General features: G+C 41.9%; 5 protein-coding genes across 14 annotated transcripts; 2 read left to right on the top strand and 3 right to left on the bottom strand.

Annotated features, from left to right (window-relative positions):
- Nucleotides 1-25,829: 25,829 nt before the first annotated feature.
- Nucleotides 25,830-41,093, bottom strand: PTP4A1 (protein tyrosine phosphatase 4A1). Of its 2 annotated transcripts, none has more exons than XM_077487867.1 (5): nt 40,639-41,093; nt 39,547-39,639; nt 36,503-36,633; nt 35,522-35,596; nt 25,830-27,079 (listed from the first exon to the last, which is right to left on the bottom strand). In XM_077487867.1, the coding sequence occupies exons 1-5, from the start codon at nt 40,741-40,743 to the stop codon at nt 26,962-26,964; spliced, it is 522 nt and encodes a 173-aa protein (XP_077343993.1). In that variant the 5' UTR covers nt 40,744-41,093; the 3' UTR covers nt 25,830-26,961. The 2 variants fall into 2 exon arrangements, with proteins under 2 accessions (XP_077343993.1, XP_077343994.1); XM_077487868.1 differs by having other exon boundaries at nt 25,830-27,075; nt 40,639-40,938.
- LOC143988355 (uncharacterized) lies at nt 41,091-50,720 on the bottom strand. The gene is made up of 2 exons (XM_077487869.1): nt 50,514-50,720; nt 41,091-41,199 (listed from the first exon to the last, which is right to left on the bottom strand). The coding sequence occupies exons 1-2, from the start codon at nt 50,550-50,552 to the stop codon at nt 41,104-41,106; spliced, it is 135 nt and encodes a 44-aa protein (XP_077343995.1). The 5' UTR covers nt 50,553-50,720; the 3' UTR covers nt 41,091-41,103.
- A 39,512-nt stretch (nt 50,721-90,232) lies between these two features.
- LGSN (lengsin, lens protein with glutamine synthetase domain) lies at nt 90,233-168,658 on the top strand. 2 transcript variants are annotated; one of them, XM_077487866.1, is made up of 5 exons: nt 90,257-90,385; nt 108,558-108,701; nt 136,862-137,690; nt 141,268-141,458; nt 166,886-168,658. In XM_077487866.1, the coding sequence occupies exons 3-5, from the start codon at nt 137,066-137,068 to the stop codon at nt 168,083-168,085; spliced, it is 2,016 nt and encodes a 671-aa protein (XP_077343992.1). In that variant the 5' UTR covers nt 90,257-90,385; nt 108,558-108,701; nt 136,862-137,065; the 3' UTR covers nt 168,086-168,658. The 2 variants fall into 2 exon arrangements, with proteins under 2 accessions (XP_077343991.1, XP_077343992.1); XM_077487865.1 differs by lacking the exon at nt 108,558-108,701 and having other exon boundaries at nt 90,233-90,385.
- Nucleotides 168,659-257,640: 88,982 nt separating this feature from the next.
- Nucleotides 257,641-343,082, bottom strand: LOC143988351 (isoaspartyl peptidase/L-asparaginase-like). 3 transcript variants are annotated; one of them, XM_077487864.1, is made up of 7 exons: nt 342,979-343,082; nt 326,883-327,089; nt 311,497-311,639; nt 289,393-289,556; nt 269,198-269,316; nt 263,529-263,639; nt 257,641-258,557 (listed from the first exon to the last, which is right to left on the bottom strand). In XM_077487864.1, exons 2-7 carry the CDS (start codon nt 327,073-327,075, stop codon nt 258,352-258,354), a joined length of 936 nt encoding a protein of 311 aa, XP_077343990.1. In that variant the 5' UTR covers nt 327,076-327,089; nt 342,979-343,082; the 3' UTR covers nt 257,641-258,351. The 3 variants fall into 3 exon arrangements, with proteins under 3 accessions (XP_077343990.1, XP_077343989.1, XP_077343988.1); XM_077487863.1 differs by lacking the exon at nt 342,979-343,082 and adding an exon at nt 342,393-342,534; XM_077487862.1 differs by lacking the exon at nt 342,979-343,082 and adding an exon at nt 340,993-341,014.
- Nucleotides 343,083-525,037: 181,955 nt separating this feature from the next.
- KHDRBS2 (KH RNA binding domain containing, signal transduction associated 2) lies at nt 525,038-1,050,740 on the top strand. 6 transcript variants are annotated; one of them, XR_013276825.1, is made up of 16 exons: nt 525,038-525,355; nt 627,628-627,755; nt 687,587-687,703; nt 760,283-760,429; nt 814,712-814,839; nt 818,523-818,715; nt 901,623-901,705; nt 927,448-927,506; nt 936,243-936,332; nt 938,318-938,360; nt 940,018-940,122; nt 946,525-946,598; nt 1,034,379-1,034,540; nt 1,035,878-1,035,976; nt 1,038,439-1,038,546; nt 1,050,516-1,050,740. XR_013276825.1 is itself a non-coding variant. In XM_077487861.1 (9 exons), exons 1-9 carry the CDS (start codon nt 525,265-525,267, stop codon nt 936,341-936,343), a joined length of 1,047 nt encoding a protein of 348 aa, XP_077343987.1. In that variant the 5' UTR covers nt 525,040-525,264; the 3' UTR covers nt 936,344-937,030. The 6 variants fall into 6 exon arrangements, 1 of the variants encoding a protein (XP_077343987.1); XR_013276829.1 differs by having other exon boundaries at nt 525,040-525,355; nt 936,243-936,417; XR_013276827.1 differs by lacking the exon at nt 1,034,379-1,034,540.
- The last annotated feature ends 102,693 nt before the right edge of the window (nt 1,050,741-1,153,433 follow it).

The following is a 1,153,433-nucleotide window of genomic DNA, read 5'->3' as shown; positions in this document are numbered from 1 at the left end:
GTTGTTGTTAAAATATATGTGACATCTGAGTGGGACTTGAATATGTGCCTTACTAAGATAAGATTCACTTTGGCTTGAAACCGTAACCGCCTTTACTAGGGTTAAATCATGTTCCAAGTGCTGAGTTTATTGTTTATGCTATGGTAGTTGGTCTCTTATCATTTCATATATCAGAACATCAAACTCACAGGTAACATCCAACTCTTTCAAAGCTGCTATAAATTCTAATGTGGATTTTCCAATAATGCTGCCCGCCTTGCAGGAATTGATATCATTCTGCAACCGTGTTTACTTAAGCCACAAAGAAGTTCTTTAATGCAATGAAAGCTGTATATAAGAGTCATCTGCTGCTGCAGTATAAAAAAATATATGCGCTCATTTTGCTCCCAGGCAGTAGCTAAGGAAAGCACGCTTTCCAGAAGAAGGTACATCTGTGGACAAATTTGTTGGCACCATTATAGCTCATTAAAACAATGCTTCAATTCTCCTGAAAAGTAATGATATGCATATTGACCAACCATGGTGCGTCTGGGAGAATGTCCTTTGACAGCTGAGACAAAACTGGAACTTTTTGGCAAGTCATATCAGCTGTATGTTCATTTCACAGATGAAAAAATAAGCTTTGAACAATGTACTGTACTTGTGAAACTGAAACACAGAAGAAGTGGTTATGTTTTGAGCCTGCTTTTCTGCATCTGGCACAAGGTATCGTGAATCTGTACTAGTGAAACATGGGAGTGCACCACTCCAAAGCAGAACATCTGTCTCCGCAATCAGGCAGGGTGCTGGCTCTGTTTGCAACAGAGATAATGGAAAAATAGAACGTGGGATAGCCGCACTCCAAAAAAGTTCACCTTTGTTAAAAAATTAATATCAAAGCATCACAGGTCAATACAGACTAACTGCACAACTCCTGACGCAGTTCACACCAGCTATGGTGCTTAGTCATGAATCTGCGAGGGGTAATGAAATTTCAAGACTATCAAGGAATTATCGAGCAAAACACACTGCCTAGTGTCAGAAAACGTTGTCTCAGTTGCAGCTCAGAGTCATGGGTCCTCCAACAGATAATTAAAAGCATACGGGAATGGCTAAGAACAAAACATTGAGCTACTCTGAAATGTTCTTCAATAAAACCTGGCCTGAACCCGCCCTCCCCCCCCGTCCCATTGCAGAGATTTCCCTTCACTTCCTGCCCCTTAGCCAAATAGGAAGTGAGAGGAAATCTATGCACATTCAGGGAAGGGAATCCATTGCCCCCCCCCCCCCCCCCCCCCGGCCCTCCATTGCCCTCCATTGTCCATTGCCCTCCATTGGGGGCAATGTATTTATTCCCTTAATGTGCATATATTTCCTCTCACTTCCTGTTTGGCTAAGGGGCAGGAAGTGAAGGGAAATCTCTGCAATGGGATAGGGATGGTAAAAAATAAACTGACAGGGGTTAAAACCCTCCCTTACTCTATCCAAAAAAAAGTGAAAAAAAAAGTGAAAAAAAAAGTGCTGCCTATAGTTCTACTTTAAGCACAAATTTCTGATAATTTTATGGAGAGGACTAAGACGATATAACCATAGCCAATGGTGCAGCAGAAAACGTAGAACAGTGAGGAAGGTTTGTGGTCCAGGATGAGAGGACAATCAAAATTAGAAGCGGCGCCCCCCCCCCCAGTTGCGGAATGCCAGCAGCCCGCATACCAGAAGCAGCGAGGCCGCTTTCATTTATTTAATTTGCCCCCTAGCCCAGTCTGCCCCATAAGGTTGGTTCTACACTAACAGTGTAGTGCAAGCTGGTGGGGACTCTTTCTGTGTTGCCCCCCTGCAAAGTGCTGCCCTAGGCCTGGACCTTGTTGGCCTAGGCCAGAATACAGCGTTGGCTGCACTAATGGGCACTGATGAGGCGGCACTTATGGGCACTGATGAGAAGGTACTAATGTGCCACTGATAGGTGGCACTGATAGGTGGCACTGATGGGTGGCACTGATGGGTAGTAATGATGGGCAGTAATGATAGGCAGCACTGATAGCCAGCACTGACTGGCATCACTAATGGGCACTGTTTGGTGGCACTTGTGGGCACTGATTGCTGGCACTGGTGACATTATTGTTATCAGGGCACTGATGACCAGTGCCCTGATTAGATGTATTGATGTCCCCTGGGAGAAGATGGCACTGATTGGCTTTCTTCACCACACACTCTGTCAGTGTGAGACGATGAGAGCCGATTACAGGCATCTCCATTTTTATATGTGACAGGTTGTGATTGAACACATCTGATCACATGGTTAAAGAACCACAGCTCTTTACAGAGATCGGGGGCACGCTGTGCCCTAGCAACACAACTTGGCCGTGATTGCCGGACTGCATGCCCCCACGGTTGTGCGACAATGCCTGTTTTGGGACAATGTCATCCCAGAATGAGAGCCGCACCACCCCTCGGTCATTGTATGTGGGTGGACGGCAAGCAGGGTTCGGTTATAAAAAGATAACCAAACCTTTGTATATCTCACGGAGCACTGTTCAATCCATCATCCAAAAATGGAGAGTATGAGAGTATGGCACAACTGCAAACCTACCAAGACATGGCCATCCACCTAAACTGACAGGCCAGGCAAGGAGGACATTAATCAGAGAAGCAGCAGAGAGGTCCATGATAACTCTGGAGGAGATGCAGAGATCCACAGCTCAAGTGTGAGAATCTGTCCACAGAACAACTATTAGTCATGCACTCCACAGATCTGGCCTTTTTGGAAGAGTGGCAAGAAGAAAGCCATTGTTAAATGAAAGCCATAAGAAGTTCAGTTTGCAGTTTGCGGGAAGCCATGTGGGGGACACAGCAAACATGTGGAAGAAGGTGCTCTGGTCAGATGAGACCAAAGTTTAACTTTTTGGCCTAAAAGCAAATCGCTATGTGTGGAGCAAAACTAACACTGCACATCACCTTGAACACATCATCCCCACAATGAAACATGGTGATGGCAGCATCATGTTGTAAGGATGCTTTTCTTCAGTGGGGACAGGGAAGCTGGTCAGAGTTGATGGGAAGATGGATGGAGCCAAATACAGAGCAATCTTAGAAGAAAAACTGTTAGGCCGCGTACACACGCGGGGACTGTTCACTCAACTTTGTCCGTCAAACAGTTTCAGCAAACAGTCCGCTCAAAATTAGCATGGACGGACTTGCCCACACACGACGAACGAACAGTTTGCTGAAACCGTGCGCGATGACGTGAACGGCACGTACGACGGGACGGAAAATACGACGTCCTATATACTGCATTACAACTTTCGGCGTGTAAATCCTTTCTGAGCATGCGCGGAACTTAGTTTGACGAACAAGCCTACACACGAGGGGACTGTTCGCTGAAACCAAGTTTCAGCGGACAGTTTTTCGGAATTTCCGAAAAACTTTGTTCAGCAGACTGTTCGCTGAAACTGTCCGCTGAAAGCCCACACACGGGCGGACTGTCCGCCGAAACACTGTTCAGCGGACAAAGTTGGGCGAACAGTCCCCGCGTGTGTACGCGGCCTAAGAGTCTTCAAAAAACTTGAGACTGGGGCAAAGGTTTGCCTTCCAGCAGGACAATGACCCAAAACATACAGCCAGAGCTACAATGAGATGGTTTAGAGCAAAGCATATTCATGTGTTAGAATGGTCCATCAAAGTCCAGACCTAAATCCAATTGAGAATCTTGGACAAGACTTGAAAATTGCTGTTCACAGACGCTCTCCATCCAATCTGACAGAGCTTGAGCTATTTTGCAAAGAAGAATGGGCAAAAATCTCACTCTCTAGATGCGCAAAGCTGGAAGAGACAGACTCAAAAAGACTTGCATCTGTAATTGCAGTGAAAGGTGGTTTACAAAGTATTGACTCAGGAGGGCTGAATACAAATGCACACCACACTTTTCACATATTTATTTGTAAAAAAAATGATGAAAACCATTTATAATTTTCCTTCCACTTCACAATCATGTGCCACTTTGTGTTGGTCTATCACATAAAATGGTAATAGAATACATTTACCTTTTTGGTTGTAACGTGCCAAAATGTGGAAATTTTCAAGGAGTTTATATACTTTTTCAAGGAACTGTATTCAGGTGGGAAAGAACGTCTACCGCTGATTTTGGGGACTCAGATCCCAAAAGAGTTAAAGTATAACTAAAGTCAAAACTTTTTTTTTTAGTTTTGGATAAAGTGGAGAGGGATTAGAATCCCTGTCAGTTTTTTATTGCTATCTTTGCCCCCGTTAAAGAGATTCGTCCTCTCTGTCCTTAATACCATTATCATTGTAAGTGAAAGTAAAGAAAAACACACATTTTGGGTTGTCCCCAGAAAAGTAATGGAGGGGAAATCTTCCAATTAATTTGCAGGGATTTCCTCCTACTTCCTGTTTGGCTATGGGACAGGAAGTGAAGGTAAATCTCCAAAATGGGACACAGATAGCAAAAAAAAAAAAATCTGACAGGGGTTATAACCTCCCTTGCTCTATCCAAAATGGAAAAAAAAGGTTTGCCTATAGTTGTACTTTAAGCTTACCTCTTGAGAGCAGCACTTAAAGTGTATTTTCAGTCAAAACCAAGTCAAAGCTAAGCTAAAATCTCCTCCCACTCCTCTCCTAAGCCTATTCTATCTATCCTGTAAAAAGACAGATAGCTATACTTACCTATTCTGAAGCTACTCTGATCCGGTCACATGACTGGCTTCCAATGCTGGCTTCAGTGTAGAGGAGGTTCGGCTGATGATGGCTTCACCATAGTAAGCCTTTGGGTGACGTCATCGTCCAGGCTCTGCAACTGTTCACTATTTCTCTCCTCTACACTGATGCCAGCGCTGGGACCCAAGTGACTTCAGAATAGGTAAGTATAGGCATTTTTCTTTTACAGGATGGATAGAATAGTTTTAGATCGGGGGTGGGAGTAGATTTGGCCTTAGGATTTGATTGGAATTCCCCTTTAAAGACAGGAAGCTCCTAGAGCAGATGTGGAGTAGTAAGGAATTGGAGAGCATACTATTGTCTAAAATGCCACATGTCTATACTGAAAAGGCTCAGACTGGACTTTTCTTTTGCGGATAAAACTCTTGTGTGACTGTTAAGTCAGCCATAGACAGTTTGAACCTCAGCCAGTTCAGCAGGGACTGTCTAATATTTGAACCATGTATGGGCAGGCTATCTGTACCCAAGTTGATGAAGTCATCAACTTAGGTATAACTAGCCTGTTGGATTTTACATGCGATTATTGCCAGCGGCTATAGCCGCTAGTATTAGTCACTGTGTGTTCTCTGGGCCGCAGGGAGAACACAATACCTCCATGGGTGGGATTACGCCATAAACACTGACTGTGTTGATCGGGGAATCAAGCAATTTCCTTTTTCTGTAACCCATGGTTGCGGGAAAGAAAATCACACTGTCTATGGCCAGCTTTACACTATAACTTTTACCTTGTGCTAAAGATAAGTGGACTTTTGTTTTCTCATTTTGCGGGAGCTAAGCTATTTCTGTTTGCTGCAGAAAGCACTGTTTCATGTACCTTGTGGGAAAATAAAGACTTTTATGTTTGTGAAAAATGGCTTTGCGTGTGACCCTAGCGCACTGCCACAACAGCTATCCTTCCTGAACTTTACAGTATATATAATTCCCAATTTTTTAGTATGTCAGTCCATTTGAGACAGTTTTTATCTTTTCACAATACATAACAATAGTATTGCAATCTCAATTGTCTCCCAGTATCCATTCGCCTTGTAAACCGCTACAGTTTGTAAAGTGACCCTGACTCTCTGTGAATAAAGAATAGTATTCTGCAGTGCTACCCAAAAATGTAACTAATATTCCACTTCTAGTGAATCCACCCAGCCCCTATTGTATAGATAAAGCAATGTTTTATAATACACATGGATTAAAGAGGAAGTAAACCCTGATGAGTTTACTTCCTCTTTCATTCCATGCAAAGGCAAAGCATAATGGACTACTATGCATCGCATAGTAGTCCATTATGTGTCACTTACCTGACACAGGAGCCAGCGAAGTCGCCGCTGTCCCCTGTAGTCCGCCGCATCCATCTTCTTGGTGGGGTCTCGCAGCTCCGCCGCCGTCATTCGGTGAAGCCGCGATGACGTCACTCCCACTTAATCTAGGCTTACCTGTAGGTCAAAGTGGTTTGTAAGGGTTTACAACCACTTTAACTTTATGTTTATAATATGAATTAACATAATTTATATTATTAACATGAATTAATACAATTTTAAATTACAACATACTCTGAAATATGAATAGAAAGCATATGGCATTGCAATTTTGAGTCCTTCTGGCTTATATATAAACATAGAAAGTTACTTGTCAGGAACACAGATGTGAGTAAGCTCCTTCATATGTTCTTAATATATGAGAAATTTATGCAGTAGGAATAAAAAATATATGTATATAAAATTCCCAAACTTTTTTAATGTCAGTCTGTCTCAGACAGCTTTTGTCTTTCCACAATGCCCCGCAATAGTATTGTAATACTAAATAATATTAGGTGATCGCCAGCTTAGTTATGTGTACAATATGAAGATCTTGGTACTAAAATATAACCCCCACCATGAAGTCCCACAGCCCAATTCAACAGAAATATGAGACCTTGAGTTTCCTGTACGGTAAAAAATCAAAACCACAGCATTAATGTTGAAAGGCACAGCAAACTTCCCAGCTTGGGAGCTGCGTTTGATCAACAAATTCTCGCACTATAATCCCTTGTTGTTCACAGATGTGATAATTAAGTCAATGGAGACTGAGCACAATGTCATTTAGAAGTATGTATCATGTCCAAAGGGAAATATTTGCAATATGTATTGTATGTAATAAAGCACACGTTGAAAAACTGCCCTCCTGCTGCAACTCCAACATAAATGATGCAATCAATGTCAGAATGTAGTACAATGCTGTGGCCAGAAACATGCACTCAATCTCTCAATATGTCTCCTTCAAAACATGTGCTTAATGTATGCTTGAAACAATGTAGTCAACCATGTGCGGAAAAAAAAAAGGTATGATCTCACACATGCAGTTAGTAAAGCATAAGGAGAATCAATGTTTGCTGTGCCTACAGAGAGCTATGGTGGTGCAAAGTGAGGGGCTCGGGAGAACTGGCGCCATGTGTACCCTATACATGTTTTTACCACGGTTTTCCTAAGAGATGTGTGGTTCCTCTATACACCTAGGCCGGGACTCTGTTTCGGCATGCACTTTTAAGCCATGCCTATTATTCAGCACAATGTAGCCAAGTCTATTTTTTCACCATGTGTTCCCCTTTTCCAAGTGTCTAAAGCCCCATACACACTATTTGATTTTCTGCAGATTTTTGTCTTCGGATTTACCAAAACCATGTAGTGTAAGGGCCTGCCTGATTGCATACAAATTAAAACTCCTAAGGTTTGACCTCATATTATATGGTTTTGGTAAATCTGATGACAAACATCTGCAGAAAATCTAATAGTGTGTATGGGGCTTAAAGAGGAGGGCCGGTTTAAAAAAATAAAAATAAAAGTCAGCAGCTGCAAACGCTGTAGCTGCTGACTTAATAAGCACACTTACCTGTCCAGGCCTCCCGCAATGTCGGCCGCCCGAGGGCGACCCGTCCCTCGGCTCTCGGGTCCCGGCGCCACCATTCTATCTAAGGGAAACAGGCAGTGGAGCCTTGCGGCTTCCCTGCCCGTTTCCTACTGCGCATGCACGAGTCGCGCAGCGCTTTGTGAATGGGGTGCGCTGTGTTCTGGGACACACAGTTCCCAGAACACAGCGCGACCCATTACCCAGAAGACGCCGCACGGAGGAGAGAAGAAAGAAGATCTCCGCGGAGGAGGAAGAGGCAGATTAGGATGATGTGCCTAGCAACAGGCATTTCTGGTAAGTTTAAAAAAAAAATCATTTTTTTTAAAATGATTTTTGTCTAATTTTTAATGTACTTTTTTTTCAGGGTGGCCCTCCACTTTAACCACTTTCAGACCGGACCATTTTGCTGGTAAATGACCAGAGGTCTTTTTACACTTTGGCACTGCGCTGCTTTAACTGGTAATTGCGCGGTCATGCAATGTTGTACCCAAACAAAATTTGCGTCCTTTTCTTCCCACAAATAGAGCTTTCTTTTGATGGTATTTGATTGCCTCTGCGATTTTTATTTTTTGCGATATAAACGTAAAAAGACCGCAAATTTTGAAAAAAAATGATATTTTCTACTTTTTGTTATTAGAAAAATCCAATAAACTCAATTTTAGTCATACATTTAGGCCAAAATGTATTCAGCCACATGTCTTTGGTAAAAAAAAAGTCAATAATTGTATATTTATTGGTTTGCGCAAAAGTTGTCACATCTACAAACTAAGGTACGTTTTCTGCAATTTACGCAGCTTTTAGTTTACGACTGCCTATCTCATTTCTTGAGGTGCTAAAATGGCAGGGCAGTACAAAACCCCCCCAAATGACCCCATTTTGGAAAGTAGACCCCCTAAGGAAATTGATAAGAGGCATGTTGAGCCCATTGAATATTTTATTTTTTTGCCTCAAGCGATTGAATAATGACAAAAAAAAAAATTTTTTTTTTTTTACACAAAGTTGTCACTAAATGATATATTGCTCACACATGCTATGGGCGTATGTGAAATAACACCCCAAAATAAATTCTGCTGCTTCTCCTGAGTACGGGGATACCACATATGTGGGACTTTTTGGGAGCCTAGCCGCGTACGGGGCCCCGAAAACCAAGCACCGCCTTCAGGCTTTCTAAGGGCGTAAATTTTTGAGTTCACTTCTCACTACCTATTACAGTTTTGAAGGCCATAAAATGCCAAGATGGCACAAAACCCCCACAAATGACCCCATTTTAGAAAGTAGACACCCCAAGCTATTTGCTGAGAGGCATGTTGAGTTCATGGAATATTTTATATTTTGCCACAAGTTGCGGGAAAATTACAAACTTTTTTTTTTTTTTTTTTTTTTTCACAAAGTTGTCACTAAATGATATATTGCTCACACATGCCATGGGCATATGTGAAATGACACCCCAAAATAAATTCTGCTGCTTCTCCTGAGTACGGGGATACCACATATGTGGGACTTTTTGGGAGCCTAGCCGCGTACGGGGCCCCGAAAACCAAGCACCGCCTTCAGGCTTTCTAAGGGCGTAAATTTTTGAGTTCACTTCTCACTACCTATTACAGTTTTGAAGGCCATAAAATGCCAAGATGGCACAAAACCCCCACAAATGACCCCATTTTAGAAAGTAGACACCCCAAGCTATTTGCTGAGAGGCATGTTGAGTCCATGGAATATTTTATATTTTGCCACAAGTTGCGGGAAAATTACAAACTTTTTTTTTTTTTTTTCACAAAGTTGTCACTAAATGATATATTGCTCACGCATGCCATGGGCATATGTGAAATGACACCCCAAAATAAATTCTGCTGCTTCTCCTGAGTACGGGGATACCACATATGTGGGACTTTTTGGGAGCCTAGCCGCGTACGGGGCCCCGAAAACCAAGCACCGCCTTCAGGCTTTCTAAGGGCGTTACAGTTTTGAAGGCCATAAAATGCCAAGATGGCACAAACCCCCCCCAAATGACCCCATTTTGGAAAGTATACACCCCTAAATTTAGGGGTACACTAGTGAGACTAGGTAATAAATGGCGGGTGCCCTGAAACTATAAAAAAATAACTAACCAACCAGCGTCACCTGTAACAGTTATATGGTGATCACTGGTGAAAGGGTTAACTAGGGGGCAATCAGGGGGCTTTATGCGGTAGTATATGGGGGTCCCTGGCGCTATAAAAAGCTGCGGCGAACCTAAATACCTACCTGCCTAACTAGCGTCACCTGTGACACTAATACAGCGATCAGAAAAACGATCGCTTATTAGGCTGGGTTCACACTGGAGCGATGCGGGAACGCCACGAATGCGCGGCGGGTTCCCGCATCGCATGCCTCCCGGCGGCAGTTCACACTGCCCTATGCGAACTGCTGGGAGTGTCAGTGAAATGTTACTGACACCCCCAGATCAGTTCGCATATCGCAGTGCGATCTGCAAACTCGGATCGCATGGTGTGAACACCCATGCGATCCGATTCTGCTGCGGGCCAAAAAAAGGGTCCCGTGCGAATTTGCGGCGGGTGCGGCGGGTGTGGCGGGTGCGGCGAATGGCTGAACTCGAATCGCACAGAGATCGGATGTGATTTGCACTGCAGTGCGGTGCGAATCACATCCGTTCTCATAAACCGCTGCAATGTGAACCCAGCCTTAGTGACACTGGCGACGGGGGGTGATCACGGGGTTAAACCTTTATTGGGGGGGTTAGGGGGGTACCTTAGAACTAAAGGGGGCTAACCCTAACTGCCCTAACAGTTATTAGTCACAAATGACACCCGCCGGGTGATCAGGGGGTTAAACCTTTATTAGGTAATAAATGGCGGGTGCCCTGAAACTATAAAAAATAACTAACCAACCAGCGTCACCTGTAACAGTTATATGGTGATCACTGGTGAAAGGGTTAACTAGGGGGCAATCAGGGGGCTTTATGCGGTAGTATATGGGGGTCCCTGGCGCTATAAAAAGCTGCGGCGAACCTAAATACCTACCTGCCTAACTAGCGTCACCTGTGACACTAATACGGCGATCAGAAAAATGATCGCTTATTAGGCTGGGTTCACACTGGAGCGATGCGGAAACGCCGCAAATCCGCGGCGGGTTCCCGCATCGCATGCCTCCCGGCGGCAGTTCACACTGCCCTATGCGAACTGCTGGGAGTGTCAGTGAAATGTTACTGACACCCCCAGATCAGTTCGCATATCGCAGTGCGATCTGCAAACTCGGATCGCATGGTGTGAACACCCATGCGATCCGATTCTGCTGCGGGCCAAAAAAAGGGTCCCGTGCGAATTTGCGGTGGGTGCGGCGGGTGTGGCGGGTGCGGCGGGTGCGGCGAATGGCTGAACTCGAATCGCACAGAGATCGGATGTGATTTGCACTGCAGTGCGGTGCGAATCACATTCGTTCTCATAAACCGCTGCAATGTGAACCCAGCCTTAGTGACACTGGCGACGGGGGGTGATCACGGGGTTAAACCTTTATTGGGGGGGTTAGGGGGGTACATTAGAACTAAAGGGGGCTAACTCTAACTGCCCTAACAGTTATTACAGTCACAAATGACACCAATGCAAAAAAAAAAAAAAAAAAAATGACATTGGTGTCACTGTGACTGGGGGGCAGGGGTAATTGGGGGGGGTGATCGGGGGGTAAAGGGGGGGTGTGAGTGTGCCTGGCATGTTCTACTGTGTGTGTAGAGTGTTGGTGCAACTCACCGATCCGCTCTCCTCCGTGTCGGAACGAAAAATACCGACACGGAGGAGAGAATACATCACTTCCTCTCCTGTGTTTACATTACAGGAGAGGAAGTGATGTCACGGGGGATTCCTATTCGTCGGGAGCGATCGCGAGGGGGTGGCCATGAACGAATGGCCGTCCCCTCGTCCGGGATCGCTCCCGCACGAATACCGACCGCCGTAGGCACCGGGCGGGGGCCCGATCGGGCCCCCGACCCGCGGGAGGCAAGGGACGTACATGTACGCCAATATGCCTGCCCGTGCCATGCTATCGACGTACATCGTCGTGCGGCGGTCGGCAACTGGTTAAAGAGGAAGTAAACCCTGATGGGTTTACTTCCTCTTTGATTCCCTGTGTCTCCTCGTACTGCTAGACCTAAGTGCAGCGTTTGACACAGTAGATCACAATACTCTACTCGTCCGCCTCACAGAAGTAGCCGGAGTCCAAGACATAGATCTCCATTGGTTCGCGTCCTTCCTAGGAAATCGGTCACAGACAGTGAAACTAGGAAAATTCCTCTCCGAAACTCGGGCAGTCACCTGCGGAGTCCCTCAAGGCTCTCCATTGTCACCCGTTCTCTTCAACATTTACATTCGCCCACTCCTTCAAATCATCAGATGCTCAGATCTCTGCTTCCACTCTTACGCTGACGATACACAACTTTATTTCCGGATCAATGGAAAAAAAGATCACCAACAACAACTTGAAAACTGCCTCAAATCAATAGAGGACTGGATGACCACCAACTCCCTCCAGCTGAACCAATCAAAGACAGAGCTTCTTATCTTACACCCAAATCATAAGCCCGCAACCAAAACCTCCTGGTCTCCACCAACCGTCTTTGGGCAGACTATCTCCCCAAAGACCAAAGCGAAGAGTCTCGGGGTTATTTTAGACGCACAAATGTCAATGGATGCGCAAATAGGATCTGTAGTCAGTCGATCTCACCATCTACTGCGCATGCTTCGCAGACTCATCCCTTTTATCCCAAAGAATGACAAAGCAGTGGTAGTTGGAACAATCATTAATTCAGGACTGGACTACGCAAACTCGCTTTACATAGGATTACCACAATATCAACTTGCGCGATTACAACTGATCCAAAACACGGCGGCAAGGCTGATAACAGGAAAAAAACCCTGGGAATCCATTTCTCCTTCACTGAGGAGCTTACATTGGCTAACCGTAAAAAATCGGATCACGTTCAAGACCCTTTGCCTCACCCACAAATGCGTGCATAGAGAAGCTCCGCAATACCTAATGGAGAAAATAAATCATTACACACCAAACCGCAGTCTTCGATCAGCCAACAAAAACCTCCTCCTCGTGCCCAAAGCCCGGTATAAATCCAAGGGTGATCGGAGATTCGCTGTCCAAGGGCCTCTGCTATGGAATGCTCTACCAATCAACATCCGCCTGGAAGAAAATCACCTGGCTTTTAGGAAAAAACTCAAGACCCTCCTCTTTTAGCAGATGATCAAAGCTCGCCACAGCGCCTAGAGGCGATTCAGTTCGCATTGTGCGCTATATAAGTATTTCATTCATTCATTCATTCAAAGGTAAAGCATAATGGACTACTATGCATCGCATAGTAGTCCATTATGTGTCACTTACCTGACACAGGAGCCAGCGAAGTTACCACGGTCCCCTGTAGTCTGGAGCATCCATCTTCTCGGTGGGTCTCGCTGCTCCGCCGCTGTCATTCGGCGAAGCCACAATGACGTCACCCCCACGCATGTGCACAGGAACCGCCACTCGCGGCATATCACCGTTGACAGCGGCGCACTCAGTGCGCCTGACTGCCGCTGTCTACGTGCCTGTCTTTCACCAAATATCTCCTAAACCGTGTAGGTTTAGGGGATATTTCTTGGACCTACAGGTAAGCCTTAATCTAGGCTTACCTGTAGGTCAAAGTGGTTTGTAAGGGTTTACAACCAATTTAAGTGTAGTTTCCAAGAGTCCAGAACATTGCATGACAGACCCAACGTTTCATTGGACTTCAATCTGGTCCTATCAGCTATTCAGGGCCCACACAATGAGCTTCTGCATAAGGAACCTTCCAATATTCTATCTCATAAAGCAGCATTTCTAATTGCTATTAATTTGAGGAGAGAAGTTTTTAAAATGACAGATGTCTCCTACAATTCGTTTTCCTGCACTTTGGAAGAACAAGCTAATCATTCAGAGTTACATAGTCAGTCAGGCTGAAAAAGACACAAGTCCATCTAGTCCCACCAAAAAAAAACACAAAAATAAATAAATAAATAGAAATCCCATATACACAATCCTTCACCCACAGTTGTTCCAGAGGAAGGTGAAAAACCCCAGCAAAGCATGATTCAATTTGCTACAGGAGGGGGAAAAATCAGATTTTCCCTGGATCAATTTTACCTATAAATGTTAGTACCCAGTTATACAGTATTATGTACATTTAAGAAAGAATCCAGGTCTTTTTTTAAGGCAATCTACTGAGCTGACCAGAACCACCTCTAGAGGGAGTCTATTCCACATTTTCACAGCTCTGTGAATAAACCTTTTGTTATTTGGAAATATCTTTTCCTCTAGACGTAAAGCGTGCCCCTGTGATGACCTTAAAGTGAATAACTCAACACCAAGTTTACTATATGGATCACTTATGTATTTGTACATGTTGATCATATCCCCACTTAATCTCCTCTTCTCAAGAGGGATCAGATTCTTTCCTCATAGCTGAGCTCCTCCATGCCTCTTATCAGTTTGGTTGCCCTTCTCTGCACTTTCTTCAGTTCCCCGATATCCTTTTTGAGAACTGGTGCCCAAAACTGAACTGCATATTCCAGAAGAGGTCTTACTAATGATCTGTATAAGAGTAAAATGATATCTCTCTCTCTGGAGTCCATACCTCTCTTAATACAAGAAAGGACTTTGCTCGCTTTGGAAACCGCAGCTTGGCATTGCATGCTATTATATGAGCTTATGATCTACAAAAAAATACAGATTCTTCTCCACTATGGATTCCCCCAGTTGTACTCCACCTAGTATGTATGATGCATGCATATTCTTAGCCCCCAAGTGCAGAACTTTACATTTATCAACATTAAAACTCATTTGCCACTTAGTTGCCCAATTAGACAGTGCATTGAGGTCAGCTTGTAAATTAGAGACAATCTGTAAGGACGTTTTTCCACTGCATAGCTTAGTGTCATCTGCAAAGACAGAAATTGGTACTTTTAATCCCAGACCTTATATCATTTATAAAGATATTAAAAAGTAAGGGTCCCAGCACTGAACCTTGGGGTACACCACTGATAACCTTAGACCATTCAGAGTAATGCCCCGTACACACAATCACATTTTCCGTCAACAAATGTTACAAGTGAGCTTACTGGCTGAAAGTCCGACCATGTGTATGCTCCATCGAACATTTGTTGTCGGACTTTCCGCCAACAAATGTTGGCTAGCAGTTTCTCAAATTTTCTGCCAACAAAACGTTGTTGTCGGAATTTCCGATCGTGTGTACACAAGTCCGACGCACAAAAGTTCACACATGCTCAAAATCAAGCAGAAGGAGCGGCACTGGCTATTGAACTTCCTTTTTTTCGTCTCATCGTACGTCTTGTACGTCACCCCGTTCCCACATTCATAATTGTTGGTCAACATTTGTGTGACCGTGTGTATGCAAGATAAGTTGGAGCCAACATCCTTGAAACAAAAATCCACGGTACTGTTGTCGGAAAGTCAGATCGTGTGCACGGGGCATTAGAGTCATTAAAAGAGAAGTATGTTTTTGTTTTTTGATATTCATACTTACCTAGGGGAATGCAGAATCAGACCAATGCTGCAGCTGTCCCCCGGCATGTCTGCACTGAGAACCGAGCCACCGAACATTGCCGATGGCTCGGTTCTCACTCCTCCCCGAGCGGAGAAATGCTGCCTGTCAGTCAGCATCTCTTCTGCTCTGCTGCTCCAAGCTCATTGGAGCTCTGAGCTGTGGAGGGACAAGGAGCGGCCATCTCAGCGGCACACTGAGATGCTGAGACTGCCATCAGTCAAGGCAGCTGGCGGATCCAGACTTCAGAAGTTGGGATGACATGCTGCCTCGACTGATGGCAGTGACATCAGAGGGGAGCGGACTTTGGACCGCTCTCCACTGAAAGTGGGTCACAGGAGTGCGAAACGAATTGCACTCCTGTGACCTATAGGAGAAGCCCAGTCTAAAAAGCTCAGGCTGGACTTCTCCTTTAACCACTACTCTCTGAATTCAGTCTTTTAGTCAGTTTTCTATCCATTTACAAATTGATCTTTCTAACCTTGTAGACTTTACCTTACACATGAGCCGTGTGTGGGGAACTGTGTCAAACGCTTCTGCAAAATCCAAGTATACCAGGTCCACCGCCACCCCTCTGCCCAAGGTTTTACTTACCTCCTCATAAAAAGAAATCAGGTTTGACAACTTCTGTCTTTCATGAATCCATGTTGTCTGTTGCTTAAAATATTTTTTTCCAGAAAGAACATCCAGTATCTTCCTGACTATAGAAGTTAAAGTGTTACTATACCCAGTAACAGTAATATGAAAATAGTTCATCCGCCGCCCCCCACAGTACCCACAGCTTATAAATCTTCTTTTTACATTAAAATACTGCCACTACCTTTTGCATGATCTGTTTACCACGGTTACATGATAAATTGCAGTTTCTCCAGTGCTGAGCGTTCAGGTAGGAAGAAATTTCCACTATAACCTGTATACACGCCCACATGTGTGATGTCAATATCATGTGGCCTGGCTAGCTCTGAGAACAAGTAAATGTTCTCTACAGCATAACAGACTCAACTGAGCATGTGCAGGTCAGCTACCCTGCCTGTGTTAGGTGGCCTGGTCTGCTCATTCTCCCCCTTGCTCTCCTCCTGTGTGTGTTCTGCGGGAAGTCAAGTGTGAAGCTAACGAGTTCACACTTCCCGCAGAGCACACACAGGAGGAGAGCGGCGGGAGGGAGAAAATGAGCAAACTGGCTGTCTCCTCTTTCATCTCGTGCAAGAGAGGATGGAGGAGGGAGGGAGGGAGGACAGGAGGCAGTATTCCATAGAACATCAGCTCTGAGCTGTATGAGAAAGATGCTCTCAGCTCAGAGCCTTGCTGAGGAGACAGACGGAATACATGAGCATTGATAGGCAGCACTGATGAGCGCTGGTGGGCACTGATAGGTGGGATTGATGAGTACTGATAGGCAGCACTGATAGGTGGCACTGATCGTTGGCCTTAATGAGCACTGATAGGCTGCACTGATGAGGAGGCACTGATAGACAGCATAGATAAGCTTCACTGGCGGCAATGATAGGTGGCACTGATAGGCAGCACTGATGGGCACTACTGGTAGGCGGCATTTATGAGCAATGATATGTGCCACTGATAGCCAGCATTGAGCACTGATAGGCAGTACTGATGAGCACTCATAGGCTGCACTGGTTGGCGGCATTGCTAAGCACTGATAGGAGACACTGATGGGCGGCATTGATGAGCACTGAAAGGAGGTACTGATAGGTCACACTGATAGACACCATTGAGAAGGCACAGATGAGAACTGAAGGGCACTGATAGGCAGAATTGATGAGTAATGGTAGGTGGCACTGATAGGCGGAATTGAAGGGCACTGATGGGTGGCATTAATGAGCACTGGTAGGCGGCATTAATGAGCACTGATGATTAAGGCACTAATTATCAGTGTAAACAATTTACTGACATTGTTGCCTCTCCTTTCCCCACATAGACACTGCGTGGGAGTAAGTCTCACACATGTGGTATAGCCATACTCAGGATGAGTAGCAGAATGTATTTTGGGGTGTAATTTTTGCTATGTGCATGCTATGTGTTAGAAATATCTTATGCATTGACAACTTAGTGTAAAAAAATATGTTTTCATTTTCTTTCCATATTTTCGGAAAACTTGTGGAAAGACAAATGACACGTTGAATAGTCTCATTATGCCTCATAGAATAGAACATTCAAAAGTGTAATAGGTCGTTAGGAAATTAGATGTGTAATTTATGCTCCTAGAACGCCGATGATGCTCCCTGCATGTTGGGCCTCTGTATGTGACCAGGCTGTGAAAAAGCCTCACACATGTGGTATTGCCATACTCAAGAGTAGCAGAATGTATTTTGGGGTGTAATTGGAAGTATGCATATGCTGTGTGTGAGAAATACCTTGTTATTATGACAATTTTATCTAAAAAAAAATTATAATAATTTCTTAATTTTCCAAAGAATTGTGGGAAAAAATTCCAAATTCAAAAAACTCGCCATGACTCTTACTAAATACCTTGGACTGTCTACTTTCCCAAAGGGGTCATTTAGGGGGTATTTGTACTGTCCTGACATTTCAGGGCCTCAAGAAATTAGATCAGGCCATCAGTGCATCAAGCTTGACCAGTTTTTCAATGATTTGCACCATAGCTTATAGACTCACACAGACTAAATGATATACACTAATTTGGGTTACTTTTACAAAGAAATGTAGCAGTATATATTTATGGCCCAAGTTTGTGAACAAAAATGACTTATTTACAAAATAATTTCTAAATTTTCGCTTTTTTTTCACTTATATCACAAAAAATAAAAAACCCAGTGGTGATTAAATACCACCAAAAAGATAGAGACCCTGGGGCAGAAATTCAAGGAGGCCTTCCCTTCAATCTCACTTTTAAAAGAAAAATGTGTGCTACAGGATCAAAAAATTGAGGTCTTGCTTTGTCAACTGGACGATTTTGAAAATGGCAGCAGACAAGCAAATATATACGCATCCAAGACCTGCCCGAATATAGAGCACCAAAGGACATTGTCCATACTCTGTGTGATATATTTTACATGATCCTGGAGTTACCTGCCTCTACCCCAATTGAGATGGATAGTTCTCCCAGGGCACTGCGCCCTCCTTCAGAAGACCCCAAAAACCCTAGGGATGTCATATGCAAGCTCCACAAGTACAAGCTGAAAGATCGCATCATGCAAAGGATGCATAAGAAACCATATTTTGACTGATGTTGCTTATCTGTTCTTTTACCAGGATTTATCCTGATGCACTCTAATGCAACACAGGGCATTACACCCCTATTGGCAGCCCTCCAGACAGCAGGATTGACCTACAAGTGGGGATTCCCCTTTAGTCTACAGGTCACCAAAGATGGCCAACAAGTCGCCTTGAGAACAGAAGATGACCTTGTGCATTTTCTCTCCTTGTTGGGCCTGGATCCAGTCGACTTTTGCTTATTGGCGCTGCAATCAGGATATCTCAGCGTCTCCCCCTTATGCAGCCTTTGCAGCCAGTGCAATGCAAGGATTGATCCTGAGGTCAAAAGCGTCAGTCATTCGGCTCTCTAACTGGGACCACTTCTGCAAGAGAATGACCCTGTCTTACTCACGGCCTTTTATTGATCTCCCTGCATCCTAAACTGGCTCTCCTTTTAGCTCGGAGTGCCTTGTTTTCTTGGTTTTTATTGAGCCCTTCAGAGGAATGTACCTAGAGTCAGTCTGGATATGAGTGGGGAGGCAGGGATGTCCCCATGTGATCATGGGGACCCCACATTCACTACCCCCGTTTCATTGTTTGTGTGGTTCTGTTTATATTGCCACATTCTCTGGACATGTTTAGGCTCATCCATAAATGTATTTTATGCATACTTTTTTTTTTTTAAATGCTTTATCTATTTGTTTTCCCTCTATTTTCCCTTTTTTTAGGATTCCTTCTGAACAACATCCTTACATCGAGTATGCTGGTACCAACTTGCTACTCGTCCGCTACATATGCTGGATATGGCTACTTTGAAGGTAATCTCTTATAACATTCGGGGTCTGTGCTCTCTCTATAAACACAGTAAATTATTGCTTGAGCTGAAACAGTTGGGGGCTCAAGTACTATTTTTGCAAGAAACCCATTTTACTCATAATTCCACACCCAAATTGCCTACACATCTCTTCACTCACTGGTATCTTAGCTCCTCCCCTATTGCAAAATCATGGGAAATGACTACAGTAACTCAAAAGTCCTGTCCTTTTCAGCCCCTTGAACATTATACGTCTTCGTAAAAGGGACCATTGCAGATCAGAAAAACACATTTGTTACGCTATATGCCCCGAACGCAAACCAACTGCCATTTATAGATACAGTAAAATAAAGGTTAATCGCTGCGCTATAACAATTATGAAGCAGTTGACATAAATTGTTGGCAACAATGAAAATACAGAAGGGTAGGTATATGCAGCGCTAAAACATGAAAATATGTAAATAAAAAAAGTCCACTATAATGTGACATAAAGAGTCCGTGTTCAGAACATACTGAAACCACCCACGGTGTATATAGGACAAAATAAGGTGACTTAAATATATACTCCACCAAACAACAGCACACCAGGCCTCTTACCACAGATAATGGACCACTAAATTATCGGTGGTCAGATGAGCATAATATATCCATAATATCACGACTCCACTTCACTTGGATAAGATAGCTGGATCTTGTGTGATCTCAACACATGATGAATCCACAGGTTCATGCATTAAAATAAAAGAAAGCAACGCCTCATGGTGTAGCATGTAAAATCAGGGTGAATTTATTCCATATAAAACAGTCAAAATACTCACATTTGATCAATAAAAGGCAGACATATCAGGAACTAAAATCAATCCCAAGGTTCAATTGTTTCCAACCATAAAGATGGCCATGGTCAGCATGTGTAGAAATGCCTCTTCCACCTTGCCTTCTAAGCTTCATTCTCATTCGTCGTAAGAGGAAAAGCATAACTGCCAGATGTTTACAACATGGCTGAGACGTATACAGAGAAGACCACCCATGGCAGCCATATCTAGGGAGACCAGATATAGAGATACTACTTATTACACTATTCTGGTTTCTGAGACAGGGTTGGAATAAAGAACCGGGCCAACTGGAAACAAGGATAGTGTATACAAATTAAAAGCTAGTTAGAACATATAAGAATATTAAAAACAAACTAGACTCAACAAAGGGATATATACTATGAGCATGGCAACAAGTGCAGGCAGATATTGGCCAGTGCTCTCCAGATATGTAGAGCCATGGCTTACTTGCACAAACTAAGGGCCCCGATGGAGAGTGTGTCACCGACACCTCTAGGATTGCCTCTCCATTTTGTGACTACTATTCTGATTTGTACAACCTGGATGCCTCACTTTCTTTGAAAGCACGGGCCTCCAAGTTAGAGCGCATCCGTGAATGCTTGACTTCTGCGTGACTGTCTTTGATGAAGGAACAGCAGGCAACCCTGGAATCTCATCACCAGTACGAAGGTTGAAGCTATAGTCAAATCATTGCCCAATGGCAAGAGCCCTGGTCCTGATGGGTACACTAAGGCCCCTTACACTATATCATCTCTGCTATCTCCGATGTGCAGATAATTCAATTTGATCGCATACGGTACTTTGATTCCTCCTGAGGCTTTATTAGCCCATATTATAGTACTTCCAAAAGAGGGTAAAGACCATACTCTTCCTCAAAGTTACTGCCCAATCTCCTTGCTGAATGCAGATCTGAAAATATTTGCAAAAATCATTGCGAGCAGGTTGAGGTATCTTCTCCCATTGGTGATTCACTCAGATAAGACAGTCTTTAAACTAGGTAGGGAGGCTATGGGTAACTCTTTTCAGGCCATTCAGCCGATTCACTGGGCTCGCACTTGTACAACCCCCTTGCCCTACCGCATTCTATCTACTGAAGCCGAGAAGACATTTGACCGGGTGGATTGGTCATATCTTACTATGGTATTAGAACATTTAGGTCTGGACCCACATATGTTTATGTGGATATACATTTCCTCGTGCTCAGGTATACATTAACGGTAGGCTTTCTCAGCGATTCTCGATTAGGAATGGCACGAGACAGGGATGTCCGCTTTCACCCCTTCTTTTCACCTTCGCGGTGGAACCTTTGCTCAGGGTCATTAGAGCAAATCTGAACATTAAGGGAGTGACTGTAGGCACAATGGAGCATAAGCTCTCGGCCTACATGCATTATATTCTATCTCAAGGACCCCCTTGTCTCGTTGCCTAACCTGGTGGAAGAACTGCAGCTTTTTGGCTCAGTTTCTAATTTCAAGATTAATTACACAAAGTCTGAGATACTGCCCATTACCCTTCCTTCCACCCTAACTTACAACAGGCCTTTCCATTCACCTGCGCGCAATCATCCCTGAAATACTTGGGTGTCATTTACAGACCAGGCAGAGACACTATACACACAGAATTTTACTCCCGTGACATTAAACAGTATTATCGTGCGATGATCCTTCAGAGAATTCTCAGTTGACGGCATTGTACCACCAAGTTGTGGCTCCCTCTTGAGAAATTTATGGCGGGACATAATCTGTCGCATTCCCCAATGATCACAGAGGCCTATCAGATTCAGTGCCACCTTTGATGACTTACATTCTGAGGGTCTGGGACGGTATTAACCGCCAACTCTCCTTGGCACCCTCTGTATCACCGCTGGGACACTTTCTTTGGTTCTCGCCAGAACACATGGCTTTTTCTGGGCCAAGGGATTCAGATGGCAAGACCTGCTGTGGTAAGGAGACTTTTTCGCCTGCAGACTCTGCGGGAACAATACCAAAACTTTCCCATGGACTTCTGGAGGTATAAACAACTCCACCACTTTTTCTCGACTTGCGGATGCCTGTTACGAGAGATTACTACAGTTACCTGGTTTGAGCTTCTGTTTGTCACTGATGAACCCATACCTCACAATTTCAGTTGTATAAAATGCTAATTTTGTCTTCCCCCACAGTTAAACCTGCTCTTCTCCGAGAGTGGGAACGTGATCTGGATTGTGGGTTCGCAGAGGACCAGTTAGTCCAAATCTATCAGCTGACCCACACAAGTGCTATAGCCTCAGGAAACCAATTACAAGATCTTGACACATTGGTACCATGATTTGGTTACTCCAGCACATATTTATTCCTCTGTCTCAGATATCCGTTGGCGGGCATGTGGTCCACCTGGTACATTATTGCATATATTGTAGAAATGGCCCAAGATCCAGGTTTTCTGTAAGTTTAAAAGGCACAGATACTGTAGCAGGAATCCTAGCTAGACATTCCTCTCTCTGGTCCACTTTCTCCTCCATGTGGCTATGGTTCCACTCAGCCATTATAACCTAAGCGCTTTAATGCATTTCTTAAATACTGGCAAGCGCTCAATACCAGCATACTGGAAGCGACCTCAGGTTCCAGGTGGTGCGGAATGGACCGAGACCATGAAATTAAGTTATGGAAGCTGAGGACTGGGATTTCTAACTGTAAAAGGGATGGCCAACATGCCACTCAGGTAGCATGGCAGAAACACAGCAGCTGCAGACTGTCTCATCCAGCCTTGATGTGGCCTCACTAAAATTAGCAGACCCCCAACTTCGTGTTACCCACCTGATTTGGTACTAATACATTTATCCAAATGAAAAATTCCGTGAGACCACTCACATTGATGTAAGGTGCATAATGCATCTGCTTAAACCCCACCCCTTTTCTCATCCGTTTCCCTTTTATTTAAACATTTTTTTAAGTATGCAATGTTTAACTACTTGCCTACAGGGCATTTTCACCACCTTCCTTACCAGGCCAATTTTCAGTGCTATCCCACTTAATGGCACGGTCATACTACACTAACTATGTGAAATTATAATTTTCTTCACACAAATGGCTTTGGTGATTTTTATTTTTTAAACACACACACACACCTTTTCAAAAAGTTTGAGTAAATTTTGTAAATCATTTTTCTCCCTTACTGATGAGGTAGCACCAATGCCACACATAGGTGGCAGTGAAGGGCAGCACTTGTGGGCACTTATGATCAGTGCCCTGATTACATGTCTGGATGTCCCCTGTGAGGACCTGCCGCTGATAAGCTGTCCTTATCACACAGTCAGTGTGAGGTGATGACATGGCTCTTTAGAGAGACTGGTGTTACACCATCTCCTAGCAACACAGCTCATTGTCTGGGTGCACAGGCATGACTTCCACTCAGAACAAGAGCTGCACTGCACTTGAGGGATTTGGTGCTTGAAGGCCTTAGATGTTAATTCACTAGACAACTTAGCATTTTTTTTTTGTGGCCGGGTGGACTTAGTCGCCTCCCAGATCCTGTAGGCTAGGGCTCAGCCCCCTCCTTCTGCTGGAGGGTATCTGAACTATGATTTCCCTGGATACTGCTGTTGGAGCTCCACTAGTGTGGGTTCTACAATGTACCAGGGTGAACAAGCCTTAAAACATTCTTTGTTAGGTCTTGTAATGTCAAATTGTGTGATGCTGCATGAATTCAAACATGCTTTAAATCTATTGGGGGGGGGGGGGGTGATGACATTGTTTGGGTAGTGTTGCATGACTCAGCAAGTGGCATTCAAAGTGCAAGAGCACTGAAAAACTGGTCGGGGCAGGAAGGGGATACAAGTGCCTTGTATTGAAGTGGTTAAACTGACAGCCAATTGTAGTCAATTGAGACTGAAACAATAAAATTAAATACAAGTATTGCAGATCCAACTTCTGAACGTTACATTGTTTTTTACAGAGCTTTTACAGCTGCTGCTATCTACAGTGGAGAAAATAATTCTATCCCCTACAGATTTTGTATGTTTGCCCACACAAATAAATGAAGAGTCTGTTTTAAATGAGCCCAAAAAAAAAAAAAAAATAAATAAAATAAAAAACACCCCACACACACACACAAACACCCAACAAACTATGAAATTAAGAATTTCAGTGAGTAAAATAAGCATTCAAGCCACAAGCAAAAACATGGCTTAGTACTTGGTGGATAAACCCTTGCTGGCAAGCAGAGGCAAGACATTTCTTGTAGTTGGTTACCAGGTTCACACACATCTCAGAAGGTATTTTGGTCCACTCTTTACAGCTCTTCTCTAAATCTGTAAGGTTTCTTGGGAACATGAAGTTTCAGCTCCCTCTACACATTTTCTATAGGATTATGGTCTGGGGACTGACTAAACCCCATCATAATGTATTCACATTCTATCTTTATAATTTTTATCATGGGTGTATTTTAAATGATAAATCCTTCATTTCTTGTAAGTGGGCAAACGTCCAAAATCTGCAGGGGGATCAAATAATTATTTCCCCCGCTGCATCTTACTGATTACCTGTATACATGATCCCATACTTACCGATTACGCCCAATAGCCAACTGACATTTAGTAGGGTGTATAAACCTAGGGCTAGCTTGTAACAAAACTTTACCCTAGATTCCATTTAAACCATCTACCGACCCAACACCTCAGTTTCTCCACCCTGCTCTATAGTGGGCCCCAGAAAGCAATTGATGGGTGAAGTCTCAACTCGTAAAGATAACGCTCCATAGTGTTGCTAGTCAATTCGCTAGAGCCAGAAACTGGGCTTTCAAAACAAGCATCTCTCAGCCTGCACAACATTCACCCTTGGAACAGCTTAAAAACACTTACATAGCACTGCATTCATCAGCCCCAGAAGGAATTAAACCGTTATAACAACTGAATGGAGATATTCAGTGTCCATATGTTGCAATCTGAAACCACGCTATAAATTTAAATCTTGGCAGAGCTCTTGTTCTACTGCTCTTGTGCCCTTGGCATTGGAACTATGCACTGAACTCAGCATATACTTTACAAAGCAAACCACTCAACTAAGGACTTGTTTGCACTGCAAATATGTAACATGATTTTTTTGCCTGCTGAAGTTAAGATTTAGGCCGGGTTCACATGTTTGCAGTGGCAGGTGCATGCCTGTGTGAGAGAATCACCGCTCCAGGTAAGTCCACAAATCCAAGAAACCAACCCCTCCAGGAATGGAGAAACCCAGGTGCAGGCACGGCATATACTTGTTGCAAATAATTGAAGAACTCTGGATGGCTGCACCCCAAGATAAATTCAAATGCCTTTTATTTGTGAAGCAGAATCACACAAAAGTGGGTCACAGCAAAGCACAAATTGTAACGCGTTTCACACTACCAAGAGTGCTTACTTATAGCTAAATGGGTGCATACCTGTGGATTGGAGTACATGTTCACCAGTTCAGTTGCAATTCAGATTTACAATTTTGCCTGAATTCACACCTGAACATGCACTGGACCCTTTTTCAATCTAGACCACAGCTGTCCCAGATGTTTGAACTGGCTCCATTGAGAGCCAGGCACACTTGCCTGTCATGCCAATTGGATGTGGGGAACCCACATCTAGTTTGCATATGTGTGAACCCAGCCTCACAATGAAGTAGGTGGTCAGTCACACTGCTCTTCTGGAATAGTAAACTCCATGAATGATGGCAACACAAAATCTAATTGAACTGGTTCCCATGGTTGGATCTCTGCTGGAGCAGGGACCAGAAAAGTGCAAAATAAAGTGAAATTCAGATACTTTACACATCTCGCACTAGTATATTAAACCTAACAGTGAAAAACCAAAGCTGCATTCAGAAGAAAATTCAACCCAACACCAAGAACAGCAGCTTTAATATCCTTCTTTATTTAGAGGTTTTTGCTTTCATACTACATTTTACAAGCTGGTGAACACTGGTAACTTTCTCCCACAGTACTAACACCACACATTCCCAAGACGGTATAAATATATGGTTGAGCTAACATTAATACAGAACACTTTTTTAATAATCAATTACATATTAAAACAAATAAAGTATCCAAATATTAAGTTACACAGCTCAAAAGGCATACAAAATATTACAGACATTAAGCTCTGCCTTGGCAAAAGCAGAACCCTAGGGAAGGGCAAAATTAAAGTCAAAGCAAATGTCAGAAAACTGTCTGAATGTACAGTAAAAGAAAGGACCTTTAAGAATCCAGCAACGTTAAAGCATCTACATTTTAAAAATATTTAAGGAAGAAAAAAGAAAAAAGGGCATATTCTATACTTCCTGCACAAGACAAAGGCAACATTTTACTAGAAATAAAAACCACACTATAAAGGTCCTCCAATATCAAGATGCACCACAAGGTGCTCACATTAAATTCAAACAGTAAGGCTTTGTCTGGAGAATTACTATGTTGTCTGTGTGCTTCTATAGAACAGAAAGATGGAGGGAAAAAAATAAAATATATATACCAAGATGTATATGGCATGAAGCCTACTTAATGTCTGAATGATTGGCAATTTAGGAAAGGAAAAAAAAATAAATTCACCTGTACACCATAAGTGTGTGCAAGTCCTGACATTGTGAAAGATGTAAACATACAGTGAGCAGCCAGCAAATACTGAAACCCCTTTCTTTTAAATCTTGCCAGAAACTACATCTGACAAATTGCACAGGAAATTGAAGTTGTGAGATGTGCTAAATCTTTTGGCATTATCAGCTGACACTAGCCTTAGGAAACCAAAATGACAATTTTTGAACTGCATGATTATACAGAATTAGGGACATTAAAAAACCACAACAAATACGCAAATTCAAGCTCAGTTACATGATTATTTGACATCAGCAGTTTTTCAACTGCTATGGGCAGTGTCCTACACATTTTCCAAAGCATTACTTGACCTACAAAACATTAAACTAGATGTTAGCATTGGATTTTGCCCAGGTTTGAATTTCTCATTCAGTTTTTCTGCAGCCAGAAGTTAACTTCTACTGAATGCAACAGTTATTCCGATGACCATTGGAATCTTTAAAACGTAGCCGCATCTTCGGACGATACTTCTCCAGATAGAGCAGCTGCTTGCTATTAAATGCTCCACGACGCTTTCTGTTAAATCAGAAAAACAAACATTGCTAAAACAAAAAACAGAGTGTAAATATTATACCATTAAGCGATATGCATTATGACTAAGTGCAACAGCTGCAAGAACCAGGGTTGTAGACAATTTAAAACATCCAGTAATCATGTTTCAGCACCTATCGGCATGAGTACGATACCAAGATTCCATAAAATTCTCAGTACACCGTTTTAAATACAAATTATATTAACAAGAGTGGCCATTTCTAGTGTTCACATTATATATCTCCCCTCATGTCCGGGGCTTAGCATCAGAAGAATACCTCCTACACTGCTGCAGATCTTGCCATCTGCAGTTCTGCCTTCTGGCAGGAGGTCTTGCTGCAGACTTCTTCAACCCAATGCAGATTGATCTGCTGCCCTGTCACTCGATGCAGCACCTACTGCTTCCTTAACTCAGGGCTGTGTATAGGCAAGCAGTACAATGTTCAGCCTGGAATAAATTGTTCTCTTTAGCAAGTATTGTAACATGCATGCAGAGGTGTACAGTGATGGGGTGAGCTGACATCTTAAGGTACAGGAACTGGGGTGCTCTGTGGTCTAACCCAACGAAGTTGCTGTGTGCATCAGTTAAAATGTTTCTTTCCATTCTCTATGGCAATGGAGTGCAAACATTTAAACTATACAACCACAGCATGCCATTGCTCACTGGCATGCAGGTTGTCTAATGCTTTTAAAAAATGACTCACTGCAGAAAAGGTTGCTGATCCCTGAACAAAAAACTGCAATAAGAAAAAAAACTTGAATTAACACACAATCAGAAGATCTAGAAATATAGAGCTGAAGTGATATGCAATTTGGCAACACTTGATGCAGCTCATTCCTGTAACTCCCAACCAGTCAGGTCAATTAAGACAATCACACTAAAATGTGGGCTTGTGAGGCAGATATACTTGACCATTACGGGGGGGGGGGGGGGGGGGGGTGGTGGAATGCATATACCTTAATCTCATTTACTGAACAATGACATGTGTCTAGTGAAGTTGCACTCCATTTATGCATTTGTTTGGGCTGCTTGGACAACAGGTAAAAAGGAAAATTGAAAAGTCAGCTAAAGCACGTGGCAGCAACTTGATAAACCAGTGCTGTGCAATATCACAAGCAGAATGAATTCCACCACAAGAATGTCAAAAGGGTGAACGCTTAGTGTATTCAGTAAATTATAGGTAGCTGGCAAAGCTGAGAAGAGAGGGGGGGGGGGGGGGGGGGAATAAAACCACCACACAGTTTAGGCTTTCAATCTGTACAAGAAAACAAAGATTTTCCAGGTAAGAATCTTAGTCGGTGGTATATCAATTGCTACATTCTTTTTTGAGTACATCATTGAACAGTTAGGCTAACATTCTTTACCTGCTGTACATTACTTCATCTCCAGATGAATGGACACTGGTAGACCAATGTTTTTTTAGAGAGGAAGTGATCCCCTATATAATCTCTCCCATACATGAAGTACTTCAAGTGGTTGTAAACCCTTACACACTTTGACCTACAGGTAAACCTAGATTAAGGCTTACCTGTAGGTCCAAGAAATCTCCTAAACCTACACGGTTTAGGAGATATTTGCCTAAACATATTTGCCGTAGACAGCAGGCAGGCACACCGAGCGCGCCAACGGTGATATGTAGCGCATGCGCGGGAGTGACATCACGGCTTTGCCGAATGACAGCGGCGGAGCAGCGAGACCCACCGAGAAGATGGATGCGCCGGCCTACAGGGGACAGCGGTGACTTCGCTGGCTCCTGTGTCAGGTAAGCGACACATAATGGACTACATTATGCTTTACCTTTGCAGGGAATCAAAGAGGAAGTAAACTCATCAGGGTTTACTTACTCTGTTTTGTAGCAAGCATGGAATCCTCAAAAAAGGGGACGGGACCTGTCCCATCTGAGGATTTTACATGCAAGCATGATAAAATAGGATTTTTGTACTCACCCTAAACCTTCTGATGTTCATTGATGGACACAGCACTTAAATCTTGACCTTAGGGTTATATCACCACCTTCAGGAGAGAACTAGGCAGAACATAAACAGCACCACCCAGGGGGGCAGTCCCACTGGCTATAACCCCTCACTCTGCTTCCAGCAGCCTCAGTTTGTAAAAAAGCAGTACAAATAGGAGGAGGGGTGGGTGCTGTGTCAGTCAATAAACAAAAAATAGGATTTTTGTACTCGCTGTAAAATCCTATTTTTTGTTCATTGACAGCACTTAAATCTTGACCTTAGGGACGTCCCCAAGCAGTGTCATAAACGAGGGGTGGGTATAGAAAGAACCCCACCCATAAAAGAACCTCAGAGTCGCCGCAACCTCAAACTGCCTACAAAACATTGCAGCCGAAGCACGCATCTGAAGGTGCGCCCACATCAACCTTGTAAAATGAAGTCAAAGTGTGAACAGATGACCAAGTTGCTGCCCAACACACCTGGGAAATGGACGCTTGATGTCAGAAAGCCCAAGAGGCACCAATTGCTGTGGTAGAATGTGCCGTGACAGGAAAAGGGGGCGCCTGCCCCCTTATGGCACAAGCCTGAACCACGATCTGTCTGATGCACAGAGAAATGGTGGCAGACGATACAGCCAGGCCCTTCTTCAGACCAAACGATACAAAACGGAGTCAGACTTCCAGAAAGGAGCCATAGCAGACACACCCGCAGAGCTTGGACCACATCAAAAGAATGTAAAGTCACCTCCTTGGGATGCAACATCCGAGGACATGAGGATGGAATCACAATGTCCTCATTTAGGATGAAAGGTTGAAACAACCTTTGGAAGAAAAAGCTGCAAACACCTTATCCTTGTGGAGGATCAAGTAGGGAGACTTGCATGGCAAGGCCACCAACTCAGAAACCCACCTTGCAGATGTAATAGCCACTAGAAAGACTACCTGAGAGTGTCAAAGGGCCCTCCCTAATGTTATCAAATGCCGGTTTCTGAAGCACCAAGAGCACCAGATTCAAATACCAGGGCAGCGGCGGTAGTACCAGAGGAGTCACATGCCGAGCCCCGTGAACAAACGTGCGCACCAATGCGTCAGTTGCCAACAGTAGCTGAAAAAAAAAAAAAAAAAGCCAGCCAAAGCCAATCCCTGCCCCTTAATGGCGTTCAAAGCAAGTTTCTGATCCACTCCTTGCTGCAAAAACAGCAGGATCCTGGAAAAAAAAATGTATATGTACGTGGACGCCACCCCATCTAACAAAATGGAAATTTAGGCCTTCCATGCGAAATAAGTCTTCCGGGAAGACTTCCGTGTCCCCAGCATAGTGGAAATCACTGAAGTTGACAGTCCTCAGCACCTGGCTTTCAACAGCCATGCTGTTAAAACCAGCAACGGTAAAGCAGAATGAAGCATCGGACCTTGCGATAGCAGGTCCTCCCACACCGGCAGCCGCCAAGGAACATCCACAACCATTCTTACCAAGTCGGCATACCAACAATGTCAAGGCCAATCAGAATCACCGGAGTTCCCCCTCGGCCTCCACTCTGCGTAGAGTCTGAGCAAGGGAAAGGCATAAATCATCCGAGAACGCCTCCGCCCAGGGATCATTTGACCTGGCCACAAACCTCTACCTTCCACTTGAGCTGAGAGGCTAAGAGATTCGGCTCATTTGTCCAAGGTGGGGCATGCCGGATGCGATACCCCTCCGGATGCAGTGACCCCTAGTCCAGCAGCTGACTGAGGTAGTCCGCCTGCCAATTTCCTATGCCCAGAATGTATATGGCCGACAGAGCCGGCATGCGCTGCTCTGCCCACTGTAGGATACAAGACCTCCAGTGCTGCAGCTGAGCTCCTTGTCCCTCCTTGATTGACATACGCCAACTCAGTGGCGATGTTCGACTGGATCCTGACCAGTCGCCCCACCCCTGCAGACTCTGCGACCATGTGGTTAGACACCGCCTAATCGCCCGCAGCTCCAGCACATTGATCGGCAGGCAGGATTCTTCCAGCGACCCTGGGCCAACTGGATGCCCCAACCCCCCCCAGCCAGTCAGGCTGGCATCCGTCATGATCACCGTCCAATGAAGAGGAAGGAACGAATGACTTCCCAGACCGAAGGTTCAGAGACCTCAGCCACCAAAGAAGCAAAGTCCCGACTAGCTGGCTCACCCAAATTTGACAATCCAGGGATTGTCAGAGATTAGTCCCATTTGGACAGGATCTTTTTCTGCAAGACTCAAGTGTGGAATTGAGCATACAGTACTGCCTGGAAAGTGGCTACCATGAGACCCAGAACTCACATGCAGAAATGCAGAGACAACCACCTGCAGGACATCAGTAACTGCACCGCAGATTCAAGAGTCTGCAGCTTGTCTGAAGGGAGAAAAAGACTCAGAGGAGTCCAGAATCAACCTCAAGTACTCCAGTCGTTGAGTCGGCACCAACACCGACTTCTGAGGTTCAAAACCCAAACTCCTGCAGAGTCTGTATGGCGATTGCCACATCCTCCCTTAATTCTGAGGCAAAAGCTGCTCTCAGGAGGCGGCCGTCCACGTAACCCACGATTGTGATCCCTTGTTGTCTCAGCAACGCCAGAATTGGGGCCAGCACTTTGGTGAAGAACTGTGGTGCCGTCGCTAGGCCAAAGGGAAGAGCTACAAATTGTTAGCTCTTTGGACCGCAAATCGCAGAAATCTCTGGTGTGATGCATATGGGGACATGCAAGTATGCAAAAACGCCAAGAAATCCCCTTGATGAAGTGCAGCGACCATGGAACGAACAGATTCCATCCTAAACCGCACCTTCACAAAGCAAATGAGGACCTTCAGATACAGGCCTGGACAGACCCCTTCCTTCTTCTGGTCTACAGATCGGAGTAGAATCACTGCAACCTTTCCGATGTCAGTACAGCCACTATCGCCCCACGCAGTAGTAAGTCCTGTACTAGGCACCCCCAGACTTGAGGACCTAGACTGCTGGCTGCTGCACCCAAAGGCAATCTCCTCAGGTCTTTTTTCACTAAGTTTTTCAGGTGGATGTATGTACTGAAGACCAAGTTACGGCCTTACAGATCTAAGCCATGGAGGCCTGGTGACACTGCCCAAGAAGCACCAACTGCCCAGGTAAAGAGCACTTTGACTTGAAAAGGTGGAATCTTACCACTTAAATCATAAGCCTGAATTATAACTTGCCAAATCCACTTCGCAACAGTGGATTTCAATGCTACCTGTCCTTAGGAACCCCTTGCATAAAACACTGGACTAAAGAAAGTGAAGCAAGCGCTCTTTGAAATAAGACCAATAAAGCTGAGAATTAGCCCTCAATAGTAATTTCAAGGCAAACTTCATCTCTACCCCTAATTGAAGAAAGGCAAGTATTCTGCCCGATACCTCCAAGGGTGCCAATCCTTGGATTCACACCAGGAAACATGAGCCCTCCAGACCAATTGTGGGCTGGCTTCCTTGCATCAATCAAGGTAGCTATAACTGACCGAGAAAGCCCACGTTTCTTCAGAATGTGGGTTTCGATAGCCAAGCTGTAAATTTAGAGTTTGTGAGGTAGGATGGAATATTGGGCCCTGTGGAGTAGGTCTGGCCGTAGTGTAAGGGACCATGGATCCTCCATCTTTATGATTTCTGCATACCAGGATCTTCTGGGCCATGCTGGGGCTAACAATTACAGCTTTCTCTCTGGCTTGATCCTGTTAAAGAAGTTGTGGCAGCAACTGAATAAGGGGAAATGCTAAATCAGTGTGGATCCCTCATCCTAGACAAAGTTTACCAACTTCATGTTGAACCTGGACACCAGAAGATCTACATCTGGACCACCTTGGCCCCAGTGGCACTTTGGATGGATCTGGTCTGGGGAGGCCATTTAAATCCAGCAAGGATCCCTCCTGGAGCTCCTTAGAGCACATCTTCACTCATGACCACCACATTAGACACTGGCAAAAAAAAAAAAAAAAAAAAAAAAAAAAGAGATACTCCTGGGAGGAGGGGGTTATATAGGGAGTGAACTTCCTGTTTTTTTGTTATACCAGTGTCAATCACTTGAAGGTGCCTATATGCGCACATAGCGATTACTATATGGCTGTGTCCTGTGATGTACGATAAAGGAAGAAGCCTTTAACAACTCCAATTTCTGGTCAACTGGGCCTTTCAAGCCCTGTGCATCAACTACTGTACAAGTCAAGTTTCTTTTTAAGGAAGAGACTGCTGCATCTACGGCTGGCATGCTCCACTTAAACTTTTCATCCATGGGATATAAAAAAGGGAAAACCTCTTAGGAGGAAAAAAAAAAAATCCGGTCAGGATGTTCCCAATCAGCATACACCACCTGTTCCAACAGAAAGGAACAGGGTGCAAGAGGAAAGCCTGTGTAGCCTGAAGAGGCCTCAGGGATCTTAGAGGACCAGGGAGGTTTAAGTAACCTCTGCAAGAGGAAACTTAAAATGCAGACTAAACCATTTCGGTAAGAGTCAGCATCAAAAGGCAGAGACCAACTGGTTATCTTGTCCAGACTGCTGGTGAGGCCATCATACAGGTGGAACAGACAGAGGAGGAAAGAAAAAAAAAACAAAAAAAAAAAAAAAAAACCCACACACCCTTTAAGTACTTCCAGTATGGGAGGGGTTATATAGGGGATCACTTCCTGTCTAAAGACCTCTCCCCTCACAGATAAAAGTGATATTGCGGCAAATCCGCTGCACTTTTAAAAGAAATGCACGCAGTTTTCGAAAATACAGCCAACTGCTGCCATAAAACCTGGTATTTAGCGTCAATGTACAGAGATTTGCATGAAGCGGTTAAAGCCTCAAGAATTTAGTCACTTGGTCAGAGGAGAAGGAATGGATGTTTTGTCTGCAGAACACCTGGACTCTCTGGTGGAATAAGGGAGCCTTGGAACAGTGATGGTGGGAGGGGCCCCCCACCACACAAAAATAAAAAGCTGTAGAGCCACTGGGATCATTTATGGGAAAGCCAGCTGCAAATTTTCTTGAAAGGAACGTGTAAATACACACACTTACATCAGCCAGCAAGTGGTTAGCCTTTACCTTCAAAGAAGGGTGGGATTAGAGAAAACGATGTGTTTTAACAGGGTAGTTGGTGGATGGGTGCCAGGGGAATGACAGAGACCCACTGTAGAAGGTCTAACGAGAGGCAATTTCTCACTAAACTCATGAGCCTTGAAACCCAGTGAAGTATGCCTTACATGTTTACAGAATACTTTTTTTTCCTTCTGAAAACTAATAAGGCTCAAATCAGACTTGTCCCTGAAAACCTGGGCTTCAAGAACCATGCTGTTAAAGCCAGAGACTCGATGTACAATGGGTCCTTGGGACAGCAAATCTGTAGAGCACATTTTCCTGGCCCAGCCCTGAGCAATGGAGGTTCACTTGTATTGCCTCTGTCATGAGGAGAGGAAATTTCAAGGAGGAAACGCATAGACCAGGGGTTCTAATGCCCACATAATCAGCATTCACTGCTTTCATTACAGGATGCCTGTACATGGAGATAAATCTGGCTCGGTTGCTGGTTCCTTGTACTGGAGGTCATCCAGATAGCCCACGCTGGGGCTGCCACAAGAACTCAGTAGGGCCAGCAGCTTTGAATACCATATGTGCAGACAAGGGGCTGAAGGGCCGGTCCTTTATAGCCAAGTGTAGAAACCCCTGATGTGCAGGTAAGCATCTTTGTTATCCACAGAAGCCAGAAAATCTCCAATTTGAGGGCAGCCCTGTCAACACCACCCAGCTCAAAGTTTGGATTTTAAGAGACAGGAGGGGGAAAAAAAAAAAAAAAAAAAATAAAAAAAAAATTGTTGAACAGCGACTAGTCAGATACAGTCACTGTTCTGATATTCTAACAGCCACAGCAGCTGTTAGAAAATAGCTGACAGGGCAACTTCTGTCATCTACTTCTTAGCATGGATAGAGGAATCTAATTCTTAATCTCATTCTGTATGCAGGGCTGAACAAAAGAAATTCTAGCAATATGCATCACTAGCTTTACACTGCAGAGAAAAAAAAATAAATAAATAAAGACAGCCACCCTAGGACACACACACACACACACACCCCCCCCCCCCCCCCCAAACCCACCAACCATGAGGAATGCCGGTAGTGGGAGAGTTATCCTTGGCAGCCTACAAACTTGTCTGCCTGTGTCCAGTCACCGATTTGTTAATTGCGATACATTCACAAGATGTATGAATGCCTACACATTTAACATACAAATTACCAAAGTAGTTAGCATTTTGTAATGCAAATAAGACATTTTATCAAAATGCTTAGCAAATATGTTTACTGTACAGCCTGACAAATATGAGCATTAGTGGAAGAATAAAAATATGATAAAAACTGGACATCAAGAATGACTTTCAAACATGGCATTAGGTCTGAAAAAGTGCACAACTACAGGGACCTTGCACTTTTGCTTGAGCAATTGGCTTACAGCCATGCAGAGCACCACAAACTTACTGTCTTATAAATTGAACCGCATCTTCATATTTCATCCCACATTCAATGAGTGCCAGGGCGACAAGTACTGGAGCTCTGGAAAAAAAAGTACACCACAGAAAATTTCAGCACAAGAATATAAAATGGACAGATACCTAAAATGATAATACTAGCAGTGCAAATTAGTAAATGTTCTATACATAAACCAGACAGCCAATTGTGCCAGTAGCATTTTACTTCAAGACAGACATAAGACATTTTAAATAATAGTCTGCCTCTTCATAGCACTGGCATTAAGAGCACAAATATGGTTACTTCACCTCCTATAAAGCAAAGCCAAAGCTTTAGGCTGCAAACTAAAAAGTGTGCCAGTGTAAAAAACTCCTCAAAGATTTTAGCCCAAGGATTGATTCATACCCGACACATTTGAATGGTCTTAAGCTGCACCAAAAGTGGTACAGGCACACATTTTCAAAAACACACTGCACCACGTGGCACTGCGTTAGTCTGGATTTCAGATATCGTTAGGATTCTATTCTCACCAACAGAACCCCGCCCACACACAAACTATAGTTTTACAGTAAAATTTAAGCAAGGCCATTAGCATGGGAGTTTCCACGAGAGGCTCATTCAAAAATACTATGCTTTATGTGTAGATAAACAATTGGTGCTATATATTGACCATTATGTAGCACTCAGTATTCTAAAATGTGCCACATTGGGCCATCCGATCAGGTCTGCCCATCAGTTTCAGGCAGACCTGATTGGACCCTTCAGTCTTTTAGAGAGTGGCGGATGTCAGCAGAAACATGTCCACTGACACCATCTGATCCTGTCTTCAGCCAATAGCTGAATCTTCCATTTCTCCCATCAGTTCATCCCTCTTGTATCGTTTCCCTTAATATTTTGGATTGCTGTGCAAACTGTTGGCTCTATAGAAATCCTGTATAACGCCTTAAAGTGCTTTCATTAACACATACCAGGATTCCCCACACAGCCTACCTTCCAAGTCCAGCTACACAATGTACAGCAATACAGCAGCCAGGTTCTTCACGAAATTTAGCTTTAAGGAGGTTTAGCCAATCATCTACAATCTGACTGGATGGTGGGGCTCCGTCATCAAACGGCCAGTCCTTTGGGAAGAGAAGAAAAACTCAGATTCTCAAACATAGCATGACCAGAGTTTTATACATATAAAAAAATATTGTGCTTTATTTTATCCACAAAGAAGGCTTTTTGCATTAAAGGAGACAGTCTGTAAACATAACTTTAGTCAAATAAGCACACAAAATTACTACTACAGATTTGTTCAGATACGACTTTGTTGTTTCTTATGGGGCAGTGTCATGTAAATCTCCCCAATGGAATAAAAATGACAAAAATAAATGTTACAGGGGTTATAACCCTCTGTAGTAGTACAGACTGGTCATATACATCTTTGTTTCTTTTGGTGCAGTGTCATGCTGTAGTTAACTACAACCCCAGTCCCATAAATTTCAGACATCATTGCAGCCTAAATCCAGAGAGACTGCTGAGGTGTGGTCGGACCCATTTCAACCAGTCAGCATGTAGGATTTCCTTAGAGGCAGCAGTGCATAATGCACATGCCTGCTGTAGCATGTACCGTATATACTCGAGTATAAGCCGAGATTTTCAGCCTCTTTTTTGAGGCTGAAAGTGCCCCCTCGGCTTATACTCGAGTCGCCGCTGTCTGACTGCTCGATCAGCGTATCGAGCAGACAGACGGCGGACATTAATTTTCAAAAGCCGCGCCTCCTTCTCCGCCTGTGATAGGCGGAACACTGAATTTCCCAGCAGTCAGTGTTCCGCCTATCACGGACATCCGCTCATTCTCATACTACGGACGAGTATGAGAGGATGTCCGTGATAGGCGGAACACAGGCTGCTGGGAAATTGAGTGTTCCGCCTATCACAGGCGGAGGCGGAATTTTGAATTGTAGAATGGCCGCCGAGAAGAGCGGCGATCCATCGGCACGGGACGGAGGAGGCACGGCACGGCACGGGACGGAGGAGGCACGGCACGGAGGAGGCACGGCACGGAGGAGGCACGGCACGGGACGGAGGAGGCTCGGGACGGAGGAGGCTCGGGACACAGGTAGGCTGGACACACACACAAGGCTGCACGGACACACACACACGGATGGATGGATGGATACACACACACACACACAGGGATGGATGGATGCACACACACACACACACACACAGGGATGGATGGATACACACACAGGGATGGATGGATGGACACACACACAGGGATGGATGGACGGACACACACACAGGGATGGATGGACGGACACACACACAGGGATGGACGGACACACAGGGATGGACAGCCATGTCTCACCCTCGGCTTATACACGAGTCAATAAGTTTTCCAGTTTTTTGGGGGTAAATTGGGGGCCTCGGCTTATACTCGAGTCGCCGCTGTCTGACTGCTCGATCAGCGTATCGAGCAGACAGACGGCGGACATTAATTTTCAAAAGCCGCGCCTCCTTCTCCGCCTCCGATAGGCGGAACACTGAATTTCCCAGCAGTCAGTGTTCCGCCTATCACGGACATCCGCTCATTCTCATACTACGGACGAGTATGAGAGGATGTCCGTGATAGGCGGAACACAGGCTGCTGGGAAATTGAGTGTTCCGCCTATCACAGGCGGAGGCGGAATTTTGAATTGTAGAATGGCCGCCGAGAAGAGCGGCGATCCATCGGCACGGGACGGAGGAGGCACGGCACGGGACGGAGGAGGCACGGCACGGAGGAGGCACGGGACGGAGGAGGCACGGCACGGGACGGAGGAGGCTCGGGACGGAGGCTTGGGACACAGGTAGGCTGGACACACACACAAGGCTGCACGGACACACACACACGGATGGATGGATGGATGGATGGATACACACACACACACACACACACACACACACAGGGATGGATGGATACACACAGGGATGGATGGATGGACACACACACAGGGATGGATGGATGGACACACACACAGGGATGGATGGACGGACACACACACAGGGATGGACGGACACACAGGGATGGACAGCCATGTCTCACCCTCGGCTTATACACGAGTCAATACGTTTTCCAGTTTTTTGGGGGTAAATTGGGGGCCTCGGCTTATACTCGGGTCGGCCTATACTCGAGTATATACGGTACTTTTATAAGTAACCTGTTTTGTATTGCTTCTTATGCAAAATCCCTGGTGTTCCCGACAATCCCTCTGCTTTTCTTTTAAAATCTGACCACATTAAGCAGGAGAACACACTGGTCAGTTCTCTAGCTGTGCTCTCCAATGAGCAGGCTTGTCCTGACATGCTCCCACTGCACATTAACTGGGCAGCTCAGTGTACTGCTTCTCCTCCCCCCCAGCTTTTATGCAGCCGAGAACAGAGGTATCAAAAATAATTTTTCTATCTATACACAAAAGTTTTGGTTTCATTTTTAAACGGAATGGGTTCTTTTACATAGTAGAAACATGGTTAGTAAGGTTGAATAAAGACACCAGTTCAACCTGAGTGTGTGTCTACAATTGTCCCTATCCCTGTGCATTGCACACTCACACCAGTCCCTACCCTCAAGGAGCCCACAATCCAAGGTCCCCATCCATATACTAAGGCCAATTTTGGACAGAAACCAATTAGCCTACTTGCATGTCTTTGGAGTGTGGGAGGAAACCGGAGTACCTGGAGGAATCCCACGCAGGCATAGGGAGAACATGCAAACTCCAGGCAGGGAGTGTTGTGTGATTCAAACCAGCGACCCTTCTTACCGCTAGGTGATCGTTAACAAATCACTTTAACACCAATATTATAGACATGTATATATGGACTGCCAGTGGAATATTAAAGTCTTTACCATCCGGTAAGGGTATCAACCAACATCTGCAGAAAAGCAAAGAAATGCCAGTGGCGACAAGCCAAAATATACAGAAGACCTTGTTCCACAGTACCACTGCTCAGGGGCAAAGATTAGAAGACAGAGGACACTTCCTCAAATTATCAATTCCCAGACTTACCAAAACCTGAATTCCTTCTTTTTCCACTAAAGCAGTGTCATAAGTAGCTTCACAAACTCTCACCACCGTAGTAACACCATACTTTTTAAGTTCCTGAAATAAAAATTAAAAATAAAAGTGGCAGCAAAATAAGCCAAAAAAGCAACTAGCATTTTCAGATGTTCAGAAAAGTATTTTATTGGGAACGTTACAGGATGAACATGCCTTTTTAAACTTTCCAAGTACGTACCATAAGCTGCCATTACCTTTACTGCGCCACCCCCCCCCCCCCAACCTCTTTGTTCACTTTCTTGGTTTAGTTTCAGTCTGTCACCCATGCTTACTTCCTACAACATAGTGCCACCCAGTGAGTAAGGTGAGAATGACCAAAATCAGACAGTTCATTAACCACTTGCTGACCAGCTCACACAGATATACTGCAGCAGGTTGACTGTCCTGCAAGAACCAACATATCTGTAAATCAGTCCCTGCAAGGATAACAGATTCCTGCCCTGCTGACTCCATGTCTGCTGGAGACCCACGATCGTGGTGCGAGTCAGAATGAGGAACTGCATATGTAAAGAAGATTCTACATTATGCCAGATGACATGACAAATCTACTGTTCCCAGTGATCTGTCACGTTGCAATAAACCCATCCCTTCCTACAGTTAGAACACTTGACACCCTTGATCACTCCTGAGCGTTAACCCCTGCCTGTATCATTTTTACATTGGGGTATATTATAGCACTGACCGATAATGACACTGGTCGCCAAGTGTCATTTGGGGCGAGATTTGTCAGCAGCAATATACATTTTCATTCCACCATTACCAATTATATATATATATATATATATATATATATATATAAAGTGATCAAATACCACCAAAAGAAAGCTCCATTGGTGGGGAAAAAATAAAAAAGTCAATTTTGTTTGGGTACAGCATTGCACAACTGTCAATTAAAGTGGCACAGTGCTTTATCGCAAAAAATGGCCTGGTCATTAAGCAGCCAAATCTTCCGGGGCTGAAGTGGTTAACATGCATCACTGTATGACAGGCTAACATGCTTCAAGACAGTGTGACAACCAATAAAAAGGGGATTTAACTTACCTCTATGAATTTGTTTAAGGTTGCATTGGTGGGGTTGTGGGTAATAAGAAACCTCATGTTCTTGTAGGTTATCTCCACAGGAGCTGGGCGGTTCATTCGTGCCATTTTTATTAAAAAGGAAAAAATAAAATAAAACGTGCAATACTCAAAAGCGAACCAAAACAAAAAGTTAATATGAAAAGAAATTATGTTAAAACTGAAGTCAACTTCACTCTACTCCACATAAATTTCTCAGTGCTTGCATGGATGGAAGCAATGGATGTGAAATGAGCCTCCCCAAAAGTAGCAAATCTTCAATCCAGTAATACTGAGGCAAAAGAAATGCAGTGCACTGAGGTTTACCCCATCCAGATATCAGCCCCTTACATAAAGTGCGCTGCCAAATTAAATCCAACACTTCGTAAACAGGTTGACAACTCTTTAGGGGGGTTTCTTGGTGGAGTAGTAATGAATTTCTTCTACAGTTCACTTGTCTGCATATAGGTCATGCTGTGCCTGGCAGTAGTCTCCACTGCCCTTCAGAAACTCCATAAATGTGTGACCAAGAACACCACAGAACTGCTGTTGAAGACAAAAGAAAACAAAAACTGGAATTAGTATTAAGTTAATGTCCAGCTAAAGAAAATGATCAAAAAACAAAACAAAAAAAAACAGTACAGATAATCTAAAGCAATACCAAAACCTCAAAGACATTTAGAAAGGAACACTAAAACATTTTCATCCAAATGGTAACTCATTTAGGTCTTGTTCAGAGTAACAAACAATGGTGCGTTGCCATCAACCTGCAAGATTGTACAGTTAGGCCTCATGCACACTGGGCGTTTACACAGCTGTTTTGGATGCACACAGGCTGTTAACAGCCCAGAACTAGTGAGTTTTAATAGTTTTTTTTTATCTTTAAGAAAACCTCCAGCATTTGAGCCATGAGCTATTGCAGGAGTATAGTTTTGGAAATAAAATAAAGTGTAAAAATGCAAGTTCTAAAAAACCTTGTGTCTTACAGCATTCTATATCTAAAGCTACTGCCATATATATAAAAAAAAAAAAAATATCCAGTGTGCATGAGGCCTTAAGATTACATTTTGAGAATGAGAAGGTATGGCTGGCAACATACAAATCTTCAATAAGAAGCTGATGAGATGTCACAGATCTATTGCCAGTGGAATTTGCTTCATATCACTTGGACCTCTTTCACATTGGGGCTGTGTGCACATTAGCGCTAAAGTGCCTCTAGCACTGTTTAAGCAGCGCTTTCTGGCCGCTAGTAGGGAGCCTTTAACCCCAAGGAAGGGATTAAAAACTCCCGTGCTGTGGCGCTACCCATTCATTCCAATGGGCAGGGCATTTTTGGCACTAAATACAGTGCTCCCAAACTGCCCCAAAGATGCTGCTTGCAGGACTTTTCAGAAAATATTGCAAGCGAACCACAACAGTGTGAGAAGTCACACATGAATGGGAGGTGCTTTGCAGAGGCCATTTCCGGCGCTAAAGTGCATGAAAACCACCAGAGCCTTTTCTAGCACTTTGCTGACATGTACCAAATCAGTATTTTTTGCCAATAAATTTTGAAACACACTTGAAGCAAAAAGGCCACAGAATAAATTGGAGGGTTTTGCAATCAATGTCACCATTTGCACAGCAGTTTTCAAATTCAATCCCCCTCCCACTCAAACACTGTACCGGGATGATGGCTGCAGACATCCCAGTATAACCGCATGAAGTCTAGCAATGTGCAGTCATGTGGTTAAATCATTCATGAACAAGATATCTGAAGCCCAGACCAACAGTTCACTTTACTAAAAATCTATGACCAATTTGTCAGTTTAACTACTTGCCAACCGGCCCATAGCTGAATGACAGCTACAGGGCGGTTGGATAACTCTGGGAGGGTGTACCATGACGTCCTCCCAGAATCCCGCACCCCCTGGGAGCGTATCTGAACATCTGTGACCTCATTACGGTAAATGGCCACTGATAGTGACTGTTTACCACGTGATTGCTCTGTCAAATGAGGAAGCAAGCAGATGTAAACAAACCGGTGTCACTACGCTGGTTCCTCTCCCCCTCTGTGTACCGATCAGTACAATGAGAGGAGAGGGGGAGAGAGCGGATGGCAGCAGCGCTGTGGGCTGGATCTGTAGTGCCCACAGCACTGCTCAGTGACAATTGCAGTCACATCCAGCCATCCACGCTCTGCCGTACCTGGCCTCTAAGTGGCCAGGCTGTGAAAGTCTCACACGTGGTATTACCGTACTCAAGAGGAGTAGGAGAATCTATTTTGGGTATGTACATACTAGGTGTTAGAAATATTGTATAAATGGACAACTGTGTTAACACACTTCCCGCCAGCAGTCATAGGACATCCTTGACTTTGTGCAGGGATATCTGAATGATGCCTGCAGTTACAGGCATCATTCAATTATCAGCTTTTTCAGCTACACCATAATGATCATAGCAGCTGTTTTGCCGCTTGATCATTCTTACGGGAGGAGAGAGGGGACTCCACCTGCCCACGTGTGCTCGTATGCAGAAGCAAACGCATACGCAAGTCCTGCCCACATATGAAAACTGTTCAACCCACACGCGAGGTATCGCTGTGAATATTCGAGTGAGAGCAAAACATTTTAAAGCATCGCCTATGGGGATTTCTAAGTAGCGAAGTTTGGCGCCATTCCACGAGCGTGTGCAATTTTTAAGGACGACATGTTATGTATTTAGTCAGCACAACTTAATCTTTCACATTAAGCAAAAAGATGGGCCAACTTTACTTTGTTTTTAAAAACTGCGCAAATACTGTGTGAGATAAAGAGTTAGAACGACCATCATTGTATTCTTTGGGTCATTGTGTCTTTGCTAAACATGTTTTGGGGTTCCATTTCATTTTCTAGCAAATAAATTATTTTTATATGTAGGAGAGAAATGTCAGAATTGGCCTGGGTGCTCCAGACTGCCTGAAGGTGCTCCCTACATGTTGCCATGCTGTGTAAAAATCTCACATGTGGTATCACTATACTCGGGAGTAAGGATACTTTCACACTGGGGCCTTGCTTGCCCTGGCGGTAAAGTGGCGCTATATTTAGTTGCGCTTTACAGTCGTTTTGGCGGCGCTATGCGGCCACTAGCGGGGCAGTTTTAACCCCCGCTAGTGGCGGAAAAAGCGGTAAAACTGACAGGCTTTGCAGCGCTGCCCCGTTGTTTTTAATGGGAAGGGTCACTCTAGGAACGGCAAATACACTGCTCCTACAGCACTCCAAAGATGCAGCTTGCATGACTTTGACCGCCCTGAAAGCACACCGCTCCCGATGGAGAAAATGAAAATACAGTTAGGTGTGGGTAGGGTAGGCTTTTCAGGGATCGCCTAAAAGCTAATAAAGTAGGAGATAAGCAGACAGATTGGGGCAAGGCATTCCATAGGATTGGAGAGGCTTTGGAAAAGTCCTGGAGGCGAGCATGGGAGGAGGTGATGAGGGAGCTAGAGAGAAGGAGGTCTTGAGAGGAAGACAATGAGTAGGTTGGTATTTGGAGACCAAGCTAGTGATGTAGCTGGAAGCGAAATTGTGGATGGCTTTGTATGTAGTTAGTATTTTGAATTGAATTATTTGGCCGAGCAGAAGCCAGTGGAGAGATTGACAGAGGATTAGCAGACAGAGCGATTGGTAAGGTAGAAGAGTCTGGCAGCAGCATTCATGATGGATTGAAGAGGTGATAGATTATGTAGAGGTAGGCCAATGAGAAGGGAGTTGCAGTAGTCGAGGCGAGAGATGACCAGTGAGTGAATTAAGAGCTTTGTTGTGTCATTGGTTAGAAAGGGGCGTATTTTGGAGATGCTGGAGGTTGAGGCGGCAGGATTTGGACAGTGATTGGATGTGTTGCGCGAAGGAGAGTTCAGAGTCCAGAACTACACCTAGAGTCTTGGCATGCGCTTATGGTTGTGCCATCAATTTTGAATCAGGGGAAGGAAAAAAAAAAAAAAAAAAAACACTATAAGTTTGGTTTTGGATAGATTGAGTTTGAAGTGGTGTGACATCCAGACTGATATATCATTAGCGATACGTGAGGAGACAGGGGGAGTGAGTGGAAGGGTTGAGAAATAGATTTGGGGGTCAGCCTCCCATGGCTTCCAATACCACCTCTATGCTATCAGTTGACCCAGGGAGGAGGTGTAGATTGAAAATAGGAGCGGTCCAAGAACAGAACCTTGGGGGAACCCAATAGAGAAAGAAAGGAGGAAGTAGAGTTGTAAGAAATGCTAAAGGTGTGGTTGAATAAGTAGGAAGAGAACCAGCTAAGACTACAGTCACAGAGACCAAGGGTGATGAATTTTTCAGATATTGGCACCATAGCTTGTGGACTAACTTTCACAAAGACCAAAATATACACCAATTTGTACTCATTTTTACCAACAATATGTAGAAGTATAAATTGGCCAAAATTTATGAAGAAAAAAAACAACCGAATTTACTAAATTTTAAACAGAAGAGATTTTTTTTATTTATTTTTTTAAAACAGAAATTTTAGTCCTCTTTTATAGTACAAAAAAAATAAAAACCCAAACGGTGATTAAATACCACAAAAAAAAAAAACCCAGCGGTGATTAAATACCAAAGCTCTATTTTTCTCTTTTTTTCATACAAAAAGGACACAAATTTCATATGGGTGCAGTGTGGCATGACTGAGTAATTGTCATGCAAAATGTGAGCACCGAAAGCCGAAAATTGGTCTGTTAGGCAGGGCTTGACAAATTTGCTTGGAATCTAGGAGCCAGCTTAAAAAGTTAGGAGCCAGGTCGGTAACGGTGATCCGGACCTGTCCCTGGCCTGACATGGAGACGAGTGAGGGGAAGATAGCGCCCCTGTCTCCAAGTCATTGCCCATAGCTCTTAGACCCCTTTCACACTGGGGCGTTTTTCAGGCGCTTTAGCGTTAAAAAAGTGCCAGTAAAGCGCTTGAAAGGAGCCGCAACTGCAATCCCAATGTAAAAGCTGAGTGCTTTCACACTGGGACGTTTTTCAGGAGGTTTAGCGTTAAAGTGGTTGTAAACCCTTACAACACACTTTGACCTACAGGTAAGCCTAGATTAAGGCTTACCTGTAGGTCCAAGAAATATCTCCTAAACCTATACGGTTTAGGAGATATTTGCCCGAAGACAGGCACCGCTGTCTACGGCGCATGCGCCGTAGACAGCGGCGCGCAGGCGCACTGAGCGCGGCATTTCCAAGAATGGAGCTGCCGCGCGTGTCGGCTCCCGTGCGCATGCGCGGGAGTGACGTCATCGCGGCTTCGCCGAATGACAGCGGCGGAGCTGCGAGATCCCACAGACAACATGGATGCGCCGGACTACAGGGGACAGCAGTGACATCGCTGGCTCCCGTGTCAGGCAAGTGACACATAATGGACTACTATGTGATGCATAGTAGTCCATTATGCTTTGCCTTTGCAGGGAATGAAAGAGGAAGTAAACTTATCAGGGTTTACTTCCTCTTTAAAAAAAAAAAAAAAAAAAAAAACGCAACTGTAAAGCACCTGAAAGAAGCAGCAACTGCAATCCCAATGTAAAAGCCTGAGTGCTTTCACACCGAGGCACTGCGCTGGCAGGGCATCAAAAAAAAAAGTCCTGCAAGCAGCTTCTTTGCAGCGCTTTTGGAGCGGTGAATACAACGATCCTAAAGCGCCCCCTTCCCACTGAAATCAATGGGAAGCGTCTGTAAAACACCTGAAAAGCGCTATTGGCAGCAGCGTTTTGTGGGCACTTTTAACCCTTTATTTGGCTACTAGCAGGGGTTAAAAGCGCCCCAATAACGCTCGAAAAATGCTGGTAAAGCGCTGCTAGTTTAAGCGGCGCTTTACGAGCGTTTTTTCGGGCGCTGACATTGTGAATACAAGCAGAAGTTCCACTTTTGGGTGAAATGCCACTAAAGATGCAGCAGCCGGCTTCCCGGTCCACTGCTTAGCCACCAGCTCCCCAGCCAGCTTGTTAAATCCAGGCCAATGCGATAATTACTGCCAAATAGAAAAAATATGGCATTCGATGTTTAACAGTAAATTTTTAGTGAATTGAACGGTCAATTTACTGCATGTGCTATTTTAATGCAATCTTCTGGCCATTAGTTAACCCTTAGCAAATTGACCCCTAAGTGGGACAAACAGCAGTTTCTTCCAAACAAGATAGGATTAACAAATCTTACAATCCACTGCAATGTAAATCACCCGACTCATTCCCAACCCCCCCTCCCCCCCCAAAAGTGGGGTTTCTGTTTAACCACTTGCCGACCGCCGCACGACGATATACGTCGGCAGAATGGCACGGGCAGGCATATGGGCGTATATATAAGTCCCTGCCTTCCCGCGGGTGGGGGGCCCGATCGGGCCCCCCCCGTGCCTGCGGCGGTCGGCATTCATTCGGGAGCGATCCGGGATGAGGGGGGCGGCCATTCATTCATGGCCACCCCCTCGCGATCGCTCCCGACGAATAGAAATGCTCCGTGACATCACTTCCTCTCCTCACAGGAGAGAAAGTGATGTAATCTCTCCTCCGTGTCGGTATTTTTCGTTCCGGCACCGAGGAGAGAGGATCGGTGAGTTGCACCAACACACCACACGTACAGTAGAACATGCCAGGCACACTCACACTCCCCCTTTACCCCCCGATCACCCCCCCCAATTACCCCTGCCCCCCCCAGTCACAGTGACAACAATTGCATTTTTTTTTTTTGCATTGGTGTCATTCGTGACTGTAATAACTGTTAGGGCAGTTAGGGTTAGCCCCCTTTAGTTCTAATGTGCCCCCCTAACCCCCCCATTAAAGGTTTAACCCTGTGATCACCCCCCGTCGCCAGTGTCACTAAGGCTGGGTTCACATTGCAGCGGTTTATGAGAACGAATGTGATTCGCACCGCACTGCAAATCACATCCGATCTCTGTGCGATTTGAGTTCAGCCATACAGATAGTATGGCTGAATTCGCGCCGCACGGGACCCTTTTTTTGGTCCGCAGCAGAATCGGATCGCATGGGTGTTCACACCATGCGATCCGAGTTTGCAGATCGCACTGCGAAATGCGAACTGATCTGGGGGTGTCATTAACATTTCACTGACACTCCCAGCAGTTCGCATAGGGCAGTGTGAACTGCCGCCAGGAGGCATGCGATGCGGGAACCCGCCGCGGATTCGTGGCGTTCCCGCATCGCTCCAGTGTGAACCCAGCCTAATAAACTATCGTTTTTCTGATCGCTGTATTAGTGTCACAGGTGACGCTAGTTAGGCAGGTATTTAGGTTCGCCGCAGCTTTTTATAGCGCCAGGGACCCCCATATACTACCGCATAAAGCCCCCTGATTGCCCCCTAGTTAACCCTTTCACCAGTGATCACCATATAACTGTTACAGGTGACGCTGGTTGGTTAGTTATTTTTTTATAGTTTCAGGGCACCCGCCATTTATTACCTAGTCTCACTAGTGTACCCCTAAATTTAGGGGTGTCTACTTTCCAAAATGGGGTCATTTGGGGGGCGTTTGTGCCATCTTGGCATTTTATGGCCTTCAAAACTGTAACGCCCTTAGAAAGCCTGAAGGCGGTGCTTGGTTTTCGGGGCCCCGTACGCGGCTAGGCTCCCAAAAAGTCCCACATATGTGGTATCCCCGTACTCAGGAGAAGCAGCAGAATTTATTTTGGGGTGTCATTTCACATATGCCCATGGCATGCGTGAGCAATATATCATTTAGTGACAACTTTGTGAAAAAAATAAATAAAATAAAAAAGTTTGTAATTTTCCCGCAACTTGTGGCAAAATATTAAATATTCCATGGACTCAACATGCCTCTCAGCAAATAGCTTGGGGTGTCTACTTTCTAAAATGGGGTCATTTGTGGGGGTTTTGTGCCATCTTGGCATTTTATGGCCTTCAAAACTGTAATAGGTAGTGAGGAGTGAAGTCAAATATTTACGCCCTTAGAAAACCTGAAGGCGGTTCTTGGCTTTCGGGGCCCCGTACGCGGCTAGGCTCCCAAAAAAATCCCCCACATGTGCTATCCCCGTACTCAGGAGAAGCAGCAGAATTTATTTTGGGGTGTCATTTCACATATGCCCATAGCATGTGTGAGCAATATATCATTTAGTGACAACTTTGTGTAAAAAAAAAAAAAAAAAAAAAAAAAAATTTTTTTGTCATTATTCAATCGCTTGAGGCAAAAAAATAAAATATTCAATGGGCTCAACATGCCACTTATCAATTTCCTTAGGGGGTCTACTTTCCAAAATGGGGTCATTTGGGGGGGGGTTTTGTACTGCCCTGCCATTTTAGCACCTCAAGAAATGAGATAGGCAGTCGTTAACTAAAAGCTGCGTAAATTCCAGAAAACGTACCTTAGTTTGTAGATGTGACAACTTTTGCGCAAACCAATAAATATACAGTTATTGACTTTTTTTTTTACCAAAGACATGTGGCTGAATACATTTTGGCCTAAATGTATGACTAAAATTGAGTTTATTGGATTTTTCTAATAACAAAATGTAGAAAATATCATTTTTTTTCAAAATTTGCGGTCTTTTTCCATTTATATCGCAAAAAATAAAAATCGCAGAGGCAATCAAATACCATCAAAAGAAAGCTCTATTTGTGGGAAGAAAAGGACGCAAATTTTGTTTGGGTACAACATTGCATGACCGCGCAATTACCAGTTAAAGCAGCGCCAAATTGTAAAAAGACCTCTGGTCATTTACCAGCAAAATGGTCCGGTCTGAAAGTGGTTAAAACATACCAATTTTTCCACCCAAGCACTACTGCACAAACCCCAAACATCACACGTTTTGTATTGCCGACAGAAGTACTACTATGCAAATCCTAAATCCAACTACCTCTCCTGAGCCAAAATACCAAAACCTGAGATGCACTGAAATTCAAGCAGCTGAAAATGGCATTACCATTCTTGCTGAGAGAACACACGGTTTTACTGTGCATTTTTCATAGGCCATGCGACTCAAAATAAAAAAAATAAATAAAAAAATTTAACTTGTGTTACTGATGCATTAAAACTAAAGGAATGCATTTTTATTGAACCTCTCTTGCGCCAATAAATTAAAGATTTAAAAGTGTGTGTGTGTCCATTTGGACAAGTACATCTTGAATTTCAGCACCAAAAGCTCTTCCGCCCAAAACCTGAGCCAAAAAGCAAAATACCAAAACCCAGTTCACCGACCAAAAAGTCAGTTATCCCCACCTCCAAGCCAAATTCCAAAGCCCTCCCGCCAGCCCCAACAGGGGCACTCACAAAAAAAAATCCCAAAGACCCCCCCCCCCCCCCAGGGCAAAAAATAGATGCAAAATCCCAAAATCTGATGGCTCCCTCAGGATAATCGCAGCCTGACTACAATAATGCCTATCCTGGCAGAAGGCTCCACATCTAACAAAGGCTCCACAGAATACTCAAACAGCAGTGGAATGTGACCACTAGGAGACACGACCTTCCTATACACAATGGCGGTAATAGGTGTATGTACCATAGTGATCAGAAGAGATAAATGAAGCAACAGGCAGAAGAAAGCCGCAGCAGGCTGTAAGGGCGAGGTGCTGACCTCCAGAGGAGATCGGATTGTCCAGACAAGTCCTGCCATGTTCCAGGCACTCCATCATCCCCCATACACCGCACTGAGCTGGAATGGTTGAGCGATGTGCGCAACACCTCCTCCGACAGTCACTAGGACATGGAAATCACGACTGTCCCCCCCATCACCATGTCGCATCGCATTTGAGGAGATGTTATCAGCTGAAAATGGCCCCGGCGAGATACCAGAAAATGGCAGCGTACAGATTGCAGCACCACAACGTAACACGACCAACACACACACAGTGACTCCTGAGACCACAGCGCCGCGATACTTACAGGGCTATGCTTACTCATTGAAGATTGTATCTTAATCATACAGCCGGTCCCTAGGAAGAATCGCTGGAGCAACCAACGGGCGGTCGGTGATGTAGCATACAGCAGACGGCTGTTTCCCGTGCCTAGGGTGCGGTGTTGTGGGCTCCACAGACTGCTTGGACGCGGCCCCTACCTCCTCTCTCTGACTTCTCCTCAGTAACCAGTAAACAGCATGGGACGCAACGCACGCACACCATACAGCGACGCCGGTCTGCCTGCGTCACCCGACCTGGATTATGTAGGAGCCGTGACGTATCCAGCCCTTCTACCAATCACCTCTCAGTTCGCGGCCATAATAGAGAAGATGGGAGGGGTTACGGCGAGAGACGTGCTTCATTGACGTCAATCCGCTAGAAGCCGGTGCGAACCGGTTGAACAATCAAAGAACACAAATCGGGAGTGCTGAGGAGGCGGGGGTGGGGCGCTGCGGAGGTGGCGGATCGCATTGGGCGCGTAGCAACCACAGTGGGGCTCTTGTGACCTGTGAAAGTATTGACACGGACATACTCTTCCCTCTACCATTGGCATCCCTATTCCCTCCTCAAACTGGATGGGGCGGGAATAAGTCGGTTGGCTTCGTGGTTTGTTTATAAAGAGCAGGCTGTGAGAGGATTTTCCTTTGTCCTCAGCCTCACCTCTCAAGACCTTGTGAGGAAAGGTTCACAGGCCCAGTAGAATACATACACAATGGGTATATTTTATAGGGGGTCACCAGCCAGCTTTTATAACCCCTCGGCCAGTTCTGCAAGGGCTTGTTTACACCGCTATGGTTTGGTAATGCACTGGTGTGAATGGGAGAATTGGGCTCGTTTACACCACTATAGTTTGATAACATATTGGTGTGAATGGGAGTACCGGGCTCGTTTACACCGCTATGGTTTGCTAACACACTGGTGTGAATGGACACGTCAGGCTTACACTGCTATGGTTTAGTAACGTACTGGTGTGAATGGACGCGTCAGGCTCGTTTACACCGCTATGGTTTGGTAATGTGCTGGTGTGAATGGGACCGTCGGGCTCATTTACACCGCTATGGTTTGGTGACGTACTGGTGTAAATGGGCGCGTTGGGCTCATTTACATTGCTATGGTTTGGTAACGCATTGGTGTGAATGGGAGTGTCTGGCTTTTTTATACCGCTATGGTTTGGTAACATAATGGTGTGAATGGGAGCGTTGGCTCGTTTACACTGCTATAGTTTGGCAATCACCGGTGTGAATGGGAGCATGGGGCTTATTTACATCAATATGATTTGGTAATGCACTGGTGTGAATGGGAGCATCGGGCTTATTTACACCGATATGGTTTAGTAACACATTGGTCTGAATGGGCGCGTCGGGCTCGTTTACACCACTATGGATTTATACTGGTTTGGTAATGCACTGGTGTGGATGGGAGCGTTGGGCTCGTTTACACCGATATGGTTTGGTAATGCACTGGTGTGAATGGGCGCTTCAGGCTTGTTTATGTCCTGTTCACGCAGGCCTTAGAAACAGGTATTTGAGGCAGATTTTTTTGCTGCTCCTTAAGCCTAGGTTCACACGGAGTGTGGTTTTGAAATCGTGTGGGTTTTAATTCATGCAAATTTAGCTGAACTCTCAAAATTTCAAACCCGCATTTCAGTCTGACTTCAGGGGCCATTTGAGGGACATCTGTGTGTGTTCATTGAAATATTGAAATTGCCCCCCAAAGTTGCCATAAGTAGTGCAGAAACTACTTTTGGGAATCGGTGTGGTGCCGCAAAGTCGGCATCACAGCGTTTTGAACGGTGCAGTTGCCAGCAATAGGCTCCAATTTGGTAATTTGATCTGATCAGACTCTCCAGTTTCTTCTATGGAGTGGCTGATGTGAGCGGACACATGGGCACCCACTGTCCATCCGATTTTGTCTGCCAAAAGCAGACAGATGGTGGTCCTATTACCCATCCGTCCCGCAGATCGGAAGGAAATTAATATGTATATCTGATTTCCCCATATGCCGCATACACATGATTGCACATTCTGACAACAAAAGCCATGGGATTTTTTCCAACGGATTTTGGTTGAAACTTGTCTTGCATACACACGGTCACACAAATTTGTCGGAATTTCTGAATGTCAACACGTACAACAGCACTAGAAAGAGGAAGTTCATTTCCAAATGTGCCACCCTTTGGGCTCCTTTCGCTAATCTTGTGTTAGTAGAAGTTTGGTGACAGACGATTCGTGCTTTTCAGCCTCATGCTTTTACGATCGTTGCTGCTCTTCAGTTTGTGCTTGTGGGTTCGTATTTCTATTACGTATGTGATTTTCAGTGCATTCTTGTCCACTCGTATCTGATTTTTCAGCTCCGACCTTTTTTTTTTCAGTGCTTTCTGTTAGTTCGTTCTGACCAGTGGACCGTTTGCAAGCCATGAGGACCCTCACCCTGGACCAGAGGGTTTATAACTACCATCTGGCCAGAGCCAGAAGAGTGGTGGAGAACGCTTTTGGGATAATGGCCAGCCGGTTCTGCCTATTCCTTACACCAATCAACATGGCGGAATATAAACCTAACTGTATAATCCTTGCATGCTGCATTCTACACAACTCTTTAACTAGATGCTGACCGCCGACCGTCAAATGACGGCCAGGCGGCGCACCTATTGTGGCGGGAGGCCGTCATATGACGTCCTCCCGTTTAAACAGGGAATGCGCGCGATCGTGCGCGCGCATCCCTGTTTCTTCGGTGGCGGCGTGTCACGGAGACACCGCTCGCCACCGAAGGGGGTGAACAGCCATTCGTTATGGCTGTTTACCACGTGATCGGCCGTGATGAAGTCACGGCCGATCACAGATGGTCACACCCCGAACGTGCACGGCGCATGCGCGCTGCGCGTGCACGTCGGTGGCGGCGTGTTCCCCGGGAACACTGCTCGTCACCGACGCTGGTAAACAGCCATTGGCCGGCTGTTTACCCACGTGATCGGCTGTGATCCTTTCACAGCCGATCACTAAAATGTAAACAAACCGCGGTAACGGGATGTTACCGGGTTCTCCTCCTCACACACCGATCGTGTGTGAGGAGGAGAGTGCGGTAACATCTCCTTACCGCCTACAGTGTACACCAATCACACTGATTGCCCCCCCCCCCCCAATAAAGAGGACCTGTCACCACCCCTCGTACCTGTCAATCACAGTCCATCAGAGTACCTGTCACAGTCCATCAGAGTACCCGAGTACCTGTCCCAGCCCATCCGAGTACCTGTCCTAGCCCATCAGAGTACCCGAGTACCTGTCCCAGCCCATCAGAGTACCCGAGTACCTGTCCCAGCCCATCTGAGTACCCGAGTACCTGTCCCAGCCCATCTGAGTACCCGAGTACCTGTCCCGGCCCATCAGAGTACCCGAGTACCTGTCCCAGCCCATCAGAGTACCCCAGTACCTGTCCCGGCCCATCAGAGTACCCGAATACCTGTCCCGGCCCATCAGAGTACCCGAGTACCTGTCACGGCCCATCAGAGTACCCGAGTACCTGTCACGGCCCATCAGAGTACCCGAGTACCTGCCCCGGCCCATCAGAGTACCCGAGTACCTGTCCCGGCCCATCAGAGTACCCGAGTACCTGTCACGGCACATCAGAGTACCCGAGTACCTGTCACGGCACATCAGAGTACCGAGTACCTGTCACGGCACATCAGGGTACCCGAGTACCTGTCACGGCCCATCAGGGTACCCGAGTACCTGTCACGGCCCATCAGGGTACCCGAGTACCTGTCACGGCCCATCAGGGTACCCGAGTACCTGTCACAGTCCATTAGAGTACCGAGTACCTGTCACAGTCCATTAGAGTACCGAGTACCTGTCACAGTCCATTAGAGTACCGAGTACCTGTCACAGTCCATTAGAGTACCGAGTACCTGTCACAGTCCATCAGGGTACCCGAGTACCTGTCACAGCCCATCTGAGTACCCAAGTACCTGTCACAGTCCATCAGGGTACCCGAATACCTGTCACAGTCCATTAGAGTACCGAGTACCTGTCACAGTCCATCTGAGTACCCGAGTACCTGTCACAGTCCATCTGAGTACCCGAGTACCTGTCACAGTTCTTCTGAGTACCCGAGTACCTGTCACAGTCCATATGAGTACCTGTCACCGCCCTTCAGAGTACCCAAATACCAGTCACCAAAGCATCAGAGTACCTGTCACCAGGCCATCAGAGTACCTGAGTACTTGTCACCAGGCCATCAGAGTACCTGAGTACTTGTCACCAGGCCATCAGAGTACCCGAGTACCTGTCACCAGGCCATCAGTGTACCCGAGTACCTGTCACCAGGCCATCAGTGTACCCGAGTACCTGTCACCAGGCCATCAGTGTACCCGAGTACCTGTCACCAGGCCATCAGTGTACCCGAGTACCTGTCGCCAGGCCATCAGTGTACCCGAGTACTTGTCACCAGGCCATCAGAGTACCCGAGTACCTGTCACCAGGCCATCAAAGTACCCGAGTACCTGTCACCAGGCCATCAGAGTACCCGAGTACCTGTCACCAGGCCATCAGAGTACCCGAGTACCTGTCACCAGGCCATCAGAGTACCCGAGTACCTGTCACCAGGCCATCAGAGTACCCGAGTACCTATCTCCAGCCCATCAGAGTACCCGAGTACCTATTTGCAGCCCATGTCTCATAGAATATACGTTGGGGTGTTTGCTTTCCAAAATGGGGTCATTTTGTGGGTAATTTCACTGTCCTGGTGGTCCAGGACCTTCAAAAGTGTGATGGGTAGGAATGAAATGAGATGTGTCATTTATGCTCCTAGAACACCTGAACGTACTACTTCAATGTTCGGCCTCTCTATGTGGCCAGGCTGTGTAAAAGTCCTACACATGTGGTATCGCCATACTCGGGAGGAGTAGTAGAATGTATTTTGGGGTGTAATTTTTGCTATATACATGCTATGTGTTAGAAATATCTTATAAATTGACAATTTTGTGTAAAAAAAAATGCGTTTTAATTTTTTTCCACATATTCCAAAAACTTCTGGAAAAAAATGAACCGTTCAAAAGACTCATTATGCCTCACAGATTATACGTTGGGGTGTTTGCTTTCCAAAATGGGGTAATTTTATGGGCAATTCCATTGTCCTGGTACTCCAGGGCCTTCAAAAGTGTAATAGGTGGTTGAGAAACGAGATGCGTAATTTTTGCTCGTAGAACGTCTGAAGGTACTACATCAATGTTGGTGCTCTGTATGTGGCCAGGCTGTGTAAAAGTCTCACACATGTGGTATCACCGTACTCGGGAAGAGTAGCAGAATGTATTTTGGGGTGTCATTTTTGCTATATACATGCTATGTGTTAGAAATATCTTATAAATTGACAATTTTGTGTAAAAAAAAAAAAATGCGTTTTAATTTTTTTTCACATATTCCAAAAACTTCTGGAAAAAAATGAACCGTTCAAAAGACTCATTATGCCTCACAGATTATACGTTGGGGTGTTTGCTTTCCAAAATGGGGTAATTTTATGGGAAATTCCATTGTCCTGGTACTCCAGGGCCTTCAAAAGTGTAATAGGTGGTTGAGAAACGAGATGCGTAATTTTTGCTCGTAGAACGTCTGAAGGTACTACATCAATGTTGGTGCTCTGTATGTGGCCAGGCTGTGTAAAAGTCTCACACATGTGGTATCACCGTACTCGGGAAGAGTAGCAGAATGTATTTTGGGGTGTAATTTTTGCTATATACATGCTATGTGTTAGAAATATCTTATAAATTGACAATTTTGTGTAAAAAAAAAAAATGCGTTTTAATTTTTTTTCACATATTCCAAAAACTTCTGGAAAAAAATGAACCGTTCAAAAGACTCATTATGCCTCACAGATTATACGTTGGGGTGTTTGCTTTCCAAAATGGGGTAATTTTATGGGAAATTCCATTGTCCTGGTACTCCAGGGCCTTCAAAAGTGTAATAGGTGGTTGAGAAACGAGATGCGTAATTTTTGCTCGTAGAACGTCTGAAGGTACTACATCAATGTTGGTGCTCTGTATGTGGCCAGGCTGTGTAAAAGTCTCACACATGTGGTATCGCCGTACTCGGGAAGAGTAGCAGAATGTATTTTGGGGTGTAATTTGTTGTATACATATGCTGTGTGTGAGAAATAACCTGATAATATGAAAATTTAGTAAAAAAAAATAAAAAATCTTCATTTTACAAAGAATTGTGGGAAAAAATGACAACTTAAAAAAACTCACCATGCTACTTACTTAATACCTTGGGATGTCTACTTTGTAAAAAGGGGTCATTTGGGGGGTATTTGTACTTTCCTGACTTGTTAGCGTCTCAAGAAATGAGATACACCTGATGTACTGAAGGCCTGATCAGAAGTGATCAATTTTCAGTGATTGGCACCATAGTTTGTAGACTCTATAACTTTCACAAAGACCAAATAATATATACTAATGTGGGTTATTTTTACCAAAGATATGTAGCAGTATAAATTTTGGCCAAAATTTATGAAGAAAAATTACTAATTAGCAAAAATTTATGACAGAAACGAAGAAAAAGGCATTTTTTTCACAAAATTTACGTTTTATTTTATTTATAGCACAAAAAATAAAAAACCCACTAGTGATTAAATACCACTAAAAGAAAGCTCTATTTGTGTGGAAAAAAGGACGCAAGTTTCATATGGATACAGTGTTGGATGACTGAGTAATTGTCATTCAAACTGTGAGAGCGCTGAAAGCTGAAAATTGGTCTGGTCAGGAAGGGGGTGTAACTGCACTGTACTGAGGTGGTTAAGGAGAAATTCAATGAACTGTGGCCTCAGTTGGGCCTGAGGCTGGACTTCAACAAGAAACCCTGACGGCGCTTGAAGCTGGCCGTCCTGGCTTGCTCCCTCAAAGCGCCCGCAAATTAAGACAGAAGTATGTTGAGTACTTTGCGGGTGGGGGTGGGCATTGATATGCCAGAAACTGTTTAAGAAACATTTTATCCTAAATTTTTTAATTTAAAGTGAAAGAAGATTTCCTATGATTTACTGCTTGGGATTCTTTTAGCTGTCTCCTAGGTTCTCCAATTGGCTTTTCTTTTTGGACATTTTCTTCAATAGTGCAAATGTAATTTATTTGATACATGAGGTGACAATCTCTTCTTCAGCAAACTATTATTATGTTGTGGGTCTGCTACACACACCCCTTGTATTGGTTGTTAATGTATGCATTACTGACAAAAATATTCATAATTTCCAGCACCATGAATGAATTTTGTGGAGTCATGAAAATGGCGTGATTGTGGCAAATTAGAAAGCACTGTGGGAGTTTACTAAAGGAAATGCCACTTTGCACTCCAAGATTTGCCTTTAGTAAATAACCCCCATTGTCACTGTAAACACCAACTTACTACAAAAATTGCTATTGAGCATTGAAAGAAAAAGCCACACATTGTTGAGTAGAAAACATTTTACTCAAAGCACAGTCACATGTGCGTTAGAAAAGGATTTTGGAACAAACCAACATCTTTGGTGTATATTATTTTTTGTTTCACATTGTAAAGATCTTTTGTTTGATTAACCACTACAATACAGGGCACTTTCACCCCCTTCCTTCCCAGCCCAATTTTCAGCTTTCATCGCTCTAGCGCTTTCAATAACAATTGCGCGGTCATGCTCCACTGTACCCAAATGAAATGGTTATCATTTTGTTCGCATAAATAGAGCTTTATTTTGGTGTTATTTATTCACGACTCCGTTTTTTATTTTTTGCGATATAAGCGCAAAAAAAGCGGAAATTTGAAAAAAAAACAATATTTTCTTTTTTCTATTTGAAAAGAAATCCAATAAAATCAAATTTTGTCATAAATTTAAGCCAAAATGTATTCTGCTACATGTTTTTGGTAAAAAAAATTCCGTTAAGTGTATAATAATTGGTTTGTGTGATCAGGGACATATGTACGCAAATGATCATGTACATATGTGTGCAAGTGATCACGTACATATGTGTGCAGATAATCATTGGGACATGTGATTTTAGTGGGACATATGTGGGGGACATGTTTTTATTATTGGGGACATGTGTTTTTATTATTTGGGGACATGTGTGTTTTGGGGACATATGTGGGGACTGTGTTTGTACTGTGTGGTGTGTTGTGTGTTTACACTAGACTGATGATCAGTGAGTAAAAAGCTGTAAAAAACAGCTCATACTCACTGATCATCAGCCGGCTGCAGCGTTCTGCTCTCCTCTCCTCAGCGATGACTTCCGTGTGAGGAGAGGAGAGCCGATTGCCTAGCAACCAGCTGTTTGTTTACATCACATGACGGCCGTGATTGGACACGGCCGTCATGTGATCAGGAGGGCCAATCACAGAGCCCTCCTGCCGATCTGAGATGTGCCGTGTCCGGGTGACACGAGCACATCGGGATCGCGCCGCTGCGCGGGCACGCGCGCGCGATCCCGCTACTTCGGAAGGACGTTCCTGAACGGCCTATCAGGAGTAGACGGCTCCCACCCGGCCGTATATATGCATTGGCCGGGTGGGAAGTGGTTAAACAGGCATGGTTCAAACCATAACATACATAACTCAGGAACTTACAAAGTTCAACTTTGAAAAAGTAAAAGGCAATATCAGACATGAGTATGTCCAAACTGTGTTGATCTTGCCTTCATCAGATGTCACCCCTGTAAAAGCCAAATTTTGAAGATGCACACAAATTGGGATTCAAACTGGGGATTTCCCTCCTGATCCAATGCCTAATATCAACATGTGCTAGCTTCCATCATAGGGGATCAATGGACATGTTTTGGGGGTGCAACCCCTTCCTCTCACCTAATTGATTTGGGAGGAGGGGGTTGCACTCCCAAAACACAAACATTGATATCCCGTGATGGCAGATAGCATTGTGTGCATCTTCAAAATTTGGCTTTTAAAATACTTTAAACATTTTTTTTTAAATTCAAAAATACACAAGAAAACTGTACAATTTTTGTGTGTTTTAAATTCTGCCTAAAACATCAATGATGTTCTTCATTTTTTTTGAAAATCATTGATGATTTCTTTTATATTTTCTAAATCACGATTGCACCCCATTCTCTCCCCAATGAGGATCTGGGCACTTTCACTGGTGAAATAAGATTCTTTTTCCACAACATCCACATAAAAGAAAAAAAAACACACCATGTATTATAAATACACAGGAACAGATATCTTACCTGAAACTGTGGTCTCAGACACCTGTTGTGGTGACAATTTCGCCCACTTCATAAACCTCTCCCTCCTCATCCTCTGCATGTGGTGTGGAGATTTCACCTTCTTTAGGAGATGGGGGGGGGGGGGGGGGTCCCTGGTGTCCTCAGATGTCCCGAGTCTTTTCTCCCTCATGTGAATAAAAAATAGGTATCCTTAGCACACAGATATTGGAGGGCAGAAATAGGAATATGAAACATTGCTTGGAAGTGTCGTACAATTGTCTGTTTTGGCAGAGTTCCAAGCTGAACATTTTATTTCCTTTCTAAAGCTGGAATACTTACATTTTTTGTTAAAGTATCACACATGTAGACACCCCTATAGTATCCACTGGAGCACCTGTGTGGGACATCCCAGAAAGTTTGATTCTGTTGTCCCACACTAGTGCTCCTTCATCCAGATGTGTAAACAGCTGCTGAGTGTCCTCTCCTTACACTGAATCAAGTTTACATTTCATTCTAGTTACAAACCCATCTGGACAACAAACTTATTTTAGTACAATTAGGCATGAACAAATGTAGTTAACCTGTATCTGCCTAAAACATCTTATAAGTGGGCGAACAAACAATGTTTCCTACGACCGATTATTGTGTCCATGAACATGAAAGTTGCAATTTTACAATGTACAACAGTAAATGCATATATGAAGCAGCATGAACGTTAAGAAGAAGAATAGGAACACATGACAAAATACTGTTTTGCAGCACACTCTTGATTCTTCTGTACTGATCGTGCTCTCTCAATTTGAGTTCTGACCATTGTTTCCTCAGTTGATCCTTGGATCATCGTACCCTAAAATTCATGTACAGACTCTTTGCAACTTTAGGCATGATCTTGGCCTTTCTCACATTTGGGTTTGGGTACGGTCCATACTTCACATCATATTCAGCCCTTTCGAAGATGTCCACCATCTCTATAAAGGCTGTAATTGAGCCCTTCAATCTCCTCTGGGATCGGGAGGTTCGAGGCTCCGGCCTTTTGTCCTTGCACCTGTTGTCTTTCCGCCATGTGCTCTCCCACTGCGCTGAAAGACAAAGGGCGGGGAATAGACTAGAAATAACATCAGGGGTGGGCGGAGATTCACGCATGCGCAGTGTATATAAAGTGGAACATGCGTGCATCATATGTACAGTCTGTAAGCGAAGGACGAAGTAACATAAGCAACGATCGTTATAACGAAGGTACAATTTTAAGTTGGTGCATCAGTGGCCTATACTGCTTATAGATTGAGGCCTATATTGGGTCAAGATTAGGAGAGTTTCGTCTGACATTAGGGTTTGTCTTGTGTTGTGTCTTGCAGAGAAAATGGATCTATTCAACGATGAGGACTTTATTCCCATATTCACAAATATGTACAGGGAGCTGCCCTGTCTTTCGCCGATAAACCACCTCTTTTATAACAATAAACCAAAGAGAAAGGCAGCGCTGGATCAATTGCTGGAATTTGTGAAGCTGGTGATCCCCACAGCAAATATGCCCTATTTGAAGGCCCTATTTGGTGGCAGGAGGAGCACTTATAACAGGGAGCGCAAGAAGGTCCAGGAATCCCCTGAGATCAGGAGCAACAGGTGACATTTATGTACCCAGGCTGTGGTACTATGACAGACTGCATTTTCTGCCAGGCCAGACTGAACCCAGACCAGCACTCTCTCCAATCTTCCTTCAAGGCTTCCTACCCCCCAGCTGATATGTTAGTTTTGATACCTAATTTCTGATTTCACGAAGTGTTTTACATATCAATAGACAGTAGTGGCCAGAAATGATTGGGACAAGAATGACAAATGCTGGAGTCAGAATGATAGTCTTTTTTATTTATTAACATTCAATTTGCAACAGTCATGAGCTGAAAATTGCGTGTGATAGATGAACCAAAAACTAAAGCTATGTCCCCTTTTCATACTCAGGAAAGCCTTAACCAGGAGGAGGCCATGGAAAGTGTCAGCCAGGAGGTGGCGGGGGTAAGTGGCAGCCAGGAGGTGGCCGGGCCCAGTAGCCTGCCCAAATCGCAGGTCCCTCCCCTTGGCCGTCCACAAAAAAGTGCCAGAAAGAGGAGTAACCTGAAAGAGGCAGCAATTGGCCTATTTCTGAAGGCTACTGCAGCCCTCAGAACCCCCCCCCCCCCCCCCAGTGTTCAAGAGTACTATGCCTACATGACAGCCTGAAAAATGCTGGAAATGGAGTAAGTGATCTTGCAAGCCCTAAATAAGGGGCAAGCTCACAAACCAAAGCCACGTTTGTGAGTTCAACCATAGTCCACCACCCCCCCACAACGCCAACGCCAGAGCCATAGCCTGGAAGGAAGCGTGTAAGGAAGACCAGTGAGTGATGGCCTGGGTTCAGTCTGGTCTGGAAAAAGATGCAGGCTGTTGTATGACCACAGCCTGGGGACATGTCATCTGCTGCTGTTCCTGATCTCTTGTAGTCCTGGATCAGATTGTGCTCACTAGTATATGGACTCCTCATGCCCCCAATTTTGACTGTAAAATAGTTGATGTGTGCCCTGGGGTACAAAGCCTTTGCCAATTTCAGCAGTTTCTCCAGCGTTGCCGTCCTCTTAATTTTGTTAGGACCCTGAATAAATGGCTATTTCTTTTTCACAAATACTTGCCTATGTTTTTTACTTCAAAAAGGCCAGTTTGTTTGTGAGTAGGCAGGTACATTTCAAAAATACAAGGTCAAATTAACAAGGGACACCAACACAAACCAACCTCCTTGAGGTTAAAAAATATAAGATACTAATGGTGTTCTGGTAACTTGACACACAAAATTAGAAATAATATTATGGAGATCACTAGAAAAAAAAATGCAGATCTTGATAAAAAAAAAATATTATGGAGATCTGCTGAAAAAAAAATATTATTCATGAGATCACGAGAAATAATAAATCAATTTGTGAGAACACTGTGTGAATATGAGCAGCAAAACAACTTCATTCTTCTAGCAATGTGCTGCATTAACCACTTACCAACTGGCCCATAGCCAAGTGACGGCTACAGGGCAGTCTGATAAGTCTGCGAGGGTGTACTATAATGTCCTCCCTGAATCGTGTTACCCAGAAGACCCCGTGGATCACTGTAAATGGCCACTGGCAGTGGCAGTTTACCACATGATGGCTTTGTCAAATGACGGAACGATCACATATAAACAAACCGGCGTCATGTCCGGTTCTTCTCTCCCCTCTCCGTACAGTGTGAGCGGAGAGGGGAGAGAACAGACGCAACAGTGCTGTGGGCTGGATGTGCAGTGCCCACAGCACTGCTCAGTGACAAATCCAGCATCCATCCATCCCTTTGTATAAGCCGTATACACTCATGCACCCCGCCATCCACGCTCAGCCATCCCACCATCCACGCTGAGCCATCCCATCATCCACGCTCATCCATCCTGCTGTCCACACTCAGCCATCCACGCTCATCCATCCCACCATCCACACTCAGCAGTCCTGCCATCCACACCCAGCCATCCATGCTCATCAATCCCGCCATCCACACTCAGCCATCCCGCCATCCACCCTTAGCCATCCCGCCATCCACGCTCATCCATCCCGCCATTCACGCTCATCCATCCTGCCCTCTACTGTATGCTCATCCATCCCGCCATCCACGCTCAACCGTCCCGCCATTCATACTCATCCATCCATCCATGCTCAGACATCCCTCTGTCATACTCATCCATCCATCCATGCTCAGACATCCCTCTGTCATACTTATCCATCCATCCATGCTCAGCCATCCCATCCACCCTCAGCCATACCCAGCCTTACCCAGCCATGCTCAGCCATACTCGGCGGTACTCAGCCATGCTCAGCTGTACCCAGCTATATCGAGCTATACCCAGCCATACCGAGCTGTACTCAACCATGTTCAGCCATACTCGGCGATACCCAGCCATACTCAGCCATACCCAGCTATAGTACTCAGCTATACCGAGCTGCACCCAGCCATGCTCAGCCATACTCTGATACCCAGCCATGCTCAACCATACCCAGCTGTGCTCAGCCATACCCAGACGTACTCTGGAGAAGGTATTTCGGGGTGTCATTTTTGGTATGTACATGCTATGTGTTAAAAATATTGTATAAATGGACAACTTTGTGTTAAAAAAAATGCATTTTCATTTTCTTTCCACATTTTCCAAAAATTTGTAGAAAGATATGACATGTTCAAAAGACTCATTATGCCTCATAGATTATACGTTGGGGTGTTTACCTTCTAAAATATGGTCATTTTTGGGGCGTTTCCATTGTCCTGGTGCTCCAGGGCCTTCAAGAGGTAAGAGGTAGTCAGGAAATTAGATGTGTAATTTATGCTCCAGAACACCTGATGGTGCTCCCTGCATGTTGGGCCTCTGTGTGTAGACACGCTGTGTAAAAGTCTCACACATGTGGTATCGCCATACTCGGGTGCAATAGCACAATGTGTTTTGGGGTGTAATTTGTGGTATGCATATGCTGTGTGTGAGAAATAACCTGCTAATATGACAATTTTGTGAAAAGAAAAAAAAATCTTGATTTTGCAAAGAATTGTGGGAAAAAATGACAACTTCAAAAAACTCACCATGTCCCTTTTAAATGTAAAAATTTAATATAGGTACAGTGTTGCGTGACTGAGTAATTGTCATTCAAAATGTGAGAGCACTGAAAGCTGAAAACTGGTCTGGTTGGGAACAGGGTTTAAGTGCCCAGTGGGTAAGTGGTTAAAAGATTTCAAAATTTGTGACGTATGTGCTATCTCCATTACGAGCGCTAGTTTTACCAGACCGAGCGCTTCCATCTCGTAATTTATTCTGAGCATGTGTGGCACTTTGTGCATCACGCGATTGGAATTTATGCGAACATATTTGTTGTTGGAAAATTTGAGAACCAGATCTCAAATTTTGTTCGATGGAAACTGTCCGATGGAGCCTACACACGGTTGGAATTTCCGACAACAAGCTCCGACCACACATTTGCCACACATTTGCCACACTGCATAGTGGAGGACACCGACCTGTTGTCTGCCTGCTCAGCAGAGAGATCCCCCACTGAGCAACAGGATTCCGCTTAGCGGAGGTGCCCGTGTAAAAGGGACCTAAAGCAGGAACCTTTTCCCAGCAGTCATTCAGATGAATAGGCTGCCATCCCCACCCAAAGCATGGACCTAGAGTAAAGCAGCCTGCAATGGATAATATGGACAGCAGACGGAACTGTTTACATTTGAAGAATATGTATAGTTTGCGTGACAGTGCGCTTAAAATTAAGCTTCATGCTGGAGTATTTGCTGGGGTATTTGAAGTGTGTCACCTCCTTCTATTCAAGTCTATGGTAACATGCCTGTACTGTCTACTGCGCGTTCGGCAAGCATTACTCAAATAACAGTGAAGTGGAATTTGGGATATTGATGAGGTGGGAAAAAAATAATTTGGAGGGCGTCTTGGGTAACGCTATAGATGTGGACTTTAAAGGCACACGGGTAGACCATATAAAAGTAATTAAGGTTTTTTATTTGTAGAATAAAAGTTTTTAAAAAAGGACTATTTATACATAGATATATATAAAATTCATGAAACTGTTATTATATGACCCACACACAAATTCTGACAAACTAAGTAAACAATTATATTGATACACCCAATGGTATAGTGGTTGAAGTTCCAATGATGGTAACCAAGTGAGGATGTAAACATTGGACAGTTTGAGTCAGAGTGTGAATCCAAATACAAGATATTCGCTCTACATGTTGCGCGTAAAAGTACGCTTCTTCGGGAGCACATGGATCTATTAAACATATATGAAAAACATAAAGTAAGTATACAATTTATAACATACCATAAAATCTTAATAATCAAAAACAATTACAAAAAAGCTCTGATAGGATCAATGAGCCGCAAACATCCCCCCGGTGGGCCATCTGGAGGAATAAAGCAAAGCCCCTCAGTTGGGACGCATATATGCAAATATAGAGTACAGATAACGACACAATAAGTAGAGATTACTCTACAGTAACTTTATGTCTAGACAGAAAAATGTGTCGTTATTACCTCAAGGTTCAAGCCGTACTGTGTGATGTGTGTGCCTCCTGGTATTCAATTATGGTCTGCTAATAAATGGCAAGCTCTGTGTGTATATATGAGTCCCGACTGGAAATGCATCACCCCCAGCTGGGAAGTGACACTGTCTGGCCCAGCTGGCGAATGATTGCCGACGATGCAGCGACAAACAGCCAATGCGACGGCAGCAGTGGCAGAGCTTGAGGAGGACTGGATGTCACCCTGGATCTCCGCCAAACGCCGCACATCCGGCCATGAAAAAAGACAGGATGAGTGGCGCTATGTGGTCAAACATGATAGGCCAGAATGCCTTAATGCAAGCAAGTAGGCCAACAGGGCAGAAGCGTGACGCATCAGACTGCATCAGAGCCATCATACAATTTTAATAATGAGCATATACAAAATGATATTAAACAAATATAACAATTGGTGTTAGAATATAAACAAATAAAACATTGTCTAAAATATAACCATACCCACAGAGGTAGTCTAGAGAAATCTCAGTTATTATATATATTTTTTAGAATGGATAAGGTCAAGAATTTCGTATTTTATTTGGCTAGGGAAATATCTTTGAGAAAAAACGAGATTAACAGACTAAAGATGTCATTATAAAGTAATATTTTAACAGATATTTTAAGATAGATGGGCATAATTTAATAAACAATGCCTTATCAGCTAGATGTTTAGGCCTGTTGTTTAGACTGCGGCGGAGAAGACCGGGCCAATGCTAGCAAAAGAGCTGGAAGAAGATAGCGGATTAGTCAGGCAGAAGGCACCAGAGAGTGGGAGAAGACACCGGAGAGTGGGAGAAGAAGCCGGAGAAGTCAGAAGAGGCCCCCTGAAGTTGGGAGAAGACCCCCGGAGCTGCCTAATAAATTACTTAAAAAACCTGTGTAGTGTGTTTTTTTTTACACTTTTCTCCCAGGTGAATGAGTAGGGGTACGATGTACCCCTTACACATTTACATAGGGTGGGATCTGGGAGCCCCCTTATTAAAGGGGGCTCCCAGATTCTGATAAGCCCCCCCGCAGACCCCGACAACCAACGGCCAGGGTTGTCAGGAAGAGGCCCTTGTCCTCATCAACATGGGGACAAGGTGCTTTGGGGTGGAGGGGCTGCAGGGCACCCCCTTCCCCCAAAGCACTCACCCCCCATGTTGAGGGCATGCGGCCTGGTACGGTTCAGGAGGGGGGCTGCTCACTTGTCCCCACCCCCTTTCCTGACTGGCCGGGCTGCGTGCTTGGATAAGGGTCTAGTATGGATTTTGGGGGGACCCCCACATCATTTTTTTCTGTGTGGGGGGTTCCCCTTAAGATCCATACCAGACCGAAGGGTCTGGTATCATCTTGGGGGGGGGGCAACCTCACGCAAAAAAAAAATATTTTAAATTTTCGCGGGGTTCCCCTTCAAGATTTTCAGCATACAAGTCGGATCATCTTGATCCAACTTCTGGTACAACCTCTATTCAAATCAATGGGCTCCCATAGGGAACCATTGATTTTTAATGGAGACAGAGAAACATGGCTGAAAGCTAGCATGGCTTAACGTGCATTGAATTCAATGCAAAACGCGGAAAAAAATAGTTTTTAACGCTGCTTTTTTCCTGGCGTCTGTACTAGCTTTACAACCCGTTTTTTAAAACGTCCGTGTGCATGCAGCCTAATAGTGATAAAACCAAGTGACAGATAGATGACATAGACGGGCTCATACAATGTTAGCAACAAACATTTTGTCAAAATAATTTTTAACATTGTACTGTAGAGATTGGTTGTGATGTGTTCATAGATACTTAGGGAACTTGTGTACTAAGGCATGCTGCCCCACTCGAATTTGAATCTGGCTCATCTTTATCGAACTTTTTTTTTCAGTTAACGTCAGGAAGAGGAGCAACCACTATGCACAACGACACTGGTGCATGTAAGAGAAACTATGTTGGAGGAGACTATACACCCTATTCTAAAAAAAAGACCTGACAATCATGATATCAGACCATTTGAGAATTTACTACGTTATGGCGCTACCTCTGATAAAGGTGGTGGGAATAATTCACAGGCCAAATACATGGGACCCAATGCACAAAAAGCACTACAAATATTAAATTCACAAAGTCAGATTCAAAATACACCTTCTATAACTCATGTATCAGGGGCAGCATCCATTAGTACACAAGTTCCCTACGTATCTATGGACACATTATCACAACCAATCTTACCCAATTCACGGACTACACTTAACCTACTCCCTACAGTACAATTACAAATGTTCAAAAAACGATGCACTCTTGACCCCCATATCAACCAAATAAATACACCAGTTCTAAATTTTCCAACACTCGGGATCCAGTTACCCCAAACGTAGGATTAGATATACTAAACCTTACCCATTATCACTTTACTGAACAAGAACTTGATGTAATCAAATTTGGTTTGAGTTTCTGTCCATCACAGCAAGTAGACAGATATGAAACGATAAAAGATGTCCACATGTTCATTAGAAATCTTGTATACAAATTCTTCTTCAATAAGGAAACACTAAGAATGTGACTTCTCAGAAAGCATCAAACACTTTAAAATGGAGGACTTTAGGGCCCTCTGTGATCTGTATATCGTTGATACTAATATATCTGCTACACCCTTACCCACTGTTAACAAATTTAAGCTTAAATCAAAGAATTTTCCTGACTTGTCCACCAATCCTCAAGCCTGGGCCTTCCTACAGAATGTTGTTAGTGATATTAAATGACTAATTGTGACCCCTAAAGAGAGTAATTTAACTTGGACACAGCAACAGGCTATTTATAAATTGCAAAACCATCCTGATGTTGTCATGAACAGGTGTGACCCGATTGTGTGGACTGCAAAGAGGAAACCAAAACGCATGTAAAGTGAATAAGAATAATGTTTATTTAAGATAAGTGATATAAATAAGTAAACACCCCAAATACAAATAGTGCTCAATCAACCAACAGAAACCCACAGACAACAGATAATAGTACCGAAATCAAACATGTTAGTTAGGCCAGGGTCATACACAGGGGATCAGCAAATGAACAAGGGCAGGACAGGAGAGGGAGATAATGGATGGGATCAGGTTTACAAGGGAACAGGAATACAGGAGGGACATGATCTGGATGGGATTGGGTGCAGGCTCAGGTTACAGGGTTCAGGATACAGGTCACATGTACGGGTCAGGGCGCAAGGAAAAAAGATACAAAGACAAGCATGTGAGGGCTTGCCGGGTATTTATGGGACTGCCAGTGATTGTCCTCGTGTGACACCTGAGAGCAGGATTTAGCGACTGCCAATGGAAAAGTTTTGCACCACAGATATTAAGCCTGTATAGTCAGGCTGCAATTTCTTTTTTTTTTTCTTTTTTTTTTCAATATCTTTTATTATTATTAAATTTAAGTACAAAAAAATTACAATACAGTTTAATAACATACATTTCATCACCAGAAAACTTTCTTCTCTACAGCTAGATACAAATGACCTCTAAGCTTTTAAAACCCCTCCCCCCATCCCCGTACTATCCTCTCCTCTCCCCTCTCCTGCTCTGGAGCCAACATTTAATGTCGCTTACATCTATCTCAGTATCAGCTCCTAAACCAATCAGGCTCCTACCGTCTCAGCTAACTTCAAAGTAAGCTTAAATGAGTGCCAGTCCTTCCATTTTCTCTCAAATCCCGCCCAACCCTCCTATCCACTAAATCTCAGGTACTCCAAATTATAGATATCATCTACTCTATTACTCCAGTTCCTTAGCGTGGGGCTATATGAATCTTGCCAATGTCTGGGAATTAAACTTTTGGCTGCATTCAGGAGTGATGGAACCAGGGTTTTCAAATATTGGTTAACTGGTGTTTTCGTCCAGTGCAATAAACACTCCCACGGATCTTCTTGGACTTCCTCTTTTGTTATCTCTTTTATGTTTTGAATTATCTCTCTCCAAAATTCTCCGCACCCCCTCCAACAGCAGTGCGAGGTCTCTGTTTGAAACTTGTGGGCTTTATCTGGAGTTATATACCACCGTGCTAAACATTTAAAACTAACTTCTATCATATTGCTATCCTGTGAGGATACAAAAACCAAACTCATGATTTTTCTCATCTCTGACTCATTCACTTGTAACCCTAATTCCTCCTCCCACTTGCTGATGTATGGAGGCTTTCCCATCCCAGTTCCCTCTATTAGGATTTTATATAATACCGATATCCCCCTCCTTTTTTCTACCTCCGTACATAGTTTCTCCATCGGTAGCTGATTATCTGCTGACCTCACTGGTTGAAGGAGGGAATCAAAAAAATGTTGTAGATGGGAAAAAGGCAATTCATCTATCACCATTATATATTTTTTTTTTTTGTTTTAACTCTTGAAATGTGTATAACCTTCCCCTTACCGCCACATCTTTTAATTGTGCGTTCGGTTTTTTAATCCAATTTCCAAACAAATGACTTTTCCCCAGTGGAAAATACTCTGTGTCCTTCAGTGCAATACATGGGGAGTAGCTCCATTTTTGTTTTTTGTGTATCATATCCCACGTCTCTAAGGTTTTAAGTGTCATCTTATGTGATTTCTTTCCTAAATTCCTCAAATGCGCAGGTACCCAAATAATTTTCCCCAACTCTGTCTTACTAATTGTATTTTCCAGTTCCACCCATCTTTTATTTTTATTGTTTTTTGCCCAGTCGATAACCCGCATGCAGAGAACTGCTTTAAATCGGGGACCCCCGAGGCCCCCTGCTTTCTGTCTCTAGTTAGTACTTGTAAGCTTATTCTTGTCTTTTTCCCTTTCCAAATAAACCTAAGAAGTATTGTTTTCCAAGTTTAAAATATGCTTGTGGGAGAGGTATCAGCAGCATCTGAAATTGATCCCTGATTTTTGGCATTAGACTAATTTTAAACATATTGATTCTCCCCAGCCAAGACACATGTCTAGATGCTATCTTACTACAGTCCTTTTTCATTTCATTCAGTAAGGGCAGGAAGTTTGATTGGTAAAGCATGTCCATGGACTTTGTAATCTTGAATCCTAAATATTTTAGCTCTTTCTCTCTCCAAATAAATGGGAACTTCTCCTGATATATGTGCTTCCTGAAAAGGGATACCTATATACAGTGGTGTGAAAAAGTGTTTGCCCCCTTCCTCATTTCCTGTTCCTTTGCATGTTTGTCACACTTAAGTGTTTCGGAACATCAAACCAATTTAAACAATAGTCAAGGACAACACAAGTAAACACAAAATGCAATTTGTAAATGAAGGTGTTTATTATTAAAGGTGAAAAAAAATCCAAACCATCATGGCCCTGTGTGAAAAAGTGATTGCCCCCCTTGTTAAAACATACTATAACTGTGGTTGTCCACACCTGAGTTCAATTTCTCTAGCCACACCCAGGCCTGATTATTGCCACACCTGTTCACAATCAAGGCATCACTTAAATAGGAGCTGCTTGACACAGTAAGGTCCACCAGAAGATCCATAAAAGCTACACATCATGCCGAGACCCAAAGAAATTCAGGAACAATTGAGAAAGAAAGTAATTGAGATCTATCAGTCTGGAAAGGGTTATAAAGCCATTTCCAAAGCTTTGGGAATCCAGCGAACCACAGTGAGAGCCATTATCCACAAATGGCGAAGACATGGAACAGTGGTGGACCTTCCCAGGAGTGGCCGGCCGCCCAAAATTACCCCAAGAGCGCAGCGACGACTCATCCAAGAGGTCACAAAAGACCCCACAACAACGTCCAAGGAACTGCAGGCCTCACTTGCCTCAGTTAAGGTCAGCGTTCATGCCTCCACCATCAGGAAAAGACTGGGCAAAAATGGCCTGCATGGCAGAGTTCCAAGGAGAAAACCACTGCTGAGCAAAAAGAACATCAAAGCTCATCTCAATTTCTCCACAACACATCTTGATGATCCCCAAGACTTTTGGGACAACATTCTGTGGACCGATGAGACAAAAGTGGAACTCTTTGGAAGGTGTGTGTCCAAGTATATCTGGCGTAGAAGGAACACTGCATTTCATAAAAAGAACATTATACCAACAGTAAAATATGGTGGTGGTAGTGTGATGGTCTGGGGCTGTTTTGCTGCTTCAGGACCTGGAAGACTTGCCGTGATAAAAGGAACTATGAATTCTGCTGTCTACCAAGAGATCCTGAAGGAGAATGTCCGACCATCTGTTTGTGTACTCAAGCTGAAACGAACTTGGGTTCTGCAGCAGGACAATGATCCTAAACACACCAGCAAGTCCACCACCGAATGGCTGAAGAAAAACAAAATGAAGACTTTGGAGTGGCCTAGCCAAAGTCCTGACCTGAATCCTATTGAGATGTTGTGGTATGACCTTAAAAAGGCCGTTCATGCTCGAAAACCCTCTAATGTAACTGAATTAGGACAATTCTGCAAAGATGAGTGGGCCAAAATTCCTCCAGGACGCTGTAAAAGCCTCATTGCACGTTATCGCAAACGCTTGGTTGCAGTTGTTGCTGCTAAGGGTGGCCCAACCAGTTATTAGGTTTAGGGGGCAATCACTTTTTCACACAGGGCCATGATGGTTTGGATTTTTTTTCACCTTTAATAATAAACACCTTCATTTACAAATTGCATTTTGTGTTTACTTGTGTTGTCCTTGACTATTGTTTAAATTGGTTTGATGTTCCGAAACACTTAAGTGTGACAAACATGCAAAGGAACAGGAAATGAGGAAGGGGGCAAACACTTTTTCACACCACTGTACAGGATCTCCGACTTAACTGGGTTTATTTAAAAATTTGAACAATCACCATACGGTTTCAGTTCTTTCATCAAGTTTGGCAGAGTTATCCTGGGACATGAAACAAAAAACAATATATCATCGGCATATGCGGCCATCTTATGTTCCGCTTCTCCCACCCTGATCCCCCTAATGTCCGCATCCTGTTGTATTTTTGCCAGTAATGGTTCAAGTGACAGGACAAACAGTAGGGGGGACAGGGGGCACCCTTGTCTAGTGCCGTTATGCATTTCAAAGGGTTCCGAAATGGATCTGTTCACCCTTGCCGTGGGACAGTTGTAAAGCTCCCCTATCCACTGCATATATCTAGTACCTATGCCCATCCCCGCTAGGGTGTCCTGCATGAACCCCCAGTCTACCCTATCGAAAGATTTTTTCAGAGTCGATTGACAGGAGTAGACCGGGGGTCCCGGACTCCTTTATTTCATAAAGCATCAACAATGTCCTGATTCCATTGTCTCAGCATTCTCTATCAGGTACGAACCCTGCCTGATTGGTATGTACTAGTTTGCTCATTAAAGGTTTCAACCTTCCCGCCATTACCTTAGCAAACAGCTTAATATCATTGTTCAGCAAGGAAATTGGCCTATAACTTGAACATAAAGAAGTATCTTTCCCCTCTTTTGTTATAATGGTTATGGCCGCCTCTAAAACCTCCTTTCTTATTGCCCACTTTGTTCCAATCCCGATTATGTATGACCATAATTTAGGGATCAGGATATCTCCAAACTTTCTATAATATAACGCTGTCAGCCCATCTTGAGCTGGGCTCTTAACCAGAGGAGCCTCTCTTAGTATTTTCCTTATCTCTTCCTCTGTTACTGGTTCTTCCAACCCAGTCCTTTGTTCCTCTGAGATTTTATTTAGATCTATCTCTTCTAAGTCTGGTTTTATCCTTTCTGTTTTTTTTGTTCGGGGGATTCATTTTTATTAATCGCGTACAGTTTTGCATAATATTGTTGAAAGATTTTAGCAATCCCTGATGTGTTGTAAATCATAATACCTGTACTATCTTGTATTCTTTCTATGTGATTAACAGCTATTTTCTTTTTTAACATCCTTGACAGGGGGTTTCCTATTTTATTGCCCCACAGATACCTTTCCTTTTTGAACTTATTATAGGTCGACCGTGTATCTTGCTCGACTAGCTCTTTCAATTCTTCCCTTTTAGGAATAAGAATTGCCAGATTCTCTGCTTTTCCTATTTTTTTGTGTTGTTCTATCCTCACGATATCTTTTATCAGAGCACTCTTTTTCCTTATTCCTGCTTTTTTCCTTTCTGTTCCCATCTGGATCAGTATACCTCTAACATAAGCCTTGTGGGCTTACCATAATGTGGCTTCTGATATTGCTTCCGTATCATTAGTTTTAAAGTAGCAGTCTAATTTCTGCCTGATATTCTCTTCTGCCTCTACAGCCTGTAATAGCTCTTCATTTACCGTATTTAACGGTGTATAACACGCACTTTTTTCCCCTTAAAATCAGGGGAAAATTGTGGCTGCGTGTTATACTCCGATCCCACGCCGATTGTAAGGCTGTGGGCGGCTTTCGGGAGCTCTCGGAGGCTTCTGCCCACCTTTGGCCTTTCTCAGTGAATTTCTTGGCGGCCGAAAGCTGTCAAGAATGGGTGAGAGCGGGCGAAAGCGACCGAGAGCGGGCAAAAGTTACAGAGAACAACCGAGAGCGCCCGAAAGCTGCCGAGAGCTACAGAGCACCTCTGAGATACACAGGACATCCGGCTCTGTATCTTGGTAGCTCCATCAAACTGACAAGGCTGCAAATGACACTGACAAGGATGCAATGATGGACAAGGCTGCATGATAAAGCTGCATATGACATTGACAAGGCTGCAAATGACGGACAAGGCTGCATGAGAAGGCTACAAATGATGAACAAGGCTGAAAATGACACTGACAAGGGTACAATGATGGACAAGGCTGCATGACAAGGCTGCAAATGACACTGACAAGGGTGCTATGATGGACAAGGCTGCAAATGACACTGATGCCGCGTACACACGTAGCCGACTATCCAACGGACTTAGACTGGCGGACTTCCCGCCAGACTGTCCGTCGGACTTTCCAAACGGGCTACTTACCCACACACGGCACTTTTTCAGCGGACTAATACGGTGTACTAAGTCCGCCGTACTATCCGCCCTACTTTTGAAATGAACGGACTCGCCCACACACGCGGAGGAAAGTCCGCTCATTTCGAGCGCGTCTCCAGGTAGGCAGGGCCCGCGAAGGAGACGCCGCTGGCCCCGCCACCTGGTATGAACTTAAAGGGGAACCCCAACGCCAAAAAAAATCGGCGTGGGGGTCCCCCCTAAGTCCACAACAGACCCTTGTCCGAGCACGCTACCCGGCCGGCCAGGAAAGGAGGGGCGAGCGAGCGTCCCCCCTCCTGAGCCGTACCAGGCCGCGTGCCCTCAACATGGGGGTGCCTTGGGGAAGGGGGGCCTCGCGGCCCCCCACCCCAAAACACCTTGTCCCCATGTTGATGAGGACAAGGGCCTCTTCCCGACAACCCTGGCCGTTGGTTGTCGGGGTCTGCGGGCGAGGGGCTTATCGGAATCCGGGAGCCCCCTTTAATAAAGGGGCTCCCAGGTACCGGCCCCCCACCCTATGTGAATGAGTATGGGGTACAATGTACCCCTACCCATTCACCTGTAAAATAAAGTACAAAAAAAAACACAACACACAAGATAAAATAATTTATTGCACAGCTCCAGGGGTCTTCCGTCTTTGGGGATCTTCTCGCCGGACTCCGGCATTCTTCTTTGTCGCTGCAGCCTCTTCCGACTTCGGGGGTCTTGTCCCCCTCTTCTGTTCTTCTGCCGGGCCACCGCGCCTTCTTATAGCTCTTTTACAGGTCTTCTGTCGCCGCCTTCCGTTCTTCTTCTTCTTCTCCTTCTTCTCCTGGAGATGTTGACTCGAAGTTCTCTCCGGCCGCAATGCCAGGGACGCGCTGCGCGGCGACTTATATAGGGACAAGGGGCAGGGTCATCGGTTGATGTCACATGGTGACCCCGCCCCCTTACGATGTCACAGTCCCGGAGGATGCTGGGACTGTCGCCATGTGACATCAACCCATGTGACATCAACCCATGTGACATCAACCGATGACCCCGCCCCTTATCCCTATATAAGTCACCGCGCAGCGCGTCCCTGGCATTGCAGCCGGAGAGAGCTTCGAGTCAACATCTCCAGGAGAAGAAGAAGAAGAACGGAAGTCGGCAGCGGGGGCTCCCGGATTCCGATAAGCCCCTCGCCCGCAGACCCCGACAACCAACGGCCAGGGTTGTTGGGAAGAGGCCCTTGTCCTCATCAACATGGGGACAAGGTGCTTTGGGGTGGGGGGGCCGCGCGGCCCCCCTTCCCCAAGGCACCCCCCATGTTGAGGGCACGCGGCCTGGTACGGCTCAGGGGGGGCGCTCACTCGCCCCTCCTTTCCTGGCTGGCCGGGTAGCGTGCTCGGACAAGGGTCTGTTGTGGACTTGGGGGGGACCCCCACGCAGATTTTTTTCGGCGTTGGGGTTCCCCTTTAAGTCCATACCATGTGGCGGGGCCAGCGACGTCTTCTTCGTGGGCCCCGCCTACCTGGAGACCCGCTCGAAATGAGCGGACTTTTCTCCGGGCGGGAAAAGTCCGTTCATTTCAAAAGTACGGCGGACTGGCACACACACGGCCAGATTGTCCGCCGAAATGCGAGTCCGGCGGGAAGATTGGAGTGCAAAACTACTTTCTAAGTCCGCCGTACTTTCGGGTCAAAAAAGTATGCCGGAGGCTACACACGGGGGGATTGTCTGGTGGACTTCAGTTTGCCGGACTTTTCCACCCGCTTGTTTGATCGTGTGTACGCGGCATGACAAGGCTGCAAATGATTGACAAGGCTGCAATGATGGACAAGGCTGCAATGATGGACAAGGCTGCAAATGACACTGACAAGGGTGCAATGATTGACAAGGCTGCATATGGACACTGATAAGGCTGCATTGATGGGCATTTAAATGTTTTTTTTCCTTAAACTTCCCTCCTAAAAGTTTTTTCCCTTAAAATTCCCTCCTAAACTTGGGGTGCGTGTTATACGCCGGCGCATGTTATACACCAATAAATACTGTCTTTTCCAGTGGGTTTTTCTATTTGGCTTCTCCTCGTGCTTAATTCCCATCATTAGTGCATTATCTGAGAATGTGGCAATTTTAATGTCTACCTTAACAACTATATTGAGCAATCTATGATCTACCAGGAGAAAATGTATTCTTGAGTAAGTCCCGCAGGAATGGAATGTATAATCTCTGCAGTTTGTCTTTTGCGTTCGCCACACTTCTATCAGCTGGTTCTGTTTTAATATATTTTTTAAAGCCTTCCGCAGAACATTCCCAGTCCTCTGTGCACTTGATGTACTGTCAATACCTGGAGTCATACAAAAATTTAAATCTCCACCCAGGATGCTTTCTTAAAATCCATAAACTTTTTTATGCGGTTAATTGTATATTTTATTGGATTATTATTGGGGCAATAGATATTTGTCAGAGAGTATTCTTCCTCATTAATTTTACCCTTCAGAAACAGATATCTCCCTTCCGGGTCTGTGACTCAATCCTCTAGGGCAAACCTTACTCCAATCCCATAACAATCCCTTTGGCTCTTTGTATTGGAGAGTCCCGGTAATACCATACTGGATAGTCTCTTGATAATATTTTTGAATTTGAGTCATATGATATACAGTGCCTTGTGAAAGTATTCGGCCCCCTTGAACTTTTCAACCTTTTGCCACATTTCAGGCTTCAAACATAAAGATATCAAATTTTTATTTTTTGTGAAGAATCACCAACAAGTGGGACACAATTGTGAAGTGGAACGAAATCTATTGGATTTTTGAAACTTTTTTAACTAATAAAAAAATGAAAAGTGGGGCGTGCAAAATTATTCGGCCCCCGTGCGTTAATACTTTGTAGAGCCACCTTTTGCTGCGATTACAGCTGCAAGTCACTTGGGGTATGTCTCTATCAGTGTTGCACATTGAGAGACTGAAATTCTTGCCCATTCTTCCTTGCAAAACAGCTCAAGCTCAGTGAGGTTGGATGGAGAGCGTTTGTGAACAGCATTTTTCAGCTCATTCCACAGATTCTCGATTGGATTCAGGTCTGGACTTTGACTTGGCCATTCTAACACCTGGATATGTTTATTTGTGAACCATTCCTTTGTAGATTTTGCTGTATGTTTGGGATCATTGTCTTGTTGGAAGATAAATCTCCGTCCCAGTTTCAGGTCTTTTGCAGACTCCAACAGGTTTTCATCCAGAATGGTCCTGTATTTGGCTGCATCCATCTTCCCCTCAATTTTAACCATCTTCCCTGTCCCTGCTCAAGAAAAGCAGGCCCAAACCATGATGCTGCCACCACCATGTTTGACAGTGGGGATGGTGTGTTGAGGGTGATGAGCTGTGTTGCTTTTACGCCAAACATATCGTTTTGCATTGTGGGCAAAAAGTTAGATTTTGGTTTCATCTGACCAGAGCACCTTCTTCCACATGTTTGGTGTGTCTCCCAGGTGGCTTGTGGCAAACTTTAGACGAGACTTTTTATGGATATCTTTGAGAAATGGCTTTCTTCTTGCCACTCTTCCATAAAGGCCAGATTTGTGCAGTGTACGACTGATTGTTGTCCTATGGACAGACTCTCCCACCTCAGCTGTAGTTCTCTGCAGTTCATCCAGAGTGTTCATGGGCCTCTTGGCTGCATCTCTGATCAGTCTTCTCCTTGTCTGAGCTGAAAGTGTAGAGGGACGGCCAGGTCTTGGTAGATTTGCAGTGGTCTGATACTCCTTCCATTTCAAAATGATCGCTTGCACAGTGCTCCTGGGGACGTTTAAAGCTTGGGAAATCTTTTTGTATCCAAATCCGGCTTTAAACTTTTCCACAACAGTATTACGGACCTGCCTGGTGTGTTCCTTGGTCTTCATAATGCTCTCTGCGCTTTCAGCAGAACCCTGAGACTATCACAGAGCAGGTGCATTTATACAGAGACTTGATTACACACAGGTGGATTCTAATTATCACCATCAGTCATTTAGGACAACATTGGATCATTCAGAGATCCTCGCTGAACTTCTGGAGTGAGTTTGCTGCACTGAAAGTAAAGGGGCCGAATAATTTTGCACGCACCACTTTTCAGTTTTTTATTTGCTAAAAAAGTTTAAATTATCCAATAGATTTCGTTCCACTTCACAATTGTGTCCCACTTGTTGGTGATTCTTCACAAAAAAATTTAAATTTTATATCTTTATGTTTGAAGCCTGAAATGTGGCAAAAGGTTGAAAAGTTCAAGGGGGCCAAATACTTTCGCAAGGCACTGTACGTGTCTCTATGTCCGTTTTATAATGTTTAAGTTCTCTTATTACATTATTTCTCTTTATAGGAGTGTTTAAACCATGGACATTGTAAGTCATGAAGTTAAGGGTGGTCATCTCTGCACACTGAGCTCCGGGACATTTCTTTCCATCTCCCTCTTCCAGGAGCACAGTGGGCAGAGACCCCCCTTCCCCTCATCTAAATCTTGATACTTTCCAGGGCAGATCCCTGAGAGAGAACACCTCCTTTTTTCCCCTCTCCCTTCTACTCTCCCCCCCTCACCCCCCTTCCTTTGGGGGTAATTGGCCTTCCTGTGACCCATGGATTCAAGACCTTCCTCCTCCTCCTAGGCCCTTTGGTCCCCCCCGGAGGTTAGACTCTACCTGTGGGTCCCGTCAGACCAGCTGCCCTCCAAAAATAGGGATGACCTTTCCCCGCGTCCTCTCCCCGCAGTATTTCACTCATTTTCTTATTCTTTTTCTACCCTCTCCCTCCCCTTCCCCCCTTCTCTGTCCCTCCATCAGCACTCAGTTCTTTATTTCTCAGTTATTCTTTTTTTTCCATATGATCCGGTGCCATCTCTGTTCCTCCATGGTCGATGTGTTGTTTTGTGCTTCCCACCAGCCTGGTGTTTCGACAAGTGGTATGTCCAATCTATCACAAAAAATGGCCGTGTCTTCTTGGTATCTCAGGGTAGTTGACCATCCCTCTTTTCTCCCTATTAGGCATGCTGAAAAACCCCATGAATATTGTATATTATTAGGTTTCAGGAACTCCAGTAGGGTTTAAGTGTTCTTCTTCTGGGCAGGGTCTCGGCTGATAGGTCCGTAAATATCTGCAGGATGGACACTTCGTATTTAATTGGTTGTTTATTTTTTCAGACTTTGCCAGATCTGTTCCTTATCTTGGAAATAATGAAATCTTGCTATTATATCTCTTGGTATTTCTGCTGCCAGTGTAGCTGGCTTTCTTACCCGGTGCACCCTTTCAAACTTTATTTTTTCCGTTTCTTTTAGTTCCCAAATATTGTATAAATTTTTACCTGTAGATCTTCTCCCTGCATATCTGGTACTCATTTCGAATATTTTTCCTTATATTCCACTTTTCCTGGTCTTCTAGCCAATACATTGTATCTCTCTGGTCTCTTTGTAGTCTTACCATCTGCTCTTTCAATTCCTTTAGTGTTACTGCTTGTACATCCAGTTTCTTTTCTGTGCCTACCACCCTTCTTAAGATGTGGTTCAAATCTTCATGTAAGGTGGTCATTGCCCCTTAATGTTTCTAATTTTGCAAACATCTCTGCCATCTCTCCTTTGGTTGGCAACTGTTTTTTTTTGTCTAGGTTCAGTTGCCAGTTCTTCCTCTCTGTCCTCACAGATGCTCTCTGAGATATCTGGTGTCTCTGGGTCCTTTGGTTGTTTTCTCTGTCCGTTTTTTTGTATTTCCTCTGGGTTTTTTTTTTACTCTTAGCCCCTGTCAGTTTCCCTGGGCTCTCTGTCCCCCCATCCTGTGTCATATATTTTTTTATAGAGCCAGGGCTCACGCTCATTCTGGGTGGATTTGCACTTGCCCCCTTTATGAATTTCCCCCTCATCTTGTTTTTTATTTATATATCGAGTGTAAGTCTAATATAGTAATTTTATAAAGAAATCCGCTGCTGGCCACAAACGGGTCCGGTGAGGTGGGGGGGAGGGTGAGTAGCTGCTTAGTTAGTTTGTAACCTTATCCACTTACCCGCTGTCACACAGGTTGATACTGGTTGATATGGGGTGTTCTTGAAGGTAATTCAGTGATTCACTGTTATCAGATGCACAGAGCAATGCTTATTACAGTTCTAAGATGATGAATTCAGACACTTTTCCTTTGTTAGATACAAATATAGGAATGGGCTAAAAAGCTCGTATGTGTTAGTGAGGGGAGGATCGCACCATCCCTGCTCTTCTGATAGTTTCCCAATAATTTTTGAAGAGATGAGCTGCTGTCCACAAACGGGTCCGGTGAGGTGTAGGGGGAAGTTGGGTGACCGCTTAGTTAATATCTAACCTTATCTACCTTCCCGCTGTCACACTGGTTGTTTCTGATTCATACAGGTGTTCTTAATGGTAATTCAATGATTCACTGCTATGAGGTGAACAGCACAGTGCTTATTATCTGATGTATGAGCTGTTTTTTGTTTTACAGCTTTTTACACGATGATTACCCATCTAGTATCCCTAAACAGTGAAAAACATTAACACCTGTTGCACATCTGTCACAGTAAACATCTGTCCCACTGAACATCTGTCCGTGATCATCTGATGCACATCTGTCTGTGATCATCTGCACACATCTGTCCAGGATCATGTGCCACATATAATTCCATTGGCCTTCAAAAATGTGATAGGTACTGTGGAAATGAAATAAGTAATTTCTGCCTCTAGAAAGCCTGACTGGGTTCTTCCTGCATGTTGTGCCTCTGTATGTGGCCAGGCTGTATAAAAGTCTCACACATGTGGTATCGCACAATATATTTTAGGGGGTGATTTTTACTATGTACATGCTATGTATTAGATAATATCTTATACATTTACAACCTTGTGTAAAAAAATAAATAAAAAAAAGTTTTTATTTTCTTTTTACATTTTCCAAAAAAGGGTGGAAAAAAATTACATGTTTAAAAGACTCATTATGCCTCCTAGAATATACATTGGGGTGTTTTTTTGTGTGCATTTCTATTGTCCTGGTGCTCCAGGACCTTCAAAAATTTTATAGGTTGTCAGGAAATTATATGTGTAATTATATGTGTAATTTATGCTCTTATGTTGCGTACATATGATCGCACATTCCGACAACAAAATCCATGGGATTTTTTCAGACGAATGTTGGCTCAAACTTGTCTTGCATACACATGGTCACACAATGTTGTTGGAAATTCTGAACGTCAAGAACATGGTGACGTACAACGACACTAGAAAGAGGAAGTTCAATAGCCAGTACACCACCCTTTTGGCTCCTTCACACTTTTCAGCCTCGTGCTTTTCCGATCGTTACTGCTCTTCAGTTTGTGTTTGTGGGTTCATATTTATATTAAGTATTTGATTTTCAGTGCGTTCTTGCCCACTCATTTCTGATTTTCAGCTCCGGCCTTTCTGTTTTTCCATTGCTTTCTGTTAGTCCGTTCTGACCAGCCGACCTTTTTGAAGCCATGAGGACCCTCACCCTGGACCAGAGGGTTTATAACTATCATCTGGCCAGAGCCAGAAGAGTGGTGGAGAACGCTTTCGGGATAACGGCCAGCCGGTTCTGCCTATTACTTACGCCAATCAACATGGCAGAATAAAAACTTAACTATCTAATCCTTGTATGCTGCATTCTACACAATTTTTTAAGGAGAAATTCAATGAACTATGTTGCCTCAGTTTGGCCTGAGGCCGTACTTCAAGAAGAAACCCTGACGGTGCTTAAAGCTGGTCGCCCAAAGCGCCCAGAAAGTAAGACAGAAGTATGTTGAGTACTTTGCGGGTAGGGGGGCCATTGATATGCCAGAAACTGTTTAAGAAACATTTTATCAAAAAAAAAAAAACTGAAAGAAGATTTTCTTTGATTTACTGCATGGGTTTCTTTTAGCTGTCTCCTAGGTTCTCCAATTGGCTTTTCTTTTTGGCCATTTTCGTCAATAGTGCAAATGTAATTTATTTGAAATTATTTATTCTTCAGGGAAATATTATTATGTTGTGGGTCTGCTACACATGCCTTGTTTTTGTTGTTAATGTATATAATGCATTACTGAGAAAAATATTCATAATTTTCAGCACCATGAATGAATTTTGGGGAGTCACGAAAATTGTGTGATTGTGGCAAATTGTAAAGCACTGTGGGAGTTATTTACTAAAGGAAAATTCACTTTGCACTTCAAGTGCACTTCAAAAGTACACATGAAACTGTACTTGAAACTGCACTGAAAGTGCACCTGTAGTTCAAAGTGGATTAAGCTTTAGTAAATAACCCCCATTTCAGTGTAAACACAATCTTAGTCCAAAAATTATATTGAGCATTGAAAGAAGAAGCCACACATTGTTGAGTAGAAAACTTTTTACTCTGTGCACATTCACATGTGCGTTAGAAAAGGGTTTTTGAAACAACCAACATATATTAGTAAGAACAATTTTTTTTGACAGTACAAATAGCCTTTTTTGTGTTATAACAGGTATGTTTAAAACCATAGAACAATACACAACTCAGGAACTTCCAAAGTTCAACTTTGACAAAGTGAAGGCAATATCAGACATTAGTATGTCCAAACTGTGTTGATATTGCCTTCATCAAATGGGGTGATGTTACCCCTGTGAAAGCCAAATTTTGAAGATGCACACAAATTGACAGTGAAAATGGGGATTTCCCTCCTGATCCCATGCCTAATGTCAACATGTGCTAGCTCCCATCATGGATGATCAATGGATGTGTTTCAGGGGTGCAACCCCTTCCTCTCAGCTACCATAATTGCGAGGAAGGGGTTGCACCCCCAAAATGCATACCTTGATATCCCGTGATCACAGATAGCACATGTTGACACACCGTGTGCATCTTCAAATTTGGCTTTCAAAATTTTGGAGAAAGGTTAGTAAAGGAGAAACAATTTTAGAAATGTTGGTGTGTTTTCAATTCTGCCAAAAACATCAGTGATGTTTTCAGTGAGACTTTTTTCAACATCATTGATGTCTTCCTTGATCTTCTGTAAATCCCAAATGTACGCCATGATCTCCCCGATGAGGACGTGTGCACTTGCAGTTGTGAAATGAGATTCTTCTTCCACAACATCCACATCACCTAAAATAAAAAACACACCATGTTTTATAAATATGCAGGCATTCATCTATTACCTGAAGCTGTGGTCTCATGCACTCACCAGTCACTATTTGGCGCGCTTCATAAACCTCTCCTTCCTCCACATCCTCTGGTTGTTGTTTTTGGATTTTCCCTTCTTTAAGAGGTTGGGAGTCCCTGGTGACCTCAGACGTCCTGAGTCTTTTCTCCCCTATGTGAATAAAATAAATGTATACTTAGCACACAGATATTTGATACAAGAAATAGGAATATGAAACATTGCTAGGAAGTGTCATACAATTGTCTGTTTTGGCAGAGTTCAAAGCTGAACACATGATTTGTTCACTTTCTTCAAGATGGAATACTTACCTTTTTGAGTAAAGTTTCACACATGGAGACACCCCTAGTACCCACTGGAGCACCTGTGTGGGACACCCTAAAAAGTTTGTTCTGGTGTCCCACGCTAGTGCTCCTGCATCCAGATATGTCAACAGCTTCTGAGTGTCCTCTCCTTACACTGAATCAAGTTTACATTTCATTCTAGTTACAAATCTAGACAACAATATACTAAACTTCTTTTAAGACAAATATGCATGACCAAATGTAGTGGGCGAACAAACAATGTTTACTACGAACGATTCCTGTGCCCATGACCCTGAAACTTGCCATTTTATACTGTACAACAGTAAAGAAAAGCACATGGAGCAGCACGAACGTAATAAGAAGAATAGGAACACATAACAAAATACTTACTTTTTTGCAGCACTCTCTTGATTCTTCTGTACTGATCCTGCTCCCTCAATTTGAGGTCTGACCATTGTTTCCTCAGTTGATCCTTGCATCGCCATACCCCAAAATTCTTCTGCAGACTTTTCACAACTTTAGGCATGATCTTAGCCTTTCTCACATTTGAGTTTGGGTATGGTCCATGCTTCCCATCATAGTCGGCCCTCTTGAAGAGCTTCACCACCTCCACCATCTCTTTAAAGAACATATTTGAGGCCTTCAATATCCTCCAGGATCAGGATATTTGTGGCTCCGGGCTTTCCTCATCGTTGCTGCTACTTTCAGGCACCTGCTCTGTCTCCGCCATGTGCTCTCCCACTGCGCGGAAAGACAACGGGCAGAGAATAGACTAGAAAGAATGTCTGGGGCGGGTGGAATTTCACGCATGCACAGTGTATATAAAGCATAACACGAGTGCATCGTGCGTACGATCTGTGAGAGAAGGAAGGTGTATTGGAAGCAGCGATTGTTTGAACGAAGGTACAATTTTAACTTAAAGGCCTATATTGGGACAAGATTAGGAGAGTTTAGTCTGACATTAGGGTTTGTCTTGTGTTGTGTCTTGCAGATAAAATATATCTATTGGATGATCAACCTTCCAGCCATGAAGATGTGGAGGAGCCCAGCTTGAGCCAGGTAAAGCATTGTTCAACATATTTTTAGTCAAATCATTAATGATGTTAACTAGATGTTATTATTGATCAGTAATTTCTGATTTTATAAAGTGTTTTACCTATCAATAGACAGTAGTGGCCACGAATGATTGGGACAAGAATGAAAAATGCTGGGGTCAGAATGATAGTCTTTTCTGTTTATTAACATTCAATTAGCAACAGTCATGAATTGAAAATTGTGTGCAATTCATTAATTAAAAAAAATAAAACGATGTCCCTTTTTCATATACAGGAAAGTCTCAGCCTGGAGGAGGCCGGGCCCAGTAGCCTGCCCGAAACCCAGGTCCTTCCCCTCAGCCTTCCACAAAAAAGTCCCAGGAAGAGGAGTAACCTGGAGGAGGCAGCACTTGGCCTATTTTGGAAGCTACTGCGTCCCTCAGAACCCCTCCAATATTCTAGAGGACTATGCCTGCATGGCTGCAAAATGCTGGAAATGGAGGAGGGCCAACGTCTCTTATGTGAGGAAGTTATGTTACAACCCTAAATAAGGGGTTGAGGGGCGAACTTACAAGCCAAAGCCACGTTTGTGAGTTCAACCATGGTCCTCCTCCTTTTCCACTTCCTGCCACAACTACAACACCAGAGCCACAGCTGGAAGCAAGCCTGGAAGGAAGACGAGAGTGATGGCCTGGGTTCAGTCTGGTCTGACAAAAGACGCAGGCTGTTGTAAGACCACAGCCTGGGGACAGATATGTCACCTGCTGCTGTTCCTAATCTATTGTAGTCCTGGACCAGATTGTCCTCACTATTATAAGGACTCCTCAAGCCACCAATTTTGACTGTAAAATAATTGATGTGTGCCCTGGGGTACAATGGCTTTGCAAATTTCACCAGTTTCTCCAGCGTTGCCTTCCTCTTTATTTTCTTATGACCCAGAATAAATGGCTATTTATTTTTCACAAATACTTGCCTAGGTGTTTTACTTCAAAATGGATAGTTTGTTTGTGACTAGGCAGGTACATTTCCAAAATACAATGTCAAATTAACGAGGGACACCAACATAAACCAACCTCCTTGAGGTTAAAAAAATACAAGATAATAATGGTGTTGTGGTAACTTGACACACAAAACAAAAGAACAAATTATGGAGATCACTATAAAAAAACACTATAACCAAAAGTTCTAAACATTATTATGGAGATCTGCCGAAAAAAAAAAACTATTATTTATGAAATCAAGAGAAATAATAAAGAAATCAGTTTGTCAGAACTCTGTGTGAATATGAGCAGCAAAACAACATCATTCTAGCATTTTAAAGAAGAAGAGAATGTGCTGACCTGCAGTGGCAATCTCCCGTTCCGAGCCCCGGTATAGATTTCTAAGCCCCGGAGCCATGTGCCGGCTATAGCAGGGCTCAGAATGGGAGTTCGTCCCGCTCCAGATCAGGGAGGAATGAGGAGGGGCTCCTGTGTAAGTTCACCTTACAGATTTTTCTGTAAGGCCGCGTACACACGCGCGGACTGTTTGCCCAACCTTGTTCGGCAAACAGTTTCGGCAAACAGTCCGCTCAAAATTTGCATGAGCGGACTTGCCCACACACGAGCGGACTGTTTCAGCAAACTGTTTGCCAAACAGTTCGCTCAACTTTTGAAATGAACGGACTCGTCCACGTAAGGAGGAGGCAAATCCGCCCATTTCGAGCGCGTGTACAGGTAGGCGGGGCCCGCGAAGGAGACGTCGCGGGCTCCGCCGCCTGGAATGGGCTTAAAGGGGAACCCCAACGCCGAAAAAAAATCGGCGTGGGGGTTCCCCCAAAGTCCACACCAGACCCTTGTCCGAGCACGCTACCCGGCCGGCCAGGAAAGGGGGGCGAGCGAGCGCGCCCCCCCTCCTGAGCCGTACCAGGCCGCGTGCCCTCAACATGGGGGGGTGCCTTGGGGAAGGGGGGGGCCGCGCGGCCCCCCCACCCCAAAGCACCTTGTCCCCATGTTGATGAGGACAAGGGCCTCTTCCCGACAACCCTGGCCGTTGGTTGTCGGGGTCTGCGGGCGGGGGGCTTATCGGAATCCGGGAGCCCCCTTTAAGAAGGGGGCCCCCGGATACCGGCCCCCCACCCTATGTGAATGAGTATGGGGTACAATGTACCCCTACCCATTCACCTGTGAAATAAAGTACAAAAAAAAACACAACACAGGGAAAAAATATTTTATTGCACAGCTCCGGGGGGTCTTCCGTCTTCGGGGGTCTTCTCGCCGGACTCCTCCGCTATCTGTGTGTAGCTCTTTTACTAGTGGAGGAGTCCGGCTTTCTTCCTCCCCGCCGCCGGCCTCTTCTCCCGACTTCGGGGGTCTTGTCCCCCTCTTCGGTTCTTCTGCCGGGCCACCGCGCCTTCTTGTAGCTCTTTTGCAGGCGGTGGCCCGGTCTTCTGTCGCCGCTGCCTTCCGTTCTTCTGTCGCCGCCTTCGGTTCTTCTGCCGGGCCACCGCGCCTTCTTGTAGCTCTTTTACAGGCGGTGGCCCGGTCTTCTGTCGCCGCTGTCGCCGCTGTCGTCGCCGCCGCCTTCCGTTCTTCTTCTTCTTCTTGTTCTTCTTCTTCTTCTCCTGGAGATGTTGACTCGACGAGCTCTCCGGCCGGAATGCCGAAGCCGCGCTGTGCGGTCACTTATATAGTGACAATGGGGCGGTGTCACATGGTATATGTCACATGGGTTGGTCACATGGTGACCCCGCCCCCTTACGATGTCATAGTCCCCATGTGACATCAACCCATGTGACCAACCCATGTGACATATACCATGTGACACCGCCCCATTGTCACTATATAAGTGGCAGCGGAGCGTGTCCCTGGCATTCCGGCCGGAGAGCTCGTCGAGTCAACATCTCCAGGAGAAGAAGAAGAAGAACAAGAAGAAGAAGAAGAACGGAAGGCGGCGGCGACGACAGCGGCGACAGAAGACCGGGCCACCGCCTGTAAAAGAGCTACAAGAAGGCGCGGTGGCCCGGCAGAAGAACCGAAGGCGGCGACAGAAGAACGGAAGGCAGCGGCGACAGAAGACCGGGCCACCGCCTGCAAAAGAGCTACAAGAAGGCGCGGTGGCCCGGCAGAAGAACCGAAGAGGGGGACAAGACCCCCGAAGTCGGGAGAAGAGGCTGGCGGCGGGGAGGAAGAAAGCCGGACTCCTCCGCTAGTAAAAGAGCTACACACAGATAGCGGAGGAGTCCGGCGAGAAGACCCCCGAAGACGGAAGACCCCCCGGAGCTGTGCAATAAAATATTTTTTCCCTGTGTTGTGTTTTTTTTTGTACTTTATTTCACAGGTGAATGGGTAGGGGTACATTGTACCCCATACTCATTCACATAGGGTGGGGGGCCGGTATCCGGGGGCCCCCTTCTTAAAGGGGGCTCCCGGATTCCGATAAGCCCCCCGCCCGCAGACCCCGACAACCAACGGCCAGGGTTGTCGGGAAGAGGCCCTTGTCCTCATCAACATGGGGACAAGGTGCTTTGGGGTGGGGGGGCCGCGCGGCCCCCCCCTTCCCCAAGGCACCCCCCCATGTTGAGGGCACACGGCCTGGTACGGCTCAGGAGGGGGGGCGCGCTCGCTCGCCCCCCTTTCCTGGCCGGCCGGGTAGCGTGCTCGGACAAGGGTCTGGTGTGGACTTTGGGGGAACCCCCACGCCGATTTTTTTCGGCGTTGGGGTTCCCCTTTAAGCCCATTCCAGGCGGCGGAGCCCACGACGTCTCCTTCGCGGGCCCCGCCTACCTGTACACGCGCTCGAAATGGGCGGACTTTCCGAGCGGGAACAGTCCGCTCATTTCGAAAGTACAGCGGACAGGCCCACACACGGGCGGACTGTTCGCTCAAACACAGTTTCAGCGGACAGTTTTTCGGAATTTCCGAAAGACTTTGTCCGTCCAACTGTCCGCTGAAACTGTCCGCTGAAAGCCCACACACGAGCGGACTGTCCGCCCAAACACTGTTCAGCGGACAAGGTTGGGCGAACAGTCCGCCCGTGTGTACGCGGCCTAAAGGTGAACTTATACTTTAAAGTATAACTAAAGACAAAATTTTTTTTTAGTTTTGGATAGAGTGGGGAAGAGGGTTTAGAACAATTGTCAATCTTTATTGCAGTCTGTGCCCCAGTTAGGGAGATTTACCCTCTCCATTTCTCTATATTTGTCCTGTTTACCATTATCATTGAAAGTGAAAGTAAAAAAATCCAAATTTTTGGGTTGTCCCCAGAAAAGAAATCTTCCAATGGGGACACTAGTTCTGGTGACCTGGGGGGGGGGGGGGGGGGCAAGGAAATCCCTTAGTTTGCAGGAATTGCCTCTCACTTCCTGTTTGGCTATAGAACAGGAAGTGAAGGGAGATCTCCACAATGTGACACAGATGGCGAAAAAATCTGTCAGGGGTTATAACCCTCCTTTGCTCTATCCAAAGTGAAAAAAAAGTTTTGCCTATAGTTTTACTTTAAAGTAAGGACTAATATACACGGGCAGAAAGTCGGGCGGCCCATGTGTTCTGCTGCCGGTCTGACAAAAGCCAACTTCTGTTGGAGGGGCATGACCGAAAAAAGTCTGCCACCCGACTCACTATCAGTGCTCTCAGTCAATGCGGGGGGGGGGGGGCAAGTCAAAACACAATAGCACAGCAGGGGACATTGCTGTACCAACATTGGATTGTTAGTACAGCGACTCCTCCTTAGCTTCAGTTTTTTTTTTTCAGTTCAACCTGCGTGGTAGTAGTGTGTACTAGGCTATAGGCTGTACACATTCCTTTTTTTCTGCAGAGATACAGATTTCCTAATTCCATTTAAGTCTAGCTTATTGTCTGTAAATATGTGCCTTTGAATGTACATCTGAGTACAAGTAACATTTAGCAATCAACAATTACAGGTTCCAGAGTTTTGTAATGTTACAAAGTCTATTGTAAATGTTATTTAGCAAGTAAGCTCTTTGCTGCCTTTTGTTCTCTTTGCTAGATAGTGGCTGTAAACATAGTACAGTATCATCTGACCATTTCAACATCATTCTAGTACACTGTACTCAAGTGTTGAACATACTTGTTTTTTGTTTAACATTCACCACTTAAAACACTAGAAAAAACAAAGCTATGTTAGTTTACTCTTTCTAGATGGACAGTATTGTAGATTTAGCTATAAATATAGTTTAGATTGTATTTTTCTTTTTGGGGCTTATGAATCCTGTTCCAGATGGTGACCTGAACTGTTATAAGAGTGGAATGGACAATGACACTAACACTGCAAAGGTAAGTCACAGTTCACATTTTAAAAGACTAATTTATATATTTTATACAAAATATATTCAAATGCCTAAAAAGTTATTTTATAAGTGCATTACCATGCATTGTGTTGTGCTGAGGTCCATTGCCTTAGGCCCTTTTCATGTGGGCTTTCCGATCAGGCTCAGGTCTAAGTTTTTCAGTCAATTCTAATTGGATGCTTCATGTAAGCCTACAAATAGGTTACCTTTAAATCCGTCCAAGTCTGAAAAAAAAATTAAAGGGTCTGCACAATTTTTCATTTTTCTGGACCCAAATGTGATGAATTATAGGTAGTCAGTTGCAAACAAACAGGTCCTTTTGCATTCAGCTTCCCCTAGAACTAATGTCCTAAGGGCTGCAAGGGCTGGGACAGTGATATTAATGGGGGGACTTTAACTACCTGTAAATTGACTGGAGTAATGGCACTACAGGAACAGTTAAAGGGCAAGTATTTATAAACCTACTACAAGACAATTTTATGTCCAGTTCATAGAGGCACTGACTAGGAATGATGCTCTGCTGGACCTGGTAATCTAAAACCATGCAGAGCTTATTACTAATATTCACATAAAAGAACATCTGGGTAGCAGTGACTTTAACATGATTTAATTTGGTAGTTGTAAGCAAAAAGCTCATACTGGAAATATAGAACAGTTAACATGTGGACCGTTCATTTCATCAGTTCAGTCACATCAAAACAGATGAAGTATTCATCAGTTTTTTATCAGCTGCTCATCCGTTTCTCATCAGTTTCTTTTACATCCACTACCAAAGCAAAAATTGGTGTAAAACGGATAATTTGTCAGTTTACACATATTTTTTGTCCGATAAGTTTTTTTACTGGAAGCAAAATAGAGCTTTGATCCGTTTCAAAAAACAGATGTTGACGGATGTGGATGTAAATGGATGATCATCCATTTACATCCGTTTTAACATAGAGATGCATCAATGTCCGTTTTTCATTCGTCAACGGATGAATGAATAACGGACAAACTGTCCGCTTGTGTGAAAGGGGCCTAATGCCCTGTACACACGAGCGTATTTTCTGTCAGAAAAAACTTGGATGGTTTTTCCGGCGGAAGTCCGCTCAAGCTTGGCTTGCGTACACATGGTCACACAAAAGTTCTCTGGACTTTTGACCTTTCAAGAACGCGGTGATGTATAACACTACAATGAGCTGAGAAAATTAAGTTCAATGCTTCCACGCATGCATCAAATTATTTCCGAGCATGCATAGGAATTTTGAGCATCACAAATTGTACAGACGATTGAAATTTCCGATCGGAACTTTTTCAGACCGTAAAACAGAGAACCTGCTCTCAATCTTTTGCTGACTGGAATTCTTCTAGCAAAAGTCTGATGGAGCATACATACAGTTGGAATTTCTGACCGAAATCTCTGACTTTTGCTGGCAGAATTTCTGATTGTGTGTATGGGGCTTTAGAGAACACATTTTCCAAAGATGAGGGCTGCTCTCCAAGACTTATGCCGTGTACACACGGTCGGACTTTCTGGCAGAAAAAGTCAGATGGAATAATTTCACCGGATATTCCAATCGTATGTGGGCTTCATCTGGACCAAAAATGACGTAAGGGCAGCTATTCGCTACTGGCTATTGAACTTTCTTTTTCTAGCCCCATCGTACGTCATCGTGTAGGCAAGTCCGTTTCAGTGGACTTCGTCGGAACTCCGTCGGAAAGACTGTCAGAATTTATTCTGATGGAAAAGCCAGTAGTGTGTACATGGCTTTAGACTGGGAGGGAATATTCGCATAGATGAACACAGAACAGAAATAGGAATTCTTCAAAAAGACTGTGTGTGAACTCATTGCAAAGTATATTCCCATGGGCAAAACATTTAAAAGGCTAAAAATAAAACCTGTGGCTCATGGCCAAAGTTAAAAGAACTATAAATAATAAGAAAACATCCTTTAAAAAATATAAAAATGAAGGAACACTATCATTGTATATTTGCTAACAAAGAATATAACAGAATATGTAAAAAGGAACTCAAGGACGCAAAAATTCAAAACGAATGACAGATTGCAAAAGATAGTAGGACAAGCCCCAAAAAATGATTTATATATATTATTAGTAAAAAGGTCAAGTCTGAACATGTAGGCCCTTTACAAAATAATCTAGAGTGGGTGACAGGGGACAAAGAAAAGGCAAATGTAATAAATACTTTTTTCAGCTCTGTGTATATAAAGGAGCCTGGGGGAGCTCAAGCCCATATTGCAGATGTATTGACACAGCCCCAATGATCCACAATAGCTCAAAATTAATATGGTCCAGAAATATTTAGACAGGATAATGGTGGATGAATCACCTGGACCAGACGGCCTACACCTACAGATCCTAAAAGAATTGAGCTCTGTCATTTCAAAGCCATTGTTTCTAATTTTTAGGGACTCTTTATTATTATTATTATTCACGATTTATATAGTTTAAACAGCGCTTTACAATGTATAGGGGGAGAACACAATTACAGTACAATACAAAAGGTACAGGAGGGCTCATAAAGCTTACATTCATCCGATCCGCTCTGCAGATGGATAGAAAAATAGAATTTTCCTCTGTCTGCAGAATCGGACCATAGCGGGGACAGATGATATCGGGTGTCAGAGGATGAACATCTTATAGGATGCATGTATGTCCGTATTTCATCCAAAAATGGATGGATGAAATAGGGACATACTGTCCGGACATGTGAAAGGGGCCTTACAACAAAACAAATAAAACAAGCTTGTCTCCCAAAATGTATAGAGCGATTGTCACAAACGGCACCCAACGTAATGCGTCCCACAGGACATGTGTGTCCACCATGTCCGGTAAGCATGCCAACCTTACTATTTTTTATCATCTGTACTTCATGATAAAGTGTCACTTAAGATTCATCACTGTATCTGATCCACAAATTATGGACGTCTTTTCACATTATTCACACTGTCTGTTTATGATGGACTAATATAATACATCTGATTTATTCACTTTCACTGAAGGTTTTACTGTTTGTATAAGTATACATTTACTCATTTTTTGAGCGCTACACAATTTTTTTTATTCCCGCCATTTAAGGCCTGTGCTGTAGTCATTATTTGGCTATAGCGTGTATGGGAGGTGGTTAAAAAGGGATCAAAGTCTTTACCAAGTAACTATAGACCTGTTAGTTTAACCTCTAGTTGGGAAGATACTGGAGAGTTTAATAAAAGGCCACATAGATGAGTTATTGCTGGGAAAAAGTATTTTAAGCAACAGATAGCATGGATTCATGAAAGAAAGAAGTTGTCAGACAAACCTGATTTCTTTTTATGAGGAGGTAAGTAAAACCTTGGACAGAGGGGTGACTGTGGATGTGGTATACTTGTGTAGAACCCTGGAGTTTAGGCAGGAATGCTCCTCACAAATGTATTTGCCAGGAGTAGTTATCCTGGTTGATTGCTAGAGATTCATTGATTTCTCCCTAAGTTTGGCCTTGTTACACTTTTCTCTTCTACCACTAGGTGGCCGGGTACTTGGTGGTACTAGATATGAGAAGGGAAACCCAAGGTCAAATTCTGGGTATATGGGGTATCTCAGCCAATGGGCAGGGTTTTTTCTGAATCCCTTGGCCTGCTGGGAGAACCTATATATTAAGGTGGAGTCAGGTGATCTGGGTTCTGTACCACCTGGACAGCTGTCTGGGTGGACGTGTGTCATATTGCCTGGACTGCTAGGCCAGAGATTGGGCCTATCCCGGGCACATCTGGCTGCTAGGCTGTCTGAGGGTCTATCCAGAAGCAAGAGAGCAGCGCAGGGTTGGGATTGTGGCTGGCAATCCAACCAGAAGTGAGGGTTCAGCCGGCCGGAGAACCTGTCTTGGTCAGAGGTAGTCTCCAGTAAGGGACTATCCGCCTTATTACCAGGGACCACAGTGAGTAACTGAAACAAATATTGGAGCAGTATTCTCACCAACTGGGGATGGGGAAGAATCTGGAAACTTCAATAACTTCTTGCTGGATACCTTCCTTTGCATGGCTGTCCTCCTACTGAAGTCTCAGAGTCTTCCAATTAATCATACAACTACCTAAGGGTGTCCTGGCCCTAACCCTCTACTCCCCCAAAAATACAAAAAGGACTGTTAAGAGAACTAAAACCTCTTTTGCATCCAAGAAGTGTCTGGTGCCCAATAACTGCAACTATTCTGCACCCACTATGCCTCACAGCCCACTACATACAGAAGGATGTCAGCTATCCCTGGCCCTGGAGGTTATCATTAAACCAAAGGAGACCTGGGACCTTGCTACACTTGTATTTTACGAAAACGTTTGACACAGTTCCCCACAGACAGCTCATATGTAAAGTAAATTCTATAGGCTTGGAAAGATCAGTTTGTAAATGGATAAACAACTGGCTAAAATACAGAATTCAGAGAGTAGTGGTTCACCTTAGCCTTAGAAAATTCAGAGAATGATTTATTATAAGTGGTGTACCCTAAGGTTCAGTGTTAGGACCCTTACTTTTTAATATATGTATAAATGATATAGGATCTGCGATTAAAAGTACCATTTCAGTGTTTGTAGATGACACCAAGCTATGTAGTGAAATAACATCCAGACAAGATGTCTCCAATTGGGGCTAAGAATATGTATGCATCATACATACTAGGGGAAGTACAACTGGGGGAATCAATAGTGGAGAAAGATATGGATGTTTTTGTAGATCATAAGCTTAATAATAGCATGCAATGCCAATCTCCGGTTTCCAAAGCAAGCAAAGTCCTTTCTTGTATTAAGAGAGGTATAAACTCCAGAGAGAGATATAATTTTCCTCTTGTACAAATCATTACTAAGACCTCATCTAGAATATGCAGTTCAGTTTTGGGCACCAGTTCTCAAAAAAGGATATTGGGGAACTGAAGAAAGTGTAGAGAAGGGCAACCAAACTGATAAGAGGCACGGAGGAGCTCAGGTATGAGGAAAGATTAGAGGAAATTAATGTATTCTCTCTTGAAGAGATTAAGGGGGATATGATCAACATGTAAAAATACATACTGTAAGTGGTCCATATAGTAAACTTGGTGTTGAGTTATTCACTTTAAGGCCATCACAGAGGACAAGGGGGTACTATTTACATCTAGAGGAAAAGAGATTAAATCTCCAAATATGGAAATGTTTCTTCACAGAAGGAGCTGTGAAAATGTGGAATAGACTCCCTCAAGAGCTGGTTCTGGCTAGCTCAGTAGATTGCTTTATAAAAGGCCTGGATTCTTTCCTAAATATAGATAATATAATGGATACTAACATTTATAGGAAAAGTTGATTCAGGGAACATCCGATTGCCTCTCGGGGGAACAGGAAAACTGAAAATTGTTTCATACTTACCATAATTTTCCTTTCCTGGTGCCTATCCATGGCAGCATACCTGTGATAAGCTCCGTCCTCGGAGTCCCCCCCTTAGGATAGTTAATACCTTATAAAAATGAAAACCATACCCCCCAGCATTCTCTTATTATATCGAATACCATGTGAGGGCATGTATGCTGCCATGGATAGGCACCAGGAAAATTACGGTAAGTATGAAACAATTTTCTGTTTTCCTGGTGCCTCCATGGCAGCATACCTGTGACAAAATAAATAGCTAACACCAGGGTGGGTAATGCTTAGAAAGAAAATTTTATTTAAGGAAATGCGAGGGCTGACTCAATCGCCCTTCTTCCAAACTCCACTGAAGTGAGTACTCCTGGGTCAATTCTGTAATGACGCATTCTGTAATGACGCATATTGCAGGGTATTGGCAGAGTATGGAGGGATGGCTGTGACTGCAATTGTCATGATAACGCCGGTTCCTCTCTCTCCTCTGTGTACAGATCTGTACAATGGAGGGGAGAGATCGGATGGCAGCAGTGCTGTGGGCTGGATCTGTAGTGCCCCCAGCGCTGCTGCCATCCGATTTCTCCCCTCCACTGTACAGATCTGTACATTGAGGAGAGAGAGCAACTGGCATCATCATGACGCTGGTTTGTTTACAAGTGATCGCTCCGTCCTTTGACGGAGTGATCATACTGTTAACGGCCGACGGGTGCACTTTCCTAAGGCCGAGGCCACAAAGCACTCCGCGGATCATGGAGTGTGCTGATCCGAACAAGGTGACCCATTCGGATCACAGATCGGTGACGATCCGTTGCACCCCTAGGGACATCCCACATGCTCCCCACCCCCTTGAACTTGCATCGGTGGTAAGAATGGTCCATGAGGGACACTGAAGGAGATGAGGTTTTGAAATTATGCCTTCACCCGAGGAGACCCCTCCTCATGGAAGTCGAGATTGTCATTCTTTGACATAGTGACTTTCCCCTCCATTGCATCAAGAAACCCCATTGAAAAGTCCTCAGATGCCAATGAGCCCAGGCTAAATCATTACCTGGGTCGGGGTTAGGAAACTCTTCTCTGTATTCACCATCCATCCAAACTCTCTGAGGGTGGACAGAAAGATCTCCCTGTGTTTCAACAGTTGGTCTGGACTGGAGGCTAATAGTAGTATGTGGTCCAAAAAGTGAAAAACTCGCAGTCCTCTTTCCCTGAGAGGTGCCAGGACTGCCATTAACACCTTTAAGAATATCCTTGGAGATGTGGACAGGCTGAAAGGAAGGCACTGAAACTGGAGGTGTGTTGGACCTACTGCCACTCTTAAAAATCTTTGGAAGGCTGGCAGAATGGGAACATGGAAATAAGCATCATTTAAGTCTACCGAGATCATCCAGTCTCCTGGTTGGACCATCTGGATGATCGTCTGTAAGGATTTCATCTTGAAAGAGTCCAGATGTATAAAATTATTTAACCTTTTTAGATCCACTACTGGTCTCCATTCTCCACTCTTTTTGGTGATAAGAAAGAGAAGAGAATAGAATCTTTTGGAAGGAGGGACAGGGATTACTGCTTGCTGCGCTAGTAGTAGGTGAAGGTCTTTGCAGAGCCTCCGCTTTCTGAGGCGAAGCTGGACATTTTGTTAGAATGAACGAGTCTTATGGCGGAAGATCTCGGAATGTCCGGAAATGGCAGAAACGGACTGTAGATACCACCCAAGGGTCTTTGCACCGGCTGGACCAGATTTCTGCAAACTTTTTCAACCTGGCCCCTACTGGTGGGAGATGGAGTGGCTTTTTTTCAAAAGGTTTTCATTCCCTCCTGGGGGTTGGAGAGACTTCTCTGCTTGTTTGCTTTTAGAAAAATGGCTTGATTACTTCTCCAATTCTTCTTGGTATCCCTACTTTGTTGGAAGTGAGCGAAGTTCTTGCTTCTTGACAATTGAAACTTAGATGACACAACTCAAGAGCGCCTCACTCTTCTATCCTGGGGAAGTAATCCCGATTTTCCTCCAGTCACTCTCAAGATCGCCTTTTCCAGTCTCTCTCCAAAGAGAGCCTTCCCGTCAAAGGGCATTTTGCACCAGTTTTGTTTAGATGCTGCGTCGGCTGCCCACGGTTTCAGCCACAGCGCTTGCTTGGAAATAACTGTGTGTAACATCGCTCTGGCTGAATACCTCATTGAATCTATTGCGGCTTCCCCTATGAAATCCGCCAATAATTTGAGCTCCTCTAAAGCTTTAATAATGTCATCTTTCAGTACATCCTCCCGAATGGCTACCTCAATATTTTCAGTCCAGACCCTGACGACATTAGAGACTGAAGCTAAAATTACAGCCAGCCTGCAGGCTCCCCCCAGCTAACTGGTAGGCTTTCTTTAGGTCTGCATCTATAAGCTTATCCAGAGGGTCTTTAAAGGAGGCCAAATCCTCCATAGGTAGGGTGATATTTTTGGCTAGGTGCACCACTGCAGCATCGACTACCGGAGAAGTGTCCAGGAGGGCTGCGTCCGAATCTGCCAGAGGGTATAACTTTTGAAGTCGTTTTAAGGAGAAGTGTTTTTCCGTCTTTTTCCATTCCCCTTCTATTAGATCTTTTAACTCTTCCAAAAAGGGAAAAGATTTTTTCTTTGGAAACAGAAAGAACGACTTCGATTTTTTAGGCGGTTCCTCCGCCTCTTCCCATCCGATAGCTAACTTGACTGCAAAGACAAACGGTTGCACTAAAGAAAAGTTAAAGCCTGAGGGCTCTGATTTGTCCATAGAATCCTCTCAGTCGCCTCTGTCCCCTGCTGTTAGGGGTGGTGGGCTTGGTGCGACCGCTGCAGGGCCCGTGGTTGATGGGCCAGGAGGAGCTAATTCTGAGGTTTGCACCTGGCCACTAAGAGTGTCCAGGAGTGAGGGATATGAGTGAATTAACTCAGCTAAAGAGTCTTTGACAACTCTCTTTATTAAATCTGTGACTTGCTCCACCTCTGCTTTTCCTTGGTCCGCATAACCCTGAAAACAGTCTCTGCAGATCAGTTTATCTGCCATAGGGGTTGCACCAGCACCACATGCCCTGTATTCCCTGGTGTTTTCTGGCCTGGAAGGGCTGGCTGGCCGATGTCTTTTGGAAGTTGATCTTCCCTTAGAATGATAGTGAGAACTAGTCGAATGGCTGGGACCAGAACCTGAGCGTGAGTGTCCACTGTGGTGGCGAGAAGTCTGATTAGATATGCTCTGGTGTATAGGGCTGAAACAAGAGTAAGGCCGCGTACACACGGGCGGATTGTCTGGCCAACTAAGTTCGTCAGACAATCCGACAGACAGTCCGTTCAAAATTTGCATGAACGGACTTGACCACACACGATGAGCAGACAGTCCGCTGAAAGCGTGCGCGATGACGTGTACAGCACGTACGACAGGACTAGAAAAACGACGTCCTATACACTGCAATGCAACCTTCGGCCGTGTAAATCCTTTCTGAGCATGCGCCATACTTAGTCCGTCCAACTTGCCTACACACGAGCGGACTGTCCGCTGAAACCAAGTTTGGACGGACAAAACCAAGTTTGAACGGACTGTCTTACGGAAATTCCGTAAGACTTTGTTCGTCAGATTGTCCGCTGAAAAAGTCCGCTGAAGCCCACACACGAGCGGATTGTCCGCTGAAACACGGTTCAGCGGACTAAGTTGGACAGACAATCCGCCCGTGTGTACGCGGCCTGAGAGCGTAAAGGCACTCTTTTACTTCAAAAAAATAATTAATTAAGGTACATGCCCATACCTGAGGAAACTAGGGTCTTGATCTAATGGCAGCTGACTCATAACTGTAGGGGCAGGCAAGGGCAGAAAGGCGACTGGATAGAATACTAAAGACAAAATAAAGCAAAGAAAAACCAGATAAAGGCATTTTAAAGTTAGACTTGCCTATAAGAAAAAAAATTATGATATTTCTTTTTCCTCTCTCATTTTTTTTTCCAAAAAAATTCCATACAACCTAACTACAAAAACTCTCCACCTAACAGTTTTAATAGGCATTAAACAACAAAGCATATCTGCAAACAATTTAGAGGCTTTTTTTTTTGCACTCACTATTTGAAGTTTCCAGCAAAGGTGCAGGAGCACTCCCCTGCCACTGACAGAGCCTGCCACCTACTCAGCCTATCATATTTAAATAGGAAAGGAGGAGGTGAATTCGCCTGCCCCATTCCCCTGGCTCTGCCCCCCGCAGCAAAAGGGCCTGATTTTGCACACAAACAAGATGGCGTTGGTAGCGTCGTTCACAGCGAAAGGGCCTGAATTTGCACCTGATTTTGCCCACAAACAAGATGGTGTCGGTAGCGTCGTCCTCCCGCGCATGCGTCCAATGGCCGCGCCTACCGCTCCACCAATTGGAGCTAAACCGAGACCATAATACCTCCTCTGTCATGGCGCTCGCCGATCAGGAAAGCTGAGACACAGAACAGAAAGAGAAAAACTTAAACCGGGCAGCCAAGTAAAGAAAATAAAAAGTAGTCTGAAAGAAAAGGCTCAGAAAGACCTGCCCCACAGAAAACAGCTTAGCCTGAAGACAGGACTGTTGCTCCAAATTAGGAAGCTGCTGATGCTCCAAAAGACCCTCAGAAGGGGCTCCCCTCTTATTAGCGCTGTTAGCAACCCAAGACAGGGGACTGCATCTGGGAGAGGCCTGAACCCAGACGGAAGCTGCACAAGGCAGAGACAAGACCAGGTACTGACATTATCCATCAGGTATGAGGAAAAAAAGGAGAATGCTGGGGGGGGTATGGTTGTCATTTTTATAAGGTATTAACTATCCTGAGGGGAGGAATCCAAGGGTGGAGCCTATCACAGGTATGCTGCCATGGAGGCACCAGGAAATAATTTTTTCCCCTGCTGGAGCAAATTGGATCATGCTTTCCATTTTTTTTGCCTTCCTCTGGATCACCTGTGGGTATAACCCCCCCCCCCCCTTTTTATTGGTTGAACTAGATGGACTTGTGTCTTTTTTCAACCTAACTATGTAACTATGTAATGTAAGTTAGGAAAGCCCATGTTTTTAAATAGAGCTTAGCACTGAAGGGACACATTTGTCCCAAAAGTGACATCACTCCTGTTCTACCTGCATGAATGGTGCTTTAGTGCATTGGGGAGCCATTATTAATGGTATAGCAATGCATTAATATGTACATATTACTGAAACTGAAATGTGTGAATCCAGAATAAAGCCCAACTCTTGCGTTCCAGATGTCTTCAGATCTTCCCCAGCAGGGGATGGTCTTCAATGGTGCAGGAAACCTCATGTCAGTGCCACTCTATGCATTTTATGTGAGTGTCAGACACTGTGGGTGGCCCCATCAGGTAATTGGTCCATGATGCCTTGCTCTTATACTATGTCCTCACTCTTCTAGATTCAGTGATGTTTGGGTAAGGACATCTTGTAGCAGAAGATATGTACTGTAATGGACAGCATTATAGAGGAGGTATTGCAGCAGGTGCTGCATTTTGGTTTTAAAAACTGCTGGAGCTCTTATTTTTTTAAAGTGGAATTCCAGTCAAACCCCAACTACTCTTACAAATACTCCCTCCCCCATCCTAACATCTATTCTGAATAAGCGGTGTAAGAAAAGATCTGTATACATATTTTTAGGCCACTCCGGTCTGGTCATGTGATCATCTCCCCTCTATCAGCTGGTGTGGCTGCAGAAGAGAGGAGGGAATGGCAACAATGGATCGGCCATCATAAGTCTATGGGTAACGTCACCACTCAGGCATTACGAGCCATTGTCCAACACTCTCTTTGTTCCCCTGTAGCCGACACTGGCTGACACAGGAAAGATCATGTGACTGGACCAGAGCGGCCTGAAAATAGGTATACAGATATTTTATTACACATGTTAGTCAGAATAGGTGCTAGGAGGGGGGAAGCATTTTTATTAGTAGTTAAGGTTTGGCTGAGTTCTACGTTAAAGCGATTGTTAACCCCCCAAAAAAATGGATCCTGCTCCTTTAAAGCATGTTATATGACACAGTACTTGTCCTGTGTCATTTGGCCCCCTGTAAAAAACCTGTCTAATCCTGCCAGTTTCTCTCCACCCCTGTGTAAACTGACCACGGTGTATCATGGCTGCTGAAACCAGACACCAAGGTCAGTTTATGTGCCTCTGTCATCAGCGGCCTGCTATCTGCTCTCTTCTCTGCTACTGTGTCCTCCTCCCCTCTCCCCTCTTTGTCTGTCTGTCTGTGAACCACCCCTCCTGCTGCTCTCCTAGCACTAACCTGTATAAACCATTAGCACTGCGTCCTATTGCAGTGCCCCCCCTGTGAATTATTTATAAATATAAATGCTGTAAATACCTAATTTAAGAGCCAGGATTGCTCTCTCCTCCTCCCCTTCAGACTGACATCAGCAGAGGAATCTCAGCCCCTCCCGCTGCATCTCTCAGAGGAGAAAAGGAGAAACCTGGCCAGTCGTGATCGCAATCTCAGCAGTGAAATTAGATATTTGCAGCATTTATTTTTATAAATCACACACAGAGGGGGATACTACAATAGGAGGTGGTGCTAATGGTGTATACAGATTAGAGTGGCTTAACAACAACTTTAACAAAATAAAACATCCTAAATTGAGCAATTAATACTTTCTAAATCGCTGACCAGGCAAGCATGCAGATCAAGAAAGTTGGTGAAAGTCAGAAGCCCTTTTCTGTAAATTTGATCTCAGTCTCAGATATAAAGTATTATTACATAGTCAGTGATGTTGAAAAAAGACACAAGTCCCTCAAGTCCAACCTATGTGTGTGATTATATGTCAGTATTATATTGTATATCCCTGTATGTTGTGGTCGTTCAGGTGCTTATCTAATAGTTTTCTGAAACTATCAATGCCACCCGATGAAACCACCGCCTGTGGAAGGGAATTCCACATCCTTGCCGCTCTTACAGTAAAGAACCCTCTACGCAGTTTAAGGTTAAACTTCTTTTCTTCTAATTTTAATAAGTGGTCACGTGTCTTATTAAACTCCCTTCCGTAAAAAGTTTTATCCCTATTATGGGGTCACCACCTATATGGTTTTGTAAATTGAAATCATATCTCCTCTCAAGCGTCTCTTCTCCAGAGATAATAAGTTCAGTGCTTGCAACCTTTTTTCATAACTACTATCCTCCAGACCCTTTATTAGCTTTGTTGCCCTTCTCTGTACTCGCACCATTTCCAGCACATCCTTCCTGAGGACTGGTGCCCAGAACTGGACAGCATACTCCAGGTGAGGCCGGACCAAAGTCTTGTAGAGTGTGAGAATTATCACTTTATCCCTGCAGTTAATCCCCTTTATAATGCATGCTAATATTCTGTTTGATTTGTTAGCAGCAGCTTGCATGCCATTGCTGAGCCTATCATCTACTAGGACCCCCAGGTCCTTTTCCATCCTAGATTCCCCCAGAGGTTCACCCTCTAGTGAGTAGAATGGGGTTCATATTTTTGCTACCCAAATGCATTATTTTACATTGTTTTACATTAAACCTCATTTGCCATGTAGTTACCCACCCTATTCATGTGTTCAGATCTTCTTGCAAGGTTTCCACATCCTATGGAGAAGTTATTGCTTAGCTTAGTTTCAACCGCACATACAGAGATTGCACTGTTTACCCCATCCTCCAGGTCATTTATGAACAAATTTAACAGGATTGGTCCCAGCACAGAACCCTGGGGGACCCCCCTTTCCATCCCTGACCATTCAGAGTATTCCTGATTTATAACCACCCTCTGAACTCGCCGTAGAGCCAGTTTTCAATCCATATACTCAGCCTATGGTCCTTGCCAACAGACCTTAATTTGTACAGTAAACATTTATAGGGAACTGTGTCAAATGCTTTCGCAAAATCCAGATACTCCACATCTACGGGCCTTACTTTATCTAGATGGCAACTCGCCTCCACATAAAAGGTTAATAGATTGGTTTGGCAAGAACAATTCTCCATGAATCCATGCTGATTACTGCTAATTATACAGTTTTCATTACTAAAATCTTGTATATAGTCCCTTATCATCCCCTCAAGAGCTTGCATACTATTGATGTTAGGCTAACTGATCTGTAATTCTCAGGGATGTATTTTGGCCCTTTTTTAAATATTGGTGCTACATTGGTTTTTCTACAATCAGCTGGTACCATTCCAGCCAGTAGACTGTCAGTACAAACTAGGAACAATGGTCTGACAATTACTTGACTGAGTTTCCTAAGTACCCTCGGGTGCAAGCCATCTGGTCCTGGTGATTTAATAATGGGGTTTCCCAAGTCTATTTCTAATTCTGTCCTCTGTTAGCCATGAGGGTGTTTCCTATGATATATCATGAGGACAAACATTGAAGTTTTTGTTACTGAAGCCCCCCGGTTCCCCCCGGGAAGACTGAAGAGAAGAATAAATTCAATAACTTTGCCATCTCCCCATCCTTTGTAACCAGATGTCCTTCCTCATTCTTTATGGGGCCACTTTATTGAAGAGGGTGGGCTTAACAACGATGCAACCAGTATTTTAAAAAGCAGAGCTCTCTGGAGACAGGCTCTATGTTTTTCTCATGACAGGCTTTTTAATGGGGAACTCCAGCCCTACCTTCATTCTTGCACATTTGTACAGGCTCTTCTCATTTAATAAAATAGCTTGCTCTGATATAGAGTAGGGCCGAACACCCCCTGGTTCACGCCAGAACTCTCGAACAAAAGTTCAGACCAGAACTCTGAATCCTATTAAAGTCTATGAGACCCAAACTTGATAAATCAAAAGTACCCATTTTGAAGGCTTATATGCAAGTTATTTGCCATGAAAAGGGTATGGGGGCCTGGGTACTGCCCCGGGGGACATGTATCAATGCAAAAATGTTTTTTTAAAAAAGATTGTTTTTAATGATGCTTAAAGTGAAACAATAAAAAATGATTTAAATGTAGTGCCTGAGGCACCACTGAGGGTATATGCAATACTCTGCAGTCCCATGAGGAAACCCTGAACTCACACACTGTCATGCTACAGCAACTCATGTACCACCAAGATGACATTGAGAACCGTCACAGATGGAACAATAATTAGGATCCGGGGTATCCCTGAAACCATAGAACACAAAGACCTTGCTGGTGCAGTCACGGTCATCTTTAATCAATTACTCCAGCAACCTAAGAACACCCATATTGACTTCGAGCCTGAGGAATTCTGACTTCTCCTTAGTCTATGACACCTTATGCAGGGTCCATTTCTATAAAATTAAAGAAGACATCATGTGAGCCACCAGCACGCAGGACTCTATCAGGCTGAATGACACCCCTGTGATGCTGCTCCCAGACCTCTACTGACAAACCTGTACAGGAACACCCTGTACAAGTCTATGGGAGAAAGCTAAAGTGCTAATTTTAAAGGCTTATATGCAAGTTATTGTCATAAAAAGTGTTTGGGGACCTGGGTCCTGCCCCAGGGGACATGTATCAATGCAAAAAAAAAAGTTTTAAAAACGTCAGTTTTTTTGGGAGCAGTGATTTTAATAATGCTTAAAGTGTGTATAGTATGCCTGTAAAGCGGCTCATGTTTCCCATGCTTAGAACTGTCCCTGAACAAAGTGTAATTTCTTCTGTTCCAAAATATTTTTATTAATTTTCTTAAACTTTATACAAACAACAAAATTCATTTACATACAGAAAATACAGTCAGAATACATATTTGATACTCATTGAAGTTATAACTGCTAAATATATTTCTTTAGAAAAGAAAACCAAAACCCCCTTCTCTATATATTCTGAGCAACAAGACCACAGAGAGGGAAAAAAAAGGGGGGGGGGGGGGAGAGAAAAAAATAGATAAAATAAAATAAAATAAAATAAAAAATATAGGAAAAGGAAAGAATAATATTGTCTCACATTAACAAGATCATAGAATCTTTCTTCAACCTTTAAAGTTGTTTCAGGCAAAAATAGAGTAAATATGCTTCTACAACAATAAGTTTAGATATTAACCAAAAAATGTTGGTGAATTTTTAAATATTATTTTTATTTTAAGTGTCATTTCTGCAGGAAAAAAAGTCATTTAAAAGCATGCGTGGCTATAATGAATTGTCGGCTCCCTGTAATACAGAGAACAGTCATTGAAAGTCATTGATAAAAAAAAAAAAAAGTGCGGGGTTCCCCCAAATTCAATTACCAGGCCCTTCAGGTCTGGTATGGATATTAAGAGGAACCTTGCGTCAAATTAAAAAAAAAATGATGTGGGGTTCCCCCCAAATATCCATACCAGACAATTTTAAGGGGGACTCCACGCAAAATGTAAAAAAAAATGGTGTGGAATTCCCCCAAAAATCCATACCAGACCTTTTATCCAAGCACTCAACCTGGCAGGCTGCAGGAAAAGATGGGGAAGAGAGAGCGCCCCCCCCTCCTGAACCGCTGAACCGTACCAGGCCACATGCCCTCAACATTGGGAGGATGCTTTGGGGTCCCCCCCAAAGCACCTTGTCCCCATGTTGATGAGGACAAGGGCCTTATCCCCACAACCCTGGCCGGTGGTTGTGGGGGTCTGCGGGTGGGGGGCTTATCAGAATCTGGAAGCCCCCTTTAACAAAGGGACACCCAGATCCCAGCCCCCCCTGTTTGAAATGGTAAGGGGGTACCCCTACCATTTCACAAAGAAAGTGTAAGAAATTTTTTAAAAACACACACACACCGTTGGGAAAAGTCCCTTATTAAAAATAAAAAAAATTTAAAAAAAGATTCCAGCGGTGGTAATCCACTCTTGCTATCCAGTGATGGATGATAATTTCTCCAGGGTCCAGCGATGGGTGATCTGATCCAGTGATGGATGATCTCTCCCTCCAGCACAGTGCATCCATCCACCGAAGACACTGCGGGAATCCCGGCAGCCTGGTATGGTTCGGGGGGCGGCCCCTCTCATCCCCCCTGCTCGGATAAAGGGTCTGGTATGGTTATTTGGGGGGAACCCCACGTCATTTTAAAAAAAAATTTGACACGGGGTTCCCCTTAATATCCATACCAGACCTGAAGGGCCTGGTAATTGTATTTGGGGGAACCCCACGCTTTTTTTTTTTTATCAATGACTTCCAATGACTGTTATCTGTATTACGGGGAGCCGACAATTCATTATAGCCGCGAATGCTTTTAAATTACTTTTTTTCCTGCAGAAATGACACTTTGTGCAAGGACAGTTATAAGCACGGGAAACATGTGCCCCTTTACAGGAATACTATAGACACCCCCCAGGTACGAAATTTAAAGGAATATTATACTTTTAGTGTTTCACTTTAAGCATTATTAAAATCACTGCTCCCAAAAAAACAGCCATTTTTAAAACTTCTTTTTGCATTGATACATGTCCCCTGGGGCAGGACCCAGGTCCCCAAACACTTTTTAAGACAATAACTTGCATATTACCCTTTAAAATTAGCACTTTTGATTTTGAACGTTCGAGTCCCATAGACTTTAATAGGGTTCTAAAGTTCACACGAAGTTTAGGTCTGTTCGCAAGTTCTGGTGCGAACCTAACCGTGGGGTGTTCGGCTCATCCTTAGTCTTGAACAATCTTCCCCTGGAGCTCAGTTTGTTTCTTTAGCTCCACCACAGGGCACTTGTTTTTCAGCCCTGTTTTGCTGAACGACCCATGCGGGACAATCCACACAGGCCACACACTGGCCTTGATGCTTATTGTTGTGGAGATCCAGCCCTGCTCTACCGTTCACTTTTTTCGTTCTACTTTTTTCTCCCCACACCTCGGCTGGGCTGTTCTGCACTGACTTTTTTTTTGGCTGGATGAGTGGGAGGAATGTATTCCTTTATACCTAGATATGTGTTTTGACATGTATAGTTCTTCCTCCACACTGGGCTTAGCCTGGATCACCCTAGATGTACGAGTGGCTCCTCCGCCTGCCCCCTCCACCGTACCACAAAGCACACCCCTTACCCGTGGAGCTCCTTTGACTCACCCTCTGATGATGGTGTGGAGGAGCACATGCTTTCAGTATGATATCGATAGCGGCACCAGTTTAGCCACATATGAGACCGTTGACTCCAGTTTTGCTTTTATTGTTCTGCCTTGTGGGCCCCGGGACCGGGAGGCACTCTGTGTTCTTACCATGTTTACCCCCACTTAGGACCGATAGTGCATGTACGTGCACTGTACCATACTTAGTTTATTCTACATTTTAGTGCTACCAAGTTGTTTTACTGTTGGTATAACGTTGCCACCTAGTGGCTAAATAATTTTTCTCCTCCATTATTTGCTGGGGTAGGTACTGTCTCCCACCACTCTAATGATTTGTGACTCCACAACCTGGAGGAGGACTCTACCCACCCCCTCCTGTCTCTTCTGTACCTTTCTTTTTACTCTGTTCTACCCCCCTCCTGTTTGCTACCCTACTTCCTTTCTTTCCCCCCTGATTGAGCAGTTCCCTAGATACAGATGAATGGTTGTCAGCTGTTATGAGAAGATCTAATGCCCCCCCTTCACTACCACCATGCAACCCCTTGATCATATAGCTTTATCCTCCTATAACTGCAGGGGCTTTAATACACCAGAAAAGAGAAGCCAGATCCTGTACAATTTCCACAAAGCTAAAACCCAAATCTTGCTTTTACAGGAAACACATTTTAAGAGCTCAGCAGTCCCGACCTTTAAAAGGTCCTACTACAAGCAATGGTTTCACAGCACAAACCCACAAGCTAAGTCCAAAGGAGTATCAATAGCCTTCCACAAATCATTTCATCCGGAAGTCCTAGACTTTCTTACTGACCCTTCAGGTGGTTTTCTCTTTCTCAAATTGAAATCTAACTCCTCTATTTTTACAGTGGCTAACGTATATGGACCGAACCAAGACCAGGGGGGCTTCTTAACCATGGTCCTGAACAAATTACTCTCTTTTGGTGGCCCCTGTTTCATTCTAGGTGGAGATCTCAACGTGACCCTCTCTCCAGCCTTGGACACCTCCTCTGGTAAGTCATCCATCCCACACTCCACTCTTACACACATAAAATCACTCTTGGACTCCGCTCAACTTGTTGATGTTTGGAGAGTGCAATACCCATTTGAGAGAGACTACAGCTGTTACTCCGTTGCCCATAATTCCTGTAGCCGTAACGATTATTTCCTGGTCTCCCCACCCCTATTTGACGTTCCAATCAATTCATCCCTCGGTAACATATTATGGTCTGACCATGCCCCCACACATTTAAGCCTAGCCCACCCCCGAAATTTCGTAAATCATTTTCCTGCCGCTTAAACGATAACTTACTGAAAGACACCCCATGCGTCGCAGCTATTGCACAGACAATTCGTGACTTCATTCGAGACCACTATACACGCACTGGAACAGACTCACAAACAAAACCCAGATCCCGAAGTATATGTGGATCTCTCGAACGCCCGTAGGGAGCTACTCCGCATCCTAGATGCCCACTTCCTCATTGCCAGGGATAGGGGATGTAACCGGCATTATATCTCAGCTAACAAATGTGGACAACATCTTGCAAGGGTTCTCCACCCTCGCCCCCCATGTCGGTCCATCCCACACATCTGTACTTCCGACCAAAAGAAGATTAATAATCCCCAGGGCATAACATGCCCCTTTCAACAATATTACTCCCAACTATACAACCTACCCACATGGACTAGACAGACACCTGAGGGAGACCCACATCTATCCAACATGTGATACTACATCTAGGAAACAGCTTTACCACAAATAGACCCCAGTGAGTCCACAGACCTATATAACCCCTTAACGGGATCTGAATTCTTGTCTGCTATCAAGGGATTGAAATCTGGTAAATGCCCAGGTCCAGACGGGTTCTTCCCTAGGTTCTATAAATCATTGCAGTAGTTATTGACTGATTTCCCTGCTTAACTTGGACATTAAGCTTTTCACAAAAGTCAAACCGCTTTTCCCTTCTAAGTATTCACAAAGATCAGGTGGGGTCCGTCCCTGGCCGGAAGGCCATGGACAACACCACAAAAACCATCCACCTTATTTCCTACATTCAGCGACATAACCTGAAAGCATGCCTTTTGTCCTTTGACACAGAAAAGGTGTTTGACCAGGTCAATTGGCAGTTCTTTCTTATGCCTTTCCCTAGAACAGATAGGACTAGGCCCCGCTTTTTTATCAAGGGTTATGGCATTATACTACCACCCCTCAGCTTCTGTTTCAGTCACTGGCTCCTCATCTACTCCGTTTCACACTTCTAATAGTACCCGCCAGGGATGCCCCTTCTCCCCTCTACTTTTCGTCCTGGTGATAGAACATCTAGCATGGGCCATCAGATACGAATTTCACAGATTCAGGGAATTTAGCAATTTTAAACGAAATATGTCCAAGACAGAAGCCCTTAATATCTCCTTACTACACTTGTCCAAGTGAAGACCAACTTCTCCTTCCAATGTGGCTCCAGGGGCATTTCTTACCTGGGGATAACGATCCCATTCAATCTTTCAAACCTCTATACCCTTAACTACCTCCCCTTGCTGACTCAACTTAGGAAGGAACTAGACATCTGGAACCTAATGCCACTACCCTGGTTTGAGCGTATTAATACTATTAAAATGGACACCCTTCCCAAATTACTTTATGTTTTTCAGACTGTGCCTATCTCTGTCCCCAAATACTTCTTTAAATCTGTGCAATCCATGACCATACGCTTCATCTGGCACCAAGGAATGTCTCGTATCCACCATACGCTACTAACATACCCCAAAATTCAGGGTGGAGTGGGTCTCCCAGACTTTGAACTGTATCAAAGGGCAACAAAGCTATCTAGGATGCTGGAGTGGTTCCCCTGGCCCTTCCCCAAGGCATCCACTATGGTGGAACAAGATCTCTCCACACCCGACCTCTGGGCACTACTATGGGGATATGGGCAGAAACGACACCTTCTCTCCACCTCCTCCCTACTGACAACCGCCGCACTGCACCTATGGTACAAACATAGACTAGCATCATTGCTGTCCTCAGACCCCTCACCACTTACATCACTATTCAATCACCCTGCTCTCCCTCAAGGAATAGGAGGTAGAAAAATAGGCCCATATTTTCGGTCATCATGGCCATTGGCAAGCTCATTTGTGAAACCAACTTTGGGCACACCTGTTCTGCCAGATCTAGGCAATTGGCTCACGGACCTACGAATCTCCTCCTTTTGCTCAGATTTATTCTCCTCCTCCCAAATCCATAGATCTCTAACGGGATACGAACAGATGTGCTCTTTCTCTCAGAAACACCCAGACACCTGCTCCCCACCATCTACAAATGACAAAACGCACTGATACATGATCAACCCCCTCTTACACCAGGAGGTGGGCTACGGACCTGGGAAAGGATCTCTCAATAATTGACTGGCAAAGTCATTCCACTTCACCTATAAAACCTCAATATCATGCTATACCCAGGAGAAAATTTTTAAACTTATCTAGATAGTACAGGGATCCTCAATCTCTCAATAAAATATTCCCGTCCGTACCTCCATCATGTTGGAGATGTGGCTCTGTGGAAGGAAACTACCTCCATATCTGGTGGAATTGCACAGCCATACAGCCCCTCTGGTCTTCACCATATATAGCAGTCTATATGATCAGCCAACGATACCATCCCCAGAGATAGCATTATTTTCAATGCTCCCTGGCTCCATAGCCACCCAGAAACGTACCCTGCTACGCTTCTTCCTGTCAGCTGCCAGACAACTTATCCCCCTCTTCTGGAAGACCACCACCTATCTGCCTGGGTCTCAGCGGTCAATGACATCATTCCCATAGAGGAAATTATAGCCCTAGACAATGACACCTTTGACAGATCTGGCTTATATGGATAGAATACTCTACCTCTGACTCCCTAAAGGTGATGTTGACACCTCATAGCTAATCTGGACTCATCCCTGTACCCTATTTTCCCAGTCTGTTATGTGGGGGTCTGCTCAACCCTCCCTAACCTTCCTTCCCCCTCACTATACCTATCCCCTTCCTCCTCTCTCTCACTTTCCCTCTTTTTTTTCTCTCTCTCCTCCTTCCCCCCTCCTTCTTTCCCTATGTTCGAATGACTGCTACTCAGATGTCTGCTCCCCCATACTCTATAAATCTGTCATGCAATACATCATGGTTCTAACAGCCTTTGGTTTGAAAGATGGGTATGCTCGCATGCCATACTAAAGGGTATACGGACTTGTATTTGGTATGGATCTCGCATTGTATTGCTTAATGTACAGAACATCTGATCATCACCCATGTACTGTTGTTTTACATCTGTAAAATACAATAAAAATATACTTGACACTAAATGTAGTGCCTGGGGGGGGGGGTCCCTCAATCTGCCTGTAAAGTGGGCATTTGTACCACGTATAACACCTGCTGCAGCAAAACTGCAATTTATAAAGAAAAAAGATGACATTTAAATTTATGGCAATACAATACCATTTCCGGCAAAAGAAAAATGTTACAGAAAACAGTGTGGGGGTCCCCCCAATGGGTCTGGTATGGATTTTAAGCGGAACCCCACACCAAAATTGAAAAAAAATGGCTTTGGGTCTCCCCCAAAATCCACACCAGATCCTTATTTTCGCATGCAGCCTGGATGGCCAGGAAAGGGAGGGGGAACGAGTGTGCACCCCCCTCCCGAACCATACCAGGCCACATGCCTTCAACATGAGGGGTGCTTTGGGGTAGTAGGCTCTGACTCCCCCTACCCCAAAGCACCTTGTCCCCATGTTGATGGGGACAAAGGCCTCATCCCAACAACCCTGGGCTGTGGTTGTGGGGGTCTGTAGGCAGGGAGCTTATCAAATTCTGGTAGCCCCATCTAACAAGGGGGCCCCTGTAGCGTGACCAGATGTGCTAGAGTGAGGACATGTGTGACCTAGCTCCCACCACAGTTAAAGAAGAGATCCTGTTTGCTGATGCCAATGCTGAAACAGTGACGCAAAGACGGCCTACACTCGGGGTGATTCAGCCGCATTAGCCCAGGGGATCCTGACCATCACATGGGGATTGGAGAGAGAGGAGAGCCGATGGTGCCTTTGACGATATTCCGTCACCATTCCCAGCGTGCAGCATGTTGCACTGACAGCCAGTATTTTCTAGCCAGCAGTTGAGTAGGGTAGAGCCCATAGAGACTGTGCAGTAGCAGCCAAGAAGTGAGGGGAGAGACGTTTTTGCCAAAATGTGAGTGGATGCTGTATTAAGATGCTATTATAACTATAACTGTGAGAGGGAGTCCTGGCTTGTCCTACAGTGACATCTAGTGGACACTGATTCACCTACAGTTGAAAGGGGAAAAAAGGTTGCTACCGTGAAAACTGCATTTTTTTGCAGGTATATCTCTCTCCCCTTCTCTTTCTTATCTCGGATGAGTGAGCATTGTATGGCCTTAAGTTGGGGAGGAGGGATTGGGCTACTATAATACCCCACAAAGACAAAAGAGGGGGGAAGACCTAACACAGCAGAATGGTGTTACCGCCAGTACGCAGTTGCATCGAGCTGGAAAAGGGAATCAGGCAGGGGCCAAACTGGAGAAATGTTTGCATACCCTGGGCCAGGCACCTACAAAAGGAGGGCTACAGAAAAAGCCAAGGCCATGGCCAAGCAGCAGCAGTACTGGAGGTGAACTACATAGGAGAGAAATCTGTAGGGGAGGATATCCTGGATGCCTCAGAGTCTCCGATTAGGGCTGGAGCCCCAATAGAAGGAGAACTGTTAATAAAAGAGGTCCTGCAAGCAATTCATTCTTGTAAATTGTCTTTAAGTGAATTGACTGACTAGCTTAAAACCAATAGGGAAGAGTTATCCTTTATCAGGCATGATTTACACAAGGTTTGTGAAAGAACTACTGACTTGGAGGGGAGATTTAGCTTAGTGGAGGATGACCTGAACCCTTTAAGCGAGAGACAAGGATTGTAAGGGAACAAATAGATAATTATGAAATGAAAATGGATGACATGGAAAACAGAATGCAAAGAAAAAATTTGAGGATTGTGGGGCTCCCTGAGCGAAGCAAGAGAGCAGACCCTGTAGCATTCCTGGGAAAGCGGTTTATGTAATTAGTTGGAAAAGACACTTTCTCACCCTTTTTCGCAATGGAGAGAGCTAACAGGGTGCCCTCAAGGCCTCCACCACCAAGAGGTCATCCAAGACCTCTCCTTGCAAGATTGCTTTATTATAAGGATAGAGTATCTATACTACAGAAGGCGGGAGAGATGGGTAACATCCTTTATAACGGCACCAGGGTATATGCCTAGATTTCTCACCAGAACTGCAGAAACCAGCTAAGTTTGTGGAAAGTAATTTATGCCATGTTATACCCAGCAAGACTGCAGGTAACCGCCCTAGGGGAGACATTGTTCTTTGACACTCTGGAAGGGGTGGCGGGTGGCTGGTAACCCATGACGGAAAACTATAGATGAAACGAATAGTACTGCTTTGAAGAAACCAGGAGTATCATAGGCAACATAATTGATTTAAGGGCACAGTATATACCAAATTCAGAAAATTAAGGAGTTGGGGGGTCACATTTAGGCTACAGGGGACAATGTGCACAGGGCTCCCTTTTATAAAGGGGTTTGGGGATTTTTTTTCTTTTTATTATTTACACTGTTTTTTTTTATATGAGGGAGAGGGGGAAGGTTTGCACATGAAAGTAATAATATCTATCACTATGAACACACGGCAAGGTAACATCAGAAGCCCCCCAATATAAACCCAAAGTGGAAGAGAATGAGGTTGGAGAGAGAGATATAAATGGTATGATTGGCATGAAAGAGAGTGTATGAAAAACAAATGCACTTTATATAGGAAATATTTTGTCACTAAAATTCTACAGAAGAAATAAAGAAAAACATAAAAAGAAAAAGAGGTATTGGACACCAGAAAGATTATACAATGTTTATAGAAATTACAATTAGTTTTGGGTTGATTGAATTATTTAGCTTTTTTTGTGTGTGTCATATTAAAAGGTTAAATGGTTAATAGTACGCAGGTACAAAAGTTAACTATATGCTCCTGGGATGTTTGGGGTCTGGGAGACCCAACGAAAAAAAATGCAGTTTTCACGGTAGCAAAAATATATTGGGTGGGATTGCTCTGCCTGCAGGAGACGCACCTCACTAAGGTCTCTATACCCCAACTGGGATGGGGGTGGCTTTTCAAACTGAGTATTTTGATAAGATACGGGGGAGTTTTCTCTGACAGGCAGATTAAGATTGATGAATTGGGTCATAATATTTTTTTATATTGCACGATAGAGAATAGAACCTATGTTGGCTAACCTGTATATTCTGCCACCTTTCAATACTCTAATTCTGTACAAACTAATGGAGTTTGTTCTGGACAAGCTGGGTGTGCTGGTTATTGTGATGGGAGACTTTAATACGTTCATGGATTAAAAGGTGGATAGGTTCCCTTTGGGTACACAGATGGACATGTAGTTGATGACCGACTAGCCCTATTTTTGGGGGAAGCTGGATTAATGGACATATGGAGAGTATGGAACTCCAAAGCTTGGCAGTATTTGTGCTTCTCTAGAATACACTCCACACTCTCCAGAATTGATCTGGTTCTGGGGAATGAGAAAGCATTGCATGTGATAAAGAACATAAGTTACATGCCAAGAGGTCTTTTGGACCATTCCTCTGTGACATTGTCAGTAAAACTAAGGGAGACACGCTGTCCTGGGGAGTGGAACTTTTGTTTGGAACTAAGGGTGAGCCGGATGAGGTTTTAACAGCCTTAAGAGAAATTCTTGATCTAAATAGAAGTACTGCCTCGGTGGGGGTGGTATGGGATACCTTGAAGGCCTTTCTCCGGGGTATAATGATCCAACAAGTGTTAAAAATGTAAAAACGGACCAAGGACTGGGTAAACGGGGCTGGGGAGAGGGTTGCAATAGTGGAAGAACAATACGTGAATGACCCAACCCCTGATAGACTTAGGGCCTGGTCAGAGGAACAACAGAACTATAGGATTCTGATGATCAAGAAAGCAGAGAATAAACAACTTTTCCAGAAGCAGAGCACCTTTGGGGAGAGGGAAAGTGTTGTACGAATGCTGCCTCATTTGGTCAGGACAAATCTCCATTGATGGTCCTCACGATTAGAACAGGGGAAGGCGAGGTTTCGTCACATACCCAAGAAATAGTAGATAAGTTCAAAGAATATTATGAGGATCTGTAGAGTACTCAACAGGGGAAAATGAGGGAGGAAATGGATCTGTTTCTCAGGGGCTTAGCGATTCCAACTCTCTCTGAAATCGACAGGGAGGAACTGGATCTACCTTTAACATTAGAGGAATTACAGCGGGTCACAAGGGAGATGGTGGACCAGAAATCCCCGGGACCTGATGGTCTCCCGGTGGAGACCTAAAAGTGCTATGGGAAGGTGTTACTCTGGGAGTTGCTGAGGGTCTTGAACTGGTTGATGGCAGAGGGAGAGTTTCCCTTATCTATAATAAATCCACCATAGTAGTGCTACATAAGGAAGGTGAAGACCCACTTAAAATATCTTCATATAGACCCATTTCCCTGTTAGGCACTGATATAAAAATTCTGGCAAAGGTCTTGGCAGCTAGGTTAAACAAAATTATTCAGAAACGTGTCCACCCTGATCAGTCTGGATTTATACCTGGAAGGTCTACTAGTATAAATATAAGACGTGTATTTTTGAACCTGCTGATCCTGACCGAGGGGGAATGACCAAGGGGGTTCTGTCTTTGGATGCCTCCAAAGCCTTCGAAAGCCTTGAATGGCAATATCTGTGGAGGGTTTTGGTGGGGTTCCAATTTGGCCCGATTTTCACCAACTGGATAAAAATGCTTTATAAAACACCAAAAGTGAATAGTGAATACTCTGATAAATTTTGATTGATGAGGGGGGCAAGGCAGGAGTGCCCTTTATCGCCCCTGCTCTTCGCCCTCGCAATCGAACCCCTGGCAATAGCGATTAGGTCTTCCCCTGAGGTAAGAGGATTCAGAAGGGGAGTAGTGGAAGAAAAAGTTGCATTATATGTGGACATCGTCTACTGTTCCTTGGGGACATGCAGACCTCGCTGCTAAGGGCAATGGCCAATTCTCTGGGCTTACCATAAACTGGGGAAAATCTGTATTGCTACCTGTAGATCCTCTAGAAAACCCCATGCCTGAGGAGGTTGCCCAAATTGAAATAGTAGACAAAATTAAATATTTTGGGATGAATATTACAAGGGACCCTAAACAATATATTATAAATAATATTGTCCTGCTGCTAGCTAAATTTGGGGAAAAAATAAATATAGAACAGACTCCCATTATCCATAGCCGGATGATGTAAAATGTTATGAATGCCGAAGCTTCTGTATGCACTGCATAATTCCCCAGTTTGGGTGTATAAAAAGTGGTTTAAAAAGATAGATACTATTTTAAGGGAATTCATTTAGAAGGGTGGTCCGGCAAGAATTTGTTTGCGTACTTTACAACTACAAAGACAGGAAGGAGGGGTAGTGCTTCCTCACCCTCTGAGTTATTTCATAGTGGCACAACTACAATACATGGGAGGGTGTGATAGGTTGGAAGAGGGATATGTAGGAATGGAAATTTTGTTACAAAATACTCCGCATAGATCATTAGTGGAAACCATGGAGGCAGGTTCTTTTTTTCTTGGGTTCCCCACATTAGGTTTGATGGTAAAAGTATGGGATACAGCGAAGACACTGCTGGGTTATAGGGGATTCACAGAGTATGCCCCCCCTTTGGGGACAATTAAGGAATGGGAAAGGTGTGGAATAAACTTCATTAATCAGTTATTTGGGGATGGAGCTCTGAAATCCTTTCAGGAATTGAGAGAGCAATATGCTATACGAAATAAATCCTTCTTTAGGTACCTACAGATTAGGCATGCCTTGGGAGAACAATTTAGAGAGAGGACATTGGAATGGAGTAAGATCCCATTACTTCAAGGAGTAATTAATGCAAAAACCTCAAAAGCCCTAATCTCCAGTTTATACCCACACATATATAGGGGGAGCCTGGAAGGGATAGAAACCCCATCGAGTAGGTGGAAGTGGGAACAAGACGTGGGTACCATAACCAAAGTGCAGTGGAGTAGAATCCTGGAACTGGGCACGTTGGTCTCACTCTCTTGCACTCAGAGGATGTCACATTTGTTATACAGAGCCTATTATATCCCTCAAAAGCTTTTTATGTTTGGCCTTAGATCAGATGCCAGTTGCCCTAGGTATGGGGAGATAGAAGGGGATCTAATTCATATTTTCTGGAGATGCCCGAAGCTATTCCTGGTTTTGAAAGGAGGTATCTGGAATTATAGGCCAGGTATATGGGAGGCCCCCAAAATTGGATGTAAGGCTATGTGTGTTGGGTCTTATAGGGAGGAAACCCCTGGATTTCCTCAGATCGCAATCCTCAGATGCCTATTCCAGGGCAGGAAACTGTTATCACAAAGGTGGCATTCGTTTTTACCCCCATCTAGGGGAGAGCGAAAACATGGCATGAACAAGACAATACGAAAGGAAAAAACGGTATGTTAGACAGGGCTGTATAAATAAATATGAAGAGATCTGGAAACCTTGGTGGGATGTGAAGGGATACCCTTCTTAGATTAAGATGAAAGAGGTAAATTAGTAAGAAATCATCTGCATAGAGGAGAAAGGATAGAGTTGGAAGAGGAGATGGATAGGCCAGGGGTATTAACATCTAAAAGAGATAGAGAATAAGTATAACAATAACAATAATAAGGATAGAATGTGACATACTAAAACAGGTGGAAGGCGTGACTGAGAGTGAAAGGTGTGAGGCTGAGAGTGTTTTCGGGGTAAGGAAGTCGGAGGGTTGGGTAGAGTCAAAATGAATGGAGGTTGAAAGGGAGGAAGAAGAACCTATTCCAGAATAAACATCTGAGAAGGTCACTATGAACAGGCTCTATATCTTATTTTAGCTTTTGTATAGGTAAAATGTAGGGTGGATGGGGAGGGGATGATTGTTTGAATTATAAAGATGTTTAATGGAAATGTTTTCAATAAAGATTATGTTTAAAAAACATTTAAAAAACAATAAGGGGACCTCTAGATCCCAGCCCCGCCCTATGCGAATGAGTATGGGGTACACAATACCCTTACCTATTCACCAAAAAAGTGTCAAAAAGAAATAAAAACACACATAGTTTTTGACAATTCCTTTATTAAAAGTAAGAAAAAAAATGTCCTTTGATATATATCCATCGTCAATCACGACTGCAGGCTCCATCGTTTGACAGTTCTTACATAGTTAAGGGGTGTGGGCTACCTGGGGACGTCACCTGGTGGCACCACCCACAGGTAACATCACCGACTGGTGCATGCTGGGAGGACAAAGGCCAACTGCAGGCTCTGCCATTTTGACAGTTATTATATAGGTAAGGGGCATTGGCCACCTGGTGACGTCACCTGGTGGCACCACTCCCATGTGACATCACCAACCGGTGCATGCTGGGGGGACCCACATACTGTTTTTTTTTTTATTCTATTGCCAGCAATGTTTTCTTTCTCATTCAGCTGTCAGCCTGTTGACAGCTGATGACTCATCTACTGATGACTCATCTATTGTTAAGGACGCCGCGGCCAGCTTCCCAGCTTGCGCCTTAACAACCAGCTATTTGCTGTGCCCAAAGCTTTGCACAATCAGGGCTTAAAAAGCACTGTGCAGCACATAGTGCATTGTGGGGAGCTTGGCGATCCCCCCCTCGCAAATTCTGGTGTTTGCCAAACAGGCGACCAGGCAATGTTTGGGCCAAACTTTTACTTGGCTTGAACTGTTTGCCCAACTCTACTCTGATTTCATTGCATTCCCTTTTTTGGTCTGCACTGGAATCAGATGTGTGAACACCCATGCAATCTGATTCCTGCACCATTTCACACTGCAATCTGCGAACCGATCTGGAGGTGTGATTAACTTTACATTGATACCTGTAGCAGTCTGCAGACATCAGTGTGAACCGCCGGTGATTCAGGTGTAATGTGGGAACCTGCACAGGATTCCCAGGGTTTCCCGCATTGCACCAGTTTGAACCCAACCTTAAGGCATTTTAATATTTGCACAACTCCTCCCAAGAACACTCCCACTGTTTGCATCAGGACTGACGGCTCATGGAAGGAGTACTGAGGCAGGTTGCTGTGATGTTCTTATGAAGATATGTACATTACCCTGTCGGACCCTCCCATCAGCCACAATCTGCATGTATTGTATAGAGATGTACCAAGATGCAGGCATAATGTATCTGAGTCTGAAATAAAGTATGTCATGAAAATTGAAATTTTCTCTAAATGCCAGTAGCACGTTGACGAAGAAGGAAAGAAGGGACTATGAAAGGCAAAATCAATCAGATTAAACATCAGCTTTAATGTGTGATTGGCCAGAATGTAATAACAAATAGAATTTTCAAGAGCTTTAAAACTACCCTATGGGCATGCATGTGCTATAATCTACTTGTAAGCCAGCCATACATGGATCGGAATTCGGCTGATTCAGCAGGGACCAGCCAAGATTTGATCCATGTATGAGCAGGCTGATTGTACCCAAGTCAATCCGTCGATCGACTTGGGTACAACCAGCCTCTTGGATTTTTTACATTCGATTACTGTCGGATTTTATAGTCGCTAAAATTAATCAAGATGTTCTGCTGGCCACGACGGCTTTCTACACCCCTCCCCCCATCCCCACGGCAGAACAAAATAGCGCTGCAGGAGGCATCCTTCCATTAACACTGACTGTGTTGATAGGAGAATCAAGTGATTAATGGGCTGCTTTACATTAGACCCCTTTCACACCACACCGCACTTTGCGTCGGCGGTAAAACACCGCTATTTTTAGCGGCGTTTTACCACCGGATTTGCGGCGCATTTCGGACGCTAGCGGGGCGCTTTTACCCCCGCTAGCGGCCATGAAAGGGTTAAAACTGCCGGCAATACGCCGCAATAGCGGCTTTTTGCCGGCGGCAATACGCCACAATAGCGGCTTTTTGCCGGCGGCAATACAGCGCTGCCCCATTGATTTCAATGGGGAGCAGCGGTGGAGGAGCGGTAAACACACAGCTCCTTCACTGCTCCAAAGAAGCTGCTGGCTGGACTTTTTTCTGACGTCCTGCCAGCGCACCGCTGTAGTGTGAAAGCCCTCGGGGCTTTTACACTACACACAATAGTGCAGCTTCTTTAGGGCGGATTGCAGGCGCTATTTCTAATGCTATAGCGCCTGCAAAACGCCCTGGTGTGAAAGGGGTGTTAGTGCGTATCTTTGCAATGGCTGGAAGATCAGTAGACTATAGGCTTTCAAATATAATCCACTATGGACTTTGGTATCTTATAAACAGCTGGACTGATATATGAGTCTTTTAATATTTACAGCTTTATACTACAGGCATCAAGAACCAGTCAATACCATTTCCCATATCCCTGTATATTGCTTTTGTTAAGCACTTGCTGACCACCCTTTAGCAATCTTACTGCAGGATCACGTATATATATACCTTATCTCGCACTTCCCCCTGCAGGGGGGTGAGCGTGTGCTGCTTCTGCTGTGATAACTCACAGCAGAAGCCAATCTGCAGCTGCCGAGCACTTGATGTCCATCAGAACCCGCCAATCATTGGGCAGGGACTCAGAATGGTGCTCTACCTATGTAAACAAGGCAGAGTTTTGTTCTGACAGGGGGAAGGGATGGATTCTGTGTTACTGCAAAGCAGGGACTCAAATCCATCTCTTTACCTAGTAAAAGCAGCACCCATAGTAAACACAAACATTGACTAGGCACACCTTTAACCCTTTGATCGCCCCAGATGTTTAACCCCTTCCCAGGCAGAGTCATTAGTACAGTGACAGTGCATATTTTTAGCAAGGATCACTGTATTAGTGTCACTGGTTCCCACAAAGTGTCAGAAATATCGCAGCCCCACTATAAGTCGCTGATCCCCACCATTCCTAGTATAAAAATAAATAAATAAATAAAAATTCCAGTATATTTCCCCTAGTTTGTAGATGCTATAATGTTTGCGTTAACCAATCAATATACGCTTATTGGGATTTTTTACCAAAAAGATATATCAAATACATATTGGCCTAAATTTATAATGAAATTTTAGTTTTTTCATTTTTTTCATTGGATAAGTTTTATAGCAGAAAGTAAAAAATATATATATTTTTTTTTTTTCAAAATAGTTTTTTTTTGTTTATAGCACAAAAAAGTACCATAAAAAGAAAGTTCTGTTTGTGACATAAAGTTTATTTGGGTACAGCATTGCATGAATGAGCAATTGTCAGTTAAAGTAATGCAGTGCTGTATCACAAAAAGTGGCCTGGTCATGAATCTTCCGGAGACCAAATTAAAATGGCAATAAGATTTTTTGTGACATTATCGGCACTTCCCACTGACACCACTGATTGGCCACGTGTCTTCTTCAGCTCCCTGAAAATTAAGTTTTCTAACTATGCTAGAATCATCATTTAGTTATTTTGTTATATATCGCTATCATACCTTCTTTCAATCGTCTCTTCTCCAGGGAGAATAAATGCAATGCTTTTAGTTATTCCTCATAACTGAGGTCCTCCATTCCCCTTATTAGCTTTGTCACCCCTCTCTGAACTTTATCCAGTTACAGCTCATCCATCCTGAGGTTTTAAAGCGGGGTTCCACCCTAAAGTGGAACTTCCGCTGATCGGAACCCTCCCCCCCTCCGGTATCACAATTGGCACCTTTCAGGGGGGAGGGGGTGGAGATACCTGTCAAAGACAGGTATTTACACCCACTTCCGGGCATAGACTCCCGTGGGAGTCTATGCCTCTTCCTGTCCTGCTGCGCTGTCTGCTGGGGGACACACGGGTCCCAGAGACAGCACGGACAATTCCTATTGCGCTGCACGACTCGCGCATGCGCTTCCTGATTCCCTCACCTAGAATGGTGGCGGCAGCAGCCGAGCGATCGATCGGCCTCGGCTGCCGGCATCGCTGGACCCCGGGACAGGTGAGTGTCCATTTATTAAAAATCAGCACCTGTAGTATTTATAGCTGCTGGCTTTTAATATTTTTTTCCCCAGTACAGTCCCGCTTTAAGACCAGAGCTGGACAGCATATTCAGGTCTTGTAAAATGGTAGAATTAATGCATGCTCATATTCTGCTTGCTTTGATTGCTGCAGCTACGCATTACATGTTGAGCCTGTGATTTACTAAGACCCCCAGATCTTTTTCCATCCGGATTTCCCCAATGGTTCTCTCCCTTGTGAGTAACTTGCATTCATGTTTTTGACCAACAAGTGCATTACTTCACATTTTTCAATATTAAACCTCATTTGGTTAAAAGTTTAATGGAAGGCTATGGATGCCCCTTTGGATTTGGACTGTGGATTTGTACTGTGATACCATCTATGGTAATAGTGAGTACCGATAACAGAGATTTCCGTGCCATGGAAATGCGTCTCTTGGAGGAACAATATTTTAGATCTTGCCTTATGGAAACAAGATTAACAAGATTTGGCCCTTTTTTTTCAGAGTTGTTAAAGCCTCTGCAGTTAAAAGATGATATTGTAATATGTAATTGTAATGTAGACTTAATTTCATAAATAACTAAAGTAAGCTTTGTAGGGTATATGTGGAATTGGAGAATTGTCTTGAATATTCTTCACAGGTGGTTGAGCGTACAGAGGTTTAGTTAGTATTACCGTATTTATCGGCGTATAACACGCGCCGGCGTATAACACGCACCCCAAGTTTAGGAGGGAATTTTGTGGAAAACACTTTTAGGAGGGAAATTTAAGGAAAAAAAAACTTACATTTAAATGCCCATCAATGCAGCCTTATCAGTGTCCATCTGAAGCCTCATCAGCGTCATTTGCAGCCTTGTCATGCAGCCTGTCCTCATTGCAGCCTTGTCATGCAGCCTGTCCTCATTGCAGCCTTGTCATGCAGCCTGTCCTCATTGTAGCCTTGTCATGCAGCCTCTCATGCAGCCTGTCCTCATTGCAGCCTGTCCTCATTGCAGCCTGTCCTCATTGCAGCTTGTCCGTTTTAGTGCATTGAGCGCTTATGTTTTTAAAAATGGCGCCGCCGAGATGTCCCGTGTATCTCGGCGGCACCCGGAAGTTTTTGGCGGCTTTCGGCCACTATCGGACCTTCTCGGCGGCTTTCGGCCGCTCTCGGAACTTCTTGGTGGCTTTTGGCTGCTCTCGGAACTTCTCTGCGGCTTTCGGCCGCTCTCGGAACTTCTCGGCGGCTTTCGGCCGCTCTCGGACCTCGGCAGCTTTCCCCGAAAAGCCGCAGAGAAGTTCCGAGAGCGGCCGAAAGCTGCCGAGGTCCGAGAGTGGCCGAAAGCCGCCGAGAAGTTCCCGAGAGCGGCCGAAAGCCGCCGAGAAGTTCCGAGAGCGCCTGAAAGCCGCCGAGAAGTTACGAGAGCGGCCGAAAGCCGCCGAGAAGGCCCGAGAGCGTCTGAAAGCCGCTGAGAAGTTCAGAGAGTGTCCGAAAGCCACAGAGAAGTTCAGAGAGCGGCCGAAAGCCGCGAGAAGCCGCCCAGAGCCCAAAAAATTGTGCTGAAATCGCGGAGTATCGGCGTATAACACGCACCTGCGATTTTCCCCTGATTTTAAGGGGAAAAAAGTCGAAAAACGCCGATAAATACGGTATATATATCTTTATATGTCTATATGTATTTTTTTTCTCTTCTTCTTCTTAGTTTGGTAGTTGTAGTGACTGAGCCTGGGTATGCCCAATGGGCTCTGTATTGTTTTGTATTTACCTTGAAATTATCATAAAAACAACTTAAAAAAAAAAAAGTTGATATTGTAAGGTTGTCATGGGACATCATTGCAGTAGCATAAAGAGGAAGCTGAGTAGGGAATTATTTGCCCAAGAATACTCACATGACAAGAGTCCCTATCAGACTCACCTGGAAGAAAGAGGTAAGTAAAGAATCAAAGAGAGGAGCAAGTAAATAAAGGAAAGGAAGAAGAAAAAAGAAACCAATGAGAAAAAAATGACAGGCCACTAGGTGGCAGTAGTTGACCATGTAGAAAAAATAAAAATAGCCTACAAAATGTATAGTGCATAATGATGCACTATAGGTCCTGGGGGGGGGGGGGGGGGGGGTAGCAAGGCACAAGGAGCCCACGGGGTAATTGTGTAGGGCAGCACATAAGTAAAAAAAAATATATTTTAAACTGTATATCAAGAAGCAAACAACATTGCGCAATAAAACTTGTAAACCCAGGTCTCTTATAGGAAAACAAAGATATGGAGGGGGCAAGAGCAAGGGCAAGGGATTAGGTGGACAAACAAGATAAGGATGTACACTGATAAGTACAAAACATGAGCCTCTATAGCAGCTAACAACAGAAAATGAAAAACAATTCAATGAAAGTAACTTGAGATATCAAAGAAGCAGACCCTGAAAGGGTCACATATGCAGGGTGTAAATCCTGTGTGAGGAGGACAGATGATTGTCCTGGACTAAAAAAACAAAAACAAATATTTGATCAAAAAAAAGTTAGTGTATTGAAATGAGCCAGATTGGACTTAACCATCTGGAGGCAGCTGGGAAGAGGATCAGAATGTTTGTTCTTGCCTATCTTCTGCCACTGAAGGAGAAATGGCAGGCCAGGGGTCATAGAAAAGGGCCAATCAGGTAGGGAAACCTGAGGAAGTTCCAAAGTGCTCAAGAAATTCGGTAGGTCCCCCAGAGTATGAAATAGGGCCCTCTTACCTTCATGATGTACCTGAAGCATGAATGGGAACTGCCATTGATATTTGATGTGCTTCTCCTGCAGGAGCGATGTCAGAGGTTTTAGAGATCATCTCATAGCTAACGTTTGGCGAGAGATCCAGCAGGTGCATAACAGGGGGTCTCGTTGAACAAAGTGAAGCCCTGCATACTGGCAGTCCGCATGATTTCTTCCTTAATCTCATTGAAGTGTGCCCTGCACAGCGTATCATGAATGAAGGATGGGTCCTGGTTTCATCCTGCTGATACATAAGCTACTATAAAATGATAGTGTGAGAATTCAATGTCTGCTCATGGAATTGCAATGCTTTACCCATAGGCCATCAGTGGTACTTTCAATGTCCTCCATGCGGACCCCAAGATCTTTCTCGAGCTCAGTGATCTCCTGCCTGTAGGTTTTCTCTATACGTTGAACATAATGCTCAAAAAGTAGGCAGGGAGTGCATATAGGTGTGGAGGGATCTCATCTGAGACTCCATGTCCCATCCATCTGCTGAACACAGTGAGGCTTGTGAGGGGCTCAGAGAGTGGGGTGTGGGGTGATCAGAACTCTGCAGGGGACCAGAGCGGTCTCTGGAGCTCACCTGCTTGGCATCCATTGCTGGGCTGGAAAGTAAGATGCGGGCACCATCTTGGATGCGGCCTGGGACCCAGAGGCCGCTGAAGATTGGGTAACAAGTGGCCCAAATCTCTTATTGTGAGCCATGGGCTTGCCCTTACCCTTCTGGGTGCTGTTGGAGCTGTTTCTGTAGGATGTGGGTGATATATAGCCCGGAGGAGCCGTCACGACCGGGAGCTCCTGTGAGTCATATCCTTCAGCTCCATGCACCAAGCCACGCCCCCTTATTGTACACTTTAGCCACCCAGGTTTAACTTTAGATCTTTTAGATTTGCTGCCCATTGGAATGCACTGGCTAATACCCTTATTTATTTTTTACTGCTACCTTCAGGAGAATGGACATTTCGATCAAAAACTGTAAGGACAACCTAGTATAACCCCCTACTATTCCTATCATGCCTTAAGTTTTTGCTAGTGTCCTAGGAGACACTCCTCTCCTTGGTCACCAGAAAAGCAGAACCTTTTACTTTCCCTTTATGAACTTTCTTTTTCTTCTAGCAAACTTCTTTAGTTGCTGTAAAGCCAGAATAGGCTCATTTTGCAGCTTTACAGATTGGCCGATCCTCTGCTGCCCATGGCCCTGCAGCCTCTCATTGCTGGCATGTCCATCTGTCAGACCCTGGGTGTTTGGTCCAAGGACATGTTGCATCTTAACTGATCCTGCTGTCCTGAATCAAGTGGAACTCATTCCTGTGGCCCTGCACTACTGAGTTGATGGGCTAGTGGATATTATTTGCCAAATATCCAGGATTGTCCCCTTTTGGTACACATACAGAAGACCCTTTGGCTCAGATGTTGGTTTGAGGAGCATCAGTGCAAGGAACGTCTTTTTCATAGGCCCTTTGATGGGGAACGCCTCTTTTGGAAAATCCCTAGACAATTCTACTAAGGAAGTCACCAGAAGGAAAAGTACAGTTTGCTCCATAAAAAAAGCAGGTTAAACCTCAGTCCAAAATTCCCTCTACTTTGGCGGTTAACAAAAACTCAGAAAGGAAAAGTTTCAGGGGTTTTATTTAAACCCGTTCACCATACCCAAAGCTGAAGGGGGCATCTTCCCCATTCTGCTCAACAACTTTATCCAGGTATAGAAATTTTGCATGGAATCTGCCAAGTAGGTAATTGCTTTCCTACATCCAGGAGAGCTTCTGGTCTCTGTGGACGTCAAGAAAGCCTATATACTTGCATGTCCCCATCTTCCCGGTGTCTTGCGACCTACAGTTTGCATTGTGCAGGCAGTATTTTCAGTTTGTTACATGGTTAGTTAGGTTGAAAAAAAGCACACATTTGTCTAGTTCAATCAATAGAAAAAAAAACCCAACAAATAGAAACACTTCATATGCACAATTCTGTACTCACAATTGATCCAGAGGATGGCAAAAAAAAGCATGATTTGATTTGCTATAGTAGGGAAAAAAACATCTTCTGAGAGAACAGTCCTTTGGACTGTACAGACCTTACAGAGGTTTGGGTGGATCCTGAATTTCCAGAAGTCAGCATTGGAACCATCCCATTGCTTGAAATATCTAAGCATGGTCCAGGACAAACTCAAGCATCTATGCTCCCATGCTTGAACTCTACAATCCAGATACAAACCAGTCCTCCGCTTTTGAATGAGGACTCAATGAGATGAGCTTAATGGTTGCCTCCTTCAAGGCGGTCCCTTAGGCCGAGCCCAATATTATTCCAGACTATTTCAACTCAGCATTCTGACAGTATGGGACAAGCATGTTCAGTCTCTGGACTGCTGCATTCGCCTGACCAGGCCTGCCCTGATCTGGTGCATTATAAGTCTAGCACTGTAGTCTGTGAAATCCTCCTGGTATGGAAGGTTCTCAAAACAGCCTGCCTTTTTTTAATCAGTTTTTTTTTATTGGTATTTTCCAAATCAGGCAAAAACACAACATAACATGTCAAACAAGACAGAGAAAAAGACATATACAAGACAATACAGTTCAAGATCAGTAAAAGTCAGATTAGAGAGGAGTCCTTTATATTCTCTCAGTGCAAGGGATGTGGTCACTGGAGGAAGCTCATTAGACATGTGCAAAACCCCAAAAATCACCTTGTTTCATTTTGTTTCAATTAGTTATTTAATCGATTTTGTTTAGTTAGTGTCATGGTTATGCATTAGAGTTGTTCTCCTTACCTTTCTGCATGTGTTCATTTCTAGAGACCAGCCGAGCTTCACCTGACTGCTTTTATTTCCTTCCTCTGGAATGGCTCCACCCTAGCCCCTATCAGACTACACTATATTAACCTTTGCACTGCTAGCCTATCCTGCTGATCAACCTTTGTGTATTAGCTTCCTGTTTCCTGTCGTGTGCTCTGCTTCTGATTTCCGTTACCGACCTTGGCGTGTTCTGACCATCCCTGCTTGCCTGTGACCCTGACCTATTGGCGTGTACCCGACTATTCTGTTCTGCTTGTGGCCCCGACCTTGGCTTTGTCCCTCACCATCCCTATCCTCCTGTTACCTACTGTGGGTGTGAGCTGGGGGACCCTGGGGGTCGCGACCTGGAGCCAGTTGCAGCCAAGACCATCTTCACCACTCGAAGCTCTGGTGAACACCAGCTGGCTCTTAGACTCCGCGCCCCGGGGAGTCTTACGCTCTTACCCCAGTGGGATCTGTCCCCCGTCTGCAGCCGTCAGCCGTAGGGTCCACAGCCTTGCGGTGCATCCCCAACCCTATGGTGTGCACCTGTCACCTGGGCTCTAGGTGACCTGACAGTTTGATCAGCCATGGACCCGGCTGACGTGCCGCTCCCTGCAGTCGATCCATTGCAGGGCATAGTGCGGAGACTCGAGACCCAGGAATCTAATCAGACTCAGGTGATGCGATTCCTCCAGGATCTGGCTTCTCGCTTCGAGCAGCTACAGGCTTCCTTGGGAACCCCGAACCCGCAGCCTCAAGTACAGTCTGCGACTGCACCTATCGCACCAGTCGCATCCACGCATTCATTAGTACTGCCTGCTCCGTCCCGTTTCTCTGGGGACTCCAAGGCCTGCAGGGGCTTCCTCAGCCAATGCACCATTCATTTTGAGCTCCAGCCTCAAAACTTTCTATCCTCTCCGGTGAAGCTTTAGCCTGGGCTGCCCCCCTGTGGGAGAAAAATGATCCAGTGGTTTCCAGCCTGTCCGACTTCTTGAAGCTCTTTCGTAACATCTTTGAGGAGCCAGCTCGGGTTTCTTCTGCGGCTAGTGCCCTTTTACGCCTTCGCCAAGAATCTGGTTCAGTGGGCCAATATGCACTTCAGTCCTTACAGCGGAATTGAGCTGGAACAATGAGGCCCTGGTCGCAACCTTTTTACATGGCCTCTCAGACCGAGTGAAGGACGAATTAGCAGGAAGAGCTATCCCCGCCGGTCTAGACGAAGGCATTTCCTTATGTAATCAAATTGACATTCGCTTCCAGGAGAGGTCCTTAGAAAAAAGACGCCAGCACCCCCCAGGTTCTAGTCAGCCTGAGCTTTTTCCCCGTCGCCCTGTGGAGCATCCTCCGTCTGCTGAGGAGCCCATGCAGCTGGGCCGGACCAGACTAACCCCCGAAGAACGTGCTAGACGCAGAACTCTGGGCTTGTGTCTTTATTGTGGGGGAAAGGGTCATTTTCGTGACTCCTGCTCGCTCCGTCCGGGAAACGCTCGGGTCTAATACATTTGGAAGGTGGAGTATTGGACCCAGAAACATCACCTTCTCGTCTCCTTCTTCCGGTGTTCCTCCATGTAGGCACTTCTCCCCAATCAGTCCTAGCATATCTGGACTCCGGGGCTGCCGGCAATTTTATGGACTGGAGAACTGCCTCTTCTATGAAGCTTACCCTTTCTCCCCTCGCTACTACACTAGTAGTCTCGGCAATTGATGGCACTGTGCTCCCAGGGGGTCCTATCCGTTTCCAGACGCTACCTATTAGGATGTCGGTAGGGATACTCCACCAGGAGTGGATCTCCTTCCTCATCCTACCCAAGGCCTCTACCCCCATTGTATTGGGTCTTCCTTGGCTGCAGCTCCACTCGCCACATGTGGACTGGGTATCTGGGCAGATCCTGGCCTGGGGTCCTTCGTGTTTCTCGTCTTGTCTTTCCAAGGTGACCCCCAAGAGGAAACTTCCCATTGCTACCACATCTGTCTCGTCCGATCTTCCTGCGGCTTATAGCGATTTCCGGGATGTGTTCTGTAAGAAGTCTGCTGAGGTACTTCCTCCTCACAGATCTTTTGACTGTGCTATTGACCTTGTCCCTGGAGCAACCCTGCCCAGGGGTCGTACCTACCCTTTATCCATTCCAGAGACCCAAGCCATGTCTGAGTATGTCGCTGAGAATTTGGAGAGAGGTTTCATCTGGAAATCCTCATCGCCTGCAGGAGCAGGGTTCTTTTTCGTTGCCAAAAAGTATGGCACCCTCAGGCCCTGCATTGACTATAGAGGTTTAAACGCTGTGACTATTAAAAACCGTTACCCCTTACCTCTAATATCTGAGCTATTTGACAGGTTGAAGGGGGCTTCCATTTTCACTAAATTGGATCTCAGAGGTGCATACAATCTCATTTGAATACGAGAAGGTGACGAATGGAAGACCGCATTTAACACTAGGGACGGGCATTACGAGTACTTGGTTATGCCTTTTGGTTTGTGTAATGCTCCAGCTGTGTTCCAGAACTTTGTCAACGAAATATTCAGGGATCTACTGTACCAGTTTGTTGTCATCTATCTGGATGACATTCTCATCTTTTCCCAAAATCTGCCTGCTCACAGAAACCATGTACGCACCGTACTTCAGCGCCTTAGAGAGAACAATCTCTATGCCAAGATGGAGAAATGTTCCTTTGAATGTTCCGAGGTCCTGTTTCTGGGATGTTTTGTTTCTAGTGAGGGTCTTCGCATGGATCCCGGAAAGGTCTCTGCCATTACCAACTGGCCCCTTCCTGCTAGCCTCAAGGCCACACAGCGCTTCCTTGGCTTCACAAATTATTATAGGCAGTTCATAAGGAATTACTCTTCCATTGCTGCGCCTATTATCGCTTTGACCAAGAAGGGTGCTAATGCCAAAGACTGGTCTTCCGAGGCTGTCTCTGCGTTTCACGATCTGAAACAGGCCTTTGTCTCTGGACCGCTCTTGAGGAGACCAAATCCTGAAGACCCATTTTTTATTGAAGTAGACGCTTCTTCGATGGGGGTGGAAGCTGTGCTTCTTCAGGACTTTGAGAAGAAACGTCAACCATGTGCGTTCTTCTCCAAAAAAAATTCTCAGGCAGAGAGAAATTATGCCATTGGTGATCGGGAACTTCTCGCAATTAAATTGGCGTTGGAGGAGTGGCGTCATCTCTTGGAAGGTTCCCCTCACTCCATAACGATCTTTACTGATCATAAGAATCTACAGTACCTACAGAATGCTAAACGTCTGAACCCCAGACAGGCCAGGTGGAGTCTCTTCTTTTCTCGTTTTAAATTCACGATTACGTACAAACCTGGTTCCTGCAACGGTCGAGCTGATGCGCTCTCTAGGTCATTTGACACCTTGGACGAGGAGTCCAACCCTGATCCTGAGCCGATCATTCCTACCTCTTGCATTGTTGCCCATTCTACCACCCTGGAATCAAAGATTCCTCCTGGTAAGACCTTTGTTCCCACTGAGCTAAGAACCAAGATCCTTCGTTGGGGACATGATTCCAAGATGGCAGGTCATGCTGGGTTCCACCGATCCTTCCTGCTTATCAGTCGTCACTACTGGTGGCCTAATCTCCGCTCGGATGTTAAAGACTATGTTAAGGCTTGTCACGTCTGTGCTCAGTCTAAATCTTCCACTCAAGCCCCTGCTGGTCTTCTCATGCCCTTGCCCATTCCTAAGGAGCCCTGGTCTCATATCGCCATGGATTTTATCACTGATCTTCCACTATCGGAGAATAATACGGCCATTTGGGTAGTAATCGATCGGTTCTCCAAGATGGCTCATTTTGTTCCTCTTCCTGGTCTCCCTTCTGCCCCTGCCTTGGTTCCCATTTTTGTACGAGAGATTTTCCGCCTTCATGGTGTTCCTTCGCATGTCGTCTCGGACAGGGGTGTGCAATTTACTTCTCGTTTTTGGGGAGCCTTTTGCAAATCCCTCGACATTACCTTGGATTTTACCTCTTCTTATCATCCCCAATCCAATGGCCAGACTGAGAGAGTTAATCAGGAGTTAGAGGTCTTTCTCCGTACCTTGGTCTCTGCCCATCATGATGATTGGGCATCACTATTACCGTGGGCTGAGTTCTCCCACAATAATCATGTTAACGTCAGTTCTCAGAAAACACCCTTCCCCACTGTTTATGGAAGACATCCTCAGCTTCCCCTTCCTATGATTTGTTCTTCTGACATTCCAGCTTTGGCTACTGTTCAGGAATCATTCAATTCCATGTGGGCTGACGTTCATGATTCCCTCCAGAAAGCTGCCAACAAATTCAAGAGTTTTGCTGACCGTCGCAGGCGTAAGCCACCCTCTTTTCAGCCAGGAGACAAAGTCTGGCTCTCCACCAGGAACATCAAACTCCGGGTTCCTTCCCTAAAATTTGCCCCAAGATTCATTGGTCCATACACCATAATTTCTAAACTGAATCCGGTTTGTTTCAAGCTCCAGATTCCCAAAAGCCTCAAAATCTCTAACTCCTTCCATGTTGCCCTTCTAAAGCCGTTAGTCCTCAATAAGTTCTCTCGTCCTTCCCCTACCATAGCACCGGTCTCTGAGGATGATCAGGAATACGAGGTTAGCCAAATTTTGGATTCCCGACTCTGTAGAGGCATTCTCCAGTACCTCGTGCACTGGAAAGGTTTTGGTCCTGAGGAGAGGTCGTGGATTTCGGCTTCCGAGGTCTTTGCACCTCGTCTGTTGAGGAAGTTTCATTTGAAGTTCCCCTCTAAACCTGGTCCCAGGCGGGGGAGGGGGAGGCCTCGTAAGAGGGGGGGTACTGTCATGGTTATGCATTAGAGTTGTTCTCCTTACCTGTCTGCATGTGTTCATTTCTAGAGACCAGCCGAGCTTCACCTGACTGCTTTTATTTCCTTCCTCTGGAATGGCTCCACCCTAGCCCCTATCAGACTACACTATATTAACCTTTGCACTGCTAGCCTATCCTGCTGATCAACCTTTGTGTATTAGCTTCCTGTTTCCTGTCGTGTGCTCTGCTTCTGATTTCCGTTACCGAACTTGGCGTGTTCTGACCATCCCTGCTTGCCTGTGACCCTGACCTATTGGCGTGCACCCGACTATTCTGTTCTGCTTGTGGCCCCGACCTTGGCTTTGTCCCTCACCATCCCTATCCTCCTGTTACCTACTGTGGGTGTGAGCTGGGGGACCCTGGGGGTCGCGACCTGGAGCCAGTTGCAGCCAAGACCATCTTCACCACTCGAAGCTCTGGTGAACACCAGCTGGCTCTTAGACTCCGCGCCCCGGGGAATCTTACGCTCTTACCCCAGTGGGATCTGTCCCCCGTCTGCAGCCGTCAGCCGTAGGGTCCACAGCCTTGCGGTGCATCCCCAACCCTACGGTGTGCACCTGTCACCTGGGCTCTAGGTGACCTGACAGTTAGATTCGTTAACTTTGTTTAGTTTGTTTTTGGAATTCCTTTTGTTTATTCGTATTCGAATCCGACCGCATTTGAAAACATTTTAACTAAATTTCAAAACATTTCAACCACATTCGAAAACATTTCAACCACATTAATAAAAATTTAAACCACATTGATAAACATTTCAATTGCATTAGAAAACATTTCAATCGCATTATAAAACATTTCAACCACATTAGAAAACATTTTGAACCGCACTGGAAAACAATTCAACCACATTAGAAAACATTTAAACCTCATTAGAAAACATTTTAACCACATTAATAAACATCTCAACCATATTAATAAACATTTCAACCACATTAGAAAACAGACCACATTAGAAAACATCTAAACCAAATCTGTGTGTGACAAATGTTTTGGTGTGCCCTGGTACACACTAAGACAGATGTTGATGGGACACTAGTTGTACACTGGAACATGCCTGCCGTGACAACTGATTGGTTGCACTGGTAAACACTGAAAGATTTCATTTTGTTCTGTCTTACTCTATTCTTTTATATTCCTTTATTTTCTACTCTATTCCTTTATTTTTCTGTTCTAGTCCTTTGGAATCTATTCTTTTATAATATATTCTATTCTTTTGTATTCTACTCCTTTGCTTTCTATTCTATTTTATTGTATTCAGTAATTCTAATTTAAATCGAATTCGAAAATGATTCGAATAGAATTAGAAAACAATTTGAATTTAAAAAAGATTTGAATCAAATTTGAAAATGGTTCCAATTTGATATTTGTTATTTCGGATTAGTTTAAATCTGTTACTATTGAAATTCGGAAATTCAGATACATCCAAATTTCCAAATAACAAATAATTCATCCAAATATCAATTCAGAACGAAACACACTGCACATGTCTAAAGCTCGTCTCTTGATCAATATTCTGAAGCTCAGAGTGATGCAGTTATCCCTTCAATACTTGAATTCTTGACTGTGAGGTTACCTGCCCAAGATTAAGTCAGAGAGTACCATGACAGTGGCTTACATCAACCCTCAGGTAAGAACAGGGATTTTTGTAGCTCAAAGAGAAGTGGATATTTTTATCACTTTGGGAGAACTTCACATTCCAACCCTGTTCACCGCACACATCTCAGGTGTAAAAAATTGAAAAGCGGACCTCCTCAGTCAATGTCTGGAATTAGGAGAGTGGTCTCTTCACTCCAAGACATCTGTTATAGGTGGGGGACACCAGACATTAACCATCTGGCTTTAAAGATCAACAACAAACTGAGCAGTATAAAACAGCAAAACAATTATGCCAAAGATAAATAGTAAATGCAACAGCAGACACTATTAGAAAACCCAAGGCATAAATACACATATATATATACAAAATGAGGTGACCACCCTTCTACAATAATGGAATGTGTGGAGAGTGTACCTAAAACCATTTAATCATAACTGAAAATATTGCATCAAAACATTTATTTTCAACATCAGACAAATAAAAGTCCTCTTGTGATATAAAAAAAAACATCAAAAATGTTCATCCGTGTGATTATAATAAATACAATTTGCATAAAAAAATCATAAACATAGATCTCCTATTGTAAATTAATAAAAAAAAAAATCTTGTGATTATATAAGTGCAAAAAAGTGTGTACTATATTGAAAGTTCCTCCATAGCAAACTGAATATGCTGAACGGATACGATTCCATTGGACCGATATTGGATGGCTTATGCTGCCAATAATTTTGTTATTTCACAGCGTTTTTTTGGGTGAGTAACCAGTTTTCCTGAATAGTGGAGGACACTGGGTGCTGAACTTTGTACAATAAAGGTTTTACATGGCACATATGAACTTTATTGAGCACCTATGCACTTTTTTCATGAATTAACTTTTTTAAAATTAATTAACTCATTCAGTTCAGTTTTTATATCACAAGAGGAACTTTATTATTTGTCTGATGTGGAAAAAAAATGTGATGCTATATTTTTGCCTTACAACAAATACCTTTTCTTGGAATGGATCTTTCTATCTACTCTTACTATTGCTTTGCAACAAAACTGCATAATTAGTGTAGGAGGGGTTATACTATGCTGTCTTTACAGCTTTTGTTTGCCAATGTCCAATCTTCTGAAGACAACAGCATAACCCAATGCACCTGAATACTTCACCCAATATCCCTTAATGTACTCCAAGAAAAGGATTTGATGATTGTTTGAAAAACCTATTATTTTTCAACTTACCAGACCTTAGATATAGTGGCTGCATTAGTTTTCCTTTTTTTCAATGTACATACAGTTTATAAAAGTAGAGGAAAATAACTGTTTATCTTGACAGCATCTCAGAGATCTTGTACCATTCTGTGTATTAAACTCATATCTCAAACAATGTTGTCAGTTTTCCAGCTATGTTCTATGAACTACAGAACATCTTCTACCTATGTTATGAAGATGAGGAAAGAGGGAAAGTGGTTTGTAGTCCAGATCAGGAGAGCCGCTTTGGGGTAGCAACACTACTTCATAAATACAGTACAATTAGAGAGCATTGTCACATTAGGACAGAGAGTATATTTCTGGCAAAGTCACCAGTAACAATATAGACAAATAAACATAGAAAAATAAATAAAATTTTGCTGCCACATCCAAGACTGGTAATTTTTTTTTGTTTTGGAGTTTAGATATGCTTTATTTAATATAATTGGCCAAATGATTAGCATTGTTTACAGTATGTTTGCATGCTTTCATTACATGAACAACACGTGCTGTGCTATTCTGGAGATTTTAATTGCTTTCTTTGTAACATTAGTGAAAGAACTGTTGTCTGCATAACGTGTATTCAGACTCATTTTTTTGTTTAGAACGGAGTGGAAGTTTTAAAACAACTATCATGTTTTTATTGTTTTTTTTCTGTTCCCTCTGGAAACATTCACCCTCTCTGATTGTTCTGGTGACCATTGTCACTGGGGTAGAAAGTGAAAAGAAATCAAAAGTTTACAGTTTTCTCCCAATTGGGACACAAATTTGTATTCTGATGACAACTGTAAGAGGGGACTTCGCCTTACTTGTGTATTTTACATGTGTATTTTACTCTTACTTCTATGTCTCCAGAATAGGCAGTACGTAGAAATCCCCTCAGTAGGGACAGAAGTAAAAATTAAACTTATAAAAATTTGGGCTTGATATAAACTTTAAATGACATATGGTCTGCTTGAAAAAAATGTACCTTGGTTCTTTTAGGAGGCAAGGAACACGGAAAATGATGAAGTAGATGGAAGTGTGATATCAAGATATAGAAGAAGAAGAGGAGTCAAGGTTACTGGGAGATACATTCCTCCTTTAGAGTGGGAGAAGGTAAATGCATCCCATTCTGTGAGTTCCTTGAATAATTCCAACTTTGAAAAGGTATATGATGATCTGGAAAATTATTTTCAAGCATCTGATATGTCTACTAAGCTACTTCTCAAGAATGATGGACAAGGTTCTACGCAAACAAATCACAAAGGAGACAACACATGTAAAACAGAACAAGAAAAACAAAGAATGGAACCAGTGGCATCTACACAAGCTTTTAGGAACATGCCTCAAGAAAAGATAAATGATAAAAAAACAGATGATAAAAATGCAACAGAAAAATCTGATGAGGATGTGTTACCTTGTGGTTCTGCAATACCTAAAGAGACATTAGAAGAGCTGAAATTGTTTCTTAAGGAGAGTCCATTAATTCATCATAGAAACAAACAAAATCCAAAAATCAACACCACCGTAACTCACATACATCTTCCAAAATGCGTTGAAAGCATAAGAGAAAAGCCTGGCTTAACTTTTGAAACATTTCGGCCACATATGGAAAAAGACAACCAGAAGCAACAAGCTGCAAACGTTTTTGAGGTAAAGCAAAAAGATGAGATGCTAATTGATCCAATGTTGCCAGATCCAACACGCTCACAGAAAGATGAGAAAATTGTACATCCCATACAGACATTTAATGAAAACCAGATATTAATACCTGCTCAATTAAGTTTTGCCGCTGAATTCAAGTTTGAACCTCCAGAAACTGATTTTAAGGGTAAGGATAAATTTCAGCCCATGTATAAGAAAATGTTTGTTGCGTATAAAAATATAGTGGTCATAAAAATCACATTAGGTGAAGGCTGTTTTAAGTCTGGGCTGTATGCTATGAAATGTAAAAATGGGGTTAAAGAAAGTATTCAAAATTAATCTGTACTACATTTTTACAAAGAGAAGCACTGGCTAAGTCAAGAGAACCACAGTATACTGACTATTAACCAAAACATTTTCTCATGTGCCTCCTCTGACTTTCTTTTGATTTGTTAATAAAAATAAAACAGGGTAGGCTTTTATGGCTAGCAAATGTAATATTAGCCTTCTTGTGATGCAGCTCTTTACTTAAAAAAAAAAGATGGAGTACAAGGTCATTTTAAAGATGTAGGTCAATCTTAGATCAGTGATTGCTCCTGGCGACACATGGCCAGCAGCAATATTTATAGAGCAGATGCTTTCATTTAACCAAATAGATTTGGTTCCTCACTGGCTTGGAACATTACCAAATCTCACTCGATAGAGAGTGAACATTGAGGTACTGATATTTTGCTGGTCTGATTAGCAAAGGCATGATTCCAAAAAATCTTTTTTTGCTGCTTCTAGGATCACATTGTGAAAATCACTACAGGAAAAGTTTGGAACTAATGATTGTGTCAGGTCACCTTGAGGCGAGGTGACAGATGCACACCGTAGGGATCAGGAGTGCACCGCAAGGTTGTGGACCCTACGGCTGACTGCTGCGGATGGGAGACAGGTCCCACCGGGGTTAGAGCGTAAGATTCCCTGGGGCGCGGAGTCTAAGAGCCAGCAGGTGTTCACCAGAGCCTCGAGTGGTGAGGATGGACTTGGCTGCAACTGGCTCCAGGTCGCGACCCCCAGGGTCCCCCAGCTCACACCCACAGTAGGCAACAGGAGGATAGGGATGGTGAGGGACAAAGCCAAGGTCGGGGCCACAAGCAGACAGGAATAGTCAGGGACACGCCAAAAGGTCAGGATCACAGGCAAACAAGGATAGTCAAAGACACGCCAAAGTCGGTAACGGAATAACAGCAGAGCACACGGCAGGTAACAAGAAGCTAACACACAAAGGAATACACAATGGTTGATCAGCAGCGTTGGCCTGCAGTGCACAGGTTAATATAGAGCTCCCTGATAGGAGCTAGGGTGGAGCCATGCCAGAGGATGGATTACAAAAGCAGACAGGTGAGGGTCGGCTGGTCTCTAGATGAACACATGGGAACAGGTAAGCAGACAAACTATTGCATAACCATGACAGATTGAAGTCTATATCTGGATCGGCTAATGTTGTATGTTTCATGCTCTTTGGATCCCAAAATGTTCTGCACTTATGAAACTATAGTGTGCTTCCTTCCAACTCAGACAACATTTTACTGGACTGCAGACAGTGCCTGTACATCATAAAAAGAGGAATAATCACTTCCTAACATTTTCAAAAGTCTCTGTATACATTTACAAGCATTTCCCATACTCACACTCGGTCATTATCCCTCTGAAGTCCAGTGCCAAGTATCTAGTTATATCAAGCGTTGTTCAAATCTTTCACACAAGTTGCAAAAAATAGCATGTTTAGAACCCTAGGTAAGCCCTAGGAAGCCTAATAGAAAATAGTGTGACTAAATGCTGTAAAAGCTGCAGCCGCATTGTGATGAATGTTTTGAAACATTTAGGGTCAACCCTACTGCTCAAAATGGGCAATAAATTGTACATCACATGTCTCTAAATGAAACAGTTTGTGAATGTCATTGCTCAGTGCTAATTTTCATTATTCCCCAGTGCTTATTACTTTGACAAAAATCTTCATTGTTCTTATGAATTGCCATTTTCTTTAGTGCTTATTGTGTTTATGTCAATAATTTTACAGTGCCTTGAAATAGTATTCATACCCCTTGAAATTTTACACATTTTGTCATGTTACAAAAATGTAAATGTATTTTATTGGGATTTTAGTTGATAGAATAGCACAAAGTGGCACATAATTGTGAAGCGGAAGTAAAATTATAAATTATTTTCCAAATTTATAAAAAAAAATATTTGAAAAGTGTGGGGTGCATTTGTATTCAGCCCCCCTGAGTCAATACGTTGTAGAACCACCTTTCACTGCAAATACAGATGCAAGTCTTTTTGGGTATGTCTCTACCAGCTTTGCACATCTAGAGAGGGACATTTTTGCCCATTCTTCTTTGCAAAATAGCTCAACCTCTTTCGGATTGGATGGAGAGCACCCGTGAACAGCAATTTTCAAGTCTTGTCAAAGTTTCTCGATTGGATTTAGGTCTGGACTTTGACTGGGCCATTCTAACACATGCAAATGCTTTGATCTCAACTATTCCATTGTAGCTCTGGCTGTATGTTTAGTGTGGTTGTCCTGGTGGAAGATGAACCTCCACCCCAGTCTCAAGTCTTTTGCAGACTCTAACAGGTTTTCTTCTAAGATTGCCCTGTATTTGGCTCCATCCATTTTCCCATCAACTCTGACCAGCTTCCCTGTCCCTGCTGAAGAAAAGCATACCCACAACATGATGCTGCCACCACCGTGTTTTACAGTAGGCATGGTATGTTCAGGGTGATGTGCAGTGTTAGTTTTCTGCCAGACCTAGCGTTTTTCTTTTAGGCCAAAAAGTTAAATTTTGGTCTCATCTGACCACAGCACCTTCTTCCACATGTTTGCTGTGTCCCCCACATGGCTTCTCGCAAACTGCAAATGGGACTTCTTATGGCTTTCTTTTTGCCACTCTTCCATAAAGGCCAGATTTGTGGAGTGCACGACTAATAATTATCCTGTGGACAGATTCTCCCACCTGAGCTGTGGATCTCTGCAGCTTCTCCAGAGCTACCATGGGCCTCTTGGCTGCTTCTCTGATTAATGCTCTCTTTGTTTGGCCTGTCAGTTTAGGTAGACGGCCATATCTTGATAGGTTTGCAGTTGTGCCATACTCTTTCCATTTTGGGATGATAGATTGAACAGTGCTTTGTGAGATGTTCAAAGCTTGGAATATTATTTTATAATTTAACCCTGCTTTAAACTTCACAACAGCATTATCCCTGACCTGTCTGGTATGTTCCTTGGCCTTCATGGTGCTGTTTGTTCATGAAGGTGCTGTTTGTTCATGAAGGTTATCTAACAAACCTTGGAGGGCTTCACAGAACATCTGTATTTATACTGAGATTAAATTACACACAGGTGGACTCTCTTTAATAATTAGGTGACTTCTGAAGATAATTGGTTGCACTAGATTTTAGGTAGGGGTATCAAAATAAAGGGGGCTGAATACAAATGCATGCCACACTTTTGAGATATTTATTTGTAAAAAAAATTGAAAACCATTTATCATTTTCTTTCCACTTCACAATTATGTGCCGCTCTGTATTGGTCTATCACACAAAATCCCAATAAAATACATTTACGTTTTTGGTAACATGACAAAATGTGGAACATTTCAAGGGGTATGAATGAATACCTTTGCAAGGCACTTTAATTACCATTTTTAAATATTGACCTTTCACTATTTATTTTACCAGTTATTTTTTCAGTATAAGTGCCTTTTTTTTTTTTTTATCAGATTATCTACCTGCCAGTAGTAAAGATGCTGATCCGAGTGGCGATGGAACTGAGGATTCTTTTAGCTTAATTACCCTTGTTGAACGTATAAAGCAACAGATTGCTAGGGAAGATATACGATTTGTGCGGTTTGAAGCTACTGATCTTCATGGTGCGTCAAGGTCAAAAACCATTCCTGCACGTTTTTTCCAGGTAAATTTCATAGGTATTTGGGTGTTTTCAGATCTTCAGTCTATCAGAAAATGATCTCCTTATGCACCTTTCACATTTCACCGGTGATTTAACACACAATGAGGGATGAGCAAAGGTGTTAACCCCATCTTGCCAGCTTGTGATCTGTGTATAATATATGTACATATGTATTTATGTATGTATGTAGGTACAGTATGTATGTATCTATATATCTATCTTTCTAATCTGCTTTTTTAGTGTGCTCCATATTGGTCAGCACATTATCCTCTACTAATCACAACCCTTGGTTTGTGTGATCACGGACATCAGGGCCATCTTTAATGTTCATTGGACCCTGGGCAAAAATTTTCTTGGGGGCCCCCTCCTCCCATGCAATTTTGCTATCCACCTGCTCTGAGACATTCAATAAATATCAACTAAACTTAAAATCAGTTTACTATATCAGATCAGGCAGTGATTGCAATTGGTTGCCAGAGGTTACAGCATATCATAACCACTTACTGACTGGTTGCTAGAGGTTACAGCACACATTACGGCTCACTGATTAGTTGCTAGAGATTACAGCACATGATTTCTACTTGTTGACAGAACATCATCTCTTCACTGCAGTGGGGCATGATATACATATGAATGCCGCTGGCCTCAGCTATTTACATATGAATCCTGCTGCTATTTACATATGAATTCTCCCATTATTTACATATGTATGTAAATGATCATGTACAGATGTACGCAGGGGATCACGGACATATGTGTGCAGATAATCATTGGGAAATGTGATTTTACTGTTACATATGTGGGGGACAGATGTTTTTACTATGTGGGGACATGTGTTTTGCGGACGTGTTTTGGGGACATGTGTGTTTACTTTGTGTTTTTTACATTGTGGGGACACTAGACTGGTGATCAGTGAGTAAAAAGCTGTAAAAACAGCTCATACTCACTGATCACCAGCTATCTGCAGCGATCTGCTCTCCTCTCCTTACCGACAACTTCTGTGTGGAGAGGAAAGAAGAGCCAATTGCCTAGCAACCGGCTCTGTATTTACATCACAAGATGGCTGTGATTGGACATGGCCATCATGTGATCAGGAGGGCCAATCACAGAGCCCTCCTGCCGATCCGAGATGCGCCATGTCCGGGTGACACAAGCACATCGGGATTGCGCCACTGCTCGGGCCGCCATGCGTGTGATCCCCCTCCTTCTGAAGGACATTCCTGAATGTCCTCTCAGAAGGAGAGAGTGCCCACCCAGCGTTTATATACAGTGGCTGGGTGGAAAGTAGTTAATATGGCAGCTATTGTTGTGGTATTGTCAGAAACCATGAAATCAGACTGAGACAGAAGTACATTTAAATCACACTCGTTTAATAATAAAAGTAAAAAGAACAAATATAGTCAAAACATAGCCAAAGTTCAGTAACCAGAATGGATATTTAGCCAAGCCAGAAGTCAGGGATCAAAGTAGTGGAACAGCAAGCAGGATCTGGAGCCAGAAGGGGTGTCAGCAAAGCCAGTCTTTAAACAGGAACGCAGGAGTTTCTTGTGATGTTACCAAGGCGAAGGCAGAGCTCCTCTGAACTGGACAGCTTAAGTAGGCAGGACTGATGAGCAGGATCATCAACAGCTGAGTAACTGTGGAGAGAGGTGGGAGCTGGCAATTAGCCAACAGCTGAGTGGCCAGCTCAGAGAAAGAAGGGCTAAGCCCAGCCTGGACAGTACCCCCTCCTCAACGACCCCTCCCCCTTTGGAGGACCACCAGGCTTGAGGACAAAATGTCTCTGGAAATCCCGGAGGAGGACAGGGGCATGCATGTCCGAGACCCAAGAGCGTTCCTCCAGACCATACCCTTTCCAATGCACCAGGTACTGTATGCGCCCACATAACCTACAGGAGTCAACAATGGACTGTACTTCATACTCCTCATGGTTCTCAACCTGTACAGGGTGAAGACGTGGCACTGAGGTGGTAAAGCGATTGCAGACCAAAGGTTTTAATAAGGAGACCTAAAAAACATTTGAAATACGCATATTAGAAGGAAGGTCTAGTGCGTAAGCCACTGGGTTAATCCTGCAAAGAATACCGAAAGGCTCAATAAACTGAGGTACGAACTTCAGTGAGGGAACACGAAGTCGGAGGTTGTAAGATGACAGCCAGACCCTGTCCCCAACCTGGTAGGAAGGCACATGCAGATGCCTGCGGTCAGCATGGTGTCTCTACCTATCATTAGCAAGACACAAAGCCTCCTGGACTTGTGCCCAAGTGGAAAGAAGACCACAGAGATGCTCCTCTAACGCAGGGATACTCTACGGAAACAAAAGAGTCCGGCAACATGGACGGTTGGAAACCATAATTCACCATAAACAGGGACAATCCGGAAGCAGAATTCAAGGCACTGTTGTGAGAAAACTCTGCCCACTGTAATAGGTCTGACCAGTTGTTATGATGGTCAGAAATATAGCAACGTAGGAATTGCTCCAAGGACTGATTGGCTCGTTCTGCAGCCCCATTAGACTGCAGGTGATACGCAGAGGAGAAAGCAAGCTGAATTCCCAAAAGGTTTGCCAGAACCGGTACACAAACTGACTACCCCATCTGAGACTATCACCTTGGGTAGTCCATGTAAGTGAAAGATCTCCCGAGCAAAAATTCCTTAGAAGTGGGCAACTACTTAAGTGGAACACAATGACACACCTTTGAGAACTGGACAACCGCCATAAGGATAACAGTGTTGCCTTGGGATTTGGGTAACTCCACAATGAAATCCATAGACAGGGGGGTCCAGGGCCTCTTTTCATTGGGTATGAGTTGTAGGAGGCCCACTGGAAGGGACCGTGAAGTCTTACTCTGAGCACACTTGGAACAGGCATCTACGAAGGCAGTTACATCAGCACATAGACTAGGCCACCAGAATTGTTGGGTGTGACAGACCTAGCTGGGACCAAGGCTTTTGGAGGGGACTGAATGTGAGCCTCTTGCCCACCGATTATGGGCCCTGGCATTTGGGGGAACGGTGCTCTTTGTGAGCTGTATGCCTGGGGACCCCTGAGGTGGTGTTACTTGGATTCAGGTCCGTGCCCCCCCCCCAAGACACACAGACTCTGGATATGTATTTGCCATATTAGCAATAGTGACTGAATCATTCTGTTGGGACACAAACTGTTAGATGCTAATGTCATCAACTCCAGCCACCTATCTGTTGTGTAAATGAGTCTAGTCTAAGAGACATAAAGTCGTACCCTGAAAAGTCTATCTCTCAGACAACTAGTCTGGGTCAATGATTAGATAATTAGCTCATGCTAATTAGGTTAGGTTTTAGTCATCCTGCTGTATATATTTGTGGGAGATCTCAAATAAAAGGCTATTCCTGATGTACTCCAAGACTGGTGTTGTCTAGTTCTTGGGGGTTTCTATAGCCAGATCCATTGGACTCGTGTTCCAGGACTTAGGAAGCTGTATACTGACAGAAGCACTCAAGCGGAGTGTGGGGGATAGGTTCTGCCACATTGTTGGCAAGCAGTGGGATGCTTCCTGCAGTCTGGGACATCCAAACCTCCACCTGGATCCAAGGTCCGGATAGAAGGAGAGGAGGAGAGGTACAGATACCAGCCACCATGGAAGAGGAATTCAGAAGGAGGTTGCAAGAGATGCAGCTACAGCACAGAGGACCAGTATCAGAGCAGGTCCTGCTGGGGTGGTTTGATTCTATTCGCTGCAAACTCTGGAAGGAAGCACTAGCCCATGAGCAGCGTCACCAGGGAAAAGTCCTCCTCCCCAACCAGGAAAGGTACTGGTCACAGTATGGATTGCGGGTGCTGTTTTTGGGAGAAAAATCACACAAGGAGCTGACAGCTGAATTAAGCAAGCTGGTCTTGGCAGAGATGAATCTGGATGAGAGTTACAGAGCCCTCTGGTGGCATGTATCCCAAGCATGTCCCTGGATAGTGGATGACAGCCAATGGAAGGCTTAATCTACGGCGGCCTGGGACTGTTGTATGTGAAGCTTACAGGGGACTCTAACTTTACGAGTGATTTGGAGTGGCGATTGGATGAAATCATGGATTTCAGAAAAGGGCTACTGAATGGCTCGGAAGTGCACTGGGCACTGGAAGATAAGGAATGGGAGCTCAGGAATGGGAGCTGGAGATCACCTACAGACAGCTGCTAGACTCTGCTCAGTGCCAGGGCTGGGCTCCCTTTGCCTGGAACTATCAGGAAATACCTGTTGACAACTCTGAAATCCTGGCTGAAGAGTCGGCAATGTGGCAGAGTAACAGTGGGCTTTGCCAACCTGCCCCCGCAGCTATGAACGCGGAGGTCTTATGGAGGATGCAGCAAGTGCTGACTGACCTTGATGATCCTGTTTCTGCATGGGATGATCTTGGATGGAGGAATGTGCCTGTCCAGCAGCATGCCGGAGAATCGGCAGTGGAAAATCTGGAGATTGCCATCCCCAAAGCCGAAGTGCTGACAACAGGACAGAGCTCTGAGAACCTCTGCTCAGCACTGATAGCATCTTCTGGGTTCCACGGAGACTCTATCCCCATACACCAGTTGCAGAGACAAGGGATTTGATAGACTTTTCTGCTGAGGAAAAAGAACCTGATGAGCCTCCAGCAGAAGAGCTGGTATTAGGGCCTAACTTCACTGCGCTCTGCCAAGCACCAACAGCAGTATCTGTGGAATTACAAGGAACTTCCCCAGCTGAAACGCTGGTCACTGGACAGAGGGTCCAAGACCTCTGCCCCACACCTGTGGCAGTTCCGGAGGTTCAGGGTGAAAAGGTGGCCATCACTTCCCAGCAGCAGATACAGGGGGAGAAGGGAGAGGAGGTGTTTTTTGTCCCTCCTCAACAATCGGCCAGAGTGGAGAAAGCGATCTTTCCTCCCCAGCAAAAATCCGTGCACCTAGGAGACAGTACCATAGACGTGTCATCCCAGCAGCCAGATGAGGGAACGGAAACGGAAGCAGCCAGCTCACCTCCCCAATGGCAGCTACACAGTTTGGGAGTGAAGGAATTCAGCCTCCTGCCCCAACAGTTAGCTGAAGCAGATGATGTGGAGTCCCCAGCAGAAGTGCTGGTAATAGGGGAGAGTGCTATCAAACTCTGCCCAGCACCGGCAGCAACTGTGGAGTTCCAGGGATCTGGGGCAGTGGGCTCATCTCTCCAGCCACAGATTAGAGAATGTATGGACTTAATGGACTGTTCATCAGAGGATGTTATAGATTACGCATCACCTGCTCAAGTACTTGCAGCAGGACAGAGTACTGCAGACCCCTGCTCCACACCCATGGCAGTTTCGGAGGCCCAAGGTGAGAAGGTGATGGTTCCTATTTCCCAGTGGATTTCAGAGATGCAGGGAGGAGAAGCAGACATTTTCCCTACCCAACAAGGGTTTGCGCACCTGGGAGAAAAGACCAGCGAAAGGGAGTTCCAAAAGCAGACGGCACCCCAGAATGATGACACCAACCCAGCTGACGCGCTGGAAACCAGACAGAGTGCTACCAACCTCTGCCCAGCACTGGTAATGGCTTCAGAGTTCCAGGGAGCCAGGGCGGTCGGCCTCACCCCCCAACAGTCAGCTGGAGTGGATGATATGGGGTCCTCAGCTGAAGTGCTAACAAGGCAGAATGCTACTGGCTCCTACACACAACTGCAGCTTGAGCTGATATTGGTGGATGGAACTTCAGTCTCCACTTGTATACCCCAGGGATGCTGGGTGGTCGGCCCAGATCCCCAACAGCTTGATGGAGTGAGCCCAATCACCCTGTCTACTCTCCAGTGGCTGAAAAGACTCCAGGGAGAAGGGCCAGTCCAGGCTTCTCCCCAGCGGCGGATATGTTCTCTGAGAGAGGCAGAGGTTGGCTGGGTGAGGAATACTCTGTTTGGAACAATTTGTTTGGGGTACTGTGTGGATACCAGCATTAGAGGACTGGAACCACTGACTAACTTCAGAGTCAACCCGTCTGGGGTCTCCTCCTGTGTTAGTCTCCTGCCGAAAGGGGAGAAATGTGACAGACCTAGCCAGGACCAAGGCTTCTGGAGGGGACTAATTGCGAGCCTCTTGCCCACCGATTATGGGCCCTGGCATTTGGGGGAACGGTGCTCTTTGTGAGCTGTATGCCTGGGGACCCCTGAGGTGTTGTTACTTGGATTCAAGTCTGTGTCCCCCCCCAAGACACACAGACTCTGGATATGTATTTGCCATATTAGCAATAGTGACTGAATCATACTGTTGGGACACAAACTGTTAGATGCTAATGTCATCAACTCCAGCCAACTGTCTGTTGTGTAAATGAGTCTAGTCTGGCTTGTAAGCATATTCCACACATTGTTGTTTGTGCTAATTAACCCTGTGTTTATGTTTATGGTAATGTGTATTGAATAGTCAGTCAGTGAGCTAAGAGACATAAAGTCTTACCCTGAAAAGTCTATCTCTCAGACAACTAGTCTGGGTCAATGATTAGATAATTAGCTCATGCTAATTAGGTTAGGTTTTAGTCATCCTGCTGTATATATTTGTGGGAGATCTCAAATAAAAGGCTATTCCTGATTTACTCCAAGACTGGTGTTGTCTAGTTCTTTGGGGTTTTTATAGCCAGATCCATTGGATTCGTGTTCCAGGACTTAGGAAGCGATATACTGATGGAAGCACTCAAGCGGAGTGTGGGGGATAGGTTTCGTCACAAATGAGTTGATTATTCCCAGGGTGGCCAGCTGCCTTGGGAGAATGGTAAGTCTGGAGCACGGCAGTACGGAGACTCTCTGGGACAAAGCAGCCATCACAAGGTTTCTCAGGAGGGGCATGGACCTGAGCAGCAAGCATTTTGTTACCCAAAGTTGAAGTGAGACTGGTGCGAACCGTAGCCAGAATAGGATCAGGAGGAATCACAGTAACCGGAACCAACTCCAACTTGGAAGTGGAGGAAAATTGTCGTGACAAGGCGTCAGCCCTTACATTCTTAGTACCGGGTAAGAATGAGACAATGTAATTGAAACTTGACAAGAAAAGAGCCCATCGCGCCCTTCTGGGAGAGAGGCGTTTAGCCTCAGTCAAGAATGCAAGCTTCTTATGGTCAGTAAGGATGAGAACCGTCACAGTGGTACCTTCGAGGAGATGTCTCCATTCTTTCAGGGCTAAAATTATTGCCAACAGCTCTCTGTCACCAATCTCATAATTGTACTCTGCAGGTGACAATTTATTTGGAAAAGTAGCCACAAGGATGCATAGCGCTCTCAGAGGTAGGACGTTGAGACAGAAGGGCACCAACACCAGTCTCAGAGGCATCAACCTCAAGGATAAAAGGTAACTTAGGATCAGGATGTGCCAACACAGGAGTAGAAACAAAGGCAGCCTTGAGACTTTCAAAGGCCTTAATGGACTCCGGAGACCAACTCTGTGGTTACCGTCCTTTCTGATCATATCAGTTAGGGGCTTGACCAGAGATGAGAAGTTACGAATACATTTCGTATTAAATAGTTGGCAAAGTCCAGGAAACGCTGCAGAGGAATCGAGTGCTTCGATACAAACGCAGCATCAATGAACAGGCCTGTAGCCCCAGAATTGATTAGAGCCTGTATCTTGACGGACAACTCAGCCCAAGAAAGGTTGACCGAAATCAGAGGCTTATCCTTCTGGATAGCTGGGGATGAAACAACACCACCTAAGGTCTGTCTGTGATAGGACCTCAAGGTCCGGGCGTTCCCTGAATGGGTAGGACAGGACTTCAAAAAGTGACCTGCCTGGCCACAATAAAGGCACAATATCTCCCTTCTCCTAAAGGCTCTCTCATTCGCAGAGAGACACGTAAAACCCAAGTGCATGGGCTCACCTTCACTGTCCGACTTGGTACCAGGAGGCATGGGAGGTGAGGGAGGCACAGGTGGGACTGCAAAGCTCGAAAACAAATGTACAGGAGGCTTCCACAAGTGCTCCTTAAAAAAGTCTTTCTCTGAGTCTGGAGTCAATGAGGATGGCAAAGGTGATCAACTTCTCCAGCTCCGGGAAGTCAGGGATCAAAGTAGTGGAACAGCAAGCAGGATCTGGAGCCAGAAAGGATGTCAGCAAAGCTAGTCTTTAAACAGAAACACAGGAGATCGTTTCTTGTGATGTGACCAAGGCGAAGGCAGAGCTCCTTTGGGCTTGATGGCGTACATAGGCAGGACTGACGAGCAGGAACAATCAGAGAATTAGCCGACAGCTGAGCGGCCAGCTCAGAGAAGGAAGGGCTGAGCCCAGCCCTGACAGGTATGGTACCAGCGGAGAACAATAAACTCCTCACCCTTCCAACAGCTTCCAGAGCACTGATGGATGCCCACAGCATGCCTGGTGTAGCCTTTTCATGCCCTTTCCTACACATTTAAATGTAGTGTCCTCATCGGGATACCCTTGGCATCACACACACAATGCATGAAATATTGGGCCGTTACACTAATACTCAACACTCCATGGCAAGCATTACCTGGCTGAATAACTAGATTAATATATTGCAAGACCTACTGGTTATCCCGCAAACATCAATTACTATTTATTAGCCACTTTCCAATACTAAGGAGAATATTAAAAAGCAACACCAAGCGGTCATTCCTCAAAATACATCCCACTGCTTACAGCCATATTATGGTCTCCATATCACAAACCTAACATGCTTTATTATATCCATATTGTCAAGTGTCTGATGTGAGACCGGGTTGCTGAGAGGGTGCCCCTTGCGGCTGAGTGCAGCGTACCTCTGGGAGTGAGGCAGGGAGTAGTTGCCTGGAGAGTCTGATAGTTAGCCTGGATAGCGTTTATCCTGTCCTGAACTGCTGGAACTGAAGCTTCTGGAAAGACATTGGGTAGAAATGATGGATGAAACCCCTAGTTGGCCCAGAAGGGAGATTGGTTGGTGGTCACATGAATTGAATTATTATAAGCGAAATCTGCACACGAGACTAAGGAGTTCCAATTGTCCTGGGAAAAAGATCGTTGGACCATCTCCATTGTTTTCTTCCCTCCCAAAATGGCCAGCAAGCTGATGGTCATGCAAGGTCCTTAGGACCTGGATCCTGGTTTGCTGCCGGACAAAGATTTTATTCTGGTAATGAAGGAAACTATCCATGTTTATTAAGGAGGATGCTTCTGGTTCTGAGCAGTGGGAGGAAGTCTGTCTGAGTGAGGAGCTCAGGTCAGGGTGAATCATAAGAAAGTTCTTTGGGGACAGGATGGTGCTGGGAGCCGCCACTTCAGGAGTATCAGAGAACATTCAGGACAGAGCATCTGCCTTCCCATTCTTGGATCCGGGGTGGAAGGTTATGTGGAAATTGAATCTGGCAAAGAACAGAGCCCATCGAGCCTGTCGAGGTCTTAAACGCTTTGCAGTGCGAAGGTATTCTAGGTTCCTGTGGTCCGTAAATATCATTATGGGGTGAGAGGCACCTTCAAGGAGATATCTCCACTCCTCTAGAAAAGTCTTAATGTCCAAAAGTTCTCAATCACCCACATCATAGTTCCTTTCGGATTGAAGGCCACGGGATGCAGTAAGGATTTAGGTCCCTGGCGTTGAGACAGAACCGCCCCGGTGGCTACTTTAGAGGCGTCAACCTCCAGGATTTAAGGCAGAGCGGGATCAGGGTGTTGTAGGATAGGGGCTGAGGTAAACAGAGAATTTAGCTTGTCGAAGGCAGATTGGGCTTCTGGAGACCACATGTGAGATAATGGAAGAGAAGTTTTTAATAAGCCTTCTATAGAAATTTGCGAAGCCCACAAATCTTTGCACCCCCTTTTTGTTTGATGGAGTTGGCCAATCTAGGATTGCCTGCACTTTCTGTGGAACCATGGCTACACCACCCGTGGAGATGATTAGAAATTGTATGGATGCCTTCTTGAAGTCACACTTCTCCGCTTTCACGTAAAGTCTGTGTTTTCTTAGTGTGTGTAGCACTGTCTTTACATGTGTCCATTGAAGTTCCAGGGTAGTTAAAAATATGAGGATTTCATCCAGATAGATGATGACAAAGAAATCTAGGTATGATACTCAAAATGTCCAAAGCGTGTTCTGAACGCTGTCTGCCATTCATCGCCCTCTCGGGTGCAAACGAGATTGTAGGCCCCCCATAGGTCAAGCTTAGTGAATATCTGGGCAGTACAAAATCTCTGGAAGAGTTCGGGAATGAGAGGGAGAGGGTAGCAGTTTTTTTATGGTCATTTTGTTAAGTTCCCTGTAATCCACACATGGCCTTAGGGTTTTGGCCTTTTTTTCAACAAAAAAGATTCTGGCAATAGCAGACTGGATGATGCCTTTTTCTAAGTTTTCATCAATATATTGACGTAGAGTTCCTAATTACATCTCAGAGAGAGGAAATATATACGTACAAATGGAATTTCGGCCCCAGGGATTAATTCAATCGGACAGTCATATGGCCTATGTGGAGGTAGAATATCAGTTTTTTTCTTATTGAAGACATCCAAAAGTTCATGATAGGCTGGTGGCACATTTGGGTAACTGACAGATACAGGTTGAACTGACAGATAACTGGTAGTGTCCTTGTGGCTGGGAGCTAGGCAATGCTGCATGCAGTAGGAAGAGGGGAACACAATTTCTCTCTTGACCCAGTTGATCTGAGGGTTGTGTGCTTGGAGCCAAGGAGTACCCAGGATGACTGGGAACATGGGGAAGCTCAGGACATCAAAACATATGATCTCCTGATGGCCATCATGAGTAGTGACAAAGAGAGGAACAGTCTCCTGGGAAATGGGACCAGAACTAGGCAGGGTGCCATCAGCCAGGAGAACTTCCAGCCTACGTTTCTTGGGGATCAGGGGTAGGCCAAGTCTTTCTGCCAGGTTTAGATCCAAGAAGCAGCTGCATGCCCTGGAATCAACTATGGCCTGTAGAGGAACGTTATTTTCCGCCAACTGCAACATAATGGAAAGGACAAGGTGGGAAGTGGGAGTCCCGGAGACCTGGAAATACACTATGGTGTATTTGAGTGGCTTGCAGGGCCTAATGGGACAGTTGCACAGGAAGTGACCATCTCCTCCGCAATAAAGATATAAGTTGGCTTGACACCAACGTTGTTTCTCTCAAGGGGTCAATACAGCCTGCATCATACTAACGGGCATAGCCCCAGTCTCTGAAACAAGTTTACAGAAAGTCTGTGACCATTCGGCCTGGCACTCCCGTAGATGTCTATCCAACTGGATGGCCTGTTGAATGAGACCCTCAAGAGTGGTAGGAATACCACTTCTGGCCAGTTGATCCTTGAGGGATTAGAAAAGTCCTAAATGGAACTGGTGTTTTAAAGCAGGCTCATTCCAGCCTATGTCTGCAGACCACCAACGGTAGTCTATGGTGTAGTCCTCCACCGGCCGCTGTCCCTGCCGCAGAGAATGCAGAGTGGCTTCAGGGGTGGCTGTGAGCTGGGAGTCCACATAGAGCCATGTCATGGCTGCGAAGAAGTTGTGCGGATAACTGGGTCTTTACATTCCCACAAACTGTGGGCCCATGCCTGGGGGTCACCAGATAGTAAAGAAATAAGGAATCCAACTTTAGCAGTTTCAATGGAGAAGTGGGCAAACAGGCATTTTTAAAAGATCTGAACTTTAGTCGATCTTCTGTGAATCGCTTAGAAGTTGGTACTCATGGTTCTGGAGAGGGGATCATCACTGTAGGGGCTAGGGATGAGCCGAACACCCTATGGTTCGGTTCGCACCAGAACTTTCGAACGGACCCCAAATTCGAAAGAACTTTAGAACCCCATTGAAGTCTATGGGACTCGAACGGTCGAAATTAAAAGTGCTAATTTTAACGGCTAATATGCAAGATACTGTCCTAAAAAGGGTTTGGGGACCTGGCTCCTGCCCCAGGGGACATGGGTCAATGCCTAAAATGTTTTTAAAAATGGCCGTTTTGGCGGGAGCACTGATTTTAATGACGATTAAAGTGAAAAAAAAGTGAAATATTCCTTTAAATATGGTGCCTGGGGGGTGTCTGTAGTATGCCTGTGAAGTGCCACGTGTTTCCTGTGTTTAGAACAGTCCCTGCATAAAATGACATTAAACGGAAATAACACCATTTAAAACTGCTTGCCGTTTTAATGTTATATCTGGTTCCTGCAATATGGTTGAAAATCATTGAGAAAAATGGCATGGGTAGCCCTCCCTGCCCATTACCAGCCTATTTGGGTCTTGTACGCATATTAAGGGGAACCCTGTACCCATATTAAAAAAAGGAAATGCGTGTGGCCCCCAGGCCCTATATACTCAGAACAGCAGTATACAGGCGGTGCAAACAAGACAGGGACTGTGTAGGTTTGTTGTGTTAAGTTGAATCTGTTTGTAATTTTCAACTGGTACATTTTTAAAGTGTAGCTCCAGTCAAAAAAACTATTTTTAAGCTTTTTGGAAAACATAGGGAAGGGTTATCACCCCTGTATAATTTGTTTTGTCATCCATCTTTTTTCATCTCACTTGCTGTTGTCTCCTTCCGTTTGCAAGTAGGAAGTGTTTGTAAATTGGATGTTTGAAAGTAGGGGCCTGCCCTATATGCTCTGCAGAAATGGCGGAACAAGGTGTTGGTTTTGCCACAACATTGTAAGCCCTCAAAGTGACTCTTGGTGGGCGCTGGAGCGCCCTGCTGTGAACGATTATTTCAAGAATTGTAATTACATGCCATTGTTGAACAGTGGTAGAAAAATTGACCTTTGGTGGTTGTGGTGCTGGTGCCACAATACTATAAGTCCTCACCGTTACTCTGGGTGGGCACAGGAAGGGGCCCTCCTGTGAAATATTATATCAAGAATTGTAATTACATGTCCCTGTTAAACAGGGGCATAAAAATTTGGCCTTAGGCACTGCTGCTGGTGCCACCACACTGCAACCTCTCCCATATACTCTAGTTTTATTGCAGGAATTAGCCCTGCTGCAAAGCATTGCATCAAAAATTGTACTTAAACGCCCCTGTTAAACAGGGGCAGAAAAATTGGGCCTTAGGCACTGGTGCTGGTGCCACCACACTGCAACCTCTTCCATATACTCTAGTTTTATTGCAGGAATTAGCCCTGCTGCAAAGCATTGCATCAAAAATTGTACTTAAACGCCCCTGTTAAACAGGGGCAGAAAAATTGGGCCTTAGGCACTGGTGCTGGTGCCACCACACTGCAACCTCTTCCATATACTCTAGTTTTATTGCAGGAATTAGCCCTGCTGCAAAGCATTGCATCAAAAATTGTACTTAAACGCCCCTGTTAAACAGGGGCAGAAAAATTGGGCCTTAGGCACTGGTGCTGGTGCCACCACACTGCAACCTCTGCCATATACTCTAGTTTTATTGCAGGAATTAGCCCTGCTGCAAAGCATTGCATCAAAAATTGTAATTAAACGCCCCTGTTAAACAGGGGCATAAAAATTGGGCCTTAGGCACTGGTGCTGGTGCCACCACACTGCAACCTCTTCCATATACTCTAGTTTTATTGCAGGAATTAGCCCTGCTGCAAAGCATTGCATCAAAAATTGTACTTAAACGCCCCTGTTAAACAGGGGCAGAAAAATTGGGCCTTAGGCACTGGTGCTGGTGCCACCACACTGCAACCTCTGCCATATACTCTAGTTTTATTGCAGGAATTAGCCCTGCTGCAAAGCATTGCATCAAAAATTGTAATTAAACGCCCCTGTTAAACAGGGGCAGAAAAATTGGGCCTTAGGCACTGGTGCTGGTGCCACCACACTGCAACCTCTTCCATATACTCTAGTTTTATTGTAGGAACTAGCCCTGCTGCAAAGCATTGCATCAAAAATTGTAATTAAACGCCCCTGTTAAACAGGGGCAGAAAAATTGGGCCTTAGGCACTGGTGCTGGTGCCACCACACTGCAACCTCTCCCATATTCTCTTGTTTGATTGCAGGAATTAGCCCTGCTGCAAAGCATTGCATCAAAAATTTTACTTAAACGCCCCTGTTAAACAGGGGCAGAAAAATTGGGCTGATGGCATCAACCAGAACCAGAAATGTTCTTCCAACATATCAGCGGAGGAGGAAGAGGATAGACAATCAACATAACAGGACAGTCACTCAGCATCAGCATAGGCAGTCTTGAAGGGATGTGATATTTCAAAAAAAATTATTCTGTTACATCAGCTTCAGGTGCTTGGTAGCTGTGGGTGATCCAAGACTGATTCATCTTGATGAAGGTCAGTCGATCAACTGATTCGGTGGACAGGCGCACCCTGTGATCGGTAACAAAGCCACCAGCAGCACTGAAGGTGTGTTCCGAAAGAACGCTGGATGCAGGACAGGCCAGTAGCTCAATTGCATACTGTGCAAGCTCTGGCCAGTGATCCATCCTCAAGACCCAGTAAGCCAGAGGATTTTCGGTGGGAAAGGTGTCCAAGTCTGACCTTGCCCCTAGGTATTCCTGCACCATGTAAATCAGACGCTGGCGATGAGTGCTGGAACCGATCATACCTTGGGGCTGCGGACTAAAAAATTGTCTGAAAGCATCAGTCAGACGGCCACCTTCTCCACCGCTCCTTCTTACCGATGCCTCAGCAACACGTTGTCCAGGACCAGGAGTTTGTAACCTCCCAGTCTCTGGGAACGCGTTGTACAGACCTTTCTGCAAGGCCTCCCGGAGATGTCTCATCCTCTGCTCCCTCTGCGATGGCAAGATAAGGTCGGCAACCTTACCCTTGTACCGTGGATCAAGGAGAGTGGCCAGCCAGTAATGGTCCCTCTCCTTGATCCGAAGAATACGAGGATCCTTCCGCAGGCTTTGCAGGATCAGGGAGGCCATGCAGCGTAGGTTAGCTGAGGCATTCGGTCCAGAGTCCTCTGGGTCACTAAGGAAAACATGATCCGCAGCTACCTCCTCCCAGCCACGTACAAGTCCACCTGTTTATTGGGACTGTAAATCATCCCTACAAGACTGCTGCTGCTGCTGCTGCTGATGCTGAGTGCCAGCCTCCACCTCCATGCTGACACAATCATCCTCCTCCTCCTCTTCCTCCTCCTCATCCTCTTCCTGTGTGATGGGTGACACAGCAGGAACACTGTCTGGATAAAGGGGGCCTTGAGAGGCAAGGAAGTCCTCCTCTTCCTGCCTCTGTTCTGCCTCAAGTGCCCTGTCCATTATTCCACGCAGCGTAAGCTCCAAGAGGTGGACAAGAGGTACAGTGTTACTGATGCATGCACTGTCACTGCTCACCATCCTTGTGGCCTCCTCAAACGGTGACAGGACAGTGCATGCATCCCTGATCATGCCCCACTGGCGTGGTGAGAAAAAACCGAGCTCCCCTGACCTTGTCCTTGTGCCATAGTCGCACAGGTACTCATTTATGGCCATCTGCTGCATGTGCAGCCGCTGCAGCATGGCCAACGTTGAGTTCCATCTGGTGAGCATGTCACATATAAGGCGGTTCTTGGGCAGGTTCAACTCCTGTTGGAGCTCAGCCAGCCGAGCACAGGCATTAAATGATCGGCGGAAATGCACACAGACTTTCCTGGCCTGCTTCAGGACATCCTGTAAGCCGGGGTACCTGCCCAAGAACCGCTGCACCACCAGGTTAAGGACGTGAGCTACACAGGGCACATGGGTCAGTTGTCCCTGTCGGAGGGCGGAGAGGAGGTTGGTGCCATTGTCACAAACCACCATTCCTGGCTTAAGCTGGCGTGGCGTCAACCACCTCTCGGCCTGCCCCTGCAGAGCTGACAAAACATCCGCCCCAGTGTGGCTCCTGTCCCCCAAACAAACCAGCGCAAGCACGGCATGGCATCGTTTTGCCTGCGTACTTGCGTAGCCCCTGGAACGCCTACGAAGCACCGCTGGTTCTGAGGACAGAGCACTGGAAGAGGCCATGGAGGAAGAAGAAGAGGAGGGGGTGGAGGAGAGAGGTGTGTCACAACCAATAGTAGCATTTTGGAGGCGTGGTGGCGGAACAACCTCCAACACTACTGCACCTTGTCCTGCATCCTTCCCAGCTGCCAGAAGAGTGACCCAATGGGCCGTGAAAGACAGGTAACGTCCCTGTCCATGCCTGCTGGACCATGAGTCAGCGGTAATATGCACCTTACCGCTGACCGCCCTGTCCAGCGAGGCAAGGACATTGCCTTCCACATGCCGGTAGAGAGCCGGAATCGCCTTCCGTGAGAAAAAGTGGCGTTTGGGGACCTGCCACTGAGGAACCGCACATTGTACAAACTCACGGAAGGGGGCCGAGTCTACCAACTGAAAAGGCAGCAGTTGAAGTGCTAGCAATTTAGCCAAGCTAGCATTCAACCGCTGGGCATGTGGATGGCTGGGAGTGAACTTCTTTCGCCGGTCCAGCAGCTGGGGCAGGGGCATTTGCCTGCTATAATCGGATGTGGGTGTACCGCTAGCAGAGTTCCCGGAAGCACTTGGCTGTGACACACCTAATTCTACACCTTCATTCCTCTCAGAGCAGGTTTCAGAGAGGACTGAAGGTCTAGTGGGGTTGGAGATGCCAGCTGATGAGGAGCAAGGAGAGGTCCGCTTTGTTCTTTGGTGTGGGTCTTTGAGGTACGCCTGCCAACGAGCTGCATGGCAGGTCAACATATGTCTGGTCAAGCATGTGGTGCCCAAGCGGCTGATGTTTTGGCCACGCGAGATACGCTTGAGATATATGTTGCAAATAGCAGCGGTGCGATCTGATGCACTCATCTCAAAAAAGGCCCACACCAAAGAACTTTTAGAATAACGCGCAGAGGCAGCGCCCTGCACAGGCGGAGCTCTGCGGTGTCATTCAGTCGGTGTGCTGCCCCTAAGCTGGCCCCCGGAGGGCATCCTGCCTCGTTGGACATGTGCCTCCTCCTCCTCCTCATCCTCCTCCTCCTCTCTCCTTCCAGGCACCCACGTGGAGTCAGTGCCCTCATCATCCCCTCCCTCTTCATCGCTGTAGCAAACCTGGCAGTATGCTGCAGCTTGTGGAACATGACTGCCAGATTGCTGTCCTTCTTGAGCATCCCCTCTCTCTGCGCTCACGCTACTGCCTTCCTCTAGCTGAGTGTCATCATCAGAGCCCACAAAACACTGGGCATCCTCCTGGAGCATGTACCCAACACTGTGCTCAAAGAGTTCAGGAGACTCCTCAGGAGGACGTGGTGGGTCTAGGGAAGGAGTCACTGATGATGACATTGAGAGGAGGGAAGACGATGCGTTGGCAGCTGCTTTGCTAGTACCCTGAGACTGGGTGAGAGAGGATGAGGAGGATGAAGAGGGCTTGGTCATCCACTCTACCAAGTCGTTGGCATCTTGCGGCTCAACATGTCCAGCTGCCGAAAAGAAGGACAAGAGTGTCCCATGGCCACGTGCTGATGACAATGCACCGCGTCCACGACCAGCACTGTTGCCTCTAGACACAGAGCCTGCTTGCCCTCTTTTATCGGCTTGCGCCTGTCTGCCTCTCCTTGCTGGCCTTCCAGACATGGTAATGGCCTGAAGGGAGTTGGGTAAAAAAGCAGTTGGGTAGTGTATATTGTGCTAGAGGCACACAACACCCACTAACTCCTGCAAATGCCTTTATTATAGAACACCAGAGATAAAGGGGTATATACAGATGTATACTGTACTGTGCTGGAGGCACACACAACTTCCAATAACTCCTGCAGATGGCAAGTGGTCTCAAATAGAGAAGAGCTATGTAGGTGGATATAACTCTGGGTACAGAGCACGCAGACAGCACGCACTAGCTCCTAACACTACTGACTGCAAGCTCTATTATAAAAGATAGATCACTAGCTATATAGGTGAGGTGAATATAGCGGTGTATACTGCGGTCAGGGCACGCAGACAACAACCACTACACAACAGCAAGATCGAAAATCGTCCGAAAACGATCGGTGTGTACTGTGTTGAAGGTACACAGAACACCCACTAACTCCTGCAGATGCCTTTATTATAGAACACCAGAGATAAAGGGGTATATACAGATGTATACTGTGCTGTGCTGGAGGCACACACAACTTCCAATAACTCCTGCAGATGGCAAGTGGTCTCAAATAGAGAAGAGCTATGTAGGTGGATATAACACTGGGTACAGAGCACGCAGACAGCACGCACTAGCTCCTAACACTACTGACTGCAAGCTCTATTATAAAAGATAGATCACAAGCTATATATGGTGAGGTGAATATAGCGGTGTATACTGCGGTCAGGGCACGCAGACAACAACCACTACACAACAGCAAGATCGAAAATCGTCCGAAAACGATCGGTGTGTACTGTGTTGAAGGTACACAGAACACCCACTAACTCCTGCAGATGCCTTTATTATAGAACACCAGAGATAAAGGGGTATATACAGATGTATACTGTGCTGTGCTGGAGGCACACACAACTTCCAATAACTCCTGCAGATGGCAAGTGGGCTCAAATAGAGAACAGCTATGTAGGTGGATATAGCGGTATGTACTGGGTACAGAGCACGCAGACAGCACGCACTAGCTCCTAACACTACTGACTGCAAGCTCTATTATAAAAGATAGATCACTAGCTATATAGGTGAGGTGAATATAGCGGTGTATACTGCGGTCAGGGCTCGCAGACAACAACCACTACACAACAGCAAGATCGAAAATCGGCCAAAAACGATCGGTGTGTACTGTGTTGAAGGTACACAGAACACCCACTGCTTCAGACGCCAACACACTACACAAGGCCGCCGCGCTGGCGGCCTTATATAGTGTGGGGCGTGCACTACACAGCCTGAGCTATGATTGGCCACAGGCATCCTGCCTGTGGCCAATCATGGCTCTCCTCGCTGCTGGCGCTGCGATTGGCCAAGCATGCGGGGTCACAGTGCATGCTTGGCCAATCATGAGCCAGCAATGCACTGCGCCATCGCAGTGCATTGTGGGCCGTGAGCGCCACACGAATTTGGCGCGAATGGACCAAAATGTTCGGACTTCGCCGAACGGACGAACAGCCGATGTTCGAGTCGAACGTATGTTCGACTCGAACACGAAGCTCATCCCTAGTAGGGGCAGTTGATTCCATTAACCACTTAATAACCGCCCTATAGCCGAATGACGGCTTTAGGGCGGTTTCTTAACTGTGGGAGGCCGTCATATGACTTCCTCCCAGAATTCCGCTCTCGCGCGCCCCCTGGGGCGCGCACTCGAGAGCATCCGTGACCGCCGGGTCCACAGGACCCGGCGCATCATGGATCACAGTAAACGGCCGCTCGTCGCGGCCGTTTACCACGTGATCGCTCCGTCAAATGACGGAGTGATCACTTGTAAACAAACCTCTGCAATACCCTGCCATTACTCTGCATTACTCTGCATTACTCTGCAATACCCTGCATTACTCTGCATTACCCTGCATTACCCTGCATTACTCTGCATTACTCTGCATTACTCTGCATTACCCTGCAATACTCTGCAATAGTCTGCATTACACTGCAATACTCTGCAATACCCTGCCATTACTCTGCATTACTCTGCATTACTCTGCATTACCCTGCAATACCCTGCAATACTCTGCAATACTCTGCAATACCCTGCAATACTCTGCAATACCCTGCAATACTCTGCATTACCCTGCAATACTCTGCAATACCCTGCAACGCTCTGCAACACCCGCCAATACCCTGCAACACTCTGCAATGCTCTGCAACACTCTGCAATGCTCTGCAACACCCACCAATACCCTGCAACACTCTGCAATGCTCTGCAACACCCGCCAATACCGTGCAACACTCTGCAATGCTCTGCAACACCCTCCAATATCCTGCAATGCTCTGCAACGCAATACTCTGCAACGCCATACTCTGAGATACCCAGCCATACTCTGATATACCCAGCCATACCCAGCCATAGTCAGTGATACCCTGCAATACCCAGCCATAGACACCCCCCCCTCCCGCCGCCCTCCGGTGCTTCTACCGACTCACCAATACTATCAAATCCAGAATCTTTTTTTTTTTTTTTTTTTTCAGGCTTCCCAGCTTAGAGGTGAGATGCGGGGTCTTATTGACCCCACATCTCACTGTAAAGAGGACCTGTCATGCCATATTCCTATTACAAGGGATGTTTACATTCCTTGTAATAGGAATAAAAGTGATCAAAAAATTTATTTTTGGGGAAAAAAATGTCAAACTAAAATAAATAAAGTAAAATGAACAATAACATTTTTTTTTTTTTTTTTAAATGCCCCTGTCCCCATGTGCTCGCATGCAGAAGCGAACGCATACGTAAGTCCCGCCCACATATGAAAACGGTGTTCAAACCACACATGTGAGGTATCGCTGCGTACGTTGGAGCGAGAGCAATAATTCTAGCCCTAGACCTCCTCTGTAACTCAAAACATATAACCAGTAAAAAAAAAATTAAATCGTCGCCTATGGGGATTTTTAAGTAGCGACGTTTGGCGCCATTCCACGAGCCTGTGCAATTTTGAAGAGTGACATGTTAGGTATCGATTTACTCAGTGTAACTTCATCTTTCACATTATGCAAAAATTGGGCTAACTTTACTGTGTTTTTATTTTTTTTTAAGCACAAAACAGTTTTTTTTCCAAAAAAAAGCATTCGAAAAATTGCTGCGCAAATACCGTGCGAGATAAAAAGTTGCAACGACCACCATTGTATTCTCCAGAGTGTTTGCTAAAAAAACATATATAATGTTTTGGGATTCGATGTAATTTTCTAGCAAATAAATGATTATTTTTACATGTAGGAGAGAAATGTCAGAATTGTCCTGGGTGCTCCAGAACGCCTGATGGCGCTCCCTGCATGTTGGGCCTCTGTATGTGGCCGCACTGTGTAAAAGTCTCACACATGTGGTATCGCCGTACTCGGGAGTAATAGCAGAATGTGTTTTGGGGTGTAATTTGTGGTATGCATATGCTGTGTGAGAAATAAACTGATAATATGACAATTTTGTGAAAAAAAAAAAAAAAAGTAAAAAAAATCTTGATTTTGCAAAGAATTGTGGGAAAAAATGACAACTTCAAAAAACTCATCATGCCTCTTACTAAATACCTTGGAATGTCTTCTTTCCAAAAAGGGGTCATTTGGGGGGTATTTGTACTTTTCTGGCATGTTAGGGTCTCAAGAATTGAAATAGGCCGTCAGTACTTCAGGTGTGATCAATTTTCAGATATTGGCACCATAGCTTGTGGACTCTATAACCTTCACAAAGACCAAATAATATCCACCAATTTGTACTTATTTTTACCAAAGATATGTAGTGGTATAAATTTTGGCCAAAATTTATGAAGAAAAAATTACTAATCTGCTAAATTTTATAACAGAAATGAAGAAAAATTCATTTTTTTACAGAATTTTCTGTATTTTTTCTTTTATAGCACAAAAAATAAAAAACCCAGCTGTGATTAAATACCACCAAAAGAAAGCTCCATTTGTGTGAAAAAAAGGACAAAAATTTCATATAGGTACAGTGTTGCATGACTGAGTAATTGTCATTCAAAATGTGAGAGCACCGAAAGCTGAAAATTGGTCTGGTTATTAAGGGTGTTTAAGTGCCCAGTGGTCAAGTGGTTAATAGCTGTAGCCTACCCTCTAAATACAGGTATCCTTCCTGTAGTTTTTGAAGCACTTGAGTAAGGGTAGAAGACTGTTGGCACAAAGCCTCTACAGGGGACAAACCTCTGCCGGCCTCAGTCATGGCTGGATTATATTGTCAAGTCTCTGATGTGAGTCCGGGTTGCTGAGAGGGCGCCCCTTACGGCTTAGTGCAGCGTACCCCTGGGAGTGAGACAGGGAGTACGGTGCCCAAAGGTGCATGGGTTAACGAATGCGGTTTGCTGGGTAGCTGGGTTGCTGAGGGCAGCTGGGGTGCACTGATAGAGCAAATTGGGCAATCATGCATGGAAGGATTCCAGTGGAGCAACCAGGAACAGGATCAAGCCAGGCCAGGGGTCATACACAATAGGATCAGTCTGAGAAGAGGTACAACAGAATAATCAGAGTCGGTAGCCAGGCCAGGGGTCAAACATCGTGTGGACAAGCGGAGGTACAGGTGTACAGACAGGAGCGTAGTTGGGTCCAAGCTGGAGGTCGGTGCAGGCGGAGAGCAGGAAGAATTAGACAAGCTGAGTAGTCAACAGGAATCAAATTATCAGATATAGGCAGCAGGTACAGGGGACACAGGAAGCTGATGATAATCCAGCAACCTGCCTACATCTGCAGCAGGCTTAAATAGGCCAGAAGGTGCCAACTACTGTCATTGTGCACTGGCATAGTGCATCTGCGTGTGCCCGTCGTATTGCAGCTGCGTGCACCCGTCGTTGCGCACTTGTGTGTGCTCATGTGCCCAGGGATTTGCCTGGTGCGACCATGGTGGTTACTGGCAGGATCACCAGTTCTATAGCTATTTCCCTGACACATATACATAAAATAACTAAAAATAACAAGCATGTAAAAGGCCGATGTGGCATACTAAGTTCCTATGTACTTTGTGTATACATCTATGGAATATAAAACAGTTGATATCAATCCCCACATTTAACCCCATAGGTTTCCAACTTGTAAATAAAAAAAGTCTCACATCTGGATATTTCCCTAGCTAGATTGGAACCCCTCAAATGTTTGGGTACTCTATCTATTTCACAAAATTTCAGACCACTGATGAAGCTCCCTAAAATGTAAAGACAGACTATAAGATTTAAGACCTTTTCTATCTTTCCTAATATGCTCCCCTAAATTTAGCATCGATTTCTGCGTAGTACAACCATGTATCGTTGCCCACAGGGGGATTCAAGTATCTATGCGACATGTGTAGTGTCACATGAAATTAATTTGTCAATAAAGTATTCATGCCCATTAGCTCTAGAATTGAAATGATTTTGCCTCCTACCATGTTGACAGCTATTCCTGCATGCCTGGCATTTCCCACATGCAAATTAACCAACCCTATCCAAGAAAATAGATCCCTTATTGATGGTGGTGGTGGTGAGGGAAGTCTATCACATTAGGGTCCAATTTGTTACCTAAATTTACATTCTTTTAATAAATATACTATGTTCTGGTAATGCTTTACTCAACATTTTATCTTTAAGTAAAATAGGTCAAGGTTTATAAAAAAAAAACATCCTCAATCATTTTTTACTGTGCATTAAATACTAAATATTTTAAAGAAGCCTTGTTCTTCCTTTTTTTTTTATCTCTAGTAAAATGATTCCTTTCCAAATGTGCCACTCTCTCTATCTTCCTCTCAACTGTTCTAGGAGAATTCCTTTTCTATCTCTCCACTTGTGCATAATAGTCATTCTGAGTAGTACAATTTATTTTGATCCTAATAAAATGTCCCCTAGGTACATTCTTAATGGGCGATGTCCATGTGTGGGTATCAAGGTATTCTGGTCAGTCTCCTTAAAATATGGGCATATATACAATCTATTGTTAGATATAAATATCTCTAAATCTAACAAAAATGATAACCTGTACTTTATATTGTAATCCAAACCTAATATCCTTGTTTATCTTATACTGCTAAAAAAAAATAAAAAAATCAGAATCCTCCTGTGTCCCATACCAAATGATAAAAAAAAACCATCATCTATACTACAGACACCAGGATATCAGCTGCTCTGGAGTATTCGGAACAATATTTTCAGCCTCCCAAACAGACATAAAATCATTAGTAAGGCTGGGTGCACATTTTGTCCCCATTGTTACATCAGGCACCTGGTTCAATATGGAATCTTTGTTCTACTGTCAAACCAGACTTATCTGCTAAAATCTTTCTCATAGAGTATATGGTATCTTCATAATTGATAATAGTACACAAAGAGGACACATAAATAGCCCCTGATATATAATTCTCATTCTGTATGATAGAGAATGTCATCCAGAAGCTATGTAATATGTATCATATCCATCAGGTATGAGTTAGTGCTTTTAACAAGAGGCTGAAAAAAAGAAATCAAGGTATTAATCCCATAGGTACACAATTCAATATATGCATAGTAAGAGTTATCACTAAATGCATTAATATATTGTATAACACCTAATTAGAAATCTGCTAAATACCCTTTTTTATTCTTTTTTGGTCAGCCACATTATGTTTATGCAGTATTTCAGTAATCCCATATGAAATTTCTGGTCAGAGCATGGGATCTGTCATTATGCCTTAAAGTGATTGTAAAGTCTCGTTTTTTTTTCTCCTATAAAAATAACAAACATGTTATACTTGCCAGCCCTGTTGGAGTGGATTTGCACAGAGCAGCCTGAATCCTCCTCTTCTCTGGTCTCTCTTCTGTGATTCTAGCCCCTCTCTCCTGGTGACTGCCTCCACAGCAAGCAGCCTGCTATGGGGGCACCCAAGCTGAGTCACAGCTCCCTTGGTCCATTCAGACATGGAACCCTGCCCCGTCCCCCATTTCTGCTTGGCTAGCTGACTTTGAATGACAGCAGCGGCAGCCAGTGGTGTGTCACTGATATGTCTCAGCCAATCAAGAGGGAGAATCTCTGATGGCTGAGACACTCATGGATATCGCTGAACAGAGAGGGATCTCAGGTAAGTATTAGGGGACTAAAGGGGCTGCTGCCCACAGAAGGCTTTTTATCTTAATGCATAGAATGCATAAAGATAGAATACCTTCTGCCTTTACAATTTCTTTAATGTGAAAAACTTTTTTAAATATAATATATGCAAACAATTATAGAGTTTGTTTTTGCACACTGAATATTAAAATAACAAAAAACTTTACATTTCTTCTCAGCCACCCCACTTGACAATGCAGTGCACAGTCATTTGCTCGTATGGGGGTACCCCGAGCAGGCTCGTTCCTGAGCCACTGATCTATGTCCATTCACAAATGGTAGTGGCTTGCCCTGCCCCCACTCCCTCCTTTTTGGCTCGCTGGCTGTTATTGACAGTGGCGGGAGCCAATGGTTCCTGTAGCTGTGTCAGGGAATGAGAAGGAAGAGACCCTGGAGAGCCGCTGCTCTCTTGCACATCGCTGGATCGAGATGAGGCTCACAGAAGGGTTTCTTTTGAGCCTTTAAAACCATTTTAATTTCTGATTATGTTTTGTTTTCTTTCTTTGTTTCTACAGCAAAGTCCCTTGGCTATACTATAAATACTACTACTGTATCACTCTTTAGCACTGCCTATGCCTGATTGTTTCTGATCCTTGACATTTTTCTGACTCTTTTATAGTGCCTGGCCCAAAATTGCTACATTATTATTATTATACAGGATTTCTAAAGTGCCAACAATTTGCACAGCCCTTTACAATAAAAAAGGGAGACAATACAGCAAAAATACAATGTAATAAAAGAGGGTTAGGAGGGCCCTGCTCCTGCAAGCTCCTACAAGCAACATCATTCAGTCTTTTGATAGCTGGTCTAACCACTAGTTGTGATTTGTAATTTGTTGTGATTAGTGAAACAAATAGAGAATGTATTTTTTGATGAGCAAATTTCAATTAGATTGTAACAAAATATATATTTCTAATGTTTTGTAGGACAAAGCTTTGAATGGAGTTTGCATGCAAAGAAGTTATCTTGAACTAACTTTGGACCACAAAGGCAATGAAGTAGACCACATTAGTTCTAAACAATTTAATTGTGACATTTTGCTGAAACCAGATTTACCAACATTCCAAGTTCTACCATGGAATGAAAAAACTGCAAGAGTGATCTGTGATTCATTTACATTTTTGGGCAATCCTCTACTTACTTCACCACGTTATCTAGCTAAACATTTACTTAATCAACTACAGGAAAGAGGATTTTTGCTACATTCTGCTTTCAAATACGAATTTTGCTTATTTGGACTTGATGAAATTATAAATTCAAAGACAATTTCATTCCCTGCTGCAACATTACTGTCTGATCACCAGATGTTCATGCAAAATTTTTTAGAGGGGATGTATTACATTGGTGGGAACATTGAAAGCTTTTCACCTTCCATTTTCCCTGGACAAATGGAGGTTTCCTTTGTGCCTGAGTATGGGTTGGCCGCTGCTGACAATGCCTTCACTTTTAAAACTAGCATTAAAGAAGCAGCTAAGAAACAAGACTACATAGCAAGTTTTTATACTGACTCTGTGGGTTTTTATAATTCTGGAGTTTTATCACACAGCTTGTGGGATATTAGTGGAGCCAAAAATGTATTTCATACTGGATCTCATGAAGAAGTTCTGACAGACGTTGGTAAACAATGGTTATCAGGTCTTCTGCACCATTCAGCTGCAATCAGCTGCCTAGTTGCTCCAGGAGCAGCAAGCCGCAAACGTTTCTTGAAAGATGACAAAGACCCTCACAGTAGCATCTGTACCACTTGGGGATATAACAACAATAACTTCACCTATAATTTTAAATCTCATGGTTGCAATGGAACTTATATAGAAAACATGTTGTGTTCAGCCACAGCCAACCCTTACTTAGTTTTAGCTGCCACAGTTGCCGCAGGCCTGGATGGAATCAGGAGAGGCCTTGACTTACTGAAAGTTGATAACAACCATACTTCACTTACTGAACAGAAAGCACCCTCAATACCGTTGAAACTAGAAGATGCTCTGACTGCTTTGGAAGAGGACACATATATGAGAGCATCCTTGGGTGAACCATTCATTCACTATTTTATAGCAATGAAACGTTATGAATTAGAGACAGAAGAGGGAGACACAGAGAGAAATAAATTCTTGGAATATTTTATATAAATGAATCAGGCCACATCTTAATTTATTCATAGAGTTACACATACAACAAGGTGTAATTTACATTTAGGCAGTAAATCTGGTTTACAAACCTAATTTTGATATTCTTGAAAAACATAATGTTTAACTATTTTAACTATTTTTACTATTTTATAGCTAGTGAAATGTTTAATTAGCTTTTTTTGTGCTTTTCTGGCCCGCTGCCATTTTTACTCACACACAAGGTTTCATAGAAAGATAAAGATGAAATAAATAAATATAAAGTTATAATTGGTACGTACAGTTCAGTTGTACAGTTTATTTGTAAAGTATGTGGTATGCTTGAATTATATTGTATGTTAGTAGAGCAATACGTTAGTCAATACCTCAAACTCCTCATTTTGTTACTCAAATGACTCTTGAACTAATTTTGCAGTGTGATACGGTGTGTTAGCCTGCTGAAAGAGGCCACTGCCTTTAGAACAGGGGTGTCCAAACTTTTTTTCAAAAAGGGCCAGATTTTATGAAGTGAACATGTGTGAGGGCTGACCATTTTGTCTGACATTCTTTGAACCATTAAAATGAAATACAAATGAACTGCTCGGGCTTGTTATTTGGATATACCATATTTATCAGCGAATAACACACAGGCGTATAACAAGCACCTTCACTTTAAGAGGAAAGTTTCAGGAAAAAACTAAAATTTTAAATAATGAACCTTGAAGCAAAATAACGGTCAGAGCCCATCAATGCAGCCCGATCAGTACCCACCTGCAGCCTTACCATTGCCATGAATGAAGCCTCACCATTGCCATGAAAGCAGCCTCGCCGTTGCCATGAATGCAGCTTTACCATTGCAATCAATGCAGCCTCACCATTGCCATGAATGCAGTCTCACCAGTGCCATGAATGCAGCCTCACAAGTGCCCAATGCAGCCTCACTATTGCCATGAATGGAGCCTCACCATTGGCATGAATGCAGCCTCACCATTGCCATGAATGCAGCCTCTGAATGCAGCCTCACCATTGCCATGAATGCTGCCTCACCATTGCCATGAATGTAGCCTCTGAATGCAGACTCACCATTGCCATCAGTGCAGCCTGATCAATGCCCATCTGCACCCCCGGAGGGGATAGGGAGGGAAACGGGAAGAGTGCCAACAGATTACATACAGAAGAATCTCCTGTTTACTATGCAGCCTCTTTAATACAAAGTCCCGCTTCCTGTGATGGAAAGAACAGTCTTCCAATGCCAGCCCAGGAGATGGGACTTCCTATTACAGAGGTCGCCGAGTAAACAGGAGACTCTCCTATATGTAATCTGACAGCACTCGTCCCGGCCCCTCCCTGTCCCCTGAAAGGATGCCAGAATAATAAATATGGTATATATCTTTTGTGACCCCACAACGAATCCTTGAGTGCAGTGCAGCGCTTCACTTGGGGATTCGTTGGGGGCCACAAAAGATATATATATCCAAATTACCAGTGGGGCTGCATTAAACCAGAATGCGGGCCACAATTGGCCCGTGGGCCGGACTTTGGACATGTCTGCTTTAGAGAATACCGTTTACATGAAGGGGTGTACTTGGTCAGCAACAGCGTTTAGGTAGATGGTAAGCATCAAAGTAACATCCATATAAATGTCAGGACCCAGGCTTCCCAACATAACATTGCTGATAGCATTGCACTGTCTCCAGTGGTTTGACTTCTCTTACTGTATCCTAGTGCCATCTCTATTCCAGGTAAGTGATACACATGCACCTGACCATCCACTTCATGTAAAAGAAAACATGATTCATCAGACCAGGCCACATTTTTCCATTGCTCCAGATGCCATTAAAATGACATAATCTGTGTTATTCACTTTACCTTGCAGTGATCTTAATGTTATGGATGATTGGTGTATATTGCTGATCAAGCAATGGGGTGGTAAACAAAAAATAGAGACTGTTCATTTAGCAAAGTGACTGTTGTCTTCGAAAAGTGTGAATACCTTTTGCAAACATTACCTTGCAAACTTATTCACTTAGTAAATAAAATTAAGCTGTGTTCAATATGAAAATCCAATTATGTGCTAAGGATATAAAAAAACCCCCCCAAAAAACTGAGTTTCACTTGCCTACGATTAGGTAAAACAAGTCCTTGTAAAACAAATAAAACTTCCCCTTATTCATTAACCACTTGCTGACCGTATACTGTATATATAAGGTGGCAAGGTAGCTCTCCTGTGCAGAATCACGTACCTGTACATGACTCTGCACTTCTGGATCCGGAGCCCACGCGTGCCACCGGCGACCTGCTCCTGCTGTGATTGGATACAGTGGGAGCCAATCAGCGGGCTGGCGGACTTGATGTCTGCTGTTACCCACCAATTGATTGGGACAGAAGCAGTAAACAAGGCAGACTGCTGTTCTGTCAGTAAGGAAGGTAGTGATCCTATGTTTCTGCAAAGCAGGAACACGCACCTCTGCCTTCCTATAGTACAAGCACCTCCCCCACAGTGAGTAGGTACATTTTAGGCACACCTGTTGACCCCTTCCCTGACATATTTTTCACACTGATAACTGTATTAGTGTCATTGGTCCTCAAAAAAATGTCAAAAGCATCACTTAGTGTCTGATTTGTTTGCTGCAATGTCACAGTCCCGCTATAAGTTTTTACTAGTAAAAAAAAAAAATTCCATAACTTTATCTCATAGTTTGTGGGTGCTATAACTTTTGAGCAAACCAATCAATATACGCTTATTGGGAATTTTTTTTTCATTTATATTAATGCTTGTTTGGTATTGTGGGACATTATTTTATATGAATGCATATTTTTTTACTGTTTTGTTCACCAGCATATATTTATTGAAAAGGTATATATTGAGTTATGATATATTTTGGTTGTTTATTGCACTTTTATTGGTCTTTTCATATTTAAAGGTGACGCGTAACAGGTTTTAAGTATAAAAAATGAATTTGTTGTTTTACATTCAATCACTCAGTGCTGCTTCTGTATAACTTTGTAAGATTTTATTTTGGTTATCATCTAGAACAAATTAATGTTGTTTTTTTACACAAATTCATATTTTGTGTTTAGCCTCCAGTTTCCTCCTACAAAAAAATCACATCAAAAACATATAAAAAAATTAGCTCGAAAATGTTGCAAAAGTGCACCAAAAACTCATGACAAACATGTGCACAGGTGTGAACCTAGCCTTAACACATATCTATACCCAAAAAGAAACATTATATACATTGTAGCTTACCAGTCCTTGTAAAACGTGACTGCTATGTTTTCTTTTTAGGGCCCATTCACACAACCCTGCACACCATCCCTACACTAAACCGCAGCAGCTTAGTGCGCGGCAGCTGTCCATTTCAGCTGTACTGTTGCTGACTTTCTGTAAGAACTCATCACGTGATGTTAAGTGATAATCACATGCTGTAACATTTTACTTACATCATTATGATTTGCTTTTTTCTTTAAAGAGGAGCTCCAGCCTGTAAAAAATAAAAATAAATGTCAGCAGCTACAAACACTGTAACTGCTGACTTTAAATATCAGGACACTTACCTGTCCAGGGATCCCATGGTGTCAGCACCCCTAGCTGATTCATCAGTAGGCTTTGGGTGCAGGCGCCGGCATCTGTAGTAAGGGAAACAGGAAGTGAAGCCTGTTTCCTACTGTGCATATGCGAGTAAAGCTGCGCTTTCTGAATGGTCTCACCGACTTCTGAGACGTCTATGTGTCAGAGAAGGCAGCGGGGGGAATTGAAGGGGGAGTGCCCAGAAATGTTGTAGATCCCCGATCTGTGATCTTACCCAGAAGTGGGAGCGGGTACCTGCCAAAACCAAGTACCTGCGCCCCCCCTAAATGTAGCAGTAGAGGGGGGGAGGGTGTGATCAAGCGAAGCTTTCCCGTGAGCCCATGCTAAACCAGCTAATATAATTTTATATGTCACAAACTTACAAAAAGTTAATTGACACATTTGGTATTTCCATTTTGTGTGTATTTGTTTTTGTGTATGTGTTGGGTGTATGTTTTCATTAGAAAATTTGTGTGCAGACATTTTTTTTTCTTACTGTTGCTTTGTGAAGAATGGCTTCAGGAATATCTATAATTACGGAAGGCTTTTCAATCACAGTATAGCAGTCATGTCATTGTACATTTTTAACACTAGATGGTACTCTTATACAACTAATTAAAAGCTTGAAATTCACTTTTAAGATGTCACTCATGTAGTCGATTCATTTTCTGGATTTATTTAAAGATGGAAGTGGTAGGGAGCAACATTAATACATATAAATCAAAGAAATTGTACACAGATTTTTAAAAAAAGACAGAGCTGGTCTCCAGGAAGCTTTTGCTCCCTTAAGACACCCAATCATATGTAATGGAAAATAAAGAAGAAGAAAAGTTTTTACATGATTGAATGTTTGAAGCTAACACAGATTTGTTAAGTTCAGTTCATATTATTCTTGTACAAGCTTCAACTTGAATAAGAGCATTTGTGGAGCTTTGGGCAAGCTTTTTGAAACCTTTAGGCCTCATGCACACAGAACGATTTAACAGCTGCTTCTAGGGGATCTGGCATTTTTTTTCTGCCTCTAAAAGCCCCTCTATGTTCGCTTATGTTTCCATGCACATTAACAGTGTTATCAGTGTTTAGAGACAGGGAAAAAAAACCCCTCTGCCATAGCTTTCAGGAGCAGCAGAGTTAGGGCAGAAAAAACGCTTGATGCTACTAAAAGCTGCTAGAAGTTGCTAAACACACCTGCTAGTGCTTGGGCATTAATTAATTTCAATGGCCAGAATAAATTATTTGTTTTGACTAATAAAATGAATTAATGCCCAAGAGCTTGACACCTGCAAAAGCTCTTAAAAGCTTGTAAAAGCTTTAGACACTTTTACAAGCGTCAGGCATTTCTTTCTGAAAAAACGCTGCTGGCTTCTAGGAGAGTTAAAACAAACATCCTGTGTGCATGAGGCCTTAGGACTTTTTTGTATAATGTGACAGATGATGATACGCCGAGTAAATAGATACCTTACATATCAAAATTGTGCGCACTTGTGGTATGGCGCCAAACTTCAGTACTCAAAAATCTCCATTGCCAAAACTTTACATTTTTTTACAGATTAAATGTTTAGAGTTACAGAGGAGATCTTGGGCTAGAATTATTGCTCTTGCTCTAACGTCGGCGGTGATACCTCACACGTGTGGTTTGAATGTTTACATATGGTGGCGCAACTTACTTTTGCGTTCGCTCCTGCGCGAGAGCAGGTGGGGCAAGGGAGCGCTTTAATTTTTAAAACATTATTATTGTTTATTTTGTTTACTTCTTTTATTTTTACACTTTCCCCTTAGAAAAAAAAAAATGTCATCACTTTTGTTCCTATTACAAAGAATGTAAACATCCTTTGTAATAGAAATAGTGCGTGACAGGTTCTCCTCCAGGCAACAAAGGCTGAGATCAAAAAGAAGGATCTCAGGCTTTCCTGCCAAGTCCCCGGCTTTGTTTACTTCCACTGGCCTGGCTGTGACCTCATAACGTAATGCCTCCGAGAGTCATAGAGATTGCCGGGGACCATCTGTCCCTCGGAAATCTTTATGGCTAACTTCTGCCGGCAGGGGATTCCTTCTCCGGTTCCGGTGCTGAGCGTACAGTTGACCCGGGAGAAGCATCGGAGGGTGACGGGAGTGGGGTGTCCCCTCCAGCTGCCTGTAAGTACCATCAATCGTCTGAACAGCCGCTATGTTTGTTCTTCAGACATTATCATATTTAGATATTTAGATATTTCAGTGGTAATATCATTCAGATATTACCACTGAAAGCCCAGGACATTATTTGGCGGCCAGCGGCCAGCAAGTGAGTATCATCCAGCTCCAGCTTGGGAATATAAACAGTTCTTATTGGGAGTACTAATAGTAGTACCAGTAAAACTGTCTCTGAAATGTCCCTTACCGACATCCTTTTGGTCTAAAAATCCTGAGATTATAGCTGCCCCACCTCTCTAGTACCTTCTCAGCCAATAGAAACATGTCTGTGTATACTGTGTGATTGTATACGGTGTGTGTGTGTTTGTGTCTTCTGTGTGGCCCCATAATCTCTGATTGCCTGGGGGGCCCCATAATCTCCTATTGCCCGGGGGCCCCATGAGTTGTCAGTCCGCCCCTGGTTTATAGTCCACTTTTTAGACCATGTTTCATGTTAAACCAATATTTAGTGTGTAAAGGCTCGTACACACTATAAGAACATCAGGCGAGAATTTTCGTCCAAAAAACTTTCGTACTATTTGTTTGTGTGTACGCAACTTTTTTCAGCTAATTCCGACCTTCTGAATGAAAATTTCCGAAGGGATAAGCTCCAAAATCTTTGTTGTACAGAAGCAGAACGAACGATTCTCACCTCATGTGTACCGTTTACATACGATTTTACTCTGACAAAAATCAGAAAATGAAAGACTGCGCAAGATCAGAAACAATAAGCAAAAAAAAAAAAAAAAAATAAGCCTTTGTCGTACGAGAATTTTCGTACAAATTTTCTTTTATCAGTTCAGATTTGCTGTGAAACAATGGGAAAAATCGGACAAACGTACGCCCGATTTTCTTATAGTGCGTACCCCACCACATAACATGGTCACATAAAGATGAAACAAAAACATAAAGAAAAATGGAATAATGGCAAATCCCTCCAAGAAAATGTAAATAGGATTTAATGGTACCACACTAATAGCCCTTTTTATCAAACATTAAGAACAAATGTCTATTGCACATGATCCCAGATAGCAAGAATAACTTGCTACAAATTCGTGGCAGTGTTAAATTGTAAATCTTGTTAACTTGCTGCACATTTTTCACTGGGAAGTTTTACACTTGCAGAGCACTTGAAGCAAAAGTTCTAGCTGACACATTTACAATTTATAGCAAATGTGCATGACAGTTCTCCAGCAAGAGCAAAGTTGCAGTGGTGAGTGTACAGCAAGAGTTCTGCAAGTCACAGTGACCCCTGTAGTGGGATGACTATTACACAACATAGAACTTGCAGGAGACTTGTAAAATGTTTGAAAATAAAGTTGATTTGGAATCATGCAATGTGGACTTGCTGCAAATGTGCAACAAACTTGTGAAGCCTGGTAAGTCTAGCAATAGCTTAACCGGTTCCCGACCAGCGCACGACGATGTACGTCGACAGAATGGCACGGGCAGGCATATTGGCGTACAGGTACGTCCAATCTTCAATGCTGCCCTGCCATCGGGAGCACGCCGCCGGCGGCGCGCTCCCGCGCTGGTCGGGACCCCCGTGAGTCCGGTCGCAGAACCCAAGGACTCGATCGCCGCGGGCATCCCCGCGATCGTCTCACGGGACGGCTGAATGGAGGAAATGCCGTGTAAACAGCATTTCTCCATTCTGCCTAGCAACTAGTGACGCTGATCTCTGCTCCATGTGATTGGAGCAGAGATCAGTGTTGCCTAAATGAAAGCCCAACCCCCCCACAGTTAGTAACACACCCCTAGGAACACTTAACCCCTACACTGCCACCCACTGGTTAACCCCTTCACTGCCAGTGTCATTTACACAGGAATCACTGCATTTATATAGCAGTGATTACTGTATAAATGACAATGGTCCCAAAAATGTGTCAATAATGTCCGATGGGTCCCCCACAATGTCGCAGTCACAATAAAAATCGCTGATCGCCGCCATTACTAGTTAAAAAAAATAATAAAAAATTATTAATAAAAATGCTATACAACTATCCCTATTTTGTAAACGCTATAACTTTTGCGTAAACCAATCAATAATCACTTATTGCGATTTTATTTACCAAAAATATGTAGAAGAATACATATCGGCCTAAACTGAGGGAAAGATTTATTTTTTTATATATTTTTGGGGGATATTTATTATAACAAAAAGTAAAAAATAATGCGTTTTTTTCAAAATTGTCGCTCTATTTTTGTTTATAGCGCAAAAAATAAAAACCGCAGGGGTGATCAAATACCACCAAAAGAAAGCTCTATTTGTGGGAAAAAAAGGACGTCAATTTTGTTTGGGAGCCATGTCGCACGACCGCGCAATTGTCAGTTAAAGCGATGCAGTGCCGAATCGCAAAAAGTGGTCTGGTCTTTGGCCAGCAAAATTGTCCGGTCTGTAAGTAGTTAACAAGTTATTTTCAAACTTGCAGCACAATTGCTTGCTATCTGGGTTTTTGCTATTTCACATCTCTCATACACAGATATCACCCAGTATACACACAAGTTATTTAACCTCTTGATTATAATCAAGAAGATGGGAGATGGGATCTCCACACTCAACACATTTCAAAGGTCAATGCTTGCCTCTTCAGGAAAGACAATTTTTTTTATCCATGTCTGTAGCAAAAACAGAATATGTATGTTGTATACTCCAGTAATACTCATTATATATTCAATAACACCTCCATATTAAATGATATGAAACCTGCCCAAGATAACAGCAACATGTGCAACATATTAAAACCAAAACACTCAGGAGAGACACTTTTTATGAATAGGCAGAACCAGGAACCACTTTTTATGAATAGGCGGAACCAGGAACCGCTTTTTATGAATAGGAGGAACCAGGAACCACTTTTTATGAATAGACGGAACCAGGAACCGCTTTTTATGAATAGGCGGAACCAGGAACCACTTTTTATGAATAGGCGGAACCAGGAACCACTTTTTATGAATAGGCGGAACCAGGAACCACTTTTTATGAATAGGCGGAACCAGGAACCACTTTTTATGAATAGGCGGAACCAGGAACCACTTTTTATGAATAGGCGGAACCTGGTGTCATTTACCACTGTGTATACGCCCACATGTGTGACTCTATAGTCACATGGACTGCTTGGATGTGATAGGGAGGAAATGATCAGCATAGAAACTCACTGAAAATTGAGCATGTGTTTTTTTTTGCAGAATACAGAAAATAAATCTCATAGCGACACCATTTATTGATAGTTTTTTTAATGATGCGAGTTTAGTGACACTTTTACTTATACTATCAACAAGAAATATACTAAATAGTTCACAGTGGGCTCATATTATATATAAATAACCATATAATCAGGTGTCCCCCACAGAGATTTCAGCTGCTGGTAGTGAATAGGCAGCTACTTAAATTGGTTACACATACCTCACGTCCTCCGTCGCGTCCTAAAGCATTGTTCCCATATTTTGATTCCACATATGGCATTGAAGCATATGCGCAATAAGCTCACCACCATATACTGTATATCCCCTCATTGCCACCAGACACCTCCCCCTTCTCATAATGGTTTGGCACTCAAAATGGTGCTGACACAATAACACCACTGTGCACGAATGCGTGATGATGTCACGGCATTGCAGCGTGCTATATCATGACTCCATCATGTGTATGTTGCTCCAAGCATGCTGGGAGCGCTTATCTGGTTTCTGGGTGACCAGAGCACTCCAGCAGTTCAGGATGACAGCAAGCATGAGGCTGGGCAGGATGTAATAAACAATCCGGGTCCACCACTTCCACACTCAGCGTCCCTCCTGTGTACAATTCCAATTGACAAAAACATGGCAAACAAATACATATGTAATACATATAGTGGAAGAGAAGCCCAGACTGTGTGTGTTATATGTCCACATCCTAGCAAATCATATACAACAAAATAGAATAGAACAGAACAGAATATGTAGTCATGGACCTTGTGAGGACATATAGAAGAGAAACTGAGTACCAAAAAAAACAACAACTTTATTATGTACTTTTAAAAATGTATTACACAACATTAAAAAATGATTCTTCACATAGGGGTTCACAACATGCACAGATTGCGATTACAGTTCACATGTGGAGTCAAGGCGTTTCAGGAATCCTTCTTCAGAAGTACATGTGACAGAATCTAGGAGGTACAATTACATGTATTAAAGTGTTACTAAACTCAGGACTCTGCATTCACTATATCTGGTCTCCACAGTACATAGAACATGGAAATGCAATTATTTTAGTAAATTTTAACTGCTAAATACCTTTTCTTATCAGCTGTATATAGTAGGCTTGTGACTTCTATCAGTGTCTGGTTAAAACTTTTAGGAGCAGTTTTCATTCTCCTCTCACTGTCCTAGACGGCTGCAGAACCCCTGACCCTCTGTCTGGACAGTGCTGATTGGCCCTGTGCTGATCACACGCACCCTCCCAAGAAAAAAAAAAACAACTATCTAGCAATACACACCAAACTGAGCATGTACCAAGTGCTCCCAAGGCTCTGTTCTATCAGGGGATAGATTAGAAACAGTGGAAGAAGGGGAGGATTGCAGAAGACAGGATAAAACAGCCTTTTTTCACAATGCAGAGGATTAACCCCTTAGGTTACACTGTGAGTATAACAAGCATGCTTTACTGATTGTACTGTTGTGGGTTTAGTAACACTTTAAGTAACACATTTCTCAATTGCAAGGTTACAATGTGATACATGGATAAATACATAATATAACATACCAGTGTAGCGGCGGCTCCTGAAGAGCATGCGCTATGCATTTTTCAAAGTTAAGGTTATACCTAAACTGCAGTTTGGTTTGGGTACAATTGTCTAAATTTGGACTTCAGCATCAGTCTGACTGGACTAAGAGATGTTCCGCCTGACCACAGGGTGCACTGTCTCTTCTGGCAGGTATGCAACTATGGTTGGGTGTTACTCTCTCTCAGAGCCTGCCCAGTAGGAGTGGCGCTCTTGCTATGCTTTCTGGGAGAGGGTATTTAAGATGCGGGCATCACGTGGTTCGGGGTTCCAGCCCAGAAGGACTGAACCAGCCCCCAGGATGGCTATGGCCTGGGGTGCGGAACCACCTGATCTTGATGTCTCAGGGCTGGCTAGCCTGAGGCAAGGAAACTAAAGGAGGATTCTGAGGTGCTTGGGTGCCGTGTCCAGTTTGGGAGAGACCCAGTGACTTCACGCTATCCAGGGGAGGACTCTTCAGAAGAAGGCCATGTACGGGTTGGTTTCTTAGTAAGAGCCTGGAGGAGCTGGAGTACCCAAGAGAATCCGGTCTCATGGATATCGCCAAGCTGGCTGAAAGATCCAGGTATCCCACAAGTGTTCTTCCTACATGTTGTACAACAACGTCTGTGGCAGAGACTTGTTCCTGAGTTAAGCATCTTGTTGGCTGTTAGGCCTTGTGAGAGAGGGACTGTCCAACTTGAGTGAACATCCAGTTGTGAATGGCTATTCTCTGGATGCAGTCAAAGTAAGAAAGTTTTTCAATATCTGATTTTGACACTAAGAGAACCTGAATTTCCTTTCAAACCCTCTGATCCCAATTTAACCTCCCTGGCGGTATGGTTTTTCAGATTTTAGGTGCTGAAAGCGGTATCATTATTTTGCATGGAAATTTGGCGTTTTATATTGTAGGCCTGTAATTCTTAGAAATAATTCACTTAAATCCATCCAAACAAGAGTCTAATAAACATCCCAGGTATGATAAAATATGAAATACGAAATCAAAAATTGATATATATATATATATATATATATATATTATAATATAATATAATAAATAACTATAAATAATTATAACAAATAATAATATAATAATAATAAAAATTATTCAATAATGTAATCAAATCAAAAACACTGAAATGTGCTGAATTGCAGAATTGTTGCTGTCATTACTTTCAGTGTTTGATGATGAATTTCCCCACGTATTACTATCGCTCAATTCTGCAAGTGATTCTAATTTATTTTCGCTGTTTTCTAGCTGGTCTATAGCCACTTTTTATGTAAACTGACATTTTTTTAGTTGCTATGGACAATCTCCAGTTTCCTGGCATAAACAATAGTATTTATAATATAAAACTGCATGCAGGACACTGGACAAACCACTAGGGACAAAGAGGATGTGTAATTATTTGATACAGTACTGAAATCTGTAAGATTACAGTATACTGTATCTATACTGTGCTTTTTACCTTTTGAACTTGGAGCAAACTCCGTCCCTGTGCGGCGCAACGCTCGCAGGGAACGGAGCTCGGCACTGTCACAGATCGAGCGAGACACGGCGGCTCGCTGATCACAGCGGGGAGACATCGCTGGATCCAGGGGACAAGGTAAGTAACCCCCTACATGGATCCAGCAATGCAATCCTGAGTCTGGCTCGGGAATATCGCTTATGGCAATGAAATCTCACCCCGAGCCAGACTCGGGAATACCGCAAGGGAGGCTACGAGACTGTTCATTGTCTACGTTTTGCACATAAAATCCATTCAAGTGGATCTGTTGTCAGTCTCTCGAGTTACTGGGCCATCTACCACGGGACACCCCTAGACGTGAAGTGAGGAAGAAGAAGGTAACGGTAAATCCAAATCTAACCAGCAGCTCCTTCAGGGGTTAGTGCTACACCAGTCACTGGTGACCAGTGTTCTGGCAATATCCTGGGTTACACGGCCACTGGACTGTTTTGCTGCAAGTTGCATGATGAGGTGTAAGTTACATAATTCTTACCACTGTATGCTGGACTGTATGTTACATACCCCTTACCATACCATACATACCATGACCACTTCACTCTGTACAATGGGGCTGTATGCTATATGCTCCTGACCACAGCATCTCTGCCCAGGGGTGCCCCAGATCGTTTAACATTCTAGAAATGTCCCTGTTATCATGATGAAGCTTATTTGAAATGTTAGTGTTTGGAGTCACATGTGCATTATGACAATCCTGTGATTAATCCTTAACTGTTGTCATGATTTAGCTATCTCCATTTTTACCATAGTGAAAGCCTTTTTTTTTTTGTTAGAAAGCAGCGCTAAATAGAAATTGGGGAACTAACTTGGGACTACACTGCAGAGAAAATTACTGTTAAAATAAACATGCCAATATGTAGGGCTTACAGTACAGTAGATTACACGTTATTTCATTTTGTTTTTGAATATTTTAACATCTAAAACTGCAAAAGTGTAATAAAAATAATAATTTACAATTTTCTTTTTAGTGTTGTAAAATGTACTGGCTTCTGGTGATATGTAATGTTATATTACCACCACTAGATGCTACTATCATTTCACTATTCTTTTACCATTTCCTTCATTTTAAAGAAATGATATCAGGTTGAGATTGAAAGTTAGCAATTTAGCAGAATATTTTGTGATTGTGGTGTCTGTTTAATAAATCACAATATTGCATTTTTTTCTTTTCTATGTTGTTTTGGTGTTTCATTGCTGCCCTGAGCTGTTAAATAAACAATGAAGCTCTGTGCAGAGCTGTGATAATCAGCGGTGAGGCATCACCACGATAGACACAGAAAGAAATGCAGGGAATGTTTCACCAGCTGCATAAAGGCCATCCTTGTTGGAAAACCTATCATCCAGCCTATGGGTCAGTTCACATCAGAACAGGGTGTGGGAAACCCCCGTTCCATGCACGTTTCCCCCACTGGGTTTAAAACGCACAGGAGTTGCCACCTGCAGCGGGTAATCAATATTTTGTTAATGACATCCGAAAAGCAAGTTCCAAATGCAATAAGATGTGATGCGGTTGCAGTGATTTTCCAAAAGCAGTGCACACGCTACTTTTGATGTGGTGCGATTAGTGCCCATTCAAAATGAATGGGCTGAAATCCCTCTGCATAGAAATGCATGTGAATCGCACAGGAATGCACAGCGCATACCTCCGCAATTCCCGATGTGAACCAGCCCTAAAGGATCGTAGGTTATTCCTCTGAACTGAGTAAAGATTTTAAAAATGTTACGTTAAAGCACTTACACACCTTTATTTATATAACATAGTATACTGTACATGTATATGAAAATGTTTTTTCTATTTTTATTAACATTCCCTGCTACCTCACTCCATCCTAAAGGATCATTAGTTAATCCTCAAAACTGAGTTAAAATAGAATAAAAAAAGAAAAACACGTGCAATTCATATAAAAATTCATATGAAAAATCTCAGTACTTTTGATGATTAATGTCAAAAGTACTTCAAAATTTTGTTTGCTTAGACCGGTTCACACCCCATGCAGTCCAGTGTGTTTTTAATCTGCATCAAGAACTCATGGACAGTAGTCAATGTGGATTCCAATGGCATAGGTCACAGAGCAGTGCATTCCAGTGCGGTCAACAAAAGTAGAACATGTTGCATTTTTTGTGCATGGAACTGCACTGGAATGCGTTTTTGTCTGCGATTTCTGTTGGTTGTTAGGAACCAGCACCTGCTGGAGTCCTAACAACCAGAGACTCATCCATGAGCGATTTGTTGTTAAGAAGCAAGCACTCACCAGCTTCCTAGCAGTGATGAGTCATCCCTGCTGTCAATGGGGATTCCCTGCTGACTGCAGAATATAAAAAAAAAGAGTTGGCATTAAAACATCCTTTTGGGTCTGGTATAGATTCTGAAGGGGACCCCACGCCACATCCCCTCAGCAAAGCACCTTGTCCCCATGTTGATGAGGATAAGGTCCTTTTCCCCACAACCCTGGCTTATTGGTTGTGGGGTTGGGGGGTAGCTTATCAGCATGTGTCGTCACCAGGTGGCTCACCTGGGGGGATGGGGCCGAATCACCCAGTGATGTCACTGAGTGACCCTGCCCCCCATGACATCATGGGGCAGGACCCCAAGTGCTGTCATGGTTATGGATTCACCCAGTGATGTCACTGCCCCTTTGTTTACTTAGCGGTGGGGGAAGCTGTAATTTGGCGAGTGTCAAGTGACAGGAGCCATCATGTTCAGTGTGCAGCAGGGGATGTTGTTTCTTTTTTATTTTTTCAATAAAGGATTTGTCAAAAACTGTGTTCATGTTTTCATTTACTTTTGACTTTTTGTGTTAATGAGTAGAGGTAGTATGTACTCCATACTCATTCACATGAGAGGGTCAGGATCTGGGGGATCCTGGACCAGGGTTGTGGGGAAGAGACCCTTGTCCTCATCAATATGTGGACAAAGTGCTTTGCTGGAGGACATGTTGAGGGCATGCGGCCTAGTATTGTTCAGAAAGGTGAGGCCCTCACCCCCCTCCCCATAGGGCCTGGCATAGACTTTGGGGGGGACCTCACACTTTTTGTTGTTTTTTTTTCTGGTGTGGGGTCTCCTTTAAAATCTATATCAGACTTAATAGGCCTGGTATGAATTTTTTTTCTGTTTCAATATTTTTATTGAAAAGTTGAATAAACAGGAATAAACAAGAGACTACAATCTGCTCCTTGTGCACCCTTGCAGGGGCTACAAAGCATGAATATGAAACCAGAGGGCCAGCCATCACATTATACTTATAATAAACAGAAGAAAAGGAGGGAATATGAGTAGGGGATGGTATCGAGACTGGTTCCAGAACCAGGCAACTCGTTCCCTCGTAGTTTCCGGAGGGCAGGCCCTTCTTCCACTACCCCCTCCTACGGGGGGCAGCAGAATTTGTTAGCAATAAGAGAGATTACAAAGAAGAGTGAAGAAAGATAGGGAACAAAAGAAGAAAAGATAGAGAGACAAGAGGAGGAAGGAAGGAGGGGGAACGTTCGGGTGTGGGCGCCTCACCAAAAGGAGTTAGACCAAGCCCAGGCATGCAGCTTGGAGCGCGGGGAACTCATAGGAGATCCATGGCTCCCAGATATTTAGAAATTTAGCATGAGAATCATGAACAATACTGGATATACGTTCCTGAAGTAACATTGCAGTCATGCAGGTTTTAACACCTTGAAAATCTACCCGTTGGGACTTCCAGGCTTGGGCAATGGTCCGGTATGAATTTTTTTTCATGCCAGCTCTTTTGTTTAGATTCTACTTCTACAGTAACAACCAAAACTCAGGAAGCTTTGGCAAAAAAAGAAGTGGGGAAAAAATGCACTGGAACACATTAACCACTTATGGACCGCCCGCCGCAGTTTTATGGTGGCTGTTTGAAGGAAGATATCGTTGTTATGGCAGCAGCTAGCTGCCATAACCCCAGTATCCCCTTCTTCAGCGGTCGGTCCACTACAAGATAAAAGTGGTTCCTTCGGCGGATTCACCGTGAGATCACTTTTATCGGTGCCAGGAGAGGGGCTCCCCTCCCGCCGCGATCCGGTACCTTCCGCCACTTACCAGAGCTGTCAGCAGCGGCGATCATGTCCTGCTGCTGGCTCAGTATAGAGACAAGTGGGGGGAAGATGGTCCCCACCTGTCTCCATACAATTGCTGGGCAGAAGCGATATCAAAAAGCCATTTCTGCCCATAGCTCTTAAAGGGCCAATTTTTTTAAATGATTTTTTTAATTACAATTTTTTTTATTTTTTTTTGCATTTTAGCCTAAATATGAAATCTGAGGACTTTTTGACCTCAGATCTCATATTTAAGAGGACCTGCCATGTTTTTTTCGATTACAAGGGATGTTTACATTCCTTGTAATAGGTATAAAAGTGACAATTTTTTTTTTTTAAAACAGTGTAAAAATAAAAAAATAAAAGGTAAAATAAATAATAATAATATATATATATTTGTTTTAAATGTGCCTTTGTAACGCAAAACATGAACCTGTAGAATTTTTTAAACTTCACCTATGGAGATTTTTAAGGGTAAACTTTTGTTGCCATTCCACAAGTGGGCACAATTTTGAAGCATGACATGATGGGTATCAATTTACTCAGCGTAACATTATCTTTCACAATATAAAAAATTGTGCTCCTTTTACTGTTGTCTTATTTTTTTATTCAAAAAAGTGAATTTTTTCCAAACAAAGTGCGCTTGTAAGACCACTGCGCAAATACGGTGTGAAAAAAAGTATTGTAACAACAGCCATTTTATTCTCTAGGGTGTTAGAAAAAGAACAATATATAATGTTTGGGGGTTCTAAGTAATTTTCTAGCAAAAAAAAACTGTTTTAAACATGTAAACACCCAAATCTTAAGTGATTAAAAACACATCAAAAACTCATCAGAACAGTGCATGAAAAACACATCTGGATCACAAAGGTGTGATGTGAACATGCCCTTAACATTTGATTTTGGAACAAATGGACTTTTCCTGAATGATAACGATATACACTTTTAGAAATCTGTTAAAAAAAAACTTTCATTTGTCAGTAAAGTCAAAAACAAAAGTCCATTTGATTCAGCTAAGGATTGGAAGACTGTAAAAATTCTTACAATGGGAAATTTACCGTATATACTCGAGTATAGGCCGACCCGAATATAAGCCGAGGCCCCCAAATTACCCCCAAAAAACTGGGAAACTTATTGACTCGTGTATAAGCCGAGGGTGAGACATGCCTGTCCATCCCTGTGTGTCCGTCCATCCCTGTGTGTCCGTCCATCCCTGTGTGTCCGTCCATCCCTGTGTGTGTGTCCGTCCATCCCTGTGTGTGTGTCCATCCATCCCTGTGTGTGTGTCCATCCATCCCTGTGTGTGTGTGTCCATCCATCCCTGTGTGTGTGTCCATCCATCCCTGTGTGTGTGTCCATCCATCCCTGTGTGTGTGTCCATCCATGCCTGTGTGTGTGTCCATCCATGCCTGTGTGTGTGTCCATCCATGCCTGTGTGTGTGTCCATCCATGCCTGTGTGTGTGTCCATCCATCCATCCCTGTGTGTGTGTCCGTGCAGCCTTGTGTGTCCAGCCTACCTGTGTCCCGAGCCGAGCCTCCGTCCCGTCCCGAGCCTCCGTCCTTCTGCCATGCCAGGATCGCCGCTCTTCGTCGGCGCCTCGGCGGCCATTCCACTGTTCAAAAGCCGCGCCTCCGTCTGTGATAGGCGGAACACTCAATTTCCCAGCAGTCTGTGTTCCGCCTATCACGGACATCCTCTCATCCTCGTCCGTAGTATGAGGATGAGCGGATGTCCGTGATAGGCGGACCACTGACTGCTGGGAAATTGAGTGTTTCGCCTATCACAGACGGAGGCGCGGCTTTTGAATAGTAGAATGGCCGCCGTCTGTCTGCTCGACACGCTGATCGGGCAGGCAGACGGCGATGACTCGAGTATAAGCCGAGGGGGGCACTTTCAGCCTCAAAAAAGAGGCTGAAAATCTCGGCTTATACTCGAGTATATACGGTATACCAAAATTTGACTAATCTATTGCCAGCTTACAGTGATTGTAAGGCTTGAATTTTTTTTCAAATAACAAACTTATCATACTTACTCTGTGAAATAGTTTTTGCAAAACTATTGCACAGAGCAGCTCAGATCCCCATCTTCTCAGGTCCCCCACCGTCACTTCTAGCTCCTCCCTCCTGCCGAGTGCCCCCATAGGAAGCCACTTCCTATGGATGTATTAATGTGTGCTCAATCTGGAGTCAGGCTGTTTGCATCTATTCAAACACACAACCCGGCTCGGCCTCACCTCTTCTGTCTATTTACAGGTTTTGATTGACAGCAGCAGGAGGCTGGGGAAGCCTGCTGACAGCTAATGGCTCATCGGTTGTTAACCACTTCAGCCCTGGAAGAATTTACCCCCTGCCTGACCAGAGCACTTTTTGCGATTCGGCACTGCATCGCTTTAACTGACAATTGCGCGGTCGTGCAACGTTGTACCAAAACAAAATTGACATATTTTTTTCCCCACAAATAGAGCTTTCTTTTGGTGGTATTTTATCACCTCTGCGGTTTTTATTTTTAGTGCTATAAACAAAAGAATAGCAACAATTTTGAAAACAACGCATTATTTTTTACTTGTTGCTATAATAAATAACCCCCATAACAACTTTTTTCCTCAGTTTATGCTTCTACATATTTTTGGTAAAAAAATCGCAATAAGCGTATATTGATTGGTTTGCGCAAAAGTTATAGCATCTACAAAATAGGGGATAGATTTATAGCATTTTTGTTTTGTTTTTATTAGTAATGGTGGCGATATGCATTTTTTATCGGGACTGCGACATTATGGCGGACACATTTTTGACACTATTTTGGGACCATTGTCATTTATACAGTGATCCATGTTATTAAAATGCATTGGTTACTGTGTAAATGACACTGGCAGTGAAGGGGTTAACCACTAGGGGCAGGGAAGGGGATAAGTGTGTCCTAGGGAGTGATTCCAACTGTGAGAGGGCTGGACTTCAACACACAGAACAGTGATCACAGCTCTCGATGAGAGAGCGCTGTGATCACTGTCCTGTCACTAGGCAGAACAGGGAAATGCTTGGTTTACAAAAGCATCTCCCTGTTATTCCTCTCCGTGACATGATCACTAGGGATGGCCGAAAGGTTTGCCCGGCGGTTTGTCCACACCAGGAAACAGCATACACTAGATCCATTCAGAATCCATACATTCGTACAATTCGCTCAAAAAGAAGAAAATGGCTGCCATAGTGTAGTACATTAGATAATAACGAATAAATTTAATTAAAAGTTGCACTTACAATTCCGTAAAGCATAAAACGCATGTAAACAATATTGCCGGCCTGCATAAACGAACGGAACCTGTCCTCCTCGAACAAACAGCGTAGTGATGTCACTGCGTACCCTCCCAGATGCATTTCGTCACTAATCGGACGTTTTCAATGGGGAAAAGTTTCCTGTCATAAGCTCATCAGAGTACCCGAGTACCTGTCACCAGCTCATCAGAGTACCCGAGTACCTGCCACCTGCTCATCATAGTACCCAAGTTCCTGTCACCTGCTCATCAGAGTACCTGTCATCAGCTCATCAGAGCACCTGAGTACCTGTCACCAGCTCATCAGAGTACCCAAGTACCTGTCATAAGCTCATCAGAGTACCCGAGTACCTGTCGTCTGCTCATCAGAGTACCTGTCATCAGCTCATTAGAGCACCTGAGTACCTGTCACCAGCTCAACAGAGTACCTGAGTACCTGTCACCTACTCATCAGAGCACCTGTCACCAGATCATCAGAGTACCCAATACTTGTTTCCAGCTAATCAGTGTACCCGAGTACTTGTTACCTGCTCATCAGAGTACCCAAGTACCTGTCACCAGCTCATCAGAGTACCAGATACCTGTCTCCAGGTCATTAGAGTACCTGTCACCTGTTCATCAGAGTACTCAAGTACCTGTCACCATCTCATCAGAGCACCTGTCACAAGCCCATCAGAGTACCCGATACTTGTATTCAGCTCACCAGAGTACCTGAGTACCTGTCACCTGCTCATCAGAGTACCCAATTACCTGTCACCAGCTCATCAGAGTACCAGATACTTGTCTCCAGCTAATTAGAGTACCTGTCACCAGCTGATCAGAGTAGCTGAGTACCTGTCACCATCTCATCAGAGCACCTGTCACCAGCTCATCAGAGTACCCAATACTTGTCTCCAGCTCATCAAAGTACCTGAGTACCTTTCACCTGCTCATCAGAGTACCCAGTTACCTGTCACCAGCTCATCAGAGTACTGGATACCTGTCTCCAGCTCATTAGAGTACCTGTCACCAGCTGATAAGAGTACCTGAGTACCTGTCACCAGCACATCAGAGTACCTGATACTTGTCACCAGCCCATCAGAGTACCCAAGTACCTGTCTCCAGCTCATCAGAGTAGCAGAATGTATTTTGGTGTGTTATTTTAGCTATGTACATGCTATGTGTTAGAAATATCATATATATAGAAAACTTTGTGTAAAAAACATATTTTTATTTTCTTTCTACAATTTCCGAAAACTTGTGGAAACAAATAACATGTTTAAAAGACTCATAATGCCTTGTAGGATATATGTTGGGGTATTTGCTTTCCAAAATTGGGTCATTTTGTGGGCCTTCAAAAGTGTGATAGGTAGTCAGAAAATTATATGTGTAATTTATGCTCCTAGAACACCTGGAGGTGCTACTTGAATGTTGGGCCTCTGTATGTGGCCAGGCTGTGTAAAAGTCTCACACATGTGGTATCGCTATACTCAGGAGGAGTAGCAGAATGTATTTTGGGGTGTAATTGCAAGTATTTTCCTGGCTTGTTAGTGTCTCAAGAAATGACATAGGCACTCAGTACATCAGGTGTGATCAATTTTCAATGATTGGCACCATAGCTTGTAGACTTTATAACTTTCACACAGTCTAAATAATATCCACTAATTTGGGCTATTTTTTACCAAAAATATGTAGCTGTATAAATTTTGGCCCACATTTTTGAAGAACAATTACTTTTTTGCAAAATTTTACAATAGAAACTAAAAAAAGTGTTAAAATAAAAAAATCCAGCGATGATTAAATAAACCTCTATTTGTGAGAAAATTTTTTTTTTTTTGGGTACAGTGTAGCATGACTGAATAATTGTCATTCAAAGTGTGCACTGAAAGCTGAAAATTGGGCTGGACAGGACCAACATTTCTAGAAATTTGACATCTCTAATCACCATGCAGAGCATGTTTACATGGCTGTGTATACAGGTAGATTGAAAACAATGGGCTACATTTAGATCAGTAAAAAAAACAAAAAAAATACATGTATGCTTGAACATGAAAACTAAGCATTTTCAGGCAGCAGTGTGCAAGAGGCCAGAGAGCTATAGGTGGCCCTGTCAAAAAAGAAAGTGATTTGAAATCTCTAACAGATGCACAGACAAAAAATAATTTTTTTGGTAGAGTTAAAACTTCCAACTATGTTTTTATTGCTATCTGTGCCTTCTGTTCTGGTAGCAACTCCATTCCCTGTTTGTACATGTGTCACATTGACAGAAATAGGGTTGCCACCTGTCCAGGATTCACCCAGGCAGTCTGGGTTTGAATCATGTTTTCGGGTTTCAGGCAGACTGAAACCCGGACACATTATTGAGATTGGACTATGGCTCCCCAAGTAACCCAGATACTCACACACACATCTGTTGCCATCCAGGAGCTGTGGACAGCTGTCTGGGGACAGGTTTGGTATTACCGGGGTTCAGGGCACACAGCATCACTACTCTCCTCGGATTTGGCTTGAAGAAAAGGTGGCAACCCTAGACAGGAAGGAAAATCTCAAAGTGGACCTGGTGTGGTGTTTACTGTTGCCACTCCCCCTTGCTGAAACACTTAAAGGTATAAGCAAGACCTGCCGGGGAGGAAAAAATACAACACCCTCACCTTTCCTCCAACCACCATGGCGCATGTCATCAGGCTCCAACGAGGTCCCAAAGAAAGCAGAGTACTCCATATCTCACAAGGACAGTGAGGTCAGTGCTGGGAACATCTTTTCAGTGATATTTGGATTAATCTACATTCTCCAAATCTTGCCATAAGGGTAAAGACATAACCCTGCCTAGGTGGAGTAGGCAGAAGCCAGGGAAAAGAGGGGTTTTACCACACCTGGAACAGACAGACAGTTCTGGTATTCATACTGCCTTTAGATTAGGTAGAAGCATAAAGCTATTGGCTTTCCAAACTAGTTAAGAGCATTTCCACATTGATGGTTACAACCAAGAGAACAGTTTCTATGACAAGTATGTGGGGGTGTTCATGCGGTAACACTACAGAACAAAAGTAATTTTTTTTTTTACATTGATCTTTGATCCGTTTTCACTTTGATGTGAAATAGACTTCCCTGGTTCTACTTGTGTCATCACACGATGAGGGGGGAGGTGACCCATCATATTCTGACATGAGGAACCAGAAAAGAAAAATGATAAGAATCTATTAAGAATTTCCCATAGTTTATTACATGGTGAGTCCACATTGTAGGAGGATAAAACTTGAAAAATAACAAGGGGTGAATACAGTGAGGAAAAAAGTATTTGATCTCCTCCTGATTTTGTACGTTTGCCCTCTGACAATCTGCAAAGAGATAATTTTTTAAGATTCTCCTGTGTAGTTCTGGGCTGATTCCTTATTGGTATCATGATCATTGAAACTCCACGAGGTGAGATCTTGCATGGAGGCCCAGACCGAGGGAGATTGACAGTTATTTTGTGTTTCTTCCATTTGCGAATAATTGCACCAACTGTTGTTACCCTCTCACCAAGCTGCTTGACGATGGTCTTGTAGCCCATTGCAGCCTTGTGTAGGTCTACAATCTTGTCCCTGACATCCTCGGGTAGCTCTTTGGTCTTGGTCATGGTGGAGAGATTAGAATCTTGATTAGTGGATTGGATTGATTGCTTCTGTGGACAGGTGTATTTTTTAGAGGTAAAAAACTGAGATTAGAAGCACCCCCTTTAGGAGAGTGCTCCTAATCTCAGCTTGTTACATGTATAGAAGACCCCTGGGAGCCAGAAATCTTGCTGATTGATAGGGGATCAAATACTTATTTCACTCATTAAAATGCAAATCAATTTATAACTTTTTTGAAATGTGTTTTTCTGGATTTAATTGTTGTTATTCTGTCTCTCACTATTAAAATAAACCTACCATTAAAATTATAGACTTATAATTTCTTTGTTAGTGGGCAAACATACAAAATCAGCAGGGGCTATACCCAGCAAGCAGCCCGATGGTCACCCAGTCCTGAAATAGGATCGAGTTATTGTGACCTTCATTATATGGACGCCTTTGGTTTCAAAGTTTAATAAACACTTAACCTGAGTATTGTGACTCTCAGGAACCAGTTAAGAGCTGGATGAAAGATCCACTGTATATGCACCAGAAACAATAATAGCATTTAAAAACTGAAAAGTTGTACATGGCAACAAAAGTGTATAGTGGAAAGCCAGCTGTTTAGTCAATATACTGGAGACCTACTGCCACATCCTGGATATTTAGAAAGAAAAACAACAGAGTGCCCCTGGGACTTTGTAGGCAGTGGTTGTGACCAGATAAGAGAATAAAGCAATGGCGTGGGGGTCCCCTCAAAAATCCATATCAGACCCTTATGGATTTTTTCTGTGCAGAAATTTCAACTGGATGAACCTATCTTTGGCCACAATCATGGAGGGAATAAACAAATGCAGTCCATTACCAGGCCTTTTGGGTCTGGTATGAATATTAAGGGGAACCCCGTGCCAAAATAAAAAAAATGGTGTGGTGGCCCTCCTCAAAATCCATACCAGACCCTTAAGGTTTGGTATGTATTTAAAGGGGAACCCCATGCCAAAATTTAAAAACAATGGCGTAGGGTCCCCCCAAAAATCCATACCAGACCCTTATGGATTTTTTCTCTGCAGAAATTTCAACTGGATGAACCTATTTTTGGCCACAATCATGGAGGGAATAAACAATGAAATGCAGTCTTCCCATTCCTAATCTCCCAGAAAGGGAATATCTACTCACCATCTGTGCAGTGATTGAGTGAGTTTAATGTCATATGCCACTGTCAAATATAGGTACAGGGAGGACAAGGGTTCCTCCAGTACCCCAGAAATCAGGAAATGCTCAATTGAATCAGGTTTGAGCGTCACCTGATTAGGGAACTGGGCTCTAAGGGCATGCCTCAGCTGCCAATATCCGAATTGAAAGGATCCTGGAAGGCGATGGGTCTGTCGCAACTCCTGAAATGAAGCAATTTCACCCCTCGGCATCTCCCGCCTGAGGGCAATAATTCCTCTCATAACCCACACCACAGGGTCAAGGTTTTTTATAAAGGTGAGGAAGCAAAGGAGATTACTCCGAATGTCCAGAGTCAGAGGGAGAGTGCGCCATGTCGTGCACCACTGAGTGAGCTGTGTCAAGACTGGGTATACATTCCGTTTAAGGTAGCCAGCCACCACGTCAACCACCCTCACACCCAGGTATGTAAATTTGTCCACCATAGAGGTGTATGTGTGTCTATGCGGGGCAATGACAGGTGAAGTGGGAACAGCACCGATTTGTTCCAGTTTATATGGATACCAGAGCATCCACCAAATCAATCAAAAATGGCCAGTGCTGAATGCAGGGAGAAGGAGGCATCGGCTAGATAAAATAATGAGTTATTGGCATACAGGAAGATCTTCTCTTCTATTGTACTCGCCCATATGCTCCCAACTGTTGGGTCAGCTCTGAGGAAAATGGAAAGTGGGTCCAGTGCCAAGGCAAACAATACTGGGGAGAGTGGGCAACCCTGATGGGTCCCCCCCTAGAGTGAAGACCCCCCACAGGTTCCCGTTGGTATGGATATGAGCTCGAGGGTGGGCATACAGCATCTGCAGCCAGGACATGAACCAGGGCCTAAACCCAAATCTGAATAGGATTGCCCACAAATAGCCCCTCTCGAAGGCCTTCTCGGCATCAAGTGAGGCCACCACGCCCGGGTCATTTGAATCAGCTATGGCAATGTGGGTATGAAGTCTGCGGATATTGATGTCAGTGCTATGGTTTGGCATGAAGTCTGTTTGGTCAGGGTGTATTTAGACCGTAATGACTGTATTTAATCAGTTGGCTAGGATCTTGGAAAGTATTTTAGCATCCACGTTAAGGAAGGAAATAGGGCAATAAGAATAGCATAGATTAGGATATTTTCCTGGTTTGGGAATGACCACTATCACTGCATCATGCATGGTGTCAGGAAGTGTTGCCATTTCCAGGGGTTTAGCCAGTAAAGATGGGAGCTTAGAGGCCAGGTCTTCTGCATACATCTTATATAATTCCACTGGTATGCCTTCTGGGCCAGGGGTCTTGCCCGACTGAATCATTTTTAGTAGTGTCAATCTCCTCTACTTTAATGGGGGCATCCAGTTTATCTACATAAGTTTAAGTAAGGATCTTAGTATCTATAGCATCTAAATGTCACAAGGGGGGATGGAGCCACCAGGTGACATCACCAAGTTTCTCTGCCCCTTACTTATACAAGGACTGTTAAATGGTGGAGGGGGCATTCAGCAGTTGGCCGTCAATGAGTGCGGAACGTTTTTTTTCCTTTTTCGGGTGCGTGACAGATGATGGATTTACATCGGAGACACCGTTTTTTATTTTTTAATAAAGAATTGTCAAAAACTGTCTCTGTGTTTTTATTACTTTTTGACACTTTTTTGGTGAATGGGTAGGGGTACTATGTACCCCATATTCATTTACATAGGGGGAGGGATCTGGGGGCTTCCTTCTTAAAGGGCCCTTCCAGATTCCGATAAGCCCCCTGCCCGCAGGCCCCCACAACCACAGCCCAGGGTTGTGGGGAAGAGACCCTTGTCCCCAAAACACCCCCCCCATGTTGAAGGCATGTGGCCTGGCATGGTTCAGGAGCGGGGACACTCGCTCGACCCCCCTCTTTCCTGACCTGCCAGGCTGCATGCTTGGATAAGGGTCTGGTATAGATTTTGGGGGATACCATGCTGTTTTTTTTTTCTACATTTTCGCGTGGGGTTACCCTATGAATCCAAACCAGACCCAAATGTTCTATGCATGCTTCAAATGTGCCACTTTACAGGCAGACTTTAAATATAGTCCCCCAGGAACTATATTTAAAGGAATTTTAAATGTTTATTGTTGCAGTTTAAGCATCATTAAAATCACTGCTACTAAGGCAGGGTTCACACTACAGCACAGAGGGGCTCAAAGCAGGGGTCCAGTGCGTCCCTGTTCACCATTTCAGGTCCCATTTCAGTCTGAATTTTTGGCTGAATTTGGAGCTGAAGCAGACCATAAGACGCACAGGACTGTGCAATTTGCACCGGTGCTGTTTCAGAGATGTGTGAACCGGGTCCATAGAGAGCCGGTCACAAACTCCAGACATGCGAAGCCACATCCAATTCACAATAATGTGAACCCAGCCTAAAAAAACAATTGTTTGTAAAAACATTTTTTGCATTGATACATGTCTCCCAGGGCAGTACCTGGACCCCCATACCCCTTTTATGGCCAATTACTTGCATATAAGCCTTAAAAATTGGCACTTTTTCCTGTTCAGCTCCCATAGACTTTAATATGGTTTGCTGTTCAGGTCAGAACTTTTACCCGGCTCAGGAGTTCTGCTACAAACAGGGGGTGTTCAGCCCATCTGACAATTGTTCAATTGTGTGACACTGTACCCAAACAAAATTGATGTCCTTTGATGGCATTTCTAAAGGAAAAAAAGTAATTTAAAAGTACTAGCGGTCGCCGGACCTGCGCATCGGCTCACCCGCACGCCCACAGTGACTCGTGCACGGAACAACGTGCGGGTACGCTGTTTGACGCAATAGGGCCACCCTGGCACAGTATATATGTGGTGGGCGGTCCTTAAGTGGTTAACCAATCTTCTTTTGCACTTCGTCCAATCCCAGAACACCTTGTATTCATTAAAAACTATACAATGGACACAGGCCCTTTAACTAGTGGCCAGAAAATCTTTTTTAACAGGTTATTGATGAGCCTCAATACACACTGTTTTAACACGTTAAGACAAGATAAGTCTCTGTTTTTAGGCTGCCATTTTCAAATCTGACCCGAAAATAATGGTTACTTTTTGGAAAACAAAAAAAAGCCTTATGTGTAAATCTAGTGAATTGTATTGCAACTATAATGGTCTCCTTTTTATTTTGTAAGGCTGTGCGCAAACTGTTGCTATATATATATATATATATATATATATATATATATATATATATATATGCATAAGTATATATACACACAGTAGAGGGGACACCTTTTATGGGAATGCAGTGGCACCTAAAAATAATAATTAAAAAGCTATTAATTTATTTAAAATTATTGTATATGCATTACATACTAGGATTAGAGAGAGGGCAGACTTGAGAAATTCTTTGAACATGTACATATCTGTATGGGAGTTTGTATCATTTTTTATTTTTTATTTTAAATGTGGTTTATGTCTAACTTTGTTTTATAATTAAAGATGATATATATAATCCAGCCCTTCGAATAGATACATAATAGAAAACGGTGGAAAGGGTAAATATTACAGGTTTTCTTAAAGGGAAAGCAACTCATATAAAAAAATATAATGAAATGTTAAAATTTGGCCTTTTCAATATACTTGCAGAAATGTGAAAAGAACCCCCCTGAAGAAGACCGTAATAATTTTTTCCAAGGTTGAAATGCATTGGGGTATTGTGTATATCATATGGTCATATGAATTAAATGTTATGGGAATCTATTTGAATATAGTATAATCACTTTATAAAAGGAATTGTAAATCATGTATGTACCTTCCTCTACCAGAAACTGTTCCACACTTTGTACACCAGAGCTCATATTTTAAACATATTTTGCACCCAATGATGTTTAACTTGTGTTTTGGATAAAAAAATCAAGGAATCTTTACAAATTATTTTGTTTCTCATTGCTGCTAAAAAAAACACGGGAATTTACCAGAAGCTTGCGAACTACTGGCAAATTACTGGTTATTAGGTAAGGGAAAGTTGTTGTTAGTATAGGGAATTCTCTTCCACCTGCTCAGAGAGAAATGCTTAATTTTACGTGTAAGTGAATTTTTGTTGTGTCTTAGAATTCCAATTTAGAGTATAAGTTGTTTTTTCTTCTGAATGCAAATTAATTATTAGGTAGTTGATATGTGTCTTATGATCCTGCCAAGATGGAGAGTGTAATAAAATACATGCATGCGCTAGTACCAAATGTTTTTTTAAGGAATCTGATCAGATACACATTTTTAAGAGTAGCATTTCAATTTATGTATGGGGTGTTTTGATTATTTCAGTTAGAGTCTGACTTAAAGGACTGTTTTACTTGTAATTGCCTATCCTTACATTAAATAGATACTAAACATGTCACACTTTATAATTGCGCGCACTTGTGGATTGACGACAAAGTACAGTACCTAAAAATCTCAATAGGCGACGCTTTAAACATTTTTTACAGTTACCAGGTTAGCGTTACAGAGGAGGTCTAGTGCTAGAATTATTGCTCTCGCTCTGACGATCGCGGCGATACCTCACATGTGTGATTTGAACACCGTTTACATACGTATGCGTATGCGTTTTCTTTGCTTCGCGAGCTCGCGGGGACAGCGGGCGCTTTAAAAAAATGTTTTTATTTTTTTATTTATTTTATTTATTTTAAAATGACTAAAGTGTTTAAAATAAAAAAAATAAAAATTGATCACTTTTATTGCTGTCACAAGGAATGTAAACATCCCTTGTGACAGTAATAGGCGGTGACAGGTACTCTTTATGGAGGGATCGGGGGTCTAAAAGACCCCCTACCCCTCCTTTAGACTTCAATGTATTCAGATCGCCGAAAACGGCGATTCTGAATACCGGATATTTTTTTAAAACCGGTGCCATTGGCAGCCGAGTAAACAGGAAGTGGCGTCATGACGTCGCTTCCGTGTTTACTATGAGGAGACTGGAACTAAGCTGATTACGGCTTTGTTCCAGTTCCTCCCCAGTGGCCGGAGGCATCGGATGGCGAATCGGTGCTCCCGATCGAGCGGGAGCACCGGTAACAGCGGCGGGAGGCGGCGGAAGGGGGGGACGTCCCCTCCCGCTCCTCCGGCATAACAGCCGAGCGGCTTTTAGCCGCATCGGTTGTTATGCCTGGATAGCCAATCGCCCGCTGAACAAAACGGTACCGGCATGATGTCTGCAGGTGAGGGCATCATCCCGGTATACCCCCCGGAAGCCGAGTATGCACATCTGCGTACGCTCGGCGGGAAAGGGTTAAGCTGTATTAGCAATGATTGGGGCTTTTAAAATGTTTGATTTTAACCAAATATAAGTTTAAGAATATTATAATTGGGAAGTACATATCTATGCTATGGAAAGAGTAAGGAAGTTATGAATGTATTCCAGGTGCTACACCAGAGGAATTGTGGTTAGTAAAGAAAAAGAGAAGTAACTGTGTTGTATAATCCTATGCACTAGGGACAATATATACTTTGGGTGCAATAAGGATTTAAACTTATGAAAAAAGGTGTTTGAGGGAAAAATATGGAAAACAGTTCTGAATGGAGAATGAATGGAATGGCCAAATGAATGTGGAATGAGAAAGTGGTTGTGTTGTGGTTAGGCCCATGTTCCTGATAATATATATTTCCCTAAAAGTAAAAAAGGGTGAAACTATAAATGTTTGAACAGTTACTGATATTAACCACTTGCTTACTGGGCACTTAAACACCATTCTGCCCAGACCAATTTTCAGCTTTCGGTGCTCTCACACTTTGAATGACAATTACTCAGTCATGCAACACTGTACCCAAATTAATTTTTTGTCCTTTTTTTCCCACAAATAGAGCTTTCCTTTGGTGGTATTTGATCACCTCTGGGGTTTTTATTTTTTGCGCTATAAATGAAAAAAGACCGAAAATTTTGAAAAAAAACGCATATTTCTTTGTTTCTGTGACAGAATTATGCAAATTATTAATTTTTCTTCATAAATTTTGGCCACAATTTATACTGCTACATATCTTTGGTAAAAATAACCCAAATTAGTGGATATTATTTGGTCTTTGTGAAAGTTAGAGAGTCTACAAGCTGTGGTGCGAATCGCACAAAATTGATCACATCTGATGTACTGGTGGCCTATCTCGCTTCTTGTGACCCGAACAAGTCAGGAAAGTACAAATACCCCCCAAATGACCCCTTTTTGGAAAGTAGACATTCCAAGGTATTTAGTAAGAGGCATAGTGAGCTTTTTGATGTTGTCATATTTTTCCCACAATTCTTTGCAAAATTAAGATTTTTCATTTTTTTTTTCTCCACAAAATTGTCATTGTAATAGGTTATTTCTCTCACATGGCATGTGTATACCACAAATGACACCCCCAAGAAATTCTGCTACTCCTCCTGAGTATTACAATACCACATGTGTGGGACTTTTTCACAGCCTGGCCACATAGAGAGGCCCAACATGCAGGTAGCGCCATCATGTGTTCTAGGAACATAAATTACACATCTAACTTGTTGACTATTTATTACACTTTTGAAGCACCAGGACAATGAGACGTGACACTGATGACAGATGGCACTGATACGTGGCAATGATGACACTTATACGTGGCACTGATGACACGTGGCACTGATGACAGATGGCACTAATATGTGGCACTGATGACAGATGGCACTAATATGTGGCACTGATGACAGGTGGCACTAATATGTGGCACTGATGACACGTGGCACTAATACGTGGCACTGAAGACACGTGGCACTAATAAGTGGCACTGATGACAGATGGCACTAATACGTGGCACTAATACGTGCCACCGATGACAGATGGCACTAATACATGGCACCGATGACGCGTGACACTGATGACAGATGGCACTGATAAGTGGCATTGATGACACGTGACACTGACAACAGATGGCACGTGACACTGACAGGTGGCACTGATGACAAATGGCACTGATACGTGGCACTGATGACAGATGGCACTAATACGTGGCACTGATGACAGATGGCACTATGTGGCACTGATGACACGTGGCACTGATGACAGATGGCACTTATACGTGGCACTGATGACAGATGGCACTGGTGACAAATGGCACTGGGGGCAAGTGGCACTGGGGGCAGGTGGCACTGGGGGCAGGTAGCACTGGGGTGGATGGCACTGGGGGCAGGTAGCACTGGGATGGATGGCACTGGGGGCAGGTAGCACTGGGGTGGATGGCACTGGGGCGGATGGCACTGGGGCAGGATGGCACTGGGGCAGGATGGCACTGCTGGGGGAGGATGGATGGCACTGCTGGGGGAGGATGGATGGCACTGCTGGGGGAGGATGGCACTTTTTTTTTAACTTTTTTTTTTTTTTTTTCACAGATCGAAGCAGAACGGCTGCCGCTGCAGCCGTTCATCTCTCCCCTCTCACACTCTGTGTGAGGATGGAGAGCGGCGCTGAGAGATGATCTCATATGTTTACATATGAGATCATCTCCCATTGGACACGCCGATCACGCTGTAAACGGCCGCTGTGATTGGCCGTTTACAGCGATCTGTGGTGGCGCGCATTGCGGAAGTAAACAATAGGACGTCCAGGGACGGCCACCCGGACGAACGCGCCTGCTCTACGGCCGTCATTCGGCTATAGGGCGGGCGCGAGGTGGTTAAGCGAGCAGAACCAAGATACATTGCTGCTTATATTGTATAAAGTATTGAGGGTAAATTTTGTTTCAATAACAGTCAGAGTGACAATTCTGGATATATTTACCTTTTGAATTCCCAGAGTGTCAATCGTGAAGTGTTAATGATGTAATTTTGTTTATCCATCAATGTTTTGTTTGTTGCTGATGATGATCAGATATATTTGCAAAGTTGGGAGGCTGACTTCTGAGTCAGAATATGTGTTTTGCATAAAATGTTCTTTTCGGAGACCCTTGGATCCATTTGGGTCCCAGGGATAGAAGGAACTAAAAAGGTGTTTAAGTTTTGTTGAAGTCCTGCTGTAATACTGGATTTAAAGGAAAAAAAAACAAATGTTTAGTTCATTATATAGATTCAAATATTTACGACTGTTGCTGAGAAACATTTTTATTTTTGCATGCTTTACTTACGTTCACCTCTAGCCCCATGCACATGAAGAAATGCCCAAACCATTCAAAACCTATACCCCATTGATACCCTAACCTATACCCTATCCAGATGAAAAGATGACTACAGCTTTTACATGGAAATCTTTGTTGTTCATCTTTGTTGTTCAAATACCATGTGATGACTAAAGATGGACTCCTGATGGAAAATGTTCCTGGAAATTACACCTTGAGGGGGAGCCATATGACACAAACCCAAGGTCTACGAATTCCAGTGAGCATCACAAGAGAGAGAACCAGATATGCTAGCCCGAAGACCCACTTCTAGCCTAATGCATCACTTCCAGTCTGTCTGTGGATATCAAGGTCTATCCTTACAAAGAGAGGCAGGGTTTTTAGAGTGGAGGATCTCTGTAAAATATGGATGAGCACAGAATCGAACCAAACATTTTGGGAAAAGTTTAGGAGATTGAGAATTATAATGTGGACATTTCCTTTTCCTTCCATTTTATGAATTTGCTGGATGTTCAGAAGCCATACAAGAAACTTTTTTTAAGCTTTTCTTTGGGACTATTTTTTATTTTGCCTAAAGTCTGTCATGCCCCTCCCACTTGCTTTTTGGACTGTCACGCCCCTTCCCCCCTTGTATTTCATGGACAATTGCTATGCAGCTGAGATTATGTGTTCATTGTTCTCTATTTTTACATGCTAAGGATAATGGCAAATTTATAATAATAATGGTAAATTTGTGGGAAAGTAGTCTAGGTGAATGTTGGGGGCATATTGGGCGCAACAGGGTTTGTGATTGACAAAAGAAGGGATTGTAATAATATGCCTAAACCATTGTGACTCCAGAATGCTTAGAAAATTGCTTGCCCATGCACTGTATTCTATATATATCATTGTGGGTTGGTTTGTCCTTTCCTGTCCGGATACATGAGTTATGACACATAATCAGATGGCCTGTTGATTCTTGTAACTTCATGATACATATATTTTAGGGGTCACTGACTTGTATAACCATATATTTTATACCAATATATCATTTACTAACCATTCCCCCCCTCTTTCTATTGGTATGTTGAATCATATATAAGCTGTAATGAACCTAATAAAGGCTGACATTTTATGACTGTACAACCTGCTTCTTGTTTCATTCGGTGTCTCTAGATATCCGAGGGCCTTGTTGGTGTACCTATAAGAAGGGTGGTCATCCAGAATACCTACTATTTCCTTTCACTGAAAGGCAGTGAAGAAGTGATTGGATGCCTCCTCGCCCCCTTTTTAACCCAATTTTTGCCAACTAATGTGCTGCAACACAGGGCCTTTTGGAGCATTTCTTCAGACTTGATTGTGTAGCATTCAAATGATGCATGACTGCAAGTCGGGGTCAATTGTGCTGCGGGTGCAAAGTGAAGCATCGTGGCCGCAACATTTAAACATCCCCTCCGCTGCCTATTGCAGCTTATGGAGGGTGGTTGGCGGGCAGCGGAAAAAACGCAGCTCAATCCAAAAAAAAGAAACAAATATCAGCTTTATGGTGGCCAGATAGTCCACTACTCCCCAGCACTCTGGTTCCCTAATGCTGGCGCTTCAGCTGCTCTGCATACGTTAGTGTAAGCAAATGAGTTGGTTTGAGTTTCCATATGGCTTCTTGGCTGGTTTCTCTGGTTTCCCAGTTCTATTCACCATGACCAGACTGACTACCCTCTTCATTTTGCAGCCAGGCTTGGGACTGTCCTTGCTGAATTTTAAGCATTTGCACAGTTGAGTGTACCAACTCCAGACAGACAAATCAGTGAAAAGGTTAAAAAATAAACAGAAGCTAGTAAATTGAGACAGAAGGGATTGGGACTGTTTGTTCCTTACTTAATGTTTACAATCCACAAAGCTTCCCAGTCTTGAACAGGGTTCTTTTTCTTTCAAATTTTATATGTACAACTTCCCCATGGGTTGTTAGAGATTGCTAAAGAAACTTGGGAGAACGAGGCCTCACCATGCAAGAGCATGATAGAACACATTACACTTCTGAAACTATGAACATATTACAACTATGACTTAACTTGTCAGTGGTCATAAAATTATGACTGATAAGTTGCTGCAGAACCCACTTACCTTGCAGCCATTTCCAGGACCATCTACGTCGGTAATGTTTTTAGAGACATGGGCACTATGTAAAAATAAAAATAAAGATTTGGCTTGGGATGGACTTTAATCACTTCAGCCCCGGAAGATTTGGCTGCTCAATGATCAGGCCATTTTTTGCGATATGGCCCTATGTGCGATGCTGTACCCCAAAAAAATGGATGTCCTTTTTTCCCCAGAAATAGAGCTTTCTTTTGATGGTATTTGATCATCTCTGCGATTTTAATTTTTTTAGCTATAAACAAAAAAAGAGCGAAAATTTTGAAAAAAACTTAATATTTTGTACTTTTTGCTATAATAAATATCCCCAATTTCTTTTAAAAAAAACTAATTTTTTCATCAGTTTAGGCTGATATGTATTCTTCTACATATTTTTGGTAATACAAATTGCAATAAGGGTATATTGATTGGTTTGCGCAAAAGTTAAAGCGTCTACAAAATAGGGGAAAGATTTATGGCATTTTTATTATTATTTTTTGTTTACTAGTAATGGCGGTGATCAGGGATTTTTATCAGGGCTACAACATTATGGCAAACAAATCGGACACTTTTGACACATTTTTGGGACCATTGACATTTATATAGCGATCAGTGCTGTAAAAATGCACCGATTACTGTGTAAATCTCACTGGCAGGGAAGTGATTAACATTAGGGGGCAATCAAGGGGTCAACTGTGTCCCCTTATGTGCGTTCTAACTGTAGGGGGATGAGGCTGACTAGAGGAGATGATCATTGTTCCTAGCTAGTAGGAACACACGATCTGTCTCTCCTCTCCTCACAGAACAGGGATTTGCATGTTTACACACACGTCCCTGTTCTGGCTCTCATGCCCACGATCGTGCGTGGCCGGCAGTGGCAATGAAAAGGTACATATATAGTATAGGATAGTAGTACATGTACTGCTATCCTATACTATATGTACCTTTTATTGGCTTGACATTCAATTTATGCTTATGCATGCATGATCTTCTTTGAATAAATTCTTATCCCTTGTACACACGGTCGGACATTCTGACAACCAAATCCGTTGGATTTTGTCCGACGGATTTTGTCCGAAACTGTTGCATACACTCGGTCGGACAAAGTTGTCAGAAAATCCGATTGTACATAACTTGATGACGTTATTTCATTACGACGGGACTACGTTCAGGCTAGTAGCCAATAGCTTTGGTCTAGGAATTTGATCTGAGCTTGCGTGACACTTGTCGGAGTAGGCTACACATGATCGGAGTATGTCCGATCGGAGCATTTTGTCAGAAAATTTTACGGACAAGTTGGAAAACTTGTAGAAGAATGTACTAAAAATTATAAATGCCTGCCCAAATAGTACACCGCTCCGCGCTCTTGGAAACCAATATGCAAATATGAATGCGGTATTTAGCGGTACTCCACTTGCGTAAAATACCCACTTTAAAGCTGCTGCTTTTTAAAAAAACACAGAAATCTAAAAATACATAAAAATTGCAATTTAAAAAAGTCCACTTTTCATGTATAGCAGCGCATGCACACTTTTTTTAGAAAGTGAGTTAATCAAAATTCTGATCAGTGTCCAGAAAAGAAGGTGCTTGTTCTATCCGTTCTTATTGTGATTAAGGTGTAGCTTCCACCATGTAGTTCACCACTTGTGGGACACGAACGATCCCCTTTGGGGATGCACTCACTTTTTCAATGCTTGAACATCTTTTTATTTGGTACGCATGTATATGTTGGGTTTTCTTATATAATAAATAGTGTTAAACAATATCACGCTATGTTTGGACATTTTTGCTCTTTTATATGAGAAAACCGAATTCCAATAAGGGAGACATCTAGTGGCCAAAGAAAGATTGTGGAATGGCAGTTTAAAGGCTTTTTGATTTCGAGTGTTCGGTGAGTGCATCCCCAAAGGGGATCGTTCGTGTCCCACAAGTGGTGAACTACATGGTGGAAGCTACACCTTAATCACAATAAGAACGGATAGAACAAGCACCTTCTTTTCTGGACACTGATCAGAATTTTGATTAACTCACTTTCTAAAAAAAGTGTGCATGCGCTGCTATACATGAAAAGTGGACTTTTTTAAATTGCAATTTTTATGTATTTTTATATTTCTAAGTTGGAAAACTTGGTCCGTCGGATACTCCGACGGAAACAGTCCGATGGAAACCACACACAGTCGGATTATCCGACAAAATGGTCCGATAGGACACATTCCGTCTGAATCTCCGACCGTGTGTACAAGGGCTTAGACAGTATTTATTGCTGTTATATTTATTGGCTTAAACTGTACTCACCTCACTCAAAGTCCCAGGATGACGTTCTGTTTTGTTGTATATTTCAGGGATGGAGGTGTGTTACTGGTGACACTAGACCTTTCTCTTTTGTCTACTTTGGCTTCACACCAGCATAATTTCTTATGCCGCGTACACACGACCAGTTTTTCCATCAGAATAAACTCTGACGCTTTTTCCGTCTGTGTTCCGATGGAGTTCTGCTGAAACGGACTTGCCTACACGCAATCACACCAAAGTCCGTTCGTTTAGAACGCGGTGACGTACAACACATACGATGGGACTAGAAAAAGGAAGTTCAGTAGCCAATAGCTGCCCTTGCGTCGTTTTTGATCCGTCGGAACAGCATAAAGACAAACGATTTTCCCGATAGAAATTGATTCCGTCGGAAAGATTTAAAACATGTTCTATTTCTAAGTTCTTTCAGAATTTTCGATAAAAAAAGTCAGCTGAAGCCCACACACGATCGGAATATCTGATGAAATTAATCTATTGGACTTTTTCTGCTGGAAAGTCTGATCGTGTATACACAACATAACACTTTCATGCTTTGTACATTTGCACAAGTCAGAGATTTTTTAGGATTAGAGTCAGGTGTATGATTAATCAATTATACCAAGAAGGTGCTAATGATCAATTTCATATGTACTGTAGGGTGAAACAGTAATTACCTGGAACAGAAACAGCTTAAAACTAGGTGAGGAATAGCAAAATATGGCAACTAAAGTGAGGGTGTGGAAGGGAGTTTTCATGTCACAGGTCATAAACCATGGCAAGATTGAGCACAGCAACAAGACACAAGGTAGTTATACTGCATCAGCAAGGTCTCTCCCAGGCAAAGATTTCAAAGCAACCTGTGGTTTAGAGATGTGCTGTTCAAGCTCTTTTGAAAAAGTACAAAGAAACTGGCAATGCGGAGGACAGTTGATACAGTAGTTGGCCATGGAATCTCAATGCAGCAGATGAAAGACACATCATGCTTACTTCCTTTCAACTTCAGAAGATGTCCAGTAGTGCTAACAGCCCAAAACTGTCAGAAACCAGTGGGATCCAGGCCGAGAGTCTGGAGATGTCTGTATGGAGATGTATAGCCAAATGTGGTCTTCATGGAAGAATTGCAGGCAAAAAGCCATACCTCTGACATGGAAACAAGGCTAAGCGACCTATGCACAAAAACATAGGAACTAAGGTGCAGAAATATGGCAGCAGGTGCTCTGGACTGATGAGTTAAGATTTGAAATATTTGGATGTAGCAGGAGGCAGTTTGTTCACCGAAGGGATGGAGAGCAGTGCAATAATGTATGTCTTCAGTGAAGCATGGACTGCAATTCTGCAAATAGAGTTGGAGATTTGGTCAGGTTTAATGATGTCCTCAATGCCATACCAATGGGGAGGAGTGGCCCGAAATGTATGCTGCAGCAGGACAACGACCCCAAACATACAGCCAATGTCATTAAGAACTATCTTTAGTGTAAAGAAGAACAAGTAGTCCTGGAAGTGATGGTTTGGTCCCCACGGAGCCCTGTGGTTAGTTCCCCAAGATGTTTGGAATAACCTACCTGTAGAGTTCCTTCAAAAATGGTGTGCAAGTGTATCTAGAAGAACTGATGCTGTTTTGAAGACAAAGGGTGGTCACTTAAAGTGGAAGTAAACCCCCCTATCGTTTTCAGTCAAGGAAGCTGCCATCTTTGCCTCTTTTTAATATAAAACTACCATGATGCTGCACATGTGATCAGTCATGACACCAGCCATTGGATGGTTTAACAGTTTGATTGAGAGCACAACCAATGGGAGTGTTATATTTCTGGCATGCCCTGGAAATGAAACTGTTTTATGGATGGGTTTACTTCCGCTTTAAGATGTTCATTTGATTTGGATTTCTCTTCTGTTAATTTGCTTTCCATTTTGTTAATTGATAAAAATAAACTATTAACACTCCTATCTCTGAAAACATTATTAATTTACAGAATTTATTCACACTTGCCTAAAACTTTTGCACAGCAGTGTATATGTGACTTCAGTTTAAAGTGGAAGTAAACCCATCAATTTAAACAGTTTAAAAAAATGGCATGCCGGGAATGCTAACTGCACATTGGCTGTGCTCTCAACCATACTGTCAAACCACCCAATGGCTGGTGTCATAACAGATCACATGTGCATCACCGTGGCAGCTGAAGATTAAACAGAGGCAAAGATGGTAGCTTCCATGGATGAAAACGATAGGGGAGTTTACTTCCACTTTAAGAAGCTTTGTTGACATAATCTATATGTATATTCTATAGAGTAAATAGATATTAGATGCCATATACTTCCAACAATCATTAGCTCAGATAGCACACAAAATTGAGTTTTATAGATGAATTAGTTTGTATTCTTTAAATTCAGAATCACAGTACATAAACTATACAGTAAATAGATTCTAATAAATACACAAGTTACATGCTGAAGTTTTTGTAAGGATACAATGCATATTATAGATGTTAAGAATGTTGTGTGAGGTATGGAATTACATTTGTACTTTTACTGAGCACAGCACAAATCAAAGTAACTGCATAATCTTCAGTGAGCAAAATCACAAATATTTATTGATTCAATTAGGCTGTGTTTAAGTACCTATAAGGCTATGACATTTTAAACAGTTGTGTTGTATACTTCTTTGTGTGAGTAATGTTGAGGCAGAATCTTTGTTTATAAAGTAACTTATATAAAGTATATATACATAAAGTAACTTTTTGTACAATGATGTAACACACTAAAAACTATAATTACAAATTTAAAATTTGTGACTGTGAATATATAACATAGCAATTAGCTGCACCAGAATTGAGAACAAATATGATTAAGTTGCACATTTCTGACTATTTTAATTGGGTTGAAATTATGCTTGTAAGAACAAATGGCACTGTTATGTTTTAAATGTAGATGTTGCAGGTAATGGAATACAAAGTTATAGTTGTAAAAAAGCAATGGGGTTGATTTACTACAGTTGGAGAGTGCAAAATATGGTGCAACTCTGTATAGAAACCAACCGGCTTCCAGGATTTTTGTCAAAGCTTCATTGAACAAGCTAAAGTTAGAAGTTGTTGTCTACCATGCAAAGCTGCACCAGATTTTGCACTCTCCAGTTCTTGCTGTCTCTTCACAGTTTGTCCATCGTTGACTGTTTTTTTTTTGTTCAGGATTATCACCTGGGTGGATCCAGATGAGCTTCAACTTCAAATTATGGACCAATGGCCTGACATCCTTCTGACGAACTTTCTGATATGAAGAACAATTCATTAATATTTAATTAATTAACACAATAAAACCAACAACATAAACCAAAAAAGTAATTGGGCCATAGAAGTCTATAAAACCAACATCATAAACCAAAAAAGTAATTGACGCATAACCCACTGTCTGTAATCTACATTTCATTCCAACGTAGTATTCCCAATAGCAGACAGGTTTGACAGTCAGAGTGTCGTTACCATGGGGCAGTTCTTTAAATCAGCCCCAACCACTACATATGCATGTGGGGCTCCTTATTGATTCATTTATTCATCTATTCTCTTTTTTTTCTTTTTCCCTCTTTAATTTTTAATATAAATTTTTTATGTAATATCATTTTTATTATCAATTTATCATCATTTTTTATTTACTATTTTTCATTATTTTATATTTTTTTATTTTTATTTTATTCTCTTTTTTCTTTTCCTTTTCAATTTATTTTCTTTTTCTTTACTTTCTTTCACTTTATACACACACTCATACCAACCTTCTTTCACCATTATCTGCTTTCTTTCTTTTTCAGCCAACTGCTCATTAATGCTTTTATATTGATACACTTCCATGCTCAATTATTTTCAGCTTAATTATGTTAAGCCACACACAAGGGGTTAACCTGATCCAGCTTGTCTTTCCCCGCCCCCTCATACAACCCAATGCCTCTTATTCCTTGTGTTCCCGTATGCCGCTCCAGCTTTGAAAAAGCGCATGCACGCAAAACATGTAAGCAGGCCAGTTGGCATGGCAACTCCCCTCACTACGGAGCCTTCTACGTGATGACCAGCCGCTCGGACAAGCGGCAATACACGTTAGGCTTGTGCGTTGCACTCTAAGCCTTTCTTTACGCCAGGCAGATGCCACCTTGTATCCGACTCCGGACTACATTACCCGGCGTGCACCGCATCTCTCTTCCAGAGTTCTAACCATCACATGGATACATATCCAGGAGCAGGGCAACCCCCCCTCCTACAGGTGTAGAGCGACGGTGTCCTAGTCTTGCAGTCCATCTACTAACAGTGAGTGACTTTAGGAACATAGTTCCTTTTATCTGCACCTGACAAGTTCTGTTTTCCATCAAGTACCGTCATTTCCCCTCTCTGGGTGAGGATTGTTTGCAATCACTAATCCCCCACGTTCCAGCTGGTTGGCGGCAGTGCAGTTTTTTTGTTGCCTTAAAGTCACAAATACAGACTTCAGGGGAGATTTATCATAAAAAAATCTGTCAGTTTACATTTTGATTCTATGTTATGATCGATGGATTTTGTGCTTTTAAGATCCCAGGAGGATCAGATGTCTTTGTTATTGTTCTTTTATATTTTTATTTAATAAATGATTTTTATGTTTTATCATATCACATCATAAGTTTCTTTGCTGCGCTGTATTTTGTTGTTTGATTTTCTAAAACAAATAGGCTGTCCACTTTGCAAGGGAACTTTACCCCAGGTTTAGTGGATGTGGTGAAATTTCACTTTGCAAAGAATACCCCATCAGTGCATGGAATTTTTTTTTAAAAAGGGCATTTTTGATTGAGCCTGGAGGATGGAAGCCAGCAGAACTTTACCTAATTTACTAAGCTATGGGGAAACTTCCCTTCCAAAATGTGAACAGTCTCTTTCTTAGTAAATTAACCCCAATAAAATTAGCATGCTTTACTACTGCTACAAGGCCTGTGTGGGCTGCAATAGGGTGCTATTCAGAATGATTGATTATATATCATCATATTCCTTTCTCAGAATGAATGGCATCACAGTGTACCAACCCCTGTAACAAATTGCAACTAAGTTGTTTTTCACATGGTATAAGGCTCATGTCATCCAGTAACTGCTCTCTTTAATTTGCTCACTGGTCATCAGTGTTTCGTCAGAATCGGTGACCCGCCAAGTTAGGTAATGGAAGTGATGTTCCGTCAGCTGCGCATGTGTCCACTGCTACCTGGTTTGCTAATATGACAGAACACCTGCAGTTAGAAGAAGGCAGCAGACATCTTACTACACCCAGCTACATCTTGAATTTCTTTCAATTAATTGAGTAATTTTAGCAATAAAATGAGCGTATATAAATAAATATAGTATATTGACATCTGTGACATCTGCATTTAGCAGAATTTAGGAATGTTTCTGCTAGAAAAACACTCCAAGGAACTCTACAAAAACATTTTTTTTAACGCTATTTAGCTTCTAGGAGAAGAAAAATGCTAATAACAGCTTCTAGGAGCTTAAAAAAATGCTAGTGTACGTAAAACATATGGGTAAAGCAGGAGACGTTCTGTACTGTATAACGTGGAATGGGCAAAACTAATATTGGGGGCACCACAGGAAAAGAACTTCAAGAAGGGCTTTAAAATTTGTCATTATTGCTTTTTTTCCTCCACAAAATATTTATCTTATTGCATTCCTCTATGATTATACGGTGAGCCAAGATTTCTTTTTTTCATTCTTCTTAGAAAACATGAATAGACAACTTTTCCATGTTTCATAAAATTTGTCTTAGTGTAGAATGTAAATTACTCGTGAATTTTCCAGCTTGTGATTTTTCTAAAGTATAATTAGCTGGGAGTATTGTTACTATTGATGGGTTTGATGAAATGTAATTTATTTTACTATAACCATTCCCGATACAAATAAAAGATGGTTCCAAAACAGAGCTGCTATGTCCAATATTTAGAATTGTGATTCCAAAATAACTGCAGACATTTGATTAAATGAATACTGTCTGTAGCAAATAGAAATAAAAAAAATAAAATTTCTGTAATATATTTAGTTGGTTCCACAGCTCTTTATAGCTGAAGGCTACATTGCTCAAGAATTGGGGTATTTAAGGGCATAGCAGTAAATATTATTAAATATCTCTTTCCATTATGCTCCAATAGGCTCTTAACATTTCAAAATTCTGTTCTGAGGAAAATGTTCACATTTTTCTTGCGTCCTTGAGGAACAGTGGAAATAGTAGACTGCTTTTTCTATAGGAGCACTCTTTAGACAAATAGGATAACTGTGTAGCAGACAACTATAGTGACATGCAAAATGTTTCTTTATTTCTCGTTAGGTACTGTGGATATTTATTCCGAGTCTATGCAGCTATAACAGTGTACAATCAATAATAATAATAATAATACTGTTTACAGTGTTGATAATTTCACTGTTATACCTTGATAATTGTCATAAAAGTGAACTAGAACTCTTTTGCTGCCAAAGACGTGTCCTACATGTCATCATGGTATTGAAGGGATGTGAACAAGCTCATGCCTGCAAAGACAGCCATTACATTTTTTATGTTTTATTTTTTATTCTGGTTGCTGGTTTACAGCAAAAGGGCAGCAATGTTCTTGAACCATCATTTATTATAAACTTGAGCTGTAAAGGTTAATAAAAATGTGCCTATGGACAGTTGTGAGGCTTAATATATTGTGTGTCTAGTTACTCAACACAGCCTCATCTTCTACATTTAAAAAAAAATAATGGTAGTATTTTTTTAGTTTTACTGAAAAAATATATCCTGAATACAGATATGTACATTGTGTGAGGCATAACAATTTGCAAGTACAATATCTTTATTTTACGGATCCTCTGCTCAGGAAAATATATCATTTTGGGGGGTTTTAAACAATCTTTAGGCCAACAATGTGCATTATAACATGCATGTGCTGCGCTATTAAGCATGCTAAAATAAACCAATATATATTGGTTTATTATAGCAAAGTTATTGTTAATTTGATTATTGCCCCCAAGTGGAGTGAAAGCACTTTTTAGTGATAGCGGCTACTTATATATTTACATTTTTAAATTTTTATTCACATTTCTTTACACTTTTTATTTTAGTGCGCTGATCGATATTTGGTTTATAACATACATGAAATAATTACTCTGGCCATCACAAGGGTTAAAGTAGAACTGTGGCCAGGCTATAGACAGTCACATATTTACATATTGTTCATAATAGGCTCTTGCAGACCTTCAAAGTTACAGCTACTGTGAAGCAGTTCATAATCAAAGGTTACAAGCAGTGAACTAATTCAAGTTGGGTCTTAACACACTGGATAAATGTCAGTGACTGCAAGTGCACATAAAAAACGGTTGTTTTCTATGTGCCTCATTCACACTAACAACATAGCCAGGAGGTGTGGTGCAGCATATTTAGGCACCACACAGCAGACAATACACTGCGCTGCTGTCAGGAGACAAAAATGAAGTTACTTTGTGCACTTCAAATAAAATAAAAAAAAGAGAAAAAAATAAACAGCGTGCAGGCAGTGTAAATGAGCTCTTAGAGGCTGGCTACCAATTCACTGCTGGTAGGGTAAGCTGAGCTACAGAGACAAAGTGAAACTAGAAGTGAGAACGTACATCTGCTCGTCAGGAAAGGAAAATTACAGTAAGTATTTGAATTCAATTTTCTGTTTTTCTGACGGCTCCATGTCAGCACAGCTGGGAACTAACTAGCCAAAACAGGGGAGGGATAATGCTAATGCTACACACTCCTCAATTCTGACTAAAAAAACAGAAGCCAGGATGCCTCTGCCAAACTCAACTGTCATTAAGCCATGAATATGAATATTTTGGATAATGGATTTTGTGGGAGGCACAATCTCAAAATAACAGAAAGCATCCTGATATGGAACCCTTTACTGACTTCCTGTGTTATCATGTCCTGTCATGTCATGTCCATCTGGAAATTTGGAAAATGGTCTGTTTCACATGATATGGTTGACAGCTTCTCATTGCCAGAGCAGGTAACCTTTTCAAAGGGTGAGCAGAAAACACTCCTTTAGAGTGTATTGACAATGTGTTTATTGAATGTGACATCCTATTAGGTGTCATCCTTATACCTAGCTGTTTGAGCCAGTGGGATACATACTGCTATGCCCATCCTTGTATTCCTCTTAAAATCTGAAAGGGATGTTTTGCTTGGGAAAGCTGTGAGACTGCTCCTTACCAGAGAATTCAACGCCCTCACAGGGAAAATGGGAATAACTTAATTGAGTGTATTGGCCACTTGTTTAATAACTAAGACAACTGCTAGGTATCATCATCTTCATCTCTGGTTGCTTAATCAAAACAAAATTCACATAGTCATGTTCCCCACATCTTCCCCTTTGGAGAGTCTGAATAGGCTTATTTGCCTAGGAAGGCTATTAGACTGGTCATTGCCAGAACATATCATCATATAAAAGCAAGACTCATACAGCCATGTTCATCCACATCTTCTTTATTGAAGAGGGCTGTTTGCTTTAAGACTGGTAATTACCAATAAATAACCTTTCCACAAGGTTTTGCATGCCATTTAACAACCAACCCATAAAAATAATTAAATGCATTAAAATAGTTTTCTATTACCTTGGCCTGCCAGGAATCAAGACATAATAAAAAAGTTTGTTCAGAACAGTGACAAAAAAAGGTAGGAATTTTCAACAGAATTACAATAATATTCTGCAATGTACACAAACAAAGGGAATTTTAGACATCATAAACATCCTTCTTTCCATTAAAAAAAAAGGTGAAAAACCGGAGAGCACATAGAAATATAAAAGGATATCCCATATCTCAACAGGCCATAACTGGCTCCAGTAGTCATCCACAGGCGACTCCTCTACCTTCTCTGGAATTGCTGGTCTTTTGAGGGGGATGGCATAATGGCACAACAGTAAAACAAACATGAGAATCCACCAACAGTTTATTGCCATGTGTGAACAGACAAAGTATTACTTTGTCTACCTGTTATGCAGAGTATTCCCTGTGGAGGAGCTAAGGCTGTGCATAGAGGCTGCATTCATTTGGATAAAAAGCATTTTTCAAATTTAGCTCATCCGTCGTCCGTCATCTGACCATAAACACCAGTGCAGCGCAGGTGCGCGTGCATAGGGGAGACTCTGCCAACACCGCTGCCGATTTTACATGGACCCAGCGGACCTCAGACAAGGCTGTTAGCCCTGACAAAAGCCATCCCGAGGACCAGCAGCGAGGCTCCCTGGATTATGGGTCAATTAGCCGAGACAACAGGGACTGCGTCCAGTCTAATCCACACATGGACGGACGGCCAGCCATTTAGACCAGCCAGGTAAAGGAGCACACAGAGGCTGTAGGTGGGCTCAAATTTATATGAGTTAAGTCCTGGAGGCATGGGGGGCAGAGCCTATACCCCAGCTGTGCTGACATGGAGCCATCAGGAAAAACATGGTAGCTTCCAGCTCAGTTGTTAACAAAATATGTACATATTAAAATACACATTATAATTTAGTTGTCCCTATAGTACCATTTGTAAATCTAATTTAAGATTGAAGAACGACAGAAAACCATAATCATAGCACAGTTAAAGCATATCTTTTATTAACAGAAATGAACAAACTAAGTAAGATGTTCACACGGCAAAATTATAATTTCTGTACTGGAATCCTGACCTATATATGGCACCAGAAGATTGGAGTGTTTTAAAACTGATCAAATTATTGCATATGGCTTTAGCAGTTTATTTCTTTCTTTACTGTCTTTAACTTGTCACTATAGAGACAACCACATCTTAATTAGTGTGAATGACATAAAGTGCTTTGACTTCCCAGTCAAATATGTTTTCAACATTTTCATAGCTGGATCTGATAGATTTCAAAACAAAAATAATGAGACCTAAAAAAGAAACCTTTCCTATTGCTTTAACATGTACCTAGTTTGCATCTTTTTTTAAAAATCAAAACCTGTAGCTTATATATTGAAACCAAATAGTGCCTTCAGTTACCTTTATTTTCGTCCAAATTCCCTCCATGTGTCCTTAGGAAGCCCACTAGTCCTGGGTACATTCTAAAAAGAGGGTATTTTTTCACTAACTAAAACAATGAGAGCACCATTATTAGATGCTGAGGTACTATTTTTGTTTGTAGGCTCTGGGAAGGGGCTTGATAGAATCAAGGCCTTCATTTATTGTACACCTACGATTGAGGGTTTACCAACAGAAAGTTGAATTCTAACAAAGGCTATCAGAGGCATTTCAGTAGCAGGGTTAGGGCAAATATATTGAAACCCCTGTCAAACTATTTTTCTTGGCATCTGGGGTATTGTATATAAACAGTGTTTCATGACAACCTGCAATCTCAACTTATGATTGGAAACCAATTGGCATGAATTCCAGTCATGTGATGTTGTACACAAACCTCTTCCGGCAATAGCTCACAGTGTAATTATTTCTCTGTACACTAACTACCTCCCTGTAGGGCTAAGTCAGTTTACAAACTATTTAGGTCAGCAAAATATTAACCACTTGCTTACTGGGCACTTAAACACCCTTCATGCCCAGACCAATTTTCAGCTTTCGGTGCTCTCACACTTTGAATGACAATTACTCAGTCATGCAACACTGTACCCAAATGAATTTTTTGTCCTTTTTTTTCCACAAATAGAGCTTTCTTTTGGGGGTATTTGATCACCTCTGGGGTTTTTATTTTTTGCACTATAAATGAAATTTTTTTGAAAAAAACGCATATTTCTTTGTTTCTGTGACAGAATTATGCAAATTATTAATTTTTCTTCATAAATTTTGGCCACAATTTATACTGCTACATATCTTTGGTAAAAATAACCCAAATTAGTGGATATTATTTGGTCTTTGTGAAAGTTAGAGAGTCTACAAGCTGTGGTGCGAATCGCACAAAATTGATCACATCTGATGTACTGGTGGCCTATCTCGTTTCTTGTGACCCGAACAAGTCAGGAAAGTACAAATACCCCCCAAATGACCCCTTTTTGGAAAGTAGACATTCCAAGGTATTTAGTAAGAGGCATGGTGAGATTTTTGATGTTGTCATTTTTTTCCCACAATTCTTTGCAAAATTAAGATTTTTCATTTTTTTTTCTCTACAAAATTGTCATTGTAATAGGTTATTTCTCTCACATGGCATGTGTATACCACAAATGACACCCCCCAAGAAATTCTGCTACTCCTCCTGAGTATTACAATACCACATGTGTGGGACTTTTTCACAGCCTGGCCACATAGAGAGGCCCAACATGCAGGTAGCGCCATCATGTGTTCTAGGAACATAAATTACACATCTAACTTGTTGACTATTTATTACACTTTTGAAGCACCAGGACAATGAGACGTGACACTGATGACAGATGGCACTGATACGTGGCAATGATGACACTTATACGTGGCACTGATGACACATGGCACTGATGACAGATGTGGCACTGATGACAGATGGCACTAATATGTGGCACTGATGACACGTGGCACTTATACGTGGCACTGATGACACGTGGCACTAATACATGGCACTGAAGACACGTGGCACTAATACGTGGCACTGATGACAGATGGCACTAATACGTGGCACTAATACGTGCCACCGATGACAGATGGCACTAATACATGGCACCGATGACGCGTGACACTGATGACAGATGGCACTGATAAGTGGCATTGATGACACGTGACACTGACAACAGATGGCACGTGACACTGACAGGTGGCACTGATGACAAATGGCACTGATACGTGGCACTGATGACAGATGGCACTAATACGTGGCACTGATGACAGATTGCACTATGTGGCACTGATTACACGTGGCACTGATGACAGATGGCACTTATACGTGGCACTGATGACAGATGGCACTGGGGACAAATGGCACTGACAACAGGTGGCACTGGGGGCAGGTGGCACTGGGGGCAGGTAGCACTGGGGGCAGGTAGCACTGGGGTGGATGGCACTGGGGGCAGGTAGCACTGGGGGCAGGTAGCACTGGGGTGGATGGCACTGGGGCGGATGGCACTGGGGCTGATGGCACTGCTGGGGGAGGATGGCACTGCTGGGGGAGGATGGCACTTTTTTTTTTTTTACTTTTTTTTTTTTATCAACTCAAGGCAGAACGGCTGCCACTGTAGCCGTTCATCTCTCCCCTCTCACACTCTGTCTGTGTGAGGAGGGAGAGCGACGCTGAGAGATGATCTCATATGTTTACATATGAGATAATTTCCCATTGGACACGCCGATCACGCTGTAAACGGCCGCTGTGATTGGCCGTTTACAGCGATCTGTGTTTGCCTGTCCCCGGGGGACACGGCGAACACAGAACTTCCGCGATGCGCGCCCGCGGCGGGGCGCATTGCGGAAGTAAACTTTAGGACATCCAGGGACGGCCTCCCGGACGAACGCGCCTGCTCTACGGCCGTCATTCGGCTATAGGGCGGGCGCAAGGTGGTTAATACAGTCATCATTACATTGGCCAAAACATACTGACATGTTAAATTTGGTCTGGGCATCTCTATGTCAAAAACCTTGGGTCATGATTGGGATAATGACTACACATATCTCAACTCACTCAAAGATTATCTTCTTACTTTCATGTTTTGTTCTTCACACGGAGCCCAAAAGGAGCAGCCTGCCCCACTTTTAAGTACACAAAGGGGTTTATTTACTAAAGCTGGAAATTGCTAAATCAGGCTCACTTCTACATGGAAACCAATGAGCTTCTAACCCCAGCTTGTTTAATTAAGCTTTGGTAATAAAACCTGGAAACTCATTGGTTTCTATGCAGACGTGAGCCTGATTTTGCACTTTCCAGCTTTAGTAAATAAACCCCATTGTGTACTTAAAATTGGTGTATGCCTGTATATAAAAATTTAGCTTATAGCGACCTGCAGCTTCTTCTTTTTAGAGCAGGTGTCTCAAACTGGTGGCCCTCCAGCTGTTGCGAAACTACAAGTCCCATCATGCCTCTGCCTGAGGGAGTCATGCTTGTAACTGTCAGCCTTGCAAAGCCTCATGGGACTTGTAGTTTCGCAATAGCTGGAGGGCCGTCAGTTTGAGACCCCTGTTTTAGAGGAATAGAGATATTTTACTGCTAAAATATTGACAGGGTACTTCACCAGCACCCCAAATTTATTAATTAGAGTGAACATGTGGAAGAAAAAAAATCTTAACGTACCAGCAGGATGGGATAACTGAATCAAAAGCACTTGTTACCTGGAATGTAGGGAATTTGTATATATTTTATTTATTCACTATGGTCACAAAATGGATACATTCAACTTTGATGGTTCAGGTAATGCTGTAGTGACAAATTTGAAGGCTAAAGCCCAATTCCGAGTTTGTTTGTCCCTTTTGTCCCCTCTACCCATTGGAGCAGCTCAGCCCTTTCTAAAAGAAACCAAACTGTATGCATACCTTTTTTACAGTTGTCCTCAGTCTGGTCAGGTGGTGCCAGATATCATATCTGCCCTCTTGTTTCTCTGGCGATAAGTGGATCCTGAATCCTGCAGAGAAGGGCTTTACACAATGACAAGGGTCAAGGACCTGCTCTGGATTTATTGGAATTGGGTTGAATGATCGCTTTTGACCATGTCAGAAGTACTTTTCTGCCCATATAAATCATAGAGAAAGCAGCAGCTTAAAGCAAATTTCAACTTTTGTAGTAATAGTTGAGAAAACCCCACTATACGTGTTCCCATTCACTAAGCACATGTAAAAAAATTACTGCAATGCTTTTTAAACAATGTGAGAATGAGTCTGTCCTAGGGACAAAATTATCTCGTATAGTGGGGTTTTCTCAACTATTATTACAAAAGTTGTTCACATATAATGCAAGAAGCCAAGCTTCTAAACCTTTAACCATTTGTTAGGAAAGACAATCTTCAAGTCTAGTTACAACTGATAATGAAGATCTGCCTGCACAGTACAGATTTGGTTAATTATAACAAAAACATCTGCCCAGCCCCCTCATATACAACAGGACTAGTAGGATATCACAGTGCTGGAGGTTACAGAATAGCACATCTAAAAATGTTGAGCTGCATTTGAAATACCTTTTTTAACACTATGCTATATGTATGAGAAAATGTAACCAATGTAGGAAAGTTGGCCGTGTGTACACGGCATTAGGTAAAAGTATAAATGTGTCTTTATAAATCCTTTTATAGTGACAAGCTCAAAATAGTGAAACATAAGTTCATACTCAAAGCAGACTTTCAAACTGAAATAATCATACCAACTTGTGTACAGTGTAAATTGTATAAATACATTTTACATAGTGAAAATCATAACATCCAGTCCAATAGATTGGTGCATATGTCCATACATGCCGTGAAAGTGATCATTTATCCAATAGAAAACTTCTGTGAGATTAGTGTGCTATTCTGATAAAAAAACAAAGTGCCCTTCACTAGTCAATATGCGCTCACCTCCCAAGGGAGACCCTGTTAGGGGTCAGAACTCGCCTTCCCCTTAGGGATATAGATCCAGTGGTTTGCACATTCCCTGATGGCCCTTGGACTCTTGTTCCTGGGATGGTACGCCTCATTCACATATTGTCATATGCATAGGAAAAAATGAACATAGTGTTTAAATGTATAAAAACATGATCTTTATTAAAATAAGTAATCTCACTCACATTTAGAGGTGTACTGTATCGGTGCATGCAGGTGGCTCACTGGATACATATGGGGTATAGGATCCCCTTCTGGTCACTTAGATATTTGCAGATACTCGGCCATGTGTTCACCTGTAGCTGGCTGTTAGTTTCCTGGTAGTGCGCAATGATGTCACACGCGATGCGACCACCCACCAATACTGTATGTAAATGACCTGGCCCCTCCCACAATAAGTAGTGAAATCATTTAAGAACTGTTTCACAATTTACTTGAATCTTTCTGAGACTCAACAGCTTATATACAGAGAGTACTGGGACGCATACCAATAACTGCCAGCTGTGTGATATACACAGGGTGAATACAGATAATTTTCTATACCAGTGGTATATGTAGTGTTTTTGGCTGGCTAAGCATACTGAGATTTGTAGAGTTGCAAACTATGAAGGATGGTCTCTGTTAAAGTTGCCAATGTAGTTTATTGCTTTTGTCCAAGATGGCTTTGCTCTTCTTTTCCCTGTAATAATACCTGCTGTGAGGCTTAGTACAATCAGTTGTTTTCAGAGTACTGGGTATTTGGTATGTTTATAGATTTTGCTTTTATTTAACTTCTGGACCACTAAAAAAATAAAAAGAATAATTAATTTATTTAAAGTCTACTATACTGAATTGTAAATCGTTTTGGTGGTCCAAATGCAATAGTAGTGCCATCAATGTTCTAGGGTTCCAAAAATAGGTGCAAATATCTTCAGTTTCAGATACTCTGCAACTTTTGCTTTATGTATGTTATTGCTTTAGGCAGAGTGCATGTGCCAGCCAGCATGAGTGAACAAAAAAAATAAATAAAAAGAGAATTTACAGTATCAGTTTAAAAACTGAGAGAAGAAAAACAAAAAGTCAGATCAACTCTTAGCAAAAGTTGGAAAAATTCAGTCTTATTCTGGTGGTCCAAGCACTTCAAAATCTTCTGATGTAACTTTGATTGCAGAAGAAGGTGAATGCAGTAATGACACTGTGGCTGTTGTTAACTAGCAGTTATGCCATTGGAGATGCTGAAATGCATGAAAACACCTACAACATCTTCTGTGTCAGAATCTGGTGGAGCAGAATCTAGTTCTGGACCAGTTGGTTGCAGTGAAAATGTGACACAGCACCAATTTCTGATAGTCCATCCATGTGGATCATTAACAAACAAACTAGAGATCGTATTGCACTGCATGATGGAATACAGCAAAATATTATTGTAAACGTTAGTAAATCAAAAAGGATATATGGAGGTAATATTATTAGATAATGTACAGATTACCTTTTTAAAAGGAACTTGAAAAATTGAGAATTCAAAAATAGATATTGGCTGGTTTATTCAACAGGTAATGGTTCTATCTATTGCATGCAATGTTTACTTTTTGGTAACCAACTGAATGTATTTACAAGTTCAATGACTGGGAAAAATGCTACTGGTAGAATTCAAAGTCAGAAGTTTTCACAGCACCATAGATCATCTGTTGTTGCTATGAAAGTTAGAAGATGTGCCAATGGTAGACTAGGTTGAGCAGATGGAAGAGGAAAGGCACTAGTGGAGAAATGTTTTAAAATGTGTGTGTGTCACAGTGAAGACTCTTGCCCTACGCAGATTACCATTTTGTGGCACTGATGAACACTTAAATATTTGAAATAATGGCAAACACCTTGGTGTATTAGAACTACTTGCACAGTTTGCCCCATTTTTATTGCAATATTTGATAGAATATGGAAAGGGTTGGAGTGGTCATACATCTTACCTCTCTAAAACTGTTTATGAGGAAATAACAACTAAGTACTTTGGAATTAGCATTGATTCCGTGCCTGATATCTCCCATGTGGACCAACTGACATTTATCTTGTAGTACATTATGCCTGATGCTACAGCCATCGAGTGTTTTTAAGGGGTTGTCGTGGTCATTCTTTTTGGTTGCAAATTTTTTTATTGTGAATATTACAAAAGTAGAGAACACAAACAAAAGTATCCATGACCGCAAGCACGGCACATAACGTTGAGTACAAAAAGAAAGAGCATGGTATTCACAGTACTGTGTACAGAAAACGTCAAGCACATTACTAGCGTACTTTACATTGGAACAAGGAAACACACTGGTGCATTCAAGAGAAAGAACAGCCAGTTAGGAAGGGGAGAGAAAAAAAAAAAAAAAAAAGAACCCCCCCCCCCCCACCATCAGCAACCCAAAAATGTATAACCAGCATGAGAGGGACAGAGAAGAATGCAAGGCAAACGGGATTGCCATCTGACTAACCTTGTTCATGGTACAAAGAGTACAGGTAGACAAAATGTAGCCACAAGCTAAGAGGGGGTAAAGAAAGGGAAGGAAGATGGGAGAAAGGAACAGGCAAGAGAAAGGGGGGTAGAGAGGGAGAAACAGAGTCAGTGTCGGTAGGACCGCACAGGGTCCCCGGGGACCATCAAACACTTAGGTTTAGGGTGACCGGGATTTAGGGTACCAGGAGGTTCATGTCAAAGTCTGGGGGGAGGAAGTTATCCACCCAGGGAGTCCAAATTCGAGAGTGGTGGGGGATACGATCCAGTAAGGTCGCCTCAGTCTTGCTGTCGTGGTCATTCTTATGACAATACAAGTAATATCTATGGCACATACTCAGGTGTTCAAACTCGGATTAAGAATATTAATCCATTAGCCCAATACATGCCATATGCAGCTCATTCCCACAATCTTGTGACATTGGTTACTTGAAGAGTGCTATCACAAAACATCTTCATATTTTTCAACTTTGCAGCTGCTGTATAATTTTTTTTTACAGCGTCCACCCATCACCGAAGTGTTTTGATGTCCAGCTTGAGGCCTGCAACATCTGTTTTTAAAAGTCTATCTCAAACATGCTGGCCAGCAAGACATGTCAGTCTCTTAGAGAAGGATGGATGAATTTTTAAAAGCTCCTCTAAAAATCTCAAAAGATACTAATGAGAAAACAAAAACAAGGAATGAGGTAAGAAATCTTTTCAATATGATAAATTGATTGGAGTCTGCCATAATAGCAAATGTATGGGAAATTATTCTAAAAAGTTTTAAAGCTGTGAATAGTTGTTCAATTGTACAATTCTGTGACAGAATTAAAAGCAAACCTGCGAGACTATTTTGAACACTATGAAAACCTTACTAAGTCGATGAGTGATCTTGATGAATTTGAACATGACATTAGATAGAAGAAAAAAATACCAGATTTGATGAAAAGAAAGCTACATAATTGAAACAGGCAAAGAGATTTTTTGCATAAATATGTTTAATGTTCTCTTAGATGAACTAACCCATTGCAATCTAACCCATTGTATTTTAAAGGAAGCACTTTGTAGTGGTTATGTTGCTTAGAGTGATCCATTTACTTTGTAAGTTTACATCATATTTTTGTGGATGTTTTATATGACATTTTTTTAGTTTCTTGAACTGCATTTATTTATTTAGTTATGTTATAATTCTGTTATACAGTCTCATTTACATATTTAGAATTTTCACAAATTTGCACATTTCTTGATAGTTCTCATATTTCATTTTTTAATACTTATAATACTTATTTTATTTTTGTTCTGAGTAAAAATATTTTATTAAGAAAAAAAGTCAGTGCTTCAGAATGTTCTGCCTATAGGCTCCAGAGATGGAAATCCGGTCCCTGGACATAGATTTTAAAGTATATGTGTGGTATCTGTTTACTTGACGCAGCCTCATATTTTACCACAAAATTGAGTGATATATTGGATTTATACGCACTAACAAATAGCATTTACCACCATTTCATTCTACAGGATCTCTTCTTTCAGAAAATGTATAATGTTTTGAGAGTTTTAACTAATATTCATGCTTAAAATGTGCATTTTAACATGTATGCTGAAAATAGAAAAACAGCTCTGGCAGCAAGATAGTTAAATAAGTTTATGTGCGCAGTTAACACAAAGTATAAACTGTTGTCTAATCCAGATGTTAGTTGCTATATTGTATCACATTCATTTCATTTTTTTTCTGTCTCTTGGGTATGTATTCACCAGACATCAAAAGAACTAGTGCTACATAATGGGGTCAATTTGTACACCCGTGGCCTTCCCCTGGGGCCTATAATTGTTTTGTTTTCCTTTTCTCTGCTCAGCATTGCTTTTTTATGATACACACACTGTCAAAAACTATTTTCTTTGCGGGTTCATGTTATTACTAATTAGCTTCTGAAGAAGCACATTCACTGTCAGCTACAGGGGCTGACTTCAAATGAAAGCTGAAAGTATTTTTCCAATATTTTTTATGAGCTGCACAGTGTAATCATGCAGGATCTTGCAGGTGATCTGTTACACTCATAGCAGTAAGAACTCAAGCAGCAATGCAATATTGTAAGTTAGTAGCAATCATTGGTGACTGATGAATAAATATGTCAGTGTTTTCAGAAAATTCAGTTTTTACCTCTACCTGTCATGGTTCATTGAACACAAAGTAGACTGGTACATATTGTTATTTATTCACTAAATATAGCCCAGTTCTAGAATGTGATTTTATTGTTTTTGCTAAACCATGCATTTGAGAAATGAAAAGGATTATTAAAAATCCATACGATGGTGCATCTTAAGGGATTTGAAGATTACTTGCAGCCCTACATTCTGACTTTTTTCTTTTAAATACAAAATGAATTTATATGAAAATGATCTTATTTTTTTACAAATAATACTTGACATTTGTATAATACCATGGCTTTAATTTTCCTATTCTCTGATCTCATATGTTAGCTCTTTGAAATTATTTAAAATTGAATTATGGAAACAGTATTATGATTTTGTAGTCTGACAGATCTGCCTTACAAACACTGGCTGGGAGAATAGGATATATATGTACCTATGCATGGTTGTTTGTACTTATTAAATACAAACAAAACCTGTAGTAGATATAGATATGTTTGCATGTCTGCGTGTTTCTTTTTTTTTTTTTCTTTAAAATCCATGATAAAACAATTTTTTTTACCTTCAGCACTCTCTAACTTGTGCTAATATGGATTTTTTTTCTACTTACCTTGTGAAGCCAGATATGTTCCCTCTCCAGGTCCCTCGCTGCCACCAGTTTCAGGTGGGGTGACTACAGATACAGTACTGCAGTGCCCCTTCCCCAGTGATCTCTATTCCCCTGCCCTCTGATGATGGTGTTCTTAGTGTAACTTTAAAGTATATCTAAAGCCAAAACCTTTTTAAAAAAATTGGATAGAGTGTGTAAGTATTTTTTTTTATTGCTGTCTATATCCTAATTAGGGAGATTCACCGTCTCATTTTCCTCATATCTAATGGGCGGCATATTTTCTGGTATGGTTCATCTCTTTTGTAAATAAAGACTCATATCTAAAGTGGGAATGGCTTGAGTGTGACACCATTACACAGTAGAAGTAATTTTGGAAGGAAAGTCAACATTTGCATAGTGATGAGTTGAATAGTGAATGCTTTGGAAATCTGCTGTTAAGCTGCCCCTTGGGGAGTAAGTACAGTGCATCCATAAAGTATTCACAGTGCTTCACTTTTTCCATATTTTGTTATGTTATAGCTTTATTACAAAATTGATTAAATTCATTATTTTCCACAAAATTCAACAATACCCCATAATGACAACGTGATAGAAGCTTGTTTGAAACATTTGCAAATGTATTTAAAAAAAAAAAATCCCGTGTACATAAGCATTCACAGCCTTTGCTCAATACTTTTTTAAAATACCTTTGGCATGAATTACAGCCTCATGTCTTTTTTGAGTATGATGCTACAGGCTTGGTACACCAATTTGTGGACAGTTTCTCTCATTCTTCTTTGTAGGACCTCTCAAACTCCATCTGGTTGGATGGAGTGTCAGTGCACAGCCATTTTCAGATCTCTCCAGAGATGTTCAATCAGGTTTAAATCTAGGCTCTGGCTGGGCCGCTCAAGGAAATTCAGAGCATTGTCCTACAGCCACTCCTTTGTTATCTTGGCTGTGTGCTTAGGGTCATTGTTCTATTGGAAGATGAACGTTCATCCCAGTCTGAGGTCCAGAGTACTCTGGAGCAGGTTTTCATCAAGGATGTCTCTGTACATTGCTGCATTCATTTTTCCCTCAATCCTGACTAGTCTTCCAGTTCCAGCTGCTGAAAAACATCCCTGCAGCATGATGCTGCCACCGATATGCTTCACTGTAGGGATGGTATTGGCCAGGTGATGAGCGGTGCCTGGTTTTCTCCAAGCATGACCTTTTCCATTCAGACCAAAGAGTTCAATCTTTGTTTCATCAGACCAGAGAATTTTGTTTCTCATGGTCTGAGAGTCCTTCAGGTGCCTTTTGGCAAACTCCAGGCGGGCTGTCATGTGCCTTTTACTGAGGTGTGGCTTCCATCTGGCCACTCTACCATAGAGGCCTGATTGGTGGAGTGCTGTAGAGATGGTTGTTCTTCTGGAAGGTACTCCTCTCTCCACAGAGAAATGCTGGAGCTCTGTCAGAGTGAACATTGGGTGCTTCGTCACCTCTCTGACTAAGGCCCTTCTCCCCCCCGATCGCTCAGTTTGGCAGGATGGCCCAGTCTATGAAGAGTCCTGGTGGTTCCAAACTTCTTCCATTTACAGATGATGGAGGCCATTGTGCTCATTGCGACCTTCAATGCTGCAGACATTTTTCTGTACCCTTTCCTAAATCTGTGTCTTGATACAACCCTGTCTCAGAGGTTTACAGACAATTCCTTGGACTTCAGGCTTGGCTTTATTTGTGCTCTGACATGCACTGTTAACTGTCCTGACCTTATATAGACAGGCATGTGCCTTTCCAAATCATGTCCAATCAGCTGAATTTACCACAGTGAATCAAGTTGTAGTAACATCTCAAGGATGATCAGTGGAAACAGGATGCACCTGAGCTCAATTTTGAGTATCATGACAAAGGCTGTGATTTTTTTTTCCTTTTCTATTTTTAATAAATTTGCAACAAATTCAAACAAACAAATTTTGAGGAAAATAATGAATTTTATCTATTTTGGAATAAGGCTGTAACATAAGATGTAGAAAAAGTGAAGTGCTGTGAATACTTTCCGGATGCACTGTACATGATTTTTTCTTTACAAATGCACAGATAAAGTCTATGTATTGAGGTAGAGCACTAGGACACTTTATTTAAATGGGCATCTTAAACATATAAAAGGTTGGTGCTAACTCTCATATGTTTTTTCACCTGTGAATATAATGCATAACATATGATCACACATAAAACACACCAAAACACCAAATAGTGACATGTACTCTTAGTTGACCAAGCCGTGTTTCACCTTCACTCATGTGAGAAAATTGCAGACCAGATAAAAAGGGGATACTTCATAGACTCATGATTCAATGTAAACAAAAAACATCACATAGAGCTATATGCTTGACTGTAAATCAAACACCAGTAAGGACATAAAAGTGCTCACTCACATATTAAGGTGCTCGTGTGCTAGCACCAGCATATACAGCGATCTTTGGATGGAACAGAGATACAGTCTCTCCACATCTCAGCGTGCCTTCCACCCTAGCGAAAACTGGAACCACCCATACCGAAAATGATGTCAGCAGAACAGAGCACGCAGCCTCAATGTATTTCGTGAGGTGTGGAGGTATTTAAAAATATGGTATAGGATGATATTAAGCATTTGAAATGTCTAAAAATAAGAGGAATAAAGATAAAATGCTTGCCATTAAAGAATTAGAGAGGAAAAAGGGAATAGTGATTAGACCAGCAGGCAAAGGACCAGTATGAGGCTGAAATGCAGAGGATCCTTGGGGATAGGGAAACATAAAACATTAAAGGGAAACCTGACTTTAAAATTAAAAAAGAAACTTAATGAATGGATAGAGCAAGGAAAGGAAAATAGGATATTAAATAAAACAGAGGCTAAGTATTTGTATCAAAAAGCACTACAAGTTCCAGTGATCTATCAGTTGCCTAAATTGCATAAGGATAAGGAAAAAACACTCAGTAGACCTATCATAAGTGGAATTGATTCTTTGTACTCCCGTTTGGTAGAATATTTGGACAATTTTGTTTCAATCACTGGCATCAAAGGGGCAGGCCTTCGTCAAAGATAGCCGAAACATTATCTATCTTTTGTAGGACCAGAAGGTTGATGACTCCACGGTATTGGTAACAATTGGCGTGGAGTCATTATTTACAAATATTCGACAAAAAGATGCTATAAACACAGCAGAATGGGCCCTACATAGGTTTTCAGATATATAACAGGAACAAATTAGATTTACTTTAGAATTTTTATGAATGGCCATGTCCAACAATTATTTTTGCCACCAAGGGGAGTTTTTTAATCAAGTAAAATGTGTAGCGATGGGGGCAAGGTATGCACCAAGTATAGTCAACATCTTTTTAAATAAATGGGAGGAAGAAGTCTTCCCAGGATTCTGCCCCAAGTTGAAATGTTACCACAGATTTATAGATGACATTTCTGTCATATGGAAAGGGTTTGAGAAGAGAGGTGACTGCATTGTAAAGAGATCCATGTACTGTATACAGGGAGATGAATGCATTGTGCTATATACAGAATGACCCATGCATTGTGCTGTATACAGAGAGATCCCTTTCATGGGAAATCAGAAAAGGTGGTTACCTTTGTCAACATCTACTCATACATACATACACATGACCTTTCTAGTCTAGACATGCCTTCTATCACTGACAGTAAAGCAGAGAGAGGAGCGGAAGATTCCCCCACTACTGGTTTCCCTATTGGGCTTGGTCTATAAGTGGCTAGATGTGTCTCCTACATTGTGTGCAATGTCTACCATTTCCCTCTTATATTCTGTTAACGTCTTCTGTAGCTTTATTCCTGGCTGGCTTCTCTGCAATCTCTGTATTTATGCATCTGTAGCCCCTTAATCTGAAAACACTACGATTACCATCATGGGATGCCCTGCGTATATGTAATAATAATAATTGGTGCGCTATTTCAAGAAGCTATGCAGCAAAAATAGACAAATATGCAAGAATGACTATCCCTAATTAAAAAAAATAAAAATACAGTAATATGAGATAATATGCGATAATGTTGTGAAACAATGATAATGTGCACTAATTCAAAAAGCTAAACAGGAAAAATAGACAAATATGCATAAATGACTATCCCGAATAAAAAAAATTAATAATACGATAATATTTGAAACAGTTTGCGCAGCGCTTTGCAGCAATATGGCAGATGATGCAGTTGCAGTGCGGTTCAATACAGGAGGAGTCGGAGGGACCTGCTCGTTAGATATATTTATATATATATATATATATATATATATATATATATATATAGATATATATCTACACCTCCTCCCTGGGTCAGCTGATAGTATCCCATGGCTTCCAATACCACTTCAATGCTGACAACACCTAAATCTATTTCTCTACCCATCAGCTCACTCCCTCCGTCTCATTACGTATCACTGATTTACTATCAGATATATCAGTCTGGATGTCACACCACTTCCTCAAACTCAATCTATCCAAAACCAAACTTATAATTTTTCCTCCCCCATATGCCCCTTCCACTGATCTCTCTGTCAAAATTGACGGCACAACTATAAGCCCATCCCCACATGCCAAGGTTCTAGGTATAGTCCTGGACTCTGAACTCTCCTTTATGCACCACGTCCAATTACTGTTTAAATTCTGCCGCCTCAACCAAAATACGCCCGTTTCTAACCATTGACACAACAAAGCTCTTAATTCACTCATTGGTCATCTCTCGCCTTGACTACTGCAACTCTCTTCTCATTGGCTTACCTCTACATAGTCTATCATCTCTTCAATCCGTTATGAATGCTGCTGCCAGACTCATCCACCGTACCAATCGCTCTGTGTCTGCTACCCCTTTCTGTCAATCCCTCCACTCGGCCAAAGAATTAAATTCAAAATACTAACAACTATGTACAAAGCCATCCACAATTTATCCCCCAGCTACATCTCTAGCCTAGTCTCTAAATACCAACCTACTAATTTTCTTCGTTCCTCTGAAGACCTCCTGCTCTCTAGCTCCCTCGCCACCTCCTCCCATGCTCACCTCCAGGACTTTTCCAAAGCCTCTCCAATCCTATGGAATGCCCTACCCCAATCTGTCCGCTTATCTCCTACTCTATTAGCTTTTAGAGGATCCCTGAAAATCCTTCTCTTCAGAGAAGCCTATCCTACCCACACCTAACAACTGTACTTTCATTTTCTTCATCAGCCCACCCCCCACAGTTATTACCTTTTGTTTCCACTTGACCCTCCCTTCTGGATTGTAAGATCTAACTAGCAGGGCTCACTGATCCCTCCTGTATTGATTTGTATTGTAAGTGTACTGTCTGTTCCCATGTCATAACGTGCTGCGCAAACTGTTGGCACTATATAAATCCTGTATAATAATAATAATAAAAGTAAAGATGAATATCTGCTTTTGATTCAAGCACTTTTATCACTGTTTCACATATTATCACATTTTATTGTATTTTTTATTTTTATTTTATTTGGGATAGTCATTTATGCATGTTTGTCTATTTTTGCTGTTAAGCTTCTTGAATTAGCGCACTCCATCACTGTTCCACTTATTATCATATTTTTATATTTATTTTTTAAAATGAGGGATAGTCATTCATGCATATTTGTTTGTGGGGCAGCAGATGCATAAATACAGAGATTGCAGAGAATAGCCAGCCAGGAATAAAGCTACAGAAGACGTTAACAGAATATAAGAGGGAAATGGTAGACATTGCACACAATGTAGGAGACACATCTAGCCATTTATAGACCAAGCCCCAGAGAGAAACCAGTAGTGGGGGAACCCTTCGCTCTTCTCTCTGCTTTACTGTCAGAGATAGAAGGCATGCCTAGACCAGAAAGGTCATGGGACCTAAGACCTCTGTAGAGTGAGGTGAGCCTGGTATAGATGGTGACAAAAGTAACCACCTTTTCCTATTTCCCATCATACTTGATGTGATTGTAGCAGTATTAGTGCAATTGTGACAGAGACATTTTTCTCAATTTACTTAATTTCCCATGATAGGGATCTCTCTGTATACAGCACAATGCATGGGTCATTCTGTATACAGCACAATGAATTAGTCTCCCTGTATACAGTACATGGATCTCTTTACATCACAGTGCAGTGCAGTCATCTCTATATATACAATTCATGGCTCTCTATATCCAACCACTACAGCTGGTGGTATTCTGCATTGTTACTGTATTGCTGGGATTTGTAGTCCTCTTTGAGGTTTCTATTTCCATCTCTCCTTAAATACACATATTTTCTGCTAAAGCTCAGCATATAAACAAGGAAAAATAAAACATTCCAAATTGTGCTACACCAATGGGATAGTAGGGTTACTCGCTCCTTGATTTCTACCTCCCTGAACTCCATATCAGATCTCCTGGTTACTACTCACCTCTCTGCACACCACTCCCAAAGTGATTATATGGCTACCCCAGCACCAATTAAAGAAAAACCTTACACACAGCAGGGGGCAATGATAAAACTTCAGCCACAGTAACCCCTATGCTGGGATTACTTACACCACATAACTGAACCAGAACTTGCAGAATGTTTGTAAAGAATGTTGATCTGGAGTCATGCACTGTGGACATGCTGCAGTATAATTACTTGCTATCTGGGATTGTTTCATAAAATAAATATTTTTTGTATGATCAATTAATTATTTTATGCAATGACATAGGGTTTATCATTTTATATGATTGTTGGATTGAATGTATTTCACAAATGTACAGTAAGGGATTAGATTAATAGCAGTGTGTTCACTATCATCAGATTGTGGGATTATAGATTTATGCTGCTTGCTTCTTTTTTCTTGCCAAAAACGGAGACTTGCGAGGCTCTTGCTGTAGACTTGTGGGGCTCTTGCTGGCACTTGCAGTGCTCTTGCTATAAACTTATCACTGCAACTTTGCGCTTGCTAGAGACTTGCCACGCAAATTTGCTACAAATTGAAAATGAGTCAACTAGAACTTTTGCTTCAAGTGCTCTACAAGTGTACAACTTGCAGGGGAGATGTACAGCAAGTTGACAAGACTTACAATTCAACACTGCCACAAATGTGTGACAAGTTATCCTTGCTATCTGGGTTAATATGTGAGTGAGCACTTTTATGTCCTTATTGGTGTTTGATTTACAGTCAAACATATTGTGCTATGGGATCTTTTTCTGTTTACCTCGAGTCATATAGCCCAATGAATATAAAGAGTACCCTCCAAAAGGTCTTGAACCTATGAAGTATCCCCTTTTCATCTTGCGAGTCTGCAATTTTCTCACACGAGTGAAGGTGAAGCACGGCTTGGTCAACTAAGAGTACCTGTCACTATATGGTGTTTTGGTGTGTTTGTTTCACTTATATGAGGACTGTCCACTGTATGATATGTTTTATATGTGGTCATATTTTATGCACTATATTCACAGGTTCAAAAACATATGAGAGTTAGTGCCGACCTTTTATATATATTCAAATTTATTGATAGGTGATATATTCACTTGTTGTAGGGGGAGCTTTACTCAAATTTTCACTATATTTATGATTGTTTGGTGCCACTTCTTGTTTATTTGAACTATACCTTAGACTGGGTATACACAAGTAGAATTTTCGAATGAAAATCTGCTAGGAAGGTTCTTAAAAAAAATTTCGGTACACTCAATGGCTTGATGAATGTCGTTAAAAAATTTTTTGCATTCAGAATTCAATTTTGGAATGAATTTAATTTCCTGAATGAAAACTACATTCCCTTTTATAAAAACCTTCATCCGAGAAAATGTTTCCATCCTGCTCCTGTAAATTTTACCCTCATTATTTTCAAAAACAAATGCAGATTTCACTCCCACTAACAATTAGAAAAATAAAAACGTGCATTCTTAACCACTTCAGCCCTGGAAGATTTTACCTCCTTCCTGACCAGAGCACTTTTTACAATTTAGCACTGCATCACAATCGTGCGGTCGATGCTGTACCCAAACAAAATTTGCATACTTTTTTTCCTACAAAAGGAGTTTTCTTTTGGGAGCATTTGATCACCGCTGCGGTTTTTTTTTTTTGCAATATAAAAAAACAAAAGAGTGACAATTTTGAAAAAAAAAAAAAAAAATTTTTATTTTTTGCTATAATAAATATCCCCAAAAATGTTTTTAAAAAACACATTTCTTCATCAGTTTAGGCCAATATATATTATTCTACATATTTTTGGTAATAAAAATCGCAATAAGTGTATATTGATTGGTTTTGCGCAAAAGTTATAGTGTCTACAAATTATGGGAAAGATTTATGGCATTTTTATTATTTATTTTTTTACTAGTAATGGCAGTGATCTGCGATTTTTAGCAGTACTGCGACATTGCAACGGACAGATCAGACACTTTTGACACATTTTTGGGACCATTGACATTTATACAGTGATCAGTGCTATAAATATGCACTGATTACTGTGTAAATGTCACTGGCAGGGAAGGGGTTAATACTAGGGGGCAATCAAGGGGTTAACTGTGTGTTCCCTCATGTGTTCTAACTGTGAGGGGATTGTACTGACTAGGAGAGGAGACTGATCGTTGTTCCTACTTAGTAGGAGCACATGATCTGTCTCCTCTTCTCTGACAGGACAGGAATTTGTGTGTTTACACACACAAATCCCTGTGCTGGTTCTCGTGCATGCGATTGTGCATGGCTGGTGAAGATCACGAGCGCCGGCCATGCGCATCGGGTCCCCCTGCATGCACCCTCTGGTGGCTCTTAAAAGTAGTAACTAAAAAGCCTTGATGCATTTTGCTCTATGGCACTTAGCCAGCCAAATGTAATAGCGCAAAATGCATGAAGGCTTGTTTGCTGTTGTAAGCTGCTTTGAATTTGTGTAAAGTCTCCTAGTTCCCTACCCCAATTCATAATTTTTATTTGTGTATTTGTATCGATGTACATTTGGTGATAGCTAATAAGTCAAAAGCAAGAAAGGGAATGTATTGTAGATGCAAGTCGATCCCCTGGTGGCAGCAGGATTTATTTGTGTACATATTCTTTTTCCTCATTGTATGACACATTTATATAAAAGCCATATACAGTAAAACCTTGGTTTGAGAGTAAGTTGGTTTGAGAGGGATTTGCAAAACAAGCTAAATTTTTAAATACATTTTGTCTTGATATACAAGTAACGCTATGTCACAACTGAGTATAAAAGAGAAGAGAGGCACCTCTAAGCGTAGCAATACGGTTACATTTAAAGAAGGTACAACATTTAGCAACTCACATGGTTGATGATTAAAACAGGCACATCTAAGTATTCAGGCATCTGGGGTAAAGCTGTTTACATAGACCATCCTCTGCACTGCCATTGACATCATCTCTTCCACGCTGCACTCCACAAGTGCTTCAAGCCTCGCTTTCAGATTTCTCTACTGCAGGGTAGTCTTCCCGGTCACCATTGCAAACTGACAGCAGTGAGAGCCAGTGGTGCAGAGGATGGTCTATGTGGACAGCTTTACCCTGAATGCTTGCATACTTAGATGTGCATCTTTTAAACATGAACCATGGGAGTTGCTAAATGTTGTACCTTCATTAAATGTACCCATATTGCTACACTTAGAGACACCTCTCTTCTCTTTTATACTCTGTAGCTCCTGCTGGATTTAGCTTTTAATACCCTTGTGGAGGTGGCCATTTGTGAATGGACATTTTATGGTCACATGGCTATAATCTTTTTATATGGACTATAAATGGAAGGATTTAGGAATAAATGGTTGTGGAATAAATCATCTGAGTTTCCATTATTTCTTATGGGGAAATTCACTTTGATATACAAATTCTTTGGATTACAAGCATGTTTCTGGAACAAATTATGCTTGCAATCCAAGGTTTTACTGTATATGTGTATGGTGACAGCCCTGTAAATATGTTTTTTTATATCTTTCAAACATTTACACAACAGCTTAGGTTGTGAGGGTTTAGGGTGAATGCAGAAATTTTTGTATTTGCTTTCTATATGACTGATTTACTTAACCGCTTCCTGACCGCAGAAGGGCAAGTACATGCAGAATCACATACCTGTACATTGCCCTTCCGTGAGTGCGCCACCTGCGCGCTTGCACGCCCGCAGGGAGCTCCATGAGTCCGGTTGCAGGTCCCACAGACTCGATCACTGCAGGGATACCCGCGATCGCCTCATGGAAAGGAAGAACGGGGAGATGTTAAAGTAAACAAGCATCTTCCTGTTCTGCCTAGTAACAGTGACACTGATCTCTGCTCCCTGTGATTGGAGCAAAGATCAGTGATGTGTAAAACACAGCCACTCCCCCCACAGTTAGCAATACGCCCCAAGACACACGTAACCCCTGCACTGTCACCCAGTGGTTAACCCCTTCACTGCCAGTGCCATTTACACAGGAATCAGTGTATTTGTATAACACTGATTTCTGTATAAATGACAATGGTCCCAAAAATGTGTCAAAAATGTCCGATATGTCTGCCATAATGTTGCAGTCACAATAAAAATTGCTGATTGGCGCCATTAAAAAAAAAAATAAATAAATAAAATATATATATATATATATATATATATATATATATATAAATAAAAATGCCATAAAACTATCCCCTATTTTGTAAACGCTATAATTTTTGCGCAAACCAATCAATGGTCGCTTATTGCGATTTTTTTACCAAAAATATGTAGAAGAATGTATCAGCCTAAACTGAGAAAAAAAAAAGTTTTTTTATATATTTTTGGGGGATATTTATTATAGCAAAAAGTTAAAAAATAATGTGTTTTTTTCAAAATTGTCGCTCTTTTTTGTTTATAGCACAAAAAAATGAATACCGCAGGGGTGATCAAATACTATCAAAAGAAAGCTCTATTTGTGGGAAAAAAAGGACATCAATTTTGTTTGGGAGCCACGTCGCATGGCCGTGCAATTGTCAGTTAAAGCGACGCAGTGCCAAATTGCAAAAAGTGCTTTGGTCAGGAAGGGCGTAAATTCTTCCGGGGATGAAGTGGTTAAGGGGGTTGTAAAGGCAGAAAGTTTTTTAACTTAATGCATTCTATACATTATGATAAAAAAACCTTATGTGTGCAGCAGCCCCCCCCCCCATCAGCCTCCTAACACTTACCTGAGGTCACTCTCTGTCCAGCAATGTCCACGAGTGTCTCAGCCATTCAGATTCTCCTTCCTGATTGGCTGAGACACAGCAGCAGCACCATTGGCTCCTGCTGCTGTCAATCAAAGTCAGCTAGCCAATCAGGGGAGAGAGGGGGCAGAGCTGGGTTAGGGCTCCATGTCTGAATGGACACAGGGAGCTGTGACTCGGCTTGGGTGCCCCCATAGCAAGATGCTTGCTGTGGGGGCACTGAACAGGAGGGAGGGGCCAGGATCACAGAAGAGGGACCCGAGAAGAGGAGGATCTAGGCTGCTCTGTGCAAATCCACTGCAACAGAGCATGTTAGTATAATGCTGTGTACACATGGCCGGACTTTCCGGCAGAATAGGTCCAACGGAATAGGTCCGACGGAATCATTCTGTCGGATAGTCAGATTGTGTGTGGGATAGTCCGATTGTTTTTCTTTAAAAAATTCAGAAGAAATAGAACATGTTTCAAATCTGTCCGACTGACTCAATTCCTATTGGGAAAACCAGTCGTCTGTATGCTGGTCCGACGGACCAAATACGACGCAGGGGCAGCTATTGAACTTCCTTTTTTAGTCCCGTCGTATGTCATCACGTTCAAAACGAAAGGACTTTCGTGTGTGGGCAAGTCCATTCGTTCGGAAGTCCATCGTAACTCCATCGAAAGTCTGTCGGGAAGACCGTCGGACCTTTTGTGCCGGAAAGTCCAGTTGTGTGTACGCAGCTTTGCATGTTTGTTATTTTTATAGGAGAAAAAAAATGGAAAAACGGGCCTTTAAGCTCATTACAATCACTTTAAGCTCTTTAGAAGCCCCCCCCCCCCCCTCAAAAAAATTCAGTTATTTTTAATAAAGTTAATTTAACACAGTTACTGAAATATCTTGCAATCATTAATAAACGAATGTCATTTCGAACATAATTTTAAAAAACATATTTTTAAATCTGCAGCTCTCTTTAACCAACTTGCCATCCATTTGTGTATATAAATGGCAGGTACTTCAAGTCGGTAAAAAAAGCCATGAGCTTGATAGCTTTTTATTAAAGCTGCCCATTGAATGTTCATTCAGATCGTGCCAGGAAAGAATCAAAATCAAGTTTGAAACTATCACCATTTTATTCTACAAAGCCTTTGCTTTAAGAAATTATATAATTGTTTGGGGGTTTTAAGTAATGTTCTTGCATAAAATGCTGATTAAAAAAAATTGTTAATTAAATTAAAATTAAATTAAAAATTTAATAAAAAAAAACAAGTACTTAAAATAACACTGAATAATCTTACCACGAAGACCTTTGTTCAGGTACTTACTGTTAAAATGTGGTATCACTTCCTGCTCTACTATGTTTGTCACCAAGCCACATGTGCTTCCAGTTGAGAAAATGAGCAGCCGTACTGATGCTTATTACACATTTTCCAAAGTTGTCACCTTGAAGCGAACCTTGAACAATGACATGCAGCCCCCATTGAAGGGTGGCTGAAAGAGACTGTAGAAGCTCATCAGTACTAAAGTTCAAAATAAGGATGAATTAAAGGAAAAAACATACCAGTTGTTTATGATACACAGAAACACACATTTGCAAACTAAATGTCAGTAAGGGTTTCCATTTAAACTATTTAAGTACTAACTGTTCATCTACAATTACATTACTTTTTGTTGTGAAAAGTAAGTGACAGATGACTTAATAAAAGCAGCCAGCTGGTTTATAGGCAAAACATCACAATCAATTAAGTCTACAAATTAAAAGCACATAAAACATCTGTACTCAGCTAAGGATTTTTAATAGTTTTACATCTTGGGCACAATATCATTCACAATTTCTATAATTAAATGGACATTTTGTTGATTGAAGCTTCCAATTTATTCATTTACGGAATCAACTTTTTGAATGACTTTGTTCAATTCCCCATTTAAAGTCTTGTTTCATATTACAGAAACAGAAGCTCAACAAATTTCAAAAGCCATATTCAAGCAGGCATGAAGATTTTTTAATTTTAATAGACATTGTGTACAATGTTTAAAGTGTAACTTTAGGCAAAATGTTCAAATTTGTGAGCAGAAAGTTTTTTGTTTTTTTTATCACAAAAGAGACATATTATGTCTCTTCTACAATAAAGGAGTTTTACCTTCCTAGTCACAAACTTTTTATACACTGTACACTGAGCTGCACTTGCACAGCTCAGTGTACAATCCTGACATCTGTTGCATGAGCAGTTCAGTGTACAAAGCATCTGCCGACTACCAAGATTAATTAACTCCCGTGCACATGCATGGGGATTATGTCATCTTGGCCTGGCCAGTCAAGATGACCTAAGTCCTGAGAGAGCTCAAGGATGTTGTTGGAGCAGAGGTGAGTATAGTTCTTCTTTTTTATTATTATTGCAGGGTTTGTATAGTTTTAACAGTTTATGCAGCACTTTACAAAATGGACAGAGACAATACAGTTAATGTCCAATTCAATAAAGAAGGGTGTTAAATCAATAAAATAAACCCCTGAAAAGCAAATGTTTTATTCCCAAAAGCATTTTCCCAAGTGATATTTATGAATACATGGGTAGCGGCTGCCCAAATAATGTGTAATAAAACAATAAGAGCTGCGTTCACCCAACTACTAAGCTCATACATGTGACATGCTATATAGGGCCTCAACAACTAATCAATTAATCGTTAACGAATCAATTATGAAATTGGTTGTCAACTATGTTCATAATCGATTCATCAGCCTGCATACAGAATGCATTATTTGTTTAAATGTCAGGAAATATAGCGCAGCACACATACAGCTCAGTACTACATCCATACATGTCAGTAAGTGCCTGAGAACATGTGAATGTGTGCACAGTGCCAGGTGCCATAAAAAGTGCCAAAGTATGTGCCACAAGTCTTCTTAAATACAAGTGACCAGTGCTTCCTGACAACCCACTTCAATACATCAATTGATGCTCAGTCACCCCCATCCTTTTCTGGAACCAAACTCACCAAAAGATGTTGACCTCCTGAGTTTAAACGTTACCAATTTGTTTGCAGATATCCTAAGGATCACAGCTCACAAACACCCAGTCTTTATCTGAGAGGGTCTGCAAGAGGCTGGTCAAATTTCGTGATATTCTATGAGGTAGAGCTTTCTTTGATTTCCTTCTTTATGGGCACTTATATATGTAGTATAAGTATATGTGAGCAGATATCCTTGGGATATCGGCATACACAGAGTGGCTGTGATACAGCACATATTGACCTATCTCAGTGTAAACTCAGGAGGTCAACATCTTTTGGTGAGCTTGGTCCCAGAAGGGGATGGGGGGGATTGAGCACAGATTGGCATATTGAAGTGGATTGGCAGGGATCACTGGTCACATATATGTAAGAAGACTTGTTTTGCCATTTTTATGACACTTGGCACTTTATATTGGACTGCATTAGCACGTTTGTAATAGATTTGCACTAATAGCGGACAATATTTTGGTGCACTTATTGGTTGCAATAAAATGATCACATATATGAGCTTAGTGGTGGGTGAGTGCAGCTCTTATTATTTAACGTGTTTCACTATAGGAGGGATCAGAGAATCCTGCTCATTGGAGCTTTCAATTCAAAAGGAAGGATCAAGTGATGCAAAAGTTAATAACTCTTAGGGATGAGTTGATGGAGAAAATAAAAGTTCAGTTTAATGGTTACAGGCAAAATCTGAACAGATAAGAGAGAGAGGTGCCTCTGAGTGTAGACTGCAAAATTCTTATTTAATGCACAGGTGGTTAAAAACACTCACATTAAGTAGTACATTAACAGGTAATGTAAAGTTTCCAAACTGGAGGGAGACCCTCGATGTGTCATCTGTATGCCTTGCGCTGGGGGAGTCCTGTCGGCGTGTGTCTGCTCCTGGGGGCTGTGTTGGATGTGCAGAGCCGGCCGATGTAGAGCAGTGAGCGTTAGTCCGAGGCGTGGAACGCACAAGGAACTCCGGGCGACAGGGAGATGACGTCACAGGGGATGCGACGCGTTTCCTGAGCTGGCAAGACCGTGTATGACAGGACGGCTGCGCTCCTTTATCAAGCTGGGCGCTTGGAATCAGAGCAGGGATATAAATAGCACACAGGGTAGGGAAAGGAGGCGGGGATGCCGGAACCAATATACAGGCATAGGAACTAATAAGGCATGGACCAATGCGGGGGGGCCATAATAATGTGAGGACACAGAACTAAATACAATGGAAAAAAGAAGAAGAGGAGTAAATGGGAAAAAGAGTAGTGCAAGATATATATATGGACATGTATATATATTTAATTATATATGTGTGGTGGAGTAAGAGGAGTTAATAATGAAACTAAAGTGAAAAAATGATAATAATGAAACAAATGAGAAAAAAATGAATGAAAAAAACTGTGAGAGGGAGATGAAGGACAAAATAAATGGGAATTGATGGAAAAAAAGAAACTGAAAATAAAAATAAAAATATAAAAATGAAAATGAAAAAATGAAATCATGGATGTGGAAATAAAAATAAAAATAAAAATAAATATAGAAATAAATAAAAAAGAATAAAAATAAAAATGAAATTAAATATAAAAAATAATAATAAAAATAATAATAATAATAAATATAAAAATTAAAATAAAAAAATATGAAAAAAGAAGAAAGTGTGTGGGAATTTGTAAATATTAACAAGGTGGATGCAAAGGATATTTGACAACGGAAAATATATTATTCATTATTCATGTGAAGCGAAATATATGAGAGGGTAAATGAAAAAAAGGGGTCATAAGAAGTCCCCAAAACCACGTATTCAGATCATGGGAATAAGGAACTGATGAACGGGAACAAAGTATATATGTAAAAAAATATATATTTATAGTGAAAAAAAAAAAGAACAAAATATATATATATAAAGAAATATATACATATATAACAAAAATATAAATGAGGGAATGACCTGGATATAAAAAAATATGATAACAAGTAATAATAGAAGGAGAAGGAATCAAAGAATAGTCAAAATCTCAATACTTTCGTTAATTCCACCAGGCGCTAAGGTGTCTAGGCAGTAGATCCAGTAGGTTTCCCTGGCGCAAAGTTTTTTGAAGCGTTCAGCTGGGGGAAGGGAGCTGGGAATTTGTTCTATGACCCAAACCCTAAGGCCAGAGGTGAATTTTGCAGTCTACACTCAGAGGCGCCTCTCTCTCTTATCTTTACAGTACTAATTGGGAACCTGTTTCAGTTTCCACTGGATGGCTACCGTGTTTGGACTGTACTTTTACCCCCCTGAGAGTGATTAACCCCTTCCCTGTCGGATTTTAGCCTTAGTTAAGGAAGGGGTCCTCTCTCTACTGCCGCCCCTTTCACTTTCCATTCCCCCTCTTGTGCTGATTGCACCTACAGCATTATTACTTGCAGCATTATTATTATGCCTTTTTAAATATGTTTTTTAAATATTGTGTTTATTAAGTGTTTTTCATTTCTTGAAAAATAATGATAGGCGGGTGGGTGTTTTTATGAGCGCCATAATACTTGTATATATTTGCAAAATCTGAACAGATGGGTTTTCAGGGATCACTTTAAGATGAATAGAGTAGGAGAGGAGGTGATAAGGGAGCTAGAGGACATGGGGTCTTGGGAGGATTGAAGAAATCTGTTTGGTTGGTATTTTGAAACAAGGTTGGTCATGTAGCCGGGGGCAGAGTTGTAGATACCTTTGTACGTTGTTGTTATTACTTAAAATGTTATTGGTTGTGTGAGTGGAAGCCAATGGAAGGATTGTTAGACAGGGATAGCAGACTCCAAATTAATAGTAAGGTGGATGAGTGTAGCAACAACATTTGTGGTGGACTGAAAAAGAAATAGCCAGTGTAAAGTTAGACCAATGAGGAGGGAGTTGCAATAATCAAGATAAGAGATAACCAGGAAGTGAATTAGTAACTTTGTGGTGTCGTTGGTTACAATGAGGTGTATTTTGGAGATGTTTAGGCTGCAAGATTTGGGCAATGATTGAATGTGGTGCCAAAATGAGAGTTCAGAGCCCAGGATTACACCTAGCACCCTGATGGGAGTGACAGTTGTGCTATTGATCTCAATGGAGAATTCAGGGAGGTGGCATGGGGGAAGGAAATATTATGAGCTCAGTTTAAGAACTATTGAGTTTGAGGATGTGTTGTGACATCAGTACTATTTTGTCCATTAGTAAATCAGTGATGCACAAGGATACTGATGGGGTGAGCTGAGGAGTAGTTGGATGTGGTTGTTGTCTGCATTGAAATGGTATTGGAAGCCATGGATAGATATAAGCTGACCCAGGGATAGAGAGTAGAAGACTGAACCTTGGGGGACCTAAAAGAAAAAGAAACAGAGGAGGAGATCAAATTTTAGGTGACACTTAAGGTACAGTTAAATAGGTAAGAGGAGAACCAGCAAATAGCAAAGTCATGGAGGTCAAGGAAATAGAGTTTTTTTTTTAAAAGGAGGGGTGGTCAGCTGTATCAAAGGCAGCAAAAGGGTCTAAGAATAACAGCACAAAGTAGTGTCTATTTGTTTTAGCAGCCAGTAGGTTGTTAGTAAGTTTTAGAAGCACAGTTTCTATGGAGTGTTGTGGGCTAAATGCAGACTAAAAGGGGGCAAGAAGGCTGTTATCAGTAAGGTGGTAGCTCAGACATTTATAGACTAGTTATAGACTAGGCATTCAAAAATTTTGAAGGTAAACTGAAGCAAGGAAATGGGTGCTAGGTTGTTAGTATTGGTGGGGTCTAGCTAGGGCTTTTTAAGAATGGGGGTGATCCATACATATTTCAGAAAAGTGGTCACCAACCTTTTGGATCTCACGAACCACTAAACTTGCAACTTTAAATCCCACGAACACTAACATAAATTTAACATGCCTTATATGCTCTCTGCCCCCCCCCCCCCCCCCAGATCACATTGCTGCCTTATACACACAATGCTATGGCTCTCTGCCCCCAATGCACTCTGCATCACACTGCTGCCTTCAGATTCATCATTGAATCTCACCTCCTTATCCAGCCATGTGCTCAACCTCCATGCTCCCTCCCAGAGTCTTTGATCAGTGCTGCCATTGGAAGCCCCCTCCTTCCTCACCTCCTTCTCTCTGCACTACTGGCGGCGCCTCCCTCTGGGTTCACAGGATCTGGAACTACAGAGGAGGCATTGGTTATCAATGTGTGTTGACAGTATTGATGTCAGCACTCATTGAGAACAACACTGGAAACAACATTGGGCGGTATACACCCTCCACAATGTTGATTTGCGGCAGAACCCATGGGGTTCACCAAAATTTTCTCTTGGACCATCAGTGGTCCAAAGACCACTGATTGGCAACCTCTGTTTTAGAGGGTTAGGGAAGATGCCATAGAGAGGGAGAGATTAACGTTTTAAAGATGGGAGTTTTTTCAGGAGCAGTGATTTTAACCACTTCAGCCCTGGAAGGTTTGGCTGCTCAATGACCATTCCATTTTTTGCGACATGCGACGCTGTACCCAAACAAAATTTATGTCCTTTTTTCCCACAAATAGAGCTTTCTTTTGGTGGTATTTGATTATCTCTGCGGTTTTATTTTTTGTACTGTAAGCAAAAAAATAGCTACAATTAAAAGAAAAAAAAACACAATATTTTGTACTTTTTACTTTATAATAAATATCCCCCCTTTTTTTAAAAAAAAAAAAGCAAATTTTTTCCTCAGTTTAGGCTGATATGTATTCTTCTACATATTTTTTGGTAATAAAAATTGCAATAAGTGCATATTGAATGGTTTGTGCAAAAGTTATAGCGTCTACAAAATAGGGGATATTTTTATGGCATTTTTTTTTTTTTTTTTCTAGTAATGGCAGTGATCAGCGATTTTTATCGAGACTGGGACATTATGGCGGAAAGATCAGACGCTTTTGACACATTTTTGGGACCATTAACAATTATACAGTGATCAAAGAAAGGCGCTGCTGTGCTGTTCCCAACAAAGGGGGAAAAAAAAAGTCACTGCTAACGGTAGCAGTATATAGGCAATTCAATAGGGATAAATCAACAATGTGAATACAAAATCGTAAAATAAAATAAATGAAAAGATGAATTCCAAACAGTAGTTAGGACAGTGCAAAGTGCATAAGTAAATTGCTAATACCACTGTAAAATATACAATATGCAGTAGTGAAAAACAATGTGCAAAAATTACATTTGTGCAAAATAGCAAATGTGCAATAAAGCAATATTTGCAAATAACATATATATATATATATATATATATATATATATATATATATATATAGTGACGATCCGGGGTGATTAGGTTCAAGTGGTGCATGCACTTTTCCAGAAACGCCCCCTCCAGACGTTTTTAGGGCATGGCAGCCCACTTTTATTTAAAGGAAACAAAAAAGTTCATACAGTAATCTTCCCTCGCAGGGGGTTCCACCATCACTGTATAACCAAACGATAGCCTCCTGGCTTACTCACTGTCAGCTTCATGCTGTTTTGGTCACAGGCTACACCTGTTTGCTTCAAACGTACACACAGACTGCCACATGCAGTCTTAGACTCCAAGACCTCCTGTCTCTTTCTCCTGGAGACGTCTCCTACTGGAACCCTCCTGACCTACTGGCCAGACTAATGCAGGCCATACATGGTCGAATTTCGAACAAATTTTCTTTTCAAAATCAGAAAATTCGTTTTTTTTTGTGATCCGATGATGCCACCATTGATTTTCGAAATTCGGCCGACCAAGCCTTCAATTTCACCTCATGTTGCTACAGAAAAGAATTTTCTTGGCTGGGAATCTTCTTTTCTCTCCGTAAATTTTCTTTTATCTCCGTACATTTTCTTTTCTTATTACGTTTCTCGCACGATTCTCCCATCATTGATTAGAAAATTGTTCATTTTTCTAAAAATTTCCAACATGTCCGATTCCTCAAATTTTATTTCCGCACGAAAATCGGCTGTTGCTGCAGCCCACTAACGGTGCAAAATTCATACGAAAATTCTTAGATACGATTTTCGAAAGAAAATTCTTTCGAAATTCGAACCGTGTATGGCCGGCATTACTGTCTGCCGAGCGGAGCTGTCTCCAAGTCTGAGCATTGACTTCTTTTCCTGGAATGTTTATGAACCCAGCCCACAGGTAATTAGTATTCCTGACAAATCAGGCATATACTGCTTATATGCACCTGTGACATGGGGTCGCATCTCCACAATATATATATATACACCTGGGATAGCTGTTTCCTGGGCAAATCTGGTTAAATATTCGTCTTTAATCCTCATATAAAGGAGAGTGATAAAAAGAAGGGGGATTCCAGATAGTGTAGTATTTAAAACATAAGTAGCGTTTATTAAAACAACAGCAAAGGGGTACTCACAAACATATGTAAGCAAAGAACTTATTTCCTACGAGCGGTGAGCTCGTCTGCCCACGTCAGTCTGAGTGCCTTTCCTTCCCTACATGTGACGTCACGATCACGTGACTTCATCAGGGGCTTAAAGGGAAGGCACAGAAAGATGTCTTTAAATAGTCTCCATTATTAACTATAATGGGCAGTCATTTTCTTGTAGCTCAATGCAAAAGATGGTATAACAGTCATTTTCCCAGAGACTATGTGTGTATACGAGTGTGGCCATTTTCTTGGTTATTTATTACTATGGAGTGTGGCCATTTTCTTCGTTATTTATTCCTATGGAGAACGGCCATTTTCTTGGTTGTCAATTGTTATACAGCATGGCCAATTACTTGGTTATCACATACTCAGCGCGACCACATACCCAGAAATCTTCTATGTCAGACATGTCTTAGACATGTCTAAGACATAGCTTCCAAAAGGATGAAAAAAAGGGGGGGGGGGAAAGGGGGGGGGTAAATGCACACAACAAAGCTAGTGCATAAATATAGGTAAAAAAATCATACGTTAATTATGTTTAAAAACGGGTCGAAATAGACATCAGCACTGACGAATGCATAAAATATGATAAATAGTGCAAATGTCCAAAATACCTCACAGTATCATTAAAATATTAATAAAATATAATACATTCCTGAAAAAAAGAAATTCGTTTTTTTTAAAAAGTTTCTGAGAGAAAAAAAAAGAATGAGAAGAGAAGGAAGGGGGTGCATCTAAAATACTGAAATTAAGGGTACAAATGGAATAGCACCCTGGGAAACAAATGTGTAGATGGAAGAGAGGGGCACATCTAAAATATTGAAATTAAGGATACAAATGGAATAGCCCACTAGGAAACAAATATGTGGATAAATATGGGAAAGCATTTGAGGTCAAATTCAATATTTAAACCTCTGGGCGAGAATATTCAACGTAAAGATCCATTTAGATTTCAGCTGACTGTGAGTCCTAACCTTATGGCCACCTCGCCAGTGTTTGATATAAGGTTCTATTTCCCAGAATTTTAACTCAGTGGGCTCCTTATTGTGGCATAAAAAAAAGTGTTTACAGTGATCAGTGTTATAAAAATGCACTGATTACTGAGTAAATGTCACTGGCGGGGGAAGGGGTTAACTGTATTCCCTAGTGTGTGTTCTAACTGTAGTGGGATGGAACTGACTAGAGGAGATGACAGATCGTTGTTCCTAGCTAGTAGGAACCCACCATCTGCCTCTCCTCTCTTCTTAGAACAGGAACTTGTGTGTTTACACAACCGTTGACCATACGCATTGGCACCTCTGCAGTGCAGTGGGTACATGCAGGCACTGGTGGCTCGTGCGCACCTGCTATCCTGCTTAAACAAGCCGATGTACAGCTATGATGGTTTGAGGGATCGTGCTGACCTGCCTCAGTATAATGACAGCGGCTGGTCAGCAAGTGGTTAATAATGCTTAAAGTGAAACAATATATGTTAAATATTCCCTTAAAAATTGTGCCTGGGGGGTGTCTTTAGTGTGCCTGAAAAAGCAGCGCATTTTTCCTGTGTTTATAACAATACCACAGCAAAATTAAATTTCTAAAGCAAAAAAGTGATCTAAATCTGATTGCGGCAGTAATGTATAGAGAAAAACTGCATGGGTTCCCCTCCCAGTTCATTACCAGGCCCTTTGGGTCAGGTATGAATATTAATGGGAACCCTGCACCAATTTTTTTTTTTAAATGAGTGTTGGTCCCCCCATAAATCCATACTAGGCCATTCAGGTCTGGTATGGATATTAAGGGGAACACTGTGCCAATTTTTTTTTAAACGGTGTAGGGGTCCCCCCAAAATCCATACCAGACCTTTATCCGAACATGCAACCTGGCAGGCCACAGGAAAAGGGGGGGCGAGAGAGGTCCCCCTCTTGAACCGTTCCAGGCCACATGCCCTCAACATGGGGGAGATGTTTTGGGATCCCCCACAACCACCAGGCAATGGTGGTCTGCGGGCGGAGGGTAGATTGGAATCTGGAAGCTACACCAGATTCCGCCCCCCCATGTGAATAGGTATGGGGTAGATTGTACCCCTAACAATTCACCAAAAAAGTGTCAAAAATAGTAAAAATGACAGGAGACACTTTGGGAAAAGTCCTTTATTAAAAAATAAAAAAATAAAATTGTCCCACGATGTAAATCCATCTTCAATGACAGAATCCGATGGACCAAAAAAAGAGAAAACACCCCACAACAACTCCGCCTCAATGGGAGGCTCCCACCGACTGACTTTTCTTTGTGATGACTGCTGTTATATAGCTGAGGGCAGGGCCCCCCAGTGATTTAAACAGGTGACCCGCCACCTCTGATGCCTTGTGACATCAGAGGAAGGCGGGGCCACCAGGTGACATAAATGGGTGACCCCGCCCCCTCTGATGCCACGTGATCTCAGAGGAAGAATGGGGTCACCCATTTATGTCAGCGGGTGGCCCCGCCCTCACATATATAACAGCTGTCATTGGGAGGAAGCGTCAGTCAGCTGGAGCTACCCATGGAGGTGGTGTTGTTGCATTTTTTTTCTTTTATCAGTCCATTGGGAGCTGTTATCGTAGATGGATTTACAGCGTGGGACAATTGTATTTTTTTATTTTTTAATAAAGGACTTGTCCAAAAGTGTCTCCTGTCATTTTTACTATTTTGTGGTGAATTGGTAAGGGTACAATGTACCCCATACCCAATCAAATAGGGGGGCCAGGATCTGGGGGTCCCCTTTATTTAAAATTTGTTAAAATGTAAAAAATAATGTGTTTTTTTTTTCAAAATTGTCACGCTTTTTTGTTTATATCGCAAAAAATAAAAACCACAGGGGTGATCAAATACCACCAAAAGAAAGCTCTATTTGTGGGAAAAGAAGGACGTCAATTTTGTTTGAGAACCACGTCGCATGACTGCGCAATTGTCAGTTACAGTGATGCAGTGCCAAATCGCAAAAAGTGCTCTGGTCAAGAAGGGGGTAAAATCTTCCGGGGCGGAAGCGCTTAATGATGTTCCACGGCTTTTTGAATTTGCCATGAACACCACATAATGTTCGCTGTTCGTGAACAGGCGATCACCCAATGTTTGAGCCGAACATCGGGCTCATCCCTAGTCATTATATAGTGAGGACAACAGGGTGGATTGAAGTCCTTCTTTTCCTCAATCCAGATTTGTCTGGATTGAGGAAAAGAAGGATTGGGGAATAGGTATAATCAATGTTCAAAATAGGTAGAGGAGTTTAGGGAATACTATCATTTTGATGGTGGCTGTTCTACCCAGTAAGGAAAGTCCAGTATTACATAGAGAGAGTAGGAGGGATGGTAAGTTCAGTTCGGATATAAGGTGATTTAAATCTGGTAGTTGACCGATGCTGAGGGCTAGCTTCATATCTAAAAAAGGGATGAATTTAGTAGTCCATATTAAGGGCAAATTTGTTTTTAAATCAGCGACAGTCATAGGGGCAGTACTAGCGATTTAGAGGCATTGAGCTTGTAAAAGGATACTAGGCTGAACTGATGCAAGATTTCCTGAATCATTTGTAGGGACTTCTGGGGATTGGTGTCCAAAGGAATCACATCATCTGCAAAGAGGCTCACTTTGTGTTCTATTCCATTACAGGGAATGCCTTAGATACGTGGGTCAGATCTAATCTTATGCCGCGTACACACGAGCGGATTGTATGGCGTACTTAGTCCGTCATAAAATCCGACGGACAATCCGTGGTAGTTTCCACTGAACGGACTTGACCACACACGGATACACAAACAGTCCGTCGAAAGCTTGCGCGATGACGTGTACAGCACGTACGACGGGACTAGAAATAGGAAGTCCAAGACACAGCAAAGCACCCTTCCGCCGTGTAAATCCTTTCTGGGCATGCGCCATTCTTAGTCCGTCGAACTAGCATACTGACGACCGTATTGTCCGCTGAAACCAAAGTACGACGGACAGATTTTTGGAAAAACCGAAATTCTTAGTACTCCGGACTGCACGCTGAAAAAGTCAGCTGAAGCCCACACACGAGCGGATTGTCCGCTGAAATGTGTTTCAACGGACTAAGTACGTCAAACTGTTCGACCGTGTGTACGTGGCATTAGACGCTGGAGGTTCAATCAGCCTGGCAAAAATTATCGAGGAGAGGGGGCAACCCTGTTGTGTGCTATTGGAGATTTTAAAAGGGGGGCTCCACCTGTGAAAACTCTCGCCGAAGGGTTATAGTACAAAGATAGAATTGTGGTCTGAAACCAGCCAGTGATACCTAATTTAGTAAGAACCTCTCTAAGGAAGCCCCAGTGTACCCTCTCAAACACCTTCTTCACGTCTAGAGACAGTAGCAGAGAAGGAGTTTGACAGAAGGCAACAGAGTGTATAAGATTGATGACCCTTTTTGTAGCGTCAGGGGCTTGCCTACCAGGGATGAAACCAACCTGGTCAGGATGGATCAGGGATATGTTCTATCAGCCTGTTGGCAATCACTTTGGCAAATAACTTTATATCCATTTAAGAGCGATATAGGTCTATAGTTGGAAATCATAGTGGGGTCCTTTTCAGGTTTAGGGATGGTGGTTATCAGAGAACATAGCATATCAGTAGGAAGGGAGCATGAGGACCCAGCAGAATTGAAGAGGTCAGTCAGTTTTGGAGCTAGTATTTGAGCAAATTGTTTGTAGCAGGCGTTGGAGAATCCGTCTTTCCCAGGGTTTCTATGCAGAGGTAGGACTTTAATTGCAGTGAAAACTTCTTCAACGGTAAAGGGTTGGGATAAGGAATCTAGTTGTGTATCACTGAGAGAGGACAGAGTTACAGAAGATAGGAAATTTTGAATGGTGGCCTCAGTGGGTTGGTGAGTGTGGAGGTCGTTTTTTGAATATACAAAGAGGCATAGTAGTCGCTAAAAGCGTTAGCTATTTCTTGGGGATTTTTGTCAAAGAGGGGTGCTGGAGCGAAATTATTGTAGCTTTAGATCTTTGCGTTTTAACCTGCCAGGCTCAGGGTACCTGCCTTGTTGCCCATGGCTGATAGCCATGGGCTGATAGCTGTCTGGTGAAAAATGTTGAAAGCACAGCAAAAACATGTAAATTAAAAGGAATGTAAATTCCTTTTAAGCTGAATAAGTAGTGATGAGAAAATGTGCATATTATTTATTTTCCTGAATTTGTGCATGGCACTTTGTCCGGTTTGCAGAGAACTAATACAATTCATGACTCACATTTGGTGACCTAAATAGCATTATAAATCTACAATTATCTAAAACTGATTAGTTTAAGAATAATCACTTATACTACCGGTAGTTAAATAGCTTCATCTAAACAGGGAAATTGTCGCTGAAATAAAAGCTTTTGAATTAGAAATTGTAATTTGTAGCACTTCTATATTATTGCATAAGGAGTGTCTCATGTACAGTACCTTGGGAGCATATCAAGCATAATGAAGAATCAGTACATTAGTGGTAACTATGCCACCAAATATGAATTGCATAACAGCCATAAAAATATCCCAATTTATTTCAGTTTTCAAATTTTAAAAAGCCCAAGAAGCGATATAGATTCAAATATATAAAATAGACACATACTGAGAAGTTATCTCCTGCAATGTGGTTTGTTCCTGTCAAAACTGTCAGGAACCAGAAGATCAAATGAGTGTCACAACGTGCAATATGAAGTTAAATAGTAGAAATTTATTATGAATAGAAAAAATACAAACTACTCCACAGAGGGAGGTAAAAGTATTGACACATGCAACTAAATAACATCCAGAGATTCCTGTGTCATGCAATCTCTGAATGTGGCAACATGCAGACAAAATAACATGAAAAACGATACATACAATATAAAACAGAGCGTTCGGACACCAAGAGTCTGTATGCGGGTATCCTAATAGGCAGGGGCATCTGCATAGAGGCCCCTGGAAGGCTCAAGCCTATGAAGTGCAGGGAGAGAAGGGGTTGGGGAAGGAGGAGAGATAAACTGGCTGTGATAACCAGAGATCCTGGGGAGATGGCGTATAAAATTGCTGGTAAATCGTCCCCAAAGACACTGATGGATGTATGTCAGTGACTAGTGGCCAAAGTGTGAGGGCTGATGATGGTACAAAACTTGCATGGAATGGAAATAGATCACATGTTCAGGACGCTAGAGACATCCTTGCTAAAATTAAGGATCTAAAGATTCCCAAAGATGCATGGCTGTTTGGAGTAGATGTAGAGTCCCTCTACACCTCGATTCTGCATAAATGCGGGCTAAGGGCAGTAGAGGGATTTTTGGATCTGTATTTTCATGCCTGCGCTCATCAAAATGAGTTCATACTTGAACTCTTAAAGTATGCACTAGAGAATAGCTGTTTTCAATTTCTAAACAAATTCTATCAGCAAATTAAGGGGACATTTGGGGTTATGGGAGGAGGAATATGTATTTACCAACCATATGTATCTTGACCATGTACATACCTGGTTAAGATACATAGATGATGTCCTATTGGTATGGAGTGGCAACCTGATTGAATTACACGGATTCATGGAACAATTGAATGTCAATGATTTAAACATTCATTTAACATATATTTTTGACCAAACAAAGATTTCATTCCTGGATTTGTGGATTTCAATTTCTGGAGACACTATCACCACATGTACCTATAGGAAAGACACATCTGCAAATACTCTCCTACAAGCAAACAGCTATCATCCTAAATGACTGAAAGATAGTATACCGGTTGGACAATTCCTCCACCTCAAACGCAATTGTACAGAACCTGCAGACTACAGGAGAGAAAGCAAGGATCTTTATAGAAGATTTAGGGAACGTGGATACACACATAACCAGCTCAGAGGAGCAACAAATAAGGTAGCTACTCGTAAAAGAGAAGATCTACTAGTGACCGCGACAGGAGAAAAAGTAACAACCAAAAAACCTAATCAAACTATACAGGGCCCCGTTAGAATGATCACACAATTTGGCATCCAATGGGACACAGTCCGAGAGATACTCAAAAAACACTGGGGCATACTGACCAGCACCCTGGGATTAGCCAAAATAGTAGGCCCCTCCCCTAATATGGTAACTAGGAGAGCCAGGAACTTATGCGACCTATTAATAAGATCTGAATTCAGAAAGGAGGGGGATACAATGTAGCTGTCGGTTTTCCCAAGGAGCAGGGGCATGTTCTCATGTGGACGCTGCCAAATATGCCCATATATAGACAGAACGGACATGTTTGGAGATGCACGAGGGGAGAGAGAGTTTGAGATCAGGGATCACATCAATTGCACCTCCTCCAAAGGATAACATGCCCCTGCAGAAAAATGTACATTGGCAAGACCAAGCGTCCCCTAAGATAAAAGCGAAAGATACTGAAAAACCTCTGGCTAAGCATTTCACCCAATTTCATGATGGTAAATTGGAGGGCATGACAGTAAAAGGTATCTACATGCTGAAATTGCCCCCAAGACGAGGAGATTTCAACCGCATATTATTGCAAAAAGAAAAGTGGTGGATCTACCATTTAAAATGTTTGAGTCCACTAGGTGTGAACACTGAACTAAATCATCAGGTCTTCATGGAAACTTAGTAAACCACATAATAACTGTGTGGGGCATTATCTCTTTATTAGATATATCACCATCGTTATAGACAGATCAGAAACTAACTATATATAGACATCTAGCCTGACCTTCTGCTTGTGACAATTAGACACGCCTCAGATATGTCATTTAGACATATCCCAGAAGGAAATACGGGCTGTATCAAACAAACCAGTGAAAAATAAACGTTACATAAAATAAAATGTAGTTATTTCTGTTCTGGTTAGTGGCATACATGTATATTCATATATACATGTATAGATATATATCCTTATGCCTATGTCACGTTATGTCATGTCCCCCATTCCCCCTTTCCCGCTCCCCTTCCTCCCTTCTCACTTCAGCTCCCTTCCTCTCCCCTTTTCCTCCCCCTTCCCCGCAAAGCAAGTGTTTAGGAAAGCTTGCTAGTAGACAATACATGTTGAACACAGTGTTCCATTAACTATGAATAAGGGGCAGTTACCTTACGCAGCGACAAGCCATAACAAGGAACGACGCAAGGCCCGCCCATATGTCCAGACGAAACTACACAACTTCCTTTGCGAAATGCGTTGACGTCACCAGCGTCACTTGACGCCACTTCTCAGCTGTGTCCCGGAAGCAAGCCCACGGCGAGACTGTGGGTCGGCGAGTTGGAAAGACCGCAGTACATAATACTGGGAGCCATAGTACTGCATGTGGGCCACGAAGGAGCAGACACACCCCGCACTTGTTGAACATCACTTCTTGAAGATCGCTCACTGGATACAGCACCATCGTGGATAGGGTATCGTATGGCAAATTCCTTTTCACACATATTGCCAATATTGGCATGTTACACGGATATTATACAAGCCCAGTACCCTGTCTCACACTAGAACTATCCAGAAAACTTGGGACTATCATCCGTGTTGTGATATTATCATTACTGGATTAGCCACTCATATTCGACCACAGCATAGATCCATTTTGGATTTTCATATACTTACATCTATTTCCATTCCATGCAAGTTTTGTACCATCATCAGCCCTCACACTTTGGCCACTAGTCACTGTCATACATACATCAGTGTCTTTGGGGACATTTACCAGCAATTTTATACACCATCTCCCCAGGATCTCTGGTTATCACAGGCAGATTATCTCCTTCCCCAACTCCCTCTCTCCCTGCACTTCATAAGCTTGAGCCTTCCAGGGACCTCTATGCAGATGCCCCTGCCTATTAGCATATTTATGCCATAGAATTTTGCATGTTGACTTGACGCAGCAGACTCTTGGCGTCTGGGCGCTCTATTTTATGTTGTATGTATAGTGTTTCATATTATTTTGTCTTCATGTTGCCACATTCAGAGATTGCATGACACAGGAATCTCTGGATGTTATTTAGTTGCAGGTGTCAATACTTGTCTCCCATAGAATTTTAAAGGGTGTTCTGTGGCTTTCGAATTTGCCGCGAACACCCCAAATTGTTTGCTATCTGGCAAACAGGCGAACACCCAATGTTCGAGTCGATCTTACGTTCAAGTCGAACATCGGGCTCTTCCCTAATTGCAGTTATTGACTAATATACTATCCATGGTGACCTTGAAATAGATAAACAACTGTTGTACATTAATGACTTTTAACCCCCCTGGCAGTGTTCCCGAGTCTGGCTCGGGGTGGAAGTTTTGTACCAAAAGCGGTAACCCCGAGCCAGACTCGGGACCGCATCGCTGAATCCAGGAGGAGGTTTACTTACCTTCTCCCTTGGATCCAGCAATGTCCCCGTGTACAAGCGGCTCGTCCTCCACTCGATTAATCACGGAGCCAATCTCCGTTCCCTGCGAGCGTTGCGATGCACGGGGCGGAGATCGGCGCCAAATTCAAAAAGTGAAACACACAGTATACATACAGTATAATGTAATCTTACAGATTGCATTGCTGTATGTAATTATTTCACATCCCCTTTGTCCCTAGTGGTCTGCCCAGTGTCCTGCATGCAGTTTTATATTATAAAAACTATTCTTTATGCCTGGAAACTGGAGATTGTCCATAGCAACCAAAACTGTCCCTTTACATCAAAAATGATTTTAGACCAACTAGAAAACAGCGATAATAAATTAGAATCACTCGCAGAATTGAGCGATAGCGATTTGTGGGGAGATCCGTCATCAAATATTGAAAAGTAATGACAGTGACAATTCTGCAACTGAGCAGATTTCAGTGTTTTTGATTTGATTACATTATTGAATAATTTTTATTATTGTTATATTATTATTTGGTATAATTATTTACAGTTATTTATTATATTATAATTTATGATTTCATTTTCAAACTTTATCATACCCGGGATGTCTGCTAGACTGTGGTTTGGACAGATATAAGTGAGTTATTCCTAAGAATTACAGGACTACAATATAAAACACCAAATTTCCATGCAAAATAATTGTACTGCTTTTAGCACCTAAAATCCGAAATAATCATACCGCCAGAGAGGTTAATGAAGGGTATTCGTTATTTGAGGTTTAGAAAGTGTTTAGAATGTGCAAACCAGGAGTCCCATTTCTTATCATACAAATGATTTGTATTATGTAAAGTATGAAATATTTTTTCCATGAAACCATCTTTGAAGCATTTGTGCCTCACTTATATTTGTGCTGCACTCATTGCATCCTCCCTGAAAACCTTTTGAATAATCTGAATAGTTTCCGTGGAGGAACGTCCAAGTTTAACATAAAATTTGATGCAGATTCATTACTCTGCTTGCTTAATAATTTTGAATGTGCTGGCCACACAGTACACATTCTCACTCAACCATGTCTAGCGATCCCACTCACTAGTACAGTGAAGTCTTCATCGTCCATACATGTGCATTCCAGTACATTCTCCTTGGCTGCCAGGTTACATTGCTTTCAAGCAAACCATTTTTGTTCCATTTCTTATCATACAAATGATTTGTATTATGTAAAGTATGAAATATTTTTTCCATGAAACCATCTTTGAAGCATTTGTGCCTCACTTTTATTTGTGCTGCACTCATTGCATCCTCCCTGAAAACCTTTTGAATAATCTGAATAGTTTCCGTGGAGGAACGTCCAAGTTTAACATAAAATTTGATGCAGATTCATTACTCTGCTTGCTTAATAATTTTGAATGTGCTGGCCACACAGTACACATTCTCACTCAACCATGTCTAGCGATCCCACTCACTAGTACAGTGAAGTCTTCATCGTCCATACATGTGCATTCCAGTACATTCTCCTTGGCTGCCAGGTTACATTGCTTTCAAGCAAACCATTTTTGTTCCATTTCTTATCATACAAATGATTTGTATTATGTAAAGTATGAAATATTTTTTCCATGAAACCATCTTTGAAGCATTTGTGCCTCACTTTTATTTGTGCTGCACTCATTGCATCCTCCCTGAAAACCTTTTGAATAATCTGAATAGTTTCCGTGGAGGAACGTCCAAGTTTAACATAAAATTTGATGCAGATTCATTACTCTGCTTGCTTAATAATTTTGAATGTGCTGGCCACACAGTACACATTCTCACTCAACCATGTCTAGCGATCCCACTGACTAGTACAGTGAAGTCTTCATCGTCCATACATGTGCATTCCAGTACATTCTCCTTGGCTGCCAGGTTACATTGCTTTCAAGCAAACTATTTTTGTTATATTAACAATAGGTGGACTTTTTCCAGACAGACCTTGTACACTTTTAATTTCCCTGGCGATATTCCCGAGTCTGGCTCGGGGTAAGATTTAAATACCATAAGCGGTATTCCCGAGCCAGACTCGGGACCGCATCGCTGGATCCATGGATGGGGTTACTTACCTTGTCTCCTGGATCCAGCGATGTCCCCCCGCTGTGATCAGCGAGCCGTCCTCCTCTCGATCTGTCACATCGCCGAGCTCCGTTCCCTGCGAGCGTTGCGACGCACGGGGACGGAGTTCGGCGCAAAATTCAAAAAGTAAAAAACACAGTACGGATACAGTATACTGTAATCTTACAGATTACAGTACTGTATCAAATAATTACACATCCCCTTTGTCCCTAGTGGTTTGTCCAGTGTCCTGCATACAGTTTTATATTATAAATACTGTTCTTTATGCCTGGAAACTGCAGATTGTCCATAGCAACCAAAAAATGTCCGTTTACATCAAAAGTGCTTATAGACCAGTTAGAAAACAGCGATAATAAATTAGAATCACTCGCAGAATTGAGCGATAGTAATTTGTGGGGAAATTCATCATCAAACACTAAAAGTAATGACAGCAACAATTCTGCAACCCAGCACATTTCAGTGTTTTTGATTTGATTACTTTATTGAATCATTTTTATTATTATTATATTATTATTTGTTATAATTATTTATAGTTATTTATTTTATTTTATATATATATAATATTATAATTTATGATTTCATATTTCAAATTTTTATCATACCCGGGATGTCTATTAGACTCTTGTTTGGACAGGTTTAAGCGAATTATTTCTAAGACTTACAGGTCTACAATATAAAACGCCATATTTCCATGCAAAATAATGGTACCGCTTGCAGCACCTAAAATCTGAAATAATCGTACCGCCAGGGAGGTTAAAAAATCTGTATGCTTTTGAATTTTCCTGGATTCACAACTATCATTAAATATAAGCGTATATAGTTTGACACATGTATATTTAGACATTTTCCATTAATGAGTGAGCATAGTATATGCTTCTAAATATGGTATTGAACAAGGTTGTTCATTACCCTGTACATTTGTATCCACTTACAGCCATAATAGCAGAGAAAAAAAAGCATATTAGAGAAAAGATGGTGTATTGAACATAGTGCTGCTCATAGTGTAAGTATAATGCAATGTGTTTTAATGCAATTATGTGCTGGATCTATTGATCCTCACTTAATTACCTATGCATTTAGACACCTATTATTCAAATTCTCAAGAACATAATAAATTAAGTATGACTGAGAATTATCTGTTTGCAAGGAAAATTTTCTAATGCAATGTCTTACTTTTTCTTACAGATGCATACTATGAAACAGCTAATTTCATGGGCTGACTAACCGATACATTTCCACCCATTCACCAATTATTATAGTTATAGTTGGTTGAGCTGTCCCATTCAAACATAGCAGCATGCATCAAATGACAGACAGACAATTATGTTATGGCTTGGGAACACATTCTCCTTGGATCATTTATATCCTAATTCATGTTTTTTAATTCAGAATAGAAACAGAAACATGCTGTTTATAAAATAATCTCAATTTCTTTAACAGAAAAAAAAGGAGTGCAGTTGGTATAAATTGGCTTCTCACATACACAATGAAGTTATTTTGTTAAAATGGCCTTTTAATTATTTTTAAACATTATTTTTGTTAAATGGTAAAATTATTATTTTAATAAAGTGTCATAAAAGTACATAACATGAAAGGTGTATGTTTCTGAAATTTAGTAATATTTCATGTATATATATTTATAACTAGTAATTCATATGTAAGGGCAAAATAATGTACATTGAGATGGCTTATACAGTATGCACAAAATGATGCAACTATGACACTGTTAGAGATGCTTCTAACATTGCCACTAGATGTGAGATAAGACCAGTGCTGCTCATACATTTAATAACTAACAACGATTTAATCATAGATTTAATTATTTAAAATGATTATTTAAAAAAGTAAAGGTGAAAACCTTCCTTGGATAAAACAAAGAGACATTTGTTTGAATTTGATCCGATCTTCCGTACTAGAAGATTTAGCGCATAATTCATTAATCTAAACTTTTTATATTGAACAATCTTATCCTTTACTTGTATGGTTATTGGAACTCGTTCAACCAAAATGACCTGCAGAACAGTTTTGGTATTTACCAGGTTGTGTTTTCAAAGACAGTATAAACAAAATACTCATTGTACAATTTACAACACTTAAAAACTTAACCAATGATAAATGTACAGGCAATCAGTGTTTCTTTTTTAGCAACTTTCTATGTTATAACTATATTCTAAACTATTTACTATATTATCACTATATTCTATTAATGTATAACTTCGTGGCACATTTCTCCAGGATTGAGTCCATACGTTAATATATTGTTCTTTACACTGGCCCATGCCATTCTTTTGGTAGTAAATCTTGCTGCCCACTCTCCTGTTTTGCTCACAGTTATTAGGCCTCCTCTGCCATTCACCTTGTTTACCATATAGTCAAGAGCATTATCTGCAGCATGCTGGGGAGTTTCACCTAGTTAAAGAAATATGTATGTGTAAAATTATTTGCCCATATGTACTACAACGGATATAAATAACTCTAAACACCAGGTATATTTAAAAAAACGGCCTATAATACACCACTCAGCGCCAAGTGAGGACTATACCACAGATCCAAAAAAAAATAATATATATATATATATATATATATATATATATATATATGCCTGCATATGAGATACCAATAGAACCAAAAAAACTGAATAAAATCTGTCAGGTCTATTATGACCTAGCAGTCCAAATGATAATAGCAGCCGTTTAAAAAGTATAGTAATTATATAAACCAGTAATACAAACAATTCATCAATATAGGTCTGAGAATATCAGTATTAAAACAGCGCTCTATAAGGAGTCCACGATCTTTTCATAAATAATTGTGTATGAACTCTAAAAAGAAAGTCCTTAATGTGCAGACAGGGTGATTGTAGTGATTTAATCAACGTTGCGAGGTGATCAAAGTGCTGTTGACATCTCTTCCACCATACAGTGGGAGTGCTTCACCGCGTGCGATGCATCCCCCATAGGGGGTTAAACTCACCAGACAATGTTGATAAAACCAGCCTTAAGGAGTAGTCACTCTTTAGGTGTACCAAAATTCCTACGTCATCCCTCAGGGGTCCCGTTTTCAGCAATACTCCAAGTTTGTCATAAAACAAAGCAAAGTGTGCACATAGCATAATACCATTTTATATAAAAAAAAAGAGATTGCACAATCCAATAAAATACCCCATTTAAATATCTGGGTACATTATTAATAAAAAATCACCAGCATTAAAAATATGTGTGTTTCACCGGGTTTCCAGACACCAGAGCCGTCCACCTGTGTTCCGTTGTATACACTGTGAATGACTTCCTTGTCTTTGGCTAGCGGTGGAGCGCACACCTCACTTCCGGGAGCGTCGTGTAGGCCACGCCCTGGCGCGTTTCGTCACTTCCGACTTCAACAGAGGGCGTAGCTACACGACGCCAGCGGACAGTTTATATTACCCAGTCTCTGCCCGTGTCAGCAAATAGCGCAATCGCGCAATGTCCAGCCCAGATGACGCTGCACATCGTCATGGTAACCGGACGCCGTCAGCCTTATCCACAGTTAGGGGGAGAAATGTACAAGTGAACATACTCGATTGCCGACCAGGTAGCCTAATATTTGTCACACCGGCACAGCGATCGTTACACTAGGAACACCACATTAAACCAGGAAAATATACTATAAATTTAAAATTAAAAACTACAATTATTAACATTGTCTGGTGAGTTTAACCCCCTATGGGGGATGCATCGCACGCGGTGAAGCACTCTCATTGAATGGTGGAAGAGATGTCAACAGCACTTTGATCACCTCGCAATGTTGATTATATCACTACAATCACCCTGTCTGCACATTAAGGATATAAATAACTAAGGTGTTTGCTGGTTATTCAGTTTTTGATAATTTGTTTCAGTTTCACTGAAGTATTTCCAAAATCTTATTTACAATAATAATAGGTTTAAAAATATAAGAAAGTCATTTTTTTCTAAATATAAAAATCTCTAAAGTCAGTTGTTGGGGTAACTGTTCTTATAAGTACCACTAGAGGGAGCAAAAGGGATGAAAAGACTGACTTAGACCTAAGCATTCCTCTCTTCATCTCTCTATGGTGTAGAAAAGTGTTCATACTTCACCACCAAACTGTTTTCATGTATATAGTGAGATTGTCATCTGACAAAAGAGGTATCACATTACATAATGTACTTTGTATGCTTTTTTGGCTTCTGACAATGAACACTTAGAATTCACCCTTTATTTAGAGCAGGAGAGCTTTGTTTTTTTTATGACTTCTTGGGATTAGACCTGGCATGAGAAACCAATGGCATTGCCCAAGAAAGACATAACGCACCTAAAATATGACTACACTTTCACGAAAACTCCAGCATTTGAGCCTTTATTTAAAATAAATTACTTATATTCAGTAAAGGCTTTGGTGTTTTTTCATAGCTGCAGGAACAAAACAAATGAATCACTTTTAACTAGATTTAAACCTTCAGCTTGTTTTAGTTTAACATATCGGACACAATAAAATAAACATCTCACAGTAAACTATTTACCCAATCACTTCCAGGTTACAAACCTTTTAGTACTGCAGCTCCTGCGCTGTTACGCTTCATGTACACTAGCCTACACTGGCAGCTCATAAACATTAGTTTAGGAGCTTTTGGCGTTTGTTTGCTCAACTCAACTCAACAAAAGCATATGTGTCAATGTACAGATGCTTTTAGCAGAGTTTAGGCGCTGTCACATTTAGGTGAGCTTCAACCTCCCTCTTCTGAATGTGGAAGAATCGCGTTCAGGATAGGAACCTTTTGACTGACAGCTGTGGGAAAATGCAAAACAAGGCAAAATCAATGCAAAACTGTGGCAAATACATGCTGTGATTTTCAGCATTTTGCATTTTCCCACGCCAAGGTAAATGTAGGCTAGTGTACATGACGCTTTAGTGCTAATTTGCCTGAACTTCCAGAGTTAATAATGGACAGTGCAACATAAAGTCAGTCTGTTATCTTGGAGAAAGGAAGAGGGAGGGGAGGGGGAGGGAGAGTGCCTTGTTATCCTAGGTGTGGGGCTGTGTGTTTTTTTTTCTCTGAATAACACAGTGCAGAGAGACACAACTCTAGTCCCTGCATACAAAGGTGACTCCATAGGATGATGTAAGAGGAGGGAGCCACCATGAAACAGGAAACCTGGCACAGCAGCTTAATCATGAATATAGACAAGGATTAAAAGATGAAGAAGTGTCTAAAAAATTGAAGTTTTAATATAAATGTAAATATGTTCTGCTTTAAGATATAATATAGCTTCTAACAGAGGATTCCCTTCCAATACTGTGTTGGCTTTAGTTCTTTAAAAATACATATTTTTGGATGCTTCCATAAAGTAGAAAAGTTGGATTTTTTTAAGAAACCTGAAAATAATAATACAAGCATGGTGGTGGGAGTGTCATGGTATGGGGCTGCATGAGTGCTGCCGGCACTGAGGAGCTACAGTTAATTGAGGGAACCATGAATGCCAACATGTACTGTGATATACTGAAGCAAAGCATGATCTCCTCCCTTCAGATACTGGGCCGCAGGGCAGTATTCCAATAGGATAACGACCCCAAACACAGCTCCAAGATGACCACTGCCTTCGCTAAAGAAGCTGAGGGTAAAGGTGATGGACTGGCCAAGCATGTCTCCAGAGCTAAACCCTATTAAGCATCTGTGGGGCATCCTCAAATAGAAGGTGGAGGAAAAATAATGGTGACCATACAAAATATTGACTCTTTGGGCCCAATTTGGACATTTTCACTTAGGGGTGTACTCACTTTTGTTGCCAGCGGTTTAGACATTAATTTCTGTGTGTTGAGTTATTTTGAGGGGACAGCAAATTTACACTGTTATACAAGCTGTACACTCACAACTTTACATTGTTGTAGCAAAGTGTAATTTCATCAGTGTTGTCACATGAAAAGATATAATAAAATATTTACAAAAATGTGAGGGGTGTACTCACTTTTGTGAAATACTGTATATATAAGTGTAACTATATCAGGCTATTTCTGCTTCTAACTAAACATATTTCAATTGTGTTGATTAGATCTAGTAAATATATTTAACACTAATGAGTATATGTCAGCAGCTGATAGCTTGGATTTCTAAATCAGATCTATTTAATTGACTACCTGTCTGTCTGTGTCTAATTCTTGGATGTGCTTCCTCTGTTTCAGACATAAATTAAAGTAAATACCATCCAACAAAACATTATGCTCTCAATTTAACAATTAAGACAATATGGAAATATGTGCAAGCTGTGAAGTACATTGATTAAATAATACATAATGTATGAGTTTTGATAGTAGTATGCCTGTAGAATCACCTTGTGAGGAAATTATGTAAAAGGATTTCTATAGTTTTTATGCCTTACTAAATATATGCAATAATCACTGTATACCGAGACTAGTATTTTACCAGTTCTGGCTTGTCGGGAAAGACTGGACTTCTTCTATTCCATATTCCAAACTAGATAATATGCCCACCTTTGTACCTGCTAACACCCTGTATACCCTTAGTATGGACCCCAGTTAAAAATGCCTTACCACATGTAGCTTGTAATTAGTAGTGAATCAACTAATAAGATGATTTGCCCATTATTGATAAGTCTGAGTATTTCTGTATAATTAACGTACAACTGAGCAATTCAAAAATCCTGAATCAATTTCTGCATCACTATTAGTACGATTCTTTATTTTTTTGCTTTCAAACCCATCATTGGTTCTACCAAGCAATGTAAAAATATTAGTAATAGGAAAAGTAAAGTTCCTGGGTAACTCATGGTGAACAAAATGTGTGGTTAGAAAGCTCATTTCCAATCAGCAAAGCATCTTCTCCCTTTTCTAGCAAAAGGGGAAGTAATGTTCCAATACAATAATGGGTACTCATGGCATGCTAGCCTTTATAAAAATTGAAGATTTCTTAGATGGCATCACTCTTGTTTTGATTAACAATGAGCATGTTCCCATATGCATAGGAATTGGCCATTTCTACTGTACATGTGTTTATATTTTCATTTATATCTTTTATTGAATAGGGTTGTCATTAAGACGCATCATGGGTAAGCAGGAATGCATTTTCAAAATATTAATATCCAAGCCTGTGTTAACCCACACCGTACCAGACTGACACATCTATTAATCCACAGAGCCACTTATTCATTTAGGAAAGCCAGTTTCCATGTAGGAGGAGCCAAAAGCAATAAACTTCAAGGTATAGCTTAGTGTACACCAGAACAAGCCTAAATGGTACAGATAAAATTGGTAAACAGTCATATATAAAAAAAAAATACCATATTGTTATTCTTATAAAGATTTTGTTAACATTTTCACATCTGTCAGGGAAATTCAGTATTGATATGTCTTGTCAAAAACATTACCTTTCTCCATGTTAAAGAGTACAAGTCTTGCAAGTGTTACTTTCATTATGGATTCCCCATGTCCAGTTGTAGATACAGCACCAGTAAAATTGTCTGCATATGCTCCAGAACCTTAAAATAAACAGTAAAGTTTTTAACTGACCTTTTCTTCAAACTCATGTAAAATAACTTTTAAAAAGTATATAAATACATGCTAACATTAGACTGAATACTTTAACTGAATTAATTCATAAAAACTTTGCTTTGCAGTAGACATGAACTTTAAATCACAAAATACATGAAAAAAACTGCTGTATTATTATTTATAATTAGAAAATTAAATGTGTGTGTGTGTAGGAAAAGGTGGGCAGAGAGGGTCTTGTTTTTACGATGCAGAGAGGCTTGACAACATCATGCAATCTTTGCATGATTTATTACAGGCCATCCTCTGAAGAAATTTGGAAGAAGAGGACCCTGCTTATCATGCAGCCAGATTCTAGATATCTGGAAAAAAGTAGGTATAAAAAATATAAATTGGGAGGGGCTTTGGTGCAGGGATTGTCTGGCAGTGAGGATGAAAATTCCACAGTTGGGCTTTAACCACTTCCCACCCAAGGTACTTCATATGACGTCCTGGACTTTGAGTGGGGATAACTGAATGATGCCTGCAGCTACAAGCCTATTACATGACTGACAGGTCTTATAACAGGACTTTCCTCCTGTCTGGGAGTTTTCTCTGTAGCATTATGCTGAAAACAAATTGATAGATACCGCTGGCTCCACACCAGGCTTTCCATTACATAAATAAAACTTAACAGGGGGAACATTATTATAATATCATACAGAATTTATATAGCGTCAACAGTTTGCACAGCGCTTTACAATCTTAGGGCAGACAGAACAGTTAAAATCCAATTCAATACAAATGGAATCAGAGGGCACTGCTCGTAACATTGTGGAGTAATAAGGAGCGATTTCCTGCAAAGTGTAGAGTGTCGATACCACTGTACTTTTAAATAAGCCGTATAGTGCTCTTAGGATGTAGATTTAAATTCTAAATGACAACCAATCGGTTATTGGTAACCTGGCCTATTAATTCACAACTCTCACTAGCAAGCACAAAAGCAACATATTTATAAAGCAGTAAATGTGACATTCACAAACAAATAATTGCAAATGAGATAATAACAATAATTTAAAACATGTGCCCCTGAAATTTTCAGCAGCAAATGTTTTGGTGAATGTCACATATTTTATAAATCGACCCCTTAGACTAGGTATGGTCAAAGGGATAACTGTGCTCCTGAAGACCACATGTTTGCAAAGTACTCTTGATCTGTTGTGACTAATTTAACACTTTTATTTTTTTTTGTTCAATACGTTTTTATTGAGTTTTATCAGAGTACAAAAGTAAAGTAGCAAGTAAGGTAGAGTGGCTATGGTTGCCATTGAACATACATATTATTACACAAGCAGAGTTGTCATGATTAACATAACATATAAATCGCTCGCATAAGAGAACTTAGATATTGCTTAGTACCGTTATATATTATTAGAAGAGAACTAAAAGCAGTTGTTACTTTGAAACCACTGCTCCCGAAAAAAAGTCAGTTTTTAAAACTTTTATTGCATTGATACATGTCCCCTGGGGCAGGACCCGGGTCCCCAAACACTTTTTAGGACAGTAACTTGCATATTAGCCTTTAAAATTAGCACTTTAGATTTTGAACGTTGGAGTCCCATAGACTTTAATAGGGTTCTAAAATTCACACGAAGTATGCTATATACTAGCTCCGTCGAATCTTCTTTATACATTCAACAGACACCATAATCCTTCAAAGACAGATTCGACCGTAATTCATGTGGATTTTCGGACGAATGCAATTTTTGAATGAAAAACTAAATAAATAAAAAATGAATTTCGGGAGTAACTAAATAAATACATTTTTCGGACGAAAACTAAATTCCAAAACAAAATATTTTACTCTGCACATGTCTAGTGGTCACACATCGAAGCTGAAGGGGTAATTGTTCAATTCCTATGTTTACTAAGGCAAGTTGTGGTGATGGAGTTATTGGGGTTTTGATAACTGTACCAATGAGTGCAAAAATGTCTGCCAAGAATGCCAGTATTTTGTTACACCCAAATAGAATGTGCAGAAGATTGCTCCCCACGGTTAATCCAACAGGTAGGTGCTATAGATGGGTTATCGGTGTGCGTTTGGTTTGGGGTGATATACCATCTGAGGGTTACTTTAAATATCAGTTCCCAAAGGTTGGAAGCCCGGGTCACTTTGCAGCCAGATACCAGTGCTATTGACCATTGAGAAGGGCTTTAATATCTACCAATATCTCTTTCCCATTTTAGCTTTGTGGGTAGTTTAGTAAAGTTGTATTTGGCGTCTAGTAGGCTGTAAAATAGTATATACCTTTAGTATGCATAGAGGTGCTGGAGAGGTATTTCCATATTTTTTCATGAACAGAAATTTGTAGACGTAGAAAACAGTGTGTTATTTGGATATACTTAAAATAGTCCTATCATAGCACAGCAAATGATTTAAGTAAATCCTTAAAGTATAAATGTGAGAGGTAAACGATACCCTGATTTTGCCAGTTTTGAATAGAAAAACCTGGGATTAATTGAGGTATGGGTACTGGAATTTGGTAGGGTTTGTCACCTTTGTAGTTAAAACTTTTATTTTATAGGAATATGTCTGAAAGTGTCTTGAGGCTAAGGAGAGAGTTTTAACATATAATTCAACAATGTGGACTTGTAGGTTATTTGGCTTTTGCATAAATTGATTACCTAGTACAGTGTGCACTTTAATTCAGTACTGTATATACTAATGAGATACATAATTAGCTAGTTGAAGATTATATCTGGCAATTTTTTAAAAATATTTCTCAATATCTTGTGCACATGTAACAAACAACTGTGCAAGTAATAAAAAAAAAAAATCCAAAGTCAAACAAATAGTGTGAAAATATAAAATGCTGCAAAATTTATTGCAAATGACATAGAGATATATATTGGCATCTGTTGACAGAACATATTTTGAGGTAGCAGACAGCAATAAAATAAATAAATAAAGTACTTGCGGACATCATTTTTGTTTTGATGCTTTTCCAGAACCCTTCTACGTTTGGCAGCAGCTGAATTTAATAGTCAAAGCATTTTGGCAGTAATCAAGTTTTTAAATATGGAGATTAAATGAAGTATTTACAAGGCACTAGTGGTCTTTGCCAAATGCCAGAATCCAATATAAATATGCTTGTCTAGTGCAAAAACAACTAAAATGAAGTCCTCTCTCCTTAGAATCTATATTTAAAACTTTTGTGATATTGGAAATTCATATTATTATTATTATTTGAATTATTATTATTAATAATATCATCATCATCATCAGTAATCATAATAGTTTTATTAACACTTGTGTAGCAATAGTAGTAGTGGTGTTGACCTTTTCTACATAATATTCCTCTTGTACTGCACTGTGAAATTATAGAGATAACAAAATTATTGTGGACTAATATAACAAAATATTTTTATGTCCCCATATGTAATGTTTTTCATTATTCTTTCTTTGCAGAAATGGATACATTAAGCAAAGAAATACAGGAATCACATGAATATCCTGTTTACAAAGTTGTAGATTATGAATTTATTGGTGATTATGTATTTTACCATACAGAACTTTCAGAATGAGTCACGCTAGCCAAATATATAGAACAAAACACATAAGAAAATGTGCAACTTCACTGTGTATTGTTTACTAGTGTGAGGGTCGGGAGAGTGTTCAGGCAGAAAAGCTTTGTAATTACAATAAACTACAATTTGTGAAGCTGATGGACAGGACAGAACATTCCAACATGAAGGATCAGCACAGCAAAGTTTTCAATGTGGTTTCAAACAGCAAAATAAATGTAGAGCATGTTGGTTGCTGAGTCTTTAGCTCATGGAAAACCTCAGACTCAATCCACTAAATTTCTTGTGGTATTTGCCAGTGGTGAACCTTGTGTTCTTAGGTTCAGTGCCCAATGCAAGCATCATGGTAAATAACAACAGCAGAAGTACTTCTCCCCGACCTTCAGGTGTACTTGAAAATCCTAGATTGAAGGCCAGAGCTAGCGCTTTATCCATCTTAATACTGGGCACTTTCATTCCCTTCCTGCCCAGGCCAATTTTCAGCTTTCAGTGCTGTCACACTTTGAATGACAACTTTTTTATCATTTACTTCCGACAAATAGAGCTTTCTTTTGGTGGTATTTAATCACCGCTGGGTTTTTATTTTTTGATAAAAAACTTTTCTTAGTTTCTGTCAGAAAATGTTGTAAATAAGTAATTTTTTCTTCTTTACTGATGTGTGCTGATGGGGCTGCACTGATGAGGCAGCTCTGTGGGGAACTGATGAGGTGGCACTGATGAGGAGGCACTAATATGCAGCACTGATGGACACTGATAGGTGACACTGATATGCAGCCCTGATGAGCACTGATAGGCGGCACTGAAGGGCACTAATAGGCAACCCTGATAGGTGGCACTGATGGGCACTGATAGGCGGCACTTATGCACAATGATAGGCGGCACTGATGGGCACTGATGGGCAGCACTCATGGGCACTGATAGGCAGGCACTGATAGCCACTGAAAGGCAGCACTGATTAGCATCACTGATGAGCACAGACTGGTGTCACTGATGGGCACAGAGTGGCATCACTTATGTGCACTGTTGGGGCTGCATTGTAATCAGGGCACTGATGATCAGTGCCCTGATTACCTATACAAGTCTCCTCTGATCAGATCTCCTCTCCTCACACTCTGTCAGTGTGAGGCGATGAGTCAATAAACGGCATCTCCTTGTTTACATGTGATCAGCTGTGACTGGACACAGATGATCACATGGGTAAAGAGCTGTGGTCCAGTGGGCGCGTGATTGCAGCGAGACTGGGCGCCATCATATCCCAGAATGCTCCACCATCATTTGTCTATATGGCAGCTGGGAAGCGGTTAAAGATGGGGCAGCGCCATTCTTCCAACCATGCCACAGTGCTGCTCTGACATATAAAGCCAGTGCCCAGCAAATGAAGACAATGGGGTTGATTTACTCAAACTAGAGCGTGAAAAATCTGGTGCAGCTCTGCATGGTAGCCAATCAGCTTCTAACTTCAGCTTGTTCAATTAAAGGGGTTGTAAAGGTTTGTTTTTTATTTTCTAAATAGGTTCCTTTAAGCTAGTGCCTTGTTGGTTTTCCTTCGATTTCCCTTCAAAATTTTTTTATTTCATTGTCTGAATTTCTCACTTCCTGTTTCTCCTCAGTAAACTTCACACCATCATCCGAGCGGTGTTTAGTCAGCCAGAACAGCTCACTGAACAGCTTACTGAGGAGAAACAGGAAGTGAGAAATTCAGACAAAGAAAACAAAGAAAAAAACATTTAGAAGGGAAGTCGAAGAAAAAGGTAAGTGAACCAACAATGCACTAGCTTAAAGGAACTTATTTAGAAAATAAAAAAACGAACCTTTACAACCCCTTTAAGCTTTGACAAAGAAAAACCTGGAAGCCGATTGGTTTCTACACACAGTTGCAACAAATTTTGCACTCCCCAGCTTTAGTAAATTAACCCCAATGTTCCTCACAAAATAAAGCACAGGGGAGGACAGAGGAAAAGTTTTCATACACATATTTACATACCTATGATTGGGCAGTCTCCAACACGTCCAACCATTTTATTTGTTATTCCTCCAGTCGATGTCGCACAGGCAACATTGCCTTCATTATCAATTGCTACTGCGCCAACTGTGTCATGCATTCTAAAAAAAAGAAATAACCAAAAAAAAAAGAATAATTGTGATTTGTTAGGTACATTTACTTCAATGCATCTTGTGCTGGCATTGTCAACTTTGCATTTTTGTACACCTGACTGAAAGATAGTTGTCCGATGTCCATGATTTTGAGGCAAGGCAAAAAATTTTTTTTAAATCTTTCTGCTGACACAAATTACTTACTTACTGTTTTTAAAGGTTTTCTTAATTTTAAAAATGATTTTAACTTGTTGAGTTTGTATTCAAGTATAACACTCAGATGTCCATTGGGAATAATCTGAGTCATGGGCCACAGTTCTAATAGCAGCTGAAGTAATTGAAGTTGCCAATATGGGATCCCTCTGCCAGCGGATAAGATTGTTTTTTTATATTCTGCCTTGGTTTAGGGCTGCACACAATCCTTTGGTGCTAAGAAATATTCTGTATGGTCCTGAATTCCAAGTAGAGATTCAGGCTCCACTTAGGACCCAACATCACATATCCCAGTCCCAAATTACAGTGTATTGATCCTATAGGCCTGTGAGAGCTTAGTAAATAAGGGGAAGCTTCATTTTGCAAAGAATACCCAATCACACGCAAGCAAAATGAAAAAAAAAAAAAAATTTTTGCTTGCGCGTGATTGGATGATAGAATTCAGCAGAGCTTCCCTTCTTAATTAGTTCTGGAGAAACTGCACTTGCAGAATACAACTGCCCTTGCAAAGTGCATGGTCTAAGTACCTTTAGTAAACCCACCACTATATGTTGCATCTGTTTAGTGATAAATAACCTCCCTATTAGACTCTCTAGAGTCTAGACCAAATGTCCACGAGGAATTCTTTCTACACACCTGACATAGAAGTAATTTCATAGGAATACAATTATGTTTTCAAGAACTCTAATAAAAATGTCACTCTGTCTGGTCATTGCTAATAAATGGGAATAAAAGAATAAACTATCTTAAAACAATTTAATGAAAGATTCCTTCAATGTTAGAAATAACTATGCATGCCTCATTTTCTAGTTAAATAATCTCCTGTAGCTCCAGCATTAATTGACTCCTAAATGTTCTGTGATCAGAGGAAGATGTTTTTATTGAGGGAACATTACTCACAAAAGTGTCATCGGTAATGACGTTTTGACATAAGATGAATGATACCAAATTAGCACATTGCCAAGTAGGAAAATTCCTGGGCTATTTTTATTGTTACCCTGTAGGAAGCACCTCATTTTATTTCATCTGTTGAGGAGCTGTTCACACGTTTTCTGGCAAACTCTATCATGGTAAATTCAAGGTGACAATGAATGCATACTTTTCTAAAACTCTTTTGGCAGGTTTCCCAATGCACCTGCCGTTCTGCTTTAATCCCATTCCATATGTCTGCAATATGAATGGCATTGCAATGCAGCAATAAAGGGAAAAGATGCCAAACTTAGTCTGCAAGGTTGGTATTAATTTTTTTTACTCTATATCTGCTCATAAAGGGTACTGCAATTTTTTTTTCTTTTTTAATTCTGTTTGTGTGAGATACTTTCTCAGCAAGATAAAATGAAATGATTTCTGTTTACATTAGGTAAGATCGTTCACACTGGCCATATAAGCATTAGAAAGGCAGCAAAACAAAAATTGCCCTTATCTATAATGGGAGTTCATTAAATGTATGCACAGTACAGATATATTCATAATATTGCCTCGTAAACTGTCTTACTGCTTTAAAGCAATTCTGTCGATATACACAATATTTAAATTAAATTAAAAATAATTGATACTTACCTGCCACATTCCTGATGATGTTGACCTTTACTTTTTTTAAGGCATGTTTTCTGAAGAATGTTCAGCATCCAAAACCTTCAGGAGTTCTGAATACCTTGGCCCCTCTATGCTCTGTGGTTCCATTCGCTGCCCTCTTATACCACTACAGGTCACAATAATAGCAATGCAAGGAGAGTGGTAGAACCAGAGAGCACAGACTGGCACCTAGCGCCTGACATAGCCAAGAGCAAATGTTCTTTAGCTATTCTTATATAGCTAAGTTTATAGCCATTCAAGATATGAAATATCGGGCAAGGAACAGGTAAGGATTATTTTTTTTGCAAAAATAAAAAGTTTTTTTATTTTTTAAAATAGCAACAGTCACCTAGTACGTCATTTGACTTTAAGTGGTTGTAATGGGGTAATGCCTGCAGCTCCATATATCACCCCGGTATAATAATTTTTGACTTGACAGTCAGCTCTCTTGTAATGGCAATCAGAGTGGCTAAATAGCTGCTTGATTGCTATTACACGCAGTGGGAGGGAATCCCCCCATGGCTTGCTCAGGCTCTCCCATCCTACTGGGACTGGGAGACCCGAGCTACCAGCTGGCACATTCGCTGGCTAGTCGGACACCCAAACAAAGCTGGGATCAGCTTTAATTGGGTCTCTGCTATGGTAACCCAGAAGTGATGATGTGACATCACTTCCAGTTTACACGGATGTCAACAGCGCCATTTTAAAAAAAAATTAAGTATTCAAAAACACAGATTTTAGTGTTTTTAATGCTTTCAAGGGCAGAGGAGGGATTTGGGGTCTTATAGACATAATAATAAAAAATAATGAAAATGTAAATGCCCTCGTCCTCCTGTGCTAGTGTGTAAAGGCACACACGGGCATTGGTCCTGCATGGACACAAACAGCGATCGCCCCACACATGTGAGGTATGGCTGTGAACATCAGATCATGGTCAGTAATTCTAGCACTAGACCTTGTCTGTAAATCTAAAGTGGTAACCTGTAAAGACTTTTAAAAAGGTAATTTATGGATAGTAAAATATATGTAGTTTGTCTCCATGGGTGTGTGCAATTTTAACCACTTTCCGACTGCCTTATGCATATATACTGCGATAAAGTGGCTCGGCTGTGCAAACTGGCATACCTGTACATCGTTCCATGCATGTGATAGTGTGGGCGCTGCACTCGCGGGGGGAGTAGTAACCAGCATTCAAGGTACAGAGAGGCAGAACGGGGATCTGCCTATGTAAACAAGGCAGATCCCAGTTCTGACAGGAGACAACATGAAGATCTGCTGTTCCTAGTGATCAGGAACAGCGATCTCTGTTGTCCCAGTGAGCCCAGCCCCCACACAGTTAGAACACACCCATGGAACACAGTTAACCCTTGATTGCCCCCTAGTGTTAACCCCGGCCCGGGCCAGTGTCCTTTATACATCGATCAGTGCATTTTTTTAGAACTGATCACTGTATTGGTGTCACTGGTCCCCAAAAAATTTCACTTAGGGTCTGATTTCTCCGCCGCAGTGTCACAGTCCCGCTAAAAAATGCAAATCATGGTCATTACCAGTGTACCAATATGGACTACAAACATAAAGCACTGTATCTGCTAGCATTTTGAGGTATTGATCTAGTAATCAATGTATCCAGTGACATCATATCTGTGTGCCAAATAAAAGGATTTTGGGAGGAATAGTTCCCCCACCAGATAATTGCTTTGCACGATTGTGTGTCAGGACTACATATCCGAGGGATCATTGCTGCCATCTGAGGAATGCTGGGAGTAGCTATGAAAGCAGCAGAAGCCCGCGCAGAAGGTCTCTTCCTCCTGGGCCTGATGCAAGACAGACCTCTCTGTGCAACGAGTGGCCTGATGGACTGAATAGCCAGTGAAGATCATCAGATCTGCAATGTGAACGTTATTGCCATTACTTATATAAAGGCCCCTATATTACTCTTCTCTAGACCCGCTCTCCCTTCCTAGGATATCATGTAGACTGGCCAGGTTCCATCATTTTTAGTGTGGCAGTATAAGCAGTTAACTTAAACATCCGTATGGGGGTAACATTACATCTAAAGGAAGTGTGCATATAAGTATATAGTACTTTCATTGTTAAAATATTGTCTTGTGTCTTTTGGAGGAATTCTTTTGCTGAGTTGATGCTGTTGCCCAGAACTCAGCAGTTTTATTACCTCCCATTTATTGGTTCAAGTAAAATATTCATAGAACCTAAATACATTGAGTTGTTTGATTATTGCTACACAGTGATACCAGGATGTCTGAACCCAAAGTGTCGGGTGAGTTGGAAAGTTCCTCAGGTCATGGCTGTGCAGATTAGCAGGTAATTCTAAGCAGTCCTCTAGGGGGCCATGCTACACCAGTAAAAATAATAAAAAATAAAAGTCCCTAAATCTATCCCCTATTTTGTAGACACTATAATTTTTGTGCAAAACAATTAATATACGCTTATTGGGATTTTTTTCCAAATATATGTAGCAGAATACATATTGGTCTAAACTCATTTTCAATGCAATGTTTTACATTTTTTTTGGATATGTCGCTCTTTTTTTGTTTCTAGCGCAAAAGATACCACCAAAAGAAAGCTCTATTTGTAGGGGAAAAAAGGACATCAATTTTGTTTGGGTACAACATTGCACGACTGCTCAATTGTTAGTTAAGGTGAAGCAGTGCTGCATCACAAAAAATGTCCTGGTAATTAAGGGGGTAAATCCTTCCGGGGCTGAAGTTGTCAAAGCATGACAAATTTGGTATCTATTTACTTGGCGTAACACTGTATTTTATATTTTACAAAAAATTGTGTTATGTATTGTGCTTTTTTGCATTAAAATAAAAAAAAGTATTTTTTCCCCTAAAAATTGCGTTTGAAATAACATTGGGCAAATGCTGTGCAAAACCCACCAATTTATTCTCTAGGGCCTCTGCTTTAAAAGTATATATTGTTTGGGGGTTCTAGGTAATTTTCAAGCAAAATTTTTTTTACATGTAAATAAGTTTGAAAATAAGGATTTTTGACTCTACTCTGTCTTCTCTACATGTTTGTTTTAGGTCAACATTTCTGAAGATTCTAAAATCAGTGAAAGCCAGGCAATTCTTATCTATCTATATATACCAAGGACCCCTTTGGTTGGTAAATTTTTTTCAATTCATTTAGCACAAAGGACATAATTATTAATTGCCTTGATTTGGCTGCTGACATGATATACATGGGGAAGGATTTAAAATTGGCACCTGGGGGATGGCTGCAATAGTAATAGTAAAGGAGGACATATAGACTGTATGATGTATTTAACTGATATTCTGAAACTGTGATTTTTAGTCAAAGTTCCACTTCAAAGCATCACCTATGCTTTAAAGAACCAGGAAAATTTGGTCTGTTTTTTGTTGCTGACAAGGCACAAAATCAGCAATGGCAACCCATCTCAGTACAGGTTTCCTTTACAGGCCTGTCATAAAAAATAGAATCTAATCATAAGTAATTTCTCTTTTGAAGACAGTTATGTAAATACATTTTGTAAGGACCATTGGCTTAACTAACTATACTTATATTATATAAACGCAAGTGTATTGGTTTGTGTTCTATTAAAGGCAATGTAAGGCATTCTACAAGTCTGCCATGCAAAAATAGTTCTCATCCAGAGGTTGATATAGGTGTATTCTGCCAGAACACTGAAAGAAGCTTTCTCTAGCCATACTTTGTACTCCAGGAAACTCCAGTTGAACGCTGCACTACTCCAGTAAAAACAATTTGATTAATGTTATTAGCATATTAAAATGTATTTTGCACTAAACTTAAAATGGGTTTTATTTGGTCAACTACAGGTCACTTTGATTATTGTGGAAGATGTGCATACTGTGCACTGCTTTCATGCTAAAATACTCCAATTCAATTTATTAGCACAAGGTGCTTTTACCATGTTAGCTCTACATCCCTAATCCCTTACTATACACTACATTAGCATCAACATTTAAATCAACCGTTTTTTTTTATAAAGATTTAATTACAAAAAAAAGCAGGAGGTATTTAATAGATTTATTGCTTAACAAAGTATTTAAATTGTTGAAATATGTGCACCTAGATTATATGCAAACCTACAGTAAGCATTAAATTGATTTCCATTAGTTCAATCTCAGTGTGTGCTTCTGGTTATTAAGAATTAAACAGACTTCCAATGAATTATTATTTTGAACACAGTGAAAAATCACATGTTTTTAAATTAAGTAATGGGTTCTGCTAGGGAAGAACTTTGGCATTTAATGACTTGAGGCATTCAAGGACTTGGAGAGATTTCTAAAAGACAAAGACATATATTGCCCTCTCGCATTACCTCACATTATGTCTTGTTTTGATAAATTTGGGAGTCATACATTTATAATGCATAACCTTTTAATTAAGTTAAAACAAAAGACCCCCAATTTATCAAGAAATGGAATTGAAGAAGGAATCCAGCAGCAAATGGGATTCTTTTAACAATACAAGTTATGATTCCTTCTTGGTTTATCAGTCTCTGGCCTCCACATTATACGTACAGTATAGGATTTTTTTTTACCAGTTCAGGTTGGGAGGTGGAGGGGGCTGACATTTGGGTAGCAACAATTCTCTGAGATCTAGAGTGGAACTGAATTGCTAATCTGTTATTGCTGTGGGGCTCCACACTGTAAATAGGCAGTTCTGCCCTTAGGTCTCTACTGATTTTTTGTCAAAGCTTTTTAGCTCATCTGGATTCCATATCACTTATATGTAGATGATTCAGTCCCAAACGTTTGTTGTTATTACAGCATGTTCCTAGCTATCCATCAGCAGGCTTACCTTGTATATCAAATAGAATACATATTATACAGAACTTTTCAAACAAACAAATCAGTCTGCTTGCATGTCTAAAGCAACAATTGTGTGTTGCTAACATCCCAGCTTCCTAAATTTGCTGTTTAAGGGTAATATTTGGTTCTGTCCTATCACTTAAACCTCACGTCAATACAGTTCATCTGTCATCTTCAGTTTAAAAACATTTTCTATGTCTACACTTTCATAGGCTTGGTTCTCACTTGTGCGGGTGGTTGTGGGTACGGGACAGTGTGTACATTGCATCTGCTCTCACACCCACAACTACCAGCAGCCAAACCTTGCTGCTCTGCAGTAGATGTGTGGGGCTTCCATTCATTCTTAATGGCTCCCCCACACATATGAAACCACGGTGTGTTTTCAGTTGCGAGAAATCTCATGGTGGAAATGCACCATGTGATTCCTCTCCAGCTGCAGTTTAAAATGGTGCAGGATCCTTTTTCCTGCATGAAACACAGGCACAGCAACCCATTCATATGAATTGGCTGCCATGCCCAAGCAAACATGGCTCCCAGAGCTGTAAACCTAGCTTTAACCTAACTGGCGGTATGATTAGTTCTGATTTTAGGTGCTGAAAGCGGTACAATTATTTTGCATGGAAATTTGGCGTTTTATATTGTAGGCCTGCAATTCTTAGGAATAACTCTCTTAAATCTGTTCAAACCAGAGTCTAGCAGACATCCCGGGTATGATAAAATCTATAATATAATAAATAATAATAAAAATTATTCAATAATGTAATCAAATCCAAAAACACTGAAATTTGCTCATTTGCAGAATTGTCGCTGTCATTAGATTTAGTGTTTGATGACGAATTTCCCCACAAATCGCTATCGCTCAATTCTGCAAGTGATTCTAATTTATTATCGCTATTTTCTAGTTGGTCTAAAATCACTTTTGACATAAAGGGACACTTTTTGGTTGCTATGGACAATCTCCAAATTCCAGGCAGAAAAAACTGTATTTATAATATAAAAGTGCATGTAGGGCACTGGACAGACCACTAGGGACAAAGAGGGTGTGCCATTTTTTTTATACAGTACTGTAATCTGTAAGATTACATTACTGTGAGTGTTTTGTGTGTTTTTACTTCTTTGAATTTGGCGCCGATCTCCGCTCCCGTGTGCCGTAACGAAGCAGGGAACGAAGCTCGGTGGCACTCGGGCACTGTGTGAATCGAGTGGAGGACAGCTCGATCACACAGCGCGAAGGAAATCGCTGGATCCAGGGGACAAGGTAAGTAACCTCTCCCTGTATCCAGTGATGCGAGCCCGAGTCGGGCTTGGGGTTACCGCTTATGGTACTTAAATCCCAACCCGAGCCAGACTCGGGATCACCGCCAGGGAGGTTAAAGTGTGGCACAAAATGTTTTTCTTTTATCATAACCTGGCTTGACTACTGTCATAGCCTTCGTTAAAGCCTCCTGACATTAGCAGCACATGCGCTGTGAAGGTCTGGCAGACGTTGCCGGACCTTGCTGGAAAGAAGTCTCTCGCGTGAATGTGTAGGAGTGACAACATTGCAGCTCCGGCCACTCACAGCATGGTGCATACTAACTCATTATGGCTTTTGCCTTACAGGTTTAAAAAAAAAAAATGTGTACGAGTATACCACATATAACCGCTTTAAAGCCTATTAATATTTACAGATCCACATCTTTCCAGCCTCCCACACCTCAAATTGTCCTCCTTTGCCAGTTCCTTCTTTGCCGTTTCCTTCATTGGCTGCTATCAAAATGAAAAATTTAAGTAAAAGCTCTCTTCAACTCTACTCCACATACGTGTGTTTAAAAATTCTCAGCTACTACTGCAAATGAGTGTGATACATACAGGACCTATTACAGGTCGGAAATCCTCTGCCATTTGTTACTCTCCCACACTTTAAATGCAACTATTAAATACACCTCATTGTACAAAAAGGGTATAAATACAGGATGGAAATTAGTGAATGTGACTTTCACCAAACATTTACTAGGGCTAAATCAATCACTGTTATTTAAAACACATGCATCAAGAATTTTCACCTGCAGTGAAAGTTTGGTGAATTTCATATTAACTGCTTTTGAACTATGCCCTTTTCATAGGGCAATATGGCACCATAAAGATCAATATTAACAATACCATTAATATTACATTCAGTTATTATTGTTACAGATTGAGAGACCCTGCCTCGAGCAGAAGTGTCCCTAGTTTAAATTTAGTGTTGCAACTGTAGTAAGGCTAATCTTTTATTGTTATGTAGTATCACCTCCCCAGGAGCCGCTGGCATTTTCTTTACTGAACTGTGGAATTCCTACTTGATGTACTGAAGAATAGAATAATATCTAATATTCTTCATCTCAAGGGTGTTTCTGGATGAATAGAATTGATAGTCAGAATGACTTAAAACAAAGTGTGAGTTTATTGTCACACAGTTGGCATCATAAATACAATGTAAAAAGTATAGTAGTTCAGTTCAGTGTAGGTAAAAATATATGAAATAAAATAGTTATAAAGCTGTAATGAGCTTATAAAATCATGTGTGCTTCATGGCTGCTGCCGTCTGTCTCCATGCTGTCTCGTGTAATCAAAAAGAAGCAGTAAATGACGTTCTTAGACTGACAGCTATTCCAACTTGTCAAAGTGTATTTGTGAACATGTCAGTGTCATCTCTCCTAGTGGGTGTGTGTGTGTCTGTCTGACCTTCAATATGGTAGCGTTGGTTTTATATGTTACATGTAAACGTCATAACCTCACAAAAACGTAGAACCTTGTGTGGCACACATTCATTTCTGCTAACGTCAGCAATATGCTATATAAAAGGAGATACTAACTCAGAGTGTCATATAGAGTTTGACTGACAAACCCACATGTAACACTCTATACTGGAAGTAATGTGCTGATCATGTAATGTCATATAACCAAACATCCACTAATATGAACACATATTACCAACTACATACTAATACTTATAATATGACTGAGACTACACTAAACTAACTTAACATGATATAAACAAATATGTATTATTCCTTTAGCTACGTAGATACATGTTTATTTTTGTCTTCTCATGACATTCTATACCAAGATACCTTATATGTCATTCTCATACACCAGAAACTTCCAGCAATACTCAGCTTTAGATGAAGAATTATCTAATCAATTGATCAAGATCATTCACACATACTATATTTATTATGACTAATCATAAACCCAAATGTTTTGCAAGCTTGCCATAAATATACAGTAATATAATACCTATAAGTACCGAATTATGAATTTGGAATAATATTCTAACATACACCATGCCCTCTTGAGTAGGGATGTACCAAACACCTCCCCGGTTCGGTTCGCACCATAACACTGCAAACAGGCAAAAAATTCAAACCAAAGGGACCCCTCAACTGACGGTGTCCCTGTTGTATATCTACAAATGTGTATATACAGTGGTGTGAAAAAGTGTTTGCCCCCTTCCTCATTTCCTGTTCCTTTGCATGTTTGTCACACTTAAGTGTTTCGGAACATCAAACCAATTTAAACAATAGTCAAGGACAACACAAGTAAACACAAAATGCAATTTGTAAATGAAGGTGTTTATTATTAAAGGTGAAAAAAAATCCAAACCATCATGGCCCTGTGTGAAAAAGTGATTGCCCCCTAAACCTAATAACTGGTTGGGCCACCCTTAGCAGCAACAACTGCAACCAAGCGTTTGCGATAACGTGCAATGAGGCTTTTACAGCGTCCTGGAGGAATTTTGGCCCACTCATCTTTGCAGAATTGTCCTAATTCAGTTACATTAGAGGGTTTTCGAGCATGAACGGCCTTTTTAAGGTCATACCACAACATCTCAATAGGATTCAGGTCAGGACTTTGGCTAGGCCACTCCAAAGTCTTCATTTTGTTTTTCTTCAGCCATTCGGTGGTGGACTTGCTGGTGTGTTTAGGATCATTGTCCTGCTGCAGAACCCAAGTTCGTTTCAGCTTGAGTACACGAACAGATGGTCGGACATTCTCCTTCAGGATCTCTTGGTAGACAGCAGAATTCATAGTTCCTTTTATCACGGCAAGTCTTCCAGGTCCTGAAGCAGCAAAACAGCCCCAGACCATCACACTACCACCACCATATTTTACTGTTGGTATAATGTTCTTTTTATGAAATGCAGTGTTCCTTCTACGCCAGATATACTTGGACACACACCTTCCAAAGAGTTCCACTTTTGTCTCATCGGTCCACAGAATGTTGTCCCAAAAGTCTTGGGGATCATCAAGATGTGTTGTGGAGAAATTGAGACGAGCTTTGATGTTCTTTTTGCTCAGCAGTGGTTTTCTCCTTGGAACTCTGCCATGCAGGCCATTTTTGCCCAGTCTTTTCCTGATGGTGGAGGCATGAACGCTGACCTTAACTGAGGCACGTGAGGCCTGCAGTTCCTTGGACGTTGTTGTGGGGTCTTTTGTGACCTCTTGGATGAGTCGTCGCTGCGCTCTTGGGGTAATTTTGGGCGGCCGGCCACTCCTGGGAAGGTTCACCACTGTTCCATGTCTTCGCCATTTGTGGATAATGGCTCTCACTGTGGTTCGCTGGATTCCCAAAGCTTTGGAAATGGCTTTATAACCCTTTCCAGACTGATAGATCTCAATTACTTTCTTTCTCAATTGTTCCTGAATTTCTTTGGGTCTCGGCATGATGTGTAGCTTTTAAGGATCTTCTGGTGGACCTTACTGTGCCAAGCAGCTCCTATTTAAGTGATGCCTTGATTGTGAACAGGTGTGGCAATAATCAGGCCTGGGTGTGGCTAGAGAAATTGAACTCAGGTGTGGACAACCACAGTTATAGTATGTTTTAACAAGGGGGGCAATCACTTTTTCACACAGGGCCATGATGGTTTGGATTTTTTTTCACCTTTAATAATAAACACCTTCATTTACAAATTGCATTTTGTGTTTACTTGTGTTGTCCTTGACTATTGTTTAAATTGGTTTGATGTTCCGAAACACTTAAGTGTGACAAACATGCAATGAACAGGAAATGAGGAAGGGGGCAAACACTTTTTCACACCACTGTACATGGATACATAAAATAAGCCAACCAATGAGTGTTGAACATACTCTTTACTTATAACCCCCCCCGCCTTTTTTTTCTCTTTCTCTGTCCCCATCACATGCATGTATTATATGTGGTTCTTTTAAATTTTAAAGATCTGTTTTTCTACGTTATAGAAATACTAACATGCCATCTAATTATTGCTCTTCACCCCTGATGAAAGTTCTGTGATACCAGCAACTAGAAACGCGTCGGGTGTGGGTTAGGGGTCCCTCTGGTTTGAGTCTGTTTTTGTCTTGTAATTGTTAATAAAGCATTTTTTATGTTTTGAATTGTTGTGCGGTGTTGGTGGTCATTTTAAATCCCACTCCAATAGGGGGACTCCTTTTTCTGATGTCTATTAGGTATGGGACCACCGCACCAGAGTCCTTTGACCCACTGAGAGGCCCTCTTTACTGTTAAAGTCTATGGGACATGAACGTGAAAAATCAAAAGTGTTAATTTTAAAGGCTTATATGCAAGTTGTTGCCATAAAAAGTGTATGGGGACTCGGGTACTGCCCTAGGGGACATGTATCAATGCAAAAAAAAAGTTTTTAAAAGGGCAGTTTTTTCAGGAGCAGTGATTTTACCCACTACAATACAGGGCACTTTCGCCCCCTTCCTTCCCAGCCCAATTTTCAGCTTTTCAGCACTCTCGCACTTCCCCCCCCCCCCCACTGTTGCTTTAACTGACAAGTGCGCAGCCCTGCAACACTATACCCCCCAAAAAATTGATGTCCTTTCTTTCCCACAAATAGAGCTGTCTTTTGGCGGTATTTGATCACCTCTGCAGTTTTTATTTTTTGATCTATAAACAAAAAAATGCGATAATTAAAAAAAAAAAGAATACATATTTTTTACTTTTTGCTATCATAAATATCCCCCAATTTAAAAAAAAAACAAATGTCTTCATCAGTTTATGCCAATATGTATTCTTCTACATATTTTTGGTGAAAAATAAATAAATCGCAATAAGCGTATATTGATTGGTTTGCGCAAAAGTTACAGCATCTACAAAATAGGGGATAGATTTATGGCATTTTTATTATTATTTTTTTACTAGTAATTGGAGCCATCTGAGATTTTTAGCGGAACTGTGACATTGTGGCGGACAGATCGGACACTTTTTAATGTTACATGTATTATTATTATTTAGAACCACTACTAAACTGAAGCCAATCTCCAGCTATAAGCAGATACAGCAAACAGTTTTTTTTTCCTTTTGGGATAAAGGTTTTGCATGAATAAATAAGCGGATCATTTTAATACCCCCTGTCAGTGTTAAGTGGTTTGTTTAATCCATGTAAGCTAATATATTCTGCTGGAGAGGTTGTGCTGTAAAAAACAGCAGACTTGCTGACTGGATCATCAGATGAAAATAGAAGAAAGAACACCTATAAAGAAAACTAATACAGCCATCATATCTAAGAATTGGTAAGTGGTAATATTATAAATATTTGCTTTTGGGTTGTTACCCGTGTACTATATTTAAGATTAATATCTCACTCTCAGATAGGATTTAGGTAAAATGTGAGTTCTTTGACCAAGAGTGAAAGCTTAAATACTGCTTTAACCCTCTTTCCTGATTTTTGAGAGTTTTAATGGGGTGGCACAGTGGTGTAGTGGATAGCAGTAAGAAGCATCGCTGGTTCAAATCCCCAACACGACACTACCCGCCTGGAGTTTGCATGTTCTCCCTGTGCCTGCATGGGTTTCCTCTGGGTACTCCAGTTTCCTCCCACCCTCCAAAAACATGCTGAATGGAAGCTTAATTAGGAAGCGTAATTAGATCCTGTCTAAATTGTCCCTAATATGTATGAATGTGGGTTAGGGACCTTAGATTGTAAGCTCCTTGATGGTAAGGACTGATATGAATGTACATGACTATAGTATAACTGAGGTTTACTTCACTGCTGCACCAACCACCCAACTCCGATTCCTATCCCATTACCATTAAATGAGACCACACCTTTTTGGAGTCATTAGTGGCCGTAGCAGCCCCTTTATTAATCAAAACAAATAATAACATATCAAAACAAGACATCAATAGAATTATCATTTAAACTGATAAAACTGAACTCGTTGGTATTCTGCAGGGCATTCCCCCTCCCCACCCCATTAACATAACGAGCAACATGCACTGCGGTCGTCTTAACTGTAACTAGGCCTCAAGCTGACGTGCTAGCTCAGAGACAACCAACTCTTGCCCGCAGTGCACCCATTCACCATCTTCCATATAACCATCGTTATATGGCATCCCAGCAACGGGCCCATATCTCCAATGGGTCCCGCATCAACTTCTCAGTGGGGAGGGGTTATCTTCCTTTACCTGCACCGACCAACACCCGCCAACCGCTACGACATCCAGCAACCCTGTGAAAGCAAAAGAGGTTAGCACCTACCCAACCACAGCCCTCTGGGCCAACCAGCGCCCAAAACCCGCCATGTATTGTCTGGTTAGATAAGGGAGGGAGGGTGGGAATCTTCCTCTGCGCCGACTGACGCTGGGGCGGGATGAGAGCTCAACTCATGCTCTAAAACCCCGCCCCCTGGAACTTGCCACCAATCAGAGCGTTGCCCAGTTAACTAATTCATGCCCTCCTTTCGCCTACCCCGTGGTCCGTCTCCAGGCTGTCCTTGACTATAGTATAACTGAGGTTTACTTCACTGCTGCACCAACCACCCAACTCCGATTCCTATCCCATTACCATTAAATGAGACCACACCTTTTTGGAGTCATTAGTGGCCGTAGCAGCCCCTTTATTAATCAAAACAAATAATAACATATCAAAACAAGACATCAATAGAATTATCATTTAAACTGATAAAACTGAACTCGTTGGTATTCTGCAGGGCATTCCCCCTCCCCACCCCATTAACATAACGAGCAACATGCACTGCGGTCGTCTTAACTGTAACTAGGCCTCAAGCTGACGTGTTAGCTCAGAGACAACCAACTCTTGCCTGCAGTGCACTCATTCACCATCTTCCATATAACCATCGTTATATGGCATCCCAGCAACGGGCCCATATCTCCAATGGGTCCCGCATCAACTTCTCAGTGGGGAGGGGTTATCTTCCTTTACCTGCACCGACCAACACCCGCCACAGCAAGCAAGGATAACACCTTATCCTTGGGCGCACCTCCACACCCTCAATGCTCGCTCAATCCCATCCTGTAGCCCTAAGGCCCACAGATCAATCCCCACGTCATTAAGATGAACTCCGTCATCTCGCAGATACCGCCATGTGCCAATCTCTAACTCCGAGTGCCGAACAGCCAACCCCCCATTCCGCACGACAAAACGACTAACTTCCTGGTTCACCTTCCTCCTGGCCTTGTTAATCCGGTCCACCGACCTGGCTAGCCGCCATGTGGTCCTGGCAATCATGTCCGACCACACAATGAGCATTCCGGGAAACGCAGCCCTAAGGCGCAAGAAATCGTACTTGATGTCCCGCGTTATGTCTAACTTCGTGCGGAGGCCAAGGTCATTCCCCCCCACATGTAGAACCAACACATCGGGGGGCCTATCAAAACCCACAAAACGGTGCACCTCGTGCACCATCCTGCTCCAGAGCATGCCCGGGAAACCAAACCACTTCAAGCATGCTTCCCGCCTGGAAATGCCCAGCTGCCTACCCTCCGGCCTGGCATCACCCCTCCTGCCCCCCCAGCAGACATAAGAGTGGCCCATGATCCAGACCAACCCTGTTGGAGCACCTGAAAGAAAAGAAAAACACAAACCAAGTAACAGCAAATGCACAACAGTAACACAAACCCATGCCAACAGCCCCCGTAGCACCCCTACTACACTCCCACCAGCTCCGGCCTAACGTACGAACGAAACCTCCTCGACTCCCACCGGCCAATCCTCTTCACCGACTCCTCATCCAGCCCCCATCTGACCGCCTCCGTGGCGGCCCCGATCCTGAACGAATGGGAGGAAAACCTTTCCCCCCCAAACCCAAAGCCCTCAAACATTTACGAAAAACCCCTATAAACTGGAATCGCGACAAAAAGTCCCCATTCGCATGCATCAACAACGGGCCCGGCAACGCCGGCCGACGGTCCAAGAACTCGAGCACCACGAAAACAGGACAAAGCTTTCAATCCGGAATTGCGAACACCACAACTTCCTTGCCCAAGCCCCTTTGGTCCGTTTTCAATCTGCGCACCCGCACGCGCAAACTGTCACCCGTACAAATGACATCCTCAAACAACAACCCCCCCGCTCCCGTCTCGCCGGGCTGACCAATTCCCCGATCCGGAAAGCGCCAAAGAACGCCAGTACAAACGCAGCTCTAAACAGGATGAGTTTGTAAGTCGACAAACACACCACCGCCAGCTGCTCGCAAAGCCTGCCCAACAAATCAAAAGATACCGGTCTCCTGTCATCCTTCACCTGTCGACCCTTGCGATACCCCTTAACCGCTTGCCGCACCCAAAAATCCTTAGTGTAATCCTGTTCCCCCCGCAGCTTGAACCAGAACGCCAAGCCGGCTAACTTTTGCCCCAGGCTGGAAATAGAAATGCCATTCTCCAGTTGTCGGGACACAAAGTAAAGCACCAGCAACCTCCGATCCCGAACCTTCGCCCTCGCTTGCAACCCCAAAGCTTCCCACTCTGCCCAAATCTTCTCATAGGCTGCCCAAGTACCCGCACTCACTGATCGCCGGATCCAGTCGGACACTCTTCCAACGCAATCTTCCACAGACCCTCCGGGCACGGAACCCCTGCCACTTCCGCCGTCGGCGTCAGCTCCCGAAACCTGTCCCACTGAAAACGAGACAGCGCGTCAGCTATAACGTTTTCCACCCCCGGCAGATGCACCGCATGTATGAAGATGTTCAATTGCATACATCTCAGAACCAAATGCCGCAGCATCCTTACCACCGGCGGGGAAGATGCCGATATCCGGTTCAGAACCTGCACCACCCCCAAATTGTCAACATGAAAACGAACCTTCAGATCCCTGAAGGACTCCCCCCACAGTTCCACCGCCAGCACCACTGGAAAGAGCTCCAGGAGCACCATGTTCCTCAGAAAGCCACCCGCCCTCCAGGAATCGGGCCACGGGCCCGCACACCATTTTCCTTGGAAAAAGGCCCCAAACCCCGTCGACCCCGTCGCATCCGTATAGAGTTCCAGATCGAAGTTACTCACCGGCCCCGACATCCACAATGCTCTCCCGTTGAAACGTTCCAAGAACACATGCCAAATCCGAAGATCCTCCCGAAGCTCCCTCGACAATCTCACAAAGTGCTTCGGCGAAGACACCCCCCCTGTGCTCGCTGCCAGCCTCCTACTGAAAACCCTCCCCATGGGTATTATTCTGCAGGCAAAATTAAGCTTCCCCAGCACAGACTGAAGAGTCCTGAGCTGTACTTTACGCATGCCCACCAACCCACGTATCTCCACCTGCAACGCCTCCAGCTTGTCCGCCGGCAGCCGACACTCCATCGCCTCAGAATCCAAAACGATACCCAAAAAACTGATCACCGTAGTCGATCTTTCCGTCTTATCCGGGGCCACAGGGATACCGAAACTCTCCGCCACCCGCTCCAGCGTTGTCAACAGCACCGCGCACACCGCCGACGAAGCCGGTCCCACGCACAAGAAATCATCCAGGTAGTGTATGACGGAACTCACTGCCGCGACGTCTCTGACCACCCATTCCACAAAGGAACTGAAACGCTCAAACAACGCACACGAGACGGAGCACCACATTGGCAGACACCTATCCACATAGTACTCTTCTTGCCAACAGCAACCCAGAAGACGAAAACTATCCGGGTGTACCGGAAGCAGCCTAAACGCCGCCTCGATATCCGTTTTAGCCATCAGGGCCCCCCGGCCATAGCGCCTGACCCAGAACACCGCCGCATCGAACGACGTGTAGGACACCGCGCTCAACCGGGGGTCAATGGCATCATTGACCGACCCCCCTTTCGGGTGCGACAGGTGATGTATCAGCCGATACTTACCTGGCTCTTTCTTGGGAACCACCCCCAGCGGAGAAACCACCAGATCGGGAAGAGGCGCAACCGAAAACGGGCCCGCTATCCTACCCAAGGCCACCTCCTTCCGCAGTTTCTCCGAAACCACCGCAGGATGGAGCAACGCGGAACGTAAATTTTTCGACGCAGGCGGGACCACCCCTAGCACCGCCGGGATCCGAAACCCCTCCGCGAACCCCCGTCTCAACAGCTCAGCCGCCTCCCTATCCAGATATCGATCTAGAAAAGGCTGCATCTTTTCCAGTCTCACCAGCGTCGTCCCTCTTGTTCGCAGGCTCTCCAACCTTACCCTTTCCTTGCTCTAAACACCGAGAAACCGGGTGGGCTCCCCCACAACCGGAACACTCGTGTTTGTACTTGCAGCTCCCTGCGAATCTACAGCTCCCCTCATTATACTGCCAACAGACTCCCTTCCGTCTTGCGGCCGATTGACCGGAAGCCCCTGATCCACCGCCCCCCCCCCCCCCTGAAAAAACGGAGTTGGCATCCTCGCCGACGACATCAAGCGCATCCACAGGCTGATGTCCTTATGATCCCAGCGCAGAGCAGGTCTGATCGCCCTCCGTTGACGAAATTGCTCGTCGTATCGTAGCCACGCCAGTCCCCCGTAGACTCTATGCGCCTCACCAATCGCGTCCAGGTAGCAAAACAGCGCCGAACAATGCTCCGGGTTCCTCTCCCCTATCACGCTGGCGAGAATTGCAAAAGCCTGCAACCAGTTCTGGAACGTCCGAGGGATAAGCCGGTAGCGCCTCTTCTCCTCATCCTCCTTCTTGTTGTCCTCCGGCTTGACCCTGTCCAAATTGAACTTCTCCAACGGCAACAGCGAGAAAATCTCCACGTATTCCCCTTTCCATATCTTCTCCCTAACCTCCTGCTTCAAATGCGCCCCCAGCGGCCCTTCAAAACACACGTACACCTCGCAACGGGCCGCATCAGCTAGTCTGATCACATCCTGTTTCTTGCGTCCCCCGACGACCCGGCGTTGTCCCCCGTGGATCCAGGCGACACCGTGGACGCTGTAGCCACCACCGCACCACCGGTTCTACTTCCTGCGGCCTCAGCAGGCGCCCCCAGCGGAGGCGCCCCCGCCGTGCCCACCCCCGCCCCCCCCAAAACCACCCCCGCTGACCCCGACCGGTCCTGAAACCCCAACTGACCCCCCACCCGCTCCTCCGGCGCGATCCACGCAGCCCCCGGCGTCATGGGGCCGGAACCCCCTGTTCAAATTTTCCCATAAGCTCCCGCAGGCCCGCCAAGAACCCCCTCATCCCCCCATCCGCCGGGGCGCGATCCAGGACCCGCTGGGCCAGAGGGGGGGAGGCGGGGGAGGGACCCCCCGCCCTGAAGGACATCCGCGGCCCATTCCCCACCCCCGCTACCATACCCCCCAACCCCCTCCCCCCCAAGTACCCCAAATCCAAAGCAGACTTACCGGGCCGCCTGGAAGAACTCCCACCAGCCGCCGATCGACCCTCCACCGATGACGGAATGCCTCTCGGCAGCTCCTCCTCGGAAGATGTCAGCTCACCCTCGGACCGTTCTGGACTCTGAGCTTCTCCTCCTTGCGGCAGCCGTCCCGATGGTCCCGCCCGGACTGGCGATGAGATGCGCTTGGGCCGTCCCCTTCTCCGCCCGGCGATCGACTTGTCCGCCACTTTCCTCTGTGGTTCGCCCCCAACCGGCTCCATCCGCACTGCTGGGCCTGCTCCCGACATTCGCCTGTCCTGATCCCTGCAGTCCTCTCCATTGGAAGCAGAGGAGCCTGCAGCAGCCTCAGCGTGACTCCCGCGTTGGAGCCCTGCCCCCGCAACGACTGCGCCAGGGGCCAGGCCCAAGCCTTTTACACTCTTCATGGCAGCCCTCCGCACGCCCACCGCCGGAACGTCTTGACCTGGTCCCGTAGCCATCGCTCGCCGTTGGCCGCCGCTGCGGCCCGCAGCTGGTGCATTAGATCACCCAGGGAGGACGACATGTTCCTTCGAATCTTCCTCTGCGCCGACTGACGCTGGGGCGGGATGAGAGCTCAACTCACGCTCTAAAACCCCGCCCCCTGGAACTTGCCACCAATCAGAGCGTTGCCCAGTTAACTAATTCATGCCCTCCTTTCGCCTACCCCGTGGTCCGTCTCCAGGCTGTCCTATGTATATGTAAAACCACTGCATAAATTGATGGCACTATATAAGTAAGTAACTCTCTTACATGTTCTTTATGTGACTGGCACCCAATTTCCTTCACTGCACAAAGAATTAGGAATTCCCCTCTGCGCCTACCGAGCTGCCTGGGAGTCTTCCATCTGCCCAGGGGTTACTGGGTGCTATATGGATAAGAGGTACAACTGACATGATCAGAACCTTTACTTGGTACTTACTGCTCTGAGTTAAAAAGACAGGTGACACTTTGTTTATATTTTTGATACTGTTTCCATTCTTTTATAGCAAGCTCAGTCACCAGATCTTCTTTTGGGACTAGCTTAATGTTCATTGTTTCCGCAAACTTATTTGCTCCAGCACCCGTCAGCATGGAACAGGAAGTCTGCAAAATAATAATAAAAATAAAATAATAAGATGGTATTTTTAAAATCAGTTTAAAAAAATGAAATACCCTTTGCTCAATTTATAGATCTGGAATGTGACTGCACAGAACCTATGACACCTTATAGCCTATGTTAAGTAGGCAAGGGCATCTTAAAGTGTATGTTCACCTTATACCCTGTTTCCCAGAAAATAAGACGTAGCGTGATTGTTGGTGATAGCTGCAATATAAGCCCTACCCCCCAAATAAGCCCTAGTTAAAGGTCTCGTGGGTCTTATTTTCAGGGTAAGGCTTATTTTCGGGGAAACAGGGTAGGGCTTATTTGGGGGTGGGGCTTATATTGCAGCCATCACCGACAATCACACTAGGTCTTATTTTCGGGGAAACGGGTAATTAACTTCTCGTATTTGTTCTTTTTTGATTCGTTCCTTTTGAAAGTGTTTTGGTATAACTGCTTGATTAACTAAAAAAGTAGTCAAAAGTCAATTTCACCAGAAATGTTGTGAGCTGATAATTTCTGTGTTCTCTTCTTATACTGACTTTTATTAATTACATTGTTCTTTGAGGACTACAGGTACAAAAGGTGTGAAGTCATCAGAATTCCAAATAAATGCAATTGATGTTTTTATTGTGAAGACAGTATCACATAAGGTATAAGAGGCTAATGTTTCAGGGCCTCACCAGGTAATAGTGATATCGGGGGTTATTTACAAAAGGTAAATCCACTTTGCACTACAAGTGCACTTTGAAGTGCAGTCACTGTAGATCGGAGGGGGACATGCAAGGAAAACAAAAAAACAGCATTTTTGCTTGCACATGATTCAGTGATAAAATCAGCAGAGCCTCCACTCGTTTCACATCTACCCTTCAGATCTAAAGCGACTGCACTTCCAAGTGCACTTGCAGTGCAAAGTGGATTTGCCTTTAGTAAATCAACCCCATAGTGCTTTGAGAAAGAAATCCCACAAGGCTCTGAAACATAAGTTTTTTATGTGACAAAGAGGTAGATTTATTAAAGCCAGAGCATTTAGAATCTGGTGCAGCTGTGCATGGTAGCCAATCAGCTTCTAACCTCAACTGGTTCAGTTAGGGTTTGGCAATAAAACCTGGAAGCTGATTGGTTTCTATGCAGAAGTGAGACTGCTTTTGCACTCTCCAGCTTTAGTAAATAAACCCCACTGTCTTCACATTAATTTAATTTAGAGTGCTGTTGACTTCACATCTTTGCATTTGGTTCTGGCAAGGCACCTTCTGGTGGCATTCACTTTGTGTATGCATCATTACAAGGTCAAGTACTGTGAAGAGTGCAGCTTATATCTGGACTTTATACAGATAAAAAAGGATGGGGGAGTATTGTCCTGTTAGGACAGGGGTATTACTGACAGAATCACCAGGTGAAAATATGGAAAAAAAATGGCACCACCACATTTAAAGTATGGTAATCTGCAATACATTATATTTTTGTTTTGGGGTTTAAATACACTTTAACCACTTCAACTTCAGAAGGTTTACCCCCCTTCATGGACAGGCCATTGTTTGCGACACGGCACTGCTTTATTGTCCTTTCTTTCCCACAAATAGAGCTTTCTTTTGGTGGTATTTGATCACCTCTGTGGTTTTTATTTTTTGTGCTATATACAAAAAATAATTTTGAAAAAACAAAAAACAATATTTTGTACATTCTGCTATAAAATATTCCCAATAAAAAAAATGTAAAAAATCGAATTTCTTCATCAATTTAGGCCAATATGTATTCTGCTACATATTTTTGGTACAAAAATCCCAATACGTGTATAATGATGCACAAAAGTTACAGCGTCTACAAACTATGGTATATCTTTCTTTTTATTTTTTTTACTAGTAATGGCTGCAATCAGCAAACTTATAGCGGGACTGCGATATTATGGTGGACAAATCGGACACCTAACTGACACTATTGACACTTTTTGGGGACAAATGACAATAATACAGTAATCAGTGCTAACAAAAATATGCCCTGTTCCTGCACTAATGGCACTGGCAGGAAAGGGGTTAACATCAGGGGTGATCAAAAGGGTTAAATGTGTCCCCTGGGAGTGATTGCTAACTGTGAACTGTGGGGGAGGAGCTTTGACTGGGAGAATGTAAAGATTTGTGTTCTTGCTTAGCAGGAACATAAGATCAGCACATTCTCCACTCACAGAACGGCGATCTGCTTTGTTTACATAGGCCTTTCTCCTGAACGCATCCACCAGGCCCGCTGATTGGCTCCCGTTGTGTCCAATCACAGCGGGAGTGGGCGGCCATCAGCGTGTACTGTCAGATCCTGTACGAGTTACGTGATCTGGTGCAGAGCGGCCGCCCTGCCGCAGTAAACCTATGGTGGGCGGTGGCTAAGTGGTTAAGGCACACACCCACTGCTTAATTTGCAATTAGATTTGTATGAGAAGTGAACTAGATTACCTTGTTTCCCTGAAAATAAGACCGGTTCTTATATTAATTTTGGCTACAAAAAAAAACACTAGGGCTTATTTTCAAGGGATGTCTTATTTAGCTACAGCGTGTGAAAAAAAGTTTCTCCCCCTGTCAGCCCAGGAGTCAGCATTGTGAAATTCTGTAATTCCAAAAAATAAACCTTAGTTGAAGACCTTGTAAAATCATGTAATCCTTTCTGTAAAAAGATTGTATAATGTGCAGTGTAGCTCCTCGTGTAACATTATTGTGGAAAATACCTTATTTACAACACAGCTGGGAGATCACGTGACCCGCCAGAGCTCTTCTCCCCAACTTCAAATACTGTTGAGCGAGAGACCGAGATCCCCGCTGATGTCAGCCCCGCTCTGAGCACTGCAGTGGGAATGAACTGCATGACTTTACAAGGACTTAGGGCTTATTTTCGGGGTAGAGGTTATATTGCAGCCATCCTGGAAACTCACGATAGGTCTTATTTTCGGGGTAGGGCTTTATTTTCAGACAAAGAAGGTATTTTTAGTAAGAGTTAAACAGACACTCGTATACACGATAAAGAGTGTTTGTTTCAGCCCTAAAATCATAATTGTGGGGGACTTTATGCTGCAATCCAATGTAAGGAAAATTTCATTTTTTTGTACCTGTGTTAGCTTTCCTGAATAATGTCACATAAACTAGAGCAGCATGCTGTTTGAAATAGACTCCTGGCACAACCTACTGATAGATTCATTTTAATGTGAAGCTTATAATACCTAGGAAAATAAGCTCAGAAAACCAAATGTCTGTTGCCATAGTACTATCGTTTTCTCCACTAACACAATTAGCAGCAAAAAAATATTTTTATTTAACAAAAAAAATAGAAAATCACATTTGCGCTGGCTTTCGTAGTATTGTGTGAATAAAACAATAGAATGTACAAAATATCAGGCCAAGTCATTCTTCTTGACATTCAAATACATATACAAAAGACAATGGAATTCTATGTGTACCTACTGTATGTACGAATGACACCCCTTTGTTTATTTATCCTTTTGTGGGATAGTTTTGGTGAGCAGTTTCCTGTGCCTCATACCATAATGCAAATTAAAGTATAGGAAAAGCCAATGCTTTTAAGTAAGGTTTTATTAGTCGGATTAGGATCACCGCACATCGTGCCAACAGCAAGTAGAATAGACAGGACAGGACAGCATTTTTTTTTCTGCACATATACACCCCTTATATGCATATCTGCAGTATATACCTTTACTCTAGGCACAAAAATCATTAGATTTTTTTTCTCTTAATTTGTTTTGTCTAGAATATTCAGTGTTAATCATGACAAGTACAATGGAATTGGTCATATTCCTTAGTAACAAAATGCCTACAAGATGCCTACAGAAAATAATGATTTGCATAGTGCTTACCATATCATGCAAGACCCAGCAGGAGAATAGCATTGACTCCACAGTGTACCCTTAACAAATATGCACAATGGGGGTTATTTACGAAAGGCAAATCCGCTTTGCACTGCATTTGCTCTAAATCTAAGGGGTAGATCTGAAATGAATGGAAGCTCTGCTGATCTTATCATCCAATCATGTACAAGCTAAACTTCTGTTTTTTATTTTCCTTGCATGTCCCCTTCGGATCTACAGCAACTTTACTTCTAAGTGCACTTTCAGTGCAAAGTGATTTTTCCTTTAGTAAATAACCCCCAATGTGTATAAAAAAAGGCTAATTCTGGGAACAGTCTAGCACATCCTACAAAAATGGCAAACGTACAATTTATATTTTATTCAAAATGCTAGAAAACACAGAGAGACAAACACACAACTCTTAAAACCAAATTGGTCAACAGTGTTAAAAACCTGGCCACTGCTCTTTCAATATGGGCATTTATAGTTGTAACAACCAGAACTTAATTATCCAACTCTTAAGACAGGTATATATGTAGTAAATACTGAGACCCAGTAATATGTGAGATCAAAAGGCATAAAGAATCTCACAAAAGTGAGTACATCCCTCACATTTTTGTAAATATTTTATTATATCTTTTCATGTGACAACACTGAAGAAATTGCACTTCGCTACAATGTAAAGTAGTGAGCGTACAACTTGTATGACAGTGTAAATTTGCTGTCCCCTCAAAATAACTCAACACGCAGCCATTAATGTCCAAACCGCTGGCAACAAAAGTGAAAATGTCCAAATTGGGCCCAATTTGCCATTCTCCCTCCCCAATGTCATGTGACTAGTTAGTGTTACAATGTCTCAGGTGTGTTAAGTTTGGTGTTATCGATCTTACTGTCTCATACTGGTCACTGGAAGTTCAACATGGCACCTCATGGCAAATAACTCTCTGAGAAGGGTCTGGTGCATCTTTGGCTCAGTTTCAGGTCTGAATTCAGGCAAAAATTCTGACCTAACTAGCCTCTGAAACAGTGTACAGGGACGCACTGGACCCCTTGCTGCATGCCACTCTGCACATAGTGTGAACCCAGCCTTAAAGAGTGTGCAGATTCCAGACAAAAGCCCATTCAACTGAGGCAGTGCAGTAAAATTAGACACATGTCCAAGCATCCATAAAAGAGAGCAATGTATACTTATCAGACCAGAGCCCCAGTGTGCATCCCAAGAGCTGGAGAGGCCAGGTAAAAACTAGATAGCCTGACTGGTTTCACCGGTTAAGCTAGCTGAATCAGAGATAATTATACATTGCTTCAGCTGGAGTTTGATAATACTTCTGCCTACCATGTATACCAAATAGTGGGCGTCCTCCAGTCCAATCTTGTATTTCTCTTGGGTTTACCATGAACCCTCTATTCATAAATCAGCAAAAGGGTTAAACCACTAGGAGTGAGGTTTACACCTTGCGAGTCCGGCAGGCAATTTTAAGTCAAGATTTCTTTCTAAGTCCGGTGTACTTTTGGGAACAAAAAGTCAGCCGGAGCCCACACACTCTGGTTTGCTGGACCAAGTCCGCTGGATAATCCGAATGTTAGGTAGGACAATAGCCTCTTGTTACCTTATTTATCTATTTAACCATATCCAGTAGTCCACAGAAGTGTCTCCCATAAATCAACTAAAAGGGTAAAAACCCTGTGGATGCCTGTAATACCTCCCTTATGGCAAACAATATATGAGACAGTAAACAATCACAAACCGTCTTTTTCAGCCAGTTTCATTGAAGCATTCCATTAACCCATCCATTTGCAGCTGGGATACATGGAATCCACAAGTGCTTTTTTTTAAACAATTTACAGAGCTCCTTTATAGTCTTAGCCCCTGTACACACGGTCGGAGATTTTGCCAACCAAATCCGTCGGATTTTGTCCGTCGGATTTAGTCCGACGGATCTTGTCCGAAACTGTTGCATACACACGGTCGGGCCAAGTTGGCGAAAAATCCAATCTTTCAGAACGTGATGATGTAATTTCGTTACGATGGGACTACATTCAGACTAGTAGCCAATAGCTTTGATGTAGGAATTTGATCTGAGCATGCTTGGCACTTGGTCCGATCAAAATGCTATACACATGATCGGATTAGGTCCGTCCGGCCCAGTTGGTCGGGAAATATTTCCAACATGTTGGAAAATTGGGTCGGACGGAGATTCGGACGGAATCAGTCCAATGCATACCACACACAGTCGGATTATCTGAAGACACGGTCCGATAAGACGCATTCCGACAGATTCTCCGACCGTGTGTACAGGGGCTTAGACATAAAATGGGCTACTTTGATTGGTCAGGATCCTGGATGGGAGCCCAGTTCTTGTGAAAATGTGAAACAACTCCCGTGTGATAACCTTGGATGAAGTATTTTTGAAAGGGCTTGCCTCCGGACATGTGGTGGCATAGTGAAGATCCACTGAAATGTATTGTTTACCCCTAACTGACTTGACTAAGGCTCCCCCCCCTAAGTCCATGGATATGTGCTCAAAAGGCAGTACCAGAGGACTTCAAAAATGGGGCTTTGGGTTGGTTATTTAACAGTCTGGGGAGTACTCACAGACGTCCTTGATTTCCTGGTATACTCCAAGCTAATATAACTTTTTAAAAACCCATTTGTGAGATTTAGCCATCCTGAGATGACCCCCAAGCACAGGAGCATGGGTCAAATGTAACATTTTGCACCTAAAAGACTGAGGTACTACAGGTTGTTCGATCACTTCATCATGCTTTTTGGTTTCTCTGTACAACAAATCATGATTCACAGCAAAATGGGCGAACCGCTTATGCACCCAATTTCTGTGGCTCACCATTTAACACAGTTTTTTTTATGCACATACCACAGGTATGGTATGTGCATACAAAAAAAGCGCCACTGCCGCTTCTATTATTGGCCATTGCAGTAGGCAGCAATGGGGGGCGACATAAGTTAAATACAAGGCTAAGGATAAATCCAAGGGAAAAAGACCAAGCTTTCTTACCGACCAGCTCACAGACAGCCAAGTCAACCTGTCTAACAGTATGCGTTAAAAGCTGGGGTTTAGTCTGCATGCACTTGCAAATGCATGTGTAAGCCATAGAGCCTCGCTACTTCACCCTGGCATCTATGGTCCCTAATACTAACTTATAAGTGTCTCCACAGTGGAAGCAAACGCATTCTGATGGATAGATGAGGGCAGGTGGACTGAAGGGGAGCCCACCCCTCCTTAAAGGTACAGGAGCACACTGAGCACCCACCATGTAGTGCAATGGCTGCCAAGGTGTTATCAATTGCACCCACAATCAGTGGATCGTAGGTATAAAGCCAGGTATCTCCAGATCCTTCCTCCACCAAATTGTCCATACTAAGGTCCGGGCTTTCAGTTGGGGAAGCGTCAATGGACTACAAGTGTGGTGATCATTCTATTTAGAACTACAAGTTCATCCATCATGGAAGATAGGGCTTGTAGCTCAAACATTCATTCACAAACTTCTGTGAATGAATGACAAGGGTGTGTGGGAGGACCCAAAATATTCAAAAGTGGCAGTGGAGGCAGGGGAGAAGAACGCACGCTGTTACTGGAGGGGGGGGGGGCTTTTTAAGGGGTGGAGGAGTTGTCACTATGTTACTTGTTACACCTAAACTACAGTTGTAACATGTTGCAACCACTTCCATACCGGGCCTATTCTGGCAATCCTCTCCTACATGTTAAAATCATATTTTTTTTGCTAGAAAATTATTCAGAACCCACAAACATTACATATGTTTTTTTTTTAGCAGAGACCCTGGGGAATAAAATGGAGGTCATTGCAACTTTTTATAATGTAATCATCCCTTGTAATAGGAATAGGGCATGACAGGTCCTCTTTATTGAGAGATGTGGGGTCTCTCCTCTAGGTTGGAGATAAAATAAAATCTGCCCTTCTAGCTGAGAGCATGGCAGTGTTTACATCTGCTGAGTTGGACATGACGTCATAATGTCATGCCTAGCCTCTGAAGGTCTTATGCCCCATACACACGGTCGGAAATTCCGACAGAAAAAGTCAGATCGGAATATGTTGTCAGAAAATCCAATCGTGTGTGGACTCTATTGGACTTTTTCTGTCGGAATTTCCGATGGAAAAAGTTTGAGAGCTGGATCTAAATTGGATTTTCCGACAACAAAATCCGATCTGACTTTTTCCGATCGTGTGTAGAGAAACACACAAAGTGCCACGCATGCTCAGAAACAATTTGTAGACGGAAGCTATTGGCTACTGGCCTCTATCTAGTCCCTTCGTACATTTTGTACGTCACCTCGTTCAGAATGATCAGATTTTCCGACAACTTTGTGCGACCGTGTGTATGCAAGACAAGTTTTGGGCAAAATCCATCCAAAAAAATCCAATGGATTTTGTGGTCGGAATGTCCAACCAAGTGTATGGGGCAATAGAGACTACCAGGGATCATCAGGCCCACGGTATTCTCTATGGTAAACTTCCTCCGCCAGCGGATTCCTTCTCTGGCTCGCAAATTGCAGACGAGGGACTACCCCTCCCACTGCCTTTAAAAACAATCAAGCAGCTGAACAGCCGCTATGATTGTTCTTATGGTGCAGAAAATCGCCAGCAGAAAAAAAAGATATCTGAATGATGCCTGTAGCTGCAGGCATCATTTAGATATCTCCACTCAAAGTCCACATGTCATATGATGGCCTTGGGCTGGAAGTGGTTAAAGGCCACTTCACTATCAGCTTCTTTTCAGTGCATAACACAGTCTCAATACAGGGCAAGGTTTGTGCTTTACTTCATCACAGATTTTAAAGTTTATAACAGGCTCCACAGCCAGGAGAGAGTTCAAGACATGCACAGCTTTCAGGCAACCCAGCATACATCAGCTGTAATTTGAGATTTCATAAGGTTGCTGTTGTATTTTAATAAATTAGCTTTTATTTTATTTTAATTGATTAAAGTATTAAAATATAGGAAAGCAAAATGCATTATAAACTATATATTTGAAACAAAGAGAAATAACACTATCACAAAAGTAAGCTTTTTCTTGTTTTTTTTTTCTTTTTACATTACAAGGCTCTATACGGTTTCACAAAATGAAAAATCAATGACATTTGATTTTACTGGACAGTCCATGAATCTCTCTCTGTTATGTTATGAGATTAAAAAAATAAAATAAAAATGAGTAATTAGTTTAAAGAAAAAAGGACACAATAGTAAATTGTTCAGTACACTGAAAAGCTGCTGTCTGAGCACTGCACCCGTAATCACAGCACGCCAAGAAGGAATAAACTTTACAGATGGAAAAAAAAATAACCTGTTCCTTTTGGACACCCTGCTGTACAGCCATAAAAGAGAGACCAAATCTCAACAAGAAAGTGAATAAAAGCCTCAGCATTAAGAAAATGCTACAAAGCACAAACAATCAAAAAATTATCAAAGGAGCAGAGCTAAGCGGAAATGAAAACGAAACAATCTCAGCATGGGATTTTCTGCACTGTTTCTCCAGAACTCACAAATTAGAAGCCCATGAGATGAAGAAAAAAAAAGTGACAATCGGCATTCATTAATAGAACTCAAGGAGCACTGGAATAGATGGGAAGATCTCCTTTTAGTGGAGTGTAGTATAACAGGAAATGATATGAACCAACATAGATAAGCATATGTAAAAGAAAAGTATAACCAAAGTAATACAAATCCTGCCATTGCCGATCTGCCTCTGAAAATAATAGTGGCTGTCTCTGACCTAAAGTGGACTTTTCAGTAACTTTACAAGACTGCATAAATTCCTGACATGTCCAAAAATATTCAGTATATCACTAAAAAACATCCTTGAGCTCCAGTCACTGGCTTTACCCAGGCTGAGATGAGTCTGCTGTATTCATGAAGAAGAATTTCCTCAGTCTCATCTCACCCACTTATCAGGCTGCAAGACTGCAATGGACAAGGTGAGAGGTGACATCCGTGGTTGATCTGTGTCATACATTTGTAAATACAGCAAAGAACTGCATAGGCACAATCATTTAGTGTATTCTCTACACTCTCAGTCCAGGAAGTAAATACCGATCCTAGATTATGCCTGATCAAAATATGATTGTCTTCTTTAAGAGAAATATAGATGAAAGCATTGTCAAGAGAAGTAATGCGAGAGATAATAAATACTTTTTATGCATTATTTAGCATGTGTGCACCCAACATGAAAACATATATCCGATGACAGGTCAACTTTAAAAACTTTATGAGTCACTGACCTAGAATCAGCTAAATACTGAATACAATGGATATAAAGCTTCCCAGAAATGATTTTTTTTGTCTTTAAACTGCATATATGCTGATTGTAAAACGGTTTGCATAGAGAAATGACGACAAATATGTAATACCTGGGATGAAAGAAAATGAAAATGGGACTCATAGGAATGCCTACTCCTACATTAGGGGTTAAAGCTGTTAACATTTAAAAATAAAAATCTCTACAGCTTTAGGCCCCTTTCACATGGGGTGGATCCTTTCAGCAGGAGATGAATCCGTTGATCCCCACTGTGCCGGCGGATGACAGGTCCGTCTCTGCTCACTGTGCAGGGATGGACCTGTCAGAGCCACGCTGATCTCTATGGGAAGATCAGATGAAAACGGAAAGCATGTTAGTTTTCATCTGATCCAATCCGATCCGATCTGCTGGACAGATGGCAAATGTATCGCCATCCGTCTGTTTTCAGCGAATGTCTGATCGGACACATCTCCGCTGACATCCGCCTGCCCATACAAGTCAATGGGTGGCCCGCTGGGATGTGCCTTAAAAACGGTCAGGCGGATCCGAGTGGGTCTATCATGTGAAAGGGGCCTTAGTCACATCAATTAACTGTAATTTTGTATACCCCAATGTTGTGCAAGTACTGCCCATCCTCTTCCTGTCTCTTATCTCCAATTGTAAAAAGCTTTGGGTCTTCAGGCAGAACAGCCATACAGATGATTCGACAGAGACAATCGCCCGCCTTTAGCCCCCTCCTACAGCTTCAGCTTTAAGGGTGGAAAATGAGATGGGACAATTCATGCACAACATTTATAATGGAACTTCACTTTAAATCATGTAAATACATTCCTGTAGTTTGTTTTCTTTAGAAAGCACCCACAGCTGTAAAGGGGCTTCTATCCTGCTCAGTATGCTGTAGAGAAGGACCCTTTCTCTTTTTGTGGAAGTAGTGGTCTCTCTACAAAGGTCCAACAAACTTGGACACACCCCTGCTGAGTTAGACCTATAATTTTCCAATCAGCAAATCCCCCTGCTGATTGGAGAGCGCAAGCATGGGGTTTGAGAGACCACTGTTTTTACACAAAGAGCAAGGGTATTTATCCACAACATGATAGCAAGGTACATGTTTTTCTACTCAGGCTGTGACTGTTTTCTAAAGAAAAAACATAAAGGGGAAGCAAACAACCACCTGGGGACTTTAACGGCTGTATAGCTAAAGAGCGAGGTGAGTAAAAAAAATAGAACCATAATAAAACACCAAACAAATTTTACATTGTTAAAAAATTGATGCACATTTTTTTTCAGCGGTTGATTCCAACATGTTTTGCAGCCCACTGCTGCTTAATCAGGGTAATCACAAAAGCATCTGAAAAATAATTTGGCAACATGTTATGATACAGTTCAGTACATTCTGAATGTCAAGTGTCACCATGGAGGTATTTGAGACTTACCATCAAGAATCAGTGTCAAACTTATATTGTCCGCTGCAGTCTGAAAGTGCCACTCACACAGGTCACCACCTGACCCCTGCCAGGACAGGCAGGAGGTGGCGTTGTGGGCATTGGGCTGTCCAAGGGGGACAGAAGATTGTAACTATTTTTGAAGGGCATATCATCATCATATGAGCTCTTTTAATACAATGTAAAAAAGTTCTTGTTTTAAATTAATTTTGCTACGTTACTATTTATCTATACATCTGTTAAAGCCCCTCAGATACTTTTAAGCGTGGTTGTTGCTTCCCCCTTTATGGATGCAATGGATCGAAGAATAGCCAAAATGGCAAAGACTCAGCTAATGATCAGGGTGATCAAAAAAGGTCTAAAGTTACCTGCAAGTACCATAACAATTGGAAGATGCCTATATGAAGCCAGGCTATCGGCAAGAAGCCCCGGCAAAGTCCCATTGTTGGAAAAATGACATGTGCTGAAAAGGTTACAGTCTGCCAAAGAACACATTGACTGGCCTAAATAGAAAGGGCGCAACATTTTATGGACTGATAAAAGCAAGATTGTTCTTTTTGAGCCTAGGAGCCATCGTCAGTTTGTCAGACGAGACCCAAACACTGAATTCAAGCAACAGTACACTGTGAAGACAGTGAAGCATGGTGGCATAAGCATCGATAAATGGGGATGTTTCTCATACTATGGCGTTGGTCCTATTTATCGCATACCAGGGATCATGGATCAGTTTGAATACATCAAAGTACTTGAAGAGGTCACATTGTCTTGCCAAAGAGGAAATCCCCTTTACATGGGTGTTTCAACAAGACAACGACCCCAAACACACCTGTGACCAAGCAGCATCTTGGTTGCAGACCAACAAGATTAATGTTATGAAGTGGCCAGCCCAATCCCCAGACCTTAATCCAATAGAAAACTTGTGGGTGACATACAAAATGCTGTTTCTGAGGTAAAACCAAAAAATGCAGAGGAATTGTGGAATGTAGTGCAACCATCCTGGACTGGAATACCTGTTCACAGTTCACAAGTGCCAGAAATCGAATGACTCCGTGCAACACAAAACAGTAGTTATACAACTAAATATTAGTTCAGTGATTCACAGAAAAGCTAAATCTGCAAGCATGTTTCAGTTTATACAGTAAATGTTTGATTTTGTAAAGAAAAATGCACTGCTATTTTTTTGGAAAAGCCTAATATTCCTTATTCTATTATAATAAATTTGAGCTTTACTCACTTCTTTTTTAAACACACTGCTACTATTTTGAGCACAACTGTTCATGCTTATGCAAGCTATGACATAATGTTAAAGTGGTTGTAAACCCTTTATAACCACTTTAACCACTTCAATACAGGGCACTTTCGCCCCCTTCCCTCCCAGCCCAATTTTCAGCTTTCATCGCTCTAGCGCTTTTAGTGACAATTGTGCGGTCATGCTACATTGTACCCAAATTAAATTTTTATCATTTTGTTCGCACAAATAGAGCTTTATTTTGGTGTTATTTATTCACGACTCCGGTTTTTATTTTTTGCGATATAAGCGCAAAAAAAAGCGGAAATTTCGAAAAAAAACAATATTAAATTTTTTCCATTTTAAAAGAAATCCAATAAAATCAAATTTTGTCATAAATTTAAGCCAAAATGTATTCTGCTACATGCTTTTGGTAAAAAAAATTCCGTTAAGTGTATAATAATTGGTTTGTGTGATCACGAACATATGTACGCAAATGATCATGTACATATGTGTGCAGGTGATCACGTACATATGTGTGCAGATAATCATTGGGACATGTGATTTTAGTGGGACATATGTGGGGGACATGTTTTTATTATTAGGGACATGTGTTTTTATTATTTGGGGACATGTATGTTTTGGGGACATGTATGTTTTGGGTACATGTGTGTTTTGGGGACATATGTGGGGACTGTGTTTACACTGTGTTGTGTGTGGTGTGTTTACACTAGACTGATGATCAGTGAGTAAAAAGCTGTAAAAAACAGCTCATACTCACTGATCATCAGCCGGCTGCAGCGTTCTGCTCTCCTCTCCTCAGCGATGACTTCCGTGTGAGGAGAGAAGAGCCGATTACCTAGCAACCGGCTGTTTGTTTACATCACATGATGGCCGTGATTGGACACGGCCGTCATGTGATCAGGAGGGCCAATCACAGAGCCCTCCTGCCGATCTGAGATGTGCCGTGTCCGGGTGACACGAGCACATCGGGATCGCACCGCTGCGCGGGCACGCGCGCGCGCGCGATCCTGCTCCTTCTGAAGGACGTTCCTGAACGTCCTATCAGAAGTAGACGGCTCCCACCCTGCCAATGCATATATACGGCCGGGTGGGAGCCGTCTACTTCTGATAGGACGTTCAGGAACGTCCTTCAGAAGGAGCGGTTAAAGTGGTTAAACTACAGGCAAGCCTATAATGAGGCTTGCCTGTGGCTGCACTGGATATCTCCTATACCTGCACAGTTTAGGAGATATCCCTGTATTTCAACATCATGCGGCACATGCGCACTTAAGTCAACTGAAGCAATGTCAGTACCTGTCATTGCTTCAGTTGTACTGTGCCGTTCGCTGTGGCTCCCACGCACATGCGCGGGAGTGACGTCATTGCAGCTCCGGCCAATCACAGCGCCGGAGCTGTGATACCCGGGCCGGAATCAAGCCCCAGGGGACATATTGGCGGCCTGAGGGGGAGACTATGGGAAAGATTTATGGAATTTTTATGGCATTTTTATTATTTGCTTTTTTTTTTTACTAGTAATAATGGTGATCTGTGATTTTTAGCGGTATTGCAACACTGCAGCAGACAGATCAGACACTTTTGACACATTTTTGGGACCATTGACACTTATATAGTGATCAGTGCTATAAAAATTAAAAACTGATTACTGTGTAAATGACACTAGTAGGGAAGGGGTTAACAATAGGGGGCGATCAAGGGGTTAAATGTGTGTTCCCTCAGTGTGTTCTAACTGTATGGGGACAGGACTGAGTAGGAGAGGAGACATTTTGGTGTTCCTACTTACTAGGAACAAACGGCATGTCTCCTCTCCTCTGACAGCACAGGGATTTGTGTGTTTCCCCGCATGAAGGGTTTGGGTGCCCCCATAGCACTGAAGAGGGACTCGAGAAGAGGAGGATCTGGGCTGTTATCTGTAAATCCACTACACAGAGCAGGTAAGTATAAGATGTTTTTTATTTTTATAGGACAAAATCAAGACTTTACAATCACTTTAACCTTTGCACGGCATTATTTAGGAGGTTACTCTGTACAAAGATAAGTGAACCTCCGTTCAGTTCACCCAATTCTCATTCATCTTTCAGTTTGTGGTATGATTATCCACAGAAACTTTTATATATATTTTTTGCAACAGAGTAAAATGCTATCTATAATTGTTTAAGACACATTTCATCCCTGTGTAACCCAAACACTTATTATATGTGGCAGCACTACAGCAGCATCCTGAAATTCCAATAGCAGCAGTATCATGACCTATCATCAAAGTAAGCCAGCAATAAAGAAAAATAACAGAAAAAACACATTTTATCATAGATTTTTCTATGTGGTATGTGGCAGAAAAATGTCATCATACTATTAAAGTTAAACTCCCGGCACAAAAACAATAATTTATATATATGTGTGTGTGTGTATATATATATATATATATTTATATATATATATATATATATATATTTCTCCACAGCCACAGATTGAGATAGAAATCCATTTTGTGTACACCCCCATGCTTCAGGGGGCACAACTAAAGCAGGCGGGAGCCTCTCCTGCCTCTGCATTGCTCAGCCACGTCCTAGCAGAATACACAGTTAGATCATGACTCTCCTTGTGCAAACAGTGGCCCTCTGCTCTGATGTCAGTGTACACTTACCTGCTCTGTATTAAAAGTTTAACACCTGGGTGAACTAATAATTGCACAAAGATAATGGTCTTCTCCCTGTGTATTGTTCATCAATGAGATATCAGTTTCACAGCTCGGGTACTGCTCTGCATTTATTCATAAATGAAAACTACTATTGTAGCTTTTATTCTCGATTTACTAGTAGGTGTGCATTAAAAAAATAAAAAATAAATACGATTTTATGCAACATTTTATTCCCTTCTTAACGTTTTAAAACGGTAAAACGTTTGTCGCCTCAGGGACACGCAGGAAATAATTGTTTCTTATGTGTCCTATTCACACTACAATGCAGCCCAGTGCTGAGCTGCAGCGTGCTGCGATAAAATCCAGACATGCTACATTTTATTGCAGCACACTGGCCCAAAACGCACTGCAATGCGCCATGAAGTGTACGTTTTTTACATTTTAAATAAAGCTTGTACAAAAAAAAGGGGGAAGGTGAGGTGTGCTCAATCGTGCACCACACTGCCCCCTAGCCTGCCATGCAAAGCAGATGGAGAGCTGAATCGCTCTGGCTGCTCTACAATTTTACTTCATAACTATATTACAGTGTGATTTTCATGGTGTCCAGATGCACATAACATCAGGTAAAGCAACCTTACAAGTGAAAAAAAAAGTTTATATAAATTTTTTATATTTATATTTTATTTAAAAAAGTAATGCTTTGTTGCCATTCATGCATTTTAGAGGCTTAAAAAACAAACAAAAAAACAAAACAAAACATATTGACTAGTTATGCGTAGTGCAGAATTTTTTTTTTTTTTTTTTTACCTCCTAGGTTAACTGCCTTTATCTCTGGATCTTTTGTTTGTGTTGGCATGGATTTGGCATGGATCTAAAGATAACTCTTGTATTGTTGCATTATAAGCTTTGTTCAAACTGCTCACATTTGTAGCAAGTGTGTTTAAAAAAAAAAAAATAGTATATTGTTTATTTATTGTTTTACTTTAATTTATTCTTGTAAAAAAAAGTACAAATTTACCAAAATTTACAAACTTATGACAGGTCCCCACTCTGTGCTCTATGGTCGGGCAGGAGTAAACAGACTCTGCTGTCCGTTTACACCCGACTGCCCTCTGATCCAATCCACCAAGACAGAGGAGGACAGATCCCCTTCTTTTTCTTAGCAGACCAGATTAAACCGGAGGTAGGCAGGTGCCGTTTACACCTACCAATTCTTAGGAGTGAATGGAGGATCTGATTAGACCGTTCCTGTGGAAGGGCCTTGAGAAGTCTTATTTCCAACAACAACAACAACAACAACAACAACAGCTAGCGGACAATTCAAATATTAAAAAAACAACACACATGTTTCTGTAAGACCCACAAATTATTTAGAACACCTCTTAGGGCCGGTTCATACTATTGCGGTGCGAGAACCCTGCGAATCAGCATCGCACCCGACACGCACGGCAGTTTACACTGCCATATGCGAGCTGCTGGGGAGTGTTATTATATGTTAACGACACCCTTTCAGCTCGCATATCGCACTGCGAATTGATAGTTCGGACATGAATCGGATTGCATATGTGTGAACACACATGCAATCTGATTCTGGTCCGAATACAAAAAAGTATCCTGTGCATGTTTGGACGAATGCTGTGCGATATCGGCCATACAATCTGTATGGCTGACATCGCACCGCACAGACATTGCATGTAATGAACAGCAGTGTGCTGCGAATTACATGTAATGTCTGCCATCGCAATAGTATGAACCGGCCCTTAGATATAACTGAATTAATTAAAACAACACATTTCTACTTTGTAGAGATTTTGCCACTGGTAAAAACAAAAATGCTCTACAAGCCCATAGTTACCATGCCCCTTTGTTCACAACCAGGTTTCCACTTTCTGGGCAAAATTCGGTGTCATGTTAGTTCAACAACTCAATGCAGTTTCCCAGACTCCAAACTGTATTCTTTAGCGCAAATGAGAAAATGATATACAACTTATCTCTGGTGTGTAGAAAACGTATTGTTTTCCTTATTACCAAGTGACATAGACTATATTGTCAATAGTGGGACACCTGCCTTTACACGCACATGAACTTTTATAGCATCCCAGTCTTAGTCTGTAGGGTTCAGTACTGAGTTGGCCCACCCTTTGCAGTTATAACAGCTTCAACTCTTCTAGGAAGGCTGTCCACAAGGTTTAGGAGTGTGTCTATGGGAATATTTGACTATTCTTCCAGAAGCACATTTATGAGGTCAGGCACTGATGTTGGACAAGAAGGCCTGGCTCGCAGTCTCCTCTCTAATTCATCCCAAAGGTGTTCTATTGGGTTGAGGCCAGGACTCTGTGCAGGCAAGTCAAGTTCCTCCACCTTAAATTCCATCCATGTCTTTATGAACCTTGCTTTGTGCACTGGTCCAAATCATTTGGTGGAGGGGGGGATTCATGTGTGGGGTTGTTTTTCAGGGGTTGGACTTGGCCCCTTAGTTCCAGTGAAGGGAACTCTTAAGGCTTCAGTATACCAAAACAGTTTGGACAATTTCATGCTCCCAACTTTGTGGGAATAGTTTGGGGATGGCCCCTTCAAAATGACTGCATACCTGTGTACAAACAAGGTCCATAAAGACATGGGTGAGCAAGTTTGGGGTGAAGGAACTTGACTGGCCTGCACAGAGTCCTGATCTCAACCCGTGGGATAAGAGATTTCAGATCACAAGACCACTGAACCGATTGTGTGGGCACTGGCAGCTATATAACCTATGGAGAGAAATATAGTGGGGACCGGGGAAGGGTGTGGAGGGTGTACAATATTAGTTAACCCTTTAATATATTCGGAAAAAGTGAAGTAGCCCTTAAAGCGTAAATAAAGCATTTTTATGTTTGTTTTGCTGTTAGAGAGATTTCCTCTCCATTCTTGTCCTGGATACTACCTTTTTTTTACGAGACAGGATGTGAAGGAATCTCTCCAATTAACTTTTAATGGTAGAAAAACCTGACAGGAGTTCTAATCCTTTCTCACTCTACCAAAAACAACATAAATAAATCAGTATAGATACGCTTATTTTTCACACTGCAAAAAAAGATAGAAGTAAGGAATATACTTTCCTTTAAACTGAGGTTTGAAGATGCTCATGCTCCATTGATGGTCACAGAGTTTTTTTTTTTTAATAACAACATGTCATACTTACTTCCACTGTGCAGTTAGTTTTGCACAGAGTGGCCCCAATCCACCTCTTCTGGGGTCCCCTGGCGGTGCTATGAGCTCTTCCCTGCATCGAGAATCCACCTAGGAGAAGCACTTTCTTTGGGTGTGTGTGGGTGCCAGAATGCCTGATTCGGCCAGCCCCCCCCCCCGTGCCCACTTCAGTGGATTTGATTGACAGCAGTGGAAGCCAATGGCTGTGCTGCTATCAATCTATCCAATCGAGAGCCAAGACAATGGGCAGAGAGGTAGGAACGAACGGGCTCAGGTGAGTAAAACGGGGGGGGGGGGGTGGGGTTGGGGTGTAGTCACTGTCAGAAGTTTTTTCACCTTAATGCATAGGATGTTCATCGGTTATTGCCAAATTATTAGGTAGATTGCAGTTCTGCCAGTAGGGCATGTATCATGTGTTCCTGGTACTAGTAAAAGCACCTCCTATGTACCCCTAGTAAAAGCACCTCCCACACAGTACACAAACACTGGCTAGGCATACAATTAACCTTTTGATCGCCCCTGATATTAACCCCTTCCCAGTCAGTGTCATTAGTACAGTGACAGTGCATATTTGTTAGCACTGATCACTGTATTAATGTCACTGGTCCCCTAAAAAATGTCAAAAGTGTCAGTTGGTGTCTAATTTGCCTGCCACAATATCTCAGTCCTGATATAAGTCGCTGACAACCACCATTACTAGTAAAAAATAAATAAATGAATAAAAATTCCATAAATATATCCCATAGTTTGTAGATGCTATAACTTTTGCACAAACGAATCAATATACCTTATTTGGATTTTGTTTTACCAACAATATGTAGCAGAATACATATTGGCCTAAATTGAGGAAGAAATTCAATTTTTTACATATTTTTATTTGATATGTTTTATAGCAGTGTAGCGGCGGCTCCTGAAGAGCATGCACTATGCGTTTTTCAAAGTTAAACTGTACCTAAACTGCAGTTTGGTTTGGGTTTATTTGTCTAAATTGGACCTCTGCATCAGTCTGACTGGGCTGTGAGATGTTCAGCCTGGCCACAGGGGGCACTGTCTCTTGTGGCAAGTGTGGAACTACGGTCTGGTTGGGTGCTTAAGTTACTCTCTTTTGGAGCCAGGTCAGTGGGAGTGGCCCTCTCGTTGTACCCTCTGGGAGAGGGTATTTAAGATGCAGACATCATGTGGTTTGGGGTTCCAGTCCAGTATGATGTGCTGACTTCATGGTCCTGGTCCTCCTGACCAGCCCCCAGGAAGGCTATGGCCTGGGGTGCGGATCCACCTGACTTTAATATCTCGGGTCTGGCTAGCCCGAGGCAAGGAAACTAAAGGAGCATTCCGAGGTGGTTGGGTGCCGTCTCTGGTTCGTCAGTGACCCAGTGTACTTCGAGCATTCCAGGGGAGGACTCTTTAGAAGAACACCATGTATGGGTTGGTTTTCTTAACAAGAGCCTGGAAGGGCTGAAGTAGCCTAGAGAATCCGGTCTTGTGGATATCGCCAAGCAGGCTGAAAGATCCAGGTATCCTACAAGTGTTCTGAAGCTTAGTTTCCCTACATGTTCTGCAACAACGTCTGTGACAAAGACTTTGTTCCTGAGTAAGCACCTTGTTGGCTGCTAGGCCTTGTGAGAGAGGGACTGTCCAACCTGAGTGATCATCCAGCTGCGAATGGCTATTCTCTGGATACAGTCAAAGTAAGCAAGTTCTTTAACATTTTTGGACTTTGACATTAAGAGTACCTGAGCTTCCTTTTCCAACCCTCTGATCCCAAGTTGAAAGACTGTTCAATGGTTTGAGTTTTGCAAATAAAATCCATTCAAGTGGATCTATTGTCAGTCTCAAGTTACTGGGCCATCTACCACGGGACATCCCCCTAGATGTGCAACAAGGAGAACGGAAGGTAACGGTAAGCCCAAAAATAACCAGCAGCTCCTTCTGGGGTTAGTGCTACAGCATATATATACTTTTTTTCTAAATTGTTGGTCTTTTTTGTTTATAGTGCAAAAAATAGATCAACTACCACCAAAAGAAAACCGTGGGAAAAAAAGGACATCAATTTTATTTGGGTACAGGGTTGCATGACTGCCTGGTTGTCATCGCAATAACGCAATGCCGTACTGCAAAAAATGGCCTCGCCATGAAGGGGGGTAAATCTTCTGGAGATCAAGTGGTTAAAGTACATGTGTGCCCAGATTACGCAATTTAAATTATTTACAGTACATATGCTGATAAACCGTAAAAAAAACTCTAAAAAGAGCCCTCACTGACTAATCAGTTAAAGATCAAAGACTATAACATAGGATTTCAGTCGTTTCTAACAGCTCAGAACACTTGCTGTTTGCATACATTAAAAGTTTGGAAGGCTGCCATGCCCTTGGTGTGAGATAAACAAGGAGATAGAAGCTGTGATTTCAACGCCTTTGTTAAAGTTTTTGAGAATGATTTCCTCCACAGTGCCTGAAGTTACATAGGTCAATATTGGAGTTAGATTTTGCTCATTCTTTTGGGATCCAGATGAGCATATCAAATTTAGTTAAGGGTTTTACTAGGAACTAGCACTTCCACTCAATTTTCTATAGGCATAATATGTCTTTTGTGCCACACCAGAGATCCTCGATACCTAATTTAATTTGGAAACACGGGCAATATTTAGAAAAGACCTATAATATCTTTGAAGTTTGGTTATTACCAAAGATTTGTTACATTGGGCTCATTTCTTTTTTAAAGGTTACATTTGATTTGTTCAACTATTTGTTGAGATCAAGTGTGACTGTAACCTTTTTGTGTGCTGTAACATCGATCTATTATCTCAGTGCTAGTTATTTGAATGTAGCCCTTTGAGATCAGTGGAAGTTCTGCTTCTCTTATCAACTCAGCTGTATCTGATATCAGTCATGACTAATGATGTGCAAAACCCTGGTGCAGATTGTCACTTCCACCTCTATTAAGCCTATGTGAGGGTGAAATGCGTCAATGGGAGTGGCATATGGGAGGACACCAGCTAAAGCCGTTCTTCATATGAACTATCACAAGGGTGCCGCTTCACTCTCTTTTGCTGGTTAGTCAAGGAGGGCTTGTTCTCCATCTTTTTTCCGTTTATTAGGAAAATGTAAATGCTTCAATGTAGATAGGCTGGACACAGGTACACTTTAATGTCTTTGCATCATACCTTTATGTCTTCAGCTCAAGAGAGGCTATCTATAAAAGGTAGTTTAAAAGTGCAGTAGCAAATTCTACAATACACATAGTTCTGTTATGAAAAAGCCAGCATTGACTGTTGTCACATACGCCAATAAAAAACTTAGCCTACTGTACCTTCTCCATAACTGTGCGTGCAAACATGACAGGGTTAGCAATATTTTTGATGCAGGAAACTGCACCTACAGCAAGATTTCTGCCATCCATTATAATTGCATCAAGTTCCACATCGCCCTCTGCATTCAGCACAGCACCATGACCTGTAAAAAGCAATTCAGTTTGAAAGAAAAGAAAGCATTACTGCCCTAAAGCATTGGAAAGATATTAGAAAAACAATTTTAGAGGTATTTACTACAAATATCCTGGCAGCTATTAGACTTGATTACAGTGAAAAATATTTGCTCTTAGTGTCACAAGCTTTTAAGTAAATATAATGCTTTTGGCAACATACTAATATCATTGCACCGTTTCGGTCATAAATGTGGTGTCTTGTCTTTTACATCATAATATCTGCAGGGCACTGGATTCTTCATGTACCAGCATACATTTGTTGGCTAGTATATTTTCCACCAAATGATTTTGCAGTGAGAAGCAGGGATGACAGAACCATTCAAGCAACATTAAAGTATTCTAAAATATGAAAGATTCTGCTGCTAGCAGAACCGTAAAAATAAGAGCAAAGCTAAATTGCAAATTGCATTCTTTATTATTTTTTCATTTTTGGATTACTGTTATAAAACAAAATCACTGACCCAAATGCAACTATTCACTGTCACTGACCCAAAGCAACCAATCAGATGATATTATATTGTATTTGAGAGCAAGTCAGGAATCAAAAGTCAAATACTAAAGGTGGTCCCTTTTGGCATATCTGGGCTCGACCAAAGTTGATTTTGGATAGTCTGATAACTACGGGTATCAGCTGTTAGTACAATATCTGGCAAGGGACATATGTTCTTATGGAGCATATCTGTTAAATTTCTTTTGTTCATCTCACAGGCTCAACAAAAGATATCTATGTGTATATGACCAGCTTGTTGCTATGTTCTAAATCCCTACTTTGCATTTAGCCCAGTGCTCTAAGGCAGGGCATACACAATTCAAATTTCGGCTGGTTCCTGCTGAACTTGCCGAGATTCAAACCGTTTATGGGCAGGCTGAATGTACAAAGTTGAATACAACCAGCATGCTGGGTTTTATCTGTGATTATCACTAGCTGCAGCTATAGCCTCTAGTGATAATCACTGTCTGAAGACCGGAAGCAGACAATGGCTTGGCAGGATGGATTCCCCCATCAACACTGTCTGTGTTGATGGGGTAATCAAGCTAATTTCTTTCCTGCAAACCACTTTCCTGCCTGCTGCCTGGACTGATCCTTTGCCTGTTTGCTGATCTGTCTGAACTGAGCCCTTTGCACAACTAATGTTCCTGCGGAACCCCAGTCCCAGTCACCCCCTGCAAACAACTACACTTCTGGAACCACAGGAACTATTTTGTGCATCTTTTCTTCAGCCTGCTGTACTTCCTGTCCAGTTAAAATGGCATTCCTGGTGACACTACACTAACTAACTATATTCCCTGACCACTCTTACAGCGGTGACTATTACAGTACATTGGTTTTGATACAATTTGTTCATCTGTGTGATACACCAGATACAATCTCTGGGATAAAATCAGTCCAGATTGTGAAAAAAGTTTCACACGTGTGGTATCCCATACTTGGGAGGAGAAGTAGAATGTGTTTTGTTTGTAATTATAAGTATACATATGCTGTGTTTGAGATTATCTTGTTAAATTGTCAACTTTGTGTTAAAAAAATTTAATAATATTTTTTTTTCTATATTTTTCAAAAACTTGTGGCAGAAAAATTAAGACTTCAGAAGATTTACATCAGAAAATCAGAAAATAACTTAGGGTCATTAGGCGGGTGTTCCCACTGCCTGGGTGCCCCAGGGCCTCATAAAATATGATAGGTAGTCTGGAAATTGAATATGTAATTTAGGTACTCCTTAGATTTTGGGCCCTTCTGTGTGGCTAGACTGCAAAAAAGTCTTATGCATGTGGTATCACTATACTTGGGAGGTGTATCAGAATGCGCTTTGGGGTGTACTTCTAAGTATGTGATAACTATGTGAAGAATACATGTGATGTGTGTAAGAAATAGCTTATTAATTGGCAACTTTGTGTAAAAAAATAATTTTCTTTCCTGCATCTTCCAAAAACTTTTAGCAAAACGCAAATTTTCAAAAGACTTACTAATGCCTTTCAGAAAATATATTGCAGTGTTTTCTTTCCAAAATGGGGTCATTTTGTGGGTGTTTCCACTGTCCTGGTGCTCCAGTGGCTCCAAAAATTGAATAGGTAGTCAGGAAATTAGATTCATAACTTGTGTGTAATTTATGCTCCTTGAAAGCTCAAAGGTGTTTCTTGGATTTGGGCCTCTATGCAATTAGGCTGTGAAAAATTCACACACGTGGTAGGAGAATATGTTATGAGGTGCAATTATAAGTATGCTTATGTTGAGTGTGATAAATATCAATGACAACAAAAAGTAAAAAAAAACAGTAGTGATTAAATACCACTAAAAGAAAACTCTATGGGCTCTTTCACACAGGCATTTAAAAAAAATGGTTGGGTTGCATTTTTAACACTTCCCAAACTCCTGTCAATGCTGCTAAAAATTGTTAAAGTAGGGAGCGTTAGCATTACTTTGCGTTGCGGTGAGGCAAAAATAATGCTGCCTGCAGAGTTTGGCAGTTGGTGATGCTTTGCAACTGCCTTTATTCACTTCTATTGAAACGCACCACAAGTAAAATGGCATTTACAGTGTGTTTAAGGTACTGTTCCAAGCCTCAAAAGTTATAATTTCCCATTTTAGCTTTGTACAAAATAAAAAAAATAAAAACATCTCACAAGGCTTTTGAAGAGTGTTGCCTAATGCAACATGAATGCCTGTGCAGCACATCCAAAGGCACATTAACGCTATAGGTGTGATAATATGTTTTAAGGCTGCTTTAGAATTCAATACCTATCTGAAAGAGCCCTATCTGTTTTAGAAAAGGATAAATATGTAATTTAGATACAGTGTTACATGCCTGAGTAATTGTCATTCAAAATGTGACAGCACTGAAATCTGAAAATTGGTCTGGGCAGTGAGGGAGTTAAAGGGCAGTGAGGGAGTTAAAGTGTCTTGAGGTGCTTAAAGTGTAGTCAAGTTTCATAGTTAGTAAGGTTGAATAAAGACACCAGTCCATCCAGTTCAACCTGAGTGAGTGTCTACCCCTATCTCTGTACATCGCATGCTCACATTGGTCCCTACCCTCAAGGAGCCCACTATCCAAGGTCCCCATTCATATATTAGGGCCAATTTTGAACAGAAGCCAATTAACCTACCCGCATGTCTTTGGAGTGTGGGGGGAAACCAGAGTACCTGGAGGAAACCCACGCAGGCACAGGGAGAACATGCAAACTCCAGGCAGGTAGTGTCGTGGTTGGGATTTGAACCAGCGACCCTTTTTACTGCTAGGTGAGAGTGCTAACCACTACACCACTGTGCCGCCCACAAGTCATTCAGGATTTCTAATTCTGTCTAGTAAGTTGTATCTTTAAAAATGCAATTTTATTTTGGGGTCTCATAATTATATATTTGTAATCGGCTTTCAGTTGCTTGCTTTTCTTTGCAGACACATCTTCCCCTGTGTTGCATATGTCTTTGGTTTCATTGCCAATCCATTACAGCAAAACATTGCATTTTGTATTCCTCTTTATTAGGGATGAGCCGAACACCCCCCGGTTCGGTTCGCACCAGAACTTTCGAACGGACCCCGCGTTAGTCTATGGGACTCGAACGTTCGAAATGGAAAGTGCTAATTTTAACGGCTAATATGCAAGATACTATCCTAAAAAGGGTTTGGGGACCTGACTCCTGCCTCAGGGGACATGGGTCAATGCAAAAAAAGGTTTTAAAAACGGCCGTTTTGGCGGGAGCACTGATATTAATGACGATTAAAGTGAAAAAAAAAAGTGAAATATTCCTTTAAATATGGTGCCTGGGGGGTGTCTGTAGTATGCCTGTGAAGTGCCACGTGTTTCCCGTGTTTAGAACAGTCCCTGCACAAAATGACATTAAACGGAAATAACACCATTTAAAACTGCTTGCGGTTTTAATGTTATATCTGGTTCCTGCAATATGGTTGAAAATCATTCAGAAAAATGGCATGGGTAGCCCTCCCTGCCCATTACCAGCCTATTTGGGTCTTGTACGCATATTAAGGGGAACCACGTACCCATATTAAAAAAAGGAAATGCGTGTGGCCCCCAGGCCCTATATACTCAGAACAGCAGTATACAGGCGGTGCAAACAAGACAGGGACTGTGTAGGTTTGTTGTGTTAAGTTGAATCTGTTTGTAATTTTCAACCGGTACATTTTTAAAGTGTAGCTCCAGTCAAAAAAACGATTTTTAAGCTTTTTGGAAAACATAGGGAAGGGTTATCACCCCTGTATAATTTGTTTTGTCGTCCATCTTTTTTCATCTCACTTGCTGCTGTCTCCTTGCGTTTGCAAGTAGGAGATGTTTGTAAGTTGGATGTTTGAAAGTAGGGGCCTGCCCTATATTATAGCGGTATGTACTGGGTACAGGTATCTCACTTGCTGCTGTCTCCTTGCGTTTGCAAGTAGGAGATGTTTGTAAGTTGGATGTTTGAAAGTAGGGGCCTGCCCTATATTATAGCGGTATGTACTGGGTACAGAGCACGCAGACAGCACGCACTATCTCCTAACACTACTGACTGCAAGCTCTATTATTAACCACTTGACCACTGGGCACTTAAACACCCTTAAAGTGGAAGTAAACCCACTTTTTTAACTTTTACCTACAGGAAAGCCTATAATAAGGCTTACCTGTAGGTAAAAAAAATATCTCCTAAACCTGTACGGTTTAGGAGATATTCCCCTCGGTATGCGCCGCTGACTGCAGCGGCGCATGCGCACAAGGGGGTTCTCTCCGCGAAAATCCGGCAGCGCTCGTCCGGCCGGATTTAAATCTCCCGCGCGCATGCGCGGGAGTGACGATATCGCGGCTCCGGCCACTCACAGCGCCGGAGCCGCGATACCCGGAAGAGACGCCGAGGGAGCATGTCGGCTTCCTCGGCGTGGATCGGGCGAGATGTCGGGGCCTCGTTCTAAGGTAAGTATTTCATAATGAGCTAGTATGCGGTGCATACTAGCTCATTATGCCTTTTGCTTTGCAGGTTTAAAAAAAAAAAAATAAAAAAATGCGGGTTTACTACCGCTTTAATAACCAGACCAATTTTCAGCTTTCTGTGCCCTCACATTTTGAATGACAATTACTCAGTCATGCAACACTGGACCTATAGGAAATGTTTGTCCTTTTTTTCACACAAATAGAGCTTTCTTTTGGTGGTATTTAATCACCTCTCAGTTTTTTTTTTTTTGTGCTATAAAAGAAAAAAGACCGAAAATTCTGCGAAAAAATGAATTTTTCTTCGTTTCTGTTATAAAATTTAGCAGATTAGTAATTTTTTCTTCATAAATTTTGGCCAAAATTCATACTACTACATATCTTTGGTAAAAATAAGTACAAATTGGTGGATATTATTTGGTCTTTGTGAAAGTTATAGAGTCCACAAGCTATGGTGCCAATATCTGAAAATTGATCACACCTGAAGTACTGACGGCCTATTTCCTTTTTTTTTTTTTTTTTCCACAAAATTGTCATATTATCAGGTTATTTCACACACACAGCATATGCATACCACAAATTACACCCCAAAACACATTCTGCTATTACTCCCGAGTACGGCGATACCACATGTGTGAGACTTTTACACAGCGTGGCCACATACAGAGGCCCAACATGCAGGGAGCGCCATCAGGCGTTCTGGAGCACCCAGGCCAATTCTGACATTTCTCTCCTACATGTAAAAATCATCATTTATTTGCTAGAAATTACAGAGAACCCCAAAACATTATATATATATATTTTTTTAGCAAAGACCCTGGAGAATACAATGGTGGTCGTTGCAAATTTTTATCTCACACGGTATTTGCACAGCAATTTTTCAAACGCGTTTTTTTTTGGGGGAAAAAACAGTTTTGTGCTTAAAAAACAAACAAAAAAAACAGTAAAGTTAGCCCAATGTTTGCATAAAGTGAAAGATGAAGTTATGCTGAGTAAATAGATATCAAACATGTCACTCTTCAAAATTGCACATGCCCGTGGAATGGCGCCAAACGTCGCTACTTAAAAAATCCCCATAGGCGACACTTTAAATTTTTTTTTACTGGTTACATGTTTTGAGTTGCAGAGGAGGTCTAGGACTAGAATTATTGCTCTCGCTCTAACGTTCTCGGCGATACCTCACATGTGTGGTTTGAACACCGTTTTCATATGTGGGCGGGGCTTACGCATGCGTTCGCTTCTGCATGCGAGCACATGGGGACATGGGCGCTTTAAAAAAAAAAAATTTTTATTGTTCATTTTACTTTATTTATTTTAGTTTGACATTTTTTTCCCCAAAAATATATTTTTGATCACTTTTATTCCTATTACAAGGAATGTAAACATCCCTTGTAATAGGAATATGGGGTGACAGGTCCTCTTTACAGTGAAATCTGGGGGTCAATATGACCCCACATCTCACCTCTAGGCTGGGAAGCCTGAAATAAAAAAAAAAAAAAGATTCTGGCTTTGATCGTACTGGCGAGTTGGTAGAAGCACCGGAGGGCGGTGAGGGGTGGGGGGCGTCTATGGCTGGGTATCTCCGAGTATGGCTGGGTATGGCAATTTATGGCAGGGTATTGCAGAGTATTGGCGGGGTACTACAGAGTAATAGCAGGGTACTGCAGAGTATTGGGGGGTACTCCAGAGTAATGGCAGGGTACTGCAGAGTAATGGCAGGGTACTGCACTGCAGAGTAATGGCGGGTACTGCAGAGTATTGGGGGGTACTGCAGAGTATTGGGGGGTACTGCAGAGTAATGGCAGGGTACTGCAGAGTAATGGGGGGTACTGCAGAGTAATGGCAGAGTACTGCACTGCAGAGTAATGGCAGAGTACTGCACTGCAGAGTAATGGCGGGGTACTGCAGAGTAATGGCGGGGTACTGCAGAGTAATGGCGGGGTACTGCAGAGTAATGGCAGGGTACTGCAGAGTATGCACTGGTATTGCAGAGTATTGGCAGGGAATTGAGGGGTTAAATTCGGTGAGCAGCGATGTGGGCACTGCAGATGCAGCCCACATCGCTGCTGACACCGATCTCTTTCCCCTCCGCTGTACCGATCGGTACAGAGAGGGGAGGGAGGAACCGGCGTCATAACATGACGCCGGTTTGTTTACAAGTGATCACTCCGTCATTTGACGGAGCGATCATGTGGTAAACGGCCGCGACACAGGACCACAGGACCCGGCGGTCACGGATGCTCTCGAGTGCGTGCCCCAGGGGGCGCGCGAGAGCAGAATTCTGGGAGGCCGTTAATTAACGGCCTCTCAGAGTTAAACAACCGCCCTGAAGCCGTTAATCGGCAATGGGCAGTTGTTAAGTGGTTAAAGCTAGATCACTAGCTATATAGGTGAGGTGAATATAGTGGTGTATACTGCGGTCAGGGCACAGACAACAACCACTACACAGCAGCAAGATAGGAAATCAGCCAAAAACGATCGGTGTGTACTGTGTTGAAGGTACACAGAACACCCACTGCTTCAGATGCTAACACACTACACGAGGCCGCCTCAAAGGCGGCCTTATATAGTGTGGGGCGTGCACTACACAGCCTGAGCTATGATTGGCCACAGGCAGGATGCCTGTGGCCAATCATGGCTCTCCTCGCTGCTGGCGCTACGATTGGCCAAGCATGCGGGGTCACAGTGCATGCTTGGCCAATCATGAGCCAGCAATGCACTGCGCCACCGCAGTGCATTGTGGTCCGCGCGCGCCACTCGAATTTTGACGCGAACGGCCCAAACGTTCGGAATTCGCAGAACGGCCGAACAGCCAATGTTCGAGTCGAACGTACGTTCGACTCGAACACGAAGCTCATCCCTACTCTTTATGTGTTTGAAAAATTAACTTTGAAGATCAACATGTTGTGTAATATGTTTCATACCTTTGAAATATTTACAACTCCTCAGTTCCTGCTGGACTGTTTTATGCCACCAAACTCAGTTTTCAGGAGTTTGAAATCTCTTGAATATATCCAACATCTAACCATAACAAAGACAAGTCCCAACATAAACACATAGGACCATTATAGTGGTATGTACAGTATATAGTGATAACTTAGGGGTTCCTAACTCAAATGTAGCGCTTGCCAGTGAGTTCATTCCACACCAGATATGCCTTTTTAGTAGGGCTGCAACTAATGATTATTTTCATAATTGATTAGTTGGCCGATTATTGTTTCAATTAATCAGTTAATTGGATAATAACCTTAAAAAAGGCGTGATGCATAATTTAGTTAATATGTAAAGTAAAAAAAAAAAAAAAAAAAAAAAAAAGGGCAATTTATTCTTGAATATCTATATGCAGTGGTAAATATAAATAACCAACTATTTGGCCAAGGAGCAAAATCTCTAATCCACTCTGAGAATAACAGTCAGAAGAGATATACTGTATACATATATTAGAGATTGAATCTGGTAAATATCATCAGACTCAGAGATTAAAGAAAAAAAAAAAAAAAAGACTGTTTTGCTGATTTTCAGACAGAACTGCAATATATGCTGGCCATACAAAAACAATGTCTTCCTTCAAAAACAAATGTCATTTTAAGAACGTTCATTTGATTTTCTAACCATTAGTGGGGTCAAATTGATGTTCTTTTCAAACACAGTGATGGGAAAATTCGAAGGAGCAAAATAGAAAACTTCTTGGTCAAAGTTTCAGACCGTGTATGTGTTTTTCATTCAGAAATTACACTCATTTTAAAACTGAATGTTAAAAGTAAATTACATTTTCATGACATTCTTTCATTCAGCGAATGTACAAAGATTGTTCTTATGAATTTTCTCGTCTGAAAATCGATACGTGTGTGGCCAGCATAAAGCTTGGTTCACACCTATGCAGTTTATTTTTGATCTGTTTCCACGCTGTTTTTTGAATGTGCGATTTTGCTGCGATTTTGCTGCAATTTGCGTTTTGCATTTTTTTGTTTGGCCAATTTGTTGTTGGGCAGATTAAAAACCGGCAATTGCTGCAAAAATGCACTACATGCTTTTCTGCAGCTTCTCTTTTGAAGTCTATTGAACCAAAAAAAGCGCTGTTTTGCATTGAATAATATGCTGAAAACACATAGATATAATCGCATCCCATAGGAAAACATGTTAAATGAACTGTTGTGCGTTTCTGCAAAAAGCACCAAAACACATATAGATGTGAACCAGGTCTAAGCCCTTGTACACACGGTCGGAGATTCCGACAACCAAATCTGTCGGATTTTGTCCGTCGGATTTTGTCCGACGGATCTTGTCCGAAACTGTTGCATACACACGGTCGGACTAAGTTGTCGAAAAATCCGATCATTCAGAAAGTGATAACGTAATTTCGTTACGATGGGACTACGTTCAGGCTAGTAGCTAATAGCTTTGATGTAGGAATTTGATCTGAGCATGCGTGGCACTTTGTCCGATCGGAATTCTCTACACATGATCGGAGTATGTCCGATCAGAGCATTTTGTCGGAAAATATTTCCGGCAAGTTGGAAAATTTGGTCTGACGGATATTCCGACGGAAACAGTCCAATGCAGACCACACACAGTCGGAATATCCGACAAAACGCTCCGATCGGACACATTCCGTCGGAATCTCCGATCGCGTGTACAAGGGCTAAGACGTTTAGTAGCAGCAGCATCCTTTTTTGTTTGTTTATTTCCTGATTACCATTACCAAAATGGCTGATTAGGCACTTCCGGTTTGGTTATATTTAAGGAGTTACAAAGCGGCCAATCACAATCCCCTGAAGAAGTCACGTGATTGACGCAACACGTAGGGAGTGGCCGTACGTCGTACCGGAAGTGAAGTAGGACTGGCGGAAGACGCCATAACACCATTTTACTTCTTGTGCTGTTGTTTATTTAAATGTGAGAGTCCGATTTTTTATTTCTTCGATTACATCCTTATATTTTAACCAATTACTACACTCTCAGAGCCTTCCCTCTCTCTCCATGTTTTTCATTATATTTTTGAGCTGCACACCTCTGTGAATATCTTCCCCCGCAACTACAGTATAAGTTTACATGCATTATATGGCCCCCTTGTGGCCCGGTGTGGAGAATATCGCTTCTTAGTCTGCTGCAGTGGAGGACCCCCCTGGTGGCTGGAGACGAGAAGTGGAGTTGGTCAGCTTTTTCTGATGTGCCTGTTTTTTTATACTTGGAGGTGAGAGTTCTGAGAACCTTTAATCCTGGGATTTATATTACTGCTTTCATCTGCAACTTTTCACCATTGGTGCCTGTGAATTACACTTTATGGACTTTTAATTTGTTGCATAATATATATATATTTTTTTCATATATTTCATACATTTATATGTTTTTTATTTATTCATAGTTCATCAGCACTTAGCACTTTAAAAATACTTTTTTGATTGATTTGCGCAGGACTTTTTGTTCACTTTTATTTTTGCTGGGTAGTTTGTGTATGCTATCAGGTTCAGCTGCATTTCTTGCACCTTACATTTGCATGTGCACTTTTGTTGTTGATTATTCATATATTTTTTTTTTTATATTTACCGTATATACTCGAGTATAAGCCGAGATTTTCAGCCTCTTTTTTGAGGCTGAAAGTGCCCCCCTCGGCTTATACTCGAGTCATCGCTGTCTGCCCGCTCGATCAGCGTGTCGAGCAGACAGACAGCGGCCATTCTATGATTCAAAAGCCGCGCCTCCGGCTCCGCCTTCGCCTGTGATAGGCGGAACACTGAATTTCCCAGCAGCCTGTGTTCCGCCTATCACGGGCATCTTCTCATCCTCGTACTACGGACGAGGATGATACGACGTCCGTGATAGGCGGAACACAGGCTGCTGGGAAATTCAGTGTTCCGCCTATCACAGGCGAAGGAGGAGGCGCGGCTTTTGAATTTTACAATGGCCGCCGACGAAGAGGGCACGGGACGGAGGCAAGGCAAGGCACGGCACGGGACAGGACGGGACGGGACGGGACGGGACGGGACGAAGGCAAGGCACGACACGGGACGGAGGCTCGGGACAAAGGCTCGGGACACAGGTAGGCTGGACACACACACACACACACACACACACACACACACACACACACACACACACACACACACACACACACACGGATGGAGACACACACACACAGGGATGGATGGATGGATGGATGGAGACACACACACACAGGGATGGATGGATGGATGGATGGATGGAGACACACACACACAGGGATGGATGGATGGATGGATGGATGGAGACACACACACACAGGGATGGATGGATGGATGGATGGAGACACACACACACAGGGATGGATGGATGGATGGACACACACACACACAGGGATGGATGGACGGACACACAGGGATAGACGGACACACAGGGATGGACGGACACACAGGGATGGACGGACACACACACAGGGATGGACAGGCATGTCTCACCCTCGGCTTATACACGAGTCAATAAGTTTGCCAGTTTTTTTGGGGGTAAATTGGGGGCCTCGGCTTATATTCGGGTCGGCCTATACTCGAGTATATACGGTACTATTTTATACACTGTTTCTTTGAAGAGGTATCTTTACCTGTTTATTGTTTTTTTGATTAGTAGCGCGAAGGCCCGTTTTCATAATTTCACTGTTAGCACTTACACTAATCCTTTTTTTGCATCACCTGTCATAGTGGGGTTAAAAAAATTAAAAATAGCCCTTTATAGTACGAGCAAATAATAGCTACTATAAGGGGTTCTTTATACTGTGAAACAGTGAAAGTAATTATATATATATATATATATATATATATATATATATATATATATATATATACAGGGCTTTTTTCTCAGACAATAGGAGTAGGAACGCCCCCTTATGAGACACCCTTCGTCTCTGCCCCCCTACCCACCTCCGGGCACTGTCTCTTGGCTCCACCCCCTAACCACCTCCCAGTACCGCTCCTTTTAGAGAATACAGAACCAAGTATCATTTTGTGCTACTAAATTGTATGGAATTTGATAGACCCCATCTTAGCAGCAACAGACCCCACCACAGCAGCAATAGATTCCCCGGCAGACCTCCCCCCAGCAACAACGGACCCCCCCGCAACAAAATACTACCTCAGCAACAATAGACCCAGGCACTTACTGACATGTATGGATGTAGTACTGAGCTGTATGTGTGCTGCACTGTGTCTTCTGACAAGTATGGAAAGTATGGACAGTGTACTGAGCTGTATGTGTGCTGCACTGTATTTCCTGATATGTAAACAAATAATGCATTCTGTATGCAGGCCGATTAATCGATTATGAAAATAGTTCACTGCTATTTTCATAATCGATTAGATTATCGATTAATCGATTTGTTGTTTCGCCCCTACTTTTTAGGGCTTCAGGGGTCAAGTTGCATAACCAGTCTCTCTCACATTTGTAACAGCAACAGTCTTACCATTGCACTTGGCAGGTGTTGCAATCTTCTTTTGCACACGTTGCTTCAGGAATCATATCTCTGCGGCACTTTCCCTGGTGTATTTTTCCATGCGGCTACAGGATGAACCAACAGACTCCCAGAAATCCCAGCCCTCTTTGTGGGAAAACTGAGCAACCACTTTCCTCCATCCAGGCAAAACCTTTCCTCTCTCGTCCTCCCAACAGAACTTTGCCAGTGCTCGCCACTTGGCTGTATCGGCTCTTCTCAAACCCATCTGTCATGACTCTTGTTATGTATACCCAATAGTCCACAGACAGCCCAGACTGGCCTCCTCTGTGTTGTCATAGGCAACAACACCCATCTCCCGGGTATGGACAACCACCTGCTCTCTCCTCAATCTGAGCGATGGCTTGCTCTCATTTTTCACTTGATCTAATGCTGCCAGATGCCACTTGCACCGGTCCACAGCAGACTCAAAAACAGGCTCTTGCCTGTGTGGGGCTTGCTTGGGCAAAAATCCATTACTTTTTTTGGAGTACTGTCTTTTTAAGGGCTGCAACACACAAACTCCATTTTCAGGCACACACTGCCAAGCACAAACAGTTTCTAGCAAACTCACTGTTTTGGCATGCACAGATACATTCTTTGCCCGCATCAGAGCTCCATTTGTGATAGCTTGGGGTTGTTTAACTCAATTGTAGTGCTTACCAGTAAGTTCAGTCCATGCCAGATATACCTTTTCAGGGCCTTTCCTGCCCACTTTTATTTAGGGTACTGTCACACTGGGGCGAGGGTCCGTTAGTGGTAAAGCGCCTCTAGTTTTAGTGGCACTTTACCATTGTTTTAGCAGCGCTTTTTGGATGCTAGTGGGGCACTTTTGACCCCCGCTAGACACCAAAGAAAGGGTTAAATGCGCCCATGGTGCGGCACATCGGAATCACTTTTCAGGGGCTTTGGAAGCGATGCCCATTCATTTCAATCGGCAGGGGCGTTGTGGGAGCGGTGCTGCTTGCAGGACTTTTTTTCTTGTTATGAAAGAGCACTGTCCCAGTGTGAAAGCACTTGGGCTTTTACACTGGGGAGGCTTGAGAGATGCTTTTCAATCGCTTTACAGGCACTATTTTTAGCATTAAAATGCCTGAAAAGTGCCTCAGTGTGAAAGGGGTCTAAAAAAAAGAAAGAAAAGTTTACAGTAATCAGCTTCCTTTGCAGAGGTTTCCACCATAAATGCAAAATTAACAATATTCAGCCACCTGGCTCTCTTTAACAGCACCGTTGCTCATGCCTCGTGCCTCAGTCCTCCTGACCATCTAAGACAACATCCCAGCGCTTAGGCACAAATGCTGTACCTCTTTCAGCTCTTTGTCTCTTTTCCGACATCTCCCTGCTGCTCTGTCTCTCTCAGCTTGGACCTCTGTTTGTCCTTGTCCCGGAAAGCACTGTGCAGACATGCACACCTCTCTGTTCCCTTGTACACACATGGGTTCCTTGGGAGGGTGGAGCCCTGAACTCTAATCCTGACTCTCCTAAGAACCCAGCAGACCCCTGCAACATCAGTGTGCTTGTTTGCTACTCTATCTATCTATCTATCTATCTATCTATCTATCTATCTATCTATCTATCTATCTATATTTTTTAAGACAAACTTTCATTACATCCTGCTGTAATCGTGCTGATCCTGATGATTACAGAACAACTCTGATTGGGCAGATCCTCTGGCATCCTAATATTAAAGGACTTGGAACCTTCTTGATCCTGCCAGTGGCAGTTGGCTTAATGACTCCCTTCATTAATTAATCTCTATCATTAATGCTGGAAATTGCACTTTTATTAAGATATCCAAATTATATTTACTACAGACTCCTTATACCTTTGGCCATTACCTCCCTTATCAGAAATTTACAAATTTGGGAAGACTTAGCTTAACCACTTCAATACCAAGCACTTTTATCCCCTTCCTGCCCAGGGCCAATTTTCAGCATTCAGCGATGTCACATTTTGAATGACATTCATCATGCTATGCTGTACACATAAGAATTTTGTATAATTTTTTTTTTACACGAACAGAGCTTTCTTTGGTGAAAAAGAGCTTTATTTTTATCATTTTGGCAAGTCACAACTAGCAACAGAATTTTATACTATAGATGACATGAAAGAAAGTCATCCATTTACAACTGTCATGTGTTCTGCTGTGATTGGTCACAGTGATCACATTGTACATGGTATTGGCAGATGGCAGGTACAATGATCAGTCATCTGCTGAGTCTGTGTCCTCCCAGAACAACAGTGCTCCCGTTTGGCTGTCATTGTACTATAGGCCGGGCGGTTAGGTGTTAAACAAGCCATAGATTATGCAGTTTTCTTTCCATGTACCATGAGTTCAAGGAAAGAAAATTGTTGAATTCCCCCATCAACACAATCAGTGTCTGTTGGAGAATCCCTCCTGCTGCACTATTGTATTCTGACAGCGGAAGGTTTCCCCACTGTCAAAATACAATGATCACTGCCACCAGCAAAAAAAAAAAAGACAGGCTGGTTTTACTGAAGACAATTGATAGAGCATCTTCAGTACAACTAGCCTGCTCATCGAAAATTGTCTTTTTTTTGCTGACTGACAAAATTTGGATCGGTCTTTGGCTGGCCTTGGGCTTCAAGATAAAGACATGATAACACAATATTAAGAACATCACATTTAAAAATTTCAATAAATTCAGGCTGCAATTTGGTATTTAGAAGTCTCAATTTCTCCCAGACTTTACATTTTCCAATCGCTGGCTGATAATACAATAGCCATTTTAGAAATCAAAGTTAGTATTAAAGACCCTTTTACACATTTTCTTATTAAAACACAATAAAGAGGAAGCAATATTCACAATTCACAGAAACATACCTGCATCAAATACTGGGTTGTTTTCCAGCATTTGCACAGCACATTCCACGGCTTGAACAGCTCCTCCTCCATTTGCTAGTACAGAAAATCCACGCTTTGCTGCATATCTAACACCATCCTTGCTGCTCTCTGCCAGATCATCTGGTATTGCCCATGCTCCTCCGTGGACTACAATAACTGGCTTGATGTCCATTTTCTGTATTTGAACTGGAGAAAAACATATTTTCAGAAAAATTACATATAATATAGTATAATATATACAGTATATACACTCTCCGGCCACTTTATTAGGTACACCTGTTTAATTACTTGGTAAAACAGATTGAAGACATCATGGTAATCTGGGTCAGCCTTTTTTATATCATTTGTTGTTTACCGTACCTTCTTGCAGAGCTAACCAATACTGTTATTTTGCATACTAACACCCACCAAGTAAGTACTGTTTTATTTTTGTCCCTTGTCCCTCCCTTTTCCCACACTATCTACCCTATGTTTCTACAAGCACCCTTCTCTCCCACTCCCCCATTTGACTTTCTCTATATTCTGGTTAAATTGATTCAGGAGTGGGAATCAGTAGGTGTTCTACTGCTCTGCATGCACCCAATGCAAATAGATGATACTGAGGATCTGGTGGCTATATAACCTTTTATTTCATGTTGCACAGGTGATTCTAAATGTAATGCCCTTGTATTGTAATGGCTAGCTTTAAAACTTGTGATCATTTATCTGTCAAAGATATTGTACCCTTCTTTATTGATTATTCTGTTATGCACCTACATTGTTAAAATTCTGATTTTAGTAAATTGAGTTAGAAAATGGACTGATGGCTCCGGGTACAAAAACAGCTTATTTTGTCAAAACAAATCTATATTTTTCACAAAAAAAGGTCAGTTTAAACTGGCTATAGAAATAGATTGTAATTTCTTTGAAGGACAATAGTAAAGTATTGTGACAAACTTTTCAATTCTTTATTTATTATTGTTGGCAAGTTTGTTTGTTACTCTAAGGATGGATTGACTTGCTTAAGTGTAAGAAAACCAGCGTGAGGCATTTGTGCACGTATACATTTCTGCCAATACTGCCAACAATACTGAGTTACTGCCAGATACATATCAGCACACAGGTATGCTCATATTTGTATTTGCACGTGTGTTCAGCACTGGTATTGTCACCCAGAGGTCTATATAAATCAAAACACACTATAAGTTGCTCAGTGGTCTTTAGTTTGTTTCTGTTTACCTGATTGCTGACTCTGCCTTACCATGTATGACCCTGTATTGTGACCTGCCTTTGGACTTTTACCCCTTCACTGTGACCTTAGCCTGCCTTCTGCCTTCTCGACCTCTCTTCTTACTGTCTTCTGCCCTGTACTTTGTCGGCCGGTACTGACTTTGACTTGTTTCCTGGACCCTGTCTTTGCTTTCTAGTTGGTACTACACTGCCTGGCTGTTCCCAAACCTGGTTTGTGCCCTGACTCTGGCTTTGTCTCCTTAGTTGGTATGCTGCTGCCTGATAATGTCCACACCCACCCAGAAAGGGCCCCAACTTAGTTTCTGTAACCTGCTCTGGTACCACAGTGTTTCCACCACCTTGAAGAGTGCTTGGTAGGAGGTGCAAGATGAGCCCCCTCATAGTCTCTACTATGTATGTGATAGCTATAGTTAAATGAACCTCACATACAGCATCAATGTTTGCAAAAAGAAAGATGGTACAAAATATGTGTGTCAAATAGAGTCCATATGGCAAACTGCCATAGAACTGTTGGATGCAAGTCACATGTATACAGCCTCATTACTACTGACCATGGTTACAGATGTTGGTACTGCGTGCTGAAAAGTTTGATAAAAAATCTGTGGCTAAACAAAAAAAAAATCTATTACTATATGACCAGTTTAAAACCCAGTACATGCATACTGAAAGTTGACCAGCTCAGCAGAAGCTGGCTATTAGAGTGGTCCTGCTGGAAAACCAGCCAATGGCTGCAAGCACTGATCAGTGTATTGTGGTGGGGGGGGGCCTGGAGTTATCTTCACACTGCCCCTTGTCAGAATACAATTGCTTGGTGGAAGAGATCAATGTGTGATGCAGGGATCTGTCAATTTTTTCACTCAAACCTCTGGTTGAACAAAAAAAGTCTGCACGTGTATAACAGGCTTAAGACTTTCCTCAAGGCAAGCCATGCATTTAATATATTAGGGTCCATATAGTGAACTTGGTGTCGAGTTATTCACTTTACAGTCAACAAAGAGGACAAGGGGGCACTCTTTACGTCTAGAAGAAAAGAGATATAATCTCCAAATACAGAAAGGTTTCTTCACAGTAAGGCTCCGTTCACACAGGACGCGGCACGACTTGCAGCGCCGCGACCTCAGCGGCGACTTGCAAAACGACTTCTGTATAGAAGTCAATGCAAGTCGCCCGAAGTCGCCGTCAAAGTAGTACAGGAACCTTTTTTCTAAGTCGGAGCGACTCGAGTCGCTCCTATTAGAACGGTTCCGTAGTACAGAACGGGGGCGACTTGTCAGGCGGCGAAGTCACCTGGACAAGTCGCCCCTGTGTGAACCGAGCCTAAGAGCTGTGAAAATGTGGAATAGACTCCCTGCAGAGGTGGTTCTGGCCAGCTCAGTGGATTGCTTTAAGAAGGGCCTGGATTATTTCCTAAGTGTACATAATATAACTGGGTACTAACATTTATAAGAATGAGGAAGTGTCTAGAGGAGATAGTATGTATCGTAGGGTGACACTACGAACATACCAATATTAATGTGCCAACATCCCGATATGGGTTACGTAAGGAAAAAAGACTAATATTAGGTGGACTTTACACGGCACATGAGTATTCAATCTAAAAAGTATTAGAAATATTTTATTATTTAATTATCAAAAACGTCATACACATAAAACAATCACATAGGTACAGCAATTATTTACATAAAACATAGTGTTGCTCGACCCATTATTTTATTTTAAATTATTCTAACTTTGATTTTAACTTAAACACTGAGTGTGAAAAATAGGTCCTTAAGTGGGTAACTAATAGGAAATATTGCAACTTTAATATTTCATATTAGTTAAATGACTCTGCCTCTTAAACAATACTGAAAAGGACTGACCGATATGACATGCAGGTATCCAGAGGTCCACATTATATTGTAAAAAAAAGTCTATTTCTGGACATAAACTCATTTTTTTTATGCACCAAACGTGATACTAACATAACAGGTCTTTGGGGCTAAACAGCAATTTTTTTTTGTAAAAATTTACTTTTTAATTATTTTTTTAAATAAGTACACCTTTTCGTACACTGTTTTGGGACTAAAGCAGCAATGTATTTTGTTAAAGTTAACCCCTTCTTTTTGTAAACAGTACACTGACTTTGGAAAGAAACAGCTTGTGCGACTCAGACAGCAATTTATTAGATTAAAACAGGCCTGTTTTTTAAAGATACAATTGTTTTTTACTATACTGTTTGTATATAAATAAGCATCTCCTGGGACTAAAGAGCAAAATTGAATTGAAGAAACATGACTCTTTTTGTAAATAATTTTTCAGCTCCCGGCACTAAAGCACAAACATATTTCTGCACAATATGCTTCTGTTGTTCCCCCAAAAAAGTGCAGCTTTAGTACAGAAAGTTTGGAAAAATTGCTAGCTCTTGGGACCAGCCACTGGCTTTGAAAAAAACAGAGAACCCTGCGTGGAAAGTTGTTATGTTCATGACAGCTTCCCAGTACAAAATGCCCCCTCTCAGTACTGGCATACACCAATTCAGAGCTGTTCCTAATTATGGCCAGTTTGCTTATTTGCAAATTAATAGTTATTATTTTTTTATTTGTCATGACCATAGATACAGATTGTAAAAGTGGAGGTAATAAGAAGTACCTAAATCTGTGGCACGTATCGGAAAGCTCTGCAAAATTGTTGCAAAGCTTTCCTGAATTAGGTGCAGGACGTTTTAAAGGGGCCATACTGCCAAAAAAGGGTTGTAACTGCTTTATTGAATTCCCCCCGTGTTCAAAAATTAAAACGGTAAACCTGATTTGAATCCTTCATCAAAAAAAAGGATAGTGATGTCAGCATAGATAGAGCAATGCTAATGTACAAAGGGAAACTAAAGCTCAGTACACATGTACCAAAAGTCTACTGGTACAGCAGGAACCAGTAAACTTTTAGTACATGTGTACATTTGTCTGCTAAAGAGAAGCTGTTCTAATGACTTAGTTCTGTTGGACAGTCTTGCTAGAAAACTAGCATTTCAGTAATGCTGATCAGTATATTCTGGGGGGTGAGGGAAGTCTCCTCACCAGAATACACTAGCGCTGTGGGAGAGACCACATCACACTTTGTTGTGTTGATGCAGGGATTTGCTAGTTCCCTGCAAAAAACTGAACGTATATATCCAGCCTATATACAGCTGAACATTTAGTAGCAAAAACCACAAAAGACCTCAGAAAATAATGTGTTTTCCCCAATGCTCCCTTTTAGAGTGTTTATATGGCTGGTTGCCTTATTCTTACGAGAGGAAACAGCACAGCATTCTTCTCTCCAGTGGTAACTCTGTAGTCAAGCTTCTCCACAGCTAGGTTGAAATTCCTCTCCAGTGAAATGGGGTAGGTTGGGGGTGTTACAGTGTGCTACATAGCTGTGAAGGAGAGAAGAAGCAGAATAGCTACAACAGTGTATATTTCCCTTCCCCTTCACTCGGGTATAGGAGGGTAAATGACAGGTGAGCTCTGTGTTTGAAATTGTGCTTGCACAGTGTATTTGTCAGAACCAGGATCACCTGCTGGTGGCACTGTGCTTCCCAGAGCAGAAGGTTGTAGTTCTGGTGTCCACCAGTGGTTGCCTTCCAGCAGATCCCAGTAATCAGTTTCCACCTGATGCTGGCTGCGGGTAAGGATATTTAGGTCCTCCCCTTCTACTGCCAGTGCTTTGCTGCTGCCATATACTGTTAGCTAAATGATCCTGAACTTGCTCCTGCCTTGTGCCCTGCTGCCTTTTACCTGTTCCCCCTTGTTCTTGATCCCACTTTTGGTTCCCCCTTCCCATTTGCTCCCTGCAACTCCAGTTTTCAACTGATTTTCTGTGTTACCCATTTTGTATATACTATATCCATGTAGTTAGTTGCTAGATAGACTTTGTTTGTTAGGTTGTTTAGTTGCTGTAGGTATTCTGTCACTGGGTTTTTGGTTCACTAAAATCTTTGTTTGCTGTGTGCTGGTGCTTGAATGGATTTTGATTTACTTTAAAGAAATCTTACTTTACATTAATACAGTCTAGTCCCAGTTTCCTGAGTGTAGCTATGCAGTTTTGACAATCCTGCCGCTGATTCCTGACATAACACTGGAGCAAGAGAGACTAGTAGGGCATGACCTAAATACCCTCCCAGAAGCCAGCATCAGGTGGAAACTGATTATTTGGATCTGTTAGCTGCTGGGAGACACCTGCTGGTGGACACCAGAACTACAACATTCTGCTCTGGAAAGCACAGTGCCACCAGCAGGTGATCTAGGTCCTGACAGTATTAATCAGAGGCGGATGGATATTTTTATTAATACTGTTCTTGTCTATGGATTTTCATGGATAGGTGTAAAAAGTGCTGCTTGTTTTTACAAACAGTCCTGTAATTAATGCATGTTAGCAAGCTTGGTCTAAAGAGAGGGGGTGAGGTTTTTCGTGCACAGCTAGTAGGCGGTGAACATGTTCTGTATCCACAGGACAAAGCGGAGGTTGGCCCATCCCATTGATAGAAGGGGAATGTCTGTCTTTTCATTCTGTATGTGTGCATGCTTTACAAAAAGAACATATAGTGATATAGTGGGGTCATTGAGTGCCTTTCTCCTCCACCTCCCAGGAGCAGAGTAGTGCATTTTCCCCAGCAGCTCATAATGTACCCGTTTCTTCCTCCTCCTCCTCTAAAGATGTTCAAGCTGGCATTGAGGAGTTAGGTGAATTATTTCAGCACAACATCAGTAACCGGATACAGGTAGATGCTTAAAACATCTTATTATGGGATATTGAGGAGTAGAGCACCACCTCTCCCCCCAACTCCAAAATATTCTCCATCAGCATCCATTGCAATATCTGTAGCCTCAAGTGATAGGGAGGGAAGTCTGAAAAGGGGTTTGAGAGGCTTACTTTATGGCATATCAAGCAGGGAAGAGGTTCAGCATGGGGTCACACGGGCCAAGCGTAGACTTGAACTTCATTGTAAGTCTCCTAACCTCACCCTGCACTTTTTAGAAGCATTATTGGAAAGGATTGTTGAGGACTCTGCTCCTCAGCAAACCCAGTCATATTCAGGGTATGGTTCACTCAATGTCACAAGCCTGTACAATATGTGTGCCTTTTTATTTTGTGAAATAACAAAGTATTGTGTGTGCATTGTGAGTACATGTGTATTGTGAGTACCTGTGTATTGTGAGTATCTGAGTAGTGTGTGTGTGTATTGTGAGTACCTAAGTATGGTGAGTGACTGGCTGTGAGTGCACGTGGACTGTGAGTACATGAGGGCTGTGAGTGCACGTGGACTGTGAGTGCACGAGTGCAGTGAGTACATGAGTGCTGTGAGTGCACATGGACTGTGAGCGCACATGGGCTGTGAGTACATGAGTGCTGTGAGTGCATGTGGGTTGTAAGTGCACGTGGGCTGTGAGTGTACATGGACTGTGAGTGCACGTGTTTTGCGAGTACCTGTGTATTGTCTTGTTGAGAACCTGTGTATTGTTGAGTATTAGAGTCAGGAAGCTAGTTGTTAGTTCATTTGGACAGAGTATAACATCTAATCCCCATTAAATTCGTGGGTATGATGCCCGGCGGGTGTGGAGATGCGACTCGTTGTACATCTTGTGGCATGTATGCATTCCTTGATCATCTGATCGAGGGCGAATACTGCTGTGCAAAATGTAAGCAAATTGTTTACCTGAAAGCCCAGGTTCTGAATCTATGGGAAGCAACTGTCAACACTGAGAAGTCAATCCATACTAAAGGAGAGTTGACAGGGGCCAGCACAGAGGTGGTGGAGATAAAGAGGTGCAGGCACCAAAGCAGAGCAGATGGGTGACAGTCTGGAAGGATGAGGGGAAAGAGTCAGGGAGGCCGTTTCTGGGCTGGAGCATCCCAATAAGTACGCCCCGTTGAGTGACATTGGTGAAACCAGTCAGGGATCAGCACTGCTGGAGCTGAGTGACTCCCCTAGCTGCCAAGGGAATAACTCCTCCAGTAAGGGTGGGAGTAAAGAAAAGGGAAAGGAAAGACATGCTGGTGGTAGATAATAACACTAAAGGAGCAAGGGGGAGGTGGAATCCTTATGGGTAAAGCTGCACTGGGAGTAAACTAAGGGGAAAGTAATACAGGGAGTATGCTATAGGCCCCCTAACCAGAAGGAGAAAGTGGAGACGGACCTCCTATCATAATCTGGAGTAGCGGCAAGAATGGGGAGTGTCATTTTAATGGGGGATTTTAATTATCCAGACATAGACATGGGTGGAAGGAACTGTATATTCATCTAAGGCTCGCCAGTTCCTAATGTCTTGCAGTACAATTTCATGGGTCAGTTGGTAAATGCACCAACTAGAAACAAAGCATTACTAGACCTACCAATTACCAACAATACAGACCCAATCACGGATGTGGAAATGAGGGGCAAATTAGGAAACAGCAATCACAGGTCAATTAGTTTTAGTATAAATCACACAAATAGGAAACATAGGGGGAATACAAAGACACTGAATTTCAAAAGAGCCAACTTCCCTAAACTATGATCCTTGCTAGAATATACTAATTGGGATAAAATCTTCGGAACAAAGAGCATGGAGGAAAAATGGGTATGCTTTAATAGCATATTAAATAAGGGCATTAGTAAGTGCATCACAATGGGAAATAAATGTAAAAGATCTAATAAAAGTCCTGGGTGGCTATACGCATATAAAAGCAAAGGAGAAGGCCTTCAAAAAATACAAGGCTAAAGGATCATCATCAGCATTCCACAACTGTACAAAAGATGCAACAAGAAATGTAAGGGTGCAATCAGGACAGCTAATATAGAACATGAAAGGCACATAGCAGAGGAGAGTAAAACGAATCCCAAGAAATTCTTTAAGTACATAAATAGTAAGAAAGGGAGGTCAGATCATATTGGTCCCATAAAGAATGATGAAGGGAATCTGGTTACTAAAAGGTGGCAAAGATATTACATTTATTCTTCCCTTCAGTCTTCACAAGGGAAACGAGTAGGGGGCTTCAGTAACCAAAACTGCAATGTTTATCCTCATGACACATCACTGGAAGCACCCTCATGGCTAACGGAGTACAGAATTAGAAATAGACTTGAAAAACGTAACATTAATAAGTCACCGGGACCAGCTTGCACCCAGGGATCCCTAAGGAGCTCAGTCAAGTAATTGCGAGAACATTGTTTCTAATTTCTAATTTTTACAAACAGTCTACTGACTGGAATGGTACCAGCTGATTGGAGAAATGCCAATGTAGCACCAATATTTAAAAAAGGGCCAAGATGCATCCCTTGGAATTACAGACCAGTTAGCCTAACATCAAGTGTATGCAAGCTCTTGGAGGACATGATAAGGAACTTTATACAAGATTATAGTAATTACAACGGTATTATTAACAGTAATCGGCATGGATTCATGAAGAATCGTTTTTCCAAACCAAACTATTAACCTTCTATGAGGAGGTGAGGTGCCATTTAGATAAAGGAAGGCCCGTAGATGTGGTGTATCTGGATTTTGCAAAAGCATTTGGTACAGTTCCCCATAAACGTTTACTGTACAAAGTAAGGTCCGTTGGCATGGACCATAGGGTAATTACATGGATTGAAAAGTGGCTACAGGGGCGAGTTCAGAGGGGAGTACTCAAATGGTCCAGGGTGGAAAGTGGGGCCCCCCAGGGTTCTGTCCTGGGACCAATCCACTTAATTTATTCATAAACGAACTGGAGGATTTTATAAACAGCTCAATCTCTGTATTTGCGCTACTAAGCTAAGCAGTAAATTATAAGTAAGCAGGTAAACACTGCCTTCCACTAGTTCTTTATCACCTCAAGTCCAGACACTTTCACCCCCTTCCAGTCTCATACTTTTGAATGACAACTACTCATGCAACACTGTACCCTAATACAATTGTTATCATTTTTTTTAAAGAGATGTAATCACCACTGGGTTTTTATTTTTTCATAAATAAGCAAAAAAAAAAAAAAAGTTTCTGTTTTCAATATATATTGTTAAATTTCTTGGGTTAAAATGAGCCAAATCAGTGTATAATATTTAGTCTGTGTGAAAGTTATAGTCTGTATGTTTGAAAATTGATCAGTCCTGATGTACAGTACTAATACATTTTCTGAGGCCAGGACAGTACAAATGACCTCTTTTTGAAAAATAGACAGTCCAAGGTATTTAGTAAGAGGCATGATGAGTTTTTTAACTTTTTTTTCACAGAGTTATCATTTAAAAAAAATTATTTCTTACAAACAGTATGAGCATAATTACAATTACACTCCCAAAACACATTCTGCTATGCCTCCTGAGTATGGGGATACCACATGTGTTATACTTTTTCACAACTTGCTCTCTGCATAGAGGGTTCCAGAAACCATGGAATACCTTCAGGCATTGCAGGGGCATAAATTACATACCTAATTTCCTAACCACCTATCACAATTGTGTAGGCCCTGAAGCACCAAGACAGTGGAAACACCCACAAAATTACCACATTTTGAAAAGAAAACACTTCAAAGTGTTTTATGAAAGGCATAGTGAGTCACATTTTTTGCCACAAAAATCATTTTTTTTTTACACAAAGTTGTAAATTAATAGAATATTTCTAACACACATCATAGGCATACTTAGAAATACAGCCCAAAACACATTCTGCTACTCCTCCTAAGTGTAGCAATACCACATGCATTTTTTCACAGCCTACTCGCACAGAGGCGCCCAAAATCCAGCCTCACATTGGTCAAGCTGCACCTTGACTGCCTGTTTTAAGGCCACTGGTACATTGCCTGGTACACATTGGACTGGAGGAACACTTGCGTCAAGGTCTAAATTAACTTCCCCTGGAACATATTCTTCCGGCCCAGTAAAAACATCACTAAATTCCTGTAATAGCTGTTATTTTGTCAAATGCCTTTTGAATTGATTGTCCATCACATTGAGCTCTGTGGCGATGGAGAAATGAATCAGCCCTAGACGCTCACAGGTTGAGCCGGATAACAGTGGCTTTTGGCAGGCTTCCACAATTTCAAATTCTAGCTTGTGTGTCAGTCCATGAATGATACATTCAGTCCTAAGGAGTCCTAAAGATTTCATAATCTCATCTGAGTATAACTTCACTTTGGTGTCACTTGACATTAGACGTGCTTCAGGTGCTAACATCATGTTGTCTCTCAAGCACATTATATCAAGCTGGCAGGATTGAGCGGTGTATGGTGGTGTATGGCTTTTCCTCACATGCAGATGTGTCCTCCATGGTGTGTATTTTCCTATTGATGGCTGTTTCTTACTTGACAAATGTTAGGAAAATGATTTGCTCTTCCACAGGACCTACAAGACTACCCAGAAGCAAGACTTCTTTAGTTCTTCTTTGCACAGTCCTGCAATATTTGCATGCTATAGGGATGGCAACATTTGTGCTGGATGGGCAGCGTTGTTGCTGCTGTTTTCTCATGTGGTGTCGCTGCATTGCAATGTTTATGCTGTCAGTCTGCTATCTCTCCTGTTCCATCATAACTTTCAAATGTCTGTCAGTGAGCTCTGCTGTATGGCACATTTCAATGACTGGGTTTAAGGTTAAGTCATACTGTCTTAGAAGATGCCTGCGTGTGCTCTCACAAGCTATACCAAGAGGAATTTTGTCTCTTATGAATGTATCTTTTAGCGTACCATATTCACAAGTTCCCACCTTTTTTCTCAAGCGTATAACAAACTGATCAAGAGATTCTCTCTCTTCTTGTTTGTAGCATCCAAAAACATATCTTTCATAAATTTTCATGAATGATTTTTAGTAGGTTTGGAATAAGCTTCCAGTGCATCTATAATGGCTGCAACATTCTCTTGCTGCTCTGCCGTGAGGTTCAGATTATGCCTATACACATGCCTGCATTCTCTGCCCATGACACTTCTCAGAGTTGCTGCCTACACCGTTGCAGGTTTCTCATTCAACCCTGTGGCCAGGCAAAAATCCTAAAACTCAGCTCTGAATAATTTCCAGTTGTTGCTCTAATCCCCACTGATTGTCATCCTCTCTGGGGGAAGAATATCATTTATGGCAGCCATATAGTCGCTAAGTCTCAAAATTCTCAAATATCAGAAAATGCACGTAACTCACACAACAGAGCTATATCTCAAATCTGCTGCATTTCAAACAAGAGGCTCAGTCCCGATTCCAGTCCCTTCTGACACCATGCTTCAAGTATAGAAATTAAGACACTGCAAGCTGTTAGTTTGAGGAGTCATGTTGAACTGTATTTGTATAGTAACTCCATAACAAGCACTGGTCACTTTTAAATACATTTGATATAACAGCAGTGGTAATGCATTTGAGCCAGCAGCTAGATAAGGGGGGTGTCTTAATCATAGGAGTTGTTTGCATAATAATTTTTTGTATATGCATTTTGTTGATCCCTTGCACAATGTGGGAAAAATATAGCGTTATATTTATTTATTCACACATCAGTGCAGGTCAAGTCCATTTTTTTTATATTATACTGTGCAATGAGTCTGTAAAAAACTTCAAGCTGTTGCCTGAAATAGTAAACACTATTTTTTTAAATTCATCGCAAAAACTGCCTTGTCTCTTCCTCTTACATTGCAGTCCGATCAATTGGCTTGCATATTCTGATACTGAACTGCATGTGTGGCTATTGTATCTGAAATATTGCACTTTAATTTTTTTTTTTATTCCAGGATCAATCTGTCTCATCTGTGGAATGTGAGTTTATGAATTTGAAGTGCTTTAGTGCACTCTGTTTTGTCAATATGTTAATCTATTAAGACAATACACTCTGGTAATGTGTAAAAAAAAAGATCAACTTCAAGGGCTTTTCTAAAGCTTTAAGGATCTGTTGTGACTGCTATTATCACCACTCAATTGGGACCTATTACAGCTAAATAAAAATAATCAGTTGCTGCAGCCAAGGCGGCTAATTAAGCGGAAACCAGGAAAGTGCCACTAAAGTGTAGTAGATTGTAATATGTTTATTATGCCCCCATAATGGGCTACTCACATGATAAAAGACATGAACAGGCTCATCTGAGATGCGGTGGTGCTGGGTGTTGTGTCCTTTATCTTTCTGCAATGCTTTGGCGGCCAGGAGATGGCCTGCTGGTGCCGGGAATTGAAGGAGGAGTTCTGCTGGGGGAACACAGTGTCCAAGTGGAACACAGCGTGGCTCACGGTGTAGCATAAGCGACTTGGGTGGCAATGACTTCACGGGTCCCAGGATTCAATGTAGCGTGCTTCGCAGCATGCTCCATGCTACCTTGGAGCATGCGCATTCCTTTTTAAAGCCCTGCTAAGACTGCTATCTAAAATGCTCTTTTTTTCTAAATTGAAATTATTCTGTTAAGGGTACTGCTGCTACTGTATCTCATAGTTTCATAGTTAGTAAGGTTTAATAAAGACACTAGTCCATCCAGTTCAACCTGAGTGAGTGTCTACAATAGACCCTATCCCTGTACATTGCACACTCATATTGGTCCCTACCCTCAAGGCGCCCACAATTCAAGGTCTCCATTTATATACTAGGGCCAATTTTGGACAGAAGCTAATTAACCTACCTGCATGTGTTTGGATTGTGGGAGGAAACCGGAGTACCCGGAGAAAACCTACGCAGGCACAGGGAGAACATGCAAACTCCAGGCAGGTAGTGTCGTGGTTGGGATTTGAACCAGCAATCCTTCTTACTGCTAGGTGAGAGTGCTAACCACTACACCACTGTGCCGCTAAGGCAGGCAAACATGTAAAAGTTAATGACTCAATTACTAATTCAAATTATGTTATGCCAAAATACAGTGTTGACCTGCATCTGACTTCAGCAGCAGCTTGCAAAATGACTTCTGTATAGAAGTCAATGCAAGTCACCTGAAGTCGCCCGAAAGCAGTACAGGAACCTTTTTCTAAGTCGGAGCGACTTGTGTCGCTCCTTTTAGAACAGTTCCATTGTACAGAATGGGACGCGACTTGTCAGGCGGCTAAGTTGCCTGACGAGTCGCCCCTGTGTAAACCGGCTCTCAAGGCATCTTTCAAGCATTTCATTGGAAATAATTGTGTTTTTCTAATGTCACCCTCAAAGGAGGACCCTCTCCCCACTATATGGTGTTTTGTCTTTATTTTTTGCATTGCAAATTTCCCCTATGGCAGTGCCCAGCTCCCCATGCTCTTTCACAATCTTGTACCTATTAGAAGTGAAAATAGGCAAAACTCATTTTCAAGATTTGTTTTATATAGATTTCATTGGGGTTCAGATTTCAATTTGCAATTGTTGGACTTTGTGATGGGTTAAAAAAACACCCCAGGAGCCAAACCCAGACTGATTCGTTCATCACCAGAAAAAAGCACCACCAGTTCAAACTTGGTGAATCGTTTTAATTATTGCAAGTATTAAAGGTGAATTGGAGATCACCTGAACATAAATAGAAATCCTTTGACAAGTTTGCCTACAGGTAACCTATATAAAGAAAAAAAATACTTTTATATGTGGTTTTTCTTTCATCACCTTATACTGTTTTGATTGAGATTAGTGGCTTATTACTAGTTATTATCTTGTAGAAGATAAGACCTTTGAGCCTTGTTTCTGTTTTGTTACTTTTTACAGCAGGTTGAGCAAAGATCATTTCTGTAACCCTCTTATTTATACAGATTAAAGTTAAGAGTTTTTAGGATTCTTTATGTTGTATTATACTTGTATTAATTACATTTTCCTCTAATCCAGAATAGATAGTATAGATATATGTAAAAACTATTGTAATATTTCATCTGTTAGACTGATCTACTTTACCAGCCGTTCAGTGTTCTCTGCCCCTCTCTGCCAATCCCTCCGCAGATTTCCACTCACTCAACTAATAAAATTCAAAGTACTAACAATAACTTACAAGCCATCCACAACTCTGCCCACAGCTACATCATTAGCCTGATCTTAAAATATGAACCAAGCCACTCTCTTCGGTCCTCCAAAGACCTCCAGCTCTCTAGCTCCCTTGCCACCTCATCCCATGCTCGCTTCCAGGATTTCTCCAGAGCTTCTTCCACCCTTGAGAACTCCCTACCCCAATCCGTCTGACTGTTTCCTAATCTATCCATCTTTAGACAATCCCTGAAAACCCATTTCTGCTTGCCAATCAGTGCACGACTATGTACATCAGCACAATGGCACGGCTGCGCAAATGGGCTTACCTCTTTGTCCCCTTTAAGACGTGGTTTAGTTGGCACATGCATGCCCCCCGCATACTCCGTGAGTGTGCCCAAGGGTCCCGCAGACTCGATGTCGGCCGGGGGTCCGCAATCATGACACGGAGCGGTAGAACGGGAAGATGCCTATATAAACAAGGCATTTCCCTATTCTGCCTAGCAACATGACAGGGATCTACTGCTTTCTGTCATCGGGAGCAGTGATCTCTGTCATGTTGTAGTGAGCCCATCACCCCCACAGTTAGAATCACTCCCTAGGACACACTTAACCCCTTGATTGTCCCCAAGTGTTTAACCCCTTTCCTGCCAGTGTCATGTACACAGTAATCAGTGCATTATTATAAATCGCTGTATAAATGTCACTGGTCCCAAAATAGTGTCAAAGGTGTCCGTCGCCGTGTCGCAGTCATGATAAAAATCGCAGATCACCGCCATTACTAATAAAAAAATTTATAATACAAATGCCATAAATCTATACCCTATTTTGTAGACACTATAACTTTTGGGCAAACCAATCAATATACGCTTATTGCGATTTTTTTTTACCAAAAATATGTAGAAGAATACATATCGGCCTAAACTGAGAAAGAAATTAGTTTTTTTATATATTTTTTGGGGATATTTATAATAGCAAAAAGTTAAAAATTGTCGCTCTTTTTTTGTTTATAGCTCAAAAAATAAAAAACGCAGAGGTGATTAAATGCCACCAAAAGAAAGCTCTATTCATGGGAAAAAAAGAACGTCAAATTTGTTTCGGTGCAACGTTGCATGACCGCGCCATTGTCAGTTAAAATGGCGTGGTGCCGTATCGCAAAAAGTTTCTCTGATCAGGAAGAGGGTACATTTTTCAGGGGCTGAAGTGGTTAAAGATTCATATCCTGCATTTAATAAACTGTTTTTTACTTTCTCCATCAGCTCCATTAGTAAAGAGCTGTGCAAACTGTTGGTGCTATACAAATCCTGTATAAAAATAATAATCAGTACTTTTCTATAGCAACTGCAGTTTGTTTCAGGAACCTCATAAATAATTTGCTAATACCTCATGCTATGTATAATGCCTGATATAGTAGTAAAAGTAACTTACCTGCAGCTTCTTAGAATATTATTGTAGGATTCATTCAAAACATTTCTCCAACATCTTTCCAACAGTTACACAATGTTGCTGTTACACTAAAACATTACGCCGTGTGCATTTTTCTCGAAATCAGTCAAAACTGTTAATTATTGACTGTCAGCTTTATGTTTATCTGGCATTCCTATCGGGTTTACTTAAAGGGCTACAAGCCATATAAAACACCATTGTAAAATGAAAAATTAAAATTGTAAAATCGTTTTTTTCTGTGTAGCACAATTGTGTGTTACCCTGAGTTTTAGGTCTATTTATCCTTACCCTTCACCCTATCTTTAGAAAAATGCCACACTTTACAACTATTTTTCATTCACACTAGAGGTAACATATCAGCCATTATTCTGGGCATTAGGTATGGTGGTAGCAGAAATGCTCATGTAATAATGCAAACAGCCCCAAGGCCATCAGGTGACATTGGTTTAGTAAAGTTAGTAATGGCTTCCAGGAATACACACATACACACACACTTTAAACATTATAATACAGCTATCACACAATGTTATTATAATAAGAAACATAAAATGATGTAAGCACTTTTTACCGCAATGTTATCTAGTTTAGCACACTTGCAATTCCTGGATCCTCTTCCTACAGCAACCGGCTTAATGCACACGTGTTACAAACAGCATACTAAAATAGAAATGGAATTATAAGTACGTAATACTATAGCTAAAGTTCAAAGAGTTCAGTGTGAGCAGTATACAAATTATTTCTCATGCAGAATGCCTGAATGTTTTCAATTAATCACAGTAAGACAGTATTATAGTAAATCTATGGTAAAAAGCTTTACATTTGAACCATTAATAAGCAGATACTTAAAGTTTTTGTTTACATGATGATTTTAAATATAATTTTATTTCTAAGTATCTAATTTAGGAATTATTATAAAAGCATTTTCTATTTCTTAAAGAAGAGTTTTCATAAATTCTAGACTCAGACTGTAAGCCCACGTACACACGGTCGGAGATTTTGCCAACCAAATCCGTCGGATTTTGCCCGTCGGATTTAGTCCGACGGATTGTGTCCGAAACTGTTGCATACACACGGTCGGGCCAAGCTGGCGAAAAATCAGATCTTTCAGAACGGGATGACGTAATTTCGTTACGATGGGACTACATTCAGGCTAGTAGCCAATAGCTTTGATGTAGGAATTTGATCTGAGCATGCATGGCACTTGGTCCGATGAAAATGCTCTACACATGATCGGATTAGGTCCGTCCGGCCCAGTTGGTCGGGAAATCTTTCCAACATGTTGGAAATTTGGATCGGATGGAGATTCGGACAGAATCAGTCCGATGCATACCACACACAGTCGGATTATCTGACGACGCGGTCCGATAAGACTCATTCCGACAGATTCTCCGACCGTGTGTACAAGGGCTAAGTGGGCCATGATCTGTTTTGCACAGATTGATTTGAATACTAACACAGATATGCTCAGACACTACAATGCGCTATGCTTTAGCACTGTTGTTACCTTAGAAAAAATTTAGGTCAGTACACATTCCCTACAACTTCCCTATCATCCTTTCTAGGAGACCCTCAATATAACCTTGCACCCACAGAACATGAAAATTATACGAAGATAAAACACTTCTACGAAAAATACTATTCACTCACTCTACTTATCCCCTTTTCACAATTCAAACAGATTTGTATTTCTTCCCCACGGGACAAAGGATTAATATCCAAAATATATAAAAATCTAAACAAATTCAATTTGCCTGAAAAATCACACCCCATGCTACAATGAGAATCAGACCTAAATGTTTCATTCTCCCCTGAACAATAGGATGCAATTTTTGTAAACCTACACAAATGCACCAAAACTACCACCATCATAGAATCTGCCACCAAACTGCTTTATAGGTGGTATCTCACCCCTGCCAAACTCAACTCATTCTACCCATCAACATCCCCACTATGTTTCAGGGGCTGCCCTATACATGGGACACTACTACACACATTTTAGGATTGCTCCCATCTAAAAAAACATTTGGCACAATGCAAGTCTCATGATTGATCGAATTTCAGGCAGAAAGATCCCAATAACACCCCAAATGTGCCTTCTATTCCCCCCCCATACAAGATATTCCAATAGTCAGTTCTAGACAAATCCATACTCTATTTAGCTCTATCCACTGGACCATCGCTTTCAACTGGCGTTCATCCAACGTACCATGGCCTCAGGTTCTTAATCAAATTATCAGAGAGGATACACCACACATTATATGACAACATGCATATATACCAAAAAAATTGACCTTATGGGAAACCTCACTACTGTTATTCTACTTAAGCACATCTACAGATCCTTTCCCACAATTGTTATATAGATTTATATTCTAATATATGTATCTTCTCATTTGATATGCCTTTACTCAGATATTATGTATAATCTAAATGCCTCTCTCACTTGTACATCTTCTACCACTGTTAAAATCTTGTACTATGACCTCTTTCATAATAAAAAAACATTTGTAAACAAATAAAATAAATATATTTAGCTAGAAAAATGATGACTTGTTCAATAATTATTTTACCCGTTGTAACCTCATGGAGATCCATCTTCTACAGTTCCTTGGGTGTGCCATAACTGGAGCCTCAGACACAAATTGTTCTAATACAACAGTCACCTATGGGTGGTAGGGTAACTGAATGAACAGCTGTAACCCACCAAGGCACTGTATAATATAGAGGACCTACTGTTGCTATTCCTTGCAGACTATGAGAATAGGTACCCCCTTGTTTCCTTCATTAGTGGTTTGACACATAGTTCTGAGAATCAGTGAGAGATTTGAAGCCTGAGTCCATGAGTCAGGGAGATCTTTAAAGCATGGGTCTATGGGCCTATTCAAGCTTTAAAGCTTGGGTCCATGAGCAAGTGAAAACTTTGAAACATGGGATCATAAATCTTTGAAACATAGAACAGTGACAGCAGAAAAATGAACAAGAGGTCTGCAGATTTGAAACGTTTTGAGAGGTTTAAAGCTTGGGTCCATAAGTCAGTGAATACTGAGAAACTAGATGCAGTTTATGTATAACTAGACATGAGGTGCCCCAAGATGGCGCCACCTCAGACTACGTCCTATTATGAAATGCATAAGGCGGAGCTTGATACGCACTCACGTTACCTCCGGTTGCAAAGTTACGGCCCGAGGAACGCACGCTGGTCTGGAGCTCATGGTTTGCAACCAGGATATGCCAGCTGCTATACTTGACTGTGTCAAGTTTTGTTTTTGTTCTTAAATACCAAGGAGGAGGTGATCATTCCGGGAACTGCCAGACATTCACTATATGCACTATTCCTGCAGGGGGGTTCAGGTGAGTGGGTAACTGAGGGGGAGCACAGATGTCACTTGATCCACTGCATGCCTGTGGCCAAATCTAGGCACAAGTCATCTTGGCAAAGCACAAAAGTCACTTGAAATCTTGTCACTCATCAGCAACATTTATGAACGAACTTTATAACTTTAATTTCAAATATTTTTTGAATTTTTTGCTTCTTCACTGGACCTTCATCATTTGTTTACTACGGTATATATCTTTTGTTTTTTATTGTTTTATGATTACCTTACTTTTATATTTTTTCACAAATAAGTAACCCCTATTCACGTGGGTTATAAGCTTACCACATATGACTAGAGTAAAAGATTCCTCAGGTTGGGACTTTAAATGGGCCACAAACAGTTTTGTAGAAAAAGTATATACATTTATTTATTTATACATTGATGTCAATCACAACATAGACTACAAAATAGAATAAGAATTAAACATTTCTAATGAAATCAGATAGTATACGTGGATCGGATCATCACTATAATATTGTAAATGTATTTGTATATTTGTTTTGAGGTAAGAAATGAATCACAGGGGAATAACATTAAATAACAAAGGATCACTAATTAACACATTTTCAAAAATCACAGAGAACACTTGTGACAGACTTCTCACTTTTCAATTTGTAAGAGTGATCGCTAGATCGCTCTTCAGGTGACGGAAGTAAATATTACCCTATTGTTGCACATTCACCCGGGAAGAGTGACTCACTGTGGAGGATCACTCTTTGGGTGACGGGCAGCGCCACCGACCTTACATCCATAATATTATTTTCTGGATCCAGTTTATAAAGTGTATTTAAATGCTAATCTGAAGACATTTACCTTTAAAGCATTCTGTATCATGTACAATTTCTATTTGTTTCATAAAATACTGTCCTTACCAGTACTGCTGATCTCCAACCTCTTTGTGGTAATTACTGTCTACATGTACTTGTTCCAACATTGGCTGCACATTATTGTTCTGGACTGGCTTCCTGATGGTGACAACAGTTGATCATGCCGGCACATTGGGGCTGATTTACAAAAGGTTTGGGCCATTAGTTTCGGTGTACGACGATGCGCAATGGCCATTTTCGTATTCACAAAGCATTTGCGCCTGTAATACAGCGCAATTCCCCATTTACTAATAACATGCCGGCGCAAGGGAGGCAGCAATCGGTGCGCCGCTATAGACCTGGAGCACGCATTATTCAACTCAGAATTAAAAGAAGCTGGAAATACCAATATTATGGGGGTGATGTGGGTGATGTGAGGAAGTATAGATATGACTGTCCAAGTAACAAATATGCCCAAAATAAAATGGAAAAGTAACTTTCTCTGAACAAGCTTACTGCGCCTGCAAATACACTTGGATCTCACAAGGTAAATGTATGCACTGCTCACGCACAAGTGGCATTTGCGCATGTTCAAGTGCTCTGGTTCACTGCGTCCGCAAAATTTTAGTAAATATCAAGCCATGTAGATTCATTTGCATAAGTTGAACAGGCGCACCTCTCAACTTGCCTTTTTTTTGTTGCTCTGGTTCACTTCTATGGGATTTTTTATGGCTATTTGCACACAGGTCATGTTAGCATTAAGAAAAAAAAAAAAATTAAGAAAAAATAATGCGAAATTCCATACCAGGCCTTATCCGAGCATGCAACCTGGCAGGCCGCAGGAAAAGGGGTGGCGAAGAGAGAGCGCCCCCCCTCCTGAACCCTACCAGGCCACATGCCCTCAACATTGGTAGGTTGCTTTGGGGAACCCCCCAAAGCACCTTGTCCCCATGTTGATAAGGACATGGGTCTCATCACCACAACCCTGGCTGGTGGTTGTGGGGGTCTGCAGGCGGTGGGCTTATCGGAATCTGGAAGCCCCCTTTAACAAGGGGACCCCCAGATCCTGGCCTCCCCCCTGTGTGAAATGGTAAGGGGGTACCTACCATTTCACCAAAAACGTGACAAAAGTGTTAAAAATGACAAGAGACAAGAGTTTTTGACAAGTCTTTTATTAAAGTCTTCTTCTTTCCATCTTCTTTCTTCTGGTCTTTTTCCTTCTTCTTTCCTTCATCCTTTGGTTTCTTTCTCCTTCTTCTTATTCCTCCATCTTCTTCTTCCTCTAATCCTCTGCTTCTTGCTTTGGTGTTCTTGTCTGACATCTTCCTCCATGGTGTCTCTTCTTCCCCGCTTCGTTCTCGGGCCACTCCGCACAATGGGAGGCTCCCGCTGTGTGACGCTTCTCTTCTTCTGACACGTATATAACGGAACCATGCGTCAGAGGGGGCGGGGTCACCAGGTGGCCCTGCCCTCCATTATATAAGAACTGTCAGAAGAAGAGAAGCATCACACAGTGGGAGCCTCCCATTGCGCGGAGCAGCCCGAGAACGAAACGGGGAAGAAGAGACGCCATGGAGGAAGATGCCGGACGAGAACACTGGAGCAAGAAGCAGAGGATCGGAGGAAGAAGAAGATGGAGGAAGAAACCCAAGGATAAAGGAAAGAAGAAGACCAGAAGAAAGAAGATGGAAAGAGGAAGACTTTAATAAAGAAATTGGCAAAAACTGTCTCTTGTCTTTTTTTAACATTTTTGTCACTTTTCTGGTGAAATGGTAGGGGTACCCTCTACCATTTCACAAAGGGGGGGAGGCCGGGATCTGGGGGTCCCCTTGTTATAGGGAACCCCCTGAAGGGCCTGGTATGGATTTTGGGGGGGCCCCACTCCATTAAATTTTTTTTGTTTGCCGCGGGTTTCCCCTTACTATCCATACCAGACCTGAAGGGCCTAGTATGCTTTTGGAGGGGAAACCATGCATTTTTTTTTTAATTAAGGTCGCCTGGCCTGGGGGCGACTTAAAGTCATGTTGTAAGTCGCCCCAAGTCGTGTTGTAAGTTGCCCCAAGTCGCGCTGTGATTCCCACTAAAGTCGTGCTGGAAGTCGTGTTGCCCCTGTGTGAATGGACTGTTAAGGATACGGTGTGCGCTATTATGAATGGGAGATTATTATCGCATGCACATATTATCTGTTGCGCTTATGCGTGCGCCGGTTCATACACTCATTTAATAATTTATCTGGCGTACAAATTGAGGTATGAACCTGCGCAGCACATTCATCTTAGTAAATCAGCCCCATTGTGTTGCTGCAGGCACTTGTATTCTTCAAAACAGGCATGTAACAGTCTGTCAAGGCAGAAGCACAAATGGAGACAGTTGTCACCCCATAACAGGAAGTTCCTAGACAAGCACTTTCATGTCATGATTGCGTCCATGCCTTTTAATAAAACGAAAAAAAAAAAGGGACAGGGAAAACTGCCAAGCAGTGCATAACCCCTGAGGGATTGTTATAAAGCCCACCACAAAGCCTGTATAAAATGTAAAAATGTTAAAACAAGCTACATAACATTTCCTTGATCCTTGTCAATTGCCCTCTGAAAAATGATCCACTTTATAAAATGTGCCAAGTGTGGTGGCGATGACCTTAGTGGTATGAACAAAAGGGACTCAAGAAAATGTATGTGTGGCAATGTAGTAAACCATAAAAGACAATTGCAGAAGTTACAAAGTAAAAACTGAAAGACAAAATATATACAATGAGGCTGGTAGCCCAATTGACTATACACATTACCACTGATTACTAGCTAGAAGGCGCAGCTTGAAGCTGCCATGAGTGATTGCTGTGACACTGTGAAAACAAAAGACAAGCACAGTATTGTAGTAAACAAGGTGAACAATATTTATTATTGATTAAAAACTCACTTTCAAAAGAGGAGCTTGTGCAAAGAGGAAAAAGTCAAAGTTGCTGCCTCTGGAGATGCTATGAAATCCCCCTGCTTCCTGAGCAGGGGCAGATGAGCAAAGGCAGGAGGGAGCAAAAAACAAGGGTGCACCAGCCTAGTGCATTATCCCACAGCATGTATTTAAAATCAACAAGAATAATACTTACAAACATGTGAATTAAAATTACTCATCCAGCTAATCATCTATAGCCCAGCGGTCCTAGACTTGGCAGACTCCAGAGTGCAGGGGGACTTCACCAGGATCCTTAATGGCTTACGCGTTTTGAAGGAAACCCCTTTTTCATCAGAGCCAAACCACACGAGTTCCTTCCACTGAATTTAAACTTTCATACACAACATGAGGGGTCGGCGCACCTCCCATTGAGTGGGTGGGGACAATTAAAAAATGGGGAGGGGGGAAAGGGACAGGCCCGCTGAGAGCAAAAACAGTGTAATGGCTGACCAAAACAACCAGCAAAAGCCGAAGCTGCTGTCAAATGGAGGAGAAAGAAAAACATACATATACAGTACATATACTGTATACATATACACACTTACACACACATTAATCCAATACTACATTTACATACTCTGAATGAACAGAAGTACCCTGATGACTACAGCAGCTAGCAGAACAACTTCACATTTGCTGACAACATGAACTTTAGTGACACAATTGCTATTGTTATTGATACCTATTGTATGTTCCACACATGCTTCTGTATTCTGTGTCTGTAGGGATGGAGCTTCAAGTGTTTTTAGCGCCAGCATATAATTAGGTAGCTAGATATCCCCAAAGGGAATCCAGAATGGCATTCCAGGAATTTCTGGAACGCACGCCAGTGAAAAAATCAGGTTCTGGCTGGAAATGCATTCCAAGCCTCACTTCCAGCTGGCTATGACATTACTTCAGGTCTGGTGATGTCTTCCATATTGTGGTGGTTGAATACTAGAAGCAGAGGGAGGACAAGGATTGCCATAGTACTGATTAAGCTATATCTATATACAACTCAGAAATCTAGCATAGATGTGCAAGCAAAGAAAAATAGAAATAAAAATCTGACAGCCTCCTAACAGTAATAGTTGTTGCAGGGTCCCTCAGTGCTACCTGTGCTAAATGAAAACAATTTAGATATATAGAAATGTAGACCTAGCTGCCCAGAATCTCTGCATCAACCTAAACAATGTACGATATAACTGCTTAGTGTATTCTATGGTGTATGATGCATAGAGGCTCAGTAGTAGAATTATGAGGCTATATACACACACATGTTAGTAGCTCTTCTAGGCTTTAATGGTAGCTAATATAGCAAGGTACCATTAAAGCCTAGAAGAGCTACTAACATGTGTGTGTATCTATCTCTCTCTCTGTCTCTCTCTCTCTCTCTCTCTCTCTATATATATATATCTATCTATCTATATATATATATATATATATATATATATATATATATATATATATATATATTCATAATAAAAACATAAAATGAAAATAAATATATATTTAAATGCACATAAAAAGAGGGAGGGAGAATGCTGGGGGCTCATGGCTCTCATGTCGTGCTTATATAGAACTTTTGGCAATACTTATACAGTAGTAGTAATCCATGGGACCTGTATTATAAATAAATATACGATTCTAGTATACTAAGCCAGTACTATAATCCACAGGCTCCTAATGTACCTATTAAAATAGGTTGGTAAACTATCAATGATAAAAATGAAATAATCAATACAAATAGTTGCAGAATGCAACATGTAAGGGTTAAAAATGCATTTGAAATCCATGCAAAATGTATAACAATGCATTAAAATGCAATTGTATGCATATAGCTTTCTATGAAAGTGCAAATTTACAAACGCCTGTGTAGGGATGAGCTTCGAGTTCGAGTCGAACTCATGTTCGACTCGAACATTGCCTGTTCGCCTGTTCAGCGAACAGTGAACAATTTGGGCTGTTCGCAGCAAATTCGAAAAGCCGGAACACCCTATACAAGTCTATGGGAGAAATCTAAAGTGCTAATTTTAAAGGGTAATATGCAAGTTACTGTCCTAAAAAGTGTTTGGGGACCTGGGTCCTGCCCCAGGGGACATGGATCAATGCAAAAAAAAGTTTTAAAAACGGCTGTTTTTTCAGGAGCAGTGATTTTAATAATGATTAAAGTGAAACAATAAAAGTGTAATATTCCTTTAAATTTCGTAGCTGGGGGTATCTATAGTATGCCTGTGAAGGGGCGCATGTTTCTGGTGCTTAGAACTGTCCCTGCACAAAGTGTCATTTGTGCAGGAAAAAAAGTCTTTTAAAATCACTTGCGGCTAAATTGTCGGCTCCCGTAATACAGAGAACACTCAATGAGTGTTCTCTGTATTAGCCGACAATTTATTCATTCATTGATAAAAAAAAAAAAAAAAAAGCGTGGGGGTTCCCCTAAATTCAATTACCAGGCCCTTCAGGTCTGACATGGATATTAAGGGTAACCCCGTGTCAAATTAAAAAAAAAATTGACGTGGGGGTCCCCCTAAATATCCATACCAGACCCTTCAGGTCTGATATGGATATTAAGGGGAACCCTGCATCAAATAAAAAAAAAATTGACGTGGGGTCCCCCTAAAAATCCATACCAGACCCTTTATCCGAGCACGCAACCTGGCAGGCCGCAGGAAAAGAGGGGGGGACGAGAGAGCGGCCCCCCTCCCTCCTGAACCGTACCAGGCCACATACCCTCAACATTGGGAGGATGCTTTGGGGGTCTGTGACCCCTCAAAGCACCTTGTCCCCATGTTGATGAGGACAAGGGCCTCATCCTCACAACCCTGGCCGGTGGTTGTGAGGGTCTGCGGGCGGGGGGCTTATCAGAATCTGGAAGCCCCCTTTAACAAGGGGACCCCCAGATCCCGGCCCCCCCCTGTTTGAAATGGTAAGGGGGTACAAAAGTACCCCTACCATTTCACAAAGAAAGTGTCAAAATGGTTAAATAAGACAAACACACTTTTGAAAAATTCCTTTATTAAAAAGAAAAAAAAGTTCCAGTGGTGCTAATCCACTCTTGCTATTCAGCGACGGATCTCCGGGGTCCAGCGATGGATGATCATATCCAGCGACGGGGGATCTCTCAGTCCAGCGCTGTCCATACATCCTTCTTCTGTCTCCATTGCGGAGACACTGCGGAGATCCCAGCGCTGACGTTTCTTATATAAGGAGGGCGGGGCCACCCGTCACCTGACCCTGCCCCTCTGACGCTGGAGAGGGAAGCCAGGGGTTCCCCAGTGACGTGTGGGTGACCCCGCCCCCTCTGATGTAACGCAGGTTTCCGTTACATCAGAGGGGGCGGGGTCACCCACACGTCACTGGGGAACCCCTGGCTCCCTTCACCAGCGTCAGAGGGGGCGGGGTCAGGTGACAAGTGGCCCCGCCCTCCTAATATAAGAAACGTCAGCGCTGGGATCTCCGCAGTGTCTCCGCAATGGAGACAGAAAAAGGATATATGGACAGCGCTGGACTGAGAGATCCCCGTCGCTGGATATGATCATCCATCGCTGGACCCCGGAGATTCGTCGCTGGATAGCAAGAGTGGATTAGCACCGCTGGAATCTTTTTTTTATTTTTAATAAAGGAATTTTTCAAAAGTGTGTTTGTCTTATTTAACCATTTTGACACTTTCTTTGTGAAATGGTAGGGGTACTTTTGTACCCCCTTACCATTTCAAACAGGGGGGGGCGGGATCTGGGGGTCCCCTTGTTAAAGGGGGCTTCCAGATTCTGATAAGCCCCCCGCCCGCAGACCCTCACAACCACCGGCCAGGGTTGTGAGGATGAGGCCCTTGTCCTCATCAACATGGGAACAAGGTGCTTTGAGGGGTCACAGACCCCCAAAGCATCCTCCCAATGTTGAGGGTATGTGGCCTGGTACTGTTCAGGAGGGAGGGGGGCCGCTCTCTCGCCCCCCCTCTTTTCCTGCGGCCTGCCAGGTTGCGTGCTCGGATAAAGGGTCTGGTATGGATTTTTAGGGGGACCCCACGTCAATTTTTTTTTAAAATTTGATGTGGGGTTCCCCTTAATATCCATGTCAGACCTGAAGGGCCTGGTAATTGAATTTAGGGGAACCCGCACGCTTTTTTTAAATTTTTTTTATCAATGAATGAATGAATTGTCGGCTAATACAGAGAACACTCATTGAGTGTTCTCTGTATTACTGGAGCCGACAATTTAGCCGCAAGTGATTTTAAAAAACTTTTTTTCCTGCACAAATGACACTTTGTGCAGGGACAGTTCTAAGCACCAGAAACATGCGCCCCTTCACAGGCATACTATAGATACCCCCCAGCTACGAAATATAAAGGAATATTACACTTTTATTGTTTCACTTTAATCATTATTAAAATCACTGCTCCTGAAAAAACAGACGTTTTTAAAACTTTTTTTTGCATTGATCCATGTCCCCTGGGGCAGGACCTGGGTCCCCAAACACTTTTTAGGACAGTAACTTGCATATTACCCTTTAAAATTAGCACTTTAGATTGTGAACGTTCGAGTCCCATAGACTTTAATAGGGTTCTAAAGTTCACACGAAGTTTAGGTCTGTTCGCAGGTTCTGGTGCGAACCGAACAGGGGGGCGTTCGGCTCATCCCTGCGCCTGTGTTATTAATGACATTCACTGTGACAATGATCAAATAAAATTAGATGAGGTTGCACTACCCTGTGCACCAAATGCCACTTGTCTAAAACTTTTATTATAAATCGTAAAATGTATGTGTATGACCATCCTTTCCCCCCTCCCCTCCATTTTTATTTTTTGTTGGTTGAGATATACCTTGTGTCAATGCAGTCTTAATTAAGAGAGACATTTTTTGTGGCTATTGTGATATATGGGGGTCGCCCATCAGTGGTTATGTGTGTCCACATGGATGAGTGTACATGTATCGCATATCTGAGAGATAGACCTCACCTTACAGGCATACCTATGGTCATACACGTACCTTTTTTACGATTTACTATAAAAGTTTTAGACAAGTGGCATTTGGTGCACGGGGCAGCGCACCCCCATCTAGTTTTATTTTCTAAGAAAGTTCATGCATTTTTAAACATATGAAGAGAGAATGAACTCTCAAGGTGAAAAACCCTTTAAAAAATAATAAGATGCAAGATAAATACATGTAAAATGTAAAGACAGTATAAGATATTGCACCCATATTAAAAATGTTTTTTTTTTTTTAAACAGAAATAGTAAATGTTATCACAACTTTTTTTAATGATTCTTGCAGTGGACAGATATCATATTCTTTTATTTTAATATTTCTCACACTTTTTTGCAAAATCAATATTTTGAAAGGTTTGTTTTAACAAATCTTGAATATATTTACAGCTTGACCTTTATAAACCAGTCTTTCAACTACAAAACACACATATATAAAAAACATGAATTTGATTAACCCCTTCCCACTCAGCACATGAAAAGCTCACGGAAACCTATTTCCATTCAAATCACGTGCTTTCTTTTAAAGACAGCATTTAATAAAGAAGTATACATCTTCTTTATTAGGTTGCATATGTGTTCTAACTGTGTGTGTGTGTGGGGGGGGGGGGGGGTAGGATTGACTAGGAGAGGAGACATATCGTTTTCCCTACTTAGTAGGAACAAACAATATGTGTTTACACAAATCCCCATGCTGGCACTCATGCATGCGAATGCATGTGACTGGCGGTGATTGTGCCGGCGATGCATGCTCACCCTCTGGTGGGCGCTTTAGGAATAGATGTACCCATACGGAATTTTGCCCAGGGGAGCCATTCTGCCACAGTATATCTGCGTGAGCCAGTTGGGAACCGGTTAATTGTGTTCATACATGTTAGAATGGGAATGCCTAGATTTCCTATCTTGTGGATCTTGGACATCATGTAGTGGTCCCTAATCAGTGCTCATTCATGCCACATCAGTGCTCATCTTTGCCACATCAGTGCTCATCTTTGCCACATCAGTGCTCATCCATGCCACATCAGTGTTCATCCATGCCACATCAGTGCTCATCCATGCCACATCAGTGCTCATCCATGCCACATCAGTGCTCATCCCTGCCCCATCAGTGTTCATCCGTGCCACATCCCCGCCACATCCATGCTACATCAGTGCTCATCTGTGCCACATCCATGGCACATAAGTGCACATCCGTGCCACATCCATGCCACATCAGTGCCATTACAGTGCCCATCAGTGCTACTAGAGTGCCTCACAAAAGTGTAATAGGTAGTCAGATTAGATTCGAAATGTAGGCCCCTAGAACACCTGATGGTGCTCTCTGCATGTTGGGCCTCTGTATGTGGCCAGGCTGTTGAAAAGTCTCACACATATGGTATTGCCATATTCCAGAGGAGTAGCAAAATATATTTTGGGGGTGTCATTTTTGCTATGTACATGCAACGTTTTCAAAAAATCTTATAAATGGACAACTTTGTGTAAAAAAAAAAAAGCGTTTTTATTTTCTTTCTACATTTTCAAAAACTTGTGGAACAAATCACGTTCAAAAGACTCATTATGCCACATAGAATATACGTTGGGGTGTTTACTTTGCAAAATGGGATAATTTTTTGGGCATTTCCATTGCCCCCTGTGTTCCAGGGCCATAAATATGCATATGCCATGTGAGAGAAATAACCTTTTTATATGACAATTTTGTGAAAAAAATCTTAATTTTGCAAAGAATTGTGGGAAAAAATTACAACTTCAAAAAACTCCCCATACCTCTCACTAAACACCTTGGAACGTCTACTTTCCAAAAAGGGGTAATTTGGGGGTTATTTGTACTTTCCTGGCTTGTTAGTGTCTCAAGAAATTAGATCATTAGTACATCAGGTATGATCAATTTTCAGTGATTGGCACCATAGCTTTCTATACTCTATTGCTTTTACAAAGACAAAATAATATCCACTAGTTTGGGTTATTTTTACCAAAGAGATGTAGCAGTGTACATTTTATAACAGAAACAATGAAAAATGCATTTTTTTACTAAATTTTCTGGCTTTTTTCATTTATAGTGCAAAAAAAAAAAAAACCCAGTGGTGAATAAATAACACCTAAAGGAAGCTCCATTTGTGTGAAAAAAAGAACAAAAATATCATATAGGTACAGTGTTGCATGACTGAGTAATTGTCATTCAAAATGTGAGAGCACCGAAAGTTGAAACTGACCTATCCCATACAGAATCCTCAGTACAGACACACCCATACCCCCTATCCAACACAGAATCTTCAGTACAGACACCCCCATAACCTCCCCATCCCATACAAAATGCTCAGTGCAGACACCCTCATTCCCCCCATCTCACACGGAATCCTCAGTACAGAAATTTTGCATACCCTCCCATTGCATACAAAATCCTGTAACAAATAAAAAAAAATAGATAACCCCATACCCCATCCCATACAGAATCCTCAGAACAGACACCTCCCCATACCCCCCATCCCATACAGAATCCTCAGTACAGATACCCCCATGCCCCCCATCACATACCGAATCTAAAGACACTTTACCCATGCCACGCAAAATCCTCAGTACAGACAGCCCCTGATAAACCCTCCATCTCATACAGAATCTTTAGTACAGATACCTCCCCATCATCCCTTCCCCATTCCCCCAAGTACAGATCTCTCCCTTTCCTAAACGCTCTCACCAGACAGGGTGGGAGATCACAGTGATTGGAAGTCCCACTCTCAGCTTTCTCATCTGAGCAGATAGAGGAAGAGACTTCCTCTCATTCTGAGCTGTAGCTGTCATTGAAGCAGCAGATCAGACTCCGCTATGAGTGCTGTGGCTGGCTCACATTTCTTCATTTGATTTGCATGGGACTGTGGTGGAGGAGAGAGCATCACAGCACGGTGCAACTCAAAAAATAAATCTCAGGTTGCCACAGCACCCCCAGCTGGGCCGCACCAAACCAAATCCCCCTTAGTATGCCACTGATTCTATTTAACAAAATATTCCTAAAGGCAAATCCCTTTCTTTAGTTTTAGAGTGAAGAGCGATTAGAACACTTGTCAGGTTTGTATTGCCATCTGTGCATGCATTAGTGAGCATTATCCTCTTTGTTTGTCTTGTTTACTGTTATCAGCAAGAGTAAAAGTTGCAAGAAAATCCCGAATTTTGAGCTGCCACCAGAACGGGAATTGATAGGAATTTTTCTAATGGGGACTGGGGATGGGGTTGGGGATGAAGTTCGAAGAATCCCCTTGTGTTTCCCCTGATTTAGCCATGATTTCTATTGAATGCTGAAAAACAGGAAGTGATGGGAATCTCCCCATCCCCAGTAGGACACAAATAGCAAAAGAAAATAAAAATGGCAGGGGTTATAACTTTCCATTATTCTATTCAAAATGATAATGCCCATAATTTTATGTTAAGTGCTCCATTTTCATAAAGAATACGGGGCACGGTGGCTGCTAGAAAGGTGTAGAAACAACAGTATAGCAAAGGGAAAATATAATTTTTCTGGAATTACCATGAATCTGCAATTGCAAAAAGGGCTTGTATGACGTTGTATTTGTAAACTAGTATACCATATTTATCAATTCATGCAAAGATGCTGTCTCTAGCTTTTAATATAGATAGACTAGAAATAATCTTGACTATAATTAAGTAGCTCATGAGTGGTTGTACTGTCACCATTTAGTCAAAGAGCTAGTCTCCTACAAAAAATAAGAAAGAAAAAAAACGCATACAAACAAGCAGCATGAGAAAGGAATCAATAGAATAATTAACTCATTGATTATGCATCTTACTTAAAAGTCAAAAGGTTAAATTTGTCACTTACACATGTACACAAACATAGCAAGCAATAAAGGATTGTGAAGAGATAGATAATCAATACAACTTAACACTATGACTATTTAGCTAACTTTGAAAATGAAACGGGGCAATGCAAACACAAGAATTACTAAGGATCAGAATCTATCCTAGCAATATTGAACTTTTGTAAAGTTATTGTTTAATGATTTCTAGATTTGCTTGTAATATTTTATAGACAGGAACTCTAAATTTATACAGAGGAATAATAGAAAAAGAGAACCCAAAAAAAGTGCATATCTAAAACAAACAAAAAAAAAATGGTACATGAATCAAGAAATTAAAAAGTTTGTAAAAATTAATCTTGTAAATGTGAAAATAGTAAAGAAAATATCACTTTAGGTAACACATTTGGAAGATCAGAAAGAAATACTATCAAGGTCTGCTGATATAAACTGTGTAATACAAAGAGCATGCAACCTTGAAAATGAAAGAGAACAGGTCGCCCACTCATACTGACCAATATTTGAAATTGGAATTTGAGCTGTTAGAACTGAAGACAGCAAAAGTTCTTTGAAGCATCAATCACATCAATCTTAATATACATTGTCAGTGTCAATCCAAAATAATACTTTTTCAGTTTGGAGTTATATGTTTATACCATTCCCCATTTAAAAATTTAGAAGCAGTGTAAGAAAAAAACATTAAAACACAAAAATAACAAATATGCTAATGTCTGCATACACTGTTGTTTTTATTATTCACACTCTCAAACCCATAATTGGTAAAAGCAGTTGAAAATCCTTTCTTTAAAAATTATAGTCGGTTTCATTTCAAGCAACATAACAATCTAGCGTACTTGATATATAATGAAAAGCCATTTTCTAATTTTGAAAAGGGAAAAGGAATATAAAAGACCTTATTTTCATAGCAACTAAAATTTTGAGCTATGTAATCTACATTGTTCAATACTTTGTTTGCATAGCTAAACTCATATTTAGAACTGGAATGGAACTGTTTCACAATACACAAACTAAATCAGTCAGCCTTGAAACCTACAATTTCCATTCGGAAATAAGCAATTACTCTATTAAATATTCGGTAATACTCAAGTGCTGTATGTTTTTCATAATGCTTATTAAACAGCGATCAAGTAACTTATTATTATAAAACGTTCTGAATGCAATTATGACACTTGGGACACATTCACATGATGCCTAAAAGTCCTATGTGAGCTATCTAACATTTAATCTAAATTAATAACAGCCTACAGCAAGAAAATTGTATTGAATGCCGAAAAATGTTAGGATACAATCCTTTTCTTTGCAATGAGTATAGCTACCCATAGATAGAACACAATTGGATGTGCATGATGTCTGCAGAAATAGGTTCTGCCCTAAACAAGAAGAGTGAGAAGAGGGAGAAAGAGGTAGTGCAGGCAGTCTTAGAGCTAATTTTTCTTAAGGGGAAACAACAGTTCTTTTGTCCTTTCTAATCACTTTATAGGTCATACATTACTGTGTGAGGGTGCTGTTTATACATTAGATTTTCATTTGATGCAACTAAAACAAGACCATAAAGAGAGACTGGCACCTAATGACTATGGCCATCCTAACGTAAACATGTGCTTTGCCCATGAAGGATGTAATGGCAGTTTTATTTAACTGCTACCCTAACCATCTACGCATGCCCATCTTCCTATTGCTTCCCTACAACTCTGTATAGCCACCAAGGCTAAAGAAAAATACTCTTGTTCTTCCACATATAGGAAGCATGTGACTTGTTTTCCAGAAAACACTGGTAATTTACTACCCAGGCATCCAGAACAGTCACTGGTAGAAAGTCCTTAGCCCTTTTGAAAAAACTCCAAGTCAAGGGTTTTCTGTTTGCTTTCAGTGGGTGAATGGAGTGATGGAGAGTAACGAGAAGATAGGTAGGTGCAGATGGTGTACAACAGAAGGTAAAGTGTTACTAAACCCACAACAATAAAATCAGTCTGTATATGCAGTAAAGCAGGTTTGTTATATTCACTGTGAAACCTAAGGGGTTAATCCTCTGCATTGTGTATAATAGCTGTGTGATCATGTCTCTCTGATCCTCCTCTTCTTAAACTGTTCCCTAATTATTTCTTGATAATACAGAGCTCAGGGACAAGTTTCACAAGCTCAGTTTGGTGTGTATTGCTAGAGAGTTTTTCATTTTTTTGGGAGAATGCATGTGATCAGCACAGGGCCAATCAGCACTGTCCAGATAGAGGGTCAAGGGAGAATGAAGTCACAAGGCTGCTAGATACTGCTGATGAGAAAAGGTATTTCGCAGTTTATATCTACTAAAATAATTGCATTTCCATGTTCTGTGTACTGTGGGAGACCAGACATAGTGAATGCAGGTTCCGGATTTCGTAACACTTTATGTGAACATGCTGCTTTGCCCTGCATAGGCTAGCACAGGATCACTTTAACCAGTAGCCAACTGGCTCATGCCGATATACGGCTACAGAGTGGCACAGCTCTGTGAATCGCTGTACCCGTACAGCGCTCGCCCCTGGTCCTGGATGATTTCTGGCCTGGACCTGCTGATCGCTTCTGATGAATAAAATGCCTCCCCTGCCTGGGTAATGTAAACACAGCCAGCGGGTGTGATGTCATCTCCCCTACTGTATTCCTGACTATCACAGTGATCAGTTACTGTACAGCCCACCACTATGTGTGTTTTCTCCTCTTGAATGGAGACCAAAAATACATTATATCTTTTTCTCCTTAAAGTGTTACTAAACCCAGTAATGTGAAAATAGTTCATCCACCCCCCGCAGTGCCCACAGATTAAAAATCTTCTTTTTACATTAAAATACTGCCACTATATACCTTTTTGACTGATCTGTATACCATGGTCATGAGATAAATTGCAGGATTTGCCTGAGTGCTGAGTTTTCAGGTAGGAGGAGATTTCTACTATTGCCTGTGTCCTCATGCTTTTATGGGAGGCAGATCATCCATCAATCAAGATGTGACATCCCACCCACTGTGTTCTTTTTTAGTTACTGGGCATGGAAGAGGAGGGAGGGGCTGGGCTGTCATTTAGAATCTGTATACACACCCGCATGTTTGATGTCATGCCATGTGAGCTGAAAAGCTAAGCTCAAACAGGAAATATTCCCTTCAGCAATAGAGACCAAACTGAGCATGTGCAGCAGTACTACCCACACGGTGTCTTACCTGGCCTTGCCAGGAGAGACCCTGCTGGACGGGGAGGATCTGCCAATACAGGATCAAAGAGCCTTTTTACACAATGCAGAGGATTAACCCCTTAACTTCCACAGTGAGGCCGCGTACACACGGGCGGACTGTTGGCTCAACTTTGTCCGCTGAACAGTGTTTCAGCGGACAGTCCGCTCGTGTGTGGGGCTTCAGCGGACAGTTTCAGCGGACAGTTTGACGAACAAAGTTTTTCGGAAATTCCGAAAAACTGTCCGCTGAAACTTGGTTTGAGCGAACAGTCCGCCCGTGTGTAGGCCACTTTCGAAATTAGCAAACTGTTCCCGCTCGGAGGGAAGTCTGCTCATTTAGAGCGCGTGTGCAGGTAGGCGGGGCCCGCGACGGAGACGTCGCGGGCTCCGCCGTCTGAAATGAACTTAAAGGGGAAACCCAACGCCGAAAAAAATCGGCGTGGGGGTCCCCCCAAAGTCCACAACAGACCCTTGTCCGAGCACGCTACCCGGCCGGCCAGGAAAGGGGGGCGAGCGAGCGCGCCCCCTCCTGAGCCGTACCAGGCCGCGTGCCCTCAACATGGGGGGTGCCTTGGGGAAGGGGGGCCGCGCGGCCCCCCCACCCCAAAGCACCTTGTCCCCATGTTGATGAGGACAAGGGCCTCTTCCCGACAACCCTGGCCGTTGGTTGTCGGGGTCTGCGGGCGGGGGGCTTATCGGAATCCGGGAGCCCCCTTTAATAAGGGGGCCCCCGGATACCGGCCCCCCACCCTATGTGAATGAGTATGGGGTACAATGTACCCCTACCCATTCACCTGTAAAATAAAAGTACCCAAAAAAAACCACAACACACGAGATAAAATATTTTATTGCACAGCTCCGGGGGTCTTCCGTCTTCGGGGGTCTTCTCGCCGGACTCCTCCGCTATCTTCTTGTAGCTCTTTTGCTAGCGGAGGAGTCCGGCTTTCTTCCTCCCCGCCGCCGGCCTCTTCTCCCGACTTCGGGGGTCCTGTCCCCCTCTTCGGTTCTTCTGCCGGGCCACCGCGCCTTCTTATAGCTCTTTTGCAGGCGGTGGCCCGGTCTTCTGTCGCCGCTGTCGCCGCTGTCGCCGCTGTCGCCGCCACCTTCCGTTCTTCTTCTTCTTCTTGTTCTTCTCCAGGAGATGTTGACACGTCGCTCTCTCCGGCCGGAATGCCAGAGCCGCGCTGAGCGGCCACTTATATAGTGACAATGGGGCGGTGTCACATGGTATATGTCACATGGGTTGGTCACATGGTGACCCCGCCCCCTTACGATGTCATAGTCCCCATGTGACATCAACCCATGTGACCAACCCATGTGACATATACCATGTGACACCGCCCCATTGTCACTATATAAGTGGCCGCACAGCGCGGCTCTGGCATTCCGGCCGGAGAGAGCGACGTGTCAACATCTCCTGGAGAAGAACAAGAAGAACAAGAAGAACAAGAAGAACGGAAGGCGGCGGCGACAGCGGTGACAGAAGACCGGGCCACCGCCTGCAAAAGAGCTATAAGAAGGCGCGGTGGCCCGGCAGAAGAACCGAAGAGGGGGACAAGACCCCCGAAGTCGGGAGAAGAGGCCGGCGGCGGGGAGGAAGAAAGCCGGACTCCTCTGCTAGCAAAAGAGCTACAAGAAGATAGCGGAGGAGTCCGGCGAGAAGACCCCCGAAGACGGAAGACCCCCGGAGCTGTGCAATAAAATATTTTATCTCGTGTGTTGTGTTTTTTTTTTGGGTACTTTTATTTTACAGGTGAATGGGTAGGGGTACATTGTACCCCATACTCATTCACATAGGGTGGGGGGCCGGTATCCGGGGGCCCCCTTATTAAAGGGGGATCCCGGATTCCGATAAGCCCCCCGCCCGCAGACCCCGACAACCAACGGCCAGGGTTGTCGGGAAGAGGCCCTTGTCCTCATCAACATGGGGACAAGGTGCTTTGGGGTGGGGGGGCCGCGCGGCCCCCCCTTCCCTAAGGCACCCCCCATGTTGAGGGCACGCGGCCTGGTACGGTTCAGGAGGGGGGGGCGCGCTCGCTCGCCCCCCTTTCCTGGCCGGCCGGGTAGCGTGCTCGGACAAGGGTCTGTTGTGGACTTTGGGGGGACCCCCACGCCGATTTTTTTCGGCGTTGGGGTTCCCCTTTAAGTCCATTCCAGGCGGCCCCGCCTACCTTGACACGCGCTCGAAATGAGCGGACTGTTGCCTCGTGTGTGGGCGAGTCCGCTCATTTCAAAAGTTGCGCGGACTTAGTACGACGAACAAAGTTTGCCGTATTTGTCCGCTCAAAAAGTGCCGTGTGTGGGCGTGTTCGTTCATTCAAAAGTTTGAGCGGACTGTTTGACGAACTTAGTTTCGGCAGACAGTCCCCGCGTGTGTACGCCACCTGAGTATAACAAGCATGCTATTTTGCATATACAGATAGATTTTACTGTTGTGGGTTTTGTAACACTTTAGGTTGCATTCGCACCTGAGCATTTCAAAGTCTCACATTTTTACCAGGTTTTTGCCGCAATTTTGCGTTTTTGTACAGGTCACGAATGTAAAAAGCAGAAAAACATCTATAATCTGCCCCAAAAAAAGCTAATTTTCTTTTTTGAGCTTAGGGTGTTTTTTCAGGCATTTTGCTTCAGGTGACAAAGCGCTCAGACATGAACAGGTGCCATTGAAATTAATGGAATTTTGCTTGTTGGGCATTTTTCAGGCATTTCCTCTGGTGTTTTACAAGCGTTTTGTGAGCTGAAAATGCTCAGGTGTGAATGCAGCCTTAACCTTATCCAAGAGGACATACGTTTAATGTGTCATTAAACCCACATCATTAAAACTGTAAAAAAAATAGATGCTGTTCATACTCACTCAAGCACTTTGGGATTGATTTTCTGTTTCTGTATTCTGCAATAAAACTGGTTGATCCTGTTGTTGTCCCTCCCGTCTTATCTGTGTCCCCACTGCATCATGAGATTGTGTAGACCATTTATTGCTACATCTACTGAACATGCTGTTCTAAGCTGTTCATTTACTCCTTTTTCTTACCTGTGCAGCCAATGTGACTATAGAGTGGGTGTTTACACTCAGGATAAATGACACTCCCTTCCCTCCCTCCTCCTCTATGCCTACAGCTAAACATAATGGGGGTGGGGTATTACATGTTGATTGATGGAGGCTTCACCTCAAAAGTTATGGTGTCTAAAAAATAGGAGATAGATTTATAGCATTTTATTATTATTTTTTTTACAAGTAATGGTGGCAATCTGCAATTATTATCGGGACTGCAACATTGTGGCGGACACATCGGACACATTTCACACATTTTTGGGACCATTGGCATTTATACAGCAATCAGTGCTATAAAAATACACAAATTACTGTAAAAAAGGTCACTGGCAGGGAAGAGGCTAACACCAGGGGTGATCAAGGGGTTAACTGTGTTCCCTCTCTGTGTTCTAACTGAAGAGGGGATGTTACTGTCTAGGGGAGATGACAGATCGCTGTTCATACTTTGTAGGAACACATGATCAGTCTCTTCTCCCCTCAGAGGTTCCGGTTATCGGTGTGTCATGAGCGATAACGACCAACGGGCACTTGCATCAGCTCTGGGGGCGAGCAGCAGGCACGGCTCTAGTGGCCACAGGGCGAAGCGACGTTACATAAGGTTGCTCCGCTCAGCTGTGCTATTCTGCCACAGTAAAACTGTGGTGCCTGGTCAGCAAGGGGTTAAACAGTGTGTGTTTAGTATCACTTTGAATAAAGAAGTGTGTGTAAAAAATAATAATAATTAATAAAAAGGAAAAAATGGTTAGATCATGATTTAATCTAGGTTAGTGTCAAGGTTGTAGTTTGGGTCACAGTCAGGAGTCAGGGAGATCATGGTCAGTGTATTTTATGTAAGATAGAAAGGCATTTTTTAAATTTAGTATTAGTGTCAGCTAGTATGAAAGTGTTTTGGGTAGGATAAAAAACAAAGCAAAATGCACCCTACTATGGGTATAAACAAACACACATGTGGTATCGCTGTGATCATTTACATTTTTTTTGGTGGTAGGTTATGATAATAGTATGGAATATACAGCTAAATAAAAATAAATGATACTTTTTTTTTTTTACAGTTTTTTTACAGTTTTCTTTTGCTGATAAACAAAATTAGGAGATATCCATGACCATTTATCATCAAATAAAAGCACAATTCGTCCTGAAAAAAACAAGGTATTAATCACCTGGATACACAAGTAGTTGCAATGATACATACAGTTTTACTAGCACATGTCAAGGTTGTAAAACTGTGTTCAAGTGGTAAGATTTGTTTTACCTTCTGTCATGAAGGGGTTAATGAACCATGTTATCTCTTTGTATATCAGTTGTAAAGAGCTGACAAAGGGACTGACCGCACAGGAATACATTTCTCTCTGTCGCTAATTGAAATATTGGACCGTATCACATGAACACAGAATGCTGACAGAGAAAGATAGGGCAATTAATCATTGCCCTGACTCACTCATGTATGTTTGCTAATTTCTTCTTGAGCTTCTGAGCGCTGGACTTTCGATGAAAACAAGAAAAGAGCCTAGAAAATGTTATAATAAAAGAATAAAAGGCTCCAACTTCTGAAAGTGATGCTAAATACTATACTTTTTCTCCAAAAAAATATCCCATACTCATCCATTATTTAATGACCCTGTTATCCAGTTTATTTAAATAATTTCTTCTGGCTCTTTTTCTGGTTCTCTGTAAAGTCCTCCGTGGACTCCCAAACCTATCCTTTTTACCCTCGCTTTCGTTTGTTTGCAACAAGCAGTGCATGTTAATGTGCACTGCGCTATGCACACTACAAACCCCATAGTACATCTCAGGGACGAGCAAGAGAGCATAAGTATGTTCCTGCATACCGGAGGACCATAAACAATAAATGTAGCCATCCTCTAACAGAAAGTCAGATCACAGCAGTAAAATAAAAGAAAAGAAAGGAATTTGAAGATTTGGAGGACAATAGAAGGTCCTTTGAGGTGAGAAAACAGACTAGGATACAATTTTCTTAAACTGGAGTTTAGTTTCACTTTAATTGAAATAGAAATACTAAAGATTTATATGCAATATTGCATATTTATTTGATTAAGCAAAATAAAACTTAGTTTTATTTCTGACCATAATAAATAAAAAATGAAATACTGCAAAGCACAACATATTCCTTTCAATGTTTTTTGTTAAATGAATAACAGAGGCAAAATTTATATGTATATGTATGTAGTGTTCTAAAATTATAATGAAAAATATATGTGAACTAACAGGTTTAGGTTCATACAGTCATTTTCTCCTAAAATCTTCAGTGCACAAACATAAATATTGCTTGGTTAAAAAATCAATACATCAGTGAGCTCACAGCAGTCTGGAGCTCACTTGAAAGTTTCAATTTGCTTCAGCAGTGAACAAACAGCAAAAAAAAGATCCAAATGACTACTTTCCAGTTCACTTTAAGGCTATGTTCACCCTGATCCCACACAGAAGTCAAGCAACTTCGAATCTGACTTTGCCCTGTGACTTCAGGTCTGATACCTTAATGCGACTTTAATGAATGGGACCCAATTTTGATCTGACTTTGAGATGATTGCAACTTGTACTTTGACCAATCAAAACAATTCCTTTGGCTCTGGTACTGATGTAACCTCACGCCAAATGTATAAGAAAAAACTGCGTGGGTGCCCCCAAAATCCAGGACCCTTATACGAGCATTCAGCCCAGCAGGTCAGGAAAGCCGGAGGATGAGTGAGCATCCCCCCTCCAGGAACCATACTAGGTTACATGCTCCTAACATGTGGGGGTGGGTGCTCTGGGGCAGGAGGCTCTGCCCCTCACCCCAAAGCACCATATTCTCATATTGATAAGGACAACAGCCTCTTCCCCACAACCCTGGCCAGTGGTTGTGGGGGTCTGCAGGCAGGGGGCTTATCAGGATCTGGAAGCCCCCTTTAAGAAATCTCAGCCCCCACTTTTGTGAATGGGTATGGGGTACATTGTACCCTTACCCATTCACCAAAAAAAGCAGTGTAGTTTTACAAAAAACAAGAGATGATTTTTGACAAGTTCTTTATTAAAAATGAAGAATGTCCCCCGCCGTAGCTCCAACCTGAATAATGATGTCTTCCCTCTCCGCTTTCTCCACCGATGTCTTCTTTCTTCGCTTCCCCTGCTGATGTCTTCTTTCTCCAGTTCCTCCACCAATGTTTTCTTCTTCCGTTTCCTCCACCGATGTCTTTTCTCTCCAGTTCCTCCACCGATCTCTTCTTCCTCTGCTGCCGCCACTGCTATTGCTGATCCACTGACAATAAAAGATGCTCCAATGACAACGCTGGCTCCCACTGTTCTATGAACTCCGGTGTCTGACAGTTCTTATATAGCTATTGGGTGTGGCCATGCGATAGTGTCATACTGAGACCCTGCCACCTTGTTATGTCCCAGACATGATGGGTCCATGATGTCACAAGGGGGTGGACGGGGTCTCAGAGTGAGGTCACCGCATGGCCATGCCCCATAGCTATATAAGAACTGTCAGACACCGGAGCACACAGAATGGCGGGAGTTAGCATTGGAGGAGGAGCGTGTTTTTTTAGCGGGTCAGTGGTAGAAGGAGAAGACATTAATGGAGGAAGCAGAGACAGAAGACATTGGTGGAGGAACCAAAGGAAGAAGATATCAATGGAGGAACTGGAGAAAGAAGTCATCAGTGGAAGAATTGGAGAAAGATATCGTGATTCATGCTTACCCTCACAACAACCGACCAGGAAGAGGCCCCTGTCCCCATTGACATGGGAAAAGGTGCTTTGGGGAAGGGGGGAAGCCTCCTGTCTCAAACCACCCCCCCCCCCATGTTGAGGGCATGTGGCCTGGTATGGTTTAGGAGGGGTCTGGTATGGATTTTGGGGGCCCCATGCCATTTTTTTTTACATGGATTTACCCTCAAAATCCATACCAGACTGAAGGGTCTGTGTGATTTGGGAGGATCCCTACACCTTTTTTTTTTTTTTTTAAGCTTTGGTGTGGGGTTCCCGCTCAAGATCCATCCATACCATACATCTTATTTAAAGCTCCTTCTGGGCTTCTATGGCTATCGTATATTTTACACCATATTTTTCTCCTACCTGATTAGGCCCTCACTCTTTATCTTCTGTTTCTTTTCAGACACAACATACCCTACTATGCTCCTGTTATTGTCACCCAGTGATTTAGATGCTGGATAGCCCTAAATATGACAGACAGAACAAACAGACACTAGCTGCTTGTGGTACACTTCCATTCACACACAGGGACATATTTAGACCAGTGAAGGGTATACAATTTGTCATCTGAGGCCTACATGTGCTTATGTAAAAAACATGCAGTAGAGAATACAATATAGGGACATCAAAGCATATTTAAAGTATATCTAAAGCCAAAACATTTTTATTTTGTTTTGGATAGAGTGAACATGTATTAGAACCCCTGTCAGTTTGTATTGCTATATGTGACTCCATTAGGGAGATTCACCCTAATTCACCCTGTTTACCATTATCATCGACAGTGCAATTGAAAGAAAATCCCAAATTTTAGGTTGTCAACAAAAGAGTAATAGAGAAGAAATCTTTCAACGGGGAAGTTAGTTCTGGTGACACCTCGGGATTCCCTCACTTTGGAGGAATTTCATCTCTTTTACTATTTTGGCTATGGGAAAGGAAGTGAAGAGAAATCTCCCCAATGAGACACAGATGGCAAAAAAACTGAAAGGGTTTAAAACCCTTCATTATGCTATCCAAAATGAACATTAAAACAATTGCCTTTAGTTCTACTTTTAAAATACAGTTCAATGAGCAAGCCAGTAGCGATGGGCAAATCTGCTCTGGTTTTTTTCACTGAGTGTTCTTTACATCTAATTCAGAATTTTAGTGACCCCAAAGGTCTAAGGGGAAGGGGGATCCTGTTGTTAAATTTTGTCCATTCTGTCCATTTTCATATCTAATAGGCAAGGAATTTCCAAAGAGGGCCTTTTTAGAAAGATTAATAAATGCACATATTTTTGCAGAAAACAAAAATGTGCATTTATAATTTTTTACTGTAGGAGCCTTGGAAGAATTGTACATATGATCAGGGGTGCAATGTCAGGCTTCTGCAGACAAGCCCTGCAGTTTACAACCGATACTTCAATACAGGCTGTCAGTTTGAAAGATGCAAGACATGTGAATGAACTTCATGGGGCCAGGGCCGTCTTTAAGGCAGGGCAAAAGGGGCAGCTGCCCTGGGCCCTGTCATTGTTGTGGGGCCCAAAGCAGCTGCCTCATACTTGCCAACTATCCCAGTTTACATTCCCTTGTCCCTTGAAGTTTTAGCCCTGTGCTGCTACTAATGCTGCCCAGCTCTGCCCTATTGTTGTGTACAGATGACTCACCTGCAGACCTGTGTTTACATGTAAATACTGGCATTCATATGTAAATAGCTGAGGCCAACTGCATTGATATGTAAATAAAGGCAGCATTCATAGGTATATCATGCCCCTCTGCAGTGAGGAGAAGATGTGCTGTAACCAGTGAGCAGTATTACTGTACAGCAATCTCTAGCAGCCAATCAACAAGCAGAAATGTGCTGTAACCTCTAGCAACTAATCAGTGAGCCTTAAGGAGTGCTGTAACCTCTAGCAACCAGTCAGTAAGCAGTAATTATATGCTGTAACCTCTGGCAACCAATCGCTGCCTGACCTGATACAGTAAACTGATTTTAAGTCTAGCTGCTATTTATTGTATGTCTCAGAGAATGTGGAGAGCGAAATTGCATGGGGGGAGGGGGGCCCTAAGAATTTTTTTGCCCAGGGTCCAATCAATATTAAAGACGGCCCTGCATGGGGAGCTCATCAGCACCCTCGCAATTCAATCAGAACTACAAGTTGTCTGCCGAAGTAGTGTCTATGCCCATGCTTATTAGACCCTGGGTTGGTGGTCATGTCTAGCCTGCTATATTCCAGGGACACAGACCCATTATATTCTTCATGCTGGTGGAGGGGAAGAGATGTTTTCTGGGCAAAATAAACCCACCACTGTGGTGTAGTGCAGTCCATAATCTCATGGAAGGGGAATGATTCCACAAGCTGGAATTGGAGCATATACAAAGACAGCAGTTTTGCCAAATTGGCATGAAGATGCTGGGCATCAGGTTGATTTGAAAACATTTTATTTCCACTCCAGCAACTGTAAAGGAGACACATCCTTTGGAAGGGATGCAGCTGGAGACAGTGGGGTGGGTGCAGGAGAAATCTGTAGAGGTGCAAGCCTTTGTTTGGCCTTCTCTAATTTGAGCCGTTGACCCTTGTCCCTGCTTTGGTTGCTGTATCTTAAGACTCTGAGACCCTTTGTAATAATTTTCATTATACACTGCAAATGCTGCAGTGGAAGCAGCAGAGAAATTAGTGGGGAGGGGCAGAGAAGCAGAAAGTGTCAACTTGTCTCAATGAGGTACTGCTCCCACCAAACTCTGCGCTGTTTCATGCTGGTACTAGCCACATGGCTGAGACATTTGCAGGCAAGGGCTAAAGACCACAACAGCACTGTAAACAGAAGATGCATTACTGTGGAGCTCTGTGGACCAGCCCTGGGGATAGCAGTGTCATGAGATGGATTAGAACAGCTGCTTCCTCCTGTCCTCAGAATGCTTCCTCTGCCCCATGATAAATTCCTCCCTTGCTGCTATTATGCCTCATCCTCAGAACTTTATTTTCAATTATGCCCTGTACACGCGGTCTGACTTTCCGAAGGAAAATGTGCGATTGGATCGCGTTGTAGGAAAATCTGATCATGTGTTGGCTCCATCGCACTTTTGACTTTTTCGGAATTTCTGACACACAAAGTTTGAGATCTGGATCTAAAATTTTCAGACAACAAAATCCGATCATTTAAATTGCGATCGTGTGTAGACAAATCCGAGGCACAAAGTGCCATGCATGCTCAGAATAAATTACGAAACGAAAGCTATTGGCTACTGGCCTCTTTATAGTCCCATCGTACGTGATGTACGTCATCTCATTCTGAACGATCGGATTTTCAACTTTGTGCGACCGTGTGTATGCAAGACAAGTTTGAGCCAAAATCCATCGGAAAAAATCAGACGTATTTAGTTGTTGGAATGTCTGACCGTGTGTGCAGGGCATTAATGGGACTCACAATTGATCTACCACCTCATTAAACGGTATATCCCCTTCTCATTGCTGGAGCCCACTTTGCAGTAGGCTGCAGCTGCTGGAACATCACTCCTCCTTGATGCTCCCTGCCTGATTACATCTTAAAGATGAAGTAAAGGCAAAAAAAAAAAAAACACACCCTGTAAGGCAAAGGCATAAAGAGCTAGTATGCATAGCATACTAGCTCATTATGAATAACTTACCTGAGAACAAAGCCCCTGAAGCGGTCCTCCGTCTTCCTCTTCGCCACTGCCATGTATCCCGGAGCGACTTCCGGGTCTCGGTGCTCCGGTGCTGTGATTCGCCGGAGCCGCGATGACGTCACTCCCACGCATGCGCACGGGAGACGACACGAGCGCCATATCGCCGCAATCTGCGGCCTGCCCAGTGTGCCTGCGCGCCGCTGTCTATGGCGCATGCGCCGTAGACAGCGGTGGCTGTCTTTTTGTAAATATCTCCTAAACCGTGTAGGTTTAGGAGATATTTCTTGGACCTACAGGTAAGCCTTAATCTAGGCTTACCTGTAGGTCAAAGTGGTTTGTAAGGGTTTACAACCACTTTAACTGCTGTGTGGTCAAACCCTCTTCTTCCTCCCTGACCATGACATTACTTTCCTCATCCTCCATATCTGAAAGGAGGAATTGGTTGCATATGACCGAGATCTTTATTTTGCAGCAAGTCTATAATCATGTGATCAAATTACCCTGTCAATGCCTTATTGACAAATTGAGCTGTGACTGTATTAGCAGAAGAGTAAGAGAAGGAAAAGAGAGCTATCAACTATTTCCTGCCAGTGTGGTGCTCCATAGCACTGCCACTCTATAGAAAAGGTAGATGTTCCTTGCTACTACCGGTAGTGGTGTATCATAACCACCACTGGGTCCTGCAGAACCTGCTCGCTCCTTACCATCTCCATGCGCAGGACCTCTGCCTTTCACCTTCTTGACATTTTTTAATGGCAAGCTTATGTTATGATCACCAAAGTTAATTAATAAGCAACTAGCAACAGAAAATAAGAAAGGAAAAAAAAACCTGAAACACTTAACCCCAACCCAATATTTTTACCCTATCTGAAATTAAAAAAAAAAGTGAAATAAAAAAAATAAAACTTAACAAAAAAGCACTGCTTGGAGTAGGGGGAAGCAGCTAAACAGAAACTAGAACAGAAACAGTTGTTACTGAAACATACAAAAAGGTAGTCCTAAAAAAGATTGTTGGGTCTCTGATTTGTGAACATGGGATTGGGGAGTACACTAGAGTATGTTTTCTACCACACTGCAATCCATAGGAGTTCATCACAATATATGACAGTACCGCACTTTATAGCAAATAACCCTCCTCTTCCTATACTGCTTAAAAAACTAAGAAATGGCCACCTTTTTTATAGTGAAGGGGTCGGTACATACCAAAGCCCCCATTATTGGCCATTATGACCCTCTTATAATTCCCAGTTGAAAGATCAAGTAAGGGCCCTTTAAAACTCTCCATAAATTTACCATTCTCTGAACCTGACTGAATTCCTTTTTCTGCAGTTATAATTTACAAGCAAGCATGGTGGTACTTACAGTTATTACCCCTAGTTACCTGTCAGTTACCATTTTTGAAAAGGTGTTTTCTGAGCAATCCATTTTTAATTATCATAACAATCAGAAATATCTGTTCCATGAATTTGAGCCTTTTCTAAACACATAAGGATGACGAAAGAGGTCAGCAGCGGTAAGAGCAATATATATGCATAGCTGGTGCCTGAAGCCAGCTGACCTCGCAGTCAACTCTCAGTACAAGCAGCGATGCACATTTGCCTTTCCAAGGAAGTCCAACAGAATATATATAAGTTATGAAATCAGCGCTCTGGAAGAAGCAGAAATAATGAAATGAATGATTATTAATGTTGAATGATAATGTAGTACATACAGTATTAATTATATGATATCTAATGTTTTATGAGGAATTGATACACCAGTGGTACACATCAATAGCACAATCCTAGAAACAGGTTTTGATATCATGGACAGTTGCTAAACAGTTATACATAGAGTGCAAAATAATACAACACTCCTCAGCACCACCCATATTCCAATTCTTTCTTGCACTGTGCCGAGCAAGCTTTACTCTCTGCTTATAACTCTGTGGATTACTAATTCTCATAGACAGCTTGTTCAGTGGGAATCTGCCAGAACAAATATATGAGAGCTGTCAGCAATGACTTGCTTCTAAAGATGAACAAGGCAATAAGGTCAACCATATTCTTGTTTGACTTTTTACAAGTATGTAGATGTTAAGTGACTGTTGAAAAATAGTATTAAATAAATTATGAAAGCATAATGTACAAAAAAATACTAAACAAAATCCTAACATCAGCAGTTACACCATATGATTTGTTTGTTGGTCATAGGTGGAATGTTTTTTTTCATCTGATCCCACAAATATTTACCAGACTTATGCAACAGTCTGTTCATGTACAGTATATCTTAACAGATTGATGCCGCTCCAATATCAATTCACTACCTACTCCTATTTGGCTATAAAACATATTTTCATTATTTAACTTTTAACATTGCATTCACTCATCATACCTCTGAACTTCCTCTCCCATTCATCCTTCTCCAGTTCCCTGTGTTAGGAACACAAAAACACTCCATAACTATTTTTGATATTCAGTTTTTTGATACTTAATATACTTTTTTTCTAACTCAAAGTTTTTTTATAGAAAGGACAGGTAAGATACATCCAATATCATGTTACTATACACTCTGTTCACGAGAAAAACATTTTTTTTAGTTATACAAATGAACAATAGGATAAACAATGTCATTTGGAGCCATACTTCATAAGTCATTCATGAGTATTCAAGGAGGGTAACCCCGTACTATGGGGAAAAACTGTGCTAAAAGCTCCAAGGTACCAAGTGCAGAGCCTAGGCTAATAAATCTTTCATGGAGAATACAAAAAGAGAAATTCAAAAAGAGAAATGGAAAAGAAAACAAAATAAGGGAGATAAGGAGTGGAGGGAAAGAGGGAAGGGTTGAGGACTTCCAAAGTCCAAGAAGCACTTATCACAATAATAGCAAAGCAAGGCCGCAAAAGGTTCCTTTAGGGTTCCATCAAAGACTGATAAAAATTAGGGAGCTAAAAGTGATCAACCCAGGGTCCCCATATTTTTACGTTCAAAACGTTTTTATTAACGTAGAAGACATAGAGTACATAGGCAACAGTATTTCGTCTTGTACATAATACAGAAAGATAACAAAATGTACTCCAAATCATGACAGGTTACAATGGGATTGTCAAGTTAACAATATGAATTACAATTGCGTGAAACCTAAAATACATGAGCCTAGAGGCCAGAGCATACAGGCATAGATATGCAACATGCATATAGTCTAGGACATTATAGTACAGTAAAGTGTAAGAAACCTAGTTCCATGCATACAAAAAGCCGCAGAGCATTCGCATCTTAACTAGTGTTATCCAAAATCACCTCCAGGGTGAACGAATATCACAATTGAGTACATTAAGAGGGTGGATAGTAAAGTACAAGTCAAAAAAGCAGAAGAGAAAAAAGAGGAAAAGATGGAAAGACTAGAAAGGGGGTGGTAAGAGGGAGAGGAAGGGAAAGGGAGGAGAATAGAGAGGGGGAGGGGGAAGAAGAAAGTAGATAAGCAAGAATTTTGGTCGGCCGGCTCCCTTTAAATAGCTTTAAACCAGCTGTTAACCGCTATAACAGGGAACAATGTTATTATGGGTCTAATAATCGGTGATCGAAATGTGGGGGTAGATAATGTTCAACCCAAGGATGCCAAATTTTAGAGTGTCGGGGGACAGTGTCTTGAACGGTTGCCTCAATTTTGCTATGTATCATTGCCTGCGTAACCCTGTTCTTGGCTTCAGTCAGGCGTAGGATGGGAGTTTTCCAGGCTTTGGCTATTGTTTGTTTGGCTGCTGTGGTGACCTGCAGAGAGAGACGCATCTGTGCCTTGGTATACAAATTTGGATAAAAATTAAGGAGTGCCAGAGCCGGGTCAGGATCTATTGTGATATCAATCAAAGTGGATAAAATCAAAAAGATCTCAGACCAGAAGCGTTTCACCACTGGGCAGGTCCACCAAATGTGTAGATGTGTACCCCTCTCGTCACAGCCACGAAAGCAGTTTGGGGAATAAGATGGTAAAAATTTCGCTATTCTATCTGGCACTAAGTACCAACGCATGAGGACTTTATAGCTCGCTTCCAGGGCCACAATATTTTGCGAGGAGAGCTTAGTATGCAGCCAAATATCGGACCAGTCGTGCTCCTCCAAGTTCAGGTTCAGGTCCCTGGACCAACACTGCGCATACGTCGGGAGCGTCGAGGGTTGGGAAGTAAGATGTGCATATAGTTGTGATATGGTACCTGGGGCGTGCGGATCAGAGTTACATATGTTTTCAAATATTGTGTACGTGCCTCCACCCCTTGTCAAGCCTATAGTCTGTCTCACAAAGTGTGAAATTTGGAGATATCGGAAATATTCGCTATTTGGTAATTGTTTTTGGGCTTGCAGGGAGGAGAACGATTTAATTGAGCCACCAGCCACCAGGTCACATATACGAGTTAAGTCTGACTGCACCCATACTCGGAATGAGAAAGAAGAAGTGTAGGCAGGATGGAATTTAGGGTGACCGATGTAAGATAGTAAGGGGGAGTGTGGGGAGACCAACCAAAATGTTTTGCATAACTTATCCCACAATTTGACAGAGTCAGAGGTCAAGGGGTTGGAGATGGGGCCTCGGGCAGCAGGGGGAAGCCAAAGAAGATTAGTTAGGGATATAGGGTAGAGATCTACCGCCTCTAGACTCACCCAGATAGGAACCTCAACTGTGGCATGGTAAAGTGTTATTTGGGCAAGCTGGGCCGCGTGATAATAATGTTGGAAATTGGGTATACCTAAACCACCGGCCCTATAGTGACGGAGCAAAGTGGATCTAGAAATCCTAGGTTTTATGGGGCCCCATATATAAGTGAAAACCCGACTTTGGATGATACGATGAAAATAGGAGGGCACTGGAATGGGGAGAACTCTATATAGATAGAGAAGCTTGGGGAGCAAAGACATCTTGACGGCGGTAATACGCCCCATCCAAGAGATGCAAAGAGGACGCCAATCTTGGAGTAAAGATGAGAGGTGTTTCAGCATTGGGAGATAGTTCGCTCGAAACAGATCCGCGGGATCACTGGTAAGTTTTATGCCTAAATATGGAATAGAAAGGCTAGACCATTGGAATGGGAAATTAGTCCTAAGAAGTGCCATAGTATCGTCTGGTAGCGTCACGTTAAGGGCCTTGGACTTTGCCTGATTAACTTCTAGGCCGGATATTTTAGAAAATTTATCAAGGAGGTCGAGCAAATTGGGGATAGTAATGTGTGGGGAGGTAACAAACAGTAAAGCGTCGTCTGCGAAAAGGCACAATTTCTGGGTAGTAGAGGCTACCTCTAAACCCCTAATGTCCGGGTGAGCTCTAATAAGCGCAGCCAGGGGCTCAATTGCCAAGGCAAAGAGTTGCGGTGACAAGGGGCAACCCTGACGTGTCCCTCTACGTATTGGGAAGTTTTGGGAGCTAAACCCTGAGTATTTCACTGAGGCCTGGGGGTCAGCATATAGCGACATAATCCATTGAAGGAAATGGGGGCCAAAACCCCAGCGTTGCAAAATGAAATGTAAGTAAGGCCAGGAGACCGTGTCAAATGCCTTTCTGATATCCAGGGACAAGAGGTGCATGGGAATTGAGCGCGCTTTCGCAAAGGTGTTGCAGTAAGACGACTCGGCGTATGTTATCACTTGCCTGTCTACGGGGAATAAACCCTACCTGGTCCTTATGAATCAATTTACCTATGATCAGATTAAGGCGCAAAGCAAGGATGTCCCCATATTTTTAAATGTTTCGACACAAGGTCAAGCAAGGTAGCCTTAATTTTCAATGAATCATACATTGCATTATTCTATTTTTGGCTTCCAAGATACACAGATTAGAAGTCTTCCAGGCTTCAACAATAGTTTGCTTGGAAGCAGTGGTCACATACAGAAACAGTCTAAATTGTAAGGGGGTAAGCTCTGGGGAACATTTACTCAGTACCGCTGCAGTGGGATCAGGTTTCAAGGAGATGTTAAAAAAAACAGATAGCATCCGAAACCCTTCAGTCCCAAATGAGGACGCAGAAGGATGCCCGGACGGAGAGTGTGTGATGTCACCATGTGCCGGCGGGTTGGGAGATACCACAGCCATCATGTTTTCAGTGTGAAGCCTGATATTCACTGCTTAAATGTAAGTGGAATTAACCATTTTAATAAAAAATTTCCTGCTGTATTACGCTATGAGTCTCTACCTGCTTGCTTCAATTATGTGATCCTATTGGTGAGTGATTTAAGGATTTTACGAGAGCAGATCCTGCATGATCCAATTCAATCCTTTATGGAGCATTTTTCCAAGATGTGGTTCACATAGGGGAATCACAGTGGTGATTGAATTATTGAAGAGTTAAAGGAGAAAATGCGCTATTGTAGCACTTTATGTGACTTGATGTTTTCTATGGACAATTCATGTTGGTGATTAGGAGATTCTTTGCACAAATATTTACATTTATATGATTCTTATTCACAGTGTATATAATTTTAAAAGTATCTTTATTTACTCATCTTCAATATTATTTATTTTACCTGCTGTAATTTGTGGCAGCGCGACCATATTATATTTAATTTGCATATCATTCCTTTGCCACAATTAAGCTCAATGTGGTTAAAACATGACCTATGGGTTAGGATTTTGAGTTGAAGCCAGTTTTTCATTCACCTTACATTGGAGTTGAATACAGTGTGCTGATATACCTGCATGCTATGTACACTATATACCATACCTGGCTGATGCCCCTGAAAGCTAGAAATCGCTAAAGTAGATAACATTATTTCAGTGGTCTCCACTTTCTTTCGAGTCCCGTGCTGAGCCAGCCTTTTGCATTGTGAATACAGTAGGTAGGCCACTTAGCATGGGTGCAATTTAATGATTTGCATTTTGTGAATAAATGCAAAGTTCTCTAGATGAGGAGAATCTTCACAAACTTCATCTAAACAAAATAATTTATTCTGAAAACGCAAAGCGTTCTCAGAGTGAAGCCCACATCAAGTAGCCAACCTCCTTTATTCACAGTGCATCAGGCCAGCCACTCAGCATAGGACCAGGAAGCACGTGGAGATCGTTGAAGTTGGACCAACTTAACTGTGTAAGAATATACCGAGCTTGGAATTCTTTAAAATTGTTAAAATCACAGGCACCTAATATTAGAGCAACAGTTTAATTTAAAATCACTGATATTTGTATCAGACAAAAAAAACATATCATCTATGAGTTGATCTCTCTGTGGCATGAGAATTGTAGCAACATAGAAATCTCCACTTCCACCAAATCCTTTTTTTCAATAAGCTTTATTCCATTCTTTATTAAAAATACATCAAATGCCACCTTACCAAACCCTACATCTTCTTTTCGAACATGTTTCACAGAGGATGAGGCTTAGTCAATTTAGAAAAAAAGGATTTGGCAGAAGTAATGCTCTTCATGTTGTGTCTCTAGTTGTTCTAGGAGGGGACAAATCCCATGAGCCATAGCACCCATGGCCAGTTGTGAAGTCACAAGTCCACCTTAAGCTTTACTATGTGATATTATTTTTCTATTGCTTGTTGTGGGTGGGGATGATTTTGGCAATTTATTCTGTGCTGATAATCTTGTGCTGATGCAGTTTAGGTGCTTACTGTTAAAAAATACACAAATTCTATCAATGATTTATCATTATTTACTCCAGGTTCATTTGTTAAATATACCATTAAAATGCTTTGTTATATCTGTTTAATAAGCCAAAAAATATGTGGGTTTTCCCAAAGAACCAGTGGTTCCCTGTGTCTCATACACTCAGCAGTGTTATCTAAAGCCTTTAGGTTAGCCATGTCTATTTGACCTCTGTGAACAAACCCCTATGTTATGGAGGAGAAAGGGAGGTGTTCTACAGTTCTAACACACTTTCTGTCATAGAGTGACAATGCTGCTCAGAGATACAGTATACTAATTGTGTGTTGTTACCCTAGGACAGGAAGTGTGTTACCAGCGGGATCCCCTGACAAAATTAAAGGAGAATAAACTGAAAAGTAATGTAGCCACCACAATGAATGACTGTTGAGGTGCAATATATTGCATTTTTGATACACTATAAGAATTGATTAGCTGACTTAAGGATCCATCCACCGCATTGGCTTGAGGTTGCCACTTTAAAAAGCTGACCTCGTTATTCAAATGAAATAGGAAACTCACTATAACGATTACATACTCAGCCTCACCCTGTCCAGAGTTGTTCCTGCTCTGAGACAGCAATCTAAGCTCTGGCAAACTGAGAGTGATTGTTACTGGAACAGGCTAATTGAGCAGTTACACACGTACATGGTAGTTGCCACCACACATTTTAATGAACATATGCATCGCTTACAGCATGTGCTCTTGCAATTCTGACCTTCAAAGAAAATATCTGTTTCATTCACTGTCACGCCCAGACAGAAATGTAACATTATATTTATGGTAGCTACATCCAGAAGCAAAGTTGTTTAACTTCTAATTAGAACATTCAGATGTTCAACTTAATGATTTTTTTTATAAAAATTGTGTATTTACAGTAAATATATTACAAAACAGACATATACAACAGTTAATTAAAGGGGATAACAATGGAAAAATTACTTGTCTGAAGTCTGTTTGATCTTTGAGTAAGTTCAAGCTGATATAGAGAGTCACTGACTCTAATAAATGGCTCCTAACATTCCAGTGCTCCAAGCTGCTGGAGCAGCCATTTTTGCTTGTCCTCTTGAAGAGTGGTACAGAACTCTACCACCCAAACAAAAGATCTAAGGCGGTGATGTGGATGTTCTGGAGTGTGTTATTATGCTCCAGCAGACATGTCATGATGCAAACTATCCTAAATACACATGTATTTCCATCTCCACAATCTAAAAACCACCATATTATTTAGCAGAATGAAATTACTATTTGTTAGATATTAATTTGGATGTATTTCTGATGCATGTTCTCCTAACACATCGAATGTGTCTTATTAGCCTCCAGGAAATAGTAACTTAGAGGGGTTTGGTGCCTGACTTAATGATATATTTTCCAACCACTTTTTATGAAGGTAACTCCATCAGAGCAGGAATAATGGATTATGTATAAAGTTTGGCTCTGAAAGATCAATTTCGGGTGAAAAAATTACTCACTCACAGATATCTATTCCTGAGCTGTTCTGCAGATTGTTTACAATAAGGCCATTTATAATAGGCAACATTAGGAGCCTTTTGAAGACCATGCTAATGGAGGTATATGATACCTATTCATTTGTTCTATTTACTTGATTGCTTTATTTTGTGAAATGTGTCACCATACATGGATGCTGAACACAAACATGACGTTTAAATTTGAGCGTATTTGCTACTGTCTTGCGAATATAAGGAAATTGAAGATGACACTGTGCTTAAAATGACTCCTCCATGTTCTTTTTTTGTGGATTTTGCCAGACCTCACTATCATCACACACAAATACGCTATTAACCACTTCACATCCTGCTTATATTAAAATGATGCCCACAGATGGGATCTCCCATCCCGGGCGGGCTTCATATGATGTTCTCCACTTCTCGCCGTGATAGGGGGCACACCCGTTGCATCACTGGGGAGCCAATGCGCATGCCCAGCGGCCGTGATGGCCACCGGGCACCCATGATCATTCGTGACAGAGCAGGAACTTGTATCTGTGTGTGTGAACACACAGATCCATGTCCTGTCAGGGGAGAGGAGACCGATCGCGTGTTCCTAGTATATAGGAACACTGATTAGTCTCCTCCCCCAGTCTGTCCCAATCCCCCTGCAATTAGAACATGCAGAGGGAACACATTCAACCCCTTGATCGCCCCTTAGTGTTAACCCCTTCCCTGCTAGTGACATTTATACAGTAATCAGTGGCCATTTTATCTCTGATCACTGTGTAAATGTCAGTGGTTTAAAAAAAAATGAAAAGTGTCCATTTAATGCCTTAAATCAATAACCTATATTGTAGGCACTATAACTTTTGCACAAACCAATCAATATACGTTTATTGCATTTTTTTTTACCAACAATATGTAGAAGAATACATATCGGCCTAAACTGAGGAAAAAATGTTTTATTTTTTTTATTTGGGATATTGATTATAGCAAAAATAAAAAAATATTGTGTTTTTTTTGATAAAAATCAAATACCCCAAAAGAAAGCTCTATTTGTGAGAAAAAAAAATACATCAATTTTGTTTGGGTACAGTGTCACATGACCGTGCAATTGTCAGTTAAAGTGACGCAGTGCCGTATTGCAAAAAATGGCCCGGTCAGGAAGGGGGTAAATTCTTCCGGGGCTGAAGTGGGTAAAGATACATTTATTTTGTTCTTTCATCTGTCTTTTTTTCAAAGAACTCCAACATTTTCTAGCTTCTGCCCCTTTGCTTATTAAGTCTTCAAAACCAGAATGAAATATAGATAATTAACTCAAATTTGTTCCTGCCATAAACAGAATATAAACCTCTGTAGAAAGCAGCTCCTATAAATCTTTCATATACTCTCTTGCATTTAAAAACAAAACAGCAAATTAAAAAAAAGGCAAGAGTGATTGTTTGGTGTGGAATAAACTCCAAAACATACAGTGAAGACTTGCATACCACAGGGTAGATTAATCAATCACTTTTTTAATCATACTGGCAAAAGTGCAAGTCTATAAAAATAAAGCAAGTTGCTTTTGGCTGTGGGTGATTCATTCTGTCATTATAACGAAGGTTGCTCTTTCTGTGGCCTTTTTATTGTCTGTATTAATTTCCTCAGCAGAGAAACTTAGGTAATCTGCAAAGGATACTTTTATTCATTAGTGACTGCAAGTTTCACTCACATTTCAACAGTTACAGTGTAACTTCTCTCTATAAATGAAAGTTGTTAAAGGACATGTTTTTGCTATCTGTTATAGCTATTGTCAGAATATTTTTCTTTTGGCTTCAGCAAAAATGTGGACAGAGAATAAAAGATGGCAGATTAGAAATGCCGCTGGGCACATGCTAACCAGGTTTGTTTTGAAGTCAGATGTTGCAGCCAGGGGGAAAACTACTTTAAATCAATCCACAATACCATAAGAAGAATGGGCAGAAATGGTCCTTGGCATTCCAAGTCAGTTTTGCCACAAGGCTTTTGGTAGTGAGAACAGAAGGCTGCAGTCTCTAGGTTATTCCCACATCACCAATGTTATTCATATTTGATAAATTTGGTAGAGGAACTCCACTTTCTGTATTCTCTACTGGGGTGACTCATAATTGTGCCTTCTGCTTTGTCCCTATGTACTGAATAAAAAAGCAGATGTTGACATTTCTAGTAAATATAATGTGGGTCTACTTTATGTTTTAATAGCCATGTCTATTTCATTCATTTTTCTTGTTTAAGTACACCGTGATAAAAGACAAAAATACTGATATATACAGTACTAACGTAACTAAAACATAGTGTGTGGTAAAAATATTTGTAATGCTACAGTTGAACAGGCATGTCTAGGCAGCATTTAGCTGGCCATGTATTTGGCATTCCAGCAACCAGGCAAAAAACTATAAAACCACCGTAATGCCTCTCCTGGTTGCAGAGAACTGGAAAACTATGGCTGTAATAATGCCGCAGACGTGATTATTTTTTGGAATGATGAAAAGCCTCTGGAATTGCCAAAATTGCCAAGTGTATGGCCAGCTTTGGCATTAACTTTTGAAATCTGCTTCTGGAAAATAACTTCTGTTTTGCGTAGATTTACTGTAGAGGTTATTAACTATGGCCGTACCATTGAATAAAAACAAAGAAAAAGAAAACAAGCAGCTATTGGCACCCATGTACAATCTCCCACCTCCTCATCCACTCCCTGCTCATCACGGGAGCCCACTTCACAGTAAGCTCCAACTTCCGGAACAGTACTGCCTCTTGATGCTCCCTGCCTGATGCCCCCTGACTAATGTGTGACTGAACCCTCCTCTCCCTCTTTGGTCATGGCACTACCTTCCTTATCTGCAATATCTGAAGAAGGAATACTTACACCTACGTTCACCCTCCTGTAACAAGACAGATGATCATGTAATCAAATAATTCCACTGACTCCTCATTACCAATTTGTGAAACCTGGCGGGATTAGCAGAAGAGATGTGTAGGCCGGTGCAGTTCAGCCTCCCCTCTGTAGGTAGTGCTGTTTTGGCAAGACATTATGCAAAAGAATGAAGGTTGAGAGGAGCTTTTGTTCCTCTGCAGCCTCCCGAGGTGCCATCAGGAGAGTAGCTGTCTGATTGGATGCTGTGGTACTGAATGGCCATCTTTAGTGAGGACAATGCTAATAAATAGCACTATCCCATGGCAGTTGGCGCACATTTGCGAAGTGGCTAAGTTAGGAACAGGAACCCGCTACGAGGAACACTGTGTCTAATGCAGGAAAAGGTTCCAGTGGAGGAGGGACAGAGTAAGGACCTCATGACTAATTCCACTAACTAGTAATCTCTGTGGGATTGGAGCTAGGAACTAATATCAGCCCCCTGGATGCTATTGTCACCACATCGCCTATCAGCCACCTCCTTCATCTGTTGCTGCCTGGTATCAGAAGCTTACGCATGTGTCCGTTCCTGAATAGAGACTGTGTTCCAATAATCCTATTTGTGAAGAGCTGTTGTGCTTGAGTTGACTGTGATATTTAGGCCTTGTTCCCACATTGTTGGAACTACAAGAGAGTTATTTGCTGCTAACTACTGAATGTCATTTGTTGCTTATCTTTGTTTGAATATAATGTGCCACGTTGCATGGTCTCCGTGTGCAGTTACTCCACCTTGGGTACCAAACATCTCACCCCAGCCACAAATGGATGAGGAGAAAGAGGGCATATTAACAGCAATGGCAGACAACTGGCTGCTCTGAGCTTGGTTCTAAATGCGGTGGCTGTATAGCACAGAAAGAAAAGGCACATGTGTCCTTCTTCCAAGTTGTGCAACTTGACAACTGCTTTGTCCTGCAGAACCTTCTCTCCCTCTAATACTTCACTTAAGGCCTGCCATTTATTTATTTTAATAATGGGGGATTTGTACATTTAATGACTGCTATAGCAATAATGGAGATAAATGTCTGTTTTTTTTTTGCACATTACTTTTCTGTTTAGGTAGGCAGTGACATGCTCAACAACAAAGGGCAGCTTTGACTGTGTCAGCAACCTGTGTATGCTGTGCACTCCAAAATGAAAAATACCCTATCAACAGCAAGTAAAATATACCCCCCCCCAAAAAAAAAACTGAAATACTTAACCCCAGCTCAAACATTTTAAAACAATTGACAAACACGAATTAGAATGTTAATATTGATCAAATATTTCAGGTGGTCCACATGACTAGAGCCATAGAGAGGCATAAGCATGCAGCTACTGAATTATGGTTACAATCCTAACAGGATCAAGTGTGATACCCAATAAAAAGTTTAATGTGGCTGCCATATTTGTGGTTATCTATAGCTTCTTGACATCCCTTGGGATTGACACTCCCGACCTTGGCACAGGTCAAAAGGCTCTTCTCGAGTAGGCCCAACTCCTCCCTCTACTCTTCGATTCTCGGTCACTATTCTTTCCCTTCAGAAACTACTGATCATTGCATTCCGGCTTCTGCTACAAGTAAATAAGTTTAGAATACAAACACTTTCTACATTCTTTTGGCTGGAAAGCAGAATCCAAAATTTTGGCTCTGACAAATCCACAAATATCTTTATGGAGAGCAACTCGAATCAGACATTCTAACTTTACCTAAACCCCAAAACTTGACTGTGTCCTCAACTTTGTCTGAGCATATTTGTTTAAACTATTGTCCCCTAGACCACGCCTTGTCCTATTCATGCAAATTTCTGAACCAACCACCCACTTAACAAGTTCTATGGTTTCTTTTCAAATGGGAAAGGGATGTTGGAATTTCCCTCTGTCCTGAACAACGTGACAACATTTTCTACATTGGCTACAAATCATCTATTGTCAATAAAATTCAGGAATCTGGCTTTAAACTTCTTTCCAGATGGAACAGGGTGCTCACAACCCTTCACAAACACTTGTACTCAAAACCCTTAACAAATGCTATCTACAGGTCTCTCCAGTTTGTTAGCAGTGCAGGGTGGAAAATGGAACATTCCTACATATTTTTTAGGAATGCCACTCTCTGAAAAGCTTTTGGGAAGGAGGTACAAGCCTAAAATAAAATTATACACTTAAATCACCGATCCAGAAAGCAATATAAAAATTACGTATTGAGTCAAGAGGAATGTCTCTACTGAAGATTAGCTCAGGACTATTAAGGTGAATTGATCATATGCCTTGGGACTGGTGGATGTCCCCCTGGGATCCCACACCCCCTTTTTTTAGGTACCTCTGCCTTGGTAGAGGTGACCCAGGTCCTTCTATATAGCCCAGGTTTTTTTCCTTTCCTTTAGTACAATTTTCTAATTTTGTAAACCATAAAGGTGATTACAAATTTATCACTCCATGGTATTTGTTTTCATCACTATTGGAGCCAAATACTAATATTGGATTTAGACTTGGTTCACACTGAAGCAGCACGACTTGCAGCACGACTGCCTCAGGAGACCTGCACGAGACTTCAGCTGCGGCTTTTCAAAATGACTTCTGTATAGAAGTCAATGCAAGTCGCCTGAAGTCGCCCCAAAAGTAGTACAGGAACCTTCAGAGTGACTTGAGTCGTTCCTATTAGAACGATTCCATAGTACAGAACGGGACGCGACTTGTCAGGTGGCTAAGTTGCCTGACAAGTAGATAAAGGATGAACAAACTCTGGACAGCCACACTCCAGATCAGATGAAAAGTAAAAGGTGCCTTTATTTCTTCAAAATAAAATAAAAAACCTCACATCAAGCAAATAACAGCAGCAAAGGGAAAAATATAAAACAAAACACTGACGCGTTTCACGCTAAAGCTAGCGCTTACTGAGTAAGCGCTAGCTTTAGCGTGAAACGCGTCAGATTTGCTTTATATTTTTCCCTTTGCTGCTGTTATTTGCGTGATGTGAGTTTTTTTATTTTGAAGAAATAAAGGCACCTTTTACTTTTCATCTGATCCGGAGTGCGGCTGTCCAGAGTTTGTTCATCCTTTATCTACTTGGTTTGTGCAATCAGCCTGCACCTGGGACCCCTACTTGCCTTGAGAATGAGAAATCTCTTGGTGGACTGACCTGGAGCGGTGGATTTCCATTTCCTTTGTCGACTTTCTGGATTACTTTGCATAAGTTGCCTGACAAGTCGCCCCTGCGTGAACCGGCTCTTATGGTTAACAGTCTTTACTGTTGCTATTTTCAGTCTTTTGTTGTCAGAGTTGAACTAATTGCTCCAGGTGTATGAATACACATCTCCTCTAGTACAACTTATTTGCTCTGTTGTTTTGTATAACCACTTCAGGACCGCCGTATTGCCAATGTACGTCAGCACAATGGCACAGGCAAGCACAATCACGTACATCTACGTGATTGCCTTCCAGCGGGTGGGGGGTCCGATCGGACCCCCTCCCGCTGGTTACGGCGGTCCGATTCGGTCCAGGAGCGCTCCGTGATGAGGGGATGGCCGTTGGTTTTCGGCCACCCCCTCTGGATCGCTCCTGGCCAATGAGAAGCTTCCTCCCCTGTGTATTGTTTACACAGGAAGGAGAAAGTGATGTCATTCTCCTCGGGGCGGTCTTTTTGACCGGACTACGAGGAGAAGAGTAAAAGTAAGTGTGCACCAACACTACACTGACATGTAGGTACACACAGGCACACAAACCCCCCCCTGATCCCCCCCGATCGCCCCCCGATCCCCCCCGCCCCCCCTCCCCCCCCAGTCACAGTGTCACTGATTGCATTGATCATTTCTTTACTGATCAATGCATTCAGTGTCAGTTGTGACAGTAAAAACTGTCAGGACAGTTAGTGTTAGGTCCAGGGTAGCCCCCTATCACCCCCCAATAAAGATTTAACCCCCTGATTGCCCCTAGAGTTAACCCTTTCACCCCCTTTTGCCAGTGTCACTAAGCGATCATTTTTCTGATCGCTGCATGTGTCGCTAGGTAGCTAGTTATTTTTTTAGGTTCACCGCCAGGTTTTTATATCGCTAGGTACCCCGATATACTACCCAATAATGGTTTTAACCCCCTGATTGGCGCTAGTTAACCCTTTCACCCCCTTTTGCCAGTGTCACTAAGCGATCGTTTTTCTGATCGCTGCATTAGTGTCGCTACAGTCGCTAGGTAGCTAGTTATTTTTTTAGGTTCACCGCCAGGTTTTTATAGCGCTAGGTACCCCGATATACTACCCAATAATGGTTTTAACCCCCTGATTTCCGCTAGTTAACCCTTTCACCCCCTTTTGCCAGTGTCACTAAGCGATAATTTTTCTGAACGCTGCATCAGTGTCGCTAGTGTCGCTAGGTAGCTAGTTATTTTTTTAGGTTCACCGCCAGGTTTTTATAGCGCTAGGTACCCCGATATACTACCCAATAATGGTTTTAACCCCCTGATTGCTGCTAGTTAACCCTTTCACCCCCTTTCACCAGCGATCACAGTATAAGTGTCACTGGTGACGCTGGTTAGCCAGTTAGTTATTTAGGTTCCCCGTCAGGTTTTTATATAGCGCCAGGGACCCCCATATACTACCTAATAAAAATTTGAACCCCCTGATTGCTCCTAGTTAACCCTTTCACCACTGATCACCGTATAAGTGTTACGGGTGACTCTGGTTAGTTTGTTTTTTATAGCATCAGGGCACCCACCATTTATTACCCAATAAAGGTTTAACCCCCTGATCACCCGGCGGGTGATATCAATTAGGTTTTAGGGTCAGGGTCTGCGTCGCCCCAGGCAGCGCTAGGTTAGTGCCAGTACCGCTAACACCCACACGCAAAGCATACACCTCCCATAGTGGTATAGAATCTGAACAGATCAATATCTGATCTGATCAGATCTATACTAGCGTCCCCAGCAGTTTAGGGTTCCAAAAAAACGCATTGTTAGCGGGATCAGCCCAAATACCTGCTGGCACCTGCGTTTTGCCCCTCTGCCCAGCCCACCCAAGTGCAGTATCGATCGATCACTGTCACTTACAAAACACTAAACACATAACTGCAGCGATCGCAGAGTCAGGTCTGATCCCTGCCATCGCTAACATGTTTTTTGGTAGCATTTTATATTCAAATCCGGAAGGCAGTGCTTGGTTTTCGGGGTCCCGTACGTGGCTAGGCTCCCAAAAAGTCCCCCACATGTGGTATCCCCGTACTCGGGAGAAGCAGCAGAATTTATTTTGGGGTGTAATTTGACTTCTGCCCATAGCATGTGTGAGCAATATATCATTTAGTGACAACTTTGTGCAAAAAAAAAAAAGTTTGTAATATTCCCGCAACTTTTGGCAAAATATAAAATATTCCATGGACTCAACATGCCTCTCAGTAAATAGCTTGGGGTGTCTACTTTCCAAAATGGGGTCATTTGGGGGGGTTTTGTGCTATTTTGGCATTTTATGGACTTCGAAACTGTGATAGGTAGTGAGGAGTTAAATCAAAAATTTGCACCCTTAGAAATCCTGAAGGTGGTGATTGGTTTTCGGGGTGCCGTGCGCGACTAGACTCCCAAAAAGTCCCACACATGTGGTATCCCCGTACTCAGGAGAAGCAGCAGAATGTATTTTGGGGTGTCATTTCACATATGCCCATAGCATGTGTGAGCAATATATCATTTAGTGACAACTTGGTGCAAAAAAAAAAAAGTTTGTAATATTCCCACAACTTGTGGCAAAATATAAAATATTCCATGGACTCAACATGCCTCTCAGTAAATAGCTTGGGGTGTCTACTTTCCAAAATGGGGTCATTTTGGGGGGTTTTGTGCTATTTTGGCATTTTATGGCCTTCGAAACTGTGATAGGTAGTGAGGAGTTAAATCAAAAATTTGCACCCTTAGAAATCTTGAAGGTGGTGATTGGTTTTCGGGGTGCCGTGCGCGACCAGACTCCCAAAAAGTCCCACACATGTGGTATCCCCATACTCGGGAGAAGTAGCGGAATATATTTTGGGGTGCAATTCCACATATAACCATGGCATGTGTGAGCAATATATCATTTAGTGACAACTTTTTGTAAAAAAAATTTTTTTTATTTTTTTTTGTCATTATTCAATCCCTTAGGACAAAAAAAATAAATATTCAATGGGCTCAACATACCCATCAGCAATTTCCTTGGGGTGTCTACTTTCCAAAATGGGGTCATTTGGGGGGGATTTGTACTGCCCTGCCATTTTAGCACCTCAAGAAATGAGATCGGCAGTCATAAATTAAAAGCTGTGTAAATTCCAGAAAATGTACTCTAGTTTGTAGACGCTATAACTTTTGCGCAAACCAAAAAATATACGCTTCTTGACATTTTTTTTACTAAAGACATGTGGCTGAATAAATTTTGCCCTCAATGTATGACTAAAATTTAGTTTATTCGATTTTTCTTATAACAAAAAGAAGAAAATATCTTTTTTTTTCAAAATTTTCGCTCTTTTTCCATTTATATCGCAAAAAAAAAAAAATCGCAGAGGCAATCAAATACCATCAAAAGAAAGCTCTATTTGTGGGAAGAAAAGGACGCAAATTTCGTTTGGGTGCAATATTGCATGACCGCGCAATTACCAGTTAAAGCAGCGCAGTGCGAAATTGCAAAAAGACCTCTGGTCCTTAAGGTATTTATTGGTCCGGAGCTGAAGTGGATAATAAGGATTTTAAAAAAAAATCAATAAAACAAAATAGTTAATAGAAACGTACAGCCAGGCAACATCAAACTGTTCTAGTCAAATTAATTTATGTCTACTTGATCCTGTAATAAACATGTCTATTACATTGTTGTTTCATGTTTCAGTAGAGTAAAAGAAGGGGGGTGGAGGCGGCAACTCGGATGATTTTATCATATCATTAAGTGTTAGTGTAATATATACACATACGGGTTTGCAGGGTGGGGATGCCCAGTAAGTGTATATATTACACTAACACTTAATGCTATAATAGAATCATCAGAGTTGGCGCCTCCACCCCCCCCCCCCCCTTCTTTTACTCTCCTGAAGCCCCATACACACTATCAGTTTTTCTGCTGATTTTGGTCTTCAGATTAACCAAAACCATGTAGTGCAAGGGTCTGCGTGATTGAATACAAATTGAGACTCTGAAGATTTGATCTCATATTATATGGTTTTAGTAAATCTGAAGGAAAAAATCAACAGAAAATCTAATAGTGTGTATGGGACTTTACTGACAGAGGCAATGGACACCCTCTGAGGATGGCTGCCTCCTGATTTTATTTTTATTTTAATAAATAGTGACCGATCTAGATGTGCTATTAAAGCTGCCATTGCACCATTTTACTAAGGACATCACACTATTTGGAGTGCCGGAATCCCTCCCTTTTCATGTTTCAGTATACTGTTATGCTTTAAAAATTCAGATATACATTATCTCACATAAGTGAATACACCCCTCACTTTTTTGTAAATATTTTATTCTATCTTTTCATGTGACAACATTGAAGAAATTACACTTTGCCTCAATGTAAAGTAGTGAGTGTACAGCTTGTATAACAGTGTAAATTTGCTGTCCCCTCAAAATAACTCAACACATAGCCATTAATGTCTAAACCGCTGGCAAAAAAAGTGAGTACACCAAGTGAAAATGTCGTAATTGGGCCCAAAGTGTCAATATTTTGTGTGGACACCATTATTTTCCAGCACTGCCTTAACCCTCTTTGGCATGGAGTTTACAGGGCTTCACAGGTTGTCACTGGGGTCCTCTTCTACTCCTCCATGATGACATCACAGAGCTGGTGGATGTTGGAGACCTTGTGCTCCTCCACCTTCCATTTGAGGATGCCCCACAGATGCTCAATGGGGTTTAATTCTGGAGACATGCTTGGCCAGTCCATCACTTTTACCCTCAGCTTCTTTAGCAAGGCAGTGGTCGTCTTTGAGGTGTGTTTAAGGTCGTTATCATGTTGGAATACTGCCCTGCGGCCCAGTCTCCGAAGGGAGGGGATCATGCTCTGCTTCAGTATGTCACAGAAGATGTTTGCATTCATGGTTCCCTCAATGAACTGTAGCTCCCCAGTGACCGCAGTACTCAAGCAGCCCCAGACCATGATGTTCCCACCACCATGCTTGACTATAGGCAAGACACACTTGTCTTTGTACTCCTCACCTGGTTGCTGCCACACACGCTTGACACCATCTGAACCAAATAAGTTTATCTTGGTCTCATCAGACCACAGGACATGGTTCCAGTAATCCATGTCCTTAGTCTGCTTGTCTTGCAAACTGTTTGCGGGCTTTCTTGTGCATCATCTTTAGAAGAGGCTTCCTTCTGGGATGACAGCCCTGCAGACCAATTTGATGCAGCGTGGGGCGTATGGTCTGAACTCTGACAGGCTGAACCCCCACCCCTTCAACCTCTACAGCAATGCTGGCAGCACTCATACATCTATTTAACAAACACAACCTCTGTATTTGACGCTGAGCATGTGTACTCAACTTATTTATTTGACCATGACGAGGCCTGCTCTGAGTGGAACCTGTCCTGTTAAACCACTGCACGGTCTTGGCCACGGGGCTGCAGCTCAGTTTCATGGTCTTGCCAATCTTCTTATAGCCTAGACCATGTTTATGTAGAACAATAATTATTTTTTTCAGATCCTCAGAGAGTTCTTTGCCATGAGGTGCCATGTTGGATTTCCAGCGTCCAGTATGAGAGAGTGAAAGCAGTAACACCAAATTTAACACACCTGCTCTCCATTCACACCTAAGACCTTGTAACACTAATGAGTCACATGATAGCGGGGAAGGAAAATGGCTAATTGGGCCCGATTTGGACATTTTCACTTAGGGGTGTACTCACTTTTGTTGCCAGCGGCTTAGACATTAATGGCTGTGTGTTGATTTATTTTGAGGGGACAGCAAATTTACACTGTTATACAAGCTGTACACTCACTATTTTACATTGTAGCAAAGTGTCATTTCTTCAGTGTTGTCACATGAAAAGATAGAATAAAATATTTACAAAAATGTGAGGGTTGCACTTACTTTTGTGAGATACTGTATACTAGCATATACAATATGAAGCATAGTGCACTAAAATAGGTTTTTAAACCTAATTAATGCTTAAGTTTAACAGGACTATCCAGGAAATGTTGGTCTGGTTATGAGTTGGAAGCCTCCCAGTTTCCAACAACTACACAAAAACTATTATAACTGTAACAATGCCACTTTCTGGTTGCAGAAAACTGGGAAACAATTAACCATGGCTACCAGAATGTAGTGGACAGTTTCAACATGATTGTTCTTTTGAATGATGGAAATTGTCTGCTATTGCCACAAAATTGCCAAGAACTTTGTTATATCTGCTCTGTTTGTATAGATTTTGAATCCTATAACCATGGCTATACCATGACGTGAGTCTCATGGAATCGCATGGCAATGGAAATCTTATTATTTTCAATGGTGACCATTCACGTCAATGAAACTTAGTGCAGCACGATTCTGGAAAAGGTTCCTACACTACTTTGGTGCGATTCCAGCACAAGCTTGGCCCTATAAAACACGTAAACCATTTCAAAATAGCATCCTCGTTGCACTGCATGATTGCACTGAAAGTCGGATCAAAATCAGATCGCAGTAGTGTAAACCTAGCCTAACTGTAAACCACGGGCAGTGTGGAGTATTTATTGCAACTTCCTGTAATGTCTCTGCATGGCTCCATGACCCCTTTCCCTGCCTAAAGTGGCATAATGTATGCCTCTGAAAGACCTTCTGAGACCTCCCTATCTGTCACTAGAGGCCTTAAAGCGGGAGTCTGCTGGGAGTTCCTCCGTTTTTTTTTTTTTAAAGCCAGCAGCTACAAATACTGAAGCTGCTGACTTTTAAAATAATGACACTTACCCGCCCAGCGCGCCCGCGATGTCAGCACCCGAAGCCGATCTCTCGATCGTCTCTCGGGAGCTGCCGCCGCCATCTTGGGTATGGGAATCAGGAAGTGGAGCCTTTCGACTTCATTTCCCGGTTCCCTACTGCGCATGCGCGAGTCGCGCTGCGCAATAAGGATGGTCCCCGCTGTCTCTGGGATCCGTGTGTTTCCCAGCAGGCAGCGGGGGACTTTCGGAAAGGGGCGTAGATTCTGCGGAAAGGGGCGTACCTTCTGCAGAATATACGCCAGAAGTGGGTGCAGATACCTGTACTGTACAGGTACCTGCACCCCCTCCCCCCTGAAAGGTGCCAATTGTGGCGCCGGAGGGGGGGGGATTCCAATGAGCGGAAGGTCCACTTTAGGATGGACCTCCGCTTTAAGTATTGCAGTGGACACAGGAAGTGAGATATGAGGAAGAGGAGGAGTGTGGGGCACTTGATGGTGACTTTTCTCATTGAGCTGCTATGACATAGTGGTCACATGCAGGCAGAGGCTTCATTAGCAAAATAATCCTTCAGCCTACATATGACATTGCAGATGCTACATCAGCCTGGAAGGGGCATTGTGTATTTGTTTAATACTGCAATTATCTGTTACAGTGACAGTATTAAGAATAATAATTAAGTATTAAAACCACATTTAAAAAATTTTTATTAATCCGTCCAATATAATATTATAATAAAACGTTAATTGTAATATTATAATAAAACATTCAGAGTATAAATAAGAAAAAAAAAAAAACATACATAAAAGCCTTAGGCTGTATGTCCTTAAATATATTTAAGAATCATTTAGGTAAGCAAATTAGTGTTATTGCCAAGTTGACTGATGAATACTGATGCTTTTGCTTATAAATTTGGAATTTAGGCATCAGTGACATCTGTTTAATGTTAAACCGGTCTGGAACCCAAAACCAAAAATGCAATATATTGCAGCTTACCAATCCTTAGATGTGGTGGCTGCATTAGTATTCTTTTTTTAGTCTTTTTAGCTCCCTGGTGATCAGTCCAATAACTCACCTCCTGTATTACAGTGCCCCCAGTCTGGATTAAGGAGCACAGGGTACCTTTGGACAGTAGCATTGTGGTAATTTAGGGGAAAGAGAGTGTTAGATGTACTATCAGATTTAGATACACTATACAATTAAAGCCAAGCTTCAACTTAGGTCTCATGCACACAGGACATTTAAAAAAAAGCCAGCACTGCTGCCAGGAAAAAACAGCATTAAAAACATGCTGTTAGCCATGTTTTTGAATAACATTTATGGGCATTTTTGGGCTTTTTTCAGTAAAAACACTCCCTTTATTGTAAAAATGCCTAAAAATGCCAAATGCAGGTAAACATGGCCAACATCTTGTTATAGCGTTTAGCAGTGTTTATGGGCGTTTTAGTTTTTACTGCACCTGGGAGCACAGGCCGTAATTTTTTCTACTGCCCCTAAACGCTTATGCCTCCAAACACCTCTGACAGTTTATGTGTGCGTGGACACATAAGCCGCGTACACACGGGCGGACTGTCTGGCCAACTTAGTCCGTCGAAACACATTTCAGCGGACAGTCCGCTCGTGTGTGGGCTTCAGCTGACTTTTTCAGCGTGCAGTCTGGCGGACTAAGTATTTCGGAATTTCCGTAATATTGTCCGTCCAACTTTGGTTTCAGCGGACAGTCCGCTCGTGAGTAGGCTAGTTCGACGGACTAAGTATGGTGCATGCTCAGAAAGGATTTACACGGCGAAAGGTTGTATTGCTGTGTATTGGACTTCCTATTTCTGGTCCCGTCGTACGTGCTGTACACGTCATCGCGCAAGCTTTCGATGGACTGTTGTTCATCCGTGTGTGGTCAAGTCCGTTCATTCGAAAGTATGACGGACTGTCCGTCGGATTGTCTGACGGACTAAGTTGGCCAGACAGTCCGCCCGTGTGTACGCGGCTATAGGCTAACATGGAGGGACATTTAGAGGCAGTTAAAAAAATGTCAGACGTCCCTAATAGCAGCTTTAAAAACGTCCTGTGTGCCTGAGCCCTACACTACAGTTACCTTAGCAAACTTCTTTTTTTTCTTTTGAGATAAAAGGTTTTACATAAATAAATAAAAGCTGATTATTGTAAGCACCCCTGGTTTGTCTCAATGCTCTACTACTACATTTGCAAGAGACCTTGTTCTGTTGAGAGACAACAGACTTGCTGGTTGGATCACCAGATGAAACTAAAGCAAAAAAAGCCTATAAAAGAAAATGAATGCAACCACCACATCTAAGAATTTGTGAGCTACAATATAATCAATGTTTGCTTTTGGGTTTAAGGCCCCTTAGCCATCCCCTTGCTCAGTGGGGATCGCTCTGTTGATCCCCGCTGAGCCGACGGATGACAACTCCGTGTCAGTGCACTGTGCAGGGACAGACCTGTCCATTTTCATCCGATCTGATGAAAAATCTGACAGGCGGATCCGAACGGAGCCGGATGCCTGAAAAAACTGACAGGTGGATCTGAACGGTCTGCACATGTGAAAGAGGCCTAATGTCCTGTACGCATGGTCGGACTTTCTGATGGAAAATGTGCATTCGGAGCTTGTTGTCAGAAATTTCGACCGTGTGTAGACTCCATCTGACTTTTTCCATCGGAATTTCTGATACACAAAGTTTGAGAGCAGGATCTAAAATTTGCCGTCAACAAAATCCGATCACGTAAATTCTGATCGTGTGTAGACCAGTCCGACGCACAAAGTGCAATGCATGCCCAGAATAAATTATGAGACGGAAGTGCTCGGTCTGGTAAAACTAGCGTTCGTAATGTATATAGCACATTCGTCACGCTGCAATGTTAGAAATTGTTTCATGCAGAGCATTATCTTTTTCTTTATAATGCTAGAAGAATTAAGTTGTTTTGCTGCTCATATTCATACAGACTTTTCACAAACTTCTTTCTTTATTATTTCTCCTGATTTCATGAATATAATATTTTTATTCATCAGATCTCCCAAATCATTTTTTATTTTTATGTTTTAATTTTTTTTTTCATTTTGTGGTTGTTTTTTTAATCAAGATCTCCATAAATTTTTTTTGTTGGTGATGTCCATAATTTTTTTGTAAATACAAACTAGATGGGATTAAAAACCATAAAAACCATAAACAGAGATTCTGTTCATTCACTGGGACCTACATCAGCAATAACATCACAATACAGCCCAATATAATGGTAAGTATATAATAGCTAATTGTAACCCATGCTATTATATACTTACCATTATATTGTGCTGTATTGTGATGTTATTGCTGATGTAGGTCCCAGTGAATGAACAGAATCTCTGTTTATGGTTTTTAATCATTGTTTTGTATCTTTTTGAATAAATGTATAAAAATTAGCTCATTGTATTTTGGTTTATACTGGTGCCTTTAAAGTCCCCAAGTCCTGTCTAGTTTGTATTTGCTGTATTCATTATGGATGGTGGCACCTTCTTTTTTCTTTGAATGATTATATTGGGATATCCACTTCTTACCATGAAGTGTTGTGGCGATATCTCCTAGTCCTCTATTTATTGTTTGATCATTTAATTTGTGTATCAACTTACCACAACCCCATTATTATCTTTTTATTTTATTGTTTCATTGTCAGTTGTTTGGTGTTGGTGTCCCTTGTTAATTTGACTTTGTATTTTTGAAATGTACCTGCCTATCCACAAATAAACTGTCATTTTTTAAGTAAAACACATAGGCAAGTATTTCTTTAACAAAAAAAACTTTACTAGGGGTCATAACCAAATAAAGAGGAAGGCAACTTTGGAGAAAGTGCTGAAATTGGCAAAGCCTTTGGCCCCCAGGGCACACATCAATTATTTATAGGCAAAATTGGTGGCCTGAGGAGTCCATATATAAGGGAGTACAATCTGGTCCAGAAGTCCAAGAGATCAGGAACAGCAGCAGACATGACATCTATGTCCCCAGGCTGTGGTCATACAAGAGCCTGCATCTTTTGTCAGACCAGACTTAACCCAGGCCATCACTCTCTGGTCTTCCTTCCATGCTTCCTTCTAGGCTGTGGCTGTGGTGTTGGAGGTGTGGCAGAAGGAGGAGGAGAATGGTCCAACTCACACAAGTGGTTTTTGTTGGTGAGTTGTCCCCTCAACCCCTTATTTAGTGTGTGATAAATTAGTTCTTGACACATGAGGCATTGCCTCTCCTCCATTTTCAGCATTTTTCATGCAGCCATGGAGGCAAAGGCCTCTTGAAGATTGGGGTGGTTTTGAGGGCCGCAGAAGCCTTCCCAATCAGCGTGTTCCTCCCCTTCCTGGGCCTTTTGGTTGGAGGGCAGAGGGGAGGGACCTGGGATTCTGTGAGGCTCCTAGGCCTGCCCACCTCCTGGCTGCCACCAACCCCTGCCTCCTACTGGCTGCCACATTCCACAGCCAACTCCTCACTGCCACATTCCGCGGCCTCCTCCTGGCTGAGATTTTCTTGTGTATGAAAAAGGGACATAGTTTTAATTTTTGGTTCATCAATCACACACAATTTTCAGCTCATGACTGTTGCAAATTGAATGTTAACAAATAAATAGACTATCATTCTGAGCCCAGCATTTTTCATTCTTGTCCCAATTATTTTTGGCTACTACTGTCAATTGATATGTAAAACACTTTATTAAATCAGCAATTAGTGATCAATAATCACATCTAGTTAACTTCATTCATTTTTACAAAAAATAGATGTAGAACAATACTATACCTGGCTCAAGCTGGCCTCCTCCACTTCTTACTGGCTGGAAGTCCCAGGTTGGACATCGGAAGCCTCAGCTGGGGTGGAAGGAAGTGTGGAAGGAAGCGTGAAAGGAAGGGTTGAGAGGGATTCCCTAATTTCAGTCTGGGCTAACAGAAAATGCAATCTCTCATAGTACCACAGCTTGGGGACATAAATGTCATCTGCTGCAGCTCCAGACCTCTGGGAATCCTGGACCTTCTTGCTCTCCCTCAGATATGTGCTCCTCTGGCCACCAATTTTGGCTTTTAAATAGCTGATGGTTGCCGCGGGGGACCACCGGCTTCACCAAATCCAGTAGTTTCTCCAGCACTGCCTGCCTCTTTATTTTCTTATTGTAATGGGGGTGTTTGACCTGCCATAGGCAGGCCAGCCCCCTGTACTTGTCAATGAAGATTCGTAGAAAGCTGTGGTCTTTGAACCCATCCATTTTCTCTGCAAGACACAACACAAGACAAACCCTTATGTCAGGCTAAACTCTCCTAATCTTAACCCAATATAGGCCTCAATCTATAAGCAGTATAGGCCACTGATGCACCAAGTTTAAATTGTACCTTCGTTATAACAATCGTCGCTTCCGATACTCCGTCCTCCGCTCACAGATTGTATGTACGATGCACGCGTGTTACGTTTTATATACACTGTGCATGGGTGACACTCCGCCCGCCCCTGATATTCTTTCTAGTCTATTCCCCACCCCTTCTCTTTCGGCGCAGTAGGGAGAGCACATGGCGGAGACACAGCAGGTGCGTGCTAATTTCAGCAACAAGGAGGACAACGAAAGCCCAGAGTCAGAAACGTCCCAATCCAGGAGGAGAATTAAGGCCTCAAAAATGTCCTTTGTAGAGATGGTGGAGATGGGGAAAATTTTGAAGTGGGCTCACTATGATGGGAAGCATGGACCTTACCCAAGCCCAAATGTGAGAAAGGCCAAGATCATGACTAAAGTTGTGAAGAGTCTGCAGAAGAATTTTGGGGTACGACAATCCAAGGATCAACTGAGGAAACGCTGGTCAGATCTGAAACTGAGGGAGCATGATCAGTACAGAAAGATCAAGAGAGTTATTCAAAAACGTAAGTAGTTGTCCTGTGTTCATATTATTATTATTATTACTTGCATACTGCTCCATGTGATTTTCTTTACTATTGTACAGTTTAAAATGACAACTTTCATGGGTTCAGTTGGTCGTAAGAAACATTGTTAATTTGCCCACTAAAATATGATGTTTTGGGAAGTTGCAGTTGCAGTTAACTACATTTCTTCAGGCCGATTTCTATTCAAAGAAATTTGTTGTCTAGATGGGTTTGTAACTAGAATGAAATGCAAACATGGTGGGTTATTTGTTTATTTTTAGGTGATGTGGATGTTGTGGAAGAAGAATGTAATTTTACCAGTGAAAGTGCTCAGATCCTCATCGGGGAGATAATGGGGTGCTATTGCGATTTAGAGAATCTAAAGAAAAACATCAATGATTTTCAACAAAAAATGAAGAACATAATTGATGTTTAAGGGAGAATCAAAAACACACAGAACTAGCTAGCATCGATTTGAAATTTTAAAAAACTGTTTTGAATTTTTAGAAAAGTCATATTTTGAAGATGCACACAGTGTGTCAACATGTGCTATCTGCTATCAATCAGAGAGCCCGGGGCGAAGCGTCACGCTGGCATCACCTCGTGTTAGTGGTCGGAGGATGCAGGAAGGACGGGTTTGTCCGTGTGTGTGCTGGCTGGCACACCGGACTTGAGGCTTCTGTTTTTCTTTGTATATTGTAAGTGCACTACTGTATTTTTATATTGAAATAAATTGAAGGTTTTACACTATTGGAGCCATTATATTTTTTCCATGTTGCTCATATGCATCCATGAGTCTTGGGTTATATAAGATAAGCTGAAGATGTTCGGATATACAGTTTATATGGGGGAGATGGTGTATTAAGGAGACCAGCAGGATCGTTTTGAGAACTTGGGAAACACATTATCTATACACGCTTTCTAGGACCCTCTGTAACGGGGGCCACAGACTTGTGGTAAGAAGTGAATCTTCACATATTGGTGGTGGATCACACATAGTTCACAAGTGGAGGAATCTGCTGTTTTTCCTTTTATCAAAGGACTATTTTTGTTAAATATGCACGGGTGTAAGCTTTATTTTCGATATCACCTCTAATTGGACTTTATTTCAATGGTCATCACTTTTATAGGAATCTTTTCTGCACGTTCCCTTATATTCATTTTGATGTCATTTTGTCTTTTTCACAGATGTCATTTTTCATTTATAGAGCTTATTTGAGTTTAGATTTATTGTCTAACACACATATGGGTTTACCACAGGGTGGTTACTGTGGCATTTGCATTGCTCTGGCAATTTGATGTGGCCGGTGTGGTGTAGCACATAGATATAACACTTATCTATTAAATTTGTATGTTACCGATGTAGCGCAGCTTATTTATTTTTCAACATAATAATAATATTAGCTGAAGAAGAGACTGTCACCTCATGTCTCAAAGAAATTTGCTTTGCACTGTTGAAGAAAAAAGCCCAAAACAAATAAAAAATAAAAAAAGCTAGGAGACAGCTAAGGCCCCTTTCACACAGGACGGATCAGTAATGATCCGCTCCGTGATGATCCGCTTGCTCAGCGGGCATCGCTCCGTTGTCCCCGCTGAGCCGGCAGCAGACAGGGTGGTCTCTGCACACTGTGCAGGGACCGCCCTGTCAGCTCTCCGCTCTCCTCTATGGGGATCGGATGAGTACAAACCGTCTGTCTGTGTTCATCCAATCCGCTCTGCAGACGGATAGAAAAATAGGATTTTCCTCCGTCTGCAGAATCGGACAGTAGCGGAAGCGGACAATAGCGGGTGTCTGCGGATGTTTATCCGCAGACACCCACTATCCCATAGGAATGCATGTATGTCCGTATTTCATCCGCAAACGGATGGATGAAATACGGACATAATGTCCGCATGTGTGAAAGGGGCCTAAAAGAAACCCAAGCAGTAAAGGAAAGCAAATATTATTCCAGTTTCAAATATAAATGTATTTAAAAAATGTCTCAGACACTGTCTGGCATATCAATGCCCCCCCTACCCGCAAAGTACTTCATGTATCTTCTTCTGACCTCACGGGTGTTTTGGGGGGGCAAGCCAAGATGGCCAGCTTCAAGTGCTGTCAGGGATGTAGCATCAGGAAAGTTGGCCTCAGGCCCAACTGTGGCCAGATAGTTTGTAGTATTATTACTTAGAAAATTGGGCAAGCACTATATGGTTCTGTTTATATTCCGCCATGTGGACCGAGGTCAAAAATAGGCAGAACCGCCTGGCCATTATCCCAAAAGCGTTCTCCACCACTCTTCTGGCTCTGACCAGCTGGTAATTAAAAACCCTCTGGTTTGGGGTGAGGGTCCTCATAGGGAATGGCTAAGATGGTCCCCCCAGCACAAAGGCTTCATCAGTGACAAAGACGAAGGGGAGAACTTCCACATTGTCTTCTGGAGGTGGCAAGCCCAAGCTGCCATTCTAGAGATGCCAGTAGAACTCCATCTGGGCGATCACTCCACCATCTGACATCCGGCCATTTTTCCCCATGTCCACATAGAGGAACTCATAAGTAGCTGACACTACCGCCAACACCACTATACTATTATACCCCTTGTAATTATAATAGTATGACCCCCCGAGTTGGGGGGTGGGACGATGTGGATGTTTCCCATCAATTGCACCTCCACAGTTGGGAAAGTCCCAACGGGTGGCAAAGGGAAAGGCCACAGTCTGACATTCCTGTGGCATTGAAGGAAACTGTGGAGTCAAGCAAGAATAAAAATTTGTCATTTTGCACATAACATTGCAAGCAGATTAAACACAAACAGGCAGGTAACCAGCCTGCTGACATATGGGGTCAATTAAGGAACTTTGAAGCAAAATAAGGGTCAGAGCCCATCTGCAGCCTCACCATTGCCATCGATGCAGCCTGATCAATGCTCATCTGCAGCCTCACAAGTGCTATCAATGCAACCTCACCATTGCCATCAATGCAGCAGCCTCACCATTGACATCAATGCAGCAGCCTTGCCATCAATGCAGAAGCCTCACCATTCCCATCAGTGAAGCCTGATCGGTGCCCATCTGCAGCCTAGAGGGGACAGGGAGGGGGGTGGGATGAGTGCCGACAGATTACATACAGTGAGAATCACCTATGATAGACAGACAGTGGTCCAATGGTGGCCCAGGAGACGGGACTTCCTATTATAGAGGCCGCCAAGTAAACAGGAGATTCTCATTGTATGTAAACTGACTGCACTCGTCCCACCCCCTTCCTGTCCCCTCTGAGGCAGTTAAAATTGAAGTATTGGTTGTATAACACGTACACACTATTTGCACCCGATTTTCTTATGTCTAGAAACAATTCATTGTAATACCGTCTATGAAAAAAAATGTAGGAATATGGTATTAAAAAATGTAAATGTAATCATTTCTTTAATTACAATAACAAATTAAATGTTTATCTCCTTATTTATGTAATACTATGCACCATATTATCACTTGCACAAACATTTTTTATTTTTTAAAACTTTTTTTTTTTTTTATAGTTTTTTTGGGGGGCTTAATATTTTTTCTTTTTTTGCATACATTTATTTCAAGCAAAATACACTGCAGCAAACACATAGAGCACACCAGTCTGGACATGATTTATGGTATAGTAAATAAAGGAGTTTAACATAAATTCTAGAGGTCATTAGAAAAGGATGGATATACAGCGTAAATATTGTAATTATTCTACTTGAACTGTAATGAGAACTATACTTCAAAGTAAGAAAAACAGCAGTGTGTAACAAAAGGCATGCTGGTTTGGCACCCACTTGACAGGTATGATGTAGGAATATAACTATTGCTCACAGCATCTGCTTGCAGCTATCAGAAATCACCATAGCAACTACAAAGAATTTTGCAGTAAATGCTAGCTGCTGAAACCAATTTGCTATTTATTTTTTCAGATATGCATTTCATAGATGTCATGCTAGTAGCAAGCATTATGCTAGGAGTTAAACATTTTATTTTGGTCATTGCTTCTTACATGGTGTAGAGAAAAAAAAAAATACAAAAAAAAATACACATTTAAAAAAAAAAAAATTGCTTTGTATTTTTCCAACAAATATCACCCTATGGAAATGCTGCTGTTGTGTCTGAGACAGATTGTTATGAATTAAAAGCAGTGCCTTTTATGTTTTATTTTATGATCTAATACTTGAGTATGCTTGGTATCAAGACACCTTTTTCTTGGGAATAGGGAGGATCATATCTGTAGAATTGCCAATTCTACACTTTTTGATCCTTCTGAATATTTATATAGATCTGCATGATCTGTGATGAACAATACAGCTTGGAATTTGGGCAATCACAATTCAGGAACTGTATGATTAAACAAGTCTAAATTAACATATTTGGGAGAATATTTGGGAGAATAAAAATATTTGCAATGTGTCTGTCTTATAAACCAATTGCTGCTTGGAATCATTATTTAAAAATGCAACATCACCTTAACTAGTTAAGAACCGGAAGAATTTGCCCCCTTAATGACCAGGCCATTTTTTGCAATATGGCACTGCGTCTCTTTAACTGACAATTGCGCAGTTGTGCAAAGTTGTACCCAGACAAAATTTATGTCCTTTTTTTTCCACAAATAGAGCTTTTTTTCGGTGGTATTTGATCACCTCTGCAGTTTTTATTGCGCTATAAACAAAAAAAGACCAACAATTTTGAAAAAAATTATTCCTGTAACACAGGAAACAGCAACCAATCCATTTACATAACAATAGTAATGAGGAACAGCCTCCATTGCCCTGTCTCATGGGTAACGGTCACAACCGATACCAGCGGTGTCGGTGGGGGAGCCCTTTGCAGGCCAGAACTTGCACAAGGTAGGTGGGATGCTCGTCTACACAATCAAGGCTTGAATGTCCTGAAACTGCGGGCAGCCTGGTGTGCCCTTCAAGCCTTCAGTCATCTCCTGAAGGGGCAATCAGTGTCATTAAGAATGGACAAAACCAAATCAGTCTCCTATGTGAGTAGAAAAGGGAACAATCGGAGATCCACCTTATTCCAAGAAGTCAAGCTCATCATGTCATGGACTCAGAAAAACTTGGCCAATATCTCGGCAGTCTTCGTTCCCAGAACCCAGAATATCCAAGTGGACTTTCTGTCTCCCTTACAGTTAGACAACAACGAATGGTCCCTTCATGTGGAGATGTTCTAATGGATCCTGTCCTTGGGAGTCGTTCTCGACTTATTTGCATCCCGTGCAACTTCAAGATCGGGAAGTATTATTCTCGGAGACGTTGCAGCTAGGCCTTCAGAGTAGATGCTCTGACAGATCAGTGGAGCTTCAGCAGGGCATATGCCTTCCCCCTGTTCCCGGTCATCTTCAAGTTTCTGCAGAGACTCCAAGCAGAAGCAGTCAAAATGGTGGTGATAGTTCCTTACTGGCCAAACAGGCCATGGTTTCCCCTCTTGTCCCAGCTCAGCTTCCGGGACCCATTTCCTCTTCCCCCCAGGCCAGCAATTCTGCACCCTTGATCGGCGCTTTGGAGACTGATGGTCTGGTTCTTGAGAGGGAGAGGCTATAAACCCTCGGATGCACTTCAGGAGTAATTTCCACCCTCATGAGCTCAAGAAAGGCAAGCACTAATAAGGTCTATGGGAGAATATGGGCCAAGTTCATTGAATTCTCATCCTCTAAGGGAAGACCGTTCAGAGATCCGGGTATCCAAGACATCCTGGAATTCCTACAATCTGGATCTATCTCTGTCCATCAGCTCCCTCAGGGTCCAAGTCTCAGCCCTATCAGTTTTCTCTGGAACATCATGGTACCATGGGAACCGTTTCAGATTCTATCAAAGACGTTTTGGCAAAAATCGATTTCCTCGTGGCCATCACTTTGGCTAAAAAGGTCTCTGAGATCAGATCCTTAGGACACAAAGAACCATTCATGACTTTCTTCCCGGACCAAGTGGTCCTCATTCCTATGCTCGGTTCAAACCTGAAAGTCACGTCAGTGTTCCATGAGAACCAAGAAATTGTCCTACCTATATTCAGGGCCCCAGTGTCCACGGAGGCTCACCCACTGGATGTAGGGGAAATATTGAAGGAATACCTGCAAGTAACTTGTAGTAAGTGAGTAGGCACTCAGACTACCTGTTTATCCTACACTCCGGGAATAAAAAGAGCAAGCGAGCTCCGACTAGAACGATCACAGCTTGAATCCTCTAAACCATCCAACAGGCTTACAGGGCTAAGAGCTTGGCTCCTCCAGAGGTACAGTCCTCCAGAGGCATGGCGGCTTCTTGGCTGCCACATGGCTCCAGATGTCATCTGTAAAGCGGTCTTGTGGGCCTCCATTAATACTTTCATGTCAAATTATTGCATAGAACCTGCTTCTTTATCATCTGTAAACTTTGGTTTAAGAATCCTGTTGGTTGACAGGACAAATTAAAAGTTTATTTTTAATCAGAGTCTGTCAGCAAAACTGAAAATTTCCTATCAAATATTTACTGTAATTTTCCTTTCCTGATGGACTCCATGCAGACAGAGTTCCCACCCATTGGTCAAGAGTTGACAAGTTACGTAATGCAGTCTAGCATTGGAGAGAAGGTGGGGTTAACCCACACGTAGGCTGCCATGGAGTCCATCAGGAAAGAAAAATTACGGTATTTGATAGGAAATTTTCCGTTTTACTTACACTATAATAAATATGCAAAAAATAAAAAATAAAAGAAATTGCAATAAGCATATATTGACAAGTTTTTGGTACCAGTGACATTTATACAGCGATCAGTGCTAAAAATAACCACTGATTACTGTATAAATGTCACTGGCAGGGAAGGGGTTAACACTAGGGGGGTGATGAAGGGGAGTGTAGTGACTGGAGGAGGAGAGAGATCGCTGTTCCTAATCACTAGGAACAGCAGATCTCTCCTCCCCTGTCCGAAAGGAGATCTGTCTGTTTACATTGACAGATCCCCATTTTGTCTCTCTCAGGAGCGATCGTGGGTAGCCGGCATACATCGCGGCCGCCGCTAAGCGCATCAGCTCCGGCGTCGTGCACTCCCTAGAACTCTTAAATCGGCTGACGTACAAAGATGGCGATTCACTCGGTAGAGCCAATCTGCCACAGTACAACTGTGTCGGCTGGTCTTAAAGTGGTTAAATATACTCATAGGAGTAGGGATGAGCTCGGTGTTCGGCTTGAATGCATGTTCGACTTGAACATTGGCCGTTCGTCTGTTTGGCGAATTCAGAACTTTTTAGACCATTCGCACCAAATTTGTGTGGCACGAACGGCCCACGATGCACTACGCCATCGCAGTGCATTACTGGCTCATGATTGGCCAAGCATGCACTGTGATCCCGCATGCTTGGCCAATCACAGCGCTAGGAGCGACAAGAGCCATAATTGGCCACAGGCAGGATGCCTGTGGCCAATTATAGCTCAGGGGGTTTAGTACACGCCCCACACTATATAAGGCCGCCAGCGCGGCTGCCTTGTGTAGTGTGTTCCGGCGTGCAGGGAAAGAGCTAGATAGGCAGGGACAGCGTGTTCTTTTCTCAGGCATCTGCAGGAGTTAAAGTGGGTGTTGTGTGCCTCCAGCACAGTATACACCTGTAGCTACCCTTTTTTGCTGGTGTTCTCTAATGCAGGCATCTGCAGGAGTTAGTGGGTGTTGTGTGCCTCCAGCACAGCACAGTATACACCTGTATCTACCCTTTATTGCTGGTATTCTCTAATACAGGCATCTGCAGGAGTTAGAGTGGGTGTTGTGTGCCTTCAGCACAGTATACACCTGAAGATACCCCTTATTGCTGGTGTTGTCTGTTGCATATCTTGCATATTAGCCTTTAAAATTAGCACTTTTGATTTTGAACGTTCTAGTCCCATAGACTTTTATAGGGTACTAAAGTTCGTACAAATTTTCGGTCCGTTCAAAGGTTCTGGTGCGAACCGAACCAGGGGAGTGTTCGGATCAATCCTACATGGGAGAAATAAACTCCTCTATATGGGAGAACTATAGGACTCCTCCTATAGCACAGGTGGATACTAATAAGAGGCAAAGAGTTCTTTAGTTTTCCCATATAGAGGAGTGTATTTCTCCCATGTAGGGATGAGCCAAAGTGGGCTTAAGCACCATATAGCCATATGGTGTGATTAAATCCCCATATTTTTTGAAAATGTTCAGGTGTTTTAAATAGTCTTGTAGGAGGTAAAATATCATTTTTGCATATGTGCGCTGTAATATTTTGTTCTGTTTGTATGGTCTTATGGCTGCACCATCTTTAATGCATATTTTAGAGTGTGCCCCCCAAATCTTTGTTTATCTTTATACCTCAGTCACAGCGAAATCTTTGCAGTAAGCACTCCAATCATTTATCTGTTTAACATCATTGGCCAACAAGTATTCAACATTGTCTACAGGCCCCACCATTTCTAGTAGAAGACAACTTCTACCATCATACTAGAACTATCTATTACACAGGATTCTCAAATGCAATCTCTCTAGCTGGGTCATTATTAAAGCAATAACTGTATTCCAGTTATAACTACAGGGGATGTGCAAAAATATGGAAACACTACATGATTTGCAGGTGTAAAAGTGGCATGTTCTGTGTTGAAAGTGGAAGTGATGTAACATGGGGCGGTAGGCAGCATGAATTCCAAACATACAATACAAAGAACATTAGGCACACTAAACTGGAATAATAATGGTTGCGGCCTTGTGTATTGTTTTTCACAAGTATAAACAATTAACAATTTATCATAAGTCTTTTAATCAATAAATACTTGAAAACTGTATTCAAAATCAGTCAAAACCAACAGGGGCTTTTCAAATATCCCTCTGGTGACCGGAAAAGACCCCCCTCCGCCTCAGCCTTTGGCTATAATATGAATTCTGGGAATTTCTGTAATATTCTTGAGGGTTAGGTGACCTTAAATGACTGACCCTAGAAGACCCCCAGACCATTCCCAATCAGCTGACTTTTTTGACCACAAAACCCCCTATTGGAAACCATTAATGGGGGGCTTGAAACTCTTACCACCACCATCCCTTTTCTCTCATTCTTTTGCTTCTGTTGTGTGATAAGACAACTAGCTAACAGGGTAGAAGCCTCACTTTCATCATTCACTGCATGCACTGCTAGAGCTTACTGATTTTCAAAGAGGGAAAATTGTTGGTACCTGCTTAGCTGGTACCTCTGTGACTGAACTTGCCAATTTATTTGCGGTGTCGCAAAGCACCTATCCACCCTCTAGCGAAGTAATTAAAATTAAAGGATAGTAGATGGGATACAATAACAATAATGATAGCCCAAAGTACAAATTCTAAATATAAGTTGTTGGTATTGGTATAGGTACACTACCTGCAATTTGAGGTATCCAATAATTTGATTATGACATATTTTTGAAATGATGGTCAACAAAATATTCATGGGAAAACATTATAAATATTATATTTTAAAGGCTTAATGACTTCTTATGTGCAAATACTTTTTTCTATGTGCAAACACAGGTGTTGAAGAGGCAGAAAGTAACTAATTGAAAAAAATAAGGCACATTTAGAGGGGCTAAAGAGTTCTAAGAACTCGTTTTACTACCTCTAATATGACAAGCCTATGTTGAAAACAAGACAAAGCAGTTAGTTGGAAAATTTTAAGAATTGAATCTCACCAGCAACTCACAAGCTCAAAGCAGAGCCATTTATTGTTCACGATGTTAGCAATGTTTCTGAGCGCTAAAGCCCCATACACACTATCAGATTTTCTGCTGTTTTTTTTCTCCTTCAGATTTACCAAAACCATATAATATGAGGTCAAACCTTAGGAGTTTCAATTTGTATGCCATCAGGCAGGCCCTTGCACTACATGGTTTTGGTAAATCTGAAGACAAAAATAAGCAGAAAATCTGATAGTGTGTATGGGGCTTAAGCCCCTTTATCAGATTACTGAGATTTTATTACTTATTACTTATTATTACTTATTGAGATTACTTCAGATTCCTGACAAGCAGTATCATTCAAATTTTTTACTACAGCACTCACAGCTGTAGTAAACTTCCAGCACCTGTCATGGGAGGGATGCCTAACACAGGCATCCAGCACAGAGTAAACAGATCAATGGGCTGCACTAAAGGAATCAGTCTCAAAGGTAAATGAAAATATATATATTTATCAAGGATAAAGACACACGTGCAATCCAAACACAGCAAACAATGAACAAGCAAGAATGCAAATAATACACAGCAACCCCAAAATCCTAACCTAACCAACTAACTATATATATACACACATGGAAAGGGAACACATATATAACAAGGCAGGGATGAGAGACAAGGGGAACAGGAGGCCAGGTGGAGGAAGCAGAAGCAAGGGGAGCCAAGGCAGGAATCAGGGGACAAGTCTCAGGAACCAGGTACAGGAAACAGAGTCCAGGACAGGGCAGGAAGCAGATCAGGAACAGGTTTCTGGCAACAGATCAGATCAGGCAGGGACAAGGCTTGCAGGAAGGAATTCTGAAGCACTGAGCCTCAGTGAAGGGTGGGCTTATATACTCCCAGAAATTCCACATCAGGTGCAACTTGATCACTAGAATGTCCATTTGCTGGGAGACACCCGCTGGTGGCCACCAGAACTGCACCCTTTGATGCCGAAAGAAACAGTGACACCAGCAGGTGATCCAAGCAATAACACTGTTCCTGACAGCACCATGTGTTCCCTTTGAGACAAGTTGGAAAATTTAGGCTAATTAGGCATGGTACACCTAAGGCTAATTCTTAGCCGCAATGCACCCCTCCTGTCTAATAACAACCTATATTCATACAACTGGACGCTAGTAATATGTTGTTTATGTTCTCTGTACTTCTTTTGTCATTGTTATTGTATTATACTATGTCCTTTCATTGTATTTTTTGTTCTGTAAGGTTATGTCATAATTCATATATAATGATATCATATTATACATTATTTACGGTAACATCTGACTAATAATATCTTGCATAGATGTTTGACAAAAGTAAAATACAGGAAATGCCAAACTATTGGATTTGTTTAGATATTCTGGCCTATTTCTTTTACTCAGGACATTAGAATTATCCTTCTGTAACACCATACTTAGTGCATGTCAGGTGAGTTTTACATAGCCAGTGAAGAGTTGGCACACTTAAAGTGTATGAGTGTGACTTTTCACACTGACAATTGTTAAAGCAGAGGTTCACCCTAAAGTGGACCTTCCGCTCATCGGAACCCTCCCCCCCTCCGGCGCCACAATTGGCACCTTTCAGGGGGGAGGGGGGTGCAGATACCTGTACAGTACAGGTATCTGCACCCTCTTCTGGGATAGCTCTTTGCGGAAAGGGGCGTAGATTACGCCCCTTTCCGCAAGTGCCCGTCCCTTTCCGCAAGTGCCCCGCTGCCTGCTGGGAAACACACAGATCCCAGAGGCAGCGGGGACCGTCCTTATTGCGCAGCGCGACTCGCGCATGCGCAGTAGGGAACCGTGAAATAAAGCCGAAAGGCTCCATTTCCTGATTCCCATACCCAAGATGGTGGCGGCAGCACCCGAGAGACGATCTAGAGATCGGCTTCGGGTGCCGACATAGCGGGCGCGCTGGACAGGTAAGTGTCACTATTTTAAAAGTCAGCAGCTGCAGTATTTGTAGCTGCTGGCTTTTTTAAAAAAAAAACGCAGAGTCCCGGCGGACTCCCGCTTTAAAACAGCATCCTTCGGATGCCATTTTCCCTGCTGCAGACAAGAAGAACTAATGGAAACTCTATGGAAGGTAACTGGCAAAACTAGAGAGCAAGACATGGTTGTTACTGATCCCATTTTTTCTAAGCCTTTTTTAAGAATGTTTCCTTAACGATTTAATGGAAATTTGCATTTTTTGTCAACGTGTCAAGAAGCTCAGTCTTTCTCAAGACGTGCCTCTAAATTTTTAAATTATGGTGGCTACCCTTGGAAATATATATATATATATATATATATATATATATATGTATATAGATATAGATATAGATATAGATATATATATATATATATATATATATATATATATATATATATATATCTATATATATATATATATATATATATATATATATATATATATATCTATATCTATATCTATATATATATATATATATATCTATATCTATATCTATATCTATCTATCTATCTATCTATATATATATATATATATATATATATATATATATATATATATATATATTATCTCATAAAAGTGAGTACACCCCTCACATTTTTGTAAATATTTTATTCATGTGACAACACTGAAGAAATATGACACTTTGCTACAATGTAAAATAGTGAGTGTACAGATTGTATAACAGTGTAAATGTGCTGTCCCCTCAAAATAACTCAACACACAGCCATTAATGTCTAAACCGCTGGCAACAAAAGTGAATACACCCCTAAGTGAAAATGTCCAAATTGGGCCCAAAGTTTCAATATTTTGTGTGGCCACCATTATTTTCCAGCACTGCCCTAACCCTCTTGGGCATGGAGTTCACCAGGGCTTCACAGGTTACCACTGGAGTCCTCTTCTACTCCTCCATGATGACATCACGGAACTGCTGGGGGTTAGAGACTTTGCACTCCTCCACCTTCCATTTGAGGATGTCCCTCAGATGCTCAATAGGGTTTAGGTCTGGAGACATGCTTAGCCATTCCATCCCCCTTACCCTTAGCTTCTTTGGCAAGGGTGGTCATATTGGAGGTGTGTTTGTGGTCGTTATCATGTTGGAATATTGCCCTGCGGCCCAGTCTCCTGAGGGAGAGGATCATGCTCTGCTTCAGTATGTCACAGTACATGTTGGCATTCATGGTTCCCTGAATGAACTGTAGCTCTCCAGTGCTGGCAGCACTCATGCAGCCCCAGACCATGACACGCCCACCACTATGCTTAAATGTAGGCAAGACACACTTGTCTTTGTACTCCTCACCTTGTTGCAGCCACATATGCTTGGCACCATCTGAACCAAATACGTTTATTTTGGTCTCATCAGACCACAGGACATGGTTCCAGTAATCCATATCCTTAGCCTGCTAGTCTTCAGAAAACTGTTTGCGGGCTTTCTTGTGCATCATCTTTAGAAGAGATTTCCTTCTGGGACGACAGCCATGTAGACCAATTTGATGCAGAGTGTGGCGTATGGTCTGAGCACTGACAGGTTGACCCTTCAACCTCTGCAGCAATGCTGGCAGCAGTCATACGTCTATTTCCCAAAGACAACCTCTGGATATGATGCTGAGCATGTGCACTCAACTTCTTTGGCCGACCATGGTGAGACCTGTTCTGAGTGGAACCTGTCTTGTTAAACTGCTATATGGTCTTGGCCACCGTGCCATAGCTCAGTTTCAGGGTCTTAGCAATATTCTTATTGCCTAGCCCATCTTTATGTAGAGAAACAATTATTTTTTTCAGATCCTCAGAGTTCTTTGCCATGAGGTGCCATGTTGAACTTCCAGTGACCAGTATGAGAGAATGAGAGTGATAACACCAAATTTAACATACCTGCTTCTCATTCACACCTGAGACCTTGTAACGTGAATGAGTCACATGACACTGGGGAGGGAAAATGGCTAATTGGGCCCAATTTAGACATTTTCACTTAAGGATGTACTCACTTTTGTTGCCAGTGGTGTAGACATTAATGGCTGTGTCGAGTTATTTTGAGGGGAAAGCAAATTTACACTGTTATACAAGCTGTACACTCACTACTTTACATTGTAGCAAAGTGCCATTTCTTCAGTGTTGTCACATGAAAAGATGAATAAAATATTTACAAAAATGTTAGGGGTGTACTCACTTTTGTGAGATACTGTATATATACACTATATTACCAAAAGTATCGGGACACCTGCCTTTACATGCACAGGAGTGTTAATGGCCTCCCATTAGTCTGTAGGGTTCAGTGTTGAGTTGGGACACTTTTTGCAGCTATAACAGCTTTAACTCTTCTGGGAAGACTGTCCACAAAAAGGTTTATGAGTGTGTCTATAGGAATGTTTGACCATTCTTCCAGAGGTGCATTTGTATGGTCAGTCACTGATGTGACCGGGAAGACCTTGCTCACAGTCTCCACTCTAATTTATCCCAGAGGTGTTCTATTGGTTAGAACTATGTGCAGGCCTGTAAAGTTCCCAAACCCCAAACTCACTCATTCATGTCTTTATGGACCTTGCTTTATGGTTCAAATCATTTGGTGGAGGGGGACTATGGTGTGTGGTAGTTTTTCAGGGGTTGGGCTTGACCCCTCAGTTCCAGTCTAGGGAAATGTTAAGGCGTCAGCATACCAAGACATTTTGGACAATTGCATGCTCCCAACTTTGTGGGAACAGTTAGGGATGGCCCCTTCCTGTTCCAACATGCCTGTGCATTAGTGGACAAATAAGGTCCATAAAGCCATGGATGAGCGAGTTTGGGGTGAAGGAACTTGACTGACCTGCACATAGTCCTGAGTTCAACCCGTTATAACACCTTTGGGATGTATTAGCCCCCGTACACATGGTCGGAGATTCCGACAACCAAATCCGCCGGCGTAATTCCGATGGATTAATTCTGGAAGAGGTCCAGAAGTGATGTTGCATACACATGGTCGGACTAAGTTGTCGGAAAATCCGATTGTACATAACATGATGACGTTATTTCGTTACGACGGGATTACGTTCAGGCTAGTAGCCAATAGCTTTGGTCTAGGAATTTGATCTGAGCATGCGTGGCACTTTGTCCGTCGGAGTAGGCTACACATGATCGGATTATGTCCGATCGGAGCATTTTATCGGAAAATTTTACCGGCAAGTTGAAAAAGTTGGTCCGTCGGATATTCCGACGGAAACAGTCCGATGCAGACCACACACAGTCGGAATATCCGACAAAACGGTCCGATAGGAAACATTCCGTTGGAATCTCTGACCATGTGTACAAGGGCTCAGAGATGAGACTGCGAGCCAGGCCTTCTCATCCACATCAGTGCCTGACCTTTGGGCGGCACAGTGGTATAGTGGTTAGCACTCTCACCTAGCAGTAAAAAGGGTTGCTGGTTCAAATCCCAACCACAACACTACCTGCCTGGAGTTTGCATGTTCTCCCTGTGCCTGCGTGGGTTTCCTCCGGGTACTCCAGTTTCCTCCCACACTCCAAAGATATATGAATGGGGTCCTTGGATTGTGGGCTCCTTGAGGGTAGGGACCTATGTGAGTGTGCAATGTACAGGGATAGGGACAATTGTAGACACTCACTCAGGTTGAACTGGATGGACTGGTGTCTTTATTCAACCTTGCTAACTATGTAACTATGTAACCTCACAAATGCGCTTCTGGAAGATTTGAAGCTGTTATACCTGAAAAGGGTGAGCCAACTCAATATTGAACCCTATGGACTAAGACTGGGATGCTATTAAAGATCATGCGCGTGTAAAGAAAGGTGTCCCAATACTTTTGGTAATATACTATATATATATATATATATATATATATCCCTTCCTGTACAAATTGACAGATAATATTATTATTATTATAAAGGATTTTTATGGTACCAACAGTTTGCGCAGCACTTTACAATAAAAAGGGGGACAGGACAATTACAACACAGTTTAATACAGAAGGTATAGGGGGCCTTGGTTGAGGAGCGTGTAATCTAAAGGGAGGGGAAGGTGGTACAAAATTTAATAACTAGAGTCCGATGGAGATGACTGAAATACAGTTATTTAGGTGGAGGTGGGGTAGGCTTCCTTGAATAAATTAGTTTTTTAAGGCCAGTCTAAAGCCGGACAGGGTAGGAGCTGACTGGATATACTGGAGTAGGGAGTTCCAGAGGATGGGAGAGGTTGTAGAAAAGTCCTGGAGGCAAGCATGGAAGGTAGTAACAAAAAAGCTGTAGAGTAAGATGTCTTGGGAGGAGGGGAGAGGACTTTTTGGGTGATATCTGCATATGAGGTGGGTGATGTAGTTGGGGGCAGTGTTGTGGATGGGTTTGTACGTTGTGGTTAGTACTTTGAACTTTATACGTTGGGCTAGTGGAAGCCAGTGGAGGGATTGGCAGAGAGGGGCAGCAGTCACTAATCGATTAGTAAGATGTATAAATCTAGCAGCAGCATTCAATAGACTGAAGGGGGGATAGTCTGGGTAACGGTAGGCCAGTGAGGAAAGAGTTGCAGTAGTCAAGGCGGGAAATAACCAAGAAGTGAACAAGTTGTTTTGTGGTGTTGTTAGTCAGAAAGGGGTGAATTCTGGAAATGTTTCAAAGGTTAAAGCGACGTGATTTAGCCAGTGATTGGATGTGGGGACCAAAGAAGAGGTCAGAGTCTAGGATTACACTTAGCACCCTGGCATGTGTAGAGGGACCAATGGTTGTGTTGTTGATCTCAATGGTAATATCATAGGGTGGGTGATTGGGGAGGAGGAAATATAACAAGCTCAGTTTTAAAAAAATTGAGTTTGAGGAAATGGTGGGACATACTGTACATACTGATATGTCACTTAGTAAATTTGTGAAATGTGAGGAGGGTGAGCTGGGGAGTAGAGAGATAGATCTGGGTGTCATCGGCAAAGATGTGGTATTGAAAGCCATGGGAGGTTATCAGCTGGCTCAGGGAAGAGGTGTAGAGAGAGAATAGGAGGGACCCAAGGATGGAGTCTTGGGATACCCCAACAGAAAGAGGAGCAGAGGAGATATTAATCATTTATTAAATAATTTTTTTAAATATACAAACTCCGGTTAATAACATGTCTAGCAGAGCTTTGCAGTCTTTAGATCTGTTAAGGCATTTGACAGCATAGATTGGTGCTACATAAGGAAGTGCTTAAATGTTTCGGCTTTGGCAATACTTTTTGCAATTTATCAAGCTCTTATACACAGTACCCGAGGCCCCTAGCCTTGGGTGCCATGTATAAGAGCTTGATCCAAGAGTTGATGGGAGCCTGTCAGACTCATTTACTCTTTCCCGAGGCACTAAACAAGGGTGTCCACTATCAACCCTCTTGTTTGCAGTAGAAATAGAACCCCTTGCAGCTATGCTTAGACAAACAGCAGGGGTGAGAGGTTTTCGCAGAGGTAAATATAAAGACAAAAAAGCTCTGTATGCAGATGACATCTTGCTGAATTTAGCTGATACTCAGGCATCACTGGTTGCCGCAATGTCTGCTATAGAGAAATTTGGCACCTTTTCCAGTCTTATGCCCGGTACACACGAGCAGATTTTCTGTCGTAAAAAACTTGGATGGTTTTTCCGACAGAATTTCGCTCAAGCTTGGCTTGCATACACACGGTCACACAAAAGTTCTCTGAACTTTCGACTGTCAAGAACGCAGTGGCATACAACACTTCGACAAGCCGAGAAAATGAAGTTCAATGCTTCCGAGCATGCGTCAAATTGTTTTTGAGCATGCGTAGGAATTTTGCGCATCGAAATTTGTACAGACGATCGGAATTTCCATTCTGAACTTTTTCCGACCGAAAAATAGAGAACCTGCTCTGTCTTTTGCTGGCTGGAATTCTGCCAGCAAAAGTCCGATGGAGCATACACAGGGTCGGAATTTCTGACCAAAAGCTCACATCCGACTTTTGCTGGCAGAATTTCTGATCGTGTGTATGGGGATTTAGGATTAACTGGAATAAGCCAGTATTACTCCCATTAGACCCTCTCTGGGACTCTCTGCCCCCTGTAGTATTACAACTTGGAGTGGATGCAAATATGAAATACCGTGGGGTAGTTATCTCCGCCCATCCTAAGGAATATGTTCAACAAAACCTGCTACCATTACTTCAGAAATTTAGATTTCAAAATTAAGTTTGGTGCAGGCTGCCCAATCTCTTGAAAATTATATGGATGCCACAGTTATTGTATTTTTTACATAACTCGCTTTGCTGGATTCCACAGAAATATTTCAAGAGATTTGTCATCATATTTTGTAGCTTGATATGGAAGAACAAGCCTGCTGGAATTAAATATGAATATTTACAATACCCTAATGCTCAAGGAGGGCTGTCGGCTCCATATCCTTGGATCTATGTCCTGGCAGCCCACTTCAACATCTGGTGGGCTGGGAAAGTGGGGGCGCAGATACATCCTCCTTTGGTGTATTATGTGCTTTATTCAATAATGGTAATCCCCTACATCTTTGGATTCAACTACTTCACCCTTCAATCAATATACACATCCCACCTTCTACATGACATATAAGGTCTGGCAGTCCACTAAAACAATATTGGGTATTTTAGGTTATACTAAATATGCACTGTTATGGCCAGAGGGTTTTCTGAAATTTCCTGTTTGGAAGGATTTATGAGATGGGTACATGTGGGGATTAATACCCTGATGCAACTGTGCTTTGATGGAGTACTGAAAACTTTTCAGCATCTCTGTATGGAGTATGTTTGGGATAAAAGTCTATATGAAATTACTGTCTGAATCACTTCTCAAATTTCCAAACATGTATGAAAACCCCTGGCTCTGGAGATGTCCAAAATTGCATTGGTACTGGCAGGATGTGATAGAAGTGATACATTCTATATATGGTATTTTACAGATTTTTGATCCTGTTCTATGTCTCCTTAGGTATAAAACACTAATAATTTGGATTTCGATGAGACAGGGGCCATAATGTGAATGCTTTCTTGGCACGTAAACTAATAGCCTCACAATGGGTATCACCTAACCCTCCTACCCTTGGAAACAGGGTACAGGAAACAAATAAACATGTTCTATTTGAGACACATACTAATCTTTGACATAATGCATCTTGGAAATGTGAGAAAATATGGAATAAATGTGTAGATACCCCATGTTCCAACTTGGGCTGAAAATGGAGAGCGGGGAATATTTGCTATATGTTTTAAAAAGAAAAAAAAATATTTCTTTCTGCTTCCTGGTGTTAAAAATGGCTACCTCTCTTTTCCTTAAATTAAATATACTATTAACAAAAGGACTGTAGCGATTGCTTCAGGATACTGTACTTTAAAATTGAGAATGGGATGAGAGGAAGTGGGCAGGAGAGAGAGAGAGAGAAGTTCCCGCTTTTTTTTCTCCTTCTCCTCTTCCCCCCCCTCTCTCTCTTGAACACATTTTGAGGGAATGAATGATAAAATAAACCAGAAAATATTGTTGATGCTGACTTATTTGTTTATTTTTATTTTTTATTTTTTTTTGTTTTTCCGTTTTTGTATGTTATGTTCTTCTTTATTTTTTTTAAGTTTTTGTTCTTGTTATATAAATTTTCAAAAAATAAAATCTAATAAAAAAAATATATTAAACAAACGTTGATATATATTTATTTTATTGTTTATCGGAATATCATGTAAATCTGGGCACAAAAATGTTTTAAAAATAAAGCAGTACACTTTAGCGAGAACAGTTTCCATAACTCATTTTCTATCTTTCTGTACCTCCAGTACTTTTTATGTAGCACTCAGATAGTGAAACTACCCATGGATATACAGACTTGGACAGAAAATGTTGGAAAGACAATTTACAAATGTGCAAAGGTGTAATACATAAAAAAAATACTTTGATAGTTTTGAAAGATTATAAGCAATATACAAATAATAATATTTTTACAGTACACAAATGAAACTATCTTGCTTAAAATAACCAATTATACTATACGCTTTTATGCATACATTTAACATTTATGATTGATTCATTTGTTTTATGTTATTCACAGAAAGCTATAAAGAACTATAGTATTTCTTCCTTAGGATGGTACCCTAGCTAACTGCAGTTCATCTATTTAAAATCCAATCTTTCCTTCTGCTAAGGTAGTCAAATTTAGTCACAAATTGTTTTTCTTTTATGGCTACAAGCTGCCTTACCACAGTGTGTGTTTCAGTAAAATAGATTGCATTTTTCATGCACTTATCAAAAGATTCTATAATTATGTAAATTTTAAGCAGAAAAAAGGTAGCTTTAATTCAGTGTAACAAGATTAAAACACAACTTACAACGCTAAAATGTGCTTCTATATAATGGAAGTGTTCCTGCACATAAATAACATTTAGCATTTGTGACATTAGTGTTGCTTTTAAATAAACACTTATCCACATTCATAAGTTTTGAATTATATAGAAACATAGAATAATAATGGCAAACAAAGACCGAGTGCATCAAAGAGTTTGACTAAACTAAATTTTGCTTGGGTGTTTTGTCTAGTGACACTAGGAAGTGAAACACTTGGCAGCAGTATCACCATTGCTGAAAAATGTGACAACTTACCCTAGGGTGGCTTTTAGGAAACTGGCAGCCACTGGTATCTTAACATGACTCCTCCACACCTGGCAAATTCAGCTGTTGGCTGGGTAATTCTGACTGAAAGTGGAATGTAAACAAAAGGAAAAGTGGCTTTTCCTCCCCTGCTCCTCAATATTCACTCCGGACCTGTAAGAAAAAACAAGAAAAAAGCATCAGGTCCACCCCAGATTCACAACTGGACCGGGAAGGGTAAGGGGTTAAAAGTGCCCCCCAAAACCTTATTAGGCCACATGTCCTCAACATGGATGTACATGGGGAGTCATGGGGAGTCATGTACAAATGCGATCAATGCACTTTAACCTCTTCCCATCCGCCGGCCGTCACACTGACATAGTGTGAGGAGAGGAGAGCCAATCAGCGGCATCTCCTCACAGAGAACATCTAGGGATGTAATCAGGGCACTGACCATCAGTGTCCTGATTACAATTACATGCCACCAGAACTGTGTGCTCACCACTGCCAGCAATCAGTGCCAACCAGTGCCCACAGTTGCCACCAATCTGTGCCCACAAATGCCAGTAATCAGTTCCCACAAATGCCAGCAATCAGTGGCCATTAGTGATGCCAGTCAGTGCTGCCCATCAATGCCATCACTGCTGCCCATCAATGCTTATCACTGCTGCTCATCAATGCCACCCATCAATGCCCATCAGTGCCCATCAGTGTTGTCTATCCATGATGCCTATCTGTGCCCACCAGTGCCGCCTATCTGTACCCACCAGTGCCACCCATCAGTGCTCATCAATGCCACCTATCAGTGCCCATAAGTGTGGCATATTCATGCCTCCTCATCAGTGCCACCCAATCAGTGTCCATAAGTGCCGCCTATTCAGTGCCCATAAGTACCATCTCATCAGTGCCCATCAGTGCAGCCTATCAGTGCTCATCAGTACTGCCTCATCATCGCACATCAGTGAAGGAGAAAAAATACTTATTTACAAAATGTTATTTTTTCAAATTTGTTGGTTTGTTTTTTTCTAGGAAAAAAAAAACCCAGGAGTGATTGAATACCACCAAGAAAGCTCTATTTGTGTGAAGAAAATAATAAAAATTTCACATGGTTACAGTGTAGCATGACCGCGCAATTATCATTCAAAGTGTGACAGCGCTAAGAGCTGAAAAATGGCCTGCGCAGGAAAGATTTGTAAGTGCCTTGTATTGAGGTGGTTAAGCAGGTGCATTTAGTACAAATGTAAAGGAAATTTGTAAGTTCTGTATATAATTGTATTCTATTTTGTATGTATTGCACACTGTCCTCACTATGCACACGGCACTAATAATGTTTTCAGTACATGTTTGCATTCTTTCCAGTCCTGATTAGAATTAGTCTGCCTATGTTATACTCCTTGTTACCATAAAAGTACAATTGTGATGATAATGTGATACCTTCATAATCATGTGTATAAAAACCTTCAATTGCATCATAACAAAGCAGAACAATTATTTGGAAAGATGCGGAGTGTATCTTTTGTGTCTGTTCCCTACTGCAGTAGTTATTATTTAACCACTAATCAATATGAGGATAGGAGTTGCCTATCTATAAAATGTCATGTCAGAAGGGGAGCCAGCCAGTAGGGGATTTACAGGTGACCCTGAGAATCCAAAACAAGGAGCTTGAGATGATCCGGGAATTTCTGATAATCAGACGGCTGAGGTAAGCATTTTGCTTATTGTAATCCCACAACATCACGCAATGGTTACATAACGAGCCCCCAATACACATTACTCTGAGTGACAATATCTCCTCTAGTAGACAATAGATGAGTTCATTAGCACTCTTAATAATAGGTGAAGGGAAAACTGCCTCAGACAAGAGTAACACGAATTACTTATCCAGACAAGAGCAATGGAATGCCCATATTAGGAGTTATACTTCTTAGCCATAGACCTCACAGTGTCCAGAGGATAAAATCTTCATATTTCTTGAGAGATATTGTTAATGAATATTACTTTCCCATTTGAAGTAATCCAATCATATTCTCAGGGTTCATTCTTCTCATGATCACTCTGCGCCCAAAAGTGACTCCCGTCACACTTACATATGAGTTATCAGACTTCCTTAACTAGTTGCTGACCGCCGGCCGTCAAATGACCATCAGAGTACCTGTCAGCCCATCAGAGTACCCGAGTACCTGTCCCTGTCCATCTGAGTACCCGAGTACCTGTCCCAGTCCATCTGAGTACCCGAGTACCTGTCACGGCACATCAGAGTACCCGAGTACCTGTCACGGTCCATCATTGTACCCGAGTACCTGTCACGGTCCATCAGGGTACCCGAGTACCTGTCACAGTTTATCAGAGTACCCGAGTACCTGTCATGGTCCATCATGGTACCCGAGTGTCTGTCACGGTCCATCAGAGTACCCAAGTACCTGTCACAGCCCATCAAAGTACCCGAGTACCTGTTACAGCCCATCAAAGTACCCGAGTACCTGTCACAGCCAATCAAAGTACCCGAGTACCTGTCACGGTTCATCCGAGTACCCGAGTAGCTGTCACAACCCATAAAAGTACCCGAGTAGCTGTCACAGCCCATAAAAGTACCCGAGTATCTGTCACGGTTCATCCGAGTACCCGAGTACCTGTCACGGTTCATCCGAGTACCTGTCACAGCCCGTCTGAGTGCCCGAGTACCTGTCCCAGTCCATCTGAGTACCAGAATGCCTGTCCCAGTCCATCTGAGTACCAGAGTACCTGTCCCAGTCCATCTGAGTACCCGAGTACCTGTCCCAGTCCATCTGAGTACCCGAGTACCTGTCACAGTTCATCTGAGTACCCGAGTACCTTTCACAGTTCATCTGAGTACCTGTCACAGTTCATCTGAGTACCCGAGTACCTGTCACAGTCCATATGAGTACCTGTCACCGCCCTTCAGAGTACCCAAATACCAGTCACCAAGCCATCAGAGTACCTGTCACCAGGCCATCAGAGTACCCGAGTACCTGTCACCAGGCCATCAGAGTACCCGAGTACCTGTCACCAGGCCATCAGAGTACCCGAGTACCTGTCACCAGGCCATCAGAGTACCCGAGTACCTGTCACCAGGCCATCAGAATACCAGAGTACCTGTCACCAGGCCATCAGAGTACCCAAGTACCTGCCACCAGGCCCTCAGAGTAACCGAGTACCTGTCACCAGGCCATCAGAGTACCAGAGTACCTATCTCCAGGCCATCAGAGTACCCGAGTACCTATTTGCAGCCCATGTCTCATAGAATATACGTTGGGGTGTTTGCTTTCCAAAATGGGGTCATTTTGTGGGTAATTTCACTGGCCTGGTGGTCCAGGACCTTCAAAAGTGTGATGGGTAGGAATGAAATGAGATGTGTCATTGATGCTCCTAGAACGCCTGAACGTACTACTTCAATGTTCGGCCTCTCTATGTGACCACGCTGTGTAAAATTCCTACACATGTGGTATCGCCATACTCGGGAGGAGTAGCAGAATGTGTTTTGGGGTGTCATTTTTGCTATATACATGCTATGTGTTGGAAATATCTTATAAATTGACAATTTTGTGTAAAAAAAAATGCGTTTAAATTTTTTTCCACATATTCCAAAAACTTCTGGAAAAAAATTAACCGGTCAAAAGACTCATTATGCCTCACAGATTATACGTTGGGGTGTTTGCTTTCCAAAATGGGGTCATTTTATGGGAAATTCCATTGTCCTGGTACTCCAGGGCCTTCAAAAATGTAATAGGTGGTTGAGAAATGAGATGTGTCATTTTTGCTCGTAGAACGTCGGAAGGTACTACATCAATGTTGGTGCTCTGTATGTGGCCAGGCTGTGTAAAAGTCTCACACATGTGGTATCGCCGTACTCGGGAAGAGTAGCAGAATGTATTTTGGGGTGTAATTTGTTGTATCCATATGCTGTGTGTGAGAAATAACCTCATAATATGACAATTTTGTAAAAAATAAAAATAATAAAAAAAATCTTCATTTTGCAAAGAATTGTGGGAAAAAATTACAACTTAAAAAAACTCACCATGCTACTTACTTAATACCTTGGAATGTCTACTTTGTAAAAAGGGGTCATTTGGGGGGTGTTTGTACTTTCCTGATTTGTTAGTGTCTCAAGAAATGAGACTCACCTGATGTACTGAAGGCCTGATCAGATGTTATCAATTTTCAGCGACTGGCACCATAGTTTGTAGACTCTATAACTTTCACAAAGACCAACTAATATACACTAATGTGGGTTATTTTTACCAAAGATAGGTAACAGTATAAATTTTGGCCAAAATTTATGAAGAAAAATTACTAATTAGCAAAAATTTATGACAGAAACAAAGAAAAAGGCATTTTTTCCACAAAATTTACGTTTTATTTTATTTATAGCATAAAAAATAAAAAACCCACTAGTGATTAAATACCACTAAAAGAAAGCTCTATTTTTGTGGAAAAAAGGACGCAAGTTTCATATGGGTACAGTGTTGGATGACTGAGTAATTGTCATTCAAACTGTGAGAGCGCTGAAAGCTGAAAATTGGTCTGGTCAGGAAGGAGGAGTAAGTGCATTGTATTGATGTGGTTAATTGGTAAGGCATTTTAGGGACAAAGGGTACCTATTTTACTCCCCTTAACCAAACTGTATTGACTGGTGGTTATGTGTTATGTTTTCACTGTCTACTTTCCAACGGAGTGTTATAGATAAGAAATGGAAGAATAGTGCTGTTCACAGGTACCGTATTTTTCGCACCATAAGACGCACCTGACCATAAGACGCACCTAGGTTTTAGAGGAGGAAAACAAGAAAAAAATATTCTGAACCAAATGGTGTCCTAAAATAATTAATATTATGCTACCGACCACAGCATTGTAAATTTGACAAACGTGTCATTATCAATGTCTAGCATCTCCTCCATCCTCATAGTGTCATTCATGGTAGAAACCCAAGGCGACAGTGGAGGAGTGATCTTGTGTTTTCCAATATGAGGGTATGCGTTGCCTTGCCGAGGACATGAAAAAGCGGAGTAGGTTTTGTTTTTGCGATTTGATTGACCCGGGCAATATAGAAAGGAGGGCAATCTTTGGGGAGGTTGGTACTTTCTTATCATAAATAGAATTGTAGCATTCAAATACCTGAATACAGAAGGGGCGGATCCTCTCACAGTCCCACCAGACATGTAGGTAAGTCCTGGCAGAGACATCGCAAAGCCAACAGGTGGCCGGAGAAGACGGAAAGATTTTTTTCAGAGTGGTGGGGTCTCTGTACCACCTAGATAAGATCTTATAATTCTTTTCTTGAGAATAACAAGAGATCGTTGATTTATGAGTAAAGTGGAAAGATGTTTGCCAGTCTGGAGATGTCCTCACCCAGGTCCGCAGACCACATCCTCGTGTAACGTGGCAATTGGTCATGTGTTAAGGCCTGTAACAAACTATATAGGGACAAAAGAAGGTGCCTGGGCATTTCCCGAAGGGAACACACAAATCTTTAAAACCGGTATGTGTGCGGTGTATTTGGGAGGAAGAGTGTAGATGTTTGGTGTATGTAGACATATGTAGGGCAGTGAGCCAGTCACAGGGTCCCTCCCGAGAAACTGGGGTCCCCTGTGAGTGGTGTACAAAGGAGTAAGCTTGAGACCATTCCGAACGTTTGAAGGACCCCAGAGTCGACGCTCCAACTCCCTGTGGAAACGTGGGATTGACGAAAAGAGATGTCAAGGGACCCCGGCTCTGAAGAAAGAACGGTGTGGAGGCCCCTATTGTACCAAAGTTTAAGGGATGCTAACGTCAATGGTGAGAGGGAGGGCAGACAAGTATAGTCTTGTTTGTAACCCCAGGGAAGGGCCCAGAGGTCAACAGGGGAAAGGTCTTGCTCTATTGATACCGAAGCCTTCTGGAATGGGCGGGCAAACTGGTGGGTTGGACAATAAAGGGGATAGAATGACGAGGCGGTCTGGGGTGAACAGTCCTCGCCAAGTGTTTACCACATTTGTTTGCCAGTGAGTAATAGTGGTTGCACGCTTTATCTCTAGAAATCAGAGTGCGACTCTAGAAGTTGGAGTAGGTCTCTACGAGCATTGGAGAGTTGGATGAAAGTAGCAGAGTCCAGGTCTCGCTTATGGATAGGTTCAAGCTCTGCAACTGTGGCAAGGAGTCTGCGTATGTCGTCAGCTCTAATTTTGAGGCAAGAGCCATGCTGTATGAGAATTCCCTGTATAACGCATTTTAATGTTTCCCATTGGTTGATGGGGGAGGTCGTGTTCGATGAGTTATCAACTATGAAATTTTTAATGGCTTTAGAGACATTGGTGATGCATACAGAGTCCTGTAGTAAATTATTGTTGAGTCTCCAATTCGTCCCCTTGCGAATCGTAGGAGGGCGGGCTAAGGTCAGGTAGACTGGAGCATGGTCAGACCCAAGTATGTGACCAGTCGATGATTGGAGGGGGGTATGTAACAAAGATTGTGAAATGAGGAAGTGATCCAATCTACTATAGGAGTTGTGTGCAATAGAGTAGTAGCTGTAGTCCCTCTCTGTGGGATGCTGGACCCGCCAGACATCCACCAGATGGGAGGAATGTAACAGTGATTTTATACGTGTCAGTGTTGAGTAGGGAACAGAGGACTCACCCGAGGATGTATCTGTGGACGGGGACAATGTGACATTAAGATCTCCACCAATGATAAAGGAGGGACCCCCGAAGGAGGACAGTCTGGTGAGGACCGATGAGAGGAACAGAGCCTGGCCCACGTTAGGAAAATTGTTTAGTTTCAGCTTCAGAAATACGTAAAGACCTGCACCATTAATAAGGGAGTTTAGTACCCCCAGGTTACAAGATTTATGAAAGGCAACAGATACCCCCTTGGATTTGGCCTGAGGGTTAGTACTATGGAACCATTGTGGATAATATATATTGTGCAGGGCTGGTATAGCACCTGTACGAAAGTGTGTTTCTTGCAATAGCAACATTTTGGAACGCATTTTATGAAAATGATAGATTGTCTGGCTCTGCTTCTCAGGTGTATTAAAGCCCCTACAGTTAAAGGATGCTAGAGCTATCGGTCCGTCGTTCGCCATAGGGAGTCTAAGAGGGTGGGGGACGGCATAAGTATGGCTAATGGTTCAGGAAACAGCTTCTCTTGAGGAGAAGGACAGGGTTGATATGTATTTAAGGGGGAGACAGGGGGAGGGGGTGTAGATAAAGTGAGAAGGCAGATGAGAAATGAAAGTGAGGAGAAGGTAAAAGGACAAATGTCAGAATGACCTTATATATACAATGTGGATAATCACAGGCATGTCCACATTCCCCCACTTCAATAATCGTAGCAGCAAATAGTATGAAGTTTACATGTAGTGTCTTTGGGGAATGGGCCCAACAAGTCAAAAAGAAAAAAAAACATAAAAAAAAGGCCACTAGGTGGCTCTAAAAGATCAATAGTAAGGGATAAAAAAAAATTCTATTGAGGTGCACACCAGTGTACTCCACAGTGTCCATTATGGCACTGAAGAGAAAAAAAAATATAGAAACCCTTAAGGGGGGGGTTTGCGAGGCAGGACCACAGAACAGAGCAGCCCCCTGCACCCCGGCTCCACAGGGGAATCACAGAATTTGTCATAATAACCTTTCAGATAACAAAGTAACAGCAATATAGGATTCATCATTAAAGGTCATGAGATATATATCGTAAAACCAGCAAAATGGATTACAGATAATTGAACTTGGGATTATTGTTGCACATTAGACCTTGGAGGAGAGTTCTGACTGTATAGATTCACATATTTCAAACATTAATGAGAGCAAAATAAGAAGACCATAGTAATTGGGAGTGTGTAAAATCGAATCATTCAACACATGGACATTAAACATAGGAAATTATGAGGCCACACTCCGTCGGTAAAAAAGAGAACAAAAAGAAAAAAAAAAAAAGAGAAGGAGTAATCATTAATTAGTCAGACCCTCACAGGCCTAGGCGAGGCTCAGGTGAAGTCCCTGGTAGAGAAAAAGAAAAATAGGGCAAAATAGCCCTCTGAAGCAGTTCAATCGTTGGCATCCTGTTGCTGGGAAGGACTGGAACTACATTTGCGGCCCCGTTTCTGCCATTGTGGGGTAAAGGGCAGTCCCGGGGTGGGTGGTGAGAATGGCCAATCTGGCAATGCAACTTCAGGAAGTTCCAGTGTGCTGAGGAGAGAAGGTAGATCTCCCATCATACGAAAGATGGCGGTTTTACCTTCATGATGTACTTGAAGGTGGTACTTAACCATTGCAGGAGTTGCGTAACTGGCTTCAAAGCTTTCCTCATTGCCAATGTTTGGCGGGAGAGATCAGGAAGGAGCATAACAGGTGCGTCATTAAAAATGATCCTGTGCTGTGTACTGGCAGCCCTCATGATGTTCTCCTTTATCTTGTAAAAGTGGATCCGTCACAACGTATCACACACAAAGGAGGGATCAGGAGTGTGAGGACCTGAGGGGTCCAATTCAATTGGGTCATCCTTAGGGCATTGAAGCAATTGATTGAAAATGGCTGACACAACCACAGGTCAATTTTTGGGGTCAACTGATTCGGGGATCCCCCGTATGCGTATGTAGTTGCAATGACTGCGATTTTCGAGATTGTCCTGTTGCTAAGAAAGCTGCTGCAGCATGACTGTGTGGGTGTTAAGGATTCTGTCATGCGTTTGCACAGAGTCACACAGGCCATCTGCAATGCCCTCTATATCCTCAAAACGTGCCCCCATGTCCTTCTTTAGGTCAGAAATCTCTTTTTTTTATAGATTTTCTCAATCCTGTGCACACAGTGCTCAAAGTCTGCTTTAGTGGGCAGGGGCCTGATGTAGCTGTGGAGGAATCTAATCTGAGCCTCCATGTCCCAGCCTTCCCCTGATCCCAGGGAGGCATTAGATCGGCTTCTGGTGAGCCTGGGTGTAAAATCAGGTTCCTCAGGGTCATCAGCGAATTCCAACCACGACACTACCTGCCTGGGTACCGGGTACTCCGGTTTCCTCCCACACTCCAAAGACATGCAGGTAGGTTAATTGGCTTCTGTCTAATATTGGCTCTAGTATATGAATGGGGACCTTGGATTGTGGGCTCCTTAAGGTAGGGACCGATGTGAGTGTGCGATGTACAGGGATAAGGACAATTGTAGACACTCACTCAGGTTGAACTGGATGGACTGGTGTTTTTATTCAACCTTACTAGCTATGTAACTATGTAACCTGAGTGAGCATGCTGGGGATGGAGGGGCTGGTGCTGTGAAGTAGATCTAAAATGTCCAAAATAATCATCCAAACCGCTCAAGCAAATAGAGATTAGAATTCATGTTTTGCTTAATTTTGATGTTTTTCATTTTGTTAGTAGTTAACCTAACAAATGCGAAAACATTTGCATTTAGGCCCAATGCCAGAAATGTATCCGACTTCTTTTTGACATTTGGTAAGCAGATAGATACATTCGGTGGTGGAGTTTGATCTAACTTCTGCAAGAGGGGCTCAATATCTATACGTCAATAAGATCAGGATACGGACCGCTTTCCTCTAAGAGAGGATTAAATTGTCAATGGCTTGGAGTTTTTGAGGTTTAAGTGATTTGCCCTCCTTTATGGTCTTATTTACTGTACACACGACTGATTTTCCTGTTGGAATAAACTCTGAAGTTTTTTTCCGATGGAGTTCCGACGGAATTCCACTGTCTTGCGTATACACGATCACACCTAAGTCCAAACGTCAAGAGCGGGGTGACGAATAACACATACAATGGGACTAGAAAAAGGAAGTTCAATAGCCAGTAGCTTCCGTCTCCTACTTGCTTCAGAGCATGCATTGTTTTTGGTCTGTCAGAACAGCATACAGACCAGCGGTTTTCCTGATAGGAATTGGTTCCGTTAGAAATATTCAGAACACGTTCTATTTCTAAGTCTGTCAGAATTTTCAATGTAAAAAGTCCGATGGGGCATACACAAGGTCAGAATATACGATGAAAAGCTCCCATCTGACTTTTTCTGTCGGACATTCCGCTCGTGTGTACGCGGCATTACAGTAAAGTTGTTTAAGAATGATTTTCCTTGCAAAAAGCTGGATATCCTTTACAGCCTCAAACTTGTCAATGTCCCGATTCAGACAAAAACTTAAACCCCTCGAAAGTATGTTTGTTTTAATATCATTAAGTGGATATTTTGATATTGACCACATTACGTGAACTATCCTGTTCAGAAGATAGGCTAGATTTATTTAAGTTGGTGTGGAAGCACTCGACAAAGCCAAGAATTGCTCTTGGCCCAGTACCAAAAAAATACCTTGTGTGGAAATAGATGGTATTTAAGAGAAAGAGCAAGAATACCAGTAGATGTATTAGTATGAGAAATCATCACCATGGTTGGAATAGCGGTAAGAGGACCATCACCCTTAATGTTACCTGACCCTATATGTGTACTAGAATCACCACCATGTCTTGGATCCATTAGTCACTTTTTAGATGACTTCTCATGGGATCCACCACCCTGAGAGTTCCTTTTGGTTTTACTCGATTTTTTGAACATAGAGGATTGGTAGGAAGAAGCAGAAAGTGATGAAACAGAAGATGCATCGGAAAGATGTGGATTCACATTTTCAGATTTGTTATAATAGTTAGGTGGAGAGATCTTCTTGGGATATGTTAGAGTCCAAGTAAAGACTGTCCCCTCCATAAAGGCCATTATATTTCTTTGCATTTTTTTCTCTTTTTTAATCAGAATTTGACGGTTACATTTTTCTAAATGTTCACTCAGTTCTTTGCCAGTTGAGAATATGCTGAATGGTTTTTAATGTTGGGAAAGCGACCAGTGGCAAGAAAGCGCCCTGAGGCGATTCAGTTTGCATAGGTAGCGCTATACAAGTCATTCATTCATTCATTCATTCATTCGAATGGAGTCCAGATCTTGGTCAATCTCTCTTGATCTAATGGAATATTCATCCCTTAAAAGCAATATCATGTCTTTGGAACATAACAAAATATTTTCTTCCCAGGCCTTCTTAAAAGAAGGACTTATGTTCTCCATAGTAGGTAAGATTTGAGGATGCAGTCTAAGAGGAGCAAGATTCATATCAATATATTGCTCAAAGGTAGACAAGTCTGTGTCTTTTTTCTCCTTGAGTGAGAAATCCTTGAAAAACCCTGTCATAAGAGTTTCCCAATTTTGACCGGCATAATTGGCCATAGTCAATTAAATTACAAATCAAAAAAAGTTTTTTTTTTAAAAGCAATTAGTCACAGATATGAGGAATTGGTATTTGCTACTCTGTTGAAATGGACAGAAACAATTTGGACTAAATGATTTGGAAAAGAGAGAGGTTCAGGTCCACATCCATGGCACAATATGTTAAAGAAAATTTTCCTCAAAAGTAAAGATTATATATAAAATGGTAGACATGTATTACAAAAGATAAATAACATTATACATCAAAAACTAAAACAAATAATAACAATGAGATGATCCAGACAAAAAATTAATACATAAATGGTACTCCCTCCAGCTGAACGAATCAAAGACAGAGCTTCTTATCTTACACCCAAATCATAAGCCCGCAACCAAAACCTCCTGGTCTCCACCAACCGTCTTTGGGCAGACTATCTCCCCAAAGACCAAAGCGAAGAGTCTCGGGGTTATTTTAAACGCACAAATGTCAATGGATGCGGAAATAGGATCTGTAGCCAGTCGATCTCACCATCTGCTGCGCATGCTTCGCAGACTCATCCCTTTTATCCCAAAGAATGACAAAGCAGTGGTAGTTGGAACAATCATTAATTCACGACTGGACTACGCAAACTCGCTTTACATAGGATTACCACAATATCAACTTGCGCGATTACAACTGATCCAAAACACAGCGGCAAGGCTGATAACAGGAAAAAAAAACATCTCTCCTTCACTGAGGAGCCTACATTGGCTAACTGTAAAAAATCGGATCACGTTCAAGACCCTGTGCCTCACCCACAAATGCGTGCATAGAGAAGCTCCGCAATACCTAATGGAGAAAATAAATCATTACACACCAAACCGCAGTCTTCGATCAGCCAACAAAAACCTCCTCCTCGTGCCCAAAGCCCGGTATAAATCCAAGGGTGATCGGAGATTCGCTGTCCAAGGGCCTCGGCTATGGAATGCTCTACCAATCAACATCCGCCAGGAAGAAAATCACCTGGCTTTTAGGAAAAAACTCAAGACCTTCCTCTTTTAGCAGATGATCAAAGCTCGCCACAGCGCCTAGAGGCGATTCAGTTCGCATTGTGCGCTATACAAGTATTTCATTCATTCATTCATTCATTCAAATGGTGGAAGCAGCCCAAACTAACTGTCAAAAAGACAGATAAAGTCCAAAGCGTTTCGACATATGAGGTAAGGGTCTTCTTCGGGGAAAAAGGAATGGGCTGAAAGCTTACAGATGAATATGGACAATCTACAATATTAATATAAATATAATATTATAATCATGAATACAACAGCTGGATCAGTATAAACATCTATTGATATCAGTACTGACCTCATGTGTTAAACGTTACAAGCACTGGAGATCATATACTCAACAGAGAAGAAGGAGACAGAAGCGCCCGAAAAGGCATTGAATGAGCCACTTCATGAATGTTTGGATATATTTTTTCCCCCTACATTCTATAAATCAATATTATCATTTTTGAATTTTTGCTTCTCGCCTAGGTCCCTGCATGTTTATTCATCAAGCTAGGTAACCAATTCCCTTTTTCCTTTTTTTGTATTGGGGCAAAAACCTTGCAATTTTTAAGGTTTTCTCTTGACTCCATTTAGTGTGAAAGCACATCCGAATACTAGTGACCATCTACACTGTATGTGGGTCTCTGATAGAATGTGTGCCTTACAAGATTCCAGCAAAGAAAAAAAATCACAGCGATAGGTATGTGCATTTTGATTTATTTGATATACTGGTTAACTCGAGTTTTTCCTTCACTATATGCATTTTTTATTTTTTTTGGTATTCTATATTTTTTATTTTTTATCATTATGTCCCATATTTAGATCCATGCTTGCATATTAGCTGTGAAGGATTTGTTCCTTTTTTTCTCTGCCCCCTCCCCCTCCTTCCCTGTTTATCTCCCCGCCCCCTTTTTCAGAGGTATTCCTTTGGTGCGAGGTGCTGCACTTGAACTTGACATTTTTCCATCCCATTTTGGTTCATTCAATGTCTTTTCGGGCGCTTCTGTCTCCTTCTTCTCTGTCGAGTATATGATCTCCAGTGCTTGAAACGTTTAACACATGAGGTCAGTACTGATATCAATGGATGTTTATTTATACTGATCCAGCTGTTGTATCCATTGAATATATGATATCTTGCTATTCTATGTATAATCATGATTATATTATTATATTTATATTAATATTGTAGATTGTCTGTATTTATCTGGAAGCTTTCAGCCCATTCCTTTTTCCCCCGGAGAAGACCCTTGCCTCATATGTCGAAACACTTTGGATTCTATCTGTCTTTTTGACACTTGGTTTGGGCCACTTCCATCATTTATCTATTAATTTTTTGTCTGGATCATCTCATTGTTATTATTTGTTTTAGTTTCGATGTATAATGATATTTATCTTCTGTCATACATTTCTAACATTTTATATATAATCTTTACTTTTTGAGTGTTCATGGTCCTTCAAAGTCCCGCTTTTGAGGACATTGTCTTTTACATATTGTACAAGGGATGGGGACCTGAACCTCTCTCTTTTCAAACTGAATTAGTTCAAATAGTTTCTGTCCATAGTTTTTGATCTGGCTGAGAGCTTTCTGTACTGTCATATACAGATTGTTGGGCCTTTTGTTTTTATTTATTTTTGAAAACTTTTTCTTGTAAGTGCAGTGGTATAAGCAGAAGAATACTTTGGATTTATTGGACATCTCTGCATGACCACAGGGTATTGTTATCATTTATTATGTTATGACATCAGGAAAATAATCTCAGGTGGAAACTAAGGACTTGTGTTATCTAGCTAAAATGAACAATAGAGCAAGCAATAAGAAATTATAATATTGCCAGGAAAAAGTTGTCTTTTTGAAAAATGAAACTGGAGTTCTTACACAAACAGCATGAAAGAAAACAAACCAGTGTAATATATTTATGCAAGCTGGGCCTGGTAATGAAGGGTTCACACTGATATATCAGAGCAGTAGCTTTTTGCAAAGGTGCTATTAGACAAAGTTACAGACATTATTTTGGTCAAGTATTACATTTTTAACGAGTCCCACATTCTGCATAGCAAATATACAGCTAACTAAATGTTTGTCTAATGGAAGGTTCAAAATATGAATTTGTTTTGTTTGTTTATGTACAAATCTAACAATGAAAAATGCGTACATTTAAATCCAGCCACCTTATTGCCTCTATTGGAGGAGGCTGGAGACAAAGAAAAAACACATGTGTTAAAGTGATGATGTAGAAATCAGCTGCTGTGAGCCCAGTGCAGGACACACTTCCTGAAGACCCAGATATTTTATTTTTTGTAGATTTGAACCCGGTTTTATACTGGGAATGGCAATACTTATACTGAGTATGCAGTTTATCACCCAGCAGGACACCCTGTATTCAGAGTCATTGGATCCTTTTTCCCCAGCTCAAGAAGCAGAGCTCCATGTTTTAGCAAACCCTGTGAGTAAGGATGAGCTCAGGTGCGTTCGCATGGTCCACGTGCAGAGCCCTCCAGGAAGTCAGCGCAGCACTGCACTAATCACAGGCAGTGAGACATTGCCCCGATGCATGGCTGCAGAGATCAGGCAATGCCTCACTGCCTGTGATTAGCGCAGTGCTGCACCGACTTCCTGGCGGGCTCTGCTCGTGGACTATGCAAACACGCCTGAGCTCATCCCTACCTGTGAGCTATAAAAAGAGTATATATTTATATAGATAGTCAAGATATAGAGAATTTTGGTTCCATTTGAAGGGCCAGCAGTATGTTTTTACTTTGACAGGTAAACCAATAAAGCATGATAAGTTAATTGATTGGCTGTTTTCAGCCTTCCAGATTCTTGCTGAGGTAGATATACTAACACATGGAAGCAAACCAGGCGACTAAGGATGCTACATTACAGCCCCGGACACTTGCTGGGTCTGTGCAACTCATAGATTCCCCTCTAGTTCTGGCCCTGTATAGCTGGGATTAATAATTCAACTTTAAGGACCCAAGAATGAGAAGAACAAGTGGTCCACAGGGGGCAACTTCTTATGAAACAAGACTTTGGACTTTATGTCTGCCATCCACTCTTTTCCCTCCAGCTTGACAAATGGACAGTGTCATCAGTCATAAGCAGTTATGGCTGCCTTAGTAAATGAGTAAAACTTCTTGTTTTACCTGATACCAAAGGTGTTACCAAAAGCTGAACATCCCTTTCAGAGATTACAAAAAGATATGCCCTAGTCAGGAATTTACAAGTATGCATTTTGTCTGTATGGACATGTTTTCTGAATGTCCAGTGGCAAATGCTACTGTAAAGACCACAGTAAAAAGTGTTATCAGAAGTAGTTTGTAAGTACTGAATGCCAGAATCTACAGAGAGTAACAGAGGAAATCATTTTTATAGGAGAATCATTACTAGAAGTTTTGAGGTTTTATTTTTACACCCCCTGTGTGTTACTCGTTTGCTTTTATTTTGTCTCAGCAGCCGAAGTCCTCCATTCGGATCTCAGAGAATGTTGCTGATTTTTAAGGTTTTTGATAAAATCATTTATTTGTTTTCTCCCCAATTCCAGATCCTAACAGTTTTGAAGGATCTAAATCTAAAGCCAGATGACTTGTGGATTGTTAAAATACATTTATATATAAGGAAATGTTTGGAGACAATACAGTAGCTATTTCATATAGAGTTTTGAAGGAAAAGTCACCTGGATCCACAACAGACACTGCAAAAATGACTAGATTAAACAAATCTCTGTGTTTGATTTGTTTCCCTCTTGCGATCACAGTCTAGTGTACTATTTATTTGAATACTTTAATTGTATAATGACATTTTTTTAAATAATTTATCATTTTTTAATTTATAATTTAATTTATAATTACATTTATTATTTATTTATAATTCAATTTAATTTACAATTTTTTAATAATTTATCATTTCATTTTTTAATTGTATACTTTAATTGTAATACTTTAATTGTATATATATATGTGCGTGTGTGTATGTATATGTATGTATGTGTGTATGTATATATATGTATATATATATATTATACTGTATATAATGTGATTTGAAAAGTAGTTTAGCCAGGTTGAAGTCATATTTGTCTTTTGTACTTCTTCCATTTTATGTAGACTTGTCTGTGTTTACATATGCTGACAAGTTAGCATGCCAACAATTAAGGTAGAAGGCCATTCTGGCCACAGGAATGTACAGCCAGTACATATGCCTGTAAATATGTCTTATCAATCATTTGTTTTTCGCAATGAAAAATCATTTTGTAATGAAAAAGCTGCTCAGCTATTATATTCTCCACAATGGAGTTAAACATACAATTGTAATATTAATGTGCATCATAATAATGCAAAACAGTTATTTGGAAAGATGCGGAGTGTATCTTTTGTGTCTGTTCCCTACTGCAGTGGTTATTGGACATGTGCACACTGAAATATTTTGTTTTGGAATTTCGTTTTCGTCCGGAAAAAATAATTTAGTTAGTTACTTCCAAAATTTGTTTATATTTATTTTGTTTCATTAAAAAATGCATTATTTCCGAAAATCCAAAATAATTAAGGTTGAATCTGTCATTGAAGGCTTATGGTGTCTGTCGAATGTTCTAAGAAGATTCAACGGAGCAGCCAATCTGTACGACGCTGCAAACGTACATTTCCAGTCAAATGTTCCGCCTACAAGCTATAGTAGAATTCTAATGTTGTATGACACTAGTAATAATTATATTTATTCATTATTATTACTAGTCAACCAACATTAGAATTCTTCTATAGCCAAATGTCCACTTGTGGGGACTGCTTCATTGAATCTCTATGTTGAACAATCTTGGACTAATAGAGCTAGGTTAGGCACATTCAACCTTTTTTGCTATTGTCTCTATAATGTCGAATCTTTTCTCTCTATGTTGAATCTTTTCTCTCTATGCAGAATGATCTTGGACTGATAGAGCAAAGGTTAGGCACATTCAACCACAGGTTCAATAGACACAGATTGTTATTATCAGCATCATGTCGAATCTCCTATCTATATCGAACCGTTGTCACAACGAAAATGAAAATAAAGCATTTGTTTACGTCGGATCTTTCGGTTTTCAGATTCTGCGCGTTCATTATCGTTTGTTAAAACGATAATGTGGGGTTAATGGAACAGTTGGACGATCAGGTCTGTCCATTTTAATCCCCACATGAGTAGTGTGTTATATTGGTGGAGTATGGTGAGACACAGTAATGTGCATGCCGCTGTTTACCATCTAGCCAGTTGTGAATATTTTATCATTTATAATTCAAATTTTAACTGGCAGAAGGTGGAGTAATTGGATAGATGGACAATATTTCGGTGGTCCATGTCCATGAACTTAAAAGTCCACCAAATTTGCTCACTATGAGTTAAAGTGACAAGGAAGGGCATATTTAAGCTTTGTTGCCGTGTCACCACCCCCTGTGATGAAGTCTGAAGGGATGAAATGCATCGGGGGCCTGGCTACACATGTATAAAGGAGGGTATGAGGAGATTGCAACACTGAGTCACCTGGCATGTTTGGAATTTTAACAAGGCAATTTTGAATCTTTTATGATGTAAGTGCATTGCTTTTAATAAACCAATTACCTTAAGGTGTTTTTACACTGTTGAAGGCTCTGTCCCAATTTCTATCCCCACATGTGGAGAGTGTCCTTATTAATTTGGATGGAGATTGGCATGTACAAGCGGCTCTTCAATAACATCTAATAAGGCAATATTTGCCAGAAACGAGAGTGAATGGCAACAGCATCTGGTGAGTTTTATTCTTAAGGGAGTAGAATTGGCACACATCACCGGTTTTGGTGAATCAACAAGATTTTGTTTCACTATCTTTTCATCACTTTAAGTTGGACTGTATTACAATATTGATTTGCATATGTTGGAGCATATATATATATATATATATATTTATTTTTTTTTGGGATATACCATATGGCCACTTTTCATTATGTATGGGTGTTTTATGTTGATCATTTCACAATGCTAATATTTAGGTGATTTGTAGATTAATTTAGTGCGCTACTGTGGAATTATCTGTCTCTCTCTTTTTTACATTGACATTTGTTTCACCTCATTTGCATGTTTCATGAATATTAAGTGGCAACACAAGCAGGCGTTTTTCATTAGCGCAGTGTGCACACATATATAAAATCAGAGCGTAAAATAAGTATTCGATCCCCAAGCAAAACATGACTTAGTACTTGGAGAAACACTTGTTGGCAAGCACAGAGGTAAGACATTTCTTGTAGTTGGTGACCAGGTTTACACACATCTCAGGAGGGATTTTGGTCCACTCCTCTTTACAGATCTTGTCTAAATCCTTAGGGTTTCTTGGCTGTCTCTTGGCAATACATTTTCTATAGGATTAAGGTCTGAAGACTGGCTAGGCCACTCCATGACCTTAATGTGCAGCAGTGGTGAGTCTATCAATGTACAGTGTAGTACATTGCACCCAGGTCCACTTTGCACTGCCCCCACAAGTGTCTGGGAAGCAGCATTCATTTATTACTCATAGAGTTCCTAAATTCAGTCACTGGCTGCGATTCCATCAAATTTGAGTGCTTATATGGGTTTCATCTGACAGAGACTGTGGCTTGTGAATAAAGGTTACTTTAATATCAAACTGGTCATTAGGCATTTCTGACTATCAATACTTGGCAACTCTACACGCTCCAGACAGACTCTAACTGGGCCTGATGGATCTATTCAGCATAGATGGAACAACACTGGCTTGTTAGCCTCAAATTTTCAAGTACAAATATTCACTTTAGTAAATCTGCTGTTATTAATATCCACTGAAACTTTTTTGAGTCAAAGGAGTGAATGACGGAGTGTATAGGTGCATGTGCGTTTGCTTAATTGGTGGGACAGACAACATTGTCTTTTTTAATGATTTTATGGTTGGTAGAGGCTCAATTTATTGCCCAGAATTTTTTTGTACAACGTGTTTTTTTAAAAATAAAGCTGATTTAGTTGACTGTAGTGTGCCCTTATGTGACTTGCTTGGGATATCCCCCCCTTTTGTGCATATGGTCCATATGTTGGGTTCAGTCACGAGGACTGCACTTTATTAGTTTATTATTCTTAAGTGAAAGGTCACACAGCAGGGACAGGTATTTTAGGTGCTACTGTCTTTAAGTGGTTGATCCAGGTGTTTGCTTTTAACTTTAGGTTAAAGAGGAGTCCCGCTTGGGTAAAAAAAAAAAATAAAGTCAGCAGCTACAAATACTGCAGCTGCTGACTTTTATTATAAGGACACTTACCTGTCATGGGAGCCCGCAATGATGGCACCTGAAGCTGACCCATCCCTTGGCTCTGGGTGCAGGCACCGGCATCCTTACCAAGGGAAACCGGAAGTGAAGCCTTACAGCTTCAGAGCCTTTTTCCTACTGCACATGCATGAGTGGAATGGTCTGAATGGTCTCTGCTGACTTCTGGGACCTGTGTGTCTTCCAGAAAGCAGGAGGAGGAAAGAGGAGGGGCTGGACATTGCATAGTTCACCACACAAGATTGCTGCGATCTTTAAGAAGTGGGAGCAGATACCTGGATTTGACAGGTATCCACTCTCCTCTCCCCCCTGAAAGGTGGCAAATGGGGCACCGGAGGGGGGGGGGGAATCTCATCTGCGGAAGTTCAATTTCTGGGTGGAACTCCGCATTAACGGTTTCTCTGCCAAGTACTAAGTCATGTTTTGCTTGGGGGGTCAAATACTTTTTTTACTCACTGAACTGCAACTTAATTTATAGCATTTGTTTTATCTGGATTTTTCATTTAAAATACACCTATGATAAAAATTATAGATTCTTAATTTCTTTGTAAATGGGCAATTTTACAAAATCTGCAGGGGATAAAATAATTATTTTCCCCACTGTATATGGTAAAAAGTGAAATCCTAACTAATACATAACAAAGCAACAGCCAAGGTGCCAACCCCCTTATATTGTGCATTAATTGATAATCATTCTACAATACCTAGTGCTTTCCTTTGCTGAGCTCATGTGCAACTACAAGCAGATTACTACAAGTAGATTTTTAAAATACAATCCATTTTAGAAATAATAAGCTCATGTTTACAGGGGGCATAGGTTCAGCAAGATGTTAAAAACATTCCTCAGAGATTTTGGTCCATATTGACATGATAGCATCATGTAGTTGCTGCAGATATGTCGGCTGCACATCCATGATGTGAATCTCCCACTCAACCACATCCCAAAGGTGCTGTATTGTTTTTAAATCTGGTGACTGTGGAGTCCATTGGAGTACAGTGAACTCATTGTCATATTCAAGAAACCAGTGGTGAGATAATTTGAGCTTTGTGACATGGTGCATTATCCTGCTGGAAGTAGCCATCAGAAGATAGGTACACTGTAGTCATAAAAAGATGGACATGGTCAAAAACAATGCTCAGGTAGGCCTTGGCATTTAAACAATGTTCAATTGGTACTAAGGGACCCAAATTGTGCTAAGAACATTTCCCCCACACCAGTAGACCTTCACCGCCAGCCTGAACTGTTGATATAAGGCAGGAAGGATCCATGCTTTCATATTGTTTACGCCAAATTCTGACCCTACTATCTGAATGCTGCCGCTGAAATCAAGACCAGACAACATTTTTCCAGTCTTCTATTGTCCAATTTCAGTGAGCCTGTGCGTGTTGTAGCCTCAGTTTACTGTTTTTAGCTGACAGGAGTGGCACTGGTGTGGTCTTCTTCTGCTGTAGCCCATCTGTTTCAAGGTTGTGCATTCAGAGAGTTGCTGTTGTCTTTCTATCCTTTCAAACCAGTCTGCCCATTCTCCTCTGACCGCTGACATCAACAAGGCATTTTTGGCCACACAACTGCCACTCACTGGATATTTTATAATTTTTGGACCATTCTCTGTAAACCCTAGAGATGGTTGTGTGTGAAAATCCCAGTAGATCAGCAGTTTTTGAAATACTCAGACCAGCTCGTCTGGCACTAACAACCATGCCACACTCAAAGTCACTAAAATCTCCTTTCTTCCCAATTATGATGCTCAGTTTGAACTTCAGCGAGTTGTCTTCGTCATGTCTAGATGCCTAAATGCATTGAGTTGCTGCCATGTGATTGGCTAATTAGCGAGTTAGTGCTTGTGCACACAGTTGTTGTTCTACTGAATTTGACATTGATTTGAAAATGTATCAAAGGCAGGTCAGCAGATTCCTATACACTTCAACAGTGTAGTGTTATTGATAGTTGAAAGGCTACATTACATCATAAAAAAAGGAATTGTTCAGAAACCAGCACATAGTAAAAGTCAGACATAAAACTGATGACAACTAGCCCTGCATTAGATTGCATGCAGACTGAGAAAACTGGAGGCCTAGAGAAAACTGAAAAAAATGATAAATACGTTTGAGATAGGAATCTTAGCTGAACAGGAAATCAGATGGAAAGGAGAGAATATAAGGAAATCCGGAGAATAAGCAATATTGTTTTGTAGTACATAGGGATTATAAACCATCATTTTTTTAGTACCTGGATGATTACTGTGCCTGCACTTAGAAAATGGTCAAGGTAATACTCAGAATTTGTTTTCTGCAAGCTACAGTACGTACAATTTAACATAGTTACTAAAAATAAGGTGAAAATAATAACTACTGATTGGAATGCTTTGGCTGAGTAAGAAGAAATATTCTGACCATATAGAACTATGCAAAGAGAGTATTCTTAAAAGACAAAAATCAAGTACATTTTCCACCGGAATTGCAATGAGATCAAAAAGTACTTCAAAAAGGTTTAGATGTAGAAGATAAATGAAGACAAATTAAGAAATCAGTTGTAGAGCCTGAAAAACTGCTATAGCAAAGGCAAGGTAGAAAGATACTTGTATGATAACAAATGTCAGAATGGTAATCTACAGTAGAAGAAAAATTAAAGGAGAATGAAGATAAGTAGACCCCTGAAAGTAGTAAAAATGGTGAACTCCTAGAAGCATAGAAGCCAAACTATAGAAAGAGGGACAGAATTACTAATTAATTGTTAATTACTAACCACTATGCATATATTGTATATATGGCCTATCAGCAAGTGATTATACCAAGATCATGGATGCAGCTGAAGCTCTAAACTTGGTGTTTTTACAGGCAGCAATTGACTGTTTAATACAAGTGATCCGGTAGCTGTACAGCCACACAATCGCTTTTACTGAGCTGAGAAGGGCCGCACAGCTCTCCCACAGCTGGAATCAGTAAACACAGAGGAGATGAAGGAACATACACTCCCCAATCTCCTCTATGACTATTGAAGCCAGAAGTGATGAGGATTTCACTATTTTCAGTTTCAGAGCCGTCATTCCCTGGCTGTTATGGCCAGTAAAGCAGATATTCAGGCACAATCGGTGGTTCATTAATTGCTTTGGAGGGCAGAGGAGATATTTGGTTTCTAAATTACCCCTGATGTATCAATAAAAAGTCCCTGTCACCTGCCCAAAGGTATCACATGGGGACTTGTTAGCCCTTGTGATAGCAATAAAGTTGAATGGAAAAAAAAGTGAAAAAAAGTGTAAAAAATGAATTTCAATAAAATAAATCAAAATTAATAAAAAAAAGTAAAAGCACCCCAGGACCCCATTTCCTACCACCATGCATACATGCAAATGTGTGCCTAGGTCCCACATGCATATAAAACCTTTTAAAGCATCACCTATGAAACATTTTAGGTACCCTAGTTTGTCACTGTTTCTCAGGCGCATGCAAGTCTTAATATGTTTGGTATCTATTTACTTGCACAACATATATATTGTATGTATGACTACTAAAATTGATTTTAATGTATTTTTTAATTTTCATTTGATAAACGGCTGAGGAAATATTGTGTGGCATAAACCAAAATTTAAACAACCACCTTTTTTTCTCCAAGGCCTTTGCTTTTAGAAAATATATAATGTTCGGGGGTAGTAATTTTCTAGTAAAATGCTGATTTTACCATATGTGTGAAAATGTAAAAAAAAAAAAAAAACAGTAAGTGGTTAAAAAAAAGATAAATGGAACCGCCATCAAAGCAACATACACTGATAATGATAGAAAGTACTGTAAAAAAAAAAAGCAACAAAAGTATGAGCTTAATGAACCAACATGTGAATAGTTAAATTCAGCAAGTAAGAGAGAGATAGGAGAGATAGGACCACGGGAGTGTGGTCTTAGTTCCAATATTTAAAAATAGTACAAAACAATGTGATTGTAAATGAACAAGACTAGGGTTACACACACACAAGTGCATCTCATAAATTAGAATATTATAAAAAAAAGTATTTTTTTTCAGTAATTCAATTTAAAAAGTGATATATTATATAGATTCATTACACACAGAGTGATATATTTCAAGCATTTCTTTCTTTTAATTTTGATGCGTATGACTTACAGCGAATGACAACCCTAAATTCAGTATCTCAGAAATTTAGAATATTGCATAAGACCAATAAAAAAAAGGATTTTCAATACAGAAATGTTGGCTTACTGAAAAGTATGTCCATGTACAGTATGGTATGCACTCAATACTTGGTCATGGCTGCTTTAGCATGAATTACTGCATCAATGCAGCGTGGCATGGAGGCGATCAGCCTGTGGCACTGCTGAGGTGTTATGGAAGCCCAGGTCTCTTTGATAGTGGCTTTCAGCTCATCTGCATTGTTGGGTCTGGTTTCTCTCATATTCTTCTTGACAAAACCCCACAGATTCTCTATGGGGTTTAGGTCAGGCGAGTGTGTATATATATATATATATATATATATATATATATATATATATACACTCTGCATATTCAGTGTAGCCTATATCTACAGTGCATTCCGTGGCGTACTGTTTCTAATACACTTCAGGCGGTGTACACAGTATCTAATACAGTGCCTTGTGGTGTTGCAAAACAATATATACATCATGTATATAACTAAAAGAGGGCAAGCAGCATCTGTGTCTACAGTCAACAGTGGTGGTTGTGGACATGGTGCATCCTCTGCAGGTGGCCTTGGGACACGTTTGTCCTTTTTTTCTGCTGCTGTCCGTGTTATTGTGCCACAACATACAGAAGAGTTGGTGGAGTGGATAACTAAGCTGTCCTCATCCTCCTCATCCTCTGTCACCAAGGCTCAGAGTAGTTTTCCTTCCAATGCAGCTGCCAAAGCGACCTATTCCACCGACTCCTTGCCCCACCATCATGAATGGAGGAGTCCCCGGAATTATTCAACCACAGTGTCGGTTATATGCTGCTGGTAGGTTGCGCAGCAACCTCTGATGTCGGTTCCTAGGTTGAGGGAGGGAGTAACATGAGCCTAGAGAGAGGGGGTGCCACAGAAGGACAAGAAACGGGCAGTCATGTTTGACAGCAGGGCCCATTTCAGCACCCAACACGAGTATCTGTGAGGGGTTACAGTGATGTGGCATCACCACCCAAAGCCCAATTTTTCTGCCCCTGTTTAACTGGGGCATGTAGTTACAACTTTTAATATAATATTTCACAGCAGGGCCCGTTCCTGTGCCCAAGTAACTGTGAGGGCTTACAGTGTTCTGGTACCACCAACACCTAAGGCTCAATTTTCATTATATACTGCTGTTGAGCATTTGTTTAAAAACTTGGGTGTGGAGTGCCCCTTAATATCCATAGCAAACCTGAAGGGCCTGGTATGGATTTTATGGGGGAAAATCACACCTTTTTTTGGTATTTTTGGTATTTTTATCTATATTGCCAGGATCTGACAATGCATTACAGCCACAAGCAGTTTTGAATGACATTTTTTACTTTAGAAATGTAATATTTCTGTGGAACTGTTATAAACATGGGAAAGATGCGCTACTTTACAGGCATACTAAGGACACCCCCAGGCACGATATTTAAAGGAATATTTCATTTTTATTGTTTCACTTTAAGGATTATTAAAATCACTGCTCCCGAAAAAATGGCCCCTTTAAAAACGTATTTTTGCATTTATACAAGTCCCCCAGTAACTTGCATATAAGCCTTTAAATTTAGCACTTTTTATTTTTCACATTCGTGTTCCATGGACTTTAATGGTGTTCGTGTGTTCAAACTAATTTTTTGCCTGTGCGCGTGTTCTGCTGCGAACTGAACCGGCTACTGGAGGTACACAAATTTTTGTTCTCTTTGTATTGTAGGAGGTTTTCCCTTTGGAGTTTCAAGGCCATGTTTATGCTAGTAGTGATGGTTTTGTTCTTGTATCCTTTCTTGTGAAAATATTCTGATAGTATTCTGATATTATTTCTGTCTTCTGGGTCAGAGCATATTCAATGGTATCTAGTGTGATGGCTCATTTGATGTGTGGGGGGTCTAATCTGGAACTGTGTAGTCAGTTGCATCAGTCAGTGGGCTTACTGTATATTGAGGTGTGCCATTTTTAATCCCCGATGGATACTGTGGTGTCTAGGAAACACATTTGTGCTTGAATAGTTTATTTTTTTTTAGTTTAATTGAAGGATGAAACATATTAAATAAGTGTTTTATATATATTGTAAAGTTGTGGGTTGTTTAGCACTCGTAGTAGATGCTTTTGCCAGTGATTCAAACCAGTTAGAATCTATATTTTAGGGCTTGGCTGCCCATTTTTATTAAAAAGGCAAATAAAAGTCCATAACATAATGGTTTCCCATGCAGGGGTTCTTCTCCAGCAAATACACACAACAGAAAATGCTTTCCCACCTGGCACTCTGTAGCAGTACTTTTGCTCTTTATCCTGGTCACACAGACCCCTGTATCCTTCAGTGTGTACGGCTTTACTTTAGTGCCCAAAGCTCCGCTCTGGCCTTAGTCCTCAGGCCGTTTCACTGAGTCTTGCAGTCACACATGTTCTGGCTGCCTCCTGCAGCCCCTCTGACTCCTGGAGACCTCCTGTCTCTTGGCGTGGAGCAGTCTCCAACTGGGAGCCCTGAGGTATTCCCATAAACTCATTATAAGGGCTGTGCTCACCTGAGCACACACCCTGTTGGTCATCTACAAAATCTGGACACAGGGTTGGAGATCCCGTCCCACCCAAGACACTGTGGAAACTACAGAGCCCCATGCCAATACCAAAACCTGGAGAAAGCTGTGAAAGCAGTTTTCTCCAGTCCACATCTAGGCTCTGCAGTCTTGCACCAAGCAAATGTGCATACCCTGTGCCCCCCAAACTACCAATTTTACAGTGACAGCATCTCCTACTGTCACAATATTTATATAAACATATATATATATATATATATATATATATATATATAACTGTGAAATCGTATTTGCCCCCTTCCTGATTTTTTATTTTTGTTTTGCATATTTGTCATACTTAAATGATTCTGATCATCAAACAAATGTTATTATTACACAAAGATAACCTGAGTGACTCCAAAATGCAGTTCTTAAATGATGATTTAATTTATTAAGGGAAAAAAGCCATCCAAACTTGCCTGGCCTTATGTTAAAAAGCAATTGCCCCCCTCCATGCTGAATCATGAATGAACTGTGATTAACCACATTTTTTGGAAAGCTGCGTTGAATTTAACTTGCCTCACTCAGGCCTGATTACTAAAATATATTAAGAGGGGGTTTGCGCTATGGATAGAAACAGTATGTTAGTGGTATGAGCTGCCTCTGCCTGATATCACCACAACATGGATGGAAATATATTACATGTATAAGGAAAGAGACAGATCTGGCGCTATACATTTAAAAAAAATTTTTTTTAACAATAAAGAAATATGTGTACTTCTTTTATTTTAACCCCTTATGCTGATTTAATAAATATGTATTTAGAAGGTGTAACCAAGTGCGCCTGTCAAAACTACTTTCTAGTGTATAAATAATAAAAAATAAAAATAAATCAAATAATATCCTTGCAAAATTATACCAATCTTAAAAGGAAAAAACGAAATAATGATGACCGTGCAAAATTATACCAATGAAAAAATATATGAATCAAACAATATCCATGCTTAATTGTGCAAAAAAAGAAAGTATATATATATATATATATATATATATATATATATATATATATATATATATATATATATATATATCAATGTATACAAACCCAGTATACAATCATTACTCTAATGCGCTACTAAACTATTAATTTGTGATAATACAAACAAAAGTATCAAAGGTGCAAAACTATAAAAGTATAAAAGTCTCTCATAAATAGTTAGCAAGTCCTCAAATGCACAGGTGCAAGGAAGCACTAAAAGTTTCCACAAAAGTCCCAGAAGGTTTAAACAGACAGTTCGTGCAGGAGATGTGAAGTTAAATGCTGAGTATCATTCCAGTGTGCGTGACAGAATTTTTTTTTTGATAATGCCCTCACCAGATACCCTGCCCCTGCAGGGGTGATATAGCCTCCACAGTGTTAGCCCCTGTGCCGCTATGTGGATCTCTGGGGGTTCGTTTGTCATCCACTGTGGGTACTTCCGTATAGATTCTCAATAAAAAAGAGGAGTCTCCATAGTGTGAACCATTTCAAATGAGCAATATTTTATTCAATAACAGGGTTATACTCACATTACATATGTATCAAAACCGCCAATAGCATAAAACTCCAGCAACATAAAACATGTCCTGTTGTTGCTACAGCTGAAACTGAATGGTGCACATCCCGTGGCCACGCCCTACTAGTTTTGTCACACCAACGTCATCTGGAGCGGCCATTTTGGTGCACCCTTCACTTTATATAGGGTGCAATACTCCACTGCGCCTGCGCCAGGAGGAGCCTTGCCTTTCTCTTTGCTCTGCACGAGGCACCGCCTGAGAATGTCGCGGGAGAGAGAGGAGGAAGCTTGTACGTTGTTGCAGAAGCTAAAGTGAGAAAGATGTTTGGAGTTTCCGGGAACATCACCTGCCATGAGACCCAGAATGTCAGCTGTGGGGATCTCTGCGAGTGCAAGACTCCCAGGAGCTGTATTAACCGATACGGGGATTCATCTGGCACCTCAAGGGCGTTTCATCCTATATACTTTGGGAGACAGTGAGGCCCTCGGGATGCTGTGCGGAAAGTATGCAGGACTGGCTGCAAGTCCTCGGCCATTTGCTTGCTGTGCCGGTTGTGGAGAGTACTTGGAACAGCCCATTGTGCAACCCAAGGCATACCGCGTGGACTGGGCCACGGGCATGGTGACTAAGGAGTCTGCCATCTATACTGCCTTAGTGAGGCCTACCGCAGCCATGATGCCTATTGCTATTAGCACTCCGGAAGGAGATGTGACTACTAGCACCATTACTACTACTACTGCCATCATCGGAGGAACTACTCCGGAGGTCATGGACATTGCATCGTCTACCATAACTGCTACGACCATGCCCGCTTTGGAGAAAGTGGGGCGATCCAGGTCCTCCTGCAGCCTCAACCTGATTGGAGGAAGGAGAAGGCATCGGAAAGGTCAACCAACACCAATGGTGAGACATCTTGGGCCATTGTGTTTGGTGGGAGTGTGAGAAATTATCTCCCAGTGGAGGAGCTGAGAGACTCGGAGTTGGACTCTCCCTCTAATGCTGGAGATGATGACCTCTTCTAAACAATGTCGCAGGGGATGTTTTGGGCTAACACGGATGATGTTGCCGCAACCTGCAGCATCGCCGGTTGGCCCTAAATTCAGGGAGTGAAATGCCACGGGCGGAAACCTCCTCCCACTAGCTCCTCCGATCACGCAACTCGCTGGCTTTTTCCAACTCTGCCCTAAGCTTGAGAGCCAACAGGGGATGTCCATCATTTTGTTCACAAAATGGCTTAGTCCAAAAATTCAACCCTCTACCCTGTAGTGGCCACATGTACAGTTCTTTTGTTGCAAGACAGGTATCAGCAAATCCCGGGCTCGGGCCCCCCACATGTAGCACTAACCCCCGAAGGAGCTGCTGATTCTTTTTGGGCCTACCGTTACCTTCTTTACCTCGTGTACGTCTAGGGGTTTCCCAAGGTTGATGACCCAAGAACTGTAGAGACTGACACCAGGTCCACTTAAGGGATTTTTATTTGCAAAAAAAGAAGTAGACAAAACACAGTCTCTCAATGAGGGTTAGAGGGTTTTAGGTAGAAAGTTCAGGTACTCTTGGAACTTAGTAAAATAGGAAGTCTCTCACTTTAGAAATCCAGAGAATAGCCATTCACAACTGGATCCTCACTCTTATTGGATAGACCTCCTCACTAGGCCTAGCAGCCGATAGAGTGCTCAGGTAAAGCAAAGTCTCTGCCACAGACTTATTGTAGGACACTTGAATAAAGTCTTTGCCACAGACTTGTTGTAGAACACTTGAATAACTGAAGGATGTAGACAATTTAGAAAACCCTCATACGGTAACAGTATCTCGCAGCCGGTCCGGCGATACCATAAGAATGTAGATTTGCTTGGGGTCTTTCAACTAAGCCTCCAGGCTCTTTCTGAGAAGCCAGCCTTCCACGTGGCCTTCTCCCAAAGAGTCCTCCCCTGGTTGCTTCTTCAGTTGCTGGTCCTCTCCACAGATGAGACGGCACTGGACCTGCCCCCCCCCACATTTTCAGTAAAGTCAACATGTCAGACGCTGACAAATGTTCACATAAAAATTATATAAACACTATGAACATTCAACTATAGTATTGAGTAGATACACTATAATGTTAAATAGCTTGACCATGTCATAAAGATTGGAGAAAAACATTTTTGAATAAAATACTGGTGATAAAAGCAAAAGGAAAACCCAAAGAACAGATTAATTATTGATACATAAGAATACTTATGATAGCTGTAAGTCACAAAATGAAATCTGAGTCTAGAGCTCTTTAGGACTGTAGTGTCACATAAAGGTGAGAGCTAGAAAACACTACATAAAATGAGACAGTAAGAGGTCAGTTGGACTAGGATGAGCTAAGAGTAATGTATAAACTAATGTATAAACTACATTAACTCTATTGTCATTAATCCACCAATCTGCCCTCCCAGTGATTGTAAATTATTCCCCTAAAAAAAGACAATAGACGGTTTTTGACACTTCCTTTATTAATGCCTTCTTCTTACCCCGCTTCTTCTTCCATATTCTTCTGGTCTTCCTTCGGTGTTCTTCTTCTTCCTCCATCTTGTTCTTCCCCCCGCCTCTTCATCTATCTTCTTCACCAGGTGACCCGCCCCCCTCTGACACAACGGGCTAAGCCATAGGGAAGTCCCCGTGTGTCAGAGGGGGCGGGGTCACAAAAACCATCTATTGTCTTTTTTTAAATTTTTGACACATTTTTTGTGAAATGGTAGGGGTACATTTGTACCCCATTACCAATTCACACAGGGGGGTGGGATCTGGGGGTCCCCTTGTTAAAGGGGGCTTCCAGATTTCGATAAGCCACCCAATCCACAGACCCTCACAACCACTGGTCAAGGGTTGTGGGGATGAGGCCCTTATCCCCATCAACATGGGGACAAGGTGCTTTAGGGGGCTACCCCAAAGCAACCTCCCAATGTTAAAGGCATGTGGTCTGGTACGGTTCAGGAGGGAGGGCACTCTCTCGTCCCTCCCTTTTTTCCTGTGGCCTGCTAGGATGCGTGCTCGGATAAAGGCCTGATATGGATTTTTGGGGAGACCCCACGCCATTTCTTTTTTAAATTTTGGTTTGGGGTTCCCCTGTGAGGGAATCCCATGCCATTTTTATCAATGAACTTTTATGTGTATTGCCAGGACCGAGTAGTTTTAGTAGTTTTAACCTCCCTAGCGGTATCCCCGAGCGTGACTCGGGTTTGGTTTTTTCTTGTACTATTGGTAACCCCGAGTCACGCTCGGGGTAACATTGCAGAGCCGCGAGCGGAGATCTTACCTTCTCCCTGCGCTCCAGCGATGTTCTCCGCTGTCCTCCCCTGTGATCGCCGACGCGATCGCCGGCGAGGTCACGCCATCCTGACTTCCTGGTTCCGTTCTCTGCGAGCAGCAGCGGCGCACGGGAGCGGAACTGGGCGGGAAATTCAAAAAGTTACAAACACATAAATAGAGGTGATACATTGTAATCTGAGAGGATTACACTGTATCATCTCTATCCGACTGATAAACCATACAGTGCCCCTTGCCTCCAATAAAATAAAATCTAACATGGCATCAAAAAAGCGCCAATTCGCTACAAAATCGCCATTGGACCAGCTGAGTGACAGTGATAGCGACACGGAGTTGCTCGCAGAAATTAGCGATAGCGAGTCGTGGAGAGATTTGTCGTCTGACACTGACACGGATCTGACAAGTGACAGCGGTGATGATCCTGCACCTGACCTCAGCGATGTGCGCAATTGGTGCCCTATCGACTGCGATACAGACCAGGTAGCGCCGCCAAGATTCCCTTTCACTGGATCACCTGGGATGAAGGTAGATGTCGAACGTGACAATGCTCTGGCATACCTGCAATTATTTCTCACTGAGGATGTAATTGAAAAAATTGTCACAGAGACAAATCGCTACCAGGTACAGCAATCCGCTACGCTGCATGCCAGGTTTTCCCGAAGCAGAAAGTGGGAACCTGTGACCAAAGAGGACATCTGGCAGTTCCTGGGACTCATTGTTCTTCAGGGAGTGGTGGGGAAACCGCTCCAAAAATGGTACTGGACCACCAATAAATTACTGGCCACTCCGTTTTTTGGCACCGTGATGTCCGAATACCGTTTTTCCCTCATCATGAAATATTTCCATTTCACCAACAATGAGGAGTTTGATGAGGCCACGCATCCTGCACCCAAACTCAAAAAAATCTGGGAGGTATTGCAAATTATTGTGAGCAACTTCCAGCGGACCTACATGCCAGAAAGGGACGTCTGCGTGGACGAAAGCTTGATGGCCTACAAGGGACGCCTGAGCTGGATACAATTTATTGCATCCAAAAGAGCGAGATTTGGCATAAAGTCCTACATACTCTGCGAGTCATCCACCGGGTACATATGGAATTCGGTCATTTACACCGGTAAAGGCACGAAGTTCAACCCCAGGTACAGCGGCTATGGGATGGCCACATCATCAGTCCTCACACTGCTGGAGCCATTGCTGAACCAGGGATATTGTGTCACCATGGACAATTTTTATACGTCTCCGGAACTTTTTGATGTTTTGCTAAAAAACAAGACGGATGCGTATGGTACGGTTAGGCCCAATCGACGTGACATGCCATCTCTGTTCTCCCGGAAAAATCTAAAAACCGGAGAAATGGTTGCCTGGCAGAAGGGTAAGATGATGGCAATGCGATGGCGAGATAAGAAGGACGTGTGTCTCATGAGTACCATGCACAATACCGCCACTGCCATGGTCCACACCAAACGTGGGAAAGATGTGCTGAAGCCGCAAGTCGTCATAGACTATAATTGCACTATGGGAGGCGTGGACAGAGCCGATCAGGCAATGACATTTTATCCGGCTATGCGCAAGCAGCAAAAAAAATAATATAAAAAGATTTTCCGGCATCTTCTGGAGCAATGCCTTTGGAACGCATATGTCCTATATAGAGCACAGAGTCGCAAGCCTCTTATTCATGCTGATTTTACCTGGAAGGTGGCTGAGCAGATTTTCCTCCAACACCAGACACCATCAGGATCTGGGATCAAACCTGGACGACATGCTGTTGACGTTGTCAACCCAGAACGCCTAACAGATCGTCACTTTGTGGACTACATACCACCAACCGCAAAAAAGGCAGCACCTACCAGGATGTGCGTGGTTTGCTGCTCAAAGAGAGATAGCAGTGGGAAAAAAGTCCGAAAAGAAAGTCGGTTCTATTGTCCGGATTGTGATGTTGGACTGTGTGCTGTACCCTGCTTCAAAGTGTATCACACTCAGGATGTTTATTGAATTTTCTTTGTTTGACAAATTTCATTATTTCACATTACATTATTGAATAAAATTATATTATTTATAAGATTATAATTCATGATTTTGTGTTTCTAACTTTATCACATCTGGGATGTCTACTAGAGCCTTGTTTGGTCAGGTTTTAGTAAGTAATTACTAAGAATTACAGGCCTATGATACATAACAACAAATTTTCATGCAAAAGAATTGTACCGCTTTTGGAATAGAATTCCTGACAGAATCATACCGCCAGGGAGGTTAAATGACTTTTTTCCTTTAGAAATGTAATTTTGCTGTCAGACTGTTCTAAACACGGGAAACATGCGCCACTTTACAGGCATACTATAGACACCCCCAGGTACGAAATTTAAAGGAATATTACACTTTTATTGTTTCATTTTAAGCATTATTAAAATCATGGCTCCCGAAAAAACGTCAGTTTTTAAAACTTTTTTTTGCATTGATACTTGTCGCCTGGGGCAGGACCCAGGTCCCCCAAATACTTTTTAAGACAATAGCATGCATATAAGCCTTTAAAATTAGCACTTTTGATTTTTCATGTTCGTGTCTCATAGACTTTAACGGTGTTCGCGTGTTCGGACAAATTTTTTGCCTGTTCGCATTTGTTTTGAAGCACATGTCACGCTGAACAATAATATGGATATTTGCAGTCAATAAACAGTAGAGATGCAGAGATATGAATATGTATCATAAAATGTACCTGGGACCTGGTCATGAGTGTAGACCCCTCCAAGCAACCAACCCCTAAACAAGATGACCAGACGATTGGTCACTGGTCGCTGTCAACACCCCCTTTGATTTGACAGAAAAGAGGAGAAGCCAAGACAATGGTCAGTTCTTTTACCATCCAAGCAGGACAATCTGCCAAGCTTGAGAACCGATTACCCAGCTCATCGATCAAACTCTGATCAACCCTTGGACATTAATTGCAAGTATTCTTCCTTCCCAATTCTACCTGATTTCTTTGTGGCTGTATTTTGTCATCTCTTTGAAACATCTTGTTTCTGTAAATGTTTTATTTGTACCAACTTGACCTTTTCATAATAAACCCCTATGTTGAAAAGTGTTAACCTTGTCACTAAAGCTCTTAATGCAAACTATAAATGAACCTGCCTCTTAAAAGAGCGCTATTGTTGTAGAGTAAGGCCTCTGAGCAGACCTGTCTGTGGTGGCAGTGTGTGTTGCAGACGCTTGTTCTAAAATTATAATTGGTATTGCTAAAATTACAAGTCTCCCCCGGCTCTGTCTTTTAAAACGGGGATGGTGGCAGTTAAAGTGTTAATTGCATAATTAGCCCAGTGACAATCACTCTCAGGCTGCTCGCACCTAGATTGTGGTCCCGCAAGCTGGAAAATCTTGGTGCTGGGTGCAGCTGAGGGTGGCATTGTTACGTAAGTGAAAGCCTGGTGTGAGGTTGGCCGGTCCTTCGTCGCAAGTTAGCGAGGAGGGCAGGTATCTGACACCATGTTCATCATACTGGTAAGGAATTTCATAGGGTACTAGGGCCTGCCCACCTGCCAGAGCATAAACTGTATATGTTTATACTCCTACGGGTTGAATTTTTACTTTTATATAATAGACAGCAACAATAGGCACTGTAAGAAACCTCTTCTGGAAGAGTAAAAGACTGTCATTCCAATTTGTGTGAGCAGAGCAGTGGACTATGTCAAGGAGATGTCACCACTGAAGCACCTGAATCATATGAATCATATGGGTTGCCCATAGGGTTGTCCATTATATCCCTTTTAAGGCAAATATAATTTTCAGTGAACAGAAGTAATGCTATGCTTTACAACAATAATTGTTAATCTTGTGCAGAGTCTAAAAAGTTTTAACCTATTTTCTTGTTTTAAAAAGCGATTCATTAATTTTGTTTTGCCTAGACTGTATGTCATCAGCATCTAATCAATCTTAGCCAGTGAAAGCATGACAACAACTTTATTGATCTTTTCTATTAGATAAAATCTTGAAAGTGTTTCTTTGCTCTCAGTTAATTTAGCATGCATGATATCCTGAAATTGGGATAAGAAAGTGCTGAAGAAGCAATTAAGGTGTAAAAACATATTGTATAGCATCTCTAATATATTTTTTTCCATCCCTCATCTCATGAATACAAAAAAGTCAGATGCTGTTTTAAATATTGTAATATATATATATATATATATTTTTTTTTTTTATGATGTAATCAAAGTAACATTCCTGTTGTTATAGTCCGACAACCTAATAGCAAAAAATAGCAGTTTGAAACTGATTGGTAGCTGTTTCGAATCAAGAAAAGCTCTAATGCAAAAATTTTGATAGGTTTCCATATATTATTTCTTGCACCGTACTGTAAGTATATAAGCATCATCATCATCATTTCCATTCCTTTGATCTTAAAGAGGGTTGCTAGACAGAAATATAAACAGGGAGTCATTACCTATCTGTGAATAAGATGAAAGAAAGTAATCCCGCACTACCCATAATAAATCTTTTACTTTATTGATCCACAGAGTCATAAAAACATTCCAGCCTAGAGCCACAAATTGGCTCTCCAGTGCTTAAAACTACACTATATTGTCAAAACTTTTGGAAAGCCTGCCTTTACATGCACATGAACTTTTAATTTCATCCCAGTTATAGGTTGGCCATACATTATACAATTTTCTTATTCAATTTTCCTTTAGATTTATAAAAAAACATATAATATCAGGTCAAACCTAAACACTTTCAATGTGTATGCAGTCAGGCAGGCCCTTGCACTACATAGTTAAAGGTAAATCTAAAGAAAATGAAATAAGAAAATTGCATAGTGTATGGCCAACCTAAGTCCGTAGGGTTCAATATTGAGTTGGCCCACCCTTGGCCGCTATAGCAGCTTTAACTCTTCTGGGAAGGCTGTCCACAAGGTTTAGGAATGTGTCTCTGGGAATGTTTCACCATTCTTCCAGTGCATAAAGCAAGGTCCATAAAGACATGGATGAGCGAGTTTGGGGTGGACGAACTTGACTGGCCTGCACAGAGTCCTGACCTCAACCTGATAGAACACCTTTGGGATGATATAGAGCGGAGACTGCAAGCCGGGCCTTCTCGTCCACATCAGTGCCTGACCTCACAAATGTTCTTTTGGAAGAATGGTTAAACATTCCCAAAGACACTCCTAAACCTTGTGGATAGCCTTCCCAGACGAGTTGAAGCTGTTATAGCTGCAAAGAATAGGCCAACTCAATATTGAACCCTACGGACTGCGATGCCATTAAAGCTCATGTGAGTCTAAAGGAAGGTGCCCCAATACTTTTGACAATATAGTTTATTTCATGCCATAGCCACTTTTTTAGGCAGTAGGATTGTTGTGAATCCAAGTTTGATATTCTCCTTCTATGAAGTACTGGGTGGGGTTGACTCCTCATGAAGTCTTGTGGGTTGTGATGCAACTAGGCGGGAAGGAGTTGCGTACATCACTTTCCATTTTTGGTTGATCCCGGAAGTTCAAGGTTTCTGATGCCGTTGTAATCGATTTTAAATGTGAATGACACAATTGTTTATACAATACATTTTAATTTGAGTACTAAACAAAGAGGATTTGCTTTCTTGTATAACCATATCACCCACTGGAGGAAAGTGGATAGTGGGAGAGAGTGAGGACAGACCCACAAAGTATTGCATTGCTTGATTGGAAGACAGGATATGGTATAGCCACCCATGGAGAGGAATTGCTTACACCCTAAATGCTTTTAGACCTTTTGGTCTAGGGCAAGGATATGCAATTAGCAGACCTCCAGCTGTTGCAGAACTACAATTCCCATGAGGCATAGCAAGACTCTGACAGCCACAAGCATGACACCCAGAGGCAGAGGCATGATGGGACTTGTAGTTTTGCAACAGTTGGAGGTCCGCTAATTGCATATCCCTGGTCTAGGGGATGAGTATGCTGCTAGCACACACAGTGTGTATTGAGGTGCAAGGGAGAGTGATCACATCACTGAGGTATTTGATAACCCTTGCACAATGGATATGACTGGACACATTTTGTTCTGTAATGGACACTGTTATATGAAAATCAAGTCACTAAATTGGATTGTTTCTCACTTTATCACTGTATTGTTTAATGGTTAATCTATTTTTACATGTTTGCTAATTTTTTTGCAATTATTTGCAGCATTGGTGTTTTTGGTTGTAATACCCAGTAGGGGTATTATTTTAATGTTGGGTTGCAATAAGACATAAAAGCATTATTTTTATTTGTGTTGTTTTGCACACCTTGATGAGTAGTTTGTTGCAGCACTGGCATTTTGAGTACAAACTCAGTAGATAATTTATTATTTTTATTTACATTATTCCTTGGGAGATCAGGCACATGTAATATTACTGTGTGCAATTCTTTATGTAGTTTTATTTTTTTATTTTTTTTAAGCATAGTGCCACTTCATATTTGTAAACAATTGAAATGTAGATGTCGGGACACATTGTTAAAGTGATTGTAAGCTCATTTAAAAAATAAAATAACAAACATGTTATACTTACCTCCTCTGTGCAGTTGGTTTTGCACAGAGCAGCCCAGATCCTCCTCTTCTCAAGTCCCTCTTCGCTGCTCCTAGCCACTCCCTCATTAGAGTGCCCCTCAGCCAGCAGCTTGTTACAGGGGCACCCAAGTTGAGTCAAAATTTTGTGTATCCATTCAGACACGAATCCCTGACCTGGCTGTGCCCCCTCTCTCTTCTGATTAGCTGACTAAATTTGATTGACAGCCACGGGAGCCAATGTCACCGCTGCTCTGCCTGAGCCAATCAGGAGGAGTGTACTGGATGGCTGAGGGGATCTTGGGCATCGCTGAAGAGTGAAGGGGCTCACTTAGGTAATTAGAGGTGTGCTGAGGGGGGCTGCTACGCATAAAAGGTTTTTTATCCTAATGCATAGAGTGTCACAGTATCACATTTAGCGCGGACAGCTATTTATTATTCTCTGCAGTATAGTGTATCTGACTATTTATTGCCAGTAGCTTTTTTTTTTACCTGCCAGCACATTTTGTTTTGAGTCATAATCGACTGTCTGGCCTTCAAACCCAGTCAGCTGACTTACAAGGGCCAATAAGGAGGCTTTCGGATCCACCCTCTACCTTACTTTTAAAAGGTAAGGTCACCACATTCATATTGTCAATGTGTTTATCTATGAATGGGAAAGCATAAAGTATTATTGATGAAATAACTCACAAAGAGAAATTATTTTCTATAACAGTATACTTACATATCAACAAATAATATTGTACAGAGGTGGCATAATGTTGATTAAAAACAGATAGAACAGGTCAAACAATATGGATTTCTCTAAAAATTCGAAGGTTTCCACAGCTATATGGTCTTAGGTAGAAGCTTTGAAGTATAAATTGTATGCAGCCAAAAGGTAGGGAACCTGGTTCATTAAAGGCCCCAGAGAAAGACCCGCCAGGTGTATCTGAGAAAAGCACTGAGGCGAAATATCAGCGCCCAACCTTAAAAAGAAAAAGAGTAATAATGAGTAATGAGAAATTGAAATAATAATAATATAATGGGGTATAATAATACTGAAGTAATATTCGCTAATACTTAAAAGTCGGGGCAGCTCAATACAAAAATATATCCAAAATAATAATACCAATAAAAAGTATATTCATATGAATCTCAAGTGCTTGCAATGAAAAAAAAAATTATATATAGTATAGAGTATAGAGTATTGAGCATCACTCAAATATAAAAATATAAAAGTGTCAGGAGCAAGTAAGGAAGTGTAGTCTTAGGGCAATTGAAGAGGAATCTCCTTGACTGTCCATTCAGTGTTCCGCAGACACGGCTGTGAAGTGCTGACGGACGTGCATCTGAGTGTTTAAATAGGCCTCCCCCTCCAATCAGCCAGTGCGGACAATTTGCAACAGCTGATGGAGAGGGAGGAGAGCAGGGCCAAACGCAAGTCCGCCACCGAGTGGTGTGTGCACAGCCCCTTCCCAACCATGCATGTCAAAGGCACAGGAGTCTGAACAGGGCCCTGCCCACTCCACCCACCGACACAGCAGGCTTCCCCAGCGCATGTGCGCTGGGTTAGGAAGGTGGAGACCGGCCAGCGATGAAATGCCGGCCGGAATCTCCTGAGACGCCGCCATGGGCTGTAAGAGCCCAGGAGGCTTGGTGTGTCGGGTGACTTCCCCGTGCACACCCCGCGAGCTTAAAGGGACCAAGCAATAGGGAAAGTGATTAATCTATATGTAGAACAAATGAAGTAGCATGTATGGGAAGTAGAATGCCATAAAATACAAGTAAAAATAATGTAAAAATATATAGTAAGCCTGCAATAGAGCTATTAATACTTATAGAGGTATACTCTATAAAAACACAGTTAAAGATCGAAAAAAGTAATGAAAAGATGTCACATAGTGCACAAACAAGGTCTTTAAGATCGGTATTACCAGCTGTTATTTCCAGCAAGGCTAGTGAATAACATAAAATAGGCATTTCAAGTGATAATATGATGTTAAAGCCTATATGAGATTTCAATGGTTAAAGTGGTTGTAACCCCACTTTGTCATTTTCATACAGTGTGACCCAGTGTATGTGCCATATTAAAAAAATTCCTCTGTATACCTTACTTCCTAGCGCCACTCGACGTTCACGTTAGCGGCCGCCTCTCACATTCTGACAGCTACAGTGGGAGGGCTAACCAGTACACAGTTGACACAAATATGGTGATATAAGCGATATAAAATAATAATACAAATCTAATATATGAAGTGTCCAATGTATAAAGAAAGCTGTGTGGGTTCGAATAAACCCAAAAACCGTGAACACTAGAAAAATGTGAATCAAACCCGTGAAAAATTATGTGAGGTATAGTCCAACATAAAATTGATCATCCAACATGAGCTGGTGAAGAAATCAAAATATAGGACGCTGTCCGGTATGGAGAACATCAAATATGTAAGACATGGTGCCACTAATGGCGGATGTATGGAACTCCAAGGGGTCCAGGACCTCCAGGATGGAATCCAAGGAAGAAGTGGGAAACCTCCAAAAAGACCTCCAATCCTAGGAACATCAGAACTGGATCTAGTGGTAGGATCAACAGGACTCCGGAGCCACTTTCAGCAAGGTAGTATGTGGAAAAATAAAATGCTTCCACATAGTCCAGATAAAAAAAAGTGGTCATTTTATTTCTAAAAAAAAACAGCATACAGAGGTAATGTGGAGAGCGATAAGCCAAAAACCTACGCGTTTCGACCAATACATACAGATACCACAGGGTGTGCGTGTGTATGTAGACCATGATTGCATCACATATGTGAGCTATTACAAAGAACATCTGAGTGAGAGGAATAATTCTAGGTCCTTCATTTATGGTTAAAGCAGGCTAAAAATTATGCAATATTCTTTCCTTCAGCCACATGTTGAAGGAAAGAAAATCACTCAATTTCCACATCAACACCGTCAGTGTTGGTGGAGGAATCCCTCCCACTGGGCAATTGTATTCTGACAATTAGAGGATTTCCTGGCTTCAAAACACAATGATCCCTGTTGGTGGCTATAGCTGCTGGCAGCGATTGCACAAGAAAAACCCACCAGGCAGGTTTTACTGAAGTTGATCGTTAGAGGGACTTCAGTACAACTAGTCTGCCCACAGATGGATCAACATTTGGCTGGTTTCTGCTTGCTTGGCCTTACAAAACGAATGAGTTGCAAATGCATTTAAAGTGTTGCCTATTGATCGTTGTGGGTACCATACTTTTTTGCCCTTTTTCGTGTGCACAGTTTTGAGGCTTCACATATTTGGTAACTATTTTCTCTACACTATCTCATATTTAAATTTTTACAAAAAAATATGGAATTATATAGTGTTTGTGTGCAATAAATGAATTTAAGTGTATTTCAATCCACTCCTGTCCAGTCACATGATGCAGAAGCTCCCAGTCCATTGTGTCATGGAGAGGCAGCGGCAGGGGTGAGGAGATAGCACCAACCACAGATGGGTAGGGGAAACCTACAGGTGATGTCACAGCTTATGGAATTCAGCCCTATTGGCCAGTGCTCCATGACACAGGAGAGTCAGAGCCTCCACATAACATGACTGCACCAGAGCAAATTGAAATAAGGTATTTTTAAAGGACTTTTTTTAACCTTCATTATACAGCATAGGTATGAGCAGGGGGAAGCAGTGTTTTCTAGTTTCCACTTTCCAGTGCTAGGATACTTTGACTGAGCAATACTTGGCCAATCAATTCTGTAGGCAAATTAATTTTTATATACAATATATATATATATATATATATATATATATATATATATATATATATATATATATATATATATATATATATATCTATACACACATATATATATACAGATATATAGATATAGATATAAATATATATTAGATACATATAACTTTCCTTTGATGGTATTTATTAGCTACTGTTGTTTTTATATTTTTTACTATACATAGGAAAAGGGACTACAAACTTTGAATAAAAAAACAAAACTGTTCCTTTATTTTCTATTAAATCAAAAGTGCAAAGTCTATTGTTTTTTTTTTTTGCCAAAATGTTTTGAAAATTAGGACATGCTGATATATAGGGGGTCAAAACATGGGGCTTGATAATGGCACAATTGATACAGTGCATACAGGTCACACACAAAGTATGTCCTGTCACCATTAGAAAGCCCAACCTAAAATATGAGTTTAATATAAGATAAAGGCTATTTTATTGAAAATAAAAATGGAAATTGTTTATGACACTCAGTGCTCTAAAAAAAACATACATTTTCTTCTACCTTGAAGAGAATGTATTTTTAGTAGTTTTTGATAGAGTAGAGAAGGGTTGAAAATTCTAGTATTCAACAGTTATCACTAGAACAGGTGCTTCCAATGGAAGATATACCCTCACCCCTTGTTTTGGTGACAACTGCAAGATTTGGATTGCTCAAGACCTTCTGTCACAGTGATAATGGCCACCAGGATAAATAGAAAAAATGGATTTACCTAGTTGGAACATAGACAGCAATGAAAATAGAGGAAAATTAGGTGCTTCTGGGTGCTGGCTATAATCTTTCTTCAAGTAGACATAATAGGCTGTTCACTTGACAACCTGGAGATATCACAGCATCCTATGTGTATATGCATGAGACGAAACACGTGAAAAATGCACAACTCTGTCAAGAGGGAAACTACTTGTAAAAAAGGGCTGCACTATTCCACAGCAATCTTTATACAGTTGGAATGTTTACTGAAGACTCCAAAACCAATGTACAGATCCCCGATACACAGCTCTCAACAATATTCAATAAATATGACAACTGTATAAAGCAGTGATTCTCAACCAGGGTTGCGTAGAACCCTAGGGTTCCTCCAGAGGTTGCTAGGGGTTCCTTCAGCATTGTGCAATTTCTGCCTCTCCAACAAGTCCCCACTGACACCTTTGATCTTTTTAACTATCTGTAAGGAGCAAATTTTTTTAATGACCACAAGTGTAAGGACCATTCTTCCCAATTACCATCGCACTAATGTATCATGAGTTGTAGATTTCTAATTTTTAACAGGGGTTCCCTGAGATCAGAGAACTATTTCAAGGGTTCCTCCGTGTTGAAAAGGTTGAGAAAGGCTGGTATAAAGATTACTGAGGCATAGCACATTCCTTTGGACACAGGCTGTTTTTTTTCCCCATTTTCTTAAGTTTACCACATAAAAAAATATGTGTTTATGACAGTGGTATCCTTCAAAGTTTTTGAACCAGTTACCAAAAATACAATCCTAACAACTCTCATATACGTAACTATATACAGTATAAGCAGTGGTGTATTCACATGCATAGTATTTAGACAGGTATTCCAGGCCAACAACCTATATCTTGATTTTGTTGACTTTAAATACCTATGTTCAATTCTGTTTTTTATACATTTTCTTGATTTTGGCTGAGAATAAATAAACACCTCATGCCTATTACATTTAATTAATTTGTATTCAACATTCAGTCCTCCAAATATATCTCTAAATGTCCTGATGCTATATTTTGCTGCATAATTTTCTTTTACTTGTTATTTAATTATTATGTGGTATTGTCATTCATCCACATATGCCCTATGACTGTTGCTCAATGAAGAAACTGCCCAATTTATTCTCTGGAAAAATGAGACAATGTACTAATTTAATATATATATAGCTGTGAATGAATTATTGATTAGTAAAACTGACTGAATGGAAAATTTGATGTATTGAAATTCAGTTTAGTTTGAAAGCTGATTCCTAGAAACTGGAACAGCCATATCATGCAAACCACTGCTAGAAAATATAGCTGAAAAGATGTCAGCAATAATCATCACTGGCAAAGGTTTATTGATATTTGTTTTAAATAATGTATAAAAGGCAAACCTAATGCAGCTGAGGGACATTTCGTTTTTTGATGAAGTCATTACGCTGCATGCTTGTTTCCTGTTTCATGAATATGTTTATATTTGACTTTTACAATCTATCTTTGGTTTTTCCAGATACAACATTTTGTTCTGCTTATATGCATGAGGAAAACACTGATTTATAATACTGATATAGGCTGGATAAATTTAAAGGCAAAACTTTTAGCTGATAAATGATTTATTGAAGTCAGGGTATTATTTTGTATCATGATAATTATTTAGGGCTGTACAGCAAAATCACTTCTACAAGTTTATTGCTCTCATACATTAGGGGCACAGCACCAAAGGTATAGTATCTGTTTCTGCTTTTTCTTTTGCTTTGCGTCTACAAAATATATTCCTGTGCAAAAAGCCACTGTGCACTTAAAAGAACACCATAATGTTTTTTGGTTATTTCTATTTATTTTTTCAAGAAGAGGTTTTGTTTGATTTGTGATCAGGTATGGGATGTCCAAGGCATGCATGGCCTTTATCCAACTGTTGTATGCAGTGTGCATCACTTCCAGAAACTGGGCAGTGTACAGGGGTCTTGGGTGACATAAATACTGCATTACAGTAGAGTGCATAGTTGACAACAATTGTAAATGGTTAGGAGGGGCATTTATGAAAATGTAGGAAAATATGGTACCGGCCATTAGAAGGGAAGGGTACCAGCATTTATACACACGGTTATCTCTTTAAAATCACTTACAGTTTTCCCATTTGTATACAACACATGCATATCATACTCTCACTTTCTTTTAACACTCTTCAAAATTTCCTTGCTTAAGTTAGTTTTACCCTCAATTCTGCTTTCCTTATTTTGTTCTCTGATATCCTTTGCATCCCATGTACTGTAATCCGGTACTTAACTTACTATAGCTTCTGTGTTCAGAGGGGCAGCCGTAATGCTCATCCCATCCTCCCTTTCTGACCGCATATAAAGTAATCTGTTTTGGGCCAGGGCCAAAAATTATGTTATTCCTATACAGTATGATTCTCATTTATCTGATTTGCCTGACCATCAATTAACGCCACTACTTAACATCCCTTTATGTCTAGTGTTAATTTGTTTGTCACCTTTCATTCATCCTGCTCAAATAGATAGCTGTTCCTCTAGCTTTTTAATCTGCATCATTCTTATGCCCTGTACACACTGTCGGAAATTCTGACGGAAAAGGTCTGATCGGATTATATTGTCGGAAAATCCGATTATGTGTGGGTTCTATTGGACTTTTTCCGTCGGAAATTCTGACGGAAAAAATTTGAGAGCAGGATCTCAAATTTTCCGACAAAAAAATCCGATCAGACTTTTTCCAATCGTTTGTAGAGAATTCCGATGAGACAAAGTGCCACGCATGCTCAGATCAAATTAAAAGGCTATTGGCTACTAGCCTCAAAGTAGTCCCGTCGTAACGAATGAACATCATCACGTTCAGAACAAATTTGTCCGACCCTGTGTATGCAACACCAGTTAAGGACAAAATCCGTTGGAAAAAATCTGACGGATTTTGTTGTCGGAATGTCCGAAAGTGTGTACAAGGTATTAGTCCCTGTGGATTTGGTAATCCCGTTACCCATTGTGGATCCCTGTCCACTTTAACTGCCCCTTTGGTTCATATATTTTCTAGCGCTCCTCTTGCGCTGGGTAATTTTTTGAGGGTCTCTTACCATTCATTCCCTTACTTCATTTAATGGCCATAATGACTGGTCAGTCTTTTTCTCTTTTCTACTTGTGCTTATACCCTCTTGCCTCTAAACTACTATTACAGCAGATTTGTGCTTCATATAACCTGTTAACAGCACTATTCTTCCTTTTCTTATCCATAACACTCCGATGGATGGTAGACAGTGACGCCATAACATATAACCACCAATCCCTATGATTTGACTAAGGAGAGTTAAATAGGTACCCTTGTCATGAAAATGCCTTATCAATCAAGGAAGTCTGGTAACTCATTATTAAAAATTCCCTTATTGTCTCAAGCATCTCGTTTCGGATGTTATAGATGGGCAACTCCTATCCTCATATTAATTAGTGGTTCCAAATTAATAATAACTACTGCAGTAGGAAACAGACACAAAAGATACACTCAGAATCTGTCCAAAATAACTATTCTGTTTTATTTGATGCAATTGAAGGGTTTTATACAATTGATTACATAGGTATCACATTCATATTACAATTGTACTTTTATATTAACAAGGAGTTTGGCCAGTTTAAGCAGACCCACTGTCATATGGCAGGTGGGTCCACCTTGTCCAGTAAGAAGTATCTAACCACAACTCTCTACCAGATGAATGTCCTTGTTGTGTATATGCCACGCAGTTGAAAAACTTTTTTCGTTCACATTTGTTTTATCACTCCCTATAGAAGATTTCATCACAGTTATGTGATTGGAAACTGTTCTATGAAGTCTACTTCTATATAAAAAAAAATTTTTTGTTGTTTAGAGTGTTGGGACTTTGTCATATTTTAGGTATCATATACCCTATTGTGTTCTGTATCCTGAAGAGGTCTTTGCACATCACCATTGTATGTTATAATATTTTTATGATATTCTTCCCTGGTACACTTAGCACTACACTTTTTTGTAATTCAAAAATACATATGCTGCCTAATAAAATGAGTCTAAAATATGGGGGAAACTCCCTCTTACAGAGCCACGCCACTGATTAGGCCAATTAAAGCAGCCACCTCAATTGTCATTCATGGAGGGATAGTGGGGGCAGCACTGAGGCTGGCATGTCCTTTTGTGTCATACTGAACTCTTATGCCGTGTACACACGTCCAGACTTTCAGGCAGACTTGGTCTGGCGGACCAGAATCCGTTGGATAATTCGATCGTGTGTGTGCTCCAGCGGACTTTTTTTCCCCAAAAGTCAGACGGACCCAGTTTTAAATCTATCCGATGGACTAAAAATCGGGAAAACCGGTCGTCTGTGTGCTAGTCCGACGGACCAAATACGAGGGCAGCTGTAGTAGTCACATTTACGTCATCACGTTCAAAATAAACGGACTTTCGAACAGACTTAGTCCGGTCATGTGTGGCCAAGTCCGTTTCGTTCAGAAAGTCAGTCGGGAAGACCATCGGACCTAGTCCGTCGAAAATTCCGGTCGTGTGTATGCCGCATTAGTCCTCAGTGCATGCTCAGAGCTGTTATGCTCAGGCCAGGCTGCACTGTGCCATTGATTGTCAAGTTTCAGGTGGTCCTTGTCTGTTTACTAGCAAATAATATTTGGACAGGGGTGGCATAAATGGCCGCTTTGTGCGGTATCTGCCCCCAACATAAACCTGTTCTATTAAACTGCTGTTACTAAAACAAAATTTCAGAATTACCCTCATATGCTGTCCCAATAACAATAATCAGCAGGTAAAATAGAGTAAATCTCCCCAGCGGTACACAAACAGAAATTAATACCTGACAGGGGTTCTAACCCCTACCCACTTTATCCAAAACTATAAAGTAAAAGTAAGATTTGTCATAAGGGAGTAATTTTCAGTTTAAATATTTGACTAAGTGAGCGTTTGCAGCCTCACATTTAATTCCTGTTTAAGGCACCATGACAAAAAGAAATAATACTATATTTTAGGAATAAAAAAAATAGGTTAAAACAATACATTGTAATGTATATTGCTGTTTTTAAATATGAAAATGCTTTAAAAAGTAGTTTTTTTACTCCTTTTAAAGGAAATAACTGCTATAACAAAATAAATGAATTAGCAAATAATAAGCTTTGCCAGTTAAATCTTATCATGCTGTGTCATCACTGTGTTTCGCAGATCAAACCCATTAAAAGAACATAAATGTTTACTCGTGGGATATTTGCTATCTGGATCAGCAGACACATGCTGTTAAATGATATCACTGTATATTCAAAGGCCACAAAGTAGGATTTTTTTCTACTTTATTGCTGTGTATAGTAAACAATAAACTAGGAAATGGGCGTGAAGTTTCAAGATGTGCAGTTCTGAGTATGAATGGAGGTTATTGCAGGGAACAAGGGATGTCAGTACAGGGCCACATACCAGCCAACCAAAAATGCACTTGTGTGTCTTATTCATCTATCAATGCGGGTACCTGCACTAACAATTGGTGTGCCCCACAAAAATCTTCACACATCACAAAGATGAATAGAGCTGAGTTTTACTATTAGCCACATTAGAACAATATAAACCCCCTCATGCAGATAAACCCCCCTCCCCATTTTATTTTACTTACAGAGCCCCCCCCCCCCCCTTAATTTTTCAAAAACCTCCTTTTGATCTTTTTTGCACAAAGTATGGAAGGGGAAGTATGAAAGGGAAGAAGTGTTAGAATTTCCATCAGGTTATTTTTTTCAAACTCTTTATTTAGACAAAGTAGTATCAAACAAACCATATCCAGGCAAGGCCAATGGTAATATCATACAATGAGAAGATACAGTATGGGCAAATGCCATAAAGATCTAATGCAGATATAACAATGCACAAAGGTACAAAATGTTTAGGTAATCAGTAGAAGGATATAATTCCATAGTGCTTAGTCATTCCATGCAGGAGATACTGATGTATAAGTAGATGGCAACAAGAGTCTTCATTCATAATGTAGACCCTATTTTAATTTAAAAAAAATAGTGGGATATTAACTTCCTCATGCTACCGTACTTCCCAGAATGAGGCAGTGAGCTAGAAACCAATTTTTTTTACAAAACTTAAGTGCAGGTGAGAGCAATAGATGTAAGAAAAGAGTGAAAAAAGGAGAAAGAGCGGGGAAGAGGGGGAAAAATATAGTTAAGAATAGGGAGGGATGCTATCTTAAGCTGGCATGTGCAGGACCATGAGAGGGACAGGTAGAAGTCAATTCCCAGAACAGGTTTTCATTAGAGCTTTGCCCTCGTCAGAATACACTAACATGTTCCAATGAAGACACGTTTTTGCACATCGCTCTTGTCTATCCTGAGCAGTGAGCACTAATTAATGTCCTCTACCTTTCCATCAGGCTTTATTGCTGCCATTGCTGTTTTGTGACACAGGGATCTAAAATGTGCAGCTCAGTGTACAGTCTAAGGAAAGTTGTGAACAGGAAGGAACATTTATTTTTTGCAAAAGCGATATATCAATAAAAAGCCTGTGTAAAACTCCGCCCAAAAAAAGCTACAAGACTTGAAAGGTACCAGGTCACAAGCGAATTATATAAAACATTCAAAGTGTTTATTCTTCCATTCAAAAATCCAAGATAATGTATATTTCATATGCAAAATACAATCTTTCACCCCAGATATCCCAATACATAAGTTTAAATGTACAATTATTTCTTAATCCGTATTTCCTTAACATGGGCATATGTGTTTTTCAGGTCAACGATCCCTTTTTCAGAAAAAGATGAGGGCATAATTGTCTCCTGAAGAGAAATAAATCAATGGAGTAGAGCAGTGATTCTCAACCAGGGTTGCTATGGGTTCCTTCAGCATTGGGCAATTTCTGCCTTTAGCTAAGTTCCCACTGACACCATTGATCTATTTAGGAATATGTAAGGAGGTAATTCTTCCCAATGACCACAAGTTTAAGGACCATTCTTCCCACTGACCATCACACTAATGTATTATGAGTTGTAGATTTCTAATTTTTAGCAGGGGTTCCTCGAGACCGGAGAACTATTTCAAGGGTTCCTCTGTGTTGAAAAGGTTGAAAAAGGCTGGAGTAGAGGATATGCCAACATTAATCCATACATTATATCATCCAGATTGAATTACTGCAGCCTCCATCTACTGTGGTCTTCCTGAGAATGAACTTGAAACTGGTAGAAACTGTAGCAGCCAGGCTGCTCACCGATCAACAGCTGTCACTTCTATATCACCCAAATTCTTTGTTCCCTTCACTGACTTTCAATCAAATAGAGGTTATCAGTTAAAGGTGGTTACTCGTATGTACTCCCACAAGCTCTCTCCTTTACTCAGAGAAAGGAATATTACACATGCACAAAATTAACTTAAAATCTTTTGGATCATATGCATTCTATCTTGCAGCACCAACAATAGGAAACTTACTGCTATTCATTGTCCATTGATCTGTTCACCCAGGATTACAACAACATCTGAAAAACTCTTCTCTTCAAAAATCCCAACACCAATTAGATAAGCGTTTTGAATCCACAGAGAGGAAAGCTCTATAGAAATATTTTTCCTAATATTATTATATTTTCAAATGTCTTTATTAGGAAATGAAACTGCCAATTCACATGAAAATGGTGGAACACGATTTAGCAGAGCATACCATGAATATGAAAATTGCTTAAATGGCATGAGTATTATAGAACCATGACATGAGATTGCCTTTGTTTACTTAAAGTGCAGATTTCCAGGGTACATTTGCATTAGACTATGAATATATTATATTTTCATGATATGTTCCTGGATTATTACTTATAAACTTTAATAATATTGACTTTTATTGTAGTTTTGAATTTTTGTTGATGATGTACACTTTTATTTTTATGCTCAGTTTATTTTATTGCACCGAGAAGTTAACAAACGGGAAGGAATTGTTTATTTTGCTTCTGTGTTTGCTATATATATATATATATATATATATATATATATATATATATATATATATATACTATATTACCAATATGTAATTAGGATGCCTGCCTTTACATGCACATAAACTTTAAAGACATCCCAGTCTTAGTCCGTAGGGTTCAATATTGAGTTGGCCCACCCTTTGCAGCTATTAGCCCTTGTACACACGGTCGGAGATTCCGACGGAATGTGTCCTATCGTACTATTTTGTCGGATAATCCGGCTGTGTGTGGTCTCCATCGGACTGTTTCCATCGGAGTATCCGACGGACCAAGTTTTCCAACTTGTCCATAAAATTTTCAGACAAAATGCTCTGATCGGACATACTCCGATCATGTGTAGCCTACTCCGGCGGACAAAGTGCCACGCATGCTCAGATCAAATTCCTAGACCAAAGCTATTGGCTACTAGCCTGAACGTAGTCCCGTCGTAACGAAATAATGCCATCACATTATGTACAATCGGATTTTCCGACAACTTTGTCTGACCGTGTGTATGCAACAGTTTCGGAAAAAATCAGTCGGGCAAAATCCAACGGATTTGGTTGTCAAAATGTCCAACCGTGTGTACAAGGGCTCACAGTTTCAACTCTTCTGGGAAGGCTGTCCACAAGGTTTAGGAGTGTGTCTATGGGAATATTTGACCATTCTTCCAGAAGCCCATTTGTGAGGTCAGGCACTAACATGGACAAAAAGTCTCCACTCTAATTCATCCCAAAAGGTGTTCTATCGGGTTAGGTCAGGACTCCCTCATCCATGTTTTTATGGACCTTGTTTGTGTACTGGTGTGCAGTCATGTTGGAACAGGAAGGGGCCATCTCCAAACTGTTCCCACAAAGTTGGGAGCATGAAATTCTTGGTTTTCTGACACCTTAAGAGTTCCCTTCACTGGAACTAAGGGGTCAAGACCAACCCCTGAAATACAACCCCACACCATAATCCCCCCTCCACCAAATGATATGGAAAAGTTCAAAAAGCAAGGTTCATAAAGACATGGATGAGCGAGTTTAGGGTGGAGGAACTTGACTGGCCTGCTCAGAGTCCTGACCCCAACCCGATAGAACACCTTTAGGATGAATTAGAGCGGAGACAGCAAATCAGGCTTTCTCGCTCACATCTTTGCCTGTCCTCACAAACGAGCTTCTGGAAGAATGGTCAAACATTCCCATAGACACACTCCTAAACTTTTTGGACAGCCTTCTCAAAAGAGTTGAAGGTGTTATAGCTGCAAAGGGTCAGCCAACCCTTTGGATTAAGACTGGGATGCCACTAAAGTTCATGCATGTAAAGACAGGTGTCCCAATAATATATCCCCATCTAAAAAGGCCAATATGCACAGAATACATTATATTTGATAAAAAGGGTCCTTTTTTTAACCACTTGCCGACCCGCCATATGGCAGAATGACGATGGCAAAGTGGTTCTGTCATCCTGATTGGACATCATATGATGTGATCAGGATAACTAGCCAGTGTGCGCCTACAGGGGATTGCAGTGAGGCAGTCGGTGATGCGGTGTGTCAGTCTGACGGAGACTCTGCCACTTGATCAGCCATGTCCAATCACAGCTGATCACAGTGTAAACAGGAAAAGCAGTGTATTGTCTTTTCCTCACTCGTGTCTGTCAGATGCGAGTAGAGGAGAGCTGATCGGCTGCTCCTCTGACAGAGGGGCTGTGCTGATTGATTATTAGTGCAGTCCCCGTGCAGATGCACACCCAGGACCACCAGGGATGCCACCCATGGCCACCAGGGATGCCAATCAGTGCCCACAATGGATGCCAATCAGTGCCCATAATTGATGCCAATCAGTGCCAAACACTAATGCCTGCCAATTACAGTAGTGATGCCCATCAGTCCCATCCATCAGTGTACATCAGCACCACCCATCAGTGTCCATCTATGCCCATCTGTGCCACCTATTAGTGCCCATCTGTGCCACCTATAAGTGCCCATCAGTGCTGCCTATCAGTGCCCATCAGTGCCGCCTTTCAGTGCCACCTACGTGTGCCCATAAGTGCCCATCATCAGTGCCACCTCATCAGTGCTAACTCATTGGTCCCACCTCATTGGTGCCCATTAGTGCTGCCTTATCAATTCCTGTCAGTGCATCCCCATCAGTGCCCATCAGTAAAGGAGAAAAAATACTTATTTACAAAGTTTTGTAACAGAAACAAAAAAAAAATAAAAAATTCCAGAGATGATCAAATATGACCAAAATAAATCTCTATTTGGGGTAACAAAATGCAAAAAATTTGGTTTGGGTGCAGTATAGCATGAATGCGCAATTGTCATTCAAAGTTCTGAAAATTGGTCTGGGCAGGAATGTGTATAAGTGTCTGTTATTGAAGTGGTTAAAGACTGTCTACCAAATTACAACAGTGTGCTGTGCAGAACACGGATGTGCAAGGCGAGTACTATGTTTTTTTTTTCAGTTATGAAGTTTTTATCCTGTTTTTAACAGGGTGAGGTTAGCCTTCTCATATACTATTACTTTATTACATACCCACTTTGTATATTTATCTCACTATGGCATTTCTAGGCTATTAAAGTAGAACTTCCCCCATAAAAAACATCTTTATCCTTCTTCATTTCTCCCTCTCCCTCCTAAAGATTTAAAGACACATGAGCGGAATGTCCGACAAAAAAGTCAGGCGGAATCTTTTCATCGTATATTCAGATCATGTGTATGCCTCATCTGACTTTTTTTTTACCGAAAATTCTGATGGACCTAGAAATAGAACATGTTTTAAATCTTTCCGACAGAACCAATTCCTATCGGGAAAACTGCATGGACTGTATGCTGTTCCGACGGACCAAAAACGGTGCATGCTCTGAAGCAAGACGAGATGGAAGCTATCGGCTACTGACTATTGAACTTCCTTTTTCTAGTCCTGTCGTACATGTTGTACAGTTTCACCGGAATTCTGACGGAAGTCTGTCGAAAAACTTTTGGAGTTTATTTGGACAGCAAAATCTGTCGTGTGTACAGGGCATTAGGTGTTGTTCCCTTTTAAACAAAAAGGTTTACTGACTTTTTATGTGTAGCACTGGCACCTGCCGCCTCCTGGGATCCTCTATGTTGAGATTTTGAGCATTCACAGATGTACTACAGGTGTTTACTACTTTAGGGGACCCTATTGGTCACTACATTGAATGTTGTGCACACAGAGATTTAAGATTGTGTGCACATATGCCTTAAATTAAATATACACAGCCAAGGGTTTGTTTTTTTTGCGATGTCATTGCAGAACCATACGTGCTGCTGTTTGATTCACCTCACGTTGTATTTTTTTGAAGCCACTTCTTTCTAAGTGCTGAGAATGCTGAGAGCTATAGTTACATGATCAATTCCAATGTTGTAAAAAGTGAAAATACTTATGGAAACAGCAGTGAACCAACTATTTTAACAGGAAATGACATTTCTTGGGGAGTTCTGTACTACAACAGCATACAGAAGGGCTCCATGCAAGAAGCCATATATGCATTTTCTGCAAGTTTTAGAGAATTACAGCTAAATGCAGATCAGAGCTAGAAGGGAATGTTTTTTTTAATTTTTTTTTATTATTACTTCATTACAAAAAAGGCTTTTTAGCCACTAAAATTTGCATTTTTTAAAAATAACAAATCTTGTAGTTACCCTTTAAAATGTGTATAGGCCCGTACACATGATCAGACTTTTTGACAACAAACATGCAAATTAGCTGTTTTGGAGCAACATCGGACCGTATGTACGCTCCATCGGAAAAATTTTTTAGGTTTTCATCTGACTTTTGTTGGCTGTGCGAACAGACAAACTTTTTGACAACATAAGTCCGATGGAGCAAAGTCCGATCGTGTGTACAGAAAACCATCGGACTTTTGTACAAAGTACAAACACGCATGCTCAGAACCAATGCAAAAGATCAGACAACAATACAGAAGTTGACCAAAGGTGGCGCTGGCGTAAATGAACATCCCCTTTTGAAGTGTCGTCAGTACGTTGAAACGTCACTACATTCGTGTTTGTTGCCTAAAAAGTCTGATTGTGTGTATGCAACACAAACTTACGGCCAACGCCCTTTGTACAAAAGTCCACGGGAAGTTTGTACAAAGTCCGATCGTGTGTATGAGGCTTTAGAATAGCCAAACCTTTTTAAACATTTTAGTAGGGAAGGGTTTTGCAGACACATATAAGGATGTTGGAAGAAATCTACCAAGGTGAGAGGAATTCCCCTCTTATGCCGCGTAAACATGATCGGACATTCCGACAGCAAAATCCATGTTTTTGTTCCGACGGATGTTGGCTCAAACTTGTCTTGCATACACATGGTCACACAATGTTGTCAGAAATTCCGAACGTCAAGTACATGGTGACGTACGACAAGCCGAGAAAATTGAAATTCAATAGCCAGTGCGGCTCTTCTGCTTGATTCCGAGCATGCGTAGAACTTTGTGCTTTGGAATTGTGTACACATGATCGAAACGGATTTTGTTGTTGGAAAATTTGAGATCCAGATCTCAAATTTTGTGTGTCGGAAATTCCGATAGAAAATGTCCGATGGAGACTACACATGGTCAGAATTTCCGACAAAAAGCTCCCATCGAACATTTTCCATTGGAAAATCCAACCGTGTGTACACGGCATTAGACAGTTGTCACCTTCTTTCTTGGTGACTATGGTCACCAGGACAAATTAATGAAAGCAGGGCTGCTATTAGAAATCACAGGGCCCCATGCAGCCTACATGACAGGACCGCCCTGAAAATATTGAACCAATATTTTCATCAAAAAATACACTACAATCATTATTAGCGGACACTAACATAACTTCCAAAAATTTCTACAAAATCTAAAAGATAAAACTGTACTGAGTTAATAAAGTTCTGTCTGTAAATGAAGTCTAAGGGCATATTCACATAGGTGCTATTATTGTTTTTTTTTGTATGTGGCTTTTGCTGTCTGAAGACAGCCTATGTTATACTATGGGGATGCAGCAGCCACAGGTTCTAATTTGATAGGTGTGCGGATGCAGGTATACAGCCCAAGCACAGACAGTATGCATTCGGGGCCACTCAACCACACTTAACAAATCAGGCACTGCAGCTGTGTTCATGCAGCTTGTGTATCCCCATAAAGTCACAGGTGGCAACAAATCGCACATTCACACTGTATGGGCCAAGAAGCCCATATTAATGAGCCCTGTATTTTTTAAATGATTATTTACAATTTAAAAATATATATTTTTAACCGTTTATTTTATTTTTATTAATTTTTCAACAATTTTTTTTGCATCACTGTTGAAGGGGGGCTTTGGTGAGATATCAGGAGTCTAAACAGACCCCTGACATCTCACCTTTGAGACAAAGAGAGGGATTGAGGACACAGATTCTCCAATTCTTTTCTCTGCAGCCTTGGAATTGAAAGTGAATGAACAGGACGTAGAGGCTTGCTATTCAGGGTTTGGGCTTGTCCCCTTATTCCAGTGAAGGGAACTCTTAAGGCGTCAGCATATCAAGACATTTTGGTAAATTTTATGCTCTTCACATTGTGAGAACAGTTTGTGGATGGCCCCTTCGTGCTCCAACATGACTGCGCATCAGTGCACAAACTAACTGGTGTAAAGTTCAAAACGAATCTTAGAAAGTATTATTTTACTGAAAGGGTAGTTGATGCTTGGAATAAACTACCAGCAGAGGTAGTGAGATGGCCAACAGTAAATGCCTTCAAACATGCTTGGGACAAATATAGATCTATAGTCAGACAATATAGTTAACGAAAATAAAATGGATAGTCTTTTTCTGCACTCACGTGTCTATGTTTATATTTTTCTATGTTATGAGTGAACTGGCCTGGGTTTGGTTCGCAGGTGGATCCATAAAACCAGTCTGAAAACTGCAGATGTGCCTGAAACCGATTGACATCTTTTTCAAGGTCAATTTTAAATCTTTTGGTAAAAAACTGCATAGGTAGCTAGGCACTGTCATATTAAAAACACTGTCAATGCAAAGGAAAGAAAAACTGAAAAATACCATTCATTGATAAGGGAGTGGGTCTCTTAATGCAATGTAAAGAGTAACAATAAAATTATTTAATTGGTTTAAATAACATATTAGGGAGGTGCCTTAAACTTGCATGTGAAATGACACATCTGTACGATGTACTCCAGGAAAAACAAAATTTTCTTCACCCACCACTCTTCTAAACAAAGGGGTCAGGGGATCCCTGTGACATATGGCATTAACCAGCCAGCTGGTAAATGTAATTTGCAGTGGGTGTGCGATCAAGGATGTGTGTCATGTCCATGGATCATTGGGGCATTTCTCACCATGATTCATGATGTGTCTACATCACTAGTAACGTTATTGATGTTAAATTTACAAAGATGTTGGGGGATGTTAATAAATAAAGCTTTATTTAACAGTGTCTTATTTTGCACTGGGTCCACCTCAATATCCATACCAGAAACATATTCAGAATAAGGGTCTGGTATTGATTTTGAGGGAGGCATCAAGCTTTCTGACTGGTCAAGAATGGAGAGGGCAGCAAGGGGGCAGCAAGCCTCAGCCCAATCTTCTTTAACAATACCAAGCCACATGTCCTCAACATTGAGAGGGTACCTTACCAGATGGCCTCCCCTGGCAAGGAAATTTGTCTCCATGTTGATGGGGACAAGGGCCTCATCCCCACATCACTGGTCCAATGGATGTGGTGGCTTATCAGAATGTGGTCCTCCACCACTACCTAGATGAGTGAGGGGTGCATGGTACTTATTATTGCTCATCTGCAAAAAAACTAAAATTATATAATTAATACACTGCAAGACATCTTTTTAACCTATTGCCACCTGTGTAACACATATGTGCAGCGGTAGAGGGGTAGGCTTTAATGCCCACACACCACACATATGCGTCACTGTGTGGACAATATTTCACTGTGCACTTACAGCACAGAGACAAAGCTGTCAAAGTGAGATTTTGATCCCCACTAATGATTGGTAGCTGGCTGGACCGACTCCTTATCATGTGACCACTGTGACAGCTAATGACAGTGATCACATGATCACTGATCTTTCCTGCCCCCCGGATGTACAGACCCCATTGAAGGGATGCCAACTTGGTGTGAAGGGGTTAAAATAAACAAGTAAATATTGTCTTCCAGTGTAAATCCAATGTAAATCGTCATGATGCCAGCAAAGTTGATTAATCCTCAATCACATTCCTCAATCAAAACAAACATTAAGGTACACCTCAATGACTTGCGGACATGGTGTCCCATGCCACTATGACAAATGTTACTACTATCTAATTGTTGCTTCATACAATCATGTGAGCCTACACAGTTACATATTCTTAATAATCAGATTATTATATATGGGTATCAACATAAAGGAAGTGCCCGCACCCTTCTATTTCCCTATTTAGAAATAATTTTTGTATAATAGTAAGGGATTTGACAATTTTTTTATTCTGACTTTTCATAATTCTTTTCCTGGCCCCTGGCTGCCTTTTCAAGATGTGTCTTTTGATCTGTACACACAGATATATGTCTCTGTCTACAGAACACACTTCAACTAACCTTTATTTTTTATGGGGAGGGAGGCTTAAATTAAAGATAACCTAAATTCTAAAAACACTGAACTGTTAATGTTTTCCAAGCACTTTGATACACTAATGCAGCGTACACGCGACCGGACTTTTTGACGGACTTGTTCCTGCGGACAATCCAACAGACTTTGCAGCTTTGGTCCGCCAGGCTTTCAAACGAACGGACTTGGCCACACACGATCACTCCAAGAGTCCGACGGATTCAAACGTGATGACATAGATTAGGAAATTCATAGCCAGTAGCCAATAGCTGCCCTAGTGTCGGTTTTAGTCCATCGGACTAGCACACAGACGAACGGATTGTCCTCTAAAAGCCAAGTCCAGCGGACAAATGTGAAGCCAGTCTTACTTCTAGGTCCGCCGGACTTTTGGGAAGAAAAAGTCTGCTGGAGCCCACACACGATCGAATTGTCCGCCGGAAAGTCCAATCGTGTGGGCTTGGGTTGAGGGGCTTTGGGCTTGTGTCGGAGCTTACCTAGAAACAGAAACACTGTCCTAGAATAATGTCCCATGACAGTGTTTAGGTGTAGTGATTGACTGCCAAACCTTTTGCAGGTGATTCTAGTCAATCCAGTTGTGTGCTGTCATCTACAGATTGATGGCTATCCAGATAACAGGCATATAAACAGTTTCTATTTATTTATGTATTTATTTGTTTGAAAATATTATTTGCTTCCTTTCAAGATAAAACAAATCAGGAGAGACTTCAAGAACCTAAGTCAGGATGTAAGACGGGAAAGGAGAGACATTAACCTTTAAATATATTAAGGTTTTGAATAGGGTTCAAAAGGGCAGTATTTTCAATATGAAGTTAAAATCAAGAACATGGATATTTGACCTCAAACTTGCAAGAGGAAAGTTCAAAACTAATCTTAGAAAGTATTACACATTTTAGCTAAAATGCGTCCTATGCGGTACCTCATAGGAGCCGCTGTCGGTTAACCAGTTCTTTCCCATCCCTCAGTCTAGGGGATGTTTTTGAGGATCTTTGTTGCTTTATAAGCATGGGGACACTTCACTTCACTAGGTCTCTCTCTGAGCAGTCTCAAAGCAGAAACAAATTTTGGCAGAGACTGAGCACTTCTTAGAATCTTTCCCAGTCAAGAATATACTTGTCATCCAGCGAATACAGCATACAGTCATTAGAACCAGGAGCTCAGGTTAGTACTCACAACATCACAGGATCACAGGATGCCTCCTTCCAGTATCCACCAGTCCCTTGATTAGCTCCAAAAGGGATTCTAAAATATAGGCCCCCCAGCTCTGGCACAGCTGGGACTTTAATATATGGCAACTAAAATCAGGATAGCTACTGGCGGTGGGGTAGCCACCCCCAATCAGATGGGTGGACTCCCTCCAACAAAAGCAAGATCTTGCTGCATCATATCTCAGACTATTTATATGCCTCTCCAAAAACTTCTGGACACACCTTCCCAGAGATTGACATGAGCACAATAAATATTCTGGCTGCCCATTTGCCTTGATCAACAATCTATTTTCAGGAAACCTCTGGAATAAAATGAGAGAGCAATCAAACCTGCAGCCTTTGAGAATCAGAACAGCTAAAAGCAATCAACAACTTTTACATTGATTACAGACGAGCAGAAAAAAATGAAATTTACCTAATATTCTAGAAAACCTAACTAGGAGGGTGTTACACCCAACTCCACCAAAAATAGACCCTGTCCTCATAGGTCGTAACAAAAAAATAGCTCTGGTTGCCAAAAGTGGAGTATCACATAATAACAAAGATGGGTCTAGGGAAATAACAAAGTAACAAAATATATCTGTCATTCCCATTAATAAACCTTCTCTTAGTCAAAGCGCAAAACTTAAGTACAAAAGAAGTGTGGTAGAACATAATAGGAGACTGGCACTAGGCCAAATAAGTTGCCATCAAGTGTCAGCAAGCTTACAATAAATGTTTATACAATCATAAAGTAGGTCCCTACCACTAACTAATCATAGATGGTTGGTATGTTAAATTTAACCAAAGTGAGAATCTTCATTGCTGCTCATTCTGTAAAGGAACAGTTAGTAGAGCATTTCAAGCAGTACATTACATAGTTACATAGCAAGGTTGAATAAAGACACCAGTCCATCCAGTTCAACCTGAGTGAGTGTCTAAAATTGTCCCTATCCCGGTACATTGTATACTCACATTGGTCCCTACACCCTCAAGGAGCCCACAATCCAAGGCCCCATTGATATACTAGAACCAATTTTGGACAGAAGCCAATTAACCTACCAGCAGGTCTTTGGAGTGTGGGAGGAAACAGGAGTACCTGGAGGAAACACACACAGGCACAGGGAGAACATGCAAACTCCAGGCAGGTAGTGTCGTGGTTGGGATTCGAACCAGCAAATCTGCTAGGCGAGAGTACTAACCACTGCACCACTGTGCTGCCCACCAATTACAAGTTTGGAGCATTATCTTCTCAAGGATAATCTACTAACAGAGTCAATAATATCACACATCCTAAAATTTATTGTTGAAGTCCATAAGCTTTTGTGCATTGAATCGCCACCTGGTGGTTAAAGTGCTATTTTAACCACTTTCAGACCGGACCATTTTGCTGGCTTAAGACCAGACCACTTTTTGCGATTCGGCACTGTGTCGCTTTAACTGACAAGTGCGCGGTCGTGCGACGTGGCTCCCAAACAAAATTGGCATCCTTTTTTTCCCACAAATAGAGATTTCTTTTGGTGGTATTTGATCACCCCTGCCGTTTTTATTTTTTGCGCTATAAACAAAAATAGAGCGACAATTTTGAAAAAAAAAACGCATTATTTTTTACTTTTTGTTATAATAAATATCCACAAAAATATATAAAAAAACATTTTTTTCCCTCAGTTTAGGCCAATACGTATTCTTCTACATATTTTTGGTAAAAAAAAATCGCAATAAGCGATTATTGATTGGTTTGCGCAAAAGTTATAGTGTTATTGGCATTTTTATTAATCATTTTTTTTTTTACTAGTAATGGCAGCGATCAGAGATTTTTATTGTGACTGCGACATTATGTTGGACACATCGGACCTTTTTGACACATTTTTGGGACCATTGTCATTTATACAGCAATCAGTGCTATAGTGATACAGTGATTCCTGTGTAAATGACACTGGCAGTGAAGGGGTTAACCAGGGGTGGCAGTGTAGGGGTTAAGTGTTCCTAGGGGCTTGTTACTAACTGTGGGTGGCTGGGCTTTGTGTTAGTGAACACTGATCTCTGCTCCAATCACATGGAGCAGAGATCAGCGTCACTTATTGCTAGGCAGAACGGGGAGATGCTGTTTACAATGGCATCTCCCTGTTCAGCCGCCCTGTGAGACAATCGCGGGTATCCCCACGGCGACCTAGTCCCGACCAAAACCCGGGCACTACCCTGGCGACAAGCACGCGATGGCAAGGCGGCATATAAAAATGGACGTACCTGTACGCCAATATGCCTGCCCGTGCCATTCTGCCGACGTACATCGGCGTGCGCCGGTCGGGAACTGGTTAACACGGGTGCAATAAATCTTGATATGTCATCCTTCTTCCACAGCCCTGGAATAAAACACAGAGAGATACATCCTACATATTCTACCAAACTATGTACAATATCTGTAAGAAATGGTGAAGGAAAAAGTTGTGCTACCAATAACAAACAGCTGCTGTCATCAGCAATAAGACTAATTGCATAAGATAAAAAAACAGGAAAGATGCCGAGCTAAAGCATGTTTACACCCCAGATGAGTGTCTAGGGATGAAGATCACAGTGTAAAATGCTGTGAAAAGTGCTAAATACAACTATATGTAAGGAAAAAATCCTAAAATTGAAACAAAGAAAGTACTGTGTAAAGTACTAGGTGCATATGAAAACAAAAGGTAATCCTGAAAATACAAAATCATTCAAGATAATGCAAATTCACAAATCATGTATAGACATATAGTGGCCAAAATTGTGCATGGAGTAACTCCTGAAAAAAATGGAAACTTTGTTTGAAAAATCAGAGGATATGATACCAAATAGAAACTCTCTGGATGGTAAAATTCAAACTATCATAGTCAGTCCCTTAAGCATAGTCACAGGGTGCTGAAATATATAAAATAAGAGACCGAAGTAGAGGCATGCAGGGTGATATTCACACACGGCACCCGGGAATGTACATCCAACACCAGGGAATGGGGATGGGTACTCTCACCCTGAGTTGTGGACACACACGCCCGGCCTGCCTAACGGACTTTGCCTACCCTGCTTACAAGTGATTGACCCTCTGCCTGCCTACAAACTTGCTTATCTCCTCTTGTACCTAATCCCTTGCTGTGACCCAGATTGGACCCTCAGCCATTTCCTGAGCCTCTGCAAACCTTGGTTCAGCTCTGCAGCCTTCCTTCAGGAACTCTAATACCTGCTGGCGGCCTGTGCCTCTGTGTGCCACTCTCTCCCTGTACCACCCCAGGGGGACGGGGTGCGTGTAATTCGCAAGGGGGTGAAACACTTTCGGCATCTCGGCCCTCGGTAAGTACTCACCTGACACCAGCTCTTTTGTAAAAGTGCGTGTCTGGAATCTGGATCATTTTGCCATCTGGACTCCAGATATTAGCTGACTGGACTTGGTCCCGGTGTATGGTCTTTTTGATCACCACACAATTTTTAAAGATGAAGTGCCCCAAGTGTCACTATTTTTTTTGTCTTAAAATCTTTCCCAGAACTTACGGGAACTTTGGGCTTCTGCAGGGCTTTAGGATATTTAGGAACTCCCATATAAATTCGTCACACCACCTCTTCTTTGCTTCCACCATGACCTGACTTGGTACATAGGGTATTCATACCTATATACCAAGTCTACCTTTCTTTGTATCAGCTGCTGAAGGCGAGAAAACCAGGGCAATTCCTTGATGTTCACATTCCCTGAGTGGACCTTCACTTATGATTTCCTTGTAGGCCTGATTCTGTGATGTAGCCTATGGAGAGCCAGCATGATAAGTCAATCCGGATCTCTCCATACGTGTACCCTCCGGGTACATTTTAACAGCTGGACAACAGACTTTCTCTCTCCTACGATTTCAGGAACAGCTGTGTATCTAGCCACCACCCCAAACACTATGGGAGGCTCAGGCATCTCGGAAATCCTCCCAGTCTCACTCTGTCTCTGATGCATCTGAAGAACCCCAGTCCCCTTCTTCCTCTAAGGATTAAAACTCTGCCCTGAACTTTGCCAGGATCAGTCTCTCCCTCACTATTGCTTCCCAAGGGCTCACCTTTTGTGAATGTGGTATCTGGCTCCTTATGTGTAGGTGTGATAAGGGTAACTGCAACTGCCAGTCTCTCTGTTATATTCTACTATGAAGGTGCTACATGTGCGTTTTAGCCTTTTGGGAAGCATGTTAATGGATGATTTCAAAGTTTATAACAGCTCACCTGCCTTTAGAGCAGGTTAGGCTTATAGTTGTTTTGTTTGTGCACTTTGCAACCACAATTGAATTCCATAGTCTCTGTAATTTTAGTATGTCGCCTCTTTAAGATATAGAAGTGAGCACTGGTAACCCACAAAAAGCATCTGTTTTTGTGGAATGGGAATTATAAATTGATACAATAAGGTACAATCAGGGGAATTTATAAAGACACTCTTTAGCATTACAACATGCCTCCCCATTACAAATGTTGGTGCAGGTGATGGATTCATGCACCTGTTGTAAACAGGTACATGTATCTAGTGTATGTACAACATGTGAATACATACTGAGGCTGGAGTGCCGGACATTCCATCTTCAGTACAGTTGTGCTTCCTCCTGTTGCTGCAGCTGTCATAAGACAGCACAACAGCTGCACATTTCACAGACACTAGTTTTCTATCAGGTTTTTTTTTTTTAGATTGTCAGTGGGCAGTGGATAGATATTTAACCAACAGACAGCCTGCATTATAGAAATCACCCACTGCCTGCTATCAACCACAAGGAGAGAGCAGACTTGATGGGGAACTAGTGTCTCAGCTCCCCCATCAGTCTTCAACCAATGTGAGATGGGGAGGGGAGGCGGTAACAGTGTCAAGTATGCTCCCTGCTACTCATCATACAGAGACAGGTGCTCTGCCTGTCTTGTATGCTAACGTATATACCTCCAATTTCATCATCTACAAACTGGAGATAATTATTTTTAAATTGGATGTATTAATAACTTCACTTTTTAAAAATGGCGCTATTAAGAACTACCCGAATCTGCTGCACATGTAGGTAAAGCTAACAAAATGGGTGGCAGGGATTTTTTAATCTGGCACAGGGTATTTTAAAGGGCCACATCACCAGGAAGGCATCATTAGGGTTTTAATGAATTCCCCCATATGTGTTTCTGAGGAAGGGATGAAGAGATGAGTCAAGGAATGGCATCCATACAGTCCAGGGATGTTGTGCTAAACATGAGAAGGCAGTAATACTATAGAGACTCTGCTGGGTCATTGATTGGGAATACAGAGATTTATAGTGTGCCGCTGAGCTATGGATGGGGACAAAGAGATATTTCTAGAAACACTGGGATGTTTGATTGAAAAAATGCAGAGTAAAGAAGAGGTGTGCATATATATATTTTTTGCACATACTTCTAGTGGGTGAAACTAAAGAAACCACTTTTCAAACATACATTTTTTGGGGAATTATGGTTAAAACAATTGCAATATTATTATGCCAATGAATGTGGTTTTACTGTCATTATTTGTGAACAGACAATCAACCAAATTGTTTAACAGCTTGCAGACCAGCTGCCACGGTTGTACTGCGGCAACGTGACTCGGCTGTGCAAATCGCCATTAGGTTAGGTCACTCCCTCTGATGGGCTCTACTGGCGGTGCCCGCAGCCAGAAGCATGCTTGCAACTCACCCCCGGAGCCGATGTGAGTGCCCGGCAGTCTCGATGACCTCCTGCGATTGCGCGTAACATGGCGAGAACCGGTATCTCTGTGTTTACACACAGAGATCCCGGTTCTCTGTGGGGAGAAGTGACAGATTGTCTGTTCATACAAAGTATGAATAGCGATCTGTCACCTCCCCTAGTCAGTGCCCTCCCCCTTCAGTTAGAACACACGCTGGGGAATACAATTAACCCCTTGATTGCCACTAGTGTTAACCCCTACACTGCCAGTGAAATTTTTACAATAATCAATGCATTTTTATAGATTGTTATATTAATGCCAATGATCCCAAAAATGTGTTCACTAATAATGTCGTAGATTGCCACCATAACTAGTAAAAATAATAATAATAATAATAATAATAAAAATGCGATAAATCTGTCCCCTATTTTGTAGACGCTATCATTTTTGCAAAAACCAATCAATATACGCTTCTTGAAATTTTTTTTTACCAAAAGTATGTAGAAGAATACATATCGGCCTAATCTGAGGAAAAAAAAAAATTTTTGTATATTTTTGGGGGATATTTATTATAGCAAAAAGTAAAAAATAATGTGTTTTTTCAAAATTGTCACTCTTTTTCTATAGCGCAAAAAACAAAAACCGCAGAGGTGATCATGTACCACCGAAAGAAAGCTCTATTTGTGGGGAAAAAAAGGACGTTGATTTTGTTTGGGTGCAATGTCGCACGACCGCGCAATTGTCAGTTAAAATGACGCAGTGCCGAATCGCAAAAAAGTGCGCTGGTCAGGAAAATCTTACAGGGCTGATGCAGGTAAATAACAGAGACAGAATATCAACCAAAAATCCAGAAAAAACAAATGCTATAAATTAAGTTGCAGTCCAGTGAGTAAAAAAAGTATTTGACCCCCAAGAAAAACATGACTTAGTACTTGGCGGAGAAACTGTTAATGCGGAGTTCCACCCAGAAATTAAACTTACGCGGATCATATTCCCTCCCCCCCCCTCTGCTGCCCCATTTGCCACCTTTCAGGGGGGAGGGGGGAGCGGATACCTGTCAAATCCAGGTAATTGGTTAATAACCAATTTCCAAGGTTCAAGTCTGCTACAGGGAGATTGAAACAACAGCCCAATAAGAAGATAATATAGGGATGAAAAAACAAGAGCTGAGGTATGCTTTTGAAAGTGAAACATTTCTATCTACATGCAGTCTAAATGTTATATCATCTGGATGTCTCTAGGGCTGATGTATAAAAACAGGAGAAAAGAAAATTGCAATCAAAAAGAAAAGCTCTAGGAAAATAAACAAGAAATCTAATTGAGAAATGGTGTTACTCGTGCTACAGTTTTATTTCCTCAAATATTTATATATCAGTATCAGTGCAGCCGTACTGAGACAGATCTTCTTAGATGAGAAATCTACTATCCCTTACAAACAGTGCAGCATTATTACTGCCATTTTCAGGTACATGTGCAATGAAAAGATCATTGGGGGTTATTTACGAAAGGCAAATCCACTTTTTTTTGTTTAATTTATGTTTATGGGAAAAGAACATGAACAGAGCTTGGCACATATAATACACGGTACATGATGAGAGACATGGACTGCAATTGACGGTAAACAAGATATAGGGCACCACATCTCTAGTAACTCGACATTAGTCATCTGCTTAGGCTCTGAGCCCAAGAGTTCGTGCAGAAAGGCCATTCACCGACATACAATTTGGGCTAAAACAGTATAATTGCAGAGTCTCTCGCTACAACAATTAGCTTATATCAAACCAAGCTAAAAGAAAGCAAGTGTGGGAACGAAAGATAGAGAGAGAAGAAAGGGGAGGAAGGTCTGGGGGGTAGGGGGATTGGAGTCTGCCTCAGTCCTTTCCCAGCTGGAGAGAAGACATTTATGCTAGTTCCCTATCTCACCCATTTTGCGACATAATGTCTGTATATAAAGATGTACATTTGAAGACTAACCAGCAGGACCAAATCTTTTTCCCCAGATCCAACTTATTCCGGAGGGAGTAAGTGAGATCTTCCAAATGATATGTGCGATCCACCTCCAACAACCATTGCCATAAAGAGGGTACATTAGATTGTGTCCAACAGCGCGGGATAAGAGCTTTTGCAGCGTTGAGCAAGTGTGGAGTTAGAGATTTTTTGTATGATCCCGCTGGTGAGCCTGTACAATGAAAAAGTATGACCCATGGGTCATTGGGTATCTCAAAACCTAGAATTTCTTTCACCCAGTGTAGAATGGTTAGCCAATAGGGGTGAATGAGCGGGCAATACCACCAAATACGAGCGTGCGTGGCATGTTCCCCACATCCTCTCCAACAGAGAGGTGACGTTTGTGGAAATAACTTATGTAGGACTGCTGGGGTATAATGCCATCTCGTCAATAGTTTGTAGTTTACTTCTGCTGCTTTAGAGGCCATAGATGACACATGGGCCATAGATAAAATAGTAGATTTTTGCGTCTCAGACAACTCACTATGAAGGTCCTTTTCCCAATTGGTCAAAAAGGAGGGGTGACCATCGATCAACAACAGCTGTAGAGCGTGGTAGAAAAAGGATATTGGTCTCTCCACCGGCTGGTCCTCTGAGAAGGCCGATTCAATCGGTGAAAATTCGGCTGATGAACGTAGTGGTTTCGGGAGAGAGTGAACAAAAGCAGCCAGTTGACGATAAGTCCACTGATCCATGGGCGTTGCCCATGAGATAGGCAGAAGTTGAGACAGAGGCACAATTCCTGACTGGTTGGTATTGTGATGTAAAAGGGGGTAGTGCCCAGGTTCCAGTTATGAATTCTAGGATCTATGTTTCACGGAGGAAAATAGTTATGGCCAGTCAATGGCATAATGGGGGAGTTGTATAGCCAGTTGTGTTTTTTACAGATAGAATCCCAGATCAACAGGGTAGAATGTGTGAGAGGAGAGGAGGTGGATGCCAACGATCTATGTTTCTTGGGAATCCAGATTTGAGTAAAAAGGTCTGTACCTATGTTGTCACTTTGTTTTACTATTCGAGTTTTGACACTCGTTACTGTTGTACCGCATTTGCTGTTTTACCACCAGTCTGTTTAAAATGTTGCACACCAATATGTATTAATGTACTGTGTACTTGCACTATTGCATGTTAATAAAATATGTTAAAAGAAAAAGGTCCGTACCGCTGAGCGACAGTTCGAGTGTAACCCACAATTTAGAATCTTTGCTGTATTTCCAGTCCGATATCCTATTTAATACGGTAGCTAAAAAGTAAAGTTTAATGTTAGGTAAAGCCAAGCCCCCCAACCATTTGGGTCTGGTTAGAAGGGCTCGGGACAATCTAGGACGTTTTCTGTTCCAAAAAATATCTTCCTATCAGTGAGTCTATTAACGTGAAAAAGCCAACAGGAATACCCACTGGAAGCATCTGGAACAAAAACAGTAGCCTGGGCAGAATATTCATCTTAACCACACTAATCTTCCCCAACCACGAATGTGCCGCTTGGGACCACCTTTGTAAATCCACTCTAATTGCATTAAGAAGGGGTATGTAATTAGCACGGAAGAGAGTCATGGGTTTGGACGTGAGATATATGCCTAAATATTTCATTTTGTATTTTTGCCAGGGCAAATCCACTTTTGCACTGAAAGTGCACTTGGAAGTGCAGTCGCTCTAAATCTAAGGGGTAGATCTGAAATGAGGGGAAGCTCTGCTGATTTTATCAATGACCTGCATTTATCTTTACATGATTAGAGCAGGTCTCTGCTCTTGAGAAAACAACTGTTTTCTATGTGCCAGATTCACACCATAGCACAGATATGTGGTGTCGAAAAATGCAGAATGTATGCATTTTTTCAGCAAGAAACATGAACACATTTAAAATGCACATGAAAGCAATGCAAGTATACAGTAAGTAAAGTAATGTGATGACACATTAAATAAAGGAATGCATTGAAAAATGCATGACAATGCATATCATTGCACACATTTTTTTTTCATGAGTATTTAAGTATGTTATGGTGTTAATAAGCCCACAGTGTTATCTCCTTTCCACCCACAGTGTCCTCATTGGACAAGACAGAGACCTATAAGATCATTCCTCTGCTTGCCATTCCCTCTCATATCTGCATGTTCCCTGTCAACACATTTACATGTAGTTGATTGACTCCCTGTCTTCACAATCCCTCTCCCAGTCTGAGCGCTGCTATACGGGGGGGGGGGGTTACAAGAGGCTGCTATCATGTTGAGGTCAGGTGCTTCTGCTAATTGCATTTAAGCCTAGGTTCACATTACTGCGGGCTAGAAATCATGCTAGTTCAACTGTGCAGGTTCATGCACAAATGTCTATACAAGTCACCCCCTGAAGTACAGGAACTACTTTTGGGAATTGATGCGGCGCTGCAAAGTTGGAACCGCACCGATTTGGACAGTGCCATTGCTGGCAATAGGCACTGATTTGGCATGCGATTTGACATGTCAAATAATGCCAAATTGTACCAATGGGAACCTAGAAGAAAGAAAACAGAATTATTTTTTTTAATCACAATCAAGCTACGCCAATGCGTGCCTTGAATGTATCTATAATGTCTCCTTAGCACTCCTTGCTGTCCTTAATTCACTCCAGGGTCATTGGAATATTCTGCAATCTTTTTGCCTTTTGCTGTTCAGTAATTGTCTTTTTGTGACTTCTCTTGACCATGAATAGTAGCTGATGTGTCGGTCCCTGTCCTTATTGTCAGCCAGCTATCTGCGTCCTAGCCACTTTGTGTTCCTCGCAGCACCTCGGACAGCTCCTGGAGAAAGGCTCATCTATTTCTGTCAGTCTGAGGACGTGACGAGACAGTACAACCAATACCAGCTCACACTTACACCCAAATCTCCAATTAGTATGTAGAGAGGCGGGACCCTTGTCTTGCCACCTTTCTATAGAGCAGGCTGCTGCTGTACACTGTATAGTTGGTAGAGAAGTGGTTCCCCTCAACAAGGCATCATCGGCATCCCTTTAGATGTACAAGGTCTTTGTACCTCTCTGATGGCCACAGAGATCACAGAGGGTTATTTACCAAAACTGGAGGGTGCAAAAATCTGCTGCAACTCTGCATAGAAACCAATCAGCTTCCAGGTTTTATTGCCAAAGCTGAATTGAACAATCTGAAGTTAGAAGCTGATTGGCTACTCTGCACAGCCTACCAGATTCTGAGTGCTCCAGTTTTATTTTAGTTTTTTTAACAAGGAGTCCTCCAGTTTAAGGCTTGATTCACACTAACACGTTTTTTGATGCATTTTGCAGAAATGCAGGGAAGTTTTTTAACAAGGGTTCCTATGGAACATGTTCACATCAATACATTTTTGTGCCTCTGCATTTTTGGAAAGGGTCAGGGACATTTTTTCATGCAAAATTCAGCGTTTTGCATGTAATAGAAGTCAATGGACCTGCATCAAAAACTCAAGTACTGTGTTTTTTACTGCGTTTTTACCACGATTTTGCCATGATTTGCGTTTGAGGTTTTTTTTCCCCATTTTTTTCACTGTATATAGCTGGTTGCTAAGCAACCACAGTGTAAAAAAAAAAAAGAAAAAAAACCCAAAACGAGGCAAAATCGCGGTAAAAACATGCGCCCTACAGAGTAGCAATATCTTGTCATCTCCTTCTTAATCCTAGCTTGCTTTCTTTCCATATACAGGGCACTAATATTCACATCTTCTATAAATGTGAGGCCTTTTTCACACCAGCACTGTCAAACTTGCATTTTTATGCATGTAGAGGATATTTGTAAATGTATATAAATGCATGTATAGATTTTTCAACACATACACGTAACTAAATCTGCAGGAACATCTTTTAACAAGAAAAAATAATCTGGGAATACTTTCCAAATACTTTCTTATGTATTTAGAAAAGCTAAGCACAGGAGTACCAGGGAAAATTCTTATACTGCTGCATGTTTTGGTACCGTTACTTGACAGAGACTTCCACACCACCTGTTAACCCTTTTACTCCTGCCAGTGCAGGGGCGGACTGACCATTCAGCCTCTCGGGTACTGCCCGAGGGCCCCGGGCCACTAGGGGGCCCCATCAGGGTTGCCAGCCTCAGTGAAACCAGGAAAAGTATGTAAAAATCTGTGTTTTTTTTTACATCTGCCTCTGAAATGTCCTTTACTGACATCCTTGTGGTCTAAAAATCCAGAGATTATAGCTGCCCCACCTCTCCAGTACCTTCTCAGCCAATAGAAACATATCTGTGTATACTGTGTGTACATGTATGTGTAACCTGTGTATACTGTGTGTGTGTTTGTGTATACTGTGTGGCCCCATAATCTCTGATTACCTGGGGGCCCCATAATCTCCTATTGCCCGGGGGCCCCATGAGTTGTCAGTCTGCCCCTGTGCCAGTGTATATCAGTGGTCATCAACCCTGTCCTCAGGGCCCACTAACAGGCCAAGTTTTATGTATTACCCTGGGGAGATGCAGACTAGAATACTGCAATCACTGAGCAGCAAATTATATCACCTGTATTTCAGTTATCTTGCAAACCTGGCCTGTTAGTGGGCCCCGAGGACAGAGTTGATGACCACTGCTGTATATCTTAAGTAGTGACTTTCATGATATGGGGGGCCTCACAGTGTGTATCTGACATCATTGAGGGGCCAGACATGCACCAGGAGGTGGTAAAAGTCTATGGGCTGCTACAGGAAATTATCAGAGATGATGAGTATGCTGCAGAAGATGGTAAGAGACTGCAAACATGCTGCAGGAGATGGTCAAAGTTTGGAAACATGCTGCAGGAGATGGTCAAAGATTGGAAACATGCTGCAGGAGATGGTCAAAGTTTGGAAACATGCTGCAGAACATTGGTCAGAGATTGTGGATATGCTGTTGGAGATGGCCAGAGAATGCAAACAGGTTTCAGGAGATATTCATAGACTGGAGACACAATAGGTGAGTCTGATCAATCTTTCCAATCCAATGCTTTTATACTCCTTGTAAAAGCCAAATGTTTTCTTTAAGGATTTTGTATATTGTAGGTAAGGGTCAAAACTGCAGTTATTGTTACTGTAGTTTTTGCAATATATGTCTCATTGGGCAGATTTCCTGTTACTTTCTGTCTTCAGGGTACTACAAGAAGCAGAAAGAAATCCTTTCTGAGATCATGGTAACTAAGAAAAGTGCCCCTGTTGGATGATTTTTGGGCTCATGCACATGGGTGTACTGAGTTTTACAACTTAAAACACAGGGTCTTGCTAACAGAAAGATTCTGTGTTTTAAGTATTCCAAAATAAACTAATGCCCCATACACACGATGAGATTATCGGACGAATGATCGTCTGTTTTTTATTGCATGCTAATCTCAGATCGAATCTGATGAGTTTACTAAAGTCACGAAAATTCCCGCACGACAGAAAAAAAATTCGGAAGTGATGTCATGTGTTGTAATGCATTTGTATTGCATTTTCGAACGATAGCTGTACTGATTACACGAAAATCGTACGATCTGGCATCGTACGAAAAAAAATTCCGTGCACGTCCGATAGAATAATATCGGATGAACTGTTCGAATCGGCTCTCGAAAGCTCTGTACTAACGATCCGATTATTGTACGATCGCTTCGAAAGCGGTATTTTCCGTACGATTTTCGGATCGTGTGTACGGGGCATAACTCTACTAAAGCTGGAGAGTGCAAAATCAGGTGAAACTCTGCATATAAATTAATCAGCTTTCAGGTTTTATTGCCAAAGCTTAATTGAACAAGCTGAGCGGCTACCACACACAGCTGCACCAGATGAGCTGAGTGCATCAGTTTTAATAAATCCACCCCACTATATGCAGGGACGGGGGTGCACTGGATACCTTTGCAGCCATTTTACTCTTGCTGGGTCTCCAGTGCATCTCTGTACCTTTTAAGGAGGGGTGGGCCCCCTCCAGGCATACCTGACCTTAAACCATCTATTATTATATACGTGCTTCAACTTTAGAGACTCTCAAATTGTAGCGTTAGGACTGCAGTGCACCGGAGTGTCATTACGTGGCCGCTGCAGCTTACACATATATTTGCAAACATGTGCAAACTCAACCCCTTTTTTTTAATGTGAACTGTTAGACAGAGTCAATTTGGTTTGTTGCAGGCTGGCTAGTAAGTAAGCTGGGGTTGCCCTTCTATGTGTTCCTTGCTGCAAAGGCCAGTTATAGGTTGGGGTGGTTGCCATTTGTTTGTACTGTATACATGTAATGTTTGTGCATCATTTACATGAGCACATGTGTACGGAATGAATGAAATCTATTGGTTGCGAGGAAGCAGGCTGCCATTGCCACCTAGCATCCTTCATTGCTAGAATGCAGACGTCTCCTGTTGCATAGTGATCTTTGCTGCTAGGATGCAGGGACTGCCGAGTGTCCCTCATTGCTAGGCTGTTTTTCTGCCTAGCATCCCTCGTTTCTAGGATGTTTCTTTCTCTTGTACTCCAATAGAAAACATTTGCACTGAATGTTGTATATATAAACTGTAGAACAAATGTTTGCATGCGTACAGCATAAAATACATTATATATGTAAACCACGGATACAAACCTTCCTATTTTGATTTTATGGCTCTGAATGCAGCACAAATCTTTATGCAGCAGTGTGTGATACAGACACACCGGTTATATGATGATGATGTACCGCACTTGTGCAAGTTCACTTGTCATGCTTCTTACTAAATACATTTGGCTGTCTACTTTTCAAAAAGGGGTCTTTGGGGGTGAAGTATTTGTACTGTCCTGGCCTTTTAGGGCCTCAAGAAATTAGATACGCCATTAGTACTTCAGACTGGTGCTAGTAAGGTTTATTTTTACTAGGTTATCCAGCACAGGCAAATTTAGGCAGGCCTATGCTGTATGCTAGGCCTGTCTGTTTTGATCTGGGGACTGGAAGTGGTCAGAGTAGCAGTGGGTGTGATCACCTGCACTTCAATTCTGAGGAGCCTCCCTGCTTCCAGGGAGAATATTCTGGAAGATGGGCTGGGCCTGGAATTGGAGTGGCAGGCAGCTTGTGTGTGAGCCCTGACCAATCCCATATTGGTATTAGCAGGGGGCAGGCCTCATATATAAGCTGAGGTGATATGCCACTCGGAGAAGACAGCTGAGTGAATGGCATGTTAGAGAGCAGCAGGAGGTCATTCCCATTGAGGGGGGTGGTCCAGTCAAGTTCCACATCAAGGACTCAGGGCTGTTGGATGGTCGGTGATCACAGTGCAGGGCTGGAGGTGCCAAGGAGTCTGTGAGGGAACTCTGCTTTTACACAGTTATTAGCAGAGTCTCTATCAAACACACAGTGGATGATGGGGAGTCCTGAATCAGAGAAGAGGCTGTGGGGATCTGTGTCAAGTCGATGTGGCCTGCTGGCACATGATTTGCAAGTTGAACTGGCTGGGAACTGTGGTCCATTATCCAAAAGACTGCTTTTAACCTACTAGGCCTCTGGGGAGGGGTACTGCGGGCCTCAGGCATAGTAACAGCGAGCAAACAGAGCCTGTTTAGGGGTTTATTCAGAGTGGTTCCCTATAACTTAAAAGAAGAGGATGTGACATGTCTTTGAATTAGTAACCACACTTTTTTTTGCAGGAGGAACCAAGTCTGTACAGGAAGAAATACGTTTTGGGGAGGAGTTGAAAGAGATCTAAGACCATAATTTTTACACGGTCAAAAGTGATGTCTCTGTCCTTCACATGGTGATGGTAAGAGAACTCTTAGATGTAATAGTCTGCTGAGCTTGAGAAAAGGAGGAGCAACAGTCTGCATGAAGATGCAGGAGGAGATTTGTACCTAATTCAATTTGCATATTCAATCTTCTGGCTCTAATTTTATCAAAGTGTACTAAAATCCTAAACATATGAGTCAATGACTTATCCAAAAGCATCTCATATTCCAATCCCTATCCAAGTTGTACCCCCCAATAAAACCACAAAAACAAAACTTGCAAAAGACTGTTCGTTGTCTCTGGAAGTGATGTATGAAGTCTCACAGTGGGGTGATTTGGCAGATTGCTTGTTACTAGCTGCAACACCATGGCTACATATATATCATAGTTTGTGGAAATGTAGTAGTAGTATACGTTTTGGCCTACATTCATTAATTTTATTACAGAAATTAAGAAAAATGTATTTATTTTTTTCAAAATTATTGGTATTTTTTCATTTATTTAGCAAAAAAAACCCAGTGGTGTTTAAATAGCACCAAATGAAAGCCCTTTCTGGCTTAAAAAATGATAACTATTTCTTTTGTGAACAATGTTGCATGACTGAGTAACTGTCATTCAAAGCGTGACAGCGCTGAAAGCTGAAAATTGGCCTGGGCAGAATGAGGGTAAAAGTGTTTGGAATTTAAGTGGTCAAAGCATATGTATGGTCAAAATGTAAAATCATGTGCAGAGTAAAATATTTCGTTTTCGGAATTTCGTTTTCGTCCGAAAAAATAATTTATTTAGTTACTCCCGAAATTAGTTTTTAATTATTTCGTTTTTCGTTCAAAAATTGCATTCGTCCGACAATCCACATGAATTACGGTCGAATCTGTCTTTGAAGGCTTATGGTGTCTGTCGAATGTATAAAGATTAGACGGAGCTAGAATATAGCATACTTCGTGTGAACTTTAGAACCCTATTAAAGTCTATGGGACTCCAACGTTCAAAATCTAAAGTGCTCATTTTAAAGGCTAATATGCAAGTTACTGTCCTAAAAAGTGTTTGGGGACCCGGGTCCTGCCCCAGGGGACATGGATCAATGCAAAAAAAAGTTTTAAAAAGGCAGTTTTTTCGAGAGCAGTGATTTTAATAATGATTAAAGTGAAAAAAAAAGTGTAATATTTCTTTACATTTCGTAGGGGGGGGGGGTGTCTATAGTATGCCTGTGAAGGGGCGCATGTTTCTGGTGCTTAGAACTGTCCCTGCACAAACACTCAACACTCATTGAAAGTCATTGATAAAAAAAAAAAAAAAAGCGTGTGGGTCCCCCAAATTCAATTACCAGGCCCTTCAGGTCTGGTATGGATATTAATGGGACCCCCATGTAAAAAATTTTTTAAATTTGACGCGGGGTTCCCCTTAATATCCATACCAGACCTGAAGGGTCTGGTATGGATATTTAGCGGGAACCACACGTAAAAAATTTTTTACATTTGACGCAGGGTTCCCCTTAATATCTATACCAGACCTGAAGGGCCTGGTAATTGAATTTGGGGGACCCCCACGCTTTATTTATTTATTTTTTTATCAATGACTTTCAATGAGTGTTCTCTGTATTACGGAGCCGACAATTCATAATAGCTGCGAGTGATTTTAAAGGACTTTTTTTCCTGCATAAATGACACTTTGTGCAGGGACAGTTCTAAGCACCAAAAACATGCGCCCCTTCACAGGCATACTATAGACACCCCCCCCCCCCCCCTACAAAATTGAAAGGAATATTACACTTTTATTGTTTCACTTTAATCATTATTAAAATCACTGTTCCCGAAAAAAATGCCGTTTTTAAAACTTTTTTTTGCATTGATACATGTCCCCTGGGGCAGGACCCAGGTTCCCAAACACTTTTTAGGACAGTAACTTGCAGAATATTTTCTCTCTGTCAAACCTTTTTTCTCTGTCGAATATTTTCTCTATATAATCTTGGACTAATAGAGGTAAGGTTAGGCACATTCGACCACAGGTTCTACAGACACAGATTGTTATTGTCAGAGTCACGTCGAATCTCCTATTCGATATCAAACTGTTGTAACAACGAAAACGAAAATAAAGCATTTATTTATGTCGGATCTTTCGTTTTTCGTATTCTGTGCTTTCGTTATCGTTTGTCAAAACGAAAATAGCTGAAATTCGGACGAAAATGCATTCGGGCGAAAACGAATGCACATGTCTAATCATTTCCACATTGTATGTAGCAGTGCCCTCAGGGGTCGCTGAGTGTAGTAATTCTACCTGTCACCCTGCTCAGCCAAGCATTCACCTCCAGTCATACTTTAATAGACAATGAACAAGTCCATCAGCTTGTTTTTGTTGTTTATTGAGGGATTTAACTTGGATGGGGTAAAAGGATTATGGGTTGCCCAGATAAATTAATTCAAATAGATGAAAGATATTTGGAATCTGTACTTGCAGTCTCTAAAGCTCTATATTCCTTCAGTATATCACTTATGAGTCAACGCTGCTTTCTCTTCTGCAATGCTTAATTCCTGGCACAGCTAACACGTGGTTAGGCCCCACTCCGAAAAAAGCCCTAACAGTTCAGGATTCGCTCCTGCTCCTGTTCAGGACACCCCTCATGTGGGTTGTATGGAGAGGTTCCCTCCCGGGCTGCCGAGCTCCAGGCCCAAGATCACCCCCCTACAGAAGGGAGGCTCCCTCAAAGGCCATGACAGCCTAATACTCCATCACTCAGTTCTTTCACCCGACAACTCCTCCCCCACCAGGCTGACCCTAGTATATGACAGTAAGAAGGAAGAAAAATCCAGCTACAGTAATATGATAAGACTAAAAGAAAAATCACGTAAGTGCTGCAGTTCTATTATATACCAAAGATATAATCAATTAGGATAAATTAAAACAAAAGAACCACGCTCTTCTCAAAAGGCCCAATGAATGGTCACACACCTTCCCTCTGAGACTACGGTCTCAACCAAGAAGCTATATAAAAAAGTGCAAAGTGCAGCCAATTAAACATTTGTGACAAATGCAAATTTCAATACCTTCTTATATTAAACATATTCAATCGTGAGTTAAAATTATGAATAAAATAAAAAATGTGAGGAAAACCTGTGGAAAAAAAAAACACATAGAACAAATATTCAAATAATTTGTATATAACAGTCCTCAAAAAAAGTCCATCCGTGAAGAAAAGTTCAAAGATGTGATGCACCACGTGTCAATTAAAGTGTTCAAAGGAAATGGTTCTTTACTTCGTATTCCAATTCGTGAAGCGTGCCAAAAATCACCACCACCACAAGCCACAATGGCTCCTTACCAGATATTATGAATTCATTTGCATATCAAAAGTGAAGAAAGGCTGTATACACTCCTCAATCCTCCAATCGCCACAACTCTTCCGAATCACGGTTCAATATCATAGACTCCAATTCACATATAGTCAATGATCCACCATAAAAGAGGAAAAATGCTCCAATAGTGTGAAATCACTTATTTAATAAAAAATATATTTCTTAAAATCACACTTACAAACAAACAGCAAGGTATGGCTTTTCAAGTGGGAAGCGTCGGCTTTACGCACATCTCCACACGCCTATCCTTCTCCAAATGGTACAGATGACAGTAACCTTACAGTATATTTTTCAAGTAACCTTACAGTATATTGGATTGTATATTGGATTGTCAAATATGACTATTGTTTGTATTAATTTCACAATGCTGATGTTATAAAATGAACATGTATGCTGTCTGTGACCGTAAACTTCTTTTAATCTCTGAGCATGAGTTGAGTTGGAGCTACCAATCGCAACCCCTGGTGTATGTACAGTATGTACAGTTATACTGTACTAAAATGAGTTATGAAATATTAACTGCCGGTAACTACTGAGTGTACTGCTGGATGGTAAACTGACACAATGAACTAAATTTGAGGTTTGAAGGGGGGACCCTTGGGCAGGTTTTAACAGTGGCTACAGCAGGCACAAGCATATTATTACTTATCATAAATCCAGCCTAAGGTGTACATTAATACATGGAATTCTCTGGTGATTTATGGAAATGCATATGTAGTGTGGCATCCTACACTATTCCCTTTGATATACTTCATCCCTGGGTAGCAAAGGCAAGGACAAGCCGTAGAATATGTCATTCCAAAGATGTATGATATTTCTTGTGATTTATGTCTTCCTCTGTAATATAAAGCATCTGCCAAAAGTTCTTGCATTGCACAATATATGGCATTCCACACACATCTGCATTTTAGAAGCAGGAATGGACATATTTCCTGCCCAGACTGTTTTACTACCCAAAGAATATGAGAGCCCATTGTTTTAAATGCTTATTTACAGTACTTTCTTTTCCATTAATATTTTTTTTATTTACTTGTCTCTGAACTCGCTAGAAAACTTGACTACTTCCGGAAGAGTCAATTCCCTATCACAGCCCCCTCCATCCTTGCAATTCATAGCCTTCTCCTCTGCAGGGATTGTCTAATTGCTGTCTGTGCTGCCTTAACTCATCCGCTATTCCTCACCCAACGTGACATTTTATGTAGCAGACAGGAGTGAAGCAAAGGGAAATAATGTCACTTTAATGACAGCTGTTGGATGGCTACACAAAAGAGACTTTTACAGGTAAACAGCATACCTAAAAAAACGTTAAATGCAAAAATAGTCGTATAGGAAGGTTGTTGTTAAAATAAATAGCCTGACAACATGGTTTCTTTAAGGTGCCAACTTTAAAATTATGCTAAACTTAGGTTTAAAAGAATTATAACTCAAAAAATAATCTTCTTTCACCTCCAAATCCCCAGGTATTTTTTTTTTTTTTGCTGCTGTGATCCAACTTCAATTTAGATGGTAGTTATGTTCATTCTCCATGGTCCCACAGTAAAGTAAATATGTAGACACCCTCTTTTTTTTTTTTCACTCCCGAGATGCACTATTTGTACACTTGACTGGTCATTCCAAACAAATGTCAGGGGATAAAGGAGATGTTTACTATTTCCTTGTGATTTATGGCATCTGTGGTTGATAACTTCCTCAGTATATTGTTTTTTGTAGAAATGCCCACTCAGCTGGCAGGGACAAAGTCTGCATGGAACTTAAAGTGTAATTTTAAAGTGGTTGTAAACCTCAGTCATGAAATCTGAGCAAAGCACATATATCTGTAGTGTTTACTTATCTCTCTCCAAAGCTCTAAGTGTCGTTTGTCTCTGGTGCTTCATTCTTCTGTTATCAGCATGAGTCACTTCTGAGAAGTTTTCCTGGCACATGAGATAAAATTTGTGCGGGGGAGGGAGCTTAGCACACAACTTGTCTTTTCAGAACACAACAGCTCTGCTGTGTGAAGGGGGGGGGAGTGTATTTTTCCTCCAATCAGCTCTCACACACTGTAACTGCAGCCTCTCCACTCCATCCTCTTTGCTTCTGATAGATGGAGAAAAATGTTAACAAGATTCTGCCCTTTTGAAGGGGTGTAGGGGAAAGTGGGCAGCAGATAAACAAGTAAAACCCATGTAGGAGGATTTCTTTAATCTCTGTGTATCATCTGACATTGTTTAATTTACTGGGTATATGGGAGAATTTGCAATTACTTTAAACAAGAAAAAACATTTGGCAAACAGGCAGTATTTTCAGTGCAGATGACTTTAAATTAATGGTGTATCGAACACAGGGTGGTACTGTGGATGCAAGACATAGTGAAACATGCAACGTCCCGATATTTGAAGTTAATAGAACCGTTGTAGAATGTGATGGACTTCATAGGCATAAACACAGGTTTCTTTAAAAGAATTTATAACAAAATTTATTTACAAAAAATGGTGCAAAACATACATAAAATTGCATGAAACACGAATTGCCTCAGAGCAGAACGATTACACTGTCAATGTAGTCTATTTAAATCACAATTGGAAAAAAGACTCATACATTTCCATTTTGCTATGACAAATACATAACATAGACAAAAATAAAAGAACACCAATAATATGGACAGTGTATCATAAATGACTCAGCTCGAAATTGCCCTACATGTTACGCGTTATACAAACGCTTCATCAGGAGCTTTTGGCGTTTTTATTCCCCAATATAGGTAGAGGGATCGTGTATATGTGAGCAGGGAGTGGCAGTATAAACCTAGGCATGCAGCCAAGGGTAAAGGATACTTCATACAAGAAGAGGGAGGTAATTTTAAACTTTAAGATTTTACCCCGGAGTCCTCTAGGGGTAGAGTCCCCCAAATAACGTCAGTCCTGGGGTACCCCAGAAGGTAGGAAATCGTATAGAAATGGATGGTTACAAAAAGACCACCATAATCTTAAAGATCAAGTGATTTATATATATTTTTTTTCTCAGTGCAGATGAGACATACTATATAGCAGGGATATGCAATTAGCGGACCTCCAGCTGTTGCAGAACTACAAGTCCCATGAGGCATAGCAAGACTCTGACAGCCATAAGAAGGGCATCCAGAGGCAGAGGCATGATGGGACTTGTAGTTTTGCAACAGCTAGATGTCCGCTAATTGCATATTCCTGTACTATAGGGTTGATTTTCTAAAACTGGAGAGTGCAAAATGTGGTACAGCTGTGCATAGAAGCCAATACGCTTCCAGATTTTTTTTTAGTCAAAGCGTAATTGAACAAGCTGATTGGCTACCATGCATGGCTGCAACAGATATTGCACTCTCAAGTTGTGGTGAATCAAACCCTATGTCTCTCCTGCATTAAAGTACCATTACCTGCCTGTACGCCCTGTGAATGCACAGCTCAGTGTACACATTTCAGCAATGCAGACTTAAATGAACTCCTGGGCATGCGCAGAAGTAACATCATGTTGGCCAAGCCAATGAAAGTGGACAAAGATCGATATCCAGAAGGTGACCTGGCCAAAAATGGCAGCGGCCAGTGGTTGGTTCTGGGACACTACAACACTGGAGAGAAGGTGAGTATAGTTCCACTTTAATACTAAAATGAAATAGCATGTATCAGCTTAGTATAGGTGATGTAAAAAAGATGTATGCTATGGATATTTTGTGGCCTTTTTTGACTGCCTTACATTTGTCAGATTTTTATACTGTGGGTGACACACAGCTGTGTCATCCTTTTATGGGGAACTGTTAAGGGAAAAGCTACGAGGAACTCACAGCACTTAAAGTCCATTGTTTACTTCCTCCATGCCTATAACAGAGGATCATTACCCTCATACAGACTTGGGTCTGGAAGCAGACAACATAGGAGACTGTGTATTGCATCTACAATGCACTGATCACAGTTAAAATGCTCTGCCGGCTTCAATGCAAACATTTTATAAATGCATATTTTTTTATTATTGTATGGGTGTGTTTATTAAATTTTTTCAAAATGTTAACTATGCCTTCAATGTCACAGAATATTTTATACGATAGTAATAATGAATCCCAGTGCAAATATAATAGAACTAGAATAGACTGCATGAAAAGAGTTATCATATTGTATTCAGTAGATACAACAGTTTTGTTATGAAAGTTTTCTATTCATAAGCACGGTTATTCATAAGGTGAAAGTACATCTAAATGCTTGCTGGATAACATTTTAGTTTGCTAAAGCAATTTGTATTGTAAAAAAACGCTATGATTTCTCCATAAAATACTGTTTTCACCATTTATTCATTCCTTTTTTTTTCTATCTCGGTGGTGCTGATCTCCTCCAGCCAGAGCCAGACTCAGAATAAAAATCAGCACTGGAAATAATGTAATTATTTATTTATAGAGAGAGGGCGGAGAGGGGGGGGGGAAGAGAGGAGGGAGAGAGAGAGAGACAGGGGAGATAGAGAACAAAGGGGGTGGGGATAGGGGGGGAGAGAGAGAGAGGGGGAAGAGAGAGAGAGGGGGAAGAGAGAGAGAGGGGGAAGAGAGAGGGGAGAGGGTGGAAAGAGAGAGGAGGGAGAGGGGAGAGAGAGAGACAGGGGAGAGAGAGAGAACAAAGGGGGTGGAGAGAGGGGGAAGAGAGAGCAGAGAGAGGGGGAAGAGAGAGGAGAGAGAGAGGGGAGAGAGAGGGGGAGAGAGTGGAAAGAGAGAGGAGGGTGAGGGGGAGAGAGAGACAGGGGAGAGAGAGAACAAAGGGGGAGAGAGAGAGGGGGGAGGGGGGAGGGGGAAAGAGAGAGAAGGGATAAGGGGAGAGAGAGACAGAGGAGAGAGGGGAGAGAGAGAGAATGAAGGGGTGGGAAGAGGGGGAGAGAGGGAAAGTGAGAGAGAGAGGGGGGAGAGGGAAAGTGAGAGAGAGGGGGAGTGTCCCAGCATGTGCTGTTTGCAGTTGTTAAAAAGAGATTGAGTTTTAAACAGAGAGGGAGTGAACATTCACATAGACCCAGTATGGAACCAAGAAAGCTGTTACTACCCCTAGTACCCTTGTCAGCCAGCAAGTAGCTAACAGGAGACAGGTGCAATACTTAAATCAAGCTGAGATTTGATCTTGTATGGTAAGCATTAGGGATGAGCCGAACACCCCCCGGTTCGGTTTGCACCAGAACTTTCGAACGGACCCCAAATTCGTACGAACGTTAGAACCCCATTGAAGTCTATGGGACTCGAACGTTCGAAAAGTGCTAATTGTAACTGCTAATATGCAAGATACTGTCCTAAAAAGGGTTTGGGGACCTGGCTCCTGCCCCAGGGGACATGGGTCAATGCAAAAAAAAGTTTTAAAAACAGCCGTTTTGGGGGCAGCACTAATTTTAATGATGATAAAAGTGAAATATTCCTTTAAATATCGTGCCTGGGGGGTGTCTGTAGTATGCCTGTGAAGTGCCACGTGTTTCCCGTGTTTAGAACAGTCCCTGCACAAAATGACATTTAACTGAAATAACGTCATTTAAAACTGCTTGCGGTTTTAATGTTATATCTGGTTCCTGCAATATGGTTGAAAATCATTGAGAAAAATGGCATGGGTAGCCCTCCCTGCCCATTACCAGCCCCTTTGGGTCTTGTACAGATATTAAGGGGAACCCCGTACCCATATTAAAAAGAGGAAATACATGTGGCCCCCAGGCCCCATATACTCAGAACAGCAGTATACAGGCGGTGCAAACAAGACAGGGACTGTGTAGATTTGTTGTGTTAAGATGAATCTGTTTGTAATTTTCAACTGGCACATTTTTAAGGTGTAGCTCCAGTCAAAAAAACTTTTTTTAAGTTTTTTGGAAAACATAGGGAAGGGTTATCACCCCTGTATAATTTGTTTTGCCGTCCGTCTTTTTTCATTTCACTTGCTGTTGTCTCCTTTCATTTGCAAGTAGGAGATGTTTGTAAGTTGGATGTTTGAAATTAGAGGCCTGCCCTATATGCTCTGCAGAAATGGCGGAACAAGGTGTTGGTTTTGCCACAACATTGTAAGCCCTCAAAGTGACTCTTGGTGGGGGCGCTGGAGCGCCCTGCTGTGAACGATTATATCAAGAATTGTAATTACATGCCATTGTTGAACAGTGGTAGAAAAATTGACCTTTGGTGGTTGTGGTGCTGGTGCCACAACACTATAAGTCCTCACAGTTACTCTGGTTGGGCACAGGAACGGGCCCTCCTGTGAAATATTATATCAAGAATTGTAATTACATGTCCCTGTTAAACAGGGCTGAAAAATTGGGCTGCTGACACTGGTGCTGGTGCCACGACACTGCAACCTCTCCCATATACTCTAGTTGTAGTGCAGGAATGAGCCCTGCTGCAAAGCATTGCATCAAAAATTGTAATTAAATGCCCCTGTTAAACAGGGGCAGAAAAATTGGGCTGATGGCATCACCCAGAACCAAAAATGTTCTTCCAACATATCAGCGGAGGAGGAAGAGGATAGACAATCAACAAAACAGGACAGTCACTCAGCATCAGCATAGGCAGTCTTGAAGGGATGTGATATTTCAAAAAAAATTATTCAGTTACATCAGCTTCAGGTGCTTGGTAGCTGTGGGTGATCCAAGGCTGATTCATCTTGATGAAGGTCAGTCGATCAACTGATTCGGTGGACAGGCGCACCCTGTGATCGGTAACAAAGCCACCAGCAGCACTGAAGGTCCGTTCCGAATGAACGCTGGATGCAGGACAGGCCAGTAGCTCAATTGCATACTGTGCAAGCTCTGGTCAGTGATCCATCCTCAAGACCCAGTAAGTCAGAGGATTTTCTGTGGGAAAGGTGTCCAAGTCTGACCTTGCCCCTAGGTATTCCTGCACCATGTAAATCAGACGCTGGCGATGGTTGCTGGAACCGATCATACCTTGGGGCTGCGGACTAAAAAATTGTCTGAAAGCATCGGTCAGACGGCCACCTTCTCCACCGCTCCTTCTGACCGATGCCTCAGCAACACGTTGTCCAGGACCAGGAGTTTGTAACCTCCCAGTCTCTGGGAACGCGTTGTACAGACCTTTCTGCAAGGCCTCCCGGAGATGTCTCATCCTCTGCTCCCTCTGCGACGGCAAGATAAGGTCGGCAACCTTACCCTTGTACCGTGGATCAAGGAGAATGGCCAGCCAGTAATGGTCCCTCTCCTTGATCCGAAGAATACAAGGATCCTTCCGCAGGCTTTGCAGGATCAGGGAGGCCATGCAGCATAGGTTAGCTGAGGCATTCGGTCCGGAGTCCTCTGGGTCACTAAGGACAACATGATCCGCATCTACCTCCTCCCAGCCACGTACAAGTCCACGGGTTTCTTGGCACTGTATATCATCCCTACAAGACTTCTGCTGCTGCTGATGCTGAGTGCCAGCCTCCACCTCCATGCTGACACAATCATCCTCCTCCTCCTCCTCTTCCTCCTCCTCATCCTCTTCCTGTGTGATGGGTGGCACAGCAGGAACACTGTCTGGATTAAGGGGGCCTTGAGAGGCAAGGAAGTCCTCCTCTTCCTGCCTCTGTTCTGCCTCAAGTGCCCTGTCCATTATTCCATGCAGCGTATGCTCCAAGAGGTGGACAAGAGGTTCAGTGTCACTGATGCATGCACTGTCACTGCTCACCATCCTCGTGGCCTCCTCAAACGGTGACAGGACAGTGCATGCATCCCTGATCATGCCCCACTGGCGTGGTGAGAAAAAACCGAGCTTCCCTGACCCTGTCCAGGTGCCGTAGTTGCACAGGTACTCATTGATGGCCCTCTGCTGCGTGTGCAGCCACTGCAGCATGGCCAACGTTGAGTTCCACCTGGTGGGCATGTCACATATAAGACGGTTCTTGGGCAGGTTCAACTCCTTTTTGAAGCTCAGCCAGCCGAGCACAGGCATTAAATGATCGGCGGAAATGCACACAGACTTTCCTGGCCTGCTTCAGGACATCCTGTAAGCCCGGGTACCTGCCCAAGAACCACTGAACCACCAGGTTAAGGACGTGAGCCACACAGGGCACATGGGTCAGTTGTCCCTGTCGGAGGGCGGAGAGGAGGTTGGTGCCATTGTCGCAAACCACCATTCCTGGCTTAAGCTGGCGTGGCGTCAACCACCTCTCGGCCTGCCCCTACAGAGCTGACAAAACATCCGCCCCAGTGTGTCTCCTGTCCCCCAAACAAACCAGCGCCAGCACGGCATGGCATCGTTTTGCCTGCGTACTTGCGTAGCCCCTGGAACGCCTACGGAGCACCGCTGGTTCTGAGGACAGAGCACTGGAAGAGGCCATGGAGGAAGAAGTAGAGGAGGGGGTGGAGGAGAGAGGTGTGTCACAACCAATAGTAACATTTTGGAGGCGTGGTGGCGGAACAACCTCCAACACTACTGCACCTTGTCCTGAATCCTTCCCAGCTGCCAGAAGAGTGACCCAATGGACCGTGAAAGACAGGTAACGTCCCTGTCCATGCCTGCTGGACCAGGAGTCAGTGGTAATATGCACCTTACCGCTGACCGCCCTATCCAGCGAGGCAAGGACATTGCCTTCCACATGCCGGTAGAGAGCTGGAATCGCCTTCCGTGAGAAAAAGTGGAGTTTGGGGACCTGTCACTGAGGAACCGCACATTGTACAAACTCACGGAAGGGAGCCGAGTCTACCAACTGAAAAGGCAGCAGTTGAAGTGCTAGCAATTTAGCCAAGCTAGCATTCAACCACTGGGCATGTGGATGGCTGGGAGTGAAGTTCTTCCGCCGGTCCAGCAGCTGGGGCAGGGACATTTGCCTGCTATAATCGGACGTGGGTGTACTGCTAGCAGAGTGCCCGGAAGCACTTGGCTGTGACACACCTAATTCTACACCTTCATTCCTCTCAGAGCAGGTTTCAGAGAGGACTGAAGGTCTAGTGGGGTTGGAGATCCCAGCTGATGAGGAGCAAGGAGAGGTCCGCTTTGTTCTTTGGTGTGGGTCTTTGAGGTACGCTTGCCAACGAGCTGCATGGCAGGTCAACATATGTCTGGTCAAGCATATGGTGCCCAAGCGGCTGATGTTTTGGCCACACAAGATACACTTGAGACATATGTTGCAAATAGCAGCGGTGCGATCTGATGCACTCGTCTGAAAAAAGGCCCACACCAAAGAACTTTTAGAATAACGTGCAGAGGCAGCACCCTGCACAGGCGGAGCTCTGCAGTGTGATTCAGTCGGTGTGCTGCCCCTAAGCTGGCCCCCGGAGGGCATCCTGCCTCGTTGGACATGTGCCTCCTTCTCCTCCTCCTCCTCTCTCCTACCAGGCACCCACGTGGAGTCAGTGCCCTCATCATCCCCTCCCTCTTCATCGCTGGAGCAAACCTGGCAGTATGCTGCAGCTTGTGGAACATGACTGCCAGATTGCTATCCTTCTTGAGCATCCCCTCTCTCTGCATTCATGCTACTGCCTTTCTCTAGCTGAGTATCATCATCAGAGCCTACAAAACACTGGGCATCCTGCTGGAGCATGTACCCAACACTGTGCTCAAAGAGTTCAGGAGACTCCTCGGGAGGACGTGGTGGGTCTAGGGAAGGAGTCACTGATGATGACATTGAGAGGAGGGAAGACGATGCGTTGGCAGCTGCTTTGCTAGTACCCTGAACCTGGGTGAGAGAGGATGAGGAGGATGAAGAGGGCTTGGTCATCCACTCTACCAAGTCATTGGCATGTTGCGGCTCAACATGTCTAGCTGCCGAAAAGAAGGACAAGCGTGTCCCATGGCCACGTGCTGATGATGACGATGCACTGCTTCCACGACTAGCATTGTTGTCTCTAGACACAGAGCTTGTTTGCCTTCTTTTATCGTCTCGCGCCTGTCTGCCTCTCCTTGCTGGCCTTCCAGACATGGTAATGGCCTGAAGGGAGTTGGGAAAACCAGCAATTGGGTAGTGTATATTGTGCTGGAGGCACGCACAACACCCACTAACTCTGGCAGATGGCTCAATTAGAGAAGAGCTATGTAGGTGGATATAGCGGTGTATATTGGGTGTATATTGGGTTCAGAGCACGCAGACAGCACGCACAATCTCCTACCACTGACTGCAAGCTCTATTTAAAACGAGCAAGATAGCTAGCTATACAGATGGATATAGCGGTGTATACTGGGTTCAGAGCACACAGACAGCACGCACAATCTCCTACCACTGACTGCAAGCTCTATTTAAAACTAGCAAAATAGCTAGCTATATAGATGGATATAGCGGTGTATACTGGGTTCAGAGCACACAGACAGCACGCACAATCTCCTACCACTGACTGCAAGCTCTATTTAAAATGAGCAAGATAGCTAGCTATATAGATGGATATAGCGGTGTATACTGGGTTCAGAGCACACAGACAGCACTCACAATCTCCTACCACTGACTGCAAGCTCTATTTAAAACAAGCAAGATAGCTAGCTATATAGATGGATATAGCGGTGTATACTGGGTTCAGAGCACGCAGTCAGCACGCACAATCTCCTACCACTGACTGCAAGCTCTATTAAAAAAGAGAAATATAGCTAGCTATATAGATGGATATAGCAGTGTATACTGGGTTCAGAGCATGCAGACAGCACGCACAATCTCCTACCACTGACTGCAAGCTCTATTAAAAAAGAGAACTATAGCTAGCTATATAGGTGAATATAGCGGTGTATACTGCGGTCAGGGCACGCAGACAACAACCACTACAGAAGAGCAAGAACGAAAAATCGGCAGATAATGATCGGTGTATACTGTGTTGAAGGTACACAGAACACCCACTAACTCCTACAGACGCCAACACACTACACAAGGCCGCCGCGCTGGCGGCCTTATATAGTGTGGGGCGTGTACTACACAGCCTGAGCTATGATTGGCCACAGGCATCCTGCCTGTGGCCAATCATGGCTCTCCTCGCTGCCGGCGCTGTGATTGGCCAAGCATGCGGGGTCACAGTGCATCCTTGGCCAATCATGAGCCAGCAATGCACTGCGATGGCGCAGTGCATTGTGGGCCGTGAGCGCCACACGAATTTGGCACGAATGGCCCATAACGTTCGGAATTCGCCGAACGGGCGAACAGCCGATGTTCTAGTCGAACATATGTTCGACTCGAACACGAAGCTCATCCCTAATAAGCATGCCTTTTCCCATTGTGACACAGTTTGTTTCAAATCTATTTCCGGTGTCACTTCCTCTTAAAAGATGGTTGGGTGACGTTACCTGAGATCCTCCATTCCCAGTTGATGGCAGTTTTGTGGAAGGGCATCCGTCAGGAGAATACATGTAATGTAATTTGAACTGGTTGGATGAATGATACTGCCGTCAGTGATATTGTTCATGCTTGAATTTCTTAACTTGGATGTAAGTGTAACTTTTATCTTTTTGTAGCGGCGGGCTCCTGAAGATCCCGCGCTATGTGTTTTTTCAAAGTTAAACTTTACCTAAACTGCAGTTTGGTCTGGGTTTATTCGTCTAAATTGGACTTCGGCATCAGTCTGACTGGACTGTGAAATGTTCAGCCTGGCCACAAGGGGAACGATCTCTTCTGGCAGGCGTGGAACTATGGTCTGGCCAGGTGCTTAAATTACTCTTTTTCAGAGCCAGGTCAGTGGGAGTGGCCCTCTTGCTGTTTCCTCTGGGAGAGGGTATTTAAGATGCGGATGTCACGTGGTTCGGGGTTCCGGTCCAGTATGAAGTGCTGATTACATGGTCCTGGTCCTCCTGACCAGCCCCCAGGCTATGGCCTGGGGTGCAGATCCACCCAATTTTAATGTCTCTGGACTGGCTAGCCCGAGCCAAGGAAACTAAAGGAGGATTCTGAGGTGGTTGGGTGCCGTCTCCGGTTTGGGAGAGACCCAGTGTACTTCGAGCATTCCAGGGGAGGACTCTTTAGAAGAACACCACGTACAGGTTGGTTTTCTTAACAAGAGCCTGAAAGGGCTGAAGTAACCGAGAGAATCCAGTCTTGTGGATATCACCAAACAGGCTGAAAGATCCAGGTATCCTACAAGTGTTCTAAAGCTTAGTTTCCCTACATGTTGTACAACAACGTCTGTGACAAAGACTTTGTTCCTGAGTAGGGATGAGCTTGGAGTTCGACTCGAACACCAGCTGTTTGCCCCGTTCGGCGAATACGAAATGTCATGGGCCATTCGCGCCAAATTCGTGTGGCGCTCACGACCCACAATGCACTGCGCCATCGCAGTGCATTCCTGGCTCATGATTGGCCAAGCATGCACTGTGACCCCGCATGCTTGGCCAATCACAGCGCCGGCAGCGAGGAGAGCCATAATTGGCCACCGGCAGGATGCCTGTTGAAGGCTAGCTTGGCTAAATTTCTAGCACTTCAACTGCTGCCTTTTCAGTTGGTAGACTCGGCCCCCTTCCGTGAGTTTGTGCAATATGCGGTTCCTCAGTGGCAGGTCCCCAAACACCACTATTTCTCACAAAAGGCGATTCCGGCTCTCTACCGGCATGTGGAAGGCCATGTCCATGCCTCGCTGGACAGGGCGGTCAGCGGTAAGGTGCATATTACTGCTGACTCCTGGTCCAGCAGGCATGGACAGGGATGTTACCTATCCTTCACGGCCCATTGGGTCACTCTTCTGGCAGCTGGGAAGGATGCAGGACAAGGTGCAGTAGTGTTGGAGGTTGTTCCACCACCACGCCTCCAAAATGCTTCTACTGGTTGTGACACACCTCTCTCCTCCACCCCTTCTCTTCTTCTTCCTCCATGGCCTCTTCCAGTGCTTTGTCCTCAAAACCAGTTATGCTCCATAGGTGTTCAAGGGGCTATGCAAGTACACAGGCAAAATGATGCCATGCTGTGCTTGCGCTGGTTTGTTTGGGGGACAGGAGCCACACTGGGGCAGATATTTTGTCAGCTCTGCAGGGGCCGCGAGGTGGTTGACGCCACGCCAGCTTAAGCCAGGAATGGTGGTTTGCGACAATGGCACCAACCTCCTCTCTGCCCTCCAACAGGGACAACTGACCCATGTGCCCTGTGTGGCTCATGTCCTTAACCTGGTGGTGCAGCGGTTCTTGGGAAGGTACCCGGGCTTACAGGATGTCCTGAGGCAGGCCAGGAAAGTCTGTGTGCATTTCCGATGATCATTTAATGCCAGTACTTGGCTGGCTGAGCTCCAAAAGGAGTTGAACCTACCCAAGAACCGCCTTATATGTGACATGCCCACCAGGTGGAACTCAACGTTGGCCATGCTGCAGCGGCTGCACACGCAGCAGAGGGCCATCAATGAGTACCTGTGCGACTACGGCACCAGGACAGGGTCAGGGGAGCTCTTTTTTTTTCACCACGCCAGTGGGGCATGATCAGGGATGCATGCACTGTCCTGTCACCATTTAAGGAGGCCACGAGGATGGTGAGCAGTGACAGTGCATGCATCAGTGACACTGTACCTCTTGTCCATCTGTTGGAGCACACGCTGCATGGAATAATGGACAGGGCCCTTGAGGCAGAACAGAGGTAGGAAGAGGAGGACTTCCTTGCCTCTCAAGGCCCTCTTTATCCAGACAGTGTTCCTGCTGTCCCACCCATCACACATGAAGAGGACAAGGAGGAGGAGGGGGAGGAGGAGGAGGCTTGTGTTAGCATGGAGGTGGAGCCTGGCACTCAGCATCAGCAGCAGCAGTCTTGTAGGGATGATTTACAGTCCCAAGAAACCCGTGGACTTGTACTTGGCTGGGAGGAGGTGGCTGCGGATCATGTTGTCCTTAGTGACCCAGTGGACTCCCGACTGAATGCCTCAGCTAACCTATGCTGCATGGCCTCCCTGATCCTGCAAAGCCTGCAGAAGGATCCTTGTATTCTTCGGATCAAGGAGAGGGACCATTACTGGCTGGCCACTCTCCTTGATCCACGGTACAAGGGTAAGGTTGCGGACCTTATCTTGCCATCACAGAGGGTGCAGAGGATGAGGCATCTCCGGGAGGCCTTGCAGAAATGTCTGTGCAACGCGTTCCCAGAGACTTTGAGGTTACAAATGCCTGGTTCTGGACAAGGTGTTGCTGAGGCTTCGGTCAGTCACAGAAGGAGCGGTGGAGAAGGTGGCCGTCTGACCGATGCATTCAGACAATTTTTTAGTATGCAACCTCAAGGTATGATCGTTTCCAGCAACCATCGCCAGTGTCTGATTTACATGGTGCAGGAATACCTGGGGGCAAGGTCAGACTTGGACACCTTTCCCACCGAAAATCCTCTGACTTATTGGGTCTTGAGGATGGATTACTGGCCAGAGCTTGCACAGTATGCAATTGAGCTACTGTCCTGTCCTGCATCCAGCGTTCTTTCGGAATGCACCTTCAGTGCTGCTGGTGGCTTTGTAACTGATCACAGGGTGCACCTATCCACTGACTCGGTTGATCGACTGACCTTCATAAAGATGAATCAGTCTAGGATCACCACCAGCTACCAAGCACCTGAAGCTGATGTAACCGAATATGTTTTTTTTTTAAATATCACATCCCTTCAAGACTGCCTATGCTGATGCTGAGTGACTGTCCTGTTATGTTGACTGACTATCCTCTTCCTCCTCGAAGATCCTGCTGATAGCTTGGAAGAACATTTTTGGTTCTGGGTGACGCCACCAGCCCAATTTTTCAGCCCCTGTTTAACAGGGGCATGTAATTACAATTTTTGATGCAATGCTTTGCAGCAGAGCTCATTCCTGCACTCCAACTAGAGTATCTGGGAGAGGTTGCAGTGTCGTGGCACCAGTACCAGTGCCTAAGGCCCAATTTTTAAGCCCCTTTTTAACAGGGGCATGTAATTACAATTATTGATATAATATTTTACAGCAGGGCCCATTCCTGCGCCCACCGAGAGTAACTGTGAGGACTTATAGCATTGTGGCACCAGCACCAGCACCACCACCACCACCACAATCACCAAAGGCCCAATTTTTCTACCACTGTTCACCAATGGCATGTAATTACAATTCTTGATATAATCGTTCACAGCAGGGCGCTCCAGCACCCACCAAGAGTCACTTTGAGGGCTTACAGTGTTGTGGCAACACCAACACCTTAGGCCCCCATTTCTGCAGAGCATATAGGGCAGGCCCCTAATTTCAAACATCCAACTTACAAACGTCTCCTACTTGTAAACGGAAGAGACAACAGGAAGTGAGATGAAAAAAGACGGACGGCAAATTATACAGGGGTGATAACCCTTCCCTATGTTTTCCAAAAAGCTTAAAAATAGATGTTTTGACTGGAGCTACACTTTAAAAATGTACCAGTTCAAAATGATAAACATATTCTACTTAACAGAACAAACCTACACAGTCCCTGTCTTGTTTGCACCGCCTGTATACTGCTGTTCTGAGTATATAGGGCCTGGGGGCCCCACGCCTTTCCTTTTTTTAATTTAGGTATGGGGTTCCCCTTAATATATGTACAAGACCCAAAGGGGCTGGTAATGGGCAGGGGGGGGGGCTACCCATGCCATTTTTTTCTCAATGATTTTCATCCGTATTGCCGGAACCAGACATGACATTAAAACCGCAAGCAGTTTTAAATGACTTTTTTTTCCGTTAAATGTCATTTTTTGCAGGGACTGTTCTAAACACAGGAAACACGTGCCACTTCACAGGCATACTCTAGATGCCCCCCAGGCACGATATTTAAAGCAATATTTTTTATTACTTTTTTTTCACTTTAATTGTCATTAAAATCAGTGCTCCCGAAAAAAAACTGCAGTTTTAAAAAAAAAATTGGCATTGACCCATGTCCCCTGGGGCAAGATCCGGGTCCCCAAACCATTTTTAGGACAATATCTTGCTTAATAGCCATTAAAATTATCACTTTTTATTTTGAACGTTCGAGTCCCATAGACTTCAATGGGGTTCTAAAGTTCGCAGGAATTTTTGGTCCGTTCGAAAGTTCTGGTGCAAACGGGGGGTGTTCAGCTCATCTCTATTCCTGAGTGAGCACCTTGTTGGCTGCTAGGCCTTGTGAGAGAGGAACTGTCCAACCTGGATGTTCATCCAGCTGCGAATGGCTATTCTCTGGATGCAGTCAAAGCAAGCAAGTTCTTTAACGTTTTTGACATAAGAGTACCTGAACCTCCTTTCCAACCCTCTGATCCCAAGTTGAAAGACTGTTCAATTGTCTGAGTTTGCTAATAAAATCCATTCAAGTGGATCTATTGTCAGTCTCAAGTTACTGGGCCATCTACCACGGAACATCCTCTAGACGTGCAACAAAGGAGAACGGAAGGTAACGGTAAGCCCAGAATTAACCTTCGGGGGTTAGTGCTACATTTTTAATAAATTGTCTGGCTGTTTTACACAATGAGGCTTCTCTCTTCTCTATATATGGTCCCTGAACATATGGAGTTTATCCCTACAAGTGTTTGGATTCAACTCAAGATACACTATCAATGACCTCCCGATTAGTATATCATCACAGCGCACAAACACACCCTCCCTCCAGCTGCCACTTAAAAAGTTAAATATATCTATCAGAAGGTGAAAAGAGAGCAAATCTATCACTTGAAATGCAAAAAAACAAAAAAACACCTAGTGGCGCTATACGAAATCCACACTGTTAGATAACAGTGTGCTATAATAACCAAAGATAACCAACGTGAAAATTATAAATAATGTGCATAAATATAATCAACAATACAATAAATCGTGATGAAGTAGCAATGAAATATAATCAAAAAAATATATAATCAAAAATATATAAATCACACAAAAGTGATGCTGTGGATATGTGACAAAAGGTGAATAAAAATGAACACAATGACAAATAGTGCTCTAATGAAGGTGTGCAGTTCCAAAGTGAATTCAATTAATCTTCAATCAAATACAATTAATGAGGAGCAATAACCGTGATGATGGCAATAGTTCAAAAAATGATTAATTCAAGTAAACATTCTGTAGTCAAGTGTCCATCAAATGCAAAACCTCCACCGCACCCTTGGTGTTCGTGCCCCCCTTGTTCAAAAAACTCACCAGCAGTATTGCCCAGCACTCTCGTGTCGGGCAAAAAACGCTTATAGTGTATACAGATGATGATTATTTCTCCAAGCCACTTCTTATGAAAACTTCGCAGGCAGAGGATAATCACTTATTATCTCAGAATTACCTCAAGGAGACAAAAGAAACTTCCCATAGTGCAATAATGTAAAGCTATTTTAATAAAACGTCAAATTTAAAATCACACTCACATGGATTCAATTAAAAACAGGCACTTCAAATAGACAATCCACTGGTCAATTCAAAGGTTCTTCCCTCATAGGCATTGGTGAGTATACTGGAAGCAAGCTAGGTAGTATCACATAGCACCGTCTCTACACAAGGTATCTGTGTGGTACCTGACAACAGACAGCTCAATTTGAAAACAGCGCCAAATGGTGATATCCAGTCCTTCAACCTGTATGTTCTCCTTCCTCCGCCTTCTATCAAGTCAATTACTGTGTGTGCTGGTCGCCATATAGCCACGCCCCCGACATGTTTCGTCCAATGGACTTCCTCATGGGTTTGGCTATCCAGCTGTAACAACCCCCCTTTTATTTAAACTCACGGGCGACCAGACCCTCCCAATCCAAGTAACCACTCCCCCTTACGTCCTCCAATTGGTTGATGAAATCTTGCAATGGGTGGATCATCATTAATACCTCCCCCAACCACTAACCATCTCTATGTATAACAGGCACTCCCAACACCCCCACATATTGCTCACATGCCGATCGGGAAAATACAATCACATATAATAAGGAAGGCACATTATCCTACCCTTCTAACTAATTTCCCGATCATTCCGTAGCACTGGATGTTTTTATTATCTCGGCGCGCATGCGCGGAACATCCGGGGACGCTCGTATACTACGTGAGCTGATTGGCCCAGTCTGGGCGTCGTTGTCATCACGCATAACACCGCCTGCCTCCCCGGACCGCCCACTACACCCGCGCCATCATGCTCCACCCAGGTGTCGCTCATGAGCTGCGCACGCGTCAATAGCTATACTTAGTTATAGCGTACTACTCAAAAACCTCCCCCTTACATCCACGTACTACTCACAGCCCTCCCCCTTCACCAGCGCCATCTTATTGCACCCAAGAATCACTGCTACATCACCTACGCAAACGCCAAACACTGAGCGATATCTTGGAGAGAATAGTGATAATCTTAGTCATCTGCGCTACACTCCTGTCAAGATAACCAATAAATTCAACAGGGAAAAATGCCACAAACGATCCTGTTTCATAGCGGAATCACATAATAGATGCCATAAATGTGCACATTACTATGCCACACACAACACACTAGCGAACCCCTCACCTCCAATAAGCAAGTCCTAAAAAATGTGTATATGTAGTAGAGTACGTATGTCCACAGACTCATAACATCTTAAATGGATCCACAATAGCTATGCCATACAGTAATAAATAAATAAATAAATGTACTAAAAACCAAAGACAAAAAAAAAAAAAAAATCGGTCAGAGGAGGAGAACATACAGAGAATTTGCAAAGTATGTATATTTAACCCCACTACTTAAAATCAGGATGCTCAATGTCACCCTTATTTTTGAACACCGAGCTTGCACGACCAATGCCCAAGAGTTCACATAATAATAAGAGCAATATAAAAAAAAAATGTATATAATGTATATGTATAGGTATACCATCTCATCAAATATACACTCTTTACAAAGATGTACATAAAAAAAATGTGCATAAAAAAATCAATAAAAATGTTAGCTACCATTAATACTCATCTACTCAAAACAATCTACTCATTTCAATATGAGATACATTTCCCCACGGTAAGGATCATATCCTCCTAGTTCAAAAACAGTAAAAAACATTTAATAGGACAACCACAGGAAAGCGAGGCGGCCAACCCCCCAACAAAAATAATTTCTTGTCAGGAATTATTGATGAAACTATTGACATCCAACTCGATATTCATACCCACTGGTGCCAAACTCCTCATCAAAAAAATCCACCTCGTTTCCCTTTGTGACAGATCCCTGATTCGGTTTGAACCCCTCCAAGAATGGTGGACATGGTCAATACCGCAAAACTGCAACAGGGATGGATCCTGCTGGTGGTGCTCTTTAAAGTGCATAGACACACTATGGTACTTGTACTCCTTTCGTATATTCGCAAGGTGCTCCGAAATGCGGACCTTCAATTGCCTTTTAGTGCGTCCCACATAATAGAGTTTACATGGGCACCACAGTAGATATACTACATAAGTCGTGTTACAGGTCATGAACTCCTCTATTTGGAAGGATTCCCCAGCCCCGTTGGTCACTGTAGTAATGCCCCTATTGATCTCTAAAACCGTCCTGCAACATATGCATTTCCTGCATGAAAAGAATCCTTTTAGATCTCCAGAGATGGTGATTTTCAACGGTGGATCTAAAACCTTCTTGACGATCCTATCACCAATATTAGGAGCTCTTCTGTAGATGAACCTGGGAGCAGTTGGTAAAACCGCACCCAGATATCTATCTTTCCCCAAAATATGCCAATGCTTAGCAAAAATGGATTCTATGTCCCTATATTGGTGATGAAAACCCGACAAGAATTTAAATTGATGTTGTGTTCGATCATTGCTTTTTAGCCGGTCTTGCAGACATACATCCCTAGGTATATTCCCCACTTCCTCTATCACTTTCTCAAGGTGAGTGCAATTATACCCCTTCTGCAAAAATCTCTCCTTCAATATACCTGATTGGGACACAAAGTCCATATCTGTGGTGCAATTGCGGCGGACTCGCAAAAACTGGCCTTTCGGAACATTCCTTATCCACGAGGGGTGGTGTCCACTCCTCGTGGACAAAAAACTATTCCGATCCGTAGCCTTAAAATAAACTATCGTACTTAAGTGATCACCATCTCTAGTTATAGTAAGATCCAAAAAGTTGACGGAAATGGGACTGATATTGAAGTCCAATCTTATATCCTTTAGATTGGAGTTCAATTGTTCTGCAAATTTCTGGATAGTGGGCTCAGTACCCAACCAGATGATCAAGATATCATCAGTAAATCTCCGGTAAAAGATCAACTGATGTGGTCTATTTGAGAAGACAGCCCTATCTTCCCACTCTGCCATGAAAAGGTTGGCCAGGCTTGGGGCATACTTGGCACCCATTGCCACGCCAACCTTCTGCGAGTAGAAATCTCCCCCATACCAAAAGTAGTTGTGGGACATGCAAAAATCCAAAGCATGGCCCACAAACACCTTTTGAGCATGGGGGATATCAGTTTTTTTGGCAACAGCGGATGTGGCTAGTCTTTACACCATCATCCAACATCAGGATGCACTCCTGGCCCTCAATTGGGCTTTAAGCAGGAGGGATGATATCCCCCATGCTCAAAAGGTGTTTGTGGGCCATGCTTTGGATTTTTGCATGTCCCACAACTACTTTTGGTATGGGGGAGATTTCTACTCGCAGAAGGTTGGCGTGGCAATGGGTGCCAAGTATGCCCCAAGCCTGGCCAACCTTTTCATGGCAGAGTGGGAAGATAGGGCTGTCTTCTCAAATAGACCACATCAGTTGATCTTTTACCGGAGATTTATTGATGATATCTTGATCATCTGGTTGGGTACTGAGCCCACTATCCAGAAATTTGCAGAACAATTGAACTCCAATCTAAAGGATATAAGATTGGACTTCAATATCAGTCCCATTTCCGTCAACTTTTTGGATCTTACTATAACTAGAGATGGTGATCACTTAAGTACGATAGTTTATTTTAAGGCTACGGATCGGAATAGTTTTTTGTCCACGAGGAGTGGACACCACCCCTCGTGGATAAGGAATGTTCCGAAAGGCCAGTTTTTGCGAGTCCGCCGCAATTGCACCACAGATATGGACTTTGTGTCCCAATCAGGTATATTGAAGGAGAGATTTTTGCAGAAGGGGTATAATTGCACTCACCTTGAGAAAGTGATAGAGGAAGTGGGGAATATACCTAGGGATGTATGTCTGCAAGACCGGCTAAAAAGCAATGATCGAACACAACATCAATTTAAATTCTTGTCGGGTTTTCATCACCAATATAGGGACATAGAATCCATTTTTGCTAAGCATTGGCATATTTTGGGGAAAGATAGATATCTGGGTGCGGTTTTACCAACTGCTCCCAGGTTCATCTACAGAAGAGCTCCTAATATTGGTGATAGGATCGTCAAGAAGGTTTTAGATCCACCGTTGAAAATCACCATCTCTGGAGATCTAAAAGGATTCTTTTCATGCAGGAAATGCATATGTTGCAGGACGGTTTTAGAGATCAATAGGGGCATTACTACAGTGACCAACGGGGCTGGGGAATCCTTCCAAATAGAGGAGTTCATGACCTGTAACACGACTTATGTAGTATATCTACTGTGGTGCCCATGTAAACTCTATTATGTGGGATGCACTAAAAGGCAATTGAAGGTCCGCATTTCGGAGCACCTTGCGAATATACGAAAGGGGTACAAGTACCATAGTGTGTCTATGCACTTTAAAGAGCACCACCAGCAGGATCCATCCCTGTTGCAGTTTTGCGGTATTGACCATGTCCACCATTCTTGGAGGGGTTCAAACCGAATCAGGGATCTGTCACAAAGGGAAACGAGGTGGATTTTTTTGATGAGGAGTTTGGCACCAGTGGGTATGAATATCGAGCTGGATGTCAATAGTTTCATCAATAATTCCTGACAAGAAATTATTTTTGTTGGGGGGTTGGCCGCCTCGCTTTCCTGTGGTTGTCCTATTAAATGTTTTTTACTGTTTTTGAACTAGGAGGATATGATCCTTACCGTGGGGAAATGTATCTCATATTGAAATGAGTAGATTGTTTTGAGTAGATGAGTATTAATGGTAGCTAACATTTTTATTGATTTTTTTATGCACATTTTTTTTATGTACATCTTTGTAAAGAGTGTATATTTGATGATATGGTATACCTATACATATACATTATATACATTTTTTTTTTATATTGCTCTTATTATTATGTGAACTCTTGGGCATTGGTCGTGCAAGCTCGGTGTTCAAAAATAAGGGTGACATTGAGCATCCTGATTTTAAGTAGTGGGGTTAAATATACATACTTTGCAAATTCTCTGTATGTTCTCCTCCTCTGACCGATTTTTTATTTTTTTTTGTCTTTGGTTTTTAGTACATTTATTTATTTATTTATTACTGTATGGCATAGCTATTGTGGATCCATTTAAGATGTTATGAGTCTGTGGACATACGTACTCTACTACATATACACATTTTTTAGGACTTGCTTATTGGAGGTGAGGGGTTCGCTAGTGTGTTGTGTGTGGCATAGTAATGTGCACATTTATGGCATCTATTATGTGATTCCGCTATGAAACAGGATCGTTTGTGGCATTTTTCCCTGTTGAATTTATTGGTTATCTTGACAGGAGTGTAGCGCAGATGACTAAGATTATCACTATTCTCTCCAAGATATCGCTCAGTGTTTGGCGTTTGCGTAGGTGATGTAGCAGTGATTCTTGGGTGCAATAAGATGGCGCTGGTGAAGGGGGAGGGCTGTGAGTAGTACGTGGATGTAAGGGGGAGGTTTTTGAGTAGTACGCTATAACTAAGTATAGCTATTGACGCGTGCGCAGCTCATGAGCGACACCTGGGTGGAGCATGATGGCGCGGGTGTAGTGGGCGGTCCGGGGAGGCAGGCGGTGTTATGCGTGATGACAACGACGCCCAGACTGGGCCAATCAGCTCACGTAGTATACGAGCGTCCCCGGATGTTCCGCGCATGCGCGCCGAGATAATAAAAACATCCAGTGCTACGGAATGATCGGGAAATTAGTTAGAAGGGTAGGATAATGTGCCTTCCTTATTATATGTGATTGTATTTTCCCGATCGGCATGTGAGCAATATGTGGGGGTGTTGGGAGTGCCTGTTATACATAGAGATGGTTAGTGGTTGGGGGAGGTATTAATGATGATCCACCCATTGCAAGATTTCATCAACCAATTGGAGGACGTAAGGGGGAGTGGTTACTTGGATTGGGAGGGTCTGGTCGCCCGTGAGTTTAAATAAAAGGGGGGTTGTTACAGCTGGATAGCCAAACCCATGAGGAAGTCCATTGGACGAAACATGTCGGGGGCGTGGCTATATGGCGACCAGCACACACAGTAATTGACTTGATAGAAGGCGGAGGAAGGAGAACATACAGGTTGAAGGACTGGATATCACCATTTGGCGCTGTTTTCAAATTGAGCTGTCTGTTGTCAGGTACCACACAGATACCTTGTGTAGAGACGGTGCTATGTGATACTACCTAGCTTGCTTCCAGTATACTCACCAATGCCTATGAGGGAAGAACCTTTGAATTGACCAGTGGATTGTCTATTTGAAGTGCCTGTTTTTAATTGAATCCATGTGAGTGTGATTTTAAATTTGACGTTTTATTAAAATAGCTTTACATTATTGCACTATGGGAAGTTTCTTTTGTCTCCTTGAGGTAATTCTGAGATAATAAGTGATTATCCTCTGCCTGCGAAGTTTTCATAAGAAGTGGCTTGGAGAAATAATCATCATCTGTATACACTATAAGCGTTTTTTGCCCGACACGAGAGTGCTGGGCAATACTGCTGGTGAGTTTTTTGAACAAGGGGGGCACGAACACCAAGGGTGCGGTGGAGGTTTTGCATTTGATGGACACTTGACTACAGAATGTTTACTTGAATTAATCATTTTTTGAACTATTGCCATCATCACGGTTATTGCTCCTCATTAATTGTATTTGATTGAAGATTAATTGAATTCACTTTGGAACTGCACACCTTCATTAGAGCACTATTTGTCATTGTGTTCATTTTTATTCACCTTTTGTCACATATCCACAGCATCACTTTTGTGTGATTTATATATTTTTGATTATATATTTTTTTGATTATATTTCATTGCTACTTCATCACGATTTATTGTATTGTTGATTATATTTATGCACATTATTTATAATTTTCACGTTGGTTATCTTTGGTTATTATAGCACACTGTTATCTAACAGTGTGGATTTCGTATAGCGCCACTAGGTGTTTTTTTGTTTTTTTGCATTTCAAGTGATAGATTTGCTCTCTTTTCACCTTCTGATAGAAGTGTTTGGATACATGGCATGTGAAACATCCACACCTGTGACAACCATACCTGTGATCATTTCCTCACAAGCTGTCTTGATCTCTATAATAGAGATCCATCTTGTCTGGTAAGAGGCCATTTCTCTCAGTTAACTGAGTATTTTTACTTTGGAGCATGGGTGATCACAGCAGTGGAATATCTGATATTTACGCACCTTTAGTAATATATTAAATTTTCCAACGCATGTGGACTTGATATATGGGCATTTTCTCTACTCTTTATTGATTTGAAGTAGATTACTTTATGCACATAAACATTTACTTACAAGTGAAGTCACTATTTGCCACTATATTTAATTCATATTTAACTAATTTGGTTAATCCCATTTACTTCACCAGGTATTGTAGTACTAGATTTTTAAAAGAACCGCACACCATTTATATTTTTGTTATAGTGCAGTGATGGCGAACCTTGGCACCCCAGATGTTTTGGAATTACATTTCCCATGATGCTTATTTACACTGCAGAGTGCATGAGCATCATGGGAAATGTAGTTCCAAAACATCTGGGGTGCCAAGGTTCACTATCACTGTTATAGTGTCTTAACCAGTCCCCGACCAGCGCACACCGATGTACGTTGGCAGAATGGCACGGGCAGGCATATTGGCGTGCAGGTACATCCAATCTTTAATGCCGCCCTGCCAGCGGCGCACTCGCTTGCTGGTTGGGACCCCCGTGAGCCCGGTCGCGGGCCCCGTGGACTCGTTCGCCACGGGCATATCCGTGATTGTCTCACGGGGCGGCTGAACGGAGAGATGCCGTTGTAAACAGCATCTCCCCATTCTACCTAGCAACAAGTGACGCTGATCTCTGCTCCATGTGATTGGAGCAGAGATCAGTGTTCACTAAATGAAAGCCCAGCCCCCAACAGTTAGTAACACACCCCTAGGAACACTTAACCCCTACACTGCCACCCACTGGTTAACCCCTTCACTGCCAGTGTCATTTACATAGGAATCACTGCATTTGTATAGCAGTGATTACTGTAGAAATGACAATGGTCCCAAAAATGTGTCAAAAATGTCCGATGTGTCTGCCATAATGTCGCAGTCACAATAAAAAATGCTGATCGCCGTCATTACTGGTAAAAAAAAAATTATTAATAAAATTGCCATAAAACTATCCCCTATTTTGTAATCAATAATCGCTTATTGCGGGGTGTTTTTACCAAAAATATGTAGAAGAATACGTATCAGCCTAAACTGAGGAAAAAAATTTTTTTTTATATATTTTTGGAGGATATTTATTATAACAAAAAGTAAAAAATAATGCGTTTTTTTCAAAATTGTCTCTCTATTTTTGTTTATAGCGCAAAAAATAAAAACCGCAGGGGTGATCAAATACCACCAAAAGAAATCTCTTTTTGTGGGAAAAAAAGGACATTAAATTTGTTTGGTAGCCACGTCGCATGACCGTGCAATTGTCAGTTAAACCGACGCAGTGCCGAATCGCAAAAAGTGGTCTGGTCTTTGGCCAGCAAAATGATCCGGGGAGGAAGTGGTTAAAGCGGAGCTCCAGACTCCTTAAGAAAGAATTAAAAGTCAGCAACTACAAATACTGTAGCTGCTGACTTTTAATATTAGGACACTTACCTGTCCAGAAATCCAGCAGTGCCCTCACTCGAGCCGATTTTTCAATTTGCTCTCGGGTGCTGCTGGTGTTTCTTGGCTAAGGGAAAATGGCAGTGAAGCATTGTGACTACAAAGCCGGTTTCCTATGGCGCATGCGTGAAGGACGTTGCACTTGGTGCATGGCCTGGTGGGGGGCAAAGGAGGAGGGGGCCAAGCTTCCAGCTGAGTTCACCATGGCAAACGCACCCGGAAGTGGGAGTGGGTACCTGTCAAAACCAGGTACCCATTCCCGCCCCCCCCCAAAAGGTGCCAAATGTGACAGTGGAGGGGGAAAGGAGACAGACAAGCAGAACTTCCCTTTTGGGTGTTTGGGGTTGATTTACTGGCAAATCAACTGTGCACTTTAGCAAGTGCAGTTGCTCCAGAGCTAAGAGTAAATGAATGGGGGCACTGCTGACTTCCATCATCCAATCATGTGCAAGCGAAAAATGCTTTTTTTTATTATCTTTGCATGTGCTTGGGTGTTCTTTACAGAGTGAAGCTTTTACTCATTCTGGAGCAACTGCACTTGCAGAGTGCAACTGCTGTTGAAAAATTGCACAGTCTCTTTGCCTTTAATCCACCCCATAGAGTCTTTACTGTGCAGCCACACGTTACCCTGAATGAGCCTGATACATTGTTGTGAGGAGTTCATGTTTGTGTTGCTTTCATAATCTGTTTTGTATTATTCTGCAGTGTATACATGTAGTTTAACATTCTGACCCTGTTTTGCATTATGGTGCCACATGTTTCCCTGAATGAGCCAGAGACATTGTTGTGAAGAGTCCCTGTTTGTGCAGCTTTCATAATCTGTTTTGTATTATTCTGCAGTGTATACATGTAGTTTAACATTCTGACCCTGTTTTGCATTACCGATTCTAACGTTGCACTTTTTTAGTAAACTGCAAGTTACCTTTACTCCCTGGGCTGATAACCCATGTTGCTACAGCTACACATAGGTCAAATATCAAATTTCTGTTTCATAAAAGCAAGCATAGTCAATACCAAGGTGACTATCAGTGTTAATTTCATCTACTAAAATGACTAAAACATTTCATTCGACTAAATTAATATTATTTTAGTCTACTAAAATACGACTAAAACAACTGAGATGGCTAAAACACAACTAAAACTAAAATGTAATTTTAGTCAAAAGACTAAAATGGGACTAAAACTAAAATGCCATTTTAGCCAAAAGACTAATGCCGTATACACACGATCGGAATTTTGGCCATCAAAAGACTGATGAGAGCTTTTCATCGGAAAATGCGACAGTGTGTAGGCTCCATCGGAATTTAGCTGTCCGAATTTTCGCCAGCAAAAATTTCCTAGCATGTTCTCAATTTTCCTGATGGAAAAACTTTCTATCTGACATTCCGATCGTGTGTATGCAATTCTGATGCGCAAAAACTCACGCATGCTCAGATTGAACTACAAGATGGAAGCTATTGGCTACTAGGTATTGAACTTCCTTTTTCTAGTCCCATTGTACTTGTTGTACATCACAGCGTTCTTGCCGGTCGGAAATTTAGTGTGACCGTGTGTAGGCAAGACAGTTTGAGCAGAATTCGCTCGGGAAAACCATCAGAGCTTATTCCGACGAGAATTCCGATCATGTGTACGCTGCATTAGACTAAAACTAAACTGAAATTTGACTTCAAAATCAACATTGGTCTGTAGTGCATGTTCATACCTCAATGCCATGATAAATAACATATTAGATTTTTCACTCCAGCAGTATATAATGCGTTTGGAAATTGTAGAGAAGTGTTAACTAATGCATTGCAATTTAAATACACCTATTATGACTAAAATGAAGATGGAGATTTTAGTCGACTAAAATGTACAGGAGATTTAGTTGACTAAATTCGACTAAAACTAAACAGTTGCAGAAAACTAAAATGGGACTAAAAGTAAAATGCCATTTTAGTCCTAAGACTAAAACTAAATTGAAATTTGCTGCCAAAATGAACACAGGTGACTATGAAGCTTTTTTTTTTTTTTTTGCACTGTGATCTTGACTGGTAGAACATTAAGTGCAGGTGGCGGATCAGCAAGGACTGTACTCATCTAAAGGGATGCAGGGGATTCATTCTTTCATATAACACATTGGAAGGGGAGAAAAAACAGGAAAGTGTTAGAATTGCTCCTGAACATCGTGTGACGTTGTGTGTACAATCTGGAGTATTGTTGGTCCAAGAGTCTCAGTGCTCTGGCACTGCTTGTCCTATTTCATACAAAGCACTAGGACTTCTCATATATCAAGGGCGTTGTAACCGGCTCAGCTGAGAGCTTTGCGGTTCAGCCTAACGCTGTAGTTGTAAGCAGTGTTATGGAGCAGGAGAAATACTTGCCAGAGCTGATGGTTGAGAAAGATAGCCTGGATCCATCTTTTGTTCATGCAATGCGCCTTCTGGCTGAAGGTAAGAGGTCTACCTGTGGTGTCATCACTGCCTTGCATATCTGTGCTTAATGCAATGATACTGATAATGGTACAGATGAAAGACTTCTGCAAGAGACTAAGGAATTGTATAGAGGGATACATCATTTCTAGAGAGCTAGGTCACCAGTCTGATATAGAGAATGCAGGTAATTGAAGAGAACATGCAATCCGCATTATTAGAGACTGGCAAAGTTCTAAAAAATCCACTTGGTCATTGTTTCACAAATTGAAGCAACCCACATTTAATCCTGTTGTATCAAAAGCTCATCATCCATTCTTCTCTAGATAACCTACAAATATTTTCTTTTTTTAACTGTGTATTATCCTTTGTTTTTTACATTGTTTTTCTCTAAGAGCATGAAATATACTGTATATATTATTTTTGCCTTGTTTCTGATGTTTTCTTTTCAGGGACAGTTCAAGATTTGAAGCTTTGTTCTAAGGAATTATCTTTGCGGGATTTAAGTCTGACAAAGTACCCTTTAGGGGTTTGACTTGGATGCTGTATGGAATTGTTATTGTCTCCTCTTACTTTGCTGTAAATGATTAAGGGGCTTATAAGACACAGTTGCACAATGGTAATATTGGGGACTGTTTCAGAATAAAGGCACAGTTAGGCATGGTGTATTCATTGTGTGGCCAAGACCACAGGCACAAGCACGTCCCAGTTATTGCCTAGACATAGCATGTAAACATTCCTGTGGACCTGATAGCAGATCTCACTGCTGACACCTGTTTTTTGGGGTCCGGCATGTACACACTATTAGGTCCCCATGCAGGAAAAAAGGATGTACTCCTTTGATGTAAATGCAGCACCAAATCTTAATGGCTCATTCACACCAGAGTGCCTAGGCACACTTTCTTGCTTGCATCTCAAGCACATGGAGAGGTCTGTAATAGAATTATCAGTATTACAGGCCAGACCTATGTGCTTTGGTTATGTGCATCTTAAAAAAAAAAAAAAAAACTTAAAGGCTGCATAGGTAGGTATATACCCTTGGAGATTTGGCGACTAAGGAAACTCCATTGCAGATTACTTCCCTATTATGTTAATAACCCTTGTTCAACTTGTTGATTGGAGCGATTTAGTATTTGCAAAGTTAAAGGGTTTTAAGGAATGACCGAAGCTGCAGAAAGAAATGACTAATTATGTAGTATCCAGATAGTGTTTCAGTTTTTGTTCCAAATATTTTAGATAAGCACTTAAAAATAGTACATGTGGCAATGATTTTGTTCTTCTACTTCAGACACAAAAGTTTCATTACTTTAGAGTGTTGGTATGTTCTTATTTTTGTGCTTTGAGTATTATTTGGATCTGAAATCCTCTATGACACAACTCAAAGAGTTGATGCAACCGCAACTCAAATGATGACGCACCAAGTGAAATAACCCATTAATAATCAATAATGATCAGAATTCAAAATCCAAGGGTCAGTACTATAAATGAGGATTTCTGATTAATTGTGCTTCTGCTTATTAAATATCTGTTAGGCAATGTGCAAAGTAAAATGACTTTGTAAAGTGCATTTGTTCATAGCAAAAATCAAAGGCTTCTTTTGTTACATACTATATGTGGTTGCAGTACAATGGAATTTGATTGGTTGCCTTGTGTTACAGGCATACCCCACTTTTAAGTACACAATGGGGTTTATTTACTAAATATGGAAAGGGCAACATCAGGCTCACTTCTGCATAGAAACCAATGAGCTTCTAACCCCAGCTTGTTTAGTTAAGCTTTGGTAATAAAACCTGGAAGCTCATTGATTTCTGTGCAGAAGTGAGCCTGATTTTGTACGTTTAGTAAATAAACCCCATTGTGTACTTAAAAGTGGGGTATGCCTGTAATGTGTTTTACTTGGACCTGCTTTTTGAACATGTATATTCAACTTAACTTTTATGTAGCATATCCCACCAAAATTGTCTGTTCTTGCTAACTTATTTAATATATACTAATGTTCTATTTGAAAGTAATTTTGAAGGAAAAAGGAAAACACTCCCAACACATACATGATAGAATAAGTAAACTTCATATACATTGATAACATGATATATTTCTTTTGTATCTCATGCGTAAAAAGGGTTAAAAAGGTGTTGACTATCTGATTAGCCGCATCTGTCTGTGTTTGTATCAAGGTGGAAATTTGATCGTGTTTTTTATATTACCAGCAGGGGGAGCATGTGTTATCTGCAAACCATATACACGCACTTGTCAGTTTAGGGAGAGCGGATGATTCTATACACAAAACGTAAAGATGTAAACACTAGAAACATGAGGGGATCAGGTTTTATAATACACATAAAACAATTTTCCAGTTCAGTATGACTACATTCGTCTAAATATGTGGCTAGTAAACATTTATACATAGTTCATGTTATACCCTGTTTTACAGACAACAATAGTGCATTTGTTTTATTATGTTTCTTTTAAAATGATACTGCAATTTTTATTTAAACACGACTGTATATATACTGTTGAAAAATGCTGATTTATTGGCATATGCAGTTAGAAACTGGCAATCCTTGTGTGTCACAAGTTCCAAAAAATGGTATTATGCTACTGTTGTCTTTTGCAGCTGCTGACTGCAGTCCATACAATATTATTAAGATATCTTGATTTTCATAGATTATTCCAAGGGTGACAAATGAAAAGCATTGCTATGCATTTTTATCCCCCATTCACAACACAGAAACATACAGCCAAACATTAATAGTACAATATAGTTATAATTTACAATTTAATTATGTATTGAACAAGGTATTTAAAGGGAACGTGTCATGCAACAGGAGTTACTTATTCTGGGTTTCATGGCTTACAGTATTTCCCCCAGCAGCTTGGGTAAATCCCTACAGATAGAAAATGATATGAATAAGTAGCACTCAAAATTAACTAAAGTGCAAGGAAAATCACGTGACTCTGCAAATTGGTCTTAACAATACATAAAAGCATAAAAGAATTCAGTCCATAATCAAAAAAGTCCATAAAAAAAGTTAATACATCTTGAAAGTTCTCCCTGCATATGGGATGAAGTAAGGAGATCCGCCACCAATAGCACCCTCACACATAAGCCTCTTACTGGATTTACAGGACCATAAATTATAATGGTCATCCTGGCAAACCCAGCAAGACATCCAGGAGAGCAGCCGTCAATGGATGACAGATCGCATGAAGTGACTCTGAATAATTAAAAAATAAAAACTTCCATCGTGAAGCCCATCAAAGTATCAAAGCACTTTATTAAAACAATATTCACAATTACCTTACAAACAGAGAAAACCAGCATGTATATTGACAATGTATGATGCAGCAGGCTGTTGGCTCATGCGATAATGCTTGATGGTGGCTAGGTGTGCATGATGTCGTCACTTGTAGGCCACCACTGACGCGCTTCATCATCAAAAGCTGCCTACGGAGGTTGGGCCAATTTTCGAAGTCACACTTGCACTTTATTTTATATGTAGTTGGATTTTGATGCAACACATGATTTTCCTTGCACATTAGTTCATTTTGAGTGCTGCTTATATATATCATTTTCTATGTCATTGACTGGTGTCACAGTGGCTGCTAATATTTTTTCTCTCTTCTTTTTGAACTGAGCACATATTTTATAATTTTTGAAATCCCTATGGATATATCTTTGTGTCTGACTTACTGCCCTTTATACTGGCACCAGGCAGCTGATGTTAGAGTACAGATGAATATTGTGTGCTTATTAATAATATATATATATATATATTAACAAAGTAAACCCTTCCAAATTACCAGGTTTTCTGGAAACATGCTGATTATATATTCACTTTAAACAGGATGTAATTCAAGGCTGGCATTGAAAATCAGAGCTGTATTTGAATAGTTCAGTAATAGTTATGCTACAGGCAATCACACACTTTTCTTAACCATTTAATTTTTTTATTAAATTTTTCAAAATAACAGAAACAAAGGAAAGGGATCCGATCCAAAAGAGTTACTAGTTAGTTTCATAACAGTTAACAGTATATTTTGTGAAAATTCCCATCACACAAAGCAGCGCAAGTTTTATCCATGAATAACTTTATATTACCTGTTTGCCCCATTGGGAACAGGCAATTACACACTTTTTAATGGTACCACTGGTATGGTATCACAAGTATGACATTGCAAAGGGTATTTAAGTGGAGATACTTGTCTACTCCATTTAACTAGTGTAAAGTATTTTACTGCAAACACATTTGTCCACTATTTATTTTACACAGGCCAACAAAAATTTTGTAAGACATATAAGGGGTAGTTTATTATAGAAAGTGGAGGGTGTTCACTCTGCCACTGACATCAGACTGCATTAGTATCAGAAATGAATGTATATATATATATATATATATATATATATATATATATATATATATATATATATATATATATATATAGTACTTTTATAGTGCTGTCAACTTACACAGCACTTTTACATATACATTGTACATTTACATCAGTCCCCACCCTCAAGGAGGGTATAATATAATATATATAACTTTAGTATTTTACAATTTGTGCAATCCTATAAAATATTAAATGCCATAAAAGTGATATAAAAAGAGTACCCATCAAGTGAAAACAAGTGTTGTCTTCAGTCTCACAATAACTCCAGTGCTTCTGTGCTCCAAAAGTGCCAAAACAAAATCAAGTGCTCCAACACCTCCATACAAAGTTATTTATCGGAAACCTAGACTTCACTGTATAAGAGGTCTGACAGGTGAAACATGTCAGGCAGAGCTTAGGGGGGACATCATCACATCTGCTGGGATAAGTGTTGGTATTGTGATCTGTTGGAATCTTTCTGATCTTTGTGAGTACTGTCCTGAGTTGCTACACTATGCGGTTCCTCTTGTGCTTTCTCTGTGTGTGCCATTGAACCATATCGCAAGCTATCATTGACGTGTGAGATGAGGGAGAAATCCATCCATCAAGGATCTAAATGTTGTACACACGGTCGGACATTCCAATGGAAAATGTCCGATCGGACCGTGTTGTCGGATAATCCGACCACGTGTGGGCTACATCGGACTGTTTCCATCCGAATATCCAACCAACAAAGTTTTAGAGCTGGGCTATAAAATTTTCCGACAACATGATCCGATTGGACTTTGTCCGATCATTTGTAGAGAATTCCGATCGGACAAAGTGCCACGCATGCTCAGGTCAAATTCCTAGACCAAAGCTATTGGCTACTAGCCTGAACGTAGTTCCGTCATAACAAAATAACGTCATCACCGTGTGTATGCAACACCAGTTTCAGACAAAATCCGTCAGACAAAATCTGACGGATTTTGTTGTCAGAATGTCCAACCGTTTGTACAAGGGCTTAGACCTCCTATGTTGTGTCTAGGCTTCTGGTAAGTGGCTTTGTGTAGAGGTGTTGGAACACTTGGTTTTGTTTTGCCACTGTTGGAGCCCAGAAACACATGAGTTATTGTGACACTTAAGACAACACTTATTTTTCATTTGATGGGGCCTTTTTATGTCACACAAAATTATACATGTGCATGGTTATATTTACTTTGGATTAATGAATCATTCATTTTATTTATTAAAGAAACAGTGCAACACTTTTTTTTTATAGATACAGTAAATTTTTACTAAATGTAGTAAAAAATGAGAACCATCTGCAGAGGAATTTTTTTTCAAAAATCTGGATTTTGCCTTGATTGGATGGTGAACATTCACTTTGTCAACTGAATAATATGTGGTATTCTAGTAAATCAAACCCTTAATGTAATTATTATTATTTTTTTTGCACTACTGAGGCATTTAGGTCATTACATAACTTTACATAACTAAGGCATTTAGGTCATTACATAACTTTACATAACTGAGGCATTTAGGTCGTTACATAATTTTACATAACTGAGGCATTTAGGTCGTTACATAACAGGCGTTTAGGTTGTTACATAACTTTACATAACTGAGGCATTTAGGTGTGTTTTTTGTAATTATTTAATTATTACGTTTAGGGCTATTACAATTAATACAAAATACAGGTTTTACATTCTTCACTCCCCAGCTTGCTAGAGACAGTCAGTCCAGAAGTCAGCAGCTATTTCCTATTATAAAGTTTAAATATTCTGTGATTACAGTTTAATGGAAGTGCGGTGTAATAAATGTTTATTTTATACATGTAATTAAAACATTAAATTAAAGATAAGATTATAGACCTGAAACCATGAAAAAAAATCAAATTGACCAAAAAACATTCTAGTTTTCATTTAAAGCACACTTATAATAGTGCTTAGTAAATAAAATCTAAGTACTGATAAAATAAAGTAACTTTATTTTGCTACTTTATGAATTAGATTACTCCTACTAGTGACTCCTTAGCACTCAGTGCCACTTGCCAACATTTTGCTTTAAGTGCCAATTTTTTTTCTGTACAGGATGCTGGCTAGCATAAGCTTAGGATACTTTTGCAAAGTAATACTAAACAGAGAAGGGTTAATTGCCAAAATTCATTCACCAAAATCAAATATACCATTGCACTGAATTTTTTTTTCTTCAACCTGTTTCCGACCAGCCGCCAAAGTTTTACTGTGGCAGAATGGCATGGGTGGGCGAAACAATGTTACCTTACCCCCCCCCATAGGCGGCCGCGACGATCTGATTAATTTCAGAATTGATCAGTCTCCAGGCCCAGGCCTGGACCTGCTCATCGGTTCTGATGAATTAAATGCTTCCCCCTTCCTGTAAGTGTAAACACAGGCAGAGGAAGTAATGTCATCTCCCTCTCTGGTATTCTTTTCCATTCCAGAGAGAAGAGAGAGGACATCCAAACGTGAGTTTCACCAACACTACACTGACACAGTACACGTAGGCACACATTTCACCCCCGATTGCCCCCCCGTTAACCAATAGCGCTAACAACCATGCACGCACCATGACCTCCCTTAATAGTATAGTGTCTGAACAGATCGATATCTTTGATCTGATCAGAACTATATTAGCATCCCCATTAGTTTAGGGTTCCCGAAAAAGCAGCATTAGTGTGATCGGTCCAGATACCTGCTAGCACGTGCCTTTAACCCCTTCACCCAGCCCAGCCTCCCCAAGTGCAGTATCAATCGATCACTGTCACTTACAAAACACTAAACACATAACTGCAGCATTCGCAGAGTCAGGCCTGATCCCTGCGAATGCTAACAGTTTTTTTTGGTAGTGTTTAAGAAGTCGCTGACAGTCAGGTGCTCTTTTTTCCTGTGAGTCTCACTAGTTTTACCAGTAAATTTAGAGGCCAAAATGTCCAATTGAACATACACTAGTGAAGAGGCCTACATGTTTCTGAGCATGACAGATGAGAGTGAAGAGGAACTCACCCATCGGTGAGATTCAGGCTCAGAATACAAACCTGTAGACAGTAGCGGCACCCTGACAGATAGCGCCGACGACAGAGTAGTGGTCCCTGTCAAGGTCAGGCGTACCCGACTCCATTCTTCTGCTGTTGTTAAGGTGCAAAAACCGCAGAGCTCTTGTATGGAGCAGAGAGCCAGTGCTAGTGCTGCTCATCCTTCTGGTAAACTGGCAAGCACCAGCTGCCTAGTACATCCTGGTCGTACATCCAGCACTGCAGTAACTGCAGTAACTGCAGTAACACTTGGGGACGAGCAGATCTTGTGGTTCATGCATTTCAATGACAATGACCCTGAATACAATCGGCTCTACAACATTCAGTCCCTCGTAAACCACTTCAACCAACAGTTTGCAGCTTTGTTTACTCCTAATCAAGTTGTCTTTGTTGATGAGTCCCTGATTACATTTTCTGGCCGTTTGTCTATCAAACGTTATCTTTCCAGCAAGCGTGACAGATATGGGGTCAAGATGTATAAGCTCTGTGACAGGGCAACAGGCTATACATATAGTTTTATGATTTATGAGGGAAGAGATAGTTACGTAGATCCAGAGAACTACCTAGGCTACATAGGGAATGCTGGTAAGATTGTGTGGGACTTGGTGTCACCTTTATTCGGAAAGGGGTACCACTTGTATGTGGACAATTATTATTATTGCCATATGCAATATATTAATATTATTGCCACTTTTTAGTCACTTGTTTGATCATGGTATTGATGCATGTGACACCGTGCAATCTAATTTCTAGGGCTTACCCCAGTGGCTCGTAGATTGCCGTCTTAGGCTGGGGGAGAGAGCCTGCTTGAGTGGTAATAATTTTCTTGCTGTGAAGTGGAGGGATAACAAGAATGTTTTCGTTCTGTCCTCCCTTCACACAGACACAGCTGTCCAAATTCAAATGGTGACTGATGTTGTCCATGAATACAACCTTAACATGGACCTCAAAGACCAGTTGTTGGCGCCGTACCTAATTGTCTGTTATACCAGACGCTGGTAGAAAAAAGTGTCTGTATATTTATTCCAATCGACTCTGCTGAATGATTATGTGCTATACAAAGCTTCAGGACAAACTGGATCCTTCCCTAAATTCCAGGAAGAGATCATCACAGCCCTTCTGTTTCCAGACGGTGCTGTGGCCCAACTTCCCAATCCAAATGCAGTGAGCCGGCTGCATGAGAGGCATTTTCTGTATGTCCTCCCTGGTACCCCTACCCAAAGAAATCCCCAAAGAAGATGTTGTGTCTGCAGAAAGCCCAGATATAGGCATGACACCCGCTTTTATTGTCCCTACTGTCCTGACCAACCTGGTCTTTGCATTGGTGAATGCTTTGAACGCTACCACACACTAGTGGAGTATTAGCATAGGGTACAGCATTGCATAGTTCTAGGGCACACTTACACAGGGTCTCGAAAGATGAGATGGCCATCACATTTTGAGAGACCCTAATGTGGAACATTTACAGTTTATATAAAAGTGCAAAAAAAAACACAAAAACACAAAAAAAAACACAAAAATGGAACTTCCGCTTTAAGTGCAGGTGACCCCCTGACATGCCACATTTGGCATGTCATTTTTTTGGGAGGGTGCGGATACCCTCTTTTTAGAGGGATTCAGCTCCCCACTTCCTCCTGAGCCACTGCAGTGCTGGAAGCAAGTTCACCTCTCCCCCTTCCCTCTCGGCGATCATCTGGGGCACATCACAGGTCCCAGATGATTACCTGGACAGTCACAGTGCACAGCGCTGCTCGTGCATGCGCAGTGCATAGCTGGCTGTGAAGACACAGTCAGGCTTCCACAGTGGCAATGCCGGAACTGCAGAGAAGAGGAGGAGGAAGGAAGAGGAGTGGGGCTTCGTTCGACCACATCACTGGACCATGTGACAAGTGAATGTCTGATTACTAAAAGTCAACAGCTACACTTTTTGTAGCTGCTGACTTTTAAATGGGTAGAATTCTTAAGATTAAAAAAAGTGTTTTTTTTTCGAAAAAAATTGAGTTTTGAAATACTGTGTGTAAAAAAAAAAATTGCAACACTCACCATTTTATTATGTAGGACCCTTTCTTTAAAAAAAAATATATAACGTTTGGGGGTTCAAAGTAATTTTCTAGCAAAAGGAAAAACATTTTTTAATGTAAACAAAAAGTTTCAGAAAGGGCTTTGTCTTCAAGTGGTTAGAAGAGTGGGTGATGTGTGACATAAACTTCTAATGTTGTGTATAAAATGCCAGGACTAGTGATGGCCGAACGGTTCGCCCGGCGGTCGTTTCGCGGCGAATTTCCGACATTCGCGGTCCGCACGTTCGAACGCCTTTTTCCGTCGTTCGCCGCGGCGGACTTACGTGTTTAATGTATACAAGAACTTTAACCTTTGGTGACACGTTTATCATGTGATACAGGACAGCCAATTGAGACATGACAGCACATGGACACTTGTACATTCCCCCTAACCTATAAATACACCCGATCCGGTGGCCATTTTACATTCTTTCTTCTGTTACGATAGGGACAGGTTCCTGTGTGGAGTAGGGAGAGATAAACCACTAGCTATTTGGTACACAAAAGTTCTTTTCAGGACTGGTATAGGTGTTAGGTGTTGATAGGTTTGCTGTGCTGCTGATTCTTGCAGCAGCCTGAGTGTCTTTTGTTAGTTTAGAGAAAGGGAAAGGACGGTGTATGCTACAGGGACAGCCAGATTAGTCTTTCATCATCATCATCATCATCATCATCATTAGCTGTTACTATCAAGGTCCACAAAAGAGCTGTTCCAGTAACCACTAATCGTTCTCTTTTTTTGCCAATTTGTATAGGGACAGGAAGGAAGCAGTGTTGTCAGGCAGTGAGGGTAATTTTAAAGACTTGCTGTTATTATTAGTTCCACAAAGGTTCTTTTCAGGACTGGTATCAGTGGTACAGTAATAGGCTTGTACATGTATAATATTCTTTCTTCCAAATATAGAAAGGATATTATACTTGACTGCTGCCCTTCTGCTGCAGTCTGCTAAACATTCACAACTCACTTGTTCCACAAAAGTTCTTATAAGGACTGGTAACTTGGTATAGGGTGCTACGGTACATAGGCTTGAGTGCGGTACAGTCTGCTGTTCTGTAAGGACCGCTATCGGTCCACAATAGATAGGGTTGACGTGCACCACTGCTGACCGCTGCCCTATACTGCAGCAGTCCTTCAGCGGTATAGGGACTGACGTACAGTCTGCTAATCACTAACACACAACCTGCTTGTTCCACAAAAGTTCTTATAAGGACTGGTAACTTGGTATAGGGTGCTACGGTACATAGGCTTGAGTGCGGTACAGTCTGCTGTTCTGTAAGGACCGCTATCGGTCCACAATAGATAGGGTTGACGTGCACCACTGCTGACCGCTGCCCTATACTGCAGCAGTCCTTCAGCGGTATAGGGACTGACGTACAGTCTGCTAAACACTAATACACAACCTGCTTGTTCCACAAAAGTTCTTATAAGGACTGGTAACTTGGTATAGGGTGCTACGGTACATAGGCTTGAGTGCGGTACAGTCTGCTGTTCTGTAAGGACCGCTATCGGTCCACAATAGATAGGGTTGACGTGCACCACTGCTGACCGCTGCCCTATACTGCAGCAGTCCTTCAGCGGTATAGGGACTGACGTACAGTCTGCTAATCACTAACACACAACCTGCTTGTTCCACAAAAGTTCTTATAAGGACTGGTAACTTGGTATAGGGTGCTACGGTACATAGGCTTGAGTGCGGTACAGTCTGCTGTTCTGTAAGGACCGCTATCGGTCCACAATAGATAGGGTTGACGTGCACCACTGCTGACCGCTGCCCTATACTGCAGCAGTCCTTCAGCGGTATAGGGACTGACGTACAGTCTGCTAAACACTAATACACAACCTGCTTGGTCCACAAAAGTTCTTATAAGGACTGGTAACTTGGTATAGGGTGCTACGGTACATAGGCTTGAGTGCGGTACAGTCTGCTGTTCTGTAAGGACCGCTATCGGTCCACAATAGATAGGGTTGACGTGCACCACTGCTGACCGCTGCCCTATACTGCAGCAGTCCTTCAGCGGTATAGGGACTGACGTACAGTCTGCTAAACACGAATACACAACCTGCTTGGTCCACAAAAGTTCTTATAAGGACTGGTAACTTGGTATAGGGTGCTACGGTACATAGGCTTGAGTGCGGTACAGTCTGCTGTTCTGTAAGGACCGCTATCGGTCCACAATAGATAGGGTTGACGTGCACCACTGCTGACCGCTCACCTATACTGCAGCAGTCCTTCAGCGGTATAGGCACTGACGTACAGTCTGCTAATCACTAACACACAACCTGCTTGTTCCACAAAAGTTCTTATAAGGACTGGTAACTTGGTATAGGGTGCTACGGTACATAGGCTTGAGTGCGGTACAGTCTGCTGTTCTGTAAGGACCGCTATAGGTCCACAATAGATAGGGTTGACGTGCACCACTGCTGACCGCTCACCTATACTGCAGCAGTCCTTCAGCGGTATAGGGACTGACGTACAGTCTGCTAATCACTAACACACAACCTGCTTGTTCCACAAAAGTTCTTATAAGGACTGGTAACTTGGTATAGGGTGCTACGGTACATAGGCTTGAGTGCGGTACAGTCTGCTGTTCTGTAAGGACCGCTATCGGTCCACAATAGATAGGGTTGACGTGCACCACTGCTGACCGCTGCCCTATACTGCAGCAGTCCTTCAGCGGTATAGGGACTGACGTACAGTCTGCTAAACACTAATACACAACCTGCTTGGTCCACAAAAGTTCTTATAAGGACTGGTAACTTGGTATAGGGTGCTACGGTACATAGGCTTGAGTGCGGTACAGTCTGCTGTTCTGTAAGGACCGCTATCGGTCCACAATAGATAGGGTTGACGTGCACCACTGCTGACCGCTGCCCTATACTGCAGCAGTCCTTCAGCGGTATAGGGACTGACGTACAGTCTGCTAAACACTAATACACAACCTGCTTGGTCCACAAAAGTTCTTATAAGGACTGGTAACTTGGTATAGGGTGCTACGGTACATAGGCTTGAGTGCGGTACAGTCTGCTGTTCTGTAAGGACCGCTATCGGTCCACAATAGATAGGGTTGACGTGCACCACTGCTGACCGCTGCCCTATACTGCAGCAGTCCTTCATCGGTATAGGGACTAAGAGTTTTGTCACAGGGTCATTTAAAAAATGACAGGCAGAGGAAGAGGCAGGCCCTTCCGCAGGGGTGGTAGGGGTAGGGCAGGAGCAACAGGCTTGAGCCAAAGTGGGAAGTTGCAGAAGGTGCGTTCAATTACTTTAAAGGATGCACCAGACTTGGTTGAGTGGCTCGCTCAGCCTTACTCTTCTGCACCCTCCTCATCCTCTCGATCTGCACCCTCTTCTTCACTCTCTGCTATGTGCACCCCCAAAGACACTACCACCAACAACACGACCACCACCACCACCACCACATACCTTCCGCTTGAGTCACTGGAATTATTTTCCGATCCATATCAAGAGGACATTTCTGATGCGCAGCCACTCTTGGTATTGGATCAGGAAGAGGAGGTAGCAACAAGCGCTACTCAGCAGTCTGACGCCAGTACCCAGATCAGCCCAAGGAGGAGGTTGGTCCCCGGTGTTGCTGCCTACTCCGAGATCTCTACTTATAGCGGTGGGGAAGGTGACGTTGATGATGACGTGTCTAGTGATGTCACGTGGGTGCCCACAAGAGAGGAAGAGGAGGGGAGTTCAGAGGGAGATATGGACCAGCAGATAGGGAGGAGAAGCAGCAATGACTTACATTGCACAGCAGGGACAAAGCAGACTGCAAATGTATCAGGAGCGAGTCATCGACCATGTACGGTCACATCTGGCGCTCCCAGGACACCGGCACATGGCTCCGCAGTGTGGGCTTTTTTTAACGTGTCCGCTGCTGACAATAGCGTTGCCATCTGCAATCTTTGCAGTCAACGCGTTAGTCGCGGTAAGCCCAATACTCACCTAGGGACGACCGCCTTAAGAAGGCACATGAGCAGCCATCACCGAGCCCAGTGGGAGCAACGGAACACACAAAGCCACACTGCAGGCTCTCACCGTCCAGCCTCGTCTTCTACTTCTCCTTCTCCTCTCTCCTCACAATTGTCCTCCACTCCACCTTCCATCACGCCAAGCTCACATTTTTCTGCAAAAAGGCAGGCTTCCGTGGGCCTAATGTTTGAGCGTAAAAAAATGATGACGCCGGATAACCCTCTTGCCCAACGGTTGGCGGCTGGCTTGTCAGAACTCATAGCCCGCCAACTACTGCCATATAAACTGGTGGACTCGGAGGCCTTTCGCAAATTTGTGGCCATTGGAACACCACAATGGAAGGTCCCAGGAAGGAAGTATTTCTCAGAGAAGGGCATCCCAGAGCTATATGGCCATGTTCAGCGGCAAGTGAATGTATCTCTGGCACACAGTGTCGGTGCCAAGATACATCTGACCACAGACACGTGGTCTAGCAAACACGGGCAGGGAAGGTATATCAGTTTTACTGCCCACTGGGTGAACCTTCTGACGGCCGTCAAGCATGTAACCCGTGGCACCCGTGTAGATTTGGTTTTACCGCCACGGATTGCATGCAGGCCTGACTCTTCTTCTCCTCCTCCTACTCCATCCTCCTCCCTCTCCTCCTCAGCTGCCTCCTCCTTTTCCGCTGCTAGCGTCTCTTCCACTGCACCGCCCAAGCTCCCCAGAACCTATTCCACATGCCAGGTGAGACGTTGCCATGCCGTGCTGCGTCTGTTGTGCCTGGAAGCAAAGAGCCACACTGGCCCGGCACTCCTTTCAGCTTTGCGTTCACAGGCAGATGAGTGGCTAACACCGCTCAATTTGACAGTTGGTAAAGTGGTGTGTGACAACGGTGCCAATCTGCTTAGCGCATTGAAACAGGGCAAAATCACGCACGTGCCGTGCATGGCACACGTCTTAAACTTGGTCGTGCAGCGATTCCTTGTCAAATACCCTGGGGTCCAGGACATCTTGCGGCAGGCAAGGAAAATCTCGGCCCATTTCAGAAGATCTTACACGGCCATGGCTCGCCTTGCTGACATTCAGCGGCGACACCATCTGCCGGTCAGACGTCTTATTTGCGATTGCCCGACGCGATGGAACTCAACCTTCTATATGCTTGATAGGCTGCTCCAGCAGAAACGTGCAGTTAACGTCTACCTGTATGAACTCTGCGAAAGAAACGGTTCTGGGGAGCTGGGTTTTTTTTCACCGCGCCAGTGGCTGCTCATGCGCGACACATGCAGACTTCTGCGGCCATTTGAGGAGATCACCAAACTGGTCAGTCGCAGCCATGGCGCCATCAGTGACATGGTACCTTATGCCTTCTTTCTGGAGCGTGCATTGCGTCGTGTCATTGATCAGGCTGTGGAGGAGCAGGAGCGGGAAGATGAGGAAGTCGCAATGCTGGATGAATTCCCAGGGGGGGCTACTCTATCTGAGACAAGTCAACAACAGGAGTCTGATGAGGAGTCAGAGGAGGATGGTGCCGGGGCGGATGAGCAGGAGCAAGAAGAGCATGCTTTAAACCTTTCTGGGATCCCTGTTGTGCGAGGATGGGGAGAGGAGAATGAAGAGGACGACATTATCCTGGATGATGAGCAGGAGCCAGGCCACCACACCGCTTCCACTTTAGTGCAAATGGGGGCCTTCATGCTCCAGTGTTTTAATAGGGACCCCCGTATAAAAAGCATGAGGGTCAAGGACCAGTACTGGGTGGCAACGTACTTAGACCCCCGGTACAAACACAAAATGGCGGAAATGTTACCGCCGTCGCAGAGGGCTGTCAGAATGCAGCACTTCCAGGCCTTGCTTCGAGAAATGCTGCATTCTGCTTTTGCGTGCGCTGGCAGAGGAGCAATTCCCACTCCCAGAGAAGGATTTGCGGGTACCAATCCAACAGCGCCTGCAAGAAGAGGCCGGTTTGAAGATGTGTTGGTGACTTCGGATATGAGGTCATTCTTTCAGCCGACCCATCGACAGGTGTCATCCGGATCCAGCATCAGGGAACGCCTAGACCGTCAGGTGTCCGACTACATTGGGTTAACGGCCGATGTGGACGCTCTGAGGAGTGATGAACCCCTAGACTACTGGGTGGGCAGGCTTGACCTCTGGCCAGAGCTTGCCCAATTTGCAATCGAACTGTTGGCTTGCCCCTCATCCAGTGTCCTGTCCGAAAGGACGTTCAGCGCAGCAGGGGGGATTGTGACCGATAAGCGTACTCGCCTAGCTCACCACAGTGTTAACTACCTCACATTTCTAAAAATGAATGAGGCATGGATCTCGGAGGAATTCAACACATGTGACCAGTAGACCATGTATATGTCTATAAACTATTTTTTTAATCAAGCACACAGACCTTCTTAATTCATTTGGCTCACTTCCTTGACCCAAAAAAGCACACCGTACTATATGCCCCTACCCTCCTCTTTGAAGAGGTTGAGCGGTGTCATATTTCTACTGGGGCTGCTTATGATATCCCTGTGCTGTGCTGACTTCCTCCTGGGGGTTCTTATTATGAAGGGATCACACTATCCCTGTGCTGTGCTGACTTCCTCCTGGGGGTTCTTATTATGAGGGGATCACACCATCCCTGTGCTGTGCTGACTTCCTCCTGGGGCTGCTTACGGTGCTGCTGTCAGTGCTGTATGTCACGGTGCTGCTGTCAGCGCTGTATGTCACGGTGCTGCTGTCAGCGCTGTATGTCACGGTGCTGCTGTCAGCGCTGTATGTCACGGTGCTGCTGTCAGCGCTGTATGTCACGGTGCTGCTGTCAGCGCTGTATGTCACGGTGCTGCTGTCAGCGCTGTATGTCACGGTGCTGCTGTCAGCGCTGTATGTCACGGTGCTGCTGTCAGCGCTGTATGTCACGGTGCTGCTGTCAGCGCTGTATGTCACGGTGCTGCTGTCAGCGCTGTATGTCACGGTGCTGCTGTCAGATGCCTCTATCACGGTGCATGTGTCATTCCGGTATGTCACGCTGCTGGTGATCATCTCCTGCACCCTCTTCTTTGCCTACCCTGGTCCCTGACCTTCCCTCTCCTCCATTGCCTTCATTAGCTCCATAGTCCTGAATTGTTAGAACAATTTCCCAAATAAAATAAAAATGCTTGTAGTTATCGATCCCAAATTCACCTCATACATGTATTATGTCATTGTCCAGATGGTGGGACTACGTTTTACCCCCTAATAATTACCACGTGGCCGCAAATTCGACATGAAGGTTTGCAAAGTTCGCCTCCCATTGAAGTCAATGGGGCCCGCGGCGAACGTTCGGTTTCGCGAACGTTTGGGTCCGTTCGCATTTCGCGTTCGCGAAACGTCCCGTCGGAAGTTCGTCCATCACTAGCCAGGACAGTTCAAAACCCCCAAATGACCCCTTTTTGGAAAGTAGACACCCCAAGCTATCTGCTGATAGGCATGTTGAGACCATGGAATATTTTATATTTTGCCACAAGTTTCGGGAAAATTACAAACTTGTTTTTTTTTTGCACAAAGTTGTCACTAAATGATTCATTGCTAAAACATGCCATGGGCATATGTGGAATTACACCCAAAAATACATTCTGCTGCTTCTCCTGAGTATGGGGATACCACATGTGTGAGACTTTGTGGAAGCCTAGCCACGTACAGGACCCCAAAACCCAAGCACCGTCTTCAGGCTTTCTAAAGGCGTAAAATTATGATTTCCCTTCCTCACTACCTATCACAGTTACAGAGACCCTGAAATGTCCAGACAGCACAAAACCCCCGCAAATGACTCCATTTTGGTAAGTAGACTCCCCAAGGTATTTTCTAAGAGGCATGGTGAGTATTTTGCAGCTCTCATTTGTTTTTGAAAATGAAAAAAGAAAATAAAAATGTATTTTTTTTTCTTTTTTCAAACTTCAAAACCTTGTGACGAAAAACAAAATCTGCAAAATACTCAACATGCCTCTCAGCAAATGGCTTTGGGTGTCTACTTTCATGGCCTCCAATACTGTAATAGGCAGCGAGGAGTGAAATCAAAAATGTACGTCCTTAGAAAGCCTGAAGGCGCTGATTGGTTTTCGTTGTCCTGTACGCAATTGGAGTGGAAAAAAGTCCCACACGTGGTATTCTCATACTCAGGGGAAGCAGCAGAATGTATTTTTTGGTGTAATTCCACATGTAACCATGCCTTATTTGAACAATATACCATTTAGTGACAACTTTGTGTAAAAAAAAAAAAAAAAAAAAAAAGTCATTTTCCCGAAACTTGTGGCAAAATATAAAATATTCTATGGACTTAACACACCTCTCAACAAATAGCTTGAAGTATCTTCTTTCCAAAATGGGGTCATTTGGTGGGGGTGTTTGTGCTATCTTGACATTTCATGGCCTCTAAAACTGTGATAGGTAGTGAGGAAGTGAAATCACAATTTTACGCCCTTAGAAAGCCTGAAGGCGGTGATTGGTTTTAGGGGTCCTGTACACGGCTAGGCTCCCAAAAAGTCTCACACATTTGGTATCCCCGTACTCAGAAGAAGCAGCAGAATGTATTTTGGGGTGTCATTTCACATATGCCTTAGCATATTTGAGTAATATATAATTTAGTGACAACTTTGTGCAAAAAACAAAAAACAAAAAGTTTGTTATGTTTCCGCAACTTGTGGCAAAATATAAAATATTCCATGGACTCAAAATGCCTCTCAGCAAATAGCTTGGGGTGTCTACTATTCAAAATGGGGTAATTTGGGGGGAGGGATTGTGCTATCTTGCCATTTTATGGCCTTCAAAACTGATAGGTAGTGAGGAGTGAAAGCAAAAATTTACGCCCTTAGAAATCCTTCCCACATAATGTGCCCTGCGCTCATGTATTATGCCCTGAATCCTTGAAATGTGCCCTGCTCCCACATAAAGTTTCCTGCTCCTACGTAATGTGCCCTGCTCCCACGTAATGTGCCCTGCTCCCACGTAATGTGCCCTGCTCCCACGTAATGTGCCCTGCTCTTACGTAATGTGCCTTGCCCCCACGTAATGTGCCCTGCCCCCACGTAATGTGCCCTGCCCTCACGTAATGTGCCCTGCTCCCACGTAATGTGCCCTGCTCCTACGTAATGTGCCCTGCCCTCATGTAATGTACCCTGCTCTCATATATTATGCCCTGCCCCCTTGAAATGTGCCCTGCTCCCACGTAATGTTCCCTGCTCCTACATAATGTGCCCTGCCTTCATGTAATGTGCCCTCCCCTCACGTAATGTACCCTGCCCTCATGTAATGTACCCTGCTCTCATATAATATGTTCTGCCTCCTTGAAATGTGCCCTGCTTCCACATAATGTTCCCTGCTCCTATGTAATATGCCCTGCCCTAATGTAATGTGCCCTGCTCCCATGTAATGTGCCTTACCCCCACAAAATGTGCCCTGCCCTCACGTAATGTGCCCTGCTCCCACGTAATGTGGCTTGCCTCCATGTCAAAGTTTGCTTTAAATGTAATAGTAATGCTTTCTATTACCTCCAGTTTATCAGCCTCCACCTTCTCTGGGTTCAGATGCTGATCTTCCCTGCACAATCTTTAAACTGCTTAAGGACCACCTCCTGCACATATACGTCGGCAGAATGGCACGGCTGGGCACAATCACGTACCTGTACATGCCTCTTTAAGTGCCCAGCTGTGGGTCTCGAACGTGCTACCGCCGGCTCGCTCATGACCCAGTCCTGAGCTCCGTGACCGTGGCGCGGGACCCGCGAACCCGATCACCACTGGTGTCCCACGATCGGGTCACAGAGCTGAAGAACGAGGAGAGGTCTGTGTAAACAAACCTCTCGCCGCGCTTCCTACTGTGGCTGTCACCGATCGCCTGTTCCCTGTTATAGGGAAAGACCATCAGTGATGTCACATGCCAGGCCACGTCCCCCCTTCAATAAAAAAAACATATAACGTTACACATAACTCCTCCTCGCCCCCTAGTGGTTAACTCCTTCACTGCCAGTGTCATTTACACAGGAATCCGTGCATTTAAATAGCACTGATTGCTGTATAAATGACAATGGTCCCAAAAATGTGTCAAAAATGTCCGATGTGTCCGCCATAATGTCAAAGTCACAATAAAAATCACTGATCGCCACCATTACTAGTAAAAAAAATATTAATAAAAATACTATAAAACTATCCCCTATTTTGTAAACGCTATAACTTTTGCGCAAACCAATCAGTAATCGCTAATTGCAATTTTTTTTACCAAAAATATGTAGAAGAATTGAATCGGCCTAAACTGAGGAAAAAAAATGTTTTTTATATTATTTTGAGGGATATTTATTATAGCAAAAAGTTAAAAATATTGAATTTTTTTCAAAATTGTCGCTCTATTTTTGTTTATAGCGCAAAAAATAAAAACCGCAGATGTGATCAAATACCACCAAAAGAAATCTCTATTTGTGGGAAAAAAAGGACGCCAATTTTGTTTGGGAGCCACATCGCACGACCGCGCAATTGTCAGTTAAACCTACGCAGTGCCAAATCGCAAAAAGGGGCTTGGTCCTTTGGCTGCAAATTGGTCCGGGGCTTAAGTGGTTAAAGTATTTTTTTTTAAACAACAAACATGTTATACTTGCCTGCTCTGTGTAATGGTTTTTCACAGAGCAGCCCTGATTCTTTTCTTCTGGGGTCCCCCACCGATGCTTCTGGCTACTCCTGCCTTCAGAGTGCCCCAAAAGCAAGCTGCAAATTATAGTATAGTGTGCCCCTATAGTAAGGCAAAAAAACTGCTGCCTTGAGACCCACTCAATTCCTGCCCAGGACTACATGTTGGGTATCTACAGTTTTAAGGCTTGACAAGTTGGGTATCTACAGTGCCTTGCAAAAGTATTCACCCCATGGCATTTTTCGTGTTTTGTTGCTTCATAACCTGGAATTAACATGGATTGTTTAACTTGCAGAACATGCTCACAACTTTCAAGATTTTTCTTTTGTTGTGAAGCAAACAACAAATAGGACAAAATAACAGAAAAAGTCAATGTGTATAACTATTCACCCCCCTAAAGTCAATACTTTGTAGAGCCACCTTTTGCGGCTGTCACAGCTCCAAGTCACTTTGGATAAGTCTCTGTGAGCTTGCACATCTTACCACTGGAATTTTTGCCCATTCATCCTTATGCCGCGTACACACGATCAGACTATCTGGCGGATTTAGTCCTGCGGACAATCCGCTGAACTTTGCAGCAGAGGTCCGCCGGTCATTCCAAATGAGCGGACTTGCCCACACACGCCCAGACTTTTTTGGGGGATTATAGTCTATGGACTTTGGGGGGACCCACACGCCATTTTTTTGGCATAGGGGTTCCCCTTTAAATCCATACCAGGCGACAGGGCTCGCGAGGTGTCAATCTCGCTGATGGACATTGACTTCCTTCGCTAGTCCTGTCTACCTGGAGTCACGTTCAAAATTAATGGACATTACTCCATGTGTGGGCAAGTCCAATTATTTCAAAAGTCCAGCGGACTAGCACACAGATGGGTGGATTGGTCCGGCGGACAATTTTGAGTCAAGTCTTCTTTCTAAGTGCACCGGAGCCCACACACAGGCGAATTATCCGGCAGACCAAGTCCGCCGGATAATCCAATCATGTGTACGCGGCATTACAAAACTGCTCCAGCTCCTTCAAGTTGGATGTTTTGTGCTTGTGAACAGCAATCTTTAAGTCTGACCACAAATTTTCTATTTAGATTCAGGTCTGGGCTTTGACTAGGCCATTCCAACACATTTACACATTTCCCCTTAAACCACTCAAGTGTTGCTTTTGCAGTGTTTGGGGTAATTTTCCTGCTGGAAGGGGAACCTCCTTTCTAGCCTAAAATCAGACACACAGTGGTACAGGTTTTGCTCAAGAATATCCCTTTATTTAGCACCATCCATCTCTCCCTCAACTCTGACCAGTTTCCCAGTCCCGACTGCTGAATGGTGTTCTTTGGTTGATGTGATGTGATGTGTTGGGTTTGCGCCAGACATAGCTTTTTCTTTGATGGCCAAAAAGTTCAATCTTAGTCTTATCAGACCAGAGCACCTTCCTCCATACATTTTGAGAGTCTCCCACATGCCTTTTCGGAAGCTCAAAACGTGCCATTTTGTTTTTTGCTAAAAGTAATGGCTTTCTTCTGACCACTCTGCCATCAATCCCAACTCTATGAAGCACACGGCTTATTGTTGACCTATGTACAGATACTCCAATCTCTGCTGTGGAACTCTGCAGCTTCTCCAGGGTTACAGTACCTTAGGTTGCTGTGCTGCCTTTCTGATTAATGCCCTCCTTGCCTGGTTCGTGAGCTTTGGTGTCCAGCCATCTCTTGGCAGATTTGCTGTTGTGCCATGTTCTTTCAATTTGGTTATGATAGATTTGATGGTGCTCCTAGGGATCATCAAAGATTTGGATTTTTTTTATAACCTAACCCTGACTTGTACTTCTCAACAATATTGTCCTTTACTTGTTTGGAGAGTTCCTTGGTCTCCATGGCAGTGGTTGGTTAGTGGTGCCTCTTGCTTAGGTGTTTCAGCCCCTGGGGCCTTTCAAAAAGGTGTGTATATGTAATGACAGCTCAGGTGATGCTTAGATTGCACACAGGTGGACATCATTTCACTAATTATGTGACTTCTGAAGGTAATTGGTTGCACCAGAGCTTTTTATGGGCTTCATAACAAAGGGGTGAGTAATCTTCAGGCATAAAATGTTTTTTTTTTTTTAAACAAGTCTACAAAAAAAACCCTGGCTGTGTCAGCAAAGGGTCTTATTTATAGAAATTTCTGAATGAAGTCACAGAAATGAATCAGATTGCTTTTCCATTTTTGTAGTGTGAAACTTTTTGCAATAAGACTAGTCTTTAACCACTTCAAGAATTGACCCCCTTCCTGACCAGGTAATTTTTTGCGATACGGCACTGCGTTGCTTTAACTGACAATCGTGCGACGCTGTACCCAAACAAAATTTGTGTTCTTTTTTCCCCACAAATAGAGCTTTCTTTTGGTATTTGATCACCTCTGTGGTTTTTATTTTTTGTGCTATAAACAAAGGAAAAACTATTTTGAAAAAATACAATAGGGGTTATTTACTAAAGGAAAAGCCACTTTGCACTGCAAGTGCACTTTAAAGAGTGCTCTTAAAGTGCACTTGGAAGTAAAGTCATTGTGGGTCCTAGGGGGACATGCAAGGAAAATAAAAAACATAATTTTAGCTTGCATATGATTGGATGATAAAATCAGCAGAGCTTCTACTTATTTCAGATCTACCCCTTAGATTTAGAGCGACTGCAGTGCAAAGTGGATTTGCCTTTCGTAACTAACCCCCAATATCTTTTACTTTTTGCTATAATAAATATCCAAATAAAAAAAAAAAAAAAAACATTTTTTTTCCCTCAGTTTAGGCTAATATGTATTCTTCTACATATTTTTGGTTAAAAAGATTGCAATAAGCCTATATTGATTGGTTTTCACAAAAGTTATAGCGTCTACAAAATAGGGGATAGATTTATGGCATTTTTGTTATTATTATTTTTTTATTAGTAATGGCGACGATCAGTGATTTTTATTGGGACTGCGATATTTCGGCAGACAAATCAGACACTTTTGACACATTTTTGAGACCAGTGACATTTATACAGCGATCAGTGCTATAAAAATGCACTGATTACTGTATAAATGTCACTGGTAGGGAAGGGGCTAACACTAGGGAGCGACCTAGGGGTTAGCTGTGTTTCCTAGGTGTGTTATAACTATGGGGGGATGGGACTGACTAGGGGAGGAGAGAGATCTGTGGTCATACTTAGTATGAGCACACAATCTGTCTCCTCTCCTCTGAGAGAACCAGAATTTGTGTGTTTACACACACAGGTCCCGGTTCTCGCTCTGTTGCGCGTGGTTGCGGGTGTCCGGTGGCCGTCACGCCTGTTGGGCACTCGCATCGGCTCCGGGGACATACTTTGGGTGTGCATGCACCACCAGAGGTGTCTTAAAGAGCCGATAAACAGCTACGACGGCTTGCGCAGGGGAGCCAACCTGCCGCAGTATAACTGCGATGGCTGGTCCGGAAGCAGTTAATATGTATTTTCCAAGTTAAAACTAAAAGGCATTTGATACCTTTTATTATAGTATTTAGGCCAAAGGTGAAAATTAAATTTTAAACTAGCCACAGGAAATTATGATAATTTAGTAAAATGTCATGAGATGTCATTTACTGGCTGATGGTAGCACTGATTAGAAGTGCTGGTTGTGCTCTGCAACCTTTTGATTCACAATACTGTACCAGAGATCATATCTTCATCAAATGATTGCTGGTACACAAGGTCAGACAGATTCCTCTTATAACTTCTGCTTCAGCATCCACCCACATAAACACTTGCCTACAGTGGATCTGATGCATTTATTATTCTCTTTATTTCCCTGTGCTGACATTTCTTTCTTATGTGGTTTCCTAGTAATTGATTTCTTTATTTCCTAAGTGAAATATGTTGGTCTATGAATTACATAGTGTAAATTCTTAATTAAACGACGAGAAGGTGGTATGTCTCACTGAATTATTGTGTTTAAAAGAATTATGCCCTGTACACACGGTCAGACATTCTGACGACAAAATCCATCTGATTTTTTCCAACAGATTTTGGCCCAAACTTGTCTTGCACACACACGGTTGCACAAAGTTGTCGGAAAATATGATCGTTCACAACGCGGTGACGTAGGGCACGCATGATGGGAGTATAAAGAGCACAGTAGCCAATAGCTTTCATCTCATAATTTATTCTGGCACTTTGTCTTTCAGAATTGTCTACATACGATCGGAATTTAAACAATCGGATTTTGTTGTTGGAAAATATTAGATCCTGCTCTCAAACTTGGTGTGTCAGAATTTCTGACGGAAAAAGTCCTATGGAGCCCACATACGATCTAATTTTCCAACAACAAGATCCAATCGCACATTTTCCGTCGGAAAGTCCGACCGTGTGTACAGGGCATTAGTGTGTATCTATGGAATGTAAAATCATATATTTATTTGCACATTGTTCAGTATTTCAAATATTTTGTAGCCTAATTCTATTAAAGTAATTGTAAAGTCTCAACAGTAAACTCACATTATACTTCCTCTTTTAGGGTAATAGTAATAGTTCTGTCTTTTTTTTTCCCAATAATGTTGCTAAACACCTTTATGGGGGACAGGAGTGGCAGGGACTCGTCTTGCACTTGCAGGAATGGTGGATTAGGTATGTATATCTCTGCTATCTGAACCCCTAGACAAAAGTGAGCAGTTAACCCATGCAGTGCAGGCACAGCCCCACAGCATGGGAAAACAAATTTCCCCCAGAATTCTTCTTTAAAAATACAGTAATTACAGTGAAAGTAGGGAGAAAAACTGTCAGAAATCATGAAATCAGACCAAGACAGAAGTACAGTTAAATCACACTTGTTTAATAATAAAAGTAAATAGAACAAATATAGTGAAAACATAGCCAGAGTTCAGGAACCGGAAGGGATAGTCAGACAAGCCAAATGTCAGGGAGCCAGAGATGAGCGTATTAAAACAGCAAGCAGGATCTGGCGGTAGAAGGGATGTCAGCCAAGCAAGTCTTTTAACAGGAAAGCAGGAGAGCGTCTCTGTGATGTTGACTAAGGCAAAGGTCATGCTCCTCTGGACTAGATGGCTTAAGTAAGCAGGACAGACGAGCAAGATATCAGCAACAGCTGAGTAACTGTAGAGACATAGGAGCTGACAATTAGGCGACAGCTTCGCGGCAGGCTCAGAGAAGGAAGGGCTAAACCCAGCACTGACAGTACCCACTCCTCAACGACCCCTCCCCTTTGGAGGATCACCAGGCATGAGGGGAAAACCTTTATGGAAATCACGGAGGAGGACAGGGGCATGTACGTCCGAGGATGAGAACTAAGAGCGTTCCTCTGGACTATACCCTTTTCAATGCACCAGATACTGCATGCACCCACAGAATCTATAGAGGTCAACAATGGACTGTACTTCATACTCCTAATGGTTCTCAACCTGTACAGCATGTGGACGTGGCACCGAGGTGAAAAAATCGGTTGCAGACCAAAGGTTTTAATAATGAGACATGAAATACGTATATTAGAAGGAAGGTCTAATGCATAAGCCACTGGGTTAATCCTGCAAAAAATATGGAAAGGCCCAATAAACCAAGGTGCAAACTTTAGTGAGGGAATACGAAATCGGAGGTTGAGCGATGACAGCCAGACCCTGTCTCCAACCTGGTAGGAAGGTGCAGGCAGGCATCTGCGGTCAGCATGGAGTCTGTACCTATTATTAGCATGACGCAAAGCCTCCTGGACTTGTGCCCAAGTGGAACAAAGATCACAGAGATGCTCCTCTAATGCACAAATGACAGACAACATGGTATGCCTGGCAATATGGTTGGAAACCATAAGTCACCATAAATGGGGACAATAGGGAAGCAGAATTCAAGACACTGTTGTGAGCAAACTCTGCCCACGGTGAGAGGTCTGACCGATTGTTATGATGATCAGAAATATAGCAACGTAGGAATTGCTCCAAGAACTGGTTGGCTCGTTCTGCAGCCCCATTAGACTGTGGGTGATAGAGGAAAAAGCAAGCTGAATTCCCAACTGTGCACAAAAGGCTCACCAGAACCGGGACACAAACTGACTACCCCTGTCCCAGACAATGACCTTGGGTAGCCCATGTAAGCGAAAGATCTCCTGAGCAAAAATGGAAGCCAGTTCCTTAGAAGTGAACAACTTCTTAAGTGGAATACAATGACACATCTTTGAGAGCTGGTCAACCACCATAAGGATAACTGTGTTGCCCTTGGAGTTGGGTAACTCCACAATTAAATCCATAGACAGGTGGGTCCAGGGCCTCTCTCCATTGGGTATGCATTGTAGGTGGCCCACTGGGAAGTGTCGTGGAGTCTTACTCTGAGCGCACATAGAAAAGGCAGTTACATCAGCACAGCACCAGAATTTTTGGGAAATGGCCCAAACGAGTTGATTCTTCCCAGGGCAGCAAGCAGCCTTGGGAGAATGGTAAGTCTGCAGCATGGCAGAACAAAGGCTCTCTGGGACAAAGCAGCAGTCACAAGGTTTCTCAGGAGGAGCATGGACCTGAGCAGAAAGAATTTTGTCACCCAAAGAAGAAGTAAGACTGGTACCATGTAATCCAGTTGCACTGTGTTTACAAAAGTAGTGCATTAAATTTGAGCCTATTTAAAATTAATAGGGTCAAACCGCAGTGCACTGAATCGCTTGTGCGCATTCCTGGGCAATTTATAGTGTGCAGGGTTATGACTTTTTTTAAAATAAAGGTGGCTACAGGAGTGCAACTGTACAGCCTAATAACACTCAGTTTACTGACACCCAAATGTCTTTCCTTTAAACATGTTGACAGTAAGCTGCTGCACTGCTTTACTGCATGCACTTCATCAGCTTGTCTGTTTTCTCCCCGCATCAGAGCTGCTCCATTGCGCATGACACTAAACACAAGATGCCTGTGGGATGAAGATTTGAGCAGCTCACTTAACCATTGGATGTGGAGGCAGTGGCACCACCCCCTGCTGCCTTCTCAGCCAATGGGTATCTCTTTCATAAGTCTCCTCCTCCTCACATCACAGAATTTTGCCTGAGTCCTGGCCTGTTTGTTTACTATGTGGAACACAGGAGGATGGCAAAATCTATATATGCCAGGCTGCTCTGCCTATCAGCAGTGTGGAGGAGACAGGCTGGTGTATGGCAGAGTCGCTTCTGCAGCTGAAATGCTACACTAGCCATGCTGCTTTGGTGTTGATTTATGCTCTGGGGGGGTTGAACCCCCGTGAGCCCCCCTTATCTATGCCCCTTGGCATAGATGTATTGAACAAATATTTTTTTTTTCTTTTAAGGCATATGCAAATACATTTTACACCCTTAACAACCTTATATTTTGCTGAAAGGATTCAGTTGTCAAGAGAAATTGGTTATGTCAATTAGTTACAGTGATTAAAGTGTGAAAAGATAGAGCTAGAAAGAGAGAATGCAGGCGATAAAGCACAACAAAGAGCAGAATAAAATAATCATATATACGTTGTAGCAGGAATGTTGCTTTCCACCCTATAGGTGATGTAATGGGGTAGATTTACTAGGTTAAAGAGAGGGGTTGATTTACTAAAGGCCATAGACTGTGAATGCTGCAAGTGCACACATTTTCCCTAGAGTTTAGTAAATGTGGTAAAGCACTGCTGATTTCTATCATCCAATCATGTGCAAGCAAAAATGCTGTTTTTTTAAAATGTATTTTCCTTGCACCTGACTGGGTATTCTTTACAATGTGAACCTTCACCTACATTTACTAAGGGAAATATGTGCAACTGCACTTACAAAGTGCACAGTCTATTTGCCTTTAGTAAATCAGCCCCATAGTGTCATCAATTCAAATGTATGGAACTATTCTCAAGGATATTGTTCAGCGTGAAGCAGAGACATGAGTACTAACAAAAGCAAAGGCATTTGAGAATGATGTATTGATAGAAGCTGTTAAAGGATAAAAAATAAGGACTGATAAAGAATTATAAAGAATTACAGCATGTATTATGTTTTATATAGCTTAACAATGTGATGAGGACAGTAGAAGGAATCTTGAAAGAAATATGTGAGAGAAATCTAGAAAGAAAAGATAAAGACCAAAGAAGTGATGGAACAAATATGTGAAGGGCAAGACCCCAGAGAGCTGCAAATCAGATGTAGAAGATTGAGAACAAAGAATATATTATAATGGGCTACAACTGTGCAGAAAATATTACAGTGACAAAGAACTTACTGAAAGATAAAATATGGTATTACTGGTTATTGCATATCATTTGTTCCATGAACCACAACTGGGATAGATGTAAACATTTTAACACTTTTGCTGACACAAATCTGAAAAGCAAAGTGCTATATGCTATTTTTCAGACCGTGCATACAGTGCATACAGAATTAAAAAGATAAATACATCTAAGAAGCCAAGAGGTCTCATGCACACTGGACGTTTAGCCCCAGTGCATAAAACTCCTATGTTTAGGTGCAGTTGAAAGGCACAGGTGCACCATCCAGCCCCTGCTGCTGGTAGCCTGTACACTGTATGAGATGCTGAGTACTCCTGCAACTGGATTGGGCTGGACAGCTAACTAAGTGCTAATAAAGTATATATATATCTTTAGTGAAGTCTCATTTAAAATACTATGTCTAGTTCTGGAGACCTCACTTACAAAAAAGATATTGATATGTTAGAATGAGTCCAGAGACAGATGACAAAAATGGTGAAGGGTGTGGGGGATAAAATATATTGAGAGCGACTTCGGGAACTTAATAAGCACAGTCTGGTGGAAAGAAGGGAAAGGGGAGACTTGACTGAAACCTTTAGCTACCTCAAGAGGGTGAATAAGGTTCAGGAGGGCAGTTTTTTCCATATGAAACCCAAATTAAGAACACTTGGACATGAATTCAAACTAACTGGAGGAAAATTCAAAACTAATTTTAGAAAATATTATTTTACTGAAAGGGTAGTTGATTCTTGTAATAAATTCCCAGCAGAAGTAGTGGGACAGTAAATTGCTTCAAACATGCTTGGGACAAACATAGATATATACTCAAAAAGTTCAAAAGCTAAAAAAAAAACCCCAAAAAAACAAACAAAAAAACTAATAAAATGGGCAGACTCAATGGATTACTCAGTCTTTTTCTGCTGCCACTTTTCTATGTTTCTTAGTGTAGCACTAACCCCCAAAGGAGCTGCTGAATTTTTCTGGGCTTACCGATTACCTCCACCAGCTTGCACTCATTGTTCTTGTCTAGGGGTTCCCAGGGTTGATGACCCAGTAATTGTAGAGAACGACACTTGAATTCCTTGTTAGGATTTTTATTTTGCATAAAACAGTTGAACAAACTCAGTCTCTAAGTTGGGAATTGAGGGTATCAGGCTAAAGTTTAGCTCAGGGGCTTGGAACTGCTGACTTCAATAAAAGTCTCACTCTCTGTACACAATCCAGGGAATAGCCACTCGTAACTGGATTCTTTAACTGTTGGATAAATCCTTAAGTTTGGGTTTAGCAGCCAACAGGTAATTCTAGCTTTTCAAAGTTTCTCACACAGACTTGGTTGGAAACTTAGTTATAACTGGAAGGATAGAAGTAGGAACCTTTCTTACTGTACCAGAATCTTTCAGCCGGTCCAGCGATACTGTTAGAATTGTGGATTCAGTCAATGTCCATGGCAGCTCAGCTTCCAGGCTCTTACCGAGCAGCCAGCCTTGTGCGTGGCTCTCTTACTGAAGATTCCTCACCAGGTCCATGCTTCTTCCAGTTACTGCACCTCGAACTAGCCAATTTCAAGGCTCGGAAATGGATGGATCCACACCCCAGGCCATGAGGGCCCCTGGGGGCTGGTCAGGAGGACCAGGACCACAGAGTCAGCAACAACTTCTCGACTGGAACCCCGAACCACGTGACTTGGGCATCTTAAGTACCCTCTCCTGGATTACACAGTGAGACAAATGAGCCCACTGACTGGCTCAGAGATGAAGATTGGTACCCAATGCGTCCAACCAGACTGCGTTCTAAAGCCTCCCACAGGTGTACAACCCCTCCTATGACCAGGCAGAACTGGCGCTACATTCGTTTCTAAAGTTTAAGGTGGTATGCACCCAGGGACAATTGTGAGGAGTGCCGACTGCTTGCAATCTAAGCATTTGTCTCTGGGTGCATATTGCCTTAACCATTAGTAGCACTCAATGTGCTGTCCAGCCTAATCTAGCCCTTGCAGATTTCAGCTTCTTATAGATTTTACAGGTTGCCAGTAGCAAAGCTGGATGGTGCACTTGTGCATTTCACCTGTACCTCAAGGCTTGAGTCCCAAGCACCAGGGCTAAATACACACTGTGCAAGAAACCCTATATTTTTTGGGTTCTGTGTCTTACATGTAATCGTTCCTTAAATAGTTCCCTTGTTGTTATCTCAGTAAAACAATAGATGACAGTCACATACTGTAGCTTCATGACTCCTTTTTCTATTGTACACATCTAAATTCAAGATGAAGACACAAAAATATAGAAATATGTATATTTCTTCTCTTTTGATAGTTGGGCAGCTTTGCGTCTTCTTAGAACTGATGTGGTAGAGGTGTGATCTTGCAAGTCCTGTAAGTTATAAATAGAGTAACTAGAAGAAAAGGGCATGCCTATCAGAGCGATAATTGAGGCACTGTAGGAAATGACTGGAAAACTGAGGGAGCTGCTTTAAATAAGGTTATTAATGCTGGTACTTTCAACATTTTAACAAAACGTGGCCCAGGATCTGTCAAAGAACATTTTAATAATTGAAAAGACCATTCAGCTGAGGGGAGGGAGGTTTAAATCTCTTTTGCATTATTTTGTATGTTACCAGAGACATATGCCTGAATGCTAAGATAATGCCATACATCCTCTGACATATATAACCTACCACCCACGGCTTATCTCAAAGTATATATTTCACATTCTTTTTTCACATCAATTACCTGAAAACTTAGGCATATCATGCACATTTTTCAAGTAACAGCTCCTTTTTACATTTGTGAACATTCTGATCCTTGTATTTCTATTCTAACACAATGGCCGAGGGGCCTTTTGTCAAAGAACAGTATGTTAATCACAGTGGAAGACTAATTAAGAATTGCCATGCGACTACAAATGTCTTTCTCAATAGCCCTTATGTGATCATGGGATTTTTTTTTACAAATGTGAACCTTGAAAAGCTGACAGATAGCTTTAGAAATTTCAAATGATTATCATTTTTCATTTAGGCATTTGCCTAGCCGAAACTGGTTATATGATATACTGTTCCTAATCGGGTTACATGTGTAATTTCTTATTAGGTGTTTGTAGAAATATTAAGCACTGGAGGGAATGATAGGGAAATGGAGTTGTCATCCATGGTAGCCAATTGTTTTGAGCACATATTATTTACTCATTCATGCAAAGACACAGATACATACCATCTCAGTTTATTATAGCTGAACACATATGAGTGCTAAAACAGCACAAAAGTTCATATCAGCCAATTTTATACAGGCTTTGTAATATTTTACAATAGAGAAAGTCCACAAATTAAAATATCAAAAGTCATATTATAGGGAATACAATTATTTTTTTTTACCTGTTCAAGAATGTTTTTCAGCAGATAAATTGTCAAAAATGATATTCATGTACAAAAACTGAGCCATCATAAAAGCATATATTGTGAGGTGTGTTGACATAAAATGCTGGCCACACATGAATAGAAATTAAATTTCATGCACTGATGTATGCTTATTCTTTAAAGGATAAGTTCAACTTTTAGAACATGTTGCATGTTACACCCTAAATATGGATGTTCCAGCACCCCTCACCCCCTGAGTCCCCCTTTTAACAATGGACAGGGGTTCCTCTCTGTAGCAGATGGCTTGTAGTTCTCAATGGACTACAAGTGTGCTGATCAGTGCACCCATAGTCCATTCACTCTTCCTCCAGTCTTCTAACTGAAAGCTTGTATAGAGGTGACATTGTACTTGCAATCTGCTATTTTTTTTTTCTTTCAAAATATGCATTTATTATTTTTTGTCTAAAGGTAAAGTGTTGAAGACAAACCACAGTTGGTTTCTTTCCCTCATTTTTTATTACAACCGTTTTATTGTCTAGGGAACCTTTGTAGAATGTTATGATTGTATGCCTCATTGCCTCTTATTATTACCTTTAGATATAATGATTATTGTGTATGATGCATGAACCTACCTCAACCAAAAAAAATCTATCCAAGTTCTGTAGGTTTTAGATGCCTGACAGATGCCTATAATTTAGGATTGAATGACCAACAGAGTTTTTGTTGGGAATTGCAAATCTCCGCAAACAGTTTTGAGAGTTTTTTACTGTCACAAGACCACCCACTAATACCATATCCAGGAGTCTTTGCAAGGTTCATAATTAAGTGTTCTTGCACAGCAAGACCACTTACTGCTTTTAATATTGTATTTTCAGCATGAAATAGATAGAAAACCATATTTACTAACTATTGGTTCCACAAACCAATGCATATTCATGCCATTTTTCAATGCAGTCCATTTACTATTTTAGAGCAAATAAAGTTATATTTTTCAACTGTATTATAGGTCATTGCATAAATAAGGTTCATTATCGCCTTACACGTTTTGTTGCCATTGGGGTTTGTGGTAAAAGAATCCAGTCCACTTTTGTATGCAGTAGAAATAAAATCAAGTTTAAAAAAAAAAGTTTAATAAAGGATAACACCATTTAGTGGAAAAGAAATATATAGCAAACACAAAAAATAATATAACTTATACAACTGCTACATATGTAATTTATTGTTATTAAAATTACATTCCTTTTTCAATATGCTGTAAAATTCAATGCAATAGGGAAACCTGGAGGTGTTCTGTACACCATTTGTGTAAAAAAAAAAAAAAAAAAAAAAAAAGCGTCCAAAAATATAATTTCCTGCTTGTGTGATTGGCTCACTGGTTTTCCTAGAAGTGCACTAAGATACAGGTCAGATTTTAGGCACTCCTATAATAGAAATATAAGATTTGGTGGGATACTCCCTAGGAGTTAATTACTTCTAAAGCCCCATACATACTATCAGATGTTCTGCTGATTTCTGTCTTCAGATTTACCAAAATCATGTAGTGCAATGGCCTGCCTGATTGCATAGACATTGGAACTCCTAAGGTTTGAGCTCATATTATATAGTTTTGGTAAATCTGAAGGAAAAAAATCTGCAGAAAATCTGATGTGTGTATGGGTCTTAAAGGTATGCAAACATTGTAGCTTTCCTCACTGAAACACAGAAAGCACACCAGCTGATTATTATGAACCAGTCACTCCCTTTCAGAAAGAGTATGCACTCAGTCTGGTGAAATAAACCGTTATTTCTTCATGCAACAAAATTTGGAATACGGTACATTTGTTAAAATACCTGCAATGTTCATTGATCACCCCAGGGGGGTTTGTTTTTTCCCCTCAACAAAGGGGAGTTTGTTCTTTTCAAAGGCGAGTTGCACTTTAAACATAATAATATTATAATATATATATATATGTGTGGGACTTTAACAGCGGAAGAGAATTCTACATTGTTTTTGCATTATTTACATTTTATTTATACCATTGATATGACATGCTCCTCATTAATACCAGTGAAATCCACCTGTGTAACCTGGTAGACATCCAATGTCCTGTGGATTTCCATAAGACAGTGGGATTGATAAACTGGAGAGTGCAAAATATGGTGCAGCTCTACATAGAAACCAATCAGCTTCCATTTTTTTTAATCAAACATTAATTGGACATGTTGTAGTTAGAAGCTTATTGGCTACCAAGCATAGCTACACTAGATTTTACGCTCTCCAGTTTTAGTAAATAACCCCAGTAGGGATGAACATCCCCGGTTCGGTTCGCAAGAACTTGTGAACAGGCAAAAAATTTGTGCAAACATGCGCACACCAATAAATGCTTATATGCAAGTCATTGCCATAAAAAGTGTTTGGAGACCCAGGTCCTGCCCCAGGGGAAATGTAACAATGCGAAAAAAGGTTTAAAAACTACAGTTTTTCAGGAGCAGTGCTTTTAATAATGCTTAAAGTGAAACAATAAACATGAAATATTCCTTTAAATATTGAGCTTGGGGGGTGTCCTTAGTATGCCTGTAATGTAGCACATCTTTCCCATGTTTAGAACAGTACCACAGTAAAATTACATTTGTAAAGGAAAAAATTTAACCCCAAAACTGCTCGTGGCTGTAATGAATTGTCAGATCCCGGCAATATAGATTAAAAATCATTGAAAAAAAACGGCATGGGTTCCCCCCTCCAGTCTATTACCAGGCCCTTTTAGTCTGGTATGAATATTAAGGGGAACCCCGCACCAAAATAAAAAAAATGGCGTAGGGGTCCCCCAAAATCCATACCAGACCCTTATCCGAGCATGCAACCTTACAGGCTGCAGGGAAAGGGGGGGCAACCGTACCAGGTCACATACCCTCAACATGGGGAGGGTGTTTTTGGGCCCCCCCAAGTACCTTGTCCCCATGTTGATGGAAACAAGGGCCTCTTCCCCACAACCCTTGCCCGGTGGCTGTGGGGGTTTGCTGGTGGGGGGCTTTTCAGAATCTGGATGCCTCCTTTAACAAGAGGAACCCCAGATCTCGCCCACCCCATGTAAATGGGTATCGGGTACATTTTACCCTTACACATTCATCAAAAAAGCATCAAAATGATAAAAATTACAGTAGACAATTTGGTCCTTTATTAAAAAAAGTGTCCCGCTAAGTCCATTCATCTTCAATCACAGCGTCTCATGGACCAAGAAAAAAAAAACTGAAAAAACTCAACCTCCATGGGAGGCTCCTGCGGACTGCAGGCTTTCTGCATTGACAGCTGTTATGTAGCTGAGGGCGAGGTCACCTGGTGATGTAAACGGATGACCCTGCCCCTTCTGATGCCATGTGACATTGCGTAATGTCAGAGGGGATGGGGTCACCAGTTTATGTCACTGGGTGGCCCCGCCCTCAGCTATATAATGGCTGTCATTGAAGAAATCTTTCAGTCAGTGGGAGCCTCCCATGGAGGCAGAGTTTTTTCAGTTCTCTGTTTTAACCACTTGCCGCCCGCCATGTAGCAAAATTACGGTGGCAAAGTGGTTGCAATATCCTGACCGGATGTCACATGACGTTGACAGGATATCAAGCCAGGGCGCGCATCACGGCAATTGTTGTTACGGTGTGTCAGTCTGACACACCGCAACTTCGATCTAGATAAAGAGTCTCTGACAAATCATGGCTGATCACAGTGTAAACAGGAAGAGCCATTGATCATCTTTTCCTCACTCATGTCTGTCAGATGCGAGTGGAGTAGAGCCGCGAGTGGAGTATCGGCTGCTCCTCTGACAGAGGGGTCTGTGCTGACCGCAAGGATGCCCAAACTGGACCACCAGGGACACCACCAGAAACACCAGGGATGCCCACCACTAGTCACCACCAGGTATGCCACCCATGGCCACCAAGGATAACAATCACTGCCCACAATCGATGCCTGCCAATCAGTGATACCCATCAATACCATCCATTAGTGTACATCAGTGCCACCTATCTGTGCCCATCCATGCCCATCTGTGCCACCTCTCAGTGCCCATCTGTGCCACCTATTGGGGCCCATCGGTGCCGCCTTTCAGTGCCCATCAGTGCCGCATTTCAGTACCACCTATCAGTGCCCCATCAGTGCCGCATATTGGGGCCCATCATCAGTGCCCATCGGTGCCACCTCATCAATGTCCATCAGTGTAGCCCCATCAGTGCCCATTAGTGAAGGAGAAAACTTACTTATTTACAAAGTTTTGTAACAGAAACAAAAAAATGTTTTTTTTTCAACATTGTTTGTCTTTTTTTTTTTATCCCAGAGGTGTTAAAATACCACCAAAAGAAAGCTCTATTTGTGGGAACAAAATTATAAAAATTTAATTTGGGTACAGTGTAGCATGACCGCGCAATTGTGATTCAAATTGCGGCAGTGCTGAAAGCTGAAAATTGGTCTGGGCAGGAAGGTGAATAAGTGCCCTGTATCTGGGGGGTCCCCTTGTTAAAGGGGGCTTCCAGATTCCGATAAGCCCCGGCTGCAGACCCCCACAACCACCGGACAAGGGTTGTGGGGATGAGGTCCTTGTCCTCTTGACATTTTTTCCTTTACAAATGTAATTTTGCTGCTCTCATTCATAAAACTATGTACGGCTGCCATGTAAGTAGCCTTACATAGTGTGGACTTAGCCCCCGAGCCATGATTGGCCAAAGGCACCCTGCCTGCAGAGCGCGCTGTGATTGGCCAAAGCAGGTCAGGTGCATGCTTTGGGCAATCAGTAGCCGTCAATGCACTGCGTTCTCGTAGTGCATTGATCATCTCGCCGTTCATTATGGCACATTCTGTGAGCGCTTTAATTGCATGCGAGCGCCCCATAATGTTCGGTATTCAGCAAACGGCAAACACCCGATGTTTGAGTCGAACTTACGTTCAACTCGAACATCGGGCTCATCCCTAAACCCCAGTATCATAGTATTTTGCAAGCTTACATGGTTCAAAATAACCTCACAGAGTCTTTCTTTCTTTCTTCTCACATAACACAGTATACATTTCATATGTCCACAACTTGTTTATTAATGTTTCACAAGGTTGGAGAGCAAATGGAAACAAGACCATAAGCATTATGTCTGAAACTTACTTAAGGCCATATTCAAAACTCCCAAGCAGATTACTTTACTACAGTAAAGGGAGAGAGATTGCCAGGAAATGTCCACCTAGCTTATTGAATAAGGTGCAGCTGTGTTCCCTTCAATCATCCAATCACCAATTTCAAAAATCAAATCAAACAATTTTGCATTATTCAATAAAATTTGTCATAACTTTCCAATAAACTTTATTTAAAAAATTCCCTCTTTTTTTTTGCAAGCAGGCTCTATAACTTTAGTAAATGAACCTCAATGTGACGGTTTGGCTTGCATAATTTGCCAAAAATGACCAAAGGGCAGCCTAAAAAAATGTTAACTTTATTTCAGAAATGAGAGCAAGAGGCATATTTTTTTTTTTCCGGCAACACTGTAAAATATGTCAGTACATGGAGATTATTATAGTATCAAAAAAATCTCTTTGCTTTTGTCAAATGTATTACATGCAATTACAGGTAAAAGGAGCAGACAGAACAAGTGTATTTTATTTAAAAGTGCTAGTATTCATCTTTTTATGGAGTGTGTATGGTATCAGATAGTGCAGAAGGGTCATGTTTTGATGGCCTGTGTAATGGAAAAATATTTAGTCTTGGTTGTCTGCCAGAATAAACACTGAGATGTATAAAGCTGCAGAACCCTTTTCCAAAAGCCCTAACATTATGGAAATGTAGGAATGTTGTGGCCAGAAGTGTTATAAAATAATTATACCAGTAGTTTCCTTTTTTTTGTCCCCTTTCTCCTGCAGTATACATATTTTATTCTCCGGGGCTCTAAAAGGTTCTTGAAAATTGATTTGTATTCAGAATGTATCTTTCTCCCAATTATCAGGAACTGACTCCTTGAAAAAAAAGATATTGAAATGTGTAAAAAAGGACTGTAGGCAGACAATTAACATACAATGTAGAACAATCCATATCATTTGTTCATTAAATTAGAGCAATGATGTTATTCTGGTAAATTACATCAGCGATTTATTAATATTATGGTCAAGCACAAGTTCTTAGGGGGGTTCCAATATGGATTATTTTCTAATGCATAAATAGGCAGAAATTAATGCCTGTTAAAGGTTGTTCTTTAACTCAATATAATACAAAAGTCTACATTCTGGTGCTCAGTATATTATATTGGTGCTCCATGTAGAATACACCTTTATGTTCTAGTATACATTGCAAAAAACAGCTGTATTGTCTGGTTAATAATAATGAAACATACAGTGAGGGTTATTTACTAAAACTGGAGAGTGCAATATCTGATGCAGCTGTGCATAGAAACCAATCGGCTTCCAGGATTCATTGCTAACGCTTAATTGAACAAGTTAAAGTTAGAAGCTGATTGGCTACCATGCACAGCTGCACTAGGTTCTGATTAGGACGTAGGACTTTGATTTGAGTCAACGCAAAGTAGTGAAAGGAAAAAATATTCTGAGAGCTCATTGGCTCAGGTTAGGCTGCTCACAACAGCTCTTCATGAGGACTACAACAAAACCAAATATAATATAAATATAGATGTAATTGGTACAATCATAAGCTTGATTACATAAAAAGGTATATGTAACCTGATACATATATACATGCATATACACCTACGTATTAGTAGAAATAAATATAAAGGAATATCAGATAGTAAGTGATAGTGAAAGTATTATGAAATGCTATTTGGTTCATACATACCATTGGAGAATTGTACATATAACTAAAATGAATGCTCGTGAGATAAACAATCAAAAATATTAAATAAAATAAAAAAATAAATGAAATGTATTATTGCAGATGTGTTATAAATAGGACCCACGGGTCCTAAAAAAAAAAAAAAACTATTTATAAACACATATCTCTTTAATGGGGCACTATGGGTTGCACCATATATTGTAAAAGATATGTGTTTTTGGTAATTTGATAATAATACTTCACAAATTAACTTATTACACACTATCACTTACTATCTGATTTATTTCTATGCATATGTGTATGTACCTCTATGTGTATATGTATATGTATGTATATATATATATATATATATATATATATATATATATATATATATATATATATATATATATATATATATATATGTACATACATATCTTAAGTGCATGTATGTATGATGAAGGGGGAGTGTTCTTTGGCCCCTGAAAGACATTGGCTGTTTTTTTAGTGCAAACTAATAAATTCATTTGGACTCTTCTGTCATTTGGTCTGACGTTCCTTCCATTGACACATGTTTTTTTCTGATATACAGTATTGTGGTATTATATTGTTTTGTGTTGGTCTCTCAATATAAAGGGTTCCCTGCAAAGAAAACATTTAAAGCTGAATTCTGGAAACCAAATGTTCATTTAAATATATTCCTCAATAACCACAGAGAATATAACTATTGTGTACACCAAATGCCTTTGCAACCCAAATATTACAATATAAAATTAGGTGTGACATCATCACTGTGCTGTACATAACTTGTCCTAGAAAGTCTTCCCACTACAAGCTGCCTGCAGGAGATTTGGTGTTTTTGAATCGCACCGCATTTCTATCCAAATCACATGTGATTCTTCAGCAGTGCGATTTGATCATTGATCCTGCATGGCTCAAATCGCACCTCATCCTCACCAAAATTGTGCAGGACACTTTTTATGGCCGCACCAAATCATATCGCATTATGTTTTACTTTTACTTTTACACACCCACAGTGGTTCGCACTAATGGGATGCAATTTTTATGCGATGCTGAATCTGCACAGAATTTGCAGCAACTTCTGCATCAGTATGAACCGGCAATAAAGGAGAAGGGGGACTCAACATGAATTACTCTGCTAAGGGAAAGATAGAGAAGTGACTGGAAGTGACTTTGTTACAGGAATCTCCTGTACAGAGGCAAGTTTCATGCTTGATTATTGTACAAATCTGGAAGAAATACGCAAGGCAGGCACACTGATATTCCAGTAATATATCGTATTCCATATAATATATATATTCCAGTAATATGCCACATGCCTTGTATATTTAGACAAAATTGGCTAATCCCAGAGTTCAGAATTAACACTCACTTCTCCTGCTGCTCATGCCTCTGATCTATCTCAGCTATAGTAAGGAGATGCTGCTTATGGAAAAATCTGCAAACCTTAAAGGCTATGTTCACCTTTTTTTTTTTTTTTCAAATTCCAGCCCCCCCTATATACCAACATACCATTAATGTACCTTTTTGTCAAACAAAAAATACGTTTTCTATTTCTCCTACACCAGGCATTACTTTAACCTCAGTGTCCTATTGCAAACTGAACTTGGTATTCCAGATGGGAGTCCCCGTAGAAAGAAGTAGTTATTCAGCTGACCTCATTAAGACACACCCTGCACCTGAAAACTATAGTGTAGTACCCTAAATAATGATACGTTAAACAATTTTGTAATTCATGAACATTTTCCTCCGGTTTTTGCTTTTCTGTCCTAAGCTGCAAAGTTCTCTTTTTCTTTTTTGTCTTTTGGAGACAGTTCCAGATTATTTACAGATAGTGTCATTCGCTGTTACAAAACTTTAACAGCTAAGGTTCAAATGAGTATTATTAGCTCTCAGCCTGCCCTATGCTGTGTACATACGACCGGAGTTTCCATCAAACTATGTCCGATGGAATCAGTCCGTCTGACAATCCGATTTTGTGTGGGCTAATCCGATTGTTTTTTGCATAAAAAAAATCAGACGGACCTAGAAATATAACATGTTTCAAATCTGTCAGATGGACTCAATTCCTATCGGGAAAACCGTTTGTCTGTATGCTGGTCTGACGGACCAAATACGACGCAAATATGGCTACTGGCTATTGAACTTCCTTTTTTAGTGCCGTCTTACGTCATCACGTTCCAAACGAATTGACTTTTGAACAGACTTAGTCCGTTCATGTGTGAGCAAGTCCGTTAGTTTGGAAGGTCCATCGGAACTCCGCCGAAAGTCCGTTGGGAAGACCGTCGGACCTAGTCTGCTGGAAAGTCCGGTCATGTGTACGCGGCACTAGGGTATGTTGAAAGTTTGGACTTGACAAGAGAAATGCTCTATTTTTTAATCTTCATTTTTTTTAAATAGATATATGTCAACAGGAACAAAATTATTTAGGAAAATAAAATATTAACATGAGTATGATTCTGATGGAAAAAAGCAAAAAAAATAGATTTTTGGAGTAAAGTATAAGTTAAAAAAGATCTTAATACATTTTATAATTCTTGATGTGCTGGAGATTATATTTGTTGTTTTTTAAGGATCTAAAATGTTTTAAGTAGTGTACCAATGAACCCAAAGGGGTTGATTCACTAAAACTGGCTAGTGCAAAATGTGGTGCAGCTTTTTTTTTTTGTCAAAGCTTAATTGAACAAGCTACACTTAGAAGCTTTACAGTTTTAGTAAATCAACCCTGAAATGGCTAGATGTTCAAACCTGTTGAAATCACCTGCATTGGGATACAGTTAAGATGTCTGTCCTCTTCAGATTCACTTGCGTATTTCATTTTGTGGAAAAGCTGTATTAGCTGGAGTTGATTCTTTGGGTTGTAAAGTAATTTTCCATGCATGATAAAACTGTGTATACACCATTCACAAAAGTGTTTCTTGCTTGGGTTGTTTCCTAACATCTATCTATGCATTTAATTTTCAGTTTATGAAATGGCAAGAGTTGGAATGTATTAGTTCTAATCATTTTTGTAAAAACTGTTGATGCTGAGGCAAAACTTGTGTAGCAACAGTGGGTTGCAGTGGTCACATTGGAAACTAGTCCTATTTGCAAACATCGGCATCGTCTTTGGAATTTTTTCACTTATGCCGCGTACACACGTATCAGACTATCCGGCGGACTTAGTCTGGCGGACTTTCCGCCGGACTGTCCGCCGGACTTTCTGAACGAGCTACCTCCCCACACACGGTACCTTTGCGGTGGACTAGGTACGGCGGTCTAAGTCCGACGGACTATCCGCCGTACTTTTGAAATGAACGGACTCGCCCACACACGCGGAGGAAAGTCCGCTCATTTTGGGCGCGTCTCCAGGTAGCATCCTCTGGGACTGTGACATCATAATGGGCGGGGACATAATCTATATAAGTTGCCGCACGCTGTCCTGTCATAGTGACCGAAGACAGCGATGAGGCAACATCTCCAGAAGAGAAGAACAGAAGACGGCGTCAGCGGCAGCGGCGACAGAAGACCAGGCCATCGCTTGTAAAAGAGCTAGAAGAAAGTGAGGTGGCCCGGCAAGAAGAACCGAACAGCGGGACAAGACCCCCGAAGAGGGGGACAAGACCCCCAAAGTCAGAAAAAGAGGGTGGCGGCGAAGAAGAAAGCTGGGCTCCTCCACTAGTAAAAAAGCTAGCAGAAGATAGCAGAGGAGTCTGGCGAGAAGACCCCTGAAGACGGAAGAAGACCCCCGGAGCTGTGCAATAAACTATTTTAACCCTTGTGTGTTGTGTTTTTTTTTAAAAAATTTTTCACAGGTGAATGGGTAGGGGTACATTGTACCCCATACTCATTCACATAGGGTGGGGGGCCGGGATCCGGGTGCCCCTTATTAAAGGGGGCTCACGGATTCTGATAAGCCCCCGCCCGCAGACCCCGGCAACCAACGGCCAGGGTTGTCGGGAAGAGGCCCTTGTCCTCATCAACATGGGGACAAGGTGCTTTGGGGTGGAGGGGCCGCACGGCCCCCCCTTCCCCAAAGCACCCCCCATGTTGAGGGCACGTGGCCTCGTACGGCTCAGGAGGGAGGGCGCTCGCTCGTCCCCACCCCCTTTCATGGCCGGCTGGGTAGCGTGCTCGGATAAGGGTCTGATATGGACCTAGGGGGGACCCCCATGCTGTTTTTTCGGCGTATGGATTCCCCTATAAGTCCATACCAGGTGACGGGGCCAGTGACACCTCCTTTGCTGGTCCCGGCTACCTGGAGACGCGCTCAAAACTAACGGACTTTTCTCCGGGCTGGAAAAGTCTGTTCATTTCAAAAGTACGACGGACTGGCACACACACGGCCGTACTGTCCACCAAAATGCGAGTCCGGCGGACAGACTGGTATGCAAAACTCCAATCTTAGTCCGCTGGACTTTTGGGTAAAAAAGTCCGCCGGAGCCTACACATGGACGGTTTGTCCGGCGGACTTGAGTCCGCCGGACTTTTCCACCGGATTGTTTGATCGCGTGTACACGGCATTACTCTTTATTTTCTCTTTACATTTGAAGTTTGTAAAGCCTCTAAACTTACAGACTTACTGAATAAAGTAGTGCAATAAGCAGTGATAACCTATGCATTTTGGAAAAGTATATAGCTAATTTGATTTTAAACCCCCCTGACAGTATTCCCGAGTGTGGCTAGGGATGGATTTTCAGCACCAAAAGCGCTAACCCCAAGCCATACTTGGGATTGCATCGCAGGATCCAGGTACAGCTTACTTACCTTGTCCCCAGGATCCTGTGATGTCTCCAATGCACTGTGTGTGAGCCGTCCTCCGCTAGATCTATCATGAAGCTCCGTTCCCTGCGAGCGTTGCACTGCACGGGGATTGAGAACGGCGCCAAATTCAAAAAGTAAAAGACACAATACATATACAGTACACTGTAATCTTACAGATTACATTACTGTATCAATTTATTTCACACACCTTTTGTCCCTAGTGGTCTGTCCAGTGCCCTGCATGCAGTTTTATATTATAAATACTGTTATTTCTGCCTGGAAACTGGAGATTGTCCATAGCAACCAAAACCATCACTTTACATCAAAAGTGGTTTTAGACCAGCTAGAAAACAGTGATAATAAATTAGAATCAATTGCAGAATTGAGTGATAGTGATTTGTGGGGAAATCCGTCATCGTTACTGAAAGTAATGACAGCGACAATTCTGCAACTGAGCAAATTTCTGTGTTTTTGATTTGATTACATTATTGAATAATTTTTATTATTATTATATTATTATTTGTTATAATTATTTATAGTTATTTATTATATTATAATTTATGATTTTGTTGTTCAAACTTTATCATACCCCGGATGTCTACTAAACTCTTGTTTGGACAGATTTATTCCTACAAATTACAGTCCTACAATATAAAATGCCAAATTTCCATGCAAAATAATTGTACCGCTTTCAGCATCAAAAATCTGAAATAATCATACCGCCAGGGAGGTTAATATACACAGTCAAGGCGTCATTCGGTCTTGCAGGTTAGTGTTTTATTTTATTCCTTTACACTGCCCTTGTGAATAAGCCAGTATGTACTCGATTGAGGTTATTGTAGATTTCAGCTATAACTGTAACAAAGAATTTGTTAATGCTTAAAAGCCCAGGGCAGAACTGAGAAATTGATGTGGTTAAAGCCTGCAGCAATCTCCAAATGTCTTGTGCGCTTTATTTATCACAGATCTTTTCTGACATACACAGATTTATTAGTGATACTTTAACAATACCAAATTTTATTTAAATGTTATCCATGTTGACAAATTGACATTATGAGCAGATTTGGTTTTCCAGTTGATTAATATACTAAACATTTTACTTGTATATCCATGACAACGCAGGCTTAGTGGAAAACCAAATGCATCCAATTTTCTGCAAATGAGTAAAAACCACATTATTAGTACCCAAGGGTCCTGGTGGTCTGTTACAATCAATGTAAATATTTTCTTATTTACCACAAGCTGGCAATGTGCTGATCCTGAGGGTCAATATTCTCCACTAGCATATTAAGAATAAATACATTAGGTCAGCTCCAGTATTCAAACTCTCACTTGTGAAAATATCACCGGTGAGTAATATTAACTAATCTATATTTGTCAGAAATTCATATAATTTAAACAAGCTAGCTGGATCAAGGATGAGTGACTCTGCCTGGGTTCAGTTATTAAATGGTTTTGCAAATCTTGTTTGAAGTTTTAATGTGTAAACTTTTTTGCAAACCCTATTGAAGTGTATTGGGGATCTTGTTGTTTAATTCTGGCCACTAATATGCAAGCTATTCTGAAACAACATGCAGGGCAAGCTGGGCTCTGTACGGAAAAAAAGTTCCTCTCTCTACATAGAATTGTCTAATTTCTCTTGAGAGGGGGCTGAGTTATCCATTACTTGCATTTGTTTTTATGTATTTAAGTCAGCAGAGCTCCAGCTCAATCATTAAGCTCTGCTGCAAATTCCCTTGCAAAAAATAAGCTTTACTTGCAAAGTGAACAGCCTATTTGCCTTTAGTAAATCAACTCCACTTTTTTTGGATCGTTCCTACTGTCTGACAGTTAAGTCTTCGGTGATCTGGAACCTCATCACTATAGTGTGGGTAATGTATTTACTTTGTAACTTACCGTATTTATCGGCATATAACACACACTTTTTCCCCCTTAAAATCGGGGAAAAGTCGCGGGTGCGTGTTATACGCCGATCCCCACTGTCTGTGAGGCTAAAATACTGAGCGGCGCCGAAAAAGACAGAGCGGCAGCGAAAAAGGCCGAGACGTCTGCTCGGCTCCGCTCGTAGTCCCGCCTCACAGTATGGGCAGGACTGCAAGCCGAGCCGAGCCGAGTACACAGTAGAGTCGGCTCGGTCTTTTTCGGCAGCGCTCGCTCCAGAAACTGCAGGGAGGCGGGACTACAAGCGGAGCCGAGCAGACGGCTCGGTCTTTTTCGGCGCCGCTCGGTCTTTTTCAGCGGCGCTCGCTTGGTCTGTCACGGTGCGTGTTATACCCCGATAAATACGGTAGTTTAAGAGTTGTTAATTTCTTTCACATATATGTGTGTCGATTATCTTATTCTTTTACCAAGCTTTAGCATTGTTCCTGTTTACTCTTTGTTTTTTTTACTACCCTCCACTTTAAACTAAGCAAATTAACACAGTGTCAAAGGCTGCCCCCCCCCCCCCCAATAATATAAATATTAATTAATGGCACTTATTTTTCCCTTAAGTTACATTTTATTTACCCCCTCAAAAAAGTGAGAACTAAGGTTTTTAGATGCAAATGAGATATACTATGGGGTTGAGTTACTAAAAGTGGAGAGTGCAAAATGTGGTTCAGTTCTGCATAGTAACTAATCAGCTTAAATTTTTTTTTTTTGTCAAAACCTAATTGAACAAGATGAAGTTAGAAGCTGATTGGCTACCATGCAGAGCTGCATCAGATTTTTGACTCCCAAGTTTTAGTAAATCAACCCCTATGTCTCTTCTGCAATAAACGGTTCTACCCTGCCTGCTATAAAACCGTTTCATTTGCACACTAAGCTGTACACTGCTGTCTTGGTGCTGAAATATATTGACTCCTGGGCACATGTGGGGGAATTACATCATCTTGAGACAGCCAATTAAGATGGCCAAAGACACAGAACCAGAAGAATACCAGGTGAACATGCCAACACCCACAAGAGAGCATTGCAATGCCAGGCAGGTGTTAAATTAGTTTAGCTTTATAATTCTGAACATTTTGCTTACACTAGGTACTAAAGAAAACTTAGATAGCTTGCTTACTTGTATTCTGCTGATGGCCTTGCTGTCTGCTCCTGGCTATTCAAGTGGTTGCTTGGTTCTCAGTTGCTAGGTAATAGCTAGGTGCCATAGCTTATGTCAATGGGACCCAGTGCTATCCATCCTCTCCACAGCTAGCATCCTGATTGATAGGCATTCCTAATTCAACCCAGAACTTTCTCATGTCTGCACTTATTTTCTTCGGATACCTTGTCAGTTCCTGTACGACCAGCATGGACATGCGTCCACCTACACTGGTATTGGCTCCTGAAACAGGAGACACCTTATTTAATCCTGTTCAGTCTGTGCCTATATTACCTGCTGACCAAGTGAACCCGATTTACTTGACTCTATTTATTCTCACTAGGTGTGTGGATTTAGACCTTTACAAGGTAATCTTTCTTGACTGTCCATACTTGCAATGGCATAGCTTTGCCAAACATATGGGGCAAAGCTATATGCTCTCGCAGTGCATTGATGGCAGGGTGCCTTTGGCCAATCATGGCTTAGGGGGCTAAATCCATGCCCCACACTGTATAGGGTTGCTTACGCAGCAGCCATATGTAGTGTGATACGTGGAGATTGAGAACTTGAGCTAGATTAGGCCGGTTAGTTAGTGGCATGCAGGCAGTTTAGTGTATATATAAATATATATATATATATATATATATATATATATATATATATATATATATATATTACAGTGCATGTATTAACCCCCTAGCGGTAATCCCGAGTCTGCTCAGGTTGGGAATTTACTAGCAGGAGCAGTAACCCCGAGCCAGACTCGGGATCACTTCGCTGGATGCAGGGGAGGACACAGTGAGAGTTACTTACCTTGTCCCCTGGATCCAGCGATGTCCTCCGCGCTGTGTGATCGAGTTGTCCTCCGCTCGATTCACAGTGCCGAATGCCGCCGAGCTCCATTCCCTGCGGCGTTACGACGCACGGGAGCAGAGAACGGCGGCAAATTCAAAAAAGTAAAAAGACACCAAACACACACAGCACTGTAATCTTACAGATTACAGTGCTATATTACAAAGTACACACCCCCTTTGTCCCTAGTGGTCTGTGCAATGCCCTGCATGCACTTTTATATTATAAATACTGTTTTTCCTGCCTGGAATTTGGAGATTGTCCATAGCAACCAAAACGTGTCCCTTTTTTCAGTGTTTTAGGATTTAATTACATTATTGAATAATTGTTATTATTCTTTTTTATATTATAAACTTTATCATACCCAGGATGTCTGCTAGACTCTGGTTTACAAAATAAAACGCCAGATTTCCATGCAAAATAATTGTACCGCTTTCAGCACCTAATTCCAGACTGAATCATACCGCCAGGGAGGTTAATATATATATATATATATATATATATATATATATATATATATATATATATAGTGCAGTCAGTACAGAGTATATAATACAGTGCATTGAAGTGGTTAGGGGGAACCCTATGACAGTATTAAGAAAATATACGGCGTGGGGTCCCCCCAAAATCCATACCAGGCCCTTTGGGTCTGGTATGGATTTTAAGAGGAACCCTTATCTGAGCAAGCAGTCTGGCAGGCCAGGAAACGGGGGATGAGCGAGTGCCCCTCCTCCTTGCCCTCAACATGGGGAGGGTGCTTTGGGGTCCCCCCCAAAGCACCTTGTCCCCATCTCGATGGGGACAAGGGTCTCTTCCTGACAACCCTGGCCATTGGTTGTCGGGGTCTGTGCGCGGGAGGCTTATCGGAATCTGGAAGGCCCCTTTAACATAGAGGCCCCCAGATCCCGCCCCCTATCTGAATGGGTATAGGGTACATTGTACCCTCCACCCATTCACCAAAAAAAGTGTAAAAAAAAACACAACAGACAGTTTTTGACAATTAAAATTAAAAAAATCTTTCATCAGGCCCAGCAGACCTGAAAAATAGAAAAAAAAGGCCTCCCGCCGATGGCTGTCTCTTGGCTGTGACAGCTATTATATAGGCAAGGGTGGGGCCACCCTGTGATGGCATGTAACATCAGAGGGGACCAGCCATCTGGTTACGTCAGCCCTTGCCTATATAACAGCTGTCAAACTCAAAAGACAGGAGTTCCCGGGAGGCCGAGTTTTTTTTGTCTTTGTTCCAATTTTCAGGTCCATCGGGCAGGGTGATTGATGATGGATTTACATCGCGGGACACTTTTTTCTTTTTTAATAAAGGAATTGTCAAAAACTGTCTATTGTGGTTGGTTTTTACTTTTTGACACACCCCGCCACCCGCAGACCCCGACAACCAATGGCCAGGGTTGTCAGGAAGAGGCCCTTGTCCACATCAACATGGGGACAAGGTACTTTGGGGGGACCCCAAAGCACCCTCCCCATGTTGAGGGCCTGGTATGGATTTTGGGGGGACTCCACGCTGTTATTTTTTAAAATTTTGTCATGAGTTCCCCTTAAATCCATACCAGACCCAAAGGGCATCGGCGGAGTTCGGTGGCTCGGTTCTCAGTGCAGAGACACCAGGGGACAGCTGCAGCATCGGTCTGATGCTGTATCCACCTAGGTAAGTATGGATATATAAAAAAAAACATACTTCTCTTCTAATTCTTCTTTTGCTAAGTCATAAACAGTAAGGGAAGACAGATAATGTTCCCACTACCTCCACTGCCACCAGGCATGTGTTATTTAAATAAACCATATGAGCAGACCCATTACCACCTTATGTATAGAGACTAATAAAAATGCATTATGTATTACCAGCTCCAGCATTAATACAGTAATCTACAAAACAGAAGTCTAGGCACCAAAATAAAATGTAGTTCAGTAGAGGCACTCTCCTCCTCCAATACATGCATTACGTTTTTCACCTAAAAAATACATGTTAGCCCTTGTACACACGGTCAGAAATTCCGACCACAAAATCTGTCAGATTTTTTTCCGACGGATATTGTCCGGTGTTGCATAAACACGGTCGGACAAAGTTGTCGTAAAATCCGATCGCTCAGAACGTGATGACGTTCATTCGTTCTGACGGGACTACGTTCAGCCTAGTAGCCAATAGCTTTGCTCTTGTACATTTATCTGAGTATGTGTGGCACTTTGTCCGATCGGAATTCTCTATAAACGATTGGAGAAAGTCAGGTCAGATTTTGTTATTGGAAAATTTGAGATCCTGCTCTCAAATTTTTTCCGTTGGAATTACCGACGGAAAAAGTCCAATAGAGCCCACACGCGATCGGATTTTACGGCAATATAAACCGATCAGAGCCTTTCTGTCGGAATTTCCGACCGTGTGTACAAGGGCTAAGAGTACCATGCATGCATCTTCCAAAGTTAGTGCTTTTTCAAAGGATGCGACTTGAAAGAGCGATCATTACAGAGTCTTAAAGCAGAAATAAAGGCTTAAAAAAACTTGACTTTTTTATTTTGGATAAGTAAGGGAGGGTTATAACCCCTGTCAGGTTTATATTTGCTAGCTTTGTCTCGTTGGGTAGATTCCCCTTCACTTCCTGTCCTATACCCAAAAAAGTAAGTGAGTGAAAAGCCCCCTAAAGTGAGGGAATCCTGGTTGTTCCCAGGGTCATTAGAACTATTGCTACAATTTGGAAGATTTACCCTCTATTCCTGTTCTAGGGACAACGCAAAATTTGGGAATTTCTTTTATCTTCATTTTCCGTGATAATAGTAAACAGGACAAATAGAGAGGGTGACTAACGGGGGCACAGACAGCAACAAAAACCTAACATGTTCTAATCCCTCTCCACTCTGTTTGTAACGTTTAATAGCCTTAATACCAGGAGGTGATGAGGTATATCTGATATATCAAGAATATTAGGTGTAGAGCAACAATGTACACACTAAGGTTCAATCATTGGAGGTAAGGATAAACCTCCAATTATATCATATCCTATTTAAGAAATACTAAGATATTAACACCTTTGTCTACCACGAGGCCATGGTGCAAATCTGCATTTAACACTTTATTTGTAAGTAAGAATGAGAAATACAAAAGCACATTTTAAGAGATTCTTCCAAAAATAGATAGAATCTAGGACACAATATCAAATGTAACCAAAGTCTAACTACAGAAAGGAGTAGAGTATCAAAATTGCTTTTATAAATTGATCAGGAAGATGTAACATTTCACTCAAATGGTTGCCCCTCAGACATTGACTTTTTGTTTAACATTCCAGTAATTGGGTGTTAAATGTTAGATTTTTTTTACCATTTATGTCTAGTATGAACTTACACATGTTTTAAATATAAATTTAATGGTGACCCTAAAATGTACTTATATAGTCTATCAATTGTCGTTTTCTAATTTGACACAGTTTCATACAATTACAATTATCTGTGCAGTTCATGCACAGACAATTTACACCTCTGTTGTTTTTATGACCGGTAAAAGTACCAGAGTAAAAAAGATCATCTTCAAAGGAACATCAGAAAACCTACCGGGGGCACGGTCTACTGTCTCCGTATTTTTCTATTCAACCAGGCCTATATTTACTAATCCAGTCCACCCCATTCCAAATTCCATTTTGTTGGCACACTGTTGAAACTCCTTGAATTTATCTGCCTCCTCTTGTATACAGAAAGCATTATTTGAAAATGAAAATTTGCCTCGAATATCTGAATGTGTCTGGACTAGACATGTGCATTCGTTTTCGTCCGAATGCATTTTCGTCCGAATTTCAGCTATTTTCGTTTTCGTTTTGACAAACGATAACGAAAGCACAAAATCCGAAAAACGAAAGATCCGACATAAATAAATGCTTTATTTTCGTTTTCATTGTTACAACAGTTCGATATAGAATAGGAGATTCGACATGACTCTGACAACAATCTGTGTCTATAGAACCTGTGGTCGAATGTGCCTAACCTTACCTCTATTAGTCCAAGATTATATAGAGAAAATATTCGAAAGTGAAAAAAGATTTGACAGAGAGAAAAGATTCTGCAAGTTACTGTCCTAAAAAGTGTTTGGGGACCCGGGTCCTGCCCCAGGGGACATGTATCAATGCAAAAAAAAGTTTTAAAAACGGCCGTTTTTTCGGGAGCAGTGATTTTAATAATGATTAAAGTGAAACAATAAAAGTGTAATATTCCTTTAAATTTCGTAGGGGGGGGGGGGGGGTTGTCTATAGTATGCCTGTGAAGGGGCGCATGTTTCCCGTGCTTAGAATTGTCCCTGCAGAAAGTGTCATTTATGCAGGAAAAAAAGTCCTTTAAAATCACTCGCAGCTATTATGAATTATCGGCTCCGTAATACAGAGAACACTCATTGAAAGTCATTGATAAAAAAATAAATAAATAAATAAATAAAAAGCGTGGGGGTCCCCCAAATTCAATTACCAGGCCCTTCAGGTCTGGTATGGATATTAAGGGGAACCCTGCCTCAAATTTAAGAAAAAATTTGACGTGGGGTTCCCCCTAAATATCCATAACCAGACCCTTCAGGTCTGGTATGGATATTAAGGGGAACCCCGCATCAAATTTAAAAAAAAAATTGACGTGGGGTTCCCCCTAAAAATCCATACCAGACCCTTTATCCGAGCACGCAACCTGGCAGGCCGCAGGAAAAGAGGGGGGGACGAGAGAGCGCCCCCCCTCCCTCCTGAACCGTACCAGGCCACATGCCCTCAACATTGGGAGGATGCTTTGGGGGTCTGTGACCCCTCAAAGCACCTTGTCCCCATGTTGATGAGGACAAGGGCCTCATCCCCACAACCCTGGCCGGTGGTTGTGGAGGTCTGCGGGCGGGGGGCTTATCAGAATCTGGAAGCCCCCTTTAACAAGGGGACCCCCAGATCCCGGCCCCCCCTGTTTGAAATGGTAAGGGGGTACAAAAGTACCCCTACCATTTCACAAAGAAAGTGTAAAAAATGGTTAAATAAAACAAACACACTTTTGAAAAATTCCTTTATTAAAAATAAAAAAATAAAAAAAAGATTCCAGCGGCAGTAATCCAGCGACGGACGGTCATCTCTCCAGCGATGGCTCATCTCATCCAGCGCAGCGATCCATCCTTCTTCTGTCTCCTCCACGGAGACACTGCAGGCATTCCGGCGGCTGACGTTTCTTATATACGGAGGGCGGGGCCACCTGTCACCTGACCCCGCCCCCCTCTGACGCAAGGGAAAGCCGGGGTTCCCTGTGACGTAGGGGTGACCCGCACCCCTCTGATGTAACACAGGCAGGTTTCTGTTACATCAGAGGGGGGCGGGGTCACCTATACGTCACGGGGAACCCCGGGTTCCCCCTTGCGTCAGAGGGGGGCGGGGTCAGGCGACGGGTGGCCCCGCCCTCCGTATATAAGAAACGTCAGCCGCCGGAATGCCTGCAGTGTCTCCGTGGAGGAGACAGAAGAAGGATGTATTCGCTGCGCTGGATGAGATGAGACATCGCTGGAGAGATGACCGTCCGTCGCTGGATAGCAAGAGTGGATTACCGCCGCTGGAATCTTTTTTTTATTTTTTTATTTTTAATAAAGGAATTTTTCAAAAGTGTGTTTGTTTTATTTAACCATTTTTTACACTTTCTTTGTGAAATGGTAGGGGTACTTTTGTACCCCCTTACCATTTCAAACAGGGGGGGGGCCGGGATCTGGGGGTCCCCTTGTTAAAGGGGGCTTCCAGATTCTGATAAGCCCCCCGCCCGCAGACCTCCACAACCAACGGCCAGGGTTGTGGGGATGAGGCCCTTGTCCTCATCAACATGGGGACAAGGTGCTTTGAGGGGTCACGGACCCCCAAAGCATCCTCCCAATGTTGAGGGCATGTGGCCTGGTACGGTTCAGGAGGGAGGGGGGGCGCTCTCTCGTCCCCCCCTCTTTTCCTGCGGCCTGCCAGGTTGCGTGCTCGGATAAAGGGTCTTGTATGGATTTTTAGGGGGAACCCCACGTCAATTTTTTTTTAAATTTGATGCGGGGTTCCCCTTAATATCCATACCAGACCTGAAGGGTCTGGTTATGGATATTTAGGGGGAACCCCATGTCAAATTTTTTCTTAAATTTGAGGCAGGGTTCCCCTTAATATCCATACCAGACCTGAAGGGCCTGGTAATTGAATTTGGGGGACCCCCACGCTTTTTTTTAAATTTATTTATTTATTTTTTATCAATGACTTTCAATGAGTGTTCTCTGTATTACGGAGCCGACAATTCATAATAGCTGCGAGTGATTTTAAAGGACTTTTTTTCCTGCATAAATGACACTTTGTGCAGGGACAATTCTAAGCACGGGAAACATGCGCCCCTTCACAGGCATACTATAGACAACCCCCCCCCTACGAAATTTAAAGGAATATTACACTTTTATTGTTTCACTTTAATCATTATTAAAATAACTGCTCCCGAAAAAACGGCCGTTTTTAAAACTTTTTTTTGCATTGATACATGTCCCCTGGGGCAGGACCCGGGTCCCCAAACACTTTTTAGGACAGTAACTGGCAAATTAGCCTTTAAAATTAGCACTTTAGATTTTGAACGTTGGAGTCCCATAGACTTTAATAGGGTTCTAAAGTATGCTATATAGTTAGCTCCGTCGAATCTTCTTTATACATTCGACAGACACCATAAGCCTTCCAAGACAGATTCGACCGTAATTCATGTGGATTTTCGGACGAATGCAATTTTTGAACGAAAAACGAAATAAATAAAAACGAATTTCGGGAGTAACTAAATAAATTAAGTTTTCGGACGAAAACGAAATTCCGAAACGAAATATTTTACTCTGCACATGTCTAGTCTGGACATGCCTGAAACATAGTCAAAGTAGGTATGTTTTGTTGAAAAAACTGTTATAAAAAAAACGGAGCTTGCTGAATATATAAAATGCATATGGAGTTGAAAGATAAAACAATCCTACTTTGTTACATTGTATTAACTCTATTTATTCATCTGAAGATCTAAGGGATGAAGGTAATTTTCTTTGTGTAACCACTTCCATACAGGGCATTTTCACCCCCTTCCTGCCCAGGCCACTTTCAGCGCTGTCACAATTTGAATGACAATTGCTCGGTCATGCGACGTTGTACCCAAATTAAAATGTTATAATTTTTTCTCCCACAAATAGAGCTTTCTTTTGGTGGTATTTCATCACCTCTGCTTTTTTTTATTTTTGTGCTATGAACAAAAAAAGAGTGTCAATTTTGAAAAAAAATAAACGCAATATTTATTACTTTTTTGCTATAATAAATATACCTTTAAAAAATACAATTCCTCAGTTTAGGCTATATGTATTCTTCATATTTATATATTTATATTCATACATATTTTTGGTAAAAAAAATCCCAATAAGCGTATATTGATTGCTTTGCGCAAAAGTTATAGCGTCTACAAAATGAGGGATAGATTTGTCATTTTTATTTATTTATTATTTTTTTACTACTAATGGCAGTGATCTGTGATTTTTATCATGACTGTGACATTGCGGCAGACAGATCGGAGACTTTTACTGTATAAATGTGACTGGAAGTTAAGGGGTTAACACTAGGGGGCACTGCAGGGGTTAAATGTGTGTCCTAGGGAGTGAATCTAACTGTGGGGGGACGGTACTGATGAGGGGAGGAGACCGATCGGTGTTCTTCTGTACATGGAACATCCGATCAGTTCTCCTCTCCCCTGACAGGACATGACAGGACATGGAACTGTATGTTTACACACAAAGATCCACGATCCGGCCCTGTTACTGGACAATTGCAGGTGTCCAGTGGGCATCGAGGCAACAGGGCCACCAGGCATGCTCACCAGGTCCCCAGCGATGCGGCAAGCACGTGCGCCCATGGCGGCACGCGCTCTCCACAATGCCAGGAAGCAGAGGACGTCATATGATGCCCACCTGGCTGGAGTAACAGTTCCTGCCACTGTCATTTTACAATACGGCAGTAGGGAACTGGTTAAATTTTTTTTTTTGCTTTTAATTTTTGTTTTTTGTGTCACATTAAGTCCCAGTTCACTTAGGTGCAATGCTGTAATACTGCAAATCCACTGCGGGTTCCCACATCACACACTGCCATATGCAAAGTGCTGGGAGTGTCAATACAATGTTAATAAAACCCCCATTTCAGCTTGCATATCACAGTGTGAACTGACAGCTCTGGCAGGAATCGGATCGCATGGGTGTGAACACCCATGCAATCTCATTCTGCTGAGGACTTAAAAAAGGGTTTGGTCTGAATGCAATGTGAGTTCAGCCATACTATCTGTATGTCTGAAATTGCATCACACAGACATTGCATGTGATTTGCGCAGCACTGCGGTGTGAATCTCGCACAGGGCCCCGGTGTGAACCCAGCCTAAAAAGAAAACATTGTTTAATTTGTAAATAACTTTGCAATGTTTGGTACCAGATTCAGTATTTTAATGTTATTTTAAACAGGACAAACTATATAATAAAATATATACTTTTATTCTACAGTAACACAAAAAACTGAAATGTAAAAATAGCGCAAAGTGTGTGTGTTTTTTTTTCTTTAGATTTTTACTTTTTTGCTAGTTAAAAAAAACATTTTGGAAGATAAAAAAAAGTGTTAAAAGTACTTTGAAAGTACATGTGTTACAGCATACTTTGTAACCTTAAGTAATCACAAAGTTATTGCCAAATCAATAGGTTTTTAGCAGAAAAGTAAACATTTCTCCAGTCCATAGGGGTGTACAGGGTATATATTTAAAGTGAATAATCATGTGCCCATACGGATGTGAAAAAAATACTCTAAAGTAAGAATGCTTTCAAAAATATATACAGTATTTTAATTGTGTTCTTATCAATTTACAAAATGCAAATGTGAGGGAACAGAAGAAAAATCTAAATCAAATTCGTATTTGGTGTGACTACCCTTTAGCTTCAAACTAGCATCAGTTCTTACACTTATGCCACGTACACATGATCGGAATTTCAGCCAGCAAAAAACAGATGAGAGCTTTTCATCAGAAAATGCGACTGTGTGTATGCGCCATCGGAATTTAGCTGTCCGAATTCCCGACAGCAAAAATTTGAGACCATTTTCTCAATTTTTCCATTGGCAATTTCGATCGTGTGTATGCAATTCCGACGCGTAAGAACTCACGCATGCTCAGATTCAACTACGAGATGTAAGCTATTGGCTACTGGGTATTGAACTTCCTTTTTCTAGTCCCGTCGTATGTGTTGTACGTCACCCCGTTCTTGAAGGTTGGAATTTGGTGTGACCATGTGTATGCAAGACAGCTTGAGTGAAATCCCATCGGAATTCCGTCGGGAAAACCATCAGAGCTTTTTCCAACCAAAATTCAGATCATGTGTACGCGGCATTACACACTTTGTACACTTGCACATAGTCAGGAATTTTGTAGGATTAGAGTCAGTTGTAGGATTAACCATGTATACCAAGCAGGTGCTATTGATCATCAATTTCATATGTAGGTTGAAACACAGTCATTGACTATAACAGAAACTGAGGAACAGCCAAACTCTGCTACTGAGGTGAGGTTTTGAAAGAAAGTATTCTGTCACAGGTCATAAACCATGGCAAGACAGAGCACAGCAACAAGACAGGAGGTAGTTATACTGCATCAGCAAGCTCTCTCCCAGCCAAACATTTAAAAGCGGATTGGGGTTTCAAGATGTTTTATCCATTTGTTTCATTTTGTTAACTGAAAAAAATAAACGATCAACACTTTTATTTCTGAAAGCATTCTTAATATACCTTACCCCAAATTCCCCTCCTCTACATTCAGCCTCTAGGACCTGGAAAAAAAAATCCTATGTGAGCTCCAAACCAGCTTGTTAGACCTTTTAGGGATCACTTTTCAAATTCCATATGACCAGGCAGGACCAATCACAAGGCACCAATGCTGTCACGTAAGAGAAAGTGGGTATGTCACATGCTCACCCATACAAGTTAACTACTTCCTTCCCAGTAGCTGGGCACTGTTGGGAGGGAGTGAAGGAAAGGTGAGTACATTCCGGGGAGTGGTAGGGAGCTCAGTGAACCTTTTTACTTTGTACTGCATCAGCAAATGATTGATTTATTTTAAAGGACCTGTAGGTTTTCTTAAATCCCCTTTCCTACTGGGGCGGTGCGGGCATTAGCGGTAAAACGCAGTAATTTTTAGCGGTGCTCTACCGCTTTTATAGCGTCACTTTACAGTGCTTTTAACCCCTACTAGCAGCTGAAGAAATGGTTAATAGCGCCCATGTTGCAGCACTGCCTATTGCTTTGCAGGTGCTTCGACAGCACTGCCCATTCATTTCAATGGGCAGGGGCAGTGTGGGAGCGGTGTATGCACTGTGGCTGCACCACCCCAAAGATGATGCTTGCAGGACTTTTTTTCCCATCCTACAATTGCACTGCCCCAGTGTGAAAGCACAGCGGGATGACTTGAGAGGTGCTTTTCATGCTCTTTACAAGTGCTATTTTTAGTGCTAAAACGCATGTAAAGCGCCCCAGTGTGAAAGGGCAATAACAGATCACTGGTCTATTGCTCTTGTTGCTGTTTATGGTTTTTACATTGTTTGTTACTATTTGTTTATATTATTATTGTACTTTTATGTTATGTTTTCATGTTTCTTTTTCTTTCTACATTCTGTGTAGCCATCATGGAATGTACACAGAATGTTTATTAATCTTTTCCTTTGATTATTTACAATAAGTAGGGAAACTGACCACGCTAGTACCTTAAGATATGCATCATGTTATGTTATTAAATTATCGTATATAATTTTATCACCCAAATTGTACCTGGATGGCCACTAAATGAATCAGTGGGAATTTTTTCAGTGTTGTAAAAAAGTGTTTTCTCATTAATTAAGAATTTGCTTAGTTTTTAATTTTATGGCTGCCTAGAGAGATTGCAAAAACTCTGTTAAACCTATTTCTTCAACTCCTATATGGCCACAAAGACAAGAAGTGAGGAGAATATCTAAAATGTGAAAATCAATAAAAATCCTGACATAGATTGTAACTCTTCTATACTTCTATACTAAGTTTGTCTGGAGTCTATCTCAAAACATATTTTCAGTTTGGATAGAGAGGCTGAGAGTTAGAACCCTGGTCAGTTTGTATTGTTTGTATTGTTACGTGTCAACCCATTGAGGAGATTAATCTTTATTCGGCTGTTTTTCCAAACTTTAATATTTTTCCCATATCCAGTTAGAAGCACAGATGTATTCTGCTATATTTTCATCTGTATGTTTGTGGAGAACATTGGAAAACAGTTCTATTTGCTTCCACCTTTATTTAAAGAATGTACTTGAAAGTTGGTATATTGACTTTTTAGTTGTATTGTTTAGGTGAAGTGCAAGTCAAGCACACTGGGAGCACAAATATTGTTATAAATAGGTTCCACACCTTCCTCTGTTCAATTTGTGAAAATGAGTATCAATACATTTTAAGAGAAGATAGAATATAATAGAAATTGCATTGAAACAATGTTCCAAGACCTCTGTATATCCCTTAAAAGTTAACTGTTTATTTCTGGGCCAGCCATGGTGGTTTGTCTTCCTGCAAACAGAACAACACTTGTTTGGCCAATTCAGCTTTAATATGGTACCGATGGGTTGTATTATTATGTTCTGTACAACCAAAATCGCACAGTTCTGTACATATGATGTTGCCTCTCTACTGGCTAAAGGTGTGTATTTTTGGAAATTAGAGATATTTATTGAAATGTCTTTTTCTTGTTATTCTGTTCTGCAGTATTATAATAAAAGCAGTGCAGCACATAGACAAACAGAACAATTGAATCAAGAAATATAAAAGTCCATGATATGAGAAAGCACCATCAAGTGTCCATGAACGGTGGTCCTATGGAAGACAGACAGGGTGATCAATCAAACCAGTGACAGCCTCCACCAACAGTGAATCCTAACTGCTCACCTCAATGTGTGGACCCCTGAATATATCAGGCAGGTCACACAAGCAGCCCCTTCACAAGGGTATATATTCTGGTTCATCAGATGGCAGGATCGCTGGAGACAGATTTATACTAATGGCATGAGATCTCCTATGTCCTGACCATAGACTCCGTCACGTTCGTACGTAAAAAAGGTTAATAGTGCAGCATAGTGCTTCCGTTTGGTGTAATAGAAAAGTATTTATTAAAAAGTATTGCACTTACAATTAAGGCACTGTCCCTCAATGCTAAGGAAATAGAGCAGACATCAGTAATTCCACAAGGATAAATGGAGGAATGCGGGGGACGTCACGTAGGTCACGTGGTTCCGTACCTGTTATGTCCCAAGGGGCGGGACTTCATCAGCGGTGATGGAGTGACGCACAACACCCGCTATAAATACCCTAACATAACGCCTCCGATCATAGGAGGCGTTACACATAAAAGGGAACCATGGAAACATAATAAATAGCACACACTGACTCCTCAGGCCATAAAGGGAACTGCACAAGGTATAGCACCATGGCACCCATATATACAACCAGACAAAACTGGAAGTCATAAAGCACCCGGAGTCACATATAAGTGCATGTTAAAAAATTACATACATTAAGGGACACATGTTTATCCCTCAGATGGTTATCAAAAAACAAATGAGAAAGTAATTACACCGTAAATAAATGTAGCAGACAAGTTCAGGGGGGCGATTATTGAAGACAACCTCCTCCTCCCAGTGGGCCATAAACAAATTGGCCACACTGAGATCTAAACATGCCCATATCACCACCCCTCTTGTCTGCAGACAATATTGTTAATCATACCAGCAATAGTTTTTGGATAAACAAAAACTAAGGCAACTCAGGAGGAACGTTTTATGTTTCCTAGGGAGATCAGAAAATGTCAAAGCCCATTGTACAGAGGACAATGCATCCTCATGTCCAATTATAGTGTACAAAGAGCCAACATCGGCGGTGACCAAAATACTGGATGATGTGCACCTAATTGATTCAAGAACCTATATGATGTGTTTAGTATCTTTAAGGAATGCATCCGTTTTAAAAACTAGTGACTGTAAGAAGAAATCAATATATTGTCCAACTCTAGAAGAAATAGAATCTATTACATTTATGATAGGCCTACCCAGTGGGTTGGCACTATCTTTATGGATTTTAGGTAGACCGTATATTATAGGGGTCCTGCAGAACAGGAGATCCAAATAGGCTGCCTCCTTCTTATTCAGTGTACCCCTAGCCTTGCCTTCCTCTACTAACACATGTAATTCATCCTTAAACTCTAACATTAGATCCTTGCTGAGAATTTTATATGTATCTCGGTCACTTAATAACCAACTCATCTCTGCTTGATAATCAAAATCACCAGGCCACCTCCCTTGTCAGCAGGTTATATGATGATCTCCTTACACTCCTCCAGTGATCCCATACCACTCCTAATGTGTTGAGGCTCTGCCACCTTTCTTATTCTCATCCCATCCAAGTCGTTAAACACCATGTTTTTGAACACCTCCAAATATTTGTTATCTGTGTTCAAAGGGTTAAATGTGGAACTGTTACGAAGTTTGGAATGGATTCCTACATCTGATATAGGGGTCTTGACAGAATTGGATGAAAAATATATTTTAGGCTCCTGATGTACTTATGAATGTTTACATAGGTCTGAACTTTGTTAAGATTCTGAACAGGGGCAAATTTGAGTCCCCTGTCCAGAACACGCATCTCATCTTCACTTAGTGAGCAACTAATAAGATTGTAGATGCCTGTACCTAATGGGGTTTGGGTCTTTTGTACTCTCCTGCCCCCTCTCCTTCCTCTCTTTCCTTTCTCTTCTGTAATTGTCCACTTCCCTGTGGGAAATGGTTGGGCGGGTGTCTCCACCATTCCCCCGGGTTAAGACGATAAGTTGGTGGACCTCTCCCTGAGCCTCTCTGAGCTGCTGTAAAATCCCCTCCTTCCCATATGGCTTGATTTTGTAATGGGGCAAACCTGTTGGAGATGAGTACTTGATTACCTCTAGGTTGTTCTGCAGTATTGCTTGTCTATGTACTGCGAAAAACAAAGAAAATGTGCATAAACTGACATTTAGAATGTTTTTTATATAGTCTATATGTCCCTTTTATACGAATTATATTATCTATAATTGATCTTGTTTATTTCAATGTGGTAATTCCATGGCAATTTAGACCAACCCAACATCTGTTTTGGCTGTGAGCAACCTAGACTGTCACAAGTTGTGGCAGTCTTGCAGCTATGGGTGTTAAGTATGAAAGCAGGATACCTATGTAATGGGTTATCTGATAGCAAATATTGTTGAAAGACCATATACAACCTCTAATGCTGCCATTAAACTTCCACTTCTTTGTTGGCAGGTCTTTAGTAGCCATGGGGCAATCTATCCGATTTGAAAATTTCCAGTAGCCTTCACAGTGCATGTAATTAGAGAGGTCAGGGGTGGCTTGTTTTAAACGCTTTTACTGCTTGTAAGGAGTACGTAAAAGCTTTAATGTCCATGGTCTTGACACAGGTGTACTTTTAACATGGCTTCTATTAATGCCTATCTCAGTGGTCTATCTGTTTACCATTTTTATATAATAAAAAATTGATACAGATGATACGGTGCTGATTTTCCAAGCAAATAATCCGTGAACTTGTTAATGTGCACTGTCTCAACTTTTTAGAACACTACATCATTCTAAGAAGTTTGTAGAGTACAAGTCACTTTGAGTTTTAGCAATTTAGTTTAAAGGGACATTGCACAATATGTTTTATGAAGTTTGTAGAGCACAACACACCGAGTTGCAGAGCTTTAATTTAGAGGGACAGTGCACGTTAACAAATTCACAGATAATTTGTTTGGGAAATCAGCGCTATCTCATCTCTATCACTCTTGTATTATAAATATCAGAGGATGTTTTTGTTGTACAGCAGCTGGAGTTTGGTATTTAAGGTGTGGCAAGGGCATAACACACACACATATATACATATATATATACATACCATTTTTAGATAATAGCTAATGATAATAAACTTCTGAGATTAATAATAGTTGGCATAGACTTTTTATGGCATACATAACATTCTTTCAATGCTCAGTGCAATAACTCATAGTTCTGTACCTGTGTCATTTTTCATTTTGCCCATTTTGGAGACCAAAGAGAAAAGGAGAAACTAAAACATTAATTTCTTTCATCAAACAATCCAGGAGTCTTTTCTTTATTTTAAAGAAAATCCTTAGACTGTGATAGATCAAAGCCAAGTCAACATGACTGTGAAAAGGAAATTAAGAAGAGATCAAAGATAGTAATTCAGAAGGATGAAGCAGATCGTAGAAGTGTTTATTAAGGACTTCTGTTTTGTAACTGCTGCATTACATTTCAGACACTTGCAGATTATAGATTATTTATGAATGTAGATGTGTGAGTTTCTGCTAAAGGTAAATGTAATGACACAACTTGTGGCTACATGAATGCTTGTTTTTTCTATTCTTTAGACATACTAGGTATGAAAATAATTGGCCTATCTTGCTTTCTAAATTCTCCATGGAAAGCATAGCAGGGTGCTCTGGCCTAGGGCTTTACAACAACTGTGTGAAAAATAGAAGAGAACAGAGTTTGAACATTTTAAAGCATTTTAATGGAAAATTGCGATCAAAAGAATTTATCAGTGTAGAAAATAGTTATAAATAGACATTTTAATGCATTCTCTCTTGAAATGAACAAGTATTTATTGGAAAGGTAATGTGGCCTTTTATTTATTGTACTTAGAATATAACTATGTGCCTTCTTATTACTTTTTAAGTTTATTTAGAGATTGCAATGAGATTTGTGAAATAACAAAAAAATAACAAAATAGAAAAAACTCAATGCCAACTGTTTTGACAAATGAATTCAATTAATAATGCTCTTATATACATGTTTAGCCATTGTGAAATTGGTATAGAAAGGTTTAAAGCCTACATATTTAAAACTGGTGTTTTTGGGTTGCAAATGATCTCCCTCCTTCTTGTTGACCAGTTTAAAATTGTAAAGGCAGAAATAAAAAGCACAATTTATTCGAGTTATGTATGTTATAAACATTTAAACAGCATTAAATGTGTTTTTTTTTTCTAACTACAGATAGAATGAATACATATCTGTTTTCATATTAGCATCATGTAAGTCCCTGTGTTGCAGGACTCAGGCTAAGAGATTGAGTGGGGGATCAATAAGTGCTCTACTGTGCTATGCTGTGTCAGTCTAACAGCAAAGTTAGCAGAGTAGAGTCCTCATGGGTGTATTGCTTCTCCTTCCTAGTCCAATCAGTAAGTTGGTGGTGGGTCGGTGATAGTATAGCTTAAAGATTACCTTCACCAAATCCTACTGAAAAGCACATTTACCCATGCCCACGCTGCCTTTCCATCTTGTGGATCCTTTTTCAGATTGCCTTTGTGTACCCAGTGTCTCTGCTCCTGTGACACCATTTTTAAAATGATATAAACTTGCACATGCTTGAAATGGAACGAATTGCATTATGTGCCTCATCTCACAATGAAATATCACTGTACAGCTCAATTGAGATAAGAAATGCATGATGACATACAATTAATGCCATGCATGTGCAGCATCAGACTATCACAAGATTTCTCTGCTCAGTATGGTATCTCTCTGAAGGTACTAGTGCAGCAGGGCTATGTCACTGGTGCCTTCAGGGGAACTAGGAAGTGGATGCAAAAAAGGTATATAAACCAGAAACTGTTTATTTTTTAATCACTGTTAGTAAAAGAGGGAAAGGTCCACTTTCACTGCAGAGGAGAAAAGAAATTTGGTTTTGTTGTTTGGCATAGGTGCCTACATAACTCTGTGGGTTGGCATCGGCTGTACAGATGTAACCACTCGATCAAATCTGACAGCCATTCAAGGGTGGTTGAGCAGCTGTAACACTGTTGCATAGGCTTTCTGCACAAGACACCCTGTACAGGCCTCAGCGCCTCTGTAAATGAGGCCAAAATGTATTTCAACTGTGCATTTAGTTGCTGGGAGTTCAGTTTTAAATTGAATGAGGCCTCAACTGCTTTTGGATAAATACGGCTTTGCTTTCATGCATAATTTAGCAATTTAGTTCTCTAGAAAATTTGTTTGTGCTTTATCAAACATTAATATCATGCAGTAATTGCATTTATAAAATCAATTACAATTTCTTAAGGAGGAAATGAACTCTGGAAGCTGCGCCCAAAAAACTCAAGCAAAGGGCAAAGGACTAGTCACCAGTATTGCCATGTTATGCATAGTGTCTCTGTACAGATGGGGTCATCTTGATAGAGGAAGGGGTTTGCTTCTCCATGTTGGTACCACCGGAACCTCCAGCAAGAAACAGTGACATTACGAAATCTCATGAGATTAGAAGTTAAAGGCAGCACTGCATCTGTGTATTGGAATGCCTGGAAGCACTACAAACCATTGTTAGTGTACTGTTCTTTTTCTAGAGGAATTCAAGATAATAGATACAATTTTCAGTGTAATGCTTAGCAATGCTTTACATTTCTAGATGCTCCCTATAACAGAAAATTTGCACTTTTTGATTTCAGGTCCACTTTAACCACTTGCCGACTGCAATACGTACAGTTAGCATCTGGTTAACCGGGATTATGGCTGTAGATATTAGCCATTAGGGATGAGCCGAACGACCCCCTGTTCAATTCGCACTAAAACTTTTGAACATTGAGAAGGTTCAGGACCGAATAATAAACACCATTAAATCTATAGGACCCGAACGGGAAAAATCAAAAGTGCCAATTTTGAAGGCTTATGTGCAAGTAATTGGACATACAATGGTTATGGGGGTCCAGGGTATTGCCCTGAGGGACATGTGTCAATGAAAACAAAAGAGAAAGGATCCAATGGTGCTTGCGGCTGCTTCCATAGGCGATCTCTTTGATTGCCTCTATGGCCTTTGAATACTGGAGCGACATCATGACTGTCTGGAAGTAATTTTTTTTAAAGCAAAAAATAAAGCTTTTGAAGGGTTTTATCTTTGCTATTTACAGACTGGTTCGCTTAAAGCACCAGAAAACTGTGAGTACCTTGTTGTTGCATTTTATGCAAATAAATGCTTTTTAACCACTTGCTTACTGGGCACTTAAACCCCCCTCAGTCCCAGACCAATTTTCAGCTTTCAGTGCTCTCACATTTTGAATGACAATTACTCAGTCATGCAACACTGTAACCAAATGATTTTTTTGTCCTTTTCTTCATACCAATAGAGCTTTCTTTTGGTGGTATTTGATCACCTCTCGGTTTTTTATTTTCTGCGCTATAAATGAAAAAAGACCGAAAATTTTGAAAAAAAATGAATTTTTCTTCGTTTCTGTGACAAAATTTAGCAAATTAGCAATTTTTCTTCATAAATTTTGGCCACAATTTATACTAATACACATCTTTGGTAAAAATAACCCAAATTTTTGCATATTATATGATCTGTGTGAAATTTATAGAGTCTACAAGCTATGGTGCAAATCATAAAGATTTGCAAAAAAAGATCACATCTGATGTACTAAGGCCTATCTCCATTCTTGAGACCCTAACAAGCCAGGAAAGTACAAATGCCCCCCAAATGACCCCTTTTTGGAAAGTAGACATTCCAATGTATTTAGTAAGAGGCATGGTTAGTTATTTTAAGTTGTCATTTTTTCCCATAATTCTTTGCAAAATTACGATTTTTTTTTTTTTTTCTTCACAAAATTTTCATTGTAATAGCTTATTTCTCCCACACGGAATGTGCATACCACAAATAACACCCCAAAATACATTCTTCTACTCCTCCTGAGTATAACGATACCACATGTGTGAGACTTTTACACAGCCTGACCACATACAGAGGCCTAATTTTGAAGTAGCACCTTCAGGCATTCTAGGAGCATAAATTACACATTTCATTTCTCAACCACCTATTACAGTTTTGAAGGCCCTGGAACACCAGGGCAATGGAAACGTCCAGAAAATGACCCCATTTTGGAAAGCTAACACCCCAACGTATAATCTATGAGGCATAATGAGTCTTTTCAATGGTTCATTTTTTTCCAGAAGTTTTCGGAAAATGTGGAAAAAAATGAAAACGCATTTTTTTTTACACAAAGTTGTCCGTTTATAAGATATTTCCAACGCATAGCATTTACATAGCAAAAATAACACCCCAAAATACGTTCTACTACTCCTCCTGAGTATAACGATACCAAATGTGTGAGACTTTTACACAGCCTGACCACATACAGAGGCCTAATTTTGAAGTAGCACCTTCAGGCATTCTAGGAGCATAAATTACACATTTCATTTCTCAACCACCTATTACAGTTTTGAAGGCCCTGGAACACCAGGGCAATGGAAACGTCCAGAAAATGACCCCATTTTGGAAAGCTAACACCCCAACGTATAATCTATGAGGCATAATGAGTCTTTTCAATGGTTCATTTTTTTGCAGAAGTTTTCGGAAAATGTGGAAAAAAATGAAAACGCATTTTTTTTTACACAAAGTTGTCCGTTTATAAGATATTTCCAACGCATAGCATTTACATAGCAAAAATAACACCCCAAAATACGTTCTACTACTCCTCCTGAGTATAACGATACCACATGTGTGAGACTTTTACACAGCCTGACCAAATACAGAGGCGCAACATGCAAGAAACACCGTCGGCGTTCCAGGGACACATAGCCTGCACATACCAAGAATTACACCCCCAAATACATTATGCTGAGCAAAGGGTAAAGAAAAGATTACCTGTGGTTTTAGAAGCGCAGTTGTCCACAGGAGGATATCACTGGTCCAGGCAGCAGGCAGGGACTTGGTCAGCAACAGCGAACACAGTTTTTCAGGCAGCAGGCAGGGATACTGTCCATATTACAGTCCAGGGTTAGTGCAGAGATGTCAGCAGTGCCAAAAATATTGGTCCTGGTAGTAGGCAGGTCCTTGTGGTGTGGTCAGTGCGGCATGATGGCAGTAAGTCCTACAGGCAGCAGACAAAAGTAGAGCCTCGTTCAGGACAGAATGGGGATAGGGGTAGAGGCTTCTCCCTCCCAAATCTCTTTGAAGCCTCCGAGTCTCCAGACCCTAATCTAGGAATAAGAAAACAAAGAAAACTGTTTTCTTCTTCCAGAAAAACTATACTGGAGCCCCTCACATATGTGAGACCCCGTGTTGAATCCCACTAGTCCAGTTGCAGAATACAAGATCAGTCCAAGAGGCAGGCAAATAGCGTGGTCAAACAGTCCAAGGTCAGTTCCAGATCAGGCAGAGATATATACAGAATCGTTAGACAGAAGCATGGTCGAATAACAGTCCAGGGTCAGTTCCAGATGAGGCAGAGGTATGTACAGAATCGTTAGGCAGAAGCGTGGTCGAATAACAGTCCAGGGTCAGTTCCAGATCAGGCAGCGGTATGTACAGAATCGGCAGGCATAAGAGTGGTCAAATAACAAGCCAGGGTCCGTTACAGAGCAGGCAGTGGCATAAGGGGTGTGAAGGTGTATGAAGGCAGGAACTGAGGATTATGTTTACCATACTTCACTAAAAATTTATTGAAGTATGGTAACGCCGAAAACAGTCGCCTATACAGAGGCCTGGTTGGGAAGGACATTGTGCACAATAATAAGATGTGTCTCTTCTGACTCCTGCTTTGGTACACACCTTACATCTTTTTTGGCGTCTTTTGCCTGCTGGTGTGGGGGGAATTTTATCCGGAAAGTGGCGCTCGGAGAGTCGACTTACAACGTCTGATCTGATATTTTCTGGTGGGCCGTTTGGGAAAATAAGGGCTGTGAAAACTTCCTCCTGGTAGCCAAAGAAACGTTTGGGGTTTTGGGTGGCGTTGCTGTAAATTACATATGAATTGTAAATGGCCAATTGAAAAAAATAAATTACTACTTTTTTGTACCAATGATATGTCCGTCTTGAGACCAGATATGGTTCCATCATTTGGTAGTTGAAGTCAACTCCTCCCATGAACAAATTATACTCTGAAATTGGGGTTTCTTTACGGGGCCATTCCTTCTGGGGATTTCTACGAAGGTATCGTTGTGGATAGAAGACAACATATACACATCCCTTCTGTCCCTCCACTTCACTGCCAGAACCTCCTTGTTTCTTAGACTTGCGGTTTCTCCTTTCCGCAGCTTCTTGTTCACCAGACTTTGAGGAAAGCCCTTCCGGTTCTTTTTTACAGTGCCACATGCTGGCGTCTTCTTCCGGTGAAGGTTGTGGACCAGGGGCAGAGATGTGTAGAAGTTGTCTACATAGAGGTGGTAGCCTTTATCCAGTAGGGGGTATATGAGGTCCCAAACAATTTTTCCGCTGGATTCCAAATAATCCGGACAATTAGGGGGCTGTAGCTGGGTGTCCTTCCCTTCGTACACCTTGAAGGAATATGTGTACCCTGTGGCTCGGTCACATAATTTGTAGATCTTCACCCCATAGCGGGCCCTTTTGCTGGGCATAAATTGCTTCATCCTAAGCCTGCCACTAAATTTAATAAGGGACTCATCCACACATATGTGTTGGTCCGGGGTAAACAATTTGGGGAATATTTCAGAAAAATAATTTAGTATTGGTCGAATTTTGTAAAGGCGGTCAAAATTTGGATCATTTCGTGGAAGGCATTGGGAATTGTCACTGAAATGTAAGAACCTCAGGATCATCTGATACCTGGTTCTGGGCATTACCGCGGAGAAGAGCGGTGAGTGGTGGAGGGGGTGGGTTGACCAGTAGGTACGTAATTGTTTTTTTTTGCTGAGTCCCATATTAAATGTGAGGCCTAAAAAAAGCTTGAACTCCTCCACCGTTAGGTCTCTCCATTCGTAGGGACGGGCATAATAGGAGGTCGGATTTTGAAAAATAAATTGTTGTGCATACAGGTTGCACTGGGCCACAATTGACGCCAACATGTCCTCCGTAAAAATTAAATAAAAAAAATCGATGGGGCTAAAATTCTCCGTGTCCACCTGGACTCCTGGCTGGGCGGTGAAAGGGGGAACATTGGCCTCTCCTGAATTAGGAGGAAGCCACAAGGGGTTCTGAAGGGCATAGGGAAGGCCAGCATGGCTCCTAACCCTTTGGGGCTGAGATGACACCCCACTGGTACTTGGCCTTTCTTGCTGGGGCACTGCGGTGCTGGTGGACGGCATTGCGGTGCTGGTGGACGGCACTGCGGTGCTGGTGGACGGCACTGCCTCACTAGAACGCCTTCGCTTGATGGGCCGGATATCTTCCTCCTCGGATTCATCAGTCAGTGTTTCACTGCTGAGGACTGGCTCATAAGTTACGTCTTCAGAATCCGAATCCGAAAAGGAATCGGAAGAGGAGAGCTCCCCGTTGCTCTCGTCGGCCGCGGAAATAATTTGGTACGCCTCCTCAGCGGAAAAGACGCGTTTAGCCATTGTAGCACTGATGGGCACTGATGAGGTGGCACAGATGGGCGTTTTTGAGGTGGCACAGATGGGCGCTTTTGAGGTGGCACAAATGGACACTGATGGGTCGGCACAGATGTGCACTGATTTATTGCACAGATGTGCAGATTTGTTGCACGGATGTGCACTGATGAGGCGGCAGATGGGCACTGCTGAGGCGGCAGATGGGCACTGCTGAGGCGGCACAGATGGGCACTGCTGAGGCGGCACAGATGGGCACTGCTGAGGCGGCAGATGGGCACTGATGGGTCGGCACAGATGTGCACTGATTTATTGCACGGATGTGCACTGATTTATTGCACGGATGTGCACTGCTGAGGTGGCAGATGGGCACTGCTGAGGCGGCAGATGGGCACTGCTGAGGCGGCAGAGATGGGCACTGCTGAGTCGGCACAGATGGGCACTGCTGAGTCTGCAGATGGGCACTGATAGGTCGGCACAGATGTGCACTGATTTATTGCACGGATGTGCACTGATAAGGCAGCAGATGGGCACAGATGGGCACTGCTTAGGCGGCACAGATGGGCACTGCTTAGGCGGCACAGATGGGCACTGCTGAGGCGGCACAGATGGGCACTGCTTAGGCGGCACAGATGGGCACTGCGGAGGCACAGATGGGCACCGATTGGTACAGATGGGCACCGATTGGCACTGGCTGGCACTGGCTGGCACTGGCGGGCACTGGCGGGCACTGGCGGGCACTGGCGGGGCACTGGCGGGCACTGGCGGGGCACAGATGGAGCACTGGCGGTGCACAGGTGGGCACTGGCGGTGCACAGGTGGGCACAGGTGGGCACAGGTGGGCACAGGTGGGCACAGGTGGGCACTGGCAGGGTAGATCTGGGCACTGGCAGGGCACTGGCAGGGTAGATCTGGGCACTGGCAGGGTAGATCTGGGCACAGATGGGGTTTTTATTAGTTTACTGTCACTTTTACACTCACAAACACCTTCGGTCTCCTCACACGCTATCGCTGTGTGAGGAGACACGTTCGGCAATGGGTGATGATCTCATTTGTTTACATTTGAGATCATCACCCATTGGAGGAGGCGATCGCGCTGTAAACGGCCGCTGTGATTGGCCGTTTACAGCGATCTGTGATTGGCTGTGTCCAGCGGACACGGCCAACACAGATTTTCCCCGATGCGCGCTCCCGGGAGCGCGCGGGGAACTCTTAAAGGGGACGACGTCAATAGACGTAGTCCCGGAAATTGAGATCCGCGCTATACACGTCTTTTTACTATAGCGCGGATCTCAAGTGGTTAAATGACATAAGCACTATCAGTTTTCTAGCCTTATTTCTATCACAAGCAATGTTTACATTGCTTGTAATAGAAATAAAAGTAATAAAAAATAATAAGTAATAGTGTAAAAATTTAAAATTTAAATAAATAAGAAAAAAATTAAAGCCCCCCTATCCCTCCGTGTTCACACAAAGAAGAAAAATCATATGTAGATCAGACACGCATATTTAAATGGTATTCACGCCACACGTGAGGTATTGCCACAAACTTTAGAGTGATAGCAATAATTCTAGCACTAGACCTCCTCTGTAACTCTAAACAGGTAACCTGTAAAGGTGTTTAGAGTCGCTTATGTAGAGTTTTAATACTGTAGTTTGTTGCCATTCCACGAGCATGCGCAATTTTACAGTGTGACATTTTAGGTCTATCTATTACATTTTAAGTCTATCTATTTACATCTATTTACTCATCGTAACATCATCTTTTACATTATAACAAAAAACTGGGGTAAATATTGTGTTTTTTTCTTTTTTTTATTCATTAAAGTATATTTAAAAAAAAATGCATATGCAATAATGTTTGGGGATTATAAGTAATTTTCTAGCTAAAAATTACAGCAAAACTTATACACAAAAATTACCAGAAAAAGCCTGGTCAGCGAGTGGTTAAATGTTTTAAAAAGAGTATATGATTAAGTGCAGTATTATTTGCAATTATGTAAGAGTGGTACATATTTAATCTGATTTTACAATTTTCTACTTGGACATTTCACATTAGCGGCTTTAGACAGTAACATGGCACAATGAACAGTGTAGCACTTTACCTCATAACCAGAGGTTGGAAAGTAGATTTCATTAGTGTGAAGTAAACCTGTCACCTTGATGACCTTCCACAACTAATCTCACAAGAAGCCTAGGTACTGCCAAGTTCCAGTCAATTGAAATAACTTCACAATCTGTTACTGCTGGGCACCCCATGATGCACAGAATTTCAGGAACCTTCAGTATTGAAATAGCGATTTTATGGAGCATTTCGTCACTGAGGACCATCTAGAGTTAGTCATGTAAATCCATGCAGGGATTCAGTAACATACTGATAAGCCCCCCACTTTGCAATTCCTCAAAGCCAAATTAGAATATTTGCATTAACTGTTAAAAAAATTGAATTTGTCTAGAGTTCAACCACTGGCCTGCCTTCTGTTTCACAGCAAGGTAAAAATAGACAGTGCAGTAAAACTGATGCATTATACTTAGGGATGAGCTAAGGTATGTTTGGATCCTAGTCCAAACCCACCTGAGCTATCCTGCCTGGAAGCTGTTGCTGCACACCGCCAATCATAAGCAGCTAAGGCATTCACTGTTCCACAGCCTCACAAATGCAAAGGGTGTGTATGTGTTTCTTCAGGGCAAGGAATGCCTTGGTGGCTTTCAATTAGCAGTGCACAGTGACAGTTTCCTGTTGTAATAGCTTTGTTGGACTCAAACTATGATCCGAATATGTCTGAGCTCATCCCTAATTATAATTAGGCAGCTTAATTTATACATTTCACCCTCAGCCACTCTAAAGTAACACTGCAACAGACTAAAACTTGCCCCTAAGTATTTCTTAACTTTGTTTCATCTTCATGAAAATATGTCTCATCTCCAGTGATAACTCTGTCACTGACATGTGCAGATTTGTTTGAGTTTTCTTCCCCGGATTCCAGATACAGGGGTCACAAATCCAAAATAGCAAAATAAATAAATAAATAAAATTATAATTATAATTATTTAAAACAACGTTGTCAGACAGCCATATTTGCATAAAATGTTGTTGTTAATCTGCTTGATACATTTTCCTCTAGGTGTTTTGTGTTTTAGAGTGTACAATGTTTGTTGTAAGTAAAGACTTCCATACTGCAATCCCATTCTGGCGTCTGTAATGACTAAATATGTACATGACATTATGAGTGCTCAGTTTCATCCCTGCATCATCAACATTATATGTAGCTATGCTATACTTCTTCATTGGGACTTATAAGTCCAAACAAGGGTAACAATGATGTGGTGCACCATGGGAAGGCCATTTTAATTGTTTACTTGTTTACTTTAATCAAGATGATTGTTGAATAATCCAGTCAATACAATAATGGCTGTATATGGCTGGTTGCTTCCATAGCAGAAGATGAGAGAGTCAAACATCATTGTTCAATGTACTCAAAGTATATCTTAAGATCAAACATTTTTGTCCATTTTGGATATGTTAGGGAAAGTTAAAACCTCAGGATTTTTCCCATCTGTGTCCTATTCAAAAGATTTGCCTTCACTTCCGTTCCTGCAGACAAAAGTAAAAAGAAAAATTCTTAAAGGAAAGGTCCCTTCTTAAGCCTCATACACAGAAATCTGATTGTTGGCAGGGGATTGTGTGATGACAGACTGTTGTGCTAAAATCCAACTGTTAGTACGCTCCTTCAGACAATTGTTGTCCAACTTTCGGCCAACAAATGTTGGATGGCAGGTTAGTAAATTTTTGGCGGACAACGGTCTGTTGTCTGATTTTCATATCGTCTGTACACAAGTCTGTCACACAAGTCTGTCACACAAAAGTCCAAAGTACAAACACATGCTCAGAAGCAAGGACGAGCCGGAAGCGGTCGGTCTTGAAAACTAGTGTTCGTAATGGAGAATTAACATTTGTGATGTGGCAAATTTTGAGATGTAGAAATGCAGCACACATTCTCTTCTTCTTTAATGGTATAATAATGAAGCTGCTTTACTGGTGATACTGATGGAGTTATGGCAAATGTATTAAAAAATAAATGTTTACTTCTGCACATAACATTGCAAGCAGATTTGACACAGACATGCTTGGCCAACATAAGGATAAAACATAAATCATTATTTAAAGACAAAATTGTAAGGTCAACTTGTCTGATTCCTCACCCCCTCTGGTGAACCATTTGAAAACTTTTAGGGTGGGAGGAGGTAATGGGTAGATGTTTTGGACAGGTAACCCTCCCCACTTCCATGAGAGTTGTTTGCATAAATAATATGTGATACTTTGGACAGGTAAGAAGTGTCATAATCTAAAAATCAGGATTCACACTCTAAAAATTGCAGCACATTTTCACATTCTGAAATAACCTATCATTATAATAGGAAACAAAAACTTTCTATGTTAGAATTTGAAGGTAATCAGGCAGGCCCTTGCGCTACATGGTTTGGTGAAATTATTCCAGAAATATGAACACAAAAGATGGATAGTGTGTATGAGTTTTGAAAAGTCGGCAGATAGAGTATTTGTATCTGTTGACTTCGCATTTTTTTGGGAGGGGGGATGATTCCAAATGAGTTTGGGAACCAAAAAATGGCCTCTTGCACTCTGCCTGAAATTGAGGACAACAATACATTTGGACACATTTTAGGGGGTTTTTAGGGTAAGCCCAAAAATGTAGCTGACAAAAAACATTGTTAAGTTACGAGGCTAGATGTGTATGGGCCCAAGATAGCATGCTGAGGAGGTTAGTGAGGGAAAATATGCATGCAGGCCAAAAAAGGAGCAGGAAAAGCTTACAGCATGCATGAGGACAAAGAGGACATTCAAAGCATATTACAATATTGATAATTATGGAATAAACAAATTAATACAATACATTAGCAAACATTAATACAGAGAATGTGATCTTAAAGGTAAAAACGTACCCCAATATAGTCCTTCTGCAGGACTAATGGCTGAGCAGGTGTCTGGAATAATGAGTCCCAGAAACTGGGAGGAGATCCCAGTGGTAAACTTGAGGTCCTGGAGACTTCTCCCTGTCGTCAAGTACTGCAAGGTGGTTAGGAGCCTTTGCTCAGGAGTAATGGCCAGCCTCATGCATGTGTCCTGCTTCTTAATATAGGGAGTCACGAATACCACGAGTAGGTGAAAGCAGGGGTCCGTCATCTGGAGATAATTCCCTTAAATCATCCAGATTATTCTGCTGGAGCTGACGCAGCAAAGGTGTATGACATAATTGGCCACGATTAAGCAACCAATTTTTGGTCCAAGGACTCCTCCTCCTCCTGTACCTGGACTGGACTTGGGTCAAAGCCATAACTCCAAGCCCAATAATAGCACGTTCTCTCCTCCGATTCCGCAACATGGCTGGTTGACAAGCGGCCATTCAGAAACTAACTCAAAAGCATGAATCAACACTCACCAAACTTCTACTAACACGAAATTAGCAGAAGGAGCCCAAAGGGTGGTGCCTAACAATTGAACTTCCTCTTTATAGTGTCATAATACGTCTAGTGCATCACTACATTCGTGGTTGTTGGCCGACAATTGTGCACTGTTAGTATGCAAGACAAGTTCCTGGCATACACCCTTTATACAAAAGTCTGATGCTCTGTTGGATCATGTGTATGAGGCTTTGTTGTCGCTAGGGCATCTTACCCCATTAGAAGCTTTCTTGACTTCATCAGGGAACACATATATGTTCCCTGAAACAAGGTATCATATTGCTATCCTTTTATAATTATAGCTGTAGCTCTCATTAATGTTTAGAACATAATTTAGTCCTTTTTTTTAAATACCCTAGCTCACATAGTAGAGCATTTCACATCTTAACTGTAAAACAACTTCTTCCAAAACTGATGTAAAAATCTTATTTTTCTCTTGCGCAACCAATGTCCCTTTGTACTTTGTAAAATCTTTGGAATAAAATGTTAATTTGCCAAATCATAATGTCTGCCTTCAAGATACTGTTTGCATTTAAACTTTAGTGGTCAATGCTGGTGATTACATAAATGTGTGTTAAAACCTCGTGAGCTGCTATGCTAAAGAATCAAAATAAAATGAAAAATTACATAAAAAGCTGCCAGCACTCCCCACACTTCCTATTTATGTGATAATGCAAAAACAAATACCAGATGAGTGCAGCGCTAAGTTGACATGAATAAACGATAAATGTGATATGTGACCCTCCTAGTATGGATGGTCAGTAGTGTACAGTGCTCAATACAATCTCTTGATCTTCAATAAAGTACAAGGGCTCAAAAACACCACATGAATTCCCAAACATAAACAGCAAATAAATAGTTAAAGTGTTATAAATATAAGTAATCAATGGATGAAACAATGTTCTTACAAATAGTAAATAAATAACAAATAATCAGGATGTGCTCTTGAGGGTCCAGTGAAGGGTCTCACAAGGAGTGATATATTGAATGCACAGAGTTGGATCAAAGTGAAGAGTTTTGATCTATAGCTTCTCACCTTTATTCATACACTTTGGACTATTTTTGTTCATCTTCACTATAGATTGTATTATTCGTTATTTATTTACTGTTTGTAAGAACATTGTTTCATCATTGCATTAATTACTTATATTTACAACACTTTAATTATTTAATTTATGTTTATGATTGGGAATTCATGAGGAGTTTTTGAGCACTTGTACTTGTATTGAGGATCGGGAGATTGTATTGAGCAATGCTGGTGATTGGTTTATTTTCAAGATTAGTCAGTAAACCAAAACTTGAAATTTCATCTTCATCTGTAAAAGTATTCTATCTGACTATCTCTGCTGTTGTTTTCTTTTTAAATTCTATTATTTGGTTGCAATTACCTGATGATCCTGTCAGTTCCCTATTTAGAGTGGCAATGCTATTGCTGGTGATCTGCACTCTTTTGCATTGCCACTCAGTCTGCAAATTCTCCTAAATCATTGTGAGGAACCTGTGAAATTCCTTTAATTTTGACCATCCCATGTGAAACTCCTGTACATCATGTCCAAGGACCATGATTGTCAGAACAGCCCTTCCTCCTTGCTGTGTTGTTTAATATTGTTACTATCATTTGTCTATGTGAAATAAACAGATAGCGATCAGTGGTCACATGATTTTAAAAAAAAGCTTAATGAGGAGTTCTAGGCTCCTTCAGAAAAAATAAAAATCTTTTAGTAGTAGGGAACTTACCCAACCAGGCATCCATGTCGGCATCTGAGCTGATTTTTCAATCGGCTGTTGGGTGCTGCCACTGCCATCTCCACTAAGGGAAAACAGCAGTGAAGCCTTGCAGCATCACAACCTGTGCCCTACTGTGCATGTGTGAGACGTGCTGTGCTCTGTGAATGGGCTGGCTGTGGGGAAATGAGGAGGGGGCTGAACTTTCAGCTGAGTTCGCTGCTGACAGAAGTGGGAGCGGGTACCTGGCAAAACCAGGTACCCCCCTCTCCCCCCCCAAAAAAGGAGCCAGACAAGTGGGGGAGGGGAGACACATGCTTTAATGAAAATACCATTTTGAAAAACAAAACACATAAAAGCAATGCTTGCTTACATTCATGGACATTATAGTCTTCTCAAACATCTTACATGACACGTCTGCACATCATGTACTGTAGCTCAATGATTGTGATTGACAGCAGAGCACTTCCTCATTGCACAGTCATATCTGTTCACTTCCATTCCTTGTGCTGTGAATCCAGGTAAATGTGGTGATGCATCACTAAGGAGTGTCTCAATGACAGCCTAGGTTCACAGAAAGTGATGCTGATCCCTAGTGGGCCCAAAAGGAACATGCCATTGAACCCTGAAAAGGTAAGTGTTTTGGAGCAACCAGGGAGAGGGTGTTAGAAATGGTCTAAAATCGGTTTCTTTTTTTTTCAATTTTATCCATTGTAAATACACTTTTACTAAATAAACGTAAAAAAGTAAAGTTAGCACACATAAACAATTGGTATTAATACAACATAGTTAATAATGTAGACTTTAAGAAAATAATGTCTAATTTACAACATACAGGTAATTAAATTTGATGTTCAGTCCAAAATTACCATGACTGTCAACAAAATCACTGCAGGCATATAGTGCACATTAATCAAGTGTGTGAAGTGAAATACTGCATTTTATTTAATTGCAGAAACACATCAGTTATACTTACTTCTGTGCAATACGTTTATATGTTAGCTACAAACTAGCAATTTTTTTTTGTGAACATGTCTCAGTGGGAAAGTATGGAGAGAAAAGCTAGTGTGGTTAATACAAATACAAATGCCAGGCAGCTCTGTTTGATACAATAAGCAATAACAGAAATATATATCTTGTTAATTCCACATTTTGCTGTAACTGATATTTTAGAGAAGCCTAGGGGGGTTGTAAACTCGGCAACAATTATTTTCTACAGACCATTTACTGGTTACAGCTGAGAAAAAGTAATTGACCATGTTTCTTTTTCTATGCCATTGCATGTTACTTGTTCTATAGCATCTGCCCCCATGCCGGTAATTGTTATCATCATTCTAAGTGGTGGACAGAGTACAGTGGAAACATAGACGGTGATGCAAAGCAATTGAATATCTGTAGCTAAACAGATATTTCCAATACAAGTGTTATTTCATAGCTAATATTGGGTTACTTGTTTGCGAGGTACGTTTTCCCAAAGGCAATATTAAAGTACAACATATACATGAAGCAATGTAAACTAAATATAGTACAGCAAGGGTGACATTTGTGGACTGGCATACTTATATATACTATTTACTATCTACATGTTCACATTATTGATCATGTCTTAAAGCGTATCTTGCATTGACATAAATAGTGGCTTCCATCCTAAAATATGGCTCCCCACTATAACAAAACACATGTGGAGAAAGCGTAAAAAATATATATACTTACTGTACCTCATATTTGGCTTCCGGTTATGGCACTTGAGGTGTGGGTGATGTCAGAGTCCTTTCATAGGGTTCCTAGAAATGAAGTATCTTCTTGTGAGATTTGGGATATTCAGAGGATCCGAGAATTCCGAGGATCTCGCTAGAAGGACCGTAACATCACCTTCTGTTGTGTTTAAGCAAACGTGGTTATTAACTTTGTTTTCTTTTCAAGGTATAAAGCAGTTTAAATGGAGCTGAACCATTTTTTTTTTTAAGCAGACCTTGCGCTTTGGAGGAGTTAGGCATATGATTTCAAGAAATGTTTATATAGAAATCTATATATATAGAAAAGTGTGTGTGTGCGTGCGTGTATGTTAGAAGGCTTACTGGAGACTAGCCTGCATTTTTAGCAGGAGTTTGAGGGGTATATATCCCTCCTCCTCTGTCCAGGGCTGCCTCGACTGGTTTTCATGGTTGCTGGGTCACAGCAGATACGTGTCATTTCCAGGTTACAATGCGTCCACGTCACTTCCGGTTTCATCAGCAGAGTGGCAGCACAGTCAGCTGCTGGGGACTCGTGTTCATTCACCTTCTCATGGTTCTAGTGTGGGAGGGGTGCATCTATGGGGGGTCCGCCAGCATCGGAGGCCAGCATGCCACCATTCCCATGTCATTCGGGGAAGGTAACATGGAGGGTGAGTTGGGCCATAGTTGCAGGGTTATCCTCAGGGGTGTTATTGTCATTTTTTCATGGTTGTGAGGCAGGGCCTTGGAGAAGGGGGGAACACAGTAATCAGCTGGTCTATCGCTGGAGGTCCGGGGGAGGGGAGACACATGAAGTCAGTTCAGGTCTGGGCCTTGCAGCATGGATCACAAGGGGGGTGGCTGCAGACCTACAGGTCATCTCTCTGCAAGTTATAAATCTGTTGGCCAGATGACATTCAGTAATCCCGGGGATTGTCAGGACCTATGCTCGGGCTTTTGGGGCATCAACTGTCTCTGAGGGGGATGCTAGCCGCAGTTTCCTTTCAAACAGGATGTGTTGTGCTGGGACTGGTAGTTCCACTGGCCATGATTGCTCACAGCTCCTTATCTCCTGTACCATTTGTCCCTGCAGTCATGAGGGTGTGGAGGGCAGATGTAGCTCACTTCCATGCACCCTTAGTCCTGGGGGGGGTGCAGCATCTTGCGTCCCACGAATGCACGGCTGGTTTACGTGTAGGCCCATTTCATTGGTTCTCATTGGGCTTATTTCATCTCTGTGTTTTGTCTTTGGGTATTATGCAGTTACGGCTTATACACCAGTAGTCGTTTCCATCCTCATACGTCTCATTGTACCTTTCATTCAGTTGTTTCTTTGTATACCCGGATATGGTTAGCTAGTGGTCACATCTCAGGATCTGTCACATCTACAGATCCATACGGTCTGAGGTTTTGTTTTTAAATGATTGTTGGACCACAATCTTCTCACCCGTATACCATATGATGCATGCTAATTGAATTACACCTGTATGACTGCCCATCAAAGTCTGTGGGTACATCAGCTCTGAGTGTCATTTTTAATTACCTGTCTTTGTGCTGCAGGTTACTATGGCTTGCTTACTTCACACACTAGGGGATGATTGTCATTAGGTTAATTTTCATACGCTGTTGGTCTTGTCATTACTACACCCATGTCCACATATGTAGGTGGGCACGAAGGGGTGTTGTTGTTTTTCATGTTCTGTTGTCACGGGCTATAGTTTGTGTTTTCCTTAGCTTTGGACATGTCACACGTTTCAGAAAGCGACTAATTTGCATTCATCCATTCATCCCACATGGGGATTCAGAGCTTGGTAGCGCTCATTAAGGCATTAGTCTATACCTATGCTCACAGCGGAGCTTCATCATGGGGGTTTCCTTTCTGGGCCACAGCCAGGATGGCTCGACTCTTCAGATTGTTACTCCCAAATTCCATCTCAGCCACTCCCATCCATCAGCATAGAACATGTTTCCGGGCATAATTCTTTAACTCAGTTTCATGCGGTGCTAAATATGCTCTCCACATCCATGTTACGGTTGCAAGATAGGATCGAGGTGATCGAAGCCCGCTCGGCTAGAGCTGAGGTATCAGCCACACACCCAGCTCCTGCTCGTCTTAACACTCCTGCAGGTAATTTTGGCATCCCCCAAGGCCACCTGTCTTGTCAGGTCTTCTGGTTGATCATGACTATGTTTCCTTGATAGGTTCTTGTTTAGTGAATGTCCTATCCCAGGTCTTCAGATAGTTCCTGTTGGAGGAGTTTTCAGTAGGCCTTCACACGAGTCTTTCAGATGTAGTAACTTGGCTGAATATTCTGCAGGGAACCTGAGTGAAGTTGATAGACAGCAAAAAAACAGTAGTCTAACAATAACAAACGATCTACGAACGGCCAAAACCAGTGGACACTATTCTGTACTCCTACTCCTGAACCTCTCTGCTGCTTTTGATACAGTTGACCGCCACCTCTACCTCAAAAACCTCCACGTCTTTGGTCTCCGTGACTGTACTCTTCACTGGTTCTCTTCCTACTTATCCAACCGCACCTTTAGCATTACTTACAACTCTACTTCCTCCTCTCCTCTTCCTTTCTCTGTTGGGGACCCCCAAGATCCTGTTCTTGGACCTCTCCTTTTTTTCAATCAAAATTTCTCCTTGGGTCAGCAGATAGCCTCCCATGGCTTCCAATACCACCTCTACGCTGATGACACTCAAATCTATTTCTCTACTCCTTAGCTCACTTCTTCAGTCTCCTCATGTATCACTAATTTACTATCAGATATATCAGTCTGGATGGCACACCGCTTCCTCAAAGTCAATCTATCCAAAACCGAACTTATCGTTTTTCCTCCCCCACGTGCTTCTTCCTCTGATCTCTCTGTCAAAATAGATGGCACAACCATAAGCCCATCCCTGCATTCCAAGGTCCTAGATGTAGTCCTGGACTCTGAACTCTCCTTTAAGCCTCACGTCCAATCACTGTCCAAATCTTGCCACCTCAACCGCCGCAACATTTCCAAAATATGCCCCTTTCTAACCAATGACACAACAAAGCTCTTAATTCACTCCCCGGTCATCTCTCGCCTCGAATACTTCAACTCCCTCCTCGTTGGCTTACCTCTACATAGTCTATCCCCACTTCAGTCCATCATGAACACTGCTGCCAGACTCATCCACCTTACCAACCACTCTGCGTCTGCTTTTCCTCTCTGTCAATCCCTCCACTGGCTTCCACTCACCCAACATATTGAATTAAAAATACTAATAACTACTTACAAAGCCATCCACAACTCTTCCCCAGCTGCATCACTGTCCTAGTCTCAAAATACCAACCTAATTGTTTTCTTTGTCTTCTCAAGACCTCCTGCTCTCTAGCTTCTTCATTACCTCCTCCCATGCTCACCTCCAGGCATTTTCCAGAGCCTCTCCTATCCTATGGAAAACCCTCCTCTTTGGAGAAGCCTATACTACCCATGCCTGACAACTGTATTTTCATTTTCTCCATATGATCATCCCCCACAGCTATTACCTTTTGTTCCACTTGATCCACTTGATCTTCTCTTCTAGATTGCAAGCTCTAACTAGCAGGACCCTCTGATCCCTCCTGCATTGAATTGTATTGTAACTGTACTGTCTGCCCCCATGTTGTAAAGCACTACGCAAACTGTTGGCGCTATATAAATCCTGAATAATAATAATGTCTACAGCCCCCACCAAGGGGGCATCAAGAGTCTGTCCTTGCTACTCACTGGAGGCAAACTCTTCAATGGGTGGCAACCCACTTGGAAGCACTGACTGCAGACTATTTTCCAAGAAAGCAAAAATCAGTTGGCAGATCAGTTATTGGCTATTGAATTGATCAGACTTAAAAAAAAAATGTTTCATGTGAAGGTATTCAAACCCTGGTGAAGGCCAGGAAACCTTTCATAAAATGTACTTAGGGGAGAATTTTGAGGAGGTTTTTGATATTTGCCCAGTAAAGACAATTCTCCGACTCTACCCAACATCTTATGCCGTGTACACACGGTCGGCAGAAAAAGTCAGAGGGAATCTTTTCATCAGATATTCCGATTGTGTGTGGGCCTCATTGGACTTTTCTTTTTGAAAATTCTGACGGATCTAGAAATAGAACATGTTTTAAATCTTTCTGACAGAATCAATTCCTATCGGGAAAACCATTCGCCTGTATACTGGTCCGACGGACCAAAAACGACGCATCTATTGCAGCTATTGGCTACTGGCTATTGGACTTCCTTTTTCTAGTCCCATAGTGCATGTTGTATGTTACAGCGTTCTAGACAATTGGACTTCGGGTGTGATCGTGTGTAGGCAAGACCATTTCAGGGGAACTCCGTCGGAACTCCTTCAGAAAAACTGTCAGAGTTTATTCTGACGAAAAAATCGTTGTGTATGTGTGTGTGGATCTAGAGCTAGTGTTGAGAGTTCTAATGCAATCACCTTATATGCTCTCTTGGGCAGCTTGTGTCAAAATTTTGATTGAAGACATATGTAAGATAGCTAGATGGAGCTTGTGTGTGACCTTTGCATGGCATTGCAAGCTAAATGTATTGTTGGCAGCTTCTGCAAAATTTGGAATGGTAGGTAATGTGGTAATGTGTGCTGCTTTGCAAGAGAAATACAACACGCAGCAATTCTGTGTTGTCAGTATTAACTGTCTTCCCACCCATGGTTCTTCTACTTATGTCCTGTTGTGTTCAGATGTGAGGTGGGCCAGGAATACATAGAATTGTTATTAAATACACACCATCATTTTTTCCTTTACTGGCCTATCCTCACATCAGCACAATAGATTTCCCTGCCCCGGTGGCCTCCCACAGGGTAGGAACTAAACACTGGGGTAGGGAAGGGGAGTCAATTTATTGCACTAGGAAGAGGTGGACCCATATTCCTTGTGTACAATTGTAAAACAGTCAAAAATTCAAAGGTGCTTTGGAATATATACAAAAAATATTTTATACATCTTTAAGGGACACAAATAAAACAAAACGTTTTTAACAATGATTTGTTCTTTGTCTTGTCTGAAACATATACAAAGAAATTATTTTTACAACTTTAGGGACATAAATCAAGCAAAAAAAGTATATAATACTCCCAAATAAATGTAATATTGATTACTAGAAGCCTCTCATTTTTACTGCTTATCATGAGATTATTTCATGTCACAAACATAAAAATAAAGAATTTCTAATAATCCAAAGCTGGGCAGACTTCCTAAGCATACAGATGGATCTGAATATGTAGACAACACTGCAGACCAGCACAGCCAAATGTTCAGAAAAAACACTGAATTCCACAAACACACTTTGAAAACATTTTACCATACATATCAAGCCGCAGCACAAATAAATGTGTGGTTTCCAGATGCAAACCCAGGCTGCCAAGCCTCCAAACCATATGTTCTTGTTTCACAGCTTCCTATAGACTTGTTCCATGGTGCAGTGTCTAGTGGTAAAATGTCACAATCACTATCCAAATTGCTAAGCTAAATACTACAGCAGATTAAACAGCTGAAATGTGCTCCAGGGAAAGCCAACAGAAAACATTACAAGACATCAAGATAAACTATTCAGGTTCACAAACATATCAACCAAGATGTGAATAGGAGTCAGGGGATATCTAGTGCTAAATTCCAACTGATGAAGGGAAAGCAAGTTTAATGTTTGGGAGTGAACGATCAGTTGTAAAAACAGTGTTTGGTAACAGACAATGTGAATTTCTACTGTACAAATGTAAAGTAATTTTTAAACAAAATGGTATTAAAATAGTGAAAGAAGTTTTTTGTTATGGTAGTGTCTGTTGTGGATTCATATTTGCAGCTCTTTTTTAACACCAAATGTAGAAGCTAAGTCACAAGGGCTATAAGATATAAAAGATAAATAAAACATATTCAGTAGTGGTGAACATAAGACTACACAGTACTCATATGCAAAAAAAAATGTATCCATTGTCTGACCCATGTCACTTTCATTTTCATTCACAACAGTATGGGGCAGCTGAACTGTTTTTATTTTTTTTGCACAGCACTTATTTCGTGAGAATCTGCAACTAATTCATATATTTATATTCATAGAGTTTCAACAGTCAAAGAAAATAGCTATGAAGCTTTGTAAACTTTTAATGATATCAAGGTTGAGTCTGAAAGTAAATGTGACTACTTCATGGTGATCATTGGTCATTTGGAAGATCTTGTAAGGGCATGTTGACATTTTCTATATACAGTTTTTAATCAAGATATACAGTATATACCACTACTATTACTTTCTATAAAGAGACTGTCAGAGACTTAGTTTGATTTGTTAATGTATGGCTTGCTTGAGTTGTGAACCCTTCTAAAAGCCATTGATCAAATACTTAATGCAGGTGGCAATTTGGATACAAAAGCCTTGTTTTCGTTGTGGGATCTAGACCTAGTGTTGAGAGTTCTAATGTAGTCACCTTTTATTCTGATAGAGTCATGCCTGCTCTGGTTCCTCATGCTAAAACTGGTCTTTCTGACTGCAAATACATTGACCAGAAGAGTTTCAGAAATTGCATAATTTTCCTGCAGGGAGTCCTTTTGTGTACTCTTACCAGACAAAGGCGTTTTACATTCATCACCAAGCTTCAAAGCAAAGGTGGTATCCAGCTTCCATGAGAATTGGAAGGCAGTACTCTTGGGCATTCCACACGATTTGGCAAACCTACACCAGAAGGACTTTAGTCCAAGATCGGAGAACGTGAGAAAGGTGGACAATCTTTTCATTCTACCATGAAACCAGAGCAAAGGTGAGACAGCAACTGCAAAAGTTGGGCATACAAAAAGCAAGGACTTTGCCTACTAAAACAGGAGCAAGCCTATTTAACCAGAGGGGTGGCAGTCTCTTTAGCAGCCTGTGTCAAAATTTTGATTGAAGACATATGTAAGACAGCTAGATGGAGCTTGTGTGTGGTCTTTATATGGCATTGCAAGCCAAATGTATGGTTGGCAGCTTCTGCAAAATGTGGAATGATGGTAGTGTGTGCTGCTTTGCAAGAGAAATACATTTTCTTTGGTCTTAGCAGCAATTCTGTGTTGTCAGTAGGGATGAGCTGAACACCCTCCTGTTCGGATCGCAGCAGAACATGTGAACAGGCAAAAAATTTGGCAGAACACAAGAACATCATTAAAGTCTATGGGACACGAACATGAATAATCAAAAGTGCTCATTTTAAAGGCTTATATGCAAGTTATTGTCATAAAAAGTGTTTGGGGACCTGGGTCCTGCCCCTGGGGACATGTATCAATGCAATTATTTTTTTTTCAAAAAGGACATTTTTTCGAAAGCAGATTTTTTAATGCTTAAAGTGAAACAATAAAAATGAAATATTCCTTTAAATATTGTGCCTGGGGGCGGCCCTGCCCCCCTCTGATGCCACAGGGAAGCCATGGGGAAGTCCCTGTGGCATCATAGGGGGCGGGGTTACCCGGGTATGTCACTGGGTGGCCACGCCCTCAGTTATATACGAACTGTCAAATGCGAAGAAGTGTCACGTGCGGGAGCGGACATTTTTATTTTTGTATTTTTTAATAAAGGACTTGTCCCAAGCTGTGTCTTGTCTTTTTTTAACATTTTGACACTTTTTTGTGAAATGGTAAGGGTACATTTGTACCCTGTTACCATTTCACATGGGGGGAGGCCGGATTCTGGGGCTCCCCTTGTTAAAGGGGCTTTCAGATTCTGATAAGCCCCCTGCCCGCAGACCCCCACAACCACAAGGGTAAGGGTTGTGGGGATGAGGACCTTGTCCCCATCAACATGGGAACAAGGGGCTTTGGGGGCCTACCCCAAAGCACCCTCCCTCTGTTGAGGGCATGTGGCCTGGTACGGTTCAGGGTGGGCGTGCTCTCATCCCCCCCTCTTTTCCTGTGGCCTGCCAGGTTGAGGGGTCTGGTATGGATTTTGGGGGGACCCCTACGCTATTTTTTTAAAATATGATGCAGGGTTCCCCTTAATTTCCATATCAAACCCAAAGGGCCTGGTCTGGATTTTAGGGGGACCCCCACACAATTTTGTTTTTCATTTTGATTCGGTTCACCTTAATATTTATTCCAGACCTAAAGGGCCTGGTAATGGACTGGGGGGATCCCAGGCTCTTCTTTTCAATTTGTTTTATCTATATTGCCAAGACCCGACAATTCATTACAGATCAGTTTTAAATTATTATTTTTCCTTTAGAACATGAGAAAAATGTGTACTTTTACATGCATACTATAGACACCCCCAGGCACAATATTTAAAGGAATATTACATTTTTATTGTTTCACTTTAAGCATTAAAAAAATCACTGCTCCTGAAAAAAAGGCCGTTTTTAAAAAACAAGAAAAAGGCATTGATACATGTCCCCTGGGGCAGGACTCAGGTCCTCAACACTTTTTATGACAATAACTTGCATGCAAGCCTTTAAAATTAGCACTTTTGATTATTCATGTTAGTGTCCCATATACTTTAACGGTGTTCCGACAGCTTTCGAATTTTTCAAACACTGCATATTGTTCGCTGTTCGGTGAACAGGCGAACACCTGATGTTCACGTCTAACTTTGGGCTCATCTCTATTTGTCAGTATTATCTGTTTTCTCACCCATGGTTCTTCTAGTTATATTGATGCTGAGCCTTGTCATTGTAGTAATTTCCCATTTATTCCCTAGAGAATCGATAAGTGTATATATGTTATGTTATATATTGCTTGACATAACGCCAAACAGAGGTACACTAGTTTGTTGCAGCACTCCAAGGTTCCAAAATTTCATAAGAAGTGACCGGATAATATAACACCATGTTTTGATACCATACCTGCTCAAAATGAGTAAATATAATATAGAAATATAATGTATTGCTTAAAAAAAAAATTCTGAAATGTATGCTATGGAAAGGGGCAGATCAAAATCTCCAGATAAAAGTCATGAAGGCATAATGGGTATACTAATATGCTGTATACTTAAAAATGTGCAAATCAATGCACCATGTTATAATAAATTCCAACAGACCAGATAAAGCTGACCTTGGTAAACTGGTCCCTGGAACCTTTTCTTTTAGGATCTGGGAACCTCAAAACCTGAAGCACCTTATTATGCACATTTTTCTTATTGAACAGACAAAGAAAATGACTGTAAACAAACAGTAATTTCCAGCAGATGTGACCAATTATGTATAAAAGGTTACAGCCTATAACACTTTAAGCAGTAATGCAACAGAACAATCTCAGCATGTTCAGTGGGACTATTCTTATTATTTCAAGGTGATGGTATAAAATATCTAAAAATTAGTCATCATATAGAAAAAGAGCCCTACTGAACGAAATATAGAGGAGACATCAGTCAGATGGAGTGAGATGGGGATTTTATAGAAGTATGTGTAATACCAGTTGAAATGGGGTGAGACCAGGTATATTCAACCAATTGTTTCAGAGCTTTTCAAAACTAGCTGGGCCGCCATAGTGTTGGTATATCAGATGTTCATAACATAAAGTTACACTTATATTACGCATCCACTCCTCCAGGGTCGGGGGGGGGGGTTCCAACTTCCAACTCTGGAGTACTAGCTTACGGACTTAGAATGGCACCTTGGAGAGCACCTCTTTTAAATGTGATTGTTGGACCACATTATCTAAAATAGCCAATATGTACAGTGGGGCAAAAAAGTGTTTCGTCAGCCACCAATTGTGCAAATTCTCCCACTTAAAAAGATGAGAGAGGCCTGTAATTGTGATCATAGGTATACCTCAACTATGAGAGACAAAATGTGGAAACAAATCCAGACAATCACATTGTCTGATTTTTTTAAAGAATTTATTTGCAAGTTATGGTGGAAAATAAGTATTTGGTCACCTACAAACAAGCAAGATTTCTGGCTCTCACAGACCTATATCTATATTCTTTTTAAGAGGCTCTTCTGTGCTCCACTCATTACCTGTATTAATGGCGCCTGTTTGAACTTGTTATCAGTATAAAAGTCACCTGTCCTCAACCTCCAACAGTCACACGCCAAACTCCACTAGGGTGAAGACAAAAGAGCTGTTGAAGGACACAGAAACAAAATTGTAGATCTGCACCAGGCTGGGAAGACTGAATCTGCAATAGGCAAGCAGCTTGGTGTGAAGAAATCACCTCTGGGAGCAATAATTAGAAAATGGAAGACATACAAGACCACTGATAATCTTCCTCGATTTGGGGTTCCATGCAAGATCTCACCCCATGGGGTCAAAATGATTACAAGAACCGTGAGCAAAAATCCCAGAACCACACGAGAGGGTCCTAGTGAATGACCTGCAGAGAGCTGGGACCAACGTATCAAAGGCTACCATCAGTAACACACTATGCCACCAGGGACTCAGAACCTGCAGTGCCAGACATGTCCCCCTGCTTAAGCCAGTACATGTCCGGGCCCATCTGAGGTTTACTAGAGAGCATTTGGATGATCCAGAAGTGGACTGGGAGAATGTCATATGGTCAGATGAAACCAAATTAGAACTGTTTGGAAGAAACACAACTCAACGTGTTTGGAGGAGAGAGAATGCTGAGTTGCAACCAAAGAACACCATACCTACTGTGAAGCATGGGGGTGGCAACATCATGCTTTGGGGCTGTTTCTCTGCAAAGAGAATAGGACGACTGATCCATGTACATGAAAGAATGAATGGGGCCATATATTGTGAGATTTTGAGTGCAAACCTCCTCCCATCAGCAAGGGCATTGAAGATGAAACGTGGCTGGGTCTTTCAGCATGACAATGATCCCAAACACACCACCCGGGCAACGAATGAGTGGCTTCGTAAGAAGCATTTCAAGGTCCTGGAGTGGCCTAGCCAATCTCCAGATCTCAACCCCATAGAAAACCTTTGTAGGGAGTTGAAAGTCTGTGTTGCCCAGCGACAGCCCCAAAACATTACTGCTCTAGAGGAGATCTGCATGGAGGAATGGGCCAACATACCAGCAACAGTGTGTGACAACCTTGTGAAGACTTACAGAAAAGGTTTGACCTCTGTCATTGCCAACAAAGGATATATAACAAAGTATTGAGATGAACTTTTGATATTGACAAAACCCTTATTTTTCACCATAATTTGCAAATAAATTCTTTCAAAAATCAGACAATGTGATTGTCTGGATTTGTTTCCACATTTTGTCTCTCGTAGTTGAGGTATACCTATGATGACAATTACAGGCCTCTCTCATTTTAAGTGGGAGAATTTGCACAATTGGTGGCTGACTAAATACTTTTTTGCCCCACTGTATTTTTTGGGGGCCAACTGCATTGTTGTTTGTATATTGTAGTTTGTGAGACAATGCCAAAGCATATGTATTAGGTCTCCATAATTCCTTTTGCATTTGATACAAGTAGGGTCTGTACTTAAGCCGATGTGATGTAATTTGGTGAGGGAGCAATTCGATCTGAGAACTATAGTATAATTAGGAGAGCCTGTGGGATACATTTAAATAACTCAATTGTACAGATTGAAGCACAGCTTTCCACTGGTCCTCCTCCATTATGCCCATGTCCTTTTCTCAGTATTGCATCACCAACAGGGATGATACTCCAAATATATGTTTAGAAGCATTGCATAGCATTTGGAGATAAATCCCTTGTTAGATCTGATGGATTGCATATAATTATAAGGGTCGGAGAATGGTGCCAGATATAAGGAAGCCCTGGTGCCCATATTGTAAGGACAAGTTTGAGATTAAAAAAAAACATGGTGTCTGGCAGGCCATATCGGAACTGTAAAGTAGCAAAGGGAAGGAACGGATGCAACTGTGTAATCCCGTGAGCTTGCCATTTTGCTATATATTAATGCTTGGCCAGTTACAGGTAGGAGGTTTTGAGCCAGATAGTGCTATAATTCTTGAATCCTGTTACATTTTGTAACTGCTTAGTTTGGCCCAAATTTTGTCCATCCATTTGTAGGTAAGCATGGATTTGTTAGGCTTGCACAGTAGTTGGGATTCTAAGCCCTCAGCTAAATCCCGGGCTTAGTCAAATGTTTATTACCTGCAAGAGAGTGTAATCTCTGAACAGGGTTGCAGTTGAGCTGCTATATAATATAACCAGGAATTGGGGATATCTATACCACCTATATCTTTAGGGTGCTGCAGTTTTTCTAGTTCTTGGTGGCTGCCATGACAATTATCTAAAAATAGTATTCATTCTATGGAAATTCTTTTAAGGAATTACAACCGGTGTAATATGCAAAAAAATTGATAACTGTAGCATTAAGATTATTTTAATTAGATCACTTCTACCAATTAGGGTCAGCAATAAGTTATTCCAGGGTATAACCTTATCATGGAAAGGATAGAGTAAGGGCATAATGTTTTCAATCTATTTTTATTAATTTTATAAACAATTTATACAAATACATATACATTCACATACTTTACTACTATAGCTATACATATTGTCCTGTATCCCTAACAAAAAGACCCCAATTTCTATTATATTCATCTATCTTCCTTTTCTATTCCCTTGTCCTTTCCACAGGACCTCATTATATTCCATTTATCCAACAACCTTAACATAAAAAAAAATTAATTTCCCCCCACCTCTCCCTGGGGCGGTGTATTCCCTTTCATAAGTATTGCATCATATATGCTGAGAACTGAAATTCCTACCATTGTTGCCATATTTTTGACCTTTGCTTTTTGTGTTCTTTTCTCTACTAATCTGTTCTTCCATATACTGTATTATATTTAGTTCAATTCACAAACCCACACTACTACTGTAGGGCTTTTTATTTTTCGCCATTTTCAGACTATTAGGCCGCGTACACACGCGGGGACTGTTCGCCCAACTTTGTCCGCTGAACAGTGTTTCAGCAAACAGTCCGCTCGTGTGTGGGCTTTCAGCGGACAGTTTCAGCGAACAGTCCGCTGAACAAGGTTTTTCGGAAACTCCGAAAAACTGTCCGCTGAAACCTTGTTTCAGCGAACAGTCCCCTCGTGTGTAGGCTTGTTCCTCAAACTAAGTTCTGCGCATGCTCAGAAAGGATTTACACGCCGAAAGTTATAATGCAGTGTATAGGACGTCGTATTTTTCGTCCCTTCGTACGTGCCGTTCACGTCATCGCGCACGGTTTCAGCAAACTGTTCGTCCGTCGTGTGTGGCCATGTCCGTCCATGCTAATTTTGAGCGGACTGTTTGCCGAAACTGTTTGACGGACAAAGTTGGGCGAACAGTCCCCGCGTGTGTACGCGGCCTTACTGTTTTGGCAGCTGTTGTCATATGGTGAAGGATATCCATTTTTATTGATTTTATTGACCCTGGTATTATAGATAATATCAAGACCTTTACATCTGGTTGTATTTTAATACCTGATACTTTCTGATATATTTCAAATATCCTGTTCCAGAAATCCTTCACCCTATGACACCCATACCAAATATGTATTGTTGTTCCCCTATCCTTAAGACATCTCCAACAAATCTCTGTATTATCTTTATTTATTTTATTTAGGGACACTGGACTCCAATACCATCTCATCATAATCTTGTAATTTCTTTCTTGATATTTAATCGCTACCAATGCTTTATTACTGAAAATGCCTTATCCAACTCCAATAATGGAATCAGACTATCTATTTCATGCTCCCATTTTCTTATGTATGCTAACTCATTGAGAGGTCGGGAGGGGAGCAACATTTTATATACAATAGACAATTTTTGGGTCGGTTTTCGCTCCTCTATTAACAATTGTTCAAATGCTTAATAGTCTATTAGTCAAAAATGCCTGTATCTTTGATTCAATGTATGTATTTAATTGGTGGAATAGTATGCATTTATTTTTTAGGTTCCTGCCCCACATCAGGCAGTTGTGGAAGTTTGCCATCTACCAGGGTCTGAACAATGCTCATATTTTCCGTTCTAATCCATTTGATAAATTTAGTAACCCCCAATGCTGGTGGAAAATCAGGACTGGAGAACAAAGAGGTCACTGTCCCAATTATTGTGGAGAGTTCTCCCTTTTTTAATGCTAAACCCCATGTTCTTAAAGTTGCTAACACAAGGATTGTTAAATCTTTTTTCTCTCGCCAAAGCTGAGGTTTAATCCATGGGAGGGATTTAAGCTGTAAACCTATAATATTCCTCCATAGTTATCCATTGCTTATTTTCAACATTATGATAATGTTCAAACAACGATATTCTAGTGAATTAGAAGGGATATGAATTCCTGAGATATTTAAATGCAGTTGTAACTTGATCTGGACAAAATGTAAGCAATGTAGGGTCCAGAAAGCCATCTAAAGATAGTAAGGCCAATTTGGTCCAGTTAATTGTTAATCCAGAGCACCCCACAAAGTGGGAGATAATGGCCATAGCTGACCTAAGTAAAGTGCTTGTATCACTGAGAAGCTAGATCACATCATTAGCATAGAGCATGAACTTGTCCTGAAGCTGAACATATTTGAGACCACCTACATCTGCATTAGATCTAAGTAGGGCCACCATAGGCTCACTGGCCAAGGCAAATAGCAAGGGTGAAACATGGCAGCCCTGTCTTGTATTTTAGTGTAAGTAACAGCAAAACTGTCAGTTTTTTTTTTTTTACTTTCTGTGCCCCTTTTAGGGAAATTCACCCTCACAATTAGTCCTGGGGTTTAAGTGGTTATACTAGGATGCTGCATCTACAGGCATCATCTTGGTATCAAAATTTACAGTGATGCTGGTTTCTGTAGAAGTGATTTAAGTGGCTATGTAGTCACACAATCCCTTCTGCAGGCAGTGAAAGGGGGGTGGACCCCTTCCGCTGCTGCCTTTCTAGTGGCATGCTGCAGAGAGAGAGAGAGAGAGAGAGAGAGGGGAACTGACATCATATCTCCCCCTTCGTGTCCCCAGAAACTGAAAGCGATTAGGATTTTGTCCCTTTTGGTTTCAGTTCTTTGCTTACCTGACCGCTAAAAGCCAGGGAAGCTGCCATTAAAGAATTATTTGTGTCTGATCTGCAGCATTGGAGGCCAGAGGAGCGATATTGGGTATAATAGACCCCAGATCTCTCTAAAAATAAATAAAGTGACAGTGTCATTTTTTTTTCAATAAAAGAAATAATAATATATAAATGTTAAAGCGCCCCGCCGTGCTCGCGTGCAAATGTGAATGCATACATAGGTCCCGCATGCATATGTAAATGGTGATTGCACCACACATATGCAGTATCATTGAGAACGTCTAAGTGAGAGCAATAATTCAAGCACCATATCTCCTGTGTCACTTTAAGCCTTTACGGCTTTGACAGCATTGTCAATAGAGATTTTTATGTACTGTAGCTTTGCATCATTCCACGGGTGTACACAATTTTAAAGTGTGACGTGTTAGGTATCTATGTGTTTGGTGTAACATCATCTTTTATGTTTTATCAAAAATTCTAGTATTATATTGTGTTTGTGTTCACTAAGATTCATTAAATGTTTATTTTTTTCTACAAAATTTACATTTGGAAAATACTGTGTGACAGAAAAAACGCCCACCATTATATTCTCTATGGCCTCTGCTTAAAAAAGTATATAATGTTTAAGGGATCTAAGTAATTTTCTAGCTGAAAAATTCTGATTATTACATGTAGGAGAGAAGTGTCAGAATTGGCCCGGTAGGTAAGTAGTAGACAATTAGTTCCCTTTAGGGTAAAGTTTGGCTCTCAAGTAGAACTAAAGGCAAAACCTTTTTTTTTTTCTTTCATTTTGGGTATAGTAAGGGAGAAATGTAACCCTTCCACATTTTATTTTTGCCACCGGTGTCCCATTAAAAAGTACGAGAAAATCCATCTAAAGTGAAGACATCTCTGGCGGTCACCAGGGTCACCAGCACTAATGTCCCCTTTGGAAGATATGCACATGATTCCTGTTCTGGGGACAACCCAGAATTAAGGATTTTCTTTTACTTTCAATTTCAATGATAATGGTAAACATGACTAATTGAGAGGGTAAACCTCCCTAACAAGGGCACAGACAGAAATAAAAACTATATTTAAAACCACAAAAAAGGTTTGCCTTTAGTTACACTTTAACCACTTAAGGACCGCCGCATGGCAATGTACGTCGGCACAATGGCACCGACAGGCACAAAAACAAGCCAGTCCCGATCACAGTAGCTGCATGTAATGTGAAATTATTCATTAAAAGTGAAGTGAAGTAGTGACATGCTAATTTGTAAAGATTTTGGTGGAAAAAACAACTAATAGTGAAAAACCTAAAATTGCTTGAAGTTTGCTGCAGCTGTCACTAATGTGCTCCCACAGGTAGCAGTATGAAAATGAAAAAAAATTTGATAGCACTGTAATAATACAATCTATATGAAATAAAACAAAATTTCAGCTAACAGTGAAATATGTAAACCGAATAATAAATAAAAAAAGTCCAATAAACAATAATTTCTTCAGTGATAAAAAAAGAACAAATGTGATGCTTCTTCTAAAAAACTCCTTATCCAGAGTGCTCCCACCACCACATGCAATGGCCGCTCACCTCCTTTATAGGACCCCAAGGGGTCAAACACGCCTTGCACTTAGTGCCAATAATCTCTCCAAAGGATCCTCTGTGATCTTTACTCAAGGTATAGAAAAATGGTCCATGGCAAGCATAGGTTCCATCCACTGTGCTGCTTTACACCTCAATCTGTATTAAAGACCAGTACATGCAGAAATACATAAAAAAGACAAGAACAATTAAAAGCATTGATACAAATCTGAACCTATGCCTCCGTCTTGACTGGTGTGCTCTCGAGTCCTGGGCCTTCCATGTGCGATCTAATTAGTTTAATTTCTACAGACATCTTTTGTCTTAAGCATGTACAATGTAAGTTATCCATGTTCCATCTTACAGTACCTGCTATGATAATTGTTTGCACAGTGACAATTAACTTGTATCAATACTGAAGTTTGTTAGTTAATACTAATTTTGTATACTCTCTTTGTAGAGATTTTATACCCATATGAATCTGTAATAAAACCTCTGAAGGAGGACTCTCTGTCCATAACATGTAAGGTGTTATATGCTGTATTGCCACTAGTCCATGTTATCAAGGACAGTGACCAGCTCATACAACTGTGTCATTCTGGGTACTAGTACAATGCTTGTATGTCAACTGTACATGCTATATGCACATACTTTTATCTATATTTATCAAATAAAATAATTTTTTACTCTTTATATCTTTTTGGCCTGTCTATTAAAGACCCAAAGGGGTTTATTTCACCGAGCCGTTTGGCACCAGGTGTTTTGTTTGCTATTTATATCATTGGGTCAGACAGACCAAACCATTTTCATACCCTATCCAATCCCTCTAGTTCTACAAATATTTTCAAAAGTAAATGGCAAGCCTGGTTAAACAAATCCAAAACCTTCTAACTATCTGAAAAACTGTAAAATTGTACTTGAATCAAGTTTGAGTTACTAGCATACTATGTGTGATAGAACTCCTCCATTCTTCCTTAACGGTGGATATAAAAACTTTGGTGAACAATCTCTGGCCACAGTTTGTTCCCATTAGGGGTGGGCATACATTGATTACAAAGAACAATGATAATACCTTGTACTTGATCACTTCTTTTCTTGTTGTTTAATATATGTTTAAACAATGGAATACCCAATGTTTTTATAAGTTACAAAACAATTTCTGTGTTAGCAATATTGGAAAATGTCAACTGAGAAATTAATAAAAATGTTAAGTTGAAAAAATATATATATTGAAATGACTTTCAAATTATGTCAACCTGTTAACGGTTATATGAGACTTTATTCATTGGCTTTACTTATACTTTAACCGTTTTTCCACGGTAAATATTATGGTGGCAGCAGCACCTGCATGTAAACAAACTCCTGATTACTATAGGAGCTAGAAGTTGCTGTCACCATAATGGTTACAGTAGCAGCAGGCAATACTTCCATGGCATGTGTAAGAGAAGTTAGTGGCTGGTCTTCCCTGGGTAGTATAAACTTAGAAGTACTCATCTCTAATTTTTTGCTTGATCAGCTTAAACAGAGTGCAGGGGTGAAATTAGAGGTCTATAAGAGATATGTCACCTGTACTATGCAATTTTATAGGGTGTTGTAAATTTTTACATTTGCAGTCAATTTTGAGGGTTAACCTACTTGATATCCACTTATTCAATACATCCTTGTCTTTTGCAAAAAATAGGGCCTATATTGTATTTGTGTGCACTAAAAATTATTTGAGTGTTTTTTTTTTTGCTGAAATTATAAATTTGTGGTGTAACAATCTGGGGTGATTAAGCTCTAGTGGTGCATGCAAATTGAAGAAATCGTGTCAGTCCAGACTGCATTTTCAAGGGCATGGCAGCCCATTTTTATTCAAAAGAAACAGAAAGTAAAAAATAAACAGCAGATTCCCCTGCAGGAGTATTCAACATTACAGTCCTGCTTCAGAACAACCAGCATTCAGCCTTCCTGGCTAAAAATACAGCTCTCCTTCTCAGGCCTTACAACTTAGGCCTTGGTCTGTCTTCCCCAGACCTGATGCTCAGCACCTCTGTGCTTGCAGCTTTGTGCTGCACTGGCTCCCTCCTGACTCCTAGGCAAGAACTCCTGTCTGCCGGGCGGAGCTGTCTCCAAGGATGAGCAAATGACCTCTATGATGATAATATGATGAATATGAAGCCAGCGCACAGATGTGCAATTAGCAAGCCTACCAAAATCAGGCATACACTGCTCATATGTACCTGGAACACAGGGTCGCATCTCCACAGTGGGTAGAGTTAAAAGGCAGTTCAATATACTGCAGTAAACATACACTAACGCACGTCAATATACTGCAGTAAACATGCACTAATGCACTTTAATATACTGCAGTAAACGAGCACTAACGCACATCAATTTACTGCAGTAAATGTGCACTAACGCAGTTCAATTTACTGCAGTAAACATGCACTAATGTAGTTCAATATACTGCAGTAAACATGCACTAATGCACTTTAGTATACTGCAGTAAACGAACACTAACGCATGTCAATATACTGAAATAAATTGGCACTAACACCTCAATACACTGCAGTAAATGTGCACTAACACACCTAAATATACTGCAGTAAACGTGCACTAACACACCTCAATATACTGCAGTAAATGTGCACTAACACTTCAATATACTGCAGTAAACATGCACTAACACACCTCAATATACTGCAGTAAACCTGCCTTGAAACACTAAACTGACACTAAAGTAAAAAGGAATTGTTGCACTACACTCACACTGTACTATCACTAGATTCACACTAAACTAACACTCTACACTCACAATAGAATCACAATAGCACAATAACTTGATAGTAGCGATGAACAGAGCCCTGTTCTATCTATCACCACTCCAATATCACACTGCAATTTACAGTGTTCTGTGCCCTGATTGGGCAAATTCTATATTGTTTCAGCCTATCGGGTTTTCCAATGCACTATGTGGCATGCAGTGCATTTTGGGGTGCTCGGCAGGCCAAAAAATTGGTCGAACGCCTCCACAATTTGGGTGTTTGTCAAACAGGTGGAAAGCCAATATATGGCCCGAATTCATGCTTGGACTGAACCGTTCACCCAACATTAGTGATCAAACCAGGCCATTTTTTCTGCAGATGCGTATGCACGTCACTCAGCACATGAGAGTAATATTCACTGTTGATAGTGGCACCACGGGGTTGAAAATCTACATAAATAACACTACGTTTGTACAAGAAAACACTTACCATCACTTTACCTGCAGATGCAATTGCGCAAAATTCTTTTGGTGGTGGTGAGTCCACATGCTTCCACTGCTTTACACTTCCACCGCACAAACACTGTATTATTGATTAAGGATCCCTGGACCGGTCAGTGACATGTGCGCTGCCCATCAGTAATAGGACACACTTGCCACTTGCTACTGCATGTAGCACTGCCATGCGAGCATTCCTTTTCTATACCTGTAAAATTGAAAGTCCTGGTCTGGCTTGAATGCCCCTTGTTTGTATATGTATGTATGTGTGTGTATATATATATATATATATATATATATATATATAAAAACAAAGAATACATTATTTTCTGGATATATTTTATGCATATAGGTTTCTACTGTTTACAGTAATAGTAGTATATGGTATTCTCATCACAAGGTGAGATGATATTAATTTGAGAATTTAACAGTACAAATGCACAGACAGTGTACTCTGCAGTTTCAGAGCTGGAAAATGCTAACTATACATTTTACAGTTTTATAACAGGGCATATCAGTTTTAATATTTGCTGGTTATACCATTCTGAGCATGACATCCCACTGTGAAGTAGACACAATCAGGACAGACTGAGGGAAGAGATTGAAAAAACTGCCTAGAAGAGACAGAACTCATGTTGGCGTATTTACTTAACCACTTAAGGACCGAGCTTCTATCTGAGATTTGGTGTTTACAAGTTAAAAACTGTTTTTTTTTTTGCAAGAAATTTACTTAGAATCCCCATGCATCATATATATTTTTTTCTATCACGCTAGAAAATAAAATGATGGTCGTTACAAATACTTTTTGTCACATCGTATTTGCGCAGCAGACTTACAAGTGCACTTTTTTTGGAACAAATTCACTTTTTTGAATTAAAAAATATGAACAGTAAAGTTATTCCAATATTTTTTTTTATATTGTGAAAGATAATGTTACCAAATGTGTCACGCTTCAAAGTTTTGCCCGCTCGTGGAATGGCAACAAACTTTTACTCTTTGTTTTGAGGTTGCATGTTTTGAGTTACAGAGGAGGCTAGAATTATTGCTCTTGCTCTAACGATAGTGGCAATACTTCATATGTGGGCGCTACTCATTTATGCATTCGCTTCTGCACATGAGCTCGGCGAGACGGGGATGTGCAAAAAGAAAGTTCTTATTTATTTTACCTTTTACACTGTTCTTTAAAAAAATTGGGTCACTTTTATTTCTGTAATTCTGATATTTAATGTAAACATCCCTTGTAATAGAGAAAAATAGAAAAAAAGCATGACAGGGCCTCTTAAATATGAGCTCTGGGGTCAAAAAGACCTCAGATCTTATATTTACACTAAAATATAAAAATGTAAAATGTTCCTTTAAGAGCATTGGGTGGAAGTGACATTTTAACGTCGCTTCCGCCCTGCAATAATATGTAGATGGGTGGTGGCCATGTTCCCCTCACTCGTCTCCATATCAGGCTAGGGAGAGGATCCAATCGACTCTGCCGCTACCAACAGCTCTGGTAAGCGACAGAGGGCACTGGAGAGTGGCAGGAGGGGGCTCCCTCTTGCTGCCAATAAAAGTGATCTTGGGGTGAATGAGCCACAGAGACCACTTTTATCTTGAAGTGGACCGCAGGAAGAAAAGGATACCGGGGTTATGGTAGCTAGCTGCTACCATAACAATGCCATTCCTCTTCAAAGTAGCGAAGTAAAATGACGGTGGGCAGTCGGGAAGTGGTTAAAGCGGAGTTCCACCCAAAAATTGAACTTCCACCTTAAGTACAGGTGACTGACACATGTGAGTTTAGCTAGGTGTGCTGGTGATGGAGGGGGAGGCAGCAGTCAGTGGGAAGGTGGAAATCCAAATCCCATGCTTCACATGTCAGGACACCAAGCCTAACTGCCCTTCACACGCCGGGGAATGGGTCCTTCATTTGGCTGAGCGCAGCAGGGACATTGGCGTCTCCCTTGCTGCTAGGACCTCCAGTGACACCGTAAGCCTTTTACTTCATTTCTCATCTTTCCTCACTTTCCTTTGCATTGACAACTTGATTGATCTGTATGGTTCCCATTGAATAACCTTTGTATATTCTCATTCGGCTGCCATTTGTTTGACTGTTCCCCCCATTAACCCATTGAGCGCTGGATACTTTTGTTGTATGTACTCGGGTACTTTGCTGGGCTGTGACAGGTACTCTGATGCTGGTGACAGGTACTCTGATGGGCTGTGACAGGTAATCTGATGCTGGTGACAGGTACTCTGATGGGCTGTAACATGTACTCTGATGGGCTGTGACAGGTCCTCTTTATTTGGCGGGCATTGTACTGTGTTTTTTAGCCAGGTCTCCTCCTCACACACTGAGGAGGAGAACCCTGAAATGGCACTACAGCCGTTTGTTGTCATTTGTGACTGGCTGTGATTGGACATAGCTCATGTGACCGGCTGTGATTGGACACAGTCGGTCACGTAGTAGAGACATTTTTATTGGGTCTTTACCCCGATCGGGGATGGGCTGTGTCCCGAGGGACACACTTTGTCACTGAATGCCACTCTTAGCGCCCCCGGGGGCGTACAGGAGCAGCAAGGCCGGGTGGATGTCATAAGGTACGGAGTGTTCCTGCCGGTGTCATTTTACGTTAGCTTGGTATGGAACTGGTTAAAAAAACATTATCAATACTTTTTTCCCCTTTTTTATAAGTGAGTGCATTCCCTGTGCTCCCTCAGGAGGGTTGTCAGAACAAGTCTGATCATTGGGGGAGAACAGGCTGAGTTCCCAGCATAGCTAGAAAACTGATCAAGCTGTGCTGTCCTGCTTAGTGTGGTCAGTTTTTATTGGAAAAGCAGAGGGACTGGCAGGAACACCAGGGATTTCACACAAAGGAAGCAATACAAAGAGAACAGGATACTTTTTCATACAAGTACATAGTACAGCATGCACATATAAGGAATATGAAATGTTAGGTTAACAAACACTTTATTACTACTGGTAGTATTTTAGCATAATCTATTTTCAACTACCCTATGAGGATCCAATTTCAAGAGGTGGTTTTCCTTTTTTCTTTTGTATTTTGACTGGCATCCATATAATATTATAAATAATGCTGGTAAACTGACAGTACAGTATATAGGCTTGGAAGCAAATTTTAAACTACATGGGCATTTTGGGACTAAAAAAAGTCCCTGATCCTTTCCAGAAATGCAGCGAAAAAAAGCATAGATGTCCCATAGGAAACCATGGTAAATAGACTGAGTTTTTTATGGGACACTGTGAACGTGTCCCATAGGAAACCATGGTAAATGGACTATGGTGCATTTCTGCAAAAAGCATTAAAAAACGCATAGGTGTGAACCAAGTCTTAGGAAGCAATGTTTTCAAGCTGTTTACACTGAGTGTGTTTGGGAATTCTTCCTAACAAATAAGTCAATGAAAGGTGTTCCTGAGCTATCAGATCACTGACTAATGGGAGTGGATGGGCTGGAGAACTGCAATAATGCCTGCATGCTTTTTAAGGTATTTTTTTTTTATTTTGACTGGAGTTTTATTATTAAAGAGGAACTGCAGTCTGCTCACAAAATAAAAGCATTTTTGCCATTCTGAAGTTTCCTTCAACGACTTTGCATATTATTTTATATATACTGTGATTCTGTACTTGCCAAATATGCTGCAGAAATCTCTCTCCACTAAGTCTGGCTGCATCCATTCTAACTGTGGGCAGCTGAAGCTGCTGCCTGTACACTTCCTGGATTTACACAGATAGGCACACCTCCAGGTCTGCAGCTCTCATTGGCCCTCTTATGACTCGTCTCCCCTCACTTTCTGGCAAACTCTCACCAGAGTGAGAGAGAGAGAGCTGTGCATGATGTCAGAAGCCTAGGCTTTTTACCACACAAACAGGAAGTGGATAAGGTATTTACTGGCAGAAAAAAAATGTTGTACTGTCTAAAGTTAAAACAACAAAGGCAGAGGATTTAATAGATGGAAAGTTGAAAACATTACTGAAGGTCCACTTTAAATATACAATGTAATTTAATTTAAACCTAAAGTACATCAGGTCAGTTTCTGAACATTTGCCTCCATCAGAGAGCTATGTGGCTTTTGGCTAGTACCAACTTTCATAAATTATATTATAAACACAGCAACAGCAATGGAGATATGAATATGCAGATATACAGAACATACAGAATTACATTGTTAATTGTTAACTAGATCTGTTGGAGTTGGTAAACATAACATTTTTTGTTTTGTTTTTTTCCACAGAAATACAAAAGTTTAAAGAATCTGTGGGAGAGAAGGAAGAGGAAGAAAAGAAATACTTAGACATAATCAGTAACAAAAACATTAAGCTGTCAGAACGAGTCTTGATACCAGTGAAACAGTATCCAAAGGTAACTCTTTCTATACAAAAAAAGGTCATATATGTGGCTTTCAAATTTTGCATGTGTGCTTTTGTTTGTGAGATTAAACTAGCCAACCATATATGATTATTTTAGTTGACACAGAGACTCACTACATGTAAACAATCCTAATTTATTAGAGAGTCCAAGTTAACTATATTCTATGTAGCCTGTAACACTCTATAGCACGTGTGTCAAACACAAAGCCTGGGAGCTAAATTCGACCCTCTAGCCAATTTCATGTGGCCCTCACACCTCGGCAAAAGCCACCCTCATTGTTGCCCTCACCTTGCCACAGCAGTCAGCAGCAGAAAGGAGGACAGAACTCCTCCACCAGATCCTGCACTTCTCCATGCAGCCTCAGAGATGATCTTATCTGACCCCCTTCCCCATCTCAGCGGTTGGTAGCAGAGAAGAGAACAGAACTCTTCATACAGATACTGTACCTCACTTTGCAACCAAAGCACCCTCTTCTCTCGACCTCCCCTGTTCTCAGCATTCAGCAGACACCAGCCCTCCTTTGGTCCTCCTCCAGACGCTGAACTTTCTGCTTCCCAGCTCCGCCGCCAGCTTTTTTTTAGCAGCAGCACAAGGTAAGGGGGTGCACTGTGACGTAAGGGAGAATGGAGGACTATTCACATCTAATGGTGGGGGGCTCTTGGCATCTAATGTATGGGGAGTGGGGTTCTCTGGACATCTAGTCTTACAGATACAGATCCTATAGCAGTGATCGTGAACCTTGGCACCCCAGATGTTTTGGAACTACATTTCCCATGATTCTCATGCACTCTGAAGTGTAGGTGAGCATCATGGGAAATGTAGTTCCAAAACATCTGGAGTGCCAAGGTTCGCCATCACTGTCCTATAGGATTACCTTTCACACTGGGGCGCTTTGCAGGCGCTACAGTGCTAAAAATAGCACCTGCAAAGTGCCCTGAAACAGCTGGTGCTGTGTCTCCAATGTGTCTCCAATGTGAAAGCCCTGAGGGCTTTCCCACTGGAGCGGTGCACTAGCAGGATGGTAAAAAAAAATCCTGCTAGCAGCATCTTTGGAGCGGTGAAGGAGCAGTGTATACACCGCTCCTTTACCGCTCCTGCCCATTGAAATCAATGGGACAGCGCGGCTATACCACCGGCAAAGCGCTGCAGCAGCAGCGCTTTGCAGTGGTTTTTAACCCTTTCTTGGCTGCTAGCCGAATACCGCCGCTAAAACGATGGTAAAGTTTTACCGCCGATGCCTCTCTCACCCCAGTGTAAAAGGGGCCTAAGGAACACTTGAACACATTTTTCTGGGTTCTGCTACTACCTAACAACGAGACAGCTCTAGTTTCAGTATAGAAAAGTGCCACAGATCTTCTCCTGCTCCAGAGAAAGATATTGTATTTAAAGTTAACTTATCATGTCCACTATGTAAATACCTTGGGCAAACTGTATACACTCAGAATTCTTTCCTCTCTCTGCCTGAAAGACAAACTCCACTTTTGTTGAGAAAAAAAAACAACGGATAATTAATGCACGTTTCAGGGATTTTATCAAACATAGCAACTTCCCCGTACCAGCTGTCACATTTTGAAAAGAGCTCACCCATGTGGTGCTCCAACCACATTACTGCATCATTTATTCACAGAGTTCTGTGAATGAATGAACTACAGGTACCGACATCCCTTGCTGCTGTCGCCTTAAAGTTCTCAATGAACTACCACAGCGCTGTTGGGCACTGTGGTAGTTCATTGATTCTCCCTGCAACTGTAAAACTCCCTTCCCTGTATAATGCACAGGCATACAGCTCACACTGACAGTCTGCAGGAGACCTGCAAACCTGAAAAAAATGTGTTTTTAAAAAAACATTTAAAGGTGAACTTATCATTTAATATTACTGGTAAGCCGCAGGCACCTGTCTGCTTCTGTCTTCTAAATGTTAATTCCATTGTGCCTGGGGAGGACCCCAATTCCCAGCTTAGGCTTTGACTATTCCAGCTTAGGCATTGACTTTTCTCCATGTCAACAAATACTCCCTCCGCAGTCTAACCCCCACCTGTTTCATTAATCTTTCTGATGGAAGAAGCTTGGTATCCATAGGCGTGCACACAGGGTGTGCTGGGTGTAGGTTTTAAGGTCTGGAGACTGGCTAGGCCACTTCATGATTTGTGCTTCTTCTTGAGCCACTCCTTTGTTAGTGGTATGTTTTTCATTGTCATGCTGGAAGACCCATTCATGTACTCATCCAAGATTTTACTATACATGGCCCCATCGTTTGGCCCCTCAATGCGGCAAAGTTGGCCTGTACCTTTAGCAGAAAAATAGACCCAAAGCATCATGTTTCCACCTCCATGCATGACTGTCAGAATGCTGTTCTAAGGGTCATAGTCAGCATTTTTCTTCCTCCAAACACAGCAAGTCAAGTTAATTCCAAAGAGCTCAATTTTGGTCTCATCTGACCACAGCACTTTCTGCCAATCCTTCTCTAAATCATTTAGATGTTCATTGGCATGACTGTACAAGAGTTTGCTAGAGACATTTATACAGTAATCAGTGGCTATTTTTAGCTCTGATCGCTGCATAAATGTCAATAGTCCCAAAAAAGTGTCAAAAGTGTCTGATCTGTCCACCGCAATGTCGCAGTCCTGCTAAAAATCGCAGATCACCACCATTACTAGTAAAAAAAAAATTATAATAAAAATGGCATAAATATATTCAATATTTTGTAGACGCTATAACAATTATAATAAAAATGGCATAAATATATTCAATATTTTGTAGACGCTATAACTTTTGTGAAAACCAATCAACATACTCTTTTTGCATTTATTTTACCAAAAAATATGTAGAAGAATACATATTGGTCTAAACTGATGAATACATTTGTTTTTTTACATTTGTTTTTGATATTTATTATAGCAAAAATTTAAAAAAATATATATTTTTTTTAATTGTTAGATTTTTTTGTTTATAGCGCAAAATAAAAACTGTAGAGGTGATCAAATACCACCAAAAGAAAGCTCTATTTGTGTAAAAAAAGGATGCCAATTTTGTTTGGGTACAGCGGCGCTCGACTACACAATTTCAAGTTAAAGGGGGAAACTCAATCCCCTTGTGGTGGACTAAAGGCACAAAATCTTTTGGAGAGTATATTTCAAGTTTTAAATTATTTATTGAATATAGTATGTAAAAAGCATATATGAAAAACACATAACATATTTGAACATGTTTACAATATTGTCACCATGATTGCATAATAGTACAAACTGTAAAATATAGTGATTCTTGCACCCAACGCGTTTCAGAGTACATGTTAAAACGGCGCAGTACCGTATCGCAAAAAAATGGTCTGGTCATTAAGAGGGCAAATCTTCTGGTCCTTAAGTGGTTAAATTGAGCTCTAACGGTTTTCCAAGGGGACATAGAAAACCTCAGGGATTTGTATGATTTTACAGGATGCTATGCACTGTATAATCAGGCAAGCACAGACACATTTATTGTGCAGAACAATACTCAGAGTGTGACAGGATTTGAGATACAGCAAATTACTTTTGTGGAGCAAATAACTGTTCCAATTTTTAGGGAAATGCATCCTAGTGATAATAAAAAATAAGAAAATATGGTCATTAAATCTACATTTACTGATAAAGATTTAAAACATAGCATAATCTATTTCCTAATAGATTTTACTTGAGTATGAAACCAAGTCATTACTTTTCAGAATATCATATGCAGGGAACTTGATGAATTGTGTAAATGAGTAGGTGGAGGTGAGAAGCAGAAATCCCGAAGATTTATGCTTTTAATGATCAATCTCCGTTGACTTTTCCAGTGAACGTTTTTATTGAACTGTGTCATAAATCTGAAGGATAAACTCCTTCGGGGAAACAGAACAAGACACAGGCATATGAAGCCACTGGATACAGTAGAACAGATTTATGTAGATCTTCTGACAGAAAATATTAGGAAAATGACTGATTGCTGAGAATCATTCATCATTTTTGTAATGTAAAATCATTCAAAGCTTTGGTTTACTGATGCTCCATTAAACATGTAATGTTAGTGAGGAGAACCGCTATGTACATTCTGGAGGAGGATGCCTAAACAAGCTAGACAATCATTTAGGAGAAGCTCGCAGTCTGCAGTAGCTCAAACTTGCAATTCAATAACAGTCCACAATCAATTTTATTTGCAAACACAGGACTTTAATACCATAATGGAATGAAATAATGGTCATGTGCAGTACCATATATGCCAACCGGAAATAGATATTGAGTATTAAAATGCGGTTTAGTATGTTCCCTGTGACTTCTAAAGGTTGCTGTCAAGTTGCTGCTTGGTAGACATTTACACAAATTCCAGGAAGGGGGAGTGAAGACAATTCACATATGTAATTTAAAGTGTAATGCTAACCTAAAGTTTTTTATAGAAGGTGGAATAGCTAAAAAATATACTAACCCCAATTCACAATTGCTAGTGTAAAAGCCCCCCAAAAAACCTTGTGAATAAAAATGCTGTGAATTATAATTAAAATGCTTATGCAAGACTGATTTTGAAAATCATAGGTTTACCAAAGCAGGTGCCATCTTAGTTTTCCACAACCTGGTGACTCTGAATGGGGAACATTCATTTTGAAACGAGAACTTTAATTTTGCCCAGGAAACATTCTACCTAGTCACTAAATCAACTACTATATTATTCCAAAGCGCTAGGTAATATTCCCTGAAGCCAAGCGGGGACCACATGGGAAGGTCGCTGTATTCTCTCACCTTTCCCCCCTTACTTTATTCACAGGTTTCCATTGGTTTCTGCAACAGAAATCCTCCCCCAGCAACAGCATACTATTGGAGGCTTTGGTGGGATTAGGGCACTGTAGCCTATAAAAGCTCTGCTCTCCCCTTTCAACCAGCCCATCCAAGGTGACTGTGGCTCACATCCAATCTCCTAAACTATTTGTTACATATCACATCATGGTGTTTTGTTTAAAGAGGAAGTAAACCCTGATGGGTTTACTTCCTCTTTGTTTCCCTACAAAGGCAAAGCATAATGCGTCACTTACCTGACACAGGAGCCTGCGATGTCCCCGATTTCCTCGCCTGCTGGAAGCGTCCATCTTCCTTCCGGGGTCACAGACTCCGGCTCTGTGACTGGCCGGAGTCATGTGACGTCACACCTGCACATGCGCGCGGGAGCCGCCAGTCACGGCATGTCCTTTAATGAAAACGGCACGCCGGGACCCTGCTAAAGTGCAAATGAGCTGAATACATTGCCGCAAGCTCAGAAGGAATCCTCATACGGGGAATTGTAAATATCTCCTAAACCATGTAGTTTTAGGATATATTTATAGCACCTACAGGTAAGCTTTAATCTAGGCTTTTACTTTAACTGGTTCCCGACCAGCGCATGCCGATGTACGTCGGCAGAATGGCACGGGCAGGCATATTGGCATACAGGTAGATCCAATCTTTAATGCCGCCCTGCCATCGCGAGCACGCCGCCGGCGGCGCTCTCGCATGCTGGTTGGGACCCCCGTGAGTCTGGTCGCGGGTCCCGTGGACTCAATTGCCGCAGGCATACCCGCGATCGTCTCAGCTGAACAGAGAGATGCCGTTGTAAACAGCATCTCCCCGTTCTGCCTAGCAACTAGTGACGCTGATCTCTGCTCCATGTGATTGATCACTAAATGAAAGCCCAGCCCCCAACAGTTAATAACACACCCCTAGGAACACTTAATCCCTACACTACCACCCACTGGTTAACCCCTTCACTGCCAGTGTCATTTACACAGGAATCACTGCATTTTTAAAGCAGTGATTGCTGTATAAATGACAATGGTCCCAAAAATGTGTCAAAAATGTCCGATGTGTCCACCATAATGTCGCAGTCACAATAAAAATCAATGATCGCCGCCATTACTAGTAAAAAAAAAAATTATTAATAAAAATGGCATAAAACTATCCCCTATTTTGTAAACGCTATAACTTTTACGCAAACCAATCAATAATCGCTTATTGCAATTTTTTTTTACCAAAAATATGTAGAAGAATACGTATCGGTCTAAACTGAGGGAAAAAATGTTTTTTTTTATATATTTTTGGGGGATATTTATTATAACAAAAAGTAAAAAATAATCCCTTTTTTTTAAAAATTGTCGCTCTATTTTTGTTTATAGCGCAAAAAATATAAACCGCAGAGGTGATCAAATACCACCAAAAGAAAGCTCTATTTGTGGGAAAAAAGGACGTCAATTTTGTTTGGGAGCCACGTCGCACAACCGCGCAATTGTCAGTTAAAGCGACGCAGTGCCGAATCGCAAAAAGTGGTCTGGTCTTTGGCCAGCAAAATGGTCCAGGGCTGAAGTGGTTAATGGGGGTTTGTCATCCAGTCTAGTCTGGATGAATTTCATGACTGCATTTTCTGGAATTGTTTTTTTGGTGGAATATGTGCCTCTAACCACTTCTTTGTTGTGCTATAAACTAAACAATAAGAGGGGTTTGGGACATTAAATGAGGTGTGGGGGATCACACAGCTCCATTCCTATCAATATGAAAGAAAAAGAGGGTTTGGGACTTTAAATGAGGTAGGTCTAGCATGGATAAAAAATAAGTGAATGTAAGAAGACATGCTTTATTCATTAAAAAAAACATGACATAGCAATAAGAGCACATGCATAAATAGGCATAACAATCACATATTATTGACTAGATATTTAGAAAAACAATCATAGCAATTTGGAGATAGCATATTGAGGTTTTGGACAGTTGTCCATAATAAAGAATCGCTTGCAGAGGATATAGGAAAAATTATGATGCTCTTCATTTCCTTCTGAGCAGGTATGCCCCTTTTTTCACTATTTCCACACTTCATTTGTATCCACCTTTTATCTTGGTGTTGGGCTCCATTTACTGGTCAATACTTTTCAACAATATAATATACCTTCATATATTCACAGTCTACCTGATTTATTCACTTTTACAGCATTGGAGCCCAAATGGTTTTCTTTTTGATTACTTGTTTCTTTTTCTCTGGGGATCATGATGTGTGTCCGGCTTTCCTGCAAGCCCCTGCCTCAGCTCCCGGGATGAACATTTCTAACAGCCAGCAGTTTACATGTTCACATGGTCTAGACTTAATTAACATGTAAATACTTAGTGGGATGAATTCATTTCTCCCGTCCTTTACATATATAATCTTCCTTGTGTTTGGGTGTAACATTGGACATTGTTTATTTATGCTTTTTTAAAGACATTGGTGCACTCACCCAGGGCCGCTGATAAGCCAGTACAACTGGCCAGTACGGGCCTGGCCAGCAGGGGGGCCCGGCAATATACTGTAAAAAGGGAATGAAAGAATGAAAAGTAAAAAAAAGTGTTTGCCTCCCCTTTTCCAGCCTGCTCACATTTCACTCTAAACAGTGCTGGAGTGGGGCTGAATGTGAGAGCGAGGAGGGAGACATACCAGGTATGACAACAACAATACAAGTTCTGCAAGGACACACAGCTGTGGCTGAATGGAAACAGGATAGTCGGGACCACAGTAACATGAAGCTAGTCGGCTGCAGTGTCTACCAGATATCTGTGTCAGTGAACAGGACAATCAGCCTCCCTTCCCTATTGTCTTGCTGGTTACTTTTTTTCTTTTATTCACCTAACCTGACCTGCACATTGTCTGATCACACTGATATGATCTCTGGAAGACACTGCAGCAGCTATTTAACCATTTCAGTTTATAATTACAAAATAAATTATAAAATCTGCGCTTGGTAAAAAAATATAAATTTGGAAATTAAAAAAGCAGCTGCTGAACACAATAACCCGGATACTGGGCACAACAACATAAAAAATAACTAACAGTGCAGCGCTTACCACTAAGTGAATTTACAAATAATTAAATATGAATAAATAAACTTTCATAAAAAAGAAAAAGAACCTAAATATTTAGTAAATCCAAAAAAAATTTGAACCTCAAATAGAAAACATGTTTGCAGAAAATTGGTTAATTACCAAAAAAAATGTTATAATAGTTGCCTCAAACAAAATTATTATAATTTGCCAAAAAATTGACATCCAACAACAATTCAAAAAAATCCCATACAGTTAAACCTGTGAAAAATAAATTTTCAAGTCCCATACAATTAAACATGTGAAGATAAATTTTCAAAGGTGTAAAGTGGCATCCAATGTAGGTGAACAAAAGTATAATTAATCCTGTGTATTCAGGAGAAGGTGCTTGACCACGTGTGCTTTTCCCAGCTACAAATCAAGTAAGTAATGGAAGCTTACCAGATCGCCATTTAGTGTACACAGATACGAATTTCCAAACGATTCGAAACGGACAATCGGACGACGACCCAGACCTTCAGATGCTCCACAGTCATCGGAGCGACTCGAATCCTCTCTCTGAACGGTCCACACAGCCGCATAGAGTTTTCAATGTGGGAAGCTAAAAACCAGCCCACACCTTCGGGTGTTACGTAGTTCAGGTCCGTTCCGGTCTTTTCGAATGTCTCAGGATATCGTATCACCATATAGACAAAAAGATAAAAAAGTGCGCCCAATCGTGTAATAAAATTTTAAACACGTAGAGTTTATTATTCAACCGAATAATGTTAAGAACTACAAAAGACTCGACCGAGTCGTGTAAAAGTAGTCGTAACGTAAAAAAATGAACAATTTTGCTAGCAAAGTAAGTATAAAAATGAACGAATGCTGATAGCACAAAGGGTGAGCGTATCTACCCGACGATCGTTTCTTCACAATCTGACGTCATCAGGGGTACGCCCACACCCCTGTGCTAAACCCTTTTATAGCCCATGGGTAAGGTGAGGAGCCCTGCCATAGGTGCAGATAAAAACGTCTATTCGTAGATTCAATTAATTTAACCACCGAATGACCAACTCATTCGAACGAGGTCGGAGCCCAGATTCCCACCCGTTAGAAGAGATAGAAAGAATTTACAGAAGTTTGTCGGGTGCATCCTGATCGGCATATATATTCGAACAAAGTCAAGGACCAATTTGTTCGAACAAGGTCAAATTCCCTCCCGTTAACAGCAATAGAGAAATTTATAAAAGTTTACAAAGTACCCACCGAACGGCATAAGCATTCGATCTGGATCGAATACCCCCATTCTATCCAATGGCAGCATACATGTATAGTGACATTTACCACTCAATGTATCGACACAAAAATATCTCCAAAACTGGAGACAAAACCAAAACGAAAAAAACTCGTGAAAGTGTATAAACTTAAATACAACCATCCACAAATTTGTAAGAATTTGGATATATATATGTGATGATATGGTAAAAATATTTTACCCAACCAGCGTTGACTACCCAACTTTACCCATAGTCCATTCACAAAAATAGCTTCATGGGTGAAATATATACGTTAGGCTTAAAAACAGCACACTTTTTAACAAAAGATGTACAACTAGTGTCACAGAGGTTATACAAGGATGCAAACAACAATGAAATCCCAAATCATATAATATAGTCATCAAAAATATGGATAACCTGAATGTCAATTCCAAATAGTAAAGACTGAAACACAGGATTAATTATACTTTTGTTCACCAACATTGGATGCCACTTTACACTTTTGAAAATTTATCTTCACATGTTTAATTGTATGGGACTTGAAAATTTATTTTTCACAGGTTTAACTGTATGGGATTTTTTTGAATTGTTGTTGGATGTCAATTTTTTGGCAGTTTATAATTAGCTATTTAGCTAGAGCTCTGTGTGTGCTGCACAGATTGTTTTTTGAGGATTTACTGCTGGTTTAGGCTAGAAACTTCACAGCCCCATTAACTGGTTACTGCCCTCCACTAATCCTGAGCAGTTCACTGTTTGTAAGAAAATTTGTATTTTGGAAATTGTATGTGAAGCTGTCTTCTGTCACTTGGTTGTACTTTCAAAGGAAAAGCACTGACTTGATTTTTCAGAGCTGGTTTAAATAGAGTGGATCAGCCCTGTGATACTATATACTTGTACACTGGGTTCAGTCATACAATGCAATCCCTAACCGTCTCCTGTACTATGTCTGCAGTGTCTGATCATCTCCTGTACTATGTCTGCAGTGTCTGATCATCTCCTGTACTATATCTGCAGTCTCTGATCATCTCCTGTATTATATCTGCAGTCTCTGATCATCTCCTGTACTATGTCTGTAGCCTATGATCATCTCCTGTACTATGTCTGCATTATCTGACCATCTCCTGTACTATGTCTGCGGTCTCTAACAATCTCCTGTACTATGTCTGCAGTCTCTGACCATCTCCTGTACTATGTCTGCAGTCTCTGTCTCCTGTACTATGTCTGCAGCCTCTGATCATCTCCTGTAGTATGTCTGCAGTCTCTAACCCTCTCCTGTACTATGTCTGCAGTCTCTGGTCATGTCCTGTAGAATGTCTAAAGCCTCTGACCTATCTCCTGTACTATGTCTGCAGGCTGTGATCATCTGTTGTACTATGTCTGCATTCTATGACTATCTCCTGTATTATGTCTGCATTATAACCATCTCCAGTGGTATGGCTGCAGTCTGACCATCTCCTGTATTATATCTGCAGTCTCTGATCATCTCCTGCTGTACTATGTCTGCAGTCTCTGACCATCTGGGGCAGGTCCTGGGTGGGGCTGAAGTAGGGGCCAGGGGCAGGACATGGGTGGGGCTGAAGGAGGCCCCATCAGATCGGCTGTACGGGGCCTCTTGATTTCTGTCAGCGGCCCTGCACTCACCCCTGATGATGTGGTAGGAAACCACAAAACGTTTGTTGGGACAATTTTGATGCACCATTTTCTTTTTAGATGGTTTTATTTCATCCACTCTCAAATTACCTCACTATGTTGCTTTTCAAGCGATTCTTTATTATGGACAACTGTCCGTTACTTCAACATGCCATCTCCAAGTTGCTATGATTGTTTTTAGGAATATCTGTTCAATAATATGTGATTGTTATTTTTATTTACAATGCATGTACTCATATTGCTATGTCATGTTTTTTAATGAATAAAACATGTCTTCTCACATTAACTCATCTTTTTCGTCATGCTAGACCTACCTCATTTAAAGTCCCAAACCCTCTTTTTCATGCATATAGATAGGGATGAAGCTGTGTGATCCCACAAACCTCATTTCATGTCCCAAACCCTCTTTGTTTTGGTTATAGCACAATAAGGAAGTGATTAAAGGCACATATACCACTATAGATGGCTACAGCGCAGCTCTCTAAGGCATCCATTAACATCCTTCCCGAGCCACACCCCTCATGTACCCCTTGGGGCGTGCATTCGTTAAGCTCTGTGAACGCTGTGGGACAATCACAGTCGCCCTTTGCCAAGTGATCAGCTGTGTCCAATCACAGCTGATGACAGTGTAAACAGAGTTTACAGTTATCAGTAGTACTTTCTTCATACGCTGTGAGGAGAGGAGGATCTGTAATTGGCAATCTTCACAGGGAACATGCACACAGATTATCAGTTCAGCCCCATCAGTGCCAATCAGTGGCAATAATGCTGCCTATCAGTGCTACCCATCAATACCATTAATGCTGCCCATCAGTGCTGCCCAGTGCCTCCTCATCAGTGCTGCCTATCAGTGGCCATTACTGCCACCTATCAGTGCAGCCTCATCAGTGCCACCTCATCAGTACCGTCTATTGGTGCCCATCAGTGCCAACTATCAGTACAACCTCATCGGCGCACATCAGTGAAGGAGAAGAATTACTTATTTGAAAAATGTTATAACGGGAATGAAGAATTTTTTTTTTTCTTTTTTCAAAATTGTATTTGTTTTCATTTGTTTAACAAAAAATAAAAATCCCTGTGGTGACTGATTAAATGCCACCAAAAGAAAGCTGTATCTGTCAAACAAAAAAGATAAAAATGTCATATGAGTACAGAGTTGCATGACCGCACAATTGTCATTCAAAGTGTGACAGCACTAAAAGCTGAAAATTGGCCTGGGCAGGAATAACTATAAGTATAAGTGCACAGTAAGAAAGTGGTCAGAATCTCTAGCATGTTAATTGGTTAGTTTAATGTTGTTAAAATAAGGGTTACCCCTTAAATAGACACACAAACCAAAAATCTGATTGTTAAAACTTAAACTATCTATCTGTCTCTATATTTCATTTGTTATTATTGTTCCTTCCTGCTGTCCCATGGCAATAAATGCTTATTCTTAGGTAAAAGAAAACAATGACTGCAATGGAGATCATCATTTTAAAATGAATATATATGTATTTTAATAATTTTGTTCATTATTCAATAAAACAGAATAAGCACAGTTATTGTTTCATAAAAAGTAATTGTGATTTATGCACTACAATTTACTGTTCATGGTATAATTTAAATACTAATAAAATATGTGCTCCTTTCCATTATCAAAAACAAGATAAAGTATATGATGTTCATTTTCTGAATTGTGAATATCTGAATAGAATGGACTTAAATATATTTCTCTAAAGCACATTATTTTTTATGCTTTTCTGATTTAATATTATGTTTTAGAGATTTCAATATCTTGTTTTATTTAGCACATACCGTATATACTCGAGTATAAGCCGAGATTTTCAGCCTCTTTTTTGAGGCTGAAAGTGCCCCCTCGGCTTATACTCGAGTCACCGCTGTCTGACTGCTCGATCAGCGTATCGAGCAGACAGACGGCGGACATTAAAATTCAAAAGCCGCGCCTCCTTCTCCGCCTCCACCTGTGATAGGCGGAACACTGAATTTCCCAGCAGTCAGTGTTCCGCCTATCACGGACATCCGTTCATTCTCATACTACGGACGAGTATGAGAGGATGTCCGTGATAGGCGGAACACAGGCTGCTGGGAAATTGAGTGTTCCGCCTATCACAGGCGGAGGACGGAGGCGCAGCTTTTGAATTGTAGAATGGCCGCCGAGAAGAGCGGCGATCCTGGAGCGGCGATCCATCGGCACGACACGGGACGGAGGAGGCACGGGACGGAGGAGGCACGGGACAGAGGAGGCACGGGACAGAGGAGGCACGGGACAGAGGAGGCACGGGACAGAGGAGGCTTGGGACGACGGCGGCTCGGGACGGAGGCTTGGGACACAGGTAGGCTGGACACACACACAAGGCTGCACGGACACACACACACACACACACACACACACACACACACACACACACACACACACACACACACACACACACACACACACACACGGATGGATGGATGGATGGATGGATACACACACACACACACACACACACACACACACACACACACACACACACAGGGATGGATGGATACACACACAGGGATGGATGGACGGACACACACACAGGGATGGATGGATGGATGGATGGATGGATGGATGGACACACACACAGGGATGGATGGACGGACACACACACAGGGATGGACGGACACACAGGGATGGACAGCCATGTCTCACCCTCGGCTTATACACGAGTCAATAAGTTTTCCAGTTTTTTGGGGGTAAATTGGGGGCCTCGGCTTATATTCGGGTCGGCCTATACTCGAGTATATACGGTATTAAAGATAAATGCACTTTTAGTAGAATTTGTACTGTATGCTAATGCATTACATATAACATTAAACCATTCATATTGGCCCCTGCCCCTAAATGGCTTGATTAATCTGATTTCCCTGCCACAGTCAGATTAACAAGCCCACAGGGGTTTTTATAACTCTTAGCCACCCAAAAGACTCACTGAATAGCATAGACTCACCCCCTGGGCTCAGAAGGTGTCAGTCTTAGCCAGTGTTGGCAACCTACCAGATTGAAATTTACTGACACGACACTCAACATTTAGGCTGGGTTCACGCCATCTTTGCACGGGGCCCACATCAGGGGTCCGGTTTGTCCCGTTTATCTTTTCAGGTCTGATTTCAGCCTGAATTCTTGGCTGAATTCAGACGTGAAACAGACCAAAAGATGCACAGGGCTCCTGTACAAATTCGCACTGGAGCCGCAGCTATGTGAACCGGCTCCATAGAGAGCTGGTCAAGATCTCCTGCTATTGCAAATTGGATGTGTGGAACCAATTCACAATAGAGTGAAAAAGTAGTGTTAAATGTAAGCGTAAATACACAAGTGCATACAATAATTGGGATGTAAAATAGCTGGGCAATTACTCCATAGCAATCAGACTGGCAGTTCAAAAGTTGGGAAGTTGACTGGCAGTTTGAGGGTCTAAGCAAGTATAGTAGCTGATCAAAGGCAGCTGGCTCTTTAATAGGTAAGAGAAGTGTAGAAAAGGAAGCGCCACCTAAGCGTAATATTATAAAGTGCTTTTAATGACACAAAGTAACGTTACACTTACGGGATAAACATGTTAAAAAGGTTCATCTGTGTATATGTGGTCCATGGTGTGTTCCTCTGGTCTTGGTCCAGTGATGCTGCAGGGATGCAGGGCTGCAGATTGTTGTTTATCGACCAGAAGCTCCTTCTGTGGCCATCAGGAAGAGGCTGGGGCCGGCGTGGAATGCACGTGGAGTGTGCGTGGCGTCACGGGTTGTCCGATTACTTCCGGGGGAGGGCTTCACCCAAGGAGAGGAGCTGTGGATAGGCTACACACTCGGAGCAGCTGCTCCTTCAAAAAGCCTGAGTCTCTCTGGATTGTTAGGATTCAAACAAGAGTACCCCTGGGGTGGAACCTCAGGTGGGACCTGGATTTACATTTATGCTAGTTGTAATGTATTAATATATATATTTTTTTCCTTTCCTCTTCCACCACTTCTCATATTCTGTTGTCCTATCATGTTCTCTCCGTGGCCATTTACATTATTGTTTATCAAATTTTATTTTTTATTATTAGGAATTACATACATTCTAGCTTTATTTTTTATTCCTATTGTGTTTGCTTTCCTAAAGGACAACTTTCAATCCTCCTTTCCTTCTGGTCTCATTGTATCATTTGAGGATTAATAATTGAAATTCTCTGTGACCAATGAAAGGGGGCAGGGTGGGGAGTGTTTTTACAAGTATATATTTTGTGCTGTTTTTGTACATTAATGTTGTGAACAAGGCCGTTGCAGCTGAAACATGTCTACCTCTGCTTTACTTTTATCTTTTATGGAGATAAAATACATTTGGACTGATTTAAAGAGCATGTATGGAGTTGTGGATTGTCCTTTATCCATAGTAAGTAAGTAGCTCAAGGACAGGACTCAGGAGTACTCCCCTATAAATGCTGCTGGCTCCTCTGCTCTGCCATGTGCCCACCATAGCAAGCTGCTTAATATGGGGGTACTCGTACGGGCTCACTTTTGAACCAGATTCTGTTCCTGTATAAGTATAAACAAAGCCATCAGCTTGTTGACAGAACACTTAGTCTTAGTTCACACTGATGCGATGCGGGAACAGGAAGGATTCCCATGCGGGTTCCCGCATCACATTTAACTCACAGGCGGTTCACACTGCTCTCTGCAAACCGCTGCGGGTGTCAATAGAAAGTTAATGACACCCCCAAATCGGTTCGCAGAGCGCAGTGTGAACTGTAGAATTTAATTGCATGGATGTGAAAATGCGAAGCAATTTCAGCCATATAAACAGTATAGCTGAATTTGCATCGTACAGACATTGCATGTGATCTGCACAGCAATGTGAATCACATACAATGTCTGGCATCGCATATGTGTGAACCCAGCCCTAGATAGACACTTAGGCATAGGTTATGAAATAAATAAATAATATAATTATATATGAACTTTCCAATGTCTGAATAGTTTGTTTTATTATTTGAGGTATTTTACACAATAAAAAGAAGTCCAAAAAATAACTTTTATGAAGAGATTTAAACACAAATGCAAAAGTAACTATTTTTGTCCCCATTTTTATCCCTCATTTATTCAAATATAAGTGGTATACAACTGCATCCTTAAAAGTAAAAAAAAAAGCAGCATTCACTTCATTACTCATGTTGTCCCCCATGTTGTCCCCCACAGACTTACCATTCCAAGGTCCAGTGATGTTCATGTTCCAGTTTGAATATTTGTCATTCACATACCTTTACAAAAATAATGTTATCATGCAGGCCTCTGGATATGTCAAAAAGCCGGACTTGGGGCTCTCTGTATTTTCTAATTTGAGCATTGCCGCTCTAAGTACATTCAATATTGTTTCTCATTGAAAAGGACTGATTTTTTTTATATCAGTAGGATTGTGTTCTTTTTTTATTAGGTAATAATATATCATCCATTTGTACACGAGCAGTAAAGAATATGGAAGCATATCTCAGACTTATGTTTTGGGCAGTGCATTGTGATCTGGACTGCAAACACACATAACACACAAAATCTAGTTTATTGTCTTGTACTTTTCACATTACGTTCCTCGCTCAGCCTATTGTACAGCTTGCAGCACTAAAAGAAGCATCGCTTTTTTCACAGTATTAAGTTCCCAATGGTACAATGTCCATGCAGAACTTTGTCCCAAGTTTTTATGTGCCCTGCAATGCTAGCTGTGATTCCAGATGGGATGACCTTCATTGGCTGACACACCTCACTTTCCTCTACATACTTCATATAGGTGGGTGCATCAGAAAATTGCTGGAAACCAGAGACTGGCGCTGATAAGCAAAGCAACCTACCTTGCTAGCTGTGGTATCCAGTGCCTGTACACCAAGGAAAGGGTACCCTGACTGACATTACAGTTAGCAATGTAGGCCACCTAAGAAAATGGGACGAAGTGCTACATGTATTTTGTCCCATCTGAATCTGAATACTGTAATAATGTGATAGTTTTTTAAAGAGGAACTACAGTCTGCTCACATAATTTGTAATAAAAGACAGCCTGGTTTAAGGATTATGGAAGGTCTTAAACTGTGCTCTTGGTCTGGAAAAGTACATTAGTTATCACAATGGATATTTGCTAAAGAGACTCATGCAGCTTTTATCTTCAGTTTTGATGTGGCTACTATCCATAAATGATTATGGACTCTTAAGATGACATTCTGGTGCTCTCACCATTAATTACGCAATTATTAGCAGTATAACCTGCCTACAGCAACCAATTAGATCATTCCTTAGACTCTAAACTGCCCTTAAAACAAGTATAGCTGGAATCTAATGTGATACTATTTCTTTAAGGGTAAATACACAGAGCCTTTATGTATTCTTCTTCCTTTTTTGACATTTTTGTACCAAATTATCTGTGAGAACAAGATCAATGAGGATAAGTTGATTGACAATGACATACAGGGCAAGTTGATTTGACAATAATTTACAGACCTTACTGTAAAAACACTTTGGCATTTTGTATATTAATGTGGTCACGATACTAGTAACAATTATGAATAAAAGTTCTTATTACCTATGTAAAATATGCAGAATAGCCTATGCTAACATAGAAACAGACTATTTTTGTACAGAAAATATGGCAATTTTGTTTTCTTTTCTTAAGCACATAGCTTGTAGTGAAAAGAATTTAATCACTGATGTCTGAAAGAGTAAACACAATTTATTTTAAAAAGAAAATAAAGTGGTACATGTTTGCCTTGTATAATATGGCAATCCATCAAACTGCTTGTGTTTCATTGTACCCATTACAACAGCAGATCGATCAATCGACCCATCTGTAAGTATTGCATATGAAACAATATTAACGATTCTCAACAAATACAGTCTTGATACAGTGCATTTTTGCTATGGCAACAGATATCACTTCATGAATAGCAAAAACCCTATTAATCATGAGCTGATAGCACTGCATATCACTTATTTATCACTTACAGAAGGCAAAGACTTCCCTGATGTGTCATGTTATGATACTGCTTATTTAAAATGCAGCACTGAATAAATACATTTTTAAAATGCCAGAAGATCATTTATATATATATATATTTTATCAGTGTTTACACTGATGTTTCTGTTTAAGGACGCTTGTACTTAAACATGACATTAGTTAACAACAGTGTATTGGAAAAAAGGTAAGAAAAAGAATTACTGTTTTTTTATTTTATTCTTTGTCTTTATTTCTTGATTCGTTGATGGCAGCTTAGCTCATATGTTTAAAACTGTTTATTAATGGCTCCATAAATCAAAGTGGAAATCTTGTTGAATTGTAAGTAGTCCACATAGTGATTATGCCTTTTTTTATGTCAGTCAATGAAATTATGTAGTATAGGGCATTTATAATGTCTTGAATATGTAGTAAGTCATTGAACAACGGCAATGTTGCAACCAGATTTCCATTGTCATCAATTAAAAATAGCTTAATTATTAAATGATGAATTTTGACTGTTATATAATGGTTATTGCACATTTATGTAGTTTATTTCCTTACTACGTAAGCCTTGGTAGTCATAGTTATGTATATTTGCGAACCACATCCTGTACATTTGAGAACACGGTACTGTATTTATGCAATGGGTTTACAAATGCTGGCTTCACCAAAATAGATTGCGCTTCATGACAATAAAGGTCTAACACACTTTAGAAATGGAAATGCAGTTATAAAAATGAGAGTCGATTTAATTATTTGGTGATTTCTTCTAGTTTCCTTGACTTGCCAAGTGTGTATGGGGGTAAAATGTATGCTTAGAAAAAGCTGAACACCGGCCAAATATAACAAAATATATATTAGTAGCTAATAAAAATATAAAAAAATCATCTTTTGATGCTCTGTTTACCATTAATTCATAGCTGTCCCTCACCATACTCTTCTTTTTTTGCCACTAGAGGTATTTAAGCCTGGTACACATGTACAGAAAGTCGACCAGGTAAGCAGGAACTGCCCAACTTTCGGTACATGTGTACTGCTGCCTGTTCAATAGAAGCTGTTTAACAGTCTAGCTAGAAAACCAGCATTCCATCAGCACATGCAGCCAATGGCTACAAGCACTAATAATAAGTGTATTCTGGAGGAATGGGGGAGTCCCCTTGTGTGAATACAATCAGAGTGCAGAAGAAATCCCCGCATCACACATCATTTTGTAGATGATGTCATTTGTCTGAACATGTATATCCAGCTTTAGTTCAGCATCATTTGACCCCTGAAAGAAGAACAAGCAAAGTGATGAGTTAGTTTCATGGATCCCCATGATTAAGCCCTGTGGGTGGGGCAAAAGGTGTTGGGGGTGGCCTGGTTGGAGCTCAGGCTGAGGCTGTTTCCATTACTCAAAATACAGTTTTTTTTTTGGTGATATGTGACTTAGGACTCTCTTTGCATTGGTATATACAGAGCTGGGATAATCTCTGTAATCGCCTGCACTCCCAGCATTCCGAGCCCCGAACAGCACCCGCAGTTTAGCATTGGTTCACAAAGATAAGCCCAGAATCATTTGTTAGCTGCAGGACACAAGCTCATGTACAAGTCCATGTGCATAATGGCAGTTAGATACATATTTTTGAAGTACATTTGCCAATATTTATTTCATTATATTGCATTTAAATTGTTACTGTAATAGTTATCTCATATTTGAATATGCATTAACATCCAAGTGTCTTATTTTTTTTCTAATCCTAATCCTAAATGACAATTTTTATGTACTTGCTGGTACCATTTTTTTTTCTTTTGGGATCTAAACTGCTCAGGGGCTTTCCAGCAGAACAGAGCAACAGTTTGAATGTGAAAAAAAATAACGTATTTTTTTCATAAGTCAGTGGTGTAGACTAAGCTTGGCATCCTAACTGTAAAATTACAATAAGCTTGTTTTGCAGTTTGGGGTAGTTAAGATGTTAATGGCATTTGAAAAATCATTAAAGCTTTTATAGACTCATTAAAAAAAATAGGGCACTAATTTAAATGTCATGCTTTGTATTACTAGTATGAATTAGAAGACAAATGTAGTTTTGTATTATTCCTATCTCCAAAGGCTCTACATAATTGTAGTCAGCACACTAATAGAAAATTAAAATGATCATACAATATCACAAATAATATTATACATTACTGCTTGTGATTTTGTACAAGTGCATTGTTCATATAAGCTCTATGCAAACTGTTGGTTCTATATAAATCATGTATAATAATAATAATAATACAAATAATAATAATAATATAATTATATTGCAGTGGATGCATTCAATACATATTATTGGGTGTAGTTCAACACAATATTTAAAGGGTATAAAAATCCCAAAGATTAACTTTGAAAGTGTTATATCTGTTTAATAAGCACCTTTTAATCTTTTTAGAAGTCTTGTCAGCTGGTAACTTTATGTACTTTTTGCTTGTGCTCCACAGTAGGTAGTTACAGTGGTGTGAAAAAGTGTTTGCCCCCTTCCTCATTTCCTGTTCCTTTGCATGTTTGTCACACTTAAGTGTTTCGGAACATCAAACCAATTTAAACAATAGTCAAGGACAACACAAGTAAACACAAAATGCAATTTGTAAATGAAGGTGTTTATTATTAAAGGTGAAAAAAAATCCAAACCATCATGGCCCTGTGTGAAAAAGTGATTGCCCCCTAAACCTAATAACTGGTTGGGCCACCCTTAGCAGCAACAACTGCAACCAAGCGTTTGCGATAACGTGCAATGAGGCTTTTACAGCGTCCTGGAGGAATTTTGGCCCACTCATCTTTGCAGAATTGTCCTAATTCAGTTACATTAGAGGGTTTTCGAGCATGAACGGCCTTTTTAAGGTCATACCACAACATCTCAATAGGATTCAGGTCAGGACTTTGGCTAGGCCACTCCAAAGTCTTCATTTTGTTTTTCTTCAGCCATTCGGTGGTGGACTTGCTGGTGTGTTTAGGATCATTGTCCTGCTGCAGAACCCAAGTTCGTTTCAGCTTGAGTACACGAACAGATGGTCGGACATTCTCCTTCAGGATCTCTTGGTAGACAGCAGAATTCATAGTTCCTTTTATCACGGCAAGTCTTCCAGGTCCTGAAGCAGCAAAACAGCCCCAGACCATCACACTACCACCACCATATTTTACTGTTGGTATAATGTTCTTTTTATGAAATGCAGTGTTCCTTCTACGCCAGATATACTTGGACACACACCTTCCAAAGAGTTCCACTTTTGTCTCATCGGTCCACAGAATGTTGTCCCAAAAGTCTTGGGGATCATCAAGATGTGTTGTGGAGAAATTGAGACGAGCTTTGATGTTCTTTTTGCTAAGCAGTGGTTTTCTCCTTGGAACTCTGCCATGCAGGCCATTTTTGCCCAGTCTTTTCCTGATGGTGGAGGCATGAACGCTGACCTTAACTGAGGCAAGTGAGGCCTGCAGTTCCTTGGACGTTGTTGTGGGGTCTTTTGTGACCTCTTGGATGAGTCGTCGCTGCACTCTTGGGGTAATTTTGGGCGGCCGGCCGCTCCTGGGAAGGTTCACCACTGTTCCATGTCTTCGCCATTTGTGGATAATGGCTCTCACTGTGGTTCGCTGGATTCCCAAAGCTTTGGAAATGGCTTTATAACCCTTTCCAGACTGATAGATCTCAATTACTTTCTTTCTCAATTGTTCCTGAATTTCTTTGGGTCTCGGCATGATGTGTAGCTTTTAAGGATCTTCTGGTGGACCTTACTGTGTCAAGCAGCTCCTATTTAAGTGATGCCTTGATTGTGAACAGGTGTGGCAATAATCAGGCCTGGGTGTGGCTAGAGAAATTGAACTCAGGTGTGGACAACCACAGTTATAGTATGTTTTAACAAGGGGGGCAATCACTTTTTCACACAGGGCCATGATGGTTTGGATTTTTTTTCACCTTTAATAATAAACACCTTCATTTACAAATTGCATTTTGTGTTTACTTGTGTTGTCCTTGACTATTGTTTAAATTGGTTTGATGTTCCGAAACACTTAAGTGTGACAAACATGCAAAGGAACAGGAAATGAGGAAGGGGGCAAACACTTTTTCACACCACTGTAAATTGTTCTACAGAACCCCTCCCCTCTGTTATGGAGAAGAGGAGAGGGGAGTGGGTAAGATGTTTAGTTGCATTCTGTTCCATTGTGTAACTCTAGACAAGAAGTGTGTACTGGCAGAACCTCCTGGTGAAAGCAAAGTTAGAAAACTGCTTGACAAAAGAAAAATAGTGTAGCCATCACATCTAAATACTGGTAAACTGCAAAGTATAACATTTTTGTACTAGGATGGACTTTTCTGCATAACCACAAAATTGCTAAGGAAATCTTCTATAATAACAAAGAACAATATTGTTATTATCATAAGCATCATATTAATATTTTGATTATCCTAAGCATCATATTATATATATATATTTGTCAAAATAATGCAATTATTTTGCAGACATGGTAATATTAGCAGAAATCCAAAGATGTTTGCAGGCAGAGGTATACTGTAGATAGGTGCTTCCACCAGGTTAATTTCACAAAAACAATTATATGGCTCTCTTAAAATAAAGATGAAAGAGCTGGTGCAGTTAGGATGACTGGGTCAGGCCACTTGTCTCTAAAGCTGACCATGCATGTAGTAATCTGCTTAAAAGAAGAAAAAAAACTTTTTTAAATATATATATATATATATATATATATATATATATATATATATATATATAAATTCTTCTGGGAAGGCTCTCCAGAAGGTTTAGGAGTCTGTCTATAGGAATGTTTGACCATTCTTCCAGAAGTGCATTTGTGAAGCCAGGCACTGATATTGGACGAAAAGGCCTGTCTCACAGTCTCCACTCAAATTCACTCCAAAGGTGTTCTATTGGGTTGAGGTCAGAACTCTGTGCTGGCCAGTCAAGTTTCTCCACCCCAAACTCATTCATCCATGTCTTTATGGACTTTTCTTTGTGCACTGGTCCAAATCGTTTGGTGGAGGGAGGGGGGATTATGGCGTGGGGCCGTTTGTCAGGGGTTGGGCCTGGCCCCTTAGTTCCAGTGAAGGAAACTCTTAAAGTAAGTGTAGAGGCTCAGGTTTTTTTTTCCTAATGCTTTCTATGCATTAAAATCAAAAACCTTCTGTGTTCAGCAGCCCCCTCAGCCCCCTTAATACTTACCTGAGCCCAATCTCATAGTTACATAGTTACATAGTTAGTAAGGTTTAATAAAGACACCAGTCCATCCAGTTTGTCTACAATTGTCCCTATCCCTGTACATTGCACACTCACACCAGTCCCTATCCTCAAGGAGCCCACAACCATATTCTAGGGCCAATTTTTAGACAGAAGCCAATTAACCTACCTGCATGTCTTTGGATCCAGTGATCCAGCGATGTGCCCGAGTGCCTCAGCCATCCGGGACTCTCCCTCCTGATTGGCTGAGATACAGCAGCGACGCCATTGGCTCCTGCTTCTGTCAATCAAAGTCAGTTAGCTAATGAGGAAATAGAGGAGGTGGGGTCGAACTGGAGCTCCATGTCTGAATGGACACACAGAGCTGTAGCTTGGCATGGGTGCCCCCATAGCAAGCTGCTCCCAACTTTGTGGGAACAGTTTGGGGATGGCCCCTTTCTGTTACAACTTGACTGTGCACCAGTGCACAAACTAAAGTCCATATGGAAATGGATGAGCGAGTTTGGGGTGGAGGAACTTGATTGTCCTTCACAGAGTCCTGACATGTATAGTACAAGAGCCTACCAGAATGGGTACAAATTGAATGGACCTCTTAATTGAGCTTTCACATTTCAGAGTTTTGGGCAATGTAAAGGAGAATATACACACAATTACAACTACATTTAGAGTGTGGACAATGATGGGCGGACTTAGGCAGAGCTGAACTGCAAATAAACATGGAAACAGAAAGAAATTAGACTTTAAAACTCCAGAACAAGAACAGCATATATCAGGGCAATTGTTAGTAAGCATGTCACATTTGTTTTGTTTGCATAGCTTCTTTACAAATTCCAGTAATTTGAAGCTTTGTTAGACAGGTGCCAATAATGTGGAACACTAAAGCCATGAAATTAGGTTTTAAAATGTAGCCTGTCAACACGGATCTAGAGAAAACAATTCAATATGATTTCTTTATTTAAGTTGAATTCTAGGTAAATGTTTTGCCTATTTTGTTTTTATGTCTAGGTTTTTATTATCTGTTTCCCTGTTATGGGGTTATTCTTCACTTTCTGTCACAGATATGCTCCCATAACAGGGAGTTAATCTAGCCATAGATGGGCATAATTTTGAATGAAAATTCTTAGGAAAAGAATGTTCCAAGAAAGTTTGTTCTCCTGATCATTAGTTTAGTAAAATCAACGTTTGTTTTCAACCACAGTGATGAGAAAGTTGGAAGGAGCAGGATGGAATATTTTTCTCAAACGAACAAATTTCTAACCATAAAAGGCAAACTAGGCAAATGAATAAGCATACTGTAAGCTGGGTGAAAAAAGGACATAGGTTGGTTTTTAAAGTCTATATGGTAAGAGTCCACAGAATGAGATGACAGTCTCTGGGGATGTAGATGCTGTAGCGGGGAGGCTGCTGGCTCTAAGAGCTAGAAGAAAATTAGCAGGAATATAAAAGAGGAAAATCGCCATCTAAGTGCAGCAGTTGAGTACGTTTAATACACTAAAAGAATGAAACTCACAATGTGGTACAACATCAGCGCATGCATCAGTACAAAGTTCAGTGGTGCAGTACATTGGTGGGTGGCCACTATTTCTGGCCATGCTGGTGGCTCCCGATGCTTCCTGGACCTCGGGTACACTTGAGGGGGGCCACTGATGTCACTACCGTGTCTGAGAGGTGAGCTAGCAGTGCGCGCATTCAGCGCATGCATGTTCCTTCATCAGGCAATTGATGGAACCATCTTGGATAAGGTTTAAGTAAAGATCCGGGAACAGCTCCAAACAACAAACGGTCTCCAGAGGATATAGCTAAAAGCACTGGGGGGCTCATGGAAACAAATAAGCAATGTGTATAAAATATATGTAAAATATGTACAATAAAAGCTACTACTGGCCTACAATTGTACTACATAAGAAATAAAAAATAGCACATCACTAAATAAAAATATAAGTGAGGCTCATAAATGGATGTACTAGTGAACACATGAATAAATAATAAGATATTATCTTAAAGAATTAGACTATGACAGCAAGGTCCAGTGGGAAGGTAGACGGTAATATTAGTACTTACTATTGCAGAATGTTGGCAAAATGGAAAGTGACCATAAGAGCCCATAATCTACAACGATGAATGCAATAAAACATTGAACAATGAAATGTATCTGGTAAGCACAAGATATTTTATATCTAAGACACATGCAGACTGATGATGAAAAGGAATTCTGGAAAATAAATATAAAAAAATATATATATATATAAACGTTCCCTGAGACGGTTTCTGGCAGTTTGTGCAGAAACTCTTTGGTTATGCAAACCGATTGTTGCAGCAGCTGTCCGGGTGGTCTCAGATGATCTTGGAGGTGAAGATGCTGGATTTGGAAGTCCTGGGTTGGTGTGGTTACACATGGTCAGCAGTTGTGAGGCCGGTTGGATGTACTGCCAAATTCTCTGAAACACCTTTGGAGAAAAATGAACATTCAATTCAAGGGTAACAGCTCTGGTGGAAATTCCTGCAGTCAGCATGCCAATTGCACGCTCCCTCAAAACTTGCGACGTGTGGTGTTGTGCTGTGTGATAAAACTGCACATTTTAGAGTGGCCTTTTATTGTGGCCACCCTAAGGCACACCTGTGCAATAATCATGCTGTCTAATCAGCATCTGGATATGCCCCACCTGTGAGGTGGATGGATTATCTCAGCAATGCAGAAGTGCTCACTAACACAGATTTAGACAGATTTGTGAAAAATATTTGAGAGAAATATGGCTTTTGTGCACATAGAAAAAGTCATAGATCCTTGAGTTCAGCTCATGATAAATAGAGGCAAACACAAAAGTGTTGTGTTTATAATTTTTCTCACTGTAATTTGTATTCAACTCCCCTGAGCCTTTGTAGAACCACCTTTCACTGCAATTCCAGCTGCAAGTCTTTTTAGGTATGTCTCTACCAGCTTTGCACATCTAAAGAGTGACATTTTTGCCCATTCTTCTTTGCAAAATACTGTAGCTCAAGCTCTGTCAGATTTGATGGAGAGCATCAATGAACAGCAATTTTCAAGTATTGCCACAATTAATTGGATTTAGGTCTGGACTTTGACTGGGTCATTCTAACACATGAATATGCTTTGATCTAAACCATTTCATTGTAGCTCTGGTTGTATGTTTAGGATTGTTGTCCTGATGTTAGGTGAATCTCTGCCCTAGTCTTTTGCAGACTCTAACATGTTTTCTTCTAAGATTGCCCCATATTTGGCTCCATCCTTCTGCCCATCAACTCTGACCAGCTCCCCTGACCCTGCTGAATAAAAGCATCCCCACAACATGATGCTGCTACCACCATGTTTCACAGTGGGGATTGTGTGTTCAGTGTGATGTGCAATGTTAGTTTTCACACATAGTGTTTTGCTTTTAGGGCAAAAAGTTAAATTTTGGTCTCATCTGACCAGAGCATCTTCTTCCAAATGTTTGCTGTGTCCCCCACATGGCTGTTTGCAATCTGTAAACAGGACTTCTTATGGCTTTCTTTCAACAACAGCTTTTTTTCTTGCCACTCTTCCATAAAGGCCAGATTTATGGAGTGCACGACTAATGGTTGTCCTGTGGACAGATTCTCCCAACTGAGCTGTGGATCTCTGCAGCTCCTCCAGAGTTACCATGGGCTTCTTGTCTGCTTCTCTGATTAATGCTCTCCATGCCAGTTAGTTTAGGTGGGCGACCAAGTCTTGGTAGTTTTTCAGTTGTGCCATACTTTTTCCATTTTTGGATGATGGATTAAACAGTGCTCTGTGGGATGTTCAAAGCCTGAGATTTTTTTTTCATAACCTAACCCTGCTTCAAACTTCTCCACAACTGTATCTCTGACCTGTCTGGTGTGTAAATTGGTCTTCATGATACTGTTTATTCACTAAGGTTCTCTAACAAACCTTTGAGGGCTTCACAGAACAACTGTATTTATACTGAGATTAAATTGCACAGAGATGGACTCTATTTACAAATTAGGTGACTTCTGTAGGCAATTGGTTCTACTTGATTTTAGTTTAGTTTTTTTAGGGGTTTTAGAGTAAATGGGGCTGAATACAAATGCACACCACACTTTTCAGATATTTATTTGTAAAAGTTTTGAAAATCGTTTATCATTTTCCTTACACTTCACAATTATTTGCCACTTTGTGTTGGTTTATCTCTTAAAATACCAATAAAATGCATTTACGTTTTTGGTTGAAACATGACAAAATTTGGAAAATTTCAAGGGATATGAATACTTTTTCAAGGCACTGTAATATTTATACTTTTTTTTATTAGATCACAAGCATAGCATGTTTTCATGTACTAGATATCTACACTCGAACATAGACTTAACATAGACTACCATCCCAGCACCTCATATTTTTATCTATCCATGGCCATCAATTGCATTTTCTTTTGTCAGTAATCAGGTGACTTGGGAAACAATTTTACCTACCTGTTTGTATACAGTAGATGTACCTAATACCTACATTGTAGGCTCCTTGCTATCTCCTTGCTATATATCACCAACCGGATTCAAACTGGTAAGGCAGGTTTTAATCTAAATGATGGTTGTAAGAAATATTACAAATCATTGGTATGAAAGATAGCAAGGAGCCTACAATGTAGGTATTAGGTACATCTACTGTATACAAACAGGTAGGTAAAATTGTTTCCCAAGTCACCTGATTACTGACAAAAGAAAATGCAATTGATGGCCATGGATAGATAAAAATATGAGGTGCTGGGATGGTAGTCTATGTTAAGTCTATGTTCGAGTGTAGATATCTAGTACATGAAAACATGCTATGCTTGTGATCTAATAAAAAAAAGTATAAATATTACAGTGCCTTGAAAAAGTATTCATATCCCTTGAAATTTTCCAAATTTTGTCATGTTTCAACCAAAAACGTAAATGCATTTTATTGGTATTTTAAGAGATAAACCAACACAAAGTGGCAAATAATTGTGAAGTGTAAGGAAAATGATAAACGATTTTCAAAACTTTTACAAATAAATATCTGAAAAGTGTGGTGTGCATTTGTATTCAGCCCCATTTACTCTAAAACCCCTAAAAAAACTAAACTAAAATCAAGTAGAACCAATTGCCTACAGAAGTCACCTAATTTGTAAATAGAGTCCATCTCTGTGCAATTTAATCTCAGTATAAATACAGTTGTTCTGTGAAGCCCTCAAAGGTTTGTTAGAGAACCTTAGTGAATAAACAGTATCATGAAGACCAATTTACACACCAGACAGGTCAGAGATACAGTTGTGGAGAAGTTTGAAGCAGGGTTAGGTTATGAAAAAAAAATCTCAGGCTTTGAACATCCCACAGAGCACTGTTTAATCCATCATCCAAAAATGGAAAAAGTATGGCACAACTGAAAAACTACCAAGACTTGGTCGCCCACCTAAACTAACTGGCATGGAGAGCATTAATCAGAGAAGCAGACAAGAAGCCCATGGTAACTCTGGAGGAGCTGCAGAGATCCACAGCTCAGTTGGGAGAATCTGTCCACAGGACAACCATTAGTCGTGCACTCCATAAATCTGGCCTTTATGGAAGAGTGGCAAGAAAAAAAGCTGTTGTTGAAAGAAAGCCATAAGAAGTCCTGTTTACAGATTGCAAACAGCCATGTGGGGGACACAGCAAACATTTGGAAGAAGATGCTCTGGTCAGATGAGACCAAAATTTAACTTTTTGCCCTAAAAGCAAAACACTATGTGTGAAAACTAACATTGCACATCACACTGAACACACAATCCCCACTGTGAAACATGGTGGTAGCAGCATCATGTTGTGGGGATGCTTTTCAACCAAAGACAAAGAAATTTGTACAGCAAGAGCTTAAAGCTAAAGTTTATCCTCATCACCGTAATAATAACATTTTTAAATAAAATCTATCCATTTTCATTGCATACTTTATTATCTGTACCTTTCTATGCAATGTAGACTGGTCATGGCTTTTGGGTGGGGTTAGATTCCTAAAAAAAAAATCCTGGCTTTAGTATTCCTCTAAACAATCCTTATGCTGTGTACACACAATTGGAATTTCAGCCCGCAAAAGACCAATGACAGCTTTTCATCGGAAAATGCGACCGTGTATATGCCATCGGTCTTTTGCTGGTGGAATTCCAGCCAGCAAAAGATTGAGAGCATGCTCTCATTTTTTTGGTCGGGAAAAGTTCCTATCCGAAAATGCAATCATCTGTGGCAATTCCAACGTGCAAAATTCGTATGCATGCTTGGAAACAATTTGACGCATGCTCGGAAGCATTGAACTTAATTTTCTTGGCTTGTCATAGTGTTGTACGGCACTGCGTTATTGACGGTCATAATTTCAGCGAAATTTTGTGTGACTGTGCATATGCAAGGCAAACTTGAGCGGAATCCCATTGGAAAAGCCATCATATCTTTTTCCGACGAGAAATCCGATCATGTGTACGTGGTATTAGCCCTGGTGAAAGCAGTGGGTTGGCTCTCAAGAGGTGCTATGGAAATATCAAAATTCCTTGAATGGTGTATGTCAGTCTGGGGAAGTAGGTGTTCCTAGACAGGCTTTATGTGGGTGCAGACTGCCCTAGGTAAAGCCCACATATGATACTGATCCTGAAATCTAATGTATGAAAAGGAAAGGGCCTGGACAGTAAGGCTGGGGAGAAAAAGCTGTTGTTGGATGTCTTCCAGCTAGTAGATGAGGTGGGCCCTATCTGACTTTCTGCAGTTGCTAACATGCATTGGGAACGCTCACAATGTGCAGTCGAATCAGAATGAGGGCCGGTTCACACTGCAGGCGCGGCGAGGCGTCTCCGACTTGCCTCGCCGCGACCTGCGGCGACCTCAGCGGCGACTTGCAGAGAACTTCTGTATAGAAGTCAATGCAAGTCGCCCCCGAAGTCGCCCAGAAGTAGTACAGGAACCTTTTTCTGAGTCGGAGCGACTCGAGTCGCTCCTCTCAGAACGGTTCCATTGTACAGAACGGGGGCGACTTGCGGGAGCGAGGCGAGGCGAGTCGTGTCGCCTCGCATCGCCCGCTGTGTGAACCGGCCCTAAGCTATTTCAGTACATAATTAAAGCCTGTACAACTGTGCACTACTAATGGTAAGGCTGGAGTTCCGCTTTAGGGCAGCAGAACCACCCACCCTACATGTGAGGAGTTGTGTGAAATCAGTAGATTGCAAAGAACTATTACGGAAAATTAAGTGGGTTTGAAAACATATTTATAGTAGCGATATTTTTGAAATACAGAAGCAGTTCAATGATTGGTTTTCCTTTTTCTGAAATTGTTGTTTCAAGCTTATGCCACATGACAGCAATCAGTACACAAGGAAAGTATATAACTGCAATGCAATCGTACAAAGTTTAAATTACAATTTTAGGTCATAGGTGAGGCAACTATTTTTTTTAAGACAGAAACCTCTTGTCAATCACTTTGCTCCTAGTTTGTTATTTTCTGTGATTTACACTCTATAGGATCAATAAACTTCAGTAGGTCTGCATTAAATATTTTGAGATCTCATCTCTCACCTAATTAAATAAGTGGGAGCAGCTTAACTGGTGATAACTTGTGCTTAATGTGTCTTTTGTGCCTAATTATAATTTGGACATGCAGGACTAGAGCTGTAATTAGGCAAAGGTAACTTGGGAGCAGCACTTCCAAAGTATGATATGCAAAAATGTGAACATTTTTTGTAGCAAATGTCTGGCTTAATGTTTTGTTGGTAAATCCAATGATGATTACAGAGACAACATTGACATGTTACATAGACAACTATGCTAATAAAACATCTCCTTTAGTTTGTGTAAGGGGTGACAAGGGCACCATTTAGTTTATCTTTCAAACAGCAGATTGTTGGGCATTGATCTATATAATTTGCTCAGTTGACAAATAAACAACATCATATTTCTGTAATACACATTTGAGAATATGTAACCATCACAGCTTATGTGATATGCTGGCATTTAAGCTGTATGTAAAAGGAGCTTTTTCATGCTTTATGCTTTCTTGATTTACAAAATGTAAATGTGCCTTTCACACAAGAGTCTGTCCAAATTGTGTCTGCAGCGCTTCAGGCTTTAGAAGAGTAGAAGTACTGAACTTTCCAATTATTGAAATAGATTCTGCTGTATGCCTGATCCCAGACATCAAGAAAGTTTAATTGATAAGTTGCAGGATTCCTTATCAAGTAGCCAGTGGCGCTATTTTATTTGAGCGATGTATGTGTTGTATGCCACTTTTAAACGTTTATTTCCTTTAGTGCAATATTGTTAAACAGTCTATATACAAAGTGGAGACACTTATAAGTATATAAAAAAAGTGCAATCCATTTTCTTCCTTTTGCAATGTCACTTAACTGATTTTACTATAGTTACACAAAATGGTTTTATGGAATAATCTGTGGGTGGTGTGCCTTTTGTCCTGCAGATAGGCATTACATTTTAGGCTTGAAGAAAATGCATGTGTATTATTAGGTATTTGACTAGCACAGAGAAACATCATTTGAGGGCCTCAAATGGAGCCACTTATGCCCCATACACATGGTCGGACATTCCGACAACAAAATCCATCAGATTTTTTCCAATGGATTTTGACCCAAACTTGTCTAGCATACACAAGTTTGCACAAACTTGTCGGAAAATCCGATTGTTCAGAATGCTCTGACGTAAAACACATACGACGGGACTATAAATGGGCCAGTAGCCAACAGCTTTCGTCTCGTAATTTATACCGAGCATGCGTGGCACTTTTTCTGTCAGAATTGTCTACACACGATCGGAATTTAAACAATCAGATTTTGTTGTCGGAAAATTTTAGATCCTGTTCTCAAACTTTGTGTGTCAGAAATTCAGACGGAAAAAGTACGATGGAGTCAACACACGATCGGGTTTTTAGACAACACGATCCGATCTCACATTTTCCGTCGGAAAGTCCAATGGTGTCTACAGGACACTACTCTGTTAAAGGAAATCTGTCATGATATAACTATAGAGACTGTCATTTCTAAACTGCCACAGGTTAATGTCACAGTTTGTTTTTCAATAAATTTTTTTCAATAGGTTATTAGGACATTTAAAAAAAAAAGTGTTGCCTTTGTTATACTTTATGACCATTACTGAGCACACCAGATAAAGGAATAGCTGTTAGGCAGTGGGCCCTTAAATATTCTGGAATTATCCTATATTCTATATCATCAGATTTAAGGGCCTAAATTGTAGCCTATGACTTTGGCTAATGAGAAAACTACAGACACTGCTATAGTGAACCTGCCTTATCATTTACCTAGTCTTCAATGTAGAGCATTAATTAGCTTTGCTGGGCAAACCAATCCACTTGTGCTCCCTGTCTCTGGCTAACATTTGAATCGGAGAGTTTGCCAACACATCTTATACTATTGACATTAGCTGTGAGCAAGTGGGCTCCTCACCATTCTGACAATGGCATATGTGTTGAGTTTTGTGGGTGCCTCCTAAAAAAAAGTTGACACAAGTAAGTTGAAGAAGAGCATATGTGCAGTTTACATTCTCTCCATCTACGACAGGTGTTAGGAGCATGAAATAGACTCTCAATCACCACTTCCTGCTGTAGCCATATCTTAACTGCTCTCTCCCAACCAGAGTTTTACACTATTCTAAGTAAGGGTCCTACAATGATGGCTATGCTCTTCTGTCCTTCTTGGCTGGTGTAAGGCTTTTCAATTGCTAAGCAGATGCCCGGTCTGCTTGGTCCATCTTCTTTGCCTTGATTGGCCAGGGAAAGTATCCCTTTGTGTGAGCAGTGACCCTGACCTGCATGTTCCACATCTTCTACCCCGATTGACTGGTGAGGTTATGGAGCATTATTATTACTATTATACAGGATTTAAATAGTGCCAACAGTTTGTGCAGCGCTTTACAAAATACAGTTACAATACAAGAGGGATCAGATGGCCCTGCTCATAAGAGCTTACAATCTAAAATGAATCGTGAAGTGAAAAAGGTAATAACTATTAGGGATAAGGTGACAGAAAAAGTGAAAGTACCTAGGCCTCTCTGAAGAGATGGGATTTCAGGGATAAAGTAGGAGATACTCACACAGATTAAGGTAAGGGGTTTCAAAAATGCAGGAGAGCAATAACTCACAGGCTATGCCCAAATTACAGTGATGTATAGGTCATGGTTACCCAGGTACTATACAAATGACAGCTACGCTACACAGAAAAAATCCAGTGCTGCTTGGTGACCACAGGGGGACCTCCAGAGCATGCAGAAAATAAACAGAGGAAGCCAGAGCAAATGTTAATAGTATAGTATGTTTAAAAACAGAGTGTGTATTATAAAAAAAATATGAACTCACAAAGTCGAGGGGCAAGGCACATAACCACTAGGTCAGAATGGACCACAGAAGCATCACAGATACCATAGTTTAGGAAATCTCACAGGGATGTAGAACAGTAGACACTCTGCAAGAGCTAAGGCTGCCGAACTGCATGAGTGAGTGATGAGTGATAAAATAGGTCTCCTATTTGGACTCTAGGAAAATAGCTCCGTCATTAAATAAAACGAGCGTCTTGTTTAGCAGGCTAAAGGACGGGTCAGCGCTCTAGTATGCATTGAAGACGTGCATGCACATTAAATGTGTTAAGATGAGCTACGTGCTGACGCCACACTGCCACTTCTATTTTTGGGACCAGCAGCCATCTTAATCATTTGATGGTCATTTTTGTCATGAGTATACTATTTACGCTCTGGTTTTTAATTCTAAGCCCTTGTACACACGATCGGAGATTCCGACGGAATGTGTCCGATCGGAGCGTTTTGTCGGATATTCCGACTGTGTGTGGTCTGCATTGGACTGTTTCCGTCGGAATATCCGTCAGACCAAATTTTCCAACTTGCCGGAAATATTTTCCGACAAAATGCTCCGATTGGACATACTCCGATCATGTGTAGAGAATTCTGATCGGACAAAGTGCCACGCATGCTCAGATCAAATTCCTACATCAAAGCTATTGGCTACTAGCCTGAACGTAGTCCCATCGTAATGAAATTATGTCATCACGTTCTGAAAGATTGGATTTTCCGACAACTTTGTCCGACCGTGTGTATGCAACAGTTTCGGACAAGATCCGTCGGACAAAATCCGATGGATTTGGTTGTCGGACTCTCCGACCGTGTGTACAAGGGCTAAGAGTGTTATATTCATTCTTGATGATTTAGGTGCTGCACTTTGGGTTTCACAGATAAAATAGGTCTGTTTGGCAGTGCGGAGGCAAGAATTATCTTTTTGGAAGGCAGATTTATAATGGGTGAAGTTGAAGTCCTGCTGGGATTTAGTTTTACATCACAGACAGTCAAGAGTGTGGCTATGTCTCTTGAGACTTGTGTCCTCTGCCAAGGTTGTGGTGGTCAGTGTCTACTCTTGTGTGTAGTGACAGGACTGGGTGTTTCCAGGGAGGGAGACTGTACTGTTGTAGACAGATGTGGCTAGTTTGGGGCAGGAAAGGTATGATTTGGTCATAGAGCCCATCTGCATAGCATAGCAATAGCATTAACTACCTGGCTCCTATTTGTGCATTGCTTGGCCTTGCATTAACTCTGGATATGAATATTCTCTGACTGTCTCCACCCCTTGCCTGGATAATGGGTACACATACTCTTCTGACTGCTGCCTTCCCTGATTCCCTTGCCTGGATAATGGGCTATGCTACTCTTTATTTTCAGCTCAGACCACTGCTAACTTGTTGACCCACTAATCACCAGTCCTAGTCACTCTTGTATACTGAATCTACCTTGAGCTTTTTTTTATATGTGACCTCTCTCTATCTCTGGTTCTGCAAAGGTGGCACTATTCCTTAAATCCGGGGAGCAAGTTTCAATATTTATCTAGGTAGATACTAGTTTTAAGATAAAAGTGGCTGCTTTAGGTAAAACTGCACATGAGCCTTGCTTGTTTTTGCTGAACAGGACGTGACCTGTAGAACCTTATGCCAGGTGAATACATTACTTTTCTCCTCGTATCTGGTAAAGGAGGATTTGATTCCAACACTCATTGCGTGTTTACCACAGCACAGCAATGGTTCAGAAAGACAAATGGGAAATAATAAAAAAAAAAGTTAAATTAACAAATCCTGTCTACCAATTTATGAATTCCCTGTCCCACAGCAAAGATCCCTTGTGTGGTTGCTATTAGACATGGGCAATTCGTTTCATTAAGAATTAAAATTCGGCCCAAAAAAAAAATAACGAATTGGAACTAATACGAAAGAATTTATAAGGAAGATAACAAATTAATTGGGCATGATATGTTAATTCATTAACCTCCCTGGTGGTAATCCCGAGTGTGGCTCAGGGTGAATCTTCAGTATTAAAAGTGGTAACCCCGAGCCACACACGGGATTTGCATCAAAGAATCCAGGCAAAGTTAGTTACCTTGTCTCTAGGATCCTACGCTGTCCCCCCGCTGTGTGTGCGAGCTGTGTCCTCCACCGGATCTATCACTATCCCGGGCTCTGTTCCCTGTGAGCACTGCGACACATGGAGATGGAGCTCGGTGCTAAATTCAAAAAGTTAAAAACACACTATACATACAGTACACTGTAACCTTACAGATTACATTTCTGTATCACATTATTTCACCTCCTTTTTGTCCCTAGTGGTTTGTCCAGTGCCCTGCATGCAGTTTTATATTATAAATACTGTTCTTTCTGCCTGAAAACTGAAGGTTGTCCATAGCAACCAATAAGTGTCCCTTTACATCAAAAGCCATTTTAGACCAGCTAGAAAACAGCGATAGTAAATTAGAATCACTCGCAGAATTGAGCTATAGCGATCTGTGGGGAGATCCGTCATCAAATACTGAAAGTAATGACAGCGACAATTCTGCAACTGCAAATTTCAGTGTTTTTGATTTGATTACATTATTGAATCATTTTTATTATTATTATATTATTATTTGTTATAATTATTTATAGTTATTTATTATATTATAATATATGATTTTGTGTTCCAAACTTTATCATACCCGGGATATCTACTAGACACTTGTTTGGACAGATTTAAGTGTGTTATTCTTAAGAATTACAGGCCTACAATATAAAACGCCAAATTTCCATGCAAAACGTTGTACTGCTTTGAGTATCAAAAATCTGACATAATCATACTGCCAGGGAGGTTAAAGGTCTAATGAAAGGGCAAGGTAACTTGGACTGAATCTTACAGCCCAATCAGTTGATTCACTTTGTGCTGGCTGTTGGATTAACATTACTGGCAAAGTGCTTTCCTTAGAACTGAGTGAGAAGCGTGTTGTATTTGAGATATTGTATGTGTACTAATGGATTCAAGCTCTAAACGTCAGGTTTCTCCTGGTACCAGCAGCAGTGAAACAAAACAACCACTTGCAAATACATTCCTTAGAAGGGTGTTGTATTGCATTTGAGCAGAGGAGATGAGTTTTGAGAAGCAGCAGAAGAGCCATTGGGGGTTATTTGCTAAAGGCAAATTCACGTTGCACTGCAAGTGCACTTGGAAGTAAAGTCGCTGTAGATCCGAGGGGGACATGCAAGGAAAATAAAAAACAGCATTTTAGCTTGCACATGATTGGATGTTAAAATCAGCAGAGCTTCCACTCATTTCAGATCTACCCCTTTAGATCGACTGCACTTCCAAGTACACTTGCAGTGCAAAGTGGATTTGCCTTTCGTAAATAACCCCTATTGCCATTATGTGTGTGTTAATGGATTCAATAAATAAATGACTTTCAGAATTACAATTCTTTATCACAAATATATATATATACATAAATAACAAATTATCCAAAAACAAAACAATATAACAAATATCTATACTCTACAGAAATAACGAATTATCCAAAATCAAAATAACGTAACATAATGAATATAACAGAATGAAATTATGTATTTTACGAATGAAAACGAAATGAAATGAAACAAAATTTTCTGCCATGCACAAGTCTAGTTGCTATTGAGAATCATAATAAGGGCACTTGGCCTTGTTGGCCTTGACCAACCTTGTTACGTTTCCAACCTTACAACCAACCTTGTTACGTTTCCATGGTCCAGTTTTTACACTCTGGCTAATTACACAATGTATTCAGTAGGAATACTGTTGAGCCACTATAGGGTGGGCCATAAGAACATGTGCATTATTTTACACATCTTTTGTCAGGTAAAACAGTTTTATCTGTATATTTAACTGTCTGGCTTGAGTCACTCTATAATAATTGTTTCAAAGATACATAAGTTGTAAGCAATAGTTTTTTATTCAATTGAACTCCTAATGTAGCAGAACTTATAATACGAGTTTTTTATTCAGCAGTTTAGTGCAACAATTGAACATAAATGTCAAAACTGGAATTGGTCATGGAGAATTTATGTGCATTATAATGTGGTTAATGAACTTTAAAGCTGCACAAGACTGGTTTTATTTTAATTTGAAATGCTACTTCTAATTTAAGAGAAGTCCTTTGAGTAAGAAAAAGATTAAAGTCAAACCATTGAAACTTCTAGTAGAATGCCCTTCAAATAATGACAGGGTTTGATATCTGTTATGCTAGATTTTTATTGTCTGAACTTTTATATACTTACAAACTGAAACGCTGCATGGCTTTTTTCATATAGTTCACATCCTAGGAATTCTGTGTTACAATTTGGACCAAAGCTGCAGCTACATGGCAACAGATGCTAAGATAGAACAGAACAGGACAAATGTCACTTTTGTTTTTTTTTGTTTACAAACTTTAAATTGGATACAGTCAAGAAGGTTTCATCAGAGATAGCAATAAACAATAGGTCTCTATTGTATCCTATGAGTGTACACAATACTAAAGAACACAACAAAAAATAAAATAAACAACTAAAATTCGTCCCAAAAAGGGAGCATAGCATAAGGAACTTTCAAATCATATTGGAAAATACGCATAGATCCGAGTACATCAAACAGATAAAAATAGATGTTGGTACATGGAGTCTACATGTCATAATACACTTCCGGTGATAGAAAAAACTACTTCAAAAAATGAAATAAGATCATTCTACTGAAGGAAGACAATACACAAACCATGGATCCCATTTAGCATAAAACAGGGTTTTAATTTGTGAATCATATGAAAATGGTGTTCCATCAACGTAATAGCATCCATTCTGGAAACAATTTGTGTAAATGGTAATGGAGGTAGATCATATTATACAAATATTTGTATCCATATTATGTTAATATATATATTTATAAACAAGAGCTTCTGTCTGTCTGTTTCTCATTCTTTTTCTACACATTTTTTACTAGTTTTTCTTTATCCTCTCTCTATCTCTTGCTTATTATTGCACATTCATTTTACTGCATGTACAAATCCATTCCTTTATTTGTCTCTATAAGAAAAGGAAAGAATATGTTATACCATGCAATTACAGCTTCTACTCAGAGGACATGCAGTAGAAGCTTTTCACTTAGGAAAGTACATTGCAAAGTAAATGTTCACCCAACCTAGTAAATATAGTAAGGCTGCATTCAAATCAATCACCCAATCATGTGCAAGAAAAATAAAAAAGAATTACATTTATTTTGAGCTCAGATTCACCTTATTTACTAAGTTCATTGAACATTCACTTTTCAAACTAAACATTCGCTTTCCAAAGTGAAAACTCTATAGTACAGTAAATAAACCCAACCACCTGTACCTGTAAGTGAAACTGATTCTGGATTTTTAGATAACCACCCAGAGTACATTTACACAGTGGTTCACAATGCTTGCTACCCAGCCACTGTGAGAGGCTGGAGTATCTTGTGATTGCTATGACCAGCAATCACATGATTACAATATAGGCAAAACTGTCATAAATACTTCCATGCATTACAGCTTGCTTACTGTTGTGATGCTGTAATTGGCCCACAGCTATCACATGGTACCTGCCAACCTGTACTGTGCGATTAGCTGTAGGTAATCACAGATCACAATCATAAGCAAGCTGTCATGAATAAAGCCATTCATGACAGTTAAAACTATTGCTTATCTACTTAAGGACTGCCTCCTGTATATATACATTGGAACTTTGAAGAGGGATATCATACTCTCTACATTCATCTTTACAGGAGGTGGACTTGTTTACAATAATGGTGGTCTTCGTAGCGGGTTCACTGCGAGATCACCGTTAACAGGAGAGGTGCCACCCGCCGCTCTGCCACACCCTCCGCCGCTTACCGGAGCCGTCGTTAGCGGCAGAGGCGATCGGGTCCTTTCCTGTGCTGGTTATGGAGACGAGTGAGGCTAAGATGGCTCCCACTCGTCTCTATACCATAGGAGGGCGGAAGCAACGTCAAAACGTCACTTTTGCCCATACCTCTTAAAGGAACATTTTTTCAATGTCATTTTTTTCAAATGACTTTTTTTTTTTTTGCATTTAAGTCCAAACATGAGATCTGAGGACTTTTTGACCCCAAATCTCATGTTTAAGAGAACCTGTCATGCTTTTTCTATTACAAGGAATGTTTACATCCCTTGTAATAGGAATAAAAGTGATCCTTTTTTTTTTAAAACAGTGTAAAAATAAATAAAATCAAGTAAAATAAATAAGAAAAACATATTTTTTTTTAAAACACCCTGTCCCGATGAGCTCACGCGCAGAAGCAAACTCATATGTGAGTAGCGTCCGCATATGAAAACGGTAGTCGAACCACACATGCAAGGTATCGCCATGATCGGTAGACGCAAAACATGCAACCTGTAGAATTTTTTAAATGTCGCTTATGGAGATTTTTTGAGGGTAAAAGTTTGACGCCATTCCACAAGCGGGCGCAATTTTGAAGCATGACATGTTGGGTATCAATTTACTCGGCGTAACATTATCTTTCACAATATAAAAAAAAATTTGGATAATTTTACTGTTGTCTTATTTTGTTATTCAAAAAAGGATTTTTTTCTAAAAAAGTGCGCTTGTAAGACCGCAAATACGGTGTGAAAAAAAGTATTGCAATGACCGCCATTTTATTTTCTAGGGTGTTAGAAAAAAATATATATAATGTTTGGGGGTTCTAAGTAATTTTCTAGCAAAAAAAAAATGTTTTAAACATGTAAACACAGAGTCTGAAAAAGAGGCCTGGTCCTTAAGTGGTTATAACAGTGCATCACTGTTATAAGCAATATTAGTGTATAAAAAAATCCCTGAGCATCCTTCTATGGTGACACTGAACTACTCTGATGACAGTATGTATAAAAAATGTAAAAAAAGAAAAAAAGAATAACATTTTCAAAAAAGTAAAGAAATGTAATAAAAAAAGGCTTTCTTTCTTTTTTAAACATACTGTCATCAGTCAGTATCCCTGACCATTGGCAAACCAATCATATGATGATGCTGTACTGCAATGATGACATTATGTAAAATTGGACCATCTACTTTCCAAAAAGGGGTCATTTGGGGGGTATTTGTACTGTGCTAGCATTTTCAGACCTTAAAACATCTCATTAGGCTGTCAGTATATCAGGATTTATCAATTTCCATATATGTATACCATTTTTTTATTTATAGAACAAAAAAAAAAAAAAACAGTAATGATTAAATACAACCAAAAGAAAGCTCTTTTTGTGTGAAAAAAATATATATCAATTTTACCTCTTGACCCCCAGAAGATTTACCCCCTTTCATGACAGGCAGTTTTGTGCAATACGGCACTGTGTTACTTTAACTGACAATTGCACAGTCACATGACACTGTACTCAAATACAATCTATGTCATTTTTTTTAGTTTTATTTTGCCATTATTTGATCACCTCTGTGTTTTTTTGTTTTTTTAAAAACAACATTGTATACTTTCTGCTATAAAACATAACCAATTCCATGGACTCTGGAAAATGTTGCATTTCATTTGGAAATCAAGGTTCCAGAGTGTGGAGGAAGAGTGGAGAGGCACACAATCCAAGTTACATGAGGTCCAGTGTGAAGTTTCCACAGTCAGTGATGAGTTGGGGAGTTGGGGAGATATGTCATCTGCTGGTGTTGGTCCATTGTGTTTCCAGCACAGCCCTCTACCAGGAAATTCTAGAGCACTTCATGCTTCCCTCTGCTAATCAGCTTTATGGAGATGCTGATTTAATTTTCCAGCAGGACTTGGCACCTGCCCACACTGCCGAAAGTACCAATACCTGGTTTAATGATCATGGTATCACTGTGCTTGATTGGCCAGCAAACTTGCCTGACCTAAACCCGATAGAGAATCTGTGGGGTATTGTCAAGAGGAAGATGAGAGACGCTAGACCCAACAATGCAGACATTCTGAAGGCCGTTATCAAAGCAACCTGGGCTTCTATAACACCTCAGCAGTGGCACAGACTGATCACCTCCATGCCACACCGCATTGATGGAATAATTCATGCAAAAGGAGCCCGACCAATTATTGGTATAGTGAATACTATACCGTACATAGACATCATTTTCAGTTAGCCAACATTTCTATATTAAAAATCCTTTTTTATTGTCCTTATGTAATGTTTTAATTTTCTGAGATACTGAATTTTGAGTTTTCATTAGTTGTAAGCCATAATCATCAAAAAATAAAAAAATAAATTATTGGAATGTATCACTCTGTGTGTAACGCATCTCTATAAAATATATGCATTTCTATTTTTGAATGAAATTACTAAAATTAACTTTTTGATGGTATTCAAATTTTTGGAGCTGCACCTGTATGTATTCTGCTACATATTTTTTGGTAAAATAAAGTCCCAATAAGCATATATTGATTTGGTTTTCACAAAAGTTATAGTGTCTACAAACTATGGGATAACTGTATTTTTTTTTTTACTACTAATAGCAGCAATCAGCAACTTATAGTGGGACTGAAATATTGTGGCAGACATTCTGACACTAACTGACACTTTTTGGGAACCAGTGACACTAATACAGTGATCAGTGCTAAAAACATACACTGTCACTGTACTAATCGCACTGGTTGGGAAGGGGTTAACATCAGGGGTGCTGAATGGGTCAACTGTGTGCCTAGCCTATCTTTTAGTAAACTGTGGATGTGCTTTTACTAGGGGAAGACATGGATCCTAGGTTTGCAGAGACACAGGATCCATGTCTTCCCTCTTGCCAGAATGGCAATCTGCCTAATTTACCTAGGCAGATTGCAGTTCTGTCTCTCTGGCTGATGATCAGCGAGCCTGCGGTTCCCGCCAATCAGCTCCCGCTGTGTATAATCACAGTGGGAGAGAGCTTCCAGCAGTGCACATTTGTGCCCCCTACCCAGAAGGGCAGGATCATGTGTGGGTATAATGCATGACTGAGCAAATGCCAGTGATAGTAGCACAGTGCTGAATAGCAAAAAAATTACCTTGTCATGAAGGGGGTAAATCCTTCTGGTGGTCAAGTGGTTAAACTGGATTTTTTGTAAATAAAGCCTAGACACCATTGAAAAAGTATTTTATTAAATAAAAATGCATGCAAATCCTACATGTATAAGTGATATGTGAGTGGGTTCAATGGATGATAGCATGTTATCAGTGAACTAGGTACCCAGTAGAAACAAGTTGGAATGTATTTTGATGCTCTATTAAAAGTGGCAAAAAGTATAAACATGTTCAGTCAGTATATATGTTTTATGATTGGCATATCACAGAGTGGCAATTCTCTTTGCACTCAAAGCATCATTTTGCTTTTAAAGGCATATTCTTAGCATCATGTAAAATCATTACAAGAGCGTTTGCAGGCTGAACATAAACAAGTCAACAGCTTCTAAGCCCTTGTACACACGGTCGGACATTCCGACAACCAAATCCGTCAGATTTTGTCTGACTGATTTTGTCCAAAACGGTCGGACAAAGTTGTCAGAAAATCTGATTGTTCAGAACGTGATGACGTTATTTAGTTACGACGGGACTACGTTCAGGCTAGTAGCCAATAGCTTTGGTCTAGGAATTTGATCTGAGCATGCGTGGCACTTTGTCTAATCGGAATTCTCTACAAACGATCAGACAAAGTCCGATCGGATCATGTTGTCAGAAAATTTTATATCCCAGCTCTAAAAGGTTGTCGGTCGGATATTCAGACGGAAACAGTCCGATGGAGCCCACACACGGTCGGATTATCTGACAACACGGTCTGATCGGAAATTTTCTGTTGGAATGTCCGACCGTGTGTACAAGGTCTAAGAGTAAGTGGGGAGTAGAGCATTGCCCTTCCTCCATATTTCTTTATTTTACAGAATGAATATTGTTAAATTGAACTTCATCTCCCAGGATGCAACCTCACTGTAGCTGTAATAACTTTAATAGTTTTTAGCAATAAATAGAATTTTACTAGTACAACTTGTTGCTAAGCACTTATCTATGTATACTAATGCAGATATGGTTCAGCAGCCTCGTTCTAGATCCACATGGGTGAATTGATCCTATCAAGTTTTAAATCAAGGTGGGAAGTAAAATATATACTGTATATATGAGAGGCTTTTGAACCATAAGACGTATATATGTGCCCATAAATGAGACTTAACAACTGCTGTGTCCTATTTTTCTATACATTTTTCTTACATATTTTTATTCCCGCTGTTAAAGAGCTGAGTGGTTTTCAACATCGTACATTATTTATTCAGTGGCTCATCCATTTCTTAATGCTAACTCAACATGTAACCTACTGCAGTGGATACGTAGGAGGTTGTCTGGCTGACTACTAATCAGTTCAGTGCACTGCGTGCATTTTTACTTTTTCTCAAAATATATAAAGTCTTTAAAATGGTGGAAATTAACCACTTCAGACCAAAGCACTTTTTGCAATTCGGCACTGTGTCGCTTTAACTGACAATTGCGCAGTCATGCAACGTTGCACCCAAACAGAATTAGCTTTATATAGTTTTTATTTTTTGCGCTTTAACCAAAAACTGCGACAATTTAGAAAAAAAACTCAATAATTTTTACTTTTTGGTATAGTAAATTTCACCCAAAAATATATAAAATATATAAAAAACTACTTTTTTCCTCAGTTTAGGCCAATATGTATTCTTATACATCTTCTACATAAGCGTATATTGATTGCTTTGCACAAAAGTTATAGCGTCTACAAAATAGGGGATAGTTTTATGGCATTTTTTAATTAATTATTTTTTTACTAGTAAGGGTGGCGATCTGCGATTTCTATCGGGATTGCGACATTATGACGGACACATCAGACAGTTTTGACACATTTTTGGGACCATTGGCATTTATACAGCAATCAAGGGGTTAATTGTGTTCCCTGTGTGTTCTAACTGAGGGGGGGGACACTGTGTAGGGGAGATGACAGATCACTGTTCATACTCTGTATGAACAGACGATCTGGCTCTTCTCCCCTCAGAGAACTGGAAACTGTGTGTTTATACAAACAGATCCTGGTTCTCAGTGTGCCCCAAACGATCACAGGAGCCTGACGGTTATCGTGACTGCTGGGCACTCGCATTGCATTGGCCCCATGAGCAAGCAGGGGGCACCCCTAATCGCCACAGGGCGAAGCGACGTTACATAACGATGTTTCGCCCAGTCGTGCCATTCTGCTGCAGTACAACTGCAGCGGCTGGTCGGCAAGTGGTTCATTTTTTTTAATATTTTTTATTCAAAATGTTCTATAGTTTTTTTCATGAATAATTATGTTTAACCACTTGCCGCCCGCCCTATTACAAAATGACGGTGGCAAAGTGGTTTCATAATCCTGATCGGACGTCATATGACGTGATCAGGATTATGAGCCGCTGTGCGCCCCCCGGGGGCGCGCATCGCGGCAATCGTTGTTGCGGAGTGTCAGTCTGACACCCTGCAACTACGATCTCGGTAAAGAGTCTCCGACGGAGACTCTTTACCACGTGATCAGCCGTGTCCAATCACGGCTGATCACAGTGTAAATAGGAAGAGCCGGTGATCGGCTTTTCCTCACTCGAGTCTGTCAAACGCGAGTAGAGGAGAGCCGATTGGCTGCTCCTCTGACAGGGGGGGGGCTGTGCTGATCTATTATCAGCACAGCCCCCCCGAGAATGCCCACACTGGACCACCAGGGACGCCACCAGACCACCAGGGATGGTCAGGATAAGGTATGCCACCAGGGATTCCAGTCAGTGCCACAATGGATGCCAATAAGTGCCCATAATGGATGCCAATCAGTGCCCACAATGGGCATAACTGATTGGCATGCATTATTGCTTGGCACTGATTGGCATCCATTAGTACAGTATAATAATACAATGCCGCCTATCAGTTCCCATCCATGCCGCCTATCAGTGCCCATCCATGCCACCTATCATTGCCCATCCATGCCCACCTGTGCCGCCTACCCATGCCCACCTGTGCTGCCTACCCATGCCCACCTGTGTCGACTACCCATGCTCACCTGTGCCGCCTATCCATGCCCACCCATGCCACCCATCCATGCCCATCCATGCCAGCTATCAGTGGCAATTTGTGCCACCTATCAGTGCCCATCCGTGTCGCCCATCAGTGCCACCCATCAGTGCCGCCTATCAGTGCCCATCAGTGCCGCCTATCAGTGCCACATATCAGTGTCCATCAATGCCACCTCATCAGTGCCACTTCATTGGTGCCACCTCATTGGTGCCCATCAGTGCCGCCTTATCATTGCCCATCAGTGTATCCCCATCAGTGCCCATCAGTGAAGGAGAAAATTTACTTATTTACAAAGTTTTGAAACTGAAACAAAAAAAAACATTTTTTTTTTCAAAATTTTCGTATTTTTTTATTTGTTTAGCAAAAAATAAAAACTGCAGAGGTGATCAAATACCACCAAAAGAAAGCTCTATTTGTGGAAAAAAATGATAAAAATTTCATTTGGGTACAGTGTAGCACGACCGCGCAATTGTCATTCAAAGTGCGACAGCGCTGAAAGCTCAAAATTGGTCTGGGCAGGAAGGTGTTTAAGTGCCCGGTATTGAAGTGGTTAATTTATTATCATTTGCTGAAGTGTTTTTATGAAGTATTTTTTTATCCATATATTAATGTATAATGTTAAAACTACCTTGGCACTACTATCTGTCTGGGATTACATGAAGGCTCCATGCACACTGGCATAAAAAATGTTGCTTCTACAATAGTTTTATGTTCTGCCTGTAGAAGCAGCTCAATGTTATTCTATGTGTCCATGCACATTTGTACAATTACAAGCATATTTTGAGCTCAATGTTTAGAGGCAGGAAAAAAAAAACTCTTCTGGTTTGTGTTTCTGATTGGAGCTCACTGGCAGAACAAAAATGTAAAACTCCCCTAAACTCATCTAGACTTTGTACAAAAAATGCTCTATATGAGCGTTTTTTACTCCAAAGAGAACAGACTTTTTTTAAGCCCAATGTGCATGGACCCAAAGCGACAGAAGGATATGAGGCAGCTTACATCCACAGAAGATCTGTGGTTAGTGCTCCAAAAAGTTTCGACACAAGCACTGTGTATCTAGGAGAACTGATACAGGTTTGAAGCCAAAGGGTAGTCAAACCAAATATTGATTTGATTTTGATTTCTCTTCTGTTTATTTATCTTCCAATTTTGTTAATTAATAACAATAAACTATTAAGACTTCTACTTCTGAAAGCATTCTTAATTTGCAGCATTGTTCACATCTGCTTAAAAATATTGCATAGTACTATAGTTATTGGTTTAGGGGTCATTATGGATCGGTGAGCTTGTTTCTTCTGGGTAAGTGTGGTGAGATGGAGGCTGGTTCTTCTACATTCAATTTTCCAATTTGGACATTTTCAGTTGGATCAGGCTAAAATCTAATGTGTGTGGGTTCAAAAGGCAGCTGATAGCTAACCACTCTCAGGAGAAATGATTGCTCAAACAAATTAAAAAACTTTGTCCGATCATTATTTCCTCTGAGGTTAGCAGGTGTTGATAACTTCTGCCTGTAAACTCTCCCGCTCACACTTACCTAGTCCTCTAAATAGGCATAAACACACGTTCGGCAAAGCTAAGATTATGAAAATACTGGCCAAAACAAATGCTGGAGGGCTGTTGGATCAAGCCTGCACATCTACATGCCCTCTTGTGTCTATGGTTGCCATAATAATTTTATAGATTGTTTAGTAGATAGTTTTGACTCAGTTTGTTTCTCTATCTGAAGATTCTGAAGAGAGAGAAGCATTTCATAGATACTAAGAATAACAGTAATCGTCTAACAAAGAGGTGTTTACCCTCTACATAGAATCCTCTTTCATACAAAGATAATAACAGAGCCTGGATAATAAAGAGGATTTTATTAGATATAATTGATACAGGTTCTTTGAAATGGGTTAGATTCAAATTAAATCATTATATCATTAAATCTTGAACCCTATAATTTAAATTGTGTTAGCGCTTAACTATTAAAGGTTAAATCTGGCAGCGTTTTGACTTCATCAAAAGAATTTATGTTACCTTGAGCATATAAAGACACTCAATCTCATTTCATTAATTGTTAGTATTAAACACAAAACAAAGAAAGGTTACTCTGTAAAATATGATTGTTACATTAGCAGTCTAATATGTAAAATACCCATAATTGCATATAAAATTTAATATTTTGCAATAATGTAACATTTTTCAGTCTATTTTCATTTGCCAGCTGCCAAATTAGGCTACAGAGACATGACTTTTCTGTATCATCCAGACTAGAAATCTTTATAAAACACTATAGTACAAACTGAAAGTGCACCAGCATCCAGTAACACCTTTATAAAACCTCTGTTAAACAATAATAAAGACTAGCATTCACATAATTCTTTATAAACGTGTCTGAAAACTAATGTAAAAAACATTCTGGAAGAGACATGCTTGACCCTCTGTGCATGGCAGAAATCCCTGTAGCTGATCCTGTGATACAGCAAGCAGCCGCCATCTTTAGCATGCATCAATGCTGATGCGTTTAAAGAGCAGACCGTTTTCATCAGAGTTAGTTTGCATACACCCTCACTGCATGTGCTCCTCACATACTGGCAGCCAGGAGATGTTAATCCATATTTCATTAATGGATGTTCCAGGAGTACTTAAAGTGTTTGTTACACCAATATTTCACATTCCTCAAATAATTATTTATTCACTTTTCAAGTTACATGGTGAATATCAAATAACATGTTGTAAATTCCAAGTAACAATACGTAAGAAAATACATTCAACAGAGTCATGTGATCATACAGTATTGGTGTACATTTTGTGTCTCAAGCAATGGATGTGGGTCCGAGTCCGCTGCCCTGGGACAGTCACCCCTTTTGGGAGCTAGCTGTGACTGCCGAGGTGGCATATTGCCAAGAATGCAAGTTCTGTTGTAATGCTATGATGGGGGTTCATCAATATGCTCCATTAATCAATATTCACCTGGAGTTGATAAATCATAACTAAACTAAAGAACTTCAGAACTACTTTGCAAACTATGGATCAACCGAGGTGTTTAGGTAGGTTGAGGTAAACTAGTGCCAGTGTGAACAGTAATAGTCAATATTAATCAATCATAGGTAGTTTTATGTGTTTTATACCAGTGTTCCCATTTCTGCCATTGGGATTGGAATGTATGGCGTTTTCCTTCTATACCTGCAAAATGCTTTCATATGTATAATGCGTATGAAGAGTGCGTATTATTTCTATTACTTTGGGTGGTTCTTGAGCTCTCCAATGCCTTAGTATTACTAGTTTGGAAGCTAGGAATAGGTGGGTGGAGAAGTTCCTATGGAGTTTTGGGATTTCCTCAATTCCTACATTTAGAATTGCTAGGGAGGGAGAGGGTTGGGTCCGCAAACCTGTTATTTGACGAAATATAGTGAATACTTCTTTCCAGAATCTTGAGAGTTTCCCACAACTCCATAGGATATGAAGGATAGTGCCCGTCTGTGAATAGTTTCTCCAAGACGTTGCAGGTGTGGATGGATTGAATTTAGCGATTTTATATGGTGTTAGGTACCACTGTTGTATGACCAACATTTCACATTCCTGATATGTGCCTGCTGTGCCATGTACTTGTAGGAAACAGTATCCTGTTCTCTTTGTACTGCTACCTTTGAGTGAAATCCCTGGGGTTCCTGCCAGACCCTCTGCTTTACTATTAAAAACTGACTACACTAAGCAGGAGAACCCACCTTGGTGAGTTCTCTAGCTATGCTAGGAACTCAGCCTACTCTCCTCCAATAATCAGGCTTGTCCTGATATGCCTCCCTGCACAGCCTTTCACTGGGAAGCTCGGTGTACGGCTGCTTCTCCTCCCCCAGCTCTTATGCAGCTGAGAATAGGGTGAATGTGATCACTTAGAATAAAGGAGGAAGAAGTTATTTATAATGTTTTTTTTTTATTTATTCACAAATGTTTTGCCTTATATTTCTGTTTTAAATGGAATGGATTGTCTTATAAGGTTATGATCATTTACAACCAATTTAACCCATGTTTAATTATGGGTACATAATCTCCCCCAAACTCTAACCCACCAAGGGCTTGCAGGTGTCAGCTGTACCTAACCTACCTACATACCTGCAAAACTCAGTACTGAGCACGATCCTTGTGTGCATAAGCACTACTCTCAAATACTTTATCTACAGTATACTAAGCTTATCCTAATAAATACATAGGCTTGCATCTTAGTGCCTACAGTGCAAGTAAAAAAGTGCATTAAGCACAGATCCCTTAAAATTCCCCATATTAGCGAATATATTGAATGGGGCAAATAAACAATGTATCTATCTGAAAAAACCACAGTCAATCAGAATTAACACCAAATCTCTTGTTTACAGTAGAGCATCCACAGCAAAAAGAATATACAATATACCTGTACAATTAAATTAACCAAATATAATAAAAATAAATATAATAATTGAAAAGGTATTATGAATTTAAAACCAACACATAAATAGATCTACCTGTACAGGTATTGTAGCTGCTGGTCATAAGCCTAATTACAGTATAAATACTGTGTATATATATATTTTCCCATTTATTTAGTCAAAAAAATGTTCACATAAATCTATGACATTTATGTTTGGTACCTCTAAAGAGAGTGCCTACTTTGGTTCTGTAGTTGTGTGGACAGCCCTTTAGCACTGCCTGAGATAATCTACTTTATCCCGGATTCCTCATGTTTACCAAATTCAACTGCCCAACCAATAATACCATTTACAGGGAATTTTATAGAGGATTTTTGATTAGCATGTTAGCAATAGGGATGAGCTGAATACTCCCCAGTTCAGTTCGCACCAGAACATGCGAACAGGCAAAAAGTTCTAGCCAAAATGCAAACCCTATTAAAGTCTATGGGACATGAACATTTAAAATCAAAAGTGCTAATTTTAAAGGCCGGCACTGTATATATAGTCTATGCTGACTACAATAAATAAATAAATATATATATATATATATATATATATATATATATATATATATATATATATATACACTAACCTGCTGTGTGAGAGGAGCATTATATAATAATGTAGGGTGTGGACTTAGCCCCCTGAACAGTAATTGGCCAAAGGCACCCTGCCTTTTGCCAATTGTGGCCTCACAGCAGATCACGCTGTGGTTGGCCAAAGCATGCAGGTCAGGCGCATGCTTTCGCCAATCAGCAGCCATCAATGATCTCACAGTGCTTTATGGGGTGCTTGAATTTGCCACAAACACCCCATATGTTTGGTTCATTTGCGAACGAACACTTGATGTTCAGGTCGAACTTACTTTTACTTTTTAACAGAGTTGTTTGACAGTAAGTTAGAATTTATATTACTGATCAAAAAAGGACTTTTATGATCCCAACTTTCTAACTTTAGTGTTTTGTACATAGATAAAGTAAAAATACTTTTGTAAAATACAACATTTGTAGCTAGATTGCCTTGATGTCAGCTTATTCGATAACGTTATTCATTTTAGATTGCTCTCTGTAACTCTTTATTTACATTTCTTTTCATATTTGGTGTGATATAGTCCATTCTGCTAGCAGAAGCTCTCACATTGATTGCTTGTATTTTGCAAGTCATTTGGGATTGCAATCTGCTTACAGTAAAACGCAAGATATTGCTGTATAGGTCTGAGAGATGAAAATCATTTTAAAAGCATATACACAACATACATATCAACAAGCCACAAAATGACAGATCGGCATGTTCTTTTCTTAGTAGCAAATGGAAGAAGTATTGATTGCCTCCAAAGCATGTCATTTGGCATTTCATGCCACGGCACTTTAAAACCTTTTACAAGTGCAAAGGGAAACATGTTTCATAGTTTATGGCCTAATATGGCACAACATATTTGGTTCTGAGATATATTGAATACATAGACTTACTGAGACTGGGAAAAGAACGGAACAGTGTGTTGTAAAATCTTTTGTCAGTGTAGTAGGGAATACTTAATCATCTATTATGTCCGAGAGCATGACAGGGAGATCACTACACTCCTGTGTACAGCGGAGGGTACAGTAATTTCTAATGTACCCTATGTGGGAAAACATTAAATATAGACAAAAAGTAGCCAGGCTTCTCAGCTAGGATCTCATCAGGTTACAACCACACTGGTTAGCAGAACTCTAGATTAGGCTCCTAGAGAAGATCCATTTGAGATTTGACCCACTTCAAAAAACAAAAGAGAATTGTATTTTGGGTAAAGCTGTGCTTTAACAATAACTTGTTAGCAAAAGTGTGCCTGTTTGTAGAACTGAATACAATTTGTAAGTCCTAGTGGTACAACACACTTCTGTCTATTAATGGGACAATACTATGACGATTGTATGACTTTTATAGTTTAGAGTACAATTATGGTGTAGGTTGAGTAGTATGGAGTATATAACCCCCTGCACAGTGTACAGAATGTGGCAGTCTGGAGTATGTACAGCACGTTTATGGAGGGGGTCACCTCACAATCTAACCCAAAAAACTCAGCACACCTTACCATGCAGTCCTATAAACTTAACAAGTGCACCCATCACAACTCATAGCCTTAATTTCCCCAGGCTTTTCTATGGTATCAAACGTATACATCCGGCATATCATTTTATGTCATCTGTTGTGACAAAATGTGGCAAATGGAGATTAGCTGTGATGTCATCATGTCTGCTCAATCGAGCAGCAGTATATTGTTGTAAATTGTTTTGCTGATATGCTGTTTATTTTACATCTATATGGGAATGCCTCTCTTTTATAAATGGTATAATTTGCATGCTACACTTTGGAGTTCCCCTGCTTTATTTCCCATACTGGTTACTCTCTGATCTGATTCCTCTGGGTTTGCGAGAAACCGAGATACAATACAGTGCATACTACCCCAGGAGTGCCTTGGTGCCAATATGCTTTATTTGACTGCTTATTGTTTGGGTTCTGAATTTCTGGTAAAACGTCTCTGTTTTTTTCACCTAAATACATAGTACTATATGGGTCAAATGACATTTATTTTGATTAGAAAATGTAGTTATTTTTCTTTTTTTATCCTCTATTTAGCAATCACATTAGCACACAGCTTTTTCAAATTCCTCTTGACTACAGATTGGGGCATATCTGTTTACTAAGGTGTTGAACTTACCCAAGCACACAGCAGGAACGTACATTACCTGCCTGTGACTTAAGTCATATACAGTGGGTAGGTGAGCAGTGACCGGGCTACGGCACCCAGTGGTTGGATGGGCTTATGTCACACAGTGGGCAGGCTGGGGGCAGAGCCAAACAACTGACCATGGTAGATATAGGCACAGTGTGCATCTCTAAGTTCCAGCTTCTATCTCAGGGATTCAAGCTGACTATACCAACATGGAGTAAGTGTGAGACAGCAACCAAACTGACAGGATCACCAGGTACATTACACCAACATAGTAGATAAAAAAAATTGAGGCTAAATATAAAAAGACGTATATGTATACAAAAATACATATGTTGAATCTTAATTTGTGTTGTAATTTGTACTTAAATACTTCCAGCTTCCCAAACCCCCCCCAAGCCCACTGATTGGCTGAGTCACTAAACATAACATAGAGAGACACTTCTCCAGCACACCCCGCTGGAGACTGATCAAACAGCAAAATTGCTGAGACTGTACAATCAATGCTTAGAGACCACTGAGAGAGACACAGACTGACTACAGCCAATTGTTTCCTACAAAATCACAAAAAAACAAAAGGTAAAACTACTACAGTCATACACTGTGCTGTTGTCTTCAGTGGAACTGCAGAAGTAAGCCTGAAACTTCCATTATAATCTACCATTGTTCCTAGCAGGTGTATAAATAATTAACTGTGTGCGTGCTACTGAAAAGTCTCTTCTGCTTAGTTCCTCTTTAGTCTTCCTCACCTTTTTTGCTCATGTAATATCTCACCAATATTGCATTTATTCAGAGCCTTTCTAAACAGTGTCATGGCTTTTACTTTAGTTTTTTCTGTGGTTCTTAATGTACAAACCATTCATAATAAGATAACCTCATGCCATGAACCACAGGCCTTACTTTTATGTGTTATGTTTTTGTCTCATTTCATTAAAAATGAAGCCTTTTAAAACTTTAATCCATCCACTTGTTATGTTAGGCACAGACTTTGACTTCATTTCTGTATTGTAAATACATGTTCTGCAGTGGCCCAAGGCCAGGATAATGGAAAGGTGTTGTGATAGCGTTTCCTAATTACTTTATTTATTTATTTTATTCTAAGTAAAATGTATTTTTCTTCTGGGGAAAATGTAAATACAGAGCTTAGCACAATGTTAATTTTCTATTTTAGAAAAATGTTTTGCATATCTGTTTGCATTTCTTAAATGAGAACATGTCCCAAGGATTTTGGGTAGGAGAGTGGAAATTGTCTGTCTAGATTAGCTCTGTTTTTTGTTACCATAGTCTGGCATTTTAAAATAAATGTCTGATTCGCCATGTAGGGCAGAGCAAAAGGTTTACTTTAATTTATTGCTCCCAAACAGCATACATTTACTTTTGTTCTACTCTGCCATTGCTCCATTCAGCCATCAATAGTAAGGCACATCCTGTGTTAGATACCATCCATGGTGCAGAAATGTTACATGTAGCAAGTATTGTGCTTCTCCATAGCTAGGATTGCTGGATATTTCCATTATCTCCTGGTGCTGGACAGAGTAACAGGGAAGTGAAGAAAAGATATATGCTTCTTGCGAGGTGGGGACCAAAGCAAACCTGTTGTCATCGCTATGAATGAGGAAAGTGCATGTTAGCTTTGAAGTCCCATGCTTAAACTTTCCTAGCCATTTTCTCACTCTGCTTCTTCAATATCTTTAAACATTTTTCTGTTGATATCTCCTGACACAGTCTAAGCTGGTGGCATACCATCTCACTATCTTGGTGGACCTTGTAAAATAAGGTGCTAATAATTGTAGAGATTTCTAAATGAAACTCCAATCCCCTGTGCATATGTGCATGTAACATATTTTAGGTATGTTATTTAACAATAAAAGACTATCTTGTGTATACATTCAAAAGCTCTGAGCATCTTTGAAGTGATGCGCCAGACTCAGAGCTGTCATTCAAGTGACACTTTGTAGTATTTCCCCTTGCTCCTCCCACTGCAGTGACATAAAAGTTTATGTGGGGAGGTGAAGTAGAGGACCACAGAGAGCACTTATATATTCCCCCAGGAGGACCTAGGGAAGGGAAAGCACACATTTGTTTGAAAAATCATACCTGACTGCAGAAAAGGGAAATGGAAAGTATATTAACATGATCAAAATAGATTGTATAAAATATACTATATACAGTTGTAACGATATCACGTCCAGGACAGGAGATGTAACTAGTTGCCATTTTGTGTGTAACGCAGCCATGACAGCTTGGCTACATTGTAAACTTACAGAAGAATCTGAACTTACCCCTCCCTGTCTTAGGAATTCCAAAGCTTTTAAAATCTTCAAAAGGAAAGAAAGGTTATCTCAGCAAAGGAAGCAGAACCAGGCTGGGTCAATAAACAAGGCTCATGTTGCCTGGCAAGATATTCGGGCCTGGCGTAAAACTGTCACCCTCTCCATTCAGAGAACCAACAGATACCCGTCGTAAAATCCTCATACTACATAGACTGCAGACAGATTAGTAAAGTTTTGAAACTTCAACATTTTTTATAACTTTCAAAGCAATCATAGCACAGCCATAATATGGATATATTTAGTTTCCTCAGACAATTTCTAACATTTAAAGTCTAGACACCCCTATGTCAGGTCATATGGGAAGCCACTGGGACCCCTTACTCCTCCTAGGTAAACCTGAAATGGGAAACCTGTCATGTGTGGACTTGTTTTGAAGCAAATATCATGCTGATCACTAAAATGGATATCTGCAGTCTATAAACAGTAGAGAGGCAGAGATATGAATATGTATCACAAAGTGTACCTGGGACAGGGTCATGAGTGTAGACACCTCCCAGCAACCAACCCCTAAACAAGATGACCAGACGATTGGTCACTGGTCGCTGTCAACACCCCCGTTGATTTGACAGAAAAGAGGAGAGGCCAAGGCAATGGTCAGTTCTCCTTTTACCATCCAAGCAGGAACATCTGCCAAGTTTGAGAACCGATTACCTTTGCTCATCGATCGAACTCTGATCAACCCTCTGACATTAATTGCAAGTATTCTTCCTTCTCAATTCTACCTTATTTCTTTGTGGCTGTATACTGTCTTTATTTTTTGAAACATCCTTTTTCTGTAAATGTTTTATTCCCACCAACCTTGACCTTTTCATAATAAACCCTTATGTTGAAAAGTGTTAACCTTGTCTTTAAAGCTCTTGATGCAAACTATAAACGAACCTGTCTCTTAAAAGGGTGCTACTGTGGTAGAGTAAGGCACTGAGCAGACCTGTCTGTGGTGGCAGTGTGTGTTGCAGGCGCTTATTCTAAACTTATAATTGGTATTGCTAAAATTACGAGTCCCCCCGGCTCTGTCTTTTAAACGGGGGTGGTGGCAGTTAAAGGGTTAATTGTGTAATTAGCCCAGTGACAATCACTCTCAGGCTGCCTGCACCTAGATTGTGGTCTCGCAAGCTGGAAAATCTTTGTGCTGGGTGCAGCTGAGTGTGGCATTGTTACGTAAGTGACAGCGTAGTGTGAGGTCGGCCGGTCCTTTGTCGCTAGTTAGCGAGGAGGGCAGGGATCTGACACCCGCGTTCGTCACAACAGTATCTCACAAAAGTGGGAAAAAACCTCACATTTACATAAATATTTTATTATATCTTTTCATGTGACAACACTGAAGAACTGACAATTTGCTACAATGTAAAGTAGTGAGTGAACAGCTTGTATAGCAGTGTACATTTTCTGTCCTCTCAACATAACTCAACACACAGCCATTAATGTCTAAACCACTTGCAATAAAAGTGTGTATATTATTATTTATAATATATATTATATTTATATTATAATGTATACAGTACAGCCTTAGGTGGAATGCAATATAAAATGAAACAAAACGGTCCTTGATTTGCCCCCAAGCAATATCTGCCTACATCTATTTGGGTTTCTGGGTAACTGAGCATGCTACACATGGATGGCTTTATGTAGGTGTTAACTTTTTATGTGTGCAACACATTGAAGTTGGAAATTCATCTTTGTTTTCAGTGATAACGTTTCCATTAGAGAAGTTAAGAATAAGTGACACCTCATTGGTGACCAAAGAAACTAAAAACACTAAAACATGATCCAATGAAATTAGAAATGTCACATGCATGCAGGGGCGTAACTATAGGGGGTGCAGCAGTCGCGACCGCAACTGGGCCCTGTGCTGCAGGGGGCCCATGCAGCCCCCTCTACATATGACCGGCAGCAGCATAGGCAGCTAGGGGTACCAGTGCACCATGCACACGGGTAGCTGGAGGTGGAGGGTGACTAGCAGATCTCCATGCTCGACTATCGCACTGGCTGCTCTTTAGTTGTGCATTCCCCGCATGACCTGTGTCCTCAGCCGGCTCCTCAGAGTACCCCTCTCCTGCTCCATGGATTGCCGCTAAGTCCAATGTCTGTTCTCCCCAGCCAGAGTCGCCCCCCCCCCCCGAGTCCGGCCGACACTGCACTGCATACTTCTCCCGGGTAAACCAACTTTAAGCACACAGATGCACTGCAGCCCTATGAGAGCCGGCTCCCCGGAGGACACTGCAGGCTTGTTTGCCAGCCCCCCTCCTCCCCCACCATACACAGATGATGAAAGGTCTTTCTGGGAGATATGCTGATCACCCGTCCAGCACACTGGATGGAGCCCAGGCCAACATGGATGAGTGCGTGGCCTTCAGCTTGGTCATGGTGAGTGAGAGGACCCCATCCCCCACACACTATTACATACCCCCTCCATCTCCCCCTGGGGAAAGGGGCCCCTTCTCACGTGGGGACAGGGACCCCCGTCTCCCTTGGGGACAGGGACCCCTTCTCACCTGGGAGCAGTAACTTCATCTGCCCTGGAGAAAAGGACCTCATCTCTTCTGGGGACGGGGACCCCATCCTGTCTAGGGACAGTCCCCCAATGGGGCATCTAAAAATTAAAAAAAAAACTAATAAAAAAAAAACTACTGATGCCAGTGGTGGAACTACAGGGCTCACAAAGGTCATACTTGTGACCACACCCTGGAGTTCCACCACCGAACTCGGAGGGAAGGGCCCTGGCTGGGGTTCAGGGGGGCCCTTCATGGTTTCTTGCATCGGGGTCCTGAAGGATCTAGTTACGCCACTGCATGCATGTAAACTCGCACTGTAATCCCTTATACTTATAATAGTTTCCCATTACTTTAGTTGGGTTTTACAATTACAAGAAGTTCTGAGAACAGCTGGAACACTGAACAGAGATTATATGCACTAGATATCAGAGAAATGCATTGTGCTTCTAAGTTTTCTAATGTACTTTGTAGATGATGAGTCAGTCTTCTATTCTTCTTCTTATTCATCTGGAAGATGTCATAGGTTTATTGTTGGTGTTCAAGGGCAAAGCTACCATTGTTTTCAGGGGAGAGGGGTGCTGTGTAGATATTGATCACTACTGTGCATTTAAATAATTTCATTTAGATGCTTAGAGTATATTAGAAAAATCTTTGTTTTATTTATTTTTTTATTTCAACTTCTCACTGATTTTTTTGTGACAAAAATTAAGCATTACACTTATCAAATATAGTAATGCTGATACAAAGTGCAGATGATCATAGTAGCAAAACATTGTGGGGGTTAGATCAGCGGAACTAAAGGTTCCTTTATGACAATCAACAAAGTACCAAATCCAGTTACTATTTGATTCACAAGTCTCATAAGGTAAACAATAAACTTCCTTTACCTTTGCTTTGTCGACCCAGATCTTTCTTCATTTATGTCTCACATGCTCCCTCTCCCAGACAAGGCAGGTCACAGTGGGAGGGTTTTTATAGCTGTTAATCCAAAAGGCATCAGGCAGGACTAGGTTTTGCCACGCTCTGATTGACAAGGCTGGTGAATCGGCAGTGGCAATGTTGACAGCCATTTACCCTGCAACATCTTCTCATCCCAGATCCCACTGTAGTACAAGCAAGCACAACCTACATGTATATGAGAGTAGCAATTGTGCTCTGAATTCAGGAGCAATGGAGGATCAATGCCACACCATCACAGGTGGTGGACTTCACCAGGCAGGACCAACAGGTAGTTGTAGGAATGCCTTATAGTTAAGTACTGCAGCATATTATTTTAATGGGAGGCCTGGTTCTACATTAAGAAGAAATATGTTTGCTATGGGTCACACTTTGCAAATTGCATTTACATGGTAAAACTTTATGTTTAGGACAAGCTACATCTTGACACAACTTAAGAGGTTTTTTTTTGGACAGAGTGTGGAAGGATTACTACCCCTGTCAATTAATTTTTTGTTGCCGGTACCACTTTGAGGAGATTTTTACTTCTTTTCATGGAGAAGCAACAGATAGTAAGAGTAAATCTCCATTACATGAAAGGAATTCCTCTCTTAGGCAACTGTCACTAGACCTGGTGTCCTTTCTTTCCTCTCTAGTTCTGGTGAAAACACAAAAATTTTGGATTTTCCATTGGATTTGGTCTCAGTGACAATTATCCCCGGGATGAACAGGGAAAGAAAATATCCTCACTGGGGAAACAGATAGCAATACAAACCTGAATTCAAGTTTAAATATAATGCACATTTTATTTCAGGAAAATAGGCAAGACACAAATAGTCTTTGGCCAAACAGTGTAAGAAACCCAACCATGATAGTTACACCCTATGTTTTATGTCCCGTTACATTCTGTAGATCATAAGACATTTTATTTTCTGTTCACTCTTCTTCTCTATTGTGTTATTTACAGTTTTAGCATGTATCAGAAGAAAAAATGCATTATGACCCTGTGGTTTTTAGTTATACTTTGGCAGGATAGGGTGTTCTGTGTATATCACCTAAAAAACTCCATACTGACACATTTACATAATATCAAACTATATATGCTATGTGTGAACTTCATGCAGTATCCAAAGCAGCAGTTACAATCTGCTTTTCTGCAGCTGAGGGCACATTTCTGATAAAGGAAATGTGTGGAAGGTTCACTGTCAAATGCAATTTTCAGGCATGTATTTAGTGTGCAGTCACGAACATGTAATTTGAAACAATTGAACCCACTGCACCAAAACATCACAGAGCTTTATGTCTCTTGCAAAAAGCAGGTTAAAAAAAAAAAGCTTTATTCTTTTGATTATCACTAAATTGTGCAACTGGCCTGAAAATCTTCTTTAATGTCAATGTAAATTACCAATACCATATGTGAAATGAGGATGTATGTCATTCTTGTGGTTTGCATACTACACATTGTAAAAAGACCATTTGTTAATATCATATCCTAATATCAAAGCCATGGTGTTTTCCAGTTACTTCAATCACTACTAGACACATATTTGAAGTGCTTTGAGAACTTAGACAATGTATTTGTTCAATATTTAATGCATTAAAAGCTATCTTTATAGGAGTGCATTGTTAACAAACAAAACTAAATACAATAATCTTTGATTTTCAGTTTAATTTTGTGGGCAAGTTACTTGGACCAAGAGGAAACTCCTTAAAGCGATTACAAGAGGAAACTAGTGCAAAAATGTCCATTTTGGGAAAAGGCTCAATGAGAGACAAGTCAAAGGTAATTGTAATTTCATAGTAAGTTTAGTGTAAAAGTTAGTTTCAAAATAACACTTTGTAATGATGCAAAAAATGGTGTCTGATTGCATTAAGTCAACAAAAGCTGATATATGTTTAGCTATACACAGCATCTCACAAAAGTGAGTACACCCCTCACATTTTTGTAAATATTTTGTTATCTCTTTTCATGTGACAACACTGAATAAATGGCACTTTGCTACAATGTAAAGTAGTTAGTGTACAGCTTTTATAACTGTGTAAATTTGCTGTCCCCTCAAAATAATTTAACACACATCCATTAATGTCTACACTGCTGGCAAGAAATGTGAGTACACCCCTAAGTGAAAATTTCCGAATTGGGCCCAAAGTGTAAATATTGTGTGTGGCCACCATTATTTTCCAGCAGTGATTTAACCCTCTTGGGCATGGAGATCACCAGAGCTTCACAGGTTTCCACTGGAGTCCTCTACCACTCCTTCACGACGACATCACGGATCTGGTGGATGTTAGAGACCTTGTGCTCCTTCACCCCGTGTTTGAGGATACCCCACAGATGCTCAATAGGGTTTAGGTCTGGAGACATGCTCGGCCAGTCCATCACCTTTACCCTCAGCTTCTTTAGCAAGGCAGTGGTTGTCTTGAAGGTGTGTTTGGGGTCATTATCATGTTGAAATACTGCCCTGCAGCCCAGTCTCTGAAGGGAGGGGATCATGGTCTGCTTTAGTATTTCACAGTACATGTTGGCATTCATGGTTCCCTTAATGAACTGTAGTTACCCAGTGCCAGCAGCACCCATGCAGCCTAGACCATGACACTCCCACCATCATGCTTGACTGTAATCAAGACACACTTGTCTTTGTACTCCTCACCTAGTTGCCCCCACACACTTGACACCATCTGAACCAAATACGTCTATCTTGGTCTCATCAGACCACAGGACATGGTTCCAGTAATCCATGTCCTTAGTTTTCTTGTCTTCAGCAAACTGTTTGCGAGCTTTCTTGTGCATCATCTTTATAAGAGGCTTCCTTCTGGGATGACAGCCATGCAGACCAATTTGATGAAGTGTGCGGAATATGGCCTGATCACTGACAGGATAACCCCTCACCCCTTCAACCTCTGCAGCAATGCTGGCAGCACTCATACGTCTACTTCCCAAAGATATCATGCACTCAACTTCTTTGGTTGACCATGGCCAAGCCTGTTCTGAGTTGAACCTGTCCTGTTAAACCACTGTATGGTCTTGGCTTCAGCTTAGTTTCAGGGTCTTGGGAATCTTCTTATAGCCTAGGCCCTATTTATGTAGAGCAACAATTCTCTTTTTCAGATCCTCAGAGAGTTCTTTGCCATGAGGTGCCATATTGAACTTCCAGTGACCAGTATGAGTGAGTGAGAGTGACAATACCAAATTTAACACACCAGCTCGCCATTCGCACCTGAGACCTTGTAAAATTAATGAGTCACATGACACCAGGAAAGGAAAATGGCTTGATATTTTCACTTAGGGATGTACTAACTTTGATTGCCAGCAGTGTAGACATTAAGTGCTGTGTGTTGAGTTATTTTGAGGGGACAGCAAATTTACACTGTTATACAAACTGTACACTCACTACTTTACATTGTAGCAAAGTGTAATTTCTTCAGTGTTGTCACATGAAGAGTTATAATAAAATATTTCCAAAAATGTGAGGAGTAAGGGTTGAGGGGTCTCACTTATGGAAAAACTGTGTGTATGTGTGTATATATAGATATATATATATATATATATATATATAATTGCTTTTTACTATGGAAAAATTGTGGCTTTTGGTATAGTTTTGTAGTAGCTTTTGGCATTTAGTGAAATATACTGATCGTCAGCATTGGACTCAACCCATCTGCATTTAATAGGCTTTCCTGTGAAATGTTCTAATGTCATCTCAAATGTTAAAATAGCTAATAGCTGTTAACAACTTATTATTATTGTACCTTTCATATTACCAGTGAATGTTAGCATATTTGACAGAAGTTGGAAATGTATAGGCTATGAATAAATAAAACATTTTAAATTAAAATATCTTAGTTACAGTCTCAGTTTTATGAAATAATAGTAATGATATTTATCCATCTTTTGAATGACTATAGAATTAAATGAACTAACACTTTATTTACTGTGATCCAGTCAAGATAGTTTTATTTTTCAAGATAAATAAGTGAAATCTATTTTTGTATATACGCAGATCATTTGCTTTTAATATATATAACATGGAATTTTAGTGACTCACCAATCACAAGAATGGGACGAAATAATCCAAATGACAACCTTGGAGTATAATATTAGAAAGTACTTACAGTGCCACCTCACAGGAGTTCCTAAATTTAGAAGAGCCCTTGTCTATCGTTTGAGACACAGATGGTCTACACCAGGGTTTCTCAACCAGGGTTCCATGCAACCCTATGGTTCCTCCAGAGGTTGCTAGGGGTTTCTTGAGCAATGAGCAATTTCTGCCTCTCAGATAAGTTTCTACTGACACCGTTTATCCTTTTAGCTGTCTGTAAGAGGAACATTATTCCCACTGACCATCACAGTAATGTATCATGAGTTGTAGCTATAGTAATTTTAGCAGTGGTTCCCAGAGACCTGAAAGTAAATTCAAGGGTTACTTCATATTGAAAAGGTTGAGAAAGGCTGATCTACAGAAATATTGACCAGCTTATATGGTCTTACAACCCAATGAGGTGCCCTTATGGCTTTTTGAATTAGTGTTAGACTTAAGTCAAATTCCAATCAGAGAATTTACATTCTGACAGATCTAAGGTGCATTATATAATTCCCTTGCTGTATGGGCAGGCTTTTTCTAGGGCCTCGCCATACTGAGAGATAAATTACATCACCAACTTTATTTGAAAATACCAACCAAACCATTTTATTTCCTCTTCCCAAGACCTCCTGCTGTCTAGTTACTTTGTCGCCTCTGTCCATGCTGAACTCCAGGACTTCTCCTGATCCTCTCACATCCTCTCAAACTCCTTATTCCAACCTGGGGAATGTATGGAAATTAGGACCTCCTTTGTCCTGCTTCTGACCCCTCTAGTGCAAATAGAGTAGGAAGGCAAATAGAGTAGGAGATGGTCCCCAGTCATGAAATATTATTTTTATTTTTATTTTACATATTGAAATGTTTAATACAAATAGTTGTATTTTTATAGAGTCACATTTATTTATTTAGTTATACGTATTAATTGCATATACATTGTGAAAAGTTATCTGATACTGAGGACACGTTATCTTGATATCTGATACTGAGAACAAAAAGAAGTACTGAGTTAACAATAAGGCAACATTCATGTTATTTTGTTAAGTGTATGACTACTATCGTGTAAACTTACAGTTTTTTATTTGGCACAAATGTGTATGCTTTTAAAATAGGTTCAATTGGCCTGTTTTAAAGATACAGTATATACTTAGACATCTTACTTTATGCACACTTTAGTTGAGTACATTTAACATGAGTTTTCATTCTAATTGTTACTCCAAGAGTACTGTAGATAAGTGTAACTAGTTAAGCTATAGTTAAGTTACCCTACTTGTGAAGTTACACAGGGAAATCCCTGTCTTGACTCTTTAATTCTCATATTGAGCAGCTTAAATATAATTTGCATCAAAAAGTTTAAAATGCTGGTATCAGTGCATCGGTAGGTCCCTTTGCCACAGTGGGGAGCAGCTGGAAGGCAAAGCACTCCTTCAACTTAAGTTTTCCACAAAAAGAGATAATATTTATAATCATTTACATTATTCAAAATGTACATGCCTGGCTGTTGAAAGGAATACTGTAATGTAAGACTTTCCAGTATCCTCAGGAAAAGAATGAAAATGAAATGTTTTATCATAAACCTGTGAATAGATAAGTATAAGTCAAATATTGTTTATTTAGAGAAGCAATCTTTTTCTTGTATATATGTTTAGGTTTTAATCATGTCTAGAATTTATGGATAAAAGCAAGTAACATTTCTACTTCATACTGCATTTCTGTTCTGAAATGGATCACTTTCTAATTTCTAGGGATGAACACATGTCTTTACTGCCCGCAGTGTGAAATATTCCCTGGAGATGTTATACTAAACTAGAATACATTTGAGTAATAATGTAATGATATTGCCCAGTAGGCATCTCTTTTAGAATGTAAACAGTTTTATTCTGTATTTCCAAATGGTGTTATTATAGTAAAATTGCAGGTGTCGTGTTGGCATACTGTGAAAACACGCGGTTAAATTACACATTATTCTCCCTAGAATTTGAGATATATATATATATATATATATATATATATATATATATATATATTGCATGAAAGGAGAGATCATTGAGGGGAGGGAAGGTATACTTCTCCTCCTTTTTGTCATGTATATATGTATATGAGGAATGAGGGTAGGTAATTATGTAAAGTGTTTGTGTTTGCTTCATGTTATGCCACTTATGCTTCAGGATGGGTTTTGTACCCACTGGCCTCTAATCACTGCTGCAAATTAGATAAAAGGGAAGATCTGTAGCAAACATGGGGTTCTGAACTGGGGCACAACCAGTGTTTTGTGGTTGGCTGTGTCTAGCCCACAAAGATTAGTGAGGTTCCCATATCTGTTTGGCTAGGGCCTGATATGCTGGGATTCATTTTCTTTTTTCTTTTTGTTTAGCCTGCAAACTTTTTTCAATAAACATGTCAGTTGGAAAAGTGCCTGCTGTCTTAAGCCTGTTAATGCATCCTCCTGCAGTTTGCATGTCCCTTTACCCTAGGAAAGGTGATTCCTCCTATCACATATGGTGGACAATACAGGCAACAATCTAATCAGACTGTAAAATAATGGGTGTAATGTAAGCATTGATTCAAGCTACAGCTTTGCACCAAGACACAAACTGCTAACATGCAGAAATAATTAAACTGTTGTCTGACCAGGTTGGTGCATTTACAGAAGTCCAGCAATTGGATTGAGGTGTCCTGAAAGAAGTAGGCCAGTACTTAGAAAAGATAAGTGAGGACTCCATGGTGCTAGTACCTGTTATACGCAAGACAGTGTGGGAGAATAAATTCACACAAAAAAATTACAACGGCAGATGATGTGGACTGCTTGTTTATGCATCCCCTTGAAGCCTGAGTGTCCCTTTAAAGCAGAAAAGTTGATCCCAAAGTGTGAAATTATTGGCATATATATCTATACACATTAGCTTGCCGCGTGTTGCAATCCCGCAGATGAGGAACAGTCATCAAGTTTTGCTCCTGTGCCCCCCCCCCCCCCATTAACACCAATCTCTGATGCACTGCAAGTTGTGTTTAGATCTTCAATGAGGGTCATTGCCACTGGAAAAATCACAGCAGTTAAAGCAAGGTTTTGGAAACTGCTTTCTTTCTGCCTCCCCTACATGAACCTTATTGTATACAGGAAAACATTACTGGTGCCTTCCTTTATTTCTCTCCTGATTGGCATTTATTCAAACACATTTTTAGGTTGTTTATAGGAAATACATATTATTTCTTTAAATGGATTAAGGGAGTATGAGCCAGGCTGGACAGTTCTGAGCAATCCTATTTGTTCACATTTTCAGAAGGAAATGAAAAAATTATTTTGCAGACTCCAACACATCTAAGATTGTGAAATACAAATGTGCACATCTAACAACAGCTGGAGTAAATATAGATATTTTTTTTAAGTTGTCAGTTAATATTGGACTGTATTCATTTCTCTTTTTAGGCTCAGACATTTTTAAAATGTCTAATTATATACGTTCTTGTGAGGATTAATCATTCCATAAAATGAGTCATTAAGTAGTAATGTAAAAAAGGTTGTCTTTTACAGTTTATTATTGAATGTGAATGCATTTCATTACTTAAATTGAGCACATGACCAGGCTTTGTGCATTACAGTATTGCTATATTAATATCAAGCTGAAAATTAGCTTTTAAAAAAACCCTACTGACCTCTGTAATTGCAGATTATGTTGAGAATTTCAGCCTAAAAATTCATCACAGATTCAGTGAAATTCTAACTCATATCACCTTTCCTTCAATGGAAGGAAGGATTTGACAGCTAGCTAGTCTTCTACTGTTTACAATAAGGTGCTGTAAACTGTTTTCAAACTGATTCTAGACTATTTTCTATGATCTTTGGGGATAAATAAAGCTGGCTATAGACTGATTTAAATGTGCCTGGTTCAGCAGGAACAGGCTGAATTTTGATCTGTCCATGGGTAGGGTGGTTGTACTGAATTTGATCTATCAATCAAATTCAATACAACCAGCCTATCAGGTTTATTTCACTTGATTACTTCCTCTGTCTATAGCCACACCAGCAGTGATCATTGTATTCTGATGGCTAGGAAACCTCTTACTGTCTGAATATAATAGCGCAGGGGGAGGGATTCCGACTGTGTTAAATCAACTGAAGGAAAGAAAATTTCATAATGTATGGCCTGCATTACACCACAATTACTATACATAACAATAGGTTTTAAAATCTTGAAAATCTGTAGCCTGGCTATGGTCATTTTCACATGCGTATAAGATACGGTAAGTAAAATTTACTTTAAAAAAAGAAAATACATTGTATAATTCTTGAAATGCTAAATGCCTGGCTTTTTCTCAGTAATTTCTCTGTTCTCCTTGACCAAAAACAAGCATTCAGCAAGTTAATGACTTAGTTCAAAGTCATTAGATTAACACAACAGTCAGACAGCTAGCATTTTCAGAAATCGGTCAACAGTGACAACCTATTTGTTTCTATTCTTTAACAAATTGTTACTTTAAGTCAAAAATATTACAGTACATGTTAGTGATTAAGTCAAATAAGAAAGGAGAGTTTGCTAGGGGATAGCATGGTTGATTACCATGACTAAGAGTATTAATAAAAAAATTAAACGTTTTGGAACTACAGTTGGGAGAAAGGAAACATTGTATTACTGGTTATAGACAACAAGGCAGCTCATATTTAGCTCATATACAGTTATAAATAATGTCAAATACTTTTCTTTCATTGAAAGAATTTAGAAAGTGTATGGCCTTACACAAGGTATAGCTAGGGTAATGCTAATAATCACAGTACCATCATCCGTGAGTATATAGAATAGAGATTTGGGAGTCTGGTCCTCTATCAGAACTACCAGGAAAGAAGAGTGTGCGGACTATCACGGTACATGTTGAAAATTAATTGAAAATGGAATATAAATAATTATATAAACAGATATATAAAAATATACGTCAATTTATTCATACATAGAAACAATTAATCAATAAAACAAACAGGTACATATGGTAGGGTATTTTGACTAGTTTCGCTATGACATAGCTTCTTCAAGAAATACACAACATATACAACATATTTTGGTGTAAAACTACTTTCTTAGTCTGCCGGACTTTTGGGTAAAACAAGTCCACCAGAGCCCACACACGGGGGGATTGTCTGGCGGACTCGAGTCCGCCGGACTTTTTCACCGATTGTTTGATCGTGTGTACGCGGCATAAGTGACACAAAAAAGTGCCTAAATAGGTAGAACAATCAGGAAAGAGCCAAATCTTGGAAGCCAAGGCAGTAAACATTTTTGAGGAGCAGCAGGCGGTCAGCATGCTTTGCTACTTGGAGGGATAGAGGGTTGAAGACAGGGTGAGCATAAAACTGATTAAATTGTGATCTAAGAGAGTAAAATTGAAGAGGTTGTAAGGAGTTCAAGCGCAGTAGATTACAAGTAGGGTTGTCTATCAATATTGTTAGGTCAAAATATGAAGTTAGTCTGAGAAGTTAGCAAGGGTATTACCATTACCATGAAGGTAACAAGTCAACAACAATAATAGTGGGTATTTCAGAGCAGGAAAAGCAGGGTAGGCAGGCAGTGAAGTCAGATAAACTTTAGAAAAAAGATGAATACAGTGAGCTTCAAAAGGGGAGATAGATAGAAGTATAGGAAGAATTTGAAAAGTGATTTGTAGAGACAGGATTGCAACTCTACCTCATTTTCTTGTTCACCCTCCAGTGTTTTGTGGCTATGGTAGTTTTATGTATGGGTTTCCCACCTTTAATTTTTTTTCCCAGGTGTGTACTTCCATTCTTTGCATCAGCTTATCACACCTCTGTAAGCAGACATTCGGCATTCCTGAGCAGTTCTGCTTTATGTTCAAATAATCTTATAGTTTTTTTTTACAAATATGTCATTAAAAATAATGACACAGATACATCTGTAAGCCTAGCTGTATACTTTAATTAGGTATAAAGATCTAGAGAGTATTTAAATTGTGTATTTTCTGCTATTAAGTTTGGTAGCTTAGCTTGCCTAAGCAGGAACACGGATCTTTACATTCCTCATTGTCAAAGCACCCCCCCCCCCCACAGTTAGCGATCGCTCCTAAGGAACACATTCATTAGTATAGTAACTGTGGGTAGCACAGTGGTGTAGTGCGTAGCACTCTTGCCTAGCAGTAACAAAAGATTGCTGGTTCGAATCCCAAACATGACACTACCTGCCTGGAGTTTGCATGTTCTCCCTGTGCCTGCGTGGGTTACCTCCAGGTACTCTGGTTTCCTCCCACACTTCAAAGACAAGCTGGTAGGTGAAATGGCTACTTTCTAAATTGGCCCTCATATATGAATGTGAGTTAGGGACCTGAGATTGTAAGCTTCTTGAGGGTAGGGAGTGATGTGAATGTACAATGTATATTTAACCACTTCAATACAGGGCACTTAAACACCTTCCTGCCCAGACCAATTTTGAGCTTTCAGCGCTGTCGCACTTTGAATGACAATTGCGCGGTCATGCTACACTGTACCCAAATGAAATTTTTATCATTTTTTTCCCACAAATAGAGCTTTCTTTTGGTGGTATTTGATCACCTCTACGGTTTTTATTTTTTGCGCTACAAATAAAAAAATACCGAAAATTTTGAAAAAAAAATGTTTTTTTTTGTTTCAGTTTCAAAACTTTGTAAATAAGTACGTTTTCTCCTTCACTGATGGGCACTGATGGGGCTACACTGATGGGCACTGATAAGGCGGCACTGATGGGCACCAATGAAGTGGCACTGATGAGGTGGCATTGATGGACACTGATAGGCGGCACTGATAGGCGGCACGAATGGGCGACACGGATGGGCGACACGGATGGACACTGATAGGTGGCACAAATTGGCACTGATAGCTGGCACGGATTGGCATGGATAGGCGGCACAGATGGGCATGGATAGGCAGCACAGATGGGCATGGATAGGCGGCACAGATGGGAATGGATAGGCGGCACAGATGGGCATGGGTGGGCACTGATAGGCGGCACAGGTGGGCACTCATAGGCAGCACAGGTGGGCACTCATAGGCGGCACAGGTGGGCACTCATAACAGGTGGGCACTCATAGGCGGCACAGGTGGGCACTCATAGGCGGCATAGGTGTTATACTGTACTATTGGATGCCAATCAGTGCCAAACAATAATGCATACCAATCAGTGATGCCCATTGTGGGCACTGATTGGCATCCATTATGGGCACTGATTGGCATCCATTGTGCTGACCATTGGCACCCCTGGTGGTCTAGGGAGGATTACCTTTTCCCTGGTGGTCTGGTGGCGTCCCTGGTGGTCCAGTGTGGGCATCCTCGGGGGGGCTGTGCTGATAATCGATCAGCACAGACCCCCCCTGTCAGAGGAGCAGCCGATCGGCTCTCCTCTACTCGCGTCTGACAGACGCGAGTGAGGAAAAGCCGATCACCGGCTCTTCCCTTTTTACACTGTGATCAGCCGTGATTGGACACGGCTGATCACGTGGTAAAGAGTCTCCGTCGGAGACTCTTTACCGAGATCGTAGTTGCCGGGTGTCAGACGGACACCCCGCAACAACGATCGCCGTGATGCGCGCAGCGGCTCGTAATCCTGAGGACGTCATATGACGTCCGGTCAGGATTATCAAACCACTTTGCCACCGTCAATTTGTAATAGGGCGGGCTGCAAGTGGTTAAAGAGCTGTGTATATTGACAGTGCTATATAAGTACCCTAAATAATAACAGTGCAAATTTTTTTTTAGCACTAATCACAGTCTTGGTGTCACTGGTCCCCAAAAAGTGTAAAAAGTGTCAGGTATCCAATTTGTCCGCCACAATATCACAGTTCCGCTATATGTTGCTGAAAAAATATGCCATAGTTTGTAAACGCTGTAACTTTTACGCAAACCAATCAATATAATTGTACTGTATTGGGATTTTTTTTACCAAAAATATGTAGCAGAATACATATTGGCCTAAATTTATAAAGAAATTCGATATTTTACATTTTTTTTAATTGGGAATGTTTTATAGCAGAAAGTAAAATATAATTTCAGGTTTTTTTTCAACATTGTCATTTTTTTTTGTTTTTTTTTATAGTGCGAAAAATAAAAACCGCAGAGGTGATCAAATACCACCAAAAGAAAGCTCTATTTGTTGGCAAAAAAAGGCATGCATTTTTGTGGGGTACAGCAATGAACGACCGTGCAATTGTCAGTTAAAATAACACAGTGCCATATCACAAAAAATGGCCTGGTCATGAAGGGGGTTAATCCTTGACGTGGTTAAACTGGCTTTAAACCCTAACCAATAATATAATGAATCACAGTTCCCAAATTAAATGTGGTGGTTGCATTTATTTACCACACGCTGGATTGAACAAAAAAAATTAGTGTGTACCAGGCTTAAGACAGGAAGTTTGTTACTGACCTGATCACTGGGTGAAATAAAGAAAACAAAAATCTAAAAAAAGAAAATTAATGCAATGTTTAGGAATTGGTATCCCTGCAGTATATTACTTTTTTGTTTTGGGGTTTAATACCACTTGAAGAAAGCCAGGAAAAAGGCATTAGTTTGTAGTCTGTAACCTGTTTGTCTCTCCATTTTATGCTGATTCTTTGGATAGTTGTATAGTGTTGTAAATGTCCAATGTGTAAAATAGGCTTTACAATAAGTGGTAGTATCTTTTTAGTGCATCTAAAAACTACATTAAAAGAGCAACCTATGCTATGCCAATGTAACTTTCACATGTAAGCAATTTATTTCACCCGTTATATGTAATTAGTTTCTTGCTTCAGCACTTTTTGTGAACACATGGGGCATGTAAAATGATAAAATTATCTTTATTTTTGCTGATCTCTACATTCTTGCTGAATCAGCTAGCCACCTTGGAACAATGATCTTCTAATTTAGATGTCACAGGCTACAGATTTCTCCCAGGATATTTTGCTTCAGCTGAACACCAGTCTTGTTTTTAGTGTCTAATGTAAGAAAAAAAAGCATTTTTCTCCTATTATATGTGAAAGATTCTGAAGTATCTTACATTAAAGTATGATTTAAGGTCTAGTGTAGAGGATCTATCATAGTCAATCATTGTAAGACTCTCTATCACTGTTCCCATTCCACCCCTTTAAAATGAACTTGTCATTTTTCTTATTTAAAGATAAGTTCACTTTTGTTCACCTTTTTTTTATTTTATTTTTTTATAAATTTCAGCTCCCAATATAGCATTCAGGTACTTTTGCAAAAATATCAAAGCTTTCTAATAAATCTACAGACCACTTGCCTTACTGTCCTTATCCATGTTTTCCAAACGTATCTATTGCTTCTGCCTTATTGATTGACTACAGAGTGATTGGCTAAATAGGCATTTTATATATACATTTGGTAAGTATAAAGGAGATTGTACAATCAGATTGTATAGTGTTTGGCTGCCTTTATACACCTAGTTGCGCTTTTAGTGCCATTTATTGGTAACGGCTAGGGATGAGCCGAACACCCCCCGGTTCGGTTCGCACCAGAACTTTCAAACGGACCCCAAATTCGTACGAACTTTAGAACCCCATTGAAGTCTAAAAGTGCTAATTTTAACGGCTAATATGCAAGATGCTTTCCTAAAAAGGGTTTGGGGACCTGGCTCCTGCCCCAGGGGACATGGGTCAATGCCTAAAATGTTTTTAAAAATGTCCGTTTTGGCGGGAGCACTGATTTTAATGACGATTAAAGTGAAAAAAAAAAGTGAAATATTCCTTTAAATATCGTGCCTGGGGGGTGTCTGTAGTATGCCTGTGAAGTGCCACATGTTTCCCGTGTTTAGAACAGTCCCTGCACAAAATGACATTTAACCGAAATAACATCATTTAAAACTGCTTGCGGTTTTAATGTTATATCTGGTTCCTGCAATATGGTTGAAAATCATTGAGAAAAATGGCATGGGTAGCCCTCCCTGCCCATTAACAGCCCCTTTGGGTCTTGTACGCATATTAAGGGGAACCCCGTACCCATATTAAAAAAAGGAAATGCGTGTGGCCCCCAGGCCCTATATACTCAGAACAGCAGTATGCAGGCGGTGCAAACAAGACAGGGACTGTGTAGGTTTGTTGTGTTAAGTTGAATCTGTTTGTAATTTTCAACTGGTACATTTTTAAAGTGTAGCTCCAGTCAAAAAAATTATTTTTAAGCTTTTTGGAAAACATAGGGAAGGGTTATCACCCCTGTATAATTTGTTTTGTCGTCCATCTTTTTTCATCTCACTTGCTGTTGTCTCCTTCCGTTTGCAAGTAGGAGATGTTTGTAAATTGAATGTTTGAAAGTAGGGGCCTGCCCTATATGCTCTGCAGAAATGGCGTAACAAGGTGTTGGTTTTGCCACAACATTGAAAGCCCTCAAAGTGACTCTTGGTGGGCGCTGGAGTGCCCTGCTGTGAACGATTATATCAAGAATTGTAATTACATGCCATTGTTGAACAGTGGTAGAAAAATTGACCTTTGGTGGTTGTGGTGCTGGTGCCACAACACTATAAGTCCTCACCGTTACTCTGGGTGGGCACAGGAAGGGGCCCTCCTCTGAAATATTATATCAAGAATTGTAATTACATGTCCCTGTTAAACAGGGGCAGAAAAATTTGGCCTTAGGCACTGCTGCTGGTGCCACCACACTGCAACCTCTTCCATATACTCTAGTTTTATTGCAGGAATTAGCCCTGCTGCAAAGCATTGCATCAAAAATTGTACTTAAACGCCCCTGTTAAACAGGGGCAGAAAAATTGGGCCTTAGGCACTGGTGCTGGTGCCACCACACTGCAACCTCTGCCATATACTCTAGTTTTATTGCAGGAATTAGCCCTGCTGCAAAGCATTGCATCAAAAATTTTACTTTAACGCCCCTGTTAAACAGGGGCAGAAAAATTGGGCTGACGGCATCAACCAGAACCAGAAATGTTCTTCCAACATATCAGCGGAGGAGGAAGAGGATAGACAATCAACATAACAGGACAGTCACTCAGCATCAGCATAGGCAGTCTTGAAGGGATGTGATATTTCAAAAAAAATTATTCTGTTACATCAGCTTCAGGTGCTTGGTAGCTGTGGGTGATCCAAGACTGATTCATCTTGATGAAGGTCAGTCGATCAACTGATTCGGTGGACAGGCGCACCCTGTGATCGGTAACAAAGCCACCAGCAGCACTGAAGGTGCGTTCCGAAAGAACGCTGGATGCAGGACAGGCCAGTAGCTCAATTGCATACTGTGCAAGCTCTGGCCAGTGATCCATCCTCAAGACCCAGTAAGCCAGAGGATTTTCGGTGGGAAAGGTGTCAAAGTCTGACCTTGCCCCTAGGTATTCCTGCACCATGTAAATCAGACGCTGGCGATGGGTGCTGGAACCGATCATACCTTGGGGCTGCGGACTAAAAAATTGTCTGAAAGCATCAGTCAGACGGCCACCTTCTCCACCGCTCCTTCTGACCGATGCCTCAGCAACACGTTGTCCAGGACCAGGACAAGGCCTGCAAGGCCTCCCGGAGATGTCTCATCCTCTGCTCCCTCTGCGATGGCAAGATAAGGTCGGCAACCTTACCCTTGTACCGTGGATCAAGGAGAGTGGCCAGCCAGTAATGGTCCCTCTCTTTGATCCGAAGAATACGAGGATCCTTCCGCAGGCTTTGCAGGATCAGGGAGGCCATGCAGCGTAGGTTAGCTGAGGCATTCGGTCCGGAGTCCTCTGGGTCACTAAGGACAACATGATCCGCAGCTACCTCCTCCTACAGTCTTGGGACTGTAAATCATCCCTACAAGACTGCTGCTGCTGCTAATGCTGATGCTGAGTGCCAGCCTCCACCTCTATGCTGACACAATCATCCTCCTCCTCCTCTTCCTCCTCCTCATCCTCTTCCTGTGTGATGGGTGGCACAGCAGGAACACTGTCTGGATAAAGGGGGCCTTGAGAGGCAAGGAAGTCCTCCTCTTCCTGCCTCTGTTCTGCCTCAAGTGCCCTGTCCATTATTCCACGCAGCGTATGCTCCAAGAGGTGGACAAGAGGTACAGTGTCACTGATGCATGCACTGTCACTGCTCACCATCCTTGTGGCCTCCTCAAACGGTGACAGGACAGTGCATGCATCCCTGATCATGCCTCACTGGCGTGGTGAGAAAAAACCGAGCTTCCCTGACCCTGTCCAGGTGCCGTAGTTGCACAGGTACTCATTGATGGCCCTCTGCTGCGTGTGCAGCCGCTGCAGCATGGCCAATGTTGAGTTCCACGTGGTGGGCATGTCACATATAAGACGGTTCTTGGGCAGGTTCAACTCCTTTTTGAAGCTCAGCCAGCCGAGCACAGGCATTAAATGATCAGCGGAAATGCACACAGACTTTCCTGGCCTGCTTCAGGACATCCTGTAAGCCGGGGTACCTGCCCAAGAACCACTGAACCACCAGGTTAAGGACGTGAGCCACACAGGGCACATGGGTCAGTTGTCCCTGTCGGAGGGCGGAGAGGAGGTTGGTGCCATTGTCGCAAACCACCATTCCTGGCTTAAGCTGGCGTGGCATCAACCACCTCTCGGCCTGCCCCTGCAGAGCTGACAAAACATCCGCCCCAGTGTGGCTCCTGTCCCCCAAACAAACCAGCGCAAGCACGGCATGGCATCGTTTTGCCTGCGTACTTGCGTAGCCCCTGGAACGCCTACGGAGCACCGCTGGTTCTGAGGACAGAGCACTGGAAGAGGCCATGGAGGAAGAAGAAGAGGAGGGGGTGGAGGAGAGAGGTGTGTCACAACCAATAGTAGCATTTTGGAGGCGTGGTGGCGGAACAACCTCCAACACTACTGCACCTTGTCCTGCATCCTTCCCAGCTGCCAGAAGAGTGACCCAATGGGCCGTGAAAGACAGGTAACGTCCCTGTCCATGCCTGCTGGACCATGAGTCAGCGGTAATATGCACCTTACCGCTGACCACCCTGTCCAGCGAGGCAAGGACATTGCCTTCCACATGCCGGTAGAGAGCCGGAATCGCCTTCCGTGAGAAAAAGTGGCGTTTGGGGACCTGCCACTGAGGAACCGCACATTGTACAAACTCACGGAAGGGGGCCGAGTCTACCAACTGAAAAGGCAGCAGTTGAAGTGCTAGCAATTTAGCCAAGCTAGCATTCAACCGCTGGGCATGTGGATGGCTGGGAGTGAACTTCTTTCGCCGGTCCAGCAGCTGGGGCAGGGACATTTGCCTGCTATAATCGGACGTGGGTGTACTGCTAGCAGAGTGCCCGGAAGCACTTGGCTGTGACACACCTAATTCTACACCTTCATTCCTCTCAGAGCAGGTTTCAGAGAGGACTGAAGGTCTAGTGGGGTTGGAGATGCCAGCTGATGAGGAGCAAGGAGAGGTCCGCTTTGTTCTTTGGTGTGGGTCTTTGAGGTACGCTTGCCAACGAGCTGCATGGCAGGTCAACATATGTCTGGTCAAGCATGTGGTGCCCAAGCGGCTGATGTTTTGGCCACGTGAGATACGCTTGAGACATATGTTACAAATAGCAGCGGTGCGATCTGATGCACTCGTCTCAAAAAAGGCCCACACCAAAGAACTTTTAGAATAACGCGCAGAGGAAGCGCTCTGCACAGGCGGAGCTCTGCGGTGTGATTCAGTCGGTGTGCTGCCCCTAAGCTGGCCCCCGGAGGGCATCCTGCCTCGTTGAACATGTGCCTCCTCCTTCTCCTCCTCCTCCTCTCTCCTTCCAGGCACCCACGTGGAGTCAGTGCCCTCATCATCCCCTCCCTCTTCATCGCTGTAGCAAACCTGGCAGTATGCTGCAGCTTGTGGAACATGACTGCCAGTTTGCTGTCCTTCTTGAGCATCCCCACTCTCTGCGCTCACGCTACTGCCTTCCTCTAGCTGAGTGTCATCATCAGAGCCCACAAAACACTGGGCATCCTCCTGGAGCATGTACCCAACACTGTGCTCAAAGAGTTCAGGAGACTCCTCAGGAGGACGTGGTGGGTCTAGGGAAGGAGTCACTGATGATGACATTGAGAGGAGGGAAGACGATGCGTTGGCAGCTGCTTTGCTCATACCCTGAGACTGGGTGAGAGAGGATGAGGAGGATGAAGAGGGCTTGGTCATCCACTCTACCAAGTCGTTGGCATGTTGCGGTTCAACATGTCCAGCTGCCGAAAAGAAGGACAAGCGTGTCCCATGGCCACGTGCTGATGACAATGCACCGCGTCCACGACCAGCACTGTTGTCTCTAGACACAGAGCCTGCTTGCCCTCTTTTATCGGCTCGCGCCTGTCGGCCTCTCCTTGCTGGCCTTCCAGACATGGTAATGGCCTGAAGGGAGTGGGGTAAAAAAGCAGTTGGGTAGTGTATATTGTGCTAGAGGCACACAACACCCACTAACTCCTGCAGATGCCTTTATTATAGAACACCAGAGATAAAGGGGTATATACAGATGTATACTGTGCTGTGCTGGAGGCACACACAACTTCCAATAACTCCTGCAGATGGCAAGTGGTCTCAAATAGAGAAGAGCTATGTAGGTGGATATAGCGGTATGTACTGGGTAGAGCACGCAGACAGCACTAGCTCCTAACACTACTGACTGCAAGCTCTATTATAAAAGATAGATCACTAGCTATATAGGTGAGGTGAATATAGCAATGTATACTGCGGTCAGGGCACGCAGACAACAACCACTACACAACAGCAAGATCGAAAATCGTCCGAAAACGATCGGTGTGTACTGTGTTGAAGGTACACAGAACACCCACTAACTCCTGCAGATGCCTTTATTATAGAACACCAGAGATAAAGGGGTATATACAGATGTATACTGTGCTGTGCTGGAAGCACACACAACTTCCAATAACTCCTGCAGATGGCAAGTGGGCTCAAATAGAGAACAGCTATGTAGGTGGATATAGCGGTATGTACTGGGTACAGAGCACGCAGACAGCACGCACTATCTCCTAACACTACTGACTGCAAGCTCTATTATAAAAGATAGATCACTAGCTATATAGGTGAGGTGAATATAGCGGTGTATACTGCGGTCAGGGCACGCAGACAATAACCACTACACAACAGCAAGATCGAAAATCGGCCGAAAACGATCAGTGTGTACTGTGTTGAAGGTACACAGAACACCCACTGCTTCAGACGCCAACACACTACACAAGGCCGCCACGCTGGCGGCCTTATATAGTGTGGGGCGTGCACTACACAGCCTGAGCTATGATTGGCCACAGGCATCCTGCCTGTGGCCAATCATGGCTCTCCTCGCTGCTGGCGCTGCGATTGGCCAAGCATGCGGGGTCACAGTGCATGCTTGGCCAATCATGAGCATCATCGCAGTGCATTGTGGGCCGTGAGCGCCACACAAATTTGGCGCGAACGGACCAAAATGTTCGGACTTAGCCGAACGGACGAACAGCCAATGTTCGAGTCGAACGTATGTTCGACTCGAACACGAAGCTCATCCCTAATGGTCATAGTAAATAAGCATTTCCCCCCCTAGGATCATCAGATCTATCTAGTGGCCATAATGCAGTATTTTCCTGATTCACACTATTCTTATGAATGAAGAACATCTGACCTGGAAAGAAAATAGCCTGATAACATTTGATATACCAGTATTCACACAGAATGAATGTAAATGTTGTTTCCTATTATGAATATCTATGCAATTTAAAAATATACACCAATAGATCTTCTTTCTTGCTAAAAGAAAAAAGACCACATTTTTGAAAAAAAATATACTTTTTCTTATTTTCTGTCCAAAATTTTTGTAAATAAATAATTTTTCTCCTTCACTGCGCCAGCGCTGATGAGGCTGCACTGATGGACACTGATAGGCTACACTGATGAGGCAGCACTTATGGGCACTGATTAGATGACACTGATGAGTAAGGAATAATATGCCGCCCTGATGGGCACTGATAGGCAATACTGATGGGCACTGATAGGTGACACTGGTGGGCACTGATGGGCAGCACTGATGGGCACTGAAAGACTGCACTGCCTGGCATCACTAATAGGCACTGATTGGTGTCGCTGATGGGCACTGGTAGCACTAATGGGCACTGCTGAGGCTTTCCTGTAATCAGGTCACTGATGATCAGTACCTTGATTACCTGCCTTGGTCTCCTCTGCAAGAAGATAACGCTAACTGGCACTCCTTACCACACATTCTGCCAGTGTGAGACGAGAAGAGACGATTAATGGCACTGCCGCATTTACATGTGAACGCCTGTGATTGGACACAACCGATCACATGATTAAAGAGTTCTTTACAGACATCTGAGATTCTCCTTTATTGACAATGTGAAGCCATCTATCCGAAAGTTGAAGTTGAACTGAAAATGAATCTTTAAATATGATAATGATCAAACGCAAGTGCACCAAGGAATGTCTCAAAAAAGAAATGGGTTATTAACTGGCCTAGTCGTGAATGAATTCCATTAAAATACTGTGGTCAGTTAATGCAAGAAAACCAACAAACATCTTGCAACTTAAAGTGACATAAGGTTTGGATTTTTTTTTAATAACAAACATGTCATACTTACCTGCTCTGTGTAATGGTTTATAGAATGCACGAAGGTAAAAAATCTTCAGCCTTTGCAAACACTTTAAGGCATTTTGCATAGAAAAGTGGTCAAAAATTTCAGAGTCAATGTCAGGGACTGGTGGACACTAGGGATGAGCTTTGTGTTCGAGTGGAACGTACGTTCGACTCGAACATTGGCTGTTCGTCCGTTCGGCGAAATCCGAACTCTTGGTCCGTTCGCGTCAAAATTTGTGTGGCGCGCACGGCCCACAATGCACTGCGATGGCGCAGTGCATTGCTGGCTCGTGATTGGCCAAGCATGCACTGTGACCCCGCATGCTTGGCCAATCGCAGCGCCAGCAGCGAGGAGAGCCATGATTGGCCACAGGCAGGATGCCTGTGGCCAATCATAGCTCAGGCTGTGTAGTGCACGCCCCACACTATATAAGGCCGCCTTTGAGGCGGCCTCGTGTAGTGTGTTGGCATCTGAAGCAGTGGGTGTTCTGTGTACCTTCAACACAGTTACACACCAATCGTTTTTGGCTGATTTCCTATCTTGCTCTTGTGTAGTGGTTATTGTCTGTGCCCTGACCGCAGTATACACCACTATATTCACCTCACCTATATAGCTAGTGATCTAGCTTTAATAATAGAGCTTGCAGTCAGTAGTGTTAGGAGATAGTGCGTGCTGTCTGCGTGCTCTGTACCCAGTACATACCGCTATAATCCACCTACATAGCTGTTCTCTATTTGAGCCCAATTGCCATCTGCAGGAGTTATTGGAAGTTGTGTGTGCTTCCAGCACAGCACAGTATACATCTGTATATACCCCTTTATCTCTGCTGTTTTCTGGTTATTGTCTGCGTGCCCTGACCGCAGTATACACCGTGATATTCACCTCACCTATATAGCTAGTGGTCCATCTTTAATAATAGAGCTTGCAGTCAGTAGTGTCAGGAGATAGTGCGTGCTCTTTACCCAGTACATACCGCTATAATCCACCTACATAGCTGTTCTCTATTTGAGCCCAATTGCCATCTGCAGGAGTTATTGGAAGTTGTGTGTGCCTCCAGCACAGCACAGTATACATCTGTATATACCCCTTTATCTCTGCTGTTCTATAAAAAAGGCATCTGCAGGAGTTAGTGGGTGTTATGTGCCTCCAGCACAATATAAACTACCCAACTACTGTTTTACCCAACTCCCTTCAGGCCATTACCATGTCTGGAAGGTCAGCAAGGAGAGGCAGACAGGCGCGAGCCGATAAAAGAGGGCAAGCAGGCTCTGTGTCTAGAGACAACAGTGCTGGTCGTGGACGCGGTGCATTGTCATCAGCACGTGGCCATGGGACACGCTTGTCCTTCTTTTCGGCAGCTGGACATGTTGAACCGCAACATGCCAACGACTTGGTAGAGTGGATGACCAAGCCCTCTTCATCCTCCTCATCCTCTCTCACCCAGTCTCAGGGTATGAGCAAAGCAGCTGCCAACGCATCGTCTTCCCTCCTCTCAATGTCATCATCAGTGACTCCTTCCCTAGACCCACCACGTCCTCCTGAGGAGTCTCCTGAACTCTTTGAGCACAGTGTTGGGTACATGCTCCAGGAGGATGCCCAGTGTTTGGTGGGCTCTGATGATGACACTCAGCTAGAGGAAGGCAGTAGCGTGAGCGCAGAGAGAGGGGATGCTCAAGAAGGACAGCAATCTGGCAGTCATGTTCCACAAGCTGCAGCATACTGCCAGGATTGCTACAGCGATGAAGAGGGAGGGGATGATGAGGGCACTGACTCCACGTGGGTGCCTGGAAGGAGGGAGGAGGAGGAGGAGGAGGCACATGTCCAACGAGTCAGGATGCCCTCCGGGGGCCAGCTTAGGGGCAGCACACCGACTGAATCACACCGCAGAGCTCCGCCTGTGCAGAGCGCTTCCTCTGCGCGTTATTCTAAAAGTTCTTTGGTGTGGGCCTTTTTTGAGACGAGTGCATCAGATCGCACCGCTGCTATTTGCAACATATGTCTCAAGCATATCTCACGTGGCCAAAACATCAGCCGCTTGGGCCCCACATGCTTGACCAGACATATGTTGACCTGCCATGCAGCTCGTTGGCAAGCGTACCTCAAAGACCCACACCAAAGAACAAAGCGGACCTCTCCTTGCTCCTCATCAGCTGGCATCTCCAACCCCACTAGACCTTCAGTCCTCTCTGAAACCTGCTCTGAGAGGAATGAAGGTGTAGAATTAGGTGTGTCACAGCCAAGTGCTTCCGGGAACTCTGCTAGTGGTACATCCACGTCCGATTATAGCAGGCAAATGTCCCTGCCCCAGCTGCTGGACCGGCGGAAGAAGTTTACTCCCAGCCATCCACATGCCCAGCGGTTGAATGGTAGCTTGGCTAAATTGCTAGCACTTCAACTGCTGCCTTTTCAGTTGGTAGACTCGGCCCCCTTCCGTGAGTTTGTACAATGTGCGGTTCCTCAGTGGCAGGTCCCCAAATGCCACTTTTTCTCATGGAAGGCGATTCCGGCTCTCTACCGGCATGTGGAAGGCAATGTCCTTGCCTCGCTGGACAGGGCGGTCAGCGGTAAGGTGCATATTACCGCTGACTCATGGTCCAGCAGGCATGGACAGGGACGTTACCTGTCTTTCACGGCCCTTTGGGTCACTCTTCTGGCTGCTGGGAAGGATGCAGGACAAGGTGCAGTAGTGTTGGAGGTTGTTCCGCCACCACGCCTCCAAAATGCTACTATTGGTTGTGACACACCTCTCTCCTCCACCCCCTCCTTTTCTTCTTCCTCCATGGCCTCTTCCAGTGCTCTGTCCTCAGAACCAGCGGTGCTCCGTAGGCGTTCCAGGGGCTACGCAAGTACGCAGGCAAAACGATGCCATGCCGTGCTTGCGCTGGTTTGTTTGGGGGACAGGAGCCACACTGGGGCGGGTGTTTTGTCAGCTCTGCAGGGGCAGGCCGAGAGGTGGTTGACGCCACGCCAGCTTAAGCCAGGAATGGTGGTTTGCGACAATGGCACCAACCTCCTCTCCGCCCTCCGACAGGGACAACTGACCCATGTGCCCTGTGTAGCTCACGTCCTTAACCTGGTGGTGCAGCGGTTCTTGGGCAGGTACCCCGGCTTACATGATGTCCTGAAGCAGGCCAGGAAAGTCTGTGCATTTCCGCCGATCATTTAATGCCTGTGCTCGGCTGGCTGAGCTCCAAAAGGAGTTGAACCTGCCCAAGAACCGCCTTATATGTGACATGCCCACCAGATGGAACTCAACATTGGCCATGCTGCAGCGGCTGCACACGCAGCAGAGGGCCATCAATGAGTACCTGTGCGACTACGGCACCAGGACAGGGTCAGGGGAGCTTAGTTTTTTCTCACCACGCCAGTGGGGCATGATCAGGGATGCATGCACTGTCCTGTCACCGTTTGAGGAGGCCACAAGGATGGTGAGCAGTGACAGTGCATGCATCAGTGACACTGTACCTCTTGTCCACCTCTTGGAGCATACGCTGCGTGGAATAATGGACAGGGCACTTGAGGCAGAACAGAGGCAGGAAGAGGAGGACTTCCTTGCCTCTCAAGGCCCCCTTTATCCAGACAGTGTTACTGCTGTGCCACCCATCACACAGGAAGAGGGTGAGGAGGAGGAAGAGGAGGAGGAGGATGATTGTGTCAGCATGGAGGTGGAGGCTGGCACTCAGCATCAGCATCAGCAGCAGCAGTCTTATAGGGATGATTTACAGTCCCAAGAAACACGTGGACTTGTACGTGGCTGGGAGGAGGTAGCTGCGGATCATGTTGTCCTTAGTGACCCAGAGGACTCCGGACCGAATGCCTCAGCTAACCTACGCTGCATGGCCTCCCTGATCCTGCAAAGCCTGCGGAAGGATCCTCGTATTCTTCGGATCAAGGAGAGGGACCATTACTGGCTGGCCACTCTCCTTGATCCACGGTACAAGGGTAAGGTTGCCGACCTTATTTTTGATGCAATGCTTTGCAGCAGGGCTAATTCCTGCAATAAAACTAGAGTATATGGCAGAGGTTGCAGTGTGATGGCACCAGTGCCTAAGGCCCAATTTTTCTGCCCCTGTTTAACAGGGACATGTAATTACAATTCTTGATATAATATTTCACAGGAGGGCCCCTTCCTGTGCCCACCCAGAGTAACGGTGAGGACTTATAGTGTTGTGGCACCAGCACCACAACCACCAAAGGTCAATTTTTCTACCACTGTTCAACAATGGCATGTAATTACAATTATTGATATAATCGTTCACAGCAGGGTGCTCCAGCGCCCACCAAGAGTCACTTTGAGGGCTTACAATGTTGTGGCAAAACCAACACCTTGTTCCGCCATTTCTGCAGATCATATAGGGCAGGCCCCTACTTTCAAACATCCAACTTACAAACATCAGACAGCAGCAAGTGAGATGAAAAAAGATGGACGACAAAACAAATTATACAGGGGTGATAACCCTTCCCTATGTTTTCCAAAAAGCTTAAAAATAGTTTTTTTGACTGGAGCTACACTTTAAAAATGTACCAGTTGGAAATTACAAACAGATTCAACTTACCACAACAAACCTACACAGTCCCTGTCTTGTTTGCACCGCCTGTATACTGCTGTTCTGAGTATATAGGGCCTGGGGGCCACACGCATTTCCTTTTTTTAATATGGGTACAGGGTTCCCCTTAATATGCGTACAAGACCCAAATAGGCTGGTAATGGGCAGGGAGGGCTACCCATGCCATTTTTCTGAATGATTTTCAACCATATTGCAGGAACCAGATATAACATTAAAACCGCAAGCAGTTTTAAATGGTGTTATTTCCGTTTAATGTCATTTTGTGCAGGGACTAAACACGGGAAACACGTGGCACTTCACAGGCATACTACAGACACCCCCCAGGCACCATATTTAAAGGAATATTTCACTTTTTTTTTTTCACTTTAATTGTCATTAAAATCAGTGCTCCCGCCAAAACGGCCGTTTTTAAAACTTTTTTTTTGCATTGACCCATGTCCCCTGAGGCAGGAGTCAGGTCCCCAAACCCTTTTTAGGACAATATCTTGCATATTAGCCGTTAAAATTAGCACTTTCCATTTCGAACGTTCGAGTCCCATAGACTTCAATGGGGTTCTAACGTTAGTAACGAACGTGGGGTCATTTCGAAAGTTCTGGTGCGAACCGAACCGGGGGGTGTTCGGCTCATCCCTAGTGGACACTACAAGAAGTAATTTATGCTAAAGAAGGCACCATCAGTGTCTGAAAAAAGTGTATATTTACTTTTTCCATATTATACTATTACATCCTTTGATATGTTTGTTGAAGAAATGCTTAAAAATGCATGTTTCTCTTATGTTCTTTTAACAATTTTAAAAAGACAACAATTTCCATGGGGGGGGGGGGGGGATTCACTTTTTCACATGACTATACTCGAGGTTATGCTTTATCTGTCAAGGTATTACATTTTATAGGCAATAGGGATGAGCTGAACACCCCCCAGTTCGGTCCGCAGCAGAACATGCGAACAGACAAAACATTTGTTTGAACACGCGAACACTGTTAAGGTCTATGGGACACGAACATGGATAATCAAAAGTGCTAATTTTAAAGGCTTATATGCAAGTTATTGTCATAAAAAGTGTTTGGGGACCTGAGTCCTGCCCCAGGGGACTTGTAGCAATGCAAAAAAAAGTTTTAAAAACTGAAGTTTTTTCGGGAGCAGAGATTTTAATAATGCTTAAAGTGAAACAATAAAAGTGAAATTTTCCTTTAAATTTCATACCTGGGGGGTGTCTATAGTATGCCTGTAAAGTGACACATGTCTCTCATGTTTAGAACAGTCCGAGAGCAAAATTACATTTCTAAAGAAAAAAAAATGATTTAAAAGTACTTGCGCCTATAATAAATTGTCAGTCCCGGCAATACACATAAAAGTAATTGAAAAACGGCATGGTATTCCCCCACAGTCCATTACCAGACACTTTAGGTCTAGTATGAATATTAAGGGGAACCCCAAACCAATATTAAAAAAATAAATTGCGTGGGGGTCCCCCCAAATTCCATACAAGGCCCTTCAGGTCTGGTATGGATATTAAGGGAAACCCCGTGCCAAAATAAAAAAATGGCATGGGAATCCCCCTCAAAGTCCATACCAGACCCTTCAGGTCTGGTATGGTTTTTAAGGGGAACCCTGAGCCAAAATGTAAAAAAAAAATGATGTGAGGGTCCCCAAAAATCCATACCAGACCCTTATCTGAGCATGCAACCTGGCAGGCTGCAGGAAAGAGGGGGAAGAGAGAGCGCCCCCCTAAACTGTACATCCTCTTTTCATTCAGCCTGCCAGGTTGTGTGCTTGGATAAGGGCCTGGTATGGTTTTTTGGGGGGACTCCCACTCCATTTATTTTTTTACATTTTGGTGCGGAGTTCCCTTTAAAATCCATACCAAACCTTTGTCTAGTATGCTAGGTCTGGTATGGATTTTTAGGGGAACCCCAAGCCATTTTTTTAAAAACTTTAGAGTGGTTTCCCCTTAATATCCATACCAGACCTGAAGGGTCTGGTAATTGATTGTGGGGGAATCCCATACCATTTTTTTTCAATGACTTTTATGTGTATTGCCGGTACCAACAATTCATTATAGTCGCCAGTACTTTTAAATTACCTTTTTTCCTTTAGAATTTCCTTTTTGCTATCGGACTGTTCTAAACACAGGAACCACTTTACAGGCATACTATAGACACCCCCAGGTACGAAATTGAAAGGAATATTTCACTTTTATTGTTTCACTTTAATCATTATTAAAATCACTGCTCCCGAAAAAACAGGCATTATTAAAACTTTTTTTTTGCATTGATACATGTCCCAGGTCCCCAAACACTTTTTATGACAATACCATGCATATAAGCCTTAAAAATTAGCACTTTTGATTTCTCCCATAGACTTTTAAAAGGTGTTCCGTGGCTTTCAAATTTGCCGCAAACACCCCAAATTGTTCGCTATTCGGCGAACACCCGCTGTTCGTGTTGAACTTACATTGGGCTCATCCCTAATAGGCAACACGATTGTCAATTTGCTAAACTTTGCACCTGAAAGACGAGTTGGCTTGCTAAAGCAGCAGTTGCAGGTGGTGTTTATGGGCAATGGAGCTGCTTTCTGACATAAATGCAAGAGGTGGTTTAGTTTACTGTTGATGGCAGTAACAATGATATACTTAACCACTTTCAGACCGGACCAATTTGCTGGTCAAAGACCAGACCACTTTTTGCGATTCGGCACTGCGTCACTTTAACTGACAATTGCGCGGTCGTGCGACGTGGCTCCCAAACAAAATTGACATTCTTTTTTTCCCACAAATAGAGCTTTCTTTTGGTGGTATTTGATCACCCCTGCGGTTTTTATTTTTTGCGCTATAAACAAAAATAGAGCGACAATTTTGAAAAAAACGCATTATTTTTTACTTTTTGTTATAATAAATATCCCCCAAAAATATATATAAAAACATTTTTTTCCCTCAGTTTAGGCCGATACGTATTCTTCTACATATTTTTGGTAAAAAAAATCGCAATAAGCGATTATTGATTGGTTTGCGCAAAAGTTTACAAAATAGGGATAGTTTTATAGCATTTTTATTAATAATTTTTTATTATTTTTTTTTTTACTAGTAATGGCGGCGATCAGCGATTTTTTATTGTGACTGCGACATTGTGGGGGACCCATCGGACATTTTTGACACATTTTTGGCACCATTGTCATTTATACAGTAATCACTGCTATACAAATGCAGTGATTCCTGTGTAAATGACACTGGCAGTGAAGGGGTTAACCAGTGGGTGGCAGTGTAGGGGTTAAGTGTTCCTAGGGGTGTGTTACTAACTGTGGGGGGGTTGGGCTTTCATTTAGTGAACACTGATCTCTGCTCCAATCACATGGAGCAGAGATCAGTGTCACTAGTTGCTAGGCAGAATGAAGAAATGCTGTTTACAACGGCATTTCTTCATTTGGCCGCTCCGTGAGACGATCGCGGATATGCCCGCGGCGATCGAGTCCGCGGGTCCCGCGACCGGACTCACGGGGGTCCCAACCAGCGCGGGAGCGCGCCGCCGGCATCGCGCTCCCGATGGCAGGGCGGCAATTTTAAAGGGCCGTACCTGTACGCCCATTTGCCTGCCCATGCCATTCTGTCGACGTACATCGTCGTGCGCTGGTCGGCAAGTGGTTAAAGTATGCTATTAAAGTTGGACTTCATGCTTTTATTTACACTGGACACAGGTGTTATTTTGAGTCCTGAACTTTTTTGATTCAATTATTGTTTTGGTAGTCATTTTCTTGCATATTTAATTTATATTTGAGCATATACGGATTTATGGAATATGGGGGGAGGGGTCACAGCTCTGTCTCACATAGAATTTTTGATGTAGTTACATTATTTGAGCTCCAGTTATAGAAAAGGCAGCAGTAGTGATTTAACATTTTTGTTAGTTTGGGAAAAGAAGAAATGGCTGCACAACGACAATATTGATCCAATGTAGATTTATATGAACAAAATATAAATCATAACTGCCACCAACATAAGAACAATGGAGAGGTGACTGTCACAGATCAGCTGCGGAGCTGATCTGTGTCTTACCTTTACTGCTGTGAGTTGGCTGGCACCTGTTGTTCCACTAGCTTGTGTTCAGCTCTGCTGCACTCTGCAGCTATGGGTGTCGCTGGCTCCACCTGTTGCTTAATTATATACTGCTACTTCCTGTCCAGCCCCCATGTGTTTCTCTATTTAAATTCCTTCCAGATCAGCTTCTGGTTGCTTGAGCAATGCTTGTTTCTGAGCCCCCTTGTGTACCGACTCGGCTTGTCCTGATTACGCTGCCTGCAGCCCAATGTGACCTTGGTTCGCTATCTGGCTCTCCTTTGCTTCATCCATCCATCCATCCATCCTTGTCTGATTGTGTCTTCTGGTACCCTACTTATGAGCAAGGTGAATCCGGGGGTCGTTACCGGGGGTCAGCACAGAGCTAAGTCCAAATCCTCGTTTGGGGGTCCCTGGCAGAATACCCGCTGGCCCTTAGACTCCAAGCCCTGGGGGATCCCGTGTCACCTGCTCGCCTGTGGGCTCACTGTACTAGTACTGTGACAGTGACACATTTCACACGGCAATAGTGTTTGAAGAAGCACGGTTGCAGTGTGAAACGCGTCACCTCTCCATTGTTCTTGTCTTGGTGGCAGTCATGATTTCTATTTTGTTCAAATAAATCTACATTCGATCGATATTGTCAGTGTGCAGCCATTATAGCCATTTATCATTATCCCGGTGGCGAGCCTTAGCTTGCACTCGGCATAGCTGGCTCCATTTTGAGTGTGATCACCTGGAGCGGTGTTACCTTCTTGGATCCTTGTTAGTTTGATAAACATGTAAGTATTTTTGTTTATTTTTTCTGTGGCGCCATCAGTAGTGTTACTTTATTTTGGAACACTTAATCACTAGTGCTATCTGTGTTTGTTCTGAGACATAAGGGACAGACAAGGAAAAACTACACTTTATTCCAGTCCCTTTTTATGAAGGTCAACCTCTTGCAAGTGATAGTCTGACAGGGAAAATAGTTTGCCAGCTCTTCTAAGCATTGGAGCATTTGACCAGGAAAGCCTACATTTTCCCATAAAATACTGCTTTATCAGCTTGACTGTGGATCTGGAATTCTAGATTCAGACAAGACAGGGCTCAGTTTTTCCACCCAAAATGCACCTTTTAGAAAAAAAAAGATTGTCAGATATTTTAACAAAATACATGAGAAATTTCAGTACAAAGACTTAATCCTGGACTGTGGAAATAGTCAGCCCCTGTGTATATAACAGTAACATATTTAAAAAAAAAAAAAGCATCAAGGTTTGGAATATATTGTGAGCTTTTGGGAATTGAAAAGCACACTACCAAAAATAAATACTGTCCCCCCCCCACACACACACGCACACACACATGTGCACAGTCCAGGTTTAAGTATATCTAGTGCAGAAACTGTTTGTCAGGCCCTGAGGCTAAAACAAAAATATTCTTGGCCAAAATAGTAATATAGTACCTAAAAAGTTTACTACACTGAGTTTTGTAAATGTTAGCTACTGTAAAATTAAGAGAAGCATATGTCATCAGGCATCCATTGTTTTAGGAAATGTGGTATGTCAACATGTTTTGTAAAAATAGGCCCCTACTTTTCGCCAAAGAAGCAGTTTTAGTGTACTGAGTATGGAAAAGCAAACTTCTATTTTTGTCCGAAATATTGAAGTTTTTAGTGCACAGAGTTTTTAAATTCATTGCCAGATCCCGGGACTTAAATGTCAAAATATTTTGTCAAAAGGACTAACATTTTGCTCTGATAAAATAATGATGAACATCTTTATTAGCCAGACTTTAGAAATAGATTGTAAAAGTTTCAACAATGTTTGATTTTTGGAAAGGGGTTTCATAAATAATAATGAGTGGTTCAATCAAGCTGAATGAACATGCTGCTGGGCTCTGAGGAAGAAGGTATGCCTTCGAAATGCGTCAACCAGCAGTGGCCCATAAAATCTTCTCCATTACCATCTGGAGTCTGTTGTCGTGAGACCGATTGCCATCATCTAAAGGCTATTTATATTGCAGTTTTCTTTCACATGTTTGTGAGTAGTTTTTTGTTTACTCTTTTAAATAAAATACCTAAGGGTAATGCACAAGGTTGGTGTGCCCTCTTTTTTCCATTCCAGTTAAATGCTTTTTAAAAATCATATTGAGTAATTGTATGTGCTAACTTCCAACTGTGGCAATTCTGCCTCCACTTTCTCCCACGCAAAACACTAGAAATGGCACATTTGGGTTTTCTGTGTTTTTATATGGGGGTAGTGCACACATAGCTTCAGGGCATGACTACGCTGTTTTCTGGTCTGAAGAAATGTGGTACCATGAATCACTCATTATTTGTAATCAATGGTTTAAAGTGAACCAATTGTGTTTTCTGAGAGTTCCATGCAAATTAGCTCCCTCATATTTCTGTAAAGCCTAGTAGTACACACAGGCCAAATGCCGGGCGACATCAGCCGGTTCAATGGAAATCAGCTGATATTCAACCGTGTGTATGGTAGCCAGCCTGACAGAAGCCAGCCGGCTTCTGTCAAAGGGTCATGACCAAAAACGGTTTGCTGACTGGCTCCCGATCAGTGCTCTTAGCCAGTGACAAGTGCTTGTTCACAGGACTTTCTGAGGGATATAACAAACTAGATATAATGAGCTTTGTCTGATATAACAAGCTTTGTCTGATAGTTTTTCTTTAATAACTAAAAAAATCACCATAACAAATGTGCCTTTACCCTTAATCAGTGTTTCTAAAAATTAAAAGAAACTTCAGTCACACCCATATACAGTATGTATGTATATATTTTATCTGCAAACTTATTTCCATATGCACAATTGGTGAGTGGCTCTGAAACTTGTGACTTTTTGGATAGCATGAATAGTCTACTTATTTATTTTACTTGTTACCTGGAGCTGCTCTGCTTATAAATTCTTCATTTTTTTTTTTACCTGATCTGATTGTCATGACTATTTGGATATACAGTAGATCTGTTTGAACAATGAACTGAATGATTATCTACAGACTGAACAATTCTGTGTATGTATATTCAGCTAGTCCACTAATGGTATTAAATTTCAAGGATTTTTATTGAAGTCAATAAAAGAATACATAGTAATTTTAAATATCATGAAAAAGCTATATAGTCACATTCTATAATCAGAAAATTGTGGGCACAATTCAACACAGAAGATCCTTTGTCCCCTGAAGAAAGGAGGATTCCAATGCTTGTTTCTCAATAGAAAGTGGTCCAATAAATGTGCATAAAGCATTAGAAATATACAATTTCACTCAAACACATATGCAACTAGAAGGGTGGCTATGAGGTTACATCAAAGGGAATAGGAAAAAGAAAAATGAAAGAAAATAATAGAACACATCAGTGTATGAAGTGTAGTATGGGACAGAAGGTTCACCAAGGCATGATATTGTAGAGAGGAACAAAAGACAGAAGAAAAGAAAGGTAGAGGTCTCACTGGGAGATTCTCCAGTCTCATGACCTGACTACTATGATTGTATCTACTGTAAAAACATAGCATATTAATATTCTGGGGTTTCTAGGAGTATTGGGGACAGGGAGGTTAGAAATGACTACAGAAGATGTTTTGGGCAGGATTATGTGGGTAAGATTGTAAATGAACTTGTAAATTTTGATCCAAAATTGGTGGACCTTTTGACATGTTCTTCAGATGCAAAGAAATGTTCCAGGTTGATTGCAGTCTCTGAAACATGAGTCATGGCAAAGAAATTTGGTAATCCAATTCACTGATTGGTTTCTTCACAGATTTGATCATTCCTGCTATTTAGTATTTAACCAGTTCAATACAAGGCACTTTCGCCCCTTCCTGCCAAGGAAAATATTCAGCTTTCAGCACTGTTGCACTTTGAATGACAATTGCATGGTCATGCAACACTGTACCCAAAGAAAATTTTCATTATTTTCTTCCCACAAATAGAGCTTTCTTTTGGTGGTATTTGATCATCTCTGGGGTTTTTATTTTTTACTAAACAAACTAAAAAAGACCAACATTTTTGGAAAAAAAAGGTTTTCTTCGTTTCTGGCATAAAATTGTGTTTTCTCCTTCACTGACTGGCACTGATGAGGTGTCACTGATGAGTTGAGATTGATAAGGTGGCACTGATGGGCACTGAAGAGGATGCACTGATATGTAGAATTGATGGGCACTGATAGACGGCACTGATAGGCAGCACTGATGGGTGGCACTGATGGGCACTGACAGGTGGCACTGATGGGAAATAGCAGGCGGCACTGATGGGCACTGACCGGTGGCACTGATTAGCACTGATAGACACTGATAGGCAGCACTGATTGGCACTGACAGGTGGCACTGATGGACACTAATAGATGACACTGATGGATGGCACTGATCATGAGGTACTGACAGGTGTTACTGCTGGGCACTAATTGGCACTGACAGTTTTTTTTGAGGGGACACAGACTGGCAGCTTATGGGCCCTATTTGGAAGCTAATGGGCACATCTGATGGGGGCTGTGCTGATAATCAATAATTATCAGCACAGACCCCCCTCTGTCAGCGCAAACCGAGGAATGCCCTTTACCCGCACTTCCTGGTTCATGCAATGATCAGCTGTAATTGGTCACAGCTGATAAAGTGGTAAGATGCCTCTGTCAGAGGTTTCTTACTACAATCAGAGATGCAGTGTGTCAGACTGACACACAGCACCACCAATCGCCGCACAGCGTGCCCCTGTATGTTATCCTGCTGGACGTCATATGATGCCCAGTCAGGATAACAGAACCAACGCCCGACTGTCAATCTACTATAGGCAGGGAAGTGGTTAAAGTGTGTAATTGCTTGGTAATTGGTAATTGCTTATTGCTTGGTTTTAAGCTGTTAATAGACAATGGGGTTGATTTATTAAAACTGGAGAGTGCAAAATTTGGTGCAGCTGTGCATGGTAACCAATCAGCTTGGACCTTCAGCTTGTTCAATTAAGCTTTGACAAATGACCTGGAAGCTGGAGTTTTTTTAAATCAACCTCATTACCCGACTGCCCTCAGGCTATTCTTTTCCCTGGTAGCCAAATTTACACATTTGTAGTATGAAGAAAGAAAGGGAAGCTGTTGGTGGACACCTCTTGTAGTGGTCTCTCAACCAGTAGTGTCACTATTATCCATGATCAAATGTACAGTAGGTGGTATGCCCATAATCATGAGATGGTGACAAATATGGATTGGCAGATGTCATATGCTGTCTTTGGTTAATGTTATGCCGCATACACATGACCAGACTTTCTGACAGAATAGGTCCGACAGAATCATTCCATCGGATAGTCCGATCGTGTGTCGGATAATCCGATCCGAAGTTTTTCTTTAAAAATTCTGACGGATCTAGAAATAAAACATGTTTCAAATCTATCCAACGGACTCAATTCCTATTGGAAAAACCATTTGTCTATATGCTGGTCCGACGGACCAAATACAACACAAGGGCAGCTATTGGCTACTGGCTATTGAACTTCCTTTTCTAGTCCCCTCGTACATCATCACGTTCAAAACAAATGGAATTTCGAATGGACTTCAGTCCGTTCATGTGGGGGCAAGTCTGTTCATTCGGAAGTCCGTCGTAACTCCGTCAAAAGTCTGTCAGGAAGACCGGACCTTTTCTGCCGGAAAGTCCAGTTGTGTCTATGCGGCATTAATGACTTTAAGGTTTTTGACAGTATTGTTTTATATATATTTTGTTTGGTTTTTTTGTAGAGGAAAATGCTGACCTACCAAAACCAAGTTACAAATATCCCCTATATCAGCATCAGCTTAAGTTTTTTTCATTGTGTTGGAGCTTGCCTTGTGTTTAGATACATGTGGTACCAGGTTTTATTTTTCAAAATCTTCTCTTTCTCGGTGCAATATCTGTGTATGCGGTCTATCATTTTCTCCTGCCAAATAATCATTTCAATTTCTGTAACGTAAACAGACTGAATGTTTCAGACAGTTTCCCATCCTACTAATATGGTTTCTATAACTTAAACTTTGGGGACCCGTGTTCCCTGAAGAAACAACATTTTAATTAAAGCCAACCCTGAGTTCATTGATTTTCTTTCTTGAATCAGGTTGCTGGATCATTTGAGATTGAAAATTCTCTTACCAAACTAGATGAAATGGTTCTTTCTTCTGTAAGGGGTTCACTCCAAAGTGTAGAGCTTTAAGGACACTGCCACTCACAGTTTGTTCTTTTTAAGGGCTTTGTTTGGCCGTATTTATTAAACAAAGTTCAAACATAAAACATGAGTTTCCTTGCAGGGATTTTCAGCATTCCTTTTTTCCATCAACATAAACGACATTCAGCCCTTTTGGCTTTCACTTGCAGTACTGCCGCTCTGGCCTTACTCTCCAAGCCCTTGTCTGTCTCCTACAGACTGTTCACCGACTAACTTGGTGCACACAGCTAGCAGCCTCTTGCTGCACTGGCTCCCATGGGGAGCACTCCTAAGCCAGACTTCCTGTCTGCTGGGGGGAGCCCAGAACCATGGTCAGGTTACTACTAAAAGCCCAGCACACACCTGACCAATCAGTATGCTGGCTGATCTGAATACCTGGACCCAGGATTGGAGCTCCTAGCTTGACATGTTTCATCATCACAAATGAAGTCATTAGATGATCACAAATGAAGTCATTAGATGATGTCATTTGTGATGACAAAACATGTCAAGCTAGGACGGTTGGTATGCTGGATCAAGCTCTTGATGGTATGCAAATAGTACAGCTGTTTTATTGAAGAGTCTGTGAGGACATTATGTGATGCACCAAGTGTCTAGAACAAGCTGTCCTTATACCAACCTGCTTGAGAATTGTATTTTTTAAATACGGTTACGTGCGTGCTAATACGTGCTATGAGGAACCAGTTTTCCTTTTCTTTATGAATATAACATCTTTGTCCCTCTGGAGTACAGATAGCAGCAGGGAGCTGTTGGTCAGAGCTTATGTGTGGAGCCGTTGATCATTGAGACTGAATCACAGTCTGCATCTCATTCAGTGTGGGAGAGTGAGGGCAGTTTCCTCTGGGCTGGTCACAAGCTAGTGACAGGAGCCTGTTTCTGCCACCCCAGCTCATTAAGACACTACAGCGCATTTAATCTCTCTTATCATAATGTAATGAGGGTCCATTCGATGAGTAGGGACCTTCACCTTTTTTCTATGAAACATTTGGGAGCACTATCAACATTTGTTCACTATTGTATGACATTTCTACAAAGAGCATGTTTATATCTGAATGAGGTGATCATATAATTCATTATCACTAGACTATACTTGCACTTATTTATCTATTTATTTTTTTGAGGTCACTGATAGTTTTTTTTATTTACTGTGAATTAATATTAGTTTTTCTGCTAGCGCAGTTAGGGAATGTTGCATTGAACTGTTAGTTTTGGACTGTGCCTCAAAATGTTCAAGTAAAGTTGTATAAACTATTCTAAGCCTGATCTTAAGTTATTTAAAGGGGTGCATGGAGGTTCTTGGCATATGAATGAACTAGGGTCAGTAAGGCACACATGGGGTATGAAGCATAGGCATTAGCCCTTGTACACACGGTCGGAGATTCAGACAAACAAATCCGACGGATTCTGTCTGTCGGATTTTGTCCGATGGATTGTGTCCGAAACTGTTGCATACACACGGTCGCACGAAGTTGTCGGAAAATCCGATCGTTCAGAACGTGATGACGTTATTTCGTTACGATGGGACTACGTTCAGGCTAGTAGCCAATAGCTTTGATGTAGGAATTTGATCTGAGCATGCGTGGCACTTTGTCCGATCGGAATTCTCTGCACATGATCGGAGTATGTCCGATCGGACCAGTTTGTCGGAAAATATTTCCAACAAGTTGTAAAATTGAGTCCGACGGATATTCCGACGGAAACAGTCCGATGCATACCACACACAGTCGGATTATTCGGCAAAACGGTCTAATAGGACACATTCCGACAGATTCTCCGACCATGTGTACAAGGGCTTACAAGTGGTCTACTCAGCAAGAGAAGCAGGAGAAGTCATGCAGTTGCAATAAGAAAACCAGGAACTTGTGCAAGGTACATTGCTGCCGGTCGTAAAGCGTGGTACTTGATGTAGGTGATGGGTCCTCCAGTAGTGAGGAGGTTGGCGACCTGGCTCCATCCCCAGAGGTTGGTTTCCTATTGCAACAAGAACCATACCCGTGTTAGGGAGGCACAAAGCCTGGTCGCATAATACAGAAGAGAAGGGGTTAACAAGTGAGGTATGCACTAAGTGCAGAGCAGGACCCCATAATTGTGATATATAGAAGGAAAGTATGTGTAGTGATATGGGACAGAATTTTACAGGATTGCCCTGTACATTTTCTACTGCACACTGTGTAAAGATCCTCACCTGGTCCCTGACATTAATAAGTGCACTCAGAGTGAAAAGTACCCCCACATGCAGGGCAAAGGACCCCGCCCAACCCTCCATGTAGACAGGAAGTGTCTCTGAACAGGCCACAGTACTGGGATGCAACAATATATGAAAGAAAATGAAAAAACACAATTTATCGAAATAGAAATAAATGTTTATGATACACAGGGGTTGATTAAAAAAAACTGGAGAGTGCAAAATCTGGTGTAGCTCTGCATATAAATAGAATCAGCCAGGTTTTTTGTCAAACCTTAATTGAACAAGCTTAAGTTAGAAGCTGATTGGCTACCATGCAAAGCAGTGGTAGTTGGAACAATCATTAATTCACGACTAGACTACGCAAACTCGCTTTACATAGGATTACCACAATATCAACTTGCGCGATTACAACTGATCCAAAACACGGCGGCAAGGCTGATAACAGGAAAAAAACCCTGGGAATCCATTTCTCCTTCACTGAGGAGCTTACATTGGCTAACAGTAAAAAATTGGATCACGTTCAAGACCCTTTGCCTTACCCACAAATGCGTGCATAGAGAAGCTCCGCAATACCTAATGGAGAAAATAAATCATTACACACCAAACCGCAGTCTTCGATCAGCCAACAAAAACCTCCTCCTCGTGCCCAAAGCCCGGCATAAATCCAAGGGGGATCGGAGATTCGCTGTCCAAGGGCCTCGGCTATGGAATGCTCTACCAATCAACATCCGCCTGGAAGAAAATCACCTGGCTTTTAGGAAAAAACTCAAGACCTTCCTCTTTTAGCAGATGATCAAAGCTCGCCACAGCGCCTAGTGGCGATTCAGTTCGCATTGTGCGCTATATAAGTATTTCATTCATTCAGCTGAACCAAATCCCATGCCTCTGAATGACACAGATGTTATGGTAAGTACAAAAATCCTGTTTTTATTATTCAATATGAAGTTGACAACCATGGGGGAATGGCGCTTCATGGTCAGAAAAGTGCACCCACAGTAAAAGCATCCCCTATCTGCTGGACTCCATAAGAGCACCCTAGAGCTTCAAATATTGTCTATATGTGTTTGACTGCATAAAACACACTATACAATTAATATGGGTGATTATGGTTATTCAAAATGAATGAAACACAACTTATTTTATTGTTAAAAAAGAAAAGTTTATTATAAAGAAAAATTCTAATTTATTCCATTGTTAAAGAGTATTTAATCTTCTTATTCTAAAAAATCATTAAAACATGGTTGCATGTGTATAAGAAAGGATGAAATGTTGTCTTAACTTTGCGAATCAGCAGTCTTTTTTTAACACCATGGCAACATCAGAGTTGAATAGTTAGAAATTCAGCTCTGATGAGGGAAGAAATAATCAAGACCTTATTCCTTCTAAATTGCTATGTTCCATGGGAACAATTACGGTGAAATGATATTAGAATTGCTGGAGTAGATTTTAAAAGGTTCCAGCTTTTCTGCTGATGTTCTAAAAAGCTTATATTGAAAGACTTAATCATATCACTGGCACAAATCATTCTGTGTATTAGCCCCTTTATTGTAACTGCAACCTAAAGCTTCTGCTGCACTACAAATTAATTCATTTCAAAAAGATCTAAAATACTTACCTAGTATTTTACATATATTACTGTATTTATTGGCGTATGACACTCACTTTTTCACCATGAAAATTGGGTGCAAATAGGGTGTGCTTGTTATACGCCAATACTTCAATTTTAGCTGCCTCTGAGGGGTCAAGGCGGGGGGAGCGCCATTAAAATTACATACAGTGAGAATCTCCTGTTTACTTGGCGGCCTCTGTAATAGGAAGTCCCATCTCCTGGGCCGCCATTGGACAACTGTTCTGTCTATCATAGGAGATTCTCACTGTATGTTATGTGTCAGCGCAAGTCCTACTCCCCTCTAGGCTGCAGATGGGCATCAATCAGGCTGCACTGATGGCAATGGTGAGGCTGCTGCACTGATGGCAATGGTGAGGCTGCTGCATTGATGGCAATGGTGAGGCTGCATTGATGTGGACTGATGAGGCTGCATTGATGGCACTTATGTGGCTGCAGATGGGCATTGATCAGGCTGCATTGATGGCAATGGTGAGACTGCAGATGGACACTGACCCTTATTTTGCTTCAAAGTTAATTATTTAAAATGTATTTATTTTTTCCCTGAAACTTCCCTCTTAAAATGAATGTGCGTGTTATACGCCTTCGCTTGTTATATGCCGATACATACGGTATTTGCTTTTCAGTAATGGTCAGTTTGAATCACAGAAATTAAATAAATTAACATTGTTGTGATGTTTCATTTGTACTTGGGGCAACACATGGATTTACTAACACTATGAACTTTAAGATTTCTACATATCAAATTTTTTAAATCATTTAAAAAGCATGGCATCACTGAATAGTGTTGAGACAGGGTCATTCAGTGCCAAGGACAAAAATAATAAACCGTGCCATCCTTCCCCCCAGTGTGTGCACCCAATCATTTTCACCATGCTTGTCTCACTGTCACTATGCACCTTCAGATCCACCAATCAGGTTTCATGTGGAATGAAAGTGCACCATGATGTGGAATTTTTCTGCTGTTGTATTCTCTGCCACTGCTAATCTCCTTGCACTGATTGGGAATAGTGCCAGACTAGTGGGCGCAGAAATAAAAGGCAGTGCACCAGGGACTTTGATAGGATTGTAAAAGACCTGTAGCACTCCTGGGCACTGCAACCAAATGTAAGATGTGTTGCACTATGTACACCTTGATGAATAGAGGGTGAGATCACATTGTGCTAACAATGGGAAAGGTTTAAAGAGATATAAGTAAATAGGACTTGAACCTGCATGCTGTAAACACAGCACACATAGGCCACAGTCCTTGTACCTACAAAATATGTTTTAAGAAACACAAAACAATCCTCCTGTGCTTGGCTGCTGGGTCTAGGGATGTGTGGTGCAGTCAACTCTTTTAAGTAGAATGTCTATAGCCTTGCTGCCCTCCTCAGCACAATGGGTATACTTAGAACCGAAACATATAGAAGAGAGAAAGGAGGGCATACCGACCTTGTGCATTACCAAAAATCATTTTAATCAAAATAATACAGCAATGGTTATACTCACATAAAAAATGTGGTTAACAAGCAAATAAAGGCACCAGCAATGGCGACTGGCGTCTTTTGGGTCTATAGTAAGAACCGATGATGTAGGAGGGCCAGATGGTATTGCAAGGTAGCTAACGTGTTTTAAGGGAGAACCCTCTTCTTCAGAGCCAAAAGTGATGATTCATTCATCTCTTTGGCGCTGAAGAAGAGGGATTTCCCTCAAAATGCATTAGCCACCTTGCAATACAGTCTGGTCCTCTGACATCTTAGATTCTTACTATAGACCCAAGAGACACCGGTTGCCATTGCTGATGTTTTTATATGCTTGTTAACCACATTTTTTATGTGCATATAACCATTGCTGTGTTATTTTTAGAAAAATATGCTTTAACCCTTTCACTGTTAGGCCCTGCCCTCCACTTTTAACCTCAGCTATTTTTTTTAAATAGTCTAAAACCATTATTAAAGCACACATGAAATGGTAAAAATGTTATGCATGCAAAACTGTAAATAAGCAATTAACGCAATAAATCTGTGGTTTGGATTCACACTTATGCCCTGTGGTACTGCTGATCTGCAAGGTTGTGTGTGTGTGTGTGCTGCATTGGTGTGCACTACTGCATGAAATTGCAAGACCGTGTTTTGTGATATGCATCAATAAATCACAGCATAGTGCTGAATGACTGTAATTTAAAAAAAGTTTTAAAAAAACTGCTTTGCACCATAACACACACTCACTGGAGCTTTAGGTTGTGTGACTGCTGTGATAGCCACTCACAATGATATGAAGGAAGCCTCTGCTTGCCAACATTTAGAACCTCTTAAAAGGCTGCTGGGCAAGTTTCAAGTCCATGCACTGAAGTATGCATGTTTTTACACATATTAATATGCATTGGAATCAGTGATGAACTTTGCAGGAAGTCTCTTGAGAGCTGTATGCAATTCAACAGACCCGGAGAGAGAGGAGCAGTAGTGGGTGCAACTCCTTGTAAAGCTGCAGAATGACAGTGCAGAGGCTTAACCGGTTCCCGATCGGCTCTCACAGATATACTGTGGCACAATGGCTCTCCTGGGCGAAACCCCATATGGGTTCATCCATCCCTTTTACAGCCACCAGAAGGTGGGGGACCCGATGCTCGTGGCCAGCAGGCGCGATCAAAACACACAAATCCCTGTTATGTCAGGGGAGAGGAGACATATTGTTTGTTCCTACTATCTAGGAACAATGATATGTCTCCTCCCCCAGTCAGTCCTATCCCCATACAGTTAGAGCACACTGAGGGAACACACATTTAACCCTTTGATCACCCACTAGTGTTAACCCCCTCTGCACCAGTGACATTTACATAGTAATCTGTGTATTTTAATAGCACTGATCGCTGTATAAATGTCAATGGTCCCAAAAATGTGTCAAGCGTCCGATCTGTCGTCACAATGTCGCAATACCGCTAAAAATTGCAGATCACCACCATTACTAGTAAAAACATTTAAATAAAATGCCATAAATCTTTCCCATAGTTTGTAGACGCTATAACTTCTGTGCAAACCAATCTTATTGCAATTTCTTTTTCTACCAAAAATATGTAGAAGAATAAAGATTGGCCTGATGAAGACTTTTTTTTTTAATTTTGGGGATATTTATTATAGTAAAAAATAAAAAATATTGTTTTTTCTTTTCAAAATTGGTGCTTTTTTTTTTTTGTTTATAGCGCAAAAAATAAAAACTGCAGAGGTGATCAAATACCACCAAAATAAAACTCTATTTTTGGGAAAAAAGACGCAAATTTTTGTTTGGGTACAACATTGCATGACTGCGCAATTATCAGTTAAAGTGACGCAGTGCAAAATTGTAAAAAGTGCTCTGGTGAGGAAGGGGGTAAAATCTTCCAGGGCTGAAGTGGTTAAAGCAAAAGCGCCAAGGTGGAGGAGGGTACATGTTGCTGTCACCACTTCTTACTAGGCGGATGGGTGCTATGTCTGTTTTTTTATACATGCAATTTTAATACCTACCATATGTAAGTGTATTACCTTTTTTTTATAAATAAAATATCAGACAATATTACACTATGGTCAGTTTTTCTTTTTGGGTCCTCTGCTGAAAGACGGTCACAGACTTCACAGCGTGCCAGTGTGTGAGAGATATTATAGCCATTCATCCTGTGGCAATTGTTCCTAAAGATCTTCCGTGCAAGTTAAAGGCCTTGGCTGGGCTATAGCCACGTGCCTATTTTGCTTGCTATCTGGTAAGCAAGTATTTCTTAAGGTGGTGGAGCACTTCTTGATGTGAATCACTGTGGTGCCATTGGGATAAGGATTTACCCTACTACTTTCAAATATGTGAATATACTGTTATGATATTCAATCAAGGATTCTTTTGCAAAAATTTGGACTTATTTAGTGTGGCTTCTCTTATTATATTCATAACATGTTATATCTTGAATATGGGTGTAACATGTAACATGTTAGGAAAGATGAATGCATCCTTTAAATGAGATGAGAGTTTCACAGACTCTGCACTCCCTCATTCACAGCTTGTCAAATTCCCTCTAAAACAACCTGTCTTAAAATCACAGTCCCCCATTCACTTATGCCCCCTCCTACTCAGACACCCAGTACTGTATCATGGGAGGAGTACTCTTTGCGCCTGGTGGCCAAATGCAACAGAAAGTGATCAAAAGAAAGATTCGCACAAGTGATTTTCAAGCTCTCCAAAACCAAGGATGCTCTATTATGAAAATTCTAGCTGGAGCTAGAAGGGTTGATGTTTGGTCTGCACCTTGCTTCCTCTTTTACTTTTTTTCTATCATATTTACATAGTTACATAGTTAGTAAGGTTGAATAAAGACACCAGTCCATCCAGTTCCATCACCACTCTACAATTGTCCCTATCCCTGTACATTGCACACTCACATTGGTCCCTACCCTCAAGGAGCCCAAAATCCAAGGTCCCCATTCATATACTAGGGCCAATTTGGGACAGAAGCCAATTAACCTACCTGCATGTCTTTGGAGTGTGGGAGGAAACCGGAGTACTTGGAGGAAACCCACGCAGGCACAGGGAGAACATGCAAACTCCAGGCAGGTAGTGTCAGATTCAAACCAGCGACCCTTTTTACTGCTAGGTGAGAGTGCTAACCACTACACCACTGTCCCGGCCTAACACCACTGTGCCACCTATCAGCATGTCTAAAAGTTAGTCACAGGAGTGAATTAGTTTCAGGGTTCCCAAAGCCTTCTGAAGATAACCTTAATTATATGTAGGCATTGCCGGGGCCCTGCAGTTTGCTAGTTTGGACTTCAGTGGTGGCACGCTCTACCCAGATGCCCTGATTGCTTGTTGTCTGAAGTTGTTCTTCAGGCTACAATATCTAATTTTGTTTAGCTCAAGTGTTTTTTAAACCTCCTCCTACCCTTTTCTTTTCACCTGCTGGGTACATTCCCAATATTGTCACAAACTGTAGATCTGACATATCCCTGAAAATCCCTTTAAGAAAACACACAGGATTTTAACAGGTCTCAATTTTTTTCAATCTTCTCTTTAAAAATATATAATAATTTCTTGTAGCATAATTCTAACATTCTAGATAACTACATACCCAGATAGCAAGGATAACTTGCCACAAATGTGTGTCAGTGTTGAATCGTACATCTTGTAAACTTGCTGCACATTTTCACTGGCAACTTGTACACTTGCAGAGCACACTTTTCCAATTTGCAGCAAATTTGCGTGGCAAGTCTCTAGCAAGAGCAAATTTGCAGTGGTCAGTCTACAGAAAGAGCTATCCAAGTCTATAGCATGAAAATTCAGCCACAGTCACTCCTGTGGTGGGATGACTATTGCACAACATAACTGAGCTAAGGACAGCGAGATGGCAAAGGTATTGAATTTATTCTTCTCTTCAGTCTTCACAAGGGAATCGGGGTGGCTACAGTAACCAAAACTGCAATGTTTATCCTAATGACATGTCAAAGGAAGAACCCTCATGGCTAACAGAGCACAGAATTAAAAATAGACTTGAAAAACATAACATTAATAAGTCAACGGGACCACATGGCTTACTCCAGAGAGTCCTTAACCATTTGCTTACTGGGCACTTAAACCCCCCTCAGTCCCAGACCAATTTTCAGCTTTCAGCGCTGATGCACTTTGAATGACAATTGCGCGGGCATACAACACTGTACCCAAATGAAATTTTTATCATTTTTTTCCCACAAATAGAGCTTTCTTTTGGTGGTATTTAGTTACAGCTCGGAGTTTTATTTTTTGCTAAACAAACAAAAAAAGATGCAAAAAAAAAAAAAAAAAATCATGTTTTAATAGTTTGTTATAAAATTTTGCAAACGGGTCATTTTTCTCCTTCATTGAAGTGCGCTGATAAGGCGGCACTGATAGGCTGCATTGGTGGGCACTGATGGGCTGCATTGGTGGGCACTGATAGGCTGCATTGGTGGGCACTGATAGGCTGCACTGGTGGGCACTGATAGGCATAGTTAAGGCGGCACTAATAGGCACAGATAAGGCGGCACCGATGGGCACAGATAAGGCGGCACTGATGGGCAAAGATGGGCACAGATAAGATGGCACGGATGGGTGGCACGGATAAGTGGCACGGATGGGTGGCACGGATGGGCACTGATAGGTACCACAGATAGATGGGACTGATGGGCACTGATAGGTGGCACTGATAGGTGGCTCTGATAGGTGGCACTGCTGGGCACTGATGGGCGGCACTGCTGGGCACTGATGGGCGGCACTGCTGGGCACTGATGGGCGGCACTGGGGTGCAGCACCTTTGAGGCAGATTGGGTGGCACTGTGGGTGGCACTGTGGGTGGCACTGTGGGTGGCACTGTGGGGTGGCACTGTGGGTGGCACTGTGGGTGGCACTGTGGGTGGCACTGTGGGCACTATGGGCACAGACGGGGGGCACTTACTTTTACTTTTAGTTATACTTCAGGATGGCACTGCGGGAGGCAGGTGGGCACTGGCAGGTGGCATGTGGTGCCTTGCATTGCTGGCCGTGATCGGGACTGATGTCCCGATCACGGCCGCCGGTGATCGGCTTTTTTTTTTTTCTCCTCGCGCTGTCAGCGCGAGGAGGAATAATAGCCGATTACCGGCTCCGTTCTATCACATGATCAGCTGTCATTGGCTGACAGCTGATCACGTGATAAGGGGTCGGGATCGACCCCTTGCACGGATCGGTGATCAGGCGAGTCTCATAGACTCGCCGATCACAGAGCGCGCCGTGCGCGCCCCTCAGGGGGCGCGCAGGCCGCTCGTAACCGGGACGACGTCAATAGACGTAGTCCCGGAAATCTAGGTCCGCGCTAATGCCGTCATTCGGCAATAGCGCGGTACCCAAGTGGTTAAGGAACTCAGTCAAGTAAATGCCAGACCATTGTTCCTAATTTTTACGAATAGTCTACTGACTGGAATGGTACCAGCTGATTGCAGAAAAGTCAATGTAGCACCAATATTTAAAAAAGGGCCAAGATGCATCCCTGGGAATTACCGACCAGTTATCTTAACATCAATTGTATGCAAGATCCTGGAGGGGATGATAAGGGACTATATACAAGATTTTATTAATGACAATGGTATCATTAGCAGTAATCAGCATGGATTCATGAAGAATCGTTCTTGCCAAACCAATCTATTAACCTTCTATGAGGAGGTGAGCTGCCATCTAGATAAAGGAAGGCCCATAGACGTGGTGTATCTGGATTTTTGACAGGCTGGAGATCAGATGAATAGAAGAGGAGGGGACATTAATGGGTTAAAAATCAATCCCAATGTCCATGAAACTTTGATTACATCAACTGTATGAAAACACACTGAAGAAATATTCCCTTGGGCAATAGGTTTAAAAGGCTAATGCGATTCATGTTCAAAGTTAAAGAAGCTATAAATAAAAATCTAAAAAAGAAGGAAGACTTTTATCATTAAAAAGAATATAATAACATATGTAAACAGAAAAATCAAGGCCACACAAATTCAGAATGACAGGTTACAAAAAGAGCAGACCCACCTCTCAAAAAAAAAAAAAAAAATAAGATATATTCAGATATCTTAATGGTTTAGATTTTTGAAAAGCACATTTTTCAAGGCTGAGGACTGCTCTCCAAAGACTTCATCATAAACGAACTAATATTAGCCTTTGTATAGCAATCTTACAGTCTATGAGGAGAATTTACTAAAACTGGACTAGCCAGAATCTGGAGCAGCTGTACATGTCTATCAGTATCTATCTTTAACTTATTCACTTAAGAATTTGGTTGCCCTGCACATCTGCTCCAGATTCTGGCTGCTCTGGTTTTGATAAATTTCCCCCTATTTATAACCAAAACGAATTTTGTTTAGTGAGTTTTGAATGCACATATTACAATAAACGTGTACATCTTCAGCTTTGCAGATTTGATGTCATAAATGTTTGGAGGTACAGAAAGTAAGTACACATAGGGGGTTATTTACAAAAGGCAAATCTACTTTGCACTGCAAGTGCACTTGAAAGTGCACTTGGAAGTGCATTCGCTCTAAATCTAAGGGGTAGATCTGAAATGAGTGGAAGCTCTGCTGATTTTTACTTTCAACATTTTTATTGATTTTACAAGGAATGTAAAACAAATACATTGTTACTGGTGTTGGAGACATGGTACACAGCCGATAATCAAAGAAAAGGTTACTTAACCTCCCTGGCGGTGATCCCGAGTCTCGGGCTGGGATTTCAGTACCATAAGCGGTAGCCCCGAGCCAGACTCGGGATCGCATCACTGGATACAGGGAGAAGTTACTTACCTTGTCCCCTGGATCCAGCGATGTCCTCCACACTGTGTGATCGAGCCGTCCTCCGCTTGATTCACACAGTGCTCGAGTGCTGCCGAGCTCCGTTCCCTGCGACGTTACGGCGCAAGGGAGCGAAGATCGGCGCCAAATTCAAAAAAGTAAAAACACACAAAACACACACAATACTGTAATCTTACAGATTTCAGTACTGTATAAACAAATTACACACCCCCTTTGTCCCTAGTGGTCTGTCCAGTGCCATGCATGCACTTTTATATTATAAATACTGTTTTTTCTGCTTGGAATTTGGAGATTGTCCATAGCAACCAAAAAGTGTCCCTTTCTGTCAAAAGTGATTTTAGACTAACTAGAAAACAGCGATAATAAATTATAATCACTTGCAGAATTGAGCGATAGCGATTTGTGGGGAAATTCGTCATCAAACACTAAATCTAATGACAGCGACAATTCTGCAAATGAGCAAATTTCAGTGTTTTTGGATTTGATTACATTATCGAATAATTTTTATTATTATTTATTATCATTATTTATTATATTATAAATTTTATCATACACGGGATGTCTGCTAGACTCTGGTTTGAACAGATTTAAGAGAGTTATTCCTAAGAATTGCAGGCCTACAATATAAAACGCCAAATTTCCATGCAAAATAATTGTACCGCTTTCAGCACCTAAAATCAGAAATAATCATACCGCCAGGGAGGTTAAAGGACAACAGAATAACAAGATTCTAAGAGGCTGGTATAACTCTTCTAGATCCGCCCTCACACTTCTTTCATGGGATTCGCTATGTCAATCACCTACCAGACCTCACCTGCACCCCAACTGGGAACATTCTGTGCATGGAGAATGCCTTTCAGTGACCTGGCCTCCCCCATCTGGATGGAGGTCATCAAATTCGGAGTAAGAGACGGAATCTACAGGGAGCACAACCTACTCTCCAACTCCTCAGCCCTCCTAGGAAGGCTGGGGACTTAGAAGGGATCGGGGAGAGACCCCTGGGGACAAGGGTAGAACACGAGTGAAAGAGAGGGGATGGGGGACAGGGGGGATGGGGAGGAGGATGAAGAGGGGGAAGCATGTCAACTGACGAGCAGTGTCCAGACATATATCGTGCTGGGGGACTAAGGGCGCCCTCCCGGTATAAGGGATATGCCCAGATAATGGGCCCAGGGCTCCCAGGTAGCTTCAAATTGGACTGTGGAGTCTAGTAGGATACCGGTAAGCTTCTCTTGTAACATTATCCACAATATTTTCTTTATAGCCGCTTTGGAGTTTCCAAGCCTTGGCAATTGTCATCCTAGCCCCCAGGAAGATAAAATGAATCAGTTTATGGATGTGTTTCGAAACCCTGGGGAGGTTAGCATTAAGAAGGGCGATGGCAGGGCTTCTTGAGAGGGGGAGGTTTGTGATTTTCCGGATTAGGGAAACATTTTTTTTCCAAAAAGGTCTTATTCTGGGGCATTCCCACCAGATGTGAGCCATGGAGCCTACCAATTGGCAGCCGCGGAAGCATCTAGGATCAGCAGCGGGGTACATTATGGAGAGTCTCGCAGGGGTCAAGTACCACCTGGTAAGGACCTTGAGATTGGCTTCTATCAATGAAATATTTCTGATGCCTTTGAAGTCTCTAGAGAAGGAGGCCTGCCATCGCTCTACTGGCATGCTTATTGCTAAGTCGTTCTCCCAAGCCAACATACTTGTAGTTTTGGTCGGGTGGTGGGCAAGTGACTGATGTACAATTGAGACTGCCCCCCTCTGCTCTGTTGCTTGCCCGCACCACAACTCGTACAGTGTGAAACCGGGAGGAGCCGGCTTTTCCGTCCAAATTTTAAGTAGAAAATGGCGGATCTGATAGAATCTGAAACGTTCTGAGGGTGGCATCTCAAGCTGGCTCACACAATATCCTAGGGTGATTGGGCCCTTCGCGTTGAAGAAGTGTCCAATTCGATGTAGACCCTTGTCAAGCCACCATCTAAAGGCTTTGATGTCCTGGCCCGGGGGGGAGTCTGGATTGTTAAACATATGTGCCAACGGCTTCAGGGGTGATGTCAGGTTAGGACAGGCTTTCAGCTTATCCCATAACTGCAGTGATTGCGACAGGATTGGGGAGAGAATTGGGGGTCGGATCCTGGGGGAGGACCAGAGCAGGAAGTCAAGTGTGAAGGTCGGGACAGCCTGCCTTTCCAGTTGAACTCAGTCGGGTTTTTCACTTCTGCTGTACACAGTAGAAAGTTGTGCAATTCTCACTGCCTGATAGTATCAGAGAAGACAAGGGAGTCCCAAGCCCCCCCTGAGATCTGGTGTTGTACATGGTCCTTTTGGGGACCCTGTGACCCTTACCTCCCCATATAAATTTGTTTACTTTAGTTTGGAAGGACCTTAAGTGGTCTAGTTTAATGTTAATGGGTATGGCTCTAAAAAGGTAGAGAAGTCTTGGGAGCAGAGTCATTTTATAGAGTGAATCCTGCCCAGCCAAGATAATTCTCCTTTCGCTAAATGTCCTAGGTCTGCCTCAAGCTTGCGATATATGGGGGGGGGTAGTTTGCCGCATACAGCTGTTCTATCTTGGCAGTGAGACTAATTCCCAAATACTCTATGGAGGAGTCACTCCATTTAAACTGGAAAGCATTCTGCAGAGCCAACTTAGTGTCTGGCTGAAGGGAAATGTTGAGAACATATGATTTAGAGTAGTTCACCTCGAGTCCTGAGATGACTGAGAACTCTTTAAGGAGTTTGCATAAGTTTGGGAGGGAGGTGGTCGGGGAGGTCAGGAAAAGAAGAAGGTAATCAGCGAATAGACTACATTTGTGGGTTTGTATCCCGTCCGTCACTCCTTGGATGTTGGGATTTGAGCGAATGGCAATGGCCAAGGTTTCAATTGCCATTGCGAAGTTTAAGGGGGAGAAGGGGCATCCCTGTCTGGTACCCCTGGCTATACTCAGCGGGTCAGAGTGCTGGCCTTGAATTTGGATCATTGCTTTCAGGTTGGAGTATAAGGACCCAAGGATCCCCTTAAAGCGAGGTCCGAAGCCCCAGGTGTTAAAAAGGGTGAAGATGTATGTCCAGTCAATAGCGTCAAAAGCTTTATGGAGGTCCAGGGACAAACGCATCCCTTCCTGTTTGTGATTACCTGCCCAGTTGGATTGGAGAAGGGAGACTATGTCAACTGTTCTCCTAATCTGGCCAGGGCCTTGTCTGCCTGGGATGAAACCCACTTGGTCTTTGTGGATGTAGCTTTTGATAAAGGAGGTGAGGCGATTGGCTAAGATTTTGGTTAGAATTTTAAGGTCATTGTTGATAAGTGACATGGGCCTGAAATTTTCGACTTCTTCGTGATTTTTGTTTGGGAATTACAGTAATATAAGCTGTGTTGAGGTGTGGGTCTAATGGGGACCCCTCCGTATTGTAGTTGAAAAATTTGGCCATGTGTGGGGCCAGTATTTCCCCCGAAGGTCTTATAATATGGGGTCGAGAGGCCATCTGGCCCAAGAGCTGAACCTGTTTTCAGACCTTTCATAACCTCCAGAACCTCTTCTTCTGAGAAGGTCCTTATGAGCTTGGGATATGGACGGTAAACAGATTCTGAAAAAAGGATGACAGCGCTGGTGCTTTTGTCGTCGAGGTTTGACTATACAATTTAGCTTAGAAATTGTGGAAGGCTTTCAGGATTTTAGCCGGATTGGCAGTGGGGGGTTGTCCATCGATCCTTATTTTGGGGAAGGAGTGTGTATTGGATTTTGGTGTGAGTTTGGATGCTAACATAGATCCTATTTTGTCTTTGTAATATTTAGCCCCGCTCCATCTAAGGTGTTTCTCCGCTGTCGCAGTCAACTTTAGGTTAAGTTCTAGTCTGGTCGCATCGAGTTGGTCAGCTAGGGCCTTTGAGGGTAATTTTTTGTGAGCAGTTTTCAGGTCTGCAAATTTAGATTCCAAATTGCAGATGTCTGAAAGGCGCTCCTTTTTAAGTTGGGAAGAGAGTTTGATCAGTTCTCCTCTGACTGTGACCTTGTGGGCTGCCCACAGAGTTTCCGGAGAGATGCCGTCAGTCATGTTAATGGAGAAGTATTCCTTAATGGTGTCAGTTATACACTTGGTGTGCACTGGGTTACTGAGTGATTCATTAAGGCGCCACTGGGCGCTTCCTGTGTCGGTGAGAACATTGCGCAGGGAAAGAAGGATCATGGAATGGTCCAACCAGGGTGAATCTACTATTGAAGCTTTAAAGGTTAGGGGGACTAAAGATGGAGGAACAAGGATATGGTCGATCCTTGCGTACGATTGATGAGGGGATGAGTAGTGGGTATAATCTTTGCTCTTAGGGTTTAACTCCCTCCAGATGTCAACTAACCCTTTGGTGTGGAGAATTTTAGCTATTTTACTACTCATTTTGGTGGGTCTTGTCAGCTGGTCCTTAGGGGGTTTTGTCTTATCCAGCCCCTGGTCAAATGCAACGTTGGAGTCGCCTCCCATAATGATTTTGCCTTCCAGGAGCGGTCCCATTGTTGAAAGGAAGGTTTGAAAGAATTTGGCTTGTCCCTTGATAGGGGCATAGTATGAAACTATGGAGTAAAGTATTCCTTCAAACGTCCCCTTAATGAGTATAAATCTGCCCTCGGGATCCCTATAGTCCGATGTATGAGTGAAGTTGCAGTTTTTGGAGAAGAGAATAGCTACTCCCCTAGTTTTGTTGAGAGCATTCGCCATAAAGAACGTGGGATATGAAGACTGGATGAACTTAGGTCTGTATCGAGTTGGGAAGTGCGTTTCCTGCAAAAGGACTACATCTATTTTCAAGGCTCGGTAGCGCTCTAAGGCCACTCTCTGTTTCCTGGGGGAGTTCAGTCCCTGAACATTGTGTGAAGCCAGCCTGAGATCCCTACCAGTGGGGGGTATGTTAGCCATTGGAGCAGGGGGGTGCTCACCTGTACACACCCACTTACCCCTTGACGGTTGCCGCCAGGGCCAGTAGAATCATACTGCTTATGTTGAGAGAAGGAGTCCTTGGATCTGGAGAGGCTACTCGCCTGGAGACATGCTTGAAGAGAGAAGAGGGAAGAAAGTGAGGGAAGGAAGGGGATGGAAACACACAACTTCTGAGTTCTGAGAAGACCGACGGAGTGCAGGTGTGGGGGAACCCACCGCACACTGTCCCGAAAATATTGAGCGCACCTAGGGGTCACCCAAATACCCATGTCGTAGGGACTAAAACTTCCTCTAGGAGATGGGTGAGAGTGCATAGGGACCACCCCGGGCCCTAACAAATAACTAAACATAAAACATAGCCTTAGCACCAAAATTAAACGAAAACTATGTTGCTTAATCAATGTTGTACCCCAACTTTCACCTATTCTGGACCTCTCTAATAGAAACCAGTCCCACCATTCTCTGCAGGGGTCCGACCCAAAAACCAGACCCCCATATAGGAGAGGGAAAGAGCGAGAGAGGAGAGCGGAGGAGGGCAATAACCCCCTCAGGATGGGGAAGCCATAGGATAAAATCTCCCCCCACCCCCTCCGGTCAGTGGACCCCCCCCACAGGCCACCCGGAGCCCCCCCCAGCGATGGGGAGGCGAGGGAACCCCTAGAGGTCCCGTGGGCGGGAGGCCACCCCACCTCCCCCCGGCCCACCCCCACACAGCCCCAAAATGGTTCAGTAGAACTGGTTACTAAGGAGGAAAAAGGTTAACATTAAGTCCTTCTTCTTCGGTGAAAACCATTGCTGACCGGGAACAGAGTCCTTACAGGCGGGCCCGGAATAGGCCTGGAAAACCAAAGGAGACACATCTGGCAAAAGGATCGGATCATGGTGCTCTCCAGGCTTCCTAACCAACACGACCTAGCTGTCCCCGGTATCCGGAATGACCCCAAATGGTATTAGCTTACAAAAAAAGGAAAACTTTGTGTAACCACAGGGGAGCTGAAAACTGGGGGTGCAACAAAAAAATAACAAGAAAAAAAAGAAAAAGTCAATTGTGGGGAGCCACCAGCTCCATCAAGCAAAAGGGCCACCGCCCATAGGAATCCACCCTCAAGGGGGAAAAAGGTAAGTAGAAGTAGACATCTCTGAGGCATTTATTCAGGGAGGGCCTCCGTCTTTACTCTTCTTAGAGTGTCCATTTATCCAGTGAGGGGAGACCAGGCTGGTCAGCAGGGGTCTCTTTGCAGATCCGGCCGAAGATGTGGAGAAATCCATGGGGGCCTCCTGCGAGATCAGCTTCAGGTGTAGGAAGAGTTTCTCCCCGTCCAGTAAGTTGGCAAATGTGTATGACTTCCAGTGGAGGGAGAACTTTGCCGCAAATGGGAAAGTCCAGGGGTATTTGATTTCCTGCTGGTTGAGCACCTGCAGGAATTGCTTGAGTGACCTCCTTTTTTGAATAGTGGAGGGAGCTAGGTCCGCGAAGATTTGTATGCAGTGTCCTTGATATTGAAATTCTGGCTGAGCTCTCGATTGTCGCATGACCTCTTCTTTGATTGCATAGAAGTGGGGTATGACAATTATGTCTCGCGGAGAGCCATCCTTGCTGGGGGGCCCCAGGGCTCGGTGCGCCCTGTCCAGTTCCAGGCATTGCGGCGGGACTTGCGGAACCAGCTGGGAGATAATGTCACGTACAGTGGGGGGATATCAGTAATGGACTCCGGGAGGCCATGTATACGAAAATTGTACCTCCTAGACCTGTTCTCAAGGTCATCAATCCGTGCAATCGGAGACCGTGTTGTCCATTTTATGCTCTATGGCTTCAATCCTAGACCCTAGGTTAGCAAAGTCCGATTTAATGTTATTTGTAATTTGGGTCACAGTATTTGCCAGGCCCCTGTCCAGTATTTCAGAGAATTTAGAAAATAGGTTGGCTTGGAGTGCAGAAATGTCTGTCAGGGAGAAAGAGGGAGACGTAGGCTCCTGGGGATGCGGAGCGGGGGGTCCCTCAGGTGATAAGGGAAAGTCCTCCATGTGGTGGCCCAATAGGGACTCAGTGGAGGCCGGGGATGGGGCCTGTGGTGAGCGGGGTTCGCTTGAGGACCTCTGGAGACGGTGGGGGCTGCCCTGTGCCATCTGAGAGTATGTCAGGGTGACGGGGGTTAACACTTGCTTCTGGTCTGAAGGTTTCTCAGTGTAGGCCACGTGTGTCTGTATGGCTGAGGTGGCAGCGGCCATCTTGGTACACCCTCTCTCCACCAATCGCTCGAAGTGTGGCCCCAGATCCCGTCTGGCGGGGGGCTCCAGCATCCGAGGGTGGTCTCTAGCTGTTCCTGTGTCCGGTGGTGCGGCGAAGGGCACTCTCCGGTGGCTGTGGGCAGCGCAGCGCTGTTCGGCGGTCCGGGGTGGAGGGGAGCTCTTGGCTCAGACGGCCATTACGGACTCTCGCACATGCGCTCTGGCTCTGCTGATTTTATCATCCAATCATGTGCAAGCTAAAATGCTGTTTTTTTATTTTCCTTGCATGTCCCCCTCGGATCTACAGCGACGTTACTTTCAAGTGCACTTGCAGTGCAAAGTGGATTTTCCTTTAGTAAATAACCCCCATAGTGTACAACAAATGTAGTATTGTGTCCCCACAAGGAACCAGTGGGAAATGTTTAAGTAACCAGGATAAATATTATCTATGTGCTGGTGGGGGTATGGGAAAAGGAAAAGAAAAAAATGGAGGGTGGGAAGGTGGTAGGGGTATGCAGGAGGGGTGGGGTAGTGGATACATTTGCTGGCCCAACTATAGGGACAGGAGTTCTCAGTCAAATCTTGCCATAAGGTTACATGCTGTATTTTGTTTTGTCTTTGCCCCATTAGAAAGATTCTTTCCTCTCTATTTGTTCTGGAGACCGTTGTCGCTGGGGCAGAAAGTAACGGAAGATTCAAAACGTTTAGTTGCCACAAAATCAGGAACACAGAGGAGATCTTATGATGGGGTTACTTGTCACAGTGACAAGTGTCTAAGAAGGAATTTCTCTTATTTGAAGAAATCTCTTCCTAAATGGGATGCCCGGTGGAGAAAATGGTTTTAACCATTCCCTACAATTTGATTTCTTTTTAAGGAATATCAAACTAAAATATTTCTTCTATAAAATATATTGCATTACATTGTTTAACCAATACTCTATTTGTTATACTCGTTTTTTTTTCTTTGTTTTCTTTGTAAATTATTTATAACAAGTACTTAAATCTGTGCATACTTTTTTAAATTATAAACTGATTAAGACTCACAAGGGAAGTGATAAATTATTTTAATTGTCCTTAATGAGAAGCTGCAACAGTGAATTTTCTATTGTGTGAAAATAAGCAATATTTGCATAGTACTAAATATTTATTATATATATAAACAAGTCAAAAGTGAAACTGTTTCCATTATCCTGGGATTTCATTTTAAAAAATTGAATTTCAAGGCATAATTTTCTGAAATTGAAAATTTGCAAATCAGTCATGATTAAGAAATGGCTATAGAATAACTACCAAATTCATTAATACTAAAACATGTACTGTAAGTGTGCCTCTATATATTGAATAAAGAACTGAAAGCTACATGCTGCCTCTTTACCATCAGCAGCTGCCTGTGGTACTTCATTCATAACCCTGATAATTACAGGTAAGCATATGGCATGTATCATGGAATCATTGCCATATATCTGTATTGTTTTTGGCAAGTAGCTCCAAACCCTACTCCAACTCCCATCTCTCAACTGTAATTTCCAAAATTTCCCAGATATGATCCTGGATGATACCATAAATAAAAACACAAAGTGCTGAGAAAAGCAGAAGAAGGCATTGCAGGTTGAGGGGCTATGGTCATTGGGAGGGCAATAAATAACTGTTACACCTTTATATTTCTTAACGTTTGAGTGTTGCAATTTTGATGTTTATTTAAGTATTTTGGTGATACAGAGTCAATAAAGCTTATCATGGCAACAGTTAGAAAGCAGGTATGCATGAAACAAGCAGGTATACAAGGCATGTTGTGGTAGTTTATGCTATTAAACACATAAAGTAATACAACAAAAAGGTTTTAAAGTGTGTGCAGAAATGTGTACTGCCTACAGGGTGCAGGACTCTACACATGATGAGGGTAAAGGAGCAGGTGGTCCTGTTAGGTTTTGAGGTTTAGCATTAAAGTAAATATATAATGAATGCAATTTTTCTTTTTTATTGTTATCACAGTGTTTTTTTTATATCTACACTAATTTCTAGCAGCTATATACCATTAAGCGCTGACACCATTTTTACATTTTTTATATTACTTAACATACGTTTCAATTGGTTCTAAACTCAATTTTACCTTAATGCATTATCTGCATTAAGGTAAAAAAAACTCCCCACCACCTAATCTAATCATTCCGATTCATAAGCACATAGTCACTGACAGTCCAGAACTGTCCTGGCTGCAGGAAAGGAAGCTCCTTTCTTCCTAGTCTCACAGGAGACACTCAGAGCAGCAAGAGCCATAGGCTCCTGCTTCCGTCAGTCAAAATCCTGTGAGGGCATGGCTAACCAGTGCTGTGTGTGTCTATGGACACACACAGCATGGCTCTGAAGCGTGCCTGCATGGGTTCCCCCCTTAGCACCCATTTTGTTGAGGGGCACCTGGAGAAAGGAGGAGGGGACAGTGCCGTCTCAGGGTTGAAAAAAGAGAAGGTAAGGGACCACTCTGTGAAATATTGTTGCAAAGAGCAGGTAAGTATAACATTGTTTTTATTTTAATAAAAAAAAAAACATTTACTATCACTTATATTATTATTTTATATATATATATATATATATATATATATCTGATGCTGGGTCTTCTTTTAAAGATACAGAGGTTTACAGACTTTTTTCCCTGCCCCTAGAAGCAAATAGTGTCTTATTCTATGTGTCCATGTACACTATTTTGAGCTAGAAGCATTTTTCAAACTTCAGCTTCTAGGAGCAAAAAAAAAAAGATTTGCAAGAAGAAAAAAAGCTTACAGCTCCTAGAAGCTCCTAAACACTATTAACCACTGCTAAGCAATGGTTTACAGCTGTTTTTTCTTTTCTTAGCCAGGGGCCCACCAGCGTCCTTAACCACTTCAATACAGGGCACTTATACACCTTCCTGCCCAGACCAATTTTGAGCTTTCAGCGCTGTCGCATTTTGAATGACAATTGCGCGGTCATGCTACACTGTACCCAAACTAAATTTTTATCATTTTGTTCCCACAAGTAGAGCTTTCTTTTGGTGGTATTTGATTGCCTCTGGGATTTTTATTTTCTGCTAAACAAATAAAAAAAGACCGAAAATCTAGGAAAAAAAACATGTTTTTTTTTTGTTTCAGTTACAAAACTTTGTAAATAAGTAAGTTTTCTCCTTCACTGATAGGCACTGACAGGGCTGCAGTGACGGGCACTGATAAGGCGGCACTGATGGGCACAGATGAGGTGGCACCAATGAAGTGGCACTGATAGGTGGCACTGATAGGTGGCACTGATAGGTGGCACAAATAGGCACTGATAGGTGGCACGGATTGTCATGGATAGGTGGCACGGATTGGCATGGATGGGCGGCATGTATAGGTGGCATGGATGGGCATGGATAGGCAGCATGGATAGGCGGCACAGATGGGCATGGATAGGCGGCACAGATGGGCATGGATGGGCAATGATAGGTGGCTAGGATGGGCACTGATAGGCAGCTGGGATGGGCACTGATAGGCAGCATTGTAATTTAAAGTTTTGTAGGGATGGATGCCAATCAGTGCCAAACAATAATGCATGCCAATCAGTGATGCCCATTGTGGGCACTGATTGGCATCCATTATGGGCACTGATTGGCATTCATTGTGGGCACTGGCTGGCATCCCTGGTAGTCTAGGGGGCATACCTGGTGCTGGGCATCTCCTGGTGGTCTGGTGGCATCCCTAGTGGTCCAGTGTGGGCATCCTCGGGGGGGGGGGGGGTTGTGCTGATAATCGATCAGCACAGACCCCCCCTGTCAGAGGAGCAGCCGATCGGCTCTCCTCTACTCACGTCTGACAGACGCGAGTGAGGAAAAGCTGATCACCGGCTGTTCCTATTTACACTGTGATCAGCCATGATTGGACACGGCTGATCACGTGGTAAAGAGTCTCCGTCGGAGACTCTTTACCGAGATCGTACTTGCGGGGTGTCAGACAACGATCACCGTGATGCGTGCCCCCGGATCAAGTCATATGACGTCCGGTCAGGATATTACAACCACTTTGCCACCGTCATTTTGCTATATGGCGGGCGGCAAGTGGTTAAGAACCAATGTAAAGCTGGTTGTTAAGGAGCGGCCACCAAGCTAGCTGTCGTTTCCTCAACAACGGATGACTCATCAACTGTTAGTGGGTTGCTTGCTGACAGCTGAATCTAAACAAAACATAAATACAAAACAAAATAAAAATTAAGAAAAAAAATAGTGTCCCGCCCTCACCATTCCATACCAGGCTCTTTCAGGCCTGGTATGGATTTAGAAGGGAACTCCATTTAGATGGAGTTTAGATTTAGAAGGGAACTCCATGCCAAAATGTTTTAAAAAATGGTGTGGCATCCCCTGCAAAACCCATACCAGACCCTTATCTGAGCATGCAGCCAGGCAGCCAGGCATGCAGCCAAGCGAACAGCCATTCCATACCAGGCCACATGCCCCCAAAGCACCTTGTCCCCATGTTGATAAAGGCAAGGGCCTCTTCCCCACAACCCTGACCTGGCAAGCGAGCATATATACCATACCAGGCCACATGCCCCCCCAAAGCACCTTGTCCCCATATTGATGAAGGCAAGGGCCCCTTCCCCACAACCCTGGCCTGGTGGTTGTGGAGGTGCAGGGGGTGACCTATCGGAATCTGGAAGCCACCTTTAGCCCCCCTATCCCAAAACATCCCCCTATGTTGAGGGCATGTGGCCTGGTATAGTTCAAGAAGGAGTTGATTGCTCGTGCCCCCTTTCTGGTCTGCCAGGCTGCATGCTCGGATAAGGGTCTGGTATGGATCTTGGGGGGAACCCCACACCAATAAAAAAAATGGTGTGGGGTTCCCCTTAAAATACACATCAGACCCTAAGGGTCTTTTTTCTCTTTTTTTGCCATCAATTGTTACTTTTATATTATGTTTATATTCAGCCGTCAGCGGGAAACCCTGCCCTCAGCTGATGAGTCATCTATTGTTGAGAACGCAGTGGCCAGCTGGCCAATTAACGGCTTCAGGGAGGTCGTTTAACTCTGAGAGGCCGTTAATTAACGGCCTCCCAGAATTCTTCTCTCGCGCGCCCCCTGGGGCGCACACACAAGATCATCCGTGACCTCGTCGCGGCCGTTTACCACGTGATCGCTCCGTCAAATGACGCCGGTTCCTCCCTCCCCTCTCTGTACCGATCGGTACAGCGGAGGGGAAAGAGATCAGTGTCAGCAGCGATGTGGGCTGCATCTGCAGTGCCCACATCGCTGCTCACCGAATTTAACCCCTCAATTGCCTGCAAATACTCTGCAGTAACCTGTCATTACTCTGCAGTACCTGCCATTACTCTGCAGTACCCTGCCATTACTCTGAAGTACCCCCCATTACTCTGTAATACCCCCCAATACTCTGCAATACCCGCCAATACTCTGCAATACCCCGCCAATACCATGCCATAAATTGCCATATAAATTGCCTTGTAATAGGAATAAAAGTGATCAAAAATGCATTTTTGGGGAAAAAAATGTAAAACTAAAATAAAGTAAAATGAACAATACATTTTTTTTTTTAAAGCGCCCCTGTCCCCATGTGCTCGCATGCAGAAGCGAACGCATACGTAAGCCCCGCCCACATATGAAAACGGTGTTCAAACCACACATGTGAGGTATCGCCGTGAACGTTAGAGCGAGAGCAATAATTCTAGCCCTAGACTTCCTCTGTAACTCAAAACATGTAACCAGTAAAAAAAAAGTGTCGCCTATGGGGATTTTTAAGTAGCAACATTTGGCGACATTCCACGGGCATGTGCAATTTTGAAGAGTGGCATGTTCAATATCTATTTACTCAGCATAACTTCATCTTTCACTTTATGCAAAAATTGGGCTAACTTTACTGTTTTGTTTTTTTTCAAGCACAAAACTGTTTTTTCCCCCCAAAAAAACGCGTTCGAAAAATTACTGCGCAAATACAGTGTGAGATAAAAATTTGCAACGACCACCATTGTATTCTCCAGGGTCTTTGCTAAACAAAAATATATAAATGTTGGGGTTCTGTGTAATTTTCTAGCAAATAAATGATGATTTTTACATGTAGGAGAGAAATGTCAGAATTGTCCTGGGTGCTCCAGAAAGCCTGATAGCGCTCCCTGCATGTTGGGCCTCTGTATGTAGCCACACTGTGTAAAAGTCTCACACATGTGGTATCGCTGTACTCGGGAGTAATAACAGAATGTGTTTTGGGGTGTAATTTGTGGTATGCATATGCTGTGTGTAAGAAATAAACTGATATTATGACAATTTTGTGGAAAAAAAAAAGGAAAAAAAATATTGATTTTGCAAAGAATTGTGGGAAAAAATGACAACTTCAAAAAACTCATCATGCCTCTTACTAAATACCTTGGAATGTCTTCTTTCCAAAAAGGGGTCATTTGGGGGGTATTTGTACTTTCTGGCATGTTAGGGTCTCAAGAATTGAAATAGGCCGTCAGTACTTCAGGTGTGATCAATTTTCAGATATTGGCACCATAGCTTGTGGACTCTATAACTTTCACAAAGACCAAATAATATCCACCAATTTGTACTTATTTTTACCAAAGATATGTTGTAGTATAAATTTTGGCCAAAATTTATGAAGAAAAAAATTACTAATTTGCTAAATTTTATAACAGAAACTAAGAAAAATTCATTTTTTCACAGAATTTTTGGTCTTTTTTCTTTTATAGCACAAAAAATAAAAAACTGAGAGGTGATTAAATACCACCAAAAGAAAGCTCTATTTGTGTGAAAGAAAGGACAAAAATTTCATATGGGTACAGTGTTGCATGACTGAGTAATTGTCATTCAAAATGTGAGAGCACCAAAAGCTGAAAATTGGTCTGGTTATTAAGGGTGTTTAAGTGCCCAGTGGTCAAGTGGTTAAGGATGCCAATGGATGCCCACTCATTAACAAAAACATTACGGCTCCTAAACACTTTCAAACACTGCATAAACTCTGGTAAAAAAAAAACAATATTAGTGTTTTCATCCATTTTTTTGTGGTTTTTTTGTAAGTGCCTAGTGTGCATGGAGCCTAACTGTGTGCACAAAAACTTGAGGGGTATACTGCAAATGTATTCAAGAAGTAGCGGGGAATTAAGGGAAAGGCAAACTTCTTTAAAATTAAATTCTAACCAGGAATATTCCAGTTGTTACTATTTTCTTGTTCTTTTAGGGTTTTGGCAACAGGTTAAATCATTGCCAAAGTACATTTCTGGTAAAGTGCTTTAGACACCATGCTTCGCTTAATCCTATGTCAGTCCTAATGTACCGTAGCTCACAAGAGAAGTTCAATGGGTCATAGACTTTTTTTCTGGCTTCAGGGCACACAACTCTATTTAATTAATTGCATAAAATGCATACTACACTGCAAACCCATTGCAGAGCTTCCACCATAAATTACACTAATTAGTCTGCATTTAGCCGAATCTCCTGATCAACTAATTGAATTTTTGATTGCTCTTGATTTAAATGCAATGGAGGAACAATATGATTCAATGACCTGTTTTATCTGATGGCTTACAGAGAATGATTTATTCATTTTACTTCTTTTTCACTTCTGTAGAAACACTAATTTTGTAACGGGAAAAATGCAATATAATACATATATATGTTCAACATCAGCAACCTGTTGCATCCATGATTTGGTTTGTTTAACTGTATCATTATGCTATGAGCTTTTCAAAATGTTTATCATTTTTTTAACCCCTTCACGCCTATGGGAAAAACAAATCTTAATGCCTAAGCACAATTTCGCAATTTTGACATGTGTTAGTAAAACCGTACATATCATCAAACTACTTTATTTATCCAGGTGGATTATACTGTTTTTTTTTCATGACAAATTGGGCTTTCATTTGGAAGTAAATGGTTATGGATATCTCCCAATTTTTTTTGTTTGTACTATCAAAGGAAAACTGTCCCCAAATAGTAAAACAAAAATATATATTCTTTTAAATGTAACTGTAGATTTCTTGTTACTACCATAACCTACCACTAAAGAACAATCCAAAATTAATTATAATTTTGACAATTGCAGCAATACCACACATGTCAGTTGTTGTTTGTACCCATAGCACAGCCAAGAATCAATAGTGCACATTATGCTTTTATTTTATTTTTTTATCCTACCTAAAACACACTGACACTGATGCTAAGTAAAAAAAAAAACCAAATGCTTCTGTCTTTGACCTTTAACCCTTACTTGACCCAAACACTAACCCTGGCACTGACCTAAATCAAACCTTAATCTAGGTATTACATTTATTATTTTATTTTTTATTATTTATTTATTTATTTTTTACACACTTTTTGCCCCTTTGCAAGGAAAGGGAAAGATACATTGTATCTTTCCTCTCCATTCACAGAGAAAGAAAAACTCAGGGATGGGATTTACAGTGACTGATCAATGGGGTAGCCAATTACTGAGACCCCCCGGCCCAGTACTAATGATGGGGACCCAGATCTACCGATTTCATGTACGATCGTTAGTGCCATTCAGTACACTCCCAGCACAAAGGAAGATACCTTGTAAAAATGTGTTAATGGCCCTGCGCTTATGAAATTGTTGTACCGGTAGGGGCAGCAGTTCTCTTTTTCCATTTAATTCCATAAGCACAGGGCCATAACACATTTTTACATATTTTTAGTACAATCGCACCAACAGTACCTGCAGCTATGGATATTTTCAAATATATATGACCGATAGGAGTGTGAACCTCATAGAAGTATTTAATCAAGAAAACATTCTAAATAAACAAGATATGGATAGTTTATTTAAACAATTGAGACACAGCATGGAAAAGCAGTTAAGGGTGTGGTGGGATGTAGCCACATTAGAGATGTACATCGCAGATAACATCGCACCAAGGAGACTCAGATGGGATATTTCATCTAATGAGGGGGTCAATGATAAAGGTTTAAAGGAAGAATGGTATAAATTTCTTAACCAAAGTGAAACTGATTTGTTATAAAAAATTGTCATTAGAAGACAAGTTAAAACATATAGAAACATAACTACTCCTATTAAAGGAGCAATTTCTCCCATTCACAGACTCCAAAGAATTTAAAGATGAAGAAGTATGTCTCCAGGAAGCAATCAAAAAGTATGATAAAGAAATTCAACAAAAAAAACAGAAACAATTCTGCAGAGATGTGTTAGACTATAATACCTTGTACACACGATCGGACTTTCCGACAACAAAACCGTGAATTTTTGTTCAAAGGGTTTTGGCTCCAACTTGTGTTGCATACACATGTTGGCCAGCAATTACGAACGTAATGAAGTATAACACGTACCACGACTGATAAAAAGGAAAGTTCAATAGCCAGTGTGCCACCCTTTGGGCTCCTTCTGCTAATCTCGTGTTTATCTCAAGTTAGTAGAAGTTTGGTGAGAGACGATTCACGCTTTTCAGCCTTGTGCTTTTCAGTTTGTTTCTGCTTTTCAGGTTGTGCTTGTTGGTTTGTATCTGTTCTTTAGTGCGTGTTGTCAGTTCGTTCCTGTCTTTAAGGGCACTCTATTTATAGTTTGCTTCTGATTTTCAGTGCGTACTTTTCCTATTGTTTCTGATTTTCAGCTCGTTCTTTTCAGGTCCTTGATGATTTTAAATGTGTTCTGTCAGTTCATTCTGAGCAGTCATTCATTTATTAGCCATGTTGCGGTTATGTACTTGTCGTAGAGTTCATGCTGTTGTTGGGCTTGGTGTTGGAGTTATTGCTTTGACACAAGTCCAGTCCATGAACATGGGGAAGAGGAGTTCTTGGATCAAGAATTGGTTGCTTAATCGTGACCAATTCTGTCATATGCCTTTGCTGCGGGAGCTCCAGGAGAATAATCCTGATGATTTCAGGAATTATCTCTGGATGACGGACCCTGTCTTTCACCGTCTCTTGGTTTTGCTGACCCCTTATATTATGAAGCAGGACACCTGCATGTGGCAAGCCATCACTCCCGAGCAAAGGCTTGTCAATAGCTTGCGGTACTTGGCGACGGGGAGAAGTCTCCAGGACCTGGATCTCTCCCCAGGCTCTGGGAATCATTATTCCAGAGATCCACTCTGCCATCATTTAGGTCCTGCAGAAGGACTATATTAAGGTAAGTTTTATCTTTATCATCACATTCAATATATTTAATGTTTGCTAATTTATTGTATTTATCTCATTATTCCATAATTAACATGATTGTAATATGCTGTGAACGTCCTCTTTGTTCTCATGCATGCTGTATGCTTTTACTGCTCCTTTTTTGTCCTTCATGCATATTTGTCTTCACTAACCTCCCCAGCATGCTATCCTGGGCCCATACACACCTAGCCTAGTCACTTAACAAAGTATTTTGTCAGCTCCGTTGTAGTGCTTTCCCTAAATACCCCCTAAAATGTATCCAAATGTTTTATTGCTATCCTTAAATTCAGGCAGAGTGCAAGAGGCTTTTTTTGGGGCCCAAACTCATTTGTAACTCCCCCAACCACTAATTCAACACATACCAATACTCTATCTGCTGACATTGCCAAACCCATTCATACTATACCTACCTCTTTATGGATGAATTTACCAAAGCATGTAGTGCATGTGCCTGCCTGAATACTTTCAAATGGTAACTGTTTAAAGCAGTTCTGCACCTAAAAAAAATATTAAAAGCTAGCAGCTACTAATATTGCAGCTGCTGACTTTTAATAAAATCACACTTACCTGTCCCAGGGTCCAGCGATGTCGACGGCAGATGACGAGCGATCGCTCGTCTCACTGCTGCCCCCGCCTCCATCCTATGTCAGGGAATCGGGAAGTGAAGCATTACAGCTTCACTGCCCGGTTCCCTACTGCGCATGCGCGAGTCGCCCTGCGCGTCTCTTATGGTCCCCTGCTGTGTCTCTGGGAAATGTGTGTTTCCCAGAACACAACGGGGGGCGGAGCGTCTGTGGGGGTCTGCAGCGGTCTGCCCGGAAGTGGGTGCAGATACCTGGATTATCCAGGTAACTGCACCCCCTCCCCCCTGAAAGGTGCCAATTGTGGCACCGGAGGGGGGGAGGGATCAGATTAGCGGAACTTCCCCTTTAGGGTGAAGAACCGCTTTAAAGTTTTATTCTGATATTATCTTGATAGGTAATTGCAGAATGTAAAAATGTGCTTCAAATTGTAGTGTGTATTCATATTTTTGGATTGTGGCACTTCCTACCTGTCCAGTGGGCTGCCAATAGTGTTGCCAATAGCGGTAGTGCGATAGATGGGAAACACGTCAGAATCGTCCCACCACCCAACTTGGGGTCATATTACTTTAATTATAAGGGGTACATTAGTATTGTGTTGTTGACGGTGGTGACGGCAAATTATGAGTTCTTATATCTGGATGTAGGGAAGAATGGCCATATGTCTGATGGAGGAGTGATCGCACAGACAGAATTTTACTGCCATCTCCAGAATGGCAGCTTGGGATTGTCACCTCCAGCAGATAACTTTGTGGGCCTCCAGTTTGTTTTTGTGGCAGATGAGGCCTTTGTGCTGGGGGACCATCTGATAAGGCCGTTCCCCATGAGGACCCTGACACCGGAGCAGAGGGTTTTTGATTAACGGCTGGCCTGTGCCAGAAGAGTGGTCGAGAATGCCTTTGGCATAATGGCTAGCCTGTTCTGGCTTTTACAAATGGCCATCAACATGACAGAATACAAGCTCAATCACTTCATTTTGAGCTGCTGCATTCTTCATAATTTCCTACAGAAAGAATGCAGCCAACTTTCTGGTGTCAGTTGCGTCTGAGGCTTACTTTTCACTGGCACAAACAATGACTGCACTTGAAAGTGCCCGTCCTGACTTGCCCCCCCAAAGTGCCCGTGAAGTATGGCAAAACTATGTGGAAGTTGTTTAAAATAATTAAAAAAAACGAAACTCTTATCTGTCTCCTAGGTTCTCCAATGGCCTTTTATTTTTGGCCATTTTCTTCAATAGTGCAAATGTAACTTATTTGATACATGAGGTAACAATCTCTTCTTCAGCTGACTATTATGTTGTGCTGTGGGTCTGCCACACACACACAGACACACACACACAGACACACACTGTTTTTGTAGTTAATGTATGTAATGCATTAATGATAAAAAATAGTCATCCTTTTCAGCTCCATGAATTACTTGCTTGGAGTCCCTAAAATGGCCTGATTTTGGAAAATTTTACAGCACAGTGGGGGTTAGTTACTAAAGGCAAATCCACTGTGCACTACAAGTGCACTTTCAGTGCACCTGAAAGTGCACTTGTAGTGCAAAGTGGATTTTCCATTAGTAAATACCCCCCATTGTCACTGTAACTACACCAACTTAACAAAAAAAATGGTATTCTGCATTGAAAGAAGAAGCCCCAAATTGTTGAGTATAAAACATTTTACTCTAAGTACCTTCACATGTGTGTTATAAAAGGTTTTTTTAACAAACCAACATCTTGGTGTATAACTTGTATGTTTGACAGTATATAGCCTTTTTTGTGGCATGTTTAAAACCGGAACATACACATCCCCAACTCAGGAACTTACAAAGTTTAGCTTTGCTAAAGTGAAGGCCATATGAGACATTAGTATGTCTAAACTGTGTGGATTTTGTCTTCATCTGATGGGGTGATCTCACCCCTGTAAAAGCCAAATTTTGAAGATGCACACAAATTGGGACTCAAAATTTGCATTTCCCTCATGATACCATGCCTAAAATATGTGTATTTTCTCTACATCTATTTTGCTAATGTCACAAAACACACAGTGTGTCAACGTGCTATCTGCCATCATGGGGTATTAGCGTATGCATTTTGTGGATGCAACCCCTTCCTCCAAACTAAAGTAGGTAAGAGGAAAGGGTTGCACCTCCGAAACATGTCCATCGATCCCCCATGACGGGAGCTAGCATGTGTTGACACACTGGGCCTTATTTCAGAAAGGACAATCCACTTTGCCCTACAAGTTGCATTGCACTTGTAGGGCAAAGTGGTTTTGCTTTTTTAAATAAGCCACAGTGTGTCAACATGTGCTAGCTCCCAACATGGGGGATCAATGGACGTGTTTCGGGGGTGCAACCCCTTCTTCTCACCTACTTTGGTTTGGAGGAAGGTGCACCCACAAAGCTTGTACATTGATATCCCATGATGGCAGATAGCACATGTTGACACACTGTGTGCATCTTCAACATTTAGCTTTTCAATTACTTTAAAACTTTTAAAAGGCGTACAACAATAACGACAAAATTTAAACATTTTTTGGGGGTTTAGATTTTGCCTAAAACATCAATAATGTTGGTCAGTCTTTTTTGAACATCATTGATATTTTACTTCAGCTTTTCTAAATCCTGATTGCACACCATGAACTCACTGATGAGTACTTGTGCACTTGCACTGCTGAAGTGAGTTTCTTCTTCCACAACATCCACATCACCTAAAAATAAAAAAACACACCATGTATTATAAATATGCAGACATTCATCAATTACCTGAAGTTGTGGTCTCAGACACTGACCTGTTGTCAACACCATTTTGAACACTTCCTGAACCTCTGCATCCACATCCTCAGGATCTGCCTCCACATCCTGGGTTTCTGTGTCCACATGCTCAGGTAGTGTGCTGAGTTCCCCTTCTTCAGGAGGTGTGGGGTTACTGGTGCCCTGAGATGTCCCAATTCTTTTCTCCCCTATGTGAATACAAAAATGGTATACTTAGCAGACAGATGATATTTGAAGCTAGAAATAGTAATATGAAAAATTGCTTGGAAGTGTTGTCCAATTGCCTGTTTTCCAGTTCCAAGACATGATTTTTTTCCCCTTTCAAAAGCTGGAATACCTGTTTTGTGCAAGTTTCACACATGGAGAGACCCCTAGTATCCACTGGAGCACCTGTGTATGACACCATAAAAAAGTTGTTATGGTGTTCCACACTAGTGTCAAATTTGTCTTCAGCAATTCCAACTGTTTCTCCAGAGTTGCCTTCCTCTTTATTTTGTTATGACCTTGTGCTCCCTATTAAATTTACATTTTTGGTTTTGCCAACTACTTGGCTATGTGTTTTACTTCAAAAAGGACAGTTTGTTTGTGAGTAGGCAGGTACATTTCAAAAATCCAATGTCAAATTAACAAGGGACACCAACATAGTTGTATCTTTGAAGTTAAAAAATACAAGATAATAATGGTGTTGTGGTAACTTGACACACAAAACTAAAATAAAAATTATTATGGAGATCACTAGAAAAAAAGAAAATAAAAAAGATTATTCTGGAGATCACAAGGAAAATAAAAACCCCAAGAAATATTATTCATGAGATCACTAGAAATAATAAAAGATAAGTTTGTCAGAACTCTGTAAATATCAGCAGCAAAGCAACTGCATTATTATAGCATTATAAAGAAGAAGAGAATGTGCTGCATTGAGAGATTCCATAATTTGGCATGTGACGAATGTGATATCTCCATTACGAATGCTAGTTTTACAAGACCGAGCACTTCTGGCTCATACTTGATTCCGATAATGCGTGACCTTTTCTGCGATGGACTTGCGTGTGTACACACAATCGGAAAGTCTGGCAACAATGTTTTGTTGGCGGAAAATTTGAGAACCTGCTAGCCAAAGTCTGACAACAAATATTCGATGGAGCATACACATCGGACTTTCAGCCAACAAGCTCACATTCAACATTTCCCGTTGGACAATCCGATCGTGTGTACGCAGAATAAGAATCAACAAGTTTACAAATGGCAGGCCAATGAAAATGACATTGAAGGAGATAACAATATTTCAATGGTAGAAGAATCAAGAGATCCCTCATTAGAAAGGGAAGAAGTAGTTGAATAGAATGAAACTAGACCATACACACCAAGAACCCCAATACCCGTGCAATGAAGAGAAAGAAGTCCCACACACACAAGAGAGGAAAGAACATCTACACACTGAGATCAAAGTCATCAAGATCAACGCACCAATGAATATCATTATCACAACACTCCGAGAACACCTAGAATTCCAAAGAACCCCAATAGATATTCGCCTCTTAGACATAACCACCAGGAATTCACCCATAGGGAACCCTATTACAGGAAAGATTTTTTTCCCTGGGGACACAGAGGGAGACCACCGAGAACAAGGGGAGGTTTTGGACCACACAGACCCCAGTGGGGGGGAAGGACCCCCAGAAATCAAAATTGGGGTCCTCCAAGGAATCAAGGAGGGCAAAATACACAGAAGCCCCCAAAATCTATATATACGTAAAAGAGAGAGGTCAATTGGGAACAGGAGAGATATCAATGAGATGACAGATGAGAGGACCCCCAGAGAACCCAAAGATGGGAAAGAGAAAATGGGCCAGAGGCAAGTGAGGGGGGCAAAGAAAAAGAAGGCGAGAGTATTAGGGAGTGTGAGTTTTTAACCTGAGTAATGTAACTTTTAATAAAGAGGAAACAAAGGTATTAGACTTGGGTTTGAAATTCACTCCTGACAAAGATCTGGATAAATTCTAAGTGTATATCGACCTACAAAAATTCATTAGAAGATTAAATGTTAAGAAATGTTATGCCTCCAAACAGGAGGGACAACCAAAAATAGCAAGCACAAAGTTCAAACATTCGCAATTAAGGCTGGGTTCACACTGAAGCGATGCGGGAACGCCGCGAATCCGCGGCGTGTTCCCGCATCGCATGCCTCCCACCGGCAGTTCACACTGCCCTATGCGGACTGCTGGGAGTGTCAGTGAAAACTTAATGACGTCCCCAGATCAGTTCGCATATCGCAGTGCAATCTGAAAACTCGGACACTAATCGGATCGCATGGTGTGAACACCCATGCGATCCGATTCTGCTGCGGACCAAAAAAAGGGTCCTGTGCGAGTTTGGAGTGGGTGCGATGCGAATTCAGCCATACTATCTGTATGGCTGAACTCGCAACGCACAGAGATCGGATGTGATTTGCACTGCAGTGCGGTGCGAATCACATCCGGGTCTCCCAGCCGCAGCAGTGTGAACCCAGCCTCAGGAACAACTCTAAATGCAATCCTAAAACAAAAAATAATGAAAGCCTAGAGGTATTTTAACCACTTGCTTACTGGGCACTTAAACCCCTCTCATGCCCAGACCAATTTTCAGCTTTCAGCGCTGATGCACTTTGAATGACAATTGCGCGGGCATACAACACTGTACCCAAATAACATTTTTATCATTTTTTTTCCCACAAATAGAGCTTTCTTTTGGTGGTATTTAATTACAGCTGGGAGTTTTATTTTTTGCTAAACAAACAAAAAAAGATGATGAAAAAAAAATCATGTTTAATAGTTTGTTATAAAATTTTGCAAACAGGTCATTTTTCTCCTTCATTGAAGTGCGCTGATGAGGCGGCACTGATAGGCTGCATTGGTGGGCACTGATAGGCTGCATTGGTGGGCACTGATAGGCTGCACTGGTGGGCACTGATAGGCATAGTTAAGGCGGCACTAATAGGCACAGATAAGGTGGCACCGATAGGCACAGATAAGGCAGTACTGATGGGCACAGATAAGGCGCCACTGATGGGCAAAGATGGGCACAGATAAGATGGCACAGATGGGTGGCACAGATGGGTGGCACTAAGGGGCACTGATAGGTACCACTGATAGATGGGACTGATGGGCACTGATAGGTGGCACTGATAGGTGGCTCTGATAGGTGGCACTGCTGGGCACTGATGGGCGGCACTGATGGGCACTGATGGGCACTGGTAGATGACACTGATGGGCACGGATATGTGGCACTGGGGTGCAGCACCGTTGTTGAGGCAGATTGTGGGCACTGATGGGTGGCACTGTGGGCACTGCTGGGGGGCACTATGGGCGCTGCTGGGTGGCACTGACGGGGGCACTTATTTTTAATGAGGTGGCACTGGCAGGGTGCATGTGGGCACTGGCAGGGCTGGCCGCCGATGATCGGCTCTTTTTTTTTCTCCTCGCGCTGTTAGCGCGAGGAGGAATAATAGCCGATTACCGCCTCCGTTGTATCACATGATCAGCTGTCATTGGCTGACAGCTGATCAAGTGGTAAGGGGTCGGGCTCGACCCCTTGCTCGGATCAGTGATTCGGCGAGTCTCATAGACTCGCCGATCACAGAACGCGCTGCGCGCGCCCCTCAGGAGGCGCGCAGGCCGCTCGTGCACGGAACGACGTCAATAGACGTAGTCCCGGCAAAGGAGGTCCGCGCTGTAGCCGTCATTCGGCTGTAGCGCGGGTCTCAAGTGGTTAAAAGATGGTGGAGAAAGCCATTAAGAAATTAAAGATAAAAAAGTCTGAAAAAACATATAGAACACAATAAAGATGATAGAGAAGAAGAAGTAAGCAATTATTCGCCCAGCGGACAAATAGGGAGGACTAATGCTCCTCAACAAAAGTGATTATGAGGAAGAGATGAAAAAGCTCCTAAATGTGCAAAACACATATAAGAAAGTGAAATGCAATACAAAAGTGGAGTACGAAAAGAATTTGAAAGCATTTGTCAAAAAAGGGAAAGAGAGAGAGATTTTAACTAAGAAGGAAGCCAGATATCTGATCCCAGAGGTAGCCAAGACACCAATTATCTATTACATCCCCAAAATTAATAAAAATTAAGAAAAGCACCCAGGAAGACCCATAGTCAGTGGAACAGATTCCCTTTTTTCAAGACTGGGGGAATATTTAGACACATTTTTACAACCATTGGTATCTGAAGGAAAATCCTACCTGAAAGACAGTAGACAATTCATTTCAGAAATCAGAATTATTAAAGCAGAAAAAAAGACATTTTAGTCACGATTGATGTGAATTCCCTATATACTAATATTATACAGGAAGATGGCATAAGCAGTGCTGAATGGGCACTACAAACTTAAACAAATTTACCAGATCAAATTAATTACATAATAAAACAAATGTAATACAGCGCTGTTTGAGATTCAAATAATTGACAAACCAAACCAAAAAAAATTCATGAAAATAGAGCTGCAACCTAAATGTGAGATACCCACAGTTTCAAATACCAATTTTTCAAAAAAGGCTGCGCTGTAATGATCCAATTCAATATCTATAAATTAATTTATTGTGCAGAAAAGAAAATAAATAAATAAATAAATAATTTGTGCAAAAATGAATATATACAAAATATTAGTCCATCTCCAGCTAAAAAACGTTTTTGCTTGTGATCTCCACAGTGATGAACCACACCGCACCAATGAAAAAGTGTCACCAGCAGGAACACAGCAGGAAAGGACTGACGCTTACCAGCTACACAGATCTCATCTCAGAGATCTAATATCGCCACTGTCATATCCCTCCTTCTAGACCTGAGCTGCATGGAGGATGTATCCCTTTAGGCACTCTGTTCCAATTGCTGGTATATTCCTACGGCCACACCGCTCATTGCCAATCACATAAATAAAGAAGGGGAATCACCATAGTATTATATTGCCAGGATATTTTTATAAAATTAAAGAATTACACTTACATAAATCATAAAATAACTCGCATCCAATAAAAAGAATTCTGCCGGCCGGCTACATGTAACGCTGCCCATCACTTCCGGGTTCAGCATAGATCGCGGTGACGTCAGCACGCCGCTCCTCCCTACGCCGTTACGTTAGAGATAACGTGCCCCTGGAAGACGTTATCTCTAATGAAACATACACGGAGCACACATTTGAAGAGCACCTGCCACTTTTTCACTTTTTTAATTTGTATTTTTACTTTTGAATGTTTCTTTGAAAGGACATATGGACTATTTATGATTACAGTGTGTGTGTGTGTATATATATATATACACACACACACACACACACACACACACACACACACACACACATACTGTATATACATTTGTTATATTGAGGTAGGGACCCTTATAAGCCAAAAGGTAGCCTGACATGCTGGAACCACCCTCCTGGTGTGGAGAACGAGTGTTTTATTTTTCTTGTCAATTTCAGGAAGGGATCAGTAGGTACCCCATTAGAACTTGAGTGGCTGTATATATCAGTTTCCAACCTGTCAGTTTTGTCAACCTGTGCATTTGAGTAAGCAGCACATTTGGACACACTATTCATATTTCTAAATCGCAACTTCTTACACTTCCATCTGGTTTATAACTAACGTTATCAGATTTGACCAATTGGGAGAGCAGAGAGGGGGGAGGCGCCTACTTAAAATATCCTACTGGTTTAAGTGTAACTGTGCAAGGTGTATGCTTACAAGTCCATGAGGTGAAGATGCCCATCAATGATGGAACAGTCCTGGGGGTACACTGATGCTGCTCTGTGGGCTTCGCTGCCGATCCCTTGGCCGTGGGGATGTTGTGTTCAGTCACAGGCTTCTGTGCAGTATGCAATGACAGGAAGCTCCATGCTGACCACTTCTGCCATTCTTCTTATATAGCAATCATTTCAGAGGAGGAGAGAAAGGCTTCCATATCATCTGCTGTTATTTTGACCTAATGTTTAGCAGGTATTGCAGCCTTGGAGTCCTCCTTTACTTTTTGCAGGTGCTTTAATGAAAATATTTTAATTATGCAGGAGAGTAACAGATAAGTAACAGTATTACCACTGGTGATTTTAGTTATCTAAATAAAAAAATGTTATAACAAAGACTCTCTTCTCTTCTCTGTCTATAGCATACTTTTTTGAAGCTGGTGTATTTATGATTGTATGTGTCCTTTGGTTGTAAATCAATTCGGAAGAGAGGAACTCATTTGTATACATGCCATCTTTCAGGAAGAAGAATTAAGGAAGAGTGGAGAGGCAAAATATACACACTTGAGTGATGAACTCCATGTATTAATTGAAGTGTTTGCTCCGCCGGGAGAAGCTTATTCACGTATGAGTCATGCTTTGGAAGAGATTAAAAAATTCCTTGCTCCGGTAAGTGTCAGCTATTTGTCAGGTTCATAATTCATAGCATTTATGCCATCATCATAATTTATCTATGAAGGGACTGTACGATGGATTGTGTTATATTTCTGTTGAATACAAGAATTTACCAGCAGCACAACAAGGCATTACATGCACAACTTGTCAATCTTTTATAACACGTTATTTTTTTTTTCACTGTTAAAATACATTACCCAAGCCATGTGACTATATAGACTCTCCTATAGCAATTTCACTTTGGCTACTGGGCTTAATGCTAGTTTTGAGGTAGTCACTTGTAGTAAATCCTAAGTAGGGTAAAATTACATCTTCAAAACGAACATACTGTAGCCTTAAATTTAAATAATGTGTGAGGACCTTTAAGAAAATAATAGCTGGTGTTCTAGCATTAACAAGCAATTCCTTCAGACCAGTAAAGCAGAAATGATAACCAGAGCAAACATCAGGATGTCTATCCAGTCTAGCTCTACCGTTGCAAGTGATAGTAAACCGCATACAAAAAAAATCGCATACTAACACATTATGACAGACTTACCTGAAAACAAAGCCCTCTACTGGCAATCTGACACCGCCAAAGGCACTTCTGTCTTCACCCGGTCTTCTTTGCGGGTTTGAGTTATCTGGTTGATCAAGCCAGTGATGACGTCACTGTTTACGGCATGGCTCTGAAGGAACGTCACATTCCTTCAGAACAAATGCACCAGTGACGTCACCGGCTGCCTCTAAAGTAAATGTCTTCTAAAAGGTGCACGTTTAGGAAATATTTACATTACATATAGGTAAGCCTTATTATAAGCTTACCTATAGGTAAAGATAATACATAGGAGTTTACTCTGGGGGAAGGGGTTGGAATGGCTCTTAATAAAAAGACACAGGCTGACAGACTGACCATGCAGACATACTGGTGTTGATTTACTAGAGGCAAATAGATGGTTCACTTTTCGGGGGAAGTTGCACTTTGCAGGGACATTATCCCTGGAGTTTATTGAATGAGTTGTAGCTCCGCTTCCATCATCCAATTATGTTTAAAGGCTTGTAAGCTAGAGGGAGTGTGGATTGATGCTGACCAACATGCTTGTGGCCTATGCAAACTACAATGTACAAGTCCATCTACTGCAGTGGTAGTTTCTTCATACACAGATTTGTGCGAATGAATGACACCGCTATGCAGGCAAAGCCCCGCACAGTGACACTATTTTTAAAATGTGACAGTGGGTGTGGGGAGAGGATGCCCTAAACATGGATTTACATCCTCAGAAAGGTGATCCTTTAAGCAAAAACATTTTTTTCCTTGTACATGCAAAGTGAAATTTCATCACATTCACTAAGCACTGGGGAAAATTCCCTTGCAAAATCCAAATTCCTTTCAAAGTAAACAGCTTATTTGCATTTATTAAATCAACCCCCCTATGTGTGAGATCATCACTCCATAATTCTCAGTAATAAAATTTGAGAGAAAAACCTCACAACAATAAAAAGGCTGCACAAAAACTTAAATGTTTCTATCAAACATTTACCGTAATTTTCTTTTCCTTATGGACTCCATGGCAGTCTAGGTGTGGGTTAACTTCGCCTCCTCTCCAATGCTGTAGAACCCATTCTCATAAATGTGAGCTCTCAGCCAGAGACTGCGTTCCATAACTAGCCAACTCTTGATCCATGGGTGGAAACTCCATCTGCCATGGAGTCCATCAGGAAAGTAAAATTATGGTAAGTATTTGACATAAAATTTTCAGTTTTCCTGACAGACTCCATGGCAGTCTATGTGGTAGAGCCCCAACCACACAGGCGGGTATGCTGATCAAAAAAAAAACTTTAATTTGCCCCCTCAACCTACAGGGTACTTAAACCAAAGTTTACAAAAGATAAGGATGCAGGTTCCACACAATAGTGCATCGTAAAGGTGTTTATGGAGGCCTTTGAGGCCCCCCTGCAGAACTGGAGCCACGTGTCGGGCTGCCTCTCAGGAAGTAGCGATGCTCCGATCGAATGTGCCATCACTGCCTCTGGAGGAGCCAAGCCATTAGCCCTATAGGTCTGCTGGATTGTGCCAACAATCCAGAATTTGATCGTTCTGGAGGAAGCACGTTTCCCCATATTCTTTCCAGAGAATAAGACAAACAAGTGATCGGAATGTCTAAGGGAGACATAGCACAAAGGTAATCTCTTAGCGTTTCCCCCACATCTAGTGGATGAGCCTCTGAGACCCCTGAAGTTTTGAATGTGGGCAAGACAATCTCTTCATTCTCATGGAAGACTGACGTGACTTTAGGCTTCGAATTGAGCATGGGTATGAGCACCACCCGGTTTGGAAAAAAAGGGTGAGAAACAGTTCTTTGTGACCAAGGGCCCTGATCTCCGAAACTCTCTTGGCCAATGTGATGGCCACAAGGAAATCGGCCTTCACCGAGAGATCCTTAATGGAAGACGGGTCAGATCCTGTGGTACTAGATTCTGTGAGTGAGTCCAGAACGAGGTGAAGATCCCATTTGGGGAATCTTGGTTTTCTTTGGAGCCTAAGTTTTGCCACCCATCTGAAGAACTGCTGGGCCAGTGGGTGAACGGCCCAAGAAATGCCCGAGAAGGATGAAAGGGCTGATATCTGGAACCTTAGGGAGCTGACCAACAGAGCCAGATCTAGTCCTGACTGTAAAAATTTGAGGATTTCCCATACTCTCTGGTCTCTGTATGATCTTCCCGTGGAGGAGAATAACTCCACACACTTGGCCCATATTGTTCCATAGAATTTTTTCTTGCTTGCCCTCCTAGAAGTGCTGAGGGTGTAAATGACCCCTGAGGCACAGCAGAGGGCCTCCAGCCTCTCCCGCTCAAGAACCATCATCTTCAATAGCGCCGGGCATGGGTGAAGGACTGCCCCCTAGGACAAGAGGTCCGATCTGAGAGAAGTACTAGGTTCTGAAAGCCGAGCTGGGTCAGGAGGGAAAACCACTGCCTGTTCAGTCAGTAAGGAGCAACTACCACTATTTTGACGGTCTCTGCATAAATTGGAGAATGACTGAGAATGGGGGAAAAGCATACACTCGGTTGGAGCACCACTGGTCTGGTAAGGGATCGACCCTGAAAGCCTGGCTGCAGTGGCTCCTGGTGTAATACTTGTTGACTTTGAAGTTGCAAGGGGATGCAAAAAGATATCCTTTGGGATTGGCTCCCAAGGACAGGATCCATTTAAACATCTCAGAGTGGAGTGACCACTCGTTGTTGTCTAGTTGCACACAGGACAAAAAGTCTGCCTGGCCATTCTGGGCTCTGGGAAGATAGACTGCCGAAATGTTGGCCAAATTCTTCTGGGCCCAGGCCATGATTGGTTCGACTTCTTGGAGTAAGGTAGAGCTCCATGTCCCCCTTGTCTCTTCATGTAGGAGACTGCTGTAGTGTTGTCCATTCTTAGCAATACTGATTCCCCTTTCAGGTGATGACTGAAGCCTACAGGGTACAAAAATCTGTTTGTAGTTCTAGGATGTCTGAGCCTGGGTTGCGTAGGTGAAGATCCCATCTGCCCTGCTCCAGTTCTGATTTTCAGAGGACTCCCCATCCAGCACCGCTGGCATTTGTCATGACCATGGCTCATGAGATGTGGGTGATGGAGTGGCACGTGAGCAGGTTCCTACACTGTAGCCACCAATAGAGGCTTTTCCTCATGCTCAAGGTTATGTGGATGAGCTGGCTTCTGCCGCTTGGGTCTCATTGCTGGAGAAACCCTGTTTAGAAGGGGCATAACCCCCAGAGAGCCCATTTGACCCTAGGGGCCATAGAGACCATTATGCCAATAACTTTGAGGCATTGTGAGGCCCTCAGATGTGAGAAAGTTAGGGCCAAGCTCACCCTATTCTGTATGACCGGGCTCTTCTCTGCTGGCAGAGAGACGGTATTTTCGATTGCATCGAACTGAGTTCCTAGGTATACCAGGCGCCAGAGGTGAGGTTGTCAACCCGAAAAGGGGAATTGTAGATGTTCTTGCCTTACCATGAACTGGAGGTATCTGTGAAACCTTTCTGCCACAGGTACGTGGAAGTAGGCATTGTTTAAGTCGATTTCTGACTAGCCAATCTCTTGGCTACATGTGTAAAATTCAATATCTAGTGATTGAATTATACACCAAATAAATAGTGAACAAACAAATATAGAATGTGACAAATGTAAAAATTATATAAAAATATATCTCAAATGATATAGATAAAAAGTCCCTTAAAGTAAAGGCCAGCAATCAAAAATATACACCTACACTTGAATGAATGAAAACAAACAAATAAAGTCCTTCCAAAATTCTTAAAATATGTGAGCCATGTCTAGGCCACCACCCCCTATGTGATGCACTCCTTACCAGAGATATCTGACCCCTGTACCAGAGGATCACAGAAAGCATGAAAATAGTATTGCAGCTTCTCAAGCCGTCACATCATCCTGCTGATTACATGACCTCCAGAGCATGAAACATGGACTAATAATCTTCGGATTATCCCCAATCAATCGGAACTCACAGATGGATGCCGATGTATATAAAAGATAAGAAGGCTCCAAATAGCGTAAAATCTTAATTTTAATTCTATTACAAATATGTAAAAAGCACTTACAAACACAAAGTGTATCAGGCCTTAAGTTTGGTGCACTGGCCGGACCCACACAACAAACACGTCCTCCCTGGATCGTCCAATCACAGACACGAGATGATGTCAGTGCGTCACTCCGCCCTACTCGTTTCATAATAGGTTACATCGTCCAGGGGCACGGGCTGTGCACCAAGTCACCTCTCTTTATACTACCACCGTCTAACCATGCTCAAAAACCAATAGCGGAAGTGAGCCAAATAGCAATTCCGGGGACACCTCCGATCACCCGGAAGCTACGTACACACTTTCCGGAAAAACTCCATCAAGCTTGTATAGACATACAACTTATGAAAAACATGCATATTCATAAACCAAAAATGCGTTAACCACTTGCTTACTGGGCACTTAAACACCCTTCCTGCCCAGACCAATTTTCAGCTTTCGGTGCTCTCACACTTTGAATGACAATTGCTCAGTCATGCAACACTGTACCCAAATGAATTTTTTGTCCTTTTTTCCCACAAATAGAGCTTTCTTTTGGTGGTATTTGATCACCTCTGGGGTTTTTATTTTTTGCGCTATAAATTAAAAAAGACAGAAAATTCTGAAAAAAAAACGCATATTTCTGATTGATTGTTTCTGTGAAAAAATTATGCAAATTATTAATTTTTCTTCATAAATTTTGGCCACAATTTTACTGCTATATATCTTTGGTAAAAATAACTCAAATTAGTGGATATTATTTGGTCTTTGTGAAAGTTAGAGAGTCTACAAGCTGTGGTGCGAATCGCACAAAATTGATCACATCTGATGTACTGGTGGCCTATCTCGCTTCTTGTGACCCGAACAAGCCAGGAAAGTACAAATACCCCCCAAATGACCCCTTTTTGGAAAGTAGACATTCCAAGGTATTTAGTAAGAGGCATGGTGAGCTTTTTGATGTTGTCATTTTTTTCCGACGATTCTTTGCAAAATTAAGATTTTTCATTTTTTTTTTTTTTTTCCACCATTTGTCATTGTAATAGGTTATTTCTCTCACATGGCATGTGTATACCACAAATGACACCCCCAAAAAAATTCTGCTACTCCTCCTGAGCATTACAATACCACATGTGTGGGACTTTTTCACAGCCTGGCCACATAGAGAGGCCCAACATGCAGGGAGCGCCATCAGGTGTTCTAGGAGCATAAATTACACATCTAACTTGTTGAGTACCTATTACACTTTTGAAGGCCTTGGAGCACCAGGACAATGACACGTGACACTGATGACAGATGGCACTGATACGTGGCAATGATGACACTTATACGTGGCACTGATGACACGTGGCACTGATGACAGATGGCACTAATATGTGGCACTGATGACTGATGGCACTTATACGTGGCACTGATGACACGTGGCACTTATACATGGCACTGATGACACGTGGCACTAATACGTGGCACTGATGCCATGTGGCACTAATACATGGCACTGATGACAGATGGCACTAATACGTGGCACTTATGACAGATGGCACTAATACGTGGCACCGATGACTCATGACAATAATGACAGGTGGCACTGATAAGTGGCATTGATGACACCTGACACTGACAACAGATGGCACGGGACACTGACAGGTGGCACTGATGACAAATGGCACTGATACGTGGCACTGATGACAGATGGCACTAATATGTGGCACTGATGACAGATGGCACTATGTGGCACTGATGACACGTGGCACTGATGACAGATGGCACTGGGGACAAATGGCACTGACAGCAGGTGGCACTGGGGACAGATAGCACTAGCAGGTGGCACTGGGGACAGATAGCACTAACAGGTGGCGCTGGGGGCAGGTAGCACTGGGGTGGATGGCACTGGGGCGGATGGCACTGGGGCGGATGGCAATGGGGCAGGATGGCACTGGGGCAGGGTGGCACTGGGGCAGGATGGCACTGGGGGAGCATGGCACTGGGGGAGGATGGCACTGGGGCGGATGGCACTTTATTTTTATTTTTTTTTATTTTCCCACTTACGGCCACTGCAGCCGTTCATCTCTCCCTCTCACACGCTGTCTGTGCGAGGAGGGAGAGCGGCGCTGAGAGATGATCTCATGTGTTTACATATGAGATCATCTCACATTGGACATGCCGATCACGCTGTAAACGGCCGCTGTGATTGGCCGTTTACAGCGATCTGTGTTTGCCTGTCTCTGGGGGACACGGCAAACACAGAACTTCCCCGATGCGCCCCTGCGGCGGCGCGCATTGCGGAAGTAAACACCAGAACGTCCAGGGACGGCCTCCCGGACGAAAGCGCCTGCTCTATAGCCATCATTCGGCTATAGGGTGGGCGGGAAGAGGTTAAAAAATTGTTATATAATTATAACATAATAAAATTCATAAATGCAGATCATAACTTCTATAATGAATTCTGTATGGCCCAATTCTCTACAACATTGAGAGCAGTCATACACTGCAAAATTAAATTATTAAAAAAAGCTTAGCTGAGGGTATGGAAGGCTTCTCCCATTTCAGGGCTTCCTTGACCGCTTTAATTAGTGGTGAAACCAGGACGAAGTAGGAATTCGTCACCCTCCACCTCTCTGTCTGAAGATCTGCATTGTATGGCTGAAATAGCTCTGGATCCTCCTGGGCATCATCAGCCAGAGAGCCAGAGACAATGGTGGTCTGGCTCTGCAAGGGGGTTATGCCCCATTCCTTTAGAGACTGCTGCACCACACGTTTTACCAGAGACTCCATCTGTTGGTTTCCAGTCTCTCCTTCCCCAACCGCCTGGGCCTAGCATGATTTGCATAGTGACTTGCCCTCCAGGACTTGTGTCCCACATCTGCAGTAGACTCTGTGCTGAGAGCAGATGTCATGGTGGTGGGTGCGGCGTCTGGATGAGGAATGAAAACATCTCCTCTGTTGATGGGTCCCGATGAATGACCTGGAAGGGCTGACAAACAAAGGGAGAAAGGAATAGGTATGCCGTTAACACACAAGCCCATAGTAGGCCCACCAAGAATCTCCCTCTGCCCACATGCACATTGGGCGTGAGGGCCAGCCGCAAGAAGGCAGTGATTTATCCATGCCTTGCGTTTAGGAAAACGCTTTTGCTGGGAGAAATAATCCTAGGACAGTGAGCAGAATGGGGGGTTACGCAGGGAGGAGGGAAGAGAAGAAAAAAAAGTTGGTTCTTTTTCCTTTACGAACTGCTCCCGCCACCGCAAACCATGGGTAAGAGGTAGTGTCTCACCATGTAAGCAGATGTCCAGGGCTTGGGGAAGCTGCCACCCCCTGCCCACAGGATTTTCCACAAAGGCAGGGGCTGAAGCAGCTTTGAACCTCCCACCCTGGGGACGTTCTCGCTGCCCCTCCTATGTGCCTGCACCGAGAACTCCATTCTCCTGTGCAGCTGCCCAACCTATTACTGTGCATGCGCGAAACAAGCCTCGGTTTCACCAGTGGCTCGCGCATGTGCAGAGGCCTCCCGCAGCCGTGGCCAGGAAATACCATGGCGTTCTGGAATGCAGAAGCGCTCCAGCCGCCATGAAAATGGCCAGAGAACACTAGAGCCAGGGAAAAAGAGAAAAAATTATAAAATATATAAACCGCTGCCATGGAGGAGAACAGATGTCACAGGCATCTTCAGACCCTGACAGTTTAGCTGCACCACGTTGATCGTCCTGTCATGGGCATACACAGGCCAGCTCCCCACCACCGGGGCATTATGCCTGGAACCACTCACCCACCCATGTCTGGGCCCTGGGTTCTTACAACGCTTCATCTGTATACCTGACTCTGGCCCACAGGGACTCATTCATCTGAACTGGACATCAAATAAAACGTAAGAGCACATGCTGTATTGGTCCACAGAGGAGGGCAAAAAAGGAACACAGTCTCTGGCTGAGAGCTCATATTTATGGGAATGGGGTCCTATAGCATTGGAGAGCGGGGTTAACCCACACGTAGACTGCCATGGAGTCTGTCAGGAAATGCTTTTACCTGTGGCAAGCTATTAGCTATTACCTTTCAACATTTGTCTTGCATACACTTTAACCTGTTCCTTCCTGGCCTATAACAAAATTACATATTATATGACGTCCTCCTGGATCGCACCTTGAGCGCGGCCGAGACACCATCGGACATAGCTGATGGGATTGTACACCCCATTAACACCCAGCAAGCTATAAGAACATACCTAAAATATACAATAAAACACACAACAAGGATTGTGGGAAAGTTTAGGCCGCAGCCCCTTTATTGGGTTTAAAATGATTGTAATTATAAAATGAACTTTAACCTTTAAAACCAAACAGAATCGCTGTTAATCATTAACAGACCAACATGCTTTGTCACTAAGACTCAAGCAGCAATATCTTATACCAACCAAATAACAGTTTACCAATCATTGTCCACCCACAAAGTGGGCGACATTACCCAAAAAGATGGACCTTCAATATTAACCACTTTCAGACCGGACCAATTTGCTGGTCAAAGACCAGACCACTTTTTGCGATTCGGCACTGCGTCGCTTTAACTGACAATTGCGCGGTCGTGCGACGTGGCTCACAAACAAAATTAACGTCCTTTTTTTCCCACAAATAGAGCTTTCTTTTGGTGGTATTTGATCACCCCTGCGGTTTTTATTTTTTGCGCTATAAACAAAAATAGAGCGATAATTTAGAAAAAAACGCATTATTTTTTACTTTTTGTAATAATAAATATCCCCCAAAAATATATAAAAAAACATTTTTTTCAGTTTAGGCCGATACGTATTCTTCTACATATTTTTGGTAAAAAAAATCGCAATAAGCGATTATTGATTGGTTTGCGCAAAAGTTATAGCGTTTACAAAATAGGGATAGTTTTATAGCATTTTTATTAATAATTTTTTATTATTTTTTTTTTACTAGTAATGGCGGCGATCTGCGATTTTTATTGTGACTGCGACATTGTGGGGGACCCATCGGACATTTTTGACACATTTTTGGGACCATTGTCATTTATACAGTAATCACTGCTATATAAATGCAGTGATTCCTGTGTAAATGACACTGGCAGTGAAAGGGTTAACCAGTGGGTGGCAGTGTAGGGGTTAAGTGTTCCTAGGGGTGTGTTACTAACTGTGGGGGGGTTGGGCTTTCATTTAGTGTACACTGATCTCTGCTCCAATCACATGGAGCAGAGATCAGCGTCACTAGTTGCTAGGCAGAATGGAAAAATGTTGTTTATGCAGCATTTCCTCCATTCGGCCGCTCCGTGAGTCGATCGCGGGGATGCCCGCGGCGATCGAGTCCGCGGGTCCCGCGACCGGACTCACGGGGGTCCCGACCAGCGCGGGAGCGCGCCGCCGGCGGCGCGCTCCCGATGGCACGGCGGCAACGAATATTGGACGTACATGTACGCCAATATGCCTGCCCGTGCCATTCTGTCGACGTACATCGTCGTGCACTGGTCGGGAAGTGGTTAAATAGAACTGTTGGTAACCAATAACAGACCAACATGCTTAGTCACTAAGACTCAAGCAGCAATATCTTTTACCAACTTAGTAAAAGCATACCATTCACTGTCCACCCACATAAAGAGACATTACCCACATAAAGAGGAACCGCAACAAGGGAAAATGACAAAGACGAGGGAAGGTGGGAGAGCAGTTCAAAAGATCCAGAAGGAAGGCTGAGGAGAATCAAGAGGTGAGTCCAGCTTACAGACCTGAGGTAAATGCTGACTCCCCCCAGTGACATGAGAGGATAAAAGTAAAAGGTTACACTCTGAATCTTCCTAGCAACAGCAGGAAGCTTGTCACCTGAAACACAAAGCAGAAAGAACCAGCAAAGCAGCCATAGCGAGACATGTACTTAACAATTATCATAGCCCTCTATTAAGAGTAAAATGTATTTATAAAACAAATAGGTATTATGGGTAACAATCTCATGGAACCATTTCTCTATTTTATTCTTTCGTGGCCCTTACATGACTTATCACCGTAGCGGCTAGCTACCGGTACCATGTGACTGCTATGACCAATCACAGCAGGTCACATGACAGTTGTAAACAATGGATGGCTTCCTTTCATGCCATCCATCATGTACAATTATGTTTCTAGCTGTATTTTATCAGTGAGATCCCATGATACAGACAGGGCCAATCACGGTCCATCTGTAACATGTGATTAGCTCTGGCCAATCACAGTTAATCAAAACAAAACAGTTGAAGGAATCATTTTCATTCACTAAAATGCTTGCTTATAGCCATGATATATATATATATATATATATATATATATATATATATATATATATATATATATATATATCAGGGCCGTCTTTAACCACTTGCCGACCGCCGCACGACGATGTACATCGACAGAATGGCACGGGCAGGCATATGGGCGTACATGTACGTCCCTGCCTTCCCGCGGGTGGGGGGCCCGATCGGGCCCCCCCCGGTGCCAGCGGCGGTCGGTATCCATTCAGGAGCGATCCGGGATGAGGGGGCAGCCATTCGTTCATGGCCACCCCCTCGCCATCGCTCCTGATGAATGAAATCCCTCCTCTACATCACTTCCTCTCCTGTAATGTAAACACAGGCAGAGGAAGTGATGTAATCTCTCCTCGTGTCGGTCTTTTTCGCTCCGGCACCGAGGAGAGAGGATCGGTGAGTTGCACCTAACACTACACTAACAGTAGAACACGCCAGGCACACTTTTCACCCCCCCTTCACCCCCGATCACCCACCCAATCACCCCTGCACCCCCAGTCACAGTGACACCAATAGCATTTATTTTTATTTTTTTATTATTGCATTGGTGTCATTTGTGACTGTAATAACTGTTAGAGCAGTAAGGGTTAGCCCCCTTTAGCTCTAGGGTACCCCCTAACCCCCCAATAAAGGTTTAACCCCCGTGATCACCCCCGGTCGCCAGTGTCACTAATAAGCGATCGTTTTTCTGATCGCTGTATTAGTGTCACAGGTGACGCTAGTTAGGCAGGTAAGTATTTAGGTTCGCAGCAGCTTTTTATAGCGTCAGGGGCCCCCATATACTACCGCATAAAGCCCCCTGATTGCCCCCTAGTTAACCCTTTCACCAGTGATCACCATATAACTTTTACAGGTGACGCTGGTTGGTTAGTTATTTTTTTTTTGTTTCAGGGCACCCGCCATTTATTACCTAATATAGGTTTAACCCCCTGATCACCCGGCGGGTGATATAAGTTTGAGGGTCAGATAAGGTCTGCTTCGCCCCAGCGTCAGGTTAGTGCCAGTACCGCTAACACCCACGCGCAAAGCATACACCTCCCTTAGTAATATAGTATCTGATCAGATCTATATTAGCGTTGCCAGCATTTTAGGTTTCCCAAAACGCATTGTTAGCGGGATCAGCCCAGATACCTGCTAGCACCTGCGTTTAGCCCCTCCGCCAAGCCCAGCCCAGCCCACCCAAGTGCAGTATCGATCGATCACTGTCACTTACAAAACACAACACACATACCTGCAGCGTTCGCAGAGTCAGGCTTGATCCCAGGCTAGGTGCTTTTTTACCTGTGAGTCTCGCTAGTGTACCCCTAAATTTAGAGCCCAAAATGGCAAAGCGAAGGTACACTAGTGAAGAGGCCTACACGTTTCTGAGCATGACAGATAGTGAAGAGGAACTCACTCATCTGTCAGATTCAGACTCAGAATACGATCCTGTAGAGGACAGCGGCTCCATGACAGATAGCTCTGGCGACGGAGATGAGGTCCCTGTTAAGGACAGGTGTGCCCGATCCCGAATGTATTCTGTTGTTCAGGTGCAGGAACCGCAGGTCACTCGTATGGAGCAGAGACGTACTAGAGCCGCTCATCCTTCTGGTGAACTGGCAAGCACCAGCGGCCTAGTACACCCTGGACGTACATCCAGCACTGCAGTAACACGTGGTGACGTGGCGAGTCCCATAAGTGCAGTTCAAGCTGGCGAGGTGGCAAGCACAAGTAGTCTCCCGCTGCCACCAAGAAGAAGACAAAGACAGGCCCGTCGTACCCATAGTGCCCTTCCTGCAGAATTCGCCAATCCTAATTGGGTGCCCACCACTTCTGCAGAACCCATACTTCCCCCATTCACTGGCCAAACTGGCATTAACATGGAAACAGTTGATTTTACGACACTTGACTTTTACTCACTGTTTTTCACCGAAGATCTCTATAGATCTATTGTGGACCAAACCAATTTGTACGCTGGTCAACACATCGCCACTATTCCCCTGTCCGCCCTTGCCAGACAATGGAAACCAGTTACGGTTTCCGAATTTAAAATCTTTCTGGGCCTCTCCCTCAACATGGGCATAACCAAAAAGAGTTGCGGTCATATTGGTCCACTGACCCAATTCACCATATGCGCGTGTTCTCTGCTTCCATGTCCAGGGCACGATACGAGCAGATTTTGCGGTTCATGCACTTCAGCGACAATGAACTCTGTCGTCCTCGTGGAGACCCTGAATACGATCGGCTCTACAAAATTCGGCCCCTCATAAACCACTTCAACCAACGTTTTGCAGACTTGTTTACTCCCCATCAAGTTGTCTGCGTTGATGAGTCCCTGATTACGTTTTCTGGTCGCTTGTCATTCAAACAATACGTTCCCAACAAGCGTTCCAGATACGGGGTCAAGATGTATACGCTCTGTGACAGGGCCACAGGCTATACACGTAGTTTTATGGTTTATGAGGGTAAAGATAGTCACGTAGAGCCGGAGAACTGCCCTGACTACATAGGAAGCGCTGGCAAGATAGTGTGGGACATGGTGTCACCCTTATTCGGAAAGGGGTACCACTTGTACGTGGACAATTATTACACAAGCGTGCCACTGTTTAGTCACTTGTTTGATCAGCAGATTGGAGCATGTGGCACCGTGCGACCTAATTGCCGGGGCTTTCCCCAGCGGCTTGTAGAGTCCCGTCTTAGGCTGGGGGAGAGAGCCTGCTTGCGCAGTAATAATTAGCTCGCTATGAAGTGGAGGGATAATAAGAATGTTTTCGTTCTTACCTCCCTTCATGCAGACACGACGGGTCCAAATTCCTACGGCGACTGGTATTGTGGAGAAACCCCTCTGTGTCCACAAATATAACCTTAACATGGGAGGGGTGGACCTCAATGACCAGTTGTTGGCGCCGTATCTAGTTGCCCGTAAGGCCAGACGCTGGTACAAAAAAGTGTCTGTTTATTTATTCCAATTGGCTATACTGAATGCTTATGTACTACACAAAGCTTCAGGACGGACTGGATCCTTCCTTAAATTCCAGGAGGATATCGTCAGAGCCCTTCTGTATCCAGGCGGTGCTCCACCTCACGTTCCCCAACCAGATGCAGTAAGCCGGCTGCATGAGAGGCATTATTCTTATGTCATCCCGAGTACCCCTACCCAACGAGCCCCCCAAAGAAAATGTCGTGTCTACAACAGAAGTGTTAAAGTTACATAAAAAAGTGTTTAAAAAAAAAACAAAAAAAAATAAAAAATAAAAAAACAAAAAATAGTTGTCGTTTTATTGTTCTCTCTCTCTCTATTCTCTCTCTATTGTTCTGCTCCTTTGTACTGTATTCTATTCTGCAATGTTTTATTGTTAACCATATTTTGTTTTCAGGTACGCCATTCAGCTGTAGCGTGGATTTATTTATCTTGACAGCAACAGCGTTTGCTCCCACGATACGTAAAGCCGTGACTCCAGCACTGTCGGAGGTGATTTCACCACCACAGTTAAAAAAGAACATATATGCCGAAGCATGGGGGCATAAGTGGTGGAGGAGCGATCTGCTCCTACCTTTTGCGGGAGGATGCCCCCATGCTTCGGCATATATATATTTTAGGCACAGATTGTGTTAAATGTGTTATTTTTTGCAATTTTTTTTTGTATTTGCTTTGCAGGTATGGTAAGTCCTACTGTTATACTGTAATGTTACTTTGTTTTATTGTTAACCATCATTTGCTTAGCAGGTACGCCATTCTGCTGCAGAGCGGATTTATTTATCTTGACAGCAACAGCGTTTTGCTCCCACGATACATAAAGCCGCGACTCCAGCGATCTGCTCCTACCTTTTGCGGGAGGAAGCCCCCATGCTTCGGCATATATAAATGGTGCATGTATGCCCACCATTAGAAGTGGGTGGATGAAGGGAGGTATCTAATGGTGGGCATACCCACCGATCAATATTTTTTTTCCGTTCAGCCCACAGGCTGCATGAAAAAAAAATTACAATATATGCCCAACCAGTTCCAGCAACATACTGGTATGTTGCTGGACTTTGAGTGCTTATACCAGAATGATGCCTGCAGGTTTAGGTATCATCTTGGTATCATTCTTTTCAGCCAGCGGTCGGCTTTTATGTAAAAGCAATCCTAGTGGCTAATTAGCCTCTAGACTACTTTTACAAGCAGTGGGAGGGAATGTCCCCCCCGCACCATCTTCCATGGTTTTCTCAGGCTCTCCTGTCCCAACAGGGAACCTGAGAATGCAGCCGGTGGTTCCGCCAGCTGACCATAGAGCTGATCAGAGACCAGTATGGCTCAAATCATCTCTATGGCCTAAGACACCGGAAGCTACGAGCATTTCATGACTTAGATTTTGCGGGATGTACACAGCGCCATTGGGAAATTGGGAAAGCATTTTATCACACCGATCTTGGTGTGGTCAGATGCTTTGAGGACAGAGGAGAGATCTAGGGTCTGATAGACCCTATTTTGTTCAAAAAAGAGTACCTGTCACTACCTATTGCAATCATAGGGGATATTTACATTCCCTGAGATAACAATAAAAATCATAAAAAAATATATATAAATGAAAGGAACAGTTTAAAAATAAAATAAAAAAGCAATATAAATAATAAAAAATAAATAAATAAAAAAACACCCCTGTCCCCCCCTGCTAAGGCGCAACATCGAACGCAAGCGTTGGTCTGGTGTCATATGTAAACAGTAATTGCACCATGCATGTGAGGTATCACCATGAAGGTCAGATCGAGGGTACTAATTTTAGCAGTAGACATCCTCCATAAATCTAAAGTGGTCACCTGTAAAGGCATTTAAAGGCTTTTAAAAATGTACGTAGTTTGTCGCCGCTGCACGTTTCTGCGCAATTTTAAAGCATGTCGTGTTTGGTATCCATGTACTCGGCCTAAGATCATATTTTTTATTTCATCAAACATTTGGGCAATATAGTGATTTTTAGTGCATTAAAATAAAAAAAAGTGTGTTTTTTCCCCAAAAAATGCGTTTGAAAAATCGCTGCGCAAATACCGTGTGAAAAAAAATGAAACACCCACCATTTTAATCGGTAGGGCTTTTGCTTTAAAAAAACACTTCATGTTTGGGGGTTCAAAGTAATTTTCTTGCAAGAAAAAATATTTTTTCATGTAAACAAAAAGTGTCAGAAAGGGCTTTTTCTTCAAGTGGTTAGAAGAGTGGGTGATGTGTGACATAAGCTTCTAAATGTTGTGCATAAAATGCCAGGACAGTTCAAAATCTCCCCAAATGACCCCATTTTAGAAAGTAGACACCCCAAGCTATTTGCTGAGAGGCATGTCGAGTCCATGGAATATTTTATATTTTGACAAAAGTTGTGGAAAAAAGACATTATTATTATTATTATTATTATTTTTTGCACAAAGTTGTCATTAAATGATATATTGCTCAAACATGCCATGGTTTTATGTAAAATTACACCCCAAAATACATTCTGTTGCTTCTCCTGAGTACGGGGATACCACAAGTGTGAGACCTTTTGGGAGCCTAACCGCGTACGGTACCCCAAAATCCAAGCACCACCTTCAGGATTTCTAAGGGTGTAAATTTTTGATTTCATTCCTCACTGCCTATCACAGTTTCGGAGGCCATGGAATGCCCAGATAGCACAAAATCCCCCCAAGTGACCCCATTTTGGAAAGGAGACACCCCAAGCTATTTGCCGAGAGGTATGGTGAGTATTTTGCAGACCTTCATTTTTGTCACAAAGTTTTGAAAATTGTAAAAAAGAAAAAAAAATATACATTATTTTTTTTTTCTTCATTTTCAAAAACAAATGAGAGCTGCAAAATACTCACCATGCCTCTCGGCAAATAGCTTGGGGTGTCTACTTTCTAAAATGAGGTCATTTGTGGGGGTTTTGTGCCATCTTGGCATTTTATGGCCTTCAAAACTGTAATAGGTAGTGAGGCGTGAAATCAAAAATTTACGCCCTTAGAAAGCCTGAAGGCGGTTCTTGACTTTCAGGGCCCCGTACGCAGCTAGGCTCCCAAAAAATCCCACACATGTGGTATCCCCGTACTCAGGAGAAGCAGCAGAATTTATTTTGGGGTGTCTTTTCACATATGCCAATGGCATGCGTGAGCAATATATCATTTAGTGACAACTTTGTGAAAAAATAAAAGTTTGTAATTTTCCTGAAACTTGCCGCAAAATATAAAATATTCCATGGACTCAACATGCCTCTCAGCAAATAGCTTGGGGTGTCTACTTTCTAAAATGGGATCATTTGTGGGGGTTTTGTGCCATCTTGGCATTTTATGGCCTTCAAAACTGTAACAGGTAGTGAGGAGTGAACTCAAAAATGTACGCCCTTAGAAAGCCTGAAGGCGGTTCTTGGCTTTCGGGGCCCCGTACGCAGCTAGGCTCCCAAAAAATCCCACACATGTGGTATCCCCATACTCAGGAGAAGCAGCAGAATTTATTTTGAGGTGTCATTTCACATATGCCCATGGCATGCATGAGCAATATATCATTTAGTGACAACTTTGTGAAAAAAATTAAAAATAAATAAAAGTTTGTAATTTTCCCGCAACTTGTGGCAAAATATAAAATATTCCATGGACTCAACATGCCTCTCAGCAAATAGCTTGGGGTGTCTACTTTCTAAAATGGGGTCATTTGTGGGGGTTTTGTGCCATCTTGGCATTTTATGGCCTTCAAAACTGATAGGTAGTGAGGAGTAAAATGACATATGTATGCCCTTAGAAATCCTGAAGGCGGTGCTTGGCTTTCGGGGCCCCGTACGCTGCTAGGCTTCCAAAAAGTCGACCACATGTGGTATCCCCGTACTCAGGAGAAGCAGCAGAATGTATTTTGGGGTACAATTCCACATATAACCATGGCATGTGTGAGCAATATATCATTTAGTGACAACTTTGTGCAAAAAAATAAAATATTCAATGGGCTCAACATGCCTCTTATCAATTTCCTTAGGGTGTCTACTTTCCAAAATGGGGTCATTTGGGGGGGGGTTTGTACTGCCCTGCCATTTTAGCACCTCAAGAAATGAGATATGCAGTCATAAACTAAAAGCTGCGTAAATTCCAGAAAACGTACCTTAGTTTGTAGATGTGACAACTTTTGCGCAAACCAATAAATATACAGTTATTGACTTTTTTTTTACCAAAGACATGTGGCTGAATACATTTTGCCCTAAATATATGACTAAAATTGAGTTTATTGGATTTTTCTAATAACAAAAAGTAGAAAATATCATTTTTTTTCAAAATTTGCGGTCTTTTTACGTTTATATCGCAAAAAATAAAAATCGCAGAGTCAGTCAAATACCTTTAAAAGAAAGCTCTATTTGTGGGAAAAAAAGGACGCAAATTTTGTTTTGGTACAACATTGCATGACCGCGCAATTACCAGTTAAAGCAGCGCAGTGCCAAATTGTAAAAAGACCTCTGGTCATTGACCAGCAAAATGGTCCGGTCTGAAAGTGGTTAATATTGATTGTACCCTGGGCAAAAATTTTCTTGGGGCCCCCATGCAATTTCTACCTGCTCTGAGACATACAATAGCAGCTAGACTTAAAATCAGTTTACTGTTTCAGACCAGGAAGCAATTGCGATTGGTTGCCAGTGGTTACAGCATCATTACTGCTTAATGACTGGTTGCTAGAGGTTGCAGCACACATTATAGCACTTTGAGTGCTTATACCAGAATGATGCCTGCAGGTTTAGGTATCATCTTGGTATCATTCTTTTCAGCCAGCGGTCGGCTTTTATGTAAAAGCAATCCTAGTGGCTAATTAGCCTCTAGACTACTTTTACAAGCAGTGGGAGGGAATGTCCCCCCCGCACCATCTTCCATGGTTTTCTCAGGCTCTCCTGTCCCAACAGGGAACCTGAGAATGCAGCCGGTGGTTCCGCCAGCTGACCATAGAGCTGATCAGAGACCAGTATGGCTCAAATCATCTCTATGGCCTAAGACACCGGAAGCTACGAGCATTTCATGACTTAGATTTTGCGGGATGTACACAGCGCCATTGGGAAATTGGGAAAGCATTTTATCACACCGATCTTGTTGTGGTCAGATGCTTTGAGGACAGAGGAGAGATCTAGGGTCTGATAGACCCTATTTTGTTCAAAAAAGAGTACCTGTCACTACCTATTGCAATCATAGGGGATATTTACATTCCCTGAGATAACAATAAAAATCATAAAAAAATATATATAAATGAAAGGAACAGTTTAAAAATAAAATAAAAAAGCAATATAAATAATAAAAAATAAATAAATAAAAAAACACCCCTGTCCCCCCCTGCTAAGGCGCAACATCGAACGCAAGCGTTGGTCTGGTGTCATATGTAAACAGTAATTGCACCATGCATGTGAGGTATCACCATGAAGGTCAGATCGAGGGTACTAATTTTAGCAGTAGACATCCTCCATAAATCTAAAGTGGTCACCTGTAAAGGCATTTAAAGGCTTTTAAAAATGTACGTAGTTTGTCGCCGCTGCACGTTTCTGCGCAATTTTAAAGCATGTCGTGTTTGGTATCCATGTACTCGGCCTAAGATCATATTTTTTATTTCATCAAACATTTGGGCAATATAGTGATTTTTAGTGCATTAAAATAAAAAAAAGTGTGTTTTTTCCCCAAAAAATGCGTTTGAAAAATCGCTGCGCAAATACCGTGTGAAAAAAAATGAAACACCCACCATTTTAATCGGTAGGGCTTTTGCTTTAAAAAAACACTTCATGTTTGGGGGTTCAAAGTAATTTTCTTGCAAGAAAAAATATTTTTTCATGTAAACAAAAAGTGTCAGAAAGGGCTTTTTCTTCAAGTGGTTAGAAGAGTGGGTGATGTGTGACATAAGCTTCTAAATGTTGTGCATAAAATGCCAGGACAGTTCAAAATCTCCCCAAATGACCCCATTTTAGAAAGTAGACACCCCAAGCTATTTGCTGAGAGGCATGTCGAGTCCATGGAATATTTTATATTTTGACAAAAGTTGTGGAAAAAAGACATTATTATTATTATTATTTTTTTTTTTGCACAAAGTTGTCATTAAATGATATATTGCTCAAACATGCCATGGTTTTATGTAAAATTACACCCCAAAATACATTCTGTTGCTTCTCCTGAGTACGGGGATACCACAAGTGTGAGACCTTTTGGGAGCCTAACCGCGTACGGTACCCCAAAATCCAAGCACCACCTTCAGGATTTCTAAGGGTGTAAATTTTTGATTTCATTCCTCACTGCCTATCACAGTTTCGGAGGCCATGGAATGCCCAGATAGCACAAAATCCCCCCAAGTGACCCCATTTTGGAAAGGAGACACCCCAAGCTATTTGCCGAGAGGTATGGTGAGTATTTTGCAGACCTTCATTTTTGTCACAAAGTTTTGAAAATTGTAAAAAAGAAAAAAAAATATACATTATTTTTTTTTTCTTCATTTTCAAAAACAAATGAGAGCTGCAAAATACTCACCATGCCTCTCGGCAAATAGCTTGGGGTGTCTACTTTCTAAAATGAGGTCATTTGTGGGGGTTTTGTGCCATCTTGGCATTTTATGGCCTTCAAAACTGTAATAGATAGTGAGGCGTGAAATCAAAAATTTACGCCCTTAGAAAGCCTGAAGGCGGTTCTTGACTTTCAGGGCCCCGTACGCAGCTAGGCTCCCAAAAAATCCCACACATGTGGTATCCCCGTACTCAGGAGAAGCAGCAGAATTTATTTTGGGGTGTCTTTTCACATATGCCAATGGCATGCGTGAGCAATATATCATTTAGTGACAACTTTGTGAAAAAATAAAAGTTTGTAATTTTCCTGAAACTTGCCGCAAAATATAAAATATTCCATGGACTCAACATGCCTCTCAGCAAATAGCTTGGGGTGTCTACTTTCTAAAATGGGATCATTTGTGGGGGTTTTGTGCCATCTTGGCATTTTATGGCCTTCAAAACTGTAACAGGTAGTGAGGAGTGAACTCAAAAATGTACGCCCTTAGAAAGCCTGAAGGCGGTTCTTGGCTTTCGGGGCCCCGTACGCAGCTAGGCTCCCAAAAAATCCCACACATGTGGTATCCCCATACTCAGGAGAAGCAGCAGAATTTATTTTGAGGTGTCATTTCACATATGCCCATGGCATGCATGAGCAATATATCATTTAGTGACAACTTTGTGAAAAAAATTAAAAATAAATAAAAGTTTGTAATTTTCCCGCAACTTGTGGCAAAATATAAAATATTCCATGGACTCAACATGCCTCTCAGCAAATAGCTTGGGGTGTCTACTTTCTAAAATGGGGTCATTTGGGGGGGTTTTGTGCCATCTTGGCATTTTATGGCCTTCAAAACTGTAATAGGTAGTGAGGAGTGAAATGAAAAATTTACGCCCTTAGAAAGCCTGAAGGCGGTGCTTGGTTTTCGGTGCCCCGTACGCGGCTAGGCTCTCAAAAAGTCCCACACATGTGGTATCCCCGTGCTCAGGAGAAGCAGCAGAATTTATTTTGGGGTGTAATTTCACATATGCCCATAGCATGTGTGAGCAATATATCATTTAGTGACAACTTTGTGAAAAATTAATAAAGTTTGTAATTTTCCCGCAACTTGTGGCAAAATATAAAATATTCCATGGACTCAACATGCCTCTCAGCAAATAGCTTGGGGTGTCTACTTTCTAAAATGGGGTCATTTGTGGGGGTTTTGTGCCATCTTGGCATTTTATGGCCTTCAAAACTGATAGGTAGTGAGGAGTAAAATGACATATGTATGCCCTTAGAAATCCTGAAGGCGGTGCTTGGCTTTCGGGCCCCCGTACGCTGCTAGGCTTCCAAAAAGTCGACCACATGTGGTATCCCCGTACTCAGGAGAAGCAGCAGAATGTATTTTGGGGTACAATTCCACATATAACCATGGCATGTGTGAGCAATATATCATTTAGTGACAACTTTGTGCAAAAAAATAAAATATTCAATGGGCTCAACATGCCTCTTATCAATTTCCTTAGGGTGTCTACTTTCCAAAATGGGGTCATTTGGGGGGGGGTTTGTACTGCCCTGCCATTTTAGCACCTCAAGAAATGAGATATGCAGTCATAAACTAAAAGCTGCGTAAATTCCAGAAAACGTACCTTAGTTTGTAGATGTGACAACTTTTGCGCAAACCAATAAATATACAGTTATTGACTTTTTTTTTACCAAAGACATGTGGCTGAATACATTTTGCCCTAAATATATGACTAAAATTGAGTTTATTGGATTTTTCTAATAACAAAAGGTCTTTTTACGTTTATATCGCAAAAAATAAAAATCGCAGAGTCAGTCAAATACCTTTAAAAGAAAGCTCTATTTGTGGGAAAAAAAGGACGCAAATTTTGTTTTGGTACAACATTGCATGACCCCGCAATTACCAGTTAAAGCAGCGCAGTGCCAAATTGTAAAAAGACCTCTGGTCATTGACCAGCAAAATGGTCCGGTCTGAAAGTGGTTAATATTGATTGTACCCTGGGCAAAAATTTTCTTGGGGCCCCCATGCAATTTCTACCTGCTCTGAGACATACAATAGCAGCTAGACTTAAAATCAGTTTACTGTTTCAGACCAGGAAGCAATTGCGATTGGTTGCCAGTGGTTACAGCATCATTACTGCTTAATGACTGGTTGCTAGAGGTTGCAGCACACATTATAGCTTATGATTAGTTGCTAGAGGTTACAGCAAATTATTTCTGCTTAATTGGTTGCTAGAAATTACTGTATAGTAATACTGCTCATTGATTGGTTGCTAGAGGTTACAGTACATCATCTCCTCACTGCAGGGGAGCATGATACACATATGAATGCCACCTTCATTTACATATCAATGCCGCCGACCGCAGCTATTTATTAGTAATGCTGCCGTTATTTACATATGAATGCCGGTTATTTACATGTAAACACAGAGCCTGCAGGTGAGTCATCTGTACACAACAATAGGGCAGAGCTGGGCAGAATTAGTAGCAGCACTTTACACTGAGATATCGGGACACATCACAGGACTAAAACTTCAAGGGACAAGGAAATTTTAACTGGGATAGTTGGCAAGTATGAGGCAGCTGCTTTGGGCCCCACAACAATGGCAGGGCCCCTTTTGCCCTGCCTTAAAGACGGCCCTGATTGATATATATATATATATATATATATATATATATATATATATATATATATATATATATATAGGTAAGGCATATCATTGTTGAAAAGGAGGTTTCTGATAATTGTCAAGAATGTCTACAGAAATCTGCACATACAGAAGACAACCTCTTTAACCCTTTCAGTGCCAGCTGGCTAGGTCAATATGCCATATGGACCTGACATTCCTCCTTCTGCTTTTTATTCTACTGGTCATGTGCTTTCAGAAAATTTATGATTTGGGGTGCTTTTCCAAACTTTGATAGCTGTAAGGGAAAAATAAAAAAGCAATGGAAAAATTGCAAAAATTATCTAACCAATTCAATACTGGGCACTTTAACCTTCTTCCTGCCAAATTTCGAAAAAACTCGCCACCGCCCCCATCTATAGCTGGCTATAGCAGTAAGTGGCATTGGAAGGCTAAATCAGATAACAACAAGGCCTGGGGAATACCCAGGAAAAATCCAAGCCTACTTACCACCAGCTCACAGACAACCAAATTGACCTGTCTAACAGTACATTAATAACAGGGGTTGCAAACGCATGCGTAAGCAACAGAGCCTTGTCAAGGCACCCTGGTATCTGTGGTCCTAACACTAAAGTATGAGTGTCCCCACAGTGGAGGCACATGCATTCTAATGGATAGATGAGGTCAGGTGGACTGAAGGGGAGCCCACCCCTTCTTAAAGGTGCATCCAGCACACCAACCACCCAGGATGTAGCACAATGGCTGCAAATGTGTTGGTGTATAGTGATGGATGAACTTCCGACGGGATGTTTCGCGAACGCGGACCGCAAACGCGGCCGATAGTTCGCTAACCGGAACGTTCGCGACGGGCCCCATTGACTTCAATGGGAGGTGAACTTCGCAAACCTACAGGTCAAATTTGCAGCCACAAAATAATTAATAACTGTGCAAACATAGTCCCACCACATGGCCAATGACATAACACATGTATGAGGTGAATCTGGGATCGACAACTACAAGCATTCTTTTTTTATATGGGAAATTGTTGTGACAATTCAGGACTGTGGAGCGCATGAAGGCAATGGAGGAGAGGGAAGGTCAGGGACCAGGGTAGGCAAAGAAGAAGGTGCAGGAGTTGATTACCAGCAGAGTGACATACAGTAATGACACCTGCACCGTGATAGAGTCATCTGACACCAGCACCGTGATAGAGAGCACTGACATCTGCAGCGTGACATACAGCAATGACACCTGCACCGTGATAGAGTGATCTAACAGCACCGTGATAGAGAGCACTGACATCAGCAGCGTGACATAAAGCACTAACACCAGCACCGTGATATACAGCGCTGACAGCAGCACCGTGATAGAGAGCACTGACATCAGCAGCATGACATAAAGCACTAACACCAGCACCGTGATATACAGCACTGACAGCAGCATCGTGATAGAGAGCACTGACATAAGCAGCGTGACATAAAGCACTAATACCAGCACCGTGAAATACAGCACTGACAGCAGCACCATGATAGAGAGCACTGACATCAGCACCGTGACATACAGCAATGGCACCTGCACCGTGATAGAGTCATCTGACAGCAGCACCGTGATAGAGAGCACTGACATCAGCAGCATGACATAAAGCACTAACACCAGCACCATGATATACAGCACTGACAGCAGCACCGTGATAGAGAGTGCTGACATCAGCACCGTGATATACAGCACTGACACCTGCACCGTAAGCAGCCCCAGGAGGAAGTCAGCATAGCACAGGGATGGTGGGGGCCCCTCATAATGAGCATAGCACAGGGATGGTGGGAGCCCCTCATAATAAGCAGCCCCAGGAGGAAGTCAGCACAGCACAGGGATGGTGGGAGCCCCTCATAATAAGCAGCCCCAGGAGGAAGTCAGCACAGCACAGGGATGGTGGGAGCCCCTCCTAATGAGCATAGCACAGGGATGGTGGGAGCCCCTCATAATATGCACAGCAGAGGTACAGCCCCAGGAGGATGTCAGCACAGCACAGGGATGGTGGCAGCCCCTCATAATAAGCAACCCCAGTAGAAATATGACACCGCTCAACCTCTTCAAAGAGGAGGGTACGGGCATATAGTACGGTGTGCTTTTTTTTGGACAAGGAAGTGAGCCAAATGAAGAAAGAAGGTCTCTGTGCTCGATTAAAAAAATTGTTTATAGACATATACATGGTCTACTGGTCACATGTGTTGAATTCCTCCGAGATCCATGCCTCATTCATTTTTAGAAATGTGAGGTAGTTAACACTGTCGTGAGCTAGGCGAGTACGCTTATCGGTCACAATCCCCCCTGCTGCGCTGAACGTCCTTTCGGACAGGACACTGGATGAGGGGCAAGCCAACAGTTCGATTGCAAATTGGGCAAGCTCTGGCCAGAGGTCATGCCTGCCCACCCAGTAGTCCAGGGGTTCATCACTCCTCAGAGTGCCCACGTCAGCCGTTAACCCGATGTAGTCGGACACCTGACGGTCTAGGCATTCCGTGATGCTGGATCCGGGTGACACCTGTCGATGGGTCGGCTGAAAGAATGACCTCATATCCGAAATCACCAACACATATTCAAACAGGCCTCTTCTTGCAGGCGCTGTTGGATTGGTACCCGCAACTCCTTCTCTGGGATTGGGAATTGCTCCTCTGCCAGCGCACGCAAAGGCAGAATGCAGCATTTCTCGAAGCAAGGCCTGGAAGTGCTCCATTCTGTTAGCCCTCTGTGATGCGGTAACATTTCCGCCATTTCGTGTTTGTACCGGGGGTCTAAGTACGTTGCCACCCAGTACTGGTCTTGACCCTTATGCTTTTTATACGGGGGTCCCTATTAAAACACTGGAGCATGAAGGCCCCCATTTGCACTAAAGTGGAAGCGGTGTGGTGGCCTGGCTCCTGCTCATCATCCAGGATAATGTCGTCCTCTTCATTCTCCTCTCCCCATCCACGCATAACAACAGGGGTCCCAGAAAGGTTTAAAGCATGCTCTTCTTGCTCCTCCTCATCCGCCCCGGCACCATCCTCCTCTGACTCCTCTTCAGACTCCTGTTGTTGACTTGTCTCAGATAGAGTAGCCCCCCCTGGGAATTCATCCAGCATTGCGACTTCCTCATCTTCCCGCTCCTCCACAGCTTGATCAATGACACGACGCAATGCACACTCCATAAAGAAGGCATAAGGTTCCCTGTCACTGATGGCGCCATGGCTGCGACTGACCAGTTTGCTGATCTCCTCAAATGGCCGCAGAAGTCTGCATGCGTCGCGCATGAGCAGCCACTGGCACGGTGAAAAAAAAAACAGCTCCCCAGAACCTGTTCTGCCGCAGAGTTCATACAGGTAGATGTTAACTGCATGTTTCTGCTGGAGCAGCCTATCAAGCATATAGAAGGTTGAGTTCCATTGCGTCGGGCAATCGCAAATAAGACGTCTGACCAGCAGATTGTGTCGCCGCTGAATGTCAGCAAGGCGAGCCATGGCCGTGTAAGATCTTCTGAAATGGGCTGAGATTTTCCTTGCCTGCCGCAAGATGTCCTGGACCCCAGGGTATTTGACAAGGAATTGCTGCACGACCAAGTTTAAGACGTGTGCCATGCATGGCACGTGCGTGATTTTACCCTGTTTCAATGCGCTAAGCAGATTGGCACCGTTGTCACACACCACTTTACCAACTGTCAAATTGAGCGGTGTTAGCCACTGATTTGCCTGTGAACGCAAAGCTGAAAGGAGTGCCGGGCCAGTGTGGCTCTTGGCTTCCAGGCACAACAGACGCAGCACGGCATGGCAACTTCTCACCTGGCATGTCGAATAGGTTCTGGGGAGCTTGGGCGGCGCAGCGGAAGAGACGCTAGCAGTGGAAAAGGAGGAGTCAGCTGAGGAGGAGAGGGAGGAGGATGGAGTAGGAGAAGGAGGCGAAGAAGAGTCAGGCCTGCATGCAATCCGTGGTGGTAAAACCAAATCTACATGGGTGCCACAGGTTACATGCTTGACGGCCGTCAGAAGGTTCACCCAGTGGGCAGTAAAAGTGATATACCTTCCCTGCCTGTGTTTGCTAGACCACATGTCTGTGGTCATATGTATCTTTGCACCGACACTGTGTGCCAGAGATACATTCACTTGCCGCTGAACATGGCCATATAGCTCTGGGATGCCCTTCTCTGAGAAATACTTCCTTCCTGGGACCTTCCATTGTGGTGCTCCAATGGCCACAAATTTGTGAAAGGCCTCCGAGTCCACCAGTTTATATGGCAGTAGTTGGCGGGCTATGAGTTCTGACAAGCCAGCCGTCAACCGTTGGGCAAGAGGGTTATCCGGCGTCATCATTTTTTTATGCTCGAACATTAGGCCCACGGAAGCCTGCCTTTTTGCAGAAAAACGTGAGCTTGGCGTGATGGAAGGTGGAGTGGAGGACAATTGTGAGAAGAGAGGAGAAGGAGAAGTAGAAGACGAGGCTGGACGGTGAGAGCCTGGAGTGTGGCTTTGTGTGTTCCGTTGCTCCCACTGGGCTCGGTGATGGCTGCTCATGTGCCTTCTTAAGGCGGTCGTGCCTAGGTGAGTGTTGGGCTTACCGCTACTAATGCGTTGACTGCAAAGATTGCAGATGGCAACGCTATTGTCAGCAGCGGACACGTTAAAAAAAGTCCACACTGCGGAGCCATGTGCCGGTGTCCTGGGAGCGCCAGATGTGACCGTACATGGTCGATGACTCGCTCCTGATACATTTGCAGTCTGCTTTGTCCCTCCTGTGCAATGTAAGTTATTCCTGCTTCTCCTCCCTATCTGCTGGTCCATATCTCCCTCTGAACTCCCCTCCTCTTCCTCTCTTGTGGGCACCCACGTGACATCACTAGACACGTCATCATCGACGTCACCTTCCCCACTGCTATAAGTAGAGATCTCGGAGTAGGCAGCAACACCAGGGACCAACCTCCTCCTTGGGCTGATCTGGGTACTGTCGTCAGACTGCTGAGTGGCGCTTGTTGCTACCTCCTCTTCCTGATTCAATACCAAGAGTGGCTGCACATCAGAAATGTCTTGATATGGATCGGAAAATAATTCCTGTGACTCAAGCGGAAGGTATGTGGTGGTGGTGGTGTTGTTGGTGGTAGTGTCTTTGGGGGTGCACATAGCAGAGAGTGAAGAAGAGGGTGCAGATCGAGAGGATGAGGAGGGTGCAGAAGAGTAAGGCTGAGTGAGCCACTCAACTAAGTCTGGTGCGTCCTTTAAAGTAATTGAACGCACCTTCTGCAACTTCCCACTTTGGCTCAAGCCTCTTGCTCCTGCCCTACCCCTACCACCCCTGCGGAAGGGCCTGCCTCTTCCTCTGCCTGTCGTCATTTTTTAAATGACCCTGTGACAAAACTCTCAGTCCCTATACCGATGAAGGACTGCTGCAGTATAGGGCAGCGGTCAGCAGTAGTGCACCTCAACCCTATGTATTGTGGACCTATACCAGTCCTTATAGAATAGCAGACTGTACCTCACTCAACCCTATGTACTGTAGTACCCTATACCTTACCAGTCCTTATAAGGACCTTTGTGGAACAAGTAGGTTGTGACTGATTAGCAGACTGTACGTCAGTCCCTATACCGATGAAGGACTGCTGCAGTATAGGGCAGCGGTCAGCAGTATTGCACCTCAACCCTATGTATTGTGGACCTATACCAGTCAGTCCTTATAGAATGGCAGACTGTACCTCACTCAACCCTATGTACTGTAGTACCCTATACCTTACCAGTCCTTATAAGGACCTTTGTGGAACAAGTAGGTTGTGACTAGGGATGAGCCGAACACCCCCCGGTTCGGTTTGCATCAGAACTTTCGAACGGACCCCAAATTCATACGAACTTTAGAACCCCACTGAAGTCTATGGGACTCGAACGTTCGAAATTAAAAGTGCTAATTTTAACGGCTAATATGCAAGATACTGTCCTAAAAAGGGTTTGGGGACCTGGCTCCTGCCCCAGGGGACATGGGTCAATGCCTAAAATGTTTTTAAAAATGGCCATTTTGGCGGGAGCACTGATTTTAATGATGATTAAAGTGAAAAAAAGTGAAATATTCCTTTAAATATCGTGCCTGGGGGGTGTCTGTAGTATGCCTGTGAAGTGCCACGTGTTTCCCGTGTTTAGAACAGTCCCTGCACAAAATGACATTAAACGGAAATAACATCATTTAAAACTGCTTGCGGTTTTAATGTTATATGAGGTTCCTGCAATATGGTTGAAAATCATTGAGAAAAATGGCATGGGTAGCCCTCCCTGCCCATTACCAGCCCCTTTGGGTCTTGTACGCATATTAAGGGGAACCCAGTACCCATATTAAAAAAAGGAAATGCGTGTGGCCCCCAGGCCCTATATACTCAGAACAGCAGTATACAGGCGGTGCAAACAAGACAGGGACTGTGTAGGTTTGTTGTGTTAAGTTGAATCTGTTTGTAATTTTCAACTGGTACATTTTTAAAGTGTAGCTTCAGTCAAAAAAACTATTTTTAAGCTTTTTGGAAAACATAGGGAAGGGTTATCACCCCTGTATAATTTGTTTTGTCGTACATCTTTTTTCATCTCACTTGCTGTTGTCTCCTTCCGTTTGCAAGTAGGAGATGTTTGTAAGTTGGATGTTTGAAAGTAGGGGCCTGCCCTATATGCTCTGCAGAAATGGCGGAACAAGGTGTTGGTTTTGCCACAACATTGTAAGCCCTGAAAGTGACTCTTGGTGGGCGCTGGAGAGCCCTGCTGTGAACGATTATATCAAGAATTGTAATTACATGCCATTGTTGAACAGTGGTAGAAAAATTGACCTTTGGTGGTTGTGGTGCTGGTGCCACAACACTATAAGTCCTCACAGTTACTCTGGGTGGGCACAGGAATGGGCCCTCCTGTGAAATATTATATCAAAAATTGTAATTAAATGCCCCTGTTAAACAGGGGCAGAAAAATTGGGCCTTAGGCACTGCTGCTGGTGCCACGACACTGCAACCTCTCCCATATACTCTAGTTGTATTGCAGGAATTAGCCCTGCTGCAAAGCATTGCATCAAAAATTGCAATTAAACACTCCTGTTAAACAGGGGCAGAAAAATTAGGCCTTAAGCACTGGTGCTGGTGCCACGACACTGCAACCTTTCCCATATACTCTAGTTTTATTGCAGGAATTAGCCCTGCTGCAAAGCATTGCATCAAAAATTGTAATTAAACGCCCCTGTTAAACAGGGGCAGAAAAATTGGGCCTTAGGCACTGGTGCTGGTGCCACGACACTGCAACCTCTCCCATATACTCTAGTTTTATTGCAGGAATTAGCCCTGCTGCAAAGCATTGCATCAAAAATTGTAATTAAACGCCCCTGTTAAACAGGGGCAGAAAAATTGGGCCTTAGGCACTGGTGCTGGTGCCACCACACTGCAACCTCTCCCATATACTCTAGTTTTATTGCAGGAATTAGCCCTGCTGCAAAGCATTGCATTAAAAATTGTAATTAAATGCCCCTGTTAAACAGGGGCAGAAAAATTGGGCCTTAGGCACTGGTGTTGGTGCCACGACACTGCAACCTCTCCCATATACTCTAGTTTTATTGCAGGAATTAGCCCTGCTGCAAAGCATTGCATCAAAAATTGTAATTAAACGCCCCTGTTAAACAGGGGCAGAAAAATTGGGCCTTAGGCACTGGTGCTGGTGCCAGGACACTGCAACCTCTTCCATATACTCTAGTTTTATTGCAGGAATTAGCCCTGCTGCAAAGCATTGCATAACATTTTTTAATTAAACGCCCCTGGTAAACAGGGGCAGAAAAATTGGGCTGATGGCATCACCCAGAACCAGAAATGTTCTTCCAACTTATCAGCGGAGGAGGAAGAGGATAGACAATCAACATAACAGGACAGTCACTCAGCATCAGCATAGGCAGTCTTGAAGGGATGTGATATTTCAAAAAAAATTATTCTGTTACATCAGCTTCGGGTGTTTGGTAGCTGTGGGTTACCCAAGACTGATTCATCTTGATGAAGGTCAGTCGATCAACTGATTCGGTGGACAGGCGCACCCTGTGATCAGTAACAAAGCCACCAGCAGCACTGAAGGTGCGTTCCGAAAGAACGCTGGATGCAGGACAGGCCAGTAGCTCAATTGCATACTGTGCAAGCTCTGGCCAGTGATCCATCCTCAAGACCCAGTAAGCCAGAGGATTTTCGGTGGGAAAGGTGTCCAAGTCTGACCTTGCCCCTAGGTATTCCTGCACCATGTAAATCAGACGCTGGCGATGGTTGCTGGAACCGATCATACCTTGGGCCTGTGGACTAAAAAATTGTCTGAAAGCATCGGTCAGACGGCCACCTTCTCCACCGCTCCTTCTGACCGATGCCTCAGCAACACGTTGTCCAGGACCAGGAGTTTGAAACCTCCCAGTCTCTGGAAACGCGTTGCACAGACCTTTCTGCAAGGCCTCCCGGAGATGTCTCATCCTCTGCTCCCTCTGCGATGGCAAGATAAGGTCGGCAACCTTACCCTTGTACCGTGGATCAAGGAGAGTTGCCAGCCATTAATGGTCCCTCTCCTTGATCCGAAGAATACGAGGATCCTTCCGCAGGCTTTGCAGGATCAGGGAGGCCATGCAGCATAGGTTAGCTGAGGCATTCGGTCCGGAGTCCTCTGGGTCACTAAGGACAACATGATCCGCAGCTACCTCCTCCCAGCCACGTACAAGTCCACGGGTTTCTTGGGATTGTAAATCATCCCTACAAGACTGCTGCTGCTGCTGATGCTGAGTGCCAGCCTCCACCTCCATGCTGACACAATCATCCTCCTCCTCCTCTTCCTCCTCCTCATCCTCTTCCTGTGTGATGGGTGGCACAGCAGGAACACTGTCTGGATAAAGGGGGCCTTGAGAGGCAAGGAAGTCCTCCTCTTCCTGCCTCTGTTCTGCCTCAAGTGCCCTGTCCATTATTCCACGCAGTGTATGCTCCAAGAGGTGGACAAGAGGTACAGTGTCACTGATGCATGCACTGTCACTGCTCTCCATCCTTGTGGCCTCCTCAAACGGTGACAGGACGGTGCATGCATCCCTGATCATGCCCCACTGGCGTGGTGAGAAAAAACCAAGCTCCCCTGACCCTGTCCTGGTGCCGTAGTCGCACAGGTACTCATTGATGGCTCTCTGCTGTGTGTGCAGCCGCTGCAGCATGGACAACGTTGAGTTCCACCTGGTGGGCATGTCACATATAAGGCGGTTCTTGGGCAGGTTCAACTCCTTTTGGAGCTCAGCCAGCCGAGCACAGGCATTAAATGATCGGCGGAAATGCACACAGACTTTACTGGCCTGCTTCAGGACATCCTGTAAGCCCGGGTACCTGCCCAAGAACCGCTGCACCACCAGGTTAAGGACATGCGCTACACAGGGCACATGGGTCAGTTGTCCCTGTCGGAGGGCGGAGATGAGGTTGGTGCCATTGTCACAAACCACCATTCCTGGCTTAAGCTGGCGTGGCGTCAACCACCTCTCGGCCTGCCCCTGCAGAGCTGACAAAACATCCGCCCCAGCGTGGCTCCTGTCCCCCAAACAAACCAGCGCAAGCACGGCATGGCATTGTTTTGCCTGCGTACTTGCATAGCCCCTGGAACGCCTACGGAGCACCGCTGGTTCTCAGGACAGAGCACTGGAAGAGGCCATGGAGGAAGAAGAAGAGGAGGGGGTGGAGGAGAGAGGTGTGTCACAACCAATAGTAGCATTTTGGAGGCGTAGTGGCGGAACAACCTCCAACACTACTGCACCTTGTCCTGCATCCTTCCCAACTGCCAGAAGAGTGACCCAATGGGCCATGAAAGACAGATAACGTCCCTGTCCATGCCTGCTGGACCATGAGTCAGCGGTAATATGCACCTTACGGCTGACCGCCCTGTCCAGCGATGCAAGGACATTGCCTTCCACATGCCGTTAGAGAGCCCGAATCGCCTTCCGTGAGAAAAAGTGGCGTTTGGGGACCTGCCACTGAGGAACCGCACATAGTACAAACTCACGGAAGGGGGCCAAGTCTACCAACTTAAAAGGCAGCAGTTGAAGTGCTAGCAATTTAGCCAAGCTAGCATTCAACCGCTGGGCATGTGGATGGCTGGGAGTGAACTTCTTTCGCCGATCCAACAGCTGGGGCAGGGACATTTGCCTGCTATAATCTGACGTGGGTGTACTGCTAGCAGAGTGCCCGGAAGCACTTGGCTGTGACACACCTAATTCTACACCTTCATTCCTCTCAGAACAGGTTTCAGAGAGGACTGAAGGTCTAGTGGGGTTGGAGATGCCAGCTGATGAGGAGCAAGGAGAGGTCCGATTTGTTCTTTGGTGTGGGTCTTTGAGGTAAGCTTGCCAAAGAGCTGCATGGCAGGTCAACATATGTCTGGTCAAGCATGTGGTGCCCAAGTGGCTGATGTTTTGGCCACGTGAGATACACTTGAGACATATGTTGCAAATAGCAGCGGTGTGATCTGATGCACTTGTCTCAAAAAAGGCCCACAACAAAGAACTTTCAGAATAACGCGCAGAGGCAGCGCCCTGCACAGGCGGAGCTCTGCTGTGTGATTCAGTCGGTGTGCTGCCCCTAAGCTGGCCCCCGGAGGGCATCCTGCCTCGTTGGACATGTGCCTCCTCCTCCTCCTCCTCCTCCTCTCTCCTACCAGGCACCCACGTGGAGTCAGTGCCTTCATCATCCCCTCCCTCTTCATCGCTGTAGCAAACCTGGCAGTATGCTGCAGCTTGTGGAACATGACTGCCAGATTGCTGTCCTTCTTGAGCATCCCCTCTCTCTGCATTCACGCTACTGCCTTCCTCTAGCTGAGTGTCATCATAAGAGCCTACAAAACACTGGGCATCCTCCTGGAGCATGTACCCAACACTGTGCTCAAAGAGTTCAGGAGACTCCTCAGGAGGACGTGGTGGGTCTAGGGAAGGAGACACTGATGATGACATTGAGACGAGGGAAGACGATGCATTGGCAGCTGCTTTGCTAGTACCCTGAGACTGGGTGAGAGAGGATGAGGAGGATGAAGAGGGCTTGGTCATCCACTCTACCAAGTCATTGGCATGTTGCGGCTCAACATGTCCAGCTGCCGAAAAGGACAAGCGTGTCCCATGGCCACGTGCTGATGACGATGCACCGCGTCCACGACCAGCACTGTTGTCTCTAGACACAGAGTCTGCTTGCCCTCTTTTATCGTCTCGCGCCTGTCTGCCTCTCCTTGCTGGCCTTCCAGACATGGTAATGGCCTGAAGGGAGTTGGGTAAAACAGCAATTGGGTAGTGTATATTGTGCTGGAGGCACACAACACCCACTAACTCCTGCAGATGCCTTTATTATAGAACACCAGCAATAAAGGGTAGATAAAGGGGTATACTGTACTGGAGGCACACAACACCCACTAAGCCCTGCAGATGGCTCTATTAGAGAACAGAAATAAAGGGTAGATACAGGTGTATATTGTGCTGGAGGCACACAACACCCACTAACTCCTGCAGATGCCTTTATTATAGAACACCAGCAATAAAGGGTAGATAAAGGGGTATACTGTACTGGAGGCACACACAACACCCACTAAGCCCTGCAGATGGCTCTATTAGAGAACAGCAATAAAGGGTAGATACAGGTGTATATTGTGCTGGAGGCACACAACACCCACTAACTCCTGCAGATGCCTTTATTATAGAACACCAGCAATAAAGGGTAAATACAGATGTATACTGTGCTGTGCTGGAGGCACACACAACTTCCAATAACTCCTGCAGATGGCAGATGGCTCAAATAGAGAAGAGCTATGTAGGTGGATATAGCGGTGTGTACTGGGTACAGAGCACGCAGACAGCACGCACAAGCTCCTAACACTGACTGCAAGTTCTATTATAAAAGATAGATATATTGCTAGCTATATAGGTGAATATAGCGGTGTATACTGCGGTCAGGGCACGCAGGCAACAACCACTACAGAAGAGCAAGATCGAAAAATCGGCCAATAATGATTGGTGTATACTGTGTTGAAGGTACACAGAGCACCCACTAACTGCTTCAGACGCCAACACACTACACAAGGCCACCGCGCTGGCGGCCTTATATAGTGTGGGGCATGTACTACACAGCCTGAGCTATGATTGGCCACAGGCATCCTGCCTGTGGCCAATCATGGCTCTCCTCGCTGCCGGCGCTGTGATTGGCCAAGCATGCGGGGTCACAGTGTATGCTTGGCCAATCATAAGCCAGCAATGCACTGCGCCATCGCAGTGCATTGTGGGCCGTGAGCGCCACACGAATTTTGCGCGAACGGCCCATAATGTTCGGAATTCGCCGAACGGGCGAACAGCCGATGTTCGAGTCGAACGTATGTTCGACTCGAACACGAAGCTCATCCCTAGTTGTGACTGATTAGCAGACTGTACGTCAGTCCCTATACCGATGAAGGACTGTTGCAGTATAGGGCAGCTGTCAGCAGTAGTGCACCTCAACTCTATGTATTGTGGACCTATACCAGTCAGTCCTTATAGAATGGCAGACTGTACCTCACTCAACCCTATGTACTGTAGTACCCTATACCTTACCAGTCCTTATAAGGACCTTTGTGAAACAAGTAGGTTGTGACTGATTAGCAGACTGTACGTCAGTCCCTATACCGATGAAGGACTGCTGCAGTATAGGGCAGGGGTCAGCAGTAGTGCACCTCAACCCTATGTATTGTGTACCAGTCCTTATAGAATGGCAAACTGTACCTCACTCAACCCTATGTACTGTAGTACTCTATACCTTACCAGTCCTTATAAGGACCTTTGTGGAACAAGTAGGTTGTGACTGATTAGCAGACTGTACGTCAGTCCCTATACCGATGAAGGACTGCTGCAGTATAGGGCAGCGGTCAGCAGTAGTGCACCTCAACCCTATGTATTGTGGACCTATACCAGTCCTTATAGAATGGCAGACTGTACCTCACTCAACCCTATGTACTGTAGTACCCTATACCTTACCAGTGCTTATAAGGACCTTTGTGGAACAAGTAGGTTGTGTGTGACTGATTAGCAGACTGTACGTCAGTCCCTATACCGATGAAGGACTGCTGCAGTATAGGGCAGCGGTCAGCAGTAGTGCACCTCAACCCTATGTATTGTGGACCTATACCAGTCCTTATAGAATAGCAGACTGTACCTCACTCAACCCTATGTACTATAGCACCCTACACCAGGTTATTACCAGTCCTTATAAAGGACCTTTGTGGAACAAGTAGGTTGTGAATGATTAGCAGACTGCAGCAGAAGGGCAGCAGTCAAGTATAATATTCTTTCTATATTTGGAAGAAAGAATATTATACGTGTACAAGCCTATTACCATACCACTGATACCAGTCCTGTAAAGAACCTTTTTGGACCTAATATAGTAACAGCTACTGATTAAACTGACCCTCACTGCCTCACACACTGCTTCCTGCCTGTCCCTATATAAACTGACAAAACGGAGGCTACTGGAACAATAACTGGAATAGCACTTTTGTGGACCTGATAGTAACAGCTAATGACTAAACTGACTGTCCCTACAGCAGACACACCGTCCTGTCCCTTTCTCTAAACTGACAAAAGACGCTCAGGCTGCTGCAACAATCAGTAGCACAGCAAACCTATATACACCTAACACCTATACCAGTCCTGAAAATAACTTTTTTGTACCAAATAGCTAGCGATTTGGGTCACTGCAATCTCTCCCTGCTCCACACAGCAACCTCTCCCTATAGTGACAGAAGAAAGAATGTAAAATGGCCGCCGGATCGGGTGTATTTATAAGTTAGAGGGAATGTCCAAGTGTCCATGTGCTGTAATGTCTCAATTGGCTGTCCTGTACCCCATGATGGATGTCTCATCATAGGTCAAAGTTCTTTTACACAATAAACATGGAAGTCCGCTGGGCGAACGGCAGCAATAGTCCGCTGATCGGGCGAATCGCGAACAGCCGAAATTCGCCGCGAAACGACCGCCGGGCGAACCGTTCGCCCATCACTATTGGTGCATTGCTGCACCACTACAAATATGGTATGAAAAAACTCACCCCCGCCCTCATCTATAGCTGGCTATAGCAGTAAGTGGCATTGGAAGGCTAAATCAGATAACACCGAGGCCTAGGGAATACCCAGGAAAAATCTAAGCCTACTTACCATCAGCTCTAGTAGGCTTGGATTTTTCCTGGGTATTCCCCAGGCCTTGTTATTATCAAATTTCAGTTTTCAGTGCTGTCACACTTTGATTGATTGTGCCCAAATTATTTTTTTTAAAGCCAGATAGAGCTTTCTTTTGGTGGTATTTAATCACCACTGGGGATTTTTTATTTTTTTGCTAAACAAATGAAAAGAAAACAGCAAATTAAAAAGAAAATCTTTTCATAGGGTCCTTTCACACGGGGCGGATCAGTTCTGATCCGCCCCGTGGATGTCCGTTTGCTCAGCGGGGATCACTCCGCCGATCCCCGCTGAGCAGGGAGATGACAGCTCCGTCTCTGCACACTGCGCAGGGACGGACCTGTCACAGCGCCGCTCTCCCCTATGGGAGATCGGATGACGACGGACCGCAGTGCCCGTCGTCACCCGATCCGATCCGCAGACGGATGGAAAAATAGCTTTTTCCTCCGTCACACTTTTTCGGATCGGAGCTGGTCGGATGTCAGCGGACATGTCACCGCTGACATCCGACGCTCCATAGAGCTCTATGGAGCACCCGTTCAGGTCCGCCTAAAAAACTGACAGGCGGGCCTGAACGGGACGTTAGTGTGAAAGGGGCCATAGTTTGTTATAAAATTGTACAAATAAGTAATTTTTCTTCTTCACTAATGTGCACTGATGGGCACTGATAGGCTGCACTAATGGGCACTGATAAATCTGCACTGATGAGGCAGCACTTGTGGGCATTGATGAGGCTGCACTGGATGGCACTGATGAGGCTGCACTGATGGGCACTAATGAGGCTGCACTGATGGGCACTGATAGACAGCAGTGATGGACACTGATAGGCAGCACTGATTGGCCCTGATGGAGCTGTACCGATAATCGGGAGGCTGACTATCAGTGCTCTGATTATCAGTGTACACAGTGTGCTGACAGGATTGCCGGTTATCAGCACTCCTTTCCTCACACAGACATAGCGCATGAGGAAAGGATAGATAGATAACCGGCAAGTCTGTTTACGTGTAGTCAGCTGTGATTGGACACAGCTGATCACATGATAAAGGGCTGCTGTGATTGGCCCTTTACCCCAATCTGTGTCCAAAGGACACAGCGGTCACAAAGCCCACCCGATGTGCGCCACTACAGTACAGTACTATAGTACAGTGCTGTAGAAGTTTTTTGGCTATATCATGATACTAAAGTGGTTAACAATGGAGCAGAGGACCTGGCAGCTATAGGGTTATTACACATGAATAAGTATATGTTGCAAATTACACATTTACAGGTAAAATCAATTACACCACATTTAATTTGTGATTCTTAACTGATTTGTTTTCCAAATTATGATGCCAATACTCACTATCAAAAGAAACAGCATGGCGATAGAACAGTATTATTTTATTTTATATCTTAGTGTTCTGATTACAAAAGTAAACAGATTGTCTGTTTATCTTATTTAAAACAAACTTTTTTCTGCTATTGTTCAATTCTTCTTTAGCATTCTGAAGAAAATGTCTTTGTAACATGAATATAAGTGGAGAACATTACTCATTACTCCAGTGGCAAGGCTCCAAAAATGGCTCTCTGAAAAATAATCTTCCTTGCCCTTCAGTGTTTTATTCAGGGCAGGAGGATCACCCTTGTTCTGACATTTTAGCGTGAGTAATTGGAGCTTGTAGAATTTATTGTTTCTCCCCTCCATTATTTTGGTCAAGTGCAAGCAAGGGGAAACAACGTGTACATTCAATAGCCGTGTTGCATGATTTAAAGGTATTTCACATATTAACTCTGGGGACTGGGCATGAGCAGCAGTCAAATATTTCCGGATGCCTGAAAGGGGAACAAACGATAACAAGAAAATAGACATTGGTAAAGCATGATCAACTGAAATGCACAGTTTATAGGAAAACAAGAAAAAAATACTTGTATAGATAGTTAAAAAAAAAAGAAATGCTAACCTCAGTAGCATTTCTTCTGTAATGTGCTACATACAGCAATAAACTTGAATATGATTTAAAATTAAACAAAGTAAAGCATCTGCAATTTAATGTTTTCTGTAAGGTAGAAAGCTGGATAACTAAAGCAAGTGTCCTATAAATTGCTCCGTGTTTCTGGTTTCTGGATTTCTGGTTATTGAACTGGGATTCAGCAGATGCCCATGGCTAATGGATAAGGATTAGAAAATCTTATTTGGCTCGATTCACAGGGGGGTAAAATTCTTTCCAAATGTAAAATTAAACCCTGCTGAAGTCTACAGGTGATAAATATTAAATTCCATTCTCACATGTAATAGACAAACTATTGCTAAAAAAGGATATGAGGAGCTGGATAGTACCATAGGGGAAATTTAACAACGCAAATCTTTTTTATAATACCATACAACAGGAGAGGGTCCTTTTAATGTGGCTTTCAGATTGAAATAGGGAAATAACCCATCTTCATAATGAAATTCTTGTGAGATGTCCATGACCAATGTATATGGATGAGCAAATTTGTTCAGGTCCTGTTTGCAAGGTTTGGTTGAATGATGCTTGAAGTCCCGTTAGCCCAAACTTAGCATCATTGAAGTCCTCATGGGGGGGATCCTGGTACTATATTCTGCCCTTTTTTAAGGCTAATTGGGAAAATAGATTCTTCTAAGTACTGTAAGGTAGAGTGAAGATCATTTTTTAATATGACTTCAAAGGCCACATGGAAAAAACACCAAAGCTGTAATTTACATGCTAGGAAGCTGTATGTGGTGTTATGTAACAGCAGGGTCTTCATGGTCAGTGTCACAATATTCTGATATATTTTGGCTGTGTGAACCGTGGTTCACATGAATGCGGTGCAGGAAATGTAGACGATCCTGTGTATTTCCCTCACAGCATAGCAATCGCACTGTGTCCTGTGATCTGCGGCGGGTGTCAATGGAAAGGTAATGAGACTCCAAAATCAGGTCAAACACGCAATGCATTTGCCTCAACCAGATCGCATGAGTATAAATACACATGCAATCTAGTTCCAGTACAAATGAAAGAAAGCTGCGTGCACCTTTTTAATGCAGATGTGGTGTGATTTGAGCATGAATGGGCTCAAATTGCACCACCCAGAATTGCATGTGATTTGCTGATTTAATGCGATTCACATGCAGTTCACAGTGTGAAACTAGGCTAATTGAACTTTTACACTTAGCTTGTCTTAAAAACAGCAGCAACACCCTCTAATTCATATAATTTATTTTAACTTGAAAAACAACTTTAAAAACCACCCCCTTTTATTCCTATATATCCAATTATTCCCCCCAAAAAATAAATGTAATCTTCAGGTATATGTTTAGTAGAAATTTACATTTACAGGTGGTAGAGTTTAGGCATGTTTTATCTTGAAATAAACATTACAGTGTACTGTTTATTAGACAATAGCCACAAATATTGTCCAGTGGCTGGACAGTATGTAAACAGCTTGTTTTGGATGCAATAAAAGAGAGAGAGATGAGGCAGGTTTTATCTTTAAACACACATCGGAGTATATTATTTGAGAGACAATAACTAAAAAGTATTGCTCAGTGGTTGGATGGTATGTAAGTAGTTTGGGAGAAAGCTAAGGTTTAATTGTCAAATAAACATTCTAATGCACTATCTTGGAGACAAAAGCCGCAAACATTGTACTGTGCCTGCCTGTTAGTGGTGTGTCTGGATCTGTCTAATGTGACTTTGATAAAACTGTTGAAAGCATTGCTGAAGCAGCTACTGTACCACTGTTTCTCCTTACAAAGATATGAGGATCAGAGACGCACTGGTCATGAGAAAGCTATCCTGCCATCATCAAGAAATGTGGCAACAAGGTTCTTACATAGCAAGTTTTCAAAGTGCTTCATTCAGGACTTCTTCTGGAATGGTGACAGATGATTGGCTGTCCCATTTTATCCTCTTCCTCCTTGTATTCTTCTTCTGCCTCTTGCTGCTTTTGCCTCTTAGGTATGGAGGTAATGGAAAAAAATTATTCCACTAGCCCTGAGACAGCAGCATGTTGTCCTCTTCCTACTGCTGCACCTTCAGTGCCTATTCTATTGGGCTAGGGAATGTGTGCTCCAGGAGAGACACAAAGGATTGCATCACTAAGCCCCTCCATGTCACTTTTCACAAGTCTGGTTACCTGTTTAAAAGGTATCAACATGCTGTAAGCATCCTAAATCATGAGTCACTGATGTGGTAAAAAGAACCCTGGTTCCCTAGAACCTGTCTACATATTGTAATTGCACATGAACCAATTGATAGAACACTGCTGCTGGTGCAGCCTCTGCAGCATAGCCAGTTTTGGGTTCCAGCACATGAGCATATCACAGATCAGAGATGGCGGGCAGCATTTCATTGTGATGTATTTTTGCAAGAAAACTGAACACTGGTCTAGTATGACTGTATAAAGTGGCCACAAACCCTTCTGGTCTGGTGAAGGACCACCTGAAAGCCAGGGTCCTTAACAAGGAACTGCTGCAGCACCAGGTCACCAGGTCTACTGACTCCTCATTGCCAGTTTCTGGGCTATGGCAGGATTAGCGAAGAGAAAGAGAAGGAAGTAGTACTGCATTAAATGGCAGCTCTCCATTTGTCAGACACTCAACAACCTCCTCCATGTGCCGTGGCTGTATAGCACAGCCACTCTGAGACAGGAAAGACATGTACCAATTGTAGATCAGGGGCCAAACTTTCTAAACAAAGGGCCAGTTTACTTAATGTCTTTCAGACTCTAGGGAGGATGGACTGTAACTTTTGAGACTAGAAAAGGTCCTGACATCAGTGGGATAAAACAATGCCCAATCTTTGGTGTCAGTGGGAGGAATTGTGCCCCACTGTTCATGTCAATGGAAGAAATTACACCCTGTCATTGAGTCATTAGCAGGAATTGTGCCCATCATTGGGGTAATTTGAAGGGATTTTGCCTCATAATTGGGGTCATTGGGCTAAATTGCTGTATGTCATTAGGAAAAATTGTGACCCTTCATTGGTGATACGTGAGGCAATTATGCCCAATGGTTGATGTCAGTGGACAAAATAGTGCCCCAGGGGCTGAACAAAGCAAGCAAAGGGCTGCATCTGGCCCTCAGGCTGTAGTTTAAAGACCACTGCTCTAGATGGTGCAGCCTAAGCATTGCTTTGTCTTGCAGAACCTGCTCACCTCCTACTGGACTCCACACGCAGAACCTCTGTTTTTCTACCTCTGCCTTTTTTAATACATGGATTTGCCTTAGTTTAATGGCAGCTAGACATTTGATTTGACTTGACTTACCTGATGTGTATGCTTGACCAAGATCAGTGGCCTAAAAGTAATAAAGCCAATATACCAACTTAAAACCAGGCAACTGAAGAACATACTTCAGCATTTACAGCAGAAAATAGTTGTCTAAGAACAAAATTTGTGAAAGCACCCTGTTTTTAATTACATAATCTAATCAGCATAGTGCCTTAAAGTCTGGGGCACTGAAAGTGTAAATTGTTGACAGATTGTTTTGTTAGAGATGCTAAAATGGCAGTATATGTGGGTGACAAATGATGATGATGAAAACCATGCCATCTGTTACCTGAATATTGTATATAATTGCCCCTTTTTGCCACAAGTCACAACTATTTAGAGATCCTTATTACTATAATGTAATCACTGTACTAGTAATTGTTCAATATGTTATTTTAAATAGAATACATTGGTGGTTACACTCCATAAATGCTTGTGTGTGCGTGATCACATTGTTTTGTTAATTTACTTGATTATGCTTTGAACTATAAAATGTGAGGGACAGAGCCCAAGGTCAGGCCTGTGAGTGAGCATTAGTCATTAACATATTTATTTATTAGAATACATTTGTTCACCTGGGTGCATAAGCTCTTACCCTTAGTATACTGTTATCATTATTTATTTTGTACCTTTTCTATTTTAAAATTGCAGACAATAATAAAACAATTGAAATAAATATGTTTTAGTATGTAAGGGGATCAGTTTGACATAAATAATCTTACCAATGAGTTAATGTCTTAAAAACTGTGCTTTTGTATATAGTTTGTATACAGTATTTATACGTGCGGACACAACCATATTTGCTTATTAAATATGCAAGCAGCAGAGCAGTGATTTGTGGGAGAAGAGGTACAATGGGCCATATATGGTAGGTTTGCCAAAAAATACAGAACTTCTGGCAGGAGATTATAGAACAGATACAGGAAATTGCAGGAACAAATATTCCTAATGAATCAGGAACCTATTTATTCCATAATAATACATTTGCAATAAAGCAATGCAGAAATTTGGTAACTCTTTACGTAATAAATGCAGCAAAATATTTAATCCCAAAATATTGGCAACTACCTGAGAGCCCAAAGATTGGGTTAAAAGGGTGGAGTATATATACAATATGGAAGAATTTTATCACTACAGAGAAGATAAAATAGAAAACTTTGAAAATATATGGAGAGGTTGGATAGGAGTCTAATGCCGCGTACACATGACTGGACTTTGACGGACTTGGTCCAGCGGACAATCCGACGGACTTTGCATCTGAGGTCCGCCGGACTTTCAAACGAAAGGACTTGGCCACACACGATTACTCCAAAAGTCAGACGCATTCGAACGTGATGACATAGAATAAGGAAGTTCATAGCCAGTAGTAGGGATGAGCTTCGTGTTCGAGTCAAACATACGTTCGACTCGAACATCGGCTGTTCGCCCGTTCGGCAAATTCCGAACATTATGGGCCGTTCGCGCCAAATTCGTGTGGCGCTCACGGCCCACAATGCACTGCGTCATCCTGCACTGCTGTGCCACCCATCACACAGGAAGAGGATGAGGAGGAGGAAGAGGAGGAGGAGGATGATTGTGTCAGCATGGAGGTGGAGGCTGGCACTCAGCAGCAGCAGCAGCAGCAGCAGCAGCAGCAGCAGCAGCAGTCTTGTAGGGATGATTTACAGTCCCAAGAAACACATGGACTTGTACGTGGCTGGGAGGAGGTAGCTGCGGATCATGTTGTCCTTAGTGACCCAGAGGACTCCGGACCGAATGCCTCAGCTAAACTATGCTGCATGGCCTCCCTGATCCTGCAAAGCCTGCGGAAGTATCCTCATATTCTTCGGATCAAGGAGAGGGACCATTACTGGCTGGCCACTCTCCTTGATCCACGGTACAAGGGTAAGGTTGCCGACCTTATTTTGCCATCACAGAGGGAGCAGAGGATGAGACATCTCCGGGAGGCCTTGCAGAAAGGTCTGTGCAACGCTTTCCCAGAGACTGGGAGGTTACAAACTCCTGGTCCTGGACAACGTGTTGCTGAGGCATCGGTCAGAAGGAGCGGTGGAGAAGGTGGCCGTCTGACTGATGCTTTCAGACAATTTTTTAGTCCGCAGCCCCAAGGTATGATCGGTTCCAGCAACCATCGCCAGCGTCTGATTTACATGGTGCAGGAATACCTAGGGGCAAGGTCAGACTTGGACACCTTTCCCACCGAAAATCCTCTGGCTTACTGGGTCTTGAGGATGGATCACTGGCCAAAGCTTGCACAGTATGCAATTGAGCTACTGGCCTGTCCTGCATCCAGCGTTCTTTTGGAACGCACCTTCAGTGCTGCTGGTGGTTTTGTTACCGATCACAGGGTGCGCCTGTCCACCGAATCAGTTGATCGACTGACCTTCATCAAGATGAATCAGTCTTGGATCACCCACAGCTACCAAGCACCTGAAGCTGATGTAACCGAATAATTTTTTTTGAAATATCACATCCCTTCAAGACTGCCTATGCTGATGCTGAGTGACTGTCCTGTTATGTTGATTGTCTATCCTCTTCCTCCACCGCTGATATGTTGGAAGAACATTTCTGGTTCTGGGTGATGCCATCAGCCCAATTTTTCTGCCCCTGTTTAACAGGGGCGTTTAATTACAATTTTTTATGCAATGCTTTGCAACAGGGCTAATTCCTGCAATAAAACAAGAGTATATGGGAGAGGTTGCAGTGTGGTGGCACCAGCACCAGTGCCTAAGGCCCAATTTTTCTGCCCCTGTTTAACAGGGACATGTAATTACAATTCTTGATATAATATTTCACAGGAGGGCCCATTCCTGTGCCCACCCAGAGTAACTGTGAGGACTTATAGTGTTGTGGCACCAGCACCACAACCACCAAAGGTCAATTTTTCTACCACTGTTCAACAATGGCATGTAATTACAATTCTTGATATAATCGTTCACAGCAGGGCGCTCCAGCGCCCACCAAGAGTCACTTTCAGGGCTTACAATGTTGTGGCAAAACCAACACCTTGTTCTGCCATTTCTGCAGAGCATATAGGGCAGGCCCCTACTTTCAAACATCCAACTTACAAACATCTCCTACTTGCAAACGGAAGGAGACAACAGCAAGTGAGATGAAAAAAGATGTACGACAAAACAAATTATACAGGGGTGATAACCCTTCCCTATGTTTTCCAAAAAGCTTAAAAATAGTTTTTTTGACTGAAGCTACACTTTAAAAATGTACCAGTTGAAAATTACAAACAGATTCAACTTAACACAACAAACCTACACAGTCCCTGTCTTGTTTGCACCGCCTGTATACTGCTGTTCTGAGTATATAGGGCCTGGGGGCCACACGCATTTCCTTTTTTTAATATGGGTACTGGGTTCCCCTTAATATGCGTACAAGACCCAAAGGGGCTGGTAATGGGCAGGGAGGGCTACCCATGCCATTTTTCTCAATGATTTTCAACCATATTGCAGGAATCAGATATAACATTAAAACCGCAAGCAGTTTTAAATGATGTTATTTCCATTTAATGTCATTTTGTGCAGGGACTGTTCTAAACACGGGAAACACGTGGCACTTCACAGGCATACTACAGACACCCCCCAGGCACCATATTTAAAGGAATATTTCACTTTTTTTTTCACTTTAATCGTCATTAAAATCAGTGCTCCCGCCAAAACGGCAATTTTTAAAAACATTTTAGACATTGACCCACGTCCCCTGGGGCAGGAGCCTGGTCCCCAAACCCTTTTTAGGACAGTATCTCTCATATTAGCCGTTAAAATTAGCACTTTTAATTTCGAACGTTCGAGTCCCATAGACTTCAATGGGGTTCTAAAGTTCGTACGAATTTGGGGTCCGTTCGAAAGTTCTGGTGCGAACCGAACCCGGGGTGTTCGGCTCATCCCTAGCCAGTAGCTAATAGCTGCCCTAGTGTCGGTTTTAGTCCGTCGGACTAGCACACAGACGACTGGATTTTTCTACCAGACTCGAGTCCGTCGGAAAGATTTGAAGCAAGTTTTATTTCTAGGCCGGACTTTTGGGAAGAAAAAGTCTGCTGGAGCCCACACACACGATCAAATTGTCCGATGGATTCCAGTCCACCTGACCAAGTATAGGCATAAGAGGAGAGGAGAAAGGGAAAAGGTAAAGGGGTACATTTTTGTGTAAGAGATTAAAAATAAAGTATGTATATTTTGTATAACTTGAAAAAGATTACAAATTTTATTTAAAAAAATAATAATATCCAAGCTACAGTGTGGTTGTACTTTACTGGACCTTCTTGCATACAAGCAAATGAACCAGCCAACTCATAAAAAAATCAATAAAAAAAATCAACTTATATGTTATCTTCACAGCTGTTAAGCACTTATGCAGGGTCTTTGTTGTAGCTAATTCATTTGCCTCAAGCTTCTAATCTACATTCTCTGCAATTAATGTAGTAACAAATATAAGGGGGTAGGCATGTATTATATAAAACATATTTTTTGTAACGTAAACTCTGTAATAATAACAATTCAAACGACATGCTCACTGCAAATGCATAACACTTTCCTTTTAAGATAGACATATAGAGGCCACTGGCCAGTCTCTTCGTTTGACAAAAGAGTAGAGATTAGCCTGATCTTCAAATAATGTGTGTGTACCATGTAGTTACTGTAATGTTTCCTTCTGACAGTGTTCATCATGTATTAGAATTTATCCCTGTTGTTGAAGAACTATTTACTAGCTCACATTTACCAGAAAAATACAAATCATAAAAAGAATCAGCTTTTATTATTAGCTAATGCAGGTAATTTAAAGCGTACAAATCTGCAAAATAAATTAATGGAATGCCTGAAGCACATTTTCATGCACCTCACTTAAAAGTAAGTATTCCGAAAACAGACAGCAAGATAGTACTCTTGACATAGACTATTACAAGGAAGGACATGTGGCAAAGGTAGATGGCTCATAAATGAGCCACAGAGATAGTTCAGACAGCACAGATTCATAATTCAGGGTCCAGTGAACACAGACAAAACAAGACAGCTAGAACAAACTAAAATCAGCAACAGGGGACAGGAAAATGCAATGGTATTCAGGAATGCAGAGAAGGCTCAAGCTCTCCAAGCACAGAACTGTCAGACAAGATTCTTTTTAGTGAATGCCCAGGTGGTGGTAAAAAAATATATATATGCATTTCCATGTGCACAAAGATCCCCAGGTTCATACAAATAAACATGGATACAAAAACCTGCACAGATGCCTTAGAGTGCCTCTGCTCATTGTATCCATATACTTTGTTAGTTTTGCTTCCTATTGATAGCTAGCTGGCTATGCAATTGTGTATGCCATTTGATATTGATTTGATGGTATTTGATAAATACAATTTGAACTGGGCTGTATACTGAAGTATAAGCAAAATATATAATAATTATTTAATAGGTATGCAAATACAAATTAGCCAAAAGTGACATACAAGTCTTACTAAATGAAGCTGTGACATCCTCCGGCATTTCAAATCATATCAACTCATTTTAAAGTAATTTGAATAGAAATGACAGATATAAGAATAAGCTATTACTAAATGGTTAGGAAAAATGCTGTAAACAACTTCAAGGCACAGTGAATGAATATGTAACTGAAATTAAGGATGACATATATTTAGGGACCTTAATGGAACTGAAAGATGGCAAGGATGGTTGTCTTTTCTGTGTTCTCTCCTGTTGCTGACAGTTCATCCACTCCAGTCTATATTTCCTATACTGCAGTGTGACTGGGGAATGGAAAACGTGTGATAAACTGTTAGGGCAAACATACTAGTATGGTATTTTTTTAACACTGTTATGCCCCGTACACACGAGCGGACTTAAGTCCGACAGACTTCCAAAGGAGTTCCGTCGGAGTTCTGCTGGAATTCCGACGGAGTTCTGACAGACTTTTCGGCCGAACGGACTTGGCCACACACAATCACACTAAACTCCGACGGATTCGAACGTGATGACGTACGACTGGACTCGAATAAGGAAGTTCATAGCCAGTAGCCAATAGCTGCCCTAGCGTCGGTTTTAGTCCGTCGGAGTAGCATACACACGAGCGGAGTTTTCGAAGGGGACCGGGTCCGGCGGAGTTCCGTCGGGAAAATTTGAAGCATGCTTCATTTCTAAAGTCCGTCAGACTTTGGCGAATCAAAAGTCCGTTGCAGCCCACACACGATCGGATAGTCTGACGGACTCGGTCCTTCGGACTTTGGATGTTGAAAAGTCCGCTCGTGTGTACGGGGCTTTAGTGTTAGTATGATGAACATATATTGAAGGTGGTTAAATAATTTTTTGAGCCAGAAGCTATTCATTAACCCCACCAAGTCTGTGGGTAATACACACTATACGTAGACGTTTTACAGTTTTACCCTTTGTAAATTTGGAGTAGTTGTATAATACCTTGCTGGCTCAAAAGTGATAGTGTTCAGAAATATTTAGACAGAATAAAAGTGGATAAAGCACCTGGACCAGATGTCATCCACCCACAGATCCTAAAAGAATTGAGCTCTGTAATTTCAAAGCCATTGTATCAAATTTTTAGGGACTCGTTAATGATAGGAATAGTACCACTGGATTGACATCTTTACCAAATAACTATAGATCTGTTAGTTTAACTTCTATAGTCGGGAAGATACTGATACTAATAAAAGACCAAATAGACAGAAAAAATATATTTCAAGCAACAGACAGCATGGATTCAGGAAAGACAGAAGTTGTCAAACAAACCTGATTTCTTTTTATGAGGAGGTAAGTAAAACCTTGGACAGAGAGGTGGCGCTGGCCGTGGTATACTTGGATTTTGCAAAAGCATTTGACACAGTTCCCCACACATGGCTCATGTGTAAGGTAACATCTACAGGCTTGGAAATATCAGTTTGTAAATGGATAGAAAACTGTCTGAAAGACAGAATTAAGAGAGTAGTGGTTAATGATTCTAATGCCCCTTACACATGATCGGAAATTCTGCCAGCAAAAGTCCGATGTGAGCTTTTTGGTCAGAAATTCTGACCGTGCATATGCTCCATCGGACTTTTGCTGGCGGAATTCCCGATCATGTATAAGGGGCATTAGAATCATTAACCACTACTCTCTTAATTCTGTCTTTTAGACAGTTTTCTATCCATTTACAAACTGATATTTCCAAGCCTGTAGATGTTACCTTACACATGAGCCATGTGTGGGGAACTGTGTCAAATGCTTTTGCAAAATCCAAGTATACCACGTCCAGCGCCACCTCTCTGTCTTAAAATGGTTGTAACCCCATACATAAACCCACTGAAGTGGCAGGTGATACACAGAGATTAAACAAATACTCAGACGTAAATTGTTTCTCTGCAACTCTCTCTTCTCTACATCTAATTTATAAAGCTTGTCTGGGTTTTCAGAAAATAAGGGGAGTTAAACACTGCAGAACTCAGTGTGGAAAATTCTGAGAGCTGTTTGGTGGTAAGGGACACCCCCCCCCCCTTCACACAACACGCAGAATAGAGATGAAGTTGTCAATAACAAGCTGTTCCGTGTCTAAGGTTTACAGCCACTTTAAAATGGAACTTTACTCATAACAAGTTGATAAAAAATAATCTTCTTAAAGTTCGCTTCACACAGGGGCGGCACGACTTGCAGCGCGACTCACAGACGCGACCTGCAAACGACTTCAGCGGCGACTTGCAAAACGACTTCTGTATAGAAGTCAATGCAAGTCGCCTGAAGTCGCCCCAAAAGTAGTACAGGAACCTTTTTTCTAAGTCGGAGCGACTTGAGTCGCTCCTATTAGAACGGTTCCATAGTACAGAACGGAGCGCGACTTGTCAGGCGGCTAAGTCGCCTGGACAAGTCGCCCCTGTGTGAACCGAGCCTTTGGGAGGAACATATGTTCCACATTAATAATCATGTTACCAACATTAGTGTGTGCTGTAAGTTGCCTCCAGCATTGCTCATGTTTCTTCTTGCAGGAAACTGCCATTTTTCTGAAGCCCAGAGCCCATGAACAGGAGTAAATCATAAAGCAGTACTAAGCCCATAGATTTACAGTTTTCAATAACAGTTACATTCCTGGAATGCCAGGTTTGCTAACAGACACATATGCTTGTGTCCCCAACCAAACTGTCAAACCATCAAATGACTGGTGTCATGACTGATCATATGAGCAGCACCATGGCAGTTGCAGATCAAACAGAAGCAGATTTCTTGGCTGTAAATGAAAGGAGGGTTTCATTCCACTTTATGCCCATCATCAGATCGGCCTCTACAAATGAGTAGACATTATATATAAATAGAAAGCAACTGTGCACGTGAAGAGGAGGATGAAACAGTGTATTACTTGAGTTTAAACAATATAGACACTTATTTATTTATTTTTTACATAGCTATACCTGCCAAAGGGGACAGCCCAAAGTGATCTATTCTAGCAGGACTAAATTTCACTTTAAAGATGTAAATTATGATTATGTAAGTGTGTGTGTAAATTAGGATTAGTTGATTATTTGAGGAATAAGTTGAGGATTAGTCGATTATTAATATTTATTGTAACTGTTACTCTTTTTAACCAATGAACCTAAAGCGGAACTAAACTTACTGTTTTTACTGTTTCCCAAAACAGTTAAATTCAAGGCATGCCATGAATGATAACGGTCACCTTTGATTTAGCCCCTTAACCAAACTGTCAAGCCATCAAATAGCTAGTGTCACTGAAGCTGGAAACAGAGGATAGTTTTTAGCTTCCCTGGCTATAAAGAATAGGAGGGCTTATTTTCACTTTAATACTGGTCTCTATTGTTTGGGGCAATTGTAGATTCTAAGTAATCTAGTGTCAGTGAAAGTCACTGTAAAGCTTCAACCATTCTGGAAGGAGGTACACTCCATAATAACACAGGTTACCATCTGCACACTAGATTATTACAAGCATGCTCAATATCTCCTCCATCATGCAACCCTGCCTAAACAATCCTATCATAAATCACTGGCCATGCACATGGTTAATGCGGCTAGACTCTGCATTCCTGTTCATTGGCGATCAACTAACATTCCAACCATCAGAGAATGGTTGACGAGGATTACAAGGATCAAGGGGATGGAAGAATTGATCTACACCTCACAAGACCGCATACAGAAATTTTCCAATACTTGGGCTTGCCGGAACACATTTCAAAACTGCAGAGGGATATTAATCCCACTTCCCTCTGTAATACCCTTTCAACCATTTTGTACACAAATTACTTGACCAAAACCAGGGGATCAGGGATGAGAAGTGGTCCCCTACTTCCCTCCCTGCCCCTTCCCTTCTTCTTCTGCCCTCTCTCTGTTCCCTCATGCTGCCCCCCCCCCCCTGTTCCTTACCCCTCCAATCTCTCCCTTCTCACCCAGTGCCATCTATCTACCCCTATCCCCCTCACTGTTATACCTCCATGGCGCAATAACCAGCAAATTTACTTAATCCCCCCAACAGAGACATATAAACCTTACTATACCCTACATACAAGTTTAATGCTCTTTTCAAGTCCATAACAGACCTGTTGATATTGGCCCCCATGGTCAATAGCCAATTATGATAAAACTTGTTTAGACTATGATGTCTCTCCTTACGACGTACAACTGTTGGTTCCATATAATGTTAATTTTCTTCAAGAATTACTTTTGTTCATTTAACCTTGCAGTTTCTTTCTCCATGACTTGCAGTTGAACAACATTCTCTGTACTGCCAATGTATAATATTGTCATGGATGCTCCTTTCAAGTATTTGTTCAATGTGTTGTATATGCAACTGTATTATCTTTTATTAAAAAAGTTTTTGTGGAAAAGAAAGTTACAGTAAAATGTTGATAATGGTACCACAGTTTGCACTGGCAGGGGATAGATAAAACATGCCTCCCTTTCATTTCCTTGGGTCCATTCCCTTTGGAAAAATCCAAAGTGGCAGTGTTATCCTCGGCTTATAAAACTACCTGCAAGTGCTATACTCAAGCATCAGCCAACTGATAAAGAAGCACGTGTAAGGGTCTCTGTCAAATTCAGTTGATCCCTAACCTGTTACTGGTAACTAGTAACAGTTCAAAGAGATTATATTAGGCACATACTTTACATTACAGTCATGTAGGAGTAAGGGACAGTCTATGTATGTTTGTCTGCAATAATCCAATTTTTTGGACTGTATTGAATCCATGAATAGTGAATGCTAACTGGTGAATGCTAAAATCACCATGCAATAAAGTTTTGCATATGGATTACCCATAATACATGTGACTATAACTAAATTTAGTTGGGCTGTGGGGGACCCAAAAAAAACTCAACACCAGTCTAATTTACCCTGCTCCTAATACATGAAAAAGCTCATGGCAAATGACCGAACCAACAAACATAAATGACACTGAGCAAAATTATAAATGAAACACTTTTGTTATAGTGGCGCTTTTCGGCTGCTAGCCGGGCACTTTTAACCCCTGCTAGCGGCTGAATAAAGGGTTAATAGCACCCATGCTGCAGCACTGCCAAAGCGCTTTGCAGGAGCTTTGGGAAAGTGCTACCCATTCATTTTAATAGACAGGGGCAGTGCTTGCTGGCAGTTTTAACCCTTTTTCAGCTGCTAGCGGGGTTTAAAAGCACCATTCTATCGGCCGAATAGTGCCGCTAAAACGACAGTAAAGAGCCGCTACAAAGCCAGCGCTCCAACGCCTCAGTGTGAAAGCACTGTTAATGTGAAAGGGGTTTAAGAGTGGCCTTTTATTGTGGCCAGCTTAAGACACACCTGTGCAATAATCATGCTGTCTAAGCAGCATCTTGATATGCCACACCTGTGAGGTGGGTAGATTATCTCAGCAAAAAATTGCTCACTAACACAGATTTAGACAGATTTATGAACAATATTTGAGAGAAATAGGCCTTTTGTGTACATATAAAAAGTCGTAGATCTTTGGATTCAGCTCATGATAAATAGGGGCAAACACAAAAGTGTGGCGTTTATAATTTTGCTCAGTTTAGATAAAAAGAAAATGTTGATAATAATAATTATAATGATAAAAGAAAACAATAACTGCCATATGCTACAAATGATTCTGAGGTTAATAGATTGATTTAGTGAGGCTCTAGCAATAACATGGGTAGCCCAAAAAACAAATTTGTAATGATCTAACTATGAGGTTGCTGCTCTTGGACGAGAGTGACTGCTCTTTTGAATCACTGAAAAACAAAAGGAAAGACAATAACGCAAAACCTCAGTGTAGCAGAAAGCATTTATTAAATAGATAAAATTACATGCACAAAGATGGCATGTGCTAAGTATAATAGTCTGGGTCGCATGGAAGCTGGGAAGCTTCCAAACAACCCAGACTATTATGTCTAGCACATGCCATTTTTGTGCGTGTAGTTTTACCCATATATTAATTGCTTTCTGTTTAATACACTACACAATGGTGTTTTGTGCTCTTGTCTTTCCTTTTTGTTTTTTAAAATACATGTGAGCCAAGAAATAAATATAATTTTAATCAATACATCTGGTTAATCAAATTTCTCATTATGCTGACTAGATATATACAACCTTTTAAATTTGTAAACACTAGACGGTTATTTGTGAATGCAATAATAAAGAAATTAATAAAGATTTTTTTCAGCGCTTGTCAGGGTTATTGCAAAATTTTTTTTTACTCGCTGTAGTTTAAAAATTGCTGACATTGCTTGGATGCATTCTTACAGTGGAAGTTCCTTTCATTCTGGAATTTTTCCTTGTTGGAGAAAATTTGACCATGCAAAGCTTGCAAAGTATTTTCTGAATCCCTTAGAAAATAGTATGACCAAAATTCTGATACAAAAAAGCACCAAGCTTTTGAGAGATATTTTGCTACTTAGCATCATTATTTATTGCCATCTCTGTTTTCTACTTTTTCAGGATTATAATGATGAAATTCGACAAGAACAGTTAAGAGAGCTTTCCTATTTAAATGGTTCTGAAGACTCCAATCGAACTAAAGTAACAAGGAGTAGAGCAATACGATTAGTTCCGACTATAACTGTCAGGTAAATATCTCATTCATTGCAATTCATTTTTGGTTGTTTTACTTTCACTATTGCACCTCCTAATGCCCTGTACACATGACCAGTTTTCCAATCGGAATAAACTCTGAAGGTTTTTCCGATGGAGTTTCAACAGAATTCCTCTTGCATACACACAATCACACCAAAGTCCGGCCATCAAGAATGCAGTGACATACAACACGTACGACAGGACTAGAAAAAGGAAGTTCAATAGCCAGTAGCCAATAGCTTCCATCTTGTACTTGCTTCAGAGCATGCATCGCTTTTGGTCCATCGGAACAGCAAACACACAAGCAGTTTTCCTGATAGGAATTGGTTCCTTTGGAAATATTTAGAACATGTTCTATTTCTAGGTCAGTCAGAATTTTCAATGTAAAAAGTCTCATGGGGCATACACAGGATCGGAATATAAGATGAAAAGCTCCCGTCTGACTTTTTCTGTCGGACATTCCGCTCGTGTGTACGCGGCATAATGCCCTGTACACATGGTTGGAAATTCAGATGGAAAAGGTCTGATTGGATTATGTTGTCAGAAAATCCGATCGTGTGTGGGCTCTATTGGACTTTTTCCGTCAGATATTCGAATGCAAAATCCGTTCGGACTTTTTCCGATCGTGTGTAGAGACAGACAAAGTGCCACACATGCTCAGAATAAATTACGAGATGCAAGCTATTGGCTACTGGCCTCTACGTAGTCCCATCATATGTTTTGTACATCACCTCGTTCCGAACGATCAGATTTTCTTACAACTTTGTCCGACCCTGTGTATGCAACACAAGTTTTGGCCAAAATCCGTCTGAAAAAATCCAACGGATTTTGTGGTCAGAATGTCCGACCGTGTATATAGGGCATTAGACTTTCAGTAACAAATCATGGCAATTTGACATTTTTGTGTGGTATGCATCGATACCAGAAAATTTCACCTGAATCCACAAGATTTTTAAAAGATTTGTTTTTTTTTCTATGGTCTCCTTAAGAGAGAAGTGACAGACCTGTAATATACTATCTGGCTACTTTCAGGAGCTACAGTAAAATCATAAATGTGAGTGACCTGATCTCCAACACACTGGAACATGGTTTTAATTCCAATTCTTTTCAGAATCTGCAGATCCCTACTCACCACTTCCTGTAACCAATTTACACACCAATTTACACAGCATAATTTACAAGCCCTGAAAAATAGTATGGCTTTTTAAATGTTTTTTTCTTGACAGTGGGCAGTGGGAGCAACTGTAGGCTATTTTAAATTTTGTGTTCTGATTTCCTATCTTACTTCAATGCAGGACATTTCACTCTTTTGTTAGAGCTGAGTCTGCCAGAAGTGGCTTCTTCCAAGCTCTTTCCAATGCTAAAACGTGTAAAAGAAAAGACAGATTGCTCATAACATGTGTTGGCCCCCGGGGCTTACTTAATATAGATACCTTATATTATGCACATATTAGCCTTTGAACTGCATGGTCTTTACAGTGTATTTTCAAATGCTATTTTCCAAACTCACACACACTAGTTCTCTGAGCTCAGGTAAAATATCCTATTGAACCACAATGGCAATGTGATGTAGCAAGTGGATCAACAGCTAAACATTTACAGCTCAAAATGCTTTAAAATGCAAGCTGACTCTTCTGCCCCCCACAGTGACCTAAAAGATTCATCACAAATTGTTAAGTGTCACTAGTGAAGATGCAATTATAAGCAGGTTCTGCAATTCCATAGACAATCATGCTCAGCCTAATATAACACTTTAAATAATTTTTTTTCAATAAAATTTTTATTGGAAAAAGAACAACGTACAGAATTCAAAATGTCCACGCGTACATTAATTCAGTACATTTAACATGTATAGACTTAAATGTTAGGACAATAAAGAAAGACAAACAGTAATAACATAACCATGTACAGTTGGATGGTAGCTGTTCTCTTGGAAGACCTTGGTTTTACACCATGTCACAATACGTAATCCTGTTTGTTTGTTTGGCACCTGGGTTTGGTGCCTGGGTCAGTACATTGAGCTGCGTATAGAGAAAGATAAAGTAAAAATAGAGGTGAAGGGGGAGGGGGGCGGAATGGGGAAGGGTGGTAAGAAACCATAACATAGGATCTCTTGGTGAGAGAGTCTAGTGAACAATATACAAGCCGGGTAAGGATAGACCTCATTAGTGCCTATGAGCAAACAGCAATCTTCTACAGTGAAGCTTCAATCCATGTTCTACCCTGCCAGAGGTGATAAATAGCATTCATCCCAGTTGTCATGATGGCATTCAACCTGTATCGAGTTGTAAGTATTGATCAGAGTACCGATACACCACCCATGGACACTTTAAAAAGTTTTTGCTAAACTCTTTTTTTTATATATTTTTGATGCTTATTGAGTACATTTTGTAAAGAGATTAGAAATATGTAGATTTCCTTCTAATATGCTGGCCGTACATTCAACACTGTATCCTGGCCTAGGCCAACAAGGCCCAGGCATAGGGCAGCACTTTGCAAGGAGGGCAGCATGGAAAGAGTCCCGCCGGCTTGCGCTACACTGTTAGTGTAGCACCAATCTTATTGGGCAGACTAGGTTGAGAGGCAAATTAGTCTAGTGCCCCCATAAAGCGGCCTCACTGCTTCCGGTATCCAGGCGGCTGGGGGGGGGGGGGGGTTGCGTTCTAATTTTGACTTTCATATCATCCTGGACCAAAAACCTTCCTCACTGTGCTATATGTTTTCTGCTGCACCATTGGCATGGTTCATGGTTCATATGGGGCATATCTTCTTAGTCCTCTCTATAAAATTATCAGAAATGTGTGCTTAAAGTAGAACTATAGGCAACACTTTTTTTGTTTTCATTTTGGATAGAGTAAAGATGGGTTATAACCCCTGTCAATTTATTTTTTACCAACCCTTTACCATTGCAGAGATTTCCCTTCACATCTTGCCCCACAGCCATACAGGAAGTGAGAGGAAATCTATGCAAATTAAGGGAATAAATTGTCCCCCCAGGTCCTCAGAACTAGTGTCCCAACTCAAAAATTTGAGGGTGGGTCTTTAATAGCAATGGTGTGGCCTTGACAGGAAGGAGTGGATCATATTTAAATTAGGGGGTGCACGAGTTTAGTCAGGCCTAGGGCAGCACAAAACCTAAATTCACTACTGCGTACATTTTCTAAATGTTGCTAGCTATATGACAAGCCAAGAAAATGCAAACAATAATCAAATTAAAGTTCTGATGCTGTCTAATATTTTGAAAGCATTTTTTTGCATAAATACTGATTTGTCAGTATAGAAACAATTCCTGAGGCAATTGTTGTTAGGTTGGACATGCTTGTGTGCCAATATACTAAAGTGCACAATTAGGAGGGAACTCAAAAAAGGCTTGTTTGGTACCAAAAGTGCATAATACAGCCATTTAAAGATGATAAAATCATTCACCCATTTAGATATTTAGGACACTCATGATAGCCTTTTGGCAATTTGCATTTTGCCGTTGCGTTTTGACAACAATGATAATGCCCCCGGATTTTTATAATAATCAGGGCTGTGGAGAATCATTAATTATCAGTTATGGTTGAACCATATGTAATTATCCAATGTTAATCAAATTAGGGGTGTTCACGTGGCTTTTTTAACCTTTTAATTTTGCTTTTAATGTAGGCCTACCTAATTATTTTTCTTTTTTTAGGAATCGTGGAGGTGCCATTCCACCTTCTGTGCCAGGACGAGGTACTCCAGTACCCAGAGGGTCACCTGTGTCACGTGGGGCTTTACCATTGCCACCAGTAGCTCGTGGTCTTCCTACAGTGCGGGGGAGAGGAGCTTCAGGTGCCCCTGGCTATCGGGCACCACCTCTTGCCCTTGAGACCTATGATGATTATGTAAGTTTTTTTGAAGTTTATTTAAATTCATTTTTGTGTTCATGTATTTGTTAATATTGCCAAACCAGATTTAGGATTTGATCTGTGGAGATTGTTTTGGATTCCCACATTGTATTGCAGATAATTCATGCAAAATATTGCATTGTACACATTTGCTTGCATACATTTTTTTTCTTGTGAGTTTGTTTGTTATGCAGATCTTTCTTCCTGTTCATTATTATATGTTTAGGTTAAGGGTCAGTATTTTAATTGAAGAATTATCATCCCTGTTCAAAGGAAGATGACAAATCCCTTTTGTTTGTGAAAAGGGAGACATTATATTTTATTTTACTTATGGCATTTTGTGTATTTGCTCACACATGATGTTCCTTACTGCAAAAAAAAAAAAGCAATACATTAAATTATGCTTTATTAAGAAACTTTCACTATAGTCTCGAAAACTCAAAAAATTCCACTACCTAGAGATTGGCTAAAATGGTACAAATTGTGCTCTGACACACCATCGTACCATCATACCCTGAGGGCCATGTAAAGGCAAGGTCCTGATAAACATTAAGCTAATTCTAAATAAAACAAATTGGCATTAGTGAAACTTACTGTTTTGGGATTCTGTTTCCAGTTTTTACAGTTCTGTGATTGTTTAGTGTTTATGTTGGGGAATATATATGTGTTATGCTAGGTAGGGTACCTGTTTCTTTGTCAGATAAGTCCTTAACAGTCCTTAACATTTGGATTAGGACACCGACAGGTTTTACTTGCTGCTTGAGTTTTGTTGAGGAGATTTATCATTTAAATTTGTTCTAGTAGTCCTTGTCTGGGAACTAGTAGTTTAACCACTTCAGCCCTGGAAGATTTGGCTGCTCATTGACCAGGCCATTTTTTGCGATATGGCACTGCGTCCCTTTAACTGACAATCGCGCGGTCATGTCACGTTGTACCCAAACAAAATTGACGTCCTTTTTACCCACATAGTGCTTTTTTTTGGTGGTATTTTATCATCTCTGTGGTTTTTTAATTTTTTGCGCTATAAACAAAAAAAGAGTGACAATTTTGAAAACCAACACAATAATTTGTACTATTTGCTATAATAGATATGCCCAATTTTTTTTTTTTTTAAAAGCAAATTGTTTCCTCAGTTTAGGCTGATATGTGTTCTTCTACATATTTTTGGTAATAAAAATCGTAATAAGTGTATATTGATTGGTTTGCGCAAACTTTATAGCATCTACAAAATAGGGGAAAGATTAATGGCATTTTATTATTATTTTTTTACTAGTAATGGCAGTGATCAGCAATTTTTATTAGGCCTGCAAAATGATGGTGGACAGATTGGACACTTTTGACACATTTTTGTAATCATTGGCATTTACACAGCGATCAGTGCTATAAAACTGATTACTGTGTAAATGTCACTGGCAGGGAAGGGGTTATCCCTAGGGGGCAATCAAGGGGTTAACTGTGTTCCCTAGGGAGTGATTCTAACTGTGGGGGGATGGGACTGACTGGGTGAGGAGACCGATCGTTGTTCATATGAATAACAGATTGCTCTCCTCACCCTGACAGCATGGAGATCTGTCTGTTTACATTGACAGATCTCCGTTTAGTCTCTGTGTGGAGTGATTACAGGTGCCCAGTGGTCATCATAACCGCTGGGCACACGCATCAGCTCCAGCGTTGCAACACAGGCATGTGGTCAAAAGGCAAACCGACGTAGAGTTACGTCGGTTCGCCCAGGAGAGCCAACCTGCTGCAGTACAACTGCAGCAGCTGGTCCGGAAGGGGTTAAGCCATCAACTCATAAGCAATAAAGGGGATGCCTTACAATGGAAAACTTGGTGCAAGGGCAACTCACTGGGAAAGGGTTTTCCTCACGAGACAGAATGTGAAGGAATATCCAATGGTTTACTGACATTTTTCTATAGACATCAGATGTTTTAAGTCATCAGAAGTATATATAAGGAAAAACCCTCAGCCCCAAAAGTGTGACTTTAACAGTACTGGGTCATTATTATATTAAGTAGAAGAGAGTATTTCTGAATAGCGTAAAAGTTAACAAATCTTTATTGATACAAAATATATGAAACATTACAATACATCTTAAAAATGATATAAAAGTGTTCTTAACAGTGTACTCAAGTTCAAATCGCCAAAACAGAGGATGAAAACTATGAACACCCTTTTAAGCAGTTATTTAGGAATATATGTGTTTTACATTTCTTCAATATTCATTGTTAATTTAATGCCATTCTAAAAATAGCTTAAAAAATGTTTCCTAAATCTCCTATCTTAAGGTTTCATTTTATTTAGACATCTAAGATCTTCCTGTGGAATAGACACCTAGAACATGCAAATGTTAAACCTCATGCCACAAACCAAGTGGAATGGAAATAAAACTACACCTGCTGCAGGCTCAGAGAGGCAGGTTTTGGAAATGGAGCATACCAGGAGTAGTTGTGCCCAGCTGCAGAGTTTTGTAATGGAAAATTAAGCATCTCAGGAATTAGTGTTCCCAGCTGCAGGGGTGAAGAGGAGCAGAGTTTGGAAAATTGAGTGTACTGGTAGTAGCTTTGCTCAGCTGCAGAGTCTTGGAGGAGAACAATTTTTTAATTGAAAATTAAGCAAACCAGGAATAGTTGTGCCCAGCTGCAAGAACTTAGAGGGCTCAGTGCCTGATGCCATGAAAGACAGGTACAGTATATCAGAAAGAGTACATATGTCCAGGTTTAAGACATATAACCTACCATTGGCAGTTTCTATGGCCAGGAGTGACAGGGGAAGCATGCCGGGAGCAGTGCCAGCATCCAGTGGAGCATATCTGGACTATGTGGACAAAGCTGCTGTGGACTTATGGCGACTGACAATTTTGAATGTTAACTGGATAGAAGGGTGCCTCCATTAAAGTTCTTTTTTGGGATGGCAATTATTTAACATGTCTGGTGTATTCATATGCATGTATGTACATCAATATACACTTATGTCTAGGGCAATATAAGTTCTACAGCCCTAATTATAGCTGATCCAGTTCTGATCTTGTATATATTGAGCTATTGGGTAGGAAAAACAAAATCCATACAGAAGGGAATGTGGAGGCTTTTGTTTCTGACCTTGTAACCTAGTTGTATCTTGCTTTAATAATTGAACAGTGTCAGAAACCATGAAATCAGACCGATACAGAAGTACAGTTAAATCACACTTGTTTAATAATAAAAATAAATAAAACAAACTTAGTCAAAACATAGCCAGAGTTCAGGAATCGGAATGGATAGTCAGACAAGCCAAACGTCAGGGAGCTGGAGATTAGTGTAGTAAAACAGCAAGTAGGATCTGGAGCCAGAAAGGATGACAGCAAAGCAAGTCTTTTAACAGGAAAGCAGGAGAGTTTCTCTGTGATGTTGACTAAGGTCGAAGGCAGAGCTCCTCTAAACTGGATGGCTTAAGTAGGCAGGACTGATGAGCAGGATATCAGCAACAGCTGAGTAACTGTGGTGAGATAAGAGCTGGCAATTAGCCGAAAGCTGAGCGGCTAGCTCAGAGAAGGAAGGGCTGAGCCCAACCCTGACAAACAGGAGGAATAAAGTAAATTACAAGGCCAGAGTGAAGTCAGATCTGTTTATACTTGTTCAGTGTCAGTGATTTGAAGCAGCTGAAGCTATTAGACCAGCCTTTCCCAACCAGTCTACATGGAAGAAGTCTTTATATAACTTTCCAGTCTCAGGGAACCCTTGCTAACAATTACTACAGCTACACCTCATGGTATACCAGTGTGAACAGTAGTTTGTAGCTATAGGAGTAAATTAAAGAAAAGCATTTATATTTTTTAAAACTCAGGACAGCTCTATATGACAAAATTATTTCAGGAACAATAATGAAATTAAACTAATAATTATAATATTGGCAAGAAAAGAAACCCAGGCAGGGAAATGTGTAGTGTTCCCCTACACTGATGTTAAGTAAAGAAGGCCCCCTTAGGCTGGTTGTCAGTTGAGAAGGACTCCTTATATTGGTGGCCAGTGGGAGACAAGCTTCTTAAACTGGTTTTAAGTTGGAGAAGGGTCCTGTTACATTAGTGGTTAGTGGGTAGAATGTGTTTTGTAATGGTGGTCAGTGGTAAAAATTCTCTTTAGAGTACTGATCAGTGGGGATGAAAAAATGCACTGGACTGCATTAAAAATGCATCTAAAACACATAAAACAAATGTAAGTAAATGTGTATGTAAAAACACATCTGAAAGTCAAAAATTGTGATGTGATCAAGCCCTTGGTGAGATTAGCAATGACAGCCTAACTATTGTTATCAGTACAAGTTTCCTTTAACCACTTGCCGACCGCCGCACGACGATGTACGTCGACAGAATGGCACGGGCAGGCATATGGGCGTACATGTACGTCCCTGCCTTCCCGCGGGTGGGGGGCCCGACCGGGCCCCCCCGGTGCCAGCGGCGGTCGGTATCCGTTCAGGAGCGATCCGGGATGAGGGGGCGGCCATTCGTTCATGGCCACCCCCTCGCGATCGCTCCTGACGAATGGAAGAAAAGCGTGACATCACTTCCTCTCCTGTAATGTAAACACAGGCAGGAGAAGTGATGTAATCTCTCCTCCGTGTCGGTATTTTTCGTTCCGGCACCGAGGAGAGAGGATCGGTGAGTTGCACCAACACACCACACGTACAGTAGAACATGCCAGGCACACTCTCACCCCCCCTTCACCCCCCGATCACCCCCCCAATCACCCCTGCACCCCCAGTCACAGTGACACCAATTGCATTTTTTTTTTGCATTGGTGTCATTTGTGACTGTAATAACTGTTAGGGCAGTTAGGGTTAGCCCCCTTTAGTTCTAAGGTACCCCCCTAACCCCCCCAATAAAGGTCTAACCCCGTGATCACCCCCCGTCACCAGTGTCACTAAGGCTGGGTTCACATTGCAGTGGTTTATGAGAACGGATGTGATTCGCAGTGCAGTGCAAATCACATCCGATCTCTGTGCGATTCGAGTTCAGCCATACAGATAGTATGGCTGAATTCGCGAAGCACCCGCCGCACCCGTCGCAAACTCGCACAGGACCCTTTTTTTGGTCCTCAGCAGAATTGGATCGCATGGGTGTTCACACCATGCGATACGATTCCTGTCCGAGTTTGCAGATCGCACTGCGATATGCGAACTGATCTGGGGGTGTCATTAACATTTCACTGACACTCCCAGCAGTTCGCATAGGGCAGTGTGATGTGGGAACCCACCGCAGATTTGTGGCGTTCCCGCATCGCTCCAGTGTGAACCCAGCCTAATAAGCGATCGTTTTTTTGATCGCTGTATTAGTGTCACAGGTGACGCTAGTTAGGCAGGTAGGTATTTAGGTTCGCGGCAGCTTTTTATAGCACCAGGGACCCCCATATACTACCGCATAAAGCCCCCTGATTGCCCCCTAGTTAAACCTTTCACCAGTGATCACCATATAACTGTTACAGGTGACGCTGGTTGGTTAGTTATTTTTTTATAGTTTCAGGGCACCCGCCATTATTACCTAATAAAGGTTTAACCCCCTGATCACCCGGCGGGTGATATAAGTTTGAGGGTCAGATAAGGTCTGCGTCGCCCCAGGCAGCGTCAGGTTATTGCCAGTACCGCTAACACCCACGTGCAAAGCATACACCTCCCTTAGTAATATAGTATCTGATGAGATCTATATTAGCGTCGCCAGCAGTTTAGGTTTCCCAAAACGCATTGTTAGCGGGATCAGCCCAGATACCTGCTAGCACCTGCGTTTAGCCCCTCCGCCAAGCCCAGACCAGCCCACCCAAGTGCAGTATCGATCGATCACTGTCACTTACAAAACACAACACACATAACTGCAGCGTTCGCAGAGTCAGGCCTGATCCCTGCGATCGCTAACAGTTTTTTTTGTAGCGTTTTGATACAGTCGCTTACAGCCTAGGTGCTTTTTTACCTGTGAGTCTCACTAGTGTACCCCTAAATTTAGGGGTGTCTACTTTCCAAAATGGGGTCATTTGGGGGGGGGGGGTTTGTGCCATCTTGGCATTTTATGGCCTTCAAAACTGCGATAGGTAGTGAGGAGTAAAATCAAAAATTTACACCCTTAGAAATCCTGAAGGCAGTGCTTGGTTTTCGGGGCCCCGTACGCGGCTAGGCTCCCAAAAAATCCCACACATGTGGTATCCCCGTACTCAGGAGAAGCAGCAGAATTTATTTTGGGGTGTCATTTCACATATGCCCATGGCATGTGTGAGCAATATATCATTTAGTGACAACTTTGTGAAAAAAAAAAAAAAGTTTGCAATATTCCCGCAACTTGTGGCAAAATATAAAATATTCCATGGACTCAACATGCCTCTCAGCAAATAGCTTGGGGTGTCTACTTTCTAAAATGGGGTCATTTGTGGAGGTTTTGTGCCATCTTGGAATTTTATGGCCTTCAAAACTGTAATAGGTAGTGAGGAGTGAAGTCAAAAATGTACGCCCTTAGAAAGCCTGAAGGCGGTGCTTGGATTTCGGGGCCCCGTACGCGGCTAGGCTCCCAAAAAGTCCCTCATATGTGGTATCCCCGTACTCAGGAGAAGCAGCAGAATTTATTTTGGGGTTTCATTTCACATATGCCCATGGCATGCGTGAGCAATATATCATTTAGTGACAACTTTGTGAAAAAAAAAAAAAAAAAAGTTTGTAATTTTCCCGCAACTTGCGGCAAAATATAAAATATTCCATGGACTCAACATGCCTCTCAGCAAATAGCTTGGGGTGTCTACTTTCTAAAATGGGGTCATTTGTGGGGGTTTTGTGCCATCTTGGCATTTTATGGCCTTCAAAACTGTAACAGGTAGTGAGGAGTGAACTCAAAAATTTACGCCCTTAGAAAGCCTGAAGGCGGTTCTTGGCTTTCGGGGCCCCGTACACAGCTAGGCTCCCAAAAATCTCACACATGTGGTATCCCCGTACTCAGGAGAAGCAGCAGAATTTATTTTGGGGTTTCATTTCACATATGCCCATAGCATGTGTGAGCAATATATCATTTAGTGACAACTTTGTGAAAAAAAAATAAAAATAAATAAAAGTTTGTAATTTTCCCGCAACTTGTGGCAAAATATAAAATATTCCATGGACTCAACATGCCTCTCAGCAAATAGCTTGGGGTGTCTACTTTCTAAAATGGGGTCATTTGTGGGTGTTTTGTGCCATCTTGGCATTTTATGGCCTTCAAAACTGTGATAGGTAGTGAGGAGTGAAATTACAAATGTACGCCCTTAGAAATCCTGAAGGCGGTGCTTGGTTTTTGGGGCCCCGTACGAGGCTAGGCTTCCAAAAAGTCGACCACATGTGGTATCCCCGTACTCAGGAGAAGAAGCAGAATGTATTTTGGGGTACAATTCCACATATAACCATGGCATGTGTGAGCAATATATCATTTAGTGACAACTTTGTGTAAAAAAAAAAAATAATTTATTTTTTTGTCATTATTCAATCGCTTGAGGCAAAAAAATAAAATATTCAATGGGCTCAACATGCCTCTTATCAATTTCCTTAGGGTGTCTACTTTCCAAAATGGGGTCATTTGGGGGGGTTTTGTACTGCCCTGCCATTTTAGCACCTCAAGAAATGAGATAGGCAGTCATAAACTAAAAGCTGCGTAAATTCCAGAAAACGTACCTTAGTTTGTAGATGTGACAACTTTTGCGCAAACCAATAAATATACAGTTATTGACTTTTTTTTTACCAAAGACATGTGGCTGAATACATTTTGGCCTAAATATATGACTAAAATTGAGTTTATTGGATTTTTCTAATAACAAAAAGTAGAAAATATCATTTTTTTTCAAAATTTGCGGTCTTTTTACATTTATATCGCAAAAAATAAAAATCGCAGAGTCAGTCAAATACCTTTAAAAGAAAGCTCTATTTGTGGGAAAAAAAGGATGCAAATTTTGTTTGGGTACAACATTGCATGACCGCGCAATTACCAGTTAAAGCAGCGCAGTGCCAAATTGTAAAAAGACCTCTGGTCATTGACCAGCAAAATGGTCCGGTCTGAAAGTGGTTAAAGTGGAACTAAAGTCTCCAGGCTTACCTGTCCAACGGTTCTACACTGACATCTCCTTCTGAGTGCCAGTCTTCAAGCATCTTCATTAGGCAGTGGGGGATCACGTCACTCCTGCACATGTGCAGGAGACTGTCATTCTGGCCCGTCACTGCATGCGCAGCTCAGTTTACAGTGCTGGAAGAGACAGCAAGCAGGCAGGTAGGTGCGTTTTATTCAGAGGAAACAGTGCATGTCTCTTCTGCAATAAAAAGCCTGCCTGCTCACATTTTTATTTTATTTTTTTACAATGGGACTTTAGCTGCTCTTTAACCACTTGCTGACCAGCTGCCATCATTACACTGCAGCAGGTCAGCATGATCCCAAGAGCCGTCGTAGCTATACAACGGTTCCTTTAAGCATGATAGCAGGTGCACGCATGCACCCACTGCACTCGGGGGGGGGGGGGGGCGCAATGCTCGTTACCAGTGATTGAGATGACCGCCGGCCATGAGAGGTAGAACAAGGACGTGTGTGTAAACACACAAATGCCTGTTCTGTTCTGAGAGGAGATGCAGATCGTGAGTTCCTAACAGCTTGGAACCACCTTTTGTCATCTCCTACAGTCAGTCCCCTCCCCCTACAGTTAGAACACACAGTCAGGGAACACAGTTAACCCCTTGATCGCCCCCTAGTGTTAACCTATTCCCTGCTAGTGACATTTATACAGTAATCAGTGCATTTTTATAGCACTGCTCGCTGTATAATTGTCAATCGTCCCAAAAATGTGTCAAAAGTGTCTGATGGTCACGATAAAAATCGCAGATCACTGCCATTACTAGTAAAAAAATAATAATAATAAAAATGCCATAAATCTATCCCCTATTTTGTAGACGCTATAACTTTTACGCAAACCAATCAATATACGCTTTTACATTTTTTTTAACCAAAAAATATGTAGAAGAATACATATCGGCCTAAATTGAGAAATAAATTGGGGATATTTATTATAGCAAAAAGTACAAAATATTTCTTTTTTTTCAAAATTGTCGCTCTTTTTAAGTTTATAGCGCAAAAAATAGAAACCAGAGATAATCAAATACCACCAAAAAAAGGACGTCAATTTTGTTTGGGTACAGCGTTGCACAACTGCGCAAATGGCAGTTAAAGCAACTCAGTGCCATATTGCAAAAAGTGCTCTGGTCATTGAGCAGCCAAATCTTGCAGGGCTGAAGTGGTTAAAGCACAAAACTGATACATATAAAAGGTATGCCTTTTCTTTTTAGGAATTTGAGCATTTTCTACACAGGTCTTGTGCCTTTGTTTTAACATAATTTGTTGGTACAATTATTACTGAAGACATACCTAGGACCTAGTCAGTCCTATTAACAGGAAAGGGTTTTAATCAAATTACAACACAGTTCATTTTCTTGAAGACTAGCATAGTTAGAAACATTTTTTGAATTGCATATGTCAAAATGTTTTAGAATGAAGCTAATTATGCGATTAGGGTTTTTTGAGAACTGTTAAAATGAGATATCCTGATATAAATCTAGTATTATTTGATTAAATTCAAAATTATATTTAGCTGAATCTGAACAGCTGGATAGCATATTGATTAAATAAAACTGATTAGATATTATGCCAGAAGCACTTAAATAAAGAGCTAAGGCTCAGCTGACAAGCATCTGGTGATACTTGAAAAATCCAATTGTATTTCTACCGTAACAGCAATAAAGTGGAAAGATTTTATTACAGCAGACTACGGGAGTGCTAGAACAGTACAGTATTGCTGGAAGGGCTACTAGCAAAAATGGCTTTTCCTTGCGATAGTTTTATATGTTAAAGCAGTATGAATAGTTTTGTTTCTCTTATATGGTCAGCAGCAGGATAAAAATAAAAGTCATATTAAACAAGTATACTGAAGTTTAATTAAGCTCTCTGTTAAATATTCACACCGACAGCACATAAAGTTGATTGTACTGGCAGAATAACGTAAGATGGTTTAATGGATGAAACGGCAATAAAGTTCTGAACATTTTGTGGCTTCTTATTCCTTTAATTTAATCACAGACTTCTATTAGCATAGTCACCTTCTACTTGGAATTTATAGTGTATTAGAAAGGGCTTGCTGAGTCAGTGACCACTGTTAGGTTATTTGAGGTATTCAGGGTTGCTGTTTTAGAGGGAATTAAGAAGTATGAGTTAATTCTGAAGGAAGGGGTTATATTGTGAGGAAACCCACTAATTGTCAAGCAGCATGATGGCTTATTGTGCAGTTGTATAGTCTTGCAGCTGTGGGCAGTGGGTTCAGATGCCTTCTGAGATAAATGTTCTTTCAGTTTTTGCTTGATTTTCCTCCTTGTGCTCCAGTTACCTGCTACAATTGAATTCAAACATGATGGTAGTATATTTTGCTTCCTTCATAATGGCTCTAATACATATTCATGTAATAGGGGCATACAAATGTAAGCTCCTTCAGAGTACTGATGTCACTGGTTTTTTGTATTCTGTGATGCACTGTGGAAAATCTTGACACTACGAACTGCAAATTATTTCTAGAAGATGGAGGTCCAGGATTATGTTACCTCTCTTTCACAACAGGGCAATATTTGACAATATTTCCATCAAAGTGATATGTAGCATTTTTAAGGGTATTGCGGCACTGCGTAGTGATGGTGAGCATTTATCAGTCCTGTACTGGGTATCAGTTCTGGGTGCTTGTGTGAAATACCATGCCCTCTTGGAAAATACTCTGACAGTTTGGGTTATAATATATGAGATAAATGGTTGAAGTTCACAGTGTTCTGAACACCTCTAAATACTATACACTGAAAGGTGCAGGTTTTCTCTTTTGATGCTACAGTTACTCCAGGATCTAATGCTGTGTACACACGGCCGGACTTTTCGACAGCAAAGGTCCGACGGAACAAATCCTATGGACAATTCGATCATGTGTGGGCTTCATCTGACCTTTACTGTCGAAAAATCAGACAGACTTTAGATTTAAAACATGTTTCAAATCTTTCCGATGGACTCAAGTCCGGTGGAAAAATCCGTTCGTCTGTATGGTAGTCCGATGGACGAAAACCGATGCTAGGGCAGCTATTGGCTACTGGCTATGAACTTCCTTATTCTAGTCCGGTCATAAGTCATCACGTTCGACTCCATTGGACTTTTGTGTGATTGTATGTGGCCAAGTCCGTTCGTTCAGAAAGTCTGTCGGAAGTCCGCCGAAAGTCTATCTGGAAGACCGTCGGATGTAGTCTTCCGGAAAATCCCATCGTGTGTACACAGCATTAGGCTCCTATTGTGGCATTGATGTGTTTTTGTACATGGTATTCATTTATAGTTACGTTAGTTTCTATATTTCTTTGTATGGCAAACATTAGTAATACTCTGAAACCTTTCAATGTGTACATTATATATAAAACATATATTTTTTCTTAATCTTTTGTGAAACTTTTTTGATAAATGATTAGCTATGTTAATCAGAACAAACTGCACCCACGGGCAAACAATGTCCAAAGTAATTCATTCAAAAGGACAAAAAAGTTTGATGTGTCTAATCAGTTTATTTTCCTCAGATTGTAATTGAAATCATAGTACCAGCTAATTATCCCACTGTGTAAATCACATGATAATAACAGACTTTTGATTTTTTTATTTATTTTTTGATAATTAATTCACTGAGAATTGATCACCAATGTTAAAACAGTCTGTTTTTTCTTTGTTTTATCAATAAACAATTATAAGTCTGTGACTAAGGCAAGCATCTTGTCTGGCCACCTCTGAACATGTGTGAATAAAGCCAGCAACAGGACACAAGGACAGAGATATCGTCTGTGGGGAGTCATATGGATAGCTTAAGCAAGATGATTCAATTTTTTTCTGTATGACCTTGTTTGATAGACTGTACAGTGTAATGGAAGCTGTAGCTGAGCTTATAAACAAGACAGCTCAGCTCATGCTGGTTTCAATTTTCAATATATTAGATAACAATGTGGGGTATGTGAAGCATTGGTATCAGGTACAGGGCATCATAATTTATATATACCTATGGCAGCATTACCTGCAAACTCAACCCTGATCCAGGTATATGTCCAATGCTGCTCTGCTACAGCTCAAAAGTGCAACTTATCCTTTCTAACTGGTACAGTTAATATATTCTGTGCTACACAATCCTTTACTAGTACCATTATAACTGTGTCGGCTTCTGTCCACAACCAACCACATCACAACTCTCAGTACATAAGCAGCAAGAAGGAAGCACTTCAGAGATCTATTAAAGATGCATACAGGTTTACTATAAAGACCAGCCATCCTGAAGCAAACCCAAGTTTTCTGTAAACCAGTCCTGTTTTATTCTTTATTTAGAATATCTGCATTGCATATAAGTATCATGTAACCATAAAGTCAGGCACACATTTCTATTTTAATGACCAAAGAAACTCAAATTACACAATTCATTTATCCTGGCAGTGATTGTCAGAGATTATCAGAAGAAATGTATATTTTGTCTTCTACTTCTACTGTCTTCTACTGTCCGTGTAAGGGTTAGCAGAAATGTTCAAAAATCGTACTTGCATCAATTTAGCAATCACCCCAGGTAACAACATTTCACATAGAGCCCCTAGGTACTTGGATTCTAAAGATCTGTACCATGCAAATTTCAATCAGTTTCACTGGTTTGGGAACCTAACGCTGACCCTTTCCAACTCCTGGGCTTGATTTATTGCCCATTACTAGCGATGAGCCAAATGTTTGGTTTGAACCTAGGGGCAAACTTAACTGTTTGGGTGTTTAGACAAACATCAGAATTTTTTACCATTCAGCCCCCTACCCACTGTGAATCAAAATTCATATACAGATGTTGTATTTCTACCACTTCTATATGTGACAGCTTCCCACGGTCAAAGGTTCCTAAGGAAGCAGCAGGTGCTGGCATCTGCTGTGTCCCTAGCAACTGATGTCATGGGCAAATTTAAATCCATGACTAGGAATCATCCCCCCAAATAAACAAAGGTACAAGGATAGTGGTGACATCACTGCCCAAATATGGACACTGGCCATGACCATATTTGATAAATCATGCCACCACTATCCCCATCCTTCCCTTATAGAGTTGATGACAGCTCTGAAAACTGTCATTCAAAGAAGAATAGATATAGTATAAATCTTGTGCATCAGGTCCGTCAGTTTTTTTCTATCGCCAGGTCAGGAGGAGGTGGGTATCATGATTTACACTGGATTTACATTAAGGGACTTTTTGGGGGATTTTTATTTTATTAATAAAGGACTTGTCTAATGTTTTGGTGTCTTTATTTGTAGGTTACATACTTTTCTAGGAAATAGGTAGGGGTACACAGTACCTCTTACTCATTAACGTGAGGGGGGTGGGGTCTGAGGGCCTCCTTATTTTTAAAGGGGGCTTCCAAACCTCGATAAGCCATTTGTTTACAAATGTTATTTTGACAGCAATTTAAAAACACTGTAAATGTTAGTGACAAAGGAAGGGGGAGAGAGGTTGGTGCAGTAATGTTTTTATTGAATGAGTAACATGTACAATAATAATTGCTCACAAAATGTCCAAAAGTCACAACATTTCACAGCAGAGCAGTGCTCAGGGTCAAGGATGCAATGGATGTTCTTTAAGTAGAATGATGTAACCACCAAGGCACTGGCCGGTACTATGGTAATGATCTGTGGAGTAGCTGCTGGAGTGACCAAGGAGAGCCATTAGGTAAGCTGTCAGAGATGCCAGAGTGACTTGGAGATGTGTTTCAAAGGCAAGCCATGCCTTCTCCCTCAGTTAGACTTCTGCCCCTACCTCTAGGAATAAATCTAAGCTGGCAATTATGTGACATTAACCCCATCTTAACCACAAGGGAACAATGAAAGGATAGTACTAGAGGAAGACTACACATAGCTATGGAAACACTGAATGGTGCATAAAAAGTAATACATTTGTCTTATTAAAAAATAGGTTAGCTTTTCTTTAAAAAAAAAAAAAAGTGTTTCATAAAGAATTATGTGATGCTGATATGCAAGGTTAGAAGGTGATGCCAATTTCCTGGTGTTTCTTTAAAAAGGGAAGTACACTGTATACCTAAAAGCTTTATATCAATGTGCACATTTTAAAATGCACCATTTCATGTGAGTGTATTTATTTGTGGTTTTAATATAGTTGTAATAGTGGTAAAGCATGATGATGGCTTATCTTTATTTCTGTTAGAGCTATGAATAGTTGAATAGTTAAGAACCTTATACAGTGGAGCAAAAGGAACTATTGAATCTGAGGTGCACCTGAATAATATGCAGGACCAGTGGAGTTATCCCCAGGTGGGAAAAGCCTACAGTGACCTGTTTCCCAGGTCAAATATGGAGCATTACTTAACCTCTGTAAAACGGAGGATATGCTGTGAGTGCAGAGTGCCATGGACCTGCCCCTTGAGTATAATAATACAGAGAGCAGAGCTAACATCAGTAACACTCTGCATCACAGAACACCTAGCCTGCAGTACAGGCAAAGAGTAAAACAAACCCATGACATCACTTCAAGGCCTGAAAACTTCTAAAAATTCTCCTAGGTTAGTATATTAATCAACTTGACTATGCCCATACTTCTGGGATCTTTGTTTATAGCTGTTGTATCTCTTTTAAACACTTTTTTGTTTTTTCTTTCTGTATTGCAACTTAGAAGGAAAATCCTATGGCTAGAGGCTGCCCACCCTTTCCCAAAGAGGGCATTTGTGAAAGGGGGGGGGGTATATTTATCTTATCTGTTTAGGTATTTTTTTTTTATTTTGGGGACACAAAGCCTACACTTGTTGCTGACTCTGGAAAAGCTACTACTTGTTTTTAGCAGATCACTGAATACTTATGTATTCATTACATATTTATCCCCCTATTGCCAAAAGTCATTAAATTGAAAAAAAAAAAAAAAGCTTTATTTCAAAAAGTCAGGCAGGTCTACAATGAGAGGCAGAAGGTCTAAATGCATAGGTCATAGGTTTTTTAGTATTATTTATTTCTGTTAAACAATATTAAACATATGTTTGGCTTTACGTTTTTCCTAAATTTTCCATTTTTATTTTTTTTATTTTATGCTTTCCTCATGAGGGCATCCCTTTCCTTGTCACAGACAAGGACATTGCAAACTGGGTACTTAGGCAAGACAGAAGTCCTAGGTCTTAACACCACCTTGTATCTATGTAAAAACAATAAAAGGTCTTCTAAGAAATAAAGCTGCCTGCTCAGACAATCACGTCACAAACATGATGGCTACCTTGTAGGTCAGAGTAGAGGAAGGATTATTTATAATGGGTTGTAAAGGCCATTTCTGAAACACAGGTGAACAAGATTAAGTGTTAGGTCAAGGAGAAACAAGATAGAAAGGGCAGAAGCCTGACCTGCCGCAAGCCAAATGCTGATCCAGACCCAACCATTAGCAATAATTTTATTTTTCCATTATTTATATATTTACATCATTTTGAGTTGAATTTACTTTTTTTTTGGATTGGTATTTTTTTAAGTATCTTTGTTTTTCTTTAATAATAGCAAACATGCCATACTTGCTCTGTGAAATGGTTTTGCACAGAGCAGCCTCCTCTTCTCGGGTCCCTCTTAGGTGCTCCTGGCCCCTCCCTCCTGTTGAGTTACCCTACAGAAAGCAGCTTGCTATAGGGGCACCTGAACCAAGCTGAAGCTCCCTATGTCCATTCAGACATGGAGTCGTGGTTCTGCTCCACCCCCTCTCTCTCCTGGTTGGCTAACTGAATTTGATTGACAGCAGTGGGAGCCAATGGCGCCGCTGCTGCGTCTCAGCCAATCAGGAGGGAAAGTCCCGGGGGGCCAAGGCACCAGTGCACATCGCTGGATAGAGATGGGCTCAGGTAAGTATTAGGGGGGCTGTTATACACAGGTTTTTTTTATCTTTATGCATATGCATTATGATACAAAAAAGTACGCCTTTACAACCACTTTAAGGCTATCCCTGTCCTAGTCAAGCAAACACAAGCAGTTTTTCAATGCAAACTGAGTACTCTGCCCCATAAGTGGGACCTATCAACATAAAATATAACTTAATTGAACATTAAAAGGTTAGTAGTATCTCTGAAAGACAGAAATAGAACAAACCTGAACTTTGATAGTGCTGAGAATTAAACACTGGTTCAGACCCAATCAATTTCCCACCTACCATCACCATTTATTTATGTTTTTTGTTCTTTTTTTTTTTTTTTTACTTGCTTACACAGTTACAATATTTTTTATAATGTTCATTTTATTTTTTTTATTTTTGAAAATGTTCCTAAATGTTTATGTTTTCTTAGCAATGCTGAGCCTGCACTGGTCAAGCATACACAGACAGGCATGTCAATTTCTTACAAATTATCATATTCATGGACACAAAGAGGTGCTGGTAAAAAAAAGTGTTTTTGAACAGACTGTCCACAACAACTGCCTGGTGTATTCTAATCATATCAAGATAAAAATGATAACCTAAAAAAACGAATTCAGTGGGACATTTTTAATTAGGGAGAATTGGCTGGAATGTAATAGTGATAAAAAGTATATATTTTTTACTATAAGAATTAAGAGACAACAGATAACACAGCTTTAAAGCTATGCCCAATTTACAATGTAGCACCCTGGTGGTTAGACAGGGTTGCTAGTAAATTTACCTGCCAGGTATAGTTGCCTTAGCCAGTTGATAGGAGATCAATTTATTCCCCCCTAATTCTGGAATTGTTGCACTTCTCTCTTCTGTCACTAGATGGCCAGGTATCTGGTGACATTATATAAGAAAAGGCATTGTTGCAAGGACAGATTATGAATAGATAGGGTATCTCAGACAATGGGCAGGGATCTTTCTGGATCCCTTGGCCCGCTGGGAGAACCTATTTATTTGGGTAAGGTCAGGTGATCAGGGTTCTGTGCCACCTGGATGGCTGTCTGGGTGGACATGTGTTGTGTTGCCCCAGGCTGCTAGGCCAGAGCCTAAGGCCTATCCCAGGGAAATCTGGCTGCTAGGCTGTCTGAGGGCCTATCCAGAAGCAATAGAGCAGAGTAGGGTTGGGACTGCGACTTGCTGTCCAACCATAAATGGCGGTTCTGCCGGCCGGAGAACCTGTCATGGTCGGAGGTAGAGGGGAAGCTGCAGCCACTAAGGGACCATCCACCTTATTACCAGGAACCACAGTGTGTAGCTGAACTAAGTACCAGAGCAGTATTCTCACCAACCGGGGACGATGAAGAATTAGGAAACTTCAGCAGGTGTCAAGACAGGGACCCAGCCAGCAGAGGTGCTTGCAGAGCAGCCTTGTGTGCCAAGCCAGGGACTGAGCAGACCAGTGGGGTGATGCTTGAGGAGTATCTGTGAGTGCCAAGCTAGGGACCTAGCAGGGAAATGAGGGTGATGCTTGAGAAAGATACTCAGTGAGAAGGTTGAAGAGCTCGGGAGATCCAGTGGCAGTGGATCAGCGGGTCTAGTGAGAGACACTGGGAGCTCAGTGGAGTGAAGTTCTACAAGAAGTGATTGTAGAAGAATTACAGAAGTTCATTACAACTTGTGTTAGAAACTGTTATAAGACTGTGCCACAGGAGACAGCAATCCTACTCATGCAGATGTGGTGTCTTGCTGGATGCCTTTCCCTGCATGGCTGTCTACCTATAGAAGTCTTGGAGTCTGCTAATTTACATTGCAACTACCAAAGGGTGTCCTGGCCCTAAACCCTCTCTCCCACAGTTCTGTTCAAGAGAAAATAAATCTCTGTGCATTTAAAAATTGTCTGGCGCCCATTAATCTACCTTGCACTACACCCACTATGCCTTGTAACCCACTCTACATAGAAGGATGTCAGCTGTCCCTAACTCTAGAGGTAAATTAGGCCTAAAGAGGCCAAGGACCTTTCTATAACTATATACAAAGAACACAGGCAGGGGCTTTACTACAAAAATTATGATACTTTAGAGGATACTGTAATATAAAAGTGGCCATCAGCAGAACACGTTTAATCAGGGATAATAAGCCTAACTGATATATGTCTATCTTTTATTTATTCTATGGGGATAGGGAGGTGTGGTGAATGTGAGTGATATAATGTGAGGTGGTTTAGGTGCACACTGTGTTAGCACATTTTTTTTTGGTCAAACTATGCAAACAAAGGGAGAGAACCCAAGTTAGTAGCTAGGGTGTTGATAATTAAAAAGCTAGCTATTCTTTATTTGTTGCAGTCAAATATTGGTCACACAAACAGGCTATTAACCACTTTGCATCCAGGCCAATTCTGACACTTCGCTCCTACATGCAAAAATCATCTTTTTTTGCTCTAAACTCTGCAACTTTTTATCTTGCACGGTATTTGCGCAGTAATTTTTCAAACGCAAAGAAAAACTGTTTCTTGCTTTAAAAAAAAACAAAATAGTAAAGTTAGCCCAATTTGCATAATGTGAAAGATGAAGTTACGCCAAGTAAATAGATACCTAACATGTCACGCTTCAAAATTGCACACGCTCATGGAATGGTGCCAAACTTCAGTACTTAAAAATCCCCATAGTCGACGCATGACATTTTTTTTACTGGTTACGTGTTTTGAGTTACAGAGGAGGTCAAGGGCTAGAATTGCTCTTGCTCTACCGATTGCAGCAACACCTCACATGTGTGCTTTGACCACCGTTTTCATATGTGGGCAGAACTTACGTATGCGTTCGCTTCTGCGTGCGAGCACACGGGGACAGGGGCGATTGAATTTTTTTTTTTATTGTTAATTTTATATAATAATTTTTATTTTTACACTTTAAAAAAAATTTGATTACTTTTATTCCTATTACAAGGAATGTAAACATCCCTTGTAATAGGAATATGGCATGACAGGTGCTCTTTACAGTGAGATGCGGGGTCAATAAGACCCCACATCTCACCACTAGGCTGGGAAGCCTGAAATAAAAAAAAAAGATCCCAGCCGAGGCGGCGCCGGTTCTTTGAACGCAGAGGCCGAGCATGACGTCATAACATCGCGCCTGGCCCCTGACGATCATAGAGACTCCGGCGACCATTTGGTCCGCCGAAAATCTCTATTATCAACATCCGGGGGTGGCGGATCCCCTGTCCGACTCATCACAGCGATCGGAAGCACCGGAGGGCGGCTGGAGGGGGGACATCCCCTTTCGCCACCCGTAAGAACGATCAAGCGGTGGAACAGCCACTATGATCATTCTTATGGTGTAGAGAATCTCCGGCTGAAAATGCCGATATCTGAATGATGTCTGTAGCCTTAGGCATCATTCAGATATAGCCCCGGAAAGTCGAGGCCGTCATATGACAGCCTATGGATGCCAAGTGGTTAAGAAGCTGCAGGAAGCTGCAGGACATCAGCATCAATACGAGCGCACTCCCTTACATCATAGTCCGCAGCATTCCCCTTTACATCAGAGTTTCACTTTACGTAAGGGTCTGCAGAGTTCCCTTTTTCATTTAAGTTCCCCTTTACATCTCAATACAAAGTCTGCAGGGTTCACCCTTACAGTGTACCTTGATGAAAAGGTGAACTGTATGGATTCTGATGTAAAGGATGACACTGATGTAAAGGGAAATGCGGTGGACCATGACGTAAAAAGAAACGCTGTAGACTCTGATGTAAGGGGGTCTGTGGTGACCATAGTCCCCTTTACATCATGGTCTGCAGCATTCCCTTTTACATCAGAGTTCCAAGTTTATATCAGGGTGCCCCTTTACATCAGGGTCCACAGAGTTATCCCCTACACTGGGGGAATCCTGCAGACTTTGTTGATGTAAAGGGTATGATGTGGAGGGGGGACCCCCCATAGACTCTATGTAGATGTCATACTGACCTTACCTCCTCCATAGCTCGGGTGCAGGACAGGATCAGTCAGACCTTGGCTTTGATCTATCATCCTCCTCTCTTATCCTCCTGGCACTCCCACTCCTCTTCTTCATATCACCTGCCCGTTAGTTTCCGTGTAGTTTCTCATCACATTCACAAGTAACATTTGTTTCATAGTTGTGGTTTTGGGCGTCATATTGTTGAAGGCCAACTCCACTTTGTGTCTCTGGGCAGACAACAAAATGGTGCCAGCAATGGAGGCATCAGCTTGGCAGGGGGCTGGCTCCTGGTGATGGAGAGCTGAGGGAGAGATAACCCATCCAGGCCAGCCGGAGTGTGGCTCCGCAGACTTCCTTCAGGATTGTTAGCAGGATTGTTAATAGGTGTGCTGGCCCTACTAGAAGTGTCACAGCATGCCCGTCCTGTCCCCGAGCCTGTCTGAATGCAAGCACCATTCGCAAGTGTGATTGCTGCGACCTTGGTAATTCTGCCACTGGTTATGATAAATGTTTAGCACACATTGGTTTAACTGTCACTATGGGCATCGAGGTAACAACTGTGGGGGTAGAGGTAACCCAAACAAAGTTTAAATATACATATCCTCTTTCACAAAGGGTTTTACTAGGTTTTTGCATTTCAGGAAGGTATACAAAGTTCAAAAATTTGCATTGTAGTATTGCAGAAAATGATGTTAAGAGTACAAATAAGCGCAATGCAAGAAGTATAATAGGTTGTGATTTAGAACTAACTTTATCATATGTACATGGATCCAGAAAAGTGTGTGGTTCCTCATGCACAGGGTTGAGTCAAGGGCATTCTGGCAGTTGCATAAATTACAACTTGCACCCTCCCACCTATGACTCAAAGAAAGCACCTCTTCTTGTCCACCCTAAGATTTACTGTGATTAAAATCAATAATATTTTTTTTTTACATAGCAGCGTTTAGGAATACAATTTTGACAAGTGATCAAATTTAAAGGACAGCAATTATGGAATGGGTGTCAGTTAAGTTCCATGTCCCCTAATTTCCGGTTGCACTTTGATGTATTCAAAAGAATACATTCTTATATACTTTTATTGTGCAAATGGTTATACAGGTAGGTTAAGGGCCATCATACCCTACATTCTATTGTCTTAAGTCTTTCTTTACTAGGATGTACAACTACTACATAGGACCCAAAGGTTGAGGGCATGGGCAGTAATATAGAGTTGCTTTCCCTCTTTGCAGTTGTAACAGCCTTTACTTTGCTGTGAAGGATTTTCACAAGATTTTGTGGAGTGTAGAGTGTGTCTGTAGAAATGTTTGCCAATTGCCCATTACATTAAATGCCACACATGTAAGGGACAGTCCTCCCCTGACCTGCTGCCAGTGCCACCAATGTAAGAGGCATTCTTGCTCCCACTAACACCAATGTTGGGGTACTTTTCCCCCCTCTGATCCACAATACAGAGGCATTCCTTCTCCCACTGACACCATTGTAAGGGGGCCAGCCATTGCACTCTGTATACTATGTTCTAGGTTACAAAATTCTGACCTCTGAACTCTATACAATGTTCAAGAACTTTACATATTCCTGAGCATTGCACGATGTACAATATATTGTATGTTACACAGTCCCGACTGTCCTGACAAAAGTGTTTGTTTTATCAACAGTTACTGGTTCCCAAATTGGCTTAAACTATTTTTAAGGATGTTTTCTTTAACCACTTACCATCCTAGCCATTGTAATATGATGGCCGCAGGAACACTCTGTCTCTTCAGGCTGCCCTCATATGACGTCCTCCACTTCCCACCCACCGCGTCACTCGGGAGCCAATGCGCACGCCTGGCAGCCATGATGTCTGCTGGGCACCCGCGATTGCTCATCACAGAGCATAAACATGGATCTGTGTGTGTAAACACAGAAATCCACATCCTGTCAGGGGAGAGGAGACCGATCACATGTTCCTGGTATATAGCAACACCAATCAGTCTCCTCCCCTCGTTAGTCCCCTCCCCCACAGTTAGAATCATAGTTTCATAGTTTCCTAGGTAACACATTTAACCCCTTGATCGCCCCCTAGTGTTAACCCCTTCCCTGCCAGTGACATTTACACAGTAATTAGTGCATATTTATAGCCCTAATAACCTATTTTGTAGGCACTATAACTTTTGCGTAATCCAATCAATATAGGCTTATTGCTATTTTTTTTATTTTTTTACCAAAAATATGTAGAAGAATACATATCGGCCTAATATCCCAATTTTTAAATTGGTATATTTATTATAACAAAAAGTAAAAACATTTTTTTTTTCAAAATTGTGTGTCTTTTTTTGTTTATAGAGCAAAAAATATAAACCGCAGAGGTGATCAAATAGCACCAAAAGAAAGCTCTATCATTTGGGTACAGTGTTGCACGATTGCGCAGTTGTCATTCAAAATGTTACGGCGCTGAAAGCTGAAAATTGGCCTGGGCAGGAAGGGGATGAAAATGTCCTATACTGAAGTGGTTAAATGAGGCTTTGGCAAAGTTAGGTCTACATCTATATTCCATGTGAAAAAATCATATATAATTAAAGGGGATAATTTGTTTTAATTGTATGTGTGTCTGTGAGACCCTTGCTGGTGGCACAGTAATTAAGTCATGTTTGTGAGTACACTGTTGGTGTGATATATGTATAGTGTGTACAGCAAGGCAACATTGTGCAAAATTATATGAATTATTATTATTATACAGGATTTATACAGCACCAAGAGTTTACGCAGCATTTTACAAAATGAAAGCTGACATTACAGTTACTATATCATTTGGTACAAGAGGAATTAGAGGGCCCTCCTGGTTTGAGCTGACAGTCTAAGATAAATGAATCAATTAAGAGATTATTTAATCATTATGCATTAAATATTAATTAAAGACTACACATTTAAAACTCTACCTCATATTTCAAAAACCCAGTCATCACAGGTTCTTTATAAAAGCTGCAACCAGTGATTTTTAGATTTCCGCCCTTCTTGAAATAAAATACTGCCTATGTCCTTGACTACTAATGAACCTTAATGGTATAAGGGAAATCTTTTTGAGAACAGTTTTCTAAAGACTGTTATTTTAAAGTAAAAAACAGTGTAATTTCAGTGGGCATAGAATATGCAACAAATTTGCTTCCGTTGTCATCCACTGAATAATTCAGTGAATTTGCTTACAAAATAGTCAGGATTTGAATCTTCTTAAGTTACCAAGTGATGTAGGTAGTGCAATTTAGTGTGACATTCCAGAGGCAAGTACTAGAATGTATCTGAAATGTGTCACAGTAAAAGGCCAGAAAAATTGTAAAGTAATTGTATTGTATTTTCACTGCTCAGCTTTCACCAATGAAACCAGAGACATAAATTCTAATTGCTTTGGACAGTCGAAGCTGTCAATCCACAAGAGCATGTCGGAGGCAGCCTTGGCTACATCAGTAACCTAATTACAGAAAGCCTGGCTCTTCACCAATGTTTTAACACTTGATTTATTTCCTGTTCAACTTGTTCAATAGAGCTAGAGTTAATTGGTTTTTTGAATGAGTGTTAAAATATAAGGATCTGGCTTCATTAAAGGAAGGCTTCAGTTATTAAGCTTCACTGAGTTTAGAGTCCATTTACAGGTTAGCAAAACCGAAAGCATTGGTTTCTTGTGCAAATCATCAAATTTGAAAGGGAAGCTTGCTGTAATGGGATTTTGTGTAGGGGGTGTAGATGCAGAGACAATTGCTAAAAACATTCTTAAGAATGGATAAAAAAGGGATTGACAGGGGATATAGTCTATAGTTTCTTGTATTTATTGATTTAGAAAAAGTAGCTATGGAAGCAAAATATGACACAATAAACACTAAGCAGAATATGCTTGCTTTTTTGCAAATCTGTGTTACCCTTGGATTATCCATATTTCATATTTCCCACATTTCATATTTCCCACATACAAAAATGCCTAACCTGTTCATTAGCATTAGTGAGAGGTAAGGAAGATGTGATACTGTTTGAGGAAAGGGATGTGAAGGGACATACTTTTTACAGACTATTTATTATATTCTTTGCCAGAAGCCTGGTTTGTAATATAACAGTTTTATAACATGCTAATCCTCCCTGTTCCTGTTATTTTCCAGTTACTTACTTACAGTATGTGTTACTTCTTTTAAAAAATACAACTGTCAGTAAAAGAGAAAAGAAAACACAGGACAGGGCTGAGAGGAGCTACATTGTTCTGTGCATAATGACATACTAAGAGAGAAAGGTGTGGAAAGCCTATGAGCTCTGGCATGTTCACTGAGCAGAACTGAAAACCAGAGGTCATAGGGAATGCCAGATCCTGCACGGTACCTGCACAGCAGCTGAGAGGCCTTTTGAAAAATCCACAAGACACTTTGGAGTTTAGGGATTTGTTTATAAAGTAGCAAACGTGTCTTTCACATACCTTCTCTGGTGGAAACCATCCAGGTGCATGTGTTTGAAATGGGAATGATTGCTTCTCCATAGGTGAATGTTTGTAAAAGTCAAATTTTCTGCTCTATAAATAAACTCCATAGTGTGCATGCATGCATTATTTTTAGCTTGCAATTTCAGAGTGTTTTCTTTAAAAATAAAAACACTTTTTACACATTTCTTCAAAACTGTCAATCACTGGACCCACATCTTGCTAACCGTAATGATATATTCAAACAGACTGAAAGAGTAGACTGTGGAAAGCTATGTAATGCGTGGAAAGTGATGGAGAGATAAGGTTTACACAAATGACAGTCAATAGTGTGAATTTTTCAGGATCGCATTATATACAGCTACCTGTACATTCCAAATTTCTCTCTCCTAAAAAATGCTGTATAATGCTAATTACAAAACTAGTACATTTTTATTTTCTGTTTCTGCTATAGCTCATATACTTTTTTTTATAATTGTATTTCTACTAAAATTTGATCAATAAAAGACATTAAATGGCGGCACAGTGGTGTAGTGGGTAGCACTCTCACTTAGCAGTAAAAAAGGTCGCTGGTTCGAATCCCAACCACGACACTACCTGCCTGGAGCTTGCATGTTCTCCCTGTGCCTGCGTGGGTTTCCTCTGGGTACTCCAGTTTCTTCCCACTCCAAAGACATGCAGGTAGGCTAATTGGCTTCTGTCCAAAATTGGCCCTAGTATATTAATGGGGACTTTGGATTGTGGGCTCCTTGAGGGTAGGGACTGATGTGAGTGTACAATGTACAGGGATAGGGACAATTGTAGACACTCTCTCAGGTTGAAGTGGATGGACTGGTGTCTTTATTCAACCTTACTGACTATGAAACTATGAAACAGCGGCAGCAGTGACAGAAGATCGGGCCACCGCTTGTAAAAGAGCTAGAAGAAGCTCGGATAAGGGTCTGATATGGACCCGTGCTCGGATAAGGTTCTGATATGGACCTTGGGGGGACCCCCACACCGATTTTTCAGCGTAGGGATTCCTCTTTAAGACCGTACCAGATGACGGGGCCAGCGACATCTCCTTCGCTGGCCCTGGCTACCTGGAGACGCACTCAAAATGAGCGGACTTTTCTCCAGACATTTCAAAAGTACGGTGGACTGGCACACACACGGCCATATTGTCCGCCGAAATGCGAGTCCGGTGGACAGATTGGAGTGCAAAAATATTTTCTTAGTCCGCCGGACTTTTGGGTAAAAAAGGTCCGCCAGAGCCTACACACGGGTGGATTGTCGGACTTTTCCACCGGATTGTTTGATCGTGTGTACGAGGCATTACACTGCAGATATACAGCTATGATGCTATTGGCACAGAATTTTTTAGACATACTCAAATACCAAGAATTGCATTGCTATTCTCAGGAGGTATTTCATCAAAAGCTACATGTCAGTACTCTGGTATACATATCAGAGTAATGCTAAGGCACCATTAACATTTATAAATATTCCCTATAACATAGAAAATGTTCACATTTTGAGACTAGCACCACTTTAAGTCACTAAACCAAAACAAGTAGGCAATCATGAAGTTCTGACTTTACTCTGACTTTCTTTACATGTGTACTTGTTCAAGGTTAATGACTTAAAAATACTAAAGGATCAACCTAACAGCCCAGCAACTAGCATTTCAGAAAAAAAGTCAGCAACAGAAACACACAGGTTTACTTTAGAGCTCAATAACACCCTTGTGTTTTAGTGCATATCAGCACATGTGCACAACTGATCTATTGTTTTAATCGGTGCTGTGCCATTTCTTTGTGTGTTACCTATATTTAATGCAACAACATGCATTATAGGGCCTACAATGGCAGCATATGGAGCATGACTGTTGATAACACACATAAAAAAATGCATGAATATATACACAGGCAGATGTAAATGTAGAAAATATATATATGAGGCGATCTATAAACCCCTCCCACCCGCACACCCTGAAGATATATATTTAGTGCAAAATATATAACGTGAAATAAATTAAATAAAAAATATATTAAATAAACAGTAGTAAAACTCAAAGCCTCAGATATATAAAGAAAACAATACTGATGTCATACCTCGCAAATATAATAAATGTGAAATCATTTATATACAATATTGAAAGTCCAATAACCATCACCAAACAAATAATAATGGCATGTGGTGGGCACTTTCTTCGTGGTAATATAATTATTGTCCACCAAGGGGAGTCATTTCATAACACCCATTGGAATTAGCATGTATACAATTTTTACTAATATTTTTAAAAAACATTTTTAACTAATAATAAATGTATTTGTTAGTTTAGGAGTCTTTTTATAAATGTATAGGACTCAGAGTCTGGAACGCTAAAGCCCCATACACACTCTTCTGCAGATTTTTTCCTTCAAATTTACCAACACCATGTAGTACAAGGGCCTGCCTGATTGCATACAAATTAAAACTCCTAAGGTTTGACCTCATATTATATGGTTTTGGTAAATCTGAAGGAAAAAAATCTGCAGAAAAGATAGTGTGTATGGGGCTTAACTGGTTGTGAGGATTACAACGGATTGGTTATCCTTTCGGGGGCTATGACGCGGCGTACGTGAGAGAGGGGAGGGGCCTGACAGCGGCGCCCTCACGAGCGGATGGAGGAGGTCCCGTAGATCCAGCTGGAGCCGAGCGTAATGAGAGAGCGTGACGCTCTGCAATGAAGTCAGCCTTACCCCGCTGACCGCGCTCCCCCGCCTGCCCGCACGTGCTAACTGGGAACAATCAAGAAAGATTACCAGCGAGACCCGGAAAACGCTCTCTGTCGGCGGAGGGTGCCGAGGATACCATCGGAGCCTGCGGAGTCCCCTCCCCGAACTCCCCCCCTTCTGCTCTCCTAAGCGGCGATCTCCCTGTGAGCGGTGGAATTGAGGAAGCCTAAAGAGGAAGGAAAGGAGTCAAGGACAGACAAAGACAGGTCAGACTATGATTTCCTCTTGTCACCCTGAATATCTGAGTATATGGGCCAACGGACTACTGAAGTAGGAGATGTCTGAGATTAAATTGACATAGCTGAAGAGGTTTGGAAATGTGGTATGTACACTGACTGGTGCCTGGAGCCTGATTCAGGAAGGAGTGGTGTGGAACGCATGAGAAGAAGTTTTTTCTTGTATTTTTTTTTTCTCCATGTGATGTAATGCTCCAAGGTGCTCTTTAACAGGATATGATCTGTACCCTTTTTTCATGCTGCCTTTCTCCCTCTGACTGTATTGCCTGGAAATTGACTGAATCTATTTAAAGGGATACTACTCCGCTTAAAGGCATGCTTAAAGGGACAGGCACTCCAGTCTATATATTCAATATATTGTATAATATATAATATAATATAATATAAGTTGTGATGCTGACTTTTGAACACCCTGTATGTGACAGAAATTAAGGAGCCTGAAGAAGAAGGAAAGGAGCTAAAGACAGGCAAAGACACGTCAGATTGTGCCTTTTTTTTTTCTTCTTTTCCTTCCATCATGAATGTGCGGGCTAATGGACTATTTACATAGGAGATTTAACATAACTAAAGAAGATCAGTAATATAATTGATTATACTGACTGGAACCTGGAGCTCTGACCCAGGAAGGAGCGGTGCAGAAAGCATGAGAAGTACTTCTCTCTTCCTTTTTTTCTTTTTTTCCCTCACTCTCCTGCGATGGGATGCTCCGAAATGCTCTTAAATAGGAATTGATTTGTACCCTTTTTTTTTCTTGGCCTCACTCCCTATCACTGTACCGCATTGAAACCTATTGAAGATAATTAAAGGGATATTACTCCACAAAAGGTGCATTTAAAGGGGCCTGCACTCAAGTCTATATATCCGATATATTGCAATATACTACATAACAGATAATACAAGTTAATCTGTGACGCTGACTTCGAAAAAGGGGGAAGAAAGATCACTTGCTGATGAAAATCTGAATTGCCTCCGGATATAAAATCATGATAACTGAATGACACGCAGTTCTGTGGTCTGAACAGCATTGGGTGATTTTTTTTTTTTTTTACATCAACAGCGGGACGCACTATTGCACTGCATATTTAGATTTAAAAGTGTAACAGGCCTGGATATAAAGGGTGGAGTATTGAGTAGTGGAAAACAGCAGGTGATATGCGCTGAGATAATAGCTGATTATTTATATTCACGATTATAAGCTGGTGGAAAGGACGTTAGAAACGGATTCCCAAAGATTTTTATATATCTCCTGGGGAAGATAACCAGAAAGGAGTAGCTCCGCTCCTCCCGCCCCGCTCTTTTACCTCCTACCTTTAAAATAAAAGGGAACCCTGGGGAAGAGAAAAATAAAAGACAACATGAGGGGAAGAAACCCCAAAATAAATGACCCTAGAGCTTCGAGGGAGAGTTTAAACACAAGCACGGTTCAGAAATATCTGAAAGAAACAAGTCAAAAAAGCCCCGGCTTAGAGAGAAATCAAAAAGGGGTGAGAGAGAGGAAGAAAGATACTGGAAAACCAGAAGGGGTACGGGGAGATACCTCCGGGGAGGAGACGGACTCAGACCTGGAGAGCAGAAGAAGGGAGTTGAGGGATATCTCTCAAATACCAACAAAAGGCGAAATGCAAGATATGTTTATGAAACTAGAAAATACAATTAAAGCTGAGATCTCAACAGTAAGGACGGATATGGGGCATTTGTTGAGGAGAGTAGAGGAAGTAGAAGAGCAAACAGGAAGACAGGCCCAGGAAATATTTGATTTAAAAATGCAAGCAAAAAGGATGCAAGAGGCACACAGGGATATCTTATATAAGATGGAGGAACAGGAGAACCAAAATCGACGCCAAAACCTGAGGATCAGATCTTTACCAGAACAACAGGGAGAAGATCTAGGTGTAAAAATGGGAAAGATATTTAACCCCATATTGGGAAGAGAAGAAGGTGCAGAGTTAAAAATAGATTGTGTGCACAGAGTGAGGAAACCTCCTGGGTTAAAGGAAGAGGTACCCAGAGATGTGATTATAAAATTCCATCTCTTTGAAGATAAAGCCAAGATATGGAGTAAACTTAGAGGACTACCACCAGTTCAATATGAAGGGGTAACGTTACAGGTTTTCACAGATCTGTCTTCGGGAACTTTGGCGCGGAGAAGAAGATTGAAACCCCTATTGGAACAAATGAGACAAGCAAATATAAGATATAGCTGGGGGTTCCCAGCAGCCCTCTTGGTCCAGAAAGAGGGAAGAACCATTAAGCTAAAGTTCTTAGATGAACTGGAGGATTTTTGCAATAAAATAGGAATACCAACCCCTAAGATCCCTCTAGATCCATGGGAATTTTTTTTTCTTTCTCTGCTGATGGGGGGGGGGAGAGTGGGGGGGTGTAAGGCGGAGGGGGGTGGGGGGTGGGTAAGGGGACGGACTGGTGGAGGGATTAGGAGGGGTCTGGGCTACATCACTCTTTGCCTGTAGAGGGTGACCCCTTCTCCTCGGGGGGAAGGGGGGGTGGGGGTACAGAAAGGGGGCGCCGCAGTCAGGGTCAAACCCTGGAAGATAGGGCTTGCAGAAGGAGTTGATCTCACAATGCAAAGCAAAGGCCAGGAATGGGCCGGAGGGATAGAGAGGGATGGGGGGAGGGGGGAGGGAATTAGGAAAAAAAAAGGGGAAAAGATATTCCTTGCAGTTGAGGGGAAGAGGAGAGGAGAAAGGAAAGGAAGAAGGAAGGAAGGAAAAAAAGAAGAAAAGGCGGTTCAAATGAGCCGTAAGATTAAAAGGTGCAGATTAAACATCTTCTCGGGTAGTCTCGGATGACAGAGATAAAGTTTGTATCATATAATGTAAAGGGTCTAAATTCCCCTGATAAGAGATATAAACTCTTAAAGGAATTACAGCAATATAAAGCAGAAGTGGTGTTTCTTCAAGAGACCCACTTAACTCAAGATACAAACGTTAAACTGTATTCCGATAACTTCCCGAATTGGTTTTATGGAGACTCGCCAATAAGGAGGGCCAAAGGAGTGACGATTGGGTTTGAGAGATGTACAAAATTTAAGGTGATCGACAGGCTGACCGACCCTGAGGGTAGATATTTGTTCCTGAAAGGAAAACTCGGGGACAGGATCTTTACTTTAGCAAATATATACAGTCCAAATAAAAACCCAGTAAGATACTTGAAGCAAATCCTGAGGAGACTTGCGGATTTTAAAACAGGAGATGTAATATATTTATTAATCTTTGTATGGATCCACTGCTTGATAGTACGTCTCATGCAAAGGGGATGAGTGGGAAGAGTTTGAAAACAATTAAACTCCGATTAAGACAAAATCAACTGATTGATGTCTGGAGGATACAACATGAAAAAATAAAAGATTATACTTTTTTCTCCCCGGTGCACGGGACACACTCTAGGCTGGACTACATGATGGTTGACCACAGACTGTTGGAGACTGTATTGGAAACAAAGATAGGAATAGTATCCTTGTCAGATCACACCCCGGTGATAATGAAGATGAGGATACCTGGAATACACAGATATCCGTTTACCTGGCGGTTAAACGAGAACCTTTTACAGGATAATAAAATCGCAGAAACAATACAGAAAGAAATAGAATTCTTTTTTTCGACGAATGACACCGGGGAGGCGACAGGTGCCTCCCTATGGGAGGGACATAAAGCCTACATTAGAGGTATCCTCATCTCCATAGGGGCAAGAAAAAAAAAAGAAAGAACAGAGGAAAGGGAGAAATTGATGAGGGAGGTCCACAGATTGGAGCAGGAGCACAAAAAACAAGAGGGCCGACAACAGGAACTCTTTCATCAATTGATCAATAAGAGAGCGGAGCTTAAAGACATGTACGATCAGGAAGCAAGAAGGGTATTAGAGGGGAGAGCTAGAGAGAGATATTATGGGGAAAATAAAGTAGGTAAATATTTAGCGAGACAGGTGAAAAGAAAGAGAGAGATAAACTTCATTGAAAAAATTCAAGATAAGAATGGGAAGATTGTTTACACAACTAGGGAAATTGCGGAAGTATTTAAACAATATTATGAAGCCCTGTACAATGTAGGTCAGAAAGGGGAACAAGGAAAAGGGAAAAAGGAAAAAATCAAAGAATTCTTGTACAAGGCTAAACTACCACGATTGCTAGACTGTGATAGGCAGAACATGGAAAGACCCATTACAGAAGAGGAAATTCATAATGCATTAAAAGAAACGGCAATAGGAAAAAGCTCGGGCCCAGACGGGTACACGATCTCCTATTATAAAAAATATAAGGAAATTTTGGTTCCTCAATTTTGCAAATATATAAACAGATTAGGTACAAAATATGAAATGGGAGGAGAAGCCTTGCGCGCTTCAATAACGTTGATCCCGAAGGAGGGCAAAGACCCCTTGCTCTGCTCTAATTATAGGCCGATAGCCTTATTGAATACAGACATAAAGCTTTGGCGACTAGATTAAAGGAAAAAATGACAGAACTGGTACACCCGGACCAGGTCGGATTCATACCCGAGAGAGAAGGTAGGGATAATGGGGTGAGGGCACTGCTCCTTATCCAGGCCTTAAAAAACAATGGGTCCCCAGGTCTATTCCTGTCGATGGACGCCGAGAAAGCCTTCGACAGGGTAGACTGGGGACTCATGTTAGACACCTTAGAAGAGATGGGTATGGGCCCGAGGATGATCCAATGGATTAAAGTTCTATATAATAGTCCGCAGGCAGCGGTAAAGGTTAACGGAGAAACATCTACACAGCTTCAAATGGGAAATTGCACCAGACAGGGGTGTCCCCTATGACCCCTTCTGTTTGCGCTATCTCTCGAACTGTTACTGGCCTCGATCCGAAACAATCCTACTATAAAGGGGATTAGGGTGGGAGAGGAAGAGCACAAACTCGCAGCATATGCGGACGATGTGCTCTTTTTCATCACGAACCCTAGGATAACGTTTCCGAACTTGCTAAGGACATTGGATAAATTTGGTAAAATATCAAATTTGAAGATTAACCTTGGCAAGTCCGAAGCTTTAAATATTAATATCAGCAATCAGGAAGAGGAGAGACTTTGAGCAGAATTTCACTTCCCCTGGCGTAAGGAGATTAAATACCTGGGAGTTCTTCTCTCGAATACTACTAGGAAAATATATATGAAAAACTACATTCCATTATTAGATGAAATAAAGAGAGAAATAAAAAAAATCTCATCCAGCCCCCTCTCTTGGTTAGGACGGATAAATGTGGTTAAAATGATTTTGGTCCCGAAGATCATATATAAGTTCCAAATGTTGCCCATTTCACTCCCTGCGGTCTTATTTGAAATATTAAGAAAATTAATTTCTAAGTTTATATGGCAATATAAAAAGCTGAGAATTGCGTTTGCGGTATTAAGGAGGGGGAAAAAACAAGGGGGGTTGGCGGTCCCGGACTTGAAAAGATATCATAATGCAGTAGTTCTCTCACGGGTGGTGGAGTGGGCGAAAGATATAAACGATAAGAGATGGGTTCGTTTAGAAAATGCAATAGGGCAATCACAATTAGGGAGAATAATATGGAACCCTCCACAACACAGGACAATAGGTCCTAACACACATGAAATAACACGATACGCATTCAAAATTTGGGATCAAATTCATACACAAAACAAATGGGGTTATAATTCACCTTTGATTTTTTTTTTAAAAGAAAATGATTATTTTCCACCGGGAAAACAAGAAATAGGGGGGAATTGGATAATAAAAAATAATGCACAATTAAAAGATATATTAGTGAAGGACAAATTAATCACTTTTCAAGCACTAAGGGAGGATACGGAATTTATGAGGGTTGATGCATGACGGTTCCTCCAGTTACGTCAGTTTGTTGCAAAACTGCCCCAACCAATACGAAGTGAAGAAGATCTAAGGCCCTTCGAACTGCTCTGTCAGAGAGTAAAATCAAAAAATAACATAGGCCGAATATATAAAATACTCTCAGAGGGGGACGAACTGGAGGACCCGGCGTTTATCAAAAAAAGGGAAAACGAACTGGGGTCACAATGTAGTATTCAAATTAGAAAGAAAATATTTAAATTAGTTCACTGTGCGGTGGGGGATAATAAATTGATAGAGACAAATTATAAATGCATAGCAAGGTGGTACGCCACCCCTGACAAACTGAGCAAGATCGGAATCGAACAATCTTCGGATTGTTGGCGGGGATGTAAGAAAATTGGGAATATGGGTCACATCTGGTGGGATTGTCCCATCATTAGAGAATATTGAAGGAGGATTATCGACATAATAAAAGTTGTAACAAAAAAAGAAGTAAGAGAAGACCCATGAATTGTTTTATTCCATGGGACAGACGAGCCAATAAAACAATAGATCCACGGTGATCCCCATACTACTTGATACCGCAAAGAGCTTGATCCCGAAAAAATGGCGAGAGAAGGGGAGTCCTAAAATACAGGACTGGATCTTCCGAGTAAACGAAATACAACACATGGAATGTTTTAAGGAAGGGGGAGAGGAATTAACAGTAAAGGAAGTCGGTGGGGGAAATGGGAACCCTGGGAAAAATTTAAAAATTCATGGCGATACGTGGAAGAAATAACACAATAGCACCAAGGATAAGTAACTCCTGATAGAAAAAGACGATTTAATTATGAACCCCATGAGAAACTGGCAAGGAAGGGTAGGAGGGTGGGAAGGGTGGGGGTGGGGGTAGATAGAAGGGTATTTTAAGGATCAGAGGGATTATGCATAAATTAAGAAAGTCTTAAGAAATGTTTGTAAATGAAAATAATGCGTTTCTTATTATTTTTGTATTTTGATGGAAAAAATAAATAAAGAATAAAAATAAAAATAAAAAAAAGAATTAAAATCACCTATAACCTTGTTAGAACTCCAACAAGTGGTAGGGACATTGAAAGCCCCAGGGCCTGATGGCTATACATTACAATATTACAAAACACTACTCCTGGTACTAGGTCAATATATGGTCATCTTATTTAATGCAGTTGGCACTGGTAAAGCATTTGCAAGAGACACCTTGGGAGCTCACATCACAGTGATTCACAAGGAAGGGAAAGACCCAGAAACATGCAGCAGTTATAGGCACATATCACTTTTGAATGTTGACCTTAAACTTTACACTAAGATCCTGGCCACCCAGTTAGCACAACACCTTCCACAGCTTGTAAATTTAGATCAAGTTGGCTTCATACCATCAAGGGAAGCTAGAGACAGTACCACTAAAGTTCTGAATCTCCTACATGAACATCCCATGTATATTTCTGAACACAGATGCCGAAAAGGCATTTGACCGGGTAAATTGGGCATTTTTGTTCGAGGTATTGGATTAGGGGAGGTAATGATTAGTGGAATAGCCAACATATACTCCAACCCAACTGCCTGGGTGAAAGCAAACAGAGTTCTCTCCGATCCTTTCCCCATAACAAACAGGACGAGACAGGGATGCCCCTTGCCCCCCCCCTCCTGTTTGCCCTCTCACTAGAACCCTTCCTATCCATGGTAAGATTAAATACAGACATACAGGAAATAAAAGTGGGACAAATACAACACAAAATTTCGGCCTATGCAGATGACCTGCTCTTTTCACTAACTAACCCAGTGATATCCCTACCAAATCTTCTTAAAGAATTCGAAACCTATGGGAAGTTATTTAATCTAAAGATAAACTTTACTAAATGGGATGCGATGGGGATAGCGCTACAATCACATATCCTCCCAACGATACAATCAAACTTCCGATTTAAGTGGGCATCTTCTACATCGGCTTACTTAGGCACCAGTATCCCACCTGACCTTTGTTGCATATATGAGAGTAACGTCCCCCCATTATTAGCAAAGACCAGGCTGTTATTAGATAAATGACATAAAGGTCTACATTCATGGTGCGGGAGATGTAATTTACTGAAAATGTGTATACTGCCAAAATCTTTATACCTTTTCCAGGCCCTCCCAATTAGGATACCCCCTACATATTTCAAACAAGTCCAAGCCCTCTTTACCCTCTTTGTTTGGGCACATAAAAAACCACGCACCCCCCGCACTCAACTCTCTCTGCCCAAACACAGTGGAGGTCTGGAATTACCCGACATCTGGAGATACTATCAGGCCATACATCTAGGCAGGGTTATTGACTGGAGACGCCATCATATATTTAAACTCTGAGCACAAATTGAACAACACCAAACCGATATCCCTCTAAAGAATGCAATGTGGAGTGGAGACAAGACCCCAAGAAATGAAATCACACCCTCTGATAGGGAACACCATACCACAATGTTCCCATTCTACCCTACAAACTTCCCTAATGTTCTAGACATCACCATTTACTCTGATTATAGATAACCCTAGGTTTGCTCCGGGTCTTTCATCCACTCAATTCCTATCATTGAGGAACACTGATTGTGTTACCGCCTCCCAGTTTGTGACAGCAGACAGATGACCCACGATCTCAGAATTGATGGCCACCACAGGCCCCTTCCAACTTACGTTCTGGAATGAGGCACAGTTACATAATTTCCTTCAGACTATTCCAAATCCCCAAGATTACAACAGACCGTTGAATGCATTTTAAGAGTGCTGCTCAGAGACAGAACCACTCCCACACATACCCTCCAAAATGTATTCCCTTCAAAATACCCCCCCCCCCCACACAACAGCCAAGCCTGCCTTGCATTATGAAATGGGAAACAGACCTCAACCGTACCTTTACTGCATCTCAAACACAGAATATGATCAGTTTCTCTCTCAAGTCCTCACTTTGCACTAAAATGCAAGAGACCAACATCCTGACAAGGTGGTATTTGACACCTAGTCGCTTACATAAGATTTTTCCTGACACTTCTGAATGGTGTTGGCGTTGCAATGAGGACAGGGGAAGAATGCTACACATATTTTGGACATGCCCTAGACTGACACTGTTCTGGACTACAGTCCACACCATCTCCCAAAAATTCACAGGCTTCCAGATCGGAAATTACCCGGCATTTTTCCTATTATATCTCCCAAAATCTATAAAAAATCAATTAAACGTCATCTGACGATTGCAGCAAAATTGTGCATTCCCTTACTCTGGAAACAGCAAAACCCACCATCCACTGCACTTTGGCTGCAGAGGGTGGTAGAGATTAAAAAGATGGAGGACCTGATATTATCAGCAAAAGACAGACATGAAACTTTCAAGAACACCTGGGAGCTTTGGAACATGTTCATATTCTCAGAGGAGGGTAGAGCCGTCTATGAGACCTGAGCAAATGAAAAGTAGATGAAAAACCAGAGTTTAGAACTGACCTGAGCCAGAATAACAAATTGAATCAAACGCCACCCTATCCAAACCCCACTCCTCCCCCTCCCTCCCTAGTACCTCTCTCAGTCTCTCCCCTTTTTCTTTCTTTCTCTTTACTTACTATCACTTGTCTATACATGTTTAGAAACTAGAATATGGGCTGTCCGCTATTTTTTAATACACGTGTATGTATTTAACAATAATAGAGCCATGTAGTTACAAGAAGACAGTATATATTACGCAATATCCAAAATGAAGACCGACTGTTCTGATGTATGTTACTGTTTACTATATCATGCTGTAACCTTGGCTGTTGATGGGCTCCTATTGTAATTTATGGGCCCTTAAAAATGTAATAAAATTTATATTTGAAAAAAAAATTGCTGAACCTATGTAATTTATGAACATGTACAGGCAACATATTAAAAAAACGTAAAGAGAAAAGCATTTTGTAAGCAAAGACATTGAACAAAATGATCAATAGAATTTTTTTTTGTAACTTAACACTATCTCCCTGGTTTGCCTTATTGAATTATGTCCACAGATCAATTGTTAAATCCACCCACAGGCTCATATTAGTTATATAAGCTATGCTGAGATGACCTATAGATAAACAATTACCAAAGCTAGACCTACTAATTCAAATAATTCTAAACACAATTGATGATTTAAGTAACAATGAAAGGCTTTAGAGTTAACTAGAAGATAAAATGATAACAATATTTTGCCTAAGCAAAAGCAGAGTAAGTGCATTTTTTTCTCCCTTGTTACCAATAACATTTCCAATGCACTATTGTGTTTATTTGGCAGGATAGGTGTATTCAGTTTGCAAACTAAAAGGGTAAGTTTAGTGTACAAGGCAATTTTCACCTGCTCAATCATGCTAATATTATTTTGTACAATCGATAACTTTCATTGTGTCACATTATTTTTCTTGGGAGCTGCTACACAAAAGATCTGTAGAAATGCTGCTGAGCAATCGATCTCATCCCACCAAATAATACTGCACTTTAATTGCATAGCATAATTTATTAGTGATTTATCTCCACTGGTTCATAGACTTGAATCAAAGTAGGAGATTAATTACTCAACAATCATTCTTTTAAGAGATTGTTGGATAATTTTTCTCATTCAAGTATACCCATGCGGCATTAATCTTATGATACTAATCTCTTTATTATCACTCAAAAATCACAGTTGTAAAAATAGCTAATCAGTCTCTAGGCAGAACTTACATCAGAGGATGAAATAGAAGTCCATGATTACCCTAAAATATTTTATTTTGCACTCATTTTAATTTAGTACATTACCAAAGAACCTTTCTCAAATCTGAGATACACTCTGTTCTATTTTACTGTTATTTGTTGCTTCTTTACTGAAGACACTTTTAGTAAGAGATTTAGAGCATAATTACCAATAGAACACAAATTAAAAATAGAAATTGCAGTGTACAAGCAAAGGAAATGGGGGGAATAGTCATATGCAGCATACAATAAAGTCATCCCATGCTAAATAAAACTATAAATGGAATCAAGTCCTCTGCAGCTGTGTACAACACATTATGATAGAAAGCCTACCAGCTGAATGAATTTTGGAATATTGGTTGGGACTTAGATTACCAACAGACAGTTTGCATTCTGAAAATCTCATATATTGGTACAACAACCAGTTAAGGCAGCTGCGGCTTGTGTTTCTTATAACATGTTTTGTTTTCATAATTCTGTATTGAACCATTTTAAATACAAAAACCCACAATTGCATGGGATACTAGAGAGTAAACATAAAATATAGCATACACATACAGATATGCAAAAAAAAAGAGATTCAAACAAAAAAATGGGGGTAGCCTCCCTAGGTTACATATCAGTACATTAAGGCTCAAGATGTTCTAGCAAGCTTCACAACATGAGACACAATATATAACATGAACACAATATATAAAAGTCCATGTGAGTACATTGAAAAGGGTAGATTAAAAGGTTGATTACATCAGCAGATTATTTGTTATACCAGCGTTACCATGCTTTGTCAAATAATAACAGTGAGTTTGATATAAGAGCCTGTAATCTTTCATTGGAGTAGTGGGTCTGGACACTGGCTATGACTTTGAATGGGTTGGGCGCCAACTCCTTCTTCCAGTGTCTTGTGATAGTGAGCTTAGTGGCCAGCGATATAGAATAAATATTTTTTCTAAGAGCTGCTAGGAATTTATATATCATCAGGTTTAGGATTGCCAGCACTGGGTCTGGCCTAACGATGTGCTTAGAGACACTGGAGATGAGCTGCAACACACTCCACCAGAAGCTTTGTACACTTTTGAAGGACCAAAGAATATGAAATAGGTTGCTGACATGGTCACAACTTCTCCAGCACAAAGAGGATCCAGAGGAAGAGAATTTTGCTATGCAGTAGGGAGTGAGGTACCACCTAGTAGGATCTTTTTGAGCAAGTTCCCAGTGGTTGGCACAATGGGAGATAACATACAAATATCGGAGGGTATGAACCCATTGGGATTCTGTGTATGCCTTCAGAAGCTAATTTTCACACACAAGGGTGGGGGAAGTTTTGGTGAATATTAATTTGCCCTGAAACGCATTATTAAATTAAAAAATCCCTTTAAGGGGGGCGTGGCCTGGACATGGCTGGATAGGGACGCATTGTCTGGAGCTCCCGCCGTCTCCTGCTTATCCCGACCGTTTTGGCACTATTTACTGCAGCATGCCATCCTCCAGGAAGAAACCCTCACAGAGACAGAGCAAGCCCAACAAATGCACACCGAAAACCCCGGCTCCCGGCGAACTTAGACGGCTGTTTCAGCTCTCACAGCGGCACACTCCAGAGGCCAACATGGCGGCCGCACGTGGGGACCGACCAAACACACCGCAGTCAGAGGGGGAGCCGGACCCGGATGACACGTTCCATGCCATGCCGCTGGACCTGCAATCCGTGCCGGGTGGCTCCCAGCAGCCTCCCTTGCTCTCCTTTAGGGCAGACGCGGAGCTCCGCTCCCTGATTCAGGCATTGCCCACAAGAGCGGATATCATAGCCCTGATCGGTACAGTGGAGGTGGCCCATAGAAAGGAGATATCAGCGGTGAGAACGGAACTGTGCGATCTCGCGGCGCGAGTGACAGAGGGGGAGTCCTCTGTGTCCTCTCTGGACCTCCGCGTGGCGTCCCTGGAAGAGAGGCAAGAACTGCAGATGGAGATGCTTATTGACCAGCAGCTGCACCAGGAGGACCTGGAGGACCGGAGCCGGAGGAACAGCGTCTGGCTCCGTGGACTCCCAGGGGCCACGGGCGCGGAAGACCTGACGGATACTGCTTTGGCCATCTTCCACAGCATCGCGGGTGTGGAGCTTCCGGAACGGGTGACGCTGGACCGAATACATAGAGCACTTGGCCCCAGATCTCCAGACCCAGACAGACCCAGGGATGTGATCTGCAGGATCCATCAATACATGCTCAAGGAGCAGATCGTCAAGAAGGTGTGGGAATCCGGAGTTCCTGAATTTGATGGGGCAGCAGTTAAAATACTCCCCGATCTCTCCCGCGCTACACTGCAAAGGAGGGCGCTTCTCAAACCCTTGTTAGAATTCGCCAGGCGGCGGAACTTCACCTACCGATGGGGATATCCATTCTCAGTTACATTCCGGAGAGACCAGAGATCTTTCACGCTCCGGAAACCGGCATCGCTTCCAGCGTTATTCGCCTTCCTCGAGGTGGAGCCTATAGAAGCTCCCAACTGGCTGGCACTCATTCCTAGGTTCCCCGCCAGGACCACTCGGTCACGAGGAGATGGATCTACTTCTGGACAACCGAGAAGCCGCTGTCATTCGAGGGCACCCTCTGTGGAGAGGATTCGGGAGACGTAGCTCCGTGAAGCTGTAAGTACATTCCCCAGCTGCATTGACACTTGTTTTAATACGGCCTTGTTTCCATGGGACCCCTCCACCCTCCCAATCCTGTTGCTTCCAGCGGGGGCTGTTTGTCGGAGGCTTCGCTGGCCCTCCCCCCCTGTCTCTTTTCATCTGATGAGCGGTGTCCCACCATGTGATGAAAGGGCTCTCGGCGCATTACGTAATCCGCCAGTTTTCAGATGAGCCAGCATGAGCCAGCAAGGGCTCTACTCGTGGGCGGCGCCTGGCCCCCAAGTCCTGTTTGCCTGGATAATGTCCATTCCCGGGGCCTGTGGCCCCACTGATGACTCCCCTGTTAAGCCCCACCGACTCCCTGAGGGGGTGACCCTAAGGGGCTAAGACTACTATGAGGATGCTGGTGCCCCTTTGGCCTGATTTACTGTGCGGCTTATGTCTCACTGTTGGCAACGCCTTGAGCCTCCCCATTTTACCTTCCGGCCAGGACTAGGGAAATACCCGGACTGTTTGAGCCTCAGGAGTGATGCCGGTTTGCCGGGAGGCTGCCGCCCCTCGGACCTGGGGAGGCGGCGCTGGCTATTCTCATCGAGGGGGCTGGGCGCCGCTCCCTCGGGGATGGGTGGGTGGGGTGGACACACAGATGGGCACTCAGGAACGCAGGCGCTGGAGGTATGCCTGCTCTGGCGCCGCGCCATCCCTACTAACTGTTTATCCAGGTGGGGGGGGCGGCATGGCCTTCGGGGGGGTCTGCTGGGTGCTGTAGGGTGGGGGTGGGCAACACGGCTGTGTTGGGGAGATGTACAGCTTTATTACCTGTTAGCTCTTGATACCCTGTTTGCAGAGCCGGGTTGAAATGTTGGGTTTTGACGTTTTTTTGATTTTTTTTTTTCTTTATCAAACTTTTTGAGTCAAACTAGCTGTTTATTTCTCGCGGATGTGTATGTTTAACTGACTGCCAGAGAGTTATATGCGGTCGGGAGGGGGACGGTATCGGGGGCTCACCCATGGAGCCCTGCCCTCCCTTTTTGCCCCAATTAGGATTGCATATTCGCTCGGGGTGCTCCTGCGCACCGAGGTAAGTTATATGCTAATTCCATGCGGTTGCACGAACTCCGGCCTTCGGGCCGAGACATAGTAGTTTTTTTTTTTATTTTTTATTTTAGTTCTTTTTGCCTCAAATCTTTTCTTCTTTCTTTCTTTCTTTCTTCTTCTTTCTTATTCCTCTGCCTTCCATCCGACTCCCTTGTTCAGAATACTCTCCTTCTTAGTATCTTTCCGCCCTATCTGTCCCTTTTCTGATCTCTGTTAATCCCATCTTCTCGCTACCCTCCCCCACACTCCTCCCCCCCTCCCTAGTCTACCCCGCCCCTGCCTTTCCCTCTTGTCTTCCTCCTCCCTCCCATCCCGCTCTGAACATGGCCCTGGATGCAGTACGGGTGTTGTCCCTCAATGTTAGAGGGCTTAACACGCCCGAGAAAAGGCGGATGTTACTGCACGATCTTAAAAAAACGCTTACTGACATCGCGTTCATCCAGGAGACACATTTCAGACATGACAAACTAAATTATTTACAAAATAAACACTTCCCCTTGGCTTTCCATTCTACTAACCCATCGGCTAAATCCAGAGGAGTGTCCATCTTAATCTCTAAGCACATCCCCTGGTGCACTCAAGCCACCCTGGTGGACCCCATGGGACGCTTTATCTTCCTCAAGGGCTTAGTAGGAGAAACGCAAATCACGCTGAACAAACTACATGACTTTCAACAAGGCCACTTGATCCTAGGCGGAGACTTCAATGTCCCATTAATACCTTCAACAGACACCTCTACGGGTAAATCTTCTATCCCCCCAAGCCACCTTAAACGTATCGCCAAAAGATAGTATAGAGCCCAGTTAATTGATGTATGGAGATTACAACATTCTGGAGAAAGAGACTATTCGTTCTACTTACCCCCGCACAGAGTCTATACTAGAATAGATTACTTTTTGATTCCCCATGGCCAATTGCATGCCGTACGTGACACGTCGATCGGCAACATTACATGGTCCGATCACGCGCCTATCCTCTTGACATATTCCCTAGTTAACAACATGTCGCCCAGGCGACGGTTTTGACGCTTAAATGAGAGTCTCCTACAGACTCCGGAGGTGCTAGCGGAGGTGACCAGAGAACTCGACCTATACTTCCAGACGAATGACAGACCTGATTGTGACCCCGGCATACTGTGGGAAGCCCACAAGCCAGTTATTAGGGGTATTCTGATCAAACATGGGGCCCACATAAAAAGGGAAAGGGCGAAACATCTTACCCAACTACTGCAAAATTTAGACTCCTTAGAAGCCAGGCATAAACACGCCCCCTCCCGGGTGACGGAGACAGAACTGGCGACTGTTAAAGGACAGATTACTGATCTGCTGCTGTATAAGGCCAAGGCGGCGTTACAGTTTTGTCGTAAGGTAAATTATGAATCTGGGAATAAGTGTGGGAAACTGCTGGCGAAACAAGTGAGGGAATATAAGCTCTCCTCCTATATCCCCAGAGTGTCCAGGAATAACGGGCAACAACTGACCCTCCCAGAGCAGATTACTCAAGAATTTAGAGAATTTTATTCCCAACTATATAATTTGCAGTCGCCTGGGTCGTCTTCGGCTGACATGGCGGACTACATCAGTGCATCCCAAGTGCCATCACTGCCCCCAGAAATCCGAGAGGAGTTGGACTCGCCTATCACTCTCATGGAGCTCCAAAAGGCGGTAGGCTCTATGAAATCAGGGAAGGCACCGGGGCCGGACGGATACACCACACAATACTACAAAACACTGCTGCCAATTTTAGGCCCACGACTGCTTCAACTGTTCCATGCAATAGACTCTGGTTCGGACTTCGCCAGGGACACGCTTAAAGCCCACATCTCAGTAATACATAAAGACGGGAAAGACCCTATATTGTGCAGTAGCTACAGGCCCATCTCACTCCTGAACACAGACCTCAAACTGTACACCAAGATTCTAGCCACCCGACTGGCCCAACATGTCCAACCGTTAGTGCACCTAGACCAGGTGGGATTTATACCCACACGTGAAGCAAGAGATAGCACGTCTAAAGTGCTCAATTTAATACACATAGCCCGATCTAAAGGTACACCCTGCGTCTTTCTAAACACGGACGCAGAAAAGGCGTTCGACCGGGTCGATTGGTCATTTATGTTCTCCGTCCTGAGACATGTGAGTCTGGGATAGGTGATGTTACGTCGTGTGGTGGGGGTATACTCTAATCCCTCGGCCCAGGTCAAGGCAAACGGGATGTTATCCGATCCCTTCCAGATTAGAGATGGCACTAGACAGGGCTGCCCACTGCCCCCCCTATTGTTTGCCATCTCCTTGGAACCCTTTCTAGCCACGATCAGGCTGAACCCCGGCGTCCAGGGAATACAGGTCGGTAGAACGCAACACAAAATTTCGGCATACGCGGATGACCTCTTATTCTCACTGACAAACTCGGCAATATCACTCCCAAATTTGCTCAAACAATTTGAGATTTATGGAAATTTATCTAATCTAAAGATTAATTTCACGAAATCGGAAGCGATGGGGATAGCGATGCCTCCAAACACTCTCCAGACGATGCAGACTGACTTTCAATTTAAGTGGACGCCAACTGCACTGACCTATCTCGGCACGAAAATCTCGGGCAACCTTTCGCGGATATATGAACTGAATTTTTCGCCCCTGCTTACAACCACTAAAGCACTTTTATCTAAATGGCAGACGAACCTGCTCTCCTGGTTCGGGAGATGTAACTTACTGAAGATGAGAGTACTCCCAAAATATCTCTATCTATTTCAGGCCCTACCAGTGGCTTTACCGAACGCATTTTTTAAACGAGTTCAGGCTTTGTTCACAGAGTTTGTCTGGGCCCACAGAAAACCTTGCATCAAGAGCTCACAATTAACTATGCCTAAACATTTTGGAGGCCTCGCCCTCCCAGATGTTAGAGGCTATTATTTGGCTGTTCAGCTGGGCAGAGTGGTTGAGTGGCAAATACATGGGGAATTGAAGTTGTGGACCCAGATAGAACAGGAGCAATCTGCTATCCCTCTCAATAGAGCACTCTGGTGCTGGGACGCAGTCCCACCTGACCTTAAGGCACACCCTTTGATTGGAAACACCCTGGTACAATGTGCAAAAGCTACCCTGAGGACACAACAAACAACCCAGGCGTCGCCTTTGACCCCTATATTAGGGAATCCTAGTTTCCCACCATACATGTCACCCACTCACTTCCAGGCTTTAAGCGACGACGGCAGGACCACTGCGTCCAGGTTCGTGATGCAGGACAGATGGCCCACCATTGCGGAACTTATAGATCCCATGGGCCTTTATCAGCTTACATTCTGGCCGGCAGTACAACTGCACCATTTCCTTCGTACTCTGAAGAACCCACAAGCATATGCTAGGCAACTTTACGACTTTTGAAGAATTATGCTCAGGTTTAGAATCCCTTCCACACGTGCTGTCCAAGACATACAATCTACTGAATACCCCTCCTACACATCCTTTCCTACCCAGCATAAGGAAATGGGAAATAGATATGCAACGTACATTCACGGCAGCACAAATACAAAACATGATCCACTTGGCCTTCAAATCCTCAATATGCACCAAAACGCAGGAAAATAACTATAAGGTTTTGACGAGATGGTATCTGACACCCAGCAGACTTAACTCGATTTTCCCAGAGACATCGGATAGATGCTGGAGATGTGGAACGAGCAAGGGTACGATCCTACATATTTTCTGGTCATGTCCCAAATGAACCTCCTTTTGGACAGCTGTCCGTTCGATCTCTCAAAAATTTACGGAGTTCGTAATCCCAGAGGACCCGGCTTTCTTTCTGCTGCATGTCTCTACCATGTCGGTCAAAACGTACAAAAAAGCCATCCTGCGTCATTTGGTGAATGCAGCCAAGTCCTGTATTCCCTTGCTCTGGAAACAGCAAAACCCCCCTACCATAGCACTGTGGTTGAAAAAAGTGGAGGACATCAATAGAAATTGAAGATCTGATGTTGACCGCGCACAACAGACACGAGTTATATCAGAAAACCTGGACTCATTGGAATCTCTTTAAATACTCGGAGGAGGGTAAACTCCTCCTTGGTATGGGGCAAAAGTCAAAGCTAGGGCCGGATCAGTCCTAATACCGGGCACCTGACTGCTCTGGGGGCCATGTCCATGACCGTCCTCCCCTCTGCTGTCTCACCCCATGCCTCCCCACTCTTCCTCCCTCGGCCCAACTCTTCCCACTTTCAAACCCCCCCAACCCCCCTTTCCCTTTCTCTCTTTTCCTTTCTTCTCCTCTCTCCTCTTTCCCCTTTTTTACTCCTTTCTCTTCTTTCCTTTCTGGTGAAGCCCACGGATCACCGACCTTTAATGGTCTGCGGTAAAGAAGTGTGCTTAAGCTAAGAGGGGCTAGACTAAGAAACGTGCACTATAAACAACATTACTCATATGCCAATGTATCCTAGTTGGTAGAGAGGATAATTTGTGATAACTTGCAGAAGTCGCCTTCTTTATGTATATACATTATTGTAACTCACTTCATGAGGCCGTGATTTGTGGGCCTATCCTTTATTTTCTATCTCTGTATTCAAATGTTATAAAACCAATAAAGAGATATTTGCAAAAAAAAAAATCCCTTTAATTTTGTGGGTGTTCTCGTTCTAGAACTGCCAAATCTTAGGATGCAGGTAGATTTGGGGCATAAGATAGGTGAACAGTTGCCTAATACTAAATAGCTTAAATTTGTTCAGTTATAACATGTTTCCTGGGTTTGTTACTGTATATTTCTTTTCAATAAATTCATACAAGGCAACTTATAAAAATACAATTGGTTAACTTAACCAAATAACATCCAATGCTAAAGGAAAATGTGACCCGCTCCTGGGTAATTAATGAGTGATCACTGCTGCTGTCAAATTGAGAAAGCTTGATTTGAATTTATATTATCAGGATGACAACGCTGTGTGAGGGAAAGTTATTTGTGTATATTACTGTATATTTATGTTTAAATAAAGGGTGACTATTTAACAAGTGTGTGATACTTTCTATCTGATTTTAAGATATAATCTTGTAACAAAGATAAGAGGGAATGAATCCTCTCGCATATAAGTGCCAGTGTGATAGATTAAACAAATGGCACGTGTGTGTTCATGAAACAGTGAGTCAATAAAGTGCTATAGTCAATAAATACAAACATGTATCCCAAAATTACAGTGATAATCCTAATCCTAGCGATTTTTGTCTTAGTGACATCCAAAAAGAAAAAACTATATTAAAAGGAGAATGATATGTGTGTTAATAAGTATTCTGTGAACTAGCGAATCAATAAGGTGCTCTCCTGCAGTAAACACATATAAATGCAAACATATATTGCAAAAAATCTCAAAATTACATTCACAAAATTATAGCAGTAGTCCTAATCCTTAGTGGTATCCAAAGAAAACTCAAATAAGTGGTAAAATATTGTAGCCAAGTCAGCTTTGACAAATCACCTCACAACGAGCAGCAACCAGTCTCATCAACGTGATGACTAGACATGTGCAGAACGAAAAAAAAAAATGTTTAATTTTGATTTGTTATGTACATAAATTAGTTTAGTTAAATTTTGTTTCATTCATTTAATTAGTTTTCGGGATTTGTTTCATTTATTTTTGAGTGGTTTTGGAATTGGAAAAGTTTTCAAATCAATTTTGAATAGTTTTTGAATTGGAAAAGTTTTCAAATCAATATCAAAATTGTTTTTGAATTCAAAAAGTTTTTGAATTTGAATAGTTTTCAAATTCAAATAGTTTTCCAATTTCCAAAAAAAATAAAATAGAATAGAAAATAAAAGAATAGAGTATAATTTTTTTATTCTTTTCCTCTATTTTCTATTCTATTTTATTCTCTTTGGAAATTGGAAAACTATTCGAATTTGAAAACTATTCAAATTCGAAAAGTTTTCAAATTAGAATTTGAAAATTATTCGAATTCAAAAAGTATTCAAAAACGTTTTGAATTCAAATTTCATCCTAATTCGAATTTAGGTATTTCGGATTAGTTTAAATTCAGTACTATATAATTCAATACATTAATCCGAATTTTAATTCAGAACAAAACAAACCGCCTATGTCTAGTGATGACAACACATATAGCCCATCAGGCCATACAGGTGTCATCATCACATTGCTGAGACTGCTTTGTTGCTCGCAGTGAGGTGCTTTGCCAGAGCTGACTCTGGTTTTAAAGGATTTTATGCCATGTGAAGCCTCTTTTCTCTCCTATATTGATACGACTAATCCTCTTTGAGAGAGCTTTGTTCATCAAGAGATAGCAGAGAACTGCAGAGGATTACACCATCCAGATTGCTGCAGAGGATTTCCCCCATGTAGGGAAGGCAGTAAAGCTGGCTTATAATATGACCAGAAACAACATTTGGTGACTCAATTTAAGAAAATAATGGTGATGGATTAAATGGGGACATGCAGAAAAAAACAAGATAAAGGAAGTTTGAAGAGACTTAATATTTTTTCTGTGATCTTGCCTAATTTTTTTTGTATTTTTTCTTTTTTTTTGAATTAGGACTATTGCTATAATTTAGTGAATCTAATTTTGAGAATTTTTGTGATGCATATTTGCATTTATATGTGTTTACAGCAGTAGAGCATCATATTGATTTGCTAGTTCACAGAATACTTATTAACACACACACATCATTTTCCTTTTAATATAGTTTTTTTTTTTTTCATTTTTGATGTCATTAAGACAAAAATAGCTAGGATTAGGATTATCACTGTCATTTTGGCATACATGTTTGTATTTGTTGCACAATAGCACTTTATAGATTCACTGTTTCATGAACACACACATACCATTTGTTTTATCTAGCACACTGGCACTCATATGAGAGAGAATTCAGTCCCTCTTATTTTTGTTACAATATTGTAGCTTCATATCAGATAGTATCAAAAACTTGTTAAATAGTATATTATTATACTATTAATTTTTATTATATTATATTTAAACATAAATAAGCGTAATATACACAAATAACTTTCCCTCACAAAGCACTGTAATCCTGATAATATAACATCCAATGCTAGCACATTTGTTATTAAACAACAAAAAAAAAGTATAAGCTGCTCTATAATTCAAGGGTATGATTTTGTAATGTTACTGTGCTTGGTATCTGACAAAGAAACCATACTGTTGTACCAACTGCATATTCAGCATCTAACAGGATATCTTAAACCACACCCCAAAATGACAAACAACAATGGGCTCCATTTATGAAGCAGTATTTTTCCCTTTAAAATCTGTGGTAAAATAGTTCATAGCATTTTTTCAAAAAATGTTTAGCAATTTACAAAAAAGACAATGCTACTAAAATAATGCATGCAGTATTTAATCAAAATATGCTGTATTTATCCCATGAAACATGCAGTATTTTATCTCATGCAATATCCAGTGGGATGGATACAGTGGAGAAGAATTAGAACTGTCAGTTTCTATTGCTAATAAAGAGATAAAATTGATTAAATTGTAGAAATGTGCCAAGTCAGTGCGGTCCCTGCAGCATATGTATTAATATAAAAGAAAAAGATTGACTAGAATAACAGTCAAAGGGAAGCTCATTTCACTGGACACATGTGGTGTATCAAAAACAACAAGTTCAATTAATTTAATACAAAATATCTTTAAACATGTCAAATGTTGAATAAGAATAGTATAAACATTAAATACATATATAAATAGTCCTCAAAGAACTCAGTAAGGTTATAGCTAGACCATTATTCTTATTCCAAATCTTTATGGACAGCATATTGACAGGAATGGTACCAGCTGATTGGAGAAAGGCCCATGTGGTACCACTATTTAAAAAAAGGCAGAGATATATACCTGGAAACTACAGGCCAGTCACCCTAACATCAATAGTATGGAAATTATTGGAGGGAATGATGAGTGACTATGTCCAAGGATTTGCTGATGAAAACAGTATCATTAGCAGTAATCAGCATGGGTTTATGAATAACCATTATGGCCAGACCAATCTGTTAATGAGGAAGTGAGCTGCCATCTAGATAGGGGAAGGCCTGTGGATGTGGTGTTTCTGAATCTTGCAAAAGCATTCAGTACAGTTCCCCATAAATGCCTAATCTACCAACTGAGGTCTGTAGGCATGGACTACAGGGTTTGTTATTGGACAGAAAACTGGTTACAGGGGCATGCCCAAAGGGTGGTGATAAATAACATGTACTCAGACTGGTCTGGAGTGGTAAGTGGGGTGTCTTGGGACAAATTCTGTTTAATTTATGCATAAATGATATAGAGGATTGGATAAATAGCTCAATCTCACAAAAATAAGCAATAACCTCACATCAGCATATAGAAATTTTACAGGAAGACCTAAATAAACTAACGGGGTGGGCAACAACATGTCAAATGAGGTTTAATATTGAGAAATATAAAGTGATGTACTTGGGGGCTAAACATATAAACGAAAATCACTCACTAGGGTGAGAACCGCTAGGGGAATCAAGGACGGAGAAAGATCTGTGAGTCTTGGTAGAAGACAGACTGAGCAATAGCATGCAAAATCAAGCTGCAACAAGCAAAGCCAGCAGACTATTCCAGTTCTGGTTACCAGTCCTCAGGAAGGATGTGCTGGAGCTGGAGAGAGTCCAGAGAAGGGCAACACAATTAATAAGGTGGCTTGAGGACTTCAATAACAAGGAACAACCAAAAGCCCAAAAATGTATTCTCCTCGGAAAAGAGACGATTTAGAGGGGATATGATAGCGGTAAAACAAATACCTAAAAGGTGATTCCAGTGTAGGTGTATAAACTTTTCAGTCTTCGGGAGTGTAAGAGGATACAGGGCCATACAATGAGATCGGAGGAGAAGCGATTTAACCTTAAGCTGCATAGGGGTTTTTTCACTGTCAGAGCGATAAGGATGTGGAACTCTCTTCCACAATTGGAGGTAAAAGACTCTTGGACATGCATCTTAGTGAACACAACATAAAGGGATATGGGAAATGATTATTGACACTGACACACATATACCTACACAGGTTGAACCGGCTGGACTATTGTCTTTATTCAACCTTACCTAATATGAAACTATGAAATACCCTTCTTCTACCAATTAAAAATACAACCTTTTCTTTTTTATTGGTGGAAGAAGGGTATTTATATATATATGTGTAAATTTTTATACTATTTTCCCCTGATAACCTCTGGAGGGACCCTGGTTGAGAATCCTTGCTTTAAAAGAGAAGTATGAAGGTTTTTTTTTTCTCCAATCATACTTACCTAGGCGGATGCAGCATCTGTCCCCCACTGGCTCTAACACTGAGAACCAAGCAATCAAATACCACTGATCGTTCGATGCTCAGGGCTCCCTTAGCAGAGAGCTGGTGACTGTCACTGCTCTCTGCTCTGCCACCCCGTGCTAACTGGAGTGCTGGGCTGTGGAGGAGACAGGATCAGCTGGCTCAGGCTCTCAGCGTCTCGCTGAGGCCTGAGCTGGGTGTTGGTCCAGGCATGTGGGTGGATCCTGTCTTCATTGTCTCGATCTTGCCTGAGCCTAGATCAGCTCTGTGACGTCAGCCTACAATGGGCTCCAGCCCGCTGTCTGCTGAACATGGGTCACAGGAGTGCAGAACAAACTACACTACTGTGATCCATAGGAGAAGTAATGCCAAATAAATTTTGGCTGTACTTCTGCTTTAAATTCCCATTCTGTCTTGCTATTATTTGACCCAAAGATATCTCTAAAAATAATTGTGAATAAATAAAGTATTCCCACTACATATGACATATGTTCTAACAAGGGATAAGATCATTGTGATATGCATGGACATTGAATTATGTTAGGAGTGATTGGGAGGTTTGCAGCAAATAATCTACAGTATATGCCTGTGTATACACAAAAAATCTGGAAAAATTACCAGAGAAAATGAATATATTTCACAACATATAATGGGATGAATTTACTAAAGGCACATAGACTGAGGACTTTCCAAGTGCATTTACTCCAGAGCTTAGTAAATGAGGGGGTCTCTGCTGACTTCCATCATCCAGTCATGTGCAAGCAAAAATGCATTTGTTTTATTTCCATTGTTGTGATTGGGTATTTTTTGTAAAGTTAAGCTTCACCTAATTTACTAAGCTCTGAAGCAATTTGCAAATTTCACAGTCTATTTACCTTGAAGTAGAACTATAGGCACAAGTTTTTGTTTGCATTTTGGATAGAGTAAGGCAGGTTTATAATCCCTGTGGGTTTTTTTTTTTTTGCCATTTGTTCCACATTAGAAGATTTCTCCTCTATTACCTTTCTGGGGACAACCTAAAATTTGTAATTTTCTTTTACTTTCAATGATAATGGTAAGCAGGACAAATAGTGAGTGAGGGTGAATCTCCACAATGGGGGAACAGACAATAAAAACCTGACAGGTGTTCTAATTCACCTCCACTCTATCCACAACTAAAAAATTTTTTAAGTTAACCCTAATGATTTCCACGTTTTCCATATTTAGGCTTCTATGCATTACAGTAGAGAGGACTGATGCAAAAAGGCAGAGGCAATTCTAAATTGGTTATTATATTTTTATATTCCTTAAATACTGCATGTCTAGAAAACTGCTGAGTTACCGCATGCAGTTATTTACCATAATTATCAGCATATAACACGCACCTTCATTTTAGGAGGGAAGTTTCAGGGGAAAAAAATGAAATTTTAAATAAAGACCTTTGAAGCAAAATAATAAATGTATCACCATGGTATTGGAGCTGGTAGATTCTAATACAGGCATCTAATACAGGCATACACCACCTCCTATAAATATGACAGAACAAAGTATACCCAAAGAGCACAGAATTGGAGTTTAAAGGTGCAGATAAATCCATCAAAAGCAACATTTGCAAAAAATAGTAAATTTTATTACATAGATATTATAAAACAATTTGTAAAATTGAGGCCATAACAACCCAATGGTCAAGGTACAAAAGTTTGATTGCCTTTACATATTTCACCAAAAACATGGCTTCTTCTGGAGCTTTCGTAGAACCTTGTTATGTAATATTTGCCACCTTTCAAAAATGGTCTTGATTCCAAATGATCTCCTAGACCCATCAAAAGGTTTTATGGGGAACGTCTGTGCTAAAAAAAGAGGAAAAAAGAGCACCTCGTTTTAGAGCTAATCAATTGATCAATATTTCAAGCCTTTCCCATGTATAAACCTCTTCTAATGCTGTAAATTTATAGGGTAATTATGCCATCTGAGTACTTCCCTCTTATAGTTTAACACTGTTCCTTGGTTCAGTGTCCGCACGACACGTCTTTAACCAGTGAAAATTGACAAGAATTTTCTTTCAATCTTTCACATGGGTTAAACCCTTTTTAACAGGTTAAGAGCATCTCTAGCAACAGTGTGGATGGCCACATCCAAAGCAAAATAAGGGTCAGTGTCCATCAATACCAGCTCACCATTGTCCATCTTCAGCCTCGCCATTGCCCATCTGCAGCCTCATCAATGCCCTCTGCAGCCTCACAATTGCCCATCAATGCAACTTGTGCAATGCCCATCTGCAGCCTCACAATTGCCCATCAATGCAGCCTGATCAATGCCCATCTACAGCCTCACAATTGCCCATCAATGCAGCTTGATCAATGCTCATCTGCAGCCTGATCAATGCCCATATGCAGCCTCACCATTGCCATGAATTCAGCCTGATCAATGCCCATATGCAGCCTCACCTCAGATTACTTCTGCCTCGGAGAGGGCAGGATGAGCGCCATATGATTACATGCAGCGAGAATCTCCTGTTTACCCAGTGGCCTCTTTGATACAAAGTCTCACCTCCAGGAGACGGGACTTCCTATTGCAGAGGCTGCTGAGTAAACAGGAGATTCTTGCTGAATGTAATCTGATGGCGCTCGTCCTGCCCCCCTGCTCATTCCCTCCTAGGCAGACCAAATTGCAGTATCATCATATAACAAAGTGCATGTTGTATGCCAATAAATAATTTATTTCCTTCTGTGAATTTAGTTTAATCCCTTTTCATGCGGTATTTAATGACAGTTTTGAGTGTTTTGCTGTAAATACCACAAAACAATATTGTGAATTGACAGTTGCAGGATCGCATGTGATATTTAGCGAAAAATGTGTTTGGAAACCTAAATACCGCATGGGAGATGCTTATGAGAATGGAGCCTTATAATACACCCACCAAACTGAAACCATAGTTCACATCTTTACTTTCCTAAAGCAGTGATATGTTGGTTTTAGTCAAATCTTTTCTATTTCTTAAAGTGTATCTAAACCCAACCCAACCCTTTATTTTCACCTGGTGATCCAGCCAGCAGCACAATTTCTGACCTATGGTGACAACACTCACGTATTGTATAGTATTTATGTCCATAAAAGGTGAACTTGGAAGGGATGACAACACATTAACTAAGGGCCATTGTCTCATACCAATGTTCATAGAATTACAAATAACTAGAAGAAAAAGCTTAAATGCTGAGATATTGAGATATTTCTATCAAACAAAAAGCAATCTGTTGCTATCAACAACCAAAATATAATGTCTTATAATGTGTAATTGTCTAGCCAAAAAGATCTAACGCCACCTTGTTCCATTGTTGTCAGGGTATTTCCTGTGGAATTATCATTTGGGTTTTATGTTCAAAGTTACTATTTTTTAAGACAGGAGCTCTGAATGCTTTATGTTTTACAAAGGCAATTTTATAATTTATCTAAAGAGCATCTAGGTTAATTTTAGTTGAGCTCACCTAAGGTGTAATGGTTGTTCTGCATGGATACACTGTACATTGTCATCTGTAAAAACTATTGTTGCAAGTCTTGCTTTGATGAGCTTCAATATAACTGCTTTGGCCCTGCTTTTGGCTATAAAACTAGTGGACAAGGGCATTTAAAGAACCCTTCATAAAGAATAGGCCTAAAGTATATGTAAACTCTCACCTTGTAAAACAACCCATTCAGTTTAAAAGAGATATAAAAGGCAAAAACATCTGTAGATACACTGAGCAAAATTATAAAGGCGACACGTTTGTGTTTGCCCCTATTTGTCACAAGCTGAACTCAAAGATCTATGACTTTTTCTATGTACACAAAAGGCCTATTTATCTCAAATATTCACAAATCTGTCTAAATCTGTGTAAGTGAGCACTTCTCCTTTGCCGTGATAATCCATCCATCTTAGAGGTGTGGCATATCAAGATGCTGATTAGACAGCATGTTTATTGTATAATCAAATATAAGTGGTACTCTCACGCTGTCAACTAATTAGAAAACTGAGAGTTCACTGCAGCAAACACCTAGTTAGCTGATCCTTGGTAGATAAACAAGTGAATGGGTAAAGATGTGATGCTGCACTGTGAACTCTCTGATGAAAAATGTGAATCGCTATATACTGGTGCAAGAGTGACAGTATAATGAAAAAACGATAGTCCAGTTAAGATGGTAAAAATGGACGAAAGATCCCAATAGCATAATACCGCTTAAAATTATAATTTATTAAAGGTGCACAAAGTAGGTACATTCACTTGTGTATAAAAAGTGTCAAGTAACACTCCACGAGTGATGAGCTCTGATGCTTACGTCACTTATGGTTTTCCCTGATGAAGTCACATGATGTGACGATACGCATCTGGATGGGAGCAATAGGTGGAAACCGGAAGTGACCTAAGCATACAAGCTTGCTACACGTGCATTGTTACTTGTGAGCTTTTTTATACACAAGTAAGTGTACCTACTTTGTGCACCTTTAATAAATTAAAATTTTTAAGCGGTATTATGCTGCTGGGATCTTTCTTCCATTTTTACCATCTTAATTGAGCTAAATGGAAGCAAAGGCTGTACCCATATCTATGATCCATTGCTGCATTCATCAATGAGAAACCCTCTTAAGACCCCTGTCTGAAGCATCTGATTCATTCATGCTGTAACCTTACAGCAGTAAAGTGAGGGGCTTGTGCACATTAAGGTGTCACTGCAGTGGATTAGCCTGGCATCGGACATTTTTTCTCATGTTTCACGGCGAAGGGAAACACCACATATTCAAAATTTTTGGATAGTCACAGTTTTTTTTTTTTTTTAAATGTATATTTATTGAAAAAAGATTTTTGTACAGCAGATAAATTTGTACAACCGATTTAGACATTCAAGATTGACAGTGCAACAGTAACAGGAAAAAAACGCCGCAGGCAGAATACAGCATGTTAACCTCTTGATACATCACGTTAAAGGGTAAGGAGGAAAGGACACACCACGGGACCGCTGATTAAGATACATGAATAAACCAAGAGTTGTATTCGTGGGAGTGGACGTAAGGTAAGAATCCCGAGAACAAGCCTGAGGAAAACATTCCCGAATGTAAATAGCCACAAGTTAGGATGTTGCCTCAGGGTTGAACGCGGAACTATCCCATCTGTCCCATATTTTGGAAAACTTGGGTAGGGAGTCTTGTACTAGCGCAGTCATATGTTCCATCCTGTGTATATACGCAATGGCGAAAATTAGCTGCGGATGGGATGGAGGGGAAGGGGACAACCAAAGAGCAGGAATCACTCTCTTAGCAGCCAAGAGGATATAAGCTGTCAGTTTCTTGGCGTGTTTAGATAGCGCCGCAATAGGCAAGCCTAACAAGTAATGTCTAGGGTCTAACGGAGCATCTATCTCCAAAACAGATTGGAGCAGAGAACGGACCATAGCCCAAAAAGGTACAATCAAAGGGCAGCTCCAGAAGATATGGTAATGGGTGCCCTGATTTCGTAAGCACCTCCAACACAGCTTAGATACGGTGTGATCGTATTTATGTAACATTTCAGGGGTTTTGTACCAAAACATTAGTATCTTATAAGCCGTCTCTCTCTGCTCCACACATCTAGAAACTTTAGAAGTAGAAGTCCAGATATCCTGCCATTGAGAAATAGTTAAGGGAGTTGGTAAAATTGCAGCCCAGCTCCTCATATAGAGATGCGTTTCCGCGGTGGGCGAGGTTGAATTGTGTAGGATACTGTAGATAGAGGATATAAGTCCTTTCTGACAGGGACCATGGGAGCACAAAGTTTCAAAGGTGCTAGGGTTGGCCAAAGTCAGGTCAGGAGATCTGAAATGAAAATAATGTTTAAATTGAAGATATGAAAAGAGGAGCCGATCCGGAATGTCATATTTATCCTGAAGCTCTGGGAAGGATAGGAATTTGCGAGACACCGGGTGCACCAGGTGGCGTAATTGGAAGATGCCTGACCTGTACCAAGGAAACATATTCTTCACAGAGAGGTTATCAGGCACGTCTGGATTAAAAATGACATTCACCAGGGGTGAGCATGGAGAAGAGAGAGAGAACCTCTTGTGACATTTCTTCCATATGGACAAAGTAAACAGCATCGGTCCAAGGCTTAGACGTCTAAGCTGAGCCATAGAGGAGGTCAGATCGGACCACAGCATGGCACAGGGGTGAACAGGAGTAACAACACTCATTTCCAGCTCCGACCATCTACTGGTAGCAAAATACGACGACCAGGAGATAGCCACCAGAAGATGCGCTGCATAATAGTACTTCACTATATCGGGGGCTCCCAACCCACCATGAGACAGTGGAGCAAAAACCACTGTTTGGGCTATCCTATGTAGCTTATTCCCCCATATAAATTTAGCAAAGGCCCGCTGAATATTCCTAAGCTGAGGCATGGAGATAGCAACTGGTAATGTTTCAAAAAGATATAAAAACTTAGGGAGTATGGCCATTTTTAATACATTAATTCTGCCCAAGAGAGATAGGGGGCACGACGTCCAACTTCTGAGTAGGTTATGCGTTTCCGCAATTAGAGATACATAGTTAGCTTCATAGAGGGTGCTGTACTTGGCGGTCAAGTTGATGCCAAGGTATTTGAGGGAAACGGGGCACCAATGATAGGGGTATGTAAGTTTCAAAGAAGCTAGAAGTGGGTGAGGGATATGAATAGGGAGCGCTTCGGTTTTAGTAGTATTAACCCTATAACCCGAGAGGCTGCTGAACGTGTCTAGAAGAGTGTGAAGTTTGGGAAGGGAGACTTGAGGTTTCGTCAGGGTGAGGAGTATGTCGTCTGCAAAAAGAGACAACTTGTATTCTTTCAATCTGAGCGAGACTCAGCTTATGTCTGAGTCCTCCCGTATAGCTGCAGCTAAAGGTTCCAGGCACAGTATAAACAAAGGGGGAGAGGGGACAACCCTGTCTGGTACCATTACTATGTGTAAAGAGTGGGGACCTGTAAGATGCCATTTGGACTTGGGATGTGGGAAGTGAGTATAAGGCTTGCAGGGCTGACAGGAAAGAACCAGAAAAGCCAAAACGCTGGAGTGTAGCAAACATATCACAGTTTTTTTTGGACTACTTAATATCTGGATATTAGAGCCCAGGGTGGATCACTGGATGTTTTATTTGTTTAGTGTTTATCATTACCACTATGCGTTAAATTATTTGTTTGCACCCAGCCACATTTGCACCTTTAGCACTTACCATTTGTGATTGGTTATGTATTGTTGTCTAGTGGTTATTATCACCATGTGCTGATTGTTATGATTGCTGCACTTAGCAAATGTTTCACTTTGCACTTTAGCATCAATATGTGTCATAGCTTATGATTTTTTTCAAGGTTATTTTTTTGGCACTTACTATAGTTTTTTTCTGATTTTACCTTTGTTCATTATTATACTGTCACTCTTGCACTAGCACTTTATTATAGTGATTCACATTATTTGTCAGAGTTCACAGCGCAGCATCACAACTTTAACCATGATTATTGCACAGGTGTGCCTAAGGCTGGCCTCAATAAAAGGCCATTCTAAAATGTACAGTTTTATCACACAGCACAATGTCACAGATGTTGTAAGTTTTGAGAGAGTGTGCAATTGACTTGCTGACTGCAGGAATGTCCACAAGAGCTGTTGCCCTTGAAGTGAATGTTCATTTCTCTACCATAAGCCGTCTCCAAAGGCGTTTCAGAGAATTTGGCAGTGCATCCAACTGGCCTCACAACAGTAGACCACATGTAACCATACCAGCCCAGGACCTCCACATCCAGCATTTTCACCTCCAAGATTGTCTGAGACCAGCCACCCAGACAGCTGCTGCAACAATCGGTTTGCATAACCAAAGAATTTCTGCATAAACTGTCATACAACGTCTCAGGGAAGCTCATCTGCATGCTCGTCGTCCTCATTGGGGTCTCAATCTTACTGTAGTTCATCGTCGTAACCGACATAAGTGGGCAAATGCTCACATTCAATGGCATCTGGCACTTTGGAGAGATGTTCTCTTTTTGGATGAATCCTAATTTTCACTGTACAGGGCAGATGGCAGACAACATGTATGGCGTTGTGTGGGTGAGCAGTTTGCTGATGTGAACATTGTGGATCAAGTGGCCGATGGTGGCAGTGGGGTTATGGTATGGGCAGGTGTATGCTATGGACAATGAACACAGGTGTATTTTATTGATGGCATTTTGAATGCACAGAGATACCGTGACAAGATCCTGAGGCCCATTGTTGTGTCATTCATCCATGATCATAACCTCATGTTGCAGCATGATAATGCATGGCCCCACGGTACAAGGACCTGTACACAATTCCTGGAATCTGAAAACATCTCAGTTCTTGCATAGCCTAAGGCAAACCTGTGCAATAATAATGCTGTCTATACAGCATCTTGATATGCCACACCTGTGAGGTGGATGGGTTATCTCGGCAAAAGAGAAGTGCTCACTAACACAGATTTAGACAGATTTGTGAACAATATTTGAGAGAACTTGGGCTTTTGCGTAATCTTCTTCTTAGCCTAGACCATCTTTTTTTCAGATCCTCAGAGAGTTCCAGTGACCAGTATGAGTGAGAGCAATAACACCACATTTACCATACCTGCTCCCTATTCACACCTAAGACACCAGGGAGAGAAAATGACTAATTGGGGCCAATTTGGACATTTTCACTTAGAAGTATACTCACTTTTTGTTGCCAGCAGTTTAGACATTAATGGCTGTGTGTTGAGTTATTTTGAGGGGACAGCAAATTTACACTGTTATATTAGCTGTACATTTACTACTTTACATTGTAGCAAGGTGTAATTTCTTCAGTGTTGTCACATGAAAAGATATAATAAAATATTTACAAAAATGTGAGGGGTGTACTCACCTTTGTGAGATACTCTGTGTGTGTGTGTGTGTATGTGTTTTAATAAAAAAAAAACTGATGTTTTTCTTCAAAATATACATTGATGTTTAGGCCCAGTACCTGCCAATGTATTTTCAATCACAGTGTATGAAGAGCTTCACCATTTTTAGACAAAAAAGAGCCTTATTGCAAATAACAAATAAATAGACAAATAATAAATGTATAGCCTATTTAGACCCACGTACTGGCAATCTACTTCATATCTTAGTGAAAAAATATATCTGCAATATTTTGATTAAAAACTAGACTGGTGCTCTTGTGTGTTGTGTTCTTTAACCTCCTCGTGCCCGCCCTATAGCCAAATGATGGCCGTAGAGCAGGCGCTTTCGTCCGGGTGGCCGTCCCTGGACGTCCTAATGTTTACTTCCGCAATGCGCGCCTCCGCGGGCGTGCATTGGGGAAGTTCTGTGTTTGCCGTGTCCCCCGGGGACAGGCAAACACAGATCGCTGTAAACGGCCAATCACAGCGGCCGTTTACAGCGCGACCGGCGTGTCCAATGGGAGATGATCTCATATGTAAACATATGAGATCATCTCTCAGCGCCGCTCTCCCTCCTCACACAGAGTGTGAGAGGGGAGAGATGAACGGCTGCAGCGGCCATCCTGCCCCAGTGCTATCCTGCCCCAGTGCTATCCTGCCCCAGTGCCATCCTGCCCCAGTGCCATCCACCCCAGTGCCATCCTGCCCCAGTGCCATCCACCCCAGTGCTACCTGCCCCCAGTGCCACCTTCCCCCAGTGCCACCTGTTAGTGCTATCTGTCCCCAGTGCCACCTGTTGTCAGTACCATTTGTCCCCAGTGCCATCTGTCATCAGTGTCATGTATAAGTGCCATCTGTCATCAGTGCCACATAGTGCCATCTGTCATCAGTGCCACATATTAGTGCCACCTGTCATCAGTGCCACGTATCAGTGCCATTTGTCATCAGTGCCACCTGTCAGTGTCACATGCCATCTGTTGTCAGTGTCACGTGTCATCAATGCCACTTATAAGTGCCATCTTCCATCAGTGTCACGCGTCATCGGTGGCACGTATTAGTGCCATCTGTCATCGGTGGCACGTATTAGTGCCACGTATTAGTGCCATCTGTCATCAGTGCCACGTATTAGTGCCACGTGTCTTCAGTGCCACGTGTTAGTGCCACGTGTCATCAGTGCCACGTATAAGTGCCATCTGTCATCAGTGCCACATATTAGTGCCATCTGTCATCAGTGCCACGTGTCATCAGTGCCACATATAAGTGTCATCACTGTCACATATCAGTGCCATCTGTCATCAGTGTCACGTGTCATTGTCCTGGTGCTTCAAAAGTGTAATAAGTAGTCAACAAGTTAGATGTGTAATTTATGCTCCTAGAACACGTGATGGCGCTCCCTGCATGTTGGGCCTCTCTATGTGGCCAGGCTGTGAAAAAGTCCCACACACGTGGTATTGTAATACTCAGGAGGAGTAGCAGAATTTTTTTGGGGGTGTCATTTGTGGTATACATATGCCATGTAAGAGAAATAACCTATTACAATGACAATTTTGTGGAGAAAAATAAAAAAAATGAAAAATCTTAATTTTGCAAAGAATTGTGGGAAAAAAATGACAACATCAAAAAGCTCACCATGCCTCTTACTAAATACCTTGGAATGTCTACTTTCCAAAAAGGGGTCATTTGGGGGGTATTTGTACTTTCCTGGCTTGTTCGGGTCACAAGAAGCAAGATAGGTCACCAGTACATCAGATGTGATCAATTTTATGCGATTCGCACCACAGCTTGTAGACTCTCTAACTTTCACAAAGACCAAATAATATCCACTAATTTGGGTTATTTTTACCAAAGATATGTAGCAGCATAAATTGTGGCCAAAATTTATGAAGAAAAATGTATAATTTGCATAATTCTGTCACAGAAACAAAGAAATATGCGTTTTTTTCAAAATTTTCGGTCTTTTTTCATTTATAGCGCAAAAAATAAAAACCCCAGAGGTGATCAAATACCACCAAAAGAAAGCTCTATTTGTGGGGAAAAAAGTACAAAAAATACAGTGTTGCATGACTGGGTAATTGTCATTCAAAGTGTGAGAGCACGAAAGCTGAAAATTGGTCTGGGCAGGAAGGGTGTTTAAGTGCCCAGTAAGCAAGTGGTTAAACAGCTGACAATCTCAATAAATTGATACCTAATGTTTCATGGAGAAGCAGCAATCGTGACCCATGTGACCCTCAGTGGAAGGGAACCCCCCCCCCTGCCCCCTTCCGCTATTCCACTGAGGAAGCCAGAGATTGAAACCAGCAGTTTTGCTGGCTTACCATAGAGATAAAAGAGGGACGTAAGTTCCCAGATCAACTCTATGGTCTATGAAACCAGAAGTGACAAGCATTTTGTCACTTCCGGTTTTGGCTTGTGTTTACAAACCGTTACCGATAATAACAGCATCTGATCAAACTGATCTCAGTTTGATGAAATGCTTTTGAGGCCAGAGGAGAAGTGCTTACAATCCAGTCATATAAAAATACTTTAGGATAAACATTGAGATAATAATAATAATGTGCTTTTTTTTTTTTAAAGTATACCTTTCCTTTCCCTTTCAAACTTACATACAGTATTGTTTACATATGTTCTATACACCTTTTTCTTTAAGTGACTTATGGATGTTCTGGGGTCTCTATGTCTCAGCCTAGTAACACAGGAAGTGACAAGCACAAATGCTGTGACTCAACAAGTGTGGCAGGTATTCAGATATTCAGGATGGCCTGCATCATTATTTGTAATATGAGACTACCAGGAGGTATATTGGTTAACAATTTTACAGCTCTTGTAAGCTTTACAGCACAGGCTGGATTGCAGGCAGCAGGGGACGGTTACAGTGTGTGACAGAAGGTAATTTGTATACAAAAAACAAATTGCACACAGTATTCCTGTTATGATGTTGTATCTAGAATATCTTTATGAGGCTATAAATACTGTAGATAAATCACATATGCCAGTTATTTATGTGGTGTCAACATCAATGGCATCAACACTAGCATTTGGAACAAAATAGCTACCTTTAATTTGATTTTGAGACAGATATCCCCAATTAAGGAGATCTGTTTATTCATTTAAGTGCTCTCATCAGATTCTATTCAAGAACCAACATCTTTAAGTGTCAATAATTTCCTCTTTCATCAATATGAAAATAATTTTCATCTACTAAATGAATACTAATTGAATCTGGCATAACAGTTCAGCCTTTAAAATGGAGATTGGGGAAATTAAATGATTAAGAAAACAAGAAAACAAAACACAATGAAGAGCAGAGATGTAATATAATGTACTTCTAAGTGACTAGAATATTTAATGCCTATTTAGGCAATTATGTGCTTGGTTCTTATAAGAAAATTATTTCCAAACAAGTCAAACTGCAAAGGGCAACACAATATGTCACATGGGTAATACATTGTCTAGGTTTGTATTGCACTGTGTGAATATTAATGGTGCAAAAATGAACATACTGTATATATATATATATATATATATATATATATATATATATATATATATATATATATATATATATATATATATATATATATTTATGTGTACAAACATGGCACCAATAGTCCTCCTTGCAAAAACATCCAGTAAACAAATTGTGTTTTAAAAAAAATGAATAGATATTATGAATAGGTTTGAAATTCTTGTACAGACAGTAAATTCTAGCTAAAACTCAATGATACACATAATACAGTTAAAAATAATTATTGTATATATTTGTGGATACAGCTAATTGTGGATTATTAATCAATTTTTTTGTATATCCATAGCTTACTCTATACCAGTCTGGACATGAATCCCATATACAGAATATAATGGTACTGTCATTGATCACATGTCCTAATTTATTAATTGATGACATGATTTCTTTAAAACAGCAATTCTCAACCAGTGTTCCTCCAGACATTTTTAGGGTTTCCTTGAGCTGTGTCTGATTGCCCACCAAGGCTTCTCAACAAAGTCAGGAACTTGACAATAATTATCTTTTTCAGCTGTCTGTAAGGTGGAATTCTGACCATTACTGTAATGATTCTATTCTTCCCATCGACCACCAATGTAAGGTGCATTTTTCCCACTGACCCCAAAGGAATGCTTTAAGCAGGGGTTTCTCAAAACCAATTTTAGGGGTTTTATTTTGGGGGAGGGGTTTTAGAAAGGATGTTCTAGCAGGGTTTAAATGTATATTTTGTATTAAATATTATACCTTGAAAAGAACTTTAGAAGTCTGTATAATATGTGCACAATATCACAGCACAATGCACTTTCTGGACAAATCTAAATAATTGTATAAAACAAGGAGTGTTTAGGTCACTAAATACTAATGGAATGCAAGTCAACAACTTCACTTCACTGCAAATCTGAAACTACAGCTCTGATGGTGCATATAGCACACTGGATTACTCTATCCTCGGATGCCAATAAGTACTTCTCTAAAAAGCTTTGGCTGTTTAGAAGAAATTTCGGCTTACTCAAAAATCAACTGATGCAAAGTGCTAAAGAACATAACCATTAAGTCAGAAAACCAGGCGAATATATGTATACTTTTAATCCAGCTGTGTCTTCTTTCCAAATTGTTAAATGTGTTTTAAAATACTGCTAGAAGAGCTGTCTGATATCTATCTTTATATTATCTCGTTACGATCCCCTGCACAGCAGAAATCCTATTGAAATAGGAATGTTATGCACTGTAAGCAAATCATGTTCTCAGGCTCTTTCCATTTCAAGCAAAGTTTCTGAATCCTGGATCATCTATCTCTCTGAATAATCGGCTTTAGATACATTCAAAGGGTGTAGATGGAATCATGCATATTAAAATGGTAAGGTATGATAGTTGAAAATGCAGTTCAATGTTTCTAAATGTAAAAAAAATCTCCTAGGGAAAAACAATTCCTTGAGAGACTACAACATTGGGGGTACAGTGTTAGCCAGCATTATCGAATAAAAAGATTTGGGGATACTTATTTCAGATAATTGCAAAATGAGAAAACAGTGTGACCAGGCAGTGGGAAAAGTGAATAGAATACTAGGATGCATCAATAGAGGGATCACCAGCAGAAGGAAGGAGGTCCTGATTCCCCTATATAGATCTTTAGTGAGACCTCATTTAGAATATTGCGTCCAGTTCTGGAGACCTCACTTACAAAAATATATTGATAAAATAGAAAGACTCCAGAGACAAGTAACAAAAATGTTGAAAGGTCTGGGGGAATAAAACATATCCAGAGTGACTTCATGAACTTAATATGTACAGTCTGAAGGAAAGAATGGAAAGGGGAGACATGATTGAAACCTTTAAATACATCAAGGGGGTGAATAAGTTTCAGGAGGGCAGTTTTTTCAATATGAAACCAAAATCAAGAACACAGGACATGACCTCAAACTAACTGGAGTTCATAACTAATTGTAAAAAGTATTATTTTACTGAAATGGTAGATGCTTGGAATAAACTTCCAGCAGAGGTAGTGAGACAGTCAACAGTAAATGGCTTCAAACGTGCTTGGGACAAACATAGATCTATACCCAGACAAAAAAACAAACAAAAAACAAACAATAAAAAAAAAAAACATAAAAAAAATGGGCAGACTCTATGGACTATAAAATATGGAAATATCAAATCAGGAAATTATATTTTGTCTATAAACCATATATTTCAGGATAATTGACTGAGGTTAACCAATAAAGAGTATCACTTAAACTCCACACTCTATACATTGATTGCTTTGATGTCTAATACTATACAATGCCTTATGGTAAACTTGGCTTGAAGCATCATAAGCCTTTTCCTAAAAGTAACATGAATTTTTGCCTGCATGGAATGTAAAATAATGCATAATAATATTTTCAACAGCATTCATATATGGTCTTATGTACAAACTATGCTGCTGTAAAGAGCTACCAAGTAATCTATTCATAAACAAAGGTCATAAAAAGGGTTCCTATGCCTGCGTTTTAAAGATATTCACCAGTCATTTTTTTCCTGATTTCTACTCCTGAAAAACTGAAATAATGGAGGTGAGTTACAACAGGAGTACAGCAAGGTAATGTAGTGACAATTCACTTTAGAAAGAACACTGTGTATGGAATTACAATGGTAAAACTGCAAAATTGGAAAATGTAAAAATATGTGTAAGAAAATTTTAAAAAAACATGGTTTTTGCTTGGATATTTCAGGTCAGCAAATTTTCACTTTATTCATTAAGCTAAGTGCAAATTCATTTGCAAAGTAAAATTTAATCTTGCAAAGTGAGCAGACACTGCTCTTTTAGTATTTCAACCCTGATGTGTTTAAATCTGGGGAAAACCTGTAAAAAAATAATTTAATGTCATGCTATTCTTTCATGTTTAACCACTTGCAGACCGGACCATTTTTCTAGTCAAAGACCAGACCACATTTTGCGATTCGGCACTGCGTCACTTTAACTGACAATTGTGCGGTCGTGCGACGTGGCTCCCAAACAAAATTGACGTCCTTTTTTTCCCACAAATAGAGCTTTCTTTTGGTGGTATTTGATCACCCCTGCGGTTTTTATTTTTTGCGCTAGAAACAAAAATAGAGCGACAATTTTGAAAAAAACGCATTATTTTTTACTTTTTGTTATAATAAATATCCCCCAAAAATATATAAAAAAACATTTTTTTCCCTCAGTTTAGGCCGATACGTATTCTTCTACATATTTTTGGTTAAAAAAATCGCAATAAGCGATTATTGATTGGTTTGCGCAAAAGTTATAGCGTTTACAAAATAGGGATAGTTTTATAGCATTTTTATTAATAATTTTTTATTATTTTTTTTTTTTACTAGTAATGGCGGCGATCATCGATTTTTATTATGACTGCGACATTGTGGGGCACCCATCGGACATTTTTGACACATTTTTGGGACCATTGTCATTTATACAGTAATCACTGCTATATAAATGCAGTGATTCCTGTGTAAATGACACTGGCAGTGAAGGGGTTAACCGGTGGGTGGCAGTGTAGGGGTTAAGTGTTCCTATGGGTGTGTTACTAACTGTGGGGGGGTTGGGCTTTCATTTAGTGAACACTGATCTCTGCTCCAATCAGGACACTATCTGAGTTCGAACAGATATGCTTAAAAGGTGAACCACTGAAACATTCCCTCTCATCAATGTACGTATTGCGGATGGAACAAGAAGCTTCACAAGATCTGGCTTTTATACGAGCATGGGAGAGGGACCTGGGAGTCACTTTCTCAGACTTACAGAAAAATAAGATCTTCATGTTCGCGCATAAGGCGTCGATAGCAACTAGATACCAAGAAGGGGGCTACAAAATTTTGTCTAGATGGTATAGGACCCCAGAAGTATTGCACCGGATATACCCACAAGTATCAAATTTGTGCTGGCGCTGCCAGAGAGCCGAGGGTACCCTATTACATATATTTTGGGAGTGTACCGGGGTAAAAGATTTCTGGAAGATGGTATCGGAAACAGTGAAGGAAATAACAGATGTGTCTCTTGGGGAAAATCCGGCAGCTTTCTTATTGCATGATGTTCCGCTATCTATAGAAAAATATAAAAAATCTCTTTTAAGGCATTTGCTTACAGCAGCAAAAGCATGCATCCCAGTTTTATCGAAAACGACGCTGGCTCCAACCAAATCACAATGGATGAGCAGGGTATCGGAGATCCAACAAATGGAAAATCTGACTATGATACTGAAAGAGCAAGAAGATAGGTATCATGAAGTATGGAAACCCTATATTTTATATAGGGAACAAAACCATTAGATGCTGATTCCTGTTTGTTTTTTTTTTTTTATTATTATTTTTTTTTTTGGGAGGGGTGGGGGAGGGGGGGGTGAGAGAGGGGGAGGAAATGAAAGGAGAACATTTTATTATTTATTTATTTATTTTATTTATTTATTTATTTATTTTCGTTTTCCTATTTTTTGTTGTTTTGCTATTTGCTTCTTTTTCTTCAAAGACAAATAACCAGGGCTATACCAGGTTAAGGGGGAAAAAAAATAATAATAGTGAATATAAGGAAATAGGTAATGTAATAGGAGAAATCTAGCACGATGAAATGATGAACGGCTTGGTCTAAATATAAGATGTAGATGTGTATGTATCTAGAAATGAAAGACTGTATCACTATATTATGAAAATAAAGAATTTATAAAAAAAAAGAAAGAACACTGTGTATGGAATTACAATGGTAAAACTGCAAAATTGGAAAATGTAAAAATATGTGTAAGAAAATTTTAAAAAAACATGGTTTTTGCTTGGATATTTCAGGTCAGCAAATTTTCACTTTATTCATTAAGCTAAGTGCAAATTCATTTGCAAAGTAAAATTTAATCTTGCAAAGTGAGCAGACACTGCTCTTTTAGTATTTCAACCCTGATGTGTTTAAATCTGGGGAAAACCTGTAAAAAAAAAATTTAATGTCATGCTATTCTTTCATGTTTAACCACTTGCAGACCGGACCATTTTTCTAGTCAAAGACCAGACCACATTTTGCGATTCGGCACTGCGTCACTTTAACTGATAATTGTGCGGTCGTGCGACGTGGCTCCCAAACAAAATTGACGTCCTTTTTTTCCCACAAATAGAGCTTTCTTTTGGTGGTATTTGATCACCCCTGCGGTTTTTATTTTTTGCGCTAGAAACAAAAATAGAGCGACAATTTTGAAAAAAACGCATTATTTTTTTACTTTTTGTTATAATAAATATCCCCCAAAAATATATAAAAAAACATTTTTTTCCCTCAGTTTAGGCCGATACGTATTCTTCTACATATTTTTGGTTAAAAAAATCGCAATAAGCGATTATTGATTGGTTTGCGCAAAAGTTATAGCGTTTACAAAATAGGGATAGTTTTATAGCATTTTTATTAATAATTTTTTATTATTTTTTTTTTTTACTAGTAATGGCGGCGATCATCGATTTTTATTATGACTGCGACATTGTGGGGCACCCATCGGACATTTTTGACACATTTTTGGGACCATTGTCATTTATACAGTAATCACTGCTATATAAATGCAGTGATTCCTGTGTAAATGACACTGGCAGTGAAGGGGTTAACCGGTGGGTGGCAGTGTAGGGGTTAAGTGTTCCTATGGGTGTGTTACTAACTGTGGGGGGGTTGGGCTTTCATTTAGTGAACACTGATCTCTGCTCCAATCACATGGAGAAGAGATCAGCGTCACTAGTTGCTAGGCGGAATGGAGGAATGCTGTTTACACAGCATTTCCTCTATTCGGCTGCTCCGTGAGACGATCGCGGGGATGCCCGCGGCGATATAGTCCGCGGGTCCCGCGACCGGACTCACGGGGGTCCCGACCAGCGCGGGAGCGTGCCGCCGGCGGCGCGCTCCCGATGGCAGGGCGGCATTGAATATTGGACGTACCTGTACGCCAATATGCCTGCCCGTGCCATTCTGTCGACGTACATCGTCGTGCGCTGGTCGGGAAGTGGTTAATTGTAAAGAACGTCATAATCACCATTTTAAAGAAAAATACTGTTTAATTCCATGTCCAGAATGAAACTATTCAATGCTTTGCAAATGCATGTAAAAATTTGGAGAAAAAGGGAAAATTTGAAATCTGTAAAAAGTGGCCTAATAAATAGTGTGAAAGCCAAAAATTAAAAATCTAGAGAAAATTGGTAAAATTACCATGTTGATACTTTACATATAGGCAACAATCTGCTCTCGACCCAATTAAAGTGTTACTGTTAGCTGCCTAGACACTGTAACTGCTTCCTGACTAAAATATTCTTTTTTAAGTCCTTACACAAAATGCCCTGTTCTGTAGGAATGTTAATCAGTGTTGCAGTAGTGAACTAGAAATGGGCACATGTGCAAGTTCTTAGTTCCCAGACCCTGCTGACAAATTATCCACAGAGTTATAGTCAAGGTAACTGACCATGGTAAATTGCGTCTGGGCGTCTAAGCTTCAGTGACCTCTTGTCCAAATACATAGAGAGGCATTGAAATGTACAGTCAAGATACAATATCAGATTTAACCAGAAGATATTAACAAAAATTGATAATCACAATTTAGGCTTATAAAAACAAGAGGGTAGGGTGGGCTGCCATAATATTTCTGCACAGAAGGGACTCAGACTCAGACTCAGACTCAATGTGCAATTTGTTTTGGTCCGAATACATATTCAAATTTTTGGTTGTTCGGAGATTCAGATGTATCGTATTGCATAGTAACAAATAGTAAAGAATTTAGTTGAAATCTGTTAAAGTTCATTCTGTTTTCTAACAAATTCCAATTTGTCAGATTGATTAGAATCTGGATTTGTCAAAAAACGATTAACTGATTCGAATTCTGTGTGAAGAAATAGCTGGTTGTTAAGCAGCAGGCCAGGAAGCCAGCCGTCCAGGACCTTAACAACGAGTCATCATCTGTCAGCGGGCTTCCCCACTGACAGATGAACATAAAGATAAAGAATGCAATTGCCTGGCAATAGAAAAATTTTAAAAAAATGGTGTAGGGCACCCCAGTCCATACCAGGCCCTTAGGGTCCCCCCAAAATCCATACCAGACCCTTACCAGAGCATGCAGACCAGCAGGTCAGGAAAGGGGGGTGCTTTGGGGGGCCTTTTCCCAAGAACAGTGTGCTGTGGTTGTTGGGGTCTGCAAGTGGGAGACTTATTGGAATCTGGAGGCCCTCTTTAAAAAGAGGCCCCCAGATCCCGACCCACCCCTATGTGAATGGGTATCGGGTACATTGTCAAAAAGTAAGAAACACAGGAAACAGTTTTTGACAAATCCTTTATAGTGTCCCTCAATGTAATCCATCATTCATCACGATGCCCACTGACCTGAAAAATAGAAAAATGTCAAAAAAAGCTTTGCCTCCTAAATTAAATTAACCAATTTTGTTTGAAAATGAAATGAAACGAATTCCATAACAAAATGAAATTAGTAACATAACGAATCTATCCGAAACGAAACGAAACACATTTTTCCGTTCTGTCTAACTCAAACACAGTCTCCAGTTTTCCTGGAAATCCTAATTAAAGCAGTTGTATGCACTGAAAAAATAAATCTGTAAGGCAAAGTTATAATGAGCTAGTATGCTCAAAATACTAGCTCATTATGAAATACTTACCTTAGAACGAAGCACTCGCACTGCCTCCCAGTCACCGCTGAGGGAGCTGACATGTTCCCTCTGCGTTTCTTCTGGGTACATGACTCCAAAGCTGTGAGTGGCTGAAGCCAAGATGACATCACTCCCACGTTGTGCTTTTCCCTGTGCTTTTAAATCATTGATACAACAAAAGCAGTTCCTAATGTTTCAGTATAATGTTTACATCGCTTCTGCCAGTTTTCCATTAACACTGACATAAAAATACATTTCCTTGTCCACACAAAATCAACAGGAAAAAAAATTGCTTTTTAGATTACATGGACTTAAACATACCACAAAGGTTTTGAAATATAATTTTCATCTGAAGCCCAGTGCAAATCAATAGGTTTGAATTTGTTAAGAATAAGGCATTTAACAGGATAACCAAGTGGATCAATACATGCAAGTTGTAACAACATCTGTAAACCAGAGTTGTAATGATCATCCCATGGGCTAATTTTATCCACTGAAAAAGTAAAAATTTGATATATGGTTCTTGCAGTTCCTATGTGACTTGTAAACTAATTTAAAGCTTAACACAAATATCCAGTTATATTCTGCATAGTTTTTATTCTAAAACTGATAATAATAATAATAATAATAATAACAATAATAATAAGGCCCTTATTCACAGAAAGTGTTTCAATTGAAAAAAAATAATCTTTGGAAGGAAAATGAATGCCAATTGAATGTTGACATATATCAAGAAATTAACTATATGGTCTCATTCATACAGGCGTTCTAGGGCTGCGCTGGCTTTACAGGATGCACAGGTGTTCTATGCATCCATATGCACACATTACTGATATTAATGTCAGTTGGGGCTCTGTAGCTTCATGGACATGGCCTCTGCTCCCAATTTGACATTTGTGTGGTTGCAGGTGCATGTCACCACACTCACATTGTCTGCATTTGGGGACTCCCACCCACAAGGATGTCACCTTGGCAGCAGCAGCTGTGTCCACGCAGCAGCTGGATCCCTATTGACATGAATAGGACTGTCCATATACCTGTGCATCTAGTGCAGGCAAACACAGCCCTCACATGACAGTATGCTTAGAGTGCTTGTAAAAGCTCCTTTTTTTGTAAAATAATAAGCATTTTACACTTACATGCTTTATACTTGAATTGCACAGAGTGGCCCTGAACCTCCTCTTTTGGGGTCCCTGCTGGCCCTCAAGGCTCCTCCTCTCCTCCTCCTCCTCCTGTATGTGCTAACATAGCAATCTGTGTCTATAGACACACACAGTGCAGCACATGCCTGCCCCCCCATTTCCCTCCTCACAGGATTTTATTGACAGCAGCAAGAGCCAATGGCTCCCGCTGCTGCCTCTGTATCCTGTGGGAAGAGAGAGAGAGACAGAGCAGCATTGCAATGGAAATCTGAGTGTGGGGGGCGTGGCCAGCGCATGAGCTGAATGGAAGCTCTGTGAGAGAGCTCCGTCACACGAACGGGCATATTAGCGACAATTCACAGTGAATATCGGTAAGACGAGCGAAAGACGAACGGAAAATGAAAAAACTAATGACATTCTCCTCTCAGTCAGCGGGAGGGAGAAAAAAAGATGGCACAGATCCTCTCACAGCTGCTGTTCCAGCAACAGCCTCCTCAGGGAGAGCGCAATACACTGACAGGCCTGATGCTGCTCTAGAAGAATCACTTCAGAAAACACATCTGGAATCTCCTCATGAGGAAGATTACCTCAGCCCTACATGTCGCAGCCCGGCTAAAACTCGTACCAAACTGGATTTCACAGGCCAGGAGGTAAGCTATAAAATACCTCATATTAGTCAAGATAACACAGTCATAACTCCTATAGCTTCACCTATAGCCGCATTCCCCACTAATAACCAGCCTATTCTGGACACCCAATTAAAAGAAATGCTATTAACTTTACATACTTCGCTTCATACGGATATTTTACAACTCACAAATCAATTCTCCAAAGCAGTGAACTCCTTAGGTGAAAGAGTACACACTATTGAGAACTCTATGGGAGACATGACCAATACTATTAATGATTTAATAGATGCTCATGAAGAAAATAAAGCTGAAAAAGAGTGGCTTAAATTTAAAATCGCAGATTTAGAAGACCGCTCAAGGAAGAACAATCTCAAAATCAGGGGTATCCCTGAAAATATACAGCAGTCTGATCTTAAAAAATATGCCACTGACTTATTCTCCAACTTGCTGCCAGCTATACCAACCTTAGAGCTCACAATTGATCGTATCCATCGGATTCCGAAACCGTCATTTCTCCCTCCACAGATACCACGTGATGTACTACTTAGAGTACACTTCTACCATGTTAAAGAACAAATCCTATATAAAGTGCGACATCTAGGACAACTTCCACAACCATATAATACAATCCAGATTTATGCTGACTTGTCTAAACATACTCTAGATATGAGAAGACAACTTTCCACAATTACAAAATGTCTGCGTAATCATAAAATTGAATACCGTTGTAAACAACCATCTAAACTACTGATACAGAAGAACGACACCTACCATACAATCACTTCTGTGGAACAAGGCATTAAGTTACTTCACGCATGGGGTATTCTCCCCGAACCAACTCCACCTATCGGAGCTAAGAAGAATCCGGAGAAACTTACGCCACAATGGCATTAGCTTTCATTGACTAGATCCGGTCAAAATACAATCTTATCTATAGGAAACCGATCTATCAGCTTGCCCGCCGTGCCGTGCAATACTAAATCTTTGGAACAGCTGACCTTTGAACTAATTCCCCATTCTAATGTTGCAGTATACATTGAAATGTTTACCACTGCAAGTTAAGTTTAATGTTTGGTTATATTTTTGTTTGTGCTTTTACTTTTATTTTTTTCTTCACAGTATCCTATACACAACTCATAGCATTCAAAGGGACAGGTATGTTGTGAACCTACAAAATTTGAATCAAAACTTTTCAGTCACTAAATTTTTGGACATTCATAGTCATTTCAGACTACAGATTGTTCACATGGAAGTAGAATTTAAAGCTATTATCAGGCTAGTATGTACTTACTTTTTCCATCTTATTAATATCCTTTTATGAGTATAAAGTTAATATTTTTAAATACTAATGGTCTTAACCATCCAGCAAAAAGAGCGTCGATGTGGCAAATGGCTAACACCCAGCGATGTCAAATATTGTGTATACAAGAAACCCATTTCAAAACAGGCGCTATTCCCACTTGCACCCATAAGAACTTTCCTCACATATTTACAGCATCAGGCCAACAGAAAAAAAGAGGAGTACTTATTGCCATACATCATTCAGTTAATTTTCAATTGCATGAATCTATTGTAGATACCAATGGACGATACCTCATATTAATATGTACCATTGATAATACACTTACTACATTGGTAAATGTGTATGCGCCTAATAAAAGGCAAACCCATTTTCTGAATGGCCTGATGAGAAAAATAGGTAAATGCCGAAAAGGTGCCTTAATAATTTGTTGAGACTTCAACACAATACATGAACAAGAACTAGACACTTCTAATCCCAAAACCAGAACCAACTGTGCACTTAAATTTTTTTTGAATAAAAGCGATCTCTATGATGTATGGAGATGCCATCATCCTGGAGATCGTGAATACACATATAATTCCCTGGTACATAATACCTATACTCGTATCGATTATATTTTTACGGATAAGTGATTATTGCAGCGGGTGAGGGAGTCTGACATTGCACCCATCACTTGGACTGATCATGCCCCAATTAGTATGACTATTCTACCTAAACACTCTCAAACGACCCATTTTCTATGGAGAACAAATGCATATCTTATCAAAATGCCTACCTATGCTACAGCTATACAAAACCAGATAACTGAATTCTTTAAATATAATGTGGGATCGGTGTCAGACTCCGCCACCCTATGGGGTGCTCATAAAGCATTTAGTAGGGGAATCCTAATGCAACTGAATGCTCAATTCAGGAAAAATAAAACGAAACTCATTGAGAAACTTACTGCTGACATTAAAACATTAGATTCCCAAAACCAATCTCACCCATCACAACAACTGAAAACTAAACTACAAATATTACGACAGGAACTCAGAACGACTTTATTGGATACATTTGAAAAACATACTAGAAAACTTAAAGCTAAATATTACCATACTAGCAACAAAGCAGGAAAAAACATGGCACTTCGGATCAAAGGCAGATATTCCAAATCGAAGATTCCATATCTATACCACCCTATTACTAGAGAAAAATTGCAAGACCCCCAAGACATAGCGAATGCATTTAGCTGTTATTATAGCTCCCTTTACAATCTTAAAGATGATTCTCAAACTCCCACACCTACCCCAAAGATAATAAGTGATTTCTTAGATACTATTAGTCTCCCATCATTAACTACTGATCAAATCTCTGATCTTAACGTCCCATTTTCAGTGGAAGAAATTGCTAGAACTATAGACTCCCTGCCCAACAATAAATCTCCGGGCCCAGACGGAATGATAGGAGAATACTATAAATTACTTCGAGATATACTGGCTCCCCACTTATGCTCACTTTTTAATGAAGCGGCATCCAAATCAGAATTTCCGGCTGAGATGCTTCAGGCCTTGATCATAACACTGCCGAAACCAGGCAAAGATCCCAATGCTCCCCAAAATTTCAGACCGATTTCATTATTGAACATTGACATCAAAATATACGCCAAAGCAATAGCGAATCGACTGATGAACTACATACCAGACCTCATTCACAAAGATCAATCTGGCTTTACTAAAGGTCGACAATCTTCAGATGCAACAAGACGTCTGATTGATATTATACACTTCACTGAGAGACATCAAACGCCTTCTCTGCTCCTTTCTTTGGATGCAGAGAAGGCGTTTGATAGGGTCCATTGGGGCTATTTACAGTCAGTGCTTTTAAAATTCGGCTTTCATGGAAATATTTTATCGGCAATTTTTGCACTGTATAAGGGCCCCTCAGCGAGAGTATACACAAATACTATGATGTCTAGGCCCTTTGGCATCTCGAATGGAACACGACAAGGTTGCCCCTTATCTCCTTTAATATTTAATTTAGCCATCGAACCTCTAGCAGAACGTATACGATCTGACACAAAACTATCTGGTATAAAAATTGGGCAAATAGATAATAAAATAAGTCTGTTCGCAGATGACATAGTGCTTATAGTGTCTGATCCTATTTCATCTCTCCCGAATCTCCAAAATATACTAACGACATTTGGAGCAGCATCATATTATAAAATCAATGAAACTAAGTCCAATATTTTAGACCTAGGATTAGATAACACAACCAGGCAGTTATTGTCTAATAAATACCCCTACCACTGGAAAGACGAGGGGATTTCTTACTTAGGAATCACTCTCACTAACAAAACAAAACAGTTATTTAAAACAAACTTTTTACCATTTAAGAAACATTTTGAAACAGATCTGGCAACACTTAGTAAATTCGAATTTACATGGGCTGGTCGCCTGGCAGCTTTCAAAATGATGACCTTACCAAAATTATTATATCAACTCAGGTCCCTTCCAATATGTATCCCTAAATACTACTTTAAATCCTTACAAAGCAGTTTGGGAAAATATCTATGGAATGGCAAAAAATCCCGTTGCGCATACCATATACTAATTAAACATAGAAATATAGGTGGTGCGACTGTACCTGATCTACAGGATTATTATGACGCAACTCTTTTGACCCAATTGCAAGAATGGTTCTTGCCTACTCCTAAAACTTTATGGGGACAAATTGAGAAAGACATCACATGACAGCCTAATATGCAATTCTGGTTACTTAGTAGGAAAATTAAGTCCACAATTACAGCTCAATACCCACCAACGGTGAAAGCGACGCTACACTCTTGGCAGAGAATCATCACATACAAATGGGATAAAACTCCAATAACGGTGTTAAACCCTCCTCTAACAATTATACCAACATTAATTCCTGGCGTACAAATACACGACTGGAATTTGGGTCGGGATATCAAACTTGGTTCCTTCTTCCAACAGGGCTCATTAAAGTATTTTTCTCAGTTAAGTAATGAATTACAGCTTCCGAATTCTGAGCGATCTACATATATTCAAATAGAAAAGTGTCTGCTACACAATCCACAACTCAGAGCTTCAATCCCGGTTAAAATATGGTCTTTCCTCAATAACCATGCCACCTCACAGAAAGGAGTAGCTACAATATACCCAATTCTAGGGGAAAAAAACATACCCAGCAAACTACCTTCCTTCCTTAAATGGGAACAAGATTTGGGGCAAGACTTTTCAATTAAACAATGGATGGCTTCCCTACGAAGCATATATAGGGCCACTGCATGTGTTACACTATGGGAACTGGCACAAAAAATTGTTCAAAGACAATACCTGACTCCACATATCCTAGCAAAATTCAAGGGGAACTCGTCACCTAATTGCTGCAGAAATTGTACCCAATTGGGGACCCTATTTCATATTATGTGGGACTGCCCAAGCTTACATAACTACTGGCAGGCAATCTCCCATTTACTCACTTCCATAACAGGTATTGTCCTTCAACTTTCACCAGAACTAGCCATTCTGAATATGAATTTACATACGATTCCCAAACAATATCGTAAAGTAGTAACACATATACTTTTAGCTGCGAGACTATCCATAACTAGAAAATGGAAAACTGACTCTCTTCCTACTATGACAGAAGTTATAGAATTAACCCAACTCCACCACTCCTACGAATTGTTATTTCCTAATGACAAATCCCTATATATTAAGGAACAACAACTATGGGAACCTTGGAGTACATGGTACAAAAATTATACTTCCACAATTTAGATAATGCTGATTCTTTAATCATATAGAAGAAAGAACTCCTGTGCATTTTAATATTTTTTTTTGGATGGCTTTAAAAATAATTTCATAACAAAGTGACAAATATATCACATGTTTGTTTATCTGAATTGAGCTGCGGAGTAAGAATAGATCTTTATTTTCCTTCATAAAAGATAACTACTGTGTTTGAATTTCCTTTAGGATGTTGGACTAGGTACTCCAAGACACAGATAGATCCCTGTGAGGGGTGTCTTGGGGTCCAGAAGTGGCCATTATCCATATCGCTATTTATAAATCTTACAATAATTATATTACGGACTTTATTATACAAATTCTAAGAGACTTACTCTTGTTCGAGTCCCTTTATGACTATGAATATTAGATACTTGGGAATACTACTTTATTCTTTATTGTGGATTATTTGTTTATATGCTATATTGTGCTGAGATAACCCTGTCACTACATTATACTGTGTTATGTTACTTTTATTACTATATATTATTTTTTTTTGTTTTGTAACCCTTGTTGTAACTAACTCTGCTAAAAATATCAATAAAAACATTTAAAAAATAAATCTGAGTGTGTTCTTCTGGGGAGAGGTATATTATAATGAAGCTGTTGCTTTGCTCTGTTTGGGCAGAGCACAGATTCCCTTTAAAACAACTTTGTTGCTAAAATGAAAGTTCAAAATCATGTTGCCCCGCAAAGAATATAATAAGTACTTACCTCTCCTGCTTGTGCTGACGATCTGCCCTGTATTGAAAAGAAACGGCCAGCTAAACACTTCTCACAAACTGTGACTTGTGGTAGTGCCCAGTAGTGATGTAAGGGCTGGTGATACTCCTGGAAGTATGTCTGAGAAGGTTTCTTATTTACCCAGGTCTAGTAGTTTATCCTTCTCATTTATCCAGATCTTGTAGCTAGTCACATTCAGTTGAATGTGACTAACTACTACTACAGATACTCCTGAATGAGATACTACTTCTGAAGAGGTATCAAGGAACTGTTAATTTTAAATTCAGCAGTTTGGTTTGCAGGACAGATAAGTATGTACCATCTTCTTTGCATTAAAAATATGCTTTAAGAGCTTTCCATTTAAGCAACAGAATGGCTTTAATGTATTTTTAGTATGATGGCAAGTAGAATGCGATTTATATATTACTCAACTAGTAGGCACAATAGCACTGAATTCTGCATTTGATGTTGAAGAGTCAACTTTACGTAATGAAACATATTTTTCTTAACGTTTTAAGTATTTTATTCCAAGTACTGTTCTGTAATACGTTGTATGTGCAAATCCACTTAACATGTCCTGCGTCAATAATCTCTTCACAGTATGTAGGAAGTGCAGTTTTTTTACACCTTGATCATTTTCTGAGAAGAGGCTATATAATATATGATTTTAGTGCAATAAAATATGTTTTCTTGCGCACACATGAAATGCCTAGCAACTGCACAGTTTTCAAGTCAGTGTACTTTAATAAATGCATCTAGTGTGCACATTTATGTGTATAACTTGGCTGTTTTAAGAACACAGCTTTGAGATGAGTGTTCTTTTGCTTACTGACTTGTTTGCTAATGCTTTTGCTGCTATACCACAGTTTCAGTGAATGAAACAAGATCTAGGAATGGAGGGAGCGCAGCTATCAATCATCCACTAAGGCTAGGTTCACTCTAGTGTAGCTGTGATTTGATCTGATTTTCAGTGTGATTATGTAGTGTGACTCAGTTGCATTTTTGATGCAATTTTGATAATATTGCATTTTTTGGTAGAGGAAAGAGACTGGATGCTGGCTGTTAAGGAGCTTTAACAACCTGAAAAAATGTAGCAAAAAACATGGCAAATACTCATGTGCATGCAATTTTGTACATTTCCATTTAAGTTAATGAGGCCAAAATTGCCTACCAAAGTAGCATCAGATCCTTTTCCAAAAAATGTGCAATTCTGTGCTGCATTAATGTGAATGGGCACCATAGAGTATTGTGATTTCCATTGTAATGTGATTCTGTGCCACTAGATAGAAGCCTTACCAGAACAAGAGAGCCGCACTGTAATCGTCTTTCGGCTATGGCCCAGTAATAAAGTGATTAAAGTATTTCAGTTTTCTACCTGTCTGTTCATAGAACATTGTATCTTTTGGTGTTAATCTCCTGATTCTGATGAATTGGCAGTACGGGAAACTACATTTTATATTTTTGGGTGGAAATGTTTTCTGCAGTGTCAAAAGAACATCTGAAAAGTGGTATCTGTATTGCTGTATTCCAAAGTGATGGAAATCATGAGGTGACATACATCCATTTCTGCCTTAAAATCTACCTTTGTGCAGTTGAGGAAGATATCATCAATGTACTTGAACCATGTATGTACATGTTCCATGTACTATGGATAACCATATGATATCTCTCTGTGAAATCTGCAAATAGATAGCTAGGGATCACTTTGGACGTATTAGCTGTGCCTTGACATTCCTTATTAAAGTAAAAATATTTTTTGTGAGAATAATCTCTAAGGCTCCATACGCATATATGCGGGTCCATAAAAATGGTGTGGGATTCCCCCAAATCCATACCAAACCCTTAGGCCTGGTATTGAATTTAATGGGAACCCCCACAATAAAAAAAAGGCATTCCAGACCCTTATCCGAGCATGCAGCCTTGCAAGCCAGGAAAGGGGGGGTGAGTCAGCACCCTCCCTTCCTAAACCATACCAGGCCACCTGCTCTCAACATGCAAGGTACTTTGGTACAGGGGGCTCTGCCTTCCCTGCCCCGAAGAACCTTGTCCCCATGTTGATGGGGGCAAGGTCCTCTTCCCCACAGCCCTGGCTGGTAGTTGCAGGAGGGGAGGGGCACTCAATCATCCCCCATTGTCCTGGCCTTCCACGCTGAATGCTTGGATCTGGCATTGCCAGCAATGAAAAATTGTGAAAAAACAATGTTGTGGTCCCCCCAATCCATACCAGGCCCTTTCTGGTCTGGTACAGATTTTAAGGGGAGTCCCACACCAACATTTAAATAAAAACGGCGTAGGTTCTCCCCCCCCCAAAAAAAAATCAATACCAGGCCCATTGGTCTGGTATGGATTTTGGGGGACCCCATGTCATTTTTTCAAATTTGGCATGGTGGTTCACCTAAAAAGCCATACCACACCTATGGGCCTGGTATAGATTTGGGGGACAGACCCTATGCCATTTTTATTTAAATGTTGATGTGGGATTCCCCTTAAAATCTGTACCGGTCCAGAAAAGGGACTATGGATTGGTGAACAACAACGTAGTTTTTGTTTTCACAATTTTTCATTGCTGGCAATGTTTTCTTTTACACTTAGCTGTGAGCGGGGAAACCCACTGACAACTGATGAGCCATCAGCCCGCTGCTTTACAACAAGCTAATGTTAAAGACACCAGTGGCCGTCGGATCCAAAAATGTGCATCTGAACCACATCTAAATTGCAGCTGAGGGGAAATTTGGACCGGATATGAGTGAACGTAGCCTAAAAGTTTGAGAGAAAAATAAAATAGATTCTTGGGTAGAGACATGTCATGTCACATGCTATCCCATTCTCATGTGGAATAGATGTATATAAAATGCACACATCCGTGATACATATGAAACAGATATTGTTCGTATATGGCTGATGTGATTAACCACTTCTGGACCGCCGTACGCTGATATACGTCCTTTGAAGGAGGATATCGTTGTTATGGCAGCAGCTATCTGCTATAACCCTCCTCTTGTTCAGCCAGCGGTCCGCTTCAAGATAAAAGTGGTCTCTGCCACAGATTCACCGCAAGATCACTTTTATCGGCGGCAGGAGAGGGACCCCCACCGCATTCTGGTGCCCTCCACCGCTTACCGTTGGCAGTGGTGGAGGCGATCGGATGTTTCATTGGCATGGAGACGAGTGAAGGGAAGATGGCCCTCACCCGTCTCCATGACATTGCAGGGCAGAAGCGACGTCAAAACATCACTTCTGGCCATAGCTTTTAATGGCCCATTTTTTTAATTCTTTTTTTAAATGAGAAATTTTTTATTAATTTTTTATTGCAATATAATGTAAATATGAGACCTGAGGTCTTTTTGACCCCAGATCTCATATTTGAAATGTCCTGTCATGCTTTTTTTTCTATTATAAGGGATGTTTGCATTCCTTGTAATAGGAATAAAAGTGACACCATATTTTTTTTTTTAAAAACTGGGTAAAAATAAAAGGTAAAATAAATAAGAAAACAAAAATTTAAACACTCCCCGTCTCGCTGAGCTTGCATGCAGAAGCGAACGCATACATGAGTAGCGCTCACATATGAAAAAGATGTTCAAACCATACATGTGAGATATTGCCACAATTGGTAGAGCGTGAGCAATAATTCTAGCCCTAGACCTCCTCTGTAACTCAAAACATGCAACATGTAGTACTTTATAAAGATCGCCTATGGAGATTTGTAAGAGTAAACGTTTGTCACCGTTCCAGGAGCGGGCACAATTTTGAAGCGTGTCATGTCTTGTATCAATTTACTCAGCGTAATGTCTTTCCTAGTATTAAAAAAAATTGGGCTAACTTTACTGTTGTCCCTTTTTTTATTAAAAAAAGTGTATTTTTTCCAAAAAAGTGCACTTGTAAGACCGCTGCATAAATACGGTGTGACAGAAAGTATTGCAATGACCGCCGTTTTATTCTTTAGGGTGTTAAAAAAAAATGTATAATGTTTGGGGGTTCTAAGTAATTTTCTACCAAAAGTTTTTAACTTGTAAACAACACATCTAAAAAAGTGGTTAAGAAATTCAGAGGTGTCTAGAAGAAATGAATGTAAACTTGCTATCTTGGGATGAAGACTCTGATCTAAGAAAATGGCTATTGACTGAAATACAGAGTTATTCCCAGACACAATGGGGCATCCTGGTGTTTTTGTTTGGTGTTTGTATATCTTTGGAAGGCAGTAAAATAAAGGAGTTATTGGAAATGTATATGTAATCAACATTTTTTGGAGTTTGTGCCTGAAAAGGCATTGTTTTGGAGCATTGTTTTGGAGCATGTGTAATAACCTCATCATAATAACCTCATCTTTTCTATCCTAGTGATGCCGATCCATCCTACAATGGATAAGTGTCACAATGAATATTTAATATTGTAGTACATTATTATTATTATTACAGACTCTGTGTTTATTTTTCATGCTTTAATATTGCATTTTCATATTTATTCGCAGGGTTATGATGATGATTTTGGAGATGACTATGATGAATTAGGTTATGAGGATTATGACAGCAGCTACACAACACAACCACAAAGGTATGCTATTTAGTCAAAAAACATGGGATATACTGTACATGAAACACAGCAATGTAGACCTAGTGGCACACATTCTACAAGGTATTCTGAAAGTGAGGGATAAGAACCAAACACATTTTATCAGAGCTGGTGGATCTAACCAATGCTACAGGCACAGGTTTATTAGCTACTAATTGTTCTGGTCCCCAAAAACCCTCTCGCAAAGCACTTCTAAATGTAAAACTTGCTGGTTTTACCAAGCATCAGATTATACTCATGTGTTAACACCCATGAAACAAACTATTTTCATAGATATCTGGGACCTTCCACATTTTGAGAGGTTACGTCCAGACTGCACTAAACTGGGTCACCCTTTTTTTACCTGCATATTTTAAGAGACACCTCCTTGACCTGTAACGTTGGCTGCTGCAGCAATATAATGTAGAAGGCCTCCATCAAGCCATATATACAGCTTGAACTTTTATGTGGGCTACATTGTACTGTAACTTATGATTTATACTGTACTCATGTCATGTTTGGTATTCTGAAAACCTTTCATTCCATCCACTACCTGCTGGCCATACATATATATATAGCCTCTTGGAGGATGGACTTTAATGCAGAGAGGCCGCATATATGTGGCCCTATGTGAACACATAAATGTGCTGTAATGTGCTGAGAGGGTGCTCTCTGCACGCACTCGATAGAGTAACTGGTGGCTACCAAAAATTTCACAGTGCATACTTGCGATCAGGAGCTTTCCAATCATGTGACCGCTGTGACTGCCAATCATAGCGGTCACATGATTGAAAACGCCTGCCTCTGCCTCCCGGCATTTAGAACCTCTTAAAGGGCTGGGATGGGTTTATAATAAAAAAAGATGGAACAGGTGGTGAGTAAAAATCTGTCATTGCCAGAACTATAGAGGATGTAAGTGAGCACACTCACATCAAGATCTAAGGCTAATTGGGAAATACGTATTAGCCTTATGCAACATTGTTGTATTGCTTTAGTCAATAATACAGGCACATGCCAATCCTAATTCATTTTTTTTTATGTTTTAAGTTCTCTTTTTTGTTTGTTTCATGCAGCACTACTGTGCAGCTCCCATTAACTGTGTAATGAGGATTCACAAAAAAAATGCATATTGGTGACATTTTGCTGACATCACAGTGAGAGGCAATGACAGAAGATGCATTTTTTGAGACGTTGTTTATGACACTGCAGATTTGTTGTAATATACTGGTTCATCATTTAAACTGTAAAGCTACTTTTAGTCTGATAACCTTGAAATGCAAGCCTTTTTTACCTTAAAAGTTGGCAGTACAATGTAATTTCTTTATATAGTTACGTAGAGATTTATTACAGTATAGCAATCAGCTATCATGCAGGGCATGCTGTGTTTACATGCATTATTCCCTGGGTGCTCCAGCTCCTTTCAAGCATGCACATTTTTTTTTTGTTTGCCACCCACTACCTCTGCATTATTTTTACCCTGAGCCATGCTGTGACACAAGTACCATGCGTGGCTCTATGGTTATGAAATAACAGCTGCTAGGACTCCTGTTTTATAGCTCCTGATTGCAGCATCATTTCAATCATCTTTCTTTTTCTGAGATTCTGTTATTTACAAATATTTTTGTATTTTTTTTCCTAATTCTCTCTCTCTCTCTCTCTCTCTCTCTCTCTCTCTCTCTCTCTCTCTCTCTCTCTCTCTCTCTCTCTCTCTCTCTCTCTCTCTCTCTCTCTCTCTCTCTCTCTCTCTCTCTCTCTCTCTATATAGATAGATAGATAGATCGATATCTATATAGATAGATATATGTATATATATATATATATATATATATATTATTGATAAAGTACATGGGATACCTTTAACAGCAGTAGTGTAATAAACTGACAATTTTGCTGCTATTATTTAATCTTCATTCCTTTCTTGCTCATAAGCCGAAAGTTGTTAGCTTTCTTCTTTTTTATGTTAGAGTTAAGTGCCAGTTCTCTTACCCAGAACACACAAAGGCAATAATTGATTAAAGGCTTAATAATATAGTGTATAATGCTAATTACAGTGTAGAACTGAAAGCTTATGTTTCTCACCTCTTATCTGCGACGTGCATCAAAAGCATAGTTACCTAACACAAAGGAAGCTAATTCATGTGAGTTGGTTCGGTATATTCTCTCTGCTTTTCTATTCTGCTATTCAGCAAAATCTTGAAACATTGCTTTAATAACAATCTCCACATCACTAGGGAATAAATATATTGAACGCTTTGCTTTTGTGATAGAATCACTATAATACAAAGTGAACCTCGGGTTTCTTGTTTTAGAAACCGATGTCATCACACAAAAGAACAATGTGATCAATGGATACAACTTTTGATCGAGGGAGATAAATAGTGCTGATGCTGCTAGGTTATGTCCATGGTGTTTTATTGTGCTAAGTCACCTCTAAACCAGCATCCCTAAGGACTGGTATAGGTTCATAAAAGCTGTAGTGAGAAAATAGGAAAGTCTATGTACTTAATTAGCCACTCTATATTGTGGATAAAATAGAATTTAATGATGTTAATGTTGACCTGTAACATTTTAGTTTATTTTTTGCAGAGAAAGCAAGGAGAATTAGCTGAAATTTAGATATACAGTATATTTGAAATATTTACATCTCCGCTGTTACATGCACAAGGATCATAATGTATTAATTATTTTGTTCTCATAACTTTTATTTTCTGATGCCCAAATCATTATAGCAGAATTTGTTTGCATTAAAAGGCCATGTAGTTGAAACAGGTTGCAAATCTGAGCCTTTGTACTTGTGCAAATCCATAAGTACTCTTTGTAGGTTAAGCCCTATAAAATTGTTGGATCTAAATATACCTACACGTTGTGCTTCCTGGATTGTAAGATAAATGGACTTTTGTCATTCTGAAAAGGGCACAAAGAAGGGAGAACAATTATAGAATGTTTGCATAGGTTTTCAACAAATGATTTCTGTTCAATGTATTTTAATAAAGTTTTGACAAGTACAAAGTAAGTAATGTAGATAAATACATACACATAAATCTCAACCTTTTATTAAAGGGTAACTCTACTTTCGTGGGAAGAACAAAATAACAAATAAATTAAAAAACGATTTGCCTAGGTTCTGCGTGGAAAACACTGCATATGATTCGCACAGGAATCACACTGCATTCCTGTGCACATCACATGTGATGTCTGTGCGGTGTGATTTCAGCCCTAAAATCATATTGCATCCGCACCAAAATTGTGCTGGAACCTTTTTTCCCCTGCACCCGAATTGAATCGCATGGGTGTTCACACCCATGCAAAGCAATTCTGGCAATCACACTGCATTTTGCAATCTGTTTTGGGGTGTCATTAAGATAACACTGAAACCTACAGCAGATCGCATAGACACCGTAAGTATGAGCCAGGGCTTAATGTTATTAAAAAAATACCTTTCCTTCTCAATCTGCAGCCTTGTAATTTTCAGTAAAATCCCATGCAAAGTGGCAACCTGAAGGTGTTCTGTACACAGATGGTGTAGAAAAGCTCCCAGAAATGTAATGTCTCCTGGTGTGATTGGTTTACTGATTTTTCTAGAAGTCTGCAGTAAGATACAAGTCAGATTTTGGGGCACTGTCTGTACCAAAATGTCATTTTGGTGAGAAACTGCCAAAGGGAAATCATGTCTAAAGGGATTCAGACCCTGCCACTTGCCACATTAGAACCCTGCAAGTGCAGCAGCTGACTGAAAATAATAAAATTGCTCCCATTCACATTTACTTTGCCCATGGACACAAACAGCTATTTCTTCAAAATAACAAAAGATAGAAATCTATAACATAACGTAACATAATCTATAAAATTTGTTAAAATGTTTGTAATGTAAATAGATGATCCAGTGGGGATTCCTTAATTTTCTACTCTTTAATGACACAGAATGGGCTTAACATTATTAGATGTTTTCCAGTCCTTTTTATTGCTTGGGAGCTTAGATTGTCCTGATAGTCTTAGTTTTCTTTCAGTATGGTTACTTTGTTTGGAAAAGATCTTGGTGTGTATGAATAGTTTTACATATGTATTCATGTAACACAGCCTAGTTACCATTATTCATGGAATTGATGGAAACAGTAACTTCAAAAGGAGGGTCTGGAAGAGGCTGGAAGGGCATAGCTTCTAGACATTTGTGTTAGTCTAGCTAAAATTACTCTGAACATGTTCATTATGTTCAAATACCTCTAGTAAAATGTACGTAAAACCAAAAGGTATTTTATTTATTTATTTATTTATTTTTGAATAGCGGAGAAAAGGCCAAAACACTTGTCAGTTTCTTTTTAGCTATCTGCATCCTGGTGGGGAGAATTTCACTTTAATTTCTGTCATTGATTTGCAAAAGGAAGTAAGACTTCATGCACACGAGACGCAGATGCAAACTCTGCTGGACACATGTTTTTAAAAGCTGAAACCGGCGTTTAGAAACGCGCGTTTTGCCGCAATTTTTACCGCGATTTAGCTGCGTTTTACCGCGTTTGCGTCTAGAAGCGTTTAGTTAAGCTAACATCATAGACCCGCCCCAGCTCAAAAAACAGTATTATTAAAGCGGGAGTCCGCCGGGACTCCGCGTTTTTTTTTTTTTTTTAAAGCCAGCAGCTACAAATACTGCAGCTGCTGACTTTTAAAATAGTGACACTTACCTGTCCAGCGCGCCCGCGATGTCGGCACCCGAAGCCAATCTGTAGATCACCTCTCAGGTGCTGCCGCCGCCATCTTGGATATGGGAATCAGGAAATGGAGCCTTTCGGCTTCATTTCCCGGTTCCCTACTGCGCATGCACGAGCCCCGCTGCGCAATAAGGACGGTCCCCGCTGCCTCTGGGATCTGTGTGTTTTCCCAGCAGGCAGCGGGGCACTTGCGGAAAGGGGTGGGCACTTGCGGAAAGGGGCATGATATACGCCCCTTTCCGCAGAGAGCTACCCGGAAGTGGGTGCAGATACCTGTACTGTACAGGTATCTGCACCCCCCTGCCCCCTGAAAGGTGCCAATTGTGGCGCCGGAGGGGGGGAGGGTTCCGATGAGCGGAAGGTCCACTTTAGGGTGGACTTCCGCTTTAACTATTTCAGCAATTTTGTGAGACCAGAGTGAGTAGCAGCAGCTGTGAGAGCTGCAGTGTACTTGTATTTAGCGTGTCACTTGCCACGGCACCTGCCACAAGTTGTGGATTGTCCACTTGCCACGTCACTTGCCACGTCACTTGCCACGTCATCTGCCACAAGTTGTGGATTGTCCAACTGCCACGTCACCTGCCACAAGTTGTGGATTGTCCACTTGTCACATTACCTGCCACATCACTTGCCACATCACCTGCCACAAGTTTTGGATTGTCCACTTGCCACGTCACTTGCCATGTCACTTGCCACAAGTTGGGGATTGTCCACTTGCCACATCACCTGCCACGTCACCTGCCACAAGTTGTGGATTGTCCACTTGCCACGTCACTTGCCACATCACCTGCCATGTCACTTGCCACGAGATGTGGATTGTCCACTTTCCACGTCACCTGCCATGCCACCTGCCACAAGTTGTGGATTGTCCACTTGCCACGTCACCAGCCACATCACCTGCCACAAGTTGTGGATTGTCCACTTGCCACGTGACTTGCCACATCACCTGCCACGTCACTTGCCACATCACCTGCCACAAGTTGTGGATTGTCTACTTGCCACATCACTTGCCACATCACCTGCCACGTCACTTGCCACGTCACCTGCCACAAGTTGTGGATTGTCCACTTGCCACGTCACCTGCCACGTCACTTGCCACAAGTTGTGGATTGTCCACTTGCCACGTCACCTGCCACGTCACTTGCCACGTCACCTGCCACAAGTTTTGGATTGTCCACTTGCCACGTCACTTGCCACGTCACCTGCCACAAGTTGGGGATTGTCCACTTGCCACATCACCTGCCACGTCACTTGCCACATCACCTGCCACAAGTTGTGGATTGTCCACTTGCCACGTCACTTGCCACCTGCCATGTCACTTGCCACAAGATGTGGATTGTCCACTTTCCATGTCACCTGCCATGCCACCTGCCACAAGTTGTGGATTGTCCACTTGCCACGTCACCAGCCACATCACCTGCCACAAGTTGTGGATTTCCACTTGCCACGTGACTTGCCACATCACCTGCCACGTCACTTGCCACGTCACCTGCCACAAGTTGTGGCTTGTCCACTTGCCACGTCACCTGCCACGTCACTTACCACGTCACCTGCCACAAGTTTTGGCTTGTCCACTTGCCACGTCAGCTGCCACGTCACTTGCCACAAGATGTGGATTGTCCACTTGTCACATCACCTGCCACGTCACTTGCCACATCACCTGCCACGTCACCTGCCACAAGTTGTGGATTGTCCACTTGCCACGTCACTTGCCACATCACCTGCCACGTCACTTGCCACAAGATGTGGATTGTCCACTTTTCACATCACCTGCCATGCCACCTGCCACAAGTTGTGGATTGTCCACTTGCCACGTCACCAGCCACATCACCTGCCACAAGTTGTGGATTGTCCACTTGCCACATCACTTTCCACGTCACCTTCCCCGTCACCTGCCACAAGTTGTGGATTGTCCACTTGCCATGTCACTTGCCACGTCCCCTGCCACGTCACCTGCCACAAGTGGATTGTCCACTTGCCACATCACTTGCCACGTCACCTGACACAAGTTGTGGATTGTCCACTTGCCACGTCACTTGCCACGTCCCCTGCCACAAGTGGATTGTCCACTTGCCACGTCACTTGCCACGTCCCCTGCCACAAGTGGATTGTCCACTTGCCACATCACTTGCCACATCACCTGCCACAAGTTATGGATTGTCCACTTGCCACGTCACATGCCAGTCACCTGCCACAAGTTGTGGATTTTCCACTTGCCACGTCACCTGCCAGGTCACTTGCCGTGTCACCTGCCAGGTCACTTGCCACGTCACCTGCCACAAGTTGTGGATTGTCCACTTTCCATGTCACTTGCCACTTCACCTGCCACGTCACTTGCCACAAGTTGTGGATTGTCCACTTGCCACATCACTTGCCACCTGCCATGTCACTTGCCACAAGTTGTGGATTGTCCACTTGCTACGTCACTTGCCACCTGCCATGTCACTTGCCACAAGTTGTGGATTGTCCTCTTGCCACGTCACTTTCCACGTCACCTGCCACAAGTTGTGGATTGTCCACTTGCCACGTCACTTGCCACGTCCCCTGCCACGTCACCTGCCACAAGTGGATTGTCCACTTGCCACATCACTTGCCACATCACCTGCCACAAGTTGTGGATTGTCCACTTGCCACGTCATTTGCCATGTCACCTGACACAAGTTGTGGATTGTCCACTTGCCACGTCACTTGCCACGTCCCCTGCCACAAGTGGATTGTCCACTTGCCACGTCACTTGCCACGTCCCCTGCCACAAGTGGATTGTCCACTTGCCACATCACTTGCCACGTCACCTGCCACAAGTTATGGATTGTCCACTTGCCACGTCACATGCCAGTCACCTGCCACAAGTTGTGGATTTTCCACTTGCCACGTCACCTGCCAGGTCACTTGCCGTGTCACCTGCCAGGTCACTTGCCACGTCACCTGCCACAAGTTGTGGATTGTCCACTTTCCACGTCACTTGCCACTTCACCTGCCACGTCACTTGCCACAAGTTGTGGATTGTCCACTTGCCACATCACTTGCCACCTGCCATGTCACTTGCCACAAGTTGTGGATTGTCCACTTGCCACGTCACTTGCCACCTGCCATGTCACTTGCCACAAGTTGTGGATTGTCCACTTGCAATTGCAATTGTTTAAAATATTTTTCTAATGGTTTTTCATCATTTGCAATCATTTTTGAGATTTTTAATGTAAAAAAAAAGGTCACCTTTAAAAAACGCTTATAAACGAAAACGCGGCAAAACGCGGTAGCGGCGTTTTGTCGCGTTTTGTCGCGTTTTATTTGAGGAAGTGAGATAGGTGCTAAGGGACTATGTAAAGATTTAAATTGGTGGGTCTAACAGAGGTGAGAGGTTTAGAGAACATGATAAAAATGGGCAAATAACCGTGGACCCATCTTTGGCTGAAAGCCACATTAAAGCGGGAGTTCCGCCTTTTTTTTTTAAAAGACTTTTAAAATAATGACACTTACCCGCCCAGCGCGCCCGCGATGTCGGCACCCGAAGCCGATCTCTCGATCGTCTCTCGGGTGCTGCCGCTGCCATCTTGGGTATGGAAATCAGGAAGTGGAGCCTTTCGGCTTCATTTCCCGGTTCCCTACTGCGCATGCGCGAGACGCGCTGCGCAATAAGGATGGTCCCCGCTGTCTCTGGGATCCGTGTGTTTCCCAGCAGGCAGCGGGGGACTTTCGGAAAGGGCCGTAGATTCTGCGGAAAGGGGCGTACCTTCTGCAGAATCTACGCCGGAAGTGGGTGCAGATACCTGTACTGTACAGGTACCTGCACCCCCCTCCCCCCTGAAAGGTGCCAATTGTGGCGCCGGAGGGAGGGAGGATTCCAATGAGCGGAAGGTCCACTTTAGGGTGGACCTCCCTTTTAAGTGTTTTAAGTGTTTTACTGTGTATGGGTAACACAAATATGATTCTATAACGTTCAGGTTGGGTGTGTTTTTATGAAACTGAAGTTTTATGAGTTGAGATAATCTGCTGCATGAAAATATTTTGATAAGTTTGGCATTCCTAACCTTCCTTAATTAGAGGATATCAGGTTTTTTATTTGCGATTGGAAAAAAAAAGAATTTACATTGCTATTGTAGAGTTACAGAAAGGACCTTTTATGTGAGGTTTATTGTTCTGAGAAAGATCTGACTGTGAAACAGTGGTATCAAATGGAAAAAAATTCACTATAAGTGTAGAATTATTTCTGACCATGGAAGCAAAGGTCAGATTTTTTATAGGATAATATTGCAGATCATTAGTGTTTACATGCAGAGTACAATTCCCTTTCTCGGAAACTATTAATATGGATGGCTCAGTCTCTACCAACCCTGAATTTATCTAAAGTGATTTAAAAATATGCCCTCTAGGTTGCATCTTCCTACTTCTAGGGGTTAGTCTAAAAAATGAAAACAGTAAAAAAAAATTCACTGCTTCAGTTTTCTATGATATTAAATAAAAAATAAAAAAATTACTAAAACGTTCCACCATTTTTATTTCTCCATAAAAAATTAAACCTGTACAATTAACACTATAAATAGGCAGTTTATAAAAACCGTGGAAACACTTTGGGAAAGGAGGGGCATATTTAAAGGCGTATTTCACATTATTATTTTTAGTCTCTGAAATTTAGCCAAATTCAGCTAAATTTTGTTTTACATTCATGACATGTCATGGCCTTACAACCCAGGTACATCAGATGATGGACACAAAGATTAGCAACCTTCCAGATCCACAATAAAGGGCTCGCACTAATGGAACTCACAGGTGCTGCCTCTGCTCAAGATTGAGGAGAAAAAGAATTCCTGGATGGCTGCACATCAAAAAAGGCATCTTTATTTGCAAACAATTAAAATCCAAGTACAGTCACCTCATAAAAATAGCAAAAACAGGACAAATAGCTAACACGTTTCATGCCCCATCATGGTGCTTATTCATAGCTAAAGAAAAGAAGCGTGTTCATGGGTATATATAGAAGCATTTAGACAACCCTATATGCTAAACGACCAATCAGCAGTCTCAATCCCATGAGCACGCTTCAAAATACTTCCCTTAGCAGAATGGAACACACCTGAGCAGCAAAAGGGTGGCCAACACTTGTACTTGTCATCCATGCTCAGTGTGTGAATCCATAATCCCACGGGTAAAAAAACATGATAAATACTAAAACAATCCTGGATCTAATACAAAATAACAACTTCAATATCAAAAGTATCTTATCTGAAAAAATTCCCACAACTATGCATACTTCACTATCATTATTGGAACTATATAAAAATGAACAAATAACATATATAGCATCCATGCATATTGTCATGACACCTGTAAATTTTTACAGATCCAAAATAAGTGCTAGTTTAATCCATATAATACATTGAATAAACAAATATGTAAATGTTTATCATAATTTCCATATAAATACAAGCACCCAAAGGAAAAGCCGAAGATGAAGAAGCTGCCTACTCAGTTAGTGATTAAACCAGCTGCCGAAAATACCTAAAATGCTCAGGGTTTATTATCAGCCATGCACTGTACTCTGCATCTCACTTTTCTTCCCTTTGTGTGCTTGAACTGCAGTCACCTGATACCTATCTAGGCCCTCTCCCCCATTCTATGCTCTCAGATTGCACCGAGCTCTCCCCCATTGCACTGTGTGCTCTGCTCCCCATGTTCCTATTCCGACTGCTCTGTGAACTCCTGAGCCCCCCTACCCTGGGTCTCCCTCTGTGGCTATGTGACCTCAGATCCCCTGCTGCTTTCCCCACCTGTAAATGCCTCTCCCATCTCTTCTGCTATTTGTCAGCCATCTTAGCACTGGATTGCTTGGTTGCTAGAAGCCTGGAAGCTAAATACAACTTAGCATTAGTAATGCATCCCCAGCCCTTTTCAATTTCCAGCCAGGCGATTTCCCAGCCAACAGGTAAATGGAAAGAAAGTGGCAGGAATTCTGGCTGACATCTTAACCCAAATAGGACAATATCCATATTTAATCAATGACATCAGCTAGCATCCCTTCCCCTGGTTGCTGGCTGAAAAATCCCCCAGCTGGCACCTGAATAGTGCTAGGGATGCATTACTGGCTGCTGTGTAGCCAACAGCATTATAGCAACCAGTGTTGCTTGCATTGCAGTCATGGGTAAACATGCATTGAGGAGGAGAACGTGCAGTATGGACACTCTGGGCTTACTGCCCCCTTTCTCCATGACCACGGATTCTCACAGGTACATGAATTTGTTGCTAGTTGTGACATTTGTTGCCCACTGTTCTGTCGATTAGTGCAGATCATCAGATAATGCCCCCAAAGATCTGTGCCTACACAGTAGTGATGTCACCCTGCCAATCAGCTGATGTGGCGTCAACACTGCGTATGTGCAGATTATTGGAGGCATTATCTGACTATCAGCAAATGCAGTAATTGACAGAACACCAGCATGTTAATATTGGCCAGTGTGTACTGTGCATTCTTCACCTGCCCAGCCTCCCTCACCCCTCCCAATACATAACTGGCAGCTCCTCTAAACAGCTGAGCCCGAAGTCAGAGTGCTACCGAGTGGGGTACATGAGAGGAAGTCTGCCGGAATAGGAGGCACCATGCAGGATCTATCGGACTGCCTCCGGTGTTCTGTCGATTACTGCATCAGATAATGCCTCCAACAATCTGCGCATGCGCAGTGTTGACGTCACACCAGCTGAACGGTAGATCAGCTGGAGTGATATTACATACAGTGCATGCGCAGATCGTCAGAGGCATTATCCAACTATCTGCACTATTCGACAGAACTCCCAGATTGACGCCAGAGTTTGTATGAATGTCTAGAGCACTCTTAATGGATTTGAGCACCTAAGCTTATTCACAGAGACGTGAACAAAGTGGATTGGAAAAAAAGGGGAGTTGAAAACCCAGGAGTTTAAAACAAAAGAACTATTCAACTTTTATATTGTTGGGGGGGGGGGGGGGTTGTTGCTTTGAAATGTATAGAATTTACAGGTTTTGATACACCAGTGCTGTGACAATTTCCTTTGTATATTCTGTTTGTTGAACAGTACTTTGCCTCCATATTGGCTTGACAAGTGTCATTTGTATGGGCATTTTTTTCAATAAACCAAGTAAAAAAAAAAAAAAAAAGAAGAAGATGGGACTAGAAGGCATCTAAAGGTGGGGTTTGCTAAAAATGCAAGTAAGAAAAAATAAAGAGAAGAGAAAGAGAAGCAAATTGGACAGAAAAGAGGAGGTAGGTTGGGTAGGGGGTGAACTAAAATGGGGGTGAGGGGTATGATATCCCAGAGGCTCCCGGTGTCAGACCACACTCCTTGGCTGTGCATTTATAGTTCCAAAAAGTGGGTGGTTGATTAAATGGGTGAGCCAAGGCTGTCCAAAAAAAATGCATCATTAAGAATCGCTGTCAACTTCTTGTTAATAAGTGTACCTTGAACCCTTCTTTTATCTGCCTCAAAGCTAAGCATTGTAGTTTTATCACACTTTCAAAATCCATCGACATGAAAATTAGGGTAATAATTGTGTGTTCACGTTGGGAAACATTTTCCATGGTTTAATGCAGGAGTGCCTCCCAAGGGTTTATTATGGAGATTAACATATAGAATTGGTTTGACTTGTGCTAGGGAAAAGGTTTATGGGAAAAACGGATGAGTATTTAAGCTAGGATTATATGGACAGGGAGAGTTTGAATATAAGAGAACAGATACGTCTGCTCTCTTATAAAGTGCTGACCATGCTCACTTTAATCACATCCAGAAACCACACCCCCAGTTGTAACTACACACACAAAACCATTTTCCCATGTTTAACATACACTGAAACAGTTGGTCAGAGAATTTTGGGACAGGAGTCAGACATTCAAGATATACAAACAAATCCCTTGGACACCATGGTTAGAGTAAGCATGCTGCAGTGCATTTTTGATGTGGGTGGTAACAGTGGAAGGGGCTTAAAATGGTACAATAAAAAAAACCTGAGCCTACTCTTCTGTGGGACAAGAGTGCCTAATGCATTGAATGCTAGGGTCAGGAGTGTGTAGCACACATAGTGCAGGGGAAAGGAGTGTATAAAACACAGAATTCAGGTGTCAGGAGTACATAATGTAAAGCATGCAAGAGTCAAGAGGAAGTAACACTTAAGCTCCATACACACGACAGGATTTTCCGACAACAAAACCATAGATTTTGTCCAAAGGATGTTGGCTCAAACTTGTCTTGCATACACATGGTCACACAAATGTTGGCCCAAAATTTCCGAACGTAAGAATGCGGGGACATACAACCTATGACGAGCCGAGAAAAAGGAAGTACAATAGCCAGTGCGGCTCCTTCTGCTTAATTCTGAGTATGCGTGAACTTTTGTGTGACGCGCTTGTGTACACGTTATCGGAAATTCTGACAACAAGTTTTGTTGGCAGAAAATTTGAGAAGCTGCTCTCAAACAGTTGTGGGTGGATATTCCAACAGCAAATGTTCTATGGAGCATACACAAGGTCGGACTTTCTGACAACAAGCTTGCATACATTTGTTGTCGGAAAATCCGATCGTGTGTATGGGGCATTAGAGTGCAGGAGGAAGGACTAAGCAACATACAGATTGCTGGGCCAAGGAGTAAGTAGAACCCAGGGTGCACAACTCAAGATTAAGTAAAGCAAAGAATGCATAGTCAGGTGTAAGCAACTGAAAAAGTACAAGGGCCAGGAGTAAGTAACACTCGGAGGATGGGGTCAGATGTAAGCAATTGAAAGGGTGCAGGGGTCAGGAGTAAGTAACACCCAGAGTTCATGGGTCAGGGGTACATATCACAAAGAGTGCAGGGGTCATGTGTAAGTAATACAAATAGTGCAGGCATCAGGAGTAAGTAATGCACAGAGTGGAAAAGTAAGGAACAAGCAACAGACAGGGTGTAGAGGTCAGGAGTAAGTAACACAAAAAGTGGGAGGTTCTGGTGTAAGTATTGCAAGCAGTGCAGGAGTCAGGCATAGATAAATAATACACAGTGCAGAAGTAAGAAGTTAGTAATACACAGAGTTTAGGAGTAAACAATGCAAAGCGTACAGGTGGCATGAGTAAGTAATACAAAGATTACAAGTGTCAGGAGTAATTAACGCAAATAAGGCAGGTGTCAAATGTAAGTAACACACAGACTGCAGTGGTCAAAAGTAAGTACAGCTAGAAAGTTGTATAGTTGGTATTTAAATGTTTAATACATAATAGTAACTCATATCAATAAATGTTTCCCTTTTTCCGCAATTTTTTTGCTTCAGAGACAAGTTCTCAGAGTGGGCAGTAGTACAATTGACAGTCAATTGTCAGCTTTTCTGTTCAGTTAGTTCTGGTTATAAAACTGAAGAACTGCATTTGGTTACTGAGTAAACTTGTGCTGGTTCTCACTTTTCCACCTGAACTCATCTGAGGTGTGAAGGTGCAGGAACTGTGGCTCATCTGATTGTGTGATAGTTCAGGAATTAGGGCTGATCAGAGGTGTGAAGGTGCAGGGATTGGGGAAAAGTTGAGGTGTGACAGTGCAGGAATTGGGGTGATCTGAGGAGTGATAATGCAGAAAAAGGGGGTGATCTGAGGTCTGAAGATGCAAGAATTTGAGCTGATCTAAGGTGTGAATGTGCAGGAATTTGATCTGATCTGAGGTATGAAGGTGCAGGAATTGGATCTGATCTGAGGTGTGAAGCTGCAGAAATTGGATCTGATCTGAGGTGTGAAGGTGCAAGAATTGGATCTGATCTGAGGAGTGAAGGTGCAGGAATTTGATCTGATCTGAGGTGTGAAGGTGCAGGAATTGGATCTGATCTGAGGTGTGAAGGTGCAGGAATTGGATCTGATCTGAGGTGTGAAGGTGCAGGAATTGGATCTGATCTGAGGTGTGAAGGTGCAGGAATTGAGGCTGATCTGAGGTGTGAAGGTGCAGGAATTGAATCTGATGTGTGAAGGTGCAGGGATTGGGGAAAATTTGAGGTGTGACAGTGCAGGAATTGGGGTGATCTGAGGAGTGATAATGCAGAAAAAGGGGGTGATCTGAGGTTTGAAGATGCAAGAATTTGAGCTGATCTAAGGTGTGAATGTGCAGGAATTGGATCTTATCTGAGGTGTGAAGCTGCAGGAATTGGATCTGATCTGAGGTGTGAAGGTGCAGGAATTGGATCTGATTTGAGGTGTGAAGGTGCAGGAATGGGATCTAATCTGAGGTGTGAAGGTGCAGGAATTGGATCTTATCTGAGGTGTGAAGGTGCAGGAATTGGATCTGATCTGAGGTGTGAAGGTGCATGAATTGGATCTGATCTGAGGTGTGAAGGTGCAGGAATTGAGGCTGATCTGAGGTGTGAAGGTGCAGGAATTGAGGCTGATCTGAGGTGTGAAGGGGCAGGAATTGAGGCTGATCTGAGGTGTGAAGGTGCAGGAATTGAGGCTGATCTGAGGTGTGAAGGTGCAGGAATTGGATCTGATCTGAGGTGTGAAGGTGCAGGAATTGGGTCTGATCTGAGGTGTGAAGGTGCAGGAATTGGATCTGATCTGAGGTGTGAAGGTGCAGGAATTGGATCTGATCTGAGGTGTGAAGGTGCAGGAATTGAGGCTGATGTGTGAAGGTGCAGGGATTGGGGAAAATTTGAGGTGTGACAGTGCAGGAATTGGGGTGATCTGAGGAGTGATAATGCAGAAAAAGGGGGTGATCTGAGGTTTGAAGATGCAAGAATTTGAGCTGATCTAAGGTGTGAATGTGCAGGAATTGGATCTTATCTGAGGTGTGAAGCTGCAGGAATTGGATCTGATCTGAGGTGTGAAGGTGCAGGAATTGGATCTGATTTGAGGTGTGAAGGTGCAGGAATTGGATCTAATCTGAGGTGTGAAGGTGCAGGAATTGGATCTGATCTGAGGTGTGAAGGTGCAGGAATTGGATCTGATCTGAGGTGTGAAGGTGCATGAATTGGATCTGATCTGAGGTGTGAAGGTGCAGGAATTGAGGCTGATCTGAGGTGTGAAGGTGCAGGAATTGAGGCTGATCTGAGGTGTGAAGGGGCAGGAATTGAGGCTGATCTGAGGTGTGAAGGTGCAGGAATTGAGGCTGATCTGAGGTGTGAAGGTGCAGGAATTGAGGCTGATCTGAGGTGTGAAGGTGCAGGAATTGAGGCTGATCTGAGGTGTGAAGGTGCAGGAATTGAGGCTGATCTGAGGTGTGAAGGTGCAGGAATTGGATCTGATCTGAGGTGTGAAGGTGCAGGAATTGGATCTGATCTGAGGTGTGAAGGTGCAGGAATTGGATCTGATCTGAGGTGTGAAGGTGCAGGAATTGGATCTGATCTGAGGTGTGAAGGTGCAGGAATTGAGGCTGATCTGAGGTGTGAAGGTGCAGGAATTGTATCTGATGTGTGAAGGTGCAGGGATTGGGGAAAATTTGAGGTGTGACAGTGCAGGAATTGGGGTGATCTGAGGAGTGATAATGCAGAAAAAGGGGGTGATCTGAGGTTTGAAGATGCAAGAATTTGAGCTGATCTAAGGTGTGAATGTGCAGGAATTGGATCTTATCTGAGGTGTGAAGCTGCAGGAATTGGATCTGATCTGAGGTGTGAAGGTGCAGGAATTGGATCTGATCTGAGGTGTGAAGGTGCAGGAATTGGATCTGATCTGAGGTGTGAAGGTGCAGGAATTGGATCTGATCTGAGGTGTGAAGGTGCAGGAATTGGATCTGATCTGAGGTGTGAAGGTGCAGGAATTGGATCTGATCTGAGGTGTGAAGGTGCATGAATTGGATCTGATCTGAGGTGTGAAGGTGCAGGAATTGAGGCTGATCTGAGGTGTGAAGGTGCAGGAATTGAGGCTGATCTGAGGTGTGAAGGGGCAGGGATTGAGGCTGATCTGAGGTGTGAAGGTGCAGGAATTGTATCTGATGTGTGAAGGTGCAGGGATTGGGGAAAATTTGAGGTGTGACAGTGCAGGAATTGGGGTGATCTGAGGAGTGATAATGCAGAAAAAGGGGGTGATCTGAGGTTTGAAGATGCAAGAATTTGAGCTGATCTAAGGTGTGAATGTGCAGGAATTGGATCTTATCTGAGGTGTGAAGCTGCAGGAATTGGATCTGATCTGAGGTGTGAAGGTGCAGGAATTGGATCTGATTTGAGGTGTGAAGGTGCAGGAATTGGATCTAATCTGAGGTGTGAAGGTGCAGGAATTGGATCTGATCTGAGGTGTGAAGGTGCAGGAATTGGATCTGATCTGAGGTGTGAAGGTGCATGAATTGGATCTGATCTGAGGTGTGAAGGTGCAGGAATTGAGGCTGATCTGAGGTGTGAAGGGGCAGGAATTGAGGCTGATCTGAGGTGTGAAGGTGCAGGAATTGAGGCTGATCTGAGGTGTGAAGGTGCAGGAATTGAGGCTGATCTGAGGTGTGTAGGTGCAGGAATTGAGGCTGATCTGAGGTGTGAAGGTGCAGGAATTGAGGCTGATCTGAGGTGTGAAGGTGCAGGAATTGGATCTGATCTGAGGTGTGAAGGTGCAGGAATTGGATCTGATCTGAGGTGTGAAGGTGCAGGAATTGGATCTGATCTGAGGTGTGAAGGTGCAGGAATTGGATCTGATCTGAGGTGTGAAGGTGCAGGAATTGAGGCTGATCTGAGGTGTGAAGGTGCAGGAATTGTATCTGACGTGTGAAGGTGCAGGGATTGGGGAAAATTTGAGGTGTGACAGTGCAGGAAGTGGGGTGATCTGAGGAGTGATAATGCAGAAAAAGGGGGTGATCTGAGGTTTGAAGATGCAAGAATTTGAGCTGATCTAAGGTGTGAATGTGCAGGAATTGGATCTTATCTGAGGTGTGAAGCTGCAGGAATTGGATCTGATCTGAGGTGTGAAGGTGCAGGAATTGGATCTGATTTGAAGTGTGAAGGTGCAGGAATTGGATCTAATCTGAGGTGTGAAGGTGCAGGAATTGGATCTGATCTGAGGTGTGAAGGTGCAGGAATTGGATCTGATCTGAGGTGTGAAGGTGCAGGAATTGGATCTGATCTGAGGTGTGAAGGTGCAGGAATTGGATCTGATCTGAGGTGTGAAGGTGCATGAATTGGATCTGATCTGAGGTGTGAAGGTGCAGGAATTGAGGCTGATCTGAGGTGTGAAGGTGCAGGAATTGAGGCTGATCTGAGGTGTGAAGGGGCAGGAATTGAGGCTGATCTGAGGTGTGAAGGTGCAGGAATTGAGGCTGATCTGAGGTGTGAAGGTGCAGGAATTGGATCTGATCTGAGGTGTGAAGGTGCAGGAATTGGATCTGATCTGAGGTGTGACAGTGCAGGAATTGAGGCTGATCTGAGGTGTGAAGGTGCAGGAATTGGATCTGATCTGAGGTGTGAAGGTGCAGAAAGTGAGGCTGATCTGAGGTATGAAGGTGCAGGAATTGGGATGATCTGAGGTGTGAAGGTGCAGAAATTGGATTGATCTGAGGTGTGAAGGTGAAAGAATTGGGGCTAGCCCAAGGTGTGTAGGTACAGGAATTGGGTTGATTTGAGATGTGAAGGTGCAGGGATTGGTGTGATCTGAGTTGTGTATGTACAGGAATTGGGGTGATTGGAGGTGTGAAAGTGCAGTAATGGGGGTGATCTGAGGTCTGTAGTTCAGGACTTGAGCTGCCCTGAGGTGTGAAGGTGCAAAGGTCAATAGTCAATTCTTAATATTATTGTTAGACTTACTACTATTATCACTTGTTACTTTTTATAGATCAAATTAAGTAAAGGTTAGATAAAATGCAACCACAGTTAACATATTTCATCCAGAATCTTGTGCAGTTGTTAAACAAAGTCAAAGGCTGCATATTCAGGACGCACAGAGCATGGCTCAGTTCCGCTTCCCCCACCCCTTCCTCCCAGGCTCCCACTGCTGTGTCAAAGGTCAGGAGAATAGCAGCTCTCATGCACTTTGCTCTATCGTGATCAGGCTTGGGTAAGTCTTGGGAGGGTCTGGGGGAAGCTGCATGCAGAAGGCTTTTTACCTTCATGCATGAAATGCATGAAGGTAGAAAACCGTCTGCTTTTAGAACAACCTTAATGTGCTAATGTTTTCCATTTATTGCTTACACATATTCAATGTTTTGGACAATATGAGTCTTACATATATTTGACACTTCATATGTTGAATTTAAAATTTAGTTCAGCTGAACTCACCCGATTTCATTCCCGCATGTCAGTCTGACTTCGGGAGCGATTTCAGAGACATCTGTGCAGGTTCCTGCACAGATGTCTATACAAATTGCACCCAAAGTCACCAAAAGTAGTACAGTAACTACTTTTGGGAATTGGTGCGGTCCTGTGCCACAAAGTCTGTGTCGCACCAATTCGGACATTGCCATTGCCGGCAATACTGCCGATTAGGCATGCGATTTGACATGTCAAATCGCATGCCAAATTGCATCAATGTGTACCTAGGCTTAGTAGGTATTTTATTTAAAGCACATATTTAATTGCATCATATGTATTAATTCGATAATAAGCCAAAAGGGTTTTTGGTCATACTAGTACATTTTGAGTATACTCTTCACACAAACCTCCTGAAAAGGTTCACAAAACTCAGCTTACACTTAGTAGTTCAAGCTAATCTCAGGACACATCTACTTTTCAGTATGTGCTTCTTTTTTTGCATTTAGGTAGGAAAATGATTTGCTTCAGGCTTGCTAAAAATTCCTTACCACAAAGCTCCCCTTGGGCAGCAAAGAGACATGCTTTATTGCAAGCAATTAACCTATTTTATTTCCCTGCACAAGTTTTAGACCCTTTTATTAACAGGTTCAATACACTTGTTACTTTTTATAGATCAAATTAAGTAAAGGTTAGATAAAATGCAACCACAGTTAACATATTTCATCCAGAATCTTGTCTCAGCCTGAAGTGTAGTTGTCAGACAAAGTCAAAGGCTGCAAATTCGGGATAAAAGGTGCCACAAAAAGAGCTGCACATAACCTTAACAGAACTACCCACACAGAGTATGATTAGATGTGCTTCCACATGACTAGTTTCAACTTGCATATATTGATAACAGTCAAATAAATACCAACATGTTAGCGCTAATGACAAAAACATTTCCTGGCAGTTTCTAATTTTGAATTATTTAATAAATAAACATTTCCCAAAATATTGGATGCACGTGTTGTATGGAATATAATTCTGGTCCTAGCATTTTGTTCCTAGCATGGATACAAAAGTATTTTTACAGTATGTGACCTATAACATAATAGATGTTGATGTACTATACAAGTAATATTTACTTAAAGAAGACAAGCAGATGGCAGTACACTAGTCAGGAGTTTTGTCTGTGGGCTCTGTGTAGTTGCTGTTTTCGTGATTACTAACTTACCATGCCCTGGTCTGCTCAGTGTTGTGGTCTTCTGTGTGGAGGCAACCATCTTTAAATCTAACATCAACAACAGGAACTATACAATAGGGTGAAAAAACCATTGCATGTAATCCTGTCGCTCTTTTCAAAGGCACAGTGAGAAATATTTTCTTTTTTTAAACTATCTGAATATTTCTGGAAGGCAGAACTGATGATTATCTAATGTGATGAATGGTACTGGAAGGCAGAACTGTGGATTACGCAAAGGGCTGAACATTACTGGAAGAAAGAACTCAATGTGTTAGCCTTAAACTGGAAGGAAGAACTGATGCTTATTCAATGATCTAATGAAAACCACATGTTATTTACTTATTCTCCAGATTTATTTTTTCACTTCCAAAATACACTCACCTTTTTCAGCAGAAAATACAATGTACAATTAATAAAAGGCTGTGTTAATTCTTCAAAACAAATTGGTGACCATTTGAAGTACTGTGTACTGGGGAACTGTAAGCCCTTGTACACACGGTCAGAGATTCGGACAACCAAATCCGTCGGAGTAATTCCGACAGATTAATTCCAGAAGAGGTCCGGAAGTGATGTTGCATACACACGGTTGGAAAATCCGATTGTACATAACGTGATGACGTTATTTCATTACGACGGGACTACGTTCAGGCTAGTAGCCAATAGCTTTGGTCTAGGAATTTGATCTGAGCATGCGTGGCACTTTGTCCGTCGGAGTAGGCTACACATGATCGGCGTATGTCCAATAGGAGCATTTTGTCGGAAAATGTTACCGGCAAGTTGGAAAAGTTGGTCCGTCGCATATTCCGACGGAAACAGTCCGATGCAGACCACACACAGTCGAAATATCTGACAAAACGGTCCGATAGGAAACATTCCGTCGGAATCTCCAACCGTGTGTACAAGGGCTAACAGTTAGGAAATGGGCCGCTACAATATCAATTACAAAATCACCTACTACTATGAACTATTGCATTATGGATATTATAGCATGCATTTATTGTTGTTCTTCACTAAGATATGAGCAGTTACCATAGAGCAGGCTGGCTTGCTTTTAAGCTCCCTAATACTAACAAAGCTTTAGACATATGGGAAGCAATTGCATCCTAGACAGCACTTTGTACAAGCCCTAATGTGAATTATTTAGTTTCCAAAAGTGCTAAACAATGCATGTAACACTGATTTGTTTTCAACCGTGTCGTTAAAATTTACAGTATTCCCGTTTCTGGGAGTCTGCAGGAGGAAATTGTGTAATCACTTAAGCTGTATACACGCTATGTAAGTTTTGTTGTTTGATTTCCTTTAGATATACCTTCAACTATGTAGTGCAAGCGTCTGCCTAAATGCATATAAATTGAAAGTGTTTGATCTCATATTATATGATTTTGGTAAATTTAAAGGAAAAAAACTGAAGAAAATTGTATAGTGTGTATCCAGCTTTAGAGGCAAACTCATAAAACTAATTTCTCAAAGGTACTTTATATTTAAAAGACGACCTAACAATAATGGCAATTTCGCAAGACATGTGCTATGTAAAAAAATATTAGCTACACTTTTTTGTTGTTTTTTTAAATGTAGCGTTTGTCAGAAATAAGCTAGATACCTTAATTGTATCCTTTCTGCATGTGATAGTTATTACCTGCAAATGCAGTTCCTTTAAAACCAGGCATATTTAACAACATCATAATTTATTTGTCTGTATACAGTACATGCTGAGGACAAGGAAGTTTCAATTTAGGAAATGCTGCATTTACAAAAACCTATACAATCTTACAGACAACGTTCCCTTAAAATTACATTTATAAAATCACTTTAATGGCCCACAACTTCACATGGTCACTTTGCCCCATACACAAAAATACCATCAGCTCCAGTGATTAAACTCAAGTTACAGTTTAATTTACTTTAAAAAAAAAATTGTCATACTGATTGTATACTGCAAAAAAAAAAAAAATACTATACAGTTTTAGGGTATCCTAGAGATCAGATATCTCAATAATATTCAGAATACTCAAATGATTATGTTTGACAATTTTTAGAATAGATTTCCATATGAGCAAACTTTTTGTTGTCTCAATAAAAAGGAACCTACTCAATGCATGGAAAGCACAGTTGTCACAGTCTTTATATCCCAAAAAAATACTTGAAAGTGTTTGTAAAGTCTGTTTAAAAAAAATAAAAATAATAGCAAACATGTTATAATTACCTGCTCTATTGCAGTGGATGTGCACAGAGCAGCTTGGATCCTCTTCTTCTCGGGTCCTTCTGCTCCGGGCCCCACCCCTCTGTCAAGTGCCCCCACAGCTTGCCTATGGGGGCACCCGAGCCGAGCTGCAGCTCCGTATGCCCATTCAGACATGGAGCTGCTGTTTGGCCCTGCCCCCACTCTCTTCTGATTGGCTAACTGACTTTGATTGACATCCACGGGAGCCAATGGCACCGCTGCTGTGACTCAGCCAATCAGGAAGGGGTATATAAAAATAGTTTGCTGCGCTTAGGGTTGATCACATTCATGTAATCATGCAGAATACACAAAAAACGTCCGCCCATGTGAAACTAACCGGGAATCGACCTGAACGGCGTAAATGGCAGCTTTTCATATCAGGGCTGATTACCCTTAATAATCACTTGCTACACACACTGGGTGCCTGGACTATAAGGCACTTTTAAATGTGAGTGAATTATTTTATTTTGAGTATTTAATAAATCTGGTTTTATGCATTGCGCAATAAAGGTTCTCCTTTGTCATTTCCATCCATACTTATGAGGTGAATTCATGCATGAGACGTTATTTGAACAGGCTCCCTAGGGGTATCCCCACATGCCTAAATGACCATACTAGCGATAGTTGGTCAACATCCAGGGTGAGTGTACATCTATGTGGGGCACCCAGTCTGAACACTATTGCACAGGAGATATCAATTTAAGCATGAGCACTTTGTTTCATTACCTAATGGGACGTCAATGTTTGTGTGTTCTGCATATTTACATGAATGTGATCAACCCTAAGTGCAGCAAACTGTTTTTATATTCTCACTTTGCTTCTTTGCCATTTGCTTATTAGCAAGTTTTTTTACTGCAGCTGGAGTTTGATGATCAGTTCTTTTATCCAAAGGCGCTATGGTTTATATTTTTCTCAATCAGGAGGGAGAGTCTTGGATGGCCGAGGCACTCATGGACATCGCTGGACAGAGATGGGTCTCAGATAAGTATTAGGGGTGCTGGGGAGGCTGCTGCACACAGAAGGTTTTTATCTTAATGCATAGAATGCATTAAGATAAAAAAACTTTCTACCTTTACAACTCCTTTAACCACTTTCTGACTGGACCATTTTGCTGGCCAAAGACCACTTTTTGCGATTCGGCACTGCGTCGCTTTAACTGACAACTGCGCGGTCATGCGACGTGGCTCCCAAACAAAATTGACATCCTTTTTTCCTCAGAAATAGAGCTTTCTTTTGGTGTTTTTTGATCACCCCTGCGGTTTTTATTTTTGTGCTATAAACAAAAATAGAGCGACAATTTTGAAAAAAACGCATTATTTTTTACTTTTTGTTATAATAAATGTCCCCCAAAAATATATAAAAAAATTTTTTCCCTCAGTTTAGGCCGATACGTATTCTTCTACATATTTTTGGTAAAAAAAAATCGCAATAAGCGATTATTGATTGGTTTGCGCAAAAGTTATAGCGTTTACAAATAGGGAATAGTTTTATGCCATTTTTATTAATATTTTTTTTTTTTACTAGTAATGGCGGCAATCAGCGATTTTTATTGTGACTGCGACATTATGGCAGACACATCGGACATTTTTGACACATTTTTGGGACCATTGTCATTTATACAGCAATCACTGCTATACAAATGCAGTGATTCCTGTGTAAATGACACTTGCAGTGAAGGGGTTAACCAGTGGGTGGCAGTGTAGGGGTTAAGTGTTCCTAGGGGTGTGTTACTAACTGTTGGGGGCTGGGCTTTCATTTAGTGAACACTGATCTCTGCTCCAATCACATGGAGCAGAGATCAGCGTCACTTGTTGCTAGGCAACTCGTGGCGATCGAGTCTGCGGGACCCGTGACCGGACTCACGGGGGTCCCGACCAGACCCCTCAAACATTAGCACTTCTTAAAATAAAACTCTTCTATTACATATGACTTTCTGCACAAAGCCTATATTGGGTGCCACGGATGGGTGGCACGGATGGGTGGCACGGATGGGTGGCACGGATGGGCACAGATGGGCACGGATAGGTACCACTGATAGATGGGACTGATGGGCACTGATAGGTGGCACTGATAGGTGGCTCTGATAGGTGGCACTGCTGGGCACTGATGGGCAGCACTGCTGGGCACTGATGGGCACTGGTAGATGACACTGATGGGCACGGATATGTGGCATATGAGGTGCAGCACTGTTGTTGAGGCAGATTGTGGGCACTGATAGGTGGCACTGTGTGCACTGATAGGTAGTACTGATGGGTGGGACTTTTACTTTATTTAGGTGGCACTGGCAGGGGGCAGGTGGGCACTAATTACTGAAGTCCCTCTAACGGGCGCCGGTGATCGGCTCTGTTGTGATCACATGACTCATTGGCTGACAGCTGATCACGAGATAAGGGGTCGGGATCGACCCCTTGCTTCGATCCGTGATCAGGCGAGTCTTCATAGACTCGCTGATCACAGAGCACGCCGCGTGCGCCCCTCGGGGGGTGTGCAGGCCGCTCGTGCACGGGACGACGTCAATAGACGTAGTCCCGGCAAAGCAGGTCCGCGCTGTAGCCATCATTCGTGGTTAAAAGGGTGGCACCTAATAAGAAGTATACTACTTATATTATTATACTACTCTATTATGCTATGTACATAATTGAGGGTGAGGATTCTCATCCCATAACTCATTATAGCCTTAAAACATAATCACCTTTGGGGGTCTACTGCATGCAGAGCTAGAAAGACCCAGAATTAGTTTATCAATAAGGCTCACCCACAAAATAATTTGCTCATTCTTAGCACACCCAAGTCAGTGTGAAATGGCTCTGTTCACTGCAGGTCCTGACTCACATGAATCATTTAGTTTAGTTCTACTTTTAATTTTACAAGCAATTCAGACCCTTCATAATAAGTATTTGTTAAAGTAGAACAGCATTCAAAGAAGTTGTAAATTTAAATTTAAAATAATTCCATTTATTTTGCATGCAACTAACAGAAGTACCTGAAGTCTTGATATGAGTGAGCCACTCGTCTTCCTCTGCACAGCAGCCTTTAGTTTGAAAGGGACAGCACTAGGAGCCCATTAGGCTCTTCTGCATGCACATGTACTGACAGGGAGCATGCAGATATGAGAAGAATAAGTGAGCAGAGTTGACAATGTATCAACTATTTCTGGTCCTTTATTATTTATTCAGTTAGCAAGCTATGGGCGGGCAGTGACACCACCATATTTATTAAGCTCAACTGAGATAGTGTTGGCACCTTTCAGACTGCTCTGTTTTTAAGAGATGAATGGCAAAAGTTGTTGAGTTGAAATATTAACTTTTTAGTAGATACAATTGTTCATGTTTGTGTATTTCAACGTGTATTTATTTGGTTGCGTGAGATTCAGCTTTATATAATCTCAACATACGCCCTCTCTTTATTCAGTTTATTTTAATGCCATTGTGTTACTGCATGTACACTTTAACTGTTTTTCCCTACTGCAGTGTACCAGAATATTATGAATATGGCCTTGGGACAAAGGAAGAAAAATACAACAATTATGGTAAGGCCAGCATTTTTAACATATTTTTCAGACTAATTTAAATGATTTACATACCTTGAAAAAAATTAAATACATTTGTAAATAAATACATTTTCACAAAAGTTCTTGGATACAAACTGAAAAGTATATCCTTCTAAAACTTAGAGCCATCGAAAAGTTAGTAGTCCTTGGATGTTCAAAACATAAGAGGTAGAACATAGGGCTATTCTTCCTTATTTAGAATTAATGATGTTGCTCAAATGTAAGTCCCGTACACACATGCCAAATGTCGGGCGACATTCAGCCTGTGTGTATGGTAGCCAGTCAGACAGAAGCCAGCCATTTGGCCAGCTTCTGTCGGATGAGCATCCTGGAAAACCACCAGCATGCTGACTCCAGATCAGCTCTCTTAGTTAATGGCTGAGAGCACTGACTGGAGTGTTCTGGTGTCAGAACACAACAGCTTAGCAGGGGAGATCGTTCTACTAACATCGGATTGTTAGTAAAGTGGCTCCGACTGGAGCTGACAGGTTTTTTTTTCCGTTCAACCCAGAAAAAAAATCATAGTGTGTACCAGGCTTATGTAAGGTGTTGGCTTGCCTGTTGATATGTGTATTGGACTGTTGTTGTTAATGTAAAATCCCTTGGTTGGGCTGTACTTTACTAAACACTACCCCCTTTAGCTGCAGAGGCAGCTGTTAAGGGTGTACACATTAATCACCTTCATGAAAGTCAATTGAAGGTGGTTGATTGATAGTGTAGAATCCCTACTATGGCACTTTTTATTTATGCTCTCATGAGGTAATATTCTAATGGTTTGATAAAACTAATGCTAGATGGGTATGCTCTATGGAAGTGTATGGTGAATCTCCCATTGACTCCAAGGCGTGTCTGTATCTCTCTATAACTTTGAGGGTCTACGAGGGTCTATATCATCTAGTAAGCAGGCTTGCCTCACCACTGTGGTGATGTGTGTGTGCCTATTTTTTTTCACACAGAAGTTGGTGTGGGGGTTCCACACTATCAATTAACCACTTTCAATGGGCTTTCATGGATGTTATTAATTTGTACTGGACTAAGCACCGCATTTCAAATTTTCCATAATTTTAAACAAATTTGTGCTAGCTGCTGATTTATTTATTGTTTTATGGTTTGAGCACAGATGTTTTACATTATTTTAGGGGTGTACACATGCTGTGCCTGCAATTTCTTTCTTTGCAGCTGCAGCAAGACTTATACCCCCTGCCAAACATGACCCATTTAAGCTAATGGCTCTGCTCTGCATAAGGCAACTGTGTGCAATGTAGGTGGTTGTGGTGTACTAGTGTAGGGTTGAAAAGAATTAAAGCAGGTGGTGAGGAGCCGATACAACACCTACTCACTACCTGTCAACTGTTCTCTGAAGAGCAAGCTAAATTTGAGTAAATCAACAGAAAGTGCTCTGTGCAGAGATTTCTTGTTTATTCACAAACAGAAACATAGTAAACAATCACCCACTGTGTTCATTCAGGTAAAAAGGGTTTTTTCATAGTAAACATGAAATATTCATCAGCCACCCCCACTCTCCATCCTGAACCCGATCCTCCTGTTTGCCTTCAGCAGCTGAATACAGTCCTCCTGTGGGCCTTTAGAAGCTGACAGCCAGTGGGAGGGAGAGGAGGAGTAGCTGGCAGCACCATTGGGAGGGGTGGGCACACAGGGGGATCAGTTTCAGCAATAGGGCAGTACAGCTGGTATACAGGAGGGTTGACTGTACTGGCAGTGGCCCTGTTTGCAGGATTAACATAACAAAACGACTAAATATTTGGCATACTTATTTCAGAGATGTTTTTCAATTATCTGGATTTTAGCTTTAAATATACCTAGTGACAACTGAAACATCCACTTAAAGTGTAAGTAAACCCCCCTATCATTTTCAGCCAAGGAAGCTGCCATCTTTGCCTCTGTTTAATATAAAACTACCATGATGCTGCACATGTGATCAGTCATGACACCAGCCATTGGATGGTTTAAAAGTTTGATTGAGAACACAACCAATGGGAGTGTTACATTTCCGGCATGCCCCGGAAATTAAACTGTTTTATGGATGGGTTTTCTTCCGCTTTAAGCCTAAGTTAGGTTTGCTATAGCTAAAATTTTCCCAGACCTCTCCCATGCCTTAGCACAGTCCATTTCTGAGATCTTAATGGCTCTTCAGTAGAATTTGTTGCAATAATCTCTGGTAATCTTTAGATATCCGAGCAGCCAGAGAAATGCAATGCTAATAGAAAGCTCTGTCTTTTTACATTAATCTATGCTCCACGGGTGTAGATGTATAAATAAAGCATACTATTATAGGCACAAGAAAGCTGCATAATTGCTTTATCATTTCCTATCAGCCTCCATAAATTACTGCTAAACTGATTGAATATCACTAGGAAAATATGGCATGGAATCACAGCCTAACTCGTAGTGTAAAATCGTCTTTGATAAACATCTTTCACCATTAGTTGAGTCTCAGAAATGAAATAAAGCAAATTGTAGAAAACATAGTAGTGTTGCAATGATTAATCTTCATATCAGACAGTAATCTTGCAAATGTCAGATATTTGCAGATATTTTTCCCCTTTCTCCCTTGAAGGATGTCACTATAAATTAATATCAGCTTATGGCATGAAATAGCACTGCTAAATGAAAAATTTAAATGGTGAAATGAAACAGGACTTTTTACTAGCAGTGCAGAATACCTTTTTCTTTTACATAATTTTAATTCTTCAGCTAGCTTTCTATTACATTCTTCACTCTTTGACTATGGTAAGTACATTTATTTTGTAACTTCACTGGTTTGGGAAATTAAGTGATTGCTGAAATGGGGTTTGTAAAGCTCTGTAAGATAAGTTGAAGTTGCCCAATGTTAAAGAAAGCTTCAATCAAATTTGAGGATTTAAGATGCATATAGGGTGCACAGCAGGGGTACCCAACCAGTGGCCCCGGGCCACGTGTAGCCTGCGGAGCCCTCTGATGTGACCCGCGAACTCCTGCTCTGAGATGGTGGGTTGGAAAGCCCATATTGCAGGTTGCCTACCCGCCATGCTAGAGCATCAGCGTTGTGAATGAAGCCAGTGGTAGAGAAAACAAGGAGCTGCGGAACAGAGCTGCATAAGCCAATGTTGCCTGTACAGCACCGGCTCCTGCCATATGTGGAGTGATACCAAATGCACTCTGCCTGGGACAGCAAGTTTATTACTAAAATCACAGTGTATATAGGGACATATCTGTTCTGCAGTGGTTATTGGGCTGCTTTCAAACTGATCTGCAGGTGTAAGGGGGGGAGGGTCTGATTGCATTGCACTCACTCTAATTACCGAAGTGCACCTCACCCCTTGGACTACATGGTGTATATATATATATATATATATATATATATATATATATATATATATATATATATATATTTTTTTTTTTTTTTTCATTGTGCCCCAGTCATTTCCTTAGTACTTTATTTTTGTGCTAAACTGATTCTGTCACATAAAACATGTAATGTGCTCCAAACACATTGTGGCAGGTCCAGGAAAATTGTATTCCATACAGTTAAACTAAATTAAACAGACACATACCCTAAAGGAGCATATTCAAACAGCGGTGAATATGACTTTCACCAAACATTCACTGGTGATAATCTAAACCCCAAAATGTTTTTTTGTATGTTGCGCTGCTGGATTATATATGTCCAGGATGGGGGGAGGGGGGAGGCTTGTGGGAAAACGGAGGGGAGAAAAATGGGACGGGGAAATGGGGTATATGCTGTGGTTTTGGTGTATAACAGATTTAGGGTTTCAAATCTGCTGCTCCACAGAATTTTGCAGTTCTTAGTGAATATGGCAGATAATAGTCAATAAGTAGCTGGCAGGTTTTGATGTAGAATCATAGGTTATAGCCAATAGTCAATAGTTATAAGAATAGTTAGTTATAGCCATAGGAAAAGGAGGATTTCTTAGCACAAGCAGGTAGGCAGCATGTTCAAGGGTAGAAGGCACCTTTAAGAGATATACAAACAGAAGAAAAACAGCGCCAACCTAAGTGCAGTATTTTAGATCACAGATATTTATTTGTAAAGTAGTACACTCACTCTCTATCGGAATGTTTCAGGCACATCACGTTTTACGTGTCAGAGAAGGTTCTGGGGGACATCACAGGGCTCCCGGGGAGAAGCGGTTCCTCTTTTAGCTGTTTTTTTCGTCCGGTGGCGCCGGTGGTTCCAAGCGTCTCACGGCCCGGTGTCGCAGCGTCAGGGAGGTCCGTTCATTGGTCGTACGGGGTCGCGCTGTGATGACGTCGTGCACGCGTTCGGAGCATGCGTGCTCCTTCCTCAGGCATCCATGACGCTGGGAACCACCGGCGCCACCGGACGGAAAAAAACAGCTAAAAGAGGAACCGCTTCTCCCCGGGAGCCCTGTGATGTCCCCCAGAACCTTCTCTTACACGTAAAACGTGATGTGCCTGAAACATTCCGATAGAGAGTGAGTGTACTACTTTACAAATAAATATCTGTGATCTAAAATACTGCACTTAGGTTGGCGCTGTTTTTCTTCTGTTTGATAATCCAAACCCCGTCATTGAAAACAGAGGCACCTGGGAGTTTCGCCTACAGTGAATATTTTTTCATTGTCCATTGCTTTATCAATATACCCCAATTGTCCTCCTGACACCAATCTAATTCCCAGCATATTTGCAGATTTAATAAAAGGTGTGACCTAACCAATAGTGTAAAGCAATGAAATATTTGGAACATAGGGGTGTTGATTTATTAAAGAAAATAAACTGTTCATTTTACAAGGGAAGTTGGACTTTACGTGGGGATTTTCCCCAGAGCTTAGTGAATAAGGTGATGAAACACTGCTGGCTTCCATCATTCAATCATGTGCAAGCAAAAATGCTGTTTGTTTGTTTGTTTTTTTGTCTTTTCCTTGCGTTGGATTTTTTATTTTTTTTGCAAAGTAAAATTTGACTACATTCCCTAAAGTATGGAGGAAATTCACTGTAAAATGCAACTTCATTTGCAAAGTGAACAGTCTATTTGCCTTTAGTAGATCATCTCCATGCTCTTAAACAATAGTATGTATACCACAGAGGGTACTTCTGCTCAATACAGTAAGTTCATAGCAGCAAGTAAGATTGGTAAAAAACAAAAAAACATATACGGTATACAGCCAATCTGAAAAAGGGATATTGTAGTCCTCAAAAACACGAGAAACAGTTTGATAAAGATGGACACGCAATTACGGATAATAGCATTTGGTGATGTACAGTTCTCATAAGTCTCTCAGATAATGTGAAGTTCTATTGGCAGTCCTTTGGGTAATTTGAAACTTTTGTGATAATTTTTCTTGTAATATGCATTGCAATTTTCATAGTGATGTGCAGCGGTCTTTGGTAACTTGGGGAATGGTAACTTTGTATTTTTTTTCTGGGAACATGATGATGCTCACTGAAAAAGGGCAGCTATTTATGATAATTTAGTAGTGGTGCCATTCGCTTTTTTTTTCTTCTACTCACTAACTATCTTGTTCAAAATTAAATCTACTTTCTTGATAGCCATGGGGATGTATCCACTTAGCATGTCTTACCAGGGAAGATATTCTTTTGGAATAATGTGAATTATACTTTCATATATACAGTAGGAAGCTTAGGACCAGGAGTCCATATGCATGTGTGATTTATATTTTTATATGGTGTCCAATATGTCGATTTGTGAGTACTTACTCTGTACATTAATTCTGTTTTTCATTATTTAACATGTTATTTTTTCCTTTATGAGCAATAAAATACCCTGGCAAATAACCACAGTTTCACTAAATTATATTTAATTTATATTATTTACTGTGACACCTTTTTTGCAAAGGTAAGTGGGCTCCACATTGGTCAAAAGTGACATGTAAAAGGTAGTGTGTTCGACAAATGTATGTTTGTTTATAATGATTATTAATAGCCTGTACACAAAAGCCTTTGTGCTACTGGTAAGTACTCTGGTTTACTTCTGGAAAGAGTAAAGAATGTCAAAGTATTTACCCATAACAGTTTCAACTGATTATTATTATTACTAATTTAAAAAAAACTTGCAAGGCGCAAATACTCAGAGCACCCTAACAACTATCAGTTTGTATAATTCAAAGTAGTTTGTAGTAACACTACAAAAAAGTGAATTTTGAGTGTTACAATCCACTGTAACTCTGCATTATGGAAATAGCAACTCCCATTTTGTATCAAATCATCAACAGTACCTTAATATTTAATTTCTATATTTTCAAGTGGATAAGTAGTGAAATTACTATCTTGAAGTGTTAATGAACTGGCCTGATTTTAATAACATCATCAAAGTAATTGAGACATGAAATATTTATACTGGACTCCAGGGTGCAGCTAGCAAATTAAAGTATTGAACAATTTGTAAAATTCTCCAGCTACACAATCAAATCCTTTAATTCAAGCTAGCTGCAATCTTCAGTAATCCAGAGACAAGCTTGCTTATTGGCTTTGACCAAACAGCCCATGAATATTTGTTGTAAGACTCTGATCTGACTTAATAAAGTACAGTGGAATGTTTAAGAAGCCTATCTGAGAAATAAAAGGAAAAGTAAAAAGAATGCACGTGAAGAAAGAAAAGGATTACATATCTCAAAGGACACATGAAAATACAAAAATAAATTGAAGTGTGAAAATCATACAAAGCTGCTTACTGGAAAGTTTGTGCATGAGGAAAAAGCTAATTTCATGCAGAGATTGAAAGACTTACATTTAGCAGCCTTAGCATTCATAACCTAGATACAATTAAAGAGGCATTATTTGAATCTACATCTCCATGTTTTTAAACTAAAGAATGTTTAGTTATCTATATTGCAAAATAAACTATAGATGCAGTTCCGAGAATCTGAGCGCATCTTCTCAAAAATCCTTTGCCTGGAGTCCAGCTTTAAAGGACATGCACTTTGTGTCTGCAAAAACAAAATGAATTGCCACCAAACTGTAAATATAAGTGTTCTACTTTTTATAAAAATACATGCAGATTGAACTGCCCAGTTTATGAGGTCAGTGCAGTGTTTAACTCCTCTGGTACTCGTTATAGTGTCAGCAGGTATGGGGAACATACTATACTGAAGAGGGCTATTGCTGTCAGAATATACTCATCAGCAGTGTCGGCGATGCCGGGTATATCTGGTGGCACTGATCAAGAGAAAATTAGTTATGCCGTGTACACACAGCCAGACTTTTAGTCAGACTGAACTCCGAAGGACTTTTCGATGGAGTTCCGACAGAGTTCTGATGGATTTCTGCCGAAACGGACCTGTCCACACACAATCACACCAAAGTCCGATGGATTCGATCGTGATGACGTACGATAAGGAAGTTCATAGCCAGTAGCCAATAGCTGCCCTAGCGTCGGTTTTCATCCTTCGGACTAGCATACTGACGAATGGATTTTTCGACCGGACTCGAGTCCATTGGAAAGATTTGAAACATGTTCTAAATATAAAGTCTGTGTGATTTTTTAGCTGCAAAGGTCTGATGAAGCCCACACACGGTCAAATTGTCTGATGGATTTGTTCCGTCGGACCTTTGCTGTCGAAAAGTCCAGCTGTGTTTATACGGCATTAAAAACGATTTCATAAAAACTAGACTATGGGGGTCAATAAGTAGTAGTGTGTATGGATAATATTGAAAAATAAGGATATTGTTTAGTATAACTTGAGTGAATTTCAGGTTTAAAAAAAAAGTCTAGCTATATCTCAGAAACAAAAGGACTGACAGCCAAGTGGTGTGTCCATATAATATCATGTGTAGGCGATTCCGGGAATTTAACAATACTGTCCTTTAACCTCAAACATTGTTATCAGCCATGCCAAAACATCCTCCCCAATATTATGGAGATGGGAAAATAAGGGGTGCTCTACAGTCCAAATCAGGATTAAGCAAGCTAGGATGACAATGCTGCTCTTTCATAAAAACAGTACTGGTGTGAGCATTGTCAATATAGGACAGGAAATGTGTTACTTGCACAAACACTAGATGAAAATACAGAAAACTAAAGTTTTAAGAATTAAGTCACCACACCTGTGGAATGGTAAGGAGCAGTATATTACATATATACACTACTTCATACACTTGATAGTGCTCTTCGGTTTAAATACACTTTAAATATATAGAATGCATTAGGATAAAAACACTTCTGCCTTTACCAGCCCTTTAAGATTAAGATGGCTTATTGCATGCTTAAGTTTTAAGGTTTGGGTTAAGACCTAAGTTTAAGAGTGCACTTTGGGGCTGATTTACTAACACTGGAGAGTACAAAATCTGGTGCAGCTGTGCATGGTAGCCAATCAACTTCTGACTTCAGCTTGTTTAATTTAGGTTTGGCTGGAAAACTGGAAGCTGCTTGATTTCTATGCAAAGCTGCACCAGATTTTGCACTCTGCAGTTTTAGTAAATCAACCCCTTTATGACTTGGAAAGTAAACCTATATCTTAGGGGAAAAGGAGTGATATCAAGTAGTGTATTCATATAATGTCATATTTAGCCAGTGCAGAGAGTTCAACTAAGTTACATGCTTTAATGAGTCAAAAAATTAGAGGATGATGGGTTCTATCTACCATAACTGTCCTTGAGACTTGAAACCATCTGTTAATACCATGCAAGTTGTAGAGAAAGTTCTTCTGAAGTGATCATATTTTACATATAGGAAGCCCTCAAACATGCCCTTTTTTCCTTGTGTTTTGATTGTAGGGCCTGAAGAATGGTCCTCATCATCCCGACCCACCTTAAAAGCATCAATTCAAAGATCAACTAGAGGAATATATAGAGAACATCCATATGGTAGATACTGAAGGTCTTTTACATATGTGGCCTCCTCTTACAGACAATTATTTGCCTTTTGGCGCTGCATAAAACAACATGACAAGTAATAGTCCATTTTTACCTTGGGATTACTGCTTGTGGTTTCCTTATGTACTTCCTGTATTTGCGATGACATCGGTGTAGCATTGGCTTTAAACTTTATTTTATTAACATGGACTGAAAAACAATAATTGCAGGATCATTTTGTTTCAAACCATGAAATGGGATAATGTTCTCTTGGCTGTTATTCATTATTCATTGTGGTAAATACCTTTTTTTAAAAGCATGAAAGTGTGAAAATGCTGAAGTCTTGATAAATACACAACATATCAGGCCTTGATTTTTTGTGTAGGGTTGCTAAATTATTGTTATATGATTTTTGAATATAATATAATCTAAGTGTAGAGAGGATGTTTCAAAATGGATTTTTGTAAGAAACAAAATGTTCAGTATTAAGTTTGTAAATTTAACTTAAAATGCTGTTTTAAGGGGACTGAGAAGTAAATGGCTACTGTAATGTATGTAGCTAACTGAATCTGTCAGTGTTTTAATCTGTATTTGTTTAAAAAATCACATAAAGGTCGATGTGTAACATTCTCTAAATAGGAAATTATAACTTGTCAAATATGTTTGCTCAAATTTGTCAATAAAGCTGAAATTTTTTGTAAGAAACTAAACTTGCAATCACTTTTGTATTTCATTTCTAGGGATGCCTAAAATGTTTCACAATTAAAATTACAAAATGATCCCAAGCTTGTTTTAAGTATTTTGTGTAAGAATTAAAATTTGTTTTAATAACTTTGGCTTTGGCTAAATAATTTTCTAAAAATTAACCTAAACTGTCATTTGATTCGCGGTTAGAAAACATTAATGCATATCATATTAATGGGAAAATGGACATAGAACAATAAATGCTTCTAAATTATTTTTTAAGCTTCATCTTGCTAAACAAAAACTCTGACTTGTTTACATTACTAGCCTCTCTCTCCTGAAAATGTAATGGAGTTAAGAGGTAAGATTATCACTTACCACCAACCACTAGACTGTACTAATGCCTAGAACTTTGAATCACCCCAAACATTAAATACCTTACTTAACATGTAACCGTTGTCTAGGTTTTTGGTTTTCACTCTTAGGAGTGTGTTGGTTGCATTTGCTTAATAACTATTTATCTCTACCAATAATCATCAGTGTCACTGCCCAGATGTTGCTATTTAACTTCAACTTCAAAAACTTTATTTGTAATTTCCAGTGCTAAATATCGTGAATGTTGAAAGCAGTTTAAAGGGCTGATATTTCTTTTGAGACTATCAGACTTGATGGCTGATGCTTATTAAGGAAAAGTGTCGCAGGACTCAAAGGATGACTAAACCATAACCAGGTAACACTAATAGTAACTATGTAATTTTCAGTATGCGAGCAAATGTTAAATATTTCCAATTATTAAGCTACTTATAGTTAAAAAAGTAAACCTGCAAGAATATAACAACTAGGAACCTTAGGCTATTAAACCAATAATTAATCTTAACTAGTCAAATCAAAATTCTAAATATCAAGTAACTAAACAGATCTAAAATTAACCATAACAGTAATGCAACTCTTGCTAACATCAGATATCTAACCTAATATTTTGTGAAAGTGAAAACCAAAAATGAAATAGGGCTGCCAAAATTACCTATATTTTAAATATTTATTTTCGTTGAATCTTAATTGCTGGCTTTTTATTGCTGTGATTGGTTTACTTTTTTGATGAGAATAGTTAACTAATTTTTACAATTTTGTACATACAAAGTAATATGTGGTACTCTATATCACATTGCGGCTGGAGTTGCATGCTAATTTAGTAATAGCTAGAAATACACTTAGTATAATTATTTTATGTGAATGCACTATAAAAATGATTTTAAAAACAATAATGTTCTATACTGTTTGTTAAAATCACTACTATTAATTCTCCATTTCAGATACTTTGTTAAAACGAGTGAAAATTAAAAGGCTAATAAGCAAGTAAGTTTACCTTATGATACTGTTATATCACAAATTAATTAATTTGTATAATTTATTAACGCATTTGTTATTTTAAATGCATGTTTATTTTTCATGTTAGCACTATGTCACATTGAACTCTTTCTAAACTGCAGGTTTATTTTGAACTAAGTACTTTAGACAGTGAAGGTGAACAATCAGTTGGAGTGCTCAAACAATAGAGGAGGGTTTGGATGGAACGTTTACCCAGTACAGAGATACCATGCTTTCACCTTATTGTATGAGTACCTAATGACTGACAACTGATTTACTATTCTAAAACTATTTGCAGTAGTCTATTTTCATGGGAGATGTATAATCCACATGTTTAAAATGTTGGGAAGCACTACAGCTGTATTGGACTATGGTATAGTGAAAAAAATCCCACAGTTTAGTTGCTGATTGTATAATTGGCCATTCTTTCAACAGGAATAATGACACCTTTTAAACTCCTTAGTTCCTACTGAATTGATTACCTAAAAACAATAGTAGAACAGTAAATGAACCATGGGAATGTCCCATGATCCTGTAAGTCAGTGCTACTATATTGATTCCCAACAGAGAATTATACAGTAGTCCATTTGCAGTCAAGTAACAAGAGAGGATTATTGGTCCTCCAAAAAGAATCCTTGTCAAGCATCTTTTTTTTTAAGATGAAGAGGATATAACTAATCAAAAACACCATGGGTTACTTGTTAATTTTTTTAACCAGTTGTAGACACTGGGTATGCTACACATGCCTAAAACAACTTATTCTACATACATAATAAGCCCTGGTCTCCCCTGGTGGTGTACAATTAACCATAAGTCCATGATTATATGTAACAAACTGAGCATGCAAGTATTTACAAGTTCACCAAACAGAATGGGGTAAACAGCTCAGAAGTTTCCTCAGGGGTTCAAAAATGGACACCTTATTGGCAAATTGTGCAAGCACAGTGTGGTTACCACTGTCTAATGGGAAATGTTTACAGACACTTTCTCCCATCCACAGACAAGTACAGATGGCAACAAAATCATGTATACAAACTATCTGTAAAAAAAAGAATGGTGCTGAATTGCTTGGAATAAATAATACATTGATAAAATCATGATATTCAATTTCTGTAAAATAAAAAATATATTAATTTAACTGTATTAAACATGTTGGAGTGATGAAACAAAACATGGGGAAATTGTATGCTTCATTAAGGGAATTTGAATGTTTTGTGCAAGTTTATGTAAACACATTTTCTTTCAATGTTGTAATTATTCTTTAAAACATTTATTAACTAAGCATGTTTTTCTAATAAGAAAACCCAGAATTGCATGCACGCTTGTGAAAATGAGTTATTTAGATGGTTATATCTGACTTTACTCTGATAAGAAGTTTAGAGTGGTATAGCGTGTGAAATCAAATCCCCATGCTATCCAGGTTTATTAAACAACAAAAGTTGTTTGGCCTTCAGGTAGTCTTGCATGGAGTTTTCTAGCTACATAGGTAATAGAATATAAGTAATAAACATAAAATATTTGCAGTCCTGAACTAATTACATAAACAAAGAAATATCTAAAAACACCATGCATTGCCTATAAAATGATAAAAATAATATCAATCTTGCAATGTGTAATGACAATAACTTTCTTATGTATCTCATAGAGCTTTACATTCCTTGGAGACAACATGGAGAATTAATTAATATTTTGTGAAAAAGACCTGAGGGGGCAAATGTTTCTACTGCTCCAGAGCAGACACTAGAGATTGGTAAGTTATTAAAGTATACAAAGAAATATTTTTTTTATGAATGTATATATCTGGTACAACTCCAACAAAAAAGCATTAGAATATGTACTACTAAAACAATCAGGAGATTCACCTAACAAAATGAATTTTCACTTTGCAAAGTGAACTTTTATAAATTATTTAAATTATTTGAAACTTTGTTCATTTTCAATACCCAATCATGTTGGAGGAAAACTTTAGCCATTCTATAGTTTGCTTAGGCTGTCCATGGGCATTGGAGGCTATAGAATAAACAGGAAAGTGTAGAGCATGTCTCCTCTGGGAGAGAGAGCCTATGGCACACAGATCACCACAGCAGACAAAACCATGGATGTTGTTTAAAAATGTCCAACTAGCTTCATGTAAAAACAAAAAAATGTATCCTTTTAGCCCTTACTGTACGTTATACCAGTGTTTCTCAACCTTTTTTCAGTCAAGGCTCTCTTTAGAAGTGTGCACAATTCTGGAGCACACCTTCACACCAAGAGGTGCGTCTGAGCGCTCGCACTTTTTTGCACATTCCCACATACTGCATTTTTTAATTAGCTGCTCCATGTGTGTGAAAAAAACAAAATTGTGCCAGCCTTTTTTTTAACTACTTCAGTCCGGGAAGATTTAACTGCTTAGTAACCAGGCCATTTTTTGCGATACGGCACTACGTCGCGCGGTCATGCAACGATGTACCCAAACAAAATTGATGTAATTTTTTTCCCATAAAATCAAAACCAATATAATTCGTGCAGGCTGGTGATCAACACTGGGCTGGTCAATCACATCCCAATAGAACAATACTAGAAAAATTGGCCTAGTGTGAATAGCACAGCCGGTACCCCTGGGGATGTTTGGGTAAGATAGACCAGACCGTAAGAAAAGTGTAATACAATATATTTATTCGTAGAAAATATTACATACATGTATGATAAAAGAACATTGTAGTGGCAATATGTGAAAAATGACTAGACATGACAATAATGTAAACAATGGACTTGCGACTTATGTACATTTTGAGAAGGATGCCGACAATTTTCGGACCAACCGTCCTTTTTCCTAGGCATATATTTTATCTCGTATTTACATAGTCTAAAATGTAAATATAATTATATTAGTACAACTGTATACAAATCAATACGTGTAAAAGGCTTGCAAACAGGTCATGAATAACAGTGCATAACAAGGTCCAAAAAATGTAAATGATACATACCATCCAAAACCAAATACCAATGATAGCCAGCAGGGGGTGAAAGTATGCAACGGTTCAAAATTGCCACAATATGTAGAGCCATGCCTAGCGTGAAATAAGCGATTTTGCGCTATAAGGAATAGGGCTAATTAGCCAGAGGTGTCCGTGGTTACTGTGATTAGAAGGTCTCCACTGGGAAGCCAACTAGTTAGCTTCGACAGTATAACATCAGCAAGAAGTTGGAACAAAGTAGGTATATCTAGTTGATAAAGAGAGTATATAGAACTAATCAATATAATTTAGTATAAACAAATTAGACCATCAGTGAAGTAGATGAAGTAACAAAATATCTCACCTAGTCAATTGGGCCTAGTCAATCCTCACACATCCCAATTGACTAGGTGAGATATTTTGTTACTTCATCTACTTCACTGATGGTCTAATTCGTTTATACTCCATTATCAGGATTGCCACATTATGGCAGACAAATCGGATGCTTTTGACACATTTTTGGGACCATTGACATTTATACAGCGATCAGTGCTATCACTGTTTACTGTGTAAATGTCACTGGCAGGGAAGAGGTTAACACTAAGGGGTGATCAAGGGGTTAACTGTGTTCCCTCATGTGTGTTCTAACTTTAGGGGGATGGAACTGACTAGAGGAGTTGACAGATCATTTTTCCTAGCTAGTAGGAGCAGACGATCTGTCTCTCCTCTCCTCACAGAACCGAGATTTGTGTGTTTACATACACACATCCCTGTTCTGGCTCTCGTGCCCATGATCGCGTGTGGCCGGCGGTCATTGCGACCATCGGTCAGGTGCAACGGCACCTCCGCAGTGCGGCGACACGCGCCTGCTATCCCTGCATTAATGGCTGACATACAGCTACGACTAGTGATGGACGAAATTCCGACGGGACGTTTCACCAAAGTTTGCGAACCGCAAAGTTCGCGGCGGCCCCCATTAACTTTAATGGCAGGCGAACCTTAAAAACCTACAGGTCATATTTTCAGCCACAGAAATTTTGATAATTTAGGAGTGCATGAAGGCCATGGAGGAAAGGCAAGGTCTGGGCAGGCTATGAAGGGGGTGCAAGAGATGATCAGTGCTACAGTCAGGGCAGCGCAGTCCTGTGCCAGTGTCCCAGTGTGCCAACCTGTGCTTAAGCCCCTCCCTCTGACCGGCCCTTACCCCCACCTATGCAGGGCTCCACTGCGGTGGTCCGGAGGTGCCAGTCCAGTGCTGATCCTCAGCCATGGTGCTGACACCAGCATCAAGATAGATAGCCCCGACACCAGCACCGTGATAGAGAGCACTGACACCAGCACCGAAATAGAGAGCACTGACACCAGCACCGAGATAGAGAGCACTGACACCAGCACCGAGATAGAGAGCACTGACACCAGCACCATGATAGAGAGCACTGGCACCAGCACCGAGATAGAGAGCACTGACACCACACCAGCACCGTGATAGAGAGCACTGACGCCAGCACTGTGATAGAGAGCACTGACACCAGCACCATGATAGAGAGCACTGACACCAGCACCGAGATAGAGAGCACTGACACCACACCAGCACTGTGATAGAGAGCACTGACACAGCACCGTGATAGAGAACACTGACACCAGCACCCAGATAGAGAGCACTGACACCAGCACCGAGATAGAGAGCACTGACACCACACCAGCACCGTGATAGAGAGCACTGACACCAGCACTGTGATAGAGAGCACTGACACCAGCACCGAGATAGAGAGCACTGACACCAGCACCGAGATAGAGAGCACTGACACCAGCACCATGATAGAGAGCACTGACACCAGCACCGTGATTGAGAGCACTGACACCAGCCCCAAGATAGAGAGCACTTTGGGAGTGCACACAGCAGAGAGTGAAGAGGGTGCAGATCGAGAGGATGAGGAGGGTGCAGAAGAGTAAGCCCTTGTACACACACGGTCGGAGAATCTGTCGGAATGAGTCTTATCGGACTGTGTCGTCAGATAATCCGACTGTGTGGGATATGCATCGGACTGATTCCGTCCTAATCTCCGTCCGACCCAATTTTCCAACATGTTGGAAATATTTCCCAACCAACTGGGCCGGACGGACTTAATCTGATCATGTGTATAGCATTTTCATCGGACCAAGTGCCACCCATGCTCAGATCAAATTCCTACATCAAAGCTATTGGCTACTAGCCTGAATGTAGTCCCATCGTAACGAAATTATGTCATCACGTTCTGAAAGATTGGATTTTTCGCCAACTTGGCCCGACCGTGTGTATGCAACAGTTTCGGACACAATCCGTCGGACTAAATCCGACGGGCAAAATCCGACGGATTTGGTTGGCAAAATCTCCGACCGTGTGTACAGGGGCTAAGGCTGAGTGAGCCACTCAACCAAGTCTGGTGCATCCTTTGATGTAATCGAATGCACCTTCTGCAATTTGCCACTTTGGCTCAAGTCTGTTGCTCCTGCCCTACCCCTACCACCCCTACCACCCCTACAGAAGGGCCTGCCTCTTCCTCTGCCTGTCATTTTTTAAATAACCCTGTGACAAAAGTCTCTAGAGAAGTGCAGTATGTATGTGGAAGAAGGTATATAACACCCCGCTTTAATCTGTCATTTTTGGGGGCCACTGGTCTATCACACCAGTTATAATACTTTTTTTTTAATTGCGTTTGTCACTCTTTGTAGTATCGCTGCAGAACCACTCAGCAGTCACAATGCTGCACAGTGGAAATGCACTATACTATGCTTTCTATATGTGCAAGTATTTTATATGTGTATTACACTCCTATATACTGCACACCAAATAGTACACCTATACCAGTCCTTAAAAGGACCTTTGTGGACCTAGTAGCTAGTGATTTGCAGACTGTCCCTCAGTCCCTACACTGATAAAAGACAGCTGCAGAGTCGGTCAGCAGTCAAGTATAATAGGCTTTCTATATTTGAAAGAAAGTATATTATACGTGTACAACCCTATATACTGTACACCTATACCAGTCCTTAAAAGGACCTTTGTGGACCTAATAGTAATAGCTAGTGATTAAACTGACTGTCCCTGCTCCACACAGCGTCCTGTCCTTACACTGACAAAATACAGCTGCAGAATCGGTCAGCAGTGCACTCAGCAATCAGCAGCACAGCAGTCAGCAGCAGTGCACCAGAACCCTATATACTGTACACCTATACCAGTCCTTTAAAGGACTTTTGTGGACCTAATAGCTAGTCATTTGTGTCACTACAGTCTGTCCCTGCTCCACACAACAACCTCTCCCTACACTGACAAAAGACAGAATGTAAAATGGCCGCCAGATCAGGTCTATTTATAAGGTAGGGAGAATGTCCAATTGTTCATGTGCTGAAATGTCTCAATTGGCTGTCCTGTACCCCATGATGGATGTGTCATCATGGGTCAAAGTTCTTTGACAATGTAAACGCATATGTCCGTCGCGCGAACAGCACCAGAAGTCCGCCGGTTTGGCGAATCGCGAACACGCAAAATTTGCCACAAACCAACCGCCGGGCGAACCGCAAGGCCATCCCTAGCTACGACGGCTCATGGAAACGTGCCGACCTGCCGCAGTATAATGGCGATGGCTAGTCGGCAAGCGGTTAAAATCATGTTGCACAAAAATGAATAGTACTGCAGTATCATCTATTTTAGTACATGCATTTGCTAGATGTGTGGTTGGGGCATTAAGAATTAATGCCACCCATGTGCATCAGCGAAAGGCAGCACTTTTTTGTATGGTACAGGAAAACTTGTAATTTCACATCTGTTACTGCACCTGGTGGGCACAAGCCCTAAACTGTAGTCTGTGGGGCACAGTGGAAAGAGAAGTATAGCTTTAAAAAAAAAAGAAAACAAACATTATACTTAATTATATTCTTATATACTTATACTAGGTGAATGCAGCATTGATCTGATGCTGCAGCTGTCCCCTGCTGGCTCTGTAGTAAGAACTGAGCTATAAAACACTGCTGGTTGCTCAGTTCTCTCCCTCTTCTCTGAGCAGAGAGCCCTGACTGTCAGTCAACAGCTCTGCTATTCCCCTAGCACTCACTGGAGTGCAGAGCTGTGGAAGGGGCAGGAGAAGCTGGCAGATCACTGAGAGGCTAAGCCAGGGGCTGGTCCAGGTTCTGGGTGGACCACATCTGTGACATCAACTGACAATGGGCTGCAGCCCACGTTTGGTTGAAAATAGGTCACAGGTGTACAGAATGAGCTGCACTCCTGTAATCCAAAGGCGCTTTGGCTATACTTCACGATCAAGTGGTCTGTAGGTTGTAAACCTTCTCCCCCAAAATATCCCTTGCCAGCACAAATTCCCCCCTCCTAGCACAAATCTCCCCCAAATCTACCCTTCCTAGCAAAAATACCCCCAGTGACAGCAGCAGAGAGGGGGGAGATAGCTGAAAGGAGGTGTTGGCGGTGCCCCCCCCCCCCCCAAGCTCCTCTACCTCCTGCTCCAGGATTGCTCTCAGATCTTTATGTACAGAGTTTGATTACTTCCTTCACCCACAATTTCTGCTGCCAGGACAGAAGCAGTGCTAGAGCGCAGTAGCTAGAGGGCAGAGGACAGAGCTAGAGGGCAGTAATAAATCCCTGTACATTTGGATTTTAGAGTGATTCTGTGTTATCTCCTGTATACAGACAAGAGGGAGAGAGCACAGTCTGCTCTCCTCCCGACTTTCTTCCTCCTGCCTGCTGCTATCTGTAGTAAAGTCGGCAACCCAGAAAGTGGTGTGAGCTACCTGACATGTCCTTAGCAACCAATGATGTCATCAGTTGGTAGGATGTGGGCAGGCTGCTCACACCGCTTTCTGGGTTGCTGACTTTATCACAGATAGCAGCAGGGCTGTGCTCTCCCCTCCTCTCTGCATACAGGAGTTAACACAGAATCATTCTCGGATCTGAATGTACACAGGTTGGGACAGTTTTTCTTCTTTTTACCACTGTATCACTGAGAACTCTTCAAGACACCCCAGTTCAGAAACGCTGCTTTAATATTGTTTCACTTTCTCTCAAAAATCTTTTTTTTTTTTTAACAGCACTTGCTTCTTGGAGTTGCTAACAGCTACATGCAAAAAAGTTGATTTACAAATGAAGTGGATAATATTCACTTTGCAAAACCTATGTATACCCTGAAAATGTACCTGATTTACATTCTCAAGCTTTATCCCTCCAGTTTGCTAAACCAAAGTGCCCAGGAGCTAGACTTGAAGAAACGGCAGTTATTGACATACGAACAAGCAAAAACAGGTCAGCAGCATTACTTTGTCATACCAATTGTGTGTTTGTGTTTGCATGTGTGTGCATATATATATATATATATATATATATATATATATATATATATATATATATATATATATATATATATATATATATATATATATATATATAATAATCGAAAACACAAAGATGTATATCTATACAATTGTAATCTAAAGGTGAAACACATTTTTTACAATCAGTATTCATCAATACCTGATGGTGGCGACTTGGAAGCAATCACATAATGATAAAACAGTGAAATATTACTAATGTGCAGTCTTGAAATAGTTGATAGCATATAGCAATAATGAACATAAATATAAATGAAAAAGTCCAACTTTAGATTAGAGTATCTTAATCATGCAAACACAATCCCAAAATATACTGTGACAATCAAACAATGTTGAGACAAGTGGTATATCCCTCCACCATCAACAGAAATAGATGGCCAATGCCAGGCCAATCCACTGTAGGGACACCTGAATGTTACAGCATGAATGGATCTAATGCAGCAGTCCTCAGAGGGTCCATCTTTGGTGTTTACAGAGATTGATCGTGATGTAATCTTCTCCTCTAGTAAGCTCATTTTAGGGAGGTAGGAAAATGGAAGAAAGATTCCAATAGCGTAATCCTGTTTAAAATATGCCAATGTATTAAAAAGTTAAGATAGATACACTCACTTTTAGTTTAAAAAAACAGGTAAAACTCCATGAGCACCTAGCTCATATACTTCCGTCACTTCCAGTTCCGCCTATTGCTCCAAACCCAACGCGTATCGTCACATCACGTGTAATATCCTCTCCATTTACCATTATTGTGATTGATACATTGGAGTTCATTTGCTAAACACACATTTATTGTGCAGTTGTTCCAGAACTTAGTACATGAGGTAAAACTTCACTTTGCAAAGAATACGCAATCACATGCAGAGTAAATAAAAAAAAAACAGCAATTGTGCTTGCACGTGATTGTATAATGGAAGTCAGAAGCACTCTTCACCTCATTTACTAAGCTCTGAAGCAACTGCACTTTCAAAGTGCACAATATATTTTCCTTTAGTAAATCAACCCCACTATGTAAGGTAATTTATGTTTGACAATCACAATGAAAGAAAGGTGGGCTTGCACAACTGAAACTGGTTAAAAAAAGCTCATGTTGTTTTGTTATAAAGCTAGCCACGCACATTACCCTGTTGATGTACACTCTTCTTCAGATTAACAAACTACTATCTACAGTATGGGGTCTACCTTAACAACAAATTAGTTTATATTCAAACATGCTGGCCCATGTACTATAGAATAAATGAATTAAAAGAACATTGTACAGTGAGGTGATACTGTGCATGGTCAGTTTTAGTATTAAGCCTTACATGGTTATGAAATTACTCCATAAATTATGCTTGAAAACCATTCAGGAATAAAGTTACAGATCAAACAGATTTCCAGATACAGTTCTGTGCACCCCCGCTATTCAACCTGTTTACAGTGTGGGCCCTCTAGTCCAGTCATTGCATTTTTTTTCTGTTTTTTTAACATGGCACACCACCATTTCACTTTACATGTTTGTTGTACAGAGCATTGCCTATCATGAGCATGAACCTCAAATTACCTTCAGTAGTAAAACTATTGTTATTGTGGTTCCAAAGGGCATAAGGTGTTGTAGCAATTGTACATTACCCAGCTAGCCATTACATGGCTGTTGTTCAGTACTTAATGGGAATCTGACATAGTAGAACATAGATGCAGTTATAGTGGTCTAAAATGTTTGTTGTCTTGCGGTCACTCTCACCATCTGGTTTCAATACTTTAAATCACTAACCTAGAACAAATGTCCAGATAAAGATTTCTGAATCTTCTCTGATTTCCCTTCTTACGTAAATGGTCATAAGTATACTATAGTATATACTATTGAAACATGTACTAACTGTTTCCTCCACCCATTCCAGTATCAGACTAATTAACACAGCTGATAGGAGTTTGCCAAAATAATTTTTGCATCCAGTAAGGGCAAAACCTTTCACTTCAGTTCTCTAATAACAGCTGCTATATAGAAAAAATACCCTTGACTTGAGAAATTGATGGACATTTTTTAAGAGTCTGAATCCTAATTAGTCATAGGTTGTCGGGGGGGGGGGGGGTATATGAAAAGACAACACATTTCTCTGGCTGTCATAACATATACTGTAAATGCTTAAAAGTCTATAGTTTAGCAACCACCACTTGAGATATTTTTTTTAACCAAAAAAAATATTAATTTGGAGAAGTAATGAAACAATGAATGTAAGAAGGATAACTGTTATGTGGAAAAACATAAATTAATACTGCTTTAATGCTACTATCACTGACATCAGCCAACATGACATGTAATGAACTTTTGCAGATCATGTAAAACTGCTGGTCAGGTTACAATGTGCTACATAAAATGGCAACTGGTCACACCCAGGACACCAACTTACGGTAACCAAAATTGAACCACATAGTATAAGATGGCTTTGAGTCTGCTCTCTACCCACAGGAGAAGTCCCTCAAAAGTGTTTTGCCCCTAGTGGGCTTAATCGTCAAGGACAAAATTATTAGGCCCACTAGGAGGCAAAAAAAATTTGAGGGACCTCTCCTGTGGGTGGAAAGCAGAGCTGAAGCCATCTTTCACTAGTTTTGGCCACAGCGAGTCAGCATCTTGAATGCAATCAGTTGCCACTTTTCTGAAGGATAATTGTTAACTCTGTCAAATTTGAAGGACAAGAACTAGATTACAAATGTAAAATCCAATTTCTAAATTTAGAGACATAGCCAAGATCTCTAAATGTTAGTGACAAGAGAAAAAAACGTGAACACTGTATTTTGCATGATTCCATCAGCATGTATATGACATACATTATTATGACACATGGTGCTGAAGTTGCTCTGTTAGGACAGACCATTTTAGGATGAAGATGACATGGATTGTTTGGAAACGAAATAAAATTAAGTTGAAACAGTAGTTTATTCTGTGTTTTCTCTTATCTGTATTTAAAAAATAAAATTGTATACCAATAAACATGTATATTGTATAACCCCTTCAAAAAAGAGCATTTAAAACATTTGACATTTTGCACTTCCATTTTTTATTTTATTTTTTTGAAAAAATGTGGGAAGATTAGTACATCCGTCAACTATTTTCTGCTGCCTTTGTCCCCATAGGAGGCCCAAATCGCATTTAAAACCTGCCAACATGTCTTACTCTTCCCTAACTAAACCAATAGTTGGAGTTAGGCTTTAAACATAAAATCATTTTAATATAAAAGCTACAGCTCACTCTCAACATGCATGTGGGCGAAGATAGGGAGATGCACATTACAAATATGATGATTTGATCTGGCCTGTGTGAATCATGTATTAAATACAGAAGGTTATTTGAGTGAGAATATATATAGATTCATTAAAATATATATAATACACACATAATTAGATATAGTCAGCATTGTTTGTAAATGTTCTGCTATTCTTTTCATTCTATTTTTTTAACCTTTATAGTCATCATTGTGCATTTTACATGTAATGAGGACTATAAAATGGTTAGTGATTGAGCTATAAAACATGCCGGTCATAAATCAGCAGTTCTATAATATGTCTAATTGCCTTCTGGTGTCATTCATTATTCCTTTTCATTCTTTTTATTGTTCTTCTCATCACTACCGGTGTGCCAGCATTCTTCAAACGGGATATAGAATGTGACAGTCCTTAAGTTAAAATGAAACTAACTTTCTAGCTCTTATAACTTGACAGTGAAAAGTTTGTAGTAGTATTTTAAAGCAAAATATCCCAAATTAACCCAGTCATATTTTGATTATGCCATCCCTAAAAATTAAAGAATATTAATTTTGGTGTATTAGATAGATAGGTTAAGGAGATCAGCTAGACCTAGACAATAGCATCAATGTATGTTTGTAATATACACACAAAGTAATCAACAATTAGGATTACCAATGAACTGATCTTCAAAAGAGCTACTCCTTGGTAAATTTGGTAAACAACATTTCAATAAATAAATAAAGCCCTGTGAATAAGCCCTGCTTGTCTGGGTCCATAATAGTGACAATCAAATATAGCTGCAAAAGAGAAAAACCTACAAGTAAAATTCAGAGTTTGAATCTTATGTGCCGTGAAAGTGAGAAAAAGAAAGAAAACGGGAGGGAAGAGGGGAGGTGAGTTGGGAATAGCGTATTAACAAGGGGGCAACAACTGGTTTAGAACAACTCTAAAGCTAGGAGGGCAAGTGAGCAAAATGCAGTATGTTTGGAGAAAAGGCTGCACGTTGCAGGTGGGGTCCGTACTCTCCTCTCCAGTTCAGTAGCCAGGAGCAGATATGGGCAGCTATGTTTAGAAATATAAAAAGTTATGACAAAAAAAGATCAAGTGATTCATGGAGTCTGACAGTTTTTTTACTTTTTATGTTGCATTATAAGGCTATGTTTGTCCCAAGCATGTTTGAATCCACTTACTGTTGAGTGACTCATTACCTCTGCTAAATGTCTCTTTCAACTAATCTTGATCCTAAAATAATACTTTCCAAAGTTAGTTTTGAACTTTCGTTGTGCTGATTTGAGCTTATGTCCCCATGTTCTTGATTTGCTTATAACAAATGCAGGCTCTACCGCTCCTTTACTGCTCTTTTATAACATGTAAGCCTATAGAACTGGCTAATGTATTAAATATATTGCACTTACTGTGTAAGTTGTTGAGAAGTGGGACAAAGTGATTGAGTAATTGTTCCCTCTAGTGAGATACACAATAACAAATATGTGAAAGCGCAAACAAGAAAAGCCTAGTATAGCCTAGTATACACTATAAAAATATCAAATGAATGATCATCCATCTTTTTTTGCATGCTAGTCTCATATCAAAACTGAATAGTAGGGGTGCGCATCTTCACTGGGCTCACGATTCGATTCTATTATGATTAACTGGTCAACGATTCGATTTGATTCCGCGATGCATCACGATTACCGACGAGCTCCCACTTCCACTTGGGCCGCCTAGTGTCTTTTTAAACAAACTGAAAAATACTGAACCTCCCCATCAATCGCAGCCACTTGTGCCCATCAAACGCAGCCACTTGTGCCCGTCAAACGCAGCCACTTGTGCCCTTCAAATGCAGCCACCTGTGCCCTTCAAATGCAGCCACCTGTTCCCTTCAAACACAGCCACAAGTGCCCTTCAAACGCAGCCACCTGTGCCTGTCAAATGCAACCACCTGTGCCCCTCAAATGCAGCCAGCGTGAGGTGTAAGTAGAGTACAAACCCATTTGTACTCTACTTACTGTTACATTGCATGATGTGCCCCGCTGTATTTATTAAAAAAGGTATGTGCTTTTTAAAAAAATGTGTCACTATACCGCATGTATTACTCCATCCACACATAGTATATATATATATATATAGATATATCTATATATCTATATATATATATCTATATATATATAGATATATCTATATATCTATATATATATATATATATATATATGATACTATGTGTGGATGCAGTAATACACAAACACATATATATATATATATATATATATATATATATATATATATATATATATATATAATTTTATATACAGTGGTGTGAAAAAGTGTTTGCCCCCTTCCTCATTTCCTGTTCCTTTGCATGTTTGTCACACTTAAGTGTTTCGGAACATCAAACCAATTTAAACAATAGTCAAGGACAACACAAGTAAACACAAAATGCATTTTGTAAATGAAGGTGTTTATTATTTAAGGTGAAAAAAAATCCAAACCATCATGGTCCTGTGTGAAAAAGTGATTGCCCCCCTTGTTAAAACATACTATAACTGTGGTTGTCCACACCTGAGTTCAATTTCTCTAGCCACACCCAGGCCTGATTATTGCCACACCTGTTCACAATCAAGGCATCACTTAAATAGGAGCTGCTTGACACAGTAAGGTCCACCAGAAGATCCTTAAAAGCTACACATCATGCCGAGACCCAAAGAAATTCAGGAACAATTGAGAAAGAAAGTAATTGAGATCTATCAGTCTGGAAAGGGTTATAAAGCCATTTCCAAAGCTTTGGGAATCCAGCGAACCACAGTGAGAGCCATTATCCACAAATGGCGAAGACATGGAACAGTGGTGAACCTTCCCAGGAGTGGCCGGCCGCCCAAAATTACCCCAAGAGCGCAGCAACGACTCATCCAAGAGGTCACAAAGACCCCACAACAACGTCCAAGGAACTGCAGGCCTCACTTGCCTCAGTTAAGGTCAGCGTTCATGCCTCCACCATCAGGAAAAGACTGGGCAAAAATGGCCTGCATGGCAGAGTTCCAAGGAGAAAACCACTGCTGAGCAAAAAGAACATCAAAGCTCGTCTCAATTTCTCCACAACACATCTTGATGATCCCCAAGACTTTTGGGACAACATTCTGTGGACCGATGAGACAAAAGTGGAACTCTTTGGAAGGTGTATGTCCAAGTATATCTGGCGTAGAAGGAACACTGCATTTCAGAAAAAGAACATTATACCAACAGTAAAATATGGTGGTGGTAGTGTGATGGTCTGGGGCTGTTTTGCTGCTTCAGGACCTGGAAGACTTGCCGTGATAAAAGGAACTATGAATTCTGCTGTCTACCAAGAGATCCTGAAAGAGAATGTCCGACCATCTGTTCGTGTACTCAAGCTGAAACGAACTTGGGTTCTGCAGCAGGACAATGATCCTAAACACACCAGCAAGTCCACCACCGAATGGCTGAAGAAAAACAAAATGAAGACTTTGGAGTGGCCTAGCCAAAGTCCTGACCTGAATCCTATTGAGATGTTGTGGTATGACCTTAAAAAGGCCGTTCATGCTCGAAAATCCTCTAATGTAACTGAATTAGGACAATTCTGCAAAGATGAGTGGGCCAAAATTCCTCCAGGATGCTGTAAAAGCCTCATTGCACGTTATCGCAAACGCTTGGTTGCAGTTGTTGCTGCTAAGGGTGGCCCAACCAGTTATTAGGTTTAGGGGGCAATCACTTTTTCACACAGGGCCATGATGGTTTGGATTTTTTTTCACCTTTAATAATAAACACCTTCATTTACAAATTGCATTTTGTGTTTACTTGTGTTGTCCTTGACTATTGTTTAAATTGGTTTGATGTTCCGAAACACTTAAGTGTGACAAACATGCAAAGGAACAGGAAATGAGGAAGGGGGCAAACACTTTTTCACACCACTGTATATATATATATATATAATTATATATATATATATATGTGTGTGTGTGTGTGTGTGTGTGTGTGTGTGTGTGTGTGTGTGTGTGTGTGTGTGTATAGAATAGACTAATAATATTGTACAGGGGATGGTGGAAATGTGATTTGCATTCAAAGGTAGAGTGGGAGGAGCCGCAGTGCAGAGGGCTGGACAGGCGGAGTTCCGATATGAGCCGAGAGCCAGGGGGAACATACTTCGACGTGGAAACCATTCTCGGCACAACACCGGCCCGCCTCTCGCCTCCCGCCTCTCGCCTCCCGCCTCTCTCCTCTCTCGAGTCCTGACTTCAGCGGGAAATTCTCAGCCCCACCCGCTGACTATAGTTATCATATGAGAAGAGAGGCGGGCGGGGCTAAGAATTCCCCGCTGACGTCGGGACTCGAGAGACGTGAGAGGAGAGAGGAGGGAGGCAAGAGGCGGGCCGGGCTTGGCATGGGACATTATCGGGATGTATTTACTATGAATTTCGGGAATCAAGTGACACTTTTTTTAAAAGCATATACAGCGGGGCACATCATTAACTGTAAGTCGCCATTTATTAAAAAAAAAGTCATTATAAAACTATGCTCGGAGTGCTTTCCTGGGAGGTGCGGGGCAAGTTTCTATGACGTCACCCGCAATCGATTATCGGGTCCGTATGCATCGATGCCGAAACGGGGACACCCGAATCCCGATTAATTAACGATTAATTTCAGCACCCCTACTGAATAGGTTACTAAAGTTAGGAAAATTCTCATATGACAGGACACAAATGTGTATTGTACTGTATTGTAATGTATTCTTTTGTTTCTGAAAATGCACGGTCTTGGTCACTTTTTTGGGGGGGAATACTGTACTGATTAAACAAAAATCATTCCTTCTGTTATCTACAGGAAAAAAATGTGTGCTTGTCTCTTCTGATATTTTTGCATGAACTGTCATGATCAGCTCTCGAAAGCTATGTACTAACACTAAGATTATGGGACGATCACTCCAAAAGCAATATTTTTCATCCCACATTCTCATAATGTGTAGGAGACCTAAGAAAAAAAAAGTAAAAGTCGTATAAAGATACTGAAATTGAAGGGACTATCACTGAATCAAAATTTTATGGTGGGGTGGTCCCATCCCTAATGGAATTTAAAATAAAAAAAAAACCCTTGGATGGGACTTTGGAAGACCACCAACACCAGAGTACAATTAAAACACGTATATACTTTATTGATAGTTAATGGACAAGTATGAATAAAAAAGAGACATGCAGACCTACAATATCTCTGATACATATCTAAAAATATACAAACACATAGGTTGTTACAATAGGCCAACCAATAGACAATTAGAATAAATACTCTCCTATATGACCCACACCCGACTTGTTTCCAGTTGCTGTTGTCACAGAACTTTCATCAGGGGTGAAGAGCAAAAACTTGATGACATAATAGTATTTCTATAACATAAAAACCCATATTTAGAACCTCATAAAATAAGTGCAACGGATGGCCTATTGTAACAACCTATGTGTTTGTATATTTGTAGATATGTATCAGAGATTTTTATCTATTTTTTTCCCCCACCCGTTGCACTTATTTTATGTGGTTCAAAAAAATCCAAAATTGGTAACCCCAAGCCAGACTCGGGATTGCATCACAGGATCTATGTAGAGGTTACTTACCTTGTCCCCTGGATCCTGCGATGTCTCCCTGCTGTGATCTGTGAGCCGCCATGTCTCGCTCAATCTGTCACAGTCCCGGGCGCCGTTCCCTGCATGCGTTGTGATGCACAGGGACGGAGTTCGGCGCCAAATTCAAAAAGTAAAAACAGTATAGATACAGTATACTGTATTCTTATAGATTACAGTACTGTATCAAATAATTACACATCCCCTTTGTCCCTAGTGTTTTTTCCAGTGTCCTGCATGCAGTTTTATATTATAAATACAATTCTTTCTGCCAGGAAACTGGAGATTGTCCATAGCAACCAAAAAATGTCCATTTATGTCAAAAGTGCTTTTAGACCAGCTAGAAAATAGTGAAAATAAATTAAAATCACTTGCAGAATTGAGCGATAGTAATTTGTGGGGAAATTCATCATCAAACACTGAAAGCATTGACAGCGACAATTCTGTAACTGAGCAAATTTCTTTGTTTTTGATTTGATTACATTATTGAAGATTTTTTTTATTATTATTATATTATTATTTGTTATAATTATTTATAGTTATTTATTATATTATAATGTATGATTTCGTGTATCAAACTTTATCATAACCAGGATGTCTACTAGACTCTTGTTTGGACAGATTTAAGTGAGTTATTTCTAAAAATTACAGACCTACAATATAAAACGCCAAATTTCCATGCAAAATAATGGGACCGCCTTCAGCACCTAAAATATGAAATAATCATACCACCAGGGAGGTTAAAGTAAACATCACAATAACAATTCTAAACAGACACTCGCTAAAAACACTCTTTACTTTCCCTTTATATGTTTTTTTATGTACTGTAGTATTTTTGGCTATCTTTATATAAGTTAGTTCCTGAATCTCATGTTATAGACTGAAATAAGAAGGATGAGCAATAAAGGCCCTTTAGGATGTGATAAAAAAATATTTTTCTTAGACTAGCTCAAACATACATTGGGTTGCTGCTACTTCCAGACACTTGACATAGAATTCAAAAGAGAAGCTGCAAGCTAATACTGCATTTGGTACAATTTGGAGACTATGCATTTGATAATGTGATGTGAATAGACAATCATGTGCAATGGAATTAAATAAAAACAGGACTTGGATGTTCGTTTATGAAACTGTGAACAGCGGTGATCCCGAGCAGCGGGACTAATTATTTTACTAACTAAGGTGGGCAGTCTCCTCTGGGAATGTCAGTGTACTGAGCAGTGATAATTTATCTTTGCTTAATAAACGGACATCTCTGTGTTTCCTTGAATTTCTGATACTGTAATCTCACTATGTCTTACCAGATTCCAGTATCAGGGGGTGTCCTCCACTGTTCCAAACATTGTAGATTGCTTCACTTCACAAAAGAAGAAGCGCTCTACACCACTTCATAAACAGGCACACAGAAGAGAGATCTGCTCTGTGAATGCTGGAGAACTGAGCAGTGGATATTTTTCCACTGCTTCATAAACTTATACCTTTGTCCGGGGCATGGAGGCTGCCTTTGTTGACCTTTCCTTTTTAAAAATACTAACCGCCTGGATATCATGCAGATGTAATGGATTCAATACCTGGAAGAGTATAATAATCTGGAGATCTGACTTCACTTTGACAGGCTTGCAAATGACACAGATGATTAATTTTTTTGAGTTACTAACTTTTTTATTGCAGCTAGAAGCACACAGGTCACTAGTATTTTTAGCAGGAGGTCATACATGAAAGTCCCTATATTTCTCTTAATTCAAATTTTCCTAAACTCTCTCACAGCTTAGCTTCCTTCCATTCTTGTTTGAGTAAATATTGTTATTAACATCAAAAGGCAGGGATATTATCATGAAATTAAAACACCTGTAAAAAAGGGAGAAGATAGGTCCGCAAGTAATGTCAGTTCAAGAGATTTTATTAAGCATCTTCCTTCTTCAACAAAGTAACAAAAAACCTTCCCTCACTGGATACTTCAAAAGTCAAACATAAATATTGCACCATATAAGCATTCTGTAGATGTGTTGCCTCCACTATTATAGATAGATCCTGTGTGCACACCAATCAAGCTCCCATGACCTTCCAGTCAGGAGCCAAAACCCAGGGTAGACTCCTTCAGTCCAGAAAAAGCCACAGACAGGACTTGACAAGGGTTTTGGCATAATATGTATAAGTTCATTCTTCACAACTTCTACCGTTTTTTTTATTAGGTATTTGTGACTTTTACAATGTTCTAGCTGCAGGATAATTTAACATTCAGGTATTCTAATACGTCTGCTATCGTTCATGTATTGCAATTAATTAATTAAATGCATGCATGGCACAATTGTCAAAATAAAATGTCAGTTCTTTCACATCCTTCAGATTCCTATTACTTTACCATGAAAAACATTATCAAGTATCTTTAGATACATCACCACTCAGCTTGCTAGATAACTGATGTCTAATTGTAAGGTGACAAGCAAAATTGCTGTTAAATTCCATTAATAATTTCCAAGATTGCCTTGTTACTGTTAGGTGATAATATTGTGAAATATATATTTCCAGATTTAAAAAAAATGTTAATTGTTATTGAGCAAACATATTCAGATGAAAAATGTAAAATAACATATCTTTTTTAAATAAGATCCTGGAAAATGTGATGGGAAAATGATTAACTATAGTTTCTAATATGGATACTTAAAAATGAATGCTAATATTCTGCTCAATGTGGAGCAACTAAAGTTGAATCTTTGTGCACAATAAATGAATGAGTGTAATATTTATATTTTCCAAAACTAATGTTTTCAATCAACACCACATGCATAACTGCATATCACGGGGCCTTGTATGGAATTCAGGTAAAAAACCCTTGTCTTATGGTGGAACAGACAGCAACAGAAGTTTATTAACAGACATGTGCATGTATATTCTCTATAGAAGTATAGGTTCATCTGTTACATTTAAATAGTGAAGCAAACACATCATTTTATAATTTGTAGACCTTAGGCTTTGATAGTATAACTAATCTGATTGCCAAATATCTATAAATAAGCAAGTCAGGTAAAGGATAAACTTTGACATATGATACCAGATGGTCATAGTCATAAAACATTCAATCACTCCTGTTGTAGTTACCCCAAGAGGCCTTGGAGACTTCATTACACTGGTTTGAATCATGATTTGCTTCATGCATATTCAGGTTAAATTCTTTATCATTTCCCCCTTTGTTTGCGTGAAAAAAACACATATCACTCATTCATACAACTGTGCCTTTCCTGAAGTTTCCCTGGCCCCACAATTGACAATAACCTGGTTCTTAGCATTGTCTTCAATGGGGGGACATACATTCTTACCTACCCACAGTCCTGCTAAAGAAGTCAGAGTGATTGCCTGAGAGGAAATTCACGCACAGTATATTCAATATTCAAAAACGAACAACTGACTGTAATAATCACCTGTTCACCATTGGTTATGTGTTCTGAAACCTGTTTCCTCAACATTCTTTTGGTGCTGGATAATTTTTGATCCACCTGGACAATCAAAAATACAAAAATTTGTTTTTGATCAAAATGGATTCTATCCATGTAGAAAGTGTATATGCAGCAAGACTTTAAAGATTAGAAATAGGAGTCATACTTCTTTCAGATCTACAGCTGCTGTAGATGAGTTTTTTGATTGATGACTTCATTACCTGCAATGCAACGCATGTTGTTTATTTGTTGTGGTGCCCATGTGGGTTATACTACGTGGAGCGCACCAAAAGAATACTGAGGATATGGATTTTAGAACACATGACCAACATCAAGAATGGTTTTGTAAAACACAGTGTGTCACTCCATTTTAAAAATGTACATAATAAAGATCTGTCGTTGCTGCAATTTTGTGGTAAAGGCCTTTTTAAACTGGAGGGGGTTCAATCTTGTGCGGAACTTGTCTAAACGTTAATGCCCAATGGGTTAAATATTGAACCCCATCTAAATTGTTTTATCAGTAATTTTTAGATTTTTAGATTTGGTTTATTGTTCTCTAGCTTGTTTGTCCATTAATTCGGCCTGTCCTTATGGAGATTTACTTATTTACTTTATATTTAACTAGTTCTCCTAGCTCTAGTCTTGAATAGAGATTGAGTCTGTTAGGTGACACCGTTTCCAATTTACTATCTTTTCAGTTATGGTGTCACAATGACCTATATTTACAAACAATAGGGCAGTGAGGCTTTTCTATTTGGGTTACAACGGTACTCAGGATCAACCTAGATATAGGTATGGAGGTGATTATCATCTGCACAGCTTTGGGGTGCTAGGGAGGTTGCTGTGCTATGCAGCCAATCCCAGGACGAAGTCAAAATGACAAAACACATATCATCTGCACGCCAACTAGTAGGGAAACTTTTGTCACAACAAAAGATATTTGATTTTTATCCATAGTGTGGTGAGATATCGCCGGTACTTGGCTTAGAGATTGACACAAAACTCTGGGTTTTACTGTGGATCTCTTTTCTTATTTTCTAGTGGAGCTCTTTTCTTATCTTCCCCCATGTGATTGCACACACCCGTCTACACTGAGTGAAGAGGAGTTGTCTGTGTATTTAACCCTTTATGTGTAACTGTCTTGCTGCCAAACGTGAGTGTAAGTCAATACCTCTTGGTGTGTTAATTACTGACAGTGAGTGGTTCTGTGTGACACGCATGGTGTGATTAAAGACTTTTCTCACCCTTTGGAAGAGATTTTACTTGATCTTGGACATTTCTCCTACTCTCTACTTTCTCCTACTTTCAGTCACTGAATTTCTATTTACTCACCATTGTGTTTACATATCATGTGTAGTTCATTTTATCGCTGCTGTTTACTCGATTGTTTCTTTTGGGGTGATCATTATTATTACTGTTTTCTTTACAAGCAGCAGCTACTGGGTATCAAAATATACATACTTATCATTTATTTCATTTGTTCTGTGGTGCAATGGTGAACAGGTGATTATTACATTTAGTTGTTCATTTTTGAGTATTGATTGTTTTTAACCAGAGTGCTGCCATGGAGGCTATTGACTTTTTAAGTAATCGACAGTTCAGTTCAGAAGCTGTCTTCTCTAGCAATGTAATAGTCACTGGGAGTGAATGTGACTATTTGTCTGTTTTCAAAACTTTGAAAGATGTATTAGAAAAACAGATTAAGACATGATGGGATGTTTTTACTTTTGAACATTATTTTAAAGAATATATTATTTTTAGAAGTTTATGGAGGGAGGTATTACCACAGGATGGGCTCACGGATAAAGAGTTTATGGACGAATGGTTCGATTTTTTTTAATCGGGCTCGGGCTGGTAGAGAATTACAGGTGTTAGTCTTAAAAAGGAAAACAATCAATTTGGACCTGATTAATAAAAAAAATAAAAGAATTGCAAGTCAAATTGGATCTGATTAAGGATTCAAATGAATATAAAGAGTTCAATATTAATATGAAGAAGAAATTGGATAAAGTTGACAGGACACTCAAAAGAAAAAAGTGAAGAAGTTCAAAAGAGATTCTAATGATTTTAATACCAATTTTGTCTATTTATGGCAGAATACTACTTCTCAGTCAAGTGATAATCAAGGTAATGATGAGGCCCAGACTAATAAAGTTAAACCCCAACAAACACCCCCGGGAGTGCGTGCACCTAAAGGTCCATCTTGAGGAGGTGGAGCTAATATTCCTCAACAACAAGGACAGGCTTTTGGGAATCAGAACTACAGTCAGGGACCACAGCAAATGGGGTTTCCGGTCATCGAGACCTGGGTATAGTCATGAGAGGAATTCAGAATATGGATATCCCCAGGGTCATGGTGATTGGCACCAGGGACCATCAGACACCCAGAGATACCATGATGATAGATATCTAATTCCAGTACAAAACAAATTCCAACCCATAGATCAATATGGACATTTTGAAGATCTGACTTAGAGACACTAGAGTTCCTTTTTTAAGAGAACAGGGGGATTGGAGAACTCAGAGAGGGAGTTTCCACACTCCAAACCATCAAGAAGGAGAAGGTTGGAGAACTCCAAAACGGGGCTTTTATCCACCAAATCAACAAGGGGGAGGGAAAGGATGCCCAAACCAACATGGCCCTCGCAACAACAAGGAACCCGTAAGGGGAAAATACGAGGGAGTAGGGCAGGAACACTTATATAGAAAAACAGGAAGGGTGCAATGACCTTGCGCATTACCAAAGATAACATTTATTTAAATAGTAAAAACAAAGGTCATACTCACAAACGTTAAAAAAGTCTTAACGTTACTCCATGAATTCAAAGACGTGTTTTCTAGACATCTGAAACCTGGACCGGGTGTTAGGAGGAACCAGATGGCATTTCAAAATGGCTTACACATTACGAGGGAGTACCTTCTTCATCAGAGCCTCAGCGATAGCAGAAGGACTTTCCCAGGATTCCCTCTATATAAATCCATTTGCATGTCTGGGCTGACGCCCACTGGAGCCTGCCACACCCATCCATAGAGAGGGGGCTAAGTCCCTGCACTGGCATCAGGGTGCATCTCCCGTTTTTCACCCGACCATCATCCCATCATCCCGTTTCCTCCCATTTCAAAATAACGGATGGATAACGGGAGATGCACACTGATGCCAGTGCAGGGACTTAGCCCCCTTTCTATGGGAGTAGGACACATTTGTATGGCTGACAGTGTGATCTAGCATATGATATGGTTAGATGGAGTGACATGGTGGGTGGGACCCAGATGGGTGTGGCAGGCTCCGGTGGGCGTCCAACTAGATATGCGAATGGCTTTATATAGAGGGAATCTTGAGAAAGTCAGTCTGCTATCGCTGAGGCTCTGATGAAGAGGGTACTCCCTCTTGATGTGTAAGCCGTTTTGCGATGCTATCTGGTTCCTCCTAACACCTGGTTCAGGTCGCAGGTGTCTAGAAGACACGGCTTGGAATTCATGGAGTAATGTTAAGCCTTTTTTAACGTTTGTGAGTATGACCTTTGTTTTTACTATTTAAATAAATGCTATCCTTGATAATGCACAAGGTCAGTGCTCCCTCCCTGTTTTTCTATGTGTGCTCTATATTTCTATATGCAGCAAGACCTTTGATTTTCCACACTTTATCCAAAGGGTTGGCTACACTAACTACACATGGACTAAGGGCTGTGTATCAGAGATGAAAAGCGGCCGTGAGTCGTATGATCGGCCTGAAGACAGCTCTAAATAGCTATTTACACTTCTCATTTTGGCCCTGATAAAAAGTTTACATACCCTGGAATCTTTGGTCTTGGTGCAGACACAGGAGGTGGCACACACAGGTTAAAATGGCAATTAAAGGTTAATTTCCCATATTTGTGGCTTTTTAAATCACAATTAGTGTCTGTGTATAAATAGTCATTAAGTTTGTTAGCACTCACATGGATGCACTAAGCAGGCTAGAGACTGAGCCATGAGGAGGTAGAAATGAACAGTCAAAAGACCTGCATAACAAGGTAATGAAACTTTACAAAGATGGAAAAGGATAGAACAAGATATCCAAAGCCTTGAATATGCCAGTCAGTACAGTTCAATCACTTATATAATATAAGAAGAGGAACATTTGGGGATCTCTTGATACCAAGCCTTGGTCAGGTAGATCAAGAAAGATTTCTAAATGGATATTACTACCAAATACGTTAACGCCCAATGGGTTAAATATTGAACTTGATTTAAATAGTTTTAGCAGTAATTTTTAGATTTGGTTTATTTTTTCCAGCTTGTTTGTCCATTAATTCAACCTGTCCTTATAGTGATTTACTTATTTACTTTAGATTTACCTCAGTGTCCCTTCGCCTAGCTCTAGTCTCGAATACAGACTGATCCTGTGAGGTGACACCGTTTCCGATTTACTATCTTTTTAATTATGGTGTTACGATGACCTATGTTTAGAAACAATAGGATATTGAGGCTGTGATATTTGGGTTACTATGATACTCAGGATCATCCTAGGTATAGGCGTGGAGGTGATTATCATCTGCACGGCTTTGGGGTATATTAGGAAGGTTGCCGTGCAGCCAATCCCAGGACGAAGTCAAGATGATGAAAAGTGGCAGGCGAGGCTGCACGGCAACTAGTAGGAAGACTTGTGTCACAGCAAGATACATTTGTTTTTTATAGATAGTGTAGTGAGATATCACCGATACTCGGCTTAGAGATTGACACAACGCTCTGGGTTTTACATCTTTTATGCTTGTTTATACATACAGCTTGTAAGTGCAATGTATGTAGGCTTTTATTCAATAAATTTTCAGTGTGTTTAGATGTCATATCACTAGTGGAGCTCTTTTCTTATCTTCCCCCATGTGATTTAACACACTCATCTACACTGAGTGGAGAGGAGCTGTCTGTGGATTTAACCCTTTATGGGTAACTGTCTTGCGGCCAAACACATGATTGTAAGGCAATACCTTTTGGTGAGTTCATTACTGACGGGGAGTGGTTCTGTGTGACATGCATCGTGTGATTTTAAGACTTTTATCACCCTTTGGAAGAAGTTTTACTTGAATTTGGACATTTCTCCTACTCTTTATGGACTTTCGGTCACTGAATTTCTATTTACTCACCATTTTGTCTACATATCATCTGTAGTTTATTTTAGTGCTGCTGTTCACTCGATTGTTTCTTCTGGGGTGATCATTATTATTACAGTATATTCAATAATTAATTTGCATTTATCTAATCAACACAAAAATACTTTTCTCATTAGAAGTACCAATTTAAAAAATAACTTTTTCCTAAATCTACATCAATGTAGTCCTTCAACAAGTAATTCGGTGAACTGATGCAGGACTGAGATAAGACAATTTTTTAGTTTTTCAGGGATGTGATGTGTTCTTACTGCAAAAACAAATCCCTGGAGGGAGAGCCAGAGTCCATAAGGAAGTTGTAGGAATATGTCTACACACCCACCAGTTCAAGTTCATATGTCTCTCAGTAGTATAATTGCATCAATGTTCCATGGAGCTTGAGCAACAGCTGGGTGCAGAACCAAGCTTATTATGACACCCATTATGCAGGCTCACTTGAGACAGAACTAGAAGAACGCATTAAGATGAGCACAATCAATATTACTAAAGGCAGCATATAAAAGAGCAACAGATTGCTGTCAACACAAAGAAGGGTAAAACCTAATAGGAGGCATAAATCCAGGTGAGTTTACTCTTTTCATTGATGTAGTAGTAGCTAGCAGAACCTACAAACAACCCTCCTGCTAAGGCTGTAGATGCTTGTCAATGTTGCTGCTTGGCCATTTCTCAGTCTTCCATAGTGAGGCAGTGTTGAGTGTCCTTTAGCTCAAGACCTGGCAAAACACTTGGAAATGCAGGTCAGTTAGTGCATTGTGCATTCATGCATGGTGGAGATATATTGCAAGTCCAGTCATAGCTCCAGAACATGTGAGTTATGAGAAGAAAGTTCTAAGTTCTCAAGGCTTGCTATTAACTGGGAGAAGTCAGTGCTTTTTGCCGCTGGATCCACTCCCAAAGAATTTGCCATCAATATGCCCACAATTTCTAATTGTTCCCACTTTTAAATATCTGGAAGTCACCACGACCACATCCCCTTTATCATATATAGCGAATAGACATGGGCGCCCTCAATAAATTTGTTTTGTTCTGTTCCATTACGCTTCATATTACAATTAATTTGGAATTCGTATTTCGTGTCCGAAATTCAATTTCAATTCGCACGAAATACGAATTGTCGTTAGGTTTGTTAACTTGTATGAACGTTCGTTACGATGAATTTAAAGGCAAAAATATACCTCAATATGACAGTCGATGCTGATGGAAGTTTGGTTTTTATCCGAAATTCTGTTGAAGAATTTCCTATCCAAAATACAAATTTTCGTTAGATGAGGGGCTCCCACCATCCCTGTGCTGTGCTGACTTCCTCCTTCGGATTTGTAAACAAAAGTTCATATTTCATACAAAATTCGGATGCATGGCAATTCATATTTCGGATCCTCCCGAACGTACGAATTTAGGGAAACAAATCGCACATGTCTAATAGTGAACAATATTGCTCCATTACTGACAAGATTTCAAATACAAAGTAGGGTTTGGTGTAAACTTCCCCTTTCAGTGATAGGCTGTAATAAATTTAATTAAGATGGTCTGGATGCCGCAACTATATTTTCTACATAATTCCCCAGTTTGGATTCTTCTGAAGAACTGTCAGCAACCATGAATCAGACTGAGACAGAAGTACAGTTAAATCACACTTGTTTAATAATAATAAAAAAGGTAAACAGACTAAACATAGTCAAAACATAGCCAGAGGAAACAGCGCACAGCTAGCAGGATCTGGAGCCAGAAGGAATGTCAGCCAAGCAAGTCTTTAACAGGAACACAGGAGAGTGTCTCTAGAGATGTGACCAAGGTGAAAGGCAGAGATCATCTGGACTGGATGGCTTAAGTAGGCAGGACTGATGAGCAGGATATCATCAACATGTGAAGAATCCTGTGAAGAATACGGAAAGGCCCAATAAACCAAGGTGCGAACTTCAGAGAGGGAACACGAAGAGATGACAGCCAGACCCTGTCCCCAACCTGGTTCGAAAGGCACAGGCAGGCGCTTGCGTTCAGCATGGAGTCTGTACCTATCATTAGCATGTCGCAAAGCCTCCTCGACTTGTGCCCAAGTGGAACAAAGACCACGGAGATGCTCCCCTAATGCAGGATTACGCTGCCGAACAAATGATTCAGGCAACATGGAAACCATAGTTCACCATAAACGGGGACAATCGGGAAGCAGAATTCAAGGCACTATTGTGAGCAAACTCCACCCACGGTAAGAGGTCTGACCAGTTGTTATGATGGTCAGAAATATAGCAATGTAGGAATTGCTCCAAGGACTGATTGGCTCTTTCTGTGGCCCCATTAGACTGCGGGTGATACGCAGAGGAGAAAGAAAGCTGAATTCCCAACTGTGCACAAACTGACTACACCTGTCTAAGACAATCCCTAGGTAACCCATGTAAGTGAAAGCTCTCCCAAGAAAAAATGGAAGCCAATTCCTTAGAAGTGGGCAACTTCTAAAGTGGAATACAACGGGACATTTTCGAGAACCAATCAAGCACCATAAGGATAACTGTGTTGCCCTGGGAGTTGGGTAACTCCACAATAATATCCATGGACAGGTGGGTCTAGGGCCTCTCTCCATTAGGTATGGGTTGTAGGAGGCCCACTGGAAGGTGTCATGGAGTCTTACTCTGAGCACACATGGAACAGGCAGCTATGAAGGCAGTAAAATCAGCACATAGACTAGGCCACCAGAATTGTTTGGAAATGGCCCAAAAGAGTTGATTCTTCTTAGGATAGCCAACAGCCTTGGGAGAATGGTAAGTAGGAATGAGCATCGAGTTTGAGTCAAACTCATGTTCGGCGAACAGTGAACAAATTGGGGTGTTCGCGGCAAATTCGAAAAGCCACGAAACACCCTGTACAAGTCTATGGGTGAAATCTAAAGTGCTAATTTTAAAGGCTAATATGCAAGTTACTGTCCTAAAAAGTGTTTGGGGACCTGGGTCCTGCCCCAGTAGACATGTATCAATGCAAAAAAAAGTTTTAAAAACTGAAGTTTTTTTGGGAGCAGTGATTTTAATAATGATTAAAGTGAAACAATAAAAGTGTAATATTCCTTTAAATTTCATACCTGGGGGGGTGTCTATAGTATGCCTGTGAATGGGGCGCATGTTTCCCGTGCTCAGAACTGTCATTTCTGCAGGAAAAAAGTCATTTAAAATCACTCGCGGCTATGATGAATTGTCAGCTCCCGTAATACAGAGAACACTCATTGAAAGTTATTGATAAAAAAAAAGCGTGGGGTTCCCCCAAATTCAATTACCAGGCCCTTCAGGTCTGGTATGGATATTAAGGGGAACCCCATCTCAAAAAAAAAAATGACGTGGGGTTCCCTCTAAAAATCCATACTGGACACTTTATCTGAGCACGCAACCTGGCAGGCCACAGGATAAGAGGGGGGGACGAGAGAGCGCCCCCCCTCCTGAACCGTACCAGGCCACGTGCCCTCAACATTGGGCAGATGCTATGGGGTTCCCCCAAAGCACCATGTCCCCATGTTGATGGGGACAAGGGCCTCATCCCCACAACCCTGGCCAGTGGTTGTGGGGTTCTGCGGGTGGGGGGCTTATCAGAATCTGGAAGCCCCCTTTAACAAGGGGACCCCCAGATCCCGCCCCCCCCCCTGTTTGAAATGGTACCCAACCATTTCACAAAGAAAGTGTAAAAAATAGTAAAATAAGACAAACACACTTTTGAAAAAGTCCTTTATTAAAAATAAAAAAAGATTCCAGCGGTGGTAATCCACTCTTGCTATCCAGCGACAGATGATCATCTCTCCGGGGTCCAGCGATGGCTGATCTGATCCAGCGATGGGTGATCTCTCCCTCCAGTCCAGAGCAGCGCAGTCCATCCATCCTTCCTCTGTCTCCACTGTCGGAGACACTGCGGGATCCCGGCGGCCTGACGTTTCTTATATGAGGAGGGCGGGGGCACCCGTCCCCTGACCCCACCCCCCTCTGACGCAAATGGGGAAGCCTGGCTTCCCCAATGACATATGGGTGACCCCGCCCTCCTCTAATGTAACGGAAACCTGCCAGAGTACAGAATTCAATAGCATAATTGGCAACAGTTCTCGTACTATGATGAACATGAGGCACTTGGCAGCAGAAGCCGAGCATGCGGGAACATCAAGTACCCTTTTAAAAGAAATCACAAACTCAGGGTAACTCAAGACAACAGGTTTTTGCATCTTCCATAGAGGGTTTGCCCAGATCAAGGCTCTCTCAGAAAGCAAAGATATTTCAAAACCTACTTTGCTTCTGCCCATGGGCAACGCCTGGGGCAGCATCTCAAAGTATATCTCAACCTGGTTGAGAAACCCTCTGCATTGGACTGGATCGCCCCAAATCACTGGGGAAGCGGAGCAGAACCAGACATACCTCTTATAGAGGTAATACTCAAGGCGGGTGCCTGTACAGAGACAGGAGCAGCAGGGATGGTCTGCAACACAGGTTGTACCGGAGCAGCCACAGTTGGAGATTTCAGGTGAGCTGTGTGACTCAGGAGCATTTGTAATGCCATGGCAAACTGATCCATGTGGTGATCCTGCTCATCCAATCTGTAAAAAATATTACCAACAAGTGGATTAATTGCATCTTCTGAATTCATGGCCTTCGCCTACTGTCAGAATCCATGAATCCGACTGAGACAAAAGTACAGTTAAATCACACTTATTTAATAATAATAAAAAAAGATGAACAAAGTAAACATAGTCAAAACATAGCCAGAGTTAGGAATCGGAACGGATAGTCAGACAAGCCAAAATGTCAGGGAGCCAGAGATAAGCTTAGTAGAACAGCAAGCAGGATCTGGAGTCAGAAGGAATGTCGGTTAAGCAAGTCTTTAACAGGAACACAGGAGAGAATCTCTAGAGATGTGACCAAGGAGAATGATAGGCTACCTGAGATATTGACCCCCCAGGGCTTTCAGCAACAGGAACGAGCGGCATTCTTACCGTCTGTCAAATGTATGTGTACTTAAATCCTTTGATCAGTTGGTAAGGGAATTCTCTTTGAACTCTAGATGGTTCTATCAATTTTTGCAGTTGCATCATGGTTTATATGCCAAATGTTCTTCTTCTTCTTTTTTGTTTCCCCCCAGTCTCAGTCTTGGAAAGAGTAGTCCAAACAACCGCTACTAAAGGTCTAATATCTGCTACGTATAAGACTCTATTACAATGTACTTCTAATAATTTTCATTGTCCATCTAGAGAGAAATGGGAGTGTGATATTGGCCCTATCTCTGATTATGTCTGTTATAGGATTCTTCAGGCTCTTCCACTTGTATCTCTTTCACCCCAAGTCTTTGAAAATTTGGCTGGGGAGTCTCGGAAGATGAAAATTAGTTCTTCCATTTCTCCTATTTTGTTGATCTGTTTAAACCATTGCTGTACTGTTCGAATGTGAGGAGAGCCCCAGTGTCTTGGAATACACATTTTTGCAGCGTTAATTAGGGGTAGGATCAATGTCTTATGGTAGTATTGTGCTGAAAGATCTGAGTGATGAAAGAGGCATTAGGCTGGGGAGTGATCTAGGGTGTATGTGGTTATTGATTCTGTGAGTTCTCGAACTTGCATCCAAAATGTTTGGATTAAAGGGCATGACCACATAATGTTGCCGGTTCTTCGTCACATCTCATGCATTTGTTGGGATATGAAGGGTCAATTTTGTTTAAAATAGCAGGGGTTTTATACCAGCATGTTAGGGTCTTGAAATTATTTTCCTGAATCAAAACATTTAGAGAGCCTTTATGGGCAATTGTAAATATCCCTTCCCATTGATCTTCTGGGAGTTCTATTTGTGTTTCTCTTTCCCATGTTTTATAAGCTTTCCCTTCCTTAGGGGAGATCTCTGCAAATAGCATGGAGTAGATATTGGAGATGAAGTGTTGTTGGGTTTTGGATTGGGAGCACAGGTGTTCAAATGGTGTAAGTGATCGAGTGATGGAAAAGTCTCGATTGACCTGATTGATTAAGAAGTGGCGAACTTGAAAATAGGTCCAGAATGGTAGAGAGCTGTTTGTGAGCATGGGCGTTAGTTCTAAGCATTCTAGGAGAGTGCCATTGTGGAAAAAATAATAAGCTAGTATGTCTGGGTGCTGCCATTGATGCATCAGGAATTGTGCGTACATTCCTGGGGGAAGGCCAGGTTGAGTTTTATAGGAGCCAGAGGTCCCGGGTGGATGAAATGTGTAGTTTTTTGCAGGTTTCTCTGAAGCAGCAGAGAGTCGGTTCGATGAGGGGATGTTTTCTGAGAGCATTAGGGATGTGTTTAGGCAACAGCCATAGTGTCAATCATAGTGGCAAAGGAGAGAAGGAGTCCTCCAGTCTCACCCAATATTTACCTTGGTTGTGTAGTGACCAGTCTGCGATCCTAGTGAGATGGCATGCCCAAGAATATTTTTGGAGATCCGGAAAACCAATGCTCCCCTTCATCTATGGTCATTTTAAAAGGTTGTGTCGGACGTTGTTGCTTCCATAGAAAACCTGAGCATAGCCTCTGGTGGGATAGGAAGAAGGATAGGAGAAGTCTAATGGAGACGGTCCGCAGGATATATAGAATTCGGGGAAGGATATTCATTTTGATAATTGCCACACGGCCGAACCATGAAAGCTGCAGTTTATTCCAATTTTTGAGGTCCTCAGATATGGTCTTGAGTATTGGTAGTTAGTTTTTGGTGAAAATATCCACTAGGTTGCGGTAAGGTGAATCCCTAGGTATTTTATTGTGTTGTGTCGCCATTGGAAGGGAAAGTTAGCTTCACATTGTGTAACTGTCTCTTGCGGGATGGTGACATTAAGGGCATGGAATTTAGTGAGGCTGATTTTGAAATTAGAGAGATGTTGGAAGAGTTTAAAGTATTTTAGTAAATTTGGGATTGAAATATGGGGTTCACTCAAGGAAAGTAAGATGTCATCAGCAAAGGCTGCTAACTTATAGGTGTGGCCTGCTATTGGTATGCCTTTAATATTATCGTTGTTTCTGAGGCAATTTAACAGGGGTTCCAGGGTTAGTACAAATAAGATGGGGGAGAGGGGGCATCCCTGCCTCGTTCCATTGGTTATGGAGAAAGTATTTGACATATGGCCATTTAATTGCACTCTAGCAGTTGGTGTCGTGTATAGGGACATGGTTGAGTTTAACATATGGCTTTGGAGTCCTATGGGTCTCAGTACTGCTCCCATATAGTCCCAGGCCAATCTGTCAAACGCCTTCTCCGCATCCAATGACAGGAAGAACCCTTTATGCTTGTTGGTAGTCATCCAGTGGTGGAGATTTATGGCTTTGATAGTGTTATCCCTTTACTCTCTTCCAGGAATGAAACCAACTTGGTCCAGTCTTATTAGCAATGGTAAAAGAGGGAGCAGGCAGTTGGCTAGGATTCTGGCAGTTTTATGTCAACATTTAGAAGGGAAATCGGCCTGTAGTTGGTAACTAATGTCACGTCTTTCCCTTCTTTTGGTATGACTGTGATGTGTGCTTCAAGAAGCCTGTAGAAGGGGAGAGTGGCAGAGGATAGGGAGTTGAAAGCTTGAGGAAGGGACCAGTAAGTACCTCTGTGAAGGTTTTGAAATACACGGCTGTGAATCCATCCAGGTCCAAGCTTTTCCCTACTTTTAGTTGTTTGATCGCATTTTTTAAGTTCTAGTTGGCGGGCGTCTTATGTTTTGATGGGTTTGGGGCAGTGTTCTTTTAAGAAGTTTTTAATAAGGGAACTTCTGGTGTTGTCCATAGAAGGGGAGTCTGGTTGCTTATTCCGGTTGTATAGAGTAGAGTAATATGTTTTGAATTGGGTGGCTATCTCTGGGGCTGTGACTTTAGGCCTACCTTGGGAATCTCTGATAGTGTGGATGTTAATGTGAGCTTTGTTTGTTTGAATGGCTTTGGCTAGGTATTTGCTGCTTTTGTTTGCAAACTCATAGAATAATTTCTGCTGCAGAATGAATTTACATTTTGTTTTGTGGGACAGCTCTGCAAGTAAGTGTTCTCTAGTTTGTGTGAGGTCTTGGTATGTCTGTTGAGCCTGAGTTTGTTTGTGAACTCGTTCTAGAGTTTTAATTTCATGAATCAGGTTTGAAATCTTAGCTTGATGTGCTTTTTTCTGCAGCGTCTTCAGCGCAATGAATTTGCCTCTTAGGACGCATTTGTGGACCTCCCATTGTGTTAAAGGGGCAGTTTCCCTGTTGTAATTTTCTAGAAAGAAATTGTGTATGTCTTGCTTAATGTCTTTGATGTCTTTCTCTAAGGTCAGTAAAGAGGAGTCTAAGCGCCAAATCTTTGAAACGTTACGTGGTCTGGGAAGGTTAACCTCATAGTGATTCAGTGGTGGTCAGATATGAACATTGGTTCAATTGTAGCATGGGAGAGAAAAGGAAGGTCATTTTGGGAGAGGAAGAGGTATTCTATCCTCGAATATATATTATGAGGGGCGGAAAAGAACATGTAGTCTTTTTCTTTTGGATGGAGACTGTGCCATGTGTGATGTAAGAGTAGCTCTTGGAATTGTAGTTTTATATGGCGTAGGGTTCTGTAGGGTAGTGAGGTGGAGCCTGAAGAGGTGTCTAATAGTGGGTATAGTGCAACATTAAAGTCACCCCCAAGTATGGTTAAACCAACAGTAAAACCTGCCAACAGTTGGGCGATTTCTCTAAAGAAGCTAGCTTGGGTCGAGTTAGGGATGTATATATTAGCCAGGGTTATATGTCGACCTTGGATTCTGCCTTTTAAAAATATATATCTTCCTTCTTTGTCAATAAGCAAGTCAGTGAGTTCCCATTTTAGGTTTTTGGATATCAAGATTGCTACTCCTTTGGTCTTTGCCTGTGAGAAAGGATGAGCCGAACAGCCCCTGTTTGGTTCACACCAGAACCTGCGAACAGACCTAAACTTTGTGTGAACTTTAGAACCCTATTAAAGTCTATGGGACTCGAACGTTCAAAATCTAAAGTGCTAATTTTAAAGGATATGCAAGTTACTGTCCTAAAAAGTGTTTGGGGACCTGGGTCCTGCCCCAGGGGACATGGATAAATGCAAAAAAAAGTTTTAAAAATTATCGTTTTTTCGGAAGCAGTGATTGTAATAATGATTAAAGTGAAACAATAAAAGTATAATATTCCTTTAAATTTCGTAACTGGGGGGTGTCTATAAGATGCCTGTGAAGGGGTGCATGTTTCCCGTGCTTAGAACTGTCCCTGCACAAAGTGTCATTTCTGCAGGAAAAAAAGTCTTTTAAAATCACTCGCGGCTATAATGAATTGTCGGCTCCCGTAATACAGAGATTATGTGCTCGGGATAAAGGGTCTGGTATGGATATTTAGGGAGAACCCCACGTCAATTTTTTTTAAAATTTGACGCGGGGTTCCCCTTAATATCCATACCAGACCTGAAGGGCCCGGTAATTGAATTTGGGGGAACCCCATGCTTTTTTTTTTTATCAATGACTTTCGAAGAGTGTTCTCTGTATTACGGGAGCCGACAATTCATTATAGCCGCGAGTGATTTTAAAAGACTTTTTCTTTTCCTGCAGAAATGACACTTTGTGCAGGGACAGTTCTAAGCATGGGAAACATGCGCCCCTTCACAGGCATACTATAGACACTGCCCAGGTATGAAATTTAAAGGAATATCACACTTTTATTGTTTCACTTTAATCATTATTAAAATCACTGCTCCCGAAAAACGTAATTTTTTACAACTTTTTTTTGCATTGATCCATGTCCCCTGGGGCAGGACCCAGGTCCCCAAATACTTTTTAGGACAATAACTTGCATATTAGCCTTTAAAATTAGCACTTTAGATTTCTCCCATAGACTTGTACAGGGTGTTCCCGGCTTTTCTTCTTTTTTTTGTTGTTGTATAGGATAAGCTGTACGAATGTTGTTGTGTCAATTGGAGAATACTGAGCTAGCAGTATTAGAGCGGTGGAGACCGAGAAGGCAGGGTGGGGAGGGAGGTCAGGGGGAGGAAGAAAAAGGCAGTGGGGGTGGGAGTGACCAAAAGGAGGGAACGTGGTCCGGGGAGGGTGAGGAGGGTATAGTAGGAAGTCAAGTAAGGAGGGGAAACTGTCGAGGATGGGGAATTGAGATACAAAGAAAAAGGGAAAGTGTTCTGGATGTAGGGAAGGGTTCAAAGACCCCCCTTGCAGGGTATTACATACACCGGTAAGGGTTGTTGATAAAAGTAGGTTCCCATCATGTGGGGAGGTGGAAGGTGTCGGTACAACCTGCTTTGGTTGGACTGAAGAATCCTCTGGCCTCCAGGGGTGGGGGATTCAAGGTGATGCGTGGGGGAGCCATTGGTTTATCTCAGCAAGTAGACAGACTATGGGTCGACAGGGGGAGAGCTTGGTTGTGAGATGGTGGAAAATTGTGAATATAGATATCCAGTGAGGTCAATTGGGGGGCAGAGTGTATCTGCTTCTTTTGTGACATGTCAGAATAGTCGTGAGGGTAGAGCCCAGTTAATTATTAGTATATCAGATCTAAGTCTATCATGGGAAGGGAGGTGATTCAACCGTAGAAGTTATTTTGCTCTACTAGCTAGATATTCTGCATTACACATGTTTTCCTTGTTGTATCTTAACACTTCTGGGTTGGATCTCTGGCACGCGGGACCAAACCCCGATTGATTTGTGAGTGGGTGTCCACAGGCCAGTTGTGAGAATGGACTAGCCGCCCACACCTGGATATGTGCCTACTTAAAGAACGATGAATTGAGAGACATATTGTAGGCAAGGTGTCGGGACAGGTCTCACACCAGAGGTCCACGAGGTTCTTCAGTGCAGCTATTTAGGAGACATTCCTTTAACAATACAGAAAAGTAAACAGAGTTACGGAAACATTTTGCGAAATGAGAAGAACATGTAAACGAAACCGGTCATATAGTCATTTCCTGAGAGTAATAAGAAAGGGAGATGAAACTTTCTTAAACCAAAACACATCAACTGAGAGTTTTAAGTAATGGTGGCCTCTTCTGGAATTTTCAGCTTGTCTGGGGGTCTTGTCTCAAATGTAGGTTCTAAGCAAGCAACATGTGTTAACATGTATAAATATCGGGCGACCCTGCATGGAGCCTGTCATTGTGGATACATCTGTAAATTGAGCATGGCCCTTCATGGCTACATGACTCATGTTCCTTTGTTGGCTAATCTAAGAGAGGGGTGAGAGGTAGTATGTATATAGAGAAGCAATCTCTTTAGAAGGTTGAAGGGTTGTTTGGGGTTGTATAATTATGGAAAAGGTCATAATCAGAGGTGATGAGAATTGCTTTCAAGCTCCATGCATGCTTGCCCCTCTGAAGAAGGGTTTAGATATTCATTATATTGATTAGATGTCCTGTCTTTTATCAGCTGGCTATAAGTTGTTATAAGAAAACCTTGTCTCGAACCAACCTGTTTCATAAATCAGAGTAGGGAAAAGACTTCTAAGCCCTTGTACACACGGTCGGAGAATCTGCCGGAATGAGTCTTATCGGACCGTGTCGTCAGATAATCCGACTGTGTGTGGTATGCATCGGACTGATTCCGTCCGAATCTCCGTCCAACCCAATTTTCCAACATGTTGGAAATATTTCCCGACCAACTGGGCCGGACGGACCTAATCCGATCATGTGTAGAGCATTTTGATCGGACCAAGTGCCACGCATGCTCAGATCAAATTCCTACATCAAAGCTATTGGCTACTAGCCTGAATGTAGTCCCATCGTAACGAAATTATGTCATCACGTTCTGTAAGATCGGATTTTTCGCCAACTTGGCCCAACCGTGTGTATGTAACAGTTTCGGACACAATCCGTCGGACTAAATCCGACGAGCAAAATCCGACGGATTTGGTTGGCAAAATCTCCAACCGTGTGTACGTGGTCTTACAGGGGGACTGAGAGGAGATTATAGGGAGTTGGGCAAAAAGGTGTGGGCTTAAGGCTATGGGGAGGAAATGGAGAGGGGGAGCTGGTTACTGGGCTATGTAATAGACTTCGTGAACGTTCATCCAATTATTGGTGGATAGTCATGCTTGCATGAGAATGTTCAGGTTGGCTGAGTTCAGACAAGTTTGGAGAGTTCACTGATCATTGCCTCATGTGAAGGTGGTCGAGCGTTGAGGTGAGTCCCAGGTCTGGGTGGGTTCCACGTAGTAGAGATATAGGATTGACGTTCAATTTTCAGTTAGTGTTGGGGTCGAAGTAGAGGTCGACTAGCTTGCTTAATGTAAGGTGGATGCTGCATATTGGACCTGTGAGAAGTGAGGTAATTCTTCTCTGATGGTAAGGTCTTAGGTGTGAATAATGGCTATCCTGGGTGCTTGAGCGTAGAGTGACTTAATATGCTGTTTGTTATGAATCGGGTGTAAAGGCTTCAAGTGAAACATGAAGAAGAATGCGTTGATCCATTATTCAGTGCCTCTGTGGTGGGTCTCCTGTGGGCAGGTAAAGCCGTGGGGCTGCTGTTTGCGGTGTTCCTGGGTCCTGCAGATTGGATCTGGGTGAGTTGGATCTGCACGTGTCATCACGTACTGTTCTTGCATCCATTGAATTGGATCGTCTGAGATGTGGGGTTTTGAGGGTTCTGTACCAGTCAGGTATTTCAATGCAGGGTATGTTCAACGATTCACAGGATTCAAGGATCTTCCGGAACCCTCACATTCTCTGTGATACCTGGAGTTGATGGATGGAATCTGCATTGTAGCCTGTAGTTTCCTCAATATCCTCCATGCGCACCGCCATTGCCTGGATGTCCCTCCTAAGGTCTGTGATCGCTGTGGCTCACACTGCTTTTATGTCTTCTGTCACTGATTTCAGGTCTCTAATGGTCACGGGCTGTTTAGCCGTCAGGTCTGGCAAAGCTGAGTGTTGTTGGTGTCTGCCAGACAGGCTGAGGCTGAAGGAGCACGATGTGGAGGAGTAGGCCCGACATGAAGCCAGGGCCTCACATGATTGTGACCGGAATAGCACTGCCACACTCCGCTTGTGATTCGGGCCTCCTGGGGGATCAGGATCAGGATGGGGATGTATTCCCCTTCGTTTCCCTATGTCAACGAGGGCATGTGGCTCCTCTTGTGAAAGAACCCATGGAGACCGGATCATGAGGTTCAGACGTCCAACAGAGGCAGAAACCAGGCCACGCCCCCTACAATTTTTATATTTCTTAGGACCCCTGGTTAACATTGGTTTAACAACTGACTCTGCTTGCTCCAAATGTGCCAATCCAGAGTCATTGATACATTTACTATAGGGAGGCATGAAACTTCAGAGGTATTGGGCAGAGGTTGTGGGTACACTTAATGGGATCTTCGATTTGAATCTTTCAGTGGATCCTTTAATATGTTTACTGGGCTACCTTGATAGCTCGGTGCTTAAACCACCAAGGTGTTTTACTGTTGCATGAGTGCTCCTTGTGGTTCGGACACAATTTGCCATTAAGTGGACCTCCCCTCACCTTCCGACTATATCTGATTGGATATTCGATCTGAAAAGAAGCATTTCCTATCAGAGGCATATTTTTTTTTTATGATGAATTCATCAAAGATGTTCGATTATCTGGAAGCCGTGGCTTGAACTAATGCATACGAGATTGAGTTGAGGAGGAATATAGACGTATGGAAAAAAAAATAGTTCTAACTTATAGGATAAAAGGATTGTGTATTGACTTGACAATTGAAGGAATGTGGAAGGGGTGTGGTTTTTTTGGGGCTTTTTGTATCTCTCTGTGATGTTATGAATATGTGTGTTTTAATTTCAATTGATTTTTTTTTTCTTTTTTTTGCTGTGTATTTGTTGTTGTGGTATGAAAAAAATGGAAAATAAAATCTGATAAAAAAAATATATTTTATATACAGACTATGCAGCATAGGCAGAGAGACAGCATTTTAAGAATTGTAATTAGCTCTCAATACACCCACAATGCATCACCTTGTGGCTCCTTGCACGCTCTGTATTCTTGTGTGCCCGCAAAGGCACAGGTAGAGAATCCGGCCCTGCTGCCTACAGCCTGTTAAAGTCTTTGAAGGCTGAGTTATTGAGTGGTACACACGCTTAGGGCCCTATGCATTCCTGGACAAATGCATGCAGTCTGTGCATTCATCTCTGAATGCATAGGGTCCTAAATGCAAGTAGTACTAGTTACAGCATTCAGTCCCATCAACCCACAGAGTATTTCAACCGGAAAAAAACACTTCGATAGGCTGCAGACTCTCTCAATTAACATTAACTATTTTAAGCCTTATGCTGCCAGCAGCAGTATTAAATAGGTATCTTATATTTAATTTTTACATTCCTGATTTCTGCTCTAGTCTTGAAAGGCATTTGTTCTTTCATCTGGAGGAGAGGAAGAGGTTTTTTTTTTTAGCTAAGCACACTCTCCTTCCTGCGTGACTGAGTTAAGGGCAGATAGATTCAAGGAAGTAAATACTAAATAATTTATTTATCCTTGCTCAGGAGGGCTGTGCCTAGAAATGCTATGGGTGTTTTTAAAACTGATATCCCATCAAAATAAAGCTAGGGCCACGAATGAATGGGTGAGTTTGCTTTAAAAATCAAAAATGAATTAAGTAGCATTTTCAGTTTGTGGTATTCAGATGATGCTCATTTCTTCTTTAAAGACTTTGTTTATAACATACCAATAAAGTAGAGCAATCCCAAGAATAAAATAGCAAAACATGTACATTTGTAAATTTACCTACTCCGCGCCCAAGGTACATCATATTTTATCACCATTTATTATTCAGATATCTGCTTTTTCAGCCGGCGATTCCCTACACCATAAGAATGATCATAGCGGCTGTTCCGCCACTTGATCGTTCTTACTGGTGGCGAGAGGGGATCTCCCCTCCCGCCGCCCTCCTGTGGGTCTACCGACTCACAGATTCCATTGTTGAGTCAGAGACAGGATCCGCCAGCCCTGGATGGTGATCATAGAGATCTCTATGATCGTTCAGAGGCCGGGCACGATGTTATGATGTCACGCCGGCCTCTGCATTCAAACAAATGGCGCTGCCTCGGCTAGGAAGCCAAGATCGTTTATTTTTTTTATTTTTTTCAGGCTTCCTAGCCTTGAGGTGAGATGTGGAGTCTTATTGACCCCACATCTTACTGTAAAGAGGACCGATCATGCAATATAAAAGTGTCAAACTAAAAAAAAGAAAAGCAAAATTAACAATAAAAAATAATAATTTTAAGTGCCCCTGTCCCCGTGTGCTCGCATGCAGAAGCTAACGCATACGTAAGTCCAGTCTACATATGAAAGCGGTATTCAAACCACACATGTGAGTTATCACCGTGAACGTTAGAGCGAGAGCAATAATTCTAGCCCAAGATCTCCTCTGTAACTCAAAACATGTAACCAGTAAAAAAAATTGAAAGCGTCGCCTATGGGGATTTTTAAGTACCAAAGTTTGGCGCTCATTCCATGAGCACGTGCAATTTTGAAGCATGACATGTTAGGTATCTATTTACTTGGCATAACTTCATCTTTTACATTATGCAAAAATATTGGGCTAACTTTAATGTTTTTGTTTTTTTAAAGCATGAAACTTTTTCCCAAAAAAAGTGTTAAAAAACTGCTGCGCAAATACTGTGCGAGGTAAAAAGTTGCAGCGATCGCCATTGTATTCTCTAGGGTCTTTGCTAAAAAAATATATGTATAATGTTTGGGAGTTCTATGTCATTTTCTAGCAAAACAATGATGAATCTTACATGTAGGAGAGAAATGTCAGAATTGGCCTGGATGGGAAGTGGTTACATACCACATAAAAGAAACTATTTGTAACAATCCCATCAGTAGTCTTCCATTGGCCTGTGAGGTATAAGAATAGGCATGCAAGTGCGCATGCGCGGGACTTCCGGATCGCCATGCTAACCGGGAGCTCGGCTCCGCTCCGGCCGTCTAAGGCATCCAGACAGCGCGATCGTTAGCGAATCTTCACAGCGAGACCATCCACGCGCTCCGGACACGGCAGAGACACCTCCCGTATGTCGCAGGGGCTTCCCAAGAGGGACGTTAACCGGCATCTTAACTTTGGCCTGGTTCCCCCTGAGCCTTCCAAGATGGCGGCCGCGTTGAACCCATGCAGCAGCACCGCTACAGGCCCCATCGATGCAGACCCTCCGCTGACTCCTCTTCCTCTTGTGAGTAGTGGCCAACATCCCTTCTCATCCCCGGCATCCACTGAATCTCTCCTGGGCAGACTGCAGACCGGGATGCCTTATTCCCCCCTCAGCAATACACCGGGCAGTATGCTAGCTTCCCCACAGGCCCCTGTCACGCAGGCTATTCACTCCCCTGACATGGCACAGCTTCTTAACAGCTTTTCTGACATGCTGGCAGCAGGCCTTGCTCAAAATGCTGCGCAGATTACTACATCCATTAAAGCAGATATACAGAGCCTAGGGCCCAGGATAGATGCGATTGAACAAGCGGTTGATGACTCTAATGCACGCACAAACCAGAACACTTTGTGTATACAATCACTTCAGGACCAACTTGAAACTGCCCATTCCAAATTAGAAGATTTGGAAAACAGAAGCAGAAGATACAATTTCCATATCAGAGGCATCCCCAAATCCACTTTAGATGTGCAGGACACAGTCAAAGCCCTGATTAAAGATCTTATCCCTGATATTCCTGACCACAGGCTGGAACTGGATAGGGCACATAGAGCCCTTCAAGCCCCTCGTCAAGATGGCCTCCCCAGGGATATTGTTGTCAAACCCCACTTTTATGGGGTCAAAGAGGAAATCATGAAGAGATCGCGTAATAGAGAGGACATACTTCTGCACGGCAATAAAATCCAGATTTTTGCTGACATCTCACCGGCCACTATCCAGAAGAGGAGATCCCTCAAACCACTCCTGGAAGTCCTTTCCCAGAAATTGATTAAATACAGATGAGCCTTCCCCTTTCGCCTGCAATTCCAATATAAGGAGAAATCCTACAACTTCACAAACTTCCAAAACGGCGAACGCCTACTTCTCCAGCTTGGTCTCATCTCCCAGGATGTCGACCATGACCAGATGGAAACCCGTTCCAGCTCCTCTAAGAGGCCCCCTCCGACCAGCCCGCTTCCCCCGATGTGGATGAAACAAAAGTCGAAGAGATACCGTGACTCCATCCCCCCAAGATGACTCCCTCGGCCTGTGTTCCCTGCTGGGAACGGCCCTAATCCTCTGCCTAAGCCGGCTTTTTCTCTAGGAATGATCCTCCTATATACCCAGACAGTTCTTGCTTTTTTGAACTTCTTGCTTTTTTGAACATTTTTTCTTTTTTTTTCTTTTGAACTTTTACTATTTGAACCTTTTTTTTTTTTTTTTTTTTACTTTTTTACTTTTTTACACCCCTTTTTTTTTTCCTTTTTTCCTTTTTTACCCCCCTTATTAATTTTTTTTTTTTATTGTATCATTATCTATCTCATCATTATGTGTTGTTTGTTTGAGCCTGTCTGTTTAACCCCAATGTTTTGATGGTTCACCTACGTGGATCGGACCCCTGGTGGTCCCCCCGTCATTTTGAAATGTGTAATGCCTTGCGGCCGGAGCGGAACTCTTTGCCGCTCCCCCTGTTGTAGTCTCGAGGGTTCCTTATTTTCCCTCGGGACGCCACCAGGCTTTCATCCCACTGTAGGGATGCCTTCTTACCGTTCCCTATTCTGTTTAGGGAACCGGAGCAGGTGCTGGCCACCCAGCCCTGCTGACATGCAGCCCAGAATAGCTTCTTTCCTGGACCTGCTCTCTTCTCACCCTTCTCTCTCTCTCCCCCCTTTCTGGCTTTCCCTCCTTTTTTTTGCCCCCTTCTCCCTCTTCCCTCAGGTACCTCCAAGGGGAGCTCCCCACCCGTCTTCCAAGCGGCCCCGGGATCGATCCCGCCTGTTGTCTCCAATGAACTCCTCTCTGCTGGATCAGGTGAGACCCTTATGCCTTTTTTTGCTCCTCCACCCTCATGTCCATGGCTGATGATCCCCCCACGCTCCAATCCCTCCGGATAGGGACACACAACACGCAGGGCCTGAATTCCCCAATGAAGACTTCCATAGCTACCACTCGAGAAAACTTGACATTATTCTACTACAAGAGACCCACTTCCCGAAAAGCTTTAACCCTACCTTCTTACATCGTAATTACCCCACCTTTTTTCTTGCTAACGCTGAGGATAAGAAGCGAGGAGTGGCCATTCTCATTTCTAAACACATCCCGTTCACCCTCTCCAATATAGTCAGAGACAGTGAGGGGAGATACCTTCTTGTCAAAGGCCATGTGAATGGGACTTTGTTCACCTTCATCTCATACTATGCTCCTAACAAGGGCCAGACCCGTTTCTTCTCCTCAATGTTAACTTCCCTCTCTCCTCACATAGAAGGTAAAGTGGTCCTAGGAGGCGACTCAAACGTCGCCTTCGACCTCCTTTCTGATAAATCATCCCTCCACAAAACCATCCTTAAAAGGCCGCCCAAACAGAGCCTCACTATCGCACGACTCCTCCACTCGATGGGCATGATTGATGCCTGGAGGGAGCTTCACCCCACAACTAGGGACTACACACACTTTTCTGCTCCGCACAACACGTATGCCCGCATCGACCATATCTTCCTACACTCTTCAGACATATCACTGGCCTCTCAGGCTACCATATGCGAAGTCCCCTGGTCTGATCATTCCCTAGTTTCTATTACGCTTTCAGGTCTGTTGAACAAGGCAAGCACCCCTCAATGGCGCCTTGGGGACTCTCTCCTATCCAATGCAGCTCACCGCACTATGCTTGAACATGAACTGAAGGATTATTTCCGTCACAATGACACTGATGATATCTCTCCTGGTACTCTTTGGGAAGCCCACAAGGCGGTCATGAGGGGTAAAATCATACAACTTTCTTCACGCCTAAAGCGAGAGAAACGAGTGGACATCGTAAAACTTGAGAAAGAATTTTGCTCCATCAGCCAAGCCCACAAAGCTAACCCTTCCCTCCCTTCTCTCGCACGCCTCGACGCGGCTAGGCTTGCACTTAATACAGCTCTCACCTCCAACGCGGAACAGCACCTGCGGTGGGTAAGCGGTAGATTCTACCTTAATTCTGACAAATTCGGCCCCCATCTCGCAGCTAAACTCTCCCCGAAATATAGAGTAAGAGCTTTACCAAAAATCAGATCCCTGTCTGGCTCTCTGACCCAAAATCCCAAACAAATTCTAGAAGCCTTCCACAATTTTTATTCCGACCTCTACTCGGGCCCTAACCCAGGTAACGACCAATCGATCGACTCGTTTTTTAACAGCATTCCCCTCCCCACAATTTTTGCTGCCCACCGATCCATCATGGATGCCCCTTTCACTGAGGAGGAGGTCAGTGAGGTGATCAAGTCCCTTAAAAAAAACTCTGCTCCTGGCCCGGACGGATTCTCCAATTGTTACTATAAATCCTTCTCGGAAATCCTCTCCCCCTTCCTGACCCGATTCTTTAACTCCCTGGGCCAGAACTCACCCGTTGACCCAGCTTCCAATCTCGCATACATATCTGTCATACCTAAACCTGGCAAGGACCAGAGCCTAGTGAGCAACTACAGACCCATTTCCTTGATCAACAACGACCTCAAAATAATGACAAAAATTCTCTCTAACAGATTGGGCTCCTTTATAAGTTCCTATGTCCACAAAGACCAGGTAGGCTTTATCCCGGGTAGACATGGCCCAGACCAGATACGGAGAGCTGTAGACATTATCTCTGTCCTTCAGGCTCGGTGGGATGGGAGCCAGGAGGGCTTCCTCCTCTCGCTTGACTTACAGAAAGCATTTGATACTATCACTTGGCCCTTTTTATTTCGCACCCTTGAGAACTGGGGATTCGGTTCTCCTTTCAGGACCCTCCTGAGTTCCTTATACTCACAGCCCAGGGCTCAAGTCAGACTTCAGGGACACCTCTCTGACCCGTTCCCGATCTCCAAAGGCACCAGACAGGGCTGTCCCCTATCTTCCCTTCTCTTTGCCATAGGCGTCAAATCGCTTGCGATCGCCATCAGGAACCACCCAGGCATCCATGGAGTTCAATGCGGCCAATCCGTACATAAGTGTGCGTTATTTGCTGATGATGTCCTCCTTTTTGTTACCAACCCTCTTATATCTACTCCCAATATCCTCCAACTTCTTCTTCAATTCGGGCAAGCTTCAGGGTTACAGGTTAACATGTACAAATCCTTAGCCCTTAATATCTCCTCCCCCCAAGCCACAGTAGACCGGCTCACGGAACGTTTCCCCTTCTCCTGGAGCACTTCCTCCATTCCCTACCTGGGAGTTCACCTCACTCCCAAATTCGACCAACTCTACAAACACAATTACCCCCCTATGTTTAAGAAGCTCAAGACGGATTTAGATCACTGGTCCCTCCACAAATTATCATGGATCGGTAGGGTGAACGCGGTCAAAATGACCCTTCTCCCTAGGATTCTTTACCTATTCCGCTCGCTCCCCATTCTTGTTCCCCAATCTCACATCCAAACACTCCAATTGTCCATTAACCGATTTATTTGGGGGTCCTCCACCCATAGACTCCCCAAGAACACTCTATTCTGACCCAGACGGAAAGGAGGCTTGGGCTTGCCCAACCTCCGCTGGTACTATCACGCTGCTCACTTGAACCAAATTTCGACTGTTTACTCGAGAGGACCCAAACCAGATTGGATTGAAATGGAGAGACAGGCAATCCCCAACTTCACCATTGACTTTCTTCTTTGGCGCCCCTCAAAAAGCAGACCCCCGATCATGTCCCCTACTCTCTCCCATTCCTTTGCGATTTGCGACACCCTGCATAAGCTGAATAATGTTACTTCCAGCTGGCACCCCCTAGCCCACATCTTTAATAACCCCGCCTTCCCCCCCGGTTTAAATATTAAAGCTTTTCAATGGTGGCTGGACAACGGCCTTTACAGGATTGGTCATTTTTTTAATATGAATGGCCCCGTCACTTTGAAGCAATGCATCTCCCAACTCGCCATGCCCCCCACGGAGCAGTTCCGCTTTCACCAGATAGTTCACTTCTTACGCACTCTCCTACCCACCAGTTCAGATCGCCTCGGGGTCACTCCCTATGAACAGTGGTGTGTATCGGCCATGGACATGAAGGGGGGAATCTCCCTGATCTACACAGCTCTGTCTACCCCCTCGGAGAAAACAAGTTATATGCAAAGCTGGGAACGAGACCTTGACTTGCAGTGGGACATGGACACTTGGCACTCCTATTTCATGAGGGCCTTCGCAGGGATCCTTAATGTCTCCCTCATTGAAGCAGACGTTAAGGTCCTCACTAGGTGGTATCTGGTCCCGACCCGCCTAGCTAAATTCTACCCTCAGACCTCGCCTCTCTGTTTTCGAGGCTGTGGTCACTTGGGCTCCCTTCTCCATATCCTGTGGGAGTGTCCCCGGGTCAGAAGCTACTGGAACAAGATCTTCTCCCTGATCCGCAAGGTCACTGACGTTGCGGCCCCCCAAACTCCAGCTATAGCGCTCCTGAACCAGCCAATCCCTAAAATCTCTAAATACCAGCAATGTTTGATCCATTACATTCTCATTAGTGCCAAGATGACCATAGCCCGGTCTTGGAAGTCCCCAAGGGTCTCGTACCCAGCAGCTAAACAAAAAATCTCCTGGATTATGTTCCAAGAAAGGACCTCTAGTCTCATCATTGATAAATCGAAAAGATTCAAAAAAATCTGGGATCCCTGGGCTCGCTACGTAGGGGTTCTCCTCTAGTCCTAGAACGGGACGTAATTTTGACAACCAGTGTCACAGCGAGATCCCCGTCTTTCCTAAGGAGCTCCCCCTGACATGGGTACCTCCCCGACCCACTCCTTCCCCTTCCCCCTTTTCCTCTTCTGTCCCCTCTGCTTCTGTCCTGTCTTTCTCCTCCTCTTTACTCCGCCCCTCCCCTCGAAATCTTTCGTCGGGAGGTGATGGATATATGGCACAAGATCAGAGCCTGGACTGAGCAAGATTATTCGCTCCTACCTATCGGCCTGCAATGGCACTGCTGTCTTGTGGCCCGTAGGGCCTACCCCACTCTGGCTCCTCCCTTTGTATCCTTTTTGGGGGGTCCAGAGTTGGATCGCACTAATTGCTATGCTATCAGTCACTGAGTTTGTATGGTTGACATTCTTCCTTTTAAGTTGTCCTATGTCAGGCTTGATGCACACGGTATTCCTAGGGGGTTAGGGGTTTGGGGGGCTCTGAGCTCCTGGCACAGTCTGAGCCCATGTGGGGTGTCTGGAAGCCGGGCTCCCCAAAGGAAATTGGACTCTCCCCTTACCACTAAACCGTACCCCTCTCCCCCTCCCCTGGACTTCTCTTTTAGTAGCGGACTCCCATGTGCATCACTCGCTCCCCCCAGTTCACACGAGCCCGGCATCCATGGCCTTTATCTTCGTGGATACTGTTCGCGGGTGCTATTCTCCCCCTTTGTATTGTTCCTTGGCATACTGTTTTTTGTTCCTTACCATGTGCCTTACTGCTGACTCTCCTGCGTGAGAGCAATTTGATCCATGTATCATCTTTGTTTCAATAAATATCTTTTAAACTCAAAAAAAAAAAAAAAGAATAGGCATGCAATTTAGCAACCTTTTTAAAATCACCAAATTAAAAAAAAGTTTAAGACACAAAATAATTTGTTTAAAATGTATTTCAAAACATGTTTTAAGACAATTTAGCACTTTTAATAGTATAAACGGATATTTAAGGAGCTATTGTCAATTTAGCTCTCAGTGGAGTCGGTCAGGGGCGTTGCTAGGTGGCAAAAGGACCAGGAGCTTCAGCCCAGAGTCCAAGCTGGAAACGGGGGGGGGGTTGGGTGTTGTACATACACTGGACATAAACATACACTAACGGTAATGACCTACCTACACTGACCGACCTACCTACACTGACATACCTACACTGGCATTAACACACACTGACCTACCTACACTGGCATTTACACACACTGACCTACCTACACTGACATTTACACACACTGACCTACCTACACTGACATTTACATACACTGACCTACCTACACTGACATTAATACACACTGATTTACCTACACTGACCGACCTACCTACCTACACTGACATTTACCTACACTGACCTACCTACACTGGCATTAACACACACTGACCTACCTACACTGACATTTACACACACTGACCTACCTACACTGACATTAACACACACTGACTTACCTACACTGACCTACCTGAACTGACATTAACATCATACACTGACCTGTCTGAGCCGTGGTGTCACAACAGCCAGTCCTCAGAGGAGAAGCCTAGGAGGAGAGGAGAGTGGTTCGCCCGAGCGCCAAGCAGGGATGTGGCGCGGCAGCCTCTTTGTAATTACCGCCTTCTGGAGCCAACAGCGCCTATGATGGACGTCACACGTCCCGCTGTCCCAGCATTGGACCAGTGGGACGTCCATCATAGATGTGCAAGCTCCAGAAGGCGGGACCTGCTCTTGCACTCGGCCACGCTCGGTGGCGCTCGGCCACACTCGGCCGTACTCAGCCACGCTTGGCGGCACTCAGGATCAGATTGGTCCCGGCGCTCTTGCCTATCCTGCAGAGCTGACACTCGGGGCTATAGGGGGACATATTCTGGGCTTCAGCCCCCCAGCCACCCCCTGCCGACGCCCCTGGAGTCGGTTCACACACCTCCGCAAATTCAGGGAAAAATTTGGACCTGATTCACATCTGAATTGGAGAACAGGGACACACTGGACCCCATGATGTGAGCAGTGGCTGCAGCATGTCTGAACCCAGCCTCAAACCTACCAACCATGGGAGTTGAACGTTGAATGGGATGTGAAAGCCTTTCCTAATATCAGTTAGTTTACATCTCATTACCATACCAGAGTATTATTCCCTTTTTTCCGCTACTGTTTTTATCTTCAATGTTCATGTTTATATTTATTTTCATTTGTATTTTTTTCTATAAACACTTTTTTATGAATAGATTCAGAAAGGATTTTTTGTCTCTCTAATTGTGCTTTTACTTTTATTTTAAGTGCATTTATATGGTTTCCTTGCATAGAATATGGCTTTTAATGCTGATGTGGTTTTAAGGTTTTTTTTTATAATTTTTGTTTATGTAATATAGTATTTATATATTATTCGTGCAATGTTGTTAATATATACATCCACAAGAGGGAGCTCTGTTTAGCAAGATTGCATTATACTATTTATTTTCAATGTAGACGTTTTTGTTTTTGAATTTCAAGATCTTACTATTTATACTTTTTGGTCAATTCTCATGAATCATTTTACTGGAACTGGTGTAATCCACATCCTTGCACAAGTGATCTCTGTCTCAAGAGGCTGCTTTTGTTGGTTGGGCATTTCTGGTGTCACGGCCATTTTAAATGGTGACTGCTGACATTGCACACAAACCCTCCAATCCCAGAAGACATCATTTTTGGTGAAATGCGCCGGTCGGAAAGTGTGTGAGAGGTCACAATGTGCCTGCAGCTTGGGAGATATCATGGCTGGCGAGTTTTATGTTTGAAGCCTGATTTTCACTGCCTAAATGTAAGTGGAATTATCTTTTTAAATAAAGAATATCCTGCTGTAATACGCTATGAGTCTTTCCCTGCTTGCTTAGTACACATGACCCTATTGGATTCAATGAGGCTGTGAGGGCTGATTCGTTATGATCAAATTTATGATATGCATCACAGTGCTAGTCAGTGCCACATGAGTGCCATCACAGTTCTCATCAGTGTCCTACAGTGCCAACAGTGCCCCATACAGTGCTCAACAGTGCACCTACAATGCCATTAGTGCCTTACAGTTCTACTCATGCAGTGCCCTTGGTACTATCAGTGCCCTACAGTGCCATCAATTACACATCTAATTTCCTGACTGCCCATCATACTTTTGAAGGTCCTGGAGCACCAGGACACACACACGTGGTATTGCCATACTCAGAAGGAGTAGCAAAATGTATTTTGGCATGTAATTTTTGGTATGTACATGCTGTGTGTTAGAAATATCAAATCTGTATAAAAAAAAAATGCATTTTCATTTTCTTTCCACATTTTCCAAAAACTTATGGGAAAATATGACATGTTCAAAAGACTCATTATGCCTCCTAGAATATATATTGGGTTGTTTGCTTTCCAAAATGAGGTCATTTTGTGGGTGTTTCCATTGTCCTGGTGCTCCAGGGTGTTCAAATATATGCTAAGTAGTCAGGAAATTAGATGTGTAATTTACTGTATGTCCATAGAACACCTGATGGTGCTCCCTGCATGTTGGGCCTCTCTATGTGGCTAAGCTGTGAAAAAATCTCACATATGTGGCATCACCATACTCAGGAGGAGTAGCAGAATGTGTTTTGGGGTGTAGTTGCAAGTATTGCCATACGTGAGCAATAACCTGTTAATATAACAATTTTGTGAAAAAAAATACTTAATTTTGCAAAGAATTGTGGGAAAAAATTACAACTTCAAAAAACTCACCATGCCTCTTACTAAATGTCTTGGAATGTCTACTTTCCAAAAAAGGGGTAATTTGGAGGGTATTTGTACTGTCCTGGCTTGTTAGTGTCTCAAGAAATGAGATAGGCTGACAGTACATCAGGTGTGATCAATTTTCAATGATTGGCACCATAGCATGCATAGTAATATAACATTTTTATATTTATAACAGAAACAAAGAAAAAAAATTTTGTACAAAACTTTCCGTCTTTTTTTATTTATAGCGCAAAAAAATAAAAAACCCAGTGGTAATTAAATACCACCAAAAGAAAGCTCTATATGTGTGAAAAAAAAGGACACAAATTTCATATGCATACAGTGTTGTATCACTGAGCAATTGTCATTCAAAGTGTGATAGCACTGAAAGCTAAACATTGACGTATAAGTGTCCAGTGAGCAAGTGCTCATTTTCAACCTTGTATTAAAATAATATCTGGTGATCCAGACATTCCTATTATGGGGTTAAAACTGTCACATGCACCACTGGTGGAAACAGTGACTGTGCTAACATGTTGCATAAGCATAGCCCCCCATTGCTACCAACAGGATCCAGTCCAGAGCAAAGATGTGAAATTGACACTAGAGCAAATGCATGTTCAGTAGATGAGAAGTGTCTGAAAAGCTGGAGGAGCGCAATAACACTGAGGTTGAAAAAATAAGTGAGCTAATATGAATTTTAAACTGCTTCTTGCTTTGGAGGTATGGATTTTTTCAAACATAAACATGCTAAACCTGTACAGCACGTCCAATCTTTCAAACCAGGAACTGTCTTTGAAACAGTGGCAACTATGGAATTTTTTTTTTTTTTTTTTTACTTTAACCATGTATATACACTTGAGGGTAAATCAACAGAAATCCTTTTATACAATCTCATGTGAAATGAGGTGCTATAAAAGGGACTATTTAAATGTTGGAATGTGTATCTCATATTGAGGTTATATCCTCTGCAACAATCCTAAAAAGCCCAAGCCCCATGATCTGTCCTTCAAGATATGGGGAAATGAATGCACGAAAGTCTTTAAGTGCATAATAGACACCAAACACCACCAAGTAATATGGATGAACACTCACCAGACAGTAGAATCTCACATTTAGAGGTCAATGCATGTTTTTTTCCGACATGGAAAAGCTTCAGAACTTTATGCTTTCCATTGTTCCCCAGTGCACAGGGATGGTAAAGGCTCTCCTAAGCTAAAGGAAAACATACAAAAAAGCTTCAAATAATGTATTAGCATGTGACCGCAGTTCGCTAGTTCACCCCTGCAGAGCTCTGGCAGACTGACATCACATGCTTTCAAGAGTCCTGCTGACAGCTTCCTCTCTAAGGTTCAGTTGGCTTATTTCCATTTCTTTATTATTTTAATACATTTTATGAATAATATTACATGAAAATATGAAATGCATGTTGCAACATTTAAGTAGTGTATTTTAAAGTGCTGCATTTCACATTAGATTGTATGCAAAGACTTTATATATCGTTGTTTTTTTGCCTGCTGCTTGTACTATATGTGTTAGCACAGAGTGATCTATTTAGTTTGTAATTCAACAGAAGTGATGGGGGGAGCAGCAAGAAAGTGGCTGTGGTATCAAAAGACCCTCTGAACTTTAGGTAGAGTGCAGCCATCTACTTATTTTCTGGAGACCTTTGGTGGACTGTAATTGCCAAAGGGTAAAAGGAATATAACTCAGACAACATGCAAACACCAAACAGCTCTGGTTTTATTTTTAACAACAGAAAAAAATTACAATATTAGACAAACACAAAGGTAGTTGCATGAAAATAGTATGATTATACACACAAGAACATTAATTAAACCTTGGAAAACCTTGTTTTTTAAATACAACATAACACTTTTAATAGTAATATAACCAAACCAAAAGGGAGGAAATAAAAGAGGTCCATTGTTAGGGTTGACATTATTTTAGGATTTTATTCTTGCTAAAGTCCAGAAAGTATCTTATTTTTAGTTGATATAGGTTGCAACAACACCATACTTGGTCTAGCAATCAGAAAAAACTGTAAAATTACTTCATGTTGCAGCAGTCATATTTGATGGAGACTAACCAATTATTTATAATCCTCCATCTGTTAATATTTTCATTTCCACCTTCAATAGATGTGACACATTGGAAATTAAAAAATGAAACATCTGCTTTCATGCCAAGATTTCAAATGATGTGTTACCAAATGCTAAAAATCAGATCCCAATTAGTCATCATAATGGCAAAAGATAATGCAGGCAAAACCAACTGTCTTGATTGGTATGCAATATATTGCATTTGTACCAAGTTTAATGTCTATATATTATACCCTTTGTAACATGAAGCAGCCATAAATGTGTTTTCAAATTGTTGATTTAGAAAATTACGCTACTGAAAGTGGAATAAAATTCACCTTATTTACTTCAACTCCCGTGATACAACTTTTGCAGGTTTCCTCATCAGGGCTGACATCTTCTATCCATCTTTTGTGCAGTTCCACATCTTTGCCTATCTGATATGAACACATAAGAAGGCTTTTATTGCATAGGAGCCATAGTATGTCTCTTCTGAACTCTTCTGAACTTTTGCAGGCTACCTCACCAGGGCTGACATCTTCTATCCATCCTTTTTTTTGCAGTTCCACATATTTTCTTATCTGAGATGCACACATAAGAAGGCCTATTTAGCCCAATTTGCTATAACATAGCCAAGCAGATTTGTTTAAAGAATGACCTAGCATTTCTCACTGGTACAGTCTGAAAAAAAGGGAATATACCTCTGGTATATGTCATTTCAAAAACACCTGCCACCCTCCCTAATCAGCAATGAAAGAGCATGAGTTTCCAAGTATTCAAGAGTTTTTTGTTATAGTGGAGGATAATTTAGTGTGCAGGTATCAGCAAGATCAGCATTGCAGGGAATAATTCTTACGCACTGGACAGGAAAATATCAAGGGGTTCAGCTTTTGAGTAATTAACTTTAAAATTACAATTCCCGGAATTCCTTCAGCAATGTAGGGAAGACGATAGAGGGGTTGGATACATATAATAACAAATGATCTGCATATAGATCCATTTTATGTTTCTGACCACCCAGTGATTTACCTTTGGTAAAAATAACTGAAATCAATTTAAAATATTTAGTCTAAGCCCTTGTACACACGGTCGGAGATTCCGACAACCAAATCCGTCGGATTTTGTCCAACGGATTTTGTCCGACGGATTTTGTCCGAAACTGTTGCATACACACGGTCGGACAAAGTTGTTGGAAAATCCGACGTGATGACGTTATTTCATTACGACGGGACTACGTTCACGCTAGTAGCCAATAGCTTTGGTGTAGGAATTTGATCTGAGCATGCGTGGCACTTTGTCCGATTGGAATTCTCTACACATGATCGGAGTATGTCTGATCGGAGCATTTTGTCGGAAAATTTTACCAACAAAAACAGTCCGATGTAGACCACACACAGTCTAAATATCCAACAAAACGGTACGATCGGACACATTCCATCGGAATCTCCAACCGTGTGTACAAGGGCTATGTGAAAGTTACAGAGTCTACAATCTATGGTATTTGAAAATCGATTAGTCCTGAAAAAAACTGCATGGGTCCCCCCCTAGTCCATTACCAGGCCCTTTGGGTCTGGTATGAATATTAAGGGAAACCTCAAACTAACATTTTTAAAAAAATGTGTGGGGGTCCCGCCTTCAGGTCTGGTATGGATATTAAGGAGAGCCCTGCACCAAATTTAAAAAAAATGGCATAGGGGTCCCCCCAAAATCCATACCAGACCCTTAATTGAGCATGCAACCTGGCAGACCACAGGAAAGGAGGGGGAATGAGAGAGCGCCCCCTTCCTGAAACATACCAGGCCACATGCCCTCAACATGGGGATGATGCTTTGGAGTAGCCCCCAAAGCACCTTGTCCCCATGTTAATGTGGACAAGGGCCTTATCCCCACAACCATTGCCTGGTGGTTGTGGAGGACTGTGGGCGGGGGGCTTATCGGAATCTGGAAGCCTCCTTTAACAAGGGGACCCCCAGATCCCAGCCCCCCATGTGAATTGGTAACTGGTACATTGTATTAAAATAAAAGTGTCAAAAATAGTAAAAATGAAAAGAGACACTTTGGGACAAGTCCTTTATTAAAAAATAAAAAATAAAAATGTCCCGCAATGTAAATCCATCTCACGCTGCCTGACAGACCGAAAAAAGAAAAAAAAATCTGAAACAGCCCCGCCTCCATGGGTGGCTCATCGACAATGCATGCTTCTCGCTTTGACAGCTGTTATATTGCTGAGGGTCTTCCTCTGACATCACGTGGCATCATGGGGTGCGGGGTCATCCATGTACGTCACCAGGTGGACCCGCCCTCAACTATATAACAGCTGTCATCGAGAAGAAGCATCACTCGGCAGGAGCCTCCCATGGAGGCGGAGCTATTGCTGCATTTTTTTCTTTTTTCGATCCATCGGGCGGCATGAGATTAATTTAAATTTTTATTTTTTAATAAAGGACTTGTCCCAAAGTGTCACTTGTCATTGTTATTTTTTTTTTACACATTTTTTGTGAATTAGCTGGGGTACCCATTACCAATTCACATGGGGGGGCCAGGATCTGGTGGTCCCCTTGTTAAAGGGGGCTTCCAGATTCCAATAAGCCCCCCGCCCACAGACTCCCACAACCATCAGGCAAGGGTTGTGGGGATGAGGCCCTTGTCTCCATCAACATGGGGATAAGGTGCTTTGAGGGCTACTCCAAAGCATCCTCCCCATGTTGAGGGCATGTGGCCTGGTATGGTTCAGGAGGGGGGCACTATCTCGCCCCCCCTCTTTTCCTGTAGCTTGCCAGGTTAAGTGCTCTGATAAGGGTCTGGTATGGATTTTGGGGGAACTCCTATGCCATTTTTTTAAACAAATGTGGCACAGCAGGGTTCCCCTTAATATCCATACCAGACCTGAAGAGTCTTTTTTTATTAGAAATGTCATTTTGCTGTGGTACATTTCTAAACATGGGAAAAATGCACCACTTTACAGTCATACTAAAGACACCCCCCAGGTACAGGGGCACTATGATTGGCCCTGGTATCATGTGATCCTAGAGCTCACTCAGTAGTAAACAATGATAGCATTGTTTACTACTGTTCATGTGTTCATTAAGATTGGGCACATCGATCACATTGTACTAGGGCAACTCACAGTGCCCCAGTACAAGGATCAGTGATCGGTCACAGATCCTGCCGCTGTGGGTGATACAGTTGGATGTACGGGTACTATTGTTCCCAAGACTCACCTCCATGTGCTGGCTGTAACTCCACCTCCTATTGAAGGACACATTTTGGGCATTCCTTTGGGGAAGGAACGGCCAGCACAGAGCCTTGCCCCTCTCTGCAAGCTGAGTGATATGTCACTGTTATGAATGAATGATCAGTGCTGCTGATTAATTTGTGATAGTAAAACATCACTCAGAACTGTGGCTCTGTGTAAAATATCTGCCAATGCAATGCATGTGTGCAAGCAGTCACAGATACATTGCACAGACCCTCCGCTCTATGTGCTCTTTTACTATTATGAATGAACATGCAGCCCTGATTGTTTAATCATAATACTGACAGTTGCTGCTTTTACACATGCACAGCCCAGCTGATGGAACACACAGTATTGCTGTGTGGGCTTTCACTTATGAATGAGTGATCCACGGTGTCTGACTGATGCTATATATAACACAGCTCAGCAATGCTGATTGCTCATAATTACTGAAAGATCATTCAGTACTGCAGAACTGTGTCATCCATTGGCTGAGATGTGTATGTTTAGATTTAGCTACTGATAGAACACAGCTTTATATGTTCTGTGCATCTGTCTGCTTGGAGTGTTTTACCTACTGATCTTTGAGCCCAGCAAACTGCAAGGGACTCTCTCCTGCACACCTACTCTTAGTTCCCAGTAGCTGCCTGCTCAGGTGAGTCAAAAGGCTGCAACCTGGGATTTGCCTGCTACTAACTCATCTCCACCTCTATGAGCTCTGGTGAAGACTAGGTGGCTTTTTAGACTGTGCCTTCCACTGTGAGCACACTGGGTTCTCCCACAAGTGCCTATGGCTATCCAGCCCATCCCAGACTGTTTGTAATTATCTATGTTTCCTTTGTAGCCAAAGGCACTGGCAAAGCTCTTCTGCTGGAATTACTGTAACTCCTGGTTAGTCACTCTGCAACTAGAGGGAACAAGCGCCAGCTGGTGACACAGACAGCACTCATTGAATAGAACTTGAAAGAAAATGAGGCAGATTTACTAAATAAGTTGGGAAACTTCACTGAATAAATTGTGCAAATATTCACTTCAGTTATTCTTGTGAAAAGAAAATTGCTGTTTACATGTTTGCACTTGATTGGATAATTAAAGTTAATATTCACACAATTTAATGTGTAAGGGTTATTAACTCCTTGGTAAATCAGCCCAAATATGTTTGACTAAAGCTGTTACTTTAGTCCTTTTAATGACAACACAGTTTCTGTCAATTGATTTTTTTGCATTTCTTTTTTTCGCCAAACAATGAAGGGATTTCAATAAAGAAAAAAAACAGAGCAGGTTGTCTATTGGCTAAGGAACCACCCTGCTGTCAATTACAAGGGGAGCTGACATATGGGAACTAGTGTTTGTAGATTCCCATCAGGTACCGCCGCTGGGGTACAGAACCCCCCGTCTGTGTGACAGCTTCAACAGCAGGGAGGAAGCACTGTCAAAGTGTTTATATGGACACTCTGCTCTCAGTGTGCCTCCACACTCGGTGTGCCCCAGCTTAATGTACCCGTGTACAACAGGTATGTACCTGAATCTGTCACCCACACTGACACTGAAATTCTAAAGAGTGTTGGTTATATAGAGAAGCCTTTAAATGCTTAGGGTGTGATTTACTAGAAGATAAAATGATAAATGATATATAATTTGCAGAAATTCCATTTTTTTTCCCAATAAGTGTCCCATAAGTGCTTACAAATAATACAATACCTGAACAATAGCTTGAATTACTTCTTTATTAAATCATACCCTGATTATAATAGGAATAACAAACATATTGTATTATTTGTACCATTACATCTTGGTTTGCAATGTTTCACCCTTATTTGGTTTGGAAATGGATCAGCTGTAATTCTCAGAGTTTATTTTCTTTAGATTCTATTTGATCTGAATATTTGCATAGCTCTTCTAGTGGTTATATATATTTTACTCCTGGCTGAGCACTGGCAAATTAATTTCAGTTTTCTAACATAAATTCTGTAAGAACAGTTCACATAATTGAAGTTCTGAATAAAGTGTCACAAATGGTAAAATTTACTGAATTCAGTGCTGCATAAATTGTGAAATGAAATGTTTTTCTCCCAGTCTTTTTAATTACAAACAGTCAAATAATTAACTACATTTGTGTGACTGATGTAAATAACTCCTTTGATGATTTTTATTATCCTAATATATCTAGAGCAGACATTCAACCCATCTCTAATCTAGTTTCTATTTAATAACTTGTAAGTTTGACTTGTAAAAAAACCAATGAATATTCTTAAAAAAAACACAAGACTCTGTCCTTTAGAATATATTTCTTTCATATCTATTTCAAAATGTATAGGATCTAATTAATTTAGACGATGTAGAAGAGGTTTGAGACTTATGTGTTCAGTTGTCATCTGCTAATAATAACTAACATTTGCCCCTTTAAAAAAAAATTGTTCTTTTTTGTTGCAAAAGTGGAAGATAACTGAAACTTGTCAAATATCTGCTTGTCTTGGTCATCCACAGAGATACCATTGAACGTATACACAATAAGGGCTACTTCCTACAAGGTCAAACATCACAGCCACCCAAAGTTTTGAGATTTGACCTTTGCTTTATTTCCTGGTATTGGGATTGGCCAATCCCAAGCTTTCTTTTCCTTTGTCTGAAACTCAGGAGCTGCCATTCTTGCAGCAGAAGTCACCCTTTTTGTCTGCAAGCACAAGCAAGGCTACCACTTTTACTGTTGTTTTCACACATCAACCTTTTCAAAGGAAGCTGGTCACAGCATCACTCATTAAATTTAAAGATGGTTAGCCGATCAGCAGCATATTAAAGACAGCCAATGCCACATTGGGGGAGAGTTACTAACACGAGCACTCGGAAACTGGTGCAGTTGTGCATGGTAGCCAATCAGCTTCTAACTTCAGCTTGTTCAATTAAGCTTTGGAAATAAAACCCGGAACCTATTTGGTTTCTGTACAATTTTAGTAAATCAACCCAGTGGCTATGTTTAGCTAGTTTTGAATAGATGACTGTTTTCAAACATTGGGACTTTGAACTGGAAAAACTGTGTAAACCTTCCTATCTGTGGGATTTGGAGATTGATGGGAAGTTATAACTTTATAAGTAGGGCTATTAGCCCCAACTGTGTATTACAGGATTGTGCTCTGAAGTTGGCATGCCAATTGCCAAACTTCCTCCCTCATAATCCTTGGAGCTGCAGAACACCAAAACAAGGAAATCTTTGTTTGATAGTGATGACACCAGTATGCACTGTGGGAAGAAGGGAAGCTGTCTGAGGCAGTATGATGCTTTGTTTTTGTTTAACCACTTTCAGACCGGACCAATTTGCTGGTCAAAGACCAGACCACTTTTTGCGATTCGGCACTGCGTCGCTTTAACTGACAATTGCGCGGTCATGCGACGTGGCTCCCAAACAAAATTGACGTCCTTTTTTTCCCACAAATAGAGCTTTCTTTTGGTGGTATTTGATCACCCCTGCGGTTTTTATTTTTTGCGCTATAAACAAAAATAGAGCGACAATTTTGAAAAAAACGCATTATTTTTTACTTTTGTTATAATAAATATCCCCCAAAAATATATAAAAAAACATTTTTTTCCCTCAATTTAGGCCGATACGTATTCTTCTACATATTTTTGGTAAAAAAATCGCAATAAGCGATTATTGATTGGTTTGCGCAAAAGTTATAGCGTTTACAAAATAGGGATAGTTTTATAGCATTTTTATTAATAATTTTTTATTATTTTTTTTTTTACTAGTAATGGCGGCGATCTGCGATTTTTATTGTGACTGCGACATTGTCGGGGACCCATCGGACATTTTTGACACATTTTTGGGACCATTGTCATTTATACAGTAATCACTGCTATATAAATGCAGTGATTCCTGTGTAAATGACACTGGCAGTGAAAGGGTTAACCAGTGGGTGGCAGTGTAGGGGTTAAGTGTTCCTAGGGGTGTGTTACTAACTGTGGGGGGGTTGGGCTTTCATTTAGTGTACACTGATCTCTGCTCCAATCACATGGAGCAGAGATCAGCGTCACTAGTTGCTAGGCAGAATGGAAAAATGTTGTTTATACAGCATTTCCTCCATTCGGCCGCTCCGTGAGACGATCGCGGGGATGCCCGCGGCGATCGAGTCCGCGGATCCCGCGACCGGATTCACGGGGGTCCCGACCAGCGCGGGAGTGCGCCGCCAGCGGCGCGCTCCCGATGGCAGGGCGGCATCAAATATTGGACGTACATGTACGCCAATATGCCTGCCCGTGCCATTCTGTCGACGTACATCGTCGTGCGCTGGTCGGGAAGTGGTTAATGTTCTGCTGGGAAACCTTTCATGCCATTCATGTGGATGTTACTCTGACATGTACAACCTACCTATACACTGTGGCTCAACAAGTAGACCCCTTCATGATAACAGATATCAATAGCCATTTAGAAGGGCTGCCTCAGGGTGACCACTGGGATAGTGGCAAGAAACACATGAAAACAAACACTGACAAGGTGTTCCTGAAATGACATGTGGGTGTCATGTAAGCATGATATGTTAAGACTTCAAAGGGCTGACTGGCAGTGATATCAAAAGCCCAGAAGCATAAAGGACAGTGTATCCATTAAATGGATTTTAATGGATACACTGTAATCTGTGCTTCTGTGCTTTTGATATCACTGCCAGTAAGCCATTTGAGGTCTTATCATATCCTGCATTTATGACACCCACTTGTAATTTCAGGAGTGCCTTGTCAGTGTTATGTTCACAGGTGATGAACAGGGACTTCTAACATGTTTCATGTTCATTGCTCACAAGGGCTTAGTTATATTGTAGAATGACATTTATGACAAATGCTGTGTACACACGATCTGAATTCTCATTGGAAAAAGCTCTGATGGTTTCCCGTCAGAAGTCCGACGGAATTCCGCTCAAACTGTTTTGACTACACACGGTCACACCAAATTCTGACTGCCAAGAATGAGGTGACGTACAACACATATGACAGGACTAGAAATAGGAAGTTCAATACCTAGTAGCCAATAGCTTCCATCTGGTAATTGAATCTGAGCATGCGTGAGTTTTTGCGTGTCGGAATTGCATACACACGATCGGAATTTCCGATAGAACGTTTTTCCATTGGGAAAATTGAGAACATGCTATCAAATTTTTGCTGCCAGGAATTTGGCCAGATAAATTCCGATGGAGCATACACATGGTCGCATTTTCCGATGAAAAGCTCTCATCGGTCTTTTGCTGGCCGAAACTCCGATCGTGTGTACGCGGCATAAGGCTGTGTTTTTAAAACATTTTAAAGTCTTTGCTCATCGTTTATGTATTTGACTGTATGGAACAACAAAGAAAGAGTGCTATTATCCATCTTTTCTGTAACAGTGATTGCCTATGACAAGTTGTACAAGAACCTGACTGTGACAGGCAAGGGTGGACCGACCTGAAATGACACCATGATTCATTGATATTATATGCAACTCCATAGTTCACAAATAGAGGGAAAAAAAACAAAGATCGCCAGCAGAATAGCAGATGCAACACAAATATTGGTACAATTCAGGCGGGTAAGGTGGAATTTGTGTTGGAGAAGGTTTTGTCATGGGGGTGGAGAAAATTGTATTTGAAGGTAAGTCACTTTTTGCTTGGGAGTTACTCTGTGTAGTGCTTGCTTGTGACCTCTGCACTCTGTGTGTTATTCAAGCATCACCCCTGCACTCTGTGCCTTGCATACTCCTGACCCCTGCACTTTCTGCCCTATGCACGCTTAACCAAGATTGGGTATAGACCAGAGTAGGTTCGGGTTTTCATTAACTATACCCCTTTAAGTCCCTCCCTCTGTTCACACAATTAGACCACACTTACAGGGGCTGCATCTTTGCTCACCCCAGAGTGGCAAAGGATTTCCCATTTTCATAATCATTTTTGGTGATTTTGTAAATGTGATTACGAATATGGGCTTGCTTTTGTTAGTGTGGTTAAAAGTAGACATGGTCAGTAGGGTGTCCAAAGTTTCACTGTGAAAACCTGGTTAGCGTATTGTGTGGGCAGTATGTAGTTATTAATGCTGGTTATATGTAAAAATAACATTTCTATGCAGACATTTTGCCTAGCAATACATAATCATACTATAATTTCAATTATATTAATTAAAGCTATAATAATAATAATAATAAATAACATACAGATTTGATTGGGAGTGTAAAAACATAAATCCATATCTAGTAAATTGCTTTTAGCCTTCACTTGCAATTCATATTTGCAGCTCTTATCAGAATTGAAGTTGTACCATTTGGACTTTAGAGTAAATTCTGTTCGGCTGCTGACTGCTTAGGCCGCGTACACACGCGGGGACTGTTCGCCCAACTTTGTCCGTCAAACAGTTTCGGCAAACAGTCCGCTCAAAATTAGCATGGACGGACATGGCCACACACGACGAACGAACAGTTTGCTGAAACCGTGCGCGATGACGTGAACGGCACGTACGACGGGACGAAAAATACGACGTCCTATACACTGCATTATAACTTTCGGCGTGTAAATCCTTTCTGAGCATGCGCGGAACTTAGTTTGACGAACAAGCCTACACACGAGGGGACTGTTCGCTGAAACAAAGTTTCAGCGGACAGTTTTTCGGAATTTCCGAAAAACCTTGTTCAGCGGACTGTTCGCTGAAACTGTCCGCTGAAAGCCCACACACGAGCGGACTGTCCGCTGAAACACTGTTCAGCGGACAAAGTTGGGCGAACAGTCCCCGCGTGTGTACGCGGCCTCACTGCACTTAAATTGCTGCATAGACAAAAACTTTTTTCCACTTTTAGATTAGGGAAGGATTATTTCTTGCTGTATTCCAATAGGGAGATTTTCCTCCACTTTCTGTTTTAGTCATTTGGTGACAGAGTAAAAGAAAATCTCCACAAAGTGAAGAGAATACCCCTCTTAAACAGTAGCCACTGCAACAGATGTCCCCATTTGAAGATTTCCCTAATGCCTTGTACAAACGGTCGGACATTCCGACAACAAATTCCGTTGGATTTTTTCAGACAGATTTTGTCCTAAACTGGTGTTGCATACACGCAGTCGGACAAAGCTGTTGGAAAATCCAATCGTTCGGAACGTGATGACATTCGTTCGTTACGACGGGACTACGTTGAGGCTATTAGCCAATAGCTTTGGTGTCTTAATTTGATCTGTGCATGCGTGGTACTTTGTCCGATCGGAATTCTCTACAAACGATCGGAAAAAGTCTGATCGGATTTTTTGTCGGAAAATTTGAGATCAGAAAAAGTTAGATAGAGCCCACACACGATCGGATTTTCCAACAATATAATCCGATCGGACCTTTTCCGTCGGAATTTCCGACCGTTTGTATAAAGCATTATTCTCTTGTTCTGGTAACAGCTTTAAAATGTAAAATTTCTTCTCACTTTTGGTCCCAGTGACAATAGTCACCAGAGAGGAAAATACAGCAGTAAAACCTGACAGGGGTTCTAACGCTTTCATATGCCATAACAAACATTTTTTTCTATAAATACACTATATAAATTAAGAAAGGAAACTCGTTATTGAATAAAGCCAAAGTGGAATTTTTTTCGGCAATTAGTGATTATTGAGTACACATGCCCCAAGGTGTGGTTGGACTAAAATGAAACAATGAGGTAAATGTTAATGAGTATGTAAACCCAATGAAAAGAGAAAAGAGAAACACTACCTAAGTGCAGTATTAAAATAAGCAGATTTATTCACAAAGGGTTGAAAATACTTACAAGATGTGGAATTGGAACACACTTATCAAGTATCAGCTGTTCTTCTCCATCCTGTAGGCACCACCAACTAGATTCCCAACAGCTGTAGATGGTGTAGAATGGGCTAGGATCCTAGCCTATTCTGCACCATGTACACCTGTTAGGATCCTGGTTGGTGGTGTCTGAAGGACGGAGAGGCCAATACGATGCATTTATTTGATGAGCATGTTTCCACACCACAACTTGTGAATGTTTCAAAACCCTTTACACATAAGTCAGCTTACTTTAATACTGCACTTAGCTTCTTTGTTCTTTTTTCATTCCCTCCACACAGAGCTGGCTAAACTCTGAGGATAGTAGCTGCCGATGCAACATTTACTTTTACTAATGTATGTGGGCTTTGTGGACTTGTTTGAGCACTTGCTCACCCCATGTGCCCTTTAAGTGTTCTCTTTGTGTTGCTTTCTTTGTGTGAAATTGTGTGAAATCTCTGGTGCTCCTGCCAGACCCCCTGCTTTCCTAATAAAAACTGACCACACTAAGCAGAACAGTTCTCTAACTATGCTGAAAACTCATCCTGCTATCCAGCGATCAGAATTGTCATGTAACCCCCTCCCACACACACACATACACACAGCCAGTCACTGGGAAGATCAGTGTACTGCTGTTTCTCCTCCCCAGCTCTTTTGCTGATAATGCTTTTATATTTATAGAAATGCTTTGCTTTTGTAAATGGAATGAGTTGTTTTACAAGGTGATCATTTACAATCAAGTATTTGGTATAATAAACTCATGTATGAGACATACATGAATTAGAGAACAGTGACCTTTTGATTCACAAAATAAATACAAATTTCTTATGAATCATAACTTCTACTCTGATTATCTTTGAAGACTCAAGAATATGGAGTGTTTTATTTTGTCTGCTAGATGAAAAGATCAATACCTATTATTATTCTGTAGGTACGGACACATAGCTAACATTTTTTTCCTGTATTCTAAAACTAATTTGCAGTTTATGTTCTTATGCAGTTCAGGTTCAGAAATAAAATATAAATACAATGTTTCCTAAAACTGAGGATATTTACAATGATGCTAGTATCTTTAAATATAATTATAATATTGAAATACATTTGTTGTAACATGCTTCAGTCAATTGTGTAATATCCTTTAACATCAAAATTAATCAGCGAACCTTGATAATTGTACATGATGTAATAAAGAGTGATGAGTATTGTCTTTCAAAAATAGTACAGCATCTTCTGATATAGAATATTAAAACAAAAGTGAGTACACCCCTCACATTTTTGTAAATATTTTATTATATTTGTATCTGACAATACTAAAGAAATGACACTTTGCTACAATGTAAAGTACTGAGTGTACAGCTTGTATAGCAGTGTGAATTTGCTGTCCCCTCAAAATAAATCAACACACCCATTAATGTCTAAACTGCTGGCAACAAAAGTGAGCACACCCCTACGTGAAAATGTCCAAATTAGGCTCAAAATGTCAATATTTTGTGTGGCCACCATTTGTTTCCAGCACTGCCTTAACCCTCTTGGGCATGGAGTTCACCAGAGCTTCACAGCTTGCCATTGGTGTCCTTTTCCACTCCTCCATGATGTCATCACGGAGCTGGTGGATGTTAGAGACCTTGCGCTCCACCACCTTCCATTTGAGGATGCCATAGATGCTCAATAGGGTTTAGGTCTGGAGACATGCTTGGCCAGTCCATCACCTTTACCCTCAGCTTCTTTAGCAAGGCAGTGGTTGTCTTGAGGTCGTTATCATATTGAAATACTGCCCTGTGGCCCAGTCTCCAAAGGGAGGGGATCATGCTCTGTTTCAGTATGTCACAGTACATGTTGGCATTCATGGTCCTCTCAGCTTCCCAGTGTCGGCAGCACTCATGCAGCCCCAGACCATGACACACCCACTACCATGCTCGACTGTAGGCAAGACACACTTGTCTTTGTACTCCTCCTCACCTGGTTGCTGCTACACACGCTCGACACCATCTGAACCAAATAAGTTTATCTTGGTCTCATCCGACCACAGGACATGGTTCCAGTAATCCATGTCCTTAGTCTGCTTGTCTTCAGCAAACTGTGGGCTTTTTTGTGCGTCACCTTTAGAAGAGGCTTCCTTTTGGGACAACAGCCATGCAGCCAATTTGATGCAGTGTGGTCTGAGCACTGACAGGCTGACTAGGGGTGCTTAAATGAATCAATGCATGGATGCATCACGATTTGGGTGTCCCCAATGCAGCATCGATGCATGCGACTGTGAAAATCTATTGCCGGTGTATTATCAAATCAAAAGAGAGGCGGAGAGGCTGAGAATTCCCCGCTGACGTCAGGAGAGACATGAGATGTGACAGGAGACCTGGAAGTGAGAAGAGAGAGGCGGGCCGGGCAGTCACATTGCCAACGGTCACGATGGCTGTTGGCCACAAGCAATCACGGGCACGAGAGGCAGAACAGGGACAAATGTGTGTAAACGCAGAGATCCCTGTTCTATTCTGTGAGGTGAGACAGATAGTGTGTTGCTACTAGCTAGGAATCATGATCCGTCATTTCCTCTAGTCAGTCCTCTACAGTTAGAAACACATACTAGGGAACACAGTTAGCCCCTTGCCATTGCCCCTGCCATTGACATTTTTACAGTAATCAATGCATTTTTATAGCACTGATCGCTGTATAAATGTCACTGGTCCCAAAAATGGGTCAAACGTGTCTGATCTGTCCGCCATAATGTCGCAGTCATGATAAATTTTGCAGATCGCCACCATTACTAGTAAAAAATAAAAATTCAAAAAATCTATCCCCTGTTTTGTAGATGATATAACGTTTGCGCAAACCAATCAATATATAAACTTATTGTGATTTTTTTTTTACCAAAAATATGTAGAATACTACACATCGGCCTAAACTGAGAAAAAAATAACTTAAAAAAAAAATGGGGATATTTATTAAAGCAAAAAGTACAATATATTGTATTTTTTTCAAAATTGTCGCTCTTTTTTTGTTTAAAAAAAATGTATCTTCTGACTTTTAACAAAAAGACACTCACCTGTTCCACAACCCAGTGATGTGGCCACTCAAACCTTCCCTTCTCTCCCCAGCCTGTCCTCGATGCTGGCAATACTACTGTGAGCATCCGGATGTGACAGCTTGCAGCTTCACAGCCAGATGTGCATGTCTCACTGTGCTGTCCTGAATGGCTGGGCAATCTTCTTGGACCTGTGATGTGTCCCAGAAGATTGCCGGGAGGAAGGGCCGCCTAGGTGGCCCAATCGGAAGTGGTAGTTCATCAGCAATCGTGATGCATCGCGGAATCCAAACAAATTAAATCGTTGACCAGATAATGGTATTTGAATCGAATCGTGAGACCAGTGAAGATGCAAACCTCTAAGGCTGGCCCCCCACCCCTTCAACCTTTGCAGCAATGCTGGCAGCACTCATATGTCTATTTCCCAAAGACAACCACTAGATATGAAGCTGAGCACAAGCACTTCTTTGGTTGACCATGGCGGGGCCTACTCAGAGTGGAATCTGTCCTGTTAAACCGCTGTATGGTCTTGACCAACGTGCTGCAGCTCAGTTTCAGATTCTAGGAAAACTTCTTATAGCTTAGGCCATCTTTATGTAGAGCAACAATTCTTTTTTTTAGATCCTTAGAGAGCTATTTGCCATGAGGTGCCATGTTGAACTTCCAGTGACCAGTATGAGAGAGTGAGAGCGATAACACCCAATTTAACACACCTACTCCCCATTCACACATGAGACCTTGTAACACTAATGAGTCCAGACACCAGGGAGGGAAAGTAGCTAATTGGGCCCCATTTGGACATTTTCACTTAGGGATGTATTCACTTTTGTTGTCAGCGGTTTATACACTAATGGCTGTGTGTTGTGTTATTTTGATGGGATAGCAAATTTACACTGTTATACAAGCTGTACACTCACTACTTTACATTGTAGCAAAGTGTAGTATTGTCAGTGTTGTCACATGAAAAGATATAATAAAATATTTACAAAAATGTGAGGGGTGTACTTACTTTTGTGAGATACTGTATGTACGTTTAGGGAGACAACATAAAAAAAAAAAAAAAAAAAAAAAAAAAGAATAGAAACAGATAATGGGGAACAGGGATATTTTATTTAAAAGGCATAAAGGGAATTCCTAAAAGTGAATTCTTAAAGACTGAGTACTGAAATGGCAGTTGTGAACAGAACAAATTCACTTTGACTATATTTAAAGCACAAAATAGGACTCAGTTCTTTTTACTCTTTATACTTCACAAATTAAATAAAAAGTAACCTTAAAAAAAGCAATTCTTCATTTAAAGGAGGTCAAAATAAAACTTAATGGGATAAAGATAAATTAAAATAGACCAGCATCCTCAGAGATACACAGTACATTTTTATGCATCTGGCAAACCCTGGTTAGAACACACCAATTCACTAATAGAAGCTAGCCTCTTAACTGACTATTAAGTGGTCATCTGTAGCCTCTTTCTGGGGGGGTTTCTCTCCCTCCATTCACCTTAATAACTTGCTTAATTTGTATCTTTTTTTCTCCTTCTTTACCGTCTTCCTTTATCTACCTTTCTTGGTCTTTCTTTTTTTATTACTCAACTTTCCCAAGTAATATCATTTTTACATTACAATGATTCTATGTTTCCCCTCCATATCAATGTCTGCCTACTCCAAAAACAAGGGCTTTTGCAGCATTGACAATTAGCTGCAATATCTTAAAATTGCTATCCACACCTCAACCAATATGACGCATTGCCCTAACCCAGAGACAAACTTACCTAAAGCCGCGTACACACGATCAAACAATCCGCTGTAAAAGTCCGGCTGTGTGTGGGCTCCGGCGGACTTTTTTTACCCAAAAGTCCGGCGGACTAAGAAAGTCTTTTTGCACTCAAAAGTGTCCGCCAGACTCGCATTTCGGTGGACAATACGGCCGTGTGTGTGCTAGTCCGCCGCATTTTTTAAATGAATGGACTTTTCCCACTCTGAGAAAAGTCTGCTCATTTTGAGCGCGGCTCCAGGTAGCCGTGACCAGCAAAGGAAGCGTCGCTGGCCCTGTCACCTGGTATGGACTTAAAGGGGAAGCCCTACACTGAAAAAAGCGGTGTGGGGGTCCCCCTCTAGGTCCATATCAGACCCTTATCCGAGCACGCTACCCGGCCGGTCAGGAAAGGGGGTGGGGACGAGCGAGCGCCCCCCTCCTGAGCCGTACCAAGTCGTGTGCCCTCAACATGGGGGGTGCTTTTGGGAAGGGGGGCCGCGCGGCCCCCCCACCCCAAAGCACCTTGTCCCCATGTTGATGAGGACAAGGGCCTCTTCCTGACAACCCTGGCCATTGGTTGTCGGGGTCTGCGGGCGGGGGGCTTATTGGAATCCAGGAGTCCCTTTAATAAGGGGGCCCCCGGATCCCGGCCCCCCACCCTATGTGAATGAGTATGGGGTACAATGTACCCCTACCCATTCACCTGTGAAAAAAAAGTAAAAAAAAACACACAAGGGTTAAAATAGTTTATTGCATAGCTCTGGGGGTCTTCTTCCGTCTTCGGGGGTCTTCTCGCCGGACTCCTCCGCTATCTTCTGCTAGCTCTTTTACTAGTGGAGGAGCCTGGCTTTCTTCTTCGCTGCCGCCTGGGGGTCTTCTTCCAACTTCGGGGGTCTTGTCCCCCTCTTCGGTTCTTCGTGCCGGGCCGCTGCGCCTTCTTCTAGCTCTTTTACAAGCGGTGGTCTTCTGTCGCCGCTCTCATTGCTGTCGCCGTCTTCTGGTCTTCTATTCTTCTCTTCTTCTCTCCTCGAGCTGTTGCCTCGTCGCTGTCTCCGGTCACAATGACAGGCACTCGGCGTGCGGCGACTTATATAGGGACATCTCCGGATGATGTCCCCACCCATTATGATGTCACAGTCCCAGAGGATGCTGAGACTGTGACATCATAATGGGCGGGGACATCATCGCTCGTCCCCACCCCCTTTCCTGACCGGCCGGGTAGCGTGCTCAGATAAGGGTCTGATATGGACCTAGAGGGGGACCCCAAGCAGTTTTTTCAGCGTAGGGCTTCCCCTTTAAGTCCATACCAGGTGACGGGGCCAGCAACGCTTCCTTCGCTAGTCCTGGCTACCTGGAGCCACGCTCAAAATGAACAGACTTTCCTCCGTGTGTGGGGGCAAGTCCGTTCATTTCAAAAGTACGGCGGATAGTCCGGCGGACTATACGGCGGATAGTCAGGCGGACCTAGTCTGCTGGAAAAGTCCCATGCACGGGCAGGTCCGCTCGTTCGGACAGTCCGGCGGACAATCCGGTGATTGTGTGTACGCGGCATTACTCACACCACCTCATCAGGAAAAATGAACAATTCCTATCTGATAATCCTCCATTCAAGATGCCTGGCCTCAACAGGGTTTTGGCTTACACTGTGCACATGGTTATCAGTTTATATAGTATCTATGTTTTTGTGTACTATTCCTAACAATAATTCTTGTGGGTGAGGAATTATAATTTTTGTTAATTTTCTTACTAAAAACAAATCAAAATACTGTAAAGAAACAGCTAAATGTAATGTTTATAAAGATAAGGTTATACATGTAAGCCATGCTAATAAAAGGGAATGAAAGGCCTACAGATTGGGGTGCTACATTTAGAAAAATTGTATCTTAAAAAGAAACTCGTTATCATTATTACTGATATAACCAAAGTTAATTTAAGGAACGGGCAAATTACCTCTTTATTCCAAGCATTAAAACAAAATGCATGGGTGAATTTATCTTTGATTCATACAGTATGTGAATTTACCATCAGTTCAGAAAGGGGTTCTTTAACCACTTGCCCACTGGGCACTTAAACTCCCTTCCTAACCAGATCAACTTTCAGCTTTCAGTGCTCTCATATTTTGAATGACAATTACTCAGTCATACAACAATGTACCCATATGAAATTTTCTTCCTTTTTTCAAACAAATAGAGGTTTCTTTTGGTGCCATTTGATCATCTCTAGGTTTTTTATTTTTTGTGCTATAAATAAAAAAAGACCAAGAATTTTGTAAAAAAAAAATGCATTTTTCTTCATTTCTGTTACAACATTTTGCAAATTTTGTAATGTATCTTCATAAATGTTATTCAGAATTTATACTGCTACATATGTTTGGCAAAAATAACCCAAATTGGTGTAAATTATTTGGTCTTTATGAAAGTTAGAGTCTACAAGTTTTGTGCCAATTATTGAAAATTGATCACACCTGATCACACCTGTAATGAAGGCCTACCTCAATTTGTGAGACACTAACAAGGCAGGAAAGTACAAATGCCCCCCAAATGACCCATTTTTGGAAAGTAGACATTGCAAGGTATTTAGTAAGAGGTTAGTTTTTTGAAGTTGTAATTTTTTCCCACAATTCTTTGAATAATGATTATTTTTATTTATTTTTTCACACAAACTTTTCATTGCAACAGGCTATTTCTCTCACATGGCATGTACATAGCAAAAATGACACCCCAAAATACATTCTGCTACTCCTCCTGAGTATGTCGATACTACATGTGTACGACTTTTACCTAGCCTGGCCACATACAGAGGCCCAACATCCAAGGAGCACCATCAGGTGTTTTAGGAACATAAATTATGCATCTAATTCCCTTACAATCTATTACATTTTTGAAGGCCCTTCATATTTCTAACACATAGCATGTACATACCAAGTATTACACCTTAAAATACATTCTGCTGAGCAAAGGAGAAACAAAATATTACCTGTGCTTTTAGTAGTGTGGTTGTCCACAGGAGGAGAGCCCTGATTCAGGCAGCAGGCAGGGATGTGGTCAGCAAAAGTGAATGTAATTGTCCAGGAAGCAGGCAGGAATATTGTTTATAGTTAGTACAGGCAGGGACACTGTCCATATACAGCCCAGGGTTAGTGTAGGTAAAGATATTGAAAGCAGTGCCAAAATATTGGTCCTGGTAGTAAGCAGGAACATGGTCCAAGTAGCAGGCCAGAAAAGAATGGGGTCAGGGGTAGAGGCTTCTCCCACCCAAATCTCTTTGAAGCCTCCGAGTCTCCAGACCCTAATCCAGGAATGAGAAAACTAAAAAATGTGGTTTCTTCATCCAGAAAAACTATTCTGGAGCCCCTCACATATGTGAAACCCCTGTGTTCTCACTAGTATAGCAGGGTAAAAAATCAGTAGAAGAGGCAGGCAAAAAACGTGGTCCAACAGTCCAGGGTCAGTTCCAGAGCAGGCAGAGGTAGGTACAGTTTAGCGTTAGGCAGTAGCATGGTTGTATAACAGGCAAGGGTCAGTTCCGGAGAAGACAGAGGTATGTTTAGCGTTAGGCAGAAGCTTGGTCATATAACAGGCCAGGGTTGGTTCTGGAGAAGGCAGAGGTACAGTATGTACAGTTCAATGCAGTGGCATAAGGGGTGTGGAGGAAAATGACAGGAAATGAGAATTAGGTTTACCATACTTCCCTAATAATGTAGAGAAGTATGGTAACGGCAGAAACAGTCACCTATACAGAGGCCTTGTTGGGAAGGACATTGGGGACAATAATATGTGGTATCTCTTCTAGCTCCTCCTCTGGAGCACACCTGGCAATTCTTTAGACTTCTGTGGCCTGTTTCATCTGAGAATATTCTCAGGAAAGTGGCTTTCATGGAGTCTTCTCGCTGAATCAGAGCAAATATTTTCTGATGGGCCTTCAGGGTGGAAATAACTTGTTCTTGGTAATGTAGATAGGGTATGGGGGTCGCGGTAGATTTTTGGTAAATAATATAATTGTTATGCATGGCCAAACTGAAAAAATAAATAAACCTTTTTATACCAATGGCGGGATTTTCTTGTGGGAAGATAGAGTTCGATCATTTTATCACTGAAGTCCACTCCCACCATGAACAAATTATAGTCGTGGACACAAGCTTGTTTCTTCTGGGAACTTCTACATAGGTGTCATTTTGGTTTTATGTGAGCATGTGGACGTTGCGTCTGTCCCTCCACCTGACAGCCAATAGCTCCTGGTTCTGCCATCTCCCCTCGTTGTAGCCTTTCATTGAAGAGTTTTTGTGGGAAGCCCTTTCTATTGGCTTTCACTGTACCACATGCTGGGCTGTCCCTCCGATGAAGATTGTGGAAGAGGAGCAAGCTCGTATAAAAATTATCCACATAAAGATGGTAATCCATTTCAAAGTTGTGGATAGACAATCTCCCAGACAACTTTTCCACTAACTCCAATATAATCTGGGCATTCAGGGGGATGCAGTTGGGAGTCATTCCCTTCATACACCAGGAAGGCGTAGATGTACTCCGTGGCTTAGTCACATAATTTGTACAGTTTAACCCAATATTGGGCCCTTTTGCTGAGGATAAACTGATGCCCAGCCTGCCTGTGAATTTAACAAGGGACTCATCCAAGGAGATATTCTGGTCAGGGGTATATAACTGGAGGAATTATTCAAATAAATCATTTGTCAAAAGCTGGGTTTGTAGTGGAGAAACCACATAATCATAAGGTATTTTGATCTTGGCATAATGGATGAGAAGATTGGCATGTGGGTGATGGGGTTGGTAGACCAATAGGAGCACTATTTTTTTTGTTTTGTGAGTGCCATAGTAAAAGTTAGGCCTAAAAAACTTTGAATTCCTCTACAGTAAGTTCTCTCCACTCAAAAGGACGGGTGTAACTAGAACCAGGGTTGCTTACTATGTACTGCTGTGCATAGAGGTTGCACTGGGACACGATGAACAATAGTAAGTCTTCAGTGAAAATTAAATGAAAAAAATCAAGCATGGCAAAATCATTGGTGTTCACGTGGACACCTGGTTGGGCGGTGAAAGGAGGGATATTTGGTGCTCCAGAATTGGTGGGAGGCAACAGGGGTTTTGAAGGGCATAGGGAAGGCTGGCATGGGCCCTATCCCTTTGGGGCTGAGATGACACCCTACTGGCCTTGGTTTTAGTGGCACTGCGCTTGAGGTGGACGGCACTGTGCCTGAGGTGGATGGCACTGCGCTGCTGATAGTAGTCTGCTACTCCACACCAGAACGCCTTCTTTCATGGGCACACGTTCCTCTTCCTCCAATTCTGTAGCAGACCCACTGCTTGTAATGGGTTCATATGCAGAATCAGAATCAGACTGAGACTCAGAGAGCTCTCTGCTGCTCTCATTGCTTAGGCTAAGATGCTGGTAGGCCTCCTCACTGGTAAAAATGTTTTTGCCATACTGGTGACTGTGTTGTAATACGTAAACTAGGACAGGTGTGGCTGCACTGCTGGGTGCTGATGAGGGTGCACTGCTGGATGCTGGTGAGGGTGCACTGCTGGATGCTGGTGAGGGTGCATTGCTGGGTGCTGAAGAGGCTGCACTGCTGGGTGCTGGTGAGGGTGCACTGCTGGGTGCTGGTGAGGGTGCAATGATGGGTGCTGGTGAGGGTGCAATGCTGGGTGCTGAAGAGGCTGCACTGCTGGTCAGGGTGCACTGATTGGTTCTAATGAGGGTGCACTGATGGGTGCTAATGAGGGTGCACTAATGTGCACTAATGCACTGTGACTGCACTGATTAACTGGCACTGATGAGCATCCACTGATAGGGTAGCACTGATGAGCACTTACTTATGGGCACTGATCTGCACTATTGGGCACTGTAGGGGCACTAATGAGCACTGTAGTGGCACAGATGAGCACTGTGGTGGCACTGATGGGCACAGACGGCACCATTTGGAACTCTAGTAGCACTGATTGGCACTGTAGTGGCACCGATTGGCACTGTTGTGGCACTGATGGTACTTTAGTGGCACTGATGGCATAGATGAGCATTGTGGTGGCACTGATGGGCACAAGTGGCACTGATGTGGAACATATGAGCACTGTAGAGACACTGATTATCAGTGATGTGACACAGGTGGCACAGAGTTGGCACAGATGACACGGTGGAGCGCTGATGTAGCACTGTTTGGCACTGCTGGGCACAGTAATATAGCAAGAAACTCAGTTTTTCACTTGACCGCTGTCCTCTCCACTCATGCTGTATCTGTGTGAGGAGAGCAGAGCGTTGAATCTCTGCATGACCCTGCTGTGTTTACATTGTGATCGCTCCGTGGTAAAGGGCCACTGTTATTGGCCCTTTACCAAGATCCATGTTGCGCCAGGTCCTGGGAACACTGCGAGCACGGATAGTCCCAAGTGCTCACCCCACTGGGCCACTGAGTCAGATTCTGGGAGGATGTCAATGTACGCCCTCACAGAGTTATCAAGCCGCACTGTAGCTGTCATTTGACTATAGTGCAGTCGGTAAATGGTTAAGGCAATAATCGTTAACATTTATCCCAAAACCTTTATTTTTGCTCTGGATAAACCAGGTTAAAGGTTAAAACCATTGTATGTTTTATTGTCTACTGTGCCATTGGGAGTTTTCCCTTCACTTCCCATTACAGCAACACAAAAGGAAGTTAAAATAAATTCCCTTCCTATATATGCATCACTGAAACAAGTATCCCCACTTAAACATTTTCCCTCATCTTCTATTGCACTTTCATTTCTTATCATTCTTAGTTGAAGCGACAATGGTCACCAGGCCAAAAAAAGAAAGGGTGTATTTGTATTTCAGACCTGTTGCTGGAGGGTTTTATACCTTATGAGATATACATTGTGCTTTGTGCACAGGGCCGCTGTTAGAAATCATGGGGCCCCATACAGCCTACCTGACGGGGCCCCATTGACCCCGCCCACAACCCATCCTGGCTCCGCCCATAACCCCACCCCTGCCTCCACGCTGTCAGGGCAGGAGGCAGGAGCTGGAACATTTAACATTTACAGCGCCCCACCAATCATAACTGCATCTGAATGGGAGAGATGTCAGTGTTTTGACATCTGTGCCCATTCAGTTTGTGTCTTCATACGGAGCTTTCAATCAGGTCTGCATGAAAAAGGACCTAATTGCAAAGCTTGGGTGAAAGGTTATGAAAGGAGAGTGGTTTGGGGGTGGTAAAAATGCAGCTTGGCTATGTATTTTTACTGTCCCTTCCCCCATCACATGTGTAAAAGTAGCATCTCACTATGTGCTCATGGTCATTATCATTATGATGATCAGAGCACAGCAGGTGCTGTGTGGCTCTGTCAGTGTAACATGACTGTGTGGTGCTGACTTTGTTATGGCTGTGCTGAGTTATAGTCTGTAACACACAGTACAGTCATATATCAGGAAAGTCAGCACCACACAGTCATGTTACACTGACAGAGCCATACAGCACCTACTGTGCCCTGATCATCATAATGATAATAACCATGAGCACACAGAGTCTAGGGACTGCACATGCTACAATAGTGTGACCTGTCAGTGTGTGTGTGTGTGTGCAGGGGACTGCTTGCCTGTGCACCACTGCCATTGTCCAGATTACTCCTGCTGCTCTGTCTGTCTCAGCCGACCCAGTGATAAGTCCCTCAAGCTGCAGCACTTACTGGATGAAGGGAGCCGTATAACAGTAATATCCATCCGCCGGAGAGACATACAGTGAGCAGGAAGAACTTTAGTTTGTGCAGGTATACTGAGAGCAGCATGCGGCACAGCATTGTATCCCTGCACCCGAAAATAGAAAAAAAGTCCCTCTTCTGCTTTCACCTCCTGGGCCCCTCTGGTAACCTGATGGGGCCCAGGAAATGAATATATATTCCTTATATATGTTAGTAATCAAGTGGGTGCAGGTTAATATAGTTATTTCGTTTTTTTTTTAGCTAGAAGTTAAAAGCTGCTCGGGCCCCCCCTGCTGGCCAGGCCCGGTACAACAGGGCTGGTTGTACTGCCCTATCAGCGGCCCTGTTTGTGCACATTCTGAATGTAAGTGAGCTTCCTTTTTTTAATCTTCGGTTTTAATAAACATTATTATGATATGATTATACTTATCGTTAGGTGGTGGACTGCTGCTTCACTTAAGAAAATGCACACAAGAGAATTGAAAGCCTGCATGAAGATATATTGTTTTGGACTTCCTAATCACTAAGAGGTCTCTTTATAAAAAATACATAGCTGTTGAAACTGTTTGAAATTTCATTTTGTGGGAATCTGACATATTGAATGTTCTTAGGCAATGCTTTCTGCAGTTTCTTATTGATTAAAGAGGAAGTAAACCCTGATGAGTTTACTTCCTCTTTCATTCCCTGCAAAGGTAAAGCATAATGGACTACTATGCATCGCATAGTAGTCCATTATGTGTCACTTACCTGACACAGGAGCCAGCGATGTCACCGCTGTCCCCTGTAGTCCGGCGCATCCATCTTCTCAGTGGGTCTCGCTGCTCCGCCGCTGTCATACGGCAAAGCCGTGATGACATCACTCCCGCACATGCGCACGGGAGCCGCCACACGCGGCATATCACCATTGAAGGGTGCCGTGCTCAGTGTGCCTGCGCACAGCTGTCTACGACGCATGCGCCATAGGCAGTTGTGCCTGTCTTTCGGCAAATATCTCCTAAACCGTGTAGGTTTAGGAGATATTTCTTGGACCTACAGGTAAGCCTTAATCTAGGCTTACCTGTAGGTCAAAGTGTGTTGTAAGGGTTTACAACCACTTTAAACTATGTTTCTTCCAATGTAGTAGCTAGATACTTCTCTACATATAAGCAATATGAATTTTCTCTGGCAAAAAAAAAGCGGCCCTTTCATCAGTAATAAGTGGAGTAAGGTTATGTGTATGTATGTTCCCCAAGCCATGCATCTATATTCCAACTCACATAGCACAGGTAATTCCAGAATAGAATAGGTATGCTAGGGAAAACCCAAACACAAATGACCTTGGAGAATCACTTGTGAATATTATATCTGAAAAAGAAGCATTACTGTCTCCAGCATCCATCTTCTATCAATGTGGCATTCATATGATAGGTATCTAATATATCTGTAGCAAACATCAATTAAGCCAATATGAGTCCTGCAATCAGGTATCCCGAAGTGCTCCCACAAAAAGGTGCTCTTGGCTACCAGATAGTATAAAAGTGAGGAAGGGAGGACACCAGACAGGGGGGAAATCTTTTGTCTATTTGTGGGGAGCGATCCTGCAGGGTTGGTGGCCAGATGACAATTGTAAACCAACTCTACATGTGTAGAAAATAAACTCTTTTTTGTTTTTTTTTGTGATTTTAGGCATATTATTTAATACAGATTTTTAATTTAAAAAAATATGACTCAAATGTGTTATTATTTTAAGTCCAAAGTTGTCTTTTGTACATTATATCAATACATTCATATGGGAAATCCATAGACAGGTGGGTCAAGGGCCTCTCTCTAATGGGTATGGGTTGTAGGCGACCCACTGGAAGGTGTCATGGAGTCTTACTCTGAGCACACACGAACATCAGCACGTAGACTAGGCCACCAGAATTTTTGGGAAATGGCCCAAAAGACTTCCCAGGGTGGCCAGCAGCCTTGGGAGAATGGTATGTCTGGAGCACGGCAGTACAGAGACTCTCTGGGACAAAGCAGCAGTCACAAAGTTTCTCAGGAGGAGCATGGACCTGAGCTGCAAGAATTGTGTTACCCAAAGGAGAAGTGAGACTGGTGCGAACCATAGCTAGAATAGGATCAGGAGGAATCACAGGAACCGGAAGCAACTCCATCTTAGAAGTTGAGGAAAACTGTCGTGACAAGCATCAGGCCTTACATTCTTAGTACCAGGTAAGAACTCAGACAATGTAATTGAAACTTGACAAGAAAAGAGACCATCACACCCTTCTTCTGATAATAGTTGGCAAAGACAAGAAAACACTACAGAGAACGTAAACCCATGGGTCAGGCCACTGTAGCACTACTGAAATTTTCTCTGGGTCCATCGAAAAACCAGCAGTGGAAATGACATAACCAAGGAATTTAATTTCACGATAGAATTCGCACTTCTCTAATTTACAATAGAGATTGTTCTCTCTTTGTTTCTGAAGCACATGGCAGACATCTGTGTGGTGGCTCTCTAGGGACTTAAAAAATAGGAGGATATCATCGAGATAAACCACCACACATAACTGCAACAATTCACAGAGGACATCTGTAATAAATCCTGGAAAACTGCCCGGGCGTTACAAAGGCCAAAAGGCATTACGAGGTGTTCATAGTGGCCTGTTCTGTTATTAAATGCAGTTTTCCAAATCAAGCTTTGTGAAAACCGTTGCTTCCTTGAGGTGGTCCAATAACTTGGTATTTAACGGAATTGGATAGGCATTCTTAATTGTGAAACGATTGAGAGCCCTGTAATCAATACAAGGTCTCAGTTCACTGTAAGGAAAGGTAGAGTTACTCCTTAGAATCTGTTTTAGAAGATAATGTTTTAGAAAATGTTTTCATCTCATGCTAAGCTTGTGCTAAATTTTACCAGACGTGTTAAGGCGAAGTGTGAAGCAGGATGCGTTTGCGGTTAGAGTTGATTTATTGCATATTATTCTGTGAGGCCAGAATAAACCTTTGTATTCTTGATCATCCACACCTTGTGTATGGTGTCTTGACTATCCGACAGGTCAGATAGTTTTTCCATTGATCATCAAAGTCCAGCTCGAGCACAGGAAAGAGGGGCTGAGATAGGACCACCTTTCATTCGCCACTCCTCTTCTTCACAAAGAAGAAACCAGCACCAGCAAGAGATGAGGATTTGCAGATGAAACCTGCCCCACAAGGGGGTACGGCACCAGGTTGAAGATCAATTGCGGCTTGACCCTTGTCAAAGATTTTGCTAAAATCGCGTTACTCCTCCAGGAGGGGAGGATAGTGAAGAGGTGCACAGGACCTTGGCTACCTTCTGGAAGCATGTGTTATTGCATTGTGGCGACCAGGAGAGATCCCCAGTATGGAACCAATCAAAAGAGGGATTGTGCCTCTGTAACCAAGGATAATCAACAACCAGTGGAAACTTAGATGAGGAAAAACTTGGAATTGGATCATCTCATGGTGAAGAGCTCCTATGGCAATGGACAATGGAACAGTCTCATGAGTCACATGGGCAGGCTGTAGAGGTCTCCTGTCAAGAGCCTCAATGGCAAGTGGAGTGTTACGCAGCTGCAGCGGAATTGGGTGCTTCGATACAAAGGCAGCATCAATGAACAGGCCTGCAGCCCCAGAGTCGATTAGAGCCTGTATCTCAACAGACGACTTAGCCCAAGAAAGGGTAACCAAAACCAGGGGCTTATCCTTCTGGATAACTGGGGACGAAACAATGCCACCTAAAGTCTGTCCATGACAGGACCTCAAGGTCCGGGCATTCCCTGGACGGGTAGGACAAGACTTCAAAAAGTAACCTCCCTGACCACAATAAAGGCACAATCTCTCTCTCCTCCTAAAGGTTCTCTCATCCACAGAGAGACACGTGAAACTCAAGTGCATGGGTTCACCTTCACTGACCAACTCAGTACCAGGAGGCAAGGGTGGGAATGCAAAGCTCAGTGACAAGTGTACAGAAGGGTTCCGCAAGCGCTCCTTAAAAGAGAGTCTCTGAGTCTGGAGTCAATGAGGATGGCAAACATGATCAACTTCTCCAGCTCAGTGGGTATATCTCGGGCTGCTTTCTCATCCTTGATGGTATCCAAGAGACCATGAGAAAAAGCATCCATGAGGGCCTCATTGTTCCAAGCAACCTCTGCTGCCAGAGTACCAAATTCAATGGCGTAAATGAATAGACAGAGACAGAAGTACAGTTAAATGGATAACCAGACAAGCGCCAGGGAGCCAGAAGGAATGTCAGCCAAGCAAGTCTTTAACAGGAACACAGGTGAGCATCTCTAGAGATGTGACCAAGACGAAGGCAGAGATCATTTGAACTGGACGACTTAAGTAGGCAGGACTGAAGAGCAGGATCATCAACAGGTGAGTCACTGTGGAGAGATAGGAGCTGGCAATTAGCCGACAGCTGAACAGCCAGCTCAAAGAAGGAACGGCTGGGCCCAGCGCTGATAGCTATCCAAAGTTGTCATATTACCATTACATTTATAGAAAATGTCAAAAAGCATACCTTATAGTTGGTACAATATGCAATTCCACTATTTCTTTAGATTTTCTAAGCTCTTTCTTTTTTTTAATGCTGCTGGCAACCCTCTGCTTTAACCTCCCTGGAGGTATCATTATTTCAGATTTTAGGTGCTGAAAGCGGTACCGTTATTTTGCATGGAAATTTGGCGTTTTATATTGTAGGCCTGTAATTCTAAAGCCTCATACACACGGTCGGACTTGTACAAACTTTTCCGTGGACTTTTGTACAAAGGGCGTGGTCCACAAGTTTGTATTGCATACACACGGTCGGACTTTTTGACAACAAACACGAACGTGGTGACGTCACAACGTACGGACGCCACATCAAAAGAGGACGTTCAATGACTCCAGCGCCACCTTTGGTCAACTTCTGTATTGTAGTCTGATCGTTTGCATAAGTTCTGAGCATGCGTGTTTGTACCTTGTACAAAAGTCCGATGCTTTTGCGTACACACGGTCGGACTTTGCTCCATCGGACTTTTGTTGCCAGAAAGTTTGTCCGTTCGCACAGCCAACAAAAGTCCGATGAAAACAGAAAAAGTTTGTCCGATGGAGCGTACACACAGTCGGATGTTGCTCCAAAACAGCTAATTTGCATGTTTGTTGTCAAAAAGTCCGACCGTGTGTACGGGCCTTTAGAAATAATTCACTTAAATCCGTTCAAACAAGTCTAATAGACATCCCAGGTATGATAAAATTTGAAATATGAAATCATAAATTATAATATAATAAATAACTATAAATAATTATAGTTTCCTAAGTGTACATAATATAACTGGGTACTAACATTTATATGGAAAGTTGATCCGGGGAAAATCTGATTGCCTCTTGGGGGATCAGGAAGGAATTTTTTCCCCTGCTTTAGCAAATTGAATCATGCTCTGCTGGGGTTTTTTGCCTTTCTCTGGATCAACTGTGGGTATAGAATTGGGTATATGGGCTGGTATGATATTATTATATATTATTATTATTATTATTTTTTTTTTTTGTGGTTGAACTGCATGGACTTGTGTCTTTTTTCAACCTGACTAACTATGTAACTATGTAATTATAACAAATAATAATATAATAATAAAAAAAAAATTCAATAATGTAATCAAATCAATAACACTGAAATATGCTGAGTTGTAGAATTGTCGCTGTCATTACTTTTAGTGTTTGATGATGGATTTCCCCACAAATTACTATCGCTCAATTCTGCAAGTGATTCTAATTTATTATCGCTGTTTTCTAGCTGGTCTATAACCACTTTTGATGTAAACTGGCATTTTTTGGTGGCTATGGACAATCTCCAGTTTCCTGGCATAAACAATAATATTTATAATATAAAACTGCATGCAGGACACTAGACAAAACACTAGGGACAAAGGAGATGTGTAATTATTTGATATAGTACTGTAATATGTAAGATTACAGTATACTGTATCTATACTGTGTTTTTTACTTTTTGAATTTGGCGCCGAACTCAGTCCCCATGCGTCGCAGCGATCGCAGGGAACGGAGCTCGGCACTGTCACAGATCGAGCGAGACATGACGACTCATTGCTGGATCCAGAGGACAAGGTAAGTAACCCCCTACATGGATCCACCGATGAGATCCCGAAGTCTGGCTCGGGAATACCGCTTAGATGTGCATACTCGGCTTTCAGGGGTTATACCAGGATGATGCCCGCAGCTGTAGGCATCATCCCAGTACTGATTTTTAGAGCCAGCGATTGGCTTTCCAGGGATTACAACCAATGTGGCTAAAAGCCGTTCGGCTGTTATACCGGAGGAGCGGGAGGGGACGCCGCCGCCTCTTGCCGCTCTTACTGGCGGCTAGGGGCAGGCTGGAATGAAGTGGCTTCATTTCAGTCTCCTTGATATAAACACGCAAGCGATGTCATGACGTCACTTCCCGTTTACTTGGCTGCCAATGGCGCCAGTTTAAAAAAAAATATACAGTATTCAGAATCGCCAAAATGGTGATCTGAATACTTTGAAGTGTAAAGGAGGGATTTGGGGTCTTTTAGACCCCCGATCTCTCCATAAAGAGGACCTGTCACCACCTATTACTGTCATAAGGGATGTTTACATTCCTCGTGACAGCAATAAAAGTGATCGCATTTTTTTTTTAAAACAATTTATTCATTTTAAAATAGATAAAATAAAGACATTTTTTTTTAAAGCGCCCCCTTCACCGCGAGCTTGCGCAGCAAAGAAAATGCATACGAAAGTCGCGCCCGCATATGTAAACAGTCTTCAAATCACACATGTGAGATATCGCCGCACTAGACGAGTGCTAGCACTAGACCTCCTCTGTAACTCTAACCTGGTAACCCAAAAATTTTTTTAAAGCGTCGCCTATGAAGATTTTTAGGTACTGTAGTTTGCCGCCATTCCACGACTGCGTGCAATTATAAAGCATGACATGTTTGGTATCTATTTACTGGGCGTAACATCATATTTCACATTATACAAAAAAATTGGGCTAACTTTACTGTTTTTGTTTTTTTAAATTCATGAAAGTATGGTGGCCTGGAATTATGGGAGGAGCCCGGTGCGGTATATAACTAGCCCGTTCGCCTGCCTTCCTCGTCGGTTCCGGTGCGCGATATCTGATATGTCAGAAATCAAGGGCCGACTGTTGAGACCAAACGTAGCGAGTTGTGTTCGTGAGTCCCTGTGTTTGTCTTGATTGTGTCCGTGTTGTCAGTCGTCTTATCGTTGGCGTTCGTGTGTTTTCCGTCCGAGTGTCGCAATACTCAAAGAAATTGCCGTTGTCGTACAACGCGTCTGGGCCGGCTGTCGCAGGTAGGGCTTCGGCACCCATATTCTCATTTCATGTGTTACAATGTCACTCAAACACGATATCCTGAACTCACGAACCTCTCACCTTTCATTTCACGAATGTTTTAAACCGTGTCACTCGTACTCGTTACCTCATGTCACTACTCCTGTTTATTGCGAAGGAAAGTTGTTATTTCCTTTCGAGACGCGTCGGTCGTGCCACATCGGGCACTTCATTTCGTAGGCACATCAGGTCGAGCCGAACGACTTCCCAATCATTACTTAAATATTCAAATCGGTCGAAATCACTCCGATACCGCAGCCGACTGCTCGTTACGTTAATTCTAGCAGTCCGGATCATTTTGAATGTCGTGTCCTTTCAAATGGTAAACCGGTCCGACCGTTCCAAATACGTTTCATTTCATACATATTGAGTCATTTCGATCATTTCATTCCGTTCGAATTATTTCGATCATTTCATGTCACTTCGCATCATTTCAATCTTTTTGATATCAGATCGATTCATTTCATTTCTGTCACTCACCACGCTCCGGTGCGAATCCTGTCGCATCCCCGATGCACCGATTCGCTTCGGAGTGCCTAGTTATTCTGCCTCATTTCTGTACATGCTCCAGAGACTGAGTCACTCGCAGGTTCAGGCACAATCTCTGATTCTAGTCTTTGTCATGGCATACCATTTCTGTCACTTATTACGCTCCGATTCGAATCCCGTCGCATGCATTAATGCACCGATTCGTTCCGGCGTGCCCAGCTGCTACGCCTCATTTCAGTACATGCTCCAGAGAAGGATTCTTTGTTGTAACCATTTGTCCAGTCGTTGATTCTTGTCTCTGTCATGGCATATAATTTTCTGTCACTTATCACACTCCGATTCAAATCCTGTTGCATTTATTGATGCACCGATTTGTTCCGGTGTGCCCAGCTGTCACGCCTCATTTCAGTACATGCTCCAAAGACAGGATTCGTTTGTTTCATTCATGGGCACATCCTCTGATTCTTGTCTTTGTCATGGGTATCATTTCATCTCACCTATCACGCTCCGGTACGAATAGTCACATCCGTGCACCAAATTCGTCTCGGCGTGCCCTAGGACAGGCCTCATTTTCAGTACATGCTCCAGAATCCGTTTCGTGCTCGGTCGCAAGACGGCGGCATGGCGATCCGGACATCTGTCATGGCGGATTCACTCATTTCACGGTCATATCGCTTCCCGGTTCAAGTCCAGTTGATTTTTCAAGCTTTGGATTCCTACCGGGGGCCTGCCTCACCGACCTCATTTCACTATAAATTGCTTCAAAGGTTCATACCTGCCAAAAAAAAAAAAAATCTCACCTCCATGAAATCACTATTTTGGCTAGCATTTCTGTTCAGGTATAGAACTCTCAAACTTCACCTTCATCTCCTCAGGTCAGTCGAGTTTTCAGTAGGTCCACCCTGCACCTGGTGGGACGGTGCCTCCTTAGGTTCCGCGTAGGAGAAAACCCGAACCCAAGGACCAATAAGGCTCGCCAGGCCTGGATTACGCCACCATGTCTCGGGCTGACAGCGAGGACCTCACTGCCCCATTGTCTCCATCTCTAGTCTCAGAGAGTGGCAGCCAACGGTCCCTCAGAGCATGGACCATTCCTAGGATGACAGCTGAGCTTAGGCGCAGAGGCGTACCCTTTCCGGCAACAGCCAGGAAAGCCGAGCTGTTCAGGCTCCTCTTTCCTCCCCCAGCGGCGGCTGAGGCTAGTACCCAGCAGGCCTCACTGGGCTCTATCGCCTCTTCTATTTCGCAGCTCCATACCTTGGTGTCTTCCCTGACGACCTCTATGTCAGAATCGGGTGGCCCTCCTCGAGACCCGCCCGCCCGTGTCTCCTCCAGTACCAGCATCCCAGGCAGTGACTAACCCTCTCGCAGGTACCACCGAGCGTACATCAGTGGTGTACCCCTCTCATCTGGTATCAGCTAGCATCAGGAAGGACATCTTAGAGGGCAAGGACGTCAATCTGGCTTCGCTTCTCATCTTCATTCATGAACTGGCAGAAAACAAGGCTTATACATGGGGGGACGTGTCGGTGGTCCTCAAGACCAAAGACCCCAGGCTGGACAGGAAGCTTTCTGTCACCGAATTTACACTGGCCTTCGGCATGATGAGGGACATCATCTGCTCAGTCTCCCCTGGCAGGAGGGAGGAGCTGGATCGCTACCTCCATGTGGTAGTAGATCTAGGTTATAAATACGGCGGGTTTTCATTTTACGACTACCACCGCTCCTTTTCCGCCAAAGCGGCCGCCAGACTTGTCCAGTTCCAGACGCCTACTGATTGGAGCGTCATGGATACAGAACTATTCTGCCGCCACTTTGCGGGGCTACGGTCTCCTCTTTGTGCGATTTGCCAATCGGCTACTCACACCGCGACTTGGTGCGCTAGCTCAGTGGCAGCCCCGCCCTCAGACGGTCCTTCTACCTCAGGTACCGCTCAGGGCTCACAAGCGCCGGCACGCCTGCCGCAGACGGATAAATTTGGGCGCCCGATCAAGACCATGGGGGGCGCAGCAATCTGCAACAATTTCAATAGCGGCTCATGCAATTTCAGTCAGTGCAGGCTGCTCCACGTATGCACAAAGTGTCCTAGGGCTCATCCCAGGATCATGTGTGAGGTCAAACCGGTTAAGAAATTTTGACTAGGCCGGGTCAACGTCTCGTGGCTCAGCATCTACCTCACCGATCATCCTACCCCCTCACTATCCGTCTACCTTGTTCAGGGCTTCACTCAAGGCTTTCACACTGGACTCATTTCTCTCCCCCACCTCACGCACGAATGCCAGAACCTGCGGTCAGCAGCTATGGACGAACGAGCCGTTGACCAACTACTACAGTCAGAGTTAGACCGAGACTTCATCATAGGCCCTTTCACACAGCCCCCATTCAACACCTGGAGAGTCAGCCCTATTGGGCTTGTCAAGGGCAAGTTCTCTAATAAACTCAGATTGGTGTACGATTTGTCAGCGCCTCATTCCTCTTCTGTCCCCAGTCTTAATTCCCTTATCCCCTCAGAGGAGTTCTCCCTCAAGTATACATCTGTAGACACGGCCATCCAGGCCATTCTCAAAACAGGCACAGGAACCTGGCTCTCCAAGGCCGACATCTCGGACGCCTTCAAGCTCCTTCCCATCCACCCATCTCTCTGGTGCTGGCATGGCATCAAGTGGAAGGAGCGGTACTATTTTGCCACCAAACTTACATTCGGGTCCAAGAGCAGCCCCTGGCTCTTCGATACTTTCGCTCAGACTCTCACGTGGATCCTGCTACACGTAGCCCAGTGTCGGGGAGTCATACACTATCTGGATGACTTCCCGCTGATCGAGCCACCCGGCTCACCTCCAGGAGATCTGCATAAGTTGAGGGCGGTCTTCAGCAACCTCAACGTCCCCATTGCCGAGCACAAGGTAGACGGTCCGACGCAGACCATCACCTTTCTCGGGGTCAGCCTAGACACCAACACTATGCAGGCCAGCCTCCCCCTGGATAAACTGGCCCGCATCAGGATGGTCCTGAGGGACTTCACCCGTGCCAGAACTTGCACCAAAAGACAGCTACAGTCCCTACTCGGCATGCTGAATTTCGCTATGCGCATCATCCCTCAGGGTCGCGCATTCGTGTCACGCCTATTAGTCTTACTGTCCCTCTCACAGGACCCGGAGCAAGTCCTCAGCCTGGATCCCGCGGCGATAGCAGACCTTGCTATGTGGGAGGAGTTCCTATCCTCTTGGATTGGCGTGTCCCTGTTCATTCCCTCTGTGTCTTCTCTCTCACCCCAGGCCTCCACAGGCTTTGCGGCTATTTTTGGCCATCTGTGGCTCGCAGCTCCCTGGCCTCCCCAGATACTGGCTATTCCTGGCTTCACCGAGACGTCCTCCCTCTTTGAGTTGTACCCTATCGTAGCTGCAGCTCACACATGGGGCCGCAGTTGGTCGGGGCAAACGGTGACCTTTTCTACAGATAATTTAGCCACTGCGGAGATCATTAATAAAGGCAGATCCAACTCTCTAGCAATTATGTCCTTCCTTCGCCGACTGGTCCAGCTTTCTTTATCATTTCAGTTCAATATCCATTGTTCCTTCATCCCAGGTAAATTCAATCAGGCAGCGGACGCCCTCTCCCGCTTTAACTTTGTTTCTTTTTTTGATCAGGTACCCGGAGCTGGACCAACATCAGCAGCTATCCCGGACTGGTCTCAGCTGACCCTGGATTAGCACCACACCTCCTAGCGGCGACCCAACTCATCGAGCACTCCCTCTCACGCAATACCCTCAAAGCCTATCAATCGGCCTGGAGGGCCTTTAATCGCTTCATGACGTGTCACAGCACAGAGACGTCCCGGGTCAAGCAAGTCCTAGGCTTCATTTCCCACTGCCACTCGAAGTTGGCGTTGTCCTTTAACACAATCCGGCTATATCTGGCCGGTGTACAACATTTCTCGTCCCTCCAGGACCCTACCGAACCTTCCTTATTTTCTTATCACGCCGTACGGGCTCTTATGCGCGGCATCCAGAAGCGCCAGCCAGTGGCCCGCACCAAACGGCTGCCTATTACAGGAGACGTTTTTAGAGATATGTCAGATATTCTGGCCACTTCACCTTTTGGTCTCCGCATAAGTATCGTCTTGCAAGCAGCCATACACCTGGCCTTCTACGGCTTCTTACGGCCAGGCGAGTTTACTTGTAACGGCCCCTCAGCACGCATGCTGTGCAAGCACCACCTGATCCGATACGAAGATCATTATATTCTACACTTAGCAGTCTCCAAGACGCAGCAGCTTGGCTCGGGTACTGACATACATTTCTATAAGACCAACAACCGCTGGTGCCCGGTCGCCATTCTCACCCGCTTGTTAAACCTTCTGGACGGTCAACCAGGGTCTGGCCTGCTTCTGCCATTTCACACTAAACCACTGAACGCTGCCCAGTTTATGGAACATGTCAGGATACTTCTGGGCATCCTTCACCTCAATCCTAATCACTACTCCGGACATTCTTTCCGTATCGGAGCAGCTTCAACCGCCTCCCGCCAAGGGGTCCCGGACCATGTTATCAAGAAGTTGGGCAGATGGAAGTCCACCTGTTTCGCCCGTTACATACCCAACCCGCAAGTGGAGATGGCCCAGGCCTTTGTTAAGCTCACCCAGTCTCAAACTTGAAACAATAAATATAACCCCTACCTGAATGTTTTTGCCCCCTTATTTTGGTATACCGTACGTTAGACCAGGGCACACTTTCAGGTCTATTTCTGGGAAGGGAGTTTATGTTAACCTTGTTTGTCATCCTTATACGTATCGGTCAGAGGGCTCCAGACCATAAATAGAAAGGCCAGTATGGTGGCCTGGAATTATGGGAGGAGCCCGGTGGGGTATATAACTAGCCCGTTCGCCTGCCTTCCTCGTCGGTTCCGGTGCGCGATACCCACCCACCCATCCCCTTTTTAGGGCATTTCTCAGGCATTATACTCCTCATGAGAGTACTCATTTCACTCCATTTCATATTTATCTCATTTATACCCATTTCTCTATCTAGGGTATGCCCCCTTATTTTGGTATACCGTACGTTAGACCAGGGCACACTTTCAGGTCTATTTCTGGGAAGGGAGTTTATGTTAACCTTGTTTGTCATCCTTATACGTATCGGCCAGAGGGCTCCAGACCATAAATATATATATATATATATAGATATATACAGGGCCGCTGATAGGGCAGTACAACCAGCCCTGTTGTACCGGGCCCAGCCAGCAGGGGGGGCCCGAGCAGCTTTTAACTTCTAGCTAAAAAAAAAAAAAAAAAAAAAAAAAAAATAACTATATTAACCTGCACCCACTTGATTACTAACATATATAAGGAATATATATTCATTTCCTGGGCCCCATCAGGTTACCAGAGGGGCCCAGGAGGTGAAAGCAGAAGAGGGACTTTTTTTCTATTTTCGGGTGCAGGGATACAATGCTGTGCCGCATGCTGTTCTCAGTATACCTGCACAAACTAAAGTTCTTCCTGCTCACTGTATGCCTCTCCGGCGGATGGATATTACTGTTATACGGCTCCCTTCATCCAGTAAGTGCTGCAGCTTGAGGGACTTATCACTGGGACGGCTGAGACAGACAGAGCAGCAGGAGTAATCTGGACAATGGCAGTGGTGCACAGGCAAGCAGTCCCCTGCACACACACACACACACTGACAGGTCACACTATTGTAGCATGTGCAGTCCCTAGACTCTGTGTGCTCATGGTTATTATCATTATGATGATCAGAGCACAGCAGGTGCTGTATGGCTCTGTCAGTGTAACATGACTGTGTGGTGCTGACTTTCCTGATATATGACTGTACTGTGTGTTACAGACTATAACTCAGCACAGCCATAACAAAGTCAGCATCACACAGTCATGTTACACTGACAGAGCCACACAGCACCTGCTGTGCTCTGATCATCATAATGATAATGACCATGAGCACATAGTGAGATGCTACTTTTACACATGTGATGGGGGAAGGGACAGTAAAAATACATAGCCAAGCTGCATTTTTACCACCCCCAAACCACTCTCCTTTCATAACCTTTCACCCAAGCTTTGCAATTAGGTCCTTTTTCATGCAGACCTGATTGAAAGCTCCGTATGAAGACACAAACTGAATGGGCACAGATGTCAAAACACTGACATCTCTCCCATTCAGATACAGTTATGATTGGTGGGGCGCTGTAAATGTTAAATGTTCCAGCTCCTGCCTCCTGCCCTGACAACGTGGAGGCAGGGGTGGGGTTATGGGCGGAGCCAGGATGGGTTGTGGGCGGGGTCAATGGGGCCCCGTCAGGTAGGCTGTATGGGGCCCCATGATTTCTAACAGCGGCCCTGGATATATATATATATATATATATATATATATATATATATATATATATATATATATATATAGATATATATATATAATGTTTGGGGGTTCTAAGTAATTTTCTAGCAACAAATACGGATTTTAACTTGTAAACACCAAATGTCAGAAATGGGCTTAGTCATGATAGTGTTAAATCCCAAACTGACTGTTACTTCTGTGGCTCCTGCCCACATTTATGCGATTTATACAGTTCCAGCACTACAGTGACTGTATTCTTATTTATGCAGAAAATTAAAATTACAACCCCCTAATTTCTCCACTAAATGAGAGTTGTGTGAATGTTGGTGGAGGGTGGCTGATGACAGAACGGTGTGGCAGGACTTGCCAATGTAGGTAAAAGCTTGTTGTGTGGACTAAACCTTACCCAGTGCTAAATTTTCAATTTGTGTTTTATCCTACCAGTTAAAAAACGTGGGTGTATGGTATGCCCTAAAAAACTTCAAGTTACCTGATATGCCTTGGTTCTACACCACCCCCATCATCTTTATCTTCCGTTATCTCCCTTAAAGCTCCAGAGTTGCGTGAAACTGCCAGCCTAGATGATATTTCAATAGTTGGGTCCTGGTCTGTGTCACAGAAGTGCTGCAGCAGCATGAAAGAAACCCTGGGAACAGTGTTATCAGGAATTGTTTATTAATATATTGCAGCAATACTTTGTTACAGTGTATTTAAATTTGTTATTTTATGTGCCGTTTAAAGCAACTGTCATTGATGTACACATAAGTGAAATCTATGTTCAATGTATTTGCCCCAATCACATATAAGGAATATTGTAAAAAACTGAATTTTGTGATGACATGATTGCATGAGGGAAGTGAACACAGTTTTATACAATGTAGTACTGACATAAAATTACACACATAGGTTGGACTATATGAACTTTTGTCATTTTTCAACCTCGCCTACTATGTAACTGTCTTTCAAGGTATACATTCTGTGATCCTTTGTCAAAGAAACCTAAATGTCAGTTAGTGCTGGTTCATACTTCAGCAAATTCTGTGGATTCCACATCCAAATCACACCATGTTTATGCGAACTGCTGTGGGTGTGTATGTTAACCACTTTAATACATGGCACTTTCCCCCTTTCCTGCCCAGGCCAATTTTCAGCTTTCAGCACTATCACATGTGAAGTTGAACTTTTTTTTCCCACAAATAGAGCTTTCTTTTGATAGTAATTGATCACCACTGGGGTTTTTACTTCTTGCGCTACAAATAAAAAAAGACTGATAATGTTGAAAAAAAAAGTTTTTCTTTGTTTCTGTTACAAAACTTTGTAAATAAGTAATTTTTCTCCACTAATGAGCACGGATGAGGCTGCACTTACAGGCCCTGATGAGGCAGTACTGATTGGCCCCAATGAGGTGGCACTGATGATGAGGCACTTATATCCAGCACTGATAGGCACTGATATACAGCACTGATGGGCACTGATAGGTGGCACTGATGGGCAGTCATAGGCGGAATTGATGGACACTGATGGCCACTCATAGGCAGCACTGATGGGCACTGATAGGTGGCACTGATAGGTGGCACTGATAGGCACTCATAGGTGGCACTGATTTGCACTGATAGGTGGCATTGATGAGCGCTGGTGGGCACTGATGGGCAGCACCAATAGATGACACTGATAAGCAGCACTGATCAGGGGGTACTGGCAGGCATCACTGATGGGCACAGAGTGCCATCCCTAATGGGCACTGATTGGCATCCCTGGTGGGCTCTAGTGGGCTTACCTGTTGGTCATGGGTGGGCATCCCTGGTGGCCATGGGTGGGCATACCTTGTGGCTATGGGTGGGCATCCCTGATGGTCATGGGAGGGCATCCTTGATGAGTCTGCACTAATAATCAATGTGCTGATTATCAGCGCAGACCCTCCTGTCAGGAGAGCAGCCGATCAGATCTCCTCTACTCGTGCCTGTCAGTGCGAATAGAGGAAAACCCGATACATGGCTTTTCCTGTTTACACTGTGATCAGCTGTGATTGGACACAGCTGATCACGTGGTAAAGAGCCTACGTCATAGACTCTTTACCTATATTGGAGATGCGGTATGTCAGACAGGTGCGCGATCGCAGGTGTGCAATTGCGGCTTATCCTGCTGGACATCATATGACGTCCAGTCAGAACAACATGACCGCTTTCCAGCTGGTATTTTACTATATGGTGGGTGAGAAGTAGTTAAGTACGCCACCCCTAAATCGGTTCGCAATACGCAAAACGTCAATGTGATCCATTTCTAGTGCTGCCCAAACCTGTGTGGTTTTGTAGGGATTCATTGTGATTTGAGCCATACAGAATGATGGCTCAAATTACACTGCTAAAGAATTGCATGTGATTTTAACAGGAATGCGGTGCAATTCCTGTTCAAAATTGCATGCTGTCCCCACACCGATTAGTGTGAACCAGCACTGAATGCAGCACTGCAATTTTAAAAATATATTGATAAATGCTTTGTTTTTCCAGAACAAATTAATATATGTATTATTTCAGGGTAATAAGTAATGACAAAAATATAGCAATTTCTCTAATCTATAAGGGTTATAAATGTGCAGGAGCTGGACTAAAAATAAGAGAAATCATTGCAAATGGAGGATGAATGTGAAATGTAAAGCTGCGCGCCAGGCAGATATAAAAGGCACGACATATAGAATCTCTGCATTCATTAATATATTATTAAATGTAGATACAGCAGGTTTATTTTTGAATATACCTTGGTATCAGCCTCTTGCCATTCCATATACAATAGAACACAGAGTAAAAGAGGGAGACATAATTTGTAGTACAAGTAGTGCTGCAAAGCTTATGCAATAGAACAGAGAGCAGAGTGACAGAAAGATGAGCACATTGGTATTCCTCTTCGCCTTCCCATTAGTCATAGGGGGTTATTTACGAAAGGCAAATCCACTTTGCACTGCAAGTCCACTTGGAAGTGCAGTCGCTGTAAATCTGAGGGGTAGACCTGAAATGAGGGGAAGCTCTGCTGATTTTATCATCCAATCATGTGCAAGGTAAAATGCTGTTTTTTATTTTCCTTGCATGTCCACCTCGGATCTACAGTGACTTTACTTCCAAGTGCACTTGCAGTACAAAATGGATTTTCCTTTAGTAAATAACCCCCATTGTCTAGATGTAATACTTAACTGCAGTGGAGAAAATTCAGGTCTTCTCGACTACAAGACAGGGATTAGCATTTCACTGTTTGCCTAAAGTTTAACTTTAAATTGTCCTGAAAATATATCAATATTATAAAATGAAATATGTATTCATGGTGATAAATATAACGAAAATGCGTAATCTGCACATTTTCCAAGCATGTATATTTATAATTAACATAAACAACCACACACTTAAAAAGATTTATTCATATTCAATTTTCATGCATGATCACAAAATTTCATAGCACAGTGATTTGATTTAGTTTCTTGATTGAAGGTGTAGAGAGCTTTTAAGGTGTAATATAGGCCAATAATTATGCTGTTTGGTGTATTTTAAGAATCAGGCATGATTAAGCTGTTGCAAATGTGTATATTTTCTTAATATTGTGAATTGCATATAAACATTTTACAACCATGAACATCAAGCTCTATAGTAGAGGTTTCGAGTTTTATTTTTTTCTATATTTTTTTCTATATGAAAAACAAAATAGGTAAAATATGTTTAAATTGGTTCTAAACCTAGTTGCAGATTATTTTTGAAACTATTGCAAGTCATGTATTTACAGTCACCTTCATGGTATATTCTTCTCTTTCACTTGTTAAATAGCAGGTTATTAAACATTGGGAAAACCAATATCAAAAGATGTTTGGAGAGTTGTTCTATTGGTTGTACCATGAAACTGCATGTCAAGAGATTTGTACTTATTTTAAAAGTGAAAGCAAGACAGAACCAAAAGTTACATAAAGAATCCCTCCAAACACAATCAATATGTTGTAAGCAATCATATCCATACAGATATAATATAATTCCAAAATGGTTTGATTTTTAGGGTTTTATTATTTTTTTTAACTGACTTCTCAGTGCAGTTGTGCACAGTTTCAAATCTGTGCGCTCCGTAAGCATATTTAATCTACTTTAACACTATCTGCAGCAAAAACTGATCTCTTTGGGGTTCAGGTAAACATCTTGAAATCCCTAAATAGTACACTTTCAAGATTCCTTGGACAAAAAATGGAAAGTGGAAAATCTGGCGCAGTCTGCATAGAAAACAATCAGCTTCAAGTTTTATTTTTTTATTTTTGTATCAATTTTTTTTTTAACAGTTTTATTTTACCGAAGCTTAATTGAACAAGCTGAAGTTAGAACCTGATTGGCTACCATGCAAAGCTGCATTCGATTTTGCAATCTCTTTAACCTCCCTGACAGTATTCCAGAGTCTGGCTCAGAGTGTATTTTCAACACCAAAAGCGGTAACCCGGAGCTAAACTCAGGATTGCATTGTAGGATCCAGATACATGTTACTTACCTTGTCCCCAGGATCCTGCGATGTCCTCCCTGCTGTGCGTGCGAGCCATCCTCTGATCGATCTATCACAGAGCCGAGCTCCGTTCCCTGCGAACGTTGCAATGCACAGGGACGGAGAACGGCACCAAATTCAAAAAAGTAAAACACACAATACATATACAGCACACTGTAATCTTACAGATTACATTACTGTATCAATTTATTTAAGATCCCTTTTGTCCCTAGTAGTTTGTCCAGTGCCCTGCACGCAATGTTATATTATATAAATACTGTTCTTTCTGCCTGAAAACTGGAGATTGTCCTTAGCAACCAAAACCATCCCTTTACATCAAAAATGGATTTAAACCAGCTAGAAAACAGTGATAATAAATTAGAATCATTTTCAGAATTGAGCAATAATGATTTGTGGGGAAATCCATCATCAAACACTGAAAGTAATGACAGCGACAATTCTGCAACTGAGCAAATTTCCGTTTTTGTTTTGATTACATTATTGAATAATTTTTATTATTATTATAATATTATTTGTTATAGTTATTCATAGTTATGTATTATATTATAATTTATGATTTTGTTTTTCAGACTTTATCATACCCAGGATGTCTACTAGACTCTTGTTTGGACAGATTTAAGTGTGTTGTTCCTAAGAATTACAGACCTACAATATAAAACACAAAATTTCCATGCAAAATAATTGTACTGCATTCAGCTTAAAACATCTGAAATAATCATACTGCCAGGGAGGTTAGTAGACATAGACAGTAGACATGTGCACACTGAAATATTTAATTTCGGAATTTCATTTTTGTCCAAAAAATACATTTATTTAGTTATTCCCGAAATTCGTTTTTATTTAATTTGTTTTTTGTAAAAAAATTGCATTCGCACGAAAATCCAAATTAATTAAGGTCAAATCTGTCATTGAAGGCTAATGGTGTCTGTCGAATGTTCAAAGAAGAGTCGACAGAGCAGCTAAACTGTATGACTCCATATAGTTTAGCTGCTCCGTCGAATCTTCTTATAACTTTCGACAGACACCATAAGCCAAAGATTCGATGTTTGTATGTTTTTCGCTGCTTTGTCGACTCTTTGTGATTCAAGTTGAATGTATATTGTTCAAACAGAAAATGGACTGGTGATAGTGATCACTGATCAGACAGGTAACAAGATAGGGTATATAGAATCTATATAGAATCTCAATCTATAATATAGAATCTATAATAATAAATCCCCCCCCCACAACACGGGCAGCCTCTGAGGTTATCATAACACTAACAACACTAGTATCACTATCAGGCTCTCAACACTAACACAATAGAAGCAGATTATTATGAAAAAGTTAAGTTGATCTGTAGCTTCACGATTATTCTGCTGCTGTGCTTATGGTTAAATGGTTCTCTGACAAACGGACCGACTAAGATTTGACTTCTGAAATGATTCAGTGTGTGTGTGTCTCTCTCTGCTAGCAATCCTAAGTAAGTTGGCTGTAAGTGTGTACTTAGTTCTAGCTATTTTACTGCTCCTCCTCTTTGGTTACAATCAGCCAATAACATTCATCATCATCATTATTTTTATTTTACTTCCCCCACCCAATTCCAGCAGCAATCTTTTCTCTCTCTGTCAAATCTTTTCTCTCTCTGTCGAATCTTTTTTCTCTATGTAGAATAATCCTGGACTAATAGAGTTAAGGTTAGGCACATTCCACCACAGTTTCAATAGAAACAGATTGTTATTGTCAGCGTCATGTCGAATCTCCAATCTGTATTGAAATGTTGTCATAACGAAAACAAAAATAAAGCATTTGTTTATGTTGGATCTTTAGTTTTTCGGATTCTGCACTTTCATTATCGTTTGTTAAAACGATAACGAAAATACCTGAAATTCAGACGCAAATGCATTCGGACTAAAACGAATGCACATGTCTAATAAACAGTCAGCTACTTACATGATTATATATGAGGCAAAATAAATTAGCAAGTCCTCACTGAACTTTCCAAGTTAAGACTTAATACACCCTCAAAGTAAAGAAAAAAAACCCTTTCATTTTTCTGTTAGTAGATCATTTTATTCTCTCTTGCCAGGTGTGATTTGGCTGCCTGCTATCCATTTAACCCATAATGTAAACATGGAACTGGTACATAAGAAGAAGCGAGAAAGCTGGGTGCCGATACCCTTATTAGGTTAGTTCTCTGCATCTCTTGTAAACTTTGAGCATAAGATATGTTTCCAGCTGCATAGATTAGAGAGGAATAATTTAAACTGCTTGTTAAGAATATGAATTGTATGCCCAAATTATTTACAGATGTATTAACTACATATATCATTAGATTATTATACATTTAGTCAATTCATTGTTTTAATGTCCATAGCCTGGTCAAAGTTATATTTCTAAAAATAATGCCACTATACAGCACAGGGAAACAAGAATGTATGTGTGCTGAGATCTGGGAAATGTCACTCAGACAGTAACAAGAGGTCCCATTGGTGCATTGTCCTCTATTGACCGTCCCCATTGATGGTAATTTACTGACTGAGACTTCTTTCCTGCCCCTGCTATATGCAACTATCAATTTATTATGGCGAAACAGCATATAAAGACTAAAGGTAAAAGTATTTTTATGGAGACAATGAAGGCATACCCCTGGGAGACAGCCCAATGCTGTGCACTGCTATAAGCAACTATCAATTTCTGTTTGTACTCATCAGAATGTGCCACTTGCTGTCCGCTCCAGCACAGTGTGGTTGACTGCTCCATATATTTGGATGTGTCCTGGTTGCTATGACATTTGTACTTGAGGCGCAGCTCATTTGAAGATAGTGAGATTTATTGTTGTTCTCTTTTGCTACGTCTTTGAACCATTTTACGTGTCCTGAGGAAGCCTTTGAGGCGAAACGCGTAGACACGACACACAAGGGCTCAATGTACAAATTATATAATTTCATATGATTTTTATATTGTTTTGAACACTGTTATGATATTGCATTTTTCAATAAAATATATTTGTTTCTACTTTCCTATTTGCTTCCATGCCTTAAAAGTCCGACATGTTGATATCTATTTGGTTTCTTCTTTGTTTTCCCTTGATACATTACGGATGTGGCATTGTGGGTGCTCCCTCCTTCCTATTTCTCAAGAGGTGCTCACAGGTGAATTGGCATCAGCTGTGATCCAAAAGTGAATTCCATGGAGTGGCGTGTATGCCCTGCCACTGCAGCAGTCACATGTGAAATGTTAAAATCGGATAGTCTGTACATGCTCAATAGTAGCAATTCATTCACTTTGTTGAAGAATCATAAAAGCACTGGATGGGTACAGGCATGTGTGGGTGTGCAGCCTATCCAATTTTCTTGTTTCAAGTCACTCAAACATTGTAGAGCTTTTGACACTGAGTTCAGGCCAAACAAGAACATTATTTTAGGGCTTGTTGTTCCACTTTTATTCAAAGAGGAAAAATAAGTCCTTACATCAGGTTGCTCACATAGGAGGTTGTCAGTGTTTCATTAATTCAACAAAAATGATTCAGCCCCCTGGCTAACTTTATCGACTTTGAATCAGTCTCTGCCCAGATGTACCATACTCTTATGCCACATACACACGATTGGAAATTCTGCCAGCAAAAGTCAGATGGAGATTTTGGTCAGAAATTTCGACCATGTGTATGCTCCATCGGACTTTTGCTGGCAGAATTCCAGCCAGCAAAAGATTGGGAGCAGGTTTTCTATTTTTTGGTCGGAAAAAGTTCCTATCCAAAAATGCATTTGTCTGTATGCAATTCGGACGCGCAAAAAATTACGTATGCTCGGAAACAATTCGACGCATAGTTTCATAGTATATCAAAAGCCTAAAGGTTTTTTTTTCCCAGCTTACACGCTCTTTGATGTAGTGGCTAGATTTGTTTTCTTTTTTTCAGGCCAATAATATTTTCTGCCAGTACAGAAAAAAATATAAGTTGATCTTGCCAGAATTCAAGTGTCTTTGTAGCTGCCTGCACTATGAACTTTTATTACAAACAAAATTAATATATTTCCTAGTTATCTTTTGTGAACTAAAAACACCTCCCAGGTAATGAAGAAGGTTTTGTGGTTCAAATCTGGAGAGTAGTCTAGGGCAAGACACCGCTACGCAATAAATACACTACCGTGAGTGAGCAGCGTCAACTAACAGCGAGACTTGTATTATTGGCAGGATCACCAGGTAAAAATAGAATTTAAAAAAATGCAGTCACCATATCTAACGACTAGTAACCTGCAGTATATGACATTTTTGGTTTTGGCGTTAAGTAATTTATCTTATTAAACATGCCATTTTCAGTGATTTTCACACTGTGAAGCATATTTAAATTGAGTCTATGAACACACTTATTCCCATAAGCTGCTATTTAATATTTAATACTCATTCTTATTTAATTATATAGATTTTACTGAGTTCACTGGCATAATTAGCATTAGTAAGCTTAAACACGGCACAAAAAGTTCACAGATATTGAATGTGTGAGCAAGCATAGTTTTAGTCTATAAGCTAATATATCCATCTATTTTTAATATTATAGTTATGAGATCTCTTACATTTTCAAGAGGGTTCTGAATACCAAACAGAAAAAAAAGCTAATTATTGCTAATTATTCTTCCCTTCTTCCTGCAGAAATGGTTTACAGCACAAATCCTTGGGGCTGATATGGAAAAAAACATATTATACCTGCTGCTGAGTGCACGTGATTGCCATGAAATTTTAGCATTCTCATTTTTATGTGTGAGTTATTAATTGCCAGTCTTATAACACATTCAGAATCAAAGAATGGTTTGGGTTATGCAGTCTCCTGTCAGATGTCATTATAATGGGTCTAGTTACCTTACGGCTGCAGCTTAGACTTATACATTTGAATTGTGCTTTCAGAACCTGGCAAAACCCTCCAATGGCTTGCTAACCCTATCCAGTAAATTATGCAGATGAGCTAAACTAAATTTGCTTTTAATCCAGCTTCTAATGGTGGTTCTGTGTAGAATTTCAGCATCTAATTGTATATTGCTGTGTGTTACAAATTCCCTCTTTGAGAACTATAAAGGAAAAAGAGAGCACAGTATACTGTATTTTTGCAGCTTCAATTGTAGGACTACAGACATACCCCACATTTAAGTACACAATGGGGTTTATTTACTAAATCTGGAAAGTGCAAAATCAGGCTCACTTCTGCATAGAAACCGATGAGCTTCTAACCCCAGCTTGTTCAATTAAGCTTTGGTAATAAAACCTGGAAGCTCATTGGAAGCTCATCAGAAATTTCTAATACAATAACCAGTGAGAATGGCAAATGAGGGTAGCCAGGTGCCCAATATGAAAGTCAAGAAGAAATATGTTAAACTTACACAACACAGAAACATGTCCTCTGAGACAGCATCAAATAATCCTGTTAAAAATGTTGGCTAGAAGTATACTGTTAAATGAAATAGTGCTGCACAGAAAAAAAGGAAAGAGAGAAAGGGGATGGGGTGAAGGAAAGGGAGAGGGACTAGAAGGAAAAAAAGGAAGAAAAGAAGGAGGGGGGAGGGGAAGTTTATAAAGTGCAGGGGTAATGTGTCAGAACTGAGGCTCAATCAAATCCAATAAACACAAAAGTGTAAAAAAAAAGTCATAAAAATAATATACCATTCACTACCTATCTATATAAGTAGACTGATTCTAGTACAAAAAGTGCAAAAAATTAAATCAATAAATAAAAATATATAAAGTGCAAGTGCCAATAATAAATGTGCAAACACTGCAAACAATGTGCAAAACTCAGCGAAGAAAGGTTGTAAGTGTCCGTGTAAGCAACATAAAAATATTTTATAGTCCTTCAAATAACTTGGAATATTTCCAGTAAAGTGCTTGTGCTCCCAAGTGATATCACAACAGAGAAAGGGGGAGTGTGATATTCCTTTCCTTTTCCGTTTGTTTGGGTGAATAGGTGTCCTCTTACCTTACTGCTGTAAGGTTCCAGCAAAAGAGTGTCCCCACTTGGGGTGTCCCCAAGGCGATTACACTGTTAGCTGGTCATCTCTGGGTGTACTTGGGATGAAAAATGCAACCTCTCCTTTATCATCAGTAAAATGGATGGACCTCATAAACAGGGCAAGAGGGATGCTTGATAGTGTGATAGTCACTCTGAATCTAAGGGGTAGATCTGAAATGAGTGGAAGCTCTGCTGATTTTATCATCCAATCATGTGCAAGCTAAAATGCTGTTTTTTATTTTCCCTGCATGTCCCCCTCGGATCTACAGCGACTTTACTTCCAAGTGCACTTTCAGTGCAATTTCAAATGCACTTGCAGTGCAAAGTGGATTTTCCTTTAGTAAATAACCCCCATTGTCATGTTCAAGAAACCAGTTTGAGATGAGTTTTGAGCTTTGTGACATGGCTCATTATCCTGCTGGAAGTAGCCATCAGAAGATGGGAACACTATAGTCATAAAAGGATGGACATGGTCAGCAATAATACTCAGGTAGACTGTGGCATTTAAACAATGTTCAATTGGTACTAAGGGGACCAAAGTGTGCCAAGAAAATATCCCCCCCCCCCTCACCATTACACCACCACCACCAGCCTGAACCGTTAATACAAGGCAGGATGGATCCATACTTTCAAGTTATTTATGTCAAATTCTGACCCTACCATCTGAATGTTGCAGCTGAAATTAACCAGGTAATATTTTTCTAATCGTCTGTTGTCCAATTTTGGTAAGCCTGTGCAAATGGAAGTCTCCGTTTCCTGTTCTTAGCTGACATAAGTGGCACCTGGTGTAGTCTTCTGCTGCTGTAGCTGTCTGTTTCAAGGTCTGATGTGTTGTGCATACAGAGATGGTGTTCTGCATACCTTGATTGCAACGTGTGGTTATTTGAAATACTGTTGCCTTTCAATAATTTTGTGCTCATTCTCCTCTGACCTCTGACAACAACAAGGCATTTTGTCCACACAACTGCCACTCACTGGATATTTTCTCTTTTTTGGACCATTCTCTGTAAACCCTAGAGATGGTTGTGCGTGAAAATCCCAGTAGATTAGCAGCTTTTGAAACCATACCACATTCAAAGCCACTTATATTCCCCTTCTTTCCCATTCTGATGCTCAGTTTGAACTTCAGCAAGTTGTCATCACTACATCTAGATGTATAAATGCATTGAGTGGCTCTCATGTGATTCGGCTGATTAGCAATTTGTGTTACCAAGCAATTGAACAGGTGTCCCGACTAAAGTGGCTGGTGAGTGTAAAGGCAACTGACATTAGCCATGTCCAGCTTCCCTATTAGGCCCCTTTTCACACATGCGGACAGTATTCATCCATCCGTTTGCAGATGAAATATGGACATACATGCATTCCTATGGGATAGCGGGTGTCTGCTATTGTCTGCCTCCGCTATTGTCCGATTCTGCAGACGGAGGAAAATCCTATTTTTCTATCCGTCTGCAGAGCGGATCTGATGAACACGGACAGACGGTCCATGCTCATCCGATCCCCATAGAGGAGAGCGGAGAGCTGACAGGGCGGTCCCTGCACAGTGTGCGGAGACCGCCCTGTCCGCCGCCGGCTCAGTGGGGACAACGGAGCGATCCCCGCTGAGCGAGCGGATCATCACGGGGCGGATCATTACTGATCCGCCCCGTGTGAAAGGGGCCTTAGTCAATGAAGCAATGTAATTAGGGCAGTCAACAGATTTTGAGATGTACATACGTATAAGGCAGCCAACAGGAACTGAGATCTACATAAACATTTAGAGACATTTATCCCTGGATCTACTAGTTGGCATATGGGTTTATCTAAAGGTAAGCTTTGTTTTAATAATTTTTCCAGTTTGAATTGATCAGATTTGTGCCAGGTTTACAATTTCAAGTTTGTCTGAAATATGCAGTGACATAAATGTAACATGTTTAATATATTTTAAGTGTGTAAAGAAATACTTTAACAAGAAGATCATAAAATCCCAGCATTCTAACAATACATCCTATATAGTGGTGTATGCCACAGAAAGTTGTACTTAATTTATTTACTATTTAGTAATGTTTTTCTTAGAAAATAATAAAATATCTTTGTTTGCATTATAATAATTTGTATGATTATCTTGTTTTTTTGATAAACACATACAAAAAAATGTATTAATTTGCCAAAAAAAGGAACAAGGAACCTCTGACATATGTTTAAAATGTTCTTTATAACACTAGGTTCATTTACAATAAATTGTGTGCAAATTGTGTGTTTCATGGAAGCTCAGCAAACTGATCAAGACAAAAGATCTTGATAAACTGATAATGACAAGATCAATCTACAAACAGAAATCCATGTAAAACTGATTATTCAATTTCAGGTGTGGTGCAGGAAATAATTTACTGTTTCTTCAATGTTCTCTAAGGTCCTAGTGGGGAGACCCAGCACTAGGAATGAGCTAGGACCAAACCAATGCTCAGACTGAACATTGCTTGTTCAGAGGTTTTGGTAAATGTCCAAACTAAATGAGTTTTTGACTGAGCTATACCTCTGACTGCTTCAGGAAATTAGGAAATTATGCAGCATTCCTACTACCAGTGGCGTCCGCTTCATTAGGGGCGTAAGGGCACCGCCCTCCTAATCCAAGCTCCCCAGCCCTAATCTACATGCAGGGTGCCGGACGCATGGATTTCAATGTGTTTTTCTTTTTGAAGCACATGACTAGAGCCTGAGGATCTAATTGGCTTCAAAAAGGGTGGATTGCCTTCATGCTTCTCCTCTTGGCCAATCAGAAAGCGGGCCTTCAGACCCAATTGGCCAAGAGGAGAAGCAATCATATTGTCCGGACGGGCGAGGGACTTTTTGTTTGCCAAGTGATGGAGTGGGGGTTTGATTGATTTATTGACTGACCAAACAGGGGGTCGGGTGGTTTGTTTGCTGCCCTCCCCCCCAAAAATGGAGGACCACCAGCCACCACTGCTTACTACCATTGTTTAATTTGGCTGCTCAGGCTGGTTGTTAAGCCCAGTACACACATACCGAAAGTTGGCTAGTTCAGCAGGAACCAGACAACTTTCAATACATGTGTACTGCTGTCTGTTCAGCAGAAGCCAACAGATGTCTAATAACCAGCTTCTGTCAAACAGGATTGCTGGAAAATCAGCATTTACTCAGTGCTTGTAGCCAAAGACTGCAAGTGCTCATATGTTGTCCGGGGGGTATCCCCTGTTAGCCCTTGTACACACGGTCCGATGGAAAATGTCAGATTGGAGCGTGTTGTCGGATAATCCGACCATGTGTGGGCTTCATCTGACTTTTTCCATCAGAATGTCCGGCCAACAAAGTTTGCAGCTGGATATAAAATGTTCCTACAACATGACTTTGTCCGATCGTTTGTAGGGAATTCCGATCAATTGGCTACTAGAACGTAGTCCTGTCGCGACTAAAAAAACATCATCACGTTACGAACGATCAGATTTTCCGAAAACTTTGTCTGACCGTGTGTATACAACACCAGTTTCGGACAAAATCCGTTGAAAGAAATCCAACGGATTTTGTTGTCGGAATGTCCAACCGTGTGTACAAGGGCTTAGAGTACAATAGCTCAGCGGAAGAGATCCCTGCATTGTACATCATTGTTTTGATGCAGGAGTCTGTCACTTAATGTGTATACCCAGATTCAATAAGCCAGCAGCCACTGGTATTCTAACAACCAATGACATATCTCCACCCAGCCTATTCAACTTTCAGCTAGGGTTTTAAGCTGACAGGTGAAATGTTAAAAGGGCATATATAGTGTAATGGCATGGGGTCCCCCCAATTTTATCCTGGCATCTTCAGGTGTAGTGGGTGTGGGTGAGGGCTGGAAGCCCTCTTTATAAATAAGGGGGCCCCTAGATGCTGCCCCTCCCCTAAGGGATACATAGTACCAATACTCATTCACAAAATAAGTAAATAGCGAATAAACACACAAACACACTTTTTGATAAGTTCTTTTTTAAAAAGAAAAATAAAGTTCCCAAATATATATTGTCAAAGAACCTTTCACATTAGCCATTATTAAAATCACTGCTTCCCACCAAATGTAATTAAAAATGATTTAGTTTTTTTTTTTACTGCCCACTTCTTTGACAGTCCCTTAGCTATTAACCTAAAAAATGGCCATTACTGATTTCTAAGATTCTAAGATTCATCTCCTATTGACTTCAGTAGGGGATATATTTATCAATAGAACTTCAGTAACGTGTACTGAATTGATTCAAAATCAAACCCAGGTACGTTCACAACCAAGCACATAGATCCCTGCTCCACCCCAAGGACAAGCTTGACCAATTCATGCCTCCTTTAATTTGACTCCTGGTTATTTGGTTTTGTAAAACTGTTTCAAGTATCAACTAATATATATGGTCATATTTGGTATTTAGCTCCATGTTCATGTATATACAAGAGCTTCAATATCTACTGCCTCTAATGTCTTTCACGTCTATTTACAAGTTCAGTATATTGGAGGTGTTCTTATTTTGTTTACAAAATTAAATGATGAGACTAAGAATGTTTTGATTTCAGGACATATTAAATTAGTAAATTCTGCTGGGATCATAGCTCTTTCATTACCATTGCTGTGACATAAAGAGTTTGGTTTATGGGACACACTCCATTTACATTGGGTTTAATCTATTTCTATGGAGCCTGGTGATGGGTCAAACATACCTGGGTCAAGTTCCTTATCCTTGCTGAAAGCCTGGTATGGATTTCTGTGTTAAACCTGTGTAAAGATGAAAAAAACAGCATGGGGACCCCACCCAGAACTAATATAAAACCCTTATCCTTGATAAGGGTCTGGTATGGATTTTATGTGGGGAAACCCATGCAAAAACAAAACAAACACAGTGTCCCAGAATTTATACTAGACCCCTATCTGAGCATGCACCCCCTCCCCTTCTGAACCAGCTAGGCCATTTGCCCTCATGTAGAGGGTACCTTGCCAGGGGAAAAACACTTTGTCCCCATGTTGATAAGGAAAAGGGCCTCTTCCCCACTTCCCCAGGCTGATAATTTTGGGGGTCTGTGGGGGGGGGCAACATCAGATTCTGGCAGCTTTTTTTATGTAAGGGAGCCCCATGTAATGTCCCCCCAAACATGAATGAGTAAGGGCTACAATGTACCTTACTCATACACAAAAAAAAATTAACTCACTGACACATTTGACAAGCCCTTTGTTTAAAAAATGTGTAAATCTCAGAGGTTTGAGTCAGCGAGTAGGTAAACACCCTATTTAATTTGCTCGTGTGTTGAACAGCCATAGTTCAGAGTAAATTTTACACTGGTTCAAATTCAAACTTCATCCCCAACCGAGATGCCAGAAAGCAACGGAGAATCCACTACTCCACAAAAGAAAAGTCTCTGGGAGTCTATGAAGGTTTCTGACAGTAAATGCCTTATAGATGCCTTATAGCTGTAAAATAAAAACTGACTCAACTTGTAATTTACATTAAAGAGCGTTGGTCATTTTTATGGGTTCTTTTTAATTGTTATTGAACACCAGCATTTTCCCCAATTTCTTTTTTTTTCTTTTTTTTTTTCTAAAATTTTGCAATCTAAACCAGATTTAGCTACTGTATATCCAAATAGTAAAGGCATCACTAGTTTAAAATGCTATGAAAACAAGGAAATTTGTTGGTTATATCCTATCATGTCATCCTATAATTGCAGCATTTTAACACCATGATACATCAGGCCAAAGAAACAATTTGAATTTAGCATCTAATAGTTTTGGATCACTACCCTAAATATCAGTGACTTCTATTAACATTAATTAAAGCAATAACACGAACAGAATATTTATTACACTGTGTTTGCCAACTTAAGTAATTTTTATAAAGGTCACAATATGTACAAACAACTACAGCTGATAAATAAAATAAAGCAGGTTATTATTGAATCAAAAGTATTTGATTCAGAAATACACCGATGAAATATATACTGTATATATATATATATATATATATATATATATATATATATATATATATATATATATATATATATATATATATACAGTATATATTTGCAGCCCATAAAGATAAACACGCAGGAGACTTAATTACTCAGTAACACAATATACTGATAGCCCATATACCAAAATACACAAATTCTACAGTACATGACAGTGCTATACTACATTTTCTATTGTACTTTATATAACTTCACTACAACAACATCTCTAAGATATTGTTTTCTCTGAAATGACCAGATTTCCTATATTTATACCCAGTAGCAGATCTTCCACCATAGCAGGCCATGCAGAACTAGGGGTTGTCTGTCCCTGCAGCTGGTACACATGTAGTTGTTTAGCCCACCAACCATGCTGCTTTCCATGTCTGAAATTTCAGTGCCAAGTTCTAGAAGGCCTATCCCAGGATCTGGTGCTGGTAACAGACCTCAGACCAGAGTAGCTCAAGTTTATGGTCCTGTGCGCTTTGCACACAACAGAGCCCCAAGGGAAGTCTATGATAGACTACCTCAGTATGCTCTGTAGTACCACTGAGTAGAGATCAAAATAAGTTTTAATGAAAAAGGGAGCTGATCTGAGATCTGGGAAAAATGAAGGCAGAAGGGAGGCTAATCTGTGGTCAGAAGGAGTAAACAGGTCCTATCATGGCCAAAGGTAATGATATAACCTGGTTACCTGTTTTCAATATTTTCTGAGTCTGATTCAAAATAAGTCAGAAGTAAAACAGTGGATTGACCAACAAAAAAACTGTCAATGTGTGGATGGGGGATTCCTCTCCACTAAGCTATTTTATTGTGACAGTGAGGAGACATCCAAGCTGCTAGAATACACTGATCAGCACTACCGACTATAGCCAATGGTGCTGATAGAGAAGTGAAAATCTGACTGGCTGGTTGTACAGAAGTGATATAAAACCTGTCTCCCCATACATGGATCAAAACGTGTCCAGTCCCTGTTGAACAGGCAAAATTTTGATTCATATATGGAAACACACCACTATTGTGAAAGATCTTTTAGCCTTCCTGCTCTGCTGGGCTCACAGGTGCTGGCTCTGCAGAGAATCAGGAAACAAGGAAATGCTGGATGGCCACACTCCGATGCAACACCTTTATTGTGTCAATTTAATTTAAAAAAAAACTGTTAATCATACAGTGAAAGAGGTTTGGGGGCAAAACCTAATGCATTTCACACTGCTAATGGGTGTTTAGTTATAGCTAATGTGACACCACTAGATTGTACATACAGTTGCAAAAAAAGTATGTGAACCCTTTTGGAATGATATGGATTTCTGCACAAATTGGTCATAAAATGCGATGTAATCGTCATCAAGTCACAACAATAGACAATCACAGTCTGCTTAAACTAATAACACGCAAAGAATTAAATGTTACCATGTTGTTATTGAACACACCATGTAAACATTCACAGTGCAGGTGGAAAAAGTAGGTGAACCCCTAGACTAATGAGATCTCCAAGAGCTAATTGGAGGAAGGTGTCAGCCAACTGGAGTCCAAGCAATGAGATAAGATTGGAGGTGTTGGATACAGCTGCCTTGCCCTATAAAAAACACACACCAGTTCTGGGTTTGCTTTTCACAAGGAGCATTGCCTGATGTGAATGATGCCTCACACAAGAGAGCTCTCAGAAGACCTACGATTAAGAATTGTTGACTTGCATGAAACTGGAAAGGGTTATAAAAGTATCTCCAAAAGCCTTGTTCATCAGTCCACTGTAAGACAAATTGTCTATAAATGTAGAAAGTTCAGCACTGATGCTACTCTCCCTAGGAGTGGGCATCCCGTAAAGATAACTCTATATGATTTAACTGTATCTGAACATCACTTTGCACCATGCTAGACCTGTAAAAATAGGAAGAGAAGGACCCTAAATGACCCTCTCCTTGGAATTCGGACCATTTCCAGCTAAATGTTGCACCTTCATTAAATGTAATCATATTGCTACACTTATGCCGCGTACACACGATTGGACTATCTGGCAGACTTAGTCCGGTGGACCTAGTCCGGCTGAACACCCACCGGACTTTGCAGCTGAGGTCCGCCGGACTTTCCGAATGATGGACCTGACCACACACGACCAGACTTTTCTGGCGCACAACCCGGCGGACTATGGCGGGAGTTAGCCGGACTTTTGAAATGAACGGACTTGCCCACACATGGAGGAAAGTCCGTTCATTTTGAACACTGCTCCAGGTAGACGGGACTAGCGAAGGAAGTCAATGTTGCTGCCTTCAGAGTGTGAAATTGACACGTCGCTGGTCCCGTCACTTGGTATGAACTTAAAGGGGAAGTCCTACGCCAAAAAAAACGGCGTAGGGGTCCCCCCAAGGTCCACATAAGACCGTTATCCGAGCACGCAACCTGGCCGGTCAGGAAAGGGGGTAGGGAAAAGAGTGCGCCTCCCCTCCTGAGCCATACCAGGTCATGTGCCCTTAACATAGGGGGTGCTTTGGGGAAGGGGGGCCCTGCGGCCCCCTATCCCAAAGCACCTTGTCCCCATGTTGATGAGGACAAGGGCCTCTTCCCGACAACCCTGCCCGTTGATTGTCGGGGTCTGCGGGCAGGGGGCTTATCAGAATCCAGGAGCTCCCTTTAATAAGGGGGCCCCAGATACCAGCCCCCAACCCTATGTGAATGAGTATGGTGTACAATGTACCCATTCACATGGTGAAAAAATGTAAATAAAACACAATACAAGGTTTTAAAATAATTTATTGCACAGCTCTGGGGGTCTTCTTCCGTCTTGGGGGTCTTCTCGCCAGGCTCCTCCGCTATCTTATGCTCTTTTGCTAGCTCTTTTACTAACAGAGGAGCCCGGCTTTCTTCTTTGCCGCCATCTGGGGGTCTTCTTCCGACTTTGCGGGTCTTGTCCCTCTCTTCCGGGGTCCTCTTCAGTTCTTCATGCCGGGCCTCCACTTTTTTCCTATAGCTCTATTACTAGCAGTGGCTCTTCTTCTCTTCTTCCGACTTCGGGGGTCTTGTCCCCCTCTTTGGTTCTTCTTGCCGGGCCTCCGCTCCTTCTTCCAGCTCTTTTACTAGCGATGGCCCGAAGGCAGCGACATTGTCCTCCTGCGCTAGTCCCGTCTACCTGGAGCCACATTCAAAATTAACAGACTTTTCTCCGTGTGCAGGAAAGTCCATTCATTTCAAAAGTCCGGTGGACTAGCACATAGACGGCCGCATTTTTGAGTCAAAACTACCTTCTTAGTCCGCTGGTCTTTTGGGGAAAAAAAACTCAGCCAGTGCCCACACACGGGCGGATTGTCTGGCGGACTCTGGTCCGCCAGATAGTCTGATCGTGTGTACGTGGCATTAGAGGCGCTTCTCTTATCTTTTATACTCTGTAGACCTTGCTGGATTTTGTTTCTAATCCCCTTGTGGAGGCTGCCATTTGTGGATGGACATTTTATGGTTACACAGCATTGCTATAATCTTTCTTAAAAAGACTATAAACTGAAGGACTTATGAATAAATGGCTGTGGAACGAATCATTGTAGTTTCCATTATTTCTTATGGGAAAATTTGCTTTGATATACAAGTGCTTTGAATTACATGCATGTTTCTGGAATTAATTATGTTCGCAATCCAAGATTTTACTGTACAGTATATACAATAGTCTTTATTTTATACATGGTTTTTACACAATGGTGTTTCAATTAACTAATATTTTTATTTATTTCGTTTTTGTGAAATTGTGTTTATTGTTGGATGTTTCCCAATGTTGGTCCAGGCTTAGTGGTATTCATTTAGGTGTTCCACATCCCTGCATCTACTTCGGGCTCTTCCTCATGTATTTCCTATTTTCACTTAATTTCACATAGTGGGTGGCTTTAATGCATTACTCTTTGATTGACTTTTCATTCCCATACAGTATATATGTACAATCTAGTGGTGTCACATTAGCTATGACTAACCACCCATTAGTGATGTGAAATGCCTTAGCTTTTGCCCCAAAAACTCTGTCACTGTATGGGTTGAGTGTTTAGATTTTATTCAATTGACACAATAATGGTGTTGCATCAGAGTGTGGCCGTCCAGCATTTTTCTTTGTTTCCTTTGATCCATGTATGGCTGGCTTTACTGACCCAACTTATTGCATGCTTTTTCTAGCTTTATGACTCAAAGTATTGAGGTCAGGGACAGACAAATTGGTAGCACTGCTACTACTACTGCTGGGGTAGAAGCATCACCCACAATTATCTGTAACAAGTGCCTAATGCCCTGAGACAGAGACATACTCTAGGAGCGAGGCAATGGCATAATATAACAGATTTGTGTCAATGCTAGCCACCCAACATAAAAAAGGAAACCCCCCTCTCCTAAAGAGTTAAACTGTTTGATATTAACCCAAATAATACCCAGAAATTGCTTCAAAGACATTACTGTCAATGAGAACTTGAGAAGCATTCTGGAGCTATATGCCACAAGCTGTGCATCCTAAAGTGTAAGTTTTTTGTTTCACTTGAATGCTTTTTTCTGACCCTGATCATTAGGTCTGCTTCCCGATTATTAGGTTTCCATGATTATACTATTAACTATTTATAAATCATTATTTGTAACCAGTGGAAATGATTTATTGATGTACAAGATGCTAACTTCAATGCACATGATGTACATGATGCTAATCAGCAATGGAGGACTGCACTAGTGCTCTTGTTTATTTATTACTTTTCCTTGAATATTGTACAATATTTATTAACCTCTAATACACATTTGTTTCTATCCTTTTTAGGTATGACCATGATTTTAGCTGAAGCCCTAAATTATTCCAGCAGTCATGAAATGTATGGTTTTACAAGTCAGATCACTAAGAAGAATCTAGGATTGTAACTAAAGATTCTTTTTTATTTGTTTTAAACATTTTTAATATAAATCTTTTCTTGGTTGATGAATGTGGTAAGACATGTGAAAGTAATTTTGGTGTAATTATTGCAATAAAGATTTTTTAATAAAGAAAGTCTGGTGTGCGGGACATCATTTTACAACTTATGCTGGCCATAGATGGATTGAAATTTGGCCAGTTAAGCAGGAACCGGTTGAATCTTGATGCATGTGTGGCTATAGCTTGCAATACTGATCAATGTATTCTGACAGCAGGAAAGTTTTCCTATATCCACATTGTGTGTGGATCCAATGTAATAAAATAAATTAGTTTGAAGTTCTTCAAAGAATTGGCTGATAGATATATTGCTACATAGGTATCATCAATGAATGAGCCTAAACAAATTGATTAATAAATGTGCTACAGACAAAATGATCATTCATTCATATGTTACTGGGAAAAATCAGTATATATACATATTATTGTTTCTCCCAGGAATGTAGTTTGATTTACAGATGTGCCCCTGCCTGTAACGGAATAACACCCTATGGGTTAGATTTAATTAGGTATTGCATGCTGTTAGACTAATTACACACTCTAAGACTTTGCATCAGTCTGCCTTTTTATTTTTTCACTGCCTGCGAAAACAAAGTAAAACAATATTAACTCAATTGCATTATAAATTAGTCTGAGCAAATTTTATAATGTCAGTTTTTGAAACTGTGGTAAGACACCTTTTCCCTCCCGCCAGTAAACTTTTTATTCCTTTACTAATAAGATTGCACAAGAAATACTAAAACATTATTTAATCAGATTTACTTTCATAATCTTTGGAAAGAACTCGTTCCCATTTCTAAGTGACCACTCTAGGCATCCCTCCTAACATGATCAGTTTGCATCAATTCTTCTTACTTTGAAGCTACCGAATGTAGTGCCAATGCATGGCATGCCTGTGGTCCCAAATTGAAATTGAAATTGTAGCTGACATGCCCCCCCCCACTAAACTGCTGTAGGCAGGGAGTGAATAGGAATGTTAATCATCCCTGCCTGACATATTAGCACAGCTCCAGCCCACTAAAGTGTCAGTACAGCTTTAGTCCACCCACAGTCACAGATTTAGTAAAATAGAAATGGAAGGAAGGGGTCACAAGTCTACTAGACAGTGTATTCAAATGGTAATTGCAAAAAAACACTTACTATGTACGAGGCCCCATTTCTTTGGGAGTCATACACAAGTGAAACATTTACAACAAATTAGGATTTGTGTGTGGCCACCTCACCACTTATGGTTAAGAGGATCGGAATCAGTGAAAAAAAAAACACTCTCATTAACCACTAGAATGTGGTGAGCATGGGCATGATACAATATGGTTTTCCCTGACTTCAATTTATGTAAAGTTGAACTCCCGAACACAAACAAACAATGACCCACCCCTAGCTAATTGCTACAGTGTTTTAAAAAAAAGAAAGATCTAAATTATATAGTTACCCATAATTGTGTTCACTCGATGTCCTGGGTCCTAACCGTTTTATCTTATGGATTGCAGACTGGGAGGGTCCAATCTCAGTTACCTCCCACTTCTGATTGGGTTTCAATCAGTGTGTTGGTGACATCCTGATGAGGAACAAGGAAAATTCTAGTTGGCAATGGGCTCTTGCAGTGGACTGGACACCAGTTTTCAAACCAGAGATGGCAAAGGGGATTACCTGATTAGGTCTTCAGATAAATTTAAAAGGACTTAGGGCAGAAGTTTTGATATGTTAATGGAGTGAGGTCATTGGGGGCAATTTTTCCTGATGATGGGCTTTAAAAACATGGAGGCTGTGTAATGGTGACCTCTCCTGGCTATCAATACTTTGAGTCATTGAGGTAGAAAAATATGCAGGATTTTCTGTGACTATTCTGATACATATACTTGTTCTGGTACAATGATTCAGAAAGAATGGAAATGGAAATCAAACAGAGAACCAAGTAGCTAGCATTTTCAGAATAAGGTTAGCAATGGCAGACCCTGTTTTGCTCAATGTTTCCTTTAAAGCCCATATCTTACTTTATAGTTTAATTTGGTCCAGATAATTTTCCTATTAGAAGTATTCCCAACTTAAAAAGTTCAAAAAGTTTCATAAGTGTTAAGAGTTTATATTTAAATAGCTCTCTTAGAATGGTGTTCTCTCAGTATTTGCTTGAATAATCCTTTGGGCTTGTTTAGGTGCAGGATGCAGGCAAAACAAGTTCTTTGGTGCTCTGTTTTCTTTTAAGTTCACCCAAACCCTGTTTGCTAGTTTTGTATAGCAGGTATACTGGCTAGTCCACAATTTTTAATATAAGTGTAGCACTAACCCCCGAAGGAGCTGCTGGTTTTATTGGGCGTACTGTTACCTTCTTGATTGCTTCTCCATCTAGAGATTCCCGTGGTAAATGGCCAAAAGAAATGTGGAAACTGACACTGAATCTTCTTTTGGGTTATTTATTTGAAACAGAAACAGTCTATCAATGGAGGGTAGAGGGTTAGGAGTAAGTTCAGGTACTTTAGACTGCAGAAATAAAGGAAGTCCTTATAGAAAAATCTAGAGAATAGCAACCGTTTCACAACTGGATTTTACAACCCCCAGATAGACCTCCTCTGACTAGGCCCAGCAGCCGGTAGGGTGTTCTGTAAAGTCTCTGGCACAGACTTGTGATGTACACTTGAGCGTAGGATGTTTGACAAAGTCTCTGCCACAGACTTGTGATGTGCACTTGAGTGTAGGATGTTTGACAAATTTAAAGAGCTATCATACGGTACCAGTATCTCTCAGCCGATTCGGAGATACCGTATGAGTGTTGATCCAGGTTGCGTCCTTCAACTAAGTCTCCAGGCTCCTTCAGAGAAGCCACCCTTGCGCACGGCCTTCTCCTGAAGAGTCCTTCCCTGGGGTTCTTCAGTTGCTGGGCCTCTCCCTTCAGATGAGACGGCACCGGACCACCCTTGGATCAATAGGCCACGAAATCCACTCGGGCCTGCCCCTGCAGTTGCGTTGCCTCGGACCAGCTAGCCCTGAGACTCGAAATGCATGGTTCCGCACCCCAGGCCAGGAGGGCCATGGGGCTGGGTCAGGAGGACCACCAGAACTGAGCAGACAGAAAATAATCTCCGGAACCCTGAATCACGTGATGTCAGTACCTTAAATACCACTTCCCAGAATGCACAGCAGGAGAACACTCCCACTGGGCTGATTCATACACCCAGCTAAACTGCGTTTTTACTCTTGCCAGCGTTGACAGCGATACCTGCAGTTAAGGAGAACCCAGTGCAACCCAGCTGGACTGGTACTGAAACCAGAAATTTTTAAAGTTAGCCCCAAAAACCCAACTGTGGTTTCAGGAAATTTAACTTGGAAAAAAAACATAGCGCCTGCTCATCAGGAGCCAGCGCTACATATGCATTGTCTATAACCATTTGAGGCACTTTGTACTCTTTTGACATTGTGTACTTACAAAGGTAAACTTTTTCTTCTCCCAAAAAATAACATTAAAGGCATGCACATTTCTGTTTATCACATTAAGCCCACACAGGTCTTCTGTTCTGTGCACCAAAAAAAGTTTAACTTTCCTTAAAAAATTATTAAAGAAAATGATGGGTTTAGTAACACTAGGTAATAATGAGTACAACAGTAAAATCAGTCTGTATATGCAGTAAAGCATGCTTGTTATACTTTGCATTGTGTAAAAGGGCTGTTTCATCTTGTCTTCTTTGATCCTCCTGTTTTTCCACAGTCCCCAATCCATCTTCCTATAGTACAGAGCCCTGGTTGCACTCTGCACATTCTCAGTTTGGTGTGTATTGCTAGAGAATTGTTTTTTTTTTTTTTTGAGAGGATGCAAGTACACAATCAGGCTCACTTATGCATAGAAACCAATGAGCTTCTAACCTCAGCTTGTTCAATTAAGCTTTGGTAATAAAACTTGGACGATCATTGGTTTCTATGCAGACACGAGCCTGATTTTGCACTTTCCAGCTTTAGTAAATAAACCCCATTGTGTACTTAAAAGTGGGGTATTCCTGTATACTGCTGATGAGAAAAGGTATTTATCAGTTTATATTTACTAAAATAATTGCATTCCTCTGTTCTGTGTACTGTGGGGGACCAGAGATAGTGAATGCAGGACCCTGGGTTTAGTAACACTTTCACATTTTTAATGGCTTGCAGAATGCTAACTGTTGCTCTATTCTGCGTGCAGAAGAAGGAATGAGCTGCTTTAGGCCCCCAAAGTGTATATCTTACAGGAGGATGACCTTTTTGGCTTCTCCTGCTCAGGAAGGCAGTGTAGCCTGAGCCAAATTTCTAGACTAGATATCAATATTAAGTAGTCCCTACAAGGATGGGCATCTGCTCAGCCCTATGCTCTGGATATGATAAGTTAACACTTTTTTGTGAGATCATCATGAACAGCAGACCTGAAATCATTGCCTAGACTATATAAACTTTTTGCAGTTTTGCATTTCTTGAAAAATGACATATCTCTGTTAACATGCAAAAATCTGATGCAGTTAGTGTACCCGATCCAAAATTTGAAAACAGGTTTTTGTGTGCAATTGTAAGCAAACCCATGGGTTAATTGTATTCTCCACTGGTTACTTCTGTTCTAATTGGAAATATTTCCATTCTTTCTAGTCCTGATCCATCATTATTTAAAGTTAATCTGTGTTTTTGCCATTCACAGGGATAACCAATATCCTTACCTAACTTCCACCCTTCCTCCTGGTAGGCAAATAGAAAGGCAGAGGAGTAAAGGGAAGTTGACTATATGCAGCTGGGGAGGTGGACAATCCTCTGCCTCGGGCAGAGGTGCATGGTAAACCCTCGGCATGGTCTCTGAAATCCAGGCATAGGGATGGAATTGTGTGGGTTTTTGTCATTGTTGCAGATTTATATGTGTTGTTAGACTCAATATTTATATAGGAGGGTCTCCCATTTATCTGTGCAAGCTGGGGGACTAAGTGATGGTAGGGTCTCTGCGTAAGAGTTAGAGACTTTGCTGCCAAGTCAGAGTCCTGAAATACCGCTGACATGCCAAAAGTGTGGTAGGAAAGGCCATTGTGAACAAGCCTGCCTAATCCCAACCCGTATCTACAGTAAGGAGTTATAGGAGGTTGGGCGTGGGATGCATAGTTGGATGGGACACGTATATGTATATATTATCGTGATGGGTTGATTCGTGTCATAGTATAGTGTGATAAAGGTGTATTTTATGCTAGTACTATGGGCAAAAGGCCCTCCTCGAGGCTCGGCATCGGAAAGCTGGTTAATATGTTGCTCTGAGTGTGCGCTGGTGAATGGTGAGTGAATGGACACCTCTTGCCTGTACTGCATCTCGTCCTGAAGATACTGGAAAGGAGAAGATACCAAAGATACAAAATGGTGACATGGAAGCTGTCGCTGAAGAATGATGGTGGTGTGTCACTCAATGGCAAAGTGGCACGTGTTGGGAAGCACAACACGATAAGACTATTATGGACTGTTCCATAGGTACTGCTTTGGAAACACATGTTGGGGAGCGACACGCGTTAAGATAGTTATGGACTGTTCAATATAAGCCATGTCTGAAGAAGGGTGGTATGCGTCCTTCAGGCCCAAAGTGGTGAATCTGGATAGCAACAGGGCCTGGTGTCATATTTTTATGGGTAACAGTGATTTGGTATTATCCAGAGTTTGAATTGGATCTGTGATAAATCCGTTACATATCTGTTTCCTATTCCCAAAAATCACCCAGGCTAATTAAAAGGCTTTCTTTGCAACCAAGCATTTGCTTTCCTGGGGGCAGTCTGGAATGTCATTTCAGCTCTTGGCTCCCGACCGTCTAATGATCGGTGGGTGACAAAGATCAAAGGATCAACAGGCACCTAAAGATTAGCATGGACAATGCCAAAGGACAGCAGCACAGACAGTAACATAATCTGTTGAAGGAATGCCCCATAAATACTGTGATTTGTCAAAAGTCTAGATGGGATGGCAATGGGGTTGGTTTTGAATGGTGTAAGAGCGAAGTATAAAAGACTGAGAAAGCTTTCCTAATTTCTTGGGAAATAAATAAGATATTCTTTTTACTAGCAGCAGTTTATGTGCCTAGCAGAGTGTGATAACGTTATATCAGTGTGCCTAGCAGAGTTTTTATAAACTAGCTAACTATGGGAATAGACAAGCTAATAGTAGTTTTTATATTGCAGCATGTCCTTCACCTAGCATTATCAGTTTGAAATAGGAAAGCAGGGGGACAGGCAGGATCACCAGATATTTCATATAGAATACTTTTTAACACAGCTACATGGTACAACAGACACATATCAGGAATATGAAATGTTGGAGTAACATGTTCTTTAGGTTAGAGTGAAACTCATCAGGTTATTTTTGACAAAAAGTTCCTAATGGGGAATTTTCCTCTCTCTTCAGAGAAAATAATCTTATGGACCTGACAGCAGGGGGTATTACACACAATCTAGTGGCTGCAGCTACCGGGATTGTGTGGGATACTGACAGGCAGGCAGGCAAAAAAAAAAACACGAGGGAATGTGGCCTGGAATGGTTCAGGAGGTCGGGCCGTTCTCTCATTCCCTCTTTCCTGACCTGCCGGATTTTTTTTGTCATTTTTGGCATGGTGTGCTCCTTAAAATCCATACCAGACCCGAAGGGATTGGTATTCATTGGGGGGGGGGGGGGGGGCTCCATGCTAGGGGTTTTTTTTCATAATTTTTAATTGTTGGCTTTTTTTTTTTTTTTTTTCCAGGTAAATACCGCATAATCGTTATTGTTAAAGAACAAAAAATATTGGACATTATTTATTGCATGCGATATAATGTATGAAAATGAGTAATATGATACCCTTATTGCATGAGGTAGACGTTAGTGAATTCACCCCAAAGTTCCAAAACATTTTCCTGAGACACTTGAGCTGTTTTGAGTAAGGGAACCACTTCTTCTGAAAACCAGACCCAGGTTGGTGTCACAAATGCAGGGCAATGTGCACTCACCAAACTACTTACTATATAAAAATCAGACCATAGACACAGTGCACTGGATTGGTATTTCTATGAGGTATACATTTTTTACATTTATTAATAATTACTGACATTGTTTTTTTCATATTAATGTTTAATAAAAAGTGCATAATTACTGCTAATTATTACTAAAAATGCCATAAAACTATCCCCTATATTGTAAATACTATAACTTTTGCATAAACCAATCAATAATCACTTATTGCAAAATCTTTTCCCAAAAATATGTAAAATAATAGGTATCGGCCTAAACTGAGGAAAAAACATTTTTTTTTATATATTTTTGGGGGGATATTTATTATAGCAAAACGTAAAAAATAATGTGTTTTTTTCAAAATTGTCATTCTTTTTTTGTTTATTGCGCAAAAAATAAAAACCACAGGGGTGATCAAATACCATCAAAAGAAAGCTCTATTTGTGGGAAAAAAAGGACGTCAATTTTGTTTGGGAGCCATGTCGCATGACCGCGCAATTGTCAGTTAAAGTGATGCAGTGCCAAATCGCAAAAAGTGGTCTAGTGTTGAGCCAGCAAAATGGTCCGGTCTGAAAGTGGTTAAATATTTAAAAATGACTAAATGATGAAAAAGATGAATAAAAAAAAAACCTGACTGCGTCCAGCAAATAATAAAGAGAGGCCAATATTAAATAATATTTGGTATCCACAAACCTGTTTGATCTGGGTCAGATAGCAGTACACAGGGGGTGGTTCTCTCAGTTCTGCTATTACATAAATTTGGACTGCGTATCTATCTCATTTAGATGTTATAAGATGATAATGTTAGAAAAGTTACTCCACAATAGCAACTCTTTTATTGGTGTTACACCCAATATTAATAAATATTATATTTTATTTAATATATTACAATATATTATACAGTAATAAATAAATACCAGCTGGTTATTTAGAATATTATTTTAGAGGTATATTAAATTAGATCACATGCATAAATCTCACATGGAATATCATAATTCAACTTAGACAGGAAAAAACGTGCTCCTGGAATTTAGAGTTAATATAAAGAGCACATGAGCATATTTGGCTAAAGCAGTAATGAGAAGTCTGTGCATTCACATGCTGTAGAATGACCAGTCTGGGCCAGTCATTTGGGCAGACTGATGCTCTATAGTGTAAAGTTCACTGTTGTGAATAAATGATAATGCCCTGCAGTGACTACAAAATTAAATTCCTTCTGTGGGTGGAATTCATCAAATGTACTGCTGAGATGGTAATAGACATTACTGCCAAAATTTGTACCATGTCAGCTTTATTTTTATATCCAAGGAATTAGTTAAGGACTTCTATGTTGGACTTTTAAATTAAGCTAGAGGCCAACAGTATGCAGCCACTTAATTCTATAATAAATATCTTGCTATGCTCAAAAAAGGGCAAATATCTGGCCAAAACGATATATATATATATATATATATATATATATATATATATATATATATATATATATAATGTATAAGACAGGACAGCAGTAATTATTGAAAGACATTCTATTCAATACATTTATGTTAGCTGTGACCAATATACTAGACTGAAACAACAAAATAAATTGTACTTGCAGAAGAGAACCAGAGGATATGATTTTCTTATCTAAAGCCATACCAAAAAGGTATATTTTTATAATGGACTGAAATTAATTGAGAGTGGAAAAATTGGCTACAAGAAATGATACCTTGAACTAGCTTACCTGCATGCACTAGTTACGTAGCAACCACACAATCTTTGATCATGCTCAGCAGTACAAAATGTATTTGGTAACAAAGAATCAAAATCTCTTTCATTTGTTCTGGTAAATGCCATGTAATGATGACTAGGGGGTCAAAAGCTACCAATGAAAATGGCTATCTGCCCTCTCAGGCTGTCAGTAACAACAAGCCCTTAAGGCCCATTAGGAAGAAAATATCTGTCAGTAGCATTCCTGGAAGACAGCGTTTGTCCTTATATTTAGTGTCACTTTTATCCCATACCCAATATAGACCTCCATATTTAACACTTGGGGCCTCTCAAATTTCACAGTAAGTACCCATGGTAAACTGGAATGTTTATTTAAGTATATTTGTTGATATCAGTATTTGTAAGGAACTATTGTTTTGTTTTTGGGAGAGATGAGGTATTTTGGAATATTACACTTAAATGTATAGATAAACTGGAATTGATTATTTTAACTGTAGCTATAATAAAAATGAGCCACTCCTTATTTTAATCATTTTTTTCAGTGGGCACTGCATATATTGACCAAGATATAGGTCAATATTAACATAATCAGCTATTGCTCTCTCTTGAACCTAAAGATAGGGATCATTTAGTTTAACCACTATTGAAGAACTATCACCCACTAATTCCCAATAGCAAGGTCCCTGGAAGAAATGGCATGTCATTCAAAATGTATAAGATAAAGTGGTTATTCCTGTGCTACAGTTAAATGTAGATAAATAATGGTCAAATGATGCTGCAACTACCTTATGGGCCAAACACTACCAAATATAAAATATGTAAAAACAATCAAGTGATGGTATTGCACTCCAATATAAACTGTAACAATAAATGTCAGCTAGAAACGTGGACAAAGATATAAAACAAAAAGTAAAATAATACAAATCGTGGTCAGAAATGTGCAAACAAGCAAAATAAAGTGCAAACGAGCAAAGTACAGTAGCTGAAAGGTACTTAACGACTAGAAAAAATAAAAACGAAAATCTCAACATAAATATAAAATGGACATTCTGAAGCTTCATTTTATAGTTGTTAAATGCCTTTCAGCTACTGTACTTTGCTCGGTTGAACTTTATTTTGCTTGTTTGCACATTTCTGACCACGGCTCGTATTGTTTGACTTTTTGTTTTATATCTTTGTCCACGTTTCTAGCTGGCATTATTGTTACAGTTTATATTGGAACGCAATACCATCACATGATTGTTTTTATATTCAAAATGTTCAGTATAAGCCATGCAGTCAGGTTCTGGCTCCAGCTTTACTAATGCTGCTCTCTGGGGGTGGGACTATTTCAATGTTTGATGCGTAATGCTACTACTGTGCTTTTTCTGATATTTGGAAAAGATATAATATTTCCTTATTCATAGAAGCTAATCTCCTTACTCAGTACCAACTTAAAGACCTTACCCTGAATACTGGCAGTGAGGTTGTCCAAAGTAATATGCATTGTTACTTATGAATGTGCCTGCTGGATGATTAGATATAAGAAACCCTAGCAGGGTTTCTTGTGATTAAATGCGAGAGGCAGCCCCAGTTTAAGCAATGGAAGGCTGCTGGCTCCCGCAACTAATCACGCACTCACATGTCAATCGCTCTCATGTGATCACCACACGAGTGATTACATGCCAGTGAGCATAATTATCTGTGTGAGCCAGAAGCCTCCCATTGCTTCCAATGGGTCTGCCTCTTGCCGCTAATTGCAGGAACCCCCACTAGGGTTCTTTCATCTAATTGTCAAGCAAGTGCATTCGCAAGTGTGAATGCACCCTAACACACTCAGACTGAATAGATTTATCTGTTTTTCTTCAGTGTGTTTATATGCACAAAGTCTAATTAGTTTTAACTTTTGTTAATAAAAACACGCATGCAGAAAAATAAATTCTAATTAAAACCTACGTAGAAGAAAAAGACAAGCATCAATTTGTGATTAGCAGCCTTGTATCAATAAATGTAAATGTCTGTTATGTGCTTTTGCAATTATCTGTGTGAAATGGCCAGTTTTACAAAATATAGTTTCCAGGACACAGTGCATGTGCCTGGGTGAATAAATCAACTGGTGTCTAATTACAAAAGAAATTAATTATATTTTAATGGTTTATTTTTTTTTTATAAAACATTCTTGAAATTAAGTTCATTTATAGCACATTCAAACAATGTTTTGCATTTTTCAATGCCATCACTTTCTCTGAGGGCATACCTTAATTAGACAAAACGGTAAAGGTTTCAAGGGTCATTAACCACACTGCTTGTTGCATGCAAACGGTCAGGAATAAAAATGGCATCCAAATATGCCTCTGGCTTTTCTAAGCTAGTACATTTTGTGTTCTACATGTGGCTATATATGAATTATAATATAAAAGAATCAGCAGATACATAATCTTTATATATAGCTACTAATAGCATTAAAGCTAAAATGCCCAGTGAACAGCAACTGTACACAAATGAAATACATACAGTATATGAAGTTCTTTTTTTTATGCTTTTATTTTTTTTTCTGTTCATTTAGTTATGAACATTATACAGCTTTGACATAGCACAACTCAGTCAAGCAGGGCAGAAGACCTGATTTTTCTCTGGTGCAGTTAAGTATCATTTACAAGTCTTGTCCCTACCTTATTCTGTGACTGGTCAGTGAAAACAATGTAGCAGACTGACTAGCTCATCTCTGTATTATGCTGCTCTCTCTCCCTCCTTTGTGTAAGAAAAATGACTGGTTTCTTGTGTTGCTTTTCCTTATTGCAATTGAACCTCCGTACATTGAATTACAAGAGTCTGATACCAGATGAAATTTAAGCACTAACATACTTAAAAAAAAAAAAAAAACTGATGTATTGATGAATATGAAGTTGACTGAACTTGTGTTTTGTGTGTTCTACCTGGAGTTCAGTTTTATGAATGTATGCAAAAGTAATATACATTTAATCATATATAAATTCTTGTACAGTTTTTTTTTACCTTTATGGGGTGTACCAACTTCCCTAATGTATTTTTAAACAAGATATCCTTGACCCCATATGGGACTTTAATGGTACAAACAATATCTAGTCAAATCTATTAGGCTTGGTTCCCACTAGCAGACTCCAAAGTTGCGTGATTTTCAGTGCGACTTTGATACAACTTTGATATGACTTTTAAAAAGACTTACTGACCTACAACTTACGCTCTGACATTGAAGTTGTTTCGAAGTTGGATTAAAGTAGTGCAAGAACCTTTTCTGAAGTCACAGCAACTTCAGAAGTATCAATTGGAATAGCTCTCATAGATATACATGGCATTTCACATGTCCTACGAATTTGGGTTCACCTTATGTGGTCATACACTATATGAAAAATCAACCGAAATTCGGTAATTAGATCGTTCGCTCATTTTTTTTGCCCAGTTAATGGGCACAAAATCAAAAATTGAGCCGAAAAAACAAAGGACAAGTTTGGAAATTTTCTGCCGAACGAACGATAAATTCAAAGGTTAATGTTTTTCCCGTCCGACCTGTCTATACTAAGTATATGTAAAAAAACTAACATAAAATGTATTTATTTATGTCCACTGAACTATTTATCAGTCATTACATGATGGCACCATCGTTTGCGCTCGCGGCCGAACGTTAGTTTTTCTAAATTGGCTTTTGTCACTACCGAGGTTAGGAGGCCGAGATGCTGAGAGGGCTCCCCTTGCGGCCGAGTGCAGTGCAACCCTGGAGATGGCACAGGGATGCAGTGCCCACAGTAGCACAGGTTGCCGGGTAGCAGCAGTAGATGGAAATGCTGAGCAGACCAGTCTCTGGAGGCAACTGTGCAAGAAGTCCAAGGCAGGGTCAGGGTCAAGCCGAAGGTCAAACACGGGAGGTCAATCCGGAGGTAAGAAGGATGGATACTGAACTGGAGATCAGGAACGGAGGTCAAGCCAGGCCGAGGTCGGGTGCCGGGAGCAGACAAGGAGTATCAGGGACAAGCCAGAAGTCGGAGCCAGGAGAGTAATCGGAAGCAGGTCAAACAAGCCGGGTCGGTAACAGGAGATCAGGTAGTAGAGATAACAGGCACGGGTACTCAGGAAGAGCTGACGATAAACCAGCAATGTGATGCTGTCAGGTGAACGTTTAAATAGACACGGCGCTTGGATTACGTCGTGAGCGCGCCACCGCGTCCGTACGCCTACGACGTGTAACGTAATGCGTTCGTACTACCCGGCGCACGCGTACTCGATCGGAGGCTCCATCAGGCGTTCGTCTGGGAATCATATTGCGTCTTCGTGGGCGCTGACGCGCGTTAACACGATCGCGTCCCACAAGGTAACTCCTATTTCCCTGACAGTGCCCCCCCCCAAGGGGCAGCCTCCGGATGCCTAAACGAGCCCATTTTTCAGGATGAAGACATCGAAACCTGTGTATGAGTCTAGGTGCATGTACAAAACTTGCAGGTTCCCAAGAATTTTCCTCAGCCGAATACCCCTTCCATTTAATTAGAAATTGGATTGTCCTACCTCTCCGACGACAATCAAGGATAGATTCGACTTCAAATTCGGTTTCATCACCAACCTGAACCGGAGGCGGGGGCACTTCTTCTCTACCTGAAAAAGGACTGGAGATGACACGTTTGAGAAGGGAGACATGGAAAACGGGATGAATTCTAAGAGAATTAGGCAAAGCAAGTTCGAATGCTACAGGGTTAATTACACGTCTAATCTCAAAAGGGCCCAGGAACTTGGGTCCCAACTTCCGAGAAGGACATGACAGTTTTAAGTTCACAGCAGAGAGCCACACTTTGTCCCCTATCTTAAAGGCAGGGTTAATTCTCTTTTTCTTATCATAATGTCTTTTGTATTCCTCCTGAGCCTTCTTCATGGTATCCTGGAGCAACTGATAGTTCGTTTGGATGAGGTTTACTCTATCCTGAACGGCTGGGACCGTAGATTCAGGAATGGTATTGGGTAAGAACGAAGGGTGGAACCCGTAGTTTGCCCAAAAGGGTGATTGGTTGGTCGAGGCATGCACTGAATTGTTGTACGCGAATTCCGCGCAAGGGAGCAGGGAGGCCCAATCATCCTGGGAAAAAGAACAAAAGCATCGCAGATATTGTTCGAGCGTCTGGTTGGTTCTCTCTGTTTGTCCATTACTCTGTGGGTGGTAGGCTGAGGATAGACATATTCTAATCGATAACAACTTACAGAGCTCTTTCCAGAACCTGGAGGTAAATTGCACCCCTCTATCTGATACGATGCTGTCGGGTACACCATGTAGGCGGACAATTTCCTTAATGAAGATTTTTGCGGTATCCAAGGCGGAGGGGGTCCCTTTCATAGGCAGAAAGTGCGCCATCTTAGATAGGCGATCCACCACTACCAAGATGGTAGTGTGCTCTTCAGAAGGGGGCAACTCCACAATGAAGTCCAAAGAGATTTCCTTCCACGGTTTTTCTGGGACTGGTAGCGGCCTTAACAGGCCCCAGGGTCTAGCGTTAGACCCCTTGTTTCGTTGGCAGGTTGTACAGGAATCAACGTACTCTTTACAGTCGGATCTTAAGGTAGGCCACCATAAGGACCGCTGCACAAGATCAATCGTCTTCCGCACCCCAAAATGACCGGCCAGTGGGTGGTCGTGGAAGGTCCTTAGTACGAGTAACCTGGCCTGCTGAGGCACAAAAATTTTGTTCTGGTGCCATAGAAGCCCGTCTTGACTTCTCAAGGAAGAAGCTTCTATGTCAGTACATTGGTTAGAGGCCTGTGCTATCGAAGCCCTTAGGTCCGGTTGCATTAGTAGGAAATTCTGGGGAGACAGAATTGTACTAGGTGTAGTCTTCTCTGAGGAGTCTGGGAACATCCGGGACAAGGCATCTGCCTTGCCATTTTTTGATCCTGGACGGTAGGTCACATGAAAATTAAACCTTGAGAAGAATAAAGCCCAGCGGGCTTGTCGGGGTCTCAGACGTTTAGCTGTGCGAAGATATTCTAAATTTTTATGGTCGGTGAAGACCAGGATGGGGTGAGCGGCACCTTCCAAGAGATACCTCCACTCTTCAAGGGCGGTCTTGATTGCCAAAAGCTCCCGGTCACCTACATCGTAGTTCCTCTCTGGGGGGCTCATCTTCCGTGAAAAGAAGGCTACAGGGTGCAATAATGCCTTGGGACCTTGTCGCTGGGATAGAATTGCTCCTGTGGCCACCTCTGAGGCATCGACCTCCAGAACGTAGGGTAAGGCGGGATCTGGATGCTGCAGGATGGGTGCGGTAGTGAAGAGGGTTTTGAGTTGGTCAAAGGCAGATTGTGCTGCTGGAGTCCAGAGAAACTTGATATGTTGACGAGTGGTCTGCGTGATGGGTGCTACTATGGTGGAGAAGCTCCTTATGAACCTCCGGTAGAAATTAGCAAACCCAATGAACCTTTGAACAGCCTTCTTGTCAGAAGGAGCGGGCCAGTCTAGGATGGATTTCACTTTCTGGGGGTCCATGGCGATTCCACCTGTGGAAATGATGAGTCCCAGGAACTGAATAGATTCTTTTTCGAAGTCGCATTTCTCGGCCTTAACGAATAGTCCGTGGGTCCTGAGAATACCTAACACTTTTTTAACATGTATTCTATGGAGTTCTAGAGTGGTCGAGAAGATCAGAATGTCGTCCAGGTAGGCGACGACAAAGTGGTCCAAGTACTCCCGGAGGACGTCATTAATAAAGTGCTGGAAAGTTGCTGGGGCATTGCACAATCCGAAGGGCATGACCAAGTATTCGAAATGCCCAAATCTTGTTCTGAATGCCGTCTTCCACTCGTCCCCCTTCCGGATACGGACGAGGTTGTAGGCTCCACGTAGGTCAAGCTTAGTAAAAATGCGGGAAGTGTGGAACCTTTGGAAAAGTTCTGGGATGAGCGGAAGTGGGTAGCGGTTCTTGAGGGTGATGTTATTTAGTTCCCTGTAGTCCACGCACGGTCTCAGAGTCTTGTCCTTTTTTTCTACGAAAAAGATGCCCGCACCAGCAGGGGATGAGGAAGGACGGATGAACCCCTTTGCCAGATTCTCATCTATATATTGTCTTAAGGCCTCAAGTTCAGTCTCGGAGAGAGGGAAAATCCGGCCGAAGGGAATGGGAGCTCCCGGCAATAATTCGATGGGGCAGTCATAGGGACGGTGCGGAGGTAAGATATCTGCCTTTCTCTTGTCGAATACGTCCCTGAACTCTTGGTACGCTGCTGGTATGTTAGGAGCGGGACTGAGTACGGGTTGGACGGTCAAACAGCTGGGCAAGTTTCTAGATTCGGGGTCCAGACAGTGTTGTTGGCAGTAAGCTGAAGTGAAGGCTATTTCTTTCTTGGACCAATCAATCCGAGGATTGTGTGCCTGAAGCCACGGGATTCCTAGGATGACAGGGAACATGGGAGAACACAGGACGTCGAACTTGATAAACTCCCGATGACCAGAATCTGTGGTCGTTAGGATGGGTCTTGTTTCCCTGGTGACATGGCCAGAGCTAGGTAGGGAGCCGTCGGCCAGATGGACAGTCAGCTTTTGTTTCTTCAAGAGAAGCGGGAGAGCAAGATTTTTAGCCAGGGTTGAGTCCAGAAAGCAGCTGCAGGCCCCAGAGTCCAGTATTGCCTGTAAGTGGATCTCCTGACCTGACATCGTCAATGTGACAGGAAGGGCGATGTGGGTTGAAGCGGGTTTCGTTACCTGGAGATGACATGGAGTGCAGAGGGTGGATTTACTTGGCCTGGTGGGACAGTGGTCAATACGATGTCCTGATTCCCCACAATAGAAGCAGAGATGTGCCTGACGGCGGCGAAGCCTCTCTTCAGTGGTCAAGGGAGAGCGGAACGGGCCATTCAGAACAGAGGATGCCGCTGGGCAGGCCGGAGGTGGAGCCTGGGTAGAGTTGAAGGTCCAAGTGGTTTCAGACCGGCGTTCACGTAGGCGCCTATCAAGCTGTGTGGTAAGTTGGATGAGTTCCTCAAGTGTTGGGGGAACCTCCAATCTGGCTAGCTCGTCCTTGAGGACCTCGGACAGCCCCATCCGGTACTGATATTTTAAAGCTGCCTCATTCCAGCCGACATCTGCAGACCAAGTACGGAACTCTACTGTATAATCTTCTGCAGGCCGCTCGCCCTGGCGGAGGGAGTACAAGGTTGCTTCGGCTGTAGTTGTCCGAAAGGGATCATCGTAAAGACGGGCCATAGCTTGAAAAAACTGATCCAAGGTACTAATGGAAGAGCTGCGTTGCTCTAGTAAGCCGTGAGCCCAGGTCTGGGGATCGTCCCTTAGTAGTGAGATGGTAAAACCCACTTTGGTCATTTCAGAAGTAAATGTCTGAGGCTGCAGAGAGAAGTACAAGTAGCATGAGTTCCTGAAGGTTCTAAATTTTCTTCGGTCCCCATGAAAATATTCTGGTGCAGGGACTCGTGGCTCGGGAGAGGTTGAGACTATAGCGCTAGGATCTTGGCCAGAGAGGACAGATGGCTCAGGAGGGTGCTGCAGACGTTCCTCCAATCGAAGGTACTTCTCTTGGAGACCCTTAATCGCTGGGGTCAGGGCCATGACTTCCCGTAAGATGGCCTCTATCGGGGAGTTGCCTCTGTCGGCCTCTGACATCTGGCTGGTTTATACTGTCACTACCGAGGTTAGGAGGCCGAGATGCTGAGAGGGCTCCCCTTGCGGCCGAGTGCAGTGCAACCCTGGAGATGGCACAGGGATGCAGTGCCCACAGTAGCACAGGTTGCCGGGTAGCAGCAGTAGATGGAAATGCTGAGCAGACCAGTCTCTGGAGGCAACTGTGCAAGAAGTCCAAGGCAGGGTCAGGGTCAAGCCGAAGGTCAAACACGGGAGGTCAATCCGGAGGTAAGAAGGATGGATACTGAACTGGAGATCAGGAACGGAGGTCAAGCCAGGCCGAGGTCGGGTGCCGGGAGCAGACAAGGAGTATCAGGGACAAGCCAGAAGTCGGAGCCAGGAGAGTAATCGGAAGCAGGTCAAACAAGCCGGGTCGGTAACAGGAGATCAGGTAGCAGAGATAACAGGCACGGGTACTCAGGAAGAGCTGACGATAAACCAGCAATGTGATGCTGTCAGGTGAACGTTTAAATAGACACGGCGCTTGGATTACGTCGTGAGCGCGCCACCGCGTCCGTACTCCTACGACGTGTAACGTAATGCGTTCGTACTACCCGGCGCACGCGTACTCGATCGGAGGCTCCATCAGGCGTTCGTCTGGGAATCATATTGCGTCTTCGTGGGCGCTGACGCGCGTTAACACGATCGCGTCCCACAAGGTAACTCCTATTTCCCTGACAGCTTTGCCCAATTTTTCGTATAGTGTATGGCCAGCATAAGTCACAGGAGTGTAAACTGAGCCTTACTGTTAAAACCTGTACCATTTTATTGACTAGTCACTTACAAACAACACAAACAAACAAATGTTCAACATCTTACCTATCATATACATGACATATACAAGTAAAAGCCCAGGTAGCCTGTATATCCATTTGCCATCAATAAACGATATCAATATGCAGAGTGATAATGCGAGACACAAATTCATGACATGTTTCATGAACCAAAGTTCAACATCATCAGGTGGGAGGTAAGTATTCATATCGAGTAGAATTGTCACTCCATATAATAAATCCATTATCACCACTTATGCATGCCTTGTTCCATTTGTTCATGGATGGTAGGTGATCATAGGGAGGGTCCATCACACTACAAGTCCATTCTAGATGGAAACACCAAATCTATTAAACTAATATTAAACCCAAAAGCAAACTTTTATTATATTGAAGCTTACCAATTTTTAAATGTGATGTCTGACTTCTGCCCCCCCCCCCCAAAGAAGCACATCAGAAGACCCGATGTAGATTTTAAGGGGGCCCCCACATCGCTTTTTTTAAAGGGACAGTATACATTTGTATAGCCTGCTTTAGAATAGTACTCCTTGTTACTCATTCACTCAAAAATTGTACATAGTAAATAAAAATACAAATATCATGGAAAAGTATTTTATGATTATAAAAAAAGTGTTCCCTGATATAAATCCAATGTCAATCATGTTGCCCAGTGATATAGATCTAGCATCAAACACAATGAGCGGTGCTTGGCGATGCTGGTCCACTGATAGTATCATCCCAAATGACAGTCCCAGGCCTGTTGCTGAATGTAAACAACTGAGCCAGGGATACTGGTGGATGTTATTGACCAAGTCTGGTTATTATGACACTTGGGATGCCAAGGTGGATATCTTTCTGGGTTTCATGTGTCTCCTGAGGCTGTCCATGTAGCAAAAATGGGGTAGCATAAAGAGATCTGTTTTTATTGGATGATTATTTGTTACTGAGTTATATATAGTTAGTGAGGATGAAACTAACTTCATTCAACAGTAAAAAAATTAAGTAGAATGCATTGACCAAAAAGGTTAAAACAAATGTGTGGTACCACAGTATTGAAACTACAGTTAGACAATTATATAACATATACAGTAGATTGCAATATGTATCCATATACTTTTGAAGTGTCTTTGAGATGGATTTTATTACCTTTTTGTATATACACTAAAACAATGGAATTTATATTTTCCTTCTCAATTGCTTATAAAATCCATTTTTTATATATTTGATTAGTGTAACTGTTGTTTCATCATAAATCAAAAATCTGACTGTGATTTCTGTGTCCTGTCACATCGGGGTAAAGTGCCAATCACAGCGACTCCTTAGCACATGATCAATTGTGTCCAATCACAGCTGATCACAACGTAAACACACTTGCTGTTTATCAGCATTCCTTTCCTCAAGCTAGGAGAGAGCTGGTAACTGGCTAGTGTGAAAGTGGACATCTATACTGTCCTGATCATCAGTGCAGCCCTAACAGTGCCTATCAGTGCCTACCAGAGATGCCAATCAGTGCCTATCAGCGCTACAAATCAATACCACTCAGTGATGATCAGTGTTGTCAATTAGTGCCCATTAGTGCTGCCAATCAGTGCCCTTTAGTGCTGCCAATCACTGCGTCCTCATCAGTGACGCCTGTCAGTGCCCATAAGTGCTGCCTATCAGTGCCCCTCAGTGCTGTCTATTAGTGCCCATTAGTGCCACCTATCAGTACCTATCAGCACAGCCTATCAATGTCCATCAGTGCCGCATATCAGCGTAGCCTCATCAGTGCCTCCTTATCAGTGCCATCAGTGCCCACCGGAGATGGCAATCAGTGCCTATCAGTGTTACAAATCAGTGGCACAAATTGCCACTCAGTGCTGCAAATTAGCGCTGATCAGTGTTGTCAATTAGTGCCCATCTGTGCTGCCAATAGTGCCTCCTCATCAGTGCCACCTATCAGTGCCCATCAGTGCCGCCTATTAGTGCCTGTCAGTGCTGTATATTAGTGCCCATCAGTGATGCCTATTATTATTATTATACAGGCTTTATATAGAGCCAACAGTTTGCACAGCACTTAAAAAAAAATAAAGGCAGATATTACTTGGTACATTACAATTTGGTACAAGAGGAATCAGAGGGCCCTGCTCATTAGAGCTTACAATCTAAAAAGGGAGGGTCAATTGATGGAATAGCTCTGGGGGATGAGCTGATTGAGGAAGTAAAACAGTGTATTAGAAGCAGGATAGGCTTCTTTAAAGAGAAGGGTTTTCAGGGATTGTCTAAAGATGGATAGATTAGGGGACAGTCGAACAGATTGGGTTAGGGAGTTCCAAAGGATGGGATAAGCTCTGGAGAAATCCTGGAAGTGAGCATGGGAGGAGATGACAAGAAAGCTAGGGAGTAGACTTGTGCACAACGGAAAATTTCGTTTAGTTTCGGTTCGTTGTCATTCGTAAAATACATCATTTCGTTCTGTTATATTCGTTATGTTACGTTAATACGTTTTCGGATAATTCATTATTATTCGTAGAGTGTCGAATCCATTCGTTCGTATTCGTTGAAATTCGCTATTTATGTATGTATAGACATTCGTGATAATGATTCGTAGTTTTAGAAAGTCGTTTTTTTATTGAATATTTTAACACACACAATGACAACATCTCTTCTCCTCGGCTCAAATACAATACAACACCCTTCTAACTCAGTCCTCAGGAATGCAATTTGCCAGTAATCCAACCTCCGACACAAAATTAATTAGCTGATTGGACTATAAGATTTACTTTGAGATGACCTTTTGTTTCATTAGATCTTTAACCACTTTCAGACCGGACCATTTTGCTGGTAAATGACCAGAGGTCTTTTTACACTTTGGCACTGCGCTGCTTTAACTGGTAATTGCGCGGTCATGCAATGTTGTACCCAAACAAAATTTGCGTCCTTTTCTTCCCACAAATAGAGCTTTCTTTTGATGGTATTTGATTGCCTCTGCGATTTTTATTTTTTGCGATATAAACGTAAAAAGACCGCAAATTTTGAAAAAAAATGATATTTTCTACTTTTTGTTATTAGAAAAATCCAATAAACTCAATTTTAGTCATACATTTAGGCCAAAATGTATTCAGCCACATGTCTTTGGTAAAAAAAAAGTCAATAATTGTATATTTATTGGTTTGCGCAAAAGTTGTCACATCTACAAACTAAGGTACGTTTTCTGGAATTTACGCAGCTTTTAGTTTACGACTGCCTATCTCATTTCTTGAGGTGCTAAAATGGCAGGGCAGTACAAAACCCCCCCAAATGACCCCATTTTGGAAAGTAGACCCCCTAAGGAAATTGATAAGAGGCATGTTGAGCCCATTGAATATTTTATTTTTTTGCCTCAAGCGATTGAATAATGACAAAAAAAAATTTTTTTTTTTTTTTTACACAAAGTTGTCACTAAATGATATATTGCTCACACATGCTATGGGCGTATGTGAAATGACACCCCAAAATAAATTCTGCTGCTTCTCCTGAGTATGGGGATACCACATATGTGGGACTTTTTGGGAGCCTAGCCGCGTACGGGGCCCCGAAAACCAAGCACCGCCTTCAGGCTTTCTAAGGGCGTAAATTTTTGAGTTCACTTCTCACTACCTATTACAGTTTTGAAGGCCATAAAATGCCAAGATGGCACAAAACCCCCACAAATGACCCCATTTTAGAAAGTAGACACCCCAAGCTATTTGCTGAGAGGCATGTTGAGTTCATGGAATATTTTATATTTTGCCACAAGTTGCGGGAAAATTACAAACTTTTTTTTTTTTTTTTTTTTTTTTTAACAAAGTTGTCACTAAATGATATATTGCTCATGCATGCCATGGGCATATGTGAAATGACACCCCAAAATAAATTCTGCTGCTTCTCCTGAGTACGGGGATACCACATATGTGGGACTTTTTGGGAGCCTAGCCGCGTACGGGGCCCCGAAAACCAAGCACCGCCTTCAGGCTTTCTAAGGGCGTAAATTTTTGAGTTCACTTCTCACTACCTATTACAGTTTTGAAGGCCATAAAATGCCAAGATGGCACAAAACCCCCACAAATGACCCCATTTTAGAAAGTAGACACCCCAAGCTATTTGCTGAGAGGCATGTTGAGTCCATGGAATATTTTATATTTTGCCACAAGTTGCGGGAAAATTACAAACTTTTTTTTTTTTTTTTTTTTTTTCACAAAGTTGTCACTAAATGATATATTGCTCACGCATGCCATGGGCATATGTGAAATGACACCCCAAAATAAATTCTGCTGCTTCTCCTGAGTATGGGGATACCACATATGTGGGACTTTTTGGGAGCCTAGCCGCGTACGGGGCCCCGAAAACCAAGCACCGCCTTCAGGCTTTCTAAGGGCGTTACAGTTTTGAAGGCCATAAAATGCCAAGATGGCACAAACCCCCCCCAAATGACCCCATTTTGGAAAGTAGACACCCCTAAATTTAGGGGTACACTAGTGAGACTAGGTAATAAATGGCGGGTGCCCTGAAACTATAAAAAAATAACTAACCAACCAGCGTCACCTGTAACAGTTATATGGTGATCACTGGTGAAAGGGTTAACTAGGGGGCAATTAGGGGGCTTTATGCGGTAGTATATGGGGGTCCCTGGCGCTATAAAAAGCTGCAGCGAACCTAAATACCTACCTGCCTAACTAGCGTCACCTGTGACACTAATACAGCGATCAGAAAAACGATCGCTTATTAGGCTGGGTTCACACTGGAGCGATGCGGGAACGCCACGAATGCGCGGCGGGTTCCCGCATCGCATGCCTCCCGGCGGCAGTTCACACTGCCCTATGCGAACTGCTGGGAGTGTCAGTGAAATGTTACTGACACCCCCAGATCAGTTCGCATATCGCAGTGCGATCTGCAAACTTGGATCGCATGGTGTGAACACCCATGCGATCCGATTCTGCTGCGGACCAAAAAAAGGGTCCCGTGGGAGTTTGCGGCGGGTGCGGCGGGTGCGACACGAATTCAGCCATACTATCTGTATAGCTGAACTCGAATCGCACAGAGATCGGATGTGATTTGCACTGCAGTGCGGTGCGAATCACATCCGTTCTCATAAACCGCTGCAATGTGAACCCAGCCTTAGTGACACTGGCGACGGGGGGTGATCACGGGGTTAAACCTTTATTGGAGGGGTTAGGGGGGTACCTTAGAACTAAAGGGGGCTAACCCTAACTGCCCTAACAGTTATTAGTCACAAATGACACCCGCCGGGTGATCAGGGGGTTAAACCTTTATTAGGTAATAAATGGCGGGTGCCCTGAAACTATAAAAAAATAACTAACCAACCAGCGTCACCTGTAACAGTTATATGGTGATCACTGGTGAAAGGGTTAACTAGGGGGCAATCAGGGGGCTTTATGCGGTAGTATATGGGGGTCCCTGGCGCTATAAAAAGCTGCGGCGAACCTAAATACCTACCTGCCTAACTAGCGTCACCTGTGACACTAATACGGTGATCAGAAAAATGATCGCTTATTAGGCTGGGTTCACACTGGAGCGATGCGGAAACGCCGCGAATCCGCGGCGGGTTCCCGCATCGCATGCCTCCCGGCGGCAGTTCACACTGCCCTATGCGAACTGCTGGGAGTGTCAGTGAAATGTTACTGACACCCCCAGATCAGTTCGCATATCGCAGTGCGATCTGCAAACTCGGATCGCATGGTGTGAACACCCATGCGATCCGATTCTGCTGCGGGCCAAAAAAAGGGTCCCGTGCGAATTTGCGGCGGGTGCGGTGGGTGCGGCGGGTGCGGCGAATGGCTGAACTCGAATCGCACAGAGATCGGATGTGATTTGCACTGCAGTGCGGTGCGAATCACATTCGTTCTCATAAACCGCTGCAATGTGAACCCAGCCTTAGTGACACTGGCGACGGGGGGTGATCACGGGGTTAAACCTTTATTGGGGGGGTTAGGGGGGTACATTAGAACTAAAGGGGGCTAACTCTAACTGCCCTAACAGTTATTACAGTCACAAATGACACCAATGCAAAAAAAAAAAAAAAAAAATGACATTGGTGTCACTGTGACTGGGGGGCAGGGGTAATTGGGGGGGTGATCGGGGGGTAAAGGGGGGGTGTGAGTGTGCCTGGCATGTTCTACTGTGTGTGTAGAGTGTTGGTGCAACTTACTGATCCGCTCTCCTCCGTGTCGGAACGAAAAATACCGACACGGAGGAGAGAATACATCACTTCCTCTCCTGTGTTTACATTACAGGAGAGGAAGTGATGTCACCGGGGATTTCTATTCGTCGGGAGCGATCGCGAGGGGGTGGCCATGAATGAATGGCCGTCCCCTCGTCCGGGATCGCTCCCGAACGAATACCGACCGCCGCAGGCACCGGGCGGGGGCCCGATCGGGCCCCCGACCCGCGGGAGGCAAGGGACGTACATGTATGTCCTTATGCCTGCCCGTGCCATTGTACCGACGTACATCGGCGTGCGGCGGTCGGCAACTGGTTAAAGAATTACCAAATTAATTTGAATTCATTCGAATTCATTCGTTATATTTCTTTCGTATTCGTTGTTATTTGTTATGTTTTTATTTGGACATTCGGATGCATCCGAATGTCCGAAAGATGCAAAATTTGTCCGAATTTCGATTCGTTATGAAACGAATTGCACAAGCCTACTAGGGAGCAGGAGGTCTTGGGAGGACAGAAGAGAGCAGCTTGGTTGGTATTTTGGGACTAGGTTAGGGATGTAGCTGGTGGCAGAGTTATGGATGGCTTTGTAAATTTTTGTTAGTACTTATTAGTTGGGTGAGTGGAAGCCAGTGGAGGGATTGGCAGAGAGGGGTTGTAGGATACTGAATGGTTGGTAAGGTGGAGGGGGGATTAGATGTGGGCCTGAAAGGACAGTTCAGAGTCTAAGGTTACCCCTAGCACCTGGCATGTGGGGACGGACTGATAGATGTGGCATTGATCTTGACAGAGAAGTCAGGGGAAGGGGCACATGGGGAGGAAATATTAAGAGCTCATTTTAGATAGATTCAGTTTGAGGAAGTGGTTTGACATTTAGGCTGATATGTCTGTTACTGTTAGAAAATCAGTGATGCGTGAGGAGGCTGATGGGGTGACCTAAGGGGCAGAGAGATAGATTTGGGTGTCATCAGCATATAAATTGTAGTGGAAACCATGGGAGGCTATCAGCTGACCCAGGGAGGATGTGTAGATCGAGAATAGTAGAGGTCCAAGGACAGAACTTGGGGGGACCCCAACGGTGAGAGGAGTTGGAAGTGACACTGGAGATGCAATGAGATAGGTAAGATTCAAACCAATGGAGAGTGCAGCCATGGAGACCAAGCAAATTGGCCTATCAGTGCCTATCAGTGCTGCCTATCAATGTTCATCAGTGCCTCATATCAGTGTAGCCTTATCAGTGCCTCCTTATTAGTGCCCACCAGTGCCACCTAAACAGTGCCCACCAGTGCCACCTCAATAGTGCCCATCAGTGCAGCCTATCAGTGCCTATCAGTGCTGCCAATCAGTGCCCATCAGTGCCACCTTATTAGCGCCTCATCAGTGCCTATTAGTGCAGCCTATCAGTGCCCATCAGTACTGCATATTAGTGCCCATCAGTGCAGCCTCATCAGCGCACATAAGTGAAGGAGAAAAATTACCTGTTTGCAAACATTTATTACAGAAACTAAAGGCCCATACACACGATTAGACTTTTTGACAACAGACATGCAAATTAGCCGTTTTGGAGCAACATCCGACCGTGTGTACGCTCCATCAGACAAACTTTTTCGGTTTTCATCTGACTTTTGTTGGCTGTGAGAACGGACAAACTTTCCAGCAACAAAAGTCTGATGGAGCAAAGTCCGATCGTGTGTACAGAAAACCATAGGACTTTTGTACAATGTACAAACACACATGCTCAGAACCAATGCAAAAGATCAGACAACAATACAGAAGTTGACCAAAGGTGTCGGTAAAGAGCAGAAAAACCACGTGATTTGGTGAAAGTTGGCTGAAAAAGTCCTGCCGTGTGTATGCATTACAAGTTCATGGCTGACGCCCTTTGTACAAAAATCCACGTGAAAGTTTTGTACAAAGTTGGATTGTGTGTATGAGGCTTTAGAAACACTTTTTTTTCAAAATTTGTGGTCTTTTTTCATTTGTTCATTTGTTGCAGATCAAGCTCTAAAATATTACTTTGTATTTCTCTATCTAGAGCCCCTTTATCTATTGTCAACGTGCATTGATAACTGATGCCTCCTTTGTAGTTCTGGCTCCTGTGAACTCAGAGGGAGGCGCTAGAAGTAGTACAGAGAGCGGGAGGTGAACAAAGAGGGGACTTCCAATGGTAATGCTGATCACAGACTGTGGGAGGGAGCATGGAGCTTGAGCACAGGGGACCAGGGGTGTGATGTGCTCTCTGCGGGTGGAGGTGGGTTAGAGCAGCACAGTGGTGTAGTGGTTAGCACTTTTACCTAGCAGCAATAGGGTCGCTGGTTCAAATCCCGACCATGACACCATCTGCCTGGAGTTTGCATGTTCTCCCTGTGCCTGTGTGGGTTTCCTCTGGTTTCCTCCCACACTCCAAAGACATGCTGGTAAGTTAATTAGACCTTGTCTAAAAAAATTGGCCTTAATATGTGTATGTGTATGTCAATGTTGTATGTGTTTGTAAGCATGTCAGGACCTTACAGGGTAAAGGACCATGCAAAGCCGCAGATGGACTCTGGTGGCAAGAAAGCGCCCTGAGGCGATTCAGTTTGCATAGGTAGCGCTATACAAGTCACTCATTCATTTACTTGTCTTGGATATCGTTTTTTGTAAACGGCCTGGTGGGTGGGGGGTATTTCGGTGTCTTCCTTTTCTTGAACATAGCGAGGGCAGAGGCAAGCGGGGATCCCGCTCTGATAGGCCATTGAGAGAAGGCTGGGGGAATCACCATGGTGGAGCCTCTAGGTCTGTACTTAGCCAGTCTGAGTGGTGGGTGGCATCACTGCTGGATGGGGCAGGACTTCCAGAAGTGTGTGGCGGCTTCCAGCCGCTGTAAAGCAGAAGTGGGAGGTGGCCTCGGCAGTGCAATTTCCGGTCCTGGCAGCGGCGAATGAAACCGGCTGCAGGGTACTGGGGAAATGGAGCCAAAGCAAACAGCAGCGGTGGTGGGAGCAGGAGCCACGTACACCAGCCAGACCCAGGTAGGAGAGGCAGTGGTCTCTGTTAGATATCTGGGCTATGTATGTTTTATGTCCCTCCCTTTCTCCCCTATACTGGGGGGAAGGGAGTCTCACACTAGACAGGGGACTTCTCTGGTCAGTGTGTGTTTGTTTTACAGCAGTGTTTTTTTCGGGGGAATTGTCTTTGTGCCACTGACTGTTGTTTGGGGATCTGCTGGGGAGGAGATCTAATGCACAGCATATTTACAAAGTGTTTGTTGGCTTGGTGTATTTCAGATTAATCTAAAGAAAAGACTAAGCATGTTTCCCCTCCCTCCAGAAACGGTATGCTTCATGTAAAGCTTCCCTTGAGGAGGCTTGGACCAAACTGCTGTGCAAAACTTGCATAGCAGACAAGGTTAGAGAGGAAACTTCCACTAAAGCACCCTCTGCCCAACCTAGTGAGGTGCTCACTTCTTTCTGGAAGGAATTGGAAGATACATTTCATACCTTCCGTTCCTATCTGGACAAGCATCTGGCAGCACAGTCAGCAGATAGTTCTCCTCCCAGTACACATATTCCCTCTGCAGACAGGAGAGTGGTTAGTGAATCTGAGGGTGAGGAGAAAAGTGAGTCTTCAGGATCAGATGAGGAAGGCAAAAAAAAAGGTATCTTCCTCTCGTTATAGACTATCTTTGGAAGAGGTAGGGGACCTTCTAAAGACCATACATACGACCCTAAATATTAAGGAGGATAAGACCCAATTGTCCCTATATGACAAGATTAATCAGGGTATGAATGAGGTCAAGCATCGGGTGTTCCCAGTGCACAAAGTGTGACAGAATATATAAAGCAGGAATGGTGGAAGGACCCAGAGAGGGCCCCCTTCTTTTCTAGGTCTCTTAAAAGGAGATTCTCTTTTGATGAAGATAGCGAGCACGTTTGGAACAAGAGAGTTAAACTTGACGCAACTTTCTCACAGGTATCACAAAACACCAACTTAGCTTTTGAGGACATGGGGGTTTAAAGGACACTATGAGCAAAAGAGCTGATTCTTTGTTAAAAAAGGCTTGGGATTCTACGCTGGCTAATTTCAAACCATCAACGTCATCTACAATGGTAGCCAGGAATTTAGAATACTGGTTGGAACAACTAAAGGGCCATATTGAGGCAGGAACCTCTCTCACAAAGATCTGTTGGATACTCTTCCAGTCCTATAAAAGGCTATAGGTTACATAGCAGATGCCTCGGCTGAGTCGGTGAAGATGTTCGCAAGATCTTCAGCTTTAATTCAGCTAGAAGAGCTTTGTGGGTAAAGACCTGGTCAGGCGAGGCAGCCTCTAAAGTGAAGCTGTGCAGTATACCCTTTGAGGGGTATCTGGTATTTGAGCCTGATCTTGACGCTGTTCTAGACAGAACAGCAGATAAGGAAAAAAAGCATTTCTGGACAAAAAGAAGGTGGCATCATGTTTTTTTAGTGAAGAAGCTGTCAGGAAAATTCAGGTTAATACTGAATTTAAAGATCTTAAACAGGTCCGTCCGATACAAAAATTTTTGTATGGAAACATTTATTCTGCGAGAAAACTTCTTCCCACGGGGTGCTTTCTAGCCTCCATAGATCTCAGGGATGCATATTTGCATGTTCCCATAACACCAACGTCTCAGAGATATCTGCATCTGGCAATCAAAGCAGGGGGAGTGGTGTCACAGTTTCAGTTCAGGGCTCTCCCATTTGGTCTCTTCGCTTCCCCAAGGATTTTCAAGAAGATTATGGCAGAAGCATTGGCACCGCTCAGGTTGGAGGGGGTATTGTAAGTACCTGATCTGGATGACCTTCTTTTGTTCACCAGCTCAAAGGACCTATTATGCAGGGATTTGAAAAGGGCACAGAGCCATTTAGAGAATTTGGATTGGATTTTGAACAAAGAAAAATCAAACCTAATTTCCAGTTGGCCCAGGGGTCCTGGTCAGTGGAGAAATCCAGGAGGTCCTCAAACTGGAGGGAATTAAGGGCCATTTTCAAGATGATCAGGGGCCAACACATCCAGGTATTGTCAGACAATACCACATCAGTGGCCTACATCTCAAGACAGGGGGGGCACAAGAAGCAGGTGTCTTCTACAGTGGTGTGAAAAAGTGTTTGCCCCCTTCCTCATTTCCTGTTCCTTTGCATGTTTGTCACACTTAAGTGTTTCGGAACATCAAACCAATTTAAACAATAGTCAAGGACAACACAAGTAAACACAAAATGCAATTTGTAAATGAAGGTGTTTATTATTAAAGGTGAAAAAAAATCCAAACCATCATGGCACTGTGTGAAAAAGTGATTGCCCCCTTGTTAAAACATACTATAACTGTGGTTGTCCACACCTGAGTTCAATTTCTATAGCCACACCCAGGCCTGATTATTGCCACACCTGTTCACAATCAAGGCATCACTTAAATAGGAGCTGCTTGACACAGTAAGGTCCACCAGAAGATCCTTAAAAGCTACACATCATGCCGAGACCCAAAGAAATTCAGGAACAATTGAGAAAGAAAGTAATTGAGATCTATCAGTCTGGAAATGGTTATAAAGCCATTTCCAAAGCTTTGGGAATCCAGCGAACCACAGTGAGAGCCATTATCCACAAATGGCGAAGACATGGAACAGTGGTGAACCTTCCCAGGAGTGGCCGGCCGCCCAAAATTACCCCAAGAGCGCAGCGACGACTCATCCAAGAGGTCACAAAAGACCCCACAACAACGTCCAAGGAACTGCAGGCCTCACTTGCCTCAGTTAAGGTCAGCGTTCATGCCTCCACCATCAGGAAAAGACTGGGCAAAAATGGCCTGCATGGCAGAGTTCCAAGGAGAAAACCACTGCTGAGCAAAAAGAACATCAAAGCTCGTCTCAATTTCTCCACAACACATCTTGATGATCCCCAAGACTTTTGGGACAACATTCTGTGGACCGATGAGACAAAAGTGGAACTCTTTGGAAGGTGTGTGTCCAAGTATATCTGGCGTAGAAGGAACACTGCATTTCATAAAAAGAACATTATACCAACAGTAAAATATGGTGGTGGTAGTGTGATGGTCTGTGGCTGTTTTGCTGCTTCAGGACCTGGAAGACTTGCCGTGATAAAAGGAACTATGAATTCTGCTGTCTACCAAGAGATCCTGAAGGAGAATGTCCGACCATCTGTTCGTGTACTCAAGCTGAAACGAACTTGGGTTCTGCAGCAGGACAATGATCCTAAACACACCAGCAAGTCCACCACCGAATGGCTGAAGAAAAACAAAATGAAGACTTTGGAGTGGAATAGCCAAAGTCCTGACCTGAATCCTATTGAGATGTTGTGGTATGACCTTAAAAAGGCCGTTCATGCTCGAAAACCCTCTAATGTAACTGAATTAGGACAATTCTGCAAAGATGAGTGGGCCAAAATTCCTCCAGGACGCTGTAAAAGCCTCATTGCACGTTATCGCAAACACTTGGTTGCAGTTGTTGCTGCTAAGGGTGGCCCAACCAGTTATTAGGTTTAGGGGGCAATCACTTTTTCACACAGGGCCATGATGGTTTGGATTTTTTTTCACCTTTAATAATAAACACCTTCATTTACAAATTGCATTTTGTGTTTACTTGTGTTGTCCTTGACTATTGTTTAAATTGGTTTGATGTTCCGAAACACTTAAGTGTGACAAACATGCAAAGGAACAGGAAATGAGGAAGGGGGCAAACACTTTTTCACACCACTGTAAACTTGCCCCTTCAGACTCTGACTTGGGCAGAGGACAACATGGTATCCATAACAGCAGTACATCTGAAGGGCAACCTAAACCAGATTGTGGACTTTTTAAGCAGAAGAAGGGCACTAGAGTCTGAATGGAGCTTAAGTCCAGAGGTCTTTCAGCGGATTGTGGACAGATAGACTTTTTTGCAGCACAAACAAATGCAAAGGTTCTGGTCTACTATTCTGAACAGGTAGGACCAAGCAGAGGGTCTGGATGCACTGGCTTATTTGTTTTACGCTTTTCCCCCTGTACAAATGATCCCTTTAGTGCTCAGGAAACTACAGGGAGAAAGGACAACTGTAATTTTAGTGGTCCCGTATTGGCCCAAAAGGCCTTGGTTTTCAGTTCTACTAAAATTGGCGGTTGAATCCCATTGGTTGCTCCCGGTCCAAAGGGACTTGCTGACTCAGGGTTCCCTGCTGCATGCCAACGTAGGTCATCTCAAGCTGACCTCTTGGTTACTGAGGAGTAATTCCTGAGGAGTAAGGGTTTGTCTGATAGTTTAACTTGTACCCTGCTAAATAGCAGGATGAAGGTCACAAGGGCCATTTATTTTAAGACCTGGTAATGCTTCAATTTCTGGTGTGTTTCAAAAAACGACTCTTCACAGGAGAACTTTTCCATTCTGGAATTTCTCCAGGATGGAATGGAGAAGGGTTTAGCAACAAGCACCTTGAACGTTCAGGTAGCTGCTTTATCACTTTTTCTAGAGAGAAGGTTATCTCTAGACTCTTGGGTTATTACGCACTAGCTAGAGCTAAACCGGTTCCATTTAAGTGTTTTCCCAAATGGGATTTATTAGTTGTTTTGTAGGGTCTGACTAGAAGACCTTTTGAACCACCAGAAGAAGCCACAATTGAATTGTTAAAATGAACACTGCTGATAGCAGTCACCTCGGCTAGAAGGGTATAAGGGGTCTGAGGATAGAGCCTCGAAAAAGCCTTAACTCATGCTTAACTCTCATCCTCTGAAGCTCCCTCCCTCAACCTTTATTGCTATTTGCTCTTCTGTCTGCTTAAGGTGATCCCTGAAAACTCATCTTATCAGGTAAGCCTATACTGTATAATTATAATATATTCTTTTAAGAGACCTTAGTTCTATTTTCATTGACTACATGTCCTGTGGCTATGCAGTCAAAATGATGATGTTATTTAGTAAATTTTCTCTTCCTATTTGAAGCTGAAAAATAAATATATTCCTTTTATAACCCAGGATAATGACTAATAGAAACACTGTGAAGCTAATAGCATTAGAAGATCACTAAGAATATATTTAACTGCACACTGGTTCTTAACAAAATTACTTCATCATAAGTAAAGTAGAACACAATGGTACACTACAGGGACAAGAGCAAAGGGTAAATCATGATAATTTTTCTATTTCCTGTTTTTAATTAAAGTGACTTTAGTCATCTCTCTTGATTTAATTTCATCACATATCATCATGCCAGTTTAAATTAAAGGCAACTTTTTTTGACAGCAAATAAAAAGTTGTTAGGCTTGTTTCAAAATGCAGCCTTTTATTTCCTTGAAAACCAAAAAACATTAATGAGTTCCCAAGGGAACTCACTACATATATCAGAGTAAGTAAGCCATTATAAGAAAGACATACTATACTCAGGATAAAATCATATTTTTTAAGAGACAAAAGATGTATATATAACAAAGCAACACAGTGCTTGAAATCACTGCACAGTAAAGTTTCCCAAATCTTTTGATCCCAGCTACGAAAGCTTTGAAATGTCTACAGTTTGGTTTCCAATAACTAGTATCTTACCTAAACCTTTGCATAAGTATCTGTTTTAAACTTAGTTTAATAGCGTGTAAATAACTGAATATGCTTGCTATACCAAAGACGGAAGTCAAAGTTAAAAATAGACCACATAGTTTATCCATACCTGTGTAAATCAGAATTCCAGAGATTGTGGGTGGGGGTGTGGAGCCTATTTACACAGAATTTTGGGTGTGAAAAATTCCACAAAAAATGTGTGTAATTTAAAGGAAAGGGACCAAGGTCTACAGTATAATACAAATCAATCTAAAAACCACAGTACTGTTTTATAACCAACAACAGGCTTCTCCCATTAAAAAGTATATGTACGAGGGTTCTTCAAAAAGTTCCACATTTTTCTTAACTCTATTAAATATAAAAAAGTCTGTAATTTTTTTGAAATATATAAAGTAATATTGAATTGCAAAACAACATCATTTGGGGCATGGGCATCCGCAGGTAGGGGCAAGGGAGATCAAGTGCCCCCCTCTGTAATCAGGGATTGGATCAGGAGCGATGACCCCCATCACACCTCTCTGTCGCCCCCTCTCTCTCTCACCGCTCTGTCTTTTTCACCCCCCTCTCTGTCACTCCCCTCTGTCTCTCTCTGTCACCCCCTGCCTCTCTCTGTCACCCCCTCTGTCTCTTTCTGTCACCCCCCTCTCTCTGTCACCCTATCTCTCTCTGTCACCCTGTTTCTCTCTATCTCCCCCCCTCTCTGTCACCCCGTCTCTCTCTGTCAACCCCCACATGTATGCAGTTTCTGACAGTCTCTTGGGCTATGTATGCAGTCTCTGGTCATCTATTGTGCCATGTCCCCAGTCTCTTACAGTCTCTTAAGCCATGTATGCCACAGTGCTGCTTTTCAGAGTTTTTCTGAACCACAGCAGCCAGGCCTGACTACAGAAAGTACACAAACAGCACCTGAAAAAAATGATTGCTGACTACATCAGGTCTAGAACTTGTAGGCTGGATTACTAGCTGAATCATACACAGTAAGCACTGGAGTTTCTGACTTGCCTTGAAGCTAGTGTGCTGCCTGAGAGGTCCTTCAGCACAGCAGGAGGTTTTGTTACAGAGAAGTGATACAATCTGTCCTGTAATAGTCCTAACAAAACTGTGCATTACAGAACCGGAAATCTGCCTTACAAACTACGGAACTGTGCATTTACAGTTCGGTCGTTTGTTGGCCACAGTTGAGATCTTTTTAATATGTTCTTTTGTGTATTACAAAGAACTGTACATTCACAGTTGATTCGTTTGTAAGGCACGGTTCAGTTCTATGTAACATAGAAAAATGTGCATTAACAAGAAATTAACCCTGCATTAAAAACCACCTAACTGGAGGAATACATTTCAAGATTTTGGCTGTCATGCAGCTGACATATTAATGAAATAAATGGAAGATAACAAGATAACTCATAATAAAATAAAATAAATGTAAAAAAATTTTTCAAATCTTTTCTTAAAATGATTACAAAACATGACCAATAAATAAGGGGTCTACAATAAATGTAGAAAAATTGAGGTTAAATAATAAGTGCCAAAAAATAGTAAAAATATAGGCCACAAAAATGGCCCTGTAATTTTTTTCTTCATAACTTTGCAGAACAAATTGCCAGACAACCAAAAAAAGAAAAAAAACCCTACAGGTCCTGATATACAGGATATGGTGAAAAAGGCCAGGCACTGGAAAAATGAGGGGAGGGCTGGGAGATGTTTCTGAGTAGGTGGCTAAAGGCATGGGGTGGAAAGGGGGGGGGGCCTTGAGGAATTGGGGGGTGGTGGTAGACAGGAGGGGGACACAGCGATTGGAGAAGCAGGACAGTTTCCCAGTAAGGAAAATGGCAGGCCACTTTGTTCTACTGCCTGCCAGTCTGCAATAAAGGCTCAAGTAGCATTACGCATCCCATGCTCATTTTCATCTCTCACAAAAACCAGAACACAGCCCCAGGGTCAGCAAAGGGATCCTGCTGCAAAAGGGCTCTTTAATGGTGATGGACTTTGCCCAGCAGATCTATGAAGTGCTGGTCTACATGGAGCATTGTAGTTTGCCTCCTACAGCCTCTGCCCCAAAAAAGCAAAAAATAAATAAAAAATAACCAAAAAAACATTCATTCGATAGCAAAAATTCTTATCTGAATGCCCAGTTTGGTAGCCATGATGGTGCCACATCCCGGTAAGTAGATACTCCCAAAAATCCCTTCCATAAACCTTCTTTCTGTAGCTGATCTGGCAAATTAACACTTGCAGACAGGTTCGATCCTTTGAGCATGATTGGTAGGGTGGTTGCTAGTGCCTGAGGTAGACAGTATGGAAGGCTCCCAAGCACCCTCTTCTGCTGCATTATCACATATATGTTGAGAGCTTCCTGTGGTCCTATAGAGTAAATTTTAAAAATAAACAAAGATTCACATGATCCCAAAAAATAAATAAACAAAAAATACAATTTTAACAAATATTACTTACTATCGGGACTGCATTGCTCTCCATAGAAGCCCTACCTGTGTGGCATACAGATGGCCAGGACCAGAACATTGTGCTGCAGATCCACTTCTACCTTGCTCTCTGTCTTTAATTCTCTCTCCATCCTCTCAAGCATTGACTTCCATCAGGTGCGTAGATTTTTTACTGTCTAAAAAAATGGGTAAGTATATGCATAGAAATCAGGATTAGTTAAAACATAAGGCTTAGAAAAAACAACTTACAACAATTCTCCATCTCTCCAATTTCTTATTAGCAAGGATTCACTTTCCTTCCAGGTCAAATTCTTGGTGACCCTGTCCTTATGAGCTAGGTGTGAGAGATCCTACAGTTAGGGGTACCTATGGACAGCTTCAATAAGCTAAAATTGACTAACCATCTTTGTAGACCTAGCTGAACCATGTGGCTTCACCTAACACACACAAATAAATGGACAGTGTCTCCAGAAACTTCCTGTACATACAGGATTTCCTGTACAGCGAGTCATCCTTTTTTTTCTGGGCAGTTCCTTTATGTTCAGTAGAAAAAAAAGACAAGTATCAGCATTTTGGAGCAGATAGCATTTTTTTCTGCTAGAAAAATGCTCTCAAAAAAGCAAACCAGAAGGTTTTTTTTCTGACCTATTGAAATCAATGGGTCATTGCTGCTATACTGCCGGCAAAGCGCAACTGCAGCAGCATTTTTTACTTCAAGAGAAAATCTACCTTGTCTGCCTATTCAGGTGCTCATGTATGGACCTGACTCAGGCCAATTTCTACCAAACACATATTTTAAGTCTATATTTTGGCTCTATATAATTAGGGATATTGAGATGGGAGGGGTTTTGGGGGACATGGAGATTTGGGTTTATTTTTCGTGCACTCTTTTTTTTAAACTTTTAAGACAATGCAGTATGGTACTGTGACAAAATAAGCGCAAAAAATATACTAAACTGTTTTGCCACTGGGAGTTTTTTTAAGGCTTTAGTTATATTACCACTTAATACAAAATAAGGTGTATCAGACAAAACTATTTAAAAAAGCAAATTTAAAGTTGAAATGGTTGCTGCTGCTGTATGTAAGCCAAGCTAAATGTAATAATTAAAAAATGAATGAAAAATCCAAAATGTTATGCCAGCATTTAGCTTCTGAGACTGTCTTTCAAAGTTGTACTGTACCGTACTGTAATTGTACTGTACCGTACCACGCACAACTTAAAGGCACCTCCCAAGCATATCATTTTAAAGTGAATGTGAACCATCACCTTGTAAAATTATTATTATTATTATTATTATTATTATTCAGGATTTATATAGCGCCAACATTTTGCGCAACAACACATTCAGTGTAAAATAGAAATGAAAGGCAAAACATTTGTGTATAAATATAAAAAAAAAGATAAATACCTTTTTTCCCTTTTTTTAATAAGTAATCACATTCCCTCTGTTCTCTGATGAATAAGAGCTGATGGAGGAGAAGCTGCAGCACACTCCTCTTCCCAGTGAAAGGCTGTGCAGGAGGAGCGTGTCAAGACAAGTCTGATCATTGAAGGAGCATACCTAGAGAACTGACTGTGGTGTATCCTCCTGCTTAGTGTAGTCAGTTTTTAATAGGAAAGCAAAGGGACTGGCAGGAATAACATGTATTTCACTCAAAGGAAGCAAAACATTGGGAACAGGATACCTTTTCCTAAAGGTACATGACACAGCAGGCACATAACAGGAATAGGAAATGTTGGGTTTACAAACGTTTTAAGGCTGGATTCACACTGCAGTACAGAGTGGCTCGCAATAGGGGTTTGGTGTGTCCCTGTTTACCATTTCAGGTCTGAATTCAGTCCAGATTGTTGGCTGCAATCGGACCTGAAATGGACCAGAAGATACACAGGACTCCTGTGCAATTCACTCGTGAGCATTTCCAGAGATGTGTGAATTGGCTCCATTGAGTGCAAATTGTATGCGGGGAAACCCAGCCTAAAGGATTGAATTGTTTTATGTCACTATCAAAGTCACATTAAAATTACCCTCTTCCTACCATATCCTTTAAAAAATATGTTTAATTGTTCCCCATGGCAGTGCCTTGCACCCAAAGCTTTTTACAATAACTTGACTATTAGCCTTAAAAAGTGTCAGAATTCAGTATATTTACCCATCATTATTCACTGCATGTCTGTAAAAGTCTTCATACTAGTTAAATCAACACATTTTCTAGCCTCCCAGTAAATTAAGAAAACCTTTGGAATATCCACCAAGAAGTCCTGAAACAAAAATTTACATGAAAATGTACTACATTACTCATTGTAAAATGATACGCCACTGAAATAGTTACTTTTCTATAGTTTTAATATATTATATTGCATGATATGCACTTAAAGCAAACCAAATAAAAGTTTTAAAGGCCAAGGATTTACTGATTTTGCACCCCTGATTTGGTTATAAGCAAAATACTTTAAATTTGACAGCAGTTTCTCTATACATTGGTAGAAAGAAAGGGTTGCTTTAAATAGTAACATATACTGGTCCTACAGCCCATGTATAAAGACTAAAATCTGACTATTGAGATACAGTGGATCTCATAGAGAATTGCTATATTGCTATATATTACAGTGCTCTGTAATTTCAGTGTAAGCGACAAGTGGGGTTCCTGTTTCCTACTATATGTGCAATCTTTTTTTAGTAAAATTAAACTTTGACTTATTAGTCATGTTTGTCTTACTGGTCTGGTTTATAGCCCTTTGGGTTTGTCATGGCCTTATAATTTGTTAAAACCCATGCATATAACAGTTTAAATTATTCAGTTATTATAAGTAACATGTACAGATACTTTACAATATGCCTTAGGCACTCTCCCTGAAGAAGATACGACATTTCCCTTGTATCGACGTGTGTAGGGGGGGGGGGGTGACTGGACGGCGCAGGAGACAGCTGGTCTACCTCATGGAGTAGTAGCACACGATCTCATCCACAGCTTGGCACTATTAAGGCATGCTATAGAGTGACGCATTAGACCCAGGGTAACGCATTAGACCCATGCGAGTACCCTATAATAGGGCTTTGTTTGCAGTAAATAAAATCTTTTATTGATGATTCAAAAGTGCGTATTGACCAAACGTAATTGTGAGGTCACATGCTCTGAGGTGAGCAGCCATTACCTTGCTGCAAATCGCTATATTCACAGTCACCTATCAAGTCACATTTATTATTGCTGTATTAAGGACACTGAAAACAGATCCTGGGTGGTCAGAGTATCACGGACTTATATGCAGTCGAGCACTTTATGGATCACTTTTGTATTAATATTTATATTTTATGAAATGTGTGTATATTGACATTATATGATGTTGAAAGCTAAATGACGACTTTAGTCGCTTATATAATATTATTATTATATTCTTGGATTTGATTTTATAGGCACCTTACTTTAGATAACAATTTTGTTTTTTTAGGTTTTTGCTGCAGGTTCAGCAAATCATTAAGGGGATAGCGTAGCACATGATTTATTTATCTGTGATTCTCACACGTTAGTATGGGACGTGATTAGTGCTAGCAGCTGTCATTATACTATTATAAGATAGGGGAACTTTGATTTGGTAGCTCGCAAGACCTTTACTATTTTTTTATGCCTTACGCACTGCTTGTTTATTCACCCTACTTCACAAATTACTTATAACAATTTATTTTTGCATTATTATCAATATTTATATTATGTTCTTCACTTTATAATCTATAATCCATATTTCAGGATATTCTTGGTATTGTTGAACATCTGCAAAAAATAAATTTTATCTTTATCTATTTTTTAAATATTGAATTTCTATTTTACCTTATCTGGATCTTATAGTATAAAAAATAACATCACACAAAAGCTAAAATCCTTTATTAAAAATCACTTTCATGGGCCTCAGCGGAATTAATTATGTAGAACCAGCACATATACTAATTAATTTTATGCAGTTGAACACCATCTGTAGTTGTACTGCTTTCGTGAAAATCAGCTTAATGTAAAATTATTATAGTTTTCAAAAACATGGGTTCATGCTCTTAGTTGTGTAATGAAAATAATTAAAGTGACCTGCAGCTATGAGATATAAATAATGGAGCAATGTAATCTTGAAAATTGTTTATTCCAAATTTTTAAAGTTTTAAAATACACACCAAATTATACATTTGGTGGGGTTATTCACTACAATTTATAAAACAAATGGGTTCCCTGCTCCACCAGAAACCAGAATGGACCTTATCCAAAACCCGTCTTTAAAAAATGTGTAAATATTAGTATATGTAGAAGTCTTTGCTTTATACACTTCTGATGTACCTCTACAAAGTGTGATCCCTACTAAAATCAATTGTGTACAATGACACATACAGTGGTGTGAAAAAGTGTTTGCCCCCTTCCTCATTTCCTGTTCCTTTGCATGTTTGTCACACTTAAGTGTTTCGGAACATCAAACCAATTTAAACAATAGTCAAGGACAACACAAGTAAACACAAAATGCAATTTGTAAATGAAGGTGTTTATTATTAAAGGTGAAAAAAAATCCAAACCATCATGGCCCTGTGTGAAAAAGTGATTGCCCCCTAAACCTAATAACTGGTTGGGCCACCCTTAGCAGCAACAACTGCAACCAAGTGTTTGCGATAATGTGCAATGAGGCTTTTACAGCGTCCTGGAGGAATTTTGGCCCGCTCATCTTTGCAGAATTGTCCTAATTCAGTTACATTAGAGGGTTTTCGAGCATGAACGGCCTTTTTAAGGTCATACCACAACATCTCAATAGGATTCAGGTCAGGACTTTGGCTAGGCCACTCCAAAGTCTTCATTTTGTTTTTCTTCAGCCATTCGGTGGTGGACTTGCTGGTGTGTTTAGGATCATTGTCCTGCTGCAGAACCCAAGTTCGTTTCAGCTTGAGTACACGAACAGATGGTCAGACATTCTCCTTCAGGATCTCTTGGTAGACAGCAGAATTCATAGTTCCTTTTATCACGGCAAGTCTTCCAGGTCCTGAAGCAGCAAAACAGCCCCAGACCATCACACTACCACCACCATATTTTACGGTTGGTATAATGTTCTTTTTATGAAATGCAGTGTTCCTTCTACGCCAGATATACTTGGACACACACCTTCCAAAGAGTTCCACTTTTGTCTCATCGGTCCACAGAATGTTGTCCCAAAAGTCTTGGGGATCATCAAGATGTGTTGTGGAGAAATTGAGACGAGCTTTGATGTTCTTTTTGCTCAGCAGTGGTTTTCTCCTTGGAACTCTGCCATGCAGGCCATTTTTGCCCAGTCTTTTCCTGATGGTGGAGGCATGAACGCTGACCTTAACTGAGGCAAGTGAGGCCTGCAGTTCCTTGGACGTTGTTGTGGGGTCTTTTGTGACCTCTTGGATGAGTCCTCGCTGCGCTCTTGGGGTAATTTTGGGAGGCCGGCCACTCCTGGGAAGGTTCACCACTGTTCCATGTCTTCGCCATTTGTGGATAATGGCTCTCACTGTGGTTCGCTGGATTCCCAAAGCTTTGGAAATGGCTTTATAACCCTTTCCAGACTGATAGATCTCAATTACTTTCTTTCTCAATTGTTCCTGAATTTCTTTGGGTCTCGGCATGATGTGTAGCTTTTAAGGATCTTCTGGTGCACCTTACTGTGTCAAGCAGCTCCTATTTAAGTGATGCCTTGATTGTGAACAGGTGTGGCAATAATCAGGCCTGGGTGTGGCTAGAGAAATTGAACTCAGGTGTGGACAACCACAGTTATAGTATGTTTTAACAAGGGGGGCAATCACTTTTTCACACAGGGCCATGATGGTTTGGATTTTTTTTCACCTTTAATAATAAACACCTTCATTTACAAATTGCATTTTGTGTTTACTTGTGTTGTCCTTGACTATTGTTTAAATTGGTTTGATGTTCCGAAACACTTAAGTGTGACAAACATGCAAAGGAACAGGAAATGAGGAAGGGGGCAAACACTTTTTCACACCACTGTAGAAAAGATTAACATGACCACAAATCAGCTGCAATATTAAACCTTGGTTTAAAACCAGGTGTCTCCAAACTTTTTAAAGAAGGGGCCGGTTTACTGTCCTTCACATTTTGGACTGTGGCCATTGGCAGTTCTGGATATCAGTGAGAAAAGACATCTTTGGTGTCATGGGGAAGAACTGTGCCCTACCACTCATGTTATTGGGAGAGGAATTGTGTCTCATTATTTGTCTACACAGGGAGGAATTTTGCCACTTCATTGGTGTCAGTGGGGTATAATTATGCCCCATTGTTGGTATCAGTGAATGAAATAGTGTCCCAAGGACCAGACAAAAGCAAGCCACAGTTTAAAGACTACTGGTTTAAACAATTACATTTATATAGTTAATTATTTTATCTTTGCCTCCTATACTTACATACATACATATATACCTTATATTTTATAGCAAGTGATTTTTTTGGGCCTTTCTTGTCTTTTCCTTTTGTTATCCTGGCCATTGCAAAATAATTTTTCCTGTTGTTCAGCTTTAAGGACCTATATTATTTTTGCAGATGCATTGTACCACAACTGACAGTAGTGTGTTACTGATCATTGTGGTACACTGCATCACAAGATGGCAGATATCTGCTTTTTTTTTCAGCATTGGGGTGCCACTTAAAATAAATGTGTTGCTGCATGTTGCAGTAATAAGCATTTTAATGTGCATTATTGCACCACATGCATATGGGGCTTAAAGTGTCCCTCAACCCACCATTTCCAGATTGTTTATCCTTTATCCTCTCTATCTCAACTGCACCATTATCTCCCTTACTTATTAGGGGTGGTTTACTAATGACAAATAGGATGTTGCATGCATTTTGCAAGGGAGTCTTCCCTTAATGCATGTGGTAAAAATTCACTTAGCAAGGAATATCCAATCTCATGCAAGGACATTTTTATTATGTTTTTGTTTGCACATGCTAAGGTGATGGAACATAGCAGTTTCGCCTCATTCACTAAGCTACGGCAAAACTCTCTTGCAAAGTGAGAATTCCCTTCCAACGTTAACAGACTGTTTGCCTTTACTAAATCTACACTACTGTTTCTAATGCTTTCTCACCTCTGAAAGGGTCCTTTTTAATCCTGTATCATGCCTCTTTACTTGTTTTTGTCTGGAATCCATACTTTGCCCCTCTTTTATTATTTAATGTATAGCATTTCATAATGTCAAAGCTTTATAAATAAATAATAATTATGATTATAATATTAATAATAAAATTTCATTTTACTATATGGTCCATCCAGCTTCAAATTGTGACACTGACACAATCACAGTGTATAATTGATTAAAATAAAGTTCCACATTACTATTATAACACATCAAAGCAATATACTTTTTGCTAGGAGAGGTAAAGTCTTCTGGCACAAAAGCTTAATAGAGTTTAATAGCCAAAGTAAGTTTAGAGTCATACCATACATAAATAGCTTTAGTAAAAATCATTGCATGCTGTCAAGTAACAAGACCTTTTTATTTTGAAGAAAATGATAAAGAATTGAATCTAAATATCAAATAAAGATACATAATTAAACTGTTACTGCTGTTTTATTACATAATTAAACTATTGCTCCTCTTGTTCATGGGCACCATGAATGAGAGGAGACGCAAAGACCCGGTGCCCTCACAACCACATTCAGCCCTCATGGAGATGGAAAATGCCCACCGGGGAGGCAGTGCCACAAGGCCCCTGAGCATCAGAAGGGGTGGAGGGAGGAAGGGTCACCCCACAGTGCGCATCGCAGCTCCCGGACAAGATGAAATCCGGGCGGCACGTAGGCCACAACTTATGCCACCAGCTGCACAACCACAAAATATAATGCCTAATAATTGCAGAGGTGGGTCACCAAGGGGATAGAGAACAATATAATAGATAATACAAATTATATTGGGGTAAATCAGGGAAGGTTATCAATGGGCCACTGAGACACAGAATGAGTTAAATAGATAGAACCAATTAATTGCAACCACGTGCTTCCATCCCTGTTAAAGCAATTGGGAAAAAGGCGGAGGGGGAACATTGGGACTTTCAATGAGGCCATGACCTGGTAAGGTCATGTGCCTTCATCCCTTTGGGCTCCTTCTGCTAAGCTCATGTTTATCTTGTGTTAGTAGAAGATTTCAAGCTTTGCAAAAGACCAAAGAAGCATTGTTGTGTGATGTCGTATGATGACCGCATACCAGTAGAGGTGGAAAACCCTATGGCCTCCCCACCTCATACATTAGTTCTAATATTTCACAATGATCACTTGATTAGATACAGCTCCAAATTGAAGATAAATTACTGTATTACAAAACAGACATTGTCTTTGAGCCATGTAGGTATCCTTGGAGAGTGCACTGTTGAAGTTGCTCTTTGCTGCTGTAATTATGGAAGCAGGTCTTTGGATGAGGACAAAAGTACACTTGGCTGAGCTATTATCATCATGATGTGACTACTGACTAAAGTACACTTGATCAGTCTGAGCAAATATGAACAGGATCAGACTAAAAAATCCAGCTTCGTCCACAAATACACAAGTATATATCAAGCTTACAATAAAAATGATACATTATAAATTGTAGCCTGACTGAATCCCAGGTTCCGCCCCTCCGCCTTCCAACAAAAAGGACCAGGAATGCGAGGAACCTGGAGAAGTCAGTGACTCCTTTGATTCGGCAGGCTACTGCAGACCTCACAACAACCCCTGGTGGCCTGAGTTGTATGGCTGTCTGACAGCTGGTAAACTGGAACTAATGGAGGAAGGCCAACAAGAGGGCCAACACCTCATCTGTGAGGAGATAATACTTCAGGTCCTAAACAAGGGGACGAGGGGAAACTCACAACTAAAAGCCACTTGTGTGAGTTGGACCATATTACTCCTCCACCACCTCCAGCAACACCACCAAGTGTTGAGAGTGATGGCCTGGGTTTGGTGTGGTCTGGCAAAAGATGCAGATTGTTGTAAGACCACAGCCTCGGGACATATATGTCATCTGCTGCTGCTCCCGATCTCTTGGAGTCCTGGACCGTATTGTGCTCCCTATTAAATGGACTCCTCAGGTTACCAATTTTGCCTGTCAAATAATTGATGTCAGTACAAAGGCTTCACCAATTCCAACCAGTGTTTCTCCAGCGTTGCCTACCTCTTTATTTTTTTATGACCCCTAATAAATTTAAAATTTTTGTTTGGACAAATACTTGGCTATGTGTTTTACTTCAAAAAGGAGAGTTTGTTTGTGAGTAGGCAGGCATATTTAAAAAATACAATGTCAAATTAACAAGGGACACCAACACCAATCAACCTCTTTGTGGTAAAATAAATACAAGATAATAATGGTGTTGTGGTAACTTGATACACAAAACGACAAAAAATATTATGGAGATCACTATAAAAAAAAATTATTCTGGATATCTGGAGAAATGAAAATAAAGGAGATCACTATAACAAATTTTAAAAATGATAATTCTGAAGATCTTGATAAAAAACAAAACAAAAACAAAGATGATTAATGAGATCACGAGAAATAATAAAAAATCAGTTTGTCAAAACTAGTCAAAACTAGTTTTACAAGACTGAGCGCTTCAATCTTGTACTTGATTCTGAGCATGTGTTGAACTTTTCTGTGTGGATTTGTGTACACACGATCAGACTTTCCGACAACAAAGTTTTGTTGGTGGGAAATTTGAGAACCTGCTCTCAAACATTTGTGTGCGGAAATTCTGATAGCAAATGTTCGATGGAGCATAAACACGTTCGGACTTTCCGACAACAAGCTCACATGAAACATTTCCCATTGGAAAATCCAATCATGTGTACAGGGCATTAGAGCTGTAGTATACTGATATAGGGTAGTTGTTGGTCGATGCATTTCATGGCTTGGTGCCGCTCAGGAGCAAGCAAGTGGTGTATCTGCAAATGGGAGATGAACAACTAGATAAATAATCTTGTATCAATAGACGGGAGGAGAATGAAAATGGAGACCTTCCGATAGATCACTTACAAGTATATATGCACCTAGAGGAGTAATGTCAAGGACCACGGACCACCCAAAGGCATCAATGTCGGGAGCTGGGGGGATGGTCCAACGGCGTTACATATCACGGGCAGCATACCATAGACATATCTAAGGTGAACATGTGACAATAAGAGTAGGAGATGATTAGGCCAAATAAATGTAGTGCAAAATTGGTGTAAAAGGGGGTATGATGATAGTGATGTCTGTGTCGTGTGGTGGGACTAATGTATACAGGGGAAGGGGAAAGGAAGGGGACTGGTGGGGGGGGGGGGTGAATGAACAGGAGTGAGAGTGGACAGCCATGGCGAAGGGTTGCCACCAAGAAGCCTGAAAACAGGAGTGTATATGAACGACAACCAAAGTGACTGAAAACTGTACAAAAATTAGCTGGTGCTGGAGAAGGGGGAGAAAAGAGTCCTGGTCCAGGAGGGACATGAGAACTATTGTATGCAGGAACACCATGTGACCAAGCCCAACCAGGGCAGCCATCCATAAACAAACGTGTGCCGCCACTGGACTGCCCCCAAGGTCACATGAACGGGTGCCGTGAACAGGAGGAGGTGCCAGGGCGCCCTCACAACCACGTTCAGCCCTCGTGGAGATGAAAAATTACTGCTGTTGAGCCAATTATGATTCAAACCTTTGTCTTAAAAATCTCTTGGGGTAGCTACAACAGGAAAATGTGAAAGTTTTATGACTATGACCGTCTGGTAGCATATGTTAAGTAAAGATTATTCGGTACCCTGCTTGTTGTTAATCTTTAGTGCGGCATGCAATTTTTGACAATCTGTTCAAATTAGCTGCCAAAGCGTTCTAATATCTGTATATGCTGTTGTACAATCATGCACAGTAAGTGCTTTCTCCACTAGTGGCTATAGAGCATCTAGTGGGCATTTTCCTGGAGAATGTCCATGCCCATGATTGTTAAACATGCTTTCTGTTTCACCATTAGATACTGTAAGTGGTCTTGACTAAATTCCACAACAAACAGTAGTTGAAAAGGCTTTACAACCTGACAATTTGCGATGATTTCTTATACAATTGCTTTCGCTGTCTTGACCTCCATAAATTCTGTTTTGTCTTGATCACAGTACTATGATCAAATCAAAAGGAAATCTTTAACTAATAAAAAATAAATAAAATACTATAAGGCAGCATTTGTTTGTAAACTAATATATCCATCAAACGAACATCTTGAAGAGCCAATTTAAAGTGAGCATTCCACTCCTAGTAATGAGTTCTTCCTTGTAGATTTATATGTTTTTCTGATATTGATTTTGTAGTCTTTCTGGTGATACAAACTGAAAGGAGACAATAGTTACACACAGAACAGTAACAGCTATGTTTTATTGGAGTCATCTACCTTGGTTTGTCCTCTTTCTTCCTGCAATTGATTATCCTGTGAATTCTATATTGAACTTGCAAGGTTAAGCACCTGGTTAATTTACAACTGAAGTTTCAACATGAATCACTAAGAACCACAAAAACATAGGTCTTCCCTGCTTGTAACCTTACATAAATGTATATAAAGCTTGCTGAAAAAAAGGTGGCACCTGATAAATATGCTATACATTACATTGCCACACACAAATAAATAAAGGGAAAACTTAGCCAAAGGTAACTACACATTATGAAGAGGAATCACAGATTCTGTACAATTTTTGGAGGATAGTATACTCAGAAGGTCTTTAAGATATTTATTGGTGTCTTTGCAACCATTGGGGGATCTCTTATCACTTCCTATTTACATAACTTATGATTAGAACAAAAGTGAGTACACCCCTAAGTGAAAATGTCCAAATTCAGCCCAATTAGCCATTTTCCCTCCACTGTGTCATATGACTCATTAGAGTTACAATGTTTCAGGTGTGAATGGGAAGCAGGCATGTTACATTTGGTGTTATCGCTCGCCTTCTTTCATACTGGTCACTGGAAGTTCAACATGGCACCTCATGGCAAAGAACTCTCTGAACATCTGAAAAAAAGAATTTTTGCTCTATATAAAGATGGCCTAGGCTATAAGAAGATTGCCAAGACCCTGAAACTAAGCTGCAGCAAGATGGTCAAGAGCATACAGCCGTTTAACAGGACAGTTTCCACTCAGAACAGGCCTGGCCATGGTCAACCAAAGAAGTTTAGTGCATGTGCTCAGCATCATATCCAGAGGTTGTCTTTGGAAAATAGAAGTATGAGTGCTGCCAGCATTGCTGCAGAGGTTGAAGGGGTCCGCCTGTCAGTGCTCAGACCATATGCCACACACTGCATTAAATTGGTCTGCATGGCTGTCTTCCCAGAAGGAAGCCTCTTCTAAAGATTATGCACAAGAAAGCCCGCAAACAGTTTCCTGAAGACAAGCAGACTAAGGACATGGATTACTGGAACCATGTCCTGTGGTCTGATGAGACCAAGATAAACTTATTTGGTTCAGATGGTGTCAAGCGTGTGTGGCAGCAACCAGGTGAGGAGTACAAAGTCAAGTGTGTCTTGCCTACAGTCAAGCATTGTGGTGGTATTGTCATGATCTGGGGATGAGAGGTTAGCCTATCAAATTGGTCTCCATGGCTAGTGTCTCAGAAGAAAGCCTCTTCTAAAGATGATGCACAAGAAAGCCCACAAACAGATTGCTGAAGACAAGCAGACACAAGGGAATGAATTACTGGAACCATGTCCTGTGGTCTGATGAGACCAAGATATACTTATTTGCTGCAGATGGTGTCAAGCATGTGTGGTGGCAACCAGGTGAGGAGTACAAAGACAAGTGTGCCTTGCCTACATTCAAGCATGGTGGTGGGAGTGTCATGATATGGGGCTGCACAAGTGCTGCCAACACTGGGGAGCTACAGTTCATTGAGGCAATGTCAGAAACCATGAAAACGGGCCAAGACAGAAGTACAGTTAAATCACACTTGTATAATAACAAAAGTAAAAAGAGCAAGCATAGTCAGAGTTCAGTAACAGGAATGGAAAGTCAGCCAAGCTAGAAGTCAGGGATCAAGGTGGTGGAACAGCAAGCAGGATCTGGAGCCAGAAGGGATATCAGCAAAGTAAGTCTTGAACAAGTTCGCAGGAGGGTGTCTCAGTTTCTGTGATGTTGACCAAGGCGAAGGCAGAGCCCCTCTGGATTGGATGGCAGGACTGATGAGCAGGATATTATCAACAGCTGAGTAATTGTGGAGAGATAGGAGCTGGCAATTAGCCAACAGCTGAGCAGCCAGCTCAGAAAAGGAAGGGCTTCACCCAGCCCTGACAGGGAACCCTGAATGCCAACATGTACTGTGACATACAGAAGCAGAGAATGATCCCCACCCTTCGGAGAGTGGGCCGCAGGGCAGTATTCCAACATGATAATGACCCCAAACACACCTCCAAGATGACCACTGTCTTGCTAAAGAAGCTGAGGGTAAAGGTGATGGACTTGCCAAGCATGTATCCAGACCTAAACTCTTTTGAGCATCTGTGGGGCATCATCAAATGAAAGGTAGAGGAGCTCAAGGTCTCCAACATCCACCAGCTCCATGATGTTGTCATGGAGAAGTGGAAGAGGACTCCAGTGGCAACCTGTGAAGAGCTGGTGAACAGGGTTAAGGCAGTTCTGGAAAACCATGATGTCCACACAAAATATTGACATTTTGGGCCAAATTTGGACATTTTCACTTAGGGGTATACTCATTTTTGTTGCCAGCAGTTTAGACATTAACGGATTTGTGCTGAGTTATTTTGAGGGAACGGCAAATGTACACTGTTATACAAGCTGTATATATATATATATATATAGAGATAGATAGATAGATAGATAGATAGATAGATAGATAGATAGATAGATAGATAGATATACTGTATATCACATTTGTTTCAGTCCAGGCTGTATGCTATAGATTTTTAAATGTAAAAAGCCAATTACTGGCATATTAGAAAAAAGCCTATAGTCTGTGTTATCCATGCTAAACCGGTCTATAAATCTCCCTACAAGATATATTTTGGTCATCATAAACACAGGATATATAATGAATATTTCCAGGCAAATGTTTACATCAACATGTTGTAATAATTTAATTGTAATACATGTTGGCATACAATTTTACCCACTGAAAAAAAAATCACATAGTACTGCAATAACGCTGCTGTATTAACCAATGAGCAGGAAGGTCACACATAATGTTTAACAGCTGAGAGAAAATGTTACCTGCATTAAAGCAGAGACATGTGAATTAAAAGACTGGCTTAACAAACTTTTCACATTTATGAATTTCAAGTGGGTATTAAACTTTAGCTCTGCTTTGGTTTCCTGTATTCTACATTAAAACTCCTTACTTTCGCAAATAGCAAGAAGCCAGGAGGACTTTTCAGTAGCAGGCACATATTGTGATACTTTGTCTAACATTACTGTGGATTTTATGAGCATGAAGGAAGAAAATACAGGCCTTTTATACGGTAATGTTTTGCATAGCATTCCTAAAACAAGGCTTGAGCAAACCATTCATCGAGTAATGTTATCCTTACAGCCCTAATTTGCACATTAGTAAGCCAAATGCGTAATGAAAGCTTAGACATAAAAATGAAAAAGCTTAGTTTCACAGTTAACATGTGACAACTCATTTATGTTTATGTGTTGTTTTCACAGGCTTGGATATATTTAAAACCTCCATCACTTTCAGAGTTTGCTTATTTGTTTGGTTTCTAAGCACAGTCATAAAATGCTTGCAATTATAAACTAAAGGAAACCTGAAACTTTAATGTTACCATTTAGTAATAAAGAAATATCTAACCTTTGTCTAATATATATATTCTAAATGTACATCATGTTTCCTAACACCTTAATATTCATTAATGATGAAAATAAAGAAGCTGCACCTGAGATATTTTTGAATGTATATTGTTCTCGAAAAATGCAGAAGGCCAGAGTTGTGGTCTTAGATTGTTTGTAAGAAAATACATCACTTCACATAAAACAAGCCATTAAAAAGAACTGTAGACAAAACAAACAAAAAGAAAAAAAATCTGTAATAAACACTCAAAGTAAATAGCTATTTACCTGTGGAAAACAATGCTATTCCAATACATTATGGACCTATAGCAGGACATAAAGCTCATACCCAAGCTGCAGCAAATGTACTTCTGATGCCGCGTACACACGACCGGATTTCTGGCAGGCTATGTCCGACGGTCTTCCCAATGGACTTTCAGCGAACTTCCGAATGAACGAACTTGCCCACACATGAATGGACTAAGTCCTTCGAAAGTCTGTTCTTTTTTTACGTGATGACGTAAGACGGGACTAAAAAAGGAAGTTCAATAGCCAGTAGCCAATAGCTTCCCTTGCGTCATATTTGGTCCGTCGAACAAGCATACAGATGAGCGGTTTTCCCGATATGAATTGATTCCGTCGGACAGATTTGAAACATGTTCTATTTCTAGGTCCATCGGATTTTATAAATGAAAAATGATCGGATTAGCCCACACACAATCGTAATATCTGACGGACTGATTCTCTCTGACCTTGTCTGCCAGAAACTCCGGTCATGTGTACGCGGCATGAGTCTAGCAGCCCCATGATTTGGGGCAGTCAAACAAAATCACACAAATCCAAGGTCTGTGAGTCCCTATTGAACCCTAGAGCTTAGACCTGAACTCTGGGGAAAGCAAATATTGTCTACGGTAAGTACAAAAGACATGTATATTATTACTTGAATTTCCATGTGGCTTGTTTATTCCTTCTAGATCTGTGCAGTATTAAAGTGTGATTTTTACCCCTGTGCAGGAGCTTCCTGTATTAGCAATACGGTGACCAGTCTTGTATCCTGGTTCTGCAGGTACAGACAGTCTTTATTCGGTGGACCTGTTGGGTTCCTCAAACAGCTCTGCTTTCTGCACAAGAGTTTATAAGAACATTTGGTGCATACATAGGAAGTTTATATCTTTCATGTCTCTTTTTTTATTAAGTAACATTTTCACTGCAAAACAAAGTACGAAAAACAGTACAGGGAGTTTGTTTCCCACATGAATTGACCAGGCAAAATAATACACAACCACTGAGAAAACATATTGACAACTCTATAAATAGGATAAGTAGAGTCCAAAGGTACCATACACTGTAAATTGGTCACTGTGGGAAACAAAGGGTTGACATAAATATGAATAGCTGTGTCTGGGTCTGGTTGGGGAAAGAGTGGGAAAAAACTGAGTAGAGAGATGATATGTGGCACATATAAGATGATTAAGTATATGGATAAGTAAGAGGAGAGGGGTAGGTGGGGCAGCCACTGAAAGCAGATGTTCTGAAAGGCTTCTGAAGAGGCCAGAGCTCATATAATAGATCCATATACTCCAAGTAGATACTGTATAAATTGGGTAAATGTGTCATGTAGCTGGGCTATCAGTTCTTCAATTTTCTGCAGATGGGGTATTTTTTTCACCCATTCCTTGGTGGAAGGAGGGAGGTTAGATTTCTAATGTCTGGGTATCACCATTCTGACAGCTATAAGGTAGAAATGAAGAACAGCTGTCTTGGTGCTTACAATTGATCTTATGAGCATGGAAAGGAGGGTAATTTCTAGTGTGCCTGAGGTGCAAAGGTTTGTCAAATGTTCAAATATTGTAAAAAAAATGAATTCAGAAGGGTAAGGTCAGTGGGTAGCATAATGCAAAAAAAAAAATGGTGGCGGCAAGACCTAAGCCAACATCCCTAACACATCAATAATACCAATTTTAGGCTGGCCATTTTGAACATAACATCCGATCCAAGTGGTGGTAGATGAGAAAAAAAATTCTTGGTGGGACTGCTGGTGGTGTGAAATGGAAAGGTTGTTGATTTTATAATTTTAGCTGATTTATTTGTGCATTTTTTGCGGTTCATATTATATGGCATATCCTCAATCCTTGAAGAAGAATAATTAAAACTTGCTGGATTGTTGGGTCTGTCCTGAATTTGTTGATTGGTGCAGACAAACTGAACAAACTGAGAAATATGAATTTGATATAGAATCGCCGTCAAGACTTGATGGGTATTCTGCAATCTTGTATATGTACAAAAAATGCACATGTTGCACAAAAAATCCACCACTATAGAATTTTATTTGAACAATCATTTTTTTAAATTGTGTATAATAAAGACATATGATTTTATGAGACATGATTGTAACATACAGTATCTCACAAAAGTGAGTACACCCCTCACATTTTTGTAAATATTTTATTATATCTTTTCATGTGACAACACTGAAGAAATTACATTTTGCTACAATGTAAAGTAGTGAGTGTACAGCTTGTATAACAGTGTAAATTTGCTGTCCCCTCAAAATAACTTAACACAGCCATTAATGTCTAAACCACAGGCAACTGGCAAAAGTGAGTACACCCCTAAGTGAATATGTCCAAATTGGACCCAAAGTGTTAATATTTTGTGTGCCCACCATTATTTTCCTGCACTGCCTTAACCCTCTGGGACATGTAGTTCACCAGAGCTTCACGGGTTGCCACTGGAGTCCTCATACACTCCTCCATGACAACATCACGGAGCTGGTGGATGTTAGAGACCGTGTGCTCCTCCACCTTCCATTTGAGGATGCCTCACAGATGCTGAATAGGGTTTAGGTCTGGAGACATGCTTGGCCAGTCCATCACCTTTACTCTCAGCTTCTTTAGCAAGGCAGTGGTCATCTTGGAGGTGTGTTTGGGGTCATTATCATGTTGGAATACTGCCCTGTGACCCAGTCTCTGAAGGGAAGGGATCACGCCCTGCTTCAGTATGTCAAAGTACATGTTGACATTCATGGTTCCCTCAATGAACTGTAGCTCCCCAGTGCCGACAGCACTCATGCAGCCCAAGACCATGACACTCACATCACCATGCTTGACTGACACACTTGTCTTTATAATCCTCAGCTGGTTGCTGCCACACATGCTTGACACCATCTGAACCAAATACGTTTATTTTGGTCTCATCAGACCACAGGATATGGTTCCAGTAATGCATGTTCTTAGTCTGCTTGTCTTCAGCAAACTGTTTGCGGGCTTTCTTGTGCCTCATCTTTAGAAGAGCCTTCCTTCTGGGAAACGACAGCCATGCAGACCTGTTTGATGCAGGGTGCGGTGTATGGTGTAAGCACTGACAGGCTGACCCCCACCCCTTCAACCTCTGCAGCAATGCTAGCAGCACTCATACGTCTATTTCCCAAAGACAATCTCTGGATATGACACTGAGCACATGCACGCAACCTCTTTGGTCGACCATGATGAGACCTGTTCTGAGTGTAACCTGTCCTGTTAGACCGCTGTATGGTCTTGGCCACCGTGATGCAGCTCAGTTACAGGGTCTTGGCAATCTTCTTATAGCTTAGGCCATCTTTATGTAGAGCAAAAATTCTTTGCTATGTGGTGCCATGTTGAACTTCCAGTGACCAGTATGAGAGAGTGAGAGCGATAACACAAAATTTAACACACCTGCTCTCCATTCACACCTGAGACCTGGTGGAAAATGGCTAATTTGGCCCAATTTGGACATTTTCATTTAGGGGTGTACTCACTTGTGTTGCTAGTGGTTTCGACATTATTGGCTGAGTTATTTTGAGGGGACAGCAAATGTACACTGTTATACAAGCTGTACACTCACTACTTTACATTGAAAAGTGTAATTTCTTCAGTGTTTTCACATGAAAAGATATAATAAAATATTTACAAAAAAGCGAGGGGTGTACTCCCTTTTGTGAGATACTGTATATTGCCTAAAAAGTCCTTTTAGATGGTAATATTGGAGTGTAGCATAATACCTTTCTCTTTAATACAATGCCAGCAGCACATCGACAACTAGAGAATGTTTTTGTGTCCAGAGTTCAGCTTTTATCTATTATTAACAGTACAAAACAGGAGAAAAAGAAAGAGAAATCTGTCTAATGTCTAATATAACAAGCAATACATAATGGCCTTGTTCTGTAATATTACTGCTGATCAGTTTTGGGAAGAAAGATGTTTGCTGTATAGTCAGTTTAGACCCTTAGTTTAGACCCTTGGCGGCATGTGTATAAAGCAGTGAATGTAACTTTCACTAAACATTTATTGGTGTTGAATTAATGTCATTGAATACACACACACCTGGCAGGTTCACCTGCAATGAATGTTTGGTAAATGTCACAGTTATTACTTTATAAAGTTGCCCCTTACTGCTTTCTGTATGTAATGGGTTTCATGTTTTAAGCTGTTATATTTTTTCAGTTATTTATGTAATAATTTAATTTCAAGACACACATTCAATTTGCCCATGCAGCACAAAGTGACAGGATTTTTAAACCTCGCTTCCCAAACCATTTTTAGTTATCTCCCAACATTTCTCCATCAGAGTCACCACCAAAATACCTGGTGTCAACCTCTCTACCTCATGTGACAGTGGTTGAGCCTAGTGATTGAAAAATTTAACATTGGACCTATTGGTGGTCTTGGCACAAACACTGTCACTTTTCCCCTGAATGAGTAAGATGATAGTAAGATGTACATTTTAACCGCTTTAAGACCAGCTGGTGGTGGCACAATGGCTCTCCTGCGCGAATTGCCATAGCTGTACGGTGGCTCACACAGGCTCAGATGCGGGCGAGACATCCCGCCGGCAGCACACGTTCACTCCCGCAGCATTCTGTAGGAGCGTGCCCGCAGGTTGGGAGGACTCGATGTCCTCCGGCGGCCCACAATTGACTTTCTGACAGGTGACATGACAGGGATCTACTGTTCCCAGTGGTCGGGAACAGTGATCTCTGTCATGTCCCAGTGAGCTGGACATTTTATAGATAGGCAGGCAATTCCTATCCTCATATTGATTAGTGGTTCCAAATTAATAATAACTACTGCAGTAGGGAACAGACACAAAAGATACACTCAGCATCTTTCCAAATAACTGTTCTGCTTTATTATGACACAATTGAAGGTTTTTATACACATGATTACGTAGGTATCACATTAATATTACAATTGTACGTTTATGGTAACAAGGGGCATAACGTAGGCAGACTAATTTTAATCAGGACTCGAAAGAAAGTAAACATTTACTGATAACATTTTTAGTGCCGTGTGCACAGTGAGGGCAATGTGAAATACATACAAAATAGAGTACAATTATATACAGAACTTACAAATTTCCATTATTTCTTAACTCCTTCCCTGCCAGTGACATTTACACAGTAATCAGTGCCTATTTTTTACCTCTGATTGCTATATAAATGTCACTGGTCCCAAAAAAGTGTCAAAATTGTCCGATCTGTCCGCCGCAATGTCACAGTCCCGATAAAAATCGCAGATCACTGCCATTACTAGTAAAACAATAATAATAATAATAATAATTTCATTAATATATTCCCAATTTTGTAAACGCAATAATTTTTGCGCAAACCAATCAATATATGCTTATTGGGATTGTTTTACCAAAAATATGTAGAAGAATATACATTGGCCTAAACTGAGGAAGAAATTTGTTCTTAAAAAATTTATGTGGGATATTTACTATAGCAAAAAGTAAAAAATATTGTGTTTTTTTCAAAATTGTCGCTCCTTTTTTGTTCATAGCGCAAAAAATAATATGTTTGGGTACAACGTCACACGACAGCGCAATTGTCAGTTAAAGTGATGCAGTGCCGAATCGCAGAAAATGCTCTGGTCATTAAGGGGGTAAAACCTTCCAGGGCTGAAATGGTTAAACTGTGGTTTACTAAATTTTGACAACTAGAAAAAAGCATGACATGATTAGATGATTAAGAAGCTGGTTAAAGAAACAGATTTTCTAAACCTCTTTTCTCAAATTGTCACACAGTTGTCACTTATACGTGAACAATATGTGGGTTGAATTTTCTGAAACAAAGAATGCCTTTTGAAGTTAATAGACACCTGGGATTGAGAGAAATTATACACAGACTTTGGAAGCCTTAACATTTATCATTATTATATTATATTGTTTTAGTTTGACAACAAGCTGACCCAGAAAATCTTATTTATTCCCCAACAATGATCTTACAAGGTGATTTTGACCCACAAGGCAGTAAATTTTAGATTTCAATTTATTATGGGAAGGCATAATTAATTTGGTTTTCTTTTGCAGATGTGCTAAGGCAGATGTGCTAAGGCAGCTTCTATGAAATGGTACACATTTTTTTTTTATTTTCACTCTACTAATGTTTAGCTCACATAGACATTTATGCATGTTCCAAGTCAGTCCGTAACTTCGTGTATTGGTTTTTAGTAGATTTCTCACATGTTTTATTGTACCTATAACATAAAAGTTTAAAGATAAGGGGAAAGTTCTTCTGAGAGGCATTTCATGGATGATAAAATTTGCTTGACCTTAAGATACCCCTATGAGATTCACATATTGAGAAATTAACTCAGGTCAGTGTTAAATTGCTTCCATTTACACTTTTCAAGGATATATTTAAGAACACATCTGGGCCTCCTTCTGCTGGACTCTTGGTGACAGAACAAGCAAAAGTAAGATTTTCTTCCAAAACTGGTAAAAATACTATAAATACGTTTTTAGTAAACTATGGAGCTGAATGAAAAAAAAAAAAAAAAAAAAAAAAAAATATATATATATATATATATATATATATATATATATATATATATATATATATATATATATATATATATATATATATATATATATATATATATATATATATATATATATATATATATATATCGCCTTAAAAACATATTCACACCCCTTGAAATTTTCCACATTTTGCCATGTTACAACCCAAAATATGTTTATTGGGATTTTATACAATAGACCAACACAAAGTGTCATGTAATTGTGAACTAGAATGATACATGGTCTTTAAAAGGTTTTACAAATAAAATTGTGAAAAGTGTGGCATGCATTTGTATTCAGTCCCGCTGAGTCAATACTTTTCAGAACCACCTTTCACTGCAATTACAGATGCAAGTCTTTTTGGGTATGTCTCTACCAGCTTTGCACATCTAGAGTGACATTTTTGCTCATTCTTCTATGCAAAATAGTTCAAGCCCTGTCAGATTGGAAGGAGAGCATCTGTGAACAACAATTTTCAAGTCTTGTCACAGATTCTCAATTGGATTTAGGTCTGGACTTTGGCTGGACTATTAGAACACATGAATATGCTTTGATCTAAACCATCCCATTGTATCTCTGGCTGTATGTTTAGGGTTGTTGTTCTGCTGGAAGGTGAACCTCTGCCCCAGTCTCAAGACTTTTCAGACTCTAATGCTGCGTACACACGATCAGACTATCCAGTGGACTTAGTCCGGCAGACAACCCGCCAGACTTAGTCCGATAGACAACCCGCCGGACTTTGCAGCGGAGGTCCGCTGGACTTTCTGAAGTGGACCTGCCCACACACGCCCACACATGACTGGACTTTTCCGGCAGACAATCCGCTGGATTATGGCGGTAGTCCGCTGGACTTTTGAAATGAACGGACTTGCCCACACACTTTCCATATCTACACTAACATTCCACAACCGCCAAAGTTTTCACTGACCCCAATTACCACAGATACCACAAAAAACATCATCAATAAACTTTGTGACAGTACATCACCAATTGACATCATCCCCAAAGCGCTCTCTCCAGCCTTAATGGCAGGGCCGCGCTGTGCAGCGACTTATATAGGGATAAGGGGCAGGGTCACTGGGTGATGTCACATGGTGACCCCATCGCTTATGATGTCACAGTCCCAGCATCCTCTGGGACAGCGACAGAAGACCAGTAAAAGAGCTGGAAGAAGAAAGCAGAGGCCCGGCAAGAAGAACCGAAGAGTGGGACAAGACCCCCCGAAGAGCGGGATAAGACCCCCAAAGTCAGAAGAAGGGAAGACCTAATAAAGTATTTTAAAAACCTTTGTTGTGTTTTTTTTATGTACACTTTTTTTCCCCAGGTGAATGGGTAGGGGTACATCGTTAGGGCGGCACAGTGATGTACTGGTTAGCACTCTCGCCTAGCAGTAAAAAGGGTCGCTGGTTCAAATCCCAAGCACGACACTACCTACCTGGAGTTTGCATGTTCTCCCTGTGCCTGTGTGGGTTTCCTCCAGGTACTCCGGTTTCCTCCCACACTCCAAAGACATGCAGGTAGCTTAATTGGCTTCTGTCCAAAATTGGCCCTAGTATATGAATAGGGACTTTGGATTGTGTGCTCCTTGAGTGTAGGGGCCGATGTGAGTGTGCAATGTACAGGGATAGGGACAATTGTAGACACTCACTCAGGTTGAACTGGATGGACTGGTGTCTTTATTCAACCTTACTAACTATATAACTATGTAACATAGGGTAGGGGGCTGGATTCTGATAAGCCCTCCAACAACCAACGGCCAGGGTTGTTGGGAAGAAGCCCTTGTCCTCATCAACATGGGGACAAGGTGCCTCGGGGTGGGGGGCCGCAAGGCCGCCCCTTCCCCAAAGCAACCCCCCATGTTGAGGGCACGTGGCCTGGTATGGCTCAGGAGGCAGGGCGCTCACTCATCCCCACCCCCTTTCCTGACCTGACAGGCTGCGTACTCGGATAAGGGTCTGGACGTCTTGGGAGGAGGGGAGTACTGTCAGGACCTGGACTTGAACCTGGTACCTCAGCTGTGTCTGGCAATGAATCTTCTCTCTGAGCTATCTGAGATGCTGGACAGTTCCTTGTCAGATCCTTTTGACAACCCTGCCTTGTACCTTGATTTCAGCTGAACCTTGAACTCTTTGCTCCTCCCATGAACTTCCTGATATAAGCCATGTCTCTGCACTTCCTCCTTGCCAGAATATTGTGCCATCTCCAGCCTGTATCTCGCTCCCGTCTTCTCTGCTGCCGCTTATATTTACTACTGCTCGTTATCGACCCTTGGCTTGTTCCACGACTACGCTTCTGCCTGATCCCAATCTGCAACTACTCGTTACCGATCTTTTGGCTTGCTTACTGACCACGCTTCTGTTTGATCCTTACCTGCTCATCCGCTACTGAACCCCGGCTTGCTCACCTCCTGGTGGGGCGATCCTGAGGACCGCGACCTGGTACTAACACGCAGCTAAATCCATCTCTACCATCTAGAGCTCTGGTGAAAACCGGTTAGTACTTAGACTCCGCACCTCAAGTGAGCCTGTGTCTTCTGCCAGGGTGACGGCCTGTGTTCCTATCCTGCTGGTTAGTGGTAATCCTGCAACTGCTATAGCAATTGGTCTTCGAGCCTGACCCCTGATCGTGACAGTGTCAATCTCGGCTATGGAGTCGGCGACATTGACTTCCTTCGCTAGTTCCGTCTATCTGGAGCCACGTTCAAAATGAATGGACTTTTCTCTGTGTGTGTCCGTTCATTTCAAAAGTCCAGCGGACTAGCACACAGGCGGGCGCATTCTCCGCCGGACTCGGCAGTCAATTTTGAGTCAAGACTTCTTTCTAAGTCAGCTGGACTTTTGGGAAGGAAAAGTCTGCCAGAGCCCACACATGGGCGGATTGTCCGGCGGATAATCTGATCGTGTGTATGTGGCATCAGAAGACAAATGGTGGACCTAATGCATTACAAAGCCAAAGCGGCACGCCAGCACTGCCGCAAGCTTAATTATGAATCAGACAATAAATGTGGGAAGCTACTAGCAAAGACAGTCCGAGAATATAGAGCAACCACATATATACCTCAAATCATATCTCCCTTGGGTCAAAAGGTAGTTCTACCATCTGAAATAGCACATGAGCTCAGAGACTACTATGCCTCCCTATATAACCTATAAAATAGGTCAACCTCAAAGCTGGCAATGGAAGAGTATGTTGCGGCCTCCCAACTTCCCCAGCTCTCCAGTGAGATAAGCGAACTAGACACCCCCCATTATGATGGAAGAACTGCAGAAGTCAGTAGGGGAGATGAAACCAGGGAAAGCACCAGCACCCGATGGCTTTACCCTGCAATACTACCAAACTTTTCTCCCGAAAATAGGACCGTATATGATAAAGTTGTTTAACGTCCTTAATTCAGACACAAATTTTCCCAATGACACTTTGAAGGTCCACATATCTGTCATCCCCAAAGAGGGTAAAGACCCGGCCTCATGTGGTAGCTATAGACCCATCTCCCTGCTAAACATAGATCTCAAGCTATTTATGAAGATCCTGGACTTTCTACTGGCGCAATACATACAACAAATAGTACATTTGGACCAGGTGGGTTTTATGCCGACTAGGGAGGCTAGGGATAACACCACTAAGATACTTAACCTGGTTTACATGATATCCGAAATTCAAATGCCCTGCATCTTTTTCAGGACAGATGCTGAGAAAGCGGTCAACAGAGTTAACTGGACGTTTACGTCCTCGGTACTCAAACATATAGGACTAGGGGCCACGGCCAAAGTTAAAGCTAATGGACTGCTATCAACTCTCTTTCTCATTATAAATGGCACTAGACAGTGGTGCCCCCTATCCCCCCTCTTGTTTGCCATTTCTCTTGAACCATTCCTCTGTATGCTCCGCCGGAAACCAGATATATCAAAAATCAAAATTGGCAACATAAGATATCTGTGTACGCAGACGATCTCATGTTTTCCATTACTAACCCAGTATCCCTCCCCAACCTCAAAGAATTTGACACATACGGAGCGCTTTCTGATCTGACAATTAACATCGACAAATCAGCGGCAATGGGGATTGAGGTAACAGCCTCTCCTGGCTGCTTTACAAGTGAAGTTTAAGTTCAAGTGGACTAATTCCGCCCTTAAATACTTGGGCACCTATGTCCCCAAGGATTTATCCCGCACATTTGAATTCAACTTTCCACCCTTACTGACCAAGACCAGACCATACTGGAGGGTTGGAACAAGGGGCTGCACTCTTGGTTTGGTAGGTGTAACCTGCTCAAGATGTGCATACTCCCAAAATTTCTATATTTATTCCAAGGCCTTCCCATAAAAATGCCATCACAGTACTTTCAACAAGCCCATTCACTCTTCATTAAATTCATATGGGCTAATTCAAAACCTCAACTACCCAGACACTACCTGACCTTACCCAAACATTATGGAGGACTAGCTCTAGCCAACCTGCATAACTATTACCTAGCTATCCACCTTAGAAGAGTCATAGATTGGAGCAGGCACTACAAAAATTAACTTTGGACACAATTGGAACAGGCTCAGACTGAGGTCCTACTAAACGGAGCACTGTGGTGTTATGATAGTATAACCCCCGAAACTGAAAGCTCATCCAATCATAGGTACCACTCTTAGTACATGCTCCAAAACAATCATCTCCTCCTCCCTCCCAAATAAAGATTCTGTGGAATTCAGCATTCCCTCCAGGACTTGTAAAATCTGAATATAGGACATTTGCCCAAGCGGGACATGAACATGCATTCCCCTTCCTGGAAGGAGACAAATGGCCTCCTCTACAGGCATTAACAGCAGAGGCAGGTCACTTCAGGTTGCCTTTCTGGAGTGTTATCCACTTACATAATTTTCTGCATTCTCTTGCAAATCCTGCCCTTTTTAACTGTACGCTGACAACCTTTGAGGACTACTGCTGGGATGAATGGCCATTGCCACAATTGCTGTCCAAAAAGCCAGGACACTAATTATAAAATACTAATTAGGTGGTACTATACATCTCAGCTTCTGCACAAATTCTACCCGAATACCACAGATAGATGTTGGAGAGGCCGAGTGGACAGTGGGGCATTCCTTCACATTTTTTAGGCTTGCTCTCGGTCACACATTTTTGGACAACTATACGATATATCAGTCAGAAATTCATGGATAATAAGATCCCCGATGATCCCTTCTTTCTGTTCCATGTCACAGAGATACCAGTAACAATGCCAAAAATTATTATAGGACACTTACTGAATGATGCTAAATTCTACATCCCCCTGCTCTGGAAAAGTGACACGCTACCCTCTATTGGGACTTGGTTGAGTAGCGTAGAAGACATTAGGAAATTAGAGGCCTTAATCCTCGCACCCCAAAATAAGCAAGAGAGGCACTCTAAAGCCCCATATACAGATTTTCTGCAGATTTTTTCCTTCAGATTTACCAAAACCATATAATATGAGCTCAAACCTTAGGAGTTTCAATTTGTATGCAATCAGGCATGCCCTTTCACTACATGGTTTTGGTAAATCTGAAGACAAAAATCAGCAGAAAATCTGATAGTGTGTATGCAGCTTAAGATGTGGAGGGTATGGAACATGTTCCTTTTATCTGATGAGGGAGTGACACTGCTCGCACAATAAGAAACCCTCCACCATCCAAATCTATCGCTGCTGGATCCCCAATTTATAACTACATCCCCCCACCCCCTGCACCCTTCCCTTTCTTCCACATATCTAAATATATCGGACTTCTTGTATCTCCAACATCTTTCCCTGCTTCCGTGGATCCCTCCCTCCTTCCTCATATTCCTCTTTCCCTCTTATTCATGAAGTTGGAGCGTAAGAGGGGCAGGGACCAGACAACTCAGATTGCACCATGTTGGTTGTTTATTCAATTGACAGACCATCCCGCACTGACAATATTTTTCCAAAATAGACGTACCTCTCCTTAGCATTGCAGTAACTGTTATACCATCCAACCATATTCTATATATTGAAATGCAGTGAACCAGGAATACTCTGGAGTGTGTAAAAAACAGAGTCATTATGTTGTAGATTTTCCTATGTCATTACTGTATCTGTGCCTTGCTTGTAATGCTCTCTTCAATAATAAAAACATATATTCGATTTTTTTTTTTAAAAGACTCTCTTCTGTGTAGACTGTGACTCTTGAGAAATTGGGCTATCATACACAAAGGGGGGGGGGGGGGGGCGGGGGCGGGGGCGGGGGCTTTAGGCATAGGCTATTGAGTAACTTTGTATATGAAATTGATCAACTGGTTCCAATAGTTCAAAATAGGTAGACAGAGTAGGCAGAGAGTAGACTGAGGGTTGGATTTTGACAAGAGGAATGGAATATAGGCTCTATGAATGATTTTGAGCTGTGACTCTCAGCAGATTTCATTGGTGAACAAGGGAGATACTCTATTTTACCGCTCAGCAATTTATCTGTAAGTGATTCAACTGGGAGGATGTAAGCATGAGATTCAGGGGCCGATAAATGTCTGAAATAGAATAAGCTTGTGTGTATATGAAACAGTCTATCGGGGACAACTGAAATCTCTTATTCCGGTCAAGGCAGCAGGATTTTGCGTAGCTAATGCATTGCCAGTGATGAAAGAAATGATGCGTAGGTAGTGCAAAGTCTTTTTCTAAAGTTTAAAGGGAGTGAGGGTTGTCAGAGCCCAGATCAAATAAGGAAGAAACCAATGTTAATTCCTTGACATTCCAGTTTGTGAATGTCTCATGTTGCATCAAGTTAATTTTAAATATGATCTAGCATTGCCTAAAATTGATGCTGAAGTGAAATTTAGAGGTATTAATTAGTGTTAGCTTAAATCATTTAAAATGGAAGCTGATTTGAGTGTGCCTTTAAATTTAATCCATACACTAGGCAAAGTAACACCCACGATGCACAGCAGGCTATTGACTAATTAATGAACACTCCCTTTTGCCTTGTGGATGAGGGCATAATGGGAGTAAACTGAAGATAAGAGCAGGACACTTATGGTGCCTGCTATGCAAAGTGCCTGTTACTTTGTCTAGCATGGGCATAATATAGGTTCACTTTAAGTCCCAAGATAATGAGAAATATAAAGCAGAGCAATTCCATGCAAAAGCTCTGAATATTTGCCCGTTAATCTTTTTCCCATGTACAGTTCCCTAAAAAAAATGCTACGTTAAGATCATTCAATAAACCAAATGTCATGCTATTTAAATAATGAAAGCAAATGCTGCATTAATAAATCATACTAGAAGGTAAGGCACCTATACTTGCATTTGATATCATACTTTTAAATTATGTGGGTAAGGACTGAATGTGTTATCCCAAGAGGGGGCTTATGCTCATTCACAAATCATTAATCCAAACGATTCATAAGATATTAATGCATCCCATCAAATATGTATTAGGTAATTAAAATTAAAATATCTTATGATAAATATAAGTATCGTGAGAATGATAAAAGTGTTTGGCATATTTTAAATTCTCCAAAAATAGTTACAAACAGATATGTAGTTTCTATGGTTACCGTGGAGTGTTGGTCAGTATCCAAGGTGCGTTTTTATCTCTGTAGAAGCGAAGGTCAGAAGACCAAACAGGTGACTTTTGCAGAGAGCTATAGTCGGCTTCAGTTAAGCAAACTAATATATGTGTGATAACAGCACCTGTTTGGGCTAATAAGGTAAGGATTACAACACTTGTAATCTCAGTGGATATAATATTTATCCCTGCTAATGGGTGTCTGAGTTTCTGTAAAAGCAGCAGAGAGCATGCACTAATGAAATCAAAATGAGGTGCTTTGTGTTGTAACAAAAGCGAACATCTTTCAATATACGGCAGTCTCACACTGTTCATGGTGTTTGAAGTCACTAAGCCAGAGCATGTCTGACTTTAATCCCTATCCATGTAGTTTTAGGCACAGTTCTTAGATGAGCAAAAAATGAAATAAGTGAAATGTAATGAAAAGAATAAAAAAAAGCTTTTGCAGGTCACATTGGGAGCCTGTTTCTACAAAGCATGTTGTTCTACATGTATCTGCTATGGAGCACATAACCTGTTATAAATGCGTACAATTAGTTCTATAGTATAAACTAACTTCTGCCATCTTTGAGAGTCATATGATACCATCAAAGCCATGATTCTGAATCTGTCCATGTCATCTCTTTAAATTGACAAGGATAAAAGCCTAAGAAGAATCAAGCCATAAAAGCTTACCTGTGCAACCATTCAGAACTGGAAATAGCAATGCAGTCATTCTCAGTACATATGAACTGGATTAGTACTAAGCTGTGCAATTCCAGAAAAAAAAGTCCCATTTTAGTTCTGACGAAAATTTCAAAAGGGATTATTACAATGAAAAAGAAAAACACAACAACTTTCAGGTGAACAGAGAGCATTAATCTATTATTTTGCTGAAATTGTTGTTTATAAAGAATTAATATTCCAACCAAAAGAAAAAGCAGTAGCACTAGTGGTTCTAAATACTATGTAATAGGTAAAATAATCCTAAAAATTAAATCTGTGGTTCTGTTCTTTTTATATGTCACTCAAGATAGTGATGCTTTTCACGTCCTTTCTGCTGTGCTGGATCCATAATGACCACATTTCTTTAACCACTTCAGCCTCGGACCAATAAACACCTTAAGGACCAGGGGTCTTTTTACAATTTTGCACTGCGCTGCTTTAACTGGTAATTGCGCGGTCATGCAATATTGCACCCAAACGAAATTTGCGTCCTTTTCTTCCCACAAATAGAGCTTTCTTTTGATGGTATTTGATTGCCTCTGCGATTTTTATTTTTTGCGATATAAATGGAAAAAGAGCGAAAATTTTGAAAAAAAATGATATTTTCTTCTTTTTGTTATAAGAAAAATCGAATAAACTAAATTTTAGTCATACATTGAGGGCAAAATTTATTCAGCCACATGTCTTTAGTAAAAAAAATGTCAATAAGCGTATATTTTTTGGTTTGCGCAAAAGTTATAGCGTCTACAAACTAGAGTACATTTTCTGGAATTTACACAGCTTTTAATTTATGACTGCCTATCTCATTTCTTGAGGTGCTAAAATGTCAGGGCAGTACAAACCCCCCCCAAATGACCCCATTTTGGAAAGTAGACACCCCAAGGAAACTGCTGATGGGTATGTTGAGCCCATTGAATATTTTTTTTTTTTGTCCTAAGGGATTGAATAATGACTAAAAAAAAAAAAAATGTACAAAAAGTTGTCACTAAATGATATATTGCTCACACATGCCATGATTATATATCGCGCACGGCATCCCGAAAACCAATCACCACCTTCAGGATTTCTAAGGGTGCAAATTTTTGATTTCACCCCTCACTACCTATCACAGTTTCGAAGGCCATAAAAAGCCAAAGTAGCACAAAACCCCCCAAAATGACCCCATTTTGGAAAGTAGACACCCCAAGCTATTTACTGAGAGGCATGTTGAGTCCATGGAATATTTTATATTTTGCCACAAGTTGCGGGAATATTACAAACTTTTTTTTTTTGCACAAAGTTGTCACTAAATGATATATTGCTCACACATGCTATGGGCATATGTGAAATGACACCCCAAAATACATTCTGCTGCTTCTCCTGAGTACAGGGATACCACATGTGTGGGACTTTTTGGGAGCCTAGCCGCGTACGGGACCCCGAATACCAAGCACCGCCTTCAGGATTTCTAAGGGCATAATTTTTTTATTTTACTCCTCACTACCTATCACTACCTATCACAGTTTTGACGGCCATAAAATGCCAAGATGGCACAAAACCCCCCCAAATGACCCCATTTTGGAAAGTAGACACCCCAAGCTATTTGCCGAGGGCCATCTTGACACTATTGAATATTTTTTTTTTTTGTCCCAAGGGATTGAATAATGACCAAAAAAAAAAAAAATGTACAAAAAGTTGTCACTAAATGATATATTGCTCACACATGCCATGGTTATATGTGGAATTGCACCCCAAAATATATTCAGCTACTTCTCCCAAGTATGGGGATACCACATGTGTGGGACTTTTTGGGAGTCTAGTCGCGTACGGCACCCCGAAAACCAATCACCACCTTCAGGATTTCTAAGGGTGCAAAGGCCATAAAATGCCAAAATAGCACAAAACCCCCCCAAATTACCCCATTTTGGAAAGTAGACACCCCAAGCTATTTACTGAGAGTCATGTTGTCTGAACGAAAAAAAAGAGATTGATCGGTGGGTATGCCCACCATTAGATACCTCCCTTCATCCACCCACTTCTAATGATGGACATACATGCACCATTTATATATGCCGAAGCATGGGGGCATCCTCCCGCAAAAAAGTTATGCCGCGTACATACGTTCAAACTTTTCCATGGGCAAGCCCCCTGTCGGAATTTTGACCGTATGTACGCGGCATTAGGAGCAAAATCGCTCCTCCACCCCTTATGCCCCCATGCTTCGGCATATATGCTCTTTTTTAACTGTGGTGGTGAAATCACCGCCTACAGCACTGGAGTCACGGCTTTATGTATCGTGGGACCAAACGCTGTTGCTGTCAAGATAAATAAATCCGCGCTGCAGCTGAATGGCGTACCTGCTAAGCAAATTATGGTTAACGTTAAAACAAAGTAACATCCCAGTAAAACCTTACCATACCATACCTGCAAAGCAATTGCCAAAAAAAACAGTAAAAAATAAAACATTTTTTAACACAACCTGTGCCTAAAATATATATATGCCGAAGCATGGGGGCATCCTCCCGCAAAAAAGTTATGCTGCGTACATACGTTCAAACTTTTCCACGGGCAAGCCCTCCGTCGGAATTTTGACCGTATGTACGCGGCATTAGGAGCAAAATCACTCCTCCACCCCTTATGCCCCCATGCTTCCGCATATATGCTCTTTTTTAACTGTGGTGGTGAAATCACCGCCTACAGCACTGGAGTCACGGCTTTATGTATCGTGGGAGCAAACGCTGTTGCTGTCAAGATAAATAAATCCGCGCTGCAGCTGAATGGCGTACCTGCTAAGCAAATTATGGTTAACGTTAAAACAAAGTAACATCCCAGTAAAACCTTACCATACCATACCTGCAAAGCAATTGCCAAAAAAAACAGTAAAAAATAAAACATTTTTTAACACAACCTGTGCCTAAAATATATATATGCCGAAGCATGGGGGCATCCTCCCGCAAAAAAGTTATACTGCGTACATACGTTCAAACTTTTCCACGGGCAAGCCCTCCGTCGGAATTTTGACCGTATGTACGCGGCATTAGGAGCAAAATCGCTCCTCCACCCCTTATGCCCCCATGCTTCGGCATATATGCTCTTTTTTAACTGTGGTGGTGAAATCACCTCCTACAGCACTGGAGTCGCAGCTTTATGTATCGTGGGAGCAAACGCTGTTGCTGTCAAGATAAATAAATCCACGCTGCAGCTGAATGGCGTACCTGAAAACATAAAAAATGGTTAACAATAACACAGTAAACAGTAAAGTATAAAAAATTTGAGAGAAGAGAGAGAGAGAGAGAGAGAGAGAGAGAGAGAGAGAACAATAAAACGACAACTATTTTTGGTTTTTATATTTTATATTTTTTTTGGTTTTTATATTTTATATTTTTTTTGGTTTTTTTATTTTACTTTTTTTTTTTTTTTTTTTTTATACACTTTTTTTTGAACTGTAAACTGTAACTGTAACGGTTCGGGTCTCTCAAAATGCGATGGCATCTTGGGAGACCCTGTGTAAGTGTGCCTAGCCTGTGAAATGCTGTACCCTACGCTAATACTTCACTAGTTCATGGTAGCGTTCAAAACATTCACCCTGACAAAGACCAGGATTGCCAGGACAGCGTGGACAATAAGAACGGGTGTCACGCCTATATCCGCGCTTGCTACAGACACGACATCTTTTTTGGGGGGCTCGTTGGGTAGGGGTACTCGGGAGGACATAAGAATAATGCCTCTCATGCAGCCGGCTTACTGCATTTGGTTGGGAATGGTGAGGTACAGAACCGTCTGGAAACAGAAGCTCTGTGACAACCTCTCTTTGGAAGAAAAGAAAGGTTAATGTTCCGCCTGAAGTTTTGTATAGCACAAAAGCATTCAGCAAAGCCAATTGAAATAAGTAAGCAGACACTTTTTTGTACCAGCGTCTGGTCTTACGGGAAGTTAGATACGGCGCCAACATCTGGTCATTGAGGTCCACCCCTCCCATATTTTTGTTATATTCGTGGACACAGAGGGGTTTCTCCACAATACCAGTCGCCGTAGAAATTTGGACCGTCGTGTCTGCATGAAGGGAGGTAAGAACGAAAACATTCTTATTATGCCTCCACTTCATAGCGAGCAAATTATTACACCGATAGCAGGCTCTCTCCCCCAGCCTAAGACGGGAATCTACAAGCCGCTGGGGAAAGCCCCGGCGATTAGGTCGCACGGTGCCACATGCTCCAATCTGATTATCAAATAAATGACTAAACAGTGGCACGCTGGTGTAATAGTTGTCCACGTACAAGTGGTACCCCTTTCCGAATAAGGGTGACACCAATTTCCACACTATCTTGCCAGCGCTTCCTATGTAATCAGGGCAGTTCTCCGGCTCTACGTAACTATCTTTACCCTCATAAACCATAAAGCTCCATGCATAGCCTGTGGCCCTGTCACAGCACTTATAGAGCTTGACCCCATATCTGGTACGCTTGTTGGGAATGTACTGTTTGAATGACAAGCGACCAGTAAACTTAACCAGGGACTCATCAAGGCAGACAACTTTTTGGGGAGTAAACAAGTCTGCAAAACGTTGGTTGAAGTGGTTTATGAGGGGCCGAATTTTGTAGAGCCGATCGTATTCAGGGTCTCCACGTGGACGACAAAGTTCATTGTCACTGAAGTGCAAGAACCGCAAGATCTGCTCGTATCGTTTCCTGGACATGGAGTTAGAGAACACGGGCATGTGGTCAGCCGGATGCGTGGACCAATAAGCCCGCATCCGCATAAATTTATGTGTGCCCATGTTGAGGGAAAGGCCCAAAAACGTCTTAAATTCGGAAACCGTAACTGGTTTCCAATCTCTGGCAAGAGACGGCAACTGGGGATTAGCGGCGATGCGTTGACCAGCATATAAATTGGTTTGGTCCACAATAGATCTATAGAGATCTTCCGTGAGATACAGAGAATAAAAATCGAGTGGCGTAAAATCATCTGTATCCACCTGAATACCGGGTTGGGCAGTGAATGGGGGAAGTACGGGTTCTGCAGAAGTGGTGGGCACCCAATTGGGATAGGCGAATTCTGCAGGAAGGGCACTATGGGTACGACGGGCCTGTCTTTGTCTTCTTCTTCTTGGTGGCAGCGGGACACTACTTGTGCTTGCCACCTCGCCAGCTTGAACTGCACTTATGGGACTCGCCACGTCACCACGTGATACTGCAGTGCTGGATGTACGTCCAGGGTGTACTAGGCCGCTGGTGCTTGCCAGTTCACCAAAAGGATGAGCGGCGCTAGTACTGGCTCTATACTCCATACGAGGGACTTGCGGTTCCTGCACCTCAACAACATCAGAAAATCGGGGTCGGGTACGCCTGACAATAGCAGGGACCTCTTCTTCGTCGTCAGAGCTATCTGACATGGAGGCGCTGTCCTCTACAGGTTCGTATTCTGAGCCTGAATCTGACAGATCAGTGGCTTCCTCTTCACTATCTGTCATGCTCAGAAACGTGTAGGCCTCTTCACTAGTGTACCTTCGCTTTGCCATTTTGGGCTCTAAATTTAGGGGTACAGTAGTGAGACTCACAGGTAAAAAAGCACCTAGCCTGTCAGCGACTGTATAAAACGCTACAAAAAAAAACTGTTAGCGATCGCAGGGATCAGGCCTGACTCTGCGAACGCTGCAGTTATGTGTGTTGTGTTTTGTAAGTGACAGTGATCGATCGATACTGCACTTGGGTGGGCTGGGCTGGGCTGGGCAGAGGGGCAAAACGCAGGTGCTAGCAGGTATCTGGATTGATCCTGCTAACAATGCGTTTTTTTAGAACCCTAAATTGCTGGGTACGCTAGTATAGATCTGATCAGATCAGATATTGATCTGTTCGGATACTATACCACTAAGGGAGGTGTATGCTTTGCGCGTGGGTGTTAGCGGTGCTGGCACTAACCTAGCACTGCCTGGGGCGACGCAGACCCTTTCTGACCCTAAAACCAAATTTATATCACCCGCCGGGTGATCAGGGGGGTTAAACCTTTATTAGGTAATAAATGGCGGGTGCCCTGATGCTATAAAAAGCGAACTACCTAACCAGCGTCACCCGTAACACTTATACGGTGATCACTGGTGAAAGGGTTAACTAAGGGCAATCAGGGGTTAAAACCTTTATTGGGTATTTATATGGGGGTACCTGAAGCTTTATAAAAACCTGACGGGGAACCTAAATAACTAAATAACTAACTGGCTAACCAGCGTCACCAGTGACACTTATGCAGCGATCGCTGGTGAAAGGGTTAACTCTAGGGGCAATCAAAGGGTTAAAACCTTTATTAGGTTATATATTGGGGTACCTAACGGTATAAAAACCTGGCGTTGAACCTAAAAAAAAACTAGCTTCCTAGCGGGACCAATGACACTATTGCAGCGATCAGAAAAACGATCGCTTAGTGACACTGGTAAAAGAGGGTGAAAGGGTTAACTGGGAGGGCAATCAAGGGGTTAAACCTTTATTAGGGGGGGTAGGGGGCTACCCTGGACCTAAAGGGGCCTAACACTAGCTGCCCTGACACTTTTTACAGTCACAACTGACACTAAATGTAGTGATCAATAAATAAATGAACACTGCATTAGTGACACTGTGACTGGGGGGGGGCGGGGGGCCGATCGGGGGGTGATCGGGGGGTGACTGGGGTGAAATGTGTGCCTGTGTGTACCTATGTGTCAGTGGACTGTTGGTGCACTTACTTGGACGTCTTCACTCCTCGCTGTCCGGTTCAAAAAGACCGCCACGAGGAGTGTGACATCACTTCCTCCTCCTGTGTTTACATTTTCACAGGGGAGGAAGTTCGTCACTGGCCAGGAGCGATCGAGAGGGGATGGGCGGAAACCAACGGCCGTCCCCTCATCGCCGATCGCTCCGGCACCGAAAGGGACCGCCGTATCTAGCGGGAGGGGGTCCGATGGGACCCCCCACCCGCTAGAAGGCATTCACGTACATTTACGTGATTGTGCCTGCCTGTGCCATTGTGTTGACGTACATTGGCAATACGGCGGTCCTGAAGTGGTTAAACCCACTTTAAATTTGTTATTTGCTTTAAAATACTCTCATGATTTGATTTATTGTTTACATTATTTCACTTAAAGGATAATCACAGGTGCAATGCTTTCCAGGCTCCTAGTAATAAATAAATCAATAAATGCACAATTATTTACTGCAAACTGTGCATGTATTTTTTTTTTTTTTTTTTTTACAAAGCTGAACATAACCACTTCGCATCCAGACCAATTCTGACACTTCACTCCTACATGTAAAAATCATAATTTTTTAGCTAGGAAATTACATAGAGCTCCCAAACATTATATATTTTTTTTTTTTTTTAGCAAAATCCTTAGAGGTTGCAGGGTATTTGCGCAGCAATTTTTCAAACACACTTTTTTTGAGAAAAAAAAATGTTTCATGCTTTCAAAAATAAAAACAGTAAAGTTAGGCCAATTTTTTTGCATAATGTGAAAGATGAAGTTACACCAAGTAAATAGATATCTAACATGTCATGATTCAAAATTGCACGCACTCGTGGAATGGCGCCAAACATCGGTACTTAGAATTCCCCATAGACGACGCTTTACATTTTTTTACTGGTTACATGTTTTGAGTTACAGAGGAGGTCGAGGGCTATAATATTGCCCTTGCTCTAACGTTCATGTTGACACCTCACATGTGTGGTTTGAACACCGTTTTCATATGTGGGTGGGATTACATATGTGTTCGCTTCTGCGTGCGAGCACACAGGGACAGAGGCACTTTACATTTTTTTTTATTGTTAATTTTACTTAAAACATTTTATTTTGACACTTTATGTAGGAATGTAAACATCCCTTGTAATAGGAATATGACATGACAGGAACTCTTTACAGTGAGATTATGGGGTCAATAAGACCCCACATCTCACATCTAGGCTGGGAAGCCTAAAATCAAAAGAAAAAAAATGATCACGGCTTCCCAGCGTTGGTTTTTTGAATGCAGAGGCTGGGCGTGATGTCATAACATCGTGCCTGGCCTCCGACAATCATAGAGACACCGGTGACCATCTGGTCTGCCGGAAATCTCTATGCTCAACTTCCAGGACCGGCGAATCCGTTCTCCGACTCGCCGATCGCATCCGTGAGTTAGTAGAAGCACCAGAGGGCAGTGGGGGGGGGAATCCCCTTCCGCCACCTGTAAGAACAATCAAGCGGCAGAAAAGATATGATCATTCTTATGATGTAGGGAATCACCAGCTGAAAATGCCAATATCTGAATGATGCCTGTAGCTACAGGCATCATTCAGATATACCACCACAAAGCCGAGGACATCCTATGACGGCCTGCCAACAGCAAGGGGTTAATGCTTATTTTCTTTAATTACTTATACTTAATTAACATTAAATATAGCAATATATAAACAGTTCTGGATGCCCTCAATCCATTTATACACAAACAATAGACAAAATTAGCATATACAAAAAATTCCTTTGATCAAATGACTGTAACCCAAAACAGTCCTAAATTCCCCCAGAAGGAATCAAAGTGCTGTCCCCTAAATCCAATAATGAACCAATTAAAATAGTCCTCAAAATGGTCTTCATTCAGTTTATACAGTGGTCACTCAATGCCAGTGAAAAAAAACTGCTCTTTGTTTCTCATCTAAATATAACATACTTTTATTACAAAACAGAGGACATTAATCTATATAAGACATTTGCAAATGAGATGAAGATATAATCAAAGTGTAATGTGGCTGTAAATTCATAATACACCCATAAAATACACATGTAGTGGGTAAATTGGCACACACTGGTGTATTTAATCATAAAGGAGCAGATACAATATTAATTTTACTGCTCACCCGTAATGCATATACCTGTGAATTTGTGCCTTCCACCATAAATCGTAACAAATGTGCTAAATATAGCATGCCATAAACACAGATTTAAATCTAAACTGTGCAAGAAATGTTGGTCAAAACGTAAGTTATTTTTTAGTGATTTTAGGGATACATTTCAATGTCAGTTATATTTATATATTCTTATTTTGCTTGTTTAATACCTTAGGTATGTTATACTGCATGTTTTTAACAATGTGTTAATAATACTATGTCAAGAAAAAACTGTAACAATTTTGAAGCACAGAACTTATGTTGTATGCTTTATAAGGCCATATATACATTAATATGGTAAAGCTCCCCGAGAAACTGCACACAGTAATGAGCCACAGTCAAGCCTCCTGCAATATGGCTGTGATGAATAGATAAATTGTCTAATAAAACTGTTGAAGGAGATCATTAAATCCCAATAATAGTTGCAAATGTGACAGTATCCATGTCCAAACATGTAAAAGATATTATCAGTGATGGCTCCTTTATTGAAGAGTTAACTATCATTAGATTTAAAAAACAATGAGCAAAGTGCAAATCAGCTTAAAATACTTCACCCCACCAAAAGGATCTGGATCCAAAATAAGTGTTACTCTACATAGCTGCTTAAAGTCATACAGAAATGCCTCAGGAGGTGTGACCATGGAAAGCAGCACCAGTAGCCTGTTTTTTTGCTTAGCCAATGACTTTCTCAAGTGGACTAGTGATTATTTTAATACTTCCCCGTTACCAGGAACCATTAACCACTGCCTGGTTTGGACTCGTGTCTGTCTTATTTATAATATTAATTGCTCATTTTATGTTTTACTCACTGGTTAAAGTGACTTAAGTGGCACTAGATATATTTAACAGGAATCATAGTCAATATGAAAAAAAATTCTAGACCCAATCCTAAGCTTGCTCATAGCCTATGTAGCGCCGGCTCCTGACGAGCATACGCTGTATGTTTTTGAAAATTAATATTCCTAAAACCACAGTTGGGTTTTGGGGCTAATTTTGCTAAATTATGGTTTCAGTACCAGTCTAGCTGGATTGCACTGAGTTCTCCTTGGCTGCGGGTGTCGCTGTCACTGCTGGCAAGTATGAGAATGCAGTTTAGCTGGGCATGTTGAGTGCCATTCTTTTCTCTGAGCCAGCCCAGTGGGAGTGTTTTTCCTGCTGTGCATTCTGGGAGATATTTAAGGTACTGCGATCATGTGCTTCGGGGGTTCTGGTCCAGAAGATATTTTCTGTCTGCTTGGTCCTGGTCCTTCTGACCAGCCCCCATGGCCCTCTTGGCCTGGGGGGCGGATCCATGCAATTCTGAGTTTCGGGGCTGGATAGCCCGAGGCAAAGTAACTGCAGGGACAGGCCTGAATGGATGTAAAGGCCTGAGGATTCAAAGGTGGTCTGGTGGTCTGGTGCTGTCTCATCTAAGGAGAGGCCCAGCAACAGGAGAAGCATCCAGGGGAGGACTCTAGGGGAGGAAGCCATGCACAATCCTGGTTTCTCTGAAGGGGCCTGGAGGCTCAGTTGAAGAACACTTCATGGACTTACAATCTCACGGTATGGCCGGACCGGCTGAGAGATACTGGTACCATATGATAGTTCTCTAAATTTGTCTATGACCCTCAGTTATGCTCAAGTAATTCATATCCAAGTCTGTGGCAGAGACTTTTCTCAAGTAATTCTCTGGACCATCTACCACGGGCACCCCTAGACGGAGGCGAGGTCAAGAAGGCAACGGTAAGCCCAATAAAACCAGCAGCTCCTGCGGGGGTCAGTGCTACACCTATACAGAAAGTTAATGCACATTTAAGAAATAAGCCAGTTGAAAGAAAATCACTTTATGGGTTGGTATTGGTTGCTGGTATTGTTGTCTTTGTGTTTTGTATGCTCTTCAAACATTTTACTGCATTTCTCTCTATATATTCAGTTAGAACTGAACATTGCTTACTGAGTCTTATGTTTTTCTATGTCAGAAAAGTTTTCAAATCTAAAGCACAATAGAAAATAAATATGCTTTAGGCTGTGTATGCACATTTGCTCTTCTGGTTAGACTGCCTTATAGTTCAGTTATATATTTTTTATAACTATTGCAAACCTTTTGAGTAAATTTTATTCCAAAAAATAAATGGTACTTTTGTGGTTATCTAAAGTTATATCGACATTTTAGTGTAATTACATATTGCTTAAAGTGATAGTAAACCCTTTTTTGGCACTTGTACCTACAGGTAAGCCTATAATAAGGCTTACCTGTAGGTGCAGTAAATACCTCCTAAACCTACAGGGTTTAGGAGGTATTCACACTGCATGCAGCTGGAGATGTCACCGGCGCTGATATAACCGTGCCAAATCCTCAGGGCTCTGTGCCATGGTCCATGATTCCTGCACGCATATGCGGGAGTGACGTCATTGCAGTGCGGCCAATCAGACGGCTGGAGGATTGAACCCAGATCCTCCCAGATCCTCATCAGGAAGATAATGGGGTGCAATCGCGATTTAGAGAATATCAAGAAAAACATTGATGATGTTCAACAAAAAATTAAGAACATCATTGATGTTTTAGGGAGAATCTAAAACCCACAAAACTAGCTAGCATCGATTTGAGATTTTAAAAGCACCTGGAAGCACCTGTCAGAAATTACAGTGTGGTGCTGGAGGGCTTCGTTCTAAGGTGAGTATTTCATATTACTTTTACCTGCCTTTACCTTGCAGGGTTAAAAAAAATAATGATTGGTGCAGTTTACTACCGCTTTAATTACTAAAATGCATGTGTTGTCTAAAACAGTTGCATTTGTTACCCTGTGACGGTGTGAAATTACATCTGTATAGTTTTGATGAATCCATCCAGCTAAGATACCTATTCTCACAAAAACACATCTGCAAATCTATTATAAGCAATATTGGACTTTTAATTCCATGTCTTCTGTTTCATGTAAATTTTTTTGGCCTTTTTCGTGCGACCTCTGTATGTGGACAACACACTTTATTTTGAACCAACTTTGCTCAGCAGTTAAATCAAGGTGTCATCCTCTATTCTGTTGTGCACTGCAGGGACCACATTTTAAGGTTTGAAGTCATGCTTAGTTCAGGCACAAAACAATCATTTCCATTGTTCATGCTGTCAGGTACTCACAGGTACAAGTTGAGTTCATTTGTTAGGCCACTTATAGACTATACACAAAGGAAATCTGAGGACATGATAACTATGTCACTTTCTGCAATGTTTCACATCATCCTTTCCCAGCTCTCATTACAAAAAATACTTTGAATTGCCTAACTGCAAAGTCTAATAGTTTTAAACACAGACTAAAGCAATTTCAATCTATTCTGTGCAACATGAGCACTGATATGCAGTGCTGAAATAATACATCCTTTGACTTATAAAATTGTGCTTTGAGTATCCTGACATAATACACATCCTTCTTTTTTAGGTTCTGCAAAACAAAGAATTCACTGGCAATTATGTTGAACAGTTCAACTTTTTCTTATATTTTTATACAGCACGATGGTTCATTTTTTGCCATAAAGCATGTGTAAGTCTGCTTGTTCGCATACTCACATGGAGCTGCACAAAAACATAATTAGTGTTCCCTTTGGAGGTAAATTCTGCAGCAAAACTAAGGAAGTGGAGGCTCCAGGGAGGTGTTGCAAGGTTCTTCAGTTCTATACATAGCTATATATTCTCTTTCTTTACAAGTTTTTGCAAGAGTACTATACTTCCAATTGTAACTCTGCACATAAGGCAGCAGATAGGCTATATATATTTATTTATATTCATTTTGATCAGTTTTATATTAAAAGTGGGAAAAAAACAGCACAACCAGTCTATTTTGTCTTTTGTTTCATATAAACATTTCCATAAATGTTTTCCCTTTTCAAAAAATTCAGCAGGTTGCTGATTGGCCCTGTTGGTGTTCACTTTTGTATGCAATCATCAAGTGGAAGTAGGCAATGGCCATTTTAATTCTGTTTCATTCGTTTTTTTATGTGCAAGATTGACTTGAACGGTAGATCAAAAAACAGAAAAAGAAAATGGAAAAAAAAAAGACTAATTTGAAAGCAGTGCTTAAAAAAGTTCCATTTCATCAAATTATATTTTACATTTTTGTTCTTAAAGTGGTAGTAAACCTCTGGAAAAACAAAAACAAAAAAAACTAAAACCTACAAGACAATGGCATAATGTATGCATTGCTGGACTTACAGAGCACATGTGCCGATAACAGGGTGTGTTTACAAGATATTCATTTTACCTAGGTAAAAATCACAAATCAGGATATACAACCGCTTTAAAGCAAATCTTCAGTCAAAAGAACAAGATAAAAATAAATAGCCTATTAAAGATTAAAAAACAAAACCATCTTTTGCTGCAACAATATATAACATTAAAGAGGAGCTCCAGGTCCCCCCCCCCCAAAATAATTCAAAGTAATATTAGGGCACTTACCTGTCCAGCCATCTAGCGGTGACCTCACCGGAGCCGTATATTTTTTTTTTTTTTTTTTTTTTTTTCTTTTCCACATCAGAAATCCTATGCAAGAGACTTAATCACCTTTCAGCTCATTTATGTCTCAGCATGATTCCTCATCATCGTGGCTTATGATGATTATTTCCAATCTTCTTTATTAAGTTTTCCATCAAAGGTTACAAAACGTTCTAAAAACAAAGAAACTAACTAACAACAACAGCCTAATTTTACTCCTTCAACTTTTCCCCCCATACTCCTTTCCACCCTCCCCTCTCCCCCCCAGTCCCCTCCTCCCTCCCCCTCCTTCCCCTACCCCCCCCCAACCCTCCCCCTCCCCCCTCCCTCACATAAGCACGAGGATTACGGTAAACCACCACCACAACACCTATATCACCCTCTACTAATTCCTTTTAATCAATAGGATAACCCATCTCATTTATCCAGGGCCTCCAGATTTCTTTCCACTCTCTAAAGTTCCCTCTCTTTACATATAGTGTCTTCTCTTTCCATACTAATTCATTAATACTTTGGGTCCATTCACTCACCAGCGGGGCCCTCTCAGCTTGCCATCTTTGCGCGATCAGCCTACGTGCTTGGAACAAGCAACGTACCACTGCCGCCGTTGTACTTTTTGATTCTCTCCGCTCCTGTCTACAACCCAGCACACACAGGATCGGATTCATTACCAATTCTAACTCATAGATCTTATTGATAGTATCCACCACCTCCCTCCAATACCGAAATAACTTTGGGCAGCGCCACATCATGTGGAGAAGGTCCCCCTGTCCCCGACATCTAGGGCAGTTATCGTCGGCTCTCCTGCCAAACAGGCATAGTCTCTTGGGTGTATAATAGGCCCTGTGTATTAACATCAAGTGTGAGATCCTTTGAGAGGGGGAGACCGACGTCACCGGCCCTAGCTCCATTATTCTCCTCCACTGTACCTCTGATATTTCCCCTATGTCCTCTTCCCACTTCCTTTTTAAGTTCGGGTGATCAACTTCCAGGTTTTGGTTCATACCTAACTGGTTATAAATTTCTGATATACACCCACTTGCCCTATCCGTTGTAAGTAATTTCCAAAGTAGGGGTGTTTTATCCCACCGTATCGTGTGCCCCCCGAACTGTGCTACTAAGGCGTGTCTCACCTGTAGATAACTAAAGTATGATTGTTGGGGTATATCATAGATCTGCTTTAAGTCCGGGAATGTTCTTAGGGCCCCTCCGTCGTAGAGTTGGATCAATTTGGTTATGCCTTCCACTTCCCACCTTTTAATCTTACCTATTTTAAATAATTCCGGTAGATTTTTATTGTCCCAGAGTGGTGTAAATTCTAGCAGCCCTGTGTAGCCCATTTTTAATTTCACCGTTTTCCATATCTTGCCCAACATCTTAGTTACAGAGTTACTGTGCTGAAAGGAGTCTGCCTCCAGGGCCTCGGCCATAAGTTCGTGTGGTGCTCCTACCATCCTGATCCCTCCCCTTAACTTTCTTCCCTGCTCCGAGTCGCAACCCGCCAGATGCTGCAGCTGCGCCGCCAGGTAGTAATTCCTGGGGTGTGGCACCGCCAAGCCTCCTCTATCTAACGGTAACTGTAACGTCTGGAGTCGTATCCGGGCTGTGCCCTTCCTCCAAATAAGCTCCCGGAAGAGGGTGTCCAGTTTTTTGAACCACTTTTTGCATATCCATACCGGTGCATTATGTAAGACATATAGCAATTGTGGCATCCATATCATCTTTATCAGGCTGGAGCGACCCATCACTGATAGCGGCAACCTACTCCAGACGTCACACTTAGACCTAAATCTATTCAGCAGTGGAATTAAATTTTTGTTGATGTACTGATTAGGGTTCACTGTCAAATATACACCAAGATACTTCATAGCATCTACCACCCTCACCTGTATCCCCCCCGGCGCAGCCGCCCCGTCCAGGGGGTCGACCCGAAGCAGCTCAGACTTCCCCCAATTTATGGCCAATCCTGAAAATTTTCCAAAGCCCTCTACTAAGGTAACTGCCTGACTCAGTGACGGACCCGTATCCCCCAGGAAGAGTAGGACATCGTCCGCGTATAAGGCAATCTTTTCCTGTCTCTCCCCCTTTCCTTGAAATCCTTTAATCCCGGGGCTTTCCCTAATCGCTATTGCCAATGGCTCTATAGCCAACGCAAAGAGCAAAGGAGACAGCGGGCAACCTTGCCTTGTCCCTCTGCTCATTTCGATCTTTTCAGAATACCTGCCATTAACCCTTACCCTAGCGCTTGGGGCGTTGTACATCAATTTGACCCAACCAACAAAGGAAGGGCCCAGACCTATTTTCTCTAGCACACGCCAAAGATACTTCCACTCCAGGCTATCAAAGGCCTTTGTTACATCCAGGGACATTATAGCCCTTGCCCCTATATTCTCTGAGGGGATCTGCATATTTAAAAAAGTCCTTCTAATGTTCATGCTAGTAGACCTTCCCGGGATAAATCCCGTTTGGTCAGGGTGTACTAACTTTGTGATGAAATGATTCAGCCTATTTGAAAGTACCTTGGCCAAGATTTTTTCATCCGTATTTAATAACGAGATTGGCCTGTATGAGGCCACCTCCAGAGGGTCCTTATCCGCTTTGGGGATCACAATGATAGTTGCCTCCGTCATCGAGTCAGGCAGTTGTCCTTCCCCCAGTGTACCCATTAAGGTCTTATGTAACTCTGGGAGCAACAATTCTCCATAATGTTTATATATTTCTACCGGGAGTCCATCCGGGCCCGGGGCCTTTTGATTGGGCATCCCAGCCACTGCTTGCTGTAATTCCTCAATAGTTATCGGGGCATCTAATACTTCCCTCTCCTCCTGAGTAAGAGTCACCATTTCCAGGCCTTGCAGAAATCTATCTATTTCCCCTTCTTCCCCTACTCCTTGTGATCGGTACAGCTCCCTATAAAAATTCCCGAATGTTTCTACTATCTCCTCTCCCCTTTGGGTCGGTTCCCCATTTGAGGCTCTGATGCTAGAAATGGCTGAGGGAGGGGCGTTTGTTTTTACCAGCTGAGCAAGCAGTCTGCCCACCCCCTCTCCTTCTCCAAAATACCGTTGTTTCAAAAAAATTTGTTTACTTTCTTCTTTTTTTATGATTGCTGTCTTATAACCTTGTTGTTTGTTTAACCATATTTTTTGATTTTCTGGGGTTGGGTCCTTTACATAGTTGTTTTCCGCCTCTAATACTTCCTTCCTAATACTCTCCTCCCACAACCTGGATTTTCGCTTCATCCTTGCTACCTGCTGGATCAAGGTACCTCTAAGAAAGGCCTTTAAGGTATCCCAGATTACGGTAATTGGGGCGGTACCCACATTAAAACCGATAAACTCGCGTATTTTTGACATAACTTCCTCTTTGTCCTTTATTAGTTCCAACCAAAAGGGACTAATCTTCCAGTTCGGTTGAGTTTTTTTCACCCCTGTGCTTAATACTACCCTTACCAAGGAGTGGTCCGATATCCCCCTGGGCATATATTCTATATCTCTTACGTTTTGTGCCATCTCTGTATTTCCTAATGCCATATCTATTCTAGAGAGGGTGGCGTAGGTTCCCGACAAGCAGGAGTATTGCTTAACTTTCGGATTTCTCTCTCTCCACAGGTCCATTAACCCAATTTCCTTCAAAAAAAGGCTCAATCTAGTTTCTCCCATACCCCGGGGTCGCACTTTAGGGGGAAATCTGTCCATATCTACATCGAGAACTTCGTTGAAGTCTCCCAGCACTATAATCGGGATACTTTCTTTATCCCCAATAAATTCCATCAATTTATATACAACCTCCATTTTAAACGGTGGGGGTATGTATATATTTGCCAGGATGCAGTAGCTACCCTCCAATTTACCATACAAAAAAACATAGCGACCTAGTTCGTCAATGCTGACCTGCCTGCAGGAGAAGCTCACCCCCTCTTTTATTAACACACTCACCCCTCTTGAATAAGAGGAATATACTGAGTGATACTGCTGTTGAAATCTCCTGTTGTTCAGTTGTAATTTAGACACATTTGTTAGGTGAGTCTCCTGCAGGCAGACCAGCCCCAAATCGAACCTCTCCAACATAGCAAACACTGCCGCCTTTTTTACTGGGGTACCCAAGCCCCTCACATTCCAGGACCCGGCATTAAGAGTTTTAGCCTGTGTCATCTATGCTATCAGGTGAGAGAGAAAACAGGCCTAGAAGAGGGGGACTCCACACAGCTAAATAACACAAGTGTATATACAACTTGAAATACGTAAACCCTACCAAAGTACCCCTCTTCAATAAATACACCAACCCCGGTTTCACCTCCAATCAAATTTTCCAAATTTAGTGTAATTGTATTTGTGCCTTAAATTTAAATTTAACCCTTAAATGTGTTACCCTGTAACATAACTTAATATTATTTATCTTATTTATCTTATTCTGCTGTGCGTTTATCGTGCTATAATCATGTTTTACCTTCACGTGATTTTCTTTAAACATTTTTCCCCTCCCCGTCCCATCCACCCCCCAGCATCCCCCAAACCACCCCTCTCCCCTTTCCCTCCCTTTTACCCCCCCCTCCCCCGCTACCCAACCCTCCCTCCCTGCCCTCCACCTATCAAGGTGCTCCCTTAAGGGGTTTACCGTGACCGTAACATCCATACCCCACCTATGCTCACACTCACAACCACCGTCCCCGCTATCCCCCCCCCCGTCCTATCACACGTATTCCAAGACCGAGTAAATTTTTCTTTTCTTCTCCCTTTCCCTTCCCCTCCCTCCTCCCTTCCCCCTCTTTTCCTTGTAACCTCCCCTCTCCCTCGCTATCTACCCTCCCTCTCCCCCTGGCTACTCCGTAGAGACTCCTTATTATCTTCCAGCCAGTGTAATGCAGTCTCGGTTGACTCAAAAATCTGTGCCCCCTCCGGGGTCATCACGCGCAATCTTGCTGGGTATAGCAGTGCGTATGTTACTTTATATTGCTGTAAGGTAGCTTTAATTGCCCGAAATTCCGCTCTGCGTCTCTGCAATTCAGGGGAGTAATCTGGGTAAAATGAGATCCTTGAACCTTTAAAGGAGGTATTCCCCATTTCCCTCGCCTTACGCATTAGTGTCACCTTGTCTTTGTAATTAAAGAGCTTCAACAGCATAGGTCTAGGGCGGCCTCCAGGCGGCGGGGCTCTAAAGGGGAGCCGATGAGCTCTTTCTATCGCAAAAAATGGTGAAAACCCTTCTCTTCCAAACGTATCTACAAACCAGGACTCCAGAAATTTTATTGCGTCCGGACCTTCACATTTCTCGGGCAACCCCAACATCCTAATATTATCCCTACGAGATCTATTTTCTAATTCGTCTAGTTTAGTAGCATAGCTGTCCATTTGTTTTTTCATATTCTTAACTTCCAGCTGTAGTGGATAAATGTCATCTTCTAATTGACTTATTCTCGTTTCCAGCACCGTTGTTCTTTCAACTACTTTTTGAATATCTTGACGTGCTAGTGATATTTCCTCCTTCATTCCTGTAAACTGGAGTGCCAAATCCCCCAGGGACGATCTACATGCGTTTACCGCTTGCAGAACATCCTTCAGGGTTGGAGTCTCCTCCTCCGATGTGCCATTACTCACAGCCGGGTCCGGGTCTCCTTGGGTGTCCCGCTGGCTCTTACTACCTTTGCTCTTACACTCGGGTACTGTCATGGCCGAAGATGCTATTTGGCCTTGACTTTTTCTATCAGTAGGGCCCCCATGATGAATTTTAGTTTGTGTCGTCTGTCCCCCCTTTGTTGGAGTTTGAACCGGGGTATGCACAAACCGCTCTAATTTTGCTGCAGCTGTAATTGCTGCCTGATTACTTTTTTCCTTTTCCTTTTCTTTAGAGGAGCGAAGGTGTTGTGACCCCGTACCTTCCTGTTGTGCCTGGTCCTCTCCTCGTCGCCTTGACATTTTTCTTTTCTTTTTTTTTTTTTTTTCTTTTTTCCTTTTTCCCTTCTCTCCCCTTAACCTTTACAGCGAGAAAAAAAAAAAAAGGGGGGGATTCCTCCGTCCAGTTCCAGGCTGTTGAGAGGGGAAAGGAAGGAGAGGGAGGAAAAAACGCCAAGAGGGAACAAAAAAATAAAATAAAAAACCACCAATAGGGAAGATCAGGGACAAAGATGCTATGCTATGAGCGGTGGATCCACCTCCCCGGGTAAAACCCAGAAAGTGATCCTAGAAGTCCCGGGTATTAAGTCCCTTCAGTTATAATTCCGTGCTACATAAAGGGGCAGAGGGGGAAAAAAAAAAACGGAGGAGAGAAAAAAAAAAAAAAAAAAAAAACGCTTTTTACAGGTTGCTGTTTACGGGTGCATACTATCAGAGCATAACCCGGGATTTTTTTTTTTTTCCTTCCCCTCTCTTTCCTCTTCCTTTCTTTTTAATACAATATATTGCTGTGTCATCCGTTATTTTCTTTATATCTCATCCAAATAAACACAGAAAAAAATAAGAGTATACGTTATACAGCCCACCGCTGGAGTGTCATTTAGTGATAATACAAAAAAAAAGTTCTTGCATTCCATAGGGGGACCACACCAGGCGGGCAACTAGCAGGTACCTCTATAACTAGGCATATATACCATACAGTTCTATACAGTTCCGCCGAGAAACAGGTCTTATGCAAGACATTTAAGTGCTCTATGAACCAGGTACCTCAGGGTATCAACTAGGCAGCTGAACCACGCCACTGGGGGTCTCCTCCTAAGCTATTTCCCCCATAGGGGGTACTCACAGATACCACAAACGGTCTGTAGCCGTATCTCCGCTCCTGTGCTTATTCGGTCTTATCCGGGGTGTCCTGGGTGTCCTCGGCCGGCTTCGGCTGGCGTCAGTGACTCTCGGCCGTTCCCGGCGGTGTTCGGCGTGTTCCGGCCCTTTCACTTTGTCACGAGGCTCTCCCTGGGTGTTCCAGCCTGGTGCCTCCCCCAGCTCACGTCTTACTCGGGCTGCATCTTACAGCTCCGGCGCGGGGGAGACAGCGTGGCGGCGTCGCATTCACATCAGCCCCACTACATTCTCACAGCGCTCTCCGCGCACCTCACTCCACGCACATCCGGTCACTCCCCCCGTGCATCATCGGAGCCGTATATTTAATTGGCTATTGGGTGCTTGTGCCGCCATCTTGACTAAGGGAAATTAACAGTGAAGCCTTACAGCTTCACACTCAGTCTCCTACTGCATATGCTCGAAGCATGCTGCACTTTGTAAATGGGTCGCAGCCTTCTGGGACCTGTGAAGTGTCCCAGAAAGCTGCAGGGGAAGGGGGGGCGATCTTCTGGCTCAGTTCACCATGGTGAACTGAAACCGACGTGAGAGTGGGTACCTGTCAAAACCAAGCACCAGCTCCCCCCTCAAAAGGTGACAAATGTGACAGTGGAGGGGGGGGGGGGGGTGGCAGACAAGTGGAGATTTTGAGATTTCCCTTGCATCTGCCACTGTCCACATTCTAATGACCAACGTCATTCCACTCATTTCTCCTGAGCCTAGCTCATCCTGGACCCATCCATAACTTACTGTTACTGGATAGTAAAATGAAAAGGAGCACAATGATGAGCTGATTATCTCTGCACCCTGCTTCCTCTCCTTATCAGCATGCTTCTTGTCAGCACATGAACTGATAGGTTCCTTATGCTGCTACTTCCTCACACATTTTACCTCTGATGCACAGGGACTGAAAGACACTGATATCTGGTAAGTTACATTTAGAAACTTGCATTGCTTTCATTTAAAAATATATCTAATGATGCATTAGTAGTTACATAGATGTGTTAATATATTTCTCCATATGCTCAGACTTCAGCTTGTAAACAATTGCTGACTCCATCAGCATATGATTGATTTCACATTGCAGAAAAGCATTATCATTTTTAACACCAAAAAAGTAAATGCTCAAAATAACAGAAAAAAAATATTATAGTACTTAAAAGTGAACTCCACCTTTTGCAACCTGTGACATGTTACATCCATATTGAGGGTGTAACATGTTGCTAAGCAAACATACTCCACTCACAGGTTCTTCTCTAGCAGTCACTTTTGAAATAAGTGTATCTGTACTGGGCTTCATCTGCACAGATGTAAAATCCATTCACAAAGATCAGTGAATGAACAAACAATCAGTCCCATTTCCCACTGTGGTAAATGGACTTGTAGTTCTCAATATAACTAGAGTGTGGTGATCACCACACTCATACTCCATTGACACTTTCTCAAGCTCTCCAACTAAAAGTTCTTACCTTGGTATGAAGAGAGTGCTGCAGGAAGAGTCTGCAGGAGCAAAGAAGAAGGTTAGGGGGACCATAGGGTGATTCATTCCACTGATCCCAGGTAAAGTTTCAAAAATATCTCAGATTTTTGCCCACCAGATGTTCCATCCTCCCAATTTCCATAACTGTGTCTAATAGATGAGTCTGGGATAGGACAACCGTCATCTTCCAAAGGAAAGGGATTAGTCTTCTGACTGTTGATACAACATGGGTGGTAATTTTCTTTAAGTTTTGCATGTTCCTGGGTAAGGTAAACCAAGGAGAAAATGTATTGGGTCTATGGGGAGTAAAACCCACAGGACTTGACATAATAAAGCCATTTACAATTTTTAAAACAACAATTTAGCATAGATCTTGTACCATGTAATGCCGCATACACATGACCGGACTTTCCGGCAGACTAGGTCCGACGGTCTTCCCGGTGGACTTTCGGTGGAGTTCTGATATACTTTCCACACGAACGGACTTGCACACACATGAACAGACTAAGTCCGTTTGTTCGTTTTGAATAAGATGACGTAAGACGGGACTAAAAAAGGAATTTCAATAGCCAGTAGCCAATAGCTTCCCTTGCGTCATATTTGGTCCATCAGACCAGCATACAGATGAACGGTTTTCCCGGAATTGAGTCAGTTGGACAGATTTGAAACATGTATTTCTAGGTCCGTCAGATTTTTTAAATTAAAAACATTCGGATTAGCCCACACATGACCTAGTCTGCTAGAAAGTCCGGTCGTGTGTACATGGCATAAGGCTACTGTATGATCAGTCGTTTTCAAGTCCTTTAGTTTAATTGGCAGTACTAAAGGCAACTGTCCATTGTTTACTCATGGGGCAAAGAAATATATTTGTTGTTTGCATGTGAAGCAAAATAATGCTCCTAATAATGCAATGTCCACTATATTATTACATTTCTATTCACTTAAACACCTTGCAGGCACGATAAGATTCCAGTTGAATATTGGCATGGAAATCCATTATTTATTGCATAAAGTACTTTATACCAATATTAGAATAACTTGGGGGCATTTCCATAACATGTGCAATAAGTCCTTGCCAAGCTCTTTGACAGTACATGCATTAAGAAATTCAATTTTTTTATCAGTCTAATAGTAGTGTAAGTTCTATAAAGCATGATTATTGTTATTATTATACAGGATTTATATAGCGCTTACAGATTACACAGGGCTTAGTGTGAAGGCAGGGCTTAAGGGGATCTTTGGTATATTTAGTGAGCCTGTTGTTCATCCATGATGAAACCTGATAAAACCTGCATCTCTGGCCTATTTCGAATTTGAAGAGTTTAGATGCTCAAATAGTAGCCATAATAGGCGACCATATGCTTTTGAGTTAAAGAGGCATTTCGGTCAATAAGGGGGCCCTCAGATTCCGGCCCCCTACCCTATGTGAATGAGTATGGGGTACGATGTACCCCTACCCATTCACCTGGGGAAAAAAGTGTACATAAAAAAAACACAACACAGGTTTTTAAAATACTTTATTAGACACCTCCGGGGGGTCTTCTTTTGTCTTCAGGGGTCTTCTCGCTGAATTCCTTCACTATCTTCTGCTCTTTTGCTAGCTCTTTTACAAGCGGGGGAGGCTTTCTCCTTCATCGATGATGGCAACAAGACCGGGCCAACGTTAGTTAAAGAGCTGAAAGAAGAAAGAGGAGGCCCAGCAAGTAGAACTGAAGAGCAGGACAAGACCCTCAAAGAGTGGGACAGGACCCCCGAAGTGGGAGGAAGACCCCGGACAGCGGCGGCGACGAAGGAGAAAGCCGGGCTCCTCTGCTAGTAAAAGAGCTAGCAAAAGAGCAGAAGATGGAGGAGGAGTGGAGGAGTCCGGCGAGAAGACCCCCGTAGACGGAAGAAGAGAAGACCCCCCGAGGTGTCTAATAAAGTATTTTAAAAACCTGTGGTGTGTTTTTTTTATGTACACTTTTCTCCCCAGGTGAATGTGTAGGGGTACATCGTACCCCATACTCATTCACATAGGGTAGGGGGCTGGAATCTGGGGGGCCCATATTAACCACTACAATACAGGGCACTTTCACCCCCTTCCTTCCCAGCCCAATTTTCAGCTTTCATCGCTCTCGCACTTTCAATGACAATTGCGCGGTCATGCTACACTGTACCCAAATGAATTTTTTTTTATTTTGTTCGCACAAATAGAGCTTTATTTTGGTGGTATTTATTCATGACTCAGTTTTTTATTTTTTGCGATATAAGCGCAAAAAAAGCGGAAATTTGGAAAAAAACTATATTTTCTTTTTTCTATTTTAAAAGAAATCCAATAAAATCTAATTTTGTCATAAATTTAAGCCAAAATGTATTCTGCTACATGTTTTTGGTAAAAAAAAAATCTGTTAAGTGTATAATAATTGCTTTGTGTGATCACGGACATATGTACGCAAATGATCATGTACATATGTGTGCAGGTGATCACGGACATATGTGTGCAGATAATCATTGGAACATGTGATTTTAGTGGGACATATGTGGGGGGACATGTGTTTTTTTATTTGGGGACATGTCTTTTTATTATTTGGGGACATGTGTGTTTTGGGGACATGTGTGTTTACACTGTAGGTTTACACTAGACTGGTGATCAGTTAGTAAAAATAGCTCATACTCACTGATCACCAGCCAGCTGCAGCGATCTGCTCTCCTCTCCGTGTGAGGAGAGGAGAGCCGATTGCCTAGCAACCGGCTGTTTGTTTACATCACATGACGGCCGTGATTGGACACAGCCATCATGCGATCAGGGGGGCCAATCACAGAGCCCTCCTGTCGATCCGAGATGCGCCGTGTCCGGGTGACACGAGCACATCGGGATCGCGCCGCTGCGCGGGCACGCGCGCGCGTTCCCTCTCCTTCTGAAGGACGTTCCTGAATGTCCTCTCAGAAGTAGAGAGCTCCCACCCGGTCGTATATGTACATTGGCCGGGTGGGAAGTGGTTAAAGGGGGCTCCCAGATTCTGTAAAGCCCCGCCTGCAGACCCCAACAACCAATGGCCAGGGTTGTCAGGAAGAGGCCCTTGTCCTTGTCACCATGGAGACAAGGTGCTTTGGGGTGGGGGGCTGCAGGGCCCCCCTTCCCCAAAGCACTCCCCCATGTTGAGGGCACATGGCCTGGTACGGCTTGGGGGGGGGGCGCTTGCTCGTCCCCACCCCCTTTCCTGACCGGCTGGGCTGTGTCCTCGGATAAGGGTCTGCTATGGACTTTGGGGGACCCCCACGCCGTTTTTTCAGTGGTTTAAGTCCATACCAGGTGACGGGGCTAGCGAGGTGTCAATCTCGCCGATGGAGGCGGCGACATTGACCTTCTTTGCTAGTTCTGTCTACCTAGAGCCACGGTCAAAATGAACAAACTTTACTCCGTGTGTGGGCAAGAACATTCATTTCAAAAGTCCGGCGGACTCCCGCCATAGTCCGGAGGATTGTTCGCCAGACCTAGTCTGCCGGAAAAGTCCGGTCGTGTGTGGGCAGGTCTGCTTGTTCGGAAAGTCCGGCAGACCTTTGCTGCAAAGACCAGCAGGTTGTCCACCGGACTAAGTCCACTGGATAGTCTGATCGTGTGTACGGGGCATGAGAGACAGTAGGTCATGTTCTAAGGTGGGAGTGGGGGCTTTTATGTGTTGGGATTCTACCTCCTATGTCTTGTGAAGAAGTGTAATGCCGCGTAGACACCACTAGACTTTCCGGCAGACTAGGTCTGACGGTCTTCCTGGACTTTTAGCGGTGTTCCGGCAGACCTTGCGAACGAATGGACTTGCCCACACATGAATGGACTAAGTCCATTCAAAAGTCCATTAGTTTTGAACGTGATGACGTAAGATGGGACTAAAAAAGGAAGTTTAATAGCCAGTAGCCAATAGCTTCCCTTGCATCGTATTTGGTCCGTCGGACCAGCATACAGATGAATGGTTTTCCTGATAGGGATGGAGTCCGTTTGACAGATTTGAAACATGTTCTATTTCTAGGTCCGTCTGATTTTTTTTTTAATGAAAAACCATCGAATTAGCCCACATATGATCGGATTATCCGATGGACTGATTTAGTCCAACCTATTCTGCCGGAATGTCCGGTAGAAAGTCCGGATGGTGGACAGGCCAGTAGCTATATTGCATATTGAGCAAGTTCTGGCCAGTGGTCCATCCTCAAGACCCATTAACCCAATGGATGCTCTGTTGTAAAGGTCTCCAAGTCTGCTCTTGTTCCTATATATTTCTGCACCATATAATGCAGACGCTGGCAATCGGTCAGCCGGCCACCTTCTTCACCACTATTCCTCTGACTGAACGAAGCCTCAGCAACATGTTGTCCAGCAAAAGGAAATGGTAACTTCCCAGGGTCTGGAAATGTGTTGCACAAACCTTTCTTCAATGCCTCCTGAAGATGTTTCATCCTCTGCTCCCTCTGCAAAGGCAGGATGAGTTCTGCAACCTTACCATTGTAACGTGGATCAATAAGGGTTGCCACAACTTGCCAGCCCTGATACCATGAATCCTAGGGTCCTTTCACAAGCTTTGAAGAATCATGGAGGCCATGCAACGTAAGTTTGCAGAGGCATTCGATTCTGAGTCCTCTGGGTCACTAAGGATCACATTATGTGTAACTACCTCCTCCCAGCCACGTACAACTCCTTGTGATTTTGGGGACTGAAAATCATCCCTTGAAAACTACTGCTGAGTATTATCCTCTACATTTATGCTGACACAATCCTCCTCCTCTTCTTCCTGTGTGTTTGGCAGGCCCGCAGGAATGCTATCTGCATAAAGGGGGCCTTGAAGGAAAGGAAGTCCTCCTCTTCCTCCCACTGTTCTTCTTCAAGTGCCCTGTCCATGATTCCATGAAGCGTGTGCTCCAGAAGGAAGACTAGAGGGAAAGCGTCACTGATGCATGCATTGTCACTGCTCAATATCCTTGTGGCCTCCTCAAATGGTGACAGGACAGTGCATGCATCCTTGATCAGTAGCCACTGGCATGGCGAAAGTAAGCATAGCTTCCCTGTCCCTGTCCTGGTGCCATACTCACACAGGTACTCATTGGTGGCTCACTGCTGTCTATGCAGCAGCTGCAGAATTGCCAATGTTTAGTTCCACCTGGTGGCCATGTCAAAAATGAGGTGATTGGTGGACAGGGGTTGCATTCAATTTGAATGTCAGCCTGCTGAACACTGGCAATGCATGACTTGCAGAAATGATCACAGACTTTTCTGGCCTGCCTCAGGAGATCTTGTAAGCCTGGGTACCTGCTCAAGAATCACTGCACCACCAAATTCAGGACGTGTGCCAAACTGGAACATGGGTCAAGTGTCCCTGTCACATAGCAGAGAGAAGGTTGATGCCATTGTCACAAACAACCATTCCTGGCTGAACCTGGCATGCCGTCAACTACCTCTGAGCCTACCCCTGCAGAGCTGACAGAATCTTTTCCCAAGTGTGGCTCCTGTCCCCTAGGCAGACCAACTCAAGCACCGCATGGCATCTTTTAGCCTGACTGCTTGCGTAGCCCCTTGAACGCTTATGGAGCACCGCTGGTTCAGAGGAAAAATCTGCAAAGAGGCCATAGAGGAAGAAGAAAAGGAGGGGGTGGATGAGAGAGCTGAGGCAGAATCCCCACCAGCATTTTGGAGGCATGGTGGCAGAACAAGCTCCAACAACACTGAACTCTGTCCTGCATCCATCCCAGCTGCCAGCAGAGTTACACAGTGCGCTGTGAAGGAACGGTACCGTCCTTGCCCATGCCTGCTGGACCATGAATCAGCGGTAATATGAACCTTACATGCCTTCCACATGCCGGTAGAGAGACAGAATGGACTTCCATGAAAAGAAATGCCATTATGGAACCTGCCACTGATTCCTGCCACTGCCACTGATTCCAACAATTCATGAAAAGGGGGCAGTGTTTACTAGCTGAAAAGGCAGCATTTGCAGTGTTAGCAAGTAAGTTGGCCAAGCTAGCATTTAGACGCTGAGCATGTGGATGACTGAGACCAAATTCCTTTTTACGGTTAAGCAACTTGGGTAGGGAAATTTACCTGCTAAAATCAGTTGGTGGTGTACTGCTAGCAGATTGGCTGAAAGTACTTGGGACACCTATTGCTATAACTTCATTCCTGTCATTGCAGGTTTTTGAGAGGACAGGAGGTATAGTAGGGTTGGAAATCCCAGATGAGGAGCAAGGATAAATTTGCCTTTTTCTTTGATGTGGGTCTTTCAAGTGATGTTGTCCATGGACTGCATGGCAGGTTGTCATATGTCTATTCAAGCATGTGGTGCCCAAGCGGCTGCTGTTCTGGCCACGCTTGGTCCGCTTCAGACATAGGTTGCAAACAGCAATGGTGCAATCTGCTGCACACATGTCAAAAAAGACCCACACTAAGGAATTTTTAAAAGTCAGCAGGGAGTCAGCAAAGCCCTGCACCTGTGGAGCTCTGAGGTGTCATGCAATAGGATGGCTGCCCTTAAGCTGCCCCCTAGAGAACATCTTGCCTTGTTGAAGTTGTGCCTCCTCCTCCTCTCTTCTCTCAGGCACCCAAGTACAGTCAGTGACCTCATAATCCCCTCCCTCCTCATCACTGGAGCAAACTTGGCAGTATGCTGCAGCTGGGGGAACATGCGCATCCTCCAGCAGCATGTACCCGACACTGTGGTCAAATAATTCTGGGGACTCCTCCGTGCACGATGGTGAGGCTATGGAAGGAGTGACTGTGGACAAGGAGCCGGTGGAATCAGCCACTTTGGCAGCTGCGTTGGAAGGAAAACTACTCTGAGCATGGGTGACAGAGGATGAGGAGGATGGGGCCAGCTTTTTTATCCACTCCACCAACTCTTCTGCATGCTGTGTCTCAATAACACTGCCAGCAGCAGAAAAAAGGACAAGCATGCCCAACGGCAACCTGCAAAGGATGCATCATGTCCATGACCACCACTGTTGACTGTAGACACAGAGGCTGCTTGCCCACTTTTATTGGTCTGTGGGTATCTGCCTCTCCTTGGTGGCCTTCTGGACATAATGCATTTTTTTGTTTTGCAACACTACACTACACTGTATTAGATACTTGTGTAGTCTGCCTGAACTGTATTAAAAACTGTACACACTGTATTAGATATTGTATACACTGCCTGAAGTGTATTAGAAACTGTACACACTATATTAGATACTGTGTACACCACCTGCACTGTATTAGAAACTGTACAACGGCTGAACTGTATTGTATACTGTGTGCACCACCAGAAGTGTAGTAGAAACTGCACACAATGTATTAGATACTATGTATACCACCAAAAAAGTAGTAGAAACTGTACACACTGTATTCAATACTGTGTACACCACCTGCACTATATTAGAAACTGTACAATGGCTGCACTGTATTGTATACTGTGTACACCACCAGAAGTGTAGTAGAAACTGTGCACACTGTATTAGCTACTGTGTACACCACCTGCACTGTATTAGCAACTGTATAATGGCTGCACTGTATTTTGGACTGTGTACACCACCAGAAGTGTAGTAGAAACTGTATAGGTGGTGTATTAAAAAAATAATAAATAAATATAAATATATATATATATATATATATATATATATATATATATATATATATATATATATAATTTTTTTTTTTTTAATACACTGCCTGAAGTGTATTAGAAATAGAACACCACAGAAAGAACTGTAGATATAGACTACACTGGATGCAGAGTATATATATATTTATAAGAGACTGTGTATATATATATATATATATATATATATATATATATATATATATATATATATATATATATATATATATTTTTTTTTTTTTAATACACTGCCTGCACTGACTGAATATCGAGTAAACACTGAATATATGGTCCAGGGATATGCAATTAATGGACCTCCAGCTATTGCAGAACTAAAAGTCCTATGAGGCATAGCAAGAATCTGACAGCCACAAGCATGACGCCCGGAGGCAGAGACATGATGGGACTTGTAGTTTTGCAACAGTTGGAGGTCTATGCTAAATGCAGAGTATATATATATATATAGATAGATAGATAGATAGATAGATAGATAGATAGATAGATAGATAGATAGATAGATAGATAGATTATATCTTTTCATGTGACAACACTGAAGAAAATGAAACTTTGCTACAATGTAAAGTTGTTCAGCTAATATAAAAGTGTAAATTTTCTGTCCCTTCAAAATAACTCAACACAGAGCCATGAATGTCTAAACTGCTGGCAACAAAAGTGAGTACACCCCTACGTGAAAATGTCCAAATTGGGCCCAACGTGTAAATATTTTGTGTGGCCACCATTTTCCAGCACTGCCTTAGCCCTCTTGGGCATGAAGTTCACCAAAGCTTCACAGCCACTGGAGTCCTCTTCCACACCTCCATGACGACATCACGGAGCTGGTGGATGCTAGAGACCTTGCACTCCTCCACCTTCCGTTTGAGGATGCCCCACAGATGATCAATAGGGTTTAGGTCTGGAGACATGCTTGGCTAGTCCATCAACTTTACCCTCAGCTTTTTTTGCAAAGCAGTGGTCATCTTGGAGGTGTGTTTGGTTATCATGTTATCATGTTGGAATACTGCCCAGTCTCTGAAGGGAGGGGATCATGCTCTGCTTCTGTATGTCACAGCACATGTTGGCATTCTTGGGTCCCTCAATGAACTGTAGCTCCCCAGTGCCGGCAGCACTAATGCAGCCCCAGACCATGACACTCCCACCACCATGTTTGACTGTAGGAAAGTCACACTTGTCTTTGTACTCCTCACCTGGTTGCCACCACACACACTTGACACCATCTGAAACAAATATGTTCATCTTGGTCTCATCAGACCACAAGACATGGTTCCAGTAATACATGTCCTTAGTCTACTTGTCTTCAGTAAACTGTTTGTGGGCTTCCTTGTGCATCATCTTTAGAAGAGGCTCCCTTCTGGGATGACAGCCATGCAGACCAATTTGATGCAGTGTGTGGCAAATGGTCTGAGCACTGACAGGCTGACACCCCAAACCCTTCAACCTCTGCAGCAATGCTGGCAACACTCATACATCTATTTTCCAAAGACAACCTCTGGATATGATGCTGAGCATGTGCACTCAACTTCCTTGGTGAACCATGACGAGGCCTGTTCTGAGTGGAACCTGTTAAATCCTTGTATGGTCTTGGCCACCATGTTGCAGCTCAATTTCAGGGTCATAGCAATCTTCTTATAGCCTATGCCATCTTTATTTTTTTCAGATCCTCAGGGAGAGTGAGAGCGATAACACCTAATTTAACACACCTGCTCCCCATTTACACCTGAGACCTTGTAACACTAACGGGTCACATGACTCTGGGGAGGGAAAATGGCTAATTGGACCCAATTTGGACATTTTCACTTAGGGGGTGTACTCACTTTTGTTGTCAGCGGTTATCTATCTATCTATCTATCTATCTATCTATCTATCTATCTATCTATCTATCTATCTATCTATCTATCTATCTATCTATCTATATATATATTTATATATATAATCAAATACTTTGCTAACTCAAGCTATCTCTCTCTCCACGCCAACCACACTACACATGGCCACTGTGTAAGCAGCCTTATATAGTGTGTGGAGTGGTATTAGTCCCCCTGAGCCATGATTGGCCAATTATGGCTCTCTCAGCAGAGAGCACTGTGATTGACTAAAGCATGAAGGTCAGGCATTCATCATACAGCAATCTACTGCGATCTTGCAGTGCATTATGGGGCATTCCACAGTGCTCAAATTTCCCACAAACTCCCCATAATGGTCGTTGTTCTGTGAACAGGCAAACACCTGGTGTTCGAGTCGAACTTATGTTCAACCGAAACATCGAGCTCATCCCTATTTAGAATAACAAAAGGTAGGAATCTGCAACAAAGGTTGTTATAATCCTTGTAATGTACATAGATCCCCCAGAGGGGAATGTTTTTTTCTCAACTAAATCAGGTGTCCTGCCCTGACAGAAATACAAATCATTTGGTAAGAAAAACCTATTCCATTTACAGTAGATATTTGATACAGTATGTATTTAGATCTTTACCTTGAGTCCTGCCATAATTATACATATAAATTGTTGGTATTTGTATAGTGAAATTTTATTAAATTTCTTATTTTGTTTTGTTTTTTACAATACAAAGAAATTAAGTAAAACATGTACAAAGAAGATGAGAAGAAACTAAGAAACTGTGACTGAATAATGTATTTGCTATATTCACTCAGCAATGATACATGTGCTATTTGCTTTAACTATCATTACTTTCAGGCACGTGATTGTAGGTTTCAGATATCTTTGCAGAAAATAACAATTGTTAATGCAGATAGTTCAACAAATTAATCATAAACAAATGATACATAAGAATACTCAGGTACAATATTAAGCTGCAGCAGTATCTATAGATGTGATCATTTTACTACAGATCCTGCAATATTTGCTATTGTTGGCACATGTATAATATATATATATATATATATATATATATATATATATATATATATATATATATATATATATATATTTATATTTAGGAGGAACAGAACTGAAATGGTTTATCCAGTAATCCAGTGTAGCTAGATTAGAGGCGTTTCAGCAAAATACAATGGTGGATAGAACTTATCAACACAGTTTAGATGGAAAAAGTAATAGTGGGAAGTCCCACAAGCCCAGTAAATGGGATAAAGTATAAAATTGTATTGATAATCCAAGATAACTCTTTATAAAATTCAGAACAAAATTTTTCCGATGTATAGGGGACACATGACATTCCATCAACATTTCCTTGCTGGGTTACTTGCTTCTGTTCTACACAAAATAAAAATTCTTGCAGAGCCAGACATCACCTTGTTATTGTTCCCTTTTTCCTGAGCCCCCAATTGCTGTGGAGAATGGTCTGTAATCAGTCTTTACCATCTGCCTCAATGAGATAACACCTCAATGACTATAGTACCACTTTATGGACAGATACTCCCTTTTCACTATTGAAAAGTTCCTCTTTTCAGGGGTTAGTTTCCAGATGAGGTATGGCACTGGATATTTTTCCCCATTCATGTCCTGGAACAAGGCATCTGTTTGTACAAGAAACTCTTGATTGAAGGGTGGTTAACGCTAGTCCCTTACACAATACTGCCTTCATTTTTTTAAAAAATCTTTATTTGCCTCTTCATTCTTCCATTTGGTGAGATCCATCATTTGAGCTGCTGTAGTAGTAACATTAGGTTACAATCCACAGAAAGGCTCTAACTTTTTATTTTTTTTAACTAGCTGAGACCAAATTACTTTAGTCTTGTCTGCTAAAGGCTTTCTGACCTCCCACTCAATGCTGTAGCTCAGATGCTGGGCTTCTTCCAGGTCTAGCATGCATTTTTTTGGACTGGCTGTTAACCTCGTCTTACAAATTTAACATAAATCTGCAGGAACCTTCCCTAGGTAGCAATACCAGTCAAGACTAAAAATGACAGCATCACCTAGCTATTTCAAAGCATATGCTTCATGAGGCTTAAAGGATAAGTTCGCCTTTTTGGGCAGAATTTCACTTTTCATAATAAATAGAAGCGTTTTACAATGCCAATCCTGACTCAGCTCTCCCAATGTGCTTTTCTCTCACTTACCTCGTTCACGTGATATTTTGAATCTTGTCTTCTTGTATCTTTGAATGGATTTTCAGATTACATAACTTCCTGTAGCTTGTATCAGCATTAATTTCCTGTTAGGTCATCTCCCAGAAGCCTTCACTTCCTTGTTGCATCACAGAAGAGGGCATGATATGGTGTGTTCACCACTCTGGACCACACCTCCCTCATTACAATACCACCTTCCACACATTTCCTATACAAGCCTGCCTGATTTGCTACAAATTAAATGGATTGTTCAGGTGTGTTCTCCATAGTTCTTCCACATTCCCGCATGCGTTTGTTTTGTGTGTTTTGGAGGGTTTTCACTCTTCACGCATTCACTTGAATAGACTGCCCTACATGCAACAATTGCCCCAGAGACGCTCTAGAACTATTTTTGGAGCGGCGCATGGTGTGTTACTGCAGTTTTAAGTGTGTTTGCCACCCTTGGTGAGCCGTTAACAAGTGATGACAACACAAACACTATACACATTTGCAGCATTTATGAAATGCATGGCAAAGTGCACATTTTCTGTGCAGCTTGCCATGCATTTGGAAATGCACAGATGTGAATGGAGCCTTATTGTTCTTCTGTAAATGCACCAATTTCACTTTCAGGCCCCATTCACACCTAGAGTTGTGGGAATGCATGTTTTTTTGGCTTTTCCAGTGACACACATAGGGCAGTCAGTCGATTTCAATAGGCTGCGCTCCACTTGGCCAAGTAGCTCATAGGATATTTTTGTAAATGTGTTACTTTGTTAAATTTTGTTATTTGTCCTTTTTTTTTTCAAGTGGCAAAATGTATGTTTTCTTCTGTGTTTGGTGTGCCATTAACAATTAATGACACTGAAGGCGCAACTAGGTGATTTTAGGTGTATAAATGTGGCCATACACTATACAAGCCCATTGAAAAATCTCTTTACAATCTCCTTTAGATTTACTAAAACTATATAATAGGAAGAGACACCATCAATCCAATCACTCTGTATCCAATCAGACAGGCCCTTGTGCTACATCAGAGATGTCCCAGGGATGTCCCATGGGCTGCATGTGGCCCTACGGAATTTAGCATGTACCCTGAGCCTGTCCGAAGGGACGCTGGGGAAGTCAGGCAAATTCACACATGGAGGAATGCGGGGGGTGCTGTGAAAACTTAGTTGATGGGTGAACGTGTGCTAATGAGGACAGCTGGTAAACTCTTTCCTGGGTCAAACTGGCTGGTCCATCCTGTGTGTCTGTCCTCCATCTACCAGGAAGTTTTCAAAGTGATCTGCAAACTACAGTCATGGATGGAAATGGGGCATGGTCTTCAAAACCAAAGAAAACTTGTGTTTTTGTGCAACAGAGGTACATTACTGGTATATTGGTACAGGGGAGCTGGATACAAAAAAGTGAACTTAGCCTTTAAGAATGCAGCCCATTATTCTTTGGAATGAAGCCAGTGTCCTGTGTAAGCTAAATACAGTTCCAATGGGCTACAGCCACTGATCGAACAAGATTTTCCACCATGTCCCTTTGACATAAGTTGTTCAACAAATTGACTTCTGTCAAGCAGAGATGGACACACACATACACTGATCAAATTTACCCTGTCCTTGTTGGACAAGCTGAATTTCCATCAGTGTATGACAGGGAATTGCAATCAGCGGACCTCCAGCTGTTGCAGAACTACTGGTCACACTGGAGTGGTGCGCTGGCAGGACGTCAAAAAAAGTTCTGCAAGCAGCATCTTTGAGGCGCTGTAGCGTGTATACATCACCCCTGCCCTTTGAAATCAATGGGCAGCGCCACTTGAGCAGCGCTTTGGAGGCACTTTTAACCCTTTTTCTGTCATTAGCAGGGGGCAAAAGCGCCCGCTAGCGGCCGAAAAGTGCTGCAAAAACGATGGCAAATCGCCGTTATTTTTACCGTCGATGCCCGCCCCGGTGTGAACGTGCCCTTAGTGTTATTGATATCATTTGTGATGTTTGTTAATTATGCATTGTTAATAATGCATTGCCAAACATTTTTTTCAAGTGAAAATCAGGATGATTTAGCAGTTAACAGTGTTGATCCTTTAAAGGAAGCCACAGAAGATGTGACTTCTACATTTGAATTGAATGACCTAACAGCTCTTTCTAACCTGATTGTGTGTGTTCCGAATCTGTTTCTCAAAACGGGGTGTCCATTTTGGATAAGTTAAATATGGGTGATACGTTTTTATTTACACAGTACAGACCAGGAGTGCAGCTATTGAAGCTTTATAGGAAAAAGTAGAAATAAAGCTTTTGGATATAAACACAGTCAGACAGTGAAACCCTAAAAGATAACATACATATTACAATGAGAAATGCTGATAAAGGGGATTCAGTGGTTGCATGAAATACCAATAACTGTAAAAATTAGACAACTGAATCATTTAGATAATTATTGTACATTGAAGAGTGATCCCACAGTTACATTTCAAAGACTATTGGTAGATTTGATTAACCACTTGCTTACTGGGCACTTAAACCCCCCTCAGTCCCAGACCAATTTTCAGCTTTCAGCGCTGATGCACTTTGAGTGACAATTACGCGGTCATACAACACTGTACCCAAATGAAATTTTTATCATTTTTTTTCCCACAAATAGAGCTTTCTTTTGGTGGTATTTAGTTACAGCTCGGAGTTTTATTTTTTACTAAACAAACAAAAAAAGATGCAAAAAAAAAAAATCATGTTTTAATAGTTTGTTATAAAATTTTGCAAACGGGTAATTTTTCTCCTTCATTGAAGTGCGCTGATTAGGCGGCACTGATAGGCTGCATTGGTGGGCACTGATGGGCTGCATTGGTGGGCACTGATGGGCTGCATTGGTGGGCACTGATAGGCTGCACCGGTGGGCACTGATAGGCATAGTTAAGGCAGCACTAATAGGCACAGATAAGGCGGCACCGATGGGCACAGATAAGGCGGCACTGATGGGCAAAGATGGGCACAGATAAGATGGCACGGATGGGTGGCACGGATAAGTGGCACGGATGGGCACTGATAGGTACCACAGATAGATGGGACTGATGGGCACTGATAGGTGGCACTGATAGGTGGCTCTGATAGGTGGCACTGCTGGGCACTGATGGGCGGCACTGCTGGGCACTGATGGGCGGCACTGCTGGGCACTGATGGGCGGCACTGGGGTGCAGCACCTTTGAGGCAGATTGGGTGGCACTGTGGGGTGGCACTGTGGGGTGGCACTGTGGGGTGGCACTGTGGGGTGGCACTGTGGGTGGCACTGTGGGTGGCACTGTGGGCACTATGGGCACTGACGGGGGGCACTGACGGGGGGCACTTACTTTTGCTTTTATTTAACTTCAGGATGGCACTGCGGGAGGCAGGTGGGCACAGGCAGGTGGCAGGTGGTCCCTTGTATTGATGGCCGTGATCGGGACTGATGTCCCGATCACGGCCGCCGGTGATCGGCTTTTTTTTTCTCTCCTCGCGCTGTCAGCGCGAGGAGGAATAATAGCCGATTACCGGCTCCGTTCTATCACATGATCAGCTGTCATTGGCTGACAGCTGATCACGTGATAAAGGGTCGGGATCGACCCCTTACACGGATCGGTGATCAGGCGAGTCTCACGGACTCGCCGATCACAGAGCGCGCCGCGCGCGCCCCTCAGGGGGCGCGCAGGCCGCTCGTAACCGGGACGACGTCAATAGACGTAGTCCCGGAAATGTAGGTCCGCGCTAATGCCGTCATTTGGCAATAGCGTGGATCTGAAGTGGTTAAATAGGGCAAATATATAGATGTTCCTAGTAAAAAAACAAAAACATGGTACTTTTTGGGGTATTCCCTCACTTTTTCGGTTTTTCATCACCTCCCAAATCACATAAGTAGGGTGAAATATTGTATTAACTTGTCTATTCCTATAATTAGCTAGTCTATCAAAGCTCTGATAAAGTTAATGGTGATGGTACAATAACAAGGTTTGCTATAAAAATAAAACACTGCTTTACCAAAGCAAGGGTCTCATTTATTTCCCAAGAAAGTAGGAATGCTAACATAAAAACACTAAAGAAAATTATTACAGAGCATAAAAAACAAAAGAGCATAAATTATACTTTACGTAAGGTCCTCATCAAGATGCTGTCTTGGCTGAGCTCAAGGAAGAGTGGCTATAACTCCAGCCGGTCAGTACTTTTAGTCAGCCCACTCAGACACCACCCACACAAACACCCATTGTCCAATTAAAAATCCATAAGAGGCAGTCCTTCCAAATCACCAGGAAGTATATTCTTCTCTGGTCCATCTTCCATGAAGTATGCTGTAGTGTTCACTAGGGGCAGCATTTGTCCATGTATCACCACTATTTGACCCAGGTGAAATCTTCATTAACAACTGGCTTTTGATCTTCTGTAACTCTGATATTTTAATTCTCACCTCCCCAGGAGATCTTATCTGGTGCTTCTCTACCCCCATACCCCAAATCAGGAGGCCTGCAAGAACATCTTGTTAGGATATGCATTTACATTTATG

This window comes from Lithobates pipiens, unplaced genomic scaffold (assembly GCF_037356315.1).
Source record: "Lithobates pipiens isolate NorthernLeopardFrog02 unplaced genomic scaffold, aLitPip1_a1.2 Scaffold_18, whole genome shotgun sequence".
In the NCBI taxonomy this organism is placed as follows: domain Eukaryota; kingdom Metazoa; phylum Chordata; class Amphibia; order Anura; family Ranidae; genus Lithobates; species Lithobates pipiens.
The sequence above is the reverse complement of the archived record's forward strand: the minus strand, read 5'-3'. Positions and strand labels throughout refer to the sequence as shown.

What these genes read in the sequence shown, in the direction of transcription:
- PTP4A1 (XM_077487868.1), bottom strand. Translation starts at nt 40,743, where the DNA reads ATGGCACGAATGAACCGCCCAGCTCCTGTGGAGATAACCTACAAGAAC. An exon ending in CCTTAAACAAATTCATAGAG is followed by an intron (nt 39,640 to 40,638) that starts GTAAGTTAAATC and finishes TTTTTATTTCAG; the next exon opens with GAACTTAAAAAGTATGGTGT. An exon ending in AAGAAGGAATTCAGGTTTTG is followed by an intron (nt 36,634 to 39,546) that starts GTAAGTCTGGGA and finishes CTCTTCCCAAAG; the next exon opens with GACTGGCCGTTTGATGACGG.
- LOC143988355 (XM_077487869.1), bottom strand. Translation starts at nt 50,552, where the DNA reads ATGATTAAGATACAATCTTCAATGAGTAAGCATAGCCCT. An exon ending in CAATGAGTAAGCATAGCCCT is followed by an intron (nt 41,200 to 50,513) that starts GTAAGTATCGCG and finishes TGTCTTCAACAG; the next exon opens with CAGTTCTGTGGTGTTCTTGG.
- LGSN (XM_077487865.1), top strand. Translation starts at nt 90,314, where the DNA reads ATGAATCCTGTTCCAGATGGTGACCTGAACTGTTATAAGAGTGGAATG. An exon ending in ATGACACTAACACTGCAAAG is followed by an intron (nt 90,386 to 136,861) that starts GTAAGTCACAGT and finishes TGGTTCTTTTAG; the next exon opens with GAGGCAAGGAACACGGAAAA. An exon ending in TTCCTGCACGTTTTTTCCAG is followed by an intron (nt 141,459 to 166,885) that starts GTAAATTTCATA and finishes AATGTTTTGTAG; the next exon opens with GACAAAGCTTTGAATGGAGT.
- LOC143988351 (XM_077487862.1), bottom strand. An exon ending in TGGAGACTGCCCAATCATAG is followed by an intron (nt 263,640 to 269,197) that starts GTATGTAAATAT and finishes GTTTATTTTAAG; the next exon opens with GTTCTGGAGCATATGCAGAC. An exon ending in ACTCTTTAACATGGAGAAAG is followed by an intron (nt 258,558 to 263,528) that starts GTAATGTTTTTG and finishes TTCTTTAACTAG; the next exon opens with GTGAAACTCCCCAGCATGCT.
- KHDRBS2 (XM_077487861.1), top strand. Translation starts at nt 525,265, where the DNA reads ATGGAGCAGGAGAAATACTTGCCAGAGCTGATGGTTGAGAAAGATAGC. An exon ending in AATGCGCCTTCTGGCTGAAG is followed by an intron (nt 525,356 to 627,627) that starts GTAAGAGGTCTA and finishes TTTTTTCCACAG; the next exon opens with AAATACAAAAGTTTAAAGAA. An exon ending in GTTCCGACTATAACTGTCAG is followed by an intron (nt 814,840 to 818,522) that starts GTAAATATCTCA and finishes TTCTTTTTTTAG; the next exon opens with GAATCGTGGAGGTGCCATTC.